Source organism: Malaclemys terrapin, chromosome 7 (assembly GCF_027887155.1).
Source record: "Malaclemys terrapin pileata isolate rMalTer1 chromosome 7, rMalTer1.hap1, whole genome shotgun sequence".
Taxonomy (NCBI): Eukaryota; Metazoa; Chordata; order Testudines; family Emydidae; genus Malaclemys; species Malaclemys terrapin.
In genome coordinates, this window is record NC_071511.1 from 25,636,735 (window position 1) to 26,785,839 (window position 1,149,105).

The following is a 1,149,105-nucleotide window of genomic DNA, read 5'->3' on the forward strand; positions in this document are numbered from 1 at the left end:
AAGTTACACTCAAATGTATTTTTAGATTTAAAAAGTCATAAGTCTGGAACAGTTTTTCCACAGTAAACTGTTTAATTAGCTGTGTGACAGTGTGCCAAATGTGGCAGCACTTTAGACTAAAATTGTTACTTTTCCCTAAAGAGACATAATAATATAAACATATTGTATTCATTAATTTGCAAATATACCTGCTTAAGCAAGTTATGAATAGAGAACAGATTGTGAATGTGGATGTTAAATTCAAATAAATAACAGGAATTCTCAAAATATTCCTAGTAACACACATGCTGCATTTGTGGAAAGAGTGCAATTGTGCATGTCTATTCTCTTTCTTACTAATGAGTCTCTTTCACTTTTTTCTATTTTAGAAGCCTTAAAACCTTAGAAAGAGAGGTCACTTGGAAACATTTTAAATGAGTGGGAAGCCATCACAACAGAAATTCTTCAAAGAATCAGTCATTAAGGAATGTCACTTCAGTGCATTCAGCTACCACATATATTCTCAACTAGCTGCAGTAAAATTCAATCATGCAACTCTTATTAACCTAGTAAGTGACTGAAGGAGTGCACAAACCCCACACTGGAAATGAATGGGTTAAAGAGCTACTCTGGGCCCAAGTAGACATGCCCCACTGTACCTGCACAGGCTGGAGGAACTCAAAAAGGGGAGCACAGTGGAGGAGAGCTGACCTACACTCTGAGCTCCTGCTGCCTGAGGCCTCGCTATATTGACCTGACCAAGCCTACAAAAAAGGAACCTGTGATTCTGTAAATTTCAGAGATTTATTTTTGTGTTTAGTTCTTTCTTTTTCCCCTGGGGTAGAGAGAGGACAGGTAGGAAGTGATCCACGGAGGCAGCCATATAGCACCTGAGGGTGCAGGGTTTAGCTGCCTACCCTTGCGCCCTGGATTGGAGCCTGGTGGAGAGGGTGGGCCCAGGCTTTTCTACCAACCCCTAAAGAGCTACAAATATGGAAGTCTATCCTTTGAAGTGGGACTGGGTTAGGGGAAGATCCTGGAAGTACAAGGGTGTGAACCATGACACCCTGACCCAAGGAAGAAGCCCTGATTCCCTTGCTTAATCCTGAAGACTTCCTAACATTGGACTCTGTATATATACCCTGCAAGGGGAGGACTTGGAAAGTCACCTGGCCAGAGGGCTGATTGACGGAAAGGACAGACCACTGTAGGGCAGGATAGGATGATAGTAAGAAAGTGTCATGCCTGGGAGGAAGACAACCTCCCATGCTCCTGCCACTGATGGTGAGTGTTCCCCTGTATAGTGCCGTATATCGTGTTATATGGCATCTACAGTGCTGCAAATATTACATAGAACTTGAGGATATTTAGCATCTGACTATATGTCCATAAGAGTGGCACTTGTAAGTTCGTATAAGTCCACAAGATACCAACACAATTAATACTAATGGGATTTTCCTAGAACAGACTAAGCAAAGATGTGATTGAATGTAAGAGTCCCATTGACTTTCATAACCTTTATACCTTGCTCTATCTAGCTTTGTATAAGGTCGCCTTTCACCATGGTACCTGTGGATGTGTTGGATAGAAAACGTTCCATTTATTAAGTGTACATAGCTGCCATTTTGGATTGGTGAAAGGACAGCTGGTCATCCATCTTGGCACCCCTTCTCCTTTAGCTCTTGGGCTCTTTTTCAAGTTTGGCACCAAAGCAGAGGGAAAGGCGGGAAAGATAGTGTCACGTGATAGTGAAATCTGCCTCGCAACAGGGAACGTACATAAGGGTGTGTTCAATCCCTGAGGGGGGGTTCTTTCTGTGTCTCTGGATGCTGTGAAAGCAGGTCATCCCTGTGAGGCATAGAATCCCTGCCACACCACTGGCCTTGGTGCTAACTAGAGCCCTGAGGGAATAAGACTTAAGGTGGACCAGTAACACCTAATAAGGTTCCTTTGAACTTACCTTCACTCGCCTATTAAACCATCACACATTGTAGTGTCCACATTCAGCACACAGGACCTAGAGGTCAAGAGTAGAAGTCAGAAGACATCCTGCCAAAGATGTACTTACCTGTCACAGAGGTTCCTGAACTCCGATTTCTGTTGTGTTCCTGATCCTTCCCTGAGGTCCTGGTTCCCGTCTGTGTTCCTGTTCTCCTGTCCAGTGTCTGCAAGACATGGTATAGTCCTCTGTTATTTTTGTAAACCCCAGTGTGTAAGGGTTTGGGCTCTGGGGTTCATTCCCCATTATACTATCTGTGTTAACAACTGAGCAGTTATTCTTTGTGTTATCTTAGTTGCAGGGAGTGCTAGTTTGTTTTTGTGTATCTCAATAAACACCATTTTGTTGTTTGCAACCTTAACCTGCCTATGTCTTAACTACACTAAAACACTATTGATAGATGCGGAGGAGGGTAGAATACTGCAGATAGTATTCTGTGAAATAAAACCTAATCTTAACTGTCTCAGGCTAGCAGATGGGATAAAATTCAGGTCTTTAAAAACTCTTTTATTCCAGGAGGAGGAGAGAAAGAGAGACTAACTGGGCTGAAAATTTAATTCCCACCCTGTGCCTACTAAAACAGATACGCTATTGGAAGAAGAGTGGGAGTCTGCCACTCTAATTTGGGCAAACTCTGTACAATGACACTGAGGTGGGAGCGGGGTGGAGAGGTCCTTCAGCCACAGCTTGGTATCTCCACACCCTCTCTTTGAGGTGAGGATTTTTATTTTAAACATTCCTGCCCCTTAGACCAGGGAGGGAGTGCTCTGTCTCCCCTCATGGTACACTCAGCTTGAGTTCATTTCTAGGTAATTTCTGCTAGCTATGTGAACCCAGCATGGTTGATGGGCAGGGCTAGAACCGAAGGCCCTGGAGTTTGGAAAGCAAGATGAGAATTTACGTGAGTTTCTATCCACTCCTGAACAACTTTTGGGAGGTTGAAGAGACTCTTACCCTTCTAGCCAATGGCAGGGCTTGCAACACCCCTACATCAACAGGCTCTGCTATAGGATCTATCAGCCCACTACATCCCTAAGAAATGGCTTTAGCTAGTGCAGGGGTCGGCAATGTTCGGCACGCGGCTCGCCAGGGTAAGCACCCTGGTGGGCCGGGCCAGTTTTATTTACCTGCTGACGCGGCAGGTTCGGCCGATCGCGGCCCCCACTGGCTGCGGTTCGCCGTCCCGGGCCAATGGGGGCGGCGAGAAGCAGCACGGGCGAGCGATGTGCTGGCCGCGGCTTCTCGCTGCTCCCATTGGCCCGGGACGGCGAACCGCGGCGAGTGGGGGCCACGATCGGCCGAACCTGCCACGTCAGCAGGTAAATAAAACTGGCCCGGCCCGCCAGGGTGCTTACGCTGGTGAACCACGTGCCGAACGTTGCCAACCCCTGAGCTAGTGGTTTTCATAGTCACAAACTCATTCTCAGTTGCTTTGCTGGCTGGTTTGTGCTCACATGCTCAGAGTCTAATTGATCTCCATCTGTGGGGTTGGGAGGGAATTTTCCCCCAGGTCAGATTGGCAGTGACTTATTTATTTATTTATTTTATTTGGGGCCTACCTCTGCAACACTGGGCACAGGTCCCTTGATGGAATCATCTGGGTCTCTCTCACTTAATTAATTCCTTGCCATTGCAGGGGCTTTGGTGCACTTTGGTTCCTCCTATTCTTTGCCTGATGCACACAATAGTTTAGCCTCCTGTGAGCTGTAATACTTTGGTCTAACTTTGGTTGTGGGGCTTAGTGTATGGGTGCTGGGATATGTTGGTGGCCTGTGATATACAGGAGGTCAGACTACATGATCTGGTGGTCCGTTCTGGCCTTAAATTCTGACTGCATGACATTAGCCAGGGCCTTATCCCATTCTCGACATCCCTGCATGTTGCTGTGGAGGGTCCTTCCACAGACCATTGTTCTCTGGTGTGCAGGAGTGGGGGCGGGGGGGGAGACATCTCTAGGAAAATCTATCTGCTACCTATCCAGAAACCATAGAAAGCTATGGATATTTTTGATTGGGTACCTTAAAAGGCTTTAGGTTTAGGTACAAAACAACCTTACTATCAGCATGAACTCTTAATAATAATTCAAGAAACTTGCCTCCCGCTTGTTTGCCTACTACTAGAAAAGTGACAATTTAAATACATAATTTTAATTTATTAAAATAGCACAAACTGAACATTGAACTGTAGTTAAACTTGATTAACCAGAGTCTTTCCTAACGGTAATATTTCCACAAAATCCAGACATTCCATCTGCTATGCAATAAATGGTCTAATCTCCCTTTTATGCATGTTTAATAGACCTTTAAGTATTTTTAAAATTGTATCACTGCATCTCAAGAAGGTATTGGTATTCTACATATTGGTATATCAGGCAACAACTGTGAAATAAGTCACTTGCTGAAAAGTTACGTCAAATCACTGACTTGGTATCTGAATTTATTCAAGCACAAGTTGGGCCTCTAAATACCGAGTTGTCGTTTCAGTAATAATGAACATGTCCCAAGTACCAAAGGAATCAATACAGAGAGGAAATAAAAATGAATAAATGAGGAAATAAAAGCAATTGTATAAGTTGTCACAGTAACATCAAAGAGCAAGGTTCAAAAGCCCAAGAGAGCTGTCCAATCAATTCCTAACACACATTCCCTTTACAGATAAAATATCTCAAAAGAAAAATATGGTGCTGATAAAATCTGGCAAACTAGTCTAATGAATAATCTAAGTATCTTATTTAATGTTAAAATTCCAATATACCATCTGATATTGCTGGGTTATGCATCACTTTTTCAGCTGGTGGAGAAAGAATACACTACAGCTTTAAGGGATGTCCTGGACCTTATCTACCTGTGTGCCACTCCAGAAATCATAATGTTTTTTTTATCTCTACCATATAGAGGGCAGCCAGACAGATAAATTGGTTAAAAGATAAGCCCTGTCCATTTGCTTGCACATGCCAATATTTGGAAGTATTTGTCCCACATCTCCAACACATGGAATGTCTAGGTTCATGCTGCACTTCTAGGAAATGCGTAAAGCTGGTCACAAAACTCATAACAGTCAGCTAACTAGAAACCTTTATTAGAATTGTGGAATCACTAACACAAGGAAAGAGCCAAGTGGAAAATGAACTCCTACATAGTAAAATGTTGCATAAACTGGAGCTTGAAAAATGTACAGGACACCTACTAGGCTAGAAATAGATAAAAAAAGTTACCAAGGCAGTGCAGGGCTGGAACAAGTGAGATACAGGGACAGCCGCATGGTGAGCAAACTATCACTCTCTTCCAGCTGTGAATGTGGGGAGTTACAGATTATTACTAGGTTCCTATCCCTGGACCCTGTTAGGGCTTTCTCTTACATAATCTCTGGCTCATAGATGTTGGATAAATTTGAAGATTCTGACCCACTTTGGTTGTTTGAAGTAGAATGAGCTCTCTTTCAGTTCTTTGCCTTACTCTGTACCCCCAGAGCCTCCATATTGCTCAGAGGTGAATAGATGGGCCTCTGTTACTACTCCTTCTGTCCAGTCTCTGCCTGGGGGGTTGTTCAGGAAGAATTCCAAGACTTCCTGAAGAACATTTATGTAGCACTTTTCACCCAGAAGGACCCCAAAATACTTTTAGAGACTGAACTGCAATAGTGATCATTTCATCCACTTGTGTAAGGAATGGTGGTATCTGCTTAACAGTACAGTGCTATACAACTGGGTTTCCCTCAAGATCCTGTAATCATCAACTTCCATTCAAATGCTATTCTATGCAAGGGAAGGAGAAGAAATCTGGGATTGACTCAGGCATGGGGAGATTTTCTGTACAAACAGAGGAGGGACTTCTCTCCATGTTGAAGGCCAGAAGAAAGGGAACTCCCAGAAAGTGCATCTTTCCCATCTCCATCGTCATGATGGAAGAAAAACAAGATATTTTGCTCTGTGACAGCCAAATGCTGCAAGCCCAGCGTAAAATAGGACTTATGATACAGACTGTCCTTGTTTTGCCTGGTCTAACACTAGAGCTGGCTAAGCAAGGAGAGTCCAGAATAAAACTCCTATTCTGCAGCAAGGTTGAAGCTTATAGCTGGAAGCAACTCAGGAGAAATAGCTGGTTGACTTTTCTGACCCTTCTTCCCTGTCAGATGGGAGAAGAGCACAGTCAGCTGGGTTGAGGAGACTGTAACGTTAGAAAAATAAGTATTTTCTTTGGAAATAAATGAATTTGTTCCTGTTCACAGCTGTTATAAAGCTTGTTATTTTAAAAAACCTACTTTGTTATATTGCATTTTTTACTTCGTAAACAAAGTGTCAATGTACTTATCACTTCATTTGATTAGTCATAAAACTGTCAGATGAACTCTAGGGCATAATCTTTATTTTTTTAAAACCTGTATTCATTTTTCTCATGACAAAATGAACAATCTCCAGCCAAGCTATTCATCTAAGAGGGAAATTAAATTCACATACCATTCGTATGGATTGTATGTGAAACAGATTCTTGTTTTTTTTCTAACATTCTGCATTCAGCACATAAAATCAGTTCCACTGAAAACAATACATTCAAATAAGTTCATGTTAAGTGGTTCACTTAGTTTACATTATGTAATATACAACAGTATATAAAAATGGAAATAACATTTCCATTAGACCATTTTAAACTGTTGGACAGCTTCCCTTAAAAATCAGAGGCTTAATGAATGTGTTTTGTGAAAAAGGAAAAAAAAATAGAACAAGATTCAGAAAACAAAATTACTGAGTCATCAGTTTGTGCTTGCATAATGATAAACAGCACTACAGCAACATTTAATGTGGTAGCTAGAAATAGCTGTATGGGAGAAACTCTAGTGTGGGATCACTAAAAATATGCACTCTTGTAAGATTTAGAGAAGTCCTAGTAAACCCAGCATTGATGAAATGAGAGATTACTCAATACTAGTGCGAGCCAAGCAATGGTCAGCACTATCAATACAAAGATGCACTTTAGCCTTATTGATTCTGTATTATGGCACTTGTTTATTTTAATGGAATCTAGGCTAAAATACAATACATTTCCCCTCTGCTAATGCTTCTTTCATAAGTCTTACTGTCACTCAGCTGCAGTTTTTTTCTTCTCTAGTCGCCTACAAATAAGAACTTAATTCTTGTTGTATTTACACTAGGCTTCTTTGTAATTTTCTTCTTTCCTGTTTTTACTTAGTTAATTTTTTTCTACTTTGCACACGAGTATCATTTCTTTTTACACATCAGGTGGTGTGTTGCCTGCAAATTGATCTGAAAAAGGAACCTCCAAAGTACAAGCAAATTAGTGAGTGGGCAGGGTTTGAATCATTACATGCAGGAGCTTACATTTCAAATGTGGATACATGGATTTTCCCTCTTTTGATCAATAAGGGACTAGATGAGTCTTCATAGACAGATCACTTCCTATGGTCTTCAGCAGTGGACAGAATTTGTCATCTAATAACAGTGTGGGAGAACTATAGTACCTCAACAGTTGTCTTCATGCTGAACACTGTGAAGCAGCCAATTTTGCCTTCCAAAATGCTGCTGTTGCACACACTTGGATGCTGATTGCAAGTATTTTCTTAAGAGAATCATGTCTTAACATTAAGATTAAAATTACTCCTCTTCTAAAGCCTTCTTTTATACTTCTTCTGCTAGCTTTGTAGCAACAGGAGATAACTGATAAATAGCATCATTCAATTCCATGGTGGCTGTCTGCTGGGTTTTTTTATTTATTAAACAAACAAACCAAAAAAATCAAACAACAACCTGCAGCGTCTCAGCAAGAAGAAAAACTAAATGTCTGCCTGGCGATGAGAATCTCAGCCTACGTGAGAACAAAATGGTAAATTGCACTGCAGTGGAACCAGTGCAGTTCAGCTGTACAAAGGGGTAGGAGCGAGACTTGAGAAGGGCCAGTTATAAGGTATACAATCTCTGTGCATTGTGTAGACTGTGTGGTAATGGACTTTCTGCAAAGCATTGCTCAGGTGTTAGCCCTGGAAAAGGGGTAGGGTATGACCTAAATATCTGCCACTTTGTGTGTTGTGTTAGGAATAAATGATGTGGCAAGTATGCAGAGTTCTGGGAAAGAGATCTTTATGCTAAGTGGCCAGTGTTACAAGCTGTGGCTTTAGAGATTTATGTGTAAGCAACCTGGGCCCAGCTTACATTCCTGAGACCCTCAGGCCACTCTAAATCCTGCTGGAGACTTGACCCTTTTTCCCCAGGTCTACTCATCATAATAAAGTGTGGATCTTTGCTGCCTCTGCATCAGGGACACATAAGGGCAGTAAACAGCTGCTTCAGCCAACAGGGTGAAGTAGCTTTTGTAGTTGCTCTGTCGGAGGGAGTGGAGAGAAAGATTTCTCTTTCTCACTGTGGTGCACCCCCTCGCATCTGCCCACTGTTCAGTCCAGCTATTTAAGTTGGGTGCTAGCATGAGAATTTGACCCAGGGTTATGAGGGATAGAGACTAACTGGTTTTGCCTAATTTCTAACCCCCTGAAATGTTGTGTATTTGAAATTCTTCTCATGTAATTGGGCTCATATTCTCCTGCAGGAGGAAAACTGCATAGGAAAAAAGGGAGAAAAACATGGCAGAGAGAGGTCAGAGTGAAATACAAATAGAGAGAAATTTTAAGGAGAAAACACCATGTTACACAGACCTCACAGAAGGCCCCACTTATGCTGGCTTCATTTTGGCAATATGTAAGGAGTGGGGTGATGGATAGGATTATTATTCTTGACACAGATCGTAGATTTATTTTGAGCCAGAAAAATATATTCTACAATTGAACAACCCTGGATAGAAATGTTACAAATACACGGTAGAAGTATTGCAAACCCTATAAACACTTTAATGTATATGTACACCTAGAACTTGAAAGACAGTGTGAAACTATTAACTAAGGTCTTCACATGTACAGTTATATTAGTTAATGGTAACTTTTTCAGTTTTAAAGCTAGTTTACAGCAATCTTTATTGGAACCTGTTACAAAAAAAAGACAAGAAAAAACCAGTCTTTAAAATACATAAACATGCACATTTTCTTACCAGTTGGGTAGTCAGCTTCAGGAAGTGGTCAATTGATTGATGTGGGTCATCACCTAAGAGAAAGTCTGTGTGTTACTTATCACCAGATCTTTACTCAGCTGTCAGCTTTCAGCTCAGTTATTGCAGTATCAGCTCCTGCTGTGAACAAACAGGTGGAGCAAAGGACAGACATGACTGTAGTCATTTGCTGGTGCACTGTAGACATTTCCTGGGCAACCTGAATTGCTGGAAAGTAGAAGGACACCCAGGTGGGCAGCCCAGGACCTCAGTCTTCTCCCTTCCAAGTGTCTTTGGATTTCAGAAAGAAATATACTGAAGGAGACAGGTAATTTTATCCTATTTTTGCTTTGTGGTCCAACTTTGCTTCTCTTCTTGGAAGTGGTAGCATGAACCAATCAGTTAGTGACTCTCATTTCTTTCAGAGATTGAAATGTCCAGCCAAAAGGTCATCCTCTCTCACTGTGCAATAAGGGAAGAGACATCAACTTTTGAGTTCTTGCAACTGGGACTGGATTTTTTTCTAGTCTCCTTATGCAACATATCTTGCCACACCAGCTTGTGTAAGAAAAATTAGGCCATACAAGTTGGTACAACCCTCTTGGGATAAACCTTGAACACCAGCTGATTTGCTCTGGTCAGCAACTTACCTCTGCAAGTTGCTTTTTGGGACCCCTTCTGTGGTGCATCCCTTGCTGCTTTTGCAGTTAGGCTTGCTCAAGTTGCAGTTTCTCCATCAATACTCTGCTAGCTGCTGAAGTGTTTTAAAATTCATATAATTTATACAAAGTTCATCTATATTCTGTGATGTTCTTTAAACTTTTTTTTAACTGTCCATTATACAATGCAGTCACTTCTGGAACTGTTGTTCTCCAGCAAGCCAGAAGGGCTGTATAAATCTTCCATTTCTGTTCATCTTGCTTAACAACAATGGTAGGACCTTAGTATACATGGCTGAGCTAAGTCTGTGCATTATTAACCAAACATTACATTTCTGATTATTCCACTCCATGATCAAGTGTTCTTATAAACACACTATTTGGTTTCATTTCTTTTTATTTACTGCTTCTTTCAACGCAGGTATATTTTACTAACTTGATAGCATAAGCATGCTTGATTGCAAACATTAACCTTACTTCTTCACTTTATCACTTAAATTAAAATACAACAATATGCATACAACCTCTTTCTTTCATAACAGGATTGCCCATGGAGTAAATCCTGTCATTTATGTTTACAATATTTTGCCCAACGCAGTTTTAATCACACTGTTAAACAATAGAATACCAATTGAAATTAAATATTTTTGGATGTTTTCTACATTTTCAAATATATTGATTTCAATTACAACACAGAATACAGAGTGTACAGTGCTCACTTTATATTATTTTTATTACAAATATTTGCACTGTAAAATGATAAACAAAAGAAATAGTATTTTTCAATTCGCCTCATACAAGTACTGTAGTGCAATCTCTTTATCGTGAAAATGCAACTTACAAATGTAGATTTTTTTTGTTACATAACTGCACTCAAAAATAAAACAATGTAAAACTTTAGAGCCAACATGTCCACTCAGTCCTACTTCTTGTTCAGCCAATCGCTAAAAAAACAAGTGTGTTTACATTTACAGGAGATATGCTGCCCGCTTCTTATTTACAATGTCACCTGAAAGTGAGAACAAGCGTTCACATGGCACTTTTGTAGCCTGCATTGCAAGGTATTTACATGCTAGATATGCTAAACATTTGTATGACCCTTCATGCTTTGGCCACCATTCCAGAGCACATGCTTCCATGCTGATGACACTCGTTAAACAAAAAAAAAATGTGTTAAATAATTTGTGACTGAACTCCTTGGGGGAAAATTGTATGTTTCCTGTTCTGTTTTACCCACATTCTGCCATATATTTCATGTTATAGCTGGCTCAGATGATGACTCAGCCAGGGCCAGCTCTGGCTTTTTGGCCACTACAAGCAAAAAAAAAACAAAAAAAAAAAACGGGGCTGCCAGAACGGCAAAGCAAAAAAAACCACCTGCGGCACAGCTGGAGTGGGAGAGAAAGAAAAGGGGGCGGCCAGGGCTACAGCAGGGGCGCTGCCACACGGCCCCTCCCGCTACACCACCACCTGCCGCGAAGGCTCCGCTCCGCTCCGGTCGGCGGGGAGGGAAGGAAGAGGACTGCCCTGCAGGGACCTCTGGTTCTCCACGCCACCGCCCCCTGCAGGGCGGCCGGAGCGGAACAACAACAACAACAAAAAGCAGCCGTGCCGCCCTAGGATTGGGCAGAATGCCGCCTCAAACAATTTGCCGCCCCAAGCACCAGCTTGCTCAGCTGGTGCCTGGAGCCGGCCCTGCTCAGCACATTGTTCATTTTAAGACCATTTCACAGCAGATTTGACAAAACGCAAAGAAGGTACCAATGTGAGATTTCTAAAGATAGCTACAGCACTCGACCCAAGGTTTAAGAATCTGAAGTGCCTTCGAAAATCTGAGAGGGATGAGGTGTGGAACGTGCTTTCAGAAGTCTTCAAAGAACAATACTCCGATGCGGAAACTACAGAACCCAAACCACCAAAAAAGAAAATCAACCTTCTGCTGGTGGCATCTGACTCAGATGATGAAAATGAACATGCAGCGGGCCACACTGCTTTGGATCGTTACCGAGCAGAACTTGTCATCAGCATGGACGCATGTCCACTGGAATGGTGGTTGAAGCATGAAGGGACATATGAATCTTTAGCGCATCTGGCACGTAAATATCTTGCAATGCCAGCAACAACAGTGCCATGTGAATGCCTGTTCTCATTTTCAGGTGACATTGTAAACAAGAAGGGGGTAGCATTATCGCCTGCAAATGTAAACAAACTTGTTTGTCTGAGTGACTGGCTGAACAAGAAGTAGGACTGAGTGGACTTGTAGGCTCTAAAGTTTTACATTGTTTTATTTTTTTAATGCAGTGTTTTTTTTTACATAATTCTACCTTTGTAAGTTCAACTTTCGTGATAAGGAGATTGCATTACAGTACTTGTATTAGGTGAATTGAAAAATACTATTTCTTTTGTTTTTTTTTTTTACAGTGTAAATGTTTGTAATCAAATATAAATATAAAGTGAGCACTGTACACTTTGTATTCTGTGTTGTAATTGAAATCAGTATATTTGAAAATGTAGAAAACATCCAAAAATATTTAAATAAATGGTATTCTATTATTTAACAGCGTGATTAATTGTGATTCATTTTTTAATTGCGCAATTAATCATGATTAATTTTTTTAAGCACATGACAGCTCTACTAACAATATATTTCAGCAGCTATAAAAATACCCTGTCCATCTAGAAAGCGATATAAATAGCATAAGGCCCACACCTACACTCCTTATTCAAGCAAAACTCATTAGGCCAAATACCCAGCTAGTGTAAATTGACAGAACACCATTGACTTCAGTAAAGCTATGCTGACTGAAACTATCTGCAATTTGACTCAGTGACTTCAATGTGAGTTCTTTTCCTAAGCAAAGACTGAGGAAAGATTGCAGGATTTGGTTCATAGATAATATAAATAAAATGAATAGTTTTTTAGCACATTTTGGGCAGCAGAAAACAAATGCACCACACATGCTTTCCTGAGCAAAACTGATGTTAAACTGATTTGTGTTTCCCCTTATTAAAACAGTTTTATGCAAAGAGATGAGCAGTATGAGAAAAAACAGCATTAAGAAAATCTCTAGTTTAAAATATTTCTGTTGCTGTATCATTCTTCACTTACAATGCATGAAATGCCTATGTTACGGGGGGGAAGGAGGGGAATTACCTCAGACTAATAGCACCTTAGATTATTACAATTAAAAGAATTGTAAAAATCCCAAATACTTAGCTTTCCCCATTTATACTCTTTCTGTCTTGTCTTTTCTCAGTATAGATAATAAAAATAGCTTCAATTCCCTCTTATTTTTAGTCAGGTTTTTTTCATGTCTGTCAAGTTCAGGCAATAAGTCTGTTTTGGCTTTTAACCCTGCAAAGGATTTCCAAAAACAAAAACAAAGCAATTCATTGTAAAATATTTACATTCATTCAAAATATTTACATTCATATTGGGTTTTTACACATCTCCATGGCCACTTTTTCATGGTATAAAAAAGGGAAATAGAATGGAAATAAAGAATATTGGAAAATCATGGAACATCTTGGAAAATCAACACAGTTAGACAAGAAGTAGACAATGGCTTACTAAAAATATTGCTGTTATAATTATTGCCACCTGTCTTATCTTATTCATATTAAAGATGATTGCAAACGGTGCTCATTGCAACACTGATACTGTAACACAGTCTGCTCCAGGGTTCAGGAAATGATTCTCCCTATTGTAGCCTGGTCTTTTGTGGCTCATAAAAACCTTTAATTGAGCTATACTTCAGTGAATAATACATTTATTCTCCCCTTCACAGTAGCTACCAATGCTGTAACATATGCTTTGCCTGTCTGCTTCTTGCAATACATATTTGCTTTCCAATTAATCTGAAGATTTCAGAATGAATCCAGAACAGCATGTCAAACCATTCCACTCCCTGCCCCACCATGAAGTGCTTTTCATAGTCGAGGATCCCAAAATGTTTTCAATATAGAGGAATGAAGGTTTACTGGGGGGGCATCTCCTCACCTCTCCCCCATCTCAGTGGTTGGCAGATTTACTAAATTTGTGTTTGTGTTTCTCCTTACTTCTCCCCCTGGCTGGCAGACTTATTTGAGGGTTCTCATGGGTACTTCTCCCGGTTTCTGATTTGGCTGGCTGATCTGATTGTGCACCTAGATACTTTTCCCCTACTTCCCTCATCCCATTTGATGTACTGAAAAAGGAATAAGTGATGTTTTTTTCCTGCCTTCCTTCCCACCTGCCAGATTGAGGGGCATTGGTGCGTCTCTTTGCCGCTCCTTAACCATCAGATTGACAAGAGCTTGGATGCTTCTCTCCAGCTTCGTCTTTAGATGGCAAACTTCTTGGCAGGGAGGCAGGCCAGGGCAATGGCTGCTTGTAGCTATTCTTTGCTGTTTTGGCAGACTGTACAAGTGCCTTCTTCTCATTCTGAAATTCCTGCCCATATGGTCAGAAGGGGATGGGTTTTCTTCCTAAAAATAAAAGTGTGTGGAAGGGAAGGTAAATTATGAGGGAGCTCTTCAAGGAGCTAAAATTACAGCAGCATATTTTATATATAAATCAGAGTTGGTCTGTAGCTTGCAAAGTGAAGTCAGCGATGTTGGCTATACCTTACTTTTCCCCAAGAACCTTGACAAAAAACAATTCAAAGAGGAGGCAGCCCACAAAATTAAAAAAGACATCAACTACCATCATAATTTTACTGTCCAAAACAGCACTTTATTAAGTGGTAACTCAGCAAGATTAGTGCCTGAATTTGGAAGATTTCTTTCATGAGAACTGCCTTCTCCACACACACATGTCCTCACACCAGGTACATTTGTGCATAAGAAATACATGTGCTTAGATTTCAGTCTGCTAGAAATTATCAGACTTGTATTGAGCTGGGATGGCATAAGTGCATTTTTTGACACTACCCCTTTTCCCTTCCTCCAGGCAAATGTGTTGGGGTGATGGCAAGAGGTTGGAAGTTTTGCTAGCAACACTGGCTGAAATAATATGTGATTGAAGCCGGATGTCAAGTTCTCAGTGGGAGAAGGGAGTGCCTGGCTAGTAAGAAGGTGAGAGAAGCAAGATTTCTTGGTGCCACTGGATCAAACAATGGGGAAGGCAGTGGGTCAGAAGGTAGAACTCGAAGGAGAAGGATGTGAAGAAGACATCTTATTGGTAGCACTGAGCTGATTCTTGAGCAGTAGGCCTAAACACACCTTAGACAGGGGAGAAGCCTTGTCAACCACTACACATCCTGTAAGTAGGCTTCCTTCAGCCACGGCACAGGTACTGATGGGGGACTCTCAGTGGGTGCCTAGATCGAGGTACAGAAGCAGCCCAGGCTGAGAGCATGGGAAGGGAGCCTTTCAATTAAGAGTTTGATTCTGGATGGCTGAGGCACAGATAAAGGTATAGGAAGAAACATGGAAAATGGAGTAAGAGAATTAAGAGGATGAATGGAATGAGTGTCGGAGAAAAACAGAGTTCTCACTATTTGTTTAATTATAGCAAGTCAGATGCTTTATTAACTCTCACAATTGCGCAGAGGGAGAGAGCTAAGCAGGTCTCTCAACAGGTAAACAATTACAGCAAGCATTTATACCTTTTGTTACAGACAATAATGAGCAACAGTTGCATTTTGTTTATACATAGGCCATCTTGATATCTCATTTCCTCACTTGTTTTGACTCTTGCCAACATACAATATTTTCTATACCTTATCTACACAAGGTCTTCTACACCTTATCTATACCAGGTCATAATGACTTCTTACACAGTTCTTTCTCACCCGCCTCACACAATCCTCGCTTCTACAAATCTCGCGTTATCAGGGTTACAGTTAGCCTGACTCTTGCTAACGAACTGTCATGTATTGCATCCCCTTCCTGTCAGTTCTTTCTCTGCTTCCACATGAGGGAGGGAAAGAAAAAATCTGTTCTTTTTGGCAATGGGTCCTTCCACAACTGGCATATCCTTTCCTCTCAGACATCTCTTCCATTTCAGCAATCATTAGTAGGACTTTAGTTAAACAGATATAGCTATAGGTTATCAGATATGGTCTGTTTTACAATATGAGAGCTCAGGCAGGGTAGCCATAGATTTGTTGTTCTATAATGCCTTCCCAAACACTAGTACAAGCACTAGTGAATTAAACCTCATATAAAATGGGATTAACAATGAAGTTATATGTGGAAAATTAGGCATAGAGTTTAAATGTCTTGCCCAGGGTTATGTAACAAGTTTGGGGCACAGACAGGAACAGAATCTAGATCTCCTGTCTTTATTCTATTAGACCCTGTGTTCTCTGGAAGATATTAGTAATGTATTTATTTATTATTAACATTTAAATTTAACAATTCAGACAGTAATAAACTGATAACTTACCACTTTGAAATGGATCAGATCACTTTATCTACTGTATTTTAAATATTACCACTGAAAGCAAAGGAGTGATTGTGGCAGTTTTTGTCCCATAGGAGAACATTTTGTCAGCCCATCTACCATCCTAAATGTTAGGTCATAGAAAAGTCACTGTTACTATTATGGAATGCAGTCCAATGGACTTTGAAGCAGGTCCTTTGTGCTACATATGACCATTGTTACCTGGGCATCTAGAGTCTGGAAACTCATTTAAAAATATTTACAAATATCTTACTGGGTAGAAGTATGAATCTCTCTTTAGTCAGTAAGGTCAGGGTGATTACTTAAATAACTTTTTGAAGGGAGTTAGAAAAATAAAACAATTTATTCACTACTTCTCAGCTGTATAGCACACAGTAAAACTGCATGACTTAGAGCTTGACTATATAATCACTGAGGACCTGGTCTTGTAGCACTTACACACAGTTAACTTAAGTCAATGGGAATTTTACACTTGTAAGGGCTTCAGAAATTAACAGGAACTGATACATATAGAAACAAAGACTTTCTGATTTATTTCAAATATTTGATATATAGTATTTTGCTTTATCCATTTTAACCTAATTTAAGTAAATACTTCATTAGTAGCACTTTACACTCACTTTGCACAGATTTAAATGACTACATATGGTACAAATCAGTCTTCTGGTCTTAGAACCCAATTCAACATTGATATAAAGCATGCAACTCTATTGAGAAAAGGAGGGAGGAAATTCTGGCTGTGATATTTTTATAAGGTACTCAAACATTAGAGTGACAGGCACAGTTTACACGCCTGTTTAAATAGATTGGCCTCAGTTCACCCTTATGATCTGGCTGAAAGCCAGTTTAAAATGACTACTTAGGGTTTCCCCTCACAAATGGCATAGGGTTAGGAAAAGCAGCATGATGGAAGCACCACTGCACAGTCTACATCTGCCAAAATGGCTGGTTGAAGCAATCAGTGGCTGGGCATAAGTTAGAGCAGCCCTAAGGCTCTAAGTTGCACTGTAGCCTGAGCTGCCTATAACAGGCCTCAGGAGGAGAGAACAGTAAAGGCAGCATAAATCCAAATCCTCCCACAACCTTAGGTTCTGTGCTGAGTGTAACTCAGCTGGACCATAGAATCTGGACTATTTACTTAAATGGAGTTGTACCCATTTATACCAGGTATGAATTTCTGTTGTGTTAAATTGTGTTGGCCAAGTTTTAAGCAAAGAAAATAATTCCGTAGTATATTTGTAAACTCATGGAAATAGATGATGATGGCAGAAATATTTATAGCTATTTAACCATAGCAGCATAAATGGATTCTGCTAAACTTAGATTTTAATTTTGTTTACATTTTGATGGAGCAGAGCATGAATGACTGCTTATTTAGCATGGCATGTGCCCTTAGCATTAAGTAGCTCTTTTATTTTTCAGAACTGACAAGAGTGGAATACAATGCAATCAAAAGTTAACAGATCCCAGGGGAAATGCTTTAAGCTATACTCAAAATTAAAAGGTTGGAAATATTGTATTAACATTGCAGAAAATATGAACATTAAATGAGTATAAACTGTCCAGCCTATTAAAATGGAAAAAATAAAAGGCAAAAATGTATTAACTCAGAGAGAAATCTCTAGTGTACCTGTGTGGGTTTGTAGATTGCACACTGTACATCTGAATAAGTAACATACAATTTAAAAAAGCATAAGAAATGTTTTATGCCATTCTAACTAGAGCGGTGTAACCCAGAAACTAGGGGAAACAACAGTTTTTTAACAAACTCTAAACTCAGCTCAGGTTTAGTAAAAAGTTTGCTAGGCTTCTTTGATGGGGTGTATCTGGCCCTTCATGGTCCTCTGTTGGAGGGTCTGTAGTCCTACTATACCCCTCCCCAGGAAAGGAGCAACCAAGGAGGGTCCACCAGGCTTGCCTAGAAAAGCTGGATGGGAACAGCCAATCAAAGCCCAGCAGGCTCAGCTAAAAGGAGCTACAGGGGTGAGCAAGGGTGCTTCTCTGTGGCCAAAGGGAGATTGAGTGGGTTTTATTTACTGGAGCCGGGATGGGGGAAGAGGACCTGGGAACTTTAACCCTAAGGTAATGGGTGGAGGTAAAGGGACCAGGTGGGAAAAGGGCCAGGAAATGCAGCAACTAACTAAAGGAATCGGTATGTGGCTGCTGTTTATAGGGTCCCTGGATTGGAAACTGGAGTAGTGGGTAGTCCTGGGTTCCCCCGCGGGCAAAGTAGCCTAAGCCTGAGAAGGGGACAAAGCTTCTTGAGAAGCACAAGTGAAAGGCTGGAATTAAAGGGCCCAGCGATGGGGCAGAAAACCCTGGTGAGAACAAACAGTTTGTTGAACTCTTTACTAGCCTGGAAGTGATCTGTTCTTCACTGTGTGACTTGTCCAGAGTGCTGAGCCCCTGACGACCCACCAAGTGAGGTTGACAACCTACAGGGGGCACCAAGAGTGGAAAAAGGACTACCGTGCTGTATGCAGCAGCAGGAGGTGCTCAAGAGGTGTATCCCCCTGTCATAGGTTGACCTGTCTTTTAAATATTGTGATAGAACCTGAGCCTAAATTTCAGATGGTTTTGTTTCAAAACCATGTAGAACTTATGATGTTTTGATGAAAATGTATTCATTAGGAATATTAGGGGGATGGATTGGGTGTAAAAACACAAGTGAACACTTAGCACAAGTTGGCTGAAGTAATATTTTAGATAAAATTGGCCTGCTTCTCCATTATCCTTGACTTGTATAGTCACTTAAACCAGTGCAAAATGGATGTAAAATGCTACCAAGTTAGAATAGTAACACTTAACACCTATGTTTAACTGTTGTCAATGACTACCCAAGATGCAAGGTAACAGGTCCAATTACTATAAATGTGGAAGCTCTGAGATATTAGCATGAGTACTATTTCTCCCATGTAAGGTCAGTGACTGGGCAGGATACCTAGCACAGCTGCTAGCCAGGCCAGCCTATATGTTTCTAGCCTCCATACCTGTGCATAGATCCACTTGTGACTTCTTGCCACTATGTTGTAGATTATCAAGAATCAGGTTAGTCAACCAGCACATTGTTACTGTAAGTTAGTGCACTAATAGCTAATGCAGTAAAGCATCTGGAAGGTTAAATTTCTGCCTGGGCCAATTTTTTTTCAGTTTGTTTCTTAATTTATTTCTCTCACTGATCTCGATGATACACAGGGAAGGAACTCCTTCTCCCTAGCTGCACACAGTTGCGGAACAGAAAAGAGATTCTTCATGTGGGATGAGGTGGTGGGAGCTCTTGAAAATTTTACTTCCATGCACATCTACACTGAAGTCCTATTTTCAAAAGTGAGTTAGGCACTTAGGCCTAGATTCTCAACCAATGGGAGTTAAGTGCCTAAATGTGTTTGAAGATCAGGGCCTTAGGAGCTTATGAGACATAAGCTTCTAAAAGTCTAAGTTGTTTTTGAAAATAGGCCTTAGGTGCTTGTGAAATTTTCTACCCAGAGTCTGGGAGTGCACAGGCTGTCAGGGCTAGCAGCAGCATTCAGTCGCTGAGCATGAGATACTGTCCATAGTCAATATTGGTATCCTAGCACTCCCATGAAAAGAGATGCAGTCAGTTTTATAAAGTCTCATTGATTAAATTATTAGATTTCTATGATAAATCAATCCAATTCAAGATTTTTCACCAAATATACTGGATATCCTTGAGGGCCTCTTGAACTTGAACTAGCGTAGGAGATGTTCAGATTTATGGAATATGTTATGGGAATGCCAATTAGTAACCCCATTTTGAGACATGGTACTCAAGAGAGCTCTAAAACTGACTATTTTCACTATGAAATGGTTTTGCTGTTCACAGTAAAAGCAGGAGCACATGCTAGAGTAGTTTTATTTCTAATTTAAGAAGATGTGGTGCAAAATAAACCCATTTGATTATGCAGTTATCAATAAAAGCACAAAAACAAGGAAGTTAAACAATTCTACAATACATTTTGCAGAGAATTCCACACTAACTCCTTTTCACATACATCCTGAGTAACATCTTTTCCTCATGTTCTTTAAACCTGAGCTAAAATGGTCCCTAAGTGCCACACTGGCAGTTTAAAAAAAAAAAAAAAAAAAAAAAAAAGCTAATAATTTTGGAAACCAAGGCGACAGTGTTGGATTAGCTCTCGCCTAAGGATAGCAAAGTGTGAAATATCTCTTGTGTATAGGGTAAAGAAATAGACTCCAACAATCAGAGTTGACTGCCATTTCTAGGCCTCTGTTTTGATTAAGGGGAAGAGCTCCAGCAAAACCACAGCCACAGTTCATACTTAAACTCTTTTAAATCAGCCTTATTTTCATCAAAATTCAGTACATAGCATTTCCAGTCCACATGTGATTCCATATGATTACGATTGGCTACACTGGTCTCACTATTCTGGGTTTGTTTTCTTCCTCCTATCTCTTTAACTCTTCAGAGCCACCTGAGCATCTTGTCTCATTCCAGTGCAACTGTAATTTATGTTAGTGAGAATTGCAGCAGTGAGCACCTCTTCAGGATTAGGCCGCTAAAACATGATTCAAAATCCATTTAAATTCATGGGAAAAACTCCCAGGGATTTCACTGGGCTTTGGATCAGGCTCTTAATGAATATATGGTTACCACCTCCTGGTAAATAATTTCTTAGTTAGATATACAAATCTATTCTGTACATGTCCAGTTAAAGTTGTGTTGCTCTTCTTCTATTTTTAATTCTAGGAATATGAGCATACTTATGTGACAGTAATTCTCCTCTCCCTCTAATTTGGTCTCTTTTGTACAATTAAAAGTACATAAAATGCATTAGTAACAGGATGCATGGTCTGTCATAAATGGCACAAAGTAGGCTTTATGCAATGGGGAGAACTCTGGTCATTTTTTCTTTTTAAGAGTATAATCCAAGTTTGTTATCTGTATGCACATTTTACATAGTTTTTGTTTTTACTTCACTGAGCATTCTTCCTGTTTAATCAATAAAAACCAATATTTAAATTTTTTTAGAAACAAACACTGGCAGACTAGACCACATTAATGGTCCATCTAGTTCAGTATCCTGCCTCCAATTGTGGCCTATATCTGATGAAAAGATGGGTATACACACATGCGCACACACATACATTCTCCTTCTCTTTCCCTCTTCACACCTAATCAATTGTACAGTACTGTACCATGAAGGCAAAATTCCTTCCTTATCATAGCTGGAAATCAGATGATGATATTATGAATCATAACTTCTTTCCTAACTAATGTACTTGCAGACTCTATTTTTTCAATAAAAATGTGTATTCCTCTAAATATTCGTGATGGTATTTGCCTCAATAACACCTTGTGACAGTGAGTTCCACAGATTAATTATACGCATAATTTAAATTGAATGTATCAAGTGTGTCACCTTGATATTTTTGTTTGTTATTTTTAAATTATGGGATAGGATAAATAGGAGCACTGGTTGTCCTACATTATACTAGTGTAGTGTAGACTATACTAGTACCAGCTTCTGTACTTGTATCCTTTTACTTTGCTCCTTGTCAAATAAAATACACCTTGAGGCAGACTCTTAGTCCTGCCCCTAGCTTTTTATATTTTTGTCTATTTAGGAAGCCTACTGTGTGTCTCTAACCATCTCCATGCCTTTTGCTGCATTATTTATCACAAAGAACAGAGCAAGATTAGAAAGTGACCAAAAACTTTTGTGCACTGTACATTTATATAATGGGAGCATTACTTTACTTTTCCAAGCCATTTCCAACTTTTAATTTGTATTTTAAAAAGTACAATGGGCTGCTATTTAATGCTCCTGATTTAACTTCTGTAGTCGATGGTGAAAGCTGAAAGCAGCTCACCCACTAGGGAGGCACAGATGAAAGTGGCAGGGACAAGGTTCATGGGAATAAAATTTGTAATGCAGTTTTTTCTCTTCTTTTTAAAGCATGCACCTGTTGTTGCTGCTTTCAATTATGCAGCAGCAGTGACTATGTTCCATTCACACTTGAATTCCTATTTAAAAACAGGTCTGCTAAACAGCTCCTGCCTTCACCATTTTTATATAATCTAAAATATAAAAAGGGGCCAGCTGCTACTGAAGTGTTGTTGGCACAGATAAGGGCAGAGGAGACTGAGCTGGTGAGAATAAAAGAACATGTTGCAGATGAAGAAAAGCAATAAAATTATACTTTTTATAATGTTTGTTTTTAATTTTTTTAAATAAAAAAAACTGAACAGAAAAATACCATAAAACAAACCTTACATGTTTTAGGTTGTACATATTCCTAAAACCAGAGTTGCAGCAGAGATGAGGGAGGAAAATATAAAACTGGATTTTCTTATCTTTTTTTCTTGTGTGTATTTTATTTTTGGAGCCTAAGCTTGCTTCCATTTAAGTCAACAGGAGTTTTGCCATTGATTTCAATAGGCCCTTCACAGGTTCTGAGACATTAGTGGTTTGCAAACTTTTTGAGGTGAGTTCCCCCCCCCCTTTTGAGTTTTTGGTTGCACACCCCTAGCCCAGACAAAAGTAGACAAATGCAAAAGGATGCTTGATAGCCTATTTATAAACCTAACAGAGACCTCCACACAACTTTAATTAAATTACCTATACCTGTAAGTTTCAAATACACAGATACTTACCAATGGCACAGCCAAGGATTCCTCACCAGTGGGCTGCTTTTACCTTGCAGTGATACTACATTGCTGGAGCAGGGCCAACACCTGCTCCTCCCCTCTCTTGTTTTCAGGTTGGGGAAAGGTGCATGTGATGTTCTCTGGGTGCGGAGCCAGGGCTGGGTGCGGAGGTTGTCAGGAGTGGAAATTGGCATGGCCATGGCGGATATCAATCTTGACCCACAGGCTGGGTGGCCTGCTGAGGTGAGTCAGGGTGGAGGTGGGGCTCCCTGCCCACCTTCCCCGTGAGGACTGGCACAAGCCACCTGATGTTACCGCTGGCCTCCCTGAACATTCATCCATGCCCCCCTATTGGGGTGTGCCCCACCGTTTGAAAACCTCTGATATATGGTAGGTAAACGAAGAATTGTAGATATAAGGTATTGCTACATTTTCAACACAGAAAGGGCTTCAGGAAAAAGTCATTTATAAACCAACCAGAAAATAGGCCAGAGCTTCCCTAAAATGTATAAAATATATTAAAATCAAAATTATGTAAAATAAAAATATCATGACATTGCATCTTACATTATCTGTGGATATGTTAATAAATATATTTATATGAGCTGGATGAAACATTGTGATAGGTTTGAGTTTAAACCTCTTTGAGAGTGAGTGTGACTGTACCCTTTAATTAAAATGTCATGGTGTGTTGTGAACTCCCCTAAGAGTTTGAAGAGTGGAAGACAGGGGAGGCAAAAGAGCAAGATAGCCAAGCGGTAGCCAGTGAGAACAGTGTAACCATGGAAAAACCTAGAGCGAGAGCTTTTGGGTCTGTTGACTAAAGAGGGTTGGGGCTGTAAGCTAAGAACCGACTCCTCTTGTTTTGGTTCTTCCTGTGTTTAGAGAAATAGGACTTTGTATGTTCCTTTTATATAAACAACATTGCATCAAAGAAAATACCAGACTCCATCAATTTCTGCTTCTAATGGAACATTCCCAGGGCACTGAACTTTGACTAGCTGCTCAGGTTGTAAAGGGGCTATGCTATGTTTAAATAACATAACATAAAAAGCTGCTTCCCTCAAAGAGCTGTCTAAACAGTCTTGTTAGAATCATACAATCATAGAATATTAAGGTTGGAAGGGACCTCAGGAGGTCATCTAGTCCAACCCCCTGCTCAAAGCAGGACCAATTCCCAACTAAATCATCCCAGCCAGGGCTTTGTCAAGCCGGGCCTTAAAAACCTCCAAGGAAGGAGATTCCACCACCTCCCTAGGTAACGCATTCCAGTGCTTCACCACCCTCCTAGTGAAATAGTGTTTCCTGATATCCAACCTGGACCTCCCCCACTGCAACTTGAGACCATTGCTCCTTGTTCTGTCATCTGCCACCACTGAGAACAGCCGAGCTCCATCCTCTTTAGAACCCCCCTTCAGGTAGTTGAAAGCAGCTATGAAATCCCCCCTCATTCTTCTCTTCTGCAGACTAAACAATCCCAGTTCCCTCAGCCTCTCCTCCTACCTCATGTGCTCCAGCCCCCTAATCATTTTGTTGCCCTCCGCTGGACTCTTTCCAATTTTTCCACATCCTTCTTGTAGTGTGGGTCATATATCAGGAACCATTTGAAAAAGTAGTTGCTGATCACTCATCTGGTCAGGCTTTCTCCCCTTCATACTTAATATTAACATCTCAATACCAAAGAGTAATAACTAGAAATAGGCCTGATTTAAGAAGCTCAGATTCATGTCAGAATTAACTGAATGATTGGGAAGGTTTGGATCTGCTGTTTTGGTTTGGACCCATGTAGTCTCTACTAATAACAACCCATGCAGGGTATCTGCAGAATCCTGGCAGCTATCTTTGCTTGAATTCTACATTTCCCCCCTCTAACAATTTCTCTCCCTCCCTCCCCCCGTAGCTGACAGTATATGGGGATGGGGGATCTCCAGAAGTTCTCTACCAAATAGCCCTATATATACTATGGAAATTTTGCCCTTTGGTGTTAGCCACATTGGGAGCCCTAGTGCAGATGGATTGTTGGCTATGATTAGTTCTGCTCTGAGCTGGGTTAGATGACTGTCTAATTCATGGTTGCCAAATTGGCCTCTCGCAACCCTGTTGATCAGAGAGCAGAAGCTGCTTTTTTCCTACACTGGCACAGGGATATAGCATAGTCACAATGCTTAAAATGCTGTCAGCAGTTGGTGACCCATCTACAATAAAACTCCCACTGTTAATATGGTGGAGCAAAATTGGTATTAACAATAGTGAAAATTGTTTGTGAAATTTCCCTAGTGTAGACAGGATAAGGTTTAACTTTTGAAAATAAGGCAAAGTTACTATAAAATGCCACTCATGAAGGTGAATCATATTTTCCGGTGTCAGTATACCCTCATAGATTACAGGCTTGATAGATCCTCAAATCTAGAAAGGAGAATCACTTCCCAGTTGCTTTTTTTTGACCATGTGAACATTCATTATTCTATACCAAGTCATACTTTTGGTAACTACTTACAGCAAAGATCTGCTCATGTAGATATGCAGCCTTTGAAGAGTAAACTTTGGACTCGATCAGATTGTGATAACTAGAATAAAGACAGCAAGCATTATGTCCTGAGCTCAGGGGGGAAAAAGGGGGAATTCAATCCCATATTGTATTTTTACCTAAAAGACATAGAAACATCACGGAGGGGCATATTTTTAAAGGAAGACACACTTTTATTATGCACCCTATCCTGTTTGTTTGGATTCCAGTACTGTCTTGAATAGTAACATCTCTGAATGAATATTCATGACAGAAAATTATTTCAGCTGGCTTTGGATAATGCAAATGCCATACCACTGAAGGGATTAAATCAGTCAGACTGGCTGAAATCAACTTCATTGGGCATAATATTTTATTATAGAAATGCCACAAAATCTGTCCCAAGCAAGGCTGTTCAACAAAGTCTATATATATATGGGTGAGCCAGGAATAAAGTAAAATACAGATTTGAAGATATTACCCTACAGCAACACGGTTAAAAAGAGGCAGACAGTAATTTATTTGTGAAATTCCTGGAGTGGAGGAGAAGTCTTGAAGCTGTAGTTTGAGGTAAATCTGTCATAATACAATGATACAAATGATAATTCTGACCAGAAAAAAATAAGATAGTGAGCAAATGGGGGAAGAAGCAGAAAGGAAAAAGTACATTCCCCAACATGAAAAGTCAGTGATTAGAGCTAGGAAACAGAATGTTTGTTTGTTTTGTTTGTTTGTTTTTTAAGGGAGATTTTCCTGGTTCACCTCTCTACAAAATAAATTAATAAATAAAAGTAGTCAGTTTCTTAATACATTTTTCAACATAATACATTTCTTGTGAAATAAATTGGACTCTGTATACTTGAACTTTTAATTTGGGAGTTGCAATAACTGATTTCCTATTTGTTCTCCCCCCCCCCCATAGCCTTAATTCAGCCTATATATATACATATGCATTTAGATACCTAATGTAGGCATGTGGCTTTGAAAATGTTGGCCTTTTGAATAGAGGCAAGAGAATAGTTTAATCACAACTGGCTCTGCATGCAGACTATTTAATTTTGGGCTGTTTTAAAACCATCAGCCCTTCGTCCTTTCAGACCCACACATATTAGATGGGGATAGTGGAACCCCTGGGTCTGCAATGAGTGGACAGAGACAAATACTGGGGTGGGAATCCATGGGGTTGCAGTGCCTGTGGTTGTGCTGCTAGAGCTCTTTTTGCTCTGTTCTTAGGGAGTTTGCTGCTGCCCCTTGTGGCAGGTTGCTCAGCCCTAATGAAAACCCAGCTCCTCGGGAATGCTGGGAATGTTGAGTCAGGGACTAGCAAGCCAGAGAGCCAGGCTCGCAGTTTACTGAGGGAGACTCGCTGAGGGACAGAAAGACGAGGGATAGAAATACACAAACCTCTCCTGACTGCAGCAGACTCCCTCTCTCCCTTGCCTCTTAAATGTTCGCCTGTTCCAGCTCTCCACGCTGCCTCTTTCCTCACTGTAATCAGCTGTCAGCTAGACTTGATGTTGTAAAATCCATGTGAGGAGGAAAGACAGATGCAATGATTTGAAAGGTGAGAAGCTTAAGCAAGAATATGGCCATAATAGATTTTTGTGTATTAATTCTGATTAACAAAATTGTTATATATTGCTGTCGAAAATTATTTAGTGGCTGAAAATGAAGGAAGAAATGGCAAAAAAGGGGTTTTCCCCCCCAGCCCTTTAATACATTGCAATAAATGTGACCAAGTGCACATCTTATTCTAGTAGCAATGAGTGCCTCTCCCTACAGAATCGTCTACATACCTTTCTTGCAATTTCTCTTATAATCAGCCATATAATTGTCATGTTTGTGAACAGTTTACAATTATTATTATTATTGTATTAAAGTCTAGCATGGAATTGATGAGAATTTAAAATTCCTAGCTTTGTAGACCATATAATTTGTAAAGCTTGGTGGGTTTTTTTAAAGACAAACGGTGTCAGAAAAAAAACTGATTCATTTTTTCTTTTTGTGGCTGGGAATAGGAAATCAAGAGTCAGAGTAACAGGATATTATTTTGCAGTTATATAATGAATGAATACTTAGTTGGGTTGCACGTTTACAATGCTGTGTGGGTTTAAGGATCATTTTAGGTGGCCCAAGATTATGATGCAGATGATAAACCCAGGAATATATTTATCATACAAACAAAAAAAAATTTCTTAAAGAGCTGGAGTAATAATGTGATGGGGAGAAGGGTGGTGTCTTTTTTATTAGTGTGTGATTGATTTCTAGGCGGCTACCTGCTAAGCCTTGTGATGGATGGAAGGGAATCTACTCCCTTAGCGGCGAATTGATATTTCCCTTTTGATAGACAATCCAACAGGCCACTTGCACTGGCAGAAACTGGCTCGTTGCAATGAGCACGGCCAATGCGTGCAGCCAAGAGGAGGGCAAATCCCACTTGTCAGGGATAGTTTCCTGCTCTGGCTTTTTAAATCAAGGGTTTCACTTAACCATTTGTTATTTTCCCAATCAGTTGTGGGCCCGGTTCCCCCTCGCCTTCCGTGCCCCTTCCCCACAGCTCCACCAAAGGGGGGAGGAAGCCTTCTGTAGCCCTTTCCCCTCACAGGCGGGCAGCGTTCTCCCCCTAAGTGGCTTCTGCGCTGCTCCTTCATTTCCCTAGGGCGCTGGGCGGTGTAGAAAGAGAGACTCAGCACCTGTCTCGGCCCCCTTTCCGTGCCGCCCCGCGGGAGGGGAGGACGTGCTACGCGCCAACTCCCCCGCCCTGCCATCACAGGGACACAGACAACTCCTCTGATGCCTTCCCTAGCCGCTCCCCCCGCGCTCAGGGCGATGAGCGAGGGACACCCCCCCGTAATCTTAGGCTCCCTCGCAGCACTCAGTGCACCGTGAGGCTTGTCTCTGCGCCCGCAGGCTCCCCTCGCATGCTGGGGTGTGAACACCACCAGCCCCCAAGATTATTGCAGCTTCCACCCCCCTTGCATGGCACGTGTGTGAACGGACCCCCATCCCCAGCGGCCGGGGAGGTGCTTTTTCTCCCCCGAGCCTGCTCCAGGAGTGAGAAGGCTGCAGCCCATCACGCTGCACAGGTGGAGCGGGAAATTTCCTCCTGCTTCTATGGAGGCAAGAAGCTCCCTCCGCCCCACAGCACCGCCCGCCGGCTCAGGGGGGTGAGACTCTCACCAGGCTCCCGGATAGCTAGGGAGGAAATGGGCTCAGTTCGGTTCCCTTCTCTGCCCGCTGGGGGAAGGAAGAGAGACACCGCCCCATGAACGAGAGAGGTGGCTTCCCATCTCCTTTAGCTGCCCCGGAGAAGGAGAGGAGAGAGTGAACCCCATCTCTTCCTCACTGTCGTCTCCCTGGGAAGAGGAAAAGAGACTCCTCTCTTCAATGGGGTATGTTAGTGAGACACTTCTCCCTGCTCTGTGCCAGAGGGGTAAAACTCCTTCCCAGGCTCCTCTTGCTGCTATGGTAGCAGGGGAAGGACTTGCCCCACCTCCCCTCACTGCCCATAGATGGGTGAGGAAAAACATATGTTCTGGGTCCCCTGAAGTGCCTCCTGGGGGAGAGGAGAGACTCCCAGTTCCCTTACTTCCCTATACATGGAGGGGAGAAAGAGTCTCTCCAGGCCCTATTATTGCCTTATGTGGTAGCAGTGAGGCAGACAGTCTCCCCAGATCCTTTCACTTTTTATGATCTGGGGGTGGGAAGAGACGGGCTGCCCAGTTGGTGCTGGAAGCAAGTCCTTGCTGCTAGGATGTTGATATGGAGGCCCAATTTCCTGACTCCCCTATGCTGGTATAGGAAATTGACTCTCTCCAGGTCTTCTCACTGCTTTATGGAAGTAGAAGGGTTTAGAGGGACACCCCCAATATTTGTGCATTTGGAGACCTTCCCTCAATAGTTCTTACTGCCCTATGTGGGAGAAAAGGCTCTGCCCACCTAAACTATTCTACTGCCCCCATAACATAAGAATGGCCACACGGGGTATGATCAATGGTCCATCTAGTCCAGTATCTTGTCTTCTGATAGTGACCAGTGTCAGATGCTTCAGAGGGAATTAACAGAACAGGACAATTATTGAGCCCCGTTGTCCAGTCCCAGTTTCTGGCAATCAGAGGCTTGTTGACACCCAGGGCACCGGGTATCCCTGACCATCTTGGCTAATAGCCATTGATGGACCTGTCCTCTATGAACTTATCTAATTCTTTTTTGAACCCAGTTATACTCTCGGCCTTCACAACATCCCTTGGCAATGAGTTCCAGAAGTTGACTGTGAGTTGTGTGAAGTACTTCCTTATGTTTGTTTTAAACCTGCTGCTTATTCATTTCGTTGGGTGACGATGACCCCTGGTTCTTGTGTTATGTGAAGAGGTAAATAATAATTCCTTATTCACTTTCTCCATACCGTTCATGATTTTATAGACATTTATCCTATCCCCCCTTATTCGTCTCTTTTCTAAAATGAGCAGTCCCAGCCTTTTTAATCTCTCTTCATATGGAAACTGTTCCATGCCACTATTAACTTTTTGCCCTTTTCTGTACCTTTTCTAATTCTAATACCTTTTTTGAGATGGGATGACCAGAACTGCATGCAGTATGCAAGGTGTGGGTATACCATGGATTTATATGGTGGCATTGTGATATTTACTGGCTTATTATCTGTCCCTTTTTCTAATGGTTGGCTTTTTTGACTGCTGCTGCACATTGAGCAGACAAGTTCAGAGAACTATCCACAATGACTCCAACATCTCTTTCTTAGCAAATTTAGACCCCATCATTTTGTATATATAGTTGGGATTATGTTTTCCAGTGTGTATTACTTTGCACTTAGCAACATTTGAATTTCATCTGCTGTTTTGTTACCCAGTCACCCAGTTTAGTGAGATCCTCTTGTAACTCTTCACAGCCAGCTTTGGACTTAACTATCTTGAGTTATTTTGTATAGTTGACTCTTTTCTTGATCATTTATGAATATGTTGAACAGCACGGGTCCCAGTAGAGATCTTTGGGGAACCGTGCTATTTACCTGTCTCCATTCTGAAAACTGACCATCTATTCCTATCCTTTGTTTCCTGTCTTTTAACCAGTTACTAATCCACGAGAGGATCTTCCCTCTTATCCCATGATTGCCTGGTTTGCTTAAAAGCCTTTAGTGAGGGACTGTGTCAAAGGCTTTCTGAAAGACCAAGTAAACTATATTGACTGGATTACTCTTGTCCACATACTTGTTGACTCCCTAAAAGAATTCTAATAGATTTAAAAGGGAAATCATGCCTCACCAAAAGCAAAGTTGACTCTTCCTGCAACATATTGTGTTTATGTCTGATAATTCTGTTCATTACTATAGGTTCAACCAACTTGCCTGATACTGATGTTAGGCTGTAATTGCCAGGATCACCTCTGGAGCCTTTTTAAAAAATTGGCATTGCATTATCTATCCTCCAGTCATCTGGTACAGAGGCTGATTTAACTGATAGGTTACATACCACAACTAGTAGTTCTGCAATTTCATATTTGAGTTCCTACAGAATTCTTGGGTGAATGCCATCTGATCCGGTGACTTATTACTGTTTAATTTATCAATTTGTTCCACAACCTCATCTATAGACACCTCAATCTGGGATAGTTCCTCAGATTTGTCACCTAAAAAGAATGGCTTAGATGTGAGAATTTCCCTCATATCCTCTGCAGTGAAGACCAATGCAAAGAATTCATTAAACTCTGCAACAGCTCTGTCTTTTTTGAGTGCTTCTTTAGCTCCTTGATCATCAGGTCACCCCACTGATTGTTTGTTTGGCAGGCTTTCTGCTTTTGATGTACTTAACATTTTTTTTGCTGTTGATCTTTGTGTCTTTTACTAGTTGTTCTTCAAATTATTTTTTGGCCTGCCTAATTATATTTTTACATTTGACTTGCCAGAGCTTATACTCCTGTCAGTCTTCCTCAGTAGGATTGACCTTCCAATTTTTAAAGGATGCTTTTTTGCTTCTGACCACTATGTGGTTTAATCATGGTGACATTTTTTAGTCCCTTTACTGTTTTCTTTTTTCTTTTTTGGGTGAGGAGTATATATATAGTTTGAACCTCTATTTGTTTTCAAATACAGTAAAAGCTGCCAAGAGAGACCACTCATGGGAGTTAGCAAAAGTGGTCGCTTGTAAGAAGTGGGCTCTCTTCAAAGGTTTGAACACCACAGAGTGGTGGTGTTCCAAGGCCTCTGCAAGCCGTCACTCTTGTCAGGTGGTCTCTCTTCAGAGGTGGTCTCTAAGGGTATGTCTACACTACGGGATTAATCCGAATTTAGATAATTCGGATTTGAGAAACAGGTTGTATAAAGTCGAAATGAGTGCGGCCACACTAGCACAGTAATTCGGTGGTGTGCGTCCAAGTACCGGGGCTAGCGTCGATTTCTGCACCGTTGCACTGTGGGTAGCAATTCCATAGCTATCCCATAGTTCCCGCAGTCTCCTGCGCCCATTGGGATTGTGGGTTAAGATCCCAGTGCCTGATGGGACAAAAAACATCGTCGCAGGTGGTTCTGGGTACAGCCTCACTCCCTCCCTCCCTCCCTCCCTGCATGAAAGCAACGGACGGCAGACAACCATTTTCGCGCCTTTTTTCCTGGGTGGGTGAACACTGCAGACTCCATACCACGGCAAGCATGGAGCCCGCTGAGGTCAAGACAGCACTCATGAATATTGCAAACACCTCGCGCGTTCTTGTGGAGTTTATGCTCAGCCAAGACCAGAAAAACGAGGCGAGGAGGCAGCGGCGGCGGCAGCGCAGCGACAAGCATGATGAGGACATGGACACGGACACGGACACAGAATTCAGTGAAACCACAGGCCCAGGTGCTTTGGAGATCATGTTGTTAATGGGGCAGATTCTATCCATGGAACGCCGATTCTGGGCAAGGGAAACAAGCACAGACTGGTGGGACCGCATAGTGTTGCAGGTCTGGGACGATTCCCAGTGGCTGCGGAACTTTCGCATGCGTAAGGGCACTTTCATGGAACTTTGTGACTTGCTGTCTCCTGCCCTGAAACGCCAGAATACCAAGATGAGAGCAGCCCTCACAGTTGAGAAGCGCGTGGCGATAGCCCTGTGGAAGCTTGCAACGCCAGACAGCTACCGGTCAGTCGGGAATCAATTTGGAGTGGGCAAATCTACGGTGGGGGCTGCTGTGATGCAAGTAGCCAAAGCAATCACTCAGGTGCTGCTACGAAAGTTAGTGACTCTGGGAAATGTGCAGGCTATAGTGGATGGTTTTGCTGCAATGGGATTCCCTAACTGTGGTGGGGCAATAGACGGAACCCATATCCCTATCTTGGCACCGGAGCACCAAGCCACCGAGTACATAAACCGCAAGGGGTACTTTTCAATGGTGCTGCAAGCACTTGTGGATCACAAGGGACGTTTCACCAACATCAACGCGGGCTGGGCGGGAAGGGTTCATGACGCTCGCGTCTTCAGGAACACTACTCTGTTTAAAGGGCTGCAGCAAGGGACTTACTTTCCGGACCAGAAAATAACCGTTGGGGATGTTGAAATGCCCATAGTTATTCTTGGGGACCCAGCCTACCCCTTAATGCCATGGCTTATGAAGCCATACACAGGCAGCCTGGACAGGAGTCAGGAGCTGTTTAACTACAGGCTAAGCAAGTGCAGAATGGTGGTAGAATGTGCATTTGGCCGTTTAAAAGGTCGCTGGCGTTCATTATTGACTCGCTCTGACCTCAGCCAAAGAAATCTCCCCATTGTTATTTCTGCTTGCTGTGTGCTCCACAATCTCTGTGAAAGTAAGGGGGAGACCTTTATGGCGGGGTGGGAGGCTGAGGCAAATCGCCTGGCTGCTGATTACGCGCAGCCAGACACCAGGGCGATTAGAAGATCACACCATGAAGCGCTGTGCATCAGAGAAGCTTTGAAAACCAGTTTCATGGCTGGCCAGGCTATCGTGTGAAATATCTGTTTGTTTCTCCTTCATGAAAACCCTCCCCCTTTACTGACTGATTTTCTGTAAGGAACCCACCCTGCCCCTTCCCCCAGCTTTCTTTCAAACCAAATAAAGTCACTATCATTTAAAAATCATTTATTCTTTATTAATAGATTAGAAAAAGAGGGAGGGAACCCGGGTGGTATTTGGGAGGAGGATTGCTGGGAAGGAAAAAGCCACAAAGAAAAGGTTAAAAAAATGACAGCCTTTTGCTTGGGCTGTCTACTGGGGTGGAATGGGAAGGTGTACGGAGCCTCCCCCCCCGCGTTCTTACACGTCTGGGTGAGGAGGATACGGAACATGGGGAGGGGGGAGGGTGGAACAGGGGCTGAAGCGGCAGTCTGTTTTCCAGCAGCCGTTCCTGAACCTCCACCAGACGCCGGAGCAGCCCCAGCGTTGCATCCTTCATCCTCTGGTCTTCCTGCCGCCATCTCTCATCTCGATCGTCTCTCCTCTCCTCACGTTGGTCCCTCCTCTCCTCACGTTGGTCCCTCCTCTCCTCACGTTCACTGACTTCTTTCCTATACTTTGAAACTGTTTCCTTCCACTCATTCAGATGAGCTCTGTCACTCCTGCTGGATTGCATAATTTCAGAAAACATGTCCTCCCGCGTCTTCTTCTTACGACGCCTTATCTGTGATAACCTTCGGGATGGAGGAGGGAGGCTTGAGGAATTTGCAGCTGCTGTAGGGAGGGGAAAAAAGAGAGAATTGTTTTAAAAGCTACATTTTGCAGAACAATGCTTATACTCTTTCACGGTGACCAACACTGTTCACATTACATAGCACATGTGATTTCTGTGCAAGGTCGCATTTTGCCTCTTAATGCTGAGTGCTTGTGGCTTTGCTGCTAGAGATCACAGGTCTGGGCAACAGAATTCGGCTTGCATGCGGCCATGGTAAGCCATTGTTTTACAGCTTCTGCACCCTCCTTTCCCACATACCAAGCATAGCCTGTAGAGTGCTGCAGAAGCCTGGCCAATCTCAGCCAGTTGGGGGGGGGGCAGTGTGGGGGGGCTTGTCTGGGCCCCTTCAGGCAAGTAGAGTGCTGCGGTTTTTCTGTTAACATTCAGCAGCACCAGAAAACAAACTAACCCCCCCCCCCGCCATGAATTCTCTGGGATGATCACGGTACCCCTCCCCCCACCGCATGGCTGGTATCAGGGAAGATCCCTGCAGGCACCAAACTACCCCCCCCCCCGCCGCCGACCCCCCCCCTCGCCATGAATTCTCTGGGATGATCACGGTACCCTCCCCCCACCGCGTGGCTGGTAACAGGGAAGAACCCTGCTAGCCAAACGCGGAAAACTTCAGGGCCAATTTCCCATCTGCGCTTGGCTAACTGCAGGGAAGGATTTATTTTCCGCCACAGGCAAACAGCCCAGTAGGAACGGCCACCTCTGTCCCCTTAATTAAGTTCCCGTATTTCAACCAGGTTACCAGGAGTGATATCACTCTCCTGAGGATTACACAACAAGATAAAGAACGGATGTTGCTTGAATGCCAGCAAACACCGGGACCATACGCTGCTAGGCTTTGTCAGGCAATGATACCAGATTACTTGCTGCAAGCATGGCGTGGTCAAGTGTCCTACCATGGAGGAGGGAATAAGGATGCACTGCCCAGAAACCTTCTGGCAAGGCTTTCGGAGTACCTCCAGGAGAGCTTCATGGAGATGTCCCTGGAGGATTTCCGCTCCATCCCCAGACACGTTAACAGACTTTTCCAGTAGCTACAGACTTTTCCAGTAGCTGAACTGACCGCGAATGCAAAGTCAGGCAAAGTAATCATTAAAAACCGTTTGCTTTTAAAACAAGTTTTATATTTTAAAAGGTAAACTCACCTGAGGTCCCTTCCATGGGGTCAGAGTCTTGGGTACTGGCTTGGGAGGCTTGGGAGGGTACTTCAGTCAGGGTGAGAAAAAGATCCTGGCTGTTGGGGAGAATGGAGTGCTGTGTGCTCTCTGCAAGCTCATCCTCCTCCTCCTCCTCCTCTACCCCATCGGCAGAATCCTCAGGCGTCGAGACTATCCCCGACCCAGAATCCACGAACAAAGGTGGGGTAGTGGTGGCAGCCCCCCCTAGAATTGCATGCAGCTCGGCGTAGTAGCGGCATGTCCGCGGCTCTGACCCGGAGCGACCGTTTGCCTCCTTTGTTTTTTGATAGGCTTGTCTGAGCTCCTTGACCTTCACGCGGCACTGCTCAGAGTCCCTATTGTGGCCTCTCTCCATCATGCCCTTGGAAATTTTTTCAAAAGTTTTTGCATTTCGTCTTTTAGAACGAAGTTCTGCAAGCACTGAATCCTCTCCCCATACAGCGATCAGATCCAGTACCTCCCTCACGGTCCATGCTGGTGCTCTTTTTCGATTATCAGCCTGCATGGTTACCTGTGCTGATGAGGTATCTGTGGTCACCTGTGCTCTCCATGCTGGGCAAACAGGAAATGAAGTTCAAATGTTCGCGGGGCTTTTCCTGTCTACCTGGCCAGTGCATCCGAGTTCGGATTGCTGTCCAGAGCGGTCACAATGATGCACTGTGGGATAGCTCCCGGAGGCCAATACCATCGAATTGCGGCCACACTAACCCTAATTCGAATTGCTAAAATCGATTTTGGCGCTACTCCGCTCGTTGGGGTGGAGTACAGAAATCGATTTAAAGGGCCCTTTACATCGAATTAAATGGCGTCGTTGTGTGGACGGTTACAGGGTTAATTCGAATTAAAGCTGATAAATCCGAATTAAAGTCGTAGTGTAGACCAGGCCTAAGGCAGGTTTTACTGTAGTTACCATGCAGCTTGCAGGCATTTCACTCTTGTGACTGTTCTTTTAATTTCTGTTTAAATAGGTTCCTCATTTTTGTGTAGTTTGAAGTTAAATGCTTCTGTGGTGGATTTCTTTGGTATTTCCCCTCCTCCTTAAAGAATGTAAAATTTAATTACATTATGATTGCTATGACTGAGCAGTTCTGCTCTTGGGCCAAATACTGTTCTACACTTAGGACTAAATCAAGAATTGCCTCTCCCCTTGTGGGTTCCAGGACTAGCTACTCCAAGAAGCAGTGGTGTCTAGAAATTTTATCTCTGAATCCCATCCTGAGGCGACAATTACCCAGTCAATATGGGAATAGTTGAAATCCCTCTTTATTATTGGGTTTTCTGTTTTTGTAACCTCTCTAAACTCCCTGAGCATTTCACAATCACTGTCACCATCCTAATCAGATGATTGGTAGTATGTTCCATCTGCTATACTCTTATTATTCAAGCATGGAATTTCTGTCCATAGAGATTCTATTGTAGTGTTTGATTTTTCATTTAAAATTTTTACTATGTTTGACTCTATATGCTTTTTCACAAATAGTGCTACTCCCACACATGTGCAACCTACTCTGTTATTCCTATATATTTTGTACCCTAATATACCACCATTGATTACAATCATTCCATCAAGTTTCTGTGATGCCTGTTATATCATTATCTTAATTTAATACCAGGCACTCAAGTTTACCCATCTTAGATTTAGACTTCTAGCATTTGAAGACAACACTTATAAAATTTGTCTATATTTAGTTGTCTGCTTTCATGTGATGTATTTGGATGGGATTGTTTTTTGTTTGATTGTTTATCTTCTGTTCCCACCTGTACTTCTTCAACTTCTATCCTTTCTTCTTTATTAGGATATAGAGAATCTCCTTTAATAAATCGTTCCCTAAGGGATGTTTCTGTCTGAACTGTGTGCTTCTGTGCACTTGTTGGCTTTCCCTCAGCCCTTAATTTAAAAACTCCTCTACAACCTTTTTTATTTTACATGCCAGCAATCTGGTTCTGTTTTGGTTTAGGTGGAGCCCATCTTTTCTGTATAGGTTCCTTCTTTTCCATAAGGTTTCTAAATTCCTAATAAACCTAAATCCTTCCTCCCAACTCCACCATCTCATCCACTTATTTAAATTCTACAATTCTGCCTGTCTAAATGGCCTTGTGTGTGGAGCTGGAAGCATTTCAGAGGAGCATTCCCCCAAGGTGAAAAGGAAAAAGAGATCTAAGGCCATTAAGGCCTGTGTGTGTCTTCTTCAAAGACAACTTCTCTCCCAGTATTTATAGTACTTCTATCCATCCTAACATGTTATGTTTTTGATCTAACATAGACTGTGAGGGGCAGAGTCAGTAATTTTTATTCACTTTAAAAATACCCTAGGTGAGGTGCAACTTTGTAATATTCTTGCATGAATTTTTGCAGTGCTGAAAGGCTGATGTACTTGCATCCGAAGAAGTGAGGTTTATACTCACGAAAGCTTATGCCCAAATAAATCTGTTAGTCTTTAAGGTGCCACCAGACTCTTTGTTGTTTTTGTAGATACAGACTAACACGGCTACCCCCTGATACTTGTGTGCTCTTATGTATATCTTTTCCAGTCTTCAGGGTTCTTTACTGTGTATCCTCAACGTATTTTTTCAATATAGATGATAGTCTTTTGGATGCTTTTATGTGTATTTGGCAATGTTGAGGGTGGCTTACCAGATGCTTTGATTTTTAGTTTGCAATGTTAATGCTGTATTTTCATAACTTTTTTGCTTTTATTTTTTTCATAGTCCTTGAAGCAAGACAAGTGTTACTTAAATGGAAAAGTAGGTAACTTCATTTTGAGAATCACAGGTCAGCAGGGAAAACTTGGGAAATGTAAAATATACCACATTCTTAGAAACTGCATCAAAAACCATGGGTCTAGAGTAGCTTTGGCTTCAGGCTTGCAAAATTAAAACCCAGTGACTGAGACTTTACAAAATTGAAAGCAAAACCATCACTCCCTTTTTGTCCCTCTCTAGCTTGTACCAGCAATGGTGATTTTTCTGGGCAATACTAAAAAGAAGAAATAGAAAATATAGATCAGCAGAAAAATCAATTAAAATTGTTTCAGAGCATTTTTGCCTTTAATTGGGTTCCCTTTTTGTTTGAGTGTGTGTTAATGACTCTTTAAAAAATAATCCTTTTGAAGTAAAGTGGATTGGATTTATGCTAGGCTATTGCTGTCCATATCTAATGTGTGAAGTAAACTGGTTGGGTTTTTTTTCCTGTTCTGCCTCAGAATGATTATAGGCTATATTTGGGGTCTAGGCAAGGCTATAAACTTAGATATCAAATGTGCATTTGTACAGAAAAAATTTGGGCATGAATCTTCATTCTACTAAATATTGGTTCCTGAGCTTCAACTTTCGTGCTCTGTGTTATTATTTATACCAGACAACTGGTGCTTTTTATCTTTTTGATAAATTCCAGTGTTAAGGACAGAGGTAAGAGCTTCAGAAGATATTTAAAATTAGTGTAACAGTTTTGGCTCTTTTCAGGGAAGTCTAGCAATTTACTTGGTTTATTTGCCTGTGATTTCTAATCCCCACTTCTTAAAGTAATAATTGGTTCTTTTCTTTTTCCATGAAGAAACTGGTCCAGCAAGGATCATGGTGATTCTGATAGTGCAAGTTAGGCCTTGTCAGCCATGGGGTCCAGAATTTGGAGAGAGGTTGCTGTCTTCCTCTCTGGAACCATCTTCTATCATGCGTTCAGTATGTCTATAGAACCTCATTTATCTATGTCTGTTGATGTTGCTTTTGAAAAGGTTTTCCTGAGGTGATAGTGTTTTTTGTAGCAGAGAATCACTATGCTAATACACTTGCATGGCAGCATACTACCACACATGAGAGATCTTTTGGAGCTGGTGCTGGTGAAAACGGCTTTAGTTTCCCATCATTTTTAGTCTAAAGATATCCAGTCTCTTTCCAGGGGAGTCTGGACAGTGGAGAAATATTGATTGTCTTAGGGTTCAGGCAGCAGTCTTTAGTAGCATATAGCTTGCCTTTGGTTCCAGTAGGAGCATATTCCGCCTCTTTTCCCCCCTGCCCTCCCTTTTAATGGCAGTGGATAGGGTACATTTGAGGATAAGAGCTTAGTTCCACCGTAGGGTTGCAAGCTATCCTTGAATGCCTAGGTAGATTTGCCCTTTAGTTGCCTAGAGAAATTCCTCACTTCTGAAGTCATGTTCTGGAAATAAGGAGCAGATGAATTTTCTGGGCTAACACAGACCATTCTCCAAGAAACCTACTTTTACAGTATAGCACTTATTTTAAGTGAGAATTTGGAACTACTACCCTCTGGCCAGCCTGCCTTCTTTCTTTAATGATCAGATTACCATTTTTTTCAAGTGTTGTTCCATTTCTAATTTGTCTATTTACATATTTAACAGTTTTAAGCTGTTTGCATGTCATGCTAATGCATTTTATGGTATTGCTCTGACTACTCCTGGCCCAATGCTGCAATAGAACCTAGTGGTTGGTGTTTGGAAAAATGGAGAATAAGTATTTTAGCAAGTAAAATGATTGGAAAGATTGTGCTTTAGAGTTTAAAATAATTAAATTAAAAAATTCTAAAAATGTAGGATATAAGCATGAAAAGATAAAGGGAGGCAAAAGATCTGAAAAGAGAGTAAGATAAATGGTAGCTTTACCTGTGAAAACTGCTAGTGTTATTGTCATTCAGATAACTGTGTGCAGTTGGGATAGGTGTTGCTGGAAAAGGGGAACTGGTATGACAGATTGTTAGCTGCCTTCTGGTTATCAGTGTGAATGCAAGGGAAACAGACTCGTTTCAGGGGAAGTGAGAGAAGTAGAAGTACAGTGCTGCCACTCATGCAATAAGGGTATTGTTAATAGGATACAGAGCATTTTACCTCCAGGTAATTAGTTCAGATCCAGTGCAGCTGATGTAAGGTTAGTAAAATAGGATGACTGCTCAGTGCAGTTGCAAATGAAGTTTACAAAGTCCAACCTCACAAATGGAACCAATAACATCCTTTTGATTCCCAGAGGCCATTAACTGAATTCACCTGGAGATGGTCCCTTCATGTCAAATTTTGAGGGAGATTGCATTGCTGCTGCTCCTTTAGTCTTCAATGCTGTTAACCCAGCACCTTTCACAGGCAATAAAATTAATTTAAAAATTAATTTTCCAAGAGCTACATGACCAACGTAGTATTTTGTTGTGTGTATGTTATACCCTGTATGAATCTTCTGTTTTCTAAAAAAAGACCTCCTAGGGTCTAAATTTTTCTGTGACCTCATGAACTATGTCTTTACAATTTTCTCCCATCTCCCCTCTTCCAAAAAGAAACATTATTTTTTTGAAATACAGCTTCCTTGTTACATCATTCTTTGAATACTGAGACAAGATTAGCAAAATAGTAGAACATGATAAAGCATAACTGCATTCAGTCTTGGTTCTTTTTCTGCTGCTACTACAGGAAGATACAGGTGCTCCTAAATGCTTCTTTTGGCCTCCTTCTTTGGAAGAAACAGTTTGCTGTGAAAGGCGTATTTACTTTTGATTGCCAAATATTGGCAGGTATGCTGTACTGTGGCTTTTACACAGACATCTTTAAAAAAAAAAATTGTAAATCTGCTCAGACAACTCTTTTTGCTAAGTAGAATAACACTGAAAACAGATGTTAGATGTTCATATTTGATGTCTACAATGATGGCTCACAATTTCTTATGAATTGGCATGGATAATGCTTGAACAGATTAGGCTCAACTTTTGTACTAAGGCAGGAAAGGAGGGTGTAACACAACAGAAAAGTACTATGAAATATTTAATAATTATTCCCAGTTGTTTGGGAATTTAGTTCTGTCTCCTCAAAAAAATGGCAACTCCAGTAGCAGAGATAACGAGGTTAGTTCAATCAGGGAGGATGAGGCCCTCTTCTAGCAGTTGAGGTGTGAACACCAAGGGAGGAGAAACTGCTTTTGTAGTTGGCTAGCAATTCACAGTCTTTGTTTAATCCTGAGCTAATGGTGTCAAATTCGCAAATGAACTGAAGCTCAGCAGTTTCTCTTTGAAGTCTGGTCCTGAAGTTTTTTTGCTGCAGGATGCCTACCTTTAAATCTGCTATTGTGTGTCCAGGGAGATTGAAGTGTTCTCCTACAGGTTTTTGTATATTGCCATTCCTAATATCTGACTTGTGTCCATTTATCCTTTTACGTAGGGACCGGGTCCAGTTTGGCTGATGTACATAGCAGAGGGCATTGCTGGCACATGATGGTGTATATTACATTGATGGACGTGCAGGTGAATGAACTGGTGATGTTGTGGCTGATCTGGTTAGGTCCTGTGATGGTGTTGCTGGTGTAGATATGTGGGCAGACTTGGCATCGAAGTTTGTTGCATGGATTGGTTCCTGAGTCACTATGGTGCGGTGTGTGGTTGCTGGTGAGAATATGCTTAAGGTTGGCGGGTTGTCTGTGGGTGAGGACTAGCCTGCCTCCCAAGGCCTGTGAAAGCGAGGGATCGTTGACCAGGATGGGTTGTAGATCACTGATGATGCGTTGGAGAAGTTTTAGCTGAGGTAGGTGATGGCCAGTGGAGTTCTGTTGGTTTCTTTCTTGGACTTGTCTTGCAGCAGGAGGCTTCTGAGTACACTTCTGGCTCTGTTGATTTGTTTCCTTATTTCCTTGTGCGGGTATCATAGTTTTGAGAATGCTTGTTGAAGATCTTGTAGGTGTTGGTCTCTGTCTGAGGGGTTGGAGCAGATGCGGTTGTACCTCAGCACTTGGCTGTAGACGATGGATTGTGTGGTGTGTCCGGGATGGAAGCTGGAGGCATGAAGGTAGGCATAGTGGTCGGTGGGTTTTTGATATAGGGTGGTGTTAACGTGACCGTCACTTATTTGTACTGTGGTGTCTAGGAAGTGGACCTCCTGTGTAGATTGGTCCAGGCTGAGGTTGATGGTGGGGTGGAAGCTGTTGAAACTGTGGTGGAATTCTTCCAGAGTCTCCTTCCCATGGGTCCAGATGATGAAGATGTCATCAATGTAGCGTAGGTAGAGAAGGGGCGTGAATGGACGAGAGCTGAGGAAGCGTTGTTCCAGGTCAGCCATAAAAATGTTGGCATATTGTGGAGCCATTCGGGTGCCCATAGCGGTGCTACTGGTCTGGAGGTGTATATTGTCACCAAATTTGAAATAATTGTGTCTGAGGATAAAGTCACAGAGCTCAGCAACCACTTGTGCTGTGGCATTGTCAGGGATACTGTTCCTGACAGCTTGTATTCCATCTGTGTGTGGATGTTTGTGTAGAGAGTCTCCACATCTATGGTGACTAGGATGGTGTTTTCTGGAAGATCACCAATGCATTGTAGTTTTCTCAGGAAATCAGTGGTGTCACGGAGATAGCTGGGAGTGCTGGTGGCGTAGAGTTTGAGTAGAGAGTCCACATACCCGGACAGTCCTTCAGTGAGAGTGCCAATTCCAAAGATGATGGGGCGTCCAGGATTTCCAGGTTTGTGGATCTTGGGTAGTAGATAGAATAACCCCGGTCGGGGCTCTAAGGATATGTTGATATGTACCTGTGTTAGTGTAGGGAGTGTCCTGAGTAGATGGTGCAGTTTCTTAGTGTATTCCTCATTGGGATCTCAGGAAAGTGGCCTGTAGAATTTGGTTTTGGAGAGTTGTCTGGCAGCCTCCTTTTGGTAGCCAGACCTGTTCATGATGACAACAGCACCTCTTTTATCAGACTCTTTGATTATACTGTTAGGGTTGTTTCTGAGGCTGTGGATGGCATTGCATTCTGCATGACTTAGGTTATGAGGCAAGCAACGTTGTTTTTCCACAATTTCTGCCTGTGCACGTCGGCGGAAGCATTCTATGTATAGGTCCAGACTGTCATTTCGACCCTCAGGAGGAGTCCATATGGAGTTTTTTCATAGATTCATAGATTCTAGGTCTGGAAGGGACCTCGAGAGGTCATCAAGTCCAGTACCCTGCCCTCATGGCAGGACCAAATACTGTCTAGACCATCCCTGATAGACACTTATCTAACCTACTCTTAAATATCTCCAGAGATGGAGATTCCACAACCTCCCTAGGCAATTTATTCCAGTGTTTAACCACCCTGACAGTTAGGAACTTTTTCCTAATGTCCAACCTAAACTTCCCTTACTGCAGTTTAAGCCCACTGCTTCTTGTCCTATCCTTAGAGGCTAAGCTGAACAAGTTTTCCTCCCTCCTCCTTATGACACCCTTTTAGATACCTGAAAACTGCTATCATGTTCCCTCTCAGTCTTCTCTTTTCCAAACTAAACAAACTCAATTCTTTCAGCCTTCCTTCATAGGTCATGTACTCAAGACCTCTAATCGTTCTTGTAGCTCTTCTCTGGACCCTCTCCAATTTCTCCACATCTTTCTTGAAATGCGGTGCCCAGAACTGGACACAATACTCCAGTTGAGGCCTAACCAGCACAGAGTAGAGCGGAAGAATGACTTCTCGTGTCTTGCTCACAACACACCCGTTAATACATCCCAGAATCATGTTTGCTTTTTTTGCAACAGCATCACACTGTTGACTCATATTTAGCTTGTGGTCCACTATAACTCCTAGATCCCTTTCTGCTGTACTCCTTCCTAGACAGTCTCTTCCCATTCTGTATGTGTGAAACTGATTTTTCCTTCCTAAGTGGAGCACTTTGCATTTGTCTTTGTTAAACTTCATCCTGTTTACCTCAGACCATTTCTCCAATTTGTCCAGATCATTTTGAATTATGACCCTGTCCTCCAAAGCAGTTGCAATCCCTCCCAGTTTGGTATCATCTGCAAACTTAATAAGCGTACTTTTTATGCCAATATCTAAGTTGTTAATGAAGATATTGAATATTCTTCTTGTGCTGTTGGTGGGAGGGTATCTGTGTATCAGTGCGCTGTTCAGTGTTATCTTGAAAGTATTCTTTGAACAGGATGCTATTCTATTGTTTTCCTAAACAAAAATAATGTTCTTATTACTAAAAGGAAAAACTGATACATGATTTTATTCTGCAAATAGTTGAGTGTGTATAATTTGACTAACCGGAGTAAGTCCTAAAGAATTCAGTGGAAACTACTCCTATACATAAAGGTTTGGGGTGTGTGTGTGTGTGTGTGTGTAAGTGTTTGCATAATTTTTAAAGGCACTTTAGGAACCTGTGAAATGAAAGGATGAATTTTTATTTATTTAATAACAGTGTTAGTAATCAGATATAGAATTGTACACAAATTTGCTCAACTAGTTATAGATTCATTTGAGTACTTTGTGTGTTTGTAGATATATATAATTTATTTTAGAGAATCTTGAGGCAGTTTTATCATTACTTTCAAGTCCTATCTCTGAATTCTTTATATGAAAATAAATAGCTTATCTTTAAACTCCCTTCCTATTATAAATAGGTCACACTGTATGCTTAGTGTATTGACACTTTGTGCTTCAAAAAGTTATTTAATTTATAATCATTATGTCTGTGTATATGTAGACAATCATAGATATTTGAGGCACTATAGGCATGTTTTACATGCCTTCTGGTTACTCTTCTACCATTACCTCCTACATTATGCAAATAATAAAATTTATTTTGGATTACTGACACCTCTATCATGCAGTCCAAATATGACTTTTCCAATCCTATCTTTAATTTCTTTCCTTATAAATTAAATTTTTTCATATCATGACATGTTTATCACTTTTTGATTGAACCAGTTATCTGTATGAGTTCATTTTGTAGTTTGTAGAGCTGATGAATTATAATAGTGTTTTATGAAGATCATGCGTCACTTATTGGATATCTAAGGGAAAACAAATACAGAGAGTGATCCTCCATAATGAGTTGATATTGTGTTAAATGAGCCTGTTGCATGAAACAATATAAATGGCTCTCCTGTCTGTTCCCCTTTTAAAAATAAAATATGGCCTTATCTACATCACAAATTTCTGCAAAGTCTAAAACATAATAGCTGCTGTACCCATAGTCGTTTACTCCCAAAATTTTGTATGAGTCTTTTTCCCAATCCATATTCTTACAACATAGTATAGAAACTAATATGAGTGATTAAAGGAATTCCTCCTAAAATGTTCAAGATTATAAAAAACTTAATTTCTTCTACTGATGGGCTTCCTTTATCTAAAGGGCCTGAATGGAATAATATACACAAATATATTCCGTATGAGAAAATAGGCATATATAAAAACCAAGCCTTAATATAATAGCCTTTATTTATAAATAAGGTTTAAGCCTTAATCTTGCAATTGGATCTAATAATGAAGGGGTCTGAACTAACAAATCCAATTGCAGGACCAGAGTCTTAATTTGTTTGCCAAGACTCACAGCTCTTTATGCACTTAACACACATTCTCTCTGTTTTGGTGAGATGCCGAATTAGTTATACCAGGCTGCATATATGAATCGTACCTGACTGCTTAAAATGCAGTTGGACACTCAAATGCAAATTATAGTCTCCAACTGGGGCAAAATAGTGTGAATATTTAAACTGTAATATAAGCATAATACTTCCAGTTTATCTTATCCATTTTTGTTTTCTATTAATTTTTTAAAATATTTTAGGCCATTCCACTAGCATTCTAACAGTATGTAAACTGGACACTTTCCGTCCTGCTGAAAGTCTGGCCTAATATGATGAATCATTGATTTATACTATGTATTGTATTTGGAGTTACATACCATTTATGGAAACGGTTGCTTTTCTTTAATACGTCTGGAACCCCCTCCATACTCCATTTGATTTTAAAGATGATCTGCAAAAGATTTTTTTTTAAATTGGGCTTTTGCCATTTTTTCTTCTTTATGACTTAAAAACAAGGCCTGAAAGATTGTTAGAAAAGTTTTTTAATGCATTTATACTAGAAATACCGGGAATCGGAAGATTGGTCTTCCTTAAGTTTTCTGGTGGACCTTCTCCAATCATATCTTTTGCAAGCTCTAACACCTTAATTGAAAGAAGAAATGTTGATTAATCTTTAACCAAGACATCCTTTATTCTAAAATTTTAATTAATAACTGACGTTAAATAGGTATTAACAAAAATCCCCACATTATATGCTACCCATTGTACATATTTTTCATGTTATGATAAATTGTTTTCCCAATATTAATTAAAACAATTCTCTCCCCAGAGAGAGATCCTAAATATCAATGTGTACAAATGTCAAAGTGTTTAGTCTGTAGTTTTTAAGCTTGAAAGACCCAAAAATCGTGATGTAAAATATGAATTTTTTCAAGACCCATTTTTAATTAATTAGCACTCATAAATTAACAGATTTACTTAAAAATTATCTGTGTGTTCAGTTTTTACTCAGAGATTGTACTGTAAATTTGGAGAAGATTAATTGTATTTTTCATACAATACGAAGAGAATGAATCCTGGCTTAAATGCAAAGTTGAATCCAACCCTAACTAGGATGTAACTACAGCTCTTCCATAATTCCATATTTTTTAAGCAAGTTTAAAAAAAAAAAAAACCTCTAGATCACAATCTCTCATCTTCGGGGTAGTTCAAAGTCTCATCCACTGTAAACTGGACCCGTCATTCTAAATGAAGACTATGGGTCAAATCTTCTGATGGCATAAATTTGCATACTTGCATTAGCTTCAGTGAGCAAGACTCATTTAAACCAGCTAAAGGTCTGACTCTGTAACTATCATACATAATAACCACTGTCCATTTTATATGCTGACAAGTTTGGGTGGTGGAGAGGCATACCTTAGGAGGGATGTATGTCAAAAAGTGGCCATCTTTGCTCTCCTTTTATTTTGGGCTGAATCTCACCCCTACAAATTTGCAACCTTCTGGGACAATTTAAATCTGCCTGGTGACAGTCTTAACTTGTGCTAGCTGTAGTCCCAATCTTCCAGCTGCTGGATAAGGTACCTTTAAGGGAGCTTCTTGCTGGTGGACCAGCACAAAGCTGCCCCTAGGATGTGCTCCATCATGTTAATGGTTGCTTCAGGCTGCTTTTACAAACAAAAGTTGTAATGAATATTTTCCCTAATGTTTTTATGTGTGGGGGAAAGTGTGTCTGAAAGACTGCTTTGATTCTGTATATGTTAATTAATTGGGTAAACCAAGAATTTAAGATTTTTTTTTTTAAAAACTAGGGTTAAATTCAGTCTGTCATGTAAAATACATCAACTTGAAAATTGGGAGGGTTACAATAATGGCTATTTTGTTATATGTCATCTTAAATCTGGAAGTTGAATATGATGAGGGAAAAATCGGATTTTAAAACAGTGTCTTTATGATTGCTGCAGTAACAGGTTTTTTTTCTGTTTTAGTTTTCAGCTGAAAAAACTGAGCATTTTATCAATGAAATGTCAAAGTTAAAATAGTACAGCACTTGCCAACCTTGTGAACTCCCTTAGAGACAATACTACTACATAGAAAATGTGCATTAGGAAGAACTAACTTCTGTGTAGAAAGGGTCAGAGAAGTGAGATTTGTTTCTTCTAGGTGGAAATAGAATTATTTAAAAGCACCTCCTAGAATTTGCAGGAGCATTGAGTAAACATAACAAAATCTCTAGGGCAGTGGTGGACAATATGTTGCCCACAGGCGGCCTGTCAAGGCAATCCACTGGCGGGCTGCGAGACAGTTTGTTTACATTGACCGTCCGCAGGCATGGCTGCCTGCAGCTCCCAGTGGCCGTGGTTTGCTGTTCCCGGCCAATGGGATCTGCAGGAAGCGGCACGGGCCACAGGTTGCCCATCACTGCTCTAGGGGCATCTGGTGCCTGCTGAGAGGACCTGCATGGGCCAAGAAGGCCCAAAGAGGCACACTTGAAATGAATTTCTACACCAAGAATGATTAAAGGATTAGAAAACATGCCTTATAGTGATATACTCAAGGAGCTAAAACTATTTAGTTTAACAAAGAGAAGGCTGACTGGTGACTTGATTACAGTCTGAGCACTGACATGGGGAACATATATTTAATACTGGGCTCTTCAGTCTAGCAGAGAAAGGTGTAACACGGCCCAATGGGTAGAAGTTGAAGCTAGACAAATTCAGACTGGAATTAAGGCACGTATATGTTTTTTTTAATGGTGAATGTAATTAATCATTGGAATACTTTAGCAAGTGTCATGATATATTCTCCATCACTAACAAATTTTAGACCTAGATTGGATCATTTTCTAAAAGATATGCTGTAGGAATTATTTTGGTGAAGTTCTGTGGCCTGTGCCGTATAGGAGATCAGACGGGATGATCACAATGGTCCCTTCTGGCTGTAAAATCTATGAAAGTTTTAAAGTTGTGTGTGTTTGTTTGTTTTGGTGAATTTCTGTTTGCTTTTTGTTCTGTTGTTTTGTTTTTACATTAAAAGCAGACAGGACTTGTATTTTTAGTGACTGAAGAATTAGTGAAATGATGACATGACAAGAGCCCAGAAGTGGGAGAATTGAGCAACTGAGAGGGGAAAGGACTTCTAACCTAACTCTTAGAACTTTGCTTTTTGTTAGTTTGCTTAGTTAAATTCAGTTACCAACATTTTCAATAAAGGATTTTATTATTAAACATCCTTGACTCTTTCAATTAAGGAGCAATCAATCAAAATAAATATGCCTGGAGACATCCAACCTTCTTTGGAAGACAGTTTGCTATATAAAGTGTGCTTATTTTTGATTGCCAAGTATTGGTAGGTATGCTGTACTGTGCTGCTGGAACAGAGCCAAAAGAGGCTCCACGTGGCCACTGCGCTGGTCTGAATCCTGGGAGTTGGGGAATGCTGGCCAATCAGCACCCCTCTCCCCCAACTAGCCAATGGGTGCCAGAGATTCCACTGGGAGGAGTTACCTATGGTCCTTTGGCAAGTGCCTCCCTCCCTTAGTACTGGGGACTGTCTCTTTTTTACCGCTGGTGCCATCAATTTCCCCCACCTTTGATGCGGGTGGTGGCATTTATAAAGATATGCAATATGTTCTACAGCAAAAATTAGGGGAGATCAGATTTGATAATTCTGCTATTCCTCAGGCCTGGTCTACATTAGAAAATTAGGTCATCATAACTATGTTGCTCAGGGGTGTGGATATTTCACCTCCCTGATGGCGTAATTAAACTGACCTATGTCCCCACATAGACAGTGCTAGGATAACAGAAAAATTCTTCCATCTACCTAGCTACCACCTCTCATGGAGCTGGATTACCTATGTTAATGGGAGAATCCACCTCAGGGAGGTGGATTACTTACGTTAATGGCAGAATCGGTGTAGGTAGTGCCTACGCTGAAGCACTACGGCACAGCTGTGCCATTGTAGCATTTTTAAGTGTAGACAAACTCTCAGAAAAGTTATAAAATGTTTTTTAAAACAAAACACATTCCCTTTCAGGCCTTTTGATGTATCAAAATAACCCTCCTCTCCCAAGGCCAATTCAGGTTATCCTGACTCAGGCAGAAGATATGTTTGGAATACTGTTAATGAGAGAAATTCAGATTAGATTTTAAAGATTATTTCTTTACACTGTTTAAGTACTATCTAAGGTAAAGGCTGAAAATTGACTGAACTATAATGTAAATATTTAATAAAACGGGTTTAGCTTTAAAGTTGTTCTTAAAAGTTAGTTGTTCAAAACATTGCTGTTTAAAGAAAAGTGATGGTTTAAACACAGTACAGAGCCAGGACATTTTAAAAAAAGAATACTGCTTTTTTTGTCTTTATTTTGAATATTAGAGTTAGCAAAAAACCTAAACCTCTGGAAAAAAATTAAAGGCAGTAGTGACTTTCTACTCACCTACATTTGGTAACAATATAATGCTCATTCATTCAGCATGCCTGCTACCCAACATGCTTAATATTGCTTTTGGGGCAAACGGTTTTCATTGTTGGAATTTTGTGAACACACAATAAGTATTAATTGCTGTCACTGTGCCTGACAGCAGCAGAATGCCTGACAGCTTTATTTTACAATCTTATACATTCTAAGATGCATATTCTACAACCATTCCTTTTCTCTCCTTCATTCGCCATTCCATTTGCATTAGCTAGAATGCAATCTGGAAAAGAGCACCTCCTGTGAGGTGATGAATGCCCTCAACTTCCATTAACATCAGCGGGAGTTGAGGGTGCTCAGCAACGTACACCATCAGGTGGTAGAGTAATCAGTTAAATTCTCATACACAGATCTATACATTTTGTTGTAACACACTACAGCAGTGAGTCTTCTGAACATTTCTGAAATTATTGCTTAAATTATGTGTTAGCTGAAATTTACAATATTAGTAAAAAGACTATAATAATACCAGCAATCCAGTTTCAGAGCATGATTTAAAAATAATCTAAATTTGAATGTTGCCATTTGGTATATTGTAATGGTGTATGTTAGCAACATTTAAAAAATCTGAACATACCAATATGTATTTGTATCCCTCAGTTTTTTTTAAATTTAGTTTTTCAAACTCTTAACAGATATTTTAAAATATAAAGAATCATATTGTGTGGTTGTGACCGGTTTATAACCCCCCTTCTCATTTGATCATTGCTCATACCTCCATGCAGTAAACCAAAAAAGGACATTTAAATTTTGATAAACACAATGTCTAGTGCATATATGAACAGGCTTTTTGTTCATTATCTTTTTAGTATAGATATAGTAAAATGAAAAAAGTGCTGTAGAACTCAGATTAGCTAATGAATACACCCTTCTATACAATGTGTTTCACTTTTCCATTTTCCAATTTTTCCTCACTTTTTGTTTTTAATGCAGTAATAAATGTAAAAAAAAGAATATTCAAAGAAAATTATATCCTGCTTTGTTTGGTGATGTGTTGAGCCACAATTAAAACAAGAAAAATCCCAGATAAAGCTAACAATAAAATATAAATGCCTCCAGTTCTGGGCCACTGGTTATAAAAGCGTGCATCCCTCAAAACTTGGATAAATCCTGCTTACCATTCTATGGTGAGGGTATATTTTAAAGAATTCATAAAGGATGTCAAGACTCACTTTTATTTGTGAAGTAGGCATGCATCTTTTCCAGAAACCATTTGTCAACTGAGGTGTTTAAAAATGTTGGAAAGATAAGTTATAAGGGAGAGTATAGAGACACTGTGTCTTCTTTCTTTCTCTCATCTCCCAGTCCTTTTTATATCTGTTATTTTGTTTTCCTTTTACCTCCAGGGAACTTTCGAAGTACTGAACTATGTCCAGACAGTTTGGAAGGCTTTCTGAGCATATTAAAAATCAGGTTGATAATGTCTATACTTACTTGGCAATGCATATTATTTTGTGGTTTTTAGTAAGCATCAATGAAGTTACAGATGTTGGAGCTCTCGGTAATGAGAACATTGGCAAGTCTTCAGGTGTTTCACTATTTCAGGAGTAGCTTGTTTCCAGGTTTTGGTGGTGACAGCGAGAAGATGCTGGACCAGGGAGGAGAAAGAGAGTGTAAATGGTGTTTGAGGTTCCAAGTGGAGTCGCCAGGGTTATAGTGGTGCAGCAATACCACTATAGTTAAGGTTGCGTCACAACTTCTGTTTAAAGATTGACCTTCCTAAGTTCTCTAAAATTGACATGTTTAGTAGGATACCCTTTGAAATTTGATGTGCCTTATGGGAGTGCAGGATAGGGTTAGTGACCTAAATTTAGGGTCATTTGAGCTAGGAGTTGCAGAGATATAAACCCTGAAAAAATTGCCATTTTTTCAAAAAGTTTCTAGGAGATGTGTTGTTGTTTTTGCTCAGAGCTAGAGATTAAACTATTGATGTGATATAGGTGAAAATTGTCTCTATCTGTTGAGTTCCTAATGGTGGTTTGTTTTTGTCCATATGGTGACTTCTGTGACATAATTATTGCTCTTTTCATGTAACCTGTGTTACATTTTGTTGCCTGCACGAGTCAGACATTCATTCAGATATTGATAAGTTTCTCTATGTTTTTTAGTATACAGTCATTTCATGGTAGTTCAGTGCAATTGTTGTGTCTACTGTGGAAGTAGATGTACTGGTAGGGTTGTCAACTTTCGAATCACACAAAACTGAATGTCCCTCCTCCGAGGCTCCACCCCCTCTCGCTCCATCCCCCCTCCCTCCGTTGTTCGTTGTCTCCCACCCTCGCTCACTTTCACCTGGCTGTGTGTGTGTGTGTGAGGGCTCCGGCTGGGGGTACAGGCTCTGGGGTGGGGCCGGGGATGAGGGATTTGGGGTGCAGGAGGTGGCTCAGGGCTGGGGCAGGCAGTTCGGGTGTGCGGGTGTTGCAGGGTGTGAGTTCAGGGAGGGAGTTTGGGTGTAGGAGGGGGTTCAGGATGTGTGGTCCGGGCAGCATTTACTGCAGCTTCCAGGAAGCGGCCGCCAGGTCCCTATGGCTCCTAGTTGCATGAGCAGGTAGGGAGGCTTTGTGCGCTGCTCTCGTGTCCGCAGGCACTGTCCCTGCAGCTCCCTTTGGTCACGGTTCCCAGCCAATGGGAGTCTCCTTGCGCCTAGGGGCTGCAGGGACCTGGCAGCTGCTTCTGGGAGCCAAGTGGAGCCAGGGCAGGTAGGGAACCTGCCTTAGTCTTGGGCCCCTGCTGCACCGCCAACCAGACTTTTAACAGCCCGGTCGGCAGTGCCAATTGGAGCTGCCAGGGTCTGTTTTTCACCGGGTGTTCCGGTCGAAAACCAGATGCTTGGCAACCCTATTGTACTGGGGATTTGTACCAAGCTTCATGTGTCTTTGTTTGTTTTTGTTTTTGTTTCTGTTTCTTTAAGGTCTAAAAGTCACAGACCAGGGAATCTATGGAATATAACACAATCATCAACATTTTACATGTAAACTGATTGTCCAGTTTACAGGTGCTCAGATGCTACAATCAGGGATATGTTATAAATAGACAGATCTCATCTATGCATGCAATGCGCTTGTGATTCATTAGGAGATAAAAATATAGACAGGTACAATGTAGAAAATTTCTCACAAGCTTTTAATTCAGTGGAAGTGATTTAGCGCTAGCAAAATCCAAACAGGATCTTAACAAAATTAATGGTTCTGTGTAGAAATAAGTAAACAGGATGAAGATATAATAATGAATATAAAACAAACCTCAGAGCTTAGTGAAGATTATATTCTTGCAAGAAAACTGTATAATGTGTACCACAAGAATATTAGTGCACTTGGAAATATAGTAGTAAGGCAGTACTAGAATTAAAAGCTTGAGTTATTAGTCTAAATAAAAATAGAAAGTAAAATTCAAATAAAATCCAGTGTGTGAGACTTATGTAGATCATGTGAGTCCATGATATTATTGTCAGCAGAATACAGATGATGAGATGAGGCAGAAATCTTGAAAATAAATGAAACCTAATTTAGAACAGCCATCAAGAAGTACTTTCTTCCTAAAATAGACTATTCCCTATTCTCTCAGATCTTCAGGGGGAGACCCGAAAATAAAATAGCCAATAATTTTCTTTCTGAGCATGTGTTCTTAAGAGGCCCCAAATCCTTTTTTACATTAAACAAATTTGATATTAAAATAATAACAGGTAGCTTTAGAAATTAATATAAAATACACATTTAAAAGCTATTAAAATAAATTGTTGAGACAATAAATGTGCAGTTTTTAATATGTCTAGTGCCACTACATTGAAATGATTGGATTTTTAAAAAATGGAAAGTAACTGTTTAAAGAAAATATGACCCTGATCCATATCTAATATGGACCAAATCCTACACTCTGTCCCAGGCCTGAGTAAATGAGCTTGGGAGGAAGAGGGGCCACAGAAAAGTTTGGGTGGGGATGGGGAAGAATGCAGTCCTCCCAAGCCAGTCCACATAGCTGTATTGGAGCTGCTCTAGGCTTGCTACTGCAACCTCTGTAGCTTCAGTGGCTGGTGGACGCATGTGGTTGTGGATCCCCTGACTTTGTTCCTAAAGACCCTTCTAGGGTGATATGCAGGAGATGCTTATCATTGGCATGATCTCTCTTTGATTTACTCTCCAGTCTCCATGCCCTGGAACCACCTGGTTTTGCTCTGGTTTAGGACACTCCATGCTTGAGGGATGGGGGCAGCAGTGTTTGCTTCTAAATGAATTACATTTTGTGCTGATAGCATTTATTCAAGAGAAACATTGTAAATGTCATTTAATTTCCAGGGTCTGAATCCTCGGCATGTGCCTCTTCCTCAGCCCAAGCTCACGAACTGGGTTAAATGCCAGTAGAGTCTATAAGCGGTGGGGCTGGCTGCTACTGTGGCCCTGAGGGAAGTGTCCCCTGCTGCTCCTGGGCTCCATGCTGGCCCCTGAATTCTGATACCTGGGGGACGCAGGAAATCCCTGTGGAGCTAGTTTGTATGGATTTCAGGAAGGAGGACCCTCTGTGTAGGTGCCCTCAAAATCTTTCTCGTCTCCTCCTTGCAGCAATTCTAAACTGCTTCTACTGCATCAGGGACTCTTTCACAGCCATGCAGAAAGGAACAGGATTAGCCCACAATTAATTGATGTACTCCCACATAAGGAAACACGTTTGTATGCTGTATTTTGCACTGGCTACATTTTGCATGCAGATCTGTATAATTCAAAATAAGATGTGCAATGGATTGCAAATTAAAATACACATGAACTGCAGATGTTTCTTAAGTAATTTTTCAGTTGCTGTTTCCTCACTTTTTTTTTTCTTGTTTTCAGAACTTTCACATATAGGTTACATTATTAAAACAGAAATGTGAACATATCACAAAAGCACACAGTAAAGGAGAAGTCTGGGGAAAAGCAAGGCCTCTTTCTACAAGCTCAGCAATAGGGATTGATGAAAAAAATCAGTGTTGAACAAGACCCAAATTATTGCTCTCTTACAGTCATTAATCTTACAGACTTCACACATGCTGGAGAGGGAAGGAATTGAACAGACTACAGCTAAAAAAGGAGGGCTAAGTAACTTAATAAATTAATTAAAGGAGCCAATGTAAATCATACCCATACCAAATTGTGGTAGAAATGGTGGCATTAGAATACCAGACATGGTCCTAATATACTGTAGGTGAGTCCTATGTTTTTCTGAGACACAACCTCACCAATACCTCAGCCTCCCACATCTGAAGCTTTTAAGTGAGCTCAGTTTAAATAATACTAAGGATTTTGGTAGTCCATTACCACTGCATCTCCTTGCTTATCACTGTGCCAACTGTTTATCAGTGTGGAAAGGAGTTGCTCTTGGTGGTGGGAAGCACATATAAATTAGCTGCATGATCTTTGAGTTGTTATATATGGATCCTCACTCCTATACCTATTGTGCAGTTGTGGGGAAGTAGAGATCATCAGGGATTTCTGACTATATTTTAAAAAAAAAAAAATTGGTGAGAGGGTGATTGGGGAATTATGAGAAAGGATCAAATCGTCCCGACCCCAACAGTCATGAGGTGCTGTGTGTTCTCTGCTTCAGTGACCTTAACTTCACACCCTGATTGTTTTGGAACTGAGATGTCAGAAATATTGTGTACCCTAGTGAATCAATTGTTATATACCACCTGTCAGCTGGAGCTGGCAAGACATAGATTTTGTCTCTTTACTGGGGGCATGTTTGGGCACCCAAATACTAGGATAATGGGCACTGTCTTAAGAACTTAGATAGGGAAACTGCATCTGGCTCTTCTAGGATTTGAATCTGCCTCCATTGCAGTAGAATTCCAGTAAGACTCCAAACGGCTTCAGGGCTCAATTGCTTGGGCAAGGCTTTGGCCTATATGATTAAAATGTTTCAGCATTACTCTAAAGGCTGAGTAGTTCCCATTGACTTCATTGGAATTTACTTGTATACTTCAGCAGGAGAGCGTTGCTAGAGTCTAATTTCACATTCACTATTTCTGCTTAAATAGTCAAAATTCCAGTACTTGTCAGAATGGATGCGCCTGTGTGGCATCCTGCAAAATTGAGGCTTATTTCTACATGGAAGAAACATCTGTATTTTGGGACAACAGAACTGCCTCTCACCTGCTCGGGAAAATACAAACCAACAGGAAACAGTGACTCTCGTTAAACTGGTTAATACAAAACAATGTTTTGTTAGCACTGGTTGATCCAGTTTGCCTAGGGCTGTATTTGCACTAGAGAAGGGAACTATTTGAAATTGGACTGCTTGGATAGAAACAGTTTCAGCACAAACCATTCGGTGTGTTCATTTTAGCTACATTGAAGGGCATCAGAACCTTGCATTTTTGCCCCATATCCACAATCACTCTTTTAAACCATTTCCATTGCAATGCCCTCCAGGTACTAGTCCTATAATTCCAGGGGCAATTCGCATAAAAAGTGGATTCTGGAATATTTTGAAAGGGCACTGATGTGCTGCAGAATAGTACCAAGGGGACCAAGAAGAAACATTTTAGCGTGTCCAAATCCATGCTTGCAATGAAACAGCTCAGACTGAAGTGGTTTACACTATACTGATTCTTAGATCTATTGAAAACCTAGTCTACTCCCAACAGTTTTTAGAATCCATGTAAACCAGTTGGAACACACTTGTATGAGGTCATGGATGGTTTACAAATCTTGGGGATTAGAATGGTTTGCAATGGTACATTTCTCTGGTATAGTGGGGACTTGTTTTTGTCTTTGTTTGCACTATTGTCCATAATTGCTTTTTCAAGATGGTTCAAACACAGTGGCAATGACTTAATATACTAGCTTTATTCTTGGTTTAAGAATATTTACATTCCCTCTGTCTCTTCTCCCTCCCCCACCAAAAAAACAACAACAACCCTCAACACAAATGTAGAATGGACATTATAGAATTGGAATAGGGTACCTGTATGTAGTCGTAATGTCCTGAGGAAATGCTTAAAAATCACAGATTTAAGTGACTTAGGCCTTGTCTACACTACGAGAGTAGTTCGATTTTACTTAAATCGAATTTTTGGAATCGATATTGCAAAGTCGAACGTGTGTGTCCACACTAAGGACAGTAATTCGACTTTGTGAGTCCACACTAACGGGGAAAGCGTCGACATTGGAAGTGGTGCACTGTGGTCAGCTATCCCACAGTTCCCGGAGTCCCCGCTGCCCATTGGAATTCTGGGTGGAGCCGCAAATGCCTTCTGGGTAAAAAAAATGTGTCCAGGGTGCTTTTGGGTAACTGTCGTCATCTGTCCATCACTCCCGCCCTCCCTCCCTGAAAGCGCCGGCGGGAAATCAGTTCGCGCACTTTTCTAGTCAGTGACAGCGCGGACGCCACAGCACTGCGAGCATGGAGCCTGCTGCAACCATCACTGCAGTTGTGGCCGCTCTCAACGCCTCGCAACTTATCACACACCTTTCCCTGAGGCAGATGCAGAAAAGTCAGGCGAGGAGGCTACGTCAACGCGGTGATGGCCTGAAGTCTGAGAGTAGCACAGACCTCTCAGAAAGCAGGGGACCCAGCGCCGAGAACATCACGGTGGCAATGGGTCATGTTGATGCCGTCGAAAGGAGATTCTGGGCACGGGAAACAAGCACTGAGTGGTGGGACCGCATAGTGCTGCAGGTCTGGGATGAATCCCAGTGGCTGCGAAACTTTCGCATGCGGAAGGGAACTTTCCTGGAACTTTGTGAGTTGCTGTCCCCTGCCCTGAAGCGCAATGACACCCGGATGCGAGCAGCCCTGACTGTCCAGAAGCGAGTGGCCATAGCCCTGTGGAAGCTTGCAACGCCAGACAGCTACCGGTCAGTCGCGAACCAGTTTGGGGTGGGCAAATCTACCGTGGGGGTTGTTGTGATGCAAGTAGCCAAGGCAATCGTTGATGTACTGCTGCCAAAGGTAGTGACCCTGGGAAACGTGGAGGCCATCATAGATGGCTTCGCAGCGATGGGATTCCCAAACTGCGGTGGGGCCATAGATGGAACTCACATCCCTATCCTGGCACCGGAACACCAGGCCAGCCAGTACATTAACAGAAAGGGATACTTTTCCATGGTGCTGCAAGCACTGGTGGACCACAGGGGACGTTTTACCAACATCTACGTGGGATGGCCGGGCAAGGTTCATGACGCTCGTGTTTTCAGGAACTCTGGTCTGTTTAGACGGCTGCAGCAAGGTATTTACTTCCCGGACCACAAAATAACTCTTGGGGATGTGGAGATGCCTATAGTCATCCTCGGGGACCCAGCCTACCCGCTAATGCCCTGGCTCATGAAGCCCTATACTGGCGCCCTGGACACTGAAAAAGAACTCTTCAACTACCGGCTGAGCAAGTGCAGAATGGTGGTGGAGTGTGCTTTTGGACGTCTCAAGGGGAGATGGAGAAGCTTACTGACTCGCTGTGATCTCAGCGAAACCAATATCCCCATTGTTATTGCAGCTTGCTGTGTGCTCCACAATCTCTGTGAGAGCAAGGGGGAGACCTTTATGGCGGGGTGGGAGGTTGAGGAAAATAGCCTGGCTGCTGATTACTCACAGCCAGACAGCCGGGCGATTAGAAGAGACCAGCGGGAAGCGCTGTGCATCCGGAAGGCTTTGAAAGCAAAGTTCCTGAGTGAGCAGGGTAACCTGTGACTTTAAAGTTTGTGTATTGAGAAGCTAAACCTGCCCCCGTTTCTTTACCCAGTTAATGTTGACTATCCTATCCAGTTACATACCCCCTTCACCCCACTTCCAACACACGTTTCAAAATAAAAATAGTTCTACTTTGTTAAAGCACACCGTTTTCTTTAATACTGTATTCGCGGGAATTTTTTAAAACTGGGACGCAGACTGTGGTGCGGAGCGGGTGTACTGTAGTGGCGCGAATGCAGCTTCTAAACTCAAGGATTGACAGGCTCCGCTGCGGTGGGATGGTTGTTTCAACGGAGCCTGTCACCCCTCCTGATAGGGACTGTGTGTATGGGGGGGTCTATGTGACTTTGTGGCAGGGGGAGGACGGTTACAGATCCCCTGCTGTGTGGCTCTGTGATCCTGCCTAAGGACCGCCGCTTAAGATCTGTAACTGCCCTCCCCTGCCACAAAGTCACAGAGCAACCCACCCCCCACCACATAACATGAAAACAACCTCCCAGACTAACCAGGGTAACTAGTCACTGCATCACTGCACTATGTATGTGCCCTGCTGCTGTGCCTGCCCCCGACTATATACCCTGCCAAAGGTGACTGTCCTGTCGAATTACCAACCCCCTATCCCCCCCTCCTCCAAAAGAACATGATGGAAACAGTAGTTAACAGAAACGTATTTTTTATTATCAACCAAACATGGAACTGGGAAAGTGAAACTTGGACGGGGGCTTGTGTCAGGCGGGAAGGAAAGAACTTGTCAAATTTTGGGGAATGAGAGCCTTCTGCTGCTCGAGCTCTCTGCAGGGGTGGAGTGAGAGTTAGCAGGGACTCTGCCGCCTCTCCTTCTGTGCACTTTGGGTGAGGGGAGTATGGGACTTGGTGGCGGGGGAGGGCGGTTAGAGATGGACTGCAGCGGGGCTCTGTCCTCCTGCCTCCGTTCCTGCAGAACATCCACAAGGCGCCGGAGCGTGTCCGTTTGCTCCCTCATTAGTCCAAGCAGGGTTTGAGTCGCCTGCTGGTCTTCCTGACGCCACCTCTCCTCCCGATCCATGTTGGCTTGGTGCATTCGGGTCAAGTTCTCCCGCCACTGGGTCTGCTGTGCTGCCTGGGCTCTGGAGCAGGCTATAAGCTCCGAGAACATGTCCTCCCGTGTCCTCTTCTTCTTATGCCTAATCCGCGCTAGCCTCTGGGAGTGTGATGACAGGCTAGGTTGTGAGACAGTCGCAGATGGGGCTGTGGGAATGGGAAAAAGGGAGTGAATTCCTCAGAAAGATAAATGTAGTTGTGAACAAAGAACATAGTCTTTCTCTGTGAACAAGACCATGCACAGCACCTATCACATGCGCACTCAGCACAAGGTCGAATTCTCGGCCTTCGCATTCAGTGCCTGGGGTCTTCTACAGCACATTTGAGAAGCCTCTCAGGAGAACGGAATTTCTGTTGCAGGCAGACATGGTAAGCCGTAGACTTGTGGCAGCTTAAAACTTTAATATTAGCAATGGCCTCATTTCACATTGAAATCAATGTCGGTCCCTGCTGCCAGCAATTCGGCAAGCAGGAAGTCTGCTCCTGTCCCACACCCTCGCGGCTGTCCCCGGGAACGATCCCTTTCGGCTGCCCCTCTCCCGCCTCCACCGCGTGGCTGCAAACCAGCGGTTACAGTTCTGTAAAGGAACGGCAAAGCAGTCCCAACACTAACATTCCCCTACCTCATTCAAAGCAGGTCATCATGAGCGACATCACCCTCATGAGGATCTCTGACAGCGAGAAAGAGCGAATGCTCCGGGAAAGCCTCCAAAGACCAGGGCCGTATGCCGCCATGCTGTGCAGAGCAATGATTCCAGAGTACTTGCTTGTCTCGTGGCGTGGCAACGTGTCCTACTACGGAGGACCCAATAAGGCCGCTCTCCCCAAGAACCTAATGCAGCGGATTTCCAATTACCTCCAGGAGAGCTTCCTCGAGATGTCACAGGAGGATTTCTGCTCCATCCCCGGACATATAGACCGCATTTTACTGTAGCTGCTGTAGCAGTGACTAACCAGTAGAGCGGCTTGGGCAGGACAATCATGCAAAACCGGACATTGCTAGATTTTTTTTCAATAGTTGCACTGCCCATGACTGAACCGTTAAGCTAATCAAACTAATCATGAGAAACCCATTTTTTAAATTGTTAATATTCCTGTTCTGTTACAAATAAATGTTTAGATTTTTACAACACTTACTGGCTGATCCTTCCCCAGATTCTGTGTCCGGGGTAACGGCTGGGGAGGGTTGGTAGGGGATCTCTGTAAGGGTGATGAAGAGATCCTGGCTGTCGGGGAAATCAGCGTTGTGAGCGCTGTCGACTGCCTCGTCCTCCTCATCTCCTTCCTCATCTTCCCCGTCCGCTAACATGTCCGAGGATCCAGCCGTGGACACTATCCCATCCTCAGAGTCCACGGTCACTGGTGGGGTAGTGGTGGCGGCCGCACCGAGGATGGAATGCAGTGCCTCGTAGAAACGGGATGTCTGGGGATGGGATCCGGAGCGTCCGTTTGCCTCTTTGGTCTTCTGGTAGCCTTGTCTCAGCTCCTTGATTTTCACACGGCACTGCGTTACATCCCGGCTGTATCCTCTCTCTGCCATGTCTTTAGAGATCTTCTCGTAGATCTTTGCATTCCGTCTTTTGGATCGCAGCTCGGAAAGCACGGACTCATCGCCCCACACAGCGATGAGATCCAAGACTTCCCGATCAGTCCATGCTGGGGCCCTCTTTCTATTCTGAGATTGCACGGCCATCACTGCTGGAGAGCTCTGCATCGTTGCCAGTGCTGCTGAGCTCGCCACGATGTCCAGACAGGAAATGAGATTCAAACTGGCCAGACAGGAAAAGGAATTCAAATTCAAATTTTCCCGGGGCTTTTCCTGTGTGGCAGTTCAGAGCATCCGAGCTCGTACTGCTGTCCAGAGCGTCAACAGAGTGGTGCACTGTGGGATAGCTCCCGGAGCTATTAGCGTCGATTTCCATCCACACCTAGCCTAATTCGACATGGCCATGTCGAATTTAGCGCTACTCCCCTCGTCGGGGAGGAGTACAGAAGTCGAATTAAAGAGACCTCTATGTCGAACTAAATACCTTCGCGGTGTGGACGGGTGCAGGGTTAATTCGATGTAATGGCGCTAACTTCGACATAAACGCCTAGTGTAGACCAGGCCTTAGACTTGCTGCTGCTGCTCTGAACTAATCACCTCTTTAAGAAATTATTTTAGATCTAGTTTAGTTATCGCAGCCAAGTTACTTAATTTCACAGATTGCTTGGAATGCTTGTTTGTTGTTTAAAAAAAAATCAGTGAAGGCTCATAGTTATGGGTGACAAATGTGGATCAGATGTTCCTGGTATTATCAGATTCTTTATTATTATGTTTATTTTTACTGGTTATGAAATTCCCAGTAACTTTAACTGTTCTGATTATTTAAATCAATTACAAAAGTAAGCTTGCTACAGAAATACCATTATGACACCAAATGCAGAAAAGGAGATTTGACAGTCCCTCCTTTACTTGAGGAAAGAATTAACTGTTTATAATATACTTTTTTCCTTGAAGTAGGCAAACGACAAATACCAACAAGCCTGTGATTTATAGTACCAGTCATCTTTCTAATAATTTCTAATTGTTCTGATGACAATTATTCTCTGAAATTAACTGTCTTATTGTAAACCTTAAAATTTAGCTTAACAATATCTGTTTCTACCGCTAAAGCAGAGCTATCAGAAGTACTGTGTTTTATTTAACCTCCCCTCTCGTGGCCTCCATCATGTCCCCACCATTGTGGTATTTCTTCAGCCAATGTTATTACAGGAAAACAGATATGTTGTGTTTTGAAAATATATTCTTGACCTCTGGTTTCAATTTGTTTTTGTGTAGACATCAGACAGTTTCATCCCTGGTGTAATTTCATTGTGATAATTGATTTAAACGAATTGATTTAAATGACTGAAGTTACATTAGGGATCTATTTGGTCCACAGTGTTACTACGTCAAAATGCCAAAAATAGTTTCTAGCAAGAAAAAAATGAACAGTTGTTTCTCCATTTGAAATTCCATTAAATATGGAAATTCACAGGTCATAATCCTAAATGTAAAATACAGTATTATTCTTACTTTAAAAATAATTATTCCAAGACCAGTTGATGTATGCTGTGTTTTCTGAGCCACTTTCATCATTGTAAAGTTACTTTATATTTAATTTGTTACTTTATTCAACTTTAACTATTTTTTTTTTCCAGATCTTCATCAGTTTTTGCCTTCTTGAAGAATGCAGTGAAACCATTTGCCAGCATTATTATCTGGAATTATAGGTTTAATATCCAACATCAGTGTTACTAATTTCTTATTAAATAGTACCTCACAGTAGTAGAAAAATGTATGGAAGTGCAAGAACAATCAGTAATTTGGAAGGCAGTCCTTCCAGGTCTCCTCGTTTGCCAAGATCTCCTCGTCTGGGCCACAGGAGAACAAGCAGCGGGGGAGGTGGAGGAACGGGTAAGACACTATCAATGGAGAACATCCAGTCCCTTAATGCAGCCTATGCAACATCTGGACCGATGTATCTTAGTGACCATGAAGGTGTAGCATCTACTACTTTCCCAAAGGGCACAATGACTCTTGGAAGGGCTACAAATCGAGCTGTGTATGGTGGTCGAGTCACAGCCATGGGGAGTAGTCCAAATATTGCTTCAGCTGGACTTTCTCACACAGATGTCCTTTCTTATACTGATCAGCATGGAGGTCTGACCACATCTTCACATCATCATCATCATCAAGTTCCCTCTATGCTGAGACAGGTAAGGGATAGTACCATGCTAGATCTACAGGCTCAGCTCAAGGAACTACAAAGAGAGAATGATCTTCTGAGAAAAGAACTGGATATCAAGGACAGTAAGCTGGGATCTTCCATGAATAGCATCAAGACTTTCTGGAGTCCTGAGCTAAAAAAGGAAAGAGTCTTGAGAAAAGAAGAAGCTGCCAGAATGTCAGTTCTTAAAGAGCAGATGAGGGTTTCTCATGAAGAGAACCAGGTAAGTAATCCTGAAAGTTTATTTCTACCAATTTTCAACTAAGCACTTAATATTTTGCTTATAATACTGTGACCTGTATTGGAGCAAGTTTGGCATCAACAGGAATTCTGTGTCTTGCTGTATCTGCCTCTGGCTGCTAAGCAGTAGGAAAGCATACTAATAAGAAGCTGGATGTAGCTTATAATTTCCTTGATGGAGCATTCCTTTACATTAGTGCTGAGGAGAATGATCGACTGTTTGCCACTACCTGTTTTCTTATTTGTGAGACATTCTGTAGTATTTTTTTCAACAGCAGTCTAAATACATTCTGCAGCCTTTACTGAAGAGGGAATTGCACCACTTCTACACATAGCTGGAAAAGTATGAATAAGTATGTGGGGACACATTTTGTATGAGGTGAATAGGGATTTAGCGGCCTAGTTTCCATGAAAGCTAAAGGGAGACATGATATTAAATCCCATCAATTAAATTTTAGAATATTCTGTATTATACCAACCATGAAGTAAATTGGAATTGTGCTTTGTCAGCTACTTTCCTTAAACAGACCTATCCTTAGGAAATGAACAATTTGAAAATGTTTAGTTATATTGGAAGTGTAATTACTAATGTTTCCATTCTCTGTTATAAAATGATTGAAGATGTAGTCATTAATGATTCAGATTATTTATGATTAAATATACAATGCCATCATCAGAAAAGTAGCTATTCTGTACTGTTTCCAAGAAGCTATATAGATCAATGGCAAAGGTGAGATTGCAAGTTCCTATTTTGCACAGGTATCCTACACACACTTTCACTGATGCTCTTGTATATTTAAAGCTGCCCCTTTTTAGAACATCTACTAATTCTCTTATGAAAAAATATAATACATAATACGCTCTTCACTCTTAGAGATCTCCAATCTGTGCTTCTCCATTGACAGGCAAGCAGCAACAATCAGGGTTTTTGACGCCTTCTTTTTTCCAGGTTTCTAATCACCAGTACTGCTTTCCCTCTGCAGAAGCACTGCTAGTAGTGTGCCTCTCTGAACTTCCCAGTGCATTTAGATGTTTCAATATATATTATTTCTATCTCCACTAATATTTAAGTAGTGTACCATGTGTGACTGGGTGAAAGCACTATGTCAGCTGTTCAGACTTCATCTTTCAAGATATGTCTCAAGAATTTCTGGAGTCCTGAGCTAAAAAAGGATCTTTCAAGATATATCTCAAGATTTCCTTCAGTTCAAAAAAATCTATTGAGCAAAATTCAGAATTTTCATACTGTGGAAAATTCTGACATGTCAACATTTTTGTTTTCATTCTAAATCAGAATGAAAAGTTTTTTGATATTTTTCATGGAACAGAAATTCAAAAAGATTTTCAATTCAGGTGTCACATTTCTGTTCTGTTTTGATCAATTGTTTCAACATTTTTGATCAAAATTAAACATTTCAACATTCCCAAAGTCAAAACATTTTGGTCTGATTTGTTGAAATGACCCCAAATGCTTAATTTCCAGTCAGTTCAACATTAAACTGCATGTTCCCATTTTGGCACATTGCCTCATGGGAGTTGTAGTTTGGGAACTTGATGCCCCCATTATCTCCTATAAACCAGACTACTACAAAATGCAGATTTGGGTCAACTGAAACATGTCACACATTTGTGTTGAATTTGCTGAATTGTTTCACTCTGACAGGAAGAAAAAACAAACAAAATTCCCAAAACAGAAAAACTCCTTGTTTTGACATTTTCCAAATGACTCTTTGTTTCAAAATTTACTTTAACTTTTCTTAATATTTTTTAAATAAAATTGAAGTCCAATTTTTTTTTTTTTATTTTGGATTGAATCAAATGTTTCTTTTGACCCACAATAAAATTATTTCTCAATTTTCTAGGCAGCAAGCCAGTAGTGCATGAATGTAGTTCTTGTGTTTGTTCAGGTGCCAAACTGACAGCCACGGAGACTGAAGACCTCTGTTTATAGTGAATGCATTTGAAAATTTCATTCTAGTTGCTGTTATATTCTGTATTCTTTAAATTCTAGAACCCATAATATCTCTAAAACTGAAATGAATTTATAAATGTGTCTCTTGTATATGTACTGTAGGTTCTACCTAGGTACCTCAGTTTTACTCTGGAGGGGACCACTTCTATTATGTGAGGGTGGATTAGCTGACATATGTTTGTATAGAATTTGAAGATTCCAAGTGCTGTATAAATGCCAAGTATCACTACTCTCATCAGTGCTTCACTGTCTGCACCTATTCAGTCCTTGGTCTATCTTAAGAATGTCCTCGAGCGTGCCAGTCTTGGTGATGTTTCTTGTGATATGGACTGAGACAACCAACAGCCTTAATATGGTAATGATTTTCAGTCACTCCTAATCTCTTCTATATCTAAAAGCAAAAGTATCTTTTTTCCATTACCAATCTTCTCCAGGAAAAATACTTAATGGAGGTAGTAATTCTCCATGAGCTGGATTGGTTTAATCCTAACCCTGAATGTCAGTCTCCATCTCACAGGATGGGGAGCTCATCTGGAGTCACAGGACTCAAGCAAACTGTACATAGTCCAAAAGAGAACTCCACATAAACAGTGTGTAGCTCAGGTTAGTAAGCTGGCACTTCAGTTTTTTCAGTGCTCTTTAAATCAAAGCAGTGCTTACTTACACACAAACCTTAGTTCTTGCCCTCATCAAAAGCAATGGACCTTGCACCTCTACCTTCTGCATTTAACCTTCTAATTCAAAAGTGAGGTTGTCTAGCAATGAACTGGTCACAACAAGATCCAGCACAAAACTCTTTGGATGAGCTTGGTTTACAGATCTGTTGCAGCTATCAGCTGCTGACCATCTCCTTTTGTTTTGCATGCCAAAGGGTTCCTTTCTGCATTCTGACATGGCAGCTCTTCCCAGAATGATTTTGCTTGTGAAAGTTTAAATTTAGAGAGATTGGGGCTATCCGATATGGTGTCTGATACTCTCTTACAATCTAGGTGTTCCTTGTGCTATTTATAATTTTCTCCCTTCAGTTTTATAGGACCGTGTGAGGGGTGTTCACCATCCCCAAAAGGGTTAAGAAAGCTGAGAAAAGGGCCAATTAGTGAGATAGGCCACACATGAGGGATTTAGGCTGGCGAAGCAAGACCTGACTGGAAGATGGAGCTCAGCTGAGGCTGGATTAGCATAAAGCCAGGAAGCTGGCACCAGAAAGGGTTGCAGTGAGGAAGTCTGCAGCCACTTTGTGCATTAGAGAGGGAAGGATGGCACTAAGGGAAAGAGCAGGACCCCGGGGTGCCTGGCTCTGAGGGAAGGACATACCCAGAATAGAGAAGGTTGCAGAAGAAAGCAAGTGGGAAGTGAAGTAGGAAGCAGCCAGGGGAAAAGCCAGCAGCGTTAGGGACTCAACAGACTTTGGCTCTCTGTTGTAGGGTCCCCAGGCTGGAACTTGGGTGACGGGTGAGCCTGAGTTCCCCTACCAGTCACTGACTAAGTGGCATTGCCTGGACAGTGGCTCCAGTGAGACTCTGCCCCGGAAGGGGAAACCACTTAGTGACCTGGCCAGAGGATTGAGTTACGAAGAGGAAGCTGCAGCTCCTGGAGTGAGAGAGGCCAGTGGGAGTAGAATGCGGGGGGTGAGGAGGGTGGGACCTGGAAGAGAGCTAATCCCCAGAACAGCCATGAGGAGGCACCACCCATGGTGAGTGAGTGGATTCCTGTGGCAGACCACAATAAAGAAATTGTTGTTTACCTCATAGTTTGGAATTTGTTTACAGGATTATCGGTTGTTTGAGGGTCTGGTCTCTTGTTCTATACAATTTCACACCTTTGAGCTCAGTCAGCATTTTTACTGTTAGAACTTATACAATCACACTGTATTGTGGTGGGTTTTCTTAGGGCAGTGTCATTTTAGTGCCTTTGGTCCAGCGATACTATTCCCTGTATAGTCTAAGTCTGATTCTTAAGTGACTGCAAACTCTGCCTCTCTTATTACATTAAGGTATTCTCTAGAGGCTATTTCTTCAATTGGGAGTGTAAGTAAATTAATTAGTTTTGAGTTCCTTCCATTTTTATCAGGAGATCGTCCTTTCTGTCTTTTTTGGGTCTAAATCTTTGCAAGAAAGGATATCTCTGATTCTGCTTGGATATTTAAAGTAGGACCTTAAAATTTCAATTACAATAGTCAAAGAACTTTTACATTCATTGAAAAAAGCAACAGAGGGTCCTGTGGCACCTTTAAGACTAACAGAAGTATTGGGAGCATAAGCTTTCGTGGGTAAGAACCTCACTTCTTCAGATGCAAGTAATGGAAATTTCCAGAGGCAGGTATAAATCAGTATGGAGATAACGAGGTTAGTTCAATCAGGGAGGGTGAGGTGCTCTGCTAGCAGTTGAGGTGTGAACACCAAGGGAGGAGAATCTGCTTCTGTAGTTGGATAGCCATTCACAGTCTTTGTTTAATCCTGATCTGATGCTGTCAAATTTGCAAATGAACTGGAGCTCAGCAGTTTCTCTTTGGAGTCTGGTCCTGAAGTTTTTCTGCTGTAAGATGGCTACCTTTACATCTGCTATTGTGTGGCCAGGGAGGTTGAAGTGTTCTCCTACAGGTTTTTGTATATTGCCATTCCTGATATCTGACTTGTCCATTTATCCTCTTGCGTAGTGACTGTCCAGTTTGGCCAATGTACATAGCAGAGGGGCATTGCTGGCACATGATGGCATATATAACATTGGTGGACGTGCAGGTGAATGAGCCGGTGATGTTGTAGCTGATCTGGTTAGGTCCTGTGATGGTGTTGCTGGTGTAGATATGTGGGCAGAGTTGGCATCGAGGTTTGTTGCATGGGTTGGTTCCTGAGTTAGAGTTGTTATGGTGCGGTGCATGGTTGCTGGTGAGAATATGCTTAAGGTTGGCAGGTTGTCTGTGGGTGAGGACTGGCCTGCCTCCCAAGGTCTGTGAAAGTGAGGGATCATTGTCCAGGATGGGTTGTAGATGATGCGTTGGAGAGGTTTAAGCTGAGGACTGTAGGTGATGTCCAGTGGAGTTCTGTTGGTTTCTTTTTTGGGCCTGTCTTGTAGCAGGAGGCTTCTGGGTAAACATCTGGCTCTGTTGATTTGTTTTTCTATTTCCTTGTGTGGGTATCATAGTTTTGAGAATGCTTGGTGAAGGTCTTGTAGGTGTTGGTGTCTCTCTGAGGGGTTGGAGCAAATGCGGTTGTACCTCAGCGCTTGGCTGTAGAAGATGGATCGTGTGGTGTGTCCGGGGTGGAAGCAGGAGGCACGAAGGTAGGCGTAGCGGTTGGTGGGTTTTCGGTATAGGGTGGTGTTAACGTGGCCATCGCTTATTTGTACTGTGGTGTCTAGGAAGTGGACCTCCCATGTAGATTGGTCCAGGCTGAGGTTGATGGTGGGGTGGAAGCTGTTGAAATCTTGGTGGAATTCTTCCAGGGTCTCCTTCCCATGGGTCCAGTAGGGAGTCCACATATCCAGACAGTCCTTCAGTGAGAGTGCCAATGCCCGAGATGATGGGGCCTCAAGGATTTCCAGGTTTGTGGATCTTGGGTAGTAGATAGAGTAACCCTGGTTGGGGCTCTTAAAGGTATGTTGATTTGTTCCTGTGTTAGTGTAGGGAGTGTCCTGAGTAGATGGTGCAGTTTCCTAGTGTATTCCTCAGTGGGATCTGAGGAAAGTGGCCTGTAGAATTTGGTATTGGAGAGTTGTCTGGCAGCCTCCTTCTGGTAGTCAGACCTGTTCATGATGACAACAGCACCTCCTTTATCAGCCTCTTTGATGATAATGTCAGGGTGGTTTCTGAGGCTGTGGATGGCATTGCGTTCTGCACGACTTAGGTTATGAGACAAGCGATGTTGTTTTTCCACAATTTCTGCCTGTGCACGTCGGCGGAAGCATTCTATGTATAGGTCCAGACTGTGATTTCGACCCTCAGGAGGAGTCCATGTGGAGTTCCCCTTCCTGTGTTGTTGGTGGGAGGGTATCTGTGTATCAGTGCACTGTTCAGTGTTATCTTGAAAGTATTCTTTGAGAGACTGTTCCCCCTTTTTTCTGGGCCCCAAAAGCGAGTGCCGGGATTTTCCGTAGCTCAACTAAGGCCTTGGCTACACTTACCAGGTAGTTCGACGGCTGGAAATCGAAGTTCTGGGTTCGACTTATCGCGTCTAGTCTGGACGCGATAAGTCGAACCCGGAAGTGCTCGCCGTCGACTGCGGTACTCCAGCTCGGCGAGAGGAGTACCGCGGAGTCGACGGGGGAGCCTGCCTGCCGCGTGTGGACCAAGGTAAGTTCGAACTAAGGTACTTCGACTTCAGCTACGTTATTCACGTAGCTGAAGTTGCGTACCTTAGTTCGAATTGGGGGGGGTAGTGTAGACCAAGCCTAATTCATTGCTATTATCTCTGAGGTTTACAAAGCTGAAAGGGTGCTTCCCTCATTTGTAAATTAGGGCCCTCTTTTGTTAGGGGCAGGGGGCAGGTGGGAGGAGAGACAAGGATCCTATGCAGTGGAGGTCTGTAAGGACAGCAACCTTATCAGTCTTACATCCCTTTTAAAAATACTTTTCCCTCTGCAGCTGTGCTCTTTGGGTTTCATGTTCACAGGGCTGAAGTATTGTTTTGTCTCCCTATCTATTCCTTGCTTGTGCCAAGTTTTTTTGGTTTTGTTTTTAATCGGGGTCATTGGGATTGCCCAGAACGTGGATTGGTGATAAATGGGCAGCAAGTTGTCTAAGATTTTTAACCTGTAAATGGGGTTTCTGCATCTTAGAATCAGCAATCCATAATGTCCCAACCAGATACTCTGTGTATATTTTTTCCTGATTAGTAAGAATACCAATCTTCTTAATTTTAGTTTATTATTCAGAAGGGATATTATAGAAGCTTTGTGTGGGGATCAGAAGGCTGAAAGCAGGGAGTGCACCAAAAATCATTCAGTGCTATTCACTCCCTGCACTGCTGCCTGTCAAAAAAGGAGAGAAAACTAGCACCATCCATTTGAACTGATGTTTCCAACATGAAGAACCACCATATATAATTCTATTTTTGTGACATTACAATAGTTTATTTATATCACACTCTGTCTGTAAACAACAATTATAACATAATTGAATGAAGAAAAAAACTGCGTGTAAATGTCATTATTTAATAGTTGATTTTCAAAACAAATAATCCACTATTGGACATAATGGGCCAAATTAATTTCTGTTGTTAATTTCACTGGAGTTACACCAAGGGTTAATTTGGTCCATTGATTTTTCATAAAGTAAACTTCCTGCGAAGGTGGTTATTATTTGCTCTTTGAAAACGTATTATAAATTATCTGATCTTTTATGTTGAATTTTCTTCTCTGTTATGATAAGAGTTTGCTTCTGATTAATGAGAAAAAGATAAATGATAAGAAGGATAATAGCAAATCCTCTGAAAGTTTGATAGGTTTGCATGTAAAAATGTTTCTTAAAATGGGTTGTGCACATCTACAGAAATACTAATGAATTGTGGATACTGCAATTACAAGGATAAAGTTGATAAAAGTAAGAAGATTTAACCAATAGGATCAGCATATGCAAAGTAGTAAAATAACTTGAATTGCGACTGGGTCCTCAAATATTAACATATGATTTCAAGACAAGTGTCCAGAACAGTCAATAAAAATAAATTAGCAAACATGCAGGAAGGTAGTTTTGCTTCCTAATATTAATTAATTCACATTTATTTACAGTAAAATCTAGCTTGATCAAACAAATATATTAACATGAATTACAGGCTTTACTCATCTTGCAGTTTTGATGACATTACACATCACCCAAGCTATACTTTTTTATGTTTATCATTTTGTTTGGCTGTATGATCTAATCCCTGAGTTATCCATATAATAGACTTAAAAATTTTATTAAGATGATGTTAACAAAAAATAGTGAACAGAGTTTGAGCATAGAAGTTTCTGGTTATCAAGGAATAACATACAGATTATCGAGGGTGCAAAGTTTGGTTTAAGATCAGGTGGCATGAGGAATACATAATCTGCAATATCCCTGATTGGGGGTAAAAGGTTGATGGGTCAAAGTAACGATATTGAGATATGAGGGTATGAAGTTCATAGAGTGGTTGTGTTCGGGTGTGGAGTATAATGAGTAGATATGATGATGAGGATGGATTGACCCATATTTGGTGAGATTTAATGTTTAGGGAGTTCATGGTTCCGGTTCATATGATACAACGGAGAAGGTCACTTGGTCCCTTTCTCGTAGTGGGAGAACGATATCACTCTGTCTCACGCCTCCTGGTACTGTCGGTGGCCGGTGATGTGCTCGATGTAGATGTCCCTGGACCATCGGATGGCGACTGAGACCATGAGGCGCCGCATGAGACGTGTGTAGCGTCGACCGATCCTGCAGGTCCACAGCACATGTTCGTTGCAGGGGTCCCAGGCGCCCAGGGCTCCGAAAATCAGGGCGTCCATCTGCACCTCATAGCCCTTCGCTCAGCCAGGGGGGCGAACTTTTCCAGCTTACAAGCTCGGGCTTCGCAAAATGCCGGAGTCCTGTTCTCAAAGGAGACCGTGACGTCGACGAGGATGATCTTTTTCTGGGCCTCGTCGGTGACGACCACGTCAGGTCATAGCTGGTGTCGGTACTGGCAATGGTGCAGTTCACGCCCAGGCATGGCGCGATGGCTTTCACCAGGCGGTTCTGGATGGCGTTGTGGCACAGCTGCCAGGCTCTGGAGTGGGGTTTGCAGCTGCACAGGACGCGGGGCAGGGTCTCGTTGGGGTAGCCGCACTTCCTGCGACGCTTATCTCGGTTCCTGTGGCGGACGCCTCCGTTGAGCGGGACGCAGGTGAGCCGGGCACGGTGGATGAACCGCCAGTCGGTGAAACGGGTGAAGCCGCCCCTGGCGAGGAAGTGGTTGCTGGCGTCCCACTTGCTGGTCAACTCAAAGGCTTTACCCTGGTCCGGTTTACATTTCAGGGTTTCCACGTACAGCGAGCGGATGGCGGCCTTCAGAGTCCTCTCCAGCAAGCCCCTGCCGTTGGGGTGACGATGGTGTTGTCGTCGGACCTGATCTGTGGCACCCAGATTCCCAGCTTCTGGTGCTCCTTGCACCACTCCCAGCGGCAGCCGATGCGCTTCCCCAGGCGACGCGTGGCGTTGCGAGTGTGGGACCACAGTGAAGCGATGTCGCACCCATCCCGTCCGAATTCCCCATCCAGGGAGCCACTCAGGAAGGTGGCGATGTCTTGGTTCGAGGGGGCTCTGCCGATCCGCTTCTCTGTCGCATCATGCAGGGTGTTTGCCTCAGTGTTCCTCACCATGGCGTCGGGACATGTCAGCAGGTGGAAGGCGTGGGTGATCACCACGACGTCGCACAGGTCACCCATGCGGGGGATGTTAGCGCCGCCGTGCCGGTGGGTGATGTAGACCAGCTCGTTGCTGGCTATCTGGGGAAGGAACAGTCACTTCTTCACCAGCTTCTGGATGATCTTGTCTGCCTTGTTGAGGGGCACCTTCGCCACAGCGGATCCCCTTAGGGTGAACGAGATGCGTGGGATCAGGAAGGTGTTCAGGGCATTTATCTTCTGCCACGGTGCCAGCAGGGAGGCATCAATCTTGGTGGCATCCTGCAAGATCTCCTGGATGGTGTCCTCGGGTGTCTGCCGGACACGGAACCCTGTTGGCGTGCCCAGGTGCTGGTATGCCTGCCTGTCCCTCTGCCAGGGGGATGACAGGCTCACCCTGGATCTGGAACCCCGTTGTCTGCACCGAGTCCCTTTTGCTGCCGTCAGTGTGCAGAGTTGCACAGTACTTTGCATTGAAGCAGAGCCCCATCCAGTCAGTAGCTCGGCTGGTGGCATCTAGCATACCTTGGAGGCTCTCTAGGTCGTCCGCGGTCAGGACCAGATCGTCCGCGTAGGCCAGAATGCTGAGTTTCTTGCCGTGCAGGTCGAAGCCGGTCGGGCCGCTGGAGATGGCTCGGGTGAGTGGTTCCATGGCCAGATTGAAGATGATGGGGCTAAGGGGGCATCTTTGTTTCACGCTGCGGCGGATGGGGATGGCATCCATCTCTCCATCCGTGGCACGGATGGTGGTGGTGCAGTCCTTGTAGAGGTCCCGGAGGATCTGCATGAAGGTTTCTGGCATCCCGAACTCTCCCAGGGTGGCAAAGATGTGATGGTGGGGTATGGACCCAAAGGCGTTGGGCAGGTCAAGCCATGCTACTGCGCACTGCCTCTTGGACCTCCTGGATGGTCGTCTGAAGGAGGAAGTTGTGCTCGTAGCATCCCTCGCAGGACATGAAACCCTTCTGCACTGAGCTGACGGCGCCCCTGCACACTGACCAGTCTGTGATCCTTGCCGCGAGGCAGCTGGCATACAGCTTGTAGATAGTGGAGCAGAGGGAGATGGGCCTCCAGTTGCTGGGGTCATCTCGTTTGCCTTTTTTGTGGATGAGCACGGTCATGGACTTTTTCCAGGAGTGGGGAACGCGATGGAACTGCTTGCATTTGTTGAAGATGGCAGCAAGCACCAAGCAGCCGGGGTCTCGCTTCTTCAGCAGGGGGTAGCAGATGACATCTTTTCCAGGGGCGGTGTTTTTGGTCCTCAACAGCCTCGCCTGCACCTCCTGCGGGGAAAAATCTTGCTCCAAGTCCTCCGTGAGGTCGATCCAGGGTAGCGGGGAAACGCACACTGGGCGTCGCAAGTTGGTCTGGGCCTCGTGATCAAACAAGTCCTTGAAGTAGGAGTAGAGCCTCTCAGGCTGGATGGCACAGTAGGAGGAGGTCCCATCGAGGATCTGCCTCATGGCTTTTGTCCGGTTCATCCTGTATAGTTTCTGAATATGGGATGTAGCCCCCAGATCATAGCAGCGGCCGACATCCCCTCTCCTGCCTTCTCTGGCGGTGTTGTTACGGCTCGGCGCAGGGAATCTGCAAGTGGCCCGTGCGGGTTCCCTCCTTCTGGCCGTAATTTCCACAGACAGTTCTGCAGCCAGTCTGTCCATCAGGGTGTCGAAGTTCTCAAAGGCCTCAGCCTTTGCCAGCTCCTCCATCCAGGCGGATTGCCATGGTGTGGCGACCCTCGCTCGTGGCCGTCGCTCCTCCTGCTGTGTTGTCTCTGCAGGTTCAGGTGCTGCGGGGACAGTTTGCGTCCTTGTTGTCCCTCGGACTGTGGAGCGGTGTTCAGGTGGGTCTTGAGGTGGGGGTCCTGATGTGGTGGGGAGGGCAGCTCTCGGTGTCTCCAAGGCAGCACTGGATCTTCCGGGAGGGAGTGGGGTTCTGGAAGCACCGGTGCTGGGCTTTGTCGGGGCGCGGTCGTGTTTGGAAGCTCTGGGGATGGTTCTGGTTCTTCTGCGGGCAGCATCCAACTGGTGGGTCCTCGGTGGGTCATGGGGTTTTTGGCGGTCAAAGGCTCTTTGGGTAACCTTGGAGGAGGTGTTTGGTCTCCCGGGGGCAGGGTCTGGCTGTGGGATCTGGGGGCTACGGGAGGCGGCTCTGTTAACTTTCAAACTAAGGCCCCAATGCTGCAATGAGCTTCATGCAGGTGAAGTGGCTCTGCATGGGCCTATTTGGATCTCATTGTAGGACTGGGCCTTAATTTGCTCTTTATCTGCTATACAGTATTGTATATCAATATAGCTCTCTCTCTCTGTGAGTGTGTGTGTGTGTGTGTGTGTGTGTTCACACATATACATAAACAATATCACCATTTGTGAAGTCGTTGTACATATTCATCATAAAGTACAAGGCTACATGCACAATGATGATCTGAATAACCTGAGAAGTGCAAGTATTCTGTGCTTGTCTTACTGATCTTCATGAGGTGTGTTATCACTTTTACAAATGAGTTACAAAATCCCAAGAAAACATGTTACCTGAAATGTTCAATAAAAATATTTCGTTCACCAAGATAAAGTAAGCCATTAAAATTGTTTTCACCTCCGCTTCATAACTCAGTATTTGAGACATTATTAAAGTCTATTTTAAGGTCTCACTTTGAGCTTGTAGTTCAGCATGCTCATACTCCCTATTTTCTGTTTCTCAGTATTCTGCTGTTCTGTTTTCTTCAACTTTTCTTTTTAAAATCTCTTCTCTGATAACAGCTGCATGTTTACCAGGGCCGGCTCTAGGCACCAGCGCTCCAAGCATGTGCTTGGGGTGGCACTTTCCAAGGGGTGGCACTCTGGCCCCATTTTTTTTGCTGGGGGGGGGGCAGCAAAAAGCCAGGAGCCGGCCCTGGCCAGAGCCCTGCTGCTGGAGAGCCAGGTCATTGTCCCCTGGAGCTTAGCTCGGGCTGCGGCGGCGAGAGGAGTGTGTGAGGAGCTGGGGAGGGAGGGAAGTGGGGCCTGGGATGCAGGGAGGAGGAGGGGTCCTGCTGCCACCACTGCTGCTCTGAGTCTCCCCAGGGCGGTGCGGCATTTCCCCGCCCGAGTGGGCTGTGCAGGGCACTGCTGGGCTGGGCAGGGGACACGGATCCCGGCTCGCACGCTGATGGGACGAGTGGCTGGGTAGCCCAAGCTGCCCAGCCCGCCACAAACCTCCCCCGCCTCAGCCCTGCGCTGCTTGCTCCAGGCCCCAACAGTGCCAGGGGCACGGAGAGGCAGAGCCCGGCTCAGAGTGGGGCAGCGGGGGATACTGCCCCGCTGGGGGATCCCCGCAGCTTGGGCACCTGGGGGTCAGTGTCTGTCCTCTCAGCTCTGCCTGCACAGGGCTGGGGAAGCAGCTGTCAACGCCTGCCCCTCTCAGCCCTTGCACCCCACCCCATCCCGCTCACAGCCTCTTCACTTGTACCTCCCCACATGGCTCCTTCGCCGCACCCCTTCCCCTTGTACTCTCCCTTCACCTGCACCACCTCCCCCTTCCCCTGCACCTCTTCTCCAGCAACCCTCCTGATACCCCCTCTCCTCCTCCACCCTCCTCCATGAGTACATCACACCACGCTTCTCTGCCAGTGTAGAGCCCCCAAGCACTCCCACACCCACTCCTCTGCCTGAACCCTCTTTACTAGATCCCCATCCCTTTCCGGGGACAAGGTTTGAGGGTTAGTCCCTATGCCTTCCATGTGCATTTGGAGCACTAAAGATGGGGTTGTGGGGGATGAGGAGGGACGAGATTTATACTAAAGTGAAATAAAAATAGGAGAAACAGTTTGATCCCCACTGCAAGTGTAAACAGGGACTGCTGTGGTGAACGAGGAGGTCACGTTTCGGGCGGGGAGCCCAGGGCTGGGGCCGCAGGGGGTGCGGGTGGGGGGGGAAGAGAGAGCCCAGGGCTAGGGCGGCAGGGGGGTGTGGGTGTGGGAGGGCACTGATGGGGGTTGGGGGGAGAGCCCAGGGCTGGGGTGCGGGGCAGCCAAAAATTTTTTTGCTTGCGGCGGCCAAAAACCTAGAGCTGGCCCCGATGTTTACCTGCTGGTTTTAACTTTATTTTTGATGGTCTTTTCATTAAATTCTTCACTTTCATTCATTGAAATTGATGACATTTTAGGTAAGTGAGACACATTTCCAGTTTATCTTCTGCTTTAACTGTTTAAGATGTGGAAAAATGATGAAAAAATACAGGCCTATTAATAAAACTGTCAGACTATTCAATGACAATGTGGTTGTGCCAGATGTAGTTGGAACCTTTTGACTGTCAGTCTGGTGTCTCATTGCATAGTTGTCTTTTTATACATATATATTTAGGCATTCTTAAGTAATTCATATTAAACCTTCTTAGAAGAATTTTTATTGTGATTATAACTATAACCTGCAGTGCTTGTAACCTGTGTAAGTATGTGGAGTGCATTAAATATTAATTTAAGAACAAAAATGATATAATCTAAAAACATATGGGGAATGAAAGACTGGCCATCAGTATTTTGTCATAAATAGGACCACAAACATGGAGGCTCTATCAAATGGGGGTGTGCTGGATGGAAAAGGTCTTCAAACATCTTTGTGTTGTTCTTAATTGATCCTTACCGGGGGGCGGGGGGAGTGGATGGGAGCTATTGTGATATAAATATTACACAATATTCACATCTGTATTAGTATTTATCAGAAACTAATTTATCTCTTCCAGCTGTGCAACAACCAAGTGTGGCAAAAATCACCTGATAAAGGCAAGGTCCTTCCTTGCATTTTTATGAGCTATAAAGGAGGTATGAAAGATGTGTGGGTTTTTCTGTTAATAGTTTACCTTAAAATATCTGGAATGTCAGTGTTGATCTTGGTTTTGCTCTGGGATGTGGTGGGGTTTTTAGAGGCTATATATAATATGTTCTCACATCTTAAGCCTGGTCTACATTGATAAATTAGATCTACCTACCTACGTTGCTCAGGGCTGTTTTAATTTTTTATTTTTAAAATCACACCCTGTACGACGTAGTTAGGTTACCCTAATCCCCACTGTGTGTGCAACTAGGTTGATGGAAGAATTCTTCCATTGACCTAGCTATCACCTTTGGAGAGGTGGATTGCCTATATCAGTGTGTGTGTGGGGGGAACCTTCTGTTGATGTGGGAAGCGTCTGTGCTGCAGTTGCAGTGAAGTAGCTGTGTTGCTGTAGTGTAGACGTACCCATAGTTGAAGGGGAACTGGTGTTGAATTTAAAACAGACTTCCTTTCTCCAAAGTGCTAATGAGACATTGAAGTTAAATAGGTGTTAGCAAAAACAACTTTTAAAAGAGTTTTAATAAAGCTGACAAAAATATTACTTTCTCAGTTGAACAACTCTTTTGGTGATGTCATTGTATTCTGCAATAATCATAGTCTTCTAGTCTAGGCAGGAGCTGAATTTCTGATGTAAAAAACAGGTCAGTTTTTTTTTTCACAGAATGTTTCAAGCCTTTTTTATACATCAGAAAGAACTAAAACCAAGACAAGTCAACTTCTGAGGAAAGATGGATACTGTATAGCTGAACAGACCAATAGAACTTTATCTGCTGCCATACGATAAAGGGCTGTGAGCTCATCAGCTTTCAGATTAAACACAGGCATGCTTGGTTAATATTTGGACAGTAGATCTGAGAGTGTTACAAGAAGTGTTGGTGATTCAACAGGTGGCTTTCTTTCCTCTGAGTGCACTATACTGCTAGATATCAGTATCTAGACAAGTTCCAATTGGGTAATTACGTTTTGTTCACTATAACTATATTTCCTTTGCCATTTCACTTGGGTACGATATCATTCATTTCCTGTCCTGATTTGTTTTAAATTAGTGCTATGTGCTGTTCAGTAGTTGCTGTCTCATACGTTTCTGTGGGGGGCGTGAAATGATTTTTGTATATAGAGGCCCCGATTCTGAGCGGAGCCTCCCAGATGCAATCATGCACAGCTCAGGAGGTGCAGTCCCAGCAGGCAGTGTGTGTGTGTGTGTGTGTGTGTGTGGGGGGGGGAGCGGTAGCTTTGTACTTCCTGGATTCTGGGCTCCCAGTACAACTTGAAGCAGCCTCTTCTGCAGCTTCCCACAACTACTTATGAGCCACTCCCATGGCCTGAGTAGATGTGCTGTGGATATGCCCCCTCCCATCCCTTGTCCATCCTCTGAGCAAGAGGTTGGAGGGTAGCAGTGTTCCACAGGGAGTGGTTCTACACTGCCAGAGTGATGTAAGAGGAACATTGTGAGGAGAAAATTGGGAACTGTGTGTGTAAATTGTTTTGGGTTCTGCTGGAATGAAAAACGTTGGATGCAGCGCACAAATAACTAGTTATCCGTCTAACTGAAATCCTTTAAAAAAAAAAAAAAAGTTAAAGAGGTATGGGCTGGATGAATGGACTGTAAGGTGGATAGAAAGCTGGCTAGATCGTCGGGCTCAACGGGTAGCGATCAATGGCTCCATGTCTAGTTGGCAGCCGGTTTCAAGCGGAGTGCCCCAAGGGTTGGTCCTGGGGCTAGTTTTGTTTAATATCTTTATTAATGATCTGGAGGATGGTGTGGACTGTACTCTCAGCAAGTTTGCAGATGACACTAAACTAGGAGGCGTGGTAGATACGCTGGAGGGTAGGGATCGGATACAGAGGGACCTAGACAAATTAGAGGATTGGGCCAAAAAAAACCTGATGAGGTTCAACAAGGACAAGTGCAGAGTCCTGCACTTAGGACGGAAGAATCCCATGCACTGCTACAGACTAGGGACCGAATGGCTAGGTAGCAGTTCTGCAGAAAAGGACTTAGGGGTCACAGTGGATGAGAAGCTGGATATGAGTCAACAGTGTGGTCTGTTTCCAAGAAGGCTAACGGCATTTTGGGCTGTATAAGTAGGGGCATTGCCAGCAGATCGAGGAACGTGATCATTCCCCTTTATTCGACATTGGTGAGGCCTCATCTGGAGTACTCTGTCCAGTTTTGGGCCCCACACTACAAGAAGGATGTGGAAATATAGGAAAGAGTCCAGCGGAGGCAACAAAAATGATTAGGGGTCTGGAGCACGTGACTTATGAGGAGAGGCTGAGGGAACTGGGATTGTTTAGTCTCCAGAAGAGAAGAATGAGGGGGGATTTGATAGCAGCCTTCAACTACCTGAAGGGGGGTTCCAAAGAGGATGGAGCTCAGCTGTTCTCAGTGGTGGCAGATGACAGAACAAGGAGCAATGGTCTCAAGTTGCAGTGGGGGAGGTCTAGGTTGGATATTAGGAAACACTATTTCACTAGGAGGGTGGTGAAGCACTGGAATGCGTTACCTAGGGAGGTGGTGGAATCTCCTTCCTTGGAGGTTTTTAAGGCCCGGCTTGACAAAGCCCTGGCTGGGATGATTTAGTTGGGAATTGGTCCTGCTTTGAGCAGAGGGTTGGACTAGATGACCTCCTGAGGTCCCTTCTAACCCTGATATTCTATGATTCTAATGAGTAAGTCAAGTCAGGTGAGAAGATTAAGTAAAGATTGTACTTCATGAATTAGTACAGTTCTTCACAAGTATTGTAGATTGTACATCAAACATAATTTATGTCCCGTGTAAATTTTTCTTTTCCTTTTTGTTCTTCCCCGCTGGGGGATCCTCTGTGATCATGATGAATCATTGAGGAAATCTTCCATTTTCTCTTTATCGATTAGTCTCTATAAAATATTTTCCTTCTCATCTTTAACCCAGAGGCCCTAGGGTTAGTTTGAAGGAAAGTGACTATATTTTCATCATCTGAGGTAGCGGATGGGGTGGCAAATGGGGACAGTGAGAGATGGGATTCACTTCTTTCCTGTTACAACGTTTAATCTTTACTTGTTCAGACACTGCCCCTCATTTAGGTCCTTTCATCTTAATTTTCTCAGTGTTGCCCCTAATTTCTCTGTCAGATAGTTGACAGTGTCATCCTCAATTAGTCTACAGCAGAGAATTCCTCCCTGTAGGCTATCTCTGATATGCAAAACCCTTTTAGGTACCCTGCAGAACATTTTATATATATATATATATATATATATATAAACTTGCCTGCCACCTCCTGACTTTCCTCCTTTCCTGCTTTATTTCTAACTCATAGGAAATGTTTCAGATTGTATTCAAAGACACATTCAGATGTTTGTAATGCTGTATCAGAAAAAGAGAACTTTAAGGTGGTGGCTAATCGTGAGAGGTGTGAAGTGCCCGCAACACAAGTAGTTATGGGTCCTTAGCATCTCTCAGGATCAGGCCCTTTGTCAGTCACTTTCTCTATACAAAGAACATCCAGTATTCCTGGCTGTAGGATTGTGTACTACCCAGGTGCCAGGAGAGCTGTTTGTCATGAGCTCTGACCTGCCACTTTAACCTATTAGGTCTGTGTCTGTTGGGTCAGCTGTGGTAACATTCAGAAGTGTTCTTGATATATTTTATGTAGTAATAACTTATTTCCTGATGCTACAGGCAATAAATGTTTGATTTTTAGTACTAGAGTATTTGGCTCATGGGGTTGGAAGTTTATTTACTTTTCAAATTTCCCAAGATATCTCCCGTAATGCAGTTATTTCCCTGACTTCCATCATTTTGAGATGGTAGACAACACTGAAAAACAAGGCTCTTCCAACATGAAAAACGTGTGAAATCAAGGCTCTTCCAACCTTGAAATGAAGGGAACAAATGCTTCTTTGCCAACAGCAAAATCCTGAGGCAAATAAATGTAAATATTTTTTAATTAAAGGGTCAGAGAGCAGCAAGGTCTTGTAATGTGATCTCTATTCCAGGCCCCTTTATAATGGAGTGAGAATGTGGGGTCTCCACCTCACATTTCTATAGAGGAAAAACAAAGGTCAGCGTAAACTAGAGGTGGAAGCATAACACAGTGAGATACAGCTATAGAGGCACAGTAAATTCTGAGACATCATCTGCTTCTTCCAGAGACCCATGTTTTCTGTGATTCTGTAACAGTGTAATTGGCTACAGAATCCACCTCTTACTGCATAATCCAGGTTTCCATTGAAAAATTGCATTTTTAATGGCTTTTATAGTTGTGAAAAACCCAAAGCTTCTTCATATGAGCCAAGTGTAAATGGACACAGTGTTGTCTCCTTGAATCTGTAGATGACAGCTTGAAACCATGACTTCCAGAGGGGTGAAAAGTCCCCATTCAGCTTAGGGTGATGTTAATGTCAAAATCTAATCATGGCAATTTAGTGTCAAGATTATTAACTATTTCACTGGAGAAATATCTAGCTAATGTTTTTATCTATTGCTGCTAGATGCAGTGGCGAGATACTGGGTGCATGTGAGGGCAGCAGAAGGAAGAATAGTGAGTGAGCTGGTTGCTGTGAGGCTCTGATCCAGCAAAGTGTCTAATCACTGATGTAAATTTAAGCATGTGAATAGTTCTGTTGAAATCAGCTGTGCTATTCACATGCTTAGGTTTACAAACACACTTTACTGCTTTGGGACATAACTTACTGGAGTAGGAAACGAAGAATTCATGCATTTTCTCCACATTTTTTCAAGGCTCCCCAAAGCCAAAAATCTCCACTGCTCTTCAGGCACCAGAGACCTAAGCTACTTCCCATCCCTTGCTGGATGGATGCCAAAAAACTCAAATTACCCCTTCACCAGCTGCCAAGAGCTCTAGGTTCCTGCACACAACTCCTACAATGCACTTAACTGTTGTCAGCACAAAATTCTGTGGAGGATTGAAAATTTGTCTGTTTAAAAATTTGAAACATTCCAAAATAGAGTTCTGTATTGAATTTAATATAAAAATAAACAATATGAAGAATATTGTGCTCAGGCAGCAGGTGGGAGAGCTACAGGAGAAGATGGCTAGGTTGAGGAGCATCCGAATCCACGAGCAATTCCTGGACAGTCTCCATGTGGAGACAGCTGAGGTAGCTGTCCCAGTACACAGGACTGCTGGCACACCTCTGGTGGAGGAGGAGATGGCTCAGGGTGGACACTAGCAGCTGGTTACTTCTGGCAGCAGGCAGTGCTCCACCCCTTCTCCAAACCCTCCCGCTGTGGTAATAGGTAACTGTTATGCTCTTCTTGATACAGGAGAGAAGGAATCACCTCCTACAGCAGAGGAGGAGAAGCCTCGTACCCCTAAGGCTGGGAGGTCTGCTGCCACCACTGCGAATAGGAAACGTAGGGTAGTGGTGGTCGGAGACTCTCTGCTGAAGGGGTCGGAGGCGCCCATCTGTTGACCTGACATTTCATCTCGGGAGGTATGCTGCCTGACAGGGGCCTGTATCCGAGACGTTATGGAGGCATTGTCGAGGATTATCCAGCCCGCTGACTACTACCCCATGCTACTCATCCATGTGGGCACAAATGATACTGCGAGGTGTGACACTGAGCAGATCAAGAGTGACTACAGGGCTTTGGGAGTACGGGTGAAGGAGTTTGGAGCGCAGGTGGTGTTCTCTTCCATCCTTCCTGTCAATGGTAGGGGCCCGGGCAGAGACAAGTGCATCATGGAGGTGAATGCCTGACTGCGAAGATGGTGTCGCCAGGAGGGCTTTGGCTTCCTTGACCACGGGATGCTGTTACAGGAAGCACGGCTAGGCAGAGATGGCGTTCACTTTTCGAGGAGGGGAAAGATCCTATTTGGACACAGACTGGCTAACCTAGTGAGGAGGGCTTTAAACTAGGTTTGATGGGGACAGGTGAGCAAAGCCCACAGGTAAGTGGAGAAAATGGAGACCTGGGAGATGGGTCGGAAATAGGAGGGAGCATGGGCTATAATGGCAGAGAGAAAGGAGGGTCAGGGCAAAACTGGGAGGCAAGATCAAATCAGGATGCCTATATACAAATGCGAGAAGTATGGGTAATAAGCAGGAAGACCTGGAAGTGCTAATAAATAAGTAGAACTAGGACATTGTTGGCATCACCGAAACTTGGTGGAATAATACACGTGATTGGAATGCTGGTGTGGAGGGGTACAGCTTGCTCAGGAAGGATAGACAGGGAGAAAAGGGAGGAGGTGTTGCCTTGTATATTAAAAATGTACGCACTTGGACTAAAGTGGAGATGGACATAGGAGACGGAAGTGTTGAGAGTCTCTGGGTTAGGCTAAAAGGGCTAAAAAGCAAGGGTGATGTCATGCTACTACAGGCCACCTAACCAGGTGGAAGAGGTGGATGAGGCTTTTTTTAAACAACTAACAAAATCATCCAAAGCCCAAGATCTGGTGGTGATGGGGGACTTCAACTATCCAGATATATGTTGGGAAAATAACACAGCGGGGCAGAGACTATCCAATAAGTTCTTAGACTGCATTGCAGACAACTTTTTATTTCAGAAGGTTGAAAAAGCTACTAGTGGGGAAGCTGTTCTAGATTTGATTTTAACAAATAGGGAGGAATTCGTTGAGAATTTGAAAGTGGAAGGTAGCTTGGGTGAAAGTGATCATGAAATCATAGAGTTCACAATTCTAAGGAAGGGTAGAAGGGACTACAGCAAAATAGAGACAATGGATTTCAGGAAGGCAGATTTTGGTAAGCTCAGAGAGCTGACAGGTAAGGTCCCATGGGAATCAAGACTGAGGAGAAAAACGACTGAGGACAGTTGGCAGTTTTTCAAAGGGACACTATTAAGGGCCCAAAAGCAAGCTATTCCGCTGGTTAGGAAAGATAGAAAATGTGGCAAAAGACCACCTTGGCTTAGCCACAAGATCTTGCATGATCTAAAAAATAAAAAGGAGTCATATAAAAAATGGAAACTAGGACAAATTACAAAGGATGAATATAGGCAAACAGCACAGGAATGCAGGGGCAAGATTAGAAAGGCAAAGGCACAAAATGAGCTCAAACTAGCTACAGGAATAAAGGAAAACAAGAAGACTTTTTATCAATACATTAGAAGCAAGAGGAAGACCAAAGACAGGGTAGGCCCACTGCTCAGTGAGGAGGGAGAAACAGGAAACTTGGAAATGGCAGAGATGCTTAATGACTTCTTTGTTTCGGTCTTCACCGAGAAGTCTGAAGGAATGCCTAACATAGTGAATGCTAATGGGAAGGAGGTAGGTTTAGAAGAGAAAATAAAAAAAGAACAAGTTAAAAATTTCTTAGAAAAGTTAGATGACTGCAAGTCACCAGGGCCTGATGAAATGCGTCCTAGAATACTCAAGGAGCTAATAGAGGAGGTATCTGAGCCTCTAACTATTATCTTTGGAAAATCATGGGAGACAGGAGAGATTCCAGAAGACTGAAAAAGGGCAAATATAGTGCCCATCTACAAAAAGGGAAATAAAAACAATCCAGGAAACTACAGACTAGTTAAGTATCAGAGGGGTAGCAGTGTTAGTCTGAATCTGTAAAAAGCAAGAGAGGGTCCTGTGGCACCTTTAAAACTAACAGAAGTATTGGAGCATAAGCTTTCGTGGGTGAATGCCCACTTGCAAGTCTGATGAAGTGGGCATTCACCCACGAAAGCTTATGCTCCAATACTTCTGTTAGTCTTAAAGGTGCCACAGGACCCTCTCTTGCTTTTTACAGACCAGTTAGTTTAACTTCCGTGTCAGGGAAGATAATGGAGCAAGTAATTAAGGAAATCATCTGCAAACACTTGGAAGGTGGTAAGGTGATAGGGAACAGCCAGCATGGATTTGTAAAGAACAAATAATGTCAAACTAATCTGATAGCTTTCTTTGATAGGATAATGAGTCTTGTGGATAAGGGTGAAGCTGTGGATGTGGTATACCTAGACTTTAGTAAGGCATTTGATACAGTCTCGCATGATATTCTTATCGATAAACTAGGCAAATACAACTTAGATGGGGCTACTATAAGGTGGGTGCATAACTGGCTGGATAACCGTACTCAGAGAGTAGTTATTAATGGTTCCCAATCCTTCTGGAAAGGTATAACGAGTGGGGTTCTGCAGGGGTCTGTTTTGGGATTGGGTCTGTTCAATATCTTCATCAATGACTTAGATATTGGCATAGAAAGTACGCTTATTAAATTTGCAGATGATACCAAACTGGGAGGGATTGCAACTGCTTTGGAGGATAGGGTCAAAATTCAAAATGATCTGGACAAATTGGAGAAATGGACTGAGGTAAACAGGATGAAGTTTAATAAAGACAAATGCAAAGTGCTCCACTTAGGAAGGAACAATCAGTTTCACACATACAGAATGGGAAGAGACTATCTAGGATGGAGTATGGCAGAAAGGGATCTAGGGGTTATATTGGACCACAAGCTAAATATGTGTCAACAGTGTGATGCTGTTGCAAAAAAAGCAAACGTGATTATGGGATGCATTAATGGGTGTGTTGTAAGCAAGACACAAAAAGTCATTCTTCTGCTCTACTCTGCGCTGATTAGGCCTCAGCTGGAGTATTGTGTCCAGTTCTGGGCACCGCATTTCAAGAAAAATGTGGAGAAATTGGAGAGGGTCCAGAGAAGAGCAACAAGAATGATTAAAGGTCTAGAGAACGTGACCTATGAAGGAAGGCTGAAAGAATTGGGTTTGTTTAGTTTGGAAAAGAGAAGACTGAGAGGGGACATGATAGCAGTTTTCAGGTATCTAAAAGGGTGTCATAAGGAGGAGGGTGAAAACTTGTTCACCTTAGCCTCTAAGGATAGAACAAGAAGCAATGGGCTTAAACTGCAGCAAGGGAGGTTTAGGTTGGACATTAGGAAAAAGTTCCCAACTGTCAGGCTGGATAAACGTTGGAATAAACTGCCTAGCGAGATTGTGGAATCTCCATCTCTGGAGATATTTAAGAGTAGGTTAGATAAATGTCTATCAGGGATGGTCTAGACAGTATTTGGTCCTGCGATGAGGGCAGGGGTCTGGACTCGATGACTTCTCGAGGTCCCTTCCAGTCCTAGAGTCTATGAATGTATGAATCTATGAACTGTATTGGTTTTCATGTTTAATCCAATAAATAACCTGTTTCTGAATCTAGTTGTTCCTATATATTGCATACAATATCTTTGGGGACCACACTGTATTAAATCTATGAATGGTTTATGTATGATTGTGTTCTGCTCCCTGGAGGAGGGTCACCATAGCTTCTACAGGATCTGAAAATGATGGGGGGGGGGAGGAGGCGGGAGGGAATAAAGGCAGTCATTGAGATTAAGAACTCTAAGGGGTACTATCCCTGGGAGTGGTTTGCATATACTGGTTCAAAATGGGTTTTACAGAGACTAGGAGACAAAGAAAGAGCTTTTGGAATAAAAGTCATATTGAACTCACACAGGGCCTTCTTTCTGATCCAGCACATGGACAGGACCTCCTGTCCAATGGGGGCCCCAACCCTTGGAGAAGGGTTGGAAAGTCTTTGGCCTGCTAGGGCCTCATAAGAATGGCGTGTGAATTCTGATATGGCTAGTGTGTTCTTCAACCTGTTTTTTGTTTTCTACATGTTTTCACTGTCATGCTTTTACCTTAAGAATAAAGGAAAGAGCTGTATGGTAACTCGTTATTGCTGACAAAACTCTGTAGTTCTGAGACAGCAAGCAAAGCACAGGTGCAGGTCTTTGGCAGATTGGTTTGCTGGCGATATCACAGTGTAAGGCAGGGAGCTGTACAGCCTTACAACTCTTGGTCAGGCTGGAGAGAGACAGGGGTCTCTGCCCAAGAGAGGTGATGGTTAGGAGCCAGAAACCGTCAGTGGGTGCTTTTGAGGGACCACGATGGAGGAATACAGACGCAGTTACCCTGAAACCATTACAGATCTTGCTTCAGAAATGGCATCATTCCACTGAAATAGCATTGCTTTGTTTCAGAAATGTAAGGTTCTTGCTGCAGAATTTAGAGTGAAGAGTACACATCACTTCTTATAATAATGTTTTTTATTTCCGAGCGTATGACATATTGATGTGTGCCAACATAGGTTTTACCAGAGATTCCTGGCCCAGTTCAGCGAGAGAGACCAGTACTTGGCATTCTGCAATCATAATTTTCAGCCTGTATTTTGTTTCTTCTGTTTTAGAAGGTAGGTCCCCCATTTGTGACACCAAAGGTACCATCGTAAGCATTGTTAATCTGTGCAAGGCTCTAGAGGATTTCGATATAGATGGAATGTATGACTTTATAACTAAAAGTAGGCAATGTAATACTTTCTTTACTTTAGAGAAGCATGTTTTGCCCTCAAGTTCTCCTGAGCCAATAAGAGCAGGAGAGGTAAAGAAACCATAGTTGGAGTACAAAAATTATCTAAGAAAGCAAAGGCAGGCAGTCTTCATCTCGGTCAGGCAGCTTATCCCCTGAAGAGGGAAAGCTGTCAGAATGAGAATCTGAACAATTAGACAAGAATACCCACTGTAGACTTTTTCCACCTGAACACTTTGAATTTATTATTAAGACTTTAGAACTGCAAAGTGAGCAGGCAGAGCTAGTCCCATAAAGCTTAAAAGGGTATATTTCCAAAGCTAGTTCCAGAAAGTTTTACAAAGCTGGAATGGGTATAGGAGCACTTCAGCAATAAAGGTTGCAGGTTAAACAGGCAGACCATTACATTTTACAAACATTAAAAAAAAATCTTTCACTATACAAGGTGTCACCTAAGCAGACAAAGGGGTGTCATTCCTAGGCAAGCATGCTACCACCTCATCAGAAGGAGAAATTTTCCTCAAAAGATTCAAGTGACGGGAAAATAAAATCTCCCTGAAGACATTTTGATGCATCAGCTATAGCTATGCAAGTATCCTCTCCTTTTCATGTACTTGTTACAATGGCCTTGGAAAAAATTACAGAATCAGCTGAAGACAGTATCTTGAAATCTGCCATTCAAAAACTTCCTCAGCAGTATATTTTGTAAGAGCAGTATATTTTATAAGATGCATCTAGAAGGGTCATTTTGGTCCAAAGGTTGTAAGTAGGGAATGAAACATGAAGTTGCAGATAACCAACCTTGTACATCCATGGACTCACTAGGATCTATGTAAGTCCCTCTGTCCTCCCTTCAAGGCTACACAGCAACACCTTGACTGACACTTGCAACTAGTAATTTTCACTGATGACTGTTTCTAAGTGTGTATATTTCCTCTGGTTTCCATGAAAAAGGATACATGGCATGATGATCATACCATTATACAGTGCAATAGTTTTTATTTCCCTCCAAGATCTATGTATATTCCTCAACTTGTCTCTCCCCTTTTGGGCAGTCCATTTCTCTACATGTTTCCTTGTCTCATGTTTCCCTTTTGGCGTGCATGATCTCTCTCTCTCTCTTCTAGATGTTCTGTTCCTCCAGCTCTCTCTCCTCCCCATTAATACACCCATTCCTTCTTGTCTCCCCTTCAGATATTCTAAAAAGCAACAGAGGGTCCTGTGGCACCTGTAAGACTAACAGAAGTAAAGGTGTCACAGGACCCTCTGTTGCTTTTTACAGATTCAGACTAACACGGCTACCCCTCTGATACTTCAGATATTCTAGTTTCCCTGCTCTACTTCTGTTTACTGCTCCATCTTATTCTCCATGTTCCCTCTCAGGAGCTCTGACCCAAATTTGGTCTCTCCCCTGATATTCCCTTTGTTTTCCTTGTTCACTATTTGTAGTGATTTTTCTGCTAACGTGTTTGACTGTAAATAAGGGCTTGATGTGGTCTGCTTGATCTGATGTATCAGAATTCCTGAAATGAGCCACTAGTGAATTGTAGGCAATTTGTTACTAATTCAGTGTGAATCCCAGGACAAACTGATTTACAATGTGTCGTTATGTTGCTACTTGATGTATTGTTCAACATCTCAATTTCAAAAATATTTCAGTAGTGCACTATTAAGAGAAAAGCAACAGAGGGTCCTGTGCCACCTTCGAGACTAACAGAAGTACTGGGAGCATAAGCTTTCGTGGGTAAGAACCTCACTTCTTCAGATGCAAGTAATGGAAATCTCCAGAGGCAGGTATATATCAGTGTGGAGATAACGATGTTAGTTCAATCAGGGAGGGTGAGGTGCTCTGCTAGCAGTTGAGGTGTGAACACCAAGGGAGGAGAATCTGCTTCTGTAGTTGGATAGCCATTCACAGTCTTTGTTTAATCCTGATCTGATGGTGTCAAATTTGCAAATGAACTGGAGCTCAGCAGTTTCTCTTTGGAGTCTGGTCCTGAAGTTTTTTTGCTGTAAGATGGCTACCTTTACATCTGCTATTGTGTGGCCAGGGAGGTTGAAGTGTTCTCCTACAGGTTTTTGTATATTGCCATTCCTGATATACCCTCTGATACTATTAAGAGAAAATATTTAAATCAAATAGAGCTGTGCCAACTTTGGACCAAGATTGCCCTTAAATCGTATGTGGTTTCAGTGGTTCTTTTGAATTCTGTCCCTGTATTTATTGTTGGTTTCACTCTCGACAATTTTATCTTCAATAGCTGCACTCATGCTTCACCCAAAATAGATTATCTCAAGTGCTGTTGTTGCATTTCTCAATACTTGGATGGGCACTATAGATTATGATTAGCATTTGTGACCTCATGCTGTGTAGTGTTATTCCATGATGTTTGTATAGAATCCCATCATGTGCATCAACTTCATCTCTATAGTCCCATTAAGATTTTATACCTGAAGATGTATGGGCTTTACCTGTTGGCCATTCAGCTAGAATTACTCTCTTAACTTATTGTAAGGTTGGGCCACTTTGTGTTTACTTTTCATTTGTCAATTTTTTTTTTGGAAATGGATACTATTTGAGTCACATTTATTTCATCTTCCAACTCCTGCAGGTTGCAGCAACATGGTTTTATAAGCTCTCTTGGAAGCATGTCTATTATGACACATGACAAGAATTAGTATCTGTGACCCAGTGTACCTAGGGCAGCCCTCACTGGAAATGCCAAGGAAATGCAAAAGGGAGAGCAGATACTCCCAAGACTGGTGGGTAACATCGGAAGTTAATCTCCCCAACCAGTCACAAACTGTGCTTCTGATCCCCACACTGGTTATCAAGAAGCAAAATAAAAAGAGAAATCACACAGCCCCTTTATTGCATTCCAGTTCTCTGGCTCCCAGTCAGCACCTAGGTCCAGTGCCGTGAGAAGTTATTTTAAAATTCTGCTCACAAATACAAAATGTTCTTCTGACCCCAAGGGTCAGCCACGTTACCAGGTCAATATAAGTTTTTGGATCTTACCCCAAATACCACACTGCCAGTCAATCCTTTAGTATCTAAAACTAAAGGTTTATTATAAAGAAAGAAGAAAGAACAAGAAGAGAGATGTTAAATGGTAAAACGGTCACATACATACAAAGATTTCAAAGTCCATCAGGTTCCTAGCAGTATTGGTGAGTTTGCTGGCTTGAAAGTCCCTCTATAACATATCCACAGCTTGGATGGATCATTCTGTCCTTTGTTCAGAGCTTAGTTTGTAGAAAAGTTATTTCAGAGGTAAGAAGCAGGACTGAAGACAAAATGGAGAAGATGCAGCTGCCTTTTATAGTCTTTTGCCATGCAACTTGATTTCCTTTGTTCCAAACACAAGCTGCCCAGCACATGGCCTGGAAGCCTTAGAGTTCTGTCCATAGGCATGCCCCTGCATGCCTTGCTGAGTCATAAGGTGTATCCCTTGCCTTCTCTCAATAGGTCAGTTGTTTAGCTGATGTCCCTTGATGGGCAGTCAAGCAGGCTAGGCAATGCTAATGCCAATCTGTCTGGGGGTGTCATCTAAATGCACAGCACAAGTTTGGAACTACAGACATACCATACATATAACTTACAATACAAAAGTGGTACAAACACATAAACGAGATTATCATAAATCGCATTTTTGCAGATACCTTACACGGCATATCTGGCATAACTCATTGCAATTTTATAATATTGGTATTCATAATATCCTAAAGTGCCCCCCAAATACCATACAGCATCACCGTATCCTCTGACTCCTGTGGCTCTGTTGCATGCAAGGGGTCTGTTCCTGACTATAGAATCATAGAATCATAGATTATAGGACTGGAAGGGACCTCGAGAGGTCATCGAGTCCAGTCCCCTGCCCGCATGGCAGGACCAAATACTGTCTAGACCATCCCTGATAGACATTTATCTAACCTACTCTTAAATATCTCCAGAGACGGAGATTCCACAACCTCCCTAGGCAATTTGTTCCAGTGTTTAACCACCCTGACAGTTAGGAACTTTTTCCTAATGTCCAACCTAGACCTCCCTTGCTGCAGTTTAAACCCATTGTTTCTGGTTCTATCCTTAGAGGCTAAGGTGAACAAGTTCTCTCCCTCCTCTTCATGACACCCTTTTAGATACCTGAAAACTGCTATCATGTCCCCTCTCAGTCTTCTCTTCTCCAAACTAAACAAACCCAGTTCTTTCAGCCTTCCTTCATAGGTCATGTTCTCAAGACCTTTAATCATTCTTGTTGCTCTTCTTTGGACCCTTTCCAATTTCTCCACATCTTTTTTAAAATGCGGCACCCAGAACTGGACACAATACTCCAGCTGAGGCCTAACCAGAGCAGAGTAGAGCGGAAGAATGACTTCTCGTGTCTTGCTCACAATACACCTGTTAATGCATCCCAGAATCATGTTTGCTTTTTTTGCAACAGCATCACACTGTTGACTCATATTTAGCTTGTGGTCCACTATAACCCCTAGATCCCTTTCTGCCGTACTCCTTCCTAGACAGTCTTTTCCCATTCTGTATGTGTGAAATTGATTTTTCCTTCCTAAGTGGAGCACTTTGCATTTGTCTTTGTTAAACTTCATCCTGTTTAACTCAGACCATTTCTCCAATTTGTCCAGATCATTTTGAATTATGACCCTGTCCTCCAAAGCAGTTGCAATCCCTCCCAGTTTGGTATCATCCGCAAACTTAATAAGCGTACTTTCTATGCCAATATCTAAGTCGTTGATGAAGATATTGAACAGAGCCGGTCCCAAAACAGACCCCTGCGGAACCCCACTCGTTACGCCTTTCCAGCAGGATTGGGAACCATTAATAACAACTCTCTGAGTACGGTTATCCAGCCAGTTATGCACCCACCTTATAGTAGCCCCATCTAAGTTGTATTTGCCTAGTTTATCGATAAGAATATCATGCGAGACCGTATCAAATGCCTTACTAAAGTCTAGGTATACCACATCCACCGCTTCACCCTTATCCACAAGGCTCGTTATTCTATCAAAGAAAGCTATCAGATTGGTTTGACACGATTTGTTCTTCACAAATCCATGCTGGCTGTTCCCTATCACCTTACCACCTTCCAAGTGTTTGCAGATGATTTCCTTAATTACTTGCTCCATTATCTTCCCTGGCACAGAAGTTAAACTAACTGGTCTGTAGTTACCTGGGTTGTTTTTATTTCCCTTTTTATAGATGGGCACTATATTTGCCCTTTTCCAGTCTTCTGGAATCTCTCCCATCTCCCATGACTTTCCAAAGATAATAGCTAGAGGCTCAGATACCTCCTCTATTAGCTCCTTGAGTATTCTAGGATGCATTTCATCAGGCCCGGGTGACTTGCAGGCATCTAACTTTTCTAAGTGATTTTTAACTTGTTCTTTTTTTATTTTATCCGCTAAACCTACCCCCTTCCCATTAGCATTCACTATGTTAGGCATTGCTTCAGACTTCTCGGTGAAGACCGAAACAAAGAAGTCATTCAGCATCTCTGCCATTTCCAAGTTTCCTGTTACTGTTTCTCCCTCTTCACTAAGCAGTGGGCCTACCCTGTCTTTGGTCTTCCTCTTGCTTCTAATGTATTGATAAAAAGTCTTCTTGTTTCCTTTTATTCCCGTAGCTAGTTTGAGCTCATTTTGTGCCTTTGCCTTTCTAATCTTGCCCCTGCATTCCTGTGTTGTTTGCCTATATTCATCCTTTGTAATCTGTCCTAGTTTCCATTTTTTATATGACTCCTTTTTATTTTTTAGATCATGCAAGATCTTGTGGCTAAGCCAAGGTGGTCTTTTGCCACATTTTCTATCTTTCCTAACCAGCGGAATAGCTTGCTTTTGGGCCCTTAATAGTGTCCCTTTGAAAAACTGCCAACTCTCCTCAGTTGTTTTTCCCCTCAGTCTTGATTCCCATGGGCCCTTACCTATCAGCTCTCTGAGCTTCCCAAAATCTGCCTTCCTGAAATCCATTGTCTATTTTGCTGTTCTCCCTTCTACCCTTCGTTAGAATTGCAAACTCTCTGATTTCATGATCACTTTCACCCAGGCTGCCTTCTACTTTCACATTCTCAACGAGTTCCTCCCTATTTGTTAAAGTCAAGTCTAGAACAGCTTCCCCCCTAGTAGCTTTTTCAACCTTCTGAAATAAAAAGTTGTCTCCAATGCAGTCCAAGAATTTGTTGGATAGTCTGTGCCCCGCTGTGTTATTTTCCCAACATATATCCGGATAGTTGAAGTCCCCCATCACCACCAAATCTTGGGCTTTGGATGATTTTGTTAGTTGCTTGAAAAAAGCCTCATCCACCTCTTCCACCTGGTTAGGTGGCCTGTAGTAGACTCCTAGCATGACATCTCCCTTGTTTTTTGCCCCTTTAAGCCTAACCCAGAGACTCTCAACACTTCCGTCTCCTATGTCCATCTCTACCTCAGTCCAAGTGTGTACATTTTTAATATATAAGGCAACACCTCCTCCCTTTTTCCCCTGTCTATCCTTCCTGAGCAAGCTGTACCCATCCACACCAACATTCCAATCATGTGTATTATCCCACCAAGTTTCAGTGATGCCAACAATGTCATAGTTGTATTTATTTATTAGCACTTCCAGTTCTTCCTGCTTATTCCCCATACTTCTCGCATTTGTATATAGGCATCTAAGATACTGGTTTGATCTTTCCTCCCAGTTTTGTCCTGACTCTCCTTTCTCTCTGCCAGTATAGCCCACACTCCCTCCTATTTCCGACCCATCTCCCAGGTCTCCATTTTCTCCACTTACCTGTGGGCTTTGCTCACCTGTCCCCGTCGAACCTAGTTTAAAGCCCTCCTCACTAGGTTAGCCAGTCTGTGTCCGAATAGGGTCTTTCCTCTCCTCGAAAGGTGAACGCCATCTCTGCCTAGCAGTCCTTCCTCAAATAGCATCCCGTGGTCTAGGAAGCCAAAGCCCTCCTGGCGACACCATCTTCGCAGCCAGGCATTCACCTCCATGATGCATCTGTCTCTGCCCGGGCCCCTACCTTTGACAGGAAGAATTGAAGAGAATACCACCTGTGCTCCAAACTCCTTCACCCGTACTCCCAGAGCCCTGTAGTCACTCTTGATCCGCTCAGTGTCACACCACGCAGTATCATTTGTGCCCACATGGATGAGTAGCATGGGGTAGTAGTCAGAGGGCCGGATAATCCTCGACAATGCCTCCGTAACGTCTCGGATACGGGCCCCCGGCAGGCAGCATACCTCCCGAGATGAAATGTCAGGGCGACAGATGGGCGCCTCCTTCCCCCTCAGCAGAGAGTCTCCGACCACCACTACCCTACGTTTCCTATTCGCAGTGGTGGCAGCAGACTCTCCAGCCTTAGGGGTACGAGGCTTCTCCTCCTTTACTGTAGGGAGTGATTCCTTCTTTCCTGTATCGAGAAGAGCATAACGGTTACCTATAACCACGGCAGGAGGGTTCGGAGCAAGGGTGGAGCACTGCCTGCTGCCAGAAGTAACCAGCTGCCAGTGTCCACCCTGAGCCATCTCCTCCTCCACCAGTGGTGTATCAGCAGTCCTGTGTACTGGGACAGCTACCTCAGCTGTCTCCACATGGACACTGTCGAGGAATTGCTCGTGGATACGGATGCTCCTCAACCTAGCCACCTCCTCCTGTAGCTCTCCCACCTGCTGCCTGAGAGATTCCACCAGCAGGCACCTCTCACATTGGATGGTCCCCCCAGCCTGGATATCAGTAAGTGGAAATTGCAAGTTACAGTCTTTGCAAAACCACACCAGGATCTGGGTAGAGGCATCCATGCTTAGGCACTCTGTCTGGCTACAGGCACAGGTGGAGGAGACAGCAGCAGTGCTGGCACAGGTGTTGCGGGTCTTCCTAACCATCGTAAGCCTCCCTCTGTCAAACTCCCGTCTGCAGCCCCCTGTCAGCTGAAAGGGTTGTTTAAGCAAAAAGTTATGAATGTAGTTGCTTTATAGGTATTAAGGGGAATCAAGAGAAAACAGATGGAACTGGCAAGGGACCCTCGCCCCCTTCCTGCTCCCCTTCCAAACTCCCTTGTGAAACTCCCTGTTAGCAGCCCCTGGTCGCTTGTGCGCTGCTTTATAAAGCCCTGGCCTGTATGAATGCCCCGCCCACTGATGAAGGCTCAGCCACTTACCAGAGGCTTCTAGCTTTCAAACCTTCCAACTGCCAGCCACAGCACACGGTCCTTCAAACAACCAAAACAAACAAACAGACTGACAAACACAAGCTCAGCACACAGCAAGTAACCCTCAAACACAAACACACACACACTACAGACAGTCACTTACCCCAAAAGGGTGCTGTATTGCTCCTCCTTCACCTGGAGAACTCCCTTGTGAAACTCCCTGTTAGCAGCCCCTGTTCGCAAAGCAACTATCAGCAAACTATCTCACTCTTATCCTTGTTCTCCTGAGGATCTCTTTGTCCCCCTACCAGGTCTTGTCTCCCAGATCTCTGGGCCAAATTCTGGTCTCCGTGGAGTTCCTTATTTACAGCAGTATAATTAAGAACAGAATCTGGGCCTATGTTCCTTCCCCTGTCATCTTCCCAATATCTCTGTCCTCTTATGCCCCCCTGAGTCTGTTCCCCTAATACTTACCCCCAGATCCTCTACTCTATAACAGAATAGGATGCTCCTTGAAGATGCACTTTCAAAGCCTATCTATGATGGGTAGATCTCTTTGCTCTGCAGTAGCTAAGATAAGGTGAGTTTTCAAACTAGTGCCGGCATCGATTGTTCTAAGCATATATAGTCATTAAAAGTTTCCATAAGTGTATCATAGGTATGAGTGTGACATAGAATTATGTGTCTGGGAAAGAGAACTGGATAAAAGTGTGGTTTGTTTGTTTTTAAGTCTGGCCTTTTTTAGTAGCCACAGATACTTGATTTCAGAGTACAACGTTCAGACCATCTGAAATATTCTGTAGTCAAATATGCACATCACAATCAAGATTCAGTGTCTGATAAAATTGGTTGAAAGTGTATATTAACATTCTTGCCAGACAACATAATATATAAAATAATTCATCACTGGATTTTATTCTGTAGGTCAATAGCGTCTTTATATTGAGTGTCTTTGGTTTTTTTTTTTTAATATTAACTTTTTTGACGAGATTACAAGTTTGGTAGAGAAAGATAATAGTGTTGACATAATATGCTTAGATTTCTGAAAGGTGTTGGACTTGGAACCACAGGACACTTTTAAAAAAAATAGAATGATATAAAATTAACATGGCACACATTAAGTGCATTAAAAACTGGCTAATTGGTAGGTCTCAAAATGTGATTGATTGTAAATGGGGAGACATCATCACTTGAGTATATTTCCAGTGGGGTCCTGCAGGGATCAATTCTTGGCCCTACTCATTTTTATCGATAACCTGGAAGAAAACAACATAAAATAAACACTGATAAAGTTTACAGATGACACACAAATTGGGTGAGGGTAAATAATGAAGAGGACAGGTTACTGATTCAGAGTGATTGCATAGCTTTATAAACTGAAGCAGATAAACACTGTGCATTTTAAAACTGCTAAGAGTAAATGTATATATCTAGGAACAAAGAATGTAGGCCATACTTACGGGATGGGGGACTCTATCCTGTAAGTATGACCTACATTTTTTTGTTCCATGACCTTTGTGGGGGTCATGATGGATAATCAACTGAACATGAGCTCCCACTGTGACACTGTGCCTCAATAATCTAATGTGATCCTGGGATGCATAAATGGGAATCTCAAGTAGGTGTAGAGAGGTTATTTTACCTCAGTATTTGGTATTGATGCGATCACTGTGGGAATATTGTGTCCGGTTCTGGTGCCCACAATTCAAGAAGAAATTGGAGAGGGTTCAGAGAAGAGCTACGAGAATGATTAAAAGATTAGAAAACATGTCTTATATTTATAGACTTAAGGAGCTCAATCTAGTTACCTTGACAAAGAGAAGATTCAGAGTAACTTGATTACAGCTTATAAGCATCTACATGGGGAACAAATATTTAGCAGAGAAAAGAATAACACAGTCATATGGCTGGAAGGTGAAGGTAGGCAAATTCAGACTGGAAATAAAATGTTTAACTCTGAGAATAATTAACCATTGTAACAATTTACCAAGGTGATGATGGATTCTCCATCACTGACCATTTTAAAATCAAGATTGGATGTTTTTCTTAGAGTATAGAATTATTTTGGGGAAGTTCTATGGCCTGTGTTATACAGGTGGTCGGACTAGATGATCACAATGGTCCCTTTTGGCCATGAAGATTTCAAATATCTTAAGGCAGTAAATTTGGGCTCTAAAATAACATGACTACACACCTATTTTTCCTAGTGTAGACACAGCCTATGATACACAAATGCAATAATTTAATGTGGCTCTCCAAGGAATTAGGAGAGGAGCACGATATGTATTGTATCACCATTTGAAATAATTTTTACTCTCATTTCACTGCTAGAGAGAATTACATGCAGAGTTTATTTCAGCAATTTAAAAATAATTCTTGCCAGGCAAAAAAACAGGGTATTGAAGGAAAGGTACCTTGTTTCCATTCCAAAATTCCACTAATAGGTTAGAAGGTTCCTGCACTACATTCTTTGCAACTCATTCAGAAGAACTCATGCAGTTGGGTTGAAACCAAGCTGTTTCCTGCTCAGTCAGAAAGAATTTTTACACTTCTGTGAAAAATGAATATGAGAAACCTGATGCTGATGATATCAATCCAAGTTACTTAAGCTCGTTGCCTATTACATGAATTATTAGCTATACACCAATTGCTCAGATATTGAAAGCATAGTTGATTAGTTTTTATGTTTTTTTTTTAAAATAAGTGCAATGCAGTAAGCTATAATTTTGGTATACATTCAGGAAAAGCTGGAGTAACATTATTTAGAGCTCTAAAAAAAGAACGAAGATCAAAAATAGAAAAGTAACTAAAATAACCATGTTATGAGATTCTACTCACACGATTTTGAATGCTAAGAGGAATAATTGTTTAGTTTGGACTTCTAACAGTATGCTGCAGATTAACTTTTTCCCTTAGAAAAAGGTGATTTTTTTTTTGAAATTATGATGAAAAGACCAACTAAAACAAGCAGTGAAGTATTTCCCTTTTGGGTCTAAGATGGATTTCTATTATTCCCATGAATTCTGCATTAGCTAAGGTAATTGGAGAATACCCTAGAAAATGTAATCCAAATAGACAAGCAGTGAATTTGTGTAAACTTCAGAAAGCTTTATTACGTTCAGTCCAGATTCCTAAAGTGGCTGCTGCTGTTGTATCTTTGGTCAAAAGTATAGTCATCCAATCAGAAGGAGATTTCCCTTAAGGTCCAGAGGAATCAAAAAATATAATCTCTGAGAGAGAATTTTTATGCTTCACATGCAATTAGGCAGACCTGCTATATCTGCCACATCATTTTTAAAAGGGCTATAGTAGTATGGTGCAACAAATTTGAAAAAGTCTGCAGAAGATAAATTGTTTAGATCTATATTGAGTAAAATGCACCATCTAGCCCTATCTTTTATGTTAGGTGCCTGAAAGGATGCACTGAAATTATCTGCTACGGTTATGTATGCAAATACAGTGTAAAAATACACATGTGACTATATCCATGGACAATAGATGGCCATGATAAGCAGCTGCTAAAATCCAGCAAAATTTTTTAGAGTGAGATTATTTGGGAAAAGGCTGTAGCTGATTATGAAGAAAAAGAAAAGCATGTTATACTCTCAGCAGAGCTCCCTAGGAAAGTGAACAAAGATCATTCCTCTATGTCAGCAAAAATATTTCAGCAAGAAAATCTAATATGGAGAAAGTAGATCGTGGAACAGAAGAGGAAAGTTAGCAAATTAGCCCTCTTTCAGCATTAGATCATTTTACGTTGTCAGAATATCTCTCTCCAATGAAGATGATATCAGCATTGGGGAAGATGGGTGCATTTTCAGCAACAACAGGTGAATATGTTTGGTAGTAGCGGTGGTACAAAAATGTTCTGTGAATTGCTTGAATGAGAAAAATCTACTTGCTGTGGCCACGCTCACTTCTTTTGTGTTTACTTTTCACAAACATTTGAATGAATAAGGTTATGTTTGCAGCAAACTAATTTCAAATTTACTTCAGGAATATTAACATAAAATGTATTTTAAGCAAACAAAGAAAGGAGGTGAATGAATATCTGAACACAGCCTTTGCAGCTAGGTCTGCATATGCATTGTGTATGTGTGCGCGCGCGCGTGTGCATTTTAAAATTTAACACAAACTGTGATCATGACAGAAACCTACATACTGATAAATATAATACATTGGGTATATTTTATACAGGATGGGAAACTTTTTAACACAGAAGGGGGACAAGCTTCACAGAATTCCTCATCAGACTCTCCTGGCATAGACAATGCAATAAAGAAAAAAAATTAAATTTAAAACTCTGCACCCAACCAATAAATCTGACAGTAGCCTATTTAATTTTATTTGTTAGGAATGATGCCTCTGTGTGGCCCAGAAAAGAAAAGCTTTTTAAATATTTCTATAAACAAGATTAGGACAGTATCTGTTCACTTTCTCTTAAATGCTACATTCCAAGGGATTCAAAATCACAGTGATTCCCTTCACCCCCAGCTCTCTATTTGATTATAAGAGTTATGATCATCCAAGTAATGAACAAAAACAGTATCTTGTGACTCCTGGCTAATCCCAACAAATTAACATATATCAAATGTTAAGAATATATAGGGTGACCAGACAGCAAGTGTGAATAATTGGGATGGGGGGGGGGGTAATAGACACCTATATAAGACAAAGCCCCAAATATTGGGATTGCCCCTATAAAATCAGGACATCTGGTCACCCTAAGAACATAGGAATGACCATACTGGTACAAACCAGTGGTCCATCTAGCCCAGTATCCTATTTGTGACAATGGGTAGCATCAGACTTTTATGAAGAAGGTGCAAGAAATCTCATTGTAGATGGTTATGGAAGGGGAAGTTCCTTCCTACCTCTTATTGCTTAGTGGCTTGCTTATGCCCTGAAGTATAAATGTTTATATCCCTTCTAAAATGTTTTTAGCTTATCTGTGGATGTTTTTATTATCCCATAAATGTCTAATCCTTTTTATAAATCCTACTGAGCTCCTTATCTCAGTGATAACTTCTGGCACTGCATTCCACAGGTTAATTTTTCATTGTGTTAAAAGTATTTCCTCTTTTAAAATTGTTGCATGTCAGTTTCATTTATTGTCCTCTTGTTGTTTTATTATGCAAGAGATCATTTTACCCCTTCTATATCATTCATTATTGTGTATACCTCAATCACCCCCTGGTATTATTCATTTTTTCCTGAACAATCCCAGTCATTTCAGTGTCTCCTAATATGGAAGTCTTTTTTTTTCATGCTTCTAAATCAATATTGTTACCCATCTCTGAATAAGTGGAATACTGAATATCGCACATCCTGTAAACTATTCACAGAGCATTAGAAAAAATTTCACAATGACTAAAAGATCATGATCTGCCCATGGACATTCTCTGAGCAGAAAATGAGCCTAATATTTGTCAGGTTATTCATTGTAAATAGAACCCTATTTGGCAGTCACTTTCTTACTGTTTGTTTTGTCATCTGCTAGTGCTACTGATATGTTGTCTGTGGGATACTTTTATAGGCACATTAACCCTACATGACATGAACAGTGAGCCCTAAAGATTTTCTGTGGCAAAATTTCCAAATGTAGTGTGTGAAGTTTCTAATGTTTCTTCTGGTGAAATTTTCCAGTTTAATTGCATTTACTCTGACACAAACTTCACTACTATAAATGCCCTACTCCTTGGACCTCAGAAAAATTGCTATCTAAATAATTCAAGGAAAACATCTGCTGGAAAACTGCATAGTAGTGCTGATTTTCAAAGGTGCTGAGAACTCGCAGCTCTAGCTGAAGATAATGGGAGCTGCTACTCACCACTTCTGAAAATCAGGCCCTTAAATAATGGCCATTATTTTAAACTGTTAGTAAGAAATACTAGTATTACCTAGCAACTATTGTCAGGTTTCAGAGTGTTTAATTGGACAGCAGGGAGGAGTTACCCAATTAACGAAAAGGATTAGTTGTGGTCTAAAGTGTAGAGGACAGTTTTTTATTCCATCTATCTAATCCAGCTATCATCTTTTTTTTTTTTTTTTATTAAGTAAAAGCAAATATTTTTGTTGTGCTCTTTACTGTTTCTTTTTGATGTGGAAATGTGGCTTCATTTAAAAAAAAAATGTTTAAAAAACATTTAAAAAAATATTTCCCTACTTTTTGCATTTGCAATATCAGGTCTTCACTTCCCTCTCTCTTTGCTGGAGGATCTTCACAAGGTCTTTGGAGGATCTGAATAATACTGTAACATGAGGCTATAACGTAAACTGTTGCTCTCCCTCCCGTTTAGATGATCTAAGAACTAGTATTCCCTCTCCCTTATTTGGGAGATGGAGTGGAGAGCTGCAGTTTAAATTACAACCTTACATGACATCCCTATTAAAATCCTTAGTCAGGTGATTAGAAAAGCTTTGCCAGTATAGCTATACTGACAAACCCTCCGAGTGCAGACATAGCATATGCTGGCAAAAAAATGCTTTGCTCGTATAGCTTATACCGGTTCCCCAAGCAAAATAAACTATACCTGGAAAAGCACTTTTATGCAGACCTAAGCTGTGTCTGCATTAGGGCTTTTGCTGGTATAGAAATGTCATAAAAAAATCTCACTCCTAACAACAATACTGTAGTGGAAAAAGTTTCTGCTGTAGACCTGGCCCTTCAGAGGAAATGGTGAAGTGCTTCAGAAACGAGACGAAAGTACAGGCCTTATATTTCTAATGTGAAAGACAATCAAATATAAATGGTTAATCTACAACATTCTTTTAAAAAAAGCAGCCCCCAGCTGTGGAGGTTTGTGAAGGAGGTGATAGATTGGAGGGATGAAGTGAGAAGTCAGAAGTGTGGCTGGTTTACAAAGTCAGAAGTAGGTGTAGGCTTTGGAAAACCAAGAGAGCAGTTTTAAATTGGATTTGAAGCTAGATATAAAGGGATAACAGATACAGTCTTGGGGCCATATTCTAGACCCTGCTGTGGCCCCATTGCATGTTCCACTGGCGTAAGGCAGCCAGAAAGAGCCCCCTGGAGAATACTCCAGTGCTGGGGAAAGGTGTAGGGCTGAAGTAGGGAGACTTACATTGCCTTCCCGTGCACACTTCAGGTTATGAGAATGCAGGAGCTGTGGGCAGACCACAATGTGTTTTGGTTACTCTGGGGTGCGAAGCTTTACTTGGCTACCCTATGAGCTGCTCCTGTAAAGTATAACAGTACTTAGGGCCATGCCAGCCTCCAGAGCAGCTCAGGATTAGGGAAAAATAAAGCCGCCTTTCCACTTCTCTGGGGCTGTGTCTTCTGTGCTGAACCAAGCTGCTCTTGGATTATAGAACTGGTCTCCTGAAATTTAGAGTTAGGTTAGGGAACATCAGAAAAGTGGAATGCGATTTTGGGAAGTATGAATAGCATGCAGATGTATGTTTACTCTGAGTTTGGAAACAAACTCCACTTAATCAGAAACTAGCTCATTCACAGATGTATAATAAACTTTTAATAAACTGTAATGTCATGAATGCTTTGCTTATAGGATAAAGACGGAATACATATTTTCTGTGCATCAGTCAGGATGTAGATTCATTATGATACAATGAAAATGTGATACACTGGTGCAGTGCAGTATCAAAAGTTTCTGTTTTGGAGAATTAACCAATGTTGTGTTTTATTTCCTATTGTTTTAAAAAATAATTTGGTCAAAAAGATAGTCAGTGGAGTAGAGTGCAGTGACAGGATAATAGTATTCCACTTTGAAAATGAATGTCTCTGCCAAACCACAATGTCTATAAGCTTTCCTGGGTGAATACCCATTTCATCAGATGCTCCAATACATCTGTTAGTCTTAAAGGTGCCACAGGACTCTCTGTTGCTTTTTACAGATCCAGACTAACACGGCTACCCCTCTGATACTTGACACAATGTCTATGTTCTATGTATGCCATATATACTCCCAATCATTTTATAGTGCCACAGAATACCATTATTATATCAGTTTTGGGGTTGGGTTTTTTTTTGGCATTTTTCTTAATTTTATAACTTCAGAAAATTCTCATCAGTGAAGTAGTAGAAAAATGATTTTTTTTAATTATAAAAGGTAAAGAATAAATACACAAACATACTTAAAAGAAAACTGTATTTGGATAAAACTGCAACCAAGAATTTAATTCCCCTCCCCTTCCTTTTTTAAATTAGCTGCTTACCCATTCATAATAAAAACCATACAGGCCTTGGGGAAAACATTGCCCTTTGGTAATAGAGCTGAAGATATCTCTTGTTGTATCTAGCAAACAGCCCACTCTAATGATTGTGATGTAATGCAATGCTACTATTGTTTAATATGAAAGTAGTTGCTTTATCTAAATGCAGCCTAAGTCATGAAGTTAACTTGATATGAATAAGTGGATTCTTGTTTTAAGATGATCAAATCATTTTTAGAGTCACTTTTTAGATACAAATGTATGCTGAACTCCCTGCAGGAACTTTAAGGATTGTAAATTCCAAAGGCAAGATGGGGTCAGGGCAGGATGGAATATGAGTGCCTTTCAGCTTGGTCATAATACAGGTATCAACCGTGTCTCAACTATTATTATTTAGCCACAAATAAACACAGTGGAGGTTTTGGGACACATTTTTTATTATTCTATGACTAGAGGGTATTATTTAAAAGTAACAAAAACAACAAGTGAAGAACCTGCATACATCATTATTTAAAATAGATCAACTACCTTGACTGTGGTATAACATACTCCCTTATTCTGAAATCCTTACCGAGGGAAAACTCACATTAAATTGGGATTCAATGGGAGCATTGGCTGGTTACTCCTTCTAAGGCAGTGATTCCCAGCCAGGGGTACATTTACCCCTGGGGGTACGCAAAGGTCTTCCAGAGGATACATCAACTCACCTAGATATTTGCCTAGTTTTACAACAAGCTACATAAAAAAGCACTGGCGAAGTCAGTACAAACTAAAATTTCATACAGACAATGACTTGTTTATACTGCTATATACACCTCTACCCCGAAATAACGCGACCCGATATAACATGAATTCGGATAGAACGCGGTAAAGCTGTGCTCCGGGGGGCGGGGCTGTGCACTCCGGCAGATCAAAGCAAGTTTGATATAATGCGGTTTCACCTATAACGCAGTAAGATTTTTTTGGCTCCCGAGGACAGCGTTATATCGGGGTAGAGGTGTATATATGCTATATATATTATATCGGCAGTTGCCAAAGCAGGTGTTAGACTAGCTGGGACCTACGGCAGAAAGTTGAAGCCAAAGCCTGAGTTTTTAAGTGAGGTGAAACTTGGGGTACACAAGATGAATCAGACACCTGAAAGAGGTACAGTAGTCTTGAAAGGTTAAGAACCATTGTTCTAAGGAATCCATCAAGTCTTCCTGCTCATTGCATTCCACCTGCTCCTGTATCTCCAAGTTCTCTAGTAGTGGGTTCATGCAGTGGGCCTCCTGCACTTTTCTAGCATGGCTGTGTCATATAAGACAGTGGTTCTCAAACTAGGGCCGCCGCTTGTTCAGGGAAAGATGCTGGCGGACTGGGCCAGTTTGTTTACCTGCCGCGTCCGCAGGTTCGGCCGATCGCAGCTCCCAGTGGCCGCGGTTCGCTGCTCCAAGCCAATGGGAGCTGCAGGAAGTGGCGCGGGCCGAGGGACGTACTGGCCGCTGCTTCCCCGCAGAAGCTTTCCCTGAACAAGTGGCGGCCCTAGTTTGAAAACCACTGCTATAAGAAAGTGCATGAATTGTACCAGAGAAAGTGGACATCATTGTCTCCTTATACATCAGCCAACAGCTACCCTTCATTCCCCCATGATGGATCAGATGATGACTGTAACAGGCTTACTGATGTCCTTGGATGTGATCCCAGAGCACTTTTCTGTGTATCTTTGTATCTTTCCCACATCCGTTTCCTCTCTCACTATTGACAGATAATATGGGATCTCAAATGCAGGGTATGATAAATGTATTTTTGAATCTCTGAAGGGTCAACCATTCTATCAACTACCAATTTTTTTTATGGAGCCCTTGAAATTGATGATCTGTTTGGGGAGACTTAAATTACTCTTAACCTAAAGGGAGCTTTTCTTCCTGTGAGATTAAAAATTCTAGATTTCTGACAGTCCACTGCAAGTTGTACCCTCTGTTGTCTCTCTTTGTGTTCTGTTGACTTTCTTTTCCTCCTTGTTTTGCTCTCCCCTATTCAATTGTCAGCCCTTTCTTTCTCTTTTCACTATTTCTCCCTTTGATTTTTTTAAATATCTCACATAGGAAAATTATCCTTCTCTTCAGATGTATAATTTTAATATAGAATTTTAGCTTAGCTTATCCATATAAAAGATATTGGGTGACATTCAGCTTATTGGAGCTATATCAGGGCTGAAATTGGACTGCAGTTTTCACCATACCTACATTTTGTTGCTGAAGTGACTTTCAGAAAGCCGTGTTCCATTATTTCCTTTATTCAGTGACCCCTCTCTCATACATCTCAGTATCCTCTAGTCATCACTGGTCCGTGTGACTTAATCTGACTTTTGGAAACTCACCCATTGCTGTATCTCTCTGGTGCAGCCTTCCTCAGGTTGTTTGAGTGAGGTAAGGATTTTGTCATCATGGATTAGGTTTTTGTGTCTTTAATATTCTCTTGTTAGCCGAGGGATTTAGTTCGTTTCTGCATATGCCACTTCCCCTGCCCGCCCCCCCAAAAAAAAGAAAGGAAAGGAAAGGGGGAGCTTCGCTTTTGGAGGAGGAGCTGAAGTGTAGACCCAGCAATTGTTCTAGGCGCAGATCTCACCAGCTGGGTTTAAGGGTAGATGACAGGGACGCTCTAGGTTTGACTCCCTGACAGGCTATCCTCAACCCCACGTCACCCTGTGATTGATGCTTTATGAAGCTCCCCTATTGGGATCAACGACAGGACTCACTCTGTACCAGACACAAACAGGTTTTTAGAAGGTCTGTTTAGCATGGTACTGAACATTAAGTTCTAGTTATACTCCCACATGCTCCTGAGAAGTTTTGTATTATCACTTTCTAACTCAACGGAACATTTATTAAGGAGAGATCATCACAGTTAAGGGTGTATAAATTAGCGAACAGGTCATTTTATAGAAACACTTTGTCTCTTTATTAAGCCATGTTGCTATGTTGCTCATCTGTTAGATTTTCATACCAGCAGTTGGAAGAAAATGTTTTTTTCACAAATAAATATCGCAGTTCCCCTACCATGTAAGGAAATTATGAGAAGGCTTGAGCCTCCCACTGACTTCTTAATGCTGTTTGTTCTTTCAGAGAAGGAGAGGATTTCCTTTGGAAATACTATATGTGGATGAAGCTTTTTAATAAAGCCCAAACATTTTCTAAAGGCTATGTAGCTCTCTTGCATTCCAAGAAATTACACTGAAAAACTTATTTATACTACAGTGAATTCAAGTAAAAGAAGTGGAATAAGGAAAAGATGGGAGTTAATGAGAACCAGCAGGGCCTTTGAGCAGAATGCATAATAGTGTAATAAGGCTAGATAAACACCTCAACTCTCCCAGTATCCCCCAGAATAGCAAGCAAATGTAAGTAATTGAACACATTCCTGCAGTTTTCCTTATTCCACTGTCCAAATTGTCTTATAATAGATCAGTTTGTTGTAAATACCACAAGGAACAAAATAAACACTCTAGATGTACTGGTAGGCTTTGTTCAGGTTTCAGACATAAAGATCTATGTGCTGTTTCTATCACTGAGGTTTTTTAAAAAAATCCTTAGAATCAAGGTCCTGAATCAACAAGATACTTAAGCATATGACTTCACTACCACTACTCACTTGCTTCAAGCACGTGATGATTTTATGTACTTTGTTGAATTGAGACCTTAGCCTTGCTCTTACGAATTTTCCATTCATCTTGATAATTCTTACGTCTGGAGCAATTCTCCAGATCACTTTACTTATCTGTTGTTGCTGAAATGCCTTATTTTCTTTCTTTGCAATTACTGATATGTTGCCTAATCTTCTTTTCTTTATGCTTCAGCAATCCATATTTCAAACTGAGCAGTATCCATTCAATGGGGTATATTCATATCTGATTAGACATCATTAGTTACAACACAGTTAAGACAGTGATGAATTTATGTAAGGTCTTCTAATATATGTTGTTAATTCAATTTTAGTTTCAATTGTGGGAACTGGATGACACGGGATTGGTAGTGTGATATGGAGTCTTTCAATTCTAGGGGCTCAGATTTTTAAAGATATGTAGGCATTGCTCTGCTTACCACTGCAAAGGCCTAAGTGACTGAGGCCTGGTCTACACTATAGCGCTAGGTTGGCAGCGTATGTCGACCTAGTTAGGTCAGTGTACATATTACAGCCTTGCTTCTCGCTCCCTGCTGGGAGCAGGGCAACTGCACCAGGCTTCTCAGCTCCCTGCTCCCCACCAATTGGTCCCCACCAATAATGGGACAACTGACCAGACACTGCGGGTGGATCTCCCTGACAGGAGCCTGGCTGCCCCCAGGCTCTTGTCTCCCCAACAGGAGCATGACTGTGCCTGGTGGGGAGCTCCATGTCTGGAGTCCAGTTGGCTGCTGGGCTCCCAGCAGGGAGCTGCACACAGAGCTGAGAGCCCTCGCTCTCAGCCCCCTGCCCCCGCCACTGCCCCTCCTAAGTCAGTGGAAACGCTCCTGGAGAGGATGCACACCACTGACAGAAAAAGGGCAGTGTGGACATGAACCACTGCAGTAACATAGGTCAACTTAAGTTTATAGTGTAGACATGCCCTTCAATGGTTAAATTCCATTTTTAAAAATGACTTGGGGCACTGGGAAGCCTGAGTCTCACTGAAAGTCAATGATGCCTTGAAATGCTGAGTAGAACAACATCTAAATATCTTTAAAAATCTAGCTCGGTAGTGTGAATCCAGCTCATGTCCAAATAAAAGTTGTTAAAATTTGATGTCTTTGTTCATATAAATTGATTGACGTATGGTTCAGTCAGTGACCAGTGAGTTTTGAAGGCCAAAGAGATAAATTTGAATTAGATTTGGAAATGGACAGCAAGCCAGTAAAGTTGATAGAGTCTGAGGTTTGTGTACTCTTACTTTTGGAAGTGAGAAAATAGTTGCTAGAGCATTTTGGAATACAGAATTTTAGCAATTAGGATTTAGCAAGACTATTAAAATGTAATTGCAGTAGTCTACGCGGGAGGGATTTAAGCATGAATAAAGACTTTAGCAGAGGCACAATTTTGTTTGTTCTCTTTGTCCCTATGAAAAATGTCAAATAAAGGTGTAAGTTTACAGTACCTGACACTGTTCTTACACTAGTAATTTACGGTCCGTACGCATAGGTTCCTTTTTATTCTCACTGTGATCATACTCTTTTTTTTCAGTCAGAAAGAGTTTGAACAGAAAGTGTTAACTTGTTATGAGTTCTTCCTTCAAGTTTTTCATGGTGAGAATCTCCATTATCCGGATCATAGGAAAAGATGCACTTCAGGTTGAACACAAAGCAAATGCAGACTATTCAAGAAGGTTTTTCTTTTCTCAGACTGAAACCTCCCCTTCTGGTGTCACCCCAAATTATTTTTTTTTCTGATGCTAAAAACAAATTTGGTTTACACAGCGCCAGACTGCTGTCTGTTAAATTATACCTGTGCATTATATGGGAAAGCACTAAAGACGGGCAGAATTTCCTAATCCAAGAAGGACACTGCTTCTGAAAAGAAGCTTGTCCTCCTTTTTCTTCCTCTTTTGTATTATCTGTACAGCGTGGGAAGAGAGTCTACTATATTGCTGAAAAAGGTGAGATCTTGCAGCTTCATCATCAACATTAACAAGAATCTGCCCTTCCTTGTTACTGAGTTAACGTGTTTATTGTAGACTGCTGTTTGGCAGTCCCCTGAGATTAACTGTTTGGGGTAGAAAAAAAAAGTGTTTTACAGTATTGAGGACCAAGTAGTTTGTCCCTAAAATTACTAAAAATGTATATTCTAGAGAAACAAGAAATGGTACAGGCTAAATGCTAATAGTTGTCTGTCTTGTTAAGAACGTAAGAATGGCCATACTGGGTCAGACCAAAGGTCCATCTAGCCCAGTGTCCTGTCTTCCGACAGTGACCAATGCCAGGTACTCCAGAGGGAATTGTTGCCAATTCAGAGATATGACTCCTACTATTTTACACACATGGAATTCTTGCTGGGCTCAGGAGGCACCATGATTAAAGACACAATAATCAGAAATAAGGGACTATTATTTTTTCTTTTCTTTAATAATAAAACACAAATAAGCAGTAAACAATGATTACTTCAGTTACAATCCTCTGTTACAATCTCTTCTGTATGTCTCTGAATTGTTCTCAACAGAAATTGCCCCTAAGAAGTGGGTTCACCTCTGGAGGGGACATTCTTCTCTATGTGACTTAAAACCAAGTATACTATTCCCAATATCAGGAATGAGTCCTTTCTTAATGTATCTTAGTTAACTAGAACAGTTTATGGATGGGTAAAATAATTTCATTCAAGTATTGGTGGTTTCTGTTGTGTTGATCATGGATAACATAAAGAGTAAATTACTGAGCAGAGAGGTAAGTTATCTATAGTAAGTCATATGAAGCCAGTTATTTAAGCCATTCAAGGAATGAACTTGAAACAGGAAAAATAATTAACATTAGGAATTGTAAATTCAAATTAAATCCAACTATGTTCCTCTGTTTACCAAGATTGTCACTGAGGCGGTGTTCAGGATGCAGTGCATGAGCTGCTTGGGGCTGGCTGGGAGTGGAGGCTCCATGGGGAATGAAGGTGGGGGGAGAGAGAGCCGGGCCTCGCTAGAGCCATACAGAGTGAGGGGGGAGAGCAGGGCAAATGGGCGGGAACCCACCTGCCCCTCCCTGATCCCCCTCCTGCCCCTCAGTCACCTCTGCCCTTCTCCCTGCAGAGGCCACGCTTAGAGTGGTCACATGTCCCCAGGCTTTTAATTGTGCTCCCCCACTATTGCCAGTTACGAGTGGGCTCTGGTTGTGGCTTCTTTGTTTTTTTTAATTGTCTTATTGCTGCTGTTTGCTTGCTTATAGAGATGAAATGAACAGGCTAGGCTGAGGGTTGAAAGCATGAGTGGAGACGAGTTTAGGACCATAAGTGTAAGAGTGTAATAAAAGTAGTGTAAAAGTAACCAAGAGAGCATATAAACCCAAGAAGCAGTTCAGAGGAATTTACTCCTTTATTTTCCATATTCTCACTGATAGTGAAAGACTGTCTCCCTCCCCTTCCTCTCCCCTCCCAGTTACGTGGCTGGATTCATATATCAGCTGCTGTCAATTCCTTCATGGAATGGTCTTGGTAGCGTCTTCAGCTCATGAATATGTCATTGTTAATGTATATACAGCAGGGTTGTAATTCTTCAACTTTATGATTATATTGCTTTTGTGTTCGTGGCAGGAAATTCTCAGAACATTTTTAAAAATAGAGCTTTAACTTCTTCTTTTCCTCAGTTCATTTTCTGAAATACTCCTTTAGTTCCATCAGGTTTTAATAGGCGTGGAAATTCTGTTTCAAATGAGCCCAAACTCTCCTATTTCCTATTTGAATGTCTTCTAGCTCTTAAAATAGTCTTTTTAATTTAAATGATTCTTAGAGAGTCTTTAAATTTAAATGGTGGTCAGTGAAGGTATTATCTTTTCTTAACAATCTTTGGAGATTGTTGTCTTCCTGTGTTTGGTAAAGAGTTGCTTAAACATTGCCAGATAAGTGTGAGAAAGAGAGGTTATATAAAACACGTTACTTAAGTAAACTATTTAATCAGTTATGTCTACTAGGTTTCTCACTGTTCTTTGGATCTGTATTACTTAGCTAAAATACAGATTGGAGAATTATTATAAATTTGAGTTTTATTAGCTAAAATATCTTTTAAAGCAAATAAATTATAGAAGGCAAAATAAAGCTAGTTAGATGGTAGTGTTGACAATGTCAAATTGAACTCCATATGGAATGCTACAATTTTCAAGACATAATAATTTAGGTCAATTAATTCAAGGTCTTATCACCATCTTGTAACAAAGGCAGACTTTTATCTAGTTCTGTATTCGTCTGGGCAGGTGACTTTGGTGCCAACATGGAACTCTGGATCCTTTTTATTTCCAGTCAAGTTTATAAGACGAGGGAATTATGGGGTACTGCTCATGCTACTTCAATCAAATAATTCTAAAGGTGAATTTAGAAATTTAGACAAGTTACTTAATTATCAAAGAATGCCAATTCAGTTCAAAATTACCTTGCCCGGGTGATACTCATTGCCACTTACACATGCAAAACTATCACATATTAAACCCAAAACAAAATATGCAGGTAATAACTTTGATGTTATTCTAATTTCTCAGGATTTTCACCAGTACTTTAAGCTCTTATACCACTTTAGCCAAGGGGTCAAACAGTGGTATCAGTCAATTAAAAGTTTCTTCCTCTTTTTGTCTAAGAAGCAGTCAGTTCTCTAGACCACAAAATGTGTGTATTATTTTTGTGTGTGTGAACTCTTTGAAACACTCAGTAACTTTTGCTGTTGCGGAGCACAGTTTCCTATTGCAGCAGTACTAGGGCTAGTGAAATGAATTTCTATAGCCTTAACATTCTTAATTACTCATTGATTTAGAGTAACTTCTCAACAACTCAGGGTTTGTCTACACTATGAAGTTAGGTCGGGTTTTAGAAGTCGATCTTTAGAAATCGATTTTATACAGTCGATTGTGTATGTCCCCACTAAGTGCATTAAGTCGGCGGAGTGCATCCTCAATACCGTGGCTAGCATAGACTCACAGAGCAGTGCACTGTGGGTAGCTATCCCACAGTTCCTGCAGTCTCCGCTGCCCATTGGAATTCTGGGTTAAGCTCCCAATTCCTGATGGGGCAAAAACATTGTTGCGGGTGGTTTTGGGTACATATTGTCAGTCTCCCCTCCCTCCATGAAAGCAATGGCAGACAATCGTTTCGTGCCTTTTTTCCTGGGTTATCCGTGCAGACGCCATAGCACGGCAAGCATGGAGCCCGCTCAGCTCACCTCTGCTGTTGTGAGTATTGTAAACACCTCACGCGTTATCCTGCAGTATGTGCACAATCTGGCTAAGAGACACCAGCACGAGAACGATTGTGAGGAGGATATGGACACAGACGTTTCTGAAAGCATGGGCTGTGGCAATTGGGACCTCATGGCAGCAGTGGGGCTGGTTGATACAGTGGAATGCCGATTCTGGGCTCAGCAAACAAGCACAGACTGGTGGGACTGCATAGTGTTGCAGGTATGGGATGATTCACAGTGGCTGTGAAACTTTCACATGCATAAGGCCTTCATGGAACTTGGTGAGTTGCTTACCCCTGCCCTGAAGTGCAGGAATACCAAGATGAGAGCTGCCCCGACAGTTGAGAAGCAATAGCCCTGTGGAAGCTTGCAACGCCTGACTGCTAGCGGTCAGTCGGGAATCAATTTGGAGTGGATAGATCTACTGTGGGGACTACTGTGATCCAAGTAGCCAATGCAATCACTGACCTTCTGCTATCAAGGGTAGTGACTCTGGGAAATGTGCAGGTCATAGTGGATGGCTTTGCTGCAATGGGGTTCCCTAACTGTGGTGGGGTGATAGACGGAACGCATATTCCTATCTTAACACCGGACCACCTTGCCAACCAGTACATAAACCGCAAGGGGTATTTCTCAATGGTGCTGCAAGCACTGGTGGATCACAAGGGACGTTTCACTGATATCAACGTGGAATGGCCGGGAAAGGTGCATGATGCTCACATCTTTAGGAACTCCAGGCTGTTCGAGCAGCTGTAAGAAGGGATTTACTTCTCAGACCATAACATTACCGTTGGGTAGGTTGACATGCCAATAGTTATCCTTGTGTATTATGAAGCCATACACAGGCAGCTTGGACAGTAGTACGGAGTAGTTAAACTATAGGCTGAGCAAGTGCAGAATGGTGGTAGAAAGTGCCTTTGGACGTTTAAAAGCTCGCTGGCGCTGTTTGATGACTAGGTTAGACCTCAGCACAACCAATATTCCCATTGTTATTGCTGCTTGCTGTGTGCTCCATAATATCTGTGAGAGTAAGGGGGAGACGTTTATGGTGGGGTGGGAGGTTGAGGCAAATTGCCTGGCAGCCGATTTTGAGCAATTAGGCACCAGGGCGATTAGAAGAGCACAGCTAGGCAAGCTGCACATCAGAGAGGCTTTGAAAACCAGTTTCATGACTGGCCAGGCTACCGTGTGACAGTTGTGTATGCTTCTCCTTGATGCATACACCCCTTTTATTGATTTTAATTCCCTGTGAGCCAACCACCCTCTCCCCTTCGATCACAGCTGGTAAAGGAAATAAAGTAACTATTGTTTTGAAACCATGCATTCTTTCTTTCTGTCTTAATTAAAAAAAAAATGAGAACTGACAAGGTAGCCTGGGTGGGATGGAGGGGGGGGGATGGAGGACAAGGCCACATTGCTTATTGTAGCCACACTACAAATCAAAACTGTTTGAATGACCGTCTTCTGTTGCTTGTGCCATCCTCTGGAGTGGAGTGGCTGGGTGCCTGGAGCCTCCCCGCCCACGTTCTTGGGCATCTGGGTGAGGAGGATATGGAACTTGGGGAGGAGGGCAGGCAGTTACACAATGGATGCAGTTGGGGTCTGTGCTCTTGTTGGCTTTCCTGCTGCTCCACCAGACCCCTCATCATGTCTGTTTGCTCCCCCATTAGCCTCAGCATTGCCTCCTGCCTCTGCTCATCACGCTCACTTAATGCTTTCCTGGACTCTGCCACTGAATGCCTCCATGAATTCAGCTATGCCCTATCAGTGCAGGAGGATTGCATGAGCTCGGAAAACGTGTCATCGCGAGCGCTTTTTTTTTTTTGCCTTCTAATCTGCGATAACCTCAGGGACGGGGATGATAGGGGGAGCATAGAAACATTTGCACCTGTGGGGGGATAAACAGTGAGTGTAAAATTTAAGGTAATACCTTTCTGAGAACAAAAGGGAGACTCTTTCACAGTGAATCAAGCAATTCACAGCAGACAGCACATGTGCTTTAAGTACAAGGTCGCATTTTGCCTTTTATATTGAGCGCCTGCCGGTATGGTGACACATCACACACGGCTGGGCAACAGAATTCGGTTTCCAGGCAGCCATGGTAAGCCAAAGGGTACGCGGCGTTGGCTTCTTACGCCTTCATAACACGTGGGAATGGTTTCAAGCTGCAGCGCCCTCCTTTCCCATAGCAAGCAATGCCTGTTGGGTTTCACATTTGAAAGGAGGGGCTGCGGTTTTTGGGTGGATGTGCAGCACACATCTCCCCCCACCCCACCGCATGGCTATTCTCTGGGATGAACCCTTCACTCCTCCCCCTGCCGTGTGGCTATTCTCCGGGATGATCCCTTTTAGCCAAACGCAAACAGCCGAGCATGAACAGGGTCCTTTTACTGTTCCCTTACAAAAATTCTCCTACTTCAACCAGATGACCATGAATGATATCACTCTCCTGAGGCTAACACAGAAAGATATAGACTGAATGTTGCTTGAATGTGACCAAAACGCAGGACCATTCGTTGCCATGCTTTGTGCTGCAATGATTCCAGACTACTTGCTACTGGCTTGGCGCAGTAAAGTGTCCTACCATGTAGGATGAAATAAGGCAGCCCTCCCCAGAAACCTTCTGCAAAGGCTTTCAGAGTACCTCCAGGAGAGCTTCATGGAGATGTCCCTGGAGGATTCCCACTCCATCCCCAGACACGTTAACAGACTTTTCCAGTAGCTGTACTGGCCGCGAATGCATCCCAATTCTTCAGGGCAAATCAAACATTAAACACTATTGCTTTTAGCCCTGCACTGTAGTTACAAATGTGCACTCACTAGAGGTGCCTTCTCCAGCTTCAGGGTCGGGGATCCCGCGTTGGGAGGGTATTGGCTCCACAGTGATGAAAAGGTCCTGGCTGCCAGGGAGAATGGATTCACCGCTTGCCAGCTGCGCATTCTCCTCCTCCTTGTCTTCCTCATCCACAAAATTCTCCTCCCTGTTGCGTGAGACTCCCCCCTTGCAGGTGTCCATGGACAGTGGTGGGGTAGTGGTAGGGTCCCCCTCCTAGAATGCCATGCAGCTGATCATAGAAGCATCATGTATGGGGCTCTGACCCGGAGTGACTGTTTGTCTTCTTTGTCTTTTGGTCGGCTTGCCTGAGCTCCTTGACACTCACGCAGCACTGCTGTGTGTCCCTATTATAGCCTCTCTCCACCATGCCCTATGCGATTTTGGCATATATATTAGCATTTCTTCTTTTTGATCGGAGTTCTGCCTGCACAGATTCTTCTCCCCATACAGCAATCAGATCCAGTGTCTCCCTTTCGGACCATGCTGGAGCTTGTTTGTAATTGTGGGGGGACTGCATGGTCACTTGTGCTGCTGAGCTCGCCACGCTGACCAAACAGGAAATGAAATTCAAAATTTCCTGGGGCTTTTCCTGGCTAGTGCATCGGAGTTCAAAGTGCTGTCCAGAGCAGTCACATTGGAGCACTCTGGGATAGCTCCCAGAGGCCAATACCAGCGAATTGCGCCTGCACTACCCCAAATTCGACCCACCAAGGTGGATTTTAGCGCTACTCTCCTCACTGGGGAGGAGTACTGAAATCGATTTTAAGAGCCCTTTAGGTCGACGGAACAGGGTTGGTTGTGTAGAGGCATTCATTTTAAAATTGACCTAACGCGGCTAAATTTGACCTAGCCCCATAGTGTAGACCAGGGCTAAGACTAAACTTGTTAAAACACAAGTCCATGTTATACATGTTAGTTGTTCATTAACTCAAGTACATACTTCTGAGAGGCATTTAGCTTGACATAATCAAGTTGTCACTTGAGTAAACAATGCATCCTTAAAAGTCATTTGACTGGTTAGTTGGAACTGGCATAAAGGTGGGTTTTCTAGCTCAGCTTCACAGTTGCAATGACTGGTTTCTCAAGATATATAGGGAGCTCATTCAGGCAATTCACTCAAGATGTTATGACAGCTGGACTCTTATTCTCTTTCTGGATTTCACAACAGTCTCCTTAGATAATTAGAAAGAACAGGAGTACTTGTGGCACCTTAGAGACTAACAAATTTATTAGAGCATAAGCTTTCGTGGACTACAGCCCACTTCTTCGGATGCATCTCCTTTAAAAGACAACTAACAGGGTGCTTAGTTGAACCACGCAAGGAGTGTTCCTGCTGTCCCTCTTGGTCTCTCTGCAGATATTTAGGCTTCAGGGAGCAATGTGTTGAACAACACAGGACATTTAATATATTTTCTGCTGGGTAGCATGTCCTGGTTTCTCTTTTTAGCAATTCTAATGTGGGCCAATCAGAAAGTGACTTTTAATTTGTCAAAGATTTGAAATGTCAAACCAGGAGGTGAGTTGTGTCCCTTTCCATCATCCAGTGAGGAAAACAGTCTTCTCCTTTAGGCTGCTTGCAACTTTGTCTGGAAAATTCCAATATCCTTATGCAAAACATCTTGTGCGAGACCAGTTTGTGTGGACATGTTCAACATATGGCCCAACAACTTCTGGCTTAACTTTGGTCAACAATCTGTTCCTGCAAGCCCCTTTACTGTATGATCACTTGACCAACTTTGCACAATGCCATCCTCTTTACATCAGCACTCTTAGCTGTCTACAGAAATGTCCCTTTTGATGTTTAGAACAGTCTTTCTGTAGTGGCTCTTCACATACCTGGGTGGTTCTGTCCTTGCTTAGTAGCTCAGCATGCAGCAATATAAAGTAATCTGACTCATTTGATTGACCAATCATCAATTGGAGATAGCAATTAATTAAATCATGCAACATAGCTTTACACACCTCTGTACCAGTGTGAAACTTCCAAGGGGTACTCAGAGTTGCGAGACACCTCCCAACCTTCTGCCCTTAGCATGAAGAAGCCTTTGCATGAAGTTGCCAAGGGTCAGCTCCCTGAATCTCCCAGCCAGAGGCAAAAGAAGCACTCCTCTCTCAGCCCACATAGCATCTGCTGTCCCTCGTGCAGGTTTGCAATGTGCATTTTCCAACCTCCAAGTCCTCTGAGAGTCTCCTTGCTGTGTCAAGCCCCTTATTCATTGGACAGTCACAGAATTACCAGACCTGCTGTTCCCAAAGAAACAGTACATAGGATGACCAGATCGCAAGAGTAAAATATCAGGACACATGGAGGGAGAGGCGGGTGGAGCAGCCCCAGGCGCACAGCCCTGACCGGAGCCATGGGAGGGGAGGGCACACAGCCCTAAGAAGCTGCAAGGGGGGGAGGGGCATATGGCCCCAGCTGCGGTCCCAGCCGTAAGCCACGGGGGAGGGGCACATGATCCCAGTCCCAATTCCTACCACAAGCCGTGGGACAAGAACGCAGGATCCCGGTTGCTGCCCTAGTTGCAGGGCAGGGGAGCGAAGGGTCCTGGTTCTAGCCCTGGCTCCAGCCCCAGCTGCAGTCACGGAGGGGGGCCCACAGTCCTGCCTTTGGCCCCGACTTCAGCCGCTGACAGCTGAAGTAAACGAAGTCAGGGAGTTCCGGAATCAGTGACTGCTGTGCCCTCTCTGACTAAATCGTAGACTTAGTTGCAATCCATATTTAAACATACAGATTTTTTTGTACACTAAACAAACAACAGGGGTAAAGGGCAGGGGGTTTTATTCAGTCAATAAATCAACTTCACAATTTGCATACCTCTCAGACATGCCAGAAGTCTAGTACTTCTTGGATGACTTTGCCATAGTCATGACTTGCTTCTGGGCAATCACAAAGCTGTAGAAGTCCTTGCAACTCATCCGGAAATTCATTTTGACAAGGGTTTCACACCACACCAAGTCTGTGCTGCTTGGATTCCAAATGTTGGTCCATGCACATTTCATAATTGAAAATACACGCTCTGTCTATGTAATGCTTACTGGTATGCTGAGCATGTATGACACCAGCTTTGTCATGTTCAGGAATTCAGGGCTTCCGTCCTTGTTTCTCAGCACGTGAAACCAGAGTTCCACAGCTGAGTGTTTGCCAGGCTCCAACTTGGAGTTGATGTATTCGTCATAGAGCTGACCAAGATCCACAGTTTTTTGTAGGTTTACAGCAGTCACAACTGCAGACAGATCCCTGTATTCGAATTCCCTATTAACTTTGATGTTTAAGCACTGGGTATTGATCAAGTAGCCAGTTGTCAAAAAATGAAACCATTTCTCCAGATATAGGACTGACACATCGTAAAATTTTATGAAGTCTTTTTGGAGACATTCAGCAGTGACAGGCAGTATCTCAGTTAATGCATTTTTAACTTTGGAGCCAAAGAATTTGTCATTCTTCTGTTGCTGAAGTTTAATTCTCAAATTATTCATTATGGCATACACCTCACATGCTTCAGAGTTGCAGCCATGTTAGTCTGTATTTGCAAAAAGAACAGGAGTACTTGTGGCACACTTTTTCATTTTCCAAACAGAGCACAGTATCACTGAAGATTTTCAGGACATTCTGGAGGAAAAACAGATGAACCTCAACTTTGGTAGGCCTCTCACCTTGTTCACTGTTTTCCATGTGGAGAACAGCATCCATAGAGATTTTGGACACTCGACACTGCCCAGAGAAACAAAGTAGCACTTAAGAGCCTGCCACGTATACCTCTACCCGGATATAACGCTGTCCTTGGGAGCCAAAAAATTTTACTGCATTATAGGTGAAACAGCGTTATATCGAATTTGCTTTGATCCGCCGGAGTGCGCAGCCCTGCCCCACCCGGAGAACTGCTTTATATCCGAATTCGTGTTATATCGGGGTAGATGTGTATTTACAAGCCTGTTTACATCTGGGAAAGACTCAATCAGTATGTCAGAACATGGCACAGTAAAGTGGGGCATACTCCATATCCACAAAGTCAAACACATCCTTCAGTGCTGCTACTCTTAGTAGAACTGCTGAAATGATTGAACATCTTAATCACCAGAGTCTCAATGTCAACTTGCAGGATATTGCTAGCATGTTTCATGGCGTTGTGCACAACATGGGCAAGACAGTTTGCAGGCAAGATATTTTTGTTTTGTTTGTTTAAATTCTGGTACACTGATTGTCGCTTTCCGTAATTCATGTTTGATTATCAGCGCAGTAGGAAGACACTTTGTTCAGGTCTAGTTTGTGTGTTGCAAGTTTTTCAAGTAATGTGTTGCGTATTGCCTCTGCAGTCTCTTTGCTTTGCTCATAGAAGTCTAACAGTTTAGCTTGGACCCCATGTTCGGGTGTCCAGTATTTCAGTGATAAGGGGTAAATTTTTACATTGTTAGGTGCATCTCTGGCAACTGAGAAATAGGAACCGTCTGGCTTGCTGAGGTCATCCTGTCAAAAGCGGCAACAGCACATTTTTGATCAATGCCTCTGCTTTAGTTCAGTCACAGCTGATGTGCTTGCAATCGTTGAATCTGGATACAAGGTTGGCACCAGTTTAAGTTTACAGTCACACGAGCGTTAGGAGTGTTGATGGACTACTGTGTTGTAAACTTGTTAGCTCAGCAGTAATAACCTTGTTATTGAAGGATTCATTTGGCCTGCTGAAAAAATTTAAGACAAGATATTGCTCTTGTGAGTCTTGGTGTTTTGTTCATGACTATTTGAATCAGCATGATGCTTAACATGGGACTCCCCGCCATGGCAAATGCTAAATTCCTTCCTGCATGCTTTACATATTTCACACTTGTAGAATTTCTGAATCCAGGTGTAAGTGTTTTCCCATTTTGTCCTGTATCTGCACTTTTTTTGTTTTTTGGTAGTTGGCTCCTCGCTTGCTGTTGCCATTTTGGGTGGGGTTTTCAGCTGAAGACCATTAGCTAGATAGCTAACAACTGAAAAGAACAGCGCAGTCTCTGTGCTTCTTACACATTATTATGTGCCCACTGTAGTTTGTGCTATGATGCGCACTGTGGTTCAGAACTGTAATGTAAACTAGATATACTACTGTATACTACTGTAAATTGTGTTGCACCTGAAAACAACCTGAAAAAACAAAATTGCCACCAGATAGCATAGAGCGCAATCAGGTTTAACAAATAGGACAGCCCCAATTGACAAATTTTCTATTTCACTACCAACTTTAACATTTTACCTGAATATCGGGACAAATGGTGTCCCAATCGTACATCAGTCAGGTGCATGCCCCCAGGTAGGGACCCTGCTCGCCAGTGTGGGTAAGTGACCTAGGTAGCAACTTAGCAGCACTCAGCCCCAGCCTGCCCTGGGTGGAATCAGCATGTGCAGAGCTCCAACAGCAGCCTCTCAGCCCTTCCCCAGCATGGCTGGGTACCTCCTTTCCCTGGCTGTGCCATGAACTAGGTGGGCAGGTCTGCAAATGCTCTGCTGGGGGGAGGATGCAGCTATTACCTCTGCAGGCCGCCTGCCCCTGCCTCCCCCATTGAACACAGAGCCGAGTCTCATTTCAGAGCCAGCAGTTCTAGGCCTTCCGCTGCATCCATGGAACCAGCCATGGGGGACTCCCTGACTGGATCTGGATGTGAGCTTCCCTGCCCAGCCTTTCTTAGGGGCACCCTGAGTGCAGAGGGGTCCCGTTCCAGGGCTGTCACTCAGCCCTGGGTGCCAAGAGCCATTGGAACACTCCAGCCCTGGGGCTGGGCTGTGGGTCAGCAACCGCCCAGGCTCAATTGGCTGGGGTGGGTTATTCCCTCTATTGTCACTGCAGAGTGAGTTTCCCGAATGGCAGAGCTTTCTGGGGTGCTGTCCCTGCCCCTTAAAAATAAATGGGCATCTTCAGTTCACTTCAGATAGGTCGGATCCCAAAGCTCGTTCGCCAAGAGCGGGTTTGGATCTGGTGTAGCGCTAAGCCTGGTCACAAAGAGCTGGCAGATGACACCTGAATTGAAGCGTGACTTTTGTTCGCAGCCTTAAGGAAAGGGCAGCTGTTTCCAGTACCGGGTTTACAATGGCATCAGTGGTGTCATGGTGCCAGGCCCAAACTCAGAAGGGGCCCTGGCATGGCCCACTCCGATTGCACTGCGTCCCCAGGTCCCACCAAGCCCGCTGGCTTTTCTCCGCCCCCGATCCCTCCACCTCTCCACTTGATGCACAGGGGGCCGGGATACTCAGTGCAGAGCCCACTCCTGCCCCTGCAGCAGCAGCAGCCTGAGCACGCTCCGCTCCGCTCCCAGGTGCTGGCGTGAGGCCCTTGGCGACAGTGTGGGGGCACAGACCGAGGAGGGGGTGAGGTTCAAATGTGCACACGGCAAGCAGCCTCCCGCCTCCCAGAGCTTCCCAGGAGCTCCGTGGAGCTAGGTAGGGAGCATGCCAGGTAGGGTGACCAATCCAGTCCCGTGCCAAATATCAGGACAAATGGCATCCTGACTGTACATCGGGACCCTAACAGTACACCACAGCTTACTAGCTCACCTTAAAACACAGTTCTGCTTAACTAGGGTGACCAGATAGCAAGTGTGAAAAGTTGGGTCAGGGGCTTGGGGGTAATAGGGACCTATATGAGACAAAGCCCTGAATTTTGGGAAAGTCTGATAATACTGGGATGTTTGGACACCCTACTCCTAACACACAACAATTAGATTTGTTTATAGAGAAAGCAAGTATATGTTTATTTAACGAAGAATAGATATTCATATGATAGCAATTGGAAATGTTAGAAACAAAGGGTTTTATATACAACAAAATCAACTCATGCATTCTAGAGCCTAAACTCAACCAACAAGATACCTTCTTGTCTAATAAGGTACTGCTTACCCCTTTTAGATTTATTTTATCCAGTATCATGAGGTGTGGTTTTATTACTGTATCAAACAGCATCACTTCATCTACTGTATCTTTATTAGAAATTTATTTGTATAAATCTGGTAAAATAGAAGAAAAAGGTAAAAGAAAATTACTTCACAAACTAGTAAGAGTTTGTGTTTAAGCCTAGCTAGTTAGCTGTTATGAGTTCTGTAGGCACTTCAAGCTGGGGATGTAATTCCAAGCTTGAGAAGTCATATCCATACTAGCTCTGATGGAGCTAGTATGCTCAAAATAGAGCATAGCTATGATGGTGTTAGTACGTGCCTGGCAACTTGGACGGGTACATACTCGGGAAGGCCAGCCCCTCCTGCTGCTGAGTTACACTTCCAGATCAAAGTGTAGACATACCCTTAGTTACTCACCCTCAATCTCCTCTTTGTGAAACAGAAGCAGCATCTTCTGTTTGATTCTTTAAAGATTTAGGCCTAAGTTATACCAAGTATTCTGGCATATGCGTGGATGTCTAAATATTATTGTTTTTAATAAGCTCCACATTTTTCTGTATCATTACTACGTAACTAATTAGCTTCCCAACTAATGTAAAAATATATTCAAATGGCTTCTTACTTAGTAACCAGTTATAGCATCAATTGGTCTTGCTATATTTTTACACATATTTGTCATTTTTGCCTAAATTCTTTTGTTAGTTAACAAACTCTGTAGTCCTAAATTTTACTGGAATGTCTCATACATACTCGAAGAAGAACGTAGGGTTGTATCTGCATGGATTTCACTCTAGGTGTGCCTCGTGCATGAGATCAGAATATTTGAACTGCAATGTCTGTTGGGCTGTATTTACACTGTGCATGTTCTCACCTGAGGACATAAAGGGCATAGCTTCTGCAACTGTCCCTTAGTTCCTTCTTGCCACCATGGGCAAACTGAACAGAAGGTATCCACCCATTCCCCCTTAGCAGACTTTTACTTTTTGTGATTTTTTTTTTATCTAATTAGACAAGGATAACTTTATCAGTGAAATTCCTCCTTTGTTTCTTTGATTTTTTTTTTAATTGAAATTAAATTTTAATTTTATCCTTGGCACTTAGCACTGTCTTAATCTGTAGTGGCATATTCAAAGCCCTTGAGCTTCAAAAAAGAAGAAGAAAATTCTCAGCGACACTCCTTTGAAGTTGTACCTTCCCAAGCAATTGATGAGAGGAACTTCAGACCCTGAAGAATGGGCATTGACCTTCAAGATGAGACTAGTCACTTCTAAGTCCCACTTAGCCAGTGTCCCTGTTAGCTGTCACACAACTCCTAAGTTCATTACGGGCCAAGGATCTGCAGCACCATTGGATAAGGAACCAAGACTAGTGAAAATCACCCAAGACTGATTCTGCCTCCTCCTCAAGAAAAGAGAGATCAGAAAACTGGACTAAACATGATTCCTGATGCCGATCCCCCTCTTTTCTCCCTAAGGTGAAGCTTAAACCTTCACTCTCCTCCAAGGTATAGAGCATTAAGCCCACTCATACAGCAGGTCCAAGTAATGCTGGCTCAACATCTGGCTCGGAACTGAAGAGACAGAAGACACTTGCTGCCTACCCCTGACAGTGTTGGAGATCTTTACACAGTTCCTTTTGTTGCAGAGTTTTCTGACCCTTTAGGTTGATGTAATGGAGACCAAAAAAGTAAGTCTTGAAGTAAGGTGGTGTAAACTGCATTCAGAAGGGTTCACAGGTGGATTCCGTGGGAATGGTATGCTCAACTGTAGAATTGTGTCCTTTTGGAAGCAAAGTTATTTTTATCTGAAAATGGTTCAAGGTGTATACTCCACCCTGTTTCTGATGCCTCAGTGATCAGTGTCTTTGTAGTAGGTGGTGTGGAGAAGGGTACCCCCTTTTGAACATTCTTCAGTGAAAACAGAATGCGAGCTTGGACCACAACATGCATGTGTATTTGATGTCTGATGGGGTTATATCTGGATCATAGCCAGCTTTGTAAAGGACATAAGTGAAGCCTGACTATTAGCAGTGTCACACATGTGTACACTGACATGTGGCCTAGAAGTTTGAAGCAGGTTCTTACCGTGATTCATGGATTCATTTTGATGCTGGTGATAAATTACCTGGATAGAGTGAAATCTGTCCTTAGGAAGAAATCCTTTTGCTGATTTGGAATCAAGTAGGGTAATGACAGATCTCTGGAAGAAGATGAAGGACATTGGTGAGGTAGCTCAAGCCATGTCTGTTCTTCATCTGCAAACTGTTCTTGCTCCTTCCTGTCCACAATCAGCAATTTGGCAATTGATGAAATAGAGTATAACTGCTGAATCTTCTTGACTGGTTGGAGGTAGACCAGAACCTAGATGGAAGTCTCCAGTATGTCAAATAGGACCAAGGTGGAGCATTGTAGGGATAAGGTTGGTTAGGCTATTGCCGTGCGTGAAGTGGACGAGTTGGAACACTGAAGTGAGTGTCATTGGTTTGGCGAGAGCCTCTCCTGACATTTGAAAGGTTCCCTACTGGAAAGTGTAGAGACGGTGGGTTCCAGTGAGCATGAAGAGGAGTACACTTTCTCTAGTGCTGATCTTCGAGGTGACATCAGTACCAGGAGGTCTGAGTTGTGTACTGGTGCTGAGTGTAATGCCATCGAAGCCAAAGTTGATGCTGGAGATGTAGCAGCTTCCTCTAACATCAGGTCAGCCAGAACTGATAATGCTTCTGTTGTCAGTGCCAGGACCAGTGCCTGGCAAAATTTGCAGATGATACAAAACTACTCAAGATAGTTAAGTCCCAAGCAGACTGCGAAGAGCTACAAAAGGATCTCACGAAACTGGGTGACTGGGCAACAAAATGGCAGATGAAATTCAATGTTGATAAATGCAAAGTAATGCACATTGGAAAAAGTAGTACCAACTATACATATAAAATGGTGGGGTCTAAATTAGCTGTTACCACTCAAAAAAGAGATCTTGGAATCACTGTGGATAGTTCTCTGAAAACATCCACTCAATGTGCAGCAGCCGTCAAAAAAGTGAACAGAATGTAGGGAATCATTAAGAAAGGGATAGATAATAAGACAAGAAATATCATATTGCCTCTATATAAATCCATGGTACGCCCACTTCTTGAATACTGCGTGCAGATGTGGTCCCCCATCTCAAAAAAGATATATTGGAATTGGAAAAGGTTCAGAAAGGGCAACGAAATTGATTAAGGGTATGGAATGTCTTTCATATGAGGAGTGATTAATAAGACTGGGACTTTTCAGCTTGGAAAAGAGACGACTAAGGAGGGATAGAGGTCTATAAAATCATAACTGATGTGGAGAAAGTAAATAAGGAAGTGTTACTTACTCCTCATAACACAAGAACTAGGGGGTCGCCAAATGAAATTAATAGGCAGCAGGTTTAAAACAAACAAAAGGAAGTATTTTTTCACCCAACGCACAGTCAATCTGTGGAACTCCTAGACAGAGGAAGTTGTGAAGGCCAAGACTATAACAGTGTTCAAAAAAGAATTAGATAAGTTCACGGGGGATAAGTCCATCAATGGCTATTAGCCAGGATGGGCAGGAATGGTGTCCCTAGCCTGTTTGCCAGAAGCTGGGAATGGGCGACAGGAGATGGATCACGTGATGATTACCTGTTCTGTTCATTCCCTCTGGGGCAACTGGCATTGGCCACTGTTGGAAGACCGGACAATAGACTAGATGGACCTTTGGTCGGACCCAGAATGGCCATTCTTATGTTCTTATGTTCTTAAGATTTCTAAGAACAAAAGTGCTAGTTAGTTCTGTATTTCACAGAACACACATGATTGATAGGTAATTAACTAGATGTTATGAAAAATAGCATATACTTAAATGATGGACTGTGATGAAAATAGAGACTGCTTTGTAACTGCACATTAATTCATCACAGTGTTCTCTTTGGTAGTTCATTTCATTTTGGTGAGCATTAGCTGATTTACCTTTTGATAGAACAGTAAAAGGAGTTGTGAAAAGAGATGATTTAGCATTGTTAAAATATTCAGGCCTATTTTAGGTTGCCTTTCAGACAGTCAGCTGCATATTAATTATTGCAGTTAGTAAATATTAAAAGAAATATTTCAGAAAATACATTTAGTTGCCTGTGATAGCCTGCTGTTTAAGATTCAGCTTTTAGCTTACTGTTTTGGCTTAACAAAGTTCCTATTTTAAAGATTTTTTTTTTTTATGCTAACATTTTTGTTGCTTATGCCTCCAAATTCTGTCGGCTGGTATCTAAAGCTACAGTGCAGTGTACAGTATAAACTTGTGTATGTAACACACTTCACAAACAAAGGGATTGCACAGTTGAACTTTTTGGACAACCTTCCACTGTACTTCCTGGAGGTGGTGATTTTTAGTCACTCCCTGTCTGTGCTCTTCTTTGCTGGAGTTGCTGGGCTATGGGGTAGGCGAACATTTTGGTTTTGGAACTCTGTTTTCTTACCGAACCCTGAGTCTCTCCTCTGTGTTACAAGTGTGTGCTGTATTTTATACTGACTGAGCTAATAAAGGATCCTGTGTTTAAGGACAGAATCCATGTTTTGAAGCGTTAAATGTTCAGCTTTTGAAATTCAGCCTGCAAGAGCATCATGGGTGTGTGTGTATTAAAAAAAAAAAAATCTGCCACATTCAATGGAATTACTGCCGCTTTCCACAAGTATAATGGAGAGTAGAATTTGTTCCTATGTATTTTATATTGGTAAGCGTTAAAGCCCTCTTCAGGTAAAATTGCAGAGAAAACACTCAAGCTAACCTTTTTAACCTTTTAAAAACAAACTGCAAGTGGTATGGTAAGTGTTGACTATAAATAATTTACAGTAAATTACAAAGTATAATTATGGGGTATATTTGGGAAGGTTATCCTGTATGACTGTAGGATAAGACACATGGCTATCATCTTAACTACATCTGGGTTATACAGTACATGGGGATTTCAGTGGATTTGTGTAAACTAAAATAGATTAAATGTATTAATAAAATAAAACATCAAGTGAAGGCTTAGGTCCTGATCCAACTCCCAATGAAGTCAGTGGAAATCCTTCCAGTACCTTAAGTGCTGGATCAGTCCCTTAGATAGCAATATGTTACAGTACGCAACTTCCACCCCAAGCTTCGGTGTGGAATATCCTACTGTGCTATATTACAGTGACTATTTTAGAAGCTATTTTGTTGCTCACAGTGAGGCAAATCCTGACCATGTATGCAGTACAGAGCCCTCAGGACTCTGGTGACCTACTTGGGCTCCACAGCTGTGGAAGCTAACGTGAACCTGAAGGAAGAAAGACCCTCTGTCTTTCTCTTCTCCTGAGGTTGTTGCACAGTACTTACTTTTGCATAAGTTCCCCTACCATGCCCAAGCAGCTTCATAATGCCCACTTGTGGGAAAAGGTCCAGTTCCCCTCCCCTCACTTGTTTACTGGATCTGGTTATTCTAGATCCAAGTTGGCCTGGTGCATATCCAACTGATGTATCTGCATGTACTCCATAGGACCACATAAACTGGCCTAAGAATTGTACATAGTATATTTGGCAAGCAGTGTCAAAACATAACATGTAAACCACTAAGCAATTCATATTTGTAAGACACACAATTTAAAACTACACTTTGTTACCCCTTTTGACCTATCTGGTTAGCCAATATTTGGGATCTTGCGGGTTGTTTCTGTTAGGAGAAATTGATGTGATGTGATCCTGTTTTATTTACAAAGAATATACACAAAGTCTTGTTTTCCCAAACACAGTAGGAAATCAAACAGGAGAAAGTTTCTTTGCTCTCAGTTCCAAGTCTCCTTTTTGCCAACATGCTACCCAAAAGCTCCCTGTCTTGGCTTTTTCTCAGGGTCACGCTACAGGTGTCTCTCTAGCTGGCTCTGGTGCTTTCTTTCTGCCTTCTGTGTGTACTTTGGTGATGTTTCTGCTTTCTTCAGTTCTCCTGTATTTGCATTGAGCTCCCAGTCTAACCTCTCCTCCCACATAGCTCAGATTCCTTGCCACCCTTGCATAGGGCTGGTGTTTTGGGTGGTGGCTCCAGGGCCGGCTCCAGGCACCAGCCCACCAAGCTTGTGCTTGGGGCGGCACCTGGAGGGGGGCGGCGCGGCGCTCCGGCCCCCGGGGAGAGTGGGGCCACGGCCGGGCTCGCCGCCCTCCCCCCTGGTGCCCTCCCCCCCGGCCACCGGGGGGAGAGCGGCGAGCCCTGGCTGGGGCTCGCCGCCCTCTCACCGCCCTGCCCCCTGCGCTCTGGCTGCCGGGGGGAGAGTGGAGCCCCGGCCGGGGGGAGAGCGGAGCCCCGGCCGGGGCTCGCCGCCCTCCTCCCAGGGCTCCGGCTGCCCTCCCCCCGGCCGCCGGGGGGGAGAGCGGAGCCCCCACCGGGGCTCGCCGCCCTCCTCCCAGGGCTCCGGCCGCCCTCCCCCCGGCCGCCGAGCGGCAAAAAAGCCAGAGCCGGCCCTGGGCGGCTCCTATTGTTTCAGCTATCTATTCCATAAATGAGCTTAAGTGCTTTTTACGTTTATCCTGAATGAATGGTGGCTCTTATACCACCAAGATTCAACAAGGTTTCACCCAACCCCTAGCATATCTCTATCCATATTCACATGAGAACAAAACTAAACTATTTTGAAATTGGTTGCAATGTAAACATTTTATTAAGTGGTTTGAGTGTCCATGTCAGGTCACCAGGAACAAGGTCACAGCTACAGCAAAGCCTTGATCCTACAAGGTGCTGAGTACTCTGACCTACATCCAGCGAACACTTAAATGGCACTCTGTGTGAGTGGGCCCTTTGATATTTCGTTGAGCACTTTGGCCTTGATCCAGCACTTTGCATGATCCAGCCATGAATTACAGTGGACAGAATGGTGTTCAAGAATAACTTGAACCTCTCTTCTATTTCAGCAGGGATCCAACACAGACGTTTAATACTGTCAAAACATTGTTCTAAAATAGTATAATGAGGCTTACAGATCATGCTCCTTGCTTTTTAACTGTTAGCAGTTTTAAAAATAGTGGTGTGGACAGGGCTTCAGTCTGAAAACTTGAAATGCTGATAAAAAGGGAGCATTTTACTTGGATTTTGTTATTTCTGTCAGATAAGAGGCTTTTATCACTTGCTTGCCCACCCTTTTAGTTACACCTGTGTTTTTGTGTGTTTTCTATCTTAACAATAGAAACTCCTTGTATGGTGGTAATTAAACAAGACATGAAGGGTCTAAAATAACCAGTCTTTTGTTTTAGCCCAGAGGTTCCCAAACTTTTCTTATTGTGTACCCCCTTCTAGATCTACCAGCTGACCACGTACCTCTACCCTTATCATCACTGATACTTTGTGTGTTCTTATTAACACTACCTGTCTTTAGCCATCTATCCATATTTCACTGGTACATACAGATATAGTTATAATGTGACTACACAACCGAAAAACCCCCAACAACCCTGACTATGTTCTGAGCTTAGTTAGACTGGACAATTGCTGGGCAAATTAACCCATGCTGTACAGTGATTGAAGGTGAGGACAGAGTTTTGAAGTTTTGTCTGAGTAGCCCAGTGGTCCCCAACCTTTCAGGCCGGACGACCAGCCGCCGAAATGCTGCTGAGGAGCGTGGCTGCCGCACAAGCAACCACCAAAATGCCGCCAAGAAGCAGCGTCATCAAGAAGCATCGCCGCTGAAATGCCGCCGAGAAGCAGTGGCATTTCGGCAGTGACGCTTCTTGACGTTGCCGCTTCTCGGCGGCATTTCGGTGGCTGCTTGTCTGGCGGCCGCACTCCTTGGCGGCAGGGCGTTCCCTTCTCAGTAGGCAGGTGCACATAAATGCCCCGGCGGGTGCCATGGCACCCGTGGGCACCAGCGTTGGGGACCACTGGAGTAGCCTATTATGAAAATGCAATAAATAAAATAATTAACAAATAAAATCTACGATTAAACAATTTCTTCTGTGTATCCCCCAAAGATGTGTTGCATAACCTGGGAGGTTCCACAGTTTGGGAACCCCTGCTTTAACCAATTGGATCGGTCTTCACAACCCTTTCACTTCATCTGTAGTATAATTGATTATAGACAGAACTGTGTATAATTAGTGGAATACAAATAGGTCAATACAATGTGTGTGATTATATAGTTATCTGTTGTGTTGGTTGCTTCCTTTAGAGGTTTGGTGGCCCCATGGCAATTCCGAGACCCTCTATTGTGGAATAGTAATATCTGCCACACAGAAATGTCTTGGACACTCACTATAGCATCTCCTGTTGGGCCAATTCGCCATGTTAAAGTTTGTTTTCTCTAATCTCATACAGTAGAACCTCAGAGTTATGGGCACCTCGGGAATGGAGGTTGTTTGTAACTCGGAACAAGACATTACAGGCTTCAGCCATGAGGGGGCAGGGGCTGCAGATGCAGGGGTTGGGGGGGTGGGTCAGGGGTTCTGAACCTCGGCGCTCCTGGGCTCTGGGCAGGCGGCTCAGGGCTTCTGCCTGTGGGAGCACCAGGGCTCAGGGATTTAGACTGGGAGGAGCGCTGTGAGAGTGAGGGATCGTCCTTCAGGATAGGTTGTAGATCCTTGATGATGCGCTGGAGAGGTTTTAGTTGGGGGCCATAGGTGATGGCTAGTGGTGTTCTGTTATTTTCTTTGTTGGACCTGTCCTGTAGTAGGTGACTTCTGGGTACCCTTCTGGCTCTGTTAATCTGTTTCTTCACTTCCCCAGGTGGGTATTGTACAGTGTAGTCTACAGTGTGTCTCATACAAATCTGTGTACTTAGAGCAAATGTAAAACAGTGATGATAATGCTTCCCTACATTTGCAAAGTACTTTGAGTTCTACAGATGAAAAGATGGTGCAAGGCATTTATTTAATTATTATTCACTCTCTTTTTCTAATATTCTGTCTTAGTTGAGAGGAGCTATGGCCTAGAGGGCAAAGTGTTGGTTCTAAAATCCAGGATGTATCTGAACAAAGTTAGCCCCAAATTCTGGCCTCCAATACTTTAACAGTGGAAGTCAATGGGATGTGCACAGACAAATAAGAGGGAAGTTTGTCTTGAAGTCCCATTTTGTAATCACAATAAGACTTCAGACTATGCATAATTGTTCTGATTAAGGCATACCTCAGGTGTGCTTGAAACACACATAGCAACACCTCGCTACATACCTGAGGCTAGCATTAATCAGCACTAGCATAAAGTGTGTTGTAACTTTATAGCTTAATTGTTGCAGCCTGTATGAGAACATTGTGATCCATAAAATAGTGGTTAATGACTACACCAGAAAAAGGGTTATGGATATGCCCAGAAATTAATCTCTAGAGTAGTTTTTTCTTTATGTGCCTTGCAGGCCCGGCTTGACAAAGCCCTGGCTGGGATGATTTAGTTGGGAATTGGTCCTGCTTTGGGCAGGGGGTTGGACTAGATGACCTCCTGAGGTCCCTTCCAACCCTGATATTCTATGATTCTATGATATCAAGCTAGCAAGTTTTACAATAAAAATTGCCTCTGGAGATTCTGTATCTTTATATCTCAAGTATCAATTTAGCTTTCTTGTGCTTTTTGTTTTCAAGGTACTGTACATTGTGAATCTTTTTTATATACTTGCTAGACTTCCAGTGATCTACTAAAGTAATACTTTATGTAATCAAGTACAATCACACACATAGATTTTCTTTTAGAGTAGATCTGACAGGGGTGTGTGTGCATGAAGATGTAAATTCCACTATCCCTGCAAGTTTTTGTTGGCTGAAATACCAAAAACACTAGGTGGTCATACAGAACAGCAGTTATGTTCTTTCTAATTTTCATAAACAAATAAACTGTTCCATTAATTTTTGCCTAATTAAATCTATTTGCTTTTATCAGAATTAGTGTGTTGTTTTTATTTGCAGTGCCAGACTTGTCACATAATAATTTTAGAGGCAAATTTCAAAGTATTAAATATATGGATATATATGTTTGTTTAATTGTAGTACTTTCAATATTCTCTAACATTCCATCTCATCCCCTCCTCAACCCACCCACCCAAAAAGAAGAAAAGAAAAGGGAGGGTAATACTTAAATTGAAGATTGGCTAAGGCTGAGGAATACTGTTGCCCTTAGGGTGACCAGATGTCCTGATAAAATCAGGACTGTCCCGATATTTAACCCTTTGTCCCGCGTCCCGATCAATGTACGATCAGGATGCCATTTGTCCCGATATTCAGGTAAGGAGGCGAGCAGGAGGGAGGCAGCGACTCCGTGGGTGCTCCAACCAGCCAAGCTCCCCCCGCCTCGCCGCCTCCCCCCCCCCCCAGAGAGCTGCGTCCCTGCTCCTCCCTCCCTCCCAGTGCTTCCCAGCACCTAACAGCTGTTTGGCGGCACTTAGCGCTTTCCAGGAGGGAGAGGGGAGGAGCGGGGATGCCGTGCGCTCAGGGGAGGAGGTGAAGAGGCAAGGCAGGAGTGGGGGCTTGGGAGAAGGGGGTGAAATGGGGGTGGAGCAAGGGTGGATGTTTGGACGGGAAGAGGTGGGGTGGCGAGCACCCACCTGGCAGAGGGGAAGTTGGTGCCGTGGGAGGAGTGGCGGGGGGGAGGGTGGAGTGGCGGGTGGGCAAGGAGGTGAGCGGTGGGTGGGAGACCTGATGAGGTTCAACAAGGACAAGTACAGAGTCCTGCACTTAGGACGGAAGAATCCCATGCACTGCTACAGACTAGGGACCGAATGGCTAGGTAGCAGTTCTGCAGAAAAGGACCTAGGGGTCACAGTGGACGAGAAGCTGGATATGAGTCAACAGTGTGCTCTTGTTGCCAAGAAGGCTAACGGCATTTTGGGCTGTATAAGTAGGGGCATTGCCAGCAGATCGAGGAACGTGATCGTTCCCCTTTATTTGACATTGGTGAGGCCTCATCTGGAATACTGTGTCCAGTTTTGGTCCCCACACTACAAGAAGGATGTGGAAAAATTGGAAAGAGTCCAGCGGAGGCAACAAAAATTATTAGGGGTCTGGAGCACATGACTTATGAGGAGAGGCTGAGGGAACTGGGATTGTTTAGTCTCCAGAAGAGAAGAATGAGGGGGGATTTGATAGCAGCCTTCAACTACCTGAAGGGGGGTTCCAAAGAGGATGGAGCTCGGCTGTTCTCAGTGGTGGCAGACGACAGAACAAGGAGCAATGGTCTCAAGTTGCAGTGGGGGAGGTCAAGGTTGGATATCAGGAAAAACTATTTCACTAGGAGGGTGGTGAAGCACTGGAATGCGTTACCTAGGGAGGTGGTGGAGTCTCCTTCCTTGGAGGTTTTTAAGGCCCGGCTTGACAAAGCCCTGGCTGGGATGATTTAGCTGGGAATTGGTCCTGCTTTGAGCAGGGGGTTGGACTAGATGACCTCTTGAGGTCCCTTCCAACTCTGATATTCAATGATTCTATGATTCTATGAGACTGAAGAGAGATGCAGCAAGCCAGCTGGGGGATGAGGAAGAGTGTGTGTGTGTGTGTGTGTGTGTGTGTGTGGATGGCGAGCGGGGAGGGGGGCGGGACCTGGGGCAGAGTGGGGGTGGAGCCTGGGAGGAGCAGGGGTGGACTGTGGACAGGGCTGACGGCACCCCAATGTGTCCCGATATTTGTGTTATGATCTGGTCACCCTAGTTGCCCTCCACATTTGAGTCTGGCAGGCCATGCGACAAAAGGGTGTCTTGCTCTGTACAACCTGCATCCTGTAATATTGTAATCCTTTTTCTTTGAAAGAAGAGAAAAATATTTGCACAGGGAGAGAAACTGACAGAAATGAAAATAAGAAAAATATTAATAGATTTTGACAAAAAGATAGGATGGAATATTATTTTCCTGTATGTGATGTATGTGTAACTGTGTACATTTCCATGAAAGTATACTGTGTGGTATCCTGAACCTTGAAGTTTAATGTACTTATTAATTTGTACTAAACAGTTTGTTGCAAAGTATCTTGGACTCTTTTTCTGGAAGATTTGTGAAAGTTAATATTTTGTATGTAACCTCTGCAAAAGGTCTTTTGTTTACTGGAAAGTTTAGGATTCTGCCACTTGAGCTTTATCACATGGTATTACTAATGTCTTTTGGTCTTGTGCTCCCTCCCTTTTAGCATCATCAGTTTGAGGCATCTAATCATGTGTATTTTTAAAGCAACACTTTTACTTTGGAAAGCCTGAAAGTTTGGTTATTTATTTACCCAAACAATTAAAGCAATATGTATTCCTGATGTAAAGTAAATTGGGTAATTATAATTCTAGTCAGGGAAGAAACCTACACTATAATCTTAAACCCTAATTTCCATTGGCTGAGTCTTACTCTATTAATACATCTCTCTCTCACCAACAAGAAGTTGGTCCAGTAAAAAGATATTACCTCACCCACCTTGTCTCTCTATTAGTACATAGCAGTCACAGAAGAAGGTCCACTGGCGTTAATGCTGCTCTTTCTGGGGGATGAACAGGGGATGTTGTCCCATGTTCAGCCTTGTCCACCAAACCTTAATGAAAGAAGACTGTCAAGCACTTGTAAAGAGGCCTTTCTATTGTCCAAAGGAGATAGAGGGGAAGATACCAGGGTGTTGGTACGTCTGCTCTTCTGACTCCCTTGAAGATATTTTGTCACAGAGAGCAGACGGGATGATCTGCAGCATGGTATATTGGCAAGCACTTATCTAATTGATGAATTAACTTAATCCTGATTTCTTGTGCATCATCTTTATTATGCATTGGAGGAATAGTAACATGAATATGCATGTGGTAGGAGTAAAAAAAAAAAAAGCTTACCCTGTTGCTTTGTGTTTGTTTGGTGGGTGGGATCACTTTTATTAAAATATAAAACAACCTGAAAACTTTTTCAGATGGAAAAGTGCGTTAAGTCAGGCAATTATCATATATTTTATGTGACTGCTTATTGTACTCCGATAAAGAAAAGAGTAATTATAATAGCAAGGAATAACACGTAGTACAGAAAATATGTTCTTCTGAGACACACATATTATACTCACAGTGATATTTTAAACTTTTCTACTCAGTGTTTCAATGATTTAAGGGGAAGATTTTGAAAAATGCCCAATGGATTTGGAGCAAGCGTCATATTGATTTCAATGGGACTTGTGCTGCAAAATCCTTTAGGCGCTTTTGGAAATCCCCTCCTAAAATAATACACCAGTTTTAAGGAAGTGTCACACAACTATAATCATGTGACACTTAAAGTGTCACACAACTTAAATGCACTTACCTTTAACAGTCTCTTGCTGTGTGTAATAACCTGGGGGAAGGGATGCCAACTGGTTGTACACTGTGGGAAAAACTGTAGCTAAGAATGATCTAAGGCTTCAGTTGTTCGTAAAGACTGCACCCTTATGGAAAATTCTATAGAAGCCATATGGAAATGTAATGGTGTTCTTTGTATAACTCTCTAAAAGGCTTTAATAACCAATATTTTTCTATAGGTATTTTGAACCATTCTGTATATTTCTGTAGCAGAATATTTTATATTAAATCATTTTAGGATGGTTAAAATATCTATAAACCATTAAATTTTCTATTAAATTATATTGGACTTCTGCATAAGGGAAAGTTCACGCATATTGATATTGCTATATTCTCATGTATAGAGAATTGATTTAACAAGTCAGTTCAGGATGTCTGGACAGCTTACTGGTTATCCACAGTACAATTCAGAAAATAGATACTAGATGCTAGAAGAAGCCTGCTGAAAAATATATTTTGAGATTCCATCATAACAAAGTATAGTGTGTGATAGCACAATAGAATCCTTTCAAATGGACGCCAGTTAAAGGGATATTTCTATTTAAAAAAAAAATGCTTCTGCTTTGCCAGCTAAATATTGTATTGTCTCAATAGGCGTTTCCTATTATCTTTCGTAATAAGGCTACTGTTCTCTCCTGGATAAGAAAAATGTAATTATGTTCATGAATATATAGTGAGAAGAGAGACAAAACAGTAAGGTTCCAATCTCTCCGAGAAGTTAGAGATCGGAGCTTATTATTAATTTATGGTTGGAATTTACAGTATGTTGTAAAATATGTTTAATAATATATAGGCCTGAGTGGAACCTGTTTAGATACCGAGTTGCAGGAGCCATAGAGTTAAGTGCTCCTTTAATCATCTGCGTCTGTGTCAAAATCTAAAATGGAAAGTTGTCTGCTTCCATTTCAAAATTTTCAATGCGCCAACTCTAGCTGTCCTCAGTCCTCTTTATTCTGGTAAAATGCCCTTTGATGTCAATTGGAGTTTTTTGCCTGATTTTGGAATGAGTGAGGGCTGGAGGAGCTGGCACATCGAAAACTACTGTAGTAGGGCCCAGATGCCCCATCAGGATTGTATCAAGTGATATCAAACGCATCATAAGAGACAGTTTCTGCCCTGAGAAGTGTTCCATTTTTCTTTGAAAACTTGGAGGAGGGATTTATTTTGGCAATTTTTTTTTTTTTTTTTGGCATTTATTGTAGCATTCCTGATAGGTTTACAACACTATCAACTTAATTGGTAATGAGGTTCCCTCTTACCTAGTCTGATCCTTACAGCATATGAAGAAAATCAGACGTCTCCTCTCTGCTACTATGATTACAACACTGGTTATCTTCTACCTAACTACTATACCCTTATCCTCACTGACTTCCCCCATTTCCATCCTGCTTCCCTCAGTTTTAAGCTTCTCCTGCTGCTTTCTAGGTGGAATGATCTTTCTTCCCTGCCCCTCAGACCATATTATTCTCTTCTCTGTATCTCTCCAATGGATTATTTCCTTTTGTTTTCAATATAGTTCTAGCTTCTCCTGTTCCCTTTCGGTGCTCTTCATTGTAGGCAGGGGTGGAGTTGTAGTCTCTTCTGTCCTTCCATACCACTCCCACCTCATGCCTTCATTTATCTGCCAAAGAAACTTCCTTTGTTTCATTAACACAGTTCTTGTCTTGATGGCATCTTCCGTGCTACCTGTACACATGGAATGCTTTCCCCATACCAGAATGTCTGATGATGCCCACCTTCTCATCTTTCAAATATATCCATAAAATTTGCTACTTTTGCAAGGTCCATGAATGCTAACTGATGCCACTATGATGTGCTCAGCATCTCATTGCTGAAATAAAACTATGCCTCTGCTTTAAGAATAAAAATGATGCTCCAGGTTAGCACTTCCTATGGATCTCCCAGTATGTATGTGTGTGCACTCTTTGTCTAGGTAGATTATTAGCTCTTTGGGTGGTGGCAGCACCTTTCTTCATATAATTTTGAATTAACTATCAGAATTTGTTTAAATAAATAATAATCTATTTTTCTGTGGATGTCAAATCTCCCCTCCAACTACATCACTGGCTGCTTCCCTGTTGGCTTTTGACTAATATTTACAAAACTCGCTATTGGGAGTAAAGGAGTGGAAAAGATTGTTGAGACCAAATTTTTTAAAATTTGTTTTTAGTAAAGGGATAGTGGAGCAAGCATGAAGGGCATGCTTCTGGATGTGACTGTGTGGCCAGTGACCATGAACAATAGAGTTCACGGGGGTGGTAGCCTAAGGAGTTGGAGTAATGGCCATGCAAGGACTAGGTAGCTGCCATCTGCTGGGAGGTGGAGTCTTTCCCCCTAAGTCCTCCATGTAGTGCTTGACACAGTGTACATTTACTTGGGGAGTGGGGTCTGAGAGGAAGAGAGAGAATTTTACCTGTACAATAATTTGCATTTATTTTTCTAGAAGGAATTATTCAAGTTATAGAATGGAATTATTTATTTTTTTAAAATCTTCTTACCCTGCAACTAAATAAAGAAGTATATTTTAGCAGTCTATGCATACTATAGTACACTACTTTAAAAAAAAAAAAAAAGACAGGCTGAATATGACATTTGCCTTTTTAAAAGAGTTACATGAAACTTTTTTACCCCATCAAAATCATATAAAGCTCTCACACAGTTTTCAAAACATGTAAAGATGTGATGTGTTTGTTTAAAACTCTCTTGGTTTAGCTATTTGGAGCCTTAGGTATTGACAGTTTATATTTGAAAAGGATTTGATGCATAAAGGCCTGATTCCCGTCTGACTTACACTATTTTTTCACTGGCACAGCTCAGTTGACTTTAATAGAGATACTCCTGATTTAGCAAGTGAGAGAAGAATCAGGCTTTTTTTGCCTTTTTTTTTCCCCTCCCACAGATGTCCTAGTTTCTGCTGGATTCAGTGGGATTGTAGGTGTAAATTAATCCTGTTTGATATTCAATTATCTATTAAAATAATTTTGAATTGCTTAACAAGGCAGATCACCCACAGTTTTCGCATATAGATGGTAATAATTAACTTCTGTTTCAGATTCATTTTTTTTTATTTTTAGAAGGTGTGACAAGCCCGCTGCCCGCCCCTGTTCCTGCTGGGGCCCACTGGCTGCCCCAATAAAGCTCAGAGAGGCTTCTAGTTGTGCAGCACCCGTGGCTTTATTTACACAACATTCTCCCACCACCAGTGTTATGCTATATACAGAGCTTTCAGGCCTGATAATCTCCTCTCCTAAACAGAGTCTGCCCTCAGCCTGGAGACTGACCTTCCCCTGGCCATTCCCCCTTCTCCTGGCTGCTAGCCAGCCTTTATAGCTCTTGAATCCTCAGGCCCGCAGGTGCAGCCAATTCTAAAGGCCAGGCACCAGGCTTCTTCACAGCCCCAATCTATATCTCCTGATTGGGGCTGGCTGAGCAGGGGCTAATTAGGTGCCTTTGCACCAGCACCCTGCTACAGAAGGGTTCAGGAGCAAATTGAAAGATTAGTAGAGACTCATTCCCCTATTGGTCTTTCTAAACATAAATACATCTTAAAAAAATCTTTCATGACTTTTAGACTAATAGAGAACAATTATATTTATATAACTTTGCTCTGACTGAATTTAATTGCAAATCTAGCAAGTTGATTTAGATTTTTTTGAGTACTCTGACATTTTGTTATTTATACTTTAATAATTGTACTCATATGGCTACCTCTCAGATATGGATTATTGTAATATAAAAAATTGGATTTGTTATTGTGGCCATAACCTGTGGTTGTTACTTAGTCAAATGCTAATTGAAGTCAATGGGTATTTCCCTTGAGTAAAAGATTGAGGGTCAGATAGCCCTCTCTTTTTCCACATAGAAAAATTTTAAAAACTGCAAAAATGAACAGATTTTTGTAGAGGGGGTTGAACTTCCGCCACACCTCAGTGATTCTACAAAAACCCCTTCATACAATGTCCATGATTTTTTGACTCTGATGCATAAGACCATATGTGGTCGAGCTGTCAGAAACAGCATTATTCTATATGGATTCCCACTTTGCTCAGTGAACTCTTTGACCCCAGAGAATGCATTTGGGGCAGCTGTTTGGGGATTTATGGGAGCATGGCTCCTAAGAGAGCCATTTTGCCATAGAGAAAAGATTGGAGGCACTCTGGTTCTCTGCACAAATTTCCAAGACTCTTGAAGATGTGCTAAAATACACAGTATCTTCCCATGGATCTTGGAACATCCACAGGGTTGGAGGACCATACTTTCTGCAGGGTTGCCCATTCTGCAAGGAGGCAATCTATACCATTCCTTGTTCACCTGTCCACCTCTTGATATGATAATTCCAGGGAAACCCACTTCACCCATTAAAAGGATTATTTAGTCCTTAGTAAGGGTTATAGGATTTAGTCTTCTGTGATTAGAGGGTACTTGAACATTGAACTATCAGATTATAAACTTGCAGTCATGTGCAATGTCACTGAAGTAATATTCCTTATTGTCTTCAGTTTTACATCACACGTACTGCTTTCCAATAGTTACATTATTCCTTCTGTGTTTCAAAGTGTGAACAAAATAACTCATACAGCACATACACCTGCCCACTTAATACATACTGGAGATTACAGTGGGATCAGTCTTGCAGTTAGCTTGTGAAAAGCACTTAGGATGGAAGAATCACTTCTGAGAAGCTGTTCTTTTCAATATTATCAGTGAATTTAGGATAGCAAGGTGATTACAGAATTGAGTATCAGAGGGGTAGCCGTGTTAGTCTGAATCTGTAAAAAGCAACAGAGGGTTCTGTGGCACCTTTAAGACTAACCGAAGTATTGGAGCATAAGCTTTCGTGGGTGAATGCCCATTTCATCAGATGCAAGACGCTTGCATCTGATGAAGTGGGCATTCACCCACGAAAGCTTATACTCCAATACTTCGGTTAGTCTTAAAGGTGCCACAGAACCCTCTGTTGCTTTTTACAGAATTGATACCACTGTAATACCCAGAATTTACCAGTGGGCAGGTGTGGGTAGTGGTTGAGTTGTTTTATGGTATATTTCTGTTCTGCAGAAATTGACCAAGGCAACATTGCTAACAAGAGAAGATAATCTCAGTGATACAATACAGTGTTTAAACAAGATTATTCAAGATAGGTGCTTCAAGAAGAAATATCATTCTGCATTAAGGATAAGCAAATCTTGTTGTGTCGGAGACCAACTATGTAGACTAATTTTTAGGATATTTGGGGTTTGAAAAATTAATTTGAGTTCACAGGGCCAGATTCTGTGCTGTACCTTCTGTGACGCACAGCCCTCGATGGTGATATGCAAAGGTGGCTTTGTCATCTTTTGCACCTGTGTGAGTAGCCAGAGTGTAGTGTACTCTGGCACACCCTTTCCACACCAGGGTTGGTACAGGAAGCCCAGAGGTATCCGGAGTAGAGGGTGGGAGTGGGTTCACCTAGCAACCCCAAGGAGTAGGTGTACAAGCCTTCCACAATGGCTGTTGATCCCAGCAAGAGGGCAGCAGGCTGAAACAAGGACTGATTGCAGAAGGGCCCAGAGAAGGCAGAAGGATTTATTTTGTCTTGAAGATCTTTTGCGGATTTTTAGTTGGGACAACTATGATCCTGGAAGGGGTTAACTAAAGACTATGGAGGCCTGAGTCACTGGATGGATTACTGGCAGAGAAACAACCATGGTGCCAGAGTGATCATCAGTAGTGGTTGCTAGCCCCGGGAGAGAGCAGCAATGCTATTCCTGGCCATGAGTGGGCACCCAGTGGTGAGTAGACTCTGTTACAAGGACAGAATTTACCCTGCAACCTTTTTTTCCTGTAATTTAAAGTCATGTCAAGCCCAGTTCGGTTTAACAATGATTTTCTATTTATTAGGAATCTTGTGCTCTTTAATAAGGATAGAAGAACCTCCCGAAACATCTAGGTTGGCAAAAGTAGTGCCTTATATATGTTCTGTACCTTGGCTATTGTTGCTAGAATTTCTTTCTGTACCATCTCTGATTCCCTGTTAAGCAAAATGTGAATTGAATAGACTTTTGAACTCATGATGTTTGTGTGTTTGAAATGGGACAGAATGACTTCACTGTCAAATGAGTTCATTGTCTTCCAAATTAAATCAGAAGGTTTTTTAAAAATAAGCTATATTTATGTTTAAAATACCCAGTGGTTCAAAAAGCTGTACTGGTGTGGACATGCACAATAGTCTGTATAGACAGCCAGAGTGGTGATGGTACCAGGAAGTCTCATGATCATACTCACCTCCTTTCTTTTGTTTAAACTTTCAGCAGTACTAGATGTTCTTTCTCAGGTAGCCATTGACTAAGGAAATTCAGAATGCCTTTTCTTACTGTTTATAAGAGTCTAGAACTTTCAGTGAATGTACTTAGTCACTTTCTTCACTCTAGGTGTCCTGGAACTTCTTGGACATAGGATTGGATGTTATTTTTCATGTGATGTAAGCAGAAGAGTGACAAGTGTTTCTCTGTTAAGAGTATTTACAGCAAAGGATAGACAAAGCTTCTGCATTGACTAGACTAAAATTTGAGGCTTTGACTATTTGTACCTTGATGGATAAAAATAAGGTCATTATGGGATGAAGTATTACTCTAAGCAGGTTGAATTTTTACCTGGTCAAATTTTATTTATCAACTGTGGTGCCTCGGTACTATGGTGATAAGCACATTAAAATATCTCTAGAAGAAAATTGATAATACAGTAATATTATAAGATTGGCGATGCAATTGCAAATACTGCTAGGCTTTTCATCTAAACCTGTTTTTCACAGTCTGTAATGACAAGAAAGGTTTTCCATTTCATTGATGAGTCATCATTTAGCCTTATAGTGCTTCCTGGGAGGAAGGGAGGACTACTAGCCTGCTGCTGCTATGATATTGGGAAGTAGGAGTTACTAAGGAGCTGTCTTCATCCTCCTGAACCATACTCAAGTAGGCAGCTTAAATAAGTAACTAGCAGTGTTCTTCTGATAGAATAAAATTGGACAGCCACTACCAGAATCTGAAAACTTAATATTTGAATGGGTTTGGTGTAAACAAGTACAGTTGACTTAAGGTAGTATTGTTGGCATGTCACATGATTCCCTCTTGTCCCTTACAGGGCAAGTTCTGTTGAATGTTTAGCTTTTTATCTGGAAAGTATATCAGAAAGGAATAATTTCACCATTGAAGTTATCCTCTCTAAAAATGAATCCCTGGGATTAAATGTCAGCATTAACTTTTTGACTATCATCAAAGGGAGGACATGACACACAGAATGCATCTGCAGGGTCATATGATTCTTTAGCTGACTGCATGCTGAGTGTCTTGACACACTGAAAGCTTTCATTAAAATTATTCTTAAACTTCTTGTTTGTTTTGGTTTTGTGTTTTTAAGCAAAATCAATTGTAATTGTAGAGAGGATATTATTTTTTCAGGTGATATATTTTGTATGAATGTGTTTCAAGGTTGTAGATATTATTTATGAATTTGGTTATGAAAATATTCACTCGTGAGTTATTGGCTAATAAACTTAGTTTTTTAATTGTATAATGTTTCTAATATTGTTTAGTCTTGACATAAAGGAAAACCCGCATTTATATTGCTTATGAAAAAAATCAAACTGCAATCATGATAGGGTGCAGGTTTATTTCAGACAGAATCCTAAAGGTCCAATAAGCACCGGTACAATGTGGAAAAACTGAACCATGCATTTTTCTTTTTTGAACACCACTAAGCAAAACATTTTGGTGATATATTTTTGGTATGAATTAACTACATGGAGATTTTTCTGTATTGTGAGTTCAATGCTTGCAGTTTTTAAAAACGAACAAACCACAAAACACCCAGTCCATGCACAAAAGTTTAGTTCAGTGACATTCAAGGAGGCCTCAAGACACACACCACCAATTTAAAGCCTGAAAAGTATAAAGATAACTAAGTGGAAGAACTCCTGCATTCCTTGCATGTTGATGACAATGCTATAACACACTCTGGCATTCCATAAGGCTTTCTTTTTCACCTCCAACAGATATTGAAGAGCAATACATACCCCCAGCTTCATCAAACTAGCACTCTAGCACAAAGCCTTAATGATAACCACAGCAACATTATCAGAATAACTTCCCTGCTCTATGGAATGTGTGAAGGTAGATCCCGAAGAGCAATATGGACAGTCAATATTCATTCCATAATTAAGGATGTAGTTGAGTTTCTGTTTCAGTAAAAATCATTATTCCAATCTATCATGGAATAGAATTTATTATACATAGTAAATGAAAAAAGGCAGTCCAAAATCCTACGTCATTTAAAACAAGTAGGTGAGGTTAGAGATGCAGTCAGAGCAAATTTAAAGCAGTAGGTAAAGATTGCAAAATACCGGATTCACAAAAGAGTAGTGAGAGGCATCCCTTGATCAAATATAATGACAAATGACCAGACTATCCAATATGGAAACACTGAGATCAGCATGGCTGATGCTACATTTTGGAGTAATTCTGATCTGAAGTTTAGAACATTGGTTCTCAGATTCATTCATAAAGTGGACCACATTTTAACAGAGAGAGTATTTTATGACCACCTCTATTATTGTTGACTGGACCATTATTCCTGGACCAGTCCACACAAGAGATCCACTTCCTGGACATTAAAGTGCAAATAAGTGATGGTCACATAAACACCACCCTATACCAGAAACCTACTGATCACTATACTTACCTATATGCCTCCAGCTTCCATCCAGGACACATCACATGATCAATTATCTATAGCTAAGCCCTAAGATACAACCGCATTTGCTCCAGTCCCACAGACAGAGACAAACACCTAGAAGATCTCTATCAAGCATTCTTAAAAATACCCACCTGGGGAAGTGAGGAAACAGATTGACAGAGCGAGATGGGTACCCAGAAGTCACCTACTATTGGACAGGCCCAACAAGAAAAATAACAGAACACCACTGGCCATCACTTACAGCCCCCAGCTAAAACCTCTCCAGTGCATCCTTAACGATCTACAACCAATCCTGGAAAATGATCCCCCACTCTCACAGGCCTTGGAAGGTAGGCCAATCCTTGCTTACAGACAGCCCCCCCAACCTGATGCAAATACTCACCAGCAATTACACACCACACCACAGAAACACTAACCCAGGAACCAATCCCTGTAACAAACCCCGTTGCCTTCTCTGTCCTCATATCTACTCTTGCGACACCATCATAGGACCCAACCACACCAGCCACACCATCAGGGGCTCATTCACCTGCACATCTACTAATGTGATATATGCCATTGTGTGCAAGCAATGACCCTCTGCCATGTACATTGGCCAAACCGGACAGTCTCTACATAAAAGGATAAATGACACAAATCAGACATCAGGAATGGTAACATACAAAAGCCAGTAGGAGAACACTTCAATCTTCCTGGACATTCAATAACAGATTTAAAAGTAGCCATTCTTCAACAAAAAAAACTTCAAAAACAGACTTCAAAGAGAAACTGCAGAGCTACAATCATTTGCAAACTGAACACCATCCATTTGGGCTTGAATAGGACTGGGAGTGGCTGGCTCACTACAAAACCAATTTTCCCTCTCTTGGTATTGACACCTCCTCATAAATTATTGGGAATGGACCACATCCACCCTGACTGAATTGGCCTTCTACATTGGTTTTCCATTTGTAAAGTAATTCCCTTCTCTTCATGTGCCAATATATATTTATGCCTGTATCTGTAATTTCCCCTCCATGCATCTGAAGAAGTGGGTTTTTTACCCACGAAAGCTTATGCCCAAATAAATCTGTTAGTCTTTAGGGTGCCACTGGACTCCTCGCTGTTTTTGTGGATACAGACTAACACGGCTACCCCTCTGATACTTGTTTGCATTTAGGCAGAATACCTCCCCTGTCATTCATAATCTCACAACACACCTATAGCAGCTACATCAATGGCTTTTAAGGAAGCCTAATCATAGGAAACATTCATGAATTTAAACTGTCTTTAATATGTTTAAGAGCCTGGATCCCTGTAGGGTAAGCTGGAGATAAGGAAGAGGAGAGTCAGTATCATGTGGTCTACCAGCACTTTGCAGACTACTGGCAAATAGTGTGACCACTTTTTCAAAATGTGAAAACAAGACACATTCAGGAGCTCCGTCCCTCCTCCTCCTCTACCTCCTGAGGCCCTGCCCCCTGGCCAGGCTGGAAGCTGGAAGTGGGCTGAGATAAGAGTCACCCAGGGAGTCTGGGCTGCTGTGGGGAGCCCCGGACGCTCCATCTGCTCTGAGCAGGGTACTAGGGTGCCAAGGGCAGCCCCTGGCCTGTGCGTGCTGAGCAGGGCAGGTGGCGAGTCCGAGGCTTCCTACAGCGGGACTGGGCAGCATTTACTCCCTGGGCAGCATTTGCTGCTCCCCAGCTGTGGCTTCTGGGCTGGCCAGGGGCCGGGCCTCGGAGGGAAGAGGAAGAGCGGGGGGCGGGGCCTTGCGGTGAGGAGGGATAAGACCCACTTCAGCTCACCCTCCCCGTAGTGGGAAGAGTCTAGCACCGCCCCTGAACCTTGGGCAGGCGTGGAGCGGGTTGCAGAGAATCCAGGACAAATGCTGTCCTGGAGTCATTCAGCCTGGGACTGGGACTTGAAATGTACATTTTGGGACTGTCCTACCAAATTAAGGATGGGTGGTCACTCTAGTGGCAAGGGCTTCATAGACCACTGGCAATCTGCGGGCCCCATTCTGAGAACAGCTGGCTTAGAAATTTATTTTATATATTTGTAAAATTACTTTGCCATTTCCCCCTAAAATGTTCCTGTTTGGTAACTTCCCATGTCTTTCTGCCGTGACATTTTATCCATGTCTATGCTCTCACCATCTTGCAAAACTTCCTGATCCATAAGTGGAATCTCTCCTGTCATCCATACAGGAATGGTAACAAACAAGATGGTGGTAAAACATCACATACATTAAAAAAAAATTTAGTTCTTAGATTAGAGGTTATTCAGAGAGAATGCTCTGGCTTTGTAAAATCACAGGTCTGAACATTTTTTTAATATATAAACCTGTTTGCTTATCTTGTTAATAACTCCTTCTCTTGTCTCGTGGCTGCTTCATAGACTTATTGAAAATGTTTAGACAATACTAAGCTGCTACAATTTATTAGGCTGAATTCAGTGGGAGTTGAGGATGCTGAGTCCTGAAGGGTGTGGGCCTATTTGATAGTGTGATTTGTTCTGCTAGTGAATATTATTTTATATCTATTGTTTCATCAAAATTGTTATGTATGGGACTGCAATCACAATTGTTGTAATTTATTATCTTTTTAACTTGTCCCCTTTATTTCATTTTGATAAAATTGTTTAGGAGAAAATGAATCTTCCATAAAAGGTAGTAATGGGTTTTTTTTATCCTTTTTCTGAATTATTAATAAAAATGTTTGCTCTAGTTTTGCAAAAGAAGAGCGTACCACACAATATGAGAAATTCTACTGACTTCATTTGTGTGGATTACAGAGGCCAGTTGCATAGCTCAGTACCCTTTTTACATTCAAATGTAGTGTTTTGCAAAAATTTATCCTTTCAACCCTTAATATAAACCTTCAAATAATTCATACTTTTTTTTTTTTAAATAAGCATTACATGAATACAGGTCAGCCTATGCTGCCTCTGAATATTCCACAGAACTTGTGCAGTGACTTTCAGATAGGCTGGTGGACGGTTTTTATATGCAGTGGATATCCTTATCCTTCATTGTTTCCAATGTATCTTACCTAAAAATCGGTGTTAGAACTGACATATACAAAGTCCAAGATTGTTTAAAAATGTGAATCTAAATTTAGGCCCTTAAATCTGAACACCTGCCACATTTTCATAAGTGCTCAGCACAAAACAGCTCTCATTGAGATCAGGGAGAGTTGTTGGGTGCTGAGAACTTTTGAGAAGCAGTCAGCTTCTAGATATGGGTTTAGGATCCTAAAGTTAGGCTCCTATCTTTGAATAGCCTAGAGTGCTAATGGCATGTACCTCAGGCATTTTGTGTGTGTGTAATAAACCAAAACCATCTTTAATAGTGATGCAGAAAAAAGTATTTCTTTTCCGTGTTTGCTCATTACCAAGCTATGTAGAATTCTCCCTCCCGCTTTATATTTTACGGCTGTACCCTATGAGGAGCTCAGAGTCTCACATAATTGGGCATTTAATCAGTTTGTTCATGTATCCCATTATGTTGGTTACATTATGATCTGGGTTTCTGTCATCACCAGTAAACTGTAATGTCACAAACTTGATTGTAAAAATTAAGACAAGAGAGAAGGCAGATTAAGAAGGAGAGAGCTTATATTTATACCCAGATATCTTGGCAATTAGCAATGATGGGGAGACAGGAGTACAAAATTGTAACCTGATAGTGTCTATCAGGTGTCTAAAAATAGTAATAAGAAAGTCTAGTGGAATTCTGAGAATAAAATTAATGTAGCCGTGTTGAATGGTTTTGCCTCATAATTGGAATGTTTTGGGTCCAGTCCTGAAAACATTTATTAGCAGGGTATTGTTTTACGGCTATGATTCGCTGCATTGATTTTGAGGTGTGGACTTTAGCTAGTCTGCTCACAGTAGTAATGCTGCTTTCAATAGCCTTTGTTTGCAGGAGTAGACCCTTCTATTTACTTAATTTTAAAATTTTCTGGAGCTGGGCGCTCCAGGATACATCTAAACTTGAGTACCACACTCTCTGAGAAAATGCAACTCTGGAGCCTATGCCCTTCTCTTCCGCATGCAATAAATGCACTAACCTTTTGCAGATTGCCAAAACGTTCACATCTCTTGTGAAAAGAGCCCCTCACCCTTTCCAGCTGTCACATTCTTTCCCTCATGCTAAGGGTTATTGAAGTCCAGTATGTTGGACTTTGCACAGATTCTCATAAAATTTATGGATGACTATAGAGTTAATCACAAGTCTCAAGGCAGAGTGTTGCAGTCATCTGAGGTGTGGCAATATCCCAGCATGACACTCACCTTTGTCATATTATATTTGTTAGAAAATTGCCATCTCCATTTGTTTCTAGTTTTCGCTTTCATATTAGCTATTCTAGTCTGGCATCTCCTCTTTCTTGGGAGGCAGTTTAGTCATTATTTGAGAAAAGTTTATTAAATATTTCTGAATCAACAGTTTCATGAGGGAAGGAGGGGAGAAACACAGGACCTACTATGATTAAACACTGTTGGGTGTTACTTTGATTAGCTGTCCCAAGTGGCTACCTTTCCTTAATTTAAAAAAGTAAAAAACTTTTTCAGTGTGTCTTTTAAGCAACAGTTCACCCAGTGCAACAGCTTCCAGGACCTTGCAGTATTTCAGGTATAGGTTGAATCTGGTTATCTACTACTCTGTTTAAAAAGGCGGTTCAGAAATATATTTGTTACTTCCCATTTCAGTATTTTAATGATCAAATAAGTTGTTTTCAAACTAAAGGATACAGCTTTAAAATTTAGAGCAATATTTTGGCCTGCCTAAACAAACTGATACATTCCCTTCAGTTTTGCCTATGTCATTTGGTTGTTTTTATCAACCAAAATGTAATATAGTCACTAAATTTAGGCCTTCTTGTGTTTTGCTCTACTGTGACATACCCCTGAACTCATGTAAAGACCAAATTAAGTCAATGGGGTGCCTCATTGGGTCCAGGACTTTAAACTAATTGTGCCAATACAGGATCTAGGGCAATTCAGTTATGGTAAATACTGACTCCAGTTCTATCGAGATGAAAGATATGCTGTTTTGTAGTTGGTGGGTTATACAAGTTTTTTAATAAGGTGTTTGTAAAAAGAGAGGTCATTTAGTAGAGTAGATTGTTCTGTGGGTAGAGTTAAATTCCATTTGCCTAAAGAAGGAAGTATAATCTATAGTCTTTTCTGTAGCTACACGTGACATACACTGATGCTAATGATTTATCTGTGAGCACTGGATGAATACACTTTTGAGGTGTCTGAGCAATATTTGATCCTTCAATTACACTCACCCCTGAATCTGTTACTTACAAAAATGAATCACCTATATGGACTCTGTTCGAAACCTGTCAATGATATTAATACATTTTAAGAACAGAGCAATCATAGTAAGTAATAAATAATATAAGGTCATCAATGCATGATATCTTGTGAGCATATCTATCAGTCTCTGATCCAGACATTCTCTCATTCATTCTCATTGCCTCAGCCAGGGATTCCAAAACAAATAAAAAAGGTGCTGGGAGGACAGTTCTGTCTAGTGCCACATTGACAACAAAACTAAATTAGCCATCAACAAATTTATAACAGATACTCTTGGACTGATTGTGTTAGCTCTTTTGACAATACTTCCTTGAACACCAAAAGCTTGCAGTCACTAAACAAGAATTGCCTTTTGACAAAGTCAAATGGCTACTCAGTATCCAAACTGTGACAAGCATAACGTTTTTGGAATATTTTAAAGGACAATGCATTTGGGTTTAATAATCTATACATTTTATTCAGGGACATCACATTTTGGACACATCCTATTGGTTGGGATCAATTTGACCTGCAACAAAGTTTCCTTCAAGTGGTCACCAGTTATGTTGGAAAGCACTTAAAATCCAAGGCAATAGATACGTTCCAGTCAATACTCAAATTTATCTCTTTTTAAAAAATGGTACTTTTGGGAGACTTTGTGGATGGTTGCATATTGTATTATAAAACTGAAACCCATCCCACCTATCACAGAAGAGGCTATACCAACATTCTAAGAGCCTCTGTTTCTCCAAAAGTCACATTATCTTGTTCTATAGATTCTTTATTCAGAGGCACACTGAAGCAAACACCATTTCTCACAGATTGTTACATCAGTAGCTGCAAGGGATGTGCTTTAAATAACTAAGAGCCCCACAGACCCCTTCTTTGGAATATATTTATCTACCCATCCTTTCTTAGGGGAAAGGGCTAATGGCATCATGTCCTTGAGCGAGCATAGCCTTGGAGTCTCTTGGAACCCTGGATCCATAAAGAATACTGGACTGAAATCTGTAGAACATATGACATCCAAATGCAGTTCTCCTGTTATGCGCTATCCCCTCTGTGCCTTGGTATCACAGTTGGTTTGTTGGATGTTCTGCCAGATTCCTTACTTGTGGTTGCATGCTCCTACCTTCATGGGGGAGAGGAGCACGATTGTTAGAAACTGTGAATGTAATACAGAAAAGCATTAACTTCCATGGGGATTTCTGGCATTAGAATATGCTAGTTTGTTGGGATATCACCTTGTCCAGAGCACTTATCTTCCCTCCCCCTCTCCTCCCCTCATACACCACCATCAGTGGGATCATCTCTGCACCCCCTCTAATACTCCACAGAGCTGTGAAGAGAGACACTGCAAAGTGTTCTCCGTGGGCTTGGAAGATGCAAGAAGCAGAATACAATGATTCCCTTGTCCCCTGGTCACCAGGGCTTTGGAGAGGAGCCCGGAGCTGGAGTGTGGACCAGTAGGTTTTTGCCCAGAGCCGGAGCAAAAATTTGATTGCTCCAAATCCCTGCTGGTCACATTTGACTCTTAGAAAGTATTTAGTAGTTCTCATAGAATATTCCACAGCCTTGTAGAGATAAGCAAAAACCTGTATAGCACTAATTTCTTTGTCTACAACACCAAATAATAGAGGCCAAGATGTGCATTGGTGACACAAGTTAATTGCATGATTAATGAGAACAACATTAATTTAAGTTACTGTGTAATTACTAATGCTTTCAGTGGGATTACGATGGCATTAACAAGTTATGGTTATTATTGAAGGTGGAGTTGTTGAGTCCTCAACGCAAATTCTGAGGCTGAATCGAAGAATAAAACCCTGTTTAATGGGAGAAAGATTGTCCAAGGAGTTTTTAAAGTTCTTTTAAAGAACACTTCCCTTTCTTCAGTAACTTTTGTTACATGTCAACAATTTGTCTGTTATGGTGTGTGTGTATATGTGTGTGTATATATATATATATATATATATATATATATATATATATATATATATATATATGTACAACTCTTCCCCGATATAACGCTGTCCTTCGGAGCCAAAAAATCTTACCGCGTTATAAATGAAACCGCATTATATCGAACTTGCTTTGATCCGCCGGAGTGCATAGCCCCACCACCCCGGAGCACTGCTTTACCGTGTTATATCTGAATTCATGTTATATCGGGTCACGTTATATCGGGGTAGAGGTGTATATTTTTCTTTTTCATGCAAACTTTAGAATTTTTCTGTTTCCCAATGAAGAGTACTATCTTTATTGCTGGCAAACAGCATGAAAATTCTGAACCGTTCTGCATATTCACAGTATGTTTACTGCAAAATAATTGGATAGTGACTAGAGGATTCAGGGTCATGCTTAGCTGGAAAAAAATACACGGCTTTACATTAATAATTATACGGCATCCTTGCACTCTGTGCACTCTCTAGTTCCTATTATACAGAAAGACTATTGTCTCAAACACACCTTATTTAGTGGTAACTATGCAGTTTCTGAAACTCATTTCACCATGGTAACTTTCAGCACGATTTCTTTTTAAATGTCTGTTTTAAATGGCATTGGTCAGGAAGAACACATCTGTGAAATTATACAATAAATATAAATAAAACTAGTCCATGCTTACAATTCTGGAGAATTCTTAGTAAAACTGTCTAAATGGAAACCTTAAGGTTAAAGCAATAAGAACCAAAAAGAGAAATTACCAGCTAGTGTTCCAGAGAGTATAACTAATGTTGCTTTATCGATGTCATGAGGAAAATGATAAGATTCCACAGAATATAATACTCAAGTAAAGTCCATCTATAGGAAAAGAAACACATGTGCACACGATGGCTCTGACTGACACACCAGCAAAGAGAGAACAAAATTCATTAAATGTCTAATTTGTCTTCATTTTTTGAACTGTCTGACTGAATTTTCTCCTTTATTTCTCTCCTGCAATAGTTAAAAACAAATCAGCCAGCTGGCTGAAGACTTTTCACTTGGCAGGTAAGCCCTCAGTTTTATCCTCCAAGGAGCTCAGGGTATCTTGCATTCATTCTTGGAATGAATCCTTCCCAGTCTCTGCTTTATAGAGCTTCCTGCAGTATTGGAGGAAAGAAGAAACAAAGCCTGAAGTTGGGAAGCCTGAAGAATGGCATAGGCCAATTAGTTAGAATATGGGGTGTAAATACATTTTTAGCTTCCCCCCTCCCCCAGCACTCTTCTTTCAGTAAAAATAGTGCAGAGACCAACCAGCAGAATAGCTGCTAGGAAAGATAAACACATTGTCTAATGCTGCTGCAATTTCCCCTGCATTATGAAAAGAGGAATACTAGTATAACAAATGTCAGACATAGGTTTTAGAGAGTATTACAGTGGAGGTTTTGTGATACATCTTGTTACATGGAAACTTTATTCTTCTACCAAGTCTTTGAGTTATGCACAAAGTGCAAATAAATGGGGATCAGAGAGATTATTTTCCCGCACTTCCAGGTCTCTAGTAGCATCTGTAGCCCCTGTACTCCTCTTCTGTGAAAGTTTTGACCAGCGGACTCATGTAGCTGTAGACCAATTGACTGTTCTTTCTACTGCCCTGCCCCTGAAACTTCTTCCACCTTGCTGTGGCGAGATCTGCTGCAGAGCAGTGCTCCAAAACATGCAGTGGGGGTGCGGTCCCTCTGTGCAGCCAGCTCCTGCAGAGCAGCAAAACATGTTGCTTTTGCTGCAGTTAGGGCCCTTTGTGAGTGTGTGACTGAGAGTTTTGCCCTTCAAAGGCATGTGGTTCAGAGTCACCTGCTGTTATCTAAAGTGTAATTGGTTTTCTAAACAAACGGAAAAAAAAACCCCAAACAAAAATCATTTGATGGATTTATTCCTTTATTGGGATAACTTTTTTTCTTTCCATATACTTAAATATTTTATTATACAAACCTGTATTCCTATTAGGTGCTCTTCTAGGAGGAGTGGAAGTCCACTATTTATGCTTTGGCATGGTGCAGGGAAATGTATGATTGTTAGTCATTGTTTATTTTTGTATGGCTCTGCACATAGTAAAGTATCGCAAGATGCTTCAAACCAGACCACAGTTTATAGGCTAAATTTCAGCAGGTGTAGGGCATATCTGGATAGAAATTGTTTACACTAATCCTGATTGTATAAACCCCTCTCTGTAGGATCTTCATACGTATTTTAGAGGAAAGGGCTAGAGAGACATTGTGAACCTCCTTATGCTTGTACTCACCTCTGTCCACTCTAGCATAGGTCCCTTTGTATCTCCCACATACATTGTTTGTTTGTTTGTTTTGTGTTCCTGGTAGGAATAATTTGGGAGGGAGGAAAGGGCTATGCATGGAGCTGCTGCCAGCCCAAATACAAACATAGAACAATACTGCTTTTGCAAGAAATGTGTTTACCTGCTTGATGATGATGTTGGCACTTGGTCTGGAAGCAGGGGGTAAGGGCTGGGTTCCTCAGACACTTGTCTGCGGGAGGCCACAAGGGGATAGGGCCAATGAGCCAAAGTCTGGCCCCATGCATACAAATGCAAGTAATCTATATATAGTACAATATAGAGTACACATAGCATCTATAAATGTCATAGGGTGGGGGGTGAAGAGGAGTATGATTAAAAAACCCCCACATGTCCAGGTTTTACTGGGACAATTACTGCTTTTCATATAGTGTTCTGGTGTCCAAAGAACTTCTTCTGGAGCACCTGAAATATCTGTTTTTATTTTATAGTCAAAACAAATTATTGCTATACTGAGAATTTGACCTGTTCATTGGAATAAAGTAATGAACAGTTTGGAGTGAAGGGAAAAGCTGAATGAATATAGACACTATCATAGCTTTTCTTGTTCTTTCACTCTGTGTTAATGACACTTGTTTAATGCTTTTTGGTAAACTATTTTATACCATCAAGATACTGGAAAAAATCACTTTCTTTGAGAAATCTGCACGTGTCATGTCGAATCAGAAGTTGGCAGTAAAGATGGCAGACATGTTCTTTTTTTTTAAAGTGCACTCTCATCGTCTGAGAGACTATTTCTTGACCTAAAAAAAATCACTAGAAGTGTTTCAGTTTTAAACTTTTTTGATAATTGGTGAAAAATGTATGTCATGCACTGAACATGGAAGCTGGGAAGCTTGCAGAAGAGGATTTGATTTTTAGAGATAGTAGAAAATCAGCAAGGTGTCATGGTCAAGAAAGATGGTGATATCAGTGGGGAAGAAAAATCTACTTTGAAGAAAGAAACTAGAAGGCCCAGAAAGAAAATTTTCATGAAGAGGATTATGAAATGTGACTGGAAATAAGATGGCGGTTGGTGAGGGAGAGAGGCCCTATAGCAGGGATGGGCAAACTTTTTGGCCCGAGGGCCACATCAGGGTATGGAAATTGTACGGTGGGCCATGAATGCTCATGAAATTGAGAGTTGGGGTGTGGGCTCTGGGATGGGGCTGGGGATGAGGGTTGGGGTTGCAGGAGGGCGCGCTGGGCTGGGACCGAGGGGTTCAGAGGGCGGGAGGGGGATCAGAGCTGGGGTAGGGGGCTGGGGTGCGGGAGGGTGTCAGGGGTGCAGGCTCCAGGTGGCGCTTACCTCAAGCAGCTCCCAGAAGCAGTGGCATATCCCCCCGTCCGGTTCCTATGCGGAGGTGCGGCCATGCAGCTCTGCGTGCTGTCTTGTTTGAAGGCACCGCCCCGTAGCTCCCAGTGGCCGTGATTCCCGGCTAATGGGAGCTGTGGGGGGTGGTGGTGCTTGGGGAGGCAGCAGTGTGTGGAGTCCCCTGGCTGCCCCTACACATAGGAGCTGGAGAGGGGACATGCTGCTGCTTTCAGGAGCCGCACGGAGTGGGGCAAGACCCCAACCGCGCTCCCCGGCTGGAGCGCCGGAGCCGGGAAAGCCCTGGATCCCTCTCCCCAGCGGGAGCTCAAGGGCCGGATTAAAATGTCTGCAGGGCTGGATGCGGCCCCCGGGCCATAGTTTGCCCACTCCTGCCCTACAGGGAGCTATTTTTGATATTGTGTTGGGATAATGATGGCTGTTGAAAGGTATCGGGGGAGAGAGGGCAATGAATGGTTTAGTATTTCACTGAGTTATGAATAGAACTACAGAGTTAGTTCCAGAAACTGTCTTTAGCACTGTAGTACTTTGGTCTACTGGAGATGTTATATGGCAGATAAGGGTCTTCTGTATTTGAAAGTTCTGTGGCCATATTGAATAAAATTGTAGTTATTGAACAGTGTTCTTTGGCCCAAATAAGGTAAATACAGCACACTACTAAGAAGCAGTTGGAAGCAGGACAAGGAAGAAATGTAGTGTGCTAGTGGGTTTTTTGTTTGTTGAAGTACTTATTTATGATATGGCATTGAGAGATTGCTATTACTTCTCCATGTGAGCAATTGCTGTAATTTCTACATAGATGTTATGTGATCACAAAAGGGAAGGCAGATGGTCTGTGATACGAAGTATTTAATGTATTTGTACCTGTTTTTAATCGAGAAGTATTTTGTCGTCTTTGAAAAAATCTAGTCACGCTGCCTTTTTTTGCTCTGTTTCATTTCTCGTCCCATCTGTTCTGTTTGCTTTCCCAGCTGCCTGACCCTTCTCCCCTGTTTTCTCTGGCTGCCCCATTCCCTTGTGTCCTGAACATCTCTTCCACTAGTGACCAGCAGGTCCATTCACGCTAGCTGCTTTGCTAAAAAAAATGCATATTTCCTCTTCTGCTCTTTAACAGCAGCTTCTAACAGAGGCAGCTAGACTACCACCTGCAGAGAAGTTGGAAAAAAGAAATAGACCCTGTACCATGTGAACAGCCAGCTCTCCACTGGCCACCGGCAAGTACTCCACAGATTGCCTCTGCTCTGAGGCACTAAGGGACAATGTTAAGCTGAATATTGGTCTCACTGTGCCGTTAAAGTACAACAAAATGCACTGAATAGAATTATTATTGCTTAATTAACCAACTCTCATATTGTTTAAAACACTTTAAAAGCAGAATTTATACAAACTTTCCCTCTTGGACTAATAGACTGAATCTAAGGAGTTTTGGCCTATGATTATAGGCATGTCAGCCTATAGGATCTTCTATATGTAGAAATCATTGCTAATTTCATTCTTCTCTTGCTTCTGTTTTTGTTCTTGTGTGAGGAAAAAAAAGGCTGCACATGTTTCTTCAGAAGTATAGTCTTCTGGTAGTATCCCTAACCCAAAATATAGTCCTTCTGGGGATGCAGACTTCATTCTTTTGATTAAGACAGATTGACACTAGTTCTCATTTAGTACCATACTCTCTGGTCCCCAAAGCAAGACAAAGTTGCTTTAAACTGTTCAGAGATTCCTAGTGTAGAATTCTCTTTGTTTATGGGGTGTTTCCACTGGTGTACACCTGCAAGGGGGTGGCATAGACACCTCTACTAACTCCAGTGTAAGTGGGAGGAGAATGCAAATCCGGGGTGAGATGGGCTATGATGTGAAGTGGGCAGAACTGAGCTCTTCTATGACCAGCAGCACCAGGAGTGATCCCTCCTTCTCTAAATTACGCTGGGGCCAGGTGGCCCTAAATCAGGAAACTACAACAAGCTCCCTGTGACTGGCCCCCTCTGCTCTATTTGAGTGCAGCTGTCATGAGAATCAAGTGCAGTGGAGAATTAAGGGCTTTGACTTCAGTGGCAGCAGGACCAGGGCCTTAAATACTTGGGGGATAGTTACTATTTTTGGCACTAGCCCAGGTGACCTCAATATTATGACTATTGTGTATATTCAGAGTATTTAGCACTGTGCAAGGATAGAGGGAGATAGGTTCCTTCTCCAAGGAACTTAACGTCTGAATTATGCCTTCAAAAGATTACAGGAGAGGAGCTGATGAGAGTTCATATTTTAGGGTCTCGTGTGGTGTGAAGATAGCTCAAGGCTGTTCTGTATTGCACTGACTGGGTAATGGTCTCAAAGGGAACATTATAGCAGCTGGGGAATCAAACTGATATATCTGGCTATACTCCCTTTTCTCCCGCAGTGCCCCCTACACCACTATGTAGAAGGAGGCATATCAGAGGAGCAGATAGTCCAGTTCTATGCCATCCAAGCAGTCCAGCTATTTAAGCCAGGTTTCCAACTGGTTTTCATTGCACAAAGAAGCCCAGAGCAGAGATCAAATCTGGCCCTTAATCTTTAAACAAAAATCCATTTACTTTTCATATTAATAAATCTTCTCATGTTTCCTAATTATGTAAGCCATTTCTGTTTAAGCAAAGGGTTTCTCCTTCACACCTTCCTGAGATTCGCTGTGGAGTCAGAATGATAAATTCCTGACTTCAGAATAACTTGAGGTATAGTAGAACCTCTTAATAATCTAATTGGAGAATGAGGAGTTCATAAAATTAAAACATTCATATAATTGAACATTGAAGAATTTCTGTAGGCATAGTGCATAAGTTGCAGTATGGTGTTCAGCCTTGCTTTCTTCTTGTATTTCAAACCACTGCAAAGTGATTTCCAATGCAATGAAGGCATCAGATTGTAAAGGGATATTGACTCTTGACTGACATAATTTTTGTTATGTGATTTATTTATTTTGTTCTCCCACTGGGGAAAATGGTTTGTATATTGTAATATAGATTGACGACAAACTGAGCTGATTTTTCTGATAAAATATTTTTTTTGGGGTGGAAAATGCTGTTTCCTCGAAGCCGAAATGTTTTGTGGAAACATATTGTGTTCAACAAATTTTCATGGACTCACATGCAGAATTCTGATGGAATCCTGCCTGGTTCTCTGGCAGGCTGCTGGAGAGCCTGGGCTCTGGGACAGCCCTGCCATGCCAGAGTCTCCAGGCTCTGTGCAGTGGAGCTGGGGTGTGAAAATCCTGGGACCCCCAGCTTAAGCTGGGACTTGGCTCCCCCTTGGACCTGCAGCAGAGAGTCTGGAAGCCCTAAGAACACCATCTTGAATCAGGGCTTCCATGCTCCCTGCTGTGTAGCCAGGCTCCTGGAAACTGAGTTGCGAGGGCCCTCCGAAGTGGTTAGCCATGGTAACCAGCTGGCCCAGGAGTCTGGAAGCCCTGGAGTCTACCATCAGGAATGCCCAAGAGCTACCTGGGAGACTCAGACTGTGGAAGATCCTGGGAGCCTAGTGAATAGTGTGGTAAAACTGACAAGAATCATGTCAATTTCAGTCAGTAGCTGCTGGTCCCCGGAGCATGTTTTGTTTTGGAAACATCATGTGATTGTGTTCCCAAAACAATTTTTTAGGGGAGTTTCCAATTCACAGGAAATGATGAAATAGCAAAATCTTCTGTGAACCAGAAATCCCAAGTTTCAGCCAGCTTCAGAAATAAGCCTACAATTATAATATGATGACTTTAATCGTAAAGTCCATATGTTGTTGAGACAAACATTCTTTGATAACATCCAAGGTGTCTGGAGGGCAACATGACTACCAAGGGCCATAAGTTCTCTTCCACTTGCACAGTGTCAAGGGGAACAGGGTGAGCTCTAATAACACAGGAGAGTTGGGAGCAAGGGGAGGTCATGTGTATGGGAAAGGCAAGTATGCAGTATGTTGCCTGCCATTGCATAGCTGTATCTATGGCTATAATATATGGGAAAGAATTGGAGCGGCACTGAATGTGGTTCTTTTTGGGCAGTGTAAGCAGAGTGGGCAAGGCATTAAATTGCTGCTGCCCAGAGTAGCGTTAAATTCCCATATAGAGCTGTCACAGTCTGAAGAGGGGGAGGGTGACCATGGACTAGTGGAGAGGGAGATTTGCAGAGGAGCTGGTTGCAGAATTTTCTTGACTGCTTTTAATGAAAGTGGGGCTTGGAGGGATGTGGAGGCAAAGCGCGGATCACATCTACAGCTTGAGGTCTGTGAATGATCTATTGCTATGGATCTCGGGCTAAAACTCCTATTTAAACAGTTCTGCTTTGCACAGCTGCTGCCCTGCTAGTCCCATGGGTATGGTATCCCAGACCAGCATCTCTTCCCAAGCGATATAAACTTCTTTTGAGGGCAAAGCACTTGATGAAGCTGAAGTGGTTTGTGAAACCATTTATTGCTGGGAATGCATGTGTACCCTTAATCACAGACATTTTTCTATGTTGTGTCCAATTAGTAAACTATCACAAATTTTAAAAAGTAAAATGTATTTTATGAACATTTTATAAATAAAATGCCTGTGTTGCATGTTTACTGTTTCTCAAACAGATTTTTAAAACAGGGAAAATAGACAATACCAATACTATGTACTGACAGAAAAAGAGGGAATACCAACAGTTTAATATTCAGCACTGGGGAGTGCAATCAGCCAGAAAGGACCCCATGCTGGGAGTATCTGAGCACCCTCAATATCCACTTACTTCATTGCACTTGGCACTCAGCAGCTCCCAGGAGGCACCCAGCACTTCGTAATATGCATATGGGCACACTAGTATTTCCATATTGTAATAAGACTGCCATGGATCCGATTAAAAACCCTCAAAAGCAGGAAAATTTCATTATTTAAAAAAACAACAACAACTCTCCAGTGCAATAAAACACAACAATACGGCATTAAGAACCTCCTGCCGCGGTTTAATATTGGAGATTTAGTCCTTAACGGTGAGTTTTCTTGTTATTGTGAGTTTTTCTTACATCTCTATTTTGATATATTTTTGTTGGGGGAAAAATACAGAACAGGTTTTACAGCCATGTTTAACACAATTTGTCAGTGCTTAAAATTCATATTCCCAAATACTGTACTCCTATAATTGAGATTTAATTAGACAGTTATTGTGCAGCACTGTGTGCTAAACAGTGATTAGTGAAACATTTATGGTGATTTATCAACCATGTGGTGGATAAGGATGTACTGTATTAATTTGTTGCTAATCTTTATCAAAGATATTTGTCAATCTGTATTAGAACATGCATGAACAATACTATTAAATCTGGCTGTTTGAGTTAGAGTCTGCAGGCTTTACCCACTGTCATCTTTACCCACTCAACATCTTCTGTTGACCCCATAAAGAGGGTTGTTTAAAGCTTTGGAGGAGGCCAGGCAGTCCTTACAATGGATCCATGCTGCCTCAGAGTCTATATTTCTAGCTAGTTACTGATCTGGCCCTCATCACCATACTCTCTCTGCACGTCAAAGTTATTAATGGATTTTCCTTTCACCACACCCCTGTGAGGTAGAGAACTAATATTCCTAATTATTTTAGAGATGAAATTGTGGCCCAGATTTATACTTGCCAAAGTGATGCAGGAGATCTGCGAGTGAACTTGAAATTGAAGCCAGGTCTCCTGAATCACAGCCAGTGCCCTGTCTACTAGGACATATTTCCTGTCCCATGGGAAAGGTATCACTGACAATTCTGCATTACCTTTTCTGCCTAATCTCTGTGGGGCCATGTGTGGGATGATGTATGTCCCCTCACTCTGTTTAGCTGGGCAAGTCTTGTCCCATGGTCAAATGCAAAATGTCCACATTGTTTAAAAAAAAAAAATCAGAAAGGTATTTTTAGCATGATGCAGATTTTCCCTTAATAGCAATAACAATTATGCAGGTACTTCCTATTGGGTGATATAAACATTCAGTTATATCTAAACCAGTTATTTGGTGGTTCTGAGAGTGCGTGTAGGAGTAATGGCTGTTGTATGTTTTAGGCATATGATGATGTGCTGTAAATGCCCTTCATCTTTGTGCCAGCTGCCTGCATTGTTCTGAAACGTTTGTGTTCTATCATTGCTGAAGCTGCTTTTCAAAATCATTGGATCCAGTTTTGTAGAAATAGCTAAGGTGGAACAGCTTGCAGTTCTCCCTGACTACCTGATCAACAGTAAAATGGGAGCACTACCAATAGATTGTTAAAGTAGTGAGCACTCTAGATTATTTTTGTTTCTCTCTCTGAGGTGTGTCTTTCAAATAAATGTCATAATGCACCACATTTTTTAATAACAAAATGTTTATCTGTATATAAAACAACCCAAGAAACTACAGACCAGTTAGTTTAACTTCTGTGCCAGGGAAGATAATGGAGCAAGTAATTAAGGAAATCCTCTGCAAACACTTGGAAGGTGGTAAGGTGATAGGGAATAGCCAGCATGGATTTGTAAAGAACAAATCGTGTCAAACCAATCTGATAGCTTTCTTTGATAGGATAACGAGTCTTGTGGATAAGGGAGAAGCGGTGGATGTGGTATACCTAGACTTTAGTAAGGCATTTGAGACGGTCTCGCATGATATTCTTATAGATAAACTAGGCAAATACAATTTGGATGGGGCTACTATAAGGTGGGTGCATAACTGGCTGGATAACCACACTCAGAGAGGAGTTGTTAATGGTTCCCAATCCTGATGGAAAGGCATAACAAGCGGGGTTCCGCAGGGGTCTGTTTTGGGACCGGCTCTGTTCAATATCTTCATTAACGACTTAGATATTGGCATAGAAAGTACGCTTATTAAATTTGCAGACGATACCAAACTGGGAGGGGTTGCAACTGCTTTAGAGGACAGGGTCATAATTCAAAATGATCTGGACAAATTGGAGAAATGGTCTGAGGTAAACAGGATGAAGTTTAACAAAGACAAATGCAAAGTGCTCCACTTAGGAAGGAACAATCAGTTTCACACATACAGAATGGGAAGGGACTGTCTAGGAAGGAGTATGGCAGAAAAGGACCTAGGGGTTATATTGGACCACAAGCTAAATATGAGTCAACAGTGTGATGCTGTTGCAAAAAAAGCAAACATGATTCTGGGATGTATTAACAGGTATGTTGTGAGCAAGACACAAGAAGACATTCTTCCACTCTACTCTGCGCTGGTTAGGCCTCAACTGGAGTATTGTGTCCAGTTCTGGGCACCGCATTTCAAGAAAGATGTGGAGAAATTGGAGAGGGTCCAGAGATGAGCAACAAGAATGCTTAAAGGTCTTGAGAACATGACCTATGAAGGAAGGCTGAAAGAATTGAGTTTGTTTAGTTTGGAAAAGAGAAGACTGAGAGGGGACATGATAGCAGTTTTCAGGTATCTAAAAGGGTGTCATAAGGAGGAGGGTGAGAACTTGTTCACCTTAGCCTCTAAGGATAGAACAAGAAGCAATGGGCTTAAACTGCAGCAAGGGAGGTTTAGGTTGGACATTAGGAAAAAGTTCCTAACTGTCAGGGTGGTTAAACACTGGAATAAATTGCCTAGGGAGGTTGTGGAATCTCCATCTCTGGAGATATTTAAGAGTAGGTTAGATAAATGTCTATCAGGGATGGTCTAGACAGTATTTGGTCCTGCCATGAGGGCAGGGGATTGGACTCGATGACCTCTCGAGGTCCCTTCCAGTCCTAGAGTCTATGAATCTATATATAAACAAACTAACTGAAAACTACTATGCAAAGTATTTTCTGGAGTGCCTGAAAGACTGACATAGCAGTATATATAAAATATTAAAAGGGGAGAAAAAACTGTTTCTGAATTCCTTAAAAAAAGGAGTAATGTCAGAAAAGCAAACAGATTTTTGTCAGCCTTTGTTGCACATTTGCTAAACGTTAGAGAAGCTCTGGGGAGTGCTAACAGGATAGAGCACGTTTAGGTTATTGGTTCAAATCCACACCAATGTGGTAATGACCTACATTTGTCAGCATCTCTTTGGTAGTCTGTGTAAAATGAGCTGGTGTCTCAATCCAGTTCTTAATGGACAAATATTCAGAGCACATAAAATATGATCATATTCAGCATTAACTGGCATGTATTAGTTTGAGCAGCTTGGCACACTATCTTCAAACCCTTCATGGTGGTACTTCCAGTCATGGTTGGGACAGAGAAGTAAGCTTGTTAAGCTGCTTCACTTGATTTGTGGGTAAACTTTAGCCTCCAGTGCTACCAGTTTGGTACTTTAATAACAATTTTGTAAAAAGTTTTTGCGCGGTAACATTATGCTTAGTTTGAAAAAAAGACGATATGTATGTTTTTGATTAGCGATAATGTTAGCCCTTCATGTGAATTATGGTTCATGTCTTTATCTGAATTCATTAAAAACAAGAGATGGTCCAGACCCACAAAATTTTAATCTATATTTAAGCCATCTCAAAGTTTAGGTACCTGTTGATATTGCTTCATCTTACTTTAAAGATGGGACCAGCTGTGAAACTTGACTCTGCATTTGAAGTTTCCCGAAACTTAAGGTATATTCCTCTTGGATTTTGGGTTTAGTCCCATCTCTAATTTTAACAAAAAGATAAAACTGTCCAAGACTAATGATTCTCATCTGGCAGTCTTGAATAATCAGGGTTGTGTGGCTTCTCTTAATATCTAAAATATTTTATGATCATTTATGAATAAATTGGAGAATAAATGTTTTAGATTTTAGAAACAGTTCATATACTATTAAAGTCCTTTCAATAATGGGGAAAGTAGTCATTGACTTTAGGAAGGAAGAACCTGGTTTAGACTAAATACTATAATAATAATAATAATAATAATAATATAATTAATGGAGATATCCCATCTCCTAGAACTGGAAGGGACCTTGAAAGGTTATTGAGTCCAGCTCCTTGCCTTCACTAGCAGGACCAAGTACTGATTTTGCCCCAGATCCCCAAGTGGCCCCTTCAAGGATTGAACTCACAACTCTGGGTTTTGCAGACCAATGCACAAACCACTGAGCTATCCCTCCCCCCTATTGTAGTCAATACCTCATACATAAAAGAAGAAGTTTATTTTAATAAAATTTTATATCAAACATTATAAAGTGTTCTGTTGCTTAGGAATCTGTCTAAAAATTTTTCACTGTTCCTTTCCCTTTGATCCTTATTTGTAGGATATAGATTTGGTGCCATCTTGTGGGGAAGTGTCACAATTGCAGCTTTCTTATTTTCTTTTCTATTTATTTATTTTCTTATTCAGGGTACAGGAGGCATTCAAGCCTCAAAGTAAATACTGTAGGTGAATCTGAGAGGGGAAAATATAAATTTAATAAAGTGTACTGTGAAATCTGAGCATTCTGTCTTCTGAAAACATGTTATGGTCTATTTTGTGGATTTGACAAGTCAGCGAGACTCTCGCTCTAATAATTTCTCTTTCGTGCTTTAACTCGGGATGCGACATCATCTCCAGATGGTCATTCCAGGTTTTGATACGTCACATTTTTCTCTATTAGCTTTGACTGAAGGCTGTTGTGATTGGAACTGCCAAAACCACTGTCTTTTTTTAAATTTCCCATCTTTAACAGAGCAGAGTGACAGAACTCCTTTTCAAACAATTTGAATAGAAACTGATTATGTATTATTTAGCTCTTACAACTATTGCTAGTTTTAGCAGAGAAGAATAAGAGATTGAGCCTGGAGAATATTCTCCTTTGTTATTTTGTCTGATAAAATAGATCAGGGATATGCTGGGATGGGAGCTTGCGCTATCACTTGTTTTATTTCTAGATTACCAGATGCTGTTTTTAAAATTGTGATGTTGTCTTCCTCAGTAACATCAATTCATGTGTTGTCTAATGACCAGTAACAGAAAGATACAGAGGGAAGTTTTCAAAAGCACAAAGAGTTAGGTGCCCAACTTCATGGAAAGTCAATGTGAGTTAGACAGCTAACTGCCCTCTATGCCTTTGAAAATCTCCCTCATAGTGACGTCTTGGACGTTTTTGCTTGTCATTTAGAGAGCCTTTAGATTAGCAGTGCAATGTTGAGATTTTGTACCTGGTCTTAAAGTTCTTCAGAGGTGTCACTCTGTCTTTCTATTCTCTTTTTCAATGTAATAGAGTAATCATCAGAACCTTGCTTCCGAAGACTGAACTTACATATCTTGTGTTTATACTTTTCAGAGCATTTCCCCACGTCTCAATATTAATGCATTTTATGTAAGGTTTTAATTTACTGTATACAGTACACTGAGGTGAACTGAGGGTGTATCTTCACAGCACAATTAGCTTGAGTTGTAACTCAAGCATTAACCCTAACTTAACTTCTGTCCCCCCCCACAAATCTCTAGACTGAAATTAAGTGGTGCTTTAAGTTTGAGCTAGCTGGCTCCTCAGGATATGTCTGTGTGAAGCTGGGAGGTGTGATTCCCAGCATGAGTTAGCATGAATCTGTCTACCCACCTTGAACTAGAGTGATTAAAAATAGCAGCGTGGACTTTGGCAGAGGTAGTTGCCTGAGCTGGACTCAATGGGTTGGGTGGCCTTGGACTCATGTGGCTAGCCCAACCTGCTGCTAGTGCCACAACATCTGCGCTATTTTTAGCACTCAAGTCAAGTTAAGTTGGCGTGAGTCTGTTTACTGTGCTGGGAATTGTATCTCCCAGCTGCAGTTTAGATGTATCCTGGTGAGTGTGGAAGGTGAGGGTTCAAGTCAGGGCCGTAGCAACAAAGAACGTGGCCCCCTCCGAACGTGGCCCCCTCCGAACATATGTCCGAGCGGGGCCCCTTACAATGCAGAAACTGGAATGCGGTATTCATTTTGCCACTTTTAGGGGCCCCCTTCCTTGCGGGGCCCCCTCCGGTCGAAGGGTACGGAGGGCGCTCGCTACGCCTCTGGTTCAAGTTCGAATGATGCTGATGCATGAGCTAGCAATGCAAGTAGAAATGCAACAGCTCAAGTTACAGCAACTCATCAGCTAATTCAATCACTTGTGCTGCTAATCAAATCACTCTTAAAGTATGTCTGTTGTCACTCAAATTAGGCTAGCTCAAGTGCAGTATTCTGAGTCTACTAAATTGAGCTAAGTGCTACGATGAAGACAAGCCCTGAGAAAGCAACAGATCCTTCTCATTAGGTATATAAAAGCTCTTTCATTACATTTTTAGATAGTTTTGGTGCCTCAGTACCATTCGTGATGTAATTTAATGGTATCTATTGCCTTGGTGCACTTACAAGAAGACCTCAATGATTGAGCTGACTTCTTGAATTGTAAATGTCACTTAGGCTTATTTCTTTATTTTGCCACTTTAGTCTATACAGACTGAATTGACCATCCTTATCCTTGAGGAAATGTATGCATATTTCTCTTGGCTGAGGACTTAGTCACTGTGGTCCATGGTCTTGTCATCTCCAATTTAGATAATTTCAACTCTGTCTACTGAATGTGAAGTTGAAGGCTGCATAGAAACCGCTGCTTGCAGTAGCCAGTCTTTTAATACACGAAAAGCTGTCAAAAGCACATCACATCATCCCTTTCCTGGTTCCTCTTGTGATTGTGGATGCACTTCAAGGTCTTTGTCTTAATCTTCATGACTCTGAAGGGTCTATTGCCTCAGTGGGAATACTGAGGCTGATCCAGTCCAGAGTCAAAATCTCAGGAGCATCAGGCACAGAGCTCTCTGTAGAGGCCCCTTTACTGTGGAGCTCATTAAAGCAAGATGTCAGAACGACTTCAAAGCAAAATACAAACCTCATATTTCCGCAAAGCTTTCATGGAATAACAAAGGCCAACAACAGACCATCGTCATTTCTCGGGGACACATAATGTTTTGCGTTTGATGCCTAGATGCTAGTGATAGTCAATTATTTTAGTTTTATTGAAATGTCTGGTACAGTTATTCAAATCAACCTGCATTTCTTCCCAGGATTTAGTTTATCCAGTCTATTCTACAATACCTTTATTATAATATGATTTATTAATTTTTCACCTTGTATTAGTATATTTGGACAATGGCCACAATCTGTATATGTTTGAACCTATATTCAGATGCTGATTCCTCTTGGAAACATACTTCTTATTGAAGCAGTATGAATAAAGGCAAAATATAGAATTCAGTTTACTATTGGCTTCAGTTTTTAAGGGCTATATTCTCCCCTATGTTAGGTTTTTTCCCTTGGTAGGGCAGTAATCTCTGACTTTTTTTGACTGTGGAGTTTTTGCTCCTTGTTCTGTCTACGGTGGAAGAAACAGTCTTTCTCCTTGGACAAAGTCTCTACAAGGCAGTGGAACAAAGCCCAGTTCATAGGATGCTATTCAAGAAAAAGTTTCTACTTTTAAGTTTTTTCTAGGATCTTAACAAACATCCTATCAGAGAGCCCCAAATCTTCTTAAGGAAGAAAACCAGTCAAATAAGAGAGGATTGAAAATTATGTATCCACAGGTTCTTCAGTGTTTGAAATCTGGCCTTGATTGCTCTCATTAATCTCTTTTATTAAGTGGTTTGCTGAATCAGTGACTGAAAAATAATTCTTTTTCACATGCGTAATCTTCAATTTTATGAGAAGCAGACTTCTCAAGCACATTCTACATTTAGAGTGAATTAGCCTCCCTGCCTGCAGCCACCACCAAACTGGATGATATTTCAAGTGCAGGGGAGAGAGACTTCCAAAAAACCCTTTGGCTTAGAGGTAGGGTTGCCAGTTCTGGTTGGACGTATTCCTGGAGGTTACATCACCGGACATAATCTTTAATTAAAGATTAATCTGTAACTCCTGCAGACTCGAAGACAATCCTGGAGGGTTGGCAACCCTACTTAGATGTGGTTGCCTTAGGCTAGGATTGCCACCTTTCTAATTGCTGGTAACTGGACCCCGGAGGCCCTGCCCCTTCTCTGCCTCTTCTCCTTGAGGTCCTTCCCCCGTTGCTTGCTGAATTGTCTCAAGGAACCTGCTGGCAGGTAGGAGGTGGCCCTGGCTGAGCAGGGGCTGGCTCGGGTTAATGACCCAGTGCCTCCCCCCCGACCTGCAGTAACCCTAAATGGCACCCGGACACAGAAACCAAAAACTGGATTATCCGGGTAAAACCCGGACTGGTGGCAACCCTACATTAGGCTGGTAGCCAGGAGGCCATGAGTCCTAAAATTCCCCTCTTCCATTAACTTGTATCTCTACTTCTCTTCACTTATTATTGAGCATGACCTCATATACCTTACCCTAGGAGTAAGGCAAGTATAATTCCTTAGATTTTACAAATAGGTTAACTGAAAAATTGCCCATGGTCACTTCTAACAGAATTGTGAATAGAACTCTGGTCTCTAATATGACAGACACAGGTCTTATTCATGAATCTCACTGCTTTTTCTCTCTCTTCTGTCTATAAACACTGCTCTAACCACTAGACAACACTCCCCCTATACCCAAGGATAGAATCTAGGATTTTTGATCCCCAACTTTCTTCAGATGTCTAGCAAATGATTGTGCAAAGTATGTACTTTCCTTCTAATGACTGGCCACGTGGAGAATAGTATTCTTAGCTCAATGAGGACCAATCTGTGTTGGAGATCTGATCGTCCTGGGTTCATCCTGCTGCTGGCCTATGGAAGGGGGTCTTTATGGTTGCACATTATAAAATTTCTGATTTTCTGGTTTTCTTTTCAAACAGCTGGCTTACTTAGTCTCCATGGAGAAAAGGAATATTTAAAAGTGGATTTTATAGTTATGGTGAAAAATAGAACAAAAAAAATTCTTACATTTTGGAAATTTGTCACGTTTCAGTTGCCACGTATTGGCAGGTTTGAAGGTTGAGAAGAATGGGCAGAAGTCTGTCTCATCATCAGTGAAGGATTTTTTAATTTACACCAGTTCTCCCTGGCTAGTGCAGGGCCGGCTCCATGGTTTTTGCCGCCCCAAGCAGTGCAAAAAAAAAAAAAAAAAAAAAAGTAGTGATCGTGATCTGCGGCGACAGTTCGGTGGGAGGTCCTTCGTTCCAAGCGGGAGTGAGGGACCGTCCGCTGAATTGCCGCTGAATAGCTGGATGTGCCGCCCGTCTCTGGAGTGGCCGCCCCAAGCACCTGCTTGGCAAGCTGGTGCCTGGAGCTGGTCCTGGGCTAGCGTCTTTGGCAGGAATAACATCAGGGAAGAATAACACCATATACCCTTCATATACTATCATTTGTGCTGCCTGGTGGATTCTGTCTGTTCATTGCTAATTGTTTTTGAATAATAAGTACAGTACAATCATTATTATATAGCATTTCCCAGGAGTTACCACATTTCGGCCTATGCTGTACTTAGAAAAGGAGATAAACACAGGCACTCTGTGATAAGGTTTAGAAAATGTTGACTTTAATGGCTTTTATTGTATATTAATAAAGATATAGTGGACACTATCAAAAAGAACATTTTCAGCAGTGCAATATAGATAACTTGTCATGGTCGTCATCATCATCATCATCATCACTCCCATAACTGCATTGGTCATTGGGGCACCATCATTGATGAGCAATCAACCAATTGTCTCCACCCCTGATGATTGTGTGTCAGTGCTTGAGTCTCTGAGAAGTCCATTCCTGTCCATTCTTCTCTTCTGTCTACCTCTTCTTCTCTTCCTCTGTACTGTCCCTTGGAAGATGATCTTGGATAGGCCAGATGATCTGTTACATGGCCATATCACTTCAGCTTGCGCTTCTTCAAGGTCATCAGGAGGTCTCTGTAGTAAGATGAGGCCCTGAAACAAACCCTTATCAGAGGCCCAGTATGAAGCCTGAGGCCTGAACTAAAGTAATGGTCAAGACTTTTCTAACATAAAGCAAAGTTAAGCTGTGAGCCAGAGGCAGGCCCTGCTCACAGAAGCTGGCAAGGAAAGGGCTGATGCTGCAAAAAGAGACATACGTACAAGGTACTGGACAGCAGATATCAGAATATTCGCATACTTGTACATTCCACACACAACAAGGAACAAGCTGACCCATCCCAATGACAGGGCCAAAAGGGTAATATGATGGATAGAGTTGTTTTGTTCAAACCAACATGTACAAAGTGAGAGGCGGCACCTTACTACGTAGAGGGGTTGTACCTTGCTACGTAGAGGGGTTGCACCTCAATACGTCAGGAGTGATGTGTAACTTGTTTGTACCTGTGTATAAGAATGCACCCCTGAGTGGTTGTCTTTGTCCAGCCTAGGGGGCAGTGGAAAGTCCCGCCACTGACTGAGCTGAGTCCACTGTCAAGGGAGCACATATGTACTGGCTAGCAGCACCTTAGCAGCACCTTGGACTTTATTTGCCCGGGAGCTGGAGACTGTGAATTTCTAAAGGCAATAAAACTGGCCGACATGCCTTCGTACCTTACTAGAGTCTGTGGTCATTGGGGGTTCTCTCGGGGTCTGCTGTGTCAGCTATCTGCGCAGAGCTGGGACAGCACATAGAGGGAACACACGCACGCAGCTGATTGATATCAACATTGAACAGAGCAGAGCACCACACCGGTAGCGTCTGACAACAGTCTTCATATGACCCAGCACATTGGGTGATGATGTTGCGGACCTCTTCATTAGTGGACGAAGTAGGAGATCCCCAGGATTTTATGGAAATATCTCTACTACCTGTATTTTCTGTTCAAGTTCTGTCATAAGGGTCCATGTCTCACATGCATACAGAAAAATGGAGATGTCTGATGCGTGCAGCAGTTTCAGTTTGGATTCCAGGGAGATGTTCTTATTCCTCCAAATTGACTTTAGCTTTGCCGCTGCTGCTGTTGTTTGCGCAGTTCTTGCCAGAATTTCTATCTTTGATCCTTCACCAGTGATGATTGCCCCAGACACTTGAACTGTTTCACCCAGCTCTTGTCCACTGATGGTGATATGTGAGCTGATCCCGTCATGTTTGTTTGTCATTTGCTTGGTTTTCTCTGCACTGATTTCCATGCTGTATTTTGCGGAGGTTTCATCCAATCATTTCACAAGGTTGGCAAGTTCATCTTCGCTGCTTGCCAGACCATCAATGTCACCAGCGAACCAAAGATTTGAGATTGTTTGCCCCCCAATGCTGATTGTGCATATATGATCTTCTAGGGCATAAGTCATTATGCGCTCCAAGTAGATGTTTAACAGTGTGTGTGAAAGAAGGCAGCCTTGCTGGACTCCAATAGTGGTATGAAACCACTCTCCTGTTATGCCATTGATGAGAACTGCACAGCTGGCATTGGCATACAGTTGTTTAATGGTAAGAATAAGATTACGACCAACATTGTACTTCTTCATGGTTGCCCAGAGAGCTTTGTGTCATACTCAAACGCCTTCTTGAAGTCAACGAAGACTTGGTCGATATCCTGCTGGTGTTGTAAGTAATTATCACATAGAACACGAAGGTTGAAAATCTGTTCTGTGGTACTTCTTCCAGCACGAAAGCCAGCCTGTTCTTCAGCAATGATATTCTCCGCTTGTGGCTTCAATCTGTTCAATATGACTTTCAACATCACTTTGCTGGGATGGTCTGGTAATTTTTGCACAGTGGCAGGTTGCCTTTCTTTGGTAGAGTGATGATTAGTGACTGTGTCCACGTGGAGGGCCAGATCTTGCTGCAGTTCTTGGTGAGTACATCTATTACTATTTCTATTCTGAATTTCATCAGTTCGGCTGGGATGTTTTCGATACCTGTAGCCTTTCCATTCTTGAGTGATTTCACAGCTGTCTCCACTTCTTCATTCAGTATTGGAAAGTCACCCTCCTCTATTGAATCTGGGCTGTCTAGGACACTAAGATCTCTATTTGTCTGGTGGTTGTATAGATCAGAGCTGTAATTTGTCCACCTATTGATGATGTCCCTTTCTTCTGTAAGACTGTTCCCTTCTTTGTCTTGAATTGAGTTAGCTTTGGTCCATCTTTCATTCGTCAGATCTTTTGCAACCTGGAAGGTTCATTTGCTATTTTTATTATTGATATACTCTTCAATTTTAGAGCATTGTTTTTCAATCGGTATCTCCTTGGCCACCTTCATTCCTTTCTTGATATTTCTGCCAATTGCTCAGTATTTATCAGTTCCCTCAGTGCTGTTCTTGTCTCTCTTAAATTCTCTTGTAATGTCACACATTTGTAGTATTTCATTTGTGACCCAGGGTTTTGTCATCTTATGATGTTTCCCCAGGATGTCCATTGCGGCCTCATTCATTACAGTGTTGCAATTGTTGGTCACTGTTTCTGTGTCTTCCTCTAGAGCAAGGAGTGGGGCAAATTTTCTGCCGATCATTGCTTGGAATGATTCTGCAATGTTTCAATCTCTGAGTCTTTCTAAATCAAACTTGGTTCTGGTGAACTTTGGCCTGATGATTTTCCTTAGCTGAAGCCAAAAATTTAGCATCACAAGGTCGTGATCACTTCCAATATCAGCACCGGGGATGCTCCTTATTTTAGCTCTGTTAATCCCAGAACAAAATCATTTTTGCACCATGATGTAGTCAATCTGGCTGTGATGTAGACCATTAGGTGTGTGCCACATTAATTGTCTAGATGCTTTATGTGCTCCTAATGTGTGTGCAAGAACCAGATTGTTATAGCTGGCAAACTCCAAAAGTCTCAATCCTCTCTCATTGGTTACCGCATTACATTAAGCGCCACAATAATCTTGCCAATCTGCCTGTGCCTCTGTACCCACTTTAGCATTCCAATCTCACTGAACAATCAGGCTATCTTTCTTGTGTACCTTATCGATGATGTCTTGGAGCTGATTGTAAAAATCTTCAATTTGCTCATCTTCATAGTCTGTTGTAGGGGCGTAGACTTGTACCACTGTGATATTAAACAGTACTGCCTTTAGACGGATGGAAATAACCCTGCTGGATGTTGGATGGCATCCTAATACTGAATTCTCGATGTCTTTATGCACAAGAAATTCTATGCCGTTGACATGTTTGTCCTTTCCATGGTAATACAGTGGCCTCTCCAAAGTTCTTCTTTCTGACCTTAGAGATTCCCAGGAGTCTTGCTCCATTTCGTATGTGAGTTCTTTCAACCTCCCTATTTGTCTCAATGTCCTTACGTTCCATGTGGCTATGATGATATCTCTTCCATGGATTCTCTTTGTTGGGTTACACCAGTAGTATACTTGTCGCATCCACCCGGATGGCACGGTCATTATTAACCCAAGCTGCAACCAATTCGGTATGGATATGGTTGACTTGCTCATCATATGGTATATCTTTGGCAAATTTCTAACCTGGCGGAGCTCATTCCTCTCCAGGCAGCCCCCTTTTAGTCACCTCTTATGACATGCAGGAGGAGCAGTGGATCTATTCTGTTCTGGGACCCACATTATAATTATAATATTATAGCAATATTATACTAAAATATGTACTGCTTTTAATGGTGTAAATAAGACTATGGAATATAATAGTTTAGAGAATGTGATTTATTGCCCTCATGTTATCAGATATTATTGAAGTTGACTGTGAAACAGCTTTCAGGCTATTGAAGTCATTGGTAATGTCAGTATTGACCGCAGTGCAAACTAGATCAGACACCCCTAGCATAATTAATTTTTAGGAGGATGAGGATCATATGATACCATCTCCTGTAATTATAAGCTTCCTGGGAAAGTTACACTCCATTTATTTCTACATGTGAAATCATATTTTTATCCCGCCAGGTGGGTAATGGGTTTAGCCAGTTTATTGTTGTTTTTTTAAAAAATGGCAACAGCTTTTTGAAAATTTCAGCTCACTTTATAAGAAATTTTAATTTTTTTGGTTGTTAAAAAGGATTGTCAGAAATATTTGAATTATAAACAGCCCTTGAAAATTCTGTGAACATTTGCTTACACAGAACCAATATTTACCTCCTCCCATTTGAGATTTTTGAGATGCTAATTCCACCACTGAGTTTAATCTGCCTTTTCCCATTAGCACTTCTAATATATGACCTTGATGCAATAGCATGCTGGATTGTTGTTCATTGTAAATCTGTTGTACACCGTATTTTCTTAAAGGAATAGTAATGCAGTAGGCAATCTTTCTGTCTGTTTGTGGTTTAACATGGAGTCAGCCTATTTATACTAGCAAAAAAGTTATTTTTTTGAGACTTGCATCATGTCTGTCAAGTGATTTGTAATAAGATGCTGACAATTTGACTTCAGAGGATGGTTTAATGGAAGGAGTTGTAGTTGGCACTCCAAAGTATTTAATATTACATGTCCATGGCTTGAAAACTCACAAGTGTTTGACTTAAAACAAACTTGTATTTAAGCAAGAGGCCAAGGCAAGGGAGTGCCTTTTTGAGAGTGATTACAGTACATGCCCGCAGACTTGTTCTAAGGCATGAAGATGAAACCTGATTAACAGCTAACACCAGAAAAGAGCAAAAAAACCCCCAGAAATATAATGCCTTTTTTTCTTAGTTGGAAATGTTAGACTGGAAACACTAGAACAGAACCTACTTACAGAAAATGATGGAAATAATTTTTAATAGTGACTTTGGCTAACATGAGATAAGTGGTAAACCTCATTCAATTAAAAAATATTAAGACATTTGTTTGATCTTGCTGGTAGAAAAACTGGCCGGTTTTGTCTTTTAGATGAGACATAAAGCAGAGGTGCTGATCACTTAGAATTATTGAGCCATAGATGCACTTTTCACAATAATAGGGGGTTAAACATTAATGTTCTGGCTAAATTCCAATGTGATTAACTAAAATTACATTGGATAAGGTATCTTTCCTGACCTGTCCTAAACCATTATATAATGTGCACTGTTCAGCACTTGTCATGTTTCAACCCCTATAGATGACTGTACAGTGGCAGCATGGATAATGTGTTTCCTATATATGGTTTTCAGAACATTTGGGGAATCTTCAGGCAGTATGGTGTTGTGTAAAATAAGTAGTTATTGCTATTTTTATTGATTACTATTATTATTTATTAAACAGCCAACTTATTATAATGGCTATTGGAAACAAAAAACAACAACAACAACAACAACAAAAAGACAACCCTGCTATGTACATTGAAAGGTATTGCTTGATTTTTTTCTTTACTTAATACTAAATATGTTGTATTGCCATTTTGTGGCCTTGATCCTAAAAGGGGATCTGCCTCTGAATCTTAGTCCATTCAGAGTCCCTTTGAAATCAACAGAACTCTGCACAGGTAGATTTCTATCTGCTAGGCCTGCATTCTTACATGCTGCTCCACTGTATGAAATAAACTCTGTCGTGGGCCCCCATTGCTCTCCTCACTCAAATTTCTCCTCATGTTCCAACTTCTGCTATGTGACCCACAAACAGAAAAAAGACATTTTGATTTTTAAAAAAATATGTAATTGACTCTTTCATCTGAACTTCCCAGTTTGTCCTGTCTTTCTGTGTATACTCTCTAGATTTTAAGCTCTCTGAAGCAAAGGCTATTTTGAAATCTGTTTTATATACAGGGCCAAACATAATGTTGATTGACAAATATAATATAACAGATTCATATTAAGATATATCTGAATATATATTAAAGCTAAAATGAATTCTTTTACTAGATTAACAAATTGCTGAAAAAATATAAATTCAGTCTTTTGAAGACTGCCCACATTTTAAACAGTATGTATTTTTGAAAGATTTCATTGATATCTAAATGTCATTTTTATCACATTTCCAGCAAAAGTGCTTCAGCAGGTTATGAAGTACATAAAAGGTTAAGATGGACCCCCTGCTCTGAATAATAATTTTCTTGTTTTCCCTATTATTCTTTTTAATTGGTGTTCTTTGATTTAACAGTTTGATTTAGCAGTTTCTTCAGGTGGAGGAGGTTTTCCATTAAAATCCTATTTTAGCCTCTCCTCTCAATTTAACAGAAAAGCTCCATTTGCCCTGAACTACCTCAGTCCACAGAAGAAATTTTTGAGAGGTTTGAAGGGGATTGGACAAGACAATATAAAAGTAAAAATAAAGATTTTTGTTATTTGAATGGGACTTTTTTTGGTTCATTAAGGCGAAAACTGCAGGAGTAATTCCAGTGAAGTCAATAGGAGTAGAATTACTTCAAGCTGACAAGCAACAAACAGAAATCATGAAATTCCCTGTTAGAGTGTCCACAGCATTGCTTAATTTGTAATGAAAGTGGTGCCAGGGCTCAAGCAATTTTTTTACATTCATAATTGATTCAGCAAGCCCAGCGGTGTTGGGGCTATGAACTGCCAAGTCTAGAGGTGAGCCCTGGTTAATCACTGGTCCAAAGCAACCTTAACTCTGCTCCTTGTATCATGCCCTGTTCCACATATGGGTTACATAGTGATGTCGTGAATAGTTCAGCAAGGTATCCCATAAAATTTTACCTGTTTAGCTTTTGATAAGCCCCAGAGCTGGAATGAGAGGTTGTGAAATCTAAACAAAAATGCTTTATTTTATCAGCCTAATCCATCTATCAACCAACCACTGTGGTATCCAGGCATGAAATAAACCATATCTAGAGTATTAATCATAAGTATAGCTAAGGAGGGAGGCAGTGCTGTTTGGCAAATTAAACTTAAACTAAGCTGCATATCCCTGGAAGTGTTTGCACTTTGTTCATAAAAACTAGAGCTGGTTAGAAAATGGGAAAATAAAAACCTGAAAATTTTCGAGTATTCCTTTTGAAAAGCAATGCTCAAAAATTTCCAATCAGCTCTAAGAAAACTGTACAGAGTATATTGCTAGTACAGCACAATGTTCAACTTGTATAATTTGAAATTTAGGTATGTGTGTAGGTATCTCTTCTGCAGAAATAATATTGAAAATACTTGGCACATTGTAAAAGCAAACATTTTTTATTTCAGAAGTATATTTACAATATCCAGGTTTCAGTAATCTTTTGCAGGACTGCTTTAGCAGGACCCAGATAGGGAGATGAACCCCATTAGAAGCAGGGGAGACTTTTAGCAAGGGGTTTCCAGGAGTCTCCTCCAGCACCTCAGTGGAACTGCAGATTGATTCTCTTCCTCAGATACAGAGTTGGGGAGCAGATTGGAAACTTGCCTTCTTGAAGGCCAGAAAGGGATGGGAAGGGTTTAATTGTAATTTTCATCCTAAACTGTTCATTAACAATACTTTTTGTCATGTGGTTTTTCCTTGTTCTTTGAAGAAGCTTGAGTGCTTTTGAATGTCCTTAATATTCTGGTCAAACGTTGACTGCTGTGATAAAATAACTCCTGGGGATCCTGCTCTCTGACTTCAGAGAGAATCTGCCGGGAGTAACTGCAAGATTCAGATTCTGAGCATCTTTTGTAGACAACAGGCATCTGGAATCTGAATCCAAATGGGATTGATTATGTTGACTTTTAGGTTGTGAGAAATCATGTCAGGATTAAGGTTTAGTTAAGAGACCCAAATATCCTAGAAAGCTTCCCTAAAGCAGTGCTAAGCACTTCTGTTCTGAAGGAGAACAGATAAGGTTAAGCATGGCAAAGACGTAAAATGAGAGAGACATCTTTGTCGATTAAAAAAAGAAAACGGTAAGGTTTTTTTGTCTCCCTTCGACCCTTCCAACCACCATATATTGGTGGTGGTGGTATAATTTATTTGTATTACTGCAGTGCCTAGTAGGGGTCCTAGTAGACCAGGAACCCACTTGGTAGGCACTGTACAAACAGAGAATAAAAATACGGTCCCTGCCCTGGATGTTGTTACTTTAATTGCTGAAGGAAAAAATTTAAAACATGGATACCTAACATTAGACTGCAGGTGCTCAGCACCTCTAAAACTCAAGCTACTTTTAGTTAGATACTTAATGTTAGACAGCAAAATGTGAAAAATGTAATTAGTGTGCCTATATTAATCTAATTCTTACTCTTGGACTCTGTTCTTTATCATTTTTTTGTTTCTACCTATTTATATAATTTACTAACCATAGTCAGGGCCACATTCTCCCATCCTTACTCACAGTGGAAGAACCTTACTCTTCAAATAGTCCTCAGTAGAGTAAAGTACTATTCAGTGAGTGAAGGTTGGAGAATTCTGGTTCTTGGAAAAAAATGCATATCCTAGAAATGCTTGCCTTAGAAATCATGCTGTATTTTTCCAAAGGTATGAGAAAGAAGGATGACTAATTGTTTAAAAACATACCCTTAGAAACCACACCTTGTTGCAGTCTGAAGGCACCTATGGCACCAGTGTTTTGTTATAATATGATGGTAGTGATGATGATGATTGTTTTAATGATACACATTCTCTGTGCAAAGCTCTGCTGGGATCTGAGGAACTGCCTGGCTGCTGGCCATTTGTTTATATTTTGGTGCATATATGTGTACTTCCTGTTGACATTTTGTTTGATATTTCCATTTTATAAATGTCCCTTTCTCCAGTGTATTTTATAACATCCGAAAGTAGTCGTTCACAGCAAACATTCCTCTTACAGCAACTGGTTGGTTTCAGAATCATTTGTATTGCCTGAGTAAGGACTACAGGATTTAGTCCATGAGTATTGGACTGATTCTATCAGTAAGAGGAAAAATATTGATTAACCAATTCTGAGAGAATATGGATAAAAAAGATTTTACTAAGAGGATTCTACAAGGTCCTGTGATATGCTGAAGAATTCTTGCACGATGCTGCATGCTCTGACTTCCTATGGATAAAATGGGAATTGAAGGAGCATATTACTTCGCAGGAGATGCTCCAAACTAGAGTTTGAAAACCTAATAATAATATTTGACAAATAACAGCAATTATTCACTGAATAGAGTATTCAGCCAGATCTGTTCAGAACAGGATCACGTTTAGGAGCAGGATGAATTCAAAAGTACTAAAATTAGTTCACTGACCACGAAAGAAGTAGATCATGCTGGAGAAATTCCATGTAAGAAACCTGGAGGGATATTTCAGACTTGTATCAATGGCTTTTATATGCAAAGAATGCTCCGAATTGATTAATATTCTCCTATGCTTTAGGGATTGACTACAATACACTAGGGGCCAAAAACAATCTGACAGCAAGAGATTATAGTAAAGTTTTGGAAAAGGAACTATCACTTCTCTAGACAGTGTATAGTGAGACTGGGTTCAGTGCATTAGGAAGTAATACCATTTAACTGTGGCTGGATTTATAAAAGGATTGAATAATTTTCTTAACAATAATAAGATTTGCTATTTTGTCCCCTAAAGTAAGAAAGAAACCAAATCCCATGGCTCAGGATGCAAGCTGGTCACCTAAGGGGTCAGAAGATAATTTTTCCACTATGTGCAGCATTGTGCAATTGGTCAGCTGTGTAATAGGATTTTTTCACCTTCCTTTGAAGTATCACTGCTGGAGGCGGGATACTGGACTTGATGGACCAATGATTTGATACCAACTGGCAAATTTTATATTTCTGTGCCCTAAAACTCAGGGCATTATATATAGGGCAACTTTATTCCATTTCCTTTCACACTGCAAAGAGATAATATGATAGTGCAAGATGGCCTTTGAGGTGTCCCATAACATCTAAATATTAGCTGCAGATGGTGTTTTTAGAGAAGTGTGTGTGTGTGTGTGTGTATAAAATCTTAGTTGAATGTAGAAACGCACAAAAATCCTACATTCTAGGTCAGGCATTTTCAGAGTTGGGGGCTTCACCCTACAGCCCAAATAAAATGATAAAAACTCCTGTCACTTTTATGTACAATAAGAAAATGCAAAGAGCTGTATTAGGCTTTAGCTGGACCTGATTTGTGATATCTTTCTCATGCATCCATCAGGGCTGCAGGGATAAAGCAGGGTTTCCCCTTCAGTGAGACCACCATGACAAGTGAGAAAAGGCATTCGCATGGCACTGTTGTAGCTGGTGTCACAAGATATATACCTGCCAGATGTGCTAAAGATTCATATGTCCCTTCATGCTTCAACCACCATTCCAAAGGACATGCGTCCATGCTGATGACAGTTTCTGCTCGATAGCCATCCAAAGCAGTGTGGATCGACGCATGTTCATTTTCATCATCTGAATCAGATGCCACCAGCAGAAGGTTGATTTTCTTTTTTGGTGGTTTGGGTTCTGAATTTCCGCATCAGAGTGTAGCTCTTTTAAAACTTCTGAAATCGTGTGCCACACTTCTTCTTCTCTCAGATTTTGGAAAGCACTTCTGATTCTTAAACCTTGGGTCTAGTGCTGTAGCTATTTTTAGAAATCTCACAATGGTACCTTCTTTGTTTTTTGTCAAATCTGCAGTGAAAGTGTTCTTAAAATGAACAACTTGTGCTGGATCATCATCTGAGACTGCTAAACATGAAATATATGGCAGAATGTGGGTAAAACAGAGCAGGAGGCATACAATTCTCCCCCAAGGTGTTCAGTCATAAATTTAATTAATGCATTATTTTTTTAAATGAGCATCATCAGCATGGAAGCATGTCCTCTGGAATGGTGGCCAAAGCGTGAAGGAGCAAACAAATGTTTAGCGTATCTGGCACCTAAATACCTTGCAATGCCGGCTACAAAAGTGCCATGTGATAGGATTGCCAGGTATCTGGTTTTTGACCAGAACTCCCAGTCGAAAAGGGAACCTGGCAGCTCTGGTCAGCACTGCTGACTGAGCCGTTAAAAGTCTGGGTGGCGGCGCAGCAGGGCTCAGGCAGACTTCTTGACTGCCGTGGCTCCATGTAGCTCCCAGAAGCAATGGCATGCCCCCTTTCCGGCTTCTACACATAGGGGCAGCTGGGGGGCTCTGCACTCTGCCCCCGCCCCAAGCACCAGCTCTGCAGCTCCCATTGGCCGGGAACCATGACCAATGGGAGCTATGGGGGTAGTGCCTGCAGATGGGACAGCGCGCAGAGCTGCCTGGCCTCGTCTCCATGTAGGAGCCGGGGGAGGTGGGGCATGCCACTGCTTCCAGGAGCTGCTTGAGGTAAGTGCCACCCAGAGCCAGCATCACTGACCCCCTCTCGCGCCCAACCCCCCTGCCCTAGCCCTGATCCTCCTACCGCCCTCTGAAGCCCTTGGTCCTAGCCCGGAGCACCCTCCTACACCCCAAATCCCTCATCCCCGGCCCCACACCTGGAGTCCACCCCCTCTACCCCACACCCTAACCCCTTCCCCCAGCCCGGAGCCCCCGCCCGCACCCTGAACCCCTCATTTCTGCCCACCAGAACCCACATCCCCAGCCCAGAGCCCACCCACACCCCAACCCCCTACCTCAGCCCGGAGCCCTGTCCTGCACCCTGAACTCTTCAGTTCTGGCCCCACCCCAGAGCACGCACCCCCAGCCAGAGCCCTCACCACCTACTGCATCCCAACCCCCTGAGCCAGCCTGGTGAAAATGAGCGAGTGAGGGTGGGGAGAGCGAGCGACACTGGGAGGGGGGATGGAGTGAGTGGGGGGGCGGGACCTCAGAGAAGGGGTGGGGCAGTTGCAGGGCAAGGGTGTTCGGTTTTGTGTGAGTAGAAAGTTGGCAACCCTACCATGTGAATGTCTGTTCTCACTTTCAGGTGACATTCTAAATAAGAAGTGGCCGGCATTTTCTCCTGTAAATGTAAACAAATTTGTTTGTCTTATTGCTTGGTTGACCAAGAAGTAGGACTGAGTGGACTTGTAGGCTCTAAAGTTTTACATTGTTTTGGTTTTGAGTGCAGTTATGTAACAAAAGAAATCTACATTTGTAAGTTACGCTTTAATGATAAAGAGATTGCACTACAGTGCTTGTATGAGGTGAATTGAAAAATACTATTTCTTTTATCATTTTTACAGTGCAAATATTTGTAATAAAAATAATATAAAGCGAGCACTGTGCACTTTGTATTCTGTATTGTAACTGAAATCAATATAATTGAAAATGTCGAAAAACATCCACAATATTTAATAATTTTCAACTGGTATTCTATTGTTTAACAGTGCGATTAAAACTGCAATTAATCATGATTAATTTTTTTGAATTTATCATGTGAGTTAACTGCGATTAATCAACAGCCTTACTTATCAGTGATTTTATATGAGAACTTGAGGAGCTTCAGAAAGTGCATTAGGATTAAAATATATGGTGCCATGTTTCCAAATGATCAGAATCTCACTGATATGCTTGCTGAGATTGAAAAGCTTTTGTTTTGGACCATATGACTATCTAAAAGTTTATATTTTTATGAAGTTTAGTACATTGTTTAGACAATTTCATGAACATAGGGGAATTATTAACTGCTGTGAAAACTGCAAATAACAATATAATCTGAAGTTATACCATAAACTATAACAAGTTGGGACAATTACTTGTGGCCAAATCTAGTCTTCATTTAGGCAAATCTCCTACTGACTCTGCCTTTAGTAAGGACTGCAAGGTTTGACTATCAGTGAATAGAAAACCACTTTATTCAGGCAGAGTACAGGAGGTACAAAATACTTAAGGACAATCTGCAGTGTAGAAATATAGAAACAAGTCGTCTTTATTCAATGATGGAATTACAACTTTTGGAACACTAATAAATTCATTTGTAATATATCCACTGGCTAGAGTTCATCATAGCTTTAGAGTGATATGTTTAAATTCTTATAAAGTTGTCAGTGCTATACTGTATAACACAATGAAATGATTTTTTTCTGTGGAAAGTACTTTATGTTGAATTCAGTTCTTTCTGTTAAATATTCTTTGCTTGCATTTGACCTTTCTTTATGTTGATTTTGCTTCATTTTTTCATTTACCATGCTGTTCAGTTTTTGGATGCCAGGAGAACAAAGGTTTGTCCTCTTTTTGCAGTCAATTTGTTTTGCAGAATTCAGTATTGCTTATCATTTGTTCTATTTTTGTTTGTTTGAGATGCAGTAATCCTGTTTAGTAAAGTTGTTCATTTATTTATTTTTTTGCAAATAAAGCTATTAATTTTTATTTATGGGGATGAATATGATTTGCATTATAGCATGAGCAGTACTACTGAAAAAAGTGGAAGGCAGAATTACTTCTAGTATATGAAACAACTTAGAAAACAAGGAATACTGCGTCTTCAAGTTTATAGGCACAAAGTGTACTAGTGGTTGTGTCACTTTGAGATTTTTGCAACAGTTCACTTTCTCTTCACTGCCTAGTTTTATTAAGCATTAATTTTACCTGTAACTGACACTATTTTGTGTTTGTGTTTCCATCCATGTTTTACATTTTTCCAGTAGCAGTTGAAAACCTTCATTACAAGTATTTTGTCACAGATGCATTTGACATTTTTATATGGTAGAATCATCACTGAGTCTATTAACTTTTATACCTTTACCTACCAGTAGATTAACAGAAGAAAAACTACATTTAGATCCTTCATTTACCTTTTTTTTTTTTTTTTATTATAGCATTTGCAACTGACCATCCAGGCACTTCAAGATGAGCTTCGGACTCAGAGAGACCTTAATCATCTTCTTCAACAAGAAAGCGGAAACCGAGGAACTGAGCATTTTACTATTGAGCTTACAGAGGAGAATTTTCGAAGACTTCAGGCAGAACATGATAGACAGGCTAAAGAGCTCTTTCTCTTGAGAAAAACTCTAGAAGAAATGGAGTTGAGAATTGAAACACAAAAGCAAACACTAAATGCCAGAGATGAATCAATAAAAAAGCTTCTAGAAATGTTGCAAAGTAAAGGTTTGCCATCCAAAGGAATGGAAGATGACAACGAAAGAGCTCGAAGGATGGCTGAGGCTGAATCTCAGGTTAATCATTTAGAAGTGATTTTAGACCAGAAGGAGAAGGAAAACATACATCTTAGAGAGGTAAGAAAAGCACCTTCATCTTAAATCTTTTCAGATAAAAGGACATTTTCCTAATTTTGAAAATATATTTTATACTACTTTGAAACTTGAAACTGGAATCTATTTTCTTTTTGACTTTTCTTAAAACAAAAAAGATATTGAAACATTTAATTTGAAATTCTTCCAATCCACAAACACATAAACACAAGGAATTACATGGACTCTGGAAACAGGTATAAGAAAATAAATTAGGTCACATTTTGGGTTTCCCACTTTGATAGTGTCCCTTTAACCACCAAGATACATTTCCTTTGAAAAATCAAACTTATGCAGCTATTGAGGAGAGAATGAATAGCTACTGATACTGAAAATTAAATAAGGAAGAGTTGACAAAAATGGAGTAAAGTGGTGCAAGCTTATTTTTTTTTTCTCTTTGACTGTCTTGTTCTTGGCATTAACACATGCAGGTTTCTGCTTCTGGTGTAAGACTGGGGGTTGAATCAGCCAAAGATCTGTGGCAGATCAAAGCATTGCATGTTGAACGTGAGGTGGTGGGAACTGGCTGGTACAGCAAATGTCTTAGAGTGGCAAAATGGTACATTTATCCAGAAAGGTTGGAACCACTCCTCTACTCCTTAATGAATTTACACATAATTTCTGATCAGAAGTACTTATTGTCCTTGTCATGGAATGATTGTTTATGTTTACAGTTTCTTCAGTACTGGGAGAGAACAGCAGGAAGAAATATTTTTAAAGCATTCCTTTACATTTTCTTTTTTCTTTCTAACTTCTACAGCCTAGCAGCTTTCCTGTCACAAGGAGATATGGGCAAATCAGTTTGTCTGTAAAAAGAAATGACTCTAGTCTTCACCAGCCCTGAAACCAAGCTGAACTCAATTCCGCAGTTCAAAAAAGTTTGTTATGACTCTGAAATTACTAGTTTTAGGTGAAATATTAAGGACATCCCTATTCTGGTGGTATTTGACCCATCTGAAGCCCAGAAGTACTGGAAATCTCACAAGACTTGTTCTTATATTTCTAGTCCATTTTTCTTTCTTTCTTTGCAACACCCTGCTTTTTCAGGGAAAAAAAGTAAAGTTTTGTTCTCTAGGCATTGTGGGTCATAAAGCCTGTACCCTGAAGACCTTTCTCAGTCAAAACTCCCACTAAAAAGAAAAGTTATCCATTAGTAGGGTCTGAAGTCAATGGGATATTAAAGGAATTGCACCTGCTTGCATCAGCACTGAATTTGGCTCTGTGATCGGCGTTGGCCCACCTACCCGCTAGGGGGCGGTGGGGAGCTATGAGGTCACTGGCCGGCCTGCGTCACGCCTCCGTCAGCGGGGAATTAGCGGCGGGGCGGCCGCCAGCCAGAGTCTGTAGCGCGCCCCTCAGGCAGGGGAGCGCCGGCAAAGGTCAGTAGCGCGCCCCTCAGGCAGGGGAGCGCCGGCAAAGGTCAGTAGCGCGCCCCTCGGGCAGGGGAGCGCCGGCAAAGGTCAGTAGCGCGCCCCTCGGGCAGGGGAGCGCCGGCAAAGGTCAGTAGCGCGCCCCTCGGGCAGGGGAGCGCCGGCAAAGGTCAGTAGCGCGCCCCTCGGGCAGGGGAGCGCCGGCAAAGGTCAGTAGCGCGCCCCTCGGGCAGGGGAGCGCCGGCAAAGGTCAGTAGCGCGCCCCTCGGGCAGGGGAGCGCCGGCAAAGGTCAGTAGCGCGCCCCTCGGGCAGGGGAGCGCCGGCAAAGGTCAGTAGCGTGGCTCTGCCGGGTAGGGGAGCGCAGGCCCACCCTACACCACTGCGCTCCAGCCCAGGGCCCTGACAGTGGCAGAACGGGGGTCCCACCACTGGGTCAGCGGGGTCAGCCCGCTATATAGACTCACCACTGTGCAGCTCTGTCCCTGGGCTACTTCCTACCCGATTGCTCGCCCGAATCCCTCTGGCCCCGTGAGTGCGTCGGGGTAGTCCGCTGCTGGCAGCTCCGGCTCCCCCTCAGGCTCAGGCTCCTCCAGGTACTCGGCTGCTGGCAGCTCCCGCTCCGACTCCTCCAGTTCCTCTGGGTACTCGGCAGCGGGCAGTCCTGGCAGCCCCAGTCCGTCCTCCAGGTGAGGTTTCCATGGGTCCAGGGCCTCCCCTGGTGTGGCAGCAGGCTCTGAAGGGAGCAGCCCACAGTCTGTGTCTGCCTCCCTCCCTGGTGCTGCCCTAACTGAGCTAAGGGCCCCGCCCTTTATACTTCCTGTTCCACCCCTCCCCTTCCGGGTGGTGGAGCAAGCTTGGGCTGGCCCCGCCCACTCAGGCTGAGGGAAAGGCCCTTTACCCTCAGGTTCGGAGGGCAGCCACCCTGGCCCCCTACAGGCTCATAGTCTGCTAGAGTGAAGCTTCTGTGTTGCACTCTCTAGGCTATTAATCTAGCTTCCTGGTTTTGATCTGCTCTTGTCAGAATGACCTGTGCTGTTTATTTTAGGGTTAAATTATTTATTCATTTTTCATTGGCACTGTTTGTATCATGGAGCTTAGTATCAGTGTTGTTTAGGTCTGTGAGTAAAGCTATATAGGAATGGAATGTGTTTTACTTTCAAGTTTGATATACTGCTTTGTGATGAAGAAATTTAATTTTAAGATAAGGAAACGTGTAACTTGGGGTACTGAATGGGCAAATTCAGCCTCCACTTCTGCTTCCCCCCCCCCAACAAAATGGAGGTCCTCAGAAAGAATCCTGTCCATAAGTTAGGAACGGTTTTGGACCTTTATGGGACAGACTGCACACAATTAGTGAATCATACTCAATTTTGCCACCTGGGTCTTTCCCTTAACAAACATTAGCAAAGCAATGGTCCCAACATAGATGTATTGGACTCCACTCTGTGATGAAATATTCACCAAGAAGCTCCAACTCCATGAGGCTAGATTATCCACTATAGAAAAGAATATTAGAATGTCAGGTAGGTATTGGTTGCTCTCTGGTGTTATCTCTTGGGGCCCTCTTTTTTGTTCTGGTAACTGACTATGCCCCCTGTGCACTGGCAACACATCATGAAAGTTTCCAATCTTCAGTTCGTACTGCATTTCCTCTCTTTGTAGCTGTACATTTTGAGTCCTACGTAACTTGAGGACACCTGAATTCAGATTTTCTCTCCTGAGAATGTAGAAAAGCTGTGATCTAAAGGGATCAGGCTCCTGGACCTAATCTATGGGAGAGGTATGTGATAGGGTGTATCCCAGGCAGGGGACCTGAAACCATACCACACCAAACCTCAATGGCATTGATAGGAAGAAGGCCCACCAAGCCAACCAGGACCCAGACAACACTGGGGTTTTGAATATAAATTGTCAGCCTGGTTTTGAAGGCTATGCAGGAAGGCATTGCCAGCTGGGAGCAAATTACATGCAGTGGAGTCCATTTAAGATCAACACCTTAAAGAAATGATTACTTTCAGACAAGAGAAAGAGGATTGTACTGTCCAGAAGCAGAGAGCTCTTACTGACCCATTGGAGTTACTCTGTATTGTTTGTACTATGGGGTATTATGTTTATAAATTTACTTCTTGCAAAACTGCATGGAATGAAATACACACTTTTTGCCAAATTAGTTTCAATTTGGGCTATGCCAGAATCTGTTCAATAAAACCCCATCCAGACAGGGTGACATTAATCTCAAACCTGAATCTCTGTGAATCTTTGTATTGTTCTAGCTGTACTATATTTGATATTTTTTAAAAGATCTTTTAAAGGTACCTTGAAATATCTTATCTTCTCTCACATTTCTGCCAGAACAAGAAACCAATATTTTGTAAAAGAAATCTGTACATTTCTATATACCTCTTTATTGGCTGGTTTATAGTGATGTGTAAAATTCATTGTTTCAAAGTAAAGAATTTTTTATTCTCACTGCATCTCTTTTCTGATTTGGATGACACTGTTCTGATTTCTTTTTGTAAGAATGATTAATGGATTTTCAGGAAGCAGTAAGAGAGAGGTCCGTCTTGGTAAAATTAACAGCTTGGATTTAGTTTAGTATTGTTACCCATTTTGATCCAAGTGGTTTGCAAGTATTTGGGGTCATCTTAGTTGCTTGTGTTAGGATGAGAAATTGATGATGGAGACTTCCTTGATACAAAGACTGTGCACAAAGTCCTGTTTCCTTGAAGCCAGTAGGAATCAAACAGGAAACAATTTCCTTGCTCCATATTCCAAGCTGCTCTCCATATCAGAAGTGCTCTTTTTCTTAGCTTTTCCGCAGGTGGTAATTAGCTTTTCTGTAAGTACTTCTTTTGCTGCTTTCTCCATCTGCTTCTGAGATGTTTCTTGCTTCATTTGCTACACATATGGTTCCACCAAAATAATACACAGGCCTCTGCATTTGCATTCAGTGTCCAGTTAACCCCTCTGCCCACATAGCTTAGCTCCTGACTGACCTTGCATGTGGCTTCTCTTTTGGACAGTGGCTGTTACTGTTTCAGCTATCTTTCTCTACAAGGACACTGAACCGCTTCTTAAATTTATCCTGAATGAAGGGTGTGGCTACTATGCCCACCAGCATCAATGAAGATTCACACAACTCCTACCATAATAGTATTGTTACAGTATATTCATATTCTTTTGAGAAGTCAAAGTTATCACAAGCTCGTCTTAAAAAATGAGCCTTTGATTAAAAAATTAGTGAATGGACTGGTGAAATAAAATCCTTCCCTCATTCAAGATAATGAGGGGAGAGGGATAGCTCAGTGGTTTGAGCATTGGCCTGCTAAACCCGGGTTGTGAGTTCAGTCTTTGAGGGGGCCACTTAGGGATCTGGGGCAAAATCAGTACTTGGTCCTGCTAGTGAAGGCAGGGGGCTGGACTCAATGACCTTTCAAGGTCCCTTCCAGTTCTAGGAGATAGGATATCTCCATTTATTTATTTATTTATTTATGTCCAGGAACCATATAAAACCCTTTTCTGGATTGTTAGGCACATAGTTGCTCTGAGTGTCAGGCAGCAGAACCAATAATATTTTATTGTGGCTATCTGCATAAGACCTAGAGTCATGAGAGATGGGTTCTAGTTTTGGCTCTACCACTGACCTGCTGTGAGTCTGGGTAAGTCACTTAATATTCATGGAATACATGAAAACTGCAGCTTTTAGATCACCAGTAACAGGAGCCAAGGCCAAGTGGAGAAAGTCATTGTGGGCCATGTTAGGAAGGCGTTTCACCATCTGTAAAATGACGATATTTCCCTACATCCTAAGTCTGTTGTGAATCTTCTAGTATTCATGTTTCTCAAGTGCACTGAGAACCTATTTAAGAGTCTTTATTAATGCAAATGATAAGCTTCACTGAATTCTTGGTGCCAAGGTTTGAATCTTTCTCCCACTTTTTCTCCCACGTCCTTTAAGTCTCCTGTTTTTGTTTTTTATTGAAGATGAGCAATTTTATTTTCAATTGAAAAGCATAACAAAGAGAAGGCAAGAAGTGTTCCTCTTATGAGAAGTTGTTTAGCCATTTTAGTGCTCTTGCATTTTGCTGACACCATCATTAGCAGAGGCAATCTGAGGAGACTAGTGATAGGTCTTTATCCCTGAGTAAGCTAAAAGGTCAAACTCTTCCTTTAGAAAGGACAGGCTCAGAGATTAAGCAGCAATTAAAGTAATGATAGAAGCCTCCTATTTGTGTGCTCCTCTCCTCCTGTCATTGGTATTGTGAAAGTATATGTCCTATGCATTCCCTTCCTTCTATTTCAGTGACCTTTGTGGAGATGAGAGTGTGGGAGAGAGACATACAAACAGTTAGTCTGTCCAACAAGCAGGAATAACATTGACAAGTAAAAATTCTTCTTTTCCTATTGTTAATTGATTGGAGTCAGTCTTGTGAGATATTTAACTCTTGGTACTTCACAATCCTGGACCCATTTCACTCTCTCTGTTGTGTTTGCTGTTACAGTTGCACTAACTAGTATAGCAGCAAAGAGGTAACCTTGCAGTAATATCATAATGTTTACTCCAGTGATGCATTCCCTGGAGTGAGATCAGGAAAGCCTCAATGTTGGAATACATGAAAACTGCAACTTTTAGATCACAAGTAACAGGACTCAAGGCTAAATGGAGAGGGTCATTCTGGGTCATATTAGGTAGACTTACCTGTAGGAATGGAAGATTTGTAGAGAGGTAAGTAAAAGTGGAGTGAGGCCTATTGAGGTTTGTAGAAGAAGGTGAAAAAAGCTAGCTAGACTGAACTTGAAATCCTGCTATCCTATCACAGAAATGGAAAAATGTCAATGTAGTTAGCTTTATTTTTTAATAGTTGTATGTGTGTGATATGATTTTTTTAAAGAGGGGTTTCATTTATATTCCATCTTTTAAGAAACTTAAATATATTTAATATATTTCTTTCTGAGAAAGGAAAAAAATGGATTTATATACTCCTGGGGTGTCTGCATCTATAACATACATTGAATGAGATGCTATTTCACAGTCTAGTATCATTTTTTGAACAAAAATGATTTACATAAATAACCCAAAGCATTATATTGAATTTTGAATCCAGTTTTAAAGAGTAGCTTTTTGAAAGGACACAAAGTTATTTTCCATGATTTTTAGAACTTCTTTACTCATGATCATATTTCAACAGCTTAAAACTGAACTCTTGTCTGTAACTGTTTGCCTTAATTGTACACACACGTTCATTTTGTTAGGGTTTTTCAGTGTTAGGTGGATTGTACTGATATTTTTAAGAGGTGAGAGCACTGAAGCATTTGCTTGAAGAAGAAAATCACATACAGTATAATGAACTACAAGGTCCTTGCAAATATACACACATAAGAAAAAAGATCTTGTTAGTCATTGCTGTGTCCCTTTTAAATTAAGCATTTTAAATGTTTAAAATGTGTTTGAAGTCATATGAAGTCTTATTATGGTTTGGTTGGCATTCAGAATTAAATATTATGAAGATCACTAAACATACATTCCTATCACAAAATGTGATAGGCCTGCCTTATATTTTGTAAATTGGTTATCATGTATCTTTTCTAGGTTTTTAAATAAACATTTTTCTCCATAAGTTTGGGAGAACTTTAGGTAATACGGTGGTTTTATCATGTGGAAATCTAGCACAGATGTTTGGTATTACTTTTTTTATACATGATGACCACACATGATTTACCCTAAGTACCATTAAGTATTTTTTTATTATTGCTATTAAAAACTTGCCTTAGGCAAAGTCCCACTAAATTTCTAGTAAAGTCAAATGTTAAAATTCCAGTACGTATGATTATATATAACACGCAGCATCTCTTATATAATGTATAATTTCACTAAAACCGAATCTGACATCATATTTAGTTTTATACATGCAATTTAACCCTTATCTTGTATGTATTCTTAAAATAATGCTATAATATGTAGTTTATAGCTACAGTTTTTTATACTTTGTAGAAACTTTTTGATTATAATTTGTGTACTTCAAACTTCCAGGATTTCTTAAAAAAATTCTGCTTCTATCTTTGAACTCAGTTGGTCAAATAATGAAGGTTGATGATAGGACTTGAACTGCCAGCATGAATTAGTTATTGCATGTTTTATAAGTTATTAATGGAACAAAGTTCCTTCTTCCACTGTGAATAGAACAGATGCCTTGCAGACTTTCAATGTTTACTGTAAATACCTTGCATTGGAGCCAGTAGTAATTTACTAAGGAAATGCTTTATCAACACCAAACGTTTCTCCCCCCCAAAGTTAGTTATATAGATTAACAACCACTCTAGACTAAATCTCTTTATTAGGCTCATTAGTGCGTCTTTCCCTTTTATTTCTACTGACCAGGCTCAAAATACTAATCTAATCAGTTACTAGAAGAATGCCTATTTTAAAAAAGTTAAGTAAAAAATGTAAATTTGGCCTCCCTAAACCTTTTTTATATATGATTCTTAATACGTTGGTTATAAATACATCCTTATACAAAAGATCCTCATTAAAGCAATTATTTTATATCAAAATGTAAATAGTAATATGTACATTTTAAGGTGACCTCTTAGGTTTGGAAGAGGACTTTGCAATCATAGTAGCTGCTCCAGATATGAAAAAACAGGAACATGATTATGCCCTGGAGGACAGTAACTACTCTTACTGTCACCTATTCAGACATATTTTCATTTTGCACCATATTATTCTTGTGAGGGTGCTCAGTTACAACACATTGTACAGTGCATGTGAAGAATTAGAAGGGCTACAGACTAAAGATTCAGTTTCTTTAAAAGACAGAACCACTCTCAATGAAGATTTTACAACAAGTTTAGAAAATGTGTCAGTTTAAATCTGTCAGTTTAAAACTGGAGTGGATACTTCTGAGTAACAAGTGAAGAAGTAGTTTGCAGTGTTTCAGATTTGAAGAAATAATCATAAGTGGAGGTAACAAAGGTATTTCAGGAATCCAGACTTTATGGATAAGTCAGTTTTTATACCTTCCAATACATGGAGGTGATAAAGGCATCTTGACAGCGTTCCTGGAAGGTGCAGTTTTCAGAAGGTAATTTTCTAGGAACTATCTCGAATTGTAAAACTGTAACATCAGACCTAAGTATATAAATAATATCGTGGCAGGGCTGCATGTCCAATTCACACACATTTTTGAGGGTTGCAGGTTTGACATAAGCATCTAAGGAGACTAACAACTAAACGGAGAAGTCCTGACATTCCTTTTGTTTCTACCTATTTTCTCTTATTTCTTTCCATATCTTCCTTGTTTTTCTCTTCCTTTTCCTTCTCTGGTCACACTAGCCTGGATCCACAAAAAGGACTGAAGTGTTGTGATACTCATGGTCACAATGCTCGAGTCTTAATACCTAGAAAATCACAGGAACAACATGGTGATCCACAAAGTCTGAGTTAGACACCCAGGCTCTTATGCAGTCAGTGGGGAGAGATAGGCGCCTAAGAATGTGATCGATAAAGCCAGCATGCTAGGCAGAGAACTGCCTAAACTAGCCAATAGGGAGGTGCTGATGAGAGACATGTATGCTAATCTCCCACCTCTGACCTCAAAGTTCTCTGCCTAAGTCTGGGTTACAGGGAGGTGCTTGCATCTGGGCAGGAGTTTAGAATCCCAGAACTGAAGCCAGGGATTAGAGCCAGTTTCACGGTCAAGAGTCAAGCTGAGAATCGAGTCAGGAATCAGGCCCAGGGCCAATACCAGGTATCGGGTCTGTGTTGAGGTTCCAAGGGGCCAATCAGGTGTCGGAATCCAAGTCAGAGCCAAGATCAGTACTGGGAGTTCAGAAGCAGGACAGTTGTGGCAGCTAGCTAGGGATCTGCATTATTTCCTGGACACTTGTTGGTATGTCCTATGGCCTTATGCAGCGTCAGAGAGCTGTCAGGGAGCCAATCAAGGATTGCTAAGACTGCTGTCAATCAGATCACTCAAGGAGGACCTTCCTATGGCATTCAATCTGTCAGAATTGTAGGTTGCAGGGAGTGGCCAGGTTACAGCTGCCACCAGGGGATGTTGGTTGGCTGGTAGCCCTGCAGACCTTAGTTCAAGTCCTGCTGATCCTGATAGCATATGATTCAAGAGCCAGGGGAAAATATATATTCATCTGCCTAAGTTGTATGTTGGGTCCGATCAGAGGCTGCTTAACTCCACGTACAATGGGAGTGGGAGGCTGATGATGAACTGCTTTATAACTTTTAGCCTAGTGGTTAGGGTACTCACCCTCTGTTTCAAGTCACCTTCTTATCAAGCAGAGGGGGTTTTGAACGGGAATCTGCCACTTCTGAGGTGAGTGCTCTAACCATTGGGCTATAGAGTCACTCTTTCTCTGGCCAAATTAAATACTGAATTATTTAATGTGAAACAACATTCATAGGAAAAATTGAGGGAGATCGTCATTAGAATATTCCATACCCTAGGGTTAGGGCACTCATCTGAATGGGGTGACTTGAACGAGGGGCTCTCACATCCTGGTTGAGTATCCAAACCACTGGGCTAAAGGTTATGAGGGAAGCGGTCCTCCTCCTTCCCTTCCCCTCCCTGGATGTTTTATGTGGAGTTAGGTGGCCTCTGAGTGCTTATTGGATCAGGACATGCAGGCAATTTAGGTGGCCAAACATATACTGTGAATGTACCCAGTGGAAGGAAGGTTCTGAATTAAACAGCCTTTTTTGAAAAACTACTTTTAAAGTTAATAAATATACATGGGGCAGACAGTCCCATTTACACATTACAGGATCCTCATTCACAAGAACAGGGCAAACATAACGTAATTGTGATCAGTGGGATGGAGAAAGCAGTCCTTACGGTAGATGGACAAATGAAGGAATTTAAATACAGTGGTTAAATATTCATATTCACAGGTTTGAGACTGGTAACCAAAGCCAGAAAGGAGGGCCATAGAGCTGCTTTCACTAACAAAAAGTATTTTTTCATTACCCTTCCTGGCATAACTTTAGTTAATATCAAGAAGCGGGGGGTGGGAGGGGAAGGAGGAGAGACAATATATTATAGTTAGGAACAGATATCAAAATTAGTCAGTTTTGGTGTAACTGGTACATTTTCACACAGTGTATCGCAGCTGAATCTGATAATAAAAAAGACTGACGTGTGAATCCCTTTTCCTTCCTTCTGGCTATTGTTCTATTTTTAATTTTGTTGTTGGACTTTTTATTTTAGAATAGGTGAAAACAATTCTGTATAGTCATAAACATGTTAGCACAAGCGCTTAGCTGAATGGGGTGCTGGTAACAATAACATCAGTCTGCATTTAAATTTGGAAACCTTAAAGTCAATAAAATAGCAAACTTCTCCCAGTCTACAGATGAGTCTGAAGGAGGTCAATCATTGCTTAGTTTTTAAGATTCTGGTTGTCCTGGAATGGTGTCCAGATCATTTTATACTCCATGTTTTCTTTGAAGTTTAGTCACTTTTCCAGGACTGCTATGTCTTTCAGTTGTCTCATTTACTGTCCAATTTGCAGCCTTTTATTCCATGTATGTGCTTCATGATAGGTGCTTTTTGTAGGTATCTGTTCATCACTTCATAAACACAAGAGGTATCCTGTTTATATCTTTGGTCTTAGACAGCACAATAGCTGGGAAACTTGGGAAACTCAATATGGAAAAAGTGTAAGGTACTTATGTGGTAGCCATCACCGCAGCATCTGAGCACCTTACAATCTTTTATTAAGGGGGGACAGAGAGACTAAGCAACCTGCCCAAAGTCATACAGGAAGTTTATAGAAGAGCAAGGAATTGAAGCCAGGTCTTCCAAGACCCAGGCCAGTGCCCTATAACCACTGGACCATCCTTCCTTTCCCACTGGACTATTATTCTTCTCAGTCCAGAATGTAAGTGGACCTGCAACGTTAAAAATAGGAGTAGAATGATTGGGCCCAAGGACACCGTAGAAACTAATACAGAAGATATTTTGACATTATATTGAAGGGTTGTCTGTCCTAGGAAATACTGTATATTACTCTGGTGATCTCATCATCAGAAGGGTATTGCTGAGAATGAAAAGACACAGAAAAGAGCGGTAAAGATGGCTAGACTTATACTAGGTCTTGCATAAGAAGATAGATTCCACAAACTAGGATTATTTAGACTGGAAAAGAAAAGCAACTGAGGTATTCAGAATGAAGAGTGTAATGAAAATTGTTCAGTTGCAACTTTTACCTTGTTTCATAATATTAGCACCAGATATTATGTGATTAAATTTTAAAAATGGCAAATTTGGATCAGATATGCCTGAGTATATTTTACTCCTGGAATTCATTATTACAGGTGGTTCAGAAAGAGGACTGGACTGGACAATTTCGTGACTGCTAACAACTTTAATAAAATCTCACACTTCAGACCAGTGTTTCTCAAACTTATTTGATCACGCCCCCTTCTTTGTATCTGTAGTAATTTATGCCTTCTTCCTCTGGGCACCGGGTGAGCAGCTGCTGCTCTCTGGTCACCCAGCTCTGAATGTGCGCAGTAAATTTGTTTTTTTTCTCTAAAGCTTCGTATGCACCCCCCAAATATATTCTGTGCCCCCCCCAGTTTGAGAACCACTTTTGCTTTAGACCATATGTTCCATCCTCATTTTCTCTCTCTCTCTCTCTCTCTCCCCTCCTGCCCCAAAATCATTGCACAATTGGCTAAATATATTAGGTCAGCGGTTCTCAACCAGGGGTTCGGGTACCCCTGGGGTACGCAGAGGTCTTCCAAGGGATACATCTACTCATCTAGATATTTGCCTAGTTTTACAACAGGCTACATAAAAAGCACTAGCAAAGTCAGTACAAACTAAACTTTCACACACACACTGACTTGTTTATACCGCTGTATATACTATACACTGAAATGTAAGTACAATATTTATATTCCAATTGATTTATTTTTTAATTATATGGTAAAAATGAGACCGTGTGCAATTTTTCAGTAATAGTATGCTGTCACTTTCTTTTATTTTTGTGTCTGATTTTGTAAGCAAGCAGTTTTTAAATGAGGTGAAACTTGGGGTAGGCAACACCAATCAGACTCTTGAAAAAGGTACAGTAGTCTGGAAAGATTCCTAATGCAGTGGCTCTCAAACTTTTTGAGCTTCCTCTAAGGCATGAGCTAGTGGCCAGAGGCTAGATACCAGACTAGATTGGTTAATGGCCTGGTCTAATATGGCTAAACCTGTCTTCCTATATAAAACCCAATAAAAAGAAAATTTAAAAATACTACAATCATACTTAGCAGGCGTCAGAATAACAACCCTGTCTGAATAAAAGAATTTGCAGTAATTTAACCCAAATGACCTTCAGCCAGAGAGCATAAGATACTTGACATTTGATAGTCAGATCGCAAACTTAAATGAACATATTTTATTCCAGATGTATAATCCTTCAATATCCAGAAAGAGAACCTGCCTGAAAAAAATTCTATACATTCATTTATATCAAAGTTGTTAAATTTGTTTATGATTTTTTATGATGCTCCTCTACTGTACAAATATTGAAGAAATACTACCATATTTATTGCAGTAGTGCCCCCAAATTGATAGTTTTTAGCTATGGAGATGAACCAAGCAGAATAGGACGTTATATAGGACGTTATTTTAGAGCTAAACAGAAATTCAAGTTTTGTAAAAGGAATAGATCAGTAAAGTACAATTTCATTTGTAACAGACCTATTTTTCTAAAGCTCTTTTGCCTTGTAGGCCCAACCAAAGCAGGAGAGTATTATCAAAGTCCATTTTGTCATTGTTAGGGGTGATATTTCCTTTATGTATTTTCTGAACCCCAGATTGAAACTGCAGTTGCTAATTAGACTGAGACTGCTGACAAGGAAGAGACAGAATGATTAATTGGCAAGTATCAGGTGCTTTCTTATTATCCATGTGTGAATAGTGCAGCCTTTATCCAGATCATGGAGATGGAGTCTTGAGTAATGATGAGCAACAGAGCCCCCATTTAGGCTTCCAGCACATAGCAGTGTGCTGACTCTCACTGAAAAATTTTTAAGGGATCACTGTCTGCCTAGCCAAGATAGTTCTTTCCTAATATGTGCAAAGGACAAAGGGAAGAAGAGAAAAATGGAAGGAGGCATTGGTTTTTACTTTTAGAAAAAGCTGCCTTTCATTTATTTATATGCACATTTTTGAGATATAAGGATGAAAACTGCTGTAAAAGGTGAGCATTGCCATTTAGAATACAACAATAACATTAATTAGGCAAAATGGTAATTATTGTAATGGTAATCCTGTTGCAGATTTTGGGCCTTATATTACTTGTTTGTTGTCAAATAAAGTTTTGGGACCCTAATCTATTTCTACAGAAATCAACGGCACAACACCCATTAACTCTAATGGCAGCAGAATCAGTCACAAATTCAGCAGGTTTTAAAACATTCTGAACAAATACCTTTTGGGCTGAAATATTTGGTTTCTCTCAGAAGATAAATTATTGACATTTTAATTTAAGCAAAAACATTTTAGAAGTTTTGAATTTAGTTAGGATGAAAAAACCTTATCGTGTTTTTTTTGACTGCACTTTTCATTTGTACATTGTTACTGTAGATCAAAACGGTGGAAACTTGTCCTGGACATAGTCCTCATTGAAGAGTTGTGCCACTACTTGGCTTACTTTTTTTTTCATTTGTATCATGTTATGGCCATTGAAAAATCTCTACTGTGTTCACGTGCAAAGAAGGTTTCATTCACTGGAGGGGAACACTTAGATTATCGATACAGTGTGCATGGGTGTGACTATCTGGAATTGTACATTATTCAAAAGTGGCAAAAAGCAGCATTCAGAATCTGATTGCATTCAGAATCTGATTTGTTGTATTAACTTTTTCTGTAGTATTTTTTGTAAATTTGAGCATCCATGTCCGGTAAAGCTCTTGGTCGAAATGTAGTAAATAGAATAATTCATCTAATTAAAAATTGTCTGTGGCCAGAGGACTGGCTAGGGAACCCTCAGGACCCACCTCTTCACTTGTACAGAAGAACAGATAAAATGACTTCAAACAGGAAGGACCTGCTAATTTTAGAAGCACCCTTGAAGTCCAAGGGATACCCACAGGGAAGGAGTTCCATTGACAAGACCATACTACTGAGAGAGGCCAGTCCCTGGTCTGTTTTAGATGTGTGTTAACATAACAATCCAACTTGTTTCACTTTCTTCAGTACAATAGGAGGTATTAGGAGACAAAAGATGGTCTTGCAGGTCCCTTGGCCCTAAATTATGAAGGGCTCTATATAGCAGTAAGACTTTGAAGTATCTGATAGACCTACTTGCAGCCAGTGCAGTTCGTGATGAACAGATGTGATTGATTCCCATGCGCCTATATTACGGTTCAAGCAAGCAGTTGTGTTGTTCGGTTGTTGCGGGTTTTGGATAGAGAAGGAGCAAAATCACAATTGAACCTGGAGATGACAAGTGCAAATTTGGCCATGATAAAGTTTGCAAGGGAGATGCAGAGCTAGAAGCATTGGAGTAGCACTGGAGCTCTTTCACAACTTAGATGACCCAGCAGCCCTGGATGCTTGACCAGGTCTTAAGTGAAAGATATATTTGACCTAATCCTGCTGCCACTGAAATCCATGGCACCTTTACCATTGACAGTCAGCTCATGCACATGAAGAACAGGAAGTGTTAAAATAATGGAGACTCCTTCAAGACTGAACCATCTCTTGCTGACTTTCTCATAGCCAGTTTAGAATCTGAACCAATGTAAACTTCCAAATTTAAAATAAAGTATTTCCCCCCTAACTACTGTATAATAGATCCTTTTGGCTGTACAACTGAAGAAACAACACTAGTGGTCCCATTTCCTTTAAATATCTAACTTGGTAACTTTACATAGTATTTTATATTCAATAGTCATTTCCTTTCAGAGAGAGGTTTTTAATGATTATCATTAGGCTTGGCAGAATTTAATTTAATTTTTTTATAATTGATGGATAATATCAATGTTTATTTTTAATTGAAGTTTTCATAGTTGCACAGAATAATGGCTTTTAACCTTTTAAATTATATTTTTATCAATTTAAAATTTTACAGTTGTAGGAAGCTATGGGAGAAGAGTCACACAGTGAGTATCAGGCAGTTATTTAATGACAAATGTTGAGCTCCAAAAAGTTAAAGCTTTATAACTGTTTAATACACAAATTGTCAACGTCACATGTCAAAATATACTAAGTAAACATCTTTAAATCAAATTCTAATAAGTTCTCTAGCATCACTTTTTCTTACTTTGTCTATCTGTACATTTTATTATTGAAGGACATTTTTTTTGTTTATATGTATACAATGAAAACAACTTTTATATAATCTTTTCAAGCCTAACTATTATAGTATCCGTCAGTCACAGAGAGGTTAGTATCCCAGAACATTTTTTATTTAGTCCTATGGGCTCTGACATCCCAACAGAATGTATTTAACAAGAAAACTCTCAAGTCATACACATGCAAGGTATAGCTCATAGTATGAACTGATGGACAGAACAGTAACATCTTCTAAAATTATTTTAAGGTAAAAAAATATATTTTAAAAATGAAGACTATTTCAACTGAAGCTTGTTTCTGGAAAACCTTTATTCAAAAGATAGACAAATAGTTGGCTGACCAAAAGAATTTAACACAAGCTGATTCATTTCAATTTATTTTAATACTTTGCTAATTCCTATCTTTTATAAATCCCATTTTTGCTCAGATGACACTGGATTCTTTAAAAGAGCACCCCACCCCTCAAATAAAATAAAATAAAATAAAAAAAGCTCTCTCATTACATTGTGTCATCCTAGCTGGCTTTTTATTCCTATCTGCCAGTCTCATTGTTTGGCCTTGGGTAAGTCTCTGCCTAAATATCTAGCCTAATGATACCTACTCCCCTGTGTGAAGCAATTTAGGATCCCTCATTGAAAGGAACTCTATATGTGCAAAACAATATTATTTTATTTTAAAAGGTCTGCTCTGATTAGATATAATCTTATAAATTTAAAACTTTTGTATCTGTTAATTATTATGGGCTAAATTCTGGCTTGTTTTACATAAATGCATTGCACAGCAAATGGGGTAGGGACACACTTCTTCCGATGCCCAGTGCAGGACCTTGGTAGAATACTGTTAATACTATTTCCTGAGCACAGGGTGGTTGTTATTTATCTTACTCTTGTGCTTAGGTGCTCTAGCCATGGACCAGGATCCCCTGCTAGACTCCCCTGTAGAAACTAACAAAAAGACAGTCTCTGCCCCATACAGTTTATACTCTAAGACAAGCCTGTTAGCATGCCTAGACTGGCCATAAATGAGGGATATGGAGAACTGGCTCTAGACAGTGGGGGAAGCACTCACTGCAGAAGTTGTAAGGAGTTCTATGCTGCATCATCTTAGGCATTCTGCTTGTGTCTGCCTTGGATAGGCAGGATGCCTCAGAATACACCCCCCATGGCTTCCACTTTTCCATATCTTTACCTCTTCAGTGCTCCAGAGAGGAGCTAAGAGTAGAGTCTGGTTCTGCTTCTCAGTCTTGTGTTGAGAGCTTAGTTAAGTTATTGGGGTAATACATTTTAGGGTAAAGATTAAGATTTCAGATACATACAGCGTGTGCATATCTTATAAGATCAACATTGTGCAAGTGTGTGGAAGCATAACAGCTACATTTATAAAAGACTTTTCTTCTGCTTAAGAAAAAATCTGGCCTTTGGGTTTGCACTGCTATGCAAAATAAAATTGCTAAAGAAAATTAACATTAGTTTTATAAAATTCCAAATAAATTATATCATAAGTGCACTTCTTTATATTTTTTTTAGTTTCTGTAAGTTCCCATTCAGATATATTATACGTCATCACAGTAAACTGGATTCAAGTATATGATAAATGTGCCATGACTTACTAATGTCCATTCATTCATTTCTTTCTCTGTGTCCTGCTGAGCCTCTAGTTTGTGATGAGGGTTTTTTTTCTTTTTTTTTTTTTTGGAAAACACATTAGGTTTCCTGAGTTTTGGTGTAGACTACATTACTTTCAATCATAATATTCATGTAAATGCAAACATTTAGCAAACATGTTCCTATACGCTGTCTAGTTTAGCTGCAGAATAAAAGATATTCAACTATGCAACTGGGAACCCTAGTCTTTCAAGTGTAGTCCTAGTTGAGTGTAGGGTGCAAAGAAGCTATAGTCTAACCAACAGAACACAAACACAGAACATTTTACTTTAAGTTTTTAAATTTGCCACATATAGTTCATATTCTGTATTACACATTTAAGAGGTCAGTAGATTCTGTACATAGTCCAAACTGTTGTAATCTAGTAGAAGAAAAGTAGTAATATAAATAATTAAAATTGAAAAGACCGCTTACCCATTTTGCTGCTTCTGGATTTGATAATTGCAAACAGATTCTGGCTACTTTTGTTTTTCCACTTAACTGAATCTTTATACTATCATTGCTCTGCTATGCAAGTGATCGCTTTTCTAACTTACTTCAAGCAAGCATTGCTTTCAAAAGCTTCCTGAAAGGGGATAGCCCTGCAGAAGAAAATGTACACCTCATTAAAGGGACCATGCTTCTGAACACACTTTTTTCCTCTCCTTCATAACCTACCATTTGCAACATGCCCTTTCTATTACCTCTGACTGCTGTTGATAGCATTATGTGTTCCTTCTCCCACAATACCTTAGGTACTAATTCAGGTACCTCATGTGTTTGTGGAAATACATGTACGGGGATGAACATGTGGACCTTAAATTTAACTTTTGTAACCAAATTTTAAAAATTAAATCACATGGCTACTTTTTCTGATAATGGCAGAAGTGTGCAATCCCTTTTTATACAGTTTTACTTATGGAAATGGATATGATCCTACTGACACAGGGAACAGCTGACTAATTTATGAACTGCTGCCTCTCTCTTTTTTCAAGGTGCTTTCACTTTTTTTCTTAAACTTCAAGCAAATCCTCATTAGACTTTAACTAAAACTATTAGGGACAGTAAGGAAACTTAGGCTCTTTGGTTTGCATGCATGTCATATCTTAGCCAAATGAAGGAAGCTAAGTTGAGATGCAGAATGCCTCATGAATTTTAAATTGTTATTACTACAAATACCTTTTATATAAATACCTTACTCTAGAAGAATATTTTCCCAGACAGGAGATTGTCATTAATGTGAAGTTTGCTAAATCAACACAAGCTATTTTTGTTAAGGAGGAAGACAGAAGATGAACTCATATGAATCTGTTCTTAAAAAGTGATGGTAAGTTTGTTTGGATTTATATTTACTCTTTCCTATTCAGGTAGGCTTCCAAAAGATTTCCTAACGACAGTAATGGTTTGTGTGCATTGAACAAGTAATAACATCTTATTGATTAGATGCCAGTGAAGGCATTCAAGAATAGTGAGATTAATTTGTGCTGGCATTTATCACATAAACCCTTGTGATTATTAGTAATACACAAGATTGTTTTAATGCTTGATTTAAGATCATCCTGTGACCAGCTTTCTTTGCTTTGTGTGAAATTGCTTAATTGCAAATGTCAGGAAAAGAATGAGGGTTAACACCTGTTCTGCATGATAACTTTTGATCAGAAACAGCTGTTTGGTAACCAAGTTGATTATGCTGCTAAATTTTGGGGGGAATGTTTTTATATATATATATTTATATATATATAAAAAGTACAGCTACAGAATGGCTCAGACTGTTGTTCAAATATGACTTCCTTTGAAGTATGGTAGTTGTTGGTTCTTAGCTGGTCTTCTGGCAAAATACCTTGCTAATGGGTAATGTATTGAAGAGCCCCCATGAAACAGGAAAGAAAAGACATAATGCTTTTGATGTGAACATGTGATTTTTAAAATATGGTTCAAGAATTTTTTTAAGTTGATAGACTATACTGTGTGGTTTTGATGTGCTGTTAGTCCAATTACTATGCTAAATGGACAAAATAGAGGATGTTATTTTATGTGAGCATATATATTAGAGGAATTTCAAACCAAATGGAGTTTCAGAAAATGTGTGAGTCTCATATTATTCTGTTGTATTCATAATGTCAAAGGGAAGGTTGTGTCCCATTCTTCAGGCTTTCACACTATAACTCACCTGTAAAAACTGAAGTCAAGAAAAAACTTGATGTGGTATACTTTTTTTTTTATATATATCCTCTGAGAAACTGTGGAGGAGTGACATTTTAATAGAACAAAGAAAAACTAGGCAATAGTCCAGGAGCAAGGCATGTTTAATTTTGGGTTTAAGAGTTTTACCACTTTGATTAGTAAAATGAAAGAATACGGTTGAGCTTTTTAACCTGCCACCAAATAACTCCCTAACTTTATAATAGTGTATATTTTGCAGTCATTTTGTCACAGAGGCCCTGATCCTATAAAGACTCACTCAACTGCCTAATTTTAGAGTCTGTGAGTATTGTATGAGAGGTCTGTCCCTAAAGTTAGGGATCTGTGTAAATCTTTGTAGGATTGGGGTTTAATATGGCCTAGCTGAATACTGTACTTTTTAAAAAAAATAACAACTTCTGTTTAAAAAAAATCACTCAAAGAGTTCCCGACACTTGTATAACTTGTGGAAAATAATCTTATTTTAAGACTTTCCCATACCTCAGTTGATGTCAACAGGAGTTTTGCCATGAACTACAGTGGGAACAGGATATGACCTTTTAAGCCTGATCCTGCTTAGAGTTATGCACATGCACAATTTTACTTACGTAATTTGATGTGAGTAAAGTTGTACAGTGCTTAAGTTTTAGTACTGGGATTGTAGTCCTCAGTTTAAGATCCACACTACTCTTTTATTTACACCACAAACCCATTGCCATAAGTATAGTTTTACTGGTGTAACTGAGAGAAGTTAGCCTAGTAATTTATTCTGCTAGGCCAAAAATGGACGTCATTTATTACTTTACAAGTAATCCGTGTACAAGTTGGAAAAAACAACAACCCCCAAACAAAATCTTCATATCAAATCACTTGTGTCATTCTCTAAGAATGTCTATCTGAGTCCTGAGATAAATTTATGTGCTCAAATGTATATGTATATACATATGCACACAGGATTGGGGCTATAGATATTCAAATTTATATTCCTCAGCCTTTACAAAATATCTTTCCTGTACAAGCCCCAGATTGTGGCTATTGGGCTAGCTACTATATGAAGCAGCATGGCCAGGTTATTGGGGAAATGACCCATAACTACTAAAAATAAATTTGCTTTCTCGTTGGTAACCCCAAAGATCCCCAGCTGCACCCTGGTCAACCCCTCCATCCACAGAGGCAGGAGGGGCAATTTGTAAATAGTTCACCATATAACTTGTTCTGTCTGCATAAATAATATAGTGTGTGCAACTAAAATATTTTTTGTCACTAGATGGCACTCTTGAATGAGGCTTGTGATTTATTCCTGGGCTGGCATTTCATTCACAAACAATCCCTCTCAACTTTTTATTTTAATCACTTCTTTTATAATGTTCTAGTGAAATAAAGAGAAGGTGGAAACTTTTATTTTAAACTGATATCAGGGACGCTTATTGGGCCTTTATAAGAGCATTTTAACTAAATACAGTGTGGAACAATTGCAAGTAAGAACTGTCGCAAAGATGACACAGAGAATAGTGAAGCTTTCTTTACATAACATACAAGTTCAGTCCTGACAAATTAACCAAGCTTCTACCTTTAAAGTTTTAATGTTCTGAGTGTAAAGAAAAAATATATCTTTTTTTTTGAATGGATAATAATTTCACTTAGGTACTTTTCTGCAGTTTTAGTTGGTTGTGATATTTTCAGTATTCTTCACAGACTAAACTGATTAGCATTGCTCTGGATTGTTAAACAGTCATAGTGTTGCACCCTATAAATAACTGCATTTCAGCAGTGAGTAATGTGGATGTGTATTTGTAACTCGATGAGTGATGTGTATGTAGTCATTTTAATATTTTCTGTACTGCCCATCTCCATCTAATTGAGATGCAGAACAAAATGCAAACAGTGATTAAACCAAAACTGGATCTAGTGGGCCAGAAAAAAACAGCTATTTTATCAAACAAACCTGGAGGGCAAAATATTGAAAAGAGAAGAACTGATGAAAGAGGGGAATGCAAGTTGATCCTAGGATGTAACCATCCAATTAGGTATTGCATCTATAGAACTTGCCTTCTGGCCAACATTGAAGCTTTTGTGGCTCCTAAGTGGGACTCTGATAGATATCCTTGGGGAAGGAACTATATAGAAAGGGTTCCTGGACTCTAAAAAGGCTTTGCCAGCAGCCTGATTTAGAATTAAACTTGTGATGGAGAGCAGAGAGCTTTGGCAAACTCCACTGCTTTGGAGCAATATAGGAGAGAGGCAGACACTTAAGACTTTATATATCATAAAGAAACCTTGAATTAAACAACTTCAGTGCTGAAAGCAGTGCAGAACATGGATAGTGGGCATTAATAATTCTTCCCTTACAAATGAGCAGTTATGTTGAGGAACTGTTGCAGCTTCTAAATGAAATTCAATGGCTAGAGGGTTTAAATACTAAATATTCCTCTTTGCTGTACAGTGCAGGTAGGAGCAAAGGACTTAAAAATGTTTTGAGACTTTTCTAACTAGTTGGTTACATGGGTATATGGCATACTCCTGCTTGACCTCAAGCAGGCGGAAGTGGCTCTATGTGCCTATAAGTTGGCTTGGACCCTGGGAATTTGAGGTGGTGGGAAGAATGTCAAATGAGGGAACCAGGAAACATCTGTATTGCATGTTAATATGCCTCCTTCACCTCAAGAGACACTTCAAGCAGCATTAACTCAACATTTAATCTATATCTATATCTTTTCTAATCTAATCTCAGCAAAATGACTGACCAAGTATTATTATTTATCAACTACAATTGGTTAATAACATAGTAAAAGCATCCTGATTGGTTATTAATTTAGACTGGTTAATAATTAAATCACACAGAGTTTTAATATCATGTGTTGCCAACAGGGCCGGCTCCAGGCACCAGTTTACCAAGCAGGTGCTTGGGGCGGCCACTTCAGAGAGGGGCGGCACGTCCAGCTGTTCGTCCGCAATTCAGCGGACGGTCCTTCACTCCTGCTCCTTTCTTTTTTTTTTTGGGCTGCTTGGGGCGGCCAAAACCCTGGAGCCAGCCCTGGTTGCAAAGAGCTGCAGGAGACACGTTAAGGAGCCATTTGTGGCTCCTGAGTCTCAGTCTGAATATCACTGCTTTAAGCGTAAAAATCAATAGCCTTGTCAGAAAACAAAGGTTGCTAAATAACATGACAGTAATGGCATGGAATTTGGGTACAGGATTTTGTGATGCAGAGTCAGAACAGGTCATATTGTTACAAGGTTGCAAAAAAGTTTCATGCAAATGAAACAGATGAAAACGAAACTGCCCATGTTACTCTCTAGCTTGCAACATCAAGTTTTGGGGGAGGGGAGGAGGTTGGTCTGATTTCTACATATTCAAATATGTTTGGCTGTATTTCTAAAGACAGTGCTTTCCTATACTTAGCATTAATAATACTGTACTTTGTCTTTAATACAGGAAGCTCCTATGGGATTCTATAATGTGCTTACAAAAAATCTTGTCTAAAACTCATGAAATAAATAACACAAAACTGTTCTGAATAAATAAGTAACAGAACCCTGTTTTAACAACAACGAGTCTCTGAAGAAGTGAGGTTTTTTTTACCCACGAAAGCTTATGCCCAAATAAATCTGTTAGTCTTTAAGGTGCCACCGGACTCCTTGTTTTTTTTATGGATACAGACTAACACGGCTGCCCCCTGATACTTGAGAACCCTGTTTTGTATGTTAACATTTTATATGCACTGTTTATTTGTGTGTGTATATGCACATGCACTTATACTTGCTACCATCACTATGATTAAGGGCCTATCTACATTTCTATTATAAAATGAATTCATATATAGAGAGGGATTCCTCCATGCACGGATCTGTCCCTTCTTGTGTGGAAGGAGGGTCTTCCCCCACTTCCTCCACACCCCTCATGAATATGAGGGCCCATGTACCACACAGAGGAGTGGACAGAGACTAGTCAGGGCAGGGAGAGGAAAGAGCAGGTGGGCTAGGGGATGCACATTGGCCCTGCAGAGCTTATGTGGAAGCAATAATAGAGCCTGGGAATGTTTAATTTCTTTGTAATGAGTCCTCCTTTGCTGTTTCCAGAGCTGTTGTGCTGAGGTGTAGTCCCTGTAATGTGGATCCAATGGAGCTTTGCTGCCAGGGGAAAAAAAATTTGCAGACAAATAGGGCCTATGCTTGGATGGGCGCAGCATTCCTAGGGCTGTGCAGATTCCCAGGAATCCATCAGGCTTGTGGGCTGCTTCTGCAATCTGTTCCATGGGATAGTTAGGCAACCCCCACCTTATCAATGGAATGATCAGGGAGAAATTTCTTCTCCAAGAGCTGCATCCCACAGGTTTTACTGAATGAGAGAATGATCAGGGCCAGCACTGTAAATGAAACTGAGTTTCACATTTAACTCTGAATTTTCCTGGTTCTATATACGCCATGGAAATATGGATACAAACTTTCAGGGGACACAGAATTCATTTTCAAAAAAATTGAGCAATCAAATTAGATGAGATAATACAGTTATAGTGATAATATATAAGCAATACAATAAAATACATATATTGATTAGATATTTCTTATTTTACATGATCAAAACCACATTTCACAGCTGTGATGACCTGGTTTTCTGATGTAATCACCAAGAATTATGACATCAAATAGAACTGCAGAATGCATATAAGCTAACGTAATTAGGTTTATTGGTTGGGTCACTAGTGATAACTCTCTTGTCGTACCATAGCAGTACCATATCTGTTCTGAAATAAATCTAGAATTATTTTTTCATATATTAAAGCCTTCTTTTTTGGCGGGGAGTGAAGTGGAGGTAGTAGAATCTTGCAATCTATCCATCAATATGCAGGAGGGAAGAAAGATGTTTAATAATCTGTTAAAGCTACTACGCTTTGGACGGATCTTTAACTGCTGTAACTTGATATGGCTCTATTGAAGTCAATAGAAGCTCTACCACTGATTGCAACGGGAATAGAAGTGGGCATAAATACATTGGGAATTGCTTAACCCATCACTGAAATGCTTCCATCTCTAGGGATGCAGGCAGCAACCAGTTGGTGCAGAGCAAGCTGTACAACAGTGGTAACAGTGAAAAGCAAAACGACAGGTTGTGGGATTTTTTTTAAATTTTGTCTGAAATTCTCCTACCCCAGTGTTTCCCAGTCTTGTTTGGGATAGAGACCTGGGGTGAGGAGGGATTATCAAGGGTGGAGAAAATTGTAGGGGCCTGAATCCCTTTCCACCTTCCCTACCTCTCTCTCATTCTGTAACCATGCTGCCAAATCTGCAGATGGCTCCTTGAAAGCACCCCAGCTTTCCTGCCTGCTCCTAGTATGGATTTCAGTATTATAGCTGTGGGGATCAGCTCACACCCAGGGCTACTGTCTCATGCCACAACTAACTGCCCAAACTTCCCTGCTCCTCTGTCACTCAAATATGATATCAATGAACACCCTCTCCTCTCCCTCTCAGTATGTAGTGTAATGGGGAAGGGGATTAGAGAGGATAAGGGAACAAGTGTGGGGAGAAAAGTAAGGGAAAAAAGTTAGAAAGAAGGGGGAAAAAGAGCAAGATGCACAACATAGAAAGGACTAGATAGAGCAGAGAAGCAAGAGAGAAACTAACAGGAAAAAGGATAGATGGTGGCAAATGTATCAGTATGTGCCTGGCATCTGGGAAGCAGTGCACAAAATCATCAAGCAGAGGCTGCAACAGAAAAGGGATTGGATCAACTGTCCTATATAGTTAAATGTGTGGAAAGAGAAAGGATAGTGTGACCTGAGGAGTGCAGGTTTTTCAAACCAATTGTTTACCTCACTATGCCATTCCCTTTGGCAATACAAAAATTAAAATAATGAATCTGAAGGGTAGAGGTAATCTTCCTGTAAGTGCAATCATAATGTCAGGAGATAGATGCTACTGCTATGCTGCCTGACTTGAATAGGATTTTTACTTGACTATCTATGGTGTTAACCCATAGGCATTCTTCTTTAGTTCAGGTAGGACAATTTATGCTTTTGGAAATAAAGGTCCTTATTTCTACTGCTACAGGTGACTGTTTTTGCCACATTGACAATTAATTAAATAAATTAATGTTTCTTAGTACGCTTACTCTGCAGGCAGATCAAAGCAAGATCAGTTACAGACAACTTGTGGTACATTTGAAGTGCATAAAAACAATGAAATACAATATGAAATGACGCCTGCAGTATGATAAGGTACAAATAGAATACAAGATGGTAGGTGGTCTAATAAGCGTCATTTACACTTAACGTGGGAGATCATAAGTGGCATACTTCTGTTATTATTTTGAGTTATAATGACATTACTTTTAACTCATGAAAATGTTTCCCTTCCCATTGTCACATGATATTCCTATATATTGATTTTTCTCTCTCCATCACAGATTTAGATAAAAACAGACACTTCCCATCACATTCAATAAGAGTTCTGCTGGTTTGCTAGCTACAGGACCAGACCCCTAACATACTGTATGCTATGTGTGAACATGTATGTTACTTTGTCTAATATTCATAATTTGTTGACACACCACAATTTTATTTAGCGCTATACATTTTATTGTCAAATTTAAAGTCAGCAAAAGTTTAGCAGAATAAAGGTCTTGACAACCTTTAGGTTAAGGATTGGGAACATTTTTACTAATGCCTTAAATCTTGACACAGATTAGCTACTTATGAGTGTCAGTTAATGTTCTGTTAAATAAACTTCTCAAGATGTGGAGGACTGGTTTTCGTGGAGACCTTGATGTTTTTGGCTCACTTCGTAGATTTCATTCATAAAGGCAGAGTCTTGATTGAAACTTCAGAAATGTCACTCAGTAGTGCAGTAGGATGTCTGGTAGTTTGGTCATTGCAGCCAACACATCCATTAACTATAGATTTTTGCTCACTTAATATACTGACATGGGCACAGGTGTCTGGATATCTTCATTTTACTACCTTAGGTTCAGAAGTGTTGATAAAAGAAAATTAGCCCAAATTCTTATGTATTGTTAGCTTTTGGCCTTTGTTTGACCTGTAAAGTTATTTGTACCTTTCTCAAAGTAATAGCATGATCTAAGTCTAAAAATGTTTTATATTCCTCTCCCTTCCTGTCTATATAGATCAATTAAATGTGAACATCGAAAACACTTTAGCCATAGAATGCTACTTTGTGTAACTTTTTAGGTTTTACTGCAATGTGTGTGTTTACTGATTTAATTGTGGATAGGCTTCAAACCAATATAATGATTCTGTAGTACTTTGTTTTTCCTTATTATACTTAATACTCCAGAATTGCAAAGTTCCTAATATCACATTTGATGTGCAATTAGTGTATGTATAAAATACATCCATCTCTTTTTAGTTAACCAGCATAAAATAATTGAGAAACTAGAAAACACACTGAGGTCACAAAACACACCTTTGTACAAGTTAAAAGTGAAAGTTATCAGTAAACAATATGCATTGTTTCTGTGCTTGGAGATTTGATTTTTAAATAGTCAGATTTCATTCACACAATGCAATGTATAGTGTCTCAGAAGAGATTTGTATGTGGGATGGTTGCTACCATCAATTACCAACTAATAGTTTAAAAACTTAAATAATTCATATGATATGCAGCATTTTAGTTAACATGGAATTTCTGGTATTCTTTGTCAGTCTGTAAAAATGTTCTGAGTGATCATTTTTCTTAATGACATATTCTTTTGCATGTCATGAATATTATGTGAAATTCAGTATAATAAAGTAGAACTCTAATTCAGCCAAGAGTTGTTTCCTAAGATAATTTAGACAAGTGTCCAAAGAAACATATTGTATTTAAACACGGCAAGTTCAAACTGCTACTTACTCTTTCCGTAAAGATCCCCATTGATAATGCTGTGCAAACTATAATTGCCTCACCTGGGCAAAAAAGTTTACTTCCATATGTATATACAAATGTACAAGTAACTTTTCTCTAATGACAAAGTAAAAATTGGATGAGTGACAGAAAAGATTTTTGTTTTAAATATATTGGAATGCTTTCCATATGTAGTACATATTTGTGATTCAGAAAGAATAAAAACAGATTGTCCTTTCTAGTCTTGTTAAGTTTGCATCTTCCAACATATTTGGAAATGTAGGTGCATGAATCATTCCTCTTACTCTTCAAGGTACAGGGCAAAATTCTGCATTACTTTATCCTCAGCCCTAAATAAAAAGCTGACATTTTGTAGCAAGAATTGCTTTCATGCACCAACCAGTATTCTCAGATGGAGCTCTGCACATTCTTTAATGGAACGTCTTGCAGATGTGGATGGTATTCATAAGAAAAGATTTTTCCAACCATTTTCCAATGAATGACCTGTCAAAACTTTGCCAGGAAAAGGAAATGTATATTTTTAAAATTCTCAATATATTCTGAGCCAGATCAAATGCGTGGTATTCCCAGGATTGGATTTATACACAGTGGTGCCTGAAAAATAAAAATCTTTAATGAGGTTGCTTGACTGATAATGGAAATTGCAAGACAATATTAGAAGGTAGGAGATATTTTGCATATTTCTGTAGTAATAAATATCAGTAGGACATGGGAATGTGAACTCTCATCATCCACAGAGGCAAATTCACACCTACCTGGAAAACATCAAGATAATGAAGATGGAAACAGAGCAGCGAAGGACAAAGCTCACTGTGGTTTTTGATCCCTAGAAGACAACAGGATAACTATTGACCTTGAGGGGAGGGAATAGTAATGAAAGAAAAAGGAAAAGGATGTCAATGTTCTTTCATCACTGTCCAGTCTGTGCAGGTGACAGGGGGAAGTAATATGTTTTCTGTCTCCCACTCCCACCAAACACTGTAGTAAGGGTCCTCCTGTTGCTTTAATAGCATACAGAAGATTAGTTAAGCTGTTTTTTGATTACTTCACCTTGGCAGTCTTAAAATACTGAGAAGTTGATGCGTCTTACTGAAAAATTTTAACAGTAGCAATGCTTACTCACTTTTTAACTTAAGGAAGTCTGTCAGGTATATTTATGTGGCATGAAGTAGAAAAGAACTAAGCATAGATGCAGACTCCGTGGGTGCTCCGGGCAACCACTCACCGAAAAAAACTAGGCATTGCCCAGCACCCACAGGGCCGGATTAATCTTTTGTGGGCCCCAATGCCCGGACCGCCACTCTGCCCTGAGATCCCATCCCTGCTCAGCATCTTTGCCCCAAGGTCCCGCCTGTCACACGCATGGGGGGAGTGGGCAGAGAGAAGAACCCGCTGGCAAAAACAAAGTCAGTGCCTGTGAACTGAAGAACAGTATAAAATTGACAGGTTTCAGAGTAGCATCCATGTTAGTCTGTATCCGCAAAAAAACCAGGAGTACTTGTGGCACCTTAGAGACCAACAAATTTATTAGAGCATAAGCTTTCGTGGACTACAGCCCACTTCTTCGGATGCATATAGAGTGAAACATATATTGAGGAGATATATATATACACATACAGAGAGCATGAACAGGTAGGAGTTGTCTTACCAACTCCGAGAGGCCAATTAAGTAAGAGGAAAAAAAACTTTTGAAGTGATAATCAAGCTAGCCCAGTACAGACAGTTTGATAAGAAGTGTGAGAATACTTACAAGGGGAGAGAGATTCAATGTTTGTAATGGCTCAGCCATTCCCAGTCCTTATTCAATCCTGAGTTGATTGTATCTAGTTTGCATATCAATTCCAGCTCAGCAGTCTCTCGTTGGAGTCTGTTTTTGAAGTTTTTCTGTTGTAAGATAGCCACCCGCAGGTCTGTCATTGAATGGCCAGACAGGTTAAAGTATTCTCCCACTGGTTTTTGAGTATTATGATTCCTGATGTCAGATTTGTGTCCATTAATTCTTTTGTGGAGAGACTGTCCGGTTTGGCCAATGTACATGGCAGAGGGGCATTGCTGGCACATGATGTCATATATCACATTGGTAGATGTGCAGGTGAACGAGCCCCTGATGGTATGGCTGATGTGATTAGGTCCTATGATGATGTCACTTGAATAGATATGTGGACAGAGTTGGCATCGGGCTTTGTTACAAGGATAGGTTCCTGGGTCAGTGTTTTTGTTCAGTGATGTGTGGTTGCTGGTGAGTATTTGCTTTAGGTTGGGGGGTTGTCTGTAAGCGAGGACAGGTCTGTCTCCCAAGATCTGTGAGAGTAAAGGATCATCTTTCAGGATAGGTTGTAGATCTCTGATGATGCGCTGGAGAGGTTTTAGTTGGGGGCTGAAGGTGACAGCTAGTGGTGTTCTGTTATTTTCTTTGTTGGGCCTGTCTTGTAGGAGGTGACTTCTGGGTACTCGTCTGGCTCTGTCAATCTGTATAAAATTGAGTAACAAGACTATGGGCTTGTCTACACTTACCCGAGGATCACTGGTGGTCGATTTAGCGGATCTAGTGAAGACCTGCTAAATTGACTGCTGATCACTCTCCTGTCAACTCCTGTACTCCACCTGATCGAGAAGAGTAAAGGGAGAAGAGTAAAGGGAGTAAACGTCACGTAGTTTGGACCCCGTGGTAAGTAGATCTAAGCTACGTCGATTTGAGTTGCGCTATTCATTTAACTCAAATTGCATAGCTTAGCTTAGATCGACTTTTCCCTTTAGTGTAGACAAGGCCATAGACTCTTATTAGTAGATCATCCATTCCTGCTACTGCTTTTGCAATGCAAAGAATGGAAATGTGGCTAAGGGAACAATATCTGAAGCTAACTAAGGAATTCTACTACTGCATGAATACAGTGGCGTATGAAAATTGCAAATGATATGTCTGACCTGATGATTACCATGGAACTGTGACCATTTCCCCTAAGAGGCAAAAAGTCACTGTTCTGCTTATTTAAATGCCTAGTTTGTGGAGGGTGCTGAAAGGTATGTGTGTGAAACACAGTTTAACAATGACTGGGAAGGATAAAGTGTGCTAATGCGTTTAAGAAGAGCTGGCCCAAAAATACTGAGGTAGAGTTTTAGGAAAGTCTGGTGAGGTTTTTAATGGTTTACCCTTTCTTGTCTACAAAACATTATTGATGGATGAGTACCTACTCTACTTTGCCAAATGCTTCCCCCTCCTTCCCCGCCAGTCATATTGTATGCAACTTTTAAAGAAATAGTTTAAATATAAACATGCCATGCATTTGTTAATAGAATTTTACTGAGGTTGCAAAATCAAGCACTCAAATTAAGGAAAGAGCAGAATTAATGTTGCCAATGTAACCTTACTTTGGCTCTGGTGTGTATATGTGTTATGGTATGGTCTTTAGTTACATGATTATATGCTATTTTTTTCCCACCAGATCCGTACCTCATTTAGTGAACAAGATAGACAGTGCTCGGTTATTGAATCAGTATTGTGTAGTGAATGAGGCTGTTTGTAATACCCTAGCCTCATTTGCTGTAGTTGGAAAGAATGTAGTTAATAAGAAAGCATGTAGGAAGAAAGACAAGTAGTGTGGTGGGTTAAGGCAGCTGACTGTGACCCGGAAGAACTGGGTTCAGTTGGTAGCACTGCCACACATTACCTATCTAATGTCACATCTGACAAACTTTTCACAGGTGTCCACTAGCTGTCGGTTCCTCATTATTTGGGTGCTCAACTTACTTAGGGCTTGAGCTTTAGAAATACAGAGTACTCAAAGTGCAACTGAAATTAATGTGAGTTGAAGATGCTCAGCACTTGTGAAAGTCAGGTTCTGGGTTTCCCAAGTTGGGCATCCAATCTCCTAGGCATCTAAAATTAGTCAACACTTCTGCAGATTTTGAAATTAATGTCTCTGTATCTCAATTTCCCATCTGTAAAATGTAGATAATACTTCCCTGCTCCACAGAGGTGCTGTGAAGGCAAATTAATTCATATTTGTCAGACATCAGCATGGTGATGAGTGACATAGGAAAAAACCTATGATTAAATTCCTGATGAGCTTTTTTCTATGGCACTCTTCACCATATCAAGTTTCTCACAAATATTAATGAATTTATCTTCACAAGACTCCTCAGAAGTAGGGAGGTGGTATTATCCCCATTTTACAGATGGAGAATTGAGACACAGAAGCATTAAGGCCAAAACTTGCAGAAGTGCCTGCCCATCCATCCATCCATCCATCCATCCATCCATCCATCCATCCATCTCTAAGCTAAATACTAAATTTCTCATTCAGTGTGTGGCCCATGCTTATTTAGTGCAGTAAATAAAGCATAGGTCACCACTTTGAGAGACTAACAAGGGCTCCTCGTTGTTTTTGCTGATACAGACTAACACGGCTACCACTCTGAAACCTGTCACTTTGATAGAGAAAATATTGAACAGCTATTTCATTCACTAAAAACTGTCCATCCTATACAGTGACTCACCAATTCAGTAAGATAGCTAAGCGTATGCATAACTAACAATGTGAGCAGTTCTGTCTGCATCAAGCTTAAATGGACATAAGTACCTTGATGAATCAGAGCCTGAATGAACCTGCAGATAGAAACAGTATGTGATCTCATAATGAATTATGCACGGGGAAGAATTTAAAACCCGGGCAGCACTGGCATTTTGTAATTTTTGTTCACTTGAATCTGAAGGTTTAACAATGTTCTTCTAGCATGTTTTTTTGTATATAATTATAATAAAAATTTGTTTCCCTTAGAAGGGGAACAAAAAGTAACAACTTTTCCTGGTGGGTTATCTCTCAAAGATTGTGTGTGAATATAAGTTTTACGTAAGTTCTGCTTTTGTCTTGGGTTGGGCGTAAACTTGATTGCAACCTGTAAATGGGAGGATCACAGATCTGATGCCTTTTATTTTGTTTTACTGATATTTGCTACACACCAGATTAAATCAACTCAACCCAAGAAAGGGATATTTATATATTGTTCTGCCCTATAGTATTCAATTTCCCCTTCAAAGTAATGAACACAGAAAAACAATGCACAGTTGTATATTTTATAGTAAAAAGTCATAGTTCACTTTGGTTTGAAATGTTTAATTTTTTTAACCAGGAAAAGGAATTGTGGGAAATGGTGTTGGATTCTTTGAGATCCATCCTTTTCTTTTTCTCTCTCTCTCTCTTTTTTTTTTTTAGCAAAGAAAATCCCTTGTTATTTGTACATTATGGACTTGATGAAACCATTTTTACAAAGGAGAAGTTCCACTGATTTGAATTTGATTGATTTGAATTGAATTAAAGGCACAAGATTTGAATAGTGAAACATGCGATGGGGGTGAGGAAGGAGGTAGTGATTCCATTACATGGTTCTTCTGTATGCATGCAAATTCCTCTCCAGGCATACTGTGAGTTGGGGTTCTGTTTTTTGGGAGGGGGAAGTCAAGGTAGAAGGGCATAAAGCTGGTTCCCAGTGGAGATTCACCATGGAGTTAATTCTGTTGTCTGGGTCATCCAAAAGGTTAGTTCAGCTCCATAGTGTCCTAGGTATAGACTGCAGAAGAAAAGTGTGTGTGTGTGGGGGGGGGGAGTAAAACATCTAGTAAGTGTCTAGTAAACTGACACAAAAAATAAATTCTAGCCTTTTCAAGTGCAGACTTCCCTAGAAGTAATCCAGAATTAATTATCATTCCATGCTGTATATCTGAGGAGTGTCTCTGCTGATTTCTGAATGCTATGATGCTCGCACCACACTTCCTAGATGCCAAGTATATGTTAAATGTATAGGAAAAAAACCTTCAAGTTTATGTGGATTGTATAATTGTGCATTGTTAAGTGTAATGAAATTCAGGTTTTTGTCTTTGGGGGCTGAAAAAACTATAATATGCTGTATACAATTATTTTGTTGAAGGCAAATTACAGAATTAATTGTATCTGAATATTGTGGATTAATACCAGAGTTTAAGAAAAATACAGTTTTGACTTAGACTTCTCAAATATGAGATTAAAAATATGCAATAGCCACATCTGCATTTTACTTCAGTTTTACTTAGGGTTGGAGGCAGCTAGAAATAATCAAAAGGCTGTGGATGCTTGCTGCCCATCTATCCAGGGAAAAAGTGGTCTGCTCTGCAAGACCAAAAAAAGTACTCAAGGGAGAAGTTGCAAAACAGTTTGTTCTGGCCTGCATTCAGCAAGGAACTTAAGCACATCCCTAATTTTAAGTAGGAGAGTAGTTTTGTTGACTTCAGTGGGGTTAGAGATATGTCGAATGGGGACCTTTGTATGCAACTATAGTCCTAATGATCATCTCCTCCTCTGCTTAGTCTATTGAACCTGTGGGATTTTCTAGAGCCCACATTCTTCTCCCTCATCACTACCACCACTGAGGCCACGAAAGGAGACAAACTGTTCCGTGTCATCTAAGGGCCATCTGGTATGATGGGGAATAGATAGTGCTTGGTGAAAATGTCCTTGGCCTTTTGACACTTTTCCCCTGGTTAAAATTAATATTTGTTTAATTTTAATATGCTGGGATACACTTGGGCAGTGCATGAGTGGGAATTTTGCCTGAGTCAGGACGTGGGGGTCAGGACCTTTAAGTATCATATGTGAGGAATTCTTATAAGAGTGTTCTGTGGAAACAATCATGAACAATAATGGATGTTGCCTGACTAGTTTTCCACAATAAAATATACCCAATTTAATCAAATAGTGCTGTTATTTTTAGTGAACATCTGCTATTTTTAATGTTCTTTTTGGGAGAAGAGAAAAACCTATATAAATCAAGAACAATAAATATTATTGTCTTACAATATGTTTTAGACGTGTTGGGACAAAAACAATAACCACAGGCTGGTACTACAGAAATCTTTCTGTAAACCATTAGACTGTAGCATTGTTCTTTAATATCCTCCATTACTGTAATAGATAGTTTAGTTCCTGTGCACTTCTTAGTCAATAAACAAACATCCAGGGCATGCAAAAAGTTCATTTTCCACAGGTTTTGGAAAAATTAAATTAGATGAGATAATGCAGTGTTATGGTAATGCAAAGGCTAAAAAATAACACACATTCATTGTAACTTGAGCAGAGCTCAGAAAGTTTTCTGTTAAATGTTTTCTGTTAGAAATTACTGGCATTAAAAATATTGCAGTGTTTTGGGGTTTTTGACTGAGGGAAACTCTTGTGAATTGTTTTAGTGTCATTACAATGCTATTTTCTCACCAATGTTTTGGGAAATTTAAGATGCTATAACTTTGAGTGTTCAAGAGGTGTTTAGTCTTTAGATAAGACTTGAGAGATAAGAGATTTATGTTCTTGTTCCTGACATTAACATCAACTTGGGCCCTGCTCTTGCTCCAATTGAGCAAACTCAGTTGGAGTTCTGGGTATTGGCAATCTCACAGGATCAAATTCTTGATTTCTTTGAGCTCAAGCCTGAAGTACTGAAAGAGGTGTGGCGAGCCAAGGGGCTAACATTCTATCTAAATAGAAAATCTAGACATCAAAATATGTATTTAAACCCACATTTTTAAAGCATGGTGAGTACTGTTGAATCTTCATTAAAATTTACACATGCAAATCCAGTGTTTGTTCTTGCTAACTCTTAGTTGGACACAGTTATCCACTTGCATGTGCAATATGAATTGTTTAGGTACACAAGCACTTTTATGAACACATCCAATTACCCCCCCCCGCTTGAAAATTTGCCTTTCATCATAATACCTGGCCCTTACAGTGCTTTTCACTTGTTGATTTCATATGTTTTACATAGGTGGGTAAGTTCTGTTGCCCTTATGTTAAAATGGGAGAGACTGAGGCCCAGAGAAGGGAAATGACTTGCTCAAGGTCACCCAGCAGGTGTAAATGTGATTGGCCATTCTTACTTCATAACATTATCAAGCCAAAATTTTAATTTATTTTACGATTTATATTCTCCTATTGCATTCTCTTCTGTTTCCATACAGCCTGTGTAATTGCTACCTAAAGACTGTGACCAGTGTAAAATTATGGTACTGTGTTGGAAAACTCTATGTTAAGAACTTTAGATTAAAAGAAAATCTCTGAATGCTTCCTGGTATAATCTAGAGTCTCCTTTCTCTCCACTTTTAAAAGATCTTGCCCTGTTGAATTGGCTGTCCCATCCTAATAAATAATTTTACATTTTGATACTTTTGCTATTATGTGCACTGTAAATCAGCAACCAAAATACGAGGGCGGTTGATTAATTGCAGTTAACTTGCACGATTAACTAAAAAAAATTAATTGCGATTAAAAAAAATTAATCGCAATTTTAATCACACTGTTACACAATAGACTACCAATTGAAATTTATTAAATATTTTGGATGTTTTTCTAAATTTTCAAATATATTGATTTAAATTACAACACAGACTACAAAGTGTACAGTGCTCACTTTATATTATTTTTATTACAAATATTTGCACTATAAAAATTATAAACAAAAGAAATAGTATTTTTCAGTTCACCTCATACAAGTACCATAGTGCGATCTCTTTATTGTGAAAGCACAACTTACAAATGTAGATTTTTTGTTTTGTTTTGTTACATAACTGCACTCAAAAACAAAACAATGTAAAATTTCGGCGCCGACAAGTCCACTCAGACCTACTTCTTGTTCAACCAACTGCTACAACAAACAAGTTTATTTACATTTATGGGAGATAATGCTGCCCGCTTCTTGTTTACAATGTCACCTGAAACTGAGAACAGGCATTCGCATGGGAATGTTGTAGCTGGCGTTGCAAGATATTTACAACAGTCCCATGTGAACGCCCGTTCTCACTTTCAGGTGACATTGTAAACAAGAAGCGGGCAGCATTATGTCCTGCAAATATAAACAAACTTGTTTGTCTGATTGATTGGCTGAACAAGAAGTAGGACTGAGTGGACTTGTAGGATCAAAAGTTTTACATTGTTTTATTTTTGAATGTAGTTATTTTTTGTACATAATTCTACATTTGTAAGTTCAACTTTCATGATAAAGAGATTGCACTACAGTACTTGTATTGAATGAATTGAAAAATACTATTTTATTTTTACAGTGCAAATATTTATAATAAAAATATAAGGTGAGCACTGTACACTTTGTATTCTGTGTTGTAATTTAAATCTATATATTTGAAAATGTCAAAAATATTTATATAAACAGTGTTCTATTAATTTTTAACAGTGCAATTAATCACACCTAATTTTTTTAATCAGCCCTACAAAATACCTGGTGTCATGGTTAAAGGGCATCCTGTGATTCAGACCCACTTTTAGTCCCTGTCAAGTACACCTCTCCGGTGACTGGTTTTGCTACCTTCCTCTTTTCTGGATGGATCCATGTGGTCCTACTGCTCTTAGACAGGATCTCTGGGAGCCCACCCCCATTTACGAACTGTGTTAATAGGACATCTCCAACTGTGGCACCTGAAAACTCTCTTCCTTTTAAAAGCCTGTGACCATTGGCTGATTAAAGTGATTAAAAAATAGCTTCTTCAAAACAAAATATTTATTCATCCAAAGGTACATAGCAAGTGGAGAAAAGGGTTAAAATAACAAAAGGCCTAGCAAAAATTAACCTGCTAGCCTAGTTGGAGCTAGGCTGGAGGGCATTTCTCTATTAATAACTGCCTTGTTGTTTCCCTAATGACCGGTGGTATTCTCTCTGGTGGTACCTTATTGCTGTCATTGTTTCAGTGCCTGTCTGTTTCCTCCAACAGGCTCATTCAATTTAACTCTGTGCAGTCAGGTAGGATAATATCAAGCAGGTAAACTGAGGTGCATATGATAATGATAAAAATAATACACATAACTCATTCTCCTCACCTCCTCCATGTTATTTATTAGAAATTTCTCATTATTCTTACATGAGAGAAATATGATGGCAGGAGTACAGGATTAGTCATGCATAATTCACTTTCAATCACACTGTTGCTTTCCAGCTGAAAGCATTATCTTTAAATGTACTTCGGTCAATGAGAACAATCAGAAAAAGCTCGAATTTGATGGAACAATAAAGACATGAAGTTATGCAAAGCAGAACTATCAGGAACTAAGAAAACTTAATTTCTTAAGATATGAGGAAGAGCACTCCTTAGGGAGTTTTCAGAAAAAAGGGAGACAGTTCATTGTACCACTAAATCTTTAGTCTCCATAGTGGTGCCAAAGAAACCAGACTTGACCGAATAGTCCAACGTTTACCTTGGTAACCACATTGGTGAAACTTCCTGGCTCTCAAACAGTCTGTGAGAGTTCCAGTGTTTGTGGGAATTGTAGAAATGTAGGGCTGGAAGGGCCTTCAAAGTCAAGTTCAGCCCACCCCATGCTGAGGCAGGACCAAGTAAATTTAGACCATTCCTGACAGGTGTTTGTCCAACCCATTCTTAAAAACTTCCAGTGATGGGAGTTCCACAACCTCCCTTGCAGGCTTAGTCCAGAGCTTACCTACTTTTATAGTTTTTCCTCATATCTAACCTAAATCTCCCTTGCTGCAGATTAAACCCATTGCTACCTTCAATGGACATGGAGAACAATTGATCACCATCCTCTTTATAACAGCCCATAGCATATTTGAAGATTATCAGGTCCCACATCAGTCTTCTTTTCTCGAAACCAAATATGCCCATTTTTTTAATGTCATAGTCTCAGGTTGATCTTGAAGCATCCTATCTGTAGTCTAGCAAGTTTTTATGCTAAGGTATCCCTATTTCTGTAATATATTTATTTCTAAGGCCCTACTTAACTTGTGATGTTGTAGAAATTGTGGATTCTACCATATTAGGATTCCACCGTAATTTTGATAGTGGGACCCCCAGTGTGCGGCGGGGCTGACAGTGGGAACCCTCACTGTCAGCCCCGGGCAACCAACAGTGGAAAATCACAGACAAGTAATAATGGATTTTATAACGGCAAATAATAAGGTCCATTATTACTTTTCCACCATTTTCCATGACTTGTCCATAACTCAGATGTTATTTTTTTTACAATCATCCCACAATTCAAGTAGGGTCTTATTTATTACTATAAGGTAATGTGAAAATGCCTATCTGTTGTGGAGGGAGACATATCCCCTTTTTTGAAGTTAGAACAGCCACACAGCTGGGTACCTGCTGATTAACATAGTATCAGACAACTTACTATGTTTCTGATTAACCTCAAAAGGGGAAGAACATGTTTAAATCTTCCTTTGTGGTATTGGCTTATGCTGAAACAATATTTGTTCCTGATTTAATTCACTTCCTCAACTTATATTGATATCTTAGGGTTTTCCTTTTTCCCCCCTGGCTTACCTAGGCAAATAAGGATTCTCCAAATTCCCTCCCTTTGACTGGTAAGATTGTACACTCCACCTTCTTTGGAGAGAGTTAATATACAAAATAGATGGGTTCCATTTTTATTTGAACTTTTATTAATGTATAAATAAAGGCATGTAGTAGTATAGTTCAATTGTGAAGTATATTTGTGAAAAAACAGGGGAAATTGACAACAATATGAATAATGAATATAGCTTATTAGTTTTTGGAAAAAAATAGAACTACTCAATTATACTTGTGACAGTTCACTTTGAGAAACTTCTTCGTTTCAAAGATGCTGTTCCTTGAGCTATTGGAGGAGGAGGTTCTGTCTTGTAGAGGTGTCTTTAACCAATTTACTACTAGTCTCTATATAGTGTTTAATATGACAGTTTTATAGATTACTAAACCTCAATTTTCATTTGCAAATATCAGTTTAATACAATTTCTAAACAATTTACTTGGGCTTGCTATGTACAAGACCAAAAATTGCTGTTAATGCTATTTAAACATGGACGTGTGTACTCAAAAGGCATTGTTGCAAGTATACTCTGAATTAAATTTGAATTAATGGAGATATCCTATCTCCTAGAACTGGAAGGGGACCTTGAAAGGTCATCGACTCAGCCCCCTGCCTTCACTAGCAGGACCAAGTACTGATATTTGCCCCAGATCCCTAAGAGGCCCCTTCAAGGATTGAACTCACAGCCCTGGGTTTAGTAGACCAATGCTCAAACCACTGAGCTATCCCTCTCCCGTCTGGATAGCATTTTCAAAGCAGGCTCAAGGAGGCAGATGCGCAACTCCCTGTATGTGCCTACCTCTCTTAAGCTCCTCCATAGATCCAGCCTTTTCCTCTTATTAAACATGATATGAAAATTCTAATGGATAAAAAACATCTGCTCTAGACTGAGAATCCTGATTCTCCCTTGTTCTGTAGGACTACAGGCCTTTCTGAAGAATAGAAATATACACGTGTGGAATCTTTTGTAATAGTTGGACAATTGTAGACTAATGTACCTATTGTCTTTTCCTAACCCCAGCTGATTAGTGGTTGTCATGTATCCTGCAGTATGAGTTGCTATCCTTTTTTTAAAAATACCTTATATTTGGGTAACGTCTTTAACCACTCATATTTTAAAATTTTAATCTGTTAGTCACCTAAAGAAATAGGCTGATTTTTTTTTTTTAAAGAGGTACAGTACTAGGCCTCCACAGCTCCTACTGACATCTGAAAATTAGGCTGATTTTATCCTTATTTAGGCAATTGACTATAAACAACCAGATGTGGATATAAGTTCTTAATATTAGCTGCCCAGGTATGAAAATGTTGGCCTCAGTGTATGCTGACATGCTGAGGAACAGTGGTAACACATCTTTTCAGAAAAATTGCTAAGTGATTTTTTTTTCCTGCACAGCTCATGTAGGAAACTATCACAATAAGTAATTCTCAGACAAAAACTAAATTAAGATGGGCTAAGATTGAGAGTAATTTAGAGTAAAAAAACATACGGATGTTGTAATTATTCCCAAAACAAACCGTATAAAACCATGAAGTTCAGAGTTTAGATTGCTTTTAAGTTTAACCTTAACATATTAAGGTATGGAAATGCACAGTTTAAACAACTGTAACTTTTTTCCCTGTAACAACATCATGCAATAACTGCACAATTAATAATACACGTGTTGTAGACCCAGATCAGAATAAACTGATTCATTCAGAGTATACATTTGATATTTTTTTTAAATCCCTCCCCCCGCTTCCCACTACATGGCAGAGTTATGGTTGGGTAGATGTCCAAACTCTGTGTTTCCATATCTTAAAAGTAAAACCTGATGTGTTAAACTTAAGGTTAACCCAGAATATCCTGGGTTTGTATTGCTTATTTTGACAATTATGAAATCCCTGTATTTTTTAACCCTAAATTTCTTATACATACTTACAGCTTTAACTCAATAGTTTGCCAATGGTTTAACAAATAATTTAAACACCAGGCCCATTGTGTGACCTGGAACAATTCTCAAGAATTGATCTTGAAATTGTTTGGGGGTTACAAGAGACTTTGTAACATGGGCTTGCTTAAGTTTAAAGTTTGGAGATGTTTTGCTAGAGGGTTTTGTTTGCACTTATTAGCATATGTAACAATAGGAATGGGCAATAGGAAAGTGAAACTTTGAGCCCAATACTGCACTGCTTTCTTAGCAAAGATTCCTAATGGCCTGACAGTTTCTTTCTGCAAAACTGCAGATGATCATTTAACAGCCAAAACCACAATTAGGCATTTACTCTTGTAAATGGGGTCATTCCATGTGCATACATCAGCTGCAGATATGGAGAGCAGAAGGGTGCAGCAGAAGAAAAAGAAAGGAGGTGCCTAAGCAGAGGTCCACTTCTCCCAGTGAACCACTCAGAAGGCATTAGGAGGAGCCCTTTTGTGGTAAGTTTATAGTGAGTGAATTTATTTTGCAGCTATATTTACATTGTTGACATTTGTCATCACTGAACTCATTTTTCTGTTTTTCTGTTTTCTACTGAATTTACTTTAACATTATTTTTCAGTTCCTCTGCATTCATCATCTTTATTGGTGGGGGAGGAGGAGAGAGGGGCTTGGCAAAAAATGTGATCAATTTAGGTTTAGTTTTGTTTCTCTTGCAGATACTGTATCATCTTCTAGGAATTACATTGCTATAAGAGAAGAGTAAGGAGAAGGACTTAATGATTTCCCTCCTCTCCTCCTCCTCCTTCCCCCAACTGGGCCTGAAAGATTATAAACTGAGGCAGGTAAGGTTGCAATTCCTTGACTTTTATTTCTTTTACATTTGATGTGAGGATTGTGCACTAGCTGTATTGTAAGAATGCTGTGTGGGCATATATGTATGAGGCAGAGTATTGATCATACAGATAAATAATACAGATCATAATTAGATAATGGGATTGTGAGTATGAAAGGTAAAAGTATTAAAGTAATATAGTATCTTTTTTTCTCTCCTATAGATCTTGTATATGATGATGTCATCCAGTTTTACTTGCCAGTTTCTTCCCAGAAAACACAAGAAGATGGGAGACTCTGTAGAGGCTGGCTACACAAGGATTAAATTACACTTTGTCTTCCTTCTATAAATGCTTCCTTACATTGTAAATTGATCTAAAGTATATAGTAACATCCAAAATTACAAAAAGTTTGTTAAAATAAATGTATTTAACACACACAGTGTTCTTTAAATATACATTTTTACTGCAAGTGTAAAAAGCTCTTGTATATTGATATAAGTATCACAAATGCCCTCTGCAATGATTTCCCTTCAAACAGTCAGATTATAATTAATAGTTACTCCTGTTTTACACTGATGGAAGTATGATGAGAATCAGGCCTTAGATCTACAGGGATCATTTCACCTACCACTGAAATGCAACCTCCTGAATAATAGCATATTGTGATATCAACTAATAGGATATATGAAATATATTTTGAAGGGAGTTTTCAACACACTGAGATGTTGGATTATGTAACTGAAGAGAGTTTTGGTTCAAAGGAAACCAAGAATTGTAGATGTTCATGCGATACTGGTCAGTTTGCAAGTCCAGGTAAAAGACTAGCTCTTTAAGAATGGAAGTCATGTAGTAAAGTATGTGGGTCCAGAAAATCTGTTGTATTCCATGGAGAGAGTCTATAGAGAGCTATAAATAACTAGAAAGCATTTAACTAAGAAGCAATGGAATGAGTAAAATAAGAGGCAAATTGTTGCGATATTATGTTGGCAGGGTTAGAGAGTTGGAAAGCTTCCACCAGGTAACTTTTTATTGCATCTAACTTTTGGTTCTTTCTTTACACAGTTTGTAATATTCTACCTTCCTAATAATATTGGAGCTTGATTTTTGCAATAAAGTGATACTTAGAACTCTCATTGATTTTTTTTTTTAAATGGGAGTACCCTAAATGGAATAGTTACAGTACAAAGCCTAGTATTTAGAATAAAGTTTTAAATTTATTTTTCTCCACTGTTTGGGTTTTTTCTATTGGATAAATATTGATTTCCCCTCCCTTACCCTAATGTTTTAAATTGAACTGAATTTAACATGTGGAGCTCGTGTGTTTAGTTTCATCTTATATGGAGCCTTGTGCCAAAACATCTTTGTCCATTAGCTTTACTAATTGGTGTCAGCACACCTCTGGGAATAAATGTTATTAGTTAACTGCTATTTTAGAGCCAAGGGCAACACAACTACTTATTTTTTTTTATAAGTGCTACTAAACAAGTGGCTGTTTTTTGTCAATAATGATGTCATACAGTACATAAAATCTGAGGCCTTTCAAATATACAGTAGTAATCAATTTCAAGCAAAAAAAAAAAAAAAAAAGATTATACCCTTAGCTTGTGTAAACTGCTGTGTTTACACAGATTCAGGATCTGGCCTGTAAGAGTTGGTGGTGTGTATTTTAGAGACCGGTGAAGGAGATAGGACACAGTCTCATGAGCTGAATTTAGGTGCAAATATGAGGGTCATAGGTCAACTGGCTCCAAGGCAGATGCTATAAGTTGCACAGGTGCTGAAGATGATTATGACTGATCTTGTCCAAGACTATAAAAAGATGAATAGCAGATGTGAAGTATGTGCAGAATAAAACATTCCAGGCAGTCATCAGACAAAGGACAGTATGTACTGGGCTACAGAAACTAATCAAATTGACTAAATCAGATTGATAAGTCTTTTTATGTACAGTGTGATAGTTACAAGAAAAAAATAGAATACCCATTGTGAAGTGCCTAAAGAGAAAAGTGTCAGACTTCAACAAATGTTTAGGGAAATCTAAAAACAATGAGATGAAGTATTAAGAAAAACTGATAATTAAAGATGGGTGAAAGAGCTTTGAAAAGTTTGAATACCCCTGAAGGTAAAGGGCGGATCAGAATATGATACCAGTTATATGTTGATGTACATGGGGTTCAAATTGAATGTGTGGGTAAATGTGGGAAAATGGGTGTTACCCTACTCCAGGTCTTTTCATAATTTCAGAGCAGATAAATGTTTCAGCAAAGATGATAGGCATTGAAGTAGTTAATAATGTCTACATCTATTTTCTCATAACTAGGCGTAAGAGTTAATGGGGATAGTTCACCTTGTTGGAGACAGTGGGCTAATTAATCTCTGGAGGCTTGGCATCAAGCAATTCAATGCCAATGTAGAGTGAATTCCACACCAGTAATATTAGTACTGGTATTTCATTTAATGATTTCAAAAAGCTTTACAAATAACTAAATGCTGCAATATTTTTAGATTGTAAACTCTTCAGAGCAGGGATTGTGCCTTTTGGAAAGCACTTTCCAAACTGTGGAATCTATCAGATATAATTTATTAATACTTGAGACTGGTATGTATGGATATTTATACGATACAGACGCGTAAATCAAGGCAGAGAGAAGTTACGTAATGAGCTCGAGGCCAAAGTCACAACAAGTCACAGTGGCAGAGCGGGGGAAAAAACTTAGGAACTGTGATTCCCAGTCCCCTCTTCTGATTTCTATACCACATTGGATAAAATGAATAAACCTCATGCCTCTATACACTTCTTTAGAAATCCTGTTATGCCAAGGTTTTATTGAGTACATAGAATTTTTGAGTACTGCTAATTTATTAAGTGCTTCGAAAACTGACAGACCTACCATTTTTTTGAGATTTTTTTTTCTTGTTACAGCTAGGAAGTCTTCGGCAGATTGTGTTTTCCACAGATAATGGCTCTTATTAAATCAAACGCCACAAATGCCAGTCTCCATGGTAACATGTAGTTTCATGTGCCAAGATCTGCTTTCGTAAGTCAGACTTATCAGCCCACAGGTAGTTTCACTGTTGTATAAAAATGGAGTCTTTGTCTTGTAATGAGAAGGAAGAAATAAGATCTGAAATGGTGTTTGCAGTTCACTTATGGTGGCATGTGTTGTATGTGTTTACATCTTTTTTGCACGGTAGATATTAAATGTGTCTGGTTGATAGCAAAAAGTACTTAAAGACATTTTTTAAATTAATGTTTGTAGCATGTAGCACAGGAGTCAGTAAGAGACATAGGCTTGAAAAGCTGCTTGTGGATTGGACCTTCTAGAAACATTGTTGATCACATATTGTGATTGCTACCTATATTTCAGAGGTGGAAGAGTACATTATCCCATCAGTGCACAGATTATGTGAATCATCTATCTACATGTAACTAGCAAAAATTACCTGCACACAAATGACTGGACAGAATATAATCACTTAGGAGATGTCCATACTACAGTAAAACACCTGTGGCTGGCCTGTGTCAGCTGACTTGGGCTTGTGGGGTTCAGACAGCAGGGCTATAAAATTGCAGTGTAAACATCTGGGCTCAGACAGGAGCCTGGACTCTGGGACCCATGAGTTCCTTCCATATGTGTTTGCAGCATTGGGGCCCAAGTATGCAAATTTTAGAGGGGGCAAAGCAACGTGGCAAGACTACTGAGTGATATTCACATATTTGGAGATAGGCTAACCAATGTTGTGTCATAATTTGTCATTCCCAAAGCAATCTATCTTGATTTACTGATGTGTATTACCTGGAAAGGGAGATTATCATCTTAATCTGGGTTGGAAGGGTGATCTAATGTATGATACAAATTGAAACATGAGACTGAACTGCCAAAACCCATATACCAAAATCCATCTATGCTCTTGGATATATGCCAAGACTGAACTGACAGGCAGAAAGAGAAATCTGAGAGAGGAAGACACCTTTTGTTTTCATCAAGATACAGGTAAAATGTCAATATTATCTTTAAATGAAGTTTAGTGTCAACCTTAGTATTTGGCAACATACATTATTTTGGCTTTTATTTTGTTTTCTATTTCTGTAAAACTTTTCTTTGTGACATTAGTATGAATTTGATTTCAGAGCTGTTTGGGGCAGTTTTTGAGGGGCACCTTGAAGAGGAAATGAACTCTGACCTCAGGGAGGTAGTCGGGGTGGAAAATGGCTTTAATTTTGTATGTGATTGTAATGCACAGTCCAGGTAAAGCTCCCTTTGCTGGACAAGCATGAGGTTGCTGTGTTGGTTCTCAATCTGCTGGCGGTGTGAGCTTGACGCTTCCATGGATCCGAGAAGGCTGCTGGACTGTCTTTCTCCTTGGTCTCTCCGGCACATTTCATGGGCACCAGCACTCTGTTACCCCTTCACAGAAGTGGGACTGCATGGTCCAGATGCTCTAGAATCAGCGCTGGCCCCCTATTCCTTAATAGCTGAAGTCCACAGTTTCCCTCTTCCGGGATACTTGATAGATGAGGCAGACAGACTCACAGATTAAAAAGGGTTATAAACACAATTTACTCCTTATTTACATAGCACAGAAGATTTACAGATCTAGACAAAAATAATAAATACACCTATACTAATTTCCCTGGATCAGTTTCCTCACCACTCTGGAGCATTCTTGGGCTTAGTTCAGAGTCCTCTGGATTGTCCACGGTGCTCTCCCTGCAGCTCATGGCTTCTTCTCTGAAACATGGAGTGTCTGTCTCTTTGCTTTCTTTAACCTGGGTTGGTCCTGCTATTAAACAGGACCCCTCTGCTACAAAAGCCCCTCTGTTCCCCCTCCTGTCCACAGCTTCCTCTTTCTCTTACTTTGTGAGTCCCTTAAGTTTATAAGTCCTACCACTAAAACCTGGTTTCTTTGTACAGCTGCTGACGAAAGTCCACTCTTCAAATTCCAATCTCCTGCAGAGAAGTTAGAGCAAACTGGCTCCCCACCACCTTCAGCCATCTTACTGTTCTCTTGGGGCCAGTTCTATTCATTAGTTAACAGCCTAAACAACTGTCTCTAAGATAGGTTTGTAGGCTTCATGCCCCTATGTTACCATCCCTTGGAATTTTGGTCCAACATGGAAGTAAAAGGATAATAGAGAAGGCAACAAGTCCCACATTCAAATGTAGTTTGTGGTCTGACATAGTCTTCAATAGCAAAAAGAGTTAGAAAATGGCACATACATATTCCCCAAATTGTCACATTGATATATCCATGCATTTACTGTGCTCATCACTATGATATGAAAGTGCCTTGGCATGGATATATGGCTGTCTGTGCCCTCATTCCCCAAACAATAGCACAGAAGGGATGGCATAGGATGGGAAGGGGGCTGGGGGAGCTGTACTAGTGTTGCTACAGATGCTGTAACTTTGACTGACTTGACTTCTGCAAAGTTGTAATTTCAACCTTACGATTACTTTGTAGTTTGGATTTAATCTATAACAAGGGGTCAAAAACTAAGTTTATTAGCCTTTCTGATTCTATATCACTGACTCCACTTTTTAAAAAAAGTTCTACATTAAATATGTCACTAAGTTGCAGTAAGAAGTTACTGGCTTGCAATTCTTTGCTGTAAATGGTGTCCCTGCTAGTTTGTCATCTTGACATCTTTATGATTTGATATTTGATGGCCATTGATGAAATTTTATCCTATTTAAGATGATGTACTGTAAAAGTTACTGAAAAATCTGCCTGCAGAACCAACAGTTTATTCCTACATTGTCTGGATCTGATAAAGTTAATCACACATTTCACATATCATATTGCTGTAAATCTTCTTTACTTTGTTGCCAAATATTTTGAATACTTGGAAGTTAGAAAACTTTATGCATATTAAAATTTAATAGAAACAGTAAAATTAATTTACTTATGTAAATTGTGCTCCTGAAATAATTTCTAAAATGATTTAAACAATTTTACAGTGGGCTTAGGCCATGTGTACACTAACGACCTTACAGCGGCACAGCTATACCAATGCAGCTGTGTTGCTTGCTGTAAGATCGCTTGTGTAGCCGTTCTATGCAGATGGGAGAGAGCTCTCCCATCGACATAATTAAATCACCAGTACAACAATAACTACATCGTGATATGAGTTCTCGAGCCTCAAGTGTTGTCAGTCTCTAGGGTCTGATTCTGGCCTCTCAGAGGCTTTACACAGGTGTGACCTCATTGATTTCAATTCATCTTCATTTACAATAGTGAGAGAAAATTGCTTAGAAAGGAGTGAAGTGCATGTTTCTAAATGCCACCAACTATATGGTTGTGAGTGCAACCTAGACATTATTATACTATATATGTCTGGTGAATAACAATATATGGTATCATAATGTCTAGACTGCACTAAACCACATTCTTGGTATACTAATGTGCTTCATGGATAAGGAAAAATATTTTAAACAAAAATGTTGATTGGAAACATCATGAAAATGATTTCAAGAGCTTATCTCAAATATTTCTTACCATCATCAAAACTGTAATATGGATGAGGACATAGTGCCATTTATGTATCATGAGGACAATCCGCTATAGTCTGATACTCTGTTTCATGGGCTGGTAACAATGGAAGCAGAAGACTCAGAGAGGAAAATTGCTGGTCAGCTGAATTCAGGTTACCACAGCAACATCCTGTTCTGTTTCCCAGGCAATGGAGACAGATAGCAACTGCTAAGTGGATTTGTTTCTTTTAATTTTAAAACACATTTTTTTCTTTTAGTGAGCTGATGTATGAACTTCACTCTAAATAAAACGTTGATAGACTTAATCGTAGGATAAAATATTCAGTTGAATATTAAATAGTATGTGTGGGTTGGTTATTGTGATTCAGATATGGTAAAACCTGAGGAACTGGTTGATTTTTATATTGTAGTTCTTTTCTGCAATTTCAAAACTATTTTAGAGTATTATAGGTTTAAAATGTACTTTTATAATGCATCAATGCTATTCCAGGGACAGGGGTGGCTCTAGCTTTTTTGCTGCCCCAAGCACGGCAGACAGGCTGCCTTCGGTGGCATGCCTGCGGGAGGTCCGCCAGTCCTGTGACTTCGGCATACCCACCACCTAATTGCTGCCGAATCCGTGGGACCGGCGGACCTCCCGCAGGCAAGCCGCCGAAGGCGGCCTGACTGCCGCCCTCACAGGGACCGGCAGGGTGCCCCCTGCGGCTTGCTGCCACAGGCACGCGCTTGCTGCACTGGAGCCGCTGCTGTCCAGGGAAAAGATACTTAGAAAGGAGTGAAGTGCATGTTTGATATTGAAATATTTTGAAAAACAAACCCTTGAAAGAGAGAGAGTTGCTCAGCTGTGATATCTGGGGAGGTTGTGACATCCCAAGTAAAGAGGTTAGAGATCCTAGATATCTCTGGCATGATAGTTTTTTTTCCGATAGATATTTTGTCATGACCTTACAGGTAAATAGTGGTTTTTATCCGAAAGTAACCTTTTTACTGATGTACAATCTATACAAGGATTAAATGTTGTCTCTTAAAATCATTTTCAGTTACACCTCTAAATACAAATTATATCCCTAATGAAATTAATACTTCATACAAGTTAATATTCTTTGGCTAGTTTGTATCATTAAAATAAATTAAGTGTATATAAGGATTGTCTTCAGATAATATAGGTTCCTGTGTGTTGATTTGGCCTAACTCACTTATAACTCATTTTCAACTACTTGGAAGTAAAGCAGAGGGGTGGAATGGATCTAAATATTAGATAGGTGCAGTAGATTAAGTTTTGGCTGGTTTTGGGTTACAAATCGGTCTAATGCCCGATGCACTGTGAGGTTGGGTTTGCTTATGGTCACATGCTTTTGAATGTGGTTGTGGTGTTTTCCAAAATTAATGCTAAGTTCCCTTTCCCTTTTAATAAAATTTATCTTTTGTTACACACAGTCTCAGTGCTTGTGAGAGCAGTAGTATTGCCTCTTAGAGGCATCCAGGGGTGGTGGCAAGTTTTCCCAGCTTACTGGGTGGGAGCTCGAGCCAGTTCTGTTCTGTTTTGTTTTGTTAAGAGGATGTCCCTAGATATTAAACCTGGTCCTTGTTGCTGCCAACTCCACCTGGCAGAAGGGTTACATTGTGGTGGTGATGTTAGAACCCTCATTCAGGCATCAAGACCTCATTGCGCTATGCACCATGCAGGCAATTATCAAACAGATGTTCTGAGAGGAGAGATTTTACAATCTAAGATTACTTCTATGCTATGTGCTAGGGGTGCAACTTCCCCTCCTCATGTATAAGTGCTTGTGCTAGCTCAATGAGAGCTAGTGCCAGGATGAATAGTTGTGTAGCTGTGGTAGCACAAGTAGCATCAGTGGAAGCATGGCTGACCCATGCCGACTACATACCCATAGGTTTCAGATGGTTTTGTACTCAGCACAGCTTAACCATGCTGTCTCTGCTGCTACCCATGCTACCATAGCTACACGGCTATTTATATATGTGCTAACTCAAGGAGTGCGTGCACACAAGCAGGGGAATCACACCCCTAGCTAATAGGGTAGACATAGCCTAAGTATAAGAAGAAAAAATAGGTGGATACCAGATAAAAAACAGATGGGGCAGGAAAAGATAACTGATATGATTATGTTCAGCATGATAAGCAGTGGTCATAGAACACCAGATGCTTACCTAATGCCAAGTTTTTGTAGGCATCACAATAGAGGAAAGATGGTCCAGTAGTAAGGGCTCTTGAGAGACCTGGGTTTAATTCCCTTCTCCTGAACAGACACTGTGTGACCATAGGCAAGACACTTAGTCTCTCTATCCCACAAAAGGATCTAGGCACCTAACTCCCACTTTAGGCACTGAAGTCCAAAATTTGGGTGCCACTGAGATCCTTAAAACCCCTGCTAAGATGTTGCCTAATGCGGGAGGCATCTAAAGTCCCACAGCACCTCGATTTCCGCTGTTAAAATCCCTGAGGCACCTAAGTTTCTGCCTCTAGGCGTGTACACTGTGGTGGTACTTACCCAGGGTGTGGGAGACCCCGATTCAATTCCTGCCTCAGCCTAATAAGGAGAAGGCATTTGAACGTGGGTTTCTCACCTCTCACCCTACCCACTGGACTATGGGATATTCTGAGATTCATGTCTCAGTTTTTCTTCTTGAAGGTGTTCACTGTGAATAAATAATTAAATATGCATTAGGCCATTGGGAGAGTGTTATTCTATAGTCCAGTGGTTAGTGCGCTCACCTGGGAGACCCTCTTCTAATCCCTTTTCATCATATAAGGGACTCAAACTGTGGTCTCCCACATCCTGGGTGAGTGTCCTCACCACTGGACTAAAAGTTGCAAGGAAAGCTGCCATCACTGCTGCCATCTCCTACTTTTTTGTGTGGAGTTAGGCATGTGCTATTGTCTTTCTTGCAAGAAATGACTTTGTCACCTGACTCCAGGAGAGGGTTCATGGCTGTGGATCCCATGTGCAGACAGGCATTTCCCTCCAGCCTAGAATTAAGTACTTAACTGCCCGAGAGGGGCAGGGCTTAGCCTTCTGTCCCCTTAACTGCTATTGACTAGCATAAGTGGCTCCTGATCTAGTATGCTGGCTTTTATGGATCCCATTTTTAGGTACCTCTTTCTCCCTATGCATTGTATATGGAGCCTAGGTGCCTGATCCAGGATTTATGGATTCTACTGGGTGGCTAGGCACCTAAAGTTAGGTGTTGTAACCCCTAAGTCTCTTGGTGGATTTGGGCCTCTGTGCCTCAGATTCCTATCTGTAAAATGGGGGTTATTGTACCTCTATGATAAATACATTAAACATTGTGAGGCACTCAGAGACTATGTTTTTAGGGGCTGTATAAGTATCCAACATAGATAGCAGAAGAGTTTTGGGGGAGAGGGGGAATTTTAAGGACAACATGGTGGCTCTGTGGATGTTTACAGGGAGATTCTTGTGAGCAAACAGAAAGATGATTATCAAAAAAATTTGGTAAATGGACAATCAAGATAGGCACTACTAGCAGAGCCAAGGAAGGCTCTGATGTCTCACTAGAAATCACCCACAAAGAAGGTGTAAAGGTAGAAATTTGTCTTTTTTTGGTCATGGTTTCTTGTAACATCAAAGAGATAAAAAGTAGTCTATAATTGATATAATTACATCGTTTTCACTTCTATACAGTGTTTAGCTGGGAGAAAGGGAAGGGTGGCTTGGGCATCCCGATGCCCCATTGATCCCTCGCTGTTGGAATGGACCCTTGGGGCCAACAGCTGTCACAATTAAGAGCTGCTCTAATTTACACTCTCAGACCACCAGCAGTATGTCCCCCTGATCAGGGGAGACTAAGAGTAGCCTAACATAAACCTTCACTGCATCCCTCTCCCCAGCCTCCTTTCCTGAGTACTCTTCTGCTGCTGCTCAGGAACATGGGCCACTATGTTTTAGACTTTTAATGAGCGTGTCCTAGCTGTTTGACTAACATTTCCCAAACAATTCAATACTATCCAATGCCTGGCTTGTAATAAAATAGAATACAATTAATCATTTTCATTAAATATGCAACCTACTCAGTCCACACCTTGTGTATAAATAGTTCTTGGAAAATAAAAGGAATGATGCTAAAATATTAATGAAATCATTCTACTGTGGTTTAGATGATTGGTGTGCACTTGCTGAAAACCACTCTTTATGTGTGTATCACAAAGCTGAAAGACATCATGCTTGAAGTATTTTGTTCATATCTTTAAAAATCCTCTTCAGTGGTCAAGCTGAAGTTCAGTGACTACAAAACTAGTCAGAGCAGTCTTGTCTGTTTCAACTTTTAAAATATGCAGAGCTATTTTAAGGGTGAAATTGGTAATGCTATACAGTATCTCTCAAGCACATTGTGACAGCTTAATTAAGTAAATAAGGAGACAGACATTGGGTGATCCTGTTCTTGATGGTCCTTGATAAGCTGTTAATGGACAGAAATATTTTCCAGCAGAAGGTTAGATTTCACCAGGACAAAGGGGCTTCTGCTTTGTCTTTCTTGAAATAGCAATCTAAAGACAATATTAACTTTTCTTTTTGCCAAACACACATTCTAAATAAAAAGATTTAAGAGCAAAATCAGTGTTTCTAATAATGTCAAATACTTCTGTATCATTTTTTTTCTTAGAATAGCTGATGCCATTCATTTGCTGTTTCAGTTCGATGTTTTGATTTGAAGACACAAAACATCTCTTCATCACAGATGACAATTGTCTTTAGCATTTGAATGAAATTCCATATCATAACAACTAAACAGAGCTCTTTTCCCCCTCGAACGTTTCCAGGTGTTTTACATTAGAAAACCAGCCATAGCCAACTCCATAAATTAGCTTAAAATGCTACAGTAGTTCAAACAAGTTTTTAGTCTTTCCCTAAAAGTACCCAATATTTTCATGTTCTTGATAAAAACAGATTTCTTGGTGCCGAAGAATGAAAACATACTTTAATAATCAACGTGGCTAAGGTAACTCAACATTCTGTGCCATAAACTGTAAGTATCTATGTATTCATAGGCTCTAAGTCATGGAAAGTATTTTAAAATAAAAGAGAGTATTGAGAGATAACACACATTGGATCACAGAGTACTTGAAAATACGACAAAGCTTAGTCCATGTTCTAAGCTATTCTGCACAAAACACAATTCATCTTAATCTGTTATCAAGATCAAAACAAAAACTAATGTAGATATGTTGTTTATTTGAAAAATCATAGATCATGGTCCACAAAGACTACTTAGTTATTTACCATCTAATTCCCTAACCTTTTTTCCTTTAAAAAAATCACTTATAATGATGGTGTCTTTGATTGTGTTTTCACCTGTCCAGTTTTCTTACAGTTAAAAATTTTGAGGATGTAGTGTTAATTTTTCATTCTTTACTATAGCTTTAGATCTTTGTGCTCTTAATCAAGTTCTATAATTATTATCTGAATTATTTATGTGTTTCCATAATATGTAGTATTACCTGATGGACATCGATAGACTGATCTTAAGTCTTCTGTACTAAACTATGTACATTTAGCTTCCTCAATTCCCTCTTTGTGACTTATTCATCAATCTTGTATCTAATCATTCTTTTCCTTTGCATTTTGTCTATTCTCTGAATGATTTTTCTGGAACTGGAATTGTGTTGACACCATGGCTGTTGGTATATACATTTTAGTACAACAGTGGGTTTCTGCACCACATACATGTGTTGCAAATTTGTTTTGTATTTTGGTCACCTATGAGTTTCGGTTTCCAGTGAATTTATTACTTTCTAACTAAAGTACAATAGCTGTCCCCAAATGTGTGTCTGTTTTTCATCTCAAAATACTATGTAGGACAGGGATCGGCAACCTTTGGCATGTGGCCTGGGCTGGTTTGATTACCTGCCGTGTCCGCAGGTTCAGCCGATTGCAGCTCTCACTGGCCGTGGTTTGCTGCTCCAGGCCAATGGGGGCTGTGGGAAGCGGCGCGGGCCGAGGGATGTGCTGACCGCCGCTTCCCGCAGCCCCCATTGGCCTGGAGCGACAAACCGCGGCCAGTGGGAGCTGCAATCGGCCAAACCTGCGGACGCGGCAGGTAAACAAACTGGCCCGGCCCGCCAGCGTGCTTACCGTGGCGGGCCACATGCCAAAAGTTGCCGATCCCTGATGTAGGATTTCAAATGTATTTGTACTAAATTTCATCTTGCTGCATTGTGGTTTGCTCTTCCAAATCTCTTCAAGTGACCCAACAATGTATGTCCGTCATTCTGCATGATTGATATACATTGGATTTAATTTTAAATTTATTTTTGTAGTACTGGAATGCCTGATCATGGTTTCATTTATGCCTTATTCTAATTTGTCATGCTCTAGTATATTTAAACCAGGCTCTGTGATTCTACAGTGATGGGGGCAATATAAGTATTTAGAGAGAGTAAAATATCAAACACTATCACTGCTGCAAATTCTATTTGATACTGTTCCCTCCTGGAAGTCAAACTATTAATAATTTCTCTCTGTTCATCAACGTGATTCTTGCTATTCAATTAAGGCTTCATAATGAGTCATCAAATGTCCCTACAAAAGATCTGTCATTGCAACAGACTGCAATACAGCAGATAGTTAATTTTGGCTGAGGTACTTCTGCAATCAGTTGGCATCCTTCTGAGCAGTTTAGCTAAAAGAGAACATGAGCCATTATCATTCAATTGGAGATACAATTTAGTGGAGAAGACTATTTTTTAAAAGTAAGTTCTATGACAGTTTCAGGAAGGATAACCATTCAATGTTTTTATTTTTTATTTTATCACTATTCTATTTATTCATAACCTGTATTTGTTCCTTTAATAAGACACATTTGTGTTTGGTTAACGTCGTCTTGTCTGTATATTTTGTTCACATTCCAAAAATGGCAACCATATGTTATAAAATCTGCTTTATCTTGTATGTGGTGGTGGTGGAGGGGGGTTATTATGTTTGGAAGAGCTGGGCTCATCTAAGCAATAGAACTCTGAAGAAACAAACTTAACTTATTAAAGTCTCATTAAAGGTAAATTTGTTTAAAATACCTTTTGTAAAATGTCCATGGATATCTGGCAATAGACTCTTGTCATCCAATTGATTTCCAAGAAAAATATGAGATCCCAAAATTGCAAGTCAGGAAAAAAGCAGTGTACCTTTTATGTCTCCAGAAAGAAATGAAGGAACAAGAAGATATTAAGTACATGTGCCTTATTGCACACTTTGCAAAAAATAAGGGGAAGCAGTTTAATTGCCTAGCATTGATCAAATGTACACTGCAGTCCAGTACGTTCTTTTAATTCTTAATTCAAGATTTCTATTTACATTATGTTGAATAGAAACTAATACATCCACATTGTAGGTATCAGAGTGTAGTAAAAAATATTAAGTGACATCAGGCTATAGGCCGTCTCTTTGCTGACTGGAATTTCCTGCTGACATTGGCCACATTAAATGGGCAAAAGATTGCAGCCTGCACCTCTCTGTGGAATTGAGAGAATACAAAACATTTGTCAAGCAGCTACTATCTCAGCTTCAGGATTTTGGTATATGCATTTTGAAATATTTGCAGAGTCCTTACTTTCTCTTCCTTTGTTATAGCATAGTATTTAATTAGGCTTAGAACAGGAATATTTATTCTTAAGAGGTAGCATTCAGCAGTGTTTATTTGGTTTGAAACTTCCACAGGATATACTGTCCCAAGACTTGTTCCCTATAAATGCATCTACTTTCTGTCTAAAGAGCATGTTTCGGACAAACATTGTTATACCAATAGAATAAAAACCAGCAGGATCTTATTAAGAGGGATAAGGCAAAGATGCCACATTTATTGTAAATATATTGATAAAGCAAAAGATAAAAGTAAACAACGTTGTTTGACTACTTATTTCTTATACACACACACATACATACATATATATATATATACATATATCTAGAGAGAGAGAGAGATTCATTCACACAATCATTCATTCAAGTTCTGTATAGGTGTTATAGTTATCAGCCTAGAAGTTGCTCATGCCAAGTTACTGGCCAGGTATCTTGGTCATGAGGATGGAGCCGAGTCTGTGTCAGGTGCACCTGATGCGCCTGGAGGCTGGCAGCAGAACCAGAGACTCAAAGTCATCAGTCCTGAGAGTCCATTCTTATAGGATTTAATTCCTATGTTAGTCTATGGGAGCTGTTTCATTCTGCTGTTGCTGACTCAATCAGCAGATGGCACATTCCTGTCCAAAGTGGCACATTCCTGGTGGCTCCACACTGTCCAAAGTTCGTGTTTCTCATCCTTCCAGGTGATGGGGTTGATCCCAGTTTACCCTCCGGGGGTTGTTTGGTGGTCCAACTTGACACATTCTTCGGCCGATGGATACTCCCTTTCTAGGCTGGCACCTCCCTAACCATTTATGTACATCAAACATTCATCAACATACATTCCATATCTTAACCATATTTTAATTTACTGTCTCCACCACTTTTGGGGTGTGTGCTAATTCATTTGAGACTCCCGGCCCTTTAATCACAGAGGGTGGGGGTCTGTCCTAGGAGCCATTGAATGAAGTGAAAGTCACTTAACAACTTATAGTGTTTGTTTACATTGTATCAATTACTTCAAGAACAAAGTCAATTAACTTGTTTGTAAGTTTTACATAGTGATAGCTCAGTGGTTTGAGCATTGGCCTGCTAAACCCAGGGTTGTGAGTTCAATCCTTGAGGGGGCCACTTGGGGATCTGGGGCAGAATCAGTACTTGGTCCTGCTGGTGAAGGCAGGGGGCTGGACTCGATGACCTTTCAAGGTCCCTTCCAGTTCTAGGAGATGGGATATCTCCATTAATAATAATAATAATAATAAAGTACCTTTCACAGGATAGATATAATCAGTGGTTTCTACAGACAGTAGCTTACAGAAGACCCAAGAGATTTTTGTACTTGGTGAAACTGTTGGATTTTAAAGTGTGGGGGACAAATTATGAGGGGGGTCACTGTCACTTGGGGGAATCACTGTTAGTACCTTCTTTTATATCCCTACATAATGACTACTCTTAAAAAATTATAATCTCATACAGTGGTACTCCTTAAAAAGTCAATGTTTACCAAATCAAAGTATATGAGATACTGTATTACTTAATATTCTAAGAATTGGGAAAAGAATTATTATAATATTCTAAGAATCTGCAATGCCTCAGATGCTCTACTATGATAACACTTGGTAAATTATTTTTAATAATTTAACCTAATAAGTAGAAATGAAATAAAACACGGCACTGGCTATATATTAAGTTTAAGATAATAAGTATAGAGAAATAATTCTAAGCATTCTGTTTAGCCCATATGGTTGACATAACTGAAAACCAAGCAAAAAGAATGGCTGAAAAGCAAACCCTTAACAGGAGAGACATTGACTTTCAAAATATAAATGGAGAAGCCATATCCAACCACCTAGCACTTCATACTTATGAACAAATCTAGTTCAAACAACTCTAGGAGTGAGGCTGTGCAAAGATATTTTATTGTATCCTTTTTCACCAACTGAAACACCCAAGATTCAGTGTTTGATTTCCCCCCACCCCCCCAAAAAAACAACAAAAACATCCCAAACTCTTATACTATAAAATTCCTATATTATGCTATCTGGATCGGAAAATAATAGAATAGGTCAGCTGTCTAAAACTGAGGGATGTGATTCATGGGGAGGGGGATAATGTTAGAGGAATAGTGGCTTCACTTTTCCTGTCAAAGGAGAGAATGGGTGAAACTTGATGTACCCCCGTTGTGGTCATGACAGATGCTGAAAGGTCCCATGTTTCTAGAAGTGTTCAATTATTGTCACCACAGAACTTTTTCTTCACAAATCAGTCAATTCTCCACATCATCCAGCATTGGAGTTAAATTGTAAATAGTTCACTAGCTTCTCTGATGGCCCCTTCTTGGGATCTAGGTTTGGCATCATTTTTTGAAGGAGCTCTGCTGGATAAATCATATATAGCCTGAACTAATGGTGTTTTAAACAAATATAGGTAACACGTGCCCTTGGTTAGGAAAAAAAAAGGAAAAAAAGAGAATAAGAAACCAAGAAAAACGATTCTAGGGTATATACTTAATTGATCCAAAGTGAATACAAACAAGGAAGCACAAGGTACACCAGATTTTATGCTAGCACGATAGGAAAACAATGACAAAAATTAAATGCAAACATTGATATTGGCAAATTCTAAACTATAAACCTGCAATATAGTGAATCTATGATAAAATTCCTTTTTAGAAAAAAAGAAAAGAAAAAAAACATTGCTAATAGTCACAGTTTATCAGAAATGTACAGATTTCTGGCTTCCATACTGCTGTAGCCATCATTTTCCTGTGGCTCTGTGCAGGCTATCTGCAATGCCAATTTTGCTAAAAATCTTATATTTGATGTGTGTAGTTTGCAACAGTGAACTATGCAAAAAGATATACAGTACCCTTAAAGTTTAGTGCATATTATCTGTTAAAACCAATTAAAAATGTTAATAACAATGCTAGCATATTTTTCAACAAGCTTAAAAGTTCTGGACCCCGTATGTGTTGGGTAAGGGACATATGATAATTTGCGCTCTGATTCATATTCAGTTCCCTCTTTGGTTTTCCAGCACCGTTTTCCCCCCATTTGAGGGACAAAAGTGGAATCATTCACCCATCTTCTGTCCAAATTGAAACTGGGCACACAGAGTACAAATGGAAGAAGCATAAAGGTGCATATGGAGGAGAGAAGGGTGGAAAATGTGCTAAAATGGATGTTGCCCTCTGACCCAAACCCCTGTCCTGGAATACCCCAATGAAGATTATAGAATGCGAATTTGCGTAATTGGTATCCTCCCAATTCCAGTACCAACTATCCCATGTCTTATTACACTAAATAACTGAATTAATATACAATTGACATAACAAATGTCCTTCAGCTATTTCCTCCATGTGATGGAGGGCCTCTAGCAGAAGGTTAGTGGCAAGATAATGTGGAATCCCACCTAACAAAAATGCTGTTTTATTTCCTAGCTGCTGTAGCCTGGCATGGAATATGTCAGTGTTGTCAATTCATGGTTGTGTCAGAAAGATAAAATGTGTTTGATCGTAATTTTATCTCAAGTGTTTCATGCCTGTATTTTATTTTGTTTTTTGGTGGGGGGAAAAGGGGAAGAGATGAGGGGGGAGGGTTTGCTGATAAATTAAGAATAATGTAACTTTCTTACGTTACAGAATTTTTTTAGGATTCTGGTTTAATAGAATTTGATCTATCTTTGTAATGGTGTTTTTGGCTGGAGGACACTACAGTTGAGTTGACAATTTTGTTAAGTGCCTATGCTTTTATTTAAATGAAATAATTGATCAGAATGTTAAATATTGCTGATCTCAAATTTTAAAGTTCAGACAGGCTGATCGTGTAGGGGCAGTACAATGCTCTTGTTCACCAGAAGAGTGGAAACCATCTGCTTTGTGGAGGTGTTGGAAAGAACTAGTTGTTCTTATGCCACAACTTGCTGTGACTTGCAGATTTGCCTGTTTTACCTGGGAATATTAGAAACTATGTTTACTGTGAGGCCTCTCCTGTGTCTAATTTAGCCTAGTCATTGCCATCTTTCATCTGCCCATTTTAATTTTCCTCTGGTTATCTGCCTCAGTTCCTTCTTAACAATCTCTATTTTTTCTCTATTTTACTTTTTTTTTCTGCTCTTGTCTTGTGTCTCCTCCCGCCTCTTTCCTACTCTGCAGAAGGTTATGTGCTGCTTGGAGAGAGGGGCATCCCCTGTTAGCCTCCTGGGGCTGGATCACATACTCTTTTATCATAGAATCATAGAATATCAGGGTTGGAAGGGACCTCAGGAGGTCATCTAGTCCAACCCCCTGCTCAAAGCAGGACCAATTCCCAACTAAATCATCCCAGCCAGGGCTTTGAACTTAAAAACCTCTAAGGAAGGAGATTCCACCACCTCCCTAGGTAACCCATTCTAGTGCTTCACCACTCTTTTTTAAGCTTATCATTGGATCAGAGGAGAAAAGTTTGGGCCTCTGAGTTGCTGCTGCTTGAGCCTTCAGCCTCCTGGGACATCAGCGGGATCAAGGATTGAAACTGGTTGGCTTTCAAGGAATCACCCATTGCTTTACCCACAGCTACAGATGTACCTTTGTCATAGGGATAGATAGAGAGGAAGGATGGTCCAGATGTTAGCCTGCCCCCACTCTGCCGTAAATAGGCTTGGCAGAATTTGAGTTTTAATTCTGAGGAATAATATAGATGTTTATATTTAAGCATTTTTTTCATTTTTTTTCACTAGTGTGGGAAATTATAGGGTATGTCAGAAAATAGTGGGGAGCAGACATAAAGACAGTAGATGTTGAGATTCAAAAGATCAAAGCTTTATAATTGTTAAGCAAATTGTCAACATCACATCAAAATATACAAAGTAAATATCTTAACTCAAACTCTAAAGTTCTCAGGCAGCATTTTTCTTACTTTGCCTATCTGTAAATTGCCATTATTATCTATGTAAATATTTTTTCATCTGTTTTTGTGTGTGTATGTGAAATCAATGTTTACTGGCATTTAACTGATAAAAATCGAATCCTCACAAGACTAGCCATAAACTTGTTGCGTTGCCTTTGGCAGGTCACTTAAATTCTGTGTCTCAGTTCCCCATCTGAAAAATAATAATAGCGCTTTCCTATCTCTGATCGGTTGGGATGATAAATTGTGAGCTGCTCCTCTGCAATAATGGAGACCATGTAAGTACTGAACAGCAGATCTTACAAGTTCTCCTATGCCTTGTACAAAGGCACATTTCTAGTGTGGGAGACACCACTATAAGGAATAAGGTAACCAAGAAACTAGTACTTTGGGTTTGGGTTCCATTCCAGTATTCAAATCCAACACCCCAGAAATACATGTGGAGGAAGAAGTGGGCAACCAGTTAGTTTGGGTTTAGGCCCCATATACCCTAAAAAGTTATAGTAAATCTAAAACCTCCATGGATACCAAAGAAAAGATCTATTTTTGGTGTGCTTATCACCATAATGACAAGGCACCATCATGCTATCTCTGTACTAGTATGCAGTATTCTGTATAGCTCTTGAGAGAATCGTTTTTCAGTCTGCAGAATTCTGGTTAAATTGTACATACAAAGTAATTAACCAGAAAGAGCTAGGAATTGCAACAATCCAGACTTCAGATGGGATATAATGAAAGCATAAATTAATAACTGAACATGCCCCCAAGGTTATTTGTAGAAGCCTTGCTAGTTACAGGGGATCGTTTAAAGATTTTGTAATGTAAGCAAAAGGAGCTTCAGGCAAAAAATTCAGGATCAAAAACTACCTTATTTAAAAAAGTTCTAGAAGGTGCCCTGGTTCTTTTAATAAAAAGAATTTCAAAAGACAAAAACAGCATCAATTAAAAAAAAGACAATGTGGAAAAATGTGGTTTCCTTATATTATAGTAACTGCATATTCAGAATGTCACTTAGGTAACTGTTTAGTCAAATTATAAAGCACCTTAGATGATCTCAGTTAGAAAAACAATATATTATGCACATAAAGTGATATCAACATGTCTCTGAATCAATTTCCCTATAGAAAAAAATTGTACACCGAACAACATAAATTCAAGAACTGAGCCTTGTGATATCCCCAAATGTTTGAACCTGATTGGAAGAAAACCCACACAAAATAATAAACGGGGAGTCATTTTCTGATCTTCTCCAGAATCCCAAAGTCTGCTGCATTTTACCAGCAGGGCTAGAGAATAAAAGCTTTTAAGTCAGCCTGCATCAGATTGATTCATAAAGCTAACAGGAAAAGTATTATGAGGCAAGGCTTTATGCTATGATAGACATCTAGGAATACTCATCGTTGGCAGTCTATTCATCTTTGGCTAAAGGGGTGGAACTCTGGTTTGTTTCCCTGGGTAATCTATGGAATTCTGTTCATACTCCAACTCACTTTATATATGCCCTTTGGGAACAGTGTCAAGTCTGAAAATTAGCTGTAATTTTTGTTGATCAGATAGGGAGTTGATTGGCCAGCTTTCTTCCCCCCTCCACCCTCCCCCAATTTCCACAGAAGAAGATGATGACAAATCCAGGACATTCACTTAGTGTTTAAATCCATTGTGAGGTTGACATTTAATTAATTTTTCGTTTTCAACTGTCTGCTGAAACAATCAGTTAGTGATTGAGAGATTTCATCACTGAAGGTGACTTGTAAAGGTTTTATTTCTTTCTTTTGAAAAATTAGTTTTGTGCTAAATGCTCAGAACAGAAAGGGTAAAGGGGCATTCATTAATTGCTTTATTCTAAATGCACCTTTAAAAAAATACTTTTAGGGCAGGTACTAGAAATTCACTGGTGTTGTGCACCATAGTGGGCCCCCAAATTGGCAGTTTTAAAATTTTTAAAAGTTTTAAAAAGTTCTAAAAAACACAATACTGTTTGCGGCACTACATGCTATCCTTAATTACCAGAGCCCTTATGGCCAATGCAATTTCTGGTACTGGTGGCATTGCAGCATGATGCATTGTATGACATTGGTCAGTGGGATTCTGCAGGCCAGAAGTAAGAATTTTTGAATGGTATGTTTGGACTTCTATCATGCCTTCCTTCTATGGAAGCCATGGGGTTTGGGGAAAGTGGTGGAATAAGACAAGCCAGTCATAGTAAATCCAACTCCTATGTGATTATCAAGAAGTATGTATTATTTTATTAATATTTATTATTTGTATTGACCTTGGCACTTAGAAATCTTAGTCATGGACTAGGACCCAATTGTACTAGGCACTGTGCATACACAACAACAAAAAGACCGTTCCTGTCACAGAGTATACAACAAGAGACAACAGATGGATACAGACAGAGGGAGATTTAAAGGAAACAATGAGACAATATTGGTCAGTGTGATAGGCAGTTCTCAGCATACCAATGTCCTAACTTGCATCTGAAGAAGTGAGGTTCTTACCCACGAAAGCTTATGCTCCCAGTACTTCTGTTAGTCTCAAAGGTGCCACAGGACCCTCTGTTGCTTTTTACAGATTCAGACTAACACGGCTACCCCTCTGATAATGTCCTAACTGTAACTTTAATACTAAACTGTTCCTAAGGTCATACAAACTGATCATAAGCATGAATAGAACTGCATGTATTATCTATGGAAACAGCCATCATTTCCTTCCCTTTAGCCAAAGATATATGGACTGTCAAAGATGAATGCTTCTGGATAAATCTCATGAAATTCAGTCCTGCCACATACTACTTTTCCTGTATGCTTTAAGTATAAAATGCTTCTTTGATTGTAAAAATTAAGATTTTTGGAAAATTGTATTGATTTATTCATTCACATGCTATTTACATGTAGATTGCTGAGTTATTGTCTTGTAGAGATATAACATCACATACAGGCATAGCAGTGTTAGGAAATACAATTAGCCAGGAAGCTGAGGGAAAGTGCATTTCTCGTAAACAGTTTGCTGGAAAAGTTCCTTTTTGCTAAATATTTTTTTTTTCTTTTGTGTAAGAAGAGCTTTTATTGTATTAATTATTGGCATCTTCCTTTGTATGCAATCATTTAGTTAATGTTGTTTAAAGAATCTTTGCTCACTTACATGGAAAACTCATAACTAATTGGCTTTCCTTTTTTTTAGTTGTTTGTATAGATATTTAAAATATTAAATCCTGAATTCTTCAGGATGTGTTTTTTAGAGATGTCTTAAAATACTGTAGTAATTGATTTAATATCATGAGCCAAATCAGTTATTTTTATTTAACAGTTATATTGTGGTAACAACTAAAAATTGCAACTGGGTTGGATTCCATTGTGCGTAAAGATATAATAAATGACAGCCCCTGATCACAAAAGCTTAACCTGTAAGGGTAGGTCTACAGTATAATAAAAAACCCTGTGGCACTGAGTATGGAGTCTGAGCCCGGATGCCAGTCTGAGCCCAAATGTCTACACTTCAACTTTATAGCCCACAAGCCTAAGTCAGATGACCTGGGCCAGTTGCAGCCATGCTGTGGGTCTTTAATTGCAGTGTAGATGTACTCTAAAAGAGAAGGGTTTGTAACGGGTGGATGAGGCTAATATATGTGCCGGAGTGGGATGGGGAAGATGAGATAAATATAATATGCTCACTGCAATTGAATGCTGTTGGTCATTGTCTGGGCAGCCGCAGCAAAAAAAGGGATAGGGATCCTACTGCATTTGGATTACAGGGAGGGGAACGGGATTTACCTGAGTGGAGCCAAAGGGGGAATAGTAAGTGGCTGGACCAGGTGGGAGAAAGGAAAGGTATTTGTATATTCAGGAAGAACTCTCTCATTAGTCACAATCAGCAGCACCCACCAGCTCACCCATGGGGTGAAAGTAGACTGTTTTTAATGATCTGTCATTGGAACTGTGCTATTTGCTTTTTATCTTTTCTTTTTTTGTGGGGGTGTGGGCTGGGAAGGAATTTTTCCATCTCTGCCAGATTAGCAGGGGCAGCGTGTTTTTCCCCCCATCTTTCCCATAGGTCAGGAACTGATGAGGTAGGTAAGGAGTTTAAGATGTCACAACTTAGTAGGTAGCAGATGTGGCAGGTGTCCGGTGCAGGTACTCATTAGAGAGGATATATAGTTCACTGATTAGCAAGAGTTGGAAGTGGATTTAAGGGAAGGTAAGCCCTAAGGAAGCTGGAAAAGAGGGTGTTGGGGCTCCTAATGTCTGGTACAATGAAGAGATAACCTTGTTTTTTCCCCAGACACCCCACCCCCCCATATGAGGGGAGGGCAGTGGGGTCAAGAAGTGAGGTGGGACTAGGTTGGGAAGGGGGATTGCTGTTGGCAGCCCTCCTAAATAGGTAAAAAAGATTAAGGAAAGAGTGATGACCTGCATTGTATTATTTACTGCCAGATAGGTTAAATGAATAAAGTTGTGGCCTAATTAAAACACATCTGTTACATCATTTCTTTCTTCCTGTTTGTCTGAGACAGTGGGATTTGCCCAATACTTAGCTGGTTAGTAGTAATAATCACAGCTCTCCACCTGCTGAGCCCTTATCAGGTTGTCCTTTACTGTATGCATTATGGAAAGAGATGGGTTTTGAGGAGGAAACTGAATGATGACAAGGAGATGGCTTTATGGGTTTTGAGAGGGAGCTTTGCCCATTCATAAGGAGCAATATGGAAGACAGCATGAAATGGAGTTGCAGTGATATAACTGAGAGCAGCATTTGGTGCCAAATTTTATTAAAGACTTGGATGTTGATCTTATACTGTCCACATTATGAAACAGTCTCCAAGTCATTTGAAGTCCGATTGACAGTTACAGAGAAACTTTTTCCCCCGAAAATGTACTTCATTAGCTCTCCAAGTGCTTGAGGCACTCAAAGCCCTGGTCTACACTACAGGGTTAGGTTGAATTTAGCCACGTTAGATCAATTTTTATAATGAATGTGTCTACACAAGCAACCCCGTTCCGTCGACCTAAAGGGCGCTTAAAATTGATTTCTGTACTCCTTCCCGGCAAGGGGAGTGGTGCTAAAATCGACCTTGCTGGGTCGATTTTGGGGTAGTGCGGACACAAATCGACATTATTGACCTCTGGGAGCTATCCCAGCGTGCTCCAATGTGACTGCTCTGGACAGCACTTTCAACACCAATGCACTAGCTAGGTACACAGGAAAAGCCCTGGGAACGTTTGAATTTCATTTCCTGTTTGGTCAGCATGGCACGCTCAGCAGCACAGGTGACCTTTCAGTCCCCCCAGAATCACAAACGAGCTCCAGCATGGAGCGAACGGGAGACACTGGATCTGATTGCTGTATGGGGAGAAGAATCTGTGCAGGCAAAACTCTGATTAAAAAAAGAAGAAATGCTAATAGATATGCCAAAATCGCACAGGGCATGATGGACAGAGGCTACAACAGGGACACACAGCAGTGCTGCGTGAGAGTCAAGGAGCTCAGGCAAGCCTACCAAAAGACAAAGAAGACAAACAGTCACTCCGGGTCAGAGCCCCATACATGACGCTTCTATGATCAGCTGCATGGCATTCTAGGGGGGGGGACCCTACCACTATCCCACCATTGTCCGTGGACACCTGCAAGGGGGGAGTCTCATGCAACACGGAGGAGGATTTTGTGGATGAGGAGGAGCAGGTGGAGGAAAATGCACAGCTGGCAAGCGGTGAATTCATTCTCCCTGGCAGCAGGACATTTTCATCACCCTGGAGCCAATACCCTCCCAGGGCGGGATCCCCGACCCTGAAGGCAGACAAGGCCCCTCTGGTGAGTGCACATTTGTAACTACAGTTCAGGGTTTAAAAGCAATAGTGTTTAATGTTTGATTTGCCCTGAAGACTTGGGATGCATTCGTGGCCAGTACAGCTACTGGAAAAGTCTGTTAACATGTCTGGGGACAGAGCGGGAATCCTCCAGGGACATCTCCATGAAGCTCTCCTGGAGATACTCTGAAAGCCTTTGCAGAAGGTTTCTGGGGAGGGCTGCCTTATTTCGTCCTCCACGGTAGGACACTTTACCATGCCAAGCCAGTTGCAAGTAGTCTGGAAGCATTGCAGCACAAAGCATGGCAGCGAATGGTCCTGGGTTTTGGTCGCATTCAAGCAACATTCGGTCTATATCTTTCTGTGTTAGTCTCAGGAGAGTGACAGCATTCATGGTCACCTGGTTGAAGTAGGAGAATTTTTGTAAGGGAACAGTAAAAGGACCCCGTTCATGCTAGGCTATTTGCGCTTGGCTAAAGTGTATCTATCTCTCCCCCCAGCTTAGTGTTATCCACGAACTTGCTGAGAGTGCAATCATCCAGATCATTAATAAAGATATTGAACAAAACTGGCGCCAGGACCAACCCTGGGGGCACTCCGCTTGATACTGGCTACCAACTAGACATCAAGCCATTGATCACTACCCGTTGATCCCAACAATCTAGCCAGCTTTCTATCCACCTTATAGTCCATTCATCGAGCCCATACTTTAACTTGCTATCTATCCTGGCCCCTCTACTTACATCAGTCTGGGAAAGGGAAAGAGTGCCAGATGAGTGGACCAATGGTGTTACAGCGAAGATACCAAAGAAAGGAACTCTCAGTAATTGTAATAACTGGTGTGGTATCACACTTTTATCTGTGCCAAGCAAAGTATTGTGTAAGATCATAGTCCAGCGTATATCAGAGGCACTTGATAGTGTTCTCAGAAAAGAGCAAGCTGGTTTTCAGAAAGGGTGTGGATACACAGACCAGATCTTCACTCGTTGTAGAAACACTCACGTACTCAGGCAGCACCATCAGCCAGGACGGCGGAACAAGCCAGGACATCCGGAACAAAATCAATAAAGCCAGGAACACCTTCAGGAGCTTAAATACAGTCTGAGTATGAAAATTTGAAATAGTCATCATTTCTATGTCCTCCTTGCCCAGAATTTCCATTTTCACTGGAGTGTTAGGGAAATTAAAAGCAAAATAATCCAGGAAGTCTGGCAAATAGGCAGCTGCACCATGTACTATGGCTAAAGCATAGTAGGCTGCATTTTTCTCATTTTCACTGAATGACAAAGCAAGAAATTCTTCTGCAAATCTCTCCATCTCCACTGGAGACAAAAATGAGAGTTCATCCATGTAGGCATGAAGGACCAAAGCACCACTATTAGACTGATGTTCTTCATGAATAAAGTTACTAAATTTAGTGCCAGTTTTCCCTGAGAATAGCCACATGGTGGAGGGAGGAGTGAAGGGATCATCCCAAATAGCCATACGGAGGGGTTGGGGGAGGTTTGGGCTGCACGTCCACCCGAAAACCACAGCCCCTCCTTTTAAATGGCAAACCCAACCGGCATTGCTTGCTATGGGAAAGGATGGCGCTGCAGTTTGAAAACATTCCCACATGTTATCAAGGTGTTAGAAGCCAAACCCGCGTAGCCTTTGGCTTATCATGGCTGCCTGGAAACCAAATTCTGTTGCCTAGCCGTGTGTGATGTGTCACCATACCGGCAGGCGCTCAATATAAAAGGCAAAATGCGACCTTGTACCTAAAGCACATGTGCTGTCTGCTGTGAATTGCTTGATTCACTGTGAAAGAGACTCCCTTTTGTTCTCAGAAATGTATCATCTTAAATTTTACTCACTTTTTATCCCTGCGCAGGTGCAAATGTTTCTATGCTCCCCCTATCATCTCCATCGCTGAGGTTATCGCAGATTAGAAGGCGAAAAAAACGCACTCGCGATGACATGTTTTCCGAGCTCATGCATTCCTCCCGCACTGATAGGGCACAGCTGAATGCATGGAGGCATTCAGTGGCAGAGTCCAGGAAAGCATTAAGTGACCGCGATGAGAAGAGGCAGGATGCAATGCTGAGGCTAATGAGGGAGCAAACGGACATGCTCAGGCATCTGCTGCAGCTGCAGGAAAGCCAACAAGAGTACAGACTGCTGCTACATCCACTGTACAACCACCTGCCCTCCTCCCCAAGTTCCATATCCTCCTCACCCAGATGCCCAAGAACACTTGGGGGGAGGGAGGGAAGGCTCTGGGCACCCAGCCACTCCACTCCAGAGGATGGCCCAAGCAACAGAAGGTTTAACCTAGTCAGCAAACAGCACCAGTGAACTTTTAAACTTCCAAAGGCACATTTTACCACCATTCTGCACTTGCTCAGCCTATAGTTGAACTACTCCTTACTACTGTGCAGGCTGCCTGGGTATGGCTTCATGAGCCATGGGAGCAAGGGGTAGGCTGGGTCTCCAAGGATAACTATTGGCATTTCAACATCCCCAACAGTACTTTTCTGGTCTGGGAAGTAAATCCCTTCTTGCAGCTGCTCAAACAGCCCAGTCATGCACATTTCCCAGCCATCCCATGTTGATATAGGTGAAACGTCCCGTGTGATCCACCAGCGCTTGCAGCATCATTGAGAAGTATCCCTGGCGGTTTATGTGGTCCGGTGCCAAGATAGGGATATGCGTTCCGTCTATCGCCCCACCACAGTTAGGGAACCCCATTGCAGCAAAGCCATCCACTATGACCTGCACATTTCCCAGAGTCACTACCCTTGATAGTAGAATATCAGTGAATTGCATTGGCTACTTGAATCACAGCTGTCCCCACAGTAAATTTGCCCATTCCAAATTGATTCCCAATTGACAGGTAGCAGTCAGGCGTTGCAAGCTTCCACAGTGCTATTGCCACTTGCTTCTCAACAGTCAAGGCAGCTCTCATCTTGGTATTCCTGTGCTTCGGGGTCGGGGAAAGCAACTCACAGAGTTCCAGGAAAGTGGCCTTACACATGCGAAAGTTTCGCAGCCACTGGGAATCATCCCATACCTGCAGCACTATGCGGTCCCACCAGTCTGTGCTTGTTTGCTGGGCCCAGAATTGGTATTCCACTGTATCAACCAGCCCCACTGCCTCCATGATGTCCCAATTGCCACAGCCCGTGCTTTCAGGAACGTCTGTGTCCATGTTCTCCTCACAATCGTTCTCGTGCTGCTGTCTCTTAACCAGGTTCTGCACATACTGCAGTATAATGCATGAGGTGTTTACAATGCTCGCAACAGCAGTGGTGAGCTGAGTGGTCTCCATGCTATGGCGTCTGCACAGGTATCTCGGGCAAAAAGGCGCAAAGTGATTGTCTGCAGTTGCTTTCATGGAGGGAGGAAGGGAGGGGAGAGTGATGACATATACCCAAAACCACCTGGAACAATGTTTTTGCCCCATCAGGCATTGGGAGTTTAACCCATAATTCCAATGGGCAGCGGAGCCTGCGGGAACTGTGGGATAGCTTCCACAGTGCATCACTCCATGAGTCGATGCTAGTCACTGTAATGAGGACGCACTCCGTCGACTCAATGTGCTTAGTGGGGACAGACAAAATTGACTGTATAAAATCGATTTCTAAAAATCAACTTCTATAAAATCAACCTAATTTTGTAGTGTAGACATACCCTAAGGAATGTGTTCCCTCTATTTCTAGTGTTTGGTTTTAAAGGGACTAGTTTACAACATCAAAAGCAATTGCTTAGAGATATAGTTTGAGGGTCTCTTAGGCATCTTTATTTGGGCTTATAAAGAAGAAACATGAATACAGGATTACCTAATTAAAATCCAAAATTTGGGCCTTTGAAGTCTCACCAGAAAGAATGGAGACCCAACGAGATAGGGATGGTAAATTGCTTGATCTGGATGAAGGAAGAGGTCAGGAGGAAGATGACACATCCACAGCATCATTTGCCCTCCATACTTGAAGTTGTATCTCTGCAGAAATTGAGCTTTTTGGATGGGAATAAGGTTGGGAATGGACAAGTTAGGACTTGCGGGAGACAGCAACTGTCCATAGTATAGTTCCCACTAATCCTGCAAGGAATCATCAAGTAAGCTAATTCTGAACCCATCAACATTATTTTAGTCACCTCCCACTTCATAGCTCTGAAACTCATTGTGGGAAGGTTTGGTGGCAATGTCCTGTGGCATTGCAATTTTCATGTAGGTCAGTGGGGCTGAGAGGGCCAGAAAACAATAGCCTTTACACAGATAATTCTGAATTCCAGCAGATCCTATGAGAACCCTAGAGTACCACATCTGAAACCCGTTTTGTTCTAACTGTGCACATGTGTGTGTGAAGGAGACATGGACAGAGACTATAAAATAACCACATATGGAATACCATGGAATTTACAGTCACCTACAGTATGTGAGAAACATTCACATCGGCATCAGAAGCAGTACTTTGAATAGATATTAAAATATTTTTCAATTAATGGTTTGTACACAGTTCTCAATGTTGTCAATATCTACCCTCAGTCTTCAGCTTTGAAGAGTGGCTGATGTTTGCTTTTGTTAATTGAACATCTTTGTGTAGCAATTGTAACCTCTATATTTTTATTACCTGTAGATTAAACTGTGAAAAATATCATACTGTGATACATAAAAACTGGAATGCAAAAGCTACTGTAGATGGTGCTGCATCAACCCATTATATAATTGCTATTCTTAAAATGTCAAATTTGAATGTAATGGTTTTAAATTGCTTGCTTCAAATATTGGTAGAAAAACTCTAAGCAGAGAACTTCAGTAAAAGATTTTAAATGACATTTATTTTTCTTAGTTTTTGAATTAGCAACACAGTGTACTATAATTGAATGAATTATGATTTGATGTCTGGGCAAAAGCAGCAGTGTTGTATTTGGACTAAGAAATTACTTGCAGGCTTTGTCACAGTTGACGTTAATTATTGATAGAGGTTTCAGAAATAGCGCATGTGCCGACAGCGTTGACTGTAATATAAGATAGAGACTGCAGTGATGCTAGAGGGATCATAAGAAAGATGCACCTGTAGCATTTGGACTTGTGCACTTCTGAACATCAGACTTTTAATTTGCTGTGGACTGTGCTATATTTATATGAGAGACAAAATAATGGAAAGATGAGTCGTCAAGCTTATTTTTATCGTGTCCCTCCACAGGAACTACACAGAAGAACCCAACTTCAGCCTGAACCAGCAAAGACAAAAGCTCTTCAGACAGTTATAGAGATGAAGGTATGGACTTTGCATGCTTGCCAATACGTAATCTTTTAGTTTGAACTCAGTTAATACCAGTTAATATAAAAACAAGAAATGAGCTGTAGCTTTTATTGAATTTATTTTTGTGTAAAGCAAGGGAATAATCAGTATTCCCTCCCCCCCCCCACCCGCAAACATTTCTAAATTTTATAGCTCTGTAAAAGTTTTTTTCGATTCCTTGATTCCAAGGCCAGAAGGGATCATTGTGATCAGTTAGTCTGGCCTCTTGTATAACTCAGGCCATAGAACTTCCCCAAAATAAATGTAGCTACCATTCGCTCTTGTAAACATCTTATTCATAGTAACTGCACATACAGTTTTGCATTTTGACTAATACCCCTTTTTGGTGAAAAGCTAAGGCCTGCAATTTCACAAATGTGAGAATAGCATTCCGGGAAAGGTATAAAAATATTCTTTGTCTCCAGAAAGAACAAATAATTCATCTTTTTCCAAACCCATTATTGATAAATTAAATAATTTCTCCCTTTCCACATATTTTCTCAATAAATCATCCCCGTATTAGAAAGATGACTGATTTGCAGTGAGCAAGCTGATAAACTGGTTTTGCTGATCGTAGCAACTAGATCATACAGAAAGTAGTGGCCGTTTTCCTGTAATCATAGAGTAGAATTTCATATTCTACTAAAGCATAGTAAACATTTTTTCCTTTTACTAACCTCCATTTTAGTGGTTCTCCTCTTCACACTCATATTACTGTTCTTAATAGTCCCTTCAAAAAGGAGACAAGTTCTGCTCAGTGAAGTTTTGCAAGGATAATTTGGCTACATTCTAGGGCATGTCAATTAAATAACATACAGAAAAAAGTTGGACAATCAATGCATTGTCAATGTAATGCAATGCAATGTATTTTAGTTATCAGAACAGCTTGGGGTATATTTCAGGAAAACTTTGTTAGCTTTAGTAATTAGAAAACTCCAGAGGACTAATCCTGCAAACCCTTACTCCTGTGTATAGTCCTTTGATGAGGCTACTCACATAAGCAAGAGTTAGTAGGTTTGGCTCATATATTTATTATTAAAGAATTAGTGCAGAAGACACACACACACCAGCTTTTGTCACAGATAATAAGAATACATGCTAATGGCTTGCTGTTGGTTGGATGTTAATGTAAATCTGGACTAGCTCCACTAAGGTCTATGAAGTTACAGTGGTATAAATCTGGTGTAAAGAAAATCCGAATAAGCCCTGTGTTTTTATGTTGCACACTTGCCATATGATACAATATTATAAATGACAAAAACCTGAAAACAACCTTATCATCCACCTTAAAAGATAAATGACTCTTCAGCACTGAGCTGCATATTACTCATTTTTTGGATGTGAAATTCTTGCATTACAAAGCTATTCTTCCTTTCCCAAAACTGTGTGTGTGATTTGCCAAATTTGACTGTACTAACTGCTGTCAAAGCTGAGTGGATAAATGAATATTAATGAAAGGTATATTTTTATATCCGCTTTTTTTAACAGGTCTTCTGGGTATTTATGCCATTATCTGTTTCTGTATAATTCACTGTTCTTTTGATTATTATATTTAATTATTGTGTTTAAGCCACTTTTTCTCAATCTGTAAATTGCTGGGCTCCTTGCAACCTGCTGGAAGCACAAAGAAACTCAGGTACAATGGGGGCAACAAAGGGGTTTTTTTGTTTTTTGTTTTTTTGCTTGAGGCTTAGTAAAACCAAGTATTCTATTGCTGAATATTAAGGAATATAAATGTTCAGTACATAGTTCCAGGTGTACTAAGCCCAAAGAGAATGATCAGGCATAAAAGAAAAAATAATAGCCTGTCTCTGACCAAATAATTGAAATCTGCCTCTCATCTGCCTCTCATACGAACCTTTTAAAGATCATTTTCCTGTTGAAGATCACTTCCCATATTCCCTACCTTTCTCTTAAAACCATTTTCACACTGGAGACAGGTCAGAAATTTATCTAAGGGGAAGAGTGCTGTGACAAAGCTTGATTGCTTTGTTTGATATATAGCATTGCCAACATCACACATTCAAAAGTTACAATTCGGGCATTCAAAAAAGACCATTAGATTTTTTAAATCTCATAATTTTAAACCAGAGTTATGTTGACATCTTTTTATTTGCCTTCTGGGTTTTGACTCTTTAGGGGTAACAATTTGTAACATTTCTCCACAACCATATAGGCTACAATATTTTAATCAAAGCTGAGATTTTCACAAAACTGTGTAAATGCACAAGTTGGGGCTTTAAGAAATAACTCAAATATTATTAGACTCATGATAAAATTGTGAGAGTTGGCAAACCATCCTGAATACAATAATGATGGCCTTTCACTTCTGTCTTAAAGGAAGTGCAAATTAAGGGCCTTAGTTTTGCCACTGACTTTTAAGTGAGTGACTAGAGCATGTCTGAATGCTGAAATAAATACAGGAGCTGCCTTTTTAATGGATAATTATTAGCTTGGATATCCTATATGTCTAATGAAAAAAAGTTATACCCATGGCAGTGTCCCATGTACTGCTATATAGTTTATGCAGAACTTGCTGTTGATTCCAGTCTGGGAATCCATGTATTAGCTGATACAAGAACAGTTTTTGCAGTAATTTATCGACTACAGCATATTAGAAAGTAGGAGACTGTGTTTTGTTGGGATGATCATTTTGAACACTTAATGTTGAATAAGATCAATTAAAAAATAGTCAAACTGATGTGTTGCACCTGTGAGAATAGTAACAAAAAAAAGAGGGCCCTAAAGGTTAAGCTGCAAAATAAATTTTGATTCTTCGGCAAATGCGCAAACCCATTCTCCATTTGGTTGGAGGAAGTACCCAGAGTCACAGGTATTCTGACAATTTTTCTGCCATTGAACTCAGAAAGTCCTGTCTTTAGGCTTCTCAGGATACTCGGAAATGTATTGTTTCCATTGAAAAAGGCTTGAGAGCAGTGCTTTTTACCTGCAAGATTTTTGTAATGAGCACTCTCACTGGTCATTGCTGAGTCTGTAATTCCCTCACCTGACACTTTTACCTTTCCCCAGAGCCTTTTAATCTGTCCTCTTTTCTTCAAATCCCTACACTCCCCATGTCTCTTCTCTTCTGCACCCCAATTCTCTTTCTTCCCCATCTCTCCTTTCCCTCCACCGAGAACTGCTTGCCAAAACTGCCATGTTCTCTTTTCCTAGCCCTATCTTTCCAGATACCAACCCCCCTCTGTCTCAAAATTCCTTACTCACTTTTTCCTTCCAAATTTCCAGACTTCTCCAGACCTCTAATTCTCCCTGCCTGCTTCCTCAAACACAGCCTCCCACTCCTCATTTCCACTCTCTTCCTTCTTCTCCAAAGTGCCTAGCTCCTCCTCAGTTTCCCCTGTACCTATCACCTCCCTTGTCCCCTCCCTCTCCACAAAAGCTCAGTTCTGCCGAGATGGGTCAGAGGACAGAGTGATCGCCTAGAGCCAGGAAACTGCAGCTCTCCGTTCCACTCTATCCCTCATTCCTTCAAGATTTATAGTTCTCCCAAACTTCCTTATCCAGATTTACTCCTTGGTCTTAAAGGGTCTCTTCTCCCCAAGTTTCCTGTCTGTAATAAGGATGGCACATAGACATGCTCTTTATTTCCTGGCATCAATCACACTACAAGATGGCGTACAAGATGTTTCTGTCATATGATGGAGGTCAGTATTCACTGACTCCATAGGCTATTGTTTCCAGGGTTCTAGTATTGCCAACCCCAAATGTTCAAAGATCATGAGTCAGGGTTCAAATCAAGAGGTTTATTAAGTAATACATTCATTTTGAGTTATTTTTATTTGCCTTCTGGTTGTTGAGCCTTAGGGTGCTTTATTTTTACATTTTCAGGCTGTAATTTGCAACCAGGAAGGCAAGAATGTTATTTTTTTTAAATGGAACCTGAGATCCTTATGTTGTCTCCTGATTCCATCAGTTGGTTCACTAAAGAAAACAAATACTGAAGACAGAGAGTTAGCAACGTTGGTTGGGGTTCCCATCTGTCCCTGTTATTTCTCAGCCCCCCTTTTCCCAAGGTTCCTCTGTCCTTTCTCCACCTTTGTTCTTCCATCCCCTTATCTGTCCCCTCAGGCACAGAGGAGGAAAAGCAGAAGCTGTTGGGAAGGCAGAAAGCCAGTAGCTTGGATTTCTCTTCAGCAGGCTAACATCCTTCTCATTCTGCTGACCTCGGCCACTTGAAGCTGGAAGCTAAACGGCTAGGAGAGAGTTCACCTCTTAACAAGAATCCTAACTGTAGCCTCCTGCCTGCCCAACAAGGAGCACAGCAACAGCTAGTGGTGGGAGACTTCACTGCAGTGTCTGCAGCTGCCTCCTGTTAGCTGAGCAAATCAAATAAACAGCTAGCTGATCCTCACCCAGAAATGGAAAGCAGGGCGGATTTCCTGAGCATTGGTACCTAAAGCAGCAGCTTCAGACTCCCCTTAGCTGTTTCCCCTCGCTCTGCACTAGCTGGCTGAAAGTTGGTGGAGACAAACGGTGGTAGGGTTTTTTGGTTAGCTTTTTCAGGCTGAAATTTGCAGAGGGACAGTCTGCCTTTTTCTTCTCCCTCCTTAAAATAATGCCCAGGCATAAAAGGCTTGTTTTAGGAGGAAGGTCATTGAAATATAGTCTGAAAACCTGAGGTATTTTGATATGCTAGCAAAATGTTAAATGAATAACTGAATTAGTATAGGTTATAGTTTATCTGAATGAGATGTAAGCCAGAAGCATGTAATATTGGTATCACCTGCCTTGCTAAGGGTATGTTCACAGGAGTCTGTGATGTGGGTGGATGGTAAACCTACTCTAATTATTCTGTTGAATGAAAGGTCATTGGTTAATAATATAATAGGCATCAGTTATTGGATGATACTACAAGCCTGTTATTAGTCCAGATCGTCCAGCTAGCTATGTAGTTCAGCGTGAATTGAGAGGGTTGAAAAAGTGGCGTAGTTGTTTTGTGTATGTCCTGCATTAAATGCAGATTGGATTTGATGATAAACGACTTTATTGATTGTTTGCTAAAATATTATAATGATCTGTTTCCATAACCAGTGATAGAGATGGTCCGTCACATCCTCTTCCTCAGCTTTGTCCTTGCAGTGCTAATGTAGATGATACATGAGTAATGAAGTGGAAGGGAAGAAAGCTAGAATGCTGGTGACATAGAGTTTCTGAGATCCTATGTTGTGGCTGTGCAGGAGTTGAAGAAAATATTCTTCACTTCCTTTGTAGCTTTCTGCAAAGATCCAGTCAGTGGAACTGTTCCTGGTGGTTAATCTAGTTAAATTGGATCATTTGCATCTGATGACATGTGTTTCTTTCTGCAATGAGTTGTCAGGTTACTTGTAATATACAATTACTCATATTTGGACGGAGTTCTCTGTATCCATGGTGGCTAAATCTGTTTTTGGGGAACAAATCCAGCATCTTCTATGTTTGCATTTTATTATGTGGTGCATGTGGGAGGAACTGAGGATGTACAGGACCAAAAACCTGTATGTTAGATCCATGTTTCTTCTTTCTTGTGAAAAGCAGCAATGAGGCATTGAGGACCTTGTTGGAATGGAATGTCAGTGCCTTGTTTAAAAAGGGCAAGGTGTCAGATTTTCTTAAGAAGCAGTTGTTACACTCTTGCTTAAGAAACCATGTTTTGGTGTGGACAGTTTCTCTAGCTATCACCCATCTCAAATCTTCCATTTTTGCAGAAAGACATGACATGAAAACTGTTTTACTGTGAAGTCTTACCAACAATTATGTATGCAAACCAGAAACGAGTTTTATTTTATTGACAAAGCAATGAGTAGTAGTAGTATATTTTTGTTTTTCTAAATGTTAGAAGATACGTTAATGCTAGGTTATTTACTGCAGTATACTTTGTTATATATTCCATACTAAAAAACTAAGTTGAGAATATATAATAGTACCACGCTAAAAACTAAAAAGTCCAGAAATGTGTAATGCAGCCTTAACTCTGTCTCCATGTGCATATGCATTATGATAGACTTTCATTACATGATAATACTATTATTTTCCCTACCTCATTCAATGTACCAGTTGAATGATGTACATAAATGAGGCAGGGTCACCTAGTGAGTGAGGCAGGTGTATTGAAATCCATTGCTGTTAACGGAATTGCACCCACTTACACTCTGAGTTTGGCATATGTGTTGTAATAATTTTATATGCTCTTTGGCATATAAGCATGTAAGATTGGTTACTATTTGTTAAAATAACCTAAAACATTAAAAGGAGGTTGAATATATTTGGCATGCTTGCATTCATTGTTTGTATTAAGAACTAATACTGTGTATTTCGCAACACCAGGGCCAAATCTTGTTCATGCAAAGTCCCACTTAAACTAGCGAGACTACCTGTGTGAGTAAATTAGGCAGAATCTGCCTACCAATTTGGCATAATGCTCATCTTCATTGTAAACTAGTGACAATCATGCTGAAGTCTGAATAGCACAGAGACAAGAGCAAAAAGTATTTAAAAATGGGAAGTTCTTAAGTGAATGAAAATATTTGTGATTTTACCTTACTTGCAGAAACAACCATCTTTATATATTGATCCAGCTTTGATATTTCAGGTATGTTACTAGAAAACTGCTTGTGTGTGTAGTGCAAAGTACTCTTCTTGTTCTGATTGCACGAGTTTTCCTTTTCTCTTGTTTTAAAGATGAACCTGAATATTTTCTACACGCTACTTTTAATATCTATACAGACACTGGCTATTTAATTATCATTATTTGTATTTCACTTTTTTCCTAAGGATTTTTTCTTTTTGGCTCTCTTGCAATAGCTGTCATGTTGGGCTTATAATCAGTGAATGTTTATCACAAAAACCTCTTTTCTGTGAAATTAATAATGAAACCATGTATATTCATAATAGGTTTGGTAATATCCTTCTTTTATAGGACTTAAATTTTGGGCCTAACCTTAAGGTGACACTATCTCCTTAGAAAATAAATCTTTTAAGAAAAAAAGCAATGATCAAAGTATTGACATAAAAAACCCATGAAACTAAAGGCTCTATTTCTCAATTGAGGGAATAGAAACATACCATGTGATGTGTGTGTTCAATTAAAACTGATCAAGACAGATTGAATTTACAATTTCAAATATTGAATACTGACATCGAGCTTCTTGTGAACACTCTAAAGAGTTATTCACGGAAATAATTTGATGAATACTTTTAAGTTACAAATAGATTTGGGAATAGTGATTTGCTTGCTGACATTTCATGAACAGATAGAGGCAAAATGCCTTGAATAAATTATTTCTTGCAAATTATTTGTCCAGCTCTATATTTTAGTGTGTGTGTGTGTGTGTGTGTGTGTGTGTGTGTGTGTGTGTGTGTGTGTGTCAGGCAATATGCTACCAGCAGTTTTGTCATAATGTTCTGGGATATATGAGTCATTATCACTGGAAACTAATCTGCAGAGTCAGCTTCTTACGACTTCAACTTTCCTCAGCACAATCAGGACAATCCTGTATTAATGCTCTTAATTTATGCTTCAAGGCAAAAACTTAACACTGCTGGGACCAGTAAAGAAGGAATCCAATTCTTCTCCCAGGCCAAATATAGGATTGCACTGTTAGGTAGGGTCATTAATGGGGGAGGAGAGATGCCCCTTCCTCTGAAGCATTAGGTATTGGCAACTGTTGGAAGTAGTATACTAATTCCGATTAATAGTCTGATCCAGTATAGAAAGTCCTGCTATATATTCCTGAGTCTGTAACAGAGTTTGGAGGGCCTAACTTCAATCACTGATGCCATATTTTTGGAGAACTCAGAGGAGTAATTAGTCCTAGTAATATTATATTTCTTCCTTAATCTTACTGTAGCCAAACCTTTTGTCTTTGTGATTCAAACCCCAAGCTCTGTGGCTTAACTATACCAGCAGCATTCCAACAGTCCCAGATCGGGAATGCTGCTGGTGTAGATAAACCACAGAGCTTGAGGCTTGAAGGAGATACTGCATCTCAGTGTTTAATTTGTAATGAAAGAGGTGTTGGGGCCCAAGCAATTTTTTTACATTAATTACTGATGCAACAAGCCCAGAGGTGCCGGGGCTATGAACTGCCACACCTAGAGGTGCTGGGGCTCAGCCCTGGCAAGCCCTTGCACAAATGAAACGCTGCTGCATATGCTCTTCTTTCAGGTTGTTAGATTGTCAGACCAAGTGTCCATAAATTTAGCCACAACTAACGCTTGTTGAAGTTTTTCTGACAGAATGGATTTCGGTCTGAAATGCTGATTCAACTGAATGGAAACCAGGGAGGCTGACTGGCTGGGCAGACTTCCTGCCAGTCTTCTCAGTTCCCTAGCAGCCTGGCTATCCTAATTCCCCATCTACCTGTCTAGTAGGCTTCCCAGCCTGCTCTGTTCCCCTAGAGCTTGCCTGATGGGAGCCTTAGGCTGCCTGGCTGCCCAGCTGGTGAGCCAGCTTGCCATAATGGAAATTCTTGAAAAATTTCATTTCAGTTCTTCCAAAATGGAATTTTTAAAAAAATGTGTGTTCCGCAGAGTATTTTTCACTTCTGAGGTTTATGTTCTGATTCTGAATGAAAAAAAATCAGTAATGTGAAATTTTCCCACAGCATTAGCTACAACACGCTGTTTGAGTAGAGACTAAAAAGAAATGTTTGATTTCAGTACTCAGGACTTATGTGAACAGATACATAAATAGCTACAAGGCATTAAGTGAGAAATTTCTTACAAGACTTAAATTTTATGCCACAGGGCATAAACTGATCAATTACAGTAAAAGTAGGAAGATGTAACCCCCACCCCACTCATGATAAAATTGCAGCATTAGTAAAACAAAGTTAAAGGTTTTTTTGGATTTTGTCATACTCTAGAGTAACAGGGAAAAGAATAGACTAAAAATAGAATATGGGGTTGGCTGGAGCAAGCTGGTTTGCTCCTTTACGGAATTTTCTATGGTATAGGTACTACAGTAGTTGTTTGTTTGTTTATTCACTCTTGTCCCTTCTTAAGGCTGATCATAACCATGATAATTTGTTGTTCTTTTGCGCCCCCCCTTTTTTGGATGATTTCACAAAAACAAGAATTCTATAAACAGGCACCTCCTTTTTTCTTGGTCTTACACTCCACCACACACTTTTCTCTCTCCTTCATCACAAAAACCTTTCAGAAAAATGCTTTTGCAGAGGGCACAATAAATGCCTAATAATAGATGAGTTTTCTCTGAGTAGGTAATGTAATAGCAAAGAGATTTTTCTGTTTGCTTCTTTCAGTATCTTAATTCTCCAAGGTCTTCTCGTTATGAATATGAATAATGCTGATCTCATCAAGATTTAGATACCATGGTGATAAGCTATGATTCTGTCCATGGAAACATGTCAGATTAGAGAGTTTCACCTAATAAATTACCGTATATACTCGAACATAAGCCGGTTCGTTTATAAGCCAACCTTCCCAAGATGGATAAGTAAAAATGGAAAATTTTTTATAACCTGTTCATAAGCCGACCCTATAATTCAGGGGTCAGCAAACTTTGGCTCCCGGGCCATCAGGATAAGCGGCTGGTGGGCCAAGATGGTTTGTTTACCTCGAGCATCCGCAGGCATGGAGGTAAACCTAAGTAAACAAAGTGTCTCGGTGCGCCAGTTGCTTACCCTGACGGGCCAGGACAGCAACTGATGGGGAAATTTTTTTGGGGGGGGGAGAAGCTGGGAGTCAGGGGAGTAACCCCTGTGACCACCCCCCACATGACCCCACCCCTAGCCTGGGACCCCCACAGTCTCCCCATCCCATCCCTTCACACCTTATCTGGGGAGGGCCAGGGGAGGATGTCTCTGACCTGGCTGGAGCTGCTCCGGCAGGCTGGGCAGTGTGGCGGCAGGCCTGCTCCGGCGGGTCAGACCGGGCGGCGTGGCCACAGCATGTTCCATCCGGCTGAGCCGGGTGTCAGGGCCGCAGCGTGCTCTGGCGGTGTGGCCACATCCTGCTCTGGGGGGGGGGTGGGGCCGAGTGGCACGGCTGCGGCCTGCCAGCCCTGGAGCTGCAGCTGCTTCGGAGGCTGGGGGGAGAGCAGCGTGGCCAGAAGCATAGAGACTCTGGCCCTGCCTTTTCCCTTATGGCTCTGCTGGCTGTGCTGCCTCTCCTTGCTCCCTCTGTTGTGGGGAAGGGCTGTGTCCCACCTCTCCCTCTCTACACCCATTCTTAAATAGACCCCCTTCTCTGGTGCTTCCCCTTTTTTACTAAAAAAAATTCGGCTTATGAACGAGTATATACGGTAGGTAATTTAGATGGCAATTTACCTACATGATTAAATACAAATCTGAAAACCCTGTTACAAACAAATGCAATTAAAAAAAATTTTTTTTTCCTTACAGCCGGTTGGAAATTTTTAGATGGAATGGTTTTCTATTGGAAATGGTCAATTTGTCAAAATCAAACTGTTCTGTAGGAAAGTGCCAATTTTGATGAAGTTCTGATGAAAACTAGGCAGGATTCTGCTTGAACACTGCATGCTAGGCTGGCTTCAAAACCTGCTTGGTTTCCTACTAGCTTGCATGCCTGGCATCTTTGCATCATGCACCTGGCAGACTGATGGAGAGCCAGGAAGACCTGGGAGCCCCATCTCTCAAACTCCCTGTGTCTACCAGGCAGGGCCGGTGCAACCCATTAGGCGACCTAGGCAGTCGCTTAGGGCGCTAACATTTGGGGGGGCGGCATTTCGGGTCCTTCGGCGGTGACAGCAGCTGCCGGATCTTCAGCTGCCGGATCTTCGGCCGCCCCGTTCGTCGTCGGCATTTGGGCAGGGGAGTGCGGGGAGGGCCGCCTGCAGCAAGTAAGCGGGGGTGGCACGCAGGGAAACTCCCCGCTCCAGCTCACCTCTGCTCCACCTCCTCCCCTGAGCACGCCGCCCTGTTCTGCTTCTCTCCCTCCCAGGCTTGTGGCACCAAACAGCTGATTGGCACCGCAAGCCTGGGAGGCGGGAGAAGTGGAGTGGTGACGGTGTGCTCGGGGAGGAGGCGGAGCAGAGGTGAGCTGGGGCAGGGAGCTGCCGCACGGCTCCCCGGGCTGGGGAGAGCTGCCGCGGGGGGGGGGGGGGGGAGGAGGAGGGTGCCTCAGGGCGGAGGAGGGGAGCTGCTGACGTGGGGGGGGGTTGATTTAGGGTGGGGGGGTGTAATGATTTGGGTAAAAACACTTGCTGCTTTACTTTAATACCCTCTCTGTTGTAGCTCCCCCTGAAGAAAGGGGAACAGGTAACATCATTAGCAGAATGTGCAACAGAGTTGCTTGTCAAACTGGGAACAGCAATACAAGTGAAAGATGTGGAATAATGTTATATTTTCAGTATTAGTCTCTGTCCAATTCCTTATGCATCCTAACATCTTGTTTGCTTTTTTGATCGTGGGTGCACATTGAGCAATTTACAGTGATGCACAGGTTCTTTTCCTGAATTGCTACAGTTAATATGGAATCATGTAAGGTGTATGAATAGTGTAAAATTTCTCTCCAAAGTGCATTACTTGGAATTTATTGACATGGAACTTCATTTGCCAGCATATCACCTCCCTACTTCTACTCAGTATTTCCCTGGTTTATGCATCTAGGAATCATATTCCCCATCTTGCTGCAGCATTGCACTTAAAAAAGACAGGCTGTTATATTTGCATAAAAATACAGTGGAAAAAATGTTTTAAAAATTCAGTATGTTAGGTAAGACTTCATAATGTATGGGGAAATATTTACCTAGTTCCATACCCCAAAATATCTCTGCTATTGCAATCTGCTATCCTATTGTCATGCAAATGAGTTACCCAACTTTTTCCCAGTGTAGTTTGTTTGTGCCTATTGTTACAGTTCTAGTAGCAAGCAGAATCTGCCTGTGACCAACGAGCCACCTGTCTTTTCCCCTGGCCTCCTTTGTCTGATTTTGAACCACATCGTACACTCACTGCTGCATGGGTGGCTGTAGGGATTCCATGGGCTAGGCATCCCTATGAGACTGTAGTAAGACAAGCAAATATTTACTGTAGGAATAGCTCAGTGGTTTGAGCATTGGTCTGCTAAACCCAGGGTGGTGAATTCAATCCTTGAGGGGGCCATTTAGGGATCTGGGGCAAAAATCTGTCTGGGGATTGGTCCTGGTTTGAGCAGGGGGTTGGACTAGGTGACCTCCCGAGGTCCCTTCCAACCCTGATAGTCTTTGATTCTATGAGGCCCTAGGCAACTGCCTGCCCTCTCTGTGTAGCAGAACCAGCGCTGCATTGCTTTTGATTTTAAAATAATTCTTTTGTTGTATACTAAAATTTCTTAAAAATATCTATTAGTGTGACCCTTTTAATTGTTTAGTGTGCTGTGTTTTTGATTCTGTGACTTAATATAACTATCTAATAAATGTACACAGTATTTCACAAAGCATGATGCATGGTGTTACTCTGGTAGTAATTTTATAAATTGTTGGTGTTTAATCATTAACATGTTCTTGAATTCTTTGTTTCACACTGAAGATGACTTGCTGTTCTTGTGTTTTAGACAGAATAGGGTTGACAGAAGACTTACAGGGGCAAAGGGAATTAGTTAGATAAAATCACAAATTTTCCAGGATGTAACATTTTGTGTGACTTTGGTCTTTAACAAAACATCTTATTTTAAACAGAAGGAAGAAAAGGCGCAAAACCCACCCAAACCACCCACTACCTTCAATACTAAGATGGGAACGTCCACACAGTTGTTTTTATAATTAATTCTGTTACATAACCATTTGTGAGTGTCAGCGTCATTACCAAAGGGGGCAAAACCTGTTATAATCTACAAGTAGAATGTAGAAATATTCCTTCCATGGGAGGGAGAACCAGATATTCAATCTTAAAGTCATAGTATTAAAAATAGAAAATATTCTTATTGTTACCTTGTCATTCTTGAAGATTAGCCTCCTAAAACACTGTGTGTCAGAGCAGCAAAGCCTGAATGAAAAGGTTTCTGTGGGAATTATGAGGTAGGTGATCCAGGAGGAAATAATCTTCTCTCCCAAAATGGAAGTGGAGGCTGATAGTTGATAGTTGGGGTCTATCCATTAAAGGTAACATTTCACAAGGCTGTCTCTTGTTTAGCTACATGTACTGCTAAGAGGACACCATGGTCCTTCTTTTCAGTTCCTTGGTTGTACATCCTTGCATTTGTTTATACATAGACTGCAATTTCCTCATAACTATTACATCAGCTAAAAGGGCTGGGGAGCTATTCACAATCTGATGTAGAGCTCCCTTTTAAAGTTTCCATAATGATAACATTGTACTCTGAATGTTCTGAGGCGTCATACCTAACGTGGTGACCATTTCCACATAAATCAGGGAGGAAGGCTGCTGTGTCTCTCCATTCTTAAGTAAATTAAGCAGTCATAAGAGGGATAACTGGTGAAAAGACAGGAAAGAAAGAGTAGGAGTAAATGGGAAGTTTTCAGAATGGAGAGGGGTGAATAGCCGTGTCCCCCAAGGATCTGTGCTGGGACCTGTGTTGTTCAACATATTCATATATGATCTGGAAAAAAGGGTTAACCATGAGGTGGCAAAGTTAGCAGATGGTACAAAATTACTCAAGGTAGTTAAATACAAAGCTGATTGTGAAGAGTTAGAAAAGAATCTCACTGAACTGGGTGACTGGACAGCAAAATGGCAGATGAAATTCAATGTTGATCAATGAAAAGTAATGCACATTGGAAAACAAAATCCCAACTATACATACAAAATGATGGGATCTAAATTAGCTGTTACCACTTAAGAAAGAGATTTTGGAGACATGGGTAGTTCTATGAAAACATCTGCTCAATGTGCAAGGGCAGTAAAAAAAATTAACATAATATTAGGAATCATTAAGGGATAGACAACAAGACAGAAAATATAATGCCACTATATAAATCCATGTATACCCACACCTTGAATACTGTGTGCAGTTCTGGTCACCCCATCTCAAAAAGAGTATTTTAGACTTGGAAAAGATACAAAGTGCAACCAAAATGATTAGGGGGATGGAACAGTTTCCACGTGATGAGGGATTAAAAAGACTGGGAGTTATCAGCTTGGGAAAGACACCACCCGGGGGGGTATGATAGAGGTCTATAGATCATGAAACATGTGGAGAAAGTAAATAAGTAATTGTTATTTACTCCTTCTCATAACACAAGTAGTAGGGGTCAACAAATGACATTATTAGACAGCAGGTTTAAAACAAACAAAAGGAAGTGTTTTTTTTAATCAACACACAGTCAACCTGGCCAACACTATAACAGGATTCAAAAAAGAACTAGATTAGTTCATGGAGGATAGGTCCATCAATGGCTATTAGCCAGGATGGTCAGGGGTGCAAAAACGTGCTCTAAAGTGTCTCTAGCCTCTTTTTGCCAGAAGTTGGGAGAAAGGGGATGGATCACTTGTGAGAATAGGCTTCTGTGTACTAGGAAAATCTTCCAGTGGAGGGAGGGAGGGTGTGTGTCTGTGTGCGCGCGCATGCGCCTATGGGAGTACAAAGAGTGAATATAACAGTGGTCTCTGCTATACTTTTTAATAGGTTCCACTAGGTGCTCCCCCTGTGCTGGCTTAGCTCCTTTGACTGGTGCAGTGGGGGAATAGGTTTGTGGTATTACTTTAAAGTTGCACATCTCCACCTAATTATACTGTTGCTACGAGGGTCTCCTGGTCTTTTCTCAAAAGCAAATGTTTTATCTGTTCTCTCAGAAGCACAAGGTGGCTCTTTTGTGGGTTCTCCTCTCTTTTGTGCATCCATGGAGGCCTAGGTACAATCTAGATCAGTATTTCCCAAACTTGGGATGCCGCTTGTGTAGGGAAAGCCCCTGGCGGGCCACTGGTTTGTTTACCTGCTGCATCTGCAGGCTCAGCCGATCGCGGCTCCCACTGGCCGCGGTTCACTGCTCCAAGCCAATGGGAGCTGCTAGAAGCGTCGCGGGCCAAGGGACGTACTGGCCGCCACTTCCAGCAGCTCCCATTGGCCTGGAGCAGCGAACCGTGGCCAGTGGGAGCCGCTATCGGCTGAACCTGCAGACGCGGCAGGTAAACAAACTGACCAGGCCTGCCAGGGGCTTTTCCTACACAAGGGGCGTCCCAAGTTTAGGAAACACTGATCTAGACCTCAGCATTTTGAAGTAAATGCTTGGTAATATGGGATTAGGCCTGGGAGTAGGGACTGAAAAAATAGGCATCTCATATAAGAATTTAGTCTTGTAATTCTCAATCTCTTACTTCTTTTCCACCAGTCTATCAATACTCTGAATTTAAGTAGCCAAATTATGGATAATTATTACATAGCAAGCCAAAGAAGATATTATTCTAGAGACCAAATCTCTCCCATCCAACCATTTCACAGTTCTTTATTACTAATAAAGGAAATAAATGCATTCCATTAATTTCTTGGTTCTGCAAATCATTATTGGTTACAGGAATAAAGGAATACTACAACTCAACACAATGTCTTGCAGAAAAAGAAAGTAATGTATATCCCTACATAGCTTTGGTTCCTCTTGGATATGTAACAATGGTTGGTAAAATTCGAAGGGTTCAAAGTTTCATTTTGGGTTAGTAGTCAAAAGTTCAGATGCTTATCAGAGCTGTATCCAGGCTATCCAACCTCTGAAATGGCAAATTTGGCCTGGTCATATCCTGAAAATAGGCTTTACTATCATGCAAAAAGTTTTGGTGCTGACTACTTCAGGACAGTCTGTAGGTAGTATAAGAATAACCTTTTTTAATATCTCAGAACTTCAGTTTCTGGCTAAAGACAGGCAGTACAGTCAACTGAAAACAGAAACAAAGTTTTATTTTTCTACAGAGATTCAAATTTAGTTTGTCTTGGTTGAGCTTTTATTTTATTTTTTTTGAGAGAGAAGGGGTAAAATCCTGACTCCATTATAGTCAATAGGCCTTCTGCCATTGACTTCAGTAGGGCAAGGATCTTATGCCAGTTTCTAATATGTCTTGGCTACTTTGTATTCTTGGACTTAATTTCTCTGCGCTTGATCCATGGAAAATTTGTTCCCTAATAGATGTGTGAAAACAGATTGCCTACTGAGTCATTTTGCTATATTCTTTCAAAGTGAAAGTTGTGTGAGAAGGTACTACAAGTCCTGATGATCGCTATCCATCCCCAAGTGGATAGATTTTTTTAATTTACAGACAACAAATGAAAATGAGAGCTGAATCACTGGATTTTGTAAGTGCTGTGCTGGCACAAGCTGATAACCAGTATATGAGGAAGCATATGATCCGTGGTATATGAGGTGGCATTTCTGTTGTTGCAAATTAACTTGGTTACATATTGTTTGCAAAGCTCTTTGAGATTGTAGGATGAAAAGTATATAACCTGCCTTTGGCTATATGTGGGTATACCAGTGGAGGAAATGGACATAAGGAGACTCCTCTTATTTCTCAAAACAGCAGGACTGGATTGTAACCTTGTTTTCAAGAGACCACTAGATTGAGAGGCCAGCCAGCTCCTGATAGCCCTAAGTAGTTGGCAAGGCCTAAGTTATTTCCATGTACATCTGGCCCTGCTGTCCCCATCTATTGTCCTTCTTTTGTGTGCCTTCTAGGATGTAGGGCAGGATTTTGCCCAGATTGTGCATGAGCATCAAAATGCTCATTCTTAATTGATGCTAAAATAAAATCAAGCATCGTGCTGTCTTTTGTTTGAGAGTAGAGGTCCAAATCCTGTTTTCCCTTAAGCCAGTGTCAGTGGAATTATCTGGATTTACATCAGTACATGTCATAAGTGCTGGAACGAGGGATGCTGAGGGTGCTGCTGCACCCCCTGGCTTGAAGTGGTTTCCATTATATACAGGGTTGACAGTTTGGTTCAATGACTCTCAGCACCCCCACTATACAAATTGTTCCAGCACCCCTGCATCAGTATAAATGAAAGCAGAATTTGTTCCAGTTTCTTGTGCTAGTGTATTATTATTGTACCACATTGCTACAAATACTGCATTTTTAACATCCAGGTTTCATATAATTACAAATTCTTTCTTTCTTTCTTTCTTTTTCTTTCTTTTTAAAATTTTTAATCCAGGACACAAAAATAGCTTCACTTGAACGCAATATAAGGGATCTCGAAGATGAAATACAGATGTTAAAGACAAATGGAGTTCTGAATATAGAGGACCGAGAAGAAGAGATCAAACAAATAGAAGTTTACAAGAGTCACTCAAAGTTCATGAAAAATAAGGTACAGTCTACTAATAAAATAGTTTAATGGTATTAAAATAATGTGAACAGAAGTTTTAATTGGACTCTTCAGTTTAAGCAGTCCTCTGTGAATTTGCTTATGGTAGATCTGCGGTACTTGGCACTGAAAGGAGTTGCTGCAGGAACCTTTTTTGGAATAAAAAAAAAAGGTACTTGTAAGTATTGATTCAGGAGAAGTAGAGAGGCGGCTAATCCATCACACTTCAGCGGCAAAAGCATTAATTAATTTACTACATTTCTCATGTATTACACTTTCTTATGTTTCTTTTTCTTTCCTCCACATCTTATATATGGTCTCTTCATTTTCTCTTTTTTCAGCTTTATAACTCCTGCTTTCATTGTCCAAAGGCTGCTTTATGACTTTATTGGTTTCCATTCTGACCTACAGTATTTTCATACCATTTTAATTGTTAATTTTTTCATTACCTTGATAATGGTATTATGGTTAGTACTACTATGCCATAAATGATGCTGAGTTGTTATTTCCATTGTAAACGTGTGTTACATGTACAGTATTTTAAAATTCTAATAGTTTAAAATATTTTAATTTTATAATTCTGATAGTTTGCACTTATGCAGTGCATAACTTAAGATTTAACTTAAGAATCTCAAAACATTCTACAAAGGTTGATACATATTATTATCCTCAATTTACAGATAGTCTCTCTCTCTCTCTCTCTCTAAGTGAATGGGCTAAGGTCACACACCAGTTAGTAGCAAAGTTTGGAATAGAACCCCAGGGGCCTAACTCCCAGACTCACTAAACAATACTACCACTCAGTTATTTTAAAATAATCAGACTTAAACTTGGCACCTAACTTGTGATCCCAACTGCACGTTTTTAGCACACTTAATTAACATTTGTTTAGCTGCCATGTAGTTAAAGAGCAGTGCCAACATTTTGTTTTTTGTACTTTTGGATTACTTTTTCTGATTCTCTTTTCTCAACCAATTTAATTTTTTTAAATAGTTCAAAAAAATACAAACTATGATGAGTTTATTCCAAAATTTGTGTTCCTGATTATATTCTTGTTTGTTTATAAAGTTACAATGTACTGATATGGAGCTACCTTCTACAGTACAGGTGTACAGTTATCAGATTTTTAAAGTGGAAAAACTAGGATAGCAGTGATAGAGGAGGGGGAATGAAACATTCACATAGATGAATCTTGGGAAGTGGGAAAAGGAGGCATTTTACCTATAAGTTCCTTTAAGATGAGAATGAGCTGTGAGTGGGGAGGGGAATGCAGGAGAGGAAGGACAGCCAGCTGACTATAGTTGAGGCTGGCCATAATAAACAGAGTAAAGCTGGTCAAAAGCACTGTAGCAATTTTGATTATGAAACTAATTTTTTTTTGCATTCATTCCTCTGCATCCAACATCTATTTTTATGTGAAATTTTGTGGAGCTAATAATTTTTGAAGTGAAAATTGGAAAAGCCCCTTGTATGCTTAAATTTGTAGCTAGGGATTTTGAAAAAGCTGCTTGAGGGGGTGATGCTATCTGCTTCTGTGGCGCCCACATGATTTGGTGGAGAATCATAGACATGTTGGACTGGAAATGACCTTGATAAGTCATCTAGTCCACTCCCCTGCACTGCAGCAGGCCTAACTATTATATAGGCCATTCCTGAAAGGTATTTATTTAACCTGTTCTTAAAACCTCCAGGGATGGAGATCCATAACCTCCCTAGGTAATTTGTTTCGGTTCTTAACTGCCTTGATAGTTAGGAAGTTTTTCCTAATGTCTAACCTAAATCTCCCTCGCTGCAACTTAAGTCCATTACTTCTTGTCCTGTCCTCACTGATTAAGGAGAACTATTTATCACCCTCCTCTTTATAACAACCTTTTATGTATTTGAAGACTATCATCTCCCTTCTCAGACTTCTTTTCTCCAGCTTAAACCAACCCAGGTTTTTTCAGTCTTTCCTTATAAGTCATATTTTCTAGATCTTTAATAATTTTTGTTGCTCTCTTCTTGACTTTCTCCAATTTGTCCACATCTCTCCCAAAGCATGGAGCTCAGAACTGGACACAGTATTCAAGCTGAGGCCTTATTAGTACTGAGTAGAGGAAGAATTAATTCTCATGGCATGCTTACTACAATACTCCTGTTAATATATCCCAGAATTATGGGTTGTTTGTTTTTTTTGCAACGTTATTAAATTGTTGAGTCTCATTTAGTCTGTGATCCACTATGATCCCTAGATCCTTTTCTGAAGTGCTCCTTCCTAGGCAGTCATTTCCCATTTTGTATTTGTGCAATTGATTATTCCATCCTGTGTATAGTACTTTGCATTTGTCCTTATTATATTTCATACTATTTATTTCAGACCATTTCTTCAGTTTGTCAAGATAATTTTGAATTCTAATCCTGTCCTCCAAAGCATTTGCAACCCCTCCCAGCATGGTGTTGTCCACAAACTTTATAAGTGTGCTGTCTATGCCATTATCCAAATAATTTTGGAAGATGTTGAATAGAATCAGACTCAGGACATATCCCTGTGGAACCCCACTCAATAGGCCCTTCCAGCTGGATTGTGAATCACTGATAACTACTTTCTGTTTGCTTTTTCAACTAGTTGTGTACTCACCTTATGGTAGGTTCATCTAGGCTATATTTTTCTAGTTTGTTTATGAGAAATTCATGAGACAGTGTCAAAAGCCTTACTGAAGTCAAGATACAGTAAAAGCTGTTTTATCTAGCATGTAGGGGGGATGAGGGGTGCCGGTAAGTGAAAAATGCTGGTTAATAAAGAGGGAGGGAGTTTGGGTGCGGGGCTGGGATTTGGGGTGTGGGCTCTGGGAGGGAGTTTGGATGCAGGAGGGGGCCTGGGGCACGGGGTTGCCAGATCCAGGGGGTGCTTACCTTGGGTGATTCCCTGCAAGCGGCAACCTGTCCTGGCCGCTCCTAGGCAGAGGAGCGGCAGGCGGCTCTGCACGCTGCCCCCGCCTCTCCCCGGCACTGCCTCCGCAGCTCCCATTGGCTTCTAGGCAAATCATTTTACTCTCTGATTCTTAGTTATCCTGAGCGTAAAATGGAGACAATGAGAAAAATTATCATTGTATGATATTAAAGGTATTAGGATTTGCTATCTCAGAAAAGGTACATTATCTTAATTTTAGAAAGTGTGGGATCTCCTGTATCTTCAGTATCCCGTGACACCTGCCATGTTTTAGCTACTGTCTTAGATTCTTCCCACTGGATAAATGAAAGCTTATGGCCCTTTTGGCAGCTTACTTTAAATATAAAGTTTTTTTTTTTTTTAGCACTTTTTAGGTTCAGTACAGTCTTTTAAAACTCATATGTGGGGTTACCTTTAGTGAGATTACAGTACGCTTTCAAATGTGGTTAACCTACAAGTATGCAGTTCTCAGTGACTTACAATGTAATTACTACAATATCTCAGAAAAGATATTGAAGCTTTTAAGGTATAAATAATGTCCAAAATCTTGTATATAAAGGGGAAGTTCCAGTGTTTTTGAGAGGAAGAGGTTCAATATAGTTCTTTTCTCTAAAAAGCAGATGAATGAGAAGAAGACTGTTATACATACCATTGTTTCATCACAACCTTCAGATCAGTATTTTGATAAGTATGTCACATTCTGATGAAACACACTGTACAACTTCTTTCACCAGCCCTGTCCTTCCTCTTACAACTGAGATTTGCAGCAAAAGATACTAGTTCTGCCATTCATCAGAGAACCTTTCAAAGTGGAAAAAGTATTTATATGGCTGTCAGCAAGCAGATCTTATTATGCCTGATCTGTCGAACCTGAGATTGCTGATAAGAAGTTTTGATAAATATAAGTCCTGATTGATGCCAAACAATAGAACAAAGCTCTTTTCATGGTTAGGTGCTAGAATTCTCTTTATATTGTTATATTTAAAGAATATGTATTTAGTTTACATCTCTTCTTAATTTAAATCTAGACAGGAAGGTGTATCAGCTGCATGCAGACCATTAGTAAATATTGCATTTGTACAGCATCAAGGTATTTTCTTTGTAAATTCTAATACACTAATAATAAACACATACCTCCAAACTTCTCCAGAGAATGAGATGGTCAGGAATAGAGACAATTAGTCGTCCTGGGATACCATATATGGTATCTTCAATCTAGCAAAGAAGGGTAAAATACTATCCAATAGCTGGAATTTGAAGCTAGACAAATTCAGACTGGAAATAATGGTGTATATCATTAACAGTGGAAGATAGTTAGAGTTCCATCACTCTGTTTCCCACCCCTTGGTTAAATTGCTGTTCCTCATCTACCACTAGTTCTTACTGCTATGCTCATAACCTGGAACAGTTTGCAAAGGGTCATGGTGGATTCTCCATCACTGGCCATTTTAAATCAAGATTGGCTGGTTTTCTAAAAATATGCTCTAGAAATTATTTTGGGGGAAGTTCTGTGGCTTGTGATGTGTTATAGAGGAGGTTAGACTAGATAATCACAATGGGTCCCTTCTGGCCTTGGATCTAGAATCTATATCCAGACATCCGGGTTAATCTTCATTGTAGTCTTTATTTCTAACTCACATGGAAGTTATGGTCATTGTTTTACTTTGACTCCAATAGAGAGGCATGGGTCCTCACTGGATCATGTCAACATTCTTCTTACATTCACCTTGATATGTGCACTTCAGCAAGGTCAAAGACTTGTTTAAAGAAGTGCTTAACTTTTTACAGAGAACCATACTGTACAAGAACCTTTTAACAATTGAGTGTATCAGATAAAAATTGTGAGGTCTTGTTCTGTCCTGGATATTTCTTTTTAAGGGAGAGGTCCCAGTTCTTGCATTCTTTTTCATTTTCATTTTTTTTTTATTTTTTTTATTAAAGAGTTTGCCAAAGACACAGTTATCCTAACTCAGATCTGTTTGGGAACTGTAACATATTTTCTTGACCTCCTTACAGTGTGTAGAACTCCAAACCGGAGCTGCATGCTAATGAGCAGATAGTTTCTGAGCATTTCAGTGATGAAAATGAAGCCGTTTTCCTTGCTTGTTGATTTCTCAGAGTGTTGGTAGTGTCATGAACAAAACTGTGAAAAGCTTCCAATAGAGATTAGGTGTGTGTGTGATGTACACAAGGGTCTAGGGTAAAACATGTAATATAATTAGATTGGCCTCAGATCTAGGGTTCCTCCTTTATATTATGTACTCAGACTTTCCCAGTCTATATTTTGTGTACCTTTTTTGTTTTAGTTTCCGCCCTTGCTTACATGTGCTGGCAAAATAAATAAATGATGGGGAGGAAAGAAGAAGGTTTACTTCCAAGCAGAATTGTTTTTCTTTTTTGAGTAATTTTGGGATACATGTTGTATGTTTCTTTTTACTTTTCCCAACATCTGTTTTTCTTTCTTTCTACACTCCCTTTTTTTTTTTTGATAAATTAAGACTATAAAGGCTATTGCTTTAGCTTCCTGTATAGATTAGGATTTTGTGCAATAGACAAAGGGTGACCAGCCAAATTCTCCAACCTAGTGGATACAAAACATTTTGAAATTTGTGGAGAGAAAAAGAGAATAACCCTAACTACGTAATTCAGAATTACGGCTGTGACATATTATTGTGTTTTGATTATGAGGATATGGCTAAACATGACAAACTTTTTTTTTCTGGGCTATCACTCCCTTCAGCTCTAGATTTAACCTCATTCCAAGTGGCCTTTGGGATTAAACTGAAAGGAGAGAATGGATAGGGCAGTTCCAGCTCTTCTTTGGTCACCTTCATAGCATTTAAACTTTGATTTAAAATAAAAATGTCTGGCCCTTTTGGTTGTGAGGAAAAACGTTTAAATGAAAACCAAGTGTCTGCCACAGTTAGCAGAGGGACAGCCTGAAATAATATCTCTGAAAAGTTACTGCCCATTCAGCCCCATGCGAGCTGAAGTCATTTGGTAATTTAAATAGCTAATATTAAGTATCTCACAATGGAGCATTTGAGTAGCTAATTTGCTTGTCCACTGTTGTCGCATAGGAGCTTGAGAAGAAGAATACCTGTTATGTCATCTAATATTTAGGATTGTTCTTTATAATATATTCTCCAGTGCTTGACCAGTTTTAAATGTTCGAAATACTCAGTCTTTTCCATCCCAGGACACTTCTCCCATTTAGCAATATGAGAAGGGCAAGGTAGCTGTGATCCTCCTGACACCTGTTCATGAGCATCAGGTTGAGAACCTCTGTCCTAAGTGATGGGGTTTCCACAACTATTATAGTCTAATAGACTCACCATTTGGAATCCCCCCCCCCAATTCTCTCCTCCTTCCTGCCCCTCAGCCTTTTCTTAATTATCACTTTTTCCTTTGGCTTTCCTGTTACTGGAGAGCTCCACATGAGCTGTCAGGGAAGGAAAATGGAGGGTGAAGGGCATTAACTGTGTGGCAAGTGGAAGATAGTTAGAGTTCCATCACTCTGTTTCCCACCCCTTGGTTAAATTGCTGTTCCTCATCTACCACTAGTTCTTACTGCTATGCTCATAACCTGGGCTCACAGCAGTCAATGGTAATGATAGCTGTGGTCTTGGAGGGAGTATGGTGTTGCATTCAATCTACACATGCATGAAAGCTTTTTTTTCCTTTGTATAGAAACCATTCAAAATGAAATGGACAATTAACATGCCCATTACAACATATGGTGTACCTCCTCCAGTGCATCAAATGCACCAACAACTACTATGTGGGTAAAATAAGAAAATCACTCCACTCTCAAATGAACTCACACAGAAAAATGATAAAAGACAAAATCATCCTATCAACTGTGAGTGAACACTTTTCACAAAACAATCACTCCATATCTGACCTCATCCTCAAAGGAGACCTGCACAACACCTTCAAAAGTTCATCCTGGGAGCTTATATTCAAAACTGCTAGACATCAAAAATCATGGACTGATTGCTCACTTCATTGTGATGCTCTGATACACTGCTCTACAGCCAAAATGCTTCTGAAATAAATGTAGTCAAACTTTACTAATTCTGGGTCACTGAGAAAGAAAACGATGCTTAAAATTGTTGATTGGCTCTAGTTTTCAACATATGCTATTGGGTCAGTATATAAGACCCTTGACTTGGGAATGGCGGAGGATAAGTGAGTTATAAAGGGAAGGGATCTCAATTTAAATCAGAAATGACTAAAATACATCTTTGACTGGATCTATGAATAAATCTATGACTGGGTTTGGACAGTACTTGCTTTTTAGGCAAAACAATAAATGATGCAATCTGAAGATGGTATTGCGTCATACATCATGAATTGCATCATGTTATTCCTAGAAGTCATGGATGATGCAATCATAATGAAGCTTACATCACTCTGCTGAACAAATTGCCCTATATCAGCTCTAGAAATCATACAGTGTCGTGCTCTCTTATTTGTCAGTGTTTGATTTTGCAAAGGGACACATTTCTGTTTAGCCAGAGTGAGCAGAGATGCCTCGTACTTGTGTGAACAGTGCAGATAACTTCTGCTATGTTTGTGGTGAAGTGACTTTTGCATCACAAAAGCGCAGTATAACCACTATGGTTAAGAAAGCCTATCACCTTTATTTTGGCTGCAAAACTGGAGATCAGGACAAGAGGTGGGCCCCACACATATGCTGCAAAACTTGTGCAACAAATCTTCGCCAGTGGTTGAACAGGAAAAGGAAATCTATGCCTTTTGCAGTGCCAATGATTTGGAGAGAGCCAACAGATCATACCAGCAATTGTTACTTCTGCATGGTGCCTCCAATTGGGAAAGGTGTGTCAAAGAAGAAAAAGTGGACTGTGCATTATCCAAACATTCCATCAGCTATACGCCCAGTACCCCACAGAGAAGGACTGCCGGTTCCTGATGCACCAGAATCATTCTCACTTGAGTCAGACGAGGAAGAGGATGAAACTTCTGGTCCTGAACCATCAATGTCACAGGAAATGTTACACATTTTCTCCCATCCTCCTCCTCTGAACCAGACCTCATAACACAAGGTGAACTGAATGACCTTGTCAGGGATTTGGAACTACCCAAGAGTAAGGCAGACCTGTTGGGCTCCAGACTACAGCAATGGAATCTCCTGGCAGGTGATGTTAGGGTTTCCATGTTCTGTGACCGTCAAAAGGATCTTGTCCCATTCTTCTTCATGGAAGGCGATCTTGTAGCCTGCAACAACATCGATGGTGTGATGGCAGCCCTCAACATCGTTCACGATCCAGATGAATGGAGACTGTTCATTGATTCATCGAAGTCGAGTCTTAAAGCTGTTTTACTGCACAATGGCGAAGTTTTGCCATCAATTCCAGTTGGTCATGCAGTCCATATGAAGGAAACCTGTGACAACATGAAACAACTTTTGAGGTGCATAAACTATGACCAACATCAGTGGCAGCTTTGTGGCGATTTGAAGGTTGTTGCTCTCTTGCTTGGTCTGCAGACTGGATACACAAAGTACTGCTGTTTTCTCTGTGAATGGGATAGTCGTGCAAGAGATTCCCACTACATCAAGAAAGATTGGCCACTCTGACAGTCATTGGAGCCTGGGAGGAAAAGTGTTCAGCATCCACCACTTGTTGAATCAAGGAAGATTTTGTTACCACCCTTACACATCAAGCTGGTTCTGATGAAGAACTTTGTCAAGGCCATTGACAAAACACAAGCAGCTTTCAAGTACCTCCATGGAAAATTTCCAAGGTTAAGTGAAGCTAAGATAAAGGAAGGTGTCTTTGTTGGTCCTCAGATTCGTGAACTTCTTCGAGATGATGCATTTGACCATGCACTGCGTGGCAAGGAAAAGACGGAATGGAAAGCCTTCCAGTTAGTGGCAATAAATTTTCTTGGAAACAACAAGGCAGACAACTACTGGTTGTTGGTGGAAAACCACCTCAAGGCATACAAAAGCCTTGGTTGCAACATGTCACTAAAGATACATTTTTTGCACTCTCATCTAGATTTTTTTCCACCGAACTGCGGAGCAGTGAGCGACGAGCACGGCGAGCGATTTCACCAGGACATTGCAACAATGGAGAAACGCTATCAGGGCAAATGGAGCCCATCAGTGCTTACAGACTATTGCTGGACAGTGACAAGAGATGCTCCATTTAATGAATACAAGAGACAAGCCAAGAAGCGCTGAGTAGACACTGAATAGGACTAAACTATGTACATAATAGTTTTTTGCCTTTTGTTTCATAATAAATTTTATTTATATAACCCTTTTGCTGATTTTTAAAGCGTTACATAAACAGGACAGGTGAAATATTATTATGTAAAGCAACCATAAACACATGAAAAGACCTAGGTTTACAATTTATGATTAAAACTCTACTATCTACACAATATACATAGACATAAAATGTAAAAACTTAAATATCTTAGAAACAGTAGCCAATCAGTTGTTTTAATTGTCATATTTGAATTCAGCACATCAAAATACATAATAAATAGCACATTTTATCTCTGAAGCAGATGACTTCTCAAAAATTGTAGACCAGTGTTACCTTTCCCAGACATAAAAAAGAGCTCTGTGGAGCTTGTAGGCTTATCACTTTCACCACAGAGGTTGGTCCAATAAAAGACATTGCCTCACTCACTTCTTGTCTCTTATATCCTGGGACCAGCATGACTATAACAACACTGCAAACATGAACTTAATAGAAATTGTGGGCGCCGAGCATCTCAGCATCAGAACCCTAATGCTTCTCCTGACTCTCCAGAAGGTATCTGGGTTGCATCACGAGATTTATTCTCATCTCTCCAAACTCGTGTGAGTATAAATTGGAGATTAATGATGTAAAACAATGTTTTTTAATTTTGCAGATTGACCAATTGAAACAGGAACTTTCAAAGAAAGAATCAGAACTTCTCGCCTTACAAACTAAGCTTGAAACCCTTAGCAATCAGAATTCGGATTGCAAGCAACACATTGAAGTGCTTAAAGAGTCGCTTACTGCCAAAGAACAGAGAGCTGCCATACTTCAGACAGAGGTAAGCTATTTTCTCATCATACAATACAATATAAATGTTTAGTTAACAGAGCGTGTCACGGTTAAAATGATGTATTAATTACAAATCTTTGCAGAAGATATATCCTGGGCTTTTTTTCAATTTGTTAAAAATAGTATAACAGCTTAAACCCTGCCATGTGCTAATACATTTGGCATATTTTCCTTATTACAGTATGTTAGCACTGATTCTGCAGTTTTTGAAAAGAACCTACTGACTTCAATAGTGGTCTTGCATGTGTTAGTATTGCAAGATTGGACCCACGTATGGAATCTGCAACATCAAGGGTGTGTAGCTGTAGCTGAGATTTCCCTTGTCTTTAGTGGAATATATATATATGGCAGTTCTCATTTCTTCTTAATATTTTCACTCCTAATTTCAAATTGTCTTGAGATTGTTTGGGACCTCAGACCTGTTTCCTCAAACCTAATGCTCATTTTTGTATCTTCTATTGTACATTTCAATTCTAAAGAGAGAGGCCCTTTATAAGTTTTGAAGGGTGCATAAATATAGGCGGGGTGTAGGTTATTGGTATGAAGTCTTTTTTTCTTACAAAATTAGCTTTCATTTTCAAATGTGAATAGATTGTTAATCCTTAATATAGGCCAGTATATTAGGGGTTTTTTTTTATGTGTAATGTGTAAAGTACAGAGCTTGAAAATATAGATATTTAAATATGGTTTATGCAGTTGAGATGGTTTTCAAATGTGATTAAATAAACCATTTAAATGTTAAAATGGTCTTCTCCACTAGTTCCTTTTCCATGGCTGTTTTTTACTGTGAAGGTATGAAACACAAAATAGGAATGAAATCTATATTTTAACTGTTTTATTTGTAAGTTTTGAATTGGTGTGCCTTTTAAAAGAACATGAACAGTTAGGCACTGCATTTATAAAAGGAAAATAAACTCTTTACATTCAGAAAAGTATACTAATTTAAATGGATTGGTTTCTTGCATGATAGTTCAAGGTTTAATCCTAGGTTAAGGAATTCCAGGGGCAAAAGTTCACTTTAGTTCATCATCTTCATGGGGAAAAGTTAGCTGACATTTATCTCTATTTATAAAATATATATTCTGAGATTCTGGGTATCTATTGAACTGCATGTCCCAGGATTCAGCCTCTTACATGTTAATAAGGTACAAATAAAAATTTGAAATTGCAAATCTGCCCTCATCGGTCAAATAAAATAGAAGAAAACATAAATATAAAATCATGATGATGATAGAATGAGATAAAAAACATCCTTCTGCCTACCACTACTTCAGAAACAGCCACAGATCCCAAAGGAGACTAAGGCAGTCTTGTGGTTTTGGGTGTAGCCAGCTACACCTCCCCTTCCCACTCACCATCCCCACAGCGTCTAGCAACTGCCTGCTCTGACTCATTTGCTCAAGACAATGATCCAGGAGTACCTCCTCCTTCCCCATTCCCCTGGTTTGGGGACTGGCTGACCTGCTTTTACAATGTTTGAGACTCTATTACAACAGACAATTGGGTCCTAAGCGCTGTCCAAGAGGATTATGCCATACAGTTCCTCTCTATCCCCCCTTCCCACGTTGCTTTTCAGGGACCCCTTTCACGAGACACTGCTCTTTTAGCAGGTTCAGTCTCTACTGGCCTTTGGGGCTGTAGAGGAGGTCCTCTTGAAGCATTGGGGACTGGGATTATATTCTCAGTATTTCCTGGTTCTCAAACCCTTGGGAGACCTATCTTCAGCCTCTATGATCTTAACAAATACATCTGATATGTGAGATACCAGATGGTCACCCTGGTAGCAATACTTCCTGCCTTAAACCACAATGACTGGTTTGCTGCCCTATACCTTCAGGATGCTTATTTTCAGGTAGCAATTCTCTCAAACTACAGGAGATTTCTCTGGTTTGTTGTGGTGGACCAACACTAGCAACACTAGCCCTTTGGCCTGTCTTCTGCCCCTGGGGTCTTTATGAAATGAATGGTCACAGTAACAGCATACCTCAGGAAGAGGGGAATTCGTATCTTCCGATATCTGGATGATTGGTTACTGAGAGGCAAGTCAAGAGAGGATGTCCTGTCTCATGTCTAGTTCACACTATGCCTACTCAATCATCTATGTCTCCTCTTAAACAGCGGGAGGTCAACTTTGTTTCCAACTCTAAGAATCAAGCTCATTGGGCCCTGATAGACTCTACGAATTCGAGAGCATTTCTGCTGACCAACCGATTCCAGGCAATCTGTCACTTATGTCTAGAACTGAAGATCCAGCCCTCAACCACAGCCTGAGTATGCCTGAAGTTGCTAGCGCATATGCCTGCCTGCACACAGGTAGTCCAATATGCCATGTGACTTTATCCTCTTAAAATGTGACTGAAGTCAGCCTATCGTCCATACTGTCATCCTTTGAACAGATTGGTCAGTCTTCCACTGCCAATCCTGGATTTCGGTTCAGGACGTGTGTCGGGGCATTCCCTTCACTTGGTCACCACCATCAGAACTATTGTCATTGATGACTCCTTAATAGTTTGGGGATTGCATCTGGAGTCCCTGAAGGTTCAAGGCCTGTGGTCAGAATGTGAAGCTTCTTTACATATCAATGTCCTGGAGCTTTATGCAATCTACGATGCTTGTCAGGATCTCATCGGGGCTCAGTGGTTTTCATGCTCACCAACAGTACCACTGCAATGTATTAAATGAACAGGCAGTGGGGGAGCACACTCCAATGTGTTTTGTCAGGAGGCAATCAGGTCCTGGCAGTTTTGCTCCAGGGAAAACATTACCCCCATGGCTGATCACTTGCCTGGGATCCACACTCATTGGGCAGATCACGTCAGCAGGAGTTTCTCCCTGAATCGCGAGTGGTCTCTAAAGCTCCGCATCCTGCAGTCTGTCTTTGCACTCTGGAGCATGCTGACAATTGACCTGTTAGCCATGAAAGAAAACAAGAAATGCCAGTTGTTTTGTTCTAAGTTCAAGCTCTTTGATCGATGCTTTTCACTTGAGCTGGGAATTGGCACTCTTATATGCCATTCCTCCAATTCCGATTATCTTGAGGCTTGTTCTCCAGTGCAGTCGAGACAATATTGGTTTTCCAACCTCCTCACATTGTTGGTCCAACCTTCCATATCCCTTCCTCTTCATCCTGACCTCCTGACTCAGTAGCACAGTCAGGATTTTCACCCAGCAATCAGTTCCCTGCATTTCATAGAATGGATGCTGCATGGTTACATGAGGAGGAGGAATGATGCTCGGAGGCAGTCCAACAGGCCTTGCTTAACAGTGGGAAGCCCTCCACGAAGTGGAAGTGGTTCTCAGTATGATCATTAGCCTGGGGAGTTCAACCAACATGGGCTTTTATCCAGGACATCTTGGAGTACCTATTACACCTTCAGTCTTCTGGCCTTGTGATTAGTTCATTGAAGATCCACCTGTGGCAATTTCACCATTTCATCCACCTATCCATGGGAAGTTTGTGTTTTCAAACCCCTTGGCAGTGAGATTCTTGAGAGATGTCGCTCATCTCCACCTATCCGGTTAAAGAGCCAGTCGCTTTAATATTATTTTAACAGCTGTTAAAATACCTTTGGTTAAGCCTCTGGCAACTTCTTATTCCCATCTGTGTCAGAAAACTGCCTCACCTGTGGCGATAACATCTGCAAGGAGAATGTGCGAGTTGTATGCTTTGAGGGCAGAGCTTCCTTACATGCAATTTTCCAAAGACAAAGAAACCATGTGTCCGCACTCCAGGTTTTTCTCTTATGTGGGATCCCAGTTTCATTTGAACCACATTATAGATCTACCAATGTTCTTTCCTAAGCCACATTCAATCCCAGAGGACCAGTGGCTCCACACTCTGGATGTTAGGTGATGTCTAGTATTTTATCTTGGCAGAACGGACCTTTCCATTCCTCAACACGCCTGTTTGTTTCCTATGCAGACCAAATGACGGGCCTTCACAGAGTGTCTCCAGGTGGATAACTTCCTGTATCATGACAGCATAGCCCAGGTTACACCTCCTCAAGGGGTACAAGCTCATTTCACAGAGCTCCGGCGATATTAGCGACATTTCTAAATGACATTCCTATATTGGACATTTGCAGGGTGACCACGTGGTCCTCTGTGCATATCTCTACAAACCACTGTGCCTTTAAGGCTGCATCCAGATCAGATGCAAACTTTGGGAAAGCAGTTCTGTAATCCTTCTTTAAATAGTCTCCGAAGCCCAAGTTCTGTGATTACTGCTTGCGAGTCATCCACATAGAATATGCAGCTGCATTTACTCAAAGAAGAAAAAACGATTACCTACTTCTGCCGCCCCCCCATCTACTCTGCATCGGAGTCTGCACTTACAACATTTGGTGTGAAGGAGCTGAGAGGGTCAGGGTGGAGCCCCTTTATATGACCAGTGGAGGGGCTATGCCTGCAGGGCATCAGCGCTACCGCTACAGGTACTGCTAGGCAAAGTTATCTGGCTCCACTGCATGGGGCACCCCCCCCCATAGAACACATATCTGCATCACAACTCGAACAACAACAGTTACTGGTAGTTAACCATTTTATCACTGTCTTCTTTATTACATGTCCTTAACATATATGAAGACTGTTATCTGATCTTTTCTCAGGACTAAACATGCCTGTTTTTTTTTATGTTTCCTCATACATCAGGTTTCTAATCCTTCTATCGTTTTTATTGCTCTCTGAATTCTCTCCAATATGAGCACATCTTTCCTAAAGTGTGATGCCCAGAACTGGACACAATAATCTAGCTGAGGCCTCACCAGTACTGTGTAGAGTGGGACAATTGCCTCCAATGTCTTTCCTACAATATTCATGTTAATACACCCCAGAATATTAGCCTTTTTTTTTTTTTGCAACTGTATCACATTGACTCATATTCACTTTGTGATCCACTATAAACTCCAGATCCTTTTCAGCAGTACTTCCATCCATTTTATGGGTATTCATTTGATTTTTCTTTCCTAAGTGAAGTACTTTGCACTTGTCTTTATTGAAATTCATCTTGTTGATTTCAGACCAATTCTCCAATTTGTCAGGATTCTTTTGCATTTTAATCCTGTCCTCCAAGGTGCTTGTAATCCCTCACAGTTTGGTGTAATCTGCAGATTTTATAGGTATACTCTCCACTCCATTATCCAAGTCATTAATGAAAATATTGAATAGTATCACACCAGGAATGACACCCGCAGTACTAGATACACCCTCCCATATTGACATTGGCCATTGATAATTACTCTTTGAGTATGGTCTTTCAACTAGTTGTGCACCCACTTTATATTAAATGAAACTAGACTGCATTTCCCTAGTTTGCTTCTGACAATGTCATGTGGGACTATGACAAAAGCCTTATTAAAAGCAAGATATATCCTATATACTGCTTCCCTCTATCCACTAGGCCAGTATCTCTGCCAAAGAAGGAAATTATGTTGGTTTGGCATGATTTGTTCTTGACTAACCCATGATGGCTATTCTTTATAATCCTATTATCTTCTAGGTGCATACGAATTGATTGTTTAATAATTTGTTCCAGTATCCTTCCAGATATCAAAGTTAGGCTGACTGGTCTGTAATTCCCAGCATCCTTTGTTTCCCCCTTTTAAAGATATGTATTATATTTGTCCTTCTCCAGTCCTCTGGGATCTCGCCCATCCTCCATGAGTTCTTAAAGATACTTGGATACAGTTCCAAGATTGCTTCAGCTAGTTCCTTAAATACCCTAGGAAGAATTTCATCAGGCCTTGCTGATTGGAATACATCTAACTTGCTCTAACCTGACCTTTCCCTGTTTTGGCTTGTTTTTCTTCCCCCTTGTTGTTAATATTAATTGTGCTGAGTATCTTGTCATCATAAACCTTTTTATAACTCAGATTATAACTCAGATTGAGACTTATCCTTTCTGATTTTGTCCCTATATGCTTATGCTGTTCTTCTGTACTCCTCCTTAGCAATTTGTCCATATTTCCACTTTGATTTTCTTTTTGATTTTCAGGTCATAAAAGAGCTCCTGATGGAACTGTATTGGCCTCTTACTGTTCTTCCTATATTTCTTTCACATCGCATAGTTTGCAGTGTGCCTTTTTAATATTATCTCCTTGAGCAACTGCCAGCACTCCTCAACTCCTTTTTTTCTTAGTTTTTTCTTCCAATGGGACATTACCAGTTCTCTGAGTTCATTAAAGTCTGATTTTTTGAAGTCCATTGTCCTTATTCTGCTGCTTTCACACCTTCCTTTCCTTGGAATCCTGAAATCTATTAGTTCACGATCACTTTCACCCAAATTCCTATTCCTCCGTGGTGGGCATAATCATGTCTAAAATGGCAGTTCCCCTAGTTACTTCTTCTGCTTTCTGAAACAAAAAGTTGTTCCTAATACATTCCAAGAACTTATTGGAAATTATGTGTTTTGTCATATTACTGTTCCAGCAGCTACCTGGGTAGTTGAAGTGCCTCATTACTATCCAGTCTTGAGTTTTGAATATTTCTGTTTGTTGTAGATATGCCTCATCTACCTCCTCTTCCTGATTTGGAGGTCTCTAGTAGTCTACCCCTTTTATCCCTTTTATCTTTACCCAGAGACTTTCAACTGGTCTGCCTCTCACCTCCTCTGGATCTCAGAACAAGTGTAGTCTTCTTGATGGATAATGCAACATCTCCTTCCTTTTTTATACTGCCTATCCTTCCTGAACAAATTGTACTCCTCTATACCAATATTCCTGTCATGAGACTTAGCCCACCACATCTCTGTGATGCCAGTTAATTCATAAATTAGCTTATGGACAAATACTCCAGTTCTTCCTGTTTATTCACCATACTCCTTGTGTTTGTGTATATACATCTAAGATGTTGAACAGATTCCCCCCCCTAATTTCCCTGCCATACTGATGGTGATGTATTCCAGTTAGTTCTCCACTGATATGATTACCTAATTCTTCATCAGCCAATACACATTAAGGGAAGTCCAGCATTTATTGTTATCATGTGGACTGTGGCAAAAAAGGGCTGACGCTTTCCTTTGAAACTGCAGTGCTAATTTGTGATGCGTTGCTGGCATCAGGCATTACGACAGAGAAGAAGTTTCTTTTCCCCATGCTTACAGTCCCTTCGATCTCATTTGCTACATGACAACGGGCTCAAGCTTGAACATTTTGCCGGAAGCAGTTTGAGTTAAAATTAGCTGTAATTGTCTAAGGTGCAAAGGATATGAACCAATTGTTACACATCCATTTATTGTTAGCCTCTCAGGAAAACAAAAGGAAAGATGAATGTTAGAATGATTGGATAGGTGGAATGGTATGGTTTGAGCTCTTCAGGGCAGACAATATACCTGACTTTTATTATTGGCCATGTATATTTGTGGAACTATATAAGTGGTAATGAGATTTTGATCCGATACTGTGAGATACTGTTAGCTTTAAATGGGAAAAGGATCCATATAGCAGTAGATTTTGTGGACTATGGAAGAATAGGTGCTATGTAATTCCTGCTGAATATCATTACTTCACAATGCTATCCGGATCTAAGTCATCTCTGCGCCAGAAGACAAGACTTAATCAGTTTATGACTGAAGCAAGGCTTTAAGTTTGTTGTGTATTTGTGGAGATCTTGCACTTTTTCCTGACTGCTGTGGGGGCTTGCTAAATCCATGCAGAGTGGACTTGAACTTGTCAATGACTTAATCACCAGAAATTGTTTTTTCATATATATATAATATATATGTATACATTATATATGTATATATATGTGCATATTTTTATATAATATGCTAACTTTAATTAACTAATACATTATTATAACTAATCTGAAACACAATGATCTAATCTTGCACAAAGAAATTTGTTGACATTTTGAACAGTTTTTATCACACTTTAATAATTATATGACCTAATAAATTGATGAGGCTTTGAAGCACAGCGAGCTATTTTATATGCCCCATAGAAAAGCTTACTTCTTCTTTGAAGTAAGTAGTGTGGGCCTAATGATTTTATCATACGGCATCACAAGGAATTTTCTTTAGTTCTTTTCTCTCTTTAAGATCTCTTTGTGAAAGGAAATGGGGAAAGTTGCTTAATGATATCCACCTCTTACAGGAAGCAATTTGGGTTTAAATTAGCTGTAATTGTTCATGTGCAAGAGATTTTTGGCCGCAGGGTTGAACACATTAAAGTGACTTATTTTTCCCTTGGAGATCAGATAGAAATGAGAGCCTCTGTATATGTAATAGGTTAATAAGAGTTTTAGTCTTAATGCAGTGATATTCCTTTCATCGTACAGTAAAAGCCACAAAAAGAAAATGAGTTCCAATTCAAAACACATATATGCAATGTACATCAAGAAGATTGTAAATGAAATTCCTTGAAATTTGCTTACCAAATAATTTTAATCTATCTGTCAATTTAGAATGGGGAATACTTTTTAGTTGACTCTGTAATGTCTGTGTTTCTCTGGGATGCATACAATTATAGTGTATACATTTAAAAATACTATTCCACCTTTGTAACAGAATATTTAAATAACTTGTGTTAAAACTTTTATTCATTTATACTATATACCTTGATTTTATACCCTTAACTAATGTTTATACATTAGGTAATATTACAGAAATTCCATTTTCAGTACCTTTGAAATATTCTGAATGCTTCATAGTTTCCCATGCTTTATTGTGGATATATATTTGACTTTACTGGCGGGGCTGTTGCATTCTATTTGAATGATATTGAGTCCCAGATGTGCTAAAAACAGTCATATTTAATTTTGTACTGTAAAAACAGACTTTTTTTATCTGTTATCTAGAAATGAAGTGTACTCCCTGTACCTAGTGAATTTCTAGAGGACTAGATGTATTAGTACATAATAATAATAATAAACAATTTTTCATCAGATTCTCAACTCATTTTGGCACATAACATGCCACATTAATGCTCACATACAAATATAATTTCTGTTGTCAATTTTATACAAAGGTATTCTTAATTTGTCATCAATCCTTTTTATTACATTGCACATATAGAATTGTATAAAGTTGTTCATAGCTATAGTAGTGCAAAAGCTAGATGGTGTAGAACTACCCTTCTAGAGAATCAATAATAATGACTGATACCACTATATAGATAATTCTACATTAGTATTAATTAGGGTTGTCGATTAATCACAGTTAAACTCACACAATTAACTCAAAAATTAACTGTGATTAAAAAAATTAATCACAATTAATTGCACTGTTAAACAATAGAATACCAATTGAAATTTATTACATATTTTGGATGTTTTTCTACAAATATATTGATTTCTATTACAACACAGAATACAAAGTGTACAGTGCTCACTTTATATTATTATTTTTATTGCAAATATTTGCACTGTAAAATGATAAACAAAAGAAATAGTATTTTTCAGTTCACTTCATACAAGTGAACTGACAAGTACCCTCCATATGTGTATGTTAAAGCAGTTAACAAGCTTCACTGAACTAAGCCTCACGATACTCATGCTAGGTAAGCTAAGACAGAGTTTGTGTTGCACTAGTGTCACACAGGCAGTTTTTGTTAGAGTGGCTCCAGGCTCCAGCAGCAGCTGCTGCTCTTTCTGCCCCCAAGTGGTGCTGGCCAGTTACTGCAGGTAACTGGACTTTTTGTGTCTGGGCCACAGTGCTGACCAGATACTGCCAGGTTCCCTTTGAGACCGGACACCTGGCAACCCTAGGAGTAGAACCCAGATTATCTGCCTCCCAACCAGTGCTTAAAAAATAAAAGGTGGCGGGAAGTTCTCGTGGTCTTATAGTGAATTAATATTTTTTACTTTATCCCTGGTTTACACAGTCTTCATTATTGTATTTCTGGTGATGACCTAATGGTTAAGGTTGTCCATCTATGAACCAGACTTCTATAAGGCCTATACCTTGCTCATGAACCAGATTCACATAATTGTGTATGGCCATGCTAAGATGGGAAAAATACAAGCTTACTAAACGTGTTCGGAAAGATATAATGATCGTTAACACAGAGCCCATTGATTTCGCAAGTAATGTCTTAACTGCAACATTCAGGAATATATATAAATGTAATGTATCACCTCAATGAGTAAGCAGCAGTTAAGAAATTTATGAAATATGACAGTCTGGATATGTACTAAAATAAGAGAGATTTTGTGGAGAAAAGAGGAAGGAATTTTCTCCTGGATCAGACTCGCAGAGTCCCTGGGGTTTTTTCACCTTCCTCTGCGGCATGAGCCATGGGTCACTTGAAGATTTAAACTAGCATAAATGGTGGATTCTCTGTAACTTGAAGTCTTTAAGTCATGATTTGAGAACTTCAGTAACTCAGCCAGAGATTAGGGGTTTATTATAGGAGTGGGTGGGTATGGTTCTGTGGCCTGCAAGGTGCAGGAGGTCAGACTAGATGATCATGATGGTCCCTTCTGACCTTAAAGTCTATGAGTCTAAGTCTAACTAACAGCAGCTGAAACTGTAAATGGTCTCAAAACATAGGGGTATAATTATAACAGACTAAAAGCAGAAAATCAGAATCATGCAGGTTGAAATCAACTGAGATCAAACGTGCTACTGCTAGTAGGCTTGGGTCTAACAGACTCTGGTTTGGTAGTGCATATGTTTTCAGTTATGTTCTGACAGACAGTTTTTTAATAAAGTCAATGAAGCCTGGTTATCTGAAGTCTCTTTAATTATTAAGTAAATTTGAACCCATAAAATCATCAATCTTTGATTAATTGATTATAAGGTCAAGTTGAGTTTTGCACTTAACGAAGGGATTCAACAATTTTGTCTGAATAATATGGTGTATTCTCTTCATACATATATACAGTAGATAGACAGTAGCTATGAGGTTACTCATGTGGGAGACCCAGGTTCAAATCTCTGCTCTAAATCAGGCAGAGCAGGGACTTGAACCGCGGTGTCCGTTATCTCAGGTGAGTGACCTAACCACTGGGCTCTTGGGTATCCTAGCGTTTCTCTCTTGCTCTAATTTTTCACAAAAAGAATTCAAATGGTCTCAGTTTTGCCCCGATCTAAAACTGTGGCAAATTTTTGAAATCTTTGAAGATTTTGCAGGATGGGAAAACCATTTCTCACACAGCTGTATTTAAGGCACAGCTCATAATCCTGGGTTATGCAGAGATGTACTGCTTCAGGAAGAGTACTGGAAGACATTTTGTGTATATATGGTTAAGCTTACTCCCTGTGGTGCATGGCTACTGCTCTACAAGCCAGTGAATAGTTGAGGTGGGAACTTAACTCCATCTCCTCCTGGTCCTATTTGGAAATCTTTGCTAAGGCATATTAGAGGTGCCTCAGAACGAAGTTCTTTCCTACCCATCTTGTAAAGTGTATAAAAGTCCTTTTCTAACCCCATCACACTTTATAAGATGTACATATGCTGAGACCAAAGATATTCTCCAACGTGGGATTCTATTGAAGTTAACAGTAGGGAATAAAGTGGAGCCCTCCTTCCTTCAGCCTTTGTTCACCCTATCAGATCAGCAGGGAAGGTGGAAAGGACTCATATAGACCACTTGTCTCATTCTCTTTGCACCTTATGAGGTCAGCAGGATGTGGAAAAGGATCGCCAGGTTTTGCTGGTGGGTCTCAGCTTGCTCATTTTTTCTAGCCAAGTAGTCAGGTTAAGGAGGAGACCCTTCCCAAAAGATTGTCCAGGTGTTGGGCCTTTGTGTCAGATGTCTTGTCTCCTAATCCTCACCCATATGAAGCCTCATCTCACTATATTTTCTAACTAACTAGGGTAATGTTTTGAGATCTCTAAGACAGAATTCTCCTGTGCTTCTGTTCCTGAAATATTTTGCTGCTTGCTCCTTTGGTCTGTAAATGAATCTCAGGTACTGCTCCTTGTGGCTGTTCTGCAATTAAAGCTTCTTGTAGAGTTTCTTCACATACTGAGGTTTTGTCTTATTAAAGATACAAAGAAAATGATCAGTTTCTATGTTGCAGGGTTACATTTAGAGGTGTGTTTTTGTTTAGAAGTCACTTTTGTCACATTCTAATTGTGATTTCATTAAGTGTAAAGAAATCACGCCTGATAAGCTTTAAGTTTTAACAGTATTCTAGTTTTGCCTGCACTGTGGCCTAAATATATGTCTCAGATGATACATTTTCATTCATTTTCCTCAAATATACCTCTCTAAAGTGAATGTAATGGTTTTGAAAGATGCCAGATGGATACAGTTCTATTTAGATTACTTGGTGCATTCAAATTAGTTATCATAAGTGCAAGAGAATTGGTTTGGGTCAGTTCTTGGGTTGGAGAACTCCATGGAAAAATTTGGGGGATGCTGGGTGTAACATTGGTGATTAAGTAGGTGACATTCTTCCCTTTCCCACTAAATCCATGCTAATCTCCAAGTCTTAGCAGCAGTCTTTTGGATAAAACTTAAAAAACAAGGTCCCCAAACTGGTGGTTGTTAAAGTTCCCATGGCACTTGTTTGTAATGATAGAGTGTTATCTCTCCAGTTTAAATAATTATATTCTACCTTCTTCAATTCCCCATGCAGGTTCAATTGGATATGGTATTATTCTTCATATTTTCCCCCTTAAACAGTTTAGTATTTTGCTTTGATAAATAGTTGCCACTTTCCCTCCCAATGTGTCTGTATTTAAGTGGTGTCCAAAGTGCTAAATGCATCCATATACCATGTACAGGACAGACTGTTTTTCTTATTCTTTGTTTTAACAGCACTCTAAAATTGTTGTAGAGATCTCACAGATTGCACAAGATTACTGTTCAGAAGAATTTACTATCTAATTTCACATATAATGCAATGAATGGACAACAAAATAGTGGTGTGGGATTGTTGATGAAAAGAGGTCACAGGAATCAGACTGTTCAGTTACTTAATAGAGAAATGTGCATAGCATAGACTTTTAATCTGACTCTTTTAATAAACTCTTGCGGCACTGAGGCAAAAGTGGGCTTTGAACACAGCAAGGGTGGTTTAGTAAATTTGTTTGGAATGGGCATCCATTTTTATGAGGTTGAATGGAAGAAGGTTTGAGTCTGTAGTGGAACACAATAAGAGTCAGTTTAAATACATAGACAGGGAGAGAGTTAATCAAGACTTTCAAGAGAAGTATAAGAAGCTTTTAATTTAATGCGGTTTGTGCAAAGGAAGCAATGGAGAGAAGGAAGGATGGTTAAGGCACTAGATTGGAACTCATGAAACCTGGGTTCAATTCCACAGACTTTTGTGTCTTAGTTCTGCATGTATTAAATGGGGATAATACTTTCCTAGTCAGTAAGAGTATTGTAGGGATAAATTTGTTAATGTGTGTGAAGTGTTTGGATATTACTGTGATGAAGTACTCCAATCATGTAATCTGACAGCAGTGAGGGGTTATTAACCATTGGAACAAATTGTCAAGAGAAGTGGTGGTTTCTCCATTTTTTGAAGTCTTCAAATCAAGATTGCTTGCATTTCTGGTAGATATGGTTTAGCCTGACACAAGTTATTGGGCTCAATACGGGAGTAACTGGCAGAAATTCTATGGGCTGTGTTATACAGGAGGTAAGACTAGATGATCTAATGGTCCTTCTGGCCTTAAAATCTATGAATTTAAGGCAGTAAGTTCTATTACTATCCACCTGAACTGGATTTGAACCAGCAAAGTCATCATTAACAACTGTGTGCTAACCAGTCTCCTGTAACTTTATCTTGGGTTTTGTGGGAGAGCCTTAGAGCTGTCTTCACAGGTAAGTTTCAATTGGAAACAGAATATACTCCAAAATGAATGTAACAAAGCACAGGATTTGTCACCAGTTGTATCATAATAACTTAATATGTTAGTTATTTACCATAACAGTCACAAGTTATAAATCCTTATATCTAAGCAATTTTATGATCAGAAAGCTAAATTTCTACACAAATGGCCTGAATGTTCTCATACAATATAGTAACAAAGAACAATAGTATCAGTTAGCTCAGCTGTGCTTTTCCACATTAGTGGTAGAAATATCATAGTTCCTAAAAGCTATTTTGACGCTCCTTTCACTCTAAAGTGGGGAGAACTCTTAGGAGAAAGGGCAGTGTTTCTATCTCTCTGTGGATCTGTGTTGAGCTGTTTTTGGTGTTGGGTTAAAGGCTAAATTTGGTATCGATCTAATTCCAGGTAGCCTAGATATTGGTCATTTTTGGTGGTAAGGTAGGAGAAATGTTCAATGAAAGAAAGATTTGAAAGTTTCTCTAACAAAGCCCAAATATTTCCCGAAGAGTGGCTCTAACAACAGATAAGGAGGCTGAGTCATTTATTCACAGAACAGGTACAATTGTGTGCATAAGCACTGCAAGCTTCCACACACTATCCTGAAAACATGCTCCTAAACTGACCTGGAAAACTCACCTCTAGGGGTGAAAGATAACCATTAAAGACCTGTTCTAATATTGATTTCAATAGGATGTTTGTAGTTACACTGTCAACTTCCTGCCTCAATAGGATTACTTTGTAATCACTGTGTTGTTAATTAAATCAGCTCAAATACTGAATATTATATAATAGGATGTGATTCCACTTGATATTCCTCCACCTTGCTCACACGTTTCTTGCATACCAAGTACAATATGGCCTGGGATTTAAAACTAAGCTATTGGCATCTATTATGATTTCTTGTAGTTCGGCTATTTCATGAGGCTGATTAGTTTATTTGTTGGTGAATGGTATCAGTTTTTGCCATTCAATAGAAGGCAGACCTTTCTATCCTCTTTATGATTCACATTGATTAAATAGAAACCTATACTCTTTCAAAAATATATAACAATATTTTCATTCTTGAATTAATATTGTTTTCCTGTGAGTTTACTCTTTATATGCTTTGCATGTTTCAGTTACTAGCAGTGAAGGATATGCACAGATATAATAAGGGTTTGCCTAATACCTGAAAATAGTCAAAGAGTAAGAATGATAATGCACTTTAGTGTGTTTATACAGATAATTGCTTTATATATATTTATTTAGTGGATCATCATAAGTAGGGAAAACTGATTATTTTTATTGACAGTAGTTAATTTTCCTCAAACAATGGTAATTTTTAAACCAGATTTTAGATACAATGGCACTTGAAGTCATAAGACATGAGAACTTTTTAAATATAGCAGTAAGTGGGTCGACTCTGCAAATCTAAATATGATGTTTTTCACCTACTTTATCTATTGTCTTTAATGTCAGTGGTTTCATATGTTTAAATGTTTCATATGTTTGACTTAAGAAGCCCACATTTGAAGTTTTTATTAACAAACCTTAGCTGAAACAAAAAATATCTTATCCTGTAAAGCAATAACTATTGTGGTAGCCAGAGATGGGAGCTCTGAAAACTGGTTTATTGTCAACAGGAAAAATGTTTGGAACCAGTTATTCTTCTTCGAGTGCTTGCTCATATCCATTCCATTAGGTGTGCGCGCGCTGCGTGCACAATCGTCGGAGAATTTTCTACCCTAGCAACACCGGCGGGTCGGCTGTGGAGCCCCCTAGAGTGGCGCCTTCATGGCGCTGAATATATACCCCAGCCGACCCGGCGCCCCCTCAGTTCCTTCTTACCGCCCCTGACGGTCGTTGGAACTGTGGAGTGCGGCATAGCTGTTCTCCACTCTCCCTAGCTTAGTTAGTTATTCACAGTTATAGTTATAGTTCTATTTAGGCCGCAGCCTCAGCGCTTCTACCCCCCCCCGCCTCGTCAGAGACAGGACTCGGCCCGGAGGCGAGGGCGAGGTGGTAGAAGAAGGTGGACCGGCCCTCTACCCGGTCAGAACCAGGGGCCACCTAGACCACCTTCAGGGCCCAGGCAGAACTTTTGAAGGTGCGGTCGAGGACGGCGCCCCAGTCATCCCCCAGGATCCAGCCCCCTCCTTTCGGGATCGCCTTTCCCATTTCCACCGTGCTTGGTCCCTTATAACTTCGGACCGTTGGGTCCTTCGCACGGTGGACAGGGGATACGCTATCCAGTTTTCTTCAATCCCCCCCTCCTCCCCCCCTTCTTCCCCGTCCCTCTTCAGGGACCCTTCTCACGAGCAACTTCTTATACAGGAAGTTTCTACGCTCCTTGCTATGGGGGCCATAGAGGAGGTTCCAGTAGAGTTAAGGGGCAGGGGATTTTATTCCCGGTACTTCCTCATTCCCAAGTCCAAAGGAGGTCTGCGACCCATCTTGGACTTGCGCGGACTCAACAAATTCGTAGTAAAGTTGAAGTTCCGCATGGTCTCTTTGGGGGCCATTATCCCTTTCCTCGATCCTGGAGACTGGTTCGCCGCCCTCGACATGAAAGATGCATACTTTCACATCGCAATTTACCCACCTCACAGACGCTTTCTGCGATTCGTGGTAAGCACGGTGCACTACCAATTTGCAGTCCTTCCCTTCGGCCTATCCTCGGCCCCAAGAGTGTTCACGAAATGTATGGCTGTCGTGGCAGCGTACCTTCGTCGGCAAGGGATACAGGTGTTCCTGTACCTAGACGACTGGCTGGTACGCGGTCGCACCAAAGAGCAAGTTCGAGCTCACGTCCACATAATAGTGCACACATTCAACGAGTTGGGCATCCTACTCAACAAGGACAAATCCACTCTAGAACCTACCCAGAGAATAGAATTCATCGGCGCAGTTCTAGACTCCAGACGTGCACAAGCCATCCTGCCAGACAACCGCTTTGGCACCATCACGAGCCTCATTCAAGGGCTCAAGGCCTTCCCAACTACCACGGTGAGGTCGTGCCTTACCCTGCTGGGTCACATGGCTTCCTGCACGTACGTAACCAGGCACGCCAGACTTCGGCTTCGCCCACTCCAGACCTGGGTGTCGTCAATATACCGCCCACATCGGGACAGCCTGAACATGGTGGTCACGGTCCCGAACTCGGTCCTGACCTCCCTCACCTGGTGGCTAGATCACAATGTGGTCTGCGAGGGGATGCCATTTCACGCCCCACAACCCTCTCTGCACCTGGTCACAGACGCTTCATCTCTGGGTTGGGGCGCCCATCTCAACGAACACCATACCCAGGGCCTGTGGACTGCACCCCAGCTAGCCCTGCACATCAATGTTCGGGAACTGATGGCGGTGCGCCTGGCGTGCCAGGCATTTCTCAATCTCCTACGTGGCCGCTGTGTGTTAGTTCTCATCGACAACACCACGGCCATGTTTTACATCAACAAGCAAGGAGGAGCACGTTCGTCAATTCTATGCCAAGAGGCCATTCGCCTGTGGGACTTCTGCATTGCCCACTCAATCCATCTCACGGCATCGTTCCTCCCTGGAGTCCAGAATACTTTAGCGGACCGACTCAGCAGGTCCTTCCAGACGCACGAGTGGTCTATCCGTCCGGACATCATACATTCCGTCTTCCAGAAGTGGGGGTTTCCCCAGATAGACCTGTTTGCTTCTCGAGACAACAGGAAATGCCACGTGTTCTGCTCCCTGCAAGGTCGAGCTCCGGGCTCCCTCTCGGATGCGTTTCTCCTTCCCTGGAAAGACCACCTGTTTTATGCCTTTCCTCCGTTTCCTCTGGTCCACAAGGTACTGCTCAAATTGCGCAGAGACCAGGCACAGGTAATTCTGGTCGCTCCAGCGTGGCCGAGACAACATTGGTACACCACACTGTTGGAACTCTCGGTTCAGACACCGATCCTGCTTCCATTATGTCCGGATCTCATCTCTCAGGACCACGGCCGGCTGCGTCACCCCGACCTGCAATCACTCCACCTCACGGCGTGGCTGCTCCATGGTTCACCCAGGCAGAGCAGCAATGCTCGCACTCTGTCCAACAGATTCTGCTGAGCAGTAGGAAGCCCTCAACACGCACCACGTACCTGGCCAAGTGGAAGCGGTTCTCCTGTTGGTGCGAACAACGAGCCACGTCCCCGTTGCAGGCACCCATTCCTCTCATTTTGGAATATCTCCTCTCCCTAAAACAGCAGGGGTTGGCGATATCTTCAATTAGAGTTCACCTGGCCGCTATATCGGCCTTTCACCCAGGGGAACTCGCGTCTTCGGTATTCTCTAACCCCATGGTCGTTAGATTCCTCAAGGGCTTAGACCGGATGTACCCACAACAACGTCAGCCCGTTCAGACGTGGGACCTCAACCTGGTTCTCTCCAAGCTCACAGGTCCTCCATTCGAGCCACTGGCCACCTGTTCACTTTTGTACCTATCCTGGAAGACAGCCTTCCTCGTAGCCATCACCTCAGCAAGGCGCGTTTCTGAACTCAGAGCGCTTACATCCGAGCCCCCTTACACAGTTTTCCATAAGGATAAAGTGCAGCTTCGTCCACATCCTGCCTTTCTCCCTAAGGTGGTTTCTCCATTTCATATCAACCAGGATATATTCCTCCCGGTCTTTCATCCTAAACCACATGCTACTCGCCAGGATCAACGTTTGCATTCTCTGGACATACGCAGGGCCCTGGCCTTCTATATTGACCACACAAGGCACTTTAGAAAGACGACGCAACTCTTCGTTGCAGTGGCCGACCGAATGAAAGGCTCACCGGTCTCCTCACAACGCTTATCCTCCTGGATTACGTCTTGCATCCGGACTTGCTATGACCTGGCAGGTGTCTCAGCACCGCACCTCACCGCTCACTCCACGAGGGCCCAAGCTTCCTCGACTGCTTTCCTGGCGCAAGTTCCGATCCAGGACATTTGTAGAGCGGCAGTTTGGTCATCAGTCCACACATTTACGGCTCACTATGCGCTAGTGCAACAGTCCAGGGACGATGCTGCTTTCGGATCAGCGGTTTTGCACACAGCAATGTCTCACTCCGACCCCACCACCTAAGTTGGGCTTGGGAGTCACCTAATGGAATGGATATGAGCAAGCACTTGAAGAAGAAAAGACGGTTACTCACCGTTGTAACTGTTGTTCTTCGAGATGTGTTGCTCATATCCATTCCAAACCCGCCCCCCTTCCCCACTGTCGGAGTAGCCGGCAAGAAGGAACTGAGGGGGCGCCGGGTCGGCTGGGGTATATATTCAGCGCCATGAAGGCGCCACTCTAGGGGGCTCCACAGCCGACCCGCCGGTGTTGCTAGGGTAGAAAATTCTCCGACGATCGTGCACGCGGCGCGCGCACACCTAATGGAATGGATATGAGCAACACATCTCGAAGAACAACAGTTACAACGGTGAGTAACCGTCTTTTACAAGGTTTATCATCTCTGCTAGATGCATTTCATTTTTACATACATTTCATTTTGTTCTGTTTTGAGGGTTTATGGTGGTAGTGCCAACCTATGCAAACATTACCTGCCCTAATGCATGTAGTCTTTGTTTTGATTCTCTCTTTGTTAATTACATGAAAACCTTGGGGTCAGATAAAAATGAGCCAAGGTTAGGATACTCCAGCTACACAACATTGAAAATGTCACTGTACTGTGGAGATACTGTTAAAAAGAAGGATATTAGACTTATTGAGTATTCTGTTCTGAAGATTTTAGCCAGATATTAACTTTTAAAGTGCAATCTGATGCTGTTACTTAAATGTTAGCGAGATTAAAAACACAAATGATCTGTTTTTGTGCTTTGTTTTTCAAGTGAGTAAATCTTTCTCATTTGTACATTCAAGTTAATGGCAGGTAGGCATTATATAGCTTTTATTAGCACTTTTTTTTTATATAGCTTTTATTAGCACATATTTAACTATGCTCATGACATCGGAGCGAACTTTGACAGGTAGATACTAATACAACTAGTAGTTCGCTGGAGCAAAACATTCATTTCATAAGGAATTCTGATGGCCTTATTTAGCACTTTATTAGGCAGCGCATCGTTGCTTTAGATAACACAAACAATAACTGGCAGATGTGCTGTTTGAATATTAACGAACTGTAGGAAATTCTGTAAATTGTGAACACAGTCCTGTCAGGAGACTAAATGGATTAGAAAGATATATTAAGTTTGTACTGTAACTGAATACTGATGTGTTGATTGTACATGTATTAGTACTGAAAACTCAGCAAAACTAAGAAAGAAAGGTGATTATGGTAAATGTTTAATGTGTTGTTTTTTTTAATTTATTTTCATAGAAGGCTCTGAAATGATTAACATCTTGGCAGTTATTTGCACAAAGAATAAATATGAACCGACAGCATGGAATACTTGGAGCAGTGGTTCTCAAACTTCATTGCACCGTGATTCCCTTCTGACAACAAAAATTACTTCATGATCCCCTGAGGGGGGACTGAAGCCTGGCAGAGGGGGACAAAGCCAAGGGCGAGGGCCTGTAACCTGAGCCCTACCGCCCAGGGCTGAAGCTTGAGCTCCGTTGCCCTGGGCTGAAGCGCTCGGGTTTGGGCCCCGGGTAGTGGGGCTCGGGTTTGGGCCCCGGATCCCAGTAAGTCTAATGCCAGCTTTGGTGACCCCACTTTGGGGTCCCGACCCAGAGTTTAAGAACCACTGACTTAGAGCAAAACCACAAGTACCTTATTTTCCATTATATTAAAATATTTACATTGAATATCGTTGAAAGTGTAAATCTGTTTTTATAGTAGTGATATTATTGCTAAAGTTATTTCATTTGGAAACTGCTTTCTAGGGTAAAATTGTACTTTACATTCTTCTTCGAGTGATTGTTCACGTCCATTACACATTAGGTGTGCGCGCGTTGTGTGCACGGACATCGGAAACTTTTCCCCTCAGCGGCTCCCGTCGGGCCGGCAGGGGTCCCGTCCCCCCCCCCCTCCCCCCGCCAGAGCAGCGCCCCGCTCTAGCATATATATACACTTGCCGGCCCAACCCTCCCTCAGTTCCTTCTTACTGTCCCTGACGGCATTGGAACAACTCTTATCTCTCGCCTGAGAGTGTCCCTTAGTGTTAATAGTATCAGTGTTAATGTTAGCAGTTATCAGTTCTTTAGAAGATAGTTAAGCTCCTTTGTTTTAGGTGTTTGGTTAAATCCCGACACCGGCCCTGGGCAGCGGGGCATGCCGCACGCCCAAGGCTTCAAGGCTTGTGCCACGTGCCACAAGCCTATGCCGATTAGTGATCCCCACGACTCGTGTCTCCGTTGCCTGGGGGAATCGCAACAGAAAGAGCAATGCAAGATCTGTAAGGCCTTCAAGCCCAGAACCAAGAAAGAGAGAGACTTTCGGCTTAAGCAGCTGCTCATGGAGGCTGCATTACAGCCCTCCACTTTGACTCATCCGGCCGTGGCACCGTCAGCCTCGGTGCGGAGTGCCCCGGCATTGGTTCGTGATCCTGCACCGGTGGGACACCCTAAGCCTACGGCACTGAAACAACAGGACCGCCCCCGGCACGGTCGTCTTCACCGACAAAATCGAAGGGCCAACCCAAGGCCCGAGGACGCTCCCCACATAAAAAGGTAGCGCCCGTGAAGGACTCGAGTGCTCCCAAGGGCATTGCTGCCCCAGGACAGATCCCGGTGCCAGTGGCTCTGGCGCCGAAAGGCCATTCGAGCCCCGGGATAAGCGCATTGAGTGAGGAGGAAGGGCTGGAGGAACTTTTGGAACAGCCCTCCATGCCGGACACGTTTGAGGCAGCAAGAGACCTCATTGAATTGTCCACGGAGAGCCCCCTCCAGGCCAAAGACAAGCATCCGGGGCCGACACCGAGACTGCCATCCAGAGGCAACCCGGCAATGGTGCGCCCATCAAGGTCACCATCTCGGCACCATTCACGGCGCCGATCCCGGTCGAGCTCTGCCTCAGTGGACTCCCAGCTACCCTCGGCGCAGAGAGCCTCACAGGCGTCTGGCCTTAGCAAATGCCCAGCACCGGTCCAGCGTTCCCCGAGACTGACCACTAGCAGTCGTTCCCGGTCCCGAGGGCACCGGTCCCGGTCCCGGTCCAGGTCGACAAGGCACCACTCCCAGTCCTGGTCCCAAAAGTACTACTCTTCTACCCCGGACCGGCACCATTCCACAGCACCACCGTGGCCCTCAAGGTCACCGTCCGTGGCTTCTGAGGCAGAGTCGGGCCATTCCAGCAGATATACCCACAGGGCACCAGCCAGCAGGGAACACCAAGCCGCTTGGCACCCACAGTGGGGCCCGCCAGGACTGTGACCTTTCTGGACTCCATGGGCCTACCACCAGCACCAGGGCCGGCTTTAGGCCGATTCAGCCGATTCGGCTGAATTGGGCCCCGCACCAAGAGGGCCCCGCGCTGCAGCTGTCCGCCCCGCCCCCAGCTCACTTCCCCCTCCTCCCCTCCTCTGCACGCCCCGCCCCCTCCCCTGCTTCCCACGAATCAGAGATTCGCGGGAAGTCTGAGAGGAAGCAGGGGCGGGCCAGCAGCACGAGGTAAGCTGGGGTGGGGGTGGGGGCGGGGGCGGGAGAAGGGCTCCGGGGAGGCGCGGCCCGTTCCCGCAGGCCCCAGCGGCTCTGGCCCGGCTTGGCTCCAGCCCGGCCCCCGGGGCCCGGCTCCGGCCCGGTCCCTGCGGCTCGGGTGCCCCCCCCCCCCGGCGTGGCTTCCGCGGCGCGGCTCGGGTCCCCCCGTTCCCCGCACGGCGCGGCTCGGGTCCCCCCGTCCCCGTCCCCCCCGCGGCACGGCGCGGCTCGGGTCCCCCCGTCCCCCCCGCGGCACGGCGCGGCTTGGGTCCCCCGTCCCCCGCGGCGCAGCGCGGGTCCCCCCGTCCCCCCCGGCGCGGCGCGGCTCGGTTCCCCCGTCCCCCCCGTGGCGCGGCTCGGGTCCCCCCATTCCCCCCGCGGCGCGGCGGGGCTCGGGTCCCCATTCCCCCCCCGCGGCGGGGCTCGGGTCCCCCCATCCCCGTCCCCCCGCGGCGCGGCTCGGGTCCCCCCGTCCCCCGTCCCCCCGTGGCGCGGCTCGGGTCCTGGGGGCGGGGCTTGCAGCAAGCCCCGCCCCCAGGAATCGGGCCCCGCTCTTGCTAAAGCCAGCCCTGACCAGTACCAAGGCCCCCCATCCAGGGCCTCGAGATCCGGCAGCTCAGGACACCGGTCACGCTCTCATAAGGAGGCCATGGTCTCCAGACCATCGGAGCAAGAGAGAGCCGACACGGCACTGAGCCCGGTACCGTCTCAGGCCCGCTCAGCTGGACAGACTCCAGAGGAGTTCCCAGCCAGTGAGGAGTTGCAGGAGGGGTTAGAGAAGGAAGCACAGAAGGCCTTAACTTCTTCCTCCTCACCAGATGAAGCGGCGGTGGGCACGACAGTATCAGGCCCTCCCCTGATTGACCATCGGGCGCACCAGGAACTGCTCCGCCGAATAGCCCTCAATTTGGGGTTACAGGTGGAAGAGACGATAGAGCAGGAGGATCCCATGGTGGACATCCTAAGCCTTGAAAGCGCCTCCAGAATCGCACTCCCGCTCATAAAAATGGTACAGTCTAATTATAAGACAGTATGGCAAACACCGGCCTCCAGTGCACGAACTGCAAAGGGCGTAGAGAGGAAGTACTTCGCCCCCTCCAAAGGGTTCGACTTCCTCTTTTGTCACCTGACACCCTGTTCGCTGGTCGTATCTGGGTCAACAAATGAGAACGGCATGGCCAGCAAGCCCCGGCCCCCAAGGCCAAGGAGGCACTCGGACTTGTTTGGTAGAAAGGTTTACTCGTCCGGGGGCCTCCAGTTAAGGATCGCTAATCAGCAAGCGATTCTGAACAGGCACAATTTCAATTCTTGGGCATCAATCTCCAAGTTTAAGGACTCCCTGCCTCAGGGTTCACAACCCAAGTTTGCAGCCATCGTGGACGAAGGGAAGGCGGTGGCCAAAACCTCTCTGCAGGCCTCCCTTGACTCTGCGGACACAGCTGCCAGGACAATCGCGTCAGGATTGGTGATGAGGCGCTCGGTATGGTTATAGGCTTCAGGCCTTCCACCAGAGGTGCAAAACACCTTACAAGACCTCCCATTCGAAGGGTCAGGCTTGTTCTCAGATCAAACGGATGCCAGGCTACATAGCCTCAAAGACTCCCGAGCAACCCTCAAATCATTGGGAATGCACACCCCAGCGACACAGAGGAAGCCTTTTAGGCCCCAACCTCCGCAGCAGAGACAGTACCACCCTCGCCCCAGGCAGGAACCATACCGCAGAAGGGGCAGGGACAACAGGCATAGGCAAAACAGCACGCCTAACCAAAGCCACGGCCAAGGCAAGCCACAGCCTGGCAACAAGCAAGGATTTTGAAGTTGCGATCGAGGACAGCATACCGACCCTCATACGGATCCTCCTCTATGTTTCAGGGACCGTTTGTCCCATTTCTACTGTGCTTGGTCCCGTATAACATCGGACCGTTGGGTCCTTCGCACGGTGGCGGTGGGATACACTCTTCAGTTCTCTTCACCCCCTCCTCCCAACCCCCATCCCTGTCCCTCTTCAGGGACCCCTCTCATGAGCAGCTCCTTATACAGGAGGTGCAGGCCCTCCTCAGAGCAGGGGCAGTGGAAGAGGTCCCTCCAGACCTAAGAGGGAAAGGGTTCTACTCCAGATATTTCCTTATCCCCAAAGCAGAAGGGGGTCTCCGCCCTATTTTGGACCTTCACAAACTAAACAAATTCTTAGTGAAGGCCCGCTTTCGCATGGTCTCCCTTGGCGCTATTATCCTATCCCTGGATCCGGGGGATTGGTACGCTGCCCTCGATATGACAGATGCGTATTTTCACATCGCCATCCGCCCTGCTCACCGGTGGTTCCTGTGTTTCACCATCAACCAACACCATTTCCAATTTACGGTCTTGCCCTTCAGCCTGGCGACAGTCCCTCAAGTGTTCACGAAATGTATGTCCGTGGTGGCAGCCTTTCTTCGAAAAAGAAAGATGCGGGTATACCCATACTTGGACGACTGGCTCCTTGTGGGCAGGACAGAGGACGAGGTTCGTTCCCACGTTGCACTGGCGTTACATGTGTTCCACAAGCTCGGTCTCTTAGTCAATGTGCCCAAGTCCTCACTGATCCCCACACAGAGATTGGACTTCATAGGGGCAGTCCTGGACTCGGTGGAGGCACGAGCAAGTCTTCCAGTTCCCAGGTTCCTGGCCATTCAAAGAGCCGTAACCACCATTCAACAATTTCCCACAACCACAGCCAGATGCTGTATGCAACTCCTGGGGCACATGGCGGTTTGCACACACGTAGTCTGACATGCCTGCCTGAGACTCAGACCGTTACAGCTGTGTCTAGCCCAAACGTATCGCCCCAGCAGAGACCCTTGGACCTTGTAGTTACAATCCCAGCTCGGGTGTCGAACTCCCTCCGCTGGTGGCTCGATCGACAGCAAGTTTGCGAAGAGGTCCCCTTCACTGCACTGCAGCCCACCCTGACGCTAGTAACAGACCTGGGCTGGGGGGCACACTTAGGGGACCTACGAACCCAGGGCTTATAGTCCAGGGAAGAAAAGTTGCTCCACATCAATGTGAAGGAGTTAAGGGCGGTTCGCCGCACCTGCCAGACCTTTCACGCTACCATAGAAGGCCACAGCGTGTCAGTTCTGACGGACAACACTACCGCCATGTTCTACATAAACAAGCAGGGCGGGTCTTGATCCTCTCCCCTCTGTCACGATGCGCTCCTCCTATGGGACTTCTGTATAGCCCACTCAGTCCAATTGGTGGCAGCATATCTTCCGGGGGTTCTAAACGGGTTAGCAGACCACCTCAGCAGGTCGTACCACATGCACGAATGGACGCTGAGAAAGGACGACCTGCATTCAATTTTCCAGAGGTGGGGTTTTCCCCAGGTGAATCTCTTCGCCACCAAGGACAACAGCCAATGTCCTCGGTTTTGTTCATTCCAGAATCTCAGCCCAGGCTCATTGGCAGATGCTTTCACGATTCACTGGGGTGGGAGCCTGAGGTACGCCTTCCCACCATTCCCGCTCATCCACAGGGTCCTGCTCAAGACCCGCAGGGAGAAAATGGCGATTATTCTCATTGCACCGGCGTGGCCGCACCAGCATTGGTTTATGACCCTGCTGGAACTGTCATTGACTGCCCCGATTGCCCTACCCCTGCACCGAGACCTCATCACGCAGGACCACGGTCGCCTACTCCACCCGAACCTACCGTCGCTACATCTCACGTCGTGGAATCTCTCTGGCTAAACGCTACGGAGAATAGGTGCTCCCACCAGGTCCAACAAATTCTCCTTGGTAGTAGGAAGCCCTCCACAAGAGCGACCTACCTTGCCAAATGGAAGAGGTTCTCCCACTGGTGCGAGCCTAATCACATACAGCCTCTGCAGGCCTCCATCCCATCAATACTGTACTACTTGCTGCACCTCAAGCATCAAGGGCTCGCCCCGTCCTCAATTAAAGTGCACCTGGCCACCATATCGGTGTTCCACCTGGGAGAGTTGGGTTTTTCGGTATTTTCCAACCCCACAGTAGTCCGATTTCTCAAGGGGCTGGAAAGGATGTTTCCCTACTCACGCCCGCCTGTCCCTACATGGAATCTTAACCTGGTCCTAACTAAACTCATGGGACCACCCTTTGAACCCCTAGCCTCTTGCTCTCTCATGCACCTCTCATGGAAGGTAGCGTTTCTAGTGGTCATTACATCGGCTAGGAGGGTATTGGAGTTGAGAGCCCTTACTTCGGAACCCCCTTATACAGTTTTTTTATAAGGACAAGGTGCAGCTGAGACCGCACCCCAAATTCCTCCCTAAAGTGGTCTCACAATTTCATATGGGGCAGGACATTTGTCTACCGGTGTTCTTCCCCAAACCCCATACGGACCCAAGCCACCACAGCCTGCATACCCTCGATGTCTGTAGAGCTCTGGCGTTCTATCTGGAATGGACCAGGCCATTTCGCAAGTCGACACAACTGTTCATTGCCATTGCGGAGAGAATGAAAGGTCAGTCTATCTCAGCACAACAATTATCATCATGGATTGTGCTTTGCCAGCCGCACATGCTATGAGCTTGCCAAAGTACCAGCCCCAGCGATCAGGGCTCACTCGACTAGGGCCGAAGCATCCTCGATGGCTTTCTTGGTGCAGGTTCCACTCCAGGAAATCTGTAAAGCGGCCACCTGGTTGTCGGTGCATACCTTCACAGCCCATTACGCAGTCCATCATCAGACCAGAGAGGACGCGGTGGTTGGCAGGGCTGTGCTTCAATCAATTGTTGCTTGACTCCTACCCTCCTCCAATGGTAAGCTTGTGAGTCACCTAATATGTAATGGACGTGAACAATCACTTGAAGAAGAAAAAATGGTTACCTACCTTTTTGTAACTGTTGTTCTTCGAGATGTGTTGTTCACATCCATTACACTTCCCACCCTCCTTCCCCTCTGTTGGAGTCACCGGCAAGAAGGAACTGAGGGAGGGTCGGGCCGGCAGGTGTATATATATGCTAGAGCGGGGCGCCGCTCTGGCGGGGGGGTGAGGGGACCCCTGACGGGAGCTGCCGAGGGAAAAAGTTTCCGATGTCCGTGCACGTGACGCACGCACACCTAATGTGTAATGGATGTGAACAACACATCTCGAAGAACAACAGTTACGAAAAGGTAGGTAACTAGGTTTTTTTGTTTCAAATCATGATAGGCCAGATCGTTCAGTGTACTGTCTGTCTTATGCTTAATTGTCAGTGTATTCTGGCTATAAAGCTAGCTTAATTGGTGTAGGGAGGATGACTCCGGTGTAGGGAGGATTCTCTGATGTCATAGAATTGGCGAAGGGGCTTTTATGCCACTTGCCCTCCCTGCTTGTACAGCAGAGGAAAGAAGTCATAGCCAGAGGAAGAAGGATGGCCAAGTTCTTGCACTATGCTGATTATCAACAGTTTTGGTCCCTTATGTGACTGCTGCAGCCTGGCATAAGCTACAGCATCCCTCACACCCAGGCCCATCCCTAGAGGGGTGAGGGGCCCGGAGCATAGGTGCCGAGTTTCTAATCTGCCGGGAGGTGCTCCCCCAGACCCCGCCCCCACTCCACCTCTTCCCCTCCTCTTCCCCACCCCGTTCCGCTCCCTCCGCCGAGCACGCTATGTCCTCGCTCCTCCCCCACCAGTGCCTCCTGATGCCATGAAAAACAGCTGATCCGTGGCACGCAGTAGGTGCTGGGAGGGAGGGGGAGGCACTGATTGGTGGGGCTTGCCGGTGGGCAGGAAGCACTAGGGGGAGGTGGAGGTTCTGGTAGGGAGGCTCCTCCTTGCCCTGCCGCTCACCTCCCAATTTGCCTCCTCACCCTGCTTGCCCGCCCGCCTCACCTCCCTGCCTGCAGGGGCCCACCAAAGTGTGGGGCCCGGGGTGGTTGCCCCGATTCACCATACCCAAGGGACGGTTCTGCTCACACTATTCTAACATATTTTAAGCAATTTCAACTCTCCATACAAAAGAATATTGCTTTGATGTCCCTCTTTTCCACGTACCCATGATAACCCCAGGTCATCACTTGCCTGCTTGTGACCCTCTTACCCCAAGGCTCTGGAACCTGTCACCTTTCTTATAGTTTTGATGCGCTGTAGTCTTTGGTGACCCCGTACATGGGCACTAGAGAACATGACAGAGGAAGAAAGCAACAAGGGAATAAATTCAAGAACTTGAACTGGGAGATGAAAGGAGAACTGGATGTTGAGGAAAGGGGAACAACTATATTGTGCAGGACCAGGACCCTTGGATGAGCAAGTGCCTATGCTACAGCAGAAGTAACACAGCTTTATCCATTGGCATACAACATGTAGCTGAGGAATCAATTGTGGAGCTCAAAGCTCTAAATCGTATCCCTCAAGAGCAACTGTATTGAGAAGAAAAAATTATTTGTTTATTATATACCCTGAACTGCACCCTCTAATTTTTAAACTGAATTGTTTGAATCAGCCTGTTGCTATGGAAAATAGTAGGGGGCACCACCTGCCAAATGCCTCCCATGGTTTCCTGTGCAACCCCAGGAGCAAATCTGGTGTGAGCTGGAAGCACTCTGAACAGCTGCTGGTCCCTTCTCTGCTGGACTGTGGGAGCTCACAAGAGAGTAGGATGTGAGCTAGCCTGGCTCTGCCCTGCCCCAGCCTACGGGGAATGCCTAGCAAAGGATGACTCCACTACCCCACTCACCCACTCAGGACACCACAGTAAGAAGAGAATAAGAGAAGCTCAGAATTGTGGCTCTCTTCCCCAGTGCAGGTTAGAGCAGCCTAGGGCCTGCTGTAACTTGTGCCAGCTAGTAGTAGTTCCCTCTGAACCATAAACCATTTGGAGATAAACAGAGCTCAGTGTGCTCCAACCACTCCCCTTCTCCATGATCAGTACAGCAGGGGGCTGTGTACAGGTAAGTGTAGGAATCAATTATGCTGGATGTATACCACTAGGAACATACCATGTTTGTGGAATCATCAACAGGAGAATTGTGGGTGAGTTCTGCTCCCTTTGTGTCACTTGAACAGCACAAAGGGAGATGAACGGATTTTCCTCAAAGTATTGATCATGACCCCTTGATCTACTCGTAATAATGCATATAGCTCTCAGGTACAAACATTTAGACATCATTAGATTCAAATGTGGCTCATCTATCATGCACTCATTTCTCTAATATACCAAGCCAGAACTGTCTGTAATACTTTTCCAGTAGTTATTGGTGTCTCCCATCAATTTATATAGAATTTAAGCATTTCATTTAAAAAAAAAGAAATTTTGTTTAGAAATTATAGGAGACCTATTATGCTATGCTTTCTCAGAATGAATCATAGGACCAAATTCAGAAGTGATGCATGGGGTGCAGCAAATTTTCTATGCATGTACGTGGACACACTTACATTACTTAGATCTGCCTTAGATCTACTTACTCCTGATCTCCTTATATGTAAGGAAGTCTAGTTTATATGTCAAAGAGTCAGAAGATGATATAAGCTACAGGAGTCTCATTTTATCTTTACTTACACCTCCGTAAACCACCTTGCTGGATAAATTAGACTCCATTCTTTACACATGGGTTGAGAAGGCATAAGTTGGTTTGTGGAAGTTTAACTGTCACTTATACATTACTTTTGAATTTGGCCAATATTTTAAAATGTATTTGTAGAAATTTCCCCATTACTGAAGTATCTAAAAACCTTTTTCACGACATCCTTGTGAAGCTGAGACGTATTATTATCCCTATTTTACAGGTGGGGAAATGGGGGAATTTAGACCGACAAGATCCCAGTTCTGCAAAGCACTTAAGTATAGGCTTAACTTTGAAGTCTGTGGTACTTCAATATATTAAGCACCTGCTGAATCAAGGCTTTTGTGATTTGCCCAAGATCACATGGTAAATTTGTGGCAGAGCCGGGAACAGAACCCCCATAGAACTTGTTGCTTTCATTTTTGTTCCTTAACCACGAGATTATCCTTTCCCTTAAAATATTAGCTGGTGTTTTATGAAATTATGTGTTTTATAAAATGTTGCATATATATTTATTTTGTTTTTTTCTCCCTATCCTTATATGCTTTTAACTATTGTTTTCTAGTGGAAAATAAATGTCAGTAAAATGCCGTGTATGATGGCTTTTCTTTTTTTAAACTAAGATTTTGAGTTTTGCATTTTTTGCTATGAGAGAGTCATGACTTGCAATTTTTTGCAAGAAGAAACAACTGTGATTACTTATGATCCTGCTCTCATTCCTCTTCAGCCAGGCAATCTCAGTATCAGAAATGGTAACATTAACTTGTGGAACCACATCAGGGGCACCCTAACCTGATCTAAAATATTCATATGAGACTAATTATTTCTGCTGAAATGATTTTCTAAGTTTTTAATATATTTCCTAAAAATAAAGGCAGGTGATTGCTATCTTAAACATGCATATTGGTTGCTGTATTTAAGAAAAAAGGGGAAAAGATCATGTAACTTATTTTGTATGAAAGTGTTGGCACCTAACAGATTTCTTTATTCCTTTAGAAATTCTTTGGATTTTGACAGTCTCAGCTGAATGGTTTTTCTCACAAGAGTGTTTAATTTCTCTAACAGAAAAAAATTATTTTTTAAAAACACTTTGGTAATTACACTGAAATCTGCTACCTTTCACAAATGCTGCATTGTAATTATTAATCTGCTAGTGACTCATCTTAAATTCTATCATTAGGATTTCACAATATATAATGAGGAAGATCTAAAAACTCTTGAGTAACATATTTAATGGGATTGTTTAGTAGAGTGACAATAAATCAGGATGTCAGAATTATAAACAGTCTCCAAAATTATTACCACCTGTCACAGAACTATTCAGAAAACTTTAAGGGATGTGATTGGGATGAGAAGCAGGGCAGCTTATGGTGTGTTATAGCTCCAGTTACCATTGAGAGGTTTAAGATCATTTTGAGTTGTTTGAATGTTCATTAGGCTCAAGTTCATAATTCTCAAATTTTACCCCCATCCACAATAATCTGTAAAAAATGAGTGTGCGTTGAAGTCTGATTTTTTTCTCTTCTTGAAGGCATTTGTATTAAGAAAGTTAAATTCCTTTGGATTTTTATTTGGAATGTTTTCTGGATTGTTAACAGTAGAAGAGATTTTCCTATGATTTTATGAAAATTATGGTTAAATACTTTTACTTTTATGAAGCAATTTTTAATTCCATTCCAGTGAATCATATATATCAACAAGTCATGTTTATTGACCGTGTATTAACAACTCAATTGTTTTATTAAAAAAACATGTTATGTGAGTGAGAGAACTTAATATATGTGTTTGGTTCTATATCATAACATACTGTACTTGAAGTACATTTTGAAATCTAAAGCCTAGTCAATTGTGGCTGTGCTACAATCTTATTTATGGGGGCGTGTGTAGCTGTACTGTCCCAGGAGCAGACCGAGAAGCAGAATTTGACCGGGAGAATCACAAACTGTCTTCCTGTTTCCTTGAACTTTGGGGTGTAATGTGTATTGACCGTATATCTGGTGCAACATATGTCTGCAATACAGCAGCGCTGGCTAGCAAGTTGAGGGGCCAGAGGCAGTGTTCTACTCACTCTCCATTCACATGCACTGGGAATATTTAGAGCCTTGTAGAATCTGCTCTTTCCATGCTGCTACCTATGCAATAGTTGGTGTAGGGCAATAAGGGGGCACCTTCTCTGTGTGGGCATACAGGATGGGCCCTCAGATAGTAGTACATTAGCTCACTGGATATCCACATTGATCTAGTACTTCTATTATCTAGTGAACAGAAAGAATTATAAATGCCGGTGACTGTAATACTGAAAACCACCGTAAATCTTAAAAATAAATAAATAAAAATCATGTAACAGTTATAGCTGTTCAGAAAGAATTGTTTTAACAAAAGGATGCATCCTCTTTCTTTTAACCAGTTAGGAAACAAGCCTGCATTGCTTTGAGCAGATTCCTAGGCAGACCATGTTGGCCTGGTATTGATGACAATAACATATTAAATTACAATTGTGCAGCGGTTTCAAGCATTCTATAGTAGCTGGAAAATTAGCTCTTTTGAAGGAAACAATTGTAGATTTTTATCTTTATCCAAAATATTCTCACTCTATTTTATTTCAACAGGAAATGTAATGTACAAATAATTTGTCAAGCCACATTTTATAGGCAGTCCATGTTTAAAATGCATGTTACAGTTTATATAATCTGAAAATAAGGTGTGACAAAGTAGATAATTATATATGGAGCATGAATTGGACCAACATATAAATAATAATATGCAGTTTGGGTTCCCTTTTCAGGTCTTGACAGTTTTTAAAAAAGGAAGCTCAGATAAACATTTTACTATTAATATAAAAATAGCCATTGAAAGTAAGCAGCTTGCTGATATAATTAAACTCGTGATTATTCCAACCAGGTGACTTTTTTTCCCTTCAGTGTTCCATCAATAGTAATAGTTTTACTTAGAATGCACATGGTGTCTAGGCCTATTGCTGGACCTCTGCACAGGGGGTGAATTTCATCCATCAGTAAGTATTAGTCAGAGGATTCCATTTACAGTGTCACTCCTGTAGGTAGAATGCTTTATTTTTTCATATGAATAAACCTCTTCTTCTTTAATCTAGTTATATAGATGTTGATGGGTTAGTAAAATGTGTATTTGGGAAGTGTCCTAAATCTCATCTTGCTTATTAGAATAAAAAGGCAGTGTTTAGACGAAATTAGTGAGAGTTAATGTCAATGTAATACCATGTTTTAAGTGAGAAATAATAAAGAAAAGGTTATTATCAAAAGACCTTAATATATGGTTCTGATATTAAGGCGCCGATCTTGCAATGAGAACCATGATAACAGACAAAATTGGGTGAAATATATATTAAGAAGGTAGATTATGTAATAATTGAAAATAATAGCATTGTCTACCTTCAGAGTCCAAAGTACAACTAGAGCTTAGATCATAACTGAAAAGTTTGTGTCTAATCCTAGTAAATTTCATTTTCCTGATGAGCTTCAAACTCTAGTTATTATCCATGGTACAGTAACACAACTCCATAGACATAAAGCAACAATTGAATTGGATGCTTCTCCATGCAATAATCTTCCTAAATGGCAGGTAGAAGAATGGGTAATTTGCTGCAGTGGTGGTGAAACAGAGGGGAAGGCTGCTTCTGCCTGGCACTACCCTTTTATGGGCAGTACCCTGCCACTTGACTGACCAGTCCTAGTACCTCTTGGGGTACTGGGATTGATCAATAGCAGCACTCCTAATAAGGAAAGGCTGTCAATGGCTAGCACATGCTGCAGCTCTACTTCAGCACTGGACTTGCCCTCTTAGGCCTGGTCTACACTAGTTTGTTATTTCGGAATTAGCCAAGTTAATTAAAAAAAAAAAAAAATTCCGTCCACACGACCAAACCAGTTTTTTCGACTTAAAGGGCTCTTTAATCCGATTTCTGTACTCCACTTCAGCAAGCGGAGTAGCGCTTAAATCGAGATCGCAATCCTGGGTTAGAGGTATTGTGGATGCAATTCGATGTTATTGGCCTCTGGGAGCTACCCCAGAATGCTCCCTTGTAACTGCTCTGGACAACACTGTCAACTCTGATGCACTAGCCAGGTGGGCAGGAAAAGCCCCGGGAACTTTTGAATTTCATTTCCTGTTTGGTCACCATCAGCATAGGTGACCATCAACACAGTCCACTATCACAGGCGACCATGCAGAGTCCACCATCACAGGAGATCACGCAATCCCAGATTCGCAGACGAGCACCAGCATGGTCCGAATGGGAGGTACTGGATCTTATCGCATGTTGGGGAGACAAGTCTGTTATGGCAGCACTATGTTCCAAAAAAAGGAATGCAAATACGTACGCTAAAGTCTCCAGGGCCATGACAGAAAGAGGCTACTCCAGGGACACAGAGCAGTGTCGTACAAAAATCAAGGAGCTCAGGCAAGCGTACCAAAAAGCCAGGGAGGCAAGTGGGCGCTCTGGGTAACAGCCCCATACATTCTGCTTCTACTGTGAGCTGTATGCAATTATGGGGGGGTGACGCCACCACTACCCCACCACTGTCCGTGGACACCTGCAAGGGGGAGTTGCACAGAGCGAGGAGGAAGAGTCATTGGAGGACAAAGAAGAGGAGGAGGAGGAGGACAGTGCACAGGCGGCAAGTGGGGAATCCGTTTTCCCCCCTAGCCAGGAACTATTCTTAACACTGGAGCCAAAAGCCTCCCCCCACTCCCAAGGCGGGCTCCCGACCATGACCCCGGAGAAGATACTTCTGGTGAGTGAGAGCCTGATCAGAGCCACGTGGTGGGGGGTGGGGAGGAAACCCAGATGCGCTGGGTTGTTTGCGTTTAGTTTAAAGGGCTCATCCCTGCTCAGAGCCTCATCGGAGCCAGGCGGTGGGTGTGCGAGGGTGTGTGTGTTGTGTGAAGCGATCATCCCAGAGAGCCTGCAGTCCCTCCTTTTATATGCAAACCCACCAGGCATTGCTTGCTATGGGAAAGGGGGCCCAGCAGTTTGAAAGCATTGAAATGAATGAAGAAGAAGCAGAACCCCGCGTGCCCCTAGGCTGCCTGCAAGCTGAATTCTGTTGCCCGGCCATGTGTGATGGCTTACTCACACCAAAGTGTCCCCTTTGTTCTCTGAAATGTATCTTTTAAAATACTACCCTCCCCTTTTCTCCTCCCGCAGGTGCAAATGTTTCAACGCGGCCCATATCTACTCCGTCCCAGAGGCTGGTCCAGATTAGAAGGCGGAAAAAACGAACTCGGGACAACATGTTCGCCGAACTTATGCAGTCCTTCCGCACTGATAGGGCCCAGCTGAATGTGTGGAGGCAAACAATTGTGGAATCCTGTAAAGCATTACAGGAACACGAAGACAGGAGGGACGCGCGCGATGAGAGCAGGCGGGACGCTATGGTCAAGCTCATGGGGGAGCAAACTGACATGCTCTGCTGTAGGGTGGATCTAATGTGGGAAAGGCAGCAAGACCACAGACTGCCACTGCAGCCCCTGTATAACTGCCCTCCCTCCTCCCCAAGTTCCATAGCCTCCTCACCCAGATGCCCAAGAACACGAGTGGGGAGGCTACGGGGACCCACACACTCAACCACAGAGGATTGCCCAAGTAGCAGAAAGCTGGCATATGCGAACTTTTGATTTGGTTTCTGGACTTGTCCTTCCCTCCTCCACCTCTCTAACCCAATACACGCCCTCCCCGGTCTACCTTCGGATTTCTCTCAATGTGTTGTGCAACAAATAATAAAGAACAGTTTTTAAACAATTTTGACTTTATTTCCTTTCAGATATATAGGGGGCCGGTAACTTCAAGAGAAACAAACACAACTGTCACACGGTACCCTGGCCAGTCATGAAACTGGCTTTCAAAGCTTCTCTGATGTGCAGCACGCCCTGCTGCGCTCTTCTAATCGCCCTGTTGTCTGGCTGTGCGAAATTGGCCGCCAGGCGAATTGCCTCGACCTCCCACACCGCCATAAATGTCTCCCCCTTACTCTCACAGATATTGTGGAGCACACAACAAGCAGCAATTACAATTGGAATATTGGTTGTGCTGAGATCTAACCGAGTCAGTAAACTGCGCCAGCGCGCTTTCAAACGTCCAAAAGCACATTCTACCACCATTCTGCACTTGCTCAGCCTATAGTTGAACTGCTCCTTACTACTGTCCAGGGTGCCTGTGTACGGCTTCATGAGCCATGGCATTATCCCCGAGGATAACTATAGGCATTTCAACATCCTCAACAGTAATTTTCTGGTCTAGGAAGTAAGTTCCTTCTTGCAGCTGTTCAAACAGATCAGAGTTCCTGAAGATGTGAGCGTCATGTACCTTTCCCGGCCATCGCACGTTGATGTCGGTGAAACGTCCTTTGTGATCCACCAGTGCTTGCAGCACCATGGAAAAGTACCCCTTGCGGTTTATGTACTGGCCGCCATGGTGTGCCGGGGCCAAGATAGGGATATGCGTTCCATCTATCGCCCCACCGCAGTTAGGGAACCCCAGCGCATTAAAGCCATCCACAATGGTCTGCACATTTCCCAAAGTCACTACTCTTGATAGCAGCTGGTCAATGATTGTGTTGGCTACTTGCAGCACAGCAGCCCCCACAGTAGATTTGCACACTCCAAACTGTGCTATGGTGACTCGCTTCTCAACTGTGAGGGCTGCTCTCATTTTGGTGTCTTTGCGCTTCAAGGCAGGGGACAGCAAGTCACAAAGTTCCATGAAAGTGGTCGTATGCATACGAAAGTTTTGCAGCCACTGGGAATCATCCCAGACCTGCAACACTATGCGGTCCCACCAATCTGTGCTTGTTTCTCGGGCCCAGAATTGGCGTTCCATGGCATGAACCTGGCCCAATGCCACCATGATCTCCCAATCACCACATGCCGTGCTTCTAGGAACGTCTGGGTCCATGTCCTCATCAGTATAGTAATCACACTGTCGTCGCTTCCTTGCCCGGTTTTTCAGGTACTGCACATACTGCTGGATAATGCGCGAGGTATTTAGAATGGTCAAAACTGCAGCAGAGATCTGAGCGGGCTCTATGATTGCCACGCTATGGCGCCTGCATGGGTAATCCTGGAAAAAGGGCGCGAAATGTAGGAGGCCTGTTTGGTTCAAGATGGCCGATAAAAGGCAGTAAATTGTTGTCTTCTGTAGCTTTCGTGGAGTCGGGAAGCTTGCTAGAGCTGCAAGAGCAGGAGAGCAGAGTTTGTGGCGGAAGCTGTGCGGCTCAGGTCACGATGGCCGAAAAAAGGCGGGAAATGGTTAGATAAAAGAATAGATAGAAAGATGAGAGGACATGCGAGGTGGATTCATAGTATCAGGAGACAGGCAGTGCACCATACTGCACCATCTGCTGGCAGTATGATGTCTGCTGTAGCTTTCACGGAGGGAGGAGCGAGTGACACACCCAGAAACACCCGCGAGAATGTTTTTGCCCCATCATGCACTGGGAGCTTAACCCACAATTCCAATGGGCGGCGGGGACTGTGGGAACTGTGGGATAGCTTCCCACCGTGCACTGGACCGACATTCGATGCTAGCCTCGGTACTGTGGACGCACTCCGCCGAATTCACGCGCTTTAGTGGGGGGACACAACACCAAATGTATAAAATTGCTTCCGAAAATTCGAATAGAATAAGTTCGAATTAATTTCGTACTGTAGATGTACCCTTAGTCCCACATAATTTAGCCTTACATAACTTCTGTAACCTCTCTTTATAAGTTAATTCTGTATTATTATATACTATTATTTCCTAATGAACACACACAGCTTATTTTTTTCCTAAATAATTTGATTCTATCATTATTTTCCATATTTTCAGTTGGTATGAGTTAATCAGAAATATAAAAGGCTTTTTTTGGATTTTGCATTGTATTGCCAACTTATTGGGAGCCTAATTTTATTGTAGTTATTTGCAGTTTAAAACAATAAATACTTTTCTATCTGTGTAAGATGAGTAATATAAAAAACCAGACACAACAGTGCTCTTTCATATATTCAGGCAAGGAATAATATATGTGGAGCAAAGGCTGTCTTTCTGAAGTAGATTTGCTACTTCACAGTCTTACCATGGTGAGCAATGGTAGCTGAGTTGTGTAGCCTGAAGGCTTTAGTAAATAAAAGCCTGTGTGGATTGGCTGGCACTGACATGTGGCAACAATTTTCTTAGGTTTCAGTTGCTGCAGGGAGGAATTACAATTGTGGTGCACAGTGAGCCATGAAAGTTGTGGTCTTATACTTGAGAAAAAACTGAACTAAACTACTACTGTGTATAATAACACCTAGATAAAAAAAAAATAGCTTTGTTAAAGCAGCATTTTTAAGAGACAGAATGAATGAGAAATTTCTGAATTGAATGAATACCTTTAAATTAAAAATACAAAATACAAAACTTCTGAGTTTGCTGGATTTATTTTTCTAGAAGAAAAATAATGTATTATGATAGTTTCAGAATTATTTAATTTCCTTGGATAAATGATCTATTTATACTGTTAGTCACTGAAGCAGTTGAGATACTAGAAAACTGTTTATTTGGCTGAATCAATGTTGTGTCTGTTAGCCATCTTGTGTATCGCTTCCTTCCCAGTATGTGAGACCTTTTTCCTTCTTTTTCTGTGATCTTTAATTTAAATCTTAGTCCTTGAAACAAATCAGTTGAAAGGAACGTTTCTTGTACAATGTCATGTACACATTCTTTGTATACTGGTATTCTCTCATTTTGAATTGCATATTTATATTTGCTGTCAGTCAAATTATTTCTATTTCTCTATATTTAATTTTTAAACATATAATTGCTAAAGAAATGGTACTTGCTATGCAACATTATGTAATATAAATTTGCATAATTGCCAGCGTTACTGTCACATGGAAAATAAGATTAAAAAAAAGAAAAGACTTTGAATCTCTCCTCCTCTGTGAAACACTTTCCCAAACCTGTTCACCAGACCATTTCCCTCACCTAATTCAAAAACTTCCCAAACATCCACTTAATCATTGTACTTATGAGACGTGAGGTAGGGGAGACAAGAAGGGAGGGAAAAGTTAATGGAATCTTCAAGACCTTTGGAATGAAATCCTTCATGTCTTCACTGATATTTGATTTTATCTTTGTTATCCTTGCTTTTAATGTGATTTTTTTTTACTTTGTTATCCTGTCCATTCCTTTTCTTTACTGAGGGATTGAACTTGTCATGTTGAATTGATATGATGTATTCTTCAAGACAGAACTGTATTTTAGTGTTTTGGGAGACATGTAGCACCTAAACATTACAAAATAATCATGGACATATTTACAGTATGTGCCTCTTTTCATTATTAACTGTTATGTAATACAAACTACAAAAGGTAAAGTATTTAAAAAAGAGAATAAAGTCAATAGTTGTAAAGATGCAAGTTAAGTGTTCTTGAAGCCTGGATATTTGATGAGAGAATAATGAATGCAGTAATGGGAGAAGGGGAAGGGAAGCTGTGTTCAGTGATCTAAAGCTACAGGCTTGTTGAAGGAAGGAAGACCAAGTGTTTTAGTCAGTCAGAGCAGAACTAGTGAAAAAGGAATCCTGAACTATAGAGTTACAGAGCAGGATGGTAGAGAAAGCCAAGACTGGAGAAGTATGGGCTTGGTGAGTAGGAGAATAAAGTCCCACTTGAGCAAGCTGCTTAGGCATGTGCCAACTTTTATACATGAATAGTCTCATGTTAGATGTGTTAAAAGACCTTGCTGAATTGGGCCCTCCTTAGATAAAGATTAATGAACTAAGAATTGAATACATTGGCCTCTATATTTTCAAGATTCCATTTTAATTTTGGATCTGGAAGTTGATAGGAAGTCCATGAGAGTAAAAAGGACGAGGGTATTTTGTTTTTTTCTTGGGAAAGAGAACACTTTAGATTCCCCTAAAATTTAAAGAATGTGAATTTAAAAACATCACAAAAGAGTAAAAATGCAAAAAGCATGATAGGATATGATTTTAAAAAAAGGAAGATTTCAGCTGAAGTGGATCTCTGCTTCATTTCCTTGTTAATGAACTGGAATCAGCAATGTCAATATAGATCCATGAAAGAGGTTTATAAGGACAAGTTAGTTTTTTTTTGGATACATTTGTTTTTGTGGTAGCACCAGAACAAAAAATGAAAAATTAATAAGTAACTTTTTATTACAATATGTGTTCTAGTACAGCCAAATGTAAAGTCATAGATCTAGAGAACAAAGAATGTAGGCCATACTTATAGGGTGGGTGACTCTATCCTGGTAAGCAGTGACTCTGAAAAAGACTATTGCATCATAGTGGATAATCAGCTGAATATAAGCTCCCAGTGCAGTGCTGTGGTCTAAAAGGCTAATGTGTCCCTTGGGTTTATAAACAGGGAAATATTGAGTAGCAGTAGAGAGGTTATATTACCTCTTCATTTGGCACTGGTGTTCACAGTTCAAGAAGGATGTTAAATTGTAAAGGGGTCAGAGAAGAGCCACAAGAATCATAAGAGGACTGGAAAACATGCCTTATAGTCAGTGATGTAGTGCTAAATTTTATAGAGCCAGAGACCTGCCCCTCCACACCTGCCCCTGGCCCCTCTCCACACGTGCCCTAGATACTCCATTCTACCCACTCCTTGGACATCTCACAGCCACATCATCTCCCAGGGCAGCTGATCATTGGATGCTTTGGGGAAGAGCACAAGCCTTGCAGGGAGCCAATGGGAGAGGGGCAGGAAGAGGGGGAAATGTTGAAGAGCCAGAATGTTGCTCCATCTTGTCTTTCAGGTGCCATAATGATGCTCCAGTCAGTTCCAGCAGCACTATACCGTTGCGTATAATGAAGGACTGAAGGAGCTCAATATATTTATCTTAACAAAGAGAAGATTGTGGTCAAGTTACTCCTTAATCTACACGTACTTGCGTGAGGAACAGAAAAATGATAGAGGGCTTTTGAACCTTGCAGATATAGCTATAACAAGATCCAATGGCAGTATTTTGAGGCTAGACAAATTCGCATTACAAATAAGGTACACATTTTTAATGGTGAGGATAACCATTGGGATAATTTACCCAAGGGTTGCAGTGAATTCTCCATCACTGAAAAATTAAAAGTCAAGGTTAGATGTTTTTCTACAAGATATGCTCTAGTTAATGCAGGAATTCATTTATTGATCTCTATTGGTCTGGCAGTGCAAAGAGTCACTAGGATTGGGGTGGGGGTTTTCTGGAATTTGCAGGCTCTCGCTGGGGATGGTGATGCAGTCAGATTCAGTGGGGTTGGAGGGTCTCTCGGGAGATTAGGGCCTGGAGATAAGTAAGATTCAGTGTGGTCAGGGGTCTCTCTGAGGCTACTGCATGGGGTGCACAGTGATGTTCAGCAGAGTTGGGGGTGTATCTGAGGATTGGGGTTCAGCAACGTTCAGTGGGGTTTGGAATCTTGGGTTTAGGTTCTCTAGGATTTGAGGGGGTCTCAAGGGATGAGGGCTGTGGTGAGATTCAGTGGGGTTGGAGATCTCTCTGGGGATAAGGGTCTGGAAGTGCAGTGAGATTCAATGGAGATTGGGGTCACTCTGGGATTGTGTCTCTCTGGGGATAAAGTGCTGAGGGTGCAGTGAAGTTTGGAGGGTATTGGGCTTGGGGTGAAGTGACAGTCAGGATGGAAAGTCTCTATTAGGCCCTGGGGCCTGGCTCTGAGTCAGGTGCTCCTGTCCTTCCCTTTTGGCATTGCTCTGAACGTATCTCCCTATAAGGAACTGGGCAGCCGGTGAGGAAAGTCCATGCTCCCAGCAGCTTCATCTGGCCCTCCCCAGCTTCTAGGTTGCACCACCCCCACCCCCAAGCTGCTGCCTCTGCTCCATTCCCCCATGGACACAGGCCCCCTGTGTGTGTGTGAGAGAGAGAGTGAGTGAGAGAGATAGACAGGCAGCTTGGCCAATGAGTGGGCAATGGCTATCTATGGGGGAGTGGAGGAAAGACCTGGGGACTGTATGAGGCAACAGCAGGAGCCTCGGCTGCTAGATGAGGCAGCAATTCCAAAAGAAGCTCTGTTCCCAGCCACCCCCACAGCATCAAAAACGTGTGTGTGTAGGGGGGCCTCAAGCCACTGATTCTCAGTCCAATCTCCTTCCCCAGCTAGTCCCAGTTTCCTTCCCCGTAACTACCTCTTCCAGTCTGTTCCCCCTGCCCACATCACAGATCAGGCTCTTGTGCCTTCTGTATTCAAATCAGGCTACTTGGGTCCAGAATGGTGGATTATTGAGAAAACTTCACTCTCCAGTATATATGGACGCTGATATGTAGTAAAAAGTTACTTTACTGCGAGTCCATCCCATGTTTCTAATGTCAAACCTATTACAGGAGAGCCACAAACCAGTTTTGATCTAATTTTTCAAATTTATCAAATAAATCACAACTGAATAAGCTGGCTCAAAATAAGCTCAACTTCTGTTAAACTATATATAAACTAAAGGCATGGTTTGATCCTTGAATGCATGAATGTTATTGCGAAGTTGCCAGGAATTGGCAAAAATATTGAGAGTTCACTTTTACTTTTATAGCTTATTAGGATGTTTTGAAAATTTTATAAAGCTGTGGTAAATGAAATAGTATGTACTTAATACTGCTTGTTAGTTTATGCTTGCAACTGGAGGGAAACAATTCACAGCAGTTTTCCTAATCATAACTGTAAGTATAGCTAAGGTTATGTTGCCAAGTGCCAGGCCGCAAATAAAGACAGATGTGTGGTCAAGCTGGCCTCAGCTTTTATTAAATAACCAACTGAACCAAATAAGCTAACCTTAAATCAGGCAGGAAATCCTTGCCAGACTTGATGCAGAGTCATATACATTGGTAACATACGCCGTTGCCCAAACCTGCAATGCCTGTGACTCATGCCAAAGCACAGTGCACTGATCTGCCCAGGCCCATATCAACTTTTGATGGTCCCACTTGGGTTGGTGACTTATGACTTAGATGTACTAGGCCCTTTGAGGTCCCCTGCTGGAGGCCTTGTGGTCTTACCACGCCTTATCCCAGGAAAGGAGCAGAAAGGCTGGAGGGAAGCAGCCAATCAGAGCTCAGCAGGCTCAGTTAAAAGGAGCTGTAGGGTCTGAGCAGTTCAGTTGCTGGCTAGGACCAGAAAGTTGAAGGAGGAGTAAAAGGCTATAAAATCCCACAGGTAAAGAGACTGGGGAGAAACTCTGCTCAAGCATAGATAGGACTGGAGAGCTTTCCAGGCATAGAAGCCTGGGAGAGAGAACCCTGATTAAAAAGGAGACAGAGACTATTACAAGCTGTCCAGGCAAAGAGGCCTGAGGGAAGAGACTGAGAAATCAGGACAGATGGAGAAACTCTCCAGGCAAGGAGGCCTAGGAGAGACCTTGTTGGGAACAGACAGGGAATCCAAGAAGGTGATGGGATGGAGTGGGAAGCAGCCCAGGGGATGCAACAACAACTGTTAAAGCAGCAAGTGGCTACTACTTGTAGGGTTCCTGGCGTGGGTCTGGGTTCTGCCACTGACAAAGTGGCCTAAGCCCTAAGAAGGGAATAAGATTTAGTACTAAAAGCCTGAGAAAGGGGCTAGAATTTAAACAGGCCTAGAGATGGGGCTGAAGACCCTAGAGAGGCCCAACCATTTGTTGGACTATGTTACCCTGGAAGGGGATCCATGCATTCGACTGTGTGAGACTTGGCCGGAGGGCTGAGCCACTGAAGGACTCACCTGATGAGGCCAAGAGCCTCACGAGGTGCTCACGAGAAATGAGCATGCCCCATCATACTTGGTAATGGCCCAGTGTGGTATTCTAAGTGCCTCTTCTGTTACAAATGGTAACGCAGGTCCTCACACAAATAGTGAGAGGATGGCCATGTGATTCAGACTCTTCCTGGGAGAAGAGTAGGACATTCACAAATTGGTTAAAATACCCAAGAATATTGTGTTTATCACAAATTTTTAAATGACAGCTTTTCCATAACTGACATCTCCCCTTTTTCCTCCTCCCCTAAGACTAAGTCGTGTTTTAGGTGTGGCCAGGGTGAACTAAAATTGTGTGAGAAAGGTTTGGGTAAATATCTGCAGCAAAAAATGAAAATTTAGTATAGCAAATGCTGAGCTGTAAGGATGGCATCAAAGTCCACTATCTCCTGAGTTTTTTGTTTATTATAATAATAATACCATTTCAGCACCTTTGACCAGAGGATCTCTGATTGGTTAATTTTAACCTCATGCTATCCTTGTGCTGTATTATCATTTCAATTTTAAAACTGAGAAAACTGAAGCACAAAGTGTTTGCAACTTACCTAAGAGTCACACAGGAAGTCTGCAGTGGAGCTGGGACTAGAACCTGACCTGATTTTTCAGACTGCAGCATAACCACTAGACCCACCTTCTTTCACAAGTGGTGCATTTTTGCCCACTTCTGCTGTATGTAAAGTAAACAAAATGTTGCTGTCCTGTACCTGTTACCACAGCATGGGTCAAATGTAATCAAATAGAACCTGACAAGGACGTCATTCATCACGCCATCTTCTTTGTTGGTTGTCCTTTCTGTATTTACTATACACTGGTATCCATTTCACTTTATATAGGGCTATGTTCATTCCTTGTAGTGGAGGAATGTACTAATAATGCTTCCAGTGTTATCCTGGCCAGTATGAGGGAAGATTCACTCTTGAAGCAGGCAGGCAGTGATTCCATCTTTGCCTTACCTTGCAGAATATGCCAGGGGAGGGCAGCATTATGTTCTTGCATGGGCTACATAGACGCATCAAAAGCAGAGGCTGCTGAGGGACCATCTAGCTTAATGTTGCCCCCCAGCTGATTAGCTCCTTCTAGAAAGTGCCACCTGTTTTTTGCCATGTTCTCATCCCCTACATGTTTCCTTTGTGGACTTTCTGCCACTAAGGCCATATACCAGGACATACTCATTTATGCCAATGTAGCCTCTCAAATAAATCTAGCCTTTAGCCTCTCTTGATTTTAGTGTTTAGTAGCTGTTTTCATGATGATCTTTATTTTAATATCCTCATTCCCACTTTGTAGTAAAGGTGTGATACTTCTTTATTTCCTAAGCACAGAAACATGATGTGGGTCACAGTTGCAAAGGATCACATGTCCAGGCCAGTATCCTCTTAGTCCAGTGATACTATTACTTACCTCAGGGGTCGGCAACCTTTCAGAAGTGGTGTGCAGAGTCTTCATTTATTCACTCTAATTTAAGGTTTCGCGTGCCAGTAATACATTTTAACATTTTTAGAAGATCTCTTTCTGCAAGTCTATAATATATAACTAAACTATTGTTGTATGTAAAGTAAATAAGGTTTTTAAAATGTGTAAGAAGCTTCATTTAAAATTGAATTAAAATGCAGAGCCTCTTTTCCCCCCCCCCCCCCCGGGACTGGTGGCCAGGATTCAGGCAGTGTGAGTACCACTGAAAATCAGCTCGTGTGCTGCCTTCGGCACATGTGCCATAGGTTGCCTACCCCTGACTTACCTCCTCCTCTTCCTCTTTTAAAGTCAGATACAAATAAAACACCTCAGCAAACAATAACAGGCACAAATGAATCCTGCCAATTAATACAACACACAAACAATAATGGCTAAGATGGAAGTCAGGGGACAGAATGAACCCCTTGACAAATGAGATTACTCATTAATAGTGAACCATTATCTATTAATTAAACTCCAATCCCATGGTGAACAGACTGCAATTTTCAATGTCTTTGTTACTATATTGTTACTTTTATAAAACCTGAGTAGTAATCTACTAATAAAGAGGGAATCATTCCTGTTTAACTCAAACAGATCTTTCTCAATCTTGGACCAAGAGCAAGCAGGAAAATTATTTCAATGATTAATATCTTTCCCCTCTCTCCCCCTTGATATTATGTGGTCAGAAAAACACCAAGAGTGCAGCTCATTGGCTCTCTGCCCTACTTTCTGCTGGGTACCTCTCTCCACCACATGCATCTGGTCCACATTTTCCCCCTTGCTGAGTTGAACACACCTCTAGAAGCAATTGTAGGAAGCTGAAACTTAGAGCCAGGGGGCTAGCTGAGATTGAGGGCCCAGTCTGCTTGATAGTGGTTTGCCTCACAGTCCTGGGTCATTGGCTAGACCAGCAGTTTCCCAGAGTGTTTTTCAGAATGTGGCCCTGGTCAAACTAGGATGAGTGGCAGGCATATTAGTAACTTCACTCTTTGCTCCTCTCCATGCTAATCAGAAGAATCTGCCTGGCAGGTGAGGAGGGGAGAGGGAGCATCCCTAGATGTTTTTGTAACTAATCTGTTGTAGCAGAGGACAAGCACTCTGGATGGGCAGTTGCTCAAAGAGAACATGAGAAGAAGCCAGACGTGTGGTTTAAAAGTTACTACTGGCTACTCTGTCTGGCTTCAGACTCTGAGCTATAAAGTAAGGGGAACACAAGTCCGGCAGATTCTTCACTCTCCACCTCAATGTTGCTGTCCTCCAATCCCTGCAGGCTTCTCTAGCTGCTGCACTGACTCCCTATGTCTAAAGAAGGAATTCCTCCACAGGTTTAAAAACTGGATTATTTGGTTTTAAAATACAATTAAAATGTTTAAAATTAAAACAAATAATCATTTAAAGTTTCAAATGTAGCAGATGAGAGGGAATCCAGGATGGGGAGCTGTGATGTGGCAAACTGATCATTCAAGAAAATATAAATTCAAAACACATTTTATGATCCCAATAATACATTCCAGATTGTGCTTTATGGGATAATAATGGTACATCTCAAGTGCTATAGGGTTACTCTGTCTTTGACTTGATACCTCACAAAACATTTAAGGTATACCATTATTATAGCTTAATGATAATCATAGTATGAGTTATTGTTATTGTCTACCTAATTTCTTACCTGAATAGGACTTAGACATTTGATTTATATTGTAAACTACTATTAGAAAATCTACAACTGTCCTTTTCTTAGTTACATAAGGTGCTGTTTGTATCATAGGAAATTGAAAACAAGAAAACTCTATTCGCTGTGGTAAAGCTTTAAAAATGAGTGTGAGAGCATTTTTATACAAGTGATGAGAACCTCCTGGACATGATTGACTTAAATTAGCTTGATTGCTTTTTATCAGTTGCAGCTGCACTATTTAGCATAAAAATGCAAAACATCTAAAAATCATTTGCCTTGCAGCACAGTAGAAAGATGTTTTTGGTTAGTTTTAAGATGCTTCAAATGTTTATTCTACACAGATTCTCTTAGAATGGATTCAGAACATATCTAGTTACAGAGCATTAGTTTAGATATTGTAAACTTTGAGAAAATTAATTAAGGAAAATATGCTGCTTTATGAATTGCATATTTAGGATTTGGGTATTTTAGCTTTTAACTGTTACTAAGTTAAACAGTTCAGAGATATTTGTTGTAGTGGCATAATCAAGCATCTGTTGTTAAATACTAAAAGAAAGACCCCAGAATTTTTAATGTAATGTGCAATTAGTTTCACTTGGCCGAATAGTGACATGGTTGAAAGAAAAATCCAGAAGTCATGTAAAACAAAATTTCTGTCAAAATCAGAGGAGAGAATTTTATAATTGTTGATTGCAACCCAACTTTGAAAACTGACCTGAGTAAGGCTGCTATTGTTGTTTGATAGTTACATTCTATACAGTGAGTTTGTGTGTGTATAGAGTGTCTTGCTGTCCTTTCTGGATTTCTTCAATATCATGTTTTGGGGGCTATACCACATGCAAACTCAAATTTGTGTCATTTTATACAAGGACCTGTTTTTCATCAGTGGCATAGTAGTTTATGACTATAAGTCCAGGCAAGTGCTCCCATGCATTCCTTAGATGCTCAATATTAGCTAATTCGGAGGAAAGATATGCCTGTGCACAGAAGGGTATGTGCCCATGAGCACACAGAAACACATGCTTTGTCAAGAATTGCTACAGAAATCATGTTAAAATTATTCTTGTTTTTATGTCAAATAACCAGAATTCAGCTATTCTTTGATATGCTGTTATCTCAAATTGTGCTCTTTTGAAATGTAGTTTTGATCCAAGATTCCCACATCAAGATCAAAACCTTTTATTATTCTTTGGATTAGTGTATCCTTAGTTCTTCTTTGAGTGCTTGCTCATGCCCATTCCAATGTAGATGGGTGCTCACCCTGACCTACGTGGTACAGCATGTGAAACTTCAGCTCAGACCTCTCCAGGCATGGATGGCATCCATATACTCACCAAGCCAACACCATCTGGACAGTCATCACAGTCCCCCCCCATTGGTGATCACCTCGCTGAATTGGTGGTTAAACCCGTGGACAGTGTGTGAAGGGGTCCCATTTTCAGGACTCCATCCTTCAGCATCTTTCGTCATGGATGCTTTAGAAATGGGCTGGGATGCTCACTTGGGGTCCCTCAGAACTCAGGGCCTCTGGTCTCCGGAAAAGCTCTCACTACACATCAACGTCAGAGAGTTCAGGGTGGTTTGCGTGGTGGTTTTCCAACTCCATGTAGTGGGCAAGTGCATGTCAGTCCTTAGACAAAACAACAGCGATGTTTTATATCAACAGGCAGGTGGGGCGTGCTCCCCTCATCTGTGCCAACAAGCACTCTGCTTGTGGAAATTCTGCATAGCCCATTCGATCCACGTTGAGGCCTTCTATCTGCTGGGATCACAGAATGAGCTAGCGGATCACCTCAGTAGATTCTTCTTCAACCACCATGAGTGGCCTGTTCATTCAGACATTGTGAAAATCATCTTCCAGAAGTGAGGGACTCACCAGATAGATCTGTTCATGACAAAGCACAACAGGAAATGTTTCCAGTTCTGCTCCTTCCTGGATTGCAGCCTGGGGTCACTTGCGAATGCCTTCCTCCTCTCTTGGACAGATCATCTTTTCTATGCATATCCTCCCATCCCTCTCACATGCAAGGCCTTGATCAGAAGGGACAAGGCATCCTGATGCCTTGGCCTGGCCACATCAGCACTGGTTCACCATGCTCCTAAACCTCTCAGTGGAAACACCAGTTTGTCTACCTCAGTTTCCAGACCTGATGTTTCAGGACCATGGCTGCCTTCATCATCTGCACTTGGAGTCCCTTCATTTCATGGCCTGGAAGCTCTATGACTGAACCCTGTGGAGCCACCCTGCTCAGCGTCTGTTCGTGAAGTGCTTTAAGGGAGAAGGAAACCATCCACCAGAGCCACCTACCTGGCAAAATGGAAAAGGTTCTTGATTTGGTCTACACAAAAAGGCATTTCAGCTACGCAGTCAACATTGTCATTCATTTTAGACTACTTAGTCCATCCGAAACAGCAAGGACTAACTGTATTATCTATAAGGTCCCTCTGCCCACAATCTCAGCCTTCCACTCCTGGGTGAATGATCATTCTGTTTTCTCAAACTCTATCTGCAGTCAGTTTCTTAAGGGCCTTGAGAGACTGTACCCTAAGGTATGGCAACCAATCCCTCCCTGGGACCTCAACTTGGTATTGGCAAGACGGACAGGACCTCCTTTCGAACCTCTGGCAACATGCTTGTTTCTCCATCTGTCATGGAAGGTAGGCCTCCTGGTGACCATTACTTCGGCCAGAAGGGTCTCAGAGATCCGGGCCCTCGCTTCAGAACCATCTCATACGATATTCTTCAAGGACAAGGTCCAATTGCATTTGCACTCAGCCTTCCTTCCAAAGAACAATTCCATAGTAACCAGTTATCTTCCTACCAATCTTCTACCTGAAATCACATGCCAACAGAGGAACAGAGGCTCCACTTGCTGGATGTTATATGCACACTAGCCTTTTAAGTAGAAATGACTAAATCTTTTGGAAATTCACTCAGCTATTCATAGCCATTGCAGACAGGATGAAAGGTCTTCCAGTCTCAGCCCAGAGAATTTCATTATGGATCATTTCCTGTATCTGTACATGCTATGACCTGACCTCCTGCCCTGATGGCACCTTCCACAAGGGCCCAGGCATCTTCAACAGAAATGGCACAAATTCGTATCCGGGACATTTGGAGAGCAGCGATGTGGTCTTCAGTTCAAACTTTTGCATCTCAGTACACCATTACCCAACGGCTTGGATGATGCTGGATTTGGCCAAGCATTACAACTTAGCATGCCAATAAACTCCAAATCCTCCACCTGCATAACTGCTTGGGAGTCACCTCCATTTGAATGGACATGAGCAAGCACTTGAAGAAGAAAAAATGGTTATTAACTTCCCATAATTGTTGTTGTTTGCAATGTGGTGTTCATGTCCATTCTACCCCATCCTCATCACTCAGGGACTGAGGGGATAGTAGGAGGGACTGAGGGGATAGTAAGGAGGGACTGAGGGGATAGTAGGTCGATGGGACTGTTTCTACTAATACCATGAGTGTGCAATGCTAGGGGGAACCAGAGCCAACCTGATGGATACCACTGAGGGAAAAACCTTCCGGTGGTAGTGCTTGGGGCTAATACGTACCTGTATTGAGCAATACATCTCAAACAGTTATGGATAGTTAGTAACCGATTTTATTTCTAGGATGATGGTCCCAGTTTAAGTCTTTAGACAGCCATTTTGCCTGAAGATAGTTAAAAATAGTAGAAGATCCAATACATATGGATATTCAATTTCCTTAACCAAATTTACGAGTAAGTGCTTCATAATGGAGTTGGCCTCTACTCTTTTATCATCCCCAGAGTGCTTCCTAGTAAACTGGTACAGCTTTTTGGTGAGTGACTAAAAATGATACCTTTCTTACTCCTCCAGTTTCTTCCTTGTGTGTATTATAAATCATGTGTATTCTGAGATTAGTGTCTAAAAATAAGTTCTATTGGTCTTACTCCTGTGAGTCCAACAGAACTAATAGAGCTAGGACTGTGTGAGCTAGATTATATTTCTTTTTGTGCATCAATAATAGAGTTTTAACTTTATATTACAGGGGCAATTAGTTACACCTGTGCAAACTTTTTGAAGGTAAAGGGACTGCATAAGAGCCAATGAGGGCATATATACTTGAAGAGAAGAACCAAGCTTGACTTTCAGATCCTAGTTTAAACTCTCCGGACTGGCAGAAGAAAAAACATTTTTAAAAATGTGTATGGAGCACATTTGAGATGGAAATAATAGGGATTGATAAGCCTGGATCCCCTCAAAACTATTTTTACAGCACAACTTTTCATAGTAAAGTATATAGATTTGGTAACTGTTGGTTTTTGTCTTTAACTACTTACTCTTCAAATTTCCTCTGTGTTCCTAAGTTCCACTTTAAATGTTACCAACCACAGTCTTTGTCCTGGCTATAGACATTATTTTGACTGTATTTTTACTCTTGGAAGGATACTATTTATGCTTAAATGATCTCTTGTGCTTTTCCATTTAACTGAACTGTATGAAATGTGTGCCACTACATATGAGTTGGCCCCATTCCATTCTTGGTTAGTGAAAGCCATTGGAGACTGCCTAGGACAGCTACAGACGGAAATGTTAGCTGTTCTTCAACATGTCATCTTTAACCTCATCAAGGTCAGAAAGCATCTTTTTTGCTTGTCTGAGATGATATTGTGATACTGTTACATATATGCCAATAAATGTAATTAAATTTGCATAGTGCAGGGCCCTCTGCAGTTAATCTTTGGTAGACTTTATATTAAACTGCTTCTGTATGCTGGCATTTTCCTGTCCTGTGAAATGTATCTGTATTTTCACAATCTTTTGAAGAGATTAGAAAAAGGAACAGAATTTCACTTGTGCAGAATAATCTATGTCTGGAAAAAAGATTACTTTCAGAATGTTTCAAGGAAAAAAACCAGATGAGGAAAGATATGTTTTTATTTTAAAATATTCTTAAATGGCAGATTTATAAGGCTCCCATGTTATTGTCAACTGTCAGAGGTTGGGGAATGAGTTTTGTTACTAAGGTTTTGTTTCCACCTCTCTGGTAAATCTGCTTTCACGTCACATCTAATTTTGTGGTAAACAATTTACTCCCTTATCATTTTAGCAGTAATATAAACATTAATCAAAATACATATTCCAACTAAAGAAGAATATTAAGAACAATTAAGCAATAAATGTACATGCACAGTTGGCACCTTTAAAAAGTGAACAGTTATTGTATAGCAAAGTATTTATACTGCATTACTATATATTCCAAATATAGGAAATGCAGTGGAAAAGTCCATACCACACTATAGTATTTGTTTTCTTTTAAAGGCATCCACAGTGCCTAGGAAACAACTTTGGCATTAGTCCAAAAAGTTTTAATATCACAAGTAGGTAGCTTAAGGAACCTGTTTTTAGTTTCAGGAGCTAAAGTCATGGAAAGATGGGTCTTTGGGGATATCCTGGTTAAATAAAAAGTAGAAATGCAGGGAGCACTTGAGTCTCTTATAAGTGAACAAAATAGTGACTCTAAGGCTAGGTCTATACTACCCGCCTGAATCGGCGGGTAGAAATCGACCTCTCGGGGATCGATTTATCGCGTCCCAATGGGACGCGACAATCAATCCCCGAATTGGCGCTCTTACTCCACCAGCGGAGGTGGTAGTAAGCGCCGCCGACAGAAAGCCGCAGAAGTCGATTTTGCCGCCGTCCTCACAACGGGGTAAATCGGCTGCGATACGTCGAATTCAGCTACGCTATTCACGTAGCTGAATTTGCGTATCTTAAATCGACTCCCCCCTGTAGTGTAGATGTACCCTAAGAGTTCACAATTCTGTTGATGATGTAAGAACCAGAATAGAATCTAGCTGCCTCTCCCATAGTTGCATTGGCTAGCAAGAGTTTAAAAGAAGTATTAAAAACTTATTTGTCACTAAATTAAGAATATGTTTTGAATTCACAATAGGAGCATATCACTTGAGTAAGAAGGAGCCATTTTTATTTAGCCACTTTTCAGAGAACCACTACACTTGAAGAGGCATAAAAATAGAATCAGCTGAATTAGACTGCATCTTTTTATAATGCTGGTGTTCTCAAAGCAGCATTCACTGGAAATTAATTTAGGATCTCTAGAAGCAGCAGCACCTTCATCTGACAATAAAGAAGATGCAGAAGTCAGGACTCTAGCTGTTGGAATACGAGATCACTACACAATGCTTCATTCTAAATAATAAAAATATTGTTTCTGTTGCAATTAAAAATTAAATGTGAAAAATTGTGTTATTACAACATTTAGTAGTTAATGGTAAGCTAACATTGGTGTAGGAACTTTCAATTTCCTGTCTTTTGGTAACTTTAACTATACAACCTTACCACAGATCCTGCAGATGCTTACTATGCATGTGATTACACTTGTTAGTAATCTGACTTCAACAGAAATATTCATGTTTGTGAAGTTAAGCACATGCATAAGTATTTGCAGGATTGGGGTCTTAATTTAGTATTAGCACAGGTGTGTTTTATTTTATTTTATTTCCAGGTTTTTAATAGAAAAGGAAAAATGAGAGGGAGGGGGAGAGATACTTTTTGAAGTGGTATAAACAATTGAACCAGATTAAGGCTATGTCTATACCGCACACCTTACAGCGGCACAGTGTAGCTGCTCTTTATCGGCAGGAAATAACTCATTCTCAACAAGGGATGGTAGCTTTGTCGATGGGAGAGTGTCTCCCTCCAACAAAGCGCTGGCTACACTGGTGCTTTTTGTTGGTAAAACTTTTGTTGGTCAGGGTGTGGTTTTTTTTGTTGTTTTTTTGTTTTTTTTTTAACACCCCTGATGGACTAAAGTTTTACAGACAGAAGATGACATAACATTTTACTGTCTTAAGTATTCAGGGCTATATAAGTGCTTAATCCATTTTAACATCACACTTATGAAAGGATGTATACATGTATATGTTTTTCTCTAACACAGATTTAACTAAATTTTCTATGGCATGCATGCATTAATGTATACTCAGCTTATCATAGTTTACTCATTATTTAATCAGTGACACTGTTTTCACTGAGGACCATTTACATGCCACATTTCAGAATTCAGACATTTTGGAGTTATTTGTGTGAAAAAAGTGTCAGGTTCTTTTCTCCATAAAGTGGAAAAATATTTCATTTTTACCTTCACAGAGCTCAAAAATGGTTCTTGAGATTTTGTTCAAAGTTTCCTCCAAAAGTCACCTTTGGGCAGACCATGAACCAGGAAAAGGCACTCAGCTATGGTGATAGGTACTAATATAAGAACACAGATAGAATGAAAAATTTCAGATCAAAAGGGGATTTTTGCAGAAATGCATGAGTATGTGAAAGTCACCAGTGATTGGTGAATCATTGGAACTGCTTTACAGATTAAACTATAATCTATTGACCAGATCATGCAGGGCACTTTGTCAGGAGGTGCTAGGACCTTTGTTTTTCCATTAATATTTTGTAGGCCCTGGAAATGATCATAAAATACACATTTGCAGCAGGTCATTATAAAATGTTACTATCTTTCACTTGACTTTCCTTGGTGTTGTATGCTATATAGACTTATTTTTTACTGTAAATTCTGTTGGAAAACATCCACCATACAGATTAGATTAATGTCTATCAAATTTAATATTAAACAGTAGAACTTCTTGCCATCAAGCTGCAAATACAGGTAATGTAGTAGCTGGAAAGTCAACAGATTACAATTTTAGTGCATGGGGAGAATTTATCAGAAGAATACAGTGAAATGCACAGCCACATAGTTCTTTTAGATCCCAACTCATGATCCTTCTGTGATCACAGTATGCTTCACCTGCCAAGCCCTGTTGTGGGAAGGTAATAACCAGTCAGGCATGAAGGCTCCCAATTTAAGGACTACCTTCCAAGTCCAGAATAGTCTGCACATGGCTCGAATCCTTCACACAAACTAGCATGCTGTTTGGAATTGGGTATGGGAGTCTGCTTCCAGCAGCAGAAGTAAATGCACTCCTCCTCCCCCCCACGTTTTTCTTCAATAACAGCACAATCTCAAACATAACACCCTGAAGACCATTCTTTCTTGGCCAAAGGATTTGTCCAGATTACTGAATAGCGTTTCCACAAGAGCAGAACTTGACAGTGTGATATTAAATATGATAAAAAGTTTAGCCACTGCTGGATACCTTTTCAGTTATCTTGATTCTTGAGGACCACGAGTGATCTGCAGATCGGGCTGCAAAGATAATGCTATTACTACTACTACTAGGTGCTTTTTTAACTTCTTTTTGGATAAGGCCCTCAAAGGAAAAGGCATTGAGGAAATCATTTACGCCTGTGGCCTTAATTAACCTCTGGCGACTGCCACTGGGTAAACAACCTTTGATTAAGCCATTCAGAGCCTTCTAGCATGAGTGAGGTGACACAATAGACTAGCCCACTGTGGCTAGTTTCCATGACTTGTCAAAGCTTCGTGTTAAAGGCAAGTAACTATGATAGAAGTGACTATTTTATGTTCTGTGTTAAGTTGGTTTTGTATAAGATGAGACTTTATGTTGAATAGTTTTGTATTACAGCAATAGCTTTTCAATCTTAGGTCATGTGGGTCAGGTCTTCTGTAATTACTTATTCCTCAACAAGCAGCTGTTTCCTTGTATGAGAACTTGACAATAAGCCCTAGCAGTAGTATCTTTTCTTTTTCTGGCTCAGCTCTCTTTTGGACAGATAAATGCCACCCATCCATATCAGAGGTAGTAATTTTTGCTGCTGTTGAATTAAAGGGACATTGTCAAATAGTTTAGGCCCATAATTTGAGTGTTGCTAAAACTGCCTATTCTCACCATAGTACTCTGATTGTGCTAGTAGCACAAAACTCCCCATATGCTCTCTGATGAGCCAGATGCAAGAGCACCATTGCAACTGCTCCCCATATGATATTGCATGTTCCCCAAAATGCATTTTTGGTGTGAAGAATAGCCAAGCGAGAACAGGCAATGTGGTCTTTCAGACATATATAAATGGCTACCTGATAACGTTGTATATAAATGGTAAGATGTTTTATGTACAAATACAGCATGGTAATTTAATGCTATACCTGGTTACTTATGTAAGTATAAAATATTTATACGAATTGGGAAATTAATCAGTTATCTGGCAATGCTTATGCAATTCCTCATCAAACTCAGGCAGATAAAAATAAGCTCTACAAAGAGTGGATAAGAAAAGATAGTAACTTATTTGATGATCATTTAAGCTGAAAGACTTTCTTCAAGAATCATTTAAATAAAACAAAAAGACTATTTTGAGAACTGAAGGACTTTTATAGAAAATAGGAGTGCTGGGACTCATTTGAAACAGAATTTCAACTCCTATTAAGCCTGTTGGAACTAAAGGGATATCTCAGAAAAGAAAGTTAAAACTCTAACTTTAAAGATATTGTGAGAGTCTCCTGCCCAAAGACAAAAGCAAATACAACTCTGCTCCATACATATTAGTTGACTGTATATTCATGAGCTGAAAATGTTACCAATCCTATCCCATGCAGGGTTAAAGCCAATTAAAGGTGATAGAGGCTGATATTTTAATCCAGCCATCTCCCTGAAAGAGGAATGTTTCCTGCTATCTTCAGTGAAACTAGGGAAAGGGAAGGGTGTTAACTTCTCGGAACAAAAACACTTTCCTACAACTCTCACCCTTGCACCCAGTCACCTTTATCCTTATGCACTCAGGGCTGGTGCAAGGATGTTTCGCGCCGTAGGCGAAACTTCCACCTTGCGCCTTCCCCCCTCCCCGAGCCCTGCGGCAGCTCCCCGCCCTGAGGCGCCCCCCCTGCGGCAGCTCCCCACCCCTTCCACCCTGAGGCGCCCCCCCCCACGGCAGCTCCCCGCCCCCCACCCCGCCCTGTGGCGCCCCACCCGCGGCAGCTCCCCCCCCCCGGCCCAGGAAGCCGTGCGGCAGCTCCCCCACCCCAGCTCACCTCTGCTCCACCCCCCCCCCCCCCGAGCCCTGCGGCAGCTCCCTCCCCCGCAGGTCTGTAAAACAGGGAAACCACAAACCCTCAACCAGGGCTGTCTTCCGTATTGTTGCTGTGGTCCCCAAGCTACTATTAGGCAACTACCTCATCACTCCCTCTTTTCTTGGAGTGATACAGGACCAAAACCAAAATTCAAGTTGCTTCATGCAGTAAATTAGGCATGTGCGATGGGCCTTAACCCAACCTCATCACCTGCAAAACTAGCGAATGCACATGGGGAGGTGCACTATTTGTGCCGTTTTCTTAATTAAAATATAGAAGATACCGTCAAAACAAAAACAATGGGCTAACTCCTCAGAGTGGAGGAGCACCAAAGCTGTGTGTGACGGTACCTCGTATAAGGTTTTAGGGGAATATGACATAACTGGAATATGTTTTGTGCTGCCTGTGTCATGTAACATATCTCTGTAAAGGTTATGGTCTACTATATCCATTCATCCTATTTGTACACATATATCACTTTGTACTTGAGGTTAAGAATATGGGCTGTATACTTGCTTGATTTCTAAGAAAGCTTTGTGAGGCATTTGGTCAGCTTCTTTAGGAAGGAATTCGCAAGGTTAAGTACCCGATTAGGAAGCACTTGGGGAACAATGCATCTTGGAATGCTCCAATCCACATAAGAAGTCTTCGTGGCGACATACAAGATACCATGTGGACAAAGGCTTCTGCCTGTAAAGACTGTGAGTCATGCATGGACATGTGACTTGCCCAGGTGACTCCAGAACTCCATCTTGGAGCTGGACTTTGCATAGGAGTGAAGAGGAGGGTCTCTATCCACAAGAGAAAGTCTATTTAAACCCGTGGGAGACCCCTCCATTTGGTCTTCAGCTGGCTAAAGAGGGAGCCTCTCCACCCCCCAGGATATTTGAAAGAAATTGGAACAAAGGGACAGTAACTACAGGGGTTGTGAGTGATTGCTGGACCCAGGCTAAAAGGAGATTAGTCTGTAAAAGGGAGCATTCTGGAACTGGTGAGGATCTTATCTGTATTCAGTTTGATTAGACATAGATTTGCACATTTTATTTTATTTTGCTTGGTGACTTACTTTGTTCTGTCTGTTACTACTTGGAACCACTGAAATGCTACTTTCTGTATTTAATAAAGTCACTTTTTACTTATTAATTAACTCAGAGTATGTATTAATACCTGGGGGGGAGGCGCAAACAGTTGTGCATATCTCTCTATCCGTGTTTTAGAGGGCGAACAATGTATGAGTTTACCCTGTACAAGCTTTATACAGGGTAAAACGGATTTATTTGGGTTTAGACCCTATTGGGAGTTGGGCATCTGAGTGTTAAAGACAGGAACACTTCTGTTAGCTGTTTTCAGGTAAACCTGCAGCTTTGGGGCAAGTAATCCAGACCCTGGGTCTGTGTTGGAGCAGACGGGAGTGTCTGGCTCAGCAAGACAGGGTGCTGGAGTCCTGAGCTGGCAGGGAAGGCAGGGGTAGAAGTAGTCTTGGCACATCAGGTGGCAGTTCCCAAGGGAGTTTCTGTGATTCAACCCGTCACATTGTGCATGGCACAGTTTGTGGTAGTGGGAGGTATAAAGGTGGGGAGGTGAATAGTTAATTGGCTTCTGGCAACAGTGGGTGGAGCTCAGTTGAGGGAGAGACTGCGGATAAGATATGTCTTTCTGGTTGAGAGAAGCCCAAGGATCTGGTAAAAGACAGCAATAACGGGAGTAGTGCAGGCTCCTGCAAGGGAAGCCCAGAGATCAGGTTTGTGCAAGTGCAAGGAAGGTCTTAAGTAGCCAAAGGGGGTATAGGAATTATCCAGATTCATTTGGACTTGTTTGTGATACCCTGGAAGGGATTCAAACTTTGTGACTTGGCTTGAATGGTGAGCCAGAGAAGTTCTACAATCAGAGGCAGGCAGCAACCAGGAGGCACTGAAGTCAAATGTAGTGGCAAAATCCCACACAGATGCAAGGGGGCATTCTAAGGGTGAGTGAGCACCACCACAGCATGATTATCTGCTAGATCTTACATATAGAAACAGGAGAATTCTGCAGGCAGCAAATACACCCTCTCCTCAGCCACACCACATCTAGCTCCTACAGAATTAATTCCATTAAAGCTGGTTGAAAATTGGTCACTGAATTTTTTTCTGTTAAAAATGGCTTTTTCAATAATTTTTTTTCATGAGAGAGTATTTTAATTAAATATTTTGGGGTTTTCATTGATAAAAACTCTTTTAAAAATTAAAAAAAATCTGTAAATTTTTTCACAGGAAAAATCAAATCTTGTACTGACTAGTTCCAGTTTCCATGTGCTCTAAAAGATGGAGATCATGTGTAGATAGTTCTGGGCTCTCCCTCATCTCTGAGGTGAGATGCTGTTTAGCTGGGTCTTCTCAGAAGTGACAGTTGTAGTCTAGATTTTTAAAATATTTTCACTGTTCAGAATCCCAGGAATATAGGAAAACGCAGACTAGGAATTTGCATATTATTTCAGAAATATTGGGCAGATTCCAATTACAGAAAGTTCCCTTTTTTTGTTGGTAGCACTTAAAGCTTTCCTATCCGGGCCACTGAGATTCCCCTGCTGTGTGGAAACAGTAGCTGGCATAATACCTAGTTTTATATGCCTGTTTGCTTTACACCACTCCTTTGTTGCCTATTTGTGTAACACATGTGATGGGTATGTCTCAAGTGCACTCTGCTCCAGTCAGCCAATGCACACAACAAGCCTGCACAACACAGAGAATCCCTGAAGCTACTCTGCTTGGCTACGCCTGGGATCAAGGGACAGAAAATCACCTTTGTCTCTCCCACTACCACAAAGTGTGTCTTGACAGTATCTCTGTATTTTAATTAAGAAAAGGGCACAAATAGTGCAATCTCAGTAGCTTTTTATTCTTGAAGTCTGATAGTCATGAAAGCTTTTTTCCTGGACTCTTAAATTATATACTGTATTTGAATGAAAATATATATATAAAAATACATGTTTAAATTTCTAAGGTTTTGGCTTTTAGCTACCAGAGACTTCTGTAACAAATAATCTGTATTCTAATGTGTGCCAACAGTTAAAAGATTACATATTTGGATACACCTCTAGGCTGCAGGAGGAACTTAATATAGCTATAAGAAGAAACAGTTTTGTACCAGACAGAAATGTAAATAAGAGAAGTTACTACAAAATTCTTCTGGAAATGCGCTTTTTTTTTTTTTTTTTTGTCCTTGCGCTTGGTTTTGACCTTGTTTAATTCAACATTGTATGGTTGTGTTTTTTTTTAACAGTTATGTTTTCCTTATTATTCAAGGACATATTTCTACATTTAGGTTTGACCTAAATTTTTATGGCTATAATTTGTGTTCAGTCTTCTAATCTATTTATGTATTTTTAAAAACTAGTCTGATTATAGCCAAAACAGTTTTTGAGGAAGTTTTATTCCTGTGCAAGTAAGACGGGGAAAAGTGATTACTTATTTAACAATCTGATTTCAGAACACTTGAATTGTGAGAAGATAACATGAACAATTCACTTTCAGTAGCTTTAATTATTTAAATTTCATGGTAAGTTAGCTGAAGACTTTCTGATGCATTACACTCCTCACTTATTAGGCCTGATGGGGTATGCCTTGCTCAAACTGGAACTTCCATTGACTTCAGGGGATAATTTAATCAAGAGATAGTAGACTGTACCCCTTTATTGGGAGTGCTAACCTAAGTGAGGAATGTAGGCTAGGCCTTTAATTAGCAAATACTAACACTGTTTTAAAGCTTCAAAAAGGTTTTAGTGTTCATTGCTTACATGCCACGACTGCATCTTAGGCTTCTACATTTGTGCTACATGAATATGTTATAATGCAGTACCATTGCTGTCAATGAACTAGGAAGAGAAGTGGCATGATACAGAAAACCAATTAGCCAACAGTTATGGGTTTACAATATTGACATATTTAAAGTGGTCTTTTTTTCACTGCTACAGTGGGAAAAGTAAGGCAGATGTCTCCTCCACTGCTTCATTTACCCAATATAAAATTGAATTTGGATGATTGTTTTCTAATATGTACAGGTTTTTTTGATGCTTTGTTCTTGCTTTAGTTTTTTCAGCTGCTTCTTTCAATAAATGTCACTGATGTCTACCTCTGAGAAAAATGGAGGTCTTGGTTCATCTAATGAATATACTTTACTGCTCTTAGGGACAAATTCTGCCCCTTCCTTTGCAGGTGCAGCATTCCCCCTGTTAGCAGAAACTCCTTTCATACAGAAGAAAGGGTAGGGTGGGGTGGGGTGTGGTGGGACTGTGGACTTGGGGGCAGTGCAATGGCTGAGGAGTGCACTCCTTGAAAGCCATGTAGATCATGCTTGCCCGCATGCATGGAGCAGGAGACAGGTTGAGGGTGAGGCTAGAGCAGGGGTAGGGCACGCAAGCTGATTTTCAGTGGCACTCACACTGCCCGGGTCCTGGACACCGGTCCAGGGGGCTCTGCATTTTAATTTAATTTTAAATTAAGCTTCTTAAACATTTTAAAAGCCTTATTTACTTTACATACAACAGTAGTTTAGTTATATATTATAGACTTATAGAAAGAGACCTTCTAAACCGTTAAAATGTATTACTGGCACGCAAAACCTTAAATCAGAGTGAATAAATGAAGACTTGGCACACCACTTCTGAAAGGTTGCCGACCCCTGGGCTAGAGGATTCATTTCAATATAGGTTAGTGTAGCAGTGGCACTGCAAACCTCTTGTAGTAAAAGCCACAGAGTGGCTCCGCAGCTGCTTTGCATCTGATATTGTAGATGATTCCATCCTCAACTGCCCTGCATGTACCCTGTACTTAAATTCTGATGACCTGGGTTCATTGATCAAGCAAAATTTTAGGGCCCCAGACCTTAACTAAGCCCTCAATGAGCTGCCCAGATCTGAAAGGGGAGTGCCCAAACAAGGATGCCAGAATAACAGGAAAGAGTACCTGCCTGAGGAGACTCAGTAGGATAAGACCTTTTTTCATTAGGAAGACCTAATTAGACTTAGAGGATAAGAATATCCTCATTAAAACTTATTTTCCGTAAGATCTGGAGACAAAACAGCTATTTGTTTAGGCTTGGGCATCAAACAAAGACTGAAATTATGCAGGCAGACACATTTATGCTACTTTATTTTGATACTAGAAACCAAAGAAAATAAAGTGGGCTGGAATAATACAAAGAAAAATGTAATGAAATAATTAGAAAAAAAATTCTTGGAGACTTTCATGAAAGTGTTCCCATTTGTTTGGATTTTCAAGAGAGAGCTGGGCAGCCTACTGTTGATGGGGAGAAGCTCTTGAGGCCCAGTCTGCTAAGTTCGCACTTGAATATATCTAGTGTCAGCTTTGAAGATTGTCCTGCTGGAGGAGGTTCGGCTGCTTCTCACACCCCTGCACAAGGGAGGTATCTGACTGTCAAGGTCTTTGGGTCTGTATAGGTTAACCTAGGAGGTGTAGATGTGTGCCTAAAGTGGCTATCTCACAGTTAGGTCCAATTTCCAACAGATCTGGATTTGCAAAATCCAGATCTGGCAGCCAGGCATGGATCTGGGAGCTGTAAAGCTCTGATCCACCACAGAGCACAGATTCAGAGCTTAAAAAGTACACACACCTATGTACTGTGGCTGATAAGTATGTCTTTGGATCCAGTGTCAAAGACTGAATCCAGATTCAGCAGTCAACATCAAGAACTACCAAGCACAGTTATCAAGAAGGGACTAGATCTGTGCTCTGAGGGTCTGACACCTTTACTGTTGTCACTTGTCTAGTGGCTCTGTATCACTGAGGCTTCTGACCTGCCCAGATCAGTCCATTTCTGACACCATGATCTTTGCTGAACTACTTGTCTTACTGATTCTGTGCCCAGCTTAGTGGTGATATGAGCAAGCATCTTAGTGTGGGGGCCCTCACAACCCTGCACAGGGTGCAATATTTTATAAGCTGCTGATCAGATTGTTGGATCTCTGTTATAGGATCATGTTTTCATGTTGTGCTTCTTATTTGGCCATTTTCAGATGCACACACTTGATGCCCTGTTTGCTTGGGAGAAGGTTTTCCCTTTCTGATGCTCCATCTATCAGACCCTCCCCCTGTAGGCAAAAAGACACGGATGGATCTTTTCTTAGACTCTTATTGTCAGAAACTGTAGATGCCAATTTACTTGGTTCCAGAATTGTCAGTTCCATTGGTTCTGGGTAGAAACAGTTAAGGTTCTTTTGGGCTCCCTGACCATACCTAAGGACTAATTAAGCTTCCTAAGGCCAGGTTTACGAGAATCAAGCAGCTGAGAATCTGAAAGGCCAAGAACTGATGACAGGATCAAAGGCTCTCTTTAAATGTAAGGGTGCTATATCCATCTCAGTTCTATCGATTCTGAGGTTCATGGGTGTGAAGATTTTTTTGTTATGCAGCCTCTGGAGCAGAAACAGGATTCAGTGTGTCAAGATCCATCTGATTCTCCAGAAAGGACGGCCTGTTGTTTTCGGGATCTCTTTGAGTATGTCTACGCTGCAGTGTAAGCCCAGGGTTTGAGCTCAGGCTCAAGCCTAACCCCTTTCTGTCTATGCACAAATTGCGCTAATCCAGAGCTCGAGCCCAGAGTCCCAGATGTAGTGGAGGGTCCCAGCCTGAGTCAAGCCAGGACCTAGGATTCAAGCCCTGTTGCTTTGCAGTATAGATGCAATCCCACTGGACTCGTTCTCTGGGAGTCTACCAAAAGTACTCCACAATTCCATTGACCGACTTTTACTCCATTGGACAGTCAAATTTGGTGGATAGACAAATTTTTCCACACTGCATCATGAACAAGGGGCTAGAGTGAGCGCATTTCAGGAGGGCGCTAGGAAGTCTACAATATGGGTGGTTGGACTAGGGCCTGCATAATGTAGTGTAGATACTGGAGCGCTGGGTTGGGAGCCTGTGTCCAACAATTTCTAACCTGGGGTTACAAATGAGTGCAGATGCTCACATCCTAGTTTAACAAACCCAGAATTTAATAACTTGAGTGCTACTAACCCTGGGCTTACATTGCAGTGTAGTCATGCCCTTTGTAACACTCAAAGGCAAAAGAGAGAGACCTGGAATCCTTTTTTCTTCAGGGAATTAAAGGGCACATCGCCAAGGTTCGGCAGAAAAGATAGTGTCGTAATCCCTAGTTGGATTTAGAGCTGTATATTTAGGGGCTGTGAGAACCACTCACTCTAGTTAATTCTCAACAAAACCTCTGACTTGAAAATATGTTAGCCTCCTAAAATTGTAAAAGTAGCAGAGGTTTTTGCTCTTCTCTGATCTGCAGGAATCATGCTTTCTGGGAATCCCTTAAATCAATCTGGAGAAGTACAACAGAACATTTTCAGGCAGCATCTGATTCCCTCGATTGACATCTAAAGCATCTAGCCTGTGTTTGAGGCACAGTCTTCTGAGACCCATTATGACAGATTATTGGGTACCCTCATTCTTTTCAAGAGGATGTTATCCAAGCTCTACTGTTTAAAGAGCAATTAGAAGCTCATATTTTCCCCTTTTCTGAATAACTCAGCATAGCTAGCAATAGTGTTAAGAGAATGAACTCATTCAATTACAGCTTGGTGATTGAGGCAAATTTACCATTAGCATTCACTTGAATTTAAAAATGAATTCATTTAATCTGAGCTTATACTCCTTTTGTGTTCACTTACCACCAATGTTTCAGTGATCGCGTTTACTTTCATGAATGCGTGTGTAAGTATCTGCAACGGAAGTGGTATATTTTTACATGGAAAGGGACACTAGTTGACGCAGCAGGGGGAGAGAGTTACTTTGGCACAGCGGAAATTAAACGAGTCAGAAAAGGATCTGACTGCACCTCTCACAGCTAGTTCCACACATGCAATTACTTTGTAGGAAGGTGATGAGAGAAAATTAAATTTAAACTCTATACTCAGCCAGCAAATCTTACAGAAGCCTAGTTTTACTAGGAATAATGCCTTGGGCAAAATCTGTGTGACCCAAAAAGGCAAAGGCTTACAATTTTCTAAAATTCCCTAACATCAGGATTATATAACAGAAAACTGTTGTGCTACCCTAATTATTCAGTAATGTCAAAAAGAGAGAAGATTAATTGTTTTACCTTCTAGTAGTTATTGATTTACATCTTTTAAAATGCACTAATCAACACTCTCTTAGCACATGTACTTTTAAAAAAACACCAAGAACATTTATGAAATGGCATAATGACAAGAAATGACTCTCTCAGCCATCAACTTCCCCTCCAACTTAACCCCTCTCAACTTCCACCTCATGCAGGATGCATCTGTTCTCCCAAGGCTTTTATGGAGCAACATACCTTGACAGTCCTCAAAATGAGCTTTGTTAGTAGAAGGGGAGAAGTAAATTCCAGAGTCAAGGATGAATCACTGAGAACTTCCGCTCTGAAATAATAAAAATACTATTTCTCTATAGTAGCACCCATAACAAAGTACCGGTAGTTACTTTCCATACATTCAAGAAAGAATGGTCCCTGCTCTGAGAAGCTCACAACCTAAGGAACAAGGACGTACTGCATATCTTATGACAGATTCTGTTGTTACATAATTGCTAGTCCTATTTCAAGACCAGGGAAGTAATTTAAGAATCCAACCTTTATATATAAAATCTCACTTAGCAGAGTTCAGCCTGCAGTCATGGTTTCCACTCATTTGGTGGAACTAGAAACATAAAAGAGAATCTCAGCTTTTATTGTATTTTTAAAAATAATTCTGTAGCCCTTCTCCCTTGTAAATTAAGACTTGAAAATGTAGATCAGTCTCTACAGCTGAAAGAAATAAGCAGCTGGGCTCTACTTTTGCAGTATTTGGCTAGGGGTACTTGAATGGTCTCTCCACACATACATCTGATGCAACATGACACAGTTAAATTATCATCTAGCTAATCCTCTCTGAAATAGTTAAACTGGCCTTCTGCATAGAATTGTGATAATTGTGGAGTAGATTTGGGGATCAGGGCACATCCAAAAATTCTGAGATCAGCTGTGGTGTCTGTCACTTCCTCATCCCAAGAGGCAGTATTAATATAGATATGTTCTGGAGGACTTTGCAAGAATCCAGGGAATGACTATTATATTAAACTGCTTCCTGCTGCATGGGACCCTGGAATACAGAAGAATAAACAGCCCTTTCTGTTAACAGATACATATAATAGGCTGTGGGGATTGATAAATATATTTACAAGTTACGGATGGCGTCAAAACCAGCAAGTTCCACACTGTGAAAGTTGGAAGTCTAACCTAAGGGACTACATTTTGACATGTGTAGATGGGGATTATGCCAGAGCCTCTGTTTAGACTGCAGCATATGTACACTGTGTTGAGACAGCATGAGTCATCAGGCTTTTCCCCAAAGTAGGGAATTTTGGGATAACTATGGGCTACTTTACTATACAAGGCCACAACAGTCCATGAAGTTCACTTCAGTGGGAATAAAGGTAAGAGACGGAACAGAGAGTCTCTGAGCTGAGGTTTGCAAAGTTCTGCTATGCTTGCATGGTTCAATCAGAGTGGTAGGGGGTGAAAATGGAGAGTTGTTTTGTACTCCAACAAAGATTTCTTGCTTTGTATCTTTTTGTTGTTGTTTTTTTGTTTTTATAGATTGGGTAAAATATCCCAAATAATCTCTTTGCTTTTCGTGCATGTAGTGATGCAGGACTAACCCCTGTGGCGCCTCCTGCTGGTCATCTCTGGGAATTAGCTCTGCCAGCCTTGGAGCACCCTCTGCAGGCCGGTGTCCCACTGCTGCTTGGCCCCCGTGTCCCTCCCGGACCCGGTGCCCTGTTATCTGAGGTGCTGCCCCCCTGCCCACCTCGCCTCAGTGTAAGGCCACTGCCAGTCATCAACTAGCCCCCGTTCCCTGGGGCAGACTGCAGTGTATGCCACTCATCCCTGACAAGGGGGGTTTGGGCCTGCTGCTTTTCTCTGCAACCCAGTACCTCTCTGGGGCCTTGGACTAGGCCCTGCAGCCTGGGGAGTTGCCAGCCTGGAGCTCCCCAGCCCCGCCTTACTCTAGGTACCCTGAGCTTCCCAGCAGCCATGCCCTGCTCTCTCCCAGCCTGGAGAGAGACTGTGTGCCTATACTCCTGGCTCAAGCCTTTTATAAGGGCCATCTGGGCTCTGTTTGGGGCGTGGCTGCAGCTCTGCCTGCTTCCTCCAATCAGCCCAGTGGCTGCTTTCTCCTGCCACAGCCCTTTCCTAGGGCTGTTTTAAGCCCCTCAGGGCAGGAGTGGGTGTCCACCCCGCTACAGTGCATTCATAATGATTGTTAATTTATCTATTGCCTGTTGAGTAGTCATGATATTTACCCTGCACCTCGGACTGTGAGATGTGAAGGGAAAAGGAGTTAAGAAAATAATTGTGTACCATGATGTTTATAACTTTGCACCATAGGAAAATGTGTGACCAATGATCTGCATGGTCACAAAGAGTGACTGAAAAGCAGGAGAAAGAAATAAGGAACTTGCTGTTTGAGTCCTTTTGAAGAAGGTGGAGCACATCCAGGCAGCAAGGCAGTGTAGTTGCATTGTGGGGAGCTTTGTCAAGCATGTTTAATGTGGGTGTTTTGGACCAAATTATGGTAAGGTGGATGTGACAGAGCTATTGTTGTACTTGAGTGGTGATTGTCCATGTGAGTGAGGGAGTGGTGTCTGGATACATTATGCTTGTGTAAGGGGACTGTTGCCCCTTACTAACATTCAGTGGGGGTGTTTGGTTGCTCGCTCCCAGCACTAAAAGGGGAAGGGTCGATGGAAAATCAGGACCCTGAGACTGACAGTCCCCAGGAACAATGGCGAGAGGCCAATGCTCCAGGTCAGCCTGATTGACCGGGCGGGCAGGCTAATCAGCATGACAGGAGGCCAGGGTGGGTCCCGTCCTCCGTGTGAGTTGGAATTGCCTGGGTCAGACTGAGTGGGGCCAAGCTAAGGAGAAAGCAGGGGCCCAAGCTGAGCTGGAGAGCAGAACTGGGCCAGATCAAGAGGAGCCAGAGACGCAGCCCAGGGAGAGCAGATCCTGTGCTGGGAGCAGAGCTGCAGCCACAGAGCCAGGTGTGGTGAGCAAGTGGGGCCAGCCAAGGGAGGACCTTGGGCAAAGGGCCCAGCACAGAAAGACACCCCTAGCCAAGGGCCTTTGCAGGCCAGACCGGGAGGGGGCCCGTAACCTGATGGGGGGCTGACCCTGGGAAGAAGGGTCCCACCACTCAAAGCCCAGAGGTGTGTGGCCACCACCATTGCAAGTGTCCAACCCGCAGCATACCTGCAGCACAGCCAGGGCCTAAGAAGGAAATCTGGGACCTACAAGGAACAGACTGCGAAGTGCCCTGATGTCCAGAGACACTGTTTGTGATGTTCCCTGCCACAGAGCGGGGTGATGTGTTTTCCTTTAACCTTTCCCATTTTTCCTTGTTCTTTTCTTTAGATTAATTGTTAATTAAACAACTTGTATTTGCTTTAAATTGTATGGAATAATCAGTGAGTCAGGGAGGTGCCCAGTGCAGAGAGGGTACCCCGGAGTGGGGACACCCTAGCCCCTGTCCTAGGTGACCACAGCAGGGTTGGGGGTTGAGCCCCCCCTGAATCCTGGGTCCAGCCTTGTTGGGGTTACGAGGACTCTGCCAGACAGGAGAGTGGAAGGGGAGCCCTCAAGGGCAGGAAGGCCTCTGGGTAAAGGGAGTGGGAGCGAGGACTCAGATCCTTTCGCTAGCCCATTTCACCGGGGTAGTGCAGAAGCAAGGAAAGTTCCCCATAATAGCGGGACCATTCCCCCGCTTACATAATTGGTGTCACGAACAGGATCGTATCCACAGGGTCCACCCCATTGATTTACTGGTTGAATTCTAGTTGCACGGTCCGGGCATCCTACCATGGCTGGAATTGAAGAACTACCGGCCCAGTTTGCTGAACTTCAGCGCAGATTATCAGACCAAGCTCAGGCATTACAGCAAGCTAGAACAGAACAGAGAGAAGCCTTATCACTGGCTAAGGCAGTGATAGGCCAACAGGCAGCAGAAGCTAAGAAACCCCCTACTATTTATGTCCCACGGGAACAGAAGGTCACAGAGTTTGGTGGCTTCCCGACAAGACCAGGAGACATTACGGTAGAGGAGTGGGTCAAGTCTGTGAAGGCTAAGAGTACCTGAAGAAGATCATGTAGGCTTCATAAAGGAACACCTCAAGGGCCAGGCCAAGGCCACAGTAAAGTTCATGGCAGTGGCGGACAAAAAAAATGTGGAAAAGGTATTTGAACTCCTCCTAGAAGTGTATGGGGACAAGGTACCTATTGGAACCCGACTAAAGGAGTTCTTTGAGAGAAAGCAGGAGCCCGGTGAAACTATCCGGGCATATGCATATGACCTCCAGGAGAAAATGAGCAGAGTGGAGCGGCGAGACCCTCAGTGAGTCCCAGACCCAGATACGGTTCTGAAAGAGCAGTTCGTGCTGGGGCTCCAGGATGATTCCCTCCGCCGTGAAATGAAAAGGAGATTTAAGGAAGAGCCCAGTAAGAAGTTCCATGAACTCATGCAGGCTGCTATTATGTGGTCAGAAGAAGAGGAAGTTCCTGTGGCAAAAACAGCCAAGTCTAACCCCCGTACACGAAGTGGTGGCCTTGTGAATGCAGCTGCTGGGGAAAAAGCCCTGCCCCAAACACAGCTAACATTGGAAAGCTTAAGTGAAGCTGTCCAAAAACTGGCGGTCCAGCAGGGGGAGATGCTGAAAGTGATGACTGAGGTGATGAAAGGAAACCCCCCCACTAATATGCCAAGATATCCAAGGGCCCCAGGATCCCAAAGATCTCCACTGAAGGACGAGCTGGGAAAATACATTTGTTATACTTGCGAAAGGCCAGGACATACTAGCCGAGATTGTACACTGAGAAGGAGACTGGAGTCCCAGGCGCCTGAAATTCAAGAGGCACTGGGAGCAAGCAGCCAACCATCAGAAGGCCAAGTGGGGACTGAAGGGTTTCTACGGCTGTCCCTAGGAAAAGGGCAGCGTGTCAGCAGTGAGGAAAAGGACCCTGATGATGTTAGTGTATTCAACGACTTCTGTGGCCGAGCTTTCGGGGACTGCTTGACAGTGGATATAACCATAGCAGGGGTGAGAACCTGCTGTTTGATAGACACTGGCTCAGAGGTCACCACTATTTCTGAATCATATTTCCGAAACTACTTAAAAGAGAGAGATCTGACCATGCATAATACCCGATTTGTACAGCTAACGGCAGCTAATGGACTTGCCATCCCTGTGGTGGGGTATCTTGAAGCTGATGTAGGGTACATGGGTCGAACAATCCCTGGGAAATGCATCTTTATCCTAAAGGACACAGCTTCAGGAAAAACTTTAATGGAGAACAGAGTACCAGGAATTCTCGGGATGAATATTATAAGAGAGCTGAAAGAATTACTGTAGGAGAAGGAACTGGTAGGAGAAGGAACCCAGGAGATGAACTGTCACGGGCAGTCTAGGAAGGACGCTACACTGAAGTGGGTACTAGCTCAAGTGAAGAGACATGGACGTTTCCCGAGTCCAACGGGACAAATTGGCTATGTTAATTGGCAGGGAGACAGAAGGTGGTTATACCTCCCTGGAGTGAGAAGATTATTGATGGGCGCTGCCGGGTGCCAAGCGACTTTGACGGATACAGAGTGCTTGTCGAGCCAACACCTGGGGCCAATCTCCCTAATGGGCTCCTGGTTGCAAATGTACTTGCTAATGCCAGCAAAGGAAAAGTGCCAGTCAGGCTGTTAAACTCAAGTAAGAAGGCCATAAAGTTGTGCCCCCGAACCAGGGTGGCAGAGGTACACCGTCCTGAAGGAGTGGTGCCCCCAGTGGGGGTGGCCTTGGAAGACATTGGGGATGAGCTGCAAGTGATAGAAGTAAAAAAAGACACACAGGTTATCACATCACAAGCGGCACCTGATGGAGAGCTACCCATTCCGGTCCAAGTGGACCTCCAACAGCTAACCCCTACACAGGTTGGCCATTTGCGGGTGCTACTGGAGAAACATCAAGAGGCCTTTTCCAGGGATGAGTGGGACTTTGGTTACACCACCACAGTGACACACCAAATAGCCACTGGAGATGCTGTCCCGATAAAACAGACACACCGGCGGATCTCACCACGAGTGTTCCAGGAGGTAAAAAAACACATTCTGGACCTAGTGACTCAAGGTGTCCTTAAAGAAAGCCACAGTCCGTGGGCATCACCCGCGGTGATTGTAATAAAAAAAGACGGTGGGGTGTGATTTTGCTGTGACTACAGGAAACTGAATGAGGTAACGCACAAGGATGCCTACCCGCTACCCCAGGTGGAAGAGTCACTGGATGCATTAGGAAGTGCAAGAGTGTTTTCAACCCTCGATTTAACTTCTGGTTATTTCCAGATTGCAGTGGAAGAATGAGACCGGGAAAAGACAGCAGTGACGACTCCGTTTGGGCTGTTTGAATGGACACGTATGCCATTCGGCTTGTATAATGCGCCTGCTACGTTCCAGAGACTAATGGAGGGGGTGTTAGGAAACTATATCTTAGACACTTTGCTGATATACCTGGACGATGTTATTGTGTTTTCCAGGGATTTTGAGAGTCATATGGAAAAATTGGACTTGGTTTTCACACGATTGAAGAAACCTGGATTGAAGCTAAAGCAGAGTAAGTGCTGCCTCCTACGTGAAAAAGTCAAATTCTTGGGCCATGTGATTTCAAAGGATGGAATCCAGGTAGATGAAGAGAAGACCAGGGCGCTGGAAAATTGGCCGGTCCCCAAGAATGCCAAGCAAGTGCGGAAGGCTCTAGGTTTCATGAGCTATTACAGACGATTTGTTCCAAAGTTCGCGCACATTGCTGCACCGCTATATGTACTAGTGGGCCAACTTGCCCAAAGGAAGGGAAGGGACCAATGTTTTGTGTGGGATGATGCCTGTCAGACAGCTTTTGACAAATTAAGACATCGGCTGATGTCACCACCTGTGCTTGCATATCCTGACTTTAGCCTGCCATTTATAGTGACAACGGATGGGAGCCTGCACGGCCTAGGTGTGGTGCTCAGCCAGAAACAAGAGGGGGCCGAGCGTGTGATCGCATATGTGAGCCGAGGGCTGAGGAGGTCAGAAAGAAATGACAAAAACTACAGAGCTTTTAAACTAGAACTGTTGGCCTTGAAGTGGGCTATCACTGAAAAATTTAAGGATTATTTAGTGTACTCTAAATTCACGGTAATCTCAGACCACAATCCACTCTGATACTGGCAATGGCTAACTTAGGTTCGCTGAGTTCACTTTTGAAGTACAGTATAAACTTGGAAGGCAGAATATCAATGCTGACACCCTGTCTAGATTGCCTCTGGAGGAGGAATCAGAAGAGGGCGAGGATCTGGAGAAAGACTTCCTAGTCATTTCTGCAGATGTCGTGCGTACGTGTTTGTGGTTAGAGAATCCAAAGCCCGAGGACGAAGTGACGGTAAAGGATGCAGTACAAAACCTGGTAAAAGGGGAGAGTGCAATAATCTTGGGGTACTCATGGGAGGAGATTCAAACTCTGCAACGAGAAGGTGATGTTGGACCTGTCTTAGTGGCAGTCATGAGCCGAACAAGGCCAGACCGGAGATTTGGGGCCAGATACCCCCAGTCTAAGAAGCTAGCCAGACAGCGGGAACGACTTAGATTACATCGTGGAGTGCTGTTCCGGGTAACATATCATCCCCAAGATGGTGAAGAAGTGTGGCAGTTAGTGGTGCCTGTGTCACTCCGCCATCAAGTTTATGAAGCCAGGCATGATCATGAGGGGCATTTTGGAGACAGGAGCACTCTGGAGGTAATGAGGAGAAACTATTACTGGCCCACGATGGGTAGTGATGTGCAAGTGTGGATCCGTCAGTGCACTTCACCGGGGTAGTGCAGAAGCCAGGAAAGTTTCCCCACAATAGCGGGACCATTCCCCCGCTTACACTTGCATAATCCAGGAAGAGAGAGAATGGGCCAAATTGTCGGCATAACTCCATTGAAGTCAATGGATTTACACCATTTGAGAATTAGCACAATGCTTTAAGGCACCCAGAAAGGTACACTCTCATCAGTGGCTTTTGCAGCATCCTCTCCCCACTCTTGTGCACAATGAGTGCAGGCCATCTCATTAAGCCTGACTCTTGGGAAGGAGGGCAAGGGGTTCCTTGTGGCAGCTCTAATTTGGCCCACTGATTTTTATTATGATTTTTTCTCCATCTTGTAAATGTCACTATAAATATTCTATCAAATATAGACAAAACAGCTCCTTATATTACACCTTTTAGAGAAAGTATCTCACTGCACACCACATTTACAATCATTGCCTAGTTTGCAATGTAAAATTACATACTGTCAATCAGAGAAATATTGACTGAAGATATGGTTCTAAAGGACACTGATTAACAGCTATTCTTAGTCTTTTAAAAGATAAGTATTTAAATGAACTTTTGCAAAATTAATTATTTAATATTACATTATATGAAAATAGTTGCTTGGCATTTAATTGCTGTTTCCCATTTCTCTTGTTAATATGCAATTGTATATACACTGAAGACATACTTTTCTATAAAAAGCAACAGAGGGTCCTTTAAGACTAACAGAAGTATTGGGAGCATAAGCTTTTGTGGGTAAGAACCTCACTTCTTCAGATGCAAGTGAAGAAGTGAGGTTCTTACCCACGAAAGCTTATGCTCCCAATACTTCTGTTAGTCTTAAAGGTGTTACAGGACCCTCTGTTGCTTTTTACAGATTCAGACTAACACGGCTACCCCTCTGATACTTGATACTTTTCTATAGTTATTCTGTTCCTTGTTCAAAATAAATTCTATGGTGAATCAAGCAGCAGTTCTGACTCAAGCATTTCTCTTTGGAGTGCTGTTCTTGGAGACAGAAATATATTTAACTTGATAATTTTGTATGTTGCACTCCATGTAGTGTCTCCCCCACATCAGTGTGTCAGTTTCATATTTACTTAGACACATGTTGAAGAATGCCTATTACAGTCTACAGATTTTCCAAAGTGTGTGCACCTGACTTGCATGCAAACAAACTCTCATGCATATACTTGTATCCTTGTGCAGATCCCCGGATATGTACATACAGTGGACTTCATGTGAGTATATTTGGACAATTGAATAAACATGCCCCAGCAGGACAATGGAGACTCCCTGGAAAGGTTATTTATTTGCAAATGACTCTGCCCCACTACCCCCTATGAGACAAAGGGGGTTGTGGATGTAAGTGCAGCATGGCTGGGACGTGAGGTCCTATAGTGCGACTCATGACCAAAACTGTGCTTATAAACAGGAGGGCTTCTGTGTGTGCTCAAGCAGAGAGAGACCAGAAGACAAGACTGGGCTGGAGGAGATGGGGTGCAGAAGAATCCTGAACTTCCTGGAAAACATTGGCTAAGATGCAAAGGACATGGAGGGTGAGGAAGCTGGGGCAGGGTCTTATGTACAAGTGTTTATTTTTCTATAGCTCTGTATATCTCTTGTGCTTTCTCTGAGAGTAAAATGTGTGTGTGTTTAGAAATTCCTTTGCAGTGTGCGTATTGCTTGCTTACGCTGTCATGTAACCCCCAAAGAGGAAAATAGTAAACCAGAGAGTCCACAAGTTTGGTGGAATACTGGGAGCATGCAGCAGCTACTGGAGAGGTTGGGAGAGCTACCACTAATTTCAGGGCCTAGGTTATTGGACTGTGAGGTCCCTGCTGCCAAGAGAGGTGTCAGACATGAGGTCTGCACCTGAAACCTGTGCCTAGAGGCCAAGAGCCAGAGAGACAAGGCTTAAACTCTGCCCAGACTCAGCAAGCCAAGAGCACGTGGGACCCAAGGTTTGGGTCCGGTACAGCAGCCTGGTGAGCATTCAGGAGTGGGAGTTCTCCAATTACTGGTACTCAGAAAATGTAAATGTGAATTCCTTTGAAGTTAACCTCCACTAATATGGAATCTAGAGTCTGGCTTCCCAAAGGGGAAGCAGGTCCCAGCTTGTGTCCTCAGGGGTATTCAGGTGGGAATTGTGAAATAAAGAATTTGAAAGTGGTTAAAAGCTGAACCTTTGAGGAGATTTGGAGACCCCTGTGGGTCTGCAAAGAAGCAGGCTGTATCAAGACTAAGTTGGGCCTATCAAACTGCTTGAGGGAAATATGAAGCTTAGGTAAGACCATATGCGTTTAAGCTGTTGTTGGTTAACACTTTTACTCTGTTGGTCATGTTACACTAGATAAACAAGTAATACTTTGGCTTGAACAAGCTGTCTTGTGTCACTGCATTTATCAACTGGTCATAGCTCCCAGCGAGAGCTCTATAGCAGGGACCAAACAAATTTGGATCTACTGAGGAGAAAACATCTGGTAAACAAGGGGGGTGCTGTAGTACAGTAATCCAGTCTCAAAGCAGGATCATGATATTCAATTCTGAGGAAGTGTAGGCCTGTCATTTGAAAGTGGTGCTCCTGGAGAGAATGAGAAGTCAAAGATACAGTTTACCCCGGAACCAGCACACAGGCCCATTGCCTTTATAGTATAGAAATGTTATCTATTTCTAAGTCCTTTGTTGAGATGAATTTGCTGTTGCTGTTGTGACTAAATTAGCAACCTAATAACAGTTTTCAGTAAAAGATTGGTATCCCAACTATTTATAATCATTGATCTCAACTATTTATAGTAAAACAATCTGAAAAAGCAGAACTAATGCCATTTTTTCTTACTACTTGTTGTATATAAATGTAGTGGATATTCATTGGTACCTTTTACATTATTAGTAAATTATATGCTATTTTGGCATGAAGCAGTTCAGTGTATTGACACAACTTTATGGAAGAGCATTGTGGTGTGTTGAATTTAATTTCTATTTGTTTAAAAATAAAATCGGAAGGTTATTGAAGACAGGATTTTCAAAAGTTAAGTTACCAAGATTGATAGTTTTGTAAATTGGTTTTAAGTATTTTGAATTTACAACTATCATTATGTTGCAAAATAACATTGACTTTGGAATGACTTACTTCCTTTTGCAGTAATTCAGAAAATATTATGACAGCTATAGTTTTATAGTGAGCATAAAAATCAGTGAGGTAAATTCAATGAGGTAAGGTTAGTGTTGGAAGTTTTATTAACGAAAACTTTAAGTATTAACACATGAGTTACAATTCCCATGTGTTTTCTGAAATTTGCTGGAACTGAACTGAACATTAAATTCTGAACTTTGGACGAGTCACTTAAAACCACCTAATTTTAGTGCTAGAAGTAGCCAAAAATGTAAATATTAATAAAACAGCTTCTTTTATACAGTTGGCTGCATTGTTAATCCACATATGATCAGAATTCTGTGCTGCAGATGATGTAAGTCCAATCTACACTGTGTTTCAAACTGACTGAAGGAATGATTTTTATACTCGATTTAAACTCTCTTCCATCTAAGCCATTTTCTAATATTATTTGGCCACCCAACATTACTTCAATGGGGAGGGCATGATAACCAAGCAAATTTTGGCCTAGAGGAGAGGACAATGAAAGGCGGGTCAGCCTCCTCTGCAGCATGAAGAGTCTGCTGCCAAGCTGGGGACCTTCACTAGACAAGGGGTGTCTAGAGCCAGGGGTCGGCAACCTTTCAGAAGTGGTGCGCCGAGTCTTCATTTATTCACTCTGATTTAAGGGTTCGCGTGCCAGTAATACATTTTACTGTTTTTAGAAGGTCTCTTTCTATAAGTCTATAATATATAACTAAACTATTGTTGTATGTAAAGTAAATAAGGTTTTAAAAATGTTTAAGAAGCTTCATTTAAAATTAAATTAAAATGCAGAGCCCCCCGGACCGGTGTCCAGGACCCGGGCAGTGTGAGTGCCACTGAAAATCAACTTGAGTGCCGCCTTCGGCACGCTTGTCATAGATTGCCTACCCCTGGTCTAGCGTCTTCAGTGGCAGAATGGGAGTGATTCATGCAGTGTCCAACCATTGCCCCCCTGAGAAACAAGCAGGGAATCACTAGAAAAGTTAATACATCATGCCTATTACACTGAAAGGGGATTTCCCCTCCCTTGCCCTACAGGATGGAATTCATCTGGAAAAACCATGAGGATTTTGGTGGCACCTTAAAGACTAACAGATTTATTTGAGTATCAAAGGGGTAGCTGTGTTAGTCTGGATCTGTAACAGCAGCAAAGAGTCTGTGGCACCTTATAGACTAACAGACGTTTTGGAGCATGAGCGTTCTTGGGTAAAAAACCCACTTCTTCAGATGCATGGAGTGGAAATTACAGATACAGGCATAAATATATATTGGCACATGAAGAGAAGGGAGTTACCTTACAAGTGGAGAACCCATGTAGAAGGCCAATTTAGTCAGGGTGGATGTGGTCCACTCCCAACAATTGATGAGGACATGTCAATACCAAGAGAGGGAAAATTGCTTTTTGTAGTGAGCCAGCCACTCCCAGTCCCTATTGATGGTGTTAAGTTTGCAAATGAATTTTAACTCTGCAGTTTCTCTTTGAAGTCTGTTTTTGAAGGTTTTTTTGTTGAAGAATGGCTACTTTTAAATCGGTTATTGAGTGTCCAGGGAGACTGAAATGTTCTCCTCCTGGCTTTTGTATGTTACCATTCCTGATGTCTGATTTGTGTCCATTTATCCTTTTATGTAGAGACTGTCCGGTATGGCCAATGTACGTGGCAGAGAGGCATTGCTGGAGAGGCATATATCACATTAGTAGATGTGCAGATGAATGAGCCTCTGATGGTGTGGCTGGTGTGGTTGGGTCCTATGATGGCGTCGCTAGAGCAGATATGGGGACAGAGAAGGCAACAGGGTTTGTTACAGGGATTGGTTCCTGGGTTAGTGTTTCTGTGGTGTGGTGTGTAGTTGCTGGGTGAATATTTGCTTCAGGTTGGAGGGCTGTTTGTAAGCGAGGGTTGGCCTGCCTCCGAAGGCCTGTGAGAGTGGGGGATTGTTTTCCAGGGTAGGTTGTAGATCATTGATGATGCACTGAAGAGGTTTTAGCTGGGGGCTGTAGATGATGGCCAGTGGTGTTCTGTTATTTTCCTCGTTGGGCCTGTCCTGTAGTAGGTGGCTTTTGGGTACCCATTCAACTGATGGGATTCCCACAAAGAGAACTTTGTGGAGTTTCCTTTTTCATATACATGCAGGGGACGGTATGGTCATGTGTTTACAAACTGTGTTCTAGCCTATATCTCAGGCTGCCCTCCCTCCCTAGGCGAAAACTTAGTTAACTGCCATAAATCTCTCCCCCCTTTGCCAATATTCCTTAAGTATTTACTGCTTAAGTATTAAAAGGAGGATACTAAATCAGATTACCTCTCTAATGAATAAACGACTCTTTAAGATTAAAAAGAATGGCTAAATTAAAAATTCAACGAGGTCTGCAACTACAGAATTTAAACTTAGCACTAGAAAAGTAAAATGAGTGCTTCTGATTTTCATACTTCAGGGACGCTGGCTTACAGCAAAAGAGCTGCGTCAGCCTGTGTCACTTAAATTAGGAGGAATCTGTTGTGATACACTTCTAGAAATACCTAGATACGCTATGACAATTAAGGGAGTGCTGATGAATCCTATAAAGCATATCAAAATATCTCAGTAGGAAGAACTTTAATAAGTTTAATGCAAATATGGGTATTGAATGTCGATTTTTTTTAAAATGATAAAATTCGGGTGTTTACAACTGATCCTGCATCTTCTTGTGTGAGGCAGATTGCTGTGCTCCTGTAGAGCCTTATGGAAGTCAGTGGGGCAGGGTCGGGGGGTGTCTATATGGGGGTAGGAGTCCACTCACATGCAGGAAATTTCGGGACTGGAGCCAAGAGTATATGATACATTGTGATACAAATCTCTGGCGTTTACCTGTCATAAGGATCATGTCATGGGTAACATGGATTAGGGAACTACTGTGCAGAATGGGGCCATTTTAGCAGGCATAGTGAATAATTTTTTTGTTAAGAGGAAATCTTCACTTTAAAACATTTTATGAACCTGTTTTTCGGAGATGATCCATCCGGGAGATGGTTAACCAATTCACCAGCCAGTCAAGAATTCAGCATCTGAAAACTGCATGAGTAGTAATAAATGTATCCATTCTACATTTTCACATGGTTCCATATAGTGAAAGTATAATATTCAATTGCACAGGATTCAAGTATCTGCGATTTTGCGGTAGGGAAAAATTCTTCTTTTAAATGGGTGTATTGTGTTCCTGCCTTTTCTTTTGAGAAATGGATATGCATTCAAGTCCACAATTTAAGTTTGTATTTGATAAGTTCTGTTTTGTAACATTTCAATGTATAAAAATATGACAGGCAAATATGCTGGCATTTAGTTGTATTTTATAGTTAAATTTCATGCAAAATATGGGGCAGCATTTTAAAAGAGCATGAAAAACACCTGCTGTGCATATACTACTCAGGTCTGTGTGTTTACAAGGGGGTGAGCACACACAAATTTCTGATGGGGGCCTGTTTCTTAGTTTATCACCTGTGGCATCCCTTAAGGCTGCTGCACCAACTACCCATGTAATGAGTGGCAGCACAGAAGTGGAGCAGGCTCTGCAGAGCTGGCACAGGACGGGACAGAACAAGGGGAAGAATGGACAGAACTGTGTCTCTGTGCCTCTGTCAGGGGTAGGCAACCTATGGCACGAAGGCGGCACGCCAACATTGTATTTAAAAAACAAGGGACTTGTTTTCTTATCTACCCCATCCCACCCCTCCTCCCGATATTACTAATTATCATTAATAAATAATAAAAGAATAATAATACATAATAAATAATAATAATAATACATTCACCAGGAGTATTTCTTGCTTCATTTTGCAGCACTCAGTAACTCCCAATCTTGTTGTACAGAGATGAAAAGTCACGGGACGTCCCTTGTAATAAGAGTCTATTTGTAACCCTACTTAGCACATAGACAGGGGTCAGCAACCTTTCAAAAGTGGTGTGCCGAGTCTTCATTTATTCACTCTGATTTAAGGGTTCGCGTGCCAGTCATACATTTTAACATTTTTAGAAGGTCTCTTTCTATAAGTCTATAATATAGAACTAAACTATTGTATGTAAAGTAAATAAGGTTTTTAAAATGTTTAAGAAGCTTCATTTAAAATTAAATTAAAATGCAGAACCACCCGGACTGGTGGCCAGGACCTGGGCAGTGTGAGTGCCACAGAAAATCGGCACACGTGCCATAGGTTGCCTACCCCTGTACTATATCAGGTGTGGAAGGGCCATTTGCAGTTTCATAGTACATGTGCTAATCTAAATGTAGGGATTTGTTGGACTGGCCTAGCAGTTAACCACCAAAAGAGAGATGGGAGGAAGGAGGCCATGGGCCTACCCCCTTTAAATCTAGCCAAGAGAGCAGGCTGTCTGGAGAGGGAAGTGTGTGGTGCACTCCTTGAAGCAGCCATACTTCCCCTGCACAAGTAGGAACTCTGAGAGGTACCAATTCTGATTTTCAGAGGTGCTGAGCAGCACTGGCTCCTGTTGACTTTAAGTGTGAAACTGCTGATGCTCAGCACTTCTGGGAATCAGCCTCAGAATGCCTTTCTGAGCAGCAACACTTTTAGAGCTCCTGCTGCAGCGATGCCTCCTATCCACTCAATCGCAGGCTAGTGCCTTAAAGGCACAATAGATTTGCTCAGGGCAACGTAGCAGGTCTCCTGGTTTTTGTTTTGTTTTAAAAGTCACTTTGAGGCTTGCATTTTACGCTTGTGGACTGTAAGACCTATTATTATTATGTTGTTCTTATTCAAAATCTTCATAAAAAGAAAAGAGAAAAAAATCCAATAAACTATAGTGTAAATCTTTTTCCCAGTGTATAGAAAAGCAATGAGCCATTTTAAGAGCAGGAAGAACACGCATCCTGAGATTCAATAGATCATCTAAATTGGTCCCAAACTGAATTTTAAAAATGGCTTTGCAAAGACTTTTGTTCGGAACAAATTTAGCATTACAAAACTCACAATATAAATCAAAATAAATCAGATTTCTTTGCAGATTATTTTGTACTCTAACAATGTGCAGTTTAACCACTAGAAAAATGGTTTATTGATTAATATACATGACCCTTTCTGACTAGGCTTATTGCACTGCTTAAAAATGCCAAAATAACATTTTTCATTGTTACTTAATGCTAGCTTTTTTATTGTGAATTAAATTTCTCATATTTCAGTAAAATGTTGATTTAACTCCAAATCCATCACTTTCTGGTGTTACAGATTTTATATTTGAAATTTTGGATTTGTAAATCTAAAATTTCTCACTTGTTTGAGCTCCTGCAAACTCCCTGCTGGAGGGGAAAGTGTTCTAGGACTACACTGCCATGTACTATAAACATATAATAATGCCTTCTCTGAGTGGAACTTACTGCTTAACTTAGCCTGGTGAGATCCATTTAACACAGACACTTGGTGATTTCAGGGATCAGCCATAGAGAAAAAAGGTTCAGAAAATTTCTACCTTCATTCAAGGAGTATTGCGTGTGCCATTGGCTTTATTCTTTGTATCATGGTGTTTTAATCTGAATTCTCTAACTTCCAAGTAGTGATAATGTCAGTGTATTGGTGGACTACCTGCAGGCTCTCTCCACCCCAAAATCGCCTCTGCATGCTTTCCAGACTGTAGACTGAGACTGTCCTCCCTCTCCAGAGGAGAAAAAGCAGACCCTGAAAGTAGGCATGTAATACCATTTTTGGCATCTCCTTTCCCATTCCAGGAAGGCCCCAGCTAAAAATTTGGGCCTAGTAGCCGGTCTTCTGGAAAAACAAACAGAAATAGTTCAGTTAAGAATAAATTGTTTTTATTTCTGTAACCCATGGTTGACTTTGATGGGAGTTTGGGGTGTGCAAGGAATGTAGAATTGAATCCATAAAGCTTAGCTCTAACAGTGGTTTGGTTTTATTGATCTCCAATGGCATTTAAAAAGGAGGAATTTCTGAAGAGGAACTTTTGAATGGATTTATGTTAGAGGATCAAATTTTACGTACAGCTAGTCTATCTTAATATTTTGTGGCTATAGATTTTCCTGGGAGCTGTCTATTTCATGATTGAATACAATGTGTATTACTTTTTAAAAATTAAACTTAATCACAAGAAGACTGCAAAAAACCTAATGTTTAAACTATTCTGATCTGAAAATAACAGAGTAGGGAAGAAAATAATTTGTCATAAATTCATAATGCCTTTACTCCATTCTCCTGGCCAAAACTTCCCCTCCCCGTCTATACTGCTTGGTTTCTTCTCACTGCAGCATAGCTAGTTGCATTTCAGTGCAGCAGTATGTTTATAGAGGGAGATGTGTTTTAAGTGATAATTCAAGGAACCAAATGTGAATTGTAACTCCCATTTAAGTAATAATGGTTACAGTTAAGTGTGTAGTAAAGTGCTTTGTTGAGTTGGGGCTTTGATGAGGATTTAATTGTTTTGTGTGTGTTTCATTTTAACAATATGATTGATAAAGGAAAAAAAGTTAAACACCTGGGCTTATCACCTCCCGTCCCCCTTTTGGCTTTTGCTTCAGTCCAATAAATTGCCCTTTCCATAACAGCAATGCTTAGGGTAGAGAAAAAATGAGATGTATTTAATGGGTATACTTTCCAATTCAGTTTATTTTCTGTTATTTCTCTTTTCCAGTTTGCTTTATTTACCACTCTGTCTATGCTACCTAAGCACCATATTTTACTGCATTTTCCAGCAGAGAGATGTTGCTTTTGCTCTTTCCATTTCTGCAGAAAATAATTTGTCATAAATTCATAATGCCTTTACTCCATTCTCCTGGCCAAAGCTTCCCCTCCCCGTCTATACTGCTTGGTTTCTTCTCACTGCAGCAAAGCTAGTTGCATTTCAGTTTTGCAGTATTCTGCAGAAATGGAAAGAATTTATACATGAATGTTACTGAATGTCAAGCTCAGCACAGCTTACACAGTGTATTTTGGATTCTTATACTCTACAATCATTCTAAGCTTGGATCTTTTCAATCTTAAATTATTCGAGTGTTGGATCATTTAATTTTCATATTGTTCCTATTCTTTTGTTCCATGTACAATGCAGATTGTTTAAATCCTATATTATCACATTTTCCAGTTGTGTTTTTACTGTTCAATCTCTGACTTCACTTCCCCTTCTCTTCCACATCATCATAATCTGCAGACTGTTATATATATCTATCATAATTAAGAATCTGTATTAGTTATTATGGCCCTGATTCATTAAAGCACTTAAGCATTTGCATAAGTGCTTTGCTTGGTTGGGATGGAATTTCTCCCATGTATTAAGCACATGCTTAAGTATTTTGCTGAAACTGGGCAATTATTATTATTTTTAAGAAGTTGTGACGAGCTCTTTTACTTCAAATGCCTTTGATTATCATAAATCATAGCCCAATAAGGAAATGTCAAACACAGTAAAGCCTGATGGTTACTATCCATACCATCAACAATGTCAAGTTTGCATACTACATGTTAATGCAGGCTGTGCGCTCATACAAAGAGCGTCCTGTGGACCTCTTCTCCTCCCGTTCACAATGGAGTAGCCCGACTCCTATTCTACTTGAAAGTATGCAGAAACTACTTGGAAACTACTCATAGCAATTGTTTACATAGAAATGTCATATGAGAAAAGCATTAACATATTTTTAACTGTGTAGTGCAATAATTATTTAGTCCTTTTTGAAAAAGTCACACTGTCTTCTTTCTCTTCAGTCATCCCTCTTTCCATCTTTTCTGTCCCCTCTCTCCCCCTGGCATTGGCTTGTCTGCCACCCTGGTCCTCTTTCTTCTTTACAATTGTATGTACTTCTTGGCTGCTTGGACCTACTGTACAGTGTATGTATTGCCCAATGCCTGGTTCTCTACTTCCGGGGACATGCTGCCTAGCCACCTGGTCATCCTCTCCCATGCTTACCCTGGTTATGCTGCCTGGTTACTTTGCTCCCTTCTCCAATGGACATTCCCTTCCTGTTGATTATTCTAAATAATGCCTGTCAGCTTCAATCCAATTTGTGCTTGTAGTCCCTGAAGATGGCTTCATTTTTTCTCTCTTATTTTTGATGTCGACAGGTGGGCTTTCTTTCCAATTCTTTTACAGATATCCAGACTCCTAACTGCTATGAAAAAATCTAGCTGCCTATAGAAACAGCTGTACACACAAGTAGGAACTAGTATCACATGACCTACCAATTCTTTCCAGATCACCAACTAGTGCTCTGCTGACCATATTTTGACAAGTGTTTCTATATGTATTTTTATCTTACTAATACAAGTCCACCAACTGTTAAAAGAACAGCAAAGTTTCACGGTTGTATTAAAAAAGTAGAAATTGACACAGTTAAGGTTGAATATGTATTTTCCTGACTCTTGGGGTGCTTACTGGTTTAAATTTAACACTCTATTAATAATTTTGATGGAATTTCATAGTTTGTTTTTTTTACAAAGAAATACAAAAGAAAATCCATAATATAGAACAACTTGGTTAGCTACACCTCACAAAGACTAGAGGAAAGGACCTTTCTCCTTCAGAGATGTTCAATTTTTATCTTACAAGATTTGCAGTGAATACAGGAAGTACTCTTGTACTTCATTTATTGAGAGCCTTACAAGATGACGGACGTTGAAGAAGGTAAAGGCTCCTGTTGAAACCTTCCCTTTGTTCAGTGGCACCTTCACTATATCACTCTACAGATAAACTACCGAGCGTACCCTCCCTAGCTGGGTACTTCATGACTTCAGCAAGAAAACTCAAAGTAAAATGCACTGCATGTTCAGTGTACTATTTTCAATGGACTATACCTTTATCAAATCAAAATGAACTTTCCTAGATCATTCATAAACACCTCAACTTAATGAAGGCTGTTTTAATGTCAAATTTCAACTTAGTATTCCAACCTTTACTGTTTTAGAGTTGTTAAACAAAACAACACCACAACTGTAGAGGATAATGTTTTAATGAGAGACTATATTTATTTAATTCTCTAAAAAAAAAATCAACTTTGGGCAGAGAAAATCTTAGTCCAAAAAGTAAAGGTTTCAGATGCAACAGAAAATAGGGGGTTAAAATGGAAAAGCTTATGTAACCTTAACTATTATTTACTACCATTCTTTCCTTAAAGTCTTTGTGTTTCATTTATTGACTACAGGTTGATGCCTTGAGATTACGACTGGAAGAAAAAGAAACTTTTCTTAATAAAAAAACAAAACAACTGCAAGACCTCACAGAAGAGAAGGGAACCTTGGCTGGAGAGATTCGAGACATGAAAGATATGTTAGAAGTAAAGGAAAGAAAAATCAATGTCCTTCAGAAAAAGGTAAGACTTGTAACAAAATAATATGTTGTAAAATTTGAGAGAAACTAGCAAGAGCATGTATTCATTTATTACAGTATACTGCCTTTAATGTGATATAAAACACAGGGGCTAAGACTGCAATCTTTACTCATGGAAGTAGTTCCTACTGACATGATTTGTCCTGTTGACTTCAGTGGGACTATTTCTGTACGGATTATTTACATAAGTGAAGGTTTTGAGATTGGGCCCACCATCTGCAATTATTACATTCAGTATAGAGAACACCATATGATGTAGTGTGTACAAAATTCATGAAGTTAAGGAAAAAACTCTAATAAATTCAGATAAAATTCTTTGACTTTCAAAAAAGCCAGATTCTGTTAGCCTTACTCACATTGAGTAGTGTCACTGAAATGAATGGGACTGCTTAAGGAATAAGGTACTATTCAATGAAAGAGTGACAGAATCTGGCTCAGAGTATTTCACTTTTTATATTACACATTTTAAAGATCTGAAAAATAACCTAATTAGAGAACCTAAATTCTTTGAGTTCTTATGTCCTGTGCTTTGTGTGTGCAAAAATCCAAGAAACCAAAGACACTCCCCAAAAAGGGGAACAAATGCCATCATGAAACAATTTATTCCCACTCCCCTCAATTTTTTTTTTTTAACAAATAGCAAATTTTCCACAGATTCAGCTAACTCACTTTATTTTATTTGGGAGGTTGGCCTTACCTTAATACTGTCCACTCTAGGGAAAGAAACCTTTTTGGAAAGCTACTAGCATAACACTACATCTGTTCTATGTACAGTCTCTCTCTATATAAAATGAAAGAAGAAAGAGAAGAAAACACAAGGTCCACTAGTATCTGGAATCAAGTATGTTTTAATGTATATTTTAAAAAATAAAAATAAATTCACTTTCAATTTGTAGCTTATCAACAGATCCCCGCTCCATGTTTTGTGATATATATATGAATATATGTATAGTATGTCTAAATGATACGCTTCTTAAAACAGACTGTTGCTAATTATAAGAACAAAATTAAAAGCAAACCGAATATATTCTTCTCCAGGATTCCTCCATCTTTAGCATTGAAGGGTTCATATGGGCTGTATGTGGGTCTATGAGGTTGGCTAGATGTGGATGCTTGAGCAATGCAAGATGTGCTTGCATTCTCAGGAATTGAGAACATTGTCCCTGTAGGCCCAGGAAGTAAGGGACTGAATTCAAGACCAGAATTTGGATCCCTGCCCTCTGTTTTTTTTTTAATGAGATTCTTTAAGAAAAAAAAAGTTGACATTCTTAGATATTCAACTCTAGTTTGTAACCTTGATGATGTGGAAGATATCAAATCATAAACCTTTCATTGATCCTGGATTGAATATTATTTGTTCTGGATCTCAAATTAGGATAATTTTGAAGAGGGGAAAAATAAATGTTATGGCTTGTGATTAAAAAAAGGCAACAATTTGAAGCCAGTCAGAGGTTTGGAATATCACTAAAATTAGTCCTGGGAGATACAGATCAGTAGGCAGAGTGCAGGACAGGTGCTCAAACGGTTATGATAAAAGTAACTTGTCACAGAAGTATCATAACCAAATTAGGGACATGTGGTCTAGATGAAATTACCATAAGGTGAGTGCATAACTGGTTGTTGAAAAACGGTACTCAGAGTAGTTATCAATGCTTCGCTATCAAACTGGGAGGGCATATCTAGTAGGGTCCTGCAGGGTCCATCCTGTGTCCAGTACTAATCAATATTTTAATTAAGGACTTGGCTAACAGAATGGAGAAAGTGCGTAAAAATGTGTGGGTGACACTAAGCTGGGGTGGAGTTGCTAGCATTTTGGAGGACAGGATTAGAATCCCAAAGGACTTTGACAAATTGGAGAATTGGTCAGAAATCAACAAGATGAAACTCAATAACGACAATTGCAAAGTACTACATTTAGGTACTGACGATAGGACAAGAAGTAATGGGCTTAATCTGCAGCAAGGGAGGTTTAGGTTATATGTTAGTTAAAAACTTTCTGACTAAGGGTAGTTAAGCTCTGAATAGGCTTCCAAGGGAGGTTGCAGAATCTGGAGGTTTTTAAGAACAGGTTAGGCATACACCTGTTAGGGATGGTCTAAGTATACTTGATCCTGCCTTAGCGCATGGAGCTAGATTAGATGACCTCTTGAGTGTCCCTCCAGCTAACATTTCTATGATTCTAATATATAGTGAATGTAAGCTTTTGAATATACACTATATTGCATTATTTTTGTATTTTGGTTTAAGATTATTCCATTGGTGTATGAAAGAGGTACAGTAAATTCTCTACCTACCATACATTCTGTATAAAACCTTGGGTTACCTAATAATTCTGCCAAAAAGATCTTCATTCCATTTGATCGCAAAGTTGTACACTTTCATATCAAATTAACTAAAATGCAGTGTTTGTTCTTTTATATCCATACATATATAAATAGACCTGTAGTCTTTCAAAATATCTGACTTTTTACTGAAAATAACAATTCTAGAGTTGCACTACTATTCCCAACTGAATCCCAGTGTGAACTCTTATTACGATCTAGTAAGTGCGTCCCCTGGAATGTGCATGGTATACAGTGCAAGAAATAAATCCTGGTAAGAACTACTTGCAAAATGTACCCAATTGGTTCTCTAACGTTGGAATTAGTGCCTGACTTTATTTTACTTGAATAATGTACTGCATCAGGATATGTCTGATGTTCATGTGGTACGCTAAGGGCCAAATTCTTGTTTTACTTGCAGAAGAAATGATCAATGGGATTACATGCATGAGGATTTGGCACTAAATCATTCTTTGGGATCATAGAGTTAAATGTATGTGTAGATTTAGACTATATGGGGTATTTGTAATGAGCCCATTGCCATAATATCTAGGTGCTGATTTACCCTGGCATGCCCAGACATAATTATTGTGTAAATATCATAATTTTATTTGTATGGTAGGGATATAATGCATGGAAAATTCTTTTAGAATTACCTTCGGGTCACATTTACAACTTAGTATGAGGCTTTCAATAGTGTACGAACATGTTTAGGGTTACATTCATTCACAGATGATTTATCTGAAGAAAGTTTAAACTGAAACATTATCACCCTTTCTCCCCTATTGTTTAAATAAATTCACATCATGATACTATAAAGGAATTTTTTTCTGTTTATTTTCCTTATGTCTGATGTACAATCCCAAAGTAGAAATTCTGTAGGTTTCCATCAAAAGTACAGACTTTTCTGCACAAAGCTAAAAAGTTAATCTTTTCATCGAGCCCACCTGTATTTAGACTGATTATTCAGAATGTCTTCCTTAAATAAAAACCCAAAAGCCACCCCCCTTTTTTATCCTGTGTGACCCAAAGGGATGTCTCACCCCTTCTCCAGGACCCAGTAAATTATTTTATCCTTTATCCACTAGAGATGTAGAATGTTAAGTATGGGGGGTAACCGTGTTAGTCTGTATCCACAAAAACAACAAGGAGTCCAGTGGCACCTTAAAGACTAAAAGATTTATTTGGGCATAAGCTTTTGTGGGTAAAAAAAGACTTCTTCAGATGCATGGAGTGAAAATTACAGATGCAGGCATTATTATACTGACACATGAAGAGAAGGGAGTTACCTAACAAGTGGAGAACCAGTGTTGACAGGGCCAATTCAATCAGGATGGATGTAGTCCTCTCCCAATAATTGATGAGGAGGTGTCAATGCCAGGAGAGGGAAAGTTGCTTTTGTAGTGAGCCAACCACTCCGAGTCCCTGTTTAAGCCCAAATTAATGGTGTTAAATTTGCAAATGAATTTCAGTTCTGCAGTTTCTCTTTGAAGTCTGTTTCTGAAGTTTTTTTCCCCAAGTATGGCTACTTTTAAATCGGTTATAGAATGTCAGGGAGATTGAAGTGTTCTCCTACTGGCTTTTGTATGTTATTATCCTGATGTTCAATTTGTGTCCGTTTATTCTTTTACGTAGAGACCGAATAAAGAATAAATGGACACAAATCAGACATCAGGAATGGTAACATACAAAAGCCAGTAGGAGAACACTTCAATCTCCCTGGACATTCATTTTGTCTTCTCCCTTACACCGGTTCTGTTCTTTTTTTTTTTCTTCTTAAATCTAGCCTCCCTATTCTATTTGTGCTTTGCTGATGCTGGGTTCCTTTCTCCTTTTCTCCCCTAGTATATACATCCCTGCCATCCTTCTCTCATGCTCCAGTGGTGTCCGGTCACCGCTCCACTTTCCTTTTTGGTCCCTTGGATATTGCTCTCCCTGTGGAGCCTTTACTGTTGGTAGCCAGACATTTTGGTGCTTAACATTTGAGGTTCATCTGTCTCTAGCAAGAACTGTGTATATTCCAAATATACTATCTGAAATGGAATATGAACTCTTTCAGATGGAACATAAGAGCCTCCGCAGAAACAGATTATTTCGTCCTTCTGGTGAAATATCCTGTCTCTTGCAGTGAACAAGTTGGCATAGATGCTGGAACTAAGGGAGCTGGGGATATGGCAGCACCCCCCCCTGGCTTGAAGTGGTTTCCCTCATATACAGGGTTTACAGTTTTGTTCAATGGCTTTCAGTACCCCCACTATAATAACTGTTTCAGCACCACTGCTTGGATGCAGATACATGCATGGTTGCCAAGTTATTCTCTTGAAAACATTGAATATGATGGACCTGCAATTTTAAAAATGTTCACACTAGTCATGAGCCTCTTCTGAAAGTATGACAAGCCTAATTAGGAAGGCTTCATTTTCTTCTATGCGGGGTCAGATTTTGATGGGTTTTTCCCATGTTGAATAACACCTGGCTCTGCGAGTAGTCTTATTTTTGCAGTGGGACTGCTCTGAGTAAGGTCCTACTCAACATACGGCAGAGTGTCAGAATCTGGCCCTAACTTATTGTTTTATATTGCTAGTGTAGAAGCATAAAAATGATTCTATTGAGTACTTACTAATAAAGATGGGAAAGAAAGAAAAGCATTGGGAATATTTTGATAGCCAGGAGTCTTTCTGATGCATATGAAAATTCAAACAACTAAAAAATCCTCACAGAATTGATGTGGTAAGTTCTACAGGTAGGCATCTGAGCACATGTAGCCAAAATATAGTAGAGAAAAGTAGAGGGCTAGATACTGAGTGATTAATGCACTTTCCTTTTACTCCATAATTTCAGTGTAGTTGTGAATGATATCCAAATAATGTCAAGAGAGGAGGCCTTGAAATGGCTTATGGACCTACAACTGCATCCATAGAATGCTGCTCTGCAGATGCCATATGCACATGAGAGAGAGTGTGTAGTTTTGACCAAACTGGAAAACCACTACACTATTCAGTATAATTGTCAGTCTTAGTGGAGGCCCAAGATTGGAACAGCATGCACTTGGATGGTTTGGATCAAGGTGCATTGGCATGGAATAATAATAAACTTATGTCAATGTCAGAGGTGCCGTGTTACTTAATATTTCTTTCTTTTAGAAATTTTGGCACCAGCATTTCATTTTAGTGCCAGTAAAACTGGGTATGCTGCTTTAATAACCATGTTTAGCCTGGCAAAGCTAGTCTTACACCTCATATCTGTCAGTTTAGCATGCAGAGGTGCAGACCTCAGAACTTTTTGTGTATTTCTTACCAATATTTACATGTTCTATGACTGCAGCCACAGTGTAGATTGAAAGGCCAAGGGATATTCAGTGTTACAGAAGGCAGAAAGTGCTGAAGTGGATGACAAGTCTTTTATGTCTTTCAGTGTTCCCAATTTCCTCCTGCATACGGTGGCTAATCCTGATACATTTAGTCCTTGGAATTCATAGGTGTTTGAAAGCCAGTTACATACCACCCTGATATATGACTCTGGTGTTGAAAACAGGAGCTTTGTAGAAAGAGAAGAAAGTAGGAGAGTCACTGTTAGATTTTCTTAGGACAGAAGCTTGTGGAAGTTCTTTTAGGGAAGTTTTTTGCAGGGGATTAAAATGAGATAATACAAGGGGTTAAGAGACTATTTGCTTTCCCCTACAACACACAAACTTTTCATGTAAAATTGTTATCGTTTCCATCTCTACTAGTTTAAGTTTCATGATTGATGAAGTGCTACGTGACCTAAGGCCCTAAACTACCAGCTAATTATGATATTTCCTACCAACTCTAAAGTCTTAACTATAATTTAATAATTAGAATGTGCATGCATAGCAGCTGGATGCTGCACACTTGGTGGTATTGTGCTTCTGAGATTAAATTATAATGTACTATACAGTATGTTGCATGCCCTGCGGTTTAGTGTCTTCTAAAAACAGTAAACTTACACCTTGTCTGATTAAGGCCATAATGAAACAAACAAATATGTCTTAATCTTGAATTTAAAAAGTTTGAAACTATATTAATATTATCAATTTACATAGGCCAGGGATTCTGACTGAGAAGGACGAAACAGCTGCACATTCTGGATTCAGGACATTCATGTCTTGAAACAGGAAGAACGGCTGCACCTTTGGACCTGGCTTGGCATGTAAAGCCTAAGCACGTTGCTAATATAGTTTGCATCAGATTTTTATAGATTTATAAATTTAGTGTGTGGTCTCAAAATCCCATTGCAGGCTTTAGAATATTTAATGGCAGCTGTTACAATTGTTAGGGAACAGAGGAAATGTACTGAAAATACTCATGCCCAGATTTTTACAGGTGTTTAGCCATTGCTCAGTATTGCCACACCTAGCTGATTTAGGAGCTGTAATATCATTTTAAAAAGGGATTTAGGCGCTTAGGAGCCTAAATCCAATTGATGGGGTTAGACTCCTAAATGCCCTAAATCCCTTTTGAAAATGAGATTTGGGTTCAGCTAACCATTGAAACACTGAGCGCAACAATGTCTAAATACCTTTTCAAAAATATGGACCTTAGCATTGGCAAGACATTGGGGGTACAGCACTGGATGTTACTACAAACTGTGGCAGATACTGTCAGAGAGCTCTTAAATAAGGTGCAACATGAATTGAGTTTGGAAATAACCAAATCATACTCTTCCACATTAGTGCTAGAATGAGACAACAGATGTAATTGTTTCTTAAAACAGACCCGGGCTCTGACAGCAGATTGTATATGTTGTTTACCTTGCAAGTCATGGTAATTTTTTAATGATGACATCAAAGCTGCTAAGGTGACTGTTGGCTTGTGTATCATATGAAGAAATAGCACCTGTAGAAGTAGATGCCCCAGATAAGAATACTGTCTTCAAAGTACTGAATGCCAGAAAATGTTGTCACTATTTGCTGATGAGTGAAGCTGTGCAACACAAGATAATGTTTCCTTGGACACTCCAGAATAAAAAGGAGATACGCCAATGAAAAAAGACTATTTTAAATTATCAGTATTAATCCAAGAACATACCATCATAGAACTGATGTCAGAACAATCTCCATTGGTTTTGTAATGGAGCTCAACTTTAGAGCATTTAAATAATGCTTGTGAAACAAATTGAGGCTGTCTGAGTAAATAAAAGAAAACAAGAAAGCATAGATTAGAACCAGGGAGGAAATGATTTTCCTGTTCTGTAAAATGTTTTGAGACTTCAAAAATTTTTCTTATTTTCCACTGGGATGAAACCAAGACCTTGCAAAGTTTGTCATGAAAAATGAGAGAGAACTACCTGTCACAGAATAGCTACTGGTCCAGTGGTTAGGGCACTCACCTGGGACGTGGGAGGCTTAGGTTCAAGTCCCTGTGTCTCCCACATCCAAAGTGAGCGCTATAACCACTGGGTCAGTCTCTTCAGTTGGAGCTGTTCCATTTTGTATGACTAATTAAACGTTCATTGGGTTAGAGAGAGACTGACTCAGAGCAGAGACTTTAACTTGGATCTCCCACATTCTGGGTGAGTGCCCTAAGAACTGGGCTTTTTGCTATTTGGGAGTGCTATTTCTTGCTGTCTATCATTAGAAATTCCATTCTGGTCCTGAGAAACCTTTCTGACAAATGGTTAGTCAAAACTGATATGTTCTTGGGGGGGGAAAAATTGGTTTAAATGAATTTGTATTTTCTGACAAAACATTTTGTCAGCAATCCCCGACCAGCTGTAGCACAGACCCAATCAGTTCATCTAAATCAGGGCTGTTCTTAATCTGTTGGGGATCATGAAAAGATTTCAGTGTGGTTATGACCACTGTCTTCCCCCCTCAATTCTCCGCTTTACCCTTTTAAACAAAATTATGGTTCTAGCCCTTATGGTTATGGAGAAAACCTAAAAAACAAACTGAGCATAAATTAACGCAGTTATACTGGCCTGTATCTACAGCCAGTCAGAAACAATAGCTCAAAGTGTTTATCTCACTCAAGACTCTGTGGACTTTGTGATTCTACAGTCATGGATTTTTTCCACTGTGGTGCTGAATCTACCATTTTTGCAGTGGAATTTGCCATTTTGCTGTAGCTGAGCACCCAATACTTTGCTTTGTCTCCCTGTTCTACTTGGACCTGCCTGTGCTGCCGCTTGCTCTCTAGTTTTCCCTTCAAGAGGAAGTTAATTGGATTACAGCACATTCTCCCTACACTGGTCTAAGGAGCGAGGCAGCAGGACGCTCATAACCATTCATAATTTCTTACCATTTGCTCCTCCTCTGTGGATTTGCTGGTTACAGCCTTGATTTCACTGTACAGCACACCTAGACCAAATCACATACCAAATTGCTGTCAGTTGTCAGTAGCTGGTGAAGGATTCTAGTATGAGAAGGATGGAGCAATGAGCCATTTGGAGAGCAAGCATCCATCTTGGCAAAAGAAATCTACTAAATTCCTCAAGTGAAAGCTGATGAGTTCACAAAATCAGAAGGGTGTTTTATTAAGTAGCAGTCCTGAAAAGATGAAAGTTCTCTGAGCATCAGAGTTGGTATCACTGCAAATAGCGTAAGTTAATGAGTCCCTTGTAATTGGGGAAACATTGTTGTGCCCTGTGTCTCATGATAGTTATGTTGTGATTGACGTCACTATGTTGGTATTTGAAATGATGGTGCCATTTAGGAGCTTTTGAAAATCCCATCTGGCACCTAACTACATATTCATACTTCTAAAAATATTTTTAAAAAATCTGGCCCATATAACTAGAATCCATTGCACCTTGAGCCATGTTCAGTTCACCACAGAGCAGAGGCATCAAAGAAGATGCCACTGGAACTGTTAAAAAAGGTATCTAATGAGATTGTGAACTTCATAAAGATAAATCCACAAGTGCCCCCTTCACTATTTTGTGTAAGGAAATGGGCACCTCATATAGGTAACTCTTCCCAAACTGAAGTTCACTGGCTTTCACATGTCAAAGTTTTCCTAACTTGTTTGAGCAAAGAGAAGGTAAAGAGTTTCCTGGCTAAATAAGCCTCTGTCCTTGCTGAATATTGCACTGACCAGATAAACTTGCTCAGAATGCTTCTCCTAGGGCAGATTATGACATGGGATCTCATCCTGAGGGGTTCAAACAAGTGTCAAGGCTACTGTGATCACCCCACCCTTCCTATAGTGGTAAATGTGACGAGTGTCTTGGCTAGATTAATGGGGGTCCTGATGGAAGAGTATTCCAGAACAGAAAAGATTGGGAACCGCTGCTCAGTCTAGATTGTTCAATTAATCTAGAAAAACACCTAGAATTACCATACTCAAGTAACAAGGAGTCCATCAGCAGCACCTCATTCACCTTAAGCGTATGAGACCCTCCACAAAATTTCCCAGAGGGAACAGGTCTTGAAGAAGATCCCAACATCCTTAGGAAAGAGAGACTTAATAAAGGCTGAGCAGTAGCACCAGAGGGTGTGGGCTGGCATAGGTCTTCCTCATCTCTCAAGCAGATCTAGGACTTTGTAAGTACATGGTGTCTCAGCAGTCAGCACATACCCACCCTTAGTAGCACCAAGTAATGGCTCCTTTACATCTCAGGAACTCCAATGATGTCATCATTTGTAGACTCCATGAGCTTTATTATGTGGGTTTAGAGACTAGCAGGTGTATGAGGAGTCAGAAGGGGGTGACGGTAACCAGGGCCGGTGCTACCATTTAGGCAAACTAGGCAGTTGCCTAGGGTGCCAAGATTTGGGGGCGCCAAAAAGCGTTGCCCCCAATTTTTTTTTACAGCATTCCTATGCCCCCTCTCCAGCGCGCAGTCGCCACTCCTCTTTTCCCGCATCCTAGGCTTGCAGTGCCAACCAGCTGTTTGGCACCGCAAGCCTGGGAGGGGAGGAGAATTAGAGCAGGGGTGGCGCATGCTTGGGGAGGAGGCTGAGCTGGGGTGGGGAGCTGCTGCACGGCTCCCCGGGCCAGGTGGGTGGGGAGCTGCCACGGGGGTGCCTCAAGGCGGGGGGGGGGGAAACTGCCGAAGGGCTCCCCACCCCAGCTCACCTTTGCTACGCCCCCTCCCTGAGCACGCCGTCGTTGCTCCATTTCTCACGCCTCCCAGGCTTGCGGCACCAATCAGCTGTTTAGCACCGCAAGCCTGGGAGGGGAGGAGAATTAGAGTGGGGGCGGCGTGCTTGGGGACGAGATGGAGCAGAGGTGAGCTGGGGGGGCGGAGCTGCCGCGGGGGGGGCAGACCTCAGGGCGGGGGGGAGGGCGGGGAGCTGCCGCAGGGTGGGGGGACACACGCAAGATGGAAGTTTCACCTAGGGCGCGAAGCTTCCTTGCACCGGCCTTGACGGTAACCAAGTAGGAAGTTAGGCACTTGGTGGTTTACAGCCGTGGAAACCATCAGAGATTATGCTTCAGTAGCGATTGATGGACTTTGTTTTCTTGCACCTCACACCTGCAGGGGCCTACCTACTCCTCCCAGCCCTATGTGGAGAACACATCCCGGGGGGGGTGGGGGAGGGACATGTTATCTAAGGTCATTCTGAGGGAGGGGTGTGTGTGAGTGAAGAATGAAAGCTCTTTGGGAGAGGAGCTACTGTAATATGTTTGTACAGTGCCTACCAAAATGGGGCCCTGGTCCAGGACGGGGCTGTTAGGTACTACTGCAATACTAATGCAATAATGACGGTAGGTAGACAAGTAATTGGGGAAAATCTATATAGAACGGAGATAAACCGATGTAGGATAAATAAAAGTAATGTAAAGTATAATAAAATATTAAAATATGAGCAAGTTTCACATTTTTGTGGGTGGAGGGCACATGTGAAGGGGGCACAGGGAGGTTTGATTTGATAGGGAATTTTTAACAGGATAAATAAACAAGTTGTGCCCATTGTAAGCTTATGGTAGCAAGCTGTGACAAAGTTATTTTCAAACATAGTTCATACAAAAATGTGACTGTTTAAAAGTTCAAAATTGTTTAGATAGAATATACTGAAGTACCTTTAATGATTTGTATGGCATTTGTAATGTGCAATTAATGAGACCTGTACATAAGGGTCTCATGCTACCAATGTCACTTGCTGGCAAGATAGCTGCTGCTGAGCTCTGAAATGTCAATAGTAATTAACAATTATCTTTATTAAGTAAGTAATAAATAATGATCTTTAAATAAGATACTACATTTATTCACGCTGAGAAGTGACTCCCAACATGTAAACTGACTATTAATCTAAGCAAAAGGAAATAGCGGTGTTTTATTTTCAATAGACTGGAGGAAATTTCCTCTGGAGACAGTGTAAGAGAACTACACTATATGTAATATGGCTAAGTAATGACAGAAAAGAGTACATATTTGGATGATGCTAAGGAATGGAGAGGAATAATTTAGTGTGGCACATGGAGGGATAACTAAGAATAATGGAATGCGATTAAGAAAACAAAAATAGATTGAATCACACAAAAACATATTAGGCTATGGAAGTCTCCCATAGGATGTGGTACAAGCCCTAATGCTTGGGAATTTAAAAATAAATCAGGAGAGAGCAGTGCAAAATATACTTGAGAGAATAATTTTTGCATTGGCAGAAAGATGTTCTGGATGATCTAACTTCTGTCATTTCCTCATCTGCTAAGCCTGTGTTCTGAACACTGTGGGTTAAATCCTGGACTCACTGGAAGTTTTACCTGTGATTTCAATGAGGTCAGGATTTCATCCTATATTCCAAAAAAGATTGTTGTAAGTGTCTGAAAAACAGCATTTATAATGAAAAGCCTAAAAGATCCCTAATTATAACAATATCTTTCCTGGCAAAATGGAAAATGGCTGGGGTGAATCTGCACCTATGTGCTGTTGATTTATAGCATTGACGGACTGACTGTGCTTCAGATCAGAAGTAAATGTAATTAACAGACATATTTGTAAAGAAAATGCATTTTTTTCTAGCTGTACTAATTAATGCAAATTAGACTTATTTTATAAGAATGAAAGCAGGCAATTTCATCCCAAAGCATCTTTGTGTATTATTACTTATTATTACTACTACTACTACTATTTTTGTTGTCATGGCCATATGATAAATGTAAATTGGGCAACAAATGCTATATGTTGTGCACAGAGAAAATAAAGTGAGTGTACATTTTAAAGTATGTGGTACTTTGTGTGTATGTAAGTTTGTAAAAGGGTGAATTCTGTAATGGATTTGCTATGGCAAGTACCCATATTTAATGAACATTAAACATGCAGAAGCATTTATGTAGGTTTTCAGGTGACTATCTAGATCTCAAGTTAAAACAGCCCCTGGGCAGTTCACCATAAAACAGCCCCTGGGCAGTTCACCATATAACAGCCTTTATGGCAATTTCAAATGATATATTATATGTAATACTGTAAATAGTTCATGCTTTTGAACAAGGTATACTTCTTTGAAGACTCTACCTAATTTTTTACTTGAACACCCTTCAGCAGTGCAATTAGCAGTTAGTCATTTGCTCAGAGTAGATGAGGCCTTCACTTGTTTTTGCTGTATTCTGTACCTTTTTCGTGAGTAAAGGTTGCAGAAAACCTAAGCAAACAGGGGACTCCTCCGTATGCATACAGTCTGTAGAAGTTAGATGGAAATATTGCTTTCTTAAAATATAAAATATGAAGTTGAAATTTGAAGTTCACAACTATATTGACTTATGGAATGTTTATATAAACTTGTTATTAAGAGATGTCCTATGTCTCATTGCCTATAGATTTCTGAACTTAGCATGAAGACATCTGATCTTTGTAGAAATTAGAAACAATTAGAAACAATAAAATACAGAATGGCTCCAGTTATTCCTTTAAAAAAAAAATTGTTAAAAATTACAAGGATAGATTTACCAGCAATTATTTTCCCTTTTCTCTATCGAGATATATTCACATTTTGACAAACCTGCATTAGAATTTTCATCTACTGATATCAAAGAAGGCTACAATTATGGTTACTGGGAGAGCTGCTCTTTGGAACCCTTTTTCCATATATCTCCATTAACCGCTTTTCTGGGAGTGGTTCAGAATTTTTTCTTCTTAAGGCTTGTCTACTGTAACAGGATGCAGCTCTGCTCCTCTCATCTTGTCCTGCAGAAATTGTGCAAACTCTACTAGTTGTGCATTCACAGTAGTTTTTATTTTGAGTTTCCTCCACCAAAACCACCACTGTTCCCATGCAACAGTCAGTTTATGGTATCCTGTGTGCTTTTGGCCCTCTCATTAGCACCAGAGGGGAAAAAAGTCTCTCTTCCCTGAGAACTCTGTGTGACTGGGCTCAGCTAGCCCTGTTCCCCTCTTTTCCCCATCCCTGGCACTTCCTTCCTGTGCCTCATCACCAGATTTGGGTTGATGGGTTAATTGTCTCTATCACATGCAGCCCCTCCCCCCCACCTGGTTATCTAATTACCTCAGGGTACATCTACACTACAGCGGGGAGTCGATTTAAGATACGCAAATTCAGCTATGTGAATAGCGTAGCTGAATTCGACGTATTGCAGCCGACTTACCCCGTTGTGAGGACGGCGGCAAAATCGACTTCTGTGGCTTTTTGTCGGCGGCGCTTACTACCACCTCCGCTGGAGTGCCGATTCGGGGATCGATTGTCGCGTCCCGACGGGACGCGATAAATCAATCCCCGAGAGGTCGATTTCTACCCACCGATTCAGGCGGGTAGTATAGACCAGACCTAAGTGATCAGTGTGCAGGCACTCCACACACAGGGAATTATTCCAGAATAACTATTCCTGATTAACTCCCTGTGTGAACACACTTATTCCAGGATAAGAGTGCCTTGTGCTGAATTATCTTAATCTACTTTGGAAATTTGCTAATAAATATGAAAAATAGACTTGTTTATTTAGAGTTCATTTTACATATAGTTTTAAATTTGTGTTTCTCATTGGCAGAGAACCAAAATTCCATAACTTTTGCATTTCTGGAACTCCTTGATGGTAGCAGTCAGGCTTTTCTGGTCATTGCTGTCCGTGTTACAGTGTATACTATCACTAATGCTTCCACTGAGTTAAATGCTTTTGACCTTTTATCACTCTTGGAAAAGCATCACCTTCATCTTTGAGTGAAGCTATTATTGGTGTAATGAAAGCATGAAGTTCAAAGACTTGAAGACTTCGTACTGTAGTTAAGTTTAACAGTAATGATAAATGAGAATTCTTTGTTATCCTTATGCTTCCCCCTTCATATTATGGTTACCAGATGCAGTCAGAGCCAGTTTGGTCAATTGCTTTGATAATTTTCTTGTTGCCAAGTAATATGTACTTCTTGGAGGTAGACTCAATGGTGGTATGTTTGAATAAGTGTAGATATAACCCAACTTCAGAATAGAATCTGAAGCTAATTCACTTCCTTCTCATACACCTGAATTTAATTTTAACATCTAACCAGATACAGTGCTAAGATCAAAGTGAAATAAAGTGCACGGGGGTGAAGAGTTACTTGGAGAGGCAAGAGGAAAATGGCATAACATTGTCTGATCTTGAAATGTGAAAGAGATGCTAAGCCCGACTTTCTTCTCACTTAGCTATAAATCTGGAGTGAGTCCACTAAAGTCAGTTATGACAGTGTAAGACCTTGGGTAAGTGAGAGGAAGATCAGCCCCACTGTTTTTATTGCATAAGAAATGTCATGAATTGAAGGCACAAATCTGTTTCTAGTCTTGCAGGGAACATGGGGATCATATGAGTCCTTTTATTACTATCTACGCAGCACCATGCAGGATTGATCATACTGCTGATCACAACAAGAGAGCTTCTGGGCGCAGCTGCCTATTTGCCCATTGCTGTTCCTGACTCAGAGTGAGAAATTGCTAAAGTGCCACATGAATTTTTAAAGAATTAGTCTTAAAAACAGCTGCTTGTTGATAAAGAGGATTGAGAGTATGTAAAGATATATTTTAACCTGCAGTGAAATACCTGCTGTAAGCTATCCTAAAATATTCATCCATAGTTAAGTCTGGATTTTTGTCATGGCTGTCAGGGGAACAATAAATAACATGATTTTAATGTTTGTTTAAAACAATCCATGACTTTTGAGAGTTTGGGATTTTTGCATGTCAGTGGGTGGATATGATGGTAAACAGTTGAACAAACTTTGAGAGCTGCAAAGCTTAAAACCTGGACTGCGTGGTAAGATAATAGAAAGCAGGAATTTAGCAAATTAGTTATATAAGAGATCAGGCCAGTAAACTATCACAGAGGGCTTCAGTCCCCTCCGTGGGGTCATGAGATACCCCTCTGATCAAGATAACAAATTACCAATAAAGCTTGGTTGGGTTTACGAAGGGTAAACGCTCTGGTATGGCAACTTGTGTTCCTCACTGTTATCACTGCACTTGCACTGTTCTTACTATTTTCCATTAAAACAGAATAAAAAAGGTTACTTTCAGCCTGTCTTCTGAAATTCATAAATTAGTAATATTTTGCCTTAACATCGCAGCCCTAACAAAAGTTTTAGACGCACAAGTTTAATTCCCTGACTAAAAACTTTTGAGCCAGGTTGTCCCTGACCTTATGTGTGTGTAGTGGGATGTGGTGTATGCACACAAGAAACCTCTCCCTCCTCAAGGGCATGGGATAATCAGAATCTCTTCCCTGAGCGGAAGGCCACAAAGCACTCGAAAGGGGGCAGGAATAGGGCTCCTCCGCCCTTCTCGTTGCATCTCACACACCTGGCAGGCTGCAGAGCTGGCAGCAATCTGTGCCAATCCAAAGGATGGCACAATAAGTGTACTCCCTTTGAGAGACTGGGAGAGTTTGTGTTTCCTGAGTCACAATCTTGCCTGGAGTTCCAACGAGGGCTGTCTGTCGTTACATCTACCCCATTCAGACTTTTGACACGGTGTCACAATCTAGCTCATAGTATTCAGTAAGGGCTAGATCAGGGGCGGGCAAACTTTTTGGCCTGAGGGCCGCATCAGGTTTCAGAAATTGTATGGAGGGCCGGTTAGGGGAGGCTGTGCCTCCCCAAACAGCCAGGTGTGGCCCCTGCCCCCTATCTGACCCCACCTGCTTCTCGCCTCCTGACGCCCCGCCCCCCCCGGGACCCCTGACCCATCCATTCCTCCTGCTCTCTGTCCCCTGACCACCCCCGGATCCCCCACCCCTAACTGCCCCCTGCTGCCCCATCCAAACCCCCTCTTCCTTCCTGACTGTCCCCCCGGGACCCCTGCCCCATCCAACCACCTCTTCTCCCTGACCTCCCCACCGCTGCTCCCCACCGCCCCATCCAACCTCCCCTCTCCTTCCTGACTGCCCCCCAGGACCCGTGCCCCATCCACCGCCCCTTCTCCCTGTCCCCTGACTGCCCCTGTAGCCCCCAGCCCTGACTACCCCCCGCCGCCCTATCCAACCCCTCCTCTCCTTCCTGACTGCCCCCCCCCCAGGACCCCTGCCCCATCCAACCACCCCTTCTTCCTGACCGCCCCCAGAACCTCTGTCCCCATTCAACCCCCCTGTTCCCTGCCCTCTTACCATCCTCACCCAATCCACAGTCCTGGCCCGTGACCACTCCCCGAACTGAGGCTGCGGGGGAGGGGCTGGGAGCTAGCATAATCATGTTATTTACTGCTCCCCTGCTTCGGGCCAGGAGCTCAGGGGCTGGGCAGAACGGTCCCATGGGCTGGATGTGGCCTGCGGGCTGTAGTTTGCCCACCTCTGGGCTAGACTGTTCTTCTTCCCTGAGATGAAGCATGTGTGGGGAGATATGGAACTGCCCTACCCCAGGAAAACACATTCTGCCTAAAAATTCCTGGGTATGCAAAGACTGCATTCCTGCTACTACATCCTTTTGTGGGTGCAGCTTATTTGCCTCATCAGTGCTGGCCTAGATTTATTGTCTCTACCTCCTCCTTCCCCTCTGAATAGGGTGACCATATTTCCCTAATAAGAAAATGAGACACTGGCTAAGAGATGGTCGGTGCTCAGGGGAGTTTACTTACATTACGCAAAAAAGATAAGGCAGTTTCATATATTTTATATATATGTTCATATATTTCTTGGTTTCGTATATTTTACCTAAAACTCTGTAGTTACTGGCATTGTTCCTTGTCTTGCCGTTCTTCAGGGTGTGAAGCTGCTTGATACCAGTTGTATTTCTCTGATGATGCTATTTTTGTGAGGGTTTGCTTGTCTTTCAGCAACTTGTCATAGAACGCAATACAATCTAGAGAAAAGTTTACTTGCACACACAAGATAGCCTTCATGGTGAAGACATTCAGATGTGATTGTTTTCAGGAGACCATACATCATTCATAATTGAAAAGACACGTTCAACAGGCACGGTAGTAACAGGCACTGTAGTAACAGGCAGACATAGCACAAATTCCAAAGTCTTGGCTTTATCTTTGTATTATACTCCACTACGGTCCATCTCTCGAAAAATCTTCTGCCACTTTTCGGTGATGGGCGTTCTCGGATGATTTCAGTCTCAAAGACAACTGGAGACAATTGATTTTGCACTAGATCACTTGTCAAAGAGACGATTCTCATCCAACATATTTAAGGTGGGAATTCTGGTGTGGCATGCAGTGAGGCTGTCTTGCATTTGCTCCCACAGCAGCATGTTCCTCAGCAGTGTCCAGTCAAACTTTTTGGTGCACTCAAAGGCAAACCTCCCATGCTTTTTTCAACTTCTGTGTCTTGCCTCAGAAAAAATCCTGAAATACTTGGTGTTAAACACTTACTTTTATCCGCATCTCTGTGTTTCTTGCTTTTAAAGTGCTGGGTAATGTCATTTCGACTGCTGTGGACAATGGAGAAATGTGCTCCACATGTCTTGCATACGACTTTGCTGCTGTCCAATGTTGAAGTGTCTTTTTTTAAAAACTTGAACTGCTTTTGGAGGTCTTCATTACAATTACACAGACGTTTCCTAGACCATTTTTATAGCAAAAAATGACCACACAGAAACTCTTGATTCTTCTAAGGACACAGGTATGCACAAGCCCTCCTCACCCACTCCCTTCCCCACACAAAAGGAACAAAAACATCACCTGGCAACATCACGGTGGCAGCACTGCCTTCACAGTTGGGCAATGGAGAGCATCAGCTGCTTGCTGGGGTGCCTAGCTTTGAAGACAGTGCCCCCACCATCAGCAGCACAGAGTAAGGGTAGTATGGTGGTATTGCCACCCTTACTTCTAACACAACCAGCCCTTGACAAAGGAGAACGTGTGTGTGAATGAATTGTCTATTATCCTTGTAGGGATTTTTTTGGATACATGATGTCAGCCTGCCTCTGGCTGGGACCCTGTTCTGGACAGCCCTTGTTTTGCTGAACCAATTCCTTGCTATGGGCCAAGTTGATCTCCAAGTCAAAGGGTTTATACCAGAGATCTCTATGGCCTGGTAAAGCTGCTATTGAAACACCAGGGTAGAATTGATTTGCAAGTGTTCCTTCACAAGGCATTCTCTGAACACTGGCTCAGTCCAGCATCTGAACACAGCACTCTGCCTCTACGGCAGGCAGCCTGTTTGGCTCAGGGGGACTCAGCTACCACAACATGTGCAATTAAAAACCCTTCCTATTTCAAACTGTCTCATCGTTCAGGCTCCCAAGCTAGGCAAACATTGGAACTCTGAGGAGACTATCACACTGCTTTCAGCCTGCAACTGCAACTCAGCTAACCAACAAAAATCAGCATTTACAAATTAGAGCACCGTCACTGACCCCCATTGGATGACCTGCATGCAGCATCCTTCAACCCTACTGATGCTGACAATCCATTTAGCTATGTTTTGTGCCCATCAATAAATGGGGTTCCTACCAGGGCCGGCTCCAGCATTTCTGCAGCCCCAAGCAAAAAAAAAATAAAAATAAAAAGCCGCGATAGGCGGCGGCAATTGGAAAAAAAAAAAAAAGCTGCAGCCCGCAGCAGCTTCTGCTCTCCACTTTGCCTTGCAGCTGGAGAGAGGGTGCGGCTGCCTGGGGACAGCTCTGAAGGTAGCACTGCCTGCACAAATCAAGGACAAATGCCTAGTTTTAGTGAAAAAGTAGGGACGGCCAGAACAGAGTTGAAAAGGGGAATTGTCCCGCCCAGAACGGGACATATGGTCACCCTATCTCTGAGGCACCATGCACTCTTAGTGGGGTAGAGACAGAGCAGGCCTTGTGTTCCCTGGTGTAATAGGTGCAATCTTCTTGGCTCTTACATGGGCTGTGCAGTCATGTAAGGACCAGACAAAATGTAGTCCTAAATGTTTTGCTGAAAAACATTGCAGAAACTAGAATGAAAAGCAAGAGAGATCTTTCCTGCTTTTGGTAAAGTTTAACATACTATCTATAAATATTATGATACCTCTCTATTGATGGTAAAACCAAAACTAGTGCTCGTCTTGGATAGTGCAATGGAAATTAATATTTGTGTACATTTAATTTTTATTGTATTCATTTTATCTGTTAGGTAATGAGCTTACTGCAGTAAGTTGATAAGCATTAAACTAGACATCTGCTAGTAACTTTAAAAGTCTAGACAATTACTGGTATCTGTCATCTTATGGAACATGATGGTAGATACTTATTTGCAAATTCAAGCACATCAGACCCTTGGTTGTAAAGCGCCTCATAGAATGAATCCTGGAGCACAGACTTATATTTATGACTTGCAATGGCATGTAAAATAAAATAAAAATTACTGAAACATGATAAATATTTGTATAAGAATTCTTTATTACATAGTGAGTTCTTTGTAAGACATTTTTTCTGGAAATTTCACAGGACAAAGATAAATGACACCAAGAATTTTGGATAAAAACTTTAAAAGACATTTATAGAGGTCAAGAAAAATACTAGTAAACAACAAATTACATACAACTTTTATCTTTATTTTATCCCTTTTAAGACTAAAGTAAACATGAAAATATAAATTCATCAAAACAAAACAACCTTCCTCCCACCCACAAAAAGAACAAAAATTTTGTTGTTTTTTTCCCCTAGCTTCTCTCCCTAGAATCTGAAACAGGATTGAAGGAGCAGCTTTGGAGAAGCAAAACTATTTGCTGCAACTCCAATCTGCTCTGTGCCATTATAAAGACTTACAACAAAACAAATGAAAATTGTTAATGTATTAAATGTCCTCACTTATAAAAACTTAGGTTGCCTAAGCAGCATTTAACATAACAGATTAATTTTAAAGACAAAATAAAGGAGGGGGGTAGTCTTGTCCTTCCCCAACTCCTCAAACAATATTAAATACATCCACTCAGTCCTCAGAAAAAGCCTGAAAAGACATTGTTTTGTCATAATTCCAGTATTAGGAAAGTTAAATAAGGAAGGTAATGTATTTTTAATAAATACATCATCATTATCTGAACTCAGAGGTCCCGCAGCTGAAAACTCCTTGCCACCAGTTTCCTGAAGTTTAAATCTATGGTATGTTAACGTGTGTGCTATGAAAAATGTAATTTCATATGTAGCCATGTTTGGCTTTGTATATGAAAGGAAGTACTTGAATTACACCCAGAAGTCAGTAAGGAACCAGATAACTGGTATAACGTGCTTCCTATGTCTAATATCACTAGGCAAGCAGTTGCATCTCACTCTAGCTGAATCTTCTAACCTTCAAAGTTAGCCCCCCTCCCCTCCCCATTGTAGGAAACATTAAAATAATCCAACCTAGAAGTCTCAGAAATATAGAAAATTACAATGAGACCCAGAACTGAGAAGTATTGCAAAGACTTTACCAGATGTAGATAAGAAATGAAGATTTTGGCCACCAATGTGAACTAAGTTTTCAGCACCGGATGAGATCTAAAAGCACCTCCAAATTTCATTATACTGTAAGGAACCATTCTTCATTTGCCAGAAAGGCCGGTCTAAGAGATTTTTTCATCTCTTAATTTCCACAATAAATAGGATTTAAGAAATCTGGGTAAATACGTGTTTGGCTGTTTAGGATAATAAATCTCAGACATGTTAATGACACCGCAGAACCTTTTATAAACAAATTGTTGAAAAAAGGAAAATTCAGATACTACACTAAGATGTTTTTATTTTCATTGTAGATAATATAAGTTTTGTTTACAAATTTGCTATGTCACAGGAAGAGACAGAACAAAATGAATGTAGCAAAAGATAAAGTGTGGATGTCTCTTCACACTGAAAACAGCTATCCTGAACAAAGCACTATTTCAGATTATTTCTACTTCCTGTTCAGACTTTTATAGTATTAAGGCATTGCCATGTTACCTTTGCTGCTATTGAAAGTTACAAACTGTTAAACAGATGTTGATTAAAGAGGCCCAAGTTGCTGCGTTTAAATTTCTGTTTAAGTTTAGTGGTGCTTTGATAGTTTACACACATAGAAAGTTTGTGTCTGGCTTGAAGTAAGTAATGGTGCAACTCAATACGTGCATTGTCTTTTGTACCGCTATACTGCAAATATTAAATTACATTCATAGCAATGAGAATCCTTAGGTCTCCGATGAAGAACATTTGGAACGCTTCAACTCTTAATTTCAGCTACATACACTGACCATATGTTAATTTTGAATGACTTAAAAAAGGGCATCTTTAAAATTAGAAGACCAATGTTGTAGATGCCTCCTACTACACTTTTTTCTTTTATGTAAACAAAATCTTGTTGTTCCCAATATAAAAATAGATACTATCTCCCATCAGTGCAAACTAAAAGGTATCTCAGACAATGGAGTATTTCTTTTCATTACTAGTATATGATCACTTAAGATGTTTGTGATTTTTTGAATGTATATTTTCTAATAAGTGCTTTGAAAAAATGTATATAAAACTTTTTCCAAGTAAAATCAGATTAGCTGTAACAAGCTTCTGTATACATTTTTGGGGGATGGATTCTCAGATAGCGTAAAGCAGCATAGCTCCACTGAATTTGTGAAGCTCTGCTTATTTACTAAGGATCTGGACCTATAAATGTAATTCTCTTACTTTAAAATGGCAAAAAATATGTCTACCATAGATCATTCTTATTCTGTTCAAAATCCTCCCTCCCCCAAATCCAAGTAGTAGGCCTGTGGATCAGTAAACAAAATTGAATTCTTTCATCTGTTGGTTTTATTGGACATACTGGTCTATTATCAAGAATAGTATAGAACAACTAGAATTTAGAGGACTTGGAAGTTTCTGGAGGTGTTTCTTGGACTGTGGGGACAAATATACATTTCAGAAGTACAGATCACAGATAAACTTTGAAGAATTTGGCTCACAGCCTTTTTCCCTTTCAAGTGTGAAGTCAGCGATTTATACACTACTGTATGAACATTTTGTGACTTACGAGTTCTCTATTTAACTGATACTGTAAATAATGAGAGCAAGTACTGAATGTTCTCTGTATTCAGTCATGTATGATAACAATAGGATATAAATATATTTTATATTTTCCAGAGGTAATTATCAATGTGTATTTTTAAATGTCATTACTCCAACTATCATTTTCATGGAAGGCTGCATAAATAATGTAAAGTTGTGCTACAAACTCGCATATACAAGTAAAAGTAAAGTTAAAATCAAAATTTAATTTGTGGCTAACTTAGTCACAATAAACCCTAAAAAATATACATCAGAAACTTGCTACATTTCTACTATAACTGTGTATTCTCTTAAGTGGGTTTGTGGCACAGCCTAATGTTTAAATGTGAATTTCCTTTTTTCCTCCTTAATTCCTGTATCTTCTTTCCATTAGAATCAGATCGGGGCTATAGTATGTTCTGTACTTAAATAGAAGATGCGTTGAATTCCAAAATTCAAAACTGGCAGGGTTTGTTAAATGTGTTTTAAACTATCTAGGAAAGGGAACAAAGGGGAGCTTTTGATTAACACAAATAGTCTTGTATCTTAAATAATGGTAAAGTGTGCCATCAATAGAAAGCAAAATGTATAGTGAAAGTAAAAAGGAGATTTAGGTGAAATTTTGAAGCAAAATATGAAGAATGAGAAAACTGTTGATATACTAAAGCAGGAGTAGGCAACCTATGGCACATGTGCCAAAGGCGGCACTCAAGCTGATTTTCAGTGCCACTCACACTGCCCAGGTCCTGGCCACCGGTCCGGGGGACTCTGCATTTTAATTTAATTTTAAATGAAGCATCTTAAACATTTTAAAAACCTTATTTACTTTACATACAACAATAGTTTAGTTATATATTATAGAATTATAGAAAGAGACCTTCTAAAAATGTTAAAATGTATTACTGGCACGTGAAACCTTAAATTAGAGTGAATAAATGAAGACTCTGCACTTCTGAAAGGTTTCCGACCTCTGTACTAAAGTGTCTCCATGAAAATGCAAGGAGTATGGAAAATCAAGAAAAAATAGCAATATTACTAAAGTATGATGTTTAGACTAAGTCTGGTATCGATTCTTGTGATAAATGAAGGGCGAGGGTAGCACCCTTTTATGGACACCCAGCCAGCCATTCAGTTACTTATAAAGTACCTCTTGGTGGCTGTTCTCTGCTTGCTTTACCTGTAAAGGGTTAAAAAAGTCTCCAGGTAGAGGAAAGGGAGTGGGCACCTGACCAAAAGAGCCAATGAGAAGGCTAGAACGTTTTAAAATGGGGAAAAAAACTTCCCCTTTGTGTTCTCTGGGAAAAAGGGGAACAGGGAGCAGTTATGCTATGAGAAGCTTTAAGCCAGGTACGATCATAAATCATCAGATCGTACCTAGACCTACTTATTTGGAACTCCCAAATGTGTAAGTAGATCAGGAATGTTTAGAAAGATGCAATTAGGTTTATTTCTGTTTATTTCTTGGCTTTGTGGACTCCTCTGTGCTAACCCCAAATGCTTTTTGTTTTGCTTGTAACCTTTAAGCTGGACCTCAAGAAGGTTATTCTTGATGTTTAAATTTTGTAAGTGTTTTTTTTTTTAAATCTAGGAAAAGCCCAAGCTCCAGATGTATTTTCTTTCTATTTGTTTTTAATAAAATTTACCTTTTTAAAGAACAGGATTTTATTGGTGTCCTAAGAGGTTTGTGCATATGCTGTTTAATTAGCTGGTGGCAACAGCTGATTTCCTTTGTTTTTCTTTCTCAGCAGTTCCCCAGGGTGTGTGTGTGTGAAAGGGCTTGAGGGTACCCCACAGGAAGGAATTCCCAAGTGTGCCTTTCTGGTTTCAAAGGGGTTGTGCATTTGGGTGGTGGCAGCATCTGCCCATCCATGGTCAGAGAGAAACAGTAACCTTGGGAGTTTAATACAAGCCTGGAGTGGCCAGTATTAATTTTTAGAATCCTTGCGGGCCCCCACATTCTGCACTCGGAGTGACAGAGTGAGGAATCGACCTTGACAATTCTTATAACTGAAATGTCAATATAGATGTACATAATCTCTAAATAGGAGAGTTGGAAAGGGAAGAATTAGTAGAGCAGTAGCTTTATATGACAAATATTTATAATACCTGCATTATGAAGTGAAGTTCTTTGGATAAGGATACAAAGAGTAAAGAATAAGAGAAGGAATAAAAATAAAGGAAGCATCAGATCATCTTAGACATGTATATTGTCACATAGCTTGAAAACTGACTGCAGGCATTATATATATATATAAAGGATAAATGGTCAAGTATAACATCGTGAGTGTAGGGGAGACCTATCTAGAGTGGAGTGCAGCAGCAATATATAGTAGGTGTGGTTTTCTTTAGCATTTTCATACTTTTATTAATATAGTGAACAAGAATGAATAAATAGCATGTTAATGAAATTCACAGGTAATACTACATTGTGGTGTAATTGCAGACATCAACTGAAATAATACAAAGGAAACTAAAGAGATTAGAAATATGGGCAGCTTCAAATAAGAAAATTGCATCTTAACACAGCTAAGTGACTCTTACTCACTGTGAAGGGGAAACCTGGAAAGTACTAATGCTGAGAGGGCCATAGGAGTGATAATAGACAGCAAATTAGGCAAGAGTTTGCAACTTGATATGGCTCCAAAAAGCGCAGATGCAATTTTGAATTGCAGATGCAGAAGCATCATGTTACAGAGTGGAGGGGTAATAATCCCTGTCTAGGTGACTCTAGTGTGACTGCGTCTGGAGAGTTCGATTGAATTTTGGACATCTCAGTGTTAGAAAGATAAGGACAAATGGGAGGGAGTTCAGAGAATAAAAATAATTAGAGGACCGATGGATTTACTTTTGAGAAAGATACGGTTTCTTGCTCAATGAAAACTAAGAGAGTATATGCCCCTTTTAAGTCTTTGAGGGTTGTTAATGCCATGGAGGAAGAAGAATTATTTACCACTTCATAAGGGGGGGCAAGATGAATAGCATTAAATTAGACTGACAGTTATATGTTAGGTTGTGTGACAGTATCCAAATGGGAGCAGAGGAAGTTCCATTGCCAGGGATTTTTAAAACTAGACTGGACAAAATATGAGTAAATATACAATTGGGATCAGTCTTACACTGGCAGGGAGATGGACTATAAACCAAATAGGCCTTTTTCAATTCTAACGTCAATGATTCTATGCCCATGGGCTCATAGGACCATAAAGCACTGGTAACTGCATAAATCAGATCCTCTATCTGATGCTCAGGAGAGTGCTAGGAGTTATTCTGCCCTGCTGTTGCCATTAATTTGTTTGGTAGGGAGGGGGAAAATATGCTGCCAAATCTGTCAATTCTTCCCAATGCACCTGAAGCCACATGGCAAGATTTGGCTCTTTCACTTTAATATCGGTCTCTTTAAACATTTTAAACTATGTTTTTTCCAGTAGGGTTGCCAGGTGTCTTGGTTTTCGACGGGAATGCCTGGTCAAAAAGGGACCCTGGTGGCTCTGGTCAGCATTGCTGACCGGGCCATTAAAAGTCCAGTCGGCGGCACAGCGGGGTTAAGGCAGGCTCCCAGGCTGCTGTGGCTCTGCACAGCTCCCAGAAGCAGCGGCATGTCACTTCTCCAGCTCCTAGGTGTAAGAGAAGCCAGGGGGTCCGGGTGATGCCCCCACCCCAAGTGCTAGCTCCGCAGCTCCCATTGGCCAGGAACCACGACCAATGGATCTGCGGGGCGGTGCCTGCAAATGGGGCAGTGCACAGAGCCGCCTGGCTACACCTCCGCATAGAAGCCAGAGGGGGGACATGCCGCTGCTTCCGGGAGCCACCTGAGGTAAGCGCCGCCTGGAGTCTGCACCCCTCACCCCCTCCCATGCTCCAACATCCTGCCCCAGTTCTGATCCCCCCCCTGCCCTCCGAATCCCTCAGCCCCAGCCCCAGCCCGGAGCCCCCTCCTACACCCTAAATCCCTCATCCCCGGCCCCACACCAGAGCCCACACCCCTAGCCAGAGCTCTCACCCCCCCACACATACCCCACCCTCTGCCCCATCCCAGAGCCCCCTCCCGCACTCTGAACCCCTCAGCTGCATCCTAGAGCCCCCTCCTGCACCCCTGGTCCCACAATGGAGCCCACATCGCCAGCTGGAGCCCTCACCCCCTCCCACACCCGAACCCTCAGAGCCAGCCCGGTGAAAATGAGCAAGTGAGAGAGGATGGGGGAGAGTGAGCGACAGAAGAAGGGGGATGGAATGAGCAGGGGCAGGGCCTTGGAGAAGGCTAGGGTGGGGCGGAGCCTCAGAGGAGGGGCCAGGCAGAGACGGGGCAAGAGTGTTCAGTTTTGTGTGACTAGAATGTTGACAATCCTAGTTTCCAATAATGTGCTTCTTAGTTTCCTTCCTTGTGACACTTTAGGAACCAAAATATAGAACCTGTTTCCAGAGCAGATTGCTCTTTAGTTTTTCAAGTTGTTATGCTAATTTATATACAGATGAGACAGTTTATAAATACTGTCCACATGCACACGTATGTTGACTTCCTCGAAATACTGCGTGCAGATGTGGTCGCCCCACCTCAAAAAAGATATATTGGAATTGGAAAAGGTTCAGAAAATGGCAACAAAAATTATTAGAGGTATGGAACAGCTTCCATATGAGGAGCGATTAATAAGACTGAGACTTTTCAGCTTGGAAGAGAGACTGCTAAGGGGGGATATGATAGATGACTATAAAATCATGACTGCTGTGGAGAAAGTAAATAACGAAGTGTTATTTACTTCTTCTCATAACACAAGAACGAGGGGTCGCCAAATGGAATTAATAGGTAACAGATTTAAAACAAACAAAAGGAAGTATTTTTTCACACAATGTGCAGTCAACCTGTAGAACTCCTTGCCAGAGGATGCTGTGAGGGCTAAGACTGTAACAAGGTTTAAAAAAGAACAAGATCAGTTCTATCAACTGATATCTATATATACCTCTTCTCTGCTGCCTCTCTTTTCTGGAACAAAACTATCTACTGTGATTCTAATTGCCTTCTAAGAGCCTTTGCAATTTCTCACTTTGGACAGAGGCCCCCAAGTCTGTCCACTTAAAATTAACCTAGTAAGGTGGACAACATGATATTCACAGAAAGGGATTTGCTTGTCCACCTTAAGTGATGTGTAGTAATCTACACACATACTGTACAGTATCCAGTTTTCAATGTGTTTATATTACTGCATGTTTAAGGCCTGATGCTTTTCTGTGTCTTTCATGCCAAATAACATAGCAACTTACTGCAAAATCTGCTTGAATATTCTTTGCTTCTGCCACTGCTTCCCATTTGGGTGCAGCCTTACCAACTATCAGTACAAAAATGGCCCTGTGCAGTAGAGCTCCAATTTCTGGAAGCATCTGAGAGTATCATCTGGAGAAACAAACCATACAAGGAGTTAGAACAAAGCCAAAGTTCTTTGTATTCTAGGCAATAAGGGGTCAGAGTTTCAACTGCTCAGCATACACAACCAGAGCCAGATTTTTAAAAGAGCTCAGCACCCAGCAGCTTCCATTGTGACACTTACGGACAAATTTTCAAGAGTTCACTCCCATTATGCTGAAGTCTTTTGAATAGCTGGGCCTGTGCACCTACAGAAAAGTATTAGTAAGGAGGATTAACTGGTAAGGAGGATTGTCCACATCTTGGTGTAGCATAATATTAATTAAATTGTAAGATCCTTGAGCGAGTCTTCCGTTGTGTTTAGAAAGCACCTAATACATTTTGGATGTGTGGAGTGTGAGTCTTGTTTAAGAGTTCAAGAGCAAAGTTGTTTTGTTCAGAGTTTACTGATGCCCTAAGGAGAAGGGGACACAAAATGAATATTTCCTGATACACAAGTGGATATTATCAGCCCAGGTTTATTTTGGCCAGCTTCCTGTTAGAGGTTAATTTTATCTTTAGGGTCCAGTTTGCTGTCAACTGGAGTCTGGCAGTAGAAGCCAGGCCCTCGGTCTAGGAGCTCCTTTTCCTCTGACAGCCTTCCGTTCTCTTGGCTTAGCCTGCCCACTGACGAGCTTTTATAGTTCTGTAGAAGTGTCAGCACGCTCGAGGGCAGCTCTCTCCCTAAGGCTCATTTTGGCTTTCTCCTCCTCTTTTTCCTAGTTGCTCTGTGGTAACTCAGCAGCCAGTCCCTTCCCTCTGAAGGCCATGTGGCTGCCTCAGTATTCTGAACAGGTAAATTTGCATCCTATATACTATGGGGGAAAGATGGAATGCTCCCATAGTACTTAGAGCTACTTAGAAAATTTCCAGAAGAGTTTATTCATGGAAAACAGAATATAAAGAGAGAGAGAGAATATTTTTGTAGTGGGAAAAATAGTAAAAATGTCCCCCCCATTTTTGATCAGTTCTACTAGTACAGATCATTTCTCATTATTCCTTTCACTAATTCATTGATAGGGCATGATTATGGATATGGTTTTGTTATGGTAAAATTAGGCAAAATTCATGGAGCAGTCATGGTAAAAATGTACAAAATCATGATACGGTCATGGCAGGGCTGAAGCTGAAATCTGAGCCCTGTGATGGGGTGGGGCTGAAGCTGAAGCCAAGGAAGTAATAGAGATGTGTTAAAGTCACGGAATCCAAGACCTCTGTGATCAAATTGTACCTTTAGACATGATACTATCACAGTGTCTAAGTATATAGGAGTTATTAACAAATCGGAGGTATTTTTATTACAAAGTAATCAGAAAAATCTTTCTGTACATTTTTATATGTTAGAGACCCCCTATTACAGATGCTATTGTATGTGTAAAAGTGCATGTTACCAGCATAGTTGTATACGTTTTTTTATCTTTTAATGATTATTTGTAGAGCTGTTAATTCTTTTCTGTACATATTTTGTAACCAAGGAGAATATTACCCCAGTTAATTTCCAACCAAACTGTATTTCTGTTTTTTATAATAGAATAATACTTTACATTTCTGAAGAGTTTTTTCTTTTGAGTAGTTTAAGCTTTTTACTAGTATTGATGGATGTTATCCCTATTTTACAGATTGGTAAAATGAGGCACAAAGAGCGTCTGGTGCTTAATCACACATGAAGTCTGTTGCTAATGTCTGAATAGAACCCAGATCTCTTGATTCCTAGTCCTATGTATTTAACCACTAGACTATTCTTCCTCAGTCTAGTTTACTAAAACTTATTTATTGAACAGATTAATATTAATAACCATTTTAATTTCTTCTATGAAATATTATTTACCCGGTCTCTGGCCTTTCCAGATTATTCAAGTCAAAATCACTGGTTTTATTTGTTGTACCAAGTTCCTTCAATTGAGCATATCCTTTCTGTTCTTTAGTTGTAGCTTTAGAGCTATTCTGTGGCTGGTTAGTTAAAATTGAATGGACTGTGAAATAACAAAGTTAAAGATACAGTAAATCCATGTTACTACAGAATTTAATAGCTGTCTTTTTCTAGCCAAAATATAACATGGGCATCAGAATGTTTCTGAATTCCTAAGTTAGGTGTTTCCCACTACAGAGCAGACAAACTTAAACAAATTGTTACGTTATCCATGGAAAAATCAAGTTTAATAGAGATAACTATTAGGTCTATTCAGCAGAAAGTTTGAGTTCTGCAGTTTCGGCCAATGAGCCTTGATAGGCTTTTGTGACAGCTGAGTGTGATTCAGGAGCTGAAAGTCTCTTTGTAATGTTCCCATAGAAAATGGACTCCAGGCATTGGAAATCCCAGACTAGTGACAAGAAAGAAGTCCTATTACTCTTTATCTTGTTATACCAATGGAGTGAGTGTAAGAGCATTTTCCCCAAAGTTTATCTTTATATCTTCCCTCAACCCCCCCCCCCAAATCTGAAGGTGGTATGCATTCCTATATTATCTAGTTCTCTGAGACTATTTTTTTATGTTAAATGTTATAGTGGTTTTATTGAGCTAAAATTAAACTTGGTAAAAGCCAGCATCCTATTTTTCCTAAAATACAAGTTTCTCTATGTTGATCTTTTTATATTTTTTCTCTAAAATATCAAAGCAGTGTTTGGGACTAAGGGATGGCGCATTTAAATTCAGAAAACAAAACTAATTTTGAGTTGCCAGATTACTAAAATGTGTTTGAAATCGCTGTCCAAACTTTATTTTTTGACACTCCAGTCACTTAGAAATAGCCAGTTATTTTAATTGTAGAAAACAGTAGTATATGACAAGATTCAGCCTGGAACTGATTTTTACAGCTAAATTGTTCCATTTATTTTATGTCTTTATTTATTCAGAGGTTTTTTTTAGAAATATAAGTACAGGTGGACACCCAGTGGTCCAGGCTCCTATCCCATAACTTAGAAATCAGAGTATAAACATAAACAGAGGTCTACCCATAAATATATCTACCTTAGCTCATACCCTCTTCAACAACCTTAACATTCAAATGGGTTTTGCAAATCTGGACTCTGGCAAACATAATGGGGAGCAAGTTCCAAAATCCAGGACCCCTCGCAGACAGTGCCCTGCCAGCGATTCCCTCTCATAGACCAATGAAAATAGATGTGTATAACAGAAGTGCTGACAGTCTTAATCTGGTGGCAAGAAATTCTGATTTCTTCACAAGGAAGAAAGGAGAGCAGCAGAATACAGACAATGAACTTCAGAAAAGCAGACTTTGACTCCCTCAGGGAACAGATGGGCAGGATCCCCTGGGAGAATAACATGAAGGGCAAAGGGGTCCAGGAGAGCTGGCTGTATTTTAAAGAATCCTTATTGCGGTTGCAGGAACAAACCATCCTGATGTGTAGAAAGAATAGTAAATATGGCAGGCGACCAGGTTGGCTAAACAGTGAAATCCTTGCTGATCTTAAACGCAAAAATGAAGCTTACAAGAAGTAGAAGACTGGACAAATGACCAGGGAGGAGTATAAAAATATTGCTCAGGCATGCAGGAGTGAAATCAGGAAGGCCAAATCACACTTGGAGTTGCAGCTAGCAAGAGATGTTAAGAGTAACAAGAAGGGTTTCTTCGGGTATTTTAGCAACAAGAAGAAAGTCAAGGAAAGTGTGGGCCCCTTACTGAATGAGGGAGGCAACCTAGTGACCGAGGATGTGGAAAAAGCTAATGTACTCAATGCTTTTTTTGCCTCTGTCTTCACAAACAAGGTCAGCTCCCAGACTGCTGCACTGGGCAGCACAATATGGGGAGAAGGTGACCAGCCCTCTGTGGAGAAAGAAGTGGTTCGGGACTATTTAGAAAAACTGGACGTGCACAAGTCCATGGGGCCGGATGCGCTGCATCCGAGGGTGCTAAAGGAGTTGGCAGATGAGATTGCAGAGCCATTAGCCATTATTTTTGAAAACTCATGGCGATCGGGGGAGGTCCCAGATGATTGGAAAAAGGCTAATGTAGTGCCCATCTTTAAAAAAGGGAAGAAGGAGGATCCGGGGAACTACAGGCCAGTCAGCCTCACCTCAGTCCCTGGAAAAATTATGGAGCAGGTCCTCAAGGAATCAATTATGAAACACTTAGAGGAGAGGAAAGTGATCAGGAACAGTCAGGATGGATTCACCAAGGGGAAGTTGTGCCTGACTAACCTAATTGCCTTCTATGATGAGATAGCTGGCTCTGTGGATGAGGGGAAAGCAGTGGATGTGTTATTCCTTGACTTTAGCAAAGCTTTTGATACGGTCTCCCACAGTATTCTTGCCGCCAAGTTAAGGAAGTATGGGCTGGATGAATGGACTGTAAGGTGGATAGAAAGCTGTCTAGATCATCGGGCTCAATGGGTAGTGATCAATGGCTCCATGTCTAGTTGGCAGCCGGTTTCAAGTGGAGTGCCCCAAGGGTCGGTCCTGGGGCTGGTTTTGTTCAATATCTTTATTAATGATCTGGAGGATGGTGTGGACTGCACTCTCAGCAAGTTTGCAGATGACACTAAACTAGGAGGCATGGTAGATACACTAGAGGGTAGGGATCGGATACAGAGGGACCTAGACAAATTAGAGGATTGGGCCAAAAAAAACCTGATGAAGTTCAACAACGACAAGTGCAGAGTCCTGCACTTAGGATGGAAGAATCCCATGCACTGCTACAGACTAGGGACCGAATGGCTAGATAGCAGTTCTGCAGAAAAGGACCTAGGGGTCACAGTGGACGAGAAGCTGGATATGAGTCAACAGTGTGCTCTTGTTGCCAAGAAGGCTAATGGCATTTTGGGCTGTATAAGTAGGGGCATTGCCATCAGATCGAGGAACGTGATCGTTCCCCTTTATTCGACATTGGTGAGGCCTCATCTGGAATATTGTGTCCAGTTTTGGGCCCCACACTACAAGAAGGATGTGGAAAAATTGGAAAGAGTCCAGCAGAGGGCAACAAAAATGATTAGGGGTCTGGAGCACATGACTTATGAGGAGAGGCTGAGGGAACTGGGATTGTTTAGTCTCCAGAAGAGAAGAATGAGGGGGGATTTGATAGCAGCCTTCAACTACCTGAAGGGGGGTTCCAAAGAGGATGGAGCTCGGCTGTTCTCAGTGGTGGCAGATGACAGAACAAGGAGCAATGGTCTCAAGTTGCAGTGGGGGAGGTCCAGGTTGGATATCAGGAAACATTATTTCACTAGGAAGGTGGTGAAGCACTGGAATACGTTACCTAGGGAGGTGGTGGAGTCTCCTTCCTTGGAGGTTTTTAAGGCCCGGCTTGACAAAGCCCTGGCTGGGATGATTTAGTTGGGAATTGGTCCTGCTTTGAGCAGGGGGTTGGACTAGATGACCTCTTGAGGTCCCTTCCAACCCTGATACTCTATGATTCTATGATTTTAGAACATACTTCTAAATTAAATAGTCTTTCAGGAATATCGTGTTGCTGTTTCTAGAATTTAAAATGTGAGGTTTGTGTATATTCGGGAACAACCAATATCTGCTGCAGAAGGCTAGGATTTATTATGCCACCAGAGCAAATAGGTGTCCAGATCCTCTTAGCAACTTTGAAAAATCTCACTATACATCTTTAAGTTCAGAAAAAAAAATATGCAAGTCACTTACCTAGAGGTTGCTGATGAGTTCAGACCCATCCCGTTGGCAATAACTCAAAATGGAACCATACTTCTACGAGCAAAGGAGCGCTCCTGTGCTAGCTCTCTCTCCCTGACCCCTCTTTCCAGATGTCCCATTGACAGCCTTGGATCAGGTTTTTGTGTATATACTTATAGTTGATTTGGTATCAGAATTGGTGGAGCTTTTAGGGAGACCTGAAGTTCATTTATGGGATGATCTGTTGCCCTAGTGCTACTTTTGCCACTACTGTTGTTTTCTTTTCGATGGATTGTCGATAGTTATTCATGCATTTGCCATGTACAGTTGTTTACTGGTAGAATATGAATTATTCTCTTTTTCACTGCTGTAGAGTTGTTTCCTTATATAACATATAGTGATGTGGGGAAGGAGAATGTTTTGTAAACAACAAGCATAGCATTCAAGCATACCTCTATGTCAGGGTGACTTTTAAAATTCTTTTTATGTTTTATTTTAGATTGTACTTGATCAGTTCACACTTCACTGTTGTGAATGTGTTCGTGGAGAGTTAAACAAATATATATTTAAGCCCAACAGAGAAGACTGAGTGTGGTGTTTCTTAATTGTGTCCTGGCTTGAAGAGTTCTTCTTAAAATAAATAAGAATTGGACTTTTAAAAAGTATACTTTACTGTACACTCAGTGCAGTTATGAAAGTGTGCAACTTAACTCAAAATGTAAGTACATAGTACAAGGGTTAATGTACATACATGGGGGGGGGTATAGTCTCTTGAGCTCTGTGTGCATTCTCACTCTTGTTAATGTTAATATGAGTTGCACACATTTATCCAGGGAAGGCTATGTCCTAAATAAGTAACTTGGTAGCATTACTGTATTGCATACATTTTATATAACAGGGTTAAAAAAAGAACTAGATAAATTCATGGAGGATAGGTCCATCCATGGCTATTAGCCAGGACTGGCAGGGATGGAGTCCTTAGCCTCTGTTTGCCCAAAGCTGGAATGGGCAACAGTGGATGGGGGAGGGATAGCTCAGTGGTTTGAGCATTGACTTACTAAACCCACAGTTGTGAGTTCAATCCTTGAGGGGACCATTTAGGGACCTGGGGCAAAAATCTGTCTGGGGATTGGTCCTGTTTTGAGCAGGGGGTTGGACTAGATTACCTCCTGATGTCCCTTCCAACTCTGATATTCTGTGATTCTATGATACCTGTTCTGTTCATTCCCTCTGAAGCACCTGGCATTGGCCACTGTCAGAAGACAGGACATTGGGATAGATTGACTTTTGGTCTAATACAGTATGGTCGTTCTTATGGTTAACACAGTTCACATTAAAAATCTGAATCCAGCTTTATTCTAAATTGTTTTAAAGTACTGTTGTAGATGAGAGTAAGCAACGTCACATCACAGACAGAGAGCCAGATTGATATGTTTTCACTTAATTAAAAAGTATGTCATGTCACAAATGCTGCCATTCCAAATCTAAAATCTTGTAATGCTTAAACACTGCACAAACAAATAGTTTGTTCCTCTGCTCCTCTTGTTATGAGGTTGGGGTGTGTTGCTTGAAGCAGCATTAACTAGTTCTGGGCTCCTGGCTAAATATTGCTGTAGGACTCAACCTGAAGAAACTGTAGTACTAAAGGAAGTTGGAGATAGTGAAACAGTGCAGAGTGGCCAGTCCTTTATGTGGATACCTCTTGCTTCCATGGGTTTGATGGGATGATCAAGGCCAAAGTATTTTAATAAGTTACAGTGAACACCAATAAACTGAACTGATTTGGTTTTAGTAATTCACACGTATGTTGGCATTTTAGAAATGATACTGTCATGTGATTTGGGAATGTTCTAATACCCTGATATTTTGGGGAGAGAGCCTGCAATGCAAAATATTAGAGGAAATACAAGGTGAAAATATCTTGTTGTCCCTTGTGCTATTTTTGCTAGGGGATGTCAGCCATAGAAAGCACTCCAGAAATATGTAGAAATGGGAAAAAACTTTCTGTTTTGGTAGCAAAGTGGATAATTTGCAGGCATTTGAAAGGCTAGAATCTTTCCTCTGTAGATGAATGATTCAGAACTATGATAAGTGTTGAAACGACATACAAAAATGAAGAAAATCTAACATACTTTGAAAAGATTTATAGACCATTTACTCACTACCCTGATAAAGACAAGAATAGTAATAACAAATAAATTACCATAATATATGTCATTGGAAGCCGCAAAACATCCTCTTTTAACTCTACTTCATAAACAAAATCTTGCATTTTTCCAAGAAATGCTGTGTATTTTAACATATTTTTCTAATTCGTATTTATTGTAATTTTTATATCTAAATGTCTTATAACCATATATTTTGATTTTTTTAAAATTTATATAAATGTAGGTTGTATAATTTTTTTCCCCAAAGAAGAACAAATATTTACTGTTCATGTGCTGAATCTGTAAGCACTTACAAGGACTATTCTCTGACTTGATCATTACACTGTTCTGAAATGTCAAACTATCGAAGCAAAAGAAGTGTACAGTGAAAACATTTTGTTAATCAAAACCCTGATTAAATAAAATAAGAGTGCAGCTTCCATGTCATGGAAGCTGATGTAGAGCTGTGGAGGCAGATTGTATATTGTTCTTACTGGATCAGGACCTTAAGTAGTTACTGTAAAATCTGTTAAAGTAATATTAAAAATTACTTTCCGACTGCCTTGACACTTGATGACTGCACTTCACTCTGTGAAACGTTTCTGCTACAAATCAATTGCTTCTTTCCAAAAACCATTCCCTGTGCTATCTGTCTATCATGTAGCGGTATTTTTTCCCCAATATGTTATAGTAGGCAAAAAAGTTTAATCTGCATCTTCAAAATAATTGGTTTTGTTCTAACTGATTTTAACTAAGAATGTATTTGATCACAGCATTTAAAATGTAGTAAAGTGAACAGACATTGGTACAACTCTCTATATTTTTAATTCTTCTATTGTATTAGGTCACTACGAGAGTTATTTCTTTAGTGATACTAGATTCTGGAGTATGTTGAGATGTGTCTGAAATGGACCATTTGCAGTGTGGGTCAGAACATTTACCATGAGTCATACCAACCAATAAAAAATAAATTGTGTGTAAATAGCCATGTATGGTATTTGCATTTGAGCTACACTTAATATTGTCTTTTTCAGTTGAGTAGTTCATTTTTGCACCCTTCATTATGTTTGTGTGTCTCTGGGGTTAATGTGAGAATGGATGCTAGGGTTCAAAATTCTTTGTCTTAAAATCCAACCCTGAAAACACTTTCTGAAGAAAAAAACATATCTGCGGAGGGAGAAGGGGAGCTTGAAATTCTGTCTGTTCATAGGGATATCTTTTCCATTGCATAAATGTTTTTTCTAATAAATCTTTCTCATTAGAATGTTATAATAATTTGCAAAATATTGTTTGGAATTTGGTTTCTTAAAATACATAAGTTTTTTTACTAAATAAAGAATGAAAAAATTTATAATCACAAGTTCTGTTTTTCCTGGGTTTTCCTTTTAGATGTAAAGATTAGTTTCATTATCTTTTTTGATTCACTTTACTGGAATATGATGATTCCTTCTGTAATGTGATACACATTTCAGAAAATGAATTAGGTCTAGAGAAACTTAGAGGGGTCAAACAAAATTAGTTTTAGGATTCAAAGAGCCAGTATTACAAAATATTTGTTGTTTAAGTCATTTAAAACCCATATAAATCCAAAGCAGAGTAGAAAATATGTTGAGCTAAATTAATTGTATTAGCAAATATTTAAGGTTTCATAAAAAGGCCACAGAAAAATTTCTCTGAAAAATTGTTACACCTCATTATAGATCGTTAAAGGCACTATTTTGAAAATTGTCTTTGATTATATTATTTTTTTGCAAATTATAGAGTACAGTATCTTAGCTTCAACTTGGATAATGAAAATAATTTTTTTGAGAATGTAGCTTTCTGTAGAATTACAAAGAATGTCAGCAGGTGAAATTTAATTTAATCCGTTGAGTACTCAAGAAGCATTCTGAGACAATCGCGAAAAAGTGACAGGATTAGCACTTGCAGTTTATTGACGGGATGCCTAATAGATCAGACTATTATCAGAGTGTGTAATGCTTTAAAAAAATATAAATAGTGTCAAATTTAAATGATGAGAATATACACATTTATTAAAATACTGAAAGATTAGATGAATTTATTTTTGTAAAGATAATAGCGCAATGTCAGTGCAGCAAAGGTAGATGGGGATTACATGTTGACAACTTGATGGTAATGCATGTCCTACCTTGCCAGAGGCATGCATGTGAAAAATAAAATTAATATATATATACATGTATGTTAGAGAGAGAGCAATAATCTGTCATAACCTATATAATTCTCGGTTTAAAAAGCCCATGAAGAGCTAGTTAATTTGATGTGTTACAAGATTTTAGTGTCTAAGAATACAAACTCCCATTGTACTCCCTAACCCTATTGAGAGTTCTGTCCAAGTTTAGCTAACCATGAGATCTTGTCTATGCTACCAGAGTATCATTAAACTCATATCCAACTGCTCTTAACAAAAAAAAAAAAGACTGTTTTTCCTTTCACTTTCCACCAGTATAATCTAAATAACTTCATGGAGCTACTCCAGATTTACACCAGTACCAGTGTAAGTAGGAGACTAAAGAGGCCATTTGTAATTTCTTTATCTGTGGGCCATGAATGGAATGATCTACATTAAAACAGTTGTAATTCAGTGGGGATGTTTTTAATTTGATGCCTGTTCTCTTTACCTCTGAGGGGAGAATTTTGTTAAATGCTGTAATATTTTAGAACATGTTTTCTTGGTTAAGGCTTGGATCATATTTTAAAATTAGTTAGAAGGGGAAGGAAATCGTATAAATACTTTGGAATTCAGATAAGCACTGCACATAGGAAATAAGTACTTTAATTTGGGGTGCCTACAATGGGTACGTCAAGCTGATAAAAATAAAAGAGTAGATCCAACTTTAAATATTGATTACATGTTTTTGGAAACACTATCCTGGTATTTCCCCCCTCCATTTGAAAATATATTTTGATGAAGCTGAAACATGCAATGGCTTAAATATTCCACAGGGGGTCATGAAGTAGTTGTTAGAATCATTAATACTTGGATGAAAGTAAAGAAACATGGTGTGCAAGTCTCTAAGTACCAGTTAATATAATTTTGGATGTGACTGTTACAATGCCATAAAATAGGTGTTAATGAGTTAGGAACTTTTATCTTCTATTTCTATGTCTGAACAAAAATATTACTATGTATGAAACAGAGATAATTTACAGTAATGAGCTAATCTACATAATATCTTCCCAACACCTTGTCCACCCCCACCCTCTTTCTGTTTCTTCGAGGAAGATAGATATCCAGTAATACTCAGAGAGATGGAGCATGTAGTGTCTCTTGAGCTTTAATTCTTTATACAGAGCCAAATTCCAGACGTGGAATGTCATGCAGGACAGAATTTATCCAATTGCTATGATGCATATTTATATATTTAAATGTCAAAATTAAAATAGTGTCACCAATTCCACTGATAGCAATGATGAAAATGTATGGAGTATACTTGGTGTGCTTTTTCTAAAGCTAGTATTTTACTGTGTCACAGAGCAAGTAGGGATTTCTTACCCATAGTAATAATGTCATGTACTCACATCATCGTACTGTAAAAAGTTTAAATTAGGATACAGTATTGGCATAGTACTATCTGACATATCGACTTAACCACTCTTCAGATTGCAACACATTTTAATAAAGAAATTACCACTAGCATGTGCACATATACTTGCACTCTCTTTCTCTCTCTCTCTCTCTGTATGTATTACACGCAAACCCTAATGGCTAATTATAAGTTGTCAAAATATCTTCAATTGACTTCACACATTTTAAGGTAAACAGTTTATCTCAGATGTTTTTTCATGCTAATGTGCATCCCTGTTTTGTGGTGGTTATAAATTTTTGCTCATGAGGGGCCAAATTTCTGCTGGCATAACTCAGCTGAATTCAGTGGGGTTAAATGAGCAGAGAATTTGGGTTTAGGTTTGTAATAAATACTCTAGTATACTCTAAATAATCTAGTTCAGCTATAACAGTAGTAGTGGGTCTGATCCTGCTTCCACTGAAGTCTTTGAGCTCTGATGGATGAAAGTTGCTTTGCATGTGCAAAGTATTGCATTATTATATGAAGTCAATGGCAAATTTTCTATTGATTTCAGCACATGCAGGATCTGGTCTAATGTGTGCTCTGCTGGAGCCTATCAAAGTAAAGATTCAGGCCCCGATTCAAAACAGTGATTAAGTGCTTGCTTAATTTTAAGCATGTTCTTAACTGCTGTCCTGACTAGGGATGCTTTCCTGAATTGGAGCTTTAATCTGAAGACCGTAAGTAGGAAGACAGTGAAATGAATGGGAGTTTTTGCCTGTATGAGGTCAATGTTAAGCTCTGAAGAGGTAATATTTTTCATATAAAGACTGGAGCACTGATCCATTTAATGGCTTTCACTGGAATTAGATTTTGAGCACAGTATTTATACAATTTTTCCAGATTAATGTTAAACTAATGAGAGAGAACGTTGGAGCAGCTGGATTAATTTGTACACTAAACCTTTGTGATTAATGTGGAACATGTTGATCACCCATGAGCTTGATGTGCAATGATTTAAGAAGAGCATTTCCTCAATAAAGGCCCCACTGAACCATTAGGATTGCAGTTTCAATCATATGCAGTGTTTTTTTTTTTTGCCAGGATCTACGTAAATGTCATATGGGAAGTTTAAAAAACTGCTTCCTATTAAAAATGACAGGATAAAGATAATTTAATCAATACATTAGTGCTTCAAAGCAATGTTTAATTAAGCATCTCAGAATTTGTTTTATAAAACGTCACACCAGCTTTCTATGATTGATTTGTTCTATTATAAATTGACAACCTCCCAATGTAGTTTTCCCATTATTTTTCTTCCTTTACTATTACTATGCATTTTTTATATAACCTACATCAGCCATAAACGACAGGAACAAAACACAATTGAAAAAAGTGATCTATTTTTGTTCTGCATCAATATTCAAGATGACTCTTATAAACCAACCACAATGCTAAAGTTGTCTATTTATTCAGCATTATGCAGTTGTCTTCTACCATATAAGGCTCTAGTTGTAAAGATTTTCACAGCCATGAAATAATCTACAAACTTCAGGTTTTATATATGTACAGTAGTAAGTCAGTGACAGGAAGTCTGTGGCAGTTGCTTGGCCAGTCACATCTATAATATATTAAGGAAGAATAAGTGTTTTATAAAACTGCCTAAAAATATATGTGATAAAATTCTTGGAGACACTTTTGTGTGAAAGTGAGCATACTAGCTACTATTTTTAAGTAGAGGAAAATCAAAGTGATTCAACCAGTGGGTCTTACTTCATATATCTTGTAAGCCCAAGCTACAGTATCTGTAAATATAAAACTGTAGTTGTTGAGCCTTTAACACTACTGTGTGTTTAACCCTCCACCAGCCAAATAGTTCTGTGCTTCATCTGGGAGACGAAGAGGATAACATCCTTGACAATTTCTTTATTAAGCTCTCTAGTGAATATAATATCTGATGCTGTCCAAGGGCTGCTGCTTAGCTGAATCATGGCCAGGTGTAACATGTTCTTAATTTGTTAAGTGATTTTTGCCGTAAAATGTATTTTCACCTTTGGATCTATACTTGAGGGACTACTGTCAACAGAAATAAAATGACAGTAGAGCAATCTGCCCAAAGGTTCTGTTATTGCAGGATCAGTTGCACAAATGGGAGCATTGTGTATGGTAGCTCCATTAATCTATTTTTGACATATGTGGGTATATCATTCTCCTTATTCTAATCCATGTCTGAAGATATGAAGTGGACAACAGCCAGAAAAGTAAAACTGCTGTGATAGTTCTGTATCTGTGTGTGTATAAGTATTCATATGGAATAGGTTCTTACTGTACATTGTCTGTGTGACAGTGTACCCCATAAGGCTTTATGGGGAGGGGGTGCTTATAAATGTATGTATGACATAACTGGAATATGTTTTGTGCTGCCTGTGCCATGTAACATATCTCCGTAAAGGTTATGGTCTACTATATCTATTCATCCTATTTGTACATATATATCATTTTCTACTCGAGGTTAAGAATATGGGCTGTATGCTTGCCTGATTTCTAAGTAAGCTTTGTGAGGCATTTGGTCAGCTTCTTTAGGAAGGAATTTGCCAGGTTAAGTACCTGATCAGGAGACACTTAGGGAACAATGCATCTTGGAATGCTCCAATCCACATGAGAAGTCTTCCTGGAGACATGCAAGATGCCATGTGGACAATGGCGTCGGCCTGCAAAGACTGAGTCATGCAGGGGCATGTGACTTGCCCAGGTGACTCCAAAACTCCATCTTGGAGCTGGGCTTTGCATAGGAGGGAGGAGGGGGGTCTCCACCCACAAGAGAGAGTGCTCAGTGGTTTGAGCATTGGCCTGCTAAACCCAGGGTTGCGAGTTCAATCCCTGAGGGGGCCACTTAGGGATCTGGGGCAAAATCAGTACTTGGTCCTGCTAGTGAAGGCAGGGGGCTGGACTTGATGACCTTTCAAGGTCCCTTCCAGTTCTAGGAGATAGGATATCTCCATTAATTTATTTATTTATTTTACTTAAACCTGTGGGAGACCCCTCCAGGTTGTCTTCAGCTGGCTAAAGAAGGAGCCTCTCCACCCCCCCCAGGATACTTGAAGGAGACTGAAACAAAGGACAGTAACTACAGGGGGTGTGAGTGATTGCTGGACCCAGGCTAAAAGGAGCTTAGCCTGTAAAAGGGAGCACTCTGGAACTGGTGAGGAAATTATCTGTATTCAGTTTGATTAGGCATAGATCTGCGCATTTTATTTTATTTTGCTTGGTGACTTACTTTGTTCTGTCTGTTACTACTTTGAACCACTTAAATCCTACTGTCTGTATTTAATAAAATCACTTTCTATTTAGTAATTCACTCAGAGTATGTATTAATACCTGGGGGAGCAAACAACTGTGCATATCTCTCTATCAGTGTTATAGAGGGCGAACAATTTATGAGTTTGCCCTGCATAAGCTTTATACAGGGTAAAACGGATTTATCTGGGTTTAGACCCCACTGGGAGTTGGGCATCTGAGTGCTAAAGACAAGCACACTACTGTGAGCTGTTTTCAGGTAAACTTGCAGCTTTGAGACAAGTGATTCAGACCCTGCATCTGTGTCTGGAGCCAAACGGGAGTGTCTGGCTCAGCAAGACAGGGTGCTGGAGTCCTGAGCTGGCAGGGAAAACAGAAGCAGGGGTAGTCTTTGCACATTGGGTGGCAGCTCCCAAGGGGGTTTCTGTGACCAACCCGTGACAGTGGCGTAGTCGAGCAGGATCTGTGCACAGCTGATTGCTTTGAGATACTGGTAGTGATTTTAAGTGAGTTTTAAGTGTGGTGGCTGGAGAACAGACAAAGTGGTTACTGGTTTGTTATTTTCTGTTTGCTTATTTCGGGCAAGGGAAGTAGGGACAGAAAAGGAAGCTCTTTGTTAACTAAGAATCCCCTGAGCTGAGTGCATCTCAGTTTCAGTGAACTGCAGAGGGGTTGTGGCCCAGCACAAGAAAGCAGGAAAATGAGTACTAGTGATCTCAGTTCCAGTGAACTGCAGAGGGGTTGTAGCCCAGCACAAGAAAGCAGGACAATGAGTACCAGTGACGCTGCTATTAAACTAAAGCTGGCCAGGTTGGAAGCAAAAGAGAGAGAAAGTGAACATAAGAGACGGCTGGAACTAAGACAATTAGAAATTAGTGCCATGGAGGCAGAACATGCAAGGGAAGAGGCTGCCCACAAGAGAGCTATGGAGGTCGAGGCAGCGAGGGCAGAGGCAGCGAGGGAGGCAGCGAGGGCGCGAGCGGCGGCGGAGGCAGAGGCAGCTGCCCACGAGAGGGCTATGGAGGCCCAGAGGGAGGCCCGGAAGCATGAACTGGCTGTTATGGAGTCAAAGAGACGAAACCCTCCCCCTGCTGGCTCCACTTCCCCAAAAATCCACAAATGGGAGCGGCTATGTCCACAGTATGATGAGTCCAGCGATATCGCCGAATATTTCATCACCTTTGAGAGACTGTGCACCCTCCATGCCATCCCTGAAGATCAGAAGATGACCACATTGATAGCAAAATTGACTGGCAGAGCTCTGGACATATTCAATAAGATGCCTATTGATGATGCTTCAAACTATGGTAAATTTAAGGAACTGGTTTTGAAACAGTTTCAGGTTACACCTGAAACCTACAGGGTTAAATTCAGGAGCCTTAAGAGGGGATCTGGATTAAGTAATGTGGCTTATGCCAATGAAATGAGAGATTTGGTAGATAAATGGGTGCGGGGGGGAGGCATTACCAGCTTTGAAGGGATGTGTGATCTAGTTACTCAGGAACATTTCCTGAATATGTGCAGTGATGAGGTAAAACAGTATTTGTGGGACAAAAAGGTAAATGCAGTGGGTGAATTAGCTGAGTATGCTGACTCTTATGAACAAGCCCAAGCTGCAATCAAACACAAACCACTGGCAGAAGGGTATAAGGTTGGGGGAAAGCAGAATCACCATTTTACCCCTGGGTCTGGGAAAAAAGAGGCTGGGCGGTCACCTCCCCATTCCCCTGGTACTCGACCCAAATTTCCTGTGCAAGCAGAGGAGCCCAAGAGGTGCTATCATTGTAAATCCACTGAGCACCTGAGGAATAAGTGTCCCTTACTGAGTGAAGCTGCGGCTTCTCAGAGCCAGGCTGTGGCCTCTTTCCACACAGGATTTGTAAAGCTTGCTTCCACACAACCCAGCAATGAGCATATGCATGCTGTTAAATTGAATGGTCAAATGCTTCTTGGATTAAGGGACACGGGTGCTGAGATTTCTGTGGTCAGGAGGGACCTAATCCAGGAGAAGGATCTGTTGCCAGGTAAAATGGCAGAATTAGAGCTGGTCGGGGGTTACAAAGTCCTTGCACCTTTAGCTAACGTACACATGCAAACTCGGGATTTGCAGGCTGAGCTGACTGTTGCAACGGTGGCACACAATTTTGCACCGTTTCTACTGGGGAATGATTTCTTTAGTGTGGCAGAATCTGTCCCAGGGTTGGTTAGCAGTGAGAAGGAATCTTGTGCCAAAAGCCCCAGGGGGGGGGCGAAGTCACACAGACTGCTGGGGGAATAGGAGGGTGTCTCTTAGATTCCTCTGCAGCAGTAAAGGATGCAGCTTCGGGGGCAGGGCTGATTGTAGACGGTTCCTGTAGCTCTGGGGCTCAAGGGAAGTTCCAGAGGGAGGAGCTGGATGAAGCCAGCTCCTGTCCCCTAATCATCTCCCCGGGGGAGGGGGATGTACCACCTTGTAGCAAGGAGGCCACCACAGCTGCTGACTGCCAGGAAGTTGCAGGTCAGCAGGGGGCCGGGCCTGCCCTGGGGTGCACAGAGGTGTGTGTCCCAAAGGTGGAAGTTGGGGTCCTGGGGACCATTGTGGTGGGAACAGGCCCCAAGGACTCTATAGCTGAGTGCCAGCCCAACCCGAGTGGAAGGGGAGGGATTTTGCGGGCCAGTGAGAGGTCTGTTGTAGCTGGTAGCTCCATGTAATAGAAGAAAGTCAGCTTCAAGAACGATTAATGAAAGTTGTCTTACTCTGTGATGACATTTTCTGACCATTTGGGGCGGCATTACTATCACACTTATCCAAAGGCATGCTTTTTTTGAAGGTTTCATATCACTTAGAAAACTTCAGAAAGATAAGGTCATACTCTTTTTATACGCATTTTACATAGTAGACCTACTGAAGTAGACAGGTTAAGCAATTTGCTAAGGTCTTAGAGATGGTCATTTGCAGAGCTGGGAATAGAACCCTGGATTCCCCATTCTAACACCCCTAAGGCATTCAGTAAGATAAATCAAAATGAAGTATCACAATGAGGGAGGAACAACATAAGGAGTGTAGGGGAAATTTCAAGTGATGGAAGTGGCACTGATTTTCTAGACTGCTGTTTTCTTTTGGTTTGAGAATATTGAAAAGTTGTAAGCTTACATAAATATGGCTTTATATGTTATAGCTATAGCCATATTATCGGCTCCGATTTGGTCTGTCTTCTCTCTTTTATATTTTTAAATTTTGCTCATTTTTGCCTTCTTACTCTTAAGAAAATGTATGTTGTTTGCAGTGTTGTTGCAGCCAGGCTATGAGCCACTCTTGGTCACAGAATATGAGAGAGAAAGTGGGTGAGGTAATATCTTTTACTGGACTGTCTTCTGTTGGTGGAAGGGGACAAACTTTCAAGCTTCACGGAGCTTCTCTTCAGGTTTGGAGAAGGAAAGCTAGAGTGGCCAAGCTAATAAAGTGGGACAAATCGTTAAGCATAATGAGTTCATGTGTGTTGTAGGAGATCACTTAATATGAAGTGGGCATCTCTGCAGTCATAGGACAATGGAGGGTTAGTAGGCAGCAGGGTGTGTACAAGTTGTTGTAATGGGCCATAAAACCAGTGTCTCTGTTAAGTCCATGTTTTTTAGTGTCCAGCGGAGTTATGAATTTAAGTTCCCAGGCTTGTCTTTTGAAGGTGTTGTGCATGTTTCCTTTGAGGACGAAGACTGAGAGGTCAGATATCGAGTGATCACTTTGTGAAAAGTGTTCGCCTGTGAATGATAGGGTGTTTTTTGTCTTTTATCATTTTTCTGTGTGAGTTAATCTGAGAGTGTAATGATTGTCTAGTTTCACCCACATGGCAGTTGTAGGGGCATTTGATGCACTGGATGAGATACACCACATGTTGTGAAAGGCATGTGTTGGACCCATGCATCTTGAAAGGGGGGGGTATTGATCATTGTAGCAGGGGAAGTATATCTGCATGTTTTGCACCTGTTGGTCTGGTAGGGTCTGGTGCCACTTTGAGTTGCTGTGTCCTATCCCCCTATCCCTGTGGGGAGCTTGCCGAGATTGGGGGAGGGGGGGTGTTGTTTGAAGGCCAGAAGGGGGAGAGGGTTCAAGAAAGATATCTTCCATGATGTGGTCCTCATCAAGTATGGGTTGTAATTGTTTAATGATATCCTGTATGGATTCTAGCATGTTCTTTGTGGTTTTTGTTTTTTCTTGAACCATAATTTATACAGGATTCCTTTAAAAAAAAGTTCCTTACCAATATGTAATGCAAAAGAAAGAGTATTTAATTTTAAGTTGTATTATTTTTCCTCCTTGACATTTTAAGGTTGTAAAAAGGAATATTTTGCATATGCTGGTATTTTTTAGATAAGAGTGCATGATATGAAGTAAGAGAAGTAAAAACATATAGTCAATGGTAACTAATGCAGTCCTCAGGAGAAGATCCAGGCTACCAATCATGTACAAGAGTTATAATCTGCAGTTTAGCTTGTTTGTTCTCAGGCTATAGATAATGGATAAAAGTGCCTGGTTTGCTGCCAGTACATGGTTTATTTGCCAAATATGCTGTTTCATACTTGTTCAACTTGATCCATATCACAGGTTCTTCCTATTAAGAGCCTGCTTTACATGCAGTTACTTTAAATCAGTTACCCACAAAAATATTTTATGGTACAGACTTTGCTCAACAGATTTGGCACATTTTTTCAGCCGCAGTCCTGAAATCTTTGTGTGAGCATGATTCACATTGAAGTCAGTAGGAGCTTTCAGTGCACAAGGAGAATATGTTTGGTCTAACAGTGTGAAAATAGGGATATTCTGAATATATTATAAACTGATACCTCAACAGGTTTCCCCTATTTTATATCATAGTTGACCATTCCTGCCTTGTTACTATGTATTTGCCTTTAAAAGTTAAGGACCAACTTTTACTTCTCAATGTTCATACATTCTTGCCAGCAAAACTGTGGCTAAGAGCAAAAGTTCTGGTGGAGACTGGCTGCCCAGATTGTGCATTCCACACAAAAATTAAGATGAACCAAGCCCCACTAGTTGTCTGTGAATTATGCCTTTTGGGCCATGTTCAGGTTATACAATGGAGCACTCAGAAGAATGAGAGAATCATGTCAAAATATGTATCATTAAAAAAAATCTAGACATATAAATTAGAGCTACCCCTGGCCAGCTGCAGTTTACATATTCAGTACTGGTGGTTGTACCTTCAAAAGGCTAACGAATGCTGGGTGCACCTCCAAAAGTTTAGTTCAAATAAACATTCAGAAGTTAAGATGCTTATTCATAGGTTTTGAGGCTTCCTTTCTTCTTCTACAACACCCTCCAAATCCACCCCTTCTGCCCCAAAACTTTCTAATATGTAGCCATGAATATTGAAAGATTTGAGCAAAAGAAGAGGTTGCTCTGTTGCTCATCATGTGTGGTATAGAAGATCTGCAGTAACCTGAGGGATACAGCACAGTACGTGTACATGTAGCTGTTTTAGTAATGCAGATTATTATGGCTCAACTCCCTTCTTGAATGATAAGAAAATATTGATTAATATTGTGATCTATTTATATTTTCAGATTGAAAATCTACAGGAGCAACTTAGGGACAAAGATAAACAGCTAAGCAATTTAAAAGACAGAGTGAAATCATTGCAGACGGATTCCAGTAACACGGACACAGCTCTAGCAACATTAGAAGAAGCTCTGTCAGAGAAGGTAATGTTTAGCATGTAACAGTGTTATATGGTGCTCTTTCAATGAGGGGGTGAAGAGTGTCCAGAAAAAAGATGCTTTTTTAAAGTGGTCTAGCACCAAAGAAAGAAATGAAAGAAAGTTTATGTAAAATTAAAGAATTAACCCCCAAAAAAATCTCCTCTGTATTTTTATTTGGAGTTTTATGCCTTTAACCTGCAAATGACTTCATCCCACATTAAGTGGTGGGTTGTTGGAGAAGGTGTGTTCCACCTTCAAGGATTAGAGAGCCAAGAAAGTTACCTGGTACAGAGCTGAGGTGCATGCAGCACCATGCCAGGTCAGTGTGGGGCTGGTCAGGTGACCAGAAGAGGGGCAGGGACTATTGGTACCCAAGTCTATGCAGTAAATAACCTGGTTTTGTTTTCACCTGGACCAGTCTGAGCAGCCTCCCATCCATGTAAGTAGTTAAAATACCAGGTTTCATCATGATCCGCTGTAGTCATTAAGCTAGTTGCTCCTTTCTGGTAGGGTGGGGGTGGAGTCGGGCTGGGGTTGGGGTCTGGGAAGGAATTTTTCATTCACCACCAGATTGACCCAGGCAAGGTGAGGTTTTCACCTTCCCGACAGGTGTTTGGGGGCTTAGTGGGGGCAAAAAACATAACAGAGGTTAGGCTATGAGGTTGCAGCTCATTATGTAAGCTTGGGGCAGATATCCAGTCCAGGTACTCTGTAGGGAATAGATGCAGTGATCAGATAAAATGTATCTGGAAAGTATTTAAAGGAGGTATTTTCATAGGAGTGAAAATGGGGGGGTCAGGGCTCCTACAACTGGTATGGCGGGGAGTCAACACCCCCTTCTTTATAGCCCTCATTTGAGGGGGTGGGTGGTGAGATCCCAGCAGCTGATGGGCTGGGGACCAGGGTAGGAAGGGGGAAGGCTGACAGCAGTGCTCCGGGTAATATAAATGGTTATGGAATTACCTGCACTGTATAATTTTATCTGCTGAGTACTCTCTGACATTTGGGAATAAAGTTGTGGCTTAATTAAACTATGTTCATTGTTTGGGTCCCTCTTCTCGCTTGGCTGGACAATACCTAAATACCATTGACTTCAGTGGGACCAGAATTTCACCCATTAACTTTAAATACATGAGTAGTGCTATTGAACTCACATACTTGAACTCAGTGGGACTATTCTTGTGCTTAAAGTTCAGCACGTGCTTTATTTTATGTGGAACAACTGGTAAATGTTTAAATAAACTTGAATGAGTCTGGAGCCTTCCCAGTGGCAAGTGGGACCTGCTCTTAGACACTAGTCTGAATACTGTGAAATGCTGCCCTCTGTTATGAGGGTTTTCTGGAGTCTACAGATGCAATTAAAACCTTGTGACTGGAGGTGGAATTAGTGTTATCTATTGTAAGTAAATATGTTTGGGCCTATGTGCAAAGTTAAATCATGTTCTAGTGTCTAATGAGAATTTTCATCATATAATGAGGTAGTATTATTTAATCTGAATAAGTTGGCGAGTGTTTAAGGGAGACCACTGCAGGTATAAATGCAGCATGGTGGGTTTAATGTTATTCTATAGCACTGCTTTTTCAGGGTAAAGGCTACTCTCATCCTGTAAATATGGAATTAGTAAATATCACCCCTATTTTACAGAAGGGGAAATCGAGTCTGTCAGATGTTTTGTGACTTGCCAAAATCACACAATAAATTAGCGTCAGTACCAGGGGCCCCAGCTTCAATATTCACATCTAATCCAGTAGTCCAGATTAGTTATTTATCCTTTCTCCCTTGTTTTGTCATCTGTAAAATGGTTAATAATATTTAGCTAATGATATATGGCTGCATATAAATTTTCCTCATGTCTATTTTTGGATTTTGCTTATTTTAAATATCATTAAACCATTTTAGGCCTGGTCTACTCTGAGTTTAATTCAAATTTAGCAGTGTTAAATCGAATTAACCCTGCACCCGTCTACACAACGAAGCCATTTATTTCAAAATAAAGGGCTCTTAAAATCAATTTCTGTACTCCTCCCCGACGAGTGGAATAGCTCCAAAATCGATATTGTCATTTCGAATTAGGGTTAGTGTGGCCGCAATTGGATGGTATTGGCCTCCGGGAGCTATCCCACAGTGCACCATTGTGACTGCTTTGGACAGCAATCTGAACTCGGATGCACTGACCAGGTAGACAGGAAAAGCCCCGCGAACATTTGAATTTCATTTCCTGTTTGCCCAGCACTGGAGAGAATAGGTGACCACAGAGAGCTCATCAGCACAGATAACCATGCAGGCCAATAATCGAAAAAGAGCACCAGCACGGACTGTACGGGAGGTACTGGATCTGATAGCTATATGGGGAGAGGATTCAGTGCTAGCAGAACTTTGTTCGAAAAGACGAAATGCCCAAACTTTTGAAAAAATCTCCAAGGGCATGATGGAGAGAGACCACAATAGGGACTCAGAGCCGCATGAAAGTCAAGGAGCTCAGACAAGCCTATCAGAAAACAAAGGAGGCAAACAGTCGCTCCGGGTCAGAGCCGCAGACATGCCACTTCTACGCTGAGCTGCATGCAATTCTAGGGGGGGGCCACCACCACTACCCCACCTCTGACCGTGGATTCCGAGGCGGGGGTAATCTCATCAGCCACACCTGAGGATTCAGCGGACAGGAAAGAGGAGGAGGAGGAGGACGAGCTTGCGGAGAGCACACAGCACTCCATTCTCCCCAACAGCCAGGATCTTTTTCTTAGTCTGACTGAAGTACCCTCCAAGCCAGTACCCAAGACCATGACCCCATGGAAGGGACCTCAGGTGAGTTTACCTTTTAAAATATAAAACATGGTTTAAAAGCAAACGTTTTTTAATGATTAATTTGCCCTGAGGACTTGGGATGCATTCGTGGCCAGTACAGCTACTGGAAAAGTCTGTTAACGTGTCTGGGGAAGGAGTGGAAAACCTCCAGGGACATCTCCATGAAGCTCTCCTGGAGGTACTCCAAAAGCCTTTGCAGAAGGTTTCTGGGCAGTGCAGCCTTATCCCGTCCTCCATGGTAGGACACTTGACCACGCCATGCTAGTACAAAGTAACCTGGTATCATTGCATGACAAAGCCTGGCAGCGTATGGTCCTGGTGTTTGTTGGCATTCAAGCAACATCCGTTCTTTATCTCGCTGTGTAATCCTCAGGAGAGTGATATCGCTCATGGTAACCTGGTTGAAATACGTGAATTTAATTAAGGGGACAGAGGTGGCCGTTCCTACTGGGCTGTTTGCCTGTGGCTGAAAAGAAATCCTTCCCTGCAGTTAGCCAAGCGCGGGGGGGGGAATTGGCGCTGAGCTTTTCGCCTTTGGCTAGCAGGGATCTTCCCTGATACCAGCCACGTGGTGGGGGGAGGGGTACAGCGATCATCCCAGATAATTCATGGCAGGGAGGGCGGGGGGTTAGTTTGGTTTCTGCAGGGATCTTCCCTGATACCAGCCACGCGGTGGGGGGAGGGATAAAGCGATCATCCCAGAGAATTGGATGGCGGGGGGAGGTTAGTTTGTTTTCTGCTGCTGAAGGTTAACAGGAAAACCGCAGCAGTCAACGGGCTTTGCTTGGTATGTGGAAAAGGAGGGCGCAGAAGCCGAAAGACAATGGCTTACCATGTCCGCATGCAAGCTGAATTCTGTTGCCCGGACCTGCGTCTGTGATCTCTAACACCAAAGCCACAGGCACTCAATATTAAGATGGAAAATGCAACCCTGTACTGAAATCACATGTGCTATGTAATGTGAATAGTGTTGTTCATCATGAAAGAGTATAAGCATTGTTCTGTAAAATGTATATTTTAAAAACTTCTCTCCTTTTTTTCATCCCTCCAGCAGCTGCAAATTTTTCAAGCCTCCCTCCTCTGTCCCGAAGGCTATCTCAGATAAGGCGGCGGAGAAAGAGGACGCGAGACAAGATGTTCTCGGAAATAATGGAATGCATCCGCAATGAAAGAGCTCATTTGAATGAGTGGATGGACACAGTATCTAAGTACAGGAAAGATGCCAGTGAACGTGAGGCCATGAGGGACGCTCAAGATGAGAGGTGGCAGGCTGCAATGCTGGGGCTGCTGCGTGATCAAACGGACGTGCTCCGGCATCTGGTGGAGCTTCAGGAACGGCAACAGGATAACAGACAGCCGCTGCAGCCGCTGTATAACCTTCCTCCGCCCTCACCATGTTCCATAGCCTCCTCACCCAGACGTGTAAGAACGCGGGAGGGCAGGGGGGAGGTTCCGTGCACCCTCCCACTCCACTCCAGTGGACAGCCCAACCAAAAGGCTGTCATTATATTGAATTTTTTCAAAAGCAACAGAGGGTCCTGTGGCACCTTTAAGACTAACAGACCTCTGTTAGTCTTAAAGGTGCCACAGGACCCTCTGTTGCTTTTTACAGATTCAGACTAACACGGCTACCCCTCTGATACTTGAATTTTTTCAGTGGCCTTTTACTTCCCTCCTATCCTCCTCCCAAACCTCACCCAGGTTACCTTGTTGGTTCTCTCCCTATGTTTATAATCAATTAATAAAGAATACATGATTTTTAAATGATAGTGACTTTATTTCCTTTAAAAGCAAGCTGTGATTTAAGGGGGGAAGGTGGTTTGCTTACAGGGAATGAGTCAATCAAGGAGGCGGGTTTTCATCAAACAGAACTTTCACACCGTAGCCTGGCCAGTCATGAAACTGGTTTTCAAAGCTTCTCTGATGCGCAGCGCTTCCTTGTGTGATCTTCTAATCGCCCTGGTGTCTGGCTCCACATAATCAGCAGCCAGGCGATTTGCCTCAGCCTCCCACCCGTTATAAAGGTCTCCCCCTTACTCTCACAGAGATTGTGGAGCACAGCAAGCAGCAATAACAATGGGGATATTGGTTTGGCTGAGGTCTGACCGAGTCAGTAACAAGTGCCAGCGACCTTTTAAACGGCCAAATGCACATTCTACCACCATTCTGCACTTGCTCAGCCTGTAGTTGAACAGCTCCTGACTCCTGTCCAGGCTGCCTGTGTATGGCTTCATCAGCCATGGCATTAAGGGGTAGGCTGGGTCCCCAAGGATAACTATAGGCATTTCAACATCCCCGATGGTTATTTTCTGGTCCAGGAAGTAAGTCCCTTGCTGCAGCCGTTTAAACAGAGTAGTGTTCCTGAAGATGCAAGCGTCATGAACCCTTCCCGGCCAGCCCACGTTGATGTTGGTGAAACGTCCCTTGTGATCCACAAGTGCTTGCAGCACCATTGAAAAGTACCCCTTGCGGTTTATGTACTGGGTACCCTGGTGCTCCGGTGCCAAGATAGGGATATGGGTTCCATCTATCACCCCACCACAGTTAGGGAATCCCATTGCAGCAAAGCCATCCACTATGACCTGCACATTTCCAAGAGTCACTACCTTTCGTAGCAGCAGCTCAGTGATTGCTTTGGCTACTTGCATCACAGCAGACCCCACAGTAGATTTGCCCACTCCAAATTGATTCCCGACTGACCGGTAGTTGTCTGGCGTTGCAAGCTTCCACAGGGCTATCGCCACTCGCTTCTCAACTGTGAGGGCTACTCTTATCTTGCTATTCTGGCGCTTCAGGGCAGGGGAAAGCAAGTCACAAAGTTCCATGGAAGTGCCCTTACGCATGCGAAAGTTTCACAGCCACTGGGAATCGTCCCACACCTGCAACACTATGCGGTCCCACCAGTCTGTGCTTGTTTCCTGGGCCCAGAATCGGCGTTCCACGGCTATAACCTGCCCCATTAACAGCATGATCTCCAAAGCACCGGGGCCCATGGTTTGATAGAATTCCATGTCCATGTCCTCATCACTCTCGCCGCCGCGCTGCCGTAGCCTACTCCTCGCCGCCTGGTTTTGCAGGTTCTGGTTCAGCATAAACTGCATGATAACGCGCGAGGTGTTTACAATGTTCATGACTGCTGTCTTGAGCTGAGCGGGCTCCATTCTTGCCGTGGTATGGCATCTGCACTGTTCACCCAGGAAAAAGTCGCAAAACGGTTGTCTGCCGTTGCTTCCCTGGAGAGGGGGGAGGATGTACCCAGAACCACCCGCGACAATGTTTTTGGCCCCATCAGGCATTGGGATCTCAACCCAGAATTCCAATGGGTGGAGAAGACTGCGGGAACTATGGGATAGCTATGGGATAGCTACCCACAGTGCAACACTCCGGAAATCGACGCTAGCCCCGGTACATGGACGCACACTGCCGAATTAATGTGCTTAGTGTGGCCGCATACATTCGACTTTATACAATCTGTTTCCAAAATTCGAATTATATAAATTTGGATTAATTCCATAGTGTAGACATACCCTTAGAAATTTTAACACTAATGCTCAAAGAATTTAAAGTGACTTGCCTGGGAGGCAATGTGGTGAAGTGGGTTAAATAGGGAACTGGGAATCAGAAGACTTAAGTGATTTTTCAAAAACTTTTGTATTTCTATAGAAATTTCTTTCTCCCATGTAAAATGGACCAGATTCTCAGCTGATGTAAATCAGTATGCTGTTTTACACCAGCTGAAGATCTGGTCCAACATGAATAATACAAAGTTCTAAAAGCTAGTATATCAGAAGTTCTAAAAGGCTTTGAATTATGGGCTTTGTCCTTTGTCTTTCGGTTTTATCTGTTTATTTTTGTAGACTGTCAAGTTGGAAGACTGCAACACTGCAGTTCAAATTAGAGAGGTTCATCAGAATCATCATACGTGTGGAATGCTGGTGGAACAGCACCAATAATGTTTATGTCTCATGTTTGGAGCTAACTGTCTTTGATTGGAAATCTTTTTGTCCTGGGTGGAAAGTGAATTACTGGTATACCAGACATGAGAACAAAAAAATTACTGCAAGACCATTCAGGGAGATAAGGTTAATGTGGTGTGAACAGTGCAAATAACAGGACACTTGGTTCTGGGGAATTGTACACAAAAAAGAAGAAGAATTGCCTTGGGGTGAAAACAGTACTCTGGTCTGTTTGATTTGGATACTGCAAATCATTGGTGCTAGCCCCTTTTGCCACAGTATCACAGTGGGAGCTCATGTTCAATTCATTATAATGTTGTAACTTTTTCAGAGTCCTTGCTTTTCCAGGATACAGGCTGCCCTGTAAACATGGCTTAAAGATACAGATAGGTGTCTAGTGGGATTTTCGAAAGCACCTAGCCGCCTAACTCCAATTGTCCTTGGATATATTGAAATAAATGTTTAATTGTGCCCATCTTTCCAAGTGATCCTGATGGCTCTTTATTTAATGACTTTGCCTTATCCCTATTTATCTTACCACAAAGCTTGGTGACCTCTACAGTCTTTATAATCAGTTAGCCAGTTTTTAATCTATCTCATGTCTGCCATATGGATTTTTACATAGTGCTAACTTTTAATCAGAATGTCAGGAAGTACTAAGTCAAGTGCTTGACAGAATTCTGAAAGTATTACATCAACAGTTACCTTTATCTACCAAACTTACAGTCTTGACAAAAAATGATTGTGAGTTAATCCAATAAAACCTGTTTTCCTGGGAGACACATTGATTGGCATTAATTAGATCATTAACCTTTTATTCGTTAAGTCTCATATCAGCCGTTATGTTATTTTGTCTGGAACTGATGTCAAGCTAACTGGCCTATAATTATCTATGTCATTCTGTTACCCTTTAAAATATTGCCACAATATTGGCTTTATTTCAGTTCTTTTGACCTTTCCCACTTTTCCAAGATTTATTAAAAATAAACATAAATGCTCCAAAAAGCTCCTTGCACAACTTTTAAAACTGTTGCGTGCAAATTATCCAGGCCAGTTGGGTTTTTGTTTTTTGTTTTTAATTTTAGTAGAATCTGGTTATCTTCCTTAGTTACTGTTGGAATAGAAAATATTCCATCATCACTTAGTGATATGAATACATCATCCAGCTTCTTTTAAATACAGAACATAAGTGTTTTGTTGAACATTTCTGCTTTTTCTGCATCATTATAGATAATTTTATGATCTCCAGCTATCACAGTTCCAGTTTAGTGAGCCACTTGCCAGACGCCTGTGAGAGGATCCAATTGCTGAATCCCTGGGTGTTTTAAGACCACAGAGTCTGAGTGGAGTCCAGGCATTGCTGCTGTCTTAGAGCCTCTGGGCAAACTCTTGGGGTTCAGATCTATCTCCCCTCCTGAGAGCTACAACTATACAATCCCCTGCCCAGCCTCTAGAACTAGTGTTGATCCCTCAAATTCTCCCCATACCTTAAACTCCCCCTCTCCCAGAACTCCACCCAAAAGTGTGAGCCTTACAGTTTATCTCTTCAGTTCACGAAGAGTGGCCCTACCAGGAGCACAAGTCTCCAGCCGGCATAGTTCTGAGGGTCATTGGGACAAACAAGACTCTCCATCACAACAAGGTAATGGTCTAAGGAGAGGACTGCAACCTGTATATGACTTTCATTGACCTGACAAAAGCATTTGATACAGTCAGGAAGGCTTTGGAAGATCATGGGAGAATTCAGTTGCCTGGAGAAATTCATCACAGTGGTTCGGCAATTCCATGATGGCATGTTCGCTCGTGTTGTGGATGACGATGAGTCATCTGAACCATTCCCAGTCACCAATGGAGTCAAGCAGAGCTGTGTATTGGCACCAACCCTCTTCAGCATGATGTTCTCTGCCATGCTTACACATGCCTTTTGTGACTGTGACTCCAGGATTGGTATCAGATACTGGACTGCTGGCAAGCTCTTCAATTTGAAGAGACTGCAGGTGAAGATGATGATACAGGAAGTGACTGTTTGCAATCATCTGTTTGCTGATGACTTGTCCCTGAATTTCAAATCTGAGTCTGATATGCAGCGAAGTATGGACTATTTCTCTTCAGCTTGTGACAACTTTGGTCTCACAATTGACATCAAGAAGACAGAAGTGATATACCAGCCTGCACCAGGAAAGCCTCATGTAGGGCCTACTATCACAGTGAATGGCCAAACCCTGTATGCAGTGGACAAGTTCACCTGCCTCGGCAGTACACTTTCATATGCAGTTCTCATCATTGATTAAACCAATGCCAGACTGCCAAAGCAAATGTGGTCTTTGGCAGACTACGTGCAAATGTGTGGGAGTGTAGAGGCATTAATCAACAAAGCTGAAGGTCTACAAAGCCAACTCTGATGTATGCCTATGAAACCTGGATAGTGTACTGACATCATGTGATGGAGCTGAATCACTTTCACATGGGCTGTCTAAGGAAACTAATGAGGATAAGATGGCAACACAAGGTTCTAGATACTGAGGGTCTGATATAGGCAGGCATTCCAAGTATCCATATTCTGATGAAAATACAGATAAGATGGGCATGTCATGTCACCAGAATGTCAGATAAGTGACTGCCAAAGAAGATCTTTTATGGCAAGCTAAAGGAGGGAAATTGCTCTTAGGGAGGCCAGAAGAAATGTTTCAAGGTCGTCCTCAAGTTATCCTTGGGGCATTTCAACATTGACTGAGAGTTTTTGGGAAGATCTTGCTCATGATAAATCTACCTGGTGAAGCCTCATCCATATTTGAGCTACAGTCTATGAACAGAGAAGAATTGCTGAGGCATGGCAGAAGTGCCAGCAGTGTAAATCTCGCAACAGTAGCATGTGCACCATTAATGAAGTAAGCCATAGTGGCATCTCTTGTTCAGTGTGCCACAGACAATTCAAAGCTCAAATTGGCCTGATCAGCCTCACATGTTCACAAAAACCAGACCAATCAGTGATGTCATGGTCATCAACTCAAAGGATGAACAACAGCCTCTTCAGTGGGTCATACGATAGGTGCAATGCGTAGCACACAGACACTTTGCACAAAACCCCAAACCACCATTGCTCTTCGCTAAGAGATTAAACACAGTGAGTAAAGATCATATAAAAACATCAAACCTGCTGAATGCAATGCTCTTCCCTTTGACTCATGCTTTCCCTGGGGGACCATCTGAATTCAGGTAGGCAGGGTTCTCCCTTGCATCATCAGGCCCCTGCAGCAGTTTCTCTCTTCTTGAATAGCTGAAGATGGTGAAGATCCTGAATAGATCAGCTTCTGTCCATTTTATAATGTTCCAGTGCCTCGGTTAGATGACTCCCAGATCAGCCTCATCAGGTGATCCCAAACTCCTATCATGTGGCTTCATTGTCAGGCAACCTCTACCCTGACAAATCAGCTCTTTTGGATGGGAGCCAGCATATAGTCTTGGGTGTTTGTATTTGAATAGAGGACCACCCTGAGTTATCAATGCTTTCTTGTCAGCACTGTGTCACTAAGCCTTGGAATTTCAGTCCAACATGGAGACTAAGAGACAACAGAGAAGACAACTAGCCCCTACATTCCAAATGGACTTTGCAGTCTGGTAGACATACAGGGAATTCATAATTTCACACAGAATTAATACAGACAACTCCCCCAAATCACCACACCATCTAATAAAGGACTTACATCATTTTTAGGTTTCCTGTTGTTTCTGCAACTATCTGTGAGACATCCCTCTCTGCACTATCCAATGCTATGGAAGGAAGTACATGATCATGATGCCTCTTGCTGTTCAGAACAGTTCTTACAGTTCTCAACAGAAGACATCAGCTCAACAGTTTTGCCATTTAGACAATCGCCATAAAAGTGAATTTGTCACTTCCCTAAAGTGATTATTTGTAGGTTCATTTTAAAAATTTTTTGTAAACCTCCCCCGTCTTCCATGCTTCCCCCCAAAAGGCTCCCTCTTAAACACTTATGACTAACACAGGTAAGATCATCCCACACATTAAAAGAAAAATTATACACACAAGGAAAAGTTATGATTTTCCCAGCAGAAATTTAATCCCTGATCTACTGTTATGTAGTGCTAAAGGTTTCTATAAATTCTCACAGCTATGCAAACTATGGTCTTAATGAGCAGGAGTCAGCACTTGATCTCCACAAGATAAATTGCAGGTAGACTTTTTGAGCCCTGTCTATACTATGTAAAATATGGTTTATTCACTGAATGTGGTTTAACCTAGGTCTACTTAACACAGTTCAAAACTCCCATTGAAATAAATGGGAATTAAGTATCTAGGCACTTTTGAAAATCCCACTAGGAGTCTCTGCAAGTTTAGGCACCTAAATAGGCTATGTCACTTAGGGCCTGATTTTTAAAGGTAAGTCCTATTGAGACTTATGTTTCTAATTCACACACTTTTGAAAATTAGACCTGAAGTTTAGCTCACTAATTCACTACTATTATATGTGCTAAAACAGTTCTCGGAGCATTAATACTGAATGTGGAAACCATGTTTTGAAAATTCAGTCAGCAAAAGACTTAAGCATGTTGTTGAACTGAATTCAAAGTCAGTTTACTTTTGTTGGTGTGGACAAGGCTTTATTCAGAGATTCATAGATTTTAAGGCCAGAAGGGACCATTGTGGTCATCTAGTCCGACATCCTGCATAACACAGGTCATATGACTTAAGTCCAATAGGCACTGTTGAACTAGATCATATCTTTTAGAAAAAGGTACACACTTGATTTGAAAACACCCCTCAGAAGGCTTTTATCCAGAGAATATTAAAACATAAAACTTAGCAAACCAAATAGCAACAAAATCCAACTTGATGCCCCACAATCAGATAGTTTAACTGTTTTTCTCCTCTAAAATGTTTTACCATAAAAAGGGGCCTAAAACTGGCTTTTCGTTTTGTGTGTATGATTCTAGGCCCGCTATCACTTGCATTAGATTTGCACATGCAAACTTTGTGTGCTTATTGTTTGAAAATTTTATAATTTATTTGCACCAATTGTAGTGCATTGAGAATTGCAGATAAATAATTTGATTTTGAATTAGAAAACATCGCCACTAGTATTTTACCAAAAATCCTAGAAGTAGAATTTGCAAGAGTATGAGTATTCCATTTTGGCTTTTCTTTTACATTTAATGGCAAGGTGGCTTTGTCACTGTGTCCAACTAAATGAAAAACAGAGACTGATGGAATCCTAAAATCATTACGTACCTACCATAGAACAAACAATTTTACAGTATACCTGTAGCATGTATTCATTTAATCTAGAAAATATTTCCAGGATCCTAATATACATCTTTCAGCCGTTAGTACGTTTCCAAATGATTATCTTGATAAACCGAGGTAGATAGAAACTCTTTATAGATCCTTTTTGCTGGAGTATTCTGCCTTTAAAAGACTAGTGGAATTAAATTTGATGGGATGCATACACACAAAAGTAAAACTGTTGTGAACAATGCCAAGTTTTGCATATGGGAAACACAATCTTCATCATGAGCTATATAATCATTAGACTATGGTTTTCAAGTACTACGATATTGTACCAGTCTTTAAAATGTGCTTTTTAGGACAACAGTCCTTTATCCAAAATATCAAATGTTTACAGCTTTTCTGGTGTTGAATACAATTAGGATTGATTCGGTTTCTGCTGTCAAATAACTTGCAATAATGTGCAAGACACTAAGAAAGTAATTAGTTAGGATTGTGCAGGAATAATTAATTGATATATTTACAGTTTGTGGGCATTTTTTAATCATTCTCTAAACTGGAAGTTTCTTCTAGGCAATGAAAGCTCTTTAAAAAAGACTAAAGGTGCACTTCGTATTAAGCCAAAAATAATTTTATTCCTGCACAGATAATTAAAAAAAAAATAAGAATAGGTAAAAGCACTATAGACTTCCTTGATGTTAACATTAAACTTTTAAAATATCTTAGCTTTAGAACTGGCCCAGCAGCTCAAGAGGTTGCTTTCATGAAGCAGATATTTATGAAGTTGGTCTTGCCATACAACTGCTGTAGCCCCACACAGTAGATAAGCAATTGAGTATGTCTGATAATAAAGTAGCATGCTGCTACAATTCAGTTCCTGCTTCTGTGATAAAGTGCAAGTAGATTAGACCTGTGAGGTACTGATTAGAGCACAAGGAAAGCTTGCCAGTGCAAATAAGACTAAAACAAGAACACATTGTTGGGATTTCTTCAAGTTAGCTGTTAATCAAGTAAAACATGGTATATTAGGCCCTTTTAACACGTTTTTGACATCTAGCCCCCTGCAGCTGACAGTTAAATTAGCCTTCTTTTGTGATTGACTGAGAATAATTTTATACTATTTAACCATTAATAAAATGCCAGAGTGACTATTATGTATACATTTAATATAGTTTATTATATAGGGAATATTACTTTAAGTAACTAAATCTTTAAGGTGGCGTTGGTATGAAAAACAAAACAAAAACACCCTAACGTAATTATTCATACAGCAATGTACATACTTTAACATTTCTTAATCTACATTCAGTGCAGGAGGATAATCTTTGAATTTACAGTTTAAATATCATAGAATCTATGATTCCTCATAACAGTCTGGGAATTTATTTATTATTAGGAGTGAGTCTGGGCTCTTAATAACATACATTATCCATGTCTTGTGTAGCTCACAATGTGTGACACATTAAAAAGTAAACTTAGAACAGTTCTGTCATACTGCTCAAAAGTGATGTTTCTATTTAAGGCCGTGCTCCTGCAGCTTCATCCACATGGGCAAACCTCTCTGCCTACACAAAGTCCTATTGAAATGGCTAAAGGAAATTGTGAGACTCTGGATGAAATCCTGACCGCACTGAAGTTAGTGGGAGTTTTGTTATTGACTGTATGAAGCCAGGATTTCACTCTCTTTTGAATATGGTGTACAGAGCTGGGCAGCCTACCACTGTAAAAATTATAATCTCTTGGAAAGGGTTTTGCTAGTCGGCCTTTGACAATTTCTTTTTGCTGTATGCAAGATGGAACACATCTGAGTACATACAGGAATGTCATCACTCTGTAGCCTGTTTATGTTAGAAAGAGAACTATGTAATTGTTCAACATTGTCTTCAGCCAAAGGTTCTCATAGTAGTGTTAACTCTATAATATAGATGTATGTTTATCCAAGGGAATAAAGGTGATTTTCTCTGACAAGCAAATGCAGGATGTAAAATGAGAGTAGGACTCTGAATTTCAGGCTCTTTTAAAAAAATGCTCTTGAGAAGTGCAGTAGCAAATATCTGTTCTATATCAATATGCTTATTACAAGAACATCAAACTTAGTGCTGATTATTTACCTATGTCAAAATCTTGGGTTCCAGCCGCTGACCTCCTGCAGCCAGGTCTGGATCTCCAGCCTTGCTCAGCCTGCTTTCCAGCCTGGAGTCCCAGCAGGCCACACTGGGCTCTGCTCCTGACCTTGGATCAGTCCTCTGCAGCCTCCCCGCTATGGCCCACTGTCCCAAGCCTGGGACAGTGAGGGTTGCACACCAGGCAAGAGGGGGTTGCACACCAGCACCCCCATCTTAAAATTGCTTATCTCAGACAACACTGTGTTTGACCTTGTGCCTGCCTTCTATCGCCATTTTTTTTCCCCACTGAGAGTTGAAGGGAACACTTGACAAAATGGCAGCTCCTAAGAAAGCGAAGCTAGATGTCTGATCATTTCAGCCTGCTTGGACAGACGCATTTGGATTTATTGAAAAGAAGGACCGTGCTATTTGTGTTTTCTGTTATGAAAGTGTTGTTTGTCGCACATCAAGTATTCAATGACATTTTGAAACGAAGCACGAGAAAACCTTTCTTGACAAAGCAGACAAGACTGAATCAATCAAAAAGGCAATAGCAGCCTATGAGAAGCAAAGCAGTGTTTTTAAAAGCTTAAGTGTAAGTAAAAATCAAGCTACAGAAGGAAGTTACAAGATTGCACAGTGCATTGCAAAAAACAGAAAGCTGTTTACAGATGGGGAATATATAAAAGAAGTTTTTCTCAGCAGTTTGGAGATTTTGTTCAATGATTTTCCAAATAAAGATACAATCATATCTAGAATAAAAGAACTCCCCATCTCTGCCAGAACAGTTGAGAGACGCATAAGTGAAATGGCAGAAAACATTAAGGAAAAGCAGATGACTGCATTGAAAGACAAGCAGTGTTCAGTGTTGCAGTTGATGAGACCGTGGAAATAAACGACGTTCCACGTTTGCCAATTGTTGCAAGATATTGTGCTTCCGATGAAATCCAAGAGGAACTTTGTTGCCTAAAACCCCTGCATGGCACAACAAAGGGAAAAGATATACTGGAAAGTTTTGTAAACCATTTTGAAAAATGAGGAGTTGACATCAGAAAAATATTTTGTGTGACAACAGACGGTGCTCCTGCCATGGTCGGAAAACAGAAGGGATTTGTAAAGTTACTTGAAGATCAAATTGGCCATTCGACAGTTAAATTTCACTGTATCATCCATCAAGAAAACCTGTGTGCAAAAATTTCTAATTCAGAGCTTAATAATGTGATGAATACAGTGGTGTGAATTGTGAATTTCCTTGTTGCTCGATCTGCTTTGACTCACAGACAATTTGAAGCACCTCTAGAAGAGATGGACAGTGCTTATAATGACATCCCACTTCACAGCAGCATTCGGTGGCTAAGTCGTGGCAAGGTTTGGTGCGCTTTGTAATCTGTTTTGAGGCAATCAAGGCCTTTTTGTCGGAAAAAGAACAAAAGTACCCTGAACTGGATGATGACACATGGCTGTGTAAGCTCACGTTTCTAACTGATATTGCTGCTCACCTAAACAAACTCAACCTCTGTTTCCAGGGTGCAGGGCAAACAGTTCTGGATCTTTATGAAGCCTGGAAAACATTTGTTTTGAAACTAGCAGTTTTTTCCAGTGATATTCAAACTTCTACTTTCTGCTACTTCCAACACATAAAAGAACTATCGACACATTGCACTGTCAGTGTTGATGAGATTGGAAAGTGCATGCAAGAACTGGAATCAGAATTTTCTGACAGATTTCAAGATTTCCAGCGATTTGGCCCAATGCTTTCTTTTCTAATTAAACTTGAAAAGTTCAACGAAAGCGACTTGGATTTGTCTGTATTTCAGTGGATGTGTCTCGAAGATTTCAAAATGCAACTCATTTAGTTAAAAAGCTCAGAATTGTGGACATCAAAGTTTGTGGATTGTGGAGCGCACTTGAAGCTACCGAGAGAGATCCTGGGGCCTCCATTCTGACCTGCTGGACGTCCCTGCCAGTGAAATTTAACTGTTTGAAGAAAATTGCGTTTGCAATGCTTTCAGCATTTGGATCCACATACCTGTGTGAACAGGTATATTCACACATGATATCTGTCCTCTGTCCCTCTCGGAGCCAGTTAACAACTGATCACTCAGAAGCCTGTGTGCAGCTTAAAGTATCCAAATACGTGCCAGACATTGGAAAACTCAGCAAGGAAAAGCAAGGGCGAGGATCACACTAAACTGATGAGATCTGCATTTTAATTTAATTTTAAATAAAGCTTCTGAAACATTTTGAAAATCTTGCTTACTTTACATATAACAGTAGTTTGGTTATACATTATAGATGTAGCGCCCCTCTCCACCTGGTTACCTCCTTTAATGGCAATCCGCTTACAGGCTTTGATGGACAAGTCTGGGTTCTTTTGGATCCTGCCATCCACTCAGCAGGGTAAATCTTTTTTTTTTTTCTATGAAATTATTTGGTGGTGCCTCCATCCCCCTTGCTCCTTCCTGGCAGGGTCACCAGGGCAGCTTGGGCGGAAAATTCTAACTACAGAGTAATCCCCACTTACTTGCCAGATAGTTGGAGACTTCCAAGAAATAACACAACATATAAAAATATATTCAACACAATAATTATATTAAACAGGCAACAAATACAACGTAACAGGGTGAAACACTATTTTAGGGTCACCGGTGCCCACACTGAAAATACCCATGACTTGATGTAACAAGTGTAAAATTAGTGTTCTGTTGGTATGCGTACTTTGCTGGGGCCCTTGATGACCTATAAAATTCTCTGCAGTGGTTTAGCAGTGTGGCTGACTGGGTTCAGTACAGTCCAAAGGACCCACAAGTGGGAGGAGGTGGTGAATCCCTCCACAGGTATAATAAGCAGCAGGTTTTAAAATCCTCAAACCCTTACTCCCTGGCTTGAGGACACAGTTCAGGGAGTAGGGGGTCCCCAAAACAAATTCCCTGACTAACTAACTAAAAGATGGTGCACTCACGAACTCCATGAATTGATCTTCAGGTCTGAAGATGACACTGGACTCTTCAGTCACTGCAGAGGGGCTGCTGTCTGCTGTCAGGGACCCTCCTCCAGCAGGAATCAGGCTGCGTTGGTCCCAGGATTTCCCCTCACCACAAAGGGGTGCAGGGCTCAAGGTGTAGGTTATACAACTACCCTAACATCCAAACTGTAGCCTCCTAGCCCAGCCTCCAGTCACACACTCAGCAGGCAGCTTCCCTGGACTAGCAGAGCTGACCATGTGGTGACTAGTCTCACGTAGGGAGCTGGAGGTGAGCCCAGCCTGGCTGGGGAAATTTCTCAGCAAACGCTTTGGGACTCATCCCTGGGGAAAGAAAACCCAGGTGAGGGATCGTCTGTCAGGTCCCTAGAGGCCTGTTCTCAGGGGGAACCCTGCGTGTAGGCCTGGGACTCACCAGCTCCCCACACAACCAGTCCTGCCCTCGCTGGCTCCAACCTCTCCAAAATGGCTTCTCCCCTCTCCTGAACTCCCTGGGAGGGGCATCTCACTCCCTATTGGTTGCTGGGCAGACTCTGAGTTTGCCTTGGCTCCTCCTCCTGGAGCTGCCAGCAGACAGAGCTCCAAGAATCTATGTAATCTCCTTGGGGCTTACATAGACTTATAGAGAGACCTTCTAAAAAGTGTTAAAATGTATTACCGGCATGCGAAGCCTTAAATTAGAGTGTATAAATGAAGACTCAGCATACCACTTCTGAAAGGTTGCCAACCCCTGCTATACACAGTGACTCCACAATCTCTCTCTTGAGCGGTAACAGCTAATTCAGACCCCCATTATTTTGGGTATATATAGTTGGGACTGTGTTTTCCAATATGCATTACTTTGCATTTATCAACTTTGAATTTCATCTGCTGTTTTGTTGCCCAGTCACCCAGTTTAGTGAGATCCCTTTCTAACTCTTCATGGTCTGCTTTGGACTTAACTATCTTGAGTAATTTTGTATCATCTGAAAATGTTGCCACCTCACTGTTTACCCATTTTTCCAGATCATTTATGAATATGTTCAACAGCACCTGTTCCAATACAGATCTCTGAGGTATGCTGCTCTTTACCTCTCTCCATTCTGAAAAGTGCCCATTTTTCCTACCTTTGTTTTCCTGTCTTTTAACCAGTTACTGATCCATAAGAGACCCTTCCCTCTCATCCCATGACTGCTTACTTTGCTTAAGTGCCTTTGGTGAAGGACCTTATCAAAGGCTTTCTGAAAGTCCAAGTACACTATATTCATCGGATTACCCTTGTCCATAGGTTTGTTGACCCCCTCAAAGAATTCTAATAGATTGGTGAGGCATAATTTCCTTTACAAAAGCCGTGTTGTCTCTTCCCCAACAAATTGTATTCATCTATGTATCTGATAATTCTGTTCTTTACTATAGTTTCAACCAGTTTGCCTGGCACTGAAGTTAGGCTTACTGTCCTGTTATTGCCAACATCATGTCTGGATCTCTTTTTTTTTAAAAAATTGGCATCACATTAGCTCTCCTCCATTTGTCTGGTTAGTAGTTCCGCCATTTCACATTTGAGTTCCTTCAGATCTCTTGGGTTAATACCATCTGGTCTTGGTGACTTGTTGCTGTTTAATTTATCAGTTTGTTCCCAAACCACCTCTATTGATACCTAAATCTTTTGTTAACACCAAGGGGTTTTGTGCTTACGTAAGGTTGGAGCCATGGAAACTGAAAAGACAGGCAAGAGTTGGAAAAGCCCTCCCTGTCTGCTGGAAACACTACTCATGCTCCACTTGTCCCATCATTGAGTTCCAACACCTTCTCTCATGCTGGGAAGCAAACAGGCAGGCAGTACACAATGGCCACTGAAGACAGTGGTGGGGAAGGAACACATGTCAGATATGTGAGTAAAGTGAGGAAAAGCAACTAATGGCTGAGGTACAGAATGCAAGGCTGTGGGGAATGCAAGGCTCTGCCTCTTTGGAGAAAAGGGGCTTTTTTGATGTTTCACTGAGTGGGCTAAGGAAGGGGAATGTCTTCATTGGAGGAAGGAGAATAAAGAGGAAGAGGGAGAGGAGGAAGGAAGGGCTGCTGCAAGGGTGGGAGCTGGACTTGTTAGGCTCACACTCTGCACTTTATTCTCATCCTTTGTGTCTTAAAGGTTGAGGTTATTCCTTTTACAGATTTCTGTTGTACCTGCGGGGGATGGAAAGGGAACAGTTTTGAAGGGCCTCTAAGCCTCTGAGAAGGATTATACTGAATGTCTAGAGAGGACAGTTAAATAACTAGATATTCTTAATAATAAATTTCAGTATAAGTTCTGTGAATGAATGAATGCTTTCCTCCCCTTACACGGTAGCTAAACTTTTTACAAATAAAATAAGCTGATGAGAAGCCACTGAGGTGGTGCCGTCTTTGTTTCAATATTTCATTGACATTTTGAGATGTAATAAAAAATTCAACTGAGAATAAATCATATTAAAGCTAGGAAAAATAAAACATTACATGTATTGCAGTATAACAAGCTATGCATAGAGAAAATTAACATGAGAGAAAGAGAATGTATGTTATTCTGACAATATTAGACTTCCACTAACCATGGTCATATGCTGGTATGCAGCAGTATTTTATAATATAGATTTCATGCATAAGTATAAAAAGAACTAAAAAGAAACAATCAACAGCACTACAATGGCACACCAAAGGAATCAGAGGGGAAAAGATGAATTATGCCATCTCATCCATTTTCCTGCCAGTGTAGTAGTATTTCATACTAGGACACTGTTTTGTCTAGTCCAGGTTTAACTTTCCTGAGTGATATGGCTTCCATCACATTCCTTGGGAGACTTATTCCATAGTTTCCATAAATTTCTCTGTAAAAAGGTTTTTCCTGACATTCTGCTTAAATTATCCTATTTTTAATTTAATTTCATCTCACACTAAATATTTTCTCCTATTGATTTGTTTACACATTTCAAATATTTGTAGATGGCGATGTTCCCAATTTAGTCATTACTTAGCTAAACTATACACTATATGACTTGTGTTTTTACATATTTTTAAATCAATTCTTTAGCCCACGAATCATGTTAGTCTGCAGTGACTACCTTCTAATTTGTCAGTGTTGCTGTTGATGAGCCCAGAACTGAAAAAATGTTCTAGAGGTAATCCCTTCAAAGCCATGAAGAAAAACTATCATTTTCCTTTTCCTGCTTAGAGCCAAATTCAGCACACCATTAAAGAATATGATCAACTTTAAGCATGTGTGTAATCGTTGCTATTAGGATAGAAAATGTTCTTCTTTTGGGTTTTGCAATCAAAATGAAGATACCTTTTTCTCTGTCTCATTCCAGTGTTTTTCAAAATGTCATACCTGTGAATATAGCATTACCGATAACTGGCAGATTGTTGCTTGCATTCTAAATTATCACACAATTGTTAACTAAACTTTAGAACTTTCATGAAGACTCTATTGCAACCTGCATAGAACTTGCTGGGAAGCTAGACTGTAATAAGAAAATTCAAACTGAGTATAGTAGAAAACGTGGCTTTGTCATTTTGAACATTCATTCATAATTTATGGATTAACAACAAAGCAGGTGCATTGTCCAAATATGTAGTGTTCTCTAAATATTATTAAACGTCTCTGTATTTTACATTAATATCAAATTTTGTTGAACTTTGTCTAGGATGGTACCATAATTCAGCATTTAGGGCTGATTCAATGCCCACTGAAGCCAGTGGAAGTATTTCTATTGTCTTCAGTAAGTGTTGGATGGAGCGACCTCTTATTTCCCTTATCTCGAGAATTAAGGTGATATATGTGCTTCCAAAGATCAATTTCACCAGTGCAACTTAATGCAAAGAGAGCTTTTTTTTTTCTGAATTGCTGTACCAAGCTTTACATTTTTATTACTCTTTCTTATTGTTAGGAGAGAATAATAGAGCGCTTGAAGGAGCAGAGGGAACGGGATGACCGAGAGAGACTGGAAGAAATAGAATCCTTTAAAAAGGAAAACAAAGACTTGAAGGAGAAAGTTAATGCTTTACAAGCTGAACTAACAGAGAAGGAGGTCAGCCATTGCAGTAAAATTTAAAATCTTTATTGTTCTGATCTTCCTAACAAGTTTCACTGATATAAACAAGTTAATTACAGACACCGTCAAATTGCTTAAGCCAGCAGTTCTCAAACTGTGGGTCGGGACCCCAAAGTGGGTCATGACCCTGTTTTAATGGGGTCGCCAGGGCTGGTGTTAGTCTTGCTGGGGGTTGGGGCTGAAGCCGAAGGGCTTCAGGCCTGGGTGGCAGGGCTCAGCTGACAGCCGTCCCACCCAGGGCTGAAGCCCTCAAGCTTCGGTTTCGGGCCAGCTCCAGGGCAGTGGGGCTCGGGCTTTGGCTTTGGCCCACCCTCCTGGGGCAGCAGGGCTCAGGCTTCGGTCCCCCTTCCTGGGGTCATGTGGTAATTTTTGTTGTCAGATGAGGGTTGCGGTGCAATGGAGTTTGAGATACCTGGTTTAAGCTATTGGTTTTCAACTATTTTTAGAAACTAACTCCTAAAGCAATATATTTTTGAGCAATCCCCACTGTCAAACTCTTGATTACTTTCCATGAAATATTTTTCTTTTATTTCTTCTTTGTGTATATTTCTTTCCTTTCCTTTACACATGTTTGACAAGGCTTTAGTATTCTACTGCTGGTCCTATTTTCAGTTTTTATTTGAACTAATGGGCTTAGCGGGAGCAAGACCTTCTGAGAGTAAGGTCCACCAGTATTTGATTCAGCCAGACTGATTATTGATAAGAGGTTTTACTTGGTGATTCCCTGGTCTGGTTGATTCTTTACTAAAGTTTTGTTGTGCCATTGCATACCACTGCTCTGTGCTCACGTCATTAGATTCTTATGAACTATGTGATAAGATTAAATCCTATTCATGTCATGCTGCAAGATACTTCTTTTTGGTTTTTCTTCTCTTGCATACTTCTCCTGTAGGGTCTGAGTACCCTTTAAAGTAAAGCTATTGAGTAAGAATTTATAAATAATTAAAGTTGTGATGAATTAATGGGAAATATTTTTTTTCTATTCAAGTCTGTCTTTGGTGGGTTTTTTTTTAAATCTACCGCCAGCATGATGATGAGGAGGATATTTTTAATAAAAGCCTGCTGCCATTTTTGCAGGGGCTAAAAGAAATGATGGTGAGAATTCCATGGGTTGTGGCTCACTTGCAGGATGATCTGTATTTATCTTACTTAATCAATTCCCTGCTATTGGGGGAGGGCGGGGTCTCAGGTCTTGGTGACTCCCAGTTCCTCCGATTCTGTGCCTGTCTACTGAGAGCTGTAATACATTGGTCTAATTTCAGTGTTTGAGTTTATTGTGTGGGTGCTGGGCAGGGGTTAGTGGCCTGTGATATACAGGAGGTCAGAATAGATGATCCAGTGGTCCCTTCTGGGGCTTAACCTTTATGATTCTAATTTATTTTAAAGCTTCTATAGGCTATTATAAGTAAAATAGACAAAATTAACAATAGAAGTTGATAATAGTATTATAAGTGCAGATGAATATGTAGAATACTGTTGTGTGCAGCTACCTCCACCCTTCTATCATAGGATAACTGGCAAAAGTAAAATCTGATAGTAAACTAAATATAAAGGAGAACACTGATCAGTGTAAAATACAGAATAGACTATTTTCTAATTCTCAAGGATTACATTTAAAATACAAATGAATCATCCATTTCCCAAAGGAAATTACCCTCTATGTTTCCAGCAGAGGGAACATGGTATATTCAAGAACAAGTAATCTTTTCATAGACATTCAACTTTTTGTTAACCTTCTAAAAATTCCCTAATAACCTTCTAAAAATTACCTAATAATATTTTATTATGCTGTAAATACCCATTCCCATGTCTACACACATGTACAAAGTTTTTGACCGAAAATATAGCTGGTACAATAATTTACAATCTTAGTGGCTAGGATCAATGCAATTTCTAACACCATCTCTTTCTTCTTTTTTTGGATAATTTTTCAGTCTAATTTAATTGACCTCAAAGAACATGCATCATCATTGGCATCAACAGGGCTGAAAAGAGACTCCAAATTAAAATCTTTAGAAATAGCCATAGAACAAAAGAAAGAAGAATGTAGTAAGTTGGAAGCACAGCTGAAAAAGGTAGGTGCCTTCTAAGAAAATTCTTATTGTAAAATGGACTAAACTCTTCACTTTTCTAACATATAACTGGCAATGAAGCAAGAGGTCCATTTTAAAATCTGGCAGTCTTCTGCTGTCTGCTGATCCTAGCATCAAACAATGTTGACTTTTTCTTAAGAAGCATGTATAAAAGCTGTCTGTGAGCCTGAAAAATTGTCTTAAGTTTCCTGTCTAAGGGGTATTTGGAAAAACTGGTGAAAATACTGGGGGGGAGGGGGGAAGTTATAGAAACCAGCCATTATTATATCTACAAATCTAAATTACTCTTTCTAGTCAAAAATGTCTAGGTTTTATACTGAAATTCTCCTTAATTTTATGTATTTATTTACTTAATTAAAATTTTAGGTAGTTAAAGAAAATAGTGTTGAATATATCACAGTTGGCATTATTTATATCCACCAAGAAACAGAAGCAAACATTTAAAGAAAAATGTTTTAGAAGTACAATACTTATCCAATAATTTTATGTAGATTACTTCATTACAATACTAACCGATCTCCAAATTTTGTTGACACATTTTTTTTCATGTGTTTCTTTGACTTTTTGCTTTGTCATTTGGTAGTGTCTGCATTCATTGTTTGAACACCAAACTCATGATATACTCAAGGGGTTTAAGCATCATATTTTCCTTCTGCAACTGTTAAATAAGCCAGTGAGAAGTGTAGATAAAACTTTAAACCCCCAAAATACTTCAGACATAGATTTATATGCTTATGTGCTCTAGAAGAGGTTAATTATTTTAGCTTGAATATTGACATTTTTAGGTCCAGATTATGATACCCTTCCTCATGTTGAATAGTTAGCCTCATTGATTTCAGTTGGACTACCTGTGTAGTAAGGTATTACTCAAGGGTGAGCAAGGGTTTCAGAATTTGAATCTTATATTTTTACCTATCATTTTGATTTTATTATGTACTTCTAGAGTAGGTATATGTGCTGTAATGTATACTTTAGAAGAGCACACTCAAAATATTATGATCTAATATAAATTTTACACGTATAAAACACATGATATATACAGTTGTTGGGTGACCATATAGTGGTCACCAAATGAAATTAATTGACAGGAAGCTTAAAACAAACAAAAGGAAGTATTTCTTCACAGAATGCACAGTCTAGATAAATTCCTGGAGGATAGGTCCATCAATAGCTATTAGCTAGAATAGGCAGGAATGGTGTCCCTAGTCTATATCTGCCAGAAGCTGGGAATGGGCGACAGGGGATGGATCACTTGATGATTACCTGTTCTGTTCATTCCTCTGAAACACCTGGCATTGGCCACTGTTGGAGGACAGGATACTGTGCTATATGGACATTTGGTCTGACCCATTGTGGCCTTTCTTATTTGGATGAGAGGAGGGCATTGTTTCAAATAAACTTGCATGCAAAGAGCTTTTAACAAAATCTTAACCTATCAAATATTTACAAGAAATTATCAATGCCATTTGCACCAGAATTAAAATACCTAAATAATGCATGTAGGCATAGGTCACTTTTATTTTATTAAAAGAAATATAAATATTATTTACTGAAGGTGTGAAGAATCTTTATTTGCATTATAGTTCAGACCAGGTGATGAGCATGGTAAGATACTTATAATTTAAATACTATTACCTCTATGGTTAACTTTTACATTTAATTTTGTTGCTTTTAGCGGTATTCGTTCAAATGAATTCACATGTTCAAACTATTTTTCCAGTGGCCTTATTTTTGGGAGAATTTTTGTGATAAATAGTTCTTTAGAATGCTAAAGCACCTGTCATCTTAAAAAAATGGAAATCTGCTTGAAATAGTTGAAATTCTAAGTGAACATCTATGAATTTATATATCAACACATCATTTAGTAATGGAAAAATAAGCAGTTATAAAAGTCTGTAAGTGTCTGGGCCTCCTTTTAAATAAAAAGGAAGTATGTTCCTTATGAATAAAATACAAAGGGTTACCAAATGAAAGTTGAAAACATAATAATTTGATTATACCATAAATACAACATGAATTCCCAATGGGAACTGGCCCAAGATTTGTAGGAGGCTTGGTATTTCCACAATAATATGCAGATTCAACATTGTTGGATGTGTTTAGGAGAATAGAAACACTGACTGTTAATGACAATGGACTGCAAACAGTAATTTTTAATTTATATTTACTTTAGTAAAAGCTTTAATTTCAGCTAAACCTAAAAATATCCTGTGATATTTTTGTAACTTGCTCTCCAGAAATTGATATCTACCTTCAGTCACTGATTTTATCCCTTAACAAACTAACTGAAACAGAAATCAGTTTTGGGAGGATTTTAGAATTTTGTTGAATGGAGATGGGAGGGAGCATATACATTTCTTCATTCTTATACACAGTATACAAATCTGCATGTCCCATATGGATGCTCACTGTATCAACGAACACTCAACACTGCAGAGGTGAGAGATGTGTAATTTCATTGGACATAATTTGAAAAGTAACTCCAAATATGTATCCATTCTTTTTAAAAAAATATTAACAACTTGCATATCATTTATCATTCTTAATAAATAAATAAATCAGAGTGGTGGTACTGTTAGTTAACTTGCCCAGTATTAACTATGATTCTTTAGTTGTATCCATTTTTATTCCTAAATATCGATTTAATCCAGCACATATTTGCAACAGTGAATAGTTCTGAGAAGTCATAGTCCTAAGCACTATGCCCAGAAGAAGTGTTTATGGGATACAAGGCCTAACCAAACTTGTGATGAGGAACAGTTTTGCCTTGGAATTTTGTTCCTCTTCTTTTTCAATTATTTTTTCAATTCCTCCTTTTTATATATGTTTCTTCAAGACATTTTCCCCAGGCTTGACTATAACTATTTCTCAGTATTATATACTTGACACTGTGCAATACCTGCATTTCTGGGGGAGAAAATATGCAGACTCTGAAAGAATATATTCAAAAGTAAAACAAAAATCCTTAGGCAGACTCTTGAAACATTTGATGACAACAAACTGAACTGTAGCCCCATTATTAATTGAAATAGCATATGCATTTAAAAACCAATAAATAGGAGAGCAGTCAAAAAGAATAATTGCTCCTGTGTTCATACTGTATTTTACTGTACACCAAAATTGTTTAAAACCATGAGCATGCTTGTTAAGCCTTTTGTTACGAGGATTATGATTTGGAATTGATGGGAACAAAATTAGTGAAGAGCTCCCAACACTTTTGTGCCAAAACTCTACAGGCATTTTTTTTACTTATTTTCCTTTGCTAATTATGATGGAACAGCAGGAATTACCTCATAGGTAGTTAATTATTTTTTATGTTGCTTTCCTGAATCTTATTATCCACTTTAGAATTTCCTCCTTTTGTTGTTTATCATGGATTTTATATTTCCATGCTTACTGACATACTTGCTGTTGCTAAACTACTGTTTGCCAAGCTGTACTGTTCAAAAGTTATATTGGATCGAAAATTCAGGCTTGTGTTAATACAAAAGAAAAACCATAAATTTAATGATAAAGTTTAATTAATCTTTTATTATTACTGTCTTTGAAACTTTTGTGATAAATTGCAGTCTTGGCTAAAAGCGCTTCTAGTGATTCATTGCTTGAGACTAGCACTTAATGTATCATCAAAAGTGGACACCTTTCTTTATTTCATGGGTTATTTAACTTGAGAGAGGGAAAGTAACACAAACCTTAACTTTTTTACTCCAGCTATTCTTTTTTAGAAGCCAAAGTCAACATTTATGTTTCCCCAGTGCCTCTCGCTTTCACCAAGGAATGTTTAGAAACTTAAATTTCTTCTTTTTTATGACAAGTTCTTCTGTGCAAATGCACTGGATTTGTTGAGCTAATGCTGTTTTCCTGGATCTTTCCTTCTTTTCCTGTCTATGCTTCACTCCTTCCCAACTTTGCAATGTAGCAAGCTGAACAGTTGTTCAATCAGATGTACAATCCAGTAAGTCCTTTCTGAAAGTGCCCGCTGTAACATATGAAAGCATGAGGATCCATTGACCTGACACTGTGTTGTGTTCTTCCTCTATGGAGCTTTGCAAAAAAATTTTTGATGATCACCTGTTTTAGTTATGTCAAAATAAATGAGCTTTGTGGACTTCAAGGCCATTTTTTTGAATATGATATGTATTAACTGGGAATTGGATTAACATAACATCCTCCGAAGTTCAAATGTCATTGCCTTCAGGTCCTCAACTTCTCTATTATATTTTTTTTAAAAGCATGCAAAAGATAGTTTTTGTTTTGTTTTATTTTATTTTAATGCTATGCTCATGGAATACTTTACTGGATCCTTCAAATTCAAAATAATATATGGTGATGTATTTATGATATCTCACCTGATAATATCAGTAATAATACCTAGTAAATGTCTGTTCAGCATATTTTTGTAAAGTTGCAGTATGATCACATTAGTTCAGAAGGCAAAAGATCAGTTTTTCAGGAGAAGAATGTGCATGTTTAGTATTTATACATTTAAAAAATGTATTTTGACCAAGAAAAGGCTGAAAATATAGAATGATGAAAACAAATGACAATGTTGTCCTATTAGTTTAAACAAGAAAATGTAATAATGCTTTTGTTTGTTTGGGATTATTCTTTGATGCCTTTTTTAATATAGTTTCTTAAGAAATTTCCTTTTGTCTATATTGTATTTATTTTTCAGTTTGAGGAAGAACAAAAACACATTCTTATCTGTAGAAGATTTTCTGGCTGGTACAAACTAACACTAAAAATATGCTGTGAGCATCACAGGGCAGAAATAATGATGTAACTGGATTGTGATAACATAGCAATTTATGACCTACAGATTACATAGTAATTCTAAATATAATTACCATGTAATTCCAATCAGAAGGTGTGAGAGAACTTGATTTTATAGGGTTCTATAAAAATATGGTATTATACACTTGGAGTGACACTGGTCCCACTGAAGTCAATGGGGGTTTTATCATTAACTTCAGTGGGCCAGGATTTCATCCGTTGGGTCTGTTGTTGATGCTATTTCTACTGATGTAGTGGAAATTTCATGTGTATTAATGGGAGCAGGGCCGACTCCAGGCACCAGCTTACCAAGCAGGTGCTTGGGGCGGCCACTTCGGAGAGGGGCGGCATATCCAGCTGTTTGGCGGCAATTCGGCGGACTGTCCCTCACTCCTGCTCGGAGCGAAGGACCTCCCACCGAATTGCTCCTGCAGATCGCGATCGCAGTTTTTTTGGTTTTGGTTTTTTTTTTTGTTTGGCTGCTTGGGGCGGCCAAAACCCTGGAGCCGGCCCTGAATGGGAGAATAGATCCCATAGAATCTACCATATTTACTTCTTGAAAATCATGTAATTACATTTGGAAATCAGTCATGATTTGTTCATAGAGAACATAAAACCTAATTATATACCCACTTTCTCATCCAACATACTGTGGTGATCAAATAGTTTGCACTCTTGTACACTTTGCACTCCTTATATTAGTTTGGGTCATCGACATGATGGTTTCATAGGTAGACGACATACTTTCATGCATATCATCTGCACTCTTATAGTGCACACCTTTTGTTTATTGCTGACTCCTTGGTTACCTTTTCTCTTGCTCTATGTAGACCATTCCCTTCATTATTTCAGTTTTAATCACACTGCTACAGTGATTGCTATTTGTTGACCATTAACCTTTTTGCATATAGTATCCCAAATCTTATCAATTTTTACTTTTTGCATACTTCTTTTTTACAAGTACCATCTCTCAGTGGTTCAAAACCACTGAATGGAAAATCTTTTATATTAAATTCATGTAGCAGGTAGTTACATCTTATCCTCAATGCATATTTTCTTTAGTTATTTTTCCCTTTGTGTTTATTTTTTGACAATGTGAGAATAATATGTTTTTCAGACTGATCTAAAGACTTGTTCTTTAGACTACATGATTGCCATTAACAGAAATTGAGCCAAATTTGTGTTTCCAAATATGAAATAAATGACTTTATATATGGTGGATGGCAAAATACAGTCCTATTGAACTCCAATCTTCATTTTAAACCTTTCTGGCATTTAACAATCAATTTTTAAGTAAGCCTTAGTTCCTTCATACTGCCTGTTCTTTTTCCAGTAGAATGATAAATCTTTGTTAGTCCATAGAGTACTATCAACTCTGGGGCACTCACTCTTATCACTGAAGCTACATTTTAAAAATGCACAGAACAAACAGACAAATCTGTTTCACACTTGTAGGCTTTTTGGTAGCAAAGTGGAAAAATATAAAAGGGGCCCAAATCCTGCTCATCTTGTTCATGATAATATTCAAAATGAATTTAGAGGGACTACTTGTCTGAATAATATTAACAGAATTTGGGCCTTGTTTACTTTTGTGTGTAGATGTAAACACCATTTAGATTATGCAATCATGCCCTGTGCTAATAAATAATGGTTAGAAAACAGTTACATTATTGTTATTTTTCTGTAATAAGGTATTACAATTTATTTGATTGTTTCTAGTTCCTCAAGCTGCTTCTGAATATTGAGGACCTGATTCTGTAAATACTGAGCAGAAGCAATGGAAGATCAAAACCAAAGCAAAGATCAGCTCTAAATTGCTTAGCTCAGTCCCAGGAATTAGTTTAAAAAATAACTTAAATTTAAAGCAATTTTAAAATTTAAGAGGAGAACAGATTATTTAATTTATTATTGAACCAGAAAAAATGTGAAGGATCTTAGAAAGTATTTTCTTGCATGTACATTTCTGCTGTTTCATTTAATTATTATTTTTGGTCAAGCACTAATTTGATCTTTTTGGCTAATTTAAATTAAGGTATACTATTCCAATGCATACATCTGATACAGAAAAATTAATGCAGGATTGTGGGCATAATTTATAATATATTCATTAATTTTATATGTCTTTGTCACACTTTAATATTTCTGTAGACAATTTGGTATTTATATAGAAAACATTATTTTGCCTCTACTTGTGGAATGCAAAATAAAAAACAGGGTTGATAATATGAAATGCTTTTTAGAATCAGAGAAGTTCAAACATTAGGGTGACAGTCTTTTTATTTGGATGTTTTGGGGATTGCAAAAAATAATAATGTCTTTTCCAATACTGAAATACAGCATAGTATCAATTCAATAATTGTATGCAAGTAGTATATTTTCTTTAAAATGCAACATCCCAATTAATAATTGGAATAAAAAGTGTGTATTTATATTTAACTTTTATTACTAAGAAACTGTTGTTAGATGGTTACAGTACTATGCAAATTAAAAATAGTATCAAGCCCCTAAAATAATTTACAAACAAGCTATTGGCATTTATATTGAATATGTAAGTGGTGTATATTAATAAGAAAATTTTGTCTTGTAAAGAACTGGTGAGATTGTTTAGCATAAGTAGTTAGCACAGGGGTGGCCAAACTTTCTGGCCCTCCGAGCCACATACGACAATCTTCAGAAGTTCAAGAGCCAGAGGTTGGGGCTTCAGCGCTGCTCCTGCTGAAGCCCTGAGCCCTGGCAGGTGCGCCCCACAGGGCTGAAGCCCCAAGACCCCTCCCGCTGGGCAGAAGCCCCTACCGCTCCACCCTGCTGCAAGGCAAAGGTCCTGAGCATCCCCCCACCCAGTCTGGTAGGTGAAGAATGGGGTTGTGGGGGAGGGCTCCATGAGCTGCACTTTAATGGTAAAAGAGCCACATGTGGCTCACGAGCCACAGTTTGGCCACCCCCGAGTTAGCACATTTAACTGTGAAACTGAGAGTGTCTTTCCCAGACCTGAAGAAGAGCTCTGCATGGCTTGAAAGCTTGTCTCTCTCACCCACAGAAGTTGGTCCAATAAAAGATAGTATTTCACCCACCTTGTCTCTCTATTTGTCCCTAATGTGAGAGAATTGAATAACTTAGTTGTGAACTTAGTCCATGTCTGTACGTACTACACTGCAGCAGCGCAGCTGTACTGGTAAAGCTGTGCTGCTGAAGCACGTCTGGTGAAGATGCTCTATGCCAACAGGAGAGAGTTCTCCCGTTGGAATAAAAAAACCTCACCTCCGCAAGTGCATTAAGCTATGTTGGTGGGAGAAGGTCTCCCCTCGACATAGCACTGTGCACACGAGTGCTTCTGCCAGTGTAATTTAGTCACTCGGGGTGGAATATTCACACTCCTGAGTGACATAAATTTTGCCGACATAGGCTATAGTGTAGACATAGCCTCACTCTCTATTTACAGCCAATCACTCCGTCCTAGGCAAATTTTGAATAACACCAGAAAACTTTTCTGTTTCAAAGATGTTTTATGATATTGCTCCATCAGCCCTCCATATATGTAGAATCTTTCCTTTTTTCCTTCCATTTAGTAGTGTGCATGGGTTTGATCCTGCATCCTTTCTGCAAAACAATCCTTATTCTCCCAATTAGTCCCAATCTACTGAATGGGTAATCCATGCAAGTAGGGACAACCTAATAATGGTTTCAAATACTGGGCTCCATATTTAATTTCCTAATGTTTTTAGATTATAATGTTTTTATCCTGGTAATTGCATTGTGCTTTTATATTATTTTAATTGTTATGCATCTCTGTGAAGCATCTCCAGAGCCTTGGTAGGGTGGGGTAGGTAATTTATCAGTTCTGGGCATACTCGAGTTTTATAGGCACTGTCTCATGCTTGGAATGGTGTTGAGATGCATTGCTCCAGGGGGAATCTATCCAGGAGGAATTGTGCCTCTGGAAGGTGGAATTTCTCATGGAATTTGCCATTATGTAGCGGAATATATCTTCAACTACACCGTTTTGTGAGTGCAGCGTATTCCTGCATGCATGCCCAACTAGCTCTGGTGCCTCTGCTGTGTGGAACCCTGGCTCTGCTTTCACCCTTCCCCTTTTGAAGTATCTTGAATACCGGGCATGTTAGGAATAGTTCTTTTGTTGGAGTAATAGGGCTTTTATTGTGCCTGGCTACTGAACAAAAGTGCAAAGGGGAATAGGGAGTCTCCTGGTTCCATTTACTTCCCTTGTGCTTCCTTGGAGCTGCTGGGAATTATTATTGTTAACATGAAAAGTCCTCCAAGTGATTTCATTTTACACAACTAATTTTAACACTACAAATCTGAAAACATTACTGTTTTGTCTTCAATGTCTAGTACATGCGTATAACACTCTTCACAGTTACAATTATAAAAAGCAGCATCAAACATGTACAATTCTAATGTAAAGTTGACATGCAAACTATGGATGCTTTAATTAACGGTAATGATTAAAGAGACTATTTCTGTAAAGCAGTGTGGTCAAGTGGATATAGTGTGTGACTGGGCTTCAGGGAATTTGGGTTCTCTTCCCAGCTCTCCCATTGAATCGTTGAGTGTGTCTACACTGCAGTGGGTGTGTGGATAGACAGATATGCGGTAGCTCTGTTTGAGTTAGCGTGCTAAAAATAACAGTGTAGCGGCAGTGGCTTGAGTAGCTGCCTGAGTACAATCCTTCCTGACTTCCTGGTATATACTCAGTTGACTAGCCTGAGCCATTGTCCAGGCTGCCACAGCCACACCGTTATTTCTTCACAACACTAGCTCAAGAAGACCTAGTGTGTGTATGTTGATCTGAGCCAGGAAGCATCCTCCCAGTTGCTGTGTAGACATACCCACTCTAGGCAAGTCACTTTATCTCTCTGACCATGCCTGCACTACGGAATGTTACAAAAATCATCCCATCAGTGCTTCACTAATTCAGCTGAATGATGTGTGTATTAGGAGGAGCTCTACTGTGAACAATTTGTTTGTCCTTAAATTTCTCCTAACTACCTTACTATGCAACTGAACAAAGGGAAGCATATCACATGGTATAAGACAGTAACTTTACTTGGTAAATTTGGGGCTGTTGTGTTTCAGGGATATGACGTGACACTCTCACATTTCACAGCCTTGTACTGCTTCCCCACAGCTGTGTTGGGATGCTGTACATCCAGCAGGACTATAGGGATTTTCCCCCATTTACTACTTTTGGCCACTGGGGAACAATGTGGCAGAGGAAATGCAGCTGGCCAAGCAGCTGTAAGTCCTTACTCTAGCTTCTTCATCTTCTGGATCTAAGCCAGCAGGAGCTGGAAGGAGAAGAAGGTGGTTGAAGCCACCTGTCCCAATATTCTGATGGCAAGGGAGGTGAGTGAAGAAAAGACTGAGAGGGCAGAAGGAGAGGAGATAGACTGGAAACAGGTTGAGTGGCAGGGATAGAATGGTGGGAGCAGGGTTAAAAGGAGAGACACAGAAGCAGGATGATAAGGGAAAGCTAATGGTGATGGAATAGAATATAAGAGGCAAATGAGAAATAGGGACAGAATGGGTGAGTTTGTTTCAGGACTTCTTAAGTGAACCATGATCCCAGGTGGGAGAAGGAAATCTGAGGAGTGATGTGGAGGGCTGGCTCTCCCCATAGATTAACTGGGAACTTAAAAGAGGGAACCCGATTTTTCCTGTGGATTTTTGGCCTCTACAGAATTATAGGAATACTTGCCAGCTCCTGCTCTGTTTTCCATGGGAGAGGAATGTGTATGGCCCAGTTGTCTAAGTGCTGTACACTCTCATTTCCTGTTGAAGTCAGTGGGAACTGAGTGTACTTAGCACCTTTAAAGAAGGACCTCAATCTCTTGCACAACTGGGTTTTGAGCCCTTATTGCACTTACTTAAAAAATATAATGGCAAAAAAAAAAGTTTGACTATAGCTAATCCCTCTCCCTCTCCCCCGGTGTGATATTTATCAACTTTGTGGATTTCTAAAAGATAAAAAAAAATTTGTTAGTAAATGTGCCACCAGAACAATATAGTTGAAATACTCTAAGTACCAGACCCTGCAATGAGCTCAGTGTAGGGAGATCCCGGCATCTGTGTGAAGCCTGTAGCCTAAGAATGTAATATTGTCTAGAGGGGAGGGTTGGAGTAACAAGAAGAACAAATATAGTGAGCGTCTTATCTCACTTCCTTGTTCTTTTCACAATTAGATCTCCTGTGTGAATAGAAATCCCAAAGTAGAAAAATAGAATTTGAAAGCAACATTATTTTCCTTATTATCCTCATGCTTAAATTATGTTACATGCATACACAAAATATTTTTGTTCTTCAGTAATTTAATTATTTTTCCTCCTTTAAACACAAGACTTTTAATATTTATACATATATATATATATAGAGAGAGAGAGAGAGAGAGAGAGAGAAATTTCTACTAAATCATTGCAAAGAATGTCTACCTTCTAACCGTAGTAGTTCGTGGTACTGATTTTTTTTTCAAGACATGCATGTTTCATTTTGACCAGCAGTTGTTTCATTGCTTGCTTGCCTTGTTTATTCCCTGAAATTAAAAATAAAACAAATCAACATCTGCTCTGTTTAGTAAGATAGCAAGAAGACCTACCGTTCTAATTAATTTTTGTAAAATATTTGTACATTTAAAAAAATGTTCTCTGAATTTTCTATGTTTAATGTGCACTGCGGTTAAACTACTTGTTTTTTCCCTGCCTGCTCTTTGAAGATGCCAATTAGGAATAATGGGAAACAAGGGGTAGGCTAAGCATTGCAGTGCATTGTTGTTTCCATCTGTCTGTGATTATTTCAGCCAAGAGTTTAAAACACTTTATGCCCAATCCTGCTCCCATTGAAGTTAATGGGACTTTCCCATTAGTTTTGGTGGGAGTAGGACAGGACTCCGCACTGTTGTTGTTGTTTTCATTGTGTTCTTTCTTGTCTGTGAAATTGCCACGCACCCATGCATGTGTTTGCCAGGTATATTTATTTGTGCCGTGTTCACCAATGGGCTTGTTTCTCTGATGTTTCAGGTTAAGTATTAACAGTAGAAAAAAAGGCTTTGGGTTAAAACTGTCAGCTGAAAGCATTCTTCTAGTTTTACCTTTAAAAACAGCTCTGATTCCTTCCTTTAAATTGTTAGTATCCAATGAGATTTTTATAGATATCCAGTGATTTAATCTGTGGACTAGGGTACCGAATGTTGCATTATTTTAAATGCCTACTTGTTTGACAGTACTAAGAAACTTTATAGTGAAACAAAAGTTAAGATTTTCATGGTTACGTTCATGTATGAAAAACGCTAAATTGGGGGAAATATTTTTTCTTCATGATGCAGTTTTGGGAATATAAACCCCTGATGATTATAGGAAGAATGCAGCCAGATTTTCATTTTTCTTTTCTGTGCCTTTATGGGAATATGTTTCCAATTGACAAAAATACCCATTATCCTTTTTTTCATGCAGACTTGAACACTGAGGCTGCAGAAATAGCGCCAGCAAATTATCTAAATGATTGTTGTTGTTTTTTAACTTAACACTGAAGGCTCATGAAGCTGAAGAAGAAGCTCGGCTGAACCCAGAATTTGCAGACAGAATGAAACAGCTTGACAAAGAGGCATCTTACTACAGAGATGAATGTGGCAAAGCTCAAGCTGAGGTTGACAGACTTCTAGAAATCCTCAAGGAAGTGGAGAATGAGAAGAATGACAAAGATAAGAAAATTGCTGAGCTAGAAAGGTAATTTTTGTATTATTTGCTTTATATTGAATGGCCTTTTGTATTAAGAGATCTCCATTGTGGAAGGAGCTAAAATAACAAACAAATCAATTCACATTACTTCACAAGTTGTACCTAAGAAACAAGTGTATGTGCTGGCTTTGAAGAGATTTGGAATCTCCTCCTTTTGGCTAGAAAAGGCTTGGTATTCTACATATCAAAGAGTATATATAGGGAAACTCCTACACAGTTTACATAGTAATATCCCTGTCTGCAAAACCTGGGTGAGATATTGCATTATGGGAGCAATTATGTTTTTTTACTGATACTGTATTAGTATTAGTGAACCCAAATAAGAACCATTCCAGACATTTGTCCTTGCCTGGAACAGCATGTATAGTATACATCTGAGAAATTCTGGAAAGCTGTGGTAAATCTTCTTAGTCTGTTCCTTAACTCTAGCTTTAGGTATTTTTCTGGGGTACCTCACACTCTTCTGTTGGCAAGTATCCTTTGAAGGTGGCCCTTCCCCTTTCTTCTTATATGTGGGGAAGTTGTTCAGCCTTTCCCTGGTGGAGGGAGAGAGGGGGTTGGAACCACTAATCGTGTTCCTTTCAAATTGAAAAGTACTGTAAAGCTTCTCCTGCAGATTGTGCCCCAGGTTGTACTATGTATGTGAAGTTCTTGAGTCTGTGAGATTTCTCCATTCCTATCCCAGAGTAGCCATTCTTATAGGAAGGACGGAAGCAATCTTGTGTGTTCGGGTGTTTCAAAAGTGTGTATTTCAGGGGTTGTGTTGTGAGAGGAGAGTCTCAAGGGGCCACATAAATCAAAAGCAAGATCAGTGGGTCCCACTGTAAGTGTTGCTAGATCCTGCCCATCTATCAGCTACTACTGGACAAAGTGGTGCACTGTCACAGAAGAAAGATCCTGCTACAAAATAGATCTACTAGTAATTTCAATTGTTATTGGAGGGAGAAAGCCAAGATCTGTCTTTTACGGAAGGAGGCTTGTGTGGATTAGAGGTAAAACATCCTTCTTACATGGTTTGAAACTTCAGATGAACTTCCAAAAGTTAATGTGGTTATTTATCAGCTTCTTACAATGTAACTGTTGCTAAATATTTACTTTATTTACTTTTGGCAGACACTTGACAAAGATCTGGTTAGCAATAATTACTTGTGGATGGTGTAGAATAAAATGCTTAAGAATAAAATCACGAAAATGATATGCTGTTCAACATATTATTTTACTATACAATATATTTACTATTATTACAATATTATAATTGCATGAGTAATGTGCATGTGCCCGGGAGATGTGGGATGGATGATAGGTGAATTTTGTAGATAAATGCATAATAAATACATCTACCTGATGTGCACGATGTACACAATGCCCACAAGTTACTGTGAAATTTTTGATATACATATAGAAAATTCTCCTTGCCCAGAACAGGAATTATAGTAACTGTGGGCCTTGATGTGCTAAGAAGCACTGACATCTGCTGAAGATAGTGGAAGTTACTGGTGCTGAGCACCTCGTAGGATTGGGCCCCAATTTTTCTTTTAAACCTTCTTGTTTTGGGAAATTTGGCAAAATAAAGATTTAAATTCCCACACTGTAAATAATATGTTTAATAGTTTACTTCCAGCATAGTTAATACAAAGGATATAATCAAATACAGAGGCATAAATATAAGAATAGATCGTATGGTTTTCTTCATGCATATGAATGTGATTTCCTGCATGATATTTTTATTTGATTTATGTGAACCTTAGTCTGAACATAAAGCAGTTTCAGTCATTTACTGACAATTGATTATAGAGCAAATGGCCAGGATTCTAATGAGTAGTGGATATTTTACATGTTTTCCTTCAATTTCACACAAAGAAATGAATCACATGTATATTGAGTGTGACAAAATTGGTGACGTATTTCTGAGAAACGTGTACAGTATATTTGAATAGCTGAGTATGACCAGATGGTAGCTATAAAATGTTATAAATTTTAGCCCCCAACTTGCATTGAGATCTGCTAGAATGGCCCCTGGCCTCTGTGTGGAATCCAGTTAATTTCAATGAGACTACTCACATGATTAAAGTTAAGCACACATGTATCATGCATCTGAGCTAGGGTACTCAGCACTTCTCAGGATTCAGCCCTAGATATACAATGTACATAAGAAAGTATTCCATGAAGAAGCAGATTAACTATTCCAAAATAAAACACAAATGTTGATTTAGAAATTGCGTGTCGGTTCATCTATTTAGAATGTAAGGGCTAGATTATCCCATGTTTTAGACTGCAGCGTGGGAGAATAAGGAGACATACGTATATTCACCCTCCTGCATGTGTATGGGTATTAAGGGGTGGGGAATGGGTGGCCAGCACACCAGGGAAAGTAATCTGCTCTAGGTATAGAGACACAATGAAGAGGCCTGATTTTCAGAGTGTTGGTGCTTAAGCCTTTTTTAGCAAATCAGGCTCCTTTAATATGACCCAAAGTTTGAGACCTTTATAATTCCAGCGAGAAGTAAACTACTGCAGTTCTTTACAAGGTGCTGCAAACTTTCCCCCTTGTGATGGCTCAGCTCTGTTGGCTGGTTATCTGAGGGAAAGCAGAGCCAAGGCTTTACCTACTCTCCACCCATTCCTTGTTGGCAGGGGCGGCTCCAGGCACCAGCACTCCAAGCGCGTGCCTGGGGCGGCAAGCTGCGGGAGGGCGGCCTGCCGGTCACTGTGAGAGTGGCAGTCAGGCAGCCTTCGGTGGCATGCCTGCGGGAGGTCTGCTGGTCCCGCGGCTTCGGCGGTGGGGACGCTGAAGGTGCGGGACCGGCAGACCACCCGCAGGCATGCCGCCGAATCCGTGTTGCCAGCGGACCTCCTGCAGGCGTGCTGCCGAAGGCTGCCTGACTGCCGGGGCTTGGGGCGGCAAAATACATAGAACAGCCCCTGCTTGTTAGGGTAAAAAGATGAGTTGCAGCTCTGCAAACTTGCTTCCTCCGCCTTGTTCCCTACTCTCCTATGCAGCTTCCAAAGAGCAAGTTGTCTTCTGTCCAGTGATAGTGACAGCATATGCTCCAGATACAGAGCTTGTGTGGGATTTCTTAGGAAAGTGAGTGCTCTGTCCAGGCATGCATTTTGAACATAATCTGCTGAGCTCCATGTGTATTCCTATTCTAACATCTTCCTTGCGTTGCAAAGTAGTCTTTTTAAATTGCCCAGTATCTAATTTTGTTGGCTTGAATTATAAAAGACATACACCTCTACCCTGATATAACGCTGTCCTCGGGAGCCAAAAAAATCTTACCGTGTTATAGGTGAAACCGCATTATATCCAACTTGCTTTGATCCGCTGGAGTGCGCAGCCCCGCCCCCCCGGAGCACTGCTTTACCGCGTTATATCAGAATTCGTGTTATATCGGGTCACATTATATCGGGGTAGAGGTGTACTTCATAATATTATTAGTTATAGTGTTTTTACCAATATAAAACATCTATATTTCAGAGTTGTGGAGGAGTGTTTATAATTAAATCCTATAATCTGAAATTTAAAAACCGTTGAAATAAGTTTGTATTTTATAGATTGAAATAAAACTTAACACAGAGAAATCACTTTTTAAATTGACTAGTATACTAGAGAACGTCAAATGTTTGAAAGAAGAGATATCTGATTTAGGACAGTCTCAAAGAAATGTACGTGCTGAATAGCAGACAGGCAGGAATTATTAGCAAAACTGAAGGAGCTTTTATGCATATGGTAATTCTCTTTGGCTTGAACTTTATATTTCTACTTCAGAAATCACTGTGTTTCTGACAGTTTAATCATTTACTTCTAACAAATGCCTATACTGTATACAATACATCATGTATACTGTAGGTTGGTCTGGATGTTAATTACTTTTTATATACAAGAAAATACTTTTATTTTTCAAATTGGTTATTGTTACAGTCTGATAAACCTAAAAGCTTTTTATCACTCTTTTTGGTAACTTATTGCATTGGTCATGTTTTTTCTGCTGTATCAGTATAATACTCATTTTCAATAAAGTCAAGTGTAAAAGATCTTGTACAAATATCAATATAACTAACAATAACAATATATACTCTTAATACCTGTAATATGCTTTTCCCAGAACAATCTTGTGTTATTTAACTTTCTATGAGTTCACATCTTGAGTGGTTTGTTAAAGGAATGAGAACTGAGATCTTGTGCTTCCAGAACCTGAGAAATGCAGATATCCTGTTACCCAAATGTGTACGAGGAGCTAAATTATGGGTGGGTGAAGTTGTTATAGAGTTCCTGGCTCTCCACAGTAACCAAATAGGATCAGGATGTGTTGCAGTGGGGAGCTTACTAAACATGGGAACTTCCTGGTCAGGAAGTTCTTTAGTTACTGCTCCTTAGAGAATTACTTTTTGTGTGTGTCCTCACACTATAGTGTGTGTGGGTGAAAAGCAGCATAGGGAGGCTGTCCCTGCTCATGGATGACTCGGTATTTGGGAATTGTAAACAGAGTTCTCTGCAAATGTCTGGATTCCATTTGTTTCAACCTTAATAGAAAAGATGGTTGGAAAAGTTATGGAAGATCTGGCAAGACACCAAGCTACAGCTGGCAACAATGTGCAGCTAAAGAGGCAGAATATAAGAGATGCCACAAAATGGGATATTTTGCAATAGCGTGCAGGTCATCAAGAATAGTGGAAACTATCCAACGGGGATTGTTATCAGATGACAGTGAGTCTATATTTCTAAGGACTATATCCTCACTAGAACAGGCAATATCTTTGTACATAAGCATGAATCTAAACAATCAAAAACTTAAATTTAAAATTGTTACTGGAGCAGCAGTCACCGCAGTTCCAAAAAGTTTATAATCAATTCCAGATGAAAATCAGCAAAGATCAAATAAGATTCTACATGGGGCTAGTAACAATAGTTGGATGTTTGTGGGGAGTTCCTTGGGAAATTGGGAAATGACTGAAAGTTCTTTAACAAGGAATATGTGTCATATCAGGACTAACAACTCCCCTACTAGAGTTTCCAGCATACAAGGACTGCACCTATTACTGAAACTGGAATGCATTAATGGCAGAAAGCAAACTGTACAGGACATGTATCCACACATCTTCTCAGGGCTAGGAATGTTGTCAAGAGAGTACAAAATAAAATCAGTGCCATCACCAACTCCCTTGGCTCTCTCAGCCTCATAGTGCATCCTTATGCCTTTTCTAGGAAAAGTCAAAGAAGAATTAAAGAGAGTGGGGTTATTTCCCGGATAGAAGAACTCACTGACTGGTGTGCAAGAATGGGTGTAGTACTGAAGCTCAATGGCAAATTCTGCATTTGTGTGGACTTTACACAACTTTATAAAATGGTGCGCAGAGAAAGACACATACTTCCTGCAGCTGATCAGGCATTAGCTGTGTTATCTGAGGCCAAAGTCTTCTCAAAGTTCAATACTATGACAGGCTTCTGGCAGATCCCCCTGGTTAAAAAAATCTGTACCATTAACTAAAATTCATCACCTGGTTTGGAAGGTACTGTTTCATTCGTCTTCCATTTGGCACATTTCAAAAAGAGAATCTCTCAGATTGTCAGGTTTTCCTGGCATCCTCTTCCATGCAGATGAGGTGTTGGTATATTGCAGAGATAAAAATGAACATGATGAGTGACTACACACAGTTTTGAGATGCTTTCAAGAAGCCAGACTCACTCTGAATAAGAAATGTGAATCTGGAAAGGAGCAGATTATGTTTATAGGACACATAATTAGCAAACAGGGAATTCAGCCAGATTCAGACAAACTGAAAGCATTAATTGCCTTACCCAAACCACAAAACATTTCTGGTGTAAAAAGGTTTCTGGGCATGACAAACCATTTTGGGAAATTCTTACCAAATTTATTCATGTAACAAAACTCTTAAGGGATTTCCATAATGCTCACAATTTGCGGATCTGGGTGAACACACAACAAAATGCATTTAATAAAATAAAAGAACTACTGATCTCTCCACCTGTTTTGGCACAATACTCTAAACTACCCATCAACAGTAGCAGTTGATGCATTGTCATATGGTTTAGGAGCAGAACTCAAACAAAAGCAGCCAGAAGGAGACCAGAGACTCGTTGCATTTATATCAAGGAGCCTCTCAGAAACTGAACAGCGGTATGCCCAAGTGAAAAAGGAAGCTCTACCAGACACTTGGGTCTGTGAACAGCTCAGTGCATATCTGTTCAGCTTGGATTTTAACCTAGAAACACACCATAAACCCTTAGTGGATTCAAAACCACTGGATGATCTTCCACCTAAGATTCAAAGATTTCAACTACAGCTGATGCAATTTTCTTTAAACGTTGATCATGTACTAGGGAAAGCTCTCATAACAGTAGACACTCTATCTAGAACCCCAATTAAGCAGCCACCAAATGAAAAGGAAAAGACTTTAGAGAAAGACGTCAAAGTCTACATTGACTTTGTTCTGGCAACAAATCCAGCATCTGTCAGCTGACTTCAGCTAATTAGAGATGAACAACTAGAGGATAAGACTTGCCAGAAATTTACTTAACTCTGACAAAGAGGGTGGGCTCAAAGTCAACTTCCAACAGACCTACTGTTGTATTGGCAGGAATGTAATGACCTGGTTGGGGCTGATGGCCTGCTTCTGAAAGGATGGAACAATTTTATCTCTACAGTACTACAGAAAGAGATTCTCTCCAAAATCCATACAGGACACCAAGGAATAAACAAGTCAGAGCATGAACACAACAGTCCGAGTGGTGACCCAGTCTGAATGGGCAAATTTAGATTTTAGTAGAGCGCTGTGGGGTATGAAACAAGGGGCGAGGGGCAATCTCCAGAGCTATTACTCTCTACAAAACTACCTGACAGAGCTTGACAGTGGGTAACAACATATTTGCTTCTCTGAAAAGGACACACATTATTGTAGTTGATTACTTTTCCGAGTATATTGACTTGGCTATACTTTCTTAGACTTCCTCAGTACAGGACAGCCAGAGACTGAAGTGAATATTTGAAAAGCCCGGAGTTCCTGAAGTCTCCATATCAAATAATAGGTGTCAATTTATCCCTGAAATATGCCTACCATTCGCACAGGACTTTGATTTTTAATATTTTACTAATAGTCCACATTTCCTCCAGAGCAATGGTTAGGTGGAGAGAGCAGTGCAGATTTTAAAAAGACCTATATAAAAATAGTGGACCTGTATAAAGCATTCATGGCCTAGCAGTCAACATCACTTGTGTCTGGTCTATTCACAGCAAAACATTTGCTGCGAAGACCACTAAGGATGGCTGTATCTATGGTACTAATATGCTTAAATCTAAATAGCCCAACCTGAAGGAATTTTGAAAATGGGATTCTGAAATAAAAATTAAGCAGCAACAAAACTTCAGTGATTGGCACAGAACAAAAGCATTACCTGAACTGAGACCAGGGAGCAACGGTTGGCTTAAAAGTTTCCAGAAATTTGGAACTGTTCAGAACCAGGCAGACACTCCCAGATGCTACCTAGTGGAGATTCCAAAAGGACTTCTCTGAAAGAATCTGGTTCATCTTAAATATTTCCTAACACAACAAGGAGCGGATCTGGGACCTGCAGGTACTCTGTCACGAAGTGAGCCCTCCTTCCCCCAGAGAACTGCACACGCAAACTCAGCAAAAGTGAGACCATGGTCTGGAAGATTGATCAGACCCCCTCAAAGGCTTGATCTTTTGAATATTGCTCTGGACTATGTAAATTGGGTTGGCAAAGGGACATAGTAGTGTAAATAGTTTTGAGGAATTGGAAGTTTCTTTTGAATTGTATGTATAGACACTGATTTATGATTTAAGTTTCAATTTATTATAAAGAAAGGAAGATGTGCAGTAGTTATAGAATTCCTGGTCCTCTACACATACCAATCAGTAACAGTATATGTTGCATCATGGAGCTTAATAAATGAGGGAACTTCCAGTTCAGGGAATTCTATAGTTGCTACTTAAAGCATGCCTCTTCGTGTTTGTCTTCACACTACGGTATGTGTAGCTAAAAAGCAGCATAGGGAGGCTGTCCCTGCTCATCTGTAGCTCAGGATTTGGGAATTATAAACAGTTTCCTGCAAATGTCTGGACTCTATTTGTTTAAAGAGCCCTGCACGCTTCATAGAATGATAAATTCCATCCCATGGAGGAGGGTATTTGAAGAAAAGTCCACAAAGGAAATGAACTAGATTAATAACAAATTTCTTTTTGGAGAGGGCTTCTGCTTGGACAGCCCTTTCCATGAATCACTTTAAGCAACCTATGCAATGTATGCCCAAAATCAGCTCAATTACTATGCAGAAGAAACCAGTTTAGGAAATGATAGGTCTTTAAGCTCCAACAGAGGTTTGGAGGACCACCCCTGAGGGAAGCAGAAACAGATCAGGCACATGTTGATTTTTAACAGATAAAACAGGTCTAAGCTACAGTTTTGTCCAGTTATGTGTGTTGCTTCTATGAGCTATAGCCCCAGACTAACCCGTCTGGCAATCTGCAGGTATATACTTGAGTCATTCCAGCTTGATGTTAGATAAAGAGTGAAGTGCCATCAGGTTGATGGAGGGGGGATGAGAGAGTAAATCGTGATGGAGATCCCTAAAGCCTGGAGTTACGCCAGAGAGGAAAATGTAGACTGGTTAATCAGTTTGTTAAATTGAATCCAGCCACTTAGCAGAGTCCTTAGGAATTACAAAGATTTCTGACATATTATTTTGAGGCAAAGACACTGCTGGAGCATTTTCTTAGCTGCAATTTGATTATATTCTCTTTGTGGGACTTTAACTGTATAGTAAATATGTGCAGTACTATTGCAAGAGTCTGACAGCATTTGCATCAGAAATCCTTTGTGGTGAGCTAGACTGGGGCTGGTCCTTAGGTGGCTATGCAGTAGGGAAGATAGGGTCCTCTTAATACAAGTACAGAATTATGGCCTCTGTGCTGCGCTGCCGGTCTTCCTGGGAGCAAGTCACCCAAAAGCCATCAATCCACCCTCTTTAAGGGCCTGCGGCCAGTCAGGTCTGTTCCTATATCAGCCCTAACTGAGAAGGGGTCAGTTGAGGAGTGTTGCAGGAAAGTTAGCTCCTGTGGCTTGTCCTTAGAGTAGGGAGTAGAGGTTCAAGGGGAAAGGCCTGTGGGCCCCTCCAGCTTGCTTTATTCAGGGGAAGAGCTTTGTATGTGTGTGTGTGTGAGTTTTGTATTTGAAGAATAAAATTGTGCCCTGAAGGAAAGTCCTGAATACACTTTTGGGAGTGGCATTAGTTCTTCCTGCACTGGTAAGATAGACATGCAGTCTACCCACTCCACATCACCCAGCAGAGCTAGGATCATATTGTACTCTCCATAGCACAAATGGGTTCTTCCAGGGAGCAATTCTGCCTCTTTGGAGCAGAATGCCCCTGTGATCACCTGGAATGGTATAGTGCAGCATGCCTCTCACTCCAGGCTTTGATTAAATGGCACAATCTATTCTAGCCCACAATTTGCAGTTCTTTTGTGCATGTAATTATCCACTTCACACCTGCACCTGTGTGTTTGCACATACCACCTTCGAGAGGCACAGTTATGAATATTCAATTTCAAATATCCTGACTTTTATGGGATTTAGTCTAAAACTTTATTTCACTGGGTATTTTTGTAGTGAATTGAGATGGAACAAAAGTGATGGCTACTCTATAAAAATTGCCAGCATTCAAACCGAGCAGCACTGACCTAATTCAGTATGTGAAATACAAGGAACCAGCATGCCGAATAGCTGTCAAAAGCTATTTTTCTGTTTTGTTTTGTTTTTTAAATTATCTTTCATAAATAAATGCAACAATATGCAGCTGTGACAACTCTAGGAATTATTCTAGTTTGGCATAAGATGGGGATTTTTTTTTTATCTTGGCTAATTGAAAGGGCACATTAGATATTTTTGTACAAATAAGTTATCAAGCATCTGGATATTTTCAATGATGAAGTATTAACCTCATTCTCAGGAGTGAAAAAAAAATTGCTCTCAGCTTTGAAAGGGACTGTATTTCCTGGGGGGACACACGGAAGCAATATCTTTGATCATTGTTAGGTGCAATACTTTGAACCTATAAAATGAAAATCTTTGAACCTGTAGCCAAATTGTTTAGGTTTTTTGTTGTCACGGATGAAGATGAAATACTGAATGTGGGTCATCCCCACTGGTTCAAATAATGGTTTCATGACGATTACTGCAGGCTGCCAAACAAATGCCTTAAGAATTGCCACCTATTTTATTAACTACAATTTGTATATGTACACTGTGAGTTCATAAACATATATAGTTTTCTATAGCCCATAAATGACTAGGTGACTTTTTTGCTTTTAAGTTTTTGTTTGGTCCTTGCTCATCAAAGAAATACTATACAGAAGTTTTATTTTACTGCTTTTTTAAAATAAAGACTGTTGATATAACATCTCACTATTCGTTGGAAAAAACTAATATTTATCCTCCCTTTATTCTCTTTTGCTATCTCCCTTCCTTTCTGTTTGTTCTCCAAACTGCTGCTTTCACCCCTGCTCCAACAAGCTTGACTTCCAGGTCAGTACCTTCTGCTCTCTTCTGTTACATCACTCGCTGTTCAGCTAAGCTTGATCTTCTCATTGATATAATACATTTCTTAAATGGTTTTTCTCTTACAATTTATTTTTCATCGTTTTCATTATACATTCAGAATTTGTTTTTTCTTATGATAATTTTGTTGTCAGAAAGTATTGGAAGGTTACCAGTTGTGTTTCAAGCTCAATCATCATTTTCTAGAGCACTATGTAAAATGATGGGACTAAAACAATGTTATACATTTCCCATACAACAAACATTCTGGCAGTAGTAGAGCAGCTACGTTAACATTGTAGCTTAAGCCATTTTATTTTAATAAATCACAATGTTTTGAAAAAGTTTTCTAAGAAAAAGTGGTTTAGCCACATATTGAATCCACATGTTGTTTTGTGTGAAGATCTTTTTCTTTTTTAAATTTGTTTTTATTGTTATTAAGGAATTCATCATTTACATACAGTGCCATATACTGGTTCAAACGATGTGAGTAACTGGTACAACTATGAGACCCTTTCCTAAGAAAAGTTTATTTCAACAAATGGACATTTTTCCAATGAAAAAGCTCTTATCAAAAAATTCCCAACCAGCTCTAGTCAACAATAATAAGAAAATAAGTAATAGACATTTTTTACCACCCATTCCTATACTCCAAGAAAATAATACTTATTTATATCAGCCAATGAATCAAAATAACAGGGACTCTAGAAATAAGCATTATGTGCTTGGTCCTTATTATTAACAGCATGCAATAGAAAATTTGATTTTTTTTTTAATTTATTTTCCATTACTTATCATAGCTGAAGTTGAAGAAAATACTTAGCTGGGAACTGGCTTTATGTGTCACGGTGCTTAGATGCAGAAAGAATTTTTACTGTACTTTTCCAGATGATTTAGCCCTCTTTCAGATGCCTATTTAAGACAGATGAGTTCATGGTGATTGTACTGCAGATGTTTTTTATAACCCTCTCAAAGGAATTCTATAGCTTCTTTCTCAAAAGTTCAGTTAGAGGTGCTTTGAAATCAAATCCTTTGTAAATTCAGGTAGCTCTGCAATTACCTTACTGTACAGTATCCCTATCACATTTACATACAACTAAATTGCCTCTCATATTTTATTCTATAATTTTGTGCTTGCTATTGAAAGTAGACCTGGTTGAAACTCAGAATTTCTGTTCCAGTGGAAATGCTGACATTTTGAAATTTTCCTTTGTCTAGAATTGGAACAAAAATCATAATTTCAAAATTTCCTGTGAAATGAAATTCCAAAAAAAAAAAATTAATGTGGGAAATATCAAAATTACCTTTTAAGAATGTTTCATTCTGATAAGGTCAAAGTGTTTTCTTTCAATTTTTTAACTTAATATAAAGTTGAAATGATAAACAAAACACTTATCGAAATGAAGCACTTTGACCTTTTCAGAGTGAAACGATTTGATAATTTTTCATTGTCAATTTTGACAAAATTGATTAATTCCTTCTAAACATTTTATTTAGTCTAATCATCATTTTCAGAAAATTTTCAACCACTTCTAGTTGAAAGGGAGTGAGAGTGATACCACACCCAGGTCTTGCTTTTCTGTACTTAGCAGTGTAGATTCTGGGCTCTTAGCTGTAGAAACTTTTCTGCTTCCCATGAAGTGTTAGATGCTCTAGGAAATCCATAAATCTTCCAAGCATAACACTTACGTTTTAATGTGGAAAAAGTTTTCTATTTGGGCTTCCAGTAAACCATTGTTGCCTTGAGTTATTTCAATATCCTCCAGTTTGCAATATACGGTTTGGCTAATGAAATTTAGCTCACACTTATTGTCTCTGAAATACACCTGGCAGCTATATTTTCCTTTTCATTCCTGTGGAATGGCTCCTGCCATTGGAAATAAATGAAGAAGGGCTTCTTAAAAGCCTACTTCAAGTTGAAGGATCCGATGGCTTTGTAGGCTTTTGGTCCCTAGGTGATTGATTATCCCTTCCTTTAAACCTTTCTCCAAGCCTCCACAGCTATAGTAAAAACAGCTATTGTAATTGTTGTCCTGGGATGTGTTTTTTTTATTTTTTGGGGGTCTCCTGAGAGTTGTATAAACTACTTTCTTGCTCTTAAACTCGTCTCTTATTCATAATTTTTCTTAAGGAAAAAGTGGTGCTTCAAGCTCATACAAGGTTTTTGCTAAAAGTGGTCTCTTGACTTCCACATAAACTAGTCCATTTGTCTACTAGTTTTCTTCCCCATACCACATGGTTATTTGGGCAGCTTTGTTCCATTCACTAAGGCAGGCTTTCAGACAATATCTAGATAGAACTTCCCTCCCACCCCCCACAAATCATCCAGACTGATGAGCCCATCTCAATGCAGAGGTTTCCCAGGTAGATAATTTTGGGATATACAGGTTTTTCATTCTCAGGCAAGGTTCCAGGTATCGGAAGGCCTGATGTCACATTCAGATAGAGCTATGGCAGTATCTTCAGTCTGCCTTTGTAAATGTCCGTATCTGAAAATTTCAGAAAGCCTACATTTATGCTAATTCACACTTTTTACCCCCAAATTATTCTTTGTATATTGAGGCTGGGCCAGATGATCATTTTGGGAGAGATGCTGTATCTTAGCTCCACAACTGAGCACTCAGCCCACTTCCAAGGGGGGTTACTGCTGCAGATTAGCATCCAAGAGGAGGGAATTGTGGATGCAATTTTATGGAGGACAAATATTAACTAGGTTGCAGGGCTCTTAGACCCCAAGTTGTAACCTCAGACAGAAAAGTGTTCAGCACATTCCTAGCCCTACAAGGATGACCCTGCCACAAATCACTATCTTTCTCACATCAGCCTCTAACTTAGTCTTCTATCTTGGTAGTCTGGATAAATATTGGCAATTTTGAAATCTTTGGAGAAGATACTTAAAATTTCACATATAGCATTTTTTCAATGTTTAAGCTTAGCTTTTATAAATCACTTTCCAACTAAAGCTGATTGCATTTCTTTACATATGTAGTTCTCTTTTCGTGAAATTTGAATCTCATCATTATCCTGTTCTGTTTGCAGTCAATAGCATTAGTAAACTGGATGAACACTGATTTAGTTTCTTCTTTATTGTATGTATAATATAGACAGGTTCTAGAGAAGATAGGCTGAATAGTAATTAAATCCAAGGATTCAAACAATCATTAAGAAACAATTTATTTGGAAATCATTGGTTGCTTATTATTGCTACACATGAAAAACAGTAGTTTTCTTTTTTATTCCATCCAGAAATGAATTTGAGATGCTTATTTTGGGATAACCTTTGATGAATTTAATATTTTAATGTTGGTGTTATAGCATTTGTGTCAGCAAATATTCAACATATATTGAAAAGGTCATCTGCAATATAAAAGTTAAAGAAAGAATATCATGCAATATTATTGCCATGTATTTAATTTTTGTGGTATTTAATGATTGGTGTGTGGAAATATCTGTCCTGTTGTTGTGGGCGTGATTCCTGTTTTGTTATATTGACCTAAAAGAGTAGTTGACCTTCTTAAAGAAAACTGTTGTCCTAACTCTGCCAAATTTTGTCCCTCGAGTCTTGGTTAAGGCTACTAGAGTACAATGTGGGTTTATTGACGGATTCCAGTGATTGCATTTAAGTTTCCAGGCTTGTATAATCATTAGTGTCAGAGCTTCACTTAGGAAATGGCTGTATTTAATTATTCAGTTATATTAATCAGTGTATTGCTAAGTGTGTTTTTTAATTATTTGTTTTGCTTTATGGTTGTTAGAGAATGTGGTGTCTAAATGATAACATAATGTTCTTCTATGCTGATGGCAGACTAGAGAATACAATATATTATAGAAATAATTACATGTTTTCATTTGTTAAATAAAATAAGCCCTGAATACAAGAAACAGCTCTTTTGAACTTTTAATGAACCAACTTAATATTTCTCATTTAGGTTACTGTACATTGCAACCCCCTCCTCCATTTCTGTATATAGACAAACTGTAGGATGGTATGTGTTCAAACAGATTTTAATATACTGAGAAATGCAAGAAAATTTCCCACCAGCCTTAGCTGTTGGTCTGCCTAATTGTTTCCATGGGAGGTTAAAGCTCAATGAGATGAGCAAGGCAAGGTCTAAGGGGATTTTAAATTTAACTTAGTAGCCTTCTGCAGTTTTGTCAAATGTCAGTTTGATGGTTCCAAGGGCAGTGTGATATGTTGTTCAAAGATAATTTCCTTGGAGAAAATGAGATAGTTATACTAATGAGCACTGAGAGAATCCTTGATACACTGTCCTTTTCAGAAAGACTACTTAGTCTTGGTGAGAATCATAGTTGTAATATTTATTGGGTAATTGACAGAGTGTTGTCATTTTTTTCTGTTATAGTGTGTTACTAAATAAGACTGCCTTTTAAAAACATTTAAAGATTTGATAAAAGAAGATGCTTCACTCTTATCTGTTATATATATATATATTCACAATCAAAACGTTTTGGTAAAAAAAGAATTTAAGTCAAAAGTATGTTTCAGTGAATCCAATTAACATGTAAAAGTCACTATTACACTTTCTTTACAAAAATTCTGCATCTTTAACAAAAATCAACAAACAGAATAAATGGAGATGAACAATTAAAAGATCGTCTGTTCCTCTCTGCAATATAATCCTTCATTGCTCACTATTATCCCACCCATTTGACCCTACCCACATTTTACTTTGCCTCCTATAATGTGCTAAACTATATGCAAAGGTCAAAATAACAATTTACTAGGAGATGATTAGAAATTGATCCCTGAACAAGAAAGGAGAATTTATAATCTCCTAGTAGTTTATTATTTTGACATGCAAATTTTAGGGGGCAAAGTTGAGTGTGGGAGGGCAGCATAAATGGGTGGGGTGAGAGTTCTCTAATCCTCTAAGTACAAAAATATATGCTTTGGTTTTGAATGCACTTGGCTCTCCACTGATATGCTATGGAAGCAGGGCCACAAGAAACTGTTCTCCCTTTCCATTCCATGCTTCCCAGCGCAGGGACAGCCTTTTTGCTTCCCTTGTGTCACTATTGGCACTAATCTCCCCAAAGTGGGCAGGGCCATGGATTCTGCAAAGCATATCCTGCATCCTGAAAGGACGGTGAAGCAGCCATTCTACTCTTTCTTTCCAGGGTATACTGCACCTGGCTGAGGCACAATGACTTCCCCATGCATCAGAGATTTACGCTTGGGGAGCAGTCAGATGGTCTCTCATTTGGGAGATGTACATTTATTTCATTTGTTCACTAAGTCACAAAATCATTCTATTTGTGTAAAGGAAAGAAGCAGCATAGAAAATAGTGTGGAGACCAAAGAGGGATAATGATACAAAGGAGGCACTAACTGGAAGAAAATACTCTAATTATAGATTGTCGATTGAAGTAGTGGAGAAAGTTACTCTCAATGGCCCACTGTGATACACAAGGTTTGGCCCTTGTGCAGGTTTTCTTCTGAGGGTATATTTTCACTGCAAAAAAAGGTGTGGTGTTAACTTAAATTAGCTAACTCTGGTTAAAATAGCAGTGAAGTTAAGGCAACTCTGATTTTAACTCAGTTTAGGTGCTTGAGTTAAAACCTCGAACTGCTAACCCAAATTAAAACATGAGTTGCCTTCTATTTTAACCTCAGTTAGCTAACCTAAGTTAAGAACAGAGGAAGGTCTATTTAACTGGGGTCCACAATTGTAACTGTAGCTCATTTTCCAGGTATTGGGCCTCCGGAAAACAAACTTTATTTTTAATTTCTGTTGTGATTGTGGCTAAAGGTGCTGCTGAAAATAATGACTGAACAAGCAAACTACTTCTTTACAGCCCTCTTCCCTAGCGCACTCACCTGATGGTCTAATGGATCTGTGACAGACAAACCCTCTGATTTAGATTTGAGTCGTTTTCATTGTAAATGAAACCATCTAAAGTGTTATTCAGTAAGAGTGGGATGAAATAATAAACTGTATTGTATTGAGCTTTCAGTGGTCACAATCCACGATGTATGTGGAGATGAAACTGGTCTGAGCCACAAATGACATTATGAAAAAGGTAGCAATGGGAATCTAGGGAGTCTCAGTTCTTTGCTTTCCTCCATGCACCTCTCTCTCCAGCATGTAAACGCAGCATGTCTACAGTGCTTTAGGTGGAAGCGCTGCAGATTAAAGGACTCCACTTAGTGCAGCTAGTACTGTATCAAGTACCATTTTTGTTTAAACAATGACTCTGGAAAAATTTCCAGATTATACATCTGCTAAATAAATATCTAAGCACAGATGTTTATTTTCAAGGTGGGAGATACAGATTCTGTGACAACATTCTGCTGTACTGACTCATAATGCCAAGACATCGGTTTGCATAATGCAGTAATATTTTCTTGTAGATGTTTGTTGTGACAAAGTGATAGTGCCTTACTGAAGCACAGAGTAACCCCACACATTCATAAGTCAGGCTTCAAATATTCATGAGATTTTAAAATGGTGAAATTTTAAAAAGAATAAATTTAGGGTTCTTTTTCTTTGTGCCTATAGGATACACTTGGGTTACATTTTCAAGTTCTTGTTTGCAATCATGACAAACATGTTTTAACTGAAAGGTGAATTTCTCATGTAATCACTAGACAGGAGGAGCTGGACATTTAAGTAGAACACCAAATAATGAGATGCCAACTCTCAAGATTAACATAACATTGAGTACTGTAACATACTTGCATTCTACTGTGTCTTTGAGAGCTAGTGATGGGTGAATCAGATCATGTGCAGATAACTAACATTTTAGCCATATTTGTTGAACCAGGTATTTTCAGCCACTTTTTATGTTGTTCAGTTACTTCGCCTCATCGTGTAGTCACCTTCTCAACGCAGCAGAGAGTAACTAGGAGTAGTGCTCATTTAGCTTAGCCAGTAGATAGAATTTGAGTCTCTAGGAGAAGAGGGGGAAAAGAATTACCTCCCACCAAAATTTCTTCGTCCTCCCTCCAGGATCTAAAAAAGGAGGCAGAAATGGGTCCCTGTGATACCCTCCTGTAAGGCTCTTAGAGATTAATAAAGAAAGATCCTATAGAAAGGTAGTGGATTGGGCTATGAGGGCATCCTTCCCACATGACCCCTCTCCACAGTAGGCCCTGAACTACTCCTTGCTTACCTTAAGCTGACTTCTGAAGGGAGCATCAAACTTCTAAATTTTTTCTGGTCAGCAACCAAAGTAAATGAAAACCCTTGAACACCATCAAGAATTGGATTAGGAGGCACAGAGTTTACAGTGTGAAAGAGTAAGCACTGTTTTGCTAAACTTTTTTTCTCCTTTGTGCACCACTGTATCTAAAGGGTTGAGCTTAGGCTAAGCGTGGTCTTTGGGATCACAGAAATTAAAACACGTTAAACTCAAAGTCGCAATGGACCAAATTCTATGGTGTTTACTCAGTTTTTACTCATTTTTCATCAGACAGAACTCCCACTGATTTCACTGGGAATTTGCCTAACAAAAACCAAGAAAGGACCCTTAGGATTTAGCCTATTCAATCAAGAGCGCCCTTTGCAAGGAAGGATGCTTTGTGCAAGAAGGCTCCATTCAACAACAGATGGTCAATTTGATATACTTATACTGTGGGGCTTCCATTACCCTCATATTTTTTACGTTATTGTATCTGTCTGTGCTGCTTATTTACATTTGCTATCTACATTACATTAATAATTTACATTAAATTAAAGATTCCTCAATTCAAAAGGAATGGAAAAAGATCATTTTTTAAAATTGTGAGATACCTTTGAAATATAAACTGACAGTTAATAAAAATCTGTTTACATATTTTAGTTACTGGTGCATCTACATGAGTCACTTCCTCTTAAAAGCAATAATTTGGCTATTTAAATGCTCAGGGCATGGACATATTTTATAGTGCTATAAAATGGAATAAAAGAGGCTATGCAGAGAGCTAATTATAGGGTTTGATCTTGTTGCTAAAAGAGTAACAAATATTCATAGCATATTCATAGCATATGTCATATAAAACTAGATCTGATAAACAAACTAAAGACAGAAACCCCAATTCAAAAAAATCCTCTGTGGGGTTTAAGGATGTAGAAATGATAAACCTCCTAAATTTAGCTTTTGGGCTTTCTTAGGGTCAATCCTATGCTTTGCTTGTTTTTAGGATGGATTAGATTGAGACCATGGTGAACTGACACATGGATTGTGTGAATGGTTGATCAGTACTGACAGGTGCCCACCAAAGATGCCCAGTACTGATAGCTGCCCACAAAAGGCAGGGGTGAATTTTTTCACCTTTCCTGAAAAGACCTCTAGAGTGTGTAGAATGCTGTGTGTTTGGGGGACAATTCCTGTTTGGCTTTGGGGATTGAATCATATCTGTTCCAGAACTGATGCTATCTCCATCATTGACTTTTTGCTTTTCAACCTCCTGATTTTGCTCCACTGAAAAGCACTCTTGTTTCCTTTTGTTTTGGGGCTTAGCTGCTGCCTCTTTGATTATTAACTTATAGCAAATATAAGAGCAATCAGAAGGTGGTAATTGCACTCTGCATTGCTTCCTTCTAACATATTTGCCATGTGAGGACCGCCCATGAAAATTATTGCTAGGGTGCCAGTTTTAAGCTGGATTTGCAGTTGGTTACAGCCCAGGTGCAGTTTGTACTACAAAACATTCCTTAGATAAAATAGTAAGAGCTCTGTTATCTAATATTGTACACTGTGTGCTTATGATCATCACTTTGTGCCAGATTATGCCTGGGTATAGTATGGGTGTACAGGTGGGGGAGAACACAAGGAGCCCTTGTTCTCTCCTTCCCCTATCATGCACAAGGGCCAGGCACAATAACACTTCTTACACTAAGGGGAGGAAGTGACAGGACTACTCCACAAACCACTCCAAAGCCTGCTGGAGGAGGTATGTCTGTGTCTCTACCAAACACTAATCTGCCTATGGAACCCCCCCACCTTTTGTTTCTCTAGAAAAGTTAGAGAAAACCTTGTGACAGAAATTCAAGACAGGAGTAACAGGGTGTGACAAAAAGATCATGGTGTATAATCTGTGTGTTTTGTGTGTGTGGCTGATTTAATCAAGCCATGGCCCATAGGCACAGCTCCTTGTACAATTTAATCTACATTTCATGGTATATGTTGCATGGGGTGGAAATGGGGAGGTGTTTTCTTTAGGGTAGACTATCTGTGAATATTAACATTGGTTTAGTACCACATGCTGTGTGTGCATCCTTTTACTAGAGGTGTGGTTAACACCATTATTGTTACCTTAGCATGAGTTAAAAATGTGACCCATTATAACCAACATACATAGTGGGTAAGGCAGGTACCATATTTAGGAAAGTATTCCTGGACAGTCTGATTTTTCTCATTGTTTTTACAGCATTATCTTGCTCTTGCCCATCTTATTTTGGGACTTGTGTTAGGGCCTGATCCAGATGAATTAAAGTCAGTGGGAGTCTTTACTTAATGAGGGTTGGATATGGCCCTTACAGCTGTTTGAGCTGGTATTTTTATTTTTAATGTTACTAATAGAAACATTTGCCAAATAGAAGTACAAAGTTGATTGAAATGTTTGAACTGTCATTCCCATAAGTAATCTTATTTGTCTGTTTAAAATTAGAGATGTATCTAACATTTTAAACAGAGGTCTTATCCAGACCAGAACTTCCCTGAGGATACCAAGGTTTTTTTCAAGTCCAACTGTATTGGAAATGTTGGCTGTGTCAAAGTAATTAATTCTCCATGGTTCTAATGATTCATCTTGTTTTTGCATTTAAAATATTCTTTCTCATTTTTGGTCATCATGTCAAATGGGTTAGACAACGAAAGTAAAGCAAGAAGAGTTAGGCATAAGGAACAGATTAAAGTACTCAAGGATGTTTTGGACATTAGGCATTCTTCAGATTGAAGAACATAATCCTTTTTCTGGATTGCAAATGTGTAGTTTTTTTAAAAAAATCCTGAAAGTATATAAAATTCAAATGACAGCACAGCTAGATATTTTACCTATTAAAATATCTGTCTTTAATAACCTATTTTATTGTAAATCCTAATAATTTATAATGTAGGTGTTCTTGATTAATAGCAATTTGAGCACTAGAGTTTTCTTGAAGAAAATAAGGCTGCTTATTTCAACTGTGTTTTCTTTATTATTTCAAAGATTTCAGTCTAAAATGGGTGTGGGTTTTCTTATTATGATGATACCTATTTCCCTAGACCAATCCATCTATGGATTTTAAGTGAATAAATAATTTCCCTGCATGTTTGAGCCATGAATGCATTCAATAACCCTCTCAACACTTCACCAAGGCATAAAGTTTATGAAAAGAGGAAAGGCTCCAGGCCTGGATTATATCCATATGGAGTTCCTTCTTCACTAGGCTGCCACCGTTACTCAAACAATGTTTCTGTGAGGGGACTAGAATCTGGGACTGCAGAGTCTGGCATGGATGATGTCCCTATAGTGCTACCAGGAGCCCATGCAGAGCCCCAGCCAGGGAGCACTGTAGAGAATAGCGCCACAGGAAGTGCCGTCCAAGGGACCCAGAGTGACAGTACTCTGTGGCCCTCTGATTGGCCAACCATCATATTTAACTCTGGAGGGTGCCCCACAAAGTTATCTGGGCAACAACACAGACTTCTGGCCTGCTGTGACCCCCAGACCTCACCTTGTCTCCTGTTCTCTAATCCTAGCCTGACCCTGACCCTAACTCTTGCCTCCTAACTTTAGCCTGGTACTACCTCTGATCTCCAGTCTCCAACCTTGGCCTGACTTTGGCCCTGACTCTTGCTTATTGAACCTGACTCTAGCGATTCCTCTGATCCCTGCTCACCAACTACTGTTCCTGATGTGGGGACCCTAGTTCAGCTGTGACCATTAGGCCAAACCGGCTACTCCCTGGTCCCTTACCAGGACAGTTGCATCCCAAAAATCTGGTGCAGGGCAAAGGTTGTAGCCATTCCAAAATCAGGAAAACTCCTGGGAGATCCCGTGAGCTACTGACCCATCTCTCATTTGTGTCTCATGGATGCTTATGGAGAGACTGATTCTCATGTGCATCAGTGAAGTTATTGAACTACAACTGCCCTTAGTTCAGGCTGGCTTCAGACAAGGACAGTGTACTGAAGATCAAGTAATTCACCTAGCACTCAAGACATTGAAGATCCCTTCAAAAAGGGCTAGAAAGTTGGTTCATTGTAGAAATTCAGCTGGCTTAGGCATCTCTGTAACAGACTCCCACAAGGATCCATTCTAGCTCCTCTCCTTTTCAACATATATACTTACAAAGTACCAACAACTAATGCTGATGAGTATGTATGTATGTATGTATGTATGTGTGGATGACATCTGTCTCACTGATGTGAGTAACAATCTACAAGACACTGAATGTCACACTTACCTTCGTCAGTGAACACTTAAATTGAGTCTAAAATGATGACCACAACATTCCATGTGAACAATCATCTGGCCAATCAAGCCCTTACAGTCTATGTTGAGGATCCTCCACTCTTTTTCCAGCCAATTGTCACTTATTTGGGAATCAAATCACTGCAGTCTAACATACCAGTCCCATCTAGAGCACTGAAATTAAAAGGTCACCTCCCATGCTGTCTTGATCCAGAAGCTAGTGGGAACCTTTTGGGGAGCAGAGGCAACTGTTTAATGAACCTCAGTGCTGGTGCTGGTATTCATTCCAGCACAATATGAGGCAGCAGCTGGCATACACATCTAATTGATTCAGAGCTAAACACAGTCACCTATGTCATTAGTGGTTGCTGTAGCCACATATTAAAACCATAGCTCCCTCAAAACTTCAACACGATTCCATTACCCTTAAAACTGCAAGGAGGGCTATGACAGAAGAAAACAACCAGCTACATATGCAAGGTTGACAGTGACTCCAACATTTATAAATAAGCAATGCACACTTCCTGTAAGATCGGCCTGCATCCAGAAGAAAACACATGCACCTCCAGTCCCTGGTGACTTGCCATGACTGATTTGGTCACATTCTTTTATGGCAGCTGTTCATGAACTCATGTCCAGAGCTGCCAGCCCAGTGCCAATCTCAGATGAACAGTGGCATATCAGGTTTGACAGCTCTGTCCTTGCTGAGTGGCAGCAACTCGGGGGTAGAGAGGCAGGCGTGCTGACAAATTTCAGAAGCCCTAACCTTCATCCACCTGTTTGCAACCTGGGATGCACATTGTAGATTACGCTTAACAGGCTGCTAACTGGAATGGCAAGAGTGGCTGCCACAATGCAAAAATTTGCCTTAGCTCATTCTTGGCAGTGTAACTGTGGGGCAGCAATGCAGACAGTCAAACGTGGTGGAGGAGTGCACGACGACAAGGTTGGAGGGCTGACTGCAATCCTTTGCTACCCTGGACGAAACAGCAGTTAGATGGCTTAACAATCTAGATATAGATTTGTGATGACAGGAGTGTAAAAATATTGCTAGAGCATGCATAGGTGTAATCAGGAAGGCCAAGGCACAATTGGAGTTGCAGCTAGCAAGGGATGTGAAGGGTAACAAGAAGGGTTTCTACAGGTATGTTAGCAACAAGAAGAATGTCAGGGAAAGTGTGGGACCCTTACTGAATGGGGAGGTAACCTAGTGACAGATGATGTGGAAAAAGCTGAAGTACTCAATGCTTTCTTCGCCTTGGTCTTCACAGACAAGGTCAGCTCCCAGACTGCTGCACTGGGCAACACAGTATGGGGAGGAGGTGAACAGCCCTCAGTGGTGAAAGAACAGGTTAAGGACTATTTAGAAAAGCTGGACATGCACAAGTTCATGGGTCCATATCTAATGCATCCAAGGGTGCTGAGGGAGTTGGCTAATGTGATAATGGTCATTGGCCATTATCTTTGAAAATTCATGGTGATCGGGGGAAGTCCCGGATGACTGGAAAAAGGCAAATATAGTGCCCATATTTTAAAAAGGGATGAAAGAGAACCCGGGGAACTACAGACAGCCTCACTTTAGTCCCAGGTAAAATCATGGAGCAGGTCCTCAAGGAATCCATTTTGAAGCACTTGGAGAAGAGGAAGGTGATCAGGAACAGTCAGCATGGATTCACCAAGGGCAAGTCATGCCTGACCAACCTGATTGCCTTCTATGATGAGATAACTGGCTCTGTGGATATGGGGAAAACAGTGGCTGTGATATATCTTGACTTTAGCAAAGCTTCTGATACAGTCTCCCACAGTATTCTTGCCAGCAAGTTAAAGAAGTATGGATTGGATGAATGGACTATAAGGTGGATAGAAAGCTGGCTAGATCATTGGGCTCAACGGGTAGTGATCAACGGCTCAATGTCTAGTTGGCAGCCGGTATCAAGCAGAATGCCCCAGGGGTTAGTCCTGGGTCCGGTTTTATTCAATATCTTTATTAATGATGGGATGAATTGCACTCTCAGCAAGTTCGCAGATGAAACTAAGATGGGGGGAGAGGTAGATATGCTGGAGGGTAGGGATAGGGTCCAGAGTGACCTAGACAAATTGGAGGATTGGGCCAAAAGAAATCTGATGAGGTTCAACAAGGACAAGTTCAGAGTCCTGCACTTAGGATGGAAGAATCCCATGCACCAGTACAGGCTGGGGACTGACTGGCTAAGCAGTAGTTGTGCAAAAAAGGACCTGCGGATTACAGTGGACGAGAAGCTGGATAAGAGCAGTGTGCCCTTGTTGCCAAGAAGGCCCACAGCATATTGGGCTGTATTAGTAGGAGCATTGCCAGCAGATCTAGGGAAGTGATTATTCCCCTCTATTTGGCACTGGAGTATTGTGTCCAATTTGGTCCCCCCCACTACAGAAGGGATGTGGACAAATTGGAGAGAGTCCAGCGGAGGGCAACGAAAATGATTATGGGGTTGGGGCACATGACTTATGAGGAGAGGCTGAGGGAACTGGGCTTATTTAGTATGCAGAAGAGAAGAGTGAGGGGGGATTTGATAGCAGCCTTCAACTACCTGAAGGGGGGGTTCCAAAGAGGATGGAGCTAGGCTGTTCTCAGTGGTGGCAGATGACAGAACAAGGAGCAATGGTCTCAAGTTGCAGTGGGGGAGGTCTAGGTTGGATATTAGGAAACACTGTTTCACTAGGAGGGTGGTGAATGGGTTACCTGGGGAGGTGGTGGAATCTCCATCCTTAGAGGTTTTTAAGGCCTGGCTTGACAAAGCCCTGACTGGGATGATTTAGTTGGTGGTGGTCCTGTTTTGAGCAAGGGATTGGACTGGATGACCTCCTGAGGTCTCTTCCAACCCTAATATTCTATGACTACAAAACCACATCTTTGTTCTTTAGGTCTGTATATTCATAGTAACAGATTTTTATGTTTCAGTAAGATTCCAAAATATGGACCTGATTTTGTTCTTCTTGAAGTCAATGGGAGTTTTCTCATTTGCCCATTGACTTCAGTGGGAGCAGGACTGGACCCTAAATTCTAAGAATTTTATGGAGCAAATGTATTTTTGTTTAACTAGTTAAAATATTTTTAAAAATAAGATACATTATTGTTAAGGTTTGATTCAATTAGAAAATCAAAGTGTTTTTTTAAAAAAATCCATCTACATTAAAGGAAGAAATTTCCTGTTTTCGGTATATATTTTTTATTTTTAAGGTATAAGGTCAGATCTGGATAGGCAGATATGTCCATGTGGAATCCCACAGAAGTATTTGACCTCCATGGGATTACTCATGCATAAAGTTATTGACATATATAGCTTTTGCAGGATCAGTCTTAAATCTTCTATGAGGCTGATTAGTTGAATCCAGTAGATATAATACATTGTCAGGGTACAAAGCAATATCCATACATCTGAGTCATTTGTTAAGGTGTAGAGTTGATAAAGGAAGAAGATACTAATTTTTGACAGGTTTTAAAAAAATCATCATGGGGCAGGTCTTCACTACGGGGGGGGGGGGGGGGATCGATTTAAGATACGCAAATTCAGCTACGCGAATAGCATAGCTGAATTCGACCTATTGGAGCCGACTTACCCCGCTGTGAGGACAGCGGCAAAATCGACCTCCGCAGCTCCCCGTCGACGGCGCTTACTCCCACTTCCGCTGGTGGAGTAAGAGCGTCGATTCGGGGATCGATTGTCGCGTCCCAACGAGATGTGATAATTCGATCCCCGAGAGATTGATTTCTACCCGCCGATTCAGGCGGGTAGTGTAGACCTAGCCATACTCTATTTTTCAAGAAATATTTCCTCAGAAAAATATTTTTAAGTAGCTACCTCAGCAAGAGTCTTTCTAAAGTACATCTTCCACAGCATTTTATCCTAGCTGTTTGATTTCTTTCTAAATTAACGTGTAGAGTTATAGGATTTTTCATCACATCTAGTTTGAATACTTTAAAAATGCTTAGTTGTTTAGACTAAATTGTTACACTTATACAATTAAAATTCAATTTCTCTTGTACTAAAAACATGGTCTATCGTGTTTGGTAAGACTGTTTCATTTTGTATTTTTATATTTTGTTCCTGTGCTAGGGACATAAAACAGAGCTTTGTTAATCCTATTTCCTATTGTATATTATTCCAGACATGGAGTATTGCATGTTTTTGCTATGAAATTGGCAGTGAAGTGTAGGAGTTTCTGGTGCAATGGTGAAGTTTTTTAATTGGCTCTGACTGGTAGTCCCACTGTAATAATATTTAATGTGATGAAAGTTGTTGAAATAAAGTATTCCTTAGGGGAATATTACAAATCCTGCTCTTCCTCTTGTAGCAATATTTTGCATGTTTGCATTTTTGGAAGTTTTTTAAAAAAACAACAAAAAAACAATTTTTACTTTGTGGTATCAGATAAAGGCTATTATGAGCATGAAACATTTTTTATTTTTGGCTGACATTGCCTAGTTTTGGCTGACATTGCTTAGTTTTTAGCCAACGTACCCAGGCGTCTAATTAAAATTAGGAACTTAGCATTGGGTTGACTTTCTGTAAATATCAGAAAGCAAGTCATTTGAGAGTGAACTATAGCTATGCACTATTGTAAGATGAAGTCTGAAAGAGACCTAGCTATATCTATCTGCTGAATGGAATTTTAAAATGCTGGACTAAAGGAGTGAAATGTCCTGCTGCTTGGATAAGAGATCAGCTTTTGTAATGTTCTTCCAGAAGAGCAAGAAAAAAGTTTAACATAGTTAAAAATAATACCCATTTTAACATAAAGTGATATGGTGTTTCTGTATTCTTTCTATTGATCTAGGTGCTAATGTGGTCTCCATCATGGTAGTGTATGAGTGCCATTCCCTACTAAAGTTTTCTGTTTAAGGTCCAGATTGTGACTAGCCCTAATGCGGTTGCATAGGGAAGTAATCAGGAGTAAGACCCTCTCCTACACTCCTCATTAGAGCTCCCCCAGATCTTGGGCCCAAGCATGGGGCAGGGGAGAGTAGGAGCTGTGTGCCTGGTACGTACCCTTCTTGAGCAGGTGAATGGAAGGAGTGAAGAGGAAAGTAGGCAGAGCCAAGGCTCCATTCCCTGCCCTTGTGCACTGGCCAGCAGAGAGGAGCTGGAGTGTGGTTGGGGAAAATGATATGCCTTGTAAAAAGTTGCAGGAAATTATTCTCCTTCTCCCTTTCCTTCCATGAGCAAGAGGCAACAGGGAGGAATTTTTGAGACTCTGGGGCTCCTGGGAGTTCCTCTTGGAGCAGCATAGCTATATTTTGCCCTATTTTAAGGGCTCAGAGCAAAGGTTCAGCCTAGCCCTAAAATACCAATGAGGGGATATAATTGAAAAAAGTTTAGTATTAAAAGCCCCACAGTCTTAGAAATTAATAACTAATGCTTGGACAAATGTGTCAATTTATTCATCTTTCCTCCTTTATGCTTGTTTGAAGTCCTCCTACACTGAAATGTTGCTCAACAGTTTGTTTTATACCTTCATCTCATATTCGTTGTAGTATGGTTGTTATTTGGATGTAACACATTTCTTTACTGGATGGCAGAATTGGTTGCATGAAACCTGTGAGGTCGCATTGTTCTCACCTATAAAGTCCCACATGCTTTTGTCCTTTCTTCTCTGCAGTTTAATATGTAAGATGAAAGATCAGGTGACAGTAAGAACCTCTCAACTTCCCATATCCATAAAAAATACATTTCAGGCTTTTAAAACATTTATTTTAAACAATATTATTTTATTTGAACTCTTTCCAGAGAATTTTTCTATTTCTTATTCTTCATTCTTTCTCCTGCCACCCACATAACAGATCATCTGTTTTATTCATTTCATAGCAGAGTACAATTTCAAAATGTGAAAAATGGAAAGGAACAAATATTCCTATTTGTTATGTATGTATTCATGGGGACAAATACTTAGTTAAGGTTGTTCTTTTTCTTTCTTTCTTTTTTTTTTGGGGGGGGGGGGGGTTCTGCATCCTCCAAGACAGCTACAAATGATGTCTCCACAATTTACATAAATTTCAATGGTGAAATGGATTGAAAGAATTATAGGAAATATAATATAATGAAACATTAAACTACAGATAGGGGGTTCTTGAGTATGCTGCTCCAGGAAAATTGGAAAGTTTGATCTGGAAAATACAGCAATCTATTGCATTTAAGAAATCATGTCCTGAAAACTTAACTGTGGTATGCATTAGCTGAAATAGAAAGTTTCTGTAATTTCTAAACTTTTTTGTAGTTTATTCTAACTGAGCAGGACCCTGATGTAATGAACCCTTCCCTCTTCTGCTTCTGGCAGGTGTACCAGTGTAGTGTGCAAGAGCTATAATTCTAAGGGATGTTTTGGTGCCAATTCTAAATGTAAAAGGAAGGCAAAGGTTTTTTTGGGGGGTGGGGTGGGGTGAGCTTGCTGTGTTTTTTTGTTTTGTTTTGTTTTTAAGTGAAACCCTATGGAAGTTAAGTTGGTTTTGTTGTAATGTCTTTACCTAAAACTTAGCGATCAGTGAGAAACTCAGAATTATTACACACTGCAGCAGATTATAAGCAAACTATTCTTGATTACAATGAATTGAAATAGGTTTGAATAAGAAACTTATGACCACTTTGTCTCAATCTTCCTAATTTATATAGAGTGGGCTGAATATAAGTAATATGCTAAACTTCAAGTGACTTTGACACTAAGATCACTTGGAGTTTAAGGAATATGCATATAGTGTATTATCTGAGTACCACTTACCTGCTACTGATGGTTGAAGTAGTTCTTACTATTAATCTCTACTAACTTTCTCCCAAAAAGTTAGTTCCTTAGTTTCTTAAGCTCTCTGTGATACTACTGCATTGTTAGAAGCTACAGTGACTGCCTGGATTCACTGACTATTGCCAAGCCTGGGAAGCCAACCAGTAATCCTTTATCGTACTGGCCTGTAGCACTCCTCTGCATATCATACAAGTTCACAAAGAGAATATTACCGGCAAGGATTATGCTGCTTGTAGAATTAATGTTATTGAATGAACAAGCAGGTGTCTGACGAGGCTGCTGCTGTAATGATCAAGTATTAGCTTTAACATCACATACTGAAGCAGGATTCCAGCAAAAACTCAAGACGGGGGCAACTTTCGTAGACTTATCTGCTGTCTACAGAACTGTATGGAGGAATGGCCAGCAAAAGTCAGCAAAATTATCCTATGAAATGCATCAATAAAATTCTTCCATGAAGTTTTGACCAACTGTAGGTTTTGCATTCTCCTTGGTGACCAGCAGGCCATGCAGTCTTAAATGGCCTACCACAGGGATAGTTCTAGCACCTATCCTGTTTACTATATACACCAGTGACCTTCCCCAAACATCATCGTGGAAATTTGTCTATGCTAATAATGTTGCTCTGACTACACAGGCAATGGATTTACCTACAACAGAACAAATTCTAACCAAGGCCCTTAAAATCATGGAAGAATATTTCATTTATTGGCAGTTAAAACCACACTCTATGAAGACTAATGTGTCAGCATTTCATCTAAAAAAACTGAAAGCCTAGAGGGGAACTGCACAGGGACTTTTGTGGTGAGTCTCGGTGTGTGACATTAGACTGAAGCTTCACATGCCACCAGCATCTGAAAATGATCCATGACAGAATAAGGATGCACATAAATCTCATCCAGAAACTGGCAGGAATACTGGCGTGCAAAACTTCCAGAGACCTCTTCACTGGCCCCTGACTGCTCTACTATGGAATACTGCTCCCCAATCTGAACACATACATCACTTGTTAATTCTCAACATAACACAGTCATTCAGATCATTATGTGCACAGTAAAATCAACACCACATCTGTGGCACACATCTGTCCACCCCAAATTTGTTGTGACGTGAGAATCCTTCGGGAGTGCCATTGTATTCGAGGGAATGAGGATCTTCCAGTAGATGAAATAATATACTAAATAATACACTGAGATTTCCAATCCAAAAGACCCTTTTGGCTTGCAATGCAAGAGCTCAAAGACTTGGGCTCATGCCAAAGGTAAGCGGTGAGCAAGGTGGAAGGACGCTAATGTCCACAACAAACACCACAACAAGGACCCAACTGAAGAACCAAATGGCTTTTCACTTCCACTTTGAATCACATCCATGCTCCTCAGATATGGCACCACATCCACACAGGCCAGATGTGCTGACCTCCTCCATAAATGGGGCCTGAGGGTTTGTCTATGCAAACATTTAGTTCATGGCAAGCTGAAGTGTGAATCTACTCTGCACGAGCCTGCCATGCTCCATCTGCTGCCTCCTGACATTCATTAGTAGTTTGTTAATGTGCTTAAATCTAGTCCTCTTTGAAACAGGATTAGAGGTTGTTATCATTTGCCGTTCTGTGTTGCACACTACAGGAAAGAAGCTGGCATAGGAAGTACTGGAGGGGAAGGGTGATGACAAGAAGCAGGTAGTTCAGTCAGAAAATATAAACCCCTTTGTAGGGGCCAAATGTAAATTAGTTGATCCTTTACTCTGCACTATGTTTGAAAACCATTTTTCATTGGAAGGATGCACCATAACATCCAATCATACTAAGTTGAATAATACACTGCTTAAATTCAGTTGAACACCACACCAAACTGTTAGGCCAAAAAGAGACATTTCACTGTGTGTGTGCCCTTTTTCCATGCAGAAATGGTGATATACTTAAGATCTACCCCAGGGGTGAGCAAACCTTTTGACCCGAGGGCCACATTGGGGTTGCAAAACTGTATAGAGGGCCAGGTAGGGAAGGCTGTGCCTCCCCGAACAGCCTGGCCCAATCTCCTATCCATCCCCTCCCATTTCCTGCCCCCTGACTGTCCCCCTCAGAATCCCCAGCTCATCCAACCCCCCTGCTCCTTGTCCCCTAACTGCCTCCTCCCGGGACCCCCCACTCCTAACCGCCACCCGGGACCTCACCCTCTATATAACTCCCCTGCTCCCAGTCCCTTGACTGCCCCGACACCTATCCACACCCCCACCCCCTGACAGGCCCCTGGGACCTCACACCTATCCAACCCCCACTGTTCCCTGTCTCCTGACCCCTATCCATACCTCCGCCCCCTGACAGGCCCCCCCGGGACTACCAGGCTTATCCAACCCACCCTGTTCCCCGTCCCCTGACCGCCCCCTCAAACCTCCGCCCCATCCAACCGCGCCCTGCTCCCTGCCCCATATCCAATCCCCCCTGCTCCCTGTCCCCTGACTGCCCCCCGGCACCTCCTGCCCCTCGTCCAACCCCCTGGCCCTGGGTACCTTACCGTGCTGCTCAGAGCAGCATGTCTGGCAACCGCGCCACCAGGCAGGGGCGTGCCACTCTGCCGGCCAGAGCGCTGCCTGCGAAGTGGCGTGGCTGCGGGGGAGGGAGAACAGCAGGGGAGGGGCCGGGAGCTAGCCTCCCTGGCCAGGAGCTCAAGGGCTGGGCAGGATGATCCCGCGGGCTGGATGTGGCCCGCAGGCCGTAGTTTGCCCACCTCTGATCTACCCTATATGAACCCTTGTAAATGGGCTGATTTTCATTTGGATTTGCACAATACTTCTAATGTATGGATTGGCATATGATTATAAAAATAGAAAGGATTTCACCCAGATGCTGAACGTATTTTAGTAAATAATAGAGAACTGTGTGTTTAAACCCATTTTGTTGTTTATTTCTAAGAATTAGATTCAAACTGATACACGAGGTTTTTATCCCGCTCCCCCCCAAAAATCTGACAGTATAACGTGGATGGAAATATCTCTGCTATTTCTTAGCACTAACTGTTACTGATTATTTGTTGACACATACTGTTGTGTATTTCCTAGCATTAATGTTTCCTTACATGTTACAGTGTGATAAAAGACAGTGTTTAAACTAAATTCCTAAATCTATTGTCGTGGACCTGATGACCCAGTGGTGGTGGTTCTCACCATCGTCTGGTGTATTTCTTGCTCCTCTCACTCCCAAATCAAATTGAATTGACTTAAAGATGATGCTGCAACTGTCAACTTGCAAGGACATGTCTAAAGAAGAGAGTGTCTATAATAATGTATCTGGGAGCTGGTCAGGGATGCTCGAATAATTTGTATATGGGGGTGCTGACAGCCATTGAACCAAAGTTTAAACACTTCAAGCCAGCACCCCTAGTTCCAGCACCTATGGAGCTGGGTTTATACCAGTGGTTCTCAGACTTTTGCACTGGTGACCCCTTTCACATAGCAAGCCTCTGAGTGCAACCCCCGCTTATAAATTAAAAACACTTTTTTAATATATTTAACACCATTATAAACGTTGGAGGCAAAGCGGGATTTAGGGTGGAGGCTGACAGCTCGCGACCCCCCATGTAATAACCTCGTGACCCCCTGAAAGGGCCCGACCCCCAGTTTGAGAACCCCTGGTTTATACCATGTTAGAGAGGAGTGTTCCTCATCTGGGTATGAGATAAGATTCCCCCGCTCTCGAATATCCTCTAAGTCTTTAATGAAGATACAAACAAAAGCCTCCAACTCTCCAGTGCCCCAAAATTTCAGCTCCTGATTATTTGTCTCAGCCTGGGGGAGTTCAGTTTATCATACTCCAGTTACTGTTTTGTGTAACTCAAAACATGATTGAATTAACCAAAGGGTGATTTAAGCAGGAAAATTTTTGATTGTGTTGCTTAACTGAGCTGAGAAAATAAATTGCTGCGAAGAGGGTTGTGCTTTTTAATATATACAACAACATGGAATGTTGGCAAGCATATGCTTTTCTTGCAAATTCTATTTTCTCGTCTTAGAAGTTGAGTATAAAAGACACAGGTAGTAAATGGGCCTCGAGTCAGGTTACCTTATCTGTGTGTCTCTGTTAATCATCTAACTCCAACAATATAGCACAAGTTTAGTACTACTGTACAGTGCATCTGTCTTTCCAAATGTATTAGTTTTTTGGCTTTATCTTTGTCTTTTTTTTAATTTGTCTGCTTTTTTTATCCTTATAGCTCTGTTTTATCTTTATTTATTTTTCATTAATGGATACCATCCTGTCTTAGTCTTGAACTGTTGTCTGTATGCATGTATCTTTGATTTCTTAAATATGTTTTGAAAATGACAGGAAGATAAACTAAATTCATAGTTAATTCTTAACACATTTCAGATAAGAAATAAAACAAATAGAGAAAACATACATGTCATAGTACTGAAGCAAGCTACATCAAATTTACCAGTTTGCTAAAAAAGTGGTCACATTGGAGCTGAGGGTTTCAGAAAAGGAAATGAATAGGGAAATTGCACAGCACACTTGTTGCTTTTAGTTCACTGAGTGCCTTGTTTTATTTCAGAGTTCTGTTCCCCATTTTGTAAATATCACTGTTGTTAAGTTTGAAGCTGTTAAGCTCTCACCTTCCATTCTGAAGCTCCCTTGGTGAAAACCTAACATTCCTGTACCATTACTTCATCTGTATCAAGTTCTCTGATACCCTGGATAGCAATTTTATTGGCTATCCTATAAAAGTGAAGGGTATTGAGCTTCCCAATAGCCGGCCTAAATTGAGCAGCATTTAGGTCATGATAGCTTCCGTTTCCATTTAATGCAATAAGTTACTCTTCCAACTGAGAAAGAGAGAGACATTAAGGAGGGCTGGAAACATTGCAAAGCTGACTGAATGGTCATAAAATATATTAATGCATCTCCATAGACAGTTTCATCAACAACAGCAATAGTTTGCGCGCAAAAAAAAAAAAAAAAAAAAAAAAGCTTTGTTCTCCTGCAAGCATTGGTGAAAGCAGGTCTTTGTCACTGATCATTGCTCCATACAGTAAAAAGATAAAGAAAACTAACAACACGAACACAGAGTTCTTTCTTTCTGGGTCAGTCTCTAAAAATAAAAGTTCTCTTGTTTTTATTATTTTGCTTCCTAGATATTATCATGAAAACCCTTTGATAAAAGCGATTGTGTTGGAAATAATTATATAGAAGGACTTAAATCACTGAAAGTTCAAATACCAACCCATGTGTTTAGCTTTAGGGGAATTTTAGTTTGTCAAAAATGGTCACGAAACATATGAAAATACTGTATTCTAAGAGGCCGATTATCCACTTGTTAGTAAGCAAATTTACATGTGCATATCTGTGTGTGATATTTTGGTACATGCACATCTGCATTTTAAATTGAAAGATTCGAAGGCCTGTGCACCAGATCTTTCTGTAGGATTGCACTTATTTGAAATGCACTTACTGGGGCAGGAAATGAGTCTTTGTCTCATTAAATTGGGTGCATGCTCAGCCAAATTATGAGCTAGATTGTAACCTTACGATCTGACCTCACTGAAGGGTGATGCATAGTCCAGTGCCCCAGAAGGAGACCAGAGAATTAATTGGGAATCAGAGTCACAATCCTCCCCTGTTCTCTCCTTTGTTCTGGAGAGAAGTTATTTTAGCTCTTTTTGTAGAGCAGCTTCTTCCCCTGTTGTGTCCCAGCTAACTACTCTGGCTGGCTAGTGGTGGGTGGGGAGAGAGCAGAGGAGAGGGAAGGTCCTACTCTTCCACCCCTTCCTCACTCACTTGCTCACAGCAAGGAGTGTCAGGCAAATAGCTCTTGTTCTCTCTGTCTCTCCACTGCAGCTGACTCTCCACTGCAGCTGGAATCACAGTCTCAGAAGTTATGAGTGGGAGGTAGGAGGGGGCCTTATTCCCTATTCCTTATCTGCACAGCAGAGTAAGGGTTGTGTCAATCTTGCCCACTGACGGTGACCTCATTCTGTGAGTAGTCCCGCTAATGTGAGTAGCACCACTGAGTGAAAGTAGAGTGGCAGAATCTGGTCCTCCGTGAGAAAGGATTATACAGAAGTTAGTCCTCACTGGGTAAGTCTACACTGCAATTAAAAACACGCAGCTGGCCCATGTCAACTGTCTCAGGCTGCGGGGCTCGGGCTAAGGGGCTGTTTAATTGTGGTATAGACATTCGGGCTCAGGCTGCAGCCCGAGCTCTGGGAACCTCCTACTTTCTGAGGTCCTAGGGCCCAAGCTCCAGCCCAAGCCTGTCTACATCACAGTTAAACACCCCTTAGCCCGAGCCCTATGAGCCTGAGTCAGTTGGCATGGGCCAGCCATGGATTTTAACTGCAGTGTAGACATGCCCAATGAGGTCTCAATCCAGCAAAGAGTGTGATTAGACCGTTTAATGTCATTGGGATTACTAATGTGCTTAAAGTTGCACACCTGCTTGAGCACTTTCTTGAATAGGGACAGGAGTGCACAAGAGAGAGCATTCCAGAGACTTCTAGCAATATAGTTTGATTATATTTCTTTTTTCTTTAAAAAATAATTAAACAAATATACAAAATACCCACCATCTAGGAGAGTCTCTCAAAACCTTTCTCAAGAAACGGTTAGTTGTGCATTTTAAGTACCCAGTAGTCAAGGAATGTCAGTGGGGTTTCCACTTGCAACCTTAATTCTATTTTGTATATGCATATTAGAATGCAATCTTTACGGTGAGCTCTGAGATTACTGTACTAATGCTATGCAAATGTACTGACCTTTACTGCTAAACATCCACCATCCATTTGTCTGATTATATATTGCCTCTTATCATAACCCTATACAGTGATCAGTCCGGAGCATGGATTGTCTTTGATTTGTTTGTATGGTGCCTAGCTCAGTTGGGCCCTAATCCCGGATTGGGGGATGTAGGCACTACTGCAATACAAATAATAATATTCACATGATCAAAAACTCTTTCTTAAATAATACATTATAACTTTCATACGTATTTTTCTACAGTCTTTGTAAAGTGCCTCTTTCACACAATGAGTGAGGCAGAGCTCTGCATATCAGCTTTGCATACTTACATTTGTATGAAGTTCAGCAGTTCTCTTACTGTCATATACTATGTAGTAGTCAATAACAGAAGGTGCTACATTGTCTAAAATTCTAGAAACATTTGTATGTTCTATTGTATAATCTGAGAAATAGCATGGGATGATGTAATACTGCCACCTAACTTCCCATCTTCCCTCCATCTCTCACAGGATCAGGACATGCAGGTGAATGATGGCAGACACAGGGATGGATTTAAGTGGCAGGCTGTAACTTTATTAACTTAACACGGGGAGGTGTGCTGTATGTCCCACATCTCTCATGTACCAGGCATTGAAGTGATTTCAGTGCAGGGGTTAGAGGACTCCCAACATACGACCCATAACTTAGGATAGACCATTCTCAGCCTATCTCTAGAATTCAGCTCACTTCTGAATCCTCTCATCCTCCCTCCTGCAAAGGGATAGAAGGAGGGTACAAAAGGAGTCTGTGAAGACTTCAGGCTCTCTCTTTCCACAGACACAAGGTCTACCAGTGAAACTCAGGTCTTTATTATCTTCAGAAGCTGGCACTTTCAGCTTTTATCGGCACTGGATATCAGTTATTCCACTCTGCACTGTAACCAAAACCAATCACCAAGAAACAAACTGTTATATGTTGGCATCCATCATTATACAGAGAGGGAGAAACTCTGATTAATGATCTGTAAAGGATAATGTTCCAGTTTCTTACTCTGCCATCTTAACTTCTAATTGATGTAATATAAAGCATTTATACAGTCTCGCTCTAGTAATATATAAAAATTACATTGTGTGAAAGAACATTGCATTGCTAAAGATTTAGCAGGAGGTCTTCCCCAGTTCTGGAAGGAAAAAAGGGAACATGTCAAAAAAGGAAGGAAATTAATATGCTCTGAGTCCTGTTTCAGTCATTGTTAGTTTCTTGTACATCAGTGCCCTTGCCTTCAACAGTATTTAAGAGATAGTCTGTAATCTGGTTGCTGCTGCTTGATCTCAGAATATATGAGATTGCCCAACAAAAGTGGTCTTGGGCCTGATTTTCCATTGCCTTGCACCTTGTGTAGTCCTTTACACCAGTGCAAAGTAAAAGTAAAATGCTATCAAATCATGATGTTAGCCTTTTACACTCATTTTTCACTGTTGCAAATGACTAAGTAAGGTGCTGAAAACAACAAAGAATCAGGCCCTTTTTAGTTTTGCTCGTGGAAAAATAGAGGTTTCAGCTCCGTTGTCTACCAAATTTCTTTTCAGAATAGCAAAGCCCTTCTTCAACCTCTGTGGCTGGACTGAGATCTGGGGAAAATTCATTTAATTTTATAGTACTTGCAGTAAGCAGAGTTCTATATCTCTGATCAGACAACATTGTTCCCTGAAACTTTTTAAGGCTTTTCCTAGTAGAAATACCGTAGGCTATTTTCAAGTAGTGTTAGTTTTTAATTTAACTGCTTTTATAAATTCTTACTTTTACACAGTTACTGGTGATTTTTCCATTAATAATAATAGATTATCTGCTGTATAATGGTGCTGTACTTACAAATTTGTTCTATGCCATTCTTTTCTAATGTGTTTTCCTTGAGATTCACATGAAAGTTGTAGTGTAAATAATAAATGACAGGCGCCATCGTGGGAAGTAGGTGGCGCTGTCAGTAGAAAACACAATTAAAATTATAAAACATGGCCCAATTGTTGCAGCAGCCTAATATCTGTGCAGCAAATGTACATTGTAGCTAGATCTTTTCTTAAAGTGTCCACTTCAGAAGCAACTGGGGAATTTCCTTATAGGCACTGGAAAATATCCCCTTCATTTGGCAAAAAAGGATTAGCCTGTAGATCTGATTAGGAATTTGCACATGACTTTATTATTATATAGATAAAAAGAAGCAAATTCCTCAGAATCAAAAGAAAGTCAAAGAAAATAATATCTAGTAACCCAAGCAGGTAGAAAATGCTGCTCTAAGAATTTTTTTAGAGCTTGACATGACAGTTGCTGACGATATAGGATAAATAGCAAAAAAAAAAAAAAAAAAAAAAAACCCGTGTTTTACTCCATTCATCCAGGGAAATATTCTAAGTACAAGAAGCAGGAGAATTCCGAATATTTTAATAAATAGGATTCATAGTGAAATATGAGTCAACTTTGAAACAATTTAATAATATAATTTTTAGCTTAAGTTGAGCTCAGTCTTAACAAAATAAAATGTTTAATTCTGAGAAAATATTTCTAATTTCATGAAATGCTAGCCAGAAATTGATTTATTTACTTAATTCCTTTGTAGAAATCAGAATTATGTCATTTAAAAACATAAGGCTCCTCTGGTTTACATCTTTTCCCCCCCAAAAGCCACCCCTAAATGAACTGTAAAAATATGAATGTGCAGCATACTTCAGCAAACAGCACAGCTGGAACATTCAGTATTCTTTACCAATTATTTCCCTGTATATTAATTATTAAATATTACTGCAAGGCCCAATCCTGTAATCCTTATTCAGGCAAAACTGTCCGTGAAGCCAATGCCTGTATGAAGACTGCAGGATCCAGCCCATTGTCAGAAACTATTCTTTTTGAAGCAGGCAGCCAAACATACAACAAACTCTTTGAAAAAAATTATCTCTACTATGTTGTGTGACAGCAATATCATGAGATTATACATCTTTTTTAGCATAAAGAGTGTTTGGAATATGACTTGTGAGAAGGTTTTAAAGATGAAAATAATCTATGGGCCAGAATATTTGTTTTATCATTGGAAATTTCATTTCATCTAGACCATTTTGATATATCATTTTAAAAACAGGATAAAATGTTATGTTTTAAAGCTGACATCTGGTGATAAATCATATTCACAAGTTTAAATTGTAGCAAGAGATACGTGATTGTAGCCATCAGCATTAACGGGCATATGCATACAATTCTTAGACATATGAAAGATCAAAACAAGAAAGTGGCCAATCTGAAGCACAATCAACAAATGGAAAAAAAGAAGAATGCTCAGTTGCTGGAAGAAGTTCGTAGGCGAGAAGACAATATGACAGACAACTCTCAGCACTTGCAGGTGAGCTGATTTATTAATTCATAATTGTATGCTGGTTTATTAATTACACTTTAAAACTGCCAGAAAAAGTATTTTCCAATGTATGTGTTGTTTCAAAGATGCATAATGTGTCTGAACATAGTGATCACTCAACTCCCATCAGAGGAGGCATTCATAAACTCACAAGATTAGGTCCAATATGTGCTAGAAGGGGATCTTCCGTGTAATGCAGACTAAGAAGACTCCAAATGAGAATTTGCTAAATACATTCAATATTAATCATAGATATGAAATTCTGCACCCAGTTATACCTATGTGACCCTACTTATGTATAGGGCCGGCTCCAGGCACCAGCATAGCAAGCAGGTGCCTGGGGTGGCCAATGAAGAGGGGGGCGGCACGTCCGGCAGTTTGTCGGCGGGGCCGTCACTGCCTCTCCGAGCGAAGGACCTGCCGCCGAATTGCCGCCGATCGCGATCGCGGCTTTTTTTTTTTTTTTTTTTTGCTGCTTGGGGTGGCAAAAACACTAGAGCCTGTCCTGCTTGTGTATAAGTAATTTGGAGGAATGCTGAGTGGAATGTATTGGTCTTCTCTTCAGTGTAACGTAATTTTCCCTTAGTGTAAATGAAAGAAGGAAATTCCATTTCCATTTCCTGACTTATCTCAAAATGAAAGGAATGTGAACGTATTTTTTGGTTTATGTGTTTTTTCTCTGTAAAAAAATTATAGAATGTTAAGCATTCTATTATTCTTACATATATATATATATAAACATTCAAAGATTTAAAAAACAAGTATCACAAGGAAAAAGCAGCGCCTTCATGAACCAGCAGCTCCTCATTTTTAAAGACAGGTTTTTAACTTGGTTTCAGAAGAGTTTATACAGTTAATGGATCATCAAAATTCAGAGATAAAGATTCTTCAAGATAATCAGCTGATACAATTCAGTGATACAGTGTGTACAGAAGAAGTTATATTGTAGCAGAGACTAACACATCATTTTGATGCCTGCGTTCAGTTATTATTTAGCCTTCTCTGACAATTGACTAAAAATAACCTCTGATCAAAAGTATCTAATATTACAAAAATCTGTGAACCACCTGGGGGTACCTGGAATCAGTATATATAGGTAAAGTTTAAGTTACAGTACTCCAGGTGCTTGTTTGCTTGATCTGGTGGTATAATGACTCCCTGAATGGTTTCTAATAGATGAAATTTGGCCTGCATATGCTTTGTACTGTATTGTGTTTCCAGTGTGTCTGTGTGCAATATGGAGAATTTAACACCACTATTTGCTACCTAGTGTTAGCTCCACAGCTGCTAGGTATGTCAGAATCAGATATAGGAGATTATATATCATCCAAGTTCTTGGAAATTTTATAAATTGCAGTGCTGTATACTGCACTGCACTGTACTATACTACCTTTTTTTTTTTTTTAAAGAAATCTTGAAGTTTATGTAGGCTTACCATGGACCATGTAATTTATAAGGATAAAATTAGATTTCTGTAGTGAAGAATTACCATTTAGAACACTGAATTAGTTTTTAGAAGTTAATTTATCCCAATAAACAGAATCTGATTTAACAGCCTGAGAGCGCTTTATTTTTTCCATTGAGCATTCAGAGGCTGTTGTGGTGGAAACATCCACTAAATGATAGTTTCAGAACTCTCTTTCTGAGTCTTTGATGTGCTACCCTCAGAGAATACCATGTGGAGCTTTCATGTCTCTCTCATTTTATCTTCTTAGATATAATTATAATGTGCCCATCAAATAGTACCAGAGTGATATCTTGGCTGAATTTTCAAAGAATAAACTCTGCCTTGGATATATCCCTCTTCTGCAACTCAGTTGCTATCAAACATTTGCCAGTAATTAATTACGAAAATGTTAAATAATTAAGAACAATTATTTTAATATTAAGGTTCTTTATATTCATTACATTAATTTTTCATTTAAAATCTATAATGTGTTAATTCCTGTATAATAGAACAAACTTACCTTGAGAAGGAATGCACAAGCTGTGGTTATCTTTATCAGGAAATTAAAAGATGTGGTGTTTCTGTCCTGGGTGTGTTTACAACCTTTGGATGCTTGTTTCTGTAAACAGCAATATACCCAGTAATAGTATATCTGGCATATTGTAGGCAAAAAGAGGGGGAAGTCTGATACAATTGTTCAGAAAAACTGAATGACCTCTTCCTAAATGGAAAGTGCTTTAACTTTCTCTAACATGAGGGCCTTATTCACATGGGACAGTGATCGACAGGTTAAAGAGGCATTAAAAGATCCGACAAAACAAAAAAAGAGGTTAATCTCTCTTAGGCTTGGCTTTTGCACTGGTCCTTGAAAGTTACCTCACTGTTGGTAGCTTGATTTCTGAACCACTAGGTGCCTTCTGACTTCACTGAAAGTTGAAGGTTCTGAGCATCTTGAAGGAGATGCTCAACACTTTGCAAGATATATTGTAATGTGAGTAAAAGTCAGTGATACCAAATCTTTATTTATAATTTGGGAATTGACATTATAGGGCATCTTGATCAGAGTAGTATCCATGATGTAGAGTTAGACTCTGCATTGCCCTAAGTGCACATGTGACGGGTCGGGGTACAATGAGCTTCCATCTCCCTTTGGGCAGTTGCAGTCCCTGCTTTCAGGAGGAGTGCTGGACTGTTCCTTCTCTACTCCCTTAGAAGTGAAAAGGAGGTGAGGCCATCGCTTTACCCTTTCCCACCACAAAGCACTAGCCAGCAGAACTAGCTGACTGCACAGGGCTTATTGATATCCTGAACCACCACAAAGGCCTTAGAAGCTGGCCTACAGCTTCTGTGTGCCTGAAGCTCTGGGACAGACTCTGCTGCAGAATGCTTATCAGTGCTTTCTCTGGGAAGAGGCAGCTCAACACTGCTCTTTACTGTGGCACAATCTAACCCATAAGTAAGGTGATCAGGGTCAGTGCTAGTGTTGTGTTCTGTTTCAATGAAATCCAAGTTTTATCTAGTTTTACTAGTACCCATTGCTGACTGGCCATCTGGATAACTTTTCCTCACTCCTTGCTCTGACTTCTTTCTGTCCACTCCCTTTTGATGTCTGTTGTGCTTTCACTGAACTGGCTGTATTCTCCTTCTGCTGTCCGCTTCCTCAGTGAATTAGACTGGCTCTCATTCCATTGATTAGGGGTGCAAAGCAGGTTGGATTAAAGGGCAAGTGTTCAAAAGCAGGTAAGTGAGGAATAGAGAGCTCATAGAAACCAATGTCAAATGTAAAAGAAATCTTTGAAATGTGAAATGGAGATCTTTTGGAAATACAAATGACTGTGTTTATAGAAAAGACTAGACTGACCCAGAGTGCTGGCAGTAGCTCAGAGGTGATTTTGATTGACATCTGAGGCATCTGACTGAAGGTGATTTTGACTTAAAACTTTAGCACCTGGTCATATTAGATAATTTAATTTATTTGGCATAATATAAATACTCCTGCAAACTTAGTTACAAAGAATCTGGCTGGAGGGATGCAGTACAGCTGCTTTCTGCAGGTCTCTGAGCTTTTGACTACATTTGTGAGCATACTGAATTTCTACTGTGTTTGGCTTTTGCTTTCTAATATCTCTGTTCTAAATGATACATATTGTAAATTAATTAGATTATAATGAGGTAACTTGTGTCCACTCATTTTCTCTCCCAGTGAGGAATTAGCCCACTGCTGGAATATGGATATTTGTTATCAATTGGAAGGTATGATAATACTTTATATCAGTAGATAGAATTTGAACCTGTGTGTCTTCTGCTTAAACCCTTTATAGTGAAATGGGCACATAGTGAATTCATAGATGTGATTTTAGTGTTGTCCCAACTAACAACCAGATAAAATGGAAAACATAGTCAATCTTTATATTAAGGTTCCATTTATAAATAGTATATAAATGGTTAATAAATTATTAATGGATGTTTTAATACATGGTGAATCAATTCTTATACATTACTATAGAGTCCACTAGCGCAATATGTTGCTTTATTCATGTGGCTTATATCCATCTGTAACACCTTCTACTGAATGTGCTTATAACACATATTACTCATGTCTGTTATATGCTTATAACATCTGTTAATAATTTATTAACCTTTTATAAACCATTTATAAATGCAACCTTAATGTAAAGAGTGACCTAAAATTCTTTGACCAAGTATAATAGATTCTTGATACTATGTGAGGCCATAGCCAGCTGGCTGTGGCTCCAAGGGTCTAATATGTCAGTTCAGGACATATCCTGTGCTGGAGCACAGTGTAGCTCTGGCTAGATCCCCTTTCTCCCCAGGCAGGGCTCCTACACTGGGAGCTGGGAAGGAGTTGGTGTGGGAGACCATAGAGCTGGCTCAAGGTGCTTGGAGATTCCCCTAGAGCAGTGGTTCTCAAGCAGGGGCACGTGTACCCTTGGAGGTACACAGAGGTCTTCCAGGGGGTACATCAGCTCATCTTGAAATTTGCCTAGTTTTACACCAGGCTACATAAAAACCACTAGCAAAGTCAATACCAACTAAAATTTCATATAGACAATGACTTGTTTATACTGCTCATATTCCAGTTGATTTATTTTATAATTATACAGTTAAAATTAGAAAGAAAGCATTTTTTCAGTAATAGTTTGTTGTGACACTTTTGTATTTTTATATCTGGTTTTGTAAGCAAGTAGTTTTTAAGCGAGGTATAACTTGGGGTTACGCAAGACAAATCAGACTCCTGAAAGGGGTACAGTGGTCTGGAAAGGTTGAGAGCCACTGCCCTAAGGGAAACCCAAGGAAATCAGTTAGCTGGGTTTCCATCTAGCTTACACAGTTGGAGCAGAGACAGAGGTTCTGTCCCTAAATCTGCAACTGCTTACTTGCTATGTCACAGGTTTCAGGAAATTCAGAAGTCAGTAGTTTCTGTGAAACCTCAGCCTCACAACAACATCAGTTTCTTCCTGAAACTTATAGGTCTCATGGCATCCTGTGCATATACAATACTTCTCACTTGGCTAAGGATGAGGCACCTTTAAAGCTGGTTAAGCATTGAGTATCTTCCTTGGCTTGACAATCTCCAGACTTTAGTGATCATGTCTCAGAAGATTCTAGACCCCTATTGTGGTGGACAGTTCCTGAGGATGTCTGCTGAGGGAATTCAATTCGCTCTCCCTTAGCTGTCAGTTTAAATTGTGATTGATGCTTCAGGCATAACTTTAGGGTCATATTTGGACTGCTATAAAATTTAGGGGCCTTCAGAATAATGTCTTGAAAATTAAGGTTACTTATATGGTTTTCAGAGCTTTCCTTCCACAAATCAAGGGCAGACCTGTGCGAATCTTGAGACACACCATGTAGACACTGACACATATTACAGAAATAGTAAGAGAGGGAGGAGCTGCCCTTGTCCATTTTGTCAAGAAGCTGCGTGACTTTGAGAATGGTGTATCAGGCATCCCCTCTCTTCCCTGGCTCTTCATCTGTCTTGCAAGCAGATGACTTGAGCAGAAATTATAGTGATCAACATGCATGGTCTCTCAAACACTTTGTGGTGACTCCAGTCTTTCATGGATGAGGGACTTCTTAAATACTTCTCTTTATGGCAAGTGGGAACAAGAAATATACTTGTTTGGGTCTACAGGATAACAGGGATGCTGGTTTTCTGTCTGGTAAAGGAAGTTGTACACATTCCTTCCTCTACCATTGGTGGTATAGTATTGATAAACGGGAAAAGAACTGTGCTGGAGTTGGGGGTGTAGCTCTGTATATTTCTTTTTATTGAACATTTGGTTGCATGAGGGATCAAGGCCATTGCTTTTTGGAGGGTCATGACATCAATGCCAAAAGTGCATAGGCCCCTAAGAAAACTTGAAAGTGGGTATACTGGTAATCTGTGTGAAAGACTGCAGCTACTACTGTTGGTAAGTACCCTCTCTTTCTCTTTAAAAAACCAGTAATTCCTGCTACATTTTAAACTTTATATTAGACTAAATTATGCAGTTTATTGTGGATATGGAATCAACAGATGGCTATTTGAAGAGTATCTCGTGCTGCAACAACAATATTAAACAATGGAAATGTACACATAATACTATACAAATTGTTCTTATCAAATAAAGTAAGTCATCAGAATAACTTTCATAGGAAACAATTCTACTTGTGCCTGATTATACATCTTATAAATGTAGAATTCCCACTATAAAATCTGAACAAAAACATGACGTATTATATTCATGCTGAGCACAATAACTCAATTGTGTGTGTGTGTATTTATCTAAACAGCAACACACATACATCTCCCAAGGTAGATTTTTGGGCCAGCAGGAAGAGAGAAGTAAAAAATGTTCATTGCCTATTTTGTTCTGATCTGTTCAACTTCAAAATCTGTTTCTGTCATTTCCCCCTCAGATTTGTCTTTTGAATTTTTTTTTGCCTCCTCTGTAAATTTAAACAAGTAAGTTCATAATAATTCTCCTGAAAGCAGGTTGAGTAGAAGAGAGCAGAGGACCATGTCATGAAGAGAGATTTTTCTTTGCAGCAAAATATTTCCTTTGCTTTAAGAGCAAAGCGGTATACGGTCCAGGTTAATCCGGAATATCATAATCTGTGATTTCAGTTTATCCACTCTACTATTGCTTTAAGTGAATTGTTCTGCAGCTATTTTCAGGCAAGCAAATTGGTTCTAGGTTTGTAAAAGTATGATTCTCACCATGTGAAAGTCTGTAGACACCCATTCAATTAAATTAGGTCCCAAGTGATTTAATTCAGCACAAAACTGTTTCGTGCTCTACAATTCCATTTCCTCTAGGACCCCAACAATCCTTAAATCTTGAATTCTGTATTTATTTACCAGTTTGTTGACACATCGGTATAATTTCTACCACCCTAACAGCACTAGAAATATAAGATACATTGAAGACAGAATGTGTTGTCACATCTCATCTCTCTAGTCTTCTTAAATTAAAATATAACCAAAACCTAACCAAGCGGTATACCTGATGTACATTTATTATAGTATGCTCTAGAAGGAATTTTCATTCTGACATGTCAAAAACACGTATATTAAAATGTTTATAAAAAGAAAAGATTTGAAGATGAGATGAAGTATCACAGACAAAAATGAATACAACAGTGTAATCTATTCAGAGATAAAAGAAGCCGTGTGACTGTAGTACACAGATGTCAGTATGCATTTCTGAATTTTCAAACAAGGCAGGATGAAATCCCATCCATGAAGTTACAGCTTTGTAGTGATTAGTATTGAAACACATACTGCTCCCATTTTCAAGACTTTCAAAATCATAAGTTATTGTATTCAAAGTTAGTTTTAACTTAGAGACAAGCTAGGTGAGGCAATCTTTTATTGGACCAACTCTGCTGGAAGAAGGGACAAGCGTTTTAGCTTCACAGAGCTTTTTTCGCAGGTCTGGAGAAGATAACCAGAGTGTCACAGTTAAAACAAGGTGGGATAGGTTGTTATGAATAAGAGGTTCACACATGCAGTAGGAAACCACTTAGAATAAACTCTGCAATTAAGAGTTAGCATAATTCACCCCTTTACTGGGAACTAAAAACCATGGACTTAACAGAGACACTGGTTTTATGGCTTATCACAATAATTTGTAACACAGCCTTAATTGCTCACTTCATGCTAACAGTTCTCTTGCAGCATGTGTGAACCCCTTATGCTTAACAATCCATACCACCTTGCATTTAGCTTGGACACTCTGGTTACCTCCTCCAGACCTAACAAAAACTCCGTGAGGCTTGAAAGCTTGTCTCTTCCACAAACAGAAGCGGGTTCAATAAAAGATATTACCTCATCCACCTTGTATCTCAAATATCCTGGGACCAACATGGCTACAATGACACTGCAAACAACAACGTTTTTAACTTATGCATTCATCTGAAATTGGATCTGTATCCATCTCAGAAAGATGTTGTAGCATATTGAAGGTTTTTTTGTGTAAATACAATTTTTGGCTTTTAGTCATTGGCTTTCATTGTGGGGGAAGAAGGAGCTGAGGTTAGGATTTTGCCTTTTAGGATACAATTACTCCCTGATCTTCCCTCATTGTGCAGGAGGGAACTGCATAGTGTGTTATACTTTGGTTGTTTCAGTCCTTCTCTACAGCCTGCTAGCTACACAAAGATGGGGTGGTGAAGGGGAAAGGATTGAGAAGAGAATTAGCCCACATTCTTCTCTCCCTTCCCCACTGAATTTTAAGTGATGCATACCCGGGGGGAACAAGTGTACTAAACTTTGGACTTCGTGCATGTTGTGTAAGTGGTGGGGGAAAGGCTGTTTGTGCCTTCCCCTCAGCATAAAAGCCATGGACAATCTGGACTCTTGTCTGGAGAACTTCTAACACAGTGGCTGACAGCATAGGTTAAAACGCTACTTACATTTTGGAAGATGGCAGAATTCAGGTGGCTCACAATACATATAAAAAGATTGTTTTCCTTTCTTCACTCATGAATTAATACAAAAATTAGAGAGATGTGGTAAGGATCTGTAGGCAGAATTTGCGAGTATGTCAGGTTTCAAATATATCAGCGTTAGAGTTCGAAAAGAGGCCTCCTTTAAAGCTTCTGAAAAACTGTTCTGGAAAAATGTGGGTAATAAGTTAATTTATTATTATTAAAATGAATAACAGTTTTGCTACCCTGAACCAGGTACCTGTGCTACCTGAACATATCTGTGGTGAAAGCTGCAGTTTAAGAAAAGATTATAAATCCCGAGGCTCATTACTACACTTGGTGCTTTAGAGCTCTAATTTAGTAGCATAGCCTACAGAGAAGTATTTTCAGCACAAGCTTCTTTTCTGTTTTTCACACTAATTTTTCATTACTTAAATTGGATACATTTTTTCAGGTCTTGGCAAATTCTTTTTGGATAAACAAGCCAATTTCAAGTCCAAATGGGCAATATTTGTAATTTTTGGCTTTCTCAATATACTGTCTATTGAGTTAATGAACTAATATATGAAGAAATGTAAAAACCAATATTTTATGCCAGTTTTCTGTAATACATCTGCAAAATTCTTTTCAATTTATTGCCTGAAAAGTGAAGTATGTTCTTGTATGCTTCCGTTTTCAAATTATAGGTTCCTTAGGGATTGTAAAGTTTCTTCTTTTCCACTGGTTAAGCTGAAGTGTGATCAGTTTAAAAAAAATAAGGAGCATATATGTATTGAATATTTTTACCCTTTATAAAACAAGAGGTATGAAAGGAAAGAGCCTAGCGTGGTAGATTACACAACTGTGCACATCAATGATTTGTTCCTGGGCACTTCCTTTGCCATTTCTCTGCTTCTCTAATTATAGTTGAATTTTGCCAGGATAGGAAGTGTAACTAATAACTTCAACCTCAAAAATGTCCAGGCCTCAGCAAAAGGTATAGTTTATTATGAATTTCACACAGTTCACTGAGGAGTTTTTCCTTCAAATATTTGGGAGGGGGGGGGGAAGCAGTTGCATTTCTGAGAGCATTCATCTTGTATGTATACCTATAATATGCACATATTTATCATATATATTTTATTTGTTCTTTAAATTGAGGAAATTACCTCAACTACAACGTATTGTTCTTATTTTGATGTTGTATACTTTGTACTGCGATTTATGATGGAAGTCATAGAAAAGCTGAATCTGCTTCTGATGATTTATTGCAATAAGTTTAAAAAATAGCATACATACAAAATCAGAATAATCAAAATAAATACATTTAAAGACACAGATACCTTACATACATTTGAATATTAATTCAGATTGTTAACTTGAATGAACACGTAGGCATTTTTTTTTCTTGGCCAGTGGAGGTTCCATAAGTTCTGGATAAATTCCATATGTGTTGCTGAAATGTGTGTTGAACTTCAGCCAATGTTTTAAGATTATACTGAAGAGAATTTTTCTAAAAGGTTTCAGATGAAGAAAAGTTCTAAACTATTTGAGAGTCTACAGAGGGCAGAAAGGTTGATTGGTAGGTCTGAGGATCAATACCAGAAGTGTTTTTCTTCTTTTGGGATTTGCTTTGACATTTGTTTTCATTGCACAGTGTAATTCCCAGAAGCCAAAACTACTTTTGTTATAAAATGTCCCTATAGACAATCTATGAAAATCATATTTGAAGATCAGTTTCTAGTAGACTTGCAGTCTCTTAAAATCCTTCTTTCTTTGTAGTAATTGATAGACTGACAGAAATGACAGTGTTCTGTACAGTGTATTTTTAACTGACCATTTACAAAAAATATGTAATATCTTATAACTACAATTGGTTTTTCATTTCATGTATTTTTTTTCTTCACCACCAGTTATTTACATACACATATTCAATAACTTGAATATAATTCTTAAAAACATGTTAATCTCCTTCAGGATTTGTGACTTAAGCCAGGAGAACTATAGAACATTACGAATACTTCATTATAACAACAATGGTAATATTATATGCACTTCTGGAGCATCTTTCATCTAAAAGTTTGAATGTAGATTTCCCTATCTTAGCAGTGTATCAGAAATCATGATTTTTCTTATTTATTTATTTGTTTGGCAAGCAAACCCAATATATTGGTCAATGTCAGAGGACAGGATACTGAGCTAGATGGACCTTTGGTCTGACCCAGTATGGCCATTCTTATGTACTATGATTTTAGGTGGGATTGCCCAAAGTAACACAGCAGAAATAGACCTAAAACCTGGATCTCCTGACTTTTAGGGCTTAAATCCATTAAGCAATACAGTAAGATATCCTGATATCACAAACGAGGTTTTACTCATATATTCCAGTTACAGTTACTTTAAAATCTATGAAAAATTATTTGAAAATATTTGCATGTTTCATTAAAAACATTTCTAATGACTTTCTAATAAGGGTACAGTTTATAGAACACATGCTTTAATAAACATTTTGAAAGATGTCTGTTATATGTATATGAATGGGCACTTTAAGAAAAATAGTTCTTGGAAAAAACCCCAAAACAATAAGAAACAGGGAAAATTTAATGTGATACACCTTTTTCCCCCCTCTGAGTATTTATGCAATAACTCACACATGTGGGACTCCTGTAATCTCCAGGGGGCAATCATATTCAACGTGTATCAAAAGAAATAGTTCAGTTAAACCAACTCTCCCTACCAGCAATAATTACCACAGGTTTACAGTGAGATATAGTTGCAAAAGGTTAGTCAGTAGGGCATCTGCAAATCAAGTCATATGTCAACTCTACATCAATAACCTCATTATAATAGATGTTAGTATTTCAGCACATCACAGTCCAATATAGCAAAACACACATAGCTAGCTTTTTAATGTTAATTTTGACTTATAACTTGTTCAGTATCTTACTGTTATATATTTAAACACCCCAGATTATATAAATTATAATCAATGACAAAGACAATAACTTAGACTGAAATTCTGCAAACAAAACTGCAATAAAATGTCTGAACCTATTTATGCAGTTGTCCTTAATTTAACATGAGTTTGGGAAGTTTTATTGTGTAATGTAAAGACAGCTTCATGATGTAGATTATCCTATTTAAGTGGTTTATCAGAAATGATGCTTATGCTGAACTTTTTTAGCAAGCAAACCTGTTTTCTTATATTTGCTGACATAATTTTTCAGGTGCTATAAATATAACTAATTAGCTGTATACTGCAAGAAGTTCATGGAAAATACTTTGCTTCACTTTCATTCAGATGACAATGTTTTTCTACTTTCTGAAAACAATAAGTGACTAGATTGATAGGTTGTCTGAAGAAAATAGAAGGCTTTGAAAAAACTTTGAGTAAAACAGGCCATATGAGGGTGAAATACCTAATGTCATAATTTCCTTTTGTACATACGTGTGTAGCATATGTTAACCCAGTGTGGCTATTTGTCTCCCTCTAGTGGCTAGACCATGTATGAAGGTTTATGTGTCCAGTACTGCCTCCAAGCTAAGGCACCTGGTCCATTAGCTTGGAGAAAGAAAGGTTACTTAGCTGAAATGGGCTTTCTTTGGGTAGATTATCAATAGCACAGATCCACAACATCTGCACTCCATCCCAATTGTTTGCACTGTTCATTGATTTCTGAAAAAGTGGGAAGGTGTGAAGGTATGGGGAGGCTGTGCCTCCTACAACATCCCATAGCTTGAGTTGAAGTCCCTATCTCTCCCAGTAATCAAACCTTTCGGGAGCGTTGCGAGCTTTGGTGCAACATCAGTTACATCCTAAGAATGTAGTGGATGTCCACTGACAATCTACTTAAATAACTTCAGTTATTAATTGACTTTTCTATCTGTTTTGCTACTGTGATTGGTAGGTAGGTTATGCAAGGTAATAGCTGGTATCTGACTTTCTTACTCATTGAATAAATTATAACTTACCATTATGCAAAGAAGACAAATTAATTTAAAAAACATCCAAAATAGAATTGTATGGTAAAAATAGAGTTGGTAAGATATAACGGACAGATGTGAAGCTGATATGTAATATTGTTATGAATACAGAGATATAACTGTTTTATGAACTCTATATGAGATCTGGTCAGGAATGGGAATTATGGTGTATTGGATTATTAGAATTTCCTGTATGACTGTACTGATCTAATGTAATAAGGGGCTGTGTAAAGAGCAAACAGGAAAACATGAAAGAGCAGTAACTGCCAGTGAGGAAAGGAGAGAACGGAATGAGTAGAGGAATGTTAGGGAAGACATTAGGGCTCCTAACTGGATCTGGAAAATATTGTATGCTGTATCTGTCCATCACGGGAAAAAGACTCCCTGAGTAGAAATAGATGGGAGCAGATCCTCAAAGGTGTAAATTGTAATCGTCCCATTTTATTAAATGAATAAATTAATTTTAATTGAAAACAATGGAACTATGACAATTTATACCAGCTGAAGATTTGCATCCAGTATCTGTGGTTGTGGCCATTGGAGGAGAGAACAGGCAGTTTAAAAAGTTTACTCTGTATATAATTGGTCTGTAGCAATGTTAACTTTTTAAAAATCTTAAACCATATAAAATGTTGCTGAATGGATTCACGTATTAAATGGCATTTTGGGGAATCCAACATACAGAGGAAAGGGCCCACTTGGGATCCCTTATCAAGTTCCAATGAATTTAATAAAAATTTATTTTGGTGTTAAATTAAACATTGGAAATCAAAAGCCAGTCCCAGAGAAATAAAATGAATTGTAATAACTGAAAAAGCAACTTGCAGTTGTAAAATTACTTTTTTATATGTACATGTAAAGAACTGATATACAGTAGCCTGCTTTTATTATGATTATTTTTAGCTGTGAAGTAATTCCCATTGGATGGGGTAAAGGTTTACTTAATTAATATGTAAAGATTTCAGTGTATCCTTGGTTAGATTAAATGTCATCACAAGTTGAAATCCTTAGTAACTTTTCAAATAAAAGAAACATAAAACTTTTCACTTGGAATTTTTCCATTCATGTCCTATGTTCCTCTGATATAGATTTGCATAGGATTTTATACTTTGAATTCCTCAAGATGGTCCTGTTTTAAAATTGTGAATGAATTTGTCTCCATTTTTCTCTGAAGGTTAGTTAAAGGTTTTATTGTACTTCATTCTAAGAAATATTTGTTTTAGATTTTCCTCTCTGTGTCTCTGAGGGTATTCTAGGGACATGCCTGCACTAACTGGAAATATTTTAAAGATTGCATTTGTTCCTTGGTTCAGCTAAGGTTTATTTAATAATACTGCAGAATAGCAGCAACTTAGTGAAAGAGGTATTTTACGCTCGTTCTTTAGCCATGTAGCAGTGTCATACTGATTGGAAAATTGTTCCCAGAGAGTAATTGTCAGTGGTTATGCTGGAAGGGCTCAGTTCTGGGTCCGGTTCTGTTCAATATAATCATCAATGATTTAGATAGAGAGTACACTTATAAAGTTTGCGGACGATACCAAGCTGGGAGGGGTTGCGAGTGCTTTGGAGGATAGGATTAAAATTCAAAATAATCTGGACAAACTGGAAAAATGGTCTGAAGTAAATAAGATAAAATTCAATAAGGACAAATGCAAAGTACTCCACTTAGGAAGGAACAATCAGTTGCACACATACAAAATGGGAAATGATTGCCTAGGAAGGAGTACTGCGGAAAAGGAATTTGGGGGTCATAGTGGGTCACAAGCTAAATATGAGTCAACTGTGTAACGCTGTTTCAAAAAAAGCAAACATCATTCTGGGATGTATTAGCAGGAGTATTGTAAGCAAGACATGAGAAGTAATTCTTCCGCTCTACTCCACGCTGATTAGACCTCAACTGGAGCATTGTGTCCAGTTCTGGGCGCCACATTTCAGGAAAGATGTGAACAAATTGGAGAAAGTCCAGAGAAGAACAACACAAATAATTAAAGATCTAGAAAACATGACCTATGTGGGAAGATTGAAAAAAATGGGTTTGTTTAGTCTGGAGAAGAGAAAACTGAGACGGGACATAACAATTTTCAAGTACATAAAAGGTTGTTACAAGGAGGAGGGAGAAAAATTGTTGTTCTTAATCTCTGAGGAAAGTACAAGAAGCAATGGACTTAAATTGCAGCAAGAGTGGTTTAGGTTGGACATCAGAGTGGTTAAGCACTGGCAGGGCCGGCTCTAGGATTTTTGCCGCCCCAAGTGGCGCAAAAAAAAAAAAAAAAAAAAAAACCAACAACCCGCAATCGCAATCTGCGGCAGCAATTCGATGGGAGGTCCTTCGCACCGAGTGGGAGTGAGGGACCATCCGCCGAATTGCCGCCGAATAGCTGTAAGTGCCACCCCTCTCCGGAGTGGCCGCCCCAAGCACCTGCTTGGCAAGCTGGTGCCTGGAGCTGGCCCTGAGCACTGGAATAAATTGCCTAGGGAGGTTGTGGAATCTCCATAATTGGGGATTGTTAAGAGCAAGTTGAACAAACACTGTCGGGGATGGTCTAGATAATACTTAGTCCTGCCTTGAGTGCAGGGGACTGGACTAGATGACCTCTCAAGGTCCTTTCCAGTTCTATGATTCTATGAAAACTAGCCCTAATTTTTCATAATCTAGGTGGCAAACCAAAGATAAGAAGCAGGTACATGCATTGTCTGGCTATACTGAAAGAAGGACGGGAGACACTTGATATGGTTTTAATCAGGCTGGAACTTTATAATTAGATGTCTGGGATTACCCGACAGATAAAAATGTACAGTGCAAGTAACCCGATGTTCATTCAATAATTACCCATGGGCTTCTGCCAGCTCCCCCTCTTTTTCAATCCAGGTCCCCTGCCAACCCATTGCTGGGACCTTAGCATCCACCCTCCCTTGTAGGTATGCTATAAGAAAGGGGAGTTGGCTCCCTGCTGTATCATTCATTGGAGCCCCAACCTTTCCCACCCCCTGTTCTGTTCCTTTAACCAATCCTTTTAAAGTCCTTTTTCTGGTCATTGTATACCTTCCAAAAGTCTGATTGATATACTACAATAACAGCCAAATTGCAGACGGGGAAGGTTTCCAAGTTGGTTTCTGCTACTCTACTTGAGTCTGCATAGATACCAACAGAGAATTAGGAGATTGGCCTGTGGGGTCTCCCTGACAGAATTTAGCTCTAAATTTGTAGTGATGGTTTCATTATTACCATGGTATTGATCATTGATCATTAATGAACTTTTAATGCATAGGACTTGATGAGTAGGTTGGAGTGGGGGATAGGGAGAGATTGTCAAACTTATCCAAGGATGATTACCAAAGGGATTTGATTTCCAGAAATGTACAATTCTCTTTTATTTTTTCTAAAATTAAGCTAAGGGGAGCCTACAGTACAGCGGTTTTAGATGCTTTGTTTTACAACCCTTTTCTCTTTTGAATAAATCTTGAATAAATGTTAAGTAAACTACTGTTTGTAGAAGGTATCAGACCACCCCAAAGGGACTGGAATCCCTCTGTCTCCAAGGAGGGGAACTTAAGGGAAAGGTGTTTCTGGAGTCTCAGAGACTCCTTCTCAGACCTCCTTCCTACACCCCATTCCCGGTGCACTAGGGCATAGACAGAGGTGTCCTCTCCCAGTGAAGTGTGCGCCAATGAACAGTGGCAAGTAAACATGGGAAGAAGCCTGAAGACCAAGGAGGAGGTGTGAGCTGCTCTGCTTTACTCTTGTAATTGTGCCTTAGAATAAAATAATACAACAAGTTAATTAAACAGAAAGTTCTTAAAATGGACAAAAACACTTATATTCTTTGAAACATAGAATTATTTTCTCTATATTTTCTAGTAAGTTTAGGCCAATCAATTTTTTCATTGAAATGGTCTGAATATTGGATGTATAACTGCCTGCCTTTAAATGTATGCTTGTTCTAGATTTTGAATGCAGAAGGTCGATTTGGAGAAGATATTGACATAATTGCTGCCTCTTTTTAATGAGGTTTCTTAGATTTTTGAAAATGCTTCCATTGTCAAAGTTCATATATAGGTGCAGGTTTGCCCTTTCTATGCCCAGATGGTTGAGGTATATAGTGTTGATTTTAGTGCATTAAATTACTAGTGTGCTGTCAAAGTCAATTATACTTGTTGAAAATGAAGCACACAGCTTCCCTGTATCATTACAGCAGATTTGTTTTTGTTTTGGTTGCACTTCTTCGTTGTGAAAGGAACCTTATGAGAAATTAGCAAACCACAGTTTCTAAAATGCTCACAGTTGAACAATATTCTTAAATGTTTGCTGAATACCTGAACCTAATCATAAAGGTCCCAATTTTAAAATGAAATGCTCTTCTCTTAACCTGATTTAGTGATGGATTTACACATTTACTCATCTTACAGGCATTTTTTTCTTACTCTTACTACAGCCTTAAAACTATAACTACCCTGTGGTTTTGTGCACATGTATAAAATTTCCCTTCACAGGTAAACCACATGTGCACTGTGAACATCTGTCTTCTAACCCAAATATATTGTTGTTACAAGCAAAAACCTATCCATCTCTTCTAGCCATGTTCTGAATGGTCTGGGTTTTTTTGTATGTCTTCTATGATGATGGCTTCTGTTACATTTATTATTCCCCAAACTAGTTTTTAAGTAATAAAAGAACTGTGCCAAATCTTTCGTTTGAATAACAGGCACAATGTAACAATAGCATTTGTGTTTTTAAGGAAAACTTAGTAAATGTGAAATACATTTTAAATGAACAAATATTAAAAAGGATTAGGATTGAATGTCTCTTTCCAATTATTAGAATGCCACAATACATTTTATTATTTTTACTGTAAGTTGAGATAATTACGATTGGGTGAACATTTATAGGTAAAAGAAAATCACCAGCAGTTTGAGTATGAGGACTTGAAATAAATTTAGTGAGTCTAGTGCTTATTTCTGAATATGTGCACTTTTAGGTATTAACATGAATTTCTCACAGTGCATATTTACCTCTTGTATGAATCATGTAGGTGTATTTTCAATACAAAAACAATCGGGGGGTTGAAAGGATTGTTGGTTTGTTATTTTCTCTGGAATGAATGCCCTCCTTCTGTTTTATTATTTGAAGTATGAACAAATAGAGAAGGTGAAGAATCCTAGAATCATACAAATGTAGGGTTGGAAGGGTCCTTGAGAAGACATGAAGGTCAGACCCCTCCCCAAAGGGAGGACCAGGTAAACCTAGACCATTCCTGACTGATTTTTGTCCAAGTTGTTCTTAAAAACCTCCAATGATGGGCATTTCATGGCCTGCTTTGGAAGCCTATTCCAGAGCTTAACTACCCTTACGGTTAGAAAGTTTTTCCTAATAGCTAACCTAAATCTCCCTGCTGCAGATGAAGCCCATTACTACTTGTCCTACCTTCAGTGGACACAAAGAATAATTGATTGTGGTCCTCTTTGTAACTGTCCTTAACATATTTGAAGACTGTTACTAGATCCCCTTCAGTTGTCTTTTCTCAAGGCTAAACATGGCCAGTTCTTTTAACCTTTTCTTATAGGTCAGGTTTTCTAAACCTTTTATCATTGGACTTCCTCCAATTTTTGCACATATTCCGTGAAGTGTGGCACCCAGAATTGGTCACAGTACTGCAGCTGAGGCCTCACCAGTGCTGAGTAAAGTGGGACAATGAACTCCTCTGTTATACATATGCCATCCTATTAATACACCCGAGAATGATGTTAGCCTTTTTCACAACTGCGTTGCATTGTTGACTCATTTTCATAGGTCCAGATTCCAAGGCCAGAAGGAACCATCATGATCATCAGATCTGATCTCCTGTATCACACAGGCAATAGAACTTCCCCAAAATTATTGCTAAAGTATATATTTTATGAAAACATCCAATCTTGATTTAAAAATTCAGTGATGGAGAATCACCATAACCTGTGGTAAATTGTTTCAATGCTTGATCACTCTCACTGTTTAAAATGTACATCTTATTTCCAGTCTAAATTTGTCTAGCTTCAACTTTCAGCCATTAGATTGTTTTATACCTTTTTCTGTTAGATTGAAGAGCTCATCATTAGATGTTGGTTCCCCATGTACATACTTAGACTGTAAGCAAGTCACCCCCTTAACTTTCTCTGTGTTAAACTAAATAGATTGAGCCCCCTAAGTCCATCACTATAAGGCATGTTTTCTAATCCTTTAATCATCAGGTTTGGGGTGCTTTTTTGGGGTAGGATGGAGTACCTGTTGATGAACATTTATACAAGGCTGAAAAATTACATAAGGACCTATATATTTTTTCTTTTTTTCTCTTTGTGCCTCCTCCCCCCCAATATATGCCTTTTGACTGAAAGTGTGAATTTGCTTTTTCAAGTGTTGCTTACAAAAGTGTATGGATATTTCACACTACGTATATTGCCGCATTGAAAACATGTTGGTTGAAGGTGCCTCCAGATACAGTTTGTCTCTCTGATAATCTGCTACAGCTATTTATTTAACTTTAATCATTACTACCAGGAATAAAAGTGAAATGTGTGTTTCTGCATTGCACTCCCAAATGCCTAACTATTCACTGTAATCCCAGTACTACGAGATACGGGTGCCCCATGCAAGGTACAATGCCTTCAGTGACCCTGACCTCAGTGGAAGGTGAGGATGCTCAGCACTTTACAGCACTAGGCCTTAATACTTTCGGAGAACGGGAGGAGACTGCACCCAGAAATAGAGGATGGATTCGAGTAACAGTTTATCAAACTAGATAATGAAGCTCAAGCTTGGTATGCCAAACAGCTTTTACAAACTTTTTGGCAAACCTGAGCTGATTTATAGTTGTAGGAGGAACTTGGTGGGTTTGCACAGTTTTGACCCCAAACCTGTAAAAATGTTGACTTTGGCCAAGTTTCATTTAGAGCTTTTGGCTTCCATTGAGCCCAAAAGTCAAAGCAATATTTGGGATGTGAGCCAAAGAAAAGGTTTGAATGAACCCCTGCAAACCATAACATCCAAGTTTTACATAGCTCTAATTATGATAATAGTTTCCCTTTTTCTTTGTTTCTTTTCACTTTTTTCCATGACCGAGAGCTGTGTTTCTAATTGTTAGGGTATAGGGATGTATATACTCAGTGAAATCATTTTTTCAATGGGTAACCGGGCAACAAAAGTAAAAGCTCATGGGTTTTGTCTGTATTTACTTTTACCTTAATTATTTCAGTTGCATAGCACATTTTTAAACGTCAAATATCTACCTGTATTTCTGAATTTCAGACAAAAGCCATAAGATGTGCCTGTCTTTTGCAATATTTTTTGTTCTGGTATCTCTTGCAAGGTTTAACATGACCCTCGTGGTATAGTTTTAGAATATGAAATGATGTAACTGGGACATCTAAATAGAAATAGACTGCTAGTTTGAACTTCTAACACTTGTTAATAAGTGCCTCTCAATTTCTGGTAATGTATTTTCTGTTGAGACATAGTCATAGCTGTATATTTAAGGATACAAGCTACTTGTTATTTGGAACTCCTGGAACTGAGGGACAGAATGTGTTGGGTCTCCTGGTCTGAAAGTGCCTTTCAAATCCACAATCCAGATATGCACATCAACTGTTATACATCTGGTAATAGTACACATACTTTACGGGATTTGGGAAGTTCTCTTAGTCCATCAAGCTCTCCCCGCTCCCCCCTCCCATTTTATTTTTTTTAGAATCACATGCTCAAATAAAAAACTTACTACTGTCTGTATTATAGAGCTAAGTTCATGGCTCCATTTTTAAGGTTGCAAAAGTAATTATACATTAAGCCTCCTTTTGGCCTAAAAATTCTTCTGGTTAGGCTCATGCTGTCAGACTGTTTAAGGTCTGAAGCAGATCAGCCAAGCAATTTTTGAATTAGAGTGGTGAAAATTTAACATGCAATCTTAGCCAAATATTGCAGCACAGATGGACTGAATTTAAGATTCATTTTGAAAAGTTAATTTTGTAGTATTTGAATGTATATAACAACTAGAAGTTAAGTGGAAAGGTGTCACAGGGTTGCTGGCCCCTTTAAGGGAGTCCAGGGCCACCTGTGACAAGCTAATTTAAGTGGAACACGCCTATCTCATGCTTGAATAAAGAACACCTGAGCCTGATAAAAATCCATTGGGGCTCAGTGTCAGGGAGGTACTCATAGAGTGAAGAGTTTTCCTAATTGAGAGGAGCTCCCAGAGAAACACAGGCCTGAGGGCTGTGTAACCCCTAAATCCAAAGGGAAAGACTTTATTTCAAGTTTAATTTGGATTTAATAAAGTAGGACCCCAGCATGGGAATTGTTGCATGCCCGGGAACAAAAGTAATTTTCCAGACAGTCTTCACTGACAATTTCCCAAGTTTATTTTGAATACCTTTTCATGAAAATTTTCTTTTAATAGTGCCATTGTAAAGGGGAATTTCATAGTATCCTTAGATGAACTATAAAGTGTTTGTTTGGAATTAATATATTGAGTGGTATCACTTTCCTCATGTATTTGCAAATAAAAGACTAAATCCTAAAGTCCTTACTCTACTTCTGAGTGAAATCATTACCCCATTAAAGTCAATGGGAGTTTTGCAACCAGCTTAACTGGGGCCAGAATATCACCAATGGACTTCTTATGGAGCAGTGGCAATCAAAGGCTCATGAGGGGCCTGGTTTGGTTCACTAGACAGAGTTGACAAGCCCCCTACGGAGGAACCTAACCATTGCAGGGAATGAAGAATAGAAGATGTTGGGGTGATGTACCTACTAAAGCTCACAGGAGGGCCAGATTAGGTGGGGTCATAGGGTAGCACATTACTTCTTATGACTCCCATACTCATCTCTTATCAGCTACAGGTTTCTCAGGCCAGATCTACACAAGAGCCTCCCTGGCCACCCATGCATCTAGGGGCTGCAGGGACCTGGCTACTTCTTCCGGGAGCCGCACGGAACTAGAGCTGTCAGGGAGCCTGCCTTAGCCCTGGACCCCTGCTGCGCCGCAGACCGGACTTTTAATGGCCTGGTTGGCTGACCGGAGCCACCAGGATACCTTTTCGACCAGGCATTCCAGTTGAAAACCGGAGACCTGGCAACCCTATTTAGAAGGCGCTTGTCTCCAGTTCTTCTGATTGATTGTGTCATCCCTCCCAACCTTACAGGTGTTTTATTTGAAAATCTTATGTCTCTTGTAGCAATGACTGCCTCCTGCTGCCTCCTCTATGCTCACTTTGAAGTACTGAATTATTTTATGACTGACAATGAAAGTATTTAGAATGAGGACAACTCTCAAGGGTAGTTTGTCTAGCAAAACATGAAGAAAGATTTACAGCAAGGAGGAAATCCACACAGTATGAAAAGTGACTTTAGGAACAACAGATGCATGTCTACATGCAAAAAGAAACCTATTTCCATGAAAAGTAATTTCAGATGTGCTGAATCCTTCTGAAGCCAATGGGAGCTGTAAGTACTCAGCACCTTTGAAAATCGGACCACTTGTTTCTAAGTGCCAGAACTTAAATACCCTTGTGTCCAATCTGAGTATGCAAAATATGGATATTTCAGAAATGCTAAAGCTGCGGTTGAAACTGAAAAAAGCAAGCAACGTTCACTATTATTTGCTCTTAACTCTCCCTTTTGTGCCTTAGTTTTTCAGCATATACCTTTCCCCTTGCATAAAAGAACCACTCCAGTATCCCACAATAGTAGTACAAAACACTATAAGCATGTTACTTCAATATTTTGGACCATGCTTTTAGTGTTGAACAATAGAGTATTCTAAATAAGGAATGCAACCCATGAATCCTGTCACATACAGTTCCACAAACATAAAGGTATTCAGTAAAGACAGAATATTAGCCATATCTTACATTGCTTTTACAGTTTTATATCAGGATTGATACCCCTGAAATATTATTTTAATTGTTCTACTTGCTTTTGGTTACTACCCGTTATTTTTAAAAATCTTAGTTTAAACTTCAGACTCTTAAGAACAAGACTGAACTAGAATTAAGAACATTTAGCGAATATGAGGTGCAGTAGTTTTTGTTAGAAGTCAATTGGTGTATGACTGCGGACAGTGCTTCCTCTTGGACTCAGTATATGTTTTGTTAAAAAATTATTATTATTTTCATTGTGTTGATATGTACTGTATTTGGCACTGTGAAAGCAGCAGAGCATGCAAGTAACTTTTTTTTAACATTTCCAGCAGAATTGTTCTTTATAGGCCCCTAGCTCTTTTCTTCTCTTGGTTTCATTTCCCTGTGCTGTTTCCCTATTACATCTCATAAATTAAGCAGGGTCAGGTTGAGTCAGTACTTTGATTATAGATCTGCACACAATATCTAGGTGAACTGAAGGAGGTAGTGTTGATTTTGAGTCACTGATCATCTCCCTCCGAGTCAGCATTCAGCCAGGGTCCCAGAATTTTTTTTAGTGGGCGCTGAGTTGCTGAGGGGGCCATCTTTGAGATGTGGCATGAAGACAACATGTCGTCATTTAAGATCCTTTGCCACTTTACTGAAGAGTAGGAATGCTAATCTTGGTGAACTTGTTTAATAAAACTCCAGTAGTTATTGTCCATACTACCTTCCTAAATTCCCTCTTTAGTTTTAATTTGATACCGTGTAAGTTTTCGCTTCCTAGCCTAAACAGCTGTGCAGTATTAGTAGGTAATGTTAGTGCTTTGCATTCACCCCAGAAGTGACTGCATTTCAGTGGTGTCAGAAGTGATGTTTGTATATCTTTTACCTAAAAATATATTATAGGGTGTCAAGGCAAAGGGCTAAATTGTGATATCTGTGCCACAGCACTGCATGATGGTGGGGAGGGTGGGGGTCATGGTGTCCCACAGAAGAACACCAGAGAGCTCACACAGGCACAATCTCCCAGGCTTCTCTATTTGCATGGAGACTGCAGCGTCTCCTTCATCAATAGGACAGAGCAAATTGTTCTCCCTATTGTGTCCATTCAGGCTGCTGAATAGGTGGGCATGGATCACTTACCCTGTCTCCTTTCCAGCATCCTCCCCTGGAAGGAGCAGTAGAGTACAGACCCTACAGTTAAGGTCTTGTGAAGCTCCACATGGGGGTGAAAGCTTTGTCCTGTTAATATGCCACAAAGTTAAGTGACAGTGGGGAAAAAACAGTGTAATTGTCAGACAAAAGCAAGAACTGCTAAGAAGAATCAGGACTGGTAATGAATGAGACTACTAGGTGGTAATGGGATAAAATACACAGCACAAGAATTTCTGGTACCCTAGTGTCTCAGAAACTGTAGTGTCACACAGTAGTTAAAAATGTTTTAACACAAGAATGAGGGCCCTGATTTTTAGAATTCTTTGTGGGCAATCTCTGAGCACAGTTACAGTCTAACAATTACTATACCGACAAGGCTTGGCCTACTCTACCTGCTGGGCAGGGACATAATGCCAGGGGTGGTTGCTCATTTATTTAGGTCCTTGGTTTTATAGGACTTTATAGACTAGTTCTAAGTTCTTGAATTATATATGTTGGCATATCAGCCATCAACCAATTCTATACTTACTTCAATGCTAAAGAAATGCATAAGGAAAGGTTTTGCAATCTCTGGAACGGGGAAAAAGCTAGAAATATTATGTTTGGATCCCTGCAAGAGGCTGTGAAAGAAATCTATTCTATAGCGATGTTTTTACTTTTAAATCTAAACAAAAGTCTTAAACTGCTGTACCTGAAGAATAATTTCACTGAGTCATAGGGATTTCTTTGACTTTTCCACCATTCTACAACAGCACATCCTGAATATGTAAACAACTTCAGTGTGTAAGTCACTACTGGCTTGTAAAAGCCCAGAATAAGCTTCAGAAATCAAGGCCCCTAATCCAACCCATTGGGACTATCGTCGTCTCAAGAAATAATCCAAAAGGGCAGCTACAGCGTGTCAGGTTTCATGGGCCATGTGAATTGTAATGTGGTATTTTGAGACCTGTGGGTTTGTTTCAATGTTAATGTGGCTATCCAATATATGACACTTACCATTTCTTTAATTATCCACAGTTACTATATAGGTAATGGCACAATGTGTATGCATTTTAACATACAGTTTTGTCATGGCAAGAATGCTGTGTAGCAGTGCTGCACGCTGTGATTTACAAAAGACTGTACGATGGGGTGCCTTACTGCAGGGGTTCTTAACCTTTTTCTTTCTGAGGCCTCCTCAACATGCAATAATAATTCCACAGCCCACCTGTGCCACAACAATTGTTTTTCTGCATATAAAAGCCAGGGCTGGCGTTAGCGGGTAGCAAGCAAGGTAATTTCCCAGGGTCCCATGGCGCAGACAACCCCACAAAGCTAAGTTGCACAGTCTTCAGCTTCAGCCCTGGGTGGCGGACTCGGGGCCCTGGACTTCAGCCCTGTGAGGTGGGGCTTCAGCTTTCTACCCTGGGCCCCAGTGAATCTAATCCCAGCCCTGCTTGGTGACCCCCTTGGAACCTGCTCGTGGCCCCCCAGGGGGCCCCAGACCCCAGGTTGAGAACTGCTGCCTTACTGTATCAGGAGGCTAAGTCTTTCTGTCTGTTACTCTTATCTATACATAAATACAGCTGTACTTAAGCAACTAAAGTACATTCCTATAAACAACTTGAGATGTTTGCAAAGCTGGCTATTGAACAGTGAAGGATTCCCAAAGCGTGGGAGTAAGAAATACATGACCTTCTCTTTGAGTTTAGTGGACAGTTCACAAGCTTCCGGTTTCTGTCAGGTTGGGGCATCGCATTTTTCAACGTTAAGCATTTTGCCGTCCATAACCATTGTGAGCCTTTCCAATGTATGGTATATTTTGTTCTTTCCTAAGTACTTATTTTATTTTCATGCAGCAGCCTAGCATCTTTGCTACACTTTTTTTCAGTTGCTATCATAAACCATTGGATGTAATGTACTTTTCCTTACTGTATGCAGAAATGTAGAAGCAGAGGAATGACATGTAAACTTTTGCTTCTACTCTTATAAACCCTTTGCTGATCATGTTCTGTAGCAGTTCTGGCCAGGTGTGATTTCATCAGTGTGTGACAAAATGATTATGACTTTCTTCCCAGATGTGACCTCGTCACAGTTGCCCAAGACTTTGTCACCTGATACTAGGCTTCATTAATCAGTTCTAAATGATGCTATATGTGGCTAACATTCTGAATCTAAGTTAGTCCAGAATATGCCTGCCTGCTTATTATGTAATGTTTTACACAGAGAGCACAGTGTACCAGACTGCATAAACTACAGTGGCATCTGAGTAGAGTTTTGGGTGTTGGTATTGAACTCTGTAGCTCTAAGTGGTTTGTGATCTAGGATGTGAGAGACACTTTATATTGTAGCTGTACTCAGCGAGTGTGCTTAGGTGATTAGTCCCCTGCTATAAAAAGAGTGAGTTGGTGGCAGGGCATTTTCCATGAGGAATGATTCCTAGATTGTGAGGCCAGAGGGGGTCATTGTGATAATAGAATCTGACCTCCTGTATAACACAGGCCATAGAACTTCCCCAAAATAATTCCTAGAACAAATCTTTTAGAAAAACTTACACCCTTGATTTAAACTTGTCCGGGATGGAAAATCCACCACAGCCCTTGGTAAATTGTTCCAGTGGTTAATTACTTTCACCATTAACAGAACACAGTATTCCAGCAGCGGTCACACTAATGCCAAATATAAAGGTAAAATAACCTCTCTACTCCTACATGAGATTCCCCTGTTTATGCATCTCAGGATTGCATTAGTTCTTCTGTTCAGTTGATTATGTACCATGAGGCCCACATCTTTTTTCAGAATCACTGCTTCCCAGGATCGTCTCCTATCCTGTAATTATAGACTACTTTCTTTGTTCCTAGGTGGTATCCTTTTCAATGAATATTATTTGCTTGTGCCCAGTTTACCAAGTAATCCAAATAACTCTGTATCAGTGATTATCTTCTTCATTATTTACCGCTCATCTAATTTTTGTGTCATCTGCAAACTTGATCAGTGATCTGTTTTTTCCTTCTAGATCATTAATAAAAATATTAAATAGCATAAGGCCAAGAACAGATCCCACTGGGACCCCACTAGAAACACACCTGCTTGAGGATGATTCCCTGTTTACAATTACATTTTGATACCTAGCAGTTAGCTAGCTTCTAATCCATTTAATGGGTGTTAAACCTACAAACCTTTTCCCCCTTCTGGTTTGAAAAAGTCTGAATTTGTTAATCATTGCGACATGGTGCAAATCTCCCCTTTTCTCATGGGAGTGAGTTGAGAAGTTTGGCATTATTGGAAGTATAAGTTTATTATTACTGAAATTATTTGGGGCAAGTATTTTTCTAGTCTGGGTGGTTTTGTCTGGACAATTTGTTGCATATTTTGTGTCGCTAAATATAATAAAAGCACATAGATGAAATGGAATAGATGTATCAAAGAGAGTGAAATAAATAAAGTTCAGTATCACCCACCTCCAATTAAGCCCTTGCCATTTTGTATGTCTGTAATATTCTTTATTTGTGATTTTTTTTAAAAAACAAGCAAACAAGCAAAAAAAAAAGGGGGGGTGGGGAGGGGAGGATAATGCCTTATCCCATACTGTAAAATACATGTCTATCGGAAGTGTCAAGATGTTGTTTAGGGTAGTGTGGAATGCACTTCATCATTATGGTAGTTACAGATCCCAGTGGGGCTTGATACCTACTAACATCCAGTAACTTTAGAGCAGACAGGTGGTATGGGGATGAAGGAAATTTAGTTGTAGCCTCAGGCAGATACTCAACTTAAGCAGCTGTTTCATGCATTCTGGCAACATGACTCAGTTAAAATCAAATAACACTCCTTATGCCAATATTTCTTTACCTGCATATGAAACCAGTTGTCCTTCATTTAACAAAAACATGATAATTCAAAGAGCATTAAAAAAAATGTACTGTTTCTCACACAGAATTTATATCTTGCAGCTGTACAGTAATCCAAGTGAACTGGAGTACAGTTTCACTTTATCAGCCAATCATAACTTTAAACTGTTTTTACAATTCATCCTACAATTTTTAAAGCCAGATTTAAGTCTGTATATGAAAAATAGTCCACTTGATGTATGAAACCATAGATTAGTCAATATGTATTTAAGGTAGTACTTCAGTAACAACAGAAAAATGACTTTAGAGAATTTACAGATTAAAATATGAATGATGCATTAGGAATTTGTGTTATGCTCTCAGTGCTGTATCTGAAAACAGTAGCTGAAAAATATACTTAATTTACTCACCTAGGGCCAAATCCTGACCTTACTTTAAAAGCAGCATGCTCAGTATGTTAGCCTGCTGCAAAACCAGGATTGTTGAGCATCATGAGGAAGAGTGGTCAACATGGCTGTGTGATTGTAACCAGGCAGCTGTCTGGGAGTGGATGAAGCTCTGCAGATGAGCTTTCTGCTCTCTGTGGCCATCTGAACACATACCCTGGTCACTCTTCTCCTGGTGAGGGTCCTACTGCATAGGAATCAAAAGACATGGATGGGTCTCCAAATTTAGAGAGAGAAAAATAGTAGCTAGGCAGCCAGTGTAAGGTTGCTACAAGGGGAAACCATGTCCTCTCCCACCATGAAGACCAGTTTCTTGGATTTTGCTACCAGCTGACAGCTCAATTACATATCTCTGCTGGGAAATCCATGTCTTGGTCTGCCTGTCTATCTGGCACATCATCAGGGAGGAACCTCCTCACCTCTACAAGTGAATTTCTGGGAGCCAATGTACATGCTCAGTATTCTCTTGACATTATCTTCCAGTGCTTAGGTAGTGGCTAAAACTTAGACTCTGCCATGGGCTTGTGGAAGAGTTGATTAGCCTCAGAGATATTTCACACCAAAATAGAGGAATCTCAGGATTTGTTTAGGCCTTTGAGTTTACAAAACCCTTCTCCTCTGTACAGCTCTGGCCGGCTCCAGGGTGAAGGGGCTCATTGGGCCAGGATTTGAATTATGAGAGGCTGAAAATTCTTGGAATTATTTTGTGTTTTTAATAAACTATAAAAAAGCCCAACTTTTTACACTTACAGTACTTTTTTTGTGCAGCTTCGTTCTGCTCTACTGTATCGGTCTTTTATTTTTTTTTAAAGCATGTGCTAGGTTATTTTAATAGTTAAAATGGGCTTTTCGAGATTTTTTTTATTTCTCAAGTAAATGTGGTGTTTGTAAAGTAAAAGCTGGTGGATTGATAGAATTGAAGCCTGACGAGATCTCCATCTATTGGGGATTGGTCCTGCTTTGATGGGGATTGGTCCTGCTTTGAGCAGGGGGTTGGACTAGATGACCTCCTGAGGTCCCTTCCAACCCTGATATTCCATGATTCTATACAATAGATTTAGCATGAACAGCAGCAGCCTTAGAAGTACACTCACATATTTCACCACCAGTGTACATTAAGTGTGACTTAGAAGGGACATCCTCTATGAGTGAGAGGGTAGAGCAAGCTCCATGCCCTCTCAGTCCTTGTTTTTTTCTGATGAACAGCTACTAATTGATGCTATTTATGGTATGTGTCTATTATTCTTTCATCAACCTATAAAACACATTTCTTTTCAATATTTTATGACAAATCACTTTTTAATAGTTCATTCTACTCTGTTTTATAAAAGTTACTTTCTGCAGTAAAAGTATTTTCTGGAAAAAAATCAAAAATACTTAAATACCTTAGACAGGTTTTTCAGGTTACAATTCTGTTATAATTATTTGTCAAACTACTCTTGGCTCCATGGCTTTAAAGTTATCAGAGTTTACTGTGTTGTGAAAAATATGTTTTACATTGTTTGGACATGCTTGTCATAAGTTTCTCAGTATTTCATTATCCTATAAAACCTCCCACTGACAATGTCTGGAGGAGAAAAATAGGGTAAACTATAGAAGACCTAATGGCAGATTCCTGCCAATTTTCATTCTTGAATCAACATCATTTGTTTTTGTTTTTGCTTTTGTAAAAAAGGTGCACAACTGAGTGTTTCAAATCAATTTTCTAGTTTTATTTATCTGCCTAGTGTATCACATATCTACATTTCCTCCACTTCCTGGTTGCCCCCCCGCCCTTTTTGGTTGCCCAATATCTGTGATTCTGGTTATACCAGCATTGAGTATTTGTGCATATAATTTATACACCTAAAACCAGACATCACTAAGAAACTGAATGCTTTTAATATCTTTCTCTTGGAGAGGCATGTTTAGTTCTCTGTGATAAGAACAGCAGTATTCCTCTCTTTGGTTTGTTTCCTCTCAGTTTTCAAATTCAAGTTGTTATCATTTGCATGGGCCCACCTGTGATATTTTTCTTCAGGTCTGTGTTAAGAAATATTAGCATGATCATTATATTTGTTTGGCAAGTGAATTTTACATGCAGATTGAAAAATTAACGATAGCAAGCCAAATTCTGCTTTCAGTTTCATTGGTTCAACCCTACCGAAATCAAAAAAGATAAATGATAGCAGAATGTGTCTCATGAGTTCAAAGGGTATAAACTGCTTTTCTTTCCTGACCTAGGTTAACAGATTTTGTTGCTCTCCAAAAACCTTTGTGGAATAAAGGGCTGAATCATCTTTCCTATATGCAGGAAAACTTACCAGGATTCACACTGGGAAATCTTATATCTGCCTGGGCCTCTTGTTGGCAGCTTGTCTACAAACTAAAGTAAAGGAGAGAAATGAATGTGACAACTCTGATAAAGAAGACAGATATCCTTGAGAAGTAGATACTGCTCTTTTTAATTTTCTTTTTCCTGTAGTCAGGAGTAATTTAAGATCTTATACTTTCGTGAAATACTTTTGCACCATTACAACCATGCCAAATAATAAACTAATTAATAATTGACATGTATCACTGTGGGTTTTTACTAACAAGAATTACTCTTTTGAAGTGGCTTATCTCATTCCTCCCTGAGGGTGGAGCATCCCATAACGTTACACTAATGTTAAGCTATACCTTGGGTCACACTATACATATTTTTAATGCAGCACAGTAGGATGCCAGTTATTCAAACAGATTGTCTAAATTTGTCTGGATAATTGGGAGTTTGTATAATTAAGAGTCATTGTCAGACAGGAAGACAGGTTACCAGTTCATTAGATACAGTAAGGAAGTTTGGATAACTAGGTTCATAGTGTGAATGTTTAGTTTTTCTGTTAACCAGCTCTATTATGTGTAGGAAGACATGTATTTATCTTCTGTGCCTGTACATAAAGCTTCTTTAATATTCCACTATCACTTTCATTTACAGAACAGATGGTATATTGTAAGCCATTGCCTTTGTTATTGTACAGTGAACTTTAAAAAATAGTAGTACCAACTCCAAAATGATAATTGCTGTACAATGTCAACTTATTGCAATCGGAGGACTGTGGTGCTCTAATTATGGGTAACAATTGTATCTCTTTCTACTTTTTAATCAAGATTTTTTGAAAAAGAGTTAAACATGCAAAGATAAATAAGGTCCCTCAGTATCCACTATTCTGTCCCAGTGTAACATTTTAATATATAAAGCACAAATAATCAGTAGATATCACAGTATCCCTACTACCTGATCATCATGTTAGAAATCCACTGGTCCACATGTTAACAAATACAACAAACACCAAATCACTAACAAGTTATATCCAGTACAAGACAAACATACATCTAGACAAACAGCAAGAGATCAAACTAAGAAATAAATGTCCATACTTCTCTATCCTATTAATATGTATAAAAAATGGTGTGCATTTTGACACAGCCCAGCTCTGCATGCTAACCTTGGATGTCCCACTAGGAATTCTGCAGCTCCTATACAGCCTTTACTAGTCTTGCCGCCTTCTGTAGTGTTACTGCACTGGTTGGTTCCACTGGATGAGGGATCTTCCATACTCATGGAAGAGTAGATAGGATTTGCCCCTTCATCTGAGGTTTAAGTGGTCCAAAGGACCTTGCAGAGGCCTTCTGTATTTGGGTGAATTGTACCTATCGTGAACCAGTAAAGGAGGCAAGCAGTCCCTATGGTTCATGTCTCTCTAAATTACTACCATCCAGCTATGTTTTGTGTTTGTTTCCTGTGATTTTTTTCCCTATTAGTGTTTAAATGATTGAGACTTTATGAACCAGTCAAATCTCCTACAAGTCTCTGTGGAGATTTTACTTTGTGGAGGAGTTTGCAATGGAATTCTCCTCACTGAGGGAAAAGAATTTAGGGGTGGGGGGTAGGTGTATGCATGAAGTGATTTTGAATGTCTTATGCATGTACCAAGAAACTGGAGAAATTGGATATTTGGAAATAGAAATTGGTGGTCTTCCAGGCAATTTGGGATCTAAAAGTGCTAAATCCTTTAATAAATAAACCTTGGTTCAGACTGGAATGTCTTGGCTTGATCTTAAAGATGATATTATGAAGGACTTATAGCAGTTGACTAGCCTCAAAGATAATTATCTGCACATTCCAGTCTTGTTCTGCCATCAGCAGTGCCTGAGGTCTAAATGAAGCAAATGTTATTTCCCCTACATGTATATTATATTTAAACTAGCCTCAGACCCAAGGATTTTATATAAATGGTGCTCCTTACTGGAAATATATGAAGAAAAACATATTTTAATATCTGTAAAACCTGCTGGTCATTGCACCTTATTTACATGTTGTTAACACAATATCCCTAATTTCAGCAACCCTTGGCATTCTTCTAACTAAGCCATCAAATGGTGGGAAAATACATTCAGCTTGTGGTCCAGTATTAATAGTTTTTATTTTCATTGACATTCTGTGGATGAAAGTATATGATTTTACAGTTCTCCACTGAACATTTGCAGGTCAGATCCCTTAAAACATGTTAATGTAGCTTTGCGGATTTTGCTTCTAATGCATATCAGGTGCTCAACAAAATTCATTTACAGTAGCATGTAGTATGTATTGGAGCTAATTTGCAGGCCAAATAGCCCATCTGATACAGTACTTATAATTTAAGCATTAATAGAATCATTTTTAGGAACCAACTGCCTTGAGATGGATGGGAAACTTTTTTGTTTTTAAAATTGTTCAGTTAATACATGTGTGTTTTATTTATTGTAGACAACGCCTAAGAATTTTTTAGGCTTCATCATTAGGAAATGTTCTGTCTCTATTTTCTGAAAAGTAGAGAGAGCTGATACTTAAAAATAATTAGTTAGCCATTACTTCATTTAGTATACCTTATAATAATAATAATAATAATCAAGATATCCAGGGTTGTGTTCATATGAGATGATATGGGTTTTCTAATAGTGTTGCCTATTTTTGAAGTTGCATAAAAATTTCCATTGTAATAGTCATTTTTCAGCTTATTATAACTGTATTGATATTTAATCTAAGTCCAGGGTCAATTTTTTTTAATCAGGAAAATTGATTGTTCAGCTGTTTCAAGAGAAAAGGGAGTGAAGTTGGGGCGCTGCAAGATATAGGAGCTGGCAAAAGGTATAGTCTCCTATAAAGGCTTCATTTCCAGAACATCTCTTAGCTTATAGAACAGGCCACTGGCCTAGGAACCAGGACTCCAAGAGTTCTAGTCCAACCTCTTTCACTGACTAGCTCCATCCGGAGTCCAGTCCCAGCTTGTGCATAGAGTTTTCTGAACTGGGCTGTGTGGTGTTAGTGCAAGGACCCTGAATGACAGTACAAAGGAAAGGAAGCATTAATGTACAAGGTGACCAGTACGTTTATTTGTGCATGAACTTTCTGTTGTGGTTTAATGTTCCTCCAAAAAGAAAATTGTAATAGAGTCTCACTCTTGGGTCTGCACCTCCAACTTGTGTAGGAGCTCCCAAGGTGTGAAGAATTTTCTAGATTGCTGTTGCTCTGTTCATCGGAGACATTCTGTTCCTGGAGCAAAGGCTTGAAGGTTGCAAGTCAATTACTGATAGTATGACCCTCTATTTTCACAAGCTTATACTTTTTTAAAGCATTGACCCTTTGAAATGAAATTTTCCATGCTTATTTTCTTTCAAAAGGCTAACTCTTTTTTTTTTCCGCGATTTGAATGAAATCTTTTCAACTATGCTTGAGTAATGGGGGAGAGTGATGGAAAGTATACTTTCCCCTTTATATGAAATTATACTTTCTAGTTTTAAAACCTGAAACTTGTCATGGACATAGTCGTCTTTGAGGGTTGCTATCAATTCTTGGTTTTGGGGAAAGGGAGATAAAAATAATATTTATAGGCAAATTGGAAAAAAATATTGGAAAAAAATACATCTGAGCCTGATGAGGAAACTTGGATAGCGATTTGGTCTGCTGTTTTCAGGCTGCTGCTGGGATTGTTTGCAAAATAGGTCCAAAACCCACTATTGAGTGATCTATATTAAGATCTTAGTGGAACTTAATTACATAAAAGGGTATTTAAACACTTCAGTGCCAATTTAAGCATCCATTCGGATGTCCTTTTAAATTGCTCATGTTTGAATAAACGTCTATATATTTTGTTTGAAACAGACCAAATAATCTCATCTTGTAGATTTGAACTTTTCCTATTTACGCCCTTCTGCTTCAGTTCCCCCTTTAAGGAAAAAAAAGAAAAACTCAAGTGAGTGGTAAAACTTCAATCCTGCTGATTCATGGTGATTAAAGATTCCATGATTTTTTTGAGCAATATGCGATGGAATTGCCAGTGTCCTAACCAAATTCTGCCTTCCTGAATGTATTCTGTCTATCTAAAAAATTCTGTTGTGAATCTGCCTATCTTAGGGTTTCAGACTGCCACCCTCACCATGGTATCTGAATGCCTTCCATGTAAAAATGATTGTCCTAACGAAGTCTCCATGAATTTCATGAAAAAAGAACAGGAGTACTTGTGGCACCTTAGAGACTAACAAATTTATTAGAGCATAAGCTTTCGTGGGCTACAGCCCACTTCTTCGGATGCATATGCATATGCTGTAGCCCACAAAAGCTTATGCTCTAATAAATTTGTTAGTCTCTAAGGTGCCACAAGTACTCCTGTTCTTTTTGCGGATATAGACTAACATGGCTGCTACTCTGAAACCTGACATGAATTTCATGGAGTATCTGGATTTTATTTCAGTTTGTCCAGACTGGGACTTAATATTTTGATTTCCCTTTAAGTTCCAATAGTAGAAATTGTTTTTCACTTACATATAAAAACTTGTTTAATATTGCTAGAGAAGATATTTACCATGTTCAACCCAAAGAGGTTCCATTTAAGAACATAAGAATGGCCATACTGGATCAGACCAAAGGTCCATCAAGCCTAGTATCCTGTCTACCGACAGTGGCCAATGCCAGGTGCCCCAGAGGGAGTGAACCTAACAGGTAATGATCAAGTGATCTCTCTTCTGCCATCCATCTCCACCCTCTGACAAACAGAGGCTAGGGACACCATTCCTTACCCATCCTGGCAAATAGCCATTAATGGACTTAACCTCCATGAATTTATCTAGTTCTCTTTTAAACCCTGTTATAGTCGTAGCCTTCACAATCTCCTCAGGCAAGGAGTTCCCATGTTGACTGTGCGCTGTGTGAAGAAGAATGTCCTTTTATTTGTTTTAAACCTGCTGCCCATTAATTTCGTTTGGTGGCCCTTAGTTCTTATATTATGGAAACAAGTAAATAACTTTTCCTTATTCACTTTCTCCACACCACTCATGATTTTATATACCTCTATCATATCCCCCCCCTTAGTCTCCTCTTTTCCAAGCTAAAAAGTCCTTGCCTCTTTAATCTCTCCTCATATGGGACCCATTCCAACTCCCTAATCATTTTAGTTGCCCTTTTCTGAACTTTTTCTAATGGCAGTATATCTTTTTTAAGGTGAGGAGACCACATCTGTACACAGTATACAAGATGTGGGCGTACCATGGATTTATAGAAGGGCAATAAAATATTCTCCATTCCTTTTTTAATGATTCCTAACATCCTGTTTGCTTTTTTGACTGCCGCTGCACACTGCAAGGACGTCTTCAGAGAACTATCCACAATGACTCCAAGATCTCTTTCCTGATTAGTTGTAGCTAAATTAGTCCCCATCATATTGTATGTATAGTTGGGGTTATTTTTTCCTATGTGCATTACTTTACATTTATCCGCATTAAATTTCATTTGCCATTTTGTTGTCCAGTCACTTAGTTTTGTGAGATCTTTTTGAAGGTCTTCACAGTCTGCTTTGGTTTTAACTATCTTGAGCAGTTTAGTATCATCTGCAAACTTTGCCACCTCACTGTTTATCCCTTTCTCCAGATCATTTATGAATAAGTTGAATAGGATTGGTCCTAGGACTGACCCTTGGAGAACACCACTAGTTACCCCTCTCCATTCTGAGAATTTACCGTTTATTCCTACCCTTTGTTCCCTGACTTTTAACCAGTTCTCAATCCATGAAAGGATCTTCCCTCTTATCCCATGACAACTTAATTTACGTAAGAGTCTTTGGTGAGGGACCTTGTCAAAGGCTTTCTGGAAATCTAAGTACACTGGATCCCCCTTGTCCACATGTTTGTTGACCCCTTCAAAGAACTCTAATAGATTAGTAAAACATGATTTCCCTTTACAGAAACCAGGTTGACTTTTGCCCAACAAGCTATGTTCTTCTATGTGTCTGACAATTTTATTCTTTACTATTGTTTCAACTAATTTGCCCGGTACTGATGTTAGACTTACCGGTCTGTAATTGCCAAGATCACCTCTAGAGCCCTTTTTAAATATTGGCATTACATTAGCTATCTTCCACTCATTGGGTACAGAAGCTGATTTAAAGGACAGGTTACAAACCATAGTTAATAGTTCCGCAATTTCACATTTGAGTTTTTTCAGAACTCTTGGGTGAATGCCATCTGGTCCTGGTGACTTGTTACTGTTAAGTTTATCAATTAATTCCAAAACCTCCTCTAGTGACACTTCAATCTGTGACAATTCCTCAGATTTGTCACCTACAAAGGATGGCTCAGGTTTGGGAATCTCCCTAACATCCTCAGCCGTGAAGACTGAAGCAAAGAATTCATTTAGTTTCTCCACAATGACTTTATCGTCTTTAAGTGCTCCTTTTGTATCTCGATCGTCCAGGGGCCCCACTGGTTGTTTAGCTTCCTGCTTCTGATGTATTTAAAAAACATTTTGTTATGACCTTTTGAGTTTTTGGCTAGCTGTTCTTCAAACTTCTTTTTGGCATTTCTTATTACATTTTTACACTTTACATTTCAGTTGTGGGTAAGTGATTCCTAGATACAAAATCTGAAATGCAGTAGGGAAACCTCAGGATGAAAACCAATATATAAATGGTGGTTGTTTTTCAACATTGTTCCACTAAGCGCTAAAAGCTAATCATAACCCCTTATGAGAGAGTCCTATAGAATGAAAGAAGAATGAAGCCAAAAGGATTCTACAGAAATGTAGTAGTGTTCTATGGATATTCTATAAAAACTTATAGAATGTAAAGAAGAATGATGTATTTTCTATAGTTTTAGCCCCTCTCCCTATTGAATTGTACTGCTTGAATGCAATTCTCTGTTATGTTTTATAAGTGGCATAACAGGTTGTGGGTTCTATTGTGTGTGTGCATGACACTCCAGTATGCCTATTATGGCCCTCAGTCCTTTAACAGATGGATTTGCTGGTTGTGTAATTCTCCCAGGTGGGACAGATGAAGCACCTGGCTGGAGGGACCACATCTCTGTGAAGAGTAATGTTGTTTAGGGAGTCAGATGACATCCTGTGAGGAGCTGTGAGGAGCTAGGGCAGGAGTCCAGCAAAAAGATTAGCAGAAGGTCCTGGAGAAGGTCCAAATCCTTATATTAGGAGTGACCATGAAGCTCTGAGGACAGGCCAGAAAGGAACTGGGGGAGCCAAGAAGCAAGGGTGAAGAGCTAAATATGTTTGCTTGAAATGATCCATAAATCAGACTCCAGAGAGGAGATCTTAATTTGGAATACCAGCTGTGTGGTATGTGCAGAAGAAGGGGCGCAGAAGGAAAGGAAACTGAGGATCTGATACACCTAAAAGGGACAGCAGTTTTGCACATTGTTCCTTCAATTCTGCATGTTCTGTATGTGTAATTCTGCACACCCTCCCTCTCTTCTTCACTGCAGTGTTACTCTGTAATGCTGCATGCAGGGCCGGCGCAACCCATTAGGTGACCTAGGCGGTCGCCTAGGGCGCTAACATTTGGGGGGCGGCGACCGCAGCGGCCGGATCTTTGGCCGCCCTGGTCGTCGGCGGTATTTCAGGGGCGGGACCTTCCGCCACCTCTGTCGGGGGCGGCATTTCAGGGGCGGGACCTTACGCCGCCTAGGGCAGCAAAAAAGTTGGCAGCGCTCCTGGCTGCATGCTCTATGTGCAATTATACACATGCTTTCTGTCTGTGCAAAGCTGCACATTCCTTGGCTGTGCAAGGTTCTCAGTCTCTCTGCCAAAATGCTCCCCTCTGAGTTACTATGTCTGTGGGTCTCCTTTATGCAGCAACATAGCAATGTCTCATACTTCCCTCTCAGTCCTTGCTAACTGCCTGCTGCCGTAGTTCCAAGGAGAATAGGCTATGCATTCACTCAGATCTGGTTCCCTCTTGCACATAGAGTATTTCCTGACTCCTGAGACTGCCTTTTCCTATCCTGACTGCTGCTGAGTTCAGTCCCACTTCTAGATAGGCTGCTCCCTCAGCACCATTTCTTCCTCCTTCAGGGAACTGTTTTCCATCTTATTGAAGGGATGTAGCCTGACCATTTCATCCAGCAGGGTTATTACTGCATACATAACTATGGGGATAATTTTACTAATTGGGAGCTCATATGTGAACCAGATTTTTACTCAGCAGTCATAGAATTTTGCATATTGATTGTAAGTCACCTTCATGGTGGAGTTCCTACAGTCACATTCTGGGGGTGATAATTTTGCTGAGTCATGTGCTCTTCCATGGTCTTCACTCCTCAGGATCTTATGTCCCAGTGATAGGGGTTTATTGGCAGTAGTTTGTTATTCTGACTTAAACTGGCAAGGCTCTCAAGTTCCTCATTCACTGAAACAGAAGCCCTAAGTACTGTATAAATGATGCATGGGTCCTCTACAATGGATGATTTTCACCCTTTGTGTGTTGCTATATATCGTACAATGAATTTGGAAACAGTTTGTAGTTCTCACCCATGTGTTCTGCTGTACTTTATATATGACTGTAAATGGAATTCCATAAAACACTACTTAGGATATGAATTGCTTTGCATAGCAGCAAATAATTCTTTTTTAAAAAAAGGGCTGTTTACAAATGATATACCAAAAATAAGAACTTTACTCTTTGACCTATAACAAAAGCATAAATTATTTGTTATGGAGATGTGCATTATGTACAGTAGCCATGTGGGCTTTTTTAGCATGCATTATGTTTGTGACTTACTGGAATTTTTGTAGATCTGCCATAGTTACAAACTAATACACCTCTATCCCGATATAACGCTGTCCTCGGGAGCAAAAAAATCTTACTGCGTTATAGGTGAAACTGTGTTATATCGAACTTGCTTTGATCTGCCAGAGTGCGCAGCCCACCCCCCGCCCCCGGAGCACTGCTTTACCGCATTATATCTGAATTCGTGTTATATCGGGTCGCGTTATATCGAGGTAGAGGTGTATATGAATATGTGTATTGCAGAAGTGCTATAGAATAAATTAAACAGAGGAAGAGAGATTATTTGTGTTAAAAAAGAGTGCAGACCTAGACTTCGCTGAGTATTCAGTATTCATTGTCTATACCTAGAGACAGTATTAATCACCTATGGCTTATTTTCCCTTTGTGCTCATGCGTATTGACTTCACATCTCTGCGATAACTTTGTATGTAAATGGGCATCCATAGTGTTATCTTACAGTACAGATGCTCCCTGGGTTACGCAAGACCTGACTTACGCAAATTTGCACTTATGGAAAAAGTTCCATAAGCGAGAAATAGGATTTTCGAGTTGCGGAACTATTTGCGTAATGTACGGGTATACGTTTCCGACTTACACAAAATTCGAGTTACACAAGGCTTTCCGGAACGGAATGATTGCATAAGTCGGGGGGCATCTGTACTTAATTTACATCTGACAGAGAGGTGAATAAACATCTCTTGTCTGACAGAAGACCTGTTTCTTCACTTCTTCTAGTGACTCATACCTTGATACAGACTCTCAGAACATATTTTATATATATATATATATATATATATATATATACACACACACACTTAACTCTGTACATAGTATCTATACTTACATTTCACAACAGTATTAATGACCAATGTGACTTCAGCTTTAATTTATGACCTCACATGGTATTATTTGGTGAGCCAGAATGTACATACTAGAATCAGGACATTCCTGTAACCCTCTTAGCAGCTGGCATTAAGGGGTTCTTGGGTCACACTACATTACTTTAAAATCTCCCATGTCAAGCTATTCAGGTACTTTCATGACATCAAAGTATTCACACTGGACAAAGTTTAAACATGTAATGTAAGTACAAAACTACTTTATTTACGTAAACTACCCGTTTGCAATAACACATTACAAATACATTCCCTGCTGCTTTTGAAACTATTCTATGAGAGAAGCATTTCTAAGTTTAATAATATATCAGGATTATGGATTAAATGCAGCAGGGGAAGTAGCTTTGTGTAGAGTAACCTAACAAGTGTGCTAAGAATCAACTTTTGGCAAGAAAACTCTTAATTTGCCCCCTCTCCCTGAAGTTGACCTGGTGGATAAAATAGTAGATGTGTGTATGATTCTAGGCATGCCTTCTCCAAAGATCAACATTTGTACACACTTTAGTCACCTTTTATATGCAGTGCTATTGACATTAACCAGAGAGGCCAGACTGACAGCGCTGTACTTTAACACCAGCTAAAGAGTTGCTCTGCTCTACTTGCACGGTTTATCAAAGAGACTCAACACAAAAATCACACAGCCTAATTGTTTTCAGTCTAAAAGAGTTCTCATCTAAATACATTCAGTTACCCTACAGGATACTGTATCTATACATATACATCTATAATATACATAAATTTGATAGCAGATATAGTTACTATAATATATATTTTAAATAATTTTGGAAATATTAGGCTAGACTGTATGATTTGTGAACATACATATATCAGGTCTAATTCTGCTCTCTCTTATACCAGTGTAAATCAGATTTAATACGGCTTGTATAATTGGAGTTACATGATGTCAAACTAGTGTAACTTAGAGCAGGATATGGTCCATTATCTTTTTCCTACCTCATTACAGCTATCGTGAGCATGTTCAAATGAGAGGAAATGCAGTAAGATTGATTAAGGAAAGAATTACTTTTAAAATTAATTCAAACAATTCATATAACATACTTTTTTAAAAAGGAGAAGTGAAATTGTAGGCAAATGCTTTTATGTAAATATAATATGTTGCAAATACATGAGCCCCAATTCAGGAAAGCATCATTACCAGGACAGCATTTAAGCATATCCTTAAATTGGGGCGATAGTGCCTATAGTAGCATTAGAGAATATTAATGCACTTTTAAAATGTGAGAAAGGACAGTGTTAATATCTATTTTGCCAATTTAAAATTGAGGCACAACGATGTTAAGATCAGTTTTCCAAAGTGTCCACTGATTTTTGGTGATCAGTTTGAGATACCCACAGCCTGCCAAAGGTGCTGATCTGCATCCATTACAGTGAGTGGACAGATCATATTGATTTTGTTGGGTGTTGGGTTGGGCCTCCAGTAAGTTGTTGACATCGTGAAAATTATGAACGTAACTATGGTGGTACAATTGTCCCAATGTGAAGACTTTTATTCCAAAATAAGAGTGCCTTGGCTTATATCATTTTCAAAGTGATATAAAGTCAAAAAGAAAAAGACACTCGTGTATAGGAATCATAGAATTATAGAGACATAGGACTGGAAGGGTCCTCAAGAGGTCATCTAGTCCAGTCCTCTGCACTCATAGCAGAACAAAATATTACCTAGACCACCCTTGGCAGGTGTTTGTGTAATCTGCTCTTAAAAGACTCCAATAACAGAGATTCCACAACCTTCCTAGGCAATTTATTACAGTGCACGACTACCCTGACGGTTAGAAAGTTTTTCCTAACGTTCACCTAAACTGTCATTGCTGCAATTTAAGACCATTGCTTCTTATCCTCATCCTCTTCCTCTTATCCTCATAGGTTAAGGAAAACAGTTTTTCTCCCTCCTCCTTGTAACATGAAATGTACTTGAAAATTGTTATCATGTCCTCCCTCAGTCTTCTCTTCTCCTCTCCAGACTAAACAAACCCATTTTTCCCCATCTTCCCTCAAAGGTTTTCTAGATCTTTAATCATTTTGGTTGCTCTTCTCTGGACTTTCTGCAATTTGTCCACATCTTTCCTGAAATGTGGCACCCAGAACTGGACACATTACTCCCATTGAGATCTGAACAGCTAAAAGTAGAGTGGAAGAATTACTTCTCGTGCCTTGCTTACAACATTTCTGCTAATAAATCGCAGAATGATGTTTGCTTTTTTTGCAACACTGTTACACTGTTGACTCGTATTCAGTTTATGATCCACTATGACCGCCAGATCCTTTTCTGCAGTACCCCTTCTTAGGCAATCATTTCCCATTTTGTATGTGTGCAACAGATTGTTCCTTCCTAAGTGGAGTACTTTGCATTTGTCCTTATTGAATTTTATCTTATTTACTGCAGACCATTTCTCCACTTTGACCAGATCATTTGAATTTTAATCCTATCCTCCAAAGCACTTGCCAACCCCTCCCAAATTGGTATAATCCGCAAACTTTATAAGTGTAGTTTCTATGCCATTTTCTAAATTATCAATGAAGATGTTGAACAGAACCGGACCCAGAACTGATCTCTGTGGGTCCCCACTTGATATGCCCTTCCAGCTTGACTGTGAACCACTGATAACTATTCTCTGGAATGGTTTTCCAATCAGTTATGCACCCACCTTTTAGTAGATCCATCTAGGTTGTATTTTCCCTAGTTTTTATGTATGAGAAGGTCATTCAAGATAGTATCAAAAGCCTTACTAAAGTCAAGATATATCACATCTACTGCTTCCCCCCATCCACAAGGCTTGTTATCCTGTCAAAGAAATCTATTAGGTTGGGTTGACACGATTTGTTCTTGACGAATTCATGCTGACTGTTTACTTATCACCTTACTATCTTCTAGGTGGTTGCAAATTGATTGGTTAATTATTTGCTCCGTTATCTTTCCGGGTACTGAAATTAAGATGACTGGTCTGTAATTCCCCGGGTTGTCCTCAGTTTCCTTTTTTATATGTTGGCACTATATTTGCCTTTTTCCAGTCTTCTGGAATCTATCCTGTCTTCCATGACTTTTCAAAGTGAATCACTAATGGCACAGATATCTTCTCAGTCAGCTCCTTGAGTATTCTAGGATGTATTTGATCAGGCCCTGGTGACTTGAAGACATCTAACTTGTCTAAGTAATTTTTAACTTGTTTTTCCCTATTTTAGCCTCTGTTCCTATTTCATTTTCACTGGCATTCACTATGTTAGATGTCCAATCACTAGAGTATCCACATGAGAAATTATATTGTTATAACTATAGTGTTATAATTGCAGTGTTATAGTTATTCAATTAAATTTTCCCTTGTAGCAAGCCCTTAATAGCAGGGTTGGAAATACAATACAGATCTCTTGACTTCTAATCCTGTTCTCTAGCCACTAAACATATTGCCTCAGGAGGTAAATGTATATACCTCTTAAATGTAAAAGTGCAGGCATTCCCAGCAAAACTCTGTCCTCAGTTACACCTTGGCAATCCAGTGCAGGGAATAGAGTTGCATGGGTACAATGAGGGCAGGTTTTATCTCAGTCTTTAACATTACATGATGATATTTTCAGATCCGGTTTCTTTTTTATCTGGAAAACAATATTCTGACTCTATAGCTAATTATGTTTTAAAAAATACAGTGTATAATCAGAATGACTGCAAACAGATAAAAGTATGTTTCTGTTATACTTATTTATGCTGGGCTTTTAACAGTTTCACGTTTAAAGTAACAATAGGAATCTGAACTCAGAAGTGCATAATGGGAATACATCTTAATTTGCCATGTATTCTTCAGCAGCAACAAAAAGATTCTTCTCAAAATTATTCAAAGTGAAACATTGCTTATATTCCTCCAGCCTAAAGAAATCAGTAACCTCAATGTGAGCAGCCTTCAACTGGTAGGCTGTAACCATAAAGAAATATTTGGGGCTTGATTCTGATATTTAAAACTATGTTAAAATTAAGTTTTATACTAATGTAACTTTACTGAATTCGATACTGTTCTTCCTATTTGTTTGTTTTTACTGGTGCCAGAGAGATCAGAATCAGGCCCTCGTCTAGGCTACCAAACTTCATAGCTGTAATCCATTGCTGTTGTAGTAATTTCTGTTTAGGAGCAAATCTACTCTGCGTGCAGAGGATTCTGTCAATCTTCCCCTGCATTTCAATTTTGCAGGAAGAGCAAAATTTTGGGAGTTTGCATCACAAAGTCCAGCTCCACAATGGCTCATTGCACCTGCACCCTTCTGCACAGTTGAGTCTTGAGAGTGGTGAGATGTTTGAATCGGTGGATCTGCCACTATATGGATCCATAGACCAGATGTCTTGCACAAGATGGGAGGTAGGGTCTGTGTAAAATACTCCAGTCCTGAGACAGCAGTTGGGGGAACCTCTGAGTTGTGTGACTTGGGTGGGAGTGATTTCTGCACCTATGCAGAATGTGTTTTGGGAGACAAAGAGCTGTCTGCGGGAGCTAAAGAACACTAAACAGTATTTAATTCTGAGGGGGAGAATAGATGGATACAAACTTTAAGTTCCGTTTAGATGATACATTGTACCCAATATTTTCTCCTAAATAATGAGCCTGTTTAGAGTGATTTTTTTTTTTTTTTTTTTTTTTTACCAATGCACTCCACTATTTCCAAAACTATTCATTAAGTTTGGATATTTGGACATAATACATCACTGAAAATCGGTATCATTTCTAGGCAAAATCATCCCATTCAGTGTAACAGTGGATAATGTATCCAAGAAGCACAGTATTGTGTTTCTATTTTTTTAATTAATTAATGGGGTTAAAAATAAAACTCTCATCTGATGAATGATCTGTTGCCTACATGAAGTGAACTCAGTCCGTTTTCCAGAACTGGGCTCAGTCCAGTTTCCAGAACCTTTATGGACAAGTCTCTAGAATTTAATACATATTAAATGAATAAGGATTCTATGGAAATTAGTCTATTATAGAGTTTAATAGAGAATTATATCATCTCTGTTTTGTTAATAATCCTATGTGATTCTTTAGGAGGGCTATCATTTTCTTTCAAGTTGTTAAAATACCTAAAATAAATTCATACTTTTTCATTAAATTCGACAGGACTTTTACATAGGGATGACGGGCATCCCCATCATAAAGGCCCAACTGGCAGTAGCTGGCATCTTTGTTGATAAACTCAACTGAGAGACCAATACATGAATATCAGGGAGTCTGAACTACCTCTCATCCTTAGTAATGGTCCTGGCAGGGTCATGTGGGGAAACTTGTGCTGGTACCTGTCTTGCTTTTCTTTTGTTGTTAAATAGGCTTCAGCTACTTGAGATGTCAGTCTAGTACATGTCATAAGCAGTAAAACACCTTTTTAAAAAGCCTACTTTACTCATGATGAAGCAATAATTATAAGGTTGAAATAATGGACCTTCTTTTCAGCACTTGCTGTCAGTGGTATGACATCCCTTTGACAATTATTACTGCCTTCTTATTGAAAAGATAATCAACCAAATTGGGGTGGCATTTTAAATGCTGTTGCTAATTTACATTAAAATAGATTTAAATTATACAGTATATCAGGGGTCGGCAACCTTTCAGAAGTGGTGTGCCGAGTCTTCACTTATTCACTTTAACTTAAGGTTTCGCGTGCCGGTAATACATTTTAACGTTTTTAGAAAGTCTCTCTCTATAAGTCTATATTATATAACTAAACTATTGTTTTAGGTAAAGTAAACAAGGTTTTCAAAATGTTTAAGAAGCTTAATTTAAAATTAAATTAAAATACTGATCTTATCCCGCCGGCCCACTCAGCCCACTGCCGGCCTGGTGTTCCGTTCACCTAGTTCAGCAGTGGGCTGAGCATGGCCTGCGGAACCCCAGCTGGCAAGGGGCTGGCAGCCAGAACCCCAGACCAGGGGTGCAGGTGGGAATGTGGGGGGTGGATGCAGGAGCTCCCATTTGGTGCTCAGGGTGGGGATGGGGATGTGGGGAGTGCAGGAGTCAGGGCATGGGGTATGGGGGAGCTGTGTGTGTGTGTGTGGGGTGCAGTCAGAATGGGGTCTGGAGGTGTGTGAGGCGGTACAGGGGTCAGGGCAGAGGGCTGGGTGTGTGTGGAGGGGGTGCAGGGGTCAGGGCAGAGGGCTGGGTTTGTGGGGGGGTGCAGGGGTCAGGGCAGAAGGCTGGGTGTGTGTGTGAGGGGGTGCAGAGGTCAGGGCAGAGGGCTGGGTGTGTGTGGAGGGGGTGCAGGGGTCAGGGCAGAGGGCTGGGTGTGTGGGGGGGTGCAGGGGTCAGGGCAGAAGGCTGGGTGTGTGGGGGGCTTCAGGGGTCAGGGCAGAGGGCTGGGTGTGTGGAGGGGGTACAGGGGTCAGGGCAGAGGGCTGGGTGTGTGTGTGAGGGGGTGCAGGGGTCAGGGTAGAGGGCTGGGTGTGTGGAGGGGGTGCAGGGGTCAGGCAGAGGGCTGGGTGTGTGGGGGGGTGCAGGGGTCAGGGCAGAGGGCTGGGTGTGTGTGTGAGGGGGTGCAGGGGTCAGGGCAGAGGGCTGGGTGTGTGGAGGGGGTGCAGGGGTCAGGGCAGAGGGCTGGGTGTGTGTGTGAGGGGGTGCAGGGGTCAGGGCAGAGGGCTGGGTGTGTGTGTGAGGGGGTGCAGGGGTCAGGGCAGGGACCCCAGACCGGGGGTGCAGGTGCGAATGGGGGGGTGCAGTAACTCCTGTCTGGTGCTCAGGGTGGGGGTGGTGATGTGGGGGGGGTGCAGGAGTCAGAACGCGGGCTGGAGGTGTGTGGGGGGTGTTCAGGGGTCAGGGCAGAGGGCTGGGTGTGTGTGGGCGTGTTCAGGGGTCAGGGCAGAGGGCTCGGTGTGTGTGTGGGGGGTTCAGGGGTCAGGGCAGAGGGCTGGGGTGCTCGGCTCCTGGGGGTGCTCACGGCGGGGGGGGGCTGGAGGGGATATGCCCCGTTCCCACCCCTTTCCCCAGGGCCCCATCCCCACCTCTTCTCTGCTTCCTCCCCGGAGGAGCGAGCACACTGCGGCTTGGCTCGGCTCAGCTCCGCTCCCCATCCCCCTCCCACTCGCAAGGGCGATCAGCTGATCGGCAGCAGGGAGAGGGAGTGGGAGGGGCAGGAAAGCACCACACTGGGGGAAGAAGCAGGGAAGGAGGGAGCTTGGCTGCCGGCATGACCAAGCTTCTGCCTCCTGCCCCCGCAGGAGAGATCGGTGGGCAAGGGGGTTCTAGAGCCTGATCATCCACTTCTCTTTTCCCCATTTCCAGATGTCAGGGGGACTGTTTGTATGTGGATCACACCCCTCCATGCAGAAAGGGGCAGGGTCAGCCACTTCCACAGCACCATATCCACCAGCACCTTCCCAAAACCTTGGGAATGATTATTCTTGGTTTGGGAGCCTTTCAGGAGGAAGGTGGAGGGACCCAGATGGGCTATGGACAAGGGGCATGCAGTCCTCTGTTGGGTGGGAAAAAGTTGAATGTAACACAGTGTTCCCTCATAGGTCCTGTAGAGTTTATGGCTGGGTCTGTATTATCTTGCCCGCATCTGCTCCCTGGGGTAGGGAACCCCCATTTAAGTGAGACTGTGGGGACAACTGTGGACAGGGGGAATTCCTATCAGGGCTGCACTATGGGAGGCCTCTGTGTGTGAAAAGCCCTGGCCTCCCACTGCTCCCGCATCTGTGTGATTTGGTGTGGGCCTGGCTCCGCAGGAGGACAAACTTTGCCTTTCCAACCCAAAGATAGAACAATTTGGTAGTTGCTAAATGACAACAATCTTACGGAATCTTTCCCTTCGGCCCGTCCCACATTTTTACTGGAAGGGGCTGTCAAGCTCCTATCAATTCCATATTCACAGAACTGCAGATTATTGACATCTACACAGTATAGTTTGAACTCAAAAGAATGAGAACTGCTCCCAGTTGATGTGAAGAAAAATAACTTTCCAAGAAAACTGAAACAACTTTTAAACCAGTTGATTCTCAGTTGAACAAATACAATAAAAGATCTGTTATTTTTTGTAGCTTTCTTGATCACCTTTTCTCGCTAATTCTAATATTGTTGTATTTAGATAACAGTGGTAACTAAGATAATTGCACATAAGCAGTAGTGCGATATTGCAACATGTATTTTAGTATGTAAAATTCATAAATGGTCTAAATATGCTAACAAAATATTACATTTTAAATTAGTATGATCACTGTGCATACTGGTATGTGAAAAAGATCAGTAAGGGAAATCCAAAACTCATGTATTTATCACTATTGTTGTTGTTAAAATGAAGTGCCAAACCTTTTAAGATAATATTACTAATAATATTAGTCCTGATTGTTGGAAGATTGCCAGTTCTTCATCATCTCGCAGAAATATGTCCTATTTGAACTTTAAAAACATGTGATTCCCCTTTTCCTCCCTCCTTTTTCCCACTCACTGGAGCTGTATTATGTTAGCGTGAGTTGCGTTGAGCCGAATCCAATCTGGAATTAAGAATGCCCAAGGGCATTTTTAACAAACTGTCATTCATTTGAACTCTAACCCTGTTTAGTTTAACAGAATCTGGTTACTCAGATGTATATTTTTTGCACATTCACTTCTCTTTCTTTTTGTATCTTGGTGTGAAACTGTGTTAATTGGACTTGGAGGGAGAGAGGATTGTTTAAAACATATTGAAAACTAAGAATGAGAGTTACGTGCACAGTAGCTTGGCTTGTTGTTTTTCTGCCCTCCAGAAATGATGAACTTCAGTTCAGACATTGAGAATAAACATATTTAGTCAAAGTGAGATCCTCAAAATGCTAACATTTGGTTAAGCTTTCTGGGTTGAAAAAATGCACTGTAAAAACAGCTCATTTATTATATTATTATAATAAGGAAACTGGTGAAATTAGGCTTCCAGAAATTTAAAAAAGGCGCTAGTAATGGATTCGGGATGTTCAGGTTTTCATCTTAAAAGACTGAGCCCAAAATTCAATGAGATCCCCAAAATAAATTCCTTTAACGGTTGAGATTAAATAAACCTTTACTTAGTAATTACAACATCTAGCCAACAGCCATGAGGGAGCTTCTGGATGTTACAAGTTCAACCTTTTCCAATAGGTGTCACTGTAAGGCAGTAATGATGAAGAGATGTGAGGTAGAATAGAGATAAAGGTAGAAAAATCCCATAATAAGGGTAATTAGAAGAATAAGATTATCATTACTTGCCATTGGCAGATAATTAAAATACTTTACAATACTGCTTGAATTTTGGATTAGATTACTGCTGAGCAATAGTGACTTTGAGAGAAATTCTTCCTGTTATTTTTGTATATAGAATATCCTATCAATGTATATACATGGACTGACAGGAGAATAGACACTTCACTATGGAAGGAAAGTGGATCCACTCTAAAGGCCGGATTAATAAAGTTAGGAAGTTGTTGAATATGTCCTTCGGTGCAAACTTTCTTTTATACTTTGTAGAGGTGTGTGAAAAATGTATAAAGCCGCTATTTGACCAACAATAAGCTGATCCCTCAGCTATCTTCCATGGACAATGGAGAAATTGAAGAACTCCTGTGAGGAACAGGATAGTATTGGTGCTGGTCTCACTGCTCCTCCATGGGGACTAGAGTACAGCAATCTGTTGCCACTTTTCTAACTTCTGGGGAGAGGGAAGAAAAAAAAATCCCCAATGGTCCCTTTCTTCCTCTCAGCAGGGATTGGAACAGCAAAAGAAAGGGATATTTGGCAAAATTCAGAAAGCTGATATTCAGCTTAAAACCAAATGCCAGGGATTTTTGTGCAGCCCTAATACTAGGGTTAAATGGTGATAGATTAGTTCTCTCCCGTATCATAATCTTTTATCATTTTAACCCGTCAGGGATGTGAATAGGTTCTGTTGTTAGGGTATGGGCTTATGGTTGATCTTTCTCCCTTTCTAGAACTGTAAATGTATTACAGGTGTAGCTGGCAACATTGCCTATAGTTAAGGTTGTCTGATACTTTCCATTATAATATAATGTGAGTGGGTATATTTAACGTATATGTCGGGGCAGTGATCTTGATTGTGACATTAGCAATCACACACACACACATTTTCTAAGAAGGTATTTGAAAGTCACTTCCTGCTACACTTTAGTAAGGCTTTTGATACTGTCTCGCATGACCTTCTCATAAACAAATTAGGGAAATACAGCCTAGATGGAGCTGTTATAAGGTGGGTGCATAACTGGTTGAAAAACCATTCCCAGAGAGGAGTTATCAGTGGTTCACAGTCAAGCTGGAAGGGCTTATCAAGTGGGGTTCTGCAGGGATCAGTTCTGGGTCCTATTCTGTTCAATATCTTCATCAGTGATTTAAATAATGGCACAGACTGTACATTTATAAAGTTTGTGAATGATACCAAGCTGGGTGGGGTTGCAAGTGCTTTGGAGGATAGGATTAAAATTCAAAATGATCTGGACAAACTGGAGATATGGTCTGAAGTAAATAGGATGAAATTCAATAAGGACAAATGCAAAGTATTCCACTTAGGAAGGAATAATCTGTTGCACACATACAAAATGGGAAATGATTGCCTAAAAAGGAGTACTGCAGAAAAGGATCTGGTGGTCATAGTGGATCATAAACTAAATATGAGTCAACAGTGTAACAGTGTTGCAAAAAAAGCAAACATCATTCTGTGATTTATTAGCAGAAATGTTGTAAGCAAGGCATGAGAAGTAATTCTTCCACTCTACTTTTAGCTGTTTGTGTCCAGTTCTGGGTGCCACATTTCAGGAAAGATGTGGACAAATTGCAGAAAGTCCAGAGAAGAGCAACCAAAATGATTAAAGATCTAGAAAACATGACCTTTGAGGGAAGATGGGAAAAAATGGGTTTGTTTAGTCTGGAGAGGAGAAGAGAAGACTGAGGGAGGACATGATAACAATTTTCAAATACATAAATGGCTGTTACAAGGCGGAGAGAGAAAAATTGTTCTCCTTAACCTGTGAGGATAGGACAAGAAACAATGGGATTAAATTGCAGCAAGGGAGATTTAGGTTGAACAGTAGGAAAAAAATTCCTAACTATCAGGGTAGTTAAGCACTGAATTAAATTGCCTAGGGAGGTTGTTGAATCTACGTCATTGGAGATTTTTAAGAGCAGGTTAGACAAACACCTGCCAGGGATGGTTTAGATAATACTTAGTTCTGCCTTGAGTGCAGAGGACTGGACTAGAAGACCTCTGGAGGTCCCTTCCAGTCCTACATTTCTATGATACCAGCCTGCTTGCCAATCAAATCCTGTAAAAAGCAACAGAGGGTCCTGTGGCACCTTTAAGACTAAGAGAAGTATTGGGAGCATAAGCTTTCGTGGGTAAGAACCTCACTTGCATCTGAAGAAGTGAGGTTCTTACCCACGAAAGCTTATGCTCCCAATACTTCTGTTAGTTTTAAAGGTGCCACAGAACCCTCTGTTGCTTTTTACAGATTCAGACTAACACGGCTACCCCTCTGATAATCAAATCCTGGTGCTGCTTTAGGTATTTGTGAGATAAGTAGGTAGGGAAACAGAACACTGAACTTAAGTTTTGGCAGAAAAGTGAAGGAGGAACTGATTTGCAAATATTGTGTTAAAAATGTAAATGCATGTATAGCTTTTGAGTCTACACATGCTAATGATTTGTGGTCTTAAACCGTTTTTTATTCACCTTTTAAAAAAAATTCTCTCTACCTTTAAAATCTCATCACTTCTATGTGTAGATATTTTTACAAATATACTTGACTTTTTTATTCTCTAAAATAAAGTAAAAAGTAAATAAAAATGTCAGTACATTAATAGTTGGAAGATAATGATCGCTTTACATGCTTTAAAAATATTCTCAAATGATTTGATTGATGAGAAACTTGATGTGAGCTGTGGTGTCTATCAACACACAGTAGGACAAATCTGGCTAATGGTTCAGGAGAAGGAAAAAGTAAATTTTAAAACTTTAGATGTGATGCTGTTATTCCAGTTTAGGGTCTTGTACTGCATACAGGCCCACACCTCCAGAGTGCCATTGACATAGATGTCACTGTTGTGAAATAAGGGTCCATGCATTTGAATCAGTTTGTAGGGCTGGATCTTTACAGATGTTACTATTAACAGATGCAACTGACTTTAAGTAATAGATTGGGGACTTAATTACATGGCACTTATTATTAATGTGAATTGAGTAGCTAAAACTGCATTCAGGGCTTGGAGAAATTTAAGGATGAGATTTGGGAATAATCCCATTAAAACAAGAAAAATATTAAGTTAAGTTTTATATATAGTTGGACTTCTTTTGGGACAAGGTATGTGCCTTTGTATAGGAATATGTAGAAAATTAAACCCTATTTGTATTTTTATGGTAACATACTGACATTATATGATCAAAATATTATAAATTATTGCAAGTAACCTCCTCCCCCCCTTGCTTGTGTTCATCCTTAGTTTTCCTTTTGTTCCTTTTTTCTTTTTTTCTATAGGTCACAGTGCAGATCTCTCTTTTTCAATATGTATTTTCCCAAGTATAACTTTTCTAGGAAATAGTCACTGTGGAAAGGCAGTAATAGCTATTTTCGAAGAAATGTAAAGTCCTCACCATGCAAGTGGCTCTGCATCAGTGTAACTCTGCGCCTACACAGAACTGGTCGCAGGATTCACATAATTTCTCTTTGTTGTTTCATTTATACCTGTATTTCACCAGTTTTACTTTTTGAGGGGCAGGGTGGAAAGATATTGAAAGGTTTTAACCAATTTATTGCTGTTGCTAATGACTGCACTGCACCTTAAGCAGGAGGGACATTGTCCGGTCTTGCCAGAGGAAGGGTAGCAGTGTGGATTGAATGAACATGGAGTTGCCTACACTGTACACTTTTATCTGCCAGGTAGTCCCAGACATCTAATAATAAAGTTGCAGCCTGATTAAATCCATATCAACTGTCCTTTCAGTATTGCCGGACAATTCTAGGTATGTCTTAGTAGAACATGCTTTTTTATGTATTGAATGTACCGGGCACATTCTAATATCCCATCAACCTCAATGGAATGTCAATAGAGAATGGCTGCACAGTACTTATGGTAAAGGGGTTAAGTAATATATAAGTTTTCAAATAATGTTTGAGTCTGATTACTATTGTTTGATTCATACAATAATGTTCATTCTGCTTCACAAAGCTGTTATGTGGGAGACAAGCAACATAATATTTGCTCAACTTGAAAAAAAAAGTATGTGATTTATATGTGCTGATTGCATGGTAGTAGGATTTAGATAACAACATAGAGACAAGAAGTAATTAAAAATGAATTTGGGGAAAACATCTTATTTTCTCTGTAGACAGGCTGATTATATGACCATAGCTGAATTCTGTCAGACTTCTTCTGTACACCAGCAAAAGCAGACATTTTTGCTTGACTTCCATAGTATCAACAACATGGTAGCACCAGGAAAAAAAAGCAGTCCGATTGGATATATTCCAGTTGGCTCCCTCCCCTATCACTTTCTGGCTAGTCTGATGTAATGCATTTAATATTTTCCTCCGCTGTTGGTTAATTTATATAATTTTAATTTTTTGGAGAGGGGAGTGGGTGGGTAAGAAAACAAAACAGGAAGCATGTCACAATTTCTCTAAAAATATAATCATAGGATCTTGGGGAAATACTCTACCACCTATTGTTCACATAAAACTCTTTAAAAAGTATAAAACTTCACATTATACCCCAAAGTATACCAACGTCTGTAGTTAGTGATGTGGTGATTACTACAGTGGCTACTATATTTTTAGCAGATTACAAGTAGGCAGAAAGAAAGAAAAGAGCAACAAAATACCTGTAGTGACCAATCTTACTTTTCAAGTATTTTATTCCTCATGTGTTTATAGGAGGTGCATAGAACAAATACAAAATGGTTTTACTCTGACAAAATATTCAAAGATAAACCCCCAAGTTAGGACCATTGCATTAGGCTGTATGTACTGGAAGCCTGATTCTCTGTTCACATACATGCAAAATTGAAACCTGTGGATGACATCAAGTCGGATTGACCTGCAGTCTCCAGTCTTATCTCATTCATTAACTTTGCTGAGTTTCTGTGCCAATGGTAAGGGGAAGCCATGCTGGAGTTAATGTGCTTTTTAGCAGTGACCATATAGTGGACTTCTACCCTGTCATATAGACTTAACAGTTCTGTAAATGTAATGATCCACCCACAAGACAGTCCTGCTGCTGCCAGGCAAGTGTAATATATTTTTTCCTTTCTGCAGAGGTTGAGTTTTATTCTTTAATTAATATTATGTCACTTTTATAACACAGCCTACACTTTTTTCTAAATCGCTATTTTTTAAAGTTTTTAAATTTTTTTAATGTTTTTTTTAATCCCTGCAGTAAGCAATTCCCCATGAATGCATTTCATATTTATTGGGAAATCTCCTCAAAAATTGCTAAAATGGAGCTGAGTTTGAGAATATATTCCATGAATTAAAAGATAGATGTTCAAATGTAAGAATCTTAGCTCTTCCCCTATTCCACATGCTCTGACCATACACTCATCAGAGGTTCTCACCAGTTGTCATATAAAATGTAAGTCTGAAAGGAGCTGTTTTTGGTGAAAGTTGTGTGTGGTATCAAGATCAGTTTATAATGGAAGTGCTGTTAGAGCCTGAACTATAGAGTTACTACCACAGGTCCATAATGAGTTCCATAGACTAAATGGTGTAGGAAGTATTTATGGCAATGGGACAGGTTGAAGGGCTCTTGGTAATGTACGTTAGTTCAATGGTTTGTATAAATGTTATTGGTGACTAGATGGATTCTTGGAAACTCGATCATTTCCTGATGTTTAAGAACTGATTTTTTTTAATCAGTAAAAAGTAGGAATGGATTTGAACGATGCTTCCACTTATATTCAGCCCTACTATGAATTTTCTGTGTTTACAAAATATTATTTGCTATGAAGAATATGGAACTTAAACAATCTATGCTTTTTAGTTAGAAGAACTGATGAATGCACTGGAAAAGACCAGACAAGAATTGGATGCTACCAAAGCCCGTCTTGCCTCAACACAGCAGTCTCTGGCTGAGAAAGAAGCACATCTGGCTAACCTCAGAATAGAGCGGAGAAAACAGCTTGAAGAAATATTAGAAATGAAGTAAGTACATTTACTCCTCTTGATACTAGATGCACTGCAATTTCCATTTTTTCCCCCTGCTCTATATGTACTGTACTCATATTTAAACCTTCTGAAACTCAGGACCTCTTAAGAAATGTGTGTGAGTTAGGTTGTCTCTAAAATATCCTTGGATTATGAAGGTAATATTTATCGGGAAGTCAGCAACACACACAGGTAGAATTCTTGAAAAAGTGTTTTGTTATAACTTCCATTTGCCTTGTAGTGTTAGATGCTAATACAGTATCAGCACAGTTTAACTTAAGTTGAGAGCTTCTGAAATATTTTAATATGAATCTGTCTCCATTCATTATCTGTGTTTTAAATTTCCATAATGTTCTGCCTTATTCCGATGTGAAAAGGGTTCATCTGTGGCACAAAGCAAATTTGTCCACTGGGTTATGCTAAAACTAGGGTGCAGTCACATCTTTCAGCAAGAATCCTGAAAAAAGCTCCATGTTGGATTTCCTGTTAGAGTGTCAAATGAGAGGCAAAGGGAAGGTCAATTTTATATAGATGTTGTAAACCTTACTAAGTTGAATTGACACAAAAATATCAGCATATAACACTATCTCTATCTTAAGCTTAAGAAACTAAAAAGGTTGCAGAGGCCTATAATTTAAATTTAACTTCCTTTTCACAATAAAGGAAAATATGTGTAATTATAATGCATTAAGGCTGTGATACTCTCTTTGAAATTGGTGGCTTGCTAGAGAAGAATTACCTCGTTATGACTTGGCCAGTCTGGTAATTATGCAGTGATCATTATGCACAGGAAATTCAAAGAACATGAAATATATTGTAAAATTAAAAATAAAATAAACAGGCCATTTCTAACTTTCAGCTTTCCTTAGTTTTCTTGCTGTACAGGGCAGATGTCCATATAGTTATAAAAAAGGTAAGTCCATCTGACAAAGAAATTATTTAATATTGTTGCTCTAAATACACCATACAACGCATATACATGTATACATATGGTATAATTCTGCATATGTCAAACTGAAAAAGGGATATCAAATAATACGTAGGTTGATAATAAATATCTGGGTGCAACCATAGCCCCAGTGAAGTCAATGGGAGTTTTCACCTCTGGTCTATATTAAAAAGTGGAAATGTGCATGGTTCATTATTGATGATACTATTATTTAGTGAACAAATAGGGAACCAAATGCAGCCATAAGCAGTTTTTATTTACTTTGCTATTTTATTATAGCTTTCTTTCATATAGATGGTTGTTAGCTCCTGGTTCAGCTGCAATTGAATCAGAGGTTTAGTGCCAATACAATTTCAAATGTTCATCTGTCTTAACGGTATAATTTTGTTTGCTCTAGTCGATTGCATTAAGTAAGTGATAAGGTCTCGCCTTAATGGAAAGGATGTATTTTTGGTATGACTGACCACAAATATCAATTGTTGGGTAAAATTAAAAAAGATTATAAGGGAAGTTCTGGCTATTGCTGTGGGATATTTGGGTTGCTGTACAGACTCTCATGGGTATTGGAGACACATGTTTGAAGTGCATCTTTTGATTGAGATTCCTAGCTTGTAAAGCCTATGTAGAGCTTGAATTCACTTTGGACAGAAATGGGTTACCTAGCTTTATGGATAAAGGACCTAATAGTGGGTAGAAGACTCAGTTGTCCTAGCCCAGAGATAGAAAGGTGTCAAAGACTAGGATGGGATATAGGAGTAGACAAATTAGTGGCAGTCAGAGCCACTAATGCTGTGATGACAATATCTTATAGCACAAATTCCTAATTAAGGAAGCAAGTATTTGTGATAGATAAGATACTGTTTTTACTTTTTCTTCATTTGCATAGTTGTCAGTGTCGTTTGTTCTTTAGGTTTTGATAATTACTTTTAACAGCCACCTTATTTATTTTTGACATTGTTGCCTTTTAATTTCTTGGTTTATAATTTTTCTGACTTGTGAATCTTTGTTCGACCCTTAACTGGTGCTTCTATCTTTAAGAAAAGCAATTTTGTACATACATTTTTTTAAATAAATGTTTATCCCTAAAATATGAACCAGGATTTCTCCAAAAATAAATCCTCCACATTAAAAAAACAAAACAAGTACGTTTTCTTGGTTTAGGTGTTTTATTATACATAAATTAAGGATACCTCATAGGTAGGGCCCTACCAAATTCATGGCCATGAAAAACACATCACGGACCATGAAATCTGGTCTTTTGTGTGCTTTTACCTTATACTATATAGATTTCATGGGGGAGACCAGCGATTCTCAAATTGGGGGTCCTGACCCAAAAGGGAGTTGCAAGGGGGTCACAAGGTTATTTTAGGGGGGTCGCAGTTGCCATCCTTACTTCTGCACTGCCTTCGGAGCTGGGCAGCCAGAGGGCAGCAGCTGGTGGCCAGGCGCCCAGTTCTGAAGGCAGTGCCCAGCCCAGCCAGCAGCAGTGCAGAATTAAGGATGGATCTACGATACCATGCCACCCTTACTTCTGCGCTGCTGCTTTCAGAGCTGGGCAGCTAGAGAGTGGCGGCTGCTGACTGAAGGCCCAGCTCTCCAGGCAGCAGTGCAGAGGTAAGGGTGGCACTACCATACCATGCCATCCTTACTTCTGTGCTGTTGCTGTCAGTGGCTCTGCCTTCAGAACTGGGCTTGTGGCCAGCAGCCATCATTCTTCAGCTGCCCAGCTCTGAAGACAGATCTGCCGCCAGCAGCTGTGCAGAAGTCACGGTAGCAATACCGCAACCCTCCCCAACCCCCCCGACACACACACAGTAATAGGGTTACCATTCGTCCGGATTTACCCGGACATGTCCTCCTTTTGTGTGCTAAAAATAGCGTCCGGGGGGAATTTGTAAAGCACTCACAATGTCCGGGATTAGCAGAGCGAGCGGCTGGGAGGGCTGCAGGGAAGTCCCGGGCTGGACTCAGGAGCAGCTGTAGAGGAGCCGGATCCGCCCTGCATTCTGAGCCGGCAGCTCCCTTGCAGCCCAGTCCAGCAGCACTGTGCAGGGCCAGACCGGGTTTTGTTGTGCAGGGCCAGACCGGGTTTTGTTGTGCTGGGGAGCTCAGCCACGTGTCCGGCTCGGCTGCACAGAGCCCAACACTCTGTTCTGAGCAGCAGGGTAAGGGGGACCGGGGGCAGGAAGGTTCTGGAGGGGGCAGTCAAGAAACGGGGGGGGCTTTTTGGGGGGAGTGGAGAAAGTTTTGGGCAGTCAGGGTACAGGTAGGGGGTAGGGTCCTGGGGGGCAGTTGGGGGGGGGTCTTAGGAGGGGGCAGTTAGGGGACAAGGAACAGGGAGTCTTAGGTAGGGGGTGGGGTTCTGGAGGGCAGTTAGGAGCAGGGGTCCCAGGAGGGGGCAGTCAGGGGACAAGGAGCAGGGGGGGGTGTTTGGGAGTTCTGGGGGGGGCTGTCAGGTGGCAGCGGTGGGGAGATGGATCGGAGCAGTCAGGGGACAGGGAGCAGAGGGGTTTAGATGGGTTGGGAGTTCTGGGGAGGGGGTGGGGAGTGGTTGGATGGGGCGTGGGAGTCCCAGGGGTCTGTCTGGGGGTGGGGGTGTGGATAAGGGTTGGGGCAGTCAGGGGACAAGAGGCAGGGAGGCTTAGATAGGGAGTGGAGTCCTGGGGGGCAGTTAGGAGCAGGGGTCCCAGGAGGGGGCAGTCAGGGGACAAGGAGCAGGGGGGGAGTGTTTGGGAGTTCTGGGGGGGGCTGTCAGGTGGCAGGGGTGGGGAGATGGATCGGAGCAGTCAGGGGACAGGGAGCAGAGGGGTTTAGATTGGTTGGGAGTTCGGGGGGGGCTGTCAGGGGGTGGGGAGTGGTTGGATGGGGCGTGGGAGTCCCAGGGATCTGTCTGGGGGTGGGGGTGTGGATAAGGGTTGGGGCAGTCAGGGGACAAGAGGCAGGGAGGCTTAGATAGGGAGTGGAGTCCTGGGGGGCAGTTAGGGGCAGGGGTCCCAGGAGGGGGCAGTCAGGGGACAAGGAACGGGGGGAGGGTTGGGGGTTCTGGGGGGGCGGGAAGTGGGAGGGGCAGGGGCGGGGCTAGGGCGGGGCTCCTCCCGTCCTCTTTTTTTCTTGCTGAAATATGGTAACCCTACACAGTAACCCTGTGAGCCCCGCAAAAATCCTTTTTGGGTCAGGACCCCTACAGTTACAACACTGTGAAATTTCAGATTTAAATAGCTGAAATTATGAAATTAACGATTTTTAAAATCCTATGACTGTGAAATTGACCAAAATGGACCATGAATTTGGTAGGGCTCTATTCATAGGCAGCAGAGGGTTTTCTAACTGTCATCTTCTCTTGCAGTTTGGCCACTTGATTGACTACTTTATTACTCCAGTTTTAAGCAGTTGTAACTCCATGTATTTTTAAAAACTCCAGAGAGAGGTTTGGAGTTTAAACCTGAGCCTTTTGTGACGTCTCTTCTCTCTAGACATGTGGGACCTCCCTGGAGCCTATCACAGGGATCCAGTCCTATTGCAATCAATGTGAATTTTGCTAATGATTTAGGGAGGAATAGGATTGGGCCTACTTTCCTTGGTAAATAAAACAGATGTTAATGTATTATTGTTTTACAGAATACCATAAAATACCGCTATGTGAGATGTGATATAAGGCTGAGTTAATGTTTGGGAAAATCCTTAAATTTGAATGGGATTATCTGATGATATAATTTTAATACATTAGGTCTGCACAGGTGTATCTGTGCCTTGGTCAGCATAACCTCTATCACTTGTGATGATGTGTGATATGGAAAGAATTTATCATGACTGTCAGAATCCAGGATGATTTTGCAGAGCCAGGAGATAGTAAATAGAGCTGATATGACATGGAAAGCAATGAGGCACACATTAATGTGGAACTTCACAGTGCCATTTTTCAAAAGGCACTTTTTAGTGGAGACCTGCACTTCAACTTCTTAATGTTGTTATTTTTTAAGTGCTTGTTACCACAATCTTTTTATTGCATTAAAGCTACTTTTAAAAATTTTTTATTGTAACTTTGCCTTAATAAAAAGTTTAGAAAACATAAAAAAATTATACATGTAAAAAATCACGCTTTGAGTTCTGTGGATGAAAAGAGCTATATTAATGCTAAATATTGTTTCAGAACATATAAGATGTATAATTTATCATGTGAATTTACATTTTAATTTTTATATAGATATAGATAGATAGATTTAATAAAATCTGCAGTACATTGTATTATATATTTACTAAATAGTCCAATAAGAATAATTCACAAACATGGGTCAAAGGAGTTTGATTTTATATACTTGCTTACTGAAAGAGGAGCATATTGAAAGAGCAATTCAAAACTGCATGGCATTTAATTATTTTTATTAATATACATTATATTCTAATAACCAAACAGTGAATCAAATTAGAGTCATACGGCTGATGGCAGAATACTGACAGTTCTGCATAATAGTAATACACTAGCATAGTGTTTATTCATCTGCTTTTTCTCTGATAATGTATTAATTTAATTAGCAGACCAGACTATAGCTCCATAACTGATATTTACCATTTTATTATTTAATGCTGAGTAGATACAATTTGTGACTGCTGGCTTACAGGCATGAATTGTGTACTTAAGAACTTTCATGATGATTTCCTATGCTTATATTATGTTAAAGTTCCAAACATAACTCTCAATTCTAAACCCATCTGGTTGACATTGCCAAGCTCCATCTTAATTCACTGGGTATAATCAGTTGTCAGTTTTAGACAAATTCTTCAGTTGTCATTACAAGTCTCCATGTATACTAAGTTATTTAAAGAAGTTTAGAATAAAACCAGGTAGCAACTTAATTTAGTGCATTATCTAGTTGGGCTTTTTGATCCGGACTCTGAGAGAGAGCACCACTCATTAGATAAGTGCCCTTCAAAGAAGAGGGAGTTCAATGGAATGAGATAAACATCTCCTTATATTCTTTGCTTGATGTTAACATGTGAAAAGATTAGATTTATTTTTTTAAGAATTCCACAATATTAAAGTTTGGAACAAGAGTTGCATGTTATTGACAATAAAGAGTTATATAATTTCTGGAGAAAATATTTTTGTTATGGTGAATATTATTTTCTCAATGTGCACAAATAATTCATACTGGCATTAATGGGAGTAATGCATACATGTTAACATCAGAATATACCATATGTTCAAATCTATTATTTTGCCTATTTGGTCCTAATGCTTTCTGCATGGTTTATAACCCGTGCCTTCTAAGCATAATAAAATCACTGAGCTAATTATTATGTAAAATATACTATTTTTTCAAAAGTTTCTGTATTGCATAATGTCAATAATTTAATATAGATTTCAGAAATTATTTACTGTCTCTTAAAATGTTTCAAATGTCTTGAAATTAGACCTTGCTATTTAAAAATACATACTAGGGCTGAATCCTTTCCTTATACTTAATGAGTGGAAAACTAAAAATCTTGTGGAAACTCAATGCTTATCTTGAAAAGTTTCCTTCATCTTCATAGATTTCAAGGCCAGAAGGGATCATTGTGATCAACAAATCTGACCTCCTGTATGACACAGGCCGTAGAACTTCCACAAAATAATTCCTAGAACAAATTTTTCAGAAAAACATCCAATCTTGATTTAAAAATTATCAGTGATGGAGAATCTTCCATGACCGTTAGTGTGGTGTTCCAATGGTTAATTACTCTCACTGTTAGAAATTTACATTTTATTTCCATTCTGAATTTGTCTAACTTCAACTTCCAGTCATTGGATCACATTATACCTTTCTCTCCTAGGTTGAAGACCCCATTATTAAATATGTATTCCCCAGGTAGGTACTTATAGACTGTAATCAAAACACCTCAACCTTCTCTGTGTTAACTAAATAGATTGAGCATCTCAAATCTGTCACTATAAGGCACATTTTCTAATCTTTTAATCATTGTTGTGCTCTTTTCTGAACCCTCTCTAATTTATTAACATCCTTCTTGAATTGTGTACTGAACACACTGTTCCACTAGAAGTCTCATTGATGCCAAATATAGAAGTAAAATAATTTCTCTACTCCTATTCAAGATCCCCCTGTTTGTGCATTCAAGAATCACATTATCTCTTTTGGCCACAGTGTCTCATAGGCAGCTCATGTTTAACTGATTATCCAACACGATCCCAAAATCTTTTTCAAAGTCACAGATTCCCAGGATAGAGTCCCTCATCATGTAACTATGGTCTACATTCTTTATTCCTAGATGTATACATTTACATTTATCCATATTAAAATACACAGTCTTTGCTTGCACCCTGCTTATGAACGATCCAGATCCCTCTGTATCAGTGACCCATCATCTTCATTATTTACCAGTCCCCCAGTTTTTGTATCATCTGCAAACTTTATCAGTGATGATTTAATATTTTCTTCCAGGTCATTAATAAAATGTTAAATAATATAGGACCATGAACTGATCAATGGGGGACTCCACTAAAAACACACATGTTCTGTGATGATTTGCCTTTTACTATTACACTTTGAGACCTATCAGTTTGCCAGCTTTTAATCCATTTAATGTGTGGCATGGTAATTTTATATCTTCCTAGTTTTTAAACAAATAGTCATGTGGTACCAAGTCACATGTAGGGTGACCAGACAGCAAATGTGAAAAATTGGGACAGGGGGTGGAGAATAATAGGAGCCTATATAAGAAAAAGACCAAAAAATCAGCGCTCGCTCTATAAAATCAGGACATCTGGTCACCCTAGTCACATGCCTTGCAGAAATCTAAATATATTACATCCACTCTATTACCTTTATCAACCAAACTTGTAATCACATCAGAAAAAATCAAGTTAGTTGATGGACTCTATTTTCCATAAACCCTTGTTGATTGGCATTAATTATATTACCTTCCTTTAATTCTTAATTAATAAAGTCCCATATCAGCCACTCCATTATCTTGAAACATAAGAATGTGGGGAAGGAGGCGTTTCTTCTGTGTGGTGTGGGCAGCAGGTCCAGCCTTTCAATCTTTCAGATGACCCCATATTTGTGAAGAGCTTTTTCAGATCACAGGGCATCCACAATGGCCTTGCTTCCCTTTTGCATGGCAGCATAATTTCCCCAGAAGCAGTGCTTCCATTCAGTCTCAGATGGAGGTTGCTGCCAAGCACTTTTCATAGGCCCACATGGAACAAAAATATATTTCACTTAATTGCAAATAGCTCATATTTTATATATTGGACTTATATGGAATCACATGTAGTCTGAATATATTAATTAATAGAAAAACGGCTCATTTGTATATAATAGTTCACATATGCAACGTATGAAAACTGCTGTGCTATCTGTGCATATGAAGCCAATATACTTTCCTCATGTGGAGTGGGTTTCAATGTGTGGATAGGGTCACTATTATCTTCCTAACAGTGTCAGTATTATCTTACACTGAGGAAGATACTATTCTTGCCCTGAAGAGCTCACAGTCTATAAAGACGAAGACAGATGAAGAGCGGGGGAATGGATATATCACACAAAGTAAGATGGCAGAGTGATAATCAGCACACTTCCTGTTAGTTCCATTTTTTAATTCTATAGATAAAAATTCCAAACCGCAACTATTGAACATTAACAAAATTCCTTAACAGCTAAACTGACTGATATTTTTGCTTTAAAAACAAATCCGTGAATTGACTTCTTGCAGAATGCTATGATTAAAATTAGGATCTCAAAAACTGACTCCTTTGCGGTTCTAATCAAGTCAATGAAGATGAGGGTGGTAAGCACTACACTTGGTAATAAGTGTTCACAGGTTCGGTTCCACGCATTATACAGAAACTGAACATCACTGTTTTGACTTGAAGATCAGTGCATCCATACTTTTTGAGACGTTAATATTATGCACTGAATTTTTCTTTTAAGCATCTGGTCAGTCCAGTGATGTATTGGAGGGGACTCTTAGTAAACCCGGGACAAAATTCCTGCCAGCAATTTGAAAGGAAAGTTGGGTAATTTCCTTGCCTCTGATAGTGCATACCATCACTATGGGTATGTCTACACTGCAGCTGGGAGTGTGCTTCCCAGCACAGGTAGATAGACACACACTAGCTCTATTTGAGCTATGGTGCTAAAAATAGCAGTTTAACCAGGATGGCAGAGGCGATGGGTTGGGTTAGCTGAGTATGTACCTAGGGAGTCTGGGTGGGATTACCCAGGCGATTCACCCAAGATGCCACCTCTTCTATCCTGACTGCACTACTATTTTTTAGCATGCTAGCTTGAGCAGAGCTCCTGCATGTCTGTCTGTCTGCACTGAGAAGCAGCTCCCAGCTGCAGTGTAGAGGTAGGTACCCTATAGGTACTGCTAAAGCAGTCCAGCTGGAGATGACTTAATCCTGATACTCAGGAAAAAAATATTTTTGAAGAACTATGTCGCCCTTTAGAACGGGCCAGATTGTACCAAGTACACGGCTTGTTCATAAAGGGAAGATACTTTGGGGTCCCTATAAAATGATCCTTCCCCCCATTGAATAGCACAAGCAGAACACTGTGATGTGCTATCCACAAAATCTGTTCATTTTTTCATAAGATTCTCCAATGAGTGGTTGATACCACCAACTTAAAAATCACTTCCATTGTTATAGGAACACTTGTGGTTATTACAACTGAAAGAGAATAGGAAATAAAACATTACTTGTCTCGTTTTTCAGTATGTTTTCTTTGTGCTTTTGGCAGCACCTGTGTATTGTCATGTTTGCAATTTTAGGGGGGGGGAAGGGGAACACTCCCATGTTTTATTTCCCACCAAACTTTCAGCCTCACCTGAAAGGAAAGGAAGGGGGAGGACAGAAGAGAAAATGAAGAAGCAGAGCCGGGGGGGGGGGGGGGAGAGAAAATCTGAGGCTGCTGCATATTGCAGCAGAGCCGAACACTTTTCTCCCCACCAATCAATGATTGAGCTGATCTGCAAAGCAAGGAAGAGGCAGCTGCAGTTGCCACTAGAGGCCAGTCTCAGGCAGGAGGCTGATCTCTGAAGTTGCTCAGCTCTCTCCCTGCCTGCCCTTCAAAGGGAAAAGGGTTTTTGTTTTTTGGTGGGGGAGACCTTGGATGGATCCAGGTGGAGCTGAGGGGGACAGTCTCATTTGGGTAATTTGGTGGGGGAAGGAAGTGTTTCTAGGGCCTTGTTGATGGCAAAGATATAGGAGGGAAGGAGGCAGCATATACTCATAGGGACCTCTTTGAGGGATTGTATTGGGGAGGGACTCTCAGTACTGTGAAGTTCTCTGTCGTTCCTTATCTTTGCTGGTTAAGTCATTGTGTGTAGTCAGCAAGTTATTTAGTTTCCCCTTTTGTTTGTGTGGGTCATTCATGCAGCAATAGGGGAGAGACAAGCACTTGAACAAAATAGAAAAGATTAGCAGGGTGACTTAGGGGTAGGTTTAGTCCCTGAAAGTACTTTTTAAAACTGACAAAATTTAAGCTAATGATGTCTCGTTAATATAAGTGTGTTTGTGAAGTGATGCTGCCTCCTTCATTTGTTATAGTTTGCAACACTGTGCTTGTTCAAGGAGGAAAACAAATGAATAATACAGTCCCTTACCTGCATCTCTCTCTGCAGAGGTACCCGTGGTACCTGGAAGATGTTTGTGGATGTTCCTGTAAAAATATTGATATATCACTGAATTAGTTTCAAGACAGTTGTTCTAACAAGCAGTGCCTTGAGGATAATTGTAGAATAAATAGGACTGGATGTATGTTATTATGAGATTCCCTATACTGTTTGGATAAACTCCAAATCTACACAAAAATACCAGGATCAGATTTTTCTAGTCTACTCTTCTGAAAATAGGATGCATATTAACAATTTTCTCTAAATAGTTTGCTCAGTCCTAGCACAAAGCACTATAAATGTCAACCTATATTTTGGGAAAGATAGTTTTAATAGTTTCCCTATGATGTGAATTATTTAAGCAGTCATCAGCTATTGATTTGAATATGCATTAGATACTTTGCTAATCTATAGTTGTGGAGAAAAAGTGTTTTCATAAACTAACATTTTGCATTATTTTGTATGAGCTATAATTGTATATACTATAACGATCAGTAAATAGGCAACAAATTGATAGTCTTTAAAAATATACCTTTTGAAAAGTGGACTAGTAGGCTGTTTTTTGTAACCTGTGGACTGTTTCCATTTAATTGTAGGATTCATGCTGAGAGTATAGAGAGTCATATCCCAAGTTAAATACAAACAAAACAGCAGGATGTTGATACAACTGTGACTTCCATAGGAAGTAGTTAGAATGGTAATGTGGTCTCTTTCTAAGGTGGGTGGAAAGTCTCCTGTGACAGCTTTTTGCCCCACAGACCTGTAGCTCAGCATGCCTTGACTAACTTTTTTGACACCACCTTGCAAACACCATAAAGATTAGAGGAATCCAAATGAAGGCTTTGTTCTCTGGAACAGAAGTTTGCTTGACCAAAATGAAGAGATGTTTAAAAAAGAAAAACTCTAAAGGGGCAGAGGGCAATAAACTGCTTCTCTCTGTGAGAATAGTGTGAGTGAACTATTTACTTGGCAAACTGCTTTAGTCATTTAAAGACACATGCCTATCACCACATGTCTGTTTAGATGAGAGCCCAACAATAGTGCTTTTAGGGTGAAATACTATGGTTTCTCCATGGCTTTATTTGACAAAATCTGTGACATTTGGTTGTTCATTCCCACAAGGAAGAAAGTGTACCATCTCCTCCTATAATTTGTTCTGTAGGTTATAGTTATAATTTGTTTTCATAACATGACGGAACTTGGCATTGGAATGTCATTAGACCAATTCAGGCAATCTTCCGAATATGAAAAAAGGGGCAATACAGTGCCTGGTCTATGCCTGAGTATTTCCAGGGCAGAGAAGGTCGAAGGAGCCACTGTCATGTCTTGTGTTCCCTTTACAGCAGCTGAGGACAGTAGCAGCCCTTGCACTTAGGAAGTGCTTTGAGTGTACAGACCAAAAACACAGTTTTCCTTTTCACCAGGGAATGGCTGCAGTGCTTTTTTCACTAATGATATGGCCTTCACACAATAAACCGAATGACAATGGTTCAACTGCATACAGTGTGCAATTACAAAGGATACGTTCTAATCCTTTTGATCTACATGGAATTCAACCAGTCATACCAGCCAATTAGAAAAAGAATGGTAACAGCTGCTGAATCTGGACAATTCATAATTGGGGGAGTGGCCAAATGTCAGCTCTCTAAATATGAAATATACAAGTTTGGGTTCTAGGGGAAAGATCCCCTTCAAACAGGTGTGGGAAAGAGATTTTTTTTCTGTACTGTATTGCTCATCATTTTTACATTGTGTTACAGGGCTGTAGTTGTAACTAGATTAAACTTATCTTGTTTTACATCATCATCTTCCTTGCACAGGGCATGTTACTTGGAAACAGCAAGTTGTAACTTGCAAGGTTCCTGAGGTACCATCCCTTCCAGCCAGAGGGTTTTCTATTCCACCATGGGCATGGCCCTCCAATTGTGAGACAGATTAGTGATCCGGGTGTATTTTCAAGGCATCTGCAAGGCAGGAAGGGAATGTGTATGGAAGGGCTGTCCCTGTATGTTATTTTCTGAGTTCCTACCTCCTCGCAGCATATTATTGTTAGAGATCATGTTGCCATGTCTCCAGGCATACCCTTATATACTCTTATACCCTACCTCAGTCAGTTTCGGGCAGTAGGAGATGTGGATCTTAAAAACGAAGAGGATTAAGTGATGATTTCTGTTGGAAAATCCACAAAGAATTGTTAAGGGTTTTGGGGTGATGCTGCTGCATGAAGTGACAAACCCCCAGCTCTGAATGTGCCCAGCCACATACCACCCCAACCTTGCACACTGAAACAGATGAGTGTGGGGTCTTCTGCAGAATCTGGTAGGGAAGAGGATGCAGCTGCTGCTTTCGCTTTTATCACCCCTATCATTATTTTTCCACATTCCTGTGATCACCTCTCTAGTTTTTATGTATGGAATATTGCCCATTTGTTCCTTCTCTATTTCCTTGTCAGTAAAAGTGTAAAACAAAATAACAACAAAAAAACCTGCCATGTAATTCCCTTCTTCATAGCTTCACTGCGTCCAAACAGTAGAAGCTACAATTTTTCCATCACGTGGCAGCTTGTCTTATGTTTATTCTGAAATGGGAACAAATCACTCCCGCTCTCAGAAATCTTCACAGGGCTTTTTTGGTACAGATTCCAATATAAAATCTTCCAAAGACATTCCCTTTGTCTCTTTGACCTTTATTTTTCAATCAGGTTTTCTATGCTCCTAAAATATTTATTTTCTCTCCATAGTTGGCAGTAAAGCTCTCTCCCACACTACCATCATGGGCTGAACAGGCTGACTGCACCTAGTTAATAACTTGATGATTTTTCAAATCTCTTTTCAAGAACCTGTTACATGAAGTCAACTAATGCATGCTGGAGAGGTTAAAGACCGTAACTCCAAATGCCCTTTTGCTTGTGCTGTTGACCTACAGAAAATAAGAGAGTTTGCATGATGATACAAGTAGCAATAGTTTTAAAGTACAGATTGCAAGAGTGAGGATTGAAACAAGTGCTCTCCCTAGGGACTGGCGAAACTCACAAAGTTTTAGGTTTTAAGAACGGCATAAACTACTTTTTGAGTTTACAAGGTACTGAAGTCTGCAAACCCTTCTCTTGTCATTTGAAACCATTATATTTTCAAGAATAATCAAGTTTTAAAAACAATGTTATACCCAAAGGGGAGCCTGTTTTATGCATTTTCATCCTCTTTGGGTTTATCACTCTGCTTGTTCTTTAATCCCCTTTTCACCCTATGTTTCTTCCGTTGTCTCACTGTTCTTTTTCTTATAGTCTCCCAGGAGTGACATGCATACCTTGCAAAGCTTTTCTTTTGAATTTGCAAACTTGCTTTATTTGAGTGGGTTTTAATTTGTCAGATTAGCCCGTGGCACTGGCACACCTCAGATTTCCAGTATTCAAGGTTCCCAAATTCACTCCTGAGTGGGTGCAGGGTTTAGGTACTGGGGGAGGCTGTTGAAGAGGAACAACAGTGAGAAGGAATGGTGCTTAGGGATATAGAGGCAGGAAGGCAATGGTGAGGGTGTTACATTAGCTGACTCCAGGAAAGGTATGACACTAAGTGGCTAGTACTGTGGGTGGTGGTGCAGAATCGGAAAGGACCAGCGTTGCCTAAAAATCACTCCTGTTTTCCCTGAGTAGTTGTGGTTGATATTTGAAATATCCATAAGGAAGAAGGAAAGAGAAACAGGCAAGGTTTTTTGCATCCAGTACAGTAGATGGGGGACTAATGCTGCCTTCTAATTATTGAGCTTTGACTAGGTATTTGAAAAATGATTCAGCCAAGACCAAATATCAAAATTTTGCCTAGAATTTGGCAAAATATCTATTCTAAGCCAAATTAAAGTGCTTCTTTAGTGCAGGCTATCTCCATGTTCAATGTTCATAATCCTTTAGTATGAATAACACTATACAAAATAATTTGTATTATACACTAATTATGAATTAGTATATATCGTTAAAAAGTTGTCCTTATAAAAAGAAGATGGACTTACAGATCTAAATCATGAAAATTTGGATCTGGATTATCTCAAGGGATACTGAGGTTTAGAAGTACTACTTAATTTTCTTTGGAAATGTTTTAATTTAAATTAAAGTTAAGTGATTTTGGAGTTTGCCTTAGTTTTACTTTGTAAATGAAAATTAAAATATTTTATATTGAAAACTGTAATAACAACTTTTTTAAAGTTTCCATTGCATAACCTTAGTTTTAAAATATGAAAATAATAAAAATACAATCATTTTATCAAAAAAATAATTCCACAGGAAGAAAGCTATACTCCTCCAGGATTGATCTCAGCCAAACTGTGCCTTAGTTTTTAAGATAATCTAAAATATGCTTTCTTATAATTTTATTAACTGAGGAAATAGGAATGATCAAAATGATGAAATAGGATATTTGTACTGAACTGTAGCCAATGAGAGAATGTGATGGCATCCATTTCTGATGCCATAGTCAGAAGAACAAAGCAACAGAGGGTCCTGTGGCACCTTTAAGACTAACAGAAGTATTGGGAGCATAAGCTTTCGTGGGTAAGAACCTCACTTCTTCAGATGCAAGTAATGGAAATCTCCTGAGGCAGAAGTGAGGTTCTTACCCACGAAAGCTTATGCTCCCAATACTTTTGTTAGGGTACATCTACACTACAGGGGGGAGTCGATTTAAGATACGCAAATTCAGCTACGTGAATAGCGTAGCTGAATTCGACGTATCGCAGCCGACTTACCCCGCTGTGAGGACGGCGGCAAAATCGACTTCTGCGGCTTTCTGTCGCTGGCGCTTACTCCCACCTCCGCTGGTGGAGTAAGAGCGTCGATTCGGGGATTAAAAGTCCATAAAAAAAACCACAACTGCATCACCTTGCTCTCAATGGCATTTAATCTTTAAAGGGTATTTATGCTACTTTGGTAAGGCCCTGATTTTCCACTTTATCCCGCTTATCCTGATCCAGAGCTGCCTGGGCCTAGCACAAGTTAGGAGGGATAGCATGGGCTCAGTCCTAATTTATGTACAGCTGGCATAAGAGGTGGCATAGCCACTTCTACCACTGGAGTATTATGCCAGTGGAAAGTTTCTCTGCAGAAGGAGAATACTCCATTGGTCATCTCTGACTGCTTTAAGGACCTTAGTTGACCAGCCACCTCTAATATTTGTTTAGGGATTCCAAACCAGGAATCAGAGAAGAGGACCCATAGGGCTCCCTCCAGACAGCAGCAAGGGGCAACCTAATAGTGCTCTGGATGGCTGTCTTGGGGGAGAAGAGGGCATCCACAGAATCCTACTTTAATTGTGGAGATGGGAAAGAAAACAAAAACAACAACCCTAGACTGCCGGCATTTCTTTGGGGCCATCCCAAGACTGTGGAACAGACTAATTCAAAAACTAAGAACAACCACAAAGCTCAGCACTACTGTTTCAACTGTAGAGTGCACTTCCTCAACCTTGGTCTTAATAATAAAATAAATATACACACAATTTTCTCCCTGTGTAGAAGAAAAGAGAGAGAAAAAAGGAAAGGATTGCATGTAACATTGCTGCTCACATCACTTAATGCACTACTGGATGATGCTCAGGTGCCACTGTGATGGACATGGCATATGATCCTGATGAGAAGAGAAGCCAGCTGACATAGATGTACGAAGGCAAATGACCTTTTCCTCTTTTAGGGAGAGGGGCAAGAAATCTCCCAATCAGAAAGGCTAGGAAGGAGAAAGGGGACTTAAAGGGACCTATTTAAATGCTACCCATAATGAGCCATTACTAACCTTGACACTCACCATTTTACAAAGTGACAGTCAAGTTTGGAGCACATTTTTAATATCACCATGTTCTATTCCTATACAGATGTGCTTTCCCCTTATTAAAAATATGATATTAGTGATGGTCCAGAACCATGCAGAATCACTGTTGAAAGCTGATGTATTTTGGACTGTTGCTGGTGAATATTCTAGCATTTTATAAGAGTTAGCATGATTCTTATTTCTTAATTGATACTTAATTTTATTATGCTGCATCTTAATATTTACTACTGTTCTTTTAAAAGTATTTTAAATTAACAAGAAGGTGAAAGACACTCTTCCTTTATTAGAATAAATATTGTTTTTTCTCAGTGTACACCAAGTTTTGGTTTTGTAAATGCATAGTTACTAAGGACAGCTATGACTCATTGGCCTAAATTAAAAATCTAAAAAGACTTTTTGTGATTAGAATCCCCCACCTCAAACATGCATACATTTATCCTTGTTGCACTTGACCCTGATCAAAACCAGTCCACACAAGCTCTTGAAGATCAACCTAATACCCATGTCCTTCTAATTTCTAGTGCTTATTCTTATTATCCCTGAACTCCTAGAGTATGCTCCTTTCAATTAACTTCATTTTCTTTCAGTGACTAACTCTACAGTGCTCATCTTCCAGTCAAGAGGGCAGGTGACTAATCTTTGTGGATTAGTCAAGTGGAGGCAATCATGAAGTTTATCATCTGTTATCCCCTTGTTCTTCAACGCCCCACAGGCAGCTCTAATGGGTAGGAAATACATGTAAGCCCCTAAGAGATAGTATAGGTAGGTGCTGTGTTATGTAAAAGCTAAAATATTTCACCCCCACCCCCTCCTTGTGGATCATAGAACCAAAGCTAGTCTTGATACTTGCAATACCTAACTCACTGTCTGTTTCATAAATAATTTACCTGTGTCATTACAGGCTTAATTGTGCTTCTACAGACTACAACAGGCCAGGCATTAGATTTTACTCAGTTTCACTCTGTTGCCTTGAACACTTTGGAGAAACACACCTAACCAGGTGCTCACTAGCAACTAGGCAGTTTGAGAGAACAAAAATCTCTCCTATATCTATGTATCCAACTGTAAGTCTTGTTCTGCCTTGCCTGACTGACTTCCACTGGCCAAAGAAGAAAAGACCTGAAAAAGACACTTCTAAACCTTGCTCCCTTGTGTCTCTGCCACCAAGCTGTGTATGTAACAAATGCAAGACTGGGGGTCAGAAGACTTTGCTTCTATTCCTGGCCTTACCACAGACATCCAGTGGGACATTGGGCAAGTCACTTAGCCCTACATTTTCACACATGTCCACTACTTTGGGGTTGTCACCTTGAGACGTGATTTTTCATGGTGCTGAGCATCCTTCCTCTTACTGGATCCAATTAGGGTTGTTGGTACTCATCATCACTAAAATGTAAGTCCTGTGTGTTTCAGTTTGACCAACCAGAAATTGCAGTACTTACAATTAGAGGGTGCCTCTGAAAATTTAGACCTTAACTTGTGTTTCTCAATTTCCCAACTGTAAAACTGAAGTAATAATATTTCCTACCTCACTGGAATGTTGACATTATGTTCCTATACAAAAGTAATATTTTACTATTATTTTATTATTGCACTTTAATTTAAAAGTCATTTGATACAAGGTATTTTTCTCTTAACCATTTTATATTTTCCTGAAAGAATTCACATTCACAGTATATGGTAAAGAGTTGAAACACTTACGCTTAAAATGAAAAAAAAATTCTTGCTTATCAATATATTCCCATTTGACAGACATTTTTTCTTGTTTTTTTCTTTGTAAAATTTATGCCTGTTGATGCAATGTTTTTACAAAGGGGTGTGTGTGTATATATATAATTTAATCCCTGATCCTTGAATAAAATTATACATGTGTTTAAGTGTTCACAGAGTAAGGACCTTAGCTTGCTTGGGAGTCTTCTGACAGTACAAAAATAAAGTGGGGCCTGATTTGAGACATGGGGCCAAATTATACTGTATTACATAGGTATAGATCCAGAATAATTCCATGGTTTTCAGTGAAGTTACTCTGAATTTACATCAATGTAAGTGGTCCATAAACTTAGTTTTTCACATCTACCAGATTGGGAATGCTTCAGAGAAAAGGCATTCAACCATAGATAGAGGAATGTTGCCACATCAATCTATAGTGGTCCCACTTGATAATCCATGAGTACCCTTGAATGCTCTGGTAGTAGTTATGTCTGGGAATATCTACATTAGAGCTGGAATGTGTAAATTCTATCTTGAGGAGACATACCCATGCTAGTTCTGATTGAGGTAGTGTGCTAAAAATAGAACTGTAGCTAGGAAGAGCTAGCTTCCCCAAGTACGATCCTGTCTGAAACTATAAGTATGTGCTGGGGTAGCTAGTCCCTCCTGCTGCTTGCTAGCATAGTGGGGTCCTGGTCCATGACTTAGAATAATAGAATATCAGGGTTAAAAGGGACCTCAGAAGGTCATCTAGTCCAACCCCCTGCTTAAAGCAAGACTCCTAGGTGTTACCATAATACAAATCAATAATAATAATATAATTAATAATAATAATGCTCTGAGCCCTGAGTGGAGGTCTCAAAAGCCTCCCAGCAGACACTAAAAATGGCTCCAAATTATGTAATTTTTTGATTATCTAACATTTTGGAATATTACCATGTTTTATAAAGTATTTTTCAATTACAATTATTTTTAGTAACTGAATAGCCTTATTCTGGTCTTTTATGGCTAACCCAAGAAGCAGGTAGTCTGCGATCGTCTTTTTTAGTCTTCTGTGTGGTCTGTCTGCAAATGAGCGATGTGCATGTCTGTGGAGTTTAGAGCAGAGTTGGTGTTGGAAATGCGGTGTGATTCAGTAGCATAAAAGTAGACATGGATTACAATAGCATCCAAAAAATAGAAACCTATGCACTGTAGTAGATCTTCATTTGACATCCAGCAAACTAATACCCTCTTAGCAGAGCAGAAAATACTCGAACATTTGTGAGCTTAAAGAAAGACTTTTTACCTGTTCAAAAATATTTAAACTCTCAGTATGCAAAACTGCTGAAACAAAAACACTAATTATTTTATGTTTTTGTGGGAAATCAGTCCCCCCCTCCAAATCCCTTCCCCCCCCCCTCAAAAAATAAAAAACTAGGGATCCAATCAGATTGAAAAATGCCTATAGTGTTTCCACAGTTCTATTAAGAAATATGGTTTATATTTTTTGCTCTCTTAGCAAGATTTCCCTTCAACACTTTCATATAATAATGTTTTGTTTGGTCTAATGTAAGCTTTTGTTAGGATATATCCTACAATGAATCTAATTAACAGATGAAGTTAGGAAATCCCTACTGTAATTTGGCAACTAAATGAATGGGGGATATCAATATTTGATAAGCAACTTCCACTTAAGGCTAATGTAACTATTACCTCATTAGAAGTGCAACTTTACACTCTTCACATAAAAACCTCTATTGAATTTAAAATATGTATTTGACAGAGGACCAACTGAAGTTGAAAATGGCTCTGTGAAATTCATGCTGTCTTTATTGATGCTGACTAGCTTTATAAATGTTTATCTTAATTATGTTTTATTGTGATTAAAAAGATTGCACATCCTCTGCCATTTCAGTAAAGTGAGCTGTTTCATTTTTTTTAAGGTGGGGGCAGGGTACAAAGAATAGTCCAGCTCAAGAGAAGAGGCCCCTTGCAGGCCATATGAATCCACTTACATGTAAATTGCTTGTCTATATGAATTAAGGTGAAGGTTATGAAAGAACTGCTTTTCTGTGTTTACTATAGGATTTTTGACAGTCTCTTTCCTCTTTCAAGTAAATTTGGCTTAAATCCATAGTCAGTACAGTTTTAAGTAAACTCCTCTTTTGTTACATTAACAAGGTTATAACATCGCTGAGGCAGATTTCCAGCTGCATGAATTGAGGGCTAAGCACGCGGGTGGAGGGGATAATTAAAACCTTAGGGTGGGAGAGTTAAACTATCAAGTAAAATTGGATAAAAGGCTAATTGTCCATAGCAACGTAATACGTGTTTCCAAATACCTGTGAAATAATGATAAATAGGAGTGGTCTTTTAATTAACTTTTGAACATGCAGTTTGAAATTAAATTTTAGGGTACAACTAATATCAATAAATAAATAGAAAACTAAAAGTCTTAATTTTAGTCTTTCATTTGTCATATTTTAGTTATTCATTTGATAACACAGAGTCATGTTGAAGAATATAGTATTTTCCCAACTTCCTTTACAAAACAGGAAGTATTTTTGTATGAGTTCAAGATGTATGATATAGTATATCAGAACAAGCTGGTCAGCACTTTGTCAAAGTTTGTCATATCTTAGAAAAAAGAAAGAAAGAAGTGGAGTTACATACCTTTGGTGACCTTCTAAAAATGACATATAGTCAGGCAAGATGATACATTACTGCAAAGTTTAAAAAAAACAAAACGACTTGTAATGGCAGCTTGTACTGAAGTAAATGAATTGTGAAGGCCCATTTGTTATTCATTAGGAGAAGCAGAGCAGATTACTGTTCTGCCTTCATAGGGAGCCTTTAAACTTAAGGTCATTTTACACTAGTACCCTTGTGGCATGGACAACATTTAATACATTTTTAACAGCTTTTACATTTCCACAGTTTACAGCAGTGCTGGTTGAATCATTTCTGTAATGAAGGTGTTTTAAAGTAGTTTAGAGTTACTTTGGAGGTAAAAAAAGAGGAAACAAAGAATTGAACTGATGAAGTGACTTTATATACTAAAGAACTAAGCATGCAGAGCCTACTGCTATGAAGTAATGCAAGCTGATTCCCACTGCTAGAGAAGCACATCCCTGGGAAGCAGCAAGTTTCTGTACCTTAATAGAACTATAGTTGCTTTTCTCAGTGATTGCTCCCTTGGGGAAGGGAAAATCTGAAGAGGGGGATTTGAGGAACCTTACTATTTTGAGTTGCTCAGGAGTCTGATGGAAAATGTTCAGCATTTCGGGATTGCTTTGGGGAAATACGAACACTGTTCATCATAACCAGTAAATGTTGCTGTGGGCATCCATGGTAAACAACCCAAGGTAAACTGAAGTTTGGGATGAAGCATAGAGGTTTGCAAGAGCAGAATAAATATTGATTGTCATTGACTCGCATATGATGGTGCTGTGGCAAGTCAAAAACAAAAAGGCAACTAGAATATGTGCTGAGATAAAACAATCTGCGAACTTTAGTTCAAATATACCAAGAAAATCTGAAAACATCCAGTCTATTGAAATAAGATCTATAATTCTAAACAAGGAAATAGCATTTGTTAAACCAACATAATTGTGTGATTATTTTACGTTACTTTTAGACTGTTGTGTAGATTTGTTTGTCCTAGTTCATATTATACTGACTTGAGTTTTGGTCAGAAATTGTTTTATCAAAAGATAGACCAGGCTGCTGAATTTTAAGCAGAACTTAGCATTCATTTCCATGGATACTTCTGCTTGAACACTAGTGACACACCATGGTTCCAACTTTGCTTGCAAATAAAATGAATTAAGAGAATTCTAAATATACTAATTATACTATTTCTCCCAGGTTCCCTCCTCCATCCCTCCCCACTTTTTTTTCTTGTTCAGCACACAGCAGTATTCTTTCTGTACTTCATTGTAGATACCAAAAATAATATAATTGTGGTAGTGATATAGTGGTTTTACTATTTTGTTACAGTATGTTTTGTCCAAATTAATGGGAACAGACAACTAGCATTTGAACAAAAAATTCTAATTAGTACTTTAACATCAAAGGTATTTTTACATGTAATTTTTATAGCAGCTCATATTTTAAAGTTAATAGATTTTGTCCCTTTAGAGCATAGCAAATTTAAAATCACATTTTAAAATGCAATAATATTGACTTCTTCTGTTTTGAATAGAAGCAAATGGGATATTATAAGAGAACTTAGAAATTAAGATATTGTTATTATTATGACTAATCTTAATTATTAGAATAAAATTAGCTTTCTTGTTGTTTAGTTTGGAAGTGTTCAGTTATGTTATGTATTAATGAACCCTCTAACAGAAGAATATCATCCTCTTTTATGGTGAGGTTTAAATTACACCATTTTCACATAGTCATTCTTGATTTCTGAGCTAGAATTGTTTTAAATGAATTAAATGAAAAATGATTGTTCTAATTTTTAAAAAATGGCGTGCACGTGTGAAAAATGTAGGATAGCTGTATCTCCGAGAGCTTTCTCCTGATATGTTGTGTGATCAAAACAAAAACACATATAGCTTTGGTCACTTTAGATTTTTTCATATGCAGGTGGTGGGAGAGAGGTGGAGGGTCTTATCAGCTCATATTAAAGCAGAAACCCTTAGAGAGGCATAGTTCAGCAACTTGTTTTTAAGGCCTGATGAAAGTATTGTTGTTCACATAATAATAATCCTGAGCAGGTATGGTATAAGTGACATTTCTTTACAAACTGAATATCTTTTTAATGCCAGTCATAGAATCATAGGACTGGAAGGGACCCCGAGAGGTCATCTAGTCCAGTCTCCTGCACTCGTGGCAGGACTAATTATCTAGACCATTCCTGACAGGTGTTTGTCTAACCTGCTCTTAAAAATCTCCAATGATGGTGATTCCACAACCTCTCTAGGCAATTTATTTCAGTGCTTAACCACCCTGACCAGGGCCGGCTCCAGGCACCAGCCTACCAAGCTTGTGCTTGGGGCGGCACCTGGAGGGGGGCGGCACGGCGCTCTGGCCCCCGGGGAGAGCGGGGCCACGGCCGGGCTCGCCGCCCTGCCCCCTGCACTCTGGCCGCCGGGGGGAGAGCGGAGCCCCAGCTGGGGCTTGCTGCCCTCCTCCCAGGGCTCCGGCCGCCCTCCCCCCCGGCGCTCTCCCCCCGGCCGCTGGGGGGAGAGCGGAGCCCCCACCGGGGCTCACCGCCCTCCTCCCAGGGCTCCGGCCCCCCTCCCCTCCGGCCGCAGGGGGGGGGGGGGCGCGGCCGGCGGCTTTTTTGCCTGGGGCGGCAAAAAAGCCAGAGCCGGCCCTGACCCTGACAGTTAGGAAGTTTTTCCTAATGTCCAACCTAAACCGCCCTTGCTTCAATTTAAGCCCATTGCTTCTTGTCCTATCCTCAAAGGTTAAGAAAAACAATTTTTCTTCCTCCTACTCCTTGTAACAACCTTTTACATACTTGAATCTGTTATCATGTCCCCTCTGTCTTCTCTTTTCCAGACTAAACAAACCCAATTTTTCCTATCTTCCCTCATAGGTCATGTTTTCTAGACCTTTAATAATTTTTGTTGCTCTTCTCTGGACTCTCTCCAAGTTGTCCACATCCTTTCTGAAATGTCTCACCCAGAACTGGACACAATACTCCAGTTGAGACCTAATCAGAGTAGAATAGAGTGGAAGAATTACTTCTTGTGTCTTGCTTACAACATTCCTGCTAATACTTCCCAGAATGATGTTCGCTTTTTTTTGCAACAGCATTACACAGTTGATTCATATTTAGCTTGGGTCCACTATGACCCCCAGATCCCTTTCCATATGCCATTACCTGATATTGGTATTTATTGTTCCTTTTAAGTTCCATGTTTGTAGTTTATTTGTCATAAATGTAGAACAAAAGTACACTTCAGTGAGAATTCCAGAATGAGGACCTGTTGGTTAGCACTACTTTGTTTGTACTGTGGCTCTCATTGAATTAGGGTAAATTACTAAAAAATATCAGTTTTCATTCCTTTTTATTTATTAACCTTGGGCTAGATCCTCAGCTGATCTTGAGGAATGCTTGGCATAGGTGAGGAATTGTGTGCTTTTATGTTTCCTGGTGCTACTCAGCACCACACCAGTCCTTCAGTATAGGTTACAAGACCTATCAGGCTGCTCTAACCTGCACCCACTGTCAATAGTCCCAAGGGGAATTTGTAACACCTGCAGATCATTTAGATGCTATCAAGCCAGAGCCCACCCCTCTTTGCCTCCACCACATCCCCTGTGCTGGCTGTGTAGTTAGGAGGATGGCAAAGCGCTGCTGTGGCAGCGTGGTGATCCTCCTACACAAGATGGCCATCTGTGGGCCTCATCTGCCAGATCTAGAACCACTTTGCATTGTTGAATGGAGCAAAAAAGCTGAAGCACAAGTCTAGGATCAAAGCCATTATTCCGTTTAGATGAAATGATGGGTATATATCAAAAGTTTGGTGTTGGTAAGGGCTCCAAAATTTGGATGCTTATTCAAACCTCTTGGGAATATCTGGCAATAAATCATACAGTGCAGGTCATCATTCTTTCCTTAATTGTTTCCACCTATTTGGCAGGGCTGCCATCAGCCCACCCCTTCCACTGGCTCCCAGCTAGCCCGTTGCTAGCTCCTGGTATGAGATTTAAGCAGTTCTTGAAAAGTGGGAGGTGTCTTTCTGCTGTACCTGATGTAAGGAGCCACAACTCCCTGCTTTCTTAGGAGACATTTTCCACTAAATCAGTGGTTCTCAAACATTTTTGGGGGGGTCGGGGGGAACCACTTAAAAATTGCTGAGGGTCTCAGCGGACCATTATTGATCTTTCCAAATGTTGTTTGTACTGTTATATTGTAAAACACTTTGGATAAAAGCGCTATATAAAAAAAAATAATAATAAAAGTTCTTTTGTTTTACAAATAAAAGCACACAATTTATATTTTAATATCAGTAGTCTTACCTTTCTAATGCAATGGATGTGCCCTCTCTCCCATGCTGTGGCATCCCCCAAGCTGGGGATGGGAAGGAGGGGGGGTCTCTCCCTCTCTCCCCCACTGCGGCAGCCCCCAAGCTGGGGCTGGGAAGGAGGGCCATCTCTCCCTGGCAACCACAGCCCTGGAGCTGGGGAAAGTTGCCTCTTTCTCTGGCCACCGCAGCCCTGCACGTTTCAAATTCCTCCAACCCCTATTCTCACCCCACTTCCCCCCACCACCTATTCCCCCCAAGGCCACCACCTCATGTGCGTCTTCTCCAGGGTCTAGGCACCTAATTAGTGGAGCCACACCTGTGTGGCTCCACTAATTAGGTGGGTGGCCCTTTATTCTCTCATATGCGGCCGCCCAGGCACGGACCTTAGAGGGAACTATCCGCGGACCACCTGAATGGAGCTCGTGGACCTATGGTGGTCCACGGACCACAGTTTGAGAACCTCTGAACTAAATCCATTTCCAACTCCAAGTCTCCAGGACCTGATGGTATTCACCCAAGAGTTCTGAAGGAACTCAAATGTGAAATTGCAAGATTACTAACTGTCATCTGTAACCTATCATTTAAATCAGCTTCTGTAACAAATGACTGGAGGATAGCTAATGTGACACCAATTTTTAAAAAGGGCTCCAGAGGTGACCCTGGTAACTACAGACCAGTAAGCCTCACTTCAGTACCGGGCAAATTGGTTGAAACTATCGTAAAGAACAAAATTGTCAGACACATAGACTAACATAATTTGTTGGGAAATAGTCAACATGGTTTTTGTAAAGGGAAATCATGCCTCACCAATCTGCTAGAATTCGTTGAGGGGGTCAACAAGCATGTGGACAAAGGAGATCCAGTGGATATAGTATATTTAGATTTTCAGAAAGCCTTTGACAAGGTCCCTCACGCGAGGGCTCTTAAGCAAAATAAGCAGTCATGGGTTAAGAGGGAAGGTTCTCTCATGGATTGGTAACTGGTTAAAAGATAGGAAACAAAGGATAGGAATAAATGGTCAGTTTTCAGAATGGAGAGAGGTAAATAGTGGTGTCCCCCAGAGATCTGTACTGGGCCCAGTCCTATTTAACATATTCATAAACAATCTGGGAAAAGGGGTAAACAGTGAAGTGGCAAAATTTGTAGATGATACAAAACTACTCAAGATAGTTAAGTCCCAGGCAGACTGCGAAGAGCTACAAAAGGCTCTCACAAAACTGGGTGACTGGGCAACAAAATGGCAGATGAAATTAAATGTTGATAAATGCAAAGTAATGCACATTGGAAAACATAATCCTAACTATACATATACAGTGATGGGGTCTAAATTAGCTGTTACCACTCAAGAAAGCGATCTTTGAGTCATTGTGGATAGTCCTCTGAAATCATCCACTCAATATGCAACGGCAGTCAAAAAAGCGAACATAATGTTGGGAATCATCAAGGAATAGATAATAAGATAGAAATAATCATCTTGCCTCTATATAAATCCATGGTATGCCCACACCTTGAATACTGTGTGCAGATGTGGTCGCCCCATCTCAAACAAGATATATTGGAATTGGAAAAAGTTCAGAAAAGGGAAACAAAATGATTAGAGGTATAGAACGGCTTCTGTATGAGGAGAGATTAAAAAGATTGGGACTTTTCAGCTTGGAAAAGAGGCGACTAAGGGGGGATATGATAGAGGTCTATAAAATCATGGGTGGTACAGAGAAAGTAAATAAGGAAGTGTTATTTACTCCTTCTCATAATACAAGAACAAGGAGCCACCAAATGAAATTAATAGGTAGCAGGTTTAAAACAAACACAAGGAAGTATTTTTTCACGCAACGCACTGTCAACCTCTGGAACTCCTTGCCAGTGAGTATTGAGAAGGCCAGTACTATAACAGGGTTCAAAAGGAAGCTAAATAGATTCATGGAAGATAGGTCCATCAATGGCTATTAGCTAGGATGGGCAGGAATGGTGTCCCTAGCTTCTGTTTGCCAGAAGCTGGAATTGGGTGACAGGGTATGGATCACTTGATGATAATCTGTCTGTTCATTCCCTTTGGGGCACCTGCCATTGGCCACTGCAAGAGGACAGGATACTGGGCTTGATGGACCTTTGGTCTGACCCAGTATGGCCATTCTTATGTTCTTAACTATATCCCCTCTGTAATGAGACCTGTACTGCAAGGCCTGCCACCTACTAAGTTGTGACATCTTAACCTAACGTCCTTACCTACCTCACTGGGTGGGTCCCTGACTGTGGGGAAAGTGGGAAAAAAACCTCATCCTTCCCCTGATTGTGAGGGTAAAATTCCTCTCCAGTCTCAAAGAAAAAAATGCAACTACCGCAAACCCAAATCAGATTATAAATCTCAGTTCTACTCTGTCCCATGGGTGGGACAGTAGACAGTGATGATCGGTGAAAGAGAGAGAGAGAGTTCCAGAATGCAGGGGTACAGTATAAATACCCTCATGCACGTGGTGAGTGAGCATCACTATCCGGTTTGGCCATTTCCTCTTTTCCCGCCCTGGGCTCTGCTCAGTTAAGTACACCTCTACCTCGATATAACGCTGTCCTCGGGAGCCAGAAAATCTTACTGCGTTATAGGTGAAACCACGTTATATCGAACTTGCTTTGATCCGCCAGACTGCGCAGCCCCGCCCCCCCAGAGCACTGCTTTACCACGTTATATCCGAATTCATGTTATATCGGGTCACGTTATATCGGGGTAGAGGTTACATGTCCCTTTCCCCTCCCTCATGACCCAAATGCAGCAGGCCTCTTTTCCTGCTGCCCAGACAAAGAGTCATCACATTCATTAGCAGTGAGCATATTTTCTGTCTGGGGAGTTATTGAATGTTAAGAGATAGATAATAGATAGTTTGGTGGAGGTGTGGAAAGAAATTTCACTAACCCATAAGCCTGCAATCTCCACAGGAGATAGGAATTTCAAGTGCCCCTTCAAAGGGAAATTAACTCACAATTCATGCTTATTCATCTGGTTCATCCCTGGAGTCCATGCTGACTAGACAGGACATTTTGACAGAAGAATATCTTGAGTAAGAAAGCAATGTTTCCCTGCATGTGGAAAAAGGTGCTTCTGATTGATCAGTTTCTTGCCTCCAGGGTTAATTCATGGTTTAATCAAGCTTTCTTTGCTTCCCAGTGGCATACAGATCCTGGATCTCTTTCGGTCTCCTCTGAGAATGTCAGCATGAGCCTTGTTCTAGGAAAATGAATTCTCCCTGAATAGTTGCTGCTACTCCTTAATGAGTCACTGAGACCCTTTTAGATAGCAGTTGTGACAGATATGGCAATTTCCTGCAAAATCCTTGAAAAACCTTATTGTATTAAATGCAAAGTTTATTTATTATTGTGGACCAGGATTATTTGTAACCTGCTACCATGGAGATGTGATATGAGGCCTGTGAATTCAAGGGAATATATTGAAATTGTGCCAGAAAGAATAGACTTCTGGGACAATAAGTGTGAAGGAGGTTTCGTGGGAAATACCTAGGGAGAGGTGAATGCAAATTCCCCGCTCCCTCTGGTTATGCAAAAACCCAGCCTTTTGAAGCTGCACCCTGAGAAGTTGATTGTCTGCTGATTACCTGTTCCTGGAGGTTGGAGATCAAAGTTCCAAGTTGTATTAATAAAAGCAGGCTGACCTGCCCACACTAGGTTCTGCTTTTGAATCTGAAATATTCATGAACTTGAAACCAGAGGGAAAACCCATTTGTGGGATTTGAAGGGTTTACACCTACTAGAGCCCAGAGTCACCAACTCCGTGGGTGCTCTGGGGCTGGAGCACCCACGGGGAAAAATTGGTGGGTGCTCTGCACCCACCAGCAACCAAACTCCCCGCCCCAGCTCACCTCTGCCTCCTCCCCTGAGTGTGCCGCGTCCCCACTTCTCCTCCCAGCGCTTGCCACCATGAAACAGCTGTTTCGCGGTGTAACAAGCTGTGGGAAGGAGGGGGGAGGAGCGGGAACGCGGCGTGCTCAGGGGAAGAGGCGGGGCTGGGGCGGGGATTTGGAGAAGAAGTCCAATAGGGGCAGGGAGGGGGCGGAGTTGGGGTGGGGATTTTGGGAAAGGGGTTGGAATAGGGTCAGGGCCGGGGTGGGAGGGGTGGGGTGGGGTGGGGGTGGAGTCGGGGCAGGGACGGGGACGGGGTGGGGGTCGAGCACCCACCGGTGCCAGGAGAAGTTGGTGCCTCTGCCCAGAGTTGGAGTTGGGGTGACCTCTGGTAAGCTTTTTAGCATGCATGTAGGTTCTTTTATTGTTTTTAATATGTCTTCTCTGATGGTTTTGCCCTAAGAATAAATGTGTTTGCTTAAGAAGAGCTTAGTGGCAGCTTGTAACTGCTGATAATTACTCTGTTCACAGTCTCTGGAGAGGAAGCAAAGTACAAATGGCCTGTTTAGGCATTCTGGCTTGCTGGGAATATCAAAGCACAGGCAAGGAATTGTGCAGCCTTTGAAGATTTCCTAGTCAGGAGGGAGAGAGATGCAGGTCCATCCTCAAGAGAGGTGATGGCTGGGAGCCGGAAGCTAAAAGCGGATGCCCTTGGTGGATAGCAGAGGGGGAATACAGGTGTATTGACCCTGAAGCTGTACAGCAGCGCAGTAAGGATAACATCTCCTAATCTTGTGCCCATCACTCTGTTGGTGTGGGATAGGAGGACAGAGGGTGAGCCACCAGAAGGATGGAATGAGCCTCCTAAATCCTCCTCCAAGGGATCCCAGGAATGGCAGTTTTTAACTCTCAAAACAACCTTTAAACGCTTGACACATTAGCTGAAAATGGTCTACCTGTTTTTCTCAAGACATCCAGAAAAAAAGCACTTACCTTTTCTTCTAAAGCAGAGATAATAACTGCTTTCTGAGTTACTGAAGTAACTCTTTAAAAAATATCTAAATCAAGGAATTCTCTCTCTTTTTCCTAGAGTGCAACATTTTGTAGCATCATACATGAAATCTTCATCTATTCAGCTAGATCAGTGTCTTATAATTTTCATAAAGACTGTTCTGATATTTCAAAGGGTCCAGAGCTTGGAGGTTACTGTATATTCATCTTGGATATCTATGGAGTGGATATAATAGAATTTGGTCTCACCTTCCTAAGGAATCCGAGTTTTTTCCATGTGTAAATGCATATGACAATTACAGCCTGATGGATGTTTCCCAGGACTCAGTACAACTGGTAACAAATATGAGCTTCTTTGTTCTGGCCAGAAGGATCCTCTGGCTTGGCTCCTGCTTCAGAGATTCTTTAGATAAACGTCAGCTCCTATCTCTCTGTTTTAATGGCTCTTGTCTCTTTGTAGAAAAATTAGACTATGCTTTAAAGAAATCTTGTGATAACAGAACAGTGCTCTCTGGGACATCTACAGTAATTCTAGCTCTCAGTTCAAATACAACATCTGATCAGATAGTAGTGCTATACAGTCTTGACCTAACTTCTCCATCAGAAAATTCCTGCTAAAACACAGAAGCCAAGGCAGTCCTCCTGAATATTTAACTAGCATGCTGCTACAAATAGCAATCAGCAAATAGGTCTTTTGTCTTTCCCTCTCTGGGGAATTATTACTTAGATCCCATCAGTCCATACTAATGGCAACTGAATAAAGTAAATACACTGTAGAAAAACATACCAACTCAAGAAAAAGGTTCCGAGTAATATGCACTTCTCTGAAATACATTATCACTAGAGTCAGTGAATACTACAGAAACATTTCCATTAATATTCAATTTGTTTCAGCTCCATGTGTGCTTCTTTTATGTTTTCTTTCTGAAAATATTTTAGCAAGGGAATTTACTGGCATAATTGCTTACGGAAACAGCAATTTTTCAGTAAATATTAGAGAATTTTGAACACATAAGTAAGCATTCACACCAGAAATCTGATTCTAAGAATTATTCCAAGCCAGTCTGGGGACAAATGCATAATATGGAACCTTCCCATAGGGAGGTGAACCTGGAGCCCACTTAAATTAGAAACATTATCCCTGTACTTTGTCAGTGCCTAGACACTGAAGATATGTCTTCACTGCAGAGTTAGCCCATGCTTTCTTTTGGGTGTTGCCTCTTACCCACATTCCCATCCACACAAAAACCTCTTACTCAAGTTAAGTGATTCTTTCAAACCAGGCTAGCTGGCACAGGTGGAATTCTGGGTTACATCTTGGGTTCTGCTTTCATTCAGGCTGGTAACTTTGCAGTGAAGATGCAGGCTAAATCACTCCAGTGCTGATAGTCCTCCAGTGTCTTCCACTAGTGAATGTTTCACAGTAAGTTCCTCAGTTGAGAAGAATAGCAATCCTCAGTCTATCCTAGGGCCTATTAATGTAGAAGTTAATCCAAAAGTATATTTAAATACTAACAGAACATATTTGATATGATGAAAGCTTGATTCTGCTGCATCACATGATACTAAATCAGATGAAGCACAGGTAGTCATACAGGGTTCCCATACATGTGTGCAGTGGATAGTATATGGAGTATAGATAATTTTTATTTTCATAGGCATGAGTTTATAGCAGCTATGAATACTGAGGGGAAGAAAGCAACAACAGATTCCATTTCCTAGTTGCCAATTCTGTGAAATGCAAGAGAAATCTGCAGTATTAACCTAAAATGAGTTGATTCAGAATAGGACAGGATCCACAATGCTTCAGTGAAATGCACAATAATGTACCATATATATGTTTAAATATATCAAGAGTCTTGTTTCTTTGGAATTCAGATGACCCAGGACTGACAGAACATAGAATAAAAGATAATTTTCTAGTTGAAGGCACAATAAAATCTATTTTCTGAAAAGTGGCATAAATCTTGCATAAGAAGATAAGTGGAATTTGTCTATAAAACCTTCTGAGGAGAGAGAGGATTTAGTATTTATTCCAATCACAGATTTTGGCATTGTGAGTTGTCCCGAAGAATTGCAGTTCTGTCAGTCTCTGGGTTGGTGTTAAAAACCACCAAAGCGTGTTTTCTAAAGGAAACTATCAGAGGTCATGATTGTGGCAGCCAGGGTCAACAGCTACCAGGCCCAGATAGCTAGATACCAGAGATCTCTCTTTATCCAAGCTCTTGGAAGTGCTAGATCTGACTTTGTACTAGATTGTAATGCTAGATTCAGATCTGTTAGGGGGTCAAAACAAGCTGACAGATTTCAGTGGAGAAAAGCTTCTGATTAAATGGAGTTAGCTGCAAAGAGCTATGTTCATGTCACAGCTGGGCAGAGACAGATGTGCAGATGAATAATCAAAATTAACAGCAGACACCCTTAAAGGGCTGGTTAATCTGCCAATAGAGAGTCTGTCTCTTTTCTTCCCACAAGTGCATGAGCTCATAAAAAATATAAATGAGTTCAATAGCAGCAAGAGCCTTAAGATCTGCCTGTTCATTAGTGAAATTTCGGAGACACATTTCCTGTGGCTCCATATCTTTTTCAAGCTTCATATATTAAAAAAAAAAAAAAGAACTTAGCAGGAATGGGGAAACATGTTCAAACAAATAGGAACTCCTTTCCCTGGCCCCATGCCCCCAAACTTTCACTTACCTGTATAAGACTGACAAGATTGCATATATTTTAAGATGTGAAAATATTCCAATAAGATTTTCCCGTACCACTCCCAGAGGAAACTAGATGGGTGGGGGAAAGGGTTGAGGGAGAGGATTCTTTCTCAGCCCTGCCTCACATTTGCTGCTGTAGTAGGTCTTCTTGTAGTGATGGGTTGGGGAAGTTTGCTGTTTCCATATGATGTTTTTAATATTTGTCTAGACAGCAGTTACTTCTTTAGGGAGGTGGTCTGATGGTCTTAATTCCACCCAAATCCCCCTTTTCATCTCTGTTAGGGGGCAACTGCCTTACCCACGCCTTCATTCTGCAGCAGTGGGATCTACCTTGGTCAGCTACCCTGGCTCTTTCAACCTTGAAAACACAATGTAGATTTGTGCTCCAGAGTTCACTGGGGTATTTGAAAATCAGCTATGTGAATAGTCACTTACTATTAAAATAAGCCATTTGCTCATTCTCCTGTCTGACACTTCTGTATGGCAACCCACTGTAGGAAATAATATAAGAAAGTTCTCAGATTAAGATGATAAGGAAAACCTCTCTACCCAGCTAAATCTGTGCAGAATGAATGAGTAAAGGGAGAGCCTATTCTGGATAAATGTGACAAAAAAGATATTTTTAACCATTTTAATTGTGAAAAAGCATATTGATAAGTATCATGAAGTACAATGATTGCCCCATGCCACTGGCATTTTTGGCCAGTCTGTAGCCTATAAAGAAGACCAGCATTAATAGGTTATGAGAAGAATTCTATACAGTATTTTGCAAATAGGATAATGTGATAACTTTCCCTGTTTGTGCTGTTGCATTCTGGAACCCAGCTTTTCTACTTCAATAGACTGCTTACAAAGTTCAAGTTCCCCACTTTGTCAAAAACAGTGGTTCTTGCACAAGATTGTGAAAGACCTTGTAAATAGGTATTAAGGATTAAAAACAGGAAGTGAATGAAGGGATTAAAGAGGTAGGTTATGTGTTCAGACTGACTGGAAAGGAAAATGATTTAGTATTTGGCACATTAGGTAGATTGCAGTTGAGAGATGTGAGAAAAAGGAAGGCTAGAAAGGAGAGTTCCTAACCAAAGAAAGAAGTGAACAAGGGATGGACAGGGTTTTGTAGCAATTGGGATCATGGTCAAAAGGTGGGTTTTGGTGGTATTACAGGAGAAGCTACAGCACCTAGTGGGAGACTGGAACTGTAGAATTGAAGATTACAGCAAAGTTGCAAATCTCATAGTGGGAAGGATAGTGGGAGTTTTCAGTATTAAGAGACTAGAAAGGCAGAGTAGAGGGATCAGAAAGAAAGATGAAAAGTTTATTATTAGAAAGGTTATGTTTCAGATGGTGGTGGGATATCCAACAGGAGAAGTCAGGGAAAAACTTGAAGAGGAGAATCCAGAAAGAGAAGAGTTCAATGGTTGAAAGGTAGATTAGTAGTCTGTCAGATGTGTTAATAGTTGAAGGCATGGGAGTTGATGAAGTTGCCAGTAGAGAGTTTGGAGAGAAGAACAGGGGATTGAGGACCCTAAGTGGACACTGACAAATAGGTGAAGAAGGGAGGCTAGAAAGATACCAAAACATTGTTCTTCGAGCTAGGAGGAAAATAAACGACTCAATCCTGCAAGATCCTTAGCAGTCTGGCCTTGATTCAGCAAAGAATGTAAGCGTGTGCTTAATTTTAAGCATGAGTAATCCCATTGACTTCAATTGGACAAATCATATGCCTAAATGCTTTGCTGGATCAGAGCCCAGGTTCACAGACTTGGGCTAGTGGGCTCATGCTAGCATTCTAAGAATAGCTGTATAGATAGTGCTTTGAAGTTGCAGCTCGGGCTCTGAAGCTCATCCATGCCCCATTGTGTTTTATATGTTTGGTTCAAAATTGTTTATTATAGGACTTAAAATACTTATATAGGAAAGGGCTGGGGGGGGGGGAGTGTCAAAACTTGAAAGATACCTTTGCTCTCTGCTGATGTCATCTTAAAGATTCAGAAAATATATATTTTTAGAAAATGAATGTTTGAATGTTCCCATAAAATCAACAACATCATGTAGTCTTAAAATCAAAGGTTTTTCATGTCAGGAATGTTATCCATTAACATCCCTAGATCTAAATTTATACCTAAATTATCTTTTACTACTTCTTAGAGATCTATAATTATCAATTCACATATTCCACCATTTTACAAAGATACAATATTTCAAGAGATTTAGAATTTTGTTTTCTGAAAACCCTAGGTAGTATGATATGTACAATTTAGTTATTTAGGAAAAGGGCAGAGGAGCAATTTTACAAATAATAATGATACATGTTCCTTTACCCAAAAACAATTCCAACTCGGGTATAAAGCAGGCTGTTGTGGAACTGAAGCATTTCCTCACCTGCCTTTCCTACACAACAAATTTGTTATCTGTCAGTTTCATATAGAGTTTATTTATGTTTGACACAGTAGAGGTGGCCTGCATTTTATCATCCATCTGCTGTATTTGCATAACCTTTCAGAGTTAATGGCTGCCATCTTGACAAATTAAACTGGTTTCCTATGTCTTTTATGGTTTAAGCCCTCTTGGACAGGTTGTACTTTCATTTAATTCCTGAATAGTGTTTGCTAAGTGTTGTAAACAGTACAGTCATTCATTTTATTCCATTGACATTTGACATATATACTAAAAAGAAAATTCTAAGAAAAATTGTTTAGAAATAATCAAAAGAGTTTGTTTAGAAAATGTTGAAACAAAATTGAGCCTTGGGAGCTCAAACCCTGAGGCTCCTTGGGCTTCTAGTCTCCTAGCTCCCTGTGAGGACTGACAGGCAGCAGAGACCCTAGAAGCCCTGAGAACCACAGCTAAGCTAGGAGCCTCAGAGTTTGGTAGCCAGAGTTCTCAGGGCTTCCAGGCTCCCTATGGCAGTCCTGGGATCCCTGATCCTGGAGCAGTCTGCATGGAAGGGCTGTCCTGGAGCTGCAGACCCTGAAAGCCCAGGCCATTGTCACTAGACCACACAAAATCTCTGTGTCCCTCTCTTATTTTTTATAGTACATCACATCTTTGGCAGAGCTCCTAAAGTCTATATATTTTGTCAGGGGTGCTGGAACAATTTTTATATAGTAAGGCTGCTGAGAGCCATTGAACCAAACTGTAAACCCTGTATATAATGGAAACCATTTCAAGCCAGGGGGTGCTGCCACACTCGCAGGACCCTTAGTTCCAGCACCTATGTATTTTGTACACTCAGTGTTTGTAAGTTACATATGGACTCCTTGTTTTGTTTCATTGGTGAATGTGCCAGACTGAAGTGTAACCTTACAAAATTCACTTGGATGCTTAGACAATACGTGATGTGTGTCAGAACTTGAAGTAGTTCCCAAATGTTGCTGGATCCCAAGCAATTACCTGCCAAACTGGAAATCCTGTCTTCTCCAAACAAATCTTATGCACAAGATCGTTCCATGGATTTTAGAATAAAAAAGAGCAATTTGTGAGATGTGATATAACAACAAAATATTAAACAGGAGCTTAATTCTCCCCTCCTACTTTGGATCATAAGACTGGGCCTCCTACTGGGAAGTACAATGCTCTCTGTTATTAAAATGACAGCCCCCAGCTAGAGAGCCAACAGCCCAAATCAAACAATAGAGCCAAAAGCGTCTCCTGTACCACCACATCAATTGCGATCAGCTGGTGCACTAACAATCCCTTGATTTAAACATCTGGTGGCAGGACATTCTCAGCAGAGGTCCATTGACTATGGAATTCATTACCCCCTGGTCTGACAAAGCCAGAGTTTCTTTATGTTCAGGGCACAGTGCAAGGCCCATTTCCTTTCCCAGGCAGAAAGTTTAGCTGGCTGCCAGTTCTGCATCAAAAATGCAGAGAACCAGTCTAGGAATGTGGAATGTGACTGCAGGGGCCAGAAGATGAGCTGATCCAGAATATTACTTTGTACCCTCCACCACCTCTCCCCAAAAGATAGTCCCTTAGGGAAAGCAGTGGTGGAAACACCTCCTGCTCTTCCCTGGGGGTGAATCCCTCAGGGTACACTGACTCATGGTGGTACAGAGACCTGCACAAATTTGATGATCAGGAATTTGAAAAATATACTTCTCCTCTGCCCCATCTGCCAGTCCTCTTACCCCACAACCTGCCATACCACCAGTTGAACCTACCATGTCCCCTTTTGCTCTCCTTTCCTCCAGCTGCCACAAAACCTTAAGACCCCAGATTCTCTCTCTGCTACCATTCTCAAATGTTAGTTCTCCCAACCTGCCACTTTTACTCTGAGCAGCTCATGGTCAGCTGGAATTCCTGTGATTTTATTTGTGGAAAAAGTTCCACAGGACATTGCCATATGTCATACCTGTCTATTGAGGGGGGGGGAAAGTGCTATTTGGCAAAATAACCTACATGTGCTAATTTTCTTCGGTCTCAAATTGACAATTACTGTAGAAGCAGGCAGATATCTCAACCTGTGCACTCAAAAGATGTTTGGCAATGGTAAACCTAAGTTGCGGTACAACTTACCAAGTCAAACATATTGTGCATTATTTCACAAGCAGTAAAGTTTCTTATTTACAGCATATTAAAAGGTTAAAAGCACTCAGAGGAAAAGAAGAACATTAGACAGAGGTATTTTAGTCCAGCAAGCAAAGTTACAAAGGGGGGTCCTATACATATAGGGGTCCAGGCTAGTGTGATGACATGAGAAATCTGGGAGAATTTCTGCCTTCCAATAGGAAAAAAATCTCAAGGGATTCCTCCTATTTTGAAAGTGGGAAAAGTTCAAGTTCTCAAAAGGACTCTGCAAAATTAGTGTGAGGATGCGTCCTTAGCAGGAAATATCGCAAAGGGACCTATACAATATGCCTTATGTGTGTGTCTTTGTCGCCTCAGTAGCTGTTAACATTTTTGCCTGCAAAAACCATAAGGGTCCCTAGTAGACTTGTGTATGTGGAGTGCATATAGCATATCATGGAGTATATGCAGATATACTCCAAATTTTTATTTAATTTAGGTTTCAGTTGTTTTCTAGGAATTTGTTGCTTTTGTAACAGTGAATGTAACCTCAAATAATGGATGTGAGAGCTCTATTCATAATAATATGGCTATCCTAGACATTTTATTTTGCTTTGTTTGTTGGTGGTAATTTAATACAGGTACATTTGTTGTTTGCTTTTTATCTGTTTACTTTATCTATTTTATATATGCCTATTTTACCCTAATCATTGATATGTTGTTTCCTATATGTTTAAGAAGTCTACTGATGTTTGTTTGCTAGGTGTCGTGTGAATTTTCATGACTGACACAAAGAGGTATAACATACATAGCTAGATAAAAAGCAGCACAATCCAAACATATTTGGTCTCAAGGAGTAAGGATAGGAGGACTATGCCTGAGTTGCAGTGCTTTCTGTCACTGCTTGCCTTTCTGGTAAAAATTCACACTGCAGCTTATAACAGGCAGATGCTACTATTCCTTTCAGATGTCTAGAAAATTGTGCAGGTAACTTCATTATAGAATGATGCACCGTATCAACTTTCATTAGAAAAAATAAATGGCAAATACTATAAGTAAGCAGTACTGAAAACTGTGAAGAGTTTTCTGTTGTTTTCTGTTCATTATTATAAAAGGCAGAAACTTATTGTTCCAGTAAGTCTAATTTTATAGTCTGTAAGTATACTAACTTTTTTCTCCGCCTCTTTTCAAAATATTACAGTATAAAACTGCTTGGAATAAGAAAGCTACCCAGCTTTGTTCCAGAGAGCATGACTGAGGTGCCCTCAATTACCTTTTACATACCATTTTCAGATTTTCATGAAAGGAAATTTGACAGAAACGTGAGCACCAGTGCTGCCTGCATCTTTGTCCCTGAAGATGTAGTTAAATGAAGAGTTGCTTTAGTTTCAGTAGCAAGGAAATCAAAGTGAATCTCATATTATTTACTGTTTCTATAGGTTTATGATGAATTTCTATAATGACTAGCACTTTGACATACTTTTTGAAGCAAAAATGCACACGCATTGTTCACTGAAAGAACAACAGTGGCTTATATAAAAATAAATCATTATGCCTTTGATACTTCCGTGAGGGGGAAATATGTTTTTGGCAATACTGGAGAGCACCTGCTCCTGCTGTTTATGAAAGATAAGTATCTGGAAATATACTAGTATTTCTCCCCAACAGTCCTCAGTTTAATCTTGATATTTAGTTATTTCAAGTTCATTTTACATTTCCCCTACAGTATAAAGATGAACTTTCATAACAAATTTAATTTCCATTCCTTTTAACCTCATGCTTTTGTATTTCATTCCATGCTTTTGAATAGAACATAAAGCGTGACCAAAACAAGCTAAACCTAGAGTATAAAAATCTGTTTCTACAACACTATGTGGAGGAAGGACAGTTACTTAACGCCTTCTATGAGAGATTATGTTGAAATGTTCTGAATAGTTGTTAAGGGATAATATGTGCTGTATTTATTCCCATGATAAAAACACTGAATTACTCTTAAGAACAGTTGTAATAACATACCTTGTATGGAGATTAAAATGTCTAGGTTTCATATTTATTAATTATGACAATCCATGTAAATGTATCCAGAAAACTATATATTTATTAACATTTTATAAAAATCCACCAATATAATGGTCTTTGTGAATATGTACAATTAAAAAAACCCAACTATTCAACTTGTATTGGCAAACATCAACTGAGATGCCCTCCTAAATAAAATAAACACCAGTCTTCAACACCTTCCCTCAGGCATAGCTGGAGGAGTATTGGAACTGTGTTCCAAAATGACACGTGTCTTTTCAGTCCTAATGTCATCATTATCCAATAGATGCTATCCCACAAGTGGGAAAACAAAAATGTATTCAAGAGCCTTTTCTGTGCACTCTACATGTGTGACAGAAAATTTCCATGCACCACATGTCCCTCTACTATATCTGTATGATATCTGCCAAAATAAATATTTTATTCCATTTATTTTTAGTTGGTATTACACAGGTCCTCCTAAGATTAAACAGTCAAAGGTCAGATAAGTTGAGATGAACCATGGATTTAAGACGGTTATGCTGCACATAGTTATTTATATAGAGGTTTTATAATATATATACTTGGTTAAAAGCTGAGGATGTTTGCTCAGCAGAGAAGAGCAAAACCATCATTATCTGATTGTACATGAAATCCAGTGGCTGCTAATCAAACCTGCGGCTGCATCTTATTAAAAAATACTTGGCATAGACTTGCTACAATTAGAGGTTTTGCCATGTCAAGGGAATCTTTCACTCAGCGCAGCGACCCATATTGTATTGAACAAACACATGAGTTTTTAATTGGGAACAATAGCTTAACAAACCACTTCCCAGGACCATTGAAAGAAAAGTATTTGCCTGTGGCAATTCTGGCACTGAATAATGTTTATTTGCATTTATTTCAAGCCAGGGCCCGATATACAAAGCAAAAGAAAAAATATTCGAAGTATAAATGACCAAAAAAAATTAAAATAAAATAAAAATTAGCTAAAATGTAATGCCAATCAGTAGATGTGCTATACGTGATTTAGTGGGGAATATTTGATATGTATACTGGGGCCAATTCTGTTCTGTTACACTAGTGTAAATCTAAATTAATGCCAATGAAATCAGCCCATTTGATCCAAAATTGTATGTACTGCATTGTATACATCACTACAGTATATTATGTATTTATTCAATATATAGTTAGCTGTTGTTATATAGTATCCATATTATGAATGTGCTTATACAACATTCTTTATAAAAATTATAAGGTGTTTCATGATACAATACTTGATAGAAATTCTTGTTTTATAGAAATGATTGAGTACAGCATAAAATAAATGATAAATGTTAAATGCCAGGACAGACAGGACATTTTAGGTACTTTGGGAAGTCAGTCTGTAGCCATGGAATGTAGAGTACTCTAACATCCAACATCTAAAGGTTATAACTAGGGCTACTATCAAAAATACTTTTTTTAGATACTATTAAAGTCAATGATAGTTTACATATGCATAATTGAGTATAGAATCTAGTCCTAAGTAACCAGATGATTCTGACCTAGCTGAGTGCAAAAGTAGTAAGAAAAAGGACAGCCTAGTATTTAAGGCATTGGAATAGAAATCAAGAGATAGGAGCTCTACTCCCTAGTTTTCCACAGATTTCCTGTGTGAACGTGGATAAGTCAACTTTGGCTCAAATTTTCAAAAGTGCCCAGTAATGTTAGGGGTTCCACTGGAGGCTCCTAAGACAAAATTTTTAAGAGGTGCAGAGTACCCAAAAACCGAGGCTCTCAATAGGAGGGGATATTTTTGAAAACATAGACCCTAACCTCTCTGGATCTGCATGCCCTCGTACATAGGCACAATAATACTTCCCTACCTTAGGGAGATTGTCAGATAAACCCACTAATGTTAGTGAGAAGTTCTGAAAGTTCAGCGAGTGCAAGAGAAAACTCTTTAAATAAAAATTTAAAAATCTCTCAAGTATGCTGGACCGAAATATGACATTTCTTGCATTTAAATAGCAGAATTTTAAAGATATGAACTTTTCTGGAAAGGCAGTTTAAGATTTTTAAATAGGAGTGATGTATTAAAACAATGGAGTGCCTGTGATGGTGTGAGCTGCAGCATTTAGAGATAGCAAGGTCAGGAACTCTTGCAAGTAAAGAACTGCAACAATCCACCCTTGAGAAGAGAGAAGCATTTATCAACAATTCAAAATGCTCCTTGCTGAGCAAAGGTCTCACTCAGCAGGCTGATCAAAATAGCTTTAATAGGGTGCATATGTTCAGGGAAGCAATGTGGATTGGGTAATAGTCCTATTTTAAAAAAACTTGTAAAATATTTTCTGTACCTTTGGTAATACGCATTTCTAGTGCTTTCATTTACTTCCTTTTGGTCAAATATCCACGGGGAATATTACATGTGATTGTTTGTGTATCATAATTGTGGCTTTATTGACTTTGTATTATTTTAATATAATATTTTACATAGCCCTCTATGCTATATGTTAGTTTTGATAATGATGATGTTTGCCTTGGAATGTGTTGCAGATAGCTCTGCTTAAGCCACTAGTTGAGGTGATTGGCAGTAAACTGTATGCGAGAGAGTGATGTTTGTTTACGCTGTGTGTATGGGACCCTGGGTGAAATGAAAAGAGTAACTCAATAAGCTAGTTACTTGACTGGATGTTTGAGACTTCCATGTTCCTTGTTTTATTTTCTTCTATAGCATGGCTAATGAAATATAGCTTTGAAGCCCTGAGGCTTGAATATATTCAAACAACAAAGTTTGCTTTATCCTGCTGTTTTTATACTATTGTAGTAAGTCATTATAGTCCAGAATTTCTCTATTGATTTCCTGAAAGTTTACTTCAATAATGGGAACCCTCTTTGGCTATATTATAATTTTCTATGCATATTTCTTTTTACCACTGCCCCGAGATGAATTCCAACTTCTTAACAACACACCATTATACTAAGAAGACTATAGAACTGAGATACTATAGTGATAAAATACTTTACATATGCTCTCCATTTGCAAAGGCAGATTTTTAAAACACATTTCCATATTTTGATTATTGTTAAAGTTAATTCACACTTCAGACACTACACTTCTATATTATGAATCTCAGCGCACAAAGACAAAATGCTATAATAGCCTCACTGAATCCCTTAACATATCTGTATCTCTTTAATCCACTTATTTAGCCTCCTTGTCACTAAATTCCTTGTGTTACATAAGAGAGAACCCTGATTCTGTATTTGAGGATACTAATAAAGAAACCCAGGAATGTCTCAGCTTAGTTTTTGTCTGAGAAAAAACATTATTCGCAAAATATCTGAGTAACAGTAATTTTCTAATCTCTAATATTTTGTTTATATTTTGTAGTGAGTAAGAGGAAGGACATTTTTATGGCAGCACTTGTACCCTTAGCATGATTATACTTAAGATTGTGTGTGACTATTCCCACTATACATGCTATTGGCTGTGTACAATGTACACTGCTACAATACACTAAAATAAGAACTTGATTAAATGTTATGCCCTTTCCAGGAATCAAAGCATCTCAGTCTGGATACTAAATACAAAGTATAAAAAGGGGCACCATAAACATCAAAAGTTCAACAGGGCAGATGATGGTCAGACTTGGCCTCATGGAATTCCATTTTCAGTTCTTGCTGAAGTTTAATTTGATGCTTTCACAATATCAGTATGGCTGAAATCCAGTGCTTCAAATAGACTTATACATTACAAAATCTTTGTAATGTCTGCAATTATTGTGATACTGATCATTGGTTTCCAGAAAAAGACAAACTTGTGTCTGACAGCGTGAATCAGAGTCATTAATTTGCAAGTAATCTGTGATATTGTAAATTTGTTCCATTATCCAGAAATGACTGTTTCAAGAGAAATAGACAGGAAAAGTAATTTTATCCTCTAACTCTTCATTTAAGGTTCCGTGCTATAGGACAGTCACATCATATACATAAGTATGTGCTCAGTATTGTTTTAAAACTTCATTTTTTTGGAAAATATTAAAGGAGCAGTTAACTTTCATTTTAGAGGGATGACAATTTACAAAATGATGTGATTTACAATGAATAGAGACAACAAAAGCATTTCTTTTGGGGAAACGCAGAAGCAGTTGCCTTGCTGCCATCAGCATGTACCACGTCAGAAGTTCTAGGAGGGATTGTGTAACAAATTTAGGTAATTTTTTTATGTTCAGTTAAATCACAATAGCCAAATATCTGTCAGCAATTTTTGCTGAGTCAGGCAAATATTTATTTACAGACAGATCATTAATTCTAAAGTTGTGTGACTGGACCTCATGGTCCAATCTTCATCATTTTGTTTTGACTACTGTTTTCACAAGAATCTCTTGTTCCACTGTGTTTTTTTTCTTAAGCTCCTGTATCTTTTCTTTCACTGACTCCTGCCATTGTACATGATCATTTACTCATTTGCCCAGTTAATTCATTTTTTCTAGAGATGCCATGGGGGCTTGTACTTTACCTGGTTATTGCCATGATTTGCTCAAATCTTTTTTTATATTACTGCCCCCTCGTGCTGAATCCCCCACATCCTAGCCTTTGGCCTGCTTTGTTGATGAGTTATTTAGGCATATGGGCTTCTAATAAGGAGGAAAAGGATACTTTTGTGACCAAAGTACCAAATTGGGAGATGTTGGTTCTCTTCCAAGCTTTGCCGCAGACTTTCTGAGCAAATCATTTAATCAATCTATGCCTTGGTTTTCTGGATCTCAAAGGAGATAATAAAAAATTCTCTTTCAGAGGTAAAAGACTTAATTAATGCTTCTAAAGAATGCTGTGGTCTTTGGTTGGAGGGCACAATAATGGTTAAAAGTATATAATTAATGACATTATCCTTAGTCTAAAAAAAGTCCTACCTGATTGTCTTATTCTTGCAGTTATTGATGTTACGCATTTTCATCTTTTTCTTTCTCCCTTGTATCTGACTACACCCATAAATGATTATTATATGCCATCAACTTCCTTTTTGTAGATAAACTGTTTTTAAATATGGTGAAAACCTGCTTGCAGCAAGCTCTAAAGTAACCTATTTTAGTGACTGTGAGATTCCTTGAATTTGCCAGATTTAATGTCTCCCTCCCCGCACATATCTAGTGCATTTATGAAAAGTGACTGCTGATGAAATATTTTTCCAGTTAGTGGTTGATCCACCCTGTGTTGCCATTTTATTCAGTACCACCTGCTAATGCTGTCAGATGGGAATCTAAATCAGAATCTGGTAAGATGGTCTCCATATCAGTGAAAGAGTGCCAATGTACGTAGATGTAGGCAAAGGGGCAGAGAAGAGAGCTGACAAAGGAGAAGAAAAGAATGCCAAATGGAAATTGTTGAGTTGGGAGACAAAAGAAATCCATGGACATTTAGACTACTAAAAACAGTAGGAAAATAACAGAAGTGGTTCCTGTGGTCAAATAGAGAGCCAGGAAATTCCCAGAAACAGGAGAGGGAGAGAAAAGTTTTGATGGTTCAGGCGCTTTAAAAAAAAAAGCCATCAGTGAAACCATGAATGGATAGTTTAAAGCTGTAAGACAGAAGAACATTGCTGTTATTGAACAATTATTACAAAATAAGGTGGTAGAGATAGCAAAACAGTCAATACACACTTTTTATAAGCTATTAACGTATGGTTTAAGACCTGTATTGAGGCTGCTGACATCTAAGAAGCAGCAAATGTGTCATTTTACTGTTTATAGACAGTGTCCTTACTCAAGTTAAAATTAATATTTGAAATCTGAAAATAAAAAAGTAAACTTTGCATCCAGGGCCAAACTGCTCTATTATGCTGGTGTAAATCTAAAACACTTTCACTGCAGCTAGTGGAGTTTTTCAAGGTTCATAATGATGTAATTGAGAGCCAAATTCGCTGTCTTATCTGCAACGAAATTGATTCTGTGTTAACCAAAGGGCCAGAATTCTCACCTGGTATGAATGAATGAAATTGAACTTCTAGCTCAAAATGTTTAAGAACTTCTATCATTACCATTTAATAACATGTTTAACTGATAACCAGGATACACTTGAAAGCATAACTCCTGCAGGTTGAAATGTGGTGAAGATCAGGATGGTTAAAAACACTGCATTATCATCATTTATTATTATTAATTTGACAATACACAATATCCTAACCTCTACTGCTACTCTCCCAGGTGACTCTGGGAAATATTAAAATATACAGCCTTTTGATGAACTAACTAGCTATCGAATAGTATGCATGATGCAGTTTATTAAACAGCTGAAAATAAGCTGTCTGATTATGAGGAGCTCAAAAAAGACTAAGAAGAAAAGACATTTCTGTGATCTACAATCCAAAATGAAAATTTATTAGACGATCAGAATAAAGAGGAAGAAGACAGTGTTGTATCCGAGAGCCTATCCAGTGCAAAAATTCAGATCAGTGCCTACAGTACAGCAATCAATACCCAAGAAACCTTTTACAAATTTTTGTACAAAACAGAACTTGTAATTTTGGTTCGGATGTTACTAAATTACAAAAGGTAATAGCAGCAACTTCAAGCATCAAGGAAATCATAAACAATCTAGTAAAACTTTTTTCCTTCCAAAAGTGAACATTAATAGTTTGCAGCTTGCATGTTTGAAATGCTGGTGAACGGTAGAGCGAACAATGGCTGTAAGGTTGGGCATCCAAATGTCTTATGCAGCTTTGGAAATTGCAGTATTAATATGACTCAAATATGCCAAATAACATGAAAAATTGTTATTTATATGGCACTTAATATATTATTTTTCAGAAGAATATTATTTCTCCTAACAAATATAGTTCTGCATCAAAGTACACATTAGTGAAATGTTAAAGTTTATCAGTCTCATACCGGCAGTTGCTGTATGCAGAGATAGCTATAATCTGAGACCAAGCATGTACTACTTTTAGCCTGTCTAAAGAGGATTTTGTCAGTGATAACACGCATTTATGACATTCCCAAGTGTTAATCTCTGCAGTAAATTTGCTTGTGTTACTTAATACAAACACCACATTATAGCTGGTGGTTTATTTCCTATAGAGCATTTATGGAAAATATATATTTTTAATATACCTAATCCTTATCCTTTGCCTTCAAAAATTTATGGTATGAAATATGTGGATGAAATATGCAGCTGGAGAAGGCATAAACCCTGACTAGGACATCACTTAAGTTGTTTTTTACGATAGTGATACGAGACAGTTCTCTCCCTCCCCCTCCAAACATCATCTGGAAAAGAGACATTAATTTTATAAATTTTATTAATTAATTTTATGAATGAATGAATGACCAATTCCCACTAAGTGATTTTTTTTCATGATTTTAAATGTTGTATAATATTGCATTGTTAGAAACTGAAAATAGGTAAGTCGAACCACAAACAACCAGATTGTGGCCCGTTCTTTGTCTTTGCTCAGGGGAGTAAAGGAGCAGAATGTGTCATGTTACTCTTGTAATTTAATAATTCATAGATTTTAAGTCCAGACAGAATTGTCTAGTCTCACCTTCTTTGTAACCCAGCCCATAGAAAGTCTGTATTAATTCCTGCATTAAGTTCAATAGCTGTGCTTGAACTAGAGTATATCTTTTAGAACAGCATCCAATTTTAAATAAAAAATTCAACCTTTGGTAAATTGTTTCAGTGGTTAATGATCCTTGCGGTTAAAAATCTATGCCTTCTTCCTAGTCTAAATCTGTCTAGCTTCAACTTCCAGGCATTAGTTTTCATGGTACTTTTGTCTACTAGATTGGAGAGACCTCTATTAAATTTCTGTTCCCCATTTGGGTAGTTATAGATAATCTTGATAAACTACATAGATTGAGCTCTATAAGTCTTTTCATATATGGTGGGTTTTTTTTTCAATTCTTTAATCTTTCTCATGGCTCTTCTCTGAACAGCCTCTAATTTTTCAACATCCTTCTTGAAGTTAGACACCAGAACTGGACACACTATTCTAGTAGCAGACACACCAGCACCAAACACAGAGGTACTATAACCTCTCTATTCCTATTCAATATCCCCCTGTTTATACATCCAATGATCACATTAGCCCTCTTGACCACAGTATCACACTGGGAGCTCACATTCAGCTGATCCACCATGACCTCCAAGTCTTTTTCAGAGTTACTGTGTCCCAGGATAGAGCCTCCTATCGTGTATGTATGGCCTATGTTCTTTGTTCTTAGATATGACCTTACATTTGGCATATTGAAACACGTATTGTTTGCCTGTGCCCAGTTTACCAGAAGTTACCAGGAGTTCCAGATCACTTTTTATCCCTATAGCATAGGGCCAAGAACTGATCCCTGTGAGGCCCCAGCCATTCAGTGGTGATTCTCTGTTTATGATTACATTTTAAGACCTATTGTTTAACTAGTTTTGAATTCATTTTAATGTATGCCATGTAGTTTTTGTATCATTTTAGATTACTAATCAGGATGTTGTGTGGTACCAAGTAAAATGCCTTACGGAAGTCTAAGTATATTATATCAATACTATCACCTTTATCAACCAAACTTTAATCTCATAAAAATGATATTAAGTTAGTTTGACAAGACCTAATTTCCATAAACCATATTGATAGGCATTAATTATTGCCCTTCTTTAATTCTTTATTAATCGAGTCCTGTTTCAGCCATTCCATTGTTTTGCCAGGCCTAGAACTACCTGGGTCATCCCATATACACATTCTAAATATTGGCACAACATTCACTTTCTTTCAGTTTTCTGGAACTGTCCCAATGTTCCAATACTTATTGAAAGTCAACGTTAACAGTCCAGTAAGCTCTTTGGACAATTCTTTTAAACCTCTGATGCAAGTTATCTGGACCTACTGATTTATAACTGTCCAACTTTAGTAGCTGCTGTTTAACATCCTCCTTAATTGCTGTTGGAATGGGAAGTATTTCATCATCTGGCTTTATCCCAAATACAAATATAGACTTATTGACAATTATATCATATGCATCTACTAATGGACCAATGCCATTATTAGGATTTCTTTTATTCCTAATATACTTTAACAACTCCTTATTGGCCTTAATTTTGCTGGCCATAGATGACTTCTTGTGTCCTTTTACTTCCTTTATCAATTGTCTCCAATTCCTAGCTTCTTTTATATATATATATATATATATGTATATATATATATATATAAAGGGGGGAATAGATAGCAGTGAATATAAACTAGAAGCTAGGAATTGTAGAAATATATATGTATAGCTGCTTTCACTTACCTTCTAAGTCAGGTTAGTTTCTTAATCAATGTAGCCTTCTTTTTCAGTTGTGAGACTGATTTTTTGGGCATCTACTAAAATGTTCTTAAACAGCTTCCAATTTCCATTCACATTTTTCTGTTTAATTTCTTAAGCATGTGTGTGACTTGAAGCAGTGAATTTAACCATTTGTGTGCTTAAAGTTATGGACTTGTTTAAGTACTTTGCTGAATCAAGGTCATAAACTTGATTTTCAGAGATTCTGAGCACCCAGCAACTCTTACTGATTTCAAATGGACCTGTAGAGGCTGGCAGTGTTCCCTCTAATTTTTTACATCCATGTGTGGAATGAATTTTGTTATGTGCATCAATATGGAGGTGATGTGTGACACATCACCTCCATATTGGTGCACATAACAAAAGTCATGTGGTGGGGGTGGGGTTGGGGAGTTTGGAGTATGACATGGGGCTCTGGGTTGGGGTGTGGGGAGGTGAGGGCTCCGGCTGGCGGTGCAGGCTCTGGGGTGGGGCCGGGCATGAGGGTTTGGGGTGCAGGCTGCTCCAGGGCTACAGCAGGGAGAGAGGACTTCCACCCCCAGCTCTCTCTCCCTGCAGCAGCACCTGGGCTGGGGGGGATAGGCGCCTCTGCCCTGGCCGTGGCAGGTTTGAGCTGGGTTGGGGCCAGGGAGGAGATTCTTCTCCCCCCGACCACGGCAGGTCCGGGCTGGGGCTGGGTGGGGGCCGTGGGAGGGGCGCCTCTCTCCTCGGCTGCGACAGGTGCAGGACTGGACTGGGCTGTGCTAGGGTCAGCAGGACGCCTCTCCCCCCTGGCCGTGGCAGGTCTGGGACTGGGCTGGGTTGGGGCTGGGGAAGAGGTACCTATCCCCGCTGCGGCAGGTCCTGGGCTAGGGGAGAGGCATCTCTCCTCACCACAGCCCTGAGCACCTGCACAGTGCTTAATAGGCTGCTGCACGGCCACACAGTCTAGCGGGAACTTAGATGTTGAGCACCTCTGAAAATCTGGCAAAACTCCCATTGATCTCAACAGGGCCAGGATTTCACCCTGCCACTTTATAATCAGTGCCTTTTAAAAACTGCAGTATTTAGTGTCCACGAAACACTAATATGTTCTATGTGAAGAAGAAAAATGATCTTACAAATATACATATGGAGTAAAACTCACTTGGTGTGAAGGACCAACGCAAAGCCCTCCGCATCACAATTTTTGGCACCATTTGCCTTGTAAATTTTAATTAATTCAAATTCTCTAGCAAAGACAGACAAATACAACCCGAAGCAATAAACAGAAAAGAATACCATCTTAAAAGGCCACAAAATTAGATGGCATACTTCCATGTTATTCAAAGATTGTAGTGTCACCTAGCACAATTACCATGCATGTCAAATAGATAATTGATAGTGACATCTGGGGAATAAGTTCATTGCAATCCTGTGAGTTCATTATGGAAGGATGGGCTGTTGAGAGGGACATTCATCATGTCTTCTCATGAAAGTCATGTGGTGGAAATGTTTGTTGGCTACTCCTGTCCAGGAGAAATAAATACACATTTATAGGTACAATTGTCTTTGAGAGACATCAGAAACATAGTTTCAGTCACTCTGGGAAGAATCACTACAACTGCAAAGATCATGCCTCCTGGAGTTTCTCCAGCTGCAGTAGTTACTAGAAAATTCTGCTGAACTTAGCAGCCTATGTAGAGAAGTGCTCTAAGTTTAAAATAAATGACAAAGCAAATAATAAGGCAGGTACTGTTGGGAAAAAACAAAGAGAAGGGGTCTCTCTCTCTCTCTCTCTCTCTCTCTCTCAGTGTTACATACAGCAGTTGCCATTAAGAAGGCAACTCTTACCAAATCATATGACAGTGATTTCACAGTATTTCTCCATATTAACACTAGAAAATAATTGTTATATCTTAGCTACTGTTGTAGAGCAATTGTTAAGAAAATGTGATTATTTAATTGTGACAACAGTATGGGTGAATGTATTTGAATTAATCAACATAAAGGAAATAATTTGTTCTTGCTAAATAGTCTGAATTATCATAGATAGGGAAGGTGCCTGGTACTGCATATTAATAGATAACTTACAGTGTTTTGTGTAATTAGCTATGAATGCCATTTTTTTAATGAAATAATTTTTCTTTCTTAAGCTGTGAATATATTTGGGGTTTTATTACACCTCAGCTAACAAAATTATTACATATTATATGGTAAGATGCCCTAGAATGTGAGTCATAGTGGAACACAGCTGGAGGTTATGGTTAAACTCAATTTTATTATAGCCATTTTATACACTGCTAGGACTATTTAATTAGCGCACAAGTAAAGGCAGTTATTTCAACCCATCATCTATTAGGAGGTTGAAAGAATCAGATGGGCCATGTGGCTGCATTTAAGCTTCCTGTTGTGTATTTTTTTCCTTCACAGTTCAGATATATTCTTTGTATTAATCTGTGTGATCAAATAACCCAGACATGTCTTAACTAGCACCAACAACAAAGCCAAACACCTTGTAGCTGTGAGACCTCATGAAAACCAGACTTTGGTCTCTCTGACCTTTTTTAATACCATTTACACATCCACAGGATCTATTAGTGACATTTTTCTTAAGGTGGAAGTACTAACCTTTCAGCTTTGTATAAGCTACAGGCAGAAGATCAGCTATTTCATGTGACACTTAAAAGAGATGAATGGTAATAAGATATAAGAATTACCCAATGCATGATGCTTACATAATATATAAGTAAATAAACTACTGTAGCATATGTATGGTTCCTGTTACTTTTAGAATTACATTTCACTTAAGATAATCACTAAAAATAACTTCTTATAATGAATAAATAGCTCTATAAAGCAATCTTACACTCAGGAAATTACTCATTACATGTAATTTTTATGTTCAAGAATAGATTGCAGGTCTATCCTATAACAATACAAATAGTGGGTCTACCGCACAATCTAAATTCCAACACATTTAGTAGTCTAAATAATTACCATTCAGCTGAATACTAAGTTACTAAAAGAAAATGGAAGAGAGATGCCTCTAGATTGGCTGCATGAATACAGAAGCTGGGTACATTGACATCTGCTCTCTAAAGGAACAAATATTCTGTGACTTTGTTTATAGCTTGACACACTACTTAAATTCAGTTGTCTAACATTTTGCATAAATATTTATGAACAGTGGCCTGTGCAGTTTCACTGTGAATTAAGAAATATTGGCAGTTAAACTGATATAAATCAACAGAACACCAGATACAAACATTTCTTTTGATCTTTGTTTTTACTAAAACCTTGTAAAAATGACCAGAACCTAATAGCACAGTCCCATCTTTTAGGGTCTGATCCTGCCAGATCCTGAGCATTTCCTGAGAGATGTTGAGCATACTAAACTCTCATTGACTTTATTGAGAGTTATAGGTTCTGAGCTCCTCATAGAATTGGGTCTTCAATTTTGAATTTTTTTCAAGAAGTTCTTGGAATTGTGTTCTTGGGGCTGGAATGTAATTCTTTGAAAATGACTTTGAGAACAAGTTCATTCTTTGGAAGTATTTGATGATCCATGTTTTTTCTGGCATACCTCTGCAGATAAGGCATTTTTTTCAGTGTTTACCTTTTTATGACATTTTAGAGAAACAAAGAAATTGGCACGTTGTGTGTTTTCAGTTTGTTTGAAGCTGTATATTTGCAGTTATTTTTCTTTTAAAAGATTGGTGGTAAAATCTAGAAGACAGTATAAAAGTGATACTACTACTAAGTAATGAAAAATTATTTTCTGCTGTAGTGTGATCTGCAGATTTTCTTTGAAAGCCTTTGTAACATTACTAAATATGTTTGGACTAGACCGTGTTTCTCAATGAGAGTTGTAGTTCAGAGATCAACATTCTCATTCTTCATGCCAGAGTTTTAGGCACTGAGCTGCACTAAGTGAAGCTTCTTAGTGGTCTCATGGTTAATGCGAAGTAATGGGCATAGCAGTAATGCAAGATGGAGGTAAAAAGAGGGAAGCCAAACTTTCATAGCTAACCACATGAAAATAAGTACTACAGCATAAGCCACTTGGGATTCAGGAGCAGGCAGCAATCCAAAAGGACCCTGATGTTTCTGATCCTTTTAATCAAAATGTGAATGTATTCCACCAGTTGATGGAGCTGTCACAACCCCCTTCAATACTTTAGTTGCTTCCCCCTTTCAAACAGCATTTTATCTTATCAGGATAAGTTTTGTCTGGTTTGAGCCTCAGCCAGTTTTCAATCAGGCCTCTACTGAAGCCAGGCACTGGGAAAACAAAGAAACACAATGGCTGGTTCTGCTAAAAATGGTTAGAGAGTTGAGTATGATCAGCAGCATACTACAGCACATTATAAAATGATTAACTCCTTCATTAAATTGTATTTATTATAAAGGTGTGGTGACATCTCCAGATTAAGATTGGGTTCAAATTTTCACGTATAGCAAAGACTTTGACCTCTTTGTATGAGGAAACTGTGTATTTGTCTGAACTTACAGAACAAAATCTGCAAGGAAAGGATTGAAATTTCTAGAGATTTTCAGACTAAATCTTGTAAATAGTCACAACTGATACAGAAACACAATGTATGCAACCCATTAATATCCCTCATGGCACAATGCAAAACCTTGATTACATGCTCAGCAACATTAGCAAATATTCAGAGTTGACATGTGTACACAGTATGTGTTGTGCTCTGTGTTTGTGAGGGAAGTATGAGGTTGTAATTAAGGTTTTACATTGTACTGTGAGCGAGATTAATGTGTTTGTCTGTGGTGTGTTTCCTCATCAGTTGGCGACAGAAGGATGTTCCTGTCACTGCCAGTGGAAATGCACTGTGTGGGCATTAGAGTGCAGTTAAGAGGTGTCCCATAATTTGTCATATCCTGGCTTTTTAGGGTTTGTGTTGGAGGCTATCACACGTATCCAGCCTTGTTTAGATATAGATTTTTTATATTAAGAAATCTTTTGGAGATTAAACAAAGGAAAGGAAAATTAGCACTCATACTGCTCTTGAAAACTGATAACTGATATAAGACAATCATTGAATGTTTTCAGTTCTGTCTTTCTATCTACAATATCCCTCTTTTTAACCCTTGTATCTGAAAAATTACTATAAAGAATGGAATTTTTAAAATGATAGCATAACCTCAGTGAAATCCTTAAAGATGGTTTATCAGATGCTAGTATAATTACAGAATTTCAAATCTTGAAAATTATATGATATTAAAACAAAATGTAACCATTCTATTTAACATAAATCCAGTGTCTACACTACAAAGGTAGTTGCATAACTTGGAGCTGTGAAAAATTAAGCTGAGCTAAGCCCTGGTGTAGACACCACTGTGTTGACGGAAGAATTCTTCCATCAACCTCGCTACCACATCTCAGAGAGGTGGATTTATTACAGCAATGGAAGGAACCCCTTCTATTGCTGTAATAAGTGTCTGCATTACAGTGGCACCGCTGCAGTGCTGCATCAGTGTTCCTGTAATGTTTCCAGTGTAAACATACTGTAGTGGGGCATACCAGGCCCTTTAAGGGCCCCTGATGGAAGCCACATGGTCCTACCACACACACCACCAGGAAGGAGCAGCTGAGATGGGTCCTCCAGGCCTGCCTAGAGAGGCTCAGATAAAAGGGGCTGAACGGCTGAAGCAGGTCAGTTCCTGGATGGGACAAGAGGGGCAAAGAAGAGTGTGTGACAAGTTGGGTCACAGAAACCCCCTTAGGAACTGCCACCTGATGTGCTGGGACTACCTCTGAGCCCATTTTCCCTGGCAGCTTGGGACTTCAGTACCTTGCCTTGTTTGAGCCAGACACGCTTGCCTGCTGAAAACACAGATCCAAGTCTGAACCACATCCCCCAAAAGCTGCAGGCTTAACTGAAAACAGCTTACGAAGTGCTCCTGTCTCCAACACCCAGATACCCAGTTCCCAATGGGATCCAAACCCCAGATGAATCTGTTTTACTCTGTATAAAACTTATACAGGGTAAACTCATAAATTGTTTGCCCTCTATAACACTGATAGAGAGATATGCACAGCTGTTTGTTCCCCCGGGAATTAATTGCTTGCTCTGGGTTAATTAATAAGTAAAAAGTGATTTTATTAAATATAAAAAGTAGGATTTAAGTGGTTCCAAGTAATAACAGACAGAACAAAGTAAATTACCAAACAAAATAAAACAAAAACAGGCAAGTCTAAGGCTAATACAGTAAAAAAAACTAAATGCAGGTATATCTCACCCTCAGAGATGTTCCAATAAGCTTCTATTACAGACTAGATTTCCTCATAGTCTGGGTCCAGCATTCACTCACACCCCTGTAGTTACTGTCCTTTGTTCCAGTTTCTTTCAGGCATCCTTTGGGGTGGAGAGGCTATCTCTTGAGCCAGCTGAAGACAAAATGGAGAGGTTTCCCAGGGCCTTATATAGTCTCTCTTGTGGGTGGAAACCCCTTCTCTCCCCCTGTGTAGAATCATGACTACAAGATGGAGTGTTGGAGTCACATGGACAAGTCACATGTCCATGCATGACTCAGTTCTTTACAGGCTGATGCCATTGTCCAATGTTAGCCCGAACTTTCCCAGGAAAGCTCAGATGTGGATTAGCGTCTATCAAGGTCCATTGTTAGCCAAGTACTCCCATTTACTTGAATAACCCCTTCACACTATGTTGACCATATCTGCCTTAGGTGCTTTCTACAGCAAACACTTTAAATACAAGCATAGAGCCAACGCTCATAACTTCAGATATAAAAATGATACCTGCATACGAATAGGATGAATACATGCAGTAGAACATAACCTTTGCAAAGATATGTTATGTGGCATATCTAGCATAAAACATATTCTAGTTATGTCATATTTACACTCATAAGCATATTTCTATAAAGCATTATGGGGTGCAACGTCACAGGGTGCTCCCTCTGGCCAGAGGAGCTTGATGGGCTGGTTTACTGGCTCTGGCAATGACAGGATCTGACAACCCTAAGGTAATGGGTGAAAGGAAAGAGGCTACATAGGAAAACTTAGCCCAGGGAATAGCAGCAGCAAATTGGAGGAAGAGGTTTGTGGCTGCTGTGTATAGGGTCTTTGGGTTGGGATTCAGAGTAGTGGGCAGGCCTGGGTCTCCCCCACCAGCCAGGGCTGGAGTGGTCTAAGCCCTGGAGAAAGGGGGATGTGGCTATTTTAAAAGCCAAGCAAAGAGCTGGAGTTTAAAGGGCTCAGAGGCATGGCTGAAGACCCTAGTGATGGTGATGGCAGAGTTTGTTGAACTGTTTGCAATCCTGGAAGGGGACTAAACTTGAGAGGTGATCTCGCTGGAGAGTTGGGGTAGTGAGAACCTGTGAAGATAGAGTCTCCATGGAGGAAGCCCCGGGGCCATAGGCATCAACTTCCCCTCTGCCCAGTGAGTTCTCAACCCCCTGCCAACCCCTGGCCCTGCCCCCGCCCACCTCTGCACCGCCCTCACCCCACCCCCATTCCATCTCTTCCCCAAATTCCCCGCCTTTTCCCACCCCTTCCCACCCCCATTCCACCACCTTCCCCCAAGTCCCCGCCCCTGCCCTGCCTCTTCTCCGCCTCCTCCCCTGAGCGCATTGCATCCCCGTTCCTCCACCTCCCTCCCGGAAAGTCCTAAGTGCCGCCAAACAGCTATTAGACGGGGAGGGAGCGGGGATGCAGCGTGCTCGGTGGGGGGAGAAGGAGGTGAGGAGGGGGGAGCTTGGCCTCCGGTGGGTGTGGAGCACCCACTAATTTTCCCTGTGGATGCTCCAGCCCCGGTGCTCCCACCCCGGAGCACCCACGGAGTTGGCGCCTATGCCTGGGACAGTGCTCAGATAATGGAGCAAAGAAGAACTCTGCAGAACCTAGGTGTAGGGACAAAGAACAGGGAACTTCAGCAAGTGATGGACAACGAGAAGGACTCCAGGGAAAGCAGCCATGGAGTCAGTGCTCTATAACAGGCAAGGAAGGACTTAGTTAGCTTAAAGAAGGGGCTGAGAACTAAGCCCAGAAAGCAGGGTGGTGAATAAGCCAAAAGAAAGAAAAGAGTAATTTGTTTGGATATTTGTATAGACTTTGAACTGGACTTTAGTTACTCTGGAAGGGGTTTGTCCATTTTGGACTGTGTGACTGGGCTGGATGGCCGAGCCGCTGAAGACCTGCCTAACAAGGTCGACAACCTACAGGAGGAGCCAGGAGAAAAAAGACTGTAACACTACACCCCACTGACAGGAGGCACTCATGAGAGATGTGTCCCCCGTCACATATACCCTTGACTAAAAAAAGCTATTTTGCATTAGCGGCAGTATTGTAATGCTGATATGCTGTAGTGTACCTGGGTGATGTTCTAGAAAGCAGACTGGAAAAATAGTAAGGAAAATTTGAAAAAAATTAAAAAAATAATTTGGAATGCCATCAGCTTCCTGTTTTGATGGAATAAGTCAGGACAAATAATAGGTAATAGCTATTAAGAAAAATGGAAAAAAAGTTAAAATGAAGATCTTTAGTGCTGTTAGAAAAATGAAGAAAGCAAGCAGCGGGGAAGAAGAAATTCTTGAAAAGTTCTGTGGAAAATGGAGACAGACTTTGATTTCAATGAGAGCTCTATGGCTATACCAATGTGTATTACTATTAAAATATACCCTGCTACTAAAGAGCAGCAGCACTTTCTACATTTGTTTGTTCTGAACACAATTATTTTAAAACAAGCTTCTGTTTTTAGTGGCAAAACTTTATCTGTGAGATAATGACCTTTATTGCACCAATCAACACTTCGTCTGGTTTATAATAAGCAATATGGACTGATGAAGCGGCCTTTTATCAGTTAGATAAGGACTCACTGGGATAATTTCACCTCAGGCACTTAACATACTGCCAGTAAACTTTATCTGACCGATAAAGAATCGAGATGGAGGTCCTTGTTACTATTCTAAACCTAAAGTTTAGAAACGAATAAAAAAAATCTCTAAACATTAAAGCACAGATATCCTTTTAAACCTTGGCATTTGGCCTGTGACTTTCCAGAGTTCTGTGTTGGTTCCTAGAGGTAGAAGTTCGGAATAAAGAATGATGGTATTTCCTGTCCTTGGATAAGTGCCAAGACCAGCACTACAATATGATTTTAAGAGTTTCCAGAACTAACCAAGACAAGAAGGGCACTTTCTGAAATAATGGAGCCTTAAGGCTAATTCTGAAGTATATCATATAATATAGTATAGTTCTATCCAGGACAATTATCTTAAGCATCCTGACATCCAATAAATCTGTATATTTAAAATATTTATTTTATAAATCACACAGGCATTTGTTATATTTCTATTTGTGTCAGCCCAGGCAACCTTAATTCTGTCATTTTCTAACTTTTGATTGCTTGACTTTACAACATTAACATTCCTTTAACATAGTTTTTGTATGCAATATCTTAAGTTTTTAAAAAAGCAAACAGAAATAAACAGAAATCACATCGTATGGAACCTTATTAACCTTGACAAGGATCATCAGCAGGATTGGATCCTTCCATTCTACAGTACAGATCTCTAATATTTGAGTTAATAGTAGGGCTGTCGATTAATTGCAGTTAACTCAGGCGATTAACTTAAAAAAATTAATCGTGATTAAAAAAATTAATCGCTATTAATCGCAGTTTTAATTGCACTGTTAAACAATAGAATACCAATTGAAATGTATTAAACATTGTGGATGTTTTTCTACATTTTCATATACATTGTATTCTGTTTTGTATTTGAAATCAAAGTGTATATTATTTTTGATTACAAATATTCGCACTGTAAAAATGATAAACAAAAGAAATAGTATTTTTCAATTCACCTCATAGAAGTACTGTAGTGCAGTCTCTTTGTCATGAAAGTGCAACTTACAAAGGTAGATTTTTTTTGTTTGTTACATAACTGCACTCAAAAACAAAACAATGTAAAACTTGAGCGCTTACAAGGCCACTCAGTCCTACTTCTTGTTCAGTCAATTGCTAAGACAAACAAGTTTGTTTACATTTATAGGAGATAATGCTGCCCTCTTCTTATTTACAATGGCACCAGAAAGTGCAAACAGACATTTGCATGGCACTTTTGTAGTTGGCATTGTAAGGTATTTACGTGCCAGATATGCTCAACAATCATATGACCCTTCATCCTTCGGCCACCATTCCAGAGGACATGCTTCCATGCTGATGATGCTCGTTAAAAAAATAATGCATCAATTAAATTTGTGACTGAACTCCTTGGGGGAGAATTGTATGTCTCCTGCTCTGTGTTTTACCTGCATTCTGCCATATATTTCATGTTGTAGCAGTCACAGATGATGACCCAGCACATGTTCGTTTTAAGAACACTTTCACTGTAGATTTCACAAAATGTAAAGAAGGTACCAATGTGAGATTTCTAACCAACCCAAGGTTTAAGAATCTGAAGTGCCTTCCAAAATCTGAGAGGGACGAGGTGTGGAACATGCTTTCAGAAGTCTTAAAAGAGCAACATTCCGATGCATAAACTACAGAATCTGAACCACCAAAAAAGAAAATCAACCTTCTACTGGTGGCATCTGACTCAGATGATGAAAATGAACATGCATTGGTCTGCACTGCTTTGAATTACTATTGAGCAGAACCTGTCATCAGCATGGATGCATGTCCACTGAAATGGTGGTTGAAGAATGAAAGGGCATATGAATCTTTAGCACATCTAGCACGTAAATATCTTGTGATGTCGGCTACAACAGTGCTGTGCGAACACCTGTTCTCACTTGCAGGTGACATCGTAAACAGGAAGCGGACAGCATTATCTCCTGCAAATGTAAACTAACTTGTTTGTCTTAGCGATTGACTGAATAAGAAATAGGACTGAGTGGATTTGCAGGCTCTAAAATTTTACATTGTTTTATTTTTGAATGCAGGTTTTTGTATATAATTCTACCTTTGTAAGTTCAACTTTCATGATAAAGAGATTGCACTACAGTACTCTTATTAGGTGAATTGAAAAATACTATTTCTTTTGGGGTTTTTTTACAGTGCAAATACTTGTAATCAAAAATAAATATTAAGTGAGCATTGTACACTTTGTATTCTCTGTTGTAATTGAAATCAATATAATTAAAAATGTAGAAAATATCCAAAAATATTTAAATACATGGTATTCTATTATTGTTTAATAGCACGCTTAATCACGCTTAATTTTTTTAATTACTTGACAGCCCTAGTTAATAGGGTAACCAGTAGCAATATTAGACATTATGCTCTCTGTAGGAATGAGATGTACACTTTATAGATGGGTCTTACCGCTTTTTGCTAGACAGTAGAGAAATGTTGAGCCTCAAGAAGCCTGGCTTCTATTCCCAGTTCTGCAGGGGAGTTTGGACTAGTGAGTACATTCCTCTCCCTCCTATCCCAACCAACTTGCCCTCTTCTGTCCCAGTCTCCCCTACTCTTATTATTTCCAGCATGTACGCATCTATTCCCAGCACGCCCCTGCCACCTCTTCTCACTCTCTGCACTGAGCTCACAGGACACACCATTACCCTGATGTCAGTTCTAGTGACCAATGCAAACAGTGGGCCCCAGCAATCGCAAGAGAAGTTTTCTTCAGCCCCTGCAGCCTGGGCTTTGGCATGCTCAGAGCAGACAGAATCTTTCAAGAATTTAGCCATCTATTCTGATGGGCCTCTTGAGTATGTGCAAATAGTGATTTTCAGAGGTTTATGCTTGGGCCAAATATGGGTGAATTTTCATGGGGCAAGACAAGGCACCTCTCTAACCTCAAGCTGACCACCCTGCCAAACCTGCTCCAAAGTATGTAAGCACTAGAGTTTCTCAATGGAATGGTTACACATATTTTTATAACACTGGTAAAACAATGCATTTTCCCCTAACCTTGTATTCAGAAATGGCTGAACCACTTTTGCTGAAATTAAAAAAAAAAATAAAAAAACAACTTACAGCAGGCATGGAAAAAATTCTGGCCGAATAGTTTAAAAATATTAGGCCCTTTTGGCTATAGGTATCAAGCCCTCTCTACAATAAATAAGATATTTACTGAAGGAATATTTTTATGGTTCCCTGAGATAAGAAAAAAAAACCTGGGGGGAATTATTGTCAAATATTGAAGTCTTACACAGATCAATTTAAAAGGCAAGATTGGGCAAAGAATAGTAAGAGGGCATCATCCACCAATTATCCGTGACGTTATACTGTAACAGCGTGGAAGGGAGAGTGGCATCTGTTAACTCAGACATTTCTTGTCCCCTTCCTTGAGCGGCCTAGGGAATGGGCAGAAAAGGGTGGGGACTGGGAGGCTGCTAGATTGCCACCTTCCTGCAGCATGCCAGTCAGCACGACTGCATACTGCCCTATACATGGGGCTTGTGGAAAGCCATGCTTTGGCCCAAAAATCGTATCCGTTCTATAGATTAGGGTTACCATTCGTCCGGATTCCCCCGGACATGTCCGGCTTTTTCGAGTTAAAAATAGCGTCCGGGGGGAATTTGTCTATGTCCGGACTTCCCCTCCTCCCCCCCCATGCAGAGCGTGTGCGCGGCTTACAATGCAGCCGGGGCTCCGGCAGCCAGAGCCAGAGCCCTTCCCTCACTTCCCCCCTCCTCTCTCCTGAAACTTGACACCACTCCCCTCCTCTCCCTCCCTCCCCCTCCCTCCCTGCATTCACAGATCGCCGGCCGTTCGCCGTCTGGAGCTCCGACCCTGCTCCTCTCCCCCGCTGTCGAGCGCGCTGCTCTGCAGCACAGTAAGGGGGCCGGGGGCCAGAGAAGCGGCAGGGAGGTTTGGGGGGGGGTAGTCAAGAGACAGGGAGCAGGGGGGAGGGTTGGATGGGTCAGGAGTTCGGGGGGGGCTGTCTGGGGGTTGGGGGTGTAAGGTTTTGGGCAGTTAGGGTGGGGGGGGGTCTCAGGAGGGGGCAGTTAGGGGACAAGGCACAGGGAGGCTTAGGTAGGGGGTGGGGTTCTGGAGAGCAGTTAGGAGCAGGGGTCCCAGGAGGGGGGGGACAGGGAGCAGGGGGGTTTAGATGGGTCAGGAGTTCTGGGGGGGGGGCTGTCAGGGGGTGGGGGTGTGGATAAGGGTTGGGGCAGTCAGGGGACAGGTAGGGGGTAGGGTCCTAGCGGGCCAGTTAGGATGTGGGGAAGGTCTCAGGAGGGGGCAGTCAGGGGACAAGATGCAGGGAGGCTTAGGGAGGGGGTGGAGTCCTGGGGGGCAGTCAGGGGACAGGGAGTGGGGGGGAGGGTTGGGGGTTCTGAGGGGGCAGGAAGTGGGAGGGAGTGGAAGGGGCAGGGGCAGGGCTAGGACAGGACGGGGGCGGGGCTAGGGCGGGGCTCCTCCCGTCCCCTTTTTTGATTGTTAAAATATGGTAACCCTACTATAGATCATTAGTTTATAAACCATCCATCTCGATCTATGTTACTAAATAGACTCAGTACACATATACACACTCTATATGGATCTGTAATATGTTGCCTCTTTATTTTAGGGACCAGAATTTGTTGTCAGTTAGAAACCTGTGACATCCACTGAGGTCAAAAGTCTCTGGTTCCGCATAGATTTAATTAGGGCAGGGTGTGGATCAGAATCTACCTTAACATGCTGAATTTTTTTTTTTTTTTTTTTTACCTTTTGGGGCTGTGTGGGATGCAGACAGGACAAAATGTGTCCCACTCTGCCTCCCTGCAGTAGAGTGGTCATCCTCTAAAGATTTGCCTACCATGCCTTAGCTAATGCTAGTTTAATATCTGCAGTATTTTCTATACTTCCCTAAACTGTAGTTAGAGTACCATTATCTAAGATAATTGCCAAGATTTTAATGGTGACCATGATAAATGCCTCTATATACAAACTCCTATTGATATTCATATGGTATTTCCCATTACCACTTTAACTCATTCCCATAATATTGGCTGGCAGAATTTATTTGGCGGTGTCTAGACTTTTGATGGTGGTAGACTCAGACTTTTAAAAAAAACATTTTGTAAATATATACAGCACTCTGTGTATGTGACAATGAGAGCATTGTGTATAAGCAGTTTAGTGATAATTTTCTATGTTTAATTTTAGACACAAATTCAGACCAAAGATATTTCTTCCCAGTCCTGTCAATCATGGCAGAAACACCATTGTACTGGCATTCCCCCCCCCTTTTTTTACAGTAGAAGAAAGAAGAGAAGATTCTGTAGTTTTGCTAAATTAGTAACTACAGGTTTCAATATTCCAGACTTCTCTGTGAGTAAGAAATATTGCAATAAGTTATAAACTTAGTTCATCTCTGAATTATGCATTGTGTACTTAGGGTGTTCTAGAGCTATAGTATGTTTATCTGTTGACTTCCACTGAGATTTAGGGTCTATTTCTACTTAATAACTTGCTTTGTTTTGTTTGACATGTATTTTATGTCTTCCATGTGCATGGATACATAAGATACACAATCGTGGGTGAGGGTCTTGAGAGAAAGTGCAGCACTATAAGCAGTAATAATAGTAATTGTAAGACAAAAAATGGGACATAGTTCCTCTTATTTTATCTTGTATCTTTCCTTCACTGGTCTAGGGATGTTACTAAATTGCATAAAACTGTACATAAGAAATTGAATCATATTATTCTTTTATTGTATTTAAAAGTTTAATTCTTGGCAGTCCACAAAACTGACAAGAAAATATATCCATTACCTTTCCTGCTGACTTGCAATTATTGTCCTCACTCCAAAAGAAATGTTTTTGCTAAGCTTACTGCTGATTGACATCCTATACTAAACCTCAGCTTGTGTTTCCATTATTCAAACTGAGACTAGAGCACAAATTAACCCTATATATTAATGGCTTTTATATTCAGAGATCTGGGTTCAAGTGGTGATTATTGTAGATCACAAGCCTTATGAATTTGGTGGTTGTGGTATAGATTATAAAACTCCTACTTTTTCTTTGAGTAGTGTCCCTAATGGTGCTCCACTCTAGTAGTGTCCCTATGGATGCTCCATCTAGGTGCGCTTGCACCCCATGCATATCAGATCACAGGTTTTTGGTAGCAATGTCTGTTTTGGCTATATAGTTCTTTCAGTGATGACTGCTCATCTTGGCAGACTAGGAATTCCCATCACTCAATGATTGCCTCTCAAGGTATGCTCCCACAACAAAGCCTCAGTGGCCACTAAAAGGGCCAGCAACCTATTTCTCAGACTGGGACTACAATTAAACATTCAAAAATCCACCTTAACCCCAGTGCAAAGTTTGGAGTTCATAGGAGCTTACCTCAGTGCAATAATGGCCAAAGCATACCTTCCTTCGCATAGGTTCATAACCCTCACCAATTTACTCAGTATAGTCCAGATCAGCCCCCAGACATGAGCCAGAAATGGTCTCCAGCTGTTGGTACATATGGTGGCTGGCACTTTTGTAATAAAGCATTCATGACTTCACATGTGCTGCCTCCAAGGGTAGCTCAGAACTGTTTATTTGCCAAGCAAACACAGTTTGAACAAACTAGTTTCGGTGCCTTCAATCATAAAAAGCTCCCTCGACTTCTGGAAGGACACTCACAATGTTTGTGAAGGGATCCCCTTCAATCAACCATCAACAAGGTCAGTTATAACAGACAAGTCCCTACTGAGATAGGGAGCCCACCTAGATGCTCACACTGTTCAAGACAAGGGGTCTCTTCTCCAGTCCACTCTGCACTAGAACTCAGAGCAGTCAGAAATGCCTGTCTCCATTTCCTTCCCCTGGTTAGGGGCAAATACGTGAAGATCATAATGGGCATCATGTCATGCGTGTTTTATATCAACTGTCAAGGGAGATCACCTTCCCTCTGCACTGAAGCAGTAAGGCTCTGGAATTGGTGGTGCATACGAAACCAGATCAATATCTCAGCAGCTTACCTTCTGGGTATGCAAAACATCACAGCAGGTGCTTCTTTCAAAATCACGAATGAGAGATACACACCACTGGATATTTCAGTATTGTGGTGTCCTGCAGATAGACCTGTTCGCCATAGCCAAGAGAAAGAAGTGCTCCCTGATCAAGAAGTAGCTAGGTCACTACTCCTTGGGGGATTCTTTTAATCTTTGTTGGAGTTCAAGCCTGCTGTATGCATTCCCCCAACTCCCTTAATATCCAAGTTGCTTTTCAAGATACAAAAAGATATAGTCAGGTTTATTCCAGTAGTTCTGATGTGGCCCAAGTCAAACATCATTCCCTTACTGCATCCACCTTGCCATTTGTCAACTGATCTCTCTCCAGACCATCTCCTACCTTCTCTCTAAGGATGCCAGTCAAATCATTCACCCCAACCTCGAGATTCTTAGTCTCAAAGTATGGCTGATAGATGGTCCACAGGGTTATAGGTGTCCGACACCAATACAGGTTCGAATGAGGATCAAGTGGAAGGGGGAAAATTGAGACAGAGGCAGATTGCAATTCAAAAACAGGTGGCCATTTATTAATGGGGAAAAAATTACAACTTGGGCTGGGGAGGAGCACTTTTACCAACCAACAATACAAATTCAAACAAGTAACCAACCAGAAATATCACCAGAGCAGTAATATAAAACAAGCTATATACATTTAACAACAAGGAATCTACAACCAACTATTTATCAAAAACCAGAACAAGCATACAAAACTGAATAAACCGTAACAATTTACCCTCTATACACTGTACAAGAGATTTGGTACCAAGTAATAAAGAAAAAGGGCCTAACCAACAGAATATCTACAAAAATTAATACATGCATACCACACTCCAGGCGCAGCTGACCAGCAGTACAGACACCAAGGACATGATGAGATGGAACCCGAAATTACACGACACGAGCCGGCTAAGTCCGGAGGAGATCCTGGCTGAAAGGATGATCAGGCCTTTCAGCTAACATGCGGACACTCCTGCTGATTTAGACCAGAGACATAGTTTTGTTCGAAGACCCTTGCACGTGCTAGCATCTAATTGGTTCCCCGCTCCTACACCAACCAGGCTCCGAGCTGGTGCCCCCTACATAACAGGCACTGCACACGGCACACTAGGCTTATGCACACGGCCCGCTGGAATTGTAGCACACGGTACCAATGTGACCTACAACTGACCAGGCGGAAGGTTCGAGAATGGTCACACAGCCCCAATGTGTTGCACACGACACCAAGGCGCTGCACACAGCACCAAGGTGCTGCACACGACACCAATGTGACCTTCTGACCGACAATTGGCCATCCGGACGCCATGACAGAGCATAGGGCTGCGACAATAGGATGTAAAGAGAGTGCTGTTACATAGTAGGAAACAATCCACTCATGATACCTACATGCAAAAGCGGTTAAGGTTCAGTCACTGTTGTTACCTAAGACATCTCTCACCTACATCCTCTCCATTATCAGTTATGCTGGATTACATCATTAGAGCTAAAAATGATAGGATTGTTTCTAAACTCTGTTAGGGTGCACTTGGCAGTTGTTATGACCTCAACTTGGTGCTCAGTTGCCTTACGAGGCCCCTTCTTTGAACCTATGGCTGAAAATGAAGGAAAGTGTGGGCCCCTTACTGAATGAGGGAGGCAACCTAGTGACCGAGGATGTGGAAAAAGCTAATGTACTCAATGATTTTTTTGCCTCTGTCTTCACGAACAAGGTCAGCTCCCAGATTGCTGCACTGGGCAGTACAGTATGGGGAGAAGGTGACCAGCCCTCTGTGGAGAAAGAAGTGGTTCGGGACTATTTAGAAAAACTGGACGTGCACAAGTCCATGGGGCTGGATGCGCTGCATCCGAGGGTGCTAAAGGAGTTGGCAGGTGAGATTGCAGAGCCATTAGCCATTATTTTTGAAAACTCATGGCGATCGGGGGAGGTCCCAGATGACTGGAAAAAGGCTAATGTAGTGCCCATCTTTAAAAAAGGGAAGAAGGAGGTGAGGCCTCAGCTGGAATACTGTGTCCAGTTTTGGGCCCCACACTACAAGAAGGATGTGGAAAAATTGGAAAGAGTCCAACGGAGGGCAACAAAAATGATTAGGGGTCAGGAGCACATGACTTATGAGGAGAGGCTGAGGGAACTGGGATTGTTTAGTCTCCAGAAGAGAAGAATGAGGGGGGATTTGATAGCAGCCTTCAACTACCTGAAGGGGGGTTCCAAAGAGGATGGAGCTCGGCTGTTCTCAGTGGTGGCAGATGACAGAACAAGGAGCAATGGTCTCAAGTTGCAGTGGGGGAGGTCCAGGTTGGATATTAGGAAAAACTATTTCACTAGGAGGGTGGTGAAACACTGGAATGCGTTACCTAGGGAGGTGGTGGAGTCTCCTTCCTTGGAGGTTTTTAAGGTCCGGCTTGACAAAGCCCTGGCTGGGATGATTTAGTTGGGAATTGGTCCTGCTTTGAGCGGGGGTTGGACTAGATGACCTCTTGAGGTCCCTTCCAACCCTGATATTCTATGATTCTATGCTTCCTTCTACACTTGTCTAGGAAAACAGTCTTTCTAGTAGTCATTATGTTTGCTCAAAGATTTGGAAAGTTAGGGGCTTTGATGGCATAGCCCCTTCACAGTCTTTTTTTAACGATAAGATCACATTACGACAGCATCCCAAGTTCTTACCAAAGGTATCCTCAGACTCCACATAAACCAATCTACCCATCTACCAGTTTTCTTCCCTAAATCACACCAGGATAAAGGATACGCAGCATTACATATACTCAGTGTCAGGAGGGCATTAGCCTTTTACCTAGACAGAACTAAGCCCTTGAGAAAATCTGCCAGATTGTTTCTCTCCATTGCGGACAGAACTAAGGGATCTCCAGTTTCCAAGAAAAGACTCTCTACCTCAATAGCCTTTCTTAAGAATGTTCCAGAAATATGTAGATCCACGACTTGGACCTCCGTACATACATTTTCTGAACACTATGCAGTCACTCTTGCCTCAGTTTGTAAAGCCATGTTTGACTCTATTGTACTGTCTTCAATCTTTGACTTGACTCTGAAGCCCCACCCCTCCATAGAAGTACTGCTTGGTAGTCACCTGGAGTGGAGCACCCATAGAGATGTTACTTGAAGAAGAGAAGATTACTCACTTCTTTATTCTCAACAACTTCACTATCTGCCCTCCTACCCTCTGCTTTGGTATTCAATACAATAGAGCTACGCAGCTCTTTATAGCCATGGTGCAGGGCATGAGGCTGCAGAGGGCGCATGCATGGACTGAATTGAGACGGCGCCCTAAAGTCTCCAATCTGAGGTGCATGGATTTCAAGTGTACTTAGAGTGGAGCACACAGAGGGACACACATCTCGAAGAACCAGTTACTGCACAGGGTGAGTAGCCTCTTCATGTGAAACAAGGTGACACAATTACAGTAGCAATCTCTTTTTGTAAAGAACTCAGGAGTTGGTCAGTATGAATGTGGCCATACAGAATAAGCCTCATCAATGGAGCTTTGTAGGATAGCTTGTTGCGCCATTCTAGGCTCCAGCTGGTTTAATTAGTCTCTCATTTTCAGAGGGACCAACTTCAACAAGACAACAAAGCATAGGCTTGAGAAATAACTCATATCATATGAGCCTATGTATTGATCATCTGCTAAAACAGTTAGTAGGTTTTCCTTTGCAAAAATCTTTGAGTAGCTTGATCTTTGTTGTTCAGTAATGAAGGACTGAAGCTAATTTGCTCCAATGTGTCTTGTAAGTTCTCTTTGGCTTCCAGTTTGTATCCTTGTTTTCAGATTTTCCATATTTGGCTTCCTTTTTCTTTTTGGCTCATAGCAAAACTAAAATCAAGCGCCAACTAATGCTTTTATGTTTTCATCTCATCTCAATACACTTTTGAAGCTCAAAGCATCATAGAAATGTAGAGATGGAAGAGATCTCAAGAAGTCATCAAGGACAGCCCCCTATGCTGTGGCAGGATGTAGAAAACCTAGACCATCCCTGACAGGTCTTTGTCCAATTTGTGCTTAAAATCCTCCAATGATGGGGATTCTATAACTTCCCTTGGAAGCCTGTTCCAGAGCTTTATTACCCTTTTAGTTAGAAAGTTTTTCCTAATATCTAGCCTAAATCTTCCTTGCTGCAGATTAAGCCCATTACTTCTTGTCGTACCTCCAGTGGACATGGAGATCAACTGATCACAGTCCTCCTTATAACAGTCCTTAACATATTTGAAGAGTTCCCCCTTAGTCTTCTTTTCTCAACATGCCCAGTTTTTAAAGCCTTCCTCACAGATCAGGTTTTCTAAACCTTTTATAATTTTTGTTGCTTGCCTCTGGATACTCTCCAATTTGTCCTCATCTTTCCTAAAGTGTGGCGCCCGGAATTGGACACAGTACTGCAGCTGAGGCCTTACCAGCTCCAAGTAGAGTGCGACAGTTACCTCCCATGTCTTACGTACAACACTCCTCTTAATACACCCTAGAATGATATGAGACTTTTTTTGCAGATGCATCACATTGTTGACTCTGATTCAGTTTGTGATCTGCTATAACAAGATTACTTCAGCTTTTTCAGGTTTTTAAGTACCCTAAGATGAATTTCACCAGGCCCTACTGACTTGAATACATCTAATCTATCTGTATATTCTTTAACTGTTGTTTTTTCCTATTTTGGCTTGCTTTCCCCTTGTTGTTCATATTCATTCAGTTGGGTATCTGGTCACCATTAACTTTTTTAGTGAAGACTGCAGCAAAAAAGGAATTAAACAGCTCAGACTTCTTAATGCCTTCAGTTATTAGCTCTCCTTCCCTGCTAAGTAGAGGACTACACTTTCCTTTGCCTCTAATGTATTTAAAGAACTTCTACTTATTCCTTTTTATGTCCCTTGCTAGGTGTATTTCATTTTGTTCCTTAGCCTTTCTGATTTTTGTCCCTACATGCTTGCACTATTCTTTTCTACTTCTCATTAGCAATTCCACTTTTTGTAGGATTCCTTTTTCATTTTCAGGTAATTAAAAAGCTCCTGGTGGAGCCATATTGGTCTCTTTAGTTGCATCATTAGTTGCTTGCAGATTCACATAAGGCCAAATGAATTTGTCTGTTTAAGTTTGATGAAAGAAAAATCTCTGCAATCTTGTCAAGTAATGTACAAAAATTAAAGCAAAAATCAAAACCAACCAAACAAAACTTCTGGTTGAATAGAAAGTGTTTGGAATTCCTTAAGTCTAAACTTGTAGTCATGTACAACAAGGGTCTTGATCCTGCAATCCTTGTGGGGTGCACACCAAGGAGTACAAGGTTGTTCCCCTCCAGCTCATGTGCTAACAAAGGCTCCCCATAAGTACAAGTGAAGTTAAGTACTAAGAACCAGATTTTCAAAAAAGCTCATCAGTTTCTGTGCATGTTTGGTGTTCAGCGCACTTGAAAATCTGGCCACTTATAATCAATACTTTAAATTAGAGTTGAGCTCTCCCGAAAATGTGGCCCTATTTGTGAGCGCTGAACACTGGAAAATCTGGCCTTGTGTATGGTCCTCTGCATCAAGCAGATTCTTAAACCCTTTGCACATCTACTTCCTTACTTTCAAGTGCAGGATGATAAAGGGGTTGAGCATGAACAGATAATGTTTGGGGAAATAAGGGTTTATGGGTAATCCCTAGGCTATAGCAGGGTATTTAGCCCTTATACTACAAGCCAAGTAACTTGATGGCCTTGCAGCAGTGTTCTCATTAATGCAATATTAGGTCCCCCTGACTCCTTGTTCTACTCTATTTTTACCACACAATTATATGTAAACCTACTCTGCACCTGCACTGTTTAGGCTCAAGCCCTATATATTAGTTTGCAAAGTGTTTCTGATATCTTTTTCATTCACATGATGTAAGCTATTTTGTATGCATTAATATCTGTAACTTGAAGAAAACAGATATGCTTCTGCTCTCTTTTTATGTAAAAATAATGGACTATATACAGATCAAGGATACATTGAACTGGATAATGCTTCAGTGCTTTTTCAGGTGGTGAGCCTTGCGGAGTAACAAATAGGCCAGGGCCAGGAATGGGAGTCCCAGAATCCATATCAGATGCATCTGGAGAATGTGCCCCTGCTGGGGACACTAATGGTGTTGGGCAGCTGCTGCAAGCTAATCTGCAGTTGCTGCGACAACTTCAGGCATCTGTGGGTGATGGGTCTGGCCTGGATTCCAGGGGAGGCCCAGCATGGACATGAGTTTGGGACACGGGAGACAGGCAGGTGAGCAGACCCCCCGCACAGGTTGGAGTGCAGTGGTGTGGTTGAAACCCCTGGGCACATGTCAACTCACCAGTTGTTAAGATAGATAACCTTCTGGAATAGAATTGAGCTTCCTGGGGCGGCTTTGGGGGAACAAGGCACCGAGGAGGCCCCATCAGTTAGTCCAGAGTACGGTTATGCTGGGGTAGGTGACCCGATGGAATTCACCTGCTCAGTACAACTAAGGATAAAATCCTGAGAGGGGAATACGTGGACATATTATCCCTCTTGCACAGGGGGATGTTGACAGAGAGTAAGTTGGGATAGATCACACAGAATAAGGAGTTGCCCAAGTAGCCACAGGTGCGTTCCAATTGGGAAAATTGGAAGATTGCCTTCCTTATCTATGCAGGTGTTATAATACAGGCTTTCCCAGAGAGAAGCCCAGCCTTGTTTAAGTATATGGATATAATCAGGCGGGCATACAATACGTTTGAGGGCATGTCTTGGTTTAATTATGACGAGCAGTTTCGATTAAGGGTAGCAACACAAACTGGGATCTGGTTGACATACCTCATCACACACTGTGGTTAGAGTGGATGACTCCGCGGGGACACGTGGACAGTGGCCTATTCCTTCCACTGCAAGCTCAGGAGGGGCATGAGTCACATAATAATATTTGCTGGGCATTTAATAACAATGGTTGTTTTCGCAGCCCTTGTAGATTCAAGCATGTGTGCGAGATATGTTTTGGGACCCATTTGTCCCATTCTTGCCAAAGTGGTAGGGGACGATCGCAAGGGGAAAACAGGATTGGGGGTGGATGGAGTGCCAACTGCAGCTTTGGCTCAGCTGAAACAGGTCATGAGGTGCAGAACACAGACAGGGTAGGGAGGCAAGCTGGGGGCAGTCCAATGGGCACGGGCACCATTGCCAGTTAGGCTTAAGGTGTTCAGGGTTTCCTATGGTATTACCCTAATAAAGTACATGTGGCATATTTGGGGGGATAACTTTGGGATTTTGGATCCCTTTTTCGGGGAGTAGCACCCATGTAAGGTAAAAAAAAAATTAATCCATTGCCTATAGGGAACCTAAGGGTTCCCCCCTTCCCTCCCCTCACAGGTTTGGTCCCCAACAGCACTCCAAGTGAATATCGAGTAGTACATCACTTTCATACCCACGAGGCAGCTCCGTTCACACTACAATGAACCAGGTGGCCTGGCAAAACATTTGGGGGTACCCCATGCAGAAGACGAGACAGAGGGCCCTTCCACTACATTAGCATACCTGGGTATCAAGTGAACACAAAGGCAGGCATATTACAGCTCCCTCCCAATACAAGTATGTGTTTCCTGTATGACAACATGGTGGGCCAAACTTCCACTTTACACAGGGTTATGAAGTTAGTGAGTGAATTTGATTCACTGTGTTTGAGCCTTAACATCTTTTTTCCTTCCAAGCATGGGCCCGCAGTTGGAGGATGGCATAGTGCATGCCCCGTCTTGTTTGCAATTCAACGGAGTGCGGGGCCTGCACCAGGAGCTAGTGACTAACTCAAGTAGATGCCGCTGGTGCTATGGAGCTGTGGCATATGAGGGTCTGGGAGGCTGGTAACCTGTATGGCCCAGCAGGAAGAGATGTGTGTTGCAGGACATGGCATTGGCAACCCAGCTGTGAGAGTCCTTGATGATCCTTGCGTAGTTCAAAGGACAACCATGTTCACTGGGGCGGGGAGGGGAGTTCACTGATCAAACTAGAGGGGTAACATGTTTTTGGGCTGCTACACAAAAGTCCATTGAAAGATGTCTGGGACCCCGAGTAGTTGTGGGGGGGAGGCAGCCAAGCTAATTGCTGGTGCCTCTTTGTGGCGGATGCACAGTGCAGGTACTCCATAGGGAAGGCATCCAGTGACCAGGTAAATGGCCTGGTAAAGAACTTAAACAGGAGGTGCTGGTTAAAGGAATGGAACGGTGTGGGATTTGGGACTCCTATGGCTGGAACTGCAGGGAGCCAACCCCCCTTTCTTATAGCCCACCTTAACCCTCCTACGAGGTGGGATGGATGGTAAGGTCCCAGCAATGGATATGCTGGAGGGACCTGGATGGAAAAAGAGGGGGAGCTGGTAGAAGCCCCACCCGGGTAATTACAAAACAAATAGGGTTTACCTGCACTGTACACTTTTATCTGCTGGATAGTCCCAGACATCTAATGATAAAGTTGCGGCCTGATTAAATCCATATCAAGTGTCTCCTGTCCCTCTTTCGGTATAACCCTTACTATGATGCCTAAGTGAATGCTGAGCAGTTCTAAAAACCCTACCAGAAGTTAATGCAAATTTTCAAGTGAATTGAACATCTTCAGGATGTTGTCTTCTGCAACTAGGGTGACCAATGTCCCGATTTTATAGGGACAGTTCCAATATTCGGTGCTTTGTCTTATATAGGCACCTATTACCCCCCCCCCCCATCCCTTGTCCTGATTTTTCATGCTTGCTATCTGGTCACCCTATCTGCAATGCAATATTTATTGTAGTGATATTCGAGTAGTAGGTAACCTTAACAAAATATCTGTTACATCACTACTACTAGATGCCTTATCATGGCACTGAGTTACTGAAAACAGTTGTAGATAGCTTAATTTTGTGAGGTTTCTGTAATGGGTGTACTAAATAACTTTTTTCCACAACCAGTAAGCAAATATTTGGAAAATATCAAGTAAATTCTAATTTTTTTTTTTAAATGGAGATATCCTATCTCCTAGAACTGGAAGGAACCTTGAAAGGTCATTGAGTCCAGCCCCCTGCCTTCACTAGCAGGATCAAGTACTGATTTTGCCCCTGATCCCTAAGTGGCCCCCTCAAGGATTGAATTTACAACCCTGGGTTTAGCAGGCCAATCTCAAACCACTGAGCTATCCCTCCCCCCAAATGGTTTGTTTTTTCTTCCCTAAGTCCACATGCTTGTTATTGGCCAGATTACATCTTTAAACCAAAAAGAACGAGGAGTACTTGTGGCACTTTAGAGACTAAAGTATTCCCCCCATGAAAGCTTATGCCCAAATAAATTTGTTAGTCTCTAAGGTGCCACAAGGACTCCTCGTTCTTTTTGCTGATACAGACCAACACGGCTACCACTCTGAAATCTTTAAACCACTGGCTGCTTTTTAGATGAGTGGTGTGGCAATGACAAACTCAGCCAGAATTCCTCCCAGGGGGCTTTGGGGAGTGCAAGCTGGAGCAGAAGCTGTGCCACTTTTTGCAGTGGGAGAGCATGATCTTTCCCAGTGTTGGCTCAGCTTTGCTGGCTGGTGTGGAGGAGCCAACAGGGTTATGGGATCTTTGAGCCCTTTTTTGAGAAGCTGCTTGTTTAGCATTGAGCCTGCATACCCTGACCCCACCCAGATTGGAGATGGCTACATTGTCAATCTTGTGCCTTCTCCGTACCCCTATTCACTTATGTAGGATCAGTTATAATCTCGTCTTAAAAATGCAAAATACATAGCTACTGGTTTACAAAATTAATTTTTCCTGTATTATTATTAATTTGTAATATATTGTGTAATGCAGCTTCTGAAAGCCTGCAGAAAAAGTCAGGTCTGTAGTACAAGCTGTTAAAACACTGAACAGTTTGTGGAGACTTTGCAATGGAAATATCATTTATCTTTCTATGAAGTTAGTTCAGGATCAAGCTGAGGGTGATATTCCAGACTCTATGTAACATGATTGTTCCTTACTACACTGCTGGGCTATATATCCTTTGTTAATGACTATATATTGATGACTGAAAAGGAAAGCCTGACAAACTGCATTGAAAATAACGTCCCCCTTGAGAAATTTTGTTTGATAAAATGATGACCTTACAGTATAACTTTAGATATTGAGCCTTCCGAAAAAAATAAATATTACTATTTTTTCTTAATCAGTGGAAAAAGTGCCTAAGGAGACTGAAATAAATCAATATTTTTGAAAATGTAAACCATTCCTAACCTAAAAAGTAAAAACATTACTTTTTATACTTTTAGGATTTGGTCCAAATATATGTGTCAGTTCATTTTTTCATCTAGAGAATGAACTTTGAACCCCTGTTTTCACTCTGTAAGCATTTCCAGTTATGGAACTTGTGTTATCTCATAAATTGATAAGAATTTTCTATGAACTCCCTTCTATGGAAAGGTGTATTAAATTTTTCCTGAATCATTCTAATACTGTTACAATCTCACTTCAGTACATCAAGCTCTACCCTATCCAGGTGAATGTGTGTTTTAGCCTTCTAAACTGTAGTAGTGGTATATTTTCTTAAGTGCAGTCCCATATGTTCTAAGAAGCTATCAAGATAAAATCATATTTAAATGAAATTCATATTTATGTTGAAACTGCCACTTATGTTTTTTGTTTATATTTGGCATTTCTCTTGTTTGGACAATTAAAATAGCCTGGTCACTTTCAATTTTATTTACGATGCCTACTTCAGTTATTAGTCTGTTTCTTATCTGATTCTCATGCAGCAGAGCTGCACAATTTATTCTGTTTTGGGTTCACAGCACAAGCAGACAATGTTTAAAATGACTTTTGAACTGTTTTCACTGAGATTCTAATCATGTTAGGTTATATAAAATTCTACTATTTGTAAAATTATAAAATCATATCTTTAGTATATTGTATATGGAAAAAAGCATTTTGTGAGTGGGAAGGGTGAAAGAACCACAAAGCAGAGTGGCAAACAGAAGGGCCTGCTCACGTCTTAAGAATTTATGCCCATTGACACTTATTAATAGTACATAAATTTACTTTGTTTTGTCAGACTTGGTGTACGATATATTTAATATGGATAATTTGTACAGGTGTTTCTTTTAAGGAAAACAAGTTCCTCACAAGCCAATCAAGATTCCCCGTTGTTACGAGAACTGCACAATGACAACAAAATGTCCAAACTTCATGTTAATATATCCACGGCACTTAAGAGATGAGGAGCCACAGACCTTGTACATTCTTTTCAGAAGGATGTTTTGAATTTTAATTTGTACACAGCAATTACTGATTACACAGTGACATGTTTAAGATCTCAACCTCTGCAAATTGTTATCATTCCACCAAAAACAAAGTTTGATGATAAAATATCAACTACTAGCTGAGCACAGTACATAACTAGATTTTTAGGGTTTTTTAAAATTGACTGGAATGGTCTTTTCCATTTGTTATATTTAATCCAATGCCCCTCCCCCCCCCAGTAGAGGTTCTAACTAGGTGGAAATATGATTCTATCAATAAAACATTATATAGGTGTTATTTCTCAGTCCCTTTCAGGGCCGGCTCTAGGTTTTTTGGTGCCCCAAGCAAAAAAAATTTTGGCTGCCCCCCACCTCAGCCCTGGGCGCCCCCTCCATCAGTGCCCCCCCACCCACACCCCCTGCCGCCCCAGCCCTCCCCCTCAAACGTGACCTCCTTGTTCACCACAGCAATCCCCATTTACACTTGCAGTGGGGATCAAACCGTTTCTCCTATTTTTATTTCACTTTAGTATAAATCTTGCCCCCCCCCCAACCCCATCTTTAGTGCTCCAAATGCACATGGAAGGCATAGGGACTAATCCTCAAACCTTGTACCCGGAAAGAGGTGGGGATCTAGTAAAGAGGGTTCAGGCAGAGGAGCCGGTGTGGGAGTGTTTGGGGGCTCTACACTGGCAGAGAAGCGGGGTGTGATGTACTCATGGAGGAGGGTGGAGGAGGAGAGGGGGTATCAGGAGGGTTGCTGGAGAAGAGGTGCAGGGGAAGGGGGAGGTGCGGGAGGAGAGGGCTGGGGGAGGGTACAAGGGGAGAGGTGCGTGTGAAGGGAGAGTACAAGGGGAAGGGGTGCGGCAAAGGAGCGATGTGGGGAGGTACAAGTGAAGAGCCTGCAAGGGCTGAGAGGGGCAGGCGCTGACAGCTGCTTCCCCATCCCCGTGCAGGCAGAGCTGAGAGGACGGACACTGACCCCCAGGTGCCCAAGCTGAGGGGGTCCCCCGGCAGGGCAGTATCCCCCGCTGCCCCACTCGGAGCCAGGCTCTGCCTCTCCCTGCCCCTGGCACTGTGGGGGCCCGGGGCAAGCAGCGTGTGGCTGAGGTGGGGGAGGTGCGCGGCGGGCTGGGTCCGGGGGCAGGAGGGGGCAGCTCCCGGGCAGCTCGGGCTGCCCAGCCACTTGCCCCATCAGCGTGTGAGCCGGGATCCGCGCCCCCTGCCCAGCCGGGCAGCGCCCTGAACAGCCCACTCAGGCGGGGAAATGCCACGCCACCTTGGGGAGACTCAGAGCAGCAGCAGTGGCGTCAGCAGTGGCAGCGGCAGGACCCCTCCTCCCTCCCTGCATCCCTGGCCCTGCTTCCCTCCCTCCCCAGCTCCTCACACACTCCGGGAGCCCCTCTCACTGCCGCAGCCCGAGCTCGGCTCCAGGGGACGATGCTCTGGCTCTTCAGCGGCAGGGCTCTGGCCAGGGCTGGCTCCCGGCTTTTTTGCTGCCCCAAGCAAAAAAAAAAAAGGGGGGGAGGGGCAGAGTGCCGCCTCTTGGAAAGTGCCGCCCCAAGCACATGCTTAGAGCTCTGGTACATAGAGCCGACCCTGGTCCCTTTGCATCTTACCAAGTCCAGAGGATACCTTCCTCAACCCCTCTCTACAGAGGATCAGGCAAGGACTTCCTCAGAACCCTTTGTCTTAGTCCATGAACACTGTACAAAGACCACTGGATCCCTTCAGTCCTCCCTTCCAGTTTGCAGCAGTTTATTTGAATACACATTTCATTGTACAGTTAAGTTACTATTCACACACAGAGCTGTTCACTGCTCTTCATTGAGGGTTCTTTTCATGTCAGCTTTCAACTGCCACCTGTTTTGGCTGTTCAAAAATGATCACAGTTTTTTACAATGGAAAAAGGGCATTTTTCTCTCTTTCCCCCTTCCTTCTCTCTTCATGCTGAGAAAAGGCCAAAGTGTGTTTTTTGTTTTTGTTTTCACAGTTCAACAATTTTGTTGTCTTTCTCTGTTTTTATATGTGCAGCAAGCACACACATGCACGCATAAGCTTTTGGTAGCTATCGTACTGGATCTTTTTAAAGAGAAGAGCTATAACATTGCTATTTACCCCCCTCCACACTACATACTTTTAAAATGGATAACAGACAGACTAGCTGAAATTTAGTGAGAGAAGATATCTCCACAGCAGTTTGCCCTTAAATATAGTTAGTGAAATCCTGAGTCCTTAGCCAGCTGGCCAGATCTTTCTCATTGGATTTTGCTCCTCTGAATTGAAAATATTACCCCATTTTACCCATGCAAATTATTTCTGGGTATCAGGGTAACGGATGATGTGTAAATATTAAGCATTAGAATAATACAAATCACTATAGGAGGAAAGTAAAAGGTGAGTGCGAACACCAGAGTTCTAGAAGATCTTTCTAATATGAAGACAAAAAACTCCTCATTAATACTTAATGAAAAAGTAAGATGATAGGAAGAGGGTTTTGTGGACAGCTCAAGTGCCTCCTGTTTGCACTGGGTATATTTGCAAAGTTCAGCAGTCTCTTCTAACTTAAGAAACAGCTAAGTTCCCTTGGGGACACTTTGGGGATCAGAGACATACTGTAGTAGGGAATGTAAACATGATAGAGCAAAGTGCAAGATCATGCAGAGCACTGTCTGTTAGCAAAAGAATCTTAAAATTGATTCATTGCTTCTCTGTAAATTCTCTCAGCAGAGAAGTAATGATCTCTGAGGTCTAGAACTGGATAAAGAATTCTGGCATGAAAGCTTTGCACAAACTACAGCTGCCTGAAGAAAATAACAAGATGGCACCCTCATATAATGAACTGAATTAGTCCAGTCAAGAAATAATGGTTTATACTGTATAAAGGCTCACTAAAATAAATGGCTATATCAACATGAGATATCATGAGTTGTAACCTAGAGAAGTTACTAGAATTACAGTTTACATTGGTAATTAGAAGCTTCAAAAGGAAGTTCAGGTGAGGAATCGTATGACATCATTGATATAAAATGGTGGCTTAATCCTTGACTGTGGCCATTGATTGAATACTTCAGTTTTTGAGTGCTCAACTTTAGATACATTAGCCTGATTTTCAGAAGTGCTGAGCACCCACAACTACACCATCAGTGGCAGCTCTAGGTGCTCATTACCTCTGATGTTTAGGTTAAGACACTAACCTGATGTGATGCACTCAATATCAGTGGCCATTTTTGAAAATTTGGTTGTGACTATCTTATCCAGTGAAGCCACCAAGGACCAAAAGAGATTGATAGCAAAGAAATGAGCAACTGTCATGGGGGATACAGAAGTACCGGTATATCATGTCCTCTCTTATGTGTAATAGGAGAGACCAGAGGATCACATGTGTACCGCTCAAAACAGCAAGTACTTTTGTTTTCTTTAAAGGCACTGTATCCTAAAGATATTAAGTTGCTACTGTAGTCAGTCCAGACTCCCTTGAAGAGCTAACACCAAAGGTGTCACAGACAATCTTTTAGAGGTTGTTAATCTGAGAAAATGATGTGGAGCAGTCAGGAGCGCCGCCAGCTTTATTGCTGCCCTAGGCGGCGTAAGGTCCCGCCCCCGAAATGCCGCCCCCGACAGAGGCGGCAGAAGGTCCCGCCTCCAAAATACCGCCGACAACCAGGACGGCCGAAGATCCGGCCGCCGCGGTCGCTGCCCTCCAAATGTTAGCGCCCTAGGCGACCGCCTAGGTCGCCTAATGGGTTGTGCTGGCCCTGGGAGCAGTAGCATGTGCCAACAGCAGCCCAATACAAAATAATAAAAGGTCCTTGAACTTGTGAAATTGATAACTGTGGACTATAAAAGATATTTTGTATTTCTCCATAAACATAGCCTAGCTCCACTTCCTTTCTATCCTCTTTTTCTTGTGTTGGACTCACTTGTCCCTATCCCTATATTCCTTTTAGGAGATCATTCTAATGTAACATTGTTTTATAATTTTGTTTTTCTCTGAAAACGAAACATTTAAATAATTTTTAAAAGAGGAAATTGACAGATATTTCCTAAAACACTGATAGAATCCAAACAGAAACCTGTCCTCTGCAGTGATTGGTTTTTGCCAGCTATTTTGATGGCTTGAAAATATTTATTTTGAGTTATTGGGACAAAAAACTAAGGGATAATTTTCTTTAACAATGAACAGCATAGTTCTCACAGAATGCTGAAACGATTGATAGCTGTCTTTAACTACAGATTAAATAGAATTCTGGGACCGTCAAGGTGAACTGTTGCAGAATTAATACACTACTCTGTACCAGCCCCTACAATCACAGATGGATGGGGATTTAAAGCTGGATCCAGCAAGATGCTGAGCATTGTGGCCCCATCTAGTGACACATTTAAACACGTGCTTAGCCCACTGGCTTCAATGGGACTATTCATGTGCTTACAACCAAGCATGTGCTTAAGTGCTTTGCTGGACTGAAGCCAGAGTACTCAGCACTTTACAGGATCCATCCTTGAATCAGTCAAGGGAAGTAATCCTAGGTTGGTTCCATTGTCTTGGAAAATAGTCCTTTACACCAAAGTGAGTTTTTGGTGGTTGCAGAGCTCTTTTTACACACGTGGGCTCCCCAGCATGCAAGAGTCACATGTGCATTTGTGATATGACCTGTGCATATTTACAGCACCTTAATATTAGTACTGCTAATAGTTCTTGACTTATGAACATAACATTCATTCATTCATTTTAAAAATTATTACATTTGATTAATAGTAGCATAGATGAAGATCCTCATTTCACTGATAGTTACAAAGTACTGATATAGAGCAAAACCAGGAATTTTTCAGGAAGCTGCTGTCATTGCATGTGAGAAGCCTGTATTTCTTTGCTGGGAGGGAGGAGGATCCTCCTTTGAGGAAAGTCCGAATTAATTGAAATATCCAAAATTTATTAAATAATGAGACAACTTGTTTTCAGAAATTTTGAATAAGGAAAAACTTTAAAAAGTGTACAGGGTTTGCCAAAGCAAAATAGCTTTGCAGGTTTTGGCAGCTGTGCACAAAGTCCATAGGTCACGATAGTGAAAAATGACCATCACAAAATATCAGCAGCTGGCATGTATCTTAATGCTCACAACACACACTCATCAGGTTTTGATGGAGAGATGTATGCTGCTAAAAACAAAAAAATTTAGAGTAATGCTGGATAGGCCAGTATATGCAACTTTCTCAGCAGTTAGAAAATGTACAGTACACTTTGGTCTCACTTATTTTCCTATTTAGCAGACTATTGCAGAATATGTTTTATTAGTGCAAAATATGGCACTGCAAATATTGGAGTATTTTTAATTCTGTTAAAAAGACACAAAATCAATTATATGGTATTACATTTTAAATTAACTTTTCTTTCTTATAGTAATAAAGATAATTTGCATGTTTATAGTGCCATCCATCTGAGGCCATCAAAATGTTTTGCAGATATTAATAAAATTAGTTTTCTACACCATAAGGTAGCTAAGTGTTATTTTATTGTTGAGTTGACCGAGATATAGAAAGGCTCTGGCATGCAGAAGGTGGCACAGGAAGTCAAAGGGACTACTCACATAAATGTTTTTAAAATCTGAGCCTAAGTTTTCTTAGGGCTTGTCTGTATGAAGACTTATAGTGGGCCAAGTGCACAGCTCACTATAGAACTTTTAGTGTGTGGTAGGATACAAACAATGACATAGGACATGACAGGCTAGCACAGAAAAGCCCTAAGTCATAGTTCTGTGCCTTTAGTGTCCTTTCTTCCACTAGTTTTAGAATTCTGAAAATATTTTAGTTTAATAAGAATGCCACTGCCCATCTTTAATAAGGATAATTAGCAAGTACATAGCACTTTATATTTTTATGAGATCTGTACAGACATTAAAGTCTGACCCTGTTTCTGCACTGGAGCCCTCCCCCCCTCACAAACTCTGCATGAACAGTGGTGTGCATGATTTTAGTGGCCAGTCAGAATTCTTCCATAGGTCACAAGAGAGTGCTGAGAGATGTAGCAAATTACCACTTCAGAGTGCACACAATGGTTTGAGTGATGTGTGGTATGTAGGAGCTGTTGATAGCCCAAGCGGCCCTTCAGCATGGTATGTGGACCTCAGTTTTCCCATCTGTGAAATGGGGATAATGATCACAGCATCATAGGTCTGGAAGGGACCTCGAGAGGTCATCTAGCCCAGTCTCCTGCACTCATGGCAGGACTAAGTAGTATCTAGACCAGTGGTTCTCAAAGCTGGTCCACCACTTGTTCAGAGAAAGCCCCTGGTGGGCCAGGCCGGTTTGTTTACCTGCCACATCCGCAGGTTCAGCCGATCAGGCTCACACTGGCTGCGGTTTCCCTCTCCAAGCCAATGGGGCCCGCGGGAAGGGTGGCCAGTCCATCCCTTGGCCCGCGCTGCTTCCCTCAGCCCCCATTGGTCTGGAGGAGCAAACTGCGGCCAGTGGGAGCCGTGATCGGCCGAACCTGCGGATGCAGCAGGTAAACAAACCAGCCCGGCCTGCCAGGAGCTTTCCCTGAACAAGCGGCGGACTGGCTTTGAGAACCACTGATCTAGACCATCCCTGACAGGTGTTTGTCTAACCTACTTTTAAAGATCTCCAATGATGGAGATTCCACAACCTCTCTAGGCAATTTATTCCAGTGCTTAACCATCCTGACGGTTAGGAAGTTTTTCCTAATGTCCAACCTAAACTGTCCTTGCTGCAATTTAAGCCCATTGCTTCTTGTCCTATCCTCAGAGTTCAAGAACAACATTTTTTCTCCCACCTCCTTGTAACAACCTTTTATGTACTTGAAAACTGTTACCATGTCCTCCCTCAGTCTTCTCTTTTCCAGACTAAACAAACCCAATTTTTTCAATCTTCCTTCATAGGTCATGTTTTCTAGACCTTTAATCATTTTTGTTGCTCTTCTCTGGACTTTCTCCAATTTGTCCACATCTTTCCTGAAATGTGGTGCCCAGAACTGGACACAATACGTCAGTTGAGGCCTAATAGAGCAGAGTAGAGCAGAAGAATGACTTCTCGTGTCTTGCTTACAACACTCTTGCTAATACATCCCAGAATGATGTTCACTTTTTTTGCAACAGCATTACACTTTTGTCTCATATTTAGCTTGTGGTCCACTATGACCCCCAGATCCCTTTCCACGGTATTCCTCCCTAGGCAGCATTTTCCATGATACCTACCATCTTTGTAAAGCACTTTGAGATCTACACATGAAAACTACTAGATTGGAATTAGGTGTTATTCTTAGTCCCCTGAACCATTAGGCTTCCTCTCGCTCTCCCTCCCGACAGAATTTTCCACTCCAAGTTAGGAATATAGCGTATCATTCTAAAGCCCCTTCATTTGTGATGACAAAGAGGCCAGCAAAGCCACAATATTGGATTACTGTTAGATAGTAAACTGCTTTGGTTGAATCAACAGAGAGCAAAAATGTTTGGTTCCACAATAAAAGGGAGTTCTCTGAGTTTAGTTGCTCTCTGATCAATGATGTATTTTTTTTAAAAAGTTATTTGAAGCGAGGCCAGTAATCCTGTAAATTTCTTCTTAGTAATGGCACTTGTATGGTATGTAATGTTTTCTGTGTTCTACTGTAGTTTGTCCATTGTTATTACTACTTAACTACATACACACATACTGTATGAGTACTTTATATACATTGATATAGATATTTTTATGTCTGTGGCCAAAAAATATGAATCCAATCTATTTGTTGGGATCACAGTTGGACTATGATTTGTACAGAGATTTGAAAATACTGCACCTTACCCAAAATTTGTTAAAATCAGTGAGGATATGTCTGCACACACAGCCCAGATCTGTAGGACTTGGTGTTTCCAAGCCCATGCTTGAGTATTCATGCTGCCTTGTAAACCTGCATCTTAGCAGGACTCGGGCTCTGACCCACATTCTGAGTGCTTGCTGACCCAAGTCAGACTGATTTGTGGGTGGACAGAAAGGGGGCTTGGGCTCAAACCTGAGTCAGATCCCTGGCTTAGTGTGCAGTGTAGACATACCCTGTCATATTTTTTCTATTGATTTCAATTGGCTTTGGATCAGGCCTGCTGATTTAATTCATTTAATCGGATTTATTTTTTTAAAATCTGGTAATGTGTCGGAAAGAGAAAAAACTGTGATTTAGCATTGACAATACTGGTAGGACAGAGCTTGTTTCCAGTGGATTTTACATAGTGCATCCTACGCTATTATTTTGCTATCTGATTATACAAAGATTTTCTAAAGTATGATCAATTTTGGAAGAGTAAATGGGAATGAGATTGGCTTCTGGGGAAGAAATTTTGGGAACAGGAAAATGTCATGCAGAACAACATACTTGGCCATCTTTTTTCAGTTCATCCTAATCTTAAACTCCTGCTTTTTCACTATTGCCTAAATTCTGTTTGCCTTAGTCACATTCACCATCCTACTGACTTCAGTGTTAAGTGAACAGGATTTGATTCAGTGTCCCTCTTTCGCTCTCTTCTCCAGAAAAAAGTAGAGATTTCTCTTCAACTCAGTTTTTCTCTTTTGCCTCAATCCCCTTCCGTAGTAAGTTATTCCATATGTTTATTGTATGTGTCAAATTATTCAAACTGTTATTTCTAGATCGTTTTATTTCAGAATTGTTTTTAAATTGGCAAATACATGTTCAATGAGCTGTTTCTGTGTGGACCAGTGTTGACACCCCGTGGTTAACTAGATTTAATCATAGATGAGTATTTAATAGGGATATCCTATGGGAGATCTCCCAGACTTTATCTACTGTTTGAATACAGTAGTCTCATAGCTGAACCATGTATTAACTGTGCAGCCTGTTTCTTCTATCATTTCCTCCAGGGTGTATGTAAAAATACTGCAATAATATATTGAATAACAACTGGATTTTATGACTTCTTTTTCTTATTCTCTGATTCAGTACATTTTAACTGTTTCTCTGCTAAAGTAAAATATGTTGCCAAGTGCACAAAAAAGACAGTGTGTAATGAGTAGTGGAAGTGTTCTTTAAATGGTCATAGAAGCAATGTCTCTTACATCGATCATTCAGGAAGATTCAATTATAAATCTCTAAATCTTATTTATTACTGTTGTGGAGAGGGTATTTATCTGGAAAGTTTTTCTACAGAATTTTATTTCCAGTGGTCTCAACATCTGTCTTTATATTTAAGGCAAGATTCTGCTCTCAGTAAAAACCTTGCTGTAATTTTAAAATAGCCCAATTGAAAACAAGGACTGCAAACAACTCAGGCTAGTGTCTGTTTCCTCTTTTGTATCATGTACACTACTGAAAAAAAGTTGATAATTAATAGACAGTGCCCTTCACCATGGTATCTGGGCATCATGTGAAAGATTAAATTAAAGGATGATTATTTTATTTTTTTAGATTGATAATGACACATAACACCCTCTGTTATTTTGGACACCATTAACAAATCAGCAGCAAAGACTCACAAAAACCTCATCACTAACACAGTGAAGAGATAGGACTTCCCGCCCAAAACTCTGGCACCCAGAAAAAGTCACTGTTTCTGGAGGAGAGGGATAGCTCAGTGGTTTGAGCATTGGCCTACTAAACCCAGGGTTGTGAGTTCAATCCTTGAGGGGCCGGTTTAGGGCAAAAATCTGTCTGGGGTTTGCTCCTGCTTTGAGCAGGGGGTTGGACTAGATGATCTCCTGAGGTCCCTTCCAACCCTGACATTCTATGACCTATTCTTTTCAAATACCCAAGCAAAAAGATGGTCCTTGTAGCATGCTCTGAAAGTCAATAATCCTTGGCTGTCAGACCAAGAGAAGAAGCTTGTTCCACAGTTGAGTGGCCCTCATGGAAAAAGCTAGAGCACTAGCCCTCTCTATTATAATCAAGTGGTTCCAACATTGAGTGCCTCCGTTGACCATCACAAAGGCACATACAGGAGAGAGTCATTCAAGTAGGTGCCAAGCTGTGTCAGATTTTGTAGATCAAAACCAACACTTTAAATTTCACCCAGAAACTGGCAATCATTCAGTGCAGGTCATGGAGCACTGGTGTCAAGTTATTTCGCTAAAATATACTGCTTACCAAATGGATTGCTACCCTCTGCATCAGCTCGAACTTCTCTTTTTGCACTAGCTATTAAAAGTATCCTCATATTGAGTTAAATGCAGTAATCTAGCATCACAATAATTGGTCCAAGAAGAGCGTGTAAGGTTAAATTCTGCCCGTATTTACTCTCCATGCAACTCCATTGATCCCAGTGAGGTTGCACAGTACTTAAATCAAGACAGAATTTGGCTGTTAGCTGTCAACACTCTGCTTCATTTCCAGCTGCTTTTACTTCTCTTACTAGGAAGTTTCTCCTCCTCCAATGAGATATGTATCTGGGGCACTTTCTGCCATCATACATACGGATGCTGTACTGTATATGCATTCTGTTGAAAGGTAATTACTAGCGATCTCAATAGTTTATTTGCACAGGGTTCAGCATTAATTTGCTGGGGTAAACTGATATTTAATTCTGATGTCCTTGGGGGTTGATGCTAATTGGTCCTTTTGACTCTCCCTAGCTAATTATGTACAACTGACTGGCCCACTCCAACATTTTCAGTCTTTAGGAAGGAATGGATGTATATAGCAGAGTTAGGACTATTCTCTGTTCACCAAAATCTCCAGGAAAGATCAGTGGGGGACAAGGAAGCCTATCTGCCTCCCTGGTTTGTACCAATGAGGCGTAATATGTTCCACCAGGTCACACTAGATTCCACATAACAGAACTCTAGGCCTTAGAGATTCCCCTTACTACAGTGTACTATTATTGCTAGATATTGTAGGGTACCATCTGGAATGGCTGCCAGTTGTAGACCGATGTGGCAGTGCAAGAACAGCACATTACAGTAAGACCTGCCCAGAACCCTTTCCTACAGAATTGGGGGTTGCTGCCTGCTTTCCTCCACTGAGAAGATTTTTGCTGTGGATTTCAGAGAGAACAGGTCTACCTTCCCAGCTTCCTACCCTATCTCCCCTTCACCTCTGAGTAACTTTGCCAAGTTTCAGGTTTCATTACAAATGTTTTGTACAGCTCTACTTGTTACCAGTTTTAGACCTCAGCATTCCAGTTATTTGAACCACTTGGGAGTAAAAGTTTGTTGTGTTATAAATTTACTTTTCCTTTAGAAGAAACAGACTATAGTTCTTTGCAAGTTAATCTATTGTTCCCATTAGTGTGATAACCTTTAGACTGTTTTTCCTTTAGGCAAATTATTGGAAACATATTTTATTGTTCTTGTAACAAAGTATTTTATTGTAAGAAATCAAAGTGATGGGATTTACTACATTTTAAATCTACAGGCAAGGAAGTCCAAGACCTAGCACTGAGGAATTTTTAGACAAAGAAGAACTCATTTAACCAAAACACAATTTGAATTCTTTTTGTTACAGAGGGAAAATATACTTCATCTCTTCTTAAGTGCATTGCTCTTCATAATCTACCATAAAACTTGAAAGTGTCAATCATTCAGATAATTGAAAACATATAATAAATTTAAGGAATGTACAGCTGCTAAATTAACTAGACATTTAAAAGACAAGAATTTTATTGTAAAATCTTTGTTGTTTTCCCAAGTAAGTTTTACTTCTAATTGTGTTGCACAGAAAAACTTGATTTTACAGTTAGTGGGGTTTAGAAATTCTTTTCTGTTTAGTCTTTCATCCTTGAGTATTCAGAATAGAAACTACCATGTTTATCATACTTATTTTGACCTTAACCTTTCTTTTTTTTTAATGAAAGGGAGTTAAAATATTCCAGCTGGCATGTCTCCTGCTGTTGTGAACAGTACAGAAAAAAAAAGAAAGTAAGAAAAATCTTTTGAGTAGTGAGTAAAACCTAATAGCAGAGCCCAAAATGCATAATATTATTATATGTTATACACCTCTACCCCAATATAACGCTGTCCTCGGGAGCCAAAAAATCTTACCGCGTTATAGGTGAAACTGCGTTATATCGAACTTGCTTTGATCCACCAGAGTGTGCAGCCCCCCTCCCCTGGAGCACTGCTTTACCGCGTTATATCTGAATTCGTGTTATATCGGATCGTGTTATATCGGAGTAGAGGTGTATTTGCTAGTTCTAGTTTTCAGACATACTGAAAACCTGGCATTTTTATCTGTGATATAGAAAAGAACTATGATATAATAGTAAATATCTGAGAGAGTAATAAAGCACATTGTCTAATTTTTACTTCAGCTTTTGTTTTGGATTACATAAAGAAAAGGAACTGCAAACATAGGTAACTAATTTCACTTCTAAACCTATGGTAGTGGGGTCCATTGCAAGGCTCCTTGGGCCAGATCTTTAGCTGGTGTTGACTGGTGTAGATACATTCGTTTCAATGGAATTCACATCAGATGAAGATGTTCTAAATGCATAGATTATGGGTGAGAATCTGCTCTGTCTGCAAGTGAGAATCTCCTCTCACTTATATTAGTGTAAATCAGGAGTAACTTCACTAAAGTCAGTGGAGCTATATGAGTGTAAAACAGTTGTAACACATGGGAACCATGTTAATATTTTTCTTATCTCATCAGTTGTATTCTCAAATGTGTAATCAGCCTAGAGACTCTGTCTGTCTGCTCCATGCCATGAAATGCCTAGATATATATACCTTAATGTCTGTGAGGGACTATGCTGGACATCCTCAGTGAGAGAGACCTAGAACTGAGAAAGCCTTGGTCTAAAATTCTTCTGATTACAGCTAGGAACTAGATCTAAGCCCACCTAAGTAACAGTATCTAATGGGCAGGGAAATAGGATGAGAGGCAGTTGTTCAAGGTACTTAGAACCTACCTTATTAAAAGCTTTGTATGTCAATATTAAGACCATGGATTAAATCCCTTTGACCATTAGCAGCCAATGAGTTACAGAAGGTGGGTTTAACTAACTTTAAAGGAACAATCAAGCAGACATGTTCTGCAGTTGTGTGATCTCTGGATGTGCTTCAAGAGAGTAAGTTTTTAGAACAACTCATGACAGCTCCACACCAAAATCCAATTCATATCTAATTGTTGGCTATATTTAGATCTCTGGGTATCTCTGAATATCCTATAGCTCTGATATACTGAAATGGCATATCCTGTAGGGTTTGGTGGCATATCCATCATAGTACTTGGAAGGAGTGTTCCTCCTGACTCCAGAAGTCAACTGATTCATGCTCCATAATAATGATGGATGCTGGTTGTCCTGGAACTAAGTAGGATGGATTTGAAAACCAGACCATAATAACCCTAACAAGTAAGACTATGTTGATGTAACATGGACTTTACTCAACATATTCAAAATGCCCTGGATAAAGCTTTCAGAGCCTGATTGATATCAAGATTTCAGCTGTTCAGTCCCTGACAGCTTAAATTATAACTTTGTGTTTAAAGCCCAAAAGCAGAAAGAGGCCATAATGTCTTCTGTTCAGTTTAGTCTGTTGATGGCACTAAATTTACATCTAGCCTCCCTGATTGTGGAATTAAACAAAATATATATATTTATATGGTGACACAAAACCACAGGTTGTGTTATACCTCTAACCATTTTACAGTCTTTCTGGGAGTGGACCCTTCTTTGTGATAGGCCCTTGGGCTCCACTTTTTACAGAGATGTAACCCCGGGGCTCTGCTACTCTGAGACTGGTCCTTATCTTCAACACACCTGTTTCTCTCCGGGGCTCCTTCAGCAGATCCAAATGAGCTTAGTTTCCTGTTGGAGATTTACCGTCTTGAGAGCAACCAGAGCAGATGTTTGCAGGGCAGCCTTTTCAAAACAAGACATTATTTGTCACCTGAAATACAGTATTTAGGGACATTGGGTTAAAATGGTAACGCAAAGCTTACAGGCATGTCTCTCATCTAACGTGTCAGCTTCTGTTTGCTCACTTAGGCAGGCCCGCTTTGCTCTGGCCTGGAAGGCAGACTGCATGCTTTCAGCAAAACTCCCTGCCTTGCCCAGTTGTCCTGGATTGCCTCACCCTGCACTAGGAAAGCAGAATTCTTATTGTAGTCTGCACAGACCTCCGCTGTTTATCTCCCATTTATAATAATAATTATTAATGGAGATATCCTATCTCCTAGAACTGGAAGGTCATCGAGTCCAGCCCCCTGCCTTCACTAGCAGGACCAAGTACTGATTTTGCCCCGGATCCCTAAGTGGCCCCCTCAAGGATTGAACTCACAACCCTGGGTTTAGCAGGCCAATGCTCAAACCACTGAGCTATCATTCTGTTTTGACATATCCTGCCCCCTGATCTGTTGAGGTCAGGCAAAGAAGGGTTTGTGGTCAGAAGACAGATAATTGTCCATAGACATCCTCTTGGTTGGCAGTCATTAAAAGTCAGAGATCTGGTTGTTGGTCTCCATTGTATCTCCAAGATAATCCATTCACATGTCGCCTATTCTTGACAAACCATTCATACCAACCCAGACATGTCTACATAATGCAAACCCAGTCAATTAATTGCTTAGCCTCCATCCCAGAAAAGAAAACCTCTTCATACCTAGTAGGTAACGATACCAAAGTGAGTGAGGAAACTGAAACACACATCTTTCTTAAAAATAACAAGACATTTCTTATGCTCTCCACTTCAGTGTGTTGTCACTCCAATAATTTAGAAGCTGCAGAACCCATGACTTCCATCAGTGTTATGCACTTGAAAGTTATGCCTGTTTTAAGCTGGATATACTCCACACATACTAAAATACTTTTACTTTGGTATTTGGGATATTGGTGACGGCCAAAAGATAATAAAAGGAAAATGCCTAGTTTTAATAACACTTATGTAGATTAATCCTTTCCTCTTCTAGCTGATGCATGAAGAAATATACTGAAAGTCTTAACAGACTTTATGTAAAGCTTGGGACATTTACCTGAGAAAGGAAACATCTCAGTCTGCTCGGAATTGGCATGGTGATTCAATAGCTCATACATAGCTTATTTCAGTATGTATTATCTATCTGTCTTGTTTGGAAGGATTGAAATAGTTCCAAAATGAGTGTTGCACTCTTTACTTTCTGTTTAAGTTAAAATTATAGCAGGTGTTTTTGATGGAAAACAAAGGACACAGCCTAGGTAAAACTAGGCTGAATGTGTATCTTCCTTTTAAATGTACTTTAAGTTGGAAAAAATCATAATAGAAATAAAGGCTAAATTCTGCTTTTCTGTTCACCAATACAACAAAGGGGAAAAAATAGCACAACTAATATTTGGGCGAGACCAAATCCTGCAGTCTTGATTAATCCCAAACTCTTTTTGAGATTAATGCATTCATTAGTGAAATTAATGAAATATTGATGGAATGAGTATTACAAATTTAGGCATTTTATGAATACTATCTCAAAAATAACTAATTATAGCCCAGAAAGGAATTATTACAATAATTCCTACATTTTACAAAAACAAATAGCATTTTCACATAAATTTCATTGTTGTTCCTTCTGGGTCCAGTTTGCATAAGAAAATTAGGTCAATATCAAATCTGTTGTAGTTAGCCAATATTATATTGGACTTGAAGGCTGCTAATGGCCTGGTAACATAAAATGACAAACAAAATTCTCTAACAATATTAAAACAGTATAAACTATTTTCACATAGGATGTTCACCATCACAAATATAGATATAATTTATTTGTTCATTGTGCTGTGCTAGTACTTAAAGGGCACATAATGATACAATTATGTTTAAAGGATTGATAATGATGACATTGTGTCGTGGTGCCTTTTCAACACAGTGATAGTGTTTCAATTTGTAAATTTTATATGCTAAAAAAAAATCTTTCTAGCAAGCTGCAAACTTTTAAAGACGTTAAGTCTGCCAAATTATAGCCACTTACTTTTGCCTGACATATTTTCAGCTTAGACCCATATAGGGGCTGCCAAACTTGTTTCTTTTCATTACCTGTTCTATGTCTGGCTTGAAGTTTAGATTTTAGAAAATGGAAAAAAGCTGTTTGTGAAATCACCAGGCTCTTGAGCTCTTAGTTTCCTCTTAGTATCAACGTTTATTTATTTAGGTTTGGGCTGGGTTTCAAAAGATGAAATTGGAAACAGAGAAGGTGACTCTGAATACCATTTATCTGTATGTAAGCGAACATTCAATGTACGTTTAATTTAAAAAATTGCTGTTTCCTACAAGAGGGAGATATTTTTCACATTGTTAAAACATTTTTAGAGGTCACTAGGTGGTCATGTCACCAGCAGGGAGTTGTTGTTTGGCAGGCTGCATTAGCAGTTAGTAACAAATGCCTCCCATGATTCTGTGTTCAAAAGGAGTTGCTTTGCAAGTAACAAATACTTACAACCTGAGAACTGAAGTATAAAAAGTAGTGACAGGGGAAAATGTTTGGAAATGTAAAACAGCATCTTTAGTGGCCAAATTGGAGTGTTTAGGGAGTTGAAGATTACATGTCTACTTTATACTTAAGTTTAGAGTTTACAGAAGCAATAATATCTTAACTACTGCATTTGGCAGTCACATCATTTCTAGTTAGTAAAGCACTGTTAATTTGTGGTCTGCCATAGTCCTTGGTTTGGGATATATAATTAGTGCTCTTACAATAATTGTTATAGAACCCACCCCAATTGTTTAATAGATACTATTTTTCTGTGTTGTTCTGAGTATTTGGATAATCAATAATCACTGATGAATAAAAATCCTGATTTTATTAAACATTGGCCTAGAAATATACAAAGTAATTTTAAAAAGTAAAGAAAGATATTAATAACAAAGCCTCTAGAGGAAAATTAGACCTGACCTACACAACAAAAAAAGGGACCAATTTTGAAAGTTGCTTCTCTTACTCTTTACCATTTTTAATTGATCAATATATAAAGGGGAGACAATTGCTTTACTTAGTAGTAGTATTTATAAGGTAAAGGTACTATCAGCTGGACTGAAAACATTCTCATTTGTAAACACACTTTATTAGCAATAATTGTAGTTTCTCTCTTTTACTATAAACTGCACTTGTTTCCTGTGAATATAGTATAGAAGTTATGATTATTATCAGACTATTGTAGCTGTGATCAGATCATCCCATCCTGCAGAAAAAGCCCTATAGAGGGGCTCTGGAAGGAGGCAATCTTCTTGATCATCCCTGCCTGATGTTATTCCCTGATCACTTGTAGGGTCTACTTTGATTGGTACCCCAGCCCTGGCCTCTGGTGTCCATTCTACTCCCACTTGCCACAGTAGCCTCCAAAACCACCCCCCATGCTCAATGCAAATACAGCCCCATATTGGGCTATGTTATCTATTTTGCCCAAGTTCTTCACGGCCAGAGTGGGGCCAGAGAGGACTGGCCCAGTCTGAATCCTCCAGACTCAGAGACGATTGTGCCACAGAGGCAACTGAGCCATGTTGAAAGGGGATATCTGCATGTGGAATGTCCCCTTCTCATATTGCAGTAGTGTGGACAATCTTTACCATACAGTTCAACTTTCTTTTACCAGTAAGCTAAAGGGGTTTAGTTTCTGGAAGGAACTGTAGGATTCACGTCAAATTCTTTAGCATATAAGGTAGCACCAAAAAAAGTTCAAACCTACAAACAAGCTCAGATTTAGTGTGATTGAAACAGTTCATCCAGTTATGGATAGGCTTGATCTTAATAGCCATGTACATAAATGGAATATAACTCTCTAAAGTGATTTGTAGAAGATCAATGAAGGAATGGTAAACCTCTTTGGAATCTTTCTGTAAGATAGTTATGCTTTTGAGAGAGACAGACATAATTTTTGTTCCTTGTAAGTGAACACAAAGAGAGTATTAACATATGTACAATGACAATTTATTTGTAATTCAATACTTTTTATTTTCATGCAGAAAAGAAAATATTTGTCCAGATCACCATCAGGGACGATGCTAGAATTGTAGTGTCTGGAGATGGTAAATTTAATCTCATAAATTGGTTAGGTAATTAGCATCCATCTGGTGCCTTCTTGACTATAGAAACTAAGAATTTATTCCATCAGTGGTATCTTACCTTAAGACAATCAATGACAGAACTATCTTCAGAAAATGAAGGGCACAACTTTATAACAATAATGTTTCATCATTAACAGCTTTAGCACATCAGCAACATAACAACACTGATTTCTAGGGATTCCTTTTCTTACTGACTAGGGAAGGATCATAGCTGTTGACTGTTTTTCTACTCTGATATTTTTAATCTGTGGCATTAAGTTTCACTTGCAAAATTAAGCCTCACCCAATACAATCACAGTAATTAATAAATACATAGGTCTCAATCCTTTGATACATTAGAGCTGCTTCCAGCACAGAGGAATTCTTTGTGGACAGAGACCCACTGTAGTGATTCTTATGCCACCCTCTTTCATGTGTGAAGGAGTTAGAGCTGATTTTCAGCTACCATAATGGCCGGTGGACATTGTTTGCAGCTAGTACAAATTACAGCAGCCCTGTAGCTGCTCTAATTTATGCAAGGGGTTGTACTAAATCATCAGCTGGTTGGCCCAGAATGAAAGGGATGTAAAAGCAGTTTCCCCTTCCCATCCCACTAGATGCACTAAGGACTCCTTTGCTATAACAGTGGATCTGGCCATAACTATTACATATCAGATTTACATATCAAAAGTCCTGCACAAACATTAATTAGCAATTTATCTTCTTTCACCATAAAATGTGCATTTATTAGACATTGCAGTAATTGCAAGGTAGACCTTTCTCCTTTAAAATACAGGCATACCAGACAACCCCCTCTTAGAAAACGAAGTAAGCTGTCAGCAAACCTGAGTGTACCTTTCCCAGTCACTAAAGGCTTCTGTTTATGAACTACAACTTTCCTATGGGGGTAAGCACTGATACTCAATCTTCCATGATCTTCTAAAGTTTGCTTAATCTAGGGTTACCATATGTCCAGATTTTCCCGGACATGTCCGGCTTTTTGGTCCTCAAATCCCCATCCGGGAGGAATTTCCAAAAAGCCTAACATGTCCAGGAAAATAGGGAGGCATATTAAGGGGACTGTCTCCTACCCGGGGTTCAACTTTCCCGGCTCCCGCCACTCTCCCCAGCGCAGCAGCAGCCAGAGTCTGGGAGGAGGTGGCTGTGAGCTGGGATGCTGCCAGCCGGTGCCGGGGCGGGCCAGAGCCACTCGGCCGGGGCCGGTGGGGCCGGGGGTGCTTGGCCGGGGCCCGAGCCAAGCTGGAGTCACTGGGACCGGGGCTGGGGTTGGGGGTGCTTGGCCAGGGCTGGTGGGGCCGGAGCGGCTTGGTGGGGCTGGAGCGGCTCGGCCAGGCCGGTGGGGCCGGAGCTGCTCGGCCACTGGCCGGAACCGGGGCCCGAGCGACCAGGACTGGGGGTGCTCGGCCAGCGCTGGGGCCGGGCCGGACCGGCTCGGCTGGGGCCGATGGGGCCGGGAGTGCTTGGCCGCTGGCTGGCGGCCGGAACCGGGGCCCGAGCCGAGCTGGAGCAACCGGGACTGGGGGTGCTCAGCTGGCGCCCCAGGGCCTGAGCTGGGCCGGAGCCGCCGGGTCCAGAGTCTCTTGGCTGGCCGCCGGAGGGAGCTGCTCGGCCAGGGGGACTGGACTGGGACGCGTCTCCTCGCCCCCAGCCCCAGCTTACCTGCTGCCTGCCTGTTTCAGGCGTCCCACAAACATTTGATTCGCGGGAAGCAGGGGAGGGGGAGGAGCAGGGGCGTAGCATTCAGGGGAGGGGGCGGAGTTGAGGCAGGGACTTTGGGGGAGGGGCAGAGTTGGGGCGGGGCCGGGCCCGGGAAGGGGCGCAGTTGGGGCAGGGCCGGGGCAGGGAAGGGGTGGAGTTGGGGCGGGGCTGGGGCCCCTTGGAGTGTCCTCTTTTTCAGGGGCTCCAATATGGTAACCCTACTTAATCGCCTCTGACTTCATGGAAGCTTCAGTAATACCCTATAAATGTGAACTGATATATCAACCTTCATAAGAATCAAGTACATTCCATTCAGCCCAAACAATTGGAGATATTTGTGTTTATCTGAGTGACTTCCACAAATGTTCATTAACATGGAACTACCTCTTTTACTTTTCCATTGATCTGCCCATTCACTTTTACTGTTTGGCTTCTCTCCAAATTAGACTGGACAACAAAGTGGGTAAGCTTATTTAAAAATGTAAACCTCAACAAAAATGTAAGCTTAAATATGGCTGTTTTGTATGCCCATAGAGCCACGCCCACTCTTGTATGTGGCCCAATTACAGTGAATGAGCAAGAATCAGTATTTCACTGAAAGGTTCCAATGCGGTAACAGAATAGGTCAACAGCATTCTGTCACACAGTTACAGTTATATTTTGAAGAACTTGCACTCAAGCACCAGAGAGGACTTGAGGGCCAACTTGTAGGCTAGCAGGTAAGTCCTGGAAAGGAATTAACTCTGATTGTACTTGGTACTTTTTCTCCATTTTCTATGTGTCCATATCTCTGTTTATTAGCAAGAGCAGTCATGGGTCCAAACTTTCACTGTTCCCCAATTCAGCAGATGCTAAGTCCTTCCCCATTCCCCATTTGATATGCCATTCTCTTCCCCATCACCTTCCTACCTGTGACTGCTTCAGTTTCCATATACAGATTTCTGTACACAACCCAGTGTCTTTCCACAGCCTTGTCTGTCATATCTTTTTATGGTGTGGCCCTCAGGCTCTGCTCACATGTGCAGAGAGAAACATGGAAAAAAACCTCCCAACTTACTGAAAACTCCTAACTAGGGCTCCTGGGTCTTTAAGAGTATTTTGTCCCACAATATTTAGATGGTACTATGATCTGCTGATGTTATCCCTGTACTGAATGAATTTTTGTCAACCACCATTGTTCTACTCAGCAGTATACTGTTTTCTATCTCAGTCTCTGAGTCAATTTATTGCCAGATGAAAATTATGTTAAACACTAGCATTAAGGTCAATCACACATCAGTAATTTAAGAGTAGAAATATTACAGGGATGTAATCATCCCAAAAACAAGGGTTACAAACCCAGAAAATTCATAGTTAATGTAAAAATTTAAAATAAATCCAGACACGTTAAGATATGAAAATGCTCAGTTAAGACATCCAAACACCCTTTACTCCACCTACTAGTGACACTATACAATAACTATAGAGTTGTTATTAGTGCATAATAGTGTACACAATCCAAGATTACATAAAAATAGTTTCTAAAGAAAAAAATATTTTTTTTCTTATGGTGCCACTACAGGGTTGAATTTGGAATGTTTGGATGCCTTAACTGTGCATTTCTGTACTTTAGCTGTGGGGTTGCCATTAGCAAAATGCCTTCTTTCAAAATGGCTGCCACTTCGCATTGTTCTCAATGGGAGTGTAGTCAAACCACTCTCAGGGCTGCTTAAATAGCATTGTTCAGTCTGTAGATCGTTCAAGAAGAGGACTCAGGTGGCATGGGATTGTTGCCTCAAGTAGCACCTGCTTAAGTAGGCCATGTGGCCTGATCTAGTACCAAGTTCTTCCATGGGCCAAAGATCACCCTTGGGCTTGGAGAGCACTGCTGCCTCCCGTTCTGGGGCAGACACCTTTCCAAAGAGAAACAGGACCTGTTCTCCGTTGTTGGTGCTGAGGAAAAAGTCTCATAAGACTGAGACAACTCCAGGACTCAGGGTGACTCCTCTGCCTCCCCCAGGAAAAGCGTGGACTTGCACAGGGCCTGCTCTGGCGTGTGGGATGTAGCAGGTATCTCTGATCCTTTCCTGGAACTGAGGAGGGAGGAAGGTCAGAAACCCTATACCGTTGACTCCACTTCTGGCCTCCAGGCATTCATTGAGTCCAGTACCGACAAGGACGATGCCAGCACCAATTGTATGCACGGTGTCGATGTACCAGTTTGCAGCAGACCTTTTGGTTCCGTCCTCATCACTGGTCCAGGACTTTCTGTGACTTTGCACTTTTGACAACCCCTCCAATGGAGCATGCCACTGAATTGTCAAGCCCCTCAGTACCACAGCCAGATCCTCCCCTTCCAGTGGTTGGGATGGAACCGATACCGGAATCAGTATGTGGGATCTTGGTACTGGGACCCTCGACCCTCTGAGCCAGAACCAACCCTGCCTGCAGCACTGACATGTTCAGTACCAATGGTACTGCCTTCATTGGGGGCACCAATTCCTGCTTTGTTCTGTGTGATGGATGAATCAGACTGCCTATTGGCTCCCTTGGGAGTCACTCCGACCATGTCTCCAAGATCCTGAGGCTCTTCTGCTTCCAAGTTAATGTAGTCATCCTCCTGCTCTGCATCACCCGATGAACTCTGAGGGTCACCAATGGACTAGCATGGCTCCCAGGGTTGGCATGCAACCCATGGCCGGAATGGAGGACCTGTGTTTCAGCCCCTACTGGCAACCAATGCCCTACCCGTATTAGTGGCCTCCTTGGACTCAGTGGGATGCTCCTCGCTCATGGAGATCCCACTCCTCATCTCTCGTTCAAAGGCAAGATCACCCATGAAATCAATGATGGATCAGCCGCAAGCCCAGGCATCATCGGTTTTCCTCCCTGCCGAGCGAGCAGGGTCCTCCTGTCTGGCTATGTCATTCTGGGATCAAGAGCTGGCTTTGGCTCAACCAAGAGCCTCGTCCTCATCTCCAGTCGATGCCATATTGCCTGGTTCATCATCCCCTTCCATACAAAAGGACTTTAAGGTGTACCAGGACTTTTTATGCCACATAGTCACTTTCGTTGGCATGCTGATAGAGTTTCTCCAGGAGAACACCCACAGCTGGTGGACATTTTATAGCCCTTTGTTCCTGGGAGAATGGTCCTCCCAATTAATAATGCACTCCTCGAGCCGTCGAGAGCCCTTTGGAGTATACTGGCCTTGGTACTACTGGTGGCTAAGCACATGGAGAAGTGCTTCTTCATTTCTATGCATGGATTTGAAGGGTTCTATTCCCATCCAGTCCTGAATTCCCTGGTTGTAATGGCCGTGATTGATAGGGCCCAGCAGGATAAGTTCATGTCCACCCGAAGGACAGAGACTCCAAGCAGTTGAACCTTCTGGATCTATACCTCATCGTCTCTACAGATGAGGATCACATCAACAAGCTTTGCTGTCCAAATATGATTTTTCTTGAACCAGTTGCCCGAGGCCTTGTGTGAGGAGTTTAGGGTATTTATCACAGAAGGCTGCTTTGTGTCCAGAACATCCCTGCAGTCTGCCTTTGATATTGCAGACACTTTGGCCAAAGTTATGGCCCCTGCGGTTACTATGAGGAGGGCTTCCTGGCTGCAAAACTCTGGGATTGCTTTGGATGTCCAGCAAGCTACTGTGGACTTACCCTTTGATGGGTGGATCTTGTTCTTGGAAAAGACTGATGACACTTTGACACTAAGAATTCAAGGGCTACCTTGCGGTCCATGGGAGTGTACACGCAAGAATGCTGCTCACCACACTCCTTTGCACAGCCTTTCCCCCTGAAGCATTGGAACTAATCCAGAAAGAGGGTTAGATCTCACAAGAGGAAGCAGTTGGGCTTGGGGTTTGATCAGTCCTCACACCCTCCTCCAGTGCCTGCGAAGCACCCACATTGACACCTTGCTCCAGAGCACTGTTCCAGTCATTGCTCCACCCTCTTCGTTCCCCTTTCCCTTTGGTGACAGGGTGGCCCATTTTTACCATGCTTGAAGCTTGATCACCTCCAACAGTTGGGACCTAGTCAGATTGGGTTACGCCATCCAGTTCCTTTCCTCACCCCTCCTCATGGTCCCTCTTCAGGGACTTCCTCCACTGCTCCCAACATCAGCAGAAAGCTGATGTTGGGAGCAGTGGAGGAAGTTCTTCTGTAATGTGAGGCCACGGCGTCTGCTCCCTGATATTTCCTGATACCAATACCCAAGGGAGGGATGAGATTCATTCTCGACCTTTGCGGGCTCAACAAATCAATCAAATACATGAGGTTTTTCATGGTCACTTTATTGGTATCCTCCCAGAGCTGTCTCAGAATGACTGGATCACTGTTCTGGACATTCAGGACACCTACTTCCATGCAGTTCTGCCGAGCCAGAAAATGTCTTCATTTTGTGGTAGGAGGACGCCAATTTCAGGATGCAATTCTCCCATTTGGCCTCTCTTCTGCCCCCCCAAGTTTGCACCAAATGCATGGCTGTGGTTATGGCATATGTCAGGAGGAAAGAAATCCATATTTTCCTGGACCTTGATGATTGGTTACTGAGGGGCGGTTCCAGAGAGGAGGTTCTTTCTCCATCAACCCCAGGTTGCATTTGCTCAACCATCAGAAAGTCAACCTTGGCTCCCACGCAAAAAATCAGGTACCTGCCCTGTTAGATTCCATGAAGGCAAGAGCATTTCTGCTGACCAACCACTTCCAGTGAATTCAACAGCTCTGCCTCAGTCTGCAAGCCTGACAGTCCAGATGCGTCTTAGCCTGTTGGGACATATGTCCTCTTGTACACAGGTGGTCCAGTTTGGCAGATTGCACCTTCACCCACTTCAGGTCTACTGCCCTGCTCTATGTTCTCTGGATAGACTTTCCTCCACTAGTCCTATACTCCTTCCGCTGGTGGGCGTCCCCATGCAATCTTTGCCAGGAAATCCCCTTCACTCAGCCCTCTCCAACCAAGTCAGTGGTTACCAACACTTCCCTTCTGGGTTGTGAGGGTACATCTGGACTCACTGAGTGTAGGGCCTGTGGTCAGAACAGGAACCCTCACTCCATCTCAACATGCTGGAACTTCAGGCAATCCACAGTGCATGTTGTGCCTTCTGGGACCATATCAGACACACAGTGGTTTACGTACTCACTGACAATACCATCGTGATGTACTATGTAAACAAACAAGGGGGAGCACATTCCAGGTTACTCTGCCTAGAGGCGAACAACCTGTGGCAATTCTGCATCAAAAAAGACATTGTTCCAGTAGCAGTCAACTTGCCGGTGATGCAGAATTGTCTTACGGACCATCTCAGCAGGGTTTTCTTTCTGAGCCATGAGTGGTCCCTGATGCTGAGTGTCCTCTGGGTCATCTTCACAACGTGGGACATCCCTATGATCAATCTGTTTGTGATGAGAGAAAACAGAAAGTGTTGCCTATTCTGCTCTTAGGGGAGTGGAGGGGCTCAACCCGGGCTGCCTCTGCAGCTGGCAGTTGACTCTTCCAAATGCCTGTCTCCCTATTCTGATCATTCCCCAGGTAATCCTGAAGCTCAAGGCAGATCAGGCCAAACTCATCCTCATTGCTCTGGTGTGACCGAGACAGTGCTAGTTCTCAGACCTTCTTGCTCTGTCAGTTCAGCCTCTCATATGCTTCTTCTCCATCCCGACCTGCTCACTCAGATCCATGGCCACACCTTCCAACCTGTGCTCAGCTCTCTGCAACTTATAACACAACTGCTGCATGGCTGAATGAAGAGAAGAGCTGAAATTTCAGTAGACTCTGAGCCCCCACCCCTGGACAGGGTATTGCTTGTGAGTCACCTAAGTGGAATACATGTCTGCATCACATCTCAAAGAACCACAGTTCCAGTAAGTAACCATTTCTTTGATTGCTAGACTGAAGTTCTTTTATGTAATAAACTGAATCTGAAACCTTTTTTTTTTGGCATTACTTGTCATCTGAAACTCTTTTTCACTCCAGAACGTGGAGGGAAAACACAGAGATGAGAATATTCATTCATTTGGTTTAGTGTTAGAGCATCTGACTTATTCAAGAGGTCCTGGGCTCTCAACTATTATTATATATGTTGCCGGTTTATGTATTTTAATATCAATTATTAATCATTAAATGAATTAAAATTAATGGGAATTAAAATTAATTTAAAGGCATAGAGGCCTACTGTAGTTATGAAATTAACCAAATTGTTGAAAATAAGTCAGCCTGTGCTTTTATTTGTATGTTTGTTTTTTAAAAGAGTGAAAGGCCGAAGTTTCTTCATCTCCCTTCCCCCATGAGGACCTGTTGTGCACCCCCAGTTTGCACAGCACTGAGCTAGGGTCCATCTCATAATCCAGAAAAATACAAGTATCTATTAGTGTTCCCTTCTGATTCTTTTTTCAATATCCCTTTCCCCAGTTTCTGCATGGCCATTTTACTTGGGGAAAGAGTAGACTTGTTTGCAACCTGACTCAGAGGTTGAGGCAAACATTTTAAATTCATTGCCAGAATACAGTGGACCATTGTTACAAGGATTATGTGCCTAGAGAATATGAATTTCATTTACATTTGGATTTGGACTGTAGATGTGTGGATTTAATAATTGCAACACTTGATATGCTTGACAGGACAGCCATTTACAATAATTAACATATAGTCCTTTACATGACAATGAAAAAAGCTAGAACCTACCTTTTCCCATGGATATGCAGGCACTGTTTCTATCAGCACTGGATCCTTTGAACAGTAGTACTGATAATTAAGACATAAACTGCTATTTCCTATCACCTGTTCAACGTGTTTTTTCATGTGTGGCAAGTAAACAGATGTCTCTAAAGTCTCTCAAGGATTTCATTTCACATAGAAATAGTAATTATGATGCTATTTGCTTTAAGTAGTATTCCTCCTTTTTAGTGGGAGTTCATCCCAAAATGGAAAGCATCACTTGTGTGACCCACTAGGCCACCCATACTTTAAGTTTGAGAGCATTTTCCATAGCAGCTAATTCTTACTGTTTCTGTCACAATTCTTTCCAGATGTGTTGTTGATCCAAGTAGTATTTGAAATGATTCTTAGAAACCTTTTCTCTCTTCTATGTTTTGGAATCTATAGTTTGTTTAAGGTCATCATGACCTGTAGTTTTGTAGGTTATTTTAATAAATTCAAACATATACAGGCCCATTCATCTAATTGAAAATGTCTTCTGTTTGGTACTACAACAAACAGTGAAGTGTGCTTTTTCCTTTTGTGGTCACGTTCACTCTACACTCTCCTTTTATTTCATTTGCTTGGCCATTATATACCACAGGCAGCATTTCTTCCTGAAATTTATGACTTTGATCTGAATTTTAGGCTCTCTGAAAGTAATTTATGGTTATTGAATATGCTTCTGCAACTGTATGTAATTTATAGGTTATGATTCATTCACCTCTAGTAGAGCTACTACTTTTTCGCCTGTTACAATGCAAACTTGGTCATCTCTATAGTGTGAATATATTGCAAAGATTAGTGTTTTTACATCAGCAGCATCACTGTCTTCCTTTATTCTAACATGGTTACAGTTTGAAAAAAAAAAACTATTTTTTAATTGGGTTATCACTCTTTTGACTTGCAGCTTTGAATCAGAGCATTTAAAGTTTAAATGATTTGCTGCTTTGTTTAATGTTCTTAAGTTCTAGATTTATTTATTTTTCCATCCTATAATTCGTTGTTAATCTTTTCAATTCTGCTACTTTCACCAACTACTCTTATAATGTTTGTTCCAGCAATTAATGTTCTTATAGTCAACTGTGCTACTGTGTATCATGAGTTTGGCAAAAAAAAAGCATCATCAACCTTCAGTTAAGATTCAGGGCTATTTATTAGCATCTTCCTCTGATTTGGTGTCTGTCATTAAACAAAAATGTGATTTGCTTGTGAATTATCCAGTGCCATAATATAATCTAAGATGTGTATGAGATTTAAATGGCTTGATTTTCAGAGGTATTAAGCACCCACAAATCCTACTGACTTTCTTGGGTGCTGCTGGGGCTCTGGTCTTCAACACCTCCAAAAATGAGTCCACAAATGTCTCCTTGTTGCTATGTTCCTCAACAAAAGGCACACTACTTACATCATTTTTTGTAAGATATATGCATCCAAATTTTGCAAAATAACTTCCATTTGGCATTTTTCAGCTGTTGGTGTGAAAGTGTTATAAATTTATCCACGGTCTGTTATTAGGGAATTGTAAAAAGAAATGCTGTTGTTTGTTTGTCAGGTTCATTCATACAAGTATTCATTGGACAAATTCATATTGTGATTCAAATAGAAATATCATCTGCCTAATCCCAATTGATGATTTACAATAAGTAAGGCACAAGGCTTTCAGGCCCTGTAGATTTTTTCAGGTGCAGGCCAGGAGATGAACATTTCCAAACTTCCAGAGGTTACCTCATGTTGTTATACAGCAGGAGAAAGAGGAAAGGTCTTGATGGTGGATATTTGCATTCTAAACTGGGGCAAAAAAATCTGAAAACATATACAGATATTAGCTGCCAAACATAGCCCTACACCTCACCATCTCTTTGAAGGTTATTACAATATAGCATTACATCCATTGCCAGCACACAAGTGTCTTACTGTTGGGGTAAACCCAGCTGTGTGCCATATGGCTGAATCTTGCATGCTTTGGTTCCCTAAAATGTGATTGAATGATTACAGACATAAGTGTCTGCAAGTTAATGCCTCTTAGCTGATATCTAAGAAAGAGCAAGATGTAAATAGGCAAGGACCCTGATATTTAAAACATTGTGCTTTGAGATGACAGAGGACGAGCCTGGCTGCCTGGTTATCACACTCAGGGTATTGGTAGTAGTATATAGGGCATTTTACCTCCAAGTCATTACCATCAACCAACTTTTTAGTGGCTGGCTGTACGTGAAATGAATTTGGTAGTTCCAGTCTAATTTGTGAGGTCAGGTGCCCATATCATAGAAACAGTCATTAATACTGCTAGTGTAATACACGCTCCCTGTTGGCAGTATCACATGGAAGCACAGGAACAAATAGTTACTGGAAACTAAACTGCTTCCTTACTCCTAGAAAAGCCCCCTCATAGTAAAGTGCATTTGCAAGCAGTTACTTAGAACACTATCTGCAGTTCTGTGGATCAGTGGAGAACTTCAGTTTCCATACTGTCCATCTGGTACCATTTTAACAAGCATTTAATTTTTTTTCACATAGAAATATGTTTTATAAATGTTGTGCTCCAGACATTCTCATAGTCTACTACAGCTGTGGCATGAGTCTTTTATATACTATATTTCTGAAAGATAATGTCACTTAGAAATTAGGAAAATTTATTTTCATGTACACCAATGGAATTACATTAACTTTAATTGGAGTTGCACTATTGCGACAGACAGCAGAAATAAGTTCTAAATCTTTTCTCTTTCATGGTCACATCAGCTCCTTTGTTCCATTTGATGACTGACAATTATTTTTACTTTTCGTAATATATATTTCCTACTTCAGCACCTTTTTTTTCCTTTTTCTGTTGGCCTGTCCTGTTTAAAACTTGCCTTTACAACACTTATCTTTGGAAGTGCCTGAAATAAATGTTTCACTATCGGGTTCCTATTGTGTGGCCCAAACAAATGACTCTTGACTACTATGCAGACATAGATCTTACTGGGCAAAATGTCTTCTCTTTGCTACAGTTCAGTGATATTTGCTGTGTCTGTTTTGTCTATGTTTGAGAAAGCCAGTATAATCTGTCTTCCAGTGCATGTCCTCTTCCCTAAAATTGTACATCTGTCTTCTTTTAAATTGGTTCTTTAGCCTGAAACAAATTTTGAAACCATTTACCCACAAAAGAAGATCAATGAGTAAGCTGTCCTATACAAATTTGAATCATATGATGATATGCATTCTTCTGGCAATGCCTGCAGTAACTCCCTTAACAAGGAAGTCATAATTAGTCAACATGACTCTGGTATCCTACCTCTTTTTTCATGACTAGTCTTTTAAGATACTAATTAGGGAAATATTTGTGTACTGTTGTCTGATCTCCTCTCTTTTTCCTTCTGAAATACCTTGGAGCCGTTCCATGTTCTCTTCACCTCCCAACTTTCCTCTCCCTCTTGATGTATTGCATTTTGAAAGCATTCATTTAGTATGCTATAGTTACGGCTGGAGTAGGTTGGTTGATCTAGACAGGACACTTGGCCTCAAGAAGTTAAGGTGTTCATTTACTGAAAAATGAGCAAGAGTCTGTTTATTTATTTAGATTTTATAGTGCTTATTTTAGTAACAGCACACCAGTGGAAGTACAGGGTTTACAGTCTAACCCTGTACTTCTCTAGGTGCTTCACAAAACTAAAATTATTGGTATTCCATAGAAGGCAAATAAAGATTGAAATATTTGGTTACCCTTTATTCATACTCAGAGTATACTTAATTGCAAAAAGTAAAAATAAAATTAAATAAATGGCATATGACAAACATCTTTGAATATTAATATGATAACAAGTTTGCTGTGGTTTGTTAATGAGGAAAGATATATTTTTTTTTACATGTAAGAAAATCCTCAGAGACAAAATGCTGTGGGAGGTGAAAGAAAGTTCATCCTCTAACACAGCAGTCCCCTGTCAAATAAATAAATTTGACTAGATCATTGTATTTTTAAAACAAAAAGTAGTAAATTGCAATAAATTGTTGCAATTATTGGTAAAATTGCTTATAGTTTTAAAATAAAGTTAAGATAATTCACTTTCTTACAGAATTTACACACACATCAATGCTAAACAATAAACCACCACTTGATTATAATAATGACTACAACAGATCAAAGCCACCATATCTCTCACCAACCCAAACAGTCAAGAAAAAAGATGGACTTTGCAGCATGCCCAGGAGGTTAGTAAATTCAGAGTCCGACAGACCATAATGGGGAGCATATTCCAAAGTTAAGGACTCTCAGAGAAAACTCTGCCAGCAGCCCTGTGAATCTTAAATCTAGAAACTCTTGTATGAGTGACTTTATTGGTCTCACCTGTTATATTGTGGCACAGAGAGTGGCAACATGTCAGGCAAACTGGTCCCAAATCATGAGGGGTTTTGTAGATGAAAACCAACCACTAGAATTCCATTTGGACATGTATTGTTAGCCAGTGCAAATTATGGAGCATTGGTGTTATGTAATTTCTAAGAGACACTGTACTTAATAAGTTGGCAGTCATGTTGTCTGGCCACACCAGAAGAAAGACAGGAGGCAATGGATGTGATTTCATTAGGCTGCAACTTTATCCACTTAAAATATCTGGGAGTGCCAGGCAACAAATTGTACAGTGCAGGTCTCCATCCTTTCCTTGAACATTTCCATATAATCCCCAACCAGGTCCCAGCTATCCTGCTATCTGGCCCTCACCACCCTCCCTTCATATAAGGTGAAAGGAGATAAATAAAGCAGGGGGTTGACATCCTGTTCTCCAGGTGGAGCACCAACCCCCCATTCTTCAGCTCCATTAAAGGGGGTTAGAAAAAAGGAGCGGATCAGCTTCCAGCTGTACAAGACGTAAGAGCCCCAACACCCCCTGACTCAGCTCCCCTCAGGCTGCTTTCCTTGAAATCCAATCTTTACCAGTCCATTCTGCAGCATATTTGTCAGTGAGTTGGAGCCCCTGCCAGAGGGCTTCAAATGTGGCCTCAGCAATTCATATGTCCTGGGCATATGCTTGGCAGAGAAACATGTTAAGATTTAAACACTGTAATACAAATGTTGTTACCAACTTCATAATCCTGAGTGATCTGGAGGACTGGTGATTCATAACATGTACTACTGACATGCTGTCGTTTCAAAAACACACTTTTGTTTGAAAAATCCATTTTCCAAATATTTACTGCTGCCAAAATTGGAAGGAATTCTAGGAATGTGATCTTCTTTACTGTACGATCTCAGGGCCATTTCTGGGCACACCAGCTGCCTCGGTAAAATACTCCAACACCTACTCTTCCTGATGCAGCTGAATGAACCGTTAAATCTGCTTCGATCATCCATTCCTCCCTCCAAAAAGACACTCCATTAAATTGATTCAGAAACTGTCCCCAAACCCCTAAATCCTCCTTTATCTCTTTATTAGCCTTTATAAAATGGTTGGACTTTGCTATTTCTGTGTGGCAGATGACAGTTTGATGCAAAATGCCCACTCCGGGGCCACCCCTTGGCATGCAAAATTTAGATGCCCAATAATAGATTGCAACTCCCACAGTGTAACCTTCTTTGCAGCTCTAGTCTTGATGATCAATCCCAGAAGTTCCCCCAGTTTATCCAGGGGGGATCTAGATATAGCAGTCTGTGTATCTCACTCAATCCCCAGGTAGGTCGGCTTCGAAGAGTGCTCTTCTCTTTTTTCCACAGAAGTACCTCCAGCTTACCAGGCAGTTTTCCAGGCCTTGCAATGTGGCCAGTAATCTAGAACACAACTCAGAATCTGCCCTGTCTGCAAACAAGAAGTATCCAAATAGCGTACTTCATGGTATAAACCGGACACCCATGTCACTGCCCGTTCCAGAATTGTCCTGAATTTTTGCTGAGCCAGAGACAGACAATCCCATTGGAAGTGACTTATCAAAATACAACTGACCCTTGAAACAGATATCCTGAAGGTTAAAATCAGAAGAATGCACTGGCAATAACACAAAAGCCAACCTGATGTCACATTTTGCCAGCATCGCCCTCAAGCCACAGGTCTGAGGGAAGAATAATGTTCTGAACATAATTCAGGGTCTGTTGCATCATTAACTGAACTATTGTGTGGGTAGGACAAGTGGTGGATCAAGCGCCAGGTGCCTTCTTAGGAACCAAGACTAGAGGGAGAAACTCAGATGTTCTTCATAAGTAAATGATTGAATGGCCCTGCAACTCTGTTAGCATTTATTTCCTGTGCAGTCTTTTTCTTTACAAGGTGCTCCAACCCTTCTATGGACCTCAAATTTGTGGACATTTCATGACTTCTTACCTCCATATAGGGAATCCTAAATCCTGTTGTAAACCCTTCCCATAAATGCAACCCATCTGTCTTGCTGGGGGTAATCCCAAAGGAGTAACTATAACACTTTGAGCTTAACTGGACTCAGAAGCTTTTGCCAATACCCCTGCTGCCAGCTCCTCTGCCCCGTACTCCAGAGCAAGCAGGAGGGGAAGTGGATTTACCCCAGTGTTCTACCACATTTGGGCCTTCCCCAAAAGCTGTAGCAGTTGTGGGCCGCATGGGCCCCAAAGCAAACACCTGCTCTTGTTAAAAGTCCAGCAAATGTCATTCATAGCATGGGCTCTCTGTTGGGCTTGCTGAGTAATGGATAGGCTGCTTTAAGTATGAACACCTGGCCCCCATGGTATCATCCACCCCAAGCAGAACGTGTGATGGGGTCTTAGAGGTAGCTCATCCCACTGGTCTGACTCTGCTTGTCCTGTAGCACCCTGTAACACTTGAATTGATGCTGCAATAACTTCTTCTACAACAGCATGCATCATTTCAATCGGTTTTTGGCCTCCCCCCATCCTTAATGCTTGTTGTCCTGGCCTGGCAGGGTTTGCTTCCAAGTAACCCCTGCTACTTGGGGAAAGCGGTCTCCACCTGGGTTTCCCAGCCCGCTCTTTATCCCTTTCAAGGGCATCCCATGTTCCCTGTATGGACCAAGTTCTTTATGACCTTGCCCAGTTCTGTTTCCCTTGCATAGATTAAATCCTCCTCTTGCATAGGAGGGAGGGATTCAACCACCCCAGCCATGCTGATAAAGAAGCCCAGAGGGGGGATTTCCTTTTCTTCCTCTAGTTGAGCTGCACCTGCTGGAAGAGGAGTATCTCCCCACCCCACCCTCAGTCTTACCATGTAGCTATGGTGAGCAGGCATCCAGAACGTCTGACAGGCTGCTTGCACATGAAGACGCTGCTGCCAGCGGATCCCTGCTACTCCTGCTGCCAGGCCAATCCTGGGGCTGCCTGTGGTATAAATACCCCACCCTCCCACACACAGTAAGAGTAGTGCAGTTGTAATCCACACACCTCCTGGGTGTGGTGTTCTGTCCCATCTAGTGACACTGAGACCACTGAGAGAGATTAATCAGTCTGCTCTACAGCCTTAGCTAAGGGCCAAATGGCTTTTAGCTCATTCAGTAGATGCTCATGCACTAAGCTCCAGAGGCCCTAGGTTCGATTCTGCCCACCAATGACTGGGGTCTGTCGGTGTTACACAGTGACTTTCCCTGACCTACCCCCAACTGTTTCCTTCCCTTCCTGTCCCTCCCTGTAAAGTTTTCCCCAACTGCCCACCTACTGTAGGGGAACCCTTATAAGGGCAAGTCTTTTCCTCCAGCTAGGCAGATAAAGATCTCTCTCATGGAAGGTTACAATGAGCAAATTCTGCCTTGGCTTCAGTTTTCAAATGATACTAGTCATGTACCCCAGGAAAAGTGCATTCTGGTAAACATATCTATTCAAACAGAGTCCTCTCTCTGGCCATTGCTTACTATGTGTCATAAAGTTTGAAGCACATGTTTTATCGCAAATAAATATGGGTTTCTATTTATTCTTAGAGAATGGAGCTAATTATTCTGTCGATGGTCCTCTTAAAAGTTTAGCCTGCCAGTCTTTGAGGCCTAGTTTTGAAATTCCTACTCTTGAAAATGCTGTTGCTTTGATTGTATGGAAATTAGGGGGGAAGCCCTAATGTAACTGCATCAAAAATGTGCACCACACTTCTATATAAATTTCCTATGCACAGAAACCCCAAGAAGTCATCAAGTGTGCTGTTAATTATTTGTTTGCTCAAAGGATCATATTCATAGATCCATTATCAAAATGCTATGAAAAATTGGACGTAGGCCCCACCCACTAATGAGAATAATTATCTTTTGGGTTGTACTAAACACTGGCAATTTGGAATATTTGGTCAACTATACAAATAAAAATAAAATAAAACATTAAACAAAAAGTTGTGTTTTCTAACTTACAAGAGAACTCTTTATAAAATAGATATTTCAAGTGCTATAGAATTTCAGTAAAGCAAACAAAACAATAGTAACTTTTTTTCAAAAGCACACTATCATTTGGTAGTTTAAAAAATTGCTGAAAATTATACTCTTGGGATCAAACCATTCATCCTGCAAACTACTTTTATCTTTGTCCATTATAAACACCAGGAGCAATGTTGAAAGACAAGTAGTTTGACAGTGACAGATTACCTATGGTTTTGTTTTCCTGTTTAGCTTAGATAGACTTTGTGCAGTGCTGTGTCCCACTGTAACACAAACCCTTGTATTCAGATGTCATTGGTCTTATTATTCCTAAACATTCTTAATCCTCTGTGTTGCATGGCTGTATGTCTTACTACAGGCAGAGGTATTTTAGACAAGCAAGCTTGTGTTGGTATGCAGAGCACCAGGGCAAAATGGGCAGATAATGATAAATCGTAATTAAGAATCGTAATAACCAGAAATAATGATAATATCTTAACATCATTTTTTCACAGATTATGTGTTCTATTGTTTTTAATTATGCATTGAAATAGCTTTGGCATTGGGTATATTTAGTACCTGACCTTGATTTACCAAAGGTCATCATTAAGATATTCCTTACACAGCCTGAACATGGGTATTGCCTACTCGTGTGGGCATTCCTATCAGTTTGTACCAAATGATAATATGGCAGTTATTGGAAAGACATGGTCTGTGAGACTATGATGTAATTAGTTGCATGGACAGATATATCTCCTCTCCAAGGGATCTGTTTTCCTTATCTGTTATTAATTAAACAAAATTCAAGTTAATAAGTAAAAAATGCATTATGACAGGGACTAGGGGTGGTTTTCAAAGGCACACAGGGGAACTGTATGCCTATCCCTAACGGAAAGTCAGTGGGAGTTCACTGGGTATCCTACTCCCATTTGGGCCTTTGAAATTGCACCTAAATTTTTTTTCTTAATGATTTTTTTTAGGCAAAAGTTTCATTTGCATATTTTAGGCTCCTGGGGGAAAAAAAGAATTATTCAATGCTGCCAATATAAAAAACATAGATATTAAATGGGGAGCGGGGACATAGTGGGAAATGAGGGAGGAAAAGATTGCTCTGAGAGAAATGCGGGAGGCAAGGGGAGGATGGAAAGAGAACTGCATTTTGATGAATCTCTCTCCTCCATTTCTTGCACTCTGAACTTCCGCATCAAGTGCAACTTCTCTGTGCTCCTCTGCACAACCCTGCCATCCTGCTCACAACCTCAAGTTCACTCCATTCCCCTTCTTATCCTCATGTCCTCTCTACATGGGCACTCAGCCTCCCCTCAACATCCCATAGTGGGTGAGAGGATATGAACAGGGTGGTTCCGAGGGTGCAGGAGTCCCTCAGCTGTGAAGGAAAGAGGATGATGTGGAGGAGAGTGATTAGATAAGTGGGACTGGGGACATATGGATATGCTGGAGCTAGAGGAACCCCGTGCCTCGATGCCAAGCCATTAGTGTCTCAAGAGCCTTCCTGACATTGCTGTCTTTGCTCCCCAATGACTTTGTGCTGTTTAGAGCCCTTGATGCGCTTATGGCTTGGCACAGAGATATTCAGCTTCCCCGGCATTGCTATTTCATATTATTGTTTATTTTTTCTGAAAATAGCTTACACTAAAGAGAGTTGTTGTTTGAAAACAGTTTTAAAATAGTTTAGCTTTTAAGTGGAATAGTTTATAAATGGAGCCCTCACAGATTATATGATATGTAATCTGCATATTCTGCTTTTAGCTCCAGAAATATAATTCCAGAGTAATCCCATTGAAGTCAAGAGAGACTCTGGATCCACACCTCTGTAACTGAATGCAGATTTAGACCAGTGGCTCTGTTGTAGAATGTACAGATTTTAAATTGAGGCAGGCAATCAACATATTTTCTATTTAAAAATACAGATAATGTTCCATTGTTTATTTTCTAACGATGCATGTGCATCCATAATGGATTAACAGCATGTTTTAACATACAGTATTTTTTTCTTTAGGGTGACAGAGAGAAGCTGTTTCAAACAGGATCTCTCATCACCATCTATCTCAAGCCACCTCCTACTGAACTTAAGGTTGAATACTCAGGGTCATGAGGGAAAGAAAACAATAATTAAAGGGGAAAAGTTGATTGAGCTGTTTTTTTTCTTTCTTTCTCGGTATGATTAGCACATGAGAAGTGGGCTGTGTACTCTGTGTATATCATTAGTTCAAACATTTCTGACTTGAATTATTTTAATGGCTACATTTTAAATTGCATTTTTGTATTTTATGCAGAATGGCTCAAGTAATCAAGACTGTAAAGGTTCTTGTTAGAAAATCTTGTTTCTATAAATCTTAAGGTTGGCATTTTATTTTATGTGGCAATTGTACTATCTCCAGCTACCACCCCTAAAAATTGTCATGGGTTCTGTTATTTGAGCTGAGAAAATTATTGATAGACTAATACAGTTGGGGAGTAAAATAGAAGTGTTTATGAAGTTCCCTTTTAAATTGACTGTGAAAAGTGGCAATGCAATGTATTATGGTTGTAGGTTTCCGTGAGACTCTTTATGAAGGTTAACTGCAAGGCAGCACTCAAAAGAGAGCATTTGTCTTAGTGGTCATCCTTCAATGTTTTTTGTCTACTGAGAATTTTTTTCAGGGTGCTTAAAACCATTTTTTTGTGTTTTATTAGCTGTATCTTGAATACCTCCTACAAGCTGAATGACAGTTTAGGGTTATTAAATCTGTTCTTAGTACATTCTTTTATCCATTGTTAATCTTGACTAAATATATGTTAGTGAACAACCCTTTTTTCTCAGTTGTTGCCCATATTTGTTAAAGAAATTATTCCTTTTGACATTTGTTTAGGCTGCAGTTTGATAAAATACTATGTACAGTATACTTTTCCAGTTTGGCATTCAGCAGACTATTTCATGGATTTATTTCTCTTTGCATTATCTTATCTTCCTTTCTAGCATGCTTGGGCTTCCTTTTTATATTAAGTAATTTTTTTCCAGTCCAAGACAGCCTGTTTCACAAACATATAGTATATGCCTGTATTGTTGCTTAAAGATCATCTAGGGGTTGTGTTTTGCGAGTTTTATGCTCACACTTAAATATGTGCAGCTTTGCATATCTTATACTTTCTGAAGTCCCATAGCCAATATTTTTGTGTAAATAAAAATGGTTATTAGTCTTTAAAGCTACTCCCAGTGACTTCAGTGGAAGTTTTGCATGAATAAGGACTACAGGTTTTAGCCCTTTGGGTAGTGGAGCTATTCAGTAGTTTATTGTCCCTGTGAGCAAGATACTTAAGCGCATGCACAACGTTAAGCACACAAGTAGTTCTGATTAAATATGTTGCTGAACTGGATCCTTGTGTATTAGTTCTAGAAATGGTGCACGAACGTTGCTCCCAGAGACATCAAATTAAGGGCTAGATTCTGCCACCTTCACTCACATTGAGTAGTAACTTACTCAACAAGAAGTCCCAATGAAATCAGTGGGACTGCTTGCAGAGTAAGGTCAGACAGAGTAGCCGAAACTGGGCCTAAATAAACTGGGCATAGTCAGGTGTTTTCATAAGGTAACACCAAAATCATTGCCTGATTTTGCTATTAAGGCAATTTATTGAGGGTCTTGTCACCTAAAAAGGGCACTGTATATAAGAGAGTTAAATACTCTGTATTAACCAAAACTGTGGGTCCAAGTGGACTATCAACAAACCCTCGGTATGTTACTGTTGATACTGAAGCACAATATTGTTTCTGTACAGGTTGAGATTAAGCCAACTGTCCCTCATCCAAACAATATCATCTGTCTGAAGATGTTTTTAAAATTGTAGTGTACTAATTAGCATTGGGTGTTAATGTTTTGATAATTTTACTGACGTGGAAGAATGTCATCACACACACACTCCCACAAGTTGCACCCTTAGGATGCAACAGTATTTTGAGAACATCAGAAATCAGTTGCATTCCAACAAACCAGTTATTAGAGCTGCACCTCATATGCTAGTTCTGAATTTGGCCAATATCTGTAAACTGCTTTGGGATCATTTGGAAAGTAAGCTGATATATTAATGTAAGATATTATGAATATTAATAAGGTTAACAAATACTGTGCTTCATTGTTGATGTTAAACCTTTAGGTAACATTTAAGTAATCATGTACTGCCTATGATTTCTCTCTATAGCCCAAAATACATGTCCTCTGAATGTAGTTTGTGACTGTATACAGAAGTATATGACTGGAGTGAATGTATTGCCAAATGCTACACAAACTTTTACTTAAGCAGACTTCAGACATGAGAGTTAGCAATCCTATTCTTCTGTGCATATTAGATAACTGTCAAGATGAATTATTCACGTTATATATTATCTTTCAATCAATAGTAACCTATATTCAAGCGGAGTAGAGAGTAGTGGTTAGATATCCTATATATTTTGTTGAATTTTAGAAGGGAGTCAACACATCTCAGAAGCTTTGCAGGTTCAAACATGTAGTGTCCGAATATATATGAATTTTTTTTTGATCTGTAAAGTAGGAGTGGAAACAAGACTGATACATGAGATTTCAGAATCTGCTGCCAACCATGCTGGAAATAAAACAAGCTTTGCAATGCTCATAGTATTCAGGTACAGTACTTCCATTTCTGATCCAGGATGGAACCAGAGCACAGAGGTGCCCTAAAATTAAAAATAAACTTTTTGAACCTCAAAAGATTTAGCTTAGGCTTTCAGTAAAGATTGAGCTTGATTTTAGTATCTAAGTCAGTTCATCCATTGCTAAGAATTTTTTTTGATCAGTTACACAAAAAAGGCAGGTTGTACAACTTTTTAGAGTACTGTGCCTTTTGTTTAAAATCCATTGTATTATAATTTTAATAACTGATACATTTCTCTGGGTGGAGCACAGCATACTGTCATTTCTGAGGAATTAACTTTATGCTCTAATAAGTCATTTCCCTCTCTAATTACTCTGACCATAATTTGCATAAAAACTTGCATATCCTCAAGACTTACCTTGTTCTTGAATGGGGTCCAGAATGTTTCAAATAGCAAATGAATACGTGACAAAAAATGAACTGTAGATGCACAGATAGGAAATTAGTTTTAAGCACATAAACTACCTCCTCCTTCTAGGGGCCTGATTCTGCAACCCTTACACTGAGTAGTATTTACTCAAATAAGTAGTGTCTGAAGACACTGACTTCAGTGCAACTACTTGCTTTAATAATTACTATTCAGCATGAGCAAAGGGTGCACAATTAGGCCCTAAACTGTAATATAGAAAACAAAAATAAGTTAAAATCAACAAACCTCCACAAAACTTCCCAAATCAACAAACGATTCTCCCCAGTGTCCTAAAATTCTCATTGTCAGATAGGCTGAGTGAATCTGTCAGGCAAGTGCAATAATGAAGACACTGTTGCATTCACTGTCTTTTTATCCAGTTGGCCGGCTTGGGAGCTGATCAGCTGCAAGACTCTATAGGGCTTTGCAGTCACCCGTCAAAGGGAGTGTGAAGTCTCAGGATGTCACTGCCCTCCCTCCTCACTGCCATCATGTAACTGTAATGCTCAACCAGATTTTGATATTTTAGCTGAATCTTTACTGAAAGCCTAAGTAGTAGTAGTTTTCTCTAGTAGTCATCTGCATTTTGGTTATTTTGTTTTGTTTTTTGGAGAAATGGCAAGAATGAATTCCTTACATGGATAAAAGGGATTCAAAGTGCAATACTAATAAGAAGGAATTATTATTAAAATTTTGGAAGAAAATGCTGATGGATTTAGGGACTATTTTGTTAATTTAGAGATTTTTCTAATTTGACCATGTAAGGCTGGATTAACTTTTCTTGATGTTAGAAATATTACTCCAATATTTATGTAATAGATTAGTTTGGGGGCACGGGGACAAGCTACTATTAGCAAAAAGGATTGCTCTCTGTAAATATTAATGCTGGAGAATGTTATTAAATGCACTGCTCTAATAAATTATTTTAAAATGTATTTTTATTACTATTGTTTATTAAACACTAAGGAGACATTTTAGCTGCAATAAATGATAACATCTCTATAGAACTATATTATGATATGATATTTACTACTTTTGCTGACTTGGGATGTAATTAAGAGTGATACATGATGCTGATGCTTTTAAGTTTGTGAGCAGGAGAGTGTATCAGACTGTATGTTGTACTCAGTGCCATTCAAGCCCTAATTTTCAAATTATATGTTCAGAGGGCATACATTGTAGGCCTCAATTTCTAGTAGTGCCAGGGTAAGTACGCAACATCTCTGACTTGGGAGATTTATATATGGAGCTTCCCATCTTTTTAGGTCACTGAATCAAATTTAGTCCATGTTGGTTAATGAGGAAGTAATTACTATCTAATGGCTGTTTTGATAGTGAATACGAAGTAAGTTGCAGCTTAATTCCTTGTTTCATGGCTTTAAAATCCCCCAGCTCCAGTGGCAGTAGTTACCATCCTTATTGACACTTTTTTCGCAGAGAGGCCAGGTCCAGGGCTGTCCATCTGGCCTCTCCCATGAGCACTCAGTTCACTTCATTTAAAATAAATTAGTAAAACAGCCAATATCCTATTTTATTAAGCTATGTCTTCCTGGAATTTCATGGAGTCTGAGTGCAGGGACTGCAGTGGCTCAAGGTGGTCGTCGGCTGATAGATCATGGTCCGGCTCGAGGTCCAGATCCCAATCTGTGACCTAGTGGCATCGCTTGCATCTACCTCGGACTGTACTTCCCAGTCGTCGCTCGACCGACCAGCACTGCTCTACCCAGCGATACTGCTCGACGTCACGGCACCGCACCCCATCTCGGCACCGCTCCCCAACGCGGCACCAGTCCTGTTCATGGCACCATTCCAGATCTCATTCTGGACAACGTCCCCCGCTTTGGCAAGGGCCTCGATTGTGGTACCGCTCTACATCATGGCACCACTCTCCACCAAGGCAGAGCCCCACCTCGCAGCACCGATGGACCTCCTGGCACTGCTCCGCACCTCATCGCCGTTCCCCAGAGCAACACCACTGGTCACCATCCTGCCCTCGTTATTCCTCACAGCACTCATCCCATCCATTCAAGGAGGAGGAGGCCTCTGTGGGCAGTCCCACACTGCCCTCCCTTGGCCATCCCACTTGAGATCAGCCTCCTTCAGGTCAGGCAGAGCATCAGGGGCATTGGAAGCGCCCAGATCCGGGCCGGAAAGTCTTAGACAGGAGGCTTCAGCGCCCCACTGGCAACCCCAGTGGCAATTCTGGACACCTTGGGCGTACCATCAGGCCCAAGGTGGCCCCCCCCCAGTGCTCCCCCACCGTCCCATTCAGGGTCTCACCTCCCCGAGGCAACCATCAGCTGCCTGCCTCAGGATCCCTCACAAAACCCGGATCCAACCTCACTCCCGGTGGAAGCTACACCCGGGGCTCGGGAGGAGCCCATCCCAGAGGATCCGGAGGCCGTCACAGAACCAGTCCTGCTGGTGGCATCTTCCTCGTCCCCTCCTGACAAAGCGGTGGCGGGTACCTCCACGTCTGGTCCATCACCTATGGACTCCAGGGCCCTGCAGGAACTCTTCTGAAGAGTGGCCCTAAATATGAACCTCCGGGTGGAGGAGGTGGTAGAGGACGAGGACCCTGTGGTGAACATCCTGGCACCAGAGGGTTCCTCTAGGGTGGCCTTACCCATGCTAAAGACTATCCAGTCTAACGCCAAAACTATTTGGCAAACGCCTGCCTCCATTCCCCCTACAGCCAAAGGGGCCGAACGGAAGTACTTTGTCCCTATTAAAGGGTACGAATATTTTTTCACTCACCCCCCTCTGTGTTCCTTTGTTGTGGAGGTGGTGAATGAAAAAGAGAGGCAGGGTCAGCAGGGGCCCGTGCCCAAATCAAGAGACACCGAACACCTTGATTTGTTTGGGAGAATCAACAGGGGGCCTTTTTCTCCGGATCACTAACCAGCTTGAGATCCTGAGCCGGTACAGTTATAACTCGTGATCTGCGGTTCAAAAGTTCAAAGAGCTTCTCCCATCTGAGTCAAGGGCTGAACTGGGGGCCACCTCTTGCCGGTTGCTCCTTGGGCAAGGTGGGTTGATTACAAAGCAATTTAAATTGTGATTTAAAGGAGCAAGCAAGAAACCTTGGTTTAAAAAAAATCAATTTTAATTGTTTTGCATTTGTACTTTATTTTCTGAAAGAGGTGGATTCTCAGTGATTGGTAACCATTAAATTGTGTTGATTTACAACTAAACATAGCTTTGCACTAAAGTGATGCTTCTTTTTGCTAGCCAGGATTATGCACTATATCTACATTCTTTCATTTTATTCAGACTCTTAATTTTTTGTTTTTGTTATGGTAGAAAATTGTGAATGATGCATTTTTTATTCACTGCTTTGTGGTAAACAAGGTACATTATCAATTCACAGCTCTCCCATTCAGTCTATGCATGGCTCCCCATGTCTTCACCAAATGCACAGCGGTCGTGGCGGCCTTCCTTCACGGCCATCACGTGCATGTCTACCCTTACCTGGATGACTGGCTCCCCTGAGGCCACTCTTGTTAGCAGGTAGAATCGCAGGTGCAAATGATCAGAGACACGTTTGAACACTTAGGCATCATTCTCAACTTCAGCAAATCCGTCCTCACCCCGACTCAAAGAATAGAGTTCTTCGGAGCAGTTCTCGATGCCAATCAAGCGAGAGCATTCCTCCCAGAGGTGTGGCATCTTGCCCTCTTGCAGATAATTAGCAGCCTTTGCAGTTTTCCCACCACCACAGCGAGGCAGTGCCTCAGGCTGCTGGGCCACATTGCATCCTGCACCTATGTGCTGCAGCATGCCAGATTGCGACTCAGGCCTCTGCAAGCGTGGCTCGCATCCATGTATAGCCCACACCGCGACAGTCTGGACATGGTGCTGACCGTTCCAAGTCGTACCCTCGATTCCCTACGATGGTGGCTCGACTCCCGCATGGTGAGCACCAGGGTCCCTTTCCACCTTCCCCAGCCCACCTTGACTCTGGTAATAGATGCATCTGCACTCTGTTGGGAAGTGCAACGCAGAAGCCTGACAACTCAGGGCTTATGGCAAGTAGAGGAACTGGCTCTGCATATTAACATCAAAGAGCTCAGGGCGGTCCTCCTTGCGTGCCAAGTGTTTCTGCCTCACTTTCAGGGGCAGTGTGTAGCGGTGCTCACAGACAATACCATGACTATGTTTTATATAAACAAGCAAGCCGGAGCCCGATCATCTCCTCTCCGTCAGGAAGCCCTCCTACTGTGGGAATTTTGTCTAGCCCACTCCATCCTTCTCCAAGCTTCATACCTGCCGGGCATTCAGAACGTGCTGACGGACAGCCTGAGCAGACGATTCCTTACGCATGAGTGGTCGATTAATCCGGACATCATCCACTCAATCTTTCGCAGTTGGGGATTTCCCCGAATCGACCTGTTCGCCATGCGGGCCAACAGGAAGTGTTCAACCTTCTGCGGATCTCATCCTGGATCACGGCGTTTATTCACGCTTGGTATGACTTGGCGAAGGTTCCTGCACCTGCCATTACGTCTCACTCCACGAGGGCGCAAGCCTTGTTGACAGCCTTCCTGGTCCACTTACCTCTTCAGGAGATCTGCAGGGCTGCCACGTGGTCTTCAGTGCACACCTTTATGGTGCACTATGTCATTGTCCACCAATCTCAGAATGATGTGGCCTTCAGCAGAGTGGTTCTTTGATCTGCAATACCTTGACTCTGACCCCGCCTCCGAAGTACAGCTTGGAAGTCACCTAACTGGAATTGATATGAGCAAGCACTCGAAGAAAAAAACGGTTACTCATCCTTTTTGTAACTGTTGTTCTTTCGAGATGTGTTGCTCATATCTATTCCATTCCCCCCCACCTTCCCCTCTGTCGGAATAGCCGGCAAGAAGGAACTGAAGGGGGTCAGGCCAGCAGGGTTGTATATAGAGCGCCATACCGGTTCCAATCCAGGGGGCTCCACAGCCGGCCCGACGGTTAGCAGCTAGGGAAAAGTTTCCGACAGCCATGCACGAGGCGTGCGCACATACCTAACTAGAATAGGTATGAGCAACACATCTCGAAGAACAACAGTTACAAAAAGGGTGAGTAACAGTTTTTTATATATGGTAATAAAAATGTCTGTTATCAACTGAACAATCAAATCATTAAGCTTAGCTGGTTTCATGTAAGCACATATTTTGTCCAATTTAACTTTAGAAGGGGAATATATTCTACAATAATAGAATATATTTTTCTGTGCCTTTAAAGATGCAGAATGCTTATTGCTGGTTCTTGCTGTTGGATGGCTCTTGTTATCTCCAGCAAAGTTACTTGAGGGAGTCCTGGTGTCATTCTGAGGAAAGTAGGAGCTGAAATAAGAAAGTCTTGCAGGGAGAAACCTGAGGCTGAAGGGTGGGCTTTTTCATGTTGTTTGAGTTACCAATAAAGCCAACCACCAAGAAGAAGGAAAATTTGGACTTTTGTGTGTATATTTAGGCCAGGATGGGAAGATGAGCTGCTGCAAATCAGTTTTTTCTGTTCCAATGCATTTAAAGTGTAGGATCATCTAAGGGAATTAAGCATATTAGAAGAAATACATTATTTATGCACAAATAGCACATTAAAATAATAATAATTATTATAAGCCCATTAAAAACTTATTGAAAAATCTGGATACACAATGCTTTTGCATAATATCTTTGTGATTAAAAAATAATAATTTTAAAACTAGCTTTTCTAATGTCACTTTGTACTTAAACAAAGACCGTTGGAGAATATGGCATCCTTCTATGCACCGTTTATAAAAAATAGAATTAAAAACAAAGAAACTTTGATTATAATGAACAGACAGAATAATAAATGAGAATTTTAAGTCTATGTATAAAATGCAGTTGTTTATCTAAAATTAATCCATATCTCATAACTTTGAGAGCAGAATATATGGGTTGTTTTTCTTTGGCTCCATCAGAAATATTGTCCTCTAAATATTTACATTAATACATTAGAAACTTTGAAATAAAAGTGATATAGCTTCCTTGACATTTTTGCTGCTAAGCTCGGAGACTATAAAATTTTCAGCCTCTTACCTTACCTTGTATGAAGTTCATGAGCCATATTCTTACAGCTATTAACAGGTGGAGCTTAGGGTTAATTTATGACTCATTTATCCATGTTTATTTTTTCTCATGATTGAGCTTACGTATTTCTGGAGGAAGGCATAGGCCATAACGTATTCTATTCTAAAAGCTGTTATATACTATGTGTTTTGTCTGAGCTGGAATATTTTGTTTCTCTCATTGCACAAATCTAATACATTCTTCTTATTATTTAAGAACCTAAGGGAAAGATTGCTGTCTTGTCTTCAAGGATGCTTAGGAATGTAAGGGGGAGTAAGACCCTTTCACAACCCTTCCTGACTCCCTGCATCTCCACTGCAGGATTATTTTAATTAATGCCATGGTTGGCACATGCAAATGGCTCCAAAGCATGGAGTAAGAGGAAGGAGGAGAGAGAGAAAGAGAGGGAGTAACCATGAAGTCCATGTTTCATCATTTTCACTTTTTGCCAGAAATTACTCTTGTATTATGATACTCACTGATAATTTAAAAACAGATTGTGTGGTGCTTATAAATAATAGGAAAATGTTGAGTAAATGAGAGGAAGGTCCAGAGACCTGTTATTTGTATGGTTAAATCTCCAGGAGGCAGAGCTAAAGAACTGATTGGAAAATATATTTAATTTGTAGCATTTAAGTCTTTCTTGTTAGGTATTTCTAATATGAATGTTTAGTGACAAGCTTACTCGGATTAAGCAAAGTGTGTTTTAAAACTATATGTCCAAGACTGTTTCTAACATGACAGAATTCAAAGAAACATTGCTAAAAATTGCATTATATAATGTAATACATGTATTCAGCTAAATGGCATGTGAAATATTTGGATCAAGAGAGAGCCCATTCTTTTAATTTGTTGGCACATAGTCTTTTCATGATTTTATGACACCTGCCACAATTTGCAACTGGATGACTATTCAAAGTGTAAATGATTTTTCAACTATCACAAGAAATATTCCTAAGTGTTTTCTGATTTATTTAAATGAGAAACAATAGCATTTTTTTATTTTATTTTATCAGGCAGGAAGCACTGCTTGCTGCAATCAGTGAAAAAGATGCAAACATTGCCTTGCTTGAACTGTCTGCTTCAAAGAAGAAGAAGACTCAAGAGGAAGTAATGGCTCTTAAACGAGAGAAAGACAGATTAGTGCATCAGTTAAAACAGCAGGTGGGAGAACATTCATTTTACTCTTCTATTGGGGGCTGCGGCTTGTTGGTATTTTCATTTTCACTGTTTTATTCTAACCTCATACTGAAAGTCTTCAAGCCAAGCCTACCTTGTACCAGCAGCTGTGCAAGGTAGGGTAAGAATAGTGTAAATGTTGCTGTATTATTACTTAATTGATGGCTGTAGTATTTAGATGCATGTTTGCTTGGCTCATGTTATATGCAGCCAACACACTTTCTGTTTTCCCTCTTCCATAAAAGCTGCCACCTTCGTCATCACAAAAGACATCAAAGAGCAGATGCATCGCTTCGAAGCTGTTTAGATATGTGTACATTTGTAGTAAGTAGTTATTTGTTCAGAAGGTTTCATGTTTTCTGAGAGGTTATCTGGAAATCATAATTGTGATTAAAACAAACCCTAAAATTAATAAAAATACTTTTATCTTTGTTATTATAAACACACTGTAGCAGATGAGTGCTTAGTTACAGGCTCTAGAAATAAATGTTGCTACATGAAAAACTCTGTAAATGTCATTTTATTTTCTACCTTACAAATGAGGAAAATTACCATAGTAATCAGCATACAGTATCTTGGACATCTCCACTGGTTAATTTCAATAATGTGAACACACATTGTACGCAGACTACTCTCTGATTTCATCATAGCACTTGTAGGTACCGTAGGCTCAATAGCAAGCCAGTGAGGGAAGGATGCTCAGATAACCTAAGTAGTAACTATCTGTGTCGTGTGTCATATGAGCATGTTGTCAAACACCTTCTATCCTTTAGTAATGCTGAGCAAAGAGATGAGAAGGCTGTTTTCAGACCGTGACTGGTAGATAGTGTTGTATTTGGTGTTTTCCTTTGTTTGGTAGTGTCATCATTGAGTTTTGTGATTGTTACCTGAGAAGCAGGAAAATATCACAAGGCAAAGTCATGCTACTCCCTTCAGCCTCTCAAAGTAATCAATCAGTGGGTCATTTCACAGGTGAGCATGCCATGTTAATACTGTAGTTAGACAATGTTATGATTCCTTATTCTGAACCATACATTGCATACTATAGGTTTTCATTCACTCAGCAACAGAAAATTAAGGAAAACCCTTGCTTCTTAGCTAAGTTCCCTATAGCTCTGACCTCAGGCACCTAATCATTATAGCTTTTTCCCACAGGTCTATAGAAATAGGAAACAGCCCCTGAGCATGAACATATCATCCATTTGTGATGCTGACTTCATCACAGACATTGCTGCCAAGTACCTGGGTTCCAGCCATGATGCACATATGTCTCAGGTCAGTCAGCTATTAAGGAGACATTTCAGCCAATACCATATACCCAGTAGATACATCAACATTTGTACTTTTTCATTCTTTTTACTTATTGATCCCAGGATTTCCCATGCTGCAGCCAAGCAGCGTGGATTCAAACAAGGATAGGTTCTTTTTCTTTTCTTTCTTTTTTCTTTATTTTTGTTAGATGATAGCAGATATTTCCTGTGACCACTTCAGATAAGTCCCTTTTTTCCTTCTCCTGCATCTTTCCTGACTGAAGAGTGAAACAATAGAGCACCTTACCTTTACAATGTTCGTCAACGATATTTTTGAAATGCACTCTAGATACCTATACACATATTGGGGTATGTCTCTTCAACTGATTTCTGTGAAAGTTTGTCAAACATCCATAATTTCCTTCAGCCACACTGTAGAAACAGATAGAAGCAAAAAAAAGGAGAAGAGAGTAGCTAGAGAAGCATTATTTTGGATAGTTTAGATTAGAAACCAAGTACTACATGCTACTTTACTATTTATAGCTTTTATACACATTAAATTGATGCCAAAATTACCTCGTTTTATTGTCCTGGACATCTCAAGAAGAAAGACAAAACACGGTGAATGTGGTTTAACTAGGCTGCAACTTTATTAAGTAAAACATCTGGGACTCCTCTGTGTAGGTCATCCTTCCTTCTATAATCTGTGCAATATGGGGGAGGGCTGATATCAGTCCTCATTGCAGGTCACTACTACCCTCTCCTCATGCAAGAGTTAAGGGTATAGGGAAAAGAGGTTGTCTCCTTGCTGTATCAGACATTAGAAACCCTAACCCTGTTCCCCACCTTTTTTAGGAGATGCGTAATCTGCTTCCAATTCTGATTTATCAGGGGAACCAGACCCTATTGAACAATTAACTATGATGGGCATCTGCCAAGTTGTGACATTAATTTTACAACCTAACCTATCTGCCAGGTCCCTGGGTGACTGAGAGGAGAAAGGATGGCAAAACAAAACAATAAAAAAGCCCAACCAAACAAAAAATAAAACCAAAACATCCTGCCCAGACCAATCTGGCAGTGAAGGAAATACTTCTTTCCAGTGCAGAAAGGTGACTAGATAATGCCAAATAGCAAGGCTACAAAGCCCGTCCTACTCTATTCCCAAGTGAGGGAGATATTTCCTCCAAGGCACATGATGGCATCTCAGGCAGGGGGACAGTAAGACCTCCCAGTGGGTGCACAGGAGCAAATAGGCTTACGCTATACTCCTCTGTCTAGCCAATCAGCCAAGGAGCACACCTTCTCAGGCCCACAAGAAGGCGGGGTGCCCATGGGGGGTGGAGAGGAGGTCAGTCCTTGAAGTGGCCAACTTTTTCCCCCCATACTGTCTCAGAGAAAGCCTCCTCATCAGTGAGGCTGCAGTGAAAGTGGTAATGGGGGGAAAGGTTTGCATGGGGACCCACTATCAATAGACTGAAGAGGTGTCGCTGAGAATCTCTTTAGCAGAACAAAGAGTAGACCTTTTTTGTATCACAAAGAGACATCAGTAGGTGATAGCAAATGAGGTTAGAAATGGGTAATTTAAGGGTTCCAGTGCCTAGACTGTCTTTGCTCGCAGGGAGTTTTCAGCTTCTGCCTTTTATGGTACTGTGTTCATTTCCTGTACAAGAATTCAGCCATAGCTTGGGTAGCAAAGAATATGCATGAAACAGATTTATCTCCACATTGTATTGCTGCATGATCTATAATGTTCTGGTTATATCAATTCTTTTGCAGGATATTTCTTCATAACACTCATGCCACACTGGTACTTTCTACTGTGCGCCAGTATAAATAGAAATGTTTCTTTTTTCCCTTCTTTTTTATACCTTCCAATGGGAACCTTTGTGTTGCTCTTCAGGTTTTGGTCTAATGAACGCTAACTTTTTACTCTTTTCTGTTGAGCTTGCCTCTCATTTTACCTTCCTGTTAGACATATTTTAATATTACTGCTCCAAAAGAGAAAACAATAGTCATGTAATAAAAGCAGAAGCCCTCCCATATCACTTCTAGGTACAGACATGTGGTATGAATCAGGTACCAGGGGATAATTGCCAATCTCCTGTTTAAAACAGAATAGCTGATTTGTAATGATTCCAAAATGATATTATAGTTAGGGTTAGATTATGTTAGCACTTCCATTTACATCTCTGTTTTCAAAGATTAGTAACTTTAGCAAGCAAATAATTTGGTGTTTGAAATTAGATATGCTGGTTCTCTGTCAGGAGGTGGTTTATCTTTTAAAACTATGGAAATTTATTTGGCCTTTTTATGACTAACTTAAGAAAATACTGTTTGAATCAGCTGTTATTTTGAAAGTATCAAATATAGGCAAATTAGCTCAATCTAAATAAAAACTGTCCTGAAACTTTGCCCAATGTTCAAGATGCACCATTATATATCTCGGACCTGTTTCATTTGTTTTTTGCTTTCATTGCCATATTCTAAGGCTGGGGGGGGGTCCTCTTTCTTTCTGTCTCACAAACATTCCCTGGCCCTGCTGTTGTCTTCTCTGGTGGCATCCCGGAATGCATAACACACCAGAGAAACTCAAGTGTGAAGCCCCAAAGTGAACAACATTGTGCACTGGGAGATGTGGAACCTATCATACCAGTATGCTAGACTGTCACTGAAGAATGATTGCAGTATCTCAGAAACTCCTGATGCTACTGGTAGTGAAGGCCACAGTAACGTCTCTCTGGAAACTCCTGTTGCTTTTAATGGAGATGGGAAGTTGAAGTGTCTCGTTTAGGAAATTCCTGTTTTTGATGGACCACAAAGATCCTAAACTTCCACCAAAGAAATCTGCCCTGGGAGAGGGGAAAACCATAGAGGCTGATAGGAAGAAGGACTGTAATTCTCCCTGCCTTTCCAAGGAATCTTTAATAATTGGTATGAGGAGCCCTGGAATAGCCTCCTGAAATCTCGGATTTTTGGTGGGGGGGACATGGGACAGTCCTGTTGATGGGAATGAGATCCCTAGATTCGCTGATAAGGAGAAAATGTGAAGCCTCCCTACTAATACCTCTGCCAGCAGGAGAGAGGGCCAAGGAGTTTCCCCTATATGTTCTGATCTGGGTTAGGCCTATGGAGGTAAGGTATGAGGGAAGGGTCATAGAACTTTGGTGGGGAGACCTCAAAATGTTTAGGGTCTCCTAAAATTCATTTAAAATGTCTAGGTGCTTATCTGGCAAGAACATCTAACCATTTGCAAATTCACCTTCTGCTGCCGAAAACACTATACAGCAGGATCTGGTGACTCCCAGAATGTGTAGTCATATAGGCATCCAAGATCTGCTTCATATTTAAAGAGATATGGGACTGTATGTAGTAGATTTTTATTATTGTGTTTTAACAGTTCAAGAGGTCAACTCTATTAAACTCAGTGGAGTAACCCAATGTATTGAGGTTTCTCATAGAGTTTTATTGTGATTGGATTAACGCCAAAAACCAGATTCTATCACAGTGCTGTAATGCATCACAGATTTACACTGAGATTGAATTGCCTAAATGCAAATGTGTCTGGATTTACCACAGGCTTACCCTGTGATAAACTGCTCTAATTGCTCTGATAGAGTCCTAAAGCATCATGGTGTATTTTGTACTTCAGATGGAAGCAGATTGGCTCTCCACAACACTTCCGCAAGATAGTTTCAAAAGAACATTAAGGGTGTACCACAAACTGATGAAAGCACAAAAATTCCCATGTGATGGAGAAAAGTACCATATGTTTTTCAATAGCTAGGCATAACAGGGCAGCACCTGAACAGCTTTCTTAATCAGCCCCATTGTGCCTACGAGGCCATATGTTATGCTTCCACCTTAACGATGAATTTCCTTCCTTTTGTCAGTCTGTGTCATAACCTTAATGTTATTTAATGGCTTTTATTTTCAGTGTGAATTGTGTTATAACAAAGTCAATTCTTAGTAAAAAAAAAATTGGAGAAAAATATCTACTTCCCATGTATGACAGGTTAGCCAGCTGCACCCTTTTCTTTTCTTGAAGTTTCATCCATATGTTGTCTTCAGTGCAAGTATTTGTCTGTTTGCAATACTTTAGAAAAGTAAATTTCTATATAACTGCTAATTAGGTCTAGGTTTTTTTAAAAAAAGACATATAGTTGCACACACAAAATGCTTTCAAAATTTTACATACTATTTGCGAACATACTCAATTAAAAAACAAAACCAAGACAAAAACAACAGATAATTGTACAAGCAAATTGATTATGGTAATTTGCATGTATAACTGCACTTAGAATCATAGAAGATTAGGGTTGGGAGAGACCTCAGAAGGTCATCTAGTCCAACCCTCTTCTCAAAGCAAAACCAACCTCAACTAAATCATCCCAGCCAGGGCTTTGTCAAGCCGGGCCATAAAAACCTCTATGGATAGAGATTCCACCGCCTCCCTAGGTAACCCATTCCAGTCCTTCACCACACTCCTCGTGAAATAGTTTTTCCTAATATCCACCTAGACCTCCCCCGCTGCAACTTGAGACCATTGCTCCTTGTTCTGTCATCTCCCACAACTGAGAACAGCCTAGCTCCATCTTCTTTGGAACCCCGCTTCAGGTAGTTGAAGGCTGCTATCAAATCTCCCCTCATTCTCTTCTGCAGACTAAATAAGCCCAGTTCCCTCAGCTTCTCCTCATAAATCATGTGTCCCAGCCTCCTAATCATTTTTGTTGCCCTCCTCTGGACTCTCTCCAATTTGTCCATATCCTTTCTGTAATGGGGGGCCCAAAACTGGACACAATACTCCAGATGTGGCCTCACCAGTGCCCAATAGAGGGGAATAGTCAGTTCCCTCGATCTGCTGGCAATGCTCCTACTAATGCAGTCCAATATGCCGTTAGCCTTCTTGGCAACAAGGGCACAGTGTTAACTCATATCGAGCTTCTCGTTCACTGTAATCCACAGGTCCTTTTATGCAGAACTGCTGTTTAGCCAGTCAGTCCCCAGCCTGTAGCAGTGCATGGGATTCTTCCATCCTACGTGCAGGACTCCGCACTTGTCCTTCTTGAATCTCATCAGATTCTTTTGGCCCAATCCTCCAATTTGTCTAGGTCATTCTGGACCCTATCCCTACCCTCCAGAATATCTACTTCTCCCTCCAGCTTAATGTTATCTGCGAACTTGCTGAGAGTGCAATCCATCCCATCATCCAATCATTAATGAAGATGTTGAACCAATCCCTGGGGCACTCCGCTTGATACCGGCTGCCTACTAGACATCGAGCTATTGATCACTACCTGTTGAGCCCGACAATCTAGCCAGCTTTCTATCCACCTTATAGTCCATTCATCCAATCCATACTTCTTTAACTTGCTGGCAAAAATACTGTGGGAGACTATATCAAAAACTTTGCTAACGTCAAGATATTTCACAGCCACCACTTTCCCCATATCCACAGAGCCAGTTACTCATCCTAGAAGGCAATCAGGTTGGTCAGGCATGACTTGCTCTTGGTGAATCCATGTTGACTGTTCCTGATCACCTTCCTCTCCTTCAAGTGCTTCAAAATTGATTCCTTGAGGACCTGCTCCATGATTTTTCCAGGGACCGAGTTGAGGCTGACCAGGCTGTAGTTCCCTGGGTTCTCCTTCCCTTTTTTAAAGATGGGCACTATTTTTGACCCTTTCCAATCATCTGGAACCTCCCCCGATCGCCATGAGTTTTCAGAGATAATGGCCAATGGCTCTGCAATCACAAAAGCCAATTCTCTCAGCACCCTCGGATGCATTAGATCCGGCCCCGTGGACTTTTCTAAATAGTCCTTAACCTGTTCTTCACCACTGAGGGCTGCTCACCTCCTCCCCATACATGTACTGTCACACTAATTATGTGTGTGGAATAGGTGGGCCTTATGTGTATAACACCCTCTTTAATGTCTGTTCTAATATTTAATTTAAAAAATGATTTATTTAAGGTTGTGCGATTATTATTATTATTATTTATTATCATCCTGGCTAGGAGGAAGAGATTAAAACCGATTAAAATTCTAGAACAGTTACATTAAATAAACAAATAAATAAAGCAACCTTGCTAAAATGGATTCCTGTACACTTTCTGAATTATACCTGCTGTCAGAAAGAACTCAGTTTGACTTTCAGATTCCAATTTTATTTTGCAATTAGAAAAACCTATTATTGTTTGTAAATTGAGTAAATTTGCTTTGGAAACTGTTGAAAGCCAATAGACACTGAACTTGCAAAATCTATTTTTCCATACTCACTTTTTAGGTGATAACCATGCTTTAAAATCAAATGATAAAATAAAGGCTTCATTTTAAAAGAAAGATGTGTGTGTTGTCTTTTCAAATATCTCTATCAGTTGAATAATATTTTTTTTGTAATTGACAAATTTACTAATTTGCTATGAAAGTGTCTGGCAGTTGGCAAAGCAAATCATAAGTGCAGGATAAACTAAAAGTAAATAAAACAAAGTATAGAATATTTATGTTTAGAGGATTCATTGCAAATTTCACATCTTTGGTGCTTTTTAGGTATATAGGGCTAAATTATGGCTCTTACAGCCATGTCGTGGGCTGTCTCTCTGACTAGTCAAAGTACTCCAATGGTAGTACAGACTTAATGCTTCCAAGCGTACTGACTCAGCATCAGGAGTTGCTAGACCTGTACAAAAATGTAGCAATTCCCATGCTAGGCAGTGAATAGAATGGAGTGAAGCAATAGCTTGTCATGTCTCCTTTCACCCAAGAAGCACAACCAACACCCTAAATACTTTAAATAAACTAAGTATTTGCATAAACAAATGAGAATATTACAACACATTGTAAATCTCTGGACTTACGTTAATGGAGACACATATTGAGTATCAAGATATTATTTTATGCCTGAACTTGTCATAAAATGTGTAATACACACACAGAATCCTTCTGAGATATTCCATTTAAAAGACCAGTGAATGTCTATGTTGCAGAAAATGTATTTGTTTATGACAGGTCTCTCTGTATTGTGTCATTTTGATAACTGTAGGTATGTTACTTAACTTCTCTGTGTCACAATTTACCCATCTGCAGAAACAGCAATAATAATGTTCACTCATGTGGTGCACTTTGAGATCTTTGGCTGACAGATGCCACCATTTAAGTGTAAAGAATTATAGATAGTTATTATAGAGCTGAAACCAAATATTTGTTATGTAGGAGTTTAAATCAAAGTGAAGCACAGTGAAACACCAGCAACTGAACAGATAGGAGCGTTCTGATTGTTTTACTTGTGTATACTAAAGTTGAACTCTTGGTAGGCCTCAATGTTTGTGTGAGGTTTAAAAGAGCTTTCAGAAATAAAGTATTAACCCACCACTAGGGCTGTGGTTGACTGATTGTATAATATGTCTAATCATCCTAGCAAGGATTCCTTTTGAGTATTCAGAGATAGTTATTGTTAGTGACATTTGTACAATGATGCAACCCTTCATGAAATAATTAACCTAAAGCCCATTATTAAAAAAATCTCAAGGGATTTTTTTTAAGAACAGAAGATATTCAGTGTTCTTGATTTATCCTGAACTCAGATACTGTGAGTAAATTTCCCAGTTGTCTCTTTACACTTTCGGGATGTTCAGCCAAAAACGTAAGTGGAATTGGCCAAATTGAGAGGTTTTCCAACTCCTTGAGAGCATTTTATTCTTCTTCTCCAAACAAGAAATTAGAAACCTTTCCAACATTTTTGAGACTGCAGGTGTACGGGATATTTTGGCCAGAGGCAAAACTGGTGTTTGGCAGTGTTCTCTAACCTATTAGTTCATTGTTTCATATTTCAGCACATGAACATATTGCTGATGGAATAAACAGTGTGAGAACCAATCAAGGAACTTGTAATATCGCAACAACGTTAACCGCTAGCAATGTTTTCTCTTTCAAGCAATCCATAGAAGTATTTCTTACTACGAGCTAGAGTGGGTATAGGTGCAAATAGTGCTTACAGCAACACCAGAGAAAAATGAAAATGAAAGAAATATATTGCATTATACAGCTTAAGTACATAAAAAATAGTGTTAATGTGACATTAAGGGGCTGAAATCAAGAACTCAAGTCAGGAAATTCCATAAATTAGGGTTTTTCTTGCAACATTCATTCAGCTATATTGCATACATCCTGTATATTTTATTATATATATTAGAAATATAAATAGTAATAGTATATTTATATTTAACAAGGAAAACAGGAATAGAAATTGCTACATATGTGTGATGTGACCAAGTAAGTGTTGCAGCTCAAAACATAATTTTTTAGAATTTCAGACTACTGGGTTCTGCATTTTGCAACTTTAATGGTACATTAATGCTACCTCATTGGATTCAATTTTCCTAATTTTTAAGGAATGAGGGGACAAAATATCTAGTGTTCCTTTCTTACATCCTCTGCAGAGATCACCAGCTGAAATCTTACCCCGCTTTATTACTTTCAAGCAGAATGTACTTTTGTGTACTCGCTATAAAATTTGACCCTTAATGACTTTTTTGCCTCAGTTTCCTCATCAGTCAAATGGAGACAGCAAGACTTAATTATGTCACAGAGTTGTTGATAAATTAAATTAATGTGTGTAAAGTTCTTTAAGTTCCTCAGGTGGAAGATGTTATAGAAATGAAAAGCATTACTACTATTAGTATCATCATCCCAGATCTTTATTAGAGGAGGACTTGGCAGAGTGCTGGACCCTATTCTCCATAATTTTTCATCAGGGGCTTGTAAGGAAATGCATATATATGCTATAATTTTTCATTTCTTTTGAAAGTGATGTAATTCTTATTTTAAAGTGGTTGAAATTTTTGTGAACAATGGCCAACTCTTCCTCGCCTCAACTAAGCATATTTCCTGAAAGAAACTGACTCAAGTATTTTTCTCACAAAAAATGTTTAAATAACGTTAGTTATGACACAAACTAACAAAATCAAAGACATTTAGCAATACCCTGGGGTGAATGTCCAGAACAGTGTATAGTGTGTGGATTTAATCAACCAACAACTTCACTGGGAGTTATATTGTCCAATTCTACTCTCACCAAGTCTGTGGATGTTTTGCTGCTGACTCCATTCTGTCGGGACAGGAGGGGTTTCCAAGTGAACTGGTATTCTTGGTCATAATTATATACACATCTGAGACCTTTGTAATGCCAGGATACAATGTTGAAAGTTAAGGATCAAAGTCCATATTTGCAACCAGCCTCCCCAGTTGCAGGCATATCTGTTCACTGTGCTGGAAAACAAGAACTGAATGTGGAAATCAGTATTTGCAGTATTTACTCTACCATCTCTAGTCTTTCTGTCATAGTAACAGTATCTTATATTATGAAAACTTCAAGATGTGTATTACTAACTGAAGCAACTACTTGATGTTATGGCTGTAACCTTTATTCTCCCTTTCACTTATGTTTGTCACTATCTTTCATAATAGTGGCCTTAATTCAGCAGTCTTTAAGCCTTTAAGCACATAACTCCCACAAACTTACTTTCTAATATTTTTTTATTTTTCTCAGTTATGAAGTTTACTTGTCACTAATGTTATTCACTTTCCAGTGTGCACAATATATTATTTTGTTTTATTATGGTAGGCTTGTTTTAAATAATGTGCAAATCTTTGTAATATATTAGTTCATCACGTAAATCAATCCTAGAATACAAGTTCATGGTTAGATCGTGTTTCGTGGTAATGCTAGTTACTCCAGAAGAGGTATTTAGGGACAGGGCTGTGTTGAGAGAATATCTGCTACACCTACTCAAGAGATGTAGCAAGGGTAGCCCTCCTCAAAATCTCCCCAGCACCTTTGGAAGTTTTATGTTTTAAAAGGCATAATAGCTCCAGATGCACCTGCTTGGGTGTTGTGCTTCTTTCCCTCTTCTGTTCCACTCAAGCTCAGGAGTCATAATTGAGCTTTTTTACCAAATGTTCCACTGAGATGAAAAAAAAGCTGCTTCTTTTTTTTCTTGCCTGGCATAGAAACTGTGGTGGGTGGGCCTTGTAGGAATTGTGGACCTGGTATGGTAGCCAACACACACTGTTTCTAGTCAGTCCTCCTTTAAAACGGATCACCACCTACTTCTCAGCATTGTCCTTATTGAGGGTCCTAAATCCTTGATGAGCCATAGAGATGTCTAGTGCAGGGGTCGGCAACCTTTCAGAACTGGTGTGCCGAGTCTTCATTTATTCACTCTAATTTAAGGTTTCGTGTGCCAGTAATACATTTTAACGTTTTTAGATGGTCTCTTTCTATAAGTCTATAATATATAACTAACTATTGTTGTATGTAAAGTAAATAAGGTTTTTAAAATGTTTAAGAAGCTTCATTTCAAATTAAATTATAATGCAGAGCCCCCCGGACCGGTGGCCAGGACCCAGGCAGTGTGAGTGCCACTGAAAATCAGCTCACGTGCCGCCTTCAGCATGCGTGCCATAGTTTGCCTACCCCTGGTCTAGTGATACTCTTTTTCATTGGTGATCTTCTCAGTTTAAACTTGTGCTATAACTTCTGTAAAACCACAGAAGCCACAATTAACTTTGTTCAAGCAAGTATTTCAAAATTAATTGAGGTTTAATGTATGGTTCTCTGGGCTAGCCAAAAGGCTGCTGTTTAGGCAATCGACTGAAACTGGGGAGATGTAGCTTTTGGTCTGGCTGGAAGGATTGGGAAAGGATGTTACAAGTCCCAAGTGTTACCATTTTTGCCCTGAAAATGGAAAATGTTTGCATTATATTAAAAAAATCATGAATCTCCATTAAAATATATTTTTCTCCACAAGGCATTTATGAAGCATAAATGGAGAAATTCATTCAGGTCTATTATGAAGTTTTCAACTATGATAAAGCTTAATGAAGGCAGGCTGTACTTTAGGTAGTGTCTATTTGATCTTATACGCAGAACTAATGACTAGTCATTCAAAGTATATTGTAAATTAATGGGTCTCAAATTTAGCTACCCCTATTATACATTTAGTTTTAAAATGTTCCTGTGATATTGGACCAATCACGTCTGCAAACAAGAACTGGTAATAGATAGAGTGCCTTAACAAAAAAAGCCAAGCAGTGTTGTGATGTCTCGTTGCTCTCTCTCTGCTACCCATCTCTATTCTAATAAGCCAGCAATGGGTTGAAATTGATATTTCCTTTCTCAATTGTTTCTTTGTCTACTAAGGAAAAAATCCAGTACTTTCCACTTGAATTGTATACTTTACATGGTGCAAGTAGGAGAGCTGAACCCAAAAATGAAACAGCAAAAATTAAGTGTATCATTCAGATTTTACAAGACAGGGGAAGACAATTGGAACTATTAGCCATATAGTTGCAGCATTAAAGGTCTTGGTTTGCTACTGTAGCTTCCGATTCATGTCTGTTTTTAAATAATTATTGTGGGGAATTATCCTGTTAAAGAGTTATTTCCTGTCATTGTAAAATATCAAAAAGAGACCTACCGTCTTATATTGCTTGTCTGCTTTTAGTAGGACCTGGCCTGAAATGTCCCCAGGCAGCTTCTATTCCAGAGCTTTAATTATGCTTTTTAACCTACTTCTTTGTGTCTGTGTTCTTACATACTTCTTTGTAATTACCAAGTTTAGTAGTGGGACTCAGACAAATACTTTTAGTGTGACTTTAACCTATACATTACTGACTATGCTGTATTATTACAAGATATTTCCTGTGCTTTGAGTCATGCTGTTAATTCACAGAACTTGAAAAGGTTTAGAAGACGCAAGCTGCAAATGTAGTGAACCACAACAGAAAAATCAAATGGACCATGTTCAGATCAGAATAACTTTATTCAATCACAAATGCCATGAAAGTTGAAATTTGGCCTCAGTACTTCAGATAAGTATTTGCCTGGCACTTGGAATCGCAGTCTGTCTCAGTCTGCCAAGTTTCTAATATCCCAGCTGGTGTTTGTGACAGGACTATTACCCTTCAGCATTTAAAAGAGAGAGACTTATTAGGCACTCTGTCTTGTCTCAGGATAAGTCAGTCACATTTTGGAATATTGCATGGCGACAGGTGTCAGAGCTTTTAATATCAGTTAAATAGTATTTTATGCAAAGCTTGTCTGCCACTGGTCAGCTATTTAAATGATCAAATCAAAGTCTCTGACAAAGTCCACTGGGGGGGCAGAGGGAGGGAGGAAACCAATCCCACCTACTTTCCATTCATCATTTCTAGCAATCTTGAATGGAGAGATTGTGCCTAACTTGCTTTCAGGTGGTTAGGCAGACAGACTGCTTTGCTCGAAGGTTTATTTATGCCATCCAGGCCTCATGCCATGTACTTCCCCCAGGATCCTTTCTGCATCACGTACTTACTCTTTGAGCTCTACCCCATGACATACCTTGGTTTAACTTTCAAATTAGCAGTTAACGTTAAAAAAAAATCTGCAAACTGTTCCATCACTTTTAAAACAGCTAATTATTGTGGGCTCATTCTGCTTATATTTCCTAGAATTTTTCTTGCATGATAAATTGTACTTCCATTTCTGGTACAGAATCTGCCAACATTTTTCTCTCCTAAAATATTACTACACAGTTAATCAGGGATCTAATTTCGGTCTCCATTGCAGCTGTGTGAGACCTTGGATGAAGGTTGGCCTTTAAGAGAACTAAGGTATTCCTTACAATTATTCCTTACTCCTATTCTCAGGCACTTTGGACTTTGATGACAGAAATTTCTGCTCAAGCACACATCCACCAATGATTGTGCTCTACTAAGCTGACTAGATAGCAAGTGTGAAAAATCGGGACAGGGGGTGGGGCATAATAGGTGCCTGTGTAAGAAAAAGTCCCAAATATCAGGACTGTCCCTATAAAATCAGGACATAGAATCACAGAATCATAGAATATCAGGGTTGGAAGGGACCTCAAGAGGTCATCTAGTCCAACCCCCTGCTCAAAGCAGGACCAATTCCCAACTAAATCATCCCAGCCAGGGCTTTGTCAAGCCGGGCCATAAAAACCTCCAAGGAAGGAGACTCCACCACCTCCCTAGGTAACGCATTCCAGTGCTTCACCACCCTCCTAGTGAAATAGTTTTTCCTAATATCCAACCTGGACCTCCCCCACTGCAACTTGAGACCATTGCTCCTTGTTCTGTCATCTGCCACCACTGAGAACAGCCGAGCTCCATCCTCTTTGGAACCCCCCTTCAGGTAGTTGAAAGCTGCTATCAAATCCCCCCTCATTCTTCTCTTCTGGAGACTAAACAATCCCAGTTCCCTCAGCCTCTCCTCATAAGTCATGTGCTTCAGACCCCTAATCGTTTTTGTTGCCCTCCGCTGGACTCTTTCCAATTTTTCCACATCCTTCTTGTAGTGTGGGGCCCAAAACTGGACACAGTATTCTAGATGAGGCCTCATCAATGTCAAATAAAGGGGAACGATCACGTTCCTCGATCTGCTGGCAATGCCCCTAATTATACAGCCCAAAATGCCGTTAGCCTTCTTGGCAACAAGAGCACACTGTTGACTCATATCCAGCTTCTCGTCCACTGTGACCCCTAGGTCCTTTTCTGCAGAACTGCTACCTAGACATTCGGTCCCTAGTCTGTAGCAGTGCATGGGATTCTTCCATCCTAAGTGCAGGACTCTGCACTTGTCCTTGTTGAACCTCATCAGGGTTTTTTTGGCCCAATCCTCTAATTTGTCTAGGTCCCTCTGTATCCGATCCCAACCCTCTAGTGATCTACCACGCCTCCTAGTTTAGTGTCATCTGCAAACTTGCTGAGAGGGCAGTCCACACCATCCTCCAGATCATTAATAAAGATATTAAACAAAACCGGCCCCAGGACCAACCTTTGGGGCACTCCGCTTGAAACCGGCTGTCAGCTAGACATGGAGCCATTGATCACTACCCGTTGAGCCCGATGATCTAGCCAGCTTTCTATCCACCTTACAGTCCATTCATTCAGCCCATACTTCTTTAACTTGGTGGTAAGAATACTGTGGGAGACCGTATCAAAAGCTTTGCTAAAGTCAAGGAATAACACATCCACTGCTTTCCCCTCATCCACAGAGCCAGTTATCTCATCATAGAAGGCAATTAGGTTAGTTAGGCACGACTTCCCCTTGGTGAATCCATGCTGACTGTTCCTGATCACTTTCCTCTCCTCTAAGTGTTTCATAATTGATCCCTTGAGGACCTGCTCCATGATTTTTCCAGGGACTGAGGTGAGGCTGACTGGCCTGTAGTTCCCCGGATCCTCCTTCTTCCCTTTTTTAAAGATGGGCACTACATTAGCCTTTTTCCAGTCATCCGGGACCTCCCCCAATCACCATGAGTTTTCAAAAATAATGGCTAATGGCTCTGCAATCTCATCCGCCAACTCCTTTAGCACCCTCGGATGCAGCGCATCCGGCCCCATGGACTTGTGCACGTCCAGTTTTTCTAAATAGTCCCGAATCACTTCTTTCTCCCCAGAGGGCTGGTCACCTTCTCCCCATATTGTGCTGCCCAGTGCAGCAATCTGGGAGCTGACCTTGTTCGTGAAGACAGAGGCAAAAAAAGCATTGAGTACATTAGCTTTTTCCACATCCTCGGTCACTAGGTTGCCTCCCTCATTCAGTAAGGGGCCCACACTTTCCTTGACTTTCTTCCTTGACATCTGGTCACCCTACACTCTACTAAGTTTTCTACCAATTGTCCACGTTAGTGGACCCTCTAGATATCATGCAGACTCTGTTTAATATAGACTGGGATATGGATGGAAGGAAAAGAACATAGAATTTGTCTGTTCCTATAGACCAAAGCACCATGGATTCCTACACTTCAGAAATGTAAAAGAACATTTCTAATTCTTATATCCATGCTCAGAATACTTTGCCAACTGCAGTCAAAGTTAATTGTTTCTCAAGTCACAGCACAGGAATTGGAAGTAGGATAGCCAAACCCGTCTTCAATAAAATGGCATGCCTCTGCATCTATCTTGACCAGCACACTTCTCATCAGAAATCATCTATTGCATGAGTCTGGAGTTAGAACTCTGAAAACAAAAAAACCCTCTCAAATTTATTATACCTGCAGTGCTTTATGCTATATTCCAAGATTAAAAAACTATGTTAAAATGAAGTTAAGGTTGAGGGTACATATCAGTAACTTAAAGGTAAGAAAACATTACAGAGATGTTATAATTATCCCAAACCATTAATTACAAACCCAGGGAATTCAGAGGCATTTAAAAGAAATCCAGACATGTTAAAGTTTCAGAGCAGCAGCCGTGTTAGTCTGTATCGGCAAAAAGAACAGGAGTACTTGTGGCACCTTAGAGACTAACAAATTTATTTGAGCATAAGCTTTCGTGGGATACAGCCCACTTCATCGGATGCATAGAATGGAACATACTAGAGATCTTGAAGGTGTTTGTCTGAGGGATTGTAGCAAATGCAGTTGTATCTTAGAGCTTGGCTGTAGACAATGGATCGTGTGGTGTGTCCTGGATGGAAGCTGGAGGCATGTAGGTAAGTATAGCGGTCAGAAGGTTTCCGGTATAGGGTGGTGTTTATGTGACCATCGCTTATTAGCACAGTAGTGTCTAGGAAATGGACCACTTGTGTGGATTGGTCTAGGCTGAGGTTGATGGTGGGATAGAAATTGTTGAAATCATGGTGGAATTCCTCAAGGGCTTCTTTTCCATGGGTCCAGATGATGAAGATGTCATCAATGTAGCGCAAGTAGAGTAGGGGTGTTAGGGGATGAGAGCTAAGGAAGCATTGTTCTAGTCACCCAGACAAACTTAACTCTGCCCTGTAGTGATGCCATCCAATAACCATAAGCTCATGATTAAGGCATTTTAGCATTTGTGATCCCAGACTAAATAAAAATGATTTTAAAAGAAACGTTTAAATATTCCCTCCCATAATAATTACAGCATCCCTGACATCTTTTATTTGCCCTTCTGCTGTTGAGCTGTATTCACTACCTTATTTTCATCTTAACATAGCTTTTATCTTGGAATTTTCTTCTTTATAAAAAAATTATTAAAAATATAATACATGAGCAATAAATAAGAAACCCAGAGAATAATACTTCTAATTATGTCAAGATACGTAGTATGAGCCTTACATCTTACATAGAGACCAGCAAGCTCTACAGGAGAGGGGGGGATCATAGTCCCTGCACCTCAATGTCTCTGAAATGTAAAGACTCCCTTTGTATTACTGCCTCAGTTTTCGCGACACATCTGCCTCAGTGTGCGATTGGGGGCTTTTCAAGCACTGATATCCAAGTTAATATACAGCTACAGAACCTCGAAAGAACAGTGACAAATGGGCCAAATAAACTACCAGTGAGAAGTCTTGACATGTGACCAGTCCATATCATTGCAACCCTATAGAATTGTTGCATGTAAATTAGCTACAGATGAACGATGGTGATTGGTTGAATTACTTCTGTTACAATGGCACCACTTAAGAGTTATGCGAGATGACCTGATGTTTGTAGCCTGTATAAGCATAACAATTAAATAGAACAATAATTAACAATAAACATTAATAAATTGGCTTATCTCCCCAAAATGTCAGTTCTTCAACCTTTTGAATCTCATGATGCCTTTCATAGATCTACGTTGAGATTTTTTAAAGCTAACTAGAAGATTTGGACACATATCACTCATTCATTTTCATCAGCTTTTTTTATTTTCAAATCTCCTAGTCAGCTACCCTTGCAAATCTTAATCCTGGTGTTTTGGGGCTAATGTTCATTTTTGGCTCCTGTTAAAAATGTTCTTAGTGTAATTCAGTGCTTGATTCCATGGATATTATAATATTCTTAGCCCACACCATTAGGAAATCCTTTCTCTTGACGAGGGAGGAATTGCCACGTTCAGTTCAAGGAAGTCCCTTTGGCAGAGTTATTTTCCGAAGGGGTACTGCTGATGGCATTTTATAGATTAAGGTTTTATTCTGAGTCGTTTGTTGATCCAAGAAGTATGTTGTTATAAAGAGGGAAAAAAATCAACAGTTTAGAATTGAAAGATGTCTTTAAAGCTTTTCAAGGGTATCTGTGTTGCTTTAGCCAAGGTGCATTCACAAGCAACAAATCCACACTCAAAGAATCCATAACTACAATTGGAAGGTTAAACAAAAAAATTACCAAAGCCACAAGACTCAGCTTAACTCATGCAGAAGGGACCTTGCTTAAGTGTCATATCTAGCTGGTAAATTAAACCTAGTATTTGATTGTTGCAATGACAGAGCACTTATCTGGGGAGACGGAGCTCTCTAATCAGTGATAATATATTCAAAATTAAATGGTTCAGGATCTGAAAATAAATGGCAGTTAGGTTGAACATGTTTGCAGGGCCTGTCAAACTGGCATTTGAACTTACCAATTTTGATTCCAGAATCTCACAAGACTAAATGGTAAGCAAGCAGCAAAGTAGAACAAATAAGTAGAAACTTGCCAAAAAGTAAAATAAAAATAAGAAATTGGACTTCTGTTTTGCCAAACTTTTGGAAGCTCAGGCTCTGCAGACACCATCTTAAATGCTATTCTATTGCCACTTCACTAATCCTTAGAAGTCACCATAATGTTCACTTAAAAAGTCATAACTATTTCACAAAGTATTTCCATAGTTTTATTTCAGGAGTAATGGACATTTATATTCAGTCTACATGTTGGAGCACAGTCTGGATTCCTTAGCTTATAAATACATACTGTTTACATAGGCTTCTTCATTTCATGCATACTGTTACAATCCTTGAAGAGGTTGTCAATTGACAAGTAAGATAAATTGGTTTAGTGGACTTTACAAGTGTTTAAAGCTAAGTAAAGTGTGTATTGTCCAGTATTTAATTAAATGTAACTTTGTCAGACTACAAATCAGTTACAGAAGTGTCTTCCAATAGGCAGTTAATGTTTTCTGTGTCTTGCACAAACAAGAAGCATTTGAGATTCTTCACTTGTCTGCAGTTGCTAGCAGTTTACAATATATGTGTAAAAATGCTGTTCTAAGACAAAATACTTGATTTTATTTGGAGATGACAAGTGTTGGATTTAGTTGACTTGTTTAGGAAAACTTTTTAACTGTTATCCAACCAAATTTAGTCTTGGAGTTCTCAGTGCAAGTACTACTGAAAAAGCAATTGGTGTTGTATTTACATACACTAGGTCTGAACTGGTCCCATTAATCTATACAAATTCTGGAAATATTTTGATTCTTTATTTGAGCTATGTACTGTAAAGTATCTTATTTCAATTCTTATATAGTGGATTTCAAAGCTAAAAGGGATGTCACTTGTTTTCCAAAATTAATTTCTTAAACAAAAAAGACTAAATTAAGCCCTCTACTAATAATAAATCAATAAGAATAATACTTTGCACTTTTATAGCACTTGTCATGTAAAGTTCTCAAAGTACTTTATGAAAGTGAGTAAATATTAGGATCCCTATCTGTATTAGCATCCACAGAACAAAGATTTTGTAACTTGCCCAAAGTCACACAAGTCCATTGCAAATTGGTAATAGAATGCATGTGTACAGATTTCCAACTCCTTGTTTTAATCATCAGTCCTCATTGCCTGCAGCGTAGCAGTAGACTTTATATCTGCCTCCGCACCACCTTACATAAAAGAAATAAGCTATAGTAGGGGAATATTCTGAAAATATTTCAAATTCCATTTGGTGAGGAGAGATGGGGGAGAAAATCCAAAGGTAAGTAATAGCTATTGAACGATATTATCTCTATATATGCCTTAGCAACAAATCTTGCTATTTTTTTCTTCATTTAAACCACATTTGTGAGAGTTTTATTGTTAACTTGATCCAGATGACTGATCAAAGCATAGTTCCCTATTGCTACTTTGCTAAAATATTTTTTTAAAGACAGTTTTAATATTACAGTTTTACAGCTACAGATTGCTGTTAAGCTATTGGGTCTATTACCAGTCAATCAAAGACTTTCATTTCGTTTCAGTAGATCCTTGCTCAAATGCCACTGAATCTTAGGAGGACATGAAATATCTGTCAGTTTTCCTTTAGAGGCTAGTCATAAATTCTTTAGTAAATGGATGAAATTTCAGTTACCCGCACCATGTGTGACTTTGGAAACTCAACAAATAGCAATGTTGAATGATCAAAGATAATTGCTTCAAGTCTTAAAGATTATTATACTTATGTATCTTGATGTTAGCTGCTCTTAATTTCTCTTTCATTCACTTATTACATAACCATATCACAGAAGGGATGCACCCACCACTGTATTTACTCAATAAATTATTAACTTCTTAAGAGTAAACAGTTTTGGCAAGTTTATATTGTTCAGGCTAAAACTAGTTATCTTTGTTGGAGATACATTTAATTAATATATTGCATTTTGTATTTTCAGGCTTTTCATTATAAATATAAATACTCTAAACAATATCATAACAAAAAATAAGAAAATATTCAATTGTATAAAGCTAGTGTGAGTAATATCAGTAGGTAACACTTTTAACATAAGAAAATAGAATTAATATAAGTAAATGATTTGATGTGGATAGTATAGGATCAGCAATACACTATGCAATGAAAATGTAACAATAATTATGTTTTGGACTTCTATAGCACCTTTCATCCAAAGCCTCGATCTGCTTTACAAATATGAAGTATTATTACAGCCATTTTACAGATAGCTAAAATAAGACACAGAAAAATTAAGATATATGTCACTGTCCCACACTGAACCAATGGTAGAAAAGGGAAGAAAAATCTTATCTTTTGAATCCCAGCCTCACGTATTAATCATGTACTGTGAAAAGTGACCGGGAAAAATATTGGATTGTAGAATTTCATGTTCATTGTCTTTCAGCTACTTTAAATCAAATGTGCTCATTTTATACATAAAAGGATATCTGATTCAAACTGCCAGTCCTGCAAATTCAAACTGGTATCTTAAAATGAAGCTAAGGTCTTTCTGGCTAGTACTTCATCACCAGGAATGAATACTGTAGAAAGGGAATGTAGTTAAAATTATGTTGATGATGTGTGAGCCAGAATAGAACCCACCTCATTCCCTCAAACCAGTAACTAAACTAGTTCTGTATTGCTAGCATGGATAAAAATTAGTAAAAAGTTTATTACTCTGAATAGATGTAAGGAGAAGATCTGCTAAATAATAAGGTGCCAGTTTTACGTAGTTGTTTTTCTGATTACATCCAAACTTTAATTTATAACTGAGTTCACAGGATCCCAGATAGCATGAAAAGATGTCAGTTTGCTATCTTTCACTGCGAAAACTGTTTTGAATCTATAGGCTTGAGATATTGCATGTAGCTAACATTCTATATTCAATTGTGATTAATATTTCTAGTAATGAAGCATTATTTTAATTTACTTTTTATTAAAAAGGGATTTTACTCTGTACATATATCAACATATTTCAAAATTGCTAAATTAAGTCCCAATTTGGCAAAATCCTTAGGCGTATGCTTAAGGGCTTTGCAGAAAGCAAATGGATTTAAGCACATGCTTAAAGATTCTGTTGTTCTGGGGTGCAAGTCTACTGAGAAGCTGAAACTAGTATCAGATGCTGCTGCCCACTTTGTGAGAATCTTACTAGGAGCCAAAGACACGAGTGTTTCTATTGGGTTTCCAAATAGGATGTATGGTGGAGTTTTTCTTCTGTAACACCCTAATTGGCATGGATTCTGGCTACTTGAAAGATTCTCTCTTTCCCTGTGCCATATTTCCACAGGGGTGGTAAGTGGAGATGTTGAAACTGGAGCCACTTCAGTATAAAAGAGAGGGAGGGGCTAAAAGGACAGTCTGCAATTCTCGCCTCTCAAGCTTTGGAATTTATTCCCTCACTCTTGATTGAAAACAATGCAAATGTATTGATCTTCAGGGCAAATTGTAAGGCTCATCTATTTTCTTAGTCTTCTGGAGAGGGTGAGATTATAAGGGGTGGGGTGGGATAAGGCCCGAGGTGGAATGATGTATTGGCTTATTTGTTATTTTATTATTATTGAATATATCTAAGAAGCAAAGCTTATTGTGTTCCTTTATTTGTTGCCATAATATCACATATAATTTTAAGTGAAGCTGCGCATTTAGAAATCTAGGTCAATCCTTTTTTTGTTTTAGAATTTGAAGTAAATAACATACATCACTAAAATGATACCTAGATATCCAGGATTTTGCATTTGAGAAAACACTCTCTTGGAGTTGTCATAGATTTAATGGTCAGAAGAGACCTTTATCCTCATCTAGTCTGAACTGTGGAATAGCACAGGCCGAAGAACCTCACCCAGTAATTTCTGCATTAAACCCATAACTTCTGTTTGAGCTATTGTATATCTTCTAAAGAGATATCCAGTCTTGATTTAAAGAATGCAAGTGTTGGACTAGTTTTTTATTTGTGGAATTACAGAATAAAGTGGGAGATAGTAAAATGAAGAAAGGACAATATTTGATACAGTGGCATCATTTACAAAATATAGAGAGTAAATATGTAAAGATATATTAGACCCAAAACAGAATAATTGGCAGTTGTAATTGTGTTTTAAGACCCTATCCTGCTCTATTTAAAACAGTTTTGAGAGGAAAATTTAAATATCACATTTCAAAAACTGTCCTTTAATAGCTATGAAATAATAGTTACAAAGCCACAAGTGATGCAGACTTGAAGTTGACACATTTTAAACACTCACATAGATTATACTGAACTATACATGTTCTAAGATTGAGACTCCAATATTTTAAACTAAAACTGCAGGTTCTGATGTACTGTAGTGTCACAAGCTAAATAGAAAACATTTAGCAAGTGCTTGGATGGGAAATCTTCAAGTAAATTCAGGATGCTGCAGGAAGTGATGGTACTGCCAAGTCAGTAGGTGGCACTCTTCCCTCTAAGTCAGTACTTAACCAATGTTCCAGCATGTTGTCTTGGGACACTGTGCTGTTGGAGGTGCTGGTATTTCAGCTAAACCTAGGCTCTAGTATAAACACATGTGGTCAATAAAAATCCAATGGTATTTTTTTCAAGTGTAGGTATGAAGCCCTGAGGTATCAGCGTAAATTGCAATCTGGTTAATTAATTTCTTCCTGGAATAAAAATATACCTGACATTTCAAAGCTTACCAAACATTAAAAGAGTTTGCAAGTGAAACACTCAGCAGTATCGTACAGAATATTAAGCAACAAAGAGTTCTGTGGCACCTTATAGACTAACAGATGTATTAGAGCATAAGCTTTTGTGGGTGAATACCCATTTCATCAGACGCATGGGGTACAGAGTATTGTGTTTTTTAGAAATGGCTGGAAAAGATTGTTATATCCCTCTATTATATTTCCTCACTGTGTTTACTTTTTTCCAAAAAGGATTTCTATTTATAAAATGTTTTAAAGATCACAAAAGATCTCATTGTTAAATTGTAAGAAATATCCTAAGGAAAATAGAGTTTAGTACAGAAGTACTGTATTTTTTAATGGTAGCTCAAGTGAATCAAAAATTTAATCTTATTAAGTTCATATTAACTTATTACTGCAGAGGGTCTAACCAACCAAAACATATTTTACCAGAATTTGGTGCCATTTTTAAGAGGCCAGTTAAAAGCAAGTTTTTTTTTAAAAGGTTTAGGGTGTCTGTTCAAAATGTGATTTTTTTCGTCTCTGTTTCGCACTTCTTACTACTTTGCTCCCAGTGCAGACAAATTAAAGGAAGCTTCCTTTAGCATTCACAGTTGCTTTGTGCATATTTTTACTGCAATCTGGCATTCACAAAAAAGAAACATTAGAAGTGGTTTATTTATATTTCAGCACCAAATTAGAAAGATTACATCATTCATTTACAGTTCTTATCCCAGGACACTTCTAATCCCCAGCACCTCATTACAGGAGACACTTTTAGGATTGCATATATCATCTTGTTTAGCTTTTGCATTCTTTTATGGGATACAGTTGAAAGGTAGGAAATTTAAGGCTGTTCATTGATAAGAAAATAAACTAATAAAATCTTAGGAGCTTCCCCAAAGGGGAAAGATATTACAGTGTTTACAGTAACTGGTTATTATTTGTCCATTTGTTCTCCATCTTTTTCACCCTTGTGAAAAAGTCCTTCCTTCTTGAATATAAATGCAAACAATCTACCTATAATTCAGAGAGAGTTGATCCTCTGGTAAAATTAGAAGAAACTCCTGCATAAGTACCAGGGCCGGCTCCAGGGTTTTGGCCGCCCCAAGCAGCCAAAAAAAAAAAAAAAGCCACGATCGCGATCTGCGGCGGCAATTCGGCGAGAGGTCCTTCGCTCCTAGGCGGAGTGACGGACCGTCCGCCGAATTGCTGCCGAATACCTGGACGTGCCGCCCCTCTCTGGAGCGGCCGCCCCAAGTACCTGCTTGACAAGCTGGTGCCTGGAGCTGGCCCTGATAAGTACACACAGTCATATGCTTCTCTCCCCTTATCCAGTGTGGAGAAAGCAGAATGGCCCTAATTGTACAGAAAACATTCAGTGCTATGCTGATGAGAAAGATACTGACACAGGGTCTCTTCCCCTCTTCTTATTAAGTTTAGAACTTAAACGAGCGCATAGCTACAGGTCAGCACAAACTCTTTCTATATTCTGTTGCTAGTAAACACACAGATTTAAGATGCCTGCAGCCATTCCATGTTATTAAATGATTCTGGCCATTTAATGAAAATACATATCATCTTTTCCTTCCATGTATTAGAAATGTTCTGTTACACTGTTGTTAAGCAGAAAATGAGGGTACACTACTGCAAATCCTTTCTTAGCCCAGGATAATGATTGAGAGGTGTCAACTCATGTTGAATGTATTGTGGTACACTGGAACTAGAATGTAAATAGGCAAAATAGAGGTCTAGAAAGAATCAGGTGCCAGTATGGAATAAGCAGGTATGAAAATATTTTCTGACACCAATGATGGAGATAGTTCTAGGAGGAAAAGTTCTGTCACAAATGTGTCTCACCCACCTGTCTTAGCAGTGCTGAACTTTCAGCTTCATCCAGGGCTGCCCACGGGGGGCAAGTGGGGCAATTTGCCCCGGGCCCCGCAGGCCCTGGCCCAGTGGCAGTCCGGGTCTTCAGTGGCATTTTGGCGGCGGGGGCCCCTTCAGTGCTGCAGAAGACGTGGAACGACTGAAGGGCCCCCCGCCGCCGAAGACCCAGACCGCCGCCGGGTGAATACAAGCGCCGTAGCTCCCCCGCTTTGCCCCGGGCCCCCTGAATCCTCTGGGAGGCCCTGGCTTCATCATCCGATAAAGCCTGCTCAATATGTCTCTGCTATGTGAATTTGTTTTACATGTCCATTGTTGAGGTTGATGGATTTCCACTCCATATGGCTAAATTTAGTGCCTTTCATGGTATCAAGTATCAGGGCGTAGCCGTGTCAGTCTGTATCTACAAAAACAACAAGGAGTCTGGTGGCACCTTAAAGACTAACAGATTTATTTGGCATAAGCTTTCGTGGCATAAGCTTTCTCACTTCTTCAAATGCACCTGATGAGGTTTTTACCCACAAAAGCTTATGCCCAAATAAATCTGTTAGTCTTTAAGGTGCCACCAGACTCCTTGTTGTTTTTGTAGATACAGACTAACACGGCTACCCCCTGATACTTGATGTCCATTGTGTATGCTGTTTTTAGCAGGAACCATTTAACACTTGTAGCACAGGTATAATCTAGAGCTGCTTGTCTCGGTTTAAAATGTCAGCTGTTGACTCTCATTTCTCTACCTGTTGTCTATGCCTACATTGTTATCATTGTTGACTGACATAAAAAAACAAACAAAAAACCTTTGACTCCTAGTTTCCACACTGCATTACTGGAGATAGCAACATTATTTCCTATTCCAAATATACATCAGAGTAGTAAGTTGTAACTCAGTTATTAAATGTCTTTTTTCAAGGTATGCAGTGTTGTTGCAGCCCAGGATATTAGCGAAACAAGACGGTTGAGGTAATATATTTTATTGGACTAACGTCTGTTGGTGAAAGAGACAAGCTTTTGTCAGTTTAGAATAACAGGATATAACATCCTCTCTGCAGCTTTCATACACCTTACAAGGGGGTTTGGTTGAGTATCAGGCATGGAGCACCATCTAATATCAGTATGGCACCTGTGCAACTCATGCTGCCATTGCTTCAGGTACAGAGAAGGCCCAAAGATAAAAGACTGGAACCCATTTCCATTATTTAGCAGTCTAATCCAAATGCAAGAGCAGTTGTAAATGACGACCCTCTACAGACCTTAGACCATTGTCCTATTTAGAGGTTTCCTTTCCTATACCTCTTACCCTTGAAACAAGAGTCTGGATGTAGGTTCATTTATTACAGTAATTAACTTAAAGATGCAACAAATATCAAGGATATGTTTTTAATTAGTATTTTGTTCAATTTCAGTTTGTAGGTATTTATTTAGTGCATAAAGGGCAGGGGAAAAAGACAGAAAATTAATTGTACTCTCATCTCTGACAGATTCACAGAAGCTTCACCACGAAACCTGTCTAAATTTCGGGTACCTCTGGGCCACTCCATAGATTTTTCTTTGAGATAAGTTTGCTGGTAATAGCTTCTAAATTTTCCACCTTCATAAGTGCTTTGTTCTTTGTAGCGTCGAGTGGCTGCTCTTGTGAAGCCGGCGGGTGCAAGTTCAACTGTTGCTCCCTTTTTCCACCCTCCTTTACTTCATATTTTCTCCTAAACAACAGGACGCCTCACTTTTCCTCCATTTCACCTGCTCCCTCTGCATTACTCATACTGATTTTCAGTAGAACTGATCAAACATTTTCCAGTGGAATATTTTTTATCTAAAAATACTGATTTGTTGAAGTCAAAACGTTCTGTGAAAACATGTTGATTTCAACATTTCATTTTGAAAATTTTATTTTATAGGGTTTTTATTATTTTTATTTTATGTTTTTGTTACACAATTTTTATATTTATAAAATGAATTTAAAATATAAAATAAAATAAAAATTAATACAAAATAAAATATTAACATTTAAAAAGTCAAAATTGAAATTTGATTGTCCCAGAACAAAATTGTGCACACACAAATTCTTGTGGGGAATTTCTACATTTGACATTTGTTCTATTCAGTAAAATACCAATTTAGAAATCAGAGAATTTCCCACAAAATTGAAACTTTGTTTTCCAACCAGCTCTGGTATTCAGTCGTTTTTGTTGTTCATCCTTCCATTGTTTTAAAAGGAAATGGAAGATCATCTCTTTTGAAACAAAATGGAAAATATGTGTTTGTCAGTGACTTAGCCTATGGCAATGTATTTGATTACAAGGATGGGACATTGTTCCGATTACTCTGCCACCTGGCCGTTGGAGGAATTAATTATGTGAAACATGGAGATGACCCTTTTTTGAACATTTTATTGCCCCTGAGATACTATAAAAATATTGATAGTGGCTAAATATTTGCCAAGTGTTTGCCAAGAGGTTTTATGCATCTTACCTCTGACTGCTCCTGCACTGCCTGTGGGTGTTTTGTGGTATTTCACTTGAGGTAACAGAGTTCATCTACAGGGGGCACCTATCTCCTCTCCCCCACATCACAACCCAGAGGACACAATCCTATTGGGGAGCTTTGCTGTAGTATATGTTTTTATAGTAAGTGCAAATTTGACATCTCTTTTATCAATGATCCCTAAAATTCACAACCTCCCCCATATTGTGCCTTTCAACAGCAAAATAGTTATACTTAAAATTTGATTGCAGCACTACAATATATGGTATTTATTTGTTGGTTTGTTTATTTTACAAACCTCTTGCTTTTCTAGTTTAAAAAAAATTGCAAAATTTGGTGAATTTAATGGCAAGCATTAATTTTCATATTTAAGAATGAAATGTTTCCAAACAGTATTTCAACTCAAGTTTGTATTGGATTGTTTAATACTAAAACTACATGGGTGCAGATTCCTATTATACCATTCTGACATCTAAATTATATTAATTGCACCCTCATCTAATTGTGCCAACAAACTCTGGGTAAGGACTTTGAAAACAACTGAATTTTATTCATGGGTTTGTCAGGTGCAGGTAGGTAATCTCTTGGTTCTAGCCCATGAAAGCTTATGCCCAAATAAATTTGTTAGTCTCTAAGGTGCCACAAGGACTCCTTGTTGTTTTTTCTTGAATACAATGTATCAAGCATGGCTGAAATTATTTTAAATAATGACTACTGACAGTAGTATGTATTCTGTCCAGTTTAAGTGTTTGCATGATTGGGAAATTACATAATACAAATATTTTAGTGTGACCCAGCAAGGTCTGGATTGCTGAGCGCTGAGTGTCACATGATATGAAAAAAATGTAATAGCGATCATAGGCAGTGTCTTATTTATTATTACCTGGCGGTGACTATATTTTATTACCTCTAGAAGTCAATAACTGAAATGTCAAATCTTTTTAGTTGTTTTCATAAGCTGAATCTGGTTAAAATTTATTCTCACTGATTAACATGCTGTGCCTGTGTGTGTATTATACAGTCTTCAGATTCTTATGCCTGATTGTTTTAACAGCCTGATCCTAGTAAAAGAAACAACTTCACAATTAAACCCTGAAAATAGGCTTTCACCATAACCGCTCATCATTGTTACTGTGAATGCTAATGTAATTGCTAGTATGCATGAAAACTTATATTCCTTTTAATCTGATCTTGCAATTATTCAGTAAGACTTTACACATTGAAAAAGAAATATCCAGGAACTCATATTTTACAATAGTAAACATAAAAGTATTGGGCTAGATTTTGCTCTCTGTTACACTCCTAAAACCCAGTGAATTTACTGGGCCAAATTCTGCATTCTATGATCCCATTTGTGTAGAAATCAGTATGATTGCATGGGGCATTAATTGGCACCATATTTGGCTCAGTGACTTTAGTGGGGTTGGAGAGGTATCAATAGAAACAAAGTCTGTCCCACTGTGTTTTCTTTCTTTCCTTAATTAGGTCCCAGTCCTGCATTTGTCTTCTGCTGGCAGACCCTTGGACCTACATAGAGCTAATCACGGGCTCAAGGGCTTAGAATTTGACTTTTGATAACATTTTTAGATTTTGGAATGAAAGGAGAACTGTAGGTGCCATACTGTAGATCCTGCCGTGACTGTATTTGGCCGATATGTTCCAGCACTTAACAACATAAGAGTGGCCTTACTGGGTTAGACCAAAGGTCCATCTAGCCCCGTATCCTGTCTTCTGAAATGGCCAATGCCAGGTGCTTCAGGGAGAATGAACAGACCAGGCAATCAATGGAATTGTCTCCCTTTCCCTGTTCAGACACAGAACAGAATGAAACTGATGGCAGACAACTATGATGATGACCATCACCACTTCCACCACCACCACCATCACCACCATCACCGGTCTCCTGGGAGGACCCAGCACTCAAATCACCGACCCTCTCCAGATCAGGTCAGTCACCTCCTTTCTTACCTTCACACTTACCCTTTTACCATTCTGAAATTTCAGGATAAAATAAATCTTCCAAAGAAATAATAAACAATATAAGTGATATGCTTTTTGAACTGAAACTAATAGCTTTGGTATTTATTTCCATCACTCAGGGAATCTAAACGTTTTCCTTTCTCTTTCTGTTTAGCTTTTGGTCTGTCTTATAATATTTTTCTTCCCTCTCTTCCTTTTTCTTTTGCTTTAAGCTTTTAAGCAGAGTCCCGATTCAACTGTTTAAATAGAAAGTTACTGAAGAGCTGCTTAGTTACTGCAACTTCACTATTAGGTACTTGCTTTTTGGAATAACTGCTATTCAAAGACTTGGTCAGTATTTCCATTATGAGCTTGTGTTCAGTTGTTCCTAAACTGGCCCCGAAAATATCTTTGAATTGAAACCATTCATTGGCAAATATTGCATTAACTCAGTTTTGGTTGTCTTTAGTAAACAAAATGTAAATGTTTTAGGATATACTTTAGAGTGATTTTCAAAAATGACTAGTGATTCTGGAGGGCCTCAATCTTTGAGTGCCCAACTTGAAACATCTTCAAGAGTGACTATCCTCTGACAATTGGGACCCATTAGTGTGTGTCAGTTTGGACACCCCAAAATTGAGCCACCACCTAAATCACTAATCATTTCTACAAATATCAGAACTTGTTTTTTAAATAAAAATACTCAAGTTTTGTTTATAATAATGATATTATAATGTTAATATTTTTACAAAATATGAAAAAATAAAGTAAATCAAAATTACTCAAATGTGATTCCATTTTAATTTTATATTAGCACAATTTCTAGGGCAATGTACATCACCTTGCCTATAATTTTAATACATAATATGGTGTAATTTTATTGTCACCCCAAAAATTTGTCTTTAGGAGGTTTTTTTTTATGCTGGTTCTGCAATTAATGTTGCTGTAAATAGGCAAATAATTGGTAAGTGTCAAATGTTAAGCCGCCGTAATCTTGGATTGTAGCAATCTGCATAAAGTGGATACCATGACATTAAACTTTATGATTTTGTTGTGTTTAAGATGGACGTTTTCTCAGACAGAAACTGAGGGCTTTTTGTTTTCTGAAATGCTAAGGCCTTGATCCTGCAACGACTCAAGCTCCTGTATCACTTTATGTATATGAGTAGTGCCATTGGAATTAATAGGACTATGCATGTGCATAAAGTTATGTACATGCTAAAGTCTTTGCAGGATTGGGGCTTTGAAGTGGACTTCTGAGAAATTTATTGAAAAGTGCTAAACAGTTTGCAGAATATTTGGGTTTAAAATTACTTGTCTATTTTAGCCCCTGTTTTTATATTACAGTATTATTGCCAAATTATATTTGACCCTAACTGTGTGAAACTATAAGGATTACAATTTTTATTTCTTTTCCTTTATATTATGTTATTGAAATAATTGTTTTTCTTTTTTTGCTATCTGCAAAATCTTTTCCTTCTTATTTTCTTTTTACCTCTGGTTCTCTTCCTCCCCCGTTTTCTCCTTTCCTCACCACTAATTAGAAGAAACTACCTCAGTGGGGTGGGATTGATGAGAGCCAGAGGACCAACATGGCAAAACTCAGCAGCATCTCTTATTGTGCTTCTGCCCTCTGTCTTCCCCTGATGAGACTATACTTAGAAGTAGGCTGAATTGATTAGGATATTTTTGATGCAATATCTTCACATATGATAGTGCCCTCTTTTCTGTTCATAGGATGGTTATTTCACTACTCCTGTACCACGCAGATGCTGCTACGTGATTATGACACATACTCAGCGACTAGTTTTCCAAACCATTTACTAAGCAGTAAATAAATATTGCTCCCTCCAAGGGAGCAAGAAGGAAGCAGGGGAGGGAGGAATTGTGACTTGCAGTGCCACCCACTTACATCTCTGTTGGTGGCAACTTACACAGGACACCAACCTTTGCTCAGGGCTGTGCTTAGTCACAGTAAGACTTGATAAGAGCACAGCCCACACTGGTCGTGCTGCAATTTTGTAGGTTGCACAATATGACTGCAGGTCAAAAGCTGCATTGTAAAGAAGTCACACACACTTCATATTCAGTAAAAAAAAATGGGGTCTTTAAAAATAAATATTTAAAATTGGAGATCTAGATTTTGTAAGATTTTTCTACAGACACACTGGTGCTAAAGAAGTAACATATCCCTACCAAAATATTATTTAAATGCTACATTTTGGGGAGTCTGATAAGAGCCTGAACTCTTTTCCTTGATTCTCTTCTGCAGAACACCAAAGCAATGACTTACTTATTAGAAAAAAGAACAGGCGTACTTGTGGCACCTTAGAGACTAACAAATTTATTTGAGCATAAGCTTTTGTGGGCTACAGCCCACTTCATTGGATGCATAGAATGGAACATATAATAAGGAGATATATATACACATACAGAGAACATGAAAAGGTGGGAGTTGTCCTACCAACTCTAAGAGGCTAATTAATTAAGGGAAAAAATTTTTTGTAGTGATCATCAAGATAGCTCATTTCAGACAGTTTGACAAGAAGGTGTGAGGCTATTTAACATGGGGAAATAGATTCAATGTGTGTAATGACTCAGCTGGTATGAAATAAGGATGCAGGTGCTGCTCAGAGGAAGAGGGAAGGGGCAAAGCAATAGTATGCTCAGACTAGGAAGAAGCGGGTAGGAGTTGAAGAGCATGATGAAGTCATCAGCAACAGGAGGAAGGGTCTGGGAGCAGCTAGACAGGAGAGCACAGAAGAAAATACATAGGAGGAGGGCACAGGGTCTATAGCAGGAGGAGGAAGAGAGCCTGAGTCTGATCTCACAATTCTATTGACAATATGGTATTATGCCTGATTTACACTGGTGTATGAGAATGCAAAATCTATTCCAAGAACATTTCATAGTTCATTTATTTTGGCAGGTAAATTAAATAATTGTATGAAAAAATTGTGTGGTTTGTAAAAACAACCATGAAATATACAAATGTTAAGAAATTGAGAATTTTCAGCCAGTGTGGATGGTAGTATTGTCAATAGTGACAGAAAATGAAGGGGAAGAGGTGAGAGGAAAGGTAAGGAGTTCAGTTTGGACCATGTTAAGCTTAAGTCAATGGTGAAACATGTAGGAGGAGAGAGGCTGAGATGCAGTATTGGGCTGAGGGATTCTGGTCAGATGTAGAAAGGTAGATTTGTGAGACATGCATGAAGACGGTAATTGAAGCCGTATGAGCAGAAGAGTTTGTACAAAGAAAGGATGTAAAAGCAGAAGAGGAGAAGGCAGGGATGGAACCCTACGATCCTCCCATGGAGATGAGAGAGGCTGAAGAAATAGCCAGAGAGAGATAGGAGAACTAGCAGAGACTGGAAGAATGAAAGCCCTGGGAAGAGAATAAGATATCATGAAGTACATTGATCAACGGTGTAAAAAGAAAGCAGAGAGGTCCATGAGGATGAAGATGGAGTAGAAGCCTTAAGATTTGGCTAAGAATAAAGTACTTGGAGCCTTAATGTGAGAGGTTTCAGTTCAGAGAGTGAAAGCCAGAGTGGAGGGGTGTCCAAATGGAACTTAGGTCAGTGATGGTAGATGACACATTGACTGAGTTTGGATATGAAGGGAAATTGGGCTTTATTGGAGAGCCTCAGGTGGGGCTGAGGTGTTTGAGGATAGAGCAGAACATGTTTGTGAGAGGAATGAACCCAAAGAGAATGAGAGACTGAAGAGGGTTTACAGCTTAGTCATTAGAGAAGAGGGAAGAAGGAACAGAGAAGAGGGCATACGAGCAGTAAAAAAGTCAATACATTGGTGGAGTGGAGGCTGGAGAAGGACTGAGAAGGAGAAGTAGGTGGCAGGTGGGCGATGTTGAAGGAAATCAAGAGTTGGTCAGAGAGAACTTGGACGGTGAGAGGTGAGAAAAATAAGCCGTTTTTGGTGAAGAGAAGATTGAGGAAGTGGCCATTTGAGGGAATGGGAGAGTTGATCCAGAGTTCTATGTCAAGAGGAAGTAACGGTAAGAGGAAAATTCATTGGCTGAAGCATCAATGTGGAAGGTGAAATCACCTTAGGTGAAAGTGGAGGAATGTTAGGTGAAGAAGAGGGAAAGCCAGGTGTCAAATCAAAGCAGGTGGATGGAGAGTAGGTGATGACAGCAGCATGCAGAGGGAGAGAATGAGTGAGAATGAGGGGAGTTGTAAACAGCGGGAACAGGAGAGTAGTAGCCTGATGCCACTATCTGATATTTGGAGTGAAAGGTAAGAGGAGAGGCCAAAAAAGAGCAGCTACCGAGGCAGAGCTGTGGCATAGCAATAGAAATTCTGGTTTCTGTGGATAGGAAGAGATGGAAGGAAGGAGAGATGAGGTTGTGCATAGCCGTCGTCTCTCTTTGGGTGAAATAAGTATTCCACAGTGAGGAAGAGAAGGAGCATAGGAAGGTAATGAAGGTGCAGATGGGTATAAGGTTTGAAGGGGAAGCCACTGGAGTGGAGATGGTGTCAGGGATGGTTGTGGGATTGAGAAGCTGGTGTCTGGGCAGATTATGTCAGAGGCAAGGAGGGGAATTGACAGAGAATGCAGAAGTGAGATATGGACTTGAAGTTGTGTGAGCGCAGGGGACAGAGGGATGAGGGTAGAGTGGGTGAACTTGGAGCAGTAAAGGGGAAGTGAAGAAGGGATGTGTGATAGAGATGACAGGAAGTAAGGGGGAGCAGTGAGTCAGAAAAGAGGTGTGATGAGAATGGTAGGACACTAATGAGAGAATATTATGCAGTCAAGGAGCAGAAGAACAGGAGGTAACAATAAAATGGAGGGTGAATATATCAACAAACCAGCAAGAAAGCACACTGATGGTACAGCAGTTAAACCACAGCAGTTAGTTAATTATGCATCAAGCAAATGAATAGATCCATAAGCTAATCATTGTCAAAAGAATCTCCAACAGAACAGCATGCTAGCTATGAATGTGAGAGAACTAATCATAGCCCGTGCTTACATTTTTCAGTTATGAATCATTTTTATCTGTCTGTGATCTGTTATTGTTTGCCATTCCATACTGTATCTTTGTTATTGCAGTTTGATTGTCATGTGGTTTTATTATGCAAACCTTTATTTCCCATTCACAACAGTATATTGCATACAAAATTCTGGATGTGTGGTTTTTGGTGACCATGATCCAACATGCTGGTAGTGGTGTGAAACCACAGAATAAACTGGAAAAATAAACATGTAAATGGTCAGGGGGCATTTTTAATTTTATAAGAAGAAAAAGATGGTGCACACTGTAACACATATGCCACTTAACAGGGACTGCTAGTTACCCTTTCAAGGTTGTCTATCAATTTTGAAGACTAAGCAGAAATTCCAAAAGATAAGGCATAACTTCTAGACAGAAAAAAGATATTTGAAATACACACAGCATTAACTTTGAAAAATATGTTTGTCTATGTTGTATTGAGTGGATATTAATGATTTTGAATGTTGATAGTTTTATATGTGTATTTATATATATAGACATATCTTTCTGGAAAACTTTGATGTTATATACAGCATATATGAACAAGTGTGTGTGCATGCTTGCATGAGAGAGTAAGAGATTTTCTACCCCTCAGCATATATTTGGGAAAGTAAGGTCAGGGCCGGCTCTAGGTTTTTGGCCACCCCCACCCCAGCCCTGGGCTTCCCCCCCCCCGCCCCCATCAGTGCCCTCCCCCACCCACACCCCCTGCGGCCCCAGCCCTGGGCTCCCCCACCTCCCCCCAAACATGACCTCCTCGTTCACCACAGCAGTCCCTGTTTACACTTGCAGTGGGGATCAAACCATTTCTCCTATTTTTATTTCACTTTAGTATAAATCTTGCCCCCCCCCATCCCCTGCAACCCCATCTTTAGTGCTCCAAATGCACATGGAAGGCATAGGGACTAACCCTCAAACCTTGTCCCCAGAAAGGGATGGGGATCTAGTAACGAGGGTTCAGGCAGCGGAGCGGGTGTGGGAGTGCTTGGGGGCTCTACACTGGCAGAGAAGCGGGGTGTGATGTACTCGTGGAGGAGGGTGGAGGAGGAGAGCGGGTATCAGGAGGGTTGCTGGAGAAGAGGTTCAGGGGAAGGGGGAGGTGCGGGAGGAGAAGGCTGGGGGAGGGTACAAGGGGAGAGGTGCGGGTGAAGGGAGAGTACAAGGGGAAGGGGTTCGGCGAAGGAGCGATGTGGGGAGGTACAAGTGAAGAGGCTGTGAGCGGGATGGGGGGGGTGCAAGGGCTGAGAGGGGCAGGTGCTGACAGCTGCTTCCCCAGCCCCGTGCAGGCAGAGGTGAGAGGACGGACATTGACCCCCAGGTGCCCAAGTTGTGGGGGTCCCCCGGCGGGGCAGTATCCCCCACTCCCCTGCTCGGAGCCAGGCTCTGCCTCTCCCCACCCCTGGCACTGTTGGGGCCTGGGGCAAGCAGCGCAGGGCTGAGGCGGGGGAGGTGCGTGGCAGGCTGGGTCCGGGGGCAGGAGGGGGCAGCTCGGGCTGGCCAGCCACTCGTCCCATCAGTGCACGAGCTGGGATCTGTGCCCCCTGCCCAGCCCGGCAGTGCCCTGGACAGCCCACTTGGGCGAGGAAACGCCGCGCCGCCCTGGGGAGACTCAGAGCAGCAGTGGTGGCAGCAGCGGTGGTGGTGGGATAATTGGCCTCTCAGAGTTGGTAAGACAACTCCCACTTGTTTATGCTCTCTGTATGTGTGTATATATATCTCCTCAATATATGTTCCATTCTATATGCATCCGAAGAAGTGGGCTGTAGCCCACGAAAGCTTATGCTCCTCTTCCCTGCATCCCAGGCCCCACTTCCTTCCCTCCCTCCCCGGCTCCTCACACACTCCTCTCGCCGCCGCAGCCCGAGCTCAGCTCCAGGGGACAATGCTCTGGCTCTCCAGCAGCAGGGCTCTGGCCAAGGCCGGCTCCTGGCTTTTTGCCGCCCCCTCCCCAAAAAATGGGGCCGGAGTGCCGCCCCAAGCACATGCTTGGAGCGCTGGTGCCTAGAGCCGGCCCTGAGTAAGACCCTCTCCACCCTTTATGTATATCTATGTGTGCATATACTTGTTATAAAGAGAGAGGGTGTGTTATCAATCTATATGTAGATAACATAAACACAGACCTTGGAGACGAATAAACACACTCACATTTTTCACACGATGTTGTTTGCTAAGGCTATACTTTACATATTATATTTACATTATAGATGCTCTATCAGGGCAAGATTGAGACTTTTCAGCTCACCCTGAGTAAGGAGCAGCATGTGAGTGTGCTGCCCCAGAAGTAACCCAGGGTAGGAATTGTGACTCCTGGCAAAGGAGACTACTCCTTTACTGGGTGTAACATACTCCTCCTCTTCAGCCTGATCAAATCCACTGACTGATGTGTTAAGGGAGAATAGCTAAGTCTCTACCTGCTCCTTGCCCCTCTTCCCCTCTTTCTGCCCATCTGTTTGGGAGAGAAGGGAGTAAAGGTACACAGCCCCAGCTTAGCTTCACATGTCTGGACTCAATGTCTAGAGAAGCCCTAAAAAAGCTGCATAGAGAATAGGGGTATTCTTACTCCCCTGTGTGAGTGTATGTGTCAGACACAATATGGACATACATGATTGTTGTACCTCTGGTTTTTATATCTCATATGTATTGGTATTGAGTAAGTTAAAAAAAGTAAAATAAATACACCTCAGTACAGTATTTGTAATTTTCAGTTATTTCATCCAGAATTGGCTGTTAACAAACTCTAAAAACAAATTAAATCTGCAACTTTTTATTTAGATTCTTTGATTCTTTCCCTTCAGCTTGTGCTTGAGAGTTGGCAACTTACTTAAATTCCGCCTGGAAACTTATTGGCAGTCAGTGCAGATCTTGGAGCATTGACGTAATCTGCTCCCAAAGTGAAATTCTCCTTAATAAGCATTCAGAGCTAGCTTCAGTTTCCAAGTGGCTGTAACATAGGTAGCCCCATGTAGAGTGCATTTCAGTAACTTAATCTGGATCATTGGAACAAAAAAACCTCATGGGGGATAAATGTGAACACCCAGATTTGGACACTCCTGACGCCTTTGTCTTGTACAGACCTCAAGAAGCTTTTTCTTGAGAGACTCTCCTCCTCCCACACTTTGTAATCTAGAGGAAGGTGCTTCAGACCAGCAGACTGAGTTCTATTCCTAGATCTTCCATTGGGTGCTGATAATATTTCTCTCTGCTTCACAACCCTTATTAACTAAGGCATCACATCCCTGCCTTAGAGGGAGGCAACTGTCATTCATCCATTTTACAGATAAGGTAATAGAGGAACCGTACCAGCTCACTTCAGGATAAACTGGGAATAGAACACAGGTTTCTATAATTATAGACCCAATTTTCATCCACTCTGCCACATTGCCTTTTAGAAGGAATATAATATTCTCTCTCTCCTGACAATCTGCTCCCAAAACCAGGAACAAAACCTAAGAAATCTGATCTTTGTTAGTGTTTCTAATACCAAGCATTCAAAAATTATTACTCTGACCCACCCAAAATCATGAGATTTTAAAAAATAATATTTTGGGTGCTTTTTCTTTGCCTTCTGGTTTTAGGGCCTTTAGTGTACACATTGGTCATGTTTTCATGCTTTTCTCTGCAGCCACGAGGATTACAAATGTACCTTATTAAAAGGAAATCTGAGATTCTCACATAATCACAGGATTCTAGGAGCTGGGGCTTTAAAAAGAAAACAAACCACCAAATATGGTGAGAGGTACTTTTCTGTTACCTGACTCTTATCCTGCTTCTAAGTATATGGACGGAAATGTAAAAAAACAGGTTCAATATTACAAATTTATGGAATGGGGGTTAGCCAAGAGTCTTGTTTTAGTCATTGCTTTAGCTTATTAATGTATCAAGTGAGTATGGTAATTTGAAAAGTATAAATTAGAAGCTGTGAATCAAAAACCCAAATTAAACTAGGTCTGGTTTTGGTTTGTGACTGGAAAAGAAAACCATGATTGAGAGTTTGCCACAATCAAAACCAAAACTTGCTTTCTAAACTCATCAATATGTAAAACTAAATTTTTTACATATCACAAAAACAATAGAAATTGGGCTGATAAGGAAAGCACCAACTCAGCTTCTAATATAAGAAGGAGCTACTGTGGTATAGCAGTTTAGTGCATACCCTTGGGAGCCAGTGTCAATGGGCTCCAGACACTGACTCATTGTTTGACTTTGGGAAAACATTAAACTACAGTACACCTAAACCATTGATACAACTTTAACATGGATTCTGTATAATAATAGTAATAATAAATTAATTAATACCACACAGGGCTGGTGTTAATTAATTAATGCTTGTAATGCACTTTGAGATGCAAAGATGAAAGGTGCTAGAGTGAAGTGCAAAGTGATGGTAAAAGTAATTTCAGGTTTTACAGTATTTCCCCTTACTTTCACATGTTGCTGGGTACATGCACTTTAGGGCGCTTATGGTGTGAATAACTTCCAGTTCATGTGGTCATAGTAGCTGAGGAAAATAGAACATTGCTCAGATTAAACAGTCAATCCTGTCTATTTTACAAATATTTTATTTTAAAAATATTATAATTTAATAAAGATATTTCACACTAATTAAGATAAATACAATAAAAACAACTTTTATCATGGTCAGCATCATGTAGTACACAGTTGTCATGGTCATTTTTCATTCCAGGCATGGAGGAAAACTGGTATATCACATACGACTGTGTGGCAGCTGTTAGCTAATGCTGACCTTTTAGTGGCAGCCACTGTATTTCTCATTTTTTTTATACAGTCAAAAGTCAAGACTTAGGCATTGACTGAGTAACTAATTGAAGTCAATGAGACTAGTCATGTGCTTAAAATTAAACATGTGCTTACGTGCCTTCCTGACTCAAGTCCTTAATGATGACTTCATACTGCATATCAGAGAACGTGCAGAGGACTATTCCTGCCTTTAATATTTACATAGCTACTAATACCTACTTTATTCCAAAAAGGGGACTGGACCAACCCTTCATCCAACTTCCTTTGGCCTTTGAGGAAGTTTGGATTTTGTTTCACACTGAAGTTTCACAGAAGATCTTTTATATTTGTAATAGCCCAGATGAAAACCCTACGTCCAAAGAGCCCTGAACTTTGGGGAAGTTCTGATCTGGATCTCTGTTTTGTAGATCAGGCTAATCCCTAGTTTATTCTAATTTGACAATGCTGCATTTATATTCATATCACAGTGTTAATTAAAGTCTAGTAAGCTCTTTAATCAAGTAAAACCCTATGTAAATGGGAAATATGTATTACTGTTGTTATCCCTAGCCTTATATTTATAATTATTACAGCAATATGAATTTTCATATGCCTTTTAATCATATTTAAACTTGCACTCTTTCTGGCAGATAAGTTGGAGTGCAGAGGTTAGGTTTTACTGTCTATGTTACCTCCAGAAGATGGATTCTGTATATTGAAAAGTTATACCTATCCTTTGCTTAGAGAAATAAATTTATTTTATGTTTTGAGGTTTAATGAATGTGATATAAATGTATACATACTGTCCTGTGTGTATATTTATATATATCTATATTTATATGTCAGCTTTGCAGAATCTTTTCCACATATGGAAGAATTTCTTGAGATCATGTTTAGTTGTAGAAACTTCTCCCCATCACTTCCCAGGAGTGTGCGTATTAGGATATACAGTACTTATATAGAGGTTTATATTTATCTTACATTGCTTAGTAGAAAAATTAACTGCCACCATCAGAGCCTAAAGTAGGTTTAGAAAGCAGCTGAAAGAGGCAAAAAAAAATTCCATTCTGTAATTTACAGTAACTTGATAACAAAAATTGCATATCTGATACTTTTAATGTTGGTTATTTACATGAGATAGCATGTCATAGGCTTTCATTACAAAGGAGTTTATACATTTTTGCATTGCAAATCGATTTCATGGACCACTTCTTTTAGGAAGCTTTGGATTTCGACTTCATCTAGTGATAAAGTTTTAAAATATATAAGTACATGGTGAAACATCTTATTCATATTATTGTTAGTAAGGGAGTGCTAAAGTCAGTGGTCACATTGTACTTATTGTATTTGGGTACATCTTAAGAATACACAAATAGGCAAATTATGGGACTTATTTTAAGGTCCTCTTTATAACTTGCTGACTCATTATTAATTGTGACCACTTTTGTCATGGACAGATTTGAAAATATGTCTGTGAGTCCAGTAGGTAAAGCTAAAGGATTTTTTAAGATTTATTCAACTTTCTGAGTATGTAAATGAATCTTCACAGCCAGTCTCTTCCCATTTTCCAGTTACAGGCTCAGTTCTGCATGTCATTTGTGCACAGAACTCTCACTTCCGTTCTATGTACGGAAGGCTTGTGGAATTGGGCCCTAAGATATATTTGACCTTACAAGTTTCTTATAAGTGACTAACAGATAAAACATTCTCAGAGCTGTTATAAATATTTAAGATTTCCTGAGTTTAAAAGGTGTAATTTAAAGACCTTTTATTACAAAGCAAGTAAATGTGTACATCAAAGGAAATAGAAATAGCTCTGAGGGAATTAATATATGTAAGTATCGTTGTTTGCAATGTCTCAGGGCTTGTAGTTACATGTTTAATGAACCATCACTAGCCACACACAATAAGGAGATATGATTGTAAATCAGGCTTTAGAAAGCTAGTTCAAGAAGTGAGCAGGTTATCACCACATTTACTTACCGTACATGGAGATGTTAATTCCTAGCATGCATGCAACATGAAAGGGAGCTGTGATGAGCCTTGTCAGGCAGGGTCTTCTGTTGTAGCAAGAAAGTCAGAACAGCTTAACTCATCTGGGTTCTTCTGTTATCTATGTTGTGAAAGCATTTATCTAAAAAGAGATTTTATCCCAGCTAGTATTTTAGAATTATTTTATTTTAGATAAAGAATTTTATAAAGATACTAGAATGTTGTTAATGAAAAAATACCTCGTTTGCAGTATTATAGCTTCATGAAGGGATTTCTTGGCTCTCTTTTGAATCAGACACCTAAGGCCTGATTCACTCTTGCTCTGTGCTTTTTTGTAGCTGTTTATACCAATGAACTACAGAACGAGTGAAAAATGCTACCATATCAGTATGAGAGCCTTTTACATTCAATTTGCACTCCCTTGTGTACAGGAGTACCCAATGTGCATGGCAACAGTCATTTGGGCTCATAATTTTCAGTCACCTGATGTGTTACAAAATTCACATACATATTATTTTAGCCATGACTAACAGGCTACCCCTTTTCTAATCCCTTCTTTAGTAGAGTTCCATTCATCTAAGATTCAACTGCCACAGTTTTACTGTTGATAGATAGACCTTAAAGATCTGGAAGCTGAGAAATATGATTGTGAAATCTATTTTTAGATACACTTCAGTATTATAACAAATATAGTTTGTAGAAGCTCATCAAGCATAACAAGTTAACCAGGCAACACTGGAGTCAGTTGAAGTTTTGCCATTAATTTCAGTAGGTACTAGGTCAGAATCATTAGGCCATCGTAACAGCAGTAGACTGATCTCAATGGCCAGCAATGTTGTGATAAAGCCAAGTTAAAAGATTTATACATAGATTATCAAAATGTACTTGGCAGGCAATCATTAGCCATTTTTAGTAAATAACACTGCAAAAATAAAGATATATGTTGGATTTCAGATGCTTTTTCGCATGTGCATAATTGAAAACTTGCTTTTGATTTAACGTTTTGGATGCCATTGATCTGTAATGCGAGCTGGTATCTTTTCAGCATTTTAAAATGTATAAACCAACTGAAATATCAAGGTTTGAAAAGCAGCTAATGTATACACATGCATTAGTCAAAAATTGTTTGATTATGGTTTATTGTTTGAAAGATCCATAGATTAATGACTCTCTATGGTACACACTGACAAGAGAGACTAACACTTTTTCTGGTGCAAGTCTATGATAGTAATGATTGCTGGGGCATTTTAAAATTTCAATTTGCACCATAATACATCAAGAATGTGTTGACTGGCTATCAAGGCTGCTTCCCCATTCTGAACTTTAGGGTACAAATGTGGGGGCCTGCATGAAACTTCTAAGCTTAATTACCAGCTTAGATCTGGTCTGCTGCCACCACTCCCAAAGTGCTAATTCCCTTCCCTGGGTAGCCTTGAGAGACTCCTCACCAATTCCCTGGTGAATACAGATCCAAACCTCTTGGATCTTAAAACAAGCAGAAATTAACCATCCCCCTCCTTTCTCCCACCAACTCCTGGTGGATCAAGATCCAACCCCCTTGGATCTAAAAACAAGGAAAAATCAATCAAGTTTTCAAAAAGAAGGCTTTTAATTAAAGAAAAAGTTAAAAATCATCTCTGTAAAATCAGGATGGGAAATAACTTTACAGGGTAATCAAACTTAAAGAGCCCAGAGGAATCCCCTCTAGCCTTAGGTTCAAAGTTACAGCAAACAGAGATAAACACTCTAGCAAAAAGGTTCATTTACAAGTTGAGAAAACCAAGATAAAAACTAACACGCCTTGCCTGGCTGTTTACTTACAAGTTTGAAATATGAGAGACTTGTTCAGAAAGATTTGGAGAGCCTGGATTGATGTCTGGTCCCTCTCAGTCCCAAGAGCGAACAACCACCAAAACAAAGAACACAAACAAAAACCTTCCCCCCCCCCCACCAAGATTTGAAAGTATCTTGTCCCCTTATTGGTCCTTTGGGTCAGATGTCAGCCAGGTTACCTGAGCTTCTTAACCCTTTACAGGTAAAAGGATTTTGGAGTCTCTGGCCAGGAGGGATTTTATAGTACTGTACACAGGAGGGCTGTTACCCTTCCCTTTATAGTTATGACATTGGCAATATACCTCAGCGTGCTTCAAAGAATCATAGACTCATTTTTGCACTGACTTATCTGTCTTCATTGAGTTATCAAACTCTAGTTCATGGTAGAATATTTTTCTTTCAAAATCAATGAACACTGTCGTCCTGTGTGTGTGATTCTTCAATATCTTGAACTTTGGGTAATCATTTATATCTAAGCAAAGGAATTACAAGGTGAGTGTAAAGTGCTACTGTTCTGATTTGGTACCATTTTACACCACTTTGCACAAGCATAAATGATTACAGAAGGTGTAATGTAGTACAGAATCAGTCCTCACATTTTTAACACAAACCATTGTGATTAGGTATTATAGGGATATGAAAAATCACATCTTGCATATAATTTGTGTGGGCAATGGTGAATGGGTCCTTTTAATATCCCTTACTGAGCCCTATCCTCTGTGTAGTTGTGTTAAATTTACCAGGGCCAAGATTTATAATTATTTTAACAATGAGATTGTCACTTTAGTGTAGTCCTAGGAAACTGATAAAAAGAGTGCACAATAGCAAAGGCAAAAATTGTAGATCCTAAACCATCAGGATATTGGAAATAGATTAAGGTACCATAGGGAGGAGGCTCCACTGAGACAGATAATGAACAAATACTTTCAGCTCTTTTCTGAACCACACTCTAGCACCAAATGTTTTTAGAACAGTCAATCACTATTATCCATAGAAGCCATAATTTAATATTATGAGTATTAACACAAAAGTTAATATAATATATAAATTAAGATAGTTTTTTCAGAGATGTTGATATTGGGGACATTGATCCCCAATTATGGTAGGTATATGTCTTTGATCATAAAATACTGGTGGTCGTCTGTACATAATCTGGGTGTGTGGTAGGAAGTAGAGATGTAGTATGCAATTTATTTTCTAGAGAAGCTGTAAATCAAGTCACAATAATATCATCATAGATTTTTAGAGAAGGTAAATTGAGACTTTTTTGATGTTTTTAATGGTAGAAAAATAAAAATCTAGCTAAAGTTTTTGACTCATTTGTGCATTATAATAGATTATAGTGTTAACTAAATTAACTTTCCCAACCTGATTAATACATGCACAAAATAAGATCTTGTTACAGTAGTTCTCACAACAAAATAGATGCAGGAAAAAGAAAAAGATGAAAGAGAAATTTTATTAATATTGATAGATACATAGATTTGAAAGCCAGAAGGGGCCATTGTAATCAACTGGTCTAATCTCCAGTATAACACAGAGTAATGAACCTCACCCAGGTGCATTAAGACCATAATTTGTGTTTCAGTTTAGGCCAATCTTTTAGAAAAATATTCAATCCTGATCTAAAGACTGCAAATGATGGAGAATCCACCATATTCTTAGGTATAGTAAATTGTTCCGCTGTTTAATTGCCCTCACTGTTTTCTTTAAAAAAAAGGTGCCTTATGTTTAGTGTGAATTTGTCTAGCTTCAGCTTCCAGCCATTGGATCTTGTTATGCCTTTTTCTGTTAGATTAAAAAACATGATCATGCCCTACAAGTATCTATAAGAGGAAAAGATTTTTAATAGTTCTGAAGTCACTTCTTTACTAGTGGCAGCATGAGACCTTCGTCAAATGTCCCACAGGTTGAAATCCCCCAAACAATTTGGATAAATTTACTCTTTAAAAAGGATGATGATAATCAGTTGATAATCTGAGTTATGTGCCAACCATATTTTTTAATATTAAAACTGAACAGATAGACAAAGCTTGTGAAAAGAACCAAAATTTTCAAATAAGGAAAGATACAAACATAATGGCGAATTCAATGGAAAAGTTGAATAGCATAATTTTGAAAACAATCATAAAAGGCAAATGAATACAGTAACAATCCACCTGTAATAAACTTCTGTTTCAATCTAACTACATATGGTTTTATTAACATGAGACCATGTACAAATGGCTCTGTATTGTAGTCAGTGGTAGTCCAAGAGTAAAATTTGGCCCATAGAAATCATTCTATAACCACACTAAAAATGTATTTTGCCAATCATATTATGCAGTGGAAAATACACAGTTGGAATCTTGTGGAGTTTCTTAACCCTCAGGTATTTCTTACATAGTTCACACCCTGGACCTATTCTCCTATTGATGTGTATGCAATACTGTTGAAAGGAATATGCATAATGAGCAAGTGTAATATACATGATACCTTTGTACAATAGCTCAATACAGTGGTTTTAGTTTTGCAACGCTAGCTTAGCACTGAGAAAGGAATTGTCATATAAAGAAATAGTTCAACTATGGTGTCTCATAAAACCACAAACTCCATTATTGTCTGCCTGTGCTCTGCCCTGAGGCCCCACCTCCATTTGGCCTCTTCCCTTTGAGGCCCTGCCTGCTGCTCACTCCTCTCTTCCCCCGACCCCTCTGTGAGTGGCCGGCAAGGCTTTGGGGGGACAAGGCCAAGTGGAAGTGGGGCCTCAGGGTGGAGCATGAGTGGGGCCTCGGGGGAAAGAGGTTGAATGGGGGTGGGGTCTTGGAGGAGAGCAGCGGTCATGGCCATGGTCCGGGTTCTTGGGCCCACAAAAGATTAATCCAGCCCTGCTGCAACCTCACCATCTCTCCCCTTGAATGTGGATTAAGGGGGTGGCTATAAATATGGGGAGTTGGCTCCCTGCCATACCAGTCATAGGAGTTCAGAAACTCCCCTTCCCCCATTTCCTCTTCTTTAAAGAATACCTCCTTTAGATCCTTTACCAGTCCATTTTATCTCATCACTGTAGCCCTTCCCAACGGAGTACCTGCACTGGACATCTGCCCCATATTTACATTATAAGTTGCAACATCATAGCCTAACTTCCATTCCATGTTCACCTGATCTAAGATGAGCCAGCTGTGGGGAAGGCAAAAAACCCCTACTTTGCCTTGGCCAATCTGGCAGTGAGAGAAAAAAATTCCTTCCCAGGCTCCCAAGAAAGGAGCGACTAGCACAATGCCCACAGCAAATTCTGACAAAATCCAGGGGTGGGAGGGTGGATGCTGCTCTGCCTGGTTGAGGTAAAAGAGGGCTTTTCCTGCTCCAGAATGAACCTGCAGGGGTGGCTCAGCATCCCCACACTGACCTGGTGTGCAGCTTCAGCAAAAAGGTCACTCCTTATTTCTCTAGCCCTTAAAGGGGCACACACGTTTTCCAACAAACCAGAAAATGGTCCCCACAGCTTAATGTGTGGTGAGGTCTGTGCCAGGACTAGCCCATTTGGGGCCTCCACAAGAATATTTCCCTGCCTCCCCAAAATACTAATAATTAATAGGGGGGCCCTGGAGCTGCTCAGGGTCCTAATCAATTGCTTGGTCTGCTTATGTCTAGCGCTGGCTCTGGGTGAGGTCATTCACCAAATTTTGATATTTTGCTTTCTCTACTTCAAAAAGAGAGACACAAATATAGGGAGAGCAGAATATGGGAGTTTAATTCCATGTTATGGAGGTAAGGAGTGAACATTTTCCATGTTCGTATCCCTTTTCTTTCCTTTATTGAAAGTTCCAAATTTTGTTCTCAGTCACATGGGTACATTTCCCTTTGAAGTCCATCAGCATTCTCAGAACAGAATTTGGGCCATAATTCTTAATTTTGAGAGATGTAATAGTTAAAGAAGAAATTAATATTTGCCTATTGAAAAATTAACAATGGACTAGACCAGTGGTAGGCAACCTGCGGCCCATCAGGGTAATCTGCTGGCAGGCCACGAGACAGTTTGTTTACATTTATCGTCCGCAGACCTGGCCGCCCACCACTCCCAGTGGCTGGGAACGGCGAACCGAGGCCACTAGGAGCTGCGGGTGGCCATCCCTGTGGATGGTCAATGTAAACAAACTGTCTCACGGCTCGCCAGCGGATTATCCTGACGGGCCACGTGCAGCCTGCGTTGCCCACCACTGGACTAGACAGTAGAACAGCTGCATGTGGTTAGGGAAGGTTCTTTGTAAACATGGAGTTCCTTATTTTTGTTGATTTCTGTAGTTATTTTTTAAAGATACCAACAAAGATTAACATAACTTGTGTTTCTTGGGTGAATGAAATGGGATCAAACTACTCTATGTGAGTGAAATCATGTAGTCTTTCCTCAGCCCTTAATCTAGCAAAACTCCTGAGGGCTTCTAAGTTATTCAGTTAAAGTCAATGGCCTGAGTAAGAGTAACTCCTACAGAATTCAACGGGAGCTGTTCATATCTTGTCATCTAGGAGAATCAAGCCAAATGGGAGTTGTGCAAGATTTGGCCCTTCATTAAGAATAACAATATTCAGACATTACACTTTCTTTACTGCCTGTTATAGTTGTGCAAACCTTAAAACTAAGAAATATTCCAAGTTAACTTTAAAGGAATTTGCCCACATTTCTTCTGTGTTAAATGATAGCTAAGTTTATATTTGACTGTCAGATTTCTTTACTTAATTCAGCAACATGGAAGACATCTTTCTTAACATCTGGTTTTTAATAACAGTTGACATCTGGGAGCTCTTTTTTTAATTCTTAGAATGGACTAGGAACAGTAGTGATATTGGCAGTGTATATTTTCATGCTAAAATTCCTGTCTGTTTCAATCATAATTAATTGCCACTCATTTCATTTATTTTTTGATTGAATTAAGTGCCAGAAATTTACATTACACCAGCTAGCTTAAATGTTAGGAAATTTAAAAAATTCATGTTTTTTAATTTCTAAAATATGAATGGGTAGATTTAAAATATAAGAACTTATAAAATTTTATTTGTTTCGAAATGTTAAATTGAATGAAACACATATTACATGTACATGGTATATGTTTGTCTGTCTATCTAGGTATCTGAGTATCATGTAAGAAAAAAGGCCAGGTAAAATTATATATTGTTTCGTGTTTTATCTTCCTCCCAATATTCATACATATCTAACTCCTGCATTCAGGACGAAAATCCACAGAGACAAGTGTAGCATGTGTACAAATACATATATCTCTGAGTAGAGAGATTAAGGAACATACTAAAAACCGTAATCTGCAAATAAACATACTCAGGGGAGGAACATTTCATTCTTCTGGTGCACCTTTTTACCTCAAGCCTATAATAAATGGAAAGAATACCCTTTTTTGTTAGAGCAGTATCCCAAATAGTGATTTTTTAAAATATGAGTTTATGAAAATTCCATGAGCAACTGTTACTGAGACAAGCAAAAAAACCCTACCATAATAACCTGTAAAAGAGCAAAGAAACTGGCTTATAGTATTCTAGCAATATACGGTATTTAAGGCTTGGTTAAATAATATATTTGATTGATTATATGTTAGAAAAGTATACTTCACTGAAAAGAAAATTTTGATTCCTCAGCAGTTTTTATTGTATCCTTTAACCTTACAGAATGTGAAGCTGTTTGATTATAGTAATTACTTCTTTGCTTACTTACGAGGTTTAAACTGTTTCTGCAGTAAGCGTGGATTCACATCGCGTGCAAACAATCAGCTTTTTAAAAAAATATAATCTTTTAATGTTTAATCTTATAATCCACTTTTGACACAAAGTTTTAACTGAGTGGGAAGAATGTTTTACTTCATTGTTCTTATTCTGGTTTCTATAGATGCAGATTCTCTGATATACAGAAAACTATTGTTCAGTTGTTTTTGCTGCTTAAAAGTGCAAAAAATTTTCTTTGTAACTCATGCTTTTAATAGCCAAGATCACTGTATCTTAACATGCATCAAGGTAATTAACCTTTTCTTCTTTCATTCCAATGCTAACATCTTCTCTGTGCATCTCCTAATATCTGGCACGCAGGATGATGAGGAGGGTATATGGGCATAGCCATTCCTATAAACGAAAGTTCCAGTTTTATTCTGAGGGGTGAGAAACCATCTTTTATATCTATTTCAAGTTGCAGTCTAATGTTTTAATTTTAAACTGTATTCATAGACGTGTGTCTTGAAATTTGTAACAATGTGATGTTTTCTTATGTGCCATAGGGGATTAGAATGATGTGCAATTTTTTGGAACCATGATGATTCACCCAATATAAGTTTTTGTTTTTTTCAATTTCTAGCAGTTTAATTGTTTAGGTCCAAAGTGCTCTTTTCCAAGTAATTTGCATCTACTCTTGTGGATTTCCTGTGAATAATGGATTCCTGTCACTAGTAGATAAGAATGACATCCTCTAGCAGTAAACTTTAAACTGGAGTTAACCTGCCATGTTACGTCAGCTGGAAAAGCCAATATAAGAATTCAGAATGTTTTTTTCAGATTAAAAATGAATATCTGTTGTTTAAAATACTTGGCACAGTTTAGATATTGCATCCCATAGGAATCTGATATGTTCATGTGCATGAAAAAGTGATGCTAATAAATGAAACATTATATTTTTGTGAAAATTTAAATGGAGAAGTACATGCTTGGTAAGGAAAGCTGCAATCTTCTAATACACCAATTCCATTCTGACTCAAATAATATGACAGGCGACATCCTAGGTTGTGTCCATGAAGTTTAAGAATAGAAAAATATAGCTTAATATGCTAATTATTTTGAACTATGAGTATTATACTGTCATTACTTGTCAATTATGTGTTCAATGCGTAGCCACTTGTAGGTTCTTGTCTTGTAAGTTATATTTAACATATAGTTCAAAATAGGGCAATGGCCCTATGATTAGGACATAGGGCTTGATTCTTATTTAAACTAAGGGCACTTTACACCACTCTGGCAGTATAAAGTGGCATTAATGTACATGAAAATCAGGCCCCTGGGTTTAAGTGTACAAAACATTTATAATGTAAGTGGTGCTTTACTCACTGGAACAGTTCTATTAACTTCAGTGGGAGTATTTATGGGTGCAAGGACTACTCACATGAGTAACGATTTGCAGGATCAAGCCCTTGTTGAAGTTGCCTAGATTACTTTTCTGATTGTTCTGGTATCTGTCATCCAAAAAATGGAAAAATACATGAATTAATTGTAATTTTATAAATGGATGTATAAGATTTAGTGTCTTGACTCGATGAGACTCTCATCTCCAGAATAAACATTTTCCTCATGAGAGTAATTTCTTGTTAATTGAAAGTGAATATTAATTGTACATAATGACTGTAAGGTGATATTGAATTAGTGATATTCCTATTTAATGGTTTGTGGTTTTAAAAAAAAGAAAATGTTAAAACTCCATGTCACATAGCGAAATTTAACACCCAAGGGTAGTAAAATAAAATGATTATTCTGAACAGTGTGGTACCAGTCAGCATCTGAACAAAACCAAAGTTGTTTATCAAAATACAATTAAAACCATTTTTTCTGATTCAAGTTAAAATGTTATATCATGTGTTTATATAATATACGTGTGTATAATGTGTACACACACACACTGTATAGTAACAATGCAACAGCACCTATCATACATATTCTAACTACTTCTGGTCCCAGTTTCCTCTCTTCTGCTAATAAGGGTTCTTTTTTAAAAAAAAAACTTTAGTTCTGTTTCACATGAAAATTTAGTAGAGGTCTGGGTTTTTGATGTTTTCATGTTGTGCTGTGAGTAATTAGCAAGTGCTGTTCAGCTAAAGTTGCATGTTATTTCAATAAGTTTCTTGTGTGATTTACAAGTAGCAGAGTTCTCAACTGTTTGTCAGATTCTTTTCTTCTGTCCTGGATGTGTAAAGCAGATTTTTGTTTACTTTTCAGGCACACATGTATTTCCAGTTTTAACAAAGTTTTAGTCTTGGATTTTTTTGTTCGGTTGCCAGTGTAATTTATATCATATTGTTATAATCCAGAGCACTGATAGATATCATATTTGATCTTTCTTTCCAAGTCGGCATAGGCTGGGAGTGCTGCAAAGGTAGCAAATCATACCCCTGGTGGGAGACTGTCTCACATACAAAGTGATTGCAAAGTTAATCCCATTCAGGCCTCCTGATGCAGAAGAATAATGGTTTTAGTGTGGGACCTTCGGGATAGGTTATCATAAAGTGAAAACCTCATGACATAGGCCACTTCCTAAGAGAAAAATAACTTATTGGGTATTCATTTGATAATAGGCTTTTGAAAGTAAATGGGAGTAATAATAAGGCATCTTACGTTCATTTTGTAAGGATGTGTACATGTTTGTATTTAATCCACAAACTGAGTTCAAACAAAAGAAAAATAAATAAACATTATAATCACTATGGCCATAGGAAAGAAGAAAGCTAAGAGCTTGATTCACCCATATGATCACAAGAGTATGCAATTTGACACCATTCTGCCTGCAGGGGTGTGTTCACATCAGGTAGTGTAGGAGGCATTACCATCTTCTTCCTTGCCCAGGGATTAGAATGGGGAAAGACTGTTTTAAATTCTCACGGGTTCTTCATAGGAGCTCTACTAGCTGGTGTTGCCCTAGATGGCTTAGCCTGGCCCCACCGTCTCCCTGACTAGCTCCACTCATTGTGTAGGATGTGCCAGCTAGATCCTCATATACTAGCAGAACAGGAGTTGACAGTGGCTTGACTGCAGGGGACATTTTGCCAAGTGGCCTGCAGCCTGTATTCTGTAAAGTAGATGAATCAGGCCCCTGATGATCTAGTTTATGAGAACTGGCTTCTCTTCAGTTTCTATTTAGATCTAGATTTTGTATTATCGTGATATTGAAGTTGTGGATATTGGATGTTATACCTGGACAGTGATAAGTTTCTGAAAGAAACTATGTGTTACAAGACTACCGACCAGCTTGAGTGTACCACTCAGGAAGCATAGTATTTGTAAAGCCAGTCATTTGTATACATTTATTTCGCACAAAAAGCGATTGGCATTTAGCACGATTGTGGCACTGTATTGCAAGATTTTAAAGTAATAGTCTCGTTAGAATTCATTTAAGATGTTATAGAGATAAACTGGAATGAATACTGTCCAAGATTTAGCTTTTGAAATATTGAATACATTGGGCAAAAGTATTGGGCAATAAGAGCATGTCTTGGCTCTTGGTGTGATGGATAAGGCCTAAAGTTAAGTGAATTTAATAATTAAAAAGAGTAATAATCCAAGTAAAAATGAACACTGTGGAATGTCTTATTGCTATTAAAAATAGAAATAATAAAAATGTTTTTGTTACAAAGCAATATTATAAGGGGTCTTCTTTGGCAGTCCCTCGATGCGAGGATGATGTCTTGATGTCTGCTAAAGTGATTCATTGGTGCATTTTTAAGTGGCTGAGTGCTATAATGGAAATAGCATTCATGGCAATAATTAATATTTCTGTCCAGGCTTCCAAAGTTATAAGGCAAAGATTCTCTGTCGCAGCATTGTTCCACTCCAATATTCTCTACTGAGCTCTTTCTCAGTGTACTTGAGAGCAACTTGGGAGCTATCCTAACCTAGGCTAGGTGACAATGATTCCCAAGTATCAGGGGGTAGCCGTGTTAGTCTGTATCTACAAAAACAACAAGGAGTCTGGTGGCACCTTAAAGACTAACAGATTTATTTGGGCATAAGCTTTCGTGAGTAAAAACCTCACTTCTTCGGATGCATCCGAAGAAGTGAGGTTTTTACTCACGAAAGCTTATGCCCAAATAAAAATGATTCCCAAGGGACTGTCCACCAACTGAGCATAACTGAGGCACATCTCACTCCAGCCACCTCCTCTAGATAGTGGAATAGAACTAAATGAGAAGATATGGGTGGTTTCAGCTGCATTTTTATGCACTCTGGAGCAGAGTGGTCCAATGAGTCTGGTCCATAGCATCTCATTATATAGATAAAGTAGATCTAAAAATAAGTAAAATGAACTGGGATTAGCAGAAAATATTAGTTATTCCTTCACATTTATTTCAGATTCAGATTCCACCAATGGTGAGAGATTAAAGGAATGTAGTTGTCTAATTCAACAAAAATCTAATGTTCTTTAGAATGGCTGTGAAGAATTTTACCACAGTTTTAAAAAAGTTGCTCAGAAGTAGTTCCAATGGTGATAAACCCCTAGGGGAGACATGACTATGTCAGTGGTCAATGAAGCTGATGATAACTGAGAGTGAAGGGAAGTTTACACTGTACCCAGTATTAGAGTGAACAGATGGTTTCAGCCTCCAGAATTTAAGAGCTCCCAGGAGACTCATCAATACATGGGACAAGACATACCTTAAACAGACTCCCCCTTTCCAAAGCAAAGAGTATGATACATAGAAACCAATTTTTTCAGTCAGCTGAAGTAATGTTAAACCTCAGATTCAGTATAATTTAATTCAGTTCATGTTCCCTGTAGGACATTTTTTTAGCTTCAAACTTATATCAAAAGCTAATTGTGAACATAAGAGAGAAACAAGAGACAAACAGGAATGAATGAGAGGGATATTAGTATGTCAGAGGAAAATTGAAGTTAGCATGCAGCAGTTTAACTTGAAAACACTTGGACCACAAGTATGTAGATTTCTAGGAAAAATCTTTCACCTTAGTTCTGGTAGTGCATGAGGGTTTTTTTTCCCCCACCATACTACTTAGTTATACATTTCAAACTGTAAGTTATGGGTGTAACAACTCTATTCTACCACATATTTTTGTGCATGAACAACATCTTAATAATGATCTTTTAGAGTCACATTAATTTTGATTTCAGAAACTTACATACAAAGTATATATTGCTGTTGAAAACTCTTTTCTCGGGAGCCTAAAGACATAATAATTTAATTCTTATAGCTGTAATAGAGAATAAACAAACAGCCTTTGAGTTGAAAGGGATGTTTTTTAAATGAGAGACATTTCTTTTCCTACTAAAATTAAAAGGTCTGCTTATGTGGCACAATAGGAGCTACAAGTACAGTGTGTGCATGTTGGAGTCGGAATTAAATTTGAGTTTGTCACAAAAATGGCAATTTGCAGTGATGATCTAATCATTGAATTTTCAAAATAATAAAGCCCTGGGATCAAATTTGCACTAAATTATGTAAGTGTAACTATGAGTGACTCCATCAGACTCAATGGATTTATTCCAGATTTACACCAGCATAACTGTGGGCAGAATTTGTCTCATGCAATACAAGAACATTTTTATTTTCTAAAAGCACTAGAGTAGAATACATCTTTTAGAATTGGAAACATATGCAATTTTTTTAGGATCTGATTCATAAAAAAATACAGATGTGGACATTAATATGTTTTGGCAGAGATCCTGGGCCATACCCTCAGCTGGTATAAATCAGTGTCATTCCATTGACTCCAGCTGAACGATGCAGATTTACACTGGCTGAGGATCAGGTCCCCTTTACAGCAGGATCCACGCTCAAATCAAAATGAAAAATTATGACTATGTACCTGTATCATGGCAAGGTATCAGTAAGTGAATAGTTGTAAATGAAAATCAAATATGGGAATGGTAATCTGTTTAGTCCATGGATCAACAGCTTGAAAGGTCAATATTTTTAAAAGGGAACTCTCTCTGCCTTCCTCCAACTTTATTTAACTGGGAGAATGACCACCCTGCAGCTTTAAGCAGGTTTTTTGGGGGGGTTTTTTGGGCTAGTCTGGCTGAGTGAAGGGAACAGTGCTTTATGGCTGGGGGGGGAGGCAGGGAGGAGGTGATGAAAACTGCTGCAAAAGGGGCAGAGTGGTGGCTGACTTATCCCCTGGGAATGCAGGATGTGACAAGGAGCAGCGTGGAGCTGGGAGCCTTCCTTTTTACATAGACCAAGGCTGAGGCAGGGCCCACCCTCCCGCCCTTTTAGGTGGTAAAACCAGGTTTGGTCAACATCTGCTGTGGGCATTATGCTAGCCGTCCCTTTTTTTAGGGGGGCTGGGAGGGAATTTTTCCCTTATCACCATATTGGCTTCGGTCCAGTTGGGGTTTTTTCGCCTTCCCCACAGCGGGTTTCAGGAAGGGCTCTGTTCATGCATTATCCATTTAACTCATTATTTAAGTGTAGGGTGGATGTCCAGTGCAGGTACTTCATAGGAAAGGTATACAGTGACCAGATAAATAGCTTGGAAAAGGACTTAAAAAGAGGTGTTCATTAAAGGAACGAACGGGGATCAGTTGGGAACTCCTATGATTGGTACAGCATTGAGCAACCCCCCCCCCCCATTCTTATAGCCCACCTTAACCCTCCTATGAGGCAGGGATGGATGGATGGTAAGGTCCTGGCAATGGATTCGTTGGAGGGACCTTGATTGGAAAAAGGGGGGGAGCTAGTAAAAGCCCCCCCAGGTAATTATGGAATAAACATGGGGGTTACCTGCACTGTACAGTGCTGGGCAGTCCCAGACATCTAATAATAAAGTTGCGCCCAGTTAAACCCATGTCAAATGTCTCCTGTCCTTCTTTCAGTATAGCCAGACAATTGTGGCCATCAACCCCGCCATTCTTAGTTTAACTTAGTTTTCATAGAAGGGCTAATGTATATGCATAACTCCCATTTTAGTCAATGGGAATTATTCATATGCTGCAGCTGGAGAATCAGGACCCCCAAATTTACTGCATCCTTGTTTCAAGAATTTAACAAAATGTTGCTGCAAATCAAAAGCTGTAACAAAAGAGAGGCACAGAAGAGATCTGCTGCACTATAATAGAGCTGGGCAAATAATGAATTTTTCTGTTAGCTGACAATTTTGAAAAATTAGGGCGGGGGGGGTTAATTTTGGGTCAATCCAAAAAAAGTCTCTTTCCTGCCTCCCAGAATTTTTGTCAAACCAAAAAACTAAAAAAATAAAATAAAAAAAAATCCGGTTCAATTAAGTGTTTCATTTGACCTGAAACTAAATGGTTTGTTTTAAATTTTGACCATTTTGAAAGGTTTGGGATTTTTAAAAATAAAATTAAAGGAAATTTAGAAGCAACAAGTAATTTTCAAAAAAATCAAAATGCCTGATTTCAAAAATATCAAAAAGAAATGTTTTTACCTTTCCAAAATTTTTGTAGTTTTTTCCCCCCAAACTGAACAATTCAGCAAAACTGACATGAATTCACAAAACGTTTTGGTGTTTCCACATATTTTGCTGAAAAAGTTTCAGACAAAAATTTTTGCTCAACACTAATAATAGACTCATTTCAGTTGAACTGTGAATCCATCGCTTATCTCTGAATATAAACCCTTATTTGTTATTTTTGCACATTTACCATTTGGAGCATTAAGTGTTAGAACATCATGAACTGAAAATTGCAGTTCTTAGAACAAGCCAATGCCACGCTTTTTGAATGTGAAGTTCCCATAAAGGGTATGTAAGCTGTACATGTACTCCCATTTCAGTTGGACTCTTAATTCAAATTAAAGGTTAAAAAAAATCAACAGCTCTGAGAAATAAACCTCAAGAGAATATGTTCCAAAATTTCACTTCTTAAAGTTGTTCAAAATGTTTCCAATTTTAATTCTCCATCTTTTTAAGTAGGGTCACAGTGCAGCTGCTTATAACTGAAGGTTGCAGACGAGTCTATATTCTTGTGAGCTGAGGCACTGGCAACATTTTCTTCTCATGGAATCTTCCCCAATATGTAGCTCAGTGGAAACATTAGCTTCCTTTCAGCTGAAAGGACAAGTCTAAAACTGGGGACACACTTTGGATTGAAAAGCCAAATAATTATATTTAAGAAACCCTTTTTTTAAGCTAGCAGATATCCAAAATACATAAATGTCCGCTTTTATATCATTCTGTAATATAAAAGTGGTTTCAGTAAATTCTTTAAATGTTTTGTAGACAAAAACTGCTCCTGGATTTTTTTGTGGGCAAATTTAAAAACAGTATTGGTGAACACTCATTTTTGAGCAGGTGTGAAAATAGGATGTTCCATAAACGGATGGCAAGGCAAGACATCTCCTCCTAAGACTGCAATGCCAGTTAATAGGCATTCACCACTTCAAAAAAACTCTGAGATAATTGCACTGTCAGAGTTGGGAAAGATAAATGTGCTTCTGAATGGGCCAAATCCTGTGAAATTTCCCAGGTGGTAAGGAGGAAAGCTGTATGGTTCCTCTTGTAGACTTTCCTCCAGATTCTTCCATTCGTGTCCATGGTTTGCTTTCCCTTGCAGATATCTTTCTGTCTGGCCTCTATCACTGTAATGTCTGAGCACCTCACAAAAATGAGCTAACTTATCTTAACTACATCCCTGTTTGGTCGGAAAAGTATTAATAGCTCTGATTTTACAAATTGGAAATTGAGGCACAGAGAGGTTAAGTGATTTACCCAGGAGCTCATGGACACCTTTGTACCGAAAATAGGAATTGAACTCCCATCTTCAGAGTTCATGTTTAGTTCCTTAACCACAAGACCAGTTTTTCCATAGACTAGCTTTCCTCCACATGAGCTCTGGTGGTGCATTTCCCTCTACTGGAACTGTCAACAGACACAATTTTCTTCTTTACTTAGTACTTTTTTACTTCAAAGAATGAAATTGCAGCCTTCAGTGTTAAAAGTAATAACTTTCTGTTTCCACTGATCCATCTTAGTATATTGAATGAATAACCAAAGGATGGGGGATTTTTATAATCAGCTAACTCATTTGCAGTCAAACTTTTTCTGATGCTCTTTGCCTTATAAAATATTTTCTGTTCATGTCCTTTGAACTCTTCTAGCTTTTCAAAATTCTTTGCTATTCTATGCACAAAACAGTTTTTAAACAAAGTTGCAGATTATGCTGCTGACTTTCTCTCTATTCACAGAATAGGGATTGGAATTGCAAACTTAAATGTTATATTTTTCTGTTAGTGCTATTTTATTTCCTTATTTTGATACAGAGGTAGCTGCAATAGCAGTGTTGGAACGCCTCTGGGAATATCTTGAGTCAGAATGTGGTGGAATTAACTGCTGCTTTTCTTCTTTCATTCACCTTCAACTCTGACGTAATTGCATGTTTGAGAAAAACTTCAGTATAATCCCTGCTATGTAAAACCTTTGTGATTAAAAAAGGGTGTTTCCCACTTGCCATATATTGTTTGCTTTTGGCACAAATCGACAGTAAGTGATGCTCTGAAGAATCTCTGAAGATCTAGTTCAGAGTTCACTTATTGTTCAGTTTTTTGTTGCAGAAAGTATAGTGAGATTTAGAAGTGGATGAAATAATTTCATGTAATTGACCAATAATGGGCCTGATTTTGTGGGGTGCTGAACACCTCTTTTGGGTACCTCCTCAGTACCTTGCATAACTAAGCAAAACGTTAGCATGAATGGTTATTAATTTAAGCCAAACTAGTAGTTGTGTGCGGCAGGGAATTAGGAGCAGTTTTTTTAAAAGATGGATTGAGGAGTCAGTATTTGAATCTAGATGTATCTATCTATGGGCTCTACGTAGCAGCTATCGTTCTGGTTTTCAAGGACTGAATTGGCATTAGGTTTAGACGGTGGCTTTTGTTTGAAACTGCATGAGAGTTAGGTTTTCTGAGATTGTACTGAGGTTTTGGCTACATCTAAATGGGCAAATAGGCCCATTCTATTTGTGGATCTACCTGCAATCACAACTGTAGGAATAGGTCCAGATCTGAGAGTTTGAATCCAGAAGCCCCTGAAATTTGAGAGGGTTTGTGTTCTAGATTCCAATTTTGCCTTATGTTCATTATTTACCTTCTTTAGATCAGATTGTACCAGCCTTACTCGTGTTGATTTGTACCTTACCACACAAGTTGAAATCATTGAAATCAACAGGCCTACTTCCTTAGTAAGGTACTTCTCTGCACGAGTAAAAGTGGTAGAATATGGTCCTCTAATGTAATTTTTAACTTTACTACTTTGGTGCTGATAACCCATGGAAGAGCAAGAGAGAGAGACAGAGATGGGATAGGAATGTATTGTAGGGTCACAGAGCACTCATCACTCATTAAGAAACAGACTGGCTATATGAGAAAATCTGATTGGCCAAGAAATTTGGCAGTACATGCAACTGTCCTGGTTGAGGCTTGTTAGAAACAAGATCTTTACTTTTTTTTTTTTAAACTATAAAGGCAATAACATGTTTTAAGAATTTAGGCTATATAGCAGTCTATTATGGGTGACTGAAACCACCTGGCTTTCAAAGAGCATGACTCATGACACACCTGAGGTATACAGGCATAATATAACTGCTCACTTTTCCTTTTCTATTGTTTACCAGTAAAGTGCAGCAGACATGGGAAGATAGTTGGGACTTTGCCACCTACTCATCCATGTGTGTCTATAATCCAAATAGACACAATAGGCAGATTGGCAGCCAGTACTGTAGATTTTATTCTTTGGCAGCTGTGATATGAATCAAAAATGGTGGTGTGTAGGTTTGTATTTTGTACATTTTTTTTATCTTGAGAACAGGGTGAAATTCATTCCTGGGATTAAGGCAAGTAGAAGGCCATGTGCCATTTTAGTCATCCCTAAGACTAAACAGGATTTAAATCATTCACAGGGATGAATTTCACCATTAGGTAGCGTCAAGTTCAAGCTAAGGCCAACACTTTCAAAAATAGAAATTTAAAGTTAAGCTTCTAAATATAGATTTAGGACCCAACTTCAGGTACTCATTTTTAAAATCTTGGCCCAGGAGTCACTGTGGTAAGGGAATATCTTCTCTAGAGAGACCTTAGAGTTATATAATGGAACCATCCTTCAAAGTAGGAATTGTTTGCAGTATGGGTGCAATTTTACGGCTTCTAAGCTATTAACAAGATTAAGGCAACAAGGTTTTAAAGTTTGTTTACTGGTACCTGGTAGCTATTCAGTGTCTCTGATGCCCCCTACAAGGGAAGAGAAGGAAAAGGGCTGTTTTTCAAATTAAATACAATACATAGTGTTGTATCTGATGTGACTGCAATTACAGAGATGTTCATATTCTTTTAAATCTCCTTTTTAAAAGTTCTTTCCTAGGAGCACTTTGAAGTATCACAAAGATTATGCAAATAAGGATATGTTGGAGGAAAGTAACTAATAGCCGTTGTTCACTTTTTATTTCAGTATATCAAATGGTTTGTAAATAAATGTTTTCGTGTTTGAATATTCTGTTGAGGCGGTGCTTTAGAAAAACATGTTCACTTTGAAATTAGTGTCAATAGCAGGCAAAAGCAGTGGATAAAAAGAAGGAGTTTGAGTGTATGATTGCTAGCTCTATGTTTAATTAGCTAGACAGATGTTGCTATGTAGTCTGGAGCCCAAGGGCCTTTTGGATTTGTGACTTTTTAGGTGTGCTTGTTGTTCGACTATTTTACTGGAACTTGTTTTTATGAACAAAAGGAAAATCCTTCCTGGAACTTTCCTTTGCAAGCTGGGAAAGGATTTAGGAGAACTCTTTCTCTGTTTTGTGATAGTATTTCTATTTTTATTAGAAATATCTATAGTTTTAATGTGCAACTTTCAAAGTAAGTGTGAAGTTACTTTCATCCTTGTCTGTAGAATGTCATCACTAGTATTTTTATGTCAATTCTGCTCTGGAGTGGACAAGGCAGAACTAATTTTCATTAAATGTACATAGCCCTTCAATTAGCTAAATGCACAGATTTTAAAAAAAAATTTGCATTGTGCTGTAAGTGAATGCAACACTTTACAATACTTCCCACAAACACAAAATATATGCTATGAGATCTCCAGAAGAAGGAAAATCAATAGGAAGACTGGAAAGAAACCAGTTTCTTGATATTTAGTTTTAGCTCTGCTGTGGCAAAATATATTAAACTATTAAGGTCAGACAGTAAAATTGGAGTTTTGCCATTGACTTCAGTGGGGTCAGGATTTCACCCAGCGTCTGTTAGGCAATTGCAAAAAAAAAAAAAAAATCTGTTCACAAATATAAGTATTTCCAAAGAGATTTGCACAAATAGCAGGTCTATAACCTTACTCTGGCTGTCATTAGGCAGGCATTTATGTTATCTAATCCTTATCTTATCTTTGGTATTTATATTACAGCAGTCACCCTCGTATCTAGGTGTGGAATTTTTATTATATAAATTCAATAAGTTTCTTTCTTGAAACTTGTATCATAGCAATGTAAGTCAGTAAATTCTGTCTGAACTTTGGCCTCAGCTTCTTCGGCTACAGATGAAAATATGTCTGCAAACAACCTGAAAATTTGTTTAATGAAATAAACCTTGAAGCTTCTCAATCCATTCAGCATAGAAACAACAATCACAATGCCTAGCACAATGGGCCCTGATCCCTGTTTGAGACCTGTATATGTTACATAATGCAAATTAATAATATTTTGTATAAATTGTTGTTTGGTCAGAAAGTGGAAAAGGGCATTATATTTAACCTGTCTATGAAAAATCCTTGTTTGGGAAGCTTACAAACAAAATCAGAAAATAATTGATTTTTATCTTGAATTGAGAAAATCAAATCATTTAGATGTGATGTCATCTCTAAAGCAGATCAAATATCTTAAAAATATATAGTGGATATTTGTTCAAATACATATTGGTTGTGGTTGTGTTTCTGCAATTGTGATTTCTTTCCACACATCTACTATTGAATATGTTCAGTAGCATTAACATTCCTGGAATTTTAAGCAACTATTAGTGAATATATACAGAGAGTGAATTTGGAACTTGAAGCATCAATATTTACACTGGAAGCTTGAGTCTAAGAGTTATATTAATCCAATCGGGAACAGAAACCAAACCATGTGATCTACATCTCCATCAAAAGTAACACTTTCTTGAATTTCAAATATTTAAAAAAACACAACAAGGTGCTCAAAATCTACATTCTACACACAGTCCAAAAATTATTCAGTAAATTTTGAATAACTGATACATTTGTATAAATTGCAAACTATTTATGGACAATTTGTGACCGGAATAAAGTTGAAATTTGACAAACAAATTATTAACTTTGCTGTAAGTAATTCTATGAGAAATGGAATATCCCAGGACCATTTATAATTTGCAAGCAAGTATAGAGAGAGTTTTATCAATTTGGAATAAATAAATAAATTCAACTACTCCCTGCCAGTTAAAATGCCTTTATCTCTTAAATAAAACCTTCCTTCTCCTCAACAGTCTAGTGCAGCAGATCATCTTATTCATCACTGATTTCTTCAAGGATAACTTTACATTGAGATGATTTACATACAATACTGTAATGATGAGCACAATATTGAAATATAGGATAGATGGATAGACCAATTTAGGCCATGTGATCTTGTCAAGTTCAACATAGTGAGCACTACAGTCATGACATCATTGAAGCCTATATCTTTCCCATGCAGATTTTATAATGTACCGAATTAATCTTTCTTCAAAATCATCCAGATGGGTGATAAGTGATACTATGTCCCACTTTGTTCACACTACTGATGAAGTACTCTCTCTGTTGCGATGCCAACAACTTTAGAAGAATTCCTTCTGCAGTCTCCCACTTCAATATTGTGTTGATGGAGATGGGTCTTGTTGCAGAAACACCAATTTTTACTAACCCTCCCTCAGACAATTTGTTGGTTACTCAAGCTAGCCTGTTATTCCCATTAATTCACTCTCCCATAACACAGAAAGCTCAGACTGCCTATCCTTTGTGCTCTACCTCAGCCTTACTCAGAGGCCTCTCCTGTACTGCCAGTTGCCAGCAAAATCGTTAGGCCCTCCCTCACCTGCAAATGAAGTCCCCACTTCAAAGTTTAATAAGTGTAGGTACTTGAAAATAATGTTTGGTCGATCATTGATGGTCAAGAAGTGGTTTCAGACATGCAAATGTGCTAGATTAGTTGTGCTCTGTACCTACTCAACCTGTCTTACGTACATTGGAGTTCTCCTTTCTTTTCCCCATGCCCTTTTTAGCCAGTACTCCTCCTCCAAAGAGATATTGAAGCCAGGTATAACCTGATCTATATGCCTGAAAGGTCTGATCTGCATCTAATTTTTCTGAGACTCAGTCATACTTGAAAAGAACATTAACTGAATATTTCTGCTAAAATGATCATCAGTAAAATATTTGACATTGTAAATACCAGCAGTATTGTCATTAGACTTCAGAGTTAACATAGCATTTGTATAAATGGTGACAGATTGAAGCTCTCTTACAGCTAGTATTTTGGACTCAGAGTCTGCACACTCAATATGACGGCAATGCATTGCTTCACCTTTGGCAATCTTTTTGCAGGGGAAGCTTAAATTCTGGAGAAAGTCTTCAGAAATTGATGACTCACAAAAATATCTTGGTTAGTCCCTATGTGGCCCTCTGGTAGTCCACCACAGGGATAGCATGCTTCTTAATAGATATCACCTTTTCCTCTGTACTATTGCATCTTTTCCCAAAGAGAAACAGATAGCTCCTATTTACCACATCATTAAAATACTCTCTCTTCGTAGTATGTGCAGAACTTCCTCCATAGCTATTGGTACAACCACTTATTTCTGAAGATTTTTTTGGAGGGGGGGGTCTAACAGTCAAGTACCCATATATAAATTGTATTTGTGTTCCCATTTTCTTCTCTGAGTGTCAGAACCAAGACAATTTGGAAGTGGCAAAATACCAGGTTTGGTCAAGACCCGCTGTGGGCATTGTACTAGCCGCTCCTTTCTTGTGGGGCTTGGTAGGAATTTTCCCTCACCACCAGGTTGGCGAAGGTGATTTCACCTCACCCACAGCAGGTTCAGGGGGCTTTGTTATGGTGCTTAGGGAAAGAAATTAGGGTATGATGTTGCAACTCATTATGGAGGGATAGCTCAGTGGTTTGAGCATTGGCCTGCTAAACCCAGGGTTGTGAATTCAATCCTTGAGGGGGCCATTTAGGGATTTGGGGCAAAAATCTGTCTGGGGATTGGTCCTGCTTTGAGCAGGGAGTTGGACTAGATGACTTCCTGAGGTCCCTTCCAACCCTGATATTCTATGATTCTACGGAAGTGTGGGGTGGATGTCCAGTGCAGGTACTCCAAAGGGAAGGGATACAGTGACCAGATAAATGGCTTGGAAAAGGACTTAAAGGAACAGAATGTGGTGGCGAGAGGAAGGCATTCGTGGCTCCTGTGATTGGCATAACAGGGAGCCAACCTTTGTACCCCCTTCCTTTATACCCCCACCTTAACCCTCATATGGGGGTGGTTGTAAAGTCCCAGAAATGGGTTAGCTGGGGACCATGATGGAAAAAGAGGGGGCTGGCATAAGCCCCAGGTAGCTATTGAAATGACCCTGGACTTACGTGCGCTGTACACTTTTATCACCTGCACATCTACCAATGTGATCTATGCCATCATGTGCCAGCAATGCCCCTCTGCCATGTACATTGGCCAAACCGGACAGTCTCTACGCAAAAGAATTAATGGACACAAATCTGACATCAGGAATCAAAATACTCAAAAACCAGTGGTAGAACACTTTAACCTGTCTGGTCATTCAGTGACAGACCTGTGGGTGGCTATATTACAACAGAAAAACTTCAAAAACAGACTCCAAAGAGAGACTGCTGATCTAGAATTGATATGCAAACTAGACACAATCAGCTCCGGTTTGAATAAGGACTGGGAATGGCTGAGCCATTACAAACATTGAATCTATCTCCCCTTGTAAGTATTCTCACACTTCTTATCAAACTGTTTGTACTGGGCTAGCTTGATTATCACTTCAAAAGTTTTTTTTCTCTTAATTAATTGGCCTCTCAGAGTTGGTAAGACAACTCACACCTGTTTATGCTCTCTATATGTGTGTATATATATCTCCTCAATATATGTTCCATTCTATATGCATCCGAAGAAGTGGGCTGTAGTCCACGAAAGCTTATGCTCTAATAAATTTGTTAGTCTCTAAGGTGCCACAAGTACTCCTGTTCTTTTTATCTGCTGAGTAGTCCCAGACATCTAATAATAAAGTTGCAGCCTGATTAAACCATATCCAGTGTCTCCTGTCCTTCTTTCGGTATAGCTGGACAACACCACTCTTCACTCCTCATCTAGACATCATTCCACTTTCTTTAGTTTTATTTTGCTTCTCTTTAGACAGACCAAATTGTCTAGGAGGTAAGATGTGTTCCTTCAGCACCCATAAACTCAGTCTGTGGGATATTGGGGCAGAAATTATCATTTTCCAGCAATATATTGGCCTTTTTCAGCATTAGAATACTTTTAAATGTTTGTTTACTATTTCCTCCCTAATTTCATTAGCAGTTCAGACCCAGTTTCTCTCCCACCTTTCTTGGGGGTTGCAGTTTATCATTTTCTGGTGTTAGGCTTGTTGTTTGGAGATTTGTTTAAGATGTTTCTAGAGTCATTGGAAGAAGCCTTATAATATAATGGATATCCTTTTGTCCTACTTTCTGCCAAGCGCAGCAATATTAGTTCAAAGGAAAGAAGATGGAAGAACTGAATAGCATGACACTCTGCTATTGGTTGTTTGCAGTGTTGTTGTAGTTGTGTTGGTCCCAAGATATTAGAGGCACAACATGGGTGATGTAATATCCTTTATTGGACCAACTTCTGGCTAGCAGTCCTACCATTGGGAAGCTGCCCAACCGTTTGCCATACAACTGATAATCCATTAAAGGTGTGTGTGTGTGTGTGTGTGTGTGTTAGAAAAAGATATTATTTTAAGCACAAAATAAATAATCTTCCAATGGTAATGGGTTTTCTTAGAACTGAATTTGTCAGCTGATCAGATTGCAACTAATTTGAAGAGAGGGAAGGGCTCATCTTCAGTGTGATTAAAAGAAAAAGATTTCAGATGAGATGAAGCCTGTTTGTTCAGTGACTGTAATGTTTTGGAATACCTTGACTTTTGGTAAAGGGCAAGAAAGAGGGCTTGAACACTAATAGTAATCCTCCTCCTAAAGTCATATGTAAATCCTCAGCAGACACTGTTTTAGCTTGCGGGTGTTTTAGCTAAAAAATGGTGTCCCAGGATAATTAAGTTGCAAGAAAAGCCCCTCCCCTTCTTGTATTGATGGGCTGTAGCTTCCAAATATACATTTTAACACAAGGTGAGAGAGAGCCCACTCTTTCCTATACAAAAAGATACTACTCAAACAAAAAGCTGAAAGCTGTACTAAAATTTAACGGCTGTAAGCACCAAGGCAAAATAATCACTATGCCATACTAAGTTTTTACTTCTACACTCCATTTTATTTAGAGATTCATAGGTTTTAAAAATACCCATTTCCCTCATAGCTGCTTCAGTCTGTCGGTTACACTTTGATCTGATGTTGAAGTTTTCAAAAGCTGCCTGTGTTGCAAGATTTCAGCAAACTTGATCTTGCAGGTTTAACTTAAAGATTGTTTCCATTTTGAAGTCTGTCATGCGGGTGCACCACAAAGAGTGTTTGGTTTTAGTCCTGATGTCTTTGGTGGTGGTATGCAATAAGTAACAAAATACTAGGAATAAAGAAAAGTCCTGAAATGTATCCCTCCAGCTATGGGCCAGTTGAGAGTGAGAGAGACAGGATGTAAAGTAAAACCAGTATTTCTTCCTTTGATCAAAGGATAGATTCCCACCACCACCCAGCAGGTGATTAACACATAAGTACATTCTCTTCTAAGTGGCATTGATTGGACAAAACTAAATAGCTGCTTAGCGCCCCCAAAGCAAACATTAGGTAAACTGGTGTCAGGAATATTTTTAAAACTCTTTGCAAGTTCAAGTTTGTAAATGAGATTGTGATCTAAAATGATTGTCAGGAAAGTAAGTTTGCCACTAGATAGTTTGTCTACTGAGTTATCTGAGAATGTGCAAGTTGGTAAAGGAAGGAAAACCAAACAGTTGGCTCCAGCACCTGACTAATTCTTGAAGCTATGTTTTTGCTTTCAGAAAATGAGCCATTTGCACAAATAGATGCTGCATATTTTCCAGTCATGTATACTTTCTGCATTTGGAAAAAAAACCTCATTAATACTCATCCGGGTGATAAAATTCTGGGAACATAAAAGCATGGTAAAAACAATAAGACAGGGTGTGGTGGGCCTCAATTTTATATACAACGGCAATTCAGAAACAGACTTAACCAACTGGAAGGTTTGTAAACCACAGATTGTTTTTACTTCAAAGTTAATGACAAAGGGCGTTCTGCCTTGTTTCTCCAGGAAATAAAGTACTGCTTTCTGTTTTCCCATGGAATCACCACGGATATTTTATTTATTAAGTGCCAAATGTGTGCTTGTTGATGGGGAAGAGCAAAACATTGTCACTGCCAAAAGGAACTAACAATTTTTATAAATCATCAAACACAGCTAAACCCTAAGTCAATAGCTCTTCAAGTGATAATGTATCTATATGTATTTTTTATTATATTGTCTTTATCCATAGCTGACTTCTCACATAATGTATGAAATAATCATAAAATAAAAAAATTAGTTACATTCTGCAAAGTGGTTTGCCTTTAATTATAACGCATGTAGTTTTGGCCAAGTTGCACAAACAAGGCAGGATTCGCATTGAAAACACACGAATTCATGGTTTTGTATCTGAAAATAAGTATTTCAGCAAAAATGAAAATAAAGCAAAATTCTATAGTGACTAAAATTATACTTTTTTTAAACAATTCTCACTATCACCTTTCAGTTTAGGGCTGCAGTGTGTCCAAAGGCCTATGTTTGCTCTACTGTATTTGGAAATTTCAAAGACAAATTTACCACCTTAATAATTTGTCAGTTAGCACCCTTTTTTATGAGTATTTTTCCTTCCACCTTTCCCCCTTTTGAAACACTATGGGTGAAATACTGGTTCTATTGAAGTCAATGGGAGTTTTGCCATTGACTTCACTGGGGACAAGATTTCACACCATGACTCTAAAAAAGATCTGTCTTGAGCAATATTGTCCTTACTTCTGTCGTTATGGATTGACTTCCAGCACATTTCAGAATATGACTTCAGAAATTCAACACACCTCTCGTTGTTTTGATAGTGGGATGATGATAGAAATCTTATCATTTGCAATCTCTGTAGACCATAATTTTAATAAATGCTAAATATCTCTAACGCTTTTCAACCAGATGCAAAACATAATCATGCCATCTCAGACTTTCATTTTAGAATCAGTCACACACTGCTATTTGGAATATTTAATTTCAGGGAAGAATTTCAGTAAGTAAAGTAGAGAATTTTTTGAGTTACCGAAGCAGTTGTAGCATTATATCTCAGGGGACATGATATTAAATCAATTTATTTCATTGTACAGCACACTGAAATATATTAAGTACATACGACTGCAAGAGAAGATGAACTAATGAATAATATCTTATATCATATTTATATTAATATCATACTTATACCAAAAGTCATTAAAGTGCTTTGCAAACTATTTGTATACACTGCAGAAGCTTTATAAACTGCGAAAGATAAAAGCCAACATTTTTAAATGTGGGTGCCTATAGCTAAGTACCTAAATCCATATTTATATGTCTAAATAAAAGTGGCCTGATTTTCAGAGGCACTGAGCATTTGCCTCTTACTTTGAAAATCAGGCCTCATTTATTTAGGTGCCTATATAACAAAACTGCATTGTCAAAATCTAAAATCATACGAAGTAAAGAAATCTTGGCTAAAAAGGAACACAAATGCATGTGTCCAGAAATAGAATATGGATGTTGCGCACACACACAAAAAAAGCTTTAAAAATTCAAATGGAGATTTTCTTTGTAGTTAATCTTTTGCATTTAGACTAGCAAAAATGCAGCACAATCTCTCTGCAGTACATGTCTTTCATTTGATATTATATTGCAAGCTTAGCCCACTGCAATCTTAAGAAAAACAAATATTGTTTGTCAGTCACTTTCTATTAAGAAAAATAAGAGTTGTAATATGAAACAACTAAATTTGGGGGAGGGAAATATTTGAGAAATTAATGCAAAGTTTGTGAAAATATGGTGAAATAAGAGTACCTTAAGCAAGTTTTTGAATTGTCTACATTTTCTCCACATATGGGCTTAAAGATTTCCAAACAATCTAAAATTATCATGGTAGGTGTCTCAATGATTAATGATCAGGTAGCTTCAATAAAGGTGCTTTATGTAATGACAGATAAGAAGAAGGGTGGAAAAAACCTGAACAAAACACGTGTTGAGATGCAGTCAGAATGGTTTATTCTGTGTAGTTTAGGTTGTTTTTTGTGTTAATAGGGAAGGTTCTTTCCTATCCAATGTATTGTTTGTGTTGCTTTCAACTGCAAGGATCAGTTCCACTGAGACACTGCTAAAGCCTCTTTTATTATATAGCTTTGTGAAGCACCACCAAGTGTCCTGACTCTTGCCCTTGACGTGGTGTCACAACTGTCAATCATTTGGTACCATAAGCAGGCAGGCACTGTCATGATTGTCTTCGGGGTAAATTCTTGTTTGCATTTCCTATACAAAGAGCCCATAGTTGTTATTACACCTGCCAGTGTTCAGTGTCACTGACCTCTTACCTAATGCACAATCAAGTGCGTATTTTTTTAAAACAGACAAACTGACATCAAGCCCACTGAAATTACACGCATTTGTCATGCACTGCCACCTATCATCTAGAGAACAATAATAATAATTAATAATAAAAAGAACAAGCAAAGGGATCCACAAATGTAAATGTCCTCTGTAAATTGCCTTTTAAACTTGGATGTATCGTTCAGTTAAAATGCATATGATTGATTGCTTTTTTCCTTATAAAAATAATTGTTTTAAGGTATATAATGCCCTCTTTACTGCATGTGTTTGATTGCAGCTGTTTTGCATGGAGTTGTTATATATGGCTCAGCTGCCAAATACAGTGTCGCAAGCAATAAACAAATAAATCACTGGACTGTATTAAAGGCATATTTTGCCCAGATGCTGCTTTGAAATACTGGATTAAAACATAAAAGTTAGTTTTAAACCACAAACATGAAACTCATGGGAAATGTCACATGGAAAAGCTGTTTGATTGGCAGGTGCCTTCCTACAGCTGATGCACGAAAACATGTACTGCTGAGTACATAGAATATTAAATGTACATTTTGAAATCAGTAGTATGTTAAGTTACATTTTGTCTCTTCTTTATGGTTTGTCTGGGTAACCAAAACAAATGGACTACTAAACATAAATGAGTAATGTGGTGGGTTGTTGGTCCATGAAATTTCAGTAATTGTTTACTTTGTTTCAGCTAGAGATGGGTGGCTAATGGAAACATATTAATCTAATAACAAAAGATTTAAAATTTTAAAAATTATGTGAAATCTGTCAGATTATTTAATGAATACTATTTGACCAGCTGTAACTGCATCATAGTTTGTACCCTGGAGCCTCTCTTGATCCAAATCATTCCAGCAGAACTTGACTTTCCCAGTGATATAATGGGGTGTGGGAAAAGGAAAAAAGTGTTTATAACAAAGTGATAAACAGAAGATTTACTTAGGGTTAGATATTCCATTGTTACTGAACTGAAAAGCTTTTTAAAGAACAATTTTAAATTGTGTTAAGGTTCCACTTTAAGAACAAAACATATGTGAAGACTTAAGAAATGGCAACTGTGCGTTAAATACTGACTAGTTCTGTCTCATCATTTCCTTGTGTTCCCCCTGTCTGTCTGTTATATCCACCTGTTTTCTGTGTCTTATATTTAGATGGTCCTTAAGGCAGGGATTGTCTCTTTGTTACGTATTTGTCTAGGCCCCAGTGTAATGGGTTCCTGATCTATGATTGGGGTCTCTAGCTCTATTGCACTACAAATAAATAAATACTACTACTAATAACAATAATGAATAAAATGTTTGGCAATTAATCCATCTTTCCTTGAACCATCTATTCTTTAGTTCTGGGTTTCTCCTACTACAGTTGATGGCATCAGGGAGTGATGGTTGTGATGTCTCCAACAACTGTAGACCAAACACAGACCGTTCAAATTGGGTCTCAGCAGTTAAGTAAAGGAAAAAACTGTGTAATTCCACATGATGCCTTTTAATTGGTTCCAGTGTGTATCATCACCAATGGAGAATTGCCAGACTTCATAATCCCTTCGAATTTTGCAATTACGTCTTGTATTTTTACTTCAGGGAGATAGCAAACAGTCCTGTTGTCCTTGTGTCCCTTGCCAACTCCTCTGTTCACTTATCTTAATATGAAATCACTGTGATGATATTTGCTTGTCATCTTAGGGGAGCTGAAAAACCTCTTTTGGTAGTGGCTTGCTTCATACCACAAGGCAGTGCATAAATTGTATTCCCTATAGCTTTTTATTCCATTCCTCTAGAGACAGGTTCCTCATTATCTGACTTGCTGCATATCTCCTAATGGTTCAATGCTTCTAGCATTGAGGCTGAATGCCTCTTGGTTCTCTTTACCATCATGGTCACAAACCTAGTGACGATGCATGTTGGTAAGGAATGGGAGTAGTTTTGAACTGAGGGACTGATTTTCTGAGCCTGGAAAGTTGGGTGAGAGGGGATACTCCAAGCCTGAAAGTGCTAAGTAGGAGACAGTTCAGAGCTGACTGGCTTGGTTCTGAGCTATGGAGAAGCTAGACAGAAATAGCAAGGGTTCTTGGGCTGGTGTGTGTATCAGTATTTCCAAGTGGGTGGGGTAGAGATGGAAGGAGGTGAAGAGACATGGGGAGTTTTGGCACCAGAGGGAAAGGATTTGGTTTGGGTAGGGATGAACAAACTAGGAAATGGAGTCAATTGGTGCATGAAATGGTTGTGTGTGGTGATGCTGATGGGATAAATGGTACAGCTTGACTCTAGGATGAGAGGTTGGGACTAGGAGAGAGCATTCAAGCATTGAGAGAGGGAGAAGTATGGTTCTTCTCCTAATTATTTAATCACACCATCAGTGTGTCCTTTGGAAAACCCTCCTCATCCCCACTTCAACTTTCTGTGGGAGTTCCACAGGGTTCTGTCCTTGATCCCTTTCTCTTCTCCCTCTATAATTTATCCCTGAGTAAGCTCATCCCCAGATACACATTCAGCTACCATCTCTATGCTAACAACTCACAGATCTACCTCTACTCAAGATCTGTCTCCTCCTGTCCAAATTAAAATCTCAACCCATCTCACTTGACACCTCCTTATGGATATCTAGCCATCAGCTCATGTTCAGCATGGGTAAAAGAGAGTTCTTGATCTTCACTCCCCAAACCCTCCATACTACCTCCTTTTTCAATCACTGTGAATGACATCACCATGCTGCCTGTCACTCTGTCCCATGGCATTATCTTTGACTTGGACCTCTCTCTAGGTCCTCACATACAGGCTATGGCTAAATCTTTCCAATTCTTTCTGCATACTATCTCTAAGTATAAGTCTATGGTTATGGTGGCTTGTAGAGTACAGACAATGCACTCCCAGATAGCACAGGTATCAATATCTGTGTAGATAGTGAGGCACTGCTTAGGCGAGTACAGTGCCCTACACACATGAACCGTAGAGCATATAGCCCACATGGCTCTTGACTTGCCCAAGCAGTGCTTCCCTCATCCACACTGCTATTTTTAGCAGTGTAGTGTCCTGCTACCTCCCTGCTGCTGGAGCCTTTCCCCCACCCCAGTGAAAGCCTCTGGCAGTGGGGAAAAGCTGGAGCAGAGGGAGGCAGTGGAGAAAGGTCCTGACAGCTCCCACTGCTGGAGCCTTTCCCAGCTGCCTCCCCCCCGCCAGAGCCTTTCACTGTCCTGTGTAGCTACACACTTCAGTGAGTGTGGATGCAGCTTGCTTTTCACTGTGATGCATAACTACACCACCGCAAGTGTAGGCCAAGTGTAAGATACAGTCTTTCCGACCCATCCACACAGCTAAAATTCTCATCCAGGTTCTCAACATTCTGCATCTTGACTACTGCAACATCTTTCTCTCTAGCCTTGGAAAATTGTAATCTTGCCCTGCTCATATTTGTTCAGAATGCTGCTGCAAAGATCTTTTTCCTAGCCCATTGTTTTCACCCGTCACATCCCGGTCTTCGCATGTGTCCCTCCATTGCTTGTCTTCTCTTTAAAGTCCCTTAACAGTCTATCCCTCTGCCCCAATAGATCATCTCTCATTCACTAAAGAAATGTCAACTACTGCCTCCAACTGACCCAGGATGCCAGCTTTCATTGCCCAGTTGTTAAATTCTCAAACAAGGATCTTTGTGCTTTCTCCCATGTTGCCCCTCACACTTGGCAGGAGCACCCAGAAAAATATCTGCAATGGCTACCTTATTATCTTCCTCTTTATCAACCGGGAGCAAGGGAACGGGGAGATTGCTATCTGCTGCTCCACCATTTATTTTGGGCAGCTGCCACTGCCAGTTAAAAGAAAAAAAATTAATTATTGCGATGGTGTGAAGGACCCGCAAAGTACAAACCATTCCCTAGGCAACCCACCAACCAGATGCAATGCTAACAAGACTAAGTCGGTGTGCAGATGACTGGCAAAGGAATGTATGTGAGCCTCAGTGGCAATAGGCAACTGAATCCCCAAAGAGCAGGTATTGAGTTGGGAGGGGGAAAGAGGTGTGGAGCTAAAATGAGTATTTTTTTCCTGTCCTTCCCTTGGGTTTAGCTAGACCAAGCCACATTTTATAACACATGCTTCAGGCTATGGGTGTGAGAATCCCTTTAGGATATTTGTTTCAGCCTTAAAGAGCAGGATACTGGCTTTGTTTTCACCCCACGCCCCAAAGTGTTTTTATTGTGGGATAACTATTTCATAAGAACATAAATGTAAGAACATTAGAATGGCCATACTGGGTCAGACCAATGGTCCATCTAGCCCAGTATCCTGTCTTCTGACAATAGCCAATGCCAGGTGCTTCAGAGGGAATGAGCAGAACAGGCAGTCAGCGAGTGATCTGTCCTCTGTGGTCCACTCCCAGCTTCTGGCAGTCAGAGGCTAGGGACACCCTGAGCATGAGGTTGCATCCCAGACCATCTTGGGTAATAGCTGTTGATGGACCTATTCCTCATGAACTGATCTAATTCTTATAGTTTTGGCCTTCATAACATCATCTGGATGTTCATAGGTTGACTGTGTGTTTGTGATAAAGTACTTCCTTTTCTTTGTTTTAAACCTGCTGCCTATTAATTTCGTTGGGTGACACCTTGTTCTTGTGTTATGTGAAGGAGTAAATAACGCTTCTTTATTCACTTTCTCCACACCATTCATGATTTTATGGACCTTTATCATATCCCACTTTAGTAGTCTCTTTTCCAATCTGAAAAATCCCAGTCTTTTTAATCTCTCTTCATATGGAAGCTGTTCCATATCCTTAATAATTTTTGTTGCCCTTCTCTCTTGTCCAATTACAGTATATCTTTTCCAATTCCAATTGTGCATTAGCTATCGTGCTGTGAAATCCGAGTGGAGACAAGGCACTGTAGTTTTACCACAAGGTAAACTAGGCCAGGTCAACCATGGGCACAGTGTTGATCTCAATTAGCTCCTTTGTGGTTAAAAATGACAGGTGCCTTGTCTCCACTAGGATTATACAGCACGATAGCTAAAGCACAATCGTTATCCTGCCATAAAAATTCCACCATTTCTGCAGTGACGGCATAGCCATAGTTGGCCCATTAAGTTTTATTTGCACTCATCTAAGGGCTGGTCTTCATGGGGAAATTCATCAGTGTAGCTATAGTGGAATAGTTATTCCACTATAGCTGTGTTGGTCAGTTTCCCCATCTAGACAAGCTTCAAAGTTTCCAACTTGTGCTCCTGTGTCATTTCAGCACTCTTGAAAATCCCACTCCTGGTGTCTAGGGATATTATCCTCAAGCCCCACCTATTCAAGCATGTCAGGCCTTCTTTCTTCTCTCTCTGCTTTGGGATAGAGTGCACCACTCTTATTCAAGTTAGTGAGCATTTATTTGCATGAGTAATCATACTGACTTCAGTGAGCTACTCAAGTAAGCAAGTACTTATCAGTGTGAGAAAGGGATGTACAATCAGGCCCTTTGGGAGGAGTGATCTCAGACTAAATTACAGACTACTGATACAGAAATTACACAGGTGTTGAGTAATACAACAGTTTAACTCTTCAATTACAGTCTTTTAAACCTTATAATTCCTCATGTCCTGCAAGGGATTTTCTGCTTTGCAGGATGAATTCTATTGAATAATGCTGAATTCTTGTAAAACAGACACTCACTATATAACGGATAGGTGGAATTTTAAGACTCCAGTACTGTAAGTACATTTAATTATTTCAGATACTATTATTTGCCACAGGGGATAAAGCAGTGGCTTATGCACAGTAAAGATGTGATTCTCTTTCTATCCCATTTGTTAAGCTAGTTCTCAAATAGCCTTGAGTAAAAGGAAGAGCATTTGGTCAGAGTTGTTGTTCTCCTCCAAAACAAATTGAAGTTACATTGGATGAGAAATTACATATTTATTTCCAAAAATGTCTAGATCAAGCAGGATCAATGAGCACATTTAGACTGCCAACATTTTTTCGTTAGACTTCTCCAACATGGGATTGCCAGTGATTCCAGTTTGTAAAGTTGCAGGAATAGCATCTATTTTAAGTAGATCTTATTGACAAATGTTTTGAAATGTTCAAACTATGGCTGTACCACTTGCCTTCTGACTTATCTTGACATCAGGTTGGAGTAACTACAGCTTTAACAAGAAGTAAGCTTTGAATTTTAGAAGTAGTTGCATCAATCAGTAATCTTTAAAACAGGGTGTTCTGTGTTTTCCAGCATATAGTTATTGCTGGTTTATTTTTATGCACACAATAGTCTAGAAATGTGTAAAGGGTTAATTTAGCCCTAAAAGGCAGGGAGAGTAGATTGCCTGACTATTTACGGGGTCATTGCCACCCACTCCATCCCTACCAGAACACTGTCCTTAAACTGTTTTTGAAGTCTAAACTTTCAAATAATAATTAAACAGGAATCTTTTGTTATACCACTCCCCTCCCCACAAAAATCATCAGAACTCCTACTATTGTTTGGCTGTATTATTTGCAGGAGAGATTGTATTAAGAAGCACATAGTGTATAATGCACAGTAAAATTTTGTTCCCCTTAAGTTGGGCACAGGCAAATCAGGAATGGGTGAAGAGACCTCTGCTGGGTGGCAGAGAAATAATTTAGGTTCCCCAGTGCCAATTTCCAAGGCAACTGCTGAAGGCAATCTTGAACACTTGTTCTCACTTCAGCAGAGTTGCTGGCAGAGATAGTCTTCTATTGTTTAGGACACCTAAACAAGGCAATCATTTGAAAACAATGGGAGAATTTGGCACATATTTATCTGCAGGGCATGTACGTACTTTAAATAACTTAACGATATGAACATCTACTCACTTTCACAGTCAGTGATCAAGGGCTTTTCACAAATAGGAGAACTAATACATTTCAGAATATAAAACTAGAATGCAATATGATACAACATGCCAAGACTCAGATTTTCAAACCCTTCTGTACACCTTTTGTGTACACAAATTCCAATTTGCACATACTAATTGGGGTATTGCATCAAGGATAGACCATGTCTTACAATACAAACCCTTTGCACTGCTCCAGTGTCAGGCCAGAACACCACTATGTCACCAGAGAATTCAATGTGGTAATATGTGAGAAGGCCCAATTTAAGCCTGATTTGTGCGAGAGCACTGCCCGAAAACAAACTTAGCAGATCCAAAATCAGGACCTTCCTGTTTCCCCATTCTTAGTAGAGACAAGGCCTGTTACTCAGAAGTCTTAAAAGTTGAAACTAGGGCTGTCAATTAATCACAGTTAACTCACTCGATTAACTCAAAAAAATTAATCGCAGTTTTGATCTCACTGTTAAACAATAGAATACCAATTGAAATGTATTAACTATTTTTGATGTTTTACTACATTTCCAAATATATTGATTTAAATTACAACACAGAATACAAAGTGTACAGTTCTCATTTTATATTATTATAGTTATTACAAATATTTGAACTGTAAGAATGATAAAAGAAAAAGTATTTTTCAATTCACCTCATACAAGTACCATAATACAATCTCTTTATCGTGAAAGTGAAACTTACAAATGTTGATATTTTTTTGTTACATAACTACTCAAAAATAAAACAATGTAAAACTTTAGAGCCTACAAGTCCACTCAGTCCTACAGCTTATTGAACCAATTGCTCAGACAAACAAGTTTGTTTACATTTACGAGAGATAATGTTGCCCACTTCTTCTTTGCACTGTCACCTGAAAGTGAGAACAGGCATTCACATGGCACTTTTGTAGCTGGCATTACAAGGTATTTACATGCTAGATATGCTAAACCTTCATATGCCCCTTCATGCTTTGGCTACCATTCCAGAGGACATGCTTCCATGCTGATGATGCTGATCTAAAAAATAATGAGTTAATTAAATTTTGACTGAACTCCTTGGAGGAGAATAGTATGTTTCGTGCTCTGTTTTACCCACATTCTGCCAGGTATTTCATATTATACCAGTCTCAGATGATGACCCAGCACATGTTGTTCATTTTAAGAACACTATCACAGCAGATTTGACAAAACTCAAAGAAGGTACCAATGTGAGATTTCTAAAGATAGCTACAGCACTGAACCCAAGGTTTAAGAATCATAAGTGCCTTCCAAAATCTGAGAGGGACGAGGTGTGGAGCACGCTTTCAGAAGTCTTAAAAGAGCAACACTTCGATACGGAAACTACAGAACCCAAACCATCAAAAAAGAAAATTAACCTTCTGCTAGTGGCATCTGACTCAGATAATGAAAATGAACATGCGTCCGTCCACGCTGCTTTGGACTGTTATCGAGCAGAATCCGTTATCAGCATGGACGTATGTCCTCTGAAATGGTGGTTGAAGAAGAAGGGACATATGAATCTTTAGCACATCTGTCACGTAAATATCTTGTGATACCAGGTACAAAAGTGCCATTCCAACTCCTGTTCTCACTTTCAGGTGACATTGTAAATAAGAAGTGGGCAGCATTATCTCCTGCAAATGTAAACAAACTTGTTTGTGACTGACTGAGTGATTGGCTGAACAAGAAGTAGGACTGAGTGGAGTTGTAGGCTCTAAAGTTTTACATTGTTTTTTTTAATGCAGTGTTTTGTACATAATTCTACATTTGTAAGTTCAGTTTTCATGATAAAGAGATTGCATTACAGTACTTGTATGAGGTGAATTGAAAGATACTCTTTCTTTTGTTTTTACAGCACAAATATTTGAAGTAAAAAATCAATATAAAGTGAGCACTGTACACTTTGTATTCTGTGTTGTAATTGAAATCAAGATATTTGAAAATGTAGAAAACATCCAAAAATATTTAAGCAAATGCTATTTTATTATTGTTTAACAGTATGATTAATCATGATTATTTTTTTAATTGCGCAATTAATCGTGATTATTTTTTTAAATCGCTCGACAGCCCTAGTTGAAACTCATCTGTTTTGGTTTGGTGGTTAGGACAATGCTGTTTACTGTGTTCCCAGGTAGGAATCTCACCAATGATTATCTAGCACTCAATCAATTATTGTATATCGCTAGTGAGGCAGAGTTGTGATCATTACAATGCCATCATTGTAGATTAGTCCGCCAACCAGTGACTGCTTATTTAAAAGAGTGCAATAAAAAATATAGGGACTGTCAGGTATGATTTCCCTAGTCTGTGGGATCTATTACCTAGTCAGTGTGTCTGCATCCACTGCAAGTAAATCACACCAATTGCCCCTTGCTGTATTTGCTACATCTAGTCTGTTCTTTTTAACCTTTGCCATCACACTGCAAGACTTAAAAGCAGAATAAATGAATTGTGCTGTTTGGGTTAAGGATTTTGGCATTATGAAATCTCCTGAATGTATGAAAATTTTACACACTTTACAAACATAAATATATAGATGATTCGGACTGAGAGAATAAGTAATGTGTATCTGTGTTTAGTGAATAAGGCCTTTTATGTTGTAGTTGATCATTCTAGCACGTTCATGAAAGTCTAAATTCCTTTGGTCTGTCCATTTGATTTTCTTGCCAACAGTCAAGGGAATGGACTAGATGGACCAAAGGTTTATATTCATATATTCATCCCTATTTGTCAGAGCCAGTTATTTCCCACATTGGCACCTTAACTGAAGCCACAGAAAAGTCATGCATATCCACTTGGCATTTGCCCATTCAGGGTAATTTGCATATGTAGTTATCTGTTTTGTGAGTCATTTTTTTGTGGGGACAATAAAACAATGCATATATTTTTTGTAAGTGCAGCTTAGTCCATTGTGTTTGAAAATGTGGTCCTCTAGGATTCTGCATAAAAAGGGGAATGAGATATATGAGAGATGCTTAGAAAGACTGACATAGTCTGCTGTTCATCTGCAGTCTGCTGTGTCTAGTTTAGTGTTTGAGCTGTACATATACATGCTGGAATCTCTGTGTGAATTAGTGAATGTCTCTTTAACTAGCTGTGTGGTGAGAGAGCCAGCATGATGAGGTGGAGCATGCCAGTTTTCCTTCCCAAAGGATCTAGTTGCTCATATTGGCAGGAAGTTTTACTTACCAGAGTGGTTAGCAACTGGCAAAGAGAGCACATCCAGATCTGAAGTATCCTTTACACACATTTCTACATGGGAATTTCTTATGTTAACGAGGGAACTGTAGGATTGTAGCACATTACTAATCTGCTGTTTTATTTATTAAGGCAGCACAACAACTGTAATTGCAAGGTCAAAACAGTAAAAGACGTTATTTCCATTAGAATTTCAATATATTGGTGCTTGTGGTTTGTTGTTTTAGTCTTTTGAGATTTTAAAAGTTAGTGACTCTACCCTTTTTGTCCTGTGACTGCAGAGTTGTTAACATTCCACTCTACCTTGAATGGTCCCCTACAATATGTGTTAACTACTTACACTAAACAATCTGTTCCATCTTGGGACCTGTGACCCTGGGAGTTCCTTTCCCAAACCCGAAGAAGAGCTCTGTGTAACTCTTTCTCACCAACAGAAGTTGGTCCAATAAAATATATTACCTCACTCTCCTTGTCTCTCTAATATCCTGGAACTGACACAGCTACAACTACACTGTATGTACCTTGGAAGTGACAGGCATGATATTAATTTCAAAAAGTGGTTCCACAAAGGTTTCTTTTTTCCTACCTTTTAGAGGAAGATGTCACCTATCCAGCTCAGAGTGAGAGAGTCTGTCCTTTGGTAATACTGATTAATTAATGTCCAGATAGATTTTTGAAGATTTAAAGTTATATGTAAATGCTAAATATATATAAGGGTTGTTTATGTATTTTTATGTGGAGGTTATTGCTATAATGCCAGGATACTGTTAGAGCAATTAAAACATAAATGTTGTTTGCAAAAATTTCACATTGTTCTCTTAGACTCCCCACTCCACACCTGTAGATTAGATCAGTGGTTCTCAACCTTTCAAGACAACTGTAACCATTTCAGGAGTCTGATTTATCTTGTGTACCCCCAAGTTTCAACTCATTTACAAGCTACTTGCTTACAAAATCAGACATAAAAATAGAGAAGTGTCACAGCACACTATTACTGAAAAATGGCTTACTTTCTCATTTTTCCCATATAGTTATAAAATAAATCAATTGGAATATAAATATTGTACTTACTTTTCAGTGTATAGTATATAGAGCCATGTAAACAAGTCATTGTATAAAATTTTAGTTTGTACTGACCTTGCTAGTGTTTTTTATGTAGCCTGTTGTTAAACTAGGCAAATAGCTAGATAAGTTGATGTATCCCGTGGAAGACATGTGCGTACCCTCAGGGGCACACGTACCCCAGGAATATGCATACCCCGGTTAAGAACCACTGATAATGCTCGTATTTAAACTATAATGTTATTGGGGCATTTCCCTTGTTGATGATTTCTCTACAGGCTAGTACACTAACTCTTACCACTTGATTCCTTGTTGCGGTCCCTTTGGAACATGATTTTCACCGGAGCTATAATTGAAGAATATGTCAAGAATATTTAGTATTCCTGTTGGAGAAGTCTACTGTAATCTAATCCAAAAACAAATGAAAAACTCTAATGCAGTGCACTGTCCACATAACAGTCCAGACAGCACAATAATTAGAGAGTTTTAAAATAACTTCTCATTGTTGCATGTGAAATACAGTGCATTGCTGGAGCCACCTGCAAGTGGTGCCATTAAAACTCATGGCACCTTGTTTTGTTTAAGGCCTCTGCCTGCAACTGTATTATATTATTTACTTATATAAAACCTCAACGTACTGTTGACTGCTGCTTTAGCTCCAATACTGTTGTCAGCCTTTACAGTCCATTAGTCCACTTCTCCTGCAAGTACCTCCTTGTTTTATCCCATACCAGCTCCAACGTGCAGCATGCTCCATAAAAAAATTTCAGGAACCCTCTGCCTTCAGATCCCTCCTTGATGGTCAGAGCAGAAGTCAGGCTGGGTCAGAGTCCGAGGCAGGCCAGAGGGCAAACCAGGTGTCAGGAGTCAGGCAGATCAAGAGACACTCAATAGGCACAGGTATTGCAGGGGAAACAGTCCTAGGCAGGGAGAACCCAATAGCATGGACAACTTCTGTTCCCGTCCTTGGTTTATATAGAAGCTGTGAATCAATCAGGACTCCCAGCATTCCACCAATCAGATTCCAGGATTGGAGTCCTCTTTCAGGATTCAGCTTCTATTCTGGCAACTGTTAGCAGGTCACTGGGTGGCAGACAGGGCCGGTCCCAGGCACCAGCCTAGCAAGCAGGTGCCTAGGGCGGCCGATGAAGAGGGGAGCGGCATGTCCGGCCCTTCGGCAGCAATTCGGCGGTGGGGCCGTCATTCCCTCTGGGAGCAAAGGACCTGCCACCGAATTGCCGCTGTAAAATGAATAGGGCTGCCGCCGATAGCGATCGCAGCTTTTTTTTTTTTTTTGCTTCTTGTGGCGTCAAAAATGCAAGAGCTGGCCCTGGTGGCAGATTGGAACTTGTTAGCTCCTAAGAGCCCTATGGAGCAGCATTCAAGACCTGTGGTCCCTGACTGGTGTTGATTAGGGTTTCTGGTTGATACAACAATAGAAATACTAAATAATAATGATAATTAATAACAATTCAGATTAACCAACAGTTACCTGACAGCTATCAGTCCTTGTAGTTCTCTATCATGCAAGTCTTGAAGGCCTGTTGGCACCCAAAGTGCCAAATCATCTAGGCATACCTATCCTTGTAGGAACAGAGATGTCACAGGGACATCTGAGGGCAAAACCTGAGTCAATTCTGCTTCTGAGCAAGTAGAACCAGATAGCTTGTTACCTCTTGGTGAAGAGAGGGTGGCAGCCCTCACACCTTCCAGGATGTTGGTTAGTGCTGCCTTTGTGCCAAGTGGGGGCAGCCTGGAAATCCCAACCCAATGGCCATTGATGAAGCAAAGAGAAAGGCACTGGATGCCAGGGATGGAGCAGAAGCTGCTGACATGAACTGGTTGCCATTATTCCCAGAGGCCACCAAGGTAGCCAGTGTGAAAAAGGAAGGCTCTTTCATCCAAACACATTGGTTTCACTCACCATTGTCACTTGGGTGTTACTGAAAGGCTGGTGGTACCCTGGGTTGTATCCATCCCATTTGTGGCTGCAAGTGTGTGTGTAGGAACAGTAAACCTGTATTGACCTATTGATCTCCACTACCCTAACATAACCTCTGTGGCACCTGCAATGATTTCAAAGATAAGAAGAATAGTGCTGCTCTGATGGCTGTCATTGCCCTGCTGCTAGGTTCTGCTGCTGTTCCAAGGCAGAAAGGGACTCTAAATGCCACTGGAGCCTGGCTCTCTCCAACCGTGGGAACAAATGCTTCTGCTGCCCTCCAGAAGGGATGGTTATGTGGGCACACTACCTGCAGGGGAGAGACTTATCCCAGCCCACAGCTGCTGCCTCAACCATTGGTTACCTGGTGTTGCTTAATGCCGGGGGTCCCTACCACTTCTGAGCTACCTCTTCTATGGCAGAACTAGGAACCATCCACAAGCTGCTCTCCAAGCACAGGAGCACATAATGATTGTCCCTCCCACTCCCCCAATGACTGTGATCAAGCTGATTTAAACCAAGCAAGCACAGTGCAGGAAAATCTTGTGAAACTCCTGCCCATAGCAGGTACCCATTTGGGATGGCACCCCAGCCTTGATGCCTACTCAGTGGCATGGCACAAGGACTAATGACCACTTTGGACATGGAGTGTACAATCCCAGGGCTATAACTAAATTATCTTTCTCACAATAGATGCTGTATATCCTCAAGCACTGTAGAGGTTAAGTCATTGCTTAAAAGGGAGTAGTGATATTTTTGAAAGAATGTTGCAGCTAAAATAAATCCTTTCACCTTAGCTACAAATTATTTTCTGTAAGGGCAGTTTAACTGCAGATGAGTTATTCCCACAATAATAGGGCTCCTGTATCAGTAGTTTTTAAGGCTTGTTATGTTTTGTGCTGTCATTAATTTCTCAGTAGGATGATAGCAGCTGTTCTCTGATTGAAACATGAAGAAAGATGTGTTGGAATCAGATAAGCATCACTTCCAAAGCAGCTTTACCTCCCAATTTGCTTGCCTTTGTAATATTACTAGCGGTTAAGGAATGCTGAAATTGAGCTTTATGCGTGATTTGAATTATAATCTTGCAAGATATATTTAAATCTGCCTAAAGATATTTTGGTTTTGTTTCTGTTCTTCTTGGGTCAAAAATACATGTATAACACTGTAAACTAAAAAGCATAGAACAGGAAGACATTGACTGACCTTTGATAGTAGTTCTGTAAGATTTCTCCTTGTCAACCCTTATGATTATGATTTGCCTTTTTGATGGCTTATGAGACTTTTTTTTATCTGAAGTGATTTGTGGCTGAACAGCATTAGTTTCTTTTATCTTCTTTTCCAAAGCTGCACTTGTAAGACTACATTCAGCAGCAGATTAATCCCCAAATAGCTTGGTTCAGCTTTCACAGCTGCTGCCAAATAGGCCTTCTTTCACAGGCCATTTTATACTTTGTGGCGGTTATAATTAACAATTACCCATAGCAAGGCTCTTTCTGCATTTCACAGAATAAAATGTGGGCCCTTATTGACACAAAATACTAGTGAGAATTATCAACATGAGAACTTATAAGGAATTTTTTTTAATGGTGAGAAATAATCTATTTAGGAAATGTACCCAAATGCTTTGGCAAACAGTGACGGTTGCCAGAAGCTAAGTAGGTCTAAAGAAGTGGTCACCTTCCGTTTCTTCTGGTCTTGTTTGATTGTTAGTAACATACAACTATTAATATATTATATAAAATGGTGCACCAGTTTTACCTCTGTTGATGTCAGTGGAATTATAGCAGGAATAAACTTGGCCTGATATGACTGACATTCTATACCTTGGGAGAGTACCCTGTAACCCCCATATTCCTCATTTATATATAATTGTGATCTTGCATATAAAGCATGCCATGTAAGGTATCAGGGGCAAGGTTTTGATGTGGTGAAAATCACTGTTCTATCTAAATATATATATCATTAGTGCATATGAAATTATGAGATTGCGTTGTATGGTTGTCAGTAAAACATGCTGTAAGTTGGGGAATGGGTCAGATATTAGCTCCCCAGAGACAACAGCAAGGAAAGTAACCAACGCCCGGGCGAGTATCAAACAACCATCAACAGCCATTGTCCAGCAAGGGAGTTACAATTCAATGACTCATCTGCATAAGGTCACACCAGGCGAATCACTCCACCTTGCCTGGGGACTCAGCAATGCCCACCAGACATGCTTGGACTTGTGTTCTCCAAGCAAATGGACTAAGGATATAAAACAGAACACAGGGACCCATGCTTGGCCTTTCTCCTTCCCCCACCTATGCTGCAAACAACAAAGACACTCAGAAGACTAAAGACTCCAACAGAGGAGACTGGCCCAGGTGTAAGGAACAAACCTGTATATTAAGGACTGCAATATCCAGTGGGGTGAGAAAAACTGCTTAATCATATTGCCCAGTCTAATAGGGTTGAGAGTTTAGACTGTGTGCTTATATTTTATTTTGGTAACAAACTCTGACTTTTTGCCTATCACTTATAATCACTTAAAATCTGTCTTCTGTAGTCAATAAATTTATTTAACTGTTTATCTTTACCAGTGAGTCTGCCTGAAGTGTCTGGTGAATCTGCTCAGGTTTGCAAAGGCTGGTGGATATGCACTTTCCATTGATGAAGTGGTGAACCTATTAATAAATTTGTACTGCTCACCTTGAGCAGTGCAAGATGGTATATTTCTAAGGTACAAGGCTGGGAGCTGGGGCGAATTTGGCTGGTACCTTTCTCTGTGTGATTCAGGAGTGGCTCTGGGAGCATTCATGCAATCTAGCGGGTGTGGAGCTCCACATGTGGTTGTGCTGAGTGATAACAGCCCCTGCAGGGGCTTGCTGCTTGTCACTAGCAAAGCATTGTGAGAGACAGCTCAGGTTGGAGGGTTAAGGGGGCACAGTGGTTCCACAGTACTAGGTTGCACACCAGGATCCCGTCACAATGATATATTAGCAAATAATACTAGGAGATTCTAGTCTCCCATCTTTTAACTCACTGGTATCATATGAGATGTGTCACACTAACAAAGGAATTTAACATATTTATTTATTTTTGGCCCTTAAATTATATTTGTATTACTTTGCTGTTCTAAATGTCCAGTAGAATCAAATAAACATGTACTGAAATTCAGATTATTTGGCTTATGCATCTTCATTAACTCCTTTATTTCTGGACTTCATTGTAGCTTCTGTGGTCCCTTGAAATTCCATTGCTTCCAAATGCTATACATTTAGCAGCACCTGGCATGTGTGTTGCCCTATGTACCAGGTATATTTAGCAGCACTTAAGGTTGTTAAATATTACACATTCAGAAGCTGACAGTAAATTATTACCAGGGCAAATAGTTGGATCAATGCATATTTCCTCTTGATATGTTATTTAAAAAAATGTCAAAACTTCCGTTCAAACTCACGGGCCCTGGTTTTGCAAAGACATATGCATGTGCTTAACTTTACGCACTCTGGGCCTAATTCAAAGCCCAGTCTGCAAAAAGACTCCAATTATTTTCAATGGGCTTTGGTTCACGGCCTCTGAGCAGTCCTGTTAACGTCACTGGACAACTCCTCACAGTACATAAAGTTAAGCACGTGCGTAAATCTCTGCAGAAGTGGGGTCTTATTTTGCAGCAGTTAGACTGTTTTGGAAATACTGGGCCAGATTCTCTGGTGTATTCTGGTCCCTTTTCACAGCTTGAGGATTTGACACAAAAGTAAAATTCTGTCACAAAACTATATACATTGGGGAAAACCTCTCACTGTGGATTTTTTAAATAATTTTATTTATACATCATGCACTTCCTCCCATCAAGGTCCTTGGGATGTGGTATAGTGTAGCATAAGCACACTGAAAACCAGCCTTTTAAATTCAAACAAAAGCAAATGGGAGAGTATACAATTTTAACCTTAAGGTTACATTTATTATTATTCTGACTATCATAGTACATATAGCATTTTACAGCTTCAAAGCAGAGAACAAACATTTTGATTCTCACATCTTTGTGAGATACTGAAATATAATTATCCCCAATTTACTGATGGGGAAACTGAGACACAAAATGGCCAAGTGACTTGCACAAAATCAGCAGGGGATCTTGAAAAATGTGTATTTTAGGTTACCACTGAACATACCCACCTTCTTCTGAATCCCCTCAAATTGGAGTGGACATCTCTTTTGGCATTATGACCTAAAGTACTTTACCTCTTCCAGAAGGTGGTACAGTACTACTAAGAAAGATTTCAGTACACTACACTACACTCCAATTCTGGGACTCTTTCCTGCAAAAACACTATTTGGAGGAGGTTTTGGATATTTTTATGTAGGTGAGGAAGCCAGAATACCTTCTGGGTAATCCCATGCTCTGAGATATTCATATTGCTCCAAATGATTTCAATTTAACTTTAGGGTAGAAATAACATTTAAATGCTGCAGATTTTATTTCACATCAATGGGACTGAATTGTCCAAACTGATAATATTAATAGTACATAATAGTATGGAAAATTCTTTAATTGGTAACGTTGATTCTTGAATGGTTTTAGGGGGGAAAAAACTAAATGCCAAGTGATTCATTGAAGCACATGATAGGCTAGAACAATGCGGGAAGGAATGTGTATAAGGGTTATGACAATTTAGATTAAGGAACACTATGATATGTTCTTAGGAAATCAATGTGAGGTGGAAGAAACAGAACAATTTGATGAAAAGTTAATGGATGGCTAAACACAGGCCTTGTTTACACTAGGGAAAATCAGATCTATAAATTCTCCTGTGGTGGTGGCAGCAACAGAGGCAAGCTGTTACATAGACTGGGATGCGGGCACTGTGTTATCTAGTCTGGTTAGATGACATGGTGTACTACAGTTCTCACTGATATTATTCACTCAGTGCATTGGTCATAATTTTGGGCAACAAGGGCTTGAACGTTTTTTTTTTTTTTTTTTTTTTCTCTGGGGCTTTGTTCCAAATGGATATACATTGTTTTATTTAGGAGGAGATTTTCAATGGCACTGAATCAAAATTCTCATTCAGAGGCAATGTATGAGGACTATGTGCCGAGCTGTCATTTGTGTCTTTGAATGTGTCTCCCTTATTTGTTCTTTAATTTAAAAAATATACAAATTTATATACATGAAGTCTTGGCACCCTACCAGCAATTAAGCTTGCAATCAGTAAAAATAACACACAGCAGACCAATACAATAAGAAAAGTTAACACTTCAGTCAATACACAAAGCACGGCAACCCCATTCCACTCTACACTCAGCTTTCTCCCAAGGTCCTGTTAAATAGAGTCAACAAATTCAGGCAATTTTGGACCAAGGGGGAAGTGAATTCCAGAAGCAAGGGACCCTCATGGAGGTATACTCTGCATCTCTGTCTCATATGGGGCCTGATCCTGCTCCCGTTGGAATCTGTGACAAAACTTCCATTGACCTCAGTGGTGTAGGATTTGGAGTGTGTGGTGAAAAAAACATTTCCTGGTCAGTAGAGTAAAAAGATCATTTGGCAACAACTGGAGGACCTCAACCATTCCCAAATTGTGAACCACAATAACAAGCAGTGGAGAAGAACTTTAAGCTGATTACTAGATACTTTTGAAAGATTCTAGAAGACATATAAAGTTTCTCTGGCTTGTTGAGCAATTCAAGTAGCTCTTTTGATTCATTACCTTGTCAAATAGTAGACTCCCACCATAGATAGCACCCACACATCTTAGGCTTTCTGTTAAGTGTCTGGAGTCATGGGCTATTTGGATACCTGGAAATAAAGATTTCACCAGTGGGAGATACTGAAACACACAGGCTTCTGCAGGCATGATTTATTATTGGAATTTCACGTTCTTGTAACAAGCCCACAGTTGGGAAGCAATATAAATTCAATACACTCAGCCCTTCAGATCATGGAATAATATTGGATGTGTCAGGGTTTGGTGAGTAGAATAGAAAATTAAGCTGTGAGAGACTGAGGATATGTCTACATTGCAAATGGAGATATGATTGCAACATGGGCTGGCATACCCACACTAGCTTTAATCAGGCTAGTATGGTTAAAAATAGCAGTCGAGTTGCAGTAGCACAGGCTTTACTGCAGGCTGTACAAGCCCACTAGGGACTCTAGGTATGTTCTTGTGTTCCTAGGCTGCACCAGGTCTATGCAGCCACCACATCTCCATTGCTATTTTTAGCCATTTCTCTCTCTAGATTTAAGCTAGCTCGGATATATCTACACAAGCTGTGATCACACCTCCAGTTGTAGCATAGACACACTCTGAGACAAAAGGATGATCTTTTTTGCAGTAAGGGAGCAATTCACAAATGCTCAGTACTTTACAAGCTCAGAGAAAACCATTAAGTGAAAGATTATCCAACTAAAAAAGACAAATGGAACATCTGGGGAATGCTCTTAGTATTCCAATTTGGAGTTGGTAAATTTTACCCCAAACTTGATTTAAAGAGCAAATGTGTGCTTTAAGTGTTCGAACTGCATTCAACTGAAATTTTGAAATTTCTCTCAACTGTTTCCCATAAGCAGACTTTTTACTACTTGGAAATTTAGATAGCGAAAAGATCATAACAAAATGTCTGGTTTGGCACTTTGCTAATTCAGTAATAAACCATGGAGGATTGAAGTTCACATAAGCACAAGTCATTGAGATAAAACTGAAAGACACTACTTGAATCTAGGACTACCCCTGCTGTATAACATCAAGCACCTTTGGGGATGGAGAAAAAGATGGAGCAAACTAGAATCCTCGTGGTGGAGAGCCATTAGGAGGAAGTAAGGATCTTGTCAGAGTGGTAAGAGCAGGGAATAATTGGCCTTTGGGGTCATCCCAGAAAAGGAAGATTAGAATAAATGTCCAGGATGTAGGCAAATTATGAATAGCTTTACTTAAAATTCTATAAAGCTTTAACAAGGCTTGATTTCAGGTTTGAAAGAGGGCTGAGTTTCAGGTCTAACCAGTTAGCCAATCCCTAGCAGAAAACAATTAGAACAATAAACTTTCCAAAGAAAGATATTTTCAAATGTTTTTTGTTGCTTTTCTTCTTTGCAGAATATTGGCTCAGCTCTACTTATTGTATCCATTATCACTCTTTGCCCTCTTGTTTATATATATTAGTGAATGTAAACCAAGACATTTTTAACTTCCCTGGTTTTCATTCATTTTTTTTCCAGACCAAGTGGTAGTGCTTAAAACAGCTTTATCAGCCTCTCAAGGAGGCCAATTGAAGCTTTGGCAACCAGCCACAAACAAAAATATTTTAATAACATCTATTTATTAATGTATTTATTTATTTGGGGGGGGTCAGGGGAGCAAGTGCTTGTTTTTATAGGTTTATTTAAAAAACAGAAGAATTGTTCTAGCTTGACTCTTCAGGGAATTCTTCTGAAGTGCTAGGTCATTCCTGACCAATCTTTTAATTGAATTAAATTATAATAATAATAATAATAACATTAAAAAGGGAAGTACTAACTTCAGTATCTTAAAAATGATGCAAAAAAAAAAAAATCTAATGATGGTCAGTTGTATAACACATCTCCTGGAGGGAATAACCTTTATATTTTATTTGTATAGGCCACCCTTTTGGTGCACAAAAATAAAAGATCACTCTCAATTGTCAGTAACTGTCTCTGATTGCAGAAATGCATATTTTCATATTTTGATTAATAGTACTAGAGTGGAGCCAAAAGTAGAACTCCAAGTCTAAACCCTTTGAGTTGTGAGTGATGGGCTTTGATTCCATTTCCCAGATTCAGGCCCAGTTTCATGTCAGATTAAAACCTAAAATGAGCCAGTTTTCCATTCCTGGTTTTGGATTCAGTTTAAATTTCATAACAATAACTGTCCTAATGAGATTTGAGCATGGCATTCTTGTAAGTAAATTTGTCTGGCAAAGTCCTTGTAATTTGGGGTATGTCAGACTTGTGCTAGGAGTGCTTGAACTAGCATGCTAAAAACAGCAGTGTGGATGTTGCGGCTCTGACAGAGATCACACGAGCCATCCAAGCTCAAAACCAAGGAGTGGGGTGGGCTTAAGAGCCAAGCTGCCGCCCAAGTTGCAACATCCTTCTTGTTATTTTTAGCACACTAGATGAAGCCCCATTAGCATGAGTCTGTCTACCCGGACTGGGAGGTTCACTCCCAGCGGCAGCGAAAATATATCCTAAATCTCATGAGAACAGCTTGCAAGTTTCAAAATCCAAATCACTATGTTTAGACAGACTCAATTCTGAAACCCGTCTATAACTCTAATCCAGATTCCACCACTGCCTTCTCACCATGCACGCACACTCTCTCTCTCTCTCTCTCTCTCTCTCTCTGTGCTTAAAGGCTGTTAATACATTTATTTTATTCTCAGAAGTATTTCATCAATCTGCTATTTCCTTCATGTTATTGTCACTGTTCTAACCTTAAACCTCTGGCATCTATAATTTTCCCACAGATTTATAAACCCATTCACAAGACAGTATACAAGAAGTATATATTTCATGTTAAAATACAGCAAATTACAAATGTTTGATCCTCCACCTCAAGTGTAGAGGTGTGCAAATTGCAGTTTTAAATATGAAAATAACCATTTCCAATATAAAAATTAAAACGGTCACATTTTAAGTTTATTTACGTTTCCTTCAAACATATTTTTGTGGGGTGGCATTTATCCTTTGAAAGGCAATTCTTTTGTTGTAGCATTATTTTTAAATTTGCTATGAAAAGTTGATTCTGAGTCAAGGATTTTTGATGGTTTAACAGAGTGTGTAGAGGGACTTAAAAGCATATAGGAGTCAAAATACAAGTAGCCTTATGTATTGTGGATAAGCTATTAACAGGAATCCTTTGAGATATGCTGTGGTGGTATACTGTTGATTCTAAAAGTTAGAAATAGCATATGCTGATGTATATGATATTCCCAGGGCCTGATCTGACCAAAATAAACCTGTATAGCTGCAGGCATATGCAGGTTCCGTGAGCTGGTCCCTATTCTTAGGCATACGTATTTTTTAGGTATTACACACCCACTCACTTCCCAGGTGGCCTCTGCATTGATCACCAGGTTCTGTGTTTACATGTATGTATAGTTCATCGACAATCCTAATAGGGTCAGCCTTAATGGAATATAAATAGATGTTCCATTGACTATTTAATACATTTTTTGGGGGTAAGGAATGTCTCTTATTATATGTGTTTGCATGTGGCCTTGTATAATGGGATTCTGAACTTGATTCTAGACACTAGTATAATTAAATAATAGAGCTGTCGATTAATCACAGTTAACTCATGCAATTAACTCAAAAAATTAATTGTGTTTAAAAAAATTAATCGGGATTCATTGCACAATAGAATACCAATTGAAATTTATTAAATATTTTGGATGTTTTTCTACATTTTCAAATATATTGATTTAAATTACAAGACAGAATACAAAGCTTACAGTGCTCACTTTATATTATTATTTTTATTACAAATATTTGCACTGTAAAAATGATAAACAAAAGAAAGAGTATCTTTCAATTCACCTCGTACAAGTACCATAATGCAATCTCTTTATCATGAAAGTGTAACTTAAAAATGTAGATTTTTTTTGTTTCAAAAACAAAACAATGTAAAACTTTAGATCCTACAAACCCATTCAGTCCTACTTCTTGTTCAGCCAATTCGCTAAGACAAACAAGTTTGTTTACATTTACGGGAGATACTACTGCCTGCTTCTTATTTACAATGTCACCTGAAAGTGAGAACAGGCTTTTGTAGCCGGCATTGCAAGGTGCTAGATGTGCTAGATATGCTAAACATTCAAATGTCCCTTCATGCTTCCGCCACCATTCCAGAGGACATACTTCCATGCTGATTAAGCTCGTTAAAAAAATAAGATGTTAATTAAATTTGTGATTGAACTTCTTGGGGGAGAATTATGTCTCCTGTTCTGTTTTAGCCACATTCTGCCATATATTTCATGTTATAGCAGTCTCGGATGGTGACCCAGCACATGTTTGTTTTAAGAACACGTTCACAGCAGATTTGACAAAACGCAAAGAAGGTACCAATGTGAGATTTCTAAAAATAACTACAGCACTCGAGCAAAGGTTTAAGAATTTGAAGTGCAGACTAAAATCTGAAAGGGATGAGGTGTGGAGCATAGAATCATAGGACTGGAAGGGACTTTGAGAGCTCATCTAGTCCAGACCCCTGCACTCATGGCAGGACTAAGTATTATCTAGACGAGTGGTTCTCAAAGCCAGTCCGCCACTTGTTCAGGGAAAGCCCCAGGTGGGCTGGGCCGGTTTGTTTACCTGCCGCGTCCGCAGGTTCGGTTGATCGCAGCTCCCACTGGCTGCAGTTCGCTGCTCCAGGCCAATGGGGACTGCAGGAAGTGGCGGTCAGCACATCCCTCGGCCTAGGGGCTTTCCCTGAACAAGCGACGGACCGGCTTTGAGAACCACTAATCTAGACCATTCCTGACAGGTATTTGTCTAACCTGCTCTTTAAAATCTCCAATGATGGAGATTCTACCAGTTCCCTAGGCAATTTATTCCAGTGCTTAACCACCCTAACAGTTAGGAAGTTTTTCCTAATGTTTAACCTAAACCTTCCTTGCTCTAATTTAAAACTATTGCTTCTTGTCCTATCCTCAGAGGTTAAGAAGAACAATTTTTCTCCCTCCTCCTAGTAATAAGCTTTTATGTACTTGAAAGCTGTTATTATGTCCCCTTTCAGTCTTCTCTTTTCCAGACTAAACAAACCCAATTTTTTCTGTCTTCCATCATAGGTTATGTTTTCTAGACCTTGAATCATTTTTGTTGCTTTTCTCTGGACTTTCTCCAATTTGTCCACATCTTTCCTGAAATGTGGCACCCAGAACTGGACACAATACTCCAGTTGAGGCCTAATCAGCACGGAGTAGAGCGGAAGAATTACTTCTCGTGTCTTGCTTACAACACTTCAACTAATACATGCCAGAAAGATGTTTGCTTTTTTTGCAGCAATGTTACACTGTTGACTCATATGTAACTTGTGATCCACTATGAACCTCAGATCCCTTTCTGCATTTCTACAGTACTTCTTCCTAGGGAGTCATTTCCCATGTATTATGTGTGCAACTGATTGTTTCTTCCTAAGTGGAGTACTTTCAATTTGTCCTTATTGAATGTCATCCTATTTACTTCAGACCATTTCTCCAGTTTGTGCTGATCATTTTGAATTATAATCCTATCCTCCAAAGCTCTTTCAACCCCTCCCAGCTTTGTATTGTCTGCAAACTTTATAAGTGTACTCTGTATGCCATTATACCACTGATAACTATTCTCTGGGAACTGTTTTCCAGCCAGTTATGCACCCACCTTGTAATGGCTCCATCTAGGTTGCATTTCCCTAGTTTGTTTATGAGAAGGTAATGTATCAAAAGCTTTACTAAAGTCAAGATATACCACATCTACCACTTACCCCCATCCACAAGGCTTGTTACCCTTTCCAAGGCTTAAAAGAGCAACACTCAGATCCAGAAACTACAGAACCCAAACCACCAAAAAAGAAAATCAACCTTCTACTGGCATCTGACTCAGATGATGACAATGAACATGCGTCGGTTCGCTCTGCTTTGGATCATTATTACTGTCATGAGCATCGACTCATGTCTCTAGAATGGTGGTTAGAGCACGAGGGGACATATAAATCTTTAGCGCATCTGGCACGTAAATATCTTGCGACACCAGCTACAACAGTGCCATGCGAACTCCTGTTCTCACTTTCAGGTGACATTGTAAACAAGAAGAGGACAGCATTATCTCCAGTAAATTGTAACCAAACTTGTTTGTCTGAGCGATTCGCTGGACAAGAAATAGAAATGTTTGTGAGCTGATATTTTATATTATCAGTTTTTATTATGTCATTAATTTGGGCTGTGTTCTTGTGAGATCGCACAAGCCAAACAAAGTCTGGCGTAGTCACAATTTGGATGAGACTTCACCAAATAAATTGCAGGTTAGTATGCCATGGTAGCACACTTCTCCTGAGTGAGCACTGAACCAGTGCCCCAGCGTGAGGTTAGGGGACAGAATATTGTTAGGTTCATATATGGCTCTCCATTACCATGATACCTGAGCATCTCATTAATCTTTAATGAGGTAAGGAAGTGCTAATCAAGTTATCATTTTTGTGATAACATCCGTCCCTTAAAAATTTCCCTTGCATTTTTAGCATCTTCTGTTGCTTTGCGTTTTTTAATAGCTTAATAGCTGTGTTTCATCCCAAAAGTGGCTGTGCTGTGTGAAATGATTCCAGTATATATACTTTATAAGCCATGTGGATAGTATTCTCAATGAAAGGCATTATAAAAATGTAAGTCGTCGTTATTTTCCCAATTCTCTATTGAGATGGTTTGCCATGTAATTCGTAGGGTTGTCAGAGTTTGCTTCCTACTCATCTTGTGTTTCCTAATCTAGATGTTTCCTCTTCTATCACTGACTGTTTTTAAATCTAACATTGTAGCCCCTTGTTACTGAATCAATGTGGAGACTGTGGTAGAGGTTTTTGCTTTCTGGAGGAGTAGTTTTTGAAGTGTGTATAGTTTTTACCTAGGCAGAATGGTAATGAGAAAAATGTCAATAGAAATTATTTTCTAAAGTAAAATATATATTTTTCCATTACATAGACATCATCAAATAATGTTTTCAGTCACTAGAAGCCGTACATATTTATCTTGGAAAGGTTTGGTTTTTAGTCATTAAAGACATCATTGGTCTTTTGATCGTTTTATGTAAAATCCTGTTTCATGTGGCATCTTAGACTTGCTTGCATTTAAAGTAATTTATTAAGTTGATATCTGGATTCCTCATTATTTAAACCTTGACTCAGACATAGAATGTATTTTCTGTATTACTGTCATCATTATGAATTAGGCACATTATCTACATTAAAACTGTATACAAGTGATTTAATTGGTATTTTAAATATATCTTTGAAGGTTTAACTGAAAAATGAATACACATTAAAAAGTATTACTAGATGGTCACAAATGAGAGCTGCTTTGACATGTTTTAGTAGTCAATGTTTATATACTTAAGCTAGAGGGAGAATTTGGGAGGAGGATGCCTTTATTTTTAGGAATAAAATTATTCAGGATTTGTGAGCAACATTAGATTTTTTGAATATTTTAATTTTTGCTCTAGGCATGCTTTTTTCCATGTAAACATACTATAAATGTGAAACAAAGGTTTTAACTGGAAATCTGAGAGAAGTACCTTAACCGAATGGATCACTCACTCTTCCTTATAATGACGATTTATGAAGATGGGTTAATCTTACAGTGTAAGTGAATGGTATACTGACAGGTTCTCATATGAACAGATTAGACTTCCACCTTAGACATTTTTATCGTGCTGGTTCATTCCTTTAGAAGAATGCTGGCTTTTACATTTTTTAGAAATGATTCCAAATGGCTTGTTGAGATTACATCTTGCATGTGAATTTCAGCTGGGATTATGTTACAGAAAAGACTGACAATATTTAATAGGTATGGTTCAGACAGTACTGCAGAAAGAGAACAAGCTGGTCCTAATAAATGGAACAAGCTAATATATATATGCATATATAGCAAGTAGCTTTAAGACAATCTTGTGGATAATGTACTTGAAGAATGCATGTGTACATAAAATGTAATATCCAAAGAAAATAAATTAGTTATGGTTATGTTATTACATATAGAATACACAGATGTATATGAACCATCCTCATGTCTGTAACACTTAATGACCTTAATTCCAAGCAGCAACTCAGATCAGTTGTAAAATCATGTTCTTTGGAGGACAAGGGAACCACTGCTTTCCATGCTAAACCTGACTAATGCACAATATTCTGTGAGGGTTGATAAGTGCTGACAAACTCACTACAGTTAACATAACTCCATTAAGGTATCCATTTCTTTGGATTTGAATCTAAACTTAATATAAAGCAAAGCTTATGATCTCAAGTGTTGTTTAAACTTTCTGCTTCATTTTAAGTCTAGACATTCACTCAAGGTAAAACTTGTGATGTGAACATGGCACAGGCTGGAGTGATAACATAAAGGGTACAAATATTTCTGGAATTTACATAACAAATTTTATTTAAAGTCAACAAGTACAAATAATTGTGGAGGAAACTTTCTAAAGAAAGATTGTCTATTTTTAATACATATATCTATCACAATCTCTTTAACAAATATGATTAGAAGTAAAAGTAACATGTAAACTGGTAGTATCATACCATATATCATCTATAGTCTTATGCTTTTATGGTTGTGTTGAAGTCGTATGCTGACACTGAATTTTAATGGTTAATTCCTAGTCTATAGAAACTCTTTATCAAGGGGATTGGTAATCAGGAGTCTTTCATTTTAGATCACTTGTTCAAATGTATGGTAGTCTAGATTAACCTTAGAACTGGTTGCAATTTTTTATCCAAACTTTTTTTGACAGGAAGTGGCTTTTTGACCAAAGCAAAAATTGTTTGGTGTCCATATGGGATCTCCCCTCCTTGGACCTGCCTTTCTTATGGAACTCCTATAATTGCTAGGGAGAAAGACAAGATAATCTGAAGTATTTGAAAAAAGAAAAAACTTTTAAATAAATTTGTGCTTTAGCCTGTCACTCAAATGCTAAGAGTAGATGACCCAAGAGTTCCAGACTTGCATTTAAAAAAAAAAGTGGAAACATTTCAAAACCCAGTTCTCTTAGGAATAACGTTTGGTTGTGGTTTTTAATCTCTGCACCATATTGTATTAATTCTCCCATATTTGAGGAAAATCTCATCTCTTTCTAAAAATACTGATCTTTATCCCTGGGTTATATGTACATGGATTCTACTCATGCCAGTTGGACGTGTAAAATCAAAAAAATCAAACTGTTTAATTTAGAATATGTTAAAAGGAAACAAGCACATTTTTTCTGATTTTTGGGGGGTCGGGGGGGGTGAGGGAGAGTTCACGAAGTATTTTAGTCAACCAGAATCTATATTTTTCAATGAAAAAAAATTAAGCAACGTTTTTTACCAACTCTATTAATCACATGCTCAAAGTACTCATTTTTGGAGGACAGATTTCTCAGCATCTAGTTAAGAGCATTTTCAGAGCACACCACTCACTATTTTCTGAGATTCATGGGCCTCATGGCATCCTCAGAATCATCTCTCCTCATGCCTGCCTGCGACATGAGATCTATATAGCAGTAGGTAGCTCAAAACCATACCCCAGAAGTAGACAGCCTACAAAGGAGGATAGTTATCTCAGCACAGGCATTGCAGCAACTAAGCAGGTTGGAGTCCAGGGAAAATGTTCTCCAGAGAGTGTCTTTCACTCCTCCTGTTCCCACCAACTTAATCTCTGTATATGCCTCCAATCTGTGCTTGGGTATTCATTATTAAAACCTCAAAGTGCAGGAGCATTGGAACAGATGGGAGTTACGGCACATAAACATGCTAGAGCTCAGAGCAGTACACTTGGGCCCTCAAGGCTTTTCTTCTGTATTTGCAATATCAAATAGTACAAGTTCTGACAGACAATGCCCCAGCCATGTACTACATAATCAAATGAGGAAGAACAGTCTCCTGGGATTCATTGCACACAGGCAAGAAAGCTGTGAAAATGGCGCATAAAGCACTAGATACATCAAATAGCTTTTCATTTGCATGTGAACCTCAGCAGAAGGACTCAGGACCAAAGTGAATTGTCCCTAAAGGCAGCAATATTTACCCAGCTATTCAGGAAACTGGGACATCCAAAGTTGGACCTATTTGCATCTCAGGAGAACATCAAATGTCCACTATTCTGCATGAGAACAAATAGACACGAATGTTTATTACATCTCTTACAGATGGCTTTCTGATTGGAGCAAAGATCTTCTATATGCCTTTCTTCCTATTCCTTTTATTCTAAGAATACTGTGAAAGATCAAGAGAGACAAAGGAAATGGCATTCTGGTAGCCCCAGTATGGCCAAGACAACACTGGTACATAGACCTTTTAGTCTGTTCAGAGAACCATCTCTCTCTATGCCATTGTCTTCTGACCTCTTATTGAGGAACCAGACTAGTACCCCATCCTCATTCAGAGATATTCCAACTGGCAGCATGGTGCATAATTGTTTGTGGACCACCACAGACAGGTCATGTTCAGAGAGGGTGAAAATTATATTATTTCAGTCCTGGAAATCCTCTAGTCTTATATGTTATGCTAAAAATAAAAATTCTCTTCTTGGTCTTTGAGCAAGCAATTGGTCTCATACAAGCTGAGATACCTGCAACTCTAAACTATCTGCTCTACCTAAAATCCCAAGAAATCTCTGTGTCTTCCCCAAAAGTCCACCTAGCAGATAGATCAGCATATCATCAGCAAGTTAAAATAAGAACATTTTTCTCACACTCTGCATTTGTCAGATTCTTAAAAGGGTTTGTTAATACCTTCTCTGCTCCCCCTTCCTTGGAGTAAAACTCAATTATAACTTAGTCTTAACTAGCCTCAAACCCCTTTGAGAGACATCCCTAGAACACCTTTCCTTGAAGCCTTCTACATTGCGATTACCTTGGCAAGAAGAGTGATTAAGCTGCAATTTCTGATATCCAATTCATTGTACACAGTGATCTACAAATATGAAGTCATAATGAGACCCCACCATAGCTTCATTACCCAAATAGTATCTGACTTGCACTTTCTCAGAGCATTTCCTTCCCTGTGCTGTTCCCTCACCTTATTCACACCTTGGGGAAGTATGTCTATACACTTTAGATTTTAAAAGAACCCTGTGATTTTAATCTAGAGAAAGCAGAACCTTTGAGAAAGTCAAACAGGCTATCTGTAGCATATGGGGAAAGATGCCAGGGGTGTTCAGTGCATATCTTCACCAAGCACTATTTTTGAACTTAGCTTTGATCTCTGCTGTCCAATTTGGGAGAACAGTTTTACAGTCCATATTTTCCTAAGAACTCCTTGCCCACCATCCATATGTTGTCGGGAGGAGGGGCACTTTTCACTAATCTCCCACTGATGGGAATACACACAAGTCCTAGAAGAAGAAAGGAAGGAATGTTAGGACATTCTGGGCAATCCAGACCAGTGGGAGGCTGCGTCACCCTTGCCCTGCAACCTGGGATGCTTCACAATGCTTTGCTGCTGTAGCTTCCACCTGGGCCATTCAGAAACAGCCTGCCAGCATGCAGGTCACACCTGAGTCTGTGTATAGCCACAGCCTTAGTTCAGCAACTGTGACCCCAGCAGCCTCTCAGCAAACACCAGCCATACTCTGGCCTCCAGCAGCCTTGGTTACTATTTGCAGGATGACCCCAACACATTCCCTGTCTTGAATTTTCCACAAAAAAAGCTTGTGTTCTGCACCGTCCAGCCCTCTCTTGGACAGTACGGATATTTTAGGTCTGTTGCCTCTCTAAAGGGATCAGTATACAACAGTTTGCTACTTTAAATGGAGCTATCCACACAATTCAGTTTAAACACAACACTGGATTAGTTTTGGTTAAAGAATAAAACAAGTTTATTTAACTACAAAGAGAAAGGTTTTAAGTGAGTACAAGTATAAGGCATTCAATTCAGAAATAAAGGTAAAAGGCTTCCTAGGAGTAAAGCTTAACAAAGTAGACTTGGTTCAAGGTGAAATCCCTTACCACATGTTCCCAGTAACATTGCTGACCAAATTCTCAGGCCATGATCTGCTCCCAAAGGCTGTTTCTTTTGTCTTCTTAGATGAAAGAAAGAGATGGATAGGAAGAGATACCTCGGGCTGTTTGTGATTCACTAAAATGTACATCTCAGAAGAGAGCAGCAATATTTAAAAGGAGCAAAATAGGCAGAACAATAGATATATATATGGAGAGTCTAGAGCAGGGGTTTTCAAACTTCATTGCTCCGCGACCTTCCTTTGACAACAAAAATTACTACATGACCCCAAGAGGTGGGACCAAACCCAGAGCCCGCCTGAACCCTGCCAAAGCCCACACCCCACCACCTCTGGCAGGGGGACAGAGGGAAAGCCCAAGAGCTTCAGCCCCAGGTGCGGGGGGGCTAATCTGAGCCCTTGAGCTTCAGCTTCAGCCCTGGGCAGTGAAGGCTTCAGCTTCCACCCCAGCAAATCTAATGCCACCCCTGGTGACCCCATTTAAACAGGGCTGTGACCCACATAGGGGTCTCCACATACGGTTTGAGAACTGCTGGTCTAGAGTATGCAAACTAACATTTTTAATATTCATGGTTGTGTGGCCCTTCATCAAGATATTATTTTAAACAGAACCAGATGATACTGGGTTTTTAATTCTGTTTCACTCAACCAATACAGTTTTCATTTTTCCTGTGGTCCAGTTTAGTTCTCTGACCTAAGTTCTTTGCATTTCACCTACTTATGCAGTTCTTTCACAGTTCAAACAGATTCACTCAGTGACATCTTTACTGATTCAGCACAATGGGAAGAAAATTTTCCCATTATCGCAGACCATAAATCATAAAGCATGTTCTCTTTTGATAGATTTCAGATGTCATTTCCATGCTGTTTCACTCACAAAATAATTTCTAACCAGAGGTTGAACTTCTGTGACAACGTGCCCATTCATTTCCCTGTGATATTTCCTGGCTATCACCAAGGATATCTGCAATAGCCTTTTTCAAGAAAACATAAGATTTCCTTATCCCCCCCTCCCTGCAGTGTACCCCACCGTGCACCAAGTAGGGGAGATATACATGCTGTTTCTAGTGGTTAAGATGATTTTTTTCATATGCAGTTTATCAAATATTTGGTTCAGTTACTAAATATTCACAACTAATGGTTGTGTTCTTTGTCTACGAATAAATATTTTTAATTTAATTAAATAAAAATAAAAATAAATTAATTGCAATTAATTTATTTTTAAATATAAACTATTTTTATCACATCAGAAATATGTGTCTGAAATTTCCTAGACTTCTCCCTCTTTCAAATGTATATAGGCATAAATATGCACAGCTCTCTGAATAAGAGCTGAGCTCCAGAATGGGTGTAGCCAGTTGATGGAGCTATAATTAGTTCTAACATAGGCAATACTAAAAACAAGAAAAAAGAACTGTAAACTTAAAAAAAAATAAAAAAATAAAAAAACCCTGTGGAAGCTGTAACAGCCTTGGGGCAGTTGTAATTTATGCGTGAAGAGGTGACACAGGTTTTAAAGCCTATTTCCTCTGGTGCTTAATAAAAAAGAAAAAACCTATACTTTACCATGACAGTCACCTACCATCAACTGGGGCAACACTTCTTCTGGGACAGCAACTTGAGAAACACTTCAGTGTGTCATGCAGTTTTAAAGATTGCACAATTAATGAAATATGTGTTCAAGTAAAAGTGTGTTCAAAGTTGTTAAACCTGTGTAGGTGAGCTTTGTTTCTCATGTTATGATTATTTTAATTTTATTCTATTAAAAACATGCTTGACTATAAATATTAAGAAATACCCAAAATAGGTTTTGCATATTTATCTTTTTTGTTGATTTTATGTAATTTTTGTATGTATCTTTAATTTTGCTGTAATGGATGATCTGCAAAAGGTAGCTGCTATTCCATTCAGTTGCTAAATAAACACAAATGGCAACATTTAAAATTAAATTAAATTGTTACCGGTAACAAAACATAGATTTAAGGCTTCTATACCATATTACACCGCACTGAAGTTTACCCCTGGAGTCTCACGGGAGTCTGGGCCAGTTTGAGTCCATACAGAGCCCTTCTGGAGCCACTTGATTAGGGCACTCCCCTGTGTAATGATGCATCCCCACACTATGTGCCTGATTAAATTAAAATTGTATGTATCTTTAACAAATTAAATAAAGAACAAAACTTTGGATACAGGGCCAGGCTCAGAGGATAAGGGCAGCAGAGACAAGGTCTGCAAGGAGTGAATTGCACTGGGAAGGGTCAACTGGAAGTAAAAGGCCTAATTCAATGGCAAGGGGAAGGTAGTCTCTGCATTAAGTCAGTAGCTGCTAGCAGGAAGGGCAGAGGGTCTGAAGGGAGTCTCCTGATAGCTTTGCATGTGTGCTTGTATTTTGATTGGCTTCAATCCAATACCTGCATATGCACCTTCCCCGAACGATGGAGAAGATTCCTTTCAGGATCAGGAGCAATCAGTGTGGTATGGGGTTAAATTAGACCATAACCACATCAGGGAGTATATGCTTAAAAAAGCACAAACTATTTTCTCATGCCCCTATATATCTGCCCTGACAGTGTACCTGTGGAAGACCTTCAGTGGGCCCTGTCAGTGGAAGTCAAAATGGAGGAAAATCACTTCTACAACTTCTTTTTCTTTTACATTTTTTTCTTTTTTCTAGTACCAGACAGAATTTAGTCCACTAGAAATGGAACATATTTTCCTTCAATGCATAACATATTATATACTGTCATTGCGTTAGTGCTCCTGAGATTTTTGTAAAGTAAAATTATAATTCATTAGTATCTTATAATTTACATTATTTCAGATACTTTAGATATTTTAGTTTTTAAAGTGCCTTTTTTACTTAGGAAAGATGATTGATAAATAGAATTCTTACCTCCCACATTCCGCCATTTTTTATCATGCTGTTTCTAAGACAGTGAATATAGAGATTTATTTATGGCATTAGGGTTTATTTAAAACTTTCATTTGGGCTATGTCCAGTTTCAGTCTTATTCAAATCAGAATAACTGGCTTAGAACTAGAGTTGGATGGAAAATTGATTTCCCGTCCCAAAAAATGTTTACTGTTCCACCTCAGGATAAAACTGCAAACATTTGACAAAAATAAGAGGAAGCCCCCACCCCAGAATAGTCAATTGCTTGGTAGTTAGGGCACTTACCTGAAACACGAGATATCCAGATTCAAGTTCCTCCTTTGCCTGATAATGCTGACCAGAGGCTTTAACCTCATCAGCCAGGTGAGTGTCCTAACCGTAAGACTATTGGCTATTCTGGGGTGTGAACAAAGAGTTATGGTAATATAAATGGCCACTCAACTTTAACTAAAGCAATCTTGCCATAGACCTTAAAATATGCAAAGGTAACCCATTAAAGTCCTTATTTAATCTCTCAAAAGTTATGAAATTCCATCCTCAGAGATCTTTAGGCTTTGCAATAAATACTACCTGAGATATGTTTTAATAGAGTTTTCTAGACAACTAGACAGAGACTTTTAGAGATGTTAATGAAAACATAAATGTCTCTGTGCTGTCTGCAGAACCGCATCCACTGACATCCAACATTCTGTTACACTGATAGGTGGAAAAGCATCTTATCAGGGTTGCATCCAACTTGGAAGTGTTTTGAAATTCTAAGCTATTACACCAGGGATATTTGAAAAAAGACTGTCTCATCATACTCATGTCATGTATTAACTTCAATTCTTTCTTTGTTCACTATCTATGCTTCACTGTTCAGACTATTTGAGAAATATGTAATAGTTGCAAGATAAAGATAAACTAATAGTGTAATAGTTGCAAGAACCTACATGGGAGCTGGTGGTCCAAGACTCAGTTCAGAGGTGAGTAGTGAATCTGGACAGAATCCAGTGAGGTTTAACTTAAATTTCCTTCCATATCCGCAACTTGTACATTATACCAGCTTATACTTCCTCTAGCCTCCCTTTGACTTATAGCTAGTTACCAACATGTAAATTACACATAACCTCTGAATTTTGTCTACTGAGTTTAACAGAGTGCAAGGGTGTCTTCAATAGAGTATTAGAGGGGTAGCCGTGTTAGTCTGGATCTGTAAAAGCAGCAAAGAGTCCTGTGGCACCTTATAGACTAACAGACGTATTGGAGCACGAACTCTTTGCTGCTTCAATAGAGTAAATTGGTTTAACCTATATGTTGAGGCATAAGAAGAGCGCAATATAGCAAGAAAAAATAACGGAAATGTTTGTTAAAATAAGAAGTGTGGGGTTATTTTAACTTGCACTTCCTTCCAACTCTTTGTTTGCAAGTAACACTAACTTAAATTCCATTACATAGTAGTAAGTAGATTGAAGGGAGTCTGTTACATCACCTTAGTGATGTTAAAAATCACTACTTTTGCCTCATATTCTCCAATGCCCCTCCTCAACCCCAGTACTCCTGCAGGCATTGGGTTAAATTTATCACTAGTGTAAGTCCACTGAAGTCAATTAATTACACTATTTACTGATTTCAGTTTATAGGAATTCTAGTTCTCTAGACTACTTTGGCATAACATGCTTAAGATAACTCACCATAAAATCCTTTCTTTTCACACTGTGGCCCACCCTGACAATTATAATTTCCCACCATTTTCAAATGCCTCGGGGGAAAATATGAGCTTTTGGCCCATTGTTCCTATCTAAGTTACAGTGCCTCCAGGAGTTCCTACTAGGGTGTTGCACTTTCCCATCATCATCTCTTGAGAGTTGTATCTAAGCATAAACTGAAATCACACAAAGTTTGATGAAAGTTTATGGCAAAATACCTTCCATGCAGTTTTACAGCCAATAAACTCCAAAACAAATCTACAAAGAGCATGACTGTTATGTTTCCTCAGAATACCCTGCTTTTAGTTCTGGTCAACCCAGAGTATCTTTAAGGAGCTGATAGGCTCAGTCCTCCCTAAACTGACACTGAACCTCAATTGGCAGTTAACCCCCAAAAACTCAGGCTGGTGTCTGGTTTGGCAGGGCCTTGTTCTAGGGTCTCCAATGGGGAGCAATGCAGCAAGATTTTAGGGTGCCATGCAGGATCTGAGTGTCTCTCTTCACACTCAATATATAATGTACCGGTCCCATTGGAAGTTTTTTCTATTTCTTTTACAAAGCAATCATTATTGCACTCAACTAACTTATTTTTTTAAAAAGACACTCAGCTTACTGTGAGACCACAACAACCAACAAGAAAAATCTCTAGGAAGATCAAAGGAGAATCATGCCAGTTTCCCTGTCTCCAGAACTTGGCTGAAGCCTCACGTTAGAGCCTTTCTTTGAGTTGAATGAGGGAAGTCCGTTATATTTGTGTTTGGCCCTTAAAAAGACAAGACATTTCTTTACGTTTACCTTTCTGTTTCACAACAAACACCATCACAGAGGTGTGTAGACTTCACCTACACTTAAAAGCACTTAAGAGCACCAATGCATAACTAGGCATGCAATTACATGGAGTACTCTTATGCATTGGGTACATGTATTGGGAAGTCCAAAGACCATCTGCCTTAACCCCCTTGAGCAATATAGGTACTAAATATAACTTCAGCTTCTTGAAAGTGATATCTACACATTTTTCTGTAACAATTGGCTATTGAATCCTTAGGTGTTTATTTTTTTCTTCAATGCTGCACTGTCCGTTATTACTGGGGCTGTGGGAGCCCTAGTGTTAGAAATATGCTATCCCTCTTTTTTCAAACTCTCCTTAAACCACATGTCTGTGAAGACTATCTGCCCCCAATGAAGTTCTACTTTATTTACAAGAGAACAAACATGTCAGTGCTCTACTGTGTGCTACACCCACTGCCTGGTGTTTTATGTATCAATTGTTGTCTTTTGATTGTAAGCTCCAAGTGGCAGGGACTGTGTTTTCTTTGGTTTGTCCAGCACTGAGCCCACTGTCAACTCTCAATGAATATTAAGTAATGATAGTAATTAAGTATAATATAGCCATGTATGATGTCATCAGCAGAGTATCCACTCACTGGAAAGTATAGAGCATTGTTGTCGATGTGATCATGAAGACTAATAGTGAGCAACTGTTCAAGCTTTGTGCTGCAGCCACACTCCATGTTTCTGACACTGATTTTCAGTGGAAGGACATACACACGTGGACTTGGTATTTGAATGATGGATGAATCCACAAAGCAGTAGATCAAGGGTGGCCATCCTGTGGCTCCGGAGCCACATGCAGCTCTTCAGAAGTTAATATGCAGCTCCTTATATAGGCACTGACTCCAGGGCTGGAGCTACAGGCGCCAACTTTTCAATGTGCCGGGGGATGCTCACTGCTCAACCCCTGGCTCTGCCACAGGCCCTGCCCCCACTCCACCCCTTCCCACCCCCTCCCCTGGGCCTTCTGTGCTCTTGCTCCTCCCCCTCCCTCCCCAGAGCCTCCTGCACGCCACGAAACACCTGATCAGGAGGTGTGGGGAGCAAGGGGGACGCGCTGATCAGTGGGGCTTCCAGTGGGTGGGAGGTGCTGGGAGCTGGGGGGAGGGAGCTGATGGGGGGCTGCTGATGTATTACTGTGGCTCTTTGGCAAAGTACATTGGTAAATTCTGGCTCCTTCTCAGGCTCAGGTTGGCCACCCCTGCACTAGATCATATTCTCATATCCAATCAGTGGAGAAGCTGTGTACATCACTGTCAAGTGTTCAGGGGTACCGAAGTTGGTAATATTGGCTCATGGTCATGGTGAAATTAAAGTTGAAGGCAACTCAAACCAAGCCATTCATTACTCATTTAGATTTACAGAAACTGAGTCTGTCAAAATGGAATATCAGACTGAACTCTGAAAATGATTTGACACTCTAGCCTTTGCAGATGAAAGGCCTGAACATAAATAAATCAACAATTTGCAGAACTATTTCCAGTCTTCTGTTATAAGGCGCCACCAACAAAGTGCTGGAGAAAAGGCGCCCCCAACCCTAAGCATCAATTGATCCTGGATGCCATAGAAAAATGATATGTGACTTGCTTAAACAGGAACAACCAAGGATACCAACACTTCAATGCCTTGTGTAACACAGCTTTAAAGCAGGACTGTGAGAAGTGTTGGGCAACTAAGTCTCAATTGATGGAAGAGGCACTGGCCAGAAATGACTATGATGCTGTCTTTAAAGAAATGTGCACCTTAAAAGCCAGTCCACGGAACAAATCCTCACTTGGCAAAGATGGACATATTAACATACTGAACACCAAGGCAGAATGTGTGAGTAGATGGAAAGAACACTTTCAGGGGCTTCTTAACCACCCCACCAGTATTGCAGATCCATTGCTCCAAGTGGATGAGTCCAGTGACTGCCACTTTGTGTAATATAGAGGATGTTATAGTCAAAAACGTTCAAAGCACAGTCTGTAATCTCAAGAATGAGCATGCTGCTGGCATCTGTGGTATAGCTCCTCAGCTGAACAAGCATGGCAGGGATTCCATCTTGGAGTGGCTGACCCATAACATCAACAAAGTATGGATTCATGAGAAACTATTCGATGACTGGCACCATGGGATTATTCTCCCATTTTGGAAAGGAAAAGACGATGTTCTGATGTGTTTCAATCACCAGAGCATCACTTTGCTTTCCATTCCAAGCAAATAGTTCACGTTGGTTCTTCTTAATCATGTTAAGCCTGCCATAACGAATCTACACCATCTACAGCAAACTGGGTTTATGCCTTAGGCAAATTATTGAGAAAACCCAAGAGTTCGGCACAGTAAAGATGAAGTGTCTATAGCCTTTATTGATTTAAAAGCTGCCTTTGAATCTGTTAATCATCGCTCCCTTTGGCGCTGATTACAAGCTGTTGGAGTGACTGGCAAGGTCCTCCACCTTCTCATAGAAATGCACCACCAAAGTGAGAACTGTGTTCACTTAGGTAGTAGAAACTCCAATTGGTTTATGTTCAACAGTTGTGTGCCTCAAGAATGTGTGGCTGCCCCTGATCTGTTCAGTACTATTATTGACAGAATAATGGAAGCCATCACTAGCCGCATACTGGCAGTGGTGCTTCATGACTTCTGCACAACATATCTGGAATATGCAGATGGCATGGCTATATACACATCCTTGTGAACTATATCTAATCAATGCTCTGAATATATTTATGGAGGAAGCAAGGAAGCTTGGTCTACAAGTCAGCTGGAAGAAGACAAACTCATGAAAGTGACTGATGTGTTTCTACCCCTAACCATCATAAATGATGGAAAAAAATTGAGTTTGTCAGCTCATTTGAGTGTCTTGGCTCCGTTGTCATCAAGGAGAGAGGTTGACTTGCTGGCATGAAACATCAAATCAGCAAGGCTATGGTGTTATGTATGCTTTTTGGAAGTCTCTTTGGCATCAACACCATGTATCCCAACACAGAAACACAAATGCACCAGCTGGACGCTTTCGACATGAAACAGCAGTGACATGTTGAAGGCATATGGTGGTTTTATCACATTATGAATGAGGATGTCAGGCATCAGACCAACCAGCCTCTAGTGTCCTCCCAAGTGACTCAGTGATCCAGCTGACTTGTAGACCAAGCTTCCTTGCTTCCTCCATAAATATATTCAGAGCATTGATTAGATATAGTTCACAAGGATGTGTATATAGCCATGCCATCTGCATATACCAGATATGTTGTGCAGAAGTCATGAAGCACCACTGCCAGTATGCGGCTAGTGATGGCTTCCATTATTCTGTCAATAATATTCTGTCAATATTCTGGCTCAGGTGGCTTGGCCATCTGTTCTGTATACCAGAGACCATACCGGCCCACCAGCCGATCCAACAAAAGCTGGATGGAGAAGACCTCATGGACAACCTCTTACATACTGGAGGGATAACACAACTTCTGACCTCACTGACCTCAGCCTTAATATAGAGTAAGGAGCAACATTGGCAAGAGACCGGACTTCCTAGAAATGGGTAATATGAAGTGTGCACGCAAGCAGGAGAATTAATAAATGATTGATTAATTATAGTATTGCATACCCATTCATTTGGAAAACTTGGGTCTGATCCTGCTCCTATTGAAGTACTATTGAAGTTTTTTACTGAATTCAGGAATAGAGGACTGGGCACTTTGTTAACTGAATCCTGTCTTTTATATTGCTGGTAATTTTTAATATGCCGAAAAGTTATAATGGGTCTTTTTCAACCAAGATGATCCATTATGTAAAGCTGTACTTACTCTTGTGTTAAATGGCTATAATATATCTGTTACATATTAAAATATTATTTCAAAAGATAATAATAACATTTAAAAACTGGTTAATAAATTAGGGTATTTTAAAAAATAATAAAATAAAAAAACTGCTATCCACTATGGAAAATTATACTTAAAATGGAAAATTCCATTATTTTACTTACTTAAAAGTTAGTCTTTCTGAGTGAAAGGAGTGCAGAGAATATCCAAAACAAGAATAGGAAACTTGTTTTGCACTACTAAGTAACCTGAATATACACCAATAATAATATATATATAATGTACTGTGATCCTCAGACCTTGTGTGTTAAGGTTTAGCCTGGAGTGAATTTTTACAGACAATTTATAAGCTCTTGCAAATAGGAGTTTACAGTGGAAATACTGACTCTGCCTTAATTGTACCAATGTAAATGGCACTGCTGTAATGAGCATCTGGCTACATTCCATCTTTTAACCACACCACCAGCTTTTGTATATCATAAAAGTGACGTTTCTGCTCCTCCACAGTTGATTTCCACATGTAAATCCTAAATCCCTCCCACATACTGGCATGCAGGTGTGTAAAACTCATAATTTCATCTATGTGAGAGAAAGTTTTGCATTTAAAAGAGGTGCCAAAAACAAGCTGCACAGTTATAACTGAGTGCTGGGCAATTTCAACTGTTCTACTTTGAAATGTGTGTTATGTAGTCACGCCGTCACTTTCTAAATAGTTGTTGATAGGAGCAAGTGTGTCTGGCTAAATATAAAAATTAAAGTAAGTGAAGAAATTCAGAAAAAAAAAATCCTTTTTGTATAAAGCGGAGAGTTCAGAGTGCTGCCCAGATTTAGTACACAGAGTCCCATGGTAATGCCAGTGGCCTCCCTCATCTTTAATATAGAAGTGTAACACAAAGAGACTCTTGGCATGTAATGTTCTAGTTTATTCCAAAGAGCCTTCCACTCAGATAAGTGAGGAATATTGTGTGCTGCTGAGTTCTATAATAAAATAATACTTTAAACTTGTATAGCAATGTCCATAGGAAGATCTCAAAGCCCTTTACAAAAGTTAGTGTGGACATGGGCTGCAGCTACAGGTTATAGATGTTGCATCATATGCAAATAATTTTGGCACTGATCTCCTGGCAAAGTCAGTCTAAAGCTGACTGTATCTTTTATCCATACAGTTCAAATAATTAGATTCTGATACAGGAAATAGTAGAATTTATAGGAAAAGCAGGTCCTTTGGTAATTTAGTGGGTTCAAAAATGCAATCAGACTTATTTTTTTCGAGGATTCCTTCTTTTCTTACTTGATTCACCTATGAAAGAATCAGCTTGTGATCTGTGGAGTGTGAGGAGGAGGAAAAATGAAGGGTCTTGGGTATCAGGTTGAAAATCAGTCAGTATTAAGAAAGGCATTTTGGCTGTTCAAGAAAGCTTATGCAATAAATTGGAGACTTTTAGGATTCTTATTTTAATTTTTAATAAGAAATTTATCCTTTAGACCCTTCATCATCTAGCTCTGCCCTTCCTAATAGCCAGTACTCTCGTATCTACTATTTTATCAGAGTGTCAACTCCTGCCTTTGCTCCATCAGCAACTCCAATCTTTACTGCCATGTAGTCCACTTCTTGTCAAACATCTTCGCACTTTCTCTCAGGCTGCCTCTTAGGCATGTGGAAACTTCCAGTCAAAATCTGTAAAACCATCACCTTATCCTGATTCTGTTCTGTTCTATTCAGGTTCTTATACTGTGCTCATCACTTTAGTATCTGAGCATCTTCCAGTAGTGCATTAAGCAACATGACTAACTGCTGTCATGAGTTTGTTCTCTCATCCCCTCCCCAAAGGAGAAGTATGTGCAGTGTAGTGTCTTATTTTGATGGGATTTTGTGGGGTGGGATATTGTTGTTTTGTTTTTAAAATACATGTACATTTTGCTATGCAAACACGTACTTTGGTGACATCAGGCGTTGAGATGGAAATAACCTGGAGCAAGTTATTATAGAAGGAATGGTGGTGGGTCATCTTAGTAGAGGATGGAGGAGATGGATAGATGGTGTTCAGTAGATCACTGAGAGGTCAGCTGCTTAGTTTGCAAATTGAACTCTGGATCAAGAAGAATTCTGAAAATTCTGTTATGATGTCATCAGTATTCATATGTGAATAAATGGACTTTTGCTTGCTTGCTTACATTTTGCTATGTATTTATGTTAGAGAAGGCAAGGTCAAACAAATACTTCTTGCATTTGGAGTGGAACATACTTAGGTTTGTGATGGCACTTAGATGTGAGGGAGTTCATTTCACAGTCTCAAACCAGCTCCTGAGAAAGTTCTGTCTCCTAAACAAATGAGAGAGTTCCATTTTGTTAGAATAAAGTAGTTGTCAACCACAGTCTTCATCCCAGAGCTTTAGAAGTGGTCCTAGCCCAAGCCACCTTGAGGAGAAGGATTGAGACTTTGAATTTGATTTGAAATTCTCTGGGAAGCCAGTGTAGAGAGCAGAGGACGGGTTTGATGTGCTTGTTGTATTGTTATGTTGCTGAGAAGAGATGCTGCAGTGTTCTATACTAGTTGGAATTTAAATCACCAGAGCCTCAGGTGGCATGGGCCAGGCAGTGCTGAAGGGCTTGCTGGGGGAGGCTGACCCCCAGTCTCGCCCCTTCTGCCCAAGGCCTTGCCCCTTCCGCCCAAGGCCTTGCCCCTTCCAGGGGCCTGGAGCTGGGCCACCGTACCGGTAAGACTTTTTTGTTACTTTCACCCCTGATCTTCAACCATAGGAAACTGTACCACAGTTGTGAATGCTTCACAGTGCTTTCCTCTGCCCACCAGTGTCATATCTATCTTGTTCAGTTCAGCTTCAACCACCTATTTTTCATCCGTGAACTGATCTCATCCAAGCACTGGGCCATCTTGATGGTAATGGTGTGGTCGTATGTGATGAAGCATATTGTTAAATTCCTCCTTAAATCCATTCTCCATGATTACTAAAACCACTGCAATGTGACAATGGCTAAGCTCAGACAATGGGTTACTATGAAAAACAGGTTCATTTTACTGTTATGTCATTGTTATTCCCCTCCCCCTGCCTTTTGTCTGTTTCTTCCATTTGTAGAAATTTTGTCATTACCCTCTCCTGTGAATATTCTGGGGTGGGGAATGTCTTCTTTACTTGTTTGTACAGCACAATGGGACCTGGTTTTTTATTTGGAGAATTTAAGTGCTACTGTGATAGAAATAAATAATGCATAGGATGTGATTTCATATTTTTTTAAATGTAGATATCTTATCTCCTAGAACTGGAGGGGACCCTCATAGGTCATCAAGTCCAGCCCCCTGCCTTCACTAGCAGGACCAAGTACTGATTTTGCCCCAGATCCCTAAGTGGCCCCCTCAAGGATTGAACTCACAACCCTGGGTTTAGTAGACCAATGCTCAAACCATTGAGCTATTCCTCCTCCCACATCCTTGAGGGGGCCACTTAGGGATCTGGGGCAAAATCAGTACTTGGTCCTGCTAGTAAAAGCAGGGGGATGGATTCGATGACCTTCCAGTTCTATGAGATAGATATATCTCCATATAGAGATCTTTATATTCAAGGTTTCTCAAATCACTTTACAAACCAGGAGTTGTGTGCATATCCAGAGGACAAAAATAGTAGCTTTCCATAAGTTAGGAACATTTGGTCGTTCTTCATAAGAGCAATGTGGGACAAAGGATATTTGCCCCGGAATTTGGGAATAACCTGATGTAGTTTGTACGGGGTTAGCAACATTAGTAGAGCTTGTTGGAAATTTTTTGAGAAAATAGAGTTTTTTCAAAAATACTGGTTCACCAGTGTCTTGCAGAAGTGAAGCGGGTTCAATGAAAGCTTGCCTGGTGCCCTGGTAGGGAGGGAGCCCAGGATTCCAGGGTCCGTGACTCCGGGGCAGCCCTAGCAGTGGACTCCTCCAGAGTCCACCGACCTTGGGAGACCTAGCAGCTGCTGCCTGGGCTGACTGTGATGGGCAGCAAGAAGTCAGTTTCAGTCCGGGGGAGCATATTTCATTTTAGAAACACCATGTGTCAGTTTTACTAAACAATTTTTTTTCAGGAGCTCTGCTTAGCAAGAAATCTCGAAAAATTTGGTTTCATTCTGAATTAGAATGAAATCAAATTTTGAAATATTAAAATTTCTAACAAACCAAAGATCTCACACTGTAGCCAGCTCAAAATGTTATATAAAAACACTTGGACTCATTCGGTCTTATTTTACTGAGAAAGGGATTGTTGATTACTATACCAAGATAATTTCCTACTGTTATCAGAAAGTTCCATTAAATATTAAACTTATACTTTGACTTCTCACTAGAGACAGAAGGGAATTTGCTTTAATGTCTCATCTGAAAGACAAATTATCATTGTCAGCTGTTTGTGTACTGGGCAACAGCATCTTTGTGTGCTTAAATTTTGGGGCTCATTAGCTGTGAGGTTGCTTGGTTTTTTAGGGAGGAGTTTCTTTTTTGTTTAGTAAAAGGAACTACTGATCATATTTTACATAAGGGTTAAAGTAACAAAAATAATCAGTCACTACAAAAGGCAAAACAGATTTCATGTTTTGTCTCAGAAGAAGCTGTGACCAGGTTAGTTGCAAAATGCAGAATCTGGAGACAGCAAAGTACTTCTGAGAATGAAAGGCAGAACGTAGTCAGTTGATAACTACTATTCAATGTTTTTTGCTTTATGAGCATTGATCATTCCCTCTACACCCTACATATCTGTACTATGCTGTTAACACACAGTTTGCATTCTTGGGCTTGTCATTGTGGACTGTGTCATTTTCATCACCTTTAGTGTGATCTACCACAAACCACATGATAGCAGCAGCTCTAGAAAATGCTCCCAAAATTTGGGAGTGAGGAGGGTTATTTATTTTAATTCAAAAACAAGTAAAAACATTCAAAAACAACGAGAAGCAAGATATAAAGAGAAAACAGGAAAAGAATGAATACACACAATGTGTATTACATTGAGTTACAAGTGTATTGAGAGATAATTGAAAAGCATAAATATTCTTATGTATACTGATCTGCATCCCCATCAACTTCTGTTCTGGGCATGTGTCATGATACTGTACTAATTCCGTACTGTATCAGTCGGGTGTTCTTGTTTACTGTTCTAGCCATAGTAGTTCAAACTTGGAGGTGTTTCTGATGTCCACAAAGGGGATAAGAATTAATGTATTTCTACTATGAATTTGTCTAGCTTCAGCTACTGGATCTTGTTAAAATCCATTCCATCACAATCTCCCACACTGTCCTTGATGCCTTCAATTTCCCATCTGACTCCATAAGTTGTTTTACTCCATGCTCACATCTCCTCATTTGAGCTACTCTCTCACTCACCAAAACATGAACTAATTTGATCCTGTCTTCACCAAGCACAGCTCTTTCTCTGATCTCTCCATCACTGAGTTCCCCCTACTTGGCCACCACCTGCCCATCAATCCTTTCTCCTGCCTTTCCAAGACATCAATGTTAATGTCTTCTCTTCTATCTCAGTTCTCTCCTTTCTGCTCTCTCTTTCTTTTCTTACATTGATATTGTTGTTGATTCTCTCCATTCTACACTCTCCTTCACCTGTCTCCCATTGCAGGATCCACCCAGCCAACCTCAGCTCACCCCCAGCTCCACTTCCTTCATTCTTGCTCTCATGCAGTAGACTGTTTCTGGTAGAAGTCCCGTGAACATGCTGATTTCCTCCACCACAAATTTGTTTTCTTCTCCTCAATTCTACCATTTGCCTAGCAAAACAACTCTGCTTCCCCATCTTGATTAACTCCAGCATCCACAATCCCAACTGCCTTTTGCTACCTTTGACTCCCTCCACAAACCATTCCCTCTTTCTAACCTCTCTGTACAAGATCTTCCTGACTTTTTCATACTATCATAACTGATATCTGACAAATGCAGATGTTAGAAATTAGAGATGGAGAAGGCCTGTTTGATAATTCTATTCATATGCAAATGAAGCATATAGGTCCTACATAGGGTATGAGATACTAAACTGATACAACAGGATAACAATCAAAAGACAGAGGATGATGACTTGGTAAGTGTATCTATCTAGGAATTTCTAGTGTTTGGTTTGGTCCCACCAATAATTGTAATTGTTTCTTTGCTTCACAATTAATTTTGACTATTTACTTAATTTAGCTAGGATTAAATACAAAAGAAACTCATAAACCTCAACAATTCTGTTCTATTATGACACTTGACAGACTAAATGCAGCTTTTGGTAGCTATTTTAAATATTAGACATCAACTGAATACAAAGAGTCATTCATCAACAAGCAACAGCTACTGTATTTTAAACAGCTAATATGAAGTAGACAAGAATAAAACAAGCTTGAAGGATTCAAAACAACTCTAAAGTTAGAAATAATGTGGGAGTAATATGTATGAGTGACGTGATGAAACACTAGAAATTAAAATGTATTAAAACTTTGTCTTATGGAGACAGACTGCCAGTTATAGCAATAATACTCAGAATATACTGAAAAACCCTGCTGTATAATAAAAATACACAGAAGCCAAATCAAATGGTCCATTGGTTACAAGCATGCACTGGTCAAATATTACACATGGTTTCAAATTATGGCTGTAGAGCAAATAGGGAAGTGTTTTAAAGCTAAAGATGTGAGAGCTTTGAGTGACAAACTTCTGCCTGAGTTTTGTAAGCCTCTAATAAAGGTCTACATGTCAGAATACCCAACATCCACCCTGGATTGTAATTTCTCTGCTTCCACATAGGTTCAATTTAACTGCCAGCATTGGAAAAATAGCCCCTTTCGGCTCCAATACTTGTGTAATAAAACTTGTGTATTGTTGATCCAATAAATGTTAATCATGTCCCACGTAGGTTCAAAAACATAAATGAGAATGTCTTCCAAACATTGTGTGTGATTGGAATAAATTCCTTCCAAACCAATGGGACAAGGTGGGTGAGGTAATATCTTTTATTGGGCCAACTTCTGTTGGTAAGAGAAACAAGCTTGTTCCCAGACCTGAAGAAGACCTCTGCATAAGCTCAAAAGCTTGCCTCGCTCACCAACAGAAGTCAGCCAATAACAGGTATTACCTAACCCACTTTGTCTTTCTAATATTCTGGGACCAACACTGCTACAACAACTTTCCAAATCAATTATTCTTTAATAGTATAGATAATTAACTATTAGAATAACTAGCCTAGGGATGTGATGGATTCTCCTTCACTTGAAGTCTTTAAATCAAGATGGACCCTTTCGGAAAAATATGCCCTAGCTAAATTAGAAGTGATGAGCTTGATGCAGGACCCTCATAGGAAAATTCTATGGCCCGTGTATTATGCAGGAGATCAGAGTACATCAATGTTTCTCATCTAGTGGGTCCTGACTCCGAGGGGAGTCATGCAAAGCAATCAGGTGGCTTATGCACTGAAAATGTTGTTATAATCTAAAGCAAAGAAAATCTTGCTCCCCACTCCCTTCCCAATCTTATCCTTCAAAGTCAAGTATCCTCTGTCAAGCTCTCAAAATACACATGCAAATAAATTATATAGGCTTATCATTGTCCTCATTTGGTACATTTTTACTCTTACTTTTATAGTAAATGTTATGGGATTGTAACACATTTTAATTTAGAATAAGGGGTCACCAGCTTGAAAAGGTTTAGAAGCATTGGATTAGATTGTCACAATGGTCCTTTCTGCCCTTAAAATCTGTGAGTCTATTAGAGAAAAAGAGAAACATGGGAGCCAGTCAGAGAGAAGGGGGATGAAGAGGACAGCAACACAGAGGGAGAAGAGTCTGCTGCAGTGTGTACAAAAGAGGAGAAGAAATGGAAAAAGGAAGGAGGGTTTGGAAGTGGTAGGAATAGAACAGGTGAAGCCCAATACCCTGGCTTCAACCTGATTCGGAATGGGGAGTGAGAGAGAAAGAGAGGGTGAATGCAGAGACAGTGTCAGCTGGAGTGATCCAGGTCTCTGGAAGGGCCAGGAGCTGGAGAGAGTGATCAAAGTTGTAGCTTTTATGCCATAACATTAATTAGGCTGTGAGGTGAGGTGGTTTTCTTAAAGAGTTCCCTGCACAATAATTTCTTTACCCAAAATGAAAATTAACTGCATGCATTCTTAATGAAAAGGAAATCAGAGGATGTAATAAGATTAATCATACTATAATACTGCGTTTGGTCTCTGCTAGAGTAATTATCAGTCTTTTTATTTTCCAGGTTGACGACTAGGAAGGTCTGAACTACTTATTCTGTCAGATAATGTGCTTAACTAGCTCTCAATGAAGTTGCATATCATGGTTCACTACCCTTGATTTCTTTCAGAACCTAAACTGACTGGCTTAGTGACTAGTTGTAGTGTATCTGTGCAGATCAGCAGTAGATAATTTAATCTGATCTTGTTTGATTTTATGGGTCTCCTAAAAACTTTGTTTCCACATACCTAGCAGCTTAACAGACAGACATATGATTTCAAGCTGCTAAACATCAAGGACTATTTTAGAAGGGGCAAGAATGCATGGTGAGGGAAAGGGGTGGAATTAATGCCCATGAAGAATTTCACTCTGGCTTATACTTCATTGCCTTTCATTTTCAGACATGAATACATTTAATATTATGCATTTCTGCATGTGTTTATATTGTACAAGAAAACCAACCAAACATGAGATGACTCAACTCTTCAATAAATAAAGTGCTTTCATATGTATATGGTTCTACAAACTCCAATGAGAGAAAAAAGGAAAGTTCTTTACAGCTCTAAATAGGACTAAACAATAGGGACATTCTTTAAAAGTAACTCCTTATAGAAATAAAGGTGCACCTTTCAAACCGCTGAATCAATACAGTAGCTGCTTAATGGGTTAATGTATCCTGGATTTAACTTCAGTTTGAGCCTTTATGTTGCTGACAGGACTTAAATGGGCAGGTAAATCACTGGTTCAAAATGTCATCTTTTTTTTCCTGCATATAGCATCATTCTTGGGAGCCAGCCATTTTGAATTGTATATGAGGTATTAATTTAATGAGGCTCCGTTTTAATAAGGTTCCCTAAGAAGGAAAATACAGTAGCTTTAAATTAGCAAAAACGTCATTCCTAAGAGACTGAGGAAGATGAAGTGTGTTTGCATTCTTATAAATGAGCTTTAGGTTAAAGTTTGAGCATCTTGATAGCTGAGCTCAGCATGGGGAGGCAGTTTGTAAGAAATCAGCATTTTCTTTGTCATCAGATAGTGCTGGATAACTTTTATGCCAAATTAGTGTGATCCTAACTCAAGAATTCCCCTTGTAATAGATTTTGGGGTGGGTTTTTTTGGGTGTCCCATCACAATAAGCACTCCCATTTATTAAACTAAACAATGGTGGGTGGCCATCGACTTCAATGGAATCATGATTTCACTTGGTTGTTATAGACATCATCTACTGGAGGAGGAGCTACATTGTCCACTGCGCAAATACACCCATTGATCACTTCTGTGGAGTTTGTATATAAATAAATACTAGTGGTGGGGTTTGACTTAGAAGGAGCCAAAATGCACTGGCAGCACTGTCCTTGGCACTAACTAGTGCTATCAGTTTCTCACTTTTATGTGCTTAAAAAGTCAATACATTTATATAGAATAGTATAGTGGGCACCCCTAAAAGGTTTTCCTTTAACTTTTACAGTTAGGTATAGTGTTATTGATATAAGCAGGTATTTTTTATACTTAGAATGAGAAACAGATCTAGTGCAGCTAATACCTTACCCAAAAGGAAAAATAAAATAAAAGGAAATGCTTTCAGTGCCCTCCAAGTACATGGATTGCAGTATTAAACATATGATAGCCCATATAAAAATAAATATAATAAAATCTGGTGAATAGTTAGACTCCACCAACGGTATTCATGGTTGTAATATCACATCTATGAAAATCAGAATTCATCCAGTCAGGAATAAGGGTCTGAGATGGTATCCTCTGAAGTCAATTGAAAATCTGCTATTAACTTTAGTGGGTATTAGCTCAAGTCCTAAAAGTTAAGATATCTTCACTGTCATACTACTAGGGGGTTGCTCAGGCACCATTATCTTTTCTATTTATAAGCTTTTGTATGGTTCTCATTTAAGTGGTATTTGAGTGCCTCAAAAATTAATCGATTTTATCTTCACTTCACGCCTTCAAGGCAGGGAAGTTTTATTCCCATTTTGGGGAACTAAGGTAACAAAAGATTAAGTAACCTATGCAGGTCATGTGGGAAGTCATGTGGCAAATCAAGAAATAGGATTCAGACCTTATGAGTTCCAGTCTGATGCCTTCACCATGAGACCATATAAAGAAAGCTGTTTAACTGGGATTGTAATGTGAGCATTTTGAAAGGTAGAATAGCAAGTAAGCATCAATAGTTTCAAGGATTGTTCTGGGGTGCCAAAGTTTGGTGATGGAGCAGGAAGTTGGGACTATTGGAAAGCTTATAAGCATCCAGCAGCCAGTACTGGATTTACCATGGCGCCTGGCCCATGGTCCAAAGGGGCCTGGGCCCGGCCTGCTCTTCTCCGCCCCTCCCCCCCATGGGGGCAGAAGCTTGATGCAGCCGGCTCCTGCTGCAGCAGGGCAGGCTCTGCCAGCAGCCAAGCTCCTCCCCCACCTCTTCCCCAGATGGTGCTACGTTCCTTCCCCTCCCCCTCCCCCTGCCACCGATCATCTGTTTGCCAGCAGGAGGGAGGGGGAAGAGCGGAGCCTCAGCATGCTCGCCACTCCAGAAAGGAGGAGAAGAGGTGGGGGCAGGGCCTTGGGGAAGGGGCTGGAATCGGGGCATACCCCCTCCAAACCCCTGCCATGAGCACCCCCATGACCCCAGCCCACACCCACAGCCCTCTGCCCACCCTGACCCCTGCCACCCCCCTCACACACACCCAGCCCCCTGCCCTGACCCCTGCACTCCCCACACACGTACCCTGCCCTGACTCCTGCATCCCCCCTCACACAGCCCCAGCCTCGTGGACCCCCCTCACACATACTCAGCCCCCTGCCCTGACCCCTGCACCCCCCTCACACATACCCAGCCCCCTGCCCTGACTCCTGCACCCCCCAACATACCCAGCCCCCCACCCCATGCCCTGACTCTGGAACCCCCCCCACATCCCCACCCCCATCCTGAGCACCAAACGGGGGAGCTCCTGCACCCCCCCATTCCACCTGCACCCCTCACACCAAACAGGAGCTGCCCCAGGTAAGCGCTCCACACCCTAACCTCCTGCCCCAGCCCTGAGCCCCCGCCCTCATCCTAGCTCCTGGCCAGACCCTACACACCAATGTTTTTTTACAATATTTGGAAAGATCATTAAGAGGTCTGTCGAAACCCTCCGCGATTTTCAAGTGGTCTGGGAAAAATAAGTTAGACTACAAGAACAATCAAGGTACCTCACTTTATTTTCATTTACTTTCTATTACTTATAGGAGGAGGATGAAGAAAAAAAGAATGAAAAACAGTGGTGGGGGGAGATGATAGAGAATGTTCTTTTTCTTGGCTGGGTCCCAAGGAGGGGCCCCAAAAATGAAGCTGAGCATAGGGTCGGGGGGCGGGAGGGGGCCACTTACTCTAAATCCACCACTGGCTGTCACCTGGGCTGGGGATACTGTGTCAGCTGATCCCCACAGTCTCCAATCAGACATGGCCCTGCCCACTAGCTCCTCTCCACTCCCTAGCCCACCCACCACTTGCTTCTCCCCTCCTACCCCCATTTAGCTTAGCCCTCTCACTTTTTAAAAATGATTGCTTGCCCCTCCCCCCCCCCCTCAGGCTTTTCTGGTAGCCCTGTTGCCAGGCATCCAGTTTTAGACTGGAAACTCCAGTAGGAAACGGAACCTGAGTGTCTGGCTAGCAGTGCTGACTGGAAACTATAAGTCCGGTTATCGGAGTAACCACATTAGCCTCCACTCCTCCCACTCCCAACACCCACCCCAGAGGGCTGGAAGAGAACCTGTCCTGTTGCTGTGGGAGGAGGGGCAGGTCAGTGCAGAGAGAGACGAAGAGAATGGGCTAGAAGCAGGTAGGTACCCGCTCTATGTGGGCAGGGGGGGATCCTGTTTACCCCCTCCCCAGCCCTGCTGCGCTTGCAGTTTACCCCTGGCCCCTCCCTTGCTCCAGGGACCAACCCTAGCTCCTGCCCCACTGTGCTTTTGCCTCCAGCCCCTCTTACAATCATTCCCCAGAGGGGCCCACAAATATGTTTGGCACTGGTCCCACAAAAAGTTAATCTGGCCCTGTCAGCAGCAGGCCTTGCCATGGCATTTGTGAGAGAGGGAAACTAGAAAGGAGCAGTGAAATCAGGAGCCCTTTTTTGTTCATGAATCATTGGCAAACTGATCCTCAATTTACAAATTATTTGTTATAAATTTGACCTAATAATTTGTATGAACAAATTCCAAACCCTCGGTTGCTTTTGAACTATTGACTTGGACTGTTTGCTATTTCTATTGTCTGATTGGTAACCTAAGTGTCATGTTATTGTTTCTTCTCTGTGATTGGATGATTGAAACATTTAAAATGATAGAATAATTAATTATTTATAAGTGGTAAATAATGAATAGTACACCTCCAGCCTGATTTTTCAGACCAATATTAATGTATGTAAAATCTGTTAAACTATTGAGATTTGCCAATGGTTTCATATATGGCTGTTGACCAAGTGATTACTCACAAACAGCTAATAATATGAGTCTGCAGATAATAGTGACATGAACTATCTCTGGTTTAATGCACAAAATAATTGTGAATCAATTTATGTATTATTTGGCCAAGTCTAGGTGTCTTAAATTTTCTCTCTGATAAAAATGATATTTGAAAGTGTATTATATATTTTTTCAGATTTTTATGGAATATTTTTAGTTGCACCAATTTTGTTGTTTGGATGTCATTATTGATTTCTCAGATAGAATAATTGGGATTTGTAGATTTGGATTATCAGAAAAGTCAATAAGACATTTTGACATTGGATTATTACACGTTGTATAATATTGTTATGTCACATTTTTTCCAAGTGGAAGATTTTCAGCTGTCACAGCTAATATGCATGAACAAAGATCATCTTCATTTTTTACTTTATAAATACAGCAATATGGACTTCCCTTCCTGATTTTAACATTAAAGGGGAAACAACTGAAGGTACTTGAGAATGTTACTATAAAGTGTGTGTCTGTGTGTATTTTACATAAGAACAGCCATAAACTGGGTCAGATCTAGGTTCCATCTGGCCTAGCATCCTGTCTTCTGACAGTGGTCAGTGCCAGATGCTTCAGAGGAAATGGAACAATGGAATTTCAAGCGATTCATCCCCTGTCGTCCACTACCAGCTTCTTGCATTTGGAGATCGAGAGACATCCAGAGCATGGGTTTGCATCCCTGACCATCTTGGCTAATAGCCATTGATGGACATATGCTCCATGAACTTATCTAATTATTATGAATATTATAGCCAGGTGTTGTAAAACTGCCTGTTATTAAGGTTGTCTAACACTTTCCATTATAAGACCCCATTTCAGTTACTTATATCTTTTCCACTTATCTTTAAATCACTTGGGCTGAAGCTTTTCTTGCCAGGTATCTGCTTTGGCCTGATTGACTTTGGAAAATTTCAGCCAAAACAGTGTAGCCATTTCCAAGAACAAGGTTAAGGAAAAATACATTGTTTTGCCCAATATAAAATATTCTGGAGACCTTTTATTTGAAAAATATTTAGCACCTCTATTCTTTAGAGCAGGATTTTAAAATTTGGCAACAGGGTAGTCTTAGTATCAGAGAGATAATCTTGTGGCATTCCTGTGAAAATCTGCTATTTGGCTAAATTATAAACCTGTGAAAAATTACAGTTCATATATGCTCAGTAGAGACTTAGATTTTTATCAGCTACATTCCCTCCAGAGTCCTTCCACCCTGAGCTTGGTCCAGCCCAGGACTCAGCAGAACTTTCTCTGCAATTTGACAGCTCTGGGCTGCTGCAGGCCATACCAGATCCAGGCACAGGAACTGAGAGCAGGAACCCTATCTCTCCTGTGCTTTCAGAGACACGCCGGCTGGGTCCAGGCAACATGGAGGAGGAAGGTGCCTGATCTGAATGCAGGGAGGACAAGGGTCAAATCTGCGGGAGAGGAGTAGATTGGGACAAGGAGCCTGGTGGAAAGGAGACTGGAAATGGCATCCCAGCATACTTAAGGCACAGACTGTCACCTGTACACCAGACACTGGACCCATCCTTGCTGCATCCCCGGGATCAGAAACAGGAGTGTTTAGGTCCAGTGCAACAGGACCGGGGCGATGAACAGATGTTACCAGCCACAATCTCCTTATCTCTGGACGGTAATCTGTCACTGGATCAGTCAGTTTATACCCCACAAGGCTATAACATGTTCAAAGACCTCAGGAGGCAGGTAATTGTGGTCTTGAGGATACTTACTGATGTGGTGTGGGATGCACAATACTAACTCTTCCGTATCCTACACTCGTGAGTACCAGAACACAGCAATCCCGATCAACAAGAGCTGTTGGAGCCCACAAAAGCCTTTGGCAGACAACGGCATCATTGGCATAGATGTAAAAATGGACAAATAGAGACAGTACCAGCTCCTGGCTACTGGATATGAACTATTTTATTTACATCCAGTACCAGGGTCCCTCGTGGTGATGTTGGCCAATGAGAAAACAAATCAGGGTCACCAGAAGTTGACTTCCAAAGACAAGAAGATGAAGCATCTTATCACGGCAGCTGCAACTGTTCTTCCAGTGCAGGCTGCCTGAATCCTCAGGCGGGAGGGGGGGGGTCATCTACCTCTGAGTCACACTACACTGCTTCAGCACCAATCAGGTAGCAGATTTGACTCCGTCCCTGTGAACATACCATTCATTCTACAGTCCTTCCTTTCCCCTCTTTTCGACAACTGTCTAGCTCGCTTCCAACAAGCCTGGTTGAGCATCATCTCAGAGTGTGAGGTATTGAAGATGGTCCAGAGAGTGTACACCATCCAGTTCCTCTCTCTACCCCTGCAACCAACCTCCCTCCCCATCTCTGTTCAAGGACTCTTCCCATGAGTGTCTGATTTGACAAGAAATTCAGTTCCTGGGCACTATCGAGGATGTTTTCCCTCTGCAAAGGGGAATGGGGTTCCATTTGAGGTCCTATATTATCCCCAAGAAGAAAGGGGCTTTTAGCCAATACTAGATCTCAGAGGCCTGATCTTCTGTGTCAACAAGCTCAAGTTCAAGATGGTCTTCCTTGCATCATCCCCTCCCTAGGCCAGAAAGACTGGCATGAAGCCCTCACATTATAAGCGGCGTACTTTCACATCATGATACACTCAGTGCACAAGTGCTTCCTGAGGTTTGTATTAGACAACAATCACTACTAATCACTACTAGTATCAGGTTTTCCTCTTTGGGCTCTCTTTGGTGCCCCGCTTATTTTAAAGTGCCTTGCGGTGGTGGTGGCCTACCTCAGAAGGACAGGCACCCAGGTATTCCCATACTTGGATGAATGGCTGGTCAGGGACGCCTCAGAATCTCAGGTCCCTAGCCAATGTCATGCCCACTTTCCACTGGGCCTGCTGCTGAACAAGAAGAAATCCACATTAATGCCTGTGAGGAAGATAGAATTGATAGAGGCTGTACTTGATGCAGAAGTGGTGACTGCCTACCTACCATTCAACAGATTCCACCCCCTGACACAATTTAGTTCCTGCCTCTTACGGGCTTCTGGTTCTTATGCTTCTGGGTCAAGCTTCTGGGTCTTATGGCAGCATGTATATGCGTTTGTTACCTCATGTGCAAGACTCTGCTTCTGGTGACTTCAGTCTATCACCTGACAAAATACCACCTAGACAAGGTGGTGCATCTCCCTCCAGTAGTTCTCCAGTCACTAGATTGATGAAAGGACCCTGCAACATTCACAAGGGGGTTCCATACAACCCCAGTTCACAAGGAGGTTCCATACTGCTCCAGTTCATGGATAAGGGGCTAACAGAGAGGGATCTCATGGTGCAGATTTGTGGTTACTGACAGAGAGAGCCTTACACCTCAGTAAGGCCTTCCTTCCAGACATTTATGGCTGGACAATCATGGCAATGTCACACAATATGGCAGAAGTCTGCTACCTAAACAGGCAGGGAGGGGCCAGGGTGTAGTCCTTGTGTCAGGAGGCCGTCTGCCTATGGGAATTTACCATATGACACAACATTATTCTATTAGTGGTCTGCCTCCTGGCGGTGGACAAGGTGAAGGCAGACAGCCTGAGTAGTCAGCAATCATGAGCGGTTGATACATCAGCAGGTCCTCCAGGACATCTTCCAACGATGAGGGATTCTGTACTTTGACTTTTTTGCGACAGTGGAGAACAAGAAGTCTCACCATCTGACAATCCTCATTGCCCCCAGCAGAGCCAAGGCAAACATGGTTCAGAGAGTCCCATGATCTCTCTTTAGCACCGCCAATCAATTTATCCTTGATCCCCAACCTTCTAGTTCAGAACAGGCTCAGCCTTGCACCTGAGCCTGAGCTCCCTCCACTTGGCAGCATGGATGCTCACTGGCTGACACCAGCGGAGAGGGCTTATTCATGAGACATCTGTCAGATTCTTGTTAGTAACAGGAAAGATTCCACTAGGTCTACTGCCTCTCTAAACAGACAAGGTTCACAAGTTGGGCAAAACAGCACAGGATATCCCCTTCAGTACCTGTTGCACCTGAAGCATTTCAGCCTCTCACTGAGGGTCCATCAGGTGGCCATTTCAGTGATTCACCCACTGATTGACCAAGCCCAAGTCTTCTCCCAGCTCATGGCAAAGAAGTTCCTGAAGGGTATATTGAGTCTATACATGCTTGTCAGGGATCTGGCTCTAATGTAGGACCTTAGCCTGGTTCTCTCAAAACTGGCGACTGCTTCCTTTGAACCTATAGCTACATGGTCACGGCCCTATCTGTCAATGAAAGAGGCTTTTATCTGGGCAATCACATCTGGCCGAAGAGTTGGGGAGCTACAGGCTCTGATGGTAGAGCCATCTAACATAGTCATCCACAAGCACCAAATATCCATTGGCTCTCAACCCAAATTACTTCTTCAGGTGGTGTCAAAATTCCACATCAATGAGGCCATCCACCTACCTCTGTTCTTCCCCAAGCCTTACTGTGGGAGAGTGAAGTAAAGGCTCCAGATGCTGGATGTGAACAGAGCTATATAGTTCTACCTGGACAGGACAAAACCCTTCCAGAAATCTTTCAGGCTATTTCTGGCTTACATGGAGAGAATCAATGGACAGCCTATATCCACACACAGGACATTGAACTGGATTGCCCAATGTATCAGGACATGCTACCAGTTAGAGGGCTGGCAGCCACCTAGCAGAATATGATCCCACTCCATCAGGACATAATCCAGCTCTGTGGCCCCTCTGGCAAACCTGTCAATCTGGGATATTTGCTGAGCACCAACCTGGTCGTCTGTACATACATTCATGAAGCATGACACATTGGTGCAATTGAGCAGGGATGATACACGATTTGAAAGATCCGTGTTACAGACCATATTTACAGAGACTCCTCATACTCGGCCCCAAGGAGGGAGTCACCAACTGTGGAGTATATATACAGACTAGTACTTGAAGAAGAAGAGGTTACTGTACAGTGTAGTCCGTATAGTGTAGTTCTGAGATGTGTAGTCCGTATACATATTCTGTGACCTACTTCCCATCTTCACTACTTCAGAGTCCTGATGCCCTGGGCTCTTATTGGAGGTGAAGGAAATGGGTATGGCAGGGTGGCTCTGCCCTTTATACCCTCGCAAAGTGCATGAGAAGAGGGTAGGGCTTGACATGCACTCACCAACTGGAATATGTATATGGACTACACATCTCAAAGAACATCAGTTACTGTACAGGTACAATAATCTCTTTTTCCTTTGTGATGTTAGTCAAGTCACTTAAACCAAACTTTTCATATGGCAAGTGTTCACTAATTGTGCAAGTTTGAATTTCTGGGTGCTTAACTTGAGACTCTAGAGCCTGATTTGCAGAGGTGCTAAACACTCACAATTGCACCTGAAGTTAATGGGAGCTGTGCTTGAATATGTGAAATGGTACATAATGCTAAGTTTCCTGAAAAATCAGTTCTAGGTGTTTCAAATTGAGCACCCCAAATTAGTAAATACTTTTGAGCTTAATCTTTCAGTGCCTCAGTTCCCCAACTGCAAAATGGGGAAAATACCCTTAGCTCATAAGGGTGGTGTGAAAATAAATGCATTAATATTTGTATAGCATTCACATATGATAGTGATGAGCACCATAGGAAAACCTAGGAGGAAATTAATAATTTTGTGTTCAGAGCAGAGTTTGAATATTGGATAGTAAATAAGGCATGGAGCCACAACTGAACAACTACAAGAAAACAACATTGAATAGAACTTTGTCCGTTTTGTGCACTGAATGAGGCATGGGTCCTGTGGAAAATAGTGTGTTCATGTAATTGAAGACGGTACCATACATACATACAAAGGGGCTACATTAAGGTTACACAGGCAACCTTAATTCTGGCATTTTAAAATAATGTTAATTTAACATTTTTTGTATGTAATAAAATAAACATGTTCAGGAGACTATGTAGGATACAGGTACAAATTAGTATTGTATACTTAAAGGAAAAAAATATCTGTGTTTTACTGACAGTTGGCCTTCAATCATAGTGAAATATATTAAATCTGGGTGACAGGAAGAGGGATCAGTTTCCCGATACCTTTGTAATCAGCAAATTGTAATTGTGATTGGTATGTGAGGTTGAATGTGTGATGACAGATTTGGTGAAAAGATAAAATCTGCAATTTAAATTTCAATGTTATATCTTAAACAAATAGTTTTATAGCAGCCTTTCTTCTGTCATTTCATTTATAATTAGAATTCGAATTTTTGATCAATTTCATTATTTTGATAAAACACAACTTCCTTAAGTGAACTTTATCTATACACTTAAAGGTCAAGCAATTTCTAGATTTCTTTTTTATTATAAGAACTAAATTTGTAAACATTTACTTCTACCTATTATAAGGTCATTGAAGCAGAAAAGCAATCAAAGTAAATAGCATAAATTGGTTTAAAAGACAGCTAGACATTTTTACGAAGAGAGAGAGCATCGAAGGATACAGTGACAGGGATGTGGGGTTCAAATAAACTTAAAGGGGACAAGCTTGTTGGTACAAATGGCTTTTTCCTGTCCAGAAGTTTCTTGTGCCCTTATGAGATAAAATAGTTTAAAGGGTAATAAAGCGCTGTCAAAATATTTGACATGTCCTGTAGCTAGTTATTTTGAGCCAATAAAGTATCTTAATTGACCTAAATGACAACAGTTCAGGTATAAATATATAGAATTTACGGCCTGAGAAAGCAAAATACCATGCATCAGCGCTGTTTACAAAGTGATAGTTGTCAGATTCCATGTAGGGGTTTTATTTGATGGGAACTGGTTAGCAAATTTGTGCTTTATAACATGTGCGAAACTGAATGAAATTTAAGAATTAAATTTCATGATTTTGGTTAGGAACTGGAGGCGGAGTTCCAGAATAACAAAGAGTCACCCTGTTGCAAATTCACAACTCCTATAATTTGCAAACAGTTTTTGCATTATTTGCATTGTAAAAATTTAAGCTTCCAAAATCCCTAAATAGAATATGCAGGTGCATGCAAGGAATAAAACATTTTAAATTGCAGATTGTATAGCTAGAAGATTAGGGGTGTATGAATGTTTATTCCATAGACTGGCACTAATATGTTTGATCTTAGTTTAGGAAAAGTGAAATCTTTTAAAAACATTGTTACATGAATGTTTTGCAAACATTTCCTCAAAAACTTTGGAAAGTGTGACACTTTATAAATCTCTCTGTGTGTGTATCCTCTTATTTGCAGTACAAATAATAATCCTCATCCTGAATATCCTATATAGACAATGGGAATCTTGACTGGTTAAGGAGTTCAGCACTGAGGCCAACATGAAAATCAAAGTTATATTTGAAGGGCTGAATATAACCCTCATTAAACTCATAGAGTTTAATGCCAGAAGGGACCACTGGATCATCTAATCTGGCCTCCTGTATATCACCAGCACCCCCACACTAAACCCAGGAACGGAAATGAGACCCATAGAAGACTAGACTGTTGTGTGTCACAGGCAGAGAACAGAAGGGACCAAGGTGCACCAGTGCAATGGCAGAGAAATTATTAAATGAGATATACCCAGATAATAAGTCAATGGAAGTTGGATTGACTTTAAACAGAACTTCCTACCTGAAATTACAGCTAATGCAGATTTTTGGGCCACTGTTAGGGAGACAAGTGTGTATCCTTAATCTAAATCCTGATGTAAATCTAGTCAAATCACAAATTGTTTGGGGCAGGGACCTTCTTTATCATTCTGTATTTCTTTGCAAAGCCTCATGGACAGCTACAGTGCTGCAGGAACAATAAATAATTTATTATGTGCTACTGCCATCTTTAAACATTGTCAAATTAGAAATAAAATAAATAGAAAAATCAGTACTTCAGATTCCTCAGAAAGAATTAACCAAATGACTGATCACTTAATGATTTATTTTAAATACGAAGGTACATTTGAATAAAGTAGTCCAGGGGTCAGCAACCTCTGGCACGCGGCTCGCCAGGGTAAGCACTCTGGCAGGCCGGACCAGTTTGTTTACCTGCTGCCTCCGCAGGTTCGGCCAATCGCGGCTCCCAGTGGCCGCGGTTCGCTGCTCCAGGCCAATGGGGGCGCTGGGAAGTGGCGCGGGCTGAGGGATGTGCTGGCCGCAGCTTCCTGCCACCCCCATTAGCCCGGAGCGGCGGACCGCGGCCAGCGGGAGCCGTGATCGGCCGAACCTGCGGAGGCAGCGGGTAAACAAACTGGTCCGGCCCGCCAGGGTGCTTACCCTGGCGAGCCGCGTGCCAGAGGTTGCCGACCCCTGAAGTAGTCTTTGAGTGGAAGAAAGAAAAATAATCTAATGTTGCATAACAAAGCTTCAAAGTCGGATTGTCATTTTTTTCTGGTGGTGAAGTGCTCACATTATCTTTTTAATGTTGAAATCTGTTCAAGTCAGTAAAATTTCTTTAATGAACTTGAGGGCAAGTCTTCAAAGAAACTTGCAATTGAACCTGGGGAAAGGCCAATGTCTTTGAACTATGGAGAAGAACTTTATCCTAGATTAGCTTGATCATTTAGTTTACCCTGTTTTGTAATTCAGTAACAAAGATCTCAACTTCAAGAGTACCCCTATGCTGTAGTGAAAGACCTGGCTAAATCTAACATGTTGTTATATACAAGTTCATCACTTCCCTTAGCTATGGTCATTTAAAAGTTGGAGGGCTGCTAGCACAGTAGTTCATTTTGCATTGTGATCATATATGTCTTTATCCTTCCATAAGGCCAGTCAGGGAATCATTGAATATTATATTTTCTTTTAGATTTGTTACTACTTTGTAATTTGAAAACAAAACTTCATCATTTTATCTTACTTTTCACTTTACTTCCATCCAGTTCAACCTTTCATCACCCAAATGTGGAACAATGTGTCTTCAAATGTTGAAGAAATAACAAAATCTGGAACAAATTATGAAATTATGGAGCAGGCAAATGCAGAAATGTATGGAAATAAGCACATGAATGGACAGGCTCTGATGCACATGAAGTCTGTTATGAAGGACACATTATTTTTAGTTTGAACTTTTGCTTTTAAATTTCACTGTAATATGATATAACGTTTGTTTTGTTTAGTACTTGAAGAACTGTTGGTGTTAACCTTATTCTTTTCTACAGAAATCCCTTTGAATTTTAGAATTCATACTCTTTCCAGGTTTCAATAAGAAAAACATGGAAGAGATTCTAATAGAAAAACAACACTCAGTTTTGCAGCTGACAATCACAATGCCTTTAGTGCTGCTTTTATTTTATTAAGTGGAACAGGTCAATTTAATAAAAGAGCTGGATATATTCCTTCCCTGGTGAAAATAAAATAAAGAACTAGTAGAATTTGAGGGATCCATCACGTCTCTTTTTTTTTAAACATTTTGTGTAGTGTCATTTAAGATCCATGTCATTTGTATATTCATTTAGGAAAAGAAGAAATGTTGCTACTTAAATGGGAATGGAGAATATGCTTTATTTAAAAACAAAAAACAAAAAACTAGAATATGGTCTTCTTTGCAGATATACAAATTTAATTTTGTTTTTTTATTTCATGTATCATTTTGATTTTACTCTTCTCCATTTACATGCCTACTATTCCTCATTTATCTACAATGACAATTAAGGTAAAAGATACTATAGCATATAGGAAAAATCAGGTGAAAAAAGATGGTTCATAGAAAAACTGAACTTTTAAACAGAGAGCTGTGGCAATGGAGAAAAATGGTGTAAAAATATGGTTCACTGAATGAAAATGATTGAAAAACATTTACTTCCACATAAGTCTTCATTCAACTTTTATAATCAAAGTTACTATATTTTCTTAAATTATAGTTTGCACAAATTCTGTTCTTTTGGGGTGAAATCCTGGTGTCATTGATGTCAATGGGAATTTTGCCATTGATTTGAGTGGAGCCAAGATTTCTTCCTTGGTTTGTAGGTAATAGGCTGAAATGTTTTTTTATGCTACTCTTTTCTTACATTTCGTATGAATTTGTAATCTTTATAAAGCAAAAGAATAACTGGATTTTTTCTGAAAAATTAGCTTAGTGGCTACTCTGTGCAGATACTGTATAACTGAAGCCAAATACCATACAAAAAGTTAGTTGAGCTAATGGGCTGGTTCCAACAGAGCATACGTTTTGAATCTGGGGTTGCTTAGTTATTGAGGGTATAGGATTCTGAATGCTTTTATCCTTTTATTGGTGAATGCACTAAAGTGCATGCAGACAGAGAATGTTAAAGTGGCAGTCAGATAAACTTGTTAAAGCAGTGGGAGTTTTTCCTTTCTTTCTACGTGACTTTATCATCACAGTGGAGTTAAAAGGCAATTAGCCCTTCAGCTCTTTTCTGGCCAGTTTATTGGCATTTTACACACAACTGTTGAATAGACAGTGCCATATTAAAAATTCCAGCAAAGCTAGCCTGGGGATAACAGACTCTAAATTTCAGGTTAATTTAAGTTTCCTTAAGAGGAACTGTTGCCAAAAAGCTCAAGTAAAATAATTTAAATACAGTACCTGTGCTCCTTATACTCATAGTTGATGGAAAAATGTAGTAGTCTTGCTACATGCTGTGTTACATTTCCAGGGAAATATTTTTATAAAGAGTGTTTGATGAAAAGTTTATTCCTTTACTAATAACAGGGTACCCACTGTGTTACTTAAGGCAGTGAGCGTAGTGGGCAGAACTAGACATTTTCTTCATAGTAACAATGATCATACTTTACATTGCTGTAGTTTTCATCTGAGGATCTCAGACCATGTTAAAACATAGGTTACTTGAACCTTTCAATATCCCGGTGAGGTAGGTATTGTTATATCCATATTACAAAACTGAAGCAGAGAGTTTGAAAAAAACACCCTGAACTAAAAATTTGTCCCAAAATTTAGATTTTGTGTTAATTTTTGTTCATAAGAAGGCAAATAGAAATATTTCCAGGTTTATTTTTAATTTCAACATTGACAGTTGTTTTTAAACAAATAAATATTCCCTTTGAAGTATTTACAGCCCCAGTTCTTGAGAACCTAAAAGTGAAACTAGCTCCATTGTTACTCATAAACCAAGAAAAGAGAGAGAAATAAGTAGTGAGAAGAAGTACAAGTAGAAATAGTGAGAAATAAATTTTAACTCCTTCCATAAGGCCAGTCAGGGAATCATTGAATATTATATTTTCTTTTAGATTTGTTACTACTTTGTAATTTGAAAACAAAACTTCATCATTTTATCTTACTTTTCACTTTACTTCCATCCAGTTCAACCTTTCATCACCCAAATGTGGAACAATGTGTCTTCAAATGTTGAAGAAAGTTTTAAAGTTTTAAAACTATTTCAGGTTTAATAATCTCATGCTCCCAATGAAGTATACAACAGAACTCCCATTTTCTTCAATGGAAGCATCATTGGGCCACTAAATATATATTAGCTACTTATGTGAACAAATGCATTTGATTAAAACTTTGAAGCTGATTCTGATCTCATTGACACTAATGTAAACAAGGAGGAACTCCACTGAGGTCAATGGACTATCATCAGTGAAAAACAGATGCAAGGGAGGACAGAAATAGGCCCATTATTTTTAAACGACCATCTATTTAAGTAACTTGCCTGAGGTCATATAGGCCTAAACCAATGTCCACTTAACTCAATGGAAAGACTCACATTGGCTTCAGTAGCCTTTGGTGCAGACCACAGTGAGTCAGCAGGAGAGTCTTTGGGTTCTGAGGTCTTATCCCCCACTTCTGTTAGATTAGCCTCTCAGGATAGATTCCCAAGTTTACACATAGAGAATAAATAAGGCTTAATGTTTAGTTTATCTTAACAATAAGCAAAGTAAACAAAAACAACATTGTTACCCAGTTTCAAACTAGTAGTCTCTTCTTTCAGTTAGCCGTGCTACAATTGGAAGTGAGCGCCATAAGCACAGTATTAATGGGACTTTATCTAAAGTGGTAGATATCTGTGTTGCAACACTGCATGTTAATGGCTCATACCCTGCTGTCGATACATGATGGGGCATTGTTATAGTTGCAAATAATAGAATTATTTTTTGCCTTTTAAAAAAAAATACTTAGCAAACTACATGCCAGAAAATTTAAATAAATATTTAGGGAGCAAATCAAGCACGTGGAAGTTAGGAAATGCCTGATTTAAGCTTGCTTGTGTGACCTTTATTCTTTCACCCTGTACATATTCAATGTGATAGTCTTCAATTACATGATCTCTTACCCAGTGGAGTTTTTTCCACTGGGCCCTTTTGTGTTTCAGTGCACAGCATGAATGGTGCTAAGGGAATGAGTCAGGATTGCATAGTGAATAAGATAGAGGAGAGAGAGGATGGCTTTGAGTTTAAGGCAGAGGAATGCCAAGGATGAGAATTTGTTCTATCCACGTCTCTGCCCTGGATTTCTCATGTGACGATTAGCAAGTCACTTAAGCCAAAACGTTTGCATTGCGTGACCCTTATTTTCTCAGTGCCCAACTTGAGATGCCAGAGCCTGATTTTCAGAAGTCCTGAACTCTGAGGTCTGAACATCAAGTCAACGGAAAATGTGGATGTTTAACCATTCTGACAGTAAGAGAGAGTGGCTTGGACGAATGAGCACAGTGTTGCAAGTCAGAAAGTCTTGAATTCTCATCCTCTCTCTCCTAATGATTCATTGTGTGACCTTGGGCAAATCACTTTGCCATTTTCCCCACCTATAAAATGAAGATAATATTTACACACCTTTCTCACAGGGACGTTTTCAGGATAAATCAGTCATTCTGTCTATACTGCTTTGAACATATGAAGGGCTATAAAAATGTGGTGTACTCTGAAAAATCAAACCAGAGACATCTCAAATTGGGGGCCAATCACTGAGGAACCCCAAATTTGTGGACACTTTTGCATATTTTGGTCTTATTGCCCTGTATCTTTATTTTCCAACTGTGAAATGAGGATAAATGTATTCTCCATGTTACAGGGGAAATATTCAGGTCAGTTCATTGACGGTCATGAGGTGCTCAGATATTGTGATGATGAGCAGCACTGAAAAGTCTGTGAAGCAATTCATAATAAATAAGGGCTGGATTTGGATGGTGTGCAGATAATAAAGTATAGGGACACACATTAAAAGGATAGGTTAATAAGAAATATTTTATAGATTGAACAGATGCTCTATTCCCTTAGCACTGTCCAGTCTGTGCACTGAATGAGGCACAGATGCTGTGTAGATAAAAGCATGTTATCATGTAGTTAAGGGCTATCATAATGCATATACCCAAGGGAGCAGAATTAAGGTTGCACGGGCAAGCTTAAACCCGGCATTGCATAAATTTCAAGTGCTTGACTTTGCAACCTAAATATTTTTCTTTTAACAACCTTTTAATGTATGTGATACTGGGGCTATGTCTCCACTTGGAGCTAGGGTGTAATTCCCAGCTCACATAGACATATTTGTGCGACCTTTCATTGAGATGGCATGCTAAAAATCATAGTGTAGCCACAGTAGCATGGACAGCAGTGAGCGGCGGCACAGGCCAGCTGCCTCAAGTACATACCCAAGGGGTTCAAGGAGGTTTGTACGTGGAGTAGCTAGCTTGAGTTGCCACTGCCGATGCTACTATGACTACACCAGTATTTTCAGCATGCTAGCTCAACGAGAGTGAGTGCAAGTATGCCTGTGTGAGCTAAGAATTACACCTGTAGGTCCAAGTATAGACGTACCCTGGATCTCCTGGATGGTAACAAAGCTGTTTAAACATGTTTGGAAAAAATAGTTCTATTTTGTGTGTTCAAAACATGCAGTTTAACTGAAAAATGTAGTTTGAATTTATTAGAGTTAATGTTTAAGGCATTATTGTATTAGGAGTAAATAAGCATAGCCTTAACAAAGAGACAACAAATCCTTTCTTGGAAGTTTAGCCCCCCTTTCTTACTTTCTATTAGAAAGTAAATTGCAAAAAGTACTACAGATAACTGCAGCTTTTATTTCCAACCTGACCTTCCATGTTCTGAAAGTAATTTGCCATACTGCTTCTCAGAGTCTGCTCAAGGACTTCCTCTAGCAGAATAATGTGGTTCTTATTAAGTACATCCTATAAGACCCTGGAGGATTGCATGCAAAGGAAATAAGACGTAGACACAAATGAATTTCCATTCTCCAGTCAGATATATGATATTGATTACCATGATGTATATGGAGGTTATTGTTAAGAAGACAAAGAAAGAGAATTAAAGCAAATGTCTGACAAATTGGCTGTCTTTATATGCAAACATGACAAGTGGTCTATATGGCTAACCAGAAAGAGGAGATGCAGGCTTCAGGCCAAATAATGATACAGTCAACAAATTTGTTTGAATCACATGCTCTCATGTAACTTCTCTTTTAAATAAGGCCTCATTTGAAATTACATCATCAGGAAGGACTTAAAAGTTTTACATGAAAAAATGATTGATTTTCTTTACTCCAAGTGATGCTTCACTTATATTAATTTTATTTCTTTACCATAGTACCAAGATGTTCTGTTAAAGTGGCACTTCTGGAGGAGTTTTTTTCCCCCTTAGCTCTTTCGTTAATGAAATACACTAGATATAACCTAATTACCCTGCAAGATCAACTATTTTAATTTTAAGTTTGTTTCCTACTGTAATTGTGTTGATGCTGAGGGATATGTTTTTTCTGTATTACTAAGTATTTTCTCATTAAATGGCAATGAAAGATGATTGAGTAGAGGAATAGACCCTAATAACATTAATGTAATGTTTCTTATAGTTTGAGTTGTAGAAATTTTGGTTCTACTGTATCATGTGTAATGTAACTGAGTGTAGATTTCAGAGCCTTAGAATTCATTTGGTAGATGAGGACGACTTATACTAAACTGAAATTGCACAAGTGTAAAAAAGTTAACAGACTTTTATGCACAATCATTACATTTTATTCTTCAGAAATATGTAGAAGCTTTGTTAATCAGGAGTTCTAATATGACTTTCCTATTAAACTGTTTTAAACCATGAAATCTGATATTTTCACCATGACTAATCCATGAAATTTGTCAACTTTGTCCATGATTTACACAAGCTCTATTTATAAGGAGAACTTATTTTAGTCCTAAGGCATGGAACATTATTTCTCAGCATGCTTTTAGTATCTTTTTACTAATATGTATAAACAAAGTGTGCACATTCAATATATTATTTCAAGATCAGGAAGTAAAACATGACCAGCACTCAGTAGATTCCTCATAGCTAAGTATATGAGTCTTAAGCCATTAAGAAGAAAATAACCTATCATATGAAAGTTGGTAAGAATGGCTGTGATCATAAAGTTTACCTAAAATAATTGGATAACTTGCTTGCAGATTAAAAACATGTGTGATACTTGTATGTCTTTATGTTTTAGGCTACATACAGAATTAATTGCTGTCAGTGTAAAGCAGACCAAACAAAATAGATTTTCATCATCTCTTTGTTTAGAAAAAAATTGAATGACAGTGAGCATAATTCTGTTTTGCATTTTGAGGGAGGAGGTGGCTATAGAGCATTCACATACTGTAGCACAATACTATATATGGGAAAAATGAGAATCCTTTATGTAAATGTAATAACGTGCAAGTAATACCATCAAAAGGGAAAAAGGGGAAAAAATCTCTTGCCTCTAGAATGTTAGTCCATTCCAGCTGTCCTCCATCACTTGGTAGGGAAAAGGGTTGGGAAAAGGCCAAAAAGCAAACATTCACAAAACATCCAAATTTTTAGCAGAGTATAATGTCTTAATCAGTTTTTACAGAATTGCTTTGAACCGTACATGCTATAAATGTACAATACAGTCACATATTTAAGTAGTCACACTCCCTGTAATGATGAAAACAAGATGGCTACTTATTTATGCAACTACTCAATACTGTAGTTGACAGGAAAGCCATATTGACTAGTAGGGGGAGCAAGAGAATAAGCACTTGACTTTTATTCCTGGCTCTGCCCAGAGTTCCAACCCTCTGAACCTGCAATTTACATAGATGACCAATGCCTTTGCGCTGGATTTGATTCTTCTCTACGGGGCTCCTGCCTCCTTTTAGCATGGCTCATGTTGGATTCATTTACCATGGGAACTACTTAAGGATGGTTTCTAAACTGTGGAGAAGAACATTGGGTAAATTAATGCTAACAAGGATTAAACAGAACCATCTCTGTAGCTCTTCCACCAACCCTCTCATCTTGCAAAAAGAACAGGAGTACCTGTGGCACCTTAGAGACTAACAAATGTATTTATTTATTCTTGAAATCTTGCATCCTGCAGTGTTCCAGACAACCAGAGACGGGGTGGATGATGATGCAGAAGTGACTGTGGCCTGTGCTGGGATCCCTGGGATCCTTCTGCCTATGAAGGAAATGATAATTTTTCCAAACTTACTTAAGTACCTATTACTTGAGAACTAGAGACATTTATTTCAAGTTGTAAAATACTTTAATATAACTACTTTTGAGTTATTTTTGAGTGGGGGTAGCCATTTGTAAGCAGAATTTTCTCACTTACCTAGCTCAAAATCATCTAAATGGATTTTCTTCAAGCTTTTCCCAAAAATATTACATTTGGCGTGAGACAAAGCATGAGGACTCTCCGCCCCCAAATGGAACATTCTGAGAATGTTCTGAGTGAGTAAAAATAGGAATTTATAAGAAAAGTAAAATTTCATAGAATCATAGAGAAGTTGGGAATAGAAAAGATCTGTCTATTGATCTTCTGTTTTCATATAACACCTTCTAGTGTGGTATCTAAGAGCTGTAAGATTATCCAGTTCATCTTTCTGCAAATGAAAACTGTTCCCTGCAGAACCTTTAAATGTTCATTGCCATGAATACTATCGCACCAAATACATGAATAATCAGTAAAAGTTATATAGACACTCTGTTACTGATTCATTTCAGATAACTCAGTCATTTTGGGATAATATTTGCATATATATTCAAATTAATATACAGGGAATTGTCCAGCAAAAGACTAAAGACTTGCTTCTACAGCAGCCAAAGTATCACAAATGTGTTTGGCTTTATCCCTTTGATGCAGCAGTTTCAGAATATAGTCATATGTATCCCACATTGAGATTCTTCTTCTTTGTTCCTATCTTAAAAATGTAATGCCGTGTTATCCATATAAAACAAAATCTTCCAAAATGTATATTGGCTTTAGAGAAATCACCCATAAGTTCTACATCAGTTTCTTTTTCCAAAGCATACATCTATCAGCTAAAAGTGCCCTTGTTTTGCCTGTATTATGTCACTCACGTCTGGAAAGAACTGAATCCTGCTGTTTTAGAAGCTGATCTCCTGCTGCTATTTGGCTATTTGTAGGATTCTGTCCCAATTCCCCTAATCCAATATTTTTCAATAGCACCGTATTTGGACTCGTGCAAATTCTTTTTCTTCCATGTGAGGTTCTCTAAGCTGGGACAACATATATTGATATCAGAGTTTTAATGTTCTTCTTCAAAACAGTTGAGTCTCCTCAACTCCCCTGGGTAGAATATATATATCTATATTCTCCTTTGATCTGTTGTCCAGAAGTTTTATTGTACTTTAATATTATATAAATCAGCTACAGTGCACGATTTCCTGCTGCAGTCAGGTTTGCCATCTTCTTAAGTTGTTTTTTCCTGTTATAACTCTCTATTCTGAGTTCACTGATCCTGGTTCCTATTATGTCAAAGGTTAACTGATATCCATCCAACCTGTCTGTACGCAGCCTTCATTAGTTCTTTCACTGTGGTCAGCCTCTTCTAAGGTGAGAATACAAAGGAAGATGGTGTGTCTGATATAGCTGATGAATGCCAAAGATGTTTCTGTAAGGAAATCAGTTTTAGCCATCTTTGCTTTACTTTTTGGCATATGGCAAAGACATACAGCTACCTTGAATTGCCAGTAATTGGTTTCTATAAAAGTATAAATTGATCCCCATACGTAGCAAAATGTAGACAGAGCAAACTTAGGGATAGATTGCATAGTGCTTTGCTCTACAATTAACTCTGTTGAATTCAGAGAGACTACTTGTGGTGTTAGGTACTATTCCATGAGTAAGAGAATCACAGTCTGGCCCTTAATGAGCTAGAGCACACAGGCATACAGGCCTACTCACTTTGTCAGTTGGCCTTTCTCTGTTGAGAGACAGTTTTGACCAAAATTACATAAGAATTAGTTTACTGAAAAGTTAAAAATGGTTGATTTATGATTATGATGATGATCATTTTACCATACCACAAAAATGAGAATTTCCTCATCAAGAGGTACTGTATGTGCCTTAAATGTAATTTTTTAAAAACATATAATGCTGTGTTTAACTTTACCTGTGTGTACTTCTCAAAAAAAGGTTAAAAATGGTATTAAAGAAATGACACACACTGAATAATTTAGTAGTACGTATTTCAGTTGTACCAAATATGGTATATTTGCAAGGCCCACTTTTAAACTGTACCATGTTTTCTTGCTTTCACTGTGATTGCCTCTAATCCACAACTCCTTGCCATTGCTGACTCACTACCATTAGAAGCCACTCCAACCATTGTCTGGCTATACCGAAAGAGGGACCGCAACTTTAATAAAAAAAAATAATAATAATAATAATGGAGATATCCCATCTCCTAGAACTGGAAGGGACCTTGAAAGGTCATTGAGTCCAGCCCCCTGCCTTCACTGGACCAAGTACTGATTTTGCCCCAGATTCCCAAGTGGCCCCCTCAAGGATTGAACTCACAACCCTGGGTTTAGCAGGCCAATGCTCAAACCACTGAGCTATCCCTCCCCCCCAATAAATGGAGATATCCCATCTCCTAGAAGTGGCCCCCTCAAGGGCTGAACTCACAACACTGGGTTTAGCAGGCCAATGCTCAAACCACTGAGCTATCCCTCCCCCCTTTATTATTAGGTGTCTGGGACTACCTGGCAGATAAAAGTGTACAGTGCAGGTAACCCCAATGTTTACTCCATAATTACCCGGGGGGCTTTTACCAACTCCCTGTTTTTCCATCCAGGTCCCTCCAGCAAATCCATTGCTGTGACCTTACCATACCCAGGGGCTTCCACCGGCTCCCCCTCTTTTTCCATCCAGGTCCCTCCAGCAAATCCATTGCTGGGACCTTACCATCCACCCCCCCCACCTTCATAGGAGAGTTAAGGTGGGTGCTAATAATGGGGGTTGACTCCCTGCCAAGGAGTCCCCAACACTGCCTATTCGCTCCTTTACCAAACACCTCTTTTAAGTCCTTTTCCAAGCCATTTATCCGGTCACTGGTTGCCTTTCCTATGGAGTACCTGCACTGGACATCCGCCCCAAAGTTAAATAATGAGTTGCAACATATTGTTTACCGCCCTTCATGCCGTGCATGAACAGAGCCCACCTGAACCCGCTGTGGGGAAGGCAAAAAAACCCCAACTCCACCTAGGTCAATATGGTAGCAAGGGAAACATTCCTTCCCAGCCCCCTTCAACAAAGGGGTTGCTAGCATAATGCCCACAGCAGGTCTAGACCAAACCTGGTATTTTACCACCTAAGGGGGAGGGAGGGTGGGTGCCGCCTCAGCCTGCTCCATGCAAAAGGGAGGGTTAAGGTACAGGGCTGCCCCTTTTAAGCCCCTCATTCCCAGGGGATGAGTCAGCAACCACATTGACCCTTTTGCAGCATTTTTTATCTCCTCCCCCCCAAGCCATAAAGCACAGTTCCCTTCATTCAGCTAGCCAGCCAAATTCCCCCCCACACACACCCTTAAAGGTGCAGGGTGGTCATTAGCTGATGTGAAATACCATCTCCTGAAATGCCAACTCAGCATTGGGGGTGGGGATGAGAACAGACCGGTAGTACCAACAGCTACTGCACTGAGAGACTATTTAAACTACTAACGGGTTTTACTGATGGTGATGGTATACAGAAGATAGAAGAAAGAAGACAAAATGGGAAAGAAAAAGGCATGAGAGTATATGTGGAAAAGAGAGAAGAGAAAGAAATGCAGAGCAGACTAAAGGACAACAGTAGGGAGAAGAGAGTATGAGAAGAGAGGAAATTGGGAAAGATTAGAAGGAAGGGAAATATGGAATCCCCCCTACATAGTTTGGCCCCAGGCAATTACAGTTGGCAGGTACTATATGTAAGATTTGACCATAAATAATATGTTAATATTTCTAATTATGGAAGATACATAAAGGAATGGAATAATCATCAAGAGATTTATTTTACAAAATATAAAGTATAAAGATTTGTAAGTGCTTCTTCCACAATATTCATTTGATAAGTTTTGCAGATCTACTGTTCTTTTCCACTTGTACTTTAAAATTAATTTAAAGACTTGTTGTTATGCTTCAAATTGTGAAATCTCCTAAGGTCAATGAGTGAAGTAATTGACCTGCCTCCTGTAAGATAAAAATATGCAAGATAAATTACATAATTAGTTTTAATTACATAATTACAGTGTTTAATGTGTGGGGGTCAAAGGTTACTATTACATTTAGAAGTTATGGCAAAGAACACAAAAATAAGCAACATAGTTTAATTCTGTGTTTCTTTAAGGTTTTCTAAAAGAGGTTCAGTATGAGCTGTCCTTGACCTAGAACATTGGATGATTATGGCAAATAATATATTGCTGTTATGCCTTGTAGAATCATAGAGACACCTTTGTAAATAGCTAAGTGCACTTTACCAAAGACTTCATTTAGATTTAAAGTATACTAAAGTTAATCAGCAGTGGGAACTCAACTGACAGCAATTTAATTTGATTGGGTAAGGTAATTACGTGATTACCAGTAGTGTTTATATATGCACAAGGATATTTTTATTGGAAAAATCTAATTGCTTTCTTACTAAGAAGAGAAAAAAACAAACAAATTTGTTATCACAGGTTAAGAGGATATCCTTCACTCCTCTATGAAACAGCTTCTTGTTATATATTAGAGACAAAATGAATTTGTTTTACCTTAGAACATTTGCTGATTTGCAGCAGGATTATATTAAGTTCTTTTTTCTAAAATATAAGTATTAAGTCTTTTTGTGTGTGTGTGTGAATCTTATCACTTATGCAGGAATTTGGTGATACCCTAAAGATTTTGTTGTACTGGTCATTCATGATCCCTTTTAATTGTGCAAGAACTGTTGCTTAAATACATCATAGTCTGTTTTTCCATCTAGAAAATGTACATAGGCCAAAGCTAAACCTAAGGCTCCAGATTATTAATGGTTATTTGGTTTTTCCATGTTAAAAAAAAAAGGCAATTATTTACTATACCAGAGTTAGAGTAGACAGCTGACAGAAGCAATGTGTTGCACTCTTATGAGACTGGATTTAGAGTTGCCTTCTGGGGCATTGCTGAGTGAAATCTCGTTTTATTTACTAACGGCCTGATGCATAGCCCATTTAACTCAATGAATCAGGCCCTGATTTTTCATGGTACTGGTGATGCATGCCACTTTGCAGAGTTGTATCAGATGTCATTGAAGAGATGTAAGCAGAAAACTAAAGATGACAATAACAACTGAATGAAATGGGCTAATTACAATTTGACAAGTTTGGTCATCCAGATATATTTCTGGTTGTTCAAATACACTATTTCTCTCCCATACTTGTTTTTCCCTTATGCATGTTTTAAATAAAATATTACAATTTTGAATGTGTTGTCTTTTTAAACTAGATGATCCAGTCACTGTTGGAGGCACATAGCCATGGCAAATCTCACGCTGTACATTGATCACCTGTCCAACCTTTGCCTAGAGTGTGATCCCCAGTTCCTTCAAGAGTTCCATCTTTACCTGTCTATAAAGAGGAGGAGGAGGAGGAGGAGAGACATCTGGGATAACCACATATCAAAGATTAACACCAGAGCAGGTTGAATCTTAATTTTATATTGTTTTCTAAATCAGTTGCCAGTACTGATTTAAATATTTGCTAAAGATTTTTCCTTGATGCATATAGTAATGTCATCAGATAGATTGCAGCATGTGACAAGTTTTTACCATCTTAAAAATTTCTTGATTAAACTTCCCACTTACCAAAATTATGCATACATTTTTCACAGGCCCAAAGTGTGAAACTGAATCCCAGGTCAGTCCAGAAAGTATAAAGAAATCAGTTAATGATGATCATGTTTAGTGATGTCTTTGAACAGGTCTCTTGCAAACATGCCTAATACAAAGTCAGAAATGATTTAAGAAGTCCAAAAATGTGGAGGTTATGTTATTCTTCTACCATCCTGTGCTTACATAGTTGAATGCAGGATCTCCAAGTACACTCATTTGCTCCAGGCATATTAAACTTACATTTCTTACCCATTCTTCCTCTTCCATTACCATGAGACCCTTGATATGCACAAAACAGACAGGGTTTCATTTACTATCCTAAGGACTGCCCCTCCAGGAGTCTAGCACAGCCCACACACAACTCTGGAATATGTCCAGCTTTTTTCCTAAGCAGAATGTGAACCTGTGACCTTGTGGGCCTCAGGCAAGAGGGCTGCCTACTGAGCCACCAATACCCAGGCCATCAATAAGTTTTAAATGCCAGTTGCAGACTTCATAGAGATAATGACTTCAGTGTGTAAAGGTTTTGTTGTAGAGACCACAGCTTAACATATGGTGTGATAGAGTAAATATGCTGAAGCCATTTTAGATCTGTTGTGTAACTGAACTGTCTTGATATAACAGTTTTTGTAGTACATTTCCATTCATGAGATATTATTGAAAGTGACACTGATATATAGGTTTAGGCCCAGAGTGTAGATATTGTACCAAGAAGGTTTAGCAAAAACAGAATGTTTTCATGAAATTGTTAGAGAGGAAATTTCAATGTAAACAGTTTTTGTTTGGATTTAAACATTCTCCTTCAGGATTTGCAACCCACAAATTGCAATGTTGTGCTAGTGAATGAGAACCTGAAAGTAAAAATACTTGTAACTGAGAACCAGATACTGAAAGTGTTGAGTCAATTTTTATTATGTTTGTTAAATGAAATGCAAAGACTAAACAAATATAAATCTTGAAGGGTTAGATTTAAAAATTATTTCAAATATAACAATCCAAGGCAACATTAGTAACACAGGTCAATAAATTTGTTTGTTTTTTAATATTATTTTTAACCTCAGACTACCCCTTTATCATATGTTCTTGTATTGTTCAGAAATAAGATAAAATTACCCTAGATGAAGCCTTAAGGTTTCTGGCCTATTAATGTTCTCCATTTCCAATTTAGTAGTAAAAAATAAATAAAAGGTGTATGAGATTTTAGATAATTCTCATTCATTTACTGTTATTATTAATCATGGTTATTACTAGGGCCCTACCAAATTCACGGCCTTGAAAAACATGTCACGGACCGTGAAATCTGGTCTCCCCTGTGAAATCTGGTCTTTTGTTTACTTTTGCCCACAGATTTCAAGGGAGAGACCAGCGTTTCTCAAACTGGGGTCCTGACACAAAAGGGGGTCACAAGGCTATTGTAGGGAGATAGTGGTATTGTCACCCTTACTTAGGCACTGCTGCTGGCAGCAGCACTGCCTTCAGAGCCGGACAGCTAGAGAGTGGTGGCTGCTGGCTGGGTGCCCAGCTCTGAAGGCAGTTCAATCTATTTAAATGTTAATGTTTTTGATACAACTTCATAGATCAGTAAGCATTAAGTATGAACCTAGAAAACTTGACTAGATCACTAACATTATCAAATTAATTTGAATTTTTTTATCAATATTTCTGATTAGATAATATGTTTTCATTATTTATGCTACAGTTGAGCCCAGACCTGCAGATGCTTAATCACACATGTAGTCCTCACTTATGCAAGTAGCCTTACTGACTTAAATGTGTGCACTCATGTGAGTAACGGTCTGCAATATCAGGCCAGATTTTTATTTATTTTTTTGGTTGCACTAAAATGTTAGTTTTCATAATGACAGATGAGAAATACTTTTAAAGTCTCTTGAGGGCTGTAGCTGGTATAACACTAGAACTAGATTTGCTTGGCAGTCCTTTTGTTATTTTTGTATGTCTGCTCCAAGTACTTCAAGAAAACAAGTGATGTGCAATATTTTTGTTACTTTGCATCCAGTAGATATACCACTTAATTTGGTATCTGAAATTGCTATATTGTGAACTGGCACTTTAACTGATACATAAACTGGTAAAATATAAAACAGAAATAGAAAATTAAATACACAGAAAGAGCCCTTTTTAAAAAAGGGTCAGTTTCTTCCACTCATGCTTATGTTAATTAGTACCTTACTCCACAAGTATCCCTATTGATTGCAGCAGGGCTACTCACAGAATAAGGAAGCACTCAGTATGAGCAGAGGTGGCAGAATCTGTGCAAAAGTAGATAATACTTGGGATAGATGATAATTTAATCACTGTTGAGACTCAGGTCCTTTATTTGTCCACAAGACAGATACAGCACATTTGGCAGCAGTGCATGTTTCCCCACACAGTTCTGTCACTCTACCTTAAATCCTCATTGGAAGGACCATCTTTTTACAATACCTACCGAGTAATATTGCTACATATCTTTCATAAACAATGTATTTCATAATGCACAGCAGATACAACAATAGGTGTTATAAGTCAGTACTATAATTAGTTTGCATAGGTGGGGGAAGTACGTAAGTGTACTTAAGTGTACACTTAAGAGTAATTAAGTGATGGAAACACGTGCCAGTACATGGATCTAACTAGCAGGATGATTGTTGAACACTGCAAAGAAGAGGTAGGTTTTGAGCTGCATTTGAAAAACAATTATGTTGATGAAGTAGAGAGAGGTACCAAGGTTATGAATATGATATAAATAGCTAGATAGTGAATACATTGTTTGTGATAGCTAGTGCAGTGGCAGAAAAGAATTGACTTCAAACAGGAAGATAGAGATTGGGGGGTCTGAAAGGATGATTGAGCTGACAGAGTAATTGGGAGTTTAGAGAGAAACTGGTAGGACCATAGCTATAAAAATCCTTGAAGATGAGAGCAATTTCTTAATGGATGGTGGATTATATGGAGGCCAATGGAAGTCTTTCAGGATGGGTGTATTATGGTTGTGTTTTTACCTATGAGAGGTCACGCTTATTACAATGTTCTAGAAAGACTGGTGGTTGGATATGCATGACTTTGGGAAACCATAGAGGAAGGGAGGTACAGTAATCAACTAAAATGATTAGGGGGCTGGGGCACATGACTTGTGAGGAGAGGCTGAAGGAACTACACTTATTTAGTCTGCAGAAGAGACGAGGGGGGAGGAGGGATTTGATAGCAGCCTTCAACTACCTGAAGGGGGTTCCAAAGAGGATGGAGCTAGGCTGTTCTCAGTGGTGGCAGATGACAGAACAAGGAGCAATGGTTTCAAGTTGCAGTGGGGGAGGTCTAGGTTGGATATTAGGAAAAACTATTTCACTAGGAGGGTGGGAAGCACTGAAATGGGTTACCTAGGGAGGTGGTGGAATCTCCATCCTTCGAGGTTTTTAAGGCCTGGCTTGACAAAGCCCTGGCTGGGATGATTTAGTGGGGTTGGTCCTGCTTTGAGCTGGGGGTTGGACTAGATGACCTCTTGAGGTCTCTTCCAACCCTAATCTTCTATGATTCTTCTATGTTTCTAAGATGTGATGAATGAGCAACCACAGTGAGTATCAAGACTGTAGCCAGTGGGAGGCTGTGTTGTTGAAATGATAGGCAGACTTGCAGTTATAGCACTGTGAAAGAATGTTAATATGGAGTCTGATGTTTATATGTATTTCCTTTTACCAGTTTAAAATTTGTTGCCTTTCAATTTCATTGGATATGCCCTTGTTCTTCTATAAAAAGAGATTAAATAACAGCATTCTATACCAATGGTTCTCAAATTTTTCATGCCTTGACCCCTTGTTACAACAGAAAAAGGTTTCAGGACCCCCACATTTCCCTATTCCCTTTAATTTAGCTATAAAGGAAAGGAGGATATTCACAACCCTCTGGAACCTGTTTGCATCTGTTCTTGGAGGTCACGAGCCCTAGGCCAAGAACCCACAATTTATAACATTCATCATTTTATACACCTCTTCCAGGACATTCTTATTCATATCTCCTGTTAACTAAACAGTGTCTTCATATGGAAGTCTTTCCATGCTTCAGATCATTTTTGTTGACTCTCTCTGGACCTCTTCTGTTTCTGCTGTATCTTTTTTAGGTGGGGTAACCAGAACTGAATTCAATATGCCGTTTGAGGTATATCATCAATTTATTTAATGATATTGTAATATCTTCCATATTATTTTCTAACCTGTTCTTTATACACCTGAAGATGACAATCTTTTACAAAAGAATTAAGTTGAATATGTGGCATTGATGATTGAAGTGATGTATGAAGCTAATGTAGTCAGGCTTATCTCTATGCCCTTTCAGTACTTAGTCATTCTACAGAGATGACCAGTGAGGGTGCCAGATGTGATGGTGGTTTTGATGTGGTCATTTGTCCACTAGAAAACAGATTGAATCCACCATATCTTTTGGATAGGCTAACAAACATCTATAAGATGATAATGATTTTTGGTCATGATCAACCTGAGTTGTATTTATACCTGTGACTAGAGTTGAAAGGGCTGTGAATCCCATTACCCATCCCCTAAATCCTGGTCTTTTAAAGACTTAATACCATTTTTAATTTATGTATGTGTCTAGAGGAAAAACAATCTGTTCATGTATTGGCCTTTAAAATACCAGCAACTCTTGTGTTAAAAAAAAAGGAGATGTTAGTCTGAATTTAGCAGCTTGTCAATAAATGATGATTGAGGATTTGAACAAGCATTCAAATGCTGGACTAATAACTTTAACCAGCCTGTCAGATAGCTTTAACCCACTCATATAGGAATGTATACGTATACGTAGCAGTCACTCATGAAATATGAAACTATGAGAACAGCTGAATAAATTCAGACACATTTTTGAACATTCTAACCTTTGTCTTAAACATTGGATAATATAGAAGAAAAACTAATACCACTTTCTTTTGTTTTTGTTATTCTGTTCAGTAACTGGGAAAACTTAAAATTTCTTGGAGTTGCTGGTTTAAAGAACAACTAGCAATTTTTTAACACTATGGTATATCTAGCCACACCATATGAACTCTATTCCTTCTCACTCATTAAGGAATGAATCTGGTTTCTGTTTTGTTCAATACTGTATATACATCGCACCCATAAATATTTGAACTAAGTAAATACAGGATCTCAAACATAGAATAAGCTTTCAGTATAAATTGGGGGCTGGGAGTGTCTTTTAAAATATTTTATTCAAAGGCCAAATGCTGCCCTTTAGAAAAAAAAATATTTAAGCTAAAAAATGGATGGATTTCTATGTGCTGTATAACAGCAAATTCTTGACCAGATTATGTCTTGATTTTCACATTTATATGTCTACAGATCTGGCTATAAAGAATCTGTGGGGAGGGGTTTGCAGATACCCACTTCAGAAACACATGGCCAGTGTTCAGCCATATCTGGGGCTAGTTTAATTCTCCTTCTTCATTCAAGGTGCCTCATTTTTGCTTACAAATACAGAACAGACTCCCTAGTAATTTTCTTACTTGAAAGCACAATGATTTTATTCCTAACTGGTAATAGCATGAATTGGACATACGTTTATGACTGTGCTAAAAAAAACCCATGCATAATGTGAAAGATAGTTCCGTGATGGGTAGTTGCAAAAAATATACCAAACATGTTGCATATTGTAAAATTTTGATTAAAAGTATACTTATTTAGATGTATATGTATAGCCCAATTGTGGTATATACCTGACCTTTTTGCATTGCAAAATTATGCATGAAAGTTTGCATGATTTTGTCACATGGACATTTGTTGCTGTCACCCTCTCCCAGATGTCTCAATACTTTGGCTATTCAAAGCATATCTGTAAGATATGTATGATATGAAATTCTGAGGGACAATCTAGGTTATAATTAGTGGTACAGTCCACCCAGGCTTGTCTTGGAATGAGACAAGGTTTTTGTTATGTTTTGGAGTCTGGTTAAAACGATTCTCTGCGTACCCACTTAATGTGGTTAGATCAGCCCCTTCTGTAATGTCTCGATCCTCTTGTGTGTAATATGCCTTTTAAATATGATCAAACATAGAATAAATTTAATTATAAAAGAGTCTTTTAAAACAAAGACAATTATAAATATAGCACATATGGCCACTGTTTACATGGCAAAATCATACAATACAAGAAACAAAATTAAAATGTAATGTATAGAAACAACATTACTATGCATTACACAATTAATTAATTAATGTGAATCTCCTCCATTTAACTTTACAAAAACCAAATAATTTACATTAAAAGGAGTACAGTGTCCACCCTTTATTTTGATGATGGTTATATCTATTGACTGAATACCTGAGGAGACTCAAAAGGCATGCTGCTTTAGCAAAGTTAATTATAACTTACACTCTAAATTTTTCTTCCAGCTATTTCTGTTTCACATGGAATATATAGGAATTATAATATAATATAATATAATATAATATAATATAATATAATATAATATAATATAATATAATATAATATAATATAATATAATATAATATAGGAATTATTGGGATACTCTCTTAATTCTACTTAATTTGGTCATATCTGCCCCTTTGTGGGGTTCTGCAACATAAAGGGGAGGAAACATGCACAGCTAGAGATAGCCACCCTTTTCAGAGGATGAGAGAATAACAGCATATCTTCAACAAGGTGCAGTGATTACTGTCAGCTAAATGTTTGTTTGTATGCTCATGGAAGTCAATGGCAAAACTCCCATTGACTTAAGTAGTTCAAGACCATGACCTAAATGCATAAAGCCACATTTATGTGTTGTACAATATAAATAAAAACATACATCACTAAAAATAATGAATTTATGTTAATGGCATGTGAAGTTTAAGTCTCAAAAATTGGGAATTTCTGAAAGCTAAGGTTGCTCTGACAACATTAATTTAGACACAGAGCACATCCTACTTATTTTATGGTATACATTAGTAACAGACAATATTAATTTGGGTTTTCACTTAACAAGGAAAATAAAACTGCAAAATGTGACATACTGATAGCGTGGTCAAGTTACTGCTATCAGATTAATTTTAATCATGCTGGGAATTTCCTGACTTTTGAGGACTTGATTTCTGAACCTTAACATTGAATTAATCTGTTTGGTTTGGTTTTAAACTTTCTCATTTTTGAAAAAGAAATATGAAAAAAAGAAATGCTTTGCTCACAGAACTTGTCTATACCTTGATCCAGTGCAATCAGTTTGTAGAGTTTGAAAGTTGTTTGAAACTGAGATATTCAGTTTACACCTAAACTTTGGTACATCCCTATGCTGAATTACATTATGTAAATCAACCTGTTTAAAACACTTTAGTAAAATATCTACACTAAAGGCTCCATAGCCTAATAACTCTCTAAACTGCAGAGCCTATAGAACTCCCCGGTTCCTGGCCCCAGCAGATAGAAATCCTTAATTAATCCTTTAAATTCCTTAATACAGAGCTTTTTGGCCTAGAGCTCCTATAAGTTCCTTGGTCTGTAGATACGCTTTCAGCCTCCGCTGGTTTTAGTAATGCAATAGTGAATCCTTAATACATGTATTTTAAAAGAGCTAGAAAAATACAAGAAAAGTTATGCACAAAATTTTAGTTTGTAACACTCAACTTTAAAGCTGCTGAACTAATTCTCTTCAAAGTTTTCTTCAAGCAGACTTTTTCAATGAGATCTGCAAAACAAAGTTTGACATTCCTAGCCGTAGCCATTTGATGCAGACATAGCAGCAAATTAAGGACAGATACATGCATGGAATTAAGCGGCAGGCTGTAACTTTTTTTAAACTTTAGAACAGGGGAGGGACACTACTTACCCATCACCCATACTCTCCTATGCCAGGCATTTAATTGGTTTCAGTGCAGGGATTACAGGGCTCCTTACCATGTAACCCATAACTCGGGGTATGTTCTCCTCAGCCTTCCCCACTGGACTCAGCTCTCTCTGAGACCAAGCACCCTCCCTCCTGTGAGGGGGATAGAGGATGCAGAACTGTTGGGACCTTGACTTATAATGGCCACAAGATTTGACCCTGGCCCACGAAGGGCCTCGTATCCCATGAACCAGAGGCCCATCACCAAACTGCAGGCCTTTTAACTCTGGGAACCCTTTATTTTATCCTTTTAAATGCACTGGAAACTGGCCTCAAGTTGCGGTGAATTAACAACTCAACCCAAGTACCTCAGTTAGGTACTGAGTGCATTTCTACTTAACCCACTGTGGCTTGAAGGTGCTGTGAGAACTTAATAATGTACTTAGGTAAATTTTGGACTTTGAGCTCCAAATATGATTTTATATGAAGCTAAAACATCATTTCAGCTTGTATACATCTTAACTCTTGTGTGTGCTAATGAAATGTTACTTTCATTTCTTTTTAGTTGTATCTTACTCCTTTAGTTACCAGAAAACACTAATTTGCTTTATTCTTGGTTCAGAAGTATTAATTATGTAGCATTCAGCTATTTGGGGAGGGGAACGGGGAGAAGTAAACTAAATGTTACTTGCAGACAAATACATCTAAAATGTGTGATATTTTTTAAATATATATTTTTTAAACATTGGGTAACCTGCAAAAAAAACTAACAATGAATAAACGGTTCAGGGTACACATGAAAAGATACTTCACCTCATAGAATTGTTCCACAGTTGACTGGTGCAGGTAAATACTTTCTCAGTTACTCCGTAAAGAATCTCTAATAAATTTATTTGATGGGAAATAAACAGTACATAAGGCACTTTGTGTAAAGGAATTATATCCCACATATGTATTGTCATTCTACTTTTGCTATAAGGAATTCATTTCTGTAACCTATATTTCACTACCCATTAGATATAGGCTTTCTAGGTCCCAGGTGTGGTCATCATGCTGACATTCAGGCAAGCTTGAGCCACAATTGTGCATTTCCAGCAGTTTTAGTTTTTTTGTATACTAATTAAATGGTATACTGGTAAATCTCTATACAGATCTGTTTTTTCTCACAGAAGCAGAACTCTAAAATAATGAATGCTTAGAAAAGGGAAATGAATTACACATTCATGAATTCATGATCTAGGCACAAACATTTAAATATGCTTAATGACAGCAAGCTACACTTCTGGAAATAATGTTTTGCAAACAGGCTTGTGGAAAGCTGGCTTCTTGTGTACAATGATTCATACATTAAATTAATGTTCTCAGTCAAAGGAGTATTAAAAACAAAATGCATGAGGAGCAGCAGGAATGTCACTTGGTGAATTAGCATATACTTCTAAAACTCTCTTGAAGTAATTTTTCCATCTGTTTTAACTAAGTGCCATGCCATTGTATACCTGTACAATATTTAAAGCACAATGCAGAAGTATGAAGGCTTCCTCTGTTTCATGTGTTACAAGCCCATATTCTGTTTGCATTGTATCTTCCATCTTCAAAAAAACTTCCCTTAACCTCCTTGACTCTTTGGATTCTTCTTTACCTAAAAAATCCTCAAGTGTGTTCTCTACCAACATCAACTCAGATCTTAATTCCCTCCAATCTGGCTTCTATTCTACACTCCACCAAAGCCATCCTGCCCCAGGTTACTAATAGAGTCAGGTAAATAATATTAATCGGATAATTTTTTGAAAAATTCGACAATATTTTTGAATAATTTATTCAGTTAGTAATTTTCCATTATTTGCACAGTTCTACTTAGTAATGACCCCTGGCTAGCTAATCCAAAGTGACACTTTATCCTCATTCTTTTTGATTTGCCTGCTTCCACTTCCTCTCTTCTATTAGGTTCTGCAACTCCTTTTCTCTCTTGGTTCTCATCCAGTCTTGCTGTATTTCCTTCACTGTATTCTATAGTGACTCTTGATCCTCCTCTTTGGCCCTATTTCATCCTTACTCTTAATGCTGTATCCCCAGTCTTTTCTTCTTCTCCCTTTGTACTGTTGCTGTTGACCAAAGCCACTCCCATATTTTCAACTATTAACTTTATACAAATGATTCCCAAATGTACCTCCACATTCTCCCCATTCTCATCTGTCTTGTCTCAAAGTGTTTACAGACCTTTCCTCACTGATGTGTCACCATCACCTCAAATCCACTCAGTTTCCAAAACTGAAATTCTTCTGCACTTGCAGGTTGGGCTGAATCTTACCACTTCCACTTCTTCCCCTCCTAGTCAGAGTGACTAAGAAATTTTTGAAAGGTTGGGCCACCATAATTTACATTGGTTATCCTGACCTTGGTTCCCTTGTCTGCACAGACATCAATCATGTACACAATAGACTTTGGGATTGGTGGCAGTTATTTATTCTTCTTTTATAAGATTTGATTTCCTGTGTATGGGAATCCATAATACTGACAGTTTATTGCAAAGAGATACATAATAGTTAAATACACATTTGCTTTCTTAAAGAACTTGTGCAGTTTTTTTAGTATATGCAAAAATTGTTTGCTTTATGTAACTATTCCCTTTGTCTAAATTTAACTTGTAGAAATTGATGATAAATGTTCAAAGGATCATGTAAAACTGTAGAATTGTCAGCTTCAAAACTGCATAAAATGTTGACGTTTTCATTAGATCCCAGTGCTGAGGAATGTCCGGCTTTCATCATAACAGAGTTGTTTAGTTCTATGTAAAGTCTAAATACTCTGCCCTTGGGAGATATGTTACTGTCACCTGCTCCTAAATTGAAAATTATTTGTTCAGCCAAAGTTTTTTTTTAAAGGAATTTATTTTTTTTTCTTTAACAGAGGTCTTTGATGTGGGACAGAATTCCTTCAGTGTAAAATAAGCCAAGGCCTAAGTAAGAGATCCTATATTGGAGAGATGCTATTAAACAACTATTTAGTTTAAATGCATCCTGTTCTAGATAAGCAACTAAAATCTGTCCCTTTTTGACCTCTTTCTTTCTGTCTACATTAAACAGATATCTAGATACTTGGATAAATGTCCTTTTAGATACTTTACCAAGAGAACACTTTAAACCTCTTCTCCTATTAGCTCTTTCTCAGTAAATAAAAAAGTACTATGTGAACTTATTTAAAGTATTCATATTCACAGTTCTAATTATCCAAATATGTACTGTATGGAATAATGGAGGAGCAAAAGATAATAGAATAGAAAGAGAAAAAGATAATATAACCTAATATTAAAATATAATCAAAAGGCTGTACATTTCAGATATATCCAGAACTATGAACAGTATAATCTTAATTAAAAAATATAAGAAAATGCTGCAGACCCTGTAGAACAAATTCAGTCTTGATATAAGCAGATGTAGCTGCCATTGAAGTTAGTGGGAATTGTTCACACTTACACCAAAACTGTACTTGGGCCTGTGCCTACATCTCAATCTTAATTTTTTCTGTATAAGAAAAAAGAATAAGGCCCTGTTTATTTTTAAAGGCTCTTGTTGAAATTAGGGGGAGCTTTCATGAATAAGAGTATTTAAAAACTTAGCAAGGGTCTCTGGTTTTGGCCCTGCTTTAATTGTTTTCATTAAGTATATTGCAAAGTATGTTTTACAAATAAACATGGCTGGTTAATACGAAAGTTTAATATGCTGGCACAAGGGCAAGTGTGGCAGGACCAGGGTATAGGACAGCTGGAGAGAAACTTTGCAGAAGAGCCAGATTTAGAGGGTAGAAAGAAACCTCTTTGTGGTTACAGGTTTGTTTTTCATGGTTCTTGTACAACCAGGAAATGGAAACAAAAATCCCATCACAGCCTACACTTCCTGCATGAAGATGAAATCCTTAAACTCCATTTGGGGTCAATGCTCAACACCTCTGAAAATCCAACCATATGTGTCTCGAGTTGGCACAATAAATCAGTGGCCCCTTTTGAATATTTGTCTGTGTTTTGCACAAGGTTGAAAGGGAGTCTGTGGTAGAACTGTGCTATAGTCCTGGCTGAGTCCCCTTGTGGACCATTATCAGGCTGCTGTGTTGTACCCAGCCTTTGGATTCCACAAGCTTCCAAACTCCCTGGGTCTGGGCAGCATCCAGGCGCTGTCTCTAAGTGCAGCCTCTCACACAGATTCCTGGGGTGCAGACTCCCTGTCTGGTACCTCTTCTCTGGGATATGGGACTCCATGGTCCAGCTGTGCTAGGCCTCAAAACCAGTTCTGAACCCTGCAAGTCTCCCCAGTAGCTTATGCATGTTGTCCCCAGAGGTGCCCCCCATGGGCACTCTGATTTACAGTTTAACCCTTCAGAGACCACATGACATTTACAGTAAGGAACACTCAGGCTTTGCAGAGGAGCTTGTTAAACACATGCACACTTTTGCCAGGAGAAACCACAAGAGAGTTACAGATCTATGGAAAACAACAAACACTTGTACACAATTCCCTCCCTCCATTTCCCTCACCACTTGTGAGAGTCTTTTGGGTCTTGGTCAGTGTCCTTTTGGGTCGTGGTCCAGGCTCCTCCTGCCCAGTCTTCTTGTTCTGGTAATAGTGTGACACCTCCCCACACCCCCATTGACAGTGAGTGTGTCTTTTTTAAAGCAGTCTGGCACCTTTTCTCCTTCTATCTTAGCCCTAGGGTACTTCATTTTCCAACCCTTTGGGTGCTCCACTGGGCAGAGGGTTGGTAACACCCATTATCCTGCCACAGTAAGGCTATTTAATTGTTGATTTCATTCAAGATCAGACACCTAGGCACCAGCCCATCTACCTTCCTGCCCTGCCTCCCTCCCCCCCCAAAAAAAAGAACCGAGGGGGATGATGCCATCCAACATAACAAGCATATAGAGTGAAAGGTTACACTCAAAATGGAGGCTAAATTACAACATATCCTCCACCCCTCAAAATCAGACTGGCGACACTGACAAAATGCCCAAACTGTCACAAGGTGGAAATAGTCCCAGGATTCCTGAGTGGTAGTCCTATGATTTAGCCACAAGACCAGCCTTTCTTCTTTACATTTGACTGTATTAAGATACCCAGCTAGTCTAGTGTGAAGTTTTTGTGCAGGGATGTATAGCAATCTAACTTGTAGCAAGCTGAACAGAGCTGCAAGGCAAACCACATTTGACTGAGGTAATATGTTTTTTATAGGAAAAATCCCACTCACTGGATGACTGGTCAATTTAATACCAGTATCCTCAAGTAGCAGCCCCTCATTTAATACACTCCACAAAGACGAGAAAATGGCAAAAAAAGATAGCTACCTCATCCCACAATCAGTGCACACGTCAGATGTTCAGTAAATAGATTGTATCTCTCTGCCTTTCTCTTTACTGTTTAATGAATTTCTTAAGTAGGAGAGAGAAGGAAGAAAAAAATAGTAAATGCAATATGTCTTAAAACATTTTCATGAGTAACTTACATTTCTGGTTGCTAAAATGGACTTTGACTGCAAATTTGAAATCTCAGATGGTCTTTTGTTAGAATATGTTTTCTAAAAGAATGTGTCAGCAGATTGAACATTACACATGGGCTAGAGTCACCCCAATCTGGTACATGCTGTCTTCCATTGGTGTAAACCAAGATCCAAGGCCACTGGAGCTGCCAGATGTCTGCCAATCTGCCAGCTGCCTTCTTTACTGGAGCAACTGTAGGGAGCCAGTGCAACTCAAAACAAGTGCTGGCTAGGGAGAAACCCAGGCAGCCTGGTGATGCACTGATCTTTAGCTTCCTCCATCGAGATTCTGATAAAGCCCAGATGCAAACTAAGTTTGTCAAAATCAATGTAATCCTTATATCAGTGATAATTCCACCAGCCCTCCCCTAGGAGTGAATCCAACCCATAGTGTTTAATAAATTAACTAGGCCAGTTGCTCCTGTTGTAGCAGAGTAAAATGATATTTTCTTTTTAATTCATTCATTATTTGTATTGTGGTAGTTCCTAGGAGCCACTGTCATGGATCAGGGCCCAATTGTGCTTAATACAATACAAATACATAACAAAACGCCCTGAAGAGCTTTACTTACTAAGCTATTGTAATTAGTGCAAACCAAGAAATGTTTTTATATAGTGGTGCCTGGTCAGTAAATTCCATTCCTGAATGAGGCCTGTGGGCACTACTATAATACAAACAATAAAATAGTAAAAAATAGTGGTCTCTATTAGAAAATCAGTATTTAACAACACCTATCTCACTGTATTGTCTGATATACTGAAGTTACTGCCATAGTATGCTTAGAAGAGGAAATAATGGTAGTCTCTCAGATTTAGTATCTGAGATACCACAGTGTGGCAACTGTTCCCTTTTTATTGAAGTCTCACTAACTATGATCTAGATCTTTGGCATTGTCTCCATATATGTGCCCTTGTAAAGGCTATCCAGATTAATATGCATTTTCCTTTTCATCTCTTGTTAGGATTAGTATAATTCTCTTTTTTTTTTCTTGGTCTCTGTGCCACCTTTCTTACCTTTAAAAAAAATTATGATTTTTACTTTTTTCAAAACTTGGCTGCCAAAATGTCTGCTGACCTTAGTCTTGTACCGAGAGATTTACTACTCCTTCATAAGTAAATTGTCATCATTCCCCAGTATGTGGGATCTTCTCTGCCACATTTAAGAAGGCTTGCATGTCTTTAAAATTCTTTGGCATACTGTGGCCTGAGTTTGAAATCAAGCTTTAAATTGCTGAATATTATTTGATTTGAGTGTAGTAACTGAAAAGTGCTATGAGGTATTTATACTATCTTGGTGCATGTGAGCAGCTGAGTTATGTGCTTCAACGGTCCTATGGAGTCAGTATCTATGTGACTATTACTGTGTTTAATAATCTTGGGAAAGACTATCCTGTTGGTAAGGAAGTAATAGTGGCAAGGGTGACTAAGTACTTGCCCTCAATGTGGGTTGATGGGTGCTCTTATTATTTCAACAACTCAATTTTTCCTATATAATTTCAATAATAATAATAATAATTAATTAATTAATAATACAAAGAGCGCACAAAGTATTTTGTTAACCAGACCCTTAGCCTATTGACTAGCATCATTTAAAGGTAAATTGCAAATCAAAAATGACCAGTGATAAGAATATTCACAACTTTTTTGCTGCAAGGCTTTGGTGTCTTCCATTACATCTAATGGTGTTGATATGCCTATAACAGAGATCCATGGACTGCATATCTTTTCTTAGAAACAGAATGAATGGAATTTTAAAAGGCTCTATAGTAACTTTTACAATCAATCAATTGGACCATATCAACTGTGAAAAATCTTACTTTCAGAAGAATAAGTATTAATGAAGATGTATAGATGTCTATGATACAAAACATTTGTGCCATATTCACATTGGATTTGTGTCTAAATTTAATTTATTTGCAGGAAGTGTGAATTCTGAATTCTCACATTCAGAAGTAATTCAGAAGATAATGTTTCTATTTGACCAGAGATAATTTAATTACATTTTTTCAGAGACACTCAAAATAATTTAGATTTACCCTTAGTTAATTATTAAATCCATTCAAGGGGACAAAGATTTAGAAATATATTAGTTAAAAATTTCACCAAACATCCTGTAGTACAGAAAACAGCATGTGAACTGTCTCAATGCAGTTTAAATTCTGTACTAAACAAGTGAATTATTGAATCTCTGAAACAAAGTCAATCATAGCCATCCAAATCCTTCCTTGCTTTTGTCTCATTTCATTCCCTGAAATTGGCAAAAACTATTTTCAGCTCATCATAAACCAATTAGCAATAATAATGAATATTGTATATGCTGCAAAACCAGCAAGTAACAATATATCTAAATTATATCACAGAGGGAATTAACTGGTACATGTGTTACATTGTTTGTTTGTGGGTAAAACTGCAGTATATAAGTATCAAAGCTCAGTGACTAATGATCTTTTATAAGTGCAAAATAGTAGCAATATGTTTATAATACTACTGTAAATCCAAGCCAATGAACAGTCAGTAGTTTAGCTAAACAACATGCCATTGAAAGCATTTAACTTAGCACTACCATGGGATATCTAGTTAATAACACAAACAGCTGCATAGAAACTATCAGGAGCCACTATTGGGCTGATGTATGCACGCTGCTGCATATCTGTGATGAACAGATGCCTTCATTAGAATTTTAGAGCAAGCGTGTGAATCCATGGCATTGATTCTATATATTGATTCTGTTACAAAATCACTTTTGGAAAAGTCATTTGATTCCTAATGCAACTGTTTACATAGGAATGGAGGTTTTTGTTTGTTTGTTTCAGGTGCATTGTGCACCTTTAATTTAAATGGAATGTTTGGCATTATCAGTTCACAGTGTAAATGGGTCTCAAGGTGAGACCAAGTCAGGCATTTTATATATATAATTTGTATATATATTACATATACACAGTTTACAGCTGATATAGCATATAGTATATTGTATATAATACAATACACCTGTGATTGTTTTCTATGTGCTCCTTTCCTGTCTTTTTCCCGGTGCCTCCGAAGCAGTGTACATAACTGATATGGTGCCCCAGATGGGGAAGTGTGTGTGTGTATGTGTGTGTGTGTTCTGGTCCCTAGACAACTGAGAATGATGGGGGTGGAGAGACATAATACCAGTAGGCATCTTTTGCGGTGGGGTGGGGAGGGTTGTTTATGCAGTATGTGCAAAGAGACAAGCTTAATTAACTCTTACTGAATCAACCTGAGAGAGCTTCCCTGTAGGGAAGCTGACCTAAAAGAACTGCTGCCTGCAGAACACAAGGCTCCAGTTCAAGTCTAACGTGTTAGATGCACATACAGCAAGTCCAGTTTCCTGAAAGGAGGCTTCATTCATTTCAGAAGTCTGCTTCAATTTTTGACCACCAGTTGGGAATCACAGTTGGAAATGAGAGTTGGATCATCTCACAAAAGATGAGGAGAAATATAAGATATGGAAAAAGCAAATTCAATATGAGACAAGATTATTTTAGTTCCTACTTGCTAATCTCGTGGAGGCTTCCTTTCGCTCATATATTAGAACAGTCCACAAACATGAGGGTGGACTTTTATTAGTAGGTTCAGTCTTCACTAATGTCTGGCCATCTGTTGTCAGACATAGTACTTGACTTCCTACTGTTAAGGTAACTTGAAACTGTATGGTAACAACAATTTTAGTAAACTTATTGTAATTATGTACATAAAAACATTATTGTGTTAAGTATTTATAGCTGGATCATGAACCACATCAACTGCTTTTCTTAATTGGTTTATAAATCAGATGGGTGAGAGGCAGGCTTCATTTTAACATTTTTATTTTTACCATCCTTTTATTCTGGGTTTCAGTTTTTTAAACTGTTGGCATTTTAAGAGGTAGAATTCCTTTTAGTCCATGATCCATCTATAATAACTCACTCAAACTACTGTGACCAGGCCCAGAGAGCCTATTTGATCTAAAGTGTTGGACACTATTTATTGTATTTGTGGAAGGTTACAGAACAGGTTTCCATAATCTACTGATCTGTTTAGCTGCAATGAGTGTTGGATTCTGTTTGGGGTATCTCTCAGATTGCACTTTAACTTTCTAAAGTCACTCTTTGGCTCTGCCTATGATGCCTTCTCTAATTCAAAATGGCTAAAAAACAACTTTAGGTGACAATGGAATTTTTTATTACTTGCTTATTTTAAAAGTTGATTTAGAGCTGAGGTAGTGCAAATCTCTCATTTCTAAAAACATTTCCCCATATGGAAGAATGGCATGGTGCCTGCTCCAATGGCTCTAATGTGGCTTTTAACCCACATTCTCCAGTGGAGAAGGATTCCGAGGCACAAAGTCATTGAAGGCCTTTTACCTGAGGTGGGCACAATATCTTTGTAAATGCTGGCACCGTGCAGAGAGCATTGGACATTGCTATGTCCTTAACTGGGTGCAGCACATGCTGCCACTTACTCACTGCACAGTATCTCAGCTCTATGAGGGGCGACCCTCTGCACTCCTTTCAGAGTGTTTTTAGCATCACCAACAGTGTTGACTCACCAAGTTCTTGTGTTCAAAGGAAACAGGAACACCACTGTAACTGGCTGGCAAGGGGATGATGGTGAAAGTTCTTTGAACCTTATGTCCCCCTTGTTCACACATGCAGGGTGTCTTAAGTATCAGTGCTTTCTTAATGTAAGGGGACTGTTGCCCCCTTACTAACATTCAGTGGGGGTGTTTGGTTGCTAGCTCCCAGCACTAAAAGGGGAGGGGTCGATGGGAAATCAGGACCCTGAGACTGACAGTCCCCAGGAACAATGGCGAGAGGCCAATGCTCCAGGTAAGCCTGATTGACAGGGCGGGCAGGCTAATCAGCATGACAGGAGGCCGGGGTGGGTCCCGTCCTCCGTGTGAGTTGGAATTGCCTGGGTCAGACAGAGTGGGGCCGAGCTAAGGAGAGAGCAGGGGCCCAAGCTGAGCTGGAGAGCAGAACCGGGCCAGAGCCAGAGACGCAGCCCAGGGGGAGCAGATCCTGTGCTGGGAGCAGAGCTGCAGCCACAGAGCCAGAGACGCAGCCCAGGAGGAGCAGATCCTGTGCTGGGAGCAGAGCTGCAGCCACAGAGCCAGAGACGCAGCCCAGGAGGAGCAGATCCTGTGCTGGGAGCAGAGCTGCAGCCACAGAGCCAGAGACGCAGCCCAGGGGGAGCAGATCGTGTGCTGGGAGCAGAGCTGCAGCCACAGAGCCAGGTGTGGTGAGCAAGTGGGGCCAGCCAAGGGGGAGCCTGGGCAAAGGGCCCAGCACAGAAAGACACCCCCAGACAAGGGCCCTTGCAGGCCAGACCGGGAGGGGGACCTTAACCCTACGGAGGGCTGACGCAGGGAAGAAGGGTCCCACCACTCAAAGCCCGGAGGTGTGTGGCCACCACCATTGCAAGTGTCCAACCCGCAGCGTCTCTGCAGCACGGCCAGGGCCTGAGAAGGAGCCTGGGACCTACAAGGAGCAGACTGTGACCTGCCCTGACGTTCCAGAGACACTGTTTGTGATGTTCCCTGCCACAGAGCGGGGTGATGTGTTTTCCTTTAACCTTTCACATTTTTCCTTGTTCTTTTCTTTAGATTAATTGTTAATTAAATAACTTGTGTTTGCTTTAAATTGTACGGAATAATCAGTGGGTTAGGGAGGTGCCCAGTGCAGAGAGAGTACCCCGGAGTGGGGACACCCTAGCCCCTGCCCTAGGTGACCACAGCAGGGTTGGGGGTCGAGCCCCCCCAGGAATCCTGGGCCCAGCCTTGTTGGGGTTACGAGGACTCAGACAGACGGGAGAGTGGAAGGGCAGGGAGGCCTCTGGGTAAAGGAAGTGGGAGCGGGGACTCAGATCCTTTCGCTAGCCCACCTCACCGGGGTAGTGCAGAAGTCAGGAAAGTTCCCCACAATAGCGGGACCATACCCCCGCTTACATAATTGGCGTCACGAACAGGATCCTATCCACAGGATCCACCCCATTGGTTTACTTGTTGAATTCTAGTTGCACGGTCCGGGCCTGGTTGAGCATCCTACCATGGCTGGAATTGAGGAACTACGGGCCCAGTTTGCTGAACTTCAGCGCAGATTATCAGACCAAGCTGAGGCATTACAGCAAGCTAGAACAGAACAGAGAGAAGCCTTATCACTGGCTAAGGCAGTAATAGACCAACAGGCAGCAGAAGCTAAGAAACCCCCTACTATTTATGTCCCACGGGAGCAGAAGGTCACAGAGTTTGGTGGCTTCCCGACAAGACCAGGAGACATTACGGTAGAAGAGTGGGTCAAGTCTGTGAAGGCGGCTCTGCGTGTGCTAAGAGTACCTGAAGAAGATCATGTAGACTTCATAGAGGAACACCTCAAGGGCCAGGCCAAGGCCACAGTAAAGTTCATGGCAGTGGCGGACAAAAAAAATGTGGAAAAAGTATTTGAACTCCTCCTAGAAGTGTATGGGGACAAGGTACCTATTGGAACCCGACTAAAGGAGTTCTTTGAGAGAAAGCAGGAGCCCGGTGAAACTATCCGGGCATATGCATATGACCTCCAGGAGAAAATGAGCAGAGTGGAGCGGCGAGACCCTCAGCGGGTTCCAGACCCAGATACGGTTCTGAAAGAGCAGTTAGTGCTGGGGCTCCAGGATGATTCCCTCCGCCGTGAAATGAAAAGGAGGTTTAAGGAAGAGCCCAGTAAGAAGTTCCATGAACTCATGCAGGCTGCTATTATGTGGTCAGAAGAAGAGGAAGTTCCTGTGGCAGAGACAGCCAAGACTAACCCCCGTACACGAAGTGGCGGCCTTGTGAATGCAGCTGCTGGGGAAAAAGCCCTGCCCCAAACACAGCTAACATTGGAAAGCTTAAGTGAAGCTGTCCAAAAACTGGCAGTCCAGCAGGGGGAGATGCTGAAAGTGATGACTGAGGTGATGAAAGGAAAACCTCCCACTAATATGCCAAGATATCCAAGGGCCCCAGGATCCCGAAGATCTCCACTGAAGGACGAGCTGGGAAGATACATTTGTTATACTTGCGAAAGGCCAGGACATACCAGCCGAGATTGTACACTGAGAAGGAGACTGGAGTCCCAGGCGCCTGAAATTCAAGAGGCACCGGGAGCAAGCAGCCACCCATCAGAAGGCCAAGTGGGGACTGAAGGGTTTCTACGGCTGTCCCTAGGAAAAGGGCAGTGTGTCAGCAGCGAGGAAGAGGACCCTGATGATGTTAGTGTATTCAACGACTTCTGTGGCCGAGCTTTCGGGGACTGCTTGACAGTGGATATAACCATAGCAGGGGTGAGAACCCGCTGTTTGATAGACACTGGCTCAGAAGTCACCACTATTTCTGAATCATATTTCCGAAACTACTTAAAAGAGAGAGATCTGACCATGCATAATACCCGATTTGTACAGCTAACGGCAGCTAATGGACTTGCCATCCCTGTGGTGGGGTGTCTTGAAGCTGATGTAGGGTACATGGGTCGAACAATCCCTGGGAAATGCATCTTTATCCTAAAGGACACAGCTTCAGGAAAGACTTTAATGGAGAACAGAGTACCGGGAATTCTCGGGATGAATATTATAAGAGAGCTGAAAGAATTACTGTTGGTAGGAGAAGGAACCTTGGAGATGAACCGTCACGGGCAGCCTAGGAAGGACGCTACACTGAAGCGGGTACTAGCCCAAGTGGAGAGACATGGACGTTTCCCGGGTCCAACGGGACAAATTGGCTATGTTAAGGTGGCAGGGAGACAGAAGGTGATTATACCTCCCTGGAGTGAGAAGATTATTGATGGGCGCTGCCGGGTGCCAAGCGACTTTGACGGATACAGAGTGCTTGTCGAGCCAACACCTGGGGCCAGTCTCCCTAATGGGCTCCTGGTTGCAAATGTACTTGCTAATGCCAGCAAAGGAAAAGTGCCAGTCAGGCTGTTAAACTCAAGTAAGAAGGCCATAAAATTGTGCCCCCGAACCAGAGTGGCAGAAGTACACCGTCCTGAAGGAGTGGTGCCCCCAGTAGGGGTGGCCTTGGAAGAAAATGGGGATGAGCTGCGGGTGACAGAAGTAAAAAAAGGCACACAGGTTATCACATCGCAAGCGGCACCTGATGGAGAGCTACCCATTCCAGTCCAAGTGGACCTCCAACAGCTAACCCCTACACAGGTTGGCCGTTTGCGGGCGCTACTGGAGAAACATCAAGAGGTCTTTTCCAGGGATGAGCGGGACTTTGGTTACACCACCACAGTGACACACCAAATAGCCACTGGAGATGCTGTCCCGATAAAACAGAGACACCGGCGGATCTCACCACGAGTGTTCCAGGAGGTAAAAAAACACATTCTGGACCTAGTGACTCAAGGTGTCCTTAAAGAAAGCCACAGTCCGTGGGCATCACCCGCAGTGATTGTAATAAAAAAAGATGGTGGGGTGCGATTTTGCTGTGACTACAGGAAACTGAATGAGGTAACGCACAAGGATGCCTACCCGCTACCCCGGGTGGAAGAGTCACTGGATGCATTAGGAAGTGCAAGAGTGTTTTCAACCCTCGATTTAACTTCTGGTTATTTCCAGGTTGCAGTGGAAGAACGAGACCGGGAAAAGACAGCAGTGACGACTCCGTTTGGGCTGTTTGAATGGACACGTATGCCATTCGGCTTGTGTAATGCACCTGCTACGTTCCAGAGACTAATGGAGGGGGTGTTAGGAGACTATATCTTAGACACTTTGCTGATATACCTGGACGATGTTATTGTGTTTTCCAAGGATTTTGAGAGTCATATGGAAAAATTGGACTTGGTTTTCACACGATTGAAGGAACATGGATTGAAGCTGAAGCCGAGTAAGTGCTGCCTCCTACGTGAAAAAGTCAAATTCTTGGGCCATGTGATTTCAAAGGATGGAATCCAGGTAGATGAAGAGAAGACCAGGGCGCTGGAAAATTGGCCGGTCCCCAAGAATGCCAAGCAAGTGCGGCAGGCTCTAGGTTTCATGAGCTATTACAGACGATTTGTTCCAAAGTTTGCGCACATTGCTGCACCGCTATATGGACTAGTGGGCCAACCTGCCCAAAGGAAGGGAAGGGACCAATGTTTTGTGTGGGATGATGCCTGTCAGACAGCTTTTGACAAATTAAGACATCGGCTGATGTCACCACCTGTGCTTGCATATCCTGACTTTAGCCTGCCATTTATAGTGACAACGGACGGGAGCCTGCACGGCCTAGGTGCGGTGCTCAGCCAGAAGCAAGAGGGGGCCGAGCGTGTGATCGCATATGCGAGCCGAGGGCTGAGGAGGTCAGAAAGAAATGACAAAAACTACAGTGCTTTTAAACTAGAACTGTTGGCCTTGAAGTGGGCTATCACTGAAAAATTTAAGGATTATTTAGTGTACTCTAAATTCACGGTAATCTCAGACCACAATCCACTCCGATACCTGGCAACGGCTAACTTAGGTGCAATGGAACACCGCTGGGTGGCCCAACTCGCTGAGTTCACTTTTGAAGTACAGTATAAACCTGGAAGGCAGAACATCAATGCTGACACCCTGTCTAGATTGCCTCTGGAGGAGGAATCAGAAGAGGGCGAGGATCTGGAGAAAGACTTCCTAGTCATTCCTGCAGATGTCGTGCGTACGTGTTTGTGGCTAGAGAATCCAAAGCCCGAGGACGAAGTGACGGCAAAGGATGCAGTACAAAACCTGGTAAGAGGGGAGAGCGCAATAATCTCGGGGTACTCATGGGAGGAGATTCAAACTCTGCAACGAGAAGGTGATGTTGGACCTGTCTTAGTGGCAGTCATGAGCCAAACGAGGCCAGACAGGAGATTTGGGGCCAGATACCCCCAGTCTAAGAAGCTAGCCAGACAGTGGGAACGACTTAGATTACATCGTGGAGTGCTGTTCCGGGTAACATATCATCCCCGAGATGGTGAAGAAGTGTGGCAGTTAGTGGTGCCTGTGTCACTCCGCCGTCAAGTTTATGAAGCCAGGCATGATCACGGGGGGCATTTTGGAGACAGGAGCACTCTGGAGGTAATGAGGAGAAACTATTACTGGCCCACGATGGGTAGTGACGTGCAAGTGTGGATCCGTCAGTGCAAACGGTGTGCCTTAGCCAAGGATGTGTTTCCTCCCAACCGAGCCCCTTTGACCTGTACTAATGTGACTGCCCCAATGGAGGTCCTAGCGATGGATTACACACGGCTAGAGAGATCTTCAGAGGGGTATGAGAACATACTGGTTCTCACGGACATGTTCACCCGATTCACTGTTGCAGTTCCAACTAGAAACCAGACAGCGCGGACAACGGCTGAAGCCCTCATAAAACACTGGTTTGTGTACTATGGTTGTCCGGCACGGTTACACTCGGATCAGGGGAGGAATTTTGAATCAGAGGTGATATCTGAATTGTGTAAACTGTATGGCATAGCCAAAAGCCGAACAACACCCTATCACCCGCAAGGAAACGCTCAGTGCGAAAGATTTAACCGGACAATGCATGACATGCTAAGAACGCTCCCGCCAGAAAAGAAGCGAGCCTGGCAGGAACATCTCCCTGAGCTGGTGTTGGCCTATAACAGCCATGTTCATTCGTCGACAGGTTACGCTCCTTTTTATCTCATGTTTGGGAGGGATCCCAGGTTGCCATTGGATATTCTGGACAGAGAGGGCCCTGAGGAGGATGAGGTGACCAATTTGGATGACTGGGTCAAAGGTCACCATGACAGGCTGAAGATAGCCTGTGACGTTGCTCTCAATACAACTAAAGACACAGCCCGAAGTAGGAAAAGGACTTATGATCGCAAGTCCAGTGGGGCTCTCATCAGGCCTGGTGACCGTGTACTAGTTCGTAACCATAGACACCGGGGGCGTAATAAAATACAGGACAAATGGGAGTCAAATCCCCACATTGTAGTCGCTCACAACAATCCCGAGCTACCAGTTTACACCATCCGGCCTGAACGAGGAGGTCCCGAGAGAGCAGTACATAGGGACCAGTTGAAACATTGCACCCTTAGTCCAGACAGGGACCATAGGAGGCGTAGATCAGTACACCCTGAGGAGGCTGAAACCAATTGGGAAATGGTTCTAGTCCCACAAACCGAATACAGAGGGGGACAGAGTGGGGTAAACCCAAACCCTAACGAGAATGGCCAGATCCTTCAAACTGACCCAGTATTACCCGAGGATAGGGAAATAGAAAATATGGGTAACGAACCACCAGTCTTAAGAAGGTCCCAGAGGGCTAATAAGGGTGTACTTCCTGTTAGACTTAGAGATAATTATATTATTGGTTCTATGTAGTGTTTTAATGAATATTGTTATGTATGGTATTAAGAAGTAGATGTGGAATGTTAGGTATGTTAAATGTTCTTTTGATAATTGTTAATGGGTTTTTAATATAATATGATGTGGGTATATGTTGTTATTATGGGGCCCGGATGTACTGGTGTGAATATTGTAGCTGTGGCAGAATTTTAGCAAGGGGGAATGTAAGGGGACTGTTGCCCCCTTACTAACATTCAGTGGGGGTGTTTGGTTGCTAGCTCCCAGCACTAAAAGGGGAGGGGTCGATGGGAAATCAGGACCCTGAGACTGACAGTCCCCAGGAACAATGGCGAGAGGCCAATGCTCCAGGTAAGCCTGATTGACAGGGCGGGCAGGCTAATCAGCATGACAGGAGGCCGGGGTGGGTCCCGTCCTCCGTGTGAGTTGGAATTGCCTGGGTCAGACAGAGTGGGGCCGAGCTAAGGAGAGAGCAGGGGCCCAAGCTGAGCTGGAGAGCAGAACCGGGCCAGAGCCAGAGACGCAGCCCAGGGGGAGCAGATCCTGTGCTGGGAGCAGAGCTGCAGCCACAGAGCCAGAGACGCAGCCCAGGAGGAGCAGATCCTGTGCTGGGAGCAGAGCTGCAGCCACAGAGCCAGAGACGCAGCCCAGGAGGAGCAGATCCTGTGCTGGGAGCAGAGCTGCAGCCACAGAGCCAGAGACGCAGCCCAGGGGGAGCAGATCGTGTGCTGGGAGCAGAGCTGCAGCCACAGAGCCAGGTGTGGTGAGCAAGTGGGGCCAGCCAAGGGGGAGCCTGGGCAAAGGGCCCAGCACAGAAAGACACCCCCAGACAAGGGCCCTTGCAGGCCAGACCGGGAGGGGGACCTTAACCCTACGGAGGGCTGACGCAGGGAAGAAGGGTCCCACCACTCAAAGCCCGGAGGTGTGTGGCCACCACCATTGCAAGTGTCCAACCCGCAGCGTCTCTGCAGCACGGCCAGGGCCTGAGAAGGAGCCTGGGACCTACAAGGAGCAGACTGTGACCTGCCCTGACGTTCCAGAGACACTGTTTGTGATGTTCCCTGCCACAGAGCGGGGTGATGTGTTTTCCTTTAACCTTTCACATTTTTCCTTGTTCTTTTCTTTAGATTAATTGTTAATTAAATAACTTGTGTTTGCTTTAAATTGTACGGAATAATCAGTGGGTTAGGGAGGTGCCCAGTGCAGAGAGAGTACCCCGGAGTGGGGACACCCTAGCCCCTGCCCTAGGTGACCACAGCAGGGTTGGGGGTCGAGCCCCCCCAGGAATCCTGGGCCCAGCCTTGTTGGGGTTACGAGGACTCAGACAGACGGGAGAGTGGAAGGGCAGGGAGGCCTCTGGGTAAAGGAAGTGGGAGCGGGGACTCAGATCCTTTCGCTAGCCCACCTCACCGGGGTAGTGCAGAAGTCAGGAAAGTTCCCCACAATAGCGGGACCATACCCCCGCTTACATTAAGAAGCCCGTTGTTCAAGGGAATTTACATGGCAATTGTGATCACACCAACCCAGAAAGGCCAAAGAAGCCACAAATATGCTAAGAAAAAATACCATTAGAATTGTGGAAAGCAAAACATTCCATTTTCAAGTACTTCTGAATCTTGCTTTGGAGTGGCTTCCATGAATGCTTGAGGTGTTAAAATGCTTGTAGCATACCACAAGTGAAGGGATCATACATCCTTTGTATAAAGATAAGCCTCTGGCAAACAAGATAAACAGGAAACTATGGCTATGTTCTTTGTACCTTAGCAATACCTCCTGATTTTGTGTGGCTTAGATAGCTAATTGCACCTCTGTATCTTTACATATAAAAGTGGTGGTTTCCGGTCACCATGTTCTGGAGCTTGCAAACAATAGCAAAGTAACTAGGCAGGCAGAAATGAGAATCTTGTCCCTTTTCTCTTAAAGGATGAGAGAGATATTGTTAGTTTGGGTTTAAACAATTTTACTCTTTATAAAAATGATCTCTATCTGAGTCCCCTCACACAGGGGAACGCTTCCATACTCCTACAGGATCTATCTACCTGTGGTTGTCTTCCATGTGCTACTTTCCTATCTTTTTCCTCAAATGCCTCAGAAATACTGTATATCAGTGATAGGGTGGCCCCAGAGTGAGAATTTGTGTGCTCTGAGGCATGCTGTACATCTTTTGTTTCAGTTCTGTGTAGAAATCAAGCCAGTATGAATTTATTTAATAAAATTGCTAGTTTTCTACCTTAAAATTGAGCCTTAGTGAGAATAAAACAGAACCCACTGTCTCATTTGTGCCTGCCTTTATTTTTCTCTTTCACTGAATGCTTCATTTATATACATTTCATATACATATGGTTTGTTGTTTAATCTTTCACTGCATTGTTACAAAAATATGCCAAAGCTGACTCTAATTGTTAAGGAAACTAAAGGAATTTGGGGAGAATGCCCAGAAATTCAACATTATTTAAATAAAATACATGTGTATTTTAAACCTTTTAACATACAGAATTCTGTGCCTTACCCCATTGATTAATATTAAAGTAAGACTTATCAGCACACGCTACTCAGGGCTGTGCTGCTAGAGGCAGATCTAGAGGTCCTCATCCAGGTCATGAGCCTGCAATCAGTTACACTCATGCTTAACTTTATGCATGTGTGTCATCCTTTTGAAGTCAATGGGACTACTCGTGCGTAAAGACAATTATAGGCGTAATTTTTTTAAGACCATTTCCTCAGTTTTTACTCATTCCTTATTAGGCAACCACCTATTAACTTTACTGTGAGTTTGCCTGAGTATGGAAAGAGTAAAAACTAAGGACCTCAAGATTAGCCCATGGAGATGATAGAGAAGAGGGAGTCTGGGAATCGGGCTGTTAGGAAGTCATTGAAGGAGGGAAGGATGATGAAGATGCCATACATCATCAATGGGAGGAAGGGCATACTGTAGAGACTAAAGATAGATTATGGAGACCCAACGGAGCTGAAGACCAATGTATTGAGCATCTTATCTGGATTGAATCTTGCGAGGTTCCCCCATCACAAATCAAAAGCAGATCATGGAATAGTCAGAATTTAACACACAACATGCAAAGTAAGATTATCAGTATTTTTAAAAAATACTTTACATTTGAGTCCAGGAAATGTTGTGTGACTGGTGTCTCCAAGCTGTGGAAATCAGCCTTAAGCAGAATATAGTTTAGCTCACCCTAAATGCTCTGTTTATCATGATCTAGGAAATTTATTATTTTTCCCCAAGTCTGTTTTGTTTCATCATTTCATAGTATTGCAGATTGTGCGATGTACAGTACTTGTTTTGCATCTTACTATCAATACAAGTATACATACAGTACCACTATGTATTCAAAAAATTACAAATGCAAGCATCTAAGGGGCAGTTTGGATGGGTTGTTTTGTTTTGTGGGGGATCTTTAGTGGGAGAGTTTGGGATTGAATCTTGTAATAACAAATACAGACTCTTCTCACCACCTCAAAGAAAAGACCAAGAATGGCTATGAGGAGAATAGGATGACAGGCTAAATGAAATCTGGAACAGAATTTTGATGAACACCACTGCTGCAGGTAATTAACGCCTTTCATTTTGAACAATGATTTCAAGCACTTGAGGGAATTTGGAATGATATTTTGCACTTGATTCCAAGAAGTAATTTATAAAGGAAATGAAATAAGACTAATTTTATTTTCCATTCTCTCTCTCTCTCTCTCTCTCTCCTGTTCTTTCTCTTGTTGAAAAACTATTGTCATTTATGTCATTAAAATACAGAATTATTGCCCCCAGACTTCCAGTGAACCACAGCTGTTGAGCTTTTATGTCAGAAAGCTTTGAATACCCAGCTACATTGGGAACATTTGTAGCCTGTGGACCATGACAGTACTGTGGACTTCTCTCCTTTTCTGACAGAGGAGTGCCTCAGGGTGTGCTCACATAGTGACTGCATTATTTTCTGGCAATTGTGGTAAAGTGTTCCTTGCTTTTGGTTTTTCTGCCTCATCTCAAATGTACAATCATCTTTCAAACCTATTATATCACCTTCTGAATTCTGTCCCTTAGGCTACACAGTCTATTGTTTAAAACCCTTACCACTGCCATACAGATATTAAATTAAGCATAGCAGCTTAACATGGAATGTGTGGGTACTTGAAGCAAAATTTAAAAGACATTTTGATTTCTTCACCGTGTAAGAATATATTGCACTGGACTGTCAAGAAATATAGGAATTAACCTTTTTCAGCAAAGGAGCTGATATTTTGCAGTGAAGAGCATTAATATTAAATCAAAAACTGAACACTGAGCATGTGAAAAGATGAAGATGTATTCTGTTTAAAATATTCTGTAAACATACTTATTTTCTGGGTGATGGAATTAGTCATTTTTCAATAGCACTCACCAGCTGCAGCATATGTAAGTAAACTGAGTACTTTCCCACAGCATGTGCTGTATATTTCATTAATATAGCATTTTATTTTGACAGGTAGTCCTTATTCTTCTTCATATGAAGTCTAAACTCAGCAGATGGATAGGGAAAAGAACTGGCAGAAGAGAGTGTCTATATTATGTGAATTGAGATAGGACATATATATTTTATTGACAAATACCAGGACATGAAAAACTGTACTTCCAGACAATCTTCATGTAGCATGGTCCCAAGTCTGGATCACAGTTTCTCTCTGATCTGTACATCTGACATTTTCCCACTCATTCTCTTACTTACATATTACTAGAATAGGAAATGTGGTAGTGGAGAAAAATTCTGCTTTCCCCTAAAGGAAATTTTCTGTGCAAAACTTGGCATTTTTGTTAGATTTGTGGGATTTTGCACACATCGAAAAGAAACACACATAGAGAACCAATGTGATCTGAATGAAAAACTTATGAAGTTTCATATGGTTCTGTGAATTCTGTAAAGGTTACCTTATGACAAACAAAAGGTCTCTATCCACTTATAATAGTGTCATCCAAGCACTACCAGAACTGAAAACATACAGTCATTCTAATGGCTATATTTTCCTTTTTTCATTTTGAGGTGTAGAGAATGGACAGGTACATGTTTTTATTTGCATCTGCAGTCAGGTAGAATTGTAAATATTCAGAATGGTACCTGCAATTCAACTGCTATCACAAATTACCCCTGCAGAAAGCAGGCTGCCTTCCTGAAAACCGATCCATGTGTACTTTATTTTTAAACATCCTCAGTGCTTCATTTCTGGGATCAATATATTTTACCTAACACAGATAAAGCCTTGTTTTCAGCCATTTAGACCCCAGTCCTTCAAGAAGAACTGTGCAGGCAAATTGTGGGGTTTATGTGCAATCCTATAGAAATCTTGCAGGACTAGGCATTTTCAAGGAGCTTGTGAAAACCTTACCTGAATGCAGCAAAGTAAGAATTTTCCACTTCAGAGGAGATTTAACCTGATTTATTATGTTCTTAATCAGTGTCAGAATAAAATATAATTTTGAAAGATAGTCTTTTAGCAGTAAAAACCCAACTCTGAGCCTGAAGGATCCATGGGTTCAATCAGCCCCACTTTGCTACACCTGCAGTAATTGTTTGCTGAGTGGAGTTAAAAGGGCTGAAGCCGCCTGAGGTGAGGCCTGACTGGAAGGAGAGCAGAAGCTAGCTATCACTCAATGAGAGAAGCCTGACTGGAGCTAGAGAGGTGAGTTGGACTGCTGGAAGACAGAGTCTCCCTGAAGGAAGGTAGGCCTGCAACAGAGTGTGTAAGGTAGTTGTAAAAGGTAACTGGGGAGGGGTATTTTCTCAGGGTTCTCCGTGCTGGCAGAGGCCTGCAGGGAGCAGGAAGATTCCTAAAGAGGCTGTTCTGCCAGGGAAGTTGAGAAAACTCTCCAGGAGTGGAATCAGCTGGATGGCCAAAAGTGCTAAGAAGCTCTGCAATGAGCCTGGAGATTAGGTTTAGAGAGAGTGATGCTGATTCACAGTGAGCCTGGGAAGAGTCTGTGGGAAAGACCTCAGTAAGGTTGAGGTAGGAAGTGGTCCAGTGAGGCAGCAAGGGGTCGGCATAGCCAGGCCTTGACTGCCTATTAAAGGGACTCTGGGCTGGAACCCAGAGAATAGGAAGGGCCTCGATTCTCCCATTGGCCCACCAAGGAAGGTGGGGCAAAAACCTCTGGGCACAAAGGGTTTGGACTATTGAAACCCCCTGATATAAGGGGTAAGGACTTGTGAGTCTGGAGACAGACCAAAGGCCCAATGTTAGGTCAATAGACTATCAGTTTCTACCAGAATGGTTGGGACTGTATGTGACCCAGCCAGAGGGACAAGTCGCAAGAAGCACAACACCACAGGGCTGGAGTAGCTGTCAGCAAAAGGAGGAGATCCTGGTACGCTGCACCCACCCAGAAGTGGGTGTGCTAGCTGCTGAGTCGCACTCTTACACAGTGTTTTATACAGTAATATCTGGGAGGACATTGTTCTTCATTCAGTCCAACTGATCAGCTCCTACATATTTTGAAAACCTTCGTGTTTGGCACCAAAGAAGTTAGGACTAAAATGCCAAGTCACACACTTATGGAGAACAATTAAAGTGAACCTCTGAACTGAATGTGGCCCACAGAGTTGTGGCATAGTTGTGGAAACTATAGGTCCTAGAAAAACATGTTTGGAACTCCTGTGGTTTCCACAGTTGAAACTTCTGTGTTAAAGATAGGGTCGTCAGTGACCTAATGCTGATTAAATTCAGCCTACAGTTAGACGAATTTTGGACACTCCACTTAAGAGGATTTTTAATCCTGAACAAGCACACCACCGGGTTCTATAGTAGTATCCACAGGAAGCCAGAAATACACAGCATTCAGGAAAGAAGAATAAAGCACACACACATTGATGAAGAGACCTCTAAAATGTATTTGCCATAAATTAAAGTTTATATATTTTTCATCCAATAACTTTTTTCAGACTTTTCTTCATAATTAACAGCATTATAATTCCAAGGTAACTGTCCAGTGTTGGTTGGTTGGAATGTCTACAGTGTCTTTTATCAAAGTACCCATTTAAAAATTACTTGACTATATTTTATGCAAGAGTTGATTGTAATATATGCAGCATTTCTCTCTTGCAGCTGATGTGTTTTGTAATCTGTAGTGAATTAACTGTGTTATAAAGGCATTCTGTGTTGTCATCTTTCACTGCTGTCATTACCGGTAGACCTATGTCTCACCATAAAAGGCTGTATGCTAGTTGCTGACTGCTTTGTTCCATATGCTGACTGGAATGTTCCATAATTATAGTCAGCAAGCTAAAACACCTTGCTGTACAAATACTGTCTCCATTCAGATTGCCTTCACCAGCATTTATAGTGCGTGCCATTGCTTGGCTGCCTGCAGAAAGAAGCAGCTCATTTACTAGGTAGGAAGATGAACCATGTCAAAGTACCAGGTGTGTCTGGTGCAAGACCAACCTATTTTGACTGAGGATAAAGATGTAGTATGAATGCTAGCTGGTTCATTGGTGTGAAAACTGTGCTGTGGAAAAAGAGGAAGGCTAGGAGAACTACGGTAAATGTTTCCTGCCTCATATACTAATTTTGAGCAAAGCACTTAAGTCAGGTCAGATTTATGACTCTGTCTAAGAGTACAACAATTACATAGTTTCCTCTCACATCCATCTTGTTTTCCTAATTAAAAAAAACATAGTTATATTCCTGACTTAGAGGTACAAAATTGTATTTATTTTCATTAGTAACAGGCATAGAATATCTCCTTTCTTTTTATGATTTGAGGAGTTTTTAATGCTCATGAGCTATTATTTCATACAAAAAATACTGACAAAGTCCTGAACACACCTGGAAATGTTCCCTATAGCATTAGGCAATGTAGAGAATGTATAGTCTGTCATCACCCAGATCCTGTTGCTCTTCATTAATACAAAAGCTCCTAAAATGTTAATCAATTAAAGTGTAAAATAGAATGAAATGTGGGCATGAAACTCTGAGGATGCTAAGATACATTTCATTTTAATGAAAATGAGTATGATATTAAATAGTATACTGTAATATAGTTGGTCTAATAAAAAGACTAAAATACTGCATTAAGTAGTAAAAGGGAAAAGATATGAATAGATAAGAACCAGACTAGACTGTGTGATCCATGATCCAAAAGGAATTGGGACACACACACTGAGGGACAAATCGAGAAAGGCATTGATACGTGTAGTGCCCATTTTGCCACATTGGCATCCTCTTACTGTATGTGTTATTTTTTTATTTATTGTGCTTTCTATTTTTTTGAAAAATAAAAACTTAAAGAGATGAGCTTTGCACCTGTTTGAAAATGTAAAAGTCAAAGGCATTGCCAATCTAAATTTACTACAAACCTGATTTATAAAATTTACAGCAATTTAGTGTCACTTGTCTACGGTTGTTATCTCAGTAAGATGCAGAGTGCAATATACATTCCAATGCATGACTAAGGACTTGTTGAGCTAAACTGTATGGAAATAAAGGCTGGATGAACTAGTTTAGGAAACATTTTCTTGACCCATCTCCAAAAGAGTAGTCCTTGCTCCCTTGCACATTTCCCTCCCAATTACTCTCCATTCTATCAGCAATTTTCTTCCTTCTCTTCTGCTATTTTCCAGTAAACCCTGGCTAATTTCCTCTCCATAAGCTCCCAACTGGCCACAACTCCCATAGACTTCCTCACAATGCTTTGAAGATAGCCTGTGCCCCAGTTTTTCTTGTTCTACTTAGTTCATTTCACTGTTGTCACTTATCTGGGACAAGCATAGTCCCAGAACTTGAGAAATGGGAATCCAATAACAGAGGCCAGAAAAGCCCTGCAGAAGGATGTTCAAAGATAGGGCTTTGTGAAGAAAAAGGACTTATGGGGAACATGAGACGGAGCCAGGAACTTTGGATAGATGCAGGAAGGGAGTGAAGGACCTACTTGAGAGATGCAGAAAAAGAGAAGAAATCAGTATGGTCATGGGAAGAAAAGGAAGGGCTCGGGGTAACTTTCCAAAGCTCTAAGGAAGCAAGGAAGTGTGGGCTATGGCCAAGATATAAAGACAGTTTGAAAAATATGGCCAAAGAATGAGGAGAACAGGAGCTCACAAAACTCGTATAGAATGGATAAGCTTCCTGCAGGTATTCAGAGAAAAGAGATTTTTATAACAAAAAAGAAAATGGACCATTGCTATTATTACAGTTTGCCAGGACTAGGTTTGAAACATTGTCTTTGAGATGGAGGGTTAATTTTTTCAAAAAAAGTGTGTGGGGAAGTTAGAGATATAAATCCCATTGGCAAATACTCCAGATGGATATGTGCTTCTTCCTCTTGTACCTGCTACTTAAAAAAGGTTCCCTCTTTGTGTCCCAGGGTTTAGTTTAATCAGGGAATTACTGTACTGTTTTTCTGTACTGTGCCAATACCAGAAGCACATCAAGACAAAGGAAATGTTTGAGCATGAAATTGGACAGGGTTGGATAGTTCAAGACATTGTTAATCCTTAAGAGGAAAAAGGCTGTAATAAAAATGGGGAAATAAGCCAATTTGGAAGATGTAAGAGAGACGTTGAAAATTATTGGCAATTTTTCTCCCTATGCAATAGCTTTGGAAAACAAGAAACAATAATGAAAGCCAGTTCATTATTTGTCATGTCATAAAAAAGATGAATAGGCTGAAATGTTTTTAAATTCTTGACTTAATTGAAGTCAGTGTTTATAGAAATTGCCAAAGTAAAAGATGAGGGTGACGGCCTTAAAATGTCAGCAAAAGAACATTTTTGAGCACATCAGATGCAAAAACATTGGAAACTATTAATCTAATTTAATTGTCATCTTATGCCAAAAAAGTTAATATGGTATCTTTGAAGGGTAATGGGTATAAAGAATATCCTCAAAGAGAAATATTTCCACATGTCTGGGCTTTATCATGCCCTCATTAAAGTTTCTTCTTCCTTGAAGCTTCCTTTTCCTTAGCATAGGGTCCCTTCTTGTTCTGTGAATATCTTCTTTAACCACTTAGTTTTATCACATTAGCAGAGTGTGTTCAGATACGCTCTTTAGATCCTGCTCAGATAATGGTAATCATGGAGGGTTTTTAAATCCTTTAGTTTTACCAGGTCTGTCTTTCTCCTTTATTTGTTTAATCAGACAGGTTTGGAAGCTCATTTTGGTCAGTTTGTTCTTCAGATACATTGTGCCTGTTTATTGAGCAGTAATGGCTTCTCGGGTTGCTTATGTTTATATCTCAGGAAATAGACACGAGCCAAATGTCTGTAGTATCACTAAAGATCAAAATAATTAAGGATTGAGGAATGACAAAAATGGCAGGTGTCTTAGATGTGACTGTGTCCCTCTTCCCCTTCCTACCCATTTCTATTCCCCTATTCTTATTAACTCCCTCATTTCTGGCATTCCCTTTCATCCTACCGCTATGCCCTTTCATAACATCCAATGAAAAAAGTTACATACCCAAGAAAACTGTGCCAGTTCATCACCATATTCATTTTCTTGTATGCTATGTGTCCATCCCAAACCTTTCATCTGATTAGTGCCTTTTGGCCTATAAACTCTCCATGGTAGGGATTGCCTCTTTATCTCTGATTGTACAGTGCCCAGCACAATGGCTCCCCAGTCAGAATTGGTGTCATTGGGTGATACCAAAAGAAATAATATTTGTTAGTGCATGTAGTATGAGTGGAACTGGAGAAATAGGATCAGTTTTCAGAAGGGACCTGGTTTGGTATGACATGAGTGGGTCAGGAATGCAAGCCGGGGCTCCGCTGTTAGCAGGCAAATGCAGGCCTCTTCGCATATAACACTGGCCTCCGTGCATGCTCAATAAAAATCTTTCGAACTATTCTGCCTGCTTGCTTCATCACCTATTGCTAATGAGGCTCAGCTCTGGAAGAGATGTTCACCACTGGTCTGAAATAGCCTAAATCTATCCATTTTCAAGACACAGGCTGCACGGGAGGTGGGCCTTTGAGGGAAATCAGGTGTTTTCTGGTTAGGGGAGTTTGGTAAGCTATAGGAGATCTAATATAGTTTAATAATTTATGGTGGGGTCCCTAGAGCCTTGGATAGGTGCCCCTTTTATTTTTTAATAAACCTAATAATAATGGAACAGTGGATAAAGATCTAAAGGGACTAATTCTGCAAGGTGCTGACCCCCTCTTGCCAGGGGCTGAATTAGCTCACTAGAAGTTGAGGGTATACTGTACCTCACAGGATTAGGCCCAAAGAGGCAGATATTATCATTTTTTGCTTAATGAATCTGAATTGGTTATTTAAATATATATAGAAAGAGATAGAGATATGTATAATTCTTTGCATCCATCCTGAAAGCTTCTAATTCCCAAGGAGTCAGTGTTTAAATTACTCGATTTCATATGTATAAACACATATTTTATTTGCAAAACTTAGGAGTGACAAATGATTTAACCAAGTTTTCAACACTGTAATTCACTCACACTCCTATTGCTATGAAGTGAGTTACTACCAAATGTTGGCTATATATCCATAGTAGGCTTAAATGGATTTACAAAGAAACTTTTTTTTCCAGTCATGGTTGAGCGATATACAAACAATCTTTATTCATGGGACCCACACAGAGATTTGGAAGTGACAGACTGCAACCCAATCTGGTGGCAGGTCACACAGAATCAGCATAGCTGCCTCATGGTCCCTACTAAATCCAATGGCTATGATCACTGCATACGCTGGGCCTGTTCCAAAGCCTACTGAAGTCAATGGAAAAAATCCAATTGACTTCAACAGGCTTTCGATCAGGCCTGCTATAAATGGTGTTTTTTGGCTTCTAGATTTTCATAGTTGCAGATTCACAGCCTCCACCCCCAGCTCTCCCTGCTTGCTGCTACAGATTGGTAAATGGTGAAGGATTTGGCTGGTAATCAGAATAGCCAGCTCAGATGCTATTCTGTTAAGTGGTGACATGTGGAAGATTTAGAGGGCCAGATTTCCAGCCTGTTTTTACAGTTTTGTGCCTGCAACTAATTGCATTTTCTTTGCACATTTGTATGTGCAAATTGCACCATTAGGTTTGTACATGAACACTTGGAAACCAACTTCCGGATGACTAAAAATTTGGCCCAAAATATGTACAGGCAAAAAATGTGAATTTTACATTTTATCTTCATTCTAAACGATTTTAGTTCTTTTTTTATATTATAGGCCCAATTGTCAGTTGGAGTAAATCAGGTAGGTCCACTGAAGTCAATGTAGCTATACTGATTTATGCCAGCTCAGGTTCTAGCCCTATATTTAACATCTAGCCCCAACCAGCATTAAGAAACCAATAAAACAGACTTCAAACATCTGTTCAATCCAGTTTCTAAGGCTGAGTTTCAGGCTGTCTTTTCTATCAGTTACTGTTTAATTTGGTGTATTCATGTGTTTCTTTGACCTTCCCTGGGAGGTTGATGGATGTGTTTTTAAGCATCCTTAAATGAATTATAATATATGCCAAACTTATATTTTTGTAATATTTCTGCCAAAATGGACTACAGTGGATGGTTTATGTCCACATTACATTGGAATGTGCATGTTCATAAAATTTGATGCCTGTCATCTGACATTTTGCCAACATTCATTTGCTATTACATCACCCTCATGTTTTACTTTAAATAAATTACAATGCAGGTACTAAGATAGGTACACATATCTTAGAAGGCAAACAACACTTAATGATCTCTTTTGGGGAGAAAGCTGTACCTGTAAGGAAGATATAGCTAGAAAGAACTTATAAAGTTTATTTAATCACAGCAACGATGCTTCCAAAACTGTGTTCGACCTGCATTAGACAGTTACCTGAGCAATGTGTGTAGGTAAAGGTGCAATAGAGGAGTTTGGCACTGAATCTGTCAGGAAAAGTCTCTTCCTCTTAAATAATGAAGGAAATGTAAAACTAGTATTCAGTTTTGTAACTTTTATGCTCTTTGACTACTTTTTCATTTCACTCAGCTGAAAGAATGAAACAAGATTGGTCAGTTTCACTCTTGTTTATAGTTAGTTTCACTTCCTTGTTTACATATACTGTGCTGTTGCATTTGGGTTCACAACACTGTAGGTGACTCTCAATACAAAACAAAGTTATTCATTTAAATTACTTGTAAAGAAGTCAAAACATTTCCGTTCCTATTAGCTTTTGTAATTTTTTTAAACAACAAAACCTAAATTGAGGGCCTGTACTGAGTTGACAGCTCTACTCAAGGAAAGAATCACCTTGAGCCTTGATCCTGCAAGTTACTCTGTGTGGGAGTACTCCTGAACCCACACAGAGCCCTGTTCCTGTCAAATGGGCTCCGCATGGGCACAGAGGTCTGTCAATTGTAGAATCAGGGCCTTGGTCAGTAAAAATTTTCAAATGAGAAGCTTCCTCAGTGAGAAGTGGACAAATGATCCCATCTTGTCTGTACATGAAGCAGAAGATGTAAATATCTGAAGACAGAACATTAACACTGACCTTACAGTGCAGAGTCCAGAGCTGTATCAATAAGTACTAATCCAAATTAATTTGATATAAATTCATTCTCTCATTTTTCAGCAGCAGTATTTAATTGAAATTATGTAACTGTAGGGCAGACAGAAGACATTCTATATAAACCATAACCACCCAGGTTTGAGACCCTTTCCTAAACCTGGGCTGAGGATAACAGAAGAAACAGAACTCAAATCCGCCTGAGTTCAGGTGTGTCCTTAGTTCAATGGGAACCTTTCACATAGTCCTATATATCAGAAAAGTTAAAGGACTTGTTGGTAATCAGAGACTTAGTGGAGTTGGACCCAGAAGTTTGCAGAGTGGAGGACAGAAAACACGAGATACCACCTGATTCTAATCACTGCCCCATATCTGGAAGGGGAGAATAGTGACAGAGAGGAAGAAGGATCATCTTGGATTTTAGAGGATGGAGGAAAAAGGTTCTGGTTAGAGTTGAGAGAAAGATATAATATGGGGAAATGGGAAAAGGGAAAGATTACCTCAAAGGTGTCAAGTAACCTTCAGTTACTTGCCCAAACTTTATGGGGCAAAACCATTTGAGGTTTGCACATCATGAATACTATGTAAATACAAACTACACACTATAAGAAATAGACATGCTTGAAAGAAAATGAATTAACAAGTCTGTTTATAGTAGAGAATACAAAAGACTAGAACAAAATAAATCCTATTTGTAACCATATAAAGTTGAGAGACACAGTTCAACGGGACAAACAGTAGAGCAATTAAACTGAAAGCTTGTTACACTTATAGCACTGTATTCCAAGGAGCTCAAGCTCATGTGCTTAGATGTTTTGCATTTTATATGAATCTTTTGGAAGGGGATAATTTTCCAGGATTTCTGTACTTCAGGGCTAAAACCTGTAGAAAACACAACATGCTACACTCCACTCTGTTCAAGATTTAGATTTTTGGCCCAGTTTCTTACTGAGGATGGCAGATTTCTCAAGTGTGTACACATTGCAGGCTGTTGCTAGGTTTGGCTATGTATTGACATTTGTTTCTTGCAGTTTAGTCACTGACTGTTTATAAAGTAAATGTCAGATGTTGATCCATGAGTGAGAATGTGTTACATACTGAAAGTTCCACTCCACATTTGCTGTTCTGTGGAGATTTCTCCTGTGTGATCTTACGTAGCTTAACCCTTTAAGTTACAATGACATGTGAACCAGAACTGGTGAAAAGCCTGTTTAATGCAGAGATTAGTAGAGTGTCAGAAATAAACAATTAGAGGATTAAAGTTTGCTTTCTGAAATTGTTCTGAATTGATAATTACCAAAGGTGTTTCTGTTGATATGGTAGCTTATTATGAAACACACATGACTGAGGAAAATACTAAATCTAAAACAAACTGAACAGATGTAATTTAGTAGTAATACCTTATTATTCATCCCAAAGAATTCCAAGGGAATTTAAACTAATAGTTGAACTATACATAGGGATTATTTTCCCCAGCCATTGAAATGCAGCCATCTTTGAGGTGAATCATGGCATCTGTTAATCAGGGAACAGCTCCCTAACTGTGGACAGCAGTTCTGTGTAATAGAAAGAAAAGAATACTATATCCAATTGAAACAGGAAATGGCGGGGGGGGGGGGGTGTTTATGATTTAAGTAGGTCAATTTTTGAAATTTGGCTAAGACACTCCTATTACAAATGGTTCCATAGGATCTGTAATGACCATAAGTGGTCAGGAGTTGGACTTTAGAAAGGCAGTATCTCCAGCCACATAAGGCCCCCTAATAAGATGCCAACACAGACTCAACCTCTCACACTGGCTTAGAAGGAGGAGTGACACCTACTGAATCACTGTAACCTTTCCTTGAAGCATTTAGATTTTCCTTGGAGGTTTCTCATCCACTGACCCAACCCAATCCTGCTTAGATTATAAAATGCACCCCATTTGCAGCATAAGGTTGAATAGATTTGAGTGCAACAGGAAAAAAAAGAATGAAAATTGTAATTTGTTGTTCGTTTGTTTTCTGCAGTTTTTTCCTCCTTTGCTTAATTTACATCTCTTTCCCTTTGTAGTGTGAAATACATAACTATCCCATAATACACAGGCTAGTCTCTAGTTCTTTACCAGAAACTATTGAACTGCAACAGATATATTTTGTCTTCAAAGCAATTGTAAATAAATAACATTGTTTTAGGTTGCTTTAGGAATATGAGGAAAAGTTCAAGTTAGCGTTTGCTCCGACAGCTGCATCGTGTGTTTTAGTACACCATATAACTACTAAGTATTGGATAACAGCTTATTAGTCTCCCTTTAATAAGTCCTGATCCTCCAAGATGCTGAGCACCCTCTTCTCCCACTGAAATCAGTCAGTCCAGGATTTTCACCCTTTCAGAACAACAAAATCAGGGCTTTGTTTGTCACCGTTTTGCAGCAGAGTGGTACGTGCATAATGTTAGATTGCATCAGGTTTCATTGCATAAGATAATACAGTTTAATTAGCACTGCCCAAACACAGAAAGCCCAAAGGATTCATAAGATTATACTGCTTAAGATTTTAACAAGAATTGATCAAGTTTAGTCAAGAAAAAGATTAGGGTTGTGCCATTTTCTATTCTTGTTACCAAAGACCCAAAAGAACATGTAACAGCCAATTATACCAGAATGATCCCTCTATACTTTAATGTCCTAACCATTCTGTGACTTTTTTCAATAGTCTATACATTAACAGTCTGAAACTTTTAAATAAATGAAGAATATTTTAATGTTACACCCATCATTTTTTTAAACTATTGTTAACTTTGATAAGAAAAATTATCTAAGGGATATAATATAATGTATGATTAATTAAGCTAAGTGTCATAAATGAATTGGTTGAACCAGTCATTTCCACCAATAACACCAGTCACTGAGTTAATCTATAGTAAATTCCTCATGATGGAATGCTTGTATTGACACCTGAAAAGTGGGAGCATAATTACATAAAATTGGGGGGAGGACAAAGTTGTTGCAGCATATAGAACATAATATGTGATTATATTATATCCTGCAAAGTTGGGAAGTGAAAGGCATAATCGAGCATATAGACCTGTGGCTCTCAAACTTTTTTACTGGTGACCCCTTTCACATAGCAAGCCTGAGTGCGACCCCCCCCCCCCCTTATAAATTAAAAACACTTTTTTTGTATATTTAACACCATTATAAATGCTGGAGACAAAGCAGGGTTTGGGATGGAGACTGACAGCTCATGACCCCCCATGTAATAACCTTGCAACCCCCGAGGGGTCCTGACCCCCAGTTTGAGAACCCCTGATATAGATCTATGAAAAGTTGCAGGGGGGAGAACTACCCTCTGTGCCTCTAGGAAATGGCGCCCTGGCGGAAAAGGCAGAATGGATAAGTAGAAATCCTCCGATATTATCTTCTGACTTTTTATTATCAGAATACACTTTCTTATAATTCTTTATAGTAAAGCTTTGTTTGTCCGGCCATTTCTTCTAAGTGCCAAGCTTATACTCTTTCACAGACTCTTACTCAGGGGTTAGCTTTCAAATACTGCTGTTGTCCATTTAGGGAATCATAGACATTAGAAATAGAAAAGACCTATCAGTTCATCAAGTCCATCTCCCTGCCACTGCAGAATTATTCCCTAAAGTACATTTTCTAGCATTGTTACTGCAGATAATTAATTTATTTATTATATATTTATTACATAGTAACTTGTCTTCAAAAGCAGCTGATCAGTGCAAACAGCCTGGAAAGAAAAATGTAAACAAAGGGATCTTCGTGTCACCTTCTATCTTTCTTAGTACCCACAGGATAGCCTAAAATGACTGTTATGTTAATTTTGGGAATTATGTTCTTTCTTGGGTGTGAGAGAATAGCATAGGTCAGGCAGTGTAGTCTAGTGACTAGAACACTGGACTGAGTCAGGAGTCCTGGGTTCTGTAAACTGCTCTGCTACTGATCTACTGTATGACCTTGAGCAAATCACTTCAACAATCTGTCTTTGTTTCTCTTCTCATCCTTAACCTTGTCTATTTAGACTATAAATTCTTCATGGCTGGGACTGCCTCTGACTATAAATTTATACAGGGACTAGCACAATAGAGACTGGGGCCTCAGATGCTACAAAACTGATGATGATAAAAACAATTTGTAACAGATCCATCCTCCCTTGAGAACAAATATTCCTCTCCCACCATATCCCACTGAACAGTGAAGATCTTTTTGGAAAGATCCCTATTAGCACTGCTGTGTATTGTACTTTGACTTTAAGATAAATAGAAAGCAAACAAATATATCTTTGACAGGTTTGTCTTGGGCACCCCACTTCATGTATCCCTCAGCCAAGATTAATTGTTTCAGAGGGAGGATTTCCATCTTCAGAGCAGGAATGCAGAAATTCCTCCTATTTTGTACATTCTTGGCATCTTTTCTTTGTTATCAGTTTCACATCCTCTGTGTGTTGTGAAGCTCTTTGGAGAAGGGGATGTGAATATTAAAGCTCAACAGAAGTCCTTGAATCTTTTTTTTTTTTTTACTTTAAAATATTCTTTATCTCTGTTACCTAATTTAGCCCCAAAGCTTTTCTTCCACATCCAAATTATGTTTTTATAGCCATTTCTGGTATTTGGAAAAATATTTATTAATTGGATTGATGTTACTTTTGTGTGTCTTCCTTTTCTCCCCAGTTCCTTTTTAATGTTGCAATCATGGGATTTTTAGCACTGGAATATATTACTTAATTTGGACTTCATAAGGAAACATTCAGTACTTTGTTTATAATTGAATAATGATTTTTAATTAAAATTCTAATATGCTCTGGTTATGGTTGATATAGTATCTATACCAGTTTAGACAATACAAATACATTTCTAGTATGGTTTGAATTAAATGAGAATTTCAATTTTTTCCTCTCATTAACATTTACAGTAGTTATTGACATATCTTTGAAAGGGTAGGATTTTGACGTTTAATTAGGGGCAAATGTGCTTGACATCACACTGAACCTAAATTAAGGACCCTAGTTTTAAGTCTGGGGTCCTTTCCACTCAGTATCTATAGAAAAACAAAAAATTATGTAATCAACTTTTCCACAGAAAGTGAACTTTTCCATGATTCCTTATACTTTGTTTACCTGGCTCGTAAACAGTCTAACTAGACTCCTTTCCATGATGTGTAACAGTAGTTTACAGCTCCAGAAAATAGGGTAAAAGTGTGAGAGGATATAGAGTTGGCAATAAAAGGAACAGGCCAAGTGCAATGCAAAAGCAACATATGGTTATGAAAAAAAAAATAGAATACTTTCCATAAATGGAAGGTCCATAAATTACTGCAGCCCTGAGGTTAAATATTTGTGTGTGGAATTGCTGGAGCATTTTAGTAACTATTCATTAAAACTATGTAAATGCTCAAGTAATCAAGCTATTGTTTTATACTGATATGTGTACCTACTGTCAAGCAAAGAAAGAAAATGTGTTCCATTGATAAGGAATGATTTCATAAATATGCTTTTAAAAGAAGTCCCCTTAGCGGGACACTATTAGGTTAAATTCATACTTTTTTTTAAAAAAGTCTCCATCAGAGCACTAGATTGCCCTCTCCCATGGACATACCCTCAAGAAGGGAGAGGAGGAAAACTCCACAGGGTTCCCCTTGTGGATTTCCACACATTATTTTCTCAGTAGTGGAGGGTGAAAGGGGGCAGTGTGGTTTTCCTCTGTGGAATGGGCAGCAAGTCCTGTGTGGGCCTCAGGGGATCCTCTAGCAGCACCAAGCCATCTGTAGGGATGCCCTCTGCTTCTGCACTAGCTCTTGGTACCCGATTTTCTCTTCCTCACAGCTCCTTACATGTGGGGAGGAAGGAAAGATTGGCACAGTGCCACGGTAAGTTGCTCATCGTTTAATTAAATGCTGAGCTGCCTTAACTTTTTGGCAGATTTCCCATGGAGTTTGGTGGGGTTGATGGGTATTTTTCATGTCACTACCTGCCCCCTCCTCACTTTAGGTCTTTGCAGGTCTGGATATGGCTGTGACACACAAGCACACACCAGCTCCATCGTGCACAAATCTTGTGGTGCAATTTTCCTCTATGCTAGTATTAACACCTGAAATTATTAAAAGAAGCCAATTTAAAATCTGCTTTTCCTTCCCTTAAAACCTTCTCTCTTTATTTTCCCCAATGTGTTCTGTCCTGTTTTGGTCTTTTTCCACTTCTTTTTTTGTCTTCAGCTTTTAATTTTTATCTCCATGTTTCCCTTCCTATTATCCAATTCTCTTCCAACTATTACCACTTTCATCTTCATTTCTAGTTTTTGGTCCTTTCCCCTTCCTCGGGGTTCTTGAGATGGGGCCAGAGCATGGATCGTGCCCACTTTTCAGATTCAAGTGATGTGCGCATAGAAGGGGTGAACTGATGACAGAAAGACCTTGCAAATGTTTCCCTCCATTTGCCTATGACATCTTTAAGTTGATGGTTGCAATATTCTTATGACTGAAAGGGGGAGGGGAGGCAATATTTCTCAGGGTTATGAAATTTCTATTCTAGGTTCACATTAAGCAATCTTAAATTATTTCAGCATGAGCTCAATTATAATGATATATTTTGTAAGAGAAACGACTTTAAAATGGTTTTCATTATATTGTTCTTGAGTGAAGGAAAATGGAAATGGCCATGGAAGGAGTGGCAACATTTCAAAGCACCCGTGCAGAAATAATAAGGCATAAAAACAAATGGCCCCACAACAGAACAAAAAAACCAAACCTTTGAAAACAGTAGAAATGTAATCTTCATTGCTGAAATCATGTTACTGACTTCAAGAAGTGATGTACATTTGTTATGGCATATTGTATGCTGAGTAGGCCACACATTCCTTTGCCTTTTGAGGTGAGACTGTTTTTAAAGGTTTAGTGTAACTGACTTGTGGATGCACTTCTTGTTTCCCCCCTAACTCATGCAAATAATCTGTGATAACAAAGGGTTATGTATTCTCTCAGTACAAACTTTGTAGATCTCACCATGCGCAGAGACATATCTCATCCATGCCATTAATCAGATGCTCAGGGGGGAGGAAAAACTCTGTAATACTGCTGCAAATTATGAGCCAAGGAACACAGCATGTATGCAGTGAGCACTTCAGAACAAGTCCTATCAGAATGTGGAATTATCTAATCTCTTATTTCTTTACAATTCAGTTTCCTTTCAAGATTCTAATTTCTTTCTGTCTTTGTTTCGTTTTTATTCAGGTTGGCCGCGCGCATGCACGCACACACAGATATAAAACACTTCATTGTATCAGAAGTGCTGATATTCGGCTCTGTTTGGGGAGAGAAGGAAGGGTAAAAATGTGCTAAAGCTCAAGTCTTGTGAACACCTGTTCATTTTTGAGCACTACAGAAAATGTAAACTCTCCCCTCTGAATACTTTAGTCCTCCGTGACAGTAAGCCTTGTGGGAAGTTAGCTTTCTCTCTGGAGAGTTTTTTTCATTGTATTTTACATTTCTGAGACTGACAAGTGATTTTAGCCAAACACGGAACACATGTATAGATAAAGGAAGATGAGTAAGGACTTGAAGTGACTTAGGCATTGAAGTTCTTATACATTAGTTGTGTTCTGTAGGTTGAGGTAACTTCTTGTAATGCAGTGGAATAAAATGCCATTTAATATATTTAGAAAATACAAATATAGTGTAGTTCACAGAGAGGAACTGGTTTAAACCCAATGTATTTGCCTTGTATGCTCTAAGTCCAAAGCGAAATAAATATGTGCATGCACCCACTCTTCTAATGTAATAACTAAATAAAATATATGCCCAAAACAGAGTTAAAATTGTTCTTTGCCTGTTGTAAAGGGTAATTTACTTTCCTGTCAGTATTACAACTTGCATGCTGCAATAAAATAAATTCCTTGCCTTGTTTCCAAACCCGACTATCCAAAAACAACAGAAATAATATTTGTGTTTACGTTGTTTTAGGTTTATGACCAGATTACTGGAAACACCACAGTAACTTGTGAGTGATGTCTGGAATTTAAAATGCTGCCTGCTGTATTCAGAGAATAAATAGATGGATTTTCAAAGGTGCTGAGCACCAATACCTCCAATTGACAGAGGTGCTCAAGTACCTTTCCATTAGTTGTGTTCTGTTGACTTTAGTGGGGGCTGCAGGTACAAAGCATCACTGAAAAACAGACCAAAGCACAGTGTTGTGCAATGCTGTTTGCTGAGTGTTTTGCAGACAGACGTGCAAGACTCAGTTCTGACACAGCCAGAAAAGTCAATGAAGTTCAACACTCAAGAAAATCAAAACCAACCTACCTCCTAACCCAGTGTAACTGATGCCTTTTCTGCAAAAGTACTTCCCTGCCAAGTATCCCAGTTTGTTTAAACATGTTTTTTAATATATCAGAAGTTTTTGAAACCAACTTTGTTATCTTTTGGTAAAAAATTGTGAAACACTTTTTTTGTGTAAAAAAAAAAAAAAAAAGTCTTTTAGATGTTTGGGTTTTTTTTAAACTAACTAGCCTCTAAGTCTCTCTTTCTTTTATATTGAACCTGAGATGGGCCACACCAATTTGGACAAGTTTAGATATCTCTAAAACTGGGCAAAGCCCTTAACCAATTGTGGAAGATGACAGATTGAATACTTAAGCCAACCTGTCTGAGTAGAGGAGCCTGTAACAATTCTCTTTGTCACAGAAGGCACTCAAGCTTGCTCTGTTTATAATGTCCTGTTTGCCATTTTATTGTGTGTCTACAGCTACCCAAGGGTGATTAAAAACAGTCAGTAAGTTCCCCATGTCACTTTTCACTCATCACCACCATTATGAATGGTGATAGTTTTAAACCTCCCTTTGCCCATTAGCTAATGATATCCGAGAACTGAGAATCACCCTCCTCTTCCCCTGTCACAGATGTCATGAATTTTCTATTATTTCTCATTGTCAGATTATGGAAAGTCTCCAAATCCAGAAATTTAAATAACAATTCAGTTTCCCCTTTTCTGTTTCTCAAATTCTTCTTCACAGAATTCTACTTGACACACAGTGCTACTTTTGAATTTGTTTCACTGCCTGTGCCTAGCAACATAAGTACCTTTTACACTTTCCAGGCTTCCCACATTTACTTTTAATGCTGACTGTTGTCACTGGGTATATATCTTTGTTTACTATTTATTGGTTACCAAGTTAGAGATGATATTCAAAGCAAGGCTTAAGTGGAACTTAATTGATGAATAAGTCCAGTGTTAGCCCTCTGCACAAGGATGAATTGCACTTTGGTACATTAACTTATGTTAATATATTTCCTAAAAGTTCTCTAATACCTTCTTGAAAATATATAAACTTTTACTATAAAATATCCAGGTTTCATGCACAAAATATATTTGCTGCCCAGCTCCACTGTACAGATTATTGGGTAAATTAAACAAACATGGCGTCATTACCCATGCATCCCTTTTGGGGCTAAACAAAAGGAATCTGGAGAGGGATACAATCCCATGCATATGTACGTGTACACAAAATCAGTTGCATTTCTGTCTAGAGAAACGTATCCTCGCTGCTTAATGTGCTGGTTGAATTTACTTTGTGAATAATGTAGAGAAAGTGCAGATAAATTGATAGACTTGATTAAAAAATTGTTGAAACCATGGAAAGGACATGACCTTCTTATGTCAGTGGTGGTTTTGTGTTGTTATAGGAATAAGGGACTTAATTCCTGGAAGTGCCAGACAATTTTTAGTTGGCTGCATATCTCCTATATAGTAGTCTGTTTGTCATCTTTTTTTAAAAAAGATGGAATTTGGATTGCTAGCCAAAAATGTAGTAATTTTTACTTGTGTTGAGGTTATATAACAGATTGTGGGCTTAGATGTTTAGTGTGTCAAAAAGACTTGATGCCTCATAGAACTGAATGCTAATGTTTTTGCTCAGATGTTTTGATTTGATTTAGGAATGTGTTAAACCTATTTGAATTAAATGAAACCACACTCAAAATTCAAACCAGACTTTTAGGTCTATTAATGGTCCTTTTAAAATGTTTATTAATCATTACTATTATTATTTTCATCTACCTCTGCATTGTCTTGTTCCAGACAGAAATATGAATGCCAAAATACCACAGGTCTTGGAATTTCTGGCCTGTCCAATGACAGGAAGTACCAGAAATTTTACCCCCCTTTGAGAGTTGCTGTGAGTTTTTGAAACATCAAGAGGAAAAGATAAAGTTTGGGGAAGCATCCAAACTGTTGGGATGATTATCCCAACAGAACAAAACCTCTAAACCCTCTGAAGGTCCTTTTATTTTCTTAGAAAATGTACAATGGGAGTTAGGCACCTAACCTACTAAGGTGCCTTTATAAATTTCATTAGGTGCCTATCTGCTGCATTAGGTGCCTAAATACCTTTCAAAATTGGGCCCTAAGTGTTTGGGCAAAGGGCCATCTCCAGAAGCGTGTTCCATTTCTGCAGTTTTCACCCCTTGTCTTTGATTTCAGGAGTGCTTTTTGAAACACTTCTTCTTAGAAGATGATCCAAGTTCCCTCAGCTGATTCCATATCTGGGTCTGGTTAGACTGTGACAAAGTCATTGACTTCATTGAATTGCTCCATGGTCTGGATGCCAAGTGTTCCAACAACTCAAATGATCACTCAGTCTTGGATTCAAGACAGAGCTGGATCTGAGACGTGTTAAGATTGTTGCTTGTGTTGCTCCACTGATTCCATCAGCTTGAAACAGATGGCGTTTCCCTTGATTAGGAAGGAGAAGAAATAGTAGTACTGTAGATCCGAGTGTTTAACAAGGTTCTAGTCAGATCCAAAGAAACAATAAGGGACATGGATCTGACAGTGGATCAGCATCAAAGGAGCCATCCAAGTCAAAGGAGACTGGTGTAGGCAATGGCTTGACATGGCACTCTGACAGATGACAGGTTTCAGAGTAGCAGCCGTGTTAGTCTGTATCCGCAAAAAGAAGAACAGGAGTACTTGCGGCACCTTAGAGACTAACAGATTTATTAGAGCATAAGCTTTCGTGGACTACAGCCCACTTCTTTGGATGCATGCATCCAAAGAAGTGGGCTGTAGTCCACGAAAGCTTATGCTCTAATAAATCTGTTAGTCTCTAAGGTGCCGCAAGTACTCCTGTTCTTCTTTCTGACAGATGAGGTATCCACTAAACCAGCTTCGAAGTTTGGATGTGGGGGTTGGTTCAAGACAATCTCTAGTTATATAAGACAAAAATGCCACCATTATCCTGTTATTCAGCACTATATTTTCTTGTGTTAAAGTACTCATTACTTTAGAAGAAAGTATATCCTGCAAGTATACAGAAGCATATTATGTATACTAAGAATATACTGTTTCAAAAGGGCTCTGAGGCCTGCTTGTAATGTTTGTATAGAAAGTTTAGTGATACCATTCCAGTTGTATCAGTAATATTTGACTGAAAAAAAAGACACCATCACTTGGATTTTCTCGTTCTTTGCAAAGTTGTCTTTTCTCTCTGTAGATCTAGTAGCACAAAGCTTGTTTTTCTACAAGTTGCTCTATTTTCAAAGATAATAGGTAGATGTTATAGTTCCAGCTTTTCTTCCTAATATTACATGTGTGGCTCTATTTGCATTCTCTCAGCTTATGTTTTTTCAGATGCAGAAAATTATGTAATTAGTTGTGGGGTCTCATACCTTCATTTCAGAGATGTTTCCCATTTAAATTAAAGGCCTGTTCTTCTACCCAATCAGTAATTGTCTAGATCTCTTAAAATCTCCTTCAGCTTGATTTAATTGTTAAACATTAATTTAGTGGGGAAAAGGCTTCAAAGGGGGGAAAAAAGAACCACTGGAGGGGCTAAATATTAATAGGTGCTTAAAAGCAAAACAGTCATTCTTCCCCTTCTGAGCTTGCAGCCCTTCAGGCCTACTGGAAAAGAAACAATTGACTGTATTTCAGGATTACATAGGTTTCATTGACTTAAAATGAACTGAAAGCAGCTGTAGGGAGATTTACCTCAAGTCTTTATTATTAGCCGTATGCGGCAGAAAGAAAAACAGTGTTTTGTTTGAATCAGAAAATACAATTTTCAATGGTGGTTTTGAAAAGGTTAGATAAAGAGTGTCACTTTTCAATAGGGGGAAAAGGTGAAATGAAAAATTCTGTTTTGCTAGCATTATACCCAATATAAAAGTTTATCTCAAGAAAAAGAGAGATTACAGTATGTTTGCAGGCTTTTTGTTTTGTTTTATTTCTGATGGATAATCTTTGTGTTTACTACACTGTAGAGTCTATTCTGTCGTTCATGACAGTAATACTTCATCCCGTTAATTGCTTCTACCAAGCAAATGAAAACAAAATTGAAAAAAGTATAGACATAAACTTTAGTGTGTTCTTATTAATATCAGCTATTCAACACTAAACACCCTTTCCAATGCTTGATACTTCATCCAAAATACAGATTTTTACAGGTTTTCTTGTTTTTTTTTCTGTCCCAATTTTAGAGCTAAGAAGTCAGCTTAATCAAAATTAATGTGTTTTTAAATAAAAAAGCGATAGGTATGTAAAGACCAAAATCAATTAAGAAATAAACTCCAAAACGTTTCTTCTCTACTGTGAATGTTTATGGATTTTAATCCTTCATTTTTTCCCCACTTTATCTGGTACAAATAAATTTGTGAAAAACATTCATTGTGTTAGCACTGAGATAGTTGCATTTAAAAAGCAACTGTTTGTGCTCAATCATTGTTTATCATAATCAGATTGCTTGACTGGCTCAATTGCACTCAGTTGACTTAGTTTGCCAAATTTTGTAGCTGTGATAAAGATTATAGTGATGAGCCCCTATAAATAAATATGTACAAAAAAAATTAACAAATCAGGTGCCAGATATCAAACTGAGAGCATATGACCAGACCAGGGAGTGAAAGACCTACTCTGCTATCTTGGGATTCCCCATTGTTCATATTCACTTACTATAACCATTGCCTGATCTCACCACCTATAATCAAACACACTGTGTTAGAATTAATTATTGAATAACCTCTACAGTGCAAAAAAAAAAATCCTTCATGTTTTGTGAAACAAAGCATTCTAATATAAATGAATCCATTAATGGTATTCATGATAATACAAGTCTTAACTAGATTATATAAACATGCATCTGAAAAGTGCTCTGGCATTGCAGTAGCAATACTTTACTAAACAGTCAAACTTTGGCAGTCCGATTGTCCATGGGTGCATGCCAAAAAACTCATGGGGAAAATGTGGGATAGAAGTTTTCCACCTCAATTCTGGCTCCCCTCTATAACCTATGGACAAGGCACTCCATAAGTGCTTTGTTACTGGAGCCGTAGAAAGGCATTCTGGTGCCAGGATGCATGGTCTTTGTGCTCAGACATCTTTTGACCTGACAACCACTACTACATCTCTCACCCACCTACCCTTGGAGTTGATTATCCCTTCTTGAAGGAAAAATTGTCTTACTAAGAGGGCTGTGGCCATTACTGGTCAGAATAGAGATTCACGATAATGTTGCTTTGATAAACATACATTGTATCCATTCTGCAATTGTTGAAGTTTGGGAGACCAGAAATTTTCCCATGGTTAAACCAGGGCCGGCTCCTGGCACCAGCTGAGCAAGCTTGGGGCAACAGCTTGTAGGAGGCGGCATTCCGCCCAATGCTAGAGCCGCTTTTTTTTTTTGGTTGTGTTCCACTCCAGCTGCCCTGTAGGGGGTGGCGGCACGGAGGACAGGAGTGCCCTGCTGCAAGCCTGGCAGGGCACCCGCATCCTTCCCTCCCAGCCAACCGGAGCAGCGCAGAGCCCTCCCGGCAGGTGGCGGGGCCGCATGGCCGCGCCTCGCTGAAGCCCTGGCCGCCCCCCTTCTCTCTCTCTCCCCCCTGCTCCCCCCCTTCCCCCGCTAGCCGGGGCACATCTGCAGCGCAGGGAGTCCCCCTGCACCCTGGCTCCAGCTGCGCTGCAGGATTTTTTTTTTTTTTTTTGCTTGGGGCAACCAAAAAGCCAGGGTTAAACAGTCATTCTTGTGATCAGCCCCCATATTATGTTGTTTATAATATCTCAAAAATGTACTCTTGGCACTGTAATTTCTCATGCGTGGAAAGTTGATTTTTTTTAAAGTGTTGAATTATCTGTGTGGGTGGAAAAGTTGTGTTTTTTCACAATAAAAAGGTAAACTCAGACACTATTCTGTGCTTCGCCATCCTCACTCAGATAATTTATCAATGATTTGAACTGATTATTCCAGGTTTGTCCAGTATGTAGACTTCCATGCATGGATGTATGTTTGCTTAGTTTAAAACAAAGAAGGCGAGAGGGAGATTTAAGAAATACTGTGTGAATTAACATAATGCTGATGCACTCAAGACTGGACTTTACTGATTTCACTGTGTGCCCAGTATAAACATCAATTATTTGCATAGAGAACATCAACTACACTGAGCAATGATTCTTCCCCATATTAATTTCCTGAATATCCCCCAACTACCTGTAGACATGACATTGAAAAGTGCCAAATAGATCAGGCATTCTTCCTGCTGAACTCCAATACTTGAAATTTTAAATTTTTCAAGCTGTCTGGAATTCCGTGATCCCTGGAGTGCCCATCCCAAGCATCAAGAAAACACATGATCGCCATTGCAGATGAGCATTCAAATACACATTTATTTTCCTATTTATTTGTGCTCTTTATTATATTAAAGGAAATTCAGCACAAAAATAAATATTAAGGCAAAATGATAGTAGTTATTTAAATGCACAACAGTCAATAAGTTCAAAACTATGGGCCTACATTTTCAAAACTGACTACTGACTTTTGGATGCCCAATCTGAGACACCTTAAAGGGGCCTGAGTCTTGACAAGCGCTGAACGCCTACTCTGTGAAAATCAGGTCCCTTTCATGTGTCTCAAGTTAGGCACTCAAACTCAATACTCACTTTTAAAACTTTAGGCCATAGTTCTGAAATCAGTCATAACTCAATCACGTTGCATATATTTTGGTATATTAAAGCATTAAAGTTACTACCACATAGAATAAGACAAAATAATACTTTGCACTTACATCACACTTTCTTCCATAAATCTGAAAGCACTTTACCATGTTTGGTACGTATTGTTATCCCCATTTTACAGGTGGGGAAACTGAGGCACAGAGAGGTTAAGTGACTTGCTCTGTGTCATAGAGTGAGCCAGTAACCCAGATTCCCTGTATCATGTTCAAACTACTAGACCACAAGTGTGTAAGGGCGTCAAGTTTTGGTTGCTATGTTCCCTAGAGCCCTGCTCCTTTCTGGACTCTCAACATGCCCCTGTTCCATTCCATCACTTCTTCAGCAAAGGCTCTCTGTCTTCCCCCTCTCCATCTCCAACAGTTCCTTCCTCCCTCTTACTTTTGATTGTCCCTTTCACTGGAAAGTCCAGAGGCCCTGGCACTATGTTGGTAGGATCTGCACTTTTACTCAGGTTGAGGTTTTCCCCACTCAGGAACACTCGCTTCTAAATATGGCACCCACAAAATAAGATCTGAATAGAGGACTCATGCTTGTGCCCAGAAGATACACTGTCAGACCTAGCTAACTCCATATCAAAATTAGGAGGAGGGGAAAGTGATTGGACTGCCTGAAATCAAACAGAGTGAAGGGAGTGTCTTTTTCAGGTCAAGTTCTGGATCAGAAGGCCTATTGCAGGAAGGAAAAGGGAGTAATGAAAGAGGCTGAAGTTGAGGCCAATTCTGTTTCATATTCTGTTCACCCAACCCTATTGCTTAAGGGATTAATGACTTTGAAATGTCATAGTCTTTTTAAAAAATTAGTGGGGGCAGTTCAGCTTCATTGTTTTACTACTTGAAAATATATGAATGCATCAGAGATCAAAAGAAAACGTTTATACAGTCGAACAATGTAATTCTACATAACAAATAAGAACATTTATTTGCAGGGTTTTATAAAAAGCAAAGGAAATAAAAGAAAAGTTGTAAAATTCTATAGGAACCCGGACACATTTTTGAAGTTTTTTGAAAGGATACAAATTTAAAAAGAAAAGCTATGAATTTTCTAACCTATGAATGGCCAACTTCATGCGCAAAACTATATGTGAAATTCTTTGCCTTGTTTGTACATGACATTACAGTAATTGCATGTGCAAATTGGGTAATTGTGTGCACAAATGGTCAGAAACATATTTGGCCATTTGCAGGTACAATTACTTGATTTGTGCATGTATTTATGGTAACTGCAAACACAAGTTAAGCTCACATTTTGGTACATATTATCATGTAAACATATGTCGGAGAAAAATCGGGCCCTAACAGCAAAATTAATTTCCTCCCTACAGAATGGCAGTTTTAACATATCTACACCAAGTAAGCTAACATTCTAGATAGACTGAATACTTTGTGCAAGCACATTAATGTGCTTCGTGTAGGAGGAATACTTTTCCTTTTCCCTGGAAGTTACTCCCAATTCTTTTTTTACAAGATGTGTGAAGCATTCTGCTTGTTTTGGCAATGCTGTCTGTTCACAAATAGCATGGGTTATTCTTTCTTTCCAAGTGTTGTTAGTGATCAACAGGAGTCCTGAATTGTACAGAATTACCAGGGCTTAAAGGCATTTCAGCCCAGCAACACACAACAAGGAGAGGCATATTAAGCAGGTTATTCACTTAACCAGCAATAAATTTAATCCTCTGATTCTCAGAGGCCACCTTTTCCCTGTCAGTCTTCATCTCCTACAAAAAACATAAATTCAGCATTCAAAAGAATGTGGAGTCTACGTAGCTTGACAAAAATCATTGACAGTTACTTGAAAGAAATACTGTAAAAGGGGGTTCTATCGACCCACTGTAAAAAGTAGCTCAAGATCTGCATGCTAGCTCTGCAGAATGTAATGGAGGAGGACAGTTTTCCTTTTAATGTTGATAATCTCTGTTATACTTACACCTCTCCTGAAAACTGGACTCTGTCAGACAGTCTTTTGTAGCCTATGGTGACAGGAAGATCAACAGAAAGAAGTTGCTCCGTTAACCTCTGAAGTAATTAAATTGCATTGCAGCAAGTCAGCACTCACGCTGCCAATTTATTATCATTTAGGAGGAAGTGAAACTACTTCAAGCCATTTTATTATCCACAGTTATTCTGATAAACAAATTGCTAATGTCCAAATGTAACAATCAGCCATGTGGGATGTTTAACAGTGAAGAATATGCTGCTAATGTGTCTCCTTGTACAGGTAAAATGGTCAGTATCCAACAGCAAAACATGATACAGCTTATTTTTAATTTTTACACATATCAAATGTACAGAATTAGGACTAGTTTTACAGATAATCCAGACATTATTTACATACAAATGCAGAAGTGTTAAAGATGGACCAAAGCAAAAACCTCAGAACCAGCCCCTTCAACTGTCAAGGGATTCAAATTCAAATCTCCAGCTCTATAGTTTTGGTTTCATGTCAGATCCAAATGTATAAGGGACCTACTGTCTGTTTCTGATTCAGATGAAGTCAGAAAGTCCCGAGAACAGATTTTGGCCTAAAATGATTAAAATCTTGCAAGATTATGTGATCTCATGAGATTTCCACCTTACAGAATCAAATTTTTGTGAGAATGGCTTGTGGAGAAAGCAACACAACCCGTCTCCCACACCATATCAACACATAGACACATGTATACACCACAAAACTGGCATGAATATACACTCTATTTTTCTTGAGACTAGCCCCTATGCCCAGTCCCTTGGGATCTATGGATTTTGTTCGATTGGGGCTTTTTTCTGAGAAGAGTGTGAATAATTTGCATGGCTGGCTTTTTATAAGGACAAATAATGTAAGCATTTTTTCATATAAAATATCCAGGTGGCCAGATATCCATAGCACTTATTCCTCTTCCCCATGGAGGACATGTGGAGTGATTTATCTACAGCTTTTCAGAAGAAGCAGTCAGGGTGGCCAGCTAACTGCAATGTGCTCATGCTGCTGCCTGCAGGATTTCTGGTGTATACATATGTACGTTGATAGCCAGAATTTGGTGAAAACACTTTGCATGTGTGTGTTGAGTGCTGGCATTTTGGGACTATAACAATAATGCTTTACATGTATAGCGCTTGGCCTAAAGCCTACTGAACTCATTGGAAAGACTTTCTTTGACATCAGTGGGCTTTGGTTGAGATCTATAGAGCAGCCAAAGCGCTTTGCAAAGCCAAGTAGGTATTATCCATGTTTTACAAATGATTACACTGCTCTACAGCCAAAATGCTTCTGAAATAAATGTAGTCAAACTTTACTAATTCTGGGTCATTGAGAACGGAAATGATGCTTAAAATTGTTGATTGGCTCTAGTTTTCAAGATATGCTATTGGGTCAGTATATAAGACCCTTGACTTGGGAATGGCGGAGGATAAGTGAGTTATAAAGGGAAGGGATCTCAGTTTAAACCAGAAATGACTAAAATACATCTTTGACTGGCTCTATGAATAAATCTATGACTAGGTTTGGACAGTACTTGCTTTTTATTCAAAACAATGAATGATGCAATCTAAAGCTGGTATTGTGTCATACATGATATGAATTGGCATCATGTTATTCCTAGAAGTCATGGATGATGCAATCATAACGAAGCTTACATCTCTCTGCTGAACAAATTGCCCTATATCAGCTCTAGAAATCATACAGTGTCGTGCTCTCTTATTTGTCAGTGTTTGATTTTGCAAAGGGACACATTTCTGTTTAGCCAAAGTGAGCAGAGATGCCTCGTACTTGTGTGAACAGTGCAGATAACTTCTGCTATGTTTGTGGTGAAGTGACTTTTGCATCACAAAATCGCAGTATAACCACTATGGTTAAGAAAGCCTATCACCTTTATTTTGGCTGCAAAATTGATGATCGGGACAAGAGGTGAGCCCCACACATTTGCTGCAACACTTGTGCAACAAATCTTCGCCAGTGGTTGAACAGGAAAAGGAAATCTATGCCTTTTGCAGTGCCAATGATTTGGAGAGAGCCAACAGATCATACCAGCAATTGTTACTTCTGCATGGTACCTCCAGTCAGGAAAGGTGTGTCAAAGAAGAAAAAGTGGACTGTGCATTATCCAAACATTCCATCAGCTATACGCCCAGTACCCCACGGAGAAGGACTGCTGGTTCCTGATGCAACAGAATCATTCTCACTTGAGTCAGACGAGGAAGAGGATGAAACTTCTGGTCCTGAACCATCAATGTCACAGGACCCACATTTTCTCCCATCCTCCTCCTCCTCTGAACCACACCTCATAACACAAGGTGAACTGAATGACCTTGTCAGGGATTTGGAACTACCCAAGAGTAAGGCAGAGCTGTTGGGCTCCAGACTACAGCAGTGGAATCCCCTGGCAGGTGATGTTAGGGTTTCCATGTTCCGTGACCGTCAAAAGGATCTTGTCCCATTCTTCTTCATGGAAGGTGATCTTGTAGCCTGCAGCAACATCGATGGTGTGATGGTAGCCCTCAACATCGTTCACGATCCAGATGAGTGGAGACTGTTCATTGATTCATCGAAGACGAGTCTTAAAGCTGTTTTACTGCATAATGGCAATGTTTTGCCATCAATTCCGGTTGGTCATGCAGTCCATATGAAGGAAACCTATGACAACATGAAACAACTTTTGAGGTGGAGGTGCATAAACTATGACCAACATCAGTGGCAGCTTTGTGGCGATTTGAAGGTTGTTGCTCTCTTGCTTGGTCTGCAGACTGGATACACAAAGTACTGCTGTTTTCTCTGCGAATGGGATAGTCGTGCAAGAGATTCCCACTACATCAAGAAAGATTGGCCACTCCGACAGTCATTGGAGCCTGGGAGGAAAAGTGTTTGGTATCCACCACTTGTTGAATCAAGGAAGATTTTGTTACCACCCTTACACATCAATCTGGGTCTGATGAAGAACTTTGTCAAGGCCATTGACAAAACACAAGCAGCTTTCAAATACCTCCGTGGAAAATTTCCAAGGTTAAGTGAAGCTAAGATAAAGGAAGGTGTCTTTGTTGGTCCTCAGATTCGTGAACTTCTTCGAGATAGTACATTTGACCATGCACTGCATGGCAAGGAAAAGACGGCATAGAAAGCCTTCCAGTTAGTGGCAATACATTTTCTCGGAAACAACAAGGCAGACAACTACAGGTTGTTGGTGGGAAAACCTCCTCAAGGCATACAAAAGCCTTGGTTGCAAGATGTCACTAAAGATACAGTTTTTGCACTCTCATCTAGATTTTTTTCCACTGAACTGGGGAGCAGTGAGCGACAAGCACAGCGAGCGATTTCACCAGGACATTGCAACAATGGAGAAACACTATCAGGGCAAATGGAGCCCATCAATGCTTGCAGACTATTGCTGGACAGTGACAAGAGATGCTCCATTTAATGAATACAAGAGACAAGCCAAGAAGCCAAGACCAAGAAGCGCCGAGTAGACACTGAATAGGACTAAACTATGTACATAATAGTTTTTTGCCTTTTGTTTCATAATAAATTTTATTTATATAACCCTTTTGCTGATTTTTAAAGTGTTACATAAACAGGACAGGTGAAATATTGTCATGTAAAGCAACCATAAACACATGAAAAGACCTAGGTTTACAATTTATGATTAAAACTCTATCTACACAATATCCATAGACATAAAATGTAAAAACTTAAATATCTTAGAAACAGTAGCCGATCAGTTGTTTTAATTGTCATATTTGAATTCAGCACATCAAAATACATAATAAATAGCACATTTTATCTCTGAAGCAGACGACTTCTCAAAAATTGTAGACCAGTGTTATACTGAGACAAATGGTTGGAGTCAGGTTCTCACACCAAGTTAGTAATCGGACTCTTTCATACCCTCTGCTCTACTCAACAGCCCAGGCTACCATTTCGTCACTCTTACTCATGCTCAGTGCTATGGGCTGCCTCCTCTGAACTTCTCCATTCCCTTTGCACCGTAAGAACAGCTATATCTCCCTGCTTGGTATTTTCCTACATGTCAGATGCAGGCATTATTATACTGGCACATGAAGAGAAGGGAGTTACCTCACAAGTGGAGAACCAGTATTGGCCGGGCCAATTCAATCAGGCTGGATATAGTCCACTCCCAATAATTGATGAGGAGATGTCAATTCCAGGAGAGGCAAAGTTGCTTTTGTAATGAGTCAGCCTCTCCCAGTCCCTATTCAAGCCCAAATTAATGGTGTTAAATTTGCAAATGAATTTTAGTTCTGCAAGTCTTTGAAGTCTGTTTCTGAGGTTTTTTTTGGTTCCAGGATGGATACTTTTAAATCTGTTATAGAATGTCCAGGGAGATTAAAGTGTTCTCCTACTGGCTTTTGTATGTTACCATTCCTGATGTCCGATTTGTGTCCATTTATTCTTTTATGTAGAGACTGTCCAGTTTGGCCAATGTACATGGCAGAGGGGCATTGCTGACACATGATTGCATATATAACATTAGTAGATGTGCAGGTGAATGAGTCCCTGATGGTGTGGCTGATGTGGTTGGGTCCTCTGACGGTGTCGTTAGAATAGATATGGGGACAGAGTAGGCAACGAGGTTTGTTACAGAGATTGGTTCCTGGGTTAGTGTTTCTGTGGTGTGATGTGTAGTTGCTGGTGAGTATTTGCTTCAGGTTGGGGGGCTGTCTGTAAGTGAGGACTGGCCTGCCTCCCAAGGTCTGTGAGAGTGAGGGATCATTTTCCAGGATAGGTTGTAGATTGTTGATGTGCTGGAGAGGTTTTAGCTGCGGGCTGTATGCGATGGCCAGTGGTGTTCTGTTATTTTCCTTGTTGGGCCTGTCCTGTAGTAGGTGACTTCTAGGTACACTCTCGCTCTGTCAATCTGTTTCCACACTTCCCCAGGTGGGTATTTTAGTTTTAAGATTGCTTGATAAAGATCTTGTCGGTGTTTGTATCTGTCTGAGGGATTGGAGCAAATTTGGTTGTATCTTAGAACGTGGCTGTAGATAATGGATTGTGTGATGTGTCCTGGATGGAGGCTGGAGGCATGTAGGTAAGTATAGCATCAGTAGGTTTCCGGTATAGGGTGGTGGTTATGTGACCATCACTTATTTGCACTGTAGTGTCCAGGAAGTGGATCTCTTGTATAGACTGATCCAGGCTGAGGTTGATGGTGGGGTGGAAATTGTTGAAATCCAGGTGGAATTCTTCAAGACCCTCCTTCCCATGGGTACATATGATGAAGATGTCATCAATGTAGCGCAAGTAGAGGAGGGGCGCTAGAGGATGAGAGATGAGGAAGCGTTCTAAGTCAGCCATAAAAATGTTGGCATACTGTGGGGCCATGTGGGTACCCATAGCAGTGCCACTGACTTGAAGGTATAAGTTGTCCCCAAATCTGAAATGGTTGTGGGTGAGGACAAAGTCACAAAGCTCAGCCACCAGGTGTGCCATGGCCTCATCAGGGATACTGTTCTTGAGAGCTTGTAGTCCATCCTCGTGTGGAATATTGGTGTAAAGAGCTTCTACATCCAGGGTGGCCAGGATGGTGTTTTCAGGAAGATCACCAATGCATTGTAGTTTCCTCAGGAAGTCGGTGGTATCTCGAAGATAGCTAGGAGTGCTGGTAGCATAGGGTCTGAGGAGAGAGTCCAAATAGCCAGATAATCCTACTTAAGAGTGCCAATGCCTGAGATGATGGGGCGTCCAGGGTTTCCAGGTTTATGGCTCTTGGGTAGCAGATAGAATACGCCTGGTCAGGGCTCTGGGGGTGTGTCCGTGTAGATTTGTTCCTGTGCAATAGCAGGGAGTTTCTTGAGCAGATGGTGTAGTTTCTTTTCGTACTCCTCAGTGAGATCAGAGGATAGTGGCCTGTAGAATGTGGTGCTGGAGAATTGCCTGGCAGCCTCCTGTTCATAATCCAACCTGTTCATTATGACTGCAGCACCTCCTTTGTCAGCCCCTTAATGTCAGAGTTTTTTCTGAGGCTGTGGATGGCGTTGCGTTCTGTACAGCTGAGGTTATGGGGCAAGTGATGCTGTTTGTTCACAATTTCAGCCTGTGCACATCTGCGGAAGCACTCTGAGTCCAGTCTGTCATTTCGACCATCAGGAGTCGTCCACGGAGAATGCTTCTTCTTGTAGTGTTGGTAGGAGGGTTCCTGTGGGTCAGTGCACTGTTCAGTGGTGTGTTGAAAATATTCCTTGAGTTGGAGACGATGAAAGTAGGCTTCCAGATCACCGTAGAACTGTATCATGTTCGTAGGTGTGGTGGGACAGAAAGAGTCCCCAAGATAGGACAGACACTTCCACCGGGCTCAATGTGTGGTAGGAAAGAATATATGCTGTGTGGTATAGGAGAAAGGTTTTGTTAGCATGAGCATGGGATGACTGCATTAGAAGTGGTGAAGATATTTTCATTTAGCACAAAAATGTTTTATCCCTTATATACCTTTTTGAAAAACAAAACAGAGAGGATTAGGGAATGCTGAATTTCAATTTGTAAATTCAACACTATTTGGTATTGGCTCACGGCTGTAATCATTTTACATGATTTAACAATTCAATTTTCAAGAGAATAAAATCATAGCTTCTTTTCCCCTATGTTTAGCTAAAACAAGCCATTAAAGAATGTAAAATATATCATTTTATCGGCACTGACTTACAAGTGAGTCAGTGAACTTTTTTACATTTTCAACTAAAATTGGATTCTAACCTTAAAAAAATTTATGACAATTGCTCCTTCTTGAGGCTTGAATGTTGACATATAATTAATTTAGGATTTCTTCACAAGCTTTCTGTCTAGGTTTGTACCTGTCACAAAAATATCCTTGAAAGTTTATCTAACAGCAGGAGCACCAAGCAAGTCCATTGAAAGTAAGCAAAGCAGTTTAACTTCTGCCAACAGGAAGTGCTCATAACAGGATGGAATAAAGTTGGAAAAAGTGCACTGTTTTATTCAGTATATTTACAAAATCCCAACGTAGGCTGATACGGTCATAATATCGACAAATGTAGATAGTGTCAACCACAATTAGTAGTTAATTGCATTCCACAAACACAGACACTGGTGCATAGCTGAATATTCTAAATCATGATGCACAAACTGCCTTAATATTATTTAGAATTGTTGTTTCATCTCAATATATTTAAACTCATTTTCATAAAAATGTTCCCTTGTGAATAATTCCAATTCCTTATCTTGTTAAATAATTTAAATAAGGCTCTAATTGGGGAAGTTTTCCTATAAACACATAATCAACTCTGGTCTCTGGCTGCGGCAGATTCCCAAGAAACCAGAAGGGGAAATTCAGTCTTGAGTGGCTTCCCAGGAGGATGGGAGGGAGGTTTCAGTTGGGTTGTGAGTTGCTGCTCCTCTCCTCTCTTCTCTTCCAGTCCTGAGATAGATCAGGTCCTAAATGGTTTTCTAACCTGGAAAATAATTTAACTGTTTTAACTGGTTGCATTTTCTATGGACCCTATTAATTTATGTTGATTATAGTGTCACTTTGCAACACTGTAAGATCCATCCCTTGAGGTATTTAAAATAAAACTGTACAAAACATTAGAAAGCATTTTGTGGGAAACAATCCTGCAGAGGCAGTGAGAGGGCTGGACTGTTGCTACCTCTTTCCCGTCTCTCATTTTTGTGATCCTGTGGGTTGAAAATACAGCTACTTACCTACACTATCTTTGGTTGTTGAGCTGCTGCTAAGAAACTACTCCTGATTCAATCAAATGCTTCTGCCTATAAAGCAATGGATAAGCTGTGGCTAGGGATGTAAAGTACAAATGATGACTGGTTCCAAAATCACAAATAGCTTTGGGGAACCTCAGCAAGTCTGGAGTTGGTTTGGTTTGGAACAGATAAACATCTGCACCAAAAATGTCTTCCCATTCACATCTGCAGTGCAGCCTTCTTCCACATACCTTATGTTCTAGACCACATAACCTCTCCTCATAACCTCAGAAACTAATTGCATACTCCAGCTAGGTCTCTGTTTCCTCCCTTTTCTTTCGGTTATGCTATTCCTTTGGTGTAGAAGGTAGGCTGCTGCATATGAGAGCTAGGGAAACAAGCCAGTCATCTAGGTTTTTTAAAAAAAAACAGTCTTGAAAGGTCAGAGCTGGGTGCTGGTAGCGGTTAGGGCTTTTTACCTACACTAGTCCACAGCATTTAAGTTTCTGGCTCAATTCAGAGAAAGGGAAGAAGGCCGATAAACATTCTAATATTATAAAATCTTGTTGCCCCTTCTTGAATCAAAGGGACCAGCATGCACAAGATATTGAACTTTGGTTGAGTCAACCAACCTTTCATGTAACCTGTGTCAGAATTAGTCTCTGTGGGAAAGGGATTCAAAAGCAGCCAAGGGAAATAGAAGAAGTAGCAAAGTGTGGGCTATATTATCTCTATTATAATTTCACAAGTTTGTCTTCAGGAATTAACTTCCACTGAAGTTTCGCCATTTAAAATTTAGTGCCCTGTGGATGCACAAAAAACGTCTTTCTCTTCTTACTCTTTTATTTAAACTGACACTCTGCTGACCTCAAAGATGCCTTTGTGACCCACTGCCATGGGGACTCTCTTCATTCCAATCTATAGGCCTATAGTATGCAAGTAAAGTAGATGGTGATGGTAATTCTGAGTTGCCACTTATGTCACAATGCCACCACTCAGAAAATGAGCTCTTCATAGGCTGGCAACCAAGATGAATACAGCACTAAAAGCACTACTAAGGGGAAGGGGGGAGAAAAGAAAGGTGCTTGGAAAGGAGCACAACTGAAACAAGAATGGGGGAGGGATAGCTTAGTGGTTTGAGCATTGGCCTGCTAAACCCAGGGTCATGAGTTCAATCCTTGAGGGGGGCCACTTAGGAATCTGGGGCAAAATCAGTACTTGATCCTGCTAGTAAAGTCAGGGGGCTGGACTCAATGACCTTTTAGGGGCCCTTCCAGGCTTTTTGACATAGGTATATCTCCATATATTTATATTTTTTATTTATTTAAAAGGGAAAATAGGGGTGGTTAGCTCCAGGCTCCAGCCACAGATGGAATGTGGGGACAACAGGGAAAAAGAAAATGAGTAAGAGGGGAGATAAGGGGTTGTGGGATAAAAATACTAATCAGTGCAATTGTGTGGTGGATTGTTCTGGTTATTTTTTCTGTTATTTGTGAGGTCAAAACCACAAAGTAAGTGCAGTTTTTAGATTAGTTTCATTTGTAATATACCAAATGTGCAGTAACATACCAAGTAGAAATTGTTTGCTTTTTAATAGTGCCCTTTGTTACACTGTATTACTATTTAAACATTGAAATTCATGGATATAGTGATGTAAATTTACATGGTGCTTTACAGTCACATAGCAAACTTTGTTACCTGCCTTTGAGAACTTGTAGTCTAAGGCCCTGAGCCTGTATACTCTTACACAGATGCTTACCATTAAGTATTAACAGTAAATGTATAGTCCTGTAAACCTCAGTAGGACTATTCACATGCTTTAAGTTAAGAACACATGTAAATTTTTGCAGGATTGTGGCCTAAGGTCTCGTTAAAAAAATTGGTTATCTCTTTTATTTTTTCCTTCCTTACTGCATCAATGCTTATTGTAAAGACTTGTCAGTAACTCCATGATGTAGCTTTATATATGCTCTGTAAGTGCCCCATCGTAGAAAGATAGTCTCTATGGGCCCAATTCAGGAAAGCATCACTATTCAGAACGGGCACGTAAGCATATTTTTTATTTTAAGTGCATGTTTAAATCTCGTTGAAGTCAAAACATTAAAGCGTGTTCATAAGTGTTCACCTGAATTGGGCCTTAAATCTTCCTGATCCTGTACTGAAAACTACATGGCAGACCCTAAGAATGGATCATAATTAGCCCACATGAGTTAAGATGGGTTAGATTTTAAATTGTTGCATGCTGTTTGGATCGGAATTTGAAAAATAAGAAGTAGCTATGCCTACAAGGTCATGTTCAGGCAGTATGGTAATGTTCTATCAGTTCTAAGAGCTAGTACAGCTAGCTAGTCCAGCTTGAAAAAGATGAATCATGTTAGCATTTCAAGGAATTGCATCTTTCCTCTAGAAATTAAACTAAGATATAACTTTAACTATCAAGCTTTAGGCATATATGAATAGGTTCCTGTGATGAGCCATATGAAAAAAAGATATTTAAGAATTGTCTGAAGGAGAAGGTGAAACTATATTTTGTTAAAAGCAAAAAACAGGCTTACCATATGTAATACCTCTCTAAATTACTTCTAAGGCATCTTCATTTGCTTCATAATTAGAATTATTTATCTTGCAATAAAATAAGCATATATTGCATGTAGGGCTGTCGATTAATTGCAGTTAGTGCACGCTATTAACTCAAAAAAATTAATCGCAATTAAAAAAATTAATCATGATTAATTGCACTGTTAAACAATAGAATACCAATTGAAATGTATTAAATACTTTGGATTTTTTCTACATTTTCATATATATTGTATTCTGTGTTGTAATTGAAATCAAAGTGTATATTATTTTTGCTTACAAATATTTGCACTGTAAAAATGATAAACAAAAGAAATAGTATTTTTCAATTCACCTCATACAAGTACTGTAGTGCAATCTTTGTCATAAAAGTGCAACTTACAAATGTAGATTTTTTTTTTGTTACATGACTGCACTCAAAAACAAAACAATGTAAAATTTTAGAGCCTACAAGTCCACTCAGTCCTACTTCTTGGCCAGCCAATCAGTAAGACAAACAAGTTTGTTTACATTTAAGGGAGATAATGCTAACCTCTTCTTATTTACAATGTTACCTGAAAGTGAGAACAGGCGTTTGCATGGCACTTTTGTAGCCAGCATTGCAAGGTATTTACGTGATAGATATACTAAACATTTGTATGACCCTTCATGCTTCGGCCATCATTCCAGAGGACATGCTTCCATGCTGATGACGCTTATTTAAAAAAAAAAGCACTAATTAAATTTCTGACTGACCACCTTGGGAGAAAATTGTATGTCCCCTGCTCTGTTTCACCTGCATTCTGCCATATATTTCCTGTTACAGCAGTCTTGGCTGATGACCCAGCACATGTTCATTTTAAGAACACTTTCACTGGAGATTTCACAAAATGCAAAGAAGGTAACAAGTTGAGATTTCTAAAGATAGCTACAGCACTCAACCTAAGGTTTAAGAATCTGAATGTCTTCCAAAATCTGAGAGGGACAAGGTGTGGAGCTTGCTTTCAGAGTTCTTAAAAGAGCAACACTCCAGTGTGGAAACTACAGAACCTAACCACCAAAAAAGAAAATCAACCTTCTGCTGGTGGCATCTGACTCAGATAATGAAAATGAACATGCGTCAGTCCTCACTGATTTGGATTGTTATCGAGCATGGGCGCATGTCTTCTGGAATGGTGGTTGAAGCATGAAGGGACATATGATTCTTTAGTGCATCTGGCACATAAATATCTTGCAATGCCGGCTACAACAGTGCCATGAGAACTCCTGTTCTCACTTTCAGGTGACATTGTAAACAAGAAGCAGGTAGCATTACCTTCTGCAAATGTAAACAAACTTGTTTGTCTAAGCAATTGGCTGAACAAGCAGTAGGACTGAGTGGACTTACAGGCTCTAAAATTTTACATTGTTTTATTTTTTAATGCAAGTTTTTTTGTACATAATTCTACATTTGTAAGCTCAACTTTCATGATAAAGAGATTGCACTACAGTCCTCTTATTAGGTGAATGGAAAAATACTATTTCTTTTGGGGTTTTTTACAGTGCAAATACTTGTAATCAAAAATAAATATTAAGTGAGCACTGTACACTTTGTATTCTGTGTTGTAATTGAAATCAGTATATTTGAAAATGTAGAAAACATCCAAAAATATTTAAATAAATGGTATTCTATTGTTTAACAGTGCGATTAATCACAATTAATTTTTGTAACTGTGCGATTAATTGCGATTTTTTAAAAATCACTTGACAGCCTTAATTGCTGTCAATCAGGTGGTGGTTTCAGATTCTAATAACTTCCATTTAAGCAGTACATGACTAATAGCTAACAGAATGCACTAGTAAAACAGGGTGCTAATAATTTGTTTAAATCACACAAAAAAACCAACAAGGGCTTGTTACACTGTGTGACAAACTGTGCCAGAGGGGTGTGATTTGTAAAGTGCACTAATGTGATGCACTCTAATTGCTCTATACAGACCTTGCTGGTGTGTTTTAAAAGGTATCTATTTTGCATTAACATAGCCCTGTATCTTAATGTGAACTAGTTACCTTTCAGAGCATGCCAGCAGGGTCTACATTGGGTAGTTGGCATGCACCATGTTAGAGCACTCCTCTCTAGTGTGCTTAGCTGGTGCTGTATAGACAAGCCCATTGTGTGACTAAAGGCATAACTGTCAGTATGAATATGCATGTCCAAGGAACAAGGCTTTCAAACTCATTAGCTTACACCAGGGGTCGGCAACCTCTGGCATGCAGCTCACCAGGGTAAGCACCCTGGTGGGCCAGGCCAGTTTGTTTACCTGCTGCATCAGCAGGTTCGGCCGATCATGGCTCCCACTGGCCGCGGTTCACCGTCCCAGGCCAATGGGGGCTGCGGGAAGCGGCTCAAGCGAGGCATGTGCTGGCCGTGGCTTCCCACCGCCCCCTTTCGCCTGGGATGGCGAACCATGGCCAGTGGGAGCCGCGATCGACTGAACCTGCCAACATGGCAGGTAAACAAAACTGGCCTGGCCCGCCAGGGTGCTTACCCTGGTGAGCCGCGTGCCAGAGGTTGCTGACCCCTGGCTTACACAAATCTTTAAAAATAAAAACACTTTGCTTTTCTGCCCCATGTGATCAGAAAAAACATGTGCATGTCATCTCAGGCAAGATGTACTTGTATTAAATTAAATAACAAAATGGCTACTGGACCAAAAGTGATAATCCCAGCAATTCTCTGCCAATTTATGGGAGCCATCAGCTCCAAAAACACCACTCTGTGCCCAGCATTTCCAAGAAGACATGTCCTCTCAAGCCAAGAATCCAGCCCTTTCCCCAGGGGAAAGAAACGGGCCCACACATGAAGTACTTCAAATCTGTGTTTCATCTTAACACCTGTCCACACACTTGATCCACCCACAAAACTAGCTCCCTTGCATCCCTGCTCTATGCCTGTGATCCTTTCGCATTGAACCTCCAACCACTAGCACAAGGCACTCCAGCACAACAAAAATGTAGTGACCAATATGCTTCCAGGAGCAAGGCACAATGAAACCCACAATAACCTGAGTTAGCTAAACGCAACTCCAGACAGTTTTCATGGTTAACTATCAGCTGACTCTTGCAGCGGGAAACTAAAACAAACTTCTCAGTGCCAGGCCAATATACATGGGAGTATTCCCTTCTAATCCCCAACTCGCTATCAGCAAATCTAGGCATTACAGAAAAGGTAAATCCCACAAAATTGGAGATTCCAGAGCCCATCAATCAATAGATTTCCATAGCTATGGCCTAACTCAGATCAGGCCAACTACCAAGAACACAAAATGGGGGAGAGGGAAAGCTATTCCTTCTTCAGTGGTGGCTGACAAATGATGTGCTTTGCTCTTGCCAGCAGCTTTGTGTGTGTCTGGAAAAAGGTAGTTAGCATGGGGTTTCATATTCACCAGCAGCTAAATGATGTATTGGCAGTTAAATGACCATATTTTAAAGTGAAAAGCCTGTCACTTCACCTGTCCAAGGATGGGATGAGGGTGTCAGGGAAATATGCATAGACCAAGAGAAATTGCCTACTCCTGCTCAGCCAAGCAGCTCCCTTCTCCTCCTCCTTTCCCGCTGCCCTGTGGATTTAAGTCTAAATATGGAGAGTGTTTGGTTCAAGGACTCATGCAGGGGGTAAGAGAGTCTCCAAGAGGCCTTATGGTGGGGGCGAAAGCAGGCTGGCAATTTACGACAGGTTTGGAGGGCAAGGAAGTCTTTGAGGGACACATGCACTCAGCCAGCTGTCATTTGCACCATCTGCACTGGCCAATGGCTCCTTCAGGTGACAAGCCTGCAGGAGTTTAGAAAAACTGGGATCAAAAACTCATTTTTGAGAACCCTCCCAGTATTCAGGAACACATGGTCACCCTAACTGGCAACCGTTCACCATTCCCAGAGTGCACAGAAAAGCCTAACCCTGTGGAGAGAGGAATCATCATTTTAAAATGTGTGTGTTATACATACCGCCTAGCTTAAATGACTTGCCTAAGATTTTTTTCCTTTTAAATCTTGCCCTAAATCTGTTTTGATCATATAGATATCTCATTTGTTTAAGTGCGTTCAGCATTTAGAGCTCATTTCACATTCTCTGGATTTTTTTTTCTGAATGAGAGGTATTTTGCATATCTTTTTACCAGACTTCTGAGGAGCGTGGATTTAATTACAGTGAGTGCCAATGAATGGGATTGACCCCAAATGAGATTTTAGTGGGTTCATGCCATCTGTTTTCATTTTTTCCATGAATTCCTAGTAACAAAGAGATCACTCTAACTAGTGACAATTTTCTCTTTTAAAAGGAAACAACATCACTCGGGGCTTTTTTTTTTTTTTTTTTTTTTTTTTTTTTTAAAGCATGCAGTAAATTGAAATTAAAATACAGTTAACAAAATGCAAAAATACATCCAACCTCCATCTGCCAAAAATAAACAGTTTTTGAAAACAAGTTTCACATCCCTGACAATGACGACTGTGTTTATAGCATGGTTCTGTTGCCTTATTTCGTTCTGCTATCATTGTGAGCTTGCGCCCTGCGTTTAGAAATAAAGCAGAAACACATTGAACTTGCTGAACTAGCTGTTGCCACACTGCAACTCTAATGGGCTTAGTGACCACAACCTACAGGGGCCAGAATGTGTCAACAGCAAAAGGGCCAACCTCAATCACTGACTGTGCTGTAGAGTTGTTACATGTTTAATTCTTTGCAGCTTAGTTCTCCTGCTGTTTTGGCTGCTCAGAATCAAGGCTCAAATATTGCAGCAGCCTCTCTACCTCATGTAATGCCACAAAGGTCCCAGCAGGAGATCTTTCAGTAGAGCAGACAAGCCACAAGCCAGGGCAAGCAGGGCATCACAACTTCCTAATAAGATGACTTATTAGATTGGGGGCTTGACACAGCTTTTATTTAACCACTTCATTTGTCAGCCACCGAAAGTTTGAATTGTCTCTAACTCTGAAACAAAACAAATGGTTTGTTGATTTGTGTCCTCCGCTTCGTCTATAAATAAACAGACTATGTAGTTCTGATGTCGTCATTTATTATCATAATTATATATTAAGTTTTCCTTTACTATCTGATATCCAATCACACAGTAATTTATATTAAATAGGTGCACTCCTGTTGGATGGGTCACTGCTTATTCAGGACTTTAAGTATGGTTATAGAAGGCCAATAGCGAAGTGGTTAAATTACTGAAAGTGCCGGAACAGTTTCCTGCCTGCACAGGCCTAAGGCAGTGCCTGCTGTTTGGAGTAAAAGAGAGTACCTTGCCTTGTCCCAGGTGGCAGACAGGCAAACCATGTTATTAAGAAGCAGAGATTGCAAAACCTTGATCTTCAGACAAGGCCCCTAATTAGTGCCTAGCAGGAGAATAAATGGCATTCCACATCAGCAAGGATGAAAAAGGCTCCTTCAAATTTCATTAGGTGATCTCTACTAATGCCAGTTTTTAGGATCGTGTTGGGAACTCTTGTCGTTTGAGCCTCTTCATGAGTCAATATTTCTGCTCATTTAAAATGGTAGCAAATGTCCTGTTTCAAACTCTGCACCTTGGGGGAGTTGTTAGCATCCTGACAAATAGCTTTGTGCCCCAGTGACTGCTCCTTTCTGCCCTCTCTGAGCCTGATCCAAAGCCCATTGACATCAAAGGCAGTTTGTCCATTGACTTCAGTAGACTTTGATTCAGGCCCCGTGAGAACAATATTTTGAAGTGATTCTTAATGGAGCTCCTGTAATCCCCTTTTTATTTCAGTGTAGAAATTACACACTGAAGAATGTTTTAAATTTTGGCATAGTTCTGAATAGCGTTGTTTTTGCACTAGACTTGTTTTTATAAAAAAGTATCTATTAAAAAAATCTGTCGAGTAACATCGATGTCCTAACTTGGATTTATAAACATTCCTAGTAGAGAAAACATCCTTGTCTAAATAGTCTCAAGGCTCACAAACTTCATCTAGTTCTATCATATAATGGTACAGTAGTTTTCAAGGACTGTCATTGCCCAGATGATTTGGAACAATTTGATTTTATTCATTCCTATGGTATCTGCTGTTGTTCGTAACTCAGGTTAGCTATTTAAAGAATAGAATTATAAAATTGGAAGGGACCTCAAGAGAAATTCTAGTCCAGTCCCCTGCATCAAGGCAAGACTAAGTATTATCTAGACCATCCATGACAGGTGTTTGTCTAACCTTCTCTTAAAAATCTCCAATGACGGAGATTCTGCAACCACCCTAGGCAATTTATTCCAGAGCTTAACTACCTTGACAGGAAGTTTTTCTGAATGTCCAACCTAAACCACCCTTGCTTCAATTTAAGCCTATTGCTTCTTGTCCTACCCTCAGAGGTTAAAGAGAACAATTTTTCTCCCTCCTTCTTGTAACAACCTTTTATGTATTTGAAAACAGTTATCGTGTCTCCCCTTAGTCTTCTCCAAACTAAACATATTTGACTCATATTTAGCTTGTGATCCACTATGACCCCCAGATCCCTTTCTGCAGTACTCCTTCCTAGGCAGTCATTTCCCATTTTGTATGTGTGCAACTGATTGTCCTTCCTAAGTGGAATACTTTGCATTTGTCCTTATTGAATTTCATCCTATTTACTTCAGACCATTTCTCCAGTTTGAGCAGATCTTTTTGAATTTTAATCCTATCCTCCAAAGCACTTGCAACCCCACCCAGCTTGGTATTGTCCAAAAACTTTATAAGTGTACTGTCTATGCCATTATCTAAATCATTGATGAAGATATTGAACACAACTGGTCCCTGCAGGACCTCACTTGATATGCCCTTCAAGTTTGACTGTGAACCACTGATAACTATTTTCTCAAAACAGTTTTCCAACCAGTTATGCAACCACTTTATAATAGCTCCATCTAGGTTGTATGTCCCTAGTTTGTTTGTGAGAAGGTCATGTGAGACAGTATCAAAAGCTGTACTAAAGTCAAGATATATACCACATCTACCACTTCCCTCCATCCACAACCCTGTCAAAGAAAGCTGTTAGGGTAATTTGACAAGTCTGGCATTATAGCAATCTGGAAAATTCATCAGATCCATGCAGGAATTCAACCAGCTCTAGATCTTTTTGTACAGATTAACTTTATTGTGTAAAGAATTTAAAACATAAATAACAAAATGTGATCATTTCTGAATTACCCTTCCAGGAAATGAACAAAGTCCTTTCTTTAAAAATATTTGTTTTATAGATGATTATTGCAAATCACTAAATATTTATACCTGCATTGTCTTACTTCACTTTATCCACTTTTATTTGGAATCTTCAAAAAAGGCTAGTTTATCTCATACTTTTACTATTTTAAAATTTACTGTGAATAATCTGTAACGCAATGTATAGTAAGAGGAAGAATTATTCTGTTTTAACAATTTAATGATAGTCTCTAACGTCTAGGAAAAAAACTTCAAAATGGTCTTTTCTAATAAATTATCATTATTCAGGAATATTTCATGTTACCATGAAGAAGAAGGTATGTTATTAAGATTTAAATTGTTTAAACAGGGTTTGGGATGTTTGTTTTATTCTTGCTGTACTATGATTAAGCAGTGCACTTTTTGCCTACATGTACCCAAATGTTGTCAGACAATTGCAAAACTAACAGGTGTCATTTCCTCTAAGTGGAATTTTTAAGAATGACTAAAATTTGCTCTCCTGAAAGCAGGGTGTTTTGTTTTCTGGATTCAGTGTTTTCTGGATAGAATATGCAGTGCTCAATTTACAATTTGATTCAAGAGACTTCCTTCTGCATTATTTTAACCTGTATGTTTTATTGATTTGAGATATAAGAAATTGTATGCCAAAACTTTGGTTATTGTAACTAGTTCTAAACAAGAAAAACTAACATCAGTTTTGACAACAAACAAAAACTGTTTTTGTTCTATCAGTTATGTTTAAAAGAGTCCAATTTCAAACCAAACAAAACTTGCGGTTATTCTGTCAGATATTTATATAGCCACTGGGGCGCCATAGTTATGCACTGCATACATCATTGTATTTTTAAAATGTACTTAATGAACATTTTTTCTTTTCTGGTAACTACTTCATTGCCTTAAATGAATGCATTCCAATAGAATTTGTAACAAATGAGTACTTTGTGTTTGCATTAATGCCAAACACGTTTAACAAATTTTTAACAAGGAACACTGGCATAAAGCCAAACTCCTAGAGGGACACTGAAGGAATGCTATAAATTCAAACTAGATTTTACCTTTTCACTTAACTCAGCAAGTGTCTTAGGTGTCTTTGGCATCTCAGTATTGCAAGTTTTCTATTTCAGGTTGGATAAAAAATTATATTTTAATTATTTCTCCTGGTTTGGCCCTTTTTTTGCTAGAGACTTTTAAATCCATATAGCAGTGTTTGACAGAATGCTATACTCATTTAGAAACAGACAGATCTTTATTCATTCAAAATCTTCTTTGTGGATCTGTCCCCTCCCAACAATTTGGCAGTCAAAAAGTTACAGGAATAATACAAGTCCTCAGGTTGCAGTGACAGAGGAGTTCAAATTGTAGGTAGCCTATTGTGTTCAATAATGTATTAATATAATACAAATTATAGTGGAGCACATTTCTATTAGATTTGCATAAAAAAGCACCCAATGTTGTCCCTAGTGTTGAATTTCAAGTTTCTAAATTTTGAGCATGTTTGTATCTGCACTTGAGAGGAAGGGGAAAAACAGTCCACAAGATTCTCATTGATCTAAACTGCAGGATTGCACTGAAGTCATGAACAGATTCTTAGCTGAATCCAGCAGCTGAATCCAACTGCGGTCTTTCTGTTATGCCCACATGGTACTTGTCACTGAAGACCTGGGGAATCACCTATTCTGTAATACATGCTAATACTGACAGTTACAAGTATCTGAACAAACCACATACTCCCTTTTTACTTGTAATTCCGTATATGAAAGTAATCTTTTATTATGGTGTATAGTTTTAAACAAATACAGAGACTGAAAAATAATAATATTTAGCACCCATCCAAGAATCTTGAAGCACATTTCAGATATTAAGCCTTACAACTCCTTGTGAGGTAGTTCTGTGTTATTTACCTTCCGATGTAAGGGGTTTAAGGAATAGAAAGCCCCAAGGTCAGACGGTGAGTCAGTGGCAGAATCAGGAATAGAATTCCATGCCACTTTTCATTACCCATCTCAATATTTCATAGTTTGGGATTGACCACAAATACTTACGAATGCATTTGGATCGCAATTGCATTCAGATTATAATGTGGCATTCCATAGCACAGTTTTAAAACTGCTAGTACCAATGGTCTCTAATCCTATTTTTGAATTATTACTGTTTTGGCTAGTTGCTTAGACCAAGAAAATTAAATTATTTAACATAATTTGTTAGTACTTTGATCATAATAATAAATAAATCTTCACTAGGAATACAAGGAATTCATTCTGACAACATTTTTAAAGATGTTAAGTCATAATGCAGATGTCTTCTAATAGATTGTTAAGGAGCAGAAATGGCCCTACTGGATTTTCATTAATGATAGCTTTGTAGTACCACCATTTGGTTAGATACCAATTTCCTAACAGTAACTGGCTATTTTCTCTCTCTCTCTCTCTCTCTCTCTCTCTCTCTCTCACTAATGACCATATCAGTTGTTGGCCTTTTATGCTGGTAGAATGTGTAACAGGTTAGAAGAGGGCAATTTAAGGCTATGTGAATGAGTATCTGTTTTTGTATGTGGGTGCTTGTTGCAAACATTTGGAAAGCATATGGAACATAATGGACATTAACCCAGATGTCAAAAATAGCCTGCATTTTACTACCGTTATTAAACAGTTTCCCCTTTAACCCCTTTGTGTTTACCCTCTCTCTCCCCCAGCTTGTTTCTGCAAATAACCACTGAAAAGAAAGGACTGGAGGCAGAAACTAGTAATCAGGCAGGTGTCTTTATCGAAAAGAAAAATATTCTGAACATACATTATGAGCAATCACACTTTTTATATCTTCAGATCCCTGTGCAATTTTCATTCAGTGATATCTAACTGACATTCAAAGGTGCTGAGCACCTGTAGCTTCCATTGCTATCACTTGGAGTTGTCGGTGTTCAGCACTTCTGAATATCAGGTCCAATATATCTAGTCAAATCTTAGGTTTGTCTTTTTGTCAGTGACTAATGCTGTGTACTGCACTGAAGAAACACAAATATAAATTATATTTACTCAGACCTTGTAGGTGTTTGACAGCAATATCCTTTTATAGATTTATTTGACTTATTTGAAAAATATTGTGCATTTCCCACTTGTGGTGAACAGGTTTTTCATGTACTTCCAATAATATAATTTCCTGAAGAATGGATTGGTTGATTAAGTGGGTGGCGTTTTATCCAGGAGTTCTGTTATTGTATGTCTAACCCTAAATGGAAAAGTAGGAAAATGGACTTCAGAGAGATGGTATTTTGCATGTTATTGCTCTTCCTCAGACTAGCATTGTTTGATCTGAGTTCTTTACTTTTAACAGCATAAATGAGTGTTAATTGCAAAGGTGCTTTAGCTTGTAAAATATCAAGATATATAGAAGATTGTGATAAAACAATCACTGTGATTGTTTTATTCATTTCCCAACCTGTTAAAAAAATGATGTAGACATTTTTTCTTCTAATACTTGCAGGAATGTACACTTCTCGTTAATTTCCATGGGTTTTTCCTGTATCTATATATCTCTTTGGATGATTAAAAAATCCTCGGTACCTAAAAGAATGGGAACTATGCACGGTTCACAAAATGTAACACGTGCTCTGACTTACAGTTTTCATAAAAAGTTTGCAAAGATTTTATGTGCCAGAACTAGTAACATGATCTACTTTAGGAACTCCCTTGCTTTCCAGCTCTGCAGAAGTCATTTTTGTCCTATTCAATGGCCTGATCCAAAGCCCATTTAAGTCAGTGGGAATCTTTCCTCTGACTTGGATGGACTTTGGATCAGGTCCAGAGTGTTTTAACCAAAAGAATTGTACCGAGTTCTTGTAGGAAGATTGATAGTTCATCTGACTATAAATATATGCAGCCACCACACAGACGTGTACCTGTAAATACAGATTTCAAATTCTTTGCATGTTTGTTTGTCCACAGCACTTAAACAGTGTGGAGTTGCACTTTCAGAAAAACCACACTGATAAAGTGTTATCTTTTAAAAATAAAAAGCCATTTTAGCCAAATAATTCTATTTACAAAACAACTTCATCATAGTCTTTTAACAGTACCAAGAGCAGAAAGATGATTTGTTTAATGCAATAATATATTTTATACCATTTTTAAACAAACATTTTGGAAACTTGTCAGTTACATGAATGTGAGACCAACAATTGAGAATCCTAGTAGGTAAATGCATTTGTCCTTTTTTATTCACAAACTCAATAAATTAATGTGCACATGCACTGCAAGGGAAGTGTTTGGTTCCCCCCCACCACCACATCTGACATATACATGTACTGACTAAGACTGTTTGACTGCACTGTATTCAAGGCTGTTAGGCATTTTATTGTTACTTGAGTTCTGTTGCCATTACCGTGAGTTGGGTCTGACCCTGCATATACTTACTACCAGATTTTGTGCCTGGTCCAAAGCCCATTGAAGGCAGTAGGAGTCTTTCCACTAACTTCCTAGGGTTGTGACTCTGGCCCATAGTGCGTACTATTTTGAGAAATCCCTTTGACTTCAATAACACTACTCATACCAGTAAGTACAATGCTTGTGGGTAAGTGGCTACAGGACAAAAATGGTCATAGGGAACATTTGTATATTTTAACCTTTTATAAATCTGAGATTTGCATTTCTAAAAAAAACCTCAATCTACTTTCTAGAAAATTGAAATGGACTTACCTTAAAATATACTGGTAAAATGTTTCGTTGTTTTCAGTACTCTCAATTCTGGAAGGTCCTGTGAGGTACTGAATACCCTCACCTGCCATGGAATTCATTGGAAATTAAGAGCCCTCAGCACCTCTTGGGGGGGCAGCAGCACCAGGCTCATATTTCAGACAGTAATTGCTTTTCTGCTTGCAGACAAATGAAAGGAGCATGCCTTCTTTCAAAATAAAGACCTTTAGAGTAGCAGCCGTGTTAGTCTGTATCCGCAAAAAGAAGAACAGGAGTACTTGTGGCACTTTAGAGACTAACAAATTTATTAGAGCATAAGCTTTCGTGGACTACAGCCCACTTCTTCGGATGCAAGACCTTTAGGTTTGTCAGCAACTGCAGCATTTCCGCTCCTAAGATCCTGTCTATTTGCATAAGACATGTAAATATATTTAACATGGAAAAAAATCACAATATCTAGTGGTATCTAACATCTTTGGAATTTAAAAGCAGCCCCATTCTTTTAGATCTTGCTGTACAAGTAAACTGTAAAAGAAATAAACATGGGCCTAGGTACTAGGATGATTGGCACTCTATAAATATAATAGGTTCAAATCTGAAAGTTCTGACTCTCTCCCTATGTAGGCAAAATTTCTTCTTACTTCCATGAGAACCTTGACTGGGTAAGAACTGGCACTATTTGTACCTGCCAAGCATTTTAATAATTGGAATGGTTTATTGTGTTGTTACAGTTGCCAGAGGAGCTGGAGAAAGAGGAGGAAAAAATGCAGCACTGCAGAATTAAGCTGATAATCTATTGCAGTGGATCTCCAAACATAACCATGACATCCTGGAGCAGATCATAGAAACAGAAGATGAATGCTGAGGTTGTTAACAGATGAAATGCTGCATAAATTGGTGTCTTCTCCATTATTTCTTGTAGTCATTATGAAGTCAGATACTCTGGAAAATAATGAAGGGGACTCAATCAGAAATTACAAGAACTTCATTTCCACCTTTAATGGGTCTTGTGTTCAGAATATTATTATTTATTGAAGTTCAGTTAAATGGATTCTTTTAACCAATTTTGATAAATTGGTATTGATTTTTAATGTGTAATTCAGGTTCTGTTAGGTGCAGTATCTTCATCTGCTGATTCTGCCTAGCGTATTCTACAGTAACACTTCTAAAGTGGACTAGATTGTCAAAGAGGTATTAGTACACTGTTATATAATGGAGTCTGCATTAATCTCACCCCCAGTTAGAAGTGGGCTTTTCAGAAAAGTAAAAACTATGCCTTTACCCTCCTCTGTTTTCTTATATCTACCGTTACTCAAATAATCACATTTTGATAGTGTAACGAGTATTAAGCTCTGGGCCAGGTTGGAAATGAAATCAATTTTTGGTACTACTTGCTGTTGGCAAGGATTAGCCTTATGAAAATATGGTGTGTGTCTCTGACAATGCATGGGACATCTAAATTGATCATCAATAATTTACATACCACATTTATATATTAGTGGATGGTAAAAGCTTGAGGTATGTATATGTACATATGTGTATACATGCACACATATACTGGAGTGGATCAACCTTTTATCATCCAAATGCATATAGGTATGTATTAATAAAAGCTGGGACTCATAAATATATCAAGATAAGAATGCTTTGAATACAGTATATGCATTAGGCCTCCTAAAAATGAAGGACCATTTGTCATTGTTTTCTGTAGTGAAAAAACAGCCTCCATGATGGATCCCAATGAATTTTTGATGTTAAACAAGAAAATATCAATGAATGAGGAGAAATTAAAAGCTGTCTGTATCAACAAAGAATTTCAAATAAAGATGAATAATTTAAAGCACATGCCAGGAAAAAGAAAAAATCTGAAGTCATTCTAATGTAGTGATGAGACACAAATGAGAGTTAAAGCTCTACCACTTCCTCAAAGAGAGGATCCTTACAACTTCATAACCATTTTCAGTCAGTCTGGCAAACATGTGCAAATGTTCAGCTGTTTTACTGATGCATCTCTCTTTTTGTCAATGGAAGAAGTACTTCTATACTGACGTGAGTGGCAATTGAATATTTGCATTATTAAAGGACAAACAATGAATTTAAGCATGGGTGGCCTTAATTCTTAGTAGTTTTTCTTTGCTGCTGTAAAAAAAAAAGGATTCTAAAGTGGTTATTCCAAAAGTCTTGCACTGAATTTAGAAAAATATTATTTTTTGAAATTGTTGGTGCAATTATCCCTGAAGTAACATCCTATGTGAGCCATACCTATATTAACCCCTTTAAAATGATTGCTGTGTAGAAAACAGTATTTTATTGTACCATCATTTTTGGTGCAAATAAAGAGCAACTAAGTCAAGCAGGAGTCCTTCTTGATGTTTCATCTCAGTAAATAGAGTAAAATGTATAGAATTAGTATAGCATAGGTGATCCAAATTCATTCATGTTTAAAAAGTTTGTCCTTTAACTATCAATGGAATTTTAGATCTTTGTTTTCAAAACAGCAAAGCTCTTGGGAGTTTATTTAGCACATATGACAAATGTTGCACTTGCAAACTCAGACAACAGAACTAGTTTCTTGTGATGAACTTGTTGTCATAGTAAGGGACAACTGTCTGTGTCTCTTACAATCAGGTCTTTACCTTAACTCTGCAACTGAATACTTGAAGTAGGAAATAAACTAGGTGAAAATAGGGTCATAAAAACAAAACTGTATAGTTAAATATTTATATGTATGTGCCAATTTTGTCACAGACATTATTTTAGGAGCACTTTTTGCTCCATTCATATTGTAAGAGTATTGATCTAAACTTTTATCAGGGGCTATGAGTTAGCCCCTAAAGAAAAAAATGTTTGTCTAACATTTGGTTTTTTTCATTTCATGTGATATCTATGATGTTTGGAGAAAAATCTTTTCATATACTGAAATAGACTCTCGGGGTTTACAATAAACACTGTGATGTTGGGAAAATATTTTATTTCAGCAATGTTTGGTAGTTCCCCCACTCCCTTCTAAATGTAAGAAATTAAATCAACTTTTGGCTAACATTTAAGATAAATAATTATTATTTTAGTGTGGAATCAGGCTTGTACTGCACAATCTTTCTTTCATTTAAATGTACAGTATGAATTTTGTATTTAATGATTTTTGTGTATCTAGTATGCACGTAACTGCACATTGACTTTCATTTGAAAGTGGGTTTAAATTTCCTTTTTCAACAGTGTTTATGAAAAGACCTCAGATGTGTTGACACAAACTATATCTGCAATGTGTGTGGGGGGGAGGGTTGTTTTTTGTTTTTTTGTGTAGAGTGATGTTTGAATGTGATGTTCTGCAACAATGGGTCAGTATTCTCTATTTACCTTAACCCCTCATTTGATAGTGCTTCATGTAATAATTTCCTCAAGTGAGTGGCATGTTCTGGATTGTGATATTGATATGTGGTTAAGGACATTGATATGAAACTAAGGAATCCTTAGAAATTACCAGTGGGCATGTATTAGACAGTCATTGTAATTTAATGTCTAGTAAAAGTGTGAAGTACCAAGGTATTTAGAGATCATAACATTATTATCATGTGTATGGGAAGTACTTACTGTTGATCAGCTTGTTTCTATTCATCAAATAAACTGTTTCTTTCTGAAATCAGTGTAGTGTCATTAAAGCTAAGTTTAATGACTATAAACAAATATAAGATGTTTTCCACATGGTAAATTCATCACACTCCTCTTTTCTCTAATTGCTACCATTCAAAGTAATTTATCTTCCTCTTGTTACTGTTACACAAACTGTTTCAAAAGGAAACTGTCTCTTAGGCCCCAATCCCACAAACACTTATGCACCAGAGTAACTTTACTTATAAGGTAGGTAAAGTTACTCATGCTAGGAAGTGTTTTCAGAATTAAGGACTTAGTGAGCAATATACTCTTTGCATGGTTTTCTAAAACATAATATTTTGTGTGACCCTTTATAATTGCATAAAAAATTACATTTTGTTTATATATTTTACTGACCAAAAGCCATTAGGTGTGAAATTCTCTACACAGTCAGCTCCTTTTTCAGCTGCCTGGTAAGTTGTTCGCCTTTTCCATTATGTTCATTTTTTTAGAAAAGGAACTTTTGTTGGACAGGAATTTCTTACCTCATAGAACTCCCTGGACCAACTCAGTGCACACATAGCAGGAGAATAAAAGGTAAGTAAGTATGCATTTCAGGTAGGTTATTTAAAAACACAGTCTCTTAGTTTTAAGCTCTGTTTCTTTACCTATAAATTATTCCTCATGGTAAGAGCAATATAAGGCTATATAATATTGTACTTACATGGGATATTAAGTTGCACTATTAACGACATCTAAATGCACATTTATTATATATTTTACTTATGTCTATCTGGCCTGGAGTTGGAACACTATAAATTGAGTATTGATTGCTCATAACATCTTCTTTCTGGACCAAATGTAATCATTCATGATTGCTTGGCTCTTTATTCGGACAACACATATGGTGCATTAGAATTCAGCCAGCAACATATCCATGTTCATTCTTAATTCTGCTTTCATAGTAGATCACTACTTGCTTTTAGGGGCAGGTCCTGCCTCTTTCCCATCTTGGACACAGCAGAATCAGGTGACTTATGGCTTGGCTGTGCAGAAAGAGGTGACAGATCTGTGTTTCTGCCCAGTGGCTCAAAGACGGAGAAGTGCTGCAGCTCTGAGGATGAGTAATAGTCCAGAGGGGCTCAATGCTACTCCGTAGCCTGGGGTAAGCCAACTGATGGACTGTAGAAATTCCAGTTCATATCTGGTTGCTTGTGCTATGCTCTGAGAGCAGGATTTGGCCCTGAAAGAAATCTGGTAATCTATGTAAAGTGCATCCTGGCTGGCATTAAGACCTGTCAGGAAGTATGAAACATGAGGCTTTGTAATTACATGAATTTGTTTCCATTAGTTTCAGATTTTGGGGTCACCTCTCTACTCCTAAAAGTAAAACTTGTAATTACTGATCCATGGATATACTGCTGCTTTCCCACACTCTGTAAATAAATTCCCTCTGTAAATTCTGCCCTCTAAAGCACATGTGCAGCTCCCATTGTAATTAGCGGGGGCCCTGCACGCATCCCAGGGCAGAATGCAGCCCAGAGATAAGAAAGGATATTTGATGATGTAGGGTATTGTCTGCATTTTACTGCAAGGAGCTTGGACTGACCTCATTTTACACATGCAGCAGAGCAATGAGTGAGTTTTGCAGGGCTTCTCAAACAATGGGCAAACCCTCCCTCCACTAGATGTAGCCTGCCACACCACCCTGTATTTTGTTTATTCCAAATAGGCCCTGATGCTACAATGAAGCTCCACAGAGACAGATGTCCACCCATGTGGATCCAATTGTAGAATCAGGACTTATTGTTTTTGTTTGTTTTTATACTCTCTGCCTTTCCTCTTTGGCCTACATTAGCTACTGCAGCACAGGATTGTCACTCATATAAGGGAGAGTTAGTGACATCTATAAATGCAGCATAAAGTCAGTGTATATAATGATTGAAATGTACACTAGGTTTTGCAATAAAGAAGAGCATACATACATGCACAGTATAACCCATGTATCCAGAGGTCTCTGGCAAAGTATGAAACCTTTGGATAAACACAGTTTCAGATGAAGGGGGAAGCCAGCTGCACAGCTGTAAAAAGACTGTGCTCTGGGTCCCTAACCAAGAGAAGCCAGTGGACTCCAGATGTTCTGGCAGCTGTAAACTGTTCTGGGTCTCCTTCCCAGAGCTCAGTGAAGAGCAGCCAGCAAACTCCAGATGGACCAGCCAGCTAAGAGGGCTGTGGAAGGCAGTGAAGAGAAATTAGATGGCCCCAGAAAGCAATGAAGATGACAAATCACGATTACCTGTCCAGTTTTAAAAAGGCTGTACAACTTGAGGGACATTACTGCTGATCTGTGATTAACTAGAATTCAGGTAAGGGTTTGTCTGCTCTATAGATAATGAGAGGAAATATACATACAAAATATGTGACAGTGTGGAGTACTAGCAAATTTTTATTTATATATATTTTGGCTAAATATGAGTTATCCAAGTCTTGCCAAATATATGGCAATAGAAATATCGCACATCATACTGTCATCACCTATTTTACATGGGACATATATTTGCTTTTTGATAGTTTGTCTTTTTTAATAACTCAATTTTTTATAAATGATGCCACTTACATGAGTTAAACACACACACACACACACACAGTAAAAGATTGAGATTGTAGAAAAATACTCTGAGATTAATTCTGCACTTGTCCACTGAAATACTTGCTATGGGTACTTAGGTGTTTTTCCATTTCAGACACCAAATTGATGGTGCAAGCACATGAAGGAAGAATCACTAGTTCTAACTTAGGTGCTGACGTCTGAAGATTTGGCTCCCCATATGCAGTTTATTTCTGGAGTTTACATTTAATTTAATTTTTTATAAGGGGCATTTGTGTATTTTTTAACAAATTCTGTCTAGGTGTGAGCACAACCATGGGACATAAAAGCACTGAACAAATCTGTATCTGGTATGAAAAAAGGTCCTTATTATGACCTCAATGAAAAGTGACAAAGTTGATGCATGGGACAGAGGCACCTGGTTATTAGAAGTATTCTACCTGTATAAACAATACCTGTCTGAACCAAGCCTATTGCATAGCCTTCGCACACACACACACACACACACACCCCGCTCCCATGTTTTAGCCCTACTCTTGGCTCAAATAGAATATGTGAAGCCAGGAGTTGTGCACAGGACTGTTGTCAATCATATGCATTAGGGGCCTAATCCAGAGCACACTATTGTCAATAGAAAGACTCCCTCTGACGTCAGGCCCTGCTACTGCGTTTGGCTCATATATGTTTAGACGAATGGGGGGGAAGGGCAATACCATTTCCCCCACATTAGTTAGAATTTGGCCCATATGGAATTGAGACAGACTGAGTATCCCAAATGTTGAACTCTTTGGCTAGAAAATGAAACCACCGCATTAGGACTTCATATGGAAGTTAACTTATAGAATGTCTGTTTATAGGTTTGCTGATTGCATTTTTGGAGATCAGTACTCCATTGCTGTGAAAGAATATAATCTCTTATTAAAATCTCTCCAAATTCTTATAATTTGTGCAGGGTTATTGTATAGTATTTCTTAGGTCTGACTGAAAGTTAGTTTGATTCTTACTAATGCAGTTAGGTAAAACAAATCACATATAAAGTGTCTGGCTTCTGAAACTAAACAACATCCAATTAATTCCTGTCTCAGGAATCACTGTAGAACCAATGTGTTACACACACACCAAAAAAAAAAAAACCCACAATACAAGAATAAAGTCCCAGGTCCTTCCAAATGACTAGTTCCTGGAGGAGCTGTTCCAATTCTGACAGTATTTACAATGTCAGAATTATTTTTACTCTAGTTAAACAACTAATCCCCATATCTGAAAGGTGAAGGTTGTAAATCTCCCCGGAGAATGTTGCCTATGACAGGGAAGGAAAGACTTGCATAATTACGACTTGTACTTCCTCAGAGAACATGAGCTCAAGTCTAAAGCAAGGAGTTTGGTTAATAAAACATTGGGGCTTGAAAAATACAGGAAAAGACCCGACCAGCTCATATGATGATAAAAAATGTGTTCTTGCTTAGAAAAACAGTGACAAACAGGGCTTCAGTGGAAGTTTCTTCTAAGGTCTTGAATATTGAGCAGGAATTCTTGATCATTCTTCAAAGATAGGTAACACTGATTCCTGGTGGAGGTAATTGAGATTCTTTATTGTCTTTCCTCCATCTGGAACTAAAATAAACTTAAAGAGCTGGTCTGAAAATGGAATTTCTGTCCTGTGGAAAAGTCCAATATTTCAGATTTTTTTTCCCCATCACAAACTCATAGGAAAAGCAGAAATTTTGAAATATTTCAGGTCAGAAACATCAAAGTAACCTTATTAAATATTGTGTTGATAATGTCAAAATATTATAATTTAAAATATTAAATATTATAGTATTGTAATATAGGGAAAAGTTAAATAAAATAAAAGTTGAAACAAAGCAATCAGAACAAAACAAGAAAATCATTACAAACAAGAAAGTTGATAAATACTCTATTTTGATTTCAAATTGTTTTGAAATTTCTGTCAAAAATTTAGTCAAATCAACATGTTCCCATGTTGATTTGAAAACATTTTCTGACAGAAAACTGTTCTGTTGAAAAATTTTAACTAGTTCTAACATATGTTATCCTATTCTGAAACAGTTTAGTATGCTAAAATTATTTAGCTTACAGTTCAGTTGGTTGTAAGAGCTGTTATTCTGGTCTGTGCCATTCAAATAAATTATATTAATTTTAAGGACAGATTCTGAGTTGCTGAGAGTGGCATCTTAACTCCATGGGTAATCCTACTGAAAGCAATGACCCTATTCATAAAATTAAGGTGCTTCTCAAATGAGTATAGGTCTGAGAATTTAGCCCCTAAAAAGCATATTTTTCCTACATACTGAGGGCCCAACTGGACTACTCGTATGGGTAAAATTACTCACATATATACAGATTTGCAGTATTGGAGCCTAAAACAGCACGTAACTTGTGTAGGATTACAAGAGTGCCCATGATGATACCGATAACTTTCATGATAATCCTTGTCTACATTTGTTCAGACCATGTACCCCACATAGAAGGATCCAGTTTAAAATCTGTTGCATTATTACAGAAGCCATGGTACTCATCAGCATGGTGGCTTACACTGTAGCTACTTGAGCATAAAGGAATGACATTTTTCATCCTTTCATAACTTTCTATCCATTTTCCAATTCTCACTTAAAATTCCCTCACTTGAAGATGACATATCCGTTTTTTACAAGCTTTCTCCAGAAGAACCATGAAGATCTTTTGCTCCTTTAGGCTAGGGTGACCAGACAGCAAACGTGAAAAATCGGGACAGAGGGTGGGGGGTAATAGGAGCCTATATAAGAAAAAGATCAAAAAATCAGGACTGTCCCTATAAAACCGGGACATCTGGTCACCCTACTTTAGGCTCCTCTGTATTGCTCCTCTATTGCAGCATATGACAGTGGGCTCCAGGAGGTACCTAAATTAAGACTGATTTTGTAATTAAACACACCTTTCAAAACAGATCCAGAAGCCCTACCCTGTGAAGTGGTTAGTGAACACACTACTTGCACTGAATGCAATGGGAATTGAGGATGTTCAGTACCTTGAAGGACTGGGCCCTAATATGGAACCCTGTTCAATGTTCCTGACAGAATCATTAGGTCCTAATTATTAGGGTTCCGCCTACCAGGTGTATCATGGAATTTGAAAAGAGGTGATTCTGAAGTACCAATTCTTCAAAGGATTCAGTTTTCTAATCATTTAGGTATGAAGATTACTTTTCCCTCTCAGCTCTCTACTTTTTAAAAATACTAATTGTGACACATTTGGCCTTGCATATTTATTAAACTCCTATTACTAAGGAGAAATTGTGTAAAAATATTCCTGGGCCTGGAAGGATTCAATTTTTATCAGTAAATGTTGATAAACATTGATTTCACTGTACACACATACAAACTGATGAAAAAATATTTCCAATGATAACTCAAATTTACAGGTAGGCAAAGTTAGAAAAACACTGTTTGAAAACTTATTAGAGTTTGATTTAAGGATATTTACTTTGTTTATTTTGATATGTGATGTTGATGATTTATGTTTTAATGATGGCCCGTGACCAGTCCATGACTTTTATTATCTACCCCTAAATAAAATTTGGGCCGCGAGGGCCATGAGTGCTGGGCGGTGCATGGCTTGGAACCCCCACTGGTGCTGGGGGGGAAGAGGTGGCGGGTGGCAGTGCACAGCCCAAGACCCCCACTGGTGCTGGGGGGGGAAGGCTTGGTGGGGCTGGCAGGCTCCCTACCCAGCTCTGACTGGCATGTCCCTAAAGCTCCTAGGGGGAGGGGTGGCCAGGGGGGGCTCCATGTGCTGCACCTGCCACAAGCACTGGTTCTGCAGCTCCCATTGGCCAGGAACCACAGCCAACGGGATCTAGGGCGACCAGATAGCAAGTGTGAAAAATCTGGATGGGGGTGGGGCGTAATAGGCAAAAAGCCCTGAATATTGGGACTGTCCCTATAAAATCAGGACATCTGGTCACCCTAATGGAATCTGCGGGGGCAGCACTTGTGGGTGCGGGCTGTGCGCGGAGCCTCCTGGCCTCTCTGCCTAGGAGCTGCATGGACATGCCAGTGGGAGCCAAGGAGCTCTCTCCCCCCTTTTAGCGCTGCCCTGCACCCAACACCCTGCCCCAGCCCTGAGCCCCCTCCCACACCCAAACTGCCAAACTGCTGCTGTTGCTGGCCCAGGGGCTGCCCAGCTCAGGCAGCCCCTGAGCCAGCCACGCCACCTGCAGAAGTCACGGAGGTCACAGAAAGTCATGGAATCCAAGACTTTCCATGCTCCATGACAGACAAGCAGCCTTCATTATAAAGCATTAACTTTTTGAATCTCAGCTTCTATTGTCACTAAATAATTGTCTGACCACCCCATAATTTTGTGCCACTGTGAAAATGTTAAGTGATAAAAATTAAAAAATGCTTAAAATAAGCATCAATGATGTGTCAAAATGATAAAAAAATCAAATTCTGCTAAGCCTAAATATAGTGTACTAAAAAGGCATTTTTATAATAACCTATCAGATCCATGACATTTTATCCCATTCTGATAAGAACATAGTTTATTTAAAGGCAAAGATGTTGCCTGAAATATAAGGTAAATAATTATTTGATTTGGATAAAACAGATGAAACCAATCATGCATGATGTCTTGATGTACGATAGCCTAGTGCTTTTATGCAGTTCAACCATGTGTAGACTAGGAAGTCTCTCAATTTTAAAAATCTGATCTTTATGTTTTGGTAACTTTCTTCCTCTCTGCATAACCAAAGCATTTGAAAGCCTCTTACGTAACCCATATGTTACCAAAAAGATGATGGTTGAAGAGAGAGATTTGATATTATGCATCTCCTATTTGCACCACAAGAATAAAGATGCAAGGAACATTTGCTTTTTTTTCAGTTCAGATTCATAGTACAATGGTGCAATTACATGACAAAGACAATGTTAACATTTATGATTAAATACAGGAGATCTAAAATGAATACCACATTTATAGGAAGTTTGGTTTTTTAAAACAAATATTTTGAAAAATCTGATTTCACTTTGGATTGGCTTTAAAAATCCCATCCAGACAAATGCAGCAAAGAATTTTAAATGTAAATATATTTTTAAAAGTAGTACAGTATGTGAAAATGATAGATTGTTACATGCTTCATTAATTCAACTGAGTAAAGCTTAAGCAATCTTAGACTGGACAGCATCTTTTAGATGATTCATTTATGGATAGGTGATTTCTTTTGCAAAACCCAAATATATGATCATTTACAGAGATCATGGGCCATATTCAGCTCTGTGCACCCTAATCTGTGAAGTCAACATCAGTCTCCCCATCCCCCACAGAGTTCCAACAATGATTATACACCCACAAGGTCATGACAAAATAATACACAAGTCAATGTTCAAATTATATTTTAAATGTGCAATTTCTCCCCTCCCCCAAAACTACTCTGGTATCAGGTGCAAGACTGACAATATTCAGTCCTGCATCAAAGACAAGTTTAAGGTCTAGTATTTCAAAGGGGAGAGTCCCAGCTGTCCAGAGACACTCACAGCAGTGGAAGGTACTGAAGTATCAGACATTAAGTTGGTTACAATTTTATGTATAGAAAAGCTATGTTAAGTAATTTGTAGAGATTTTTTAATGTCTTCTAATCTTTTTTTCATCCATTGTGACCTGTACAGTGGGACTTATAGTAGTCAAGGCACCTGTCTAAGCAAGAGGAAGGATACAAAGAATAGGCAAATAAAATATTTTAACACTTGGTGGTAATTGCCTTGAGACTTGACTGTGCAGTATGGGATAAAGGCTCTACCAGCATTCCTTTGGGATTGCCTGGAGAACTCACTCATGCCTTGGCTGCTTATGAGTAACACAACCATCCCAAACTTGTGTCAGTGAAACCTTTGCATCACACTATTGTATAGGCCCTCTGTACATTGGGAAAAATAGATAGGTTGATGGAGACAGAACTCCTTCTCTACCTACTCTTCTGTTCTCCTTCTTTATTATTCCTCCTCTTTCTCCCCTTCTCCCTCTTCTGCTGCCCTGTGAACATCTTACTATTTATAGATGGGATTGTGAAGTTTTTGTAGAGTAGCAGGATTGTGAGATAATAGATAACCCAACCTTTGCTATTTACCTTTCCCTATTTTCCTCCTATCTCTCTTTGTCCTCCTCAGGTCAATTCAAGAAAACAACAGTTGTCTTCAAAACTAGATAACACATTAGGTGCTGGCATTCAACAGTATCTTAATTCATTTATAAATGTAGCCCATCAGAAAAAAACGATGTTCATTATGGGTGAAATCCTGGCCCTATTTAATTCAAGGAGAGTGTTACTACTGACTCTATCAAGGCTAAGATTTCACCCCATAGGAGGCATTGGCAATCACAATGTAATCTGGACATGCTACCATATGACCCCTTGGAGTTCAGAAAGGAAGTGCTGTGTGAGGATCACAAAAACTAGCTAGAGGGAGAGCTGGTTAAGTTAATGAATGTTGCTAAATTGGCAACCCACAATAAAGACAGTTATAATTAACTACAACAGAGCAATTATTATCAGACAGGTGAGTGTCTGTGATTGTAACTGTTACTTTGCTGGGCTGTTTTGCTGACAGTGACTACACTGTGGCTACTATGTTTTGAACTAAGCGTTGCTACAGAAGAATGCTCAGCTGGAAGAAAGGTTGTAAAGATGATCAATACCAGTGGCCTGTGCTTGGATGGTTACAACAGTAGTCTGAAGGAGCACATTGGGTAAAGGTGAGTGCCTGTCGCTGCTACAGAAAGAAGCTACTTTGCTTTGGAGTATAGTGGAGAATGGAGGCCTAACCTTAGTGGATCTGAGATTACAATAGCTACACACCAGAACCCAGCGTGATGGTTTTCCTCCCTCATGCACACAGGAACTGGACTTTGATATCTAGTAAACACCAGGGTGACTGACTGGACAGTTGTCTTACTCCAACAGCACTCACCCAGTTTGTTACCAAGCCCCATCTGGAAGTATCAAGAGAAATTTTCAATCTGACAATGGTGCTCACAGGTGACCTGGAATTGTCCCAGACATGCAGAAAGACATACAACATGCAAGGCATGTGCTTTAACTAGACTGCAACTTTGTTAACTAAACTCCTCCAGTAACTTGGACACCTTGATCAATCTGTCCATCAGCCCTCCTATAGATTGTGCCAATCCACAACACATCTTCCATTCTTTTCATATTCTGGCCTTCCTTCTCCATGTGCAGCCATGACTTTTCATGATAAAATCTTCCCATCTCTTTGGAGATTGGCCAAGTGGTCATTTCAGTTCCTGTGGGTACCACTCGGGAACAGCTGCAGTCCATCGATAGTCAGTGAGCCTTGCTATATGCCCAGCCCATCGCATTTTACTATACCTGCTCTCAACAATGACGTCCTGCACTCCACTCTGCTGTCTGATCACTTCATTGGGGACTTGGTTGCGGATTGAAATTCCCAGAATTCTTCTTTCCATTGCTCTCTCCATGACAGACAGTTGCTGCTCCTCTGTCTTTGTCGGTGCCCATGTTTCACTGCAGTACAACATTGCTGGTAGTACTGTTGAGTTGAAGAGGCTGGCACATGTTGCCTGGTTGATTTTTCCTTGAAGGACATTCTTGATAGAATTGAATGTGCACCAACCTGCTTTCTTTATTCGCGAGAGTTCACCTTCCTGATCATGGTGCATGTTAATTTCTTTCCCAAATAACCATATTGCTTGACATCTTCTATTTATTCTCCCTTAACTGTTATTTGGGCTTTTGCCAATGTATCAGACCACATGAATTTCATTTTGGAACTATTAATTTTCAGTCTGACTTGGCTGCTTTTTGTGTTGAGTTCTCACAGCATTTTCTGTAGTTTGATAGTATTTTCGGCGATCAACACAATATCATCCGCAAATCTGAGATGGTTTAACTGGTCTCCATTGATGTTGAGTCCACTCTTCCAATTCATCTGCCTCATTACCATTTCAAGGCAGGCTGTGAAGAGTTTCGGTGAAATCGAGTTTCTTTGTTTAATACCTTTCTTAACGGGGAAGCGAAGGGGGGTATCAAATAAAGTTATCTCTGTAGTGCAGTCAGAATTTGCTTCCTTTAATAGTTTGATATAGTTTGTGTCAATGCCCTGCTCTGCAGTAACTATTCAGCAATAACTCATACAGGGCTGTTCTGGGTGTGGAATGATGCACAGCTAGGAGGAAAGGCTTATATGCCTTCCTCTCAGATGTGTGGAAGCCAATGGGCTTCTGCGGCACCCTTTGGCCAGCCAATCAGATAGCATGATGTGAAATACTATATAATAAATATTTTTCTTAGGTTAACGGTAACCTCCCATTGTGTCTGTACAGCACTGAGAAGCAGATCTTATCGCAGAGCAGCCCTGGAAGCAAAAATATTTTTCATACTACTATTATTATTATTATTATTATTATTTGTATTTGTATTTGTATTATTGTATTGCATAGGAGCCCCAGACAATAACCAGGACCCCATTATGCTCCGTGGATACAAACACAGAACAAAATGATAATCCCTGCTCCAAAGAGCTTGCAATCTAATATCACACTTCCAAACTATGGGTCAGAATCTCTGAGTTGGGGCAGCCAGTTTATAAAGCACTGACAGTGTAATTTGGCCTTAATGCCGCTTTACCCAGACGAGAGATTTCCCCCCGCCCCCGGTGTAAGGTTGATCCTCAAATGGTATACAAGTAGCACAGGGGCTCCCACTCTGCCCCTCTCATTTCTGATGCTATAATCACACCCCGCCAATCCTCAGCTGAATTTTTGTCCCCTAGCACAAGTTAGAGAAACCTTCAGGCTGCTCTGATGAAGCACAGGGAGAGCAACTTTACAGACAGCTGCAACAGAGTCAGAGAATCAGAGAAATGCACTGTTGGAAGGGACTTCAAGAGATCATCAAGTCTAGCCCCTGCAGTGAGGCAGGCCCAAGTATTCCTATCCATCCCTGAATGGTATTTGTCTAATGGAGATATCCTATCTCCTAGAACTGGAAGGGACCTTGAAAGGTCATCGAGTCCAGCCCCCTGCCTTCACTAGCAGGACCAAGTACTGATTTTGCCCCAGATCCCTAAGTGGCCCCCTCAAGGATTGAACTCACAACCCTGGGTTTAGCAGGCCAATGCTCAAACCACTGAGCTATCCCTCCCCGTATTTGTGCATTTGATTTTTCCTTTCTAAGTACAGTGATTTGCTTTGTATTTGTCGTCACTGAATTTCATCTTGTTGAATTCAGACCAATTCTCCTATTTGTCAAGGTTGCTTTGAATTCTAATCCTGTTCCCTAACTGCTTGTGACCCCTCATAGCTTGGTGTCATCTGCATATGTTATAAGCATACTCTCTACTCCATTATCCAAATCATTAATAAAAATATTAAGTAATACTGGACCCAAGACTGACCCCTGTGGGACCCAGTTTGGCAGCAAACTATTGATAATCTGTTCTTAAAAACCTCCAATGACGGGGATTCCACAACCTCCCTTGGAAACCTGTTTCAGAGCTTAACTATTCTTATAGTAAAAAACATTTTCCTAATATTTAACCTAAATCTCACTTGCTGCAAATTAAGCCCATTCCTTCTTGCCCTACCTTCAGCAGAAATAAAGAACAATTGATCACCATCCTCTTTATAACAGTTCTTAGCATAATGGAAGACTCTTATCAGAGTCCCCTCTCAGTTTTTCTTTTCTCAAGACTAAACATGACCAGTTTTTTAGTCTTTCTCATAGGTCAGTGTTTCTAAACCTTTTATCATTTTTGTTGCTATCCTCTGGCCTCTCTCCAGTTTGTCCACATCTTTCCTAGAGTGTGCTACCCAGAACTGGACACAATACTCCAGCTGAGGCCACACCAGTGCAGAGTAGAGTGGGACAGTTATCTCCCAGTTCTTACCTATGACATAGCAGGCTTTTTCATAACTGCGTTGCATTGTTGGCTCATATTCAATTTGTGATCCACTATAACCCCCAGATTCTTTTCAGCAGTACTACCACCTAGCCAGTTATTCCCCATTTTGTATTTGTGCATTTGATTTTTCCTTTCTAAGTACAGTGCTTTGCTTTGTATTTGTCGTCACTGAATTTCATCTTGTTGAATTCAGACCAATTCTCCTATTTGTCAAGGTTGCTTTGAATTCTAATCCTGTTCCCTAACTGCTTGTGACCCCTCGTAGCTTGGTGTCATCTGCATATTTTATAAGCATACTCTCTACTCCATTATCCAAATCATTAATAAAAATATTAAGTAATACTGGACCCAAGACTGACCCCTGTGGGACCCAGTTTGGCAGCAAACTATTGATAATTATTATTTTGGTGTGGTCTTTCAGCCAGTTATACATCTCCCCCCTTTATAGTAATTCTATCTAGACCACATTTCCCTAGTTTGCTTTTGAGAATGTCATGTGGGATTGTATCAAAAGCATTACTAAAATCAAGATATATCACGTCTACTGCTTCCCCCCATTCACTAGGCCAGTAACCCCGTCAAAGAAGAAAATTAGGTTGGTTTGGAATGATTTGTTCTTGGCAAATCCATGCCAGTTATTCCTGATAACCCTATTATCCTCCAAGGACTTACCAATTGATTGCTTAATAATGTGTTCCAGTATCTTTCCCGGTATTGAAGTTAGGCTGACTGGTCTGAGTATAATTCCCCAGGTCGTCTTTGTTTCTCTTTTTAAAGATAGATACTACGTTTGCCCTTTTCCAGTTGTCTGTGGCCTCACTCATCCGCCATGAGTTCAGGAAGATAATTACAAATGGTTCCAAGATTGCTTCAGCTAGTTCCTTAAGTATCCTAGGATGAATTTCATCAGGCATTGCTGACTGGAAAACATCTAACTTATCTAAATATTCTTTAATTTATCCCTTCCCTATTCTGGGTTGTGTCCTTCCCCGTGGAATAAAAATTGAGCTTTAAGCCACTTGTGCACATCTTTTCACTGACCAGCAATCATTGCAGTTCAGTTGTTCATCTCCACCCCTGAGAACCCAGGTCCTGGGCATTCTGTCTATACTGCTCAGAGGGACTCAATTCAAGAAATGAGTTAATTCAACATACACACACAATTTTTTTTAAATTGTTATACATTTAACAGGTCCATTAATATGTGCACATACCAAAACTGAGTAGTTGTGTGACCTTATTACAATCATAAATATAAATAAGATATAAATGTGTCTCTAAACCAGGACTCAATATTTCCCCTTCTGTATCCAGTATTGCCAACCCTAGATGTTCAAAAATCATGAATCACGCCCCCTTCCTGACCACAAAAAATCATGAGATTGGCTTAAAAATCAGGAGATTGACTTAAAATATATTACATTGTCTTATCTGTTGGATTCTCTTCCTTTGCCTTCTAGTTTCTGAAGTTTTAGGATGCATTTGCTTTTCCTTTTCAAAGTTCACTCTGCAGTTGTGAGGACTAGAAAGTTACTTTTTAAAAAGTGAAAGCTGAACTTTCATGCAGCTGGGACTTTAGGACAAACTCCAATTATTGCAAAACTTGAGATAAAATCATGAGAGTTGGCAACACAGTCTAACCTCTCTACCTCAGGGCAAGTTTGCAGTTTTATTAAGGGGTGGGGTAGAGATGGATGATTGGTAGAGGAGAGAAATTCCACATATAGGGGTATGGGAAGGAAATATTCTTGGAGAAGTTTTGTTTGCTTTTTTTTAAATTGCAGCTATTTGAAAGTGCTTAGGAGTTTGAAATGTTAGAAGTAGTCCCTGGGGCAGATGAATTAGTGAGCAGAGTGCAGGTGAAGCTATTTTATCACACCTTTCATCAGTAGATCTCAAAGCGCTTTTCAAAGTTGGTCAGTATCATTACCCCCATTTTGCAGATGGGGAAACTGAGACAGAGAGTGGGACATTGACTTGCCCAAGGTCAGTGACAAAGGTGGGACTAGAACCCAGCCCTCTCCCGAATTGCAGTTCAGTGATTTATCTACTAGGCTACACTGCTTCCCTGAAAGTGCAGGTGAAGAGCTCAAAGTAACATGATAAATGCTTTTTTATCACATGGCCATTCCCACGACCAGTTATGGCTCCGATCCTGTAAACACATATGCTCCTGGGACTATGCAGGACAGTAAAAGTTAAGTGCATATGCAAGTATTTGCAGAATGAGGCCTGTGTGATTACACATACACACAAGTTAAAATAATATTCAATATGCATTAATAATATATATTTAAGTGTGAGCAATTTAGAAAATCTTGCCTTCTCGTCTAGAAAACACCTGCCTGTTCCCCCAAACAATTTGTAGATGGAGGAGAGATATCTCTATCAACCTCTGAATGGATTTTGCTTTTGGTGTATGGCCACTGGCCAAGGTGTCAGAATATAAATCATATGGAGTTTCATATTGAAATGAACACACAAATGTATCCAGTATTCTGCTAACATGAATTACACTGTGCAGTTAAGTATGTAAATGTATCTGTAAGATAAGGAATAATGTGTTTTCCATGTTAAAAATATTTAATCATATTACAGGCTCTATAGCAGCACTAAAAAGAACTAGAGCACTGGAAAAAAAGCAGTCAATAACTGCTGTGTCCGGACTTGCCTATTTGGGATATTTAGCCATAGTTTTTCTCTTAATATAAATTATAATTAGCATTTTTTTCTGATGAAAACACGTTAATTGTTAGCAGGAAGACATACAGGAATGAAGGCTCTAGTAACTTAAGATCTCTGTTGCCACTAAAACTGGAAAACAAAAGCTTGGGAAGCATGAGAGGCTATAATGTTGTTGATACTTCTCTCTCCCGCCCCTTTGCCTCACCCAGCTGTTTTAAATAGCTAGAAGAAATTAAAATTCTTAAAGACTTGCAGGATGTTTGGCTTGCTGCCTCTTATTTCCACTCCTATGCCCCATGACTTGAAAACTTGCCTGAAATTTATAAATTCCCTGTTCAGAAATATGATTTTGGCCTCCCCCCCAAGAATTCCAGCAACGAAACTGATTCCGTGTTTGCTTTGATTATTGCCAAACTGCTGCTAATACGGCTGCGTGCTTGCCTTTCTCTATTGATCGTTCGGCGCTAGGCGTTTTCCTCTGTCCGATAACATTATTCAATTACACGATGATAAACATCACTCTGAAATACAAACGGGAGAGCTCGGGGCTCTTTATTAGTTCATTTCAGGCGATCCTGCTTGTTTGACTGCGCATCCCCTCCCCCTTTTACAGTTTTCTGCTATTCTTCACTAATTCTAGTGATTTGAGAAATGACCTTTAACCCAAGCAGTTTGCAGACTCCTGGAGGGGATAATAGAAATGCCACAGTAAACCAAAGGCAATAAAATATTATTTACTAGGCATAAAACTAAGGTTGGTCTTCCTAAAAGGAACGAACCAAACCCCCTTATTTTCTCCCCCGCCTGGAATTGGAAATTTGGTGATCCATGTAATATATAAATTCCATATCACAGTTTCTGCTGAAGGAACCAAATCTCAAGTTGTGAGGCGTGATTTATTTACCATAGAATATATATTAAATATTTTCACTCAATAGTATAAAATCAACCTATTAATATATTACACGGGTACTATGCCTGTAGTGGTGTGTGTGTGTTTGTGTTTGAAAGAGAGATCAAAATGCCTCAACAAAAGTCTGATTTTTTAAAAAAGCTGCTATTTCATTGCGTCGGAAGCTGGGGGCCAGCACATTGTGTACTGTGCCCACTTAGGCGCATATCCCCAGCTGGGGACTTGACTCTTTTACTTCATTTGTTGAGGTTTAGCCCTTACTGTTGATAAAAGGTATCTGTTCTCTTGTGCCTGATGAGAATAGATACATTCTTTGAACTCCTCACTTTTCTGTTAGATATTGATTATCACGGACTATCTTTGCAAATAACTGATTACACATCCACTGAAGGTTTTGAAGATCTACCTAAAACCAGGGCGAGGTTTGCTAAATAACAGGAACAGCTAACAAGAAGAACAATAAATTGTGTTGATAACAGACCGCACTCTGCTTCAGGTGCTTAGATAAGATTCAAGGTGGTTAGCAGTAATCTGAAGTACTTTATTATCCCTTAAACCTAAATCTATCGGAATAAAGGATCTGTGCTTTTTTACAGTCCTGTTTTACACAGTGTCCGTTTGATCATTCAATCAGGGGCAAGTGCAAATAAGGCCTCTCTATAAACTTTCATCTCAGAATGAGGTTTGGTACAGTTCTTATGTACATTACACATGCATCCGTGATTATGTGTCTGACAGCATCCTGAAATTTTCATTGCAGCCTGTAGTATTTGCAATCTGGTATTGGGGTTCTAAAAGTTGAACAGGGAGATTCAACAAGTTTTACAAAACAAATCTTCACTACTCCCTTGCCACTATCTTCCAAAGTAAGTATGAAATAAACGGGCTTTACAAACGACTTTGATCCTATAGAATGTCTGCTGTCAACAGAAACAACTCAACACGAGCCATAAAGGTTTTGAAATGATTGGACAAACTGAAGGGTTGTTTACAAAAATGGTTAATAACTGAGAAGGAAAGGAATAAAAAAAAAGCGATGTTTACACTGTGACCTGGCACAAACAGTTACCCCCAAAAGAGTCACTTCTTTCTGGTCTTAATGAGAATGGTTTGCATTGTTTAGGCTGTTCAACTGTGCTAAGAAAATTCTGTTGTCAAAGAGCAAAGGACAGTTGTACTTACCTGTGTGTATGTGCGCGCAAAGGAAAGTTGTACTTACCTCTGTTTGTGTGTGCATACACACTTACTTGGGGGGGGGTATTTTGTGTGTGTGAGAGAGAGAGAGAGAGAGAGAGAGAGAGACTGCCTGGCCCTGAAAGATTGTGTACCGCAGTAGTGGAATCAGACCGAGATGTGTTGTTTCCCCCGTTGGACTCCCGAAGGGATTTTATTTGCACTGGAATGACTTTGAAAGAGTGAATGCATTTATTGATATTGAGGCTGTTTTCTCAGCACTGTTTGGATTTCCCAGCGCTGCTTTGATAGACTCCCCTCCCTCCTCCCAGTGGACCTGCAGTTATAGAGGAATAAAAGGGAAATAATACGGAATTATGAAATGGTTCAGGGAATGCTGCTACTTCCTCACTTGGGTGCATGTGAGATGCGAGAAACTCAATAAAATCTTTGGCTGAGGACTGGAGTGGAGAAACCATTGTGAAGTACAAAGGTTTCAGGAAACTCTCCTCGACTTTGGCTTTCATTAGGTCCTGCGTTATTTAACTTAAACAGTTTTGACAACAACCTGCCAAATTTACAGCGGAAATAAACACTGGAGAAGAGGGGAAATCAAATAATCAAGCCTGCTTAGTAACCCAGCATTTGTCAAGGGTACGTGGAAGCACATCTACAACCTGGGGCATGCAAGAAATCACTTGTCAAATGAGAAATTCAACAAACATGAAGTGTATATATTTGTACGCACGCGCAAAGCTTTCCCGTAAGATATATGGTGTATGTATTTATGTCTGGAGATAATGTACACATGGGGGATTATATATAAAGTTGTACTATCCAGGGTATGGCTCGTGTATGTGTGTCTATACTATCGCATATAATCACGTCTCACTGAGGGTCGATTTCCTGGGGGGGGGGGGGGGGGGGGCGGCGGCATGTAGACAGGCTTGAATCACATAACTGGCGCTCTCCGAGCGAGCCTAGGGGAAGCTGGTCTAATTGGAGTTTCCGCGCAGCTTGCCTGCATTGATGAATGAGGCTCTAGCTAAAGCAGGCAGCAAGTAATCTATAGGAATGCGTCTCCTTCCTAGGAAGGATGCAACGGACTGCGAATAGTTTGAAGGGCGGTGGGTGGGGGAGGTCCTGTGGAGCATCTCTGTATTGCAGAGGTTTGCGCTGGGGTCCTGTCTGTGGTACAGCTTTAAAACCCAGTCTGGTTTGCCATAGGTCGGCGCAAGGCGCATGCGCACCTCCTAAAGTTTTTCGGCCGCCGTTGGCCGTATAACTTTTCCGTGCACTGTTCAGAGGCAGGGTGACGAGGAGAGCCGCGAGCGATAGAGACCTAGGGGAGGGGGGGAGCGGGCTGTCTGCGGCGCGCGGGGACCCAGCCGAGAGGCGCAGGAAGGAAACGCCGCGGCCGCTCCAGCGCTTTGCCACCGCTCGTCCCGCCTGTGTGTAACTTGTGCCCGGCGCTGAGGGGCTTTGCCCTGCAATGGATTGGGAGAGTTACAACCCCTGAGCCCGGGACCTTCCCCCGCGCCCTTTCCCCCAGCTCCTCTTGCCCGAGTCCCCGTCTGGGCTGCAGGAAAAGCCGCCCCCTCTAAGCCGCGCATCCCCCTCCCCAGTTGCGCCGAAGAGTCAAGTCCGGCTTCCCCGTGGGTTTAAAATGGAGGGACGCAGCCCGCGGATGGCTCTGCAGCCCCGGACACCCAGCTGCGCGGCGCCCAGCCTTTAGGGGAGCGGGGGGGATTCCTGCGCTTCCATTCACGCCCCTCTCCCGCACGGAGCTTCGGCAGGGGCCGCGCCGGCCGAGAGCAAGCCAGCGGGCTAGGAAGCGAGCTCCGCGGGGGGCTGCTGGGGAGGGAGCGGCGAGCCCCGCTCCGGCGGCGGCGGCTGCACCACCTGGGCTGGGCTGGTGGAAAGGATCGTAGCCCAGGGCGCTTTCGCTGCAGCAGCTCGTGAAGATTGTATTTGTTTCCCAAGTGTTTCCGCACGATCACGCCCACGGGGCGCCGCGCGCGCGCGTGTTTCGCTGGAAAGCCCTAATTACGGCGATTGCTGATGGACCTTGGAAAGGAGCCTGCCCTGGTGCCCTGCTCCGCACTGGGAGCGCCCGCGCCGGACAGAGGTCTGCGTCTGCCTGGTGTCAGCTCGCCGGGCCCCAGCGCTCCCCCTCTCCGGGCTCGCTCCCTTCCTGGCCCCTGGCAGCCGCCGCCGCCCGCTGCTTTGGAGGATACCGCATAGCTCCTGTGATCCCGGATTTACTCTCGCCGCCTCCTTGCCCTTTCTCTCCCGGTCCCCCCTTGGATTACTTGGCTGCTCTCGCTCGGCGATTCCCCTTGCAATGGAGGTGAGTCCTAGGCTGGGATGAGGGGCTGCTTGTTAAGACGCTGAGCTCGCTTGTGTGAGTCCGGGGGGTGGAGAATTTACATGTATTTTGGTGGTGAGATGTGTGGGGTTCTCCCCCTACCCCCCACACAGACAGCCTTGGCGACCCTCTGTCTCCCCCCTCTTCCCAAACTCTAAGCTTTTTCACTCATCTAGTCCTGCTGGAGAACTGTGGGTCTGAAATACCCCACTTCTTGCGGCCAAATTGCCCCCTGCCTATCGTGAACCAGTTTCTTTTAAAGTAAGCGAAGAGTCTTTAAGACACTTGTTTTAATTCAGCTCTCCAACGCTGTGCATCTTTCTTGCTACCTCTAGTAGCTGAAGTTTTAAAGACATCTTTCCGGACTTCATTTCTGGGGAGAATAGCCATGGAGGAGTGAGAGCAGGCAGTAATGGAGGCCTGTACCTTTAAGGAACTCTGGCTCAAGGCCAGTTTAGAACCTGGCTTTTTTTCCCCCCTTCCCCCTTTTAGTTTTATTCTAAATTTTGGAGATTGTCACTTGGCATCTGTAAAAGATTCTGCTGCTGGGGTCTGCAAAAGAGAAACGAGGTTTTTCGGTGCCCCTTTGATGCTCTAAGGACTCCATGTTGGAAAGTCTGTTAGTTAGTTTGTTTGTTTTTAATTGTCAATTGCATGCTAAATTAGTTACACTCGGAGGGTCACGGAAAGTTCAGTTTCTCTGAGAAACGAATCTTTTCTAAGTTCATTCAACTTTGTCAATGTAAAGTACTGGAATGTACTTTAAAAAAAATCTAGGAAAAAAAAAAAACCTTTCTCCGTGAATTAACTATATACATTGGTGTCTGAGTCAGAGTAAGTGGCTTTTTCTCTAAACTTGAACCCTACAATCTTTCAATACCCGTACCCCTTTTTATTGAAAACCACTGGAGGGAAAAGGGGTGGCATCGCTTTTGTAAATCGTTTGCTTTGAAACCACAGAGCAAATCACTATACAGAAATCGTTTCTGCATTTTACAACCCACTAGCGCCGAATGGCTCTCTGGGTGCCTACTTACCAAAGGCAGTGCTCACATAAAAGCTACCATAAAACCAGATGCCTGAAAAGGCTTTCCAGACACCCTGTGTAAAAACAGGATCACAGGCGATTCCAGGGCTGTGCTGAATCTGTAAGAGTCCATTTTCATCTTACCGAAGAGCATACTGCTCAGTCCCCTTCTCTCCCTCCCGCCCCACAAAGCGCCTTACAAAGTTCAACCGGTGTGTAAGACTTTGGGGCTGATAGTTGGTACTTCCAGGAGTTTGTTGATGGCAACTTGTTAGCTGCGTGATACTGAAGTGACTGCAGCAGCGGAGACTGACCGTAACTTCACCGATCGCAGGTGTCTCTTCTCTCTTTCTCGGGCTTACTTCTCAGCCTGGAGTCCTAATAAATGGTTAAAATAATAATAATAAAAAAAGTTAGCGCTGGAGCTCCTCGCCGAACCAGGCGTCAGTCCTGGCGGGGGTTCTGGCGGCGGAGGCTGCCCCCTGTCGGGAGAAGGGCGGTATGACTCCCCGAACGGGTGCCGCCTCCCGGTCCAGGCGAGGCCCGCTTCGTTCCACTCCACCTAACGAAACCCGCTTGACTCCACTGTTCCGACAACGTTCCGGGCTGTGTGTGAATGACCTAGTGTCTGACAAGCAAAGTGTAACACTCTCCCCCCCCTCCCCCTCCCCATGTAACACTCCCCAGCCGCGCAATCGGAGTACAGGCCGGTGGGTTTTGAGCCAGAAGAAAATGTTTCCAGCGTCCTAACCTTCCTTTTACACCCTCCCTCTCTTTTATTCCTGAAACCCAGCCTTAAAAACACACCTACCGGACAGCGCTGCTTGCACTAGGGCCATTGTGCGTGAGACACTTCAGAGTGAGAACTGTTACAGGAGGGGGGAGCTGCTACTCCCTTCTTGACCTTGCCCCAGATGTTTACTCTTTGGGATTTTTTTGGCTCTGCGGGATTTTGATTGTAACTCCTTTCTGAGCTCCCCTCTAAGAGTCGTCTAAGGCCTGGCTCTGCTCACAGTGGTTCTCCTGTAGGTGCGCACTCCCCCATGCGAGCCTGGCCCGTTATACGCCGGAGGACTGGCTGCTTTTGCTGACCATGCAGAGCCTGGGCTCTTGATTCCATGAACCAGTTGACTTGTCAATGATTTGCAGTTGTGACGCTTCATCTCCCTACTGCAGAAACGCTCGGGAGCGTGTCACTGGCAGTAAGGATCAACGTCGGTTTCCTGGGTGTACTGCTGCCCACGGGCTGAATCCTCTTATAACCGCCCGCATTGTCCCTACAAAGTTCCATTTCTACCCCGAAATGACATACACACCCGCTCGTTTCACATCTGCGCTACAGATGCTTGCGAAGACAAGTGACTAGTAACTGAGTTGGAGCAATGTCTAATTAGGTGCTGTCAGTAGGAGCCGATCAATTAATTAGGTTTCAGTTTGTATCTCTGGGCACCGAAATATCCAAATTCGTCCAAACCCCTATTTCGGGTGTCGAGTCCACTGCCAATCTTGCGAAGTTAGCTTATGGTGCATAAATCTTTTTACGATTTTCTAAGCTGCTGCTAAAAAGCACATTTGACTTTAATCATTACGGTGCCCTCCGCAAACTGTCACTTATACACACATTAATTTCCCCAGATTTAATTCTTGTAATTTAGGAGAGGCCAATGCGAATTCTAAATTTACATATTTTGTCATATTTTTAAAACCTTAGTCCAGTATTCAGCGCACTGGGTGACGTGCCTGGTGTGAAACGCGAAGTGGGTGGTAGCAAGCGGATCTAAAGTCCCTAGTGCTACAGCCCTGCATCCCAAGTGACAGAGAGAGTGTGGATGTAACAAAGCTCATCACACGCAGGCGTGGGCATGTGGCTGTACACTAATCCCAGCTTTCTGTGCCCTTGAATGCTGTGTGTCCGGGCAGCTTTTATGTTATCAATTTCCTGGGTGTTGCTATGACAGTTCTTCTCTCTCTCTCCACACGCCTCCCCAACATCCCCCCCGAAAAAAAAAATTCAGGAAGAATTAAAAGCACCTTTAATTCACTACTAACGTTTTTGAGAATGAATAGGGAGCCCCCAAGTGTTGAACTGCCTTTAAAAAAAATAAATTACTCTCCTTACAAGTCCTGCGTTATGAACTAAAGCCCGATCGAGTAACCTATTTACTGGAAGTGTTTAACTTATTAATTGGCATCGATATTTTATGCGCGGGCAGAGACCTTGGGACGTAATAACTCACTCCAATTTCTGCTTGTACATTTCCGTTTACCATTGGCTTTTCTGCTGCGCGCATTGGCCGCTCTCCCCTGAAACCTTGTAAAGGCAGAGAGTTGGCTGCGCTCGTGGAAGGGGAGTTTATTTAAACACAAAACAAAAACACAGGGCTGGATTTATGGATTTCAGAGCAATGCCCTTTTGTAACTCAGGATTATTTCAGCCTATTCAGGCGAGGTAGGAAAAACTGGATAAATCCAATGGAAACCCTTCGGCACAAAGTGTTTAAAGCCATCAGGGGAGCCCTTGCTTTTCCCCGTCATGCTGGGCAGGCAGCAGTCGGGGGGATTCTGATCCCTAGCGAACTCCGTGCGTGACTGCGCCTGACAATCCGGATTCTCCTCCCTTCATACTGTTGGGAAAAGTTGAAGGTTTTCCTGTAACAAAGAAATTCCCTTAATCTGTGGGCATGAGGCTCGCCCCTTCGTTCCCACTTCAGCTCCTTCTGAAAACCTTAACCCCCCTATTAGGCAGCTGGGAGTGTTTAATAGCAATTAGACCCCGGGCTAATAATACCCATCCGGAGCAAGGCCTCTGCCGGCGATTCCAAGCGGCAATGGGAGTGCGCTGAGCTCCGGAAAGCGGCCCGCTTTCTTCTCCTCGCCTGGGCCGGGAACAGGACGGGCTCCGCCAGAGCGCAGCCGCTCTGCATCCAGTCTCCAAGTGCGCGCAGTGTCCTGCAACCCGCGCCCCGAGGGAGCCTCTGGCGCGCCACTCCGCCCACCCTCGGTGGGTGCCCCCGGAGACGGGAAAGCTCCTTCCCGGGCTGCGTGCCCCGCCAGCCCCCTGGCCCTGCAGGTGCTCCGCGCCGGGCAGTCCCAGCCTCACCCCCAGCTAACCCACCCGTCACTGAACCAAACCGTTCCCAGGCTCCACTAGCCGCGGAGCTCAGCGCTCAACTCCCCCGGGAGCTCGGGCCCCCAGTGTCGGCGCTGACGGACGGGGGCTCCCCTGGCCCTGGGTCCCGTTAGCGGCCTGTCCCCCCGGAATGGATCGCTGGCTCCTTTCCTGAGAGCCGGACGGAGCTGGGCTTGCGGGGCGCCCGGTCACTCGCTCTGAGTGCGCTCCGCGGGCTGCTGCCGGGCGAACCTGTGTCCCAGCTCCGCGCTCCCTCTGCCCCGGGGCCGGATCTGCCGGCTCTTCCCGCAGGGGGCTGGTTTGAATGGACTCCTGTCGCGGCGCCGCCACCTCCCCAGTCGCAGTGCCGTGTGGTCACTCCCCAGTCCCGGCGCGCTGGCGAAGCTGGGATGGGGTGCGCGGGGCAGCCGGAGACGCAATCCCGACCCACGGGCGCTTCGTCTCCTGGCAGAAGAGGCAAACCGTCCCCGACCTCCAACTCCCATGCGCCCTACTTGTAGTGACGGCGCAACGCGATCCTGTTTCCCCCCGGATGGTGAAATCAAGCGGGAGAACCCCCCCATGCCGGCATCTTATCCCGTGCTGCCTTGGTGGCTTTCTTAGCTCCCCGCCTCATCTCCGGCCGCAATCAGATTGGGGATCCCTGGGGGGCCCAAATATCTGTCTCCCAAATGAGGAGAATCGGACCCCCCCCCCCGCCTTCGGGTTAGAGAGGCATTTCGAGCTGGGAAGGAGAAACACGCGTCGCCTGACAACGGAATGAGCTTTGCTCGGACGAGATCTGCCTCGTTGGTTCTCATCTGGAAGCAGCTCCCAAAATGGCCCATAAAGGTGTCATTTCTGTGTGGGGGTTGGGGGCTGGGGAACATCCATTGTTAGTTTGGAGTTAATGTAACAGCTGAATCTCCCTGCCCTCCCCATTCCCAAAACACCCCCGCAACTTGATGCATCATCTTCACTTTGCCCTTGATGTGTTTGCTCCACTTGTTGCTTCTCCCCTGTCCGGGCACCCTGTAGACTGCTCCTAGAAGAATGAAAGTGGAGTAAGTTGTTGGGGTTTTTTTGCTGCTGCTGTTAAAGTGTGCGACTGAGAATAAGGGATTTTTCTAAGAGATTGGGTTTGGCACTGTGCTTTGATTCAACGGCACTGAGACATGTCTGTAGTCGCTGGGCAGCCCTATAAGCAGAATCGCAGTGAATAAAATTTCCTTGTCAGGTTGCGTGGGTGGACTAATTTGGACTAGAAACTGCCTGCATTTTGCCACCAAAAACTCACTTGTGAGAAGGGCAGTCAGTCAAGAGTCAACTTAAAAGGGACCCAGGATACCTCCCTTGTTTAAACTTGTATGCTTAAAAATGATCTGAGAAACAATAAACAATCTGTTCCTTTTATTTCTCCTCCAGAAATCCATTGGAATATTAGTCCAAGGAGGTGCTTTGGGGACAGTTGGCAGTGCAATGGCTTCCAAGTACCTCATAGTGGTTCTGGCCATTTTCTCCTCTTTCGCCCAGGTTGTAATAGAAGCCAGCTCTTGGTGGTAAGCATCTTAAAATATACTGACTTTATTTAAAAGAATATATTTAATTTGTTTGGTTTTTATATATCTTATCTCTTCCTAGGGAAAGTGCTGTATGAATAGGAGATTTTTAGCAATACTCAATTTCTGGGATAACTGTAAATCCAAAGGAAATTTATTTTCGCCACCAATAAAGTAGCAAAATTAAATTTCTAAATGGATTACTTAAAATCTCATTCTACAGGGTCTGAAATAACAAATGTAAGGGAAAGCACTGAATTCCATGTACAAAATATTTTACCCACAGATTTTTTTTTAATTTAAACAACTTTCTAAATAGACCCAGGAGCTGAGTTTATATTTCTTGTAGCTGGGGCGGGATGGGACTCTAGTTAATATCTGTTTTTTGTTTTTTTTTAATGTTTCTATTATTTGGAGATTTTTTTTAAAGCAAAACCTCTGCTCTCTCAGTTGAACACTTTCTGACTAGCAGTCCTGTTTTAATCATGTGAAAGCACATATGGACCTCTTTTAAGAATCGGGAAAACATGATTAATTTTGTTTAGTGTCTGTACGTGCCTCTGTATCTTTTCTATCAGTTAGAAGAAGCTAGTAGTTGCCTGTAACAGCATCTAGCAGTTGGTACTTAAGGATTTCCTTATTTTCTCATAATTGTGTAGACTGAAAGTTGAGGTTGAAAATTCTAAATCGTGTGGTATGCTTGGGAGTTGTTTTGTTATTATTTTATGCACTTCTATGGCCAGACAGTTGCTTGGGACTTCTTGTAACTTTACCATGCCCACAGAAATTTGTAGGGATGGGGTGAAATTTGAATCCTGGCATTCAGGTACATTGAAGTCTTGGCAAAGACAGTCACTAAAGCCTGCTGCCATCATTCTATACATGTGGCCAGCTGTCTTCTGTACAGCCTTTAAACAAGAGTTGGATGATTTTCATTGTTGTTCAAAAGTTTTCCTCTTGGTCACAAGAACAGGAGTGGGTAGGTTTATACTCTAATATTGTATTTGTCCTCCCAATGTTAATCTAATTTCTTTATGCAGGTCTTTAGGTATGAATCATATGAATCCTATGAACCCTGTTCAGATGTCAGAGGTATATATAATAGGAGCACAGCCACTATGTAGTCAACTAGCAGGACTTTCCCAAGGACAGAAGAAACTCTGCCACTTGTATCAGGACCACATGCAGTATATTGGAGAGGGGGCAAAGACAGGCATTAAGGAATGCCAGTATCAGTTCAGACACAGAAGATGGAATTGCAGCACTGTGGACAACAACTCTGTTTTTGGCAGAGTCATGCAAATAGGTAGGAAGCAAAAACTTTCTGATCAAACTGTTGCCTAAGAATGTGTGTAATATTTACTTAATGTTCTGTATTAGACACTGTTGCCAAGTTCTTAATCTGTGTAATTATAGCTGACAAAAAAACCCTATTTTTAGTCAGAGTTGATTTTCCGCTTGCTCCCACCCCTCAAAAAAGTGAAGGCAAAAACCATCTGAATACAAGAATGCAGTAGGAAAGAAAAAGTGGCATTAAAATACTCATTAACTTTAAGGAAAAAACTGAAATAAAATAATGGTATGTTTAAAACTAACTAAAAAGTAGTAGTGTGTGGCAAAAATATCTGGGTTCCAAAATTGCTCATGCTGTGTAATAAATTAATTTTATGTAGCAGTTAACTGACATTCTCCACAGTGTTTATAAACAATGCCTTCTCATTTACTGCCAGGTGTGGCAAAATCCTTCTATGGTTTAAAGAAAGTTGGCTTTATAACAGAAAGCAGCTCTATAATCCATACAAAATCAGTTTTATCAGGACAAAGTGTACTTGTAATTTATGTTGCATATAATAACATAGCTGTTAGGAAAGGATGTTGCAAGGGAATCTGCCTATCCCAGTGTGCTGGGGTCCCAACCTCTTTCCTGTTAAATCCGTCTTCAAAATTCAATTGTTCCATGCAACCCACATAGTACAAATAATTCTTATAATTTAGGGGCCCGATCCTGTTCCCATTGAAGTTTATTGCAAGTCATTCTCACATGACTTCAGTGGTACAGGATCAGGCCCAAAGATGGAACTTCCCTCTGAATTTTCCAGTCTTTCTCTATCTACTGAATCCCTAGCCAGAGGAATCTACTTTCTATTGTCTTCTGTGTTTTATACAGCATTTATACTGGCACTTAATCTCAACATTGCTCTAGCTCATAGCTTGTGCAGAGTAACTTTTTAATTTGAGATCTAAATTAAATCCTTTTCCAATGCTTTCCTATCCTGTTTCAAAAAAAAAAAATGGTTTAAATTACATTAAAAACAACTTCATTTGTAAATTGCTTAGCCCTTGCATAGCTTGAAGGAATACTGTAAATTACATTTGGCCCTAAACTTAACTTTTTGTAAAAATAAAGCTTTTATAAAACCTGAAATGAATAGAAAAGTGCCAGAGTTGAAAAATATCCGAGGAACAGTGTCTGTTAAACAAATAGGCATTCCCCGGTCTTTTTTTGCAACCCCAGCATTGAGAACTTAGAAACTAAACTCACTTCTCATTGTTCAAGCTGAGCAAGATCCAAAAAGCAAGATAAGCATGAAAAACAAATGTAACAGCCTTGAGACTTTTCAGCTTTAATCTTCTTGAGGTTACAACTAAAACCAGTAAAGAAATGTTTAAATTTCTGGCCCCAAACTTCAACCGTTATTACTCAATTACGTTCAGCTGATTCAGTGGTGTGAATTAAGATGGCAGGATTGGGCCCATATCTGTGTTGCCAATGTTTCCAGTGTGAAAGGTTCACACCATCAAGTGTGTCACATCTGGTCCCAGGGGTTTATTACAAGTTGAAAAACTTTGCCCTCTTCACTACTATATGACTGTATTAATTAATATCTATGTAGCAATTTATCATGTAATTAAGCCACTTTTAGTAACTGCAGATACAAGTGGGTGTATCCAACACTTAAAGATCCTAAAAAGTGTATTAAGAACAAGAAAAGTATTGTTGTTTTATAGTTGTACTTCACATCAAAGTGTAAAATAATACATGGCAAGCTGTTGTTCCTCTTGAATAGGGGAAAAAGGTCTGAGGTCTGATGATACTTAAACCAGTGTTCCTTTGGTAGAATCATTTGATTGTCAGTAGAGTTGCTCCTTATTCTCCCCGGTGTGAGATGATCATAACTGGATCCTGAGTCTGCAGAGTTTTGTAGGATTTTGTCATTTATGCTAATGACTGAAACATAAGTAATTCTGCATTGAGGAATCTTTTTAGAAAAGCACTGACTTGATAGTGTAATAAATACCACAGATCAACTATGTCCATTTATATTTTTTCTTCCAGGATTTATCAGGCAAAGTTATCTAAAGCTGTACCAATAAACCAAGCATTGAGTATAGAAACTGAATATATGATTTACTGAACATTAAATTTACAGGGCTTTTATTCTGTTACCATAGCTTCCTCTCAGTTGATCATTTCTTAATTAGACTATTAAAATCCTGCTATATGCAATATATTGTGCTGTCCTTTAGTTTCTTTGTAGACCTAGAACTAAGGCATATTTGGACCCTATTTTAAACATAGAAAAGGAATATTAACATAAATTGATCTTTTCAACAACTGCATGGGAGAGAGGTCCAGTCTAATCACGTCTGCTGATAGTTTTGAATGCTCTTGAAATACAGGACAAAGAGAATGTTTTGTATCTTATGCCCAGATTTAGATAGATTTTTGTTTCTTTAAATTTATTTTTCTGTGGCACTTCTCTTACCAGTAATATGTACATGGAACAATGTCCCATTTTTATGTTACATATGCAGGACATAGAGGAACTCAAACATGTTTAGATGGTGTGTTTTCTTGCAATGGCCACAATAGAGATGGATGTTGAAGAAATGTGGGGAAAGACAGACATGTTGGATGCTGGAGAAAAGCATGTTTGTGCCTAAATACTCTGGAAAAACTATTCCAGAGCAATTTATCCATGTGGAAATGTGACTCCTATAATGTTGCCAAAGTCAATGAGAGATAGGGTGATGTGTTGGGTTAATAGTGGTTGTGCAATCTAAAACTGCCTGCCCTTAGATCTGTTTCAGTGGATTAGCCAAATTTTGCTTTAACTAAAAAATGGAGTTGAATATATGCAACTTGCTCTTTTAGGGACAGTTTTCTCTCACTCATGTTCCCCTTTTCACACCCTTCCATCACATCCTTTCTTCCTTAAGGATTCCTTAAAAATGCACCAAGACCTTAGATTTAAAACTCAGGTTTTTTTAACTTTATGGAGTACACAAGATAATTAATATGTGTAAACTTGAGCTAACCATACATTTTTCAAAAAAAATCATAGACAAAGGGAAAAAAAATCTGCATTCCTTACCTAGGCAAACATCCCATTAACTTGAATAAGGACTGGAGAATAAATCCAAAACATGCTTTACATTACAATCCAGAATTTAGCTTTAAAATCTGTTCAAGCAGTTCCTCCGGTTAATTTATGGTAAATGCAAAATCAAAAACATATAACACCAACATTATTACAACCCCTTAGACTACTCTTGTGAACCTTTATACTCAGGAGTAACCCATAACCCTTGCAAGCAGTCTCATGAGTGAGTATCTGCTGGAATGGACGTAGCACTGAGGGGAAGGGTGGTTCTGATTCTACTATTTTAGAAATGGTCTTCCCCAGTATATGACCTCTGATTCTTTTCATTTAAAGAACATAGATTATTTGAAAAGGCAGCAGTTGTTACATTAACAGCGCTGCTCTGAACATAGTGTTAGATCTATGTTAAATACAGATTAACTGTGACTACTGTTCATAATATACAGTGGTGCCAACAGGCCTAAATCAGAAGTGAGCCTTTGGTGGCAGGCCCTGTACAAACAGTCCCTGCCTCAAAGAACTGTTATCCAAAAATCATATCTGACAAAACCCTGATTTTTACAAAAATGTTTCTCCCGCAAGCTTGGTAAAATCAAGGTTTACCTAGACCAACTTTATTTTTGGACTAAAGAATAGAAGGAAAACTAACAGTTAAACCAATAGCTAACTCTCTTTGATTTTCAACTTCAAATTATGTTTTAGCCTGATCCAACAGTCATTTTAGTAGTCTTTCCTGGAGAAGGACTTTAGGCTTGAGCCTGTTATGATGAAAAGTAGCGGTTTTGGCCCTACTTCCTGATAAGAAGAAATGCAAACTTCCAGAAGGCTCTATAATGTTAGCCTTGTTTTCATGAAAGACATTTGTTGTAAAATAGAACTCTTGCCATTCCTGAGAAAGGAGATGGATGTAGCTGGGTTCTAGGTAAAAATGGATCAGGATGATGTCTTGTTGAGGAAGCTGTTAATGAATTTATCTTCCAGTGAGGATATCCTGTGACAAGCACATATGAACAAAGAGCTTTTTCTGTCATCACCTTGAATGAAACTTATTTATCTTAAAATGAAAGTTGGGAAAAATTGAATGTAAGGGAATCAGTCCTTGGCTAAAACATTTAATACACTCCTATCCCAGGCTCGCTCTTCCCTGCAACTTATAGAAATGATTGGAAGTGGCTTCTTTTGCTATATTAGTTGGGTTATTATATCTTTATTTTTAAATAACCTCTTCAAAGTTGCTGGCCAGTTTATGTGCAGGGCAGAATATTGACAAGTATCATTCTGGTGTGCACTTTCTTTGACACCAGCAGGCTTTGTGAAATGCTGTAACTTTAAATAAATTGGAATAAATGAGTGAAGTAGATATATCATGTTCAAGAAGTAGTAATTTAAGGAACAGACTTCTAAAAGTTGTATTTAGCATCTTTAAAAAGAGAAGATGGGAAGCAGCCAGGCTCTCTAACCCCTGGACACAATTATTGTTGGAACCCATTGCTAAACATACTCCTAGAGCCTGATTCTCCTCTCAATTGTACCATTGTTGCGCCACAGTGTTCCCTGGTGAAAACCAGTGTGAGAGGAGAATCCAGCTCCTGCTCTTCGTAACTGAACCTCCACTTTCTGTCATTGATTTGTTTGCTTTTGCGGGGGGAGGGGAGGAATAAAAATATTTCCATGGAGACCTCTTAGGCTAAAGCACACTTCAAAACCCCATGAATTTCATATATAGCATTTCCCCATGCCCTGTACTGAATGTCATAGAACATGTGGAGACTTGCCTTTAACACTTGCTTTCTCTTTCCTTGCAGGCAGTAGGGAGACTGCCTTTACTTATGCAGTCAGCGCTGCTGGGGTGGTTAATGCAATGAGCCGCGCCTGCCGAGAGGGGGAGCTCTCCTCCTGTGGCTGCAGCAGAGCGGCCAGGCCCAAAGATTTACCCCGGGACTGGCTGTGGGGTGGCTGTGGGGATAACATCGAATATGGCTACCGCTTCGCCAAGGAGTTTGTGGATGCTCGGGAACGTGAGAGAATTTATCAGAAAGGTTCTTACGAGAGTGCTAGGATTTTGATGAACCTGCATAACAACGAGGCTGGAAGACGAGTAAGTGGCTGAGTGGCTCCTTCCCCTTGCCCAAAGAAGCCTGCCTGGGAAGGGACACACCTAATTAATGACAGAGAGATAAAGAACAGTGGCATGGATAACTTTCTCTGAAGGTCCTTAGCTCATGCACGTGTTCGTTTTTCAAGGAAATATTTTCTTTGCCTTTCTTATTAGTCCCCAGTGAAATCTGCTGGTGAGCTCAGAGATCAAAACCTTTAATATTTGGCCTTCTTCAAATACAGGGGAAAGCGTGTGAAGTTGGGTTTAAGTATGGGGAGGGGGAGAGAGAGAGTGTGTGTGTGTGTGTGTGTATATGAGTATTCCTGAGTGACAACACAACATGGGTTTTCTGTTCCCTACCTCATAGGACCAGTGGGAGAGCAGCATATCTTGTCTTCCTCCATGTTCTGTTAGTTACAACCCTACAGTTCACTGTGAGTTTTCTGCAGAATAGAGTTTTATTGGTTTATATTTCCAACCAATCCAATTTGCTTTGGAGGGAGAAGAGAAGCACCAAACTCCCCAGAGCGGAATATTCTTGCAGGGTTAACATAATTTCCCCCACCCCTTTTGAGGATGGGAAAAGCTTATGATTAGAAAAAACCCTCCTCTGTGGTGAAAAGTGTTTTTTGTGGCTTATTTATCTTGAAAATGCCTTAAATGAATAGGTGTAAACTTTTTTTACACAATATTATGAACTCAAAGAGCCAAAGTCGTTATTTTCCTAGTGCCTGTGGTGCCAGAAATAGTCTGCTGGAGACTACTCTTGGGTTTGAAGGTGAGGACAGATGAAAGATAATTGAAAATTCATATTATTTAAATGTGAGAGGAGGGTATGAAATGTGAAAGCAACGGAAAGGTCAGTTTACTACTAGAGAGAAGAAAAATAACTTTCACAGTTGTCTACAGATACTCCAGCAGTTTTTTTTCCCCCTTCCCAGCCTCCTCTTTGCAGTGCCATCTGGCAGCATCGAAACTCTTTTTAAATGTTGGGTGGAAGTTGCATAAAGTATCCACCTAATGTGTCAGACCCCAGGATTTTTGGGGCAGTGTCAACACTGACTCTTATTTCTATTTATACAGGGTAAATGACTGAGATCTTGCTGCCAAAGCTTTATAAAACGGATATTGCTGCGTAGGTCAGTCCCCCACCCAAAGGTGTTTGGGGGTTTCTTCTGGATGCAGTCTCTCTTACACAGCAGTATTTTGGATGGGAGGGTACTGCTGAGCCAAGAGCAGACAATCAGCTGCCGCACAGCCTGTAATAGAAGAAATCTTAACTCCTTTCTCTAGTACAAGCCTCAAACTGAGATTAGTTGAGAGAGTAAAAATAAAATAAAGGGCTGTTTGAAATTTCTCAGTGAAACAGCAAAATCCTTTCCCCTGCAATAGGGCAAATTCCTAAAATTGAATGTAACATGAATGATTCTACTGAGGACTTGTGTGCACACTTAGGGGGTGTGTGTGTGTGTGTGTGGTGTGTGAGAAGGGGGTTGAGCTCACTCCCTTTGGTGTGGGTGGGAGAGGGAAAGTAGGGGTGTATTAGGGGCTCTCTTCCCATGTGTGTAGGGGTGATGGGGATGTTAAGGGGGGGAGGGGTGCGCGCAAGCTATGTAACAACCACATTGACACCTTTATTTTCCCTCCTCCTCTTTTCTCTCGCTTAGACTGTGTATAACTTGGCTGATGTGGCCTGTAAGTGCCATGGGGTGTCTGGCTCCTGCAGCCTGAAGACCTGTTGGCTGCAGTTGGCTGATTTCCGCAAAGTGGGTGATGCCCTGAAGGAGAAATATGATAGCGCTGCTGCCATGAAACTCAACAGCCGGGGCAAGCTGGTGCAAGTGAACAGCCGCTTCAATACGCCCACCATCCACGACCTGGTCTACATTGACCCTAGCCCCGACTATTGTGTGCGCAATGAGAGCACCGGCTCCCTAGGCACCCAGGGCCGCCTCTGCAATAAGACCTCAGAGGGCATGGACGGCTGCGAACTCATGTGCTGTGGCCGGGGCTATGACCAGTTCAAGACAGTGCAGACGGAGCGCTGCCACTGCAAGTTCCATTGGTGCTGCTATGTGAAATGCAAGAAGTGCACAGAGATCGTGGACCAGTTTGTGTGCAAATAGGGGGTGATGATGTGGGAGGAGCGTCTTCCGCCTGCCAGCAGGGGTGCTACCTCCAGGACAATCTCCACTTTATTTATAGAGTCCAATGATTTTTTTTCTTTTTTTTTTTTTTATAAAGGTTACAAAAAGAAGTGACTGGAACCTTTTCTGCACCCATCCTAGGACTGTGTGTGGTTTATATTTTTGGCAACAATGGGGGAGAACCCAAGAAAATATTTATTTTACCCCCCAAAAAAAAGACTTTAAAAAAAATAGTGTAGTTTGAAGGGAAATCCAACATATTCTAACTTAGTCCCATGAGTCATAGTACTTGTGCAACCGGCAAAGAATTCTGAGGTGCTTGGGATCTGAGAATGATCCTTATGAACGCAATAACCCACAAACCTGTGCATGATTTTAGCTTCAGTGACCAAAAGTAGTCTGATGGATATATTGATCAACTTTGTATGTATCTAGGGGTCCATAAAAGGAGGGTTGATATATCCACAGGAGGGCTCAGCACAAAGTTACTATGATGTCAATCACATGACTGCAAGGTGCTAATTTAAATGTGAGGTAATTAAAAGGTACGAGCGCATAAGACTTTTAAAGGGTTCAGCTGTGCTATTTAGGACCAAAAGTCTTGGGTCCAGTAGCTAGCAAGACCAAGAAAAAAAATCTACCTTGATTGACGCTAAAAGTGTACATCAAAGCAGGATGTGACCTATCAGCTCTTCATCTAGTTATGTATGAAGTGTGAGTATCCCATCTTAGCAAGCAATGCCCTACTGATAAAGAATATCAGGAGCAAGTGACCTCTGAATCTCACCGAACAGTGTGCTCTCGTCTGACCCAATAGAAATTGCACCCCTGCAGCTGTTTCACTGTCCCACTCTCTGGAAAGCCCTTTAGGAAACAGAATTCCCCTAATTTGAAATGCCTTTTTTTAAAAAAAAGTTGTGTGATAGCTGGCCAACTTTCAAAACACAGCTTAGTAAATAACCCCTCATATCCAAGGAAATTAATAATTAATGATCAATCATTCTTGAGATGGTTGGTTTATTGTGGATTTGGGGAAAGCTTTGACTTGAGGAGACAATAGTTTCATCTCTTAATTATGTTAAGTGGCTATTTTAGTTCAATGAAATATTGCAGCAATGCCAAATTTATCATCTGATGTCTTCAGTACACGTGCTTTAGATAATATATTGCAGGTATACACTAAAACTGTTCAGACTATACTTGAGCAGTTACATATATACGTGAAAACTGTGGTCTGCTGGTGTCTGATATTTCAGAGCTTTTTGTACATATATATTTCAATACAGCCAGTGATTTTTATTAAACTGCTAAAGTTACAGAGGCAGTTCATCAGTTAGGAGCATATTATTCCCCCATTTCCTTTTACAAATCACTTTTAGGATTTTTTTTTATACTGATTCTAGCATTCTTGGTGTCATAACACAAAGGGTTTTAAGAATACTTTAATCACAAAGAATAAGCCTTTTCTTAACCTAAGGGGGCTTCTTGGGCTACAGGTAGAACAGATACCATGCACTTGAATTCACACTGGTTTGGAGACTGCTTCTCTCTTCCACTTTCCTGCAAGGGCATTATTGATGATCATTGACACAGAAACCTTAAAATTCCCTAGCACAAACTCTATTTGGCCCTTCGTTTGTTTTAAGGTTTTTTTAATTTTTTGAGATGGAAATCAGTACCTACTACAGCAACTTCTTGCATTTTCCCCAATACAGTGTATTTACAAAAACACAGTTAGCATTTGTAATTGGTTCAGAAACCTCATCCCAAATCATTCCCATCCCATAAATTAAACAAATTGGCCTTCAATATCAAATGAGAGAAATCCTCCACTTTAGCTTAGTCATACTAAAGCCTTAACTTCTCACAAGCCTATAACCTGTTGCATTAAGTTCATCTTGATCATTTATCAGCTTTTTAAATGATGCTTTATTGCTCTTAATTTATTAAGAACATATTTACCCCTCTCTTCCAGATGTTTGCAAACAAAGTATCTTAAAATTAAAAAAGGCACTACTTCATTGAATATGTCACTTTTGGTTTTTATTATACAAAAACCATAGTCCTTTTTTATTTGCTGAATCACATCTTGTTCCTTTTTTAGTGACTCGTGTCTGTGAGCAGAGCTGAGTCTAATGATCCTAGCTTTTAAAATACTATTTAATGTAAAATATTTTACTTGTCATTCAGATATTATGTAAATCTTCTATGTCATTTCCTCTGTTTGTTCTGTACATTTAATGTACATATTTCTGTCTTGCGTGATTTGTATATTTCACTGGTTTAAAAAAATTTTTTTAAAGGCTTTACGCCATAATGGAAGATAGACTATAAAAATAAAACTTTGGTTGTATGTTGGGAAGTGGTTTTAATTATCTTTCAGGGGAGGATTTGTTAAACAATGAAAAGGTTGACTTTTAAAAAATTTACTACGTGGTAAAACAAGGAAGTGACCCTATGCCAAACACACAAAGTATAGCTTGAAATTTTATTTCTATATTAAGAACGCTTACCGATGTAACAACTTTTTTGGGAAAAAAACCTTATGACTCTGTGCACCACAAAATATTCTGTAGATGGTTAGGAGCCCAGCTGACAAGTGGCCAAACGAATTGAATTATTGAACAATTATGCATGTAGCTTTCAGTGTTTTAGCGGTTTGTTTTGTTTTTAGCAGTTTTGGATTCATGGGGGCCTTTTAATCCCGTGAATAGCTCTTACCTGAGAAGCCCTACTGGCTTCAACTGAGCTACTGGTGTGAATCAAGGCTTTACGCAGGAATAAGAGTTTGTAGGACCTGGGGACTTGTAGCTGGATTTTGTTTTTTGTCTGACTAAATTTTTAGTCTAAAAAACCGATTTTCTATAGTTTCAATTAAAAATCAACAGTTCTGCCCAGACTTCTTGTCCTGAAATTTGGAATATGTATAAACAGAGCAAGTGTCCTTTTTTAAAAGAGCACAATGAAATTTCACAAGCAAGGAAGTAAACTAGCAAAGGAAAACAAAAGTAAAAAGCAAAGCTGTCCTGAGACCAGCATCCTCTGAACTGATTTCCTGAATGTGCCTCTGAAATCTTTGCCACAGCGGAGAGCTTGATAAATTAGCACCCCCTTTTTTTTTCTTTTTCTTTTTTTGTTCCAGGATAACCTTCTAACATACTGAAACCCCTTCTTGGTTGCCAAGAATGTATTATCCCACAAAAACAGTAGACCAACATCTGTGTGTTTTAAAATAGCGATTCTGGGCAAATGCAAAGTTCTGTGGTCCTATTACTCACATCTGGTTCAGTTTTTCTTTAGTTGTATATTGACCAGTGTTCTTTATTGCAAAAACACAGGCCCTATTTAGAAAAGTCAGCATTTTTTGGACTGGATTATGTTCAAGCTCTTCCCAATAGCAGGAAAATTAACAAAAAAAAAATTGATTGGCAGCACCGAACAGCCATGTTCAAAATAGTCATGACCTCTGACACAAGGGAGATTGCTTTAAGTTTCAGTGAAGTTTATCTCTTCAATTCTTTAAAGTGCTATTCTCTTTTAGATGGACCCGTATATTTTTAGAAACCTTTGCGCACCTTTTTCCTTATTGTGATGTTGCCAATGCCAATTTTCAATCTGCTTTTGCCAAACATTATTCAAGCCATTGGTTTTATCAAGAAGTGTACCAGGAACAGGGAGAAAACTCAGAGGAGTGAACTGGAACAGAGGCAGGCAGTGTATGGAAATGGAAATCAAAAAGGTTTCCATCTCTATAGAGAAGCTTTCAGTTCTATGATGTCATACACATGCAACACAAGGGTTTGATACAAAGCGTGTAGAGTCTTTCCAGTGGACTTCAATGGACTTTAGATCAGACTCCTTAAGAGAGAGTGCCTAAAAGTGCGCTATAAAACAAAACTTTTTATTGGGGGCGGGTCATTATTATTTCTCAGTGATCATTTTGGTATGAAACAGTGAAACAAACAAAAATAGTCTGTTTTTTAAAGAGAAAACACACACACACACACACACACACACACACACAACCCAAAGCTGATTCTATAGGATAAGTTACACAGGCTGGCATTAAAACCCAAGTTCTGAACACATTTAGAGACGTGATCCTAACGTTTCACCATCTAATAAAATCTTTCTTTTTCTCAGCACTTCTATCAACAGTCCAAATTAATTTCACTTTGAATTTAAAACTAGACTGGAAACTTTATTAATATTTAAATATAACAAAAGGCTTCTAGATTGTGATATTATTTAGTAAAACAAATCAATGACAACTGGATCCAGCTACAAAATTAAATCTGTTTTTGTTCATTGTCATGTACTATTTGTATTAAAACAAAATATTGTGTGTGCAATTTGGAATAATCTCTGGGCACAGGGAAAAAAGAGTGGAAGGCTTATGTATCAGCCGTGACATATGACTTATGTATGAACTCCTTTGAAAGCTGCAAACTTTGACTTACTTTGTTGAGCCAGCTCTGCGGTCGGTCGCAGCATTCTGTAATCTCTTCCTTTAATGCTCTTGAAATAGCATTTAAAAACAAAGAAAAATCTAATAAATGAAAATATAGGGGAGAACCATATAGAACCATACTCGAGGGTAGCATGTGACTTGGTAGATGTAGTTTAAAAAAATTGTGATTACAACCTGTAATTCTAATTTATTTCACTTTATCCACGTTTCTGTTACATGAGGGTTGTGTGCATTTGTTTATACTACTCTGACAGTTTGTGTAGCTGTTGAGCCAAACTTTGTGCTCAGTGAGACCCATGCTATTGACTTCAGTGGCACTGCATGATCCTAACTGTGTTGGGAGCAAGAGGCTTTCCATATTGCTCTAAAGTAAGTATGTGTGTGTAAGTAAACCACATACAGGTAACTAAATTATAAAAAGTCTTTGGCTTCAGCTGAGAAGCAATAATACAGACTGGTTGTATTTTCATAGTGACATTTCTCCCTCACCATAAACCACCCACTTAGTTATGTCTGATCCTGCTTATCACAGGGGGAAGTTTGGCAAGATTATATGCTGCTTCTCACTTTTAAAATAGATATTTCTCATATGCAAGTTCAGATTCTTTTTTATAATTGAGAAAAATTAAGGTTAGGTTATCTAGGCAATGTGTCAGTTCTAAAAACTCTTAACTTTGTTTTTGAGTGATGTTGGCTAGGGCTTGACTAAGTTGGGTGGTGTGATGTTGTGAAGTTGCTTCTGGTAATGCTGTTGCCAAAACTTGGGACCTGAGGTAACAAGTACTGGATCATTTACAATCAATGTTGCTTTATGATGTGTTGCCTTTCCCAGCAGTTCTGCTTTCTTGAGTAGTGATTGAACGGCAGTAGTCAAAATATTCAGCTGATCGAGAACCCCTGAAGGCACCTGTAGACAGAGTTACTCAAACATTTTCTGAACCAGTTTGACCCATTGCTGATTTATTCCAGATCCACTTTCAAGGACTTTAAAATATACAAACTGAAGCGTAAAGTTTATAGCACGGCTCAACAGTTTCAGACAAGATGCATCCCATTCCAAAAGGGCTTCTTTTATTTAGAATAATTTTTCACAGTCTTTTCATGAGAGAGGAATAGTGTGGATGACTGGCGACTGTTCCTGTGATATAGTTGTGGTACGCACAGTGCAAAAGTAGCCTGTCTTCTTGTCTCCCTGGTCCCTAATGATTCGCCTCTGTGCAGGGTTGCCCTCCTCTAGAACTTTCCCCCACACACGCACACTCTTGTGGACTATCCCTTTAAAGTTGGCAGAGCTAAGCAGTTGCTTCTCAAAAGTGACTATTTTGCTACTGGTTGCCACTTCCTGTGTGTCCTTCTCTTCCAGCTGGTAAGCACTACCTCCGTGTAAGTTTTTCCTTTCTTATTCCTAAAGAGAATGGCATGTTCTCACAGTTTCTTTTCCCAAGTAAGGTGGGGTTTGCTTTCAATAACTACTGATCTAAGCAGAGATCCTGCTTGGTAAGCAAACATTTTTTAGGAATCCTCCAATGTCTCTTTACTTTGTAAATTGGCAGCCTTGCAAAAGTAAAGAGTAATGCTTGAGCAAATTTGAATTGACCACTACTTGGGAGTAAGGAGGGAGAATTCAGTAGTACTGTAATTTACTGTCCAAGCTACAGGCTATAAAACTGAGCAAGTGAGAGATGACCCTGATTTGAGAAGATAAGAACTGGTGAATAAAGACAGTGGGTAAGTAGAGTCCAAATTATGTTATGCAAATATAGTGACTTAGTATGCCAAGCAAGCAACTGTCTCAGTCAAAATTGTCTATAAATTCATGGAAAACAGAGAAGACGTATAGTTCTGCAGCTCTGCTTTTTAGAGGGAAAGAATAATTCCCCCATTACTACTTTTCATATTCTTACATCGTACATTGATGGGTAAAGAGTCTGAAAGTAAATCAAGTCTGAGAAGTTAATGAACTGGAAGTATAACCATAACCAAAAAACAGGCCTGATAAAAGCCACTATAAAGAAGATAAACAATGCAAGATGTGGTAGACAAATATACTTTTCTTAAGAATTAGTGTCCTTGTTGCTCTCAAACAGACAGCTGGTTACTTCTGTCAAAAACAATACATTCCTAATAATCTGCAGAGTTGTCTGATTTATATACATAAGACTAGACAAATGCTAATGATGATAGGCTTTGAGTGGTTCCTGGATGGTTATACGCATTTTGCAGAGAGATGGTTACTTATGAATTCCTACAAACCTCAGTCTTCATGATACTATGTTGACACCTAAAAATGAGGTGAAGTAAATTCTTTCTTTATTGTTTATATACATCATAAATTAATTTTTATTTGCATCACAAAAGGTATCTTAGTCTTTGCCCTGAGCTCTCTGGTACATGTAAGAGGCCGTCTCAATGACCGTCTACAACAAAAACTCCAAGCAAAATTCTGGCCTGGGTAGCTGACAGTAATGCTGTGTATGGCATGAGGAGTGTCAAGTGAAAGTTTTTTCACTCCTTCTTTGGATTCTGTAACCAGGCCATTTTTGGGGGCTCCTTGTGAGACAGGAGCTTTGGAATGGCACAGTGGGGCCTGGGAGTCAGAGAGCATGATCCGTGCTTTGGTAGACTCATGTTTTGATCCAGCAGTGTCACCTTTGCATGCCCCTCTCCTCTTATGCAAATTATTCTACTCCTGGGTCAAATCATGCAGTCTAGAGCCAAGATTGAATTCTCTGTTACATCAGGGTAAATCCAAAGTAACTCCACTGAAGCCAATGATAAAGTGAGAGCAGAATGTGGCCCTCATTTCCTACTTACTCCTTATGTAGGCAGAAAAACTTGAATGGATTTCAATAGAAGTTTTGCTTCTGTAGGAACTGAATGAGGTCTTCAGGATTTGGCACATTGATGCTACTAGTTTCTACCTCCCAACATTTGCAGTGGCTAAATTGGAATGGGTCCTGCCCCCGCCCCAGGTTGGGGGCTGTGCAGGGGGAGAGAGTGGAGAAGTTGCAGACCGAGCCCACCCTGCACTGATCCCATAACAGTAGCTCCAGTCCGAAGGGGCTAGCTGGGTTCAGCTCCTCACTCTAAGCATTGTAACAGCCCTTGGGGTCACAGCAGTGCTCTGGTTTGACATAGCCCCCTTCATGGAGGGAACAGCTGGGCCAAATTTGAGTGAGTGATTCCAAAATAGGATTATACAAGGATAAAATAATCAAAAATCCTACTTCAGATACCATTTTACTGTAGGAATGTTCTGGTACAATTAGGATGGATCATGTTAAACTTTTGTAGCTGCTGGAACAGTGGGCCTATTTTTTCACTTTAATCAAGTGTAAACCAATAGTAATTTCATTTCAGACAGCTAATGAAAGGTGAATTGGGTCCAATCCACCGATAGCAACTGTGGATTACTAAAATGTTAAAACTCCTCAGTTGGAAAGAATGGGCAAAAATTCAGAGGATGCTCCAAGGCACTATAATTTTTTTTATCAACAGCTAATGATCATTCACTGTTGAGTTACATTTTTACTGAAAAATGCTTAATCAATCATCTATGAGCAGAACAAGACATATTATTGCTTCCAAATATGTAATGAGGAAAGTAAAGGTGAATATATTGTTCTGATACTAATATATGAGGCTGACATTTGTAAAGATTCATTAGATAACCCTGCAATAACCTTATCACACATCAATCTTATTTTCATGAAGTTTCAGGGGACAGCTGAAAGTATGCAATGTTACTCAAGCACGCTTCATTACCACAAAAACATCATGCAAAATAATTCACAGGATTTGAAATGCAGAATCTAGCACAATGTTAGAATAAGAAACAAAATTATACATTTTGTCAATGCTAATAAGTTTTTAGCTAATGAGTTGTTGAAAATGTGTGCAGACCTCATGCAGATTTGTCATTATTGATGTTTATTAATTTAACATTTAATCTTGGGGGGGGGGGGGGAGGGGAAGAAAGAAAAAACACACCCAGACTTCAAAGCTCAAGCTGTTCTTTAAGAGCAGTCCAAAAATGTGTTTCTCCAGGCCTCAGGCAGTTCTAAACCAGCTACAGTTAAACAGAAACCGTTTTTCTCAAACTCTGCAAATGTGTCTCCCTGCCCCATCCCTGCCGGTAACCAGAGTGGAGGGAGAACTATTGTTTTTTTGTTGCCCTACAGTAAGGTGAAATTTCCTTGTGAAAAGCTTCAGAATGATCACTTTTTTATTTAGTTTTTTAAATTTTCATCTCTGTGATGGGAGCCCTCTCTCTACCCCTATCCCTAGATTCCCTGTTGTGAAGGTTTGTCTGGCTATAGCGAAAGAGGGACAGGAGACATTTGATATGGGTTTAATCAGGCTACAACTTTATTATTAGATGTCCAGGACTACTTGGCAGATAAAAGTATACAGTGCCGGTAACCCCATGTTTATTCCGTAATTACCCAGGGGGCTTTTATCAGCTCTCCCTCTTTTTCCATTCAGGTCCCTCCAGCAAATCCATTGCCAGGACTTTACCATCAACCCCTTCGTAGGAGGGTTAAGGTGGACTATAAGAATGGGGAGTTGGCTCCCTGCCATACCAATCATAGGAATCTCCAACTGCCCCCCGTTCCTTCCTTTAACGAACACCTCTTTTTAAGTCCTTTTCTAAACCATTTATCTAGTCACTGTATACCTGTCCTATGGAGTACCTGTAGTGGACATCCTCCGTACACTTACATAATGAGTTGCGACATATGGCCTACTGCCCATTATGCCATGCAGGAACAGAGCCCTTTCTGAAACCCACTGTGAGGCAGGTGAAAAAACCCCAACTGGACCCAAACCAATATGGTGGTAAGGAGGCCTCAGCCTGCTCCACATAAAAGGGAGGCTTCAGGTGCAGAGCTGCCCCTTTTAAATCCTGCATTCCCGGGGGATGAGTCAGTGACCATGCTGACCCTTTTGCAGCAGTTTTCATTCCCCACCCAAGCCATAAAGCACTATTCCCCTCATTTGGCCAGCCAGCCAAATACCCCTTCCCCCCCCCCCACACGCTTAAAAGTGCTGTGTGGTCATTACAGAAGTCAGGACTTGACAGAATTATCTTTCCAGCAAGAAGATACTACAGATGTGGGCCTCAATTAGTCTCAGGGCCTGATGGGAGAATGACTCAACATCAATCCCTTGTGGAAGGTATGTGGAGGAGGAAAGATTTCAGAGAAGTTATAACATTGCTCTGAGTTCTGGCTAAAGTGTGTTGATGGTGTTTATCACTTTATACACTATATTTGTGTCCAGTAGTAAGAGGGCTTTGGTAAAATAGCTTATTTGTTTTACTCGTTCCTTTTGTTTTACATGGGCTGTTATGAGGACATACTCTGCAATTTTAAACATCTTGAAGACTATTTGTTATAATAGTTTTGGCATAGTCTTCATCAGTTCCTTGAGGAAAGCACGGTATTTGTATTATCTGACAACATGGTACTAAGGGGAGCCTTTTATACATGCTCTAGGTAGCTAGAAAAGTTTTCAGGAGAGATGCCTGATTATTCTAATGGGCCAGACCCAACCTAACTGTTCTTCATCAAGTTTGGTGAATATTTCTTTGTTTAAAGAATTCCCATGTAGGCCTTAATTCTGCTGGATATATTCTGCTTAGGGCTAACCCGCTTCAACTTCCACTGGGGTCAATAGAAATTATGGGTCCACAGCACTTTCTTAGTCTGGCCATCACTGAATACCTGCACTGTGGGGGAGTCAAATTTACTTCTCCCAAACAGTTGCACAATATGTATTAAAATGTCTACTTCTGCAAAGATTTCCATCAGACAACAACTATCTGTGACCACTCCACTGCAAAGAGGTATCTGGATATAATGCACAATAAAAGTTACCAATCATGGACATATTTGGAGCAGTGGTGCCATAATGCCCCTGCCCCCAAAAAGTTTTTGCACTTGCTCAAAGTGGTCCTGTACTAAATCAGTGTAGCTACTACCAGGGCTGGCTCCAGGCACCAGCTCATCAAGCAGGTACTTGGAGCAGCCAACGGAGAGGGGTGGCACGTCCGGCTCTTCGGTGGCAATTCGGCGGCGGGTCCCTCACTCCGTCTCAGAGCTAAGGACCTGCCACCAAATTGCTGCCAAAGAATTAGGCGGTGGCGGTAGAGCTGTTGCAGATCTCGATTGCGCCTTTTTTATATTTTTATTTTATTTTTGCTGCTTGTGGTGGCAAAAACTCTGGAGCCGGCCCTGGCTACTACAGCTGCATTGTCACAACACCTCTGAAATGTGACCCAGCCACCTCTCCATATATATGGAGGGTTGGCTGGGCCAAATTTCAATGAGTAGCATTGCAACCTGGTGCATGGGGTCGCAACACCACTGAAATTTGGCCTGGCTGCCTCTCGGTCAAAATGGAGGGGTGTCTGAGCTAAGTGGAGTTGTCATGCACGGGGAATCTGCTCCTGTATATCAGTGTGCAGGGGAGTTAACCGAGAACTCTACTGGCAGCACCAGCTCATGCGCTGTGTGGTAAGATGGGGGCAGATGCCCTGACTGAGGGATACTCTCAGTCCCCGGGGCAGGAGGGAGGGATAAAGGGGAACTAGAATGAGGTCCCTGTTGGGTTGGACAGAGATTGGAGTTCCCACCCTCCCCTGCCAAAGGAATAATTGACTTGCCATCACTGATTTGGGGGCTCCCTTTCCTGCAGTGTTGTCATATGTTCACCACCCAATAGCTTCCCACAGTTCATGAACTGGGAATATAATTTGAATATCAATCATTGTCCCACTTTGAGGAGTAATAAACAGCATGAGACCTCACTGATAAAACCAGCCTCTAATTTTGCATCCGCAGTTGGCTCTGGGTAGAAATGAACATTTGGAAACTAACTCTCTCATTTTCACCTGGGAAGTAGATAGCTAGACAGCTAAGTGTTAACAATTAACCCAATTTTTTGCACCTGGATTGTGCAATGCATCTCTGGGCTGCAGGCCAGGGCTATGTACCAATGATATAAAGAGCTGCATGCTGGAAGCCATGTGGAGTGCACAAGAACCACTTTAACTGGTTCTAGAAAACCTATGAACAATGGTGAATATTTTCTGTGCCATCTACTGGCACGTTACTTATTAATAAGGCCAATTTTTGTCATGGATATTTTTAGTAAAAGTCAGGGACAGGTCACAGGAAATAAACAAAAATTCACGGAAGCCCATGACCTGTCCCTGACTTTTACTAAAAATATCCCTGAGAAAATGGGTAGGCGGGTTCAGCATCCACTGTTGCTGGGGCTCCCTGTCCCCCACCACTGAGATGCGTAGGCGCTCTGGAGTCCCCCTGCCCTTGGGGCTGGGCTGTTGCGGGGTCTCCTTGACCCTAAGGCAGCTGGGAGCTGCAGGGTCCCCCAGCCGCTGGCCATAGCTGGGCCGCTGTGGGGAGTCCGTCCGCCGCAGCAGGACAGTTGTGGGGAGTCCCCCTGCTGCAACTGGACAGCTGCGGGGTATCCGGGGGTGGCATTGGCTGGGAGCTCCAGTCCCGGGGCAGAAAATGTCTTCTGTGACCTCCGTGACATAATCGTAGCCCTACTTATTAACTATCTTCATCTATACAGATTTCTCTTTTCTAGAGCACTCGTGCAGTGCTCATTAATCAGACTTATGTGGTGCATTGGTCAAGTGCTGGCCCAGCGTTACTTTCACCCACAGTGAATTCCAGGTGCAAAACAGGGAGCTATAATTCTGCCTCTTGTTTACACCCAGTGTATCTCCCTTGGCTTCAGTGTGTTGGTCCCAAGTTACACTTGTGTGAGAAGAGAGTGAAGCCCTTTATTTCTATGTCTGGCTTAGAAAGGGAAGAAACTGCTGTTTCTTTACTTGTGGCATTCAAATTAATTTCTTTTAACTAACTTGCTGCCTGCTGTTTTCATGAGAGATAATAGATCCAGTCCATTTTTATATTGAGGTTTATACAGTAGAATGAAATATTTAATTAGAAAGGAAAATATTTAAAATAGCTTTATGTCTTAGTGTCAGTTTACATTGGCATTTACTCATGTAGCCACATTTTTCCCCCCTTGGTCATTAATCATTATTAGGGAAGTTGTGTCAGAATTCACAATTAGCTTCAGCTCCTACTGTGGGTCTCATTTCTTGATAAATTTTGGGCTTCTAGGGCCATATGAAAAAATTCAATCTACTTTAGATTTGGTTTTCATTACATAGTATATGTTGCTTGTAGAGATAGATAAGTGTATTTGCAGCCCATTTCTCACTGGGAGGTTGAAATAATACATTGGATAAGATATTAATGATGATGCTGTATCCTGCTACGGCCTCAAATGTGAAAAGAATGGACACATTTATTGCCATTATTCCATTTTGAGAATCTCAGCTATGCATGAGATAATGTTGTGACAAACCAGTCACCCATTTCTGGGTAGTGATCTTGCCTCAGGCTCAGCAAGTGGAACTATAACAAAAGAGGATGAGAATAGGCCAGGAAGGTTAAAGTCAGCACAAGCAGGAAATGCAATTGTGTGGGTTTTATTTTTTGTCTCCTCCTATTGGTGGTGGTCTAAAAAGGAAAAGACGTGTAACTCCCCCATGTCTGGGAGCATGGTCCCTGCTACAGATGGGGAAATGCATTTCAATGAGCTTGGAAAAATTTCACCTGTCAAGCAAACTTACCTATCATTTTATTAATTTTAAAAGGTGGTGATCTTTAAAAGGGAGCAGACTTTAATAAAGTTAACAGACTGTAATCGGGGGGTGGGGAGGTGCAGTTAGCCACGGGAGATTCATGCACTTGCTGCCTGATCTTTTGCCCCCAAACACATGCCCATTAGTAGACAGATGACCTCCTAATGCAGACATACCATTACACATGATATTTCCACTAACATACAGCATCAGAACTGGTGACATTCGCGAGCGATAACTGGTAAATTGTTAATAAATGGCCTGATGAATAATATGAAACACTGCCAGTGTTCTACAAGAAATGTTAAAGTGTAAACCACAGTGTAGTTATATTTCCATCTACACCACAGACTTCTATAAATTCAGTTTTTGAAACCGAAGTGCTTACCAGAATTCAATCCACCTCCCCTTCTAGTCCCGTTTGCTTTCCCGCCCTCTTTTAGTGATGTCCTGGCCATGGCTTATGTGCTGGCTCAGTGAGTTGAGATTCTCTCTTCATCACAACGCTAATGGGTGAATGGCAATACGCTTGCAGTTTTGGAGAGACTGTCTTGGCAGTTTCAGTCTGCAGTTCTGACAGGAAATCATTTTTCTCCCTTGAAGCATGATTATTGGGTTACTCAAGTGCAATATAACCACTGTTCAAATGTTGTTTGTGTGTGGTTTTTTTGGTCTTATGAGAATTCTAAACTGTCCCAATGCTAAACATAACATTGGATAGATTTGCAAGAAGAAAGCAATATGTCATTTTCAGTGACTACTTATGATTTTACTTTATCATTATTGTTGCCTTGATACCCTCTTCAGTTGCAGCAGGACTTGGGAATCAAAGCTGCTAATAGACCACTGACTGCATGTATTAGCTAACCCCTTTGGCTTTTCGCTGAAGTGTAGGGATGTCACAGTGTCCTACTGGAGACACTTGTGAATGAGCAAAATAATGGAATACGGGTTGCATTGGTTTTATGTCTTTTAGAGGTTTCCCTTGTACCATTTGGTTATGTCTTGAGTGCTCTGGTACAACTATTTCAGATTTGGTCTATTTAATGCCTTAGATATCTTGATGCTACTGTCTTGTTTAGCAGAACAATCTTCTAATATAAAATATTTTGCTCTGAGTTCTGCAGATGCTAATAAAAAAGTATTAAAGGAGCCTGAGGGATGTTGCTGGCATCTTCTTTATAGATTTTCAAACAGTAATAATTTAGGCCCCAATCCTACACACACTTAACCATATAAGTAGCCTCATGAGTTTAATGAGACTATTCTTATTTGTTAAGTTAAGCACATATGTAAATGTTTGCAGGATCGGGGTATAAGAGTGGTGGATGGTAGAAATGCTGCTAACAGAAGAGTTTTGCCCATGTTATGAAAAGTTGTGAGATTTAGATTATACAACTACTGTAGATCTTGATTATATTTTGCAGTTGTATAATGATATTCATCTGAGGAGCTCAACCTGCTTTGCAAACGTTAAATAGGCTTCACAAAGCAACTAGTAGGTAGATCATTATCATCATGCATATTTTATAGATGGATAAAATGTGCAGAAAAATTACCTGGCCATATTGAAATCAGTCAGACTTCAGTGGGTCCAGGATTCACCCTAAATGTCTTGCCCATCCGCATACAATGAATCAGTGACAGAAACAAGATTAGAATGAGTCCTGATTCCCAGTACCCTGGCTCTACACCGATAGACACAAGGCCACTCTAATCAATATAATGTTTATATAGTTAGTAATGAAACATACAGTGGTTAGTTATGAGATTTAAGGTATTAATTTTACTTAATTTAAGGTATTATAAAAATACCTATGTTTGTTTAATTATAGCAGCTCTGAATACATAATTTTCTAAAGTAATTTAGAAATCAGAATTAAAACATGAGTCCTGCAGATTTCCTAAAAGGGAGAAAAGCTTCACTATTGCTAATCTGGTGACATCTAAAGCCTATTCCTTGTGGTTTGGAAGGTATACATAACGTTATACTTAGATACCAAGTTCATCTTACATATAGTAGAAAGACCTTTCTACTTTAATAAAGGAAAATCAGTCTCATGGCCACTTTTATTACTTACATGAAAGGAAATTTACTGTATGAGAGAGAAAAATGCAGTCAGGAATAGTCCACACTTTGTCTCTTGTATCAGGCACCCCCAAGGAGTATACTATTCTAAAGGTATGTCCTCACTGCAATGTTAACTGTGTCTTGGTAGGACTTCTAAGGGCATATCCCATAGTTCTGTATACTGCAGTAAGCTGCTGCTTTATGTCCCCCTCCCCCCATGATTATGGGAGAACATTTAGCCACTAGAGGTCTACCAGCACTGAACTGGTTTACCCTATATCCTCACTACAAAGTGGGCAGGTTACCAGCTCAAGTGAAAGTGACATCTGAGCTCTAGCCTCTACCCCATCTGGGTCAGCTAGCCTGGGCGTGAAGCACCATGAAACTTGGGTGAGAGGGTTTTGTGTGAGGATGGGAGGAGGTTTAGCAGTAACACCCAAGAAAGAAACTAAGTCAACTCTGCAGTGAAGACATTATGGCAAGAGATGATTTTTTTTTCTGACTGCTGCTGGCTCAAATACACGATGTGTCTCTACTGATAGTATTTATATTGAGCCTTGTGGGTCATATACTCAGTGACTTGAAATTGGTGTAGCAAAGTCAATGGAGCTATGTGATTTGGGATGGCTCTGATGGGATGGGTCACACATTTGTTTACTAAGAGATGGACCTTTCTCTTGAGTTTGGTATTAGTGCTATTTTTTAGTTGTCTGTTGTTGTTATGAGCCTGATCCTACAGTTCTTAAGCAGATATAATAGCACTGACTTCAGCAGGAATGAGGTATATGTAAAGATCAGGCATAGAAATAACGTGTTCTTTCTCAGAAGACAGTTAAATATAAATAGCATAAGGATTGGAAAACAAGTTTGTGGGCTAAATTCAGACCTGGCATAAATAGTTACATCTAGAATTTGTATTAAAAGAAGTATTTCTATATATATGTATATGTAAAAAGTTAGTATATGGAAAGATTGTCATCAACTGGTATATAAGTATTGTTCATAAATATGTTGATTCAATAATGTTGTTGTTGCACTGCTAATGACTTTCTGTCTGAGCAGCTCTTAACACTACTACAATAGTAAATTAAAAAAGAAGTTGACAGATACACTACAGATGCCTTTGGTCCATTAATTAACTCCATTGAAATTGCCTTTGTTGTTTGCAGTTTTGTTGTTGCTGTGTTGAAGACCCAAGCTCGAAAGCTTCTCCTTTTCATCAACAGAAGTTGGTCAAATAACATATATTATCTTACTCACTTTGTCCCTCCGCTTAAATCAATAGTTACAACACAGATTAATATGCTCCAATATGCTAGCTTCAGTGTTTTATAGTGAGCCTCCTGATATTTGTTGTTCTTAGATCACCAGCTCCTGGAGTCAGATTACTGGCTGAGAAGCTCAGCTTTCATTTAAAGTGAAAGTAAGTTTCTAGCCCTCATGACTATGGAGAAATGCTTCAACACATGAACTGGAAATCCTTTAAGAGAGGCAAATAAAAAGAACCTCCCATGTTTATCTTATTATTTTAAGCCCTATCTCCTGATTTTTGGGGGCCCAACTCATGATTTTTGAACATTTGGCATTGGGAAATTATTAATGTTCACTCAGAGTCATGTTGACTTTCATTTCACATCAGTTTACTATAGCAATGTGTTATAGTTAGAATGTATTGTACAAATTGCTGATTTGCTGGGATTTAATTTTAAGTGGGAGCCACCTTTTCAATGATGTTTCCTTTTTAATATCTTATATTTTCAAATTTTGCTTGATGATTCAAAAAACTTATTTCTAAAGTTTAATGGTATCATTCATTATAAGGCAAGTGCTGTTGCAGATCATATTTTTTAAACCAAGACTGCATGTTTTACAAGCTTTATTGCATTTAACAGGACACAATAGTGCCAACATTTTAATACAAAGTAGCTCCATTATAGGTACAAATTAGAATTAATACCACACAATCAATTTTTATATTGTTTTGAAAAAGGAAAAAAGTTTGTGCCAACCTGGATAAGAATTATTTTATGCACAATACCTTTTCAATCTGACTTTTGTTATACAGAGTATTTGAACTCTCAGGCTACTAAGAGAAAACACATGGTCAACTGAAACATGAGACAGCCTTTTAAGCAGTGTGTCTTTCAAGTCTGCAACCATCCCCCACTGAGTCAGAATCTATCAGCTCTTATAAGCTAAGTGGGGTTGGGTCTATTCAGTACTTGCTTGGAAGACTACCAGAGAATGTTCAGGTGTGATCCAGTAGGTAGGTGACTTCTCTGAGTCAATACTCAATGAATACTTCAGCACAGAGCTGACCTTCATGAGGTGCCATCTTTTGGATGAGACCACTAAAGGATCCCATGGTATTTTTCATAAGGGTAGTGTCCTGGCTCAATTCCAATTTAAGATGGAATGGGAAGATCTGGCATCTATATAAACCTCCTCCCACCTACTCTAATTTTAATCTGTAGAAATAGCCAATTAGGAGAAAATGTAATTTTTCCCTCTACACAAAAGTCTCAGTTTAGTGTGGGGATGTATGGATGTCCTTGACTTCCAAAAATACTTTGATGATAGGCCAAGTGAAAAACCATTTTTCTCCTATGTTATATGTCTTAGATCTGATGGGGAAAAACAATTTTCTTAATTGCATGAGATACTAGTGGGATTTGATCCCTGGATAGTACAGTGTGTGGTTTCCACTCTGCATGTATCATTTTTTCTACACAACTTCTTACTCTTTTCTTGCCTCCCAAGACTACTTAACTTTGTATCCTTCTCTCACTTATGTTTTTGGGCATGCGATCATGTCACCCCCTGTGCAACACTTCTCTGTGTTCAAATCCTTTCTTAAAACACACTTCTTTCCTGGAAGTTTTCATTATTAAGTTATTAACATTTTATAAAAAGATCTGTTCCAGTTTGAGATTGGACCTCCCACTCTCTGGTGGTCACCTCTCATACTGTTTACTGTGCTGTCAGTCCAGTGAACGGTCTGTCAACATTTACTTTAAAGAACAGGGCTGTAACACTATTCAGTAACATGGTGTACACAGACAGGAGCAAACCATGTTATAATATATTTGGGAAATTACCATGTTCTAACATGATCGCCCCAACCCAGTACATTTTTCTCCATGGTTGGGCCCTAAACTCCTTAGAGAAGGGGAGAGGTTTCATCAGTGTACTGTGCACTGTTGAGAACACTGATGGTCCTCACTATATTACAAAATAATGTAACTGCTTCTCTAGTGCTGATGATCAGGGGTACCCATGGCCTAGGCCAAAAAAACCCAAAATAAAATAAAAACAAGCTGGGGCAAGTGCCTGCTCTGTGCACCCCAGCATGGTAATATAATGCACTAATGAATGATGGCTGGCCAGCTTCAAGAGCCTGCTATCTAACATGGCATCCCAGAATCATCAGGAGTCCTAGGGCTGGATTAATGCAGAGGCTTTAGAAGCTACAGCCTAGGGTCTTGGTTTTGAGCCCCCCCTAAAACAGACATAAGGTACAGTATTATTCTTCAGCTACTTGGCCAGAGCCAGCCAGGAGGGCCATCAGCCGTTTGTTCATGCCTCATGGGAAGCAACAGCCAATCAGAACTGCTCAGGAAGCAGCAGGGCTCTCTCTCCCTTTGGCTTCAGGAGCCTAGTCTAGTCTTGCAGGGCAGCTTATATCTCAGGGTGGCTTCACCACCTCTTTCCTTCCACCCCTCCTGTGAGCAGGGATGGCTCCTCCCCCTTCCCTCCCTGTAACACCCAGCCTTGGAAGGAGGAGAGGGGTGAAGAACCCCAGAAGGAGCAGAGATGAGCCCACCACAGCTGATGGTGGGCTGGGAGCTGAGTGGGTGGGGTAGATGGGAGGATTAGCGAGTAGAACTGGGGGACTGGGCAGATGGGGTGGGGCTAGAGGCAGATCTGATGGAGGAGGCTGGGCAGTGCAAGTGAATGTCAAAATATCAGGCCATAAGAAAGGAAAAGTAGATGTCCATTCATTTCTTGTGTGTGTCACTTCAAATGTTAAGTTCATAGTGTAGTTTTTGTAGACTTGATAGCATGGTGTTTTAACAGCACTACAGTGTATTTGTATAATTATGTGTTTGCACAATTTCATTGGACTATTTTCTATCAGCATGCTTAACCTTGTCATTTGCGATTAATAAATACAAATTGGCACACCACTCTTGAAAGCTAGCGACCTCTATCCCGTGGCAGGCTGTCACATTCTGGGGTGCAATCCATCCCAGTGATGGGCTGTGTTATCACCTGCCCCGCAACCTTGGGTGCCTCATAATGCTTTGCTGTTGTAGTTTCAACTAGGGCTTCTCACAAACAGTCTAACAGCATGCAGGTCACACCCTGAGTGTCTGTGTATAATTGCAGTCCTTGTCCAGCAACTCTGACCCCAGCAGCCCGTCAGCAACACTACAGTCAAACTCTGGCTTCCAGTTACCTTGTTAACTACTTGCAGGGTCACCCTCAACACACACCCACAGTCCCAAATTTTCCCAGAACATGTGTTGTGCATTGTCCAGCCCTCTTCTGGACAGTTCAGATATTAAAGGTCCATTGCCCTGTAAAGGGTCAATATTCAACAGTTTGCTACTTTAACTGGAGCTACAAAATAATTTAGTTTAAACCCAGCACTGGATTGGTTCAGATAAAAAAATAAAACAAGTGTATTTAACAACAAAGAGAGAGGTTTTAAGTGAATGGAAATATCAGGTATTAAAGTCAGAAATGGTTACAAGAGAAATAAAGATAACATGCTTTCTGATAGCGAAAACTTAACAAGATAAAGACCTTACCACATGATCTCAGCAACAGGGCTGACCAAATTCTCAGGTTAAGAGCTCCCCACAAAGTCAAAGGGCTGGTTCTTTTGTCTTCTTAGATGAGAGAGAGCTGGCTTGGGGGTGTTTTATAGTCTTTTTATAGTCCAGTCACCCTTTGAAATGCATTTTCCTCAGGGTTACCCCTTGATAAAGTTCATTCCTACTGTGAGGACAGAGCCATGGAATCTCGTGGTGAAAGAGGTTTCATGATGGTGTTTGCTAAAATGAAAATTGATTTGTTCCTGCCCCTGCTTCTTTGTTAAAGAATGGCCACGTGACAGGTGATTGCCAATCAACTTTGATGACACCTGGCTAGACCCATCAGTTTGTCCTTTGTCTTTGAGAAACAGGTTTAGCCCCTCCCCGACTTGACTGGTTAAACACATTGTAGTCCTAATTTCAGTTTATGTTCATAATTCTTAATATACATTTTGTACATACATTACACAAGAATATTAATGATCAGCATGTTACTCATTTTTAAGTTATACTTCACAAGGCATATTGTGCACAAAGATTATTACAATAATATGTAGGGTGTGAATATAGGGTGTTTTCGGTCTCAGAGGCTCATGCGAGAGCGAACACCTGAAGAGCCCTTTGGCTTCCCAAGATTTGCACACTGCCTTATCTGGCCTTCCAGAAAATGTAACTCAACACCACTGCTATAGATAATTAAAGCCATAGCATCACTGTGCCAATTATGTGCTGAAAAGAAAATGCTTTTGTTCAATTTAACTTTCATTCCATTTTAAAAGGGGTATATCATATTTAAAAATGGGAAATGAAATAAGTGAGGTAATTTAACAATAGAATGTTTGGCTTCTGGCATGAGTGATGGTAAACAGTTAAAGGGAAGGAACCAAATGTGCAAGCAGAGGCCTCATAAAACTTAATCTGGGTAGGTACTTGCACCACCTGTATCTAAAGGTGTTTCTGCTGATGGAGAAAGGTGTGCATGAGCCCTAATTTTGAATTAATTAGAACTGAGCTAAGTCTGTTCTTAGTTCACGTGGCAAAATACAACCAATTCCATGTTTGCCATGGAACAATACATGGGATCATGACAAATAATGACAAAGTCCTATGACAAAGTTCCATGCAGATTTTGTTGCCATTTTGTGCAGCCTTGGGACAATACCAAGCTCTTCTTCTGAAGGCAGTGAATAAATTTCTCCCATCAAATTTGTTTCTTTTTCATGCAAATTCATGCCCTTATTTGAATTTTGCATTCAAATGTAATACTTGCCACCCACACATATTACTTCTCATGGAAGTCATCACTCAGTGGGAAATGTGCACACCATATGCATCCTCTTGACTCCAAAAGTGGCACCCAAGGGTTTTTTTAAATCAGCTCATAAGCTACAAATGCTATAGGGGGAGAAGAAAAGATAAAAGGGGATATTTTAAGATGTCATAAAATATTTTTTAAAACTATCTTGAACCTCTCACGCTGGTATGAGGAATCTGAGGATTATTTAGCCTTCGTCCTGAGCATGGGAAAAGATAGGAGAACATACCAACACACCCTGCAGCATTTTTATAGCATTGCAGGGGTAGGGAGGTTTGTGTTTGTTTTCCAAGCTAGAGATGTCTGAAAGTATTGAGTCCTTCTGAATATTATCTCGCATCACATGTTTCTGGTCAGATGATATTCAAATCACATGCCATGTTGTGGCTGCAGGTTATATCTCCCTTCTAAAACTATACCATTAGAAAGGATTTGATCTTTGAGCTGTATGCGAATTTTTTGTATATATTCATGTGGTAACTGGGACAGCTTCACTGAGAGGAGACTTTCCTAGCTTCAAGCTAATTGCATGATTTGGAATTGACAGGATTCCAGCATGTTCTTTAACAGATGGGCAGAAAACTGGTCTGAGCAAAATGTTTTCCCCCCTCTCTGAGAGGAAGTTGGTCTTGGGGTGTCTGTAGATGGGTGAGATAGGAGTGGGCCATCCAATTAAAAACAAAAATAAGAGAGAAAAAAGGCCAGGGGCCTCAATGACCTTGTCTAGGAAAACATATCGGGCCTGATTCTCCACTTCCTTGTTCCTTATGTTGTCACTTACACTTGTGCAGAATAGTTACATGCTAACTCCAGTGTGAGCAAGTGAGTGGATAGTGCTGCTTGGACAATAGTTTTACACCAACTTGGCAAGATGTGTATAACTACACAAGTGCAAGGCTATGTAGAATCAGGCCTGCTGTTTTAAACAATGTTCACTTTATTTTAGCAGATGGCTGCATACCTTTTGTTTGAACCAAGACTTCAAAGGCCAATGTTTTTCACAATATCAGCCCTTTCCATCCCACTGTTCTGTAGCAGTGTTTAAAAACAAACAAAACTCTAGGCGTTGGGAGCAGCTGGGATGGAGCATCATATGTTAAAGAAGTTCCATCAAATTTCAACAATTAACTGCTTCCCATACTGGCGCTGAGGATACTATGTATGTGGGGTTGGCTCACTGCTCAAAGACTGGCTCATCATGTAAGCTTTCTGTGCTACTTTTCTAAAATTGTCTTTTCATAATTAGTTCAGCTCACATACTCAGCCTTGTGTATACTTATGTGTCCACTGCTATTCCGGGAAACAGCTCCTAACTTAATCAGAAAGTCAGGGTGGTTTTTTTTTTTTTTTTTGCTCTAACGGCCCAGTCAGAACGGCCCCGGTCAATCATCAGTTTGAAATCAGGTTTGGCTGACTTTCCCCTCTCTCCAATTCCTTAATTAGCAGAAGTGATTTAGGCTACTGCCTGGTCATCCCTTTATTGACACTCACCTATGGAGTCATTAATTTATTTGATTTCCTATACATACTTCCCAATACCTAGCTGTAAAGAACTGGTAGGGACCTTGAGTGCAATGTATTCAGACAATATACAGATCATACAACATTATATCTGGGGTTACAATATTAAACATAAATAAAATCAAAAGTTTGGAAGAGCTGTAAACACTGATGATTGTGGATATAAGTCAACCTCTTACTGATGGGGGATTCAGAAGAATCTTTCTCTATAGGCAGGTTATTCCATAACTGCCTGTTGCAGCATTTATTGTACCATCCTCTGAGGCATCTGCTACAGGCTACTGCCAGAGATAGGATACCGGAATAAATGGACCATTGGGCTAATCCAGTACCGCAGTTCCTATGTTTCTAAAATTGTAAGTCTTGATTGATAGGGCCATCAGTCACAAACAGAAATTCACATCGTGTTAATTTTCACTATAGAAATGATTGAGATTATTGGCTGCCAATTGAGCGTTTGGTTGGTGTAAAATCCCCGAACGCTACAAAGCATGTCGTATGTAAAAGATGAAGGCCACGTTAACAGACATGTACATGAGCTAGAGCAGTATGCTGACAGCTCATCTTATTGGTTCCACAGTATTAAATTTACTAATAGTGGAGCCAATGATCAACTACAGGTCGTAATTTTTGCAGGCACCCTGCACCAGATCCTCAGCTGCAGTCCAGGAGCGCTCAAGGGAGTTGAAGAGAAGGTTGCAAAGGTGCCTTTTGCAAGCCCCAGTCTAAGGCCTGCGCTGCATTGGGCCAGCCTCCTGACATGGGTTAGAACAAAGTAGTCAAACCTGCATCACGTGCCAGTGGTCCTAAGGGGCTATGACTCTCAGGGATCGGGGCAGAATGGGCAGGGCCATGCTCTCTTGTCTCTGGCTACACCCCTCCACCAGCTGCCAGATGGCATAGGAGCTGCTATTGGAGTGCTTTGGAATCCAAGGATACCCCTGTGTTGGATGGCTCTTGTCCTGTGGCTAATTAAACCTGCTTTAGGGCTGTTTTGCATTGGGGAAGCAGCACAAATCCTCTCTAATACAGCTCAGGCGCTGGTCTACTACTTTTATGTTAAAAACACACCCTAGATTAAATGGATGGATGCTTTTGCACTGAAATACTGCTTTTTGAAGCGCCTAATATAGAAGCAGCTGATGGTTACTTTGACTATATTTTGGTAGCTGTCATCCCGGGCTTGAGATAAACCCTGAGAATTTTGTGAATGTTGTTCATTTTTCTGCTGAAACGGTAGTTGGCTTGCACCTGGAAAGGCAAGAGGAAGGCTATAATTGCCTTGACCCAGTGTTTATCTTTGTGAGAGCCATTATTTTTACAAAAAGCGGTTTAGACATTCAGTCTCAAATCAGGTACAAAATTAGGGCAACATTCTGCCTTTGGATAGTCACACCTGGGACCTGACTGCCAGAAATACTGAGCACCCATGAGACCAACTATAGTCTGAAAATCAGGCCACCAAAGACAACGGGAGCTGTACTTGTGTAGCTTAGGCCACAGTTTGGCATATAACCACAGTCCTCTTGCACACTTGTCTTTTCTATTGTGCCGGGGCTTGATTTTCAGAGGTGCTGAGCCATTCAGCTGAAGTTAATAGGAGCTGTGCTTTCTCAGTGCCTCTGAAAATCAGGCCCGCCATTTCTGCCTATAACTTAGTTTATAAAGAAATATTTTATAGAGACGTATGAAGGCAGGTTATAAAGGCCCATTCTAATATAGAATCTTAAAATTAAAGGACTTTTTAATAAATACTGGTACTCTGTATTTCTTATATGAACAAACATTAAAATCTTATTTTTATAAGTACTTTTAATTGTTTTTCTTACCCAAGGGTAAATAGCTGAAATGCTGTTTGCTCTCAGTTTATGCTGGTTTGTTTAAGCATTTTTAAATTGAAATGGAGGGAGTTTAATGCACAATAAGCAGAGACCTTGACATCTATGCTGTGATATTATTACCAGCTGTCCACATTTTATAAACATTTCTATCTATCATGCTAGTTAGGAGTCCTCAGAGTGCTCTATATGGCAAACTTGTGTGTTGACCTGGGTGTTTTGATGTTTTTTTATAGTGTGGATTAAATTCATTTTTATAACTGATGTGGTTTTTGGATGATAAGAAATTTAGTGCAATCCTGAAGAGTATATGTAAAAAGAATCATATCAGTTTTACTAGCAGATGTAGGTTGTATGACTCATGGCAGCATTTACAATCATGAGGCTAAATCCTAAGGAGCAGAACAGCCAAGATATGCTTGATGCTGTTGGAATGGGGCAAAGGCGGCTCCAAGCCACCTTCGTGTTTGACTGATCCTGGGGCCAGCTGTGGCCTGGCTGGACATCCAGCATAACCCAGAGCAGCCTTATGGCTGCTCTAAATTACACCCATTGACCTGAGGGGCCATTCCAGCAGCCTGTCATTATTGAGGCATAGAGAAGCTCCAGCTATGCCCCCTTTCCTTTTGGAATGCCTTGTATATTAGGACCTGGCAAGTGGTGGGGGATTGGAGAGGAGCAGCTATGGCAGCCCTACACAAACAGATTCCAAATAGGTTTCCAGCTCTTTTTATTTGTCAAATTTTATCCTTAGAAACTGTATCTACCATTAACTTCAATGGGAATTGCATATTTACATGAAGGTAAAATTTGATCCATTTTTTTTCTGAATTACTTGAGGACAAATTTTCTCTTGGTTGCATCTGTGCAAAACTATTGGAATTAGGGGTGTAAATAGGTGCAGAATTTGTCTCAGAAGCTGAGGTTCCCATTTAAATACAGTGCTTTCAGACATCATGTCATTCAGTTATAGGAACATGTATAAACTATATGGGAAACAAATGTAATAAACCAAATTCTGTATTCTATCCACAGGGGAATTTTCTTAAGCCATAATGTCTACGTACTCACTGCAATTATTTATTAAAACACGTACACATGAACATTTTACAGTGTCTGACATAAAACATGCTGGTGTGTGGTAGTAAATAAGTTTTCTTGGCATAAATTTGGCACACCAAGATTACTCATGAATAGCAAAGTTAGTTTTTGCCAATCAAATTTTTATACTAACCCATATACGTATATTGTTAGGTGTTAGTATATTTAATGTTCTATATAGATATGTTATGTAACACACATGCATTGGTTCTTTTCTGAATATTTTCATACTTTTTGTTGAGCAAGAATGAGTGAGTTTTTTTTTTTTTTTTAAAGTCAAAACTTCAAACAAAAGATCTGAGCTAATATCTCATATATGGCAGTTGTAGAGGTCAATTTGCTCAGTCCCATCTACAGACTGGCCTTGTTCTGGAGGAAGCCTTTCCTGTTATTCTTAGCTAGGGAGACCAGATGTCCCGTTTTTAAAGGGACAAACCTGTTTTTTCGGACTTTTTCTTATATAGGCGCCTATTACCCCCCGTCCCGTTTTTTCACAGTTGCTATCTGGTAACCCTACTCTTAGCGCTCACACAGGTGAGGATAGGGAAGACAAGGGATAGCATTCCAGTATGAAGAGCGCTCCTCTGACCACATAAAGGCCTCAATTCTGCAAACACTTATTGCTGTGAGTAGACCCAGTGATTTAAATGGGACTACTCATGGTAATATAGTTAAATACATGTGTGAATGTCTGCAGGATCAGAGCTTAAGGCTATATTTCCCATAAACCTTACCATCGCCACCTATTTTCTTATACTCTGTGTTTGCCACATTTATGACTAGTGTGTAATATGCAGGTTGTAACTAGTTCTCAAAAAGACATGGAGAGCAGATTCTGTTGGTCAGTTGGGTTCTTCATGTGCTTTTTGATGTTTGTCACTAGTCTAAACATTTTTTTCATTTGCTGTCTTAAAAGCACTGGCTAGAGTATTTGGTAGCATGGTAAAATAGTATATTATAATTGCGAAAAGATGTGTAGAATATTTCCAACTGACTCATTGGAATAGTTTGACATACAATACATTATCATGCTAACGCCTTCGTTTTCATTCATCAGGGAGTAGCCGTGTTAGTTTGTATCCACAAAAACAACAAGGCGTCCAGTGGCACCTTAAAGACTAACAGATTTATTTGGGCATAAGCTTTCATGGGTAAAAGAAGTGAGGTTTTTTTACCCACGAAAGCTTATGCCCAAATAAATCTATTAGTCTTTAAGGTGCCACTGGACTCCTTGTTGTTTTAGTTTTCATTCATATTTTTAGGTCCTTGTTTAAATATACCAGATTGTATCACACGCTGTCAAGTTAAATTCTGTCAGTACTGATTTAACATGCATATAGCTATTATAAATTTGCCAGCCAGTTGTGCGGTGTACATTTATCTGTACATAGGAGTTATATGCCACATAACAGAATGACCGATGTGTATTCCTAATAGCAGTATTTTATCGTATTACAGGCAAAGAGAATCCAAGCTTAAAAAATACAGTGGGTGAAAGCTTGCCCTCATTGAGGTCAATAGGAGTTTTGTCATTGACTTCAGTGGGCCAGGATTCCACCCAATGTGATCTTAATTCTTGTGCAGATACTTTGAATATTAAGAACTTTGTTCTAAATTCAAGCTGATGTCTAAGGGAAATCCAGACCTTACATTCTCTCATATCTTCTACTGCAAGTGGTTTTGTATGTTAATGTGGTAGATGACATGGTGCTATGGTGAATGGACCTCCATTTTAAAAAAAAACTAATTACATTTTATTATATACCTTAGACAGGAAGAGAAAATGTTGATTTTGCATGTTTCCTCTAAATTAACAAAGATTTTATTTGTATAATCTTAACAAAACACTTTAGTTTAATGTTAACTATTGTTTCATCAGCTATTAGCGAGATTATGGTGCCATGTTGCATATGCTTTTTGGTTATTTTAAATAGATAGTCTTACTTTAAAAGAGGTTTTAATTTTTATCACATCTGTGGTGGATTTACTACACTTCCTGTAAAATATTTGCTAAGGTAATGAGTATAACATTAACAAAGCCTACATTTTATGTGTCAGTCAACGTTACTTGGTTCTTTTCCCTCTCATTCTGTTAGATCTCATTTGCATTTTATTCTGAATTATTTATGCCTGAATGCATTTTTAAAAAGTAACCTACACGTAAAAATATTTTAAACAGAGCCATCAAAGGCACGTGTATATTAATATAAATTGTCATGTTTGTCAAATGTGACCCAAGCATCCATTTTTGTTTCTGAAGAGGTTTTTAATATCAAACAGAAGAAAAATGTTTGTATGTATTAATATATATATAATTCAGATGTAGCAATGTTTCATATTCTATATATGTGTGCTTGTATCCTTTTCAAGAACATATAATAGAGATATAGAAATAGGTAATATAGATGCATAAAAGAGAAATATTATATATGGAAATAAATAATACAGAGTGTATACCTCAATCATAGTCCTATACTACTGTATACATTTTCAAGGATAGTAAAGAATCTCTTTTTCTCTATAGACTACTTTACACATCTCCATATTAGAATTTGGATTCATTTAGAATGTGTTCTTCTGATGACATGTATTTTTTCCCTTTACCTTCCCATCTGGAAATTCACTACATGCTTCCTTTGACTCCTTCTTCCCCCACTGAGCTGCTGTAAAATGTGCTGGTAGGAGGTAATCTGCCTTTCCTCTACCCGGTTGGGGTAGTGTGCTTCTTTTTAAACGATCTGGCCTTGAAACTCGGCCCCTCCTTTTTGAATAGCAGAACATTTACTAAAATAAACTTTTATTGAAAACAAAAGCTCTACACTGTCAGATGAGCATTAAACAGGGGCACAGTGCTTGGAGGCGCTCTTTCTGTATTAGTGCATTTCCGAGCAGCAAATGCAGAGAATGTAAAGTAAAATACAGTTAATTATTCCCATGTCTTATCTATAATTTGGAAATGGTGAGGGTATGAATGAATGAATGTCAATGCCTCCTGGAATACTATTTATTTGATTCTTTTACTAGAAGTTAAAAGTTGTACCATGTGTCAATGGAAGAGGAGGTTTTCTTGGCTTTGACCTCTGACTTCGACCGCATAAGAATTTAGCCATTCCTACTATACCTAATACCTTCACTAGCCTAAGCATATTTACCGAGTAATATGCATTCAGATAAACATATTTTTTTCATATTGGAATTTTTGCTGGTAGACATTTCCTCTGTTTTTTCCAGACCACATCCCCTTGCAGCCATCGCCTTTTGTTAAGTCTGTCATTTTGAGATGTGTCTCTACTAGGGAGAGGAGAAACCAAGGCCCTAATCCTGCAAACACTTATGCATGTGCTTAACTTTACTGCTGTGTATAGTCCTATTGATTTCAATGGTACTACTCATGGGAGCAAAGTTAAGCATGTGTTTTAGTGTTTTCAGTAGGGCCTTGTTGGCCAAGTTCAGACTTACTTGAACATCATGATTTTGAAACGTTGACTCAAACTCAAATGTCGTTCGGTTCAAATTCTACTTAGAACTTACTGTGGGGAATAAGAGGAGCAAAGATGAGGTGTGAGAAAATATTCCAGTGAAAGCATAGGTGAAAAATAAAGCCAAAAGAGGACAGAGAGACAAATACAAAGAGACACTGTAGGAAAACAGTGGGGAGAGACAGTGAAGTTCTAAGGAAAAAAAAAAACAATTAAAAACAATCATATACAGGCCGCCCACTTGCGCCAGCTCAGCTTGGGTGGGGGGATGTTTCTACTGCCTCTAATATATACCACAGGCTTCCCTTAAGATAGAAAAAACGTTAAAAATATATTAATCATCCTTAAACAAAAAAACATGTGTTTGAATGGCAGGCAAAAGGCTTGCAAGGTCAGAGTATTTGTCTTGTCAACTCTGGAAAATAATTCACAAAGTGCACAAAACTTCTGACTCTATGAGATTCACCCATCTTAGGCCCCAGCCTGCCCTCGCTGATATGCATGATAACTATACATGTGTGCAGTCCCATCGGACTGGGACTACGCACAAGGGAAAAGTGACTTACATGCATAGGTTCGTGCAAAATGGTTCCTTAGTCCTTATCTTGTACATCTTATACCTACACTATAATATCATCATCAGGAGCGAAAATGAAACAGATTAGCTTTGACTGGTTCTGGACCAAACAGCTTGTATGACCTTTACTTTTTCATGTAGGAAATTGTTTATCTTCCCCTATGATAGCATGCACAAGTGAAAGACTGGCAGAACCAGGCAGTCTGAAGGAATCTGTTGCTTTTGCGTGCAACTCGAAGTCTTCTAAAACAGCTGAATTTGCGGAGTTAATGCAGAGTAGTTAAGGCATGCACCAAAGCTGTGTTTCTGGAGTCAACAACTTGCAGGTATTGTCTATTTATATTACAGTAGCGCCAGTCAAGATCACATACCCATTGTGCTATGTTCACAATAAAATCACTATCCATTGATGCTGGAATATTCCTTGGAATTGATCAGATGTGGCATCCAAAAGAAATTTCAATTCAGACAAACAGAGAAATGCCATCGAGTCGCACATAAGACCATGCTTCGCTCAGTCAGTAAATAGATTTTGGCAATCCCTATTGGCCATCAGCCTAGTTGTTATGAGCTGGTAATGTCTCATAGGTGATATGACAGAAGAGGGTCTTAAGGAAGGATTGGGAAGCGAATAGTGTTAATGGCTTTATGGTCTGGTTCAGGGAGCGTGTTTCAGTCGTGTAGAACAGCATGGAAGAAAGCAACGATAACTTTGAGCTGAAGGGCACAAACAGATGGTATCATTGGCAGAGCAATTGGGGGTAAGATATAAGAGTGGATAAATAGGGATGTGCAGAGTTGTCAGGGTGAGGATGGCTACATTTTTCTGTTCTAGTCTGTATAGGTTCTTTATGCCACACTTACCACGGTAATATCTGAGTGCCTTTCAGTGGTGCATTAAGTGACATGACTAATGTCTGTCACATTCTGTTTGCTTTCTCATACTGTCCCTGGGGGAAAAATGTGTGCAGTGGAATGTTTTCTTTTGGTAATTGATGTATATAATATAGATGTAAACCCTGTGGCCTGAAGCCCTAAAGAGTAGGGAGCTTGCTATTGACACCTATAGGTGAACAGGGTAAAAAGCAGCTTGGAGCTGCTTGAGAACTCCAGTTGGACAGAAATTCCACAGAGAGGGAACGCTCTGCCGGCATCTGTTGGTGAGCACCGGGAAATGGCTGAAGGGCTAAGGCCCTGTCTGCTTTTCTGTTATGTGACAGCTCTAGGCATTTTGGTAAAAGTTCAGCTAAGTTTGAAGTTTGGGGGTGATGAAACTTTACTAAACCTGTCGGGAAACTAACAGGCCAGTGAACTGCCTGAATGTGCTTGTGACCATAACTTCAGTCTGTTATATTTGGGTAAAACACCCTGGAAAGACTAGAGACAGGTGAGAGGGTCCTGCTTTGTGCTGGGTGCCAAGATACTCTGGAGGGTGGGAGTCAGGGCCAGCTCCAGGCACCAGCCTGGCAAGCAGGTGCTTGGGGCGGCCACTCCGGAGAGGGGCAACAGGTCCAGCTATTCGGCGGCAATTCGGTGGACGGTCCCTCACTCCCACTCGGAGCGAAGGACCTTCCTCCGAATTGCCGCCGCAGATCGCGATTGCGATCGCGGCTTTTTTTTTTTTTTTGGCTGCTTGGGATGGCCAAAACTCTGGAGCCAGCCCTGGTGGGAGTCTTACCTGATATTGCTGATGTATTAGTTGCTGGCTTTCCCAAATTTATTCTATGTCCCCCCTCCCACAAAGGTCTCTTTGTTTTAAACCCCTGGAGTCAGTGCTTGTGAGTGGGGCAGTATTGCCTATATAGGATGCCCAAGGGAGATAATTTAGTTTCCCCAAGTTTCTGGTTGGGGCATTGAGACAGTGTTGTTTAAGTTTTCAGAAGGAACCTCTAGGTAAATGAACCTGGCCCTTTTTGCTGCCAACATCTGGCAGAATGATTTGATATATATTTATTAGAGAAGTCAAGGTAAAAAAAAAATGCACCTTGCCTAGGAGAGGAATGTGGTTTGTGGTAGCCCTTAGTTCTTGAGGGGAATTCATTCTACAGGCTTTGTCTGGTCCCTGAGAAAACTCTGTCTCCTGCACAGATGAGTTTTACTCTTATTGTAGGACATTCCATTGTGCCACAGGAGTGAAGAGTCCTGTAGAATCTGTAGACTTTTTCCACAGTAGTCTTCTGGCAGAGATCAAAGTAATTGGTGCCTAATCCTCCTCCTAGCAGCACTGCAAATCCTTAAGCCATTGTGCAAAAAAACCCATCAAGTTTCCCAGTTTCAGTTTTCTCAGGCACACCGGCTCTTCTTAGATTTCCAATTTTTGGCTTTATATCTACTTTGTCCATCTTGTATTGTAACACGTTATTTTCCTTGAGCAATGTATTAAACATGCCAACATATCCTGCACAGCTAGTTTGCAGACCAGCAAACCTGTTTTCAGCACCTACTAATCTCTTAGAAAAAGACTCCACTTTATTTTCAATAGCAGAGACAGTCTGTGAGAAGTCTAGTCTTTCATGTATCAAATCCTGCTCTGCAACATGACTTGTTTCAAATCTAATATACCAGTCTCCCACACAAGGACTTACAATAGTGGATGCAGTTCCCAGTGTAGTCTGCCGTGCTGCTTGGGTGGTGCTGGAAGTTTATTTTTAGACATGGATGGAAACAGAAGGCTTACTTACCCTTTTCTCAAGTGCCAGCTCTAGCAATCACAAGAAAATTCCAAAAGAGCAACACAGAAATGAGATCACAGAACTGTGTCTGTAAACTTAACAATCTCTCCACTATGGGCTGGCAGCAAGAACTGAACCTAGGATCTTCATACTAAAAGCATAAGCCTTGACCGCTTGAGTTAAAGCAGCAACTAGCATTTGCAGTTGACTATTACCCTTTTATGTGAAACTGCCACTCTAGGGGAGCACACAATACCCAGTGAGTGAAATATGCAGAACCACTAGCTACCATCTTCAGAGACAATGAACTACAACAGATCTTTGATGTATCTATAAAACAAACGCAAAATCTGTTGGAAGTTACACCTATACATTCCCTTCAGGTAAACCGTACTGAGGAGCAGTGGTGGTCTAATATCTGTGATACAGTGCATATTGTGTGCAGTCAGAATATCTAAGAGGCTAAAAGCACCATTGTTCACCACACACATTCAGTGTTGATTGACACTCTGCATGTTCTTCTAGTTTCCGTATTTCCTCCTCTACAGTATGAAGGAGAAAATGTCCCTTCCCCCCAGTAGCCAAAATAGTGGACAGTTCACTCACTCCCAAAAGGCTGCAGGGAGTTTGGGGAGGTGAAGATGATGTCAGGAAAGTCCTGCTAATTAGCTTCACAAAGAGGTCTAAATAAATCTCAAAAGGAGATGGAACATAAAAAGTAAGTTTTTTCATGATGTTTGCATTGTAACACACATCACAAATTCTGTACTTCCTGAGGGCACATGAGGAAGTAACACTAACTACTCATGTTCAGTAGTAGCAGAGCTGTACACCAGGCCTACGTCAACCATTGGGTGTGGTCCTTGGCATGTTGCCAGAAAAGCTCTTGGTGCAACAAAATTTGATCACCATTGCTGGGGAGCATTTTAATTTAAACTTTACCTGAGCCCCTAGTAGTTACTTCCATTTCCAAGTGCCCACTTTTACATGGTGCTATTGAGGTAGCTAGTCGTCACTGGAGAGAGATAGGTATTTTATAAGTGCTGTGCAGTCAGCAAGGCTGCCCTTTGTAGTGAAGCTTCCTCCTAATAGAACTTGTAATGAGGAAAATTCTTTGACATAGATGTTCTGCAGAATTAAATAGGATCAATATGTTCTGCTTGAGGTCAAAGACACTTAGACTTATAGTGAGGGTATCAGAGGTGGGTTCCAGATCTCATATACTGAGATGGTTGAGCCATTTGAGATACTTTTATTTAGCAGACTTGGTGGCAAGATAGCCACCTAATCAAGTATAAAATACATCAGGGTATTGAGATAGTCCTGATATCTTCCTCAGTTACTTTGATATTTATTGAACACAGGAATATCCCCAAGAGCTTAAGACAGTACTACATAAACAGTCTACTAGCCCACATCATATACCTGTGTGACAATTTTGGGACTCTGCCTACGTACATCTTTTGAATTCTGATTGATTGTATGAACCCTAAGTATAACTTCAGCCCTCAATGTGTAGTAAAGTAGACATGGGCTGTCAAGGACTCTCTCATGTATAATACACTCCGTCTAGAAAAAGCGACAGAACAAACAAAAGAAGTTAGCATTCTAATGACTCTACTCTGGCATGACTATGGGCAGGCTAAGAAGCTGGAAGACACTGGTTATTGAAGGTGGTCTGCAGAGAGAGGGGTGTTGGAGCAGTGGAACATCCCCAAAGCAGAATGAAGAATACAAATGTTAGTACTAGCATTTAAAAACTCAAAGGAAACTTGGGGCAGGAGAGGAACAAAAGGGCAGGCTTTTGGCAGGAGAGGGGACTCTTAGTGGGACCAGCCAAAGCTAAGGAAACTGATTGCTGATGTCAGAGAGAGGCTCCATCAGTTGGAGGAGACACCATGAGTGGCAGGAGGGGGATCCTGAAAATCCTAGAGGACACTGACCAAATCTCAGAAACACTTAACAGTGGTGAGTAAACTGGGGCAGGGAATGATATATAGGCATTTTGTTGTTTTACCTATGTAACCCCTTTGGGGTTTAGAGAGTGTGGCCCCTTTAAATCTTTTTCCTAAGGGGGCAGGGAAAGCAGGGAGAGAAAAGAGGGAACAGGTTGTGGCTCTGGAGCTCTGGGGAGAGAAGGGCTGCAGCCCGCAGGCCCTCACAAAAGTGAAGCAGCAGAGAACCTGCCTGAAGCCTGGGAAGGACAGGGCCGATCGGGGACACCCCAGGACAGGAGCGAGGCGGAGCACTGTGCCAGGGAGGAATCGCCCAAGAAGGACAGGTCGGAGCAGGACCCAGTATCACTGCTGCCCAGAGCTGCATGGGGCTGTGAGTACTGGGGCTTCTGACTCTGCATTGGGGACAAGGAGGGAGGCTGTAGCTAGTTAAGTGGGGAGGTAGTCGCTCTGTGTGGCTTTGCAGAGAGCGGCAGAAGAGGGCACCGGAGGGGTTTGTTGGGGAAGTTTACTGGCGCCGAAGATGACCAGGAGCATCCAAGACTCACCACTGGACTGGAACTTTACTCAGGAGTCCTGAACTCTGTGTGCAGACACATTGCCGGGTGTCTGCCCTATCAGATTGTGCTTCCATTGGGCCTGTGAGGTTTGGGTTTGAATACAACCCTGTTCTACTGCTCCCCCTATATTTCCACTTGTTGTTTTTCTCCTCTCATCCCTCTGTAAATAAATATTTCTCTTTCTTATATCCATTGTAGTTTTCCTGTGGGTCTGTGTGTTCACTCTGGGGGGTTTGGAACAGGTGCCCCTGGGGTGGAAGGGATTTTTCCTGCTGCATTCCTGCATGCGCTTTCTCTTGGCCAGAGCTGCCTGCAGAGCAGACTCCATCTTGGCTATGAGGGCACTAACGTTACACCTAGATCTGTAAATCTCATGTACTATCTAAAGTAAAGAGTTATTGTTTTAGAAGTCCTCTGCAAAGCCTGTGTCTGTTTACTTCAATTATCACATGTCCCTGAAGAAGTAGATTGTAAACCAGAGTGTCCATAAAGTTGGAGCTCTGGGAAAGTCTGTGCTTAAGAAACTGGAGAGTCTGGGGAGCAATCGATAGTCATAGGGCCTAGGTAGCTGGACCTTGGGGGCGGGGGTCAGCCCTCAGAAGGGGATGCTAGAAAGAGAGTCTGCAACTGAGAGTATGCCTAGAAACCCAGAGCCGGAGGCAATGCCTGCACCCTGCTCAGACTCAGGAAAGTTTAAAAGTGATCAGTGTGGGATCCAAACTTAGCAGCCTGGTGAAAGTCCAGGGTAGCTTGACCAGGGCTGTGATACTGAATACAGTAGTATCTCCAAGAGCTTAAACCAGTACTACATTAAACAGTCTCCTTGTCCACACCTGCACGTGGCAAGAGCCTTCTCATGATTTCTGGATCAAAACTAGAGCCCAGCACTAGTGACTTTGAATCTTCCTTTCATCTTTAAGGCATGATGAGGCTTTGGAAGGAAGATCTAAAATAATAAAGAGTAGGGGAGCTGTACTGTGTCATCTGACCATGTATCACCTGGGAAGACCAACACACTAACATCAGCATTCTCTCTGCAGCCAACAGCAGCAGTATAGAAGCATAGGTCATGAATCACCAACTCCACTGGGCTGGCCACTGTATACAAATGCCTGACACTTGCCTCCTGAAGCAAGTACTCTTCTCTCTGTTAAGTCAGGGAAGAAGGACTCATGAAGAGCAGCGGAAGTGCTTCAAAGACATTCTGAAAGTACACCTTAAAAAGGGAGGCATCAACCCAACAAACTGGGAGGACTTGGCACAGAACAAAACACAGTGGCATTACCCATATACCAAGCCACAGCTCATTTTGAGGAGAACAGATGTGCTCATGAGACAGAGAAGCGACAAAGGAGGAAAGAAAGGGCACAACAGGCCACCCAGCGACTTTGTCTCCTCCAAGATTACACTTGTCACTTCTGTGGGGAAATCTGCAGGGCACAAATTGGGCTCCTCAGCCACTTAAAAACCCACCAATGAACCCCCTTGGCAGACATCATCCTTGCATTGAGGGATAGCTGAAGAAGTAGTACTGTGGGTGAGTCAGGTTTCCCCAACATGATAGCTACAATATTCCAGCAAAGTGAGCTAACAAGGAGCTATGAAGGTAAGCAATAAGTGCTGGGTATTTGGCTACCACATTGCAGTTTTAGTCATGAGCATTTTGGAAAGGTCATACCTATTTCACTATTATCTTGACAAAATACTTTGAGTTTTTAACTTCTGGGATAAATTATAACCGTTTTTTTTTATCACTGCTTTTACTCATGCTTTCAGCACTTCTCTCCTGTGACATGATCTAATTCTGTCTGCTTCCCTGACAGTAAATGAAAACATCTTGGGAATGCAGGATGGGCACAGGTACAAACTTTAAAAGCAAGTAGTGATCAAAGACTGCACTGGCTAACCACTGAACAATTTCTAATTAACTTACAGCTATCTTTAGACATAGTGATCTGAATGATAAAGAGCAAGTATTTGTATGGAAGGCACATAATAAAAATAATGACATGTAAAATGTAAAACTCAATACATAGCATAAGATATTTTACAAATTAAACAAACTAGAATAATTCAGCCTTATCATGCCATCAGTTTTTAAACAGAATTACGTGAAATTAAAGAGGAACTCTACTTAAAAACCAATGGCAAAATATGGCCTATATAAATTAGAGATGGAAAAGACCAGTGATGTATGCAGGGCTGTCCCCTTCAACATTTTCTAGAGGACTCTGTCTAGTCTAGTTTTAAATGAAGTAAGCATCAGGTCTTTCACTTACCTTGGGAGACAGTTGTATGGTCTACTACAAGACTGCCAAGTTAGGTGTATAATATACAATATATAGTATACACATACTCCTGATCTATAAGCAACCATTCTTTTATATTGCATCCCATTTCTTATTTCCTATCCATGTTTTTAACCTCTTCAAGTCCTTTTGTATTCTTTGTCCTTACTTGGGTTTGCAATGCCTCCTAAATTAATATAATCTGCACATTTAATTTGTATGTTGTTTTCCCCCCTCTTCAAGATGACTAATACAGATCTCAAATAAAACAGAGGCCAACACCGATCCGTCTGGCACTCCACTGGATCCTTTTTCCCAAACCTGTGGAGACTGCGCTTACGTCCTGGTCCTCAGTCAGTTTCCCATCCATGTATAAATGCACACACCAATCTGAATTACTTTTTCAAGTGAGACGGCGCGACACTGTACAGTATGTTTCTGATGTCTCAACACATTCCATCCACTGCATTCTTTCCATCGACTAAAGCAAGATTCTGTGCTCATTTACATTGATATAAATCTGGAGTAACTCCATGAACTGCAGTGGAAACTCTCCTGAGTTACATCCAAGTAACTAAGAATAAGAATTTGGTCCTGAGTTTGTAAATTGCTTTTAAAATAATCAGATTAACCTGGTATAATTTGTTTTTGATAAATGTCAGACCAGCTCCTCGGATGGTGTAAATCAGCATTGCTATGGAGCGATGCTGATTTACACCAGCTCAAGCTCTGGCCCCTATTGTTTAGTGCATGTTCCATTATCCTCTAAAAAGAAGAACAGGAGTACTTGTGGCACCTTAGAGACTAACAAATTTATTAGAGCATAAGCTTTCGTGGACTACAGCCCACTTCTTCGGATGCCACAAGTACTCCTGTTCTTCTTTTTGCTGATACAGACTAACACGGCTGCTACTCTGAAACCTGTCATTATCCTCTAGTTACCTAGATTTTTCTCTCTTGATATTTGTTCCATTATTTACTAGGGACTAAAGTTAGAATTAATGTGCCATAGTTGCAAAGATTGCTATTTCCCCCCCTTTTTTAAGGTTGAATTTTTCGTAATTTTATGATACCTTCCTGGTTCTCCTTGACTTGCTACTAGTTCAGTCACTCAAGTGAAAATGAATTTTTTCTTTCTTATAGTAAATAGCACATCAAAATTCCTTTCCTAGAAGCAGAACTGGCCACAAATAAAATATTTTAAAATAAGTATTTTTCAACAATAGTGATGCCAAATTCAAAATGTAACTCATACTGGAACAATCCCCCTGGAATTTTTACTAAGACATGTATTCTTTCCTACAAATGCTGGAACAGATTTTAAAGCACATAAAGGTGTATAGAGAATGTCTATGCTGATCATTACATTCATACAGGCATGTAACAATAAATAAATAAATTAGTTTCTAATATTTCATCAGTTTGATTTAGCTGGCTCTTTCCATTAAAACTTCTTCATTACAGTAGACTGATAAAAAATCACAGGGGGATTTGAGGATGCAAGAATACTTCAGAAGAAGAACAGTGAAAATACTTATAGCATAGACTGGATTTCCACTATGTTCAGGGAAACAGGGACTTTACATAAACTCCAGCTAGAACAGAATGTGGCTGCCAGGTTTCTTATGAAAAGGAGATGACAGGAGCACATTTAATTTATTTTGAAAAAGTTGCATTGGCTGCCAGTCAAATATCATACTGGTTTTGAAATTGCACTCCTTGTTTGCAAGGTGTTACATAGTCATGGCCTATCTAATCTTTGATTGTCTTAGTCTTCACATTCCTGGTTGTTCTCTGAGATCTACTGAACCACATTTCTTGGTTGTTCCAAGTTTTGCCTAAAGAGCAAGGGCTTTCACCTTTTTATGCTTTGTCTCTTGTACCAGAATGATTTTAAGCATAGTCCTTCATTTTAGTCAGGAAATATTTGTTTAAATTCAAAATGAAATTTTTTATTCAATGTTTGAAAAAGGGATATTTTTTAAAACATTGTAGTTGTGTGCCCCTCCCGTTCCCCCACCCTATTTTTACTGTTTTGCAACAGCATGCATGATATTTGGTTTCGTTTTGTTCTCTGCTTTTGCCTCTTTCATTTATTTTTCCCATTTTCTATTCTGAAACTTCTCAAAACTTCTCCAACCCTGTAAAATTTGTAGAACAAGAAATGGGGGGGGGACACTCTAACTTTGCCCCTCTGCAACATTTCAAAATTCCCTCAACTTTGGAAAATTACAGTGGCAAGTTACAGTCATTCATAGTTTAGCTTCCTTCTGTTCATCTCCAGAAAGCATTTTGACTGTTCCTTGTGTGTAACTTTTAGCATGGGTAGGGCTACCCTTTTCTTCTGTAAACTTGAGTAAGAGTGCTTTTTTCAGAAGACATTTATATGTGTTAACTTCCTCTTGGACATTTTTTTTTCTTCTTTTTCTTTTCCTTGACAATGATTTGCTTTATAAAGGCAAACTCACCCTTGTTATCTCAACTGGCAATGCAATGGGTGGGACTGGAAACTGTTGATTTATTTTTACCACCAGTTAGTTTATTTTCTGCAAAGCACTTGATTTATTCTCCTTGCCCACAGGGATTTCGTCTTTCCTACTGTTGTTTAATGCTTTACAGTTTAATTAAGCTCATTCCATAATTTGAAAAACCACAAATGGGCAGCTTTTCTTGCTAAAATAAGATGGTTACTTAGGATCAAATAAGCCAATGTTAGTGCCACCCACAACTGCTACATACAGTGACCTAAAAGAGACTCAGCCCGTACACCTGCAGAGCAAGAGCTAAGGAATGGAACCCATATTAACAGTTTTTTTGAGCTGTATGACCAAGATGCTACTTAGAAAGAAGGACTTGGATTAAGACCAGATTTTTTTTTACCATGCCAACTATATATATAGTAAAAAATAGTGTATATATATATATATATATATAGAGAGAGAGAGAGAGTTGGCATGGTAAAAAATCTGGTCTTAATCCAGCGCCTTCATATATATATTACGTTCTTAATAAAGACCAGATAACTGGCAAACTCTTTTATGGTCAGGTACTGCAGAGAGAGCTAGACTGAATTATTTACCGTGTGTGCTAGTAATTAAGTGCATCAGACAGTTCAAATCAATGACCTCTGCCTGTCCTCATCTTTTATATGCAGAATATAATTCAGCAACAACAATAATAATGAATCCTCTCTTTCCTCTTTGTCTGACTACCATAGAATGCTTTCTCTCTCTGGGGAGAAAGACTAGGATACGTAGCCAAGGGTGTGTTTTACTTTTCTCAGTAGTTCTGTTTCTTTTTTTCTTTTTTTCCCCTTAAACCAACATGCTGTGTGCTCATATTTTTTATAACATACAAAAATACACATAAATACCACAGTGCAAAGTTAAGGTTTGCCTTGATGATTTTTTCCCTTTTCCCTTTTTAATTTTTGCTGGAAAGATGTTCCTTGTTTCATTCTTCTTTCAGCATTATGTATGAGTATTCCTGTTCAATTTTAAAACATATGAGTAAATTTTGTACTTATATTAGAGATGGACTAACAGCACTGATTTTTTCACATAGCCCTGTCAATGTACCTCAACTTTGACTGGTAGTACCCCTTCAATTTCATTACTACACTTCCACTGAGATGAGAGGCTGTCAGTTTTGCTAAAATGTACCAGGCTCTATGGTGGTTTTGTGATGTGTACAAATGTGGACCAGGATGAGACCACTAAACACACTTTCATTTGTGACCTAAGCCTATTTGAACATAGATCTATGGAATCAAGAGCTGTGGTGGGCAAAATTGGTATGGTTTTGGTTTTGTAAAAAACTACTTGATCATAGTTTTGTTTTTCAAAACCAAAACCAGGAGTGGTTTGGATCTGGGTCCCATTTCATCTGAACTCCCACAGATCAGGGGTGGGGCAGGGAGAGGTTCCGTGAAACGGTTCTGTCTTTGGCCAATTTCTAGAGGAGAGGCAAGTGAACTATTGTACTGTATTGCCAAGACTTTAACATTGTTTTACTTTTTCTTTGTCAACTAATGTATCTCTCTGTGCATCCCATATTCACTTCATCACACATCTCAACAATGGCAGTGCTAGAAATATCCCCAGGAGAGCAGCAGCCTCTCCCCTGGTGAGATACGAGGATGAGAAAACAATTAAGCAAGCCCAAACCAGCTTGACCCTGGAATTTATACTTTAAAGCCTTAAAATGCATCATGCAACCAGCCCCAATCCCTCTTTCTACAGGGAATAACTAAGCAGTACCCACAAGCAGGAAAAAAGTCATATAAAACTCTGTCAAGAGGCTAATGTGGTCTCTTTCTTTTATTGTTTGTTTATTTCACTTATAAAAACCGTTTTTTGTTGTTGTTTTTTGCTGACAAATCCTTTAGCTATTCAAGATGGGCTGCACCAAGTCCTTCATGCTTCTTTTGGAAAAGTCCTGTAGATTTTAATAAAGAACAATACATTTTGTTTATCCTTTTAAAAAAATCATTCTGCAGAATTTAATACAGAATTGTATCACTTGGATAGAGTTTTATAGGGTGGTTCAAAAAGTAGAGGGTCCTATGGAAAGTAAAGAAGTAACTTTTAAATTATCCAAGTTTTTAGAATTTTTTTTTTTTTAATGCCTCATCATTGGTTACCACCCCATTAAATTCTATAGGACTTTTCCCGAAAGGCTATGAGGTCAACTTTTAGGATTTCTTGGGTTGTAGCTTTTGTGAGGTGTGTGTGCAGCTATATGCACAGAGGCACTTGTGTGCACCCAGATAGAGACAGTCTTGTTGTAACTTTATTAACAAAAAGTCGGAGGAACAATGTATAACTATTTGTGTACTGCTGTATCTATAGAAAACCATTAGGGGGAGCTCTATTACTTATTCCAATAAAATCTGTAAGATTTGTTACAATGCTTTAGGTTTTTTATTTTTTAAAATGAGGAATCCATATGGTGAGAAAATTCCAATTTAGGCTCCAGACACAGACAGCAGAAGAACATTTTCTTTCTGAAAGTTGACCTCTTCCTTTTTAATTACACTAATATTGGTATGGCTGGATTCAGGGGGCATAAAACAGCTAATGCTGTTTTTTACGGTTAGATTGGATTAAACATTTTTCATATGCTGCTCATACAATATCAATATTACAGCTCTAAGAATTCCAAAACTGTGACTTTCCCCTGCCTCTTCCTCCTCCCCTCACCAAAAAACATCAAGAGATTGGCTTAAAAGTAATGAGAATTTAAAAAAAAACGTGTGTATGATCTTTCTTCTCATGCTCATTATAGGCACTGTGTGTGGGTAATTTTGCATGCAGGAACACATAAAGACTGCATAGTTTTAAAAGGAAGTAGAAATAGAATTGAAGAACGGATATGCCTTTATCTTGTATTAATAACATGTTGAATTGAGAAACAGAGTAAACATACCTATAATTACATTAGGTAATTCAGTATAAATCTGCTATAATTTTAAGGCTTTGGGTTTCTATTTTTTCTCTTGTTTGCCTGAATCCTACAAATGGTACACTGAATACTAACCCTGGGACCTAGAAAACGTTTCATTTGTTTTCAACATACAGTAGAGTTGGATAGAGTTCCACTATTTTAGGACTGTCTTAAAGGTTCATTTATTTCTTACAGAGCTTACCTATGAGGCTACCCTGACATAAGATTCAATATCAACATTTGAACTTTTTGGCTATAGATTTTGCAGGTCAAGAAATGTAAGCTGCTTCAAGTGATAAAATCCAATACAGCTGTAATAAATAAACACATGAACGGACAAATTGTACCCTCTGTCTCATACGCCCAGGTCCTGGGGCAAGGATTATCTTTTTGTTTTGGGTTTGTACAGTACCTAGCACAACAGGCTCCTGGTCCATGACTACAACTCTTAGACATTGCCAGGATACTAATACTGACAACAAAGTATTTGAGTTTTGGCCTGATTCCGCAAGATGCTGAGTGCCTTTGGGAGGGTGCTGATTACCTTCTTCTCCCAGTGATTCTGCAGCTCAGAGGACAAGGTCCTGAGTGAGGATACTTAGGATATATCTACACTGCAGTAAAACACCTGCCGCTGGCCCATGTCAGCTGACTTGGGCATGTAGGGGCTTCAGCTGCAGGACTGTAAAACTGCAATGTAGTCATCCGGGCTCAGGCTGGAGTGTAGGCTCTGGGACCGTTCCCCCTTGCAGGGTCCCAGAGCCAAGGCAGCCTGACCCCCAATGTCTACGTTGCAGTTTTACAGCCCTTCAAGCCCAAGTCAGCTGACATGGGCTTGCTGAAGGTCTTTTACTGCAATGTAGACATACCTGTAGTGGCTCTAACAATTTGAAATGAGTAAATTAATACATTTATAAAAGTGCGAGAGATGAGGGTGAAGGTGAATAACCCAAACTGGCTGTCTCATTTGTAATATTCCTTGCATTCTTAGGTAAATAAAGATTGACTGAGGAGATAAACAGGTTTAAACTGCACCAGAAACTATTATTTTAATAGTTAGCAGCAGTCTTCTAACAAACAGCCATTGGCACAGCTTTCCCTGTTTTCCTCTTGTGCAACCTAGCTGGTTACACTTCTGGTAGCTTGTCAGCACTTTCTTTAAAGGTAACACAAACCCACCTAAATCTACTAACCTGTGAAAAATGAATTATATAAGGTATAATAAAGAAGATTCTCCTTTTAATGACTGTGTACAAGAAGCCCCAGAAACTGTTTTTTTCCCCATTTCCAGAGCCCATGTGCAATTTAGACCAAGGTCTTTCTAGGAGAAGTGGCTAGGAGGTTGGCAAGAGAAAACATGAATCAATGACAGGTTTCAGAGTAACAGCCGTGTTAGTCTGTATCCGCAAAAAGAAGAACAGGAGTACTTGTGGCACCTTAGAGACTGATAAATTTGTTAGTCTCTAAGGTGCCACAAGTACTCCTGTTCTTCTTTTTATGAATCAATGACTTTGTCTCAGACATATTAGACAACACTCTGGAAGAGACAATAATGACAAATAATGCAGTGTATGGTAAAATAATTATGCCAAATCATTTAGCGACAAATGCTGACCCCTTACTCACATTGTACCTTACTCTGTGTGTAATCCTATTGATTGGAATGGACCTACTTTTGGAGTAAGATACTATGCAAGTGTAATTAAAGGTGTAATTAGAATGGTTTTTCTAAAACTTTTTAGACAGACACTGAAATCATTTTTTCTGGAATTAAAAAAAAGTACACGGGTATGTGGTCATTGGTAAAGGATGATGATGAAAAAAGGGTGAATGAGCATGACAAATTACCTAATAAGCTTATGGCATATTCTATCTACTGTCCCTCCTTCCCACAGAAGTGGTATAGAACCCCTTTTGCTAAAGCAACCAACAGGGGAACTGGGTAATTTCAGACTTTTATCACTAGCAGGTAAGGCAGCAAAATGTTAATGGCAGGGCCAGTCTGTATTTTTAATAGAAGAGTTCTTACAGTAGGATACTGTACTGATCGATTCCAAGGGGAAATCACTTAACCATTTGGGAAATGAACAACTCTGACAGGCTTTGGCAAGAATTAGTCGGGCTGTACCTTAGTGCTTAGTAAATTGTAATCTTACCTTTAATGTTGTACGATAAATTGTGAAGTGACTGAAGACTCCTGTGGTGTGCAGGAAATGTCAAGCACATCACTTTCCTCAGAAGTGTCATTAATAAGCCTGATGAGGATACAAGTGATTTTTATGAGTAAAAATAAAATAACACGTGTACACACACACACATACACACACACACACACACACATCTCACAAACCTGAAATGGGGAAAGACTGAGTTGCATTGAAAAAGGTTGATGGACATCATTTACACTTGTATTGGAGCAATATAAACTGCTTAAATATGATAAAAGGGATTCAAATACTGTTAATGGCCAGAACAGATTGCCTCAAAAAATATCTTTCAAAGTGACTTCATTTTGATTAGCTTCAATGCTGCCATTTCTTAGTCCCTAGATGAATAGCTACTTAACATATTCTTTTTATGATGCGGACCAAGATTTTTGTGCAAAAGAAAGAAAAGAAATTCCTAAATTTATATACAAGAAACTACATTGCTGGATGGCCGCCTTCCTTATCCCTATTGCGACACCATGGTGGAAGCTAAGCCGAACAGCTGCTTTGAGCCCCAGCTAAAGAAATAACATGTTTTAATTTGCCAATTTTAGCAAATGGCACATTTTCAGCATTTTTCTGATGCACAGAGCCTTTTTTTTTTAGGACCCTCTAATTTAAAAAAAAAAAAAAAGAACCCAGCAAAGGCAAGTAATAACACTGGCATAGAATGATTTTTTTTTATACTGATGTCGCATGGTATTATAGGCAAAGCTATTGACATTCATTTTATGGGAAACTCAAAAAGGGAGTAATTGCTAGTTTGTTGGTGGTACAAATGCATCTACACTGGGGATTTTGTTGGTATAAAAAGATCACACTTCTAACCAGCATTACTATACTAGCAAGAGTTTTAAATGGAGATGTGGCCTCAGAAGGCATTGTGATGCTAGTGGGCAGCAGGTAATGGGAAAGCAATAGTAGAAAGAGAGAGACTTCTAGATAGTCTCCTCTAAATGCATGCTACTGAGGGCTTGGCTACATATGGAACTGTACCAGAACAATTATACTGGTATATTTATACTGCTATAGTTACATCGGTATAAAACCCCATGTGAATACTCTTAATGAATGTGGTAGCAGAGTACCTTTTGTTGTTGTTGTTGTTGTTTAGCTTAATCTGTTTTCAAAGCAAAAAAAGGCACTCAGTCTGGAAGAGAGTAGCCACGTGAGGAGTTATACTGGTGTAACTATAGCAGTAGAATTATACCAGTATAGTTTTGCTGGTAAATTTCCTTGTGTAGAATGGCCATGATGAGGATTTCCTTCCTGGAATGTCATAGTATCTGTGGGGGTCAGTGATTTCTGCCATTGTCCCCATTGCCCTTAAAAAAGCAAACAAAAACCCTTCTCCTCAGAGGATGAAAAGTTGTAAACACTTAACTGAGCCCCTCAGTCCCCCTTTTAAGGTTTCTTTGAAGCCAGGGCTGAGCTAACCCTTGGTTAGGCAATGACAGCCAAACTGTGTTCACAGCAGGTGCATTTTTTTCCCATTGCATATGAGCACATGTGTCCAAAAATCTGTTTGGTTATACATCTGAGTTTACCTGGAATCCTCAGGGATTTTTCTAGTTTGCCTCGGGGAAAAAAGTATGGCAATAACGTGTCCCAGTTCAGTGGTTGTCTCCTGCTTGCCTGCCCCTGTTCTTGCCATGTACTTTTAAAAGTACAATGTGAAATGGGTTAATAAAACCTTACCTAGTTTATAGGAGTTGTGTTAGACTAAATTCTTTTAGGTTTGGAAAGAGCTTTGACATCACCTGTTCAAAGGTGCTATAGAAATGCAAAGCATTTGCTGTTGTTTTAGTTGTTAATGATTACTCTGGCTTGAACAATGTTACAGCTCGCCTTTCTCATTCAGCAGGTTTTCAGAGGCATTGTACTCAAACCAGAAACCCACCCAGGCAGGGCAAGTTTTCACTCTGGGTCTGAACTGTCATGGCTGACCATTTCCATAACGGGCCAAACCAAAATCCTGACTTCCTGACAGCACCAAACTTGGCATCAAAACCTCCAGAATGAAACTTTGGGATGGGCCCATCTTTAGTTCCCAGAACTGTTGCCCTAGTTTCACTGTTGGTCAATTTCAGAGAGAAAAGATGAAGGATGTGCTTGTTATTAGAGTGTTAGACTGAGCATCAGGATAGCTGAGATCTCTTTCTGCCTTGGCGCCTGACTTCCTGTGTGACCTGAAGCAAGACATTTAACCTGTTTATGCCTTAGTGTCCTCATCTATCAGAAGGGGCCAATTACACTTTCCAGGGCTGTTCTGAGAATACTTTTGTTAATGGTGGTAAGATGTACAGTGATGCACACCTCCACTGACCAAACAATAACACAGAAGTCACTCCAAGTTTGAGAATCCAGGAGGCACTTGAGGGCATTGCCTGTGCATGTTTTGCCTAAGGAACTACTGATAGTTCTTTTGCCCCCACCTACCCATGTACTGGTATGGGCCTTGCAGTCCTACGTCTGGTCTTTTGGCAGCACAATGAATCCTTTCACATCAGATTCCAGTCTCGCATGGTGCCATGACACAATACAGGTATTATGAGGGTGCGTTGGGCATGCTTTCACAGTTAAGGAGAATTTGTAATTTGCAGAAACATTTGGAAAGTAAGCAGTCTAAGCAGGCCTCTCCCTAATAAAGAATTTTTGGCAAAGGTATAATTTTTAGTTTGTGAGTAATATATCATGAACATTTTGAGATAGTGGAGTGGAAGAAGATTTTTGCTTGGCATTTTTAAGCCAGAGCCTTAATTTGGCAATGATGTAGGCTGGCTAATGCATGAGGTTGGAATATAAAAGCAACAGCAAAAATGTTTCATTTTAAAATTCATTATGTAGGCTATGGCCCAATCCTTCACCCTTTATTCATTCAAGGAAGTGTTGTATACTCATCAGTAAAATGTTCAAGAGCGGGGCATGTGAGCAATACATCTAAACTCATTTCTCCAGCCAGTGGTCAACATTTTGTAATAAGTGCCACCGAAATGTGGTCTGCTGCTTGATTCCTTATTCAAAGCTGCCAAGTTACTTCCTATGTCACCTCAAATCCATCCATTAGCTGGTGGCAATTTTTCCTTGCAAAACCGAGGGCAAGAAATCAGCATTGCTTTGTGAAGCTATGAGAGGTTGGAGTAAGGAAGCTCTCCAGTCATATGCCTGGTCTCCGAGCACATGAAATCTGCCTGTCGCATCGCTAGGCCAGCTGTCACAAAGTCTAGTTATTTGTCAGCTCTGCCCTCGAGTTTATACTGTTTCATTTGTATTGGTTTTATGTTGTGTGTGTTGGACTTGGGCCTGGATTGTGCAGACTGCACATTGCCCGTGGTAAGGAGTGGGGCAGCGCTATATCACTGGCATGGGAGGAGAGGCAGAATAGCTCAGCAAGCTCCCTGGCACACAAGGGGAGGGTGGCATAGCATATATCTTCTGGGCCAGTCTCATTTTCTGGGGTAGCGCCGGCAGGGGTGGTGGGGGGAACCATGGCCCTACCCTATCCAAGCCTGCTTTGGGGTGGATTGCAGCCGCAGAGAGTCAGGGAGGGAACAGTCCACATGCATCACTGAATTCAGGGACTGCAATTTTGGCTGATTCTTATACGGACTGTACAAGGCAAGTGGGAACACCTTCAAGTTTACCCACAAAATGGCCAGCCTCAGTGTGGCCTTTAGGTTGCAAATTCTTTGAGGCAGGGATCAGGACTATTTGTGTAAACTTTGACAAATGCCGGTCAAAGCTAGGGCAATACATAAATGAATGCTCAAGAAACAAAAAAGAACAATAGGTTTAAAAATGTTTATCACCCTAACTCTGTTTTTCACCATTCTCGGCTAGGAAGAGGGAGAAGAATCTGCTGTCCAATACTTCTCAGTCAGTGAACTGGATTGGCCACTACAGGACAGCTGCAGCGGTGATGTGGAAGGATACAACCCTGTACAAACATAACTCATGGGTGGAGTGCTTGGTATTCTGAGTCTATTCAATTGGACTGTATATGGTAATAAACCCTTTACCTGCTAGAGTTTGCAAGAAAGTGTCCAAAGGGCTGTCACATGTCAGGAAGTGGATTTAAGCTGATGTAATTGGCACAATGAGGAGGTCAAACTGAGCAGTGTAGCAGAAGAAAATAACTAGTAAGAGGAGGATGTAAGAAGCTGTAGGTAAGAGTAGTCAGCGCCTCCCTTAAACTTTAATGCTTAGAAGCATGCTACAACTTTGATAAGTTTGGAAGTTATAGTTTTATTTGCTACCTCTAAATTAGAATGTTATTTTCATTCTGTAAATGAAATCTCATAAAAATAAAAGCACTGGTTTGCATGACACACAGTGAAGTTAAGCCATAAACAGGTTTCACACAAAAAAAAGTCCAGGGTACCCATCCTGCTGCTACAATATGTAGTATCAAATAAGAACTGAGTAATGTTTCTAGATAGAGGGAACAATAGTTAAATATTTAACTCCTAAGTAAACATGCTAGATTCCAGAATAAATGAAACTAGCTCATGAGAAAAAAAAATCGTTTATAAGTTTTTCTTTAAAAAGGAGTGGCCATCCTTCGTATTATTTTAAAAAAACAAACTACTAAGAAAAAATGAAAGTAAAAAACATCATTACCACAGTTTGAATAATTTACTACATATGATTTTCCCACCAAAATGTTGGTAGGCTAAATGCTTAATTTATTTTTGCTGTGTATTCTTCTTCCCTTCAGTATCTCATGCCAAATTGCTGTCCTGTGGTAAAAGAAGTCAAGTAGAGTCAAAAAGTATATTTTAATTACAAATATCAGGCAGAAATTTATTACTTTTCTTTTTTATTAGTAACAGATTGTTGGCAGAATTATTTATTCAGAAGATGTTATTTTGCAGGAATAATATAAAGAGCAGGAGATTGCATGTGATAAGTGGTTGTGTTGGCAACCCTTTTCCCTTTGCTGCTGCTACTTGGTAGGAACCTGGGCCAGTTCTTGAGCTGGTGTAAATTGATGTAGCTGCATTGACATCAATAGAGCTATGCCAGTTGAGAATCTGGTCCATGAAATCAAAGCTATTAATCAGACCTCATTTGGCAAGTGGATATAGAATTGAGCTTTGGGATGAGACCACTTGGGGTCATTACCTTTTAAACTGTCATTACAAAAATCTAAAAACACATTGCTTTTGCCAGTTTTTTCCAGAGTTGGAATAAGAACTTAATTCTGTTAAAGTTAAGTTATTAAAAAGTAACTAAACCTGGCAAGAAAAGTAATGAGATTGGTATCATGGAGTATTATTATAAAAGTTGTGTTACTGATACAACAGGCTATTTTTTATCATTTTCTTCCCTTATTTTTCATTGTTATCAGTGTGATTTACATAAACCTGACACATTTATATGTGTGAAACAGATGCAGAATGAAGCAGTAGAATCTGTTCTGACCATATTTTTTCAATCATAGACATGATTTATGGAAATGTTCTTTTATGTAAAAAATTTAAACAAAACAAAACCCCACATTAATTATAAACCTAACATTCAATTCCATTTGATACTTTAGGGAGCTTGGGGATGTAAAACTTTTAAGCAAATAAATAGTTTCTTTACCAAATCAGTCTTCATTAAATGCTGCCTGGAAAACAGCATGTGACTTCAACTTAAAGTACTAGAGAACTAAATTAGATGTTAGAAATTTGGTCTTATTACAAAAATATTTAAGATCTACGGTTTCCATCCAGCACAGTGAATCTGCAGTTTTCTGAGCCAAACAAGCTATGAAAGGTTCTGGTTCTGGCTCCCCAGTTGACCAGCCTATTCTGGCTTCTGGTCACATTACTATAGAGTAAGCTCTAAACAATCCTGGGTGCAAGAGAATTGTAGAGCAGCTCAGGATTAGTAAGTGCTCCTTTTTCCCGCCCCATGCTCCTCTACTCCTTATACTGGGTCAATCCTTCTTCCCCTTTTGGGGATGTGCCATTCAGTCAAATTGTAATAACTCCCTGGCATCACTCCACGAGTAGGCAAGAGATAAGGACTTGTATGGCCTAGGAGGGTCTGTGGAAGTACCGGACTTCATGGTTGTAAATGAGATAAACATCATCTCTGTTTGCTTCACCATTTGAGCTAATGAGGACACTCAGTTGACTAGGTATGTGGGGAGGAATAGCTCAGTGGTTTGAGCATTGGCCTGCTAAATCCAGCCTTCTGAGCTCAATCCTTGAGTAGGCCCATGAGGGATTTGGGGTAAAAACAGTACTTGGTCCTGCTAGTGAAGACAGGGGGGTGGACTCGATGACATTTCAGGGTCTCTTCCAGTTCTATGAGATAGGTATATGGCAGCTTACCCAGTAGAGGCCCATGTTTCCTACTCAGGACAAGCCACTCTGTATATGAAACCATGTTGTCAGGGGTCTCTCACCCACCATCTCTGGAGTGAGGTGGGTATTTGTGGAGGGTTTTATCTTTTCCATACAATTTTTTATCTTTTCCATACAAATTTTTGGTGGGAGTCCTTCACCTGATGGAATCTCTCCTACTTTGCTGATGGGCCCCAACACCCTCAGTCAGGGAGGCATCTTTGTCTGTGGGGGCCCTTTTAAAATTGTTCCCCAGCAAATATCAGATGGCATACCTCATTCACCTCACCTCCTTGTCAGGGTGCTGATACAGTCTCCTGCGCACTAGCCTGCATAGCCAGGGAGGCCACTGGCATTTGTGGTGTCAGCTGCTGTGGAAGATCCCTTTCTACTGGATGAGGCCCTTAGCTGTTAGCAGCATTCCCCACTATCACAATTTAATCTCACATCTTGCAATATTTGGTGTTTTCTAAAAGCCTCAGTTCCATAGGCATGTGATTACTGGAGATCTCCGCTTTTTTATTTTTATTTTTAAGTAAGTTTCTAGCCCTCCTGGTTGCAGAGAAAAGCTTTAGAATGTGAACCCTAAAGGCTCATAACCGGCAGGCAACTGAAAAAAAAAGGATTACTTTTAAATCTCGTTATTTTTAAACCAATCATATGATTTTGGGAGTCTGACTCATGATTTTTGAATGTGTGGAGCCAGGAGTATTGAATGCCGGGAACCTAATTCAACATTGTAGAACTAATCCCTCATGACAGCAGTTCTTGGACTGCGGTCTGTGGAACACTGGTGGTCTGTGGCGAGCGGCTACCTCTCTTCTCCTTATTTCCACCTGCTACATCTCATTAAAAGACAGCTAAAAATGCATCACACACTTTCCCTTTTTAGTAATTGCTGTGCTAGGGATACTATGCAATAAGATATGAGGTGGTCCACACAGTCACTAATGGGAGGTCAGGTGTCTGTGACACAATATATTAACATGTTCCACACTATGAAATATTTTGAGGACCTTTACCTTATAATGATTTGCAGTGTCAATATGATGGCACTGTAGTTTTCTGTTACAATGAAAAAGAAATGGCTTATGCAATATATTTTTAATAAGTAAACACAGGCATAATTGATTAAAAATTGTTGAGTTACTTTCTAGTATGACATGAGAGAGGTTTGTAATTATGATTTATTTAGGAAAATTGTTCACTGATTTAAGGGGCGGTTAGCTCAGTGATTTGAGCATTAGCCTGCTAAACCCAGGGTTGTGAGTTCAATCCTTGAGGGGGCCACTTAGGGGATCTGGGACAAAAAAATCTGGTCCTGCTAGTGAAGACAGGCAGCTAGACTTCATGACCTGTTAGGGTCCCTTCCAGTTCTATGAGATAGGTATATTTCCATATATTATCTTGGAGGTAGGTCTGTTCATATTATGAGCTCAGCAGGATTGAGAACTCTCTATGCCCTTGTGAATCAAAAGGAGACTGCCTCCCCAACTTGGCAGTATGTATGACCTAGAGAGGAAAGGGGAACACCAAGTGGTCTAGGCTGATACCCTAATAAATGCACTAAATTCCTTTTAAATGTCATACCACCCCTTCCCTTGCTGTCTTCCTGTAAAGAGGAGGGAGCCACGGGAGCATACAGGAGTCTGGTTTGGGGAACATGAGAGAGGAAGGCTGATCTGTTTCTTGCATGTCATAGATTTTAAGCCAGAAACACATCTTTCTAATTAGATGATAATATCTAGTTACAAAGTGTACGTTCCCCAGCTCCAAACAGTGAAAAATGATCTTTTGCATCCTAAAGCTACAAATTGGGGAGGCTAAAACTGTCCATTGAAATTAATGACTGGTTGATTTTTGCCTCAGATTACAAGTTAGGCACATTGGGAATTGGAGGAATCTTGAATCTCTCAGGTAAACTGTGAGAGATGAGAAGTATGAAAACATGGTGCAATGCTGACAGGATGGTATGTATGCAGGCATTCCTGTGCATCAGCAATGCCAAAGTGTGGAGTTTATGACTGCTGTTAGGTTTTTTCCTTCTCCATCAGTAAACACAATCTCTCCACTCCCTTAATCTAAATCAAACTGCTGAAAAACAAGTCATGAGTTACAAGAGTAAATTTCCACTGGATTAAACACATATCTAGTCCAAAACATTTCACATCTGAACAGAAAAGACTAAATAAAACCAGTCAGCCATACAAAGTGGCTGTTTTAGAGCTATTTTGAAACAGATCCTCAAGTGGTGTAAATCAATATAGTTCCATTGATCAAGAAATTGAAGGGTATCTATACCAATTTACACCCCTAAAGATCTGTCCCTTTCCATGAGTGACTGGTTTAAACCCTGACTTTTTTAACACGTGAAATATCTTAGTGAGAAATATTTATCCTTTAGAAAAGTGGTAAAAATTAATCTATAAAATACTGATGAAAAAGTTAATAGCAATTTGAATGAGAATAAAACTTGCAACCTTTGAAACAAAAGGCAGTGTCTTTAACACCTCAGCCATTGTTTGGCTAGCTTTCCAATGCACCCGTGTTACATTAGCTGTAGGAAAGCGTGCATGTTGTTCCTTGAATAATTGGAAGCTTAGTAAAAATAATAAGGAAAAGTATTAACAAATAGTCATACCTAGACCTATGTGCTTGCAACACTAATCAGACTTTTAAAGAAGGAAAATGCACAGTAAGTTCAGAGAGGACAAGAATTCTACATTTAGTTATATAAGCTATCTGAAGTGCTCAAGAAGATGCAAGTGAGTTGACAATGAAATATGCCAAATTCATTTCTGGGATATAAACTCATTACATATAAATGAGATTCAACAAGCAAGTTTCCCTGAAGAAGCAGAAATTAAATGTTTGCAAAGGCAATAAGCTGCTGCAATAGACAGTGAACCCAGAGCAGAACCTGTTGTACATACAAGGAATTTCTTTGGTGCTTCTTGCTGTAGCATCTGAGTGCTACACAAACTACAATATTCTAGATATGAGGCAGGAGCGGTCATGTGTGTTCGTACAACCTGGTGGTGCTAAATACAATACAAGATACACAGGGTTGATCCTGAGAGGTGCTAAGAACCTGCAAGTCACAATGAAGTCAATACCAGTCACAAAAGATCTTCACACTCATGCTAATATTTTTGATGGGAAATGTTGATAAAATTACCATAGTTAAGGCTACAGACTTTTTAACTACTGTTTTGTCCATATAATTTTAAAGGATGCGGCCTGCCAGCCATTTTAATCCGGCCCTTGAGCTCCCACTGGGAAGCGGGGTCTGGGACTTGCTCCACTCCAGCCAGAGAGCAGGATTAGGGGCCGCTCCACGCGGCTCTGGAAAGCAATGGCATGGCCCCACTCCGGCGCTCCAGGCGGGGAGCAGGGTCGGGGGGCTGCTCCACGTGGCTCCCTGAAGCAGCGGCATGGTCCCCCTCTGTCCCCTAAGTGGCGGGGCAGCCAGGGAGCTCCGCTCTGCACGCTGCCCCCGCCCCAAGCACCACCCCTGCGGCTACCATTGGCCAGGCACTGCAGCCAATGGGAGCTGCAAGGGTGGTGCCTGCAGATGGAGCAGCATGCAGAGCTGCCTGGCCGCGCCTCCACATATTAGCCAGAGGAGGACATGCCACTGCTTTCAGGAGCCACTTGAGGTAAGCGCCGCCCGGAGCCTGCACCCCTGAGCCCCCCCTCCTGGGCCCCAACCCTGCTCCCTCTCCCACCTTCTGAACCCCTTGGTCCCAGCCCAGAGCCCCCTTCCACATCCCAAACTCTTCTTTTTTTTTTCTGGGCCGACCCCAGAGCCCACACCCACAATCAGAGCCCTCACCCCCTCCCACACCCCAACTCCAATTTTGTGAGCATTCATGGCCTGCCATACAATTTCTATTCCCAGATGTGATCCTCGTGCCAAAAAATTTGCTCACCCCTGCTTTAGAGAATTCCACTCTCACTTGCTGTGTAAAGACCATTTTAATGTCATTAATTGAAAATGATACATTAGAAGCAAGAGGAACACCAAGGACAGGACAGGCCCATTACTCAAGGATGGGGTAAGACAAACAGAAAATGTGGAAATGGCAGAAGTCCTAAATGAATTTTTTGTTTCAGTTTTCACCGAAAAGGTTAGTAGCAATCAGAAGTCTAACATAGTGAATGCCAGTGAAAATGAGGTAGGATCTGAGACTAAAATAGTTAAAAATTACTTAGACAGGTTAGATGTCTTCAAGTCAGCAGAGCATGATGAAATACATCCTAGAATATTCAAGGAGCTGACTGAGGAGATATCTGAGCCATTAATGATTATCATCGAAAACTCATGGAAGATGGGAGAGATTCCAAAGCACTGGAAAAGGGAAATATAATGGCAATCTATAAAAAGGGGAAGAAGGACAGCCCAGGGAATTATAGACCAGTCAGCTTAACTTTAGTACCCAGAAAGATAATGGAGCAAATAATCAAGGAATCTATTTGCAAACACCTAAAAGATGGTAAGTAACAGTTAACATGGATTTGTCAAGAACAAATCATGTCAAATCAACCTAATAGTTTTCTTTGACCGGATAACAAGCCTTGTGGATGGAGGGAAGCAGTAGATGTGGTATATTTGGACTTTAGTAAGGCTTTTGGTACTGTCCCACATGACCACCTTATAAACAAACTAGGGAAATATAGCCTAGATGGGACAATATAAGGTGGGAGCATAACTGGTAGTAAAACGATTCCCAGATAGTATTTTTCAGTGGTTCACAGTGAAGCTGGAAGGGCATATCGAGTGGGGTCCCACCGAGATAAATCCTGGGTCAGATACTGTTCAATATCTTCATCAGTGATTTAGATAATGGTATAGAGAATACACTTATCAAGTTTGTGGATGATACCAAGTTGGGAGAAGTTGCAAATGCTTTGGAGGATAGAATTAAAATTCAAAATGATTTAGACAAACTGGAGAAATGGTCTGATGTAAATAGGATGGAATTCAATAAGGACAAATGCGAAGTATTCCACTTAGAAAGGAACAATCAGTTGCCCCATAAAAATGGGAAATGACAATCGGAAATAGGAAAGAGTACTGAAGAAAGGCATCTGGGAGTCATAGTGGATCACAAGCCAAATATAAGTCAACAATGTAATACTGTTGCAAAAAAAGCAAACATCATTCTGGGCTGTATTAGCAGGAGTGTTGTAAGCAGGACACGAGAAGTAATTCTTCCGCTCCACTCCATGCTGATAAGGCCTCAGCTGGAGAATTGTGTCCAGGTCTGGGGACCACATTTCAGGAAAGATGTAGACAAATTGGAGAAAGTCCAGAGGAGAGCAACAAAAATTATTAAAGGTCTAGACCAGGGGTAGGCAACCTATGGCACGCGTGCCAAAAGCGGCACGCAAGCTGATTTTCAGTGGCACTCACACTGCCTGGGTCCTGGCCACCGGTCCGGGGGGCTCTGCATTTTAATTTAATTTTAAATGAAATGTCTTAAACATTTTAAAAACCTTATTTACTTTACCTACAACAATAGTTTAGTTATATATTATAGACTTATAAAAAGAGACCGTCTAAAAATGTTAAAATGTATTACTGGTACGTGAAACCTTAAATCAGAGTGAATAAATGAAGACTCAGCACACCACTTCTGAAAGGTTGCTGACCCCTGGTCTAGACAACATGTCCTATGAGGAAATATTGAAAAAGTGAGGTTTGTTTAATTTGGAGAAGAGAAGACCGAGGGGAGACCATGATAACGGTTTTCAAGTGCTTAAAAGGTGGTTACATGTAGGAGGGTGAAAAATTGTTCTCGTTAACCTCTGAGGGTAGGACAAGAAGCAATGGGCTTACATTGCAGCAAAGGCGGTTTAGGTTGGACATTAGGAAAAACTTCCTAACTGTCAAGGTAGTTAAGCACTGGAACAAATTGCCTAGGAAGGTTGTAGAATCTCCATCATTGGAGGTTTTTAAGAACAGTTTAGAGAAACACCTGTCAGGAATGGTCTAATTATTATTTAGTCCTGCCATGAATGCAGGGAACTGGACTACCTATTGACGTCCCTTCCAGTCTTACAGTTCTATGATTCTGTGATTATTTACAGTGTGATAGGTTTAGAAATTGAAAGTTGCAGTATCTGGACAAGAAAACACGAAGAAGGATGTCAGAAAGTGCAGAGCAAAACTTTAAGCAAGACTTGCATCAGCTAGTTTTCCTACAGTATGTGTTTTATATGACATCAAGCTAAAGGAAAAGTAATTCTGAGGGTCATTGAATAGTGGGACTTCTGTCACTGTACCACAATCGTAGAAATTTCTCTGCTAAATCACTCTGTGCTGAAAATTCATTGGGCTACGGCCTCAGCTGCACCAAATTCATATTTATTGCAGCTGAGGGAGAGGAAGCAAAGGTCGCTTTAAGCCACTTTTACTCCTCTCCTGATCCTGGAGGCAGATAGGAGGCCAAACTGTCCCAAAACACAACTGAGACTAGTGACAGTGTTACTCTTAACTTATTCCTGCTGGCATGGTCTCCTAGAAACTATCTGACTTGCCCAGGATTGATGGAATGCAGTATGCTCTGGGTCTGTTGCTTCCTACCTCCAGCATGCCTCCTCCCCCACCCAGGAATGCCCTGTGCGTCAAAAGGGGGGTGGTGGTGAGCTGGGGGAATCCTCGGCTACCTGATTAAGGCACATTGGGCACACTCTGGGTTGCTCGAGCAGTGTAAAGGGGACTTAAGCAGGGCCAAAAATCTAATTTTCAAAAGTATTGTTAAAAATGTAATGTCGGGCTTTGACGCAGTAGTTCACAACCTTTCAGTCTACTTTACAGACTAAATCCTTGGCTGTACCAGCCAGTGCTTATAATTAAGTTTATGCCTCTGCTATTGGAGAATCTGCAACTGGTGTGTGGAAAAACTAGATCAGAAAACTGAAATATTTTAAATAATATTTGACCGCAGACCAAGAGCCTATCACTAGCAACTGCCTTACTCATAATCACAATTTCCCTCCATCCTTACCTTTCTGACAAACTTTTAGTCTACCAACTTCGTTGACCTGCTAGACTCTCATTCAAATTGGCATGCTTGTAAAGCACAATGGAGTTTGGACTGCTCCAAATTAGTTTTGTATGATCTGGAAGACTATGATTCAAAGTCTCCCAAGATGAATGATGAGTCAGAACATGGAAAATGGAACAGGAGGCAGTCAAGTCAAGTCTTCACTGTACTAATCACAATTGTTATGTATGGTGCAGGCAGGAGCAGGGAGCACAGAGAGCCCTGGGGGATTATGGCAGAGGCAAATGCATAACACTGAGCTAACATAGTTAAATAGCCCGATAACCAGGTATAGTTTCTAATTTTATAAGTGCTTTCCAACACAACCATTATCCAAAGCATACGTGCAATTGAGATCCACTAGTCTAGTATGAACATTAAGCTTGAGTTACAGAGCATATAGGGTAGGACATAGGTTCAGTACCACTTCAGTGATATACTTTTATCCCTTCCTTTTATATCTGTTCCTCTTTACTTACAGTGGATGAATACTTTTTACTTAAAATACATTTTGTATTCTTAAAACAGATGTGTGTGTGTGGGGGGGGGGAGTTTTTTAAGAATACACAGAAGCCATGTAAAGATTAGGGAGAAAAGCTTCTCATAGGAGAACACAAAGAAGACACAAAGTTAGCTTTGAACCTGGGAGTTCAGTGCCTTTGTTATAAATTCAGGGGACTAAATTTTGCTCTGAATTACAATAGTGTAAATACAGAGTAACACCATTGGTTTCAGTAGAATTTGTCCCAGGGTTTTCTTTTTTTGTAGTATAGCTTTGTAGAGCCTGAAGCATCCCTCACATTCATAAAGACCACAAGACAAAAAAAGATTAGCTAAAGGTCTTGAGGTGCCATGTTAAGAAAAGTGAGGCATTCTGTGCAGGAGTATAACTGATAAGCGCTGCAGAAGGTTTATAGATAGACTTGGAAGCCCTTTAAAGACTATGTGGTCTCATAGCACCCAAAGTGACAGAATGCATCTCAGATGGAGAAGAGAAGTTAAAATAGTTCTCAGCTTGGACGAACAAAATGGTTATAAGTCTGTACAAAATATTGCTAAGATAATGCATTTAAAAAAACTGCAAATGTGTTAATTTTTGCATCAAAACCATGTAGACCACTTTTCCCATGTGGTTTCAAAGCACAAACAGCCATTCTAGCAAAAATTCACATCAAGCAAAACTTGAGGGCAGGGGGGTATGATGATGATGTATGAAATTACTTACACAAATTTTCAGCTGAAATTCTGTAAAACAAAATTTCTGAATTGTTGCACAGCTTTAACAGAGCTCAGACACTAGATGGAACTAGGTTAAGCTTCATTGATCAATCGTGTTGGGGCAGGGGGAGGGGAACGGAATGGTGGGGTTTGGAAGTTGCGGGATTTAATGCACCAACAGACAAGGCTAGTGAGGCGGCAGTGTCTCTGCACACGGAAGTCCTGACTGCTGCACCCACAACCCTGGATCCCACAGGACAGAAAAAGAGGAGACAAGAAATTTGGAACAGATCCGTGTTAGCACCTAGAAGCCCCAGTCAGAGATCAAGGCTCATAGCACAAGGCATTGTAAGCCCACGCACATCACAAAAGATGGTTCCTGTCCCAAAGAGCTTAAGGAATTTTGTGCAAAAATTCTGTCTTAAAAAGGCCAGCCTGGAGTTGCACCACTGATTTAATGTAGATTTGGTTCATAGTTTCATATTGCATGAACTATGGTTAGTAAAAGAAGAGTATGGGCAAAAACAGTGACAACTGTGTGTTGAGCATTACTAGGAATTGAAAGTGCATGGCAGGTCTGGAGATGAACTACCATATGAACTCCACTCTGAAGTTGAAAAATATTTGCATACTTCAGGCCTACCTCAAACTGAGAAGCTGGAAGACAGAAAGGCATTGCTTGTAAATAAAACCATTGCAACAGGAAAGGAGAAATATTTTCTACAGACTGAATCAGTTATTTAAGCACTTTCTACCTCTGACGGTAAGACAGAATCAATCAGCTCAGCATTGTATACATTTATTCATACCATCTGCTCATGACTCAAACCCAAATAACAAAAGCTTTTATTTTCCCACAAAGGCTGAAGGTTACACAAGTGGTACCCACATACTTGTGGCATTGCCATACTTGTGGCATCCCAACATGTTATTGTCATGTGCTGCAGAGAGAACACAACCCTAGATCAGTACAAGACAGCCAGCCACCCAAATTCCTGCATTACAATTGCTTACCAATGCCTCCAAACCTTAGAAACCTTGAAGAACATTAAGTAGCTCCATCCCTTTCGGCACAGTTAACATATACAGTTCAACATGACAGACATCTCCAGTGGTTAAATTCGGGGGAAGGCTGCTTATTTTTACTCAGTTGGGATGACCACCTATTAGAACTCACTTATGGCTCCATTTCACTCAACTGCTCATAAATTACATTGGCATCTTAAACCCATGAAAATAAATACATTATTTTTTGCTACACCCATTGTATGGTCAGTTTGAGTTTCTGGTTCTTTACATACACACACACACACACACACACACACACCCTGCTATCTTTAGCCACACCTATAAAGCTACATATGAACAAATTGAGGTCTAAGTATGGGATACAACATGGAGCAAATGCCAAATTGAATGACACAGTCCAGATAACCTTTCAGGAAGCTTAGTGATATCAGATTCTTTATCAAAAGTAACATTTTCTGTAACCTCAATCTCATAATTCAGTGTTTCTGATATACAAGCTTAATAGGGCTTCTGGTTTTCAGTTTTAACTTAGAAACACCAATAAAATACCTGGGATACAAAAAAAAACAAAACCCCACTGTATGAAATTGGTGTTTATCTCATAAACACTGTAAATGGTTACTTATATCCAAGGACATGTCTACACAGAGCCGTAATGTGGAGTGAGTATGTGTGTGTGTGTGTGATTTTTAAAGTGAACTAATGTGCTGAGCATTAATTGGGCCCTGTAGACCCTACTGATGTGCGCTAAGAGTTCCCCAGTGCATTTTAATATGGTTTGAACTGTTTGAAACAGTACTATGTTAAGTGCACTAGGGAACATTACAAAGAGCTTACTTAATGTATACATTTCTCATTAAAATATATACAAAACCCTGATTATTGGACATCTACATAAAACTCAAAATCCTCAAAAATGAAATTAATCAACCCCTAAAACTAGAAGTCCTCAAGATTATACAGGCTTGTGTGGAATAAAGACAAACAGCGTTCTGAAATGCAAGAAGGTGAAGAGGTTTGTTGGAAAGTGTGTGGATACTTTTTGAATCCAAACATTTCCTCGTTCTTCAGGCACACCTGTTGGCAAGCCCAATGTTACTCTTATGAAACTGTCCAATACTTATCAGTTAATCTGGCTTCTGTTCCATGTAAGGGGCCTGATTCTGCAAGCACAGCATTCTCAGGGAAATAAAATATATGAATTCCAGTGGGAGTGCCATATGTGGTGAGTAGAACTGGCTGGAATTTCTTTATATGCAGAGAAATCCAGAAAAAATGGAAAAAAATAAGAAAAATTCTACGTGTTGGAGGAAAAAATCTAAATATGAAAACTTTCAATTGAAAACCAAAATGTTTGGGGGTGTAAAAACCTGAAAAATTTATTTCAGTAATGTCACTGCAATGCTTCCTGGGAGTTGTAATTCAGGTATCTCATGATCCCATTTTCCACTATGAGCTGGGCTCTCTGGCCATACTATGTATCCTGTGATCACAATCTCCCCTCTTGTTGAGAAGCTGTGGTGCATCATAGGTCCCATAGCATTGAAGCATCATGGGAGCTGTAGTCTGAATGTGACCCTGACCCACAGAAGAGAAAGGGGAGATGAGGCTGAACTACCATTATAAGGCACTGTGGTGGTGTACTTCCAAAGCAAATGTTGGTTTTCAGCCAGAGAAAGAGAACTTTCCAGTTTTTAGATTTTTTTTTTAAATGAAAAGCAAACACTTTTCAGGAAAAAATTCATTTTGTCAAAAAAAAAAAAAATCTGTTGAAAAACACGTTGATAGAATTTTTTTCACCAGTGCTAGCAGAAAGGATGCATAATTTGGCCTAATTTTCTTTACCTTTAAAGGATTTATTGAAAGATTAAATCAAAGTAATTTTCTCCTTCACACTTTTTTTTTTTTCATGGTAATGTTCATGGCAGCCTCTGACATTAGTCCTGAGTCCCAGTTTTTGTTGTTTCATCTCCACTTTTGTCTATACAATTTAGCCATTGTTTCATTGTTGTTGTTCAAATAGCTCAATCTTCGAGCAATTTAATAATAAGTACATAGAGATATACCTATCTCACAGAACTAGAAGGGACCCTGAAAGGTCATTGAGTCCAGCCCACTGCCTTTACTAGGCAGGACCAAGTACTGGTTTTTGTCCTAAATCCTTAAGTGGCTGCCTCAAGGATTGAGCTCATAACCCTAGGTGTAGCAGGCCAATGCGCAAACCACTGAGCTATCCCTCCCTCGCAGCCAACTTGCTTTCTGCTCATTATTTCTCAGTTCTTAAATTATCCCATTCTAGCTTTACTCCTATTTCTTCATGTTAACTATACAAGTAGTGGCAGTTGCTGCAGAAGTGGGGTTAGAATCAGCCAAACCTTCATTGCACAACCGCATTGGGAAGTAGTGGTCATGAAAAGGTACATATAGTCTGGTGACATGACACAGTTGTCCCCTAAAGATTGGGAGCTACTTAACTGCACAGTTAGTAGTAGATGATAATGATTAAGAGTTGGGGCCATATTCTGATCTAAGATAAGAATTGATTCTTTCTTTACATTTTTTCCCACTCTAAATATGTAGTGACCATTATTTTGAATCTCTCTCTCCATTTGATATTACATTCAAGATAATTAAATAATTAAAAGTAAACTATTTCTGGTCTAGCTGTCACTTCATTAACACTTCATGTGGAGGCAGGGTGAGATGCTTTTATCTTCCACTGTCTATTCATTCAGCTTAACTGGGTGCATACACTCAGGCCTGGTCAAATATAATACTCAAAGACCATCCTAACTTTTTCCAATGAACCAGGCAAATTATATGCCACACTCTTTATTCAGACTGAGAAAAGATAGGTATTTCATGCCCCATATTGTCAGATTTTGATGCCCTTATGTTCAGTAGTACCTTATTTACACTAAGAGTAGCAGAATCTGGCCCTTAATGAATTATCTTGGCCAGACGAGAATCCTCTACCCACTCATCAGGGAAAAGTCTTATTTAAATTGGCTGCTACTAACTCAACTTCCTCTTTAGTAGTACAGTAGAACCCTGGAGATATGAACACCAGAGTTAAGAACTGACCGGTCAACTGCACACTTCATTTGGATCCAAAAATACACAAGCAGGCAGCAGCAGTAGAGACCCCCCCGAAAAAAAAATGCCAATACTGTCTGACTAAGCAAAATGGCAAGCAGTGGGAAGTGCAAATGTGTCACACTTTCAAACTGACACAAAGCTAGAAATATTAAAAAAAACTCAACAATGGTTTTAGCCTCAGCAACATAGTAGTAGAATATGGTATCTGGAAATCAACCTTCACTGATATTTGGAAAAGCCAGGAAAAAATAAAGCAATTTGCAAAAGAAGCCAAAGTCAGCAGAGCAGTAAAAGCAGGTGTATTGTTTGCAAAGCTGCTGATTTTGATAAGGGAATGCATCTTTGGTTTGCACAACAGAGATCAAAAGGCACGCCTATAAAGGGTGTGAGGGTTACAGAAAAGGCAAAGTTACTCTACCGAGGACTATAACCAGACAAAGGTAAGAACCATTTAAAAGCAAGCACAGGGTGGCTCTGTCTGTTCAAAAATCAGCATGGGCTACGGCACTTGGGGGGTGCAAGGAGAGTCTCTGACAGATGACTCGAATGCCACTGGTGAATTTAAAAACACTTTCATTTATTGAACAGCGCGAATTTACCCAGGAGCAAATGTCTAACTACGAGACAGGCCTGTACTTGCGCAGGTTTCCAAACAAGACTCTGGCAGACAGTTCAGAAAAACAGGCAAAGAATTTAAAGTCCGGTGAAGATCGGGTCACATGGATGGCTACTGCTAATGCAAGTGGGGATTTCTGTCTCCCATTGGTGTTCATTCACAAAAGTGCAAAACCTCGCTGCTTTGCAATCACTATGTCAACTCCACCCATCCATTACTACAGCCAGCGCCGTGCTTGGAGGGATAAAGACATTTTCTTCAACTGGTTTTTGAAACACTTTGTTCCACTTGTGAAAGACTACCTTACGTCAAAATCTTCTCCTGTCTTAGCTGTGCTGCTGATGGATAATGCTCCATCTCACCCTGCCATTAAAACCTATTGACGGAAGATGGAAGCATCTGGTGTTTGTTTTTGCCACCAAATGTCATAAACCTCATTCAGCCAAAGGACTGAGGTATTCTGGAAAACATGAAATATCGATACAAGTGAAACCTCTTATGGTGATTATTACTGGCATCAATGCAATTTAAATCTTACACAGATTTTTCGTAAACAGCTTACAATCAAAAGATGCTGTCTACCCTGTGTGCCGAGTCCTGGAGTGAGACTGGCTCTGAGTCTTTGAAATGCTGGTGGAATGCACTTTAGCCATGTATTGGTAACACTGAATGAGATAATTCAGAAAACAATGATCAAATGGAAATGAATCAACTAATTTTTTTCTGAAGAGCAACAGTTTTTGGATATCACCATAGAGGAACATCTAAACACAGAAAAATACGAGACTGGACCCCCTCTTCTTAATGACCATGAGATAATTGCATTGGTATGAGAAACAGCAGAACTGGACAGCAACAGTGACGGTGACAAGAAGGAGGGGGAGAACACCAAGAAGATCCCACACATGCAAGCAGAAGAATGTTTCACTACCTGTCTTCATGGTGACAGTTTTCAGAGTGGTAGCTGTGTTAGTCTGTATCAGCAAAAACAACGAGGAGTACATGTGGCACCTTAGGCCTCGTCTACACTTGGGGGTGGGAGGGAATCGATCTAAGTTACGCAACTGCAGCTACATGAATAATGTAGCTGAAGTCGACGTTAGATCTACTCACTGTGGCGTTTTCACTGCAGTGAGTCAACTGCTGCCACTCCCCCATCGACTCTGCCTGCACCTCTTGCAGCAGTGGAGTACAGGAGTCAATGGGAGAGCGCTCGGGCGTTGATTTATCACATCTAGACTAGACACAATAAATCAACCCCCACTGGATCGATCGCTGCCTGCTGATCTGGTGGGTAGTATAGACATGCCCTAACAAATTTATTTGGCTTAAGCTTTCATGGGCTAAAACCCACTTCATCAGATGCATGGAGTGGAAAATACAGTAGGAAGATATATATACACAATACATGAAAAGATGGGAGTTGCCTTACCCAGTGGGGGGAGTCAGTTCTAACAAGACACTTCAGTCCACTTTAATTGAATTGTCTCGTTAGAACTGACCCCCCCACTGGGTAAGGCAACTCCCATCTTTTTATGTACTATGTATATATATCTTCCTACTGTATTTTCCACTCCATGCATCTGACGAAGTGGGTATTAGCCCACAAAAGCTTATGCCCAGATAAATTTGTTAGTCTCTAAGGTGCCACAAGTACTCCTCATTGTTTTTACCTGTCTTCAGTGGCTTGAACAGCCGCCATTGGATAAATAATGAACGAGTGATTGGAGCAGGGGGACTGGACCCTGGGTATCCCAGGTCAGTACCCTAACCACTGGACTACAGAGTCGGGCATGTGCTCTCTCCCCCGTTATCCCTAAAAGACTGTTCCACTGTGGGTAAATACTTAAATAGTCATTGGGCCAGAGAGAGTTTAGGCTCCTCAGTAGGAGTTTCGTGGAGCCAAATAAGTGGGACTTAGGCATCTAAACCCCAGAGTTAGTTGCCCAGACCTAAGCATCTTACTGTGAGACAAGCTCCATTGATATACAGGAGACTATCAAAAGAGTGTGATACTACTTTGGTCCTAAATGTCTACGGAACCCACAATCTAATCCATTATGTTTTAAGTGCTATGAGCTAATGAAATTATGTGAGGCAACAGACCAGAAGTAGCATACTGAGCTTTTACCTGATTTTAACACTTTCATTGGCAAGACTATAATATGTCAAAGTATTTTGCTCCTTTTTAATTGTAAACCAATAGAGTTTAAAAACAAGCATATTATTTAAAACATCCTTGAAGAAGAAGAAGAAGAGACTCCTTGTGTGAAATCTCACTGTTGGATTTAAAAAGTTACTCTTTTAATAAAATATCTGCAAACTATACAATTTATTTTTGCATAACAGGAATATAGTTTTTTTCCCCTTTCCACAAAATATACAAAAACAGGTGGCTAAACTTCCTGAGAAAATTAATTTTAAATGTTTACTTGTTTTCAGCTGTAGTTAAAAGGTCTTAAAAACACTTTACATTGAAAGAAGTTGCTGCAGTATTTTCTGTTTTTAAACTGTAGTCTTAGCTTTTCTACCGTTTAATTATTGATTTTTCTTTACTTAGCAGTTTTCAAATTATTCAGGATGGCATAAAATTCAAAGAAATATTATATTTTATTTCTATATAAAGTAAATAGATTATTTTCAGGTTGGAACAAATACTTCAAATATTAGTGGAGAAATACAGTGTTGTGTAACATTTCTCAAGAAGTTTGTTAGGTGATTCCGGATAACAAGGAATATCTAAATATATAATACATGTTTGTGCAGCTTAATTTAACTTTCTAATAATTTAAGAGTGCAACATAATAAGGGACTCCAGTGGGAGCCATACAAGCATGCTATGTTGTTAAAACATTCAAAAACTTAAAATGTGTTTTAAAAGAACCGTAATTTTTTTTTTGTTTGTTTTGATTTTTGTTTTGTTTTTAATTTTAAGGCTCCAGATTGTTGAACCTGGATTAGCAAAAAGGATGGTTTGGCTAATCAAACAATAAAATCTTTTGTCCCCCAAAAACTTGGATGTATCCATATTCCTAAATGATATCACAATTTGACAAAGAGGCCTTCTTTCTGTGAAGTTCACAAATTAGATTTAGTTAGTGGTTATGCTGCCATTTTTGGCAAGCTTCAGGTCAATGAGGTTTTTGGCTGAGCCTCCATTTTTAAGCTCCAATAGTTTTGTCCCCACATTTTACGTTGTTGTATATGATAGTGCAATGACACGAAATACAACAGAGTGGAATTTCCCTTAAATGACTCTTAAATCTTACTAGTGCCTTTAAGCCTTACAAATTTAGGACCAAGTCCTGGAGTCTAGCCAAGGCTGGATAATTTAAAATGCTGAGAATCTCCTACAAAGTGCTGAGAGCCCTCAGGTTCCATTGACTTGGATAGAATTAGAAGGCATTTAACACCTTGTCTGTTAGGGCCTTCCCTCTTTATTCATTCAAATCTCCCCCTGAACTGCCAGGACTACATGATTTTGCTTTACATTTGAATTTCAGCAGTATTTAAAATCTTGCATAGTTCAATTTTTACCTCTGACTTTTTACTCTTGCTCAAAAGGACAGCATACCAATTACATTGCTCAAGAGGAGAGCATACCAATAGCTAATGTAATTTGAGCAGAGGAACTGAAGAGAATTAGTATGTACAGTATTCCTAATGTTGTATAGGGGTGCATTTACAGTAGCAGGTTCAAAGTATCATTTCAGTACAACATTAATTCATGCAATAGATTGTTCTGATGTGGATGCTCCATGCTTCAGTATTGTGAAGGGATTTTTTTCCGGCCCTATTACTGTGGTAAATTATTTAATAGTATAGAGTTTTATTAGTCTTTCCCCGCCCTCTCCTTCCCCCCACTACTGTTTAGAAATAAATGATCTAGCTCTAAATCTGAAAATTCTGACAACAGTTTGTTTGGTTATACCAACCAAAGAAGCGCGCTCTCTCTCTCTATATATATATATAGGTGTTGTTAATTTCTTCTTTTGTTTGTAAGATGCCATCACTTCAGAGTGCATTTCTGTTTTGCAGAATTTGAAAGAGCGTAGTGTAGCTTATGTTCAAAACTGCAATTGAAATGTTTAGTGTTTATTGCAGTTCCATATGTTTGTAATCGAGATACAACTCCAGTGGATGAGAAACAAAAAGCTATAATTTGCTGCTTACCATCATAGCTGTTGCACATTGATTTAAATAGCTTTATTTATCTTTTCCCCATAAAGAACCTTCCATACTGTACATTTATTGAATGGTTAATGGCCTAAAAGGATGGGGTTCATTACAGAATGAAGTATTTATTGCAGTGTTAATTAAATAAAAGCATTGTAATCTTTCTAAGTTGAACAATTATGCTCATTTGAACATTTTAAAACAGAAAATCTTTTATATACTAATTGAGTTGCATAATGAAAAGCATGTGTAATGGAAATTTTAATCAAAACAAATACTGAAATAATTTGAACATTTTTTACAATATAAAATGTCTACTTCAGTTTTTATTAGAGATACTATAACAGCCAGATTAGTTTCAGAACTCATGACCTTTGAGTGTGGTATATTAGTTCTGAGCTGATAGGCCACCCTCACATACCAGTTGGCTAACCCCTTAAACATCAAAGTTACTGCTTGGCTACCAGCCTCAGACCATGACAGACTGGCTGCAAGCCCAAAACTTGACAGCCTGGCTCTAGGCCTACAGCCCTAGCTGACTGGCTTTTCTGCAAGGATCTGATGAATGGTTTCTGGCAACTTGTACTGCATTCTGACTGACTATGAGAATAGTATTCAATCAGAAAAATGTGGACAAAACCTCCGTGGGTCTTTAATGGATGGCACTTTGCCTAATGCCCAGATCAACTGAATGTTCACACCCAAGTTTCTTTTCTTTTCTTTTTAATTTCACAGAGCAGCTCTAGAATATTGATAATTGCTTATGTTCAAAATTACATCTTAAAAAACTTTATGTACATTGTATTTTGGTTAATTTTAAATGACTACAGATTTCAAATCTTTTTGTAAGTGCCCCATTTTGAGCTTTTGTAAGTAAATTTATCCCCCTTTAAGAAAACATGTTCAGTTGTGAGTCTGAATAAAATATTTATAAGATGAAATTGCAGAGCAAAGTGCTTTAGTTGAATTTTGCCTTTTCCATCTTTGGAGAAAGGCATGTAACCCAAACAAAAAAGGGATTGGAATAATTTAGATAGTTTCCTTGACAGGGGTATATTATTGTATTGTAGAGGGAGTGGTCCATTATTTGACATCAACATTTTGCTGGGATTATCAAGAGATTTAAGGATAAATCTCTAGAAGAAAGCCTTATGTAATTAAAAGGTATCAACAGTAAGTTGTCAGTACACTGATGAAAATGCTTTGGAAGCAAATTTCTGCTTGCTTTATCCTTAAAATGAACAATTATTTATTGGAATATCTACTAGTAATCCCCCACAATGACTAAACATATATGGCTCTATTAATAAAATAGGCTTAAGTGAGTACAAATGAAAAATGTAATGTTATTAGGTAGAGTAAGCAGACATGTTTTACTTCTGAGCTGCAATGAAAACTTGGCCCACAAATCAGATGTAGAGAGGGATTTGAATGGATCTAGGGGGATTTGGGGAGAGGGACAAGAATACCTGGATTATAAAAGAATGGGGACACAAAAGAGGTGCAGGCATGGTTTAAAAAAAAGCACACATGACCACATCACCACATAGCGTGCATACAAGTTGTTATGTGGTGAAGGATATTATTCCTTTACTAACATAATTGCAACAATGAAAATCTAAAATCATTAGCAGTTTTTTCCATTATACCCTGTTCATTTTCAGCCACTTGAGTCACAGGTTGTACGTTAACATGAATAGACACTCATATGGTACTAGTAAAGTTAAATGTATTGCCAGCACATTTTGACACTAATATGACTAGATAACTGCTAATATCATATGACAGACCCCTGAGAAGAATCAACTATAACATCCTTATATATTTCAAAAGCCAGTTTCATCCTTGCTCACAGAAAGTCTGAAGGAATTAGGAAAGGAACCTTTCACATTGAAAGCTTGTTCTGATATTAGTGAGGAATAGACATCCCACTGTTAAGAGCCGAAAGCCAGTGGAAGTGGGAGAAAGCAGAGGTTTAGTCTCTCTCAACTCATTCTGAACTTTCATCATTGTGATATAAATGCCAAAGGCTCTGAAAGTGGTCAAAAATTAATATATAAGCTGATCAGAGAGTGTGGATGTTTTTGTGAGTAAAGAAGATGCTCTCAAAAAGCAGGGATGTCAATGATCATCACTTGATCATCAATTCCAAGATGCAGGTTGTACTACAATGCAGTTTTTTTAATGCCATATTTTAATCTAATTATGTTTGAAAGAGAAACAGTTTCAGCCCTGAAAGTTTTGTTTTCATCAAGAACCACTTGAGACAGACTTTGAGAACTTGATTGAAGTGCTCAGCACTATGTTCACCACAAAAGCTTCCTACCTAAGAGATATAAGTTTCACTGAAGAAACGGAAGAGCCATGAAACATCTGTGAAAAGCCCTCAGGCATCACTTTGTGTTTGGAGTCAGACATCCAGTTATAAAGAGATGTGACTGAGTGAAGAATCCAAGCTGGAAGGAGCAGTGGATATCGCACTGATGTTCGTGTCTACAAACAGGAACTTGTCCTGCCACACTGAAAAAATAGACAGGTGGCAATGAATGTGGTTTAATTAGGCCACAACTTTAGTAGCCTAAAATATCTGGAGGTTCTCAGCAATAAATTGTATAGTGCAGGTCATCATTTCCACACAATCCCCAACCACCCTTCCCCCCTCTTCTTGCGATAGGTGAAAGGGGGCTATAGAAGAAGGGGGATCGGCTCCCCACTGTACTAGATGTAGAAGCCTTGAACCTCCCTTCCTCAGCTCCATTAAAAGGGGGCTAGAAATAAGAGAAGGTCACTTCCCACGGTATGGGACACAGGAGCTTCCCCCCCACCCCTTCTTCAACTTCTTTAGGGGATGCTTTCATTAAAATCCTTTTCCAATCTATTTTATCCATACTGAGTACCTGCCCTGGACATCTGCCACAAGTTTTACATACTATGTTTCAACATTATAACCTAACCCCCCTACTTTACCTCACTGGGCCTTTAGACCTGCAGTGGGGAAAAGAAAAAAAAAAAACCCACTTCAGCCAATCTGGCAGTAAGATAAAAAAAACTTCTTCACAGCCCCCATAGAAAAGGATGACTAGCATAATGCCCACCGTGGGTCATGAGGAAACCTAGTCCTTTTGGAGAGTGGGTGAGTGATTGGGTGCTGCCCACGCACTCCTCATAAGAGAGGACTTTTCTGGGACTGCACAGGCCATAAATACCCCCACATACTTTTCCAGTCAGGTCAAAGGGCAGTGCCTTCCCCCAACGTGTTCCAGCTGCTTCCTGCTCGTATCTCCTTCCCTGCTCCATTCCTGTAAACTTCCCTCCTTCCTCCTCTACTACCTATTGTAAGGGGGAGTGCTCCCTTTAAAGGGGGTGAGAACCCCTTTTCCTCCAGCAAACCAGACATGGAGTCACCACCTGGATGCTGCAGTGAGCACAGCCTGCCAGTTCAATAAGATTACCTTTGCCTACAGATCATGTAAAGGAAGGGACCCCCTAGTACTGTTTTCTTCTGGTCTGAGGAGTCACTAGACCCAGGAAGCCGGAAGAAGTCGAGTTTCTCTTACTTGGTAACATCACATCATTCAGAGCAATGTTCTGTCAATAAGCTGAATGCAGGGCCTGTTCGTATGCACAATAGCAGAGAGAGAAATTCAATTAAAGGAAGTAATTGTCACCTGTCAGCCTGAAAATACTTACCAGCTATGTAAATTAGGAGCAACCTGTCACAAAAACTTACCTGCCTATTACTAGATGACTTGTGATCATACTCAGATGTTTGTGGCGCATGACTAAATGGACTCCAATGTTCCTTATTAGGCCAATCTAAATGATGTAAATATGAGGATAGAAATTGATCCAGTGGGCTAGATCCTCAACGAATATAAATTGGCAATATCAACTCACAGTAGCTGAGCATCTGGTCCAGCATCTGTAACTTTGAAATTAAAATACAAACAAATTTGCTAATGTTAATTTCAGAGGAATTGAAGCATATTGTACCTGTAAAAAGTGATGCAAAAATATAGTCAAATGGAAATATGGTTACTGGGATGTTCTGAGTCAATACAAAGTACTGATGTGTTTGTTTACAGTTTAATTATTTGTTAAAGAAGGAAAGGTTGCTTCACTAATTGGTAAAAACTGGATTAAAAATGACAAAGCTGGATTGGTGTACTTTACATCACGTGAAAGAACCAGTGGAAATGGAAAATATGAATCAGTTTTTGATTCCTGCATAGGTTTAGTATAAGACATACAAGAAAAATTATACCTGATTAAAAATACCAAACCAAAATTATTTAAGGTTGATCATGTGCCTTACACTGTGCAAGAATCCAAAAAAAGACACTCAGAAGAACTATAGAAGCAAGAAATAACTTCACCTGTTGAGTTAGAGCATGGGTTACCCTGATTGCATGTTGTTCCTAAATCTGATAGTAGAATGAGGATTTGTGAGGACTGTAGTCACCACAAAACTCCGGATGGAAACTGGATCAATATCCAGTTCCACAACCACAAGGTTTATTTGTTAAACTGGAAGGAGGGATGAAGTTTACAAGATCTGACTCAAGCGGCTCAACAAGTTGCATAAGAAGGCAGATTCCAATTTCTTACAGTGAACACACATATCAAGAGTCCATTTTAAGTATGGAAGGCTAACATACTGTGTAGCCCGTACCCCAGCCATATTCTCAGGTTTAAATGATGTAATCTGCTCAGTATTAGATCAGTATTAACACCTGATACAAATAGAGCAGAGTACTAGAGAAACCTTCAAGAGTTTCTTTAAAAAATGCTTAATTAGGGTGTAGCATGGCTGCAGAAAGGAAAAAGAAAAGAAAAAGTAAGGGCAAAAGGGTTTGGACATGGAAATTTGGTATCCAGATCCCATCAAGAATGTGTCTGTTCCCAAATTTGTTCCAAAGCTTGAGGTAATTGTAATTAAATGACTGTAGAAGACTTATTCTCAATGTGTCTATAACAAGTCCAATCTTTTTAATTTGTATTCTAATGATGCCCAGAGGCCACAATCAGGATTGGGACCCTATTGTGCTAGGCTATTTACAAACACATAGAGTCACTCCTTGCCCAAAGCAGATTTGGAATATTAAAGACAAGACATAAGAAGGGCATGTAACAAAGCACTGGAAAGAAGGGAGGATGATGGTAACTGTGGGAGGGGCTAGCAGCCCTGAGTACATACCCATCTGAGGCTCTCAGCATGCATTTAAGGCAGCTAGCCCATCCCACTGCTCACACAGCTGTGGTTACACTCTAGTTTTAGCTAGCTTGATGAGGGCTAGCGCAAGTATGTTTCAGTATATCTACAGTGCTAAAATATTGTGGTGATGGGAAACACATAAGTACCTATGTTAGATGGACTGGCTTGGGTTGCTAGTGTTCGATGTTAACCACTAGCTTGTTCAAAATGGGCCAAATCCTTCAGTCTTTACACAAACAAGATCCCTGTTGAAGCCAATGTGAGGTTTGCCAGGGTAAGGATTTGGATGTGTACTGCATGATTTTTCAGTCTTTTATCACTTGTCAAACCAGCAAACTATTCTCAGCATACAATGTGCCACAGGATATAATTTGGTCCTTCAAAATAGCTTGTCTGATTCTTAACTGCAAGCCATTAAAAACAATGACATAGATGTGGTTCTTTGAGCCCAGTGTGCCATCAATTTGTAATAGAATTTGGCTTAAAATCAATAGCATGAGATGCTCCATTAGATTTAAAAATCTAGAATCTAGAGTAAATCCACTGACTTCAGATTTAAAATTATGTGAAGGAGGCAGAATTTGGCTCACATCTTATATTATTTATTTTAATTCCTCTTACAGTCGGTCATAGAGGCCCCAATTATGATCAGAGCCTCATTGTGCTAGACACTGTACACACAGTCCCTGCCCCTAAGACCTTGAAAGATTTCAAAACAGAAAAGGGGCGGAAGGGGAAACAAAGGCAACAAGAAATGACTTGCCTGTAAAGTTATACAGCAGGTCAGTAGTGCAGAACTGAGGTCTCCTGAATCCCAATCTAATGCCCTATCCATTAGACCATGCTAGCACAACTGCCTGGGTTGTTTTCTTTCTTGAATTGATATTGAATACAGTACTCAAGAGTCACAGTACTCTTGGTAATTCTAAGTACTAGAGTCATAGTCATTTATAGTGTATGGAATTCCAGTGGTGTTTATATTTCCATGTGAAAACCACTGATATGATGACTTAGTCATTTATGAAACGTTAAGGGATAGATGAAGATGGGGATCCTGGCCTCTTTCCATCCTAAAACATGTCTTATGTTTGTAATGTTACACCATGTTTGCCTAGCTATATTTTTGCTGCATTGATGAATTTGTGATTAATGAGGTTTTATCATAAAATTCTGTACACAACTATAAATCACATGCAATTATGTGTGCCCAAACAAAGTAAAAAATATTTGGATTGGAGTGCACAACATTGATTCGGCCAAATTTGCTGGTTACACGCAACTGAATCTGGTAGTTTGTGTTACAAAAACAAAGTAATTAAATAATAGTAGTGATACTTTTGCATGCAAACTGAGTGACATAATGTGGCTTATAAAAGGAGACCAACAAAATGCAGTGGGGTTAGATTCATCCCTGGTGTAATGCAATTGTTAAATCAATGAAGTTGTGTTAGTGATTCATTTGATCTTTAATTAATAGTTTTTCCAGAGAACAACAATGCTATGTGAAGTTTTCTCATCTGTGAGAAAAAAGTAAAAAGGATGTAGGGTTAAATTTTCCCTGCCTTTTCATCTGCCTTTCCCATTTATTTCAGTGGAATTGTGCAGATGCAAATGGAGGGCAGAATTTGACCCCAATGTGTAAACAGATTATAGAATATAATATCCTGCTGAGAAGGAGGAATGCTTTGAATGTGACTAGCTTACAAACCCTTTACAAACAATGCATCTATAACATGTTAGTCTAACTCAATTTAAACATTTTCAGAGGTGTTAAACCGGTAGCCCCTTGACAAGAAATATACTGTATAATTTATAGGATAATCAGGTCTTAGAGGTATCAATAGTACCTGGCTGGCTAAAATGAATAGAAATATTTTTTTAAAAAATTCATTAATATCTTCCAAAAATCTCAAAAAAATAATAATAATGGGCCAAACCTTTATGTTGTTGAGTAGTACTTTGCTCCACACAGAAGTCCATAGTACTACTCATGCACTAAAATACTATTCAGCATAATCAAGGGTGAAAAAATCAAGCCCTATATATAAAATAACTCAAATAATGGGAAACATTTGTCTTTAGACTGTCAAATTGACCTTGGCAAGTGTCTAAACTACTCAGCTAAATGCTGTTTCTTAAATTGCATAGAGGTACAATTCAAAGGGACGTTGCTAAGGCTGGTAGATGCTAAATTTCAATCTGCTTTTCGGTCCCACTTGTTTGCAAAAGGTATATTGATTTTTGTATTTAGGGCCTGATCCTGCAGTTGTTAGGCAGTGTAACTAATTTAATTCAGTGCTGATAAAAAAATCTATTCCAGCAGCTCCGAATTCATGAGAATGTCCTATACTAATAAACCAATATGCATGTGCAGTGCAGACAAAATAAATTCAGGGAGGAAACAGATTTCAGCTTCAAACTTACATGGAATTATTACAAACAGTACTGAGTTAAAAAGTTCAAATTATGAAACATAGTTTGGCAATTTCCTTCTAAGCATTTTAAAAATAAATGTATGTATAGCGATTAATATAGCACAATAATACAGAGCTGTCCTGAAGTCTAGAAAATGAAATACAATAATACACCAAAGTAACATTAGGATATAATACTCGATAGTTTCATTTGTGTGAAGAACAACATGTTTTTCTTGGATGGAAGAATTTTGTATCACTTCTTTACCATGTTAAAATTTCTTCTGGCATCTGACCTTTGGAAGCAAACATTTATCTAATCAGACCATTAACACCTTGCAAACCCAATTTTAAAAAGTGTTTTTTTCTCTAGTCTTTCTACTAAATAAACTTACACAAAAAGTTTGGGAATTACAGAGTACTTTCTCTGTAGATTTCCTTTAACTCTTATTACCATTCCCAGCTACATAGTTAGTCAATTTAGCAGTTATTTTTCCATAACAGTACACTTCTGTGGAACACTAGCATGCCTAAAACTACAGTAATTTCCTACAGAGGAAAAGAAACAGAAGTTGTCAATATGCTTCAGATTTCATTTGTGCTGGTGGAATCATCTGTAGTGATTTAAAAGCTGGGAATATTTTAATGTTAATTGTACCACCATTTTGAAAGTAACAATAGCACACAGAAAACCTTTGGTACATAGATTTGAACAACTTGAACTTTAATTTTAATCTAAAAGGAATATAGTAGCCAGCTTGATTTATAAAGTATCTCAACTGCAGAGGCCAATGGTGGATTTGGTCATGTTTTACAGAGTAATAATACAGCTGACCTGGCCTACTACTTAGTTATATTGCAGTTTTCTTCAGCCTGCAATTTGAGTGTTTCTTTGGTAAGAGAATGTACATAGTCATATTTTTAATACAAAATCCACCCCACCTCCACTTAATTCCAATATAGGTAGGCAGATATCCACAGACTACAGCACTTGTTCCTATCAGGCCATATGGGAGCAGCCCATCAAGTGACAATATATTTTAGATTGGTTGGTGTTTAAAATAGGAGTCACATTAAAAAATGAGCAGTTACGTATGTATAATTGATTCCATAAAAAAAGTAGACTCATGGGCCTGATTCTCCTCTCTCATTGATGAAAATCATGATTTTAAAATCACTGCTATAATTCCTATGTTCATGGGCCATAACATCTCCCCTTGTGGAAAGCTCCACAAAAGGAAATCTCGGCAAGGAACCATAATTTTGGAGGTGAAGGAAGGGTAGTGACACCTCCTTCCTGATCACAAGGGAATCATGGGAGGCTAGGTCTGGTTCCCAGCTCACTCCCAGGGGTAGTCCTGGCTGTGGCTGCTTCCAAGACCTTTGTGGGCTATATGTTCAAAATAAATATATAACTAAAAGTATAGCCCAGACTGCATTACCTTTTGGCTTGAGCACTGTGTCCCACATCCCTGCCCACAACCCCAGTATGTGTCCCAGACCCATGGAACACCCTTCCTAGGATGGGAGAGAGGTGTTGCAGGAGCAGTGGAGCCCCTCTCTCATCCCCACAGAAGTGGAAACTAGGGAGATATATGGGAGTCATTTCCTCTATATACCAATCAAATTGAGGGAAATTATTCCATCCAACATAACTAAGCCACACTGAAGTACTACTCGGTATCATACCCACTGAGATTCAAAACACTGGTAGTCCACTCTTCTTTAAACCATCTCTTCAGATGTGCCACAAGGTGTGCAAGTTGCATTTAGTTCTGTGGCTAAATGCAATACAGTATGTGTTTTCAATTCCAGAATGCCTCTATTTTGTTTTAAAGGAAACATGGTCTTCTAGATAATTATTTGACTGCTGAAGTATTGCTTTTCAAGCATGGTACACCTTCCTTTTTACAAGACCTATGTCCATTTTAGCTAAACCAGTAGTAATCATCATACCAACTAACCTTTTTTATATATGAGTTTTCTATCATTCCTCCTCATGCCTGAATGTTCTCCCACCTGTCTTCCATTTAATCCACAAATATAAGCACATAAATCTTTGTGACATCTTGGCAGAAAGCACCTATTTTCAGATGACTCCTTTAGGAAACTCTGAATCCAGGTGTTTATGCAAAAAAACAAACTGTTGCAACAGGAGAATTTCAACATGACCATTAAACAAAACAAAAAAGATGGTTAAATTTGAAATTGTGAAAAAGTGTGGACTAGCATGTGTACAAACTTAATATATCTTTTCCACACCTTGAGTTAGAGTCAGAGAGCTAAGTTATAATTACAGCACCATCTGTAGGGGGAAAAGTACAGTAGTTTACTGCTACGAGACGATAGTGTGCACACTGTTATTTATAGCATACACACACTGAATTTTTAAGTCCTCAATCACATTTTTCAAAAAGGGATGTTGATCTCAAAACATATTTTGGGGGGAAGGAGAGATGAAACAGTTGGCTATTTTTCTTCAGCCAGATGGTTTCCAAACAAAGATCAGAATCTATTTGAAAGTCAGCTCATATGGTCTTAAAAATATTTTTGGCATAAGAGCTGCGTGGTTTAAAACTTAAAAAAGTAAAAAGTCTTTCACCTCTAGATCATTTTACGTAAGGTTACACAGTGAATGAAAACAGGGGTGCTCACACTTTGCTTAGGATCACATTTTGCATGCAGCAGGACTCAGGCAGGCTGCTGGCATGCTGTGGCACCATGGAAGCGGCCGGCTGCTGGCATGCCCCTGGGGGGCGGGGGACAGAGAGTCTCTGTGTGCTGCCTACACCCGCATGCACCACTCCCACAGCTCCCATTGGCTGGGAACTGGCCAATGGGAGCTGCGGGGACGGTGCTGGGGGCAATGTGTGGAGGCCCCCGCCAGGGGCTGCAGAGATGTACCAGCAGTCGGCCGCTTCCAGTATCAGTGTGGGGCCACAGCATCCAGGCAGCCTGCCTGAGCCCTGCTGCGCTGGGGCCTGCAGCCCCTAAAGTCCCTGCATTAATCAGGCCCTGGATTCATAATGGAATGCCAATTAGTACAGAATGTGGTTGCAGGTCTCCTCAGCAACATGGGCTACCACAAGCAATTACAGCTGTCCTCTGTTCCCTACACTGGCTTCCCATAGACTATCAAATCAGGTTCAAGGTCTCAGTCCTTATCATCATGGCTCTCAAAGGGCTGGGATGAAAGATCCTTAAAGCTCTGGGATGAAGACCATGGTCAATAACTTTGCTCTGCTCGCACAATGGAACTTTCTACCACAAGGGTAAAGCTCATCAGTCCAGAAGACAGAGTTTTCTCAGGGGCCAACTCAAGAAACTTCCACTGGAATTAATCACCATTACAAGCCTCACCAACTTCTGCTCCAAGCAAGGCGCATTTCTTTGACCTTGTCTTCTCTAACACAAACCTGTAGCCATGTGTACACAAACACACACACTCCCCCTAACCAAACAAAACACTCTGGGGAGAGGATGAGAGAACAAACATGACAGATGTTAGTCACATCGCTTAACTTGCTAGTGGAAGGCGTTTAGGTGCTATGACAATGAATATGGTATACTCTATATCAAACAGAGCAGAGCACTGCATGTTGGCTGTTAGCTCTCTAAGATGCAACTTTGTAATGAAGCTGAGAATGGCCGTGAATTGCACTTTGGCCAGTTCTAGGCTAAATAATTAGCCAGCATATTGGCAAAGGAGAAGAAAATGGAATGGCCTACAAAAGATAAAATTTTTGAAGTGTACTTCTTTGACCTTTCTTTCTCTAATAGAAACACACAGCGGCATGTACATTAAAAAAAAAAAAAAAAAAAAAAAAAAAAAACACAAAAAGACCCTACATACAGGCCTGCCAACGGGGCAGGGGGAGGGCAAAGGGGGCAACTGCCATGGGGCCCAGGCAATTTAAAAGGGCCCAGAATCCCGGCTGCCGCTGCTGCCACTACCACAGCAGTGGTGGCGGCCGGGCTCCCCGGGCCTTTTTAAATTGCCAGGGCAGGCCACAGCAGACCACAGGACTCCTAGGTGCGTGCCCTGTAGCTATACTGAGTCAGCGAGAACAGGGCCAGCAGCAGTGCCTGTACCTAGTGCTGCCCTGCAAGCCTGGCCGGGGTGTGGGACTTGTTTGGACGCAGAGCCTGGGGATGGAATCGCAGACACCGTCCGCGAATCAGGGGGTTGGGAACATGGGGAGAGGATAGGGTGACCAGATGTCCCGATTTTATCGGGACAGTCCAGATATTTGGGGCTTTTTTTATACGGGCTCCTATTACCCCTCCCCTCCCATCCTGATTTTTCACACTTGCTATCTGGTCACCCTAGGAGGGGAGGTGGCCTCTTGGCTGTGCCCAAAGCCAGCCTTCCCCAACATTCCGCCTTGGAGGCCTGGCCCATGATCTCACGGCAGTGCACGGGGCTGATCTCGCAAAGGGGTCTCTCCTTATGCCTGGCCAGGCCCTGTTTGCATTAACATCCTCCCCACTGCATTTAAATAGTGTCAGACAAAATATTTCAGGCAGTTCTCACAGGTGTTGAGATGGTGTCAATCTCCACTTCCCTGGGGAGTAGTGAGGAGCTGGCTGCCCCTTTGAAGAGGCACTTTGAAATGAGAACTGGGCTGCTTGGACTTATCTGCATGTGAATTGCTGTGAATCCAGGCAATCAACTGGGGATGCTGTCCCTTTAGGAGTTCACGAGGGGTTCGTCCCCCAAACCAAGGGAAGATCCCATTGCACTGCCCAGTCCCCACTCCCAGGCAGCTCTGGAACAACCCCCTGCAGATTAGAGCAAGGGCCAGTAACGTTACACTGCTGCTTCAAAACCCCAAACCTCATGGCTTTGCAAACCAACCATGGGACCAAGGGTTGCGAACAGCCAGAGCCTCTTCCTGCTTAGTGAGCAGCTAGGAGAGCCAGCCAGTGAGTCCACTGCCAGCCACTGCTTAGCATTTATATAGTGCCTTCCATTTGCAAACAGTGTACAAATATTAAGGATTACCGAGCTGCCTCGAATGGGAGATGATTAAGTATTAGTATCTCCCTGTTGCAGATAGGCAGAGGGAGATGAGCCAGGTTAAATTGATGCTGCCAATTTACATTGTATTCACATTCTGGCGTGCAGGGTGGTACCGGCGGCGGCAAAGGCAGCTGAGCGGGCATATGGAAGCCCTGGCCGTGCCGGAAGAGTGGGCCCAGCAGTGCAGCCGGCAGCAGCTCGCTAGGCACCATCAGCGCACCCGGCAGCACCACCCAAATGTCAAGCGGGCCGCACTCCTTTCTAGGGGGTCCATCGACTGTTCTGCCCTGGAACACAGAATTGCTGTTGGCGGGCCTGCACACACACTTTTCTTCCCTATGTGACTCTGATTGCCGCCTCAGCATGGCAGCAGCTGTAGGCTTTTGTGTGCCCTATGTGGCAGTTTTGACCAAGAAATTCAACTTTTATGTACAGCAGCAGAACAGGAAAATGGCATTGTGGGAGTTTGGGGGATGTTATCAATGCTTATCAGTGGCCTTTTCTAAACCCTTTTTCAAGTTCTATTACCGGCACTGACCTCTCTAAGAACTAGCTGATGCGAAGAGGTGAGTCTGTGTATGGGGGCTTGCACCTTAGTCCCACCTCACCCAGATAAATCCACTCTGGAGTTCTGGGCACTTCCGGAAACACTTGAATCCTCCTAGAGCTCAGGGCATCCCACAGCATCCTTATGGCTGTTTTCTGCCAAGGAGTGTTATGGGAAAGTATAAATAATTCCTTGCACCCTCCTCATGCAGAATATATTCACTGAGAGACACCACTGAGGTTTGGCTTTTGGATGGTCCCATGGAAGACGTGTTACTGTTGTGTTTTGGCATCATCAGAACAATCCCTTTAAAATCCCAACTTCCCATGAACTTGCCCATTCAGATTTGAATTTCTGGTGGCAGGGATTCCTGCTGATCATCCTAATCTCCTGCCAGTATAAAAGATTCTTTCTATGCTTATGACACAAAAGACTTTATTGTGAGCTTTACATAGAATACACAAATGAACCTTTTCTATTTGCAAACAGGAGAAGAGTTTTCTTTCTTAATTATTCAGTTCATAATGGCTTGTTCCTTTTACATACTGAATCTACCCCCAGGGTAGAGAGTGACTTTCTTGCCAAAAATAGAAGCATACTATTTTTTCCCTTCAAAAATAGAGCTTTGCTATTCAGAAATAGCACCTATTAACTATTACAATCCAGAACAATTATATATATGTGAGGTGAGATTCTGCCCCACGTTCAATGAGGTTTGTCCATGAACATAGGGCAGAATTTGTTTCATGAAGAATTGTATATCATGCTGCTTTGCTACTAAATAAGCCAATATCAGTTATAGTGGACATTCTCAGATGAAATGTGGCAGTCAATAGCTGAGGGAATGATGAACGAAACCAGACTGAGTTTTCCTTTTGTTAAATAAATTCCTTGTTAGTGTGAAGTGTTCTTCTAATGGAACGTTAAAGATTTCTAATGGCCAAATAGGACTGTCTCCCCTCAATGAGCAGATACTGTCTTTTTCAATCTGGCCTGCTGCCATAGCACCTTGTGCTATGATCCTGTCAGCTCTCTCATAGATTGGGAGTGGGGGGAGTGAGGGTAGGTCAGTTCTTAGATAGAATACCTAAAAGGAACCGCTAAGTGCCATTGCAGTGGGGTGCTACAGAAGACCGATTTCCCATTCATCCCATCTCTACAGGAGACAGCCATAATTTGGCTACAAGCATCAGAACAGAAAAGCTTAGCTAACATTGCTAGCACCACTACCCGGCTCAGAGGGAATGTGCCTTGTAAGAACTCTGCTTCCTTTTGGACAATGCCATAGGTTTGTAGAAATTCTTTATATCTGAGTCTATATGTATCAAGTTATGTTTCCTGCCTCTTCTGACTCCAGTTCTGTGAGAACAAAAGCAATCTGTGGAGGTGATCATGAGTGCTTCAGTGACTACTGCAGAGTCCAGGAGGGCTTGCAGTGATTACGTAATTCTGCCACTCCCCAGCTTCTTGGTTGAGTAGTTTTCAGTTAGTAGAGTTCAGGAATTTGGCATAGTGCAAGAGTTTTCAGGAATAGACCACTGTGATGGTTTCTTCTTGCCTTTCAACAGGAAGTGTTTGTATTAGAGGTGGTTGAAAAAAGTCAAATTCAAGAATTTTCAGTAAAAATAATCAAAAGATTATGAATTTCAAAGTTTTTCCATTAAAGGAGGGCCATAGTTTTGGCAAAAATATTCACAATTCCCCCATCCCCCAATTGTCTAAACAACTCTAGTTTTTATTTCCACCTGATCAGGATGGAGGTTAATTCCTGCATTTCTTATGTTCATGTCTTGATTGAGGATTCAGTCCAAAGCAGTGTCTGTGGGTCTGGATATTACTTTTGAGCAACCTAAGGTTCAGAATCATCTATCACTCACTTTTAATGACTTTCTGTTCCAAATTAATACTTAACATTTATAATGTACATTTCATCTTTAAAGTGCTTTATTAACTTTGTTATTAACAAAGTTTGATGTGTAAAATGAATAATTATATGGGCCTAATCATTATTTCCCATGCCACCAGAAAATTAGCAAGGTAATTAAAATCATGCTTTGCTTTCCATTGCAGCTATATTGCTATTAACATTTATATATCCAATAAAAATGCTGTAATAATTAGTTCTCCAAATTGCCTCCATTATCAAGCATGCCAAAGAAACCACAATTAATATCTGTTTTATTAGAATCAGAGGGTCTGTGTAGTCATTTATGTCTTTGCACAGTGGGTAGAACTATCACCAGTGTAAATGAAGAATTGTCATTTGGTAGCATTTAACCACCATTTTGCAATCACTATGCACAGGTGTAACTGACTACACAAGGTGCAAGACCATAGAGAATCAAGCTCCTGCAAAATTAGGGGAGGTAGATGGTCTTGGTTAAAGGACTGAACAAGGACTAATGAAATATAGGCCTAACTTGAGGCTCTGCCAGGGAGTTCCTATGTGACTTACGCCCAGATCCTCAAAAGGTATTTAGGCACCTATCTCCCATTGATTAAATATCTTTCAAGCTCTGGACCTTAAGGTATGAAATCTCCCTGTGTTTCTCCATTTCCATGTGTTAAGTAGGGATAATAAATCCTTATCTCACTGGAGAGTTATGAGGCAAAATTCAGTAGGTGTTTATGAGGTGCTCCAATACAATGGTAATTTGAGCCATCTTAATTCCTGTATAGAATCACACCAACAGATTTCTCTCTCAGACACTTCAATCTCATCTCCATTCAATGAACACTTACATGATAGAAGTAAAAGTCTTTACTGGACTTCCAGCCTTTAATGGACTTCCAAGGCTGTACCTTACTCATGTAAGACTGTCTTCTTTTACGCTTAAAACCAGGGGTCCTCTAAAGCAGTGGGACTGCGATTCAACTCTTTCCTTGTTGTCTCAGTTAACAAGTACTAACATATGAACATGATTTGTTAATAGGCCTTCAAGTGGAGGGAGTGGGAATTCTTTTGAAACACCACAGTCAGAAAGGATTAGACAAAAGAAGAAAAAAAACCATCCCTGAAAACTAATTTTTAGTAATGCAGGTAGAAAAAGTAGTTAAAAAGCTCAGGTAAAGAGATACTTATTAAAACTTACAGTCCATTCTTGAGTTCATATCAGCACCTCTCTCTTTCTCTCTAGAGTATCTGGAAACTGGGAGAAGAAGAGGAAATAGGTCAAACAATGTAGGCTATCTACTTTAGCTATTCCTTCCTTCTGTCTTTTTTATGGAGAAGCAGTCTTGACTGAATAGATGCCACCAGCTATAATTCCTTGATTCTTAGTAGTTTATATCCTCTCGCTCTACCCTGTCTCTTTCAGGTAATGTTACCTTTTTAATAATACTCCATTTCCCTGATGTTTTTAGTAATAACATGATGTATTTTTTTAACTTGAATACATTTGAATTCCTCAGAAAACTTCTCCTGTTCTTTATCACAGCCCTTACATACCCATAAAAGTCAATCAATTGTTTCATCCACCTTACAGAGTGCATATAGTGCATCTTTGTGTCTATTTATTCAAAAAAGATTTTTGTTTAAGTCACAATGGCCAGTTAGAACTCTAAACAAAAGCATGTCATTAGTCCTATCCAGTCCATGAAGTATGTGCTCTAGATTAAATCTCTAATCTAGGGCACAATTTAAAAAAAAATCATCTTCTTTTTCATTAATCCAAATTTTTTGGCATTCCTCTTTTACGTTTTTCTGTATTAAGCTTATACATTTCTGTTTACTCAAGGGTATTTCTAGGTCAACTAATTTCTTACATAATTTTTAATTGCTTTGTCTGCCATGTTGTTCCCTGTTGTCCTAATATGCACTGGGATCTAAGCTAATGCTATATCTATCCCCATGTGTGCTTACTCTTATTAGAAATATAATTTCATCGATTAAATCACTTCTACATACTGAGATACCCTTTTTTTTTATTGCCATGAGGCCTGAGATTAAATTTAAAAAATGACTGCTGCTGCTGGGTGTACATCCCAGATCCAGTTTAATGCTCGCATTACTGTTACTCGTTCAGCTGTCATGACAGCTACATCATAAGATATTCTTTTAGCTGTATTAATTCCCAGTTTTGGTATACAATATGCTGTCCCTACTCTTCCTGTTTTATTTTTTTCCTTTTTGGACCCATCTGTATATATTTGACAAAACTACCTTTCATCTATATACTGATACACTTCATTTTTAATACCTACTGTCTCTTTTTTACCCTTAAGTTTATAAAATAAATCTAAATCCACATTTGGACACAACTTTCCATCCATAACTAATTTTCTCATGACTAAAAGTTTTGACTTCGTTCAGCTTTTCCTTGTCGTTCAATCCCTGCATCCACACTTTAACTTGAAAAGCATGTGGAGTTCTAACATCATGTGCTATCATGCGCCTACTGAATTCCCAATAACCCTTATATATTTGTTTGGTACGTTCATTATTGCAGTTCCCATTAACTTTAGCCCAGGAAATTAGGTCCTGTAGTTTCATTCAGAGTGTAACTGGCATTTCACTAGGAGCTATCTGTACCATGCATAGTGTTGTAATAAATGCATTGCACACAATTCATAGTGCCTGGGTTTCTAATGTTTTAAATTCTGATTTTGATAATGACCCAAAAGCTTGACAGCCCTCTTCCTATCTCTGGGAGATATTTCAGTTAAGTGACCTTCTGCCAGCTCTCTTGATTGGTTAGTTTAAAGTTCTCACCTTGGGAATCACCCCTGGGTGTAGACTGCAGCAAATTTGAATCATTTAATTGTGGAAAGGACATCTTTATTCCTGCAGGGAGTTACTTTGATTGGTATCCTCTGTTTGCTGGTTGCTGACTTCATTGTTCTTCAGGGCCTGAGTTACTGACAAACACTTTTATTAGCTCATTTCAGTCTACATAACTCATAAGCATAAGTGCCCTTACCTCTCCAGTCAGCAGAGCTTAACCCTACTTCTCCTAGTTTCATAGGAGGCTTCCAATCTCATACCAAACAAATTAATGTTATAGCAAAAAAAGAAAGTAACAGAAAATCATGTTGCAGTTACATCTATTATCATCATTTTTCTCCCTTGCTAACCATTATTGAACCTCACCCCTGATTGCTTTGTTATCCAGATTTCTATTATATGGACAAAAGTAATTTATTTTAAAGACTCTTGCTTTTGCATAGTGTGTTATAGCATTTCCTGTTCAAAATGTACTAATACATTACCTGAAAGGAAAAAAAATTCTGCATGCACAAAGAGCTGTATGTGTGACTCCTGTAGCTGACGCAGGTACCTTCCAGTTTATGTTATTCGTTTTAAACAGACTAATATGGTATATTTACTTAATGCTAAAGACATTGCGCTCCAGTGCATAGGGCCCTAGATGGGATTTGGGAGACCTGGGCTCCATTCCTGGCTCTGTCATTGACCTGGGTAACCACAGATCATTTCAGCCCAGGTATTTAAGTGCCTAATTCCCAATGATTTCAGTGGGAAATCAATGGGAGTTAGGCACCTAAATACCTTTAAAAATCTGGCTCTTCACTTCTTAGTGCCTCTGGTTTCCCATCCTGACTTTTGTTTTCTATTTGTCAACTATTATAATCTTTGGGACAGGAGTGTCTCTTTGTGTATTTGTGCAGTTCCTTGCCCAATGTGTCTCTGTGCTAGGAAGCTCTAGGCACTATTGCAACACAAATCAAACATATGTACTACTGCACAATGCCTGGTTTTTTTAATTCTCATATTTTGCTCAGAAATAAAAATTTTGGACCGACTTAATTGACTTCAATGAAGCTATGCCAATCTGTACTAGCCAAAGAGCTAGTCCATTGTATTTTTTAAACGAGCAAACCTCTGGGGAATTGTTTTCCTTTGTGAACTATAACAAAGGATACTACAGTGATGAGCACTTTAGACATGTAATAAGTAACCAAATAAATTCCCATTGCTATATTTCAATCCAAGAGTCTTCTGTTTCCTAACCCAAATCTCTAAAAGCAATTTGGTAGTTCTAAAATGCATACCTAAGCCTTTCCTGTTTTAACTGACACACATCATCCTATTATTTATTCTTCCCTTTAATTTGTCTGTAGTTGATCTAAGCACAATACAAATTACCCATGTATTTTACAGTTTTGCACTGCAAATGAATGGCTACTTGGGAGACCCCCCCCCACTTATGTTTGAAAGTAGCAGTCCTGTTTATACCCTAATGGCCGTCCAGTTTTATAGTTGCATAATTCCAAACATTCTTTCTTAATTGTGAGTATCATGCAGGTGCTGTGTGTTGTGGGATAAAAATCATTTTGATTTCAGGATATTTTTTAGAATTTCTGAATTCTACATTTGCTTATATTAGTATTTTAAGATGTAATTTAAATGAACGGTAATTCATTGTTTGTAGTCTGTTGGTTACTGTTGCAGTAGCAGCTGAATGAGTTAAAGAAATTCACTAGGAATCCACTGTGGTTTCTCTGCAAAGGGCGGTGGCGGTGACCATTGTTTTTCTTGAATTGGCAGAGAGAGAGACTAGATCTACTACAGCTTTTCTCAAAAAGAAGAACAGGAGTACTTGTGGCACCTTAGAGACTAACAAATTTATTAGAGCATAAGCTTTCGTGGACTACAGCCCACTTCTTCGGATGCATATAGAATGGAACATATATTGAGGAGATATATATACACACATACAGAGAGCATAAACAGGTGGGAGTTGTCTTACCAACTCTGAGAGGCCAATTAATTAAGAGAAAAAAAAAAAACTTTTGAAGTGATAATCAAGATAGCCCAGTACAGACAGTTTGATAAGAAGTGTGAGCATACTTACAAGGGGAGATAGAATCAATGTTTGTAATGGCTCAGCCATTCCCAGTCCTTATTCAAACCGGAGTTGATTGTGTCTAGTCCATTTCCTGGACACTACTGTGCTAATAAGCGATGGTCACATAAATACCACCCTATACCGGAAACCTACTGACCGCTACACTTACCTACATGCCTCCAGCTTCCATCCAAGACACACCACACGATCCATTGTCTACAGCCAAGCTCTAAGATATAACCGCATTTGCTCCAATCCCTCGGATAGAGACAAGCACCTACAAGATCTCTATCAAGCATTCTTAAAACTACAATACCCACCTGCTGAAGTGAAAAAACAGATTGACATAGCCAGACGAGTACCCAGAAGTCACCTCCTACAAGACAGGCCCAACAAAGAAAATAACAGAACACCACTAGCTGTCACCTTCAGCCCCCAACTAAAACCTCTCCAGCGCATCATCAGAGATCTACAACCTATCCTGAAAGATGATCCTTTACTCTCACAGATCTTGGGAGACAGACCTGTCCTCGCTTACAGACAACCCCCCAACCTAAAGCAAATACTCACCAGCAACCACACATCACTGAACAAAACCACTAACCCAGGAACCTATCCTTGTAACAAACCCCGATGCCAACTCTGTCCACATAACTATTCAAGTGACATCATCATAGGACCTAATCACATCAGCCATACCATCAGGGGCTCGTTCACCTGCACATCTACCAATGTGATATATGCCATCATGTGCCAGCAATGCCCCTCTGCCATGTACATTGGCCAAACCGGACAGTCTTTACGCAAAAGAATTAATGGACACAAATCTGACATCAGGAATCAAAATACTCAAAAACCAGTGGGAGAACACTTTAACCTGTCTGGTCATTCAGTGACAGACCTGCGGGTGGCTATATTACAACAGAAAAACTTCAAAAACAGACTCCAACGAGAGACTGCTGAGCTAGAATTGATATGCAAACTAGACACAATCAACTCCGGTTTGAATAAGGACTGGGAATGGCTGAGCCATTACAAACATTGACTCTATCTCCCCTTGTAAGTATGCTCACACTTCTTATCAAACTGTCTGTACTGGGCTAGCTTGATTATCACTTCAAAAGTTTTTTTCACTTACTTAATTGGCCTCTCAGAGTTGGTAAGACAACTCCCACCTGTTTATGCTCTCTGTATGTGTGTATATATATCTCCTCAATATATGTTCCATTCTATATGCATCCGAAGAAGTGGGCTGTAGCCCACGAAAGCTTATGCTCTAATAAATTTGTTAGTCTCTAAGGTGCCACAAGTACTCCTGTTCTTCTTTTTGCGGATACAGACTAACACGGCTGCTACTCTACAGCTTTTCTATCTCTAGCTTCTACTGTGCAATATAAAGGTTTACTGTTCAAGTGCCTTTTATGCAGTTGCTTCATTTCATGGAAAGACAAGAAAATGAAGGCCAGCGGTCTGATCCTGACCCTTGTTCACCCAAGTAAGCCTTACTCATGCAAGTTATCCCATTGAAGGATTGCTCATGGGCCTACTCCTGATCCTATTTGAGTCAATAGCAAAACTCCCGTTGATCACATTCCGTGATCTTAATCCTGGTGAGCGCTCTGGCCCGGATCCAGGAACGCACTTGGGCATGGGCTTAACTTTAAGCATCTGAGTAAGCCCATTGAAGTCAAATGTCAGCCCCAACTGTGATAGGGTCCAATTAAGTCAATGGGACTGCTCACCTGCTTAAAATTAAGTGTGTGCTTGTACTTTGCTACACCGGAGATTGAGTGCTCAGGAAGTTGCAGAACTGAGCTCTACCTGCGTAAGAGTGTGTAGTATCAGGGCCTAAGCTTGGTAGGTCCCACAGAGTTGAAAAAGAAACAGAATCAAGTCTCATAGATCCAAATTCTACTGTCATTTATGTTGAGTTCAGTGGAGTGATTTTAAGTGTACAATCAATGGCATCATTCCAGATTTGTACTAGTGTAACTGAGGTAAAATTTGACCCTTCAGCTGTAACTTATAACATTTCAACAAATCTCAGTTCCTTTTCTTCAACCCTGCAAGAATCAGGCTTCATTGTGGAAAAAACCCTGAATTTTCTAAGCTGCAATTTGAGAGTTAGGGCCCCATCATCACTATATGGAATGTTTTGCTCATTCATGCTGTATAAATAAATATCACAAAATGTTTTTTGGACTCTGCCTTGTCTGTTACTGAAACCAAAAGTGTTCGTGCTTCCAAAAAGACCCGCTGAGGCTAGCTTCACATTTACAGGGATTTTCAGGTTGGCAGGCAGCCACTGGACAACTTATTGAAAAAATCAGCTAGAAATGATATACAAAAAAACACAATTTAGGAGAAGTCAAAAGTACAACAGACCTCATCTAAACATGACAGTGATAACTGTCATGAGAAAACAACAACAAATATATTTATTTTGTAATCATTTATATTTCTCAAAAAGTTCATAAGATTTTCAAGAACTAAAACATTGTTAGCCATTTTCTCTAGTAGAGCTATTCCAGATAATTATAGTATTTGATAGCAAAACCAAGAAATATATCTATTTCTACTGCGTAATAGTACTATATCAAAATATAATCATGGTATCGATCCTGCAAAGTGAACAGCATGGGTGCAAGGACTCTCTTTGCAGGAACATGGCCTCAGTTTGAAAATAAAGCTGAGTTAATAGTCTACCATGAATAATTACTACTTTTTCTGTAAAGATCTTCAAGTCTGCCAGTGTATTTGTTCATAAATATTTGCTAACTTCTTCAAAATGGTTTTTGCCATTTGAATAGTTCACAAATCAATTTATTGCAAATATTCAAACTTCAAATATTCATAGTCAAACTTCAAAATGCTTTGTTAGTTACATAGGGGACATGGTATTGTTTCTGTTCCCTGATTGGATGACTTATGTAACTAATCAGCACAGCATCCATTTCAAATTATTAAATATTACAAAAAACTATATAATTCAAAATTTGCTTTTGGCAAAAAATCAAAGGTTTGTGCTTAAAAGTTGCTTTTTCCACAAATATTCAAGTCCCTACTCTGCCACAGACTTCTTATGTAACCCTGGGGAAGTCATTTAGCATCTCTGTGCCTCAGTTCCCTATCTGTTATATAGGGATAATAGCACTTCTCACATGGGTGGTGGGAGGATAAATACATTAAAGATTTTTGAGCTGCTCAAATACTGTCAGGGCCATAGAAATACCTAAGATAGATAGACTTGGCTGACAGAGTTCAGGAAAAGGTCTGTAGAAGCAAAATGAAGGTCTGAAATGGAGCAAAGTGTGGAAGGGGTGGTCATGTAAACTAGAGAAATTAGACCAGCCTGCAGCTTTATTTCTTATATCAGCTCTTTTCTGTTGTCCCTCCTTTGAGCTTCTGCACCTCTTTAAAGGCTTGGCCTCCCACCACTGAACTCAATGGGAATTTTAAACACAGATTTTAATGGGAGCAGTACCCTGACTGAACAAGGTATTCTAGCAATCTGATCTGTGTAGGCAATTTTGGTTAAAGTACAATGTCCAAAGAAAATCTAGATATGATGAATAGCCGTAGATTCATAGCCCTCATTTTATATAGATTAATAGGGCCCTGTCTCTAGACACTTTCATAATACAAAATAATAACAATAATGATGCAGCACCATTAGAGAGTATTTTCTGTGAGCTAGCTTTGTTTTTACTTCCAGGTATCCATAGTATAGATGAGACAAATTTGCAGTTTCAGAATAATTTGAGGCAATTGTAATCACTCTGCTTATTCCTTAAGTACTTAGTTCTTCTTGTTGTGGCCTATAGTTACCTTTCCACTATATTATTAGGGAGATGACAGACACAGACAAGAGAAGGGGGAAAGGGTACAATAGAAAATCTGGTTTGTGAGATCAGAAGCTATTGGAGACATGGACCTTTCAGGGACAAGCAGAAATAAGATGTTAGAGCGAGAGATGGATTGTCAGAAGAAAGATTATTGAAAGATTGCCTGGTGCTGTCCACGGGGATTATTATTACTAATAGAACGTTGATTGTACTATATGTTTGAGAACACTGAGCTTTGTATTGAAGGATGCCCAATGATCTGACACCAAGAATAAGCAGCTGCGAGAGGCAAGTGAGGCATAAGAAAGGGGAATTGAAGGAAAATATTTAAGACAAGGAAAGTCTTTTAAATACTCTTTAGACATTATTCTGTAAATTAAGAAAAGTATTGACTATAAACCTCAAAAGGAGAGTTTAAAGCTGAACAAAATTCAGGTTTTTCCTAGTGACTGCAGAAAGCAGCAGTGATTGGACCAACAGTCTTCTGTGGAGGATCACCTGAGTGAGCTATGAGCACACTAGGAGCCTTAAGACCCTAGGCAATTCATCCTGTTCATATTAGTATAGCATAATTACTATTTTCTTGTTTGTGATCCTATACTTAATATAAATTGCCCACCTAATAAGGTTGCATGTTACTATGTTGAAACACCAAACAGAATTGGACTGATTTAGAGCCTGACAGCTGCGACATAATGCCATACATGATTGCCTGGTCAGAGCCATCCCATCGCCTGTAGGGAAGGTTGCCCTGAACTCCACCATCCCCAGAACGGACAGCCAATGCGACCGGACATCGTCATCACCAGAAGAAGATCGTCATGGTGGACATCACAGTGCCTTTCGAGAACAAGACCCCCAGCCTTCCACAATGCCCGAGCACAAAAGGTAGAGAAATAGGCCCCTCTGGACAACACCTTGAGCTAGGGGTTACCAAGTCCAGACACACGCACTGATCATCAAAGCCTTGGGAACATGGGACCCCAATAACGAGTGTTGCAGGAATGCGGACTTGGTCAACGCTATGCTCAGCTGATGCAGCAACTCATAGTGTCGGACGCCATCACGTGGTCGAGGGACATCTACATAGAACACATCACCGCACATCGGCAATACCAGGAGGGATGAACTGGAGTGTCAACGAAAAGTGCAGTCAGGAAAGTAACTGAAATACTTTCCTTATGGATTGTATTTTCTAAATGGACAACCTATCCTAAGTCTCAATTACTGAGGGACAATCTTCACTCATTGCTATATTTGCTTTCCACAACCAACTCTCTATATAACTGTTCATGAGTGATGTACTCGAATACTTGGATGCTAATGTCTAAACTGTATTCTTAAATTTATTCCCCTAAATCTGGGTTATTGCTATATGTATCATATGATTTTTAAAAACAAACTTTGTATTTGTGGATAATCCAAGCACTATATAATTTTAAATCTGAAGAAGCCATCTCGCTCTCTCTCTGACCTTTCCCTTGACTATACCAACTAGAATAAAGATTAGGGTCTGATTATATGTTCGCCTAAATCAACTGAGGGCTAAAGAGGATAACATGAACAATAAAAGCAAATATTTAGTGGTTTCTAATGTTGTCAGAGCCCTAACTTCCTCTGAAAGGAAGTATTTTCTAGTGCATGGGCTGGGGAGCCAGGATTCCTGTGATCAATTCACTCTTAAGTGTCTTACTCAAAGCAAGACAGTGGTTAACACACATGTCTGCTTCCACCTACCCATCAGAAACGATGGGGATGATAGTACCTACTTCACTGGGGGGGGAGGCAGGGAAAAGGGTTGTAAAACAATTTATTATCTGAACTCTTCAGAGATAATAGTCGATATAAGAGCAAAGTATAATTAATAACATAATATGTTGCCTGCTAAATTTGGGCAAGATCATTTCCTAAGGATCTGCTCACAGACTGGATGCTTTGAACATAGATCACCACCACCCTTCTGAAATGGAATGGCATAGCCACCTCTAGGAGTGTTCCCCCTTCTTCTGAACCCCACAGAGAACATCTGTGTGCCCTGGAATCTCTGGGTAGGAAGGGTGTTGGGATTTGATGGATTAGGGAAAGATTTGGTGGGCATGCAGATTATGTATCCCTGTCCCCATCAGACTAATGAGGATAATTAACTTTATTATGGAATTCCTTTGATGTTAAGAAACACCCTTAAAGGGGGTCTCTAGGGTAACCATGGAACTGCACAAGGACAAGAGCTGGTGCAGAGGCACAGGCCTCTGCAGAGATAACTCTGTTCCCAGCAGATTCCTGAGATCTGTAAGGATCTGGGGTCTTAGCAGAATTTGTGAGTTAGATTCTGGTCTCTTCTGCAGGGAAGAGTCAGGGGGAAACCCTGCCCCCATCCATTAACAGAACAATGCACAGGGAACATCTCCAAGGGTCTTCTCTAATACACCATCTTTTCTATGTAGGGGCACAACCCGTCATTGTGGTTTTGTTCCTGTATGCATATTTGCACATTTGAAAATAAGAGTTTACATATAACTTGGTGGAGCATTTCTATGCCTATGCTGTAATTGTTTAAAGAGTGTGTTTGGGAGGATAAAATCAAAGAAACTCACATGTGAAAAACACAAGTGTAACTATATCTTTACAGTCTCATGCTGCAGCCAAATGTACTAGCCACTTATTGCAGGTGCACACCACATGAGTAGATAAATATAATTTTGGGAAGTTCTGTGCCTCTAAAATATTAATTTCACTAGGTTCTCATGCAGGTTATGTATTTTTACTTAGAGATCCATAATACTGCATAGAAGCAAGCCATTATCTATATCTAAAAAGCAAATGGGCCAAACACAGCAATGATGGACCACTGCACTGAAATCTATGGTATCATACAGGATGAAAATTAGGGCGACATGTAGACTAAAATAAATCCCCTAGGACCGATGAGGAAAGTTCAACATTAGTAAAACTGGTAAACTAGGGGATTATAAACATGTGTTAGGACTGCTTTAAAGGTCAAAACATTCTCACATTGTATATTCTTTTCAGTCTGAGCTTTGGCAATGTAAATGACATTCAAAATACCTGTCCCAAATGTTGCAGGACAGACAACATGCCAAAAGTAAATCACTAGTTTGCAATCCACAGGTTCAGGTATATAAGGGGTATTTTAACTTTTACATCGCTCGGTGTGCAATACATTTGGCTTCCAGTCATAACCTTTCTACATAAGGAAGGTTATATAAACTGAGCTGGATCTCGTTTTGTGGGGCTGCAGTGTAGTCAACAATAAATTCTAAAGTTGCTTTAATCCAGACCAAGGTTTAGGAAGACTCTAAGTGGTGATAGGCTGCTGCGTGCCGAGTCTGTGAGCTAGAGAGCTTAAAGTTTAGCTCCATCTGGGGTACAAAAAAACCAAGTATTTCTAAATATCTAGTGGGAGACCATTTTGTAAAATGGTATTTCCAAATGAGCCACCAAGGATTGATAGTTCTCCCAAGAATTGCGTTACAGCTGTGGAAATGGCAGTCAGCCCAGGAATACCATATTTCAGTGGTAGCATTGCTAGGGATGAGATGAAATCTTTGGCCCCAATTCCTGGGTCTTGAACTCCAACACACCCACTCTAAGGATCTGAAAACAGATCTCTGCACTCCTTGATTGGCTGCAGGGTAAAATGGGGAGCCTGAGGCAGAAGTCTCCTAGGGATTTTGGAGGTAAAAGGAAGGAGCCATATTTTAAATCTTTGTCCCATTTTCCATGTGGGAGAATTCTCTCTCAGTGCTCTTCAGCTGTGGATGAGCAAGTGGCAGCTTGAGGGCTTGTCTATACAGCAAGTTACTGAGCAGCAAGCTAGGGCGTGAAGCTTCGGCACACTAGTCTGCCCTCCAGTAACATCTCCTGTAGATCTGCTACAGCCCAGTGAAAATCCCACAGTGCACCTTAGAATACTACACTTTCAACACCCGAGGGCTTGCCTCTACGTGAAAGTTAATTCTGATTAAGGTAAGGTATGAATTTAAAGCACAATAGCTATTTCTGAATAATTCTATGGAGAAACTCTTAATCTGGATTAACTCTATACATAGACAAACCCTGACTCAGAGCTTGTGCTGCATCTGGGTTTTCTGCTTCCATGATGCAAACTCAAATTGTGCATATTTCAAAATCTTGGTTCCCTTCATATGGATTCCCCCATTTTATATGTCTAAGTTTCACAAACATACAGCAGCCAGCACTTGTAGATCCTTTATTTACAAAGAACAGATCTTTTATCTGACAGTAACTGTACTTCTTAATTTATGACATGCCATCTGGTACTTCTTCCCATGGACTCCTTGAAATAGAAGCTCCCACTCAAAATCACTGGCATATACTGTCAAAGCTTTGGGTGGGATTTTAGCCATGACACTCATTAAAAGCAATGGGAGTCATATGTCTGAAGCCCCATACAATGTTTTGAAAATGGACCCCATGATGATTTTAAGAGCTTGAAGGTTCAAAGATCCAATTAAAATGTGATGTTTGTCTCACTTAGGCCAATTCTCTTGTAAGTGTCCTAGGAATACTTGCACAATAAGGTAACTATGCTGTTATCTTTATTTCTCAGTGTTTTCAACACTGGACTTTAGGTTTCTGTACCATAGAAAATAGACAGTCAAACTACAGTGATGAGTGCCATAAAAATACCTATAAATAATAAACAGGAAACAGCACAACATAGCAAAATAGTAGTATTCCATCTATTTGAATACTTTTTTTATTGCTAATTGTCAATAATACCTAGCATGTATGGTCATCAGTACCTAAATGGATGGCTGTGTTGTAAGGGGACTTACTAGAGAAATTTTGCACAAACTGTTTTCTCAGTTTCATTTAGAATAATTTTGCAACTTTCACATTTTTTTCTGTGAAATTTGGGGAAACAGCTATTCTTACATTGAAAAGATGCAAAATATCAAGGTTTGAATTTGAATTATGACATTCAAAGACACCTTCCACTCAGAATGCACCAGTACTACCCAGGACCACTAAGGTAAGAGCTCAGGGGAAAAAAAAAGCAGTCTCTGAATCCCAGCACCACTCCCTTGCACCCATCAGCACATAAGACCATCATTTAAGATGACTGCCTGGCTACTAAGGAGCTGGTGGGGTTGACCATGTATGTCTATTTGCACTAAGAGATGATGAAGAGTGTCTCTCAACAGTGAGGAGATGGCATATCTGTTGTGGCTTGTTCTTGTAGTCTAGTAGCTCTGTGAGCCAGCCTGTCCTTGGCAAGAATCAAGAATATTTAGTAAACGTGCATTATCTTGGAGTTTAAGTGAACTCAAAATATGTAAGATCATGAAACCAGAATTTTGGTTTTGGCCTCTCAAACAAAGGGATGCTTCTAAGCAATAAAAACTCATACTATTTATGTATTTAAAGAAACAAAGTATGGTACATACAAACTGAGTCAGTTTCTGATCTCAGTTACTTTAATGTAAATATGGAATAACTTTATTAACTTAACTGGAGTTATTCCAGTTTTTACACTGATATAACGGATAGCAGAATGTGACCTTATATGCTATTATCATTAAAATACTGTAATTCATTATCTGTTTGCCTAACAAAGAACAGACATTTAATTCACATTTGTTGATATTTCATGCTTATGGTATATCCTGTTGATGAAACACGTTACTCTAAATTCAAGTTCTGGAGTTTATTATTTTTTGTTCTCATTTCTGAGGACCACAACTATTTTTCAAGAGCAGCCCTATGTACGTTTTTCTTTAGTTTGTGCCAGCTATGGAAAAAGGATAATGGGAAAAAATAAATCACAAATATGACAATGGTAGCGGCTGGCATGAATTGCCTTTTTTTTTTTTAAGTGTACTGTATTTATTCCTTAGATGGAAGTGTGTGTTGTTTGATTTTTGAAAACTAGGGATATAATCCTTAGTAAATTTTCATAACACCTGCACCGCCTATTAGCTAAGATTATGAGAAATCATAAGACAAGAAATACCACAAAATAGAATTATTATTATTATATATTATCTGTATTGTGGTAGCACTTGGAGGTCCCAATCAAAGATAGGATCCCTTTGTGGTAGGCACTGTTCACCTACAAAACAAGAATATGGTCCATGAAGTCATAATGATTCCATGGTCATGTATGTGTCATGCTTATCAACTGGTACGAAGGCAAGGATGTTCCTCCCATTCTCGTTTATTCTTTCACCAAAATTGCCATTTATAGCAAATGTTTATATGTTCTACTTGCTTTTTCTGTTAGCTGTTTATATGTTAGCAGTTTGTAAACAAATCAACTATTTTCAAAATTATTCATTCAATACAAATAGAATTGTCTGAATAAAACACCAAGAAATAGGATAATGTTGAGGTTTTTTAGACTCTGCAATATATTCATGTCTATTTGAACTCAGGCTGACAACTCTAGTTAAAGCTTCACAACAAAAGAGGCAAAAGGGCATATTTTCAATTTTGCCATGCTCTTGTAATAAAAAAAATGATAGAACAGAAATGGCATAATTCTGCCTCCTGTGGAATGTGTTGACTTTGAACATTTTAAAGGAGAGGCAATAGTGAGACAGCCAAAACCAGCAATCCTTACTAAGGTAAAATTCTCATTGAAGTCCTGAGTAAGGATTAGACTAAAAAACCCAATTGCACAATTAACGCTATAAATTTAATTGATTAAAATAAGCACCAATGGGATGGAAATAAAACATATGGATTATATCTAGGTTTAATCTAGTTGGCCACTGGATGTCACTGACAGCCTCAGAAATACAATGGAATACATGTTGCATTTGTCAACTATGCACAGGTAATGAAAGGCCAGCTACTCATCACCCATGGAATTTAAGCATCTTTTGTGGGGGATAACATCCTTGAAAGGCAGAACTGCTGGAATTTTTTAAGCGCTTCTCAATGCAAATTTTTATCAGAGTGGTGAGGGAAGCAATGGTTTCCCCTCATGTAAAGGATGGATTTAGGAATACCAAAATACTCACCATATCCAAAAGCTGGAGGGCACGCCAATTACCCAAAATCACATATTTCTCAATAGATAAATAGTATTTGACTCAGAATTTCATGTAATCCATGAATCAAACAATTTGGCAGTTCAAAACATTTCAGATCACGTCTTTTTTAATTTGTAAAAAAAAATGGTGCTTTTGTCTTTCCCTTTAAACTGAGAAAGAGAAGTGCCAAATTCTTACGACGTGTCATTCTTGTAGTATTCCTGATCCAGCCGGAAGCAGAAAGTACTAGAAAGCCCAGTTCTGTTGGCTCAGAAAGTATGGATAATTCAGAAAAGTATCTGACATTTTGGGTGCTTGTCTGAACTGAAGTGAATTTCCCAACTTATGGAGATTTTCCACCTGTCATTGCCTATAGCTCATATACTGTCCATTAACAGGACACAAAATTGCTTTCATCATGGAAGCTGAAAAATATTAGGGCAGATCTTGAAGTTCTTTAATGAGGCGAAATGGTCATTGAAGTCAGTAGGAATTTGGCCTCACTGAGGAGAGTAAATTCATGCCTGTACTCTGCAGTGTTTTTAACATTGCTAAACAAGATTATTAGTAACTAAACACATTTCTAGAAAGAACAGATGGGATTCAAACACCATGACTACCATTAGGATGCACAATAATAGGACAATAGGTATCAAGTGACTGGTATTGCAATGCCTAAGCAAAAGATGACAATTGCATGGTAGTGACTTAAAACACTACTGTCACACTGCAGGTAGACCACTGTAGAGCTTCAGTATAGATACTTATTACAGCAGTGGGAGTGGTTCTCCCATTGCTGTAGGTAACCCACCTCACTGAGAGGCAGTAGCTAGGTCGACAGAAGAATTCATTCATCGACCTAGCACTGTCTTCACTGGGTGTGGATTTTTCACATCCCTGAGAGACATAGCTATGCCATAACTATGTACCTTTTCAGTATAGACCAGCCCTAAGCCTTTGAGCAGGTCTAGTGTGGACTAGATGTTTCCAGAAGGCTGAGCTGACGGCTTCTGTAGCAGTGCTGGACCTGTCTTTGACAAACCTGACTTCATAAATGGCTAAAACCCTGCGCAACACACTGAAAATTCAGGGGTTAATGTTCATACTAAGCTCACATTTAGAAAAACATAAAACAGATGTTTATATCAAAATATGGTAATCCCTCCCCTTCCCCCAGAGCCGAACATGAAAAAGATGTTAAGCTAAAGCATGCATGTTAATAGTTCTCTTCAGATATTTTAGTCTTTTTCAGATGCATAGATGTTCAGAAAAATCTTGGTCAAAGCAATTGTGGGTAACAGTAAAAAAAAAATAAGTCACTCTTGGCTTGCGCTAATGGAGCTGCTGCTTTATCTCAATAGGAAAGAACTTTTTTCCTACAGGGCTGTATTACCATTGAATTATTGCTGTAAATTAAACCTATTAATCAGAATGTATGCTGCCAAACAGGTTACCTGCAGCGAGTGTGAATACTCAGTGTTTATGAAGGAAAAATACAAATAGTATTTGGAGTTATATAATGACATTAGGAAATCATCCCCTTTTATGGTCAGTTCCAGAGTAACAGCCAGACACGACAGCATAAGTCAGAAATGTAGCACAAATAATACATTACTGATGATGATAGGAACTCAGCGTTTCTGAACACCTTTTTGCAATTTACAGTGTTAATACTTCAGTCAACTGGCACATGGTGCAGATCCAAATCTTTTAGATGCTACAGCTTCAACATGACTTTTTTAGAAGAGTCAGCTAAACTGTGCATCCAAATCCTGCTTTTGCATGTGTAAATAGATGGGAGCGTGCACAAATATGTAATTTCAGACAGTTTAAATAGCCAGTTTTGAGCAGTTGGGCCTGTACTACTCATAAATAGAGTTCTTCAGGGCTAAATCTACAAATGCACAGATATCAATAAAGGTAGGGACCATGCTGTTAGGCACTAGCTATTGGAATAGGAAGAACATATATTGTATGTTTCAGAGATAGTAATGAATATTGTTTCACCACACACAAGACCGAACTCTAACCTCATTTTCACTACTATAAATCCTGAAAAACTGCATTGAACAGAAAATGTTTCTTCAGATTTACTACAGGTTTCCAAGCTCAGAGTTTAGCTCTCAGTTATTAAAATAGGTCAACAGCAGGAAATAGATAATGTGTAAATTATCTAGAGTACAGCCACAGCACATATTAAGCCCAGGCATGGCCAACCTGAGCTTGAGAAGGAGCCAGAATTTACCAATATACATTGCCAAAGAGCCACAGTAATACGTCAGCAGCCCCCCATCAGCTCCCCCACCCCTGCTCCCAGTCCCTCCCACCCACCAGCAGCCTCGCCGATCAGCGCCTCCCCCTCCCTCCCCGCACCTCCCGATTAGCTGTTTTGTGACATGCAGGAGGTTCTGGGGGGGGAAGAGGAGGAGCGAAGGCACTGCAGGCTTAGGGGAGGGGGCAGGGCCTGTGACAGAGCCAGGGGTTGAGCATCCTCCGGCACATTGGAAAGTTGGCACCTATAGCTCCGGCCCCGGAGTCAGTGCCTATACAAGGAGTCGCATATTAACTTCTGAAGAACCGCCTGTGGCTCCGGAGCCACAGGTTGGCCACTCCTGGGCTAAGCTCTTGGGTTTGTTCAAAGAGGACAGAGCACAGGTCAGATGTGCATGGGAAACAGTGCCTTAAAGCCTGAGGGCTGCTCTAATTTATGCCAAGCTACAATGGCCACAGGGGCCAAAAATGCCACCAGGGATCAGTGCAGCAAAGGATATTCCAGGCACACTTCCTTTCCAGCAACACTTACCCTACTATGCTGGCAACAGGGATGGCTTAACAATCTGTGTTGTTCTGTGTTTCCATATAGGGTAGCCAACTTTCTAATCGCACAAAACCGAACACCCTTGCCTCGCTCCTGCCCCGCCCCTTCCCTGAGGCTCTGTCTCCTGCTCATTCCATCCTCCGTCTCTCTGTCACTCACTTTCCCCCATCCTGACTCACTTTCATCAGGTTTGGGGAGGGAGTTGGGGTGCAGGAGGGGGTGAAGGCTCTGGCTGGGGGTGTGGGCTCTGGGGTGGGGCCAAGGGGTTTGGAGTACGGGAGGGGGATCAGGGCTGGGGCAGGGGGTTGGGGTGTGGGAGGGCGTGAGGGGTTCAGGCTCCACCCGGGCCGCACTTACCTCAGGTGGCTCCCAGAAGCGGCCAGCATGTCCGGCTCTTAGGTGGAGGGGCCAGAGGGCCCTGCGCGCTGCCTGTGCCCACAGGTACCACCCCGCAGCTCCCATTGGCTGCAGTTCCTGGCCAATGGGAGCTGAGGAGCCAGCACTCAGGGCGGGGGCAGCGCGCAGAGTCCCTGTGACCGCCCCTGCACTTAGGAGCTGCAGAGATACGCCAGCCACTTCCAGGAGCCGTGCGGAGCCAGGGCAGGTAGGGAGCTTGCCTTAGTCTCACTGTGTCGCCGACCACACTGGGGTCCCTTTTTGACTAGGCATTCTGGTAAAAAACAGACGCCTGGAAACCCTATTTCCGTAGGGTCACTCTTGCACTGGAATGGTCTTCCCTGGACCAGATTTACCTTGGAAGTGAGTGCAAAGCAGCGCAACACCCTCCAGACTCTGGCCCCAGATGTTTCTTACTAGTTCCTGAAACTTAATCCAACTGAAACATTGTTTTCTTACAGAAAATAAATTCAACTCTTAAAATTGTTCTACTGTTGAAAGTATTGTAGATGGAGGATGCTCACAGCAAGCGGGTCAGAACTTCAAAACTCCACCTCAGTATTGGTAAGGGCACAAGGCCAAACACCCAAGGAAATGTATAGGCTGGTGGAACCAATCACTAGCCTCAGCCTTGTCTACACTACAGGGGGAGATCGATCTAAGTTACGCAACTTCAGCTACATGAATAACATAGCTGAAGTTGATGTACTTAGAGCCACTTACTGTGGGGTCCACACTACGCGATGTCGACAGGAGACGCTCTCCCATCGACTCCCCTTGTGCTTCTCGTTCAGGTGGAGTACAAGAATCAACGGGAGATCGATCTGTGGTTGATTTAACGGGTCTTCACTAGACCCGCTAAATCGACCGCAGATGCACCAATTGCTGAGTGTCGATCCCCCGGTAAGTGTAGACAAGACCCCAGAAAAAACAATTGGCCATGCTTAGCTCAGTTTGTAGCTCTTACCTCAGGGCCTTGTTTATTCTTCAACAAGAGACAAGGAAATCTGGAACAGTAATGGTCCTGTTCTCAGCCTAAATTGTGGGGGCCTTTAGCCTCCAGCCACTCAATAGTTAGGACCTTCCCCACTCCAGGAGGAACCACAAGGCCTACTCACAGTCTTCTGCTGCAGACACAAAAGTGCGTACTCCCAGCCCTCTCCTGGTCCCAGACGCCTTCATTTATACCACCTAGCTGGGAATCAGCCACCTCAAACACTTGATGCTGTCTAGCTGTGTCAGATGATTCCCAGCACCTGTCTGCCAGGCTCCTTTCCAGAATAGGGCTGGCTGCTCACTCCCCACCCCCCACTCCACCCCAGCCCTTAAAGGGGCAAGCTGCCCTGTAACAGAGTGCAACCAGAGAGACCAGAAAGGTGCCAAAAGTGCAGCTAGTCCTATAATCATAATAGATAGCCAGTGTTGTTAACATTGGGTAAAGCAAAACTGCTGTTAGCAATGGGGAGGGGAGGGTTAGAAAACTTCCCTGGGCTAGATAGGGTTTATGGGTGTGAAAATTTACTAATTTGGCCTTATTTAATTTGACCATTTAAATAGTTAATCTAATTGGACTTTTTGGCACACCTAACGCCTCGATCTATTACTGAGCTGCTCTTTTCCTAATGTAACTTTTTAATATATTAAACATTTTGCATCAGATTACATTGTGGTAAAATTACTTTATATATACACATGTGTATGCATATCTATGGTGACACATAGCCCTGCTAAAGTTCCCCCTGGTTGAACACTTACCAGGCTGCTGTGTTTGGACCTCACACACTGGGCTCATATGCTTTTAAGTTTCCGTTGGACAGAGCATGCTGCAGCACTCTTCCCGCTCCCCCTCGCCCTCTCTGACACAGTTCTGAGAGACAGACTCTGTTATCCCTTCATGGAAATGGGATCAGATGGTCCAACTACCCAAGGCACCAAGGACCAGCACTGACATCCCAGATTCCACAGTAGCTTAAGCACACACTTTCTCAGAGCTCCAACCTTGTGGGCACACTGGGTTTTCAGTTCACCTCTTCATTAACACGATAGATGAAGGCAAACAGATACATGGGCTTTGAAGGGTTCCAAAACCCAATTAATCTTATTTCGACTAGCACGAAAAATATACAGATCTAAACAAACAATAAAACACCCATACACTTTCCCCTACCTCAGTTTCTTTACCACACCTTAGAAGTCTTTGGTCATAGGTCAGAGTCCTTTCAGGAATCCAGGATCCTTCTCTCCCCTGCCCTCTCCTTCAAATCACAGAGCTGCCATTCACTCACTGCTGCAGTGCATGCCACCCTTCCCTCTAAAATGGCTGCTGAGAGACTCTGCTTTTGTAACCTCCAAAAGCCTTTGTCAGGTGACCGCCTGATCAGCCTCATCAGGTGATCATAGATCACAACCATGTGATCCATTGCTTAGTTACCACGCCCCCTAGAGGTTAGACTTGCCAACCTGGTTTGCCCTGGGTGGTAGCCATTTCTTTGTGCAAGGGTGCTATGTTTAAATGGATGATCATCAAAGTCTAGTAACCCTCCATTGTTAGTTCTGTGCCACCACCTTGGAATGTTAGTCCAAGATATGGAAGTAAAAAAACAGCATGAAGGGAAAGACCAGCCTTCCAATCAAAATGGAGGTTGCAGTCTGACACTGATACATGTAGAGACTCCCCAATATCAAACAGAATTCATAAACTTGAAATGGACAGATTACCCCTAACCCTATACAAAGCCCTCCTGCTCTCATTCGTCTCCCTGCTACTTAATTTTCCTTTTTTCCAGTAATGGCTGGTCAAAGAAGGATTTGTCCTTGCTAGACTGAAGAGACACTGAGCACTTGTACTATATGAGATGTATATTATATGTGTGCTATAAGGACTATAATACAAATCTCCAGTTATTGCAGTTTACATCTTTTTTACTTGCTCAGCTTCTTGTACTGCTTTCTCATCTTCTATTTCACTTCTGCTGATAGGTGCCCCCCAGTCATGTTGCACTTCATGTGTTGCCTGTTTCATCCAAGGGCTTTTGAACATAGGCTCTGTTCTATTTCAGAACACTGCTTAAATGTTTTCACATTGCAAGTAACGCATTAGGTTTGTATTTGCACTTTATTCAGCAGGAAAATGGTCTGGAAAACTGGGTTTCTTCTTATTTTGCAAGGAGTTTGTGACAGCTGACAAGGCTCACTGCTGTAAGGAATAATTAAAAACTCTGCGGTAACATCCATTGAAGCAGATGATATAAACACAACGAGTTTTGCAAGTAATAACAGCAGCAGCACTGATGTTGGTGGAAGCAGCAAGTGTAACCAGAGAAGTAGATAGCTGGGTTGGTGGACCATGAAACAGCTCTCTTCCACTATTCTTTTATTTTTCTCTGCATGAAAGTGATGAAATGTCAGCTGTTTTTGTATGTGTGAAAGATCTTGTACAGGGGACTCATGTAAGAACATGCACATGGTGTTTTTACAGCAAAAATAATGTTGGTTTGCAATACCCACATATATAGTAGTTTTACTAGAGCTGTGAGAGCTTAGAAAAACCTAGTGGGAGGGCAAGCTTGTGTGTGGGTGTACGTTTGTATTTGTATGTGTTTTTTAAAAAGAAAGCCCACATTTAAATCAATCAGTTCAGGAGTGAAAAGTGGGGGGAAATAACAGAAAGGACACAAAAGAGAAACACAAGACATTGAGAGCAAAGAAAGAAATCACAATGAAAGGGATACAGGTTTCACCTGTGCCTTGAACTGTGTGTGTGTCTGTATGTGTGTGTGTGTGATTAACTGATGTGTATATGTCACTCACAAGTCTGATGTGAACACACCAAATCTATAGAGGCTGTGGGGCATTCTTCTCCACCACCTATGTAGCACATGCCCAGTAATGATTTACAAGGTCTGACTCAGGTGTGCGCTGTGGTTATGGCAGTGGAGTTGAGGCAGTGGATTTACTGCACCAGTCACAGACTGGAGAGCGCTGTAAATGTGTTACACTCTAAATGTCCCACGTAAACAGTGCTGGCACACTCTAAAAGGAATCTATTTGCATTGACAGAGAGTCTCCTTTCAAAGAGGACTATGTTAACTCGCTCGAGGAAACTTTTAGAGTGTGCCAGCATGGCTATACGGGGCAGTTGGAGCAATGTTAGAGAGTTCTACAGTCACTGCAGCCTGTTGCATGCCCCAGGTGCAAAGGCACAAGCTCAGGAGTAGGAGAAGCTTCAGCAGAGGAGTCCTCCAGGGATTCTCCATCAGGAGTGCTCCAGGAAAGCTATGGGAGGGCAGAGAACAACACCACAGGCACAAAGGGAGCTTGACTCTCCTGCAGTGTCCTACAGGCTTCCCCCTTTTGCTGCTGCCACCACTTCTTGTATTATCACAGCTGCCACCACAGCCTGGAGGCAGAGACAGAGAGCCTTTTGCTTTCAAAACAGGTAAATAATGCCTGAGAGCCTGATTGCTCATGCCAAATCGTGCACACATCCGTGAGTTTTTGAATGCAGCAATGTATGCAGAATGCAATCCACATGCACAATGCAAAGGTATCATACAGGTCCCAATTCCCAGTTTAGCCAGGTACTCAAGCCCAACATTAAGCATGTGAATAATCCCATAATTCATGATGTTTTTTCACTTTCCCTTAGGGCCAATGCTCTCCCCATACATAGAGTGACAATTCAGTGCATTTGAGTAGTCCTCCTACTTTCAGCCTCCACCATGCCTTCAATTACATGTGTGAAAACTCATAGATTATGCACAGTTGTCAATGAAGGCATAGTTTGAAAACAGTGGGAGTACTGCACAAATGTTCCTGAGAACCTCAGTTGGCCCTCAGAGCCTCTGTTATTGGGGATGATGCATCAGATGGAAAGAAACTGCCTCAGCTTTACATTTAGACCCAGAACAACAAAGGGACTTCGATGCCTAAAAGCCAGAGTTAGGCACCTCAGGTTACATTTACACTATGAGCTAGGGGGTTGTGATTCCCAGCTCACACGTGCATACTCATGCTAGCATAAATTCTAATTAGTGTAGCTGCCAGAGCATGCAGAGCAGCAGTGGAAGAATGGCTTAGCCATACCAAGCACAACTCACCTGAACCCCCTGGGTACATACTTTGCCACTGCTGCCCATGCTATCACAACCACATTACTCCTCATATTCACGCTGTCTCTCATCAAGCTAGTGTGAGTATGTGCATGCACACTGGGAATCACACCACTAGCTCAGTATAGATGTAGCATGCATCACAGTTTTAGGCACTACTGTAATCCACAAAACTCTCACTTGGCTGCTGCCTAATGCTGTAGACACCTAAACTCATTCAGTACCTAAGTTTTTGCAGTAAAAGTTTCTGCCTTTGAGCATTCACACTGCTGCCTCTCTCTAGGTGTCCAGACACCTACCTCATGCCTGAGCCCTGGTGCAATCCCATGGGGGAAGATAGACACAGAGGAGCCCCTATCTTGGTTGTGGGCTGGATCAGATAGATGGGCTCGGAGGCCACCTAGCTCCTCACAAAATGGCCAGGAGATGGAAACCTCCCTTATAATGCAGTGGTTAGATTATTTACCTGGGATGGGAGAGACCCCAGTTTATTTTCTCCCTCTGCCTGATGAGAAAAAGGGATTTAAATAGAGGTTTCCCACCTCTCAGGGAGTGCCTTAACCACTGGGCTATAGAGTCTTTCACTGGCCCAGTAACAATTTAATTAACATGAAACAACTTCAAGAGATTGAGAGACCCACACTACAGTAGTTAGTACATTCACCTCAGTGGTGTGGAACCCTGTTCAAATCCCCTCTGACCAGAGGAAGGAGGGTAATTGAATCACGCTTTCCCTAATCAGTGCGCTGAAGGTTATAACAAAGGCCTCCTCCCACCTACAGCCATTTTGTGTGGTGTTAACCTGCCTCCCTCATTTCCATCAGAAATAAGTTAAGTATCTAAGCTGCTTGATTCCAGAAGTGGGCATTCCCGCCTGTGGATCACAAACAGAGGTAGGCACCTCCCTGCAGCCTGGACTTACATGCCAAATTCTGTGAAAGGGACAAGGCTTAGGCTTAGGACACACCTCTCTCGTAAGCATCTCTGTGATGGTTCCCAGGAGCACTCAGGGTTGTGAGGCATCTTGCTACCACCTGACCTTACTATGAGGAAGTCTTGTTTGTGCCTGCTGTAGACCAGTTCCCTGAATCCACCAGTCTCTGGCAACACAAGCATGATCTTTCAGGCCTCCTCATGCCTTGCACTCTCTGTATAAGTTAGCAATAGGCACACACTAACCCCCACGTCCTCTGAGCATCTCTGTGGAGTGCCCCTCCACTAAACACCCCCAGAATACTCAGATTCTCTACTTGCAAAGGCCAGCTTACTGGATTCAACTCAGGATCACTACTCTGCGTATCACTCAGAACTTAGATATATTTATAGTGAAAACAAGAATAAGTTTATTATCAAAGAACAGAGATTCAGCTGATCATAAGAAAGCATATTGGAAGCAAATGGTTTATATAAAACAAAATCATAACACTTGATAGAGAAGACAGTGGATATGGAATCTGGATTAAATTACTTTTCAGAGATAAACAATACTTAAGGTGCTAAGATTTTGATGCATGCAGTTTTTGCATATGGGAAGATTTTAGTGGATCAGGCTGGGGTTGATTTGGGGGATTTGGGACAGAGGATGTTTAGACTAGCTGATGCTGGGGGAGTGGGATTAGAACCTTCTCCTCTATTTTTCTCTATATTCTTGAGCTTTTGGAGAGCAGTTTCCTCCTTCCAGCTTCTCACCTTCTGAAGTTTGTAGCTCAGATGGAAAGAGAGCTTCCTCTCCTGCTTGGGATATCTGTAGCAGGGAATGACAGCAAAAGGGGATCTATGGAGAGATGATTTTGGAGAAGCTGTTCTGACTGTGTCTCAATTTTAGTGGAGTATCAGGGGCAAAATCTGGCAATAATAGAAGTTTATTTGCAACTTTAACTGTTCTTTAACTTGCTATAGAAAATAATGGAAATTAAGAGGCATAGGAAAGGAAGAAAATATGGTTTTAGATAAGATTTGAAGCAAGGCAGCAGGTCAGTTAGGCAGGGAGATACAGAAAAATTGTTCCAGGTGCCAGGAGGGGCAGAGAAGAAGACTTGCACCAACTATCTCTTTGCAGCATGGGAAGAGCACTGTTGGCCGCTATTACACTGGTATCTGGAATACTAACTTCTAAAGGAATGCATTCAGAGATTACTTTAAATTTTCTGTCCCTTTCTTCACCACCACACTGCTTCACTATACTAATATATACAGTAACTCAGGTATTTCATAAATCATGTATTTATTTATGTTGGCTAATTGTATAATAACTCTGAATTCCTCTCCAGTGTCTCTCAATGAGAATAATAACTCTAGATGGCTGACTCACACTTGTTCTGTCTTGGGCTTGTTAAAGCCAATATGTTAGTTGTGCGTGATGATTCAAATGGTGTGATGGTTTCTATTAAGTACTGGAAAAAAATCCCCTTTAGGAAGCTAGCTAAAAATGCATAAATTGTTTAATGTGAGGTCTCTGCAGATGACTGATAAAAACAAAGTTAGCTGCTCTGGGCTAAGGAAGGATTTGAAACAGAGTTTCCTCTGTGGAGGCACATTGATTGGTTTAGATGCCAATTTTTTCAAGAGAAACTTAAAAGATAAATGGTAGTATGCTAATGTGGAAGAAACTAAATGAGACTTCTCACATTTTTAGTTTAAAAAAATCATGTTAAATGAGTTGACCATCTGGTCCATAACTATATATGGCATGGCTTTGAAATGATGAACTTAGCTAAAAACTCATCTGATGCAAGAACTTGGTATCTGGTTATTTCTAAAATGTTCCCTGTGTTATCCTGAAGATGCAGGAAGTAAAGTTTTCTTACTACTGACAACAGCACACAATTTGGCTGTTGGGTTATTTGGAGTAATTGCAAACTCCAGACTATCCATCTTGTTGATATCAAAGAGCAGATATTGAAGAAAAAGGCACACATCTATCCTAGTGTGGATCTCTGAAAATCTTTGCTTCTTCCACCAACAGCATTAGCAACTGTTCATTGACAGATTCTGTTTCAGATTACATTGTATATATAATAGGAGTGACTTACTTGAGGTTTCTTGAGTTCCCTAGTTCCATTCCCATGAGTTCACAGACATTAGATCAAGTGCTTAAAAGTCAAATGTTTCCATGGCAAATATCCACCAATGTCCCTTTTATCTAATGCAATGGCATAAAGCCCACTCTTTTGTTCCATCATTCTCTTTCAGTGTATACACAGTTCCAGTAAAGGGCAATATCATGTATTAGGCTAGGTTGGAGACATCAAGCCTGATTTTAAAATTTAATGGTTCTGTTCCGTATTTTTCTGACCACTGAAAACAATTACATCATAGGTAACAGTGAGGATAGCTGACAGCCTCTTCAGTCTCCACACACACACTATAAATTGATAGGTAATCTTTAGGTTTTTGTTCATGATAGCCAAAGTTCCTAGTGTTATTTTATTTATATCGACATCCTGAATGTGGATGAGAGCCAGGTGATAGATTTTCTGCTCTTTGATCTTCACCTATTCACCATACAAACAGGATTCTTTTCATGTAGACACATTGTGTGTTATTTTTGCCTTTGCACCATGTGGAAGGTAACAATTGTACCGCCACAGCTGACCAGCCACATTATCGGCATTTGACTTGGCTAATACATCTCAAGGCTCCAGTACAACTTTTGTTCTTTGAACTGTTACCATAGTTCCTTTGTGGTAAAGCTTATTACCTCCTAATACTCTCTCTTGTAGTCTTGACATTGGCCAAAGTGTCTCTAGACCATAGTCCTCAAAATGGGGACTGGTGGTCCATAGAGTTGACAAATACTTGCTGCTGACTCTTCCGCCTCATTTCCAGCACCTCATTTCCACAGGCATCCACCCCTTTCATTGTGAAGAAGATGCTGAAGGCCTGGCTGCCTCCCCGAGGAGAGAATTACCTTCAGGGCCATGAGATTGAAGCTTCTGGAATGAGAGGAGCCAGGATCTGACAATGGGTACCAGACCTGCCATTTGGAGAGGAATGTCCAGGAATGAGAGAGTGAGGAGGATCAGACAACTGAGTGGTATACCCAGAGGAGAAAGGAACCAGGTATTCAAGAAGCATGAGCAGAGGGAGAAGAGTACCAGGTGGCAGGGGAAAAGTTGTAGGGGTAGAACAAGTCAGCAGGAAGTGTTTACCTTCAACATAAGATCCAAGTCTTAGCTAGAAAGTAGCTATATTAGATATTGTCTCATTTAACAAGCTACTGTAACAGCAGTGACCAAGAAGGCAGCAGCAGTTGGTGGAGCCCAAGCTGAAAACTTTTGCGGGGCTGGGTATTCTCAATTGCATGCCCTTTGACGTAGAAATCCTTCCCAATGGAAATCAGGATCAGCCAAGTTTTAGAACCTTCAGACTACAATCCAAGGTATGTTTCTTTGCTTTTCCCTACATCAAAAGTTTCAAAAAGTCTAGAAGTACCTTTCTTTGTGACAGAACAAGAACACCAAAATGTCAAAACCACTTAAAAGATACGGAATGAGCTCCTTTTGGATTCAACTAATGTTTTGAATTTCTCTATATGGTGACTGGATGCTACCATGATGGGCACATTGAAAATTATTTCCTTTCCTCTTTTCCACATCCTATCTGCTCCCCATGTCCACAATCTCTACTGTCTCCTTTGCATTCCAGCCCCAGCAACAAGGCACTCCACAATGCATCCAATGCCTTTGAACCTAGGGAAGCTCTGGAGTTTGGGAGACTGGAAGTCAGCAGCTAATCTAACCAGATCTGCACATACTTTGTAATTGATTTGATGGGATAAACATCTTCTGGAAATGAAAATTATTCTAGATTTAGTAACAGGGATAATTGTTAGGGAAGACTTTACCTCAACGCTTTGGTTTGGTTCAGATAAGCAACCCTAATTATAGATGGCTTAATAAAGTTTATTCAAACTTCTTTATTCTACAATTACTTGAAAATCTCATAAGACCTGAATAGCACTTATGAAATTTTGGGTAATTCCTATTCTGGTCATACCACAAAAAAGCTTCTTGTGATAGTTCTTAACTGAACCTGAGTGTAGAGCAAGGAGGTAAACAAAATAAATTTAACTGAACTTTTTTGAACCTTAAAAAAATTCTTTGGAATTTTTTGGTGAAGATTCAGGTTGGTTTTCATTTTATTTGATCAAAGAACTGATTGATTAATTGAAATTTAATGCAATCTAGAGATTTCACAAGTTTGACTCTGTACCTTTGACTTGGCATACTGATGAACATCTTCAAAGCATTTGAGCAAGAGAAATACCCTGCAGATAGAGACTTGTTTAAAGTTACCACAATTTCAGATGAATAGTCATATGCTGTCTGTACATATCTAGAATTAATGTGAAATCCTGTCTTCTTTAAAGATGAATATTCAAATGAAAGTAACAATAAAACACCTGGTATTTCTAGAATGAGTAATATTGTAGTTACTCCCACAAGGAGTTGGAAGACCATGTAGTACATTGCTGTAGCCTGCCCACGGTGTGATTATAATCTCTCATTTATAATGTGTGTGTGTAAGAAAAGATTATTATCAGAATACACAGCAATGTGCATGTAGTATATTAGCAGTAGGTCTCTTTTTGTAAGGTACATGGAAGGTATTTGATCAAAGAACTGATTGATTAATTGAAATTTAATGCAATCTAGAATCTAGAGTATGTTCAGTGACTGCAGAATAATCTTTCTGATTTCTATCTAAATCCATACAAAACTGAGAGAAAGAATCATACAAGAAAGAAACAGTTCATCAGTTCATCTTCAAAGTGTCTTGGGTGAACCCCCTTCTACTAATTAAAAAATAAGTAAATGAGATTTTAATGAAAGTCACACTTCAGGACATGGAAATGTATCCAATCGCAGCCACTCAAATATTAAAAATCTTCATTAGGAGAAACATGGTAGTTATTCAGGCAAAGTGCATATTGTTTGTATTGATTAAGTCATATGCTGTAGTTCTTTAAGAGCAAATTATGGAATTATTGACTATAGCCATCCAATATTGAATAATGATTTAGGCCAGAGATTGTAGTAGAGGGAAGAAGTGACACCCTATGGCCAAAATAAAGTTCTAGTGATAAATATTACAGCAAGAGGAAGAGCATGTTCCATCACCCAACATATGGCAAGAGTTATTTAGCAAAACTGATCTTTTCATAGATAGCAGGGTTATAGTCTCCTATTTTTGTCTTAAATAAATGACAGCCTTATCCATTCTTAAAGATGCCTATTACAGTGTTTGGAGCACATTTTTATAGTCCATTAAAAAAAGAGGACTAACAGTCCACATTCCAAATAAAATAGTATGGGGAAACTTATTTCTCCATTACATCATTGTCCATGTGTCTGTATATCTAGATGGTGCCAATCACTGTATTATCTATATATCACAATTTAAATGGAACTGCACTAGGGTCAGAGAAGAGAATTTGGCTTTATAAATGTGAGGTTGTCAGATGATCATAAAGGTCCTGATTCTGCCACCTTTACTCATGTTGAGAAGTACTTTACTCTGAAAGAGGTCCCATTGATTTCACTAGGCTGAAGTAAGGTACCATTCTAGGTTAGTAGGGTGACAGAATCACAGCCAAAATGGCTAAGAGTCATTCATTTTTTCCCTGTTTTAAAACAATATTTACAAATGCAGTCAATAAGCTCTGTGAATCTCTTTACCTGCATCTTTCCTGCCTGACGTTACATCATCTACCTCTTTTGTCCCAAGAGCAGGGCAATGTGATAGTGTTTCGTACCACAAGGGGATCTTAACAGAAAACATTACTGCATTTATATGGGATTTCCAGTAAGCATTCAGACATTCCTTTGTTAATAAACTTCCTTACCACAACTAGTAATGTGCAGGTGTTCATTTTTAAACAATGAAATGTCAGTTTAAAATGTGTTTAAACCAAATCCTACAAAAGCAAGATTAGTCTTACGTACCATGAGCTTTCATGTTGCTTCCCTTTATTATTGAATTTATGGATCTTCCCTTCCCATCTCTGATCATTACTGATGAGTCAATGAGGTAACCTTTACCAACTGGGACAGTTTTTAATTCATAGAAAGAAAGAAAGAAAGAAAGAAAGAAAGAAAGAAAGAAAGAAAGAAACAAACCCTCAGCATTTTGTTCTGTACATTATGATAAAAAAGAATCACATAAAAAAGGATTGATGAAATAAAGGAAACCTTCTTACTGATGGATCTTTCCTCACCTTATTTTGGCTGAGGTGAAATGACCTTGCAGAAGAAAGACTGATACATAGATAGAATTATTTATCATAGTTTGTAGATTATTTTGAAATACAGGTTTTGGTTTGTTTTTATTGTTGTTCTTTCAAATCACATTTTGAAGCTGTATTTTCTTGTATGTGGTTTGCTGATGCAACACAGTGGGTATCTTGTGAAATTTGTTTCTGTGGATGTAATGTGACTGGAGGCTTGGAGCAAAGTCTGTATTTGCCTGGTGCATATATTAAGCTTCAGATATCTCAGCAATGGTATCTAATCCATAGACAGGAAACTGTATTGTAGCCTGGAGTCTGCTGCAAAGTTAACATGGTCCTGCATAGGTTGTCCTTCTGGTTCTCTTTGAGTCATCACTTTTAGTTTGCACTCTCTTATATGCAAGTCTGATCCCACTTCCAGTCTGCAGTCCCTAGGCAGGCAAAACTCTTGTGGATTCTGCATTGAAGTCAATGGGAGTTTAGCCCACATAAGGAGTATAGGGTCAGACCCTTAGAAGCAGCGAGGCATGCCCCCTTATTCTGGTACACATGTCTCATTATTTGTTCAAGCACTAACCTGATTTCAGTGCATGTTACACTGATACTCCAGAATTCAGAAAGCGAGAGTTGCCAGTATAGCAACAATTTTTCTTTTGCAGATTTCATATTTGACAACATAACACCCTGGCTTAATATTACATGGGAAAATAAACAGTAATAAACTCATTATCACAGTAAATATCGAACAACCACAAATGTAGGTCCCATTAATCACTTAAAATCTCAACTTGGCACTTTGTGATTACCAATGGGAAATATTCAGGGAAACCAATATATTTTTTAATGCTTTTGAGAATTTTTCAGCAGTCTGAACTCTGTTTATCTAAAAACTAGAAACCATATCTACACACACTTGTGCTTGTGACTTATTTCCCATACAAGGCATTCCCATTAGGAAAGTATGTTTCTCACTTTGTTGACCTTTAAAAAAAGCTGAACAATCCAGGGGAAAATAAATAGTTTTTATTCTGCAGCCATAGCTGAATTTCCTTCTTGTGTGGAATCTTAGATAGGTGCTTTTAGCAGTTTCATTCAATCATATGAGAGGTTCCTAATCAAGGACTGAAATCAAAGAAGGAAGCCTGTCTATATATGGAGAACATCAAATTATCATATTCTTAGGCTCATTAAAGGAATAAAATATATTTTCCTAATCATTCTACTTAAGGGAAGCTGGCAAAATTGTAGATTTCCATGTTATTATCATGAACATTTAGTCTGACAAGTACAGACATTTGGAGTTTCAGCAACTGAATCAATCATTGGCATCATTTGGTGTGCAGTTTAAAAAGTGTCAGCTGAAACAATGTAGTGGATAATAAAGTTACAACTAGCTGATAAAATATGAAATAAAGTATTACATTTATTAGTTACATTGGGACTTGTTCTTGAAAGACAAGGCATGCATTATGAGACCACACTAATGTGATTCTCTCTGAATTTTATACTCCACTTCATAAAGCATAACAAAGCCCACTGAATCTAGTTCTAAAATTATTAAAGCAAGAATAATTATACGTTGGCATTGATATTGTATGTATATTTCCACTTGTTTTTTGCTCTATATGATGAGGATAGAGAAGAGTGATACTTCAGAAATTTTGAAGCAGCAATGCTCATTAGCAGGTCCTTCCAACTTTTGGTTCTGGCCAAACAGAAATGTTAACACACATTGTCACCTAAGAGCATATGTGCTCATCCGGTAAATGGCATCAGGAAGCATCAGCCAGGGATTAAAGCATTGTAAACTGTGAGCAAAATAATGTTAGTGTTTTACAACATTTTAATACAGAACATATATAACTTTTGATATTTAATGTTAACTTTGGAGACATTAAGTACAAAGTACTAGTAGGGCACATGTGCGAAGTATTATAAAAACCATGCATATTTGGCTGAAAGTATATAGTATTATAGTTTATTTAAAATAAATTAGGGCGTTCCTCATGTTTCTCCTTGTTCTACCATATCTTGAGAGCTTATTTCATACTTTTGTTTTATTTTAATTACAATGCTTTTCAGTTGCATTATCCTGTGATCTGCTACAAACAGCCAAACACCACTTTCTCCTGTTAAGAGGAGGTTCTCTGTTACATTAAAGGATAATGCGGTTAGAGGTGAAAGATTAGTTGTATTAGCAATGAAAGCTTTTTCTTGCTATAATAGCTTTTACTGCCTAATGCAAATGGAAACATCAAACTCTACTTTAACATGATACTTATATTCTTCAACAACAAAATGCTACTTTTTGATACAGAACTAAAATAATGAGTGTTCAACAATGTCTCCAGAAATACTTGGCTGTGTCTCCCATCTCTCTCTGTAAAATGAAATCCAAATCTATGCCATGAATATTACTTTGTAACTCTACACACACAACCTCCCACCCCTTCCCACCATTAGACTTTTAAGTCCTAGGCTAATAGCAGATCAGCAGTGCTAGTACATGTTTCACTGGGATTTGGAAAAATCCTTTAAATAGATTTTTATAGGTTTTTAAGAACAAGGTTATTTTGTGTTAATAATGGCATACATTAGGCTTTAGATAATTGCTTTATGTAACTTAAAGTTTTGGCTTTCAGCTAAATAAACACTGTATGTGTTCACAGGTGTATTGTCCTCAAGGGCATTCTGCTTTTAGGGGTGGCAGCTGTTGCCAAGGTGTTGCTGATACAGCACTGTGTATAATTTATTGGAAACAGGTGCTGGCTGATGATGAAGATAGACAGGAAACTAAAGCAGACAACATGTTTAACCACCTTTAAAAAAGTTCAGGTTCAGAAAGACAATGTGTCTGAGATGTTTGGTGGATGTTGCCAGCATCTCAAAAAGAGTCTATAAGCTCCCACAAATCACTATAACGAACAAATTGTACGTGACCTTCAGGAATCACTTCCTAATGAGTGCTGTATGTTACACTGCCACTTTTAATTGATTACAAGAAAAGTGTAGTTTGTGTAAGTCTAACAAAAATTACACAATACTTTTCTAAGCTAATTGTTAAAAAGTACTTTCAAATGAGGTAATATCTGTTAGAATTCCCTAGCCTATGTACATTGTATTAAGTATGTTTGTTAAAGTCTGTAATATTTCCCTTAAATACTGTACAGGGGTTTAATTGTGTCCTTCAATAGGAGCCCCTATTATTTAATAAATGAAGAATATAGACTATTAAACACAAATATGAAACTGTTTGACTCAAACTTACAGAAGCAAAGAAATTCAGAATTAAAGCTTCTATGCTATCTGTGGCTTGCCCCAAAGTATAAAATACATTCTGCAGGTGACTGAGATGAATGTGCTACTGTGCTATGTATACATGCTGCAATAGATCAGCACAATAGGGTAAGTGAGCAATGGAGCAGTGGCCTGATCCAAAGCACATTGAAATCAATGAAAAAACTCTCACTGACCTTGGTGCTCTTTGGATCAGATCCCAGGAGAATAAATAAACTTCTTTATTTTGTGTGGCCAACTTAAGCCATTACTGTTACTTAAACATTGCTTTTTCATGTCTTACTTTCCTTTGCTTTAATTGTAATTTTAATACAACTTTTGTAACAATAAATAACATTCAATAGGAGTGCATGAGACTGTTTATTCATGGATAAAAGTTTGCAAATTTTAGCAAGTAATCTGCAGTTTAATCTCCACTCTCTATAAGATACACGTGCAGTAAATATGCATACTAAATATTTTTAAAAGAAGTTGATAAAGTGCGTGCACAGTTTTTAAACCTCAAACCTTAAATATCTTGGTGATTTACATTCAAAAAAATACCCAAAGGCATTAGATCACATTATGGACTAATGGTCTGCCAAATTTCATTTTTTTTAAATGTTTGAGTTACTATATCTGAGTGTAAAAAAGGCAATTGAAACAACAAAATTTGGTAAGAAAATATTGACCCGAGGCTGAGACCTTGTATGCCAAAAATGTTGACAAAACTTTATACCAACCCTAGCGGGCATGTCCTGTTTAATATCTGCAGTATATGGAAAAAGCATTGACAATTTAATGCTTGTATTAATTTGAAAGAATTTTATGCAGTGGGTAGAAGCTTTACATTACCATTCCTAATCTATACCAGCCTTCTTTTTCTTTCTCAAAGGATAAGTGACTTACAGTGCTGGAAAAAAATACATGTTCTGTTGAACCAGTGAAGCAGTACCCGACCAAAAGTCTCTTACCTGACCTGGAAGGATCACCCATTCTAGGTGAGAAACAAATCAGTTTTCATGCTCCTTCAGTCCTGGATTTCTCCTCGACACAGATTTAGCACAGGAAAGCAAATAGTTGGTATAAAAATAAACTTTTTTATTTAAAAAAGTATATAGAGAACCTTTATTTATAGTGAAACCCATTCAAATAAACACTCAGTTAACAAACTTATGCTTTATAATGTTACATACTGTACCAAGTGATGAAATACAATGCCACAAAACAAGTGGTGAAATCTGATGATTGATTATCAGGCCTGTCAAACAAAACCCGCTCCAGCTAATGATAATATTTTGTGATGAAAGTCCAATTATGTTCATACCCAATAAGTAAATAAGAATCAAGAATCAATTGCCTCTCTAGCCTAAAGCTTTGCATTTTAGAGAGCTACTCTCTAGTGGCAAATTGTACTGAGAAATGTGGTGGTTTGAGTATATACAACATGAGGCTATCAAGCTCCTGGTGGAGCATGTTTTACGAGGCTATTGTACGGTCATGTTACATGCAGTAGAAGGGAATTGTGATGGAGCTGCGTGTCAAAGCCACATGTGAATAAGAACAATTATGTTCTGATGATTAAAGAGGCCACAGCTTGATTACTAGACAAACAAAAACAAACTAGACCCACAGGCTAAGTGAGCTGGCAGCTGATGAAAGGAGAGAGGCAAGGACAGTCCTTTTCCCATCGCTGGCCTCAGTCCTTTCAGAACACATTCACCACTTAGTGGGGGCATGATGTCCCTAAGCTGTCCTCTAACCTATAAACTAAGGATACTGTCGCTTATAACAGTTTATGGCTAGCTACTGTTCTTGGATACACAAAACTCCACACATATAGGCTGCCTATATCTGCTGACACATCCCATGTCTACTCCAGATAGTGTGTTTATGATGAATTAACAGTATTATATACCTTAATTCCCCACAATCAGTGAGGTGACTGTTTTAACCTTTACTACCAGGGCATTTCATCCTCAGCCTAAAAGCTATGATCCTATTTATCAAATGGGTAAAGGTTAAAACATGGATTGTGCTCTGCTGCACCAAACCCACACAACATACTGTGATACCTGAACAATGTAAATGGAATCCCTCAGGAGACACTAAATCTATAAATCTGAAATCCTCACAAAAGCTGGTGGCAGGCATGTCAATCTCTCTAAGGTGGTAAATGTAATCAACTCTTTAATGACTGATGGCTGTGAGGGAGAAATTTCCAGGTGGAATAGAACTGAGGTTACTTCTGCCCAACCCTCCTTTATTATCACTGATCCTGGAGCCTCCAGCCACTGTCCATGACTGAGAGAGATGAATGAAACTGGCCTGTGATAGCCTACCTGGAAACATAGGCAGGTGCCATTGACTAGAAGTGACAGAAGGGGTCCTCCCTGGCAATCCCTAAAATACTTTTCTGGTTGTAGGGTTGAAGAAGGGTTTTCTTAGAATCCATTTCCTGCAAAGTTACAAACTAAGATAAACAATTTGCTGAACAACTTTGCAGGTTTTATTTTCTAGGTTTGGTTCTCTTATTCAGCAATTCCCTAGGAACCAATCTGAATTTATTTCAAAGCTTCATTTAGAGTTTTTAAGTAATCTGAATGTTAAATAATGTTTATACAACACACAGCAATCTCAGTAATTCAGTGACATAATAATGGGAAATAATAAACAAAGTATTAAACTCTGAAGTGCCCCATACCTGTAACTCCCAAGATCATTTAGCACAGCCCCATTCCCTCTAATTACATGGTATGACTGTACATTAAGTGGTAAGGTCATATGAAAGGTGCTTCATATGAAGTCATATGAAACTCTTAATTTGTGGCCCTTAAGTTATCATTGACATATGTGTCATATTTTATATATATATTCAGTTCCTGTTCTCTTCTTTCTTTTTTTAAATCCTAAGGACATTAAATGAAAAAAAAAAAGCCCTCTGTTAGTGCAACTTTAAGGTTATAAAGTTATCCAGAAAACAGTCAAGAAATTCAAAGTGTAAAATGGAGGGAGTGGGGAGAGTACAGGACAGGAAGAGAAGGAGGGCTGGGGCAGGGCTAAGGGGGATGCACAACATCCACTCCTTTTCAAGCCTTGGAGAAGTAAACAGAACCTGAGGCAACCTTAACTTTTTCATGCACCACCTCTGCCTGCAGAGCCTTCTTTAAAGGAGGATTCCAGAGATTGGTGGAAGCATTGTCAGCATGGTTTTACTGGAGCCATGCTGATATGGAGTCAGGAGAGAACCACAGGAGGCTGGGAGTCAGATAGGAGGCACAGGGTCACTATGTGTATCAGACAGGGTCTTCATGTGGCTCACACAGGATCTAGGTTTGCCCTGTGCTTTTATGGCAATAAAATAAATCTGAGACATATTAGGGAGCAGGGTACTGAATGATGTGGCAGTGTTCTTAGTAAGGCATCGAGAGCTTTTATTTAACAGTTATTTTAATTCAGGCACTATATACCCCAGAAAAGAGATTCTGTTGTAAGCTGCCACCTGCCACCATCCTATCTCCCGCCCTAGAATTCAAAGCCCTGCCTTACCAAATGGAAGATGGCTTTTGGTCTCTGTCACCTCCCCCAAATCCTTACATCACAACAACTGCTCCCACAAATGGCTTGCGCTTGGTGCTGATAAATCTCAGCGCCTTTCATTCTAGTTCATCGGAGTGAAGCCAGGCGAGTTGTTAGTGAGGGAAAGTCATTACCTTATAACAGTTCTTCAGTAGCTTACGATTTGAAATGACTTGGTGTCTCAGTGATGATTTCTGGTGACTAAGTAGTGCCATCAAAACTGAAATCCAAGGATGGAATGGGCCAGAAGAATAAGCTACCTTCTCGTTTCCTCCCTTCATAGCTGGGTTGAAACAGATCAGTGAGATACTGTGAGAAAGCTTGCAGTACTGTTGCTCATGTTGTACTTTTGCTATGCATAAATGGACTGTAGTCTCTGAGTCTGACAATCTACCTCTCACAAGCACTGAATTCATTAAAAGAAAAACTAGTATGTATTGTAAAACTATCACCATAATTATTTTTTCACTGATTTGTGTTTCTTTAGGGTAGATCAGCTCAAATTACTGCATTATCATTATTTTTATTATAATTATAATTATATATATTTATATATATAATTATATATTTACTCATATTGTGGTAATGCCTAAGATCCCCAGTCATGGATCAGGACCCTGTGCTAGGCACTGTGCAAACACAGAACAAAAACATGATTTCTGTCCCAAAAAGCTTACAATCTAAGAATAAAGACAAGAGAAGTGGATACAGATGCACAGACAGTACAAGGAAACAATTTCAATTTTTTTTTTTTTTTTTTTTTTTTTTTTTTAGTACTTGGAGAAATACTCTAACTCATGGTAACAAACGTATTTCACAATTTCAAAATAAGGATGGAAAAATAATATAAAAATGCCAGGAATTTGTGAACAGGATTGGATTGTTTCACATACCACATCATATTAACCAACTATGCATGAATGTAACTGTCAGTGGCTAATCTCAGAATTTTGTGACTGGGAGAAGAATCAGGCAAGTTCATGGTAGCATGAGAGCAGCAGTTGCCCATTTGCCTCTAGGGGCTCATGCCAAGAGTCATAAAGCTGAATCATGACAAACTATAGACATTTCTGAAGAGTGAGAAAATAGGTAGTCATGAACTAACGCCTGGAAATAAAAGGAAAAGTCAGTCAGCAGAGAATGCATTGATAATGTGACACCACATAAAAAGCAGGCTTTGTGATTAGCAACACATAGCAAGAAGTATGGCTCCAGAATCTGCCAGGATTTTAATTAAGGTTACTAAATAATACACATTTATTTCAGTGATTATGACACTTATTTGTTTGAGCCCCAATCCCTTTGGCTTCACTGCATGACACTGCTGTGGAACAGAGGGGCATTTTTTGGAAGCATCAGCGCTTGAAAGTGATGTGCCAAGTTCATGGGACAGTGCTGGAGGTATATTTTACCCCATATAGTGGTAATGTTATGCTGCAGCCAAATGGGAATGAACAAAGATGCCAGAGATAAGACCTTAAAAACCCAAGGTCAAGTCTGTCTCCAAGGGGACTGAAAACCCAATGACATATTTCATAAGATTAAGCGTGTTACTACGGTCATCCAGGCAAAAAATTGCCTCAACTCACTCTTAAGCTATAGGCTGCGCCATTTGCCCTCAGCTCATGGTAATACGTGTTTATTGTAAACTACTTGTGAATTTAAATCAAGGTTTTCAAATGTGGAAGATATGAGGCTAACTTCCCTCATGTTGCTTTTAAAATCCCAAAATGTATGTGTAGTTTGGGCAATGTTTTAAGATTCTCCAGAATGAAAGATGTTATATAAATGTCAGATTTCTGATGATTATTATACATATATGTGTCTTATTAGTTAATACTTGGAGGAAAGAGGGGCTGTTTTCCTCCATCATGATCCAAGAATAAGTTCCTCATGTCCAACCATCTGTTGGCACAGTGCTCTGCTAAAAATAGCAATAGTCCTTCCTGATGGACATAAAAGTCACACTAAATACCAGCACTTTTTCTTAAAAAAAAAAAAAAAAGCCAGATTTTGTGAATGTCAGTGAATTTTGGGTCCTGTTTTATTCTGGCTGTGTGTGTTATGGATTGGATTAAACTGAATTTTATTCTGTGCACAAAATTAGTGTGTATTATGGATTGGATTAAACCTTGTTGAAACTGGTGGGTGTAGCAGTTACCCTCCTTTTGGGATCCATGTAAGAAACAATTAAGCTTTTTATAGATGTAGGTGGCTGAAACCATAGGAGCCTCCACCCAAAACACAAGCACATGTTGACAGAGAAGTTTCACTGGCTATTGTTTGGTTGGAAATGTGTTTGTCTATGAAAGAAGCAGCAGAAGACCAACGAAGCGGAGACAGAGGGCAGCAAGGAAGAACCGGACACAGTCACAGAAGCATTGGTAGGGCCACCCTGAGAAAAAGGTGAGAGAGATAGAGAGTTCTTGGGCTACATCCTGGCTTGAAAGGGACTTGGAACTGTGAGCAAAGGAAGTGTCTCTTGTTGCTTGACTCTTCTTGTGTTCAGGGAAACAGGACATTATGTATATTCTCTGTAACAAACAGGATTGCAGCAAAGAAATACTTGACTCCATCACTAATTTCTCTTCCTAACTGAAACAACCCGTACAACCCTGAAAGTTGGCTAACCACTTGGGTCAAAAAAGGGGTAAGAATAAAAATATTTTGATTTCATGAATATTTTTGCCTCAAAATGTTTGCAAACTGAAAATTCACGCTAACTTTACTTGAAAAGCGATAAAGATATTAAATCAATATCTTTATTGGAATGAATATCTGAAGGGAGACTTCCTGAAAGGTTTCCATGGGGGTTATCACATGGGTTGGATTTAATTTGTGGCATAAATCGGTGCAAATCTCATTGAAGGCAACAAGATTTTCACCTGCTTATTCCTTGGCTTAATTTACCCATCAATGCTTAAGACTTTTAAAGCTGAACTTCCTGCACATATGTTATCTGAAAATAGTTTAATGTACTAATCCAGACAATCCCTAGACATGTTGGTACCTATCTGGAGCTGGATACAGTGGGCTGTGGGGTTTTTTTTTTTTTTTTTCTTTTTTTCTTTTCTTTGAGGGACAGCTCCAAACACATTTTGTTACCAAGGGATTTGAATCTGTTTGGAGTGGAATTAAGGCACACGAGTTTTGCTTAGCTTTTGGGAACAGCTTATGTGTGCAAATAGCCTGACTAACATTTTGACCAGAGCTGCTTTGCTGAGTTTTTGAAATCTTGTGCTGTATATATGTAAGCTTTGCTTCTATTTCTGCTCTTTCAGCTACAGCATTGGTAGGAACTATATGCATATTATATATAAAAAGAGGCTAGTAAAGAATAGCTTTAGTCTGCATCAACTCATTTTTCTGCTACAAGAATTTAACCCACCCCAGAAGTTCTAATCCTTCTCATCTGCTGAGATAAAGCTAGGGCATATATGCCTAGGTGTTAAAAATGTCAATTTTTTCAGAGGATCAGTCCAGGTAACCCTAGATTTCACACCTAAACTCTCAGAAGTGGAAAAACTGAGCTGAAATATGGCAGGATTCAAGAATATGATGTGTAAAGATACATTCTGCTACCACCAGGTCAGAAACACTGCAAATATGGTTTCTCTGAGAACCTAGAAAGAAGAGACTACCATGAAAATAAAAAAGCATGGAAAAAAAAGAACTTCAAAACCCTGCTATTAGAGTTCATTCCAAGTTGTGAATGGTGTTTCAGGTCACTGGTTTTTGTTTTATCTGGAGGAGTTCACCTGTTCTTACTGAAATGGTGCTCGATTGTGCAAAATAGCCACATTTTTAAGCAGATTTGCTCCTGAGCTCTGCTGTTGATAATAGGATAGATAACAGTGATTCGCTCCACTGTTTTGTTCAGGTAGCATCAATAAGACATATCTAACATAACTGTATTTTTGTATTGGGTAATTTAAGGTATACATCGGTGCAGTCAAGTCTTTGATGTCTTGAATCTGAGACTGGTAGAGAGGAATCTAGAAATCTGGAAACTTGAAAAACTGATAATTTCCTGCTGAGCTATCGGAACCTTAATGCTCACTAAATACAGAAAACTTGACCACCACAAAGACACTTCCAGCTATTTCAAGTTGAGAATCCTTCTGGAGAGATTCAGAGATCTACAACTTGCTGTGTGTTCTTAATTTACACAACTCAGTTTAATCACTCACTCTTGCATCATGCTAATTGTAGGATTTTCTGCACTTTTTAGTCCCTATGGACTGTTCTGCTGACAGGAGATTTCTGGAATACTGCACACTCCAGCCACATCCTCCTAAGCTAGGGAAAGCAAGTGGCAAAGCTATGGTTATATACCATGGGGAATGCCCTATGCCAGGAGACCCTAAACCTATTAGGGGAGTTAAAAGGCTACTTCTTGTTGCTTGAGAATGGCAAAACAGCTGGACAAAAAGCTGACAATCTGGCCCACTCTTTAAAAATTATTTTGCTTATAAACATATGCTCTGCTTTTCTCTTCTCTCAACTATGTGAAGTTTGAAAACAAGATTTTTAATTCTTAAAAGCTGAGTTCTGCTCTTGGATACATGGACGTAGCTCTCATTGATTTCAGTGAGAATTTCCAGGTCTGGTTGACACATACTTGGGGTCTTTTGCATAGTCAATCAATTGGTTCCCTAATCTGCAAAACTGTAGATCCAGCATGCAACCTTTCTGCCACCTAACCCAAATTTCATTCATGCCAGCTGAAGGGGAAGGAGATGACAGGGAATGAGATGACGCTACTTCCACAGAAAACAGGAAAAAGAGGCAAGCAGCCTCCAACGGACAGCAAAAGAAAGCACCAATGAGCCTCAAAGGGAATGGGACAGCAATCACCAGGAGAGAGGAGCAGAAGACATCATGAAAAGGCAAAGGGAGAAGTGCCCAAAGAGGAGTGGGTATGGAAAGTGGTGCATGAAAATAGTTCCACTATTTTTTTCTCCTTACTATGACCCCAACCAAACTCCATTCTTACAGAATGTTACCTTGAGGGAGGAAGAAACCTCATCATCCCCAGAGTTCGCTGGTTGGGTCCTTTGCATCACGTATTGTTGTTGCCGAGCTCCTGGAGCTCTTTATAAACCAGCCATGCAGTCTGGGGTTTAACTTGGCAGTACTCGAGATTCCTGGTGAAATCAACTGAACAGTTACCACAACGTCCATCCACCCGTCAGGAAAAAGTCCCCACATGCCAAAAATCACGGCTATATAGTTGAAAAACAAGAAAATCATGGACTCCATGCCACCCATGACTGATGAGACAAAAATGCAGCTTTAGCTATGACTATCCACAATTAAACTTTCCAAGGTCTGGTTGCTGCCTGAAAAACCTCAGCCCACTCTTCTTTTCCACTGGATTTGGAATGGATTTAATCATTTAAGGGTGATATTCCTTTGATACAGTCCATTGTTAAATAAAACTTTAAACAGACACACTAGGGATTCTGGGAAGAGGCAATGAAGTTGATGATGTGATAATTTTTGTTTGTGACTTACCCTAAGGGACTGTTAGAAACCTGCATCTGACAGCACATTATAAACCGCAAAAAGAGAACAATAGCATTCTCAATGTGCTCTGTTGTTTTCCTACTTGGATTAGATAGTGGTTTTGTACTTGTTATCTAAAAAGAGTTAGATAGAGAGTCTAAACAATGAAGAGCTTGAATTTTCTAATCAGTCCTAGGAAAAAAATCTGAACATATGCAAATACTATTGCCATCCAGTCATTTTGTAGCACGTAGGTCAGTTTTACGTAGTGTAGAGTAAATATTCAATATGAAATTCCAATAACACTCTGCATATTCATAAACACGTTGCATATTCATAAACATATAGACTCAGATTTACTCCAGCATGAGCAAAATGTCCTGTTAGCAGACAGTCTAACATGAAACCAAGTTGTTCTGGCATAAAGCAACTATATCCCAACCTTATACCAGTGAACTCTACAGCACGGAGTGGGACAGGGTAGTCAGGGGCTGTACAGATGTGATAACTCCCCATAGAAGACTTCTTATGGGGTGGGGAGAGTGAAAGGGTGGAATCCCATCCCTGGATAGTTGACTTAGTTGGTGCAGGGAGTTGTAGAGCATGTTCCCTTTGCAAAGTTTAATAAATATGGCTATGTGATGGGGTGTCTACCCCACATTCACCCTGAAAGAGTTAACGGAGGCCAGACTGGGCCAATTAACCTGTTAGGCTGAGGGCTGAAAGCGTTTATTAAAAGAAGCTCGCTGGGTTCCCCCACCAGCCACTGGGGAAATGGCACAAGTGGGGCAGTGCATAGGAAGACTGCTTGAGCCTGTTTGGGAGAAAAGACTCCCCCATCCCACCCAACCCCCACCCCGGAGGGCTGAGTCATGAAGAGGCCCCAGCAGCTTCTGGAGTGAGAGCGGGGCTTCAGATAAAGAGAGCGTTGGCTACTCTCCAGAACCGCCAGGAGGCTGCGCCATCCAGCTGTGAGTAGAGCAACCCATCACAGGCTAATATATATATCTTATGCCTCTCTGGAAATGTCTACACTACAATCAGAGGTGTGACTGAAGCACATGCAGACATAGCTGAGCTAGCTTCGATCTAGCTAGTTTGAATAACAATAACACTGAAGCTCTGGCAGCTCAAGTAGGACCAGAAGCTAGCAGCTCAAGTACATACCTAGGGTTCTAGGTGGGCTTGAATATGTTTACATGCAGACATATAAGCATCATGGGCTTTTAAAAGCATCTTATCTGAGCTCTACTGCAGATATCCATAGCATATTCTGCATTTGTTCTCTGTCCAGCACTTCCACTGATAGTCATGGGAGTTCAACCTATGGAATAAGTATAAATTATGCAATTGAGGACCCCAATCTTGCTCTCATTGATTTTCATAGGAACAGGATTACATAAGAACATAAAAACAGTCATATCGGGTCAGAACAAAGGTCCATCTAGCCAAGTAGCCTGTCTTCTGACAGTGGCCAATGACAGGTGGCTTAGGCCTGAAATCTGCACTGCAGATCAGAGATAAGAATTCTTAAAGAGACTTGCTTAAAATCATATTTTGTATGTATGGTCCTTTATAGATATCCAAAGAACTACATGCAATGAGGGACTAATTAACTTACCTATGGTGTAGAGTAGTGGTCTCCAAAGTGGGGTGCGCGGCAGGAGGAGCGCCTCCAGAGGGGAGCGCTGCTTCGGCAATTCAGGTGGCTTTTCTTCTTTTCCTTTTTTTTGCTTCAGCAGTTTGGGCTGGAGTCTGAGCGCCTTCTTTTTTTTGCTTGGGGGTGTGTGGTCAAAAATTTTTACTGATAGGGGTGCGCGATCAAAAAAGTTTGGAGACCACTGGTATAGAGAGATCATTAGCTAGATTGGTATTAGGGTCTGTAACAATTAAAGTTGGGGGGAAAGGTGTATTCTCATTTTCAGAAATGTTCAGCACAAAACATTTTTTTAAAATCACAAGTGAGAGCTCTGTGATCACAGTGCAAACAGATGGGAACTTGGAGATATCCCACACAGCTTAATTCATGAGAAAAATCTATAGGAGAATATTAAAAGGGGTCAAGAGGAGTCATTTTTCTGTTTTTTGAAGGGAGTTTGGGTGGGTGTCTGGATGAATGAACAAGCTCTGAGACCATGTAAGACAGTCTTTTTCTTTCATCCCACCTGATCCACATGCATTTGCTCTTCCGCTCACAAGAACTGAAAAAGAGAAAAAGAATAAGAATAGGCCTTTAGTTACTTGTCACTTTGAAATTTTCCACTACTTTAATTAAGTTCCAGAGCCTGGCAAAAGTTGTCAAGCTTTCCTTTTCAAAATAAAGGTGGGCTTAGTTTTCAAGGCAGTTTTCCCTGGTTCTTAGTATAGCTTCAAAATAAAGCAGTGTTAAATACCAAAGTAATCTTGGGCCTGATCCAAAACCCACTGAAGTTAATGGAAAGACTCTCATTGTCTTCAGTGGGCTTTGGATCCAGGCCCATAATTCTAAATTTAGGATCAGTTATAATTGTCTCTTTCTCTCCATTAATCTATACCATTAACATTGTTTTGGAATTAAAAGACACGAGGAAGCAGTGCTGGGCTCCCCACAGGTGTATTCCTGTGTAATCCAGGAGAAATACCATTTAACCTCATTTTAAACAAGTCTACATATTTGTATTGGATGTGGGAGGAGGAGAAGAACACAGGGTAAATTGAAATAGACTAGAATATGATAGGGGAAGTGACAGATGAAAACAAAAGGACATAGGCTAAAACAAAATGTAGGATTAAAGATAAAGGAAATAATGGGAGAAAGAAAAAGACAAGAGAGCAAGAGTCTGATCTTATTTACACTGGTGTAATTGTATGGAAATCAGTGGAGTTATTCTAGATTAAGGCTTTGACCCCATGGAGACGCTAAGTGTATGGTGAGCTGGGTATAAATCTGCACCACACTAGCCTGCTGCGCACTAAGTGCCCAGACAAATGGAAAAGAAGGCTTCAGTTTGTCAAGAAGCTGTTGTTAATCTGCAATATGCTATGACAATATGTACTGATCATAATGGCATAACTACACTTCCTTGAACATTGAAAGAAGAAGAATTTTGATGCATTCAAAATGGGTTTAAAGGATTCACTAAAAATCCCACACTATTAATTAAACAGAAAAACAGAGACTAGCAAAAAGTAATATATGGAAGAAATTGCATTAGGGCATCTGGTGAAATAATAAATTGTTGGAGCACAGATTAAGTGATTCAGTATGTCAAAAGACCTCTAAAGTGGAATGGATTCAGTGTAAGTTGCGACATTTGTTCATGTGTTTAAATTTGAATGGTATTTTCAATGAGTTTTCTTTTTGAGCACAGACATTTCTCCAGGATATTGGTGCATGAAATGAAAAATAAGGGGAATCAGAGAGCAATCGATATAAAATAGAAGTTATGAAATATGGAAGAGTGATAAGAAAAGCAAAAGAAATAAGGGAAAAAGCCATGACTAGCACAATTTAAGACAATAAGAAGGTTTTGGATTTTTTTTTACAAATATTAGGAACAAACAACTCTCTAACAATGGTATAGCTCTGTTACTAGATGGATATGGTAAAATTCTTAATAATGATGCAGAAAAGGCAGAAGTGTCAATAAATACTTGTGTTCTGTATTTGGAAAGAAGCAGGAAGATGTACAAATATCACATGAGGATGATTAACTATATTCCAATCCATTAGTGACTAAGGAGGATGTTAAACAGCATCTACTAGAGCTAAACATTTTTAAATCAGTGGGCCTGAATAACTTGTACCCAGGAATCCTAAAAGAGTTGGCTGAGGAGATCTCTGGCCTCCTGATGTTATTTTTAATAAATCTTGGAATACTGGGGAAATTCCAGAAAACTGGAAATGTCCTAATATTGTGCCATTATTCAAAACAGATGAGCTGGAGGATCCAGGTAACTGTAGGTCAGTTAGCCTGACATCAATACGAAGCACAATAATGGAAAAACTGATATAGGATTCAATTAATAAAGAATGAAAGGATGAGAATATAATTGATGCCAGTCAACATGGATTTCTGAAAAATACATCTTGTCATACAAACCTGATTTAATTTTCTCCTGTGATTACAAGTTTGGTTGATAAAGGTAACTGCATAGATGTAAAATACGTAGACTTTGTGTAAGTTTGACTTAGTACTACACAACATTCTGATTTAAAAGATTAGCCCTATACAGGTTATATCATGTGGAGAACTATTTTGTATGATTATATGTGCCTCAGTTTACTTACTTGATATTATTCTGGCTGACTGCATGGACATACATCAAAGAAGACTGTTAGGAAGGAGCAAGCAGGAAATGAAATAATGACAGAGGTAAGATATTTCCAGGGACAATACCAAAGGGTCCTTAAGAGAAAAAATTGGTGAGCTAGTCGGGAACTCCCTACCTGCCTGTTGCCAGGAGGCCTATATTTCCAAGGCCAGGGACTAAGATCAAAAGAACACTAAGCTGTAAAAAGCCAGGCCTAGAGGAAAAGAAGAATAAATGGGCAGCAGCTTCTTGAGGAGAGACACTAGGGTGACCAGATGTCCCGATTTTATAGGGACAGTCCTGATTTTGGGGTCTTTTTCTGAGCTAGGTTCCACCACCACCCCCTGTCCTGATTTTTCACATTTGCTGTCTGGTCACCCTCAGAGATGCTGATGCGGCAGGGCTGTGGAACTAAGGCAGGGGCTCTGCAGCTTTGAGAGACACTGTGAGCAGCAGCAAGCCCCAGGCATGCAGGCCTTTTTGTGGTGTAACCTTTGCCCCTAACTGTGGTGTACTTTTGGGTGAATGAATAATATGTCTGTTTGGAAGGAGCTGTTTTGAGTCACTTTAATCAATTAACAGTCACAGGCACCCAGAGTGGAATGGCTTGCAGGTCTCACTTACATTTGGGCCGCTCATGGTAATAGTCAGAAAGAGGGAGGTTGCCACACAGGGTCAGTCTGAGTGTGGTAGAGCTGCAGGGCTCCACTTGGACAGAGGTGAAAGTAGCAGAGGTGAGGAGTGCGCTCATGCAGAACTGCCAGGGGGTATAAGGCACAGCACGCACTGCAGCCATGGCAGGACAATGGGAATAGGGTGTGTTGTAGCCATAGGCCTAGTTTGAGCGCGATATTGGGGGGGAGGGGACACATGCACGCACACATGTGCACACGGAAGCCAGTTCCTGGGCTCACTGGCTCTCTCCCCCTGTCTGGAGTGATACCTGGGTTGCCACCCAGGCTTAACAGGAGAACCCGAGCAGCTGCTGGAGGCCACTCCGGCATCAGCTGCTGCAGCGATATCACTGCTCTGCAGCGGCTGCCTCCCTGCTGCTGCCGCCGAGGGACTGACACATGCCGGGTTCCTGCTTCCCCCGCCCATTCCCAGATCCCCCTCTCTTCTTCCTCGTCCCCTCCCCACTGTCTCCTGCCCCATCCCTTTCTCCTTCCCCTGCCGCACCCACCCCCCGCAGGCACGCACCGTTGTACGGGAAAGACCCAGGAGGCGGCGTCCAGCTGCTGAGGCAGCGACCCAGAGCGCAGAACAGCTGCTTCGTCCCGCCCCCTCCACGCCCCGCGAGCCGAAATGTGCTGGGCGGGGGGAGTGCGGCGTGGGAAGGAAAGAGCCCCCCCCCCCCCCTTCCACTCCCAGGTGGGCTGAGCAGAGCAAGGCCTGCAGCAGGGCAGAAATCAGGCGAGGGCGAGTCGCATATGACCCCGCGTGACCCCCCCCCCCATCTCGCCTCTGTTTGGGAAGGAAGTCTCCCCCACCCCGCGGGCATCCCCCAAACTATGCCCATGGTTGTAGCCTGGTGGTCCAGTTTAAAGCGGGGTGAACCACAGAGTTCCAATCGGGACAGACTGCAGGTAGAAGCAGCCTGTGTCTTGGAAGGAGTGTCCATGGGAGACAGTGGGGAAGAGATCACAGGAGCAGCCTGATAGATCTCAAAACTAGTCATCAGTGCGGAATCATCACTAAATGGGGAGATTTCTAGTAGGATTCCGCAGGGACCAGTGGGGGCCTGATGCTATTCAGTATTGTTATCCATGAAGTAAATGCAAAATCACCACTGCTAAAATTTGTGGATGACAAAGATTGGTGGAGTGATGAGGGCAGGGCAATCATACAGAGTGATCTGGATTGCTTGGTAAGCTGGGCCCATTCAAATGAAATTTTAATACAGTCAAACAAAAGGGCATACATCTAAAAAAAAAACCCCAACAAGAAGAAGATCACAGCTACAGAATGAGGGAACTATATCCTGAAAATCAGTGATTCTGAAAAGGATTTATGGGTCATAGTGGACAATTGACTCAACATGTTCTCCCAATGTGATGCTGTGGCTAAAAAGGCCAATGCACTCCTTGGATATATCAACAAAAAAGTAGTGCGTAGAAGTAGGGAGGTGACTTTACTTCTGTATATGGCATTGGTGACATTGATACTAAAATACTGTGTACATTTCCACTGGTGGAGGAATAGCTGGTGCAGCTGCACAGGGGTCCATGCAATTTAGAGGGCAAGAAAGTACTGTTGCCAGAATAGTACATAGCATCCCTCCAGCACCTGAAATCCAGGCCAGAGTGGTGTTCGGGCATTTGATGCCTAGGGTTGCAACACCACTGAAATTTGACCCAGCTTCTCCCTCTGCAGTGCCAGATGGATGGGCAGCTGGGCCAAATTTCAGTGGCATTGTGATCCTATTGAACCAAGTCTGTGCACTCCAAGCTGCAGTGGCAACTCCTTCCCAGGGACACTGAGGGGGAGCAGGGATGGATGTGGAGTACAGAGAAGGGGCTAGATTTTGGAGTTTCTATCCTGTATGTGACAGAACAGTTGAATGGGCATGTTTGATGTTCACATTTTTAAAAAGAACATTGAAAAATTGGAGAGAGTGCAGAAAAGAGCCATAAAAATTAGTTGAGGGCTGGAGAAAAATGCCTTATAGTAAGAGACTTAAAGAGCTGTTTCATGTAGCAAAAACAGTAATTGAAAGGTGCCTTGATTACAGTGCACAATTATCCTCGTTGGGAGAAAATACTAGGTATTAAAAGGCTCTTTAACTTAGCAGAGAAAGGCATCACCAGAAGTAATGGCTGGAAGTTAAAGCCAGACAAATTCAAATTAGAAATAAGGCACACATTTTTAGCAGCAAGGGTGATTAACCATTAGAACAAATTACCAAGAAAAGTGGAGGATTCACCATCTCTCAATGTCATCAAATCAAGGCTGACTGCCTTTCTAGAAGATAAACAGACACAAGTTATTGGACTCAGTATATGGGTAACTGGGTAAAGTTCTATGATCTATGTGTTATACAGGATAGACTAGATGAACTAATGGTCACTTCTGGCCTTAAAAATCTATGCATTTCACCATCTCCCTCGCATCTCACAGCCTATTGCACAACTCGGCTGCATTAAGGTGTATGTGACATTTGTAGTTCCCAAAAACTCAAAACAAAACTCATCCTATAGTGGTCACCTTTTGCCTGGCTCAGAACAACGTCATTGATTTTCATTGTTTCCACCTGAACTCCAAACATTTCCAGAACCATTGTAAGCCTTAGTGTACCAGGAGTGAAACCCTGACCCGAGTGAAGTCAATGGCAAAACTCCCATTGATTTCAATAGGGCCAGGATTTCATCACAGATTTGCAAAAAAAAAAAAAAAAAAACCCCAAAAAAACAAAAAACAGAAACCAGACAAATGTTGCAGTTTGCCTTCAAGGGGAAAGACCGTGTATTACTAGACACAGGTTTAAGCTGCAATGTTTTGATGCAGCTCAGGATTTCCTCAGAATCTGAACGTGTTCAGTCTGATGTTTAGGATGGGCTCAGCTCTATTACAGATGCAATATTTTTTGGGATTTGATGCAAAATATTTAGATTGCTTCCTTAAAATTTTTACAAAATAAGGTCTGAATCATACTGCATTGTACCTCATATTGCACAACTCATTCCACAGCCCAACGGATTTTGTGTATATGGATCACAGCACAGATGCTCTCATCTCTTTACTTGTTTAGGATCGTTTGATGTTTGCCAGTTCTGTTGCTTTGATAATGGTTTGCAAACTTTTAGATCTTGTCTTTGTTGCACCTTTGTTTGTCGATTCAAGGAGAGGCAAGGCTCTATAAACCTTTGATCAGCATGCTGCTACTTTACCAGAAAAAATAAATCATGCTGTCAACAGGAAGATATGAAAAGGGGGGGTTGTAAGAATGAGGATAACTGGTTGGTTACAAGAAACAAGATAGGGGAATCTCTTTTCCTCAGAAAATAAATGTGTTGGTAAGAATGATTGTGTTTCATATAATATACTGTGGGTAAAACTTTGTATCGGGCTAAATCACAACAGTACATTTTGCTGGTTTCACAACAGATCAGAAGCAAGCATGAAGGATGTTGACTTATATGACTAGCAATTTACATAGTAATAAAAAATGATATGGCTACTGCCATTGTAAACGTGATAGGTACTGCTAGTAGCAATCCTAAATCTTTGAATATCCATTTCAATACATATCATCTGTTTTTTATATGTCTAATTAGGTGCATTGAATTACCCTGGGTGTTAAGGGTGAGGGTTCATTAAGAAACAGAGGGGATTTATACTTGTGGGCTTCTCTATTACAATGGAGCAGGATTTTGCACAAAATTATGAACCTCTGTGGTACATACTTAGGAGTATGGAAGTTATGTACTTCACTGTTCCAACTGAGGGGCAACAGACCACCTGACCTTGATTCGCTTCCTTCAGCTCTACTAGCTACAGACTCCCTGGTACAAATATTAGAAATACATATAGCCAAATTAGAGCAGTGCTATACAGAGACGTACAGTCACGCAAATGATAGATTATTTATCTATCTATAGAATTTAGATGGCAAGGAATGTGCCATTATTATTACAGGGCTTGATCCAAACTTGCCTGTGTGATATAAATTAAAGTGTAAGGCCCTTTTGCATGTACAATAGTTAAGTCTTATGAAAATGACCCTGTTCTGTTTCTGTAAGTACTTTATATTCTTAAACTCAGAGGACCTTTCCACAAACTCATGGGAGGGTCAGTAAAAGGCCCAGAGTTTGGATGCTGTGCATGCAGATATCAGAGAAAGATGAAGAATGGTTGTTCTCGGTTGTTCAAATGTGGTATAGGGCCTGTGCAAACTATAATTTGAAAGTAATTGGAGTAATTGCCGTAACTACAAAAATTAAAAAGCACAGGCTTAATTTTTCTTTCACAAAGCTGTACCAGTAATGGCACCATCCATCATTTTGCTGTGAAAACAGTAACAAGTGCTAATGGAAATTCAGCAGTGTGTGCACTGCTATTGCACAATGAGCAAAAGTTGAAAAACAACTGTCAAATCTTATTGTTACAGAAAAACAACTTCTGGTATTACCTGGATAATAAGAAGAAACTGAAGAGTAGGCTAACTCATTTGCCTCTTTTCAATAAGGGTTGCTGTAATTAACATTGTTTCTCTCTCTCACACACACCCTTTTTCTATCAGGCCCCTCAGGCTATATCTACACAATGAGCTACTGGTACGATTCCCTTGCTCCTGTACACATACTCACACTAGCTCTCATCAAATTTGTGTGAGTCTAAATAGCAGGATGATGCTATGGGCTCCCAGTACAGAGCTTGAAGTGGCTCACAAGCCCCTCAAACCCGCTGAGCTCATTGTCCAACAAGATGCCACTGAGGGCCAGGGCGCAGTGGCAACAGGGACAAGATGCTTCGGCATTACTGGAGGACAAAAAGCATGTGATTCTGCACTCCTCCCCAGCAGATCCCCCTGCCAAATCCAAGGAGGACTGAGAGCTGTGTCAGGAACCAAAACCCAAGGCTGTTAAGTTACAATGGACCCCCACCCGCTCTGCCAATGTCCTCTCTTGCTCTGATGCTGCATTCCTGATTTTAAGCCCAGCTCCTGCTCAGCTTCAACCCTTTAAATGGTCCCCAAGCAAGATATGGCTATAAATCAACAATTTTATTGATTTCTGATGAACTACTATGGTGCATTTGGCAGAAGTTATAAAACATTATTAAGAAACAATCATTGTGCCCCGGTGTCTATGCATTTCTCAATCAGCATGTAGGCAGTGATGGTCCCAGGGCTGCATGGACCAGAGGAAGGGAGGGTGCAGGTTTAGAAAGGTCCCGGTTTGGGATGGGACAGTTGTAGAAAACTTACAGTTAACTACAGCTGTCTTTTGTCCCTTGTTTCAGTGCTTCACCCCTGCGCCCAATCTTACCATCCCCTTACAATCAGATTACGTAGCTTGCATCTCCCTTTGCACACTCCATATGCTAGTTGAGAATACAGTCAATTTCCAGTCGAATTGCCTCCCAGCCTGTAAGCACATTTCAATACATTTCTGGTGTAGCTGAAACTCCAGCTTGGTCCATCTTCATAGCTGACCAAACACCAACATTCAACAATATGTAGAGTGGTAACCATTAGCAGAAATCTCTCTCTGGCATAGTTCCTGGATCTCCTCCACATGCCTGGAAAGTCACTTCTCCTTTCCATTCTGTTTTTTTGAAAACTGCTATGTTCTCCAAAAGTTGACAAGGCTTTAAAGAAGACATTGCAATCTGGTAACATAGCCCCTGGAAGAAACTGCCACTGCATCCTAGTCCACTCTTTAGACACTATGAACATTTTACATTTTTAAAAACATTAGTACATTTTTCTTACCGTTATTAGCTTCTGCTCTTTCCTCATGGGCCACAACAGTTGTCTGAATCAAGGATAGTCTAGCAGTTGCATTCCTGGTATAATGAAAAGTATCAAAATTGTGGCCTTCTTCAGCAAAGTCATGGGGAGATTTATCAGCTTCTTCAACAGGGAAAAATTAATGCTACCCTTCTCTTTCAATGGGCTGGACCTTTGGCTCTTGAGATGGAAACTATTCGCCAGGAGAAATACCCCAGAGACAGCAGACAGAGGAGGGCTGTGGAGAAGCTGCTCATTGGCATGGACAGGAGAAACCAGGAAGAGTTTTAATTCCTAAGGGCATGGGAGGATAGGACTCTTCAGCAGGAAGAGACACTGATGAAGTAGTTCATGAAGCAGGAGGCACACCATAGGGAACAGGAGCATTCCCTAATGGAGAGGCTGATAGAACTGGTAGCTGAACAATTCTGGGGTCTGCCTGCTGTTGTGGCCACTGCACCTCTCCATGAACTGGCACCTCTCCCTCCACCTGCTGCCCAGGGTGCTGCTAAGGTGGAGGACCCAACCACCCCAAGTGACCTGGAGGAGCCTGCAGGACTCCCAGGACCATACCGTACACCAGCATCTGAAACCCCTCGCAGGGAGACTCCGCTGATCATCCAGGAGGGGAATGATGAGTCTACAGAAGTCCCTGAAGCCTACCAAGTGCCTGCTCCCCAAACGCCAAACCCCCACACAAGACTCTCCCATTTGTCTCCATGAACAATTTTCCCGCATCATTTGCCCTTTGTCAGGGGAGGGCAAGGAGATGGGTACAGAGACATTTACATTGGGTTGTTGTTCACAGATTCAGTCTCATGTTTTGTGGATCTACATTCGTTTTAAAAAAAATCAATTACATGTTCCATATAATACTGCTAATAAATATTAGACTTCCTTTGACTTATGTCTGGACCCTCCTTTCTAAGTATGCCGAATATAAGGTGTTTTCAGATTCAGGATTGGGCCCCACAATTCACAGCGCCAGAATTGGTATGGTGTAACTGTCTGGTGCCATCATAATGCGACTACTTTTCTGTCTGTCCCACACCCACAAGCCCTGCCCTCCCATGTTAAAAAAATCTGCAGTCCCAAGGATACATTGGTGGGATGAGTAAAGTGCAGTTAGTGATACATGCTCACAGAAAGCACTGCTGTTCTAAATGCAGCAGAACCCACAACATAGAAAATGGGTAGAGAAATGTCTTTATGGCTTGGTTGACATGCAGAAATACGAAACACATTTTAAGTAACAGTACAGGCAAAGACAGCATTTGCCACTACCCAATGATTAGACAGCCTCTCCTTCCCCTTCCCAAACCTTGACCAGTTCCAACCATGTTATAGCTCGGCTGCACCCCCCCAAAGAACAAAGCCAACCCAAAGGTATTAAACCAGTGGAGGTGCCATGTTATAATTGTCTGTTTTGTGTAAATTGTCACAGGAACAAACAGCTAATGATCTTTGGCTACAGGAGGGGAGGGGGGGAATCCTCATAAAGCTCCATAGCCCCACAAATATGTGTCAATGTTCCCTCATTTGCATTTCTAGCAGCTGCATAGTGTGTGAAGGTGTCCCTCAGCACAGGCAGATGTCATCCTCTGCCTCCCCGTTGTGTCAAGATGCTTACACATATGGCATCCCTCAGTCTCCTTGCCTGCTGGGCTGGGACAGTATACATGCGAATGGGATCTGGCTGCCTCTATAGAGTTTGCAGACTTGTCCTGTTTCCACTCGGGACAGAAGGACTCCCCTTTACTCTCACAAACGTTTTGAAGTGTGCAGCAAATGATGATTATATGAATACCGTTGGTCTCATTGGCATCCAACAGGATTTCAACCTACCAAATTTGCATTCCACAACCATCGTGCAGCTGCTGAGTTTGTAACTGAACTCTCTTTTCCCAAGGTCATTAATGTTCAGGTATGTTTTCATGAACCAAGTTAGGAAAGGGTATGAGGTATCCCCCAAAATAACAGTTGGCACACACACACCATCTAGAACCATATAGTTTCTGGGGAATAAAGTCCCTTTTTGCCCTTCATGTACAGTTTCGATCTGCTAAGCACCCTGTCATCATGAACCTTTCCAGTGTTTCTGATATTTGAATCTGCCTCTGTGGCCCACTAAGCATTGCAGAACAAGTGAAAAGTAACCTTTTCAGTTTGCATACTCGCTCCTTTTAGTGGGCAAAGTACTGGGATATGGGTGCCATCAGTGGCTTCTGCACACTTTGGAAACCCCATCCTCTGAAATCTAGCTATTATTTCTGGAACTTTTCTTATGTCAGCAACCCATGGGTAGGTCACAATGTTAATTGCCTCACAACCCTGCACAATTCCAATGGTGGACTTTCCAACCACAAAGAGGTTTGCAATGGACTTACAGCTGTCTGGTGTTGCCAGCTGCCACCGAGCAGTAACCACATGCTTCTGCACCAGTATGGCTTCCCCGAATTAAGTTCAGGTTTCTGAGGTTTGTTGCAAACTCCTCCCACAGCTCCATGAAGGTCTGTTTCCTCATTCAAAAGTTCTGAAGCCACTGCTGGTCATTCAGATTTCCAAAATGATGTGATCCCACCAAACTGTGCTGGTTTTCCTGCACCAGAAGCAATGGTCCACCCACAGGCATACCGTGGCAATACCAGCATTCACCCTATCTGTACCATGGGAACTGAATGAACTGTCATTCAGCCATCTTTGATGTGTCAGAAAGTTATGTCCAAATTCTGCTAGCATCTCACAAATCACCTGCTCCACTGCATAACCATTTGTACCCCAAAAAGCAGCCGCAGCAGAACCACATCATCATCCCATTGCTCCATGTCAGCCACCCAGTTTGGTGGGAGGGATATGAGAAGGAACTGCCATCGGAAAATGTGTGAAGGCAGGGGAAAGTGCCAATGACATACAGCAAAGCTGTTCCTAGAGCATCTCCCTGTGATGCACAGAACCCTAGGATACCACCACTGAAATGGTAGTGCTAATGTCACATAACAACTGTGGCAGTGTATATACGGGTATCATGTGTACACAGTGTTATACCTATGTTCAGCACAGCATACGTGGACCCTCAGTGCAGGCATAGGGAATGTATGTGAGCATATGTGCAACAGTGTAGCCTGGGAGAAACCCCGTGTGGGGACACTGCACATCACAGGCTTTATTAGTTAGCCTAAGAGCTAAAGAGCCATGGAGAACTGCAGGGACTCTCTCTGCCCAGAAGGCTGAATAAAGAATGGAACTACACAGATAGGGTAACTAGATGTCCCGATTTTATAGGGACAGTCCCGATTTTTGAGTCTTTTTCTTATATAGGCTCCTATTACCCCCCACCTCCATGCCGATTTTTCACATTTGCTGTCTGGTCACCCTATACACAGGCCTGCCTCTTCTCTAACGTGAGAGCAAAGCTATAGTCTCCACGTTATTTAGGGTCACCTTTTGGCCCTTTTCTTTCAGCAAACACACCATGAATGGAAAGGACAGAAACCTGACAGGGCACAACGTTAGGGCGCAATCCTCCCTTCCTTTCTCACATGAATGCAGATATTGCAGGATTAATCCTTTTATGACTACCCACAATGCAATGAGATGCAATTTTCAACATCTCGGTAAAAGCCACCTTGCCCACTAATTCATAGACAGAATTATTTATTTGACCAGTGAGTAAAATTTCATTAGCTTTTCCATCATCCAGGTAAACAGTGTGTGAGTAGAATTTGAACAGCAGCTTATCAATTTTCATGGCAATTTTGCCAGACCGCTCTACCTCTCACCCACTGCGCTCAGAGGCAACGTGTTTCTTTCAGGGTTGTACACTACAATCAGAAGATTCATCTGGAGGCTCCCAAACCCAGTCCTCTTGTATGATAATGAGCAGCACTTTCTGCTGGGACAACACAATCTCTAATATCTCCACAATCTCCAATATTTTCTAAGCGTGTCGTTTAGATCATTCAGTAATCTTCAGATTTTCATATTGCATAGTAAGGTCTTGTGCATTTTGGAGCATTCAAAAGTGTAACACGTGTAAAGGAGAGAACCATAAGGCTATGCTTATGACAACTAGTGTCTTTGTGCTTCAAGATGCATGTGCTTTTATCATCAAAGGCACCTTTCTAATTGTGGAGATTGAAGAGCTATTTTGATTCAAATCCTAGACCATGATCCTGATCTTGTTTACTACACGCTACACCCTGGGATATTATTTGGGGAGACCATCTGGACTGGGCATAAGATGCAAACTCAGCCATATAGATTGCTTGCTGACTGAGAAGAGTGTGGATATTACCTGTTGGAGGAGCTGAGTTATATAATATGTGCTTAGTTTCAAATCTGAAAATGTGAAGGCACATGTCATTCACCTAACTAAAGACGATACTATGAAGACTTTACTTTGCAGAATATAACAAAAATACAGTATTTGCTGTGAGAACCCAGGGTAGGATAATAGATATAAATGACAAATGTTCAGCAAAACCAGGCTCATTCAATGTAGTATCTGCCAGTGCATTTCATTTGTCTAACTGGATACTAACAGTAATTCATATGCATATCAGAAGGCAGTCACTCCACAGTATTAGCACAAGATCATATTAGCTTAATTGAGTATTAAATTAATTTAATATGCAAGGATTAGTGTATGTCATGTACTCTATACAGTATTATTCCTATATCAATTTAGTATTTTATAAGCCTGAACAATATTCTGCCTGGAATAAATTTTCCATGTTAGTGTAACAGTCCACTTGTCTAATACAGAGCAGTGCCAAGGTTGATATGGAGCTATTATTGATATTTGCAGCCCGTTAGCTGCAAAGGGACCAAGTCAGGGCAGCAGACCCATTGTACAAGGTGCTACCCAGACACATAGGGAGGCATGGCTTACAATCCCCAAAGAGCTTAAAATCTGCTATGAAACATAATCTAACAAACATTATAATGGATGACAAGGGCAATGAAGAACAGTTCATATAGTTACATAACTTAAGCCCCCTTCATGTAAAGAAAATCACATGGACAGGCCTTTATACTCATGCAGCACTCTATCAACTTCTTCTACTACTTAGTTCTTCTAGATAGACTTGATACTGCATCACTGAAGTCACAGGGAGTTTTGCCATAGACTTCAGTGGAAGCAAAGATCAGAGACTAAAAACTAAATGAGGGGCCAGACCTTGAGGTATGGCCAAGGAGTTCAGAGAGGCAGTGCAAAACTGCCTTCTGCGCCCCACCCATGTCTCCTGGCACAGCTCCTCTAAACTATGCCAGCTGCCAGCAGCGACCAAGGGCTGTTCCAGCAGCTTTTTAGGGATTTCTTGACAAAGCCCCTTTTCCTGATCTTAGTAACTGTGCTGGGGCGTGCATGGAAAAAGTGGTATAGGAGCCACTTTGGTGGCTCTATACCATCTAAAATTTCCCTAGGCAAGGAGAATCCGCAAGTAGCCAGCAAAGCCAGCTTAAGGGCAACTTTTTGCTACTGGCACAGTTAAGCTGAGGAGCGGGTCATAGATGTTTGTTTGTGCAATCATAGTTTGTCAGTAGATCTCAAAGCACTTTCAAAGGAGGTCAGTGTCCTTACTCCGCATTTTACAGTTGGGGAAATTGAGGCACGGAGTGGTGAAATGTGCATTTCCTTATTCAATCTTTCAACTTAAATATTTCCTCCTTAAATATCCTACATCAAAATCAATATTTAATAGAAGTCAAAATGAATCGATTCAAAATTATAAACTCAGAATGAAATATTTTTACCTTATCAAAATGATTTTTTTTTAAATTTCCCATTAAAAATGTTAATTGAAATCAACACATTTCCACCAAATATTTAGATTTCCACCAAGCTGCCTTTTTTTCAACTTCTGACTGGCGCTCATATTTTCTTTTTAATACTACCTTGGTTATTTTTGGTGTGTTTTAGTTGTATGGGCCCAGGCCAGTGCCTAATGAAGTCAACAGAAAGGATTCCAATTGACTTCAGTAGTTAGTGGATCAGTCCCAGTGTGTGATGGGTTTAGGTTTCTGTGGGAAGGCTGTAGGGAAGAAAGGGGACATTCTATAGCATTGCTGACATCGGGTGAAAGAGATGTATGTGTTTTTAACTGTTTAACGTAAATGCAACCTGGGAAAGGTGTATTATGTAAATTAGATACAAAGATATATGATATACATGTACATACTCATATGCACTAATTACATATAGAATTCTATATTCATAGATACAAATGGAATCCAGTAGCACAAATGTATTGGCAGTATTTTTCAGTCCTCTTGCATGATCTCAGCCAATTATAACTCTTCAAGGAATTAATTTAGGTTTCCTAAGTGAGAAGTAGAAGACAGATATACAGAGGCGCTAACTGTTGTTGCAGCAGCATAAACTGAAGCAACAGATTCGCCTTCAGCAATTACAGCCTGTACATTGTCCAAAGTGGAAACTATTAGCAATTGTATGGCAGCTAGCTTTTTACTTCTTTGACTTACGTGAGAATGTGATGAAATGGCAGATTATGCATGCATCTTATGAATGCAAACTTTCCACATGCTGAATAAGACCAAGAATACATGGCTACAAATAGGACTCCCCATCCACAGATGATTTAGGCATACTTACATTTTCCTCATTTCCAAAATACAGGCTGCAAATGCATTCAGCTGCCTTGGTAAAACAGGAGGAAAATGTGTGGCCTTTCTGATTCCTACGTAGAAATTCCAATATATTAATTTTTGTGAGACAAGTCAAATAAGAATTGTGTGTGTAAACTGATTTGATAGTATGATATTCACACCCACACACCGCACAAAGCACAAAACTGGACATAGTTGCTGGTCAGTATATACGTAGTTGACATAATAAATGTATTTTGGAACTCAGGCATAAATGCACATGCATAATCACATCCAGTACCTATGTCTCCTTTGCTCTTGCTGGGTTTCTTTTCCCAGTTCTTGTGATCAGGCAATATTGGACTTTGTGAATTTGTTTTTATAAGGTTACACCAAGTGTGCAACTGTAGTTTAAAATGTATTGCAGCATGCAGGTAAGATTCCAGGAGGGGCTGAAGGATTGGGACCTTTGACAGTTAAGGGAGGAAAGAAAATTAATAGAATTTAAGGGAAATGGAGAAAAAATATTTAGGGTGGAAAAATATTGGTTTGACAACCTTGGGGCATCCCTTCAAATATATGTTTATTATTCGTTATATTCTATCCTCTAATAATCCTGTACGACTCCCAGGAAAATCAACTGGAGTTTCCACTCCATATCTGAGGGCAGAATTTGACCCTTATTTAATTGTTGTGAACAAATCTATTACAGTTTTCAGTAAATAGTAAATATACAGTTGAAATATACCTAGCATGGCAGTACTTACATGCTTTGACAATGAGCCAGCTCTCAAAAGAGCATATATAAAATAGTCAGGGCCAGATCCTCAGCTGGTGTAAATCAGTGTAGCTTCATTGACTTCAGTGGAGCTAAGCTGACATACACCAGGTCAGGCCCTTCGTGCAGGGCCTGATTCAGTGCACATTGAAATCAATGGAAGATCTCCCACAGACCTATAGTTTGTGTGTGATCAATATACAGTACTTGGATAATGGGTTAGCCTCAATTGAAAATTAGATCCTGAAGAAAGGCAAGCAGCTAATGAATTCACTGGAGACTATAAGGAATACTTTTAGCAGGAAATGAGACTATATGCAACACTGGCAGAAAAAAAATTAATAGTTATGTATCTCATCTGACTAAAATTAGAATTTATGGATCTTCCCTTCCCATCTCTGATCATTACTGATGAGTCAATGAGTTAGCCTTTACCAAATGGGACTGTTTTTAATTCATTATATATAAGAAAGAATCTTGCTTCAAACCTGTAAAACAAATCCACATCTTTCTTTATTCATAAATCTTATATAAAAAGTTAACATTACATGAGATTTTAAAAGTAGGAGTAAAAAGAAAATGGTTGTTCTGATTAAGAAAAAACATTAAATGAAAAAAATGTAAATCATATAAGAGGTTTGAGTGCTGAAAAACTGACAAAAGCCAGGAAATTCAAGTGTAAAGTTCATGTTGCATGTCAGGAAAAGAAACAAGAAAATAGAGTTAAGAGGGAAAGGTCAGCATTAGCTTTCATTATTGTATTAATGTGAATGCACAGTATCTGGATTTACACAAAAGCAGAATGCTTTTTGGTAGAAATTATAAATGTGCTCAGCTTTTAGCTTCACAATTATGTTAAAGGTGTTTAAAAATACCTGTAACTTGAGCATTGTGCTGTTTATTTTGCAATCAACATATTTTTATTATGCAGCTCATCAGGTGAATTTATTCTGCCAATATTTTTCTTGTTTCCATACACAGAAATATATATGAAATTATCTTTGAGATCTAAACTCTCATTTGTAAAAATATTCTATCCCTCTGCCTGTAAAGATAGTCTTCCAAATATAAATTACTTTAGTAATTAGTTTTACTGAATATATTTAGACTTGAAAGGATTTGATTTTTCTTGGTAAATTTCAGTAAACACTGATTTCACCATACTCACACAAACCAAAAAATATTTCTATTGATAATAATCAAAATTTATGAATGGATAAAGTAAGAAAAATGCTGCTTGAGAACTTATTAGAGTTTGATTTAAGAATATTTACATTGTATATTTTGACATCTAATGTTGACAATTTGTATTTTAATGGTCATAAAGCTTGAGTTGTTTGAATCTCAAAGTCTATCATTTATTATTGTCTGACTGCCCCCTATAATTTCCCTCAACTATGAAAACTGAAATAGATAAAAATTAAAAAGTGCTAAAAGTAAACATTGATATTATCCTTCAAAATTATAAAAAATAAAAATCTAATTTTGCCAAGCCTAAATATATTGCATATTATTTCACAAACTTGTGTGTAGCATGTATATCTCAAATGTTAATGCAATTGTTGAATAAATATAAATTAGTCCAACTTCTAAACATACATACAATAATTTTGTACATTTATAGATTTGTTTGACCTTTTGTAATACTGTCCATGTTTTATGGGTTTTTTTCCAGATCATTTAAAGAAAATTAAATATAACAGATGTTTTCTTGTAATCTTCCGGTCTTGAATTATTAAACAGAAATAGTTCTATTTAAATAACTATGTGCAATATTGCATATACAGTAAGGTGAATATCTTAAAGTCCAAAAATATTTTGTCCCATTTTGACTGCTGTAGTTGGCAATGTGAAATATTAATAATTCAAAATATATTAGAAACCTGAAGTTCATGAACTGCACAATGTGTCTAAAGTATACTTTGCTTTTTTTTAAATATGAAATTATCCCATATATGTACCGTGAATGTTGCTGCCACATTGCATGATTTTATTTTATTCACTGTGCCATAGTTTAATGAACTAAAGACAATTAAATAAAATTAGGGCCTAGTCCTGCTATTCATTGCCATAGATGTCAATGTGGCTCTATGTGGGTGCAGAGGAGTACCCAGGTATCGTGGATTTCTCATGATATTATGCAGTCTTTAGGGCTGAAAAAATAGCTATTAATTTCAGATAGAAATACAAAGCATTCTGGGATGAGAGGCAGTCACTAGAGAAAAAAGTCTGTTCTGTTGGGGTCACAAGCAGAATAAAGTTCAGCACTCCTAATTTGCTGGGTTGTTATAGCCATGTTGGTCACAGGATATTAGAGCGATATCTTTTATTGGACCAACTTCTGTTGGTGAAAGAGACAAGCTACAGAGAGCTCTTCCTCAAGTCTGTATAGTGCAAAAACTTGTCTCTTTCACCATCAGAAGTTGGTCCAATAAAAGATATGATGTCACTCACCTTGTTTAGAACTTCTTGGTGAATTATTGGCCCCAATGCAGTCAATAGCAAAATTTCCACTGATTTCACCCTGTATGTCTAGGAATACCCTACAGTAAATATTTTTGAGGAGAGAGAGGAAAAAAAAATAGACCAGGGCTATTACAGAAAAAAGTATTATGCAAATATTTCTTAAGTCACAAGACATAGAATAAAAGGATTAATAACATTAAATCCTCTAAAATATATTAAAATAATGCAACAGAGGGTCCTGTGGCACCTTTCAGACTAACAGAAGTGTCTTAAAGGTGCCACAGGACCCTCTGTTGCTTTTTACAGATTCAGACTAACACGGCTACCCCTCTGATACTTAAAATAATGCATTTCTCTCATTTTTAAATGTTATAACCATGTGCTTCTATCTCAACCTAAAGCATTTCCTCCTTCAGTATAAATTTTTATTATGACATCACCTAACTATGCATCGTTTCTCTGGGCTTTTATGCAGAATCTTAACATTTAAATTAACATCAGAATTTAAGAAAGTACCTTCTGTAAATCCCTGAATCTCCTAGGGGCTAGGAATGAAATGTAATGCTAATTTAATTTAGTAATTTGTTCTTCCCCTCCACCCCACCCCACCCCTCCAGAAACACACAATTACTGCTTTTGAAAGACTTTTTTCTTTTTCCATCAGCCTTGGACTAAATTGAAAGTTGAGTCGGTGAGCAAAGCCCAGGCTGCAAACATACCCGACTTCTGCTACTTAGTCTGTTACAAGCCAGAACATAGAGTGTTGAGAGATTTATTTCTGAAAATGGCATGTTCATTATCATATTTCTAGCATGTGAAAAGAAAATGAGTTCTAAAACATTCCGTAATAATCAGCTAAATATGACATGTGAGATGAAAATCATTTGTGAGCATGTGTGTTCGTACACATGTAGTGTAGAAATAGTTCATCAGAGGAGTGGTTTCCTGACCTGATCTGTACATTTATTTTCTTCTTTGAAAGGAAATGGAAATAGCTGATCTGACTTCCATCAGCACATAAAAGAGATTGTCGGTAATTTGTTTTCTGCAGGAACTCTTACACATACTGTGATGTAGCAGGCAGTAAAGATCACCCACAAAAACTGTAGCAATCACAAGTGTGTGGCTAGGCACACACCAGGGACTGATATATGCCATCATTTGCAAAATATGGATTTATTTTCTTTTCCTTTCTCTCTCTCTCTTTTAAGGCTACACACTATCCCTCCAGGTTCTGCAGTCTGGGTTTGATTAAATAATTATAAACTTCAAGCAGCAGATCTATCATTTACATTCTTGAACATGCCAACATGTGCCTTTTGTGGTGATGCCAACCAATACCAAAGCTTCTCTCATTATTGTCATTGAAAATACCGTGGTTCAATGTTTGTGCTGTTTCCTGGATTTTGGTGATATGATGTTGCCCAGCAATTTGCTGTTAGTGCCAACACCACTAAAGAACTTTATAATAAATCCTTTCTATATTTACTCAGTCCACCACTGTGTCACTGACATTAGCATTTTATGATGTTATGCTCCCAAAGCACCTATTTTCTCTTTTTTTAACTCCATGCTATTATGAATCTTAACAGAAAATGTGGTTTGCTTCAGTTTTTTTGTATAATGATTGTTGTCTGGTGTGTTTGTTTCTTGAAAAGATGTGGCACTTGTAACTTCTTGGTAGTCGAGAGTAAAGATAAACCAAACTAACAAACAATGCAAAGTGTTGTATTGAAAAGGGTAATGCAACAAGATTAGTTTAAAACATCAGATGCCGCTGCTTCCTGCAGAACTGATGTACAGAAAAGCATAAATTAATATAAAGTGAAATGGCATCATACCGTAGTGGGGCCAAATCCTACTCCAGCCTACACTCTGGCTAGCTCCACTGAACTGGACTCAGGAGGTTTGTGCTCTTTGTCTAACTAAAACAGTACACAAACTAAAGAGAATGAAAATCAATGCAGGGGTTTCCAAGCAGCGCTCTCTTCAGGCGTATGTCCCCTAGGTTGCCAGACACTGCTCCCGCTTGACTAGTAATGGAAACCAGGCAGCTGGGTTTTAAGCAGCAGGCCACAGGGTCCCCAATTAGCGTTCCATCGCCTGGCTAATCTATCTCTTTGCCTGAGATTAAGCAGGCAGAAATATTGCCATGCCAGCAGGTGTGCAGAGGGGCACCCCTTAGACTCTCAACATTGGTGCCTTACCCTGGTCTTCTGCACAAGAGTGAATTTCACCACTGTGGTCTTCCAGTCTCTGCCAACCTGATGACATTGCACTTGCTGGCTCTTCTCTCTGGGGAGAAGGCAGGAAGAATGGGCAACTACTGGTTGTTCCTCTCTCTCTGAAGAGGAGCAGGAACAGTGGAAAGGTTTGGGGAAAGTTGGGAAAAGGCAGGAATTTCTGGGTGGTAAAGGGATTTTTGAGGAAGAAATGATACATAGGGGACTATTTATTTATTTATTTTTGAGATTGAGAGAGAGAAAATAATGCTTTGGCAGAAAGAAGATATACTGGGGAGAGTGAGGGGCAAAGAGGGGATTTGGGGAATGAGAGAAGAGACAATCTGGGTGGAGATGAGTGTGGAGGATGCAGAGAGAGAAACAATGAGGAGATGTTGTGGGAGGAGAAAAATTACAATATTGGAGGGAGTTTGGGAGGGGAAGGAGGTCATGGAGAAAGAAAGAGCCCTGAGAAATCTGATGAGAATTAACATAAGGACGGCCATACTGGGTCAGACCAAAGGTCCATCTAGCCAGTATTCTATCTTCCGACAGTGGCCAATGCCAGGTGCCCCAGAGGGAGTGAACAGAACAGGTAATCATCAAGTGATCCATCTTCTGTCGCCCATTCCCAGCTTCTAGCAATTGGTGAGAAAAAAACATTGCAGGCTGAAAGGGGAGAATTGAGAAGCTCAGCATGATTAGAGAAGAAGAGATGTGTGGAGAGACTCTAGAATTGTGGGATTCAGTCTGGTTTTGTTTGTTGTTTGCTGAAATAAACGGTGGTCAGTAGTTTTTTCAACAATAGGAATAACCTTATTTTCATCCTCTCAACTCAAAATTGGCTACATTGATTTTGCTGAACATTTAAAAAAATTGCCTTGTGGCAGAGGCCTCATATGTAAAAATCTTATTCCCCAAACTGCATGTTTTGGAAATGTGTGTGTGAGATATAGTAATCAGGGGTTAGGATGGAAACTCTACTGTAATCTTAGCTATAGTGGCAAAAACAGCTATCCCAGTAATATGCAATGTGAGTGCACACAAGTCTGAGTAATGAACCCTTATATATGTAACCTACCCTGATGAGAAGCTCATGGCACAAGAAGTTTAATTCCTTATGTTATGTTATGGGTCCCAGTCCTGTAACTGTCCCTCACATGTGTAGTCCTTACTCACTGAAAAGAACAGATAGTAGATAATGTTTTCACCCCTCAGCTCACAGAGAGCCGAGATGAAGTCAATAGGTCTGATTACAGTTTGCTAATAAGTAGTGTAAGTACAATAATGCTAGTAATACACTCACTATACTGCTCTACAAGTATAAAGGGCAGGGCCGGCTCTAGCATTTTTGCCTCCCCAAGCACACACACACACACACACACACACCCTGTGATTGTGATCAGCAGCAGGTCCTTCGCTCCCAGAGGGAGTAACAGCCCCGCCGCCAAATTACCGCTGAACGGCCGGACGTGCCACCCTCCTCTTCATTGGCTGCCCCAGGCACCTGCTTGCTATGCTGGTGCCTGGAACCGGCCCTGATAAAGGGGCCCTAAAATGGAGTAAATGTAATTTTCTGCCTGCGTGAAGGGACTTTTGAATAAATAAGAAGCAGGCCCACTGTGTCTTCTCACAAGGAGAAGCACTACTGACATGGATCCGTTTGAATATTTTTCATTAATGACAATAACAAAAATAATTTTGAATAATAAAAGTGCCTGTGATGAAAATATAACGATCCATCTGATGCTGAGAGAGGACATGTGATTCTACAAAATAAAGATAAAACCATAGGAGTATTTTTGCTCATCAAATTGGAACTGTAAGTGAAACCCATTAACATATAGGTTACCCACTTTTCATGTTGTAAGAAACATGAGAATTTACAGGTGTTAAATTGACCACCAGAGGGCACTCTTATTTTTCCTGGAAAACAACAGAAACATATTGAGAATAACGAAGCTATATTAATAAAAAATAAACTTAAAGGTTAGTAAAGTGGAAACACAAAGTGTTCTCCAGTTCACACCAAGATCTATGTCAATGCAAAATTTTGTAAATGACTGGCTGAAGATAGTCTTCAACACAAAAAATACAAAGCAGTTTTTTCTTATATTTGGGCTACATATTCTTCTAGGAAAAAGGCACCTATTAAAATATTTCTTTAGATATGATAATAGGTAAGGTATGTTTGAAATCACAAAGAAAATAAACACTGCAATCCTTTGAATTGTCTGACCAATATCCCAGATCTCTCTCTCCCCAATTTAAACTTGTGTCATGTGTAGGCAGTAATTGGAGTTTTTTCTAACTTTAGTCACTACCAATGATGGAAGGAAGTATAAGATTGTAATATAGCTACATACGGAGACCAAAAATGTTTGTGCAACTATGCTTCTGCATGTAATTGGATATGCAGATATCTATATACCCATTTTCACATGTGACTGAGGTTGCTGAAAACACAAATTGCACACACATTGTGTGTGTACATCAGGACCACCTCCGCCCACAGGAAATTTTTAACTCTCAATAATCTAGCACTCAATTTAAACTCAGGTGAAGGAGTAAGATCTGAAGATAATCATCCTAATACTGCAAAGTATTGTAAATAACATATACAAATTACATATACACTATGTTCTAAGTTCACTGGGCCAAATTTCTTCCCCAGTGTAACTCCATCAAATTCAGTGTGTTCAGTCCCATTCTTGTGAGAACAACATTTAAAAGATATTCTAACAAAATATGCCAACTTATTGAACGATGAAATATCTTTCAAGGTAAAACGATCTAAATGGGCCAAATTTACTCTCAGAACCACATGTAAGTTTCTTATTGCAGTTGACTAGAGCCACTAGCAGTTAAAGCCAGGTATGGCTATGAACATTTTATTGGAACTTACATGGAAAAACTGTGCTTTCAGTTCCACAGGAGTAAATAAGGAGCAACTCTACCAAAGTAAGTGTCATTACTCCATGTTTACACTGTTACAACAATGAGCAGAGTCTGACCCCAAATCTTGACATTGCACATGGCTGTGCTACTACCAGCAACTACCCCTTTCCAGTTCTGATTTTCTTCTATAGTGAATATATATTTATTACTGGGATATGAGAACATGATTTCATCAATGTGTTTCATTGAAAAATATTCCTAATAAATAGAATCTAAACTATAATTCAAGTATTTCTTTGTATAACCCTTTGTTCTGTTCTTATTTTTAAGATGGCTGTGTATATCAATGCCAAAATGACAGAAGGACCATATCAAGGAGCATACTGGGGATGGGGAGTGGGTAAACGCCACAGTTTGAAAATTATTGAAAATAAGAAATCTCTACTTTACATGCCATCAAGTTTATGATGAAATTACCAATCCAATTAATTAGTGGATTTGTGGCAGCACTTAAGTCAAATTATAGCTAAATTGCTCAAAATCACAGATCCTAGGTTTTTTCTGTAGATCTGGAAAAGAGCAATTGAAATCATCATAATAAAAAAAAGGCACATGACATTTCAGGGATTCTGAGATGCTGGGGAATACAGCAGATATCAACATTGGTTTAATTTATTTTGCCTGCCTCCCTCTGTGCACACTCTGCTATTGGGTTGATGCAATGCTGGATTTGTTATTTTATACCAGTACGTACGAAGGTCACTTACTCTACTTATGTTTTCACTTATGGGACCTAGTTCGTTACACAAACCACTACTGCAAGGATGATAGAAAAGTCTGTTGAAAGATATGAAATCCCTATGATACAAAGGTGGCAGTGATTATTCTCACACTGTGACTATTGGGAAGGAAATTTCTTTTGGTTTGGTTTTAGATACCACATGACTGGGTTATAGATTTTTATTGTATTAGCAGTGCTGTCATGAGCAGATACAGGCTACAATCTGCCAACTGATCCTTTTCACAGTGAGTGGGTTTATTTATTTATTTATATTTAGATGGGACTTTTTCCATCACCTTTGGCAAAACTAAAGCATTTCTACACAGGTACCTGCATGAACAAAGTAGTTTGCAAATGGCTGACATCGGGAGGATAAAACTTATTATACAGCATATCATAACATGTTCTTTCAAACAGGCTTTGGCAAAAGTCAGGGAGCCAGCTCCTCTGCTAGTGTTAATCAATGTAGCACCATTGATTTCAATAGAGGTATGCTGGTTTAGACGAGCTGAGAATCTGGCTCCAGGACTTTTTAAATGGTCATATTTTCAGTTATGCACAGTGATTGAACTGGAGGTGGAAGGAAGTCGTTATGCTCTAACCACTCTCCCTCCTCCACCTTCCTTTTGTCAGTCATCTGCGGCAAGAACCCACCTATCTACACCTCACAGCAAACATTTCAAAAGTTCCCTGTGAACCTTTCAAGAGACTATACCCTGAACAAATGTCAGTGCCTTAATTTCTAGTTCAGTGAGAGCTGAAGGTATTCAGTATCTCTCTGAATTTGGCCCAAGCTGTCTAAAGTGAAGAAACAAAGAGGAAATTGTTTACTAATAGCCAGCCAAGCATTTGCATTAAGTATTTATTTGTTCATTGATTAAGACCAATTTCCAATTCCACAGTCAGCTAAGAGTATTGATACCAAGAAAGATGACAAATGGGTACAGAATAAGAATATGTTGTCTATGCCATTGTGTCTCTTTTTTCCTCCTGAGACAGTCTGGACTAAATTATTCATTAGATATTTTTCTCTGACTGGCAAAGTATACAGAGTATCTTTTAAAAACAGCTGGATTAGTTAGGCCAAGTTTTCCTCTCCTTTAACCTACGATAGCCCCGTTGTAAACCATGTTCCAGTGTAAGGGAGAAGAGAATTTGACTCACTTTCCTTAAGTGTGAGTATAAACTGCACCAGCCAAAATGCAGCTAATAAAATAATCTTCCTCATCAATTACTTGATCCATGGCATGCCCTTAGGGTTGCCAGGCGTCCAGTTTTTGACCGGAACGCCCGGTCGAAAAGGGACCCCCCCTCCTGCCACAGCCCTGAGCTCTCCCCTGCACCCCAAACTCCTTATCCCCGGTCCCACCTCAAAGCTCGCACTCCCAGCCAGAGCCATCACCCCCCCCCGCATCCCAACCCCCGCCCCAGCCCGGAGCCTTCTCCTGCACCCTGAACCCCTCATTTCTGGCCCCAACCAGAGCCCATACCCCCCCACTCCAACCCCCAGTCCCAGCCTATAGCACTCTCCTGCACCCCAAACTCCTCAGACCTGGCCTCACCCCAGAGCCTCCCGCCCCCGCACTCCAACCTCCTACCCCAACCCAGTGAAAGTGAGTGAGGGTGGGGGAGAGCGAGCGATGGAGGGAGAGGGAATGGAGCGAGTGCAGGGCGGCACCTCGGAGAAGGGGCAGGGCCGGGTGTCCCCGGAGAAGGGGCGAGGCAGGAGTGTTCGGTTTTGTGCGATTAGAAAGTTGGCAACCCTACACGCCCTCTTTGAATCTCTGCGCTGCCATCCATTCTCCACCACATTGAGTTTAAATGCCATGTCTTTATCTTCAAGAGCCTACATAATTCAGCATACTGCAGTGCTGATCTAGACTAATAATTGCACCAACGCTGTTGTGTGACTCATAGGAGTACTGGAAAAAGAGTGTTGTTTTATTTCCTGGCCACCATCACATGACATGGGTCAAGGTTACAAAAAGTCCTACTCCTGTCACCCAGCAGAAGTCACTCTCCGCTGATTTTAGCAGCTGTTGTTACTCCAGCTCGCTGTACCACTGCCAACCCCAATATCCTACAACTGTCTCTGTGCCTCCGACCATGCTGCCCCATTATATATGAATTCCTTCCTAATTCTGTTCCGCAAAGCTATGAAACACTCTTCATTCAAATCCCTCCAGTAGATGCGCTGTTTCCAGGATAGCCACAACAAGTAAAGCAGTCATTATTATTATTAATTAAAAACAAATACAAACTTTGAGTGAACCCTATATAAATGCTTGTGTCTTCACTGAGTATTATTGATGTATGCCTTGTCCTTTCTCACTCATCCCCTTCTCTCCTTCTTAACCCCAGCTGACATGTCACATCTAAAACAAGAGCGTATGCTGCTCAGTTCATGGACTTTGTCTTTCTGGTTGTCCTCTCAAATACCTAGCACTACGTTAGGTGTTGTTTAAAAAGTTTAAGCACACATTTAAGACCTCAACAAAACTGTAGTAGAAAGTGTCTGCTTGATGCTATTGGCAGTTGCTGCCATGATCACTGTTAAAGTGAAAACGACAACAGATATAAGCAAATAAAAACAAAACAACCCCTTGCTCTCTTTTCCAGCCCACCCCATGCACACTCACCCCAAAATGTTTTCTCCATATCCTTGTGCTCACATTTCAAGAAATTGCTGCTGGAATCTGGTCTGCTGCTAGGACGGAGCTTTTTTTTAAAGGCTAAATTCCAGACAGTCCATCTGGGAATCTGCAATGTTTGATATTTTCTCTTTCAGGTAAAAGCAAGAAAACAGTATGTGGAAGGCGCGAGCAAATGACATCCTGCAAAATAATCAAACTCCTTTCCATAGCTAACTTTCTAAATAGAGAACAGACACACAGAACAAGGCAGCAGTAAGTGAAATAGATCACAAAGTATCAGTGATTAGAACATCATGTGCGAGAATGCGTTCAGTCCTGGAGCTATGCTGGGGCTCAGTCTCAGGACAGACTCCGCCGCCAGCATTCAGTGTGGTTAAAAAAAAAAAAAGAAGAAAACAAAAATGCACAGAATGTGTTACAGTCTACAGATTTATGGGAAGCCACATGTTCAGGTTACATGATTTTAACAGCGAGTTCTACATTTCCAAATACTTACCTGAACTCATTATGGGTAGGGGCTGTTTTATGTTTTTGCTTTTAAAACAATATCAATCTGAATGCTTTGGAATATGTATTAGTCATTTAAGTCCAGATCCTCAACCCACTAGTGGCAAAAAGGCAGTGTAAGGCTGCCTTAAAGCAGTAGCTCAGTATCCCCCTTCCATGTCAGAAGGGTCTGGCATTTCCAGCCCCACATCAGCCCCTCCTGGCACCTGTGGGCAGGGCTGGAATGTAATGCACTCCAACAATTGAGGGCTGTTTTCTACCAATACAAATGATAGCAGCACTGAGACTGCTCTAATATGAGCCAGGGGCCTGTGATAGCAAGACTGCATGAAGCCTCCCGGGTATGGCGCACCCAATAGTGACCCTATAGTTGGTACTAGTTTGGCAAACTACTTGGCTATCTCAGCAGAGAAGCAAGGACTGAATGATCATTGACTAACATCTCTGTTTTCAAAGTGATTTCTGCAGGCCAGAGTTGACCCACATCGGTGAGTAATGGGGAAGAAGCATGTACTGCTACAGCTCATGGTTATCGGTTCTCTATCTGTATGCCTACATGTGCTAAAATAAAGGATATCAGAGCCTAAACCTAAGTTTCCCTGGATTCAAACACCCTTAATCTTCTTGCTATGAGTAAGCAGGAAAAGAAGATGAGTTGAAGGAAGAACAAAACTTCCCAAAGGCCATTCCTTGAAGACCACCTTGCCCATGTTGCTGTGGCTATATGTGTATGTGGTGCCTCAGGGATAGCTGGCCAGGTACAAGAAGTGTCACAAGAAACAATTTGCATTACCTTCCCAGTACAAGAGACAGTATCTCAGTCTTCTGAGCTTGGACTGATGACAGAGCTTTTAAAAAAACACAACCCAATCTAGTGAGCTTGTCTCCCCAGTGGGTTTTTGCATGCTCTCACAGCACTAATAAAAACATACGAAGAAGGCAAATTAGGACAGACGACTGCTTCTGTCAACGTTGAACAAACAGCATCTTTAAAGTTTATGTGTGACTTAGAATTCAAGAATGCAGACTTTGTTTTAGTTGATGGGCTTGTTAAATAAAATACTTTGATAGCTCCAGAGGAAAAAAAAAAGAACTATATAGAAATGAGAATAAATTAAAGCAAAGAAAATACCCTGATATCAGACAGGAGCCTATTTGATTAGCTCACCCTATAGACCAGAAATAATTAAAATAAAAAAGATAGATGGAGGATGCCAGGTGCTTAAAACAACATTACAGACTCTACCATGGCTCGGGATTGTGCAAACCACCAAAAGTGCAGGCTTTGCTGCAGATGTTGAGCATTTCTGCTGGCTAAAAGGACTGTAGAGGGCAAGAAGAGTTTGAATTTAGTGTGAGTAAAGCTGAGAACATACAAAATTAATACCAAATTCTTCACTGGGATGGTTACAGAGAGAGAGGGCTAGAGAACTTTTACTGCTACTAATAATTGGTGAAGTGGGTACTTCAGAGCAATTTTATGTACAGTTCCATCTGGCAGGCAGAACAGCTTCACTTCCCACTCCACACAAGTCTGATTCGTTCCTCTGTTCTGCCCCCTTGCTTCTTGCTCACCATCTCATGACCACCCACCTGCTGCCAGTTGCCCACCCTGCTCTTTGAATTAATGCAGTAGATATTTGCCTTTGGGGGACATGTTACAATTCCAGGTGAACTGCTGTCTCCTGTCTTCTGACTGTAAATCCTACAGCTGAAAGTGTCAGCAGACTGGCAGGTGCGATTAGGATCAAAGCAAAACCTCCCATGGAGCTTAGGGGGATTTCCTCACTGATATGCTGATACACACATTAGTTGACTGACTGACACTGCCCAAAATATTTGTCCTTCACTGCTATGTTTGGCTTTGATTTTGTAGCAACTCTGGTAGTTTGTGACTGTGTCTTTATCACTGTTATACATCCACCTCTTTGCTTTCTCTCCATTGCCCTTCCACTAAACACCACTAAAAGATTAGGAAACCTGCAACCAATCAATCTTCCTTCAATTCCCTTCTCTTCCTTAGCAAGAATTCAAAAAGTTCTCTTCCCCTCTTATAACTCAGTTTTTTGTGCTGTAACTGATAATGGAATCTTAGTGGAGTTAAAACAAGGAAGTCCATATTGTTAGATATCAGAGGGGTAGCCGTGTTAGTCTGAATCTGTAAAAAGCAACAGAGGGTCCTGTGGCACCTTTAAGACTAACAGAAGTATTGGGAGCATAAGCTTTCATGGGTAAGAACTTCACTTCTTCAGATGTACTCTAACTCAGGAACCAACCCATGCAACAAACCTCGATGCCAACTCTGCCCACATATCTACACCAGCAACACCATCACAGGACCTAACCAGATCAGCTACAACATCACCGGCTCATTCACCTGCACGTCCACCAATGTTATATATGCCATCATGTGCCAGCAATGCCCCTCTGCTATGTACATTGGCCAAACTGGACAATCACTATGCAAGAGGATAAGTGAACACAAGTCAGATATCAGGAATGGCAATATACAAAAACCTGTAGAACACCTCAACCTCCCTGGCTACACAATAGCAGATGTAAAGGTAGCCATCTTACAGCAAAAAAACTTCAGGACCAGACTCCAAAGAGAAACTGCTGAGCTCCAGTTCATTTGCAAGTTTGACACCATCAGATCAGTATTAAACAAAGACTGTGAATGGCTATCCAACTACAGAAGCAGTTTCTCCTCCCTCGGTGTTCACACCTCAACTGCTAGCAGAGCACCTCACCCTCCCTGACTGAACTAACCTCGTTATCTCCATACTGGTTTATACCTGCCTCTGGAAATTTCCATTACTTGCATCTGAAGAAGTGAGGTTCTTACCCATGAAAGCTTATGCTCCCAATACTTCTGTTAGTCTTAAAGGTGCCACAGGACCCTCTGTTACTGTTAGATATGTGTCTTGTACAAAATTATTTTTAGTCCAGTAACTACAGGTTAATAAATTCTCAATATATGCACATCTGATCAGCAGGAGTCATGTGTCTTATGTTTTTATTGGCTAGAGGTGCCTGTAAACCCTAAATGTTGATATGTTATTGCAACCTATGTTCTAACTTGCATTTATGTCTACGATGTAGCCAGAACTGTGCAGAAGAGCTGAACACTACTCATGAACAAACAGAGAGAGCAGCCTCAGAACTGCTGAGAAATAAAATGGTGAAACTGCTGCTTTTCTCTCTGGCTTCTTGGAAACTTCTGTGCTTACATATAACATTAGATAATTAAAAGCTTATGAGTAAGTGTTTTTTGACTATGCAATACACAATATCAACAACTAAGAAGCATCTTGATTTCAGACACATTCACAGAGTTTACCCCAACTCACAATCTTACTCTGCATTATTCAATACATATACTACTTTTCCTAACTTACTAAACAAAACAGGTAGCTTTGATTTTTTTTTTTAATCAATGTGATATGATCATGCTTGATATTTAACTGCGGTGATAAATACATATGGTTTAGCAACTCTATTATATGCCATTTCTTCCCTAATAACGTTAGAACAGCTGGTTGCCAGACCCACAGATTGCTTCAACTTTGTCAGGAGCATCCAGCATATTTTAAAACCATCTCTTGACCTCATAGAGGAGGTCAATGTTTCTCCTGGCAGCCCTCTAGTTATTTTTTAAGTGTCTTGATTTTTCTTGTGTGTGTGGTGTAATGCAATTTTACTCATTATCACTACAGATGTCAGACCAAGACTAGCAAGATTACAGCAGTAGCTGGAGCATATGGTTGAGTCATATGAATAATAATCATAAATTCTTTTTGACATTGGCCCATTATTATATCCTGATCATGTCCCCTTGGAATCCCTCTTTTGGTATAATGTTTAAGTCATTATAAGGTATCTCTGGAGGTCGAGATTTATAAAGAGCTGGTTGGGAGAAGCACAGTGTTCGGAGTGTGTTTATACAAACATAAAATATATTAATACCATATACCACTGTATCTATGAATATGTAAGTATAGAGATGTGCTGTTTATACAGACATATATGATAGGCAACTAAGAATTGTCTGTCACCAAATGCATCAAGTTTTTTTGATGACATCTTAAACCACAGAGTAACTCTGATCTGACTCATGTATCATCAGAACTAAAATTGTAGAAAAAAAAGTTTGCACGTAGAGTAAAACTGATAACTAAAAAGAAGACAGAATGATCAAGTTAACTAATACTAACAGTCTTTTAGCTTGTGCAAGTTCTGAGGGAGGTTGAGGAACCAGGCACATAGCAAACAGTGGAAATAGCTGTAGGAAAAGAGCATCCTCTTATCCCACTAATCAATTTTGCTCATTTCAGTGGGACTCTACAATTATTTTTTACTAATTACTTGTCAGATGCAACAGCAATTAGAGATGGGCTCAGATCAAAACCTTGCATCTGAACATCTTAAACTTCAGGGAAGGTCAGATTCAGATCTGTACTTCATGGATGACCAATTACATCTATAATGAACTGACCTAACATCCCAGATGTGAACACACCGGATTTTGGAGAAATATGGATCTGGATATAATCATTACAAATCTTCAGTGATACCAATGTAACAAGTCCCGACTGGGGCCACTGCTGTTAGCTCATCCCAGTTTGGATCGAGAGGTTGGAAGGTCGTTACATTTTAACTTCTTTGCATCGGCTGCACTGTGTGGAAAGAAGTCACAAAGTAGGCAACCAGGCAGATAAATCTGAAAGGGTTTTCATAGTGCTGCTGCAGAAACTGAAGATGCTGATGGTGTGGAGGGCTTTACTGATTTATGCAGAGGGGAGAATTTGGAATGAAATATTTGTGTTGACCTGTCATCTTCAATATGATCTTGAGTCCAACTGGTTGGCCATTTTGTTTCTGCTTTATTATTGCTCAGACTGTTAAATAGACTTTAAAAGTAATTCTCTCCCATCTCTAGACTCCACGGTTCTACAAACTGGTAGCTAACTGTAGCCCTGTTTTTTGAAGAAAGACTCCTCTGTCTTTTCTCTAGTCTCTCAGTATGGCACAGACCAGTTCTAAGTAGAAATCCTTACATTCTCTGCATCCCGCCAAACAAAGAGAATGAGACACACATACTGATTCCTCATATGGGATCAGACATTTGCTCCAGTCACACTTTCTGTAATGAGATTTGGCAGGCCGTCATCAGGTAGACAAAGCAAGAAGAAATTTTCCCTGCCACATTGAGGTTGTTACTCTATATGTCTTTTCGAAAGCATTGTCAAAGGAGTGGAAGGAAAGGACTTAGCTGAAGCTTCACAAACAACCCTTTTGTCAAATTGATATGTCAGTCTTCTTAGACCCTTGCAATTCCAGCTCTCCTCCCACAAGGAAATGCCTTTGTACAGGAACTCAGTGATATTCAATGCTATTAACTCTACAGAGGAGGAAATCCTCATGCACGTCAGGATGGAGTTTACAGATAAGGAACTGATACATGGAGAGACTAAGTAACTTGCCCCGGGCCATATAGGAAGTCTGCAGCAGAGCTGGGAAATGAACACAGATCATTTGAGTCCCAGTCTGTTGCATAAACATAGGACCATCCTTTTGACCTGAATTGCACTGTCATTGTTTCTGTTATATCAGGGAACAAATTCAACCAAGAATAAATTTGATGACATGTGTTTGGTGATAGGACTGTTGTGGTAAAAAGATGACTATTAAATCTTACTGTTGGGGTAACATTAGGCCAAAACTATCTCTAGTGCAGCAGTTCTCAAACTGTGGGTCCCAACCCCATTTTAATAGAGTTGCCAGGACCAGCGTTAGACTTGCTGGGACCCAGGGCTGAAGCCCGAGCACCACCCTCACCTGGGGCAGTGGGGCTCGGGCTGCAGCCCCTTCTTCCCCCACCAGGGGCAGCAGAGCTTGGGCTATGGCCTCCTTCCCCCTCCATCCCCAGGATGGTGGGACTTGGGCTCCAACCCCCACCCCCAGGCATCATGTAGTAACTTTATTGTCAGAAGGGACACTCTGTTCTTGTGTAAATGGGATATACCAGAGATGGTCTCTTCAGGTTTAGATCAGGAATATGAGGGAGGGGCTCCACTGCCGTATCCTCTTAATAACTATTCCAAACATTTTCAGATTTAAAAAAAAGTTAGATTGACTGCATGCCCCTGGTTAATGATATAGCAGTGACATTGACTGCCATTGCTTAATGCACTGGTGAAGGAAGTTTCTTCAGTCATGGTCAATCACTTCTTGCCATTGCCTGTCACATGATTGTCCCTTCTGTATTTAAAAATGTGTGTCAAAATGTTATGCAGCTGATCTGATCTCTGGTTGTCTGTGATGATATCCAGCTGTAACAGCAATATATATAAGACATTTTTTTCCTCTTTGTCCCTTTATTTCTCTGCTTGACTGCTCTACTTATTTTTTTAAAGAAGGAGAATGTTTACAGTAAATTAGTAAAGTCTGAAAGTTATTCTACTCTATTCTATGGAGCAATGACCTCCTCCTTTCTCAGTTAGGGCTCCTGTACTACCTATACAAAAGGCTGTAGTAATGTGTTTTACACAGTGCCTCAAGCACAAATAGACAAAGTATTCATTGTGGACTTCCCATGTCTTTTCTCAGATAGACAGAATCACCTGATCAACCAAAGAACCATCGTTTGCCCCATAGCACTCTGCAAAGGCATACCTGGTTGTCCTAAACCATGGCTTGTGAATACTGGGCTTGTGACTAGTTTTCTTGTTTTGTGCATCCCATGGATAACAACTATGGCTCCAATCCTGCAACTGACTATATGTGTAGGGATGCACCATTAGATACTCAATCTCAAGATAAGGGCATCAGCTGCCACGTCTAAAGGCCAACTTCTTTAGTCCTTACATAGTCCACCCATGTAAAGACTGCATGATTAGCTCTGATTTTTATTGTTTTGCAGACTATAGCCAACTGAAACTCTCATGTTGGCCTCTCTCAGGCTAGGTCTATACTACCCGCCTGAATCGGCGGGTAGAAATCGACCTCTCGGGGATCGATTTATCGCGTCCCGTTGGGACGCGACAATCGATCCCCGAATCGGTGCTCTTACTCCACCAGCGGAGGTGGTAGTAAGCGCCGCCGACAGAAAGCCGCAGAAGTCGATTTTGCCGCCGTCCTCACAACGGGGTAAGTCGGCTGTGATACGTCAAATTCAGCTACGCTATTCACGTAGCTGAATTTGTGTATCTTAAATCGACTCCCCCCTGTAGTGCAGATGTACCCTCAGAGTGAGAGGGAGTTTGGATCTGGAAGGGTTTGCCCATTTCTAGTTACAAGTACAAAAGAGATACATACAGAATGAAGTAAATCTAAACACCAAAATATAATAAGAGTTTGTCTCCACTGCCAGGCTAGCTGTTCTGACCTTTACTGGAGGACAAACCAATTTGTAGCAGCTTTGAATATTATTCACTCTGAGACCGAGACCTGAAGAGTTTAAATGACAAAGCATATTCAGCATTAAAAAACAGAACCTTGTTACTCTTTTGAAGAAGAAGAAGGTTCTTCTTTTCTTTAATCAGTCTCATTACATTGATTCCCAAAACTCAGGATTGAAAATCTTGGTGTTTGCCAATTTACAGGGCTTTTTAAAGCTGTGCTTCCTATCTGAAAAAAGATGTAGATTGCAATATACCAAAGTCATTCAAGAAGATACTATGTACAGATGCAACAGAGATGACATCTCCCTTGTCATCCATAAAACTGATTTAGAGCATACTGTGGAGTTATTCAACAATTCCCAGAGAATCCTCTTTAATGCACAATAAGAAACAGATCTTGGTTGTCTTTTCATGGATATCAGACTTAGAGATGCAGCAATGCACTTGCAACCATTGGTATGAAAAGGTACTTTCAAATAAAGAACTATTAGCTGAAATATTCTGCTATAAATTATCAAAAGACTGTTAACTTTCCACACATTTTGCAATGTTAAACTCATTGCTCTCAGGGACAGTTAGTGGTTTTAAAGTTAGTTATGTATCGTAAGACTATTACACTTCAAAATGCTCTTTTGAACTTTGAGAATGAGCACTATATTAGCATATTTTTTTAAAAAACTGTGCAATTTAAAACATGACATGTTGCTTCAGCATTTTAAACAAAACAAAACTTCACTACTGCAAGTCGATACACATTATCAATTGCAAACAGACACACCTAAAACAAGTTCCATAGGCTGACCTGTGACAGTAGCAATCATAAAATGGAGGTGAGCTATCATAATATTAAGAAAATAAGTGACTAATGGATCTTCTTCAAAAGGTGTTTTATGAAACAGGCACAAGTTAAAATGGGCAATTTTGTTATGAAACAAGCTTATTTCCTGTGTAAAGAAAAGACTATAGCAGCAACAGCGTGGCTATATTTACCAAATACATATCTGTGGCTCCACAAAAGGTTGTTAGAACTAAATGTTCTAGAGTTTTAATTAAATTTAGCACAAAATCCACTTGCTCCCAAAGTGAAATTAAATTCTTAACTTTAAAAGCATTCAGACTATAAAAGCAGACCAGGGAAATGCCATTATTGTCATGGGCAAAATTGATCATCATACTAAAATAGGGAAAACATTCATGTCATGGTGTGTATAGTCAAGTGCTTGAAAAAATCCAAACAGATTTGCATCTAAAACAGATAAGTCTGAGGTTAACAGATTAGTCTGCAAGTAAATTGTCCCTAACCATAAAATGAACAAAAGTTCCACTAAAGGTCACAAAATCTCCAGACCCTTTAAAATCAATGGTGGAGTCCCACTTGGATCAGGAAATTCAACTAAACCCCAAAGTTATTTGCTGTGCATTTAAACAGGGGATATTTGTATTTGACAGGATAAAATCAGCTACCAATGAAAAGGCTCCTGAGGTCATCTAGTTCACACCTGTGCCTGTGCATGATTACACTCCATGGAACAGTCTCCTGTACTTTGTTCAGCCACTTGTAAAGGATTAAAGTAAAAGGGCATTAAATTGCCCCTTTGCAGGTGATTGCACAGTTTCATAGATCTCACCACTAGAGTAATTTACCCATGACCTTTGTCTTTAGTTTTCCCCTGCCTAACACCCTAAAATCATCTCTCTCTCTCTCTCTCTCTCTCTCCCCTAAAATGTAACGGTGCCAGCCTGGATATGGGAGTGCGAGGCAGGTGGGAGGAATGTACAAGGAGCAAGTACTAGCCAGAATCTTGATGCAGCATGTAGAACCTGCTCCTGGTTAGGGCTCACACAGGCACTTGCTGTCCTAAAGGGTAGGATGAGACAAAGTGAGGGTGACTGCAGCTGCAGTAAGGCCCCTATGTGCCACCCTCTCTCCATCAGATCTGAGTGTGCCGAAGGCAATAATCTGCCCACAGCTTAAATGTTATAGGAACCCCACATTTACAGGAGAGTCAAGTTAATCTGATTTAGGGTTTCTGTTTGGATTACTAAAAGCAATTAGTCTCTCTCTGTACATTTATAAACTAATGGCATAGCAGTGTTATTGTACAGATGAAACGGCATCTTGGGGCTTCATCAAATGATGTGATACCACCCCATATTGCAGAGATTGAAACTGCCTATGTAACCCCCATTATTACTGCTGATAGAAAATATGCACAAACACATTGGGAAGGGAATATAGTATTTGTAAACAGGCAACATTATAGCATATTGGAACTAATATTTCCATTATAGCTATTGAAATATTTATGGCCAATCAGCAACTCAAAACAAAGCCAGCTTTGTTCAGATGGTACGATAGGTAGGAGACAGCCTTCTTGTAGTCAGCAAAATTATAGACAGGAAACTACTGAATTATTGTACAAGGAATGCCCAGAGATCACCTTTACAAAGTATGCAATGGAACCTTGAGTCTCTTTCTTTGACGTCAAAATTTTACAGAGTAGCAATAATGCACTTAGGATGAAGAGGGATGCTGCTACTGTCATGTGGGGAAGTCTTTTTAGATTACTAAATATTTTAACGAAAAGGCAAAAAGAAGCTTAAAACTCTTTAAATCAAGTCAAGTAGCTTCTAACAAAATATCTTAGAAAAATTATTCCAGGATAATGCAAGAGTACTAAAAACAGCTCCTGTGACTACTACATTGACTGCTTATCTTATTTTGTTATCAATCATAGAATATCAGGGTTGGAACGGACCTCAAGAGGTCATCTAGTCCAACCCCCTGCTCAAAGCAGGACCAATTCCCAACTAAATCATCCCAGCCAGGGCTTTGTCAAGCCGGGCCTTAAAAATCTCCAAGGAAGGAGACTCCACCACCTCCCTAGGTAACGCATTCCAGTGCTTCACCACGCTCCTAGTGAAATAGTGTTTCCTAATATCCAACCTGGACCTCCCCCACTGCAACTTGAGACCATTGCTCCTTGTTCTGTCATCTGCCACCACTGAGAACAGCCGAGCTCCATCCTCTTTGGAACCCCCCCTTCAGGTAGTTGAAGGCTGCTATCAAATCCCCCCTCATTCTTCTCTTCTGGAGACTAAACAATCCCAGTTCCCTCAGCCTCTCCTCATAAGTCATGTACTCCAGACCCCTAATCATTTTTGTTGCCCTCTGCTGGACTCTCCAATTTTTCCACATCCTTCTTGTAGTGTGGGGCCCAAAACTGGACACAATATTCCAGATGAGGCCTCACCAATGTCGAATAAAGGGGAACGATCATGTTCCTCGATCTGCTGGCAATGCCCCTACTTATACAGCCCAAAATGCCATTAGCCTTCTTGGCAACAAGAGCACACTGTTGACTCATATCAAGCTTCTCGTCCACTGTGACCCCTAGGTCCTTTTCTGCAGAACTGCTACCTAGCCATCCGGTCCCTAGTCTGTAGCAGTGCATGGGATTCTTCCGTCCTAAGTGCAGGACTCTGCACTTGTCCTTGTTGAACCTCATCAGGTTTTTTTTGGCCCAATCCTCTAATTTGTCTAGGTCCCTCTGTATCCGATCCCTACGCTCTAGTGTATCTACCATGCCTCCTAGTTTAGTGTCATCTGCAAACTTGCTGAGAGTCAGGGCCGGCTCTAGGATTTTTGCCGCCCAAAGCAAAAACAATTTTGGCCGCCCCCCCCCCCATTTAATTACCCCACCCCCGGCCCCGCCTCAACTCCGCCCCTTCCCCAAATCCCCAGCCTTGCCTCCTCCCCCCCAGGCTCTCAAGCCTAGGAGGGAGGGAGAGAAGCGGCGCCGCGCCGACTCGGAGTCTCCCCCACCCTCCAAGGTGTGAGAGCCTGGGAGGGAGGGGGAGACTCCGAGTGGCCGCGGCGCAGGTGCCGCTTCTCCCCCTCCCTCCCAGGCTCTCAAGTCTGGGAGGGAGGGGGAGCAGCGGCAAGCGAAACGGCTGCTCGGGATCTCCCCCTCCCTCCCAGGTTTGAGAGTCTGGGAGGGAGGGGGAGACCCTGAGCCGCCGCGGCGCGCAAAACAGCTGATTCGCAGCAGCGGAGGTGAGCTAGGGCGGCCGGGGCACATTTTTAGGGGTGGCATTCTGGCGCCGGCCATGTCGCCCCTAAAAATGTGCCGCCCCAAGCACCAGCTTGTTTTGCTGGTGCCTAGAGCCGGCCCTGCTGAGAGTGCAGTGTGAAAGGGTATATTTACACTGCACTGGTGAGGCCACATCTGGAGTATTGCATCCATTTTTGGGGCCCCCACTACAAAAAGGATGTGGACAAATTGGAGAGAGTTCAGTGGAGGGCAACGGAAATTATTAGGGGACTGGGGCACATGACTTATGAGGAGAGGCTGAGGGAAGTGGGCTTATTTAGTTTGCAGAAGAGAAGAGTGAGGGGGGATTTGATAGCAGCTTTCAACTACCCGAATGGTGGTTCCAAAGAGGATGGAGCTAGGCTGTTCTCAGTGGTGGCAGATGACAGAACAAGGAGCAATGGTCTCAAGTTGCAGTAGGGGAGGTCTAGGTTGGATATTAGGTGAAGGTGGTAGAATCTCCATCCTTAGAGGTTTTTTAGGCCTGGCTTGACAAAGTCCTGGTTGGGATTATGTAGTTGCCCTGCTTTGAGAAGAGGGTTGGACTAGATGACCTCCTGAGGCCTCTTCCTAACCTAATCTTCTATGATTCTATGAATAAAAGACCTGTGGCATGGCTGCAGCTGGCCTGGGTCCATTGATTTGGGCTTATGGGGCTGAGACTGAGGGCTATAAAATTGCAATGTAGACATTTAATCTCAAGCTGGAGCCAGAGCCCCAATTACTATTTTTAGCTCCGCAGCCTGAACCCTGCAAGCCTGAGACTCGGTGCCGTGAGTTTTTCAACACGGTGTGGACATACCAAAAGTGTCCAACTATTTCCTTACCAGACAAGCAAGAGATACTTTGATCTAGAAAATAAGATGTTTCAATCTGTACAAAGTAGAAGCTGCTTTTAATGACTGAAAAATAAAATCAATTTAAAAATAGACTATTTTGACTATTAGATATGTCACTCATAGTAGTGCATAATAGCATGTCATTGTAAGTAGTATAATTACCAACATCATGAAAATAATGTTAAAATAATTAAAAAACAAAAATCAGAAAATAAAATAAATTTCTAAATGAAACTTTTGAATTTTTCCAAACTGAAAAGTTTCAAAATTATTGGTTTTTGCAACTTTTATTTTGTTGGAAAATTTGAAAATATTTATTTTAATTCTAATTTGGAATAAAAACAAATTTTGAAATGTTAATATTTCCCATGAAATACAAATTCAAAGCTGTGACAAGTTCTAGTATAGGTATGATCTTTATCGCAAGAAACACACTTGTTGGGATATTTATGTTTGATAAAGAGACCTGGTTGTGGAGGGTGCTCTCTATCCAGGATCAAAAAGGGGTGATGCTTAGGGTTGTTCTATCAGTTCTACAAAGTCATAAAAGTGGGCCCTAGTTTAAGTTACCTCTCCTCTTCACAAAAAGAAAAACACTCTTTTTAAACGCACAGAAAGAACTCTAGAAATATCCTTATTTATTTCTTTTGGAAACAATCTAAAGTCTTCATTCTTTAAACTCTAAGGAGAACATTTATGGTTGGAAAATGTTTAACAGAAGACTTCCAACTAGTATTTCCACTTACAGGTGAAAACCGTTGTTGTTTCTCAAATGCTTAAGGTGATATAAGCTTCTTTCAAGATCTATATTTGCAAATATTTTGAATTTAAATGCAAGCCTTCATATAAAAAATAAATATTTCAGAAAATGAGCTGAATAAAAGAAAGAGTTAAAATTCTGTCTTTAAAGATGTCTGAGAATTTTCCTCACAATGTCAAAAACAATTTACAACTATGCTGCGTATTCATTAAGCAGATTGCATGTTCATGAAAAGAAAGAGCTACTACTAGAATAGTGGGAACCACATCCCAGATTTGGCATTAAGAGACAATTATTAGGATTTGGCCACTACCATTGCTTGTTTCTCTAGTTTATAAAATTTTAGTCATTTTGGAGAAAATTACTTAGTGCTGAACAACTTAAAACACTCCTTTCTATCCCACAGTATATATAAGATTATGGATGAAACTACTAAAATTTACACCTTAAAACCCTAAGGCATAATATAAACACTATCCATTCCCTAATAAGATATATCAAGAGAAAATATCTTCTAAAAGACCAATGTTTTTACTGCAGTTGTACAAATGCTCATGTCCCAGAAATTGGGCATTGTGTTTGCAAGTTGGTTATGAAATCAAATACTGGATTCATAATTTGATCCACAAATTAAACAGATTATATATTTGTACCTTTTGCCTTTCAATGTTTTCAAGATCTTCAGCCCTGGGAGTTGCTTCTAACATGTAGGTACTAGCTGTAATATGAGTATTTATGCCACATGAACCAACCAACCTGAATAAAATACAAACTGTTTAAACCTTGGACCAAAACTGAAAACCAAACACATTGTGGTATATGCAACTGTTGTGACTTTATTACCTGTGAACTGCACCTTCCCATTTCTGAGGCTTACTTGTCATCAGGGTCACTTAATATTTTGTAAGGCAGAGTTGATGTAGCATGTTACATAGGAAGACTCCTACTGTACTCTCATGAAAATTCTGTTTCTTTTCTTTTTAGTTTTGTTGTTTCCCACCTATCTGATATAAAGGAGTGAAAATATATAATTTTCCATTTTGGGTATAGAAAGACCACATGAATATTTTAAAAAGTTCATTTAAGTTTTAAGAAAGCCAGTCAATAAAAATATGTTTCCAAAGGCATAGGGGAGAAGCTGCTACTCCTGCCAAAATATCATCATCTGGTATTACCAGTTATAGTTTGCAAGTATTGTAATGCATTTAAAGTACTTTTTTTTAGCTAACAATAACATTAAACAATGACAAGTATTACCCATGGCAGAAATTACTCAACATAATTCAATCCCCTACAGCCTCAGAGGCATCTTGACCCCCAGATCTGTGGATGCATCTCGTTTCTATTGGGAAAGGGGTGGAGCTCATCAGCCTCTGAAGCATTATCACCCTGGGCCCTGTGGAGACAAACCCTCCCTCAGGTTATTTCTGTGTAAGGGGTGACATGACTCCTTAAATCTAAGCAATGAAAATAGGAGACAGGAAGCAGAGGGGATAAAATGTGCTAGTCCTGCTAAAAATGACAAATAGCAAAGCTAAAACAAATTCTGGACACTGGAAGACATATACAACTAGAAAAGTGCTACAGAGAGTTAAAATATTAGATTTCTCTATGGCAATAGAAGACTAAAGTGTCTAATGTCAATGGACTTTCGATGGGGAAGTAAAGGTAGGGTTGAGATCTGGATGACCCATTTCAAAGATAACATGTCTCTGATAGCAATTTAAAAAAAAAAAGATAGAAAAAACTTGCTGCCCTTACTCAGGCAAAATACTCAACTTAAATAGTTATGCGACCAGCATCTGTTTCGCTACCTTAATAATAAAATAGTGAACAATGGAAAGATTGTAACTTACCTTGGCACAACGCTATATGCAAACACATAGGAAGAAGAAACAATGCAATATCACTCACGAAGTAGGACAGCAAGGAGCAGATTCAGGAAACAGATGTCTCACTAAGTCAAAGTGACACTGCCAGTATAAATTTAATAGTCAAGAAAGCCAAAGCCAGCAAATCAGACTTAATGTGAAGTCAGACAGAGAGTGAACAGTACTGTATCTCTACAATTATCCAGTCTCCCTAAAGATTATCTCAGCAGTGGTAAAACTATGTCTTGTGATTTCCTCACTTATTCTTTGGTACACAACTTGGGGCTTCAAATGACCCATGACCATTATGATGCCAAGAGAAAATATACCATCTCCAGGACATTGCAACCTGCATAATCCTTTATTTTCCCAAAGTCATGTCAACCCAAAAAAGAAACCTACAGTAGTATACAGATTCAAAACATTGCAGTATCACCATTGTAAGTCAGAGGGCTTCATTTGGCTCTAATTTATACTCCATTGAAATTAATGGAGTTATGCCAATGTAAAACTGATGTAAGTGAGGGTATAATTGGGCCTATATTGTTTTCTAGGATAAACTTTCTTTCATACATGTTTGAGTAAACTAATGATTACAAAGTACTGTACATGCACATATTCAAAGATAAGGCTAGGAACAGAATGACTTTCACTGTCAAGTTGGCATTCATTGTATTTTTTATGTACCTAATATGTCAATGGTGTAATTTCCAACATGGATTTTCCTATCATATTCTACTGTAATTTGCTATCATAATAATTCACTTTGTTTTGATCCACAATTTAAGAACATTAGAAGCTACGAAAATGGACTCCATGCAGGTGGACTCCTATGCCCACTCAGCGCCCCCTCAAAGTCAATGGGTATTTGCCCACATGTGCCAAATTGCAAGATTGGGCCCTAATTTTGTAATGCTACCAGTATAAACTGTTGGATGTTGAATAGCTCAAGCAGCTTCTTATAATGCTTGGGTGGTACAAGTCATCTGATCCTTGGGACTACAATTCCCAGGAGCCCTCCAGACTACCTCTCCCAGCATTCCATCTTCTAACAGAGCTGAGCCTCAGTAATGGCTGGGTTAGCACCACCCGTTCTTAAAGGGACCAGCATGGTCTGTGACACTTAAAAATATTTATTTTTTAAAATCTAGCGCCTTAGTTGACAGTTTAACAATAGACTGAGAGGAAGAATACACAGAATCAAAAATTTCTCTCTCTTCTCTTGGTTCTTCTGGAACTTCCAGCAGCTCCTCTAACCTCCTGTAGAACTAAGAATTACTTACACAGCTTGAGAAAATCCTTTGGCACCTAGCTCCAAATTAGAGAATTATAGCCTCTCTCAGCTGTTGTCAGGTGATTAAGCTGCTCTCCTTCCAGTTTCAGAGTAACAGCCGTGTTAGTCTGTATCCGCAAAAAGAAGAACAGGAGTACTTGTGGCACCTTAGAGACTAACAAATTTATTAGAGCATAAGCTTTCGTGGACTACAGCCCACTTCTTCGGATGCATATAGAATGGAACATATAATGAGGAGATATATATACACACATACAGAGAGCATAAACAGGTGGGAGTTGTCTTACCAACTCTGAGAGGCCAATTAATTAAGAGAAAAAAAAAAAAAAAAAAAACTTTTGAAGTGATAATCAAGCTAGCCGAGTACAGACAGTGTGATAAGAAGTGTGAGAGTACTTACAAGGGGAGATAGTCAACGTTTGTAATGGCTCAGCCATTCCCAGTCCTTATTCAAACCGGAGTTGATTGTGTCTAGTTTGCATATCAATTCTAGCTCTGTAGTCTCTCTTTGGAGTCTGTTTTTGAAGTTTTTCTGTTGTAATATAGCCACCCGCAGGTCTGTCACTGAATGACCAGACAGGTTAAAGTGTTCTCCCACTGGTTTTTGAGTATTTTGATTCCTGATGTCAGATTTGTGTCCATTAATTCTTTTGCGTAGAGACTGTCCGGTTTGGCCAATGTACATGGCAGAGGGGCATTGCTGGCACATGATGGCATAGATCACATTGGTAGATGTGCAGGTGAACGAGCCCCTGATGGTATGGCTGATGTGATTAGGTCCTATGATGATGTCACTTGAATAGATATGTGGACAGAGTTGGCATCGGGGTTTGATACAAGGATTTGTTATCAGGAATCAAAATACTCAAAAACCAGTGGGAGAACACTTTAACCTGTCTGGTCATTCAGTGACAGACCTGCGGGTGGCTATATTACAACAGAAAAACTTCAAAAACAGACTCCAAAGAGAGACTACAGAGCTAGAATTGATATGCAAACTAGACACAATCAACTCCGGTTTGAATAAGGACTGGGAATGGCTGAGCCATTACAAACGTTGACTATCTCCCCTTGTAAGTACTCTCACACTTCTTATCACACTGTCTGTACTCGGCTAGCTTGATTATCACTTCAAAAGTTTTTTTTTTTTTTTTTTTTTTTTCTCTTAATTAATTGGCCTCTCAGAGTTGGTAAGACAACTCCCACCTGTTTATGCTCTCTGTATGTGTGTATATATATCTCCTCATTATATGTTCCATTCTATATGCATCCGAAGAAGTGGGCTGTAGTCCACGAAAGCTTATGCTCTAATAAATTTGTTAGTCTCTAAGGTGCCACAAGTACTCCTGTTCTTCTTTCTCCTTCCAGTGTTGATCTGGAAGAAAGTTGTTGCCAGCCACCCAGAAAATCTAAATATCGGGAATGGAAAACAAATGATGTGTCTCAGGATGAAATGGAGACTCTTCCACAAAAAGATACTGTGTGGAGCAGTTGCAAAGGTATGTGTACTGTAGCTTCTGCTCTGGGCGAGATTTAGGGGGAAGGTGACCCGGGTGACTGATTGGAGTGCCAGGCTCAGAGTGCTGTTTTTGTTGTTAGCAACAAAAGGCAAAATAGAATATCTGAAGTAAAATGTTTCAGGTATTCCATATGTAGATTCATTTTTCATTAACCTGCTAGAATGTTCTGGACCTTTGAAGAATCTTGTAGAACCTTACAGACTTTCTGAGCACTACATTTTCCTTGAACCTTCTAGAATGTAGTCAGCCCTGCCCTCATGGGTATATAAAGGGTGGGGCATCGCTAGTCAGTCAGTGAGATATAGGAACGAAGTGAAGTGAGAGCCCGGCTGCGATATTGTGAACCTTGTTTTACTGTGTAATTAGGCAAGTGTACTTGCGTTTTAAGACTTGAAGAGTGTAAGTAGCGACTAGTAAAGGACATATTTAATGAGATGCCAGAGATATCTATCAAACCCTTATTTATGCAACAATATAAAATAAATACTGTTACTTCTATTGCCATGCTTAACATGTAATGTTTGATGACTTTCTAAGACTGCAGAACATAGACTTTTGCTCTCCCTAAAACTCCAAGGGCTCAGTATAGAAAGTGAAAAGCTCAATTGCAATCTAATTTGCAGAAAGGGGCAAATTTGATGGGAAAATATCTGAAACAGAACAACCTAGACCAGACTTTAGGCAGAAGCGATTGTCCCAGAACAGAAGACATTGAGGAGTGAAGCGTAAATTATTGACGTCCTATTATTAAGGAACTAACTGATTTACCTGCAGATCAGGAATGGAAATGTGAGGAAAGTGATGGAGAATCATTAAATTTTCCTAGCGGCATAAAGGAGAGTGTTGATCAAGAAGAATGTGACTCACATGAAAAAGGAGAGTAATTACACAGAAAAATCTGGTTTACATGAAAAAGGGAGAAACAATAAAGAAGAATCACTTTTGCATGATGACAGAAACATTAGTGAGAAAAATTGCACATCACAAATCGACACCTCAAATCCTGCTTTATGGCCAGCAATCCTAAACTCTGCTGATGTTGATTGTACACTTTTGAACGGGCTGGGCAAAATTGAGGATATGATGTTTCCAGTAAATGAGCAGAAGCGACACTTCTCAAAGTCACACTGCTAAAGAGTGCTTGAGAATGGTTTTGGGGGGAGGGATAGCTCAGTGGTTTGAGCATTGGCCTGCTAAACCCAGGGTTGTGAGTTCAATCCTTGAGGGGGCCACTTAGGGATCTGGGGCAAAATCAGTACTTGGTCCTGCTAGTGAAGGCAGGGGGCTGGACTTGATGACCTTTCAAGGTCCCTTCCAGTTCTAGGAGATGGGATATCTCCATTAATTTAATTTAATTTATTAGTAAGAAGCCCTGAAGATTATAGTAACCAGAGTACCATGAGTATTGAGAATGGTTAGAAACTGAATCGTCATTAGCTAGTTTACTTGAAATCAGCTGACAAAATGTTCTGGTTTTGTTGCAAAATATTTGACAAGAATGCCAAATCATTGTTTGCACTTTCTGGGTACAATTACTGGCATAACTTAGCTTATGCTCTGAAGCAACATGAAAAGCCATCCGGCCATTTTATGGGCTACTCCAAATGGATGGAGATGGAGTCCAGGCTCAAGCTGAATAAATGCACAGGTACGGAAAACCAGCGCATTATTAATGTAGAAACCCAGCATTGGAGGAACGTGCTCGACCATCTGATCTCAATAACCTTCTTCCTTACAAAGGATAATTTGGCTTTCCGGGGCTCATCAGATAAGTTGTTCACTCAACATAATGGTAATTTCCTCAGTGTGGTATAGCTCTTTGAGAAATACGATGATGTCATGCATGAGCACCTACATGGAGTAGTTCATAAAGAAGCTGTGGACCACTACTGTAGCAAAGTAATTCAAAACGAATTGATTGACCTTATGAACGATGGCTCTGCCTACCCTCTGCCCACCCCAATCTCCTTCCCAGAGAGATGCTTCTGGTGGGAGAGCAACTTGGTAAGAGCCTGTTCATTCCCACAAGCATATGGGCTGAGATTCCAAGTAGACTTTATCTAGGCTCGATAAAGAGGATTGGGCAAAGCAGATTTTTTTTTTAATTATATATATCTCCTCTTTGAGTGAGTGTTTGTACAAGTCCCATATAAAGGTAATGAATACAAGATATATTGGCATATGACATTGTTACATAGCAGTACCAGATCCTTTGTTTTGTTACAATATTTGGATTTAAGTCAATACTGTCAAATTTCAGATAAAAATAGGATGATGAATCCTCCAAATAAAAGGGTATTAAAAAAAATTGTTTCAGTCATGTTAAAATTACTACCCAAACCAACAAAAGCCACAGAGCTCCTGACACACCACCCATAACTCTTGCTACCGTGAAAAAAAGAAGTCATAGTGGTATGAGCTACGTGAATTGTTAAGCTTAAATTTGAATGCCCTGGCTTCTGTGGTGTGATGGCTTAACTTTAACATTCAAAAACAACATTTCTTTTTAGTTACCATATTAAGAACAATATTTCTTAAGTTGTGTAATGTGTTGTTGGCCAGAGACGGGAGAACACTCTGCTATACATATATTTACATTCTCATACATATTTGTATAAATTTAACTTTAAGGAAGTTCCTAGGTAGGCATCCGATTTGCTCAACTATGTGTTCTGCTTATTTGATGGTCTTTATTAGGAGAGAGACATTCTCAGTAGGAGAATAGAAGCATGACAAGAAAAGTACTAAACCAACAATACAAACAGATGATCATTCCTTGGAGACATACATAAAGAGAAGTGGAGAAAAAACTAAAAGATAAGTGAATGCAAATTCCTTCTGTACAAATGAATTATATACAGTATCAAAAACTTGCAGAATATTAAAAATAGAATGTGGCAAATTACACTCAGCAAACAGTTTACTTGATGAAGTTAGTCCCTTTTGTTAGCAAATTATCTGTGATCATACTAACATTTTAGAAATGTGCCCATTATTTGAAATTATTCACCAGCGGTGTACTGTGAACATATTTCAGCCTAGGGATTGCTGAAAAACAATTTGTCATGACATATACTTCAAATTCACTATTTGAAATGCTCTAATTGGTCACCTAAGTCACAAGCTATTATTACTATCCCTGACGGACTATCCCAAACCCACAATGGGCTTCCAGGATGGCCACATAAAGACATCTAACATAAATAGTCATGCAAGTACATACTCAGAACTTTTACTCTTTCCATAAATATAACTGCATACAAAAATTCACTTGTCTGAATGCTTGCAGAAAGTAAATGAAAGGGCTGCAAATACTCAAATGAATTGGATTTTATTCCAATGACTAGTCAAGAATATTTTCTTGTATTGTTCACCAAGCTCTACTAAAATATGCATTTTAACTAAAAATATACTGTGATCAAAACAATTTATACCAAATTGATTAGAAAATGAATTGCTGAGTTACCTTCATTAAAAAGAGGGAAAGAATATGATGGACAATTCTAGATCAATCTAAGAAACAAGGATAGAGGCAGAAAACTACCAAAGAAGAGAGAGCTAAAGATGGACTAAAGCCAGATGAGTAACTGTAAAACAAGAGCAGGAGGAGAAGTCGGAATGGGAAATATTCAGACAGAAGAAAATAAAGAAAAAAAAGACAAATTTCATTTTCACCCGATAGTGACTAGGATTGTGGAATGCATGCAGCAAAGTAAATGATTCTGGGGATACTAAGAGCTCATGCCTTTTATGCAGAGTAAGGAACAAGCAGGAATGAGAAGGAGCTGTTTCAGATTCTGTTCTGGCATCTGAGCTGGTTCCGTGTCTAATGGAAATATCATTGCTGGTTCTGAGATGTGTGTCTCTGTATGACAACAGTTTAGAGGAAAGTATCATTATTTCAAAGGGTAGATTTAAAATTGTGAATTGAGAGGAATCACATATTTAGACTCAACTTTCATCTGGAAAATCTGCCTAGCTGCTTGTGGGTACCCCTCAAAACCATATTGTACAGTGTCTGGAGGTACACCAAACACCAAAGGACTACAATGTTATTGTATCTTACCAAAGACTCAGTTCTGCAACCACTCATGAAACTAATCCTTATTCACATGAGCTGTAGCACTGGCTTTGATGGGACTTCTCACATGAGAAAGGACACTTTGGGTGAGTAAGGGTATATGGGATTAGGTACCAATGGGCACTGTATCTATAAGGCAATATTTATAGCAAGGATGTCATTGCTTCAGACAATAATGTCATCTATTCCTAAGTACCTGTGTTCTTGGGTGGCATTTATTGTCCATCATCAGATGGAATGGAAGTGCCCTGATGAGCAGAGATGGGATGTCGAAGAATTCAGTTCCCAGAAAAGGGTTTGGTTTTCTTTGTAGAGTTCAGAATATTTCTGTTAATCCAAGGAAACCACTATGACAGAAAAAAGACAGCCAAGTCTGTCATTCAAGGAAAGGAAGTTGATGCATAAGCAGTCCTGCAATATCTGTATTATCTGTACATTGCACGAATCCAATATTCACTTTGGCTGCTCCATTCAAGACTGAGTGTGATATCAAACTGCCACCCAACATGTGTGTGTTGCTATCAGTTTATTGAGTCCGACTATATGCTAATTTCCCTGTCAAGAGCAGATTGCTATTATAATTTGTTCTGTTTAAGAACTCCTATCTTTAAGAGTTATTCCTATCTATACTCCTTGGAACAATATATAGTTGTAAACAATCTGCCCTTTCTTAAGAATTAAGATATATTCAGGAAACAGTGATATTAGCTATTTAAGGGTTAAAGGTTTTTAAAGTTGATAAGGTCTGAAAACAAGACAATATATTCCAAAGAGCTAATGAAAGTAAGCAGAAATTAGAGAAACTTTAGCATTCTTAAGATTTATCATTTATTTGTATAACCTTATGCATCTCGGGAGTGATCCAGAAGACTAAAAAAAGTGGCAACATAATACTACTATTTAAAATAAAATCATAGATTAATACCAGAAAACTACAGACCATTCAATATAACATCACGTGGGGGAGTCTTTGAAGCTATTTTAAGTGACTCCAGCTTTTTTATTTATAGAAACTACTTGGATGTTGGTACTGAAAGCAAGATTTCCAAGCTTTCAAAGAATACTCAATCTCAAAGAGCAGTAAATAATGAGGAACAACATGGTGAGATTAAAAAACACCAAAAACTAAAACCTCAGATCTTTAAAATACCTCGGCTAATGGATGGGGAAGTGCACTTCAGATTAGATAACAAAAAAAATCTTTTGATCAAAAAGATATACAAAGAGAAGGAAATGAAAGCCAAGGGTCCAATCCTGCTCCCATTATAGGCAATGGCAAAAGTCCTACTGGTTATAGTGAAAGTAGGATAATACCCCTTTGTAGCAGTTGCAAAAAAAATTCCTAAAGCTAATGTGAATATGGTAAACTAAACCCTAGACCACATTGCTATAAAAATGCAATATACCATAAACAAACAACAGCTGATTATACTCCTAGCAAAAATCACCATGATATTAAATTGGGGTTTGAATAAGGGGAAAATAATTAATTGATAAACTTTCTTTACACTTGTTATAAATCTCTCTCAAATCCTGATAGCCCACTTTAATTGTCTGCTGTGCCATCACAGCGCCTCCTGAGCCTTAAATGAGTTGGAACATGTTGGAAATATTCATAGTACTTAACAGCCTACAGTCTTCAGGCTGACACTTCCACATGTGTGATGGGTTTTGTATTGGAAAAATAGATGCAAAATATGTTTTTTAAGAGGCACAGAAAGTTTTTTCTTGATCAGCTTGAATATTCCAAATATATTTTTTTGTTGTTTCTGTAAAGGAAAAGCTGCATCAGCCTCCATATTTTATTCATATTGTCCAGGGTATCTTTTTCCACTGCCAAAAAATAGTATAACTTCATAAATTTTAAGACCAGAAGGGACCATTGTGATAATTTAGTCTGTCCTCTTGCATAACATAGGCCACAGATTTCATTCAGTGGTTCCTGCAACTAGCCCAAGATCTTGGGATGGAATTAGAGCATATCTTTTAGAAAGATATCCAACTTTGATGTAAAGTGATGGAGAATTTGCACATCTATCGGTAATCTGTTCCAAAGGTCAATTATCCTTATGTTAGCATTCAGTACATTATCTATCAGAGGACAGTTTTAAGCCCACTAACATCTATATAAGGTTTTCAGTCATCCAGAGAAGTCTTTTTTCAAAAGACAGTATTTTGGTTTATAAAAATTTGTGTGTTTCTCTCACTCAGTGACAGTTAAGGTGAACCAGAGGCAAAGACATAGGAAAGAGTGAGAGGGCAAATACCTTGTAATCTTAAGCCCCATATTTAAACTGCTTGATGAGAAGAAAAGAGATTAGAACAGGAATGTCCTAACCACTAGACTACAGGATATTCTGATGTGGGTCTCCTTCAATCACTCCTATTGAAGGTATTCCACTTTAATTAAATAATTGAATAATTAAATATTGATTGGGCCAGAGAAAGAACAAGAATGATGCTATAGTCCAGTGCAGTTTTTTACTGCAAAAAAATAGGTGCCAAGTGAGTTTAGAAATCTACACGTTTAGGTGGCAGCCAAGCTGCAGTTTTGTGGGTCACAGTGGTGCCTACAAACAGGACTTAGGTACCTAAGTCTGGGCATTAGGCCCCGAAGTGCCTTTGTGGATCTGGGCCTTAAGTTCTGATCTAGCAAAACACTTAAGCATGCGCATAACTTTAAGCAAGTGGCATTGGAGTCAATGGGATTTAGCTGCTTTTGTAAATCCTAATAGGTGCCTCTCTGCATCTGTAGGCATTGTGACAAAGCTCCTCCTCTATCTTGGTGGGTCCTGCGCTTATTGGCGGTTTTTCTTGCCTCAGAGATTCACCATGTGGGTTGGGGAACAGCCCAGAGACCTTCCCCTCTGGAAGGGCCCACAGTCCAGGTCAATTGGGAGGTTTGGGGGGAACCTAGGCCCACCCTCTACTCCGGGTTCCAGCCCAGGGCCCTGTGGACTGCAGCTGTCTATAGTGCCTCCTGTAACAGCTGCATGACAGCTATAACTCCCTGGGCTACTTCCCCATAGCCTCCTCCAAACACCTTCCTTATTCTCACCACAGCACCTTCCTCCTGGTGTCTGATAACGCTTGTGCTCCTCAGTCCAGCAGCTCACGCTCAACTCCTTGCACCTCTTACTCCCAGCACCTCACACTCACACCACAAACTGAAGTGAGCTCCTTTTAAAACCCAGGTGCCCTGATTAGCCTGCCTTAATTGATTCTAGCAGCTTCTTCTTAATTGGCTCCAGGTGTCCTAATTAGCCTGCCTGCCTTAACTGGTTCTAGCAGGTTCCTGATTACTCTAGTGCAGCCCCTGCTCTGGTCACTCAGGGAACAGAAAACTACTCATCCAGTGACCAGTATATTTGCCCTCTACCAGACTCCTGTACCCCACTGGTCTGGGTCTGTCACAGCATCTAAATACTTTTTCTAAATCTAGCCCCTAGTTTATAACAAGTTTAGTAAAAAAAAAAAATGCTAGAAAAAAAGTAAAATGGAAAAATAGATCCTTTATCACAATCACAATTTAAATTCAGAGGCCCCCAATAATATTAATTTTGCTTCCATTCCCAGTTGGTTGCTTCCTAAAAAATAAAGATAGACAGTAGTGTTCAGATGACATAGCAAGAACTTATCCCCAGCTATTACCTTCTGAAAGCAGCCTTTCTGGCAATGATGAGAAAACTGTAGTCCCAACAGTTTAAAGGTCTATCGAAAGATAGGTGTAGTGACTGACAATTTGGTCCATCTCTAAAGGGAAAATTAGGGGTGTAAGCAAATACTTCACCTTCCTGAAGAAAGAGTTTGGGGGACAAACAAAATGCAATACTTCTCATCCTTGATCTCAAGTCAAATGTCTCTATTATGGGACAGTATTTTCTCACGCAAGTAAAAGCCAAATTGCCGAAAGACATTGTTGCCTATGGATACTGCTGAATGGGCTGATTGGGTCATATATATATATATGTCCTGAATGAGGAGACAGGAGGGAAGGGCATGATCCAAAGACAATTGAAGTCAACATTTATAACTTTGGTTAGGGGTTCTCAAACTTCATTGCACCGCAACCTCCTTCTGACAACAATTACTATTACATGACCCCAGGAGGGGGGACCGAGCCCAACCGAGCCACACCGTCCCGGGTGGGAGGGCCAAAACTGAAGCCTGAGTCTCACCGCCCCAGGGCCAAACCCGAAGCCTGAGGGCTTCAGCCCCAGGCAGGGAGCCTCTAACCTGAGCTCCGTCATCTGGGGCTGATGCCCTTGGAGCTTTGGCTCCGGGTGGTGGGTTACAGGCTTTGGCTTTGGCTCTGGGCCCCAGAAAGTCTAAACCAGCCCTGGCAACCCCATTAAAATAGGCTTGTGACCCACTTTGGGGTCCCAACCCACCGCTTGTAATTGTAATTGCAGCCGTGGATTTGTAATTGCAGTGTAAACATACCCTTAGTATCTCCAAAGTATGGGAGTTTTGCTTTTCACTTAAATGGGGCCAGAATTTTATCTAGACCGCTTTTTAAAGGATTTGCATCACCTTAATGGTTTTATATTTAAATTTCAGAGAAAGCTGGGGGAAATTCTGTCATCTGAAAATAGTTACAAATGTATTTCAGTGTTGGTATTTCAGAGTTCAACCAACCAGTTGGAATATCTCAGTACTCAATTTCCTGCTTCCATTATTTCTCAATCTATGTTTTTTCAAAAGCCTAGGAATTTGTAGGTGCATGAAAACCGAAGAAACACTTTGCCCTTTCCCTCATTTTCACGGTACTGTTTTCTCCCCATGCCCTTCAATGATCTCTCTCTGCAGTTTCTTTAACTATCTCTTGAACAAATTGATTTTGCCAGCTCGCCTGGTCCTTCCTTGTAATCTTTTCAATATGTGTATTTCCCTTTGGGTGTAATACAGTAGTTTTGTGTTAAATTCCTATCTGCTCCTAATTTCCTAGTCCGTGCATTATGTCATCTTGTTTTTGTGTTTTTGCCAGTGGGAAAAGTTTGTCTAGATCAATTTTATCAGTCCTCTTCATATACTGAAAAACATCAATTAGATCACCACAAAGTCTCCTCTTTCCTAGTGAGAACAACCCTAATTTCCTCAATCATTGCTTGTTATTTAAATCCTTAGTCTTAGCGAGTATCCTGGTTTTGTCATTTGACACACATCTTTAGCTCCCATCATGAAGTCACATGGTAGATCTGGGTTTGCACATAGCTGCAAAAACAACTGACATATTGAAACAGTAAAGAAGCAATATACAATCCTTCTGGCAATGTTTGGTAGGTTTTGCTAGTTCCCACCATCTTGAATTTCATGGAAGTATCACAAATAGATTCTTGACGTAATCTCAAATAAAGTGTGGTAATACTGTTCTCTGAAAAGTGACTCTCTAAAAATGGCAATGTGGGGTTCTGTTTATTCTCTCTCAGTATCTTGCAGAACAAATATGATCAGTCAACAAGTTATACAATATTTATCCTAACTGCTATCTGTGCAAACCCCCTCTTGATCTGAAAGTCAAACTGTGGCTTTTATAGATCTCTTGTCATTAGCAGTAACAAAAAAAATCTTCTGGAATCGGAATTTAATTAATAAATATGCCAGAGAATAATCTACCTCATCCTCCCATAGTTGTGTTGGCTCTGCTGTGATAACAGAACTTGTAAAAACTTATTTTTCCCACTCAAATCAGAAGATTAGACTCAAAATTATGTGGAATTCACCAGATGGTCAAACCAAAATCCAGACTGGCCACGTTATTATCAATGAGAGTCACTGTTGGATATGAGTTATTAAAAGTGCCAGCTGTGGCAGTGATCGTGAACTACTAATGGGAAAGATTAATATTAAGTGAAAGTCCAAATAAAAGATGGGTGAAATAAAACCAAATTTCGATTTTGATAAACTAAAGGATAGCTTTGGGAAGGAGGCTTACAAAGTGGGACTTGTATGGCATTTCAGGCCATTCATTTGTGATGATGAAGAAATCTCACTTATAGACTGGATGTAAAATATTCAAGGAAGTGATACAAAACACAGCGGGGGGAAGAGTTATTGGAAGATGTAAGCAAAGAAGGAAAATCTGAACCAGCAACAAAACAAGAACGTTACAGGAAAAGTGTAAACAAGTTAAGAATGCTGTGAAAACTGAAGTAGTAAATGCACCATGCAAAACAGCAAAGAAATCACAAAGATTGGACAAGCAAAAGTTTTGAAAAGAGGAGGCTCAACAACTAGAGGTGGCATCAAGAAAACAAAAAACTAAAACAATATACAAAAAGGTAAGTTGTATGGAAACACTATCAAGTCAACAATGGAAGTGAACTTACAACAAATGCCAAAGAGGGGCTGGAAGTATGGAAGGAGCATTTTGACAAAGTGCTGTACTGCTGGACTCTTTGGTTCATCCGGATGCAAGTATTCTAGACATGCTAAATGAATAGGGCAGTTTGCCAGGCAAAATGGATATCAGCACTGTACCACCATCAGAAGAAGAAATGAAAAATGCAGTGAAGCAGTTAAAAAACGGGAAAGCTGCAGGAGTAGACAATAGAACAGCTACGCTGCAAAAAGATGGTGGGACAAGTATTATGAAAGCACTGGAAAAAATATACAAGAAGGTCTGAGAGGAAGAGGTGGTACTAGATGACTGGCTAATTGCAATAGTTGCACCAGTCTTGAAAAAAGGAGATCCTACTGATCTGAATAACTATAGAGGTAAACATTACTGTCAGTACCAGGAAAAATCTTGATGAAAGTAATTGTTAACAAACAAAGGCTGGTTTTAGAGGAAGTAAAAATCGAGGAATAGTGTGGCTTTAGAACAGGCTGAAGCTGCATTGATCAGATATTCACCCTCCAACACCTGATGGAAAAAAGTAAGAAAGGGAATTAAAGATGTTTGGTGTTTTCATCGACTTCAAAAGGCATTTGATTTGTTTTTAAGGGAAGCATTATGATAAGATAATTGCAATGATAAAAGCTATGTACAAAGACTCATTCAATGCTGCATGAATTGGTGGGAAATTAAGCAACTGATTCAAGTTTGGTGTAAGAGAAGGGGGCATGCAAACACCATTGCTTTTCATCATGTTCTTATATTGGACATTAAGAATATTAGATAGGTTGGGTGGGTGTAACACTGGATGATCTTTAATTTATGCAGTTTACATGATACAACTGGCAGATATATTTGAATTAAATGATGCAAAGTAAGAGTTTAATATATAGCTATTATTTTCTGTTCTACATTTTCCTTCTCTTCATTTGAGTTTTCATTAATCTCATGCACTTTTCTAGATTAACATTTATGTTCAGAGGCATACATTCCCATACATAGGTGCAAATATTCATCTTCTATCAGGAGAGTATTATGAGCCTCTTAACTTGCACCATAAATTCCTCTCCCCCACACATTAGCAGTCTTATCCTGCGCTGTGCAGAGAGCCTGCTTTGAGGGAATGAGTTCCCCAAATGTACCTCTGGGTTAAAACGTCCAATGAACATCTCACCTCACAGGATAGAGTTCAATGGGAGTTTAGGCCTCAATTCAGCAAAGCATTTTAGTAAATATTAAGTCTCTCCCTATTCAGCAAAGCAGATGCTTAACTTTAAACACATGCTTAAATCCCATAGAAGTCAACATGGAATTAAGCACTTCCTTAAAAATTAAGCATGTGCTTAAATGTTTTGGTGAATCAAACCATTAAGGCAGTTAGTAGCTTGTAGGATCAGGTGCCAGTACAAATTCAATAAAATGGGATCAGTCCTCAAAATATAACCATTTATATACCAACTGAAATATCATGTAGTTGGTGGTGGGAACAACACCATGTACCCGCCTACATCTTTTCCCAGCCCACACCTCCCAAAACTGTGGAATGAGATACCTGTGGAGCCCAAAGAAGGGTTTTTCTTTAGGTCATGTGAAAATGGTTACCAATGCCCCAGAGGCTGCACTTCCCCCTTTCGGTTACTGGCCCTGATAACCTTCCAGATCTATTGGATTTTTATCCTCTCCATCCATAGAATTGGATGGACAATATGGCTCTAGAACATGGCATGGCATGGCATGGCCTGGATAATAATTTCAAACTCTTCAAAAAAAAAAAAAAAAAAAAAAAACCCAACAATAAAACCAAACCAAATGTGTCAGGAAATAGAACAATAATCTTGAGATCTGAGTAGAAAATTGGAATTTTGATGTGGATTTATGCAGAAAAAAATTGCCAGTTATTTCACAGTACAGTTATCAAGTAAGGAGAGAAGACAGAGATCTATGGTGAAATCCTGGCTCAAATAAAGTCAAAGGGTATTTTGCCATTGATTTCAGTGGAGCCAGTATTTCACCATTAATGCTTAGTAAAGCTGAAAAAGTTGTCACTTTAAAGTTACCATGTAATCAATCCCAAGACTAATGAATGAAAGATTTGTAATTTTTTCAAATTACTCATACTTTTATTTGTGGGTGATGCTTCCATTTAATTAAACACAGCCTCCTCTTCTCCATGACACATTTTGAAGGTAGTGGTAGATTTTAGCAACTTTCTCACATTCCAGCAAAGCCGACTTAAGCCATTGCCTTTCACCGAGTCCTCTTCTTTTTCTTTTTACTTTGGTAACATGGCCATGAATATAACAGAAACTAAATGAAAATAATTTGGATCCCTGGCCAGGACATTTTCTTGATAGCAGCAATATTTTATCATTTTGGCTGCTTTTATCCCCTGCAATAAATTTAGATTGGATGCTTATCTGCTTCTATTATCTCCATCATCCCAACCACTAAAAAGTTACATTTGTAGAGGAGGAAGTTTGAGGAGCTTTTATGTGGTTATTTTCATTGGGAAAACTACTTGCTTGGTATCCATATGTTCAGCATATCTGTCTAACTTTATGTCTGGCTTTTGGAGAGGTAGCAATGTGGTTTCCAGAGGAAAAAAGAGGGAAGATGGAGTGCCAAATTGTGCTATATATAAATTATTAAATAAGCATAGGTGATGTAACATATGATTAAGGCAATCCATCATGATGAGTCAAAAGAAGCTAAATCTCTTAAATTTCTCAGGCTTGATCTTCAATTGATGTAAATTGGGAAAAAAAAAACACCTAAACATGGGACATGAACAAGCCAAATATTTCACAAACAATATTTTTAACACAAATTTTACCAGTAATGAGATTTTTTTCACACCATTCTGCTGTTTAAAAATAATTACTTAAAAACAGACAAACATAAAGGTCAGCATTTTCAAACCTGAGTGCCTAATGTAATGCTCCAAAGGGCCTTGATCCAAGGCATGTTGATGTCAATGCAAAGTCTCTCTCTGTTGAAATAAGCAATCTGCCAGCTACCTCAAACAATAATCAAGTAACCTGTTCTCATCTGAAACATACACAGAGTGTGTCATATAGCCCATTCTTCAGTAATAAGCCCAATGGCATGAAAAGGGCTATACCATGGGTGGAGTAAAGAAAAACATATGCCTCTTAACAATGATGTGGACTTTTTTATTGAACCCACTTTCTGTATAAACAGTCAAATAATAGAGCTGAAGAGTGAATGAACAGTGGCACACTCAGCATGCAGTACAGAATGTTCATCTATTTCTTAGCTACCCAGATCCACAGCAAGCTTGGTATGGGAGAATTTTCCTCAATTGTCTAGAAGAAAAAGAATAATTTTATATTCAAATGGAGATCATTATTCTCACTTGTCCTCCTGTGACACAGGGCCAAAACATACTGAGTGAGAAGTCTGGAGCATTATTACACCTGTACTGAGGAAGTGTGGTGTACTGAAATTGTAAGCTGTCACTTTAAATGCTCAAGGTTTTTTCCTGGTCCTGCTTGCAGAGAGTTCTGTAGGGAAGCGTGTGACCTAGGCCTAGCAGCAGATAGTCAGCAGGCAGCCAGCTAGAGCAGGGGTTCCCAAACTCGGGGTCAGGACCCCTCAGGGGGTCACGAGGTTATTACATGGCAGGTCAGGAGCTATCAGCCTCCACCCCAAACCCTGCTTTGCATCCAGCATTTATAATGGTGTTAAATATATTAAAAAGTGTTTTTAATTTATAAGGAGGGGTCACACTCAGAGGCTTGCTATGTGAAAGGGGTCACCAGTACAAAAGTTTGAAAACCACTGAGCTAGAGTAAGGTAAGTTGAATTTTACTTTCCTGCTTTATGGAGCAGCCTCCATTCTCTCTCTCTGTCTCTGGGTTCTTGTGTGTTATCATTCTGAATCTTAGGAAATAACAGTGTTATGTTGCAACCTTCCAGCAACAATATTTTGTTTTTATCTAACTTCTCATGTTTATGCTGTGAAACCAGAGGTGAAAGTAAGCTGGTACGGACCGGACCGGCTTCTATGGTGGGGCTTCAGCCTCTGCGGGGAGCCCAGGCCCTTTAAATCGCTGCCGGAGCTCCGCCTCTTCTGGCTGAGACCACACCTCTTCCGGTAGAGGCCACACACCTGCTGAAGACTCCGGCGTATCGGTAAGTCCTTTAAGTTACTTTCACCCCTGTGTGAAACATAACAAAAGGAAGTGGACATTTGCTCTATAAGGCAGGCTTACTTTCCTGTGGACATAACAGATGCGGTGGCTTTACAACAGTAGCAGCCATTAATGTTGGGGGAAAGTAAGTCTTCATTCGGGATCCATTCAGTCTTTGTCTAATGCATTTCTTGAATACCATCCATCCCAACAAATCTAATCAAACTTAACAATGATGGACTTCTTCAGCATTCTCTGATGTTCTGGGATCTGGGCGTGTGATATGCCAGAGCCTAACAAGATAATAGGAGCTTAATTGTGCAACGGGGCTGAGTTCACTGCTTACAACACCCATTGAAGTCAGGGGGACACGATGGCAGTTCTTGCACAATAACTATATGCATATAGAATGGTTCCATTCTATATGCATCCGAAGAAGTGGGCTGTAGTCCATGAAAGCTTATGCTCTAATAAATTTGTTAGTCTCTAAGGTGCCACAAGTACTCCTGTTCTTCTTTTTGCGGATACAGACTAACACGGCTGTTACTCTGAATAACTATAGGGTTAGTCATGTCTTTTTTTTTTTTTTTTTTTTGTAATATCAGGCTTGAAATGGACCATAGGAGGTCATCTAGTCCAACCCCCTGCTCAAACCAGGACCAATCCCCAGACAGATTTTTGCCCCAGATCCCTAAATGCCCCCCCTCAAGAATTGAACTCACAACTGGGTTTAGCAGGCCAATTCTCAAACCACTGAGCTATCCCTCCCTTCTGAGTTTTAGCCTAGACAAAGAGAATGAGGAGGGATGGAGAGGACTAACAGATCTTTTTCCCTTCTGCCATGGCTTGCAGAGCAGCTGGGAACTTTAGGGATCAGACAATCCACCATCTTCAAGGTTTATGCAGCAGACATGCTTCCTTTGCAGGTCCCAGAGCTCTGGCAAATTACTGTATTTCAGGCAGAATTAGCTCTTTTGGGGTATTGAGCCTCTTCACATTGGGCAACTGTGGCTACTATTCACCAATTTAATAATGCTTCATTTATAATTTAAGGTCATTTTCTCAATGAGTCAAAGGGAAATATATCAAAACTTAATTTCTTAGCTGTATCCAATAAGATCACAGAGTGAGAGCAAGCCAGGAGTGTAATAAACACTTCTTTAAAGTACTTCACACTTTTGTTGGAAGTCTTTGAGCGACATAGCCTTTGAGAGAATTTTCATTGGGGGCACATATATAGCTGTCAGATTTGACATATAAAATCAAGTTAATCTGCTTCAAATTAAATTTGAGAAGAATGAGGGTAAAAATTAAGCACAATTGGTTTAGAATCAAATGGCTACTTTGTGGTTCTTGACCCTTTTATTTATTGTAAATATTTGACTTGCCTTGGAGTAATTTTTATTTTTAATGTCTGTAATTAATGACATGGTTCATTAGCTACAGGGAAGCTAATGGAGTTCTGCAATACAGTAGTTCACATAATTGTGGGAGGTAACTCATTCCACATGCTCAAACATTGTAATTCCAAAATATTTTCCTAATAGTTCTTAAACAGAAATATTTCTAAGTGTACATAGAAAACTGCCTATTTCTAAGCAGCATTAAGAGTACATAGTTTGAGGACAGCATGCCAAATAGTATTATTTTTGGCTGTTACATAATTGGTATCATATGCAGTTGCTATTTTATATACGCTATTTCTTTTTGACTTCACTGTTATTATTTTATTAGGGCACAGGTAGTGCCTTAGGGTAATTTTGCATAACAAGATATTGATGCATTCTAGGCATCCGAATATTACCTAGACCAGGATGATAATCCCACAATGTTGAATATTTTCCCCTATACTTGTCAGGATTTAAAAAAAAATTAATAGGGCGTTTTAAAAATCTGTTTAGATAGAGTGAGAGCATGGCTCCATTCATTAGATTATTTATAATCTAAAATAAATTTGAACCTGGAAGAGAACACAAGGAAAATAAACATTTAGAATACTATACATCTCTCTCTTTATATAAATTATGCACTTATTCAACAAAGCACTTAAGCATATGCTTAACTTTAAGCAGCGGAGCTCTTTGCTCTGCCTTACCTTTGAAGTCTTCAGGGATGCTCCATGCCCTACCCCTTGCTTTATGCTAATACTGGGTGGCCCCTCCTCAAACTTTAGGAGATACCAGGCAGCCATTTTTCCTTCTAAAAGGCTTTTTACCAGGCTGCATAGTCTGGATTTCTCCCCCACAATTCATAAATAGGGTGGGGGTGGGAGAAAGCAGAGCACAAATAGAAACTCAGTAGGGAAACGGGGGCACAGAAGCATTCCCATTCCCTGTTGCAGCTATTTAGGTAAAGTCCTGGGTGCAGAGCAGAGATATTCTGTAACCATAGCTACACTGTGCTAGACTTTATGAAGGGTTCCCTAGTAACACTGTGCTAGGACTTATTATGAGTTCCTTAGCAACACTGTGTTAGCATGTATGGACCATAGTTCAAAATACACAGTTGCTACAGGCGCCCTAGCTACTAATCGAGATTAGCTAATCCTGAACCTACACAATAGTCACTCTGCTCCTGAATTCATTCACTATGAGACCTCATGGAAGCATATGTTTGTGAACTTCATGATCATAGTCTGAGGTTCATGAAAGCAACAGCCATTACAGCCTGTTCAAATGGATTCAAGATTTGATATGAATACTTTCATAAATCAGCAAATAACATTCAGATTAGAATCCAAACCAGACCTCTGAACTTTGTGATGTTTACCCATTACTATATGGACCTAAAATGAGTCAATATGACAGAATATTATTATTTTTAAATAAGCATCTTTAAAACGGCTGCAAGTTCACTTACATTCTGGGAAACTCTACGATGACAGAAAAATGATGGCAACTGTACATCACCTTACAGGAAACAGGACGAGAGAAATATCAACAATGATTTAAAAGACAGAGAGCTTGCATCAAAGGGGTTTGTTGCATCTTGTTCTGCGATGGAGCATACTGAAAAGTTCTTAAGATAAACTAGATAGTTTTCAGTGACTTATCATATGAGAAGCCTTTGTTGAATTTCAGGAAAACATTCGATATTGTTATTCTGCAGCTTTCAGTAAATTATCTTATTGGACTTTTAACTGGACTTTGCTTTTAATTATTTGATTGTATATTTCTGTTAGACTTTTACTAGGATATTTTAGCCTGTATTTTACAGTAGGTTGGATTTCAATAAATATTTAAAGCCAAGTTGAAAATATTTTAACTGGACAAGATATCTGTACATTAGAAATCATAATAAGTAGTTTGAAACAAAAAAGATTGATGTTTTCTACAATACATATATTATTAACAATTAGGAAATGGAATAGATTGGTTTACTCAGCTAACCTATGGAACTCTTTCCCAATTTGTTTGGATTGTTATGGAATATGAATTTACTCCTAAAGTGCTTTTTTGCAAGTTATGAGAAAAAACCATAGAATTAGAATGCATTGTTTGTGGTAACAAAGTATTACTATTTAATTTACAATATAATATGTAAATGTAACATTTTCTTGCAATTACTGCAAGCAGTCTCTTGAAGCTTGTTTAAAAGGGTAGTTCTACATAAAGATTCAGGTCTAATATATGTCAAAATCTATTATTATTATTTGTGTTACCATACCACCTAGGAGCAGAAGTAAAGGACCAAGACCTCACTGTGCAAGGTGCCACAAGAACACACATCAAAAAAGCTAGTCCATGCCCCAAAGAGCTTTCAAGCCTTTCACTGACATGCCACAGAACTTAAAAGAAGAATTGGTTATCTGAGATTGAAAATCATGTGCTTTTTAATGCACAGAATGACTTGTGGTATAGTAGTTTAAGTTACACCTGCGAGGAATCACTCAAGCATTCCAGCTCTGATCCAGCAAAGCTCTGAAGAACACAATTAACTTTCAGTAGTCCCATGGAAGGCAATATGAGTAGTCACATGATCACAATTAAGTGCATAGTTAAATGCGTTACTGGAGCAGGCTTTCCTTGAGCACCAAAACACTCACTGAAATCAATGGCAGCTTTGGCATTCAAAGAATCTAAAAAGAGACACAGTCATTTACGTTAATCTACTCCAGCCAGCATTTGTAAATTTGCTGAATTTGGAGAAGAATTTCTCCATTATTTGAAAACTGCAGTATCATTACATGCTTTGGATTCTGATTTTTGTCATGTAGAACAATTTGATCTATTAGTTGTAAAAGCTTACAAAATGTCAACAAGTATAAAAAATTTAAAAGCTTTCATGTTGATTTAATATGGACCTCCTACACAGCTTGTGAAGCCACATATTTTTTTCCCTTTTACATATTTTTAATGTAACCCAACCATGCTTCTGAAATAGAAATGTATATTAATAATAATAATGAGCCCCATTTCAAAAATAGGTACTGTGTTAATTTGGAAAGAACCCTGGCAGATAATATCCCCACATATATTTTAGTTTAAGTTTTGACTTCAGAAATTCTATCAATATGCCTAACTAAAAGAATAATACTGTAATAAGCATTACACATTTTGAAGCATTAATACATTTAACCTCTCTGTTTACAGTAACCCACTCATCATAAGAGGTAACGGGGATCTTTATACAGCACTGGTGAATACAGTATATGATCCAGTCAGAAGCTTGGTGTTTCTAGAAGTTCTAAGGTACTATTAAACTATTCTACATTTTCCCCAGTGCATTTTTAGATATTAAAAAATAGCAAAACAAAAAAAGACAGCGTTTACATTTGAGGAAAGAGAGGCCAATAAGTAGATTATGTTTATTTGTCACAATTTTGGGTCTCATCCAAAGTACATTGAAATCAATAGGAGTCTTTTCAGTGGCGTTAACATGTTTTGGATTGGGCTCTTTATTGCTTATGAGGGACTGCACAATTCCCCCCCCCCCCCCATGTCTTTAAATAAAAACTTTAAGCTTTTTAAGGTTGGATCCTGCACTTTAGAACTTAATGGGCGTGGGGGTGGGGAGGGACTGGCTAGTTTCTTCAATGTGAGCTAAATCAAGACCCTCTACAGTGGTCCCTATAAAAAGTCAATATTAACGAACAGCTACTTCACAGAAATATTTTAGATACAGGAGTTATTTGATATTGCAGATACAGCAACATGGGGACTTTTGGTAAATGCTGTTTTTTTAATGGAAACTAATATATGTGATCTCCAGAAAGTTGTCTTATTCTTGAATGGAAAACATTCTCCATTCTAAATTTCCTAACAGTATCCAACCGTTTGAGCTGATATTATGTTCAGCCCTTACTAGGCCTGGAAACTGAGCTGAATGTGTCAAGAGAACAGACTTCCTTGTATTTTCTAATTTTGGACATACAAATTGAACATAAAGCAAAACAAGGAGACAGGCAAAGATGTTGCCAAGGTTTTAGAACTCGCCTATATCAAAAGGTTTTATTTGGGGGGTTGGCTTTTTTTTGGTCCGTTATATTTCTCTTCCAGATATATTTTGAATTTTTATTTCTTTTCATATTCCCTTGGATACTCTGTTGATTTTTCTCTCCTGGCAATGTAGTCTATCATTATTTTTTATTTTAAAATGTGTTGCGTGATTAGAGAGGAGTCAGCACAAAAATAGCATCAGCCCATGGCTGCCTGTGCCTGACACAAAATACCCAGCCACTGAGTGCTCTTTAGGGTGACCAAATGTCCCGATTTTATAGGGATAGTCCCGATTTTTGGGTCTTTTTCTTATATAGGCTCCTATTACCCTCCACCCCCGTCCCGATTTTTCACACTTGCTGTCTGGTCACCCTAGTGCTCTTAGACTTGTTGAGGCCATTGTATTTTAATTTCAGTCCAGGAATCGGGGTAACCAGAAAGCAGTGCTTATCGGAATCACATTTGAGTGTTGGCCAAATGAGGCCTTCTAACACCTCTTCAGGGACCAAAAAAAAGGGGCCAGTCCTCATCTTATGTAAGTCACAGGGGCAAGCTGCCATTATCCCCCTTCACATTCTTTTTACTCACTTCCTTCCTACTGCCTCTTCACCCAATTAAAAAAACAAAAACAAACCCTGCAATATGTGTAACTAACAAAGCTCAGTGGTTTGAGCATTGGCCTGCTAAACCTAGGGTTGTGAGTTCAATCCTTGAGGGGGGCCACTTAGGGATCTGGGGCAAAATCAGTACTTGGTCCTGCTAGTGAAGGCAGGGGGTTGGACTCAATGACCTTTCAAGGTCCCTTCCAGTTCTAGGAGATAGGATAGCTCCATTAATTTAGACTGTATGCCTTTCAGGGTGAATTTGTCTATTTCCTATGTTTGTACTGTGCTCCGTACAACAGGGCCCCAGTTGCATCAGGAACCTTTGGACACTACCATAATATAAATATTTAATAATAGTGAATTGGTATAGCTGACTTCAATGTGCTATACCAGTTGAGGAGTTTGCCCTTAAAAATCAACACAAAGCCTTTCCCTCCAAAATAATTGAGAGGTAGAGTGGATACGTACCTGACATACATGAACTACCTGTCATATTCTCATATTTATCCTTTAAAATTCTACTTAGCCTTTCTGCCTTTAAATACAATTTTTGATGTAGTTTGTTTTATTCATCTGTTTGAGTTCCTTTCTCATAATGGAATTCCTGTCATAGTCTTTCTAAAGATTCTCAGGATAAAAGCAAACCAACTACCACATTTTCTTGTGGATGGAGCTTTGTGTCTTGGCCAGAAGCCACTTAGAAGGAATACATCAGTTGGAGGCCTTCCTCTGCAGTCTAAATGAGAAATTGCTCCTCATGTTGTCTTTCATCTTTTAAATATGCTCCAATCTGATCTGAGCAGCTGTCTAGGTTAGATTTATTCTTCTGCTTGTTCCCATCTATGCTAATCAGTCTTCCTTTGTATGTCTTGAGCATTATCTTCTTAATCAAGCTTATTTTCAGACCCTATTTCTTGGCTTTCATGGTCTAGTTCTCCCATTAATTCTTGTAGAATATTTGTGTTTTCTGTGACCAGAGTGATGTCTGAAAATCTGATTTACTTAAATTGTTTTTGTTAATATTGAGTGAGCACGCTCTTTCTCTCACTCTCTCCCTAGCACAATCCTTTTAAAAAGATGCAACAGAATATCAGTGAATAGCTTCAGAACATTATTTTCACTTTCTTTTATTTCTCACTATATATGCGTGTGTATCTCCATCTGTATGTGGTTTAAACATGTGGTGGATGTCTTGCTTTACTGTATGTTTACTGCAGGCACAAAAAAAGTGTAACATTTTTATGTGTTTAAGCTTTTCAAAGGTCTACATTCTGAGGCTTTTCCAACTGAATAGCTGTGTTCAGACAGCGAATGAAAGCCATACAGAGTAATCAGTTGGGTCTATACATGTTCACCAGTAACTCATTAATCACTTGAGATTTATCCATTACAACGCATCCAGAAAAAAAGCCTGTCTGTTTTCATGGTTTAAATCACTATGCGGCAATTGCTACAATAAGTGTCTTTACACATTATACTTTAGAAAGCCCATAACCCTGTTGCTTCTAATGAGGTGTTTGCTTATCATCCTCTGTGCTCACAAATTATTAACAATGGCAGGGAGTCCATCGCAACAACTTATTTAACATTTACATTTCTTTTTGTTATCTTCCTCAATTTTAGCTCTCCCTCTTTTGGGGGATTATAGAAGATTACAGAACAGGGTAGCAACAGCAGCAGGATGGGTGCTGCATGCGCTTCATACGCAGCAACACCAATCCGCTCTCCATTCCCGCCTCAGCCTAGCCAATGGCAGCAAGAAGAGAGGGAGCAACTTCTCACTTCTCCCCTGCCCTTTTCCCACCCAGGAGTGGGGGTGGGAATGCTCCAGAGCAGCTGAGTCTGCCCTTCCCCAGCTCTTCCCAGGACCCCACACATTGTCTACTCACCGTGGTATGATCAAATATCCTTCTATTAAGACAAGGGAGGGCTGGCATCATATCCTCTCCCTCATCCAAGATGGGCTAGAATTTTCTATTTAAAGTTTTCAGCTGCTCAAGACACTCGTTTATCTACCATACTGTCATGATATAGTCCTGTGTCCCAAAGAGCAATCTAGGTCATGTTAGGTTTTTGTGGTTTAAGGTTTAACATACTTTAATGCCTCACCCAGCCCTCTAGCTTTATTCATTCTTCCTTTTTTTTCTTCCAGGTCCTCCATTTTAATAGTCATTTTGGTTGAAATTCACTCAGTTGTCAAGGGCCCATGGAGGCCTTATGAACCATTTAAGCATTTATCGCCTAATCCTTTTTGTTGGTTGCTTTGCCATTGATTCATAGTTGACCAGAATTTGGTCCTTAACACAGAGTTTAAGTGTTGTATAGGGCATAGGGACGATGATGAACTTCTCCTTTTGTGTATTTCTTCACTGAACAAAATGTCTTCATGGCTGCTGCCTATAGGCTTTTACTATTTTACATCAATGTCTGTCTCATTCCTCAAGTATCAGAGGGGTAGCCGTGTTAGTCTGGATCTGTAAAAAAGCAACACAAAGGTGTATTCTTTAATTAGTTCTAGTCCTCTAGCACAGTGTTTCTCAATGACCAGTCCGTGGACTGGCGCCACCCTGACACAGTTGAGGAAGGAACAAGCCAGTCCCTGCTATAAAAAAGGTTGAGAAACTCTGCTCTAGCAAATAGCATTTACGCTGCCTTCTTTGTATATTATTAATCTACTACACAGTGTTCTAACTATAGCCTCCAGATCCTGCATAAAAAATAAAGATGAAAACTGAGCAACCATTCTCAGCCTCTATAGCGGATGCCATAATTCAAGCACAGGAGATTTTTATCCAAACTGCTGTTATGCTGCCATAGATTTTATTGCAGATTCACTTACAGGTGCACTTCATAAGGTTTTGGCATTTTATCTTCATAGTTTGGGTCCTATGTGCGTTGAGGCTGCTGGTGTGCCTTTTTGTTTTAAGCTGTCATTTGAAATCAGCTGGGATATATGATGCAGCAGACCCTATAACACGTTTGTCTTGTGGGTGGAGGCAGCATGCTCTTAACAGAGAATCCTCAACTCTGGAATTTGATCCTCTACTTGATCCAACAGAGGCCAAGTTTTTTGCATGGCTCATGCATTTCCCCAGACATTTGGTGAGAGGATTATTTAAGGGAGAGAGTTCCTAGGGCTTCTTCATTTGATGGGGGACTTAGTTTGTTTACACTGGCTAACATGGGGTGAGCAGATGTTTAAAGCTGATGTATTAATGTAATTTATTCTGGGTCTGCCTAGATAGTGTTCAGTTACACACGTGAAAAAATAAATAAAACTACATAAGTAAATGCTTTTCACTGTCTCAGGCCAGTTATTATGTCATGCCCTTTTGTTTATTTTTTAATTGAGGATGATCAGGCTTTTAATAGCTTTAATGTAGGAGGAGGGTCTCTCACTTGGCACATACTCATGTTTATTTGCATTCAAATCCACGTTTTGGAACAAAAAAATCCAAAATGAACACGCATTTCATAACAAATAATATATTCATCACTGAGCACTGCTCTAGAACACACTATGCACATAATTCCTGTAAAACTTGGTTTGTAAAGCACTGTTCTTATAGGGAACAAACTCCCTTGGGAAGCTAGGCCCTGATCTAACAATGAGTACATGCTTAACTTTTAGCATATTAGTAGTTTCACTGACATTAATAGGACTACTTACTCTTAAAGTTAACCACGTTCTTTAGTGTTTGTTGGATTAGGGCCTGAACCACACTGACTTTTGGAAATTAATGAGGATCCTGCAGTGCTAAGGGCTGGCTTTATGCCGATGGCTGATTATTTTGAATTAGTGAAATAACAGGCATCTGGCTCAGTAAATTTATTGGGACAACCTGTCATTCTTTTGTATTTTTTTGTTTTTAATTCTGTGGTATATGTGAATTACATCACTTTGCTCAAACACACCAATCTCTTATTACCAGTAGAGCTGGTCAGAAAACCATTCTTTTCCTGGTGAGGGTTGAGTTCTACAGCTTCTCGATGGGTGCTGGGGTTATGAGGAGAAAGGAAGGAAGGAAAATCTCCTGGAAGGTATGAAAAGGAGAATTCACAGTGGCGAGAAACTACTCCAGAATTCTTAGTATCACCTTATCATCACAGAACACACAGTAAGGTTCCTGCATAGAGAAGGCTGTCAGCTTTAAAACTTGCATAGTAAACATGATGGTAACCAGAAAACAGATTTTGATGGAGAGAGAAAATGCAGACATAGAAGTCAGATGAGTGGTTAGGATCTTCAGCACCAGTAGTAGGTCCCATTTTACGAAAGACTGGTCTGGCAGCCAGTCTGCCCAGTCTGACTGCTCTGAGAAATTGGCTACTTGGGGATTTTGTGCCAAAGAGCCCAAGCATCCTGCAAATAGAATGCTACTAATGGCAGGTACCTCATGTGTTATGTGCTGGGCTGAAGAGCCTTATCCACACCTTCTTGAAGAAAGTCCAGGATAACTGGACTTCCATGATCTCTTGAACTAGAATTGTGCTCCTGGCACTAAAGGCTGAACTTGGTCCAGATGGAGGGATAGGCTTTTATTGTAAAGACTCTCCTGGTCACTTCAAATGAGAGGCATAGTGCTCTTAATGCTCCTCTTTCAATAACCAGGCTGTCAAACACATGGAGAAAAGGGCCTTGGGAAAGAATGTCTGGTCTGCGTGGCAGCTGTAATGGTGATTCCGGTTTCAGCTCCTTGACCAGTATGGAGTAATCATAATCACCTTTGCTTGTTCCCATTTTATCTTTTGGATTACTTTCCCCATGAGAGGGAAAGGTGGGAACACATATAGCAGACCTTGCAGCCACCTATACAATAGGACATCTGTTCTCACAGACTTGAAATCCACTTCTTATTGAACTATTTCACCCATTTTTGCAACTTGCAAACAGATTGAGTGATGGGATACTTTATGTCTTTGGGATCAGATTGAAGGCTTCCTGGTTCAGACACCATTCCAGGTTGTTAACAGTGCATCTTCTGAGCCAGTATACTTTCTGAATCAGCTCCTCTTTTATGTGTATCACCTTTAGGAAAGAGAGGGTCATTTCTACCCATTTCATTACCTCTATTGCTTCTGCATGTAGAGCTATGCTCCTTGTTCCTTCTTGTTTGTGTATGTATGGAACTGTGGGTGTATTGTCCAACTAGACCAGGCCGTGATTGTCCTGTAGACAGCTCTGTGATCCCCTGAGATCCAGCTTGACGGTACCAGGAAACTGATGATGTGTTTCCTCTCCTTGAGGCTCCAGATACCCCACTCTCTTCTGGATCCCAGGTGTGTTCCCCAACCGACTGTTCAGCTGTGAGAACTGAGGGTCTGGAAGGTATATGGGAAGACTCCTGTGGACATTCCCAGGGACTCTCCACCACGCTAGAGAAACAAGTACCTGACTTGGGATCATCACCTGATCTTTCATGTTTTCTGTGATCCCATACATTGAGAAGGAAAGCCCAGAGACTCCTGATGTGGGATCTTGCCCCTGGGGTGACTCCTACATATGACACCAGGAGGCCAAGTAGCTAAAGGCACTGAGCTATGGTTGATTTGGTGCATTTTCACAAGATGGAGATGAGATCCTGAATCTTCTGGAGCCTGTTGAGTGATGGGTAAATCTTCACCACCAAGATATCTATGTCTACTCCCAGGTGGGGTAGCCTTGTAGATGAGCATAAGGAACTATTCTTAATATTTATCACAAAGCCGGGGGCTTCCAGGAGGTCCAGAGTTTGCATTGTGTCATTGAGTGTCACAGGCTGGGTTGGAGCTCTGCTTAGAACCTCATCTAGAAAGAGATATAGGTGAATCCCCTGTAACCTGATCCTGGCTATGACCACCACCAGCTTCTTCGCAAAGACACCTCGGGCCAAAGAGAGACTGAATGGGAGGGTTTGCCATTGGTAGTGCTCTGTGCCATAAGGAAATCTCAGACGTTTGAAGTAGAATGGGCAGATGGGGATGTGGAGATATGCATCAGCCAGGTCCAATGAGGTTAGGAGACCCACTTGACACAGAGAGGGCACCATAGAAACTAGGACCTCTATCCAGATTTTTTTTTCTTCATCCACATGTTGAGCCTTTTGAGAACTAGCATGGCTCTGACTCCAGGTGTGTGCTTCTATGAACGAAGAAGGTGGAGTAGAATCCTGAGAACTTTTCAATGACACTATAGAAAGGGAACTCTTTCTATAGCTCCTATGTCAGGAGATGGGAGATTTTTTTCTGGATCAGTTTGTGTTGGTGGGATTGGTGGAGAGGGGGGACTGGATAAAGAAGGGATGGAGTGGAGCCAGTAGCTCAAGGAAGTATCCCAGATTTGGTATCTTGCCCATTCTTCTGAGAAGTGGTAAATTCTGCCTCCTAGATTTAGTTCTGGGCAGGGACATATCTGCTCGTTGTGAGAATGGGCTCTTGAGGGCTGCAGGACCACCTCTGTTGAGTCATGGCTCGAGATGAAAACCTCAATGCACCTATTGAAGCATCTGTCTCAAATGCTGTTGCCAGGGAAATTTTGTTGAGAATGGAGCTGAAGTCTGTGTGATCCTATCCTTCAGGTCTTCTGCTGGGGATATGGAAGCACTCACAAAGCATGTAGCTGTGAGAGATGCTCTGAGAGTAGCTAAGGATGCCTCAAAGTTCATTGTAAGGGCGGCTTCCTCTATTCTGTCTGGGGAATCCTTAGGAAAGGAATTTTTTGGCTCTTGCACTAGATAAAATCTAAGGTCATGTCTATTAATATGTGGGATTTTCCACTTCTCTCTAATCAAGTCCTCAAAGGAGGATTGAAGGGGAATCACAGCCTCTGGACAGGATTTTGAGGGGAGGTATTTATGCTGAAGCTTGTCCTCAGAAGCCTGCTCAGGTTAGATCTGAGTCATGGACACAAGCTTTTTGCACATGACTTCAAACTTCTTAGGGGGAAATTGTTTTGGTATATTTTCCCAGAGTCCTGCTCAGCCTGAGCCCAAGAGCTGTCCTTCCTCAGCAGAGGAGGAGGAGGCTGAGTCAGAGCACAAGTGCCTTTTTTTTTTGCACTTTTCCTTTTTGTTCTTTCTGGGCTTTTTTTACTTTTTGGCACACTTTGTGGGTGAGGCTACTGAGAAAGCATCTCTTGAGGCTTGCTTTACGCAAAGCCTAAAGAATTCTACAGAGCTCTCGTGCTGAGTCTTCCTCACTGGAGTCCCACTCACCCCAGGTGCAGGGAAGGGTTCTCATTACTGGAGTGCTCTGATCTGGATTGGGAGGGAACGGGGGGCTCTTTATGATCCGGACATCTTTCCTCACGGAATCTAGGACCCAGTTCAAGACTTGCAGGAGGACTAGTATCTTATCTTTGCAGTCCTGTTTTACCCCAGGACTTACCCCGTGAGCAGGCTAGATGGAGTCCTCCTTGTCCTTACAGCCTCTGTCTGTTCTGTTCTCTCTCTCCTGGTCAGGTTTCTCTTTGGTGGAGTTGTAGCTCTTTGGGTGAGTAGGAGACCCAGTACGTCCGTCTGACTCAAAGCCCTCCTGCCCTAGCAGAGTTAGGATGATCTGTTTGGGAGCAGGCTGATCATAATTCATCTTCTGCCGAGCCTGAGACAGCTGTCTCTAGGGTAAAGCACCTTTTGGATTTTGCCCTATGCTGATGCGGCTACTCTGCTGTGCCTGAGAAGGGGCAGAGGAGTCCAGAGGGAAGGTGCTGCAGTAGCGGCTCTGGGTGGTTATTACCACTGTATGCTCACACCCTGGACCAGAAGGAGGCCAGGATGCTTGAAGCAAAACAAAATGCTCAAAGTACCTGAAAAATGGCCAACACAATAAAGTTAAAAGAAAATGGATGGGAGCGAAGTAAGCCACCACTGTATGCTGCCGTGGAGGGAAGGAGGAAGAAGGGGCATGGCCAACAAGAGCAGTGCTGCAAGCTCTGAACAATCTCTGCAATCTCTGCAGAGAGAGGAAAGCAGCCATAGGCATAGCAGAATTGTGGGAGACACTGGGCTGCATATGGGTTCAACTAAAGTTGTATTAAAACTTTCTGCACAACAATGTTGACCAGCTCTAACTACCACCTCTACCATGCTGTTAATTGTCATGCAACGCCTGGCAATATTATTTGTGTTCTAAGCACTCCACTTCCATCAAACTTCATTTTGTCGTTTTTTAAATTTACAACATGCACAAATAACTAGTTTTTAGAAGAAAGGCCCAAAGATAATTGCAAAAATGCGAACACATTGAATAAGCCCTGACATTGAAAAAAGGCTACAATAGCTTCTCGTAATGTACTGTAACTGTTTTTCAGAATTAACCAGGGAATAAAAAGTTCAACTATCCAGTGTATTACAGTCCATTGGTGAGTCATCAGAATCACCAAATAAATTCAGGAATCAGTTAATGTACTAAACAGAGCTAAGGAAGTGGGCATAAATTAACTAAGCTTCTGTATTTTGCTTTCACTTCAAACCATATTACTAGAGCTGCAAGAGCTTGGGAAAAAAACGCATGGCAATCCACATTTCCTCTAAAAGCTCTCCAGGCTCAAGAGCCTGGGGATAGCTTAATTAAAGCGACTTGCTATTGCTTTCACATATGCCTCAATTTTGGTTCAACAAGTTCTGTCTCAATGACGTGTCAAAAGCTTGAGCAGGCATATTTTAAACCGCTCTAAATATAATAATTGAAATTTATATAGCGCCTCTCTTCCCAAAGGAACCTGGAACACTTTACAAACTACAGCACTGAATGTGCTATGGCCTTACTCAGGCAAAATTCCTGTTATCTTCAACAGGAGTTTTGCTGATGTAAGGACTGCAGGGATTAGGCCAGAGACAGGGCCGGCTCTGGCTTTTTTGCCGCCCCAAGCAAAAAAACAAACAAACCTGCAGCACGGCTGGAGCGGCAAAGCAGGAAAAAAAAAACCTGCGGGGTGGCCGGAGCCAGGGTGCAGGGGGACTCCCTGCGCTGCAGATGTGCCCCGGCTAGCGGGGAGGAGGGGAAGTGGTGACCGGAGCAGCGAACAAAAAAAAAAAAAAAAAAAAAAAAGCGGCTGTGCCGTCCTAGGATTGGACAGAATGCCGCCCCGTAGAATTTGCCACACGAGCTTGCTCGGCTGGTGCCTGGAGCCAGCCCTGGCCATAGATACCCAAAAAGAAAGATAAAAGTGTGACAAAATTAGAAGTAACTGACAATGGTGCTTTAGAATAAAATGCCTTAATTAGAGGCATTGCTTCCACCTTAATGAAAATAGTGTGGTTATGCACAGTTGCAAAAGTGTGAAATAAATGCTCAAAAGTGGTCATCAACTACAAGTCATAGAGGTTTTCAGGTTAGAAACAGAGAGAGAGGGAGAGAAAAGGGGGAGAATTTAAAACAGTAGCATCCATCTCTATATTCAACTAGACTGATCTCTGTTTGTCACTTCTTTGAGTTGAAGGAGAGCAGCTAAAGATCTAGCCTAGATTTATCAATTCCATATAATGTCAGCAAGCTTTATTAATTACTCTTCTAATCTGATTAATCCAATTCATTAATTATTGAATCTGCCAGCTGAGATTTGATTACAATACTTTCTCTTTTGAATGTGTTTAACGATTTGAAGGTTCATTACTTTCAGGTGTTTTTTCTGGGAATTGCAAAGCTCCATTAATCATCTCTTTGTTTTGTTGGTGTTACTAGTCTTTTCACTACTATTTAGTGCCGAAGACTAACATTACAAAAGACAGAGGTGGAGATTTACAAAAATACATGTCATCTAGCATCTTTTCCACATACAAAACTTATTCCTGAATATTGATTGGTTGTGATAATGAAACACTTTTTCAAAATTCAAAAAGTATAACAACCTTTACTCATAACAGCTAGACCCACAAGTGCATTGCAGTCTCTGTAAACACTTTATTAGACTATTTCACACACAACTGGGAATACGATCGCTTCTGAAATAAAATGATGCCAGTGCCTCCAACAGTATACAGCAGTTTATTTATCTAGTTATATAAATGTCTACAATGATCATAGAATCAGAGGCCTGGAAGGGACTTTGAGAGATCATCTAAAATGGGCACCTATCCAACAGCACGAATTACAAACAAACAAACAAACAAAAATGCAAATTTAAACAGCAAGTTCCTGGTAACAAAATAAATACTTTTCAGAACCTCAAGCACAAACTCCCAACCCCCATTAAGCTCTGACCCCCATCAAACCCCATTATCTGCAGCAGGCCTGGAACCAGATGTGCCTAGCAACATCTCCTGAAGATCAGCATATCAAGGCTATTTTGGATCATGGATGGAGAAGCTTGAACCTCCTCTCTTTTAAATACAGGGGGATCCACCTTGAGCACCTTTTTGAGTGTAACTGTGACATTATGGTGCAGAAGAGGCAGTCTCTAAAATTGGAAGGTCCAAAATTGTTTTAGGGCTATACAGGTCAAAACCAACATCTCGAAACCAATAAGCACAGCTGTGAAGCACTGAGATTACTTACTAAACAGGCTGCAGCATCTTGCTCCACTTTAAACTTCTGGATTGATTTAAGGTGTAACCCAATGATGAGTGCAATGCAGCAGTCTGGTCTCAAAGTAACAAAGGGTCATGATCTGCATCTGAAAGAAAGCGTCAGTCTCCAGGCACAGATGATGTAAAAGGATTCCAGGACATAGCTGATACAGAAACATCCACAAGCATCTGGGGATCCAATACAACACAACCCCCAGATTGTGCACACAAGTAACAAATGGGGAGCAAACACTCTCAGTCAAAGATAGAGAGATCAACCTTGTCATATCTTTTGGTGCTTCCCTCAACCTACTACTACTGTTTTAGTCATAACTAGGTTGAGTTTCTGCCAGCAAGCTCTCATCCATGCCTTAAACTCCTCCAGACTCTGGGATAGGCATGAAACAGCACTGGCTGATAAATGGTGATTTAGAGGTGCATAACACCAGCATACTGAAAACCCTGCAGTCCATACCTCCAAACTAAGGGCTGTCTATGTGGGGAAATTTACTAGCATAGCTTTATAAGTGTCAGTATAACTCTCCACGTGGACACGCTTATGAGTGCTTTTTTTTTCTGGTTTAACCTATGTCACTTGGAAAGCAGTATAAACTAAGTCCTGGTTTACATTTAAAATTTAATTGACCTAGTCGCTCAAGGAGTTGAAAAATTCACACTCCCAGGCACTGTATTTAAGCTGACAACTCCCCAGTGTAGACACAGCTAGGACCATGGAAGAATTTTTCTGTCAACCTAGCTACCACCACTCGGGGAGGTGGATTACCTACATTGATGGAAAAAACCCTTCTGTCAACGTAGAAAGCATCTACACCATGGTGCTGCGGCAATGCCACTGTAGTGTAGCAATGGCCTAAAGCAGAAAAAGGCACCCTCATTCTGGGAAAAGAGTGTCCTCATGGGGAGTTATACTTGCATAGCTAAGATGATATAATTATACAATTATGGCTATTTTGGTGATTTTCCCCTGTAGACAAGCCTTCCTAGCAGTCCTGTCCACATGTTGAACAGGATGGGAGACCAAAGGTAATCTCTGTGGCATTCTACACCACAGAGTCCTTAGGGAGAAGAAGGAGCAATTGTCCCACACAACTCTCTGGGAATACTCAGCAAAGGACAGGGAGTGAAGAAAAAATTATCTGCTTGAAATTATATGGGAAATCTAGGTATGCCAGCAGCAACTAACTTTCTGGGCTGGAATTTAGCCTTAAGACACCAAAGAGAACAATGGCCCTTATGCTTGTGACAAGTGCCATCACCCAATGACCACATGTGATCAAGAACTCAAAGTTACTACTTATCCAAATAACAACATCTCCACAGATCATAGTGGGGACATTATTTCTCGATTTGTAATTGAGACTCAAAGAGGAGTATTCCATCTACTCATTCAACTGCAATGTTTCTTGAAGCATCTATATTTTCATTGAGGTCTTTATCCCATAACTGACCAAACCAAGCTTGTTTAGGACCAAGAGCTGTTTATATAAGCCAAGGAGGTATGACAAGCTAGTTATTTTAGGAAGTTAAAAATGATCTGAGTAACTTCACCACTGATGTTGATGTTTCTTTGATATTTATTGAAGTTAATGAAATATCACGTTCTCTCTGTATGCATGCCAATACGATCCTTTAAGTGCTGTGATCCTGGGATAGAGAAATCTCTTCCTTGTTTGTTCCAATTGAAAGATGGTACATCTATTTTTTAAGCAAGGTTTTAGATATTTTTGTCTTGTGGCTATCCTAGTTCAAATGATTTTGTTGCTTTAGGGGGATTTTAATGTTGATGACTGCATAAAAGGCACTATATAGAAATGTAGACTATACTGGAAGACAGACTCAAACAGTTAACTTTTTCGTAATTGATGACAGAGCTACATATAAGTTGGGCCTTGTTTAGAGCTGGTTGAATATTAAAAATGTTTAGCGAATATTCATCTGAATTTTTAAATTAATTTATTAGACTGTCCCTTTTGTATTCTTCTCTATATCCTCCTCCTCCCCCCCAGATATTATACTGAACACATCTACTGTCAGGAATGTTTGTGGTCACTGATTTTTAAGTGAATATTGAAGAACTGTCATCTGTAAATACAACTAAACTAAGAGTAAAAACTAATACTTATTGAATAACAAATACAAGCAAGAACATTGTAAGCTATTCCCAATTTGCAAAATGAAAAACGTGAAATTAATCTGTGATTTGTTGTGCATTATTTACTCAGCTGTAGTTATTGATGTTTCTCTTTATTCCTTCAGACCTAGTAGAACTCATTTGATAGGTGAGATCTATACAGAAAGATTTCCCAAACTTTGTTTAGTCAGCATTACAGTTGGTTGGTTTGAAAGGCTTCAACAGTTGTGTTCAAAACCTTCTGCTGATATTTTCACCCTTTCAGTTGACTTTGATTGTTAATATTTAAGAACTCAGAGTTAAAGCAAATGGTGTTCCACCAGGCACAAACCAGTTCCACATGGAATGAGGATAGAGAACCTAGAGTATGGGTGAAGATAGAATGACATATTGCTAACAATGGAAATCCAGGACCTCATCTCCTGAAAACTCAGAAAGATTTACGCCTTTCTAATCCAATCATAATTCACTCCTACAAAACACAGAATGAAGTCCACCGAGGAACATCCAAGGAAATTTTTTGGAGCAGACATATGGGGAAATTCCTTAGTAAAGGTAAAAGGTCAAATATTATCTTGGGACAACTGGATAAAAAAAAAAGAAGAATCAGATTCTCAGACCTTTGTGATAATGGTAATTTTATTAGATTTGCAGAGTTGCAAGGAAGAAGAAAAAAAAGCAGCATCCAGGGATGCATAAATAATATTTCTAGCACTATTGTTATAGCTAATGGGCTAAAATCACTGAAGTCCATGGAGTTAGCACATGGAGGAGATTGGCTCAATGTATTCAAATTTTAAAAAGCAGCAGATTTTCAAGAGATGTTTCTCAGTAAAACATAACTCTAAACTACACACAACCGTGAAAATACTAAGGGCCCATCCCTGCATTCTGTGGCCACCAAATATTCCTGCTAATTTCAATGGAATGCAGGATCAGGTTCATACCTTCCTTCTAAATGCTATAGTTTCTTAAATTATGAGACATTGATCCTTTTCAAGGCAGGCTACACCAAAGCCAGAGGAAACAGGAGAAAAAAAGAACGCTTCTATTTTGTTCAAATATTTGCAAAATCAGGCCCTACTAGAGCCTAAATACAGTTACTTAGTAGATGGTCTCTTTCGGTACTGAACCCAAAGGATAAGATAAATCATGAAGCTATCCCTCTCAGTGGATTTAAAACCATAATTCTAAACTGCATCATGAAAAGTAAACTGTTTATAGTGTTCATGCCAAGGTACTTTGGGTGGGACACAGTCAACTGCAATATCAAACAGTAGAATAATTAGAATATATAATTAAAATACATGGGAACAAAGGCTGGAATTTCCAAAGGTCCCTAAGGGTGTTAGGGGCCCAAATTATTTTGTAAGTCAATGGTATTTTGGGTGCCCCGACTCCTTTGAAAATCTAAGTAAAAAATAAACATAACTGAAAAAATGTCTCCCCTAAAGATGGATCTTTGCTAACTCCTCTCCCCCGCTCCCTCCAAACCATTCTTTAAACATTTTAGAGGAGGCCTAACTATTTATTTAGGAAGGACAGATGTAACAAAGTGTGGGAAAACCTGTCCTAAAGGGTATGGAAAACTGCCCTATATTTAACATGGGATGGAAAGGAGATTAGGATTTACATTCTCAGTTGAAGACTGGACCAGGAGATTGTGAAAGAGTTATATTGCTACTGGAGAGGCCAGTTTGTAATATACATGGCCCATAATATTCCATAAATTATTACACCAAAGTGCATACGTCTAGACTAGGGTCAAGAGGCTGTAATCAGAACCAGAAAGTAAGGACGTTCGAGGATGACATTCTGCTTATCAGGAACAGAATGACTAAATGAAGAACCCTAAAACCCTAAATTTCAATTTTTCTGAATTAAAAACTACACCCCTAGACTTGTGAAACTGATCTTTTTAGGTCGAATGATAGCTAATGTTAAGACAATGAAAAGATTCACTGTGGCCATTATTATCTTAGACCTTGATGCTAGTTAGTTTTTGAAAATTTATGGAAAAAGAGCTAGAAAGCAAAATGCAATTTAAAAGGATATGGAGTCCTATAAGCTATATCAGAAAAGAGTCATCATGATAAAACTGTGGAGGAGAAACAGATGTAGAGCCATGGAAGTCTCTGAGCAATAGAACAAAAGAATATGTCATCTTTTCATCCTTTGTCTTGCTCTCTTTCTCCTCTTTAGTGTTGTGCTTGTATTTTCCTCAATGTCTGTATACAATCAGAAACAGAAGTGGTTTATACCCATGAAGATACTTAATCTTTCAAAAAATAATTTTAAAGAAAAGATAAGAACTGGTCTCTTGGTATTTCAAAGGAATTGACTCATCAAGGAGCACCTGTTTAGTCTTTTGTGTCAGATGCAAATTTCTAACAGAATAAAATGTAGGCAATAGAAACGATCATGTTTCCCCCCCCCCGTCTCAGAGATAAACATGCCAAGAAGACTGGACAATATATTGTGACTGAGGCTTTTAATGCAATTTAAAGTTCCCTTTGTCTATGAAGCAAATTTTTCGGCTAGTACTTCAAGGCTTACAAGGCAACTTTCAAGATGTCGCTTTTCAGGAGTCATGACAAAAAACGGAAGGGTCTGGTGAGCATAGCTCACATGCAATATGTTAAAATCTCAGGACTCCAACCAGCCTTTTATCATAAAGTTGGTCTCAAAAATAACTGGTTTCAGAGTGGTAGCCATGTTAGTCTGCATCAGCAAAAAGAACGAGGAGTACTTGTGGCACCTTAAAGACTAACACATTTATTTGAGCATAAGCTTTTCTGGGCTAAAGCCCACTTCATCAGATGCATAGAGTGGAAAATACAGATATATCTATATATATCTTCACTTATACAGAGAACATGAAAAAATGGGGGTTGCCATACCAACTCTAATGAGACTAGTCGATTAAGGTGGGCTATTATCAGCAGGAGAAAAAAAACTTTTGTAGTGATAATCAGGATGGCCCATTTCAAACAGTTGACAAGAAGGTGTGAGTAACAGTAGGGGGGAAATTAGCATGGGGAACTAGTTTTTAGTTTGTGTAATGACTCATCCACTCCCAGTCTTTATTCAAACCTAATTTAATGGTGTCCAATTTGCAAATTAATTCCAGTTCTGCAGTTTCTCGTTGGAGTCTGTTTTTGAAGTTTTTTGTTGAATAATTGCGACTTTCAAGTCTATAATTGAGTGACCAGGGCGGTTGAAGTGTTCTACGACTGGTTTTTGAATGTTATAATTCTTGATGTCTGATTTGTGTCCATTTATTCTTTTGCATAGAGACTGTCCAGTTTGGCCAATGTACATGGCAGAGGGGCATTGCTGGCACATGATGGCATATATCACATTGGTAGATGTGCAGGTGAACAAGCCTCTGATAGTGTGGCTGATGTGATTAGGTCCTATGATGGTGTCCCTTGAATAGATATGTGGACAGAGCTGGCAATGGGCTTTGTTGCAAGGATAGGTTCCTGGGTTAATGTTTTTGTTGTGTGGTGTGTGGTTGCTGGTGAGTATTTGCTTCAGGTTAGGGGGCTGTCTGTAAGTGAGGACTGGCCTGTCTCCGAAGATCTGTGAGAGTGAGGGATCGTCCTTCAGGATAGGTTGTAGATCCTTGATGATGCGCTGGAGAGGTTTTAGTTGGGGGCTGAAGGTGACGGCTAGTGGTGTTCTGTTACTTTCTTTGTTGGGCCTGTCCTGTAATAGGCGACTTCTGAATACTCTTCTGGCTCTGTCAATCTGTTTCTTCACTTCAGCAGGTGGATATTGTAGTTGTAAGAACGCTTCCTACTGTATTTTCCACTGCATGCATCTGATCAAGGCCGGCTTCCGGCACCAGCCCATCAAGCAGGTGCTTGGGGCGGCCAACGGAGAGGGGCGGCATGTCCAGCACTTCGGCGGCGGGTCCCTCACTCCCTCTCAGAGCGAAGGGCTGCCAAATTGCTGCCGAAGACTGAAGCGGCGGCGGTGGAGCTGATCGCGATTGCGGCTTTTTTTTTTTTTTGCTGCTTGGGGCGGCAAAAACCCTAGAGCCTGCCCTGCATCTGATGAAGTGGGCTTTAGCCCATAAAAGCTTATCTCAAATAAATTTGTTAGTCTCTAAGGTGCCACAAGTACTCCTGTTCTTTTTTCAAAAATAACTATTATCCTAGATAAAGGACACAGACTTCATCTTATACAGCCTGAACTGAATCACACTGAATTCATGAAAAGCTTCCCTTTGACTTCTATGGGAAATGGATCTGGCCTGTATTTGTGACAAACAGGAGATCCTATTCCCATCTTTGTCTTATATACATCTTATGCACAGTTTGTCACAGTCAGTTTGCCATGCAGCATGGCAGAATAACTCAGCAGGCAGAGCAGAGGACTTGGAGGTAACAATTCACAAGGCCAGACCATCACATCAGTTGTGCACACAACTTTCATTAACTTCATTCTGATTTGCCTGTGCACACCTGATGGGGTGACTATGTCATTGCGTTGTAATTTCTGCCATGGACCCATTTAGCAGCTTTGGGCAATTTATTTTAGAGATCAACTATGTAAAGTTTTGAACGCCCTCAACTCCCCCTGATTTGAATGGGAGTTGAGGGCACTCAGTACTTCAGAGGTCTGACATCTTAACTTCTTTGTACCTCAGTTTCCGCAGAGGATACCACCGAGGAATTCTGTCAGTTGGGCTCCTCTGGTGGACAGGCAACAATCCTAGTTCAGCAAGTTCACTCATTTTTGTTAGTCCCGTGTCACTTTTTCCTTTCTTTCCTTCTTATTCTTTTTTAATGTACCTTTTTATCAACTCCCCTCCTGCCCAACTCCCCAGCTGGTTGCATGTATGTCTATACTAATGAACCCATTCTTGGATACTAATGGATTCCTCTCACAAGATGTGTTCCTTGTTGTAAATTAAACTATGTTCCCACTTCTCTTTTCATCTAGGTGAGTCTATCATACTGCATATGTAATACGCCTCTACCCCGATGTAACGTGACCCAATATAACATGAATTCGGATATAACGCGGTAAAGCAGTGCTCTGGGGGGGTGGGGCTGCACACTCCGGCAGATCAAAGCAAGTTCGATATAACGCAGTTTCACCTATAACGCGGTAAGATTTTTTGGCTCCCGAGGACAACGTTATATTGGGGTAGAGGTGTATTTATTTGTATCCCTGATCTTGAAAGTTGTTTTTATACAGAAATCATGAAAATGATATTCAGACAAAAATATGTTTTCCTCTCACTCTTTCTATCACCTAGAAAAATGGGATCGTGTGCCTTTTAATTTCCTCTGCATAGGCATGGGAGAGTTTTTCCAGGGAGGTCTACATCAAAGACCTCTGGTGAGAGGATAGTTCCAAGAATATGACACAGATACTTCTACTGACTGTTACCACAGAAGGAAAAGAAAAATGTGGTGTCATTCTTCCCTTTCAAGAGGCCATGTTCCTCCCTTTCCAATCCTGCTGTGTTACAAGGTAGTCCACTTCCTGCATATAACATTTAAAGTCAGTTGGAGAGAGGGTGCTTTTCCTTTTCCGCATACAGCACTTCAATCTTTCCTTAGGGTATCCTGTCTATACTAATCTTAAATCTGTCAGATCCTAACAAAGAGAAGATTGCTATATTTGGAGAGGAATGGGCAGGACAAATTTCCAACTTTTCTGCCATGAAGGATAAAACCTTCCTCTCTCAAGTGAAACACAGTTAAGAAATTCATGCTTTGTCCTAATCTGAAACAGTATCGCCTAGAGGTCCCAAATGCAGAGCTGAAACTATGAGACAGTCTTTGGTGCATTAGGAATTGTAGCTCATTTACATGCTTGGTGAGGCTGTTTAAGATCATTGTTTGCTGTTAAGTAGTCCTTAAATGATTATTGCTAAATATGTGAAATGTAAGGCTTCTAAATACTTTCCTTTTGTAAAAAAAAAAAAAAAAAAAATCTTTCAAGATAGACAGATGCAACGACATAATGATTGCCATATGTCAGAAGGATTTAATGGTTAAAAAATGGACTCGAGCAATGACTTTCTAAGTTCCTATAAAACAAACACTTTTATAAGTTCCTGAAGTTTTTCTTGCCAGAGAAGGTTTTATCAGTGGAAAATAATGATTCTTGACCTTCCTGTATCTCACAGAATTTTTATCTTGGTAAAGAGATCTCTAGCTGTAGCACTACTAATGGACCTAGAGGATATTAACTGAATAGGCCTTAAGGTATCTATACTCATGTACAGTTAAATGTATAACATTAGCTTCAGGTTTTATGCTTAACTCAGAAAATTCTTTCTTAACACTTTGCCAGAGGGTAGATTTCCTGGGCGTTCTTGTAAAATTCTGGACTTGGACTTTTAAAGATTCCAGAACAAAAGGAAGAAGAATCCTTTAACATAAAACATCTTTCTGAAAACCACAAAGATCCTACCACGGGAACTCACAAGTCTCCATTAGGGTCGTTATCAGTAGTCTTTGTGTACTGCTTTTTAAAGTCTGTTACAGATGATAAAATTACAAATTAATTGTGGCTCGGTCTAGGTTTTGTCCCAGATGATGCTTGGAAACAGTGTAAGCAGGGTTTTTTGTTTTTTATTTCACTCACATCTGCAGACATGGAGACAGATGCACCTAAAACAGCTTCATTAACTACAACCGATAATAAAATATTGACAGGAACTTGGGGTCCTATCCTAACTATAGTAGTGATCACATTCATGTCTCAGAGGTAGTGTTAGACGATCCAGAACTCCAGCTGTCTTCTTATAAATAGTAAAATCACTTTATTTTACCATTTTTTCTTGTGACATACTATGCAAATAAAAATAACATTTTTTTTTATTTTCCAGTAAAACCTAATCTAACCATTGCCAATATACCACTAAAGAGAAGAAATGAAACCAGCATTTCCTTGTATCTCAGGAGCCATCTGCATATTTGCCAAAAGCAGTCTTCATTACTTCAATTATTCCAACTAGTTATTTTCTATTAACCAGTTAACTCTCTCTACGAGAGGTTTAAATAGCTGAATTCAGAACATTTCTTGCTGTTCACTGAAACCTGACCTTCCTTTTCTCATTTAAGGGATACCCATTATTTAAAAGCTGCAAACTAAATCCAAACATAGTCAAACAAACCCCACATTAGCCACTTGAACTCCTGGTGTTAAGGTTCAATCTGACTCAAAATTGTCAAGTGTAACTCTTCTTAAATGGCTGCTTTTAGCATACGTAAGTGCAGTTCAAGACCACATCTGGAAGGAAAGATCCAGCTTTTGAGTCTGAATTTAAGGCGCCATGCTAGCTGTCAACTCCTCATATCCCTTTGATAGAGAATTCAGTAACAGATAACCAAGGCTAATAAGCAAACTGGATTTAACCTCCGTATCAAGGGCCCTGAATTCTGCGGCACTCTCATGTGACAGACCAGAAATTCTGAGTCACCTTCATTTAAAGCAAAAAAATTGAGTCTTTAATTAAATATGTTAAGGAATAGCACAGTCAATACAGTCACCTTTGTATTGTTTATCTTCCTAGTAAATTTAATATTTGCGCCAGGAAGGGTTCTCTCATCACTGTAGTTAATCCACCTTCCCGAGAGGCAAGAGCTAGGACGCTTCCATTGACCTAGTACTGTTTACACTGGGGTTAGGTCAGCTTAACTACATCGCTCAGGAGTGTCACTTTTTCACACCCCTGAGAGATATAGCTGGATAGACCTAACTTTTTGGTGTCGACCTGGCCTGTGCCCATACGATGGAGATATACCAGTATAACTATGCCAGCATAGCTCAGTAGTATAGGCACCTCTTACACCAAAAGAAAGGGTTTTTTCTATCAGGGAAGGGATATCACCTCTACCAACGATATGAGCTATGTCTCTTCAGTTGACCCACAGGCACCTACACAGGGGGTTATGGCAGCATAGCTAGGACGGTTGGGGTGTGGTTTTTTCACACCCCAACCGATGTACCTATGCTGATATAACTTTCAAGTGTAGACCAAGTCTCAACATTTTCAAAATTCAACTACCAACCTCTTAAACAATTATGTTAACCTGCTTACTGAATAACATATTTCTTAAATTAAAAACAGTACATGAAACCTCAGTAGCTGAACATTTAGCATGCATCTCAAGGAAAGAACTTTAGGGTATCACTCTAATATAATACCATTTTCCCCCTCACTTTAGTTTCAAGCAGCGCTAATATTGTAGAAAACACTTACAAATCCTTAAAGCTGATAATCTGATTAATCCTTTCAAATCTAACCACTACTGTTTAGGGTCTAATTTTTACTGTTAATGTTTCTGAGAAATACTGCCAACAATAACTGTTTCTTGAGCTGTAATAAAGCTACCAGTTATTTTCCTTAACATGGATCTCTAGAGTTCTTGAACTGAAACCATTAATGGGGAAATTTTCAGAAGTGCTTATTGACCTAAATCTACTTCTCCATTAAAGTCAATGGGAGATTTACCGTTACTTTAAATGGAAACTAGGCCAGTGAGTGCTTTAAAAAATCCCAGCCATAAATTCCAGATAAAATAGTGCCACTTTTGATAACAGGCAAACAACAGCTCAATTTTATTCTAAACTCACAACCGCATGTATTTATCAAAGAAGGCTGTCAGTTAGTTCCATCATACGCGCAACTGATGCTTTACATGTCTTGTCCTCAGGAGTAACACTGCTGTGACGCTCTCCTCTGGGAACCCAACACTGAAAGCCACTATGTTACCTCTCTGCCCTAATCAGATAGAGCTTTGCTGGACTTTGACTGTGAGCAAACTCCATGACACACCAGTCTGTCCACTTCACCGGCAAACTCCTCAAGACTCTGCCAGCCTTGACCTCATCTTGCAGGTAACTATCAGTGAACCCAGTTCCCAAGTACCTCAGAGACATCGCTCTGCAGTGTCCAGAACTTTCACTAGTCACTCACAGAAATTATTAAGACCGCTGTCCCCAAAGAGCCAGAATACACCCCAGCCTGTTAGCTCACTGAGGACACACCCTTTACCTCAATGCACAGCACTGAGATGGTTTATAGGAAATAAAAAAACACAGATTTAAGGGATACCAACCAAGAATAAAAGCAATCATAAAGGATTACAAAAATAGCACACTTTCTATTGCCCAAAACTTAATTCTAGCAAGTTATGTTTTTGCCTAACATGGTTTCTCACTTACATCAAGCCATCAGCATCTCCAGCGCTCCAAGCAAGAGGTACAATGTTTACAGAATCAGAAGGTACTGTCCCATTTGTCACCCCTTCTTTTTGTAGTCCAGTAAACTGTTGAAATGGGATTCTTCTGAAATGTATCCCCAGATAAAGTTTTCTCCCCTTCTGTTTGGAGTTCAGATCCCCTGCTTGATTGTCACAAATGCCCTTTATAGATTCCTCCAAGCAGACTCGATTTGGGAAAAGACAGGCTCCCAGGGTCTCACTCATAAAAAATACAGAGGAGTTAGGCTTGTTGGGGAGAGAGAGCCTTTGTGGACAATTTAGATATAGCTCAGAAAGGTATATGAATTTTCGGGTATTTATCTGAACTATACCACCTGAATTTTGAGCCACTGAAGAGTCACCCATTTGATGAGGGTGCCGAGTTGTAACTTTGCTATTACAGCTGTATGAATCTTTGACTTGTCAGCAGTTTTGTGGGTATTAGAAAATCCCAGCAACTTCCACAGGTGAAAGTTCAATTAATTTTCACCTAAGGAAAATATTCATTTCCACTAGAATAAGTTAATGTCACTGCCCCAAAATAACAAGTATAAGCACAGCAAAGAATGAGCAGCTAAAAGAATAATTCCCAATTTGTGACCTGAATTTTACCAGCATGGCCAGGAACAGTCAGACCCATTGGTAAAAACTAGGACAAAGGTGGTGTTCAAACAGTGTCTTGGGAAGAAGGTTTAGGAAATAATGTAATTAAGCAGGAAAAATTAAGGTCAACCACCTAATATTTTCACAGAGTTCGGTGGAGTTTTTGTAATTTTTCTTTTGGGGGGGAAGCTTTCAAAATAGTTGTTTTGTATGTGTCTTTCTTAAGGGAGAATGAGTGGACAATGGAGCCAAGGCTCATGCAATTCCCATGGTTCCCATTTCTAAGGGACAGGAAAGGGCAAAGTATAAATGGCCAAGGGAGACCCTAAAGGGCTTAAGAGAGAAAAGGAAACAACTAGAACTGCTTCCACCCAAGCCCTGTAACACAAGCTTCCACCTTGTCATCTGAAACCAAAGGGCTCAAAAGGCCAGGGCCTTGTTCTAGTGATTCCACTACCAGCCGAATACAGAAATGTCCCTTGTAGCCACTTACACAATGAAACAATCATTGCAGCCTTTAATACCTCCCTGCCCTAGGCAACCACCTGTTTTGCCTAACATATATATAGCAGAATTGGCCCTGGCAGTGGGTTGGGCTGTCTCAGTGTCACAGAAACAACGAGCGGAGATGGCACAGCTGCAGAATCCCCCTCGGGCTATGGCTTATCCAGTTTTAAAGGAGTGTTTGCAGCAGTGACAACTACAAGCAGACTATTTTCCCACACAAGTTATTAGCAAATGGTGCATCCAAGTCTGGTCCTGAGCACCAAAGTAGTTTTCTCTGTACCAAGATTAAAGGAAAAAGAGGCAGATGAGGTTAACAAGTCTGAAATCAATGCCATTACCAAGAAAAATAGCAGCAGCAGAATCCTGCAGCTATGCCTATTACTGTGTAGAAACATATAGTGATATTATCATGGTTGTATTTGGATCTAGCCTCAGGATTCAGGATGATAAAAATGTAGATTTATATCTGAGTTTCTTCTTTATTAAATATATATACAGTTTCTTGGTTTGCATCTGTATATATTAATGGACATACACATATTTCTTTCTATTGACTTAACTGGGGGTTGGATCAGGTTTTGTATGATTTTTCAGTTACTCCAAGTTGCATGAAGATCAATGTTTATCCACTGGATTTTATCCATCCATCCATCCAGTTGTTCATACAGCATCCACCATCATAATATCACAGTGTCTTTTAGAAGATGGCATAATATTTTCTAGTGTTCATCCCATTGACAGCAATAGGGCATGCTGAGATTGGCACTGCTGAAGGATTGACCCTTTTTTCAGCATAGGTGAAATTTACTCCTTCACAAGGCTGATGTGGGGGGCAGTAACAAAGGACTGGTGGGAAGATGGAATTACTTCCATCCTTTGTCATCTGCAACATGTTATTGGGTTGCAGTCCAGCTCCTATTTAGCATCTCCGAATGTCTACTTAGGGTTTTAGGGCCAATGGATTCATGCAGTTAAGGACCACACAGTATATTACCAATCTGCCTCTCAACTGTGCCATGCTCCCATGAATGATGCCTAGAATAGAGAATAAGTTCCTATAGAGCATTTTATAAATCTAAATTTCAGTTGAATATAAGGAATATAATCAATTAGGGAACCTTAAGTCTGAAGACAGGAATGAGAAACTGCACTGCCAAACCAGTAGATAGTAGAATTAGATAAACCCCACACCAGAAAACAACTAAGTTCTAAAGGAACTTACCCAACACTTTAAAAATGTCTTCACTAGCAGGCATCTTGGATGAAACATCACATTACACGCAGCAGTTCTTTTCTTTGGACTATGCTGTTCTGCATAGTAATTGGTTTGATACACATTAATGAATTAGATCTTTATAATTTTGACTAACTCAGTAGAGAAATAAAATGAGCTGTCTCGTTCTTCTGAGCAATATTCGTTTAACACACCCATATTTTAATCTTTCTTATTCCTTCAGTGCTTTCCTGAATATGAAACTAGTCTGCTACTTTACATAATTAACAATGAATTATTAGGAGTGTTCACCGTGGTTCATCAGGAAATCAATTTGCTCATTTAGTTCATTTCTTAAAAAGATCTTTTCTTTGTAACAGCAAAAGCCATTTCTAGCATCAGCTAGGATTACATTTAAAATAATTAATTAGAAAGATTCCTGCCTCCCTTTCCACTTACAAAAAAACTGTCTGAACTGGGGATTTTTTCACACCCATACTCCAAATTTCATTTTAGTTCTTAACACATTAATAGTAACTAACCACAACCAAGTAAAAGTTTTGTTTTTTGAGCCGTTGGCTTGGTTGTATCATTTGAGAGACAACCCCTTTTCTAGCATACACAGCCTCTCTGTTCTTATCATGAGAGACAGACATTTCATTCAATATTTGTTCAAAGGGAAGATGGCTTTCTTTTACTTCCTAGTGGGAAAACTCTCTCACCAGATTTAGAACCATAGTATTTAATTGTAAAGCTAATATAGTGTATTTTTGCTGGTCAAGTTTTAATGATGTTATTTCCTTGATAGGATTCCTTGCATTTATACAGAACGCTCCGAAGACCAATCATGCTTTGGATCCCTGTTCTTGTCTTTCCAAGATGAAGCTCCTCAGCCATCATATTTACAATCAAAACATTACTAGTAAATTGAAAGGGGAAAGGTGCCAACACTTCAGGGCTTTATAAGCATCTCTTTTTGTCTAGAAAAAACTCTAAACTTTTTTTTAACTGTACTCACTGTCAGCCTCCGTCTGCTACCAAATGATACAAATGTTTAACATGTTGATTGTGGTCTCATCATATTAGGCAGCATTTACTCTAGGATCCAGCTCCTGAATGAAGAATCAATCTGAGTAGTTACAATATGTTTTCAGGGCCGGATTTACACCTTACGCACCCCTAGGCACAGCATCTTCAGTACACACTTACCCCCACACACACACCTGCCTACAGCTGACCTTCATGTTGTACACAGTTTTAGAGAGACAAGGCCACCCTAGGCTGTGCCTACTGTACCTAATTGGAAATCCGGCCCTGCGTGTTTCTAAGTAAGGCATGCAAAGATATCTAAGTCTTGGGTAACTTTTTTTTTCTCAATCTAATTTCCAGTTATAGGTGTGAGCAGGGCCGGCTCCAGGCACCTGCTTGGCAAGCAGGTGCTTGGGGTGGCCACTCCGGAGAGGGGCGGCAGGTCCAGCTATTTGGCAGCAATTCGGCGGACGGTCCCTCACTCCTGCTCGGAGTGAAGGACCTTCCGCCAAATTGCCGCTGCAGATTGCGATCGCGGCTTTTTTTTTTTGGCTGCTTGGGGTGGCCAAAACCCTGGAGCCAGCCCTGAGTGTGAGGTAGTGTGATCCTGACTGGGGAATAAACTAGGCACTAGAACAAAGGAATCCTGACTCGCTGTGCTCCTGACTCACTGTGTGACTTGGGCACATCACAACTTTTCTGTCTCTCCATTGCACCATAGGGAACTTGACCTATCTATTTCACAGTTAATATATGTAAAAAAGCATTTTGAAGCTGAGGAGCAGAATGTAAGTGCTAACATATCATCATCATCATCATCATCTCCTCTTTTATGGCAATTACATTTGTAAATGTGAGACATCTCCATATCTTTTAAAAAGTGTTAATGATTGAATTCTGCCACTTGTGATACATATTACTAAAGAACCAGATTCAAAACCTGTGGACGTTATTAGGAAGATTTCAGTGGGCTTCAGCTCATACTCTAAA

General features: G+C 40.4%; 2 protein-coding genes and 1 long non-coding RNA gene across 6 annotated transcripts; 2 read left to right on the forward strand and 1 right to left on the reverse strand.

Annotated features, from left to right (window-relative positions):
• The first annotated feature begins 26,571 nt into the window (after positions 1 to 26,571).
• Positions 26,572 to 893,544, forward strand: ERC2 (ELKS/RAB6-interacting/CAST family member 2). 2 transcript variants are annotated; one of them, XR_008445768.1, is made up of 19 exons: positions 26,572 to 26,772; positions 62,750 to 63,541; positions 183,981 to 184,397; positions 255,845 to 255,919; positions 273,002 to 273,157; positions 282,978 to 283,145; positions 367,992 to 368,159; positions 416,296 to 416,433; positions 437,428 to 437,568; positions 439,527 to 439,667; positions 443,605 to 443,640; positions 452,001 to 452,194; positions 490,919 to 491,054; positions 545,654 to 545,814; positions 668,184 to 668,331; positions 697,860 to 697,994; positions 717,652 to 717,717; positions 812,357 to 812,550; positions 890,636 to 893,544. XR_008445768.1 is itself a non-coding variant. In XM_054035803.1 (19 exons), exons 2-18 carry the CDS (start codon positions 62,885 to 62,887, stop codon positions 717,676 to 717,678), a joined length of 3,018 nt encoding a protein of 1,005 aa, XP_053891778.1. In that variant the 5' UTR covers positions 26,572 to 26,772; positions 62,750 to 62,884; the 3' UTR covers positions 717,679 to 717,717; positions 806,988 to 807,073. The 2 variants fall into 2 exon arrangements, 1 of the variants encoding a protein (XP_053891778.1); XM_054035803.1 differs by lacking the exons at positions 812,357 to 812,550; positions 890,636 to 893,544 and adding exons at positions 669,502 to 669,621; positions 806,988 to 807,073.
• An 18,591-nt stretch (positions 893,545 to 912,135) lies between these two features.
• On the forward strand, positions 912,136 to 929,866 carry WNT5A (Wnt family member 5A). Of its 3 annotated transcripts, none has more exons than XM_054035458.1 (5): positions 912,136 to 913,165; positions 918,745 to 918,878; positions 919,919 to 920,184; positions 925,069 to 925,361; positions 927,029 to 929,866. In XM_054035458.1, the coding sequence occupies exons 1-5, from the start codon at positions 913,160 to 913,162 to the stop codon at positions 927,485 to 927,487; spliced, it is 1,158 nt and encodes a 385-aa protein (XP_053891433.1). In that variant the 5' UTR covers positions 912,136 to 913,159; the 3' UTR covers positions 927,488 to 929,866. The 3 variants fall into 3 exon arrangements, with proteins under 3 accessions (XP_053891433.1, XP_053891434.1, XP_053891435.1); XM_054035459.1 differs by lacking the exon at positions 912,136 to 913,165 and adding an exon at positions 918,078 to 918,383; XM_054035460.1 differs by lacking the exon at positions 912,136 to 913,165 and adding an exon at positions 918,085 to 918,171.
• A 117,814-nt stretch (positions 929,867 to 1,047,680) lies between these two features.
• LOC128840049 (uncharacterized) lies at positions 1,047,681 to 1,060,407 on the reverse strand. Its single transcript, XR_008445596.1, has 5 exons — positions 1,060,330 to 1,060,407; positions 1,057,002 to 1,057,037; positions 1,056,004 to 1,056,160; positions 1,054,335 to 1,054,475; positions 1,047,681 to 1,049,611 (listed from the first exon to the last, which is right to left on the reverse strand). It is a non-coding gene; the product is annotated as an uncharacterized LOC128840049 (long non-coding RNA).
• Positions 1,060,408 to 1,149,105: the final 88,698 nt, after the last annotated feature.

Excerpts from the sequence above, each read along its gene's own strand:
- ERC2 (XM_054035803.1), top strand. The coding sequence starts at position 62,885 with ATGTATGGAAGTGCAAGAACAATCAGTAATTTGGAAGGCAGTCCTTCC. Across the intron at positions 184,398-255,844 it reads AAAACATACATCTTAGAGAG|GAACTACACAGAAGAACCCA; the intron begins GTAAGAAAAGCA and ends GTCCCTCCACAG. Across the intron at positions 273,158-282,977 it reads CAAAGTTCATGAAAAATAAG|ATTGACCAATTGAAACAGGA; the intron begins GTACAGTCTACT and ends TTAATTTTGCAG.
- WNT5A (XM_054035460.1), top strand. The coding sequence starts at position 918,100 with ATGAGCTTTGCTCGGACGAGATCTGCCTCGTTGGTTCTCATCTGGAAG. Across the intron at positions 920,185-925,068 it reads TGGCAGAGTCATGCAAATAG|GCAGTAGGGAGACTGCCTTT; the intron begins GTAGGAAGCAAA and ends CTTTCCTTGCAG. Across the intron at positions 925,362-927,028 it reads ACAACGAGGCTGGAAGACGA|ACTGTGTATAACTTGGCTGA; the intron begins GTAAGTGGCTGA and ends TCTCTCGCTTAG.